This window comes from Rattus norvegicus, chromosome 6, assembly GCF_036323735.1.
Source record: "Rattus norvegicus strain BN/NHsdMcwi chromosome 6, GRCr8, whole genome shotgun sequence".
NCBI lineage: Eukaryota > Metazoa > Chordata > Mammalia > Rodentia > Muridae > Rattus > Rattus norvegicus.
This window is the reverse complement of record NC_086024.1, coordinates 125,898,532-127,043,991: the sequence shown is the minus strand read 5'-3', so window position 1 is coordinate 127,043,991 and position 1,145,460 is coordinate 125,898,532. Positions and strand designations below refer to the sequence as shown.

At 43.0% G+C, this 1,145,460-nt stretch overlaps 9 protein-coding genes, 3 long non-coding RNA genes, 1 other non-coding gene and 9 pseudogenes across 73 annotated transcripts; 9 read left to right on the top strand and 13 right to left on the bottom strand.

Annotated features, from left to right (window-relative positions):
- Positions 1-126,357: 126,357 nt before the first annotated feature.
- Positions 126,358-158,575, bottom strand: Cpsf2 (cleavage and polyadenylation specific factor 2). Of its 5 annotated transcripts, XM_063261763.1 has the most exons (17): positions 158,294-158,575; positions 155,880-155,971; positions 155,530-155,766; positions 148,954-149,135; positions 147,677-147,836; positions 147,493-147,598; positions 146,680-146,809; positions 144,823-144,938; positions 143,524-143,711; positions 142,214-142,504; positions 135,984-136,084; positions 135,127-135,327; positions 133,474-133,626; positions 132,569-132,794; positions 131,140-131,439; positions 130,002-130,136; positions 126,358-129,649 (listed from the first exon to the last, which is right to left on the bottom strand). In XM_063261763.1, exons 3-17 carry the CDS (start codon positions 155,548-155,550, stop codon positions 129,557-129,559), a joined length of 2,403 nt encoding a protein of 800 aa, XP_063117833.1. In that variant the 5' UTR covers positions 155,551-155,766; positions 155,880-155,971; positions 158,294-158,575; the 3' UTR covers positions 126,358-129,556.
- Positions 155,057-163,455, top strand: Ndufb1 (NADH:ubiquinone oxidoreductase subunit B1). 2 transcript variants are annotated; one of them, XM_056985555.2, is made up of 3 exons: positions 155,057-155,196; positions 161,711-161,852; positions 163,349-163,455. In XM_056985555.2, exons 2-3 carry the CDS (start codon positions 161,716-161,718, stop codon positions 163,383-163,385), a joined length of 174 nt encoding a protein of 57 aa, XP_056841535.1. In that variant the 5' UTR covers positions 155,057-155,196; positions 161,711-161,715; the 3' UTR covers positions 163,386-163,455. The 2 variants fall into 2 exon arrangements, with proteins under 2 accessions (XP_056841535.1, NP_001389475.1); NM_001402546.1 differs by having other exon boundaries at positions 155,128-155,196; positions 161,708-161,852.
- Llph-ps1 (LLP homolog, long-term synaptic facilitation factor, pseudogene 1) lies at positions 160,002-160,714 on the bottom strand (annotated as a pseudogene).
- On the bottom strand, positions 162,309-170,961 carry LOC134479251 (uncharacterized). The gene is made up of 2 exons (XR_010052329.1): positions 170,178-170,961; positions 162,309-163,263 (listed from the first exon to the last, which is right to left on the bottom strand). It is a non-coding gene; the product is annotated as an uncharacterized LOC134479251 (long non-coding RNA).
- Positions 170,962-171,072: 111 nt separating this feature from the next.
- Positions 171,073-206,885, top strand: Atxn3 (ataxin 3). 20 transcript variants are annotated; one of them, XM_063262399.1, is made up of 12 exons: positions 171,119-171,137; positions 179,345-179,509; positions 179,728-179,772; positions 180,429-180,509; positions 181,561-181,646; positions 182,009-182,075; positions 184,726-184,813; positions 188,927-189,059; positions 191,977-192,143; positions 193,304-193,400; positions 199,668-199,765; positions 202,675-206,885. In XM_063262399.1, the coding sequence occupies exons 2-12, from the start codon at positions 179,462-179,464 to the stop codon at positions 202,770-202,772; spliced, it is 1,008 nt and encodes a 335-aa protein (XP_063118469.1). In that variant the 5' UTR covers positions 171,119-171,137; positions 179,345-179,461; the 3' UTR covers positions 202,773-206,885. The 20 variants fall into 20 exon arrangements, with proteins under 20 accessions (XP_063118470.1, XP_063118465.1, XP_006240550.1 ...); XM_063262394.1 differs by lacking the exon at positions 171,119-171,137 and adding an exon at positions 171,221-171,339 and having other exon boundaries at positions 179,731-179,772; positions 202,678-206,885; XM_006240486.5 differs by lacking the exon at positions 171,119-171,137 and adding an exon at positions 171,221-171,339 and having other exon boundaries at positions 179,731-179,772.
- On the bottom strand, positions 194,093-196,891 carry Rpl37a-ps6 (ribosomal protein L37A, pseudogene 6; annotated as a pseudogene).
- On the bottom strand, positions 206,617-211,085 carry LOC120103604 (uncharacterized). Its single transcript, XR_010052328.1, has 2 exons — positions 209,554-211,085; positions 206,617-206,816 (listed from the first exon to the last, which is right to left on the bottom strand). It is a non-coding gene; the product is annotated as an uncharacterized LOC120103604 (long non-coding RNA).
- A 287-nt stretch (positions 211,086-211,372) lies between these two features.
- Positions 211,373-283,729, top strand: Trip11 (thyroid hormone receptor interactor 11). Of its 3 annotated transcripts, none has more exons than XM_006240470.5 (21): positions 211,373-211,866; positions 216,618-216,676; positions 220,233-220,343; positions 222,431-222,709; positions 226,246-226,305; positions 227,569-227,734; positions 228,229-228,591; positions 231,582-231,622; positions 232,693-232,779; positions 235,306-235,518; positions 236,083-239,103; positions 242,358-242,498; positions 243,121-243,314; positions 248,201-248,364; positions 249,657-249,760; positions 259,707-259,806; positions 276,335-276,416; positions 277,033-277,147; positions 277,733-277,849; positions 277,978-278,122; positions 280,008-283,729. In XM_006240470.5, the coding sequence occupies exons 1-21, from the start codon at positions 211,728-211,730 to the stop codon at positions 280,226-280,228; spliced, it is 5,922 nt and encodes a 1,973-aa protein (XP_006240532.1). In that variant the 5' UTR covers positions 211,373-211,727; the 3' UTR covers positions 280,229-283,729.
- Positions 283,730-301,144: 17,415 nt separating this feature from the next.
- Fbln5 (fibulin 5) lies at positions 301,145-379,892 on the top strand. Of its 3 annotated transcripts, none has more exons than XM_063261574.1 (11): positions 301,145-301,527; positions 305,889-305,943; positions 307,991-308,042; positions 310,280-310,534; positions 356,206-356,328; positions 360,248-360,364; positions 363,908-364,027; positions 367,338-367,460; positions 368,414-368,531; positions 371,750-371,947; positions 378,928-378,958. In XM_063261574.1, the coding sequence occupies exons 1-11, from the start codon at positions 301,511-301,513 to the stop codon at positions 378,956-378,958; spliced, it is 1,209 nt and encodes a 402-aa protein (XP_063117644.1). In that variant the 5' UTR covers positions 301,145-301,510. The 3 variants fall into 3 exon arrangements, with proteins under 3 accessions (XP_063117644.1, NP_062026.2, XP_006240521.1); NM_019153.4 differs by having other exon boundaries at positions 301,286-301,527; positions 368,414-368,540; positions 371,752-371,947; positions 378,928-379,892; XM_006240459.5 differs by having other exon boundaries at positions 301,526-302,031; positions 368,414-368,540; positions 371,752-371,947; positions 378,928-379,892.
- Positions 379,893-421,828: 41,936 nt separating this feature from the next.
- On the top strand, positions 421,829-517,986 carry Tc2n (tandem C2 domains, nuclear). 20 transcript variants are annotated; one of them, XM_039112745.2, is made up of 15 exons: positions 422,270-422,436; positions 429,301-429,433; positions 429,785-429,904; positions 431,004-431,034; positions 433,648-433,760; positions 435,960-436,190; positions 455,065-455,232; positions 456,565-456,656; positions 472,146-472,221; positions 472,959-473,059; positions 475,326-475,442; positions 487,212-487,403; positions 500,659-500,773; positions 501,636-501,835; positions 517,121-517,986. In XM_039112745.2, the coding sequence occupies exons 5-15, from the start codon at positions 433,694-433,696 to the stop codon at positions 517,229-517,231; spliced, it is 1,470 nt and encodes a 489-aa protein (XP_038968673.1). In that variant the 5' UTR covers positions 422,270-422,436; positions 429,301-429,433; positions 429,785-429,904; positions 431,004-431,034; positions 433,648-433,693; the 3' UTR covers positions 517,232-517,986. The 20 variants fall into 20 exon arrangements, with proteins under 20 accessions (XP_038968672.1, XP_063118401.1, XP_063118392.1 ...); XM_039112747.2 differs by lacking the exon at positions 431,004-431,034 and having other exon boundaries at positions 429,785-429,867; XM_008764836.2 differs by lacking the exon at positions 431,004-431,034.
- Positions 517,178-895,836, top strand: Catsperb (cation channel sperm associated auxiliary subunit beta). 5 transcript variants are annotated; one of them, XM_063262696.1, is made up of 27 exons: positions 517,178-517,318; positions 571,913-571,991; positions 608,323-608,411; positions 619,301-619,441; positions 635,711-635,771; positions 662,298-662,393; positions 678,292-678,441; positions 699,628-699,723; positions 699,852-699,970; positions 714,077-714,109; positions 738,084-738,150; positions 740,415-740,461; positions 741,049-741,198; positions 748,574-748,732; positions 761,197-761,341; positions 813,697-813,851; positions 816,571-816,725; positions 834,437-834,627; positions 857,752-858,087; positions 862,766-862,905; positions 867,708-867,905; positions 887,248-887,358; positions 889,776-889,886; positions 891,353-891,488; positions 894,453-894,553; positions 895,042-895,116; positions 895,378-895,836. In XM_063262696.1, exons 2-27 carry the CDS (start codon positions 571,913-571,915, stop codon positions 895,567-895,569), a joined length of 3,333 nt encoding a protein of 1,110 aa, XP_063118766.1. In that variant the 5' UTR covers positions 517,178-517,318; the 3' UTR covers positions 895,570-895,836. The 5 variants fall into 5 exon arrangements, with proteins under 5 accessions (XP_063118766.1, XP_063118765.1, XP_063118767.1 ...); XM_063262695.1 differs by lacking the exon at positions 517,178-517,318 and adding an exon at positions 565,931-566,089; XM_063262697.1 differs by lacking the exons at positions 517,178-517,318; positions 571,913-571,991; positions 608,323-608,411; ... (2 more) ...; positions 662,298-662,393; positions 678,292-678,441 and adding an exon at positions 697,316-697,449.
- Positions 567,593-577,745, bottom strand: LOC134479250 (uncharacterized). The gene is made up of 3 exons (XR_010052327.1): positions 576,332-577,745; positions 575,708-575,845; positions 567,593-573,418 (listed from the first exon to the last, which is right to left on the bottom strand). It is a non-coding gene; the product is annotated as an uncharacterized LOC134479250 (long non-coding RNA).
- Positions 775,500-776,910, bottom strand: Ngrn-ps2 (neugrin, neurite outgrowth associated, pseudogene 2; annotated as a pseudogene).
- Positions 785,450-789,954, bottom strand: Ngrn-ps1 (neugrin, neurite outgrowth associated, pseudogene 1; annotated as a pseudogene).
- LOC134479505 (neugrin-like) lies at positions 802,897-803,617 on the bottom strand (annotated as a pseudogene).
- LOC120093506 (U6 spliceosomal RNA) lies at positions 821,844-821,950 on the top strand. The gene has a single exon (XR_005486532.1). It is a non-coding gene; the product is annotated as a U6 spliceosomal RNA (small nuclear RNA).
- G6pd-ps1 (glucose-6-phosphate dehydrogenase, pseudogene 1) lies at positions 837,918-842,512 on the bottom strand (annotated as a pseudogene).
- On the bottom strand, positions 913,536-917,377 carry Kif4b (kinesin family member 4B; annotated as a pseudogene).
- Positions 930,146-936,600, bottom strand: LOC134479249 (small ribosomal subunit protein uS2-like; annotated as a pseudogene).
- A 7,792-nt stretch (positions 936,601-944,392) lies between these two features.
- Rps3-ps6 (ribosomal protein S3, pseudogene 6) lies at positions 944,393-945,316 on the bottom strand (annotated as a pseudogene).
- Positions 945,317-945,662: 346 nt separating this feature from the next.
- Ppp4r3a (protein phosphatase 4, regulatory subunit 3A) lies at positions 945,663-1,011,924 on the top strand. 7 transcript variants are annotated; one of them, XM_063261975.1, is made up of 15 exons: positions 945,663-948,657; positions 985,340-985,395; positions 989,247-989,345; positions 992,349-992,966; positions 995,515-995,592; positions 995,697-995,813; positions 997,366-997,482; positions 999,322-999,453; positions 999,554-999,656; positions 1,001,154-1,001,312; positions 1,006,462-1,006,631; positions 1,007,486-1,007,628; positions 1,008,803-1,008,993; positions 1,009,394-1,009,620; positions 1,010,673-1,011,924. In XM_063261975.1, the coding sequence occupies exons 1-15, from the start codon at positions 948,648-948,650 to the stop codon at positions 1,010,781-1,010,783; spliced, it is 2,331 nt and encodes a 776-aa protein (XP_063118045.1). In that variant the 5' UTR covers positions 945,663-948,647; the 3' UTR covers positions 1,010,784-1,011,924. The 7 variants fall into 7 exon arrangements, with proteins under 7 accessions (XP_063118045.1, XP_038968282.1, XP_038968283.1 ...); XM_039112354.2 differs by having other exon boundaries at positions 997,366-997,521; XM_039112355.2 differs by having other exon boundaries at positions 945,663-948,666; positions 997,366-997,521.
- A 12,905-nt stretch (positions 1,011,925-1,024,829) lies between these two features.
- Positions 1,024,830-1,144,655, top strand: Ccdc88c (coiled-coil domain containing 88C). Of its 4 annotated transcripts, XM_343096.9 has the most exons (30): positions 1,024,834-1,025,385; positions 1,025,845-1,025,945; positions 1,031,678-1,031,786; positions 1,071,107-1,071,176; positions 1,083,970-1,084,028; positions 1,084,764-1,084,847; positions 1,086,834-1,086,974; positions 1,087,340-1,087,524; positions 1,088,507-1,088,588; positions 1,088,870-1,089,028; positions 1,100,295-1,100,441; positions 1,101,339-1,101,483; positions 1,104,989-1,105,173; positions 1,107,751-1,107,888; positions 1,109,281-1,110,342; positions 1,113,368-1,113,495; positions 1,114,237-1,114,378; positions 1,115,220-1,115,405; positions 1,116,455-1,116,616; positions 1,117,604-1,117,881; positions 1,119,896-1,120,039; positions 1,122,311-1,122,497; positions 1,123,797-1,123,942; positions 1,125,932-1,126,021; positions 1,127,504-1,127,739; positions 1,133,332-1,133,520; positions 1,135,167-1,135,235; positions 1,138,838-1,138,906; positions 1,140,212-1,140,501; positions 1,142,470-1,144,655. In XM_343096.9, exons 1-30 carry the CDS (start codon positions 1,025,326-1,025,328, stop codon positions 1,143,463-1,143,465), a joined length of 6,039 nt encoding a protein of 2,012 aa, XP_343097.4. In that variant the 5' UTR covers positions 1,024,834-1,025,325; the 3' UTR covers positions 1,143,466-1,144,655. The 4 variants fall into 4 exon arrangements, 3 of the variants coding, with proteins under 3 accessions (XP_343097.4, XP_038969275.1, XP_017449985.1); XR_005506202.2 differs by lacking the exons at positions 1,135,167-1,135,235; positions 1,138,838-1,138,906; positions 1,140,212-1,140,501; positions 1,142,470-1,144,655 and adding an exon at positions 1,131,045-1,131,482 and having other exon boundaries at positions 1,024,830-1,025,385; positions 1,133,332-1,133,471; XM_039113347.2 differs by lacking the exons at positions 1,024,834-1,025,385; positions 1,025,845-1,025,945; positions 1,031,678-1,031,786; positions 1,071,107-1,071,176 and adding an exon at positions 1,077,377-1,077,599.
- The last annotated feature ends 805 nt before the right edge of the window (positions 1,144,656-1,145,460 follow it).

Genomic DNA, 1,145,460 nt, shown 5'->3' with positions numbered 1-1,145,460 from the left:
GAGGGACCTGTGTGGCGGGGGCGCAACACCAGCTACGAAATGCTGGTAATCTGACAGAGGGAGAAACCCCGCAGTTCTGAGGCTCCACCGCCAACAGTTGGGAGCTTTTGATGTTTTGCAATCTTACAGCTTCACAAGGCTTTCTGGTTTGGGTTTGTTTTTCCACCTCCCTTCCTTTTGGCTCTCTAGCGTAAGTCGCTATTAAAATGTGGGCTCATTGAAATTTCCGAAGAGCGACGGAGTTGTCATCCAGGTGCAAATACGTGGAGGGGATCTTTAATCGGGAAGAGTCTCAAATGCAGCCTTCCCTTTCGGTTTCTATCCTGTGCTGATTTAGGGGTTAAGTTCACTTAAAACCATTTTTGGATCAAAGCCAACTTTGTTTAATTAAATAAAATACATACCCACCACGTGTGGGCTCTGTGCCAAGTGCCATCCAGCTAAGAAACAAAACAACAACAGCTACAGCAGCAGCAATAGCAACAACAACAACAACAACGTGTATTAAGACCCAGTGTCTGCTTTCAAGGAACCCTGAATTAAAGGGGAGCCTGACCCTCAGATGCATGCCTGCTAAGTGGGATTTTGAAAGTGTTTTGCAGAGAGCGCCAAGCATTCTCCCGCTGCTAGACTACAGCGAGGTCCACAGCAGCGAGTCATTGCCTGGGAGCTTAGGAGACAGGCAGACCACACAACTCCACCCTTAAACCTCTTGAGCTAAAATGTGCATTTTAAACCAGATTCCCTAGAGACCTTGAGCACAGTCAAGTGTGAGGACTTCCCTTCTGGGGACTGTCCTAAATACCTACTCTAGCTGGCCACTACCTGCAGGATTCCTTTGCACTTCATAGGCAAGGGTATTTTACATTTGTTAGCCAAGCAGAGGGACACAGGTGAGAGGTACCTGCAGGACTGGGGTGGGGATGGGGTGGTGTACCATTGTTTGCAGCATCTTCCTTTATAGACTGTGCAGTTGGTCAGGGGAATGGGTGAGTTTATTAAGTATGGGGGGCGGGGACGACAAAACAGAAGAACAAAGAGCAGGCAGGCAAAGTAGGTAGGTAGATAAGTAAAGTAGCAAAACACCGTCAAATCTGAGATACAAGGTTGGGGAAGTCGAGGCAGGCAACTGCGGTTCCCAGTTGAGTGTTCCCTTCATGGATGTGCTTTGAGATCTTGGTGCCCACTGCAGGCATTTTTATATTATGGGATATACAACAGTTAACATCTGTCAGAAAGGGGTTGCCTCTGAGCTGCTTTGAGGACACAATGGTTTTATTCTTGGGCATTTTGCTGTTGTTCTCCCTGCACCTTGCCCCGCCCCCACCCATCACAGAGTTGGAGAAGAGTATCCCTTCCCCAGATAAGGGATCTCGAGATGGAAACATGGTTGGTTCTGAAGTAGGGAATCAGAGCTGCATCTCCAACTTCTCAGAGAACTCAAACAGCACGGGATAACTTGCCAATGTAATGGACATTTCAAGGCTACTGAGGGCATGGGCTTAAACCCAATCACATGGAGAGCCCTAGAGGGTATGAACCAGAAAGCCCTGGGAGGGCCTTGTGTAGAACAATCCGGGATTCTGTTGGCTCCGTAGTGGTGTCTCTTCAGTTTGGTGCTAGCTACCAAACCCACACACACTTGTGATGGAAAAACTTTACAGACATACGTACAATTACCCCACCCCCACCCCCATTGGTTGCACTAGAGGAGAATGAGTTTATCAACAATGAAGGGGGAAAAAAAACTATTAAACATGCGACTTAGAAAGCTGCTTGGCAAGGGCCCTTGACACCCAGTTTAAGACAGAGGAAAGCATTGACAGATAGTTCACCTATGCCTGGTGTGGAAACAAGTAAATAAACAATTAGGCCCATCAGCCTGTTTCTAAGATTTAAAGCCAAAACTGTGCCTCAGTGAGTTCACACAGGACTAATGAAAACAGAAAGTTTTGAGTCCGGTTTTCAACTCCAGGTCAAGGGAGTCGTTAGCTTTCCACCTGGAAACAGACAGCAGGTAATAGAACACTTCTTTCTCTTTGACATTTTTCAACTGCTTTCAGTTAATAGTTAGATCCTTGGAACAATCTCACATGCAGAAATGGATTCCTTTTATTTGACAGTTTAAAAAGCAATTCGTTTGAAATTGTACCTTCTTTTTTTTTTTTTTTTGGCTTCATTTAAATAGTGCCCATTACCAAATAGCCCCGGCAACAGCACACTAATGACTCAGCCTGCGGAAGAGAGAATTGGATATTATGTACCTTTCAAATTGGAAGCATTCAGGAGCGCTTCCTAAATAAGCCAGGCGGCCGGCACAAATGGAAAGTACTTCCCTGGGTTTATCTTGAGCCCTGGCATCAATGCCACTGGACTCCAAGTGTCTCTTTCTGCAATAGTGCATTTTCTTTTTATTTGACACGGTAGAAGGTGTCCACACAGTCAGACGGTTTTTAGCTATTTGAATAGGGTGGCTCAGTTGGTGGGCGGTGGGGACAGTGCTGTTTTTCCTTTAAAATCATTTTCTAACACATAATAAATCCTATTTCACTAGCATTTTACTCAGGGTTTTAAAGTTTGCTGGAGTGACCTTCTCTATGACTTCTCTAAATTTATTTCTTTTGGGGGGGGTGGGGATATATGCACGTGCATCCATATGTGTGCACTCGAGTACAGAGATTCATATCGGGTGTCTGTTACTTTCCACCTTCCCCCCACTTTTAGACAGAGTTGAGATCTCGCCGAACCTAGAGCTTACCCCTTTGAGCTAGTCTGATTGGCCAATGAGTGTCAGAGGTCCAGTTGCCTACTGTCCCCTGCCACCTCCGGTACTGGGACTGGATGCCAACACACCTGACTTATATGGAGGTCATGTGTGCTGGGGATTTGAACTTGGGCATTCACACTTTTATAGCAAGCACTTTACCCACTGAGCCATCCTCCCACCTTCCTCTGTGACTTCTAATTCTTCCCACCTTGGCCAGGCAATGGTTCTCAAACTCTCTTGTGCTTCAGAATCCCCTGGAAGGTTTGTTAAAACCAACCCTGCTGAGCTCTACCCAAATTTCTGCTTCAATCATCCTGGTAAGGCCTGAGTAATTATTTCTAGCACCTTCCTAAGTAAAACAAATGCTACCTATCCTGGGCCCACACTGAACTGGGGGGCCAGGTTATATTGTGGGAATAAGTTCATGTTATTTGTCTGTCAAGAGCAGTGTGTCAAGAGGTAGGGCCACATGGGTGCCTGGGATCAGCCACAGCAGCAAACATTGTTCCTTGTCATGCCAAGCGGGACAAGGGACCTTCAGACTCCTGTGCTGGCTACAAATATTGTAACCTGGAAGTGACCTGTTGACCAAGGCTCAGCACTTTCTGGTTAGAGTGACTTACTTGGCCTCACCAAGCCCCAAGGACTTCCAGAATTACTGTTGGAGCTGCTGGACTCCAGTGCCATAATAGACCTTCTAGGGTCACCTGTATCTGTGTAGAGCTTCCCCTCCTCCTTGCCTTCTGAGACTCTTCCTGCCTCCCCCTGCCTCCCCGTGCTGGTTGGTCCCACTCTGCTCCAAAGGGCCCTAGTGTACATCTCTATGGTAGCATGTCTGTCACAGCTCAGTCTTCTCCGAGTGAGTGACGGCTTACTATCTTATCAGCAGTTCTCGGTGCCCAGCTCATACAGAACAGGGAAACACATTTTTTGACTACGCTCAGAGGAGATAAAGAATGTCTCCCTGACAGCTACTCTTACCATCACTTCAGCACCAGCCCAGATTCCTACCCATCTCCACAGTCAAGGTCATCAGGGACCTGTGGCTACATCTCAGTGGACTTGGGAACTGCCACATGCCCCTTCTTACAACGGTCACATCCGTAACTTACTTGACAAAGCTGCTTCCCTTAAATAAAGGCGTGTAGTTGTTAAGTACATTGTAAACTTGCCCCGTCCGTCCGGTTCTTGTGATTCAAATGCAGAAACAATCAATGCCCATGTTCACTCTTTGTTCAGAAGACACTGGAGAGGCACCTAATAACTGAACAGTTATACATCTTCCATACTATAACCTACCCATAATCTCTCATCAGAAGGACTGGCAGACCATAGCAATGAGATTCAGCACCAGAGTGCCAAAGAGAACATGCAGCCAGACCAGGAGATGGCTCAGTGGATAAAGTGCTTGCTGTGCAAGGATGAGGACCTGAGTTTGGATCACAAATAAGGTGGTTAGGGCTGGAAAGATGGCTCAGTGGATAAGAGCACTGGCTGCTCTTCCAGAGGACCCAAGTTCAGTTTCTAGTATTCACATCAGACAGCTTGCAACCTCTTATGACTTTTGCTCCAGGGGGTTCAATCCTGTCTTCTGGCCATGCATGCATGTTCTCTCTCTCTCTCTCTCTCTCTCTCTCTCTCTCTCTCTCTCTCTCTGTCACACACACACACACACACACACACACACACACACACACACACACACACACAGATAGAGAGAATATAATGTGTAAAAAAAAATGACAGCAAGGACCAGCACCCAAGCTGTCCTCCGACCTTCACATGCACACCATAGCATTCATGCACATAAGCTCACACACATGTCACACCCGATATGAAAATGATAATGCAATAGTCGTCAAGAGCAGTACAGGTGTGGAAGTCCAGGTTCCTCACTGTCACTCAGGGCCCCAGGTCCCTTCTACCTTGTGGTTCTTCCATCTGCTTGGATGTTTCACCTAATGGGATCACAGCTGTCTCACCACCACACCTGGGACGTGTTAATAGGGCTGTGGAGGAGAGAGGGACAGAGGAACATCCAGCGCCATAAGTCCCAGATTCAGAAGTACCCCATGACATTTCTTACATTCCACCGGTGGGAACTTGGTCACATGACTGTACTTACTTACCAAGTGGAGATTAGAAAATGTCTAGCGGATAAGCTTGGCACAGGGAGGCTTCTGTTACTTTAAGTGGACCACCACCCACCTCCACTAAGATATCGATTTATGATCGAGTGCCCAGACCTGAGCTTCCTTCCCCCATGTACCTGCCCCAGGTCCTCTGCTCACCTGACTCCTGTCACCCAAGGCAGGGAGACGATCTCAGGCCCAGTGGCAAGAGCTATTTGACAAGGGGTTTGGCTCCAAGTTAGAGTCCTGATCGTGCTGTTAGACGTGTCTCTTCCTGCTCAGTACAAGCTGTGACAATGGCACAAAGGCCAGCCTTTCCTTTATGATCAGTGCCCTGTCTGGCCAAAAGCAAGGGAGGCTTGGGGGTTTGATCTTTAGCCAGAACGCTCCGTTACGTTTTCATATTTCTTCATTTCCTTGTTACAGCTCAGGAATCAAAAGCTCTGCCTCTCTGTTTGTCAGGGAGAGCCTTAACACGTGGGTGAGAATGAGGATGGTATAAAGAAGAAAGAAGACACCAGGAGGGGTTGGGGATTTAGCTCAGTGGTAGAGCGCTTGCCTAGCAAGCGCAAGGCCCTGGGTTCGGTCCCCAGCTCCAGAAAAAAAAATTAAAAAAAAAAAAAGAAGACACCAGGAAGGAGGGGCAGAGGGGATGCTGCAGGGACTATCCCAAGGGCAGTGTCTGCATATAGGAATTGCTAACCAAGCTAGAATGCAGGAGAGAAGCTCTCCACTTAGATAAGGCATACATTGGCCAGCCACTCCCCTCCGGAACCAGTACCATGTGCTGAGCCTTTCACGGGCCCCATGATTCTCAGGGACTTGTGTCTGTTCTGAGTTTTAACAAAGAAACAGTTCACTTTCCCTATTTTGAGGCCTTCATGGTGGGCATCCCTGCTCACTCCCACTCTGAGGATGGCAAGCCAGGAAGGCAGGTTGTGACAAAACTCTGCACACTGAAATGTTGCATTTTGGACATGGGCTACTGCCTGGGTAACCCTAGCAGTTCCCTGTGGCATCTGGGCAGAAATGCTATTCCATTGTCCAGAAAGTGGGGGCAGTCAGCCCAAGCGGCCAGCTCGGGCAACCATCTGCAGAGAGCTCGCCAGGTACTGGGCCAGCACTTGCCAGACACACAAGCTTGTGTCCCCATCTAGAGAACTGGGAGTACTTTGGTTGTTACCCAGTTTACATCAGAAACTCGGAGCTGAGCAATAAACAGTTGCAACCAGGTTTGGTCCCTTAGGGAAGGTGTTTGGATTCCATTAGACTTGGTACTTAGCCCGGGGCATTGTTATGGGAACTCCAGCCACCTTCAAACCTCACTGACTTAAAGAGTTTACTTCAAACTGGGAGTATAGCAACTGGTTGTGGAATCACCCTTGTTCCTTTTATCCTGTGACTACGCCATCTTTAACAATACGGCTTCCAGGGAAACTGTAGGCGCCCATCTGTAGAGGCTGCAGTGGGAGAAAGAACGGACAGAAACTCATGGGAAGGTTTTGATGGGTTGGATCTAGACATGGTGACCCTTCTGCTCTCAGGGGTTGGACTTCAACCACCTGGCTACGGGTGCCTGTAGGGATGGGAAACGAAACCTAAGATGAGAGGAGGGTTTTCTGCCATGCACAACCATCTTGCTGGGGCCTCCACAAGATCCATTACAACCACAGGACACACTGATCTGTCCTCGCCCTGGGACAGAACGTCACCGCAGCCCTTGATTGATATCTATCTACTCCTTGAGTCTTCCTGATTCTACAGGCTGAGTCCCATCAAGAACACCCTTGGCAGATGTTGGAGGCCAAGGCTCTGAATACTTAACTTGCCCAAAGTTACGCAACTCTAAGTGACAAAGCTTGGGTCTAAGCTTCTGTCCTTAATCATCTTGCCAACCATGAGCCTCCTCATCCAAACCTTCTTCTTATATAAGGGAAAACTGAGGCCAAGAGGTACAGGACAGGGAGATACACTGTAAGGTCCAGTGTTCGAATGTGTGACGCACACTTGTTCCAGGGAACGAGCAGAGACTGATGCTGCCCGCAGACGTAGACCAGTATTAAAGATCGCACGCGCCTCTTGAAAAAGCTGGGTTCCAACTTTGGTTGGATGCACTCTGCCATCCTTGCATGGAGGCCAAAAAATGAGTTGAAGGCCAGGATCAACCCAGATGCAGCCCATTTAAAAATAAATTAGCAAACAACAACTCTTTGGGGGAATTTTTTTAAAGGCCCAGAGGAGATTTAGCGGTAGCTTGCATAACAGAGTACCCCCAAAGTAATGCTAATACTTTAATGGCTGTTATGCAATGGGATGGGTCTGAATGATTCAGCGTTTTAATTTAATTTAAAGGATTTCTGATGGATGCTCTTGGTTAGCTTTGGGGACCGCTCTTTGCCCCCTCCTTCCCTTTAAACCAGGTTTAAAAGACAAAATCTGGAACAAATTCTTATGTGCTACTAGATGGAACAATTCCAGGTAGGAAAATGCGAATACTTTGAAGATCTCGAAGCGGGGACAGGAAAGAGCTCCGTGGTTCTCGGAGCAGAATAGCTTTCTGTCCTTCCCATCACCAGAGGCTAAAACCATCCTCCTGTAGGTCACGCGTGTGAGTAGTCATGAGGCCATTCAAGCCCAGAGAATGCTAATCCCTCGGGCTGCTGGTAAATATAGTATATAAACTTATTATTACCATTGTGTTTCAAAGGCCAGCACTCAAAAGGCAGCCAGCAGATGGCAGAAAGGTGGACGTCAGAACTTTGCCTTAGAAGTCCGTTCTGACGCATCTCACTGGGTGTGCCTTGGTTCCTAGACATCCTCTCTCAGTCACCTTGGGCTCTCTCTCTCTCTCTCTCTCTCTCTCTCTCTCTCTCTCTCTCTCTCTGTGTGTGCTTGTGTTTGTGTGTGTGTATGTGTGTGTGTATGTGTGTGTGTATATATGTGTGTATGTGTGTGTGTTTGTGTGTGTGCTTGTGTGTGTGCTTGTGTGTATGTGTGTATATATGTGTGTGTGCTTGTGTGTGTGTATATATGTGTGTTTGTGTGTGTTTGTGTGTGTGTTTGTGGTGTGTGTATTTGTGTGTGTGTTTGTGTGTGTATTTGTGTGTGTGTTTGTGGTGTGTGTATTTGTGTGTGTGTATGTGTGTGTGTTTGTGTGTGTGTGTTGTATGTGTGTGTGTGTGTGTGCACGCACTCGTGTGCTGGGTTCTGTAAGGAGGCAGAGGTCCTGCTATCTACTCCTCAGCCTCCTGGCTCCGGAGTTTACACGGAGGCAGCCCGTGGTGAGCAGCCTGTGTCATTGAGCAAGAGAGGACTGTGTGCCCTTGAATGACGATTTGATAAATGGCGCCCTGGTGACCTGTAGGAGACAGACATTTGGATACAGCAGTAATTTTGTCATCACCATGGAACATCGATATTCAGGAGATGAGTTTCATAATGGAGAGCCACATGGTGACTTTTAGAATGTTCATGCCAGGCCTGGGAGAGAAGTTAAGGATGTGAGGACCCTCCTGAGAGAGAGTCACTGCCCCCCCAACCCCCGCCACCCTTGTTTTCCATGGCCTCTTCCTTTTTTGTCACTTAGACCCTCTAATTCCTATCAAGACATCATAGTCTCATCTGGGATGGCCTCATCTCCAAATTCTACAGAACCAAATTTAATTTTCACAGTTTTGGGCCCACTATGTTCTGTCCCCTTGGGGGATGTGGACAGCATGCGAATGGTGCTGAGAAGACTCATGGGAGACACATCTTTGTGCTTTGCTGCATTTGGCCTTTGCAAACCTGTATCACCTGGGGTCCTTTTGCTCCTCCTCCCACCCAGTATCTCTATAGAACTGGTATTTAAAGAATATGAATACAAAGTTGTCACTGAACCCTATAGACAGGGAAACTGAGGCTCAGGGAAGGAGCATGACAGTCTCAGGGTCACAGTGAGGCAGTTGTGAAGTCGGATATCTGAGCTTGATCTGCTATTTCAGAGGCGAGCAGAAGGCACAGCCCTTGTCTGAGAGGCTAAGGGTAGGTCATCACCTACTACCTAGGTTTAATGTTCCCTTCTGTCTTGGATCTTCACAACTTGGAGCCCTGATAGACTTGGAAGTCTCATCTGAGATCAAACATTCTGAGGGCCTGAAGTCTGATGGAGACTTCAGTCAGACCTGCTCAGGACAAGCAACAAAGGCAAGCCTACCTCCTGGGGAGCCTCTTGGAGTTCCTAGTCACTCTAGCTGGTGTCTGTGGGAAGACCTGATGGGCTATCCCTTAGGAGGATAGACAGCAGACAAGCCCCACACCAGGACAGCAATGTTCTGGTGGCAGTGAATAGAGTAAGCCGAGGGTCCCCCAGGACCCTGCAAGGGTGGCAGGTGTTCTATACCAGTAACCCTAAGTGATTGTCACTTGTTTACAATTTTCCAAAGATGATCATCTCCATACCTCCCCATGCTCTAAAGTCTGGCTAGCAGCTAAGTGGGTAAACTCTCCGCCACTTTACAACAGCACCCATCCCCCAACCGGGTGTTGGCATTTTCTCCAATGTACTCTGTGAGCCTTTCTTGAACTTCCTGAGGCCATGAGTGTCCTTTGGCTCATTGCTAAAGACACAGAAATCATGTGATCATCTGCTCAGAAGTCAAGGAATGCTAAGGGTTGCTAAGAGGTTGAAAGAAAATGGTCTGAGCCCCCCCTCCCCCACACATACTTGGGGGAAAAAAGAAGAGAGAACAAACAGTCTTGCCTTGCTTCTGAAGATGTGGAAGTTGTGGACACTACTATGTGTGGGTGAGACTGGGGACAAAAATAGCTCCTTTGATAGAAAAGAAAACAGCCTTGAGCAGGGTCCTAGGCTGATTTGGTGACATCAGGCTGAGTCTCTACTTTCCTCAGCAGAGAAATACAACTCCTGCATCCCTGAGACCCTACGAATGCAGGCCCAGCAAGGGCTCTGCAGTGTGGCAAACTGTCCAACTGGTCAACAGACACAGTGCTGACCTCAGGAAGAACTGCTCAGTACTCAGGCTTTGCGGGAGAACGCCAAGGTCGACCACTGTGACCGCCATGGGCTCAGGATGGGAGCTGCTGGGACACACGTGGAGGGGAAGCACTTGTACTTCTCAGACAAGCCCTAATTCTTGCTCTGTTCCATCACAAGCTGTGTGACACTAGGAGTGACTTACGTCACTTCTGAGATCCTGAGGCTCCTTGTTTCTAATCAATGATAGCAGAGTCCTGTGAACTCTTCCTATACTAAATGAATGCAAGAATGGAGTGAGCTGCAACTGCCTGATATGGACACCCCTCTGAGGGGATACCAGAACCCCACTTCTCAGCAGCCCACCTTCCTCTCTAAACACTGGGCCTCTCAGCTTTGGCTCCAATCCCCTAAATTGGGAAATGTTCAACAGCAGATTGTTTACATTGTGTATTCAGAGTAGGAAGTGGTGTTTGAGGAGTGTTGCTATGGAAACAGTGAAGCGAGGAGGCAGCTAACTACGAAGAGGAATAATCCAATATTAACACGTACAAGCTACGCTCTTGGGCTGTTGTAAATGAAATATCACATTACTGGGCAGGTGGCCCCTGACTGTGTGCCTGGTCTTTTCGTAAAAGAATAGGAGGAAACTACCTCGCATGTCTATCTAGCTCGTTAAACAGGGCAACAGAGGGCTCCTGATTCTGCAGGTGAGGCTTCTTCCAGCTCTAAGAGTTGAACCTCCAGACGCATGGTTCTCGTGTGTTGTTACCAGGGGACTCATTTGAAAAGAACCAGAGATTTCACTGTCATTGCCCACCCCTCCCCAGTCCCAATTTCCAGTAGAAAGAGACTGTGGACAACACGTCATGTCACTTAGAAGGAAATTTGGACGAAGTCAGGGGTCAGTTTTTGCACAGCATTATGGATGGCTTAAATGGGAGTCACAGCATCTGTTGCGTGAGAGTCTAGTGACTAGGAAATTAAGGCTTCTCCACTGTTAATGAATTGGCCACACTGCCAGGTTAGTCGATTGTCCCATTAAAGTCTGCACAGATACACCTGCTGCTGAATTCATTGCAAGTCATGGAAGAGCAGTACCTGGACAGCCATTCCACCGGATATCGCACCGTTGAGAGCCAGTGATGCAGATCCTTCCCCAAAGTGCAGAATTCCCAGCTGAACTTCGCAGGGATGTTGAATGGCAGCCTTCCATAGTCTTCCTAAGTAATTGTATCTGACTTTACATACACCACACACCAGAAACCTTCAATACTCATCTATGAAGTGACCTCGATTGTGTGTGACTGTCACAGCCTTTTGGAATAGTGTGCTGCCTCTCTAGAGAAAGATTGGCGTCCTTTTGTCAGGAGGGTGCCAGAGTACCCCCACGCCCCTCACCAGAGGACTGCAGGTCACCCATGAACTAAGCAGAGGAGCCACACGCCATGCAGGATAAGTAGATGTCCCCGAAGCTCTGTTCTCCTCAGGTAACCCAATATAGCAGATGCTGAGACAGCCCCACCCGCAGTCGTCTGAAGAATTTGGGGTAGGGGCGTTCGGTCCTGTGAATTCTTACTCACAAGGTCAGGGAGGCAGCTTTGGGACCTACCTTTTTCAAAACTGTACAACTGTACCCAGAGCAAGGAAGGCGCAGCCTCCTGTGGAACCTGTGACCTCAGAGGGTCAGTCAGAAGAGGCATGCCTTCCCCAGGCCACATCTTGCTGCTGGGGATGCTTGTGAGACTGGGAACTCAATACCTCCGTGTTTCCATCCATGTGCTGAAGGTGAAATATATGCTTAGAGTGTCATGGGTCTCGTGGCTACAGATATTTGCTTTTTCTCTGGCAGGTTCCTGGGACTATTCATATAGAAGCACCGTGAACCTCTGGGTGCCAGCTCACAGGGACAGCATTTATTGTTACATCTTATAACTAGGTATGCACTACATAGATTTCTTTATGTGTACCAAATGTGTAGCCCTCAGTTAATTTGCTTTTAATTGGTGGAAGAGAATACAGTTTGGAATAAAAAAAAAACCCATGTTCAAATTTCAATTCTACCCTTCCTTGTGCCCACCAGGTCTCTAAGCAAAGGCTCTTACCTAAAAAAAAAAAGATGCTATTAGTGTGTGTGTGTGTATGTGTATGTGTGTGTGTGTGTGTTCATTTTTGCACATATGTGCATACTTGGAGCCCTTAGAGGCCAGAAGAAGGCATAGATGCCCTGGAACTGGAGTTACAGGCGGTGGTGAGCTGCCCTATGTGGGTGCTGGGAACGGAACTCAGGTTCTCTGCAAATGTAGCAAGTGCAAATAGGCAAGCCATCTCTATGGTATCCTCTGCCCTAAGAAATAGAAATAATAACTTTTTACCTCATGGGGATTCTGTACGCAATGAGAAATGAATTTACCTTAAGTTGTTTTTCAGGGAGCCAGGATATAACTGTTTGTGAAAAAGTTGGCAGAGTGGTTGGATAGGAGGAGGAGGAAGACCAGTGTGCCTTGCCCAGGGCCCTGGGCCCAGGAGATATCATGTGGCAACCCCCATTCCTCACGGGTCCTTCTGGCAAAGCTTGATCATGGTATATGCTCAGAAAGACATCAGCCCTCAAAGAATAAGGGTTACCAGCTGAGAATCATCTAGCAGTAAGAGAAATGGCAGTTCTTCTTAAGCCAAGGGCAGATGGCTCCAACGTCTAAGGGGAGTTTCCAGGAATGAATAGAGTCCATCTTCAGAGAGCTAAATCTGGAGTCATGGGCCTGTGGCTTCCCAGGTTCAAGAATGCAGATGGCTGAACTGCTGGCAAGGGAGGCCAGAGCACAGCTCACCTTATCTATGTCAACTGTAGACTCGGGGTAAGGAATCCCTTAGAGGTGCTTCTGTGTGCCAGCCCTGAGGTCCAGTCATGACTTCTCCCACCTCCTGCCTATGAACATGGGTACCCCTTCAACTGGGCAGAGCCTGAGGCTGCAGGTGTCTATGAGTCTGCTGTCCGGCAGTGGGGTCTCACCTAGCCCACTGTGGCTCTTCAAGGAGTAAGGCAGGACACCCAGAAACTTACTTTTCCAACCACTTCCCTGGGGCATAAACACTCTACAGTTGGTTGGGACCTGTGTCTTCTGGAATTTAAACACCGATTTGCTTTTGACTTCTGGTCTCTCTGACTCTTCATTCTGCCTGCTTTCAGCCTCCCAGGGAATCTAGTACAGGAGCTGTGCTGCAACTTCTGCCACAGAAGTACGCAGAAGAACCGAGTCACTTCAGAGGACAGGCTGGAGTCCTGGTCCTTTTCCTTAGGGAAGCTCCTTTGTTTTGGTCTCCCCCCAACAACCTTCAAGCTGGGTGAATAAATGCTGTGTCTGGGGGTGATCCAACCTAATGTGCTTTTATGGCCTAGATACAAACCTAGTCAGTTAACTGACCCAGTAAGCCTGGAGTCCTTCCTCAGCGTGTCAGCAAGAAGCTGGACCCAAGACAGCATTTATTAATGTCCTATCTATGTACTGGTGACTGCCATAGTCTGTTTTCTGTTGCTATAACTGAACACCAAAGACTGGCTGATTTATGAACAATCGCTGTTTATTTGACTCCTGCCTCTGGATGTCAGGAAGTCCAAGTGCCTAGTGTTGGCACCCGTGGAGGGCCTCCTGGTGGCCTGGGGGATATGGTACAATATATCACCTGGTGAGACAACGCAAATGTACCGACTTGGTCTCTCTTCCTTTCCTTCTGAAGCCACTAAAGTCATCAGTGGGTCCCAGTCTCATGACGTCATCTAAACCTATTTATCTCCTCCATTAGTTTAGTTTCTTTACTAAGACAAATGCTTGGGGTGGAGAGGAACTTAGGATGAAGAGGAAGAAAGGGTTTATTTTAGTTTACAGGATTATTTATAGACCATCATTAGGGGAGATCAAGGCAGGAAGTCAAGGAAGAAGCTTGAAGTAGAAACCATTGAAAGAGTGATATTTAGTGGCTCGCTCCCTGTGACTTGCTTAGTTGCCTATTTTATACAGTCTAGGCCCAACTGCCTAGGGATTGTACCACCCACAGTGGGCTGGGCCCTCCTACGTCGATTAGAAAATAAGAAAATGTCTCATAGATATGGCCGCAGAACAATCTGATACAGGCAATTTTTCAGTTGAGCTTTTCTCTTCCCAGGTAACTCCAGATTTGTAGTTGAAAGCTAAGTTGGGCATCTCCCTCCTGCCTCAGCTATAGCCAATAACACATGAATTCGAGATTAAGTTTTAAACACATAGCTGTTTGTTTGTATCTTGTGCTGACCCCTGAGAAGACTTAGACTAAAAAAGAGATAACTTCTGCCCCCAAGATACTCAGGGTCAATTTATTTAGTTGTGTATGTGTGCATGAGGGGGGTCATGTTTATGCCACAGTAGGTACGAGTGGGTATATGGAAGTCAGAGGGTAAACCTGTGAGAGTTGTTCTCTTTCTATATGGGTTCCAGAGATTGAACTGAGGTCGTCAGGCTCAGTGGCAAATGCCTTTATCCACTGAGCCCAAGTGATGGCTAATCTTGAATGTTGACTTGATTGTAATGGGAAGCACCTCATTTATTAAGACGCACCTCTTGTTTGTCTGTTAGAGCATTTCTGGAGATGATTGACACATAGGGCAATGACTACAAGGAAAAAACCCACCCTGACTGTGTGTGGCACCAATGGCTTAGGGCCCAGATGTACTAAATGGGGAAATGAAAAAAGTAGTACAGCTTTTACTCTCTCTCTCTCTCTCTCTCTCTCTCTCTCTCTCTCTCTCCCCCTTCCTTCCTCCCTCCTTCTCCCTTTTTCTCCCTCCCTCCCTTTCTCCCTCCTGTTCATCATGAAATTATGACCATATTCTATTCTGCTATGCCCTCTCCACTATGATACATCAAAATGGCCAAATATACTTTTCTTCTCTTCACATGACTTCCTTGGGTGATTGGGCACAGCAGCGAATAACTGACAAACACAGAGGCCTAGTGTTAGTGAAGTGATGGGGCACAACCATGACTTCAGTTCTGCCACAGATGGGCTTCCAGGCAGTTGCAGACTGAGATTTGGAATAGAGAAAAGCACAAGCCCTGCTAAGAGACCTGGATCAGGAATACAGTAAGAAGGTTCTGTAGTTAACATGGGGACCTTAAAGCAGTCAAAATGTCGAGGACCCTGCCTGAGACTTAGGACTCAGGACTGGTTTCTGCCAAGTCCTGGGCTGAATTCTGTATTTGATATAAGGAGGGTCAATCTTCTGCAATCAGAACACCCTAAAATATGCTAGCCCAAAGATCATCAGGTTGCCAGACAAAAATGCAACACAGCAAGTTACTTGGAGTGTCTGAAAACTAATATCTTGACCTAAGTATGTGTTATCAAATTTCCAGTGGTTCCCAACCTGTAGATCATGACCCCTTTGCAGGGGTCAAAACAATCTTTCACATGGTTTGTCTGAGATTATCAGAAAATGCAGATATTAACATCATGATTGATAACAGTAACAAAAGTTAGAAAGAAGAAACAAAAATAATGTTATGGTTGTGGTCACCACAGCATGAGAAACTGTATTAAAAGGTCACAAGCATTAGGAAGGTTGAGATTCACTGATTTAACTGATTCGGTCATTTTAACTGAACACGCTTTATATTTGTTAAATCTAGCAAGGTTTGCTTTTCTCTCACTTTCAAGTTCTATTGGTCTAGACTGCTAGTCATTCAGGGGCCCACCTTCATCTTCCGGTCTCCTCATCCTCTGGAGAAGGAGCTCTCAAGGTAATGGTTCAGAAGCCAGTGGCAGCAGCAGCATCCTTGGGAGACAAGACAAAGATACAATTCTTGGGCCCCAGATACCCTAAAAGGTGGGTCCAGAGATGGATAAATTAAAAAGCTCTCTATGTGATTCTGATTAGCTTGAGTTTGAGAACTGCTGGCCTTAGGTGTTGTCCTCCTCAGATTGAAGTTGGGCTTCTTTGGTACCCTCTGTTCCAGCAGGTAGAGGAAATCAGGGTTAGGGAAGGGGAAAACCATGGAGGAACCTGTCTAAGCTAACAAGAGGCCCACACTCCATTGACAGCTAGTCACATGGCCATAGCTACCCTAAAGGAGGGCTAGGAAGTGTCATCCTCAGTAAGGCAGTTGTGTATTTAGTCACAGATAATTTTACAAAATGGAAGATTGGTAATGTGTTTGCCTAGTGCACATGAAGCTCTCGGTTTTATCCCCACCACTTTGTAAAACTAGACATGAGAGTACCTTCTTTCAATACCGGCACTCAGAAGGTGGAGGCAGGAGAATCAAAAGTTTAGGGTCATCTTTATCTGTACAGTGAGTTCAAAGCCAGCCAGAAATACATGAGACCCTGTCTCAGGAGAACGAAGGGGAGGAAGAGGAAGTGGAGTAAAGCATCGAAGGATTTATTTCTGGCTCAGTTTCAGAATTCTCGATTCATGATCGGATGGCTGGCACGGCTTTGTGCCTGAGGTGGGGCAGAACATTGTATGGCAGGAGCATACCTCAAAGAAGGCTGCTCACTTCACGGCAGCCAGCAAACAGCTGGAGGAACCACGACAAATTTCCTTCAAGATCTACATCCTACAGCTAGGGCAATCTTCTATGGCTCTGTCATAGTCTGTTCAGCTTTGATTCTTTCTATAGATTGATCTGTCATCAGTAAGGTCAGAGCCAGCATGATCTAATCACTTTGAAAGAGCCCATCAGCTAGCAACCCAACCGTTAGCACATGGCTTCCAGGAGACAGTTTAGATCCAGTCATAACAGGAGAGAACAGATTTGGGTGGACCACTAGCAGCTTCAGTGGGACCTGCCCTCTAGTTACCCTGGCAATAACAGTATGGGGGTTTAAATCAGCTTAGCCAGAAAATAAGGTGCCTAAAGTTGGATGTATATGCATGGATCCAAGGAGGGTAGAGAAAGGGGGTGTATGACTGGATCAGCTGACCAAGGCCTTTGTGCCTTATTATCTATTCTGCTCTTTTTTAGCTTCCCTAGCACTGCCTGGGCCCCATTGTGGAGTTCCCATGGTAACCCCTCCATTCCAGCATTTCTTATTTTCTTGATTCCTGTTCTTAAATCTTACCTTCTCTGTATGCTATTATTCCAAGTAGAAGTTAAGGCAAACAAACTCATGCAGGCCCCGGGGGCATTCATGGAACCACAGATCCCTACACTAACAGTTAATAGAGGCCATTCCGTGCTGATTCTCAGGCCAAAGGTTGCATGTCATGTTGTGTTCTGGTGGTCTCATTCTAAACTGAATGAACGATTTAAAACACCATTAATAGCAACGTTCATCATCGGGGAATTGTTTGAGTTGAGGAATTATTTGGATTGAAGAAGAAGCCATTTTGTAAAAAAGACAGTCATAGAAGAAAGCTTGACCCATTCAATGCAGGCAAAGTAGGAGCAGTGACCATTGGGCACAAGGTCAGAGAGGCCTACTTGTGTTCCTTAGTGCTAATGGCTGGGGTTTAACCCTACTGAAGTGCAGTAAGGTGGTTGTCTGTGGGGACCATGGTTTGGATTTCTAGCAAACAGGAGGTGACTTTCCAAGACATAGAAAAGATGACTCAGAATGGTGACGGTGAAATCAGTCCCCTCCACAGAGTAGTTAGCTCTATAATGTGTTTGCTGGCGGCTCTAAGCAAGCCCTTCAGCATTCAACCTCTCTGGTTTCCTATTTTTGTTGTTGTGGGTTTTCATGATTATTTTTTTGGTGTATAAATGTGAGAATCTTGGATTGTGTGTTTCAATCGAATCAAATGGCAAACCAGACAAAGCCCCCTGTAGCTGTAGGAGCTGGTCACAAGCACAGCTCATCATGATAATAACATGCTCTTACTACACAGTGGCTCTAGTAATTGCTAAGCATGGACTAAAGCTCAATAAGTCACCCATGAAAGAGTGCCAGGGTCAGGAGAATGGCACTCTCCTAAATGGGGCATTTGAGCCATCTTAGGTCTTCCTACCTCTTCTACCCGACACAGGTGACCACAGAAGATATCTTACCTGGAACTCTGCCAGGCAAGGAGGATAGGTGTCCCCTGCTCCTCTGCTCTTGACCATAAACCCACTTGACAGTTTTTATTTTCGAGAGGCCTCTCAGGCTTCTCAGGAGAGCCTCTTTGCCATTACATTCTAGCTTGGTTCAGCTCTGCGGAGACCTCTTTTGCAGTTCCCTCAAGGGTGGGGCGTAGGGAAGCAGGTTTTGGATAATGCCACCCTGCAGAATTGGGCCATTGTCAACCAACAAATGTGGGGCTGACGTCCTTGGACCTATTATCTGAGCTGGGACAACTGCACGGAAAGGACCAATGGCTGGCTATTGTCAGGGCTCAGTTGACCACAAAGCAAAGGGCAGTGAGTAGGGCAGTCACTGAGCTCTCTGCTGATCATTTTGCTGATTGTGTGACCAGTGGGGACAGAGAAAGTTCCACCAACTGGCTCCACACAACTGTTGACACAGAGAGAATTGGCTGTGCTCTGTGACTGCTCTGCTTGATAGCCATGCAAAAAAAAAAAAAAAAAAAAAAAAAGCCATGAGTGGTGAGGGTGCTACTAAAGAAACAGTTACTCATGCACCAGCTTACTGTCTATTCTGTTGGATTCTTAGTCTATCCTGTTTATAGTTAGGAGGCCCATAGAGGACATGGTGACATTTTGGAGATTGTGATGCTTATAACATTTGCTTAGATGATTCTCTCCCACTCAGGATGAAGAAGTATGGTGCTGTGATGTGTGACTACACGTGTGTGACATTTTAGGAGCAGAGCTTCATTAACTCTTACTAGGTTAAACAAGTCACTTTTACAGGTGAGCACTGGCTTGCTCACTGTTAGAGGCTAAGATTTAAACCGCATAGCTTTCTTGCAGGTCCCTTCACTAGACAGCGAAGAAGCTGAGTCTCAGCTTAGAGATGGGCCTAAAACATTCATCGGGCAAGCAAAGCCCTGCTCTCCTGGGCTCAAGCTGTATTGAAGATTCTATTGTCACACACAAGTGTACTGCCTAGATCTTGCTGGTGTCGGGCCCATAACCAATTGTTAATAGGTAGCCAATAAGTGAAGAACAAGAGTTGAAGACTTATATAACTCAGTTGGCAAAGCACGTGTCTTATATGTGTGAAGACCTGAATTTTGATCCCCAGAACCCTTGTAATGAAGCCGGGTTTGTGGTAGCGTTAGCAAGAGATAGCAAGATAGCCAGTAGACAGGTAGATGTTGCCAGCCCACTGGCCAGGTGAACTAGCCTGCTTAATTTATAAAGCTCTAGACCAATTAGAGACCCTTCCTCAAACAAAAAAAGTGGAAGGTACACGGGATTGTCCTCTGGCTTTCACACGGGATTGTCCTCTGGCTTTCACACAGATGTGTACACATATACACACAGTTACCCCCTCAGCACACATACACACATACACACACCACACACACACACACACACACACACACACAAACAAACACACAGACACACACACACAAACACACACAGACACGGATGCACACAGACACAGATGCACACAGACACAGACACACACACACACACACAGACACACACACACACACACAGACACACACACACACACACACACACACACACTCCACAAGGAAAGAACAAATGCCCAAGAGTGACCTTCATCCAAGATTCCTTTTCCCTTTCTCTTTTTTCTTTTTTTCTTTTTTTTTTCCAGAGCTGGGGACTGAACCCAGGGCCTTGCGCTTGCTAGGCAAGCGCTCTACCACTGAGCTAAATCCCCAACCCCCCTTTTCCCTTTCTCAAGGCCATGGAGTATTCTAGCTAACACTGAACCAAGGCAAACATAAAGAAACTTGTGGATGGGTTCATCAGCACCATCCATTCCAGGGAGCAACTTGTGACTTCCTCATGAAGCATGAACTTGGAACAATTTCCAAATGGAAGGCACGCAAATTATTTCCCAAAGGAGAAGACAATTCCATCTTCCCCCTTTCAACATGCAAATCTTCCAAAGGCAGTTAATAAGAAGTTGAAATGGATTTTGAACTGTTTAGAAATGAATATTTTAGTTGAAAAAGAGATCAGATCAAACCAAGGGCTGTGAGGGGAGCAGCATTATCTGTGTCTGAGTCATAAACAGGCCAAGGTAGGGCCCAGCGAGGGCGGCAGGGTATCAGGGCTTGAGACAGAATTTTAAGCTTCTTAATATGAACATTCAATAGTCAAGGTGCTTATGTGGTAGTGTATATTTAACCTCAATGTTTTTCTACCCCACATTTGATCATTCAGTTCCCAAGACACAAAACTTTATATTAAGCCTTAATCATCACTAGAGCTGGGACGATATCTACCCTTTATCCTGTCATGCTTAATTCTCTGCCAACAACTGTGAGATATGACTAGCCATTTCCTCCTGGGCCACTCTTATTCCCATTGGTTAGCCCTCATCAGCATGTTCTCAGGATTCACCTACCCCATGTCATCTTCTCCTCTCTCCGTCTTCTCTCCCTCCCTTGTGGTCCTGCCTTGAATCCCAAGGCCAGAAATCAAAACCTTGCTTACTTCTCTTCTGCCCATCCACAGGATGTGGGCATCTTTATTCAACAAAGCCAGCCTGAATTGACCCGCCAGGAAGTTAAAAGCCATTCATGATCAGATCTCCACCTCCCTAATACAGTTACTGAAGAGGAATCGTGAACCAGCCTTTCAGGGCTATCTTAAAGCTATTCGTTAGTTTGAGATGCATATAGGCTGGAGACACAGGGATGAACCACAGGCAGAGTGGGGATGAAGATGGGGCTGTGAGGCAAGTGCCAATTTTGGGAAAAAATAAATGATAAAGAGAGATGTCAGAGTATCTGTCCCTGTCTTCCTCTCCCTGGCTGGAGCACAATCTTTAGAATTGTCACTTTGTACTGGAATCATGAACTCTCCCAGGTGGTCCCTCTCTCTAGACCCCATCTCATACCCAAGCTCCACTAACCGCATTCACTCTCTTGACCTTTCACACCTAGGGATACAGATGTCTTCTTGCTTCAGTGAGTGCCTAGAAGTCTCAGCCTCTGACTCTTGTTTCATTGTATTCTCACCTCTATTTGCAAGTCTTTGCTTTCCAGCTTTTTGTTGTGTTCAACTTGTCCCTGACAAGCACAGAATTCTGATTAAGAAAATTCTGGGTATCATTCCACACAGGGTATCATCCAGCACGTTTAATTTATAAATAAAGTTTTATTAGAACACAGTCATGACTATTTACTTACAAAGTGCCTGGCTGCTATACCAACAGATAGATAGGTAGATAGATAGAAATAGATATAGATATAGATATAGATATAGATATAGATATAGATATAGATATAGATATAGATATAGATATAGATATAGATATAGATAGATAGAGATAGAGATAGACAGATAGACAGACAGATAGACACATAGACAGACAGACAGACAGACAGACAGACAGACAGCTAGATAATGACAGAGACGGAAAGGCCTATAAAACCTAAAACATTTGCTATCTGGTTCTTTACAGACAAAGTGTGCCCACCTCTGCTGATTATTAACTGTGTGTTAGTAGACTGTTGCTTTTTAAATATATTTTTAAATGTTTTGGAATTATAATCTAATCACATCATTTCTGTCTTCCCTTTCCTCCTTCCAACTCCTCAATGGACCTCATCTTGCTCTCTCTCAAAATCATGGCTCCTTTATATTTCATTGTTTTACACAACACACACACACACACACACAACACACACAACACACACAACACACACAACACACACAACACACACACACCACACACACACACACACCACACACACCACACACACACACACACAACACACAACACACACACACAACACACACACACACCACACACACACACACACCACACCACACACACCACACACACACACGCACACACACACACCACACACACACACACACACCACACAACACACACACACAACACACACACACACACACAACACACACCACACACACCACACACACACACACACACACACACACACACCTTGTTGTACAAATAAAGCCCATTCTGGCTGTATAATGTTAATTGTATGTCACTTGGATTGGACACCCAGTTAGGGGCGCTTCTCTGAGGAACACTGTTACTTCCTCTCTTGGCATCTGTTGGTTGCCTGTAGTTCTTTGTCTAGGATCCCCATGAGGTTCTCCCCTTCCATGTTAGTATCTATTATGCTGTCTTTGTTCAGGCCTTGTTTAGGCAGCCATGTTAATGGGACTTCATCTCTAGTGTCATTTAGGGAATCACTGCTTCTAAGATCTAGTTCTCCTGTCTGTTCTCTATTCTCACTGTTTCCCCATCTGTCTTCTTGGGACCTCAAGACACATCCAGCCCAAACTGCTTTGACCCTGCCCACTCTTCTTTTCCACCCCACCCACAAGTTAAAGCTTGAATCCTAGAGCCCATCTCTCTCCATATCCCACCTCTATCAGGGTATTGGTCACTTGTCACACTGGCTTCTCAGCTTGATTATGTCCATTTCTCAGCAACTCATTGGGGGCAGAAACCAGAAAACTATGTGTCTGTTTTAGAAAGATGTGTCTCTGGGATTATAGAACTGTTACAGCACAGAAGAAATGGACGCCCTGAGCCTACCTGTAGTATAGCAGGTAAGACTGATGGGGTTAGGATCAAAGGTGCTCCTAGAACACCCAACCGAGGTCAGGCCCTCAGGGCTTGTGTACCAGGCAATGGAGGTAGAGAGCAAGAGGGCCCAAGAGTTCTGCATGAGCGAATCATATGGTCAGTTCTGGCTTTAAATAAGCTGTTCTTATAGGTGGGATGGCTGGAGAGAAGGCTTAGCAGTTACAGGCATTTGCTGCTATCCCAGAGGACATGAGTTTGGTTCATAATGGTCATGTTGAGTATGTCACAGTTACTTATAACTCCAACTTCAGGAGATCTAACGCCCTCTTCTGACCTCTGAGGGTACCTGCACACACATGTGCTTATGCACATATACATATATTTAAAATAAAATACATTTAAAAAGCATTCTGCGGAACTGGGGTTATGGCTCAGTTTCTAAAGCTTGCCTTAGAATGAAGAGCTGCACTCAACCCCCAGGACCCACATAAAAGTATTGGGCATGGCGGCTCTGGTTTGTATTGCCAATACTGGAAAGGTAAGACAGAGTATCTTGGCTCCAGCCCATTCTAACCAGCAAATTGCAGGCCAGAGAGATCCTGGCTCCATAGAGGTGGGTGCTTGAGATGATGCTTGAGGCTATCCTCCTATCTCCACCAGCACCCATCTCATATTCAGACATACTCCACCCCGCTACACACTAAACAAATTCCAAGGCCAGATATAGTGAGTGGTACATTCTACAGTCCCAGCACTTAGAAGGTAGAAGCGGGAGGACCAGGATAACCTTGAACTCCTAGTACATCAACTACATATTGAGTTCTTGAGATTCTTTCTAAAAACAAACAGACAAGAATCTGTAAACTCAGAAATTAAAACCATTCTGCAACTATCATGGACGCAAGGTTGAAGAGAAGCAATTACAGAGGCAGATGAGTTGAAAGATACCAGGTATCTCACAGTGAGCCTAGACATCGGGGCACTGACTCAAGAGGTTCAGAGTGGTATGAACTGGCTGGTGATCGGAGGCAGCCCTGGGGTAGCAGAAGAAGGAGGAGCTGGGATGGCTCCCAAGCTTCTGTCTTGAGAATCTGGAAGAACCAGATATATACTGGGCTGAGGGAGACCACATGTAACCTTATATTTCCTTCATCCTTAAACCCAGATACAGTTCTTGTCCCTTGAATAATCTCTGAGTGACATGCCTCTTCTGGTGTTACAAATGTCCTTGGGAAACCCACCATTTAGAACTGCAGGGCCTCAGCTGGCTTCCATCTACCCTGAAAAGGCTGGTCAGACCTGGCAGGCATTTCATACTAAAGGGTACAGGTGTAGAAATGCCTTCCTCATGAAGGACTGTCCTGCAGAATCATCCCCAAGTGTCCCCAAGGCAACATGTGCCCTGGCTTCTTCCATTACCACCTTTACAAAATAGTGTACCAAAATGGAGATGAAAGCCCTAACAGTCCACATTGGGTGTCCAAGCACTCAACTCCTGCAGGGACACTTTCACCATTGCTCCAGGGCATGGTCCTTTCTGCTGACCCAGGTACTCTGGTGTCTAATGTCCTCTCCGAAAGGTCTGGCTATGGTTTCCCTTCCTCCTGCCTCCCACTTCCTCAGCTCTTAGAAATGAGTAGTAACTCGCCAAGACCAGGTTTACATCCTGAGAATAGGCATCACGGCCTTTCTTACCAAAGGCAGGAATGAAACAGAGTGATCCCCCACATTGTTCCCAAGAAATTGCTGTGCAAGGGATGACTGCCTGCTGTCAGGTCTGGCGGGGTTCCCTGCTCGCTACGATGTCTTGTAGTGGACAAGATTATGATAGAAGTGGTGTGATTAGAGAATCTGTAGCAAACCAGAAAGCCAGTCCCAGGAAGACTCCAAGTATAGCATCCCATAGCTCCACCTCTTAAAGATCCCACGACCTCTTAATGTCTCCAACAGGACCAAGGTTTCTATATATGACTCAGTGTATAGCAGATGTGCATGTGCAGACCAGTTTCTGAGGGGAAGAGTTAGGGTTCATAAAGAGTTGGAGCTAAAGAAAATCATAGTATCCCCCAGTCCCATTCAGGTGTCTCGGGGGTCAGAAGCTACACAGAGGCCAGCACTCCCCACTTATATATGTGTGACTTGCTTCCAAGACCAGCACTTCTGACTCATTGTCTCCAGTGGTGAGGCAGGCGGGGAAGGGCATCACCTGGCTCTCTTGTCCTGCTGAAAACCCAGCAGCCTCAGTCTTTTGCATTCTCATAGTTAGCAAGAGGGAAGGGTTTGCGACCTGGAGGCTGGTTATTATATGAAGGAGTGAGTGCTCCTAATCCATGCCTCTCCTCCTGAGGATGGAGTGGTGTGTGTGTGTGTGTGTGTGTGTGTGTGTGTGTGTGTGTATGTGAGAGAGAGAGAGAGAGAGAGAGAGAGAGAGAGAGAGAGAGAGAGAGGTGATGGAGTCAGCTGACAATCCCAGGACCGTGACCCCACAGACCAGCATCAGGATGCAGATCTGAGTTTAGCGCACAGCCATAAGCTTATATTCAGTGTTGAGCCAATCCCAAGCCCCTAAATCCTCCGCCAATTGTATCTTGCCACATCATCACCATGCCCCAATGAAAGCCCTGCCTGATGAGGTTACTCAACAGGAGAAGGTTGTATTGTTACCTGTTAGGACTTCTATGAAGACCAGGAAGGCAGCCATGCTGTGGCCTTGCTTCCATTTTGCTGCCTCACTGGTGTTCCCGGAGCCATCTTAGATCTAATGCCGAGTTCAGCAGATCAGGACTCTTCATGGAGTCTCAGGAGCCCGTGGCACCTCGCTCTCCATCACATTTTTTCCTTCACAAGGTTGACCTACATATCCCTTACAGCCCCCCCCTTCTATCTTTATTTCAAGGCTGAGGACTTCCAAGAGGAGTGACTTAGTGTACAACTGTTGAGCCTTGACATTTTGAGGGACAGGGAATGTCTCATTTATCCCTGACATAGGCCCATTGATAAGTATCTGTTGGGGTTCCCCATCTGAGGGCAGTGGGACAAAGCATATTGTCCACTGCCTGCTCGATGAGCCTCAACCCAATTGGAGAATTCCTCGGGAACTAGCTTAGCCAATAGGATGAAAACCTCTGGGTATATATTTTCTGTTAGACGAAACCTCACCATCCCTGGGGCCAGGTTGACTGACCCGTTAAGTGGACGTGCTAGAGTAAAGTTGACAGAGAACTGGCTCTCTCCCATTGCTAGATCGTTACTGTACATGATCGGCAACCAGGAATCCTAAATAACAGGGAGAAAAATGGACGGATTCCAAACAGCAGCCCACAAGAGTGGCTGGACTTGAGACTTAGTCCTCATGACAGCACACATCAGTAGGAAAAGGGTATATGGTCCTATCTCTGGTCCTTCTGAATACATCCTCTACATCTTGTTTACAAGAATGTTGAGATTCCCTCAGGTCACTGTAGTAGTTGGCTGGGAATGTCCTCTGCAAGGCTGTCCTCGAGGCTCCACCGTTCATCTGGACCATTGACAGTGCAGGGCTTGGTGGATCTGTCAGGACCCCAAATGGGAATGTCTGTTCCTTCTGCGGGTGTTATCTATAGGGCTTCCTCCAATAGGCTAGGGGCAACAGGGTTATTCTTGGCAGCATAGTCTCCCAGTATTTGTATGCTGGGGGAGAGACCCTGTGTCTCAAAATTTTAAACATTTATAGTAAATAATGTTTCTATTAATTTATCCTGGGGTTGAGTCTCTCTTATTCCCCTCTCTATTTTTTGAGAGAGGACTGGGCCCACTCAATGAGAGCTTGGCTGTGAGGGTTATGGAGAATTCCAGCCAAGTGGGAGACAGTTCAGGCAAAGGATGCACTAATGTATGCTGGCCCGTTATCAGTCTTTATGGTATAAGAAACACCTATGACCAGCATAGCCATTCTCATAGTGGCGATCACTACATTGGCATTTTCTTTGAATTTTGCTACAGCAAAAACACTCCTAGACCCACAAACAGACCTTTAAGTGTCCTCATTGTATCAGGAGAGACCCCAGAAGAGAAAGAAAGATGCTCACACTGATGTGACCGAATCTGCCACAATGCTCTTGGCACAGGTGTTAACCCAGCCAAGATATATTTGTTTTTAAGTCACACGTTAGGGATGATAATTGCCCTGCACAAAGTTGGGTAGATTATCTGAAATATTTGATTAGTTCTAATCACCAAATACTACTTAAAAAAATTCACCCACCCAATTAATTATGCTTCCAATTATGGGAGAATCGCAAGATTTTCTGAATGCTACTTAATAAGGCTTTTAGTTTGAAGAATATTGTGTCATTTTGCTCTATTTACCACAAAGACCTGCCTTGGAGGAGATTAAAGTGGGGACTCTTCAAAGGGGATAATTTCTGCTGAAGTGCATAGTGAGCTCTTTATGCCGAGCCTCTGAGAACAGTGGCTTCATTCTACTTGAAACTTTTTCAAAGGGAAGATGAGGTTTGAGACGGGGAGAGATGATGAGAGGAAGGGGAGGGCAGAGGCGGGTGGGATTTGAGAGGGACTGGGGTCATCTTTTTCCCAATTATAAGAATATTGTAGGAGGCTGAGAAGATGGCTCAGTAGGTAAGGCACCACCATGCAAACATTAAGGACCTGAGTTCTGACCCCAACGTGAAAGCTGAACTCGGACATGGCTGAGATGGGGATTCCCAGGGCCTGCTGGCCGGAGAGCCTGGCCGACATGTCAAGAGAACCTGTCTCAAAAAATAGGGTATAGAATGATAGACAAAGATGCCTAATGTCGACTTCTGGCCTCTACACACACACACACACACACACACACACACACACACACACACAGACTCTTCACACTTATACATAAGCATGCACATGCTCACATACATCATACACACACATGTATACACACGCACAAGATACATATAATGTAAAGAATAAAATCAGTGGAGCAGGGTTGGGAGTTGGGTATTGCCAAGAAGGTGACAGTCAGGTTTGGCTTTGGAGACAGCCTCTGGCTGGAGGTCTTCTCTGCTTTGGCTGGTCCGCCTGCCCAGAACCCTGAGTGAGAAGCAGACAGATGGGCATTAAATCTCAGTTGCTGCACCATCTCTCTCTTCTTCCTTCCCCCAGAAGAAAGCAATGCCTTTATAGGTGATTCCCATTGCCTAAGAGCTGGCCCTTATTCTCTCATTTGACACCAAAACAAGACTAAGGAAAAGGCTGGGTAGGAGTTGTCGACCCATTTTACAAGTGAGCAGGCTGAAGTTCATAGAGCTGAAATGTCTCATCCCAGGTCCTCGGAAAGTAGGGGTACAAAGTCCTTGTCCCAGACACAGCATTTCCTTGGGTTCAGGAGTAAATTCATGTTTAGAAACCCAGATCCTACGTTGTGTCTCTATCTCAGTCTCCGTTTGCAGGCTAACCATGCTTTCTGGTTGGGGAGAGTATAGAAGGCTGCAACTTACTGAGGTCGGGAGTCAGCAAAAGGGCACATTGACTGACTCTAGCAGGAGGCCTTCCAAGACAGCGAAGAATTTGTGAGGTATTGGGGCCAGTTGGCAGGCTGAAGATGTGTTTCTCTGAAGAACCAAGGAGGAAAAGTTTCTATGTCTTGCTATATTCGAAAGATCTTAGAGGGGCAGGGAGGTGGTTAGGTGGGGAAGCACTTGCTGCACTGCTCAAGGGCCTGAATCCATAGCCTTAGCATACGTGCAGAAAAGAAAAGAAGAAGGGGTTGGGGATTTAGCTCAGTGGTAGAGCGCTTGCCTAGGAAGCGCAAGGCCCTGGGTTCGGTCCCCAGCTCCGAAAAAAAGAACCAAAAAAAAAAAAAAAAGAAAAGAAAAGAAGAGGAAGAGGAGGAAGAGGAGGAGGAAGGGGAGGAGGAAGGGGAGGAAGGGGAGGAGGAGGAAGAGGAGGAAGAAGAGGAGGAGGAAGAGGGGGGGAAGGGGAGGAGGAAGAGGAGGGGGAAGGGGAGGAAGGGGAGGAGGAGGAAGAGGAGGAAGAGGAGGGGGAAGGGGAGGAGGAAGGGGAGGAGGAGGAGGAGAAGGAGAAGAAGAGGAAGGAGGAGGAGGAGGAGGAGGAGGAGGAGGAGGAGAAGAAGAAGAAGAAGAAGAAGAAGAAGAAGAAGAAGAAGAAGAAGAAGAAGAAGAAGAAGAAGAAGAAGAAGAAGAAGAAAACAGCAAATATGGCTGCATGTGCCTATAAACCCCTGGGCTGGAAGAGGTTGGAAGCAGAGAGAGGAAGATTATTGGAGCTTGCTGGCATTAGTCTAGTCTAGTCTAGTCTAGTCTAGTCTAGTCTGTCCCAGTCATTTTCTGCTGCATTCCTCTCTGAGTCTGGATCTTAAAGTCTTGATGGTCTTATTTTGTATTTCTCTAGACAGAGTTTCTTTGCATAGCCTTGATTGTCCTGGAACTTACTACGTAGACCAGTCTGGCCTCAAACTCACAGAGATCTGCCTGCCTCTGCCTGCCTCTGCCTGCCTCTGCCTGCCTCTGCCTGCCGAGTGGTGGAACTAAAGGCTTGTGCCACCATGCCTGGCTAAAGACTGACAGACGCTCCAAAGTCTCTCATCCTATGAAGACACCTGTCATTGGGTTTGGACTCACCCCGCTTTATCTTAACTTAATGACATCTGCTAAGACCCTCTTTCCAAATAAGATTGCGTTCACCGGTATGGTAACTTCACTCTTAGCGTACCTTTGTAAGGGACAGCATTTGACTTATAACAGTGACTGTCGTTTCCATCTCACCAATTCTTGGGGTTTCATAAATAATCGCCAGAGAAGCTTCCTACCATGCTCACAGCTTAAATGTTCTGACTTTGGAAAAACATAACCTTAAGCAACTTCAAAGAAAAACATTTTTCTGTCTTTGTGCAAGAAAGGAATTACAATGTCCTCAAGCCAATTTTCCCAGCGCTCTGTATTACTTATAAGAAAACGGAAGCCCCTCTATTAGAACCCTTCCAAGTGTGACAACCTACTTACTGCTAAATGGGGTTCATAAAGCTCTCTGAACAACGTGGCTATTGTTGGTGGTGTTTGCCATCCACTCTCCATCCGTGCATGCTGTGCCTGGGAAGTCCGTTCCATGACACTGATCCATTTGAACGCTTATCTTAATTCATACTTTCAAAAGAGGTAGCTTTACCAACCTCGGCCCTGGGAACGGAAAAGGGTTTTTGCCAGAACATTAGGGGATATGGTGCTTTTGTGAGAGGTGATGAGGATTTGTGGCAAACAAATAAAAGAAAGGAAAAGGAAAGATTACAGAAAGGATATCTGTTCCCATTCTGACACAGTGTTAGCTTCTCCTGCTGTCATGGAGTGGTCCTTGTTTTTTTGTTTTTGTTTTTGTTTTTGTTGTTTTTGTTTTGCTTGGTGTCAATCGGAGATGTTTTCCACTCTCGTGTCCTCTCACGCTACCTGTGCATTCGTGCCACGCATGGATATGGAGGTCAAAGGTCAGCTTTGACCCTTGCTGGCCCTTTGAATGAAACTCAGGTCTTCAGATTTGGTGGCAAATGCCGTTTCTGGCTGAGGCATCTTACCAACCCCACCATGCATCCAATTCTTCCCCTGAATCTTTGTACGTATTTCCACATTTAGAGGGAAAAATTAAAGAAAATGTCTAATATGCATGCTCTCCACTCACTGTACTTTTAAAATTATCCCTTTTACTTTTTAAAAATTTAATTACATATATAATATAAATATTTCCTTTTTCTTCCTCCAAAGTCTCCCATATACTCGTTCGTGGTCTCTTTCATATTCATAGCTTTTTTTTTAATCATTGAATTTTTAAATGTATTTGTGTGTGTGTGTGTGTGTGTGTGTGTGTGTGTGTGTGTGCACCCTATGTGATGCTGTGGGTGGAACTTAAGTCCTCTGGAAGAGCAACAAGTGTTCTTAACCATCGAGTCATCTTCCCAGCCTGTGCATTTTGAAATTTGAAAGAAACACCCATTTTCTGGTCCTCCAGACACCTTGGGAAACCCTTGATTCTGCATCGGAGAAAGGAATGCTCTTCTTGGTCCACATACAAGATGGAAGGACCCAGTCCGCACACCGGATCAGCGGGGTTATAGCATGTGGTTCTGCTGCAGCTGCTGGCTGCCTCTTCCAACCAACCCACAGAGCCAAGTCCTCACCAAATTCTGAAAAGATAGGTCATGCAGACCAGTCCTGCTTCCCTTCTCCTTTCAGACATACCCCTTCCTCCTCTCTGTTGAGCATCTCTGGACCTCCTTGGCATCCATGTTCCTCTTCTCACTCCCCGACAGCCTTCGATTTCTGCCTTGAGAGTCTTTTTGAGTCATAAATAGCTTCTGTTACATGTTTCCAGAGACTAAAATGGAACCCAGGATTGAGCCAAGCAGTGCTTTCCTGGCCCTGGCCCTGGCCATGTGATCGGCTCAAGTGTGAGAGACATTTGCAGAAAGACCTTTCCTCACCAAAACCAAAATGAAGAATGTCTACACTGTAGGAACTACTGGCAGCCACTCTATATCCTAGGTGATGCTTGCTTTTGGATAGCCCACACAGGGTGTGTGTGTGTGTGTGTGTGTGTGTGTGTGTGTGTGTGAGAGAGAGAGAGAGAGAGAGAGAGAGAGAGAGAGAGAGAGAGATGGACTTTGAAAACACAGCCAAGTTGCTGTATTGAGCCTCATACAAAACCCATGCTCTATTTAGTTTATGGCACAATAAACTCCCCCTAGTCACTTCCTTCATAAACTGAATACCAATCCCCCCCTCTCTCTCTGTCACTTTCTTGTTCACATTTTCTAATATTTTGAAAGTAATATACTTGAGACATGGTGTTGAGGCGCTCACAGAATGTCCAAGGGTGATAACTTGAACAGTGCCTGTCCGACATGGTCACTATATGTCGCTAACCCTCAAAATGCAGCTTATACGTCAGAGGAACTGGGTGCTTAATTCATGTCTATTTTCATTACTTTTAATTTTAAAAGTTAAATTTATCTATTCGTAGTGCGTGTACACCCATGTGGATGTGTGTGGGTGTGGGTGCACATGCACATGTCAGAGATATGGCGGTCAGAGGACGATTTGCTACAGTTGATTCTTCCCTTCCTTCCTCCATGTGGGTCCCAGGGATTGAATTCAGGTCATCAGGCTTGGTGGCAAGTGCCTCCTACTAATGAGCCATCCTGCTGGGCCCTGATCTTATTTTTAAGAATTGGTATTTGAGGAGCTGGAGAGAAGGCTCAGTGGTTAAAGAACTTGTTTTTCTTGTAGAGGATCCAGATTTGATTCCCTGCACTTACATGTGGGCTCGGAACCATTTGTAACTCCAGTTCTAAGAGATGAATTGTTCTTTTTCTGACCTCTAAAGGCACCAGGCACTCTTGTGCGACACAAACAGAAATGCAGGCAAAACAGTCAAACATTTAAAAATGTATACACGTATTTTTAAAAAAACCCATAGATATAAAACATTTTAAAAGACTTTGTGTGTGTGTGTGCGTGTGTGCGTGTGTGTGCGAAGAATTGGGATTTGAATAGCCACATGGGGCTCAGTACAGCTCTGGAAGGAGCGAAGACATATATTGGGTGAGGGCAGAAATTTGGAAGTCTCAAAAGCACTTGGAGGGTACAGAGAGAGAAGACAGCAAAAGATGGTGTGCTAGCAACATCCATGCAGGAGTGGAAAGGAAGGCGTCGGCAAAGCCTACTAAGAGCAGGACAAGGCGTGTTGAAGCCTCAGGTAGGGAGGGTGCAAAGAAAACCTTACATCTGTATGGATGTGGAGCTGTCAATAATAAATTTGGTGGCCTATGGTTTGGCAGGAAATAGGAGGTTGGACACCTGGCAGAAAGGATTCTGGAATATTGCCAGGCGAGGGAGATTTGCCCAGGGAGTGACAAGACAGATGCATGGTACCTGAGCACAGGTAACCAGCCATATGGCAGGATGCAAATTAGAATAAATGGGATTTTTAAGTTATGATTTAGTCAGAGAAGAGCCTAGATATATGGCCAAGGTATTTGTAGATGCATGATGAGTCTCAGTCTTATTTCTGGGAACTTGGGCCTGGGAGGTAGAACCAGACTTAACTTCCACATGAGGGTGCACAGCAGAGCTACATGCGGTGAAGAGAAAACCAAGGGAAGTACCCATTTACCTTAGCAACAGGAAGGTCACAAAGATGTCTCTTGGCAACCTTACTCAGACCCTATGACATCCAGGGGGCAGCACCAAGCAACTGAAGGCATCTAGCTACGACACTGGTCACCTGTTAGTTGCCAGGATTGACTCAGCCTGACAAAGGGTTGACTGGTTGACTAGGCGGTTGTAATAGTTAATATTGACAGACTAGAATTAATGACTAGAATCACCTACGAGGCAAGCCCTCTGATCACACCTATGACGGATCGCCTGGATTAGGTTCTTCGAGTTGAGAAGATCCACATTGCCTGGATCCCACATGCTGGGTTCCAGGACTGAGTCGAGCTGCTTCCTATGTGTGCAATGTGGCCAGCCTTACCGCTGCCATGACTTCTCACCATGGTGAACTCCATCTTGGAACTGTGAAACTAAATGAGCCCTCTCCCTAGTTTACGTCAGGACATTTTATGACAGTAAATTAATACTTACTAAGCTGATCCCCAAATGAATGGGACTCAAACTATGATTTTTATTTATTAGGCTCTGCGCAATCACTGGGAGATTAACCCTAATCTAAATCTCTAACGCTAGTCTGGCTACTACCCCAACTGGGCTCCCCATATCCTTGCTGTTGGAAATTCTCTGGATTATTTCTGCTCCAGAAATCTGGTGTCCTCAGAAGACATGTCACTCAGGCTCATGCTACTATGACTGATGGAGACCTCCAGTTCTCTCTGTCTTCTTCTTCTTCTTCGTGCTTCTCTCTCTCTCTCTCTCTCTCTCTCTCTCTCTCTCTCTCTCTGTCGGACCCACATGGTTACAGCCTGGTAACTCAAACTCTACCTCTCTCTATTCCCTCCAGTCACCTGTTTTATTTAACTAATAGCTTTAAATTGGGGAGCAAAGTTTACACATCAAAGGTTGGCGTTTGCAAGGATATGCTCGTCTTGGAGCAATCAGATCTTGGGGTATAGAATTTAGCATTTGAATACAAGAAGCACAAACCCCCTACACGGCGGCGGAGGCTGCGATGGCAGCGACAGTGACAGGAGAGGAAACCAACACAGATGACCTTCCCCTTACTCCTTCCCAGTATTTCTGCCAAAGCTGCTGACTGACCTTCTGTCAGGGGTAAAGTAGCCATATTCCTGTTAGAACGGCACAGGAGTTCTCAATGAGACAGCGGACAAGTGGCCACAGCTCATAGTCCCCTGGCTCTTCACCTTGCTCATCTTGATTAGTTTCTAGAGGACACAGGAACATTTCCTCCCCAACTACCTCTTTGGAAAACACTGTAGTATCTCATGCTTGTAATCTTGACTCTAATTTCCACCCTGTTGGCTTAGACTGTCCACCAACGATTCCTTCTAAATCACCCTTTTCTTTTTTTTTCTCCCCCTGATATATATTTATTGGAGGCTTCTATTTTTAGCTTGTCCGAAGAGTGGGTAATGGGAATTCACAGGATTTATTGCTCAAATTACTTCTCTGGCTCGCTCCAACCCCCAGCGAAGCTTCAGACAGTGGCATTGTATTTCTCATTTATTAGATTTTTAAGTGCTCTGTTAGGCAGTTTACACACATCCCCAATGTCTCTGCAACCCACATGCACAACAGCTCTGGGAAATCGGTCACAAGTCAGATGTGTCCCATCTTTGGATTGAAATCGGGGAGAGCCTCAATTCCACACAGAGATTGTTGGAGGCCTTGGGGAAAAGAAAAAGAAAGAAAAGAAAAGGAAGGGGAGATGGGTTGATTGGTAAAGTGGTGCTTGCCTTGTAAATATGAGGAACTGGATTCAGATACCCAGCATCCACATACAAAGCTGGACATGCCAACACCGGAGAGGCAGAGTCCGGAGGACCTCAGTCTAGCTGAGTTGCTGTGCTAGAGGCCCAGCTGCAAAACCTGTGTCAAAAAATAGAGTAAGATCGTGAGCATCTGGGCAAGATGCAAGACATTGACCTTGGGCCTCCATGCCCACACACAAACACATGCACAGACACAAACACTCATGGACATACATGACAAATACATGCACTACATGAATACATACACACAATTTTTTTAAAAAGATCAAAGAGAGACAAACAATGGTAGCTTATTTGTAAGACACACACGTGGCGAATTGCTTAACCCCCATACTAAGGCCCAAAGTGAAAGTCAGAAATACATTTCCAAATATTTGCAAACCATTGTATCTCCCAGAACAGCCGCAGGGCTTGCAGCTCACTCTAGAGCTATTAAGTCATAAGCAGGCTTTCCAGAGATTTCTCCCCAAAGTATGTTCATTTTCTCAGGTTTTACTAGCCAGAATCTCATCAAGACACAAGAACAACTAGTCACAGAATGGTAGAGTCAATTGTATACTTTTCCCTGGTTGAAGACCCTGGCCCCTGAGACCCAGGTTCCTGTGTAGAGTCACAGCCTACCTTGCTCCTGACCTTGAGCAGTAGATAAGCTGAATTTTTTCAAGTTTGTTGCCTAAGCAAATGCATTTTTTTCTGCTCCAAAAGTCTGCCCTATGCAAGCATTAACAAACTCCTATTGGTCCTTCAAGACTTTTTCCTAGTGTACCTGCATCCTCCAAAATGTGTTAAGATCCTCAGCATAACAGTGTTGGGAGTCCACACTTGAATAAGGGAAACAGATTAGTGTTGTCTGCTGTTTGGTTCGTCAACTTGACACAAAAAGTCATCTGGGAAGAGGAAACCTTAGTTACCAGATTGCCTCTATCAAACTGTCTTGGAAGCATCTTCTTGATTAATAAGTGATAGGGGAGGGCTCAGGCCACTGTGGGTAGTGCCACACTTGGGCAGATTGTCCTGGGGTGTATAAGGAAGACTGTGTATGAAGTGAGAAGCAGGCCCGTAGCAGAGGCCATGAAAGGGCACTTCATGGCCTCTGCTTCAGTTTGTGCCTCCAGGTTCCTGCCCTACTTGAGTTCCTGCTTTGGCATTCCTCAGGGAAGGATTGTGAAGACTATGTAAGCCAAATACACCCTTCCCTCTTCAAGTTGGTTTTGGTTAGGCTGTTCTCAGTAATAGAAAAGAATCTGAGGTGTCCTAAGTGGATTCCTGTTTTTTGTTCTCTCTCTGTGTGTCTCTCTGTGTTTCTCTCTCTCTCTCTCTCTCTCTCTCTCTCTCTCTCTCTCTCTCTCTCTCTCTCTCTCTCTCTCTCTGTCTCCTCCCCACTCCCCCATCCCCCACCCCCATCCCACACATACACAGATACACAGTTATGTAACACTTTCTACCATGTAACAATGTTGCAATCTGAAGCCTTTACCAGGTGCAGGCCTTTGATCTTGGACTTCCTACCCTCCAAAACCACAAGACAACGTTCTGTTCTTTACAAATTAACCAGCCTATGACATTCTGTGACAGAGGCACAAAGCAGGTAAGACACTTTACCGCTTCCTCTGGCCTGGAAGACCTCTGAGCACCCACTTCTATTCCACGCAGGAACGCATTGCCTGTTGGTTATGTGTGACTCTTTCCAGATAAATTCTTCTCTGGAAGCGGTCATGTCTCACCACGTAGCTCCTAAGCCCTGCTTCATCATTGCTAGTCCCCACATGTGGCTAAACAGAACTCGGAGACAAATGAATGGATGCTTTCTACAGAATCCAAACCTGGGTTTGCAAGGCCAATAAAAAGCAGAGAACAAACACAAAAGATCTGAGCAAATAAAGTGTGGTTGAAAAGAAGGACTAGACAAGGAGCTGAGACAGGGACCGCAACTAGCTCTGGCACAAAAAAATGTCCCAGGTGACTTGGGGAGTCACTTCCATCTCTAGCTTCTCACTGTACAATCTGGTACAACCCACTGGCCACTAATACACCTTCCAGTTGCTTCCTCTCTATGCCACTGGTGACTGGCTATGTGACATGTAGCCAGACTTTGGCTACCTTATGGGCTCTTCTTTTTTCCACTCTTCTCCACCCCTCTACTTTAACCCTTTCGACCCCTCTAACACTAGACAGGAGAGAAAAAAGGACAGAGGGGAAAGGGGGCAATGTTATCATTAGAGTACGTCCTGATGGCTGGGAGCATAGAGTTCCTTGGGGCAAGTTTGATCTTCACCATCGGTATACCTAATTTCTTCTTGTTTTTGCACAACCACTTAATCGACAGTCCACTAACAACTGCTATATGGGGCTGTGGCATTTATATACCCTCTGAAAAGTTCCCAGAATTCCAAACATCACATAATTGCAGAAACTATCTTCAGCTGGCAAAACTACACCTCAGCTAGAGCGCAAAGCAAAGCATAGCAGCTGTGGACAATCTGAAGCAGCCCCATATCCCACACCTGGGATTGAAACAAAAACATATTCTTATATTATTTCTGTATTTTTAAAGACACCAAAATTCTCATGACAGTGACAGATATTAACAGGCATCAGAGGGGAGAAATTTGGTTCAGCTTGCTTCCAACATTCAGATAGATATTTACGAGGAGTCTGTCTTTGTAAACGCCTCATTTCTGCCTCAAGCTCTCCTACCCACTGTGGTGTTGATATAAAGAAGGTACCTTGAGTGTTATCGCTCCTACACATTCCCAGGTCCGTGTCCTCTACTTACTAAGTCCTTCATTCATCCATTTATCCACTCATTCACTCAGCCCCTCACCCATTCAACCACTCCTCCACCTATCCTTGTAGCCAGACAACAAATATCAGACTGTCCTAATGTTCCCAACATGGCACCAAGCTCTCAGGTGGTATCAGCCAGACACTGTGTGAACACCAGTCCTGATCTTGGGGAGAAATAAATGAAGACAGGAGAGATTCCTGCAGGAATCTTTCCTCAAATGCCTTTGTCAAACATCTTCATTTTGCGTGAGAAAGGTAACAGTAGAGGTTCCTGCCACCCACAGAAGTAATGTGTGGTGACGCAGGAATGGGGAACCTTCAAATCTGTGAACATTTTCTCCACATGCCAGGGTCGGTCGGCCTGCAGCAGGACTGCCCTATACAGTTACAGGAAGCAGGTATCTGTCTTACCTAGGGGACGCTGGATGAGAGGGTGGTCTGCAAATGAAATAGGTCGCCGGGGAAGGTAATGAGTTTTCTGGCACTAGACATGATTGCACAAGGGCTGGATAATCACCATTTGCTGGGGCTGTCACAGAGGGAATTCAAGCATGGGATGGAGGAGTCAGGCAAGGTGATCTTCAAAGTTCCTTTTTCATCCGGAAGTTTCAGATGTCTGAGAGAAGGACTAGACTGTGTGTCCTCTTTAGCACACAGCCAAGTCACCACGTATGCCTCTCCATACCCAAGCTTCTAATGCAGCAGCAGATCCAATGCAGAAAATATGCCAGCCGCTCTGTGGGACAAGTTGCTCTGTGTTTATCTATGAAATCAGCTGAGCTGCAAAAATCTTGGACAGGAGATCCAGGGCTGGGGACATTGCTGTTGGTAAAGTCCTTGTTTTACGAAGGAAAACTGAGGAACTGAGCTGTATCCCAGCTCAGTTTAGCGTTTAGTGTGTGTGTGTGTGTGTGTGTGTGTGTGTGTGTGTGTGTTGTTTTTGTTTGTTTCATCTTTTGTTTTCCCCAAGTAGTGGTACATCTCTTTAATCCCAGCACATGGGAGGCAGGGGCAGATATATGTCTGTGACTTTATGGCTGGCCCAGTCTACATAGTGACTCTCAGGCTAGTAGGGCCTGTATTATAAGACCTTGTCTCAAGAACAAATAAGAAATAAATTTTAAAAACAAAGCCAGGAGTAGTGAGATGACTCAGTGGGTAATGGTGGCTGCGACCAAATCTAGCAACTTGAGTTCAATCCCCAAGACCTACATGGTGGAAGGAAAGAAGTGACTCCCACAAGTTAACCTCTGATCGCCACACACACCCTATGGTACACCCCCCACACCCTCCATGCAAGTAAGTAAACAAACAAACAACTTTTGGAAGTTTTAAAGAAGAGTTTAGGGTCTTTAGCAACATAGAGATTTTGAGGCCCTCCTGGCCTACATTTGACCCTATCTCAAAACAAACAAATTCAGAAGCCATTGTGTGATTGTGTGATTGTATTTCCAGTACTGAGTTACTTAGGAGGTAGATATAGGGAATACCTGGAGCTTGCTGGCTAGCCAGTGGACCCTTCTTAACAAGTTTCGGGCAGTGTGTGTGTGTGTGTGTGTGTGTGTGTGTGTGTGTGTGTGTGAGAGAGAGAGAGAGAGAGAGAGAGAGAGAGAGAGAGAGAGAGAAAGAGAGAGAGAGAGAGAGAGAGAGAGAGAGAGAGAGAGAGAGAGAGACTATGTTTCAAAAATAACCAATTGGATAGCACCTAAGGGACCACATCCATGGTTGTTCTCTGGTAATGTACACATCTGTACACAGGTGCGTGTGGTTTTCAAACCCATTGGCTTTTTCAGACTGACCTGTACCTAATGTACAATGTCAGCCAGAAACTGTCCTGCATTCTGGGTTGTTCAGAGTGAGGTGTTCTCTGAAGCTCTGTAATTCCATAGCTTGGAGCTTACAGGACCAACTCGGTGGCTTATGGAGTTATGAGTCTGCTGACAACCATGCCTGTCACCTCTACTCTCCCTGACAGGTGAGCCACTCTCTCAGAACATAAACCATCTTCTCTCATATTAAAAATTAAAGCTGCCAACAGAACAAAGGAAATAGCTTCACACCCCGCTCCCCTACCTCCACCAGGAATCTCACTCAGCCCTACAAACAAATGCCAGGGACTCTGCCTTGATCACCAGCTGGCAGTGAGGTTTCAGCAAATTCCCATGCTCCTTTTTGTCCTGTACTCAACATCACAGGGGTTCTGGGTACATCCTGGGCCTTGCTTTCATTTCCCCGTAGGAACAGCAGATGAATGCAGCTGCCTGCAGAGTGGCGTTTATTGGAGAGATAAATCTCTTTGGCTAAATATGAACCACACAGAGGCAACAAAGGAGCTGCGTTTTTAATGAAGGAGGCTTACCCAAAGCCTAGCAGCAGAAGGCAGAACTCCAATTAAGAAGAGTTGGGAAACCGGGGTCCAAGAGACCACATATGTGGCCATGTACCAGGAATGGGCCTGGCTGCTGGGACTTGAGGAGTAAATAAAAAGCTCCCCTTGCACTCTGGGGGCTGGTACCAATGGGGCAGGGGAAGGGGAGTGCTGTGTGGGGCCAAAGGAAGAGGCCAGGACAAGATGAGGACAATTGAGATTGACTTGTGTCAGTGCTGAGCAGCAGGACAGCTTGTGGGGAGAGAAGGCTTCCTGAAACCGTGCTGTTGACCTTGTCCTAATGTGAAAAGTCTAGATGGACAAGGGGTGAGTTTGTCGACAGGAGACACAGAGTGTGTGCAGAGAGCTCAGGAGAGGGGAGATGGGGAACAAGGCCAGGGTTCACGTGAGTCTGGTTACCAGAAGGGATGCGAGACAAGTAGCCTAACTCTCAGGTGTAAAGGTCAAAGGTGTCATGGAGTCTTTGGGATTGTGGTCCACAGCCATGGGCTCTCAAACACATAGAACTCTAGAGTCATCTAGGAAGCGTCTATGAAAGTACTGATTGGCCAGACACTGTCTAAACAAACAAACAAACAAACAAGCCAGGTTCTGAAGCTGTAGCTTCAGTAACCTGGATCCTGCAGATGTGGGGTAGGACTGGAACCTCGCACTGTGACCAGCACTGCTTTGAGACACGGAAGCAACTGTCTGGAATTGTTGAGAGATGAAGGCAAGTGTGTCTGGTAGCTCTCCACTGGTGTCCCGTGAGACTGACTTGCAGGAGGAGGGACAGAGAGTGGGCCTCCATGGTGGTGCATACCAATAGCAGGTACCCAACGATGCTCACAGGCTAATGTGGAGGAAGGGCCGTGACATGATGCTAAGGGGACTTTCCTCTGGTGGATCATCCATGGTGTCTTGAACCCAAGTGATGCACCCAAGAAGAAGAACCTGGACAAAGGCGGGAGGGAGGGAAAGGCAGGCTCCACCTCCTTGGAGGCAGTGCCCAGGGAAGGCTGGTCATCCCAAGGGGCCCAGACCTTATTTATATGTTGTGTTGCTAATTGATCCCAAAGCCCCAAGGTGAGGCAGGGACCAGTTCCTGGGCTTGGGGCAAAACGGTAACAACAACAACAAGCTGGCCTGTCCCTGAGTGCAACATCTGTGGACACCTTGTCTCCACCCAGTGACGTTGCTGATGACGATGCAGTCTCCACAGATCTGCCTCAGTCTGGGCCTCTAGGTGTATAGTCTTCTCAGGCTATTACCGATTGCCTGGCACATGTGACTGGGCTCAGAGGACCTGTTCTTCCAGCTACCTGCGCTCACCCTCAGCCCTGCTACACCAGGAAGCAGGAAGACAGATGATCAGGAACCTCCACAGTGACCGGACTATCATCCGAGTCCCTGTTCACAGTCTCAGCAAGTGACAGCCCAACACTGGTTCCAGGAAGGCTCCACTTCAGTCGAGTCACCCAGGTACAGTGACACCACGAAGGTAAAGAGATGTCAGTCACCCAGAGAGCCACTGTTCAGACAAAGCTGGCATAGCACGGAGCCTTAAAGTAGCTTGTAATACTGCCGCAAACCCAATTTTGGAATATGTTCATAACTTCTCCCATGCCTTTAAATGAAGTTTTTAGATGATCTAACCACCTAACTCATTCGTAAAAAGCATACGATGTGTCGATGGTAGAAGACTACAAGGAAATTGTAATCACACGTGTCCCGATTGTACCAGAGGACCAGAGGGCAGACACCCGCAGGCTTGGGTAGAACCGGTATGACAGACAATGCCTGTACAGTCGAGCTACCTTGGCATCAGGCACCACGATTATGGTTGCCATTTGAGACCTGCTCCAGGAGCCTGGGTTATAGAAAACAAGCATTCTCTGAACTGACTCTAAGTCTTGGCAAAGTTTTCAAGCTAGTAACACACAACCTCCTCTGGGTTTGACGAGCTAGGCTTGTCTACAAAGGGCACGCGTTTACAGTCTGCAAAGGAAAATGCAGTCTTTCCATTGGGCATTGGCTCCAGAGTTCCCCATTGATGCCCAAATCCATAGATTTCAACTCCTATGACATAAAAGAGCATGGTGTTTTCACATAACCTGTGAACATCTTCCTGGATCCGTTAAGACATCATGACACCAGGGATGATACTTAATACAAATGAATGTTAGAAAGATATGGTTGCTCTTATACTGTATTGTTTAGGGGATAACGACACAAACAAGAGAGAATATGTGTTCAATACAGACACAGTTTTCCTGCTAATGTTTTCTCTAAGAGGCTGGCGCATCCATGGATACCAGGGGCCCACTGTGCTTTGTGATTATATACAAAATGGATGGAATTCAATGTTAGATTATTAGGGACATGTTCCCCCCACCATACAAGTGTACAAAGACATCTGTGACTGACGAACGTGTTATACAGGACTATCCCTCACCTATCCCTACTTCTCCCTAGCTCCTGTTCACTAAACGTCCAGGGGCCCCCCAATCATCTTATCAACCCAACACACACAACACAGATTTCCAAAATTCACCTTAGGGGGTGCTGTTCCTCAGAGGGCCCTTGCTGGAGAGTTCACACTGTCCCTTTCTATGCATTCACTGATGTGCTGCCCCCATTAGAGGAGAACAGAACGGCTATGCAAAGCCGGGGTTCAGAGAGGGGGTGGCCCACCTCAGGAATTGGCAGGTCAGAGGGGACGGACCTAGGATCCCAGCATCCTGAGACAGGATTGTATTATGAGCCTAACTATATCCTCTTAAGTCACCCTTCTCAGTCCCTCATCCCTCACAGCATAGCTGGATTCAGACATGATTTAAAAAGCTGGGAGATATCTCATTCACGTAAAGCCACACAAGCAGAGTTTGATCCCCCAGAAACCACATTTTAAAAAAGCTAGGCATAGTGGCACACTTTTGTAATCCAAGAGCAAGAGAAACAGAAACAAGCAGGTCTAGGGCTCACTGGCCAGACAATCTAGCTGAATTAGCAAGTTATAGGCCAGTGAGAGACTGTCTAAATGAAACAAGATGGGCAACAATCTGAAGGGATGACACCTGGTGCCGACCTCTGACCTCTCCCCCACACACACATGTGTGCTCACATAGTTGACCCGAGATATACATGAACATACATGCACCAAAAAACAAAACAAACAGACAAACAAAACCCCTGTGTTCAGGGTCCAAGGAGGTCATACGGATGGGACTTCAGCCAGTATGGCTGGTACTGGTTTGATCTCTGACATCCAGCCACTGGGTTTGTGAGAAAATAGACTTGTTTAAGCCCAGGTCTATGATTCTTAGTTTTGTCATCCCTAATGAACTCACGGGGGATTTTTGCAGATCAGCTCGCCCGCCTGTCTGCCCTGTATAAATTGCCTTGTGATGACCAGAAGTCAATCTTGTGGCTTCCCGTTCCCTGCTCTCCACACGCTGCAGAGCTGAAAATACAGACACTGCATGTTTACTCTATAAATCAGGTGAAGTCACTCACACCACGCCAGGTAAACACAAAAAGAGTCTCCCGAAAGCTGAGTCAATAAGGAATCGTGTAGCAACCTCTAATTGTATCTCAAACACTTTCCAGACCTGTGTGGCCCAGATGACAGCAAATCGGACCAATTAATTACCCAAATTACTCGAATTACCCAAACCTCTGTGTGGAGACCTCGTCTACTTGACCAAAGCGGGATTTTAGTCATTGCCTGGGCTCGCAGGCCCACCTGGCTTGCTGACTCATGTCTAGAATCTAGTATTTTTGCCTTCCCATTCTGCTTGTCCTGAAACTGGAGTGGAAAACCAGGTGGCCGGTGGAAGCTAGACTGTGGACATGCTGTCTCCTGCCTACTGCACAGGGATCTGCCCCCCGCCCCATCCTGAGGCAGAACTGAATTCCCTTTCTAAGCCAAATCACCTTCTGTTTTATGCTCCATCACAGGGGCCTCCTGGTATACACAGCCTTGTTCCCATGTGTTTGCTCTCCTTTTGCTTCCACAGAAACAGACCTGCTCACCCAAAGCTCCAGACAGCTTAGGAGCTGGCTCCAGATGGGCTACTGGACTAGCGTCTTTGTTGAGCCTATGGCCAACTCTCCCAGGACTGTTTGAAAATTATGTGCTCTGCGAAGACCATGTGCTTAAAGCTTGGTACCCAGCCTGTGGTGCCACTGGAAGGTTGTGGGACCTCTAGAAGGTGGGGCCTAGGGGTTGGGGATTTAGCTCAGTGGTAGAGCGCTTGCCTAGCAAGCACAAGGCCCTGGGTTCGGTCCTCAGCTCCAAAAAAAAAAAAAAAAAAAAAAGAAGAAGAAGGTGGGCCTAGTGAGAGGGAGTTAGGTCATTGGAACCCAAGCCTCCTCATCTGTCTCTCTTTTCTTCCTGGAGCAACCTCTCCATGTACTGAGCTGCCACAGGCCCAAGAGGATAAGACGGAGTGGCCATGGATCAACACTCCTGAACTCACGAGCCAAATTCTTTCTTTTCTCCTTTGGTTTGGTTTTGATCTTTTTCAATTCACAGTGACAGAAAAATAGCTAACATATTAATCTTGGCAGCAGTTTGGAGAGGCTCAGGATCAGTTCTGGGATCCCTTCTCTGCTTTGTCTGCATACAGTGAGTCTTCTGGTTTTAAATATCATGTAGAAATTAATGTCTCTAAGTTGATCTCTCTCTCTCTCTCTCTCTCTCTCTCTCTCTCTCCCAGATGGCCTGAGTATATCTCGCTCCCTTGGTGTGCTCATCCACACTGCATGCATACTCCTCTCTCACAGATGCTTCTCATCCAAGAATCTGTCAACCCCACTCCTTGGGGGTCACCCTAACAATGTGATTCAGGCAACTGGCTTAGCACTCTATGCTTTAACAAATTCCCTTCTCCTCTGTAAAATGAGGTGCTTTGTAGAGCTATTGGAAGAATGTAGTCTTTTCACCATCTATAAAAACACCTAGACCTAGGCTGAAATGCAGAAAGTGTTACAAGTTGCTTTAACTATCTGTTCTATTAAACCAATCCTTGTCTCTTTGTTTCCTTTCCTGTTTTACTGCAAGGGAAGCTCACAGTACATATACATGGGTGCAGAGGTCAAAGGTCAACAACAGGTGTCTTCCTCAATCAGTCTCTCTTCTCTCTCTCTCTCTCTCTCCCGTCCCCCTCTACTTTCTCTTCCTCTCCCCCTCCTCTCCCCCCCCCCCCCGCCCTTCTCTGAGGCAGGGTTTATTTTCACTGAAACTGGAGCTCACTGATTGGCTAGACTGGTTGGCCAATGAGCCTGAGGGTTGTCCCCATTTCTGCTCCCCAGTGCTGAGGTTACAGGTGCATGGCTTTTTGCATGGATTCTGGGGGTCTGAACTTGGGTCTGTGAGCACAGTCACTAACTGAGCCACTCCACAGCCCTCAGACTTCACTTTGGATCCATCAGCAGATCTCCTTAGCCACATCCACAAAATAGTACCTGACTGCTTTCCCACTGTCTCCTCTGTCACCTCCCAGGTCCAAACCAATGATGTTTGCCTTTGAGTAAAGTTATACTTACACAGCCGCTGCCACAATCTAATTTTAGAGCCTTTCAGTCATGTCTCCTCTAGCCTTCGGGTATATGTAAATCATACCGTATGTGGTATGTGGTGGTATGTGGTCATCTGTGTCTGGCTCCTTCCATTCTGCATAATGTTCTGAGGCGCAATCAGGCAGAGTCTGAGGGCTTCTCGTTCCCTATTAAATTATGTTCCCTCCATTCATCCATTTACTGAGGTCCTACGCCTGAGTGGTTGTATTCAGAGTCAGATGTTTGGAAAAACACTAAGGTCTTAAAGATGGTGGAATACTCTTTAAGGAACGGCCACTTGAAGACACAGACAGAAGGTCGAGGTACATTCTACAGTAGGACAGGTCTCACCAGTACCCAGGCAGGCTGACACCCTCAGCTCAGGCCAGCAGCCCCCTGAGCTAGGATCACCACTAGAGATGTCTTGTTATGGTGGTCTGAGCTGGCTAAGACACCTCTGCTGAGAATTTGAATTTTTCTCCACACTGGAAGCCATGAGAGGGTTTGAGTCTAGAATATCATGTACTAAAGTTAGCTGTCAAATGAATCTGTCTGGCTGCTCTGCTCTGAACTCAGGGAGTCAGGGTGAACAGGAGGAAGCAGGGAGACCCACGAGGAGGCCAATCCTGACATGATTCAGTGTCAAAATACAACCAGCTCGGTCATACATGCCACAGCATGGATAACCTCAGAACATAATGCGGGATGGAAGAAGTCAGACACAGATGACCACATACCACCACATACCACATACGGTATGATCTACGTATACCCGAAGGCTAGAGGAGACATGACTGAAAGGCTCTAAAATTAGATTGTGGCAGCGGCTGTGTAAGTATAACTTTACTCAAAGGCAAACATCATTGGTTTGGACCTGGGAGGTGACAGAGGAGACAGTGGGAAAGCAGTCAGGTACTATTTTGTGGATGTGGCTAAGGAGATCTGCTGATGGATCCAAAGTGAAGTCTGAGGGCTGTGGAGTGGCTCAGTTAGTGACTGTGCTCACAGACCCAAGTTCAGACCCCCAGAATCCATGCAAAAAGCCATGCACCTGTAACCTCAGCACTGGGGAGCAGAAATGGGGGCAACCCTCGGGCTCATTGGTCAACCAGTCTAGCCAATCAGTGAGCTCCAGTTTCAGTGAAAATAAACCCTGCCTCAGAGAAGGGGAGGGAGAGGGAGAGAGGGAGAGAGGGAGAGAGGGAGAGAGGGAGAGAGAGAGAGAGAGAGAGAGAGAGAGAGAGAGAGAGAGAGGGAGAGAGAAGAGGAATGGAGAGGGAGAAGAGGGGAGAGGGAGGGAGAGGGGGAGGGAGAGAGAGAGGTGGAGAGTGGTTGAAGAAGATAGCTGACCTGTGGCCTCCACACTCATGTGGTTGCCCCCATATTCACACCCATGGTAAAATATGCCTCAAATATGTCTGTCATCCTACTGCCTCAGAACTGTTGTCTTTGCTGGCTCCTCTTCCCAGATTCTCACCTGGCTCCCTAGCCACAGGGCCCTTGAGTCAGGGCTCCATCACTCCTGAGATCTACCTGTTTATTCTGCTGAAAGCCATGACCCCCTTAACACTGCTCTGTCGTCCTGCCCACTTCCCCTCCCCCGCTCCCTGCTCGCATGCTGCCTCCTGCCAAAGCGCTCCTTTGCCCATTCTCGAGTTCTGTACTTATTGTGCAAACTCTGAGGGCAAGCTGCCATGTGGCTTGGTCAGGCTCTATCAGCCCTCTCAGGACGCACAGAAGGCCCCTCATACATATTTGTAGGAGGAAACAATGAGGCGCTGCTGAACTCCAGGTCCTACTGTCACCGTGTTCCTCCTGCTGCTCAGGGGACAGCCGAGAATACATACGGTGCGATGTCAATATCCAGTAACAGAGACGAGGTTGAGCTCACGTGTGGCTCAGGAAGAATTTACTTAGGTAAGACTACACATGGGGTCACCCAAATCCTACCCATTCCTTCCACTAGGGATTCCTGTGTTCTGCGCATGTGCGGAATTCCTGTGTTCTGCGCATGTGCGGAATTCCTGTGTTCTGCGCATGTGCGCAACCTGCAAAACTAAGAAACATAGTTCCTACCCATGGGCGCTCACGACCCTGCTGGATGGAGAGAGAGACTCACAACAAAGCAGTTAAGGCTTCAAGACAAAGAGACATAAAGGAGTCACGCCACACGCTGTGCTGGGTTTGCTTCCTCCTATAGAACTGTGTCTTGGAAGACAAACACATCAACAGAGGTAGTGAAGCTTGTTCATATAGTTCGGGATGACATGGAAAGGTAAGAAGGAGAATGCAGACAGGCTAAAGAAGCACAGAAGGGCCACGGACAAAGGCTTTAGGAGTTTGGTCTACAGGACAGTTTTGAGACTTTACTTGAAAAGCTGCTATGAGTTCTTTAAAATCACCCAACGTGAAAGACAGCCAGAAGGCTAAGCTGCTACAGTCAGAACTTCTTCTCCCTTATGTTTTACATGGAGGACTACAGTAGTTTGAATGTGGTTTAAGTGTGTTCCCCCACGCGTTTGTGACTCTCGAAAGGTTGATTTGAGTGTGGTAATGTTAAGAGGTGGTGAGACATTTAAGAGGCAGGGCCTAGCGGGAGGTAAGCCATTTGGGGGCGTGCCGAGGAAGGGATTAACTCTTGGTTGTTGCCTGGCTTCCTGTCCCATCAGATGATCCCTCACCGTCTCTTATAAATGCTTCCATCGGGTACACACAGGAGTCAGGCTGAACCAGCACCATGCCCTTGTGGATTAAGTAGACGTCTTTTTTTTTTTTTTTTTTTTTTTTTTGCAAACTTCCTTAACTCAGATATTTTTGTCTTAGTAACGGAAAATGGACTGGCACAGGACTTTATCACATGATTTCACTTCATGAAAAATTTGAAAAATCAAGTTGCAGGCTAGGGAGACAGCTCCATTGGTTAAATGCTTGCACGGCAAGCATGAGGACCCGATTTGAATCCCTAGAGCCATGTCAACCTCACAACACACACACACACACACACACACACACACACACACACACACACACACACACACATCGAAACAGGCATGGTAGAAGAACACTTACAATCCTAGCATTAAGGAGGCAAGCACAGGTGGAACCCTGTATCCTTCCAGACAGCCAACATAGCCTAGCCGGAAAGTTCCAGACCAGTGAAAGACTTTGAAAAAAACATGTTCGAGGGAAGTTCATCCTCTGTGTTTAAACTGCTGTCTCCAATGTGGCATTTAGCTCCCTGTGATTGTCTGAGAAACCAGAGTTATATGTCAAAGAGACAGAGGTTCAGAGTCAGACAGAGATGGTGGAGATGAGCAGAATGAGACTACAACCTCTGAACCTTGGTGTGGATCCTTTGTCATGGGCTCATGTGTTCCAAGGGCTATAGTCTGCAGGGTATCTTATTCCTTGTTTGTGAACTCTCCTTTTCTAGAACATGAGCTACAAGAGCACACAGACCTTCTGGTCTCCCTTGGCTCTGTGCCAGTCGCTGAAAGGCCCATTACAGTTTTCACCAAGAGTTCAAAAAATACCCTGTAAACGAGTAGGTGACAATAGACAGATATTTAAAGGTCTTAGAAGAGAGGGCAGGACCCACATTTGTTTTTCCAAAGCTCAAAAGAGAGATGTGGTTTGAATGAGAATGGTCCTCACAGAATCATACATCTGAATGCTTGGACTGAGGTTAGTGGAACGGTTTAGGAAGGATTAGGAGATGTGGCCTGGTTGGAGGAGGTGTGCCACTGTGGCATGGGGTGGGATTTGAGGTTCCAAAAGCCATTCCCAATTAGCACTCTTGTATGTGCTCTCTCTCCCTCCCCCCTCTCTCTTCCCTTTCTTGCTTCCTTCCCCCCGCCCCTCCCCCCATGCTTGTTGATCTGATAGAAGCTCTCAGCTACTGCTGCACTACCCTGCCTGCCTCCCTGCTTCCATTGTGGCCATGGACTCACTCTCTGATATGGTAAGGAAGTCCCCAATTGCATGTTTTCTTTTATACATTGCCTTGGCCATTGTGTTTTGTCACAGCAATCAAAAGTAAGTCAAGAGACAGGTAGAAACAATATATGAGCCAATTCTCAAAAGATGGCGCGGGGACCTAGAAAATAGAGCAGCATTATTCCCAACCAGGGAGGAGGAGGTGAAGGTCCACTATGGGGAATAAACTAGGCAAAGTGTGAACTACAGCCCTTCACTCACTCAGTCCACGCTCACTGAACACCTAGGCCATACCTAGAATGGCCTGATAGTTGAAATCTTGTGTTAACTTCTCTAGGATAAGGGATGGAAAGAAAGCTGGCAAAATGTTACTTCTAGGTGGGTCTGGTCAGGGTGTTTCCAGAAACATTAGCATTAGATTCAGCACATAGAATGAAGATCATCCCTCACAGTATGAACAGACATTATGTTCATGCATCACATGGAGAAAAGCAAAGGGGGGAGGGAAGACATTGATCTCCTCCTGCTCCTAAGCATGATTGTCCATGAGTCCTGAATCTTTGCACTCTGGGGGAACATTCCTTTTGAACTCTGGCAACTCACATTTCCTTGGAGGCAGCCAACCCAGTCTTGGAGAAAAGATAAATGCACAACATCAAGGGAGGCAAGTGCAGTGCTTGAAAAAGATTAACACCTGCCATTAAGCCCCACCCCTAATCAGTGCATGTGAAGACATCTTGTCTTAGTTCTACCCTTTCCAAAGCTTAGGCAGACAACTCACCATTGGTAGATCAGGAGACCTGTTTCCAAGGGGAGAGGAGCTTTGAAGCAATGGGGGAAAGATTCCAGCTTTAATAACACGTCAGAAATAATAATCTTGTTAATTAAAGCCAAATCTCAGGGAGAACCCTAGAGAAGTAATACTGACATTCTCATTAATGTCAGGAGGGTTCTCAGTGATTGATGACTCCAATAGGCAGTCAGGAAATCAGAAGTGATTGGTTAGTATGTCTTTTTTAAAAAGTATCAGAAAAAAAGAAAAGAACAGAAACAAACAAAATCCTACCTCTGGGAGTGTATTTGCATCTCAAATGGAAACTGCATGCTTAAATAATTCAGGCCACCATCTGTCCAGGGAAATACAAACTCTTCTGCTGATGCAAAGACCAGGTGTGTTAGAAGGCAGAGAAATTTTGGAGTGTGCTGTACACATCTACATATGTGCAAGTTTCTACATCATCACCCTCTGTAGGGCGGGCAGCTTGGGTAGTAAAAGCTGGGTATACCAGGGGGTGGTCAGCCTTACAACCTCCCTGTATCTAGACTTCACCCAGCTGTGACCCATTGTTGACAATGACATGCTACCAGCTCCAGGAGGACCCGGGATGGAGAGTTCAGATGTCTCCTTTCCATCTGACCAAGTTTCATGGAATTATCTTAAGCCTTCATTCAATTTGTAGCCAGTGAGCTGTCTATACACCCTGACCATGAGGTGCAGTTATAGTGGCTGGTAACCAGCTACATACCTTCTGACTGTGGTTCCAAAGACCACTCTCCTCTACCTCCTGCTCTGTCCCTGATTCCCATGACACCACATCATGACAGCTCCAGTGTTTGTGCCTGTCTCTGTTTTCTCCTCCATCTGCTATTCAAGTCTCTAAACTTTTATCCTTTTCACCCTAACCCTTGGAAATCCAAATGCCATCTCTATGCCAAGTGGACATTCAGTTACTCCAGACACAGCCACATATTGATCATGTGTGATGCATAGCCAAGCCCAGCTCTCTGCAGAAACAACACTACATGGACTCAGTTCTGTCATCCAGCTCTGTCCAGCCACCTAGACAGGAGGGACTACCATATACTCTTGCCCAAGACCCCAAGTTGCATTTCTCACACACAGAACTCTTCTTCTTTTTTCTCTCTCTCTCTCTTCTTTTTTTTTTCTTTTTTCAGAGCTGGGGACCGAACCCAGGGCCTTTCGCTTGCTAGGCAAGGGCTCTACCACTGAGCTAAATCCCCAACCCCCACAGAACTCTTCTTGATTCTGCTGTAGTCCCTAGAATGAATCATTTGGGGGACTGCTGGATGCTCCTCCCAAGTCGCTTCAGCCTTCTGTTTCTCCACTCTCTAACCTCTCTCCTTATAGCACTGTCATCTGTCTAAAATTCAAATCTAGTCTTGCCCATCCTCCTTTGTCTCTTGTGGCCTCCCACTCACTGTCCGTGACATTCAAGCCCTCATTATGGCTCATAACATTTTCAGTCCCTAGTTCCCACCTGACTTCCTGTCCCAACTTCCCACACTCTCCCCAGGCACCCACACTGCAGCCATTATAAAACCATCAGCACCCCAGCATCCCATGCTGGTCGGTACCTTTAAGTCTCTGCACGCTGGATTCCTTTGACCTACCTGTCCTCTGCTTTCCTGATTGGCAGGTTTTTATTGGTCTTGCCAAGGGACCAGCAAAAGATTCCCTTCCCCAGAGAAGCCTTTGACTTTGGTTCTAAGACAGTGTTTCTCACTCAAGCAATTAACTGGTCGATCTCCAGAACACAGATGGATGTGAAGGAACCAGCAATGGATAGGACTTGGCTAAGCAGAGTGGGATCCACAGACAGAGCATATGAGGTCTGGGTCATGTTCTGCATCCCTAAGCTAGCACTCCTCCACAAAGGAGGCAGACTGTACAGCCATGATAGCCACTGCTCTTACTGCAGAGGCACCAACGAGGCAGCCTGATACCAGGACCAATTCTCCAGCAACAACGACCTATTGAGGACACCAAGAAGCTACCCGGTGGCTCTCAAACTCCTAGGGAGCTACTCAGCTGAGTCTCATCCCAGCAGCTCTGATCTAGGGAGGCTGGGTGGAGCTGGGCTGGGTGAGCAGTTGCATTTCTGACCATTTCCTAACCAAGCCCTGTTTGAGAATCTCTTCACTACCTCTTCCTGTTGTCCACCCCTCAGCAGGAATGATCACATCTTCACTAAGATCATCTGGTCTGTGGTAGGTTGTAAATCATGATCCCTGCTAGGTGCTGCTGGCAGCCTATCTCCTTTATGGATAGAGAGAGAGCAGCCTGAGAGCAAGGGATGTGGTCCTGTTCATCTCCGTGTCTACACATCCTTGCTCAGTGTGGGTGCATGCCAGAGCCTGATTGATAAATGTCCTTCTCGAGTGAGTGAATGACAGCCTGCCAGGCATGCGTTTATAACATTCACATCAGGGCGTCATTCACAGCGATGCAACTGCAACGCTCCGAGGCAGGCTGAACTGCAGTTTCAGTGTTGCCTGTAGAAGTCTCCCTCAGAGGGAAGGAAGCGCTAATTGCTTTGAGAAATCCATATCAATGAATCTTCTCACCGAGTGGAGGGAAAGCTGAGTTGGGGAGGGTGAGAATTGGAAGCTAACCTGCTCAGTGTGTGGTACTCAAGGCGGAGGACCCCCTCAGAGAGGTTCCGGGAACCAAGAAGGGAAGGGATGCTAACATGGACCCTAAGAGGCTGGAGGTATATTGAGGAGAAATGGAAGTTAACCCTTGCACAAGTCCAACAGCAGCAAGTGGAACCACAGAGAAAGGACAGCCCATCAGCCAGGGTCATGAGCAGTCTGCCAGGAGCATGGATCCAGTCTCAGATGCCACATGCTCCTGTTCCCACCACAGTTCCTGAAGGTTTGAAGATATTAGAGAGGCAATGGTTTTAACTGAGCTTTAGAGAGTTATATTGGGGTATTGAAGGGGATAACAGGCTGGACAGGCCACAGGGGTTATGTGAGAGATGAACCTAAGGAGGAGTCTGGCTGGGAGGGTTTCAATGATCCCTGTTTTCTGGGGACTGAGGATTGCCCAAGACATGGGATGTCTAGTGTTAATCCTGGCAGACCAGGACAAGCTGATTATTCTACTACATGGAGCGATGGAGACAAAACCCATTTGTAGCATGTGTAAGCCATCCTCTGAGATATCCCCAAACATGTCAGGAGCAAATGCAATGCTCTGAAGGATGACAAGACTGGTTAGCTATTGAAGGAAAAGACAACCCTGGCATCTGGGGAACATAGGAGGTGTTTAAGCAATCTGAAGGTGTTTTTGAAATCCATACTATGGCTAGTGACTCATAGCAGTCCTTGCTACAGGAAAACACCTAGCCAAGGGTGACAGAAGGGTGACAGAACAGGCCTAGACATAGCTAGGGACCCTTAGCACTAAGCTCCACACACAGCCCCACAAGAGATCATCCTCTCTGGGCTCTACTTTCTTTATTTAGGGGCTAGGGAGATGGCTCAATTACAAAGTGCTTGCCTCACACCATGAGGACCTGAGTTTGGATCCCAAGATGAGGCACAGAGGCACACATCTATAACTCCAGTGCTCAGGGAAGAAGGGATCACAGACAGGTGATGTCTGCCACGCACTGTCTCCAGAATTACTGAGTGAGTCTGTCTCAACAACAAAATGGAGAGATTGAGGAAATCACCTGGCATTGATCTCTTGTCTACACATACATCTACACCAACACTTGCATGCACATGTGCACGCTTGACACATATGCCTGCATACTTGGGCATATGTGTACACACTCACAGGTGTATACCATAAAGACACACACACAAAGATACATACACTTGCACACATATGTTGGCACATGTGCATGTATACTTGAGCACATGTGCACACACATGCACACTACACATACAAATACACACATGTACCTGTATTAATATTTGGGGGTGTACACACACACACACGTACATATACCTGCATGCATACATACAGAGCCCCCATATGTGCAGGTACATGTGAGCACTTGTCTACACACACACACACTCACCCCTCATATGTTGACGTTTCAAATCTCTGTAGCTAAGGATGTGATTCTGCACACAGGGACTTCAAATAGGTGAACTACAGTTCAATAATGTCATATAGAGACTTGCTAATCTTCTTATAAACAGAGTAGAATAGGACACAGATGTGCAAAGTGAGGACACAGGAAGACAGCCATATGTAGGTCAAAGAGCTCAACCTCAGACGAAACCAAGTAAAAACTTGATCTTGGGCTTCTGGTCTCCTGAACTATGACAAATACATTCTTGACATTGAAGAAACTCAGCCTATGGTGTTTGTTATAGCAGCACCCACAAATCAATGCAACTTCACAGCCAATAGGCACCAAGTTAAGAACCACAGAATCAGACAACACCATTAGGTCCCTTCAAGTTTCTTGTGCTACCAAAGCACCTGTTCCAGGCAAGAAGAGTTCCCGATGCGTATTCTTTTAGCTATGACCAAATGCCCAATAAGAAGCAACTTAACAGAGGGTTCATTTTTTGGCTCTGAATCTTGAGTGAGAGGCATCCTATCATGACGGGAAGGCATGATGGCGGGAGTGGCTCTTGCTACATCGGCAGGAGCAGCTTGAGGCTTCCTCAAACCTTAGCACCAACCAGAAAGCAGAGAAAATGAGCTCAGGGCTTTTTGTCATGAGGACAACTCATGAGCCTCCATCCTATATCTGTCAGATAGACCTCATGTTCAGAGGCTCCTAAAATCTCCCCAGACAGAGCTACCAGTTGGGAACCAACTGCACAGAGGATGAGTCTAAGAGCCACGTTTCATATTAGAACCACAACAGGTGCTGTGGATACCAACACAGAAGTCAAGTCTTTGGACAACTGCTGCACTGGGGAAGGTGGTAGCAAGGCCCAAACTTTGTTGGTCCCCATTTGGGCTGTGACTGCTGCTGTCCCTGTGAGCTAGTCTCATATCCCTGCACCTCTGCGTGTAGAATCTGGGAGATAACCTAAGGGCAAACAGTCCTGGGGACTTCACAGTTTATCTGCAAACACCCAGGCCTGCAAACCAAACCTACAAGGCTTGAACCCTCAGGTGCAGTGATGGTGTCTGCGAGTGACAGAACAGACTTGAAGAACTGAGTTCACCTATCAGGTCCTAGTGAGGAGCTGTCCGGATGTCTCCACATTATCACGACTTTCGAAGCATTGAGATAGCTGCCCCAGGTGTGCCATCACCCAGCCAGAGAGAGGTGATGTGTGGGCAGTAGGATGGTCTGGGCATCTCAGGGTTCCGGAGAGGAAGAACTGCGGAAGGACAAAGGAAATAACAGAAGAGGAAGTGTAGGCCTGGGTGAGGAGAGGGATGTGAGAGAATAGGAGAGACAGGAAGGAGAAAGAAGAGGAAGAGAACAGGACAGCAGGTTGGTTTCTTATCTCTGACCAAGGCTGTCAGAGGCTCCTTTTTCTGTCCAGGGGCTGCCGATGATCCAGGACAATAGAAATGAAGGCTTTGGCAGAATACCTTCACACCTCAGTATCTCCCAAACCAGTGATTCTTCATGGTAAGAATCCTTCTCCCTACCAGCATGTGACTGGGTGGAGCCATTCCCCTGCAGACCTAAATCCTAATTCTGGACAGTAGACATGCAGGGGAGGCGCTACCTCTCTGCCTGCCCTTTAGGGGTCTTGATAGGAAGTTGCTTCAACACACAGGTAAACTGCCCACCCTCCACTCTCCCCAACTAAAACCCCAAGAATCTACCTTCTCTCTGTCTCTTTGTCTGTCTGTCTGTCTGCCCCCCCCCTCTCTCACACACACACAGATGCACACACACACACACATAGACGCACACACACGCACCTTTGACACCGTTTATTTTCTTGGTGCTGGTTTGTTTTCAGTCCCAGCCATCCTGATAAGATGTTTAATGTGTCCCTAAGGAGCAGGGTGAAGCCGCTGCAATTGCTGAGGTAAATACCTAATTAGGATGCTTCTGAAGGGCGTATTATTTACATGGGAGAATGTAGCTTGGGTGTCTTGCAATTAAGGAGGTTATTATTTTCTCTGGTTCCGGCAGGTCTTGCACTTAAATATGTCATTAGGTGCCGCTTAAAGTATCTGGGGTACCTGTAAGGCACCTTCATTTATTTTTAAGATACTTGCCTATTGCAGCATCCGTTCAGCGGAGCCTCAAGGATAAGGAGAGACGGGTTTCTATTCTAACTACATAGCCAAAAGACGCAGAGCGACACTCTGCAAGCATCCAGCTCGACAAGTAGCAATTAGTGATTCAGAGCCCGAAGGATCCATTGATTCCATCAAGAATGTGGTCTATCCAGGGCACAGTGCTCATCATTTTCAATTTGGTATTCCATTTAACCCTCAGCCCAGCACTCTGAGGGGACAATATTCCTGTTTAGATTATGGATAAGACAAAGGCTCAGGGAAGAAGACACAAAGCTAATGAGAAGCCAGGCCACTGCACCAAGCGTCCAACATAGGAACGGCAGCTTACAGCTGAGAAATCTCCAGGACAGACTCTTCGTCTAGGCGGGAAAGCTAAGTAAGGAAAGTCAAAGTCAATTGGAAATGAAACAAGAACAGTAGAGGAATCCAAGGGGTTTATAGCCCACAACCACATTAAATATTAAACACGCCCCACTGTTAGATGATGACCAGAACCTCCCACTAACTGCCTGCTTACTTCTATTCCTGTGACCCAGTGTGATACAACCAGCTCCCAACTAGAAGTTACAAGGTTTGCCCGAAGGTAAGAAAACTTACCCCGAACTCATGAGGCAGTCACCAGAAACCAGACTAGCTCTGACAGGGCAGATGTAGGATGTCAGGGAATCTGATTAGTGATTAAAATGATTGTGATGTATGCATGTAAGGATGTATGGTTAATGGGAACAAAGGGAATGGATTTTTATTTAGGAAGCCATCAAAAGGAAATTAAATACCCTGAGACAGAAATGAAGTCTGACCCTCAGGACTGAGGATGTCACTCAATGGTGGGAGGTTTTCAATCCCCAGCATGGCAGGGGAGGGGGTGAGGGGAAGAAGAAGGAGGAGGAGAAGGGAGAGGAGGAGGAAGAAGAGGATGAGAAGGAGGAGGAGAAAGGGAGGGAGGAAAGAAGGGGGAAGGAGGGAGGGAAGTAAGGAGAGAGGAAAGGAGAGAGGGAAAGAGGGAAGGAGGAAGGGAGAGAGGAAAGAATGGAGAAAAGGAGAGAGGGAAGGAGGGAGGGAGGGAGGGAGGGAGGAAGGGAGGAAATGCCTTTCAAGGGTCATCGGGTGACTAACAAAGTAGTCAACTCAGGCAGCTTGAAGACAGGTCAATAGAATTATTTCTAACTGAAATGAAAAGAAAGAGAATGAAGAGGGAATGACCAAGACAAAGTAAGACATCAAGATTGGTGGGGCAGGGCCTTCAAGATGGCTCAGTGAATACGCGCTTTCAGTGCAAAGCCTGATGACCTGAGTTTGATCCCTGGAGCCCACATGGTGGAAAAAGAAACAACTCCAGCAAGTTGTTCTCTGACCTCCACATGCGCACTATGGAATAAGTGCATGTATACACACACGCGCGCGCGCACACACACACACACAAATGAATAACTGTAAAAAAAATTTAAGGAACAGTGGGATAGTATTAAAAACAGTAGCAGGCACATAATTAGAGTGCCAGAAAGAGAAAATAGAGCAGAAGTGTTTGCAGAAATAATGGTCACAACTCCAAGACAATTTATTAGGTAGAATAAACCCAAAACAAACAAGGACAATAAAGACACCCACACATCCTGCTAGGCACACATGTTCAAAGTACAGACTAGAAAGGACAAAGGGAAACATCAAAAGAATCCCGAGGCAGCGGGATGTCTTAGCTATGCACAAGAAGGGATAGAAGTCAGCAGTGTCATACAACCAGGCAAGCTGGAAGAAAATGGAGCCAGATTACATCCACCCCAAGCAAACAGAACCCCATTTCCCCCTTACCACTGATTGGACAGTTGATGGTTGATGATACTGGATTCGAACACAGTGCTGCCTGGCCATAAGGCAGGTGTTTCAACTGCACACTTCCCCCACTAGCTGTGGGCATCCTCCAGCCTCAAGAGAGCCCTCTTCACTTCTACCAGATCCCTAGCAGCCTTGGAAAGGGTCATAACCCTGCTGGGACAGCAGGCTCTGGATCACTTGGCAGTCATCACTGGGCTCCCAACTCAAACATGGGGCCCCTCCAAAGTTCTATCCTTGATTTTTTTCTTTTATTGGATATTTTTAATTTACATCTTAAATGTTATTCCCTTTCCTGGTTTCCTGGACATAAGCTCCCTATCCCATCCCCTTCCTTTCTTCTATAACGGTGTTCCCCTCCCAATTCACCCTCCCCCAACATTCCCCTACACTGGGGGGTGGCAGAACCAAGGACTTCTCCTTCCATTGGTGCCCACAAGGCCATCCTCTGCTACATATGCAGCTAGAGGCATGGAACAGTCCATGTGTAGTCTTTGGGAGGTGGTTTAGTCCCTGGGAGCCCTGATTGGTTAGCATTGTTGTTCTTTTTTTATTTTTTTTTATTTTATTTTTTTTTTTTTATTAACTTGAGTATTTCTTATATACATTTCGAGTGTTATTCCCTTTCCCGGTTTCCGGGCAAACATCCCCCTCCCCCCTCCCCTTCCTTATGGGTGTTCCCCTCCCAACCCTCCCACCATTGCCGCCCTCCCCCCATAGACTAGTTCACTGGGGGTTCAGTCTTAGCAGGACCCAGGGCTTCCCCTTCCACTGGTGCTCTTACTAGGATATTCATTGCTACCTATGGGGTCAGAGTCCACGGTCAGTCCATGTATAGTCTTTAGGTAGTGGCTTATTCCCTGGAAGCTCTGGTTGCTTGGCATTGTTGTACTTTTGGGGTCTCGAGCCCCTTCAAGCTCTTCCAGTTCTTTCTCTGATTCCTTCAATAGGGGACCTATTCTCAGTTCAGTGGTTTGCTGCTGGCATTCGCCTCTGTATTTGCTGTATTCTGGCTGTGTCTCTCAGGAGCGATCTACATCCGGCTCCTGTCGGTCTGCACTTCTTTGCTTCATCCATCTAGTCCAATTGGGTGGCTGTATATGTATGGGCCAAATGTGGGGCAGGCTCTGAATGGGTGTTCCTTCAGTCTCTGTTTTAATCTTTGCCTCTCCCTTCCCTGCCAAGGGTATTCTTTTTCCTCATTTAAAGAAGGAGTGAAGCATTCACATTTTGATCATCCGTCTTGAGTTCTTGCATCCGTTTGTTCTAGGGATCTAGGGTAATTCAAGCATTTGGGCTAATAGCCACTTATCAATGAGTGCATACCATGTATGTCTTTCTGTGATTGGGTTAGTTCACTCAGGATGATATTTTCCAGTTCCAACCATTTGCCTACGAATTTCATAAACTCGTTGTTTTTGATAGCTGAGTAGTATTCCATTGTGTAGATGTACCACATTTTCTGTATCCATTCCTCTGTTGAAGGGCATCTGGGTTCTTTCCATTTTCTGGCTATTATAAATAAGGCTGCGATGAACATAGTGGAGCACGTGTCTCTTTTATATGTTGAGGCATCTTTTGGGTATATGCCCAAGAGAGGTATAGCTGGATCCTCAGGCAGTTCAATGTCCAATTTTCTGAGGAACCTCCAGACTGATTTCCAGAATGGTTTTACCAGTCTGCAATCCCACCAACAATGGAGGAGTGTTCCTCTTTCTCCACAACCTCGCCAGCATCTGCTGTCACCTGAGTTTTTGATCTTAGCCAATCGCACTGGTGTGAGGTGAAATCTCAGGGTTGTTTTGATTTGCATTTCCCTTATGACTAAAGATGTTGAACATTTCTTTAGGTGTTTCTCAGCCATTCGGTATTCCTCAGCTGTGAATTCTTTGTTTAGCTCTGAACCCCATTTTTTACTAGGGTTATTTGTTTCCCTGCGATCTAACTTCTTGAGTTCTTTGTATATTTTGGATATAAGGCCTCTATCTGTTGTAGGGTTGGTAAAGATCTTTTCCCAATCTGTTGGTTGCCGTTTTGTCCTAACCACAGTGTCCTTTGCCTTACAGAAGCTTTGCAGTTTTATGAGATCCCATTTGTCAATTCTTGATCTTAGAGCATAAGCCATTGGTGTTTTGTTCAGGAAATTTTTTCCAGTGCCCATGTGTTCCAGATGCTTCCCTAGTTTTTCTTCTATTAGTTTGAGTGTGTCTGGTTTGATGTGGAGGTCCTTGATCCACTTCGACTTAAGCTTTGTACAGGGTGATAAGCATGGATCGATCTGCATTCTTCTACATGTTGCCCTCCAGTTGAACCAGCACCATTTGCTGAAAATGCTATCTTTTTTCCATTGGATGGTTTTGGCTCCTTTGTCAAAAATCAAGTGACCATAGGTGTGTGGGTTCATTTCTGGGTCTTCAATTCTATTCCATTGGTCTATCTGTCTGTCTCTGTACCAATACCATGCAGTTTTTATCACTATTGCTCTGTAATACTGCTTGAGTTCAGGGATAGTGATTCCCCCTGAAGTCCTTTTATTGTTGAGGATAGCTTTAGCTATCCTGGGTTTTTTGTTATTCCAGATGAATTTGCAAATTGTTCTGTCTAACTCTTTGAAGAATTGGATTGGTATTTTGATGGGGATTGCATTGAATCTGTAGATTGCTTTTGGTAAAATGGCCATTTTTACTATATTAATCCTGCCAATCCATGAGCATGGGAGATCTTTCCATCTTCTGAGGTCTTCTTCAATTTCTTTCCTCAGTGTCTTGAAGTTCTTATTGTACAGATCTTTTACTTGCTTGGTTAAAGTCACACCGAGGTACTTTATATTATTTGGGTCTATTATGAAGGGTGTCGTTTCCCTAATTTCTTTCTCGGCTTGTTTCTCTTTTGTATAGAGGAAGGCAACTGATTTATTTGAGTTAATTTTATACCCAGCCACTTTGCTGAAGTTGTTTATCAGCTTTAGTAGTTCTCTGGTGGAACTTTTGGGATCACTTAAATATACTATCATATCATCTGCAAATAGTGATATTTTGACCTCTTCTTTTCCGATCTGTATCCCTTTGATCTCCTTTTGTTGTCTGATTGCTCTGGCTAGAACTTCAAGAACTATATTGAATAAGTAGGGAGAGAGTGGGCAGCCTTGTCTAGTCCCTGATTTTAGTGGGATTGCTTCAAGTTTCTCTCCATTTAGTTTAATGTTAGCAACTGGTTTGCTGTATATGGCTTTTACTATGTTTAGGTATGGGCCTTGAATTCCTATTCTTTCCAGGACTTTTATCATGAAGGGGTGTTGAATTTTGTCAAATGCTTTCTCAGCATCTAATGAAATGATCATGTGGTTCTGTTCTTTCAGTTTGTTTATATAATGGATCACGTTGATGGTTTTCCGTATATTAAACCATCCCTGCATGCCTGGGATGAAGCCTACTTGATCATGGTGGATGATTGTTTTGATGTGCTCTTGAATTCGGTTTGCCAGAATTTTATTGAGTATTTTTGCGTCGATATTCATAAGGGAAATTGGTCTGAAGTTCTCTTTCTTTGTTGTGTCTTTGTGTGGTTTAGGTATAAGAGTAATTGTAGATTCGTAGAAGGAATTCGGTAGGGCTCCATCTGTTTCAATTTTGTGGAATAGTTTGGATAATATTGGTATGAGGTCTTCTATGAAGGTTTGATAGAATTCTGCACTAAACCCATCTGGACCTGGGCTCTTTTTGGTTGGGAGACCTTTAATGACTGCTTCTATTTCCTTAGGAGTTATGGGGTTGTTTAACTGGTTTATCTGTTCCTGATTTAACTTTGATACCTGGTATCTGTCTAGGAAATTGTCCATTTCCTGAAGATTTTCAAATTTTGTTGAATATAGGTTTTTATAGTAAGATCTGATGATTTTTTGAATTTCCTCTGAATCTGTAGTTATGTCTCCCTTTTCATTTCTGATTTTGTTAATTTGGACGCACTCTCTGTGTCCTCTCGTTAGTCTGGCTAAGGGTTTATCTATCTTGTTGATTTTCTCAAAGAACCAACTTTTGGTCCTGTTGATTCTTTCTATGGTCCTTTTTGTTTCTACTTGGTTGATTTCAGCTCTGAGTTTGATTATTTCCTGCCTTCTACTCCTCCTGGGTGTATTTGCTTCTTTTTGTTCTAGAGCTTTTAGGTGTGCTGTCAACCTGCTGACATATGCTCTTTCCTGTTTCTTTCTGCAGGCACTCAGCGCTATGAGTTTTCCTCTTAGCACAGCTTTCATTGTGTCCCATAAGTTTGAGTATGTTGTATCTTCATTTTCATTAAATTCTAAAAAGTTTTTAATTTCTTTCTTTATTTCTTCCTTGACCAGGTTATCATTGAGTAGAGCATTGTTCAATTTCCACGTATATGTGGGCATTCTTCCCTTATTGTTATTGAAGACCAGTTTTAGGCCGTGGTGGTCCGATAGCACGCATGGGATTATTTCTATCTTTCTGTACCTGTTGAGGCCCGTTTTTTGACCGATTATATGGTCAATTTTGGAGAAAGTACCATGAGGAGCTGAGAAGAAGGTATATCCTTTTGCTTTAGGATAGAATGTTCTATAAATATCCGTTAAGTCCATTTGGCTCATGACTTCTCTTAGTCTGTCGACATCACTGTTTAATTTCTGTTTCCATGATCTGTCCATTGATGAGAGTGGGGTGTTGAAATCTCCCACTATTATTGTGTGAGGTGCAATGTGTGTTTTGAGCTTTAGTAAGGTTTCTTTTACGTATGTAGGTGCCCTTGTATTTGGGGCATAGATATTTAGGATTGAGAGTTCATCTTGGTGGATTTTTCCTTTGATGAATATGAAGTGTCCTTCCTTATCTTTTTTGATGACTTTTAGTTGGAAATTGATTTTATTTGATATTAGAATGGCTACTCCAGCTTGCTTCTTCTGACCATTTGCTTGGAAAGTTGTTTTCCAGCCTTTCACTCTGAGGTAGTGTCTGTCTTTGTCTCTGAGGTGTGTTTCCTGTAGGCAGCAGAATGCAGGGTCCTCGTTGCGTATCCAGTTTGTTAATCTATGTCTTTTTATTGGGGAGTTGAGGCCATTGATATTGAGAGATATTAAGGAATAGTGATTATTGTTTCCCTTTATATTCATATTTGGATGTGAGGTTATGTTTGTGTGCTTTCATTCTCTTTGTTTTGTTGCCAAGACGATTAGTTTCTTGCTTCTTCTAGGGTATAGCTTGCCTCCTTATGTTGGGCTTTACCATTTATTATCCTTTGTAGTGCTGGATTTGTAGAAAGATATTGTGTAAATTTGGTTTTGTCATGGAATATCTTGGTTTCTCCATCAATGTTAATTGAGAGTTTTGCTGGATACAGTAACCTGGGCTGGCATTTGTGTTCTCTTAGGGTCTGTATGACATCAGTCCAGGATCTTCTGGCCTTCATAGTTTCTGGCGAGAAGTCTGGTGTGATTCTGATAGGTCTCCCTTTATATGTTACTTGACCTTTTTCCCTTACTGCTTTTAATATTCTTTCTTTATTTTGTGCGTTTGGTGTTTTGACAATTATGTGACGGGAGGTGTTTCTTTTCTGGTCCAATCTATTTGGAGTTCTGTAGGCTTCTTGTATGCCTATGGGTATCTCTTTTTTTAGGTTAGGGAAGTTTTCTTCTATGATTTTGTTGAAGATATTTACTGGTCCTTTGACCTGGGAGTCTTCACTCTCTTCTATACCTATTATCCTTAGGTTTGATCTTCTCATTGAGTCCTGGATTTCCTGTATGTTTTGGACCAGTAGCTTTTTCCGCTTTACATTATCTTTGACAGTTGAGTCAATGATTTCTATGGAATCTTCTGCTCCTGAGATTCTCTCTTCCATCTCTTGTATTCTGTTGGTGAAGCTTGTATCTACAGCTCCTTGTCTCTTCTTTTGGTTTTCTATATCCAGGGTTGTTTCCATGTGTTCTTTCTTGATTGCTTCTATTTCCATTTTTAATTCCTTCATCTGTTTGATTGTGTTTTCCTGGAATTCTTTCAGGGATTTTTGCCATTCCTCTCTGTAGGCTTCTACTTGTTTATTAATGATTTCCTGTGTTTCCCTAAGTGTGTTCATGTCTTTCTTGAAGTCCTCCAGCATCATGATCAAATATGATTTTGAAACTAGATCTTGCTTTTCTGGTGTGTTTGGATATTCCATGTTTGTTTTGGTGGGAGAATTGGGCTCCGAGGATGGCATGCAGTCTTGGTTTCTGTTGCTTGGGTTCCTGCGCTTGCCTCTCGCCATCAGATTATCTCTAGTGTTACTTTGTTCTGCTATTTCTGACAGTGGCTAGACTGACCTATAAGCCTGTGTGTCAGGAGTGCTGTAGACCTGTTTTCCTCTCTTTCAGTCAGTTATGGGGACAGTGTGTTCTGCTTTCGGGCGTGTAGTTTTTCCTCTCTACAGGTCTTCAGCTGTTCCTGTGGGCCTGTGTCTTGAGTTCACCAAGAAAATTTGGTCTTACCTGTGGTCCCGAGGCTCAGGTTCGCTCGTGGGGTGCTGCCCAGGGGCTCTCTGCAGCGGCAGCAACCAGGAAGACCTGTGCCGCCCCTTCCGGGAGCTTCAGTGCACCAGGGTTCCAGATGGTCTTTGGCTTTTTCCTCTGGCGTCCGAGATGTGTGTGCAGGGAGCAGTCTCTTCTGGTTTCCCAGGCTTGTCTGCCTCTCTGAAGGTTTAGCTCTCCCTCCCACGGGATTTGGGTGCAGAGAACTGTTTATCCGGTCTGTTTCTTTCAGGTTCCGGCGGTGTCTCAGGCGCAGAAGTCCTGCCGCTCCTGGGCCCTCCCCCACGGGAGCCCAGAGGCCTTATACAGTTTCCTCTTGGGCCAGGGATGTGGGCAGGGGTGAGCAGTGTTGGTGGTCTCTTCCGCTCTGCAGCCTCAGGAGTGCCCACCTGACCAGGCGGTTGGGTCTCTCTCTCACCGGGTCTGGGAGCAGAGAGCTGCTGCGGGCCGGGATCCGCGGGTGTGGGCAGCATTGTTGTTCTTATGGGGTTGCAAACCCTTCAGCTCTTTCAATCCTTTCTCTCATTCCTCCATCGGGGGTCTCTTCTCAGTTCAATGGTTTGCTGCTAGCATTCACCACTATATTTGTCATGCTCTGGCTGTGTGTCTCAGGAGACATCTATATCCAGTTCCTGTCAGCATGCACTTCCTAGCTTCATCAATCTTATCTAGTTTTGGTGGCTGTATGTACATGGGCCACATGTGGGGCAGGCTCTGAATGGCCATTCCTTTAGTCTCTGCTCCAAACTTTACCTCCATATCCCCTCCTATGAATATTTTTGTTCTCCCCTTTTTTTTCTTTTTTCTTTTTTTCGGAGCTGGGGACTGAACCCAGGGCCTTGCGCTTGCTGGGCAAGCACTCTACCACTGAACTAAATCCCCAACGCCTTTTATTCCCCCTTTTAAGAAGGAGTGAAGCATCCGCACTTTGGTCATCCTTCTTCTTGAGTTTCATGTGGTCTGTGGATTGTATGTTGGGTAATTCGAGCTTTTAGGCAAATATCCACTTATCAGTGAGTGCATACCATGGGTGTTTTTCTGTGATTGGGTTACTTCACCCAGTATGATATTTTCTAGTTCCATCCATTTGCCTATGAATTTCATGAAGTCATTGTTTTTAACCATTGTGTAAATGTTCCACACTTTTTGTATCCATTTCTCTGTTGAAGGGCATCTGGGTTCTTTCTAGCTTCTGGCTATTATAAATAAGGCTGCTATGAACATAGTGGAGCATGTGTCTTTGTTGTTTGTTGGAGCATCTTTTGGGTATATGCCCAAGAGAGATATAGCTGGGTCCTCAGGTACTGCAATGTCTAATTTTCTGAGGAACCTTCAGAGTGGTTGTACCAGTCTGCAATCCCACCAACAATGGAGGATCTATCCTTGATTGTAGAAAGTGTTCATCCTGCCTTCCCCTGAGACTGTGAACACGGATGAATCCAGTGAGGCTTTTGCTTGGCTTGACTGGTCTTCATCATGCCTTCAAAACATCAAACCTGAGCAATTATAATCCTTTCCCAAGCAACGGAAGAAGTGAGTCTTATTTTCTGCGTTTTTCAGTCCTGCCTCCACCAAAGTTACAGGTGATACATGAAGCCATTTGAAGCTTTGCTAGAAGTGCAAGTGCAGTATTTTCAGCCATCTTTACTGATTGATAGATCTCAAGTAAGTATGAACCAATGCTTGTGGGGGAATGAATGGAGACGTGAATGAACCATGCTCGGCGGACAGTGAGCACTGTATCTTGTAGCATGATATTCCTATGTGTGTGCATGTGTTTCTGTCTGTGTGCGAGCATGCACACACATGTATGGGTGAGTGTCCTCCTTGGTCTCTCTTCTCCTTATCTTTTGAGACAGGGACTCACTGAACCTGGAGTTCATCAATTCAGGTAAGTCAGCTGGCCAGCAAGCCCTGGGGATCCTCCTGTCTCCGATCCCCCAGAGCTGGGGTTACAGGTGAGTCATTGTACTGGTTTTTTTATGGAAGTGATGGAGTTCAAACTCCAGCCCTCAAGCTTGCTCAGAGAAATGCTTTACAGACTGTCTCCTCCAGGCCATCACAATCATTTTTACTACAGCTTCCCAGACCTTAGGTCAAGCACTAACGGGCTTAAAGATTAACAGATGACTGAGGTCAAGCTGGGCCTGAAGCACACTTGGGGTGTGGAGCGATGCAGACATGAAAAGTAACAGACCTTTGTAGTGACAGTTATATGCCAAGACTGGCCAGGTTACAGCATACATGGCCCCATTGATCATGGTGATTTATGAGTTCTCTATTGCCTCCCAGGGGCCACTCGAATGTATGTCCTGCAATTCCAGGCTTGGTGTCCTCACCTGCGTGTAGACGCATGGCCTTCCCAAAAGAGAATGTAGCAGGCCACCACACCTTTGGTTAATTCCATGTGGAAACCTGCAACTGGAGACCACATCTTAGGTCAATGGCAAGCTTTAGACGTGGCTCCTGTGCCCCTCAAGATTTCATGCGCTGACAACTTGGTTCCCAGTATAGCAATGTTGAGAGACTGTGGGATCTTTGAAAGGTGAGTCACGGAGAAGGTGACTGAGTTATGATCACCCTCAGAAGGGTTCTGCTGATCTCCTGTAGCAGGTCTGGTAAGGAATCACTACCAGAAGAAGGTACAGTAAACACGAAGGTTTCCATACCTTCCTTACTGCCTTGATGTATGACATTTTCAGTATGCTCTCCTACCATTGTGGTAGCATTGAGCTGGGCAGATGCAAGCACTATGCTCTTCAGCCTTCAGAACTGCAAGCAAAATAAACTGCTTTTCTCTATAAAGCACGTCTCTGATAGTTTGTTACAGCCACACACAGGAGACAGAGCAAGCCTGACATTATAGAATTTTCATTGGCTTTATTCCTAAAGGACAGTGGTCAGGTTGGGACCAAAGCTGCTGCTTCTCAGAAGCTATAGACATAGGGCTGGAGAGATGGCTCAGCAGTTAACCAGACTGGGTACTCTTCTAGATGACCTGGGATCAAGTCCCAGCACCCACATGGTGGCTCACAGCCATCTATAACTCCAGTTTCATGGGCTCTGATGCCATCTTCTGGCCTCCATGGGCACCGGGAATATAAGTGGTGCAGCCAAAATCAATACACACACAATATGGGGCTAGTGATGCCAACTCGTAATACCAAATACTCTAGCTGAGTCAGGAAAACCTGAAGGCCAAGGTCTTCCTGGGCTTACAGGGTGAGTTCAAGGCCAGCCTGGGCAACTAGTGAGAGCTAGGGATATAGACTAATGGCAGAGTGGTTACTTAGCATGTGTGAGGCATTAACTTGTGGTTATTCCCCAGGACAAGAGGAAGGAAGGAAGGAAGGAAGGAAGGAAGGAAGGAAGGAAGAAGAGGGGAAAGGGAAGAAGAAAACAGAATATAAAAAAGAAGGAAAATGGGAGGGAGGGAGCTGGGAGAGGGGGAGGGAGGTGAGTTGGTCTATCCACCTGGAGAGTGGTCAGATATGGCAGAGGGAACACAATAAAGAACCAGAAGATGGAGGCTTTGATATTATAGCCTCCAGCCCGGCTTCGTGATCTTGTGCCCCTCATCCCATCCCATCTATGCAGACAAAGGGACACACTCAAGGAGCTGACTATCAAATCTATAATTCAAGCCTCCCTTCACCTGCCAGTCAAAGGGATGCCATTCACCACCATCTCAGTAGAATCCGTCTCAAGGCAGGATCTCATGCTAAGATCTCAAGGAGACTCGTGGGAAATGCCAGGCTCCCAAGATCCCAGTCTTCACAGGGATAGGCCAGCCAGGTACCCCTCAGGTCCTCCACATATGCCTGTCTTGTAGTCATCTTCCTTACTGATCTAGTTGTATGTTTATCCTACCCGTCACAGGGGACAAAGGTTGATTAGTACCTGTCAGTCATGGCAACTCTGTTCTGATTGGCTGAAACCTGAGCACAGAGAGGAAGTAAGCACAGGAGTGCTGAGAAAGGACTTTCCAACACCACAAATGCCACAGGAAAACCTACCTTCCCCGTGAAGATACTCTGGGTGTCTGGAACTGCTGTAGCCACCCTGTGCCCATGAAGAGCTGGGCCTGCCGTTGTGTAGGCCCGGTAGCCAGTAGGCCTGATTTTCAAGGAAGTCCTTTAGGTCCAGTGTTCTCTTTCTTGCACCAAAATACATTCACTTTCTGCATTTGCCAAAGGCGGGTAAAATGAGATGAAATATTTGAGAACGCCATAGTGTTCATAAGGGCTTCCTTATTGCCTCAACAGCCTGAAAACTAACAGTTTTAAAAGAGCCTAGTGGGGCTGTTGGTCCCACTTGAAGTGTTGGTACATCTAATTCTTTTTTTTTTTTTTTTTTTTTTTTTTTGGTTCTTTTTTTCGGAGCTGGGGACCGAACCCAGGGCCTTGCACTTGCTAGGCAAGCGCTCTACCACTGAGCTAAATCCCCAACCCCAGTAGATCTAATTCTTAAGGGGCCTTTCTATCATGTGTTACACTGTACCTAATCAACAGAACCAAGGAAACCAGTTTTTCTCGATTATGAATTTTATTCATTAAACTTCTTAAATCATTTCAAACATAGTTTTTTAAAAATAGCCAGTGAATTAGATTCTATCCAGGACTCCCCGGGTTCCTCAAACAATCAAACATTGACAACAAAATGTCTCCAAGTGGTCACTAAACACTCTTGGCTCACTCTGGGTCAGCCACATTGCAGCTACGACCCACCATCCTACCATGGATAGAAAACCTTCCCCAGATTGCTAGAACATTCATTTACTATTTAGTCCCACGATCTTTGTTCGAGACAGCTCTCATATCTCCCAGGCTGGCCTTGAACTCCTCATTCTCCTGACTTCCAGAAGGCTAAGATTACAAATCCACACCACCACATCCAGCTCTACACTTTCCTTGAAATCAGCATAAGTTAATTTGCAACATAAACTGTTTCACTGTGGCATTTGCATACGTTCATATCCCGGACCTGGATCACGCACACCCTGCTATCACCCTTCGTTATGGCCCTTCACGCCCCTCCTTCCCTGATTCTCTTCTACAACCCTAGCCCCATTAGTTTACATCTTTTTTTATTTTTCTAGTCTTTACAGGTACGAAGAAATGTCTTCCTGAGCCTGGCTTAGTTTCTTGAACATGATCATGCTCCCCAGTTCCAGCTGTCAAAAACAAACAAACAAACAAACAAACAAACAAACAAACAAAACAAAACGTCTCACAACACCATTCTTCTTTACGGCTCAGTAACACCCTGCTGTGTAGAGATACCACTCATCCGTTAACAGACACCTTCAAGTAATTGGGGAATTTGTCTGTTGTGGATAAAGCAGTCCTCCCTGAAGCAATCCAGCCCTGATTCTTCCATCCAACGGTGGTACGGTTGGATCGTAAGGAAGTTCTATTCTTAGAGTCTTTTTTTTTTCCCCTCAGAGTTTCCGTCCTGATTTGCATAGTGACTGGACTAATTTACATCCTCCTGCAGTGAATAAGGGCACTGCTTGGAATCCTCACCAGGATTTGTTGTTTTCTTGATGATGGCCATTCCGACGGGGGAGATGGAATTTCACTGTAGCTTTTTGATTTGCATGCCTTTGTATCATCTCGGTGTTGTTTCCATATGTAGTATCCCTTTGGCTGGCTAAGGAGGATCTGACTCTTAACAGACCCCAAAACACAGAGAGGACAATCTCAGAAGAGCAGAACATAGGATTAGTATACTGACTCCTGCTGGAACAGCTCAAACACACAGCCCTCTCCAGCCAGCTCCCTCTTCAGAAGGAAAGGCTTCTTGTGATGGCCTGAGGATTGAAAGCATTCTAAGTTTCAAAATGTAGTGTCTTCCCTGGTATGGTGGAATTAGAAGGGCACTTGGCCTGTGAGACTTTGTCCAAACCTACTACAGTGACCAAAACCTACTCAAGGAACAGTCTACAAAAAACTGATATGAGTCCTCAAAACTGTAAGGTCACGGGAGACAAGGACTGAGAAACAGTGACAGAGCAGGGGGCACCAAGGAGACCTGTGGAGTGCATCCCTTCACGAAATTCCACCCCAGAAAAGAGGCTTCTTCCAAAACTTGGATGCTATCATATCCCAATAACAGTGTTTCTAAACCCTCTTAACTCTGAGACCTTATAATACAGTTCATGTTGTGGTGACCCCCCAACCATAACATTATTTTTGTTTCTACTTCATCAATGCAATTTTGCTGCTGTTATGAATCAACATGACCTGTGACCCCTGTGAAAGGGTCATTCATCCCCCATAGGGGTCACGACCCACAGGTTGAGAATCATTGGTCTAGAGTTTAGCTAACTGGAACAAACCAGTGTGGACCTCTCAGTGGTGGCAACAACACCACAGTAGGAACCACAGAAGGAGCCAGAAAGGGATAGTCACAACCTTTCTGTGTTCACTTGACCGTGAATCCAAATTTATTCCAAACTGATTATTTTGAAAAATACTATCCTAGGATGGGGTCTCCCAGAGGCAGATGTGGACAGGAGGGTATGAGTAGAAGTTGGTAAGTGATTCTAGAAATTACCTGATTGAGTAAGGGTGTGAGAAATCCAAAAGGGGAGTGAACAGAGGCTCAGAGAACAAGCAGGTCATCACAGTGTCAACCAGGACTCAGGCCTCCCTGGAAACACAGGAGATGAGGAGGAGCTCAGAGCTACCCTCCAAGAGGCAAAGATACTAAGATTCTTATCTTTCATTCTATGACAGCCATTGATGGAGGGTGTCCAGAACCCAGATGCTTCTACTCTACCCTGTGTGGGCCACACCAGCCTGAATAACTAGACATAGCCCTAACAGAGATATGGGACTTGCAACTTGGCACCGTCCTGCTGTCTGTCAAGCAAGGCTGTGTGGCAAGTGGATGGATCACTGACAGCGCAGCTGATCTCGATGTCTTAACGTAACTGCTTCCGGAATGATGGCATCAAACATCATTCTATCTCGATTATATCTCTGATGATATTATCTAAAACATCCACATTCTTTATTAGAGGTTTTATTAACATTAATATCAGATGGTGTCCCTGGAGGAACAGTGGACCCCTCAAAGGCACACTACACTCTCTTCTCCAGGTGTACCTAATCCTGCTCAAGCCAGAACCACCTGCTGTATCTGCTGAGTCAGCAGCAGGTGAGGGCCATTGTTTTTTTTGTTTTGTTTTTTTTGTTTGTTTTTGGTTCTTTTTTTCCGGAGCTGGGGACCGAACCCAGGGCCTTGCTCTTGATAGGCAAGCGCTCTACCACTGAGCTAAATCCCCAACCCCGAGAGGGCCATTGTTATGCAGTTGGTCTTAGGGGACTTGGGATTTGGGGTTCCTAAAAGCAACTCCTGTTACAGTTCTGGGGCTTGGGGTATAGTAGCTGTGGTCGTTTGAGTAACAAATGCCCCCCCCCCCTCATGTCTTTGAATACTTGGTCCCCGTGTGGGCACTGCTTAGAGAGGTTATGGAACCTTTAGGAAGCAGAGCCCTGCTGGAGGAAGTCCCTGGGGGCGGGGGGGGGGGCAGACTTTGATAGTTTAGATCCTCACCCTACTTCCTGCTGCTCTTCTCTGCTTTCTGTGTGGATGAAAATATCATCAGCCAGCTTCCTGTTCTTGCCCTGCCCTGCCCTGCCCTGCCCTGCCCTGCCCACTCCCACCCTCACCCTCACCCCCCAACCCCCCACCCCCGCCATGAACAGACTCTATCTCTCTGGAACTGTAAGCCAAAATAAACTTTTCCTTCCTTAAGAACGTTGGTCGTTATGCCTTTGGTCATAGTGATTAGCACAGCAGCAGCCTTTGGGGCTTGTCAGCTCCCTGTACCTCTTCCAGCCACTAGACAAGCAGATCTACCCTGGGCTGTTCACTGACAAAACCCTCCCCATCCTCGTTATTTGCCCACTGCCCTTGCTCCTCTCCAGTAGCTCTGCTTCCTGCAGCCTCTGCCCCTGGTTGCTCTCTGAAATACTCCAGCTGCCTTCCTGTGCTGTGTCTGCTGGTGTCGCCACTGCAGTAGACAGAGCAGCTCATCACACAAAAGACCAAAAGACTTGGGAGAAAGTCTTTCATCAGGGCCTAGTGTTGTAACACCGGAGTGGGCCACACAGGAGGAACCTCCTGAGTGACCCACCCCCAAAGTGAATGGGGCTGTCTAGTTATAGAGCAGAGAGAAGTGGTATGGGTGTGCTGTGCAAATGTGGTACTTAAAAAATTGCACCACTCACAGCACAACTTCCAGTTTTGTGAAGCTCTGTTGGAGCCAAGCATTGGTATAACCCCCTCCTCTGGCCGTAACTGCTTTTCCTGAGTTACGAGGGGGGTGTGTTTGCTTCTTCAGACCTGATAGAAGATGTCTTGGCAAGGTCTGGAGTGTTAAGGTTTGGTCTGGTTGTATACACTGGAGCTGCTAGAGGTCAGGCTCTCTGGAACGGCTGGAAGTGAGGTCACTTAGAGTCTCTATCAAGATTTGTCCTGCATGGAGTGAAAGCCTCCCACACTGCTGCAGATATGGAGCAAGGCCTCCTGAAACAGAAGTCACCTCTTCAGCAGCTGTGGTAACCATGTCCCTTGCAGCTGGAGTGCAGAGCTATGGGCTGGTCTATTGAGCAAACTCTCCTGACAGGTCATTCATTCACAGAAATACATCAAAAGGTGTTTGTGAGACTAACAAAGGCTTAGCTGGCATCTCAATGGCATTTGGCTGTGATCAGTAGCGTTTAACGGAGCTCTAGCTCTGTCCCAGTGCCCCAGGGAGAAGTTGGTCTCTGTAATCTCACATAAGGATGACAGCTTGTAGCCATGCAGGGAGGAGACACAGCCAGTGCCATGGCCTCCCTGGAGGCAGAGCTTGGTGGAAGACAGAGACTATCTTCCTGACTCCAACCTACTTTGCAAAGCTCTGACTCAACCAGACTCCTGAGAAGCTCAGCCTGTCCGGGTCTGTCACCTAGTGAAGAATACAGCTGAGGCTCACATGTACATCCCAGGCACCACAAACCGGAACAAACTGCCCATGACAGGCAATACGGCTGACTTACGAACTACATGAGAACATTTTGCTTGCCAGTCCCCTCAAGGCACTCAATTAGCCTTTTCTTAGCATTAGACTAGCTTTCCTCACTTGCATAGGGCTCTGTACTCTCGGCCCTTCACAAGTTCGCTCCAGTTGACTGCATTCATAGAGGGTCAGATTGTCAGGCTTCTCTGTGTGAGCGCTTGGGGTTGCCCCTGGCAGTTTTGAAAGCGTGCTTCCTTCTGACAACGGTAAGTGGTGACCCCAAATCTTCAATCCCCTTTGTCTTTTAACTCAAGATACGATAATCAGCAGAGCCCTGACATCATTGATAGACAGTGTAGAAAATTGATATCTTGATCTGGCATGGAGGCACATGCTTGTAATAACAGTACTCGGGAGGCAGAAGCTGGGGAAGATTTAAGTTTGAAGCAGCATGGGCTTCATAGAAAGATTCTGTCAAAGAAGGGAGGGAGGGAGAGAGGGAGGGAGGGAAGGAGAGAGGGAGGGAGGGAGGGAGAAAAGGAGGGAGGGAGGAAGGAAGCCTGAGACGGGGAAAGGAAGAGAGTTCAGAGTCTGGCTGGAGGGCTGGGGGTGTAGCTCTGGGCACAGGTGAAAGCTCAGTGGTGGAGGCCTTGCAAAGCAGACACAGGCCCTGGATTCAGGCCAGGGGCAGAGTCTGACTGTTAGGGGTTTAATATTGGCAACGTTGGAAACATTTATTTTTGACATACTGAAATTACATTGATAGTTTTACTTCTATATGGTACTTCGCTGAGCCTCTTTTTTCCCTAGTGTGTGTGGTGTGTGCATGTCGTTGTGTCTGTATGCCTGTGCCCAGTTGAGTGTGCACACGTGTGCATGCACACAGGGACCAGAGGCTACTGTCAAGTGTCTTCCTCTGTGCCCTCTACCTTAGTGTTTTTGAACCACAGTCTCTCACTAAATCGAGGGCTCATCAGCCCTGTGAGGCTGACTCCAGTGAACTCCCGCAACCTTCCGATTTCTGTCTCCCCAGCCCTAAGACTACAGGCATGCACCACCTTTTCCAGCTTTCGACATGAGGTCTGTGAGTCTGAACTTCGGTACTCGTGGTGGCTTGGCAAGCACTTTACTGATGGACCAAGCCTTATTTCCAGCCCCTGAACATCACTTTAGAAAAAATAAAAAAGCCTACAGCTCTTGTGGCGAAGACTGGCCCAACAGAACTAAAGTAGCTTGAAGAAGAAACCTAAGCACTGGCTTTAAAGGGGCAGCGTTGGGTACAAGAGAGACTCCTCGGTGGTTAAGAGCACTGGTTGCTCTTCCAGGGGACTTGGGTTCAGTTCCCAGCACTCACATGGCAGCTCACAACTGTCTGTAACTCCAGTTCCAGGGGATCCTAACTCCTCCCTGTCCTCCACGAGCATTGTACAAACGCGTTATGAAGGTAGACAAGCAGGCAAAACACCCATAAAAACCTTTTTATTAAAGGTTTAAAAAAAAAAAAGAACAAAAACCCAAGCCAAGTCTTCCCCCCAGAAGGAAGCCTGAGGAAACCAGTGAATGAACAAACTTTCTACCTGCATGGGGGGCTGTTCAGCTGCTTCATCCCCCCCACCCCAACCCCTGGCCACTACATGTATATGATCACTCTTGCCTCTTTTACATGCAAGAAACCAAATTTACACAGGTTCACACAGCAAAAGTTCTGCTGTGTTCAGACCCACCTAACCCACTTGCAGAACCGGTGCTCAAGGCCACTGCACCACAAGCCACAGGTCCTTAGCATTCTGCTTAAGCTCCACCCCACAGTTACCAGGCAACAGCCAGGTAAGCTCCACCCCACAGTTACCAGGCAACAGCCAGGTAAGCTCCACCCCACAGTTACCAGGCAACAGTCAGGTAAGCTCCACCCCACAGTTACCAGGCAACAGCCAGGTAAGCTCCACCCCTCAGTTACCTTTATAAAGATATCACTAGTCATTCATCTACACATTACCAGGTCACCAAGCCTTTGTCCACATGCTCTACTCTTCCCTCCTGGGTACAGACCACCTACCTTGACCTTCAACTTCCAGCTGGAAGGCTCTGCCTCTGTGTTCTCCTGTACACGACACGTACTAGAGCTGTGTGTGAATGTACAAATGTCTGTCATTAGACTCAGAGACCCACAACAGCAGCTTCTGCATCTCATTCTCCTTCACATTCATGTTGCACTATGTTTGACATAAGGCAGCTGTTCCAGTTGTATATGATGAAGGAAGAAAGAGGAAAGTTGTATGTGATTGTGGAGACTTGAAGAGGAATGGCCCCCATAGCCTCATGTGTTCAAAGGCTTGGCACTATTAGGAGGCGTGGCCTTGTTGGAGGCAATGTATCACTGTTGGGGCATGCTTGGAGGTCTCATATGCTCAAGCTGGTTCACAGTCTCCTTTTAGTGTCTGCAGATGAAGATGTAGAACTCTCGGCTCCTTCTCCAGCACCATGTCTGACTGCACACTGCCATGCTTCCCGCCATGATGATAACGGACTAAACCTCTGAAAGTGAAAGCCAACCCCAACTCAATGTTTGCTTTTTGGCTCAAGGAAAGACTTCCAATATGCAGAACAGCTGAGGGATCCCATTTCCAACTTAGTTAAAGGGGTCTTCTCCCCACCCGTATCTAAATGGATGTGAAGATGGTAAGGCAACTTTCTAAACATCAAGCCTACATTTCTCCGCTAACAAAGCAACTCAATTTGCTCCTGTCTCCGAGGTTTCTGGTATGCCTAAGAAGTCACTGAGGAAACCTGGAGAGGGGTCCAGAACTAAAGACCAAGTCTATTTGGAGGGTCTAAAGGCCTGTGGCAGCCAGTAGTTAACAAAGAAGCCCCAATTCAGCTATTCTCCTCAGAATGAGAAATTCCCTAGCACGCACAGGGCACAAGCAAGGTCTTTGGAAATGGCTAATGTGTGCTTCTTTGGCCCTGACGGTGAATTCCTGTATTCAGCTGTCTGCACTGCCACCTCTCAGGGCACATACTGTGGAAGGAGCAGTGCCCAGGATTCCTGAGACTTAAAACCTGTGGGCATTTGGGCAGTGCCAGGTTGGCATTGTGAGCCCTCTTTAATGAATGCATAATTAGCACTCTGCTGTCCTGCCAAGGGCCACTGCTCAAGTCCTTGAAAACAGCCTGTTCCCTGAAACAGGTTAACCTCCCCTTCCAATGTCAGCTGCCTCCTTTACACCATCGCCTCCACCGCAATGCCTATATGAAGAAAACAAGTCCCCAAAGAAATGATTAGCGTTGGCATAGCAACAATATGTTAATTGCATCTCCCCAGAACATCCCAGCAGGACCTCTTGGCCGAGCTTGGTCCAGTTACAATACACTTGACAATAGAATAAAATTGTGTTCCTAGGACTGACTGTATCTCAGGCTCTGCCCTCCATTTAACCCAAGTTAGTAGGGTTTGGGGGTGTTTACTGCTTCCACACTGAAACAGAAACAAGCTGAGACTTGATCCATAGGATTGCCTTGATGTCAGGACCCTGAATATCAAGACCATTATCCTCTCCTCTGCCCCACCCCAGACTCTCTCTGATGCATCTCGGAAGTCTAATTAGTCAAAGAGAGGGGGCTCCTGAGTTTAATGCAACACCACTCATGACAGCTACCCTGCTTCCGGATACAGATGACGGAGCCCTTCTCAAACGAAAAGAGACAGGCAGCAGCATCAACAGCACTGCGGTTCAGAGAGGGGCTTTCACACTGGTTGTTTTTGTAGCTCAAGGATATACCAGAAGGCTAGTGTTGCCTGACCTCTGCTCTTCCGTGTGCAGTCCAAGGCTGGACCCCTGGGGCAATGGCTAGCAGCACCCCCGGGAAAAGGAGAGAACGAGAGAGACAGAGAGACAGAGAGACAGAGAGACAGAGAGACAGAGTCAGAGAGACAGAGACAGAGAGAGACAGAGACAGAGACAGAGAGAGAGAGACAGAGAGAGAGAAAGAGAAAGATTTTTAGCTGATTTCAGCTGAAACAAAATTGAAGGTTTGAGGTTTTGTTATTGTTTTGGTTTTTTCCGTGTGTGTGTGTGTGTGTGTGTGTGTGTGTGTGTGTGTGTGTGTGTGTGTGTAGAAGAGGTACAGAACCCACAGTTCAGAGCTGGGGACTGCTCACTGGGGCTTCTTCTAGAAGACTATAAAACTCACCTGTTTTGAAGTCAGCAGTTCCAACACACTCTTGACCATTACTTGATAACTTTGTAGTCCTGACCCTTAGCCTCATTCAGCATCACCTTCCTCATCTTTGAAAAGGAAAGGCTTCAGATAATCATGGACCTGGAAATGCTTTGGAAGCGTTCGTGCTCTAGCACGTTTTTCACTATTGTGTTTCATGACTGGACTCGGCTACAGGCGGAAGTAAACGAGCTTCCGGACCGGTGCTGGAGCTCGAGTGATGACCCCGTTGATTGTGCTGTGAAATTGGTCCTTCAGCCCAGTGACTTGAACGCAGGGATGTGTGCCTAACTGTTGCTGATGTGATGTGTGTTTAACAGCTTAAATGGAATTGTTTGTTGAAGTGTGTTCACTTCCAGCTGCCTGTCCTTGGAGGTAGTCAAAATTAAAAGATTACAACGTGTTGTTGGATAAAGTCAGGAACAAAACCAAAATATTTGATCGCTTTTGTTGCTGTCTGAGATCCCTCTGCAAAGTCGCTGAAGTCAGTTTTTCGGAAGTTGGGACAGAGAGCTTTGCTGTGAGCCTGTTCTTTTAAGATAATCCTTTGTATTTACAAATTCGCAATCTCCAAAGTGCTTTTGATGCAGTGGGTCATCCAGATCCGCAGTGACTCATTACAAGGACGATCATTTTTTTTCCCATTTTACAGATGAGCAGATTATTTTAGGAGAATTAAATCAGTTGGAATGGTTCGCACCGCATCACACAGACCCTGACTTGAAACAGACTCTTCTCCCCTCCTCCCACCTCCCGCCCAAAGCCCTGTGAAGAAGGGTAGGGTTGGCCAGATAACGATGACAGCCGTGTCTAGATGTCAGGGTATATTCCAAGTGATACAGAGAGGAGCTTTCAAATTCCTGCTTGCTGAAAAAAAGCCGCCCAGGAAATCATAGGTAGGGTCATGGGATTACTTTCCTTAGAGACTTAACTTTTTGACATGCATGCATGTTTACCTACGTGGGTGACTGGGTTCTACTATATGCTTTTTTGGAGTCAATGAAGGCAAGAGAAGAGGGTTGGATGCTGCTGGAACTGGAGTTACAAATGGTTGTGAGCTGCAGGAAACTGAACCAGGACTCTCTGCAACAGCAGAAAGGTACTCTCAACCACTGAGCCAGCTACACTTCTTAGAAGCTTCTAGAGATGCAGCATCCAGGACCTCCCCACCCCTCCTCCAGATCTGCCTCAGTACAGCCAGTGCATTGGGAAGATCCAGATTCACACTGAGGAGAGTACTGGAGAAGAGTGGGCATCAGCCTTAACGTTTTCGTTCCTAAGCATAAAGTCCAGCTTCACCCCTCCTGACCTTCCGTCTTGGATTCCCATCCCACTCATCTCTGGAGTCTGCAGGACTCACCCAGTGAGTCTCAGGCAGCCCTGGCCTCCTAGTGGGGTCTTGCCTTTGACCCTGTGAAGTCCTGAGATGTGACATTATGCTGACTTTTGAGCAAGCAAAGACAGGAAAGACACAAGGTTACCCAGAATATGGCTGAGAGATATATGATCTAGGCAGGGACGGGAAGGATGGTGGGGAGGTCAGGGACTGCAGCCCAAGACAATGGAACAAAGGAGGAGGGGCAGGAAGGATGAGGCTGATGACTTAGAAACTTCATCTGTGGACATTGGGAGTTGTGCCTTACAGGACACTCCTGGCGTGACAAACTCACTCCTAGTACTGGTTAGGGTTTCACCTAAGTCTCTACAACTCAGCCCTTTGCATCCTGCCTCTGCTCTGGGCACATCGTTAAGATCCAGCCTAGGAGAGAGATGGCTGAGCGGTTAGGAATACTTACTATTCTTTTTTTTTTTTTTTTTTTGGTTCTTTTTTTCGGAGCTGGGGACCGAACCCAGGGCCTTGCGCTTCCTAGGCAAGTGCTCTACCACTGAGCTAAATCCCCAGCCCCAATACTTACTATTCTTGCCGAAGTCCAGGGTTCACACCCCAGCACCCGCATGGTAGAAAACAACTATCCACAGCTACAGTTCCTGGGGACCTGACATCCTCTTGTGGCCTCCATGGGTACCCAGCACTCACGTTGTAATCATGCCTACATGCCGGCAAAGCACTCGTACACATAAAAATGCAATAGTACTAAGAAGTGGCCAAGGGAAAGGCGGATCGCCAAGCTAAGGATTGTGAGAAAAGAACTGGCTATGGTAAGAGCATACGAGCTTTGGGGAAACTCAATACACATATGCCTGGGGCTTTTAAATCATCGCTCTTTGATGAAGGCCATTTGATACCCAGGAAGCCTTGGGAGATAGTTCAGTAGCCCTTGTTAATCTCTGCTTTCAACAGAAGGAAGTCGTGGTCTGCCAGGAGAGGATTACCTGCTACCAGATCATGCCTATAAGATTCCAGAAAGATCTACCATGTTCCCAGCCTAGGTAGGATCCTGCTGATGAATTTGATCATCCTCCTGCCCTGGGAGATCTCTCAGAATCCAAGTGTCAGTTCCAGCAGGATCTACCACAGCAGAATATCACAGTCTGGGTGATAACTTGTCACCAACTTCCTTCTGGAGCCTGGAGGTCCACAGTGAGGGGTCAGCAGGGTGTGACTCTGGTGGTGGCTCTTTCTGGCTAACAGATGGCGCCTTCCTCCTGTGTTCTCCTGTGGCCTATGGTGTACACACATCTGGCGTCTTGCTTCTTTTAATGGACACACCGATCCTATTGGGTTAGAGTCTTCAGCAAGCACAATGGGAGACAATGGGCTACCCAGAATGTAGTGAGATAGACCAGATGGACAAGCCATGTAAGGGACAGAAGAAGTTTACAGAAGGGTCTATAAAATGAAGCCAGTTCACCTGTAGGATATCAATGAGCCTTAATTAGATCATTAAAAACCTTATCTCCACACACTAATTAGTACTTTTCCATTTGGAAGGGACAGGGCCGAACGAATAACCCAAGGTGAGAAATAGGTGTGATCACTGCCCAGGAGAAAGGAAGGCAAGCCTGTGTGTGGTGAACCTCCTAGACCTCGGGGTCTTCCTCTGTACAGACCGAGGTCAAACAACAAAGAGCCCTTTTGAGTTGTTAGGACAACCTAGATTTATATTCCACCGGACTGTCATAGGAGTGACAGTCTCCTGTGTGATATGTGTGTGTGTAGGGTGTGTAGGGAGTGTCTCTCTCTGTCTCTCTCTCTGTGTCTCTCTCTGTGTCTCTGTGTCTCTCTGTGTCTGTCTCTGTCTCTCTCTTTGTGTGTGTATGTGTGTGTGGTATGTGGTGTGTGTGTGTGTGTGTGTGTGTGTGTGTGTGTGTGTGTGTGTGTTGCTGGGGGTCAGATCTAGGACCTTATGTTCACTAGACTGGTGCTCTACTACTGGTTTATATTCCCAGCCCCCTTTTAACCCTTTATTTTGAGACAATGTCTCATTAATCTTCCTGGATGACTTTGAACTCACTCTGTAGCCCAGTCAGGCCTTAGCTTTGTAATGCTATAGTCTCAGCCTCTGGAGAGATGCAGAATACCTCTCTAGAGACATAGATTACAGATAGGTACCACCAAGCTCAAAGTATAGTTCGCACGGGTGTGTGTGTGTGTGTGCACGTGTGTGTGTATGTATGTGTGTGGGGGTGTGTGTGTGTGTTCATGTTTGTATGGTATGTGTGTGTGTGTACTCATGTGTGTGATATGTGTGTGTGTAGGATGTGTATTTGTGTGATGTGTGTGTATATGTATGTGTGTGGGGTGTGTGTAGGGTGTGTATGTGTGTGTGTTCATGTTTGTGTGGTATAGTGTGTGTGTGTGTGTGTGTACTCACGCACGCGCATGTATCCATGCTTACACTTTTTATGTTTCTGGAGATGAAACTAAGACCCTACACAGGTAGGTAAATACTGTCACCGAGTGACTCCCCAAGTCCTGCAGAGCACCTCGCCCTATGAACAGCGTCTCACTATGTAGACCTCACTGCTCTAGAACTAATTAATTTGACACAGCTATCCTTGAATTCACAGAATTCTGCCTCCAGAGTGCTGACATTAAAGGTGTGTACCACCACACCTGACTTTTTTTCCCCATGAGGCCTTTTAATGATCAATTTCTCTCCTATATAAAAGAGGCATTATTCCAACAATAACTGAAAATGGGCAAAGTACTTCAATGGGTGTTTCTTCAAAGGAAATGCTCAGATAGCCAACACGCACATGAAAGGGGAGATGGAAATCAAAACTACAGTGAGATGCCATTTTATACCCACGAAATAGTCATTATTAGAAAACAAAATTACCAGGATGGGAGGAAGTTGCAAGAAACTGGAACTTTTCCACATTGCTGGCGGAAATATAAAGTGTGAAATGATTTAACAGGCCCCAAAATTAAGTACAGAATTTCACATGACTCAGAAATCCCACATACTCAGAAGAATGGACTCAAGCAGATACAGCACACCATGTTTACACAAACACTGCTCACAAAAGACAGAGAGAGGTGCACACAAACCAAGGAAGACAGATTCTGACAGGGGCAATGTGGACGCTGTGGCAGATAATCAAGCCATAGGACCAGTAAGTCAGGGGCATCTACCCTGAATGTCTGATCATGAAAGCTGAGCAGGGTCTGCCCTGGTTAATACTTAGAAGAGAGACTAGTGGACAAATTGGTAGGATTCCACTCAAATGAGAAGTTGAATAGTCATTGCTAAGAGTTGGGGGTATGGGATTGGGGGAGGCATGACATGACGGGGATGCACCGGAGGATTAGGGTTCCGTGGGCACAGTTTCAGTTGACAGGATGAAAATGTTCTGGAGGTGGATCGTGGGGAATGTCATACTCTGTCAATGTCATTGAATTATACTTACACTATACATATGTATTCATATTATATATATGTAGTGTACTCAATGCCACTGAATTATGTACTTAAACATAGATAAAATGGTAAGTTTGTTATATGCATCTTAGCACAACAGGAAAAATATTAGAATGGGGCCCTAGACCAAGTCTTTTTTTTTTTCCATCTTTATTAACTTGAGTATTTCTTATTTACATTTTGATTGTTATTCCCCTTCCCGGTTTCCGGGCCAACATCCCCCTAATCCCTCTCCCTCCCCTTCTCTATGGGTGTTCCCCTCCCCACCCTCCCCCCAACAATCATGATCACTGGGGGTTCAGTCTTGGCAGGACCAAGGGCTTCCCTTTCCACTGGTGCTCTTGCTAGGCTATTCATTGCTACCTATGAGGTTGGAGCCCAGGGTCAGTCCATGTATAGTCTTTGGGTAGTGGCTTAGTCCCTGGAAGCTCTGGTTGCTTGGCATTGTTGTTCATAAGGGGTCTCGAGCCCCTTCAAGCTCTTTCAGTCCTTTCTCTGATTCCTTCAACGGGAGTCCCTCTCAGATCAGTGGTTTGCTGCTGGCATTCGCCTATGTATTTGCTGTATTCTGGCTGTGTCTCTCAGGAGAGATCTACATCCGGTTCCTGTCGGCCTGCACTTCTTTGCTTCATCCATCTTATCTAATTGGGTGGCTGTATATGTATGGGCCACATGTGGGGCAGGCTCTGAATGGGTGTTCCTTCTGCCTCTGTTCTAAACTTTGCCTCCCTATTCCCTGCCAAGGGTATTCTTGTTCCCCTTCTAAAGAAGGAGTGAAGCATTCGCATTTTGATCATCCTTCTTGAGTTTCATGTGTTCTGTGCATCTAGGGTAATTCAAGCATTTGGGCTAATAGCCACTTAGCAATGAGTGCAAACCATGTGTGTTTTTCTGTGATTGGGTTACCGCACTCAGGATGATATTTTCCAGTTCTATCCATTTGCCTATGAATTTCATAAAGTCATTGTTTTTGATAGCTGAGTAATATTCCATTGTGTAGATGTACCACATTTTCTGTATCCATTCCTCTGTTGAAGGGCATTTGGATTCTTTCCAGCTTCTGGCTATTATAAATGAACATAGTGGAGCATGTGTCTTTGTTATATGTTGGGGCATCTTTTGGGTATATGCCCAAGAGAGATATAGCTGGGCCTAGACCAAGTCTAATGTGTCACCCCGCCATGAAATTCAGCCTGTCTTGGTGCCGACAGAGCAAAAGAGATTTCCTCCTTCCTTTAACCAGATGGCAAGAGGATCCCCAGCCTCTGCTCACTGGCACTGACAAGACCCAATTGAGAAACAAATACCTATTAGAATACTGGGTTTGACTGGCCTGTCACCCAGCCTAGGAAAACCTGAAACTCCCCTAGCAGTGCAGGCAGCCTGGGTAAGGCTTTTGTGACCCTTGGAGGAAGATCCTCTTTATGTGTGTCGGGGGAATTATGTGCACACATGTGCAGGCGCCTATGGGGGTCAGATCTTCCTGGAGCTGGAGTCACAGAGGAAGCCAACCGGATGCTGGTGAGGGGAGCCCGGTCCTTTGCAAGAATGGAAGTAATCTTAACTGTTAACATCCCTCCGGCTCCAGGAAACAATTCTCAACAAATTGGTGTCCCTAGACTCTTGGACAGATCTTGTTTGTGTTTCTGAGCTGGGAGAAGCTCCCAGGTTTTTGGTTTGGGAAAGCTGGGCTCACTTGATCAGTGTCTGAAAATCATGGGGAGGGCTCAGACCAAAACTTGGTCAGGAGGAGCTTTGTACATATGTCTGTGTGATATGTGCATGCATGTGCTCGAGCGCATGAATGTGCAGAGGCCTGAGGTCAGCAAAGGTATCCTCTTTGGCTGCTCTCCCTCTTAGTTTTTGGTTTTGCTTTTGTTTTGAGCTTTTTTAGTTTTCGAAATTGTAATATAATTACATCATCCTTCCCTTTTCTTCCTGAAGACTCTCTCCTATACCTCCTCTTGCTCTTTTTCAAATTTATGACCTCATTTCTATTATTATCACATGAATATATGTATGTATATGATATATATATATGTATACGTATTTATAAATTTCAATACTCTCTCACAATTATACTTCCAAAGAATGGGTTGTGTTTCGGCCTCATTATTTCGGGGTTTTCGTAAAGTAGACTGAAATCGTCTTCGAATTTGCATTGTATTGATAATAAATTTGAAATTGTCAACATCTTTAAATACACTCCAATGGATCATGACATGTTCAGGGAGACAGACTCTCACAGAACAGCTGAGGCTGGCCTACTACCTATGACAATTCTCCTGCCTCAGCCTCTGGAGTGCTAGAATTATATATACAACCATAGCCTGCTTAGAAAATACTCTTTACAGGTACCAAGATGTCCGACGAGTTTCAAGGACAAGGGCCTCCTTTTTTTTTTTTTTTTTTTTTTTTTTTTAGATTTATTCATTTATTATATACAAGTACACTGTAGCTGTCTTCAGATACGCCAGAAGAGGGCATCAGATCTCTTTACAGATGGCTGTGAGCCACCATGTGGTTGCTGGGAATTGAACTCAGGACCTCTGGAAGAGCAGTCAGTGCTCTTAACCACTGAGCCATCTCTCCAGCCCAAGGGCCTCCTTTTAAACCTGTTGCATACCCCAAGGCATAACTATTTCAACTCAAATTATTTTCACAAAAACTGTCTTTTTATCTGCTTTTAGAGCAACTCTCTTTGATAAATAAAGTTACATTTTTTTAAAGTCATCAACTAAAAGATTTCATTATTCTTTTGGATATCTTAGAATGCTGGCCTTCTTAACTCTATCCCACTCTGGTAAAATATATGAATTTATACAGCTACCCAACTATTCAACTCTTCTTCCCCCAAGCTAAGACTGTCTAGAGCAGAGTGCGGGCGGTAATATGGATGTGCCCACCTTTGCCTGTGTCGAGTCCCTTCAGGCCCTCGGGGATTCACCTCTGCGCTTTGCCATGTTTAGGCCTTGGTTTCCTTTTCTCTTTTTTCCCAATGCTGGGCATTGAACCCAAGGCCTCGCACCAGGCAGACAAGCACTTTGTCATAGGAGGTAACCCCTTGTCCTGAAAACTTTGATTTCAATCACTGCAAATTTATCAATAACTTTTTAAAACTTCATGAGTGTTCCATGCACCAAGTATTTTTGATGAACTGTTTCCAAGTGATTTTATCAAATTATAGAAAAACACTTCTGGAAGAAAATCAAAAGTCTGGTATGATCGCTAGACTTGGGCTGATTCATAAAGCACAGGTAGCCGGCCTTATGCACAGGTAACCACCATATGCATAGGTTTGATCTACCCAACTGTGAGTCAAAAATATTTCGGAGGAAAACTATGTCTTTACCAAGCATGTACAGATGCTTTTGTTGCTTTTGTTCTTATTTCCTAACTGGTGTTCTTATTTCCTTGGGGCTTCTCTGTGTCATAAAGGATGGAAAATTGCCTTAAGACATACAGTAAGTCTAGGAGTACCTAAACAACAGCCCTTGGGTTATGACAGCATATATGTCTGAATGACATCATGACATGGTATTGTCACCTGCAAAGTTCATGCTTGAGAACTATGTAGTTGATTCTGTGTATCTGTGTCTGTGTCTGTGTCTGTCTGTCTCTCTGTCTCTGTCTCTCTGTCTCTCTGTCTCTCTCTCTCTCTCTCTCTCTCTCTCTCTCTCACACACACACAGGCAAAAAGTATGTATCAAATTTCTTTTCCTTTTTGGTTTTTTGAGACAAAGTCTCACTCTATAGCCTTGGGTAGCCTGGATCTCATTATATAGACCAGGCTGGCTTTGAACTCACAGATTGGACACCCATGCTTAAGTGTTAGACGTCCATCACAAGGCAAAGGAAAGTACCCTGAAGGGCGTGCATGAGTCACATTGCAACGCTCTGCCATTTTATACAAGGTATTTGAGCCTCCACCCCCAAGTTTGGGTTCACAGGGGCCCCTGGATCCTACCCAGTTTTAGATTTCTGCAAAAGCTCGGGCATTTCTAAACCGGATTAATGGCTTTTAGCAAAGCAAGCAAACACCCTCTGTGCCAGAGATTTTGTTGTGGCTGTTAAATATGATTTCAGCTTTATCACAGTTACTCCGGGTATATATGAAAATATTTGTTTCATTTAGCAACTGCAGTTTTAATTTCGGTTGGTTAGATTATCACAGCTGTTCTGAATGAATTCGAAATTCCGAGTTCATCACAACCAATTCCAGGGTCATTGCTGCTTGATAGTTAAATTTAGCAAAACCGTCATTTGCTTTATTATGAAACTACCTTCCACCAAAATGGATATTTGAGACCACAAAGCCAATTTTATCTTGAATGCCAGGCGTTTTAACTAAATCTGTGGTCATGTTTACATTCGTTTTGGGTGTCTCGTTTTTGGCAGGATGAGCCTCCTAAAGCCCGATTTTGAATCCATGAATCGGTCGAGAAAAGGCAAACCTTGTTTAGAGTTAACGGATCCTTCCCTTGACACAGCAGCTGGCATTGCTCTTGACTTGGCCTCACGTCTGTCTGTGAGGCTGTTCTGGCAGTGGGGCCTACCCATCAGCAGTTATCGCTTCTCAGTGCGCATGTACATGTGTGCAGGGAAGCCTGGCATTTAAAAGAAACTCGCAAGAGAGTTTTTATTCGTGGTAAAACCACATCCATACTAGAACATTTCTCATTCGGTCATTTTTAATTTGCTTTTATTACTTGTAATCAACGCGTAATACCTAGGCGGGGACAGGCATATATCTCAGTGGTTCTGTGTTTGCCAACTATGCTCAAGGCCATGAGTCCATCCGCAGTACTCTAAAATGTACTGTGTACTGTGTGCTTTGCAGCGACCTAAGTTCAATAAACTCACATGGCCGATGTACCTCATCGTTCTCTCTAGAGCTTTTTAAAATATGTTCTTTGCTTTTCACTCATTGAATCAGCTGTTAATTATATTTAATTACGTGTGCACATATGCACACGTATATAAAGGTCAGAGGACATCTTGTGGAGTTGGATCTTTCCTTCCACCATGTGGGTCCCAGGAATCGGACTTCCGGTGTTAGGTGTGGTGGTAAGTGCCTTTACCTGCTGGGCCATCTTGCTGGCCATCTTGCTGCAGTGGTTTAAATGTGACGTGTCTCCCTAGGCTCCTGTGTTTGAACACTTGGTCCCCAGCTGGTGGCCCTGTTTGGGAAGGTTGTGGATCCTTTGGAGTGAAACCTCACTAGAGGAAGTGGGTCATTGGCTACAGGCCTTAAGGCTTGATAGCCCTGCCCTACTTCCCACTCATTCTCAGCTTCCTGGGTATGGATGTAATGTGACCAGCCAGTCTCTTGTTCCTGCCACTGTGCCTTCTCCACTGGGATGGGCCGTATCTCTCTGGAACTATAAGACAAAATATATCTTTTCTCCCTTAAGTAGCCTTTGTCAGGGAATTTTATCTTAGCAATAGAAAAGTCATCAAGGTGCTCTCCCTAATGGAAATAGTAATGCTTTCTATTTCGCACCCTTCTGCCAGCTTCTGGTAACCACTGTTGTGCTTTCTTTGTGGATTCCACTACTCTGCGTGGCTCATCCAAGTGGGATCATATTAGAGTTGTCACTTTACAACTAGCTTAGTGTTTCCAGTTCACTATTCTGTGGTGTGTATTAGAATTTCTCCCTTTTTAAGAATGAGTAATACTCCACTGCCTATAAACATTATTTATCCATTCTTGGCACAAGGGCTGCTTCCTCTCTTTTTGTCTTTTGTGAACAATGTTGCTATCCACACAAGTAAACAACGTCTATTTCAGTCTTTGGCTGAACTCTTCCAAGCATTTACCCAAAGACAGAGCGGCTGGGGCAGATGCTCTTTCTTTGGTCTATGCTTAACTTTCTAAGAGGATTCCGGGGAACTGGGACTTCAGCTCTGTACCTCTTGCTAATGGTCTGATCTTTGATGGCAGCCACCCTCTGAAGGATGATGTGTTTGCCCCCTTCAGTTTTGATTGACACTGTCTTACTAATGAATGATGCTGAACATCTTCTCATGTACTTATTGGCCACAAAGCATCCTTCCTTGAAGATGTGTCTATTCAGTTCATTAGTCCCCCAAAGGAGCAGGATTAATTTTAAAGTACAGTCATTTCAGATGAATCAAGAGCCCTGGCTTGCACAGAGCTGCATGAATACCCTTTGTTGTAGCAGCTGCTGCTAAGCCATTCTCTTTGGACATCGTGTTCAAAAGCTAGTAAGCTTGGTCTTTTGGCACAAGTTGATAATCCAACTATCAGATTTATGTCTTCTAATTTTCGTGTGGCCTCTGAGTCCAGCCTCCTTGGATGTTTGCAAACGCCTATATATTGTGTCAAACACAAGGCCATCATCAGCTTTCTTGAGAGGCAGAAAGGTACTTACGTGTCCTTTGGATGCACAAAGGTGGTCTTTCTGAATGATGTAAAAGCACCACTAAGCAGAGCAATGGCTAGGAAGAGAGATGCTCTCAACGGCCGCCAACACTATGACCAGAGACGTTCATGCTTCTCTCTGTCTGCTCAGGGCTTAGCCTTTCTTTCCAACACATTAATGACCCCCTAATCTAGGATTTCCCATGTTTCCTACTTAAAACATTCATTGTCACTGTTAAGATTGCATGAATCATAGCAAAGGCCACTGAGATAAGTGTCCACAGGGTCCAATGCATCAAATCAAATCCTTTTTTTATATACCAGGCAAAACTACCAGCAGTTTGCTTTCCCTGATCATGTGTGTGAGCATTCTGTCTTTGAGCCATCTACACACCGTCCTTGAAAAGGAGGTGCTGGTTAATTTGTACAACAGATAATGAAGGCTACTGGTAACAGTCATCTACATTTAACCACAGATTAAAGTGTTCTCTCAGGCTGGAGAGACATCTCAGCTGCCAAGAGCACGTCTTGCTCTTCTAGAGGACCACAGTTGATTCCTAGCACCAACATGGTAGCTCACAATAGTTTGTAACTCCAGTCCCAGGGGGATCTGACTCCCTCTTCAGGCCTTCATGCATACTAAGTGTGCACACAGTACATGAACATACATGTAAGCCATACACCCATAAACATAGAATTAATTTTTTAAAGAAATTAAAGTGCTTTCATGTTGCTATGGTTTGAATATGTATCTCCAAAGTTTATGGACTAAAAATTTAATCCCTAAAGTTCATATATTAATGGTATTTGGATACAGGATCTTTGGGAAGTAATTAATATCAGCCAAGGTCATGAGGATGGGGGCTCCCATGACGGCATTAGTGACTTTATAGGAAGAGGGACCCAGGCTGACATATTCATTGTGTCACTGTGTGGTTATGTTATAGAAAGAGGGGCCTGTACAGATGCCAAGTAGATGCCGGCACTGTGGTCTTAGACTTCTCAACCTCCAGAAGCACGATTTAAAAACAACTCCTCTTTATAAATTACCTGGTCTCAAGTATTCCATTATAACAACAGAAAATGACTAAGATACATGTTGCGCACAACTCAGTGACACCATGAAAATTAGAAGTGCCCAAGGAACGTCTACTAAACCCATCCAATCTGTCTTAGTAGAGATAATACAATATAATAAGATGAATGTTGATTCATGCTTGTAATGGTGGCATACATCCGAAACTCCGGAGCTAAGGAAGCTGAGGCAGGAAGATGGTTGTGAATTCAATTCTAGCCTAATTCCATATAAATTCAAGTCAATTCTGGGAGACACAGCAAGACCCTATCTCAGGGCCCCTCCTCCTGCTATAGACACAGATAGGCCAAATCAGATGAGCCTTCACTAGAACTATCCTAGGAAAACTACGGCAGATGGTAACTTACTATGACTCTTCCACAGGAACACTTACGTGCCCTTTGCCAGGATAAGCTCTGGTCCCCACATTATATCAATTTCCCCTTTGCTCCTGTACAAAGGAGTTCTCAAAGGCACCTCCCTTGCGTTTGATAATTCCCAGGCAAGAATCAAATACATTTCCCCCTGCTCTCCCCTGCTCTCCCCTGCTCTCCCCTGCTCCATCTCGGGACATAAGCACCAAGCCACTCCTGGGAGAAGATGTACTCAACAACTAACAGCACTGTGGCCAAGAACTCCCATGCTCCTCTCTGCTGGCCAGCTCACTGCTCAGCCTGTATTTCCAACACATTAATATGACTCCTCTGAGCCCACCTCACTGTTGGATGGCAAAGAACTCATCAAAGCTCTACAGAGGAGGAGGTTCTGGGTTGCGACATTCTAGTCCCGCCCTCTACTGAGGAGCTGTGTGAAGCTGGAGAGACACCTCCATGGGTCTGTTTCCTATCAGCATGTGGTATGAATATTTGACTTACTGGCCATAGGCTTACCAGATAAAGTTTGAAATTGAGATTAGCAGCTATTTTTAGTGTGCGTGTGTCCTGAATTTAACTAGGCATCTTGGAATATTTGTTCACTCAATCTGGCTGCTCCACAGATCTCCCAGATAGGAGGATGTCTGGCAGGTTGTAAATGAGGTATTGTCCAATGATGATTACGGGCAGCTAACCTGAGTCCTCCTTGAAAACTCCAGAAAGTGACTGTTTTAACTGAGGGTCAAGGAAGCTGAGTGCATTTATCTACTGGTTCTATCTCACACACTGACAGCCACTCAGCCACCACTCCACGGTTATTCACTCATTGGTACTTCTGGTTGGCCTCCGGCATGGGCAGAGCACATTCCCAGCATAAGGCAAGCGCTCTCTCTCTCTCTCTCTCTCTCTCTCTCTCTCTCTCTCTCTCTCTCTCTTTCCCTCCCTCCCTCCCTCCTCCCCTCCCTCCCCCTCTCTCTCTTTTTGCATGTGTGTATGTGTGTGTATCTCTTTGTCTTTCTCTCTCTCTGCATATGTCTGTCTGTCTGTCTGCCTCTGTGTGTGTGTGTGTGTGTGTGTGTGTGTGTGTGTGTGTATGAAGAGAGAGAGAGAGGGAGAGGGAGAGAGGGAGAGAGGTGGAGGAGACGGGGAGAGGGAGAGGGAGAGGGAGAGGAGCTACATGTGGGAGGGACCCCCAACAAAATCTGCCAGAACTGGGTGTCGGATGTGGGTAAGGACCACAGAGGCTTTCTCACTTGGGCCTGGAATCTTGCAGAGCTGACAAGGACAGCTGGCAGGCCCATGGGGCAAAAGACTGGCCCCAGCTAGAACTACCGTGTCACAAATGTCAACAAATGTCAATCAACACTGCAGGCTGCTGCTTCTGAGGGGGCCATTCAGGAGAGGGGCGAGCAGCAATGCTATGCTGCCTACACTAACTAAGCTGCCTGTCTGAGAAGCCCTGAACAGTTCCTGGACCTCGGTGGCTTCATTTCAACAAAGGGAGGACAAAAGGTCTGCCTCGGAATCTATCAGTTTCCTTGCTAGAAATCTCCTTCAGGTTTTTGCCAGTGGCATTAACTAGGACCAAGACAAAAGACACACAGGATAAATAAATTAGTCACGGCAGAAGGAAGTCAAGCACCAGGCCTGATGAATGGCATGCTCTCACCTGGCTTCTCTCAATTATCTCATGCAATTTCAGGAGAACCACCCGTGGGTACAGAGCCCAGCCTGCAGCTTGGAGCTACTCAGGGCTAGATTTATCTTGAGTGGCTTTTCTGCCACATAGGGTTGGCTTTTCGTGTGTGGGGGTGGGGAGTGGGTGTAGTCATGTATGTAGATGCACATGGAAGACTGTGCATGCACACGTACATGTGTGCATATGGAGGCTACACGATACCTCAGGTGTCGCTATCCCCTCCTCCCCTTTTGGATGCAGGGTCTCTCTCCTGCCTTCCTTCCCTTCCTCCCTCCCTCTGTCTCCTCTCTCCCTCTCAGGGGCTGTGGTTATAAGTGCACACCACTATGCCTGGCTTTCTGTTTTGCTTCTGTTTGTTTGACCTATAGTGTGAGACCTGCCTCAGTTGCATTTGTCCCCTGCTTTACACCCCTTTCCTTCTTGCAACTTCTCTCCTCCAGGGAAGCCATCAGATATCTGCATGTTCTCTCAGTCATCTCCTTCCCCTGCCTCTAGAATAGCCACTTCATAGATGCAGGAGTCTATAATCTACTACTTGTTCACAAATCGTCAGTACTTGGTGTTAGTGGTGTGTTAACCGCTCATTTATCCTTATATACAGTCATTCGATAAATATTAATTGTATGTCTGTGCCATGCCAAGCACTGGTCTCTATTCAGTGTCCTCTGATTTCTCTCTATAGCTTTCTGCTCGCCAAGCCCTCTATATTTTTATTTTAACACGATGCATGACCAGTCATGTGGGCTCTAGGCAGAGCCAGGCCTCCGTGATTTACTGTCTTCTATGACTGGAGTGACAGAGAGTGTGGCCTTTTTGTGTGGCATGATCATAGGCGAGCCCCTTCTGACAGCTCCCCGCTGCCCTTTGAGGCTGAGCTCTTTGAAGCCAGAGCCTCTGGGTTGCTCATTTGTAAGCAATGATAGGTTTACACACTCAGCACTTCTGTGGGAGCCTCTGACAACTGCCGGCTGATTTCTGCCCTGCTGTCTAATCAGTCTGCTTTTGAGTCAGACTTTCTGCTCAGAACCAGACAGCAGCATCCCACCTTCACATAACCTCACACTAACTGCCCGGGCCATGGGGCTGGCACAGCTCACCTTCAAAACTCATGTTACTGGACTGTGCCAAAGCTTGTCTACCATACAGAGACTTCCTCTATCTGGCATAATGATTACAGAATTGACCAGAGTCTCTTGATGCCTTCCCTCAGGGTGTGTGAAATGCAAGACATCAAGGGGTAAGGAACAACAGAGGAAGGAAGGAAGGAAGGAAGGGAGGGAGGAAGGAAGGGAGGAAGGAGCCTGTGTATGGAAAATAACCCTTGTGCAACAGACACATTGCACCTTCTGTTCCACAAAAGCCAAAGGAGTCCTGTCAAGACTGGGACTTTGGCTGCTGAAACCCCAAAGGCAAAGTCACTCCCAAGAGGGCTGCAAACAATGGGTCTAGGACTTGCATGCGGCTGCTCTGCAGAGACGGAAGGTGCTGTGGCCCGAGCATGCGTGACGGTTTCCTGGCCAGCAGAGATGCTTCTTTACCCTGGCCAGGTTCCTGGAGACAGACGCAGCAATAACGCAGACTTCTGAGGGTTTGTCGATGAAGTGCATCCTGTTCTCCGTGGTCACAGTTAAGACAGGAGAGGGAATGTGGATGGAGGAAACTGAGAGGCGAGTGATGTCACAGGAGGAAGAGTATTTCACACCAGGTAGAGGGAAGTAGAGGGAAATATCTGCTACCTGCCCTCCTCCCAACCAGGGCATGTGCGGTAGGCTGCCCGTGCCCCCGGGTGCAGGGAACACCACAAAGAGAAGGATGCAGTGGGGAAGGATCTTGAAGAACAAACCAGGGCCCTGGGAGCCCCATGGCATGCTGCAGACTGGAGAGTACAGTCAGCATCAGACTCAGTGTTAATTTCTACACAGAGACACCGGTTGGTCAAGTGCTTGTCCACAAAAGCATAAGGATTTGAGTTAGATCCCCAGTGCCCAGGTGTTTTGTTTGTTTGTTTGTTTTCAGATACAGGGAGGTGCCTATAATCCCAGCAGCAGCACGAGGGAATAAGCCACAGGAGGCTCCTTAGGCTTCCTGGCAGCTAGTGCAGCTGAGTCAGCAAGCTCTAGAGTCAATGAGAGCCTGTCTCAACAGACAAGGAGTGACTGAGGGAGATGCCCAGCGTAGGTCTCTGGCTTCCACGTGGACATTCACACACATATATGCACACCTGCATGGACACATGCATGTGTCCCCACAAACACACATGAGAATAAAGACAGAGACAAGGACAGAGAGGAAGGAAGGAAGGAAGAAGGGAAGGAAGGAAAGGAAGGAGGGAGGGAAGGAGGGAGGGAGGGATGAAGGAAGGGAGGGAGGGAGGGAAGGAAGGAAGGAAGGAAGGAAGGATCATGCCATTTTCCACACAGAGTCAAGAGAGAACTGTCAAAAATGTAAATTGGGGACTGGAGCACAATGTATGAGAGTCAGTATCAAGGGTTGGGGATTTAGCTCAGTGGTAGGGCGCTTGCCTAGGAAGCGCAAGGCCCTGGGTTCGGTCCCCAGCTCCGGAAAAAAAAAAAAGAGAGTCAGTATCAAAACAATTTTAACATTTAAAAAGTAAATGCTATTATGCTGTGTCTCTACTTAGAATCTTTCAATGACCTGGACACGGTGGTATAGCCTGAAAACCTCCTATTTGGAGGCTAAGGCAGGAGACTTCAGTCCAAGGCAAGGTTACGTAGCACAGCTCCGTCCGACAAAACACAAGGAAACCTTCAGTGACTTCTCAGTCAGAATCCCGTGTAGCCCTTCTGCACAACCTATGCAGCCTGCAGGACTGGGTCCTCCCTCTCAACACATGCTTCCTCCATTCTTCCCAACGCTCGCTGCACTTCCCTCCTGGCTGTTTCCTGCCACAGGGCGTTTGCACTTGCAGCTTTCTCCGCTTCAGAGATGCTTTTTTTGGGGCCTTCACACCTCGATTCAACTCTTTCCCGTGTCATGTCTCATTCCAAGTGTGCCCCGTTGATGATGAAGCCTTTGTTAGCTGTCCTGTCTGAAATGCCCCCTCATCTCACCTCCAGAAACCCCAATTACTTCCCGGCACACCACCCCATTTACCACCTTTATAGGAATCGCCACCAATCGATCAGAACGTACAGTGCAAGAATGGAGACAGCTAGACCAGAGGGCCAGGAACCCGGGAACGGATTCCACTCCCCAACACACGAGAACCGCAGCACGAATAGCCCGGCATGTCTGTCTCCAGCGGATTCCATTGCTGGCACCAGGGAGAGTGTCAAAAGTAGCAAAGGTACTCAGAATCCATCCATGATTTTTGTTTTTTTAAGAGCAGAAGTCTTGCAATGGAGCATAATGGACTTGCATCTCTGTGAGCACGAAGCCAAAAATAGCACAGCCAAGAGATAAAAGAACGGAGAAAGATCTATCAGCTGCAGTACATACGAAAGCAAGGGAGTTGTTTCCAAAGAAATGCCCTCACAGGCTATGGTGGCGTACACCTGCAATCCCAACATTCATAGGGGGAGACTTGAGGATTGAGTTTCAGGCCAGACTTAGGTATACAGTGTGATCTTGTCTCAAACAAGCAAAACAAACAGCAAAATGCTCTCAAACAAAGGGCAAACATGGTCCGGAGCACGCTCATTTTAAAGTCATTGTTCAAGCAGGAGAGATGGTGGGCACATTTCTGCGCATGCTCAGCTCCTGGCTGGTTGGCATCGCAGCACTTGGGGCTGACAACTGCACGAGACCCTAGATGAGGGAGCCTTCAGCTCAGCTCCACTTTGACTCCTCTATGTTCCACACCCAAAATACATGGTGCCTTCAAAATATGGTCTGATTGCCCAGTAAACCACCCAGAACGATGGACTGTGTTGTGTCAGAGGCCTCCAGAGACTCCCTGACCAACAATGCACAAGGAAGTGTTATTGTTTTTTAAAAAACAAAACCCCAAATGAAGACTCAGGAGTCAGACGTTGGAGTGAAAGCTGCTAGCTCAGAGAGGCAAGGAAAGCACCCAGCTGAGCCTCCTACTGCACTGACATCACAGAAGGAAAAGCCCCTTCTCCACACTGTCTTAAAAACCCTTCCAGGGCTGGAGAGATGGCTCAGCGGTTAAGAGCACCCGACTACTCTTCCAGAGGTCCTGAGTTCAATTCCCAGCAACCACATGGTGGCTCACAACCATCTGTAAAGAGATCCGATGCCCTCTTCTGGTGTGTCTGAAGACAGCTACAGTGTACTTCTATATAATAAATGAATTAAAAAAAAATTGGAACATTTGTTTTAAAAAAAAAAAACCTTCCAACTAAAGGTCCCTCCTTTCTACTTCCTGAGCATTTCTCTATCCCTCCCCCTGACTTCCTCTCACTCTCGATAGTTCTGCCCTATGGTTCACTCCTCATCAATGGGTTGCTGGCTCTTTGACCTATGGTTGACTTTATTTAATTTTGTTTAGGATCAACAGAACGCTCTTGCCTTAAAGGTGTGTGCTAGGGCTGAGCCACATCTCAGCCAGAGACAGGTTTTTCTAGTATGATCTTAGAGTTCACAGTGTGATCAGATATCCTGCAACGAGCTGTCCCGTGCCTAACACTGGGGTGTTCATTTAATAACCCAGGGCTTCTCGGTCTGCTCATTCTTCAGTGTAACAGCTTCTTCCTCTCTCATCCCTGTGGTCACAGATGGTTGACACCATTCCAACAGCACACGCATGCAGAGCAACATCTGAAGAAGAGGGTTACTACCTATTCAGCTCTTGATCTTACAGAGGAAAAACTTTACCCTGGGACATACCAAAATGTCCTTCCGCTAAGTGGTCCCCAATCCAGCACAAGCAGCATAAGAATGCATATCCCTCTAGTTCTGTAACAAATGGGGTCTGGAGGGGAAGAAGTAAGGATCTGGCCATGTCAATCTCTCTGTGGGAGGAGAAGAAAGAGTAGAAAATGGTTGGTGGCTGTTATACCAAGAATCCAAAAACGTCTCAGAAGTCTGAAGACATTTCAGCACCACTAAGATTGTGAGCCAAGAAAAGCAAAACCAAGCCCAGAGACAAATTCCTAGGCCTAGGGATCAACTGGGAAATGCCCGTTGCATCAGAACAAAATAGCAGCTGTTAGAAACTCGGGGGAAGGGCTGGAGAGATGGCTCAGCGGTTAAGAGCACCGACCTGCTCTTCCAGAGGTCCTGAGTTCAAATCTCAGCAACCACATGGTGGCTCACAACCATCTGTAATGAGATCTGATGCCCTCTTCTGGTGTGTCTGAAGACAGAGACGGTGTACTTATGTATAATAAATAAATAAAAACTTAAAAAAAAAAGAAACTCAGGGGAAGAAGACCTTGCAACTTACAGTGGCTGAAGAGAAGAGGGGCTGGGTGGTACATAAGAAATCCTTGCTGCTTCTGGTCAGGTTGGAGTTAGCAATCCCAGAAGTTTACAGCGAACCAGGTGATGACCCTAGCTGTCTGCCGGCAGTGGTAGAAAAGTGAAGACTTCAGTCTTACCATCTTCATCTTCATATCTGTCTGTGTACCACTTGCATGTCTGGTGCCCAAGGAGATCAGAAGGTGGCACTGGAGCTCCTGGAACTAGAGTTATGTACAGCTGCACACTGCCATGATGGTTCTGAGAACTGGACCCTGGTCCTCTGGAAGAGTAGCCAGTGGTCTTAACTGCCGAGCCATCTTTCCAGTCCACCTTCTGATCTCTATAATTCAATCAGGGTACCTCTGATTTTATCAGCTGGATACTGATATCTGTTTACCTCCACCCCACTTCTCACTCCTTGCCATATTTTCTGTCCTCCGCATTTCCTTCTCCAAACATCCTCCTGGGTTCGTCGGTTGGGATCTGTCTGGGGACAGCAGCCCATGGGTGCTGTTTTGCTGATGTGTACGTGTGTGCAGGTAGATAGAGGTAAGTAGATGAGGGCCAAGATGCTCTGAGCATTTAGAAGATGTGACAGGGCTGGCGAGAGTTGGGAAATCTGGTTGCTTTTGGAGAGGGAAAAGGAGAGGCCTGAGAAACTTGGTGGAATTGGTAGATGCAGAGTCTGGAGCAGGACAAAGTGAGCAGAGCCTGAGAGACTCCTAGCTGAGGCTTATCTGGGAACACAATGGGGAAAGGTTTGATTTCCAACTTTCAAACTCGTCTCTCCTCATCCTCTCTATGCTCTTCCCGGCCTCTGCACCGATGCTAATGGAAACTCTAGCCCTTGGGGCTGGGGACAGTAGAGAGGCATCCCTCTGGCTATTTCTCTATTTCGGGGTAGCCTGTCTGCCCCGAATCCAAGAAAGGACATTCTTGAGGATATTTATGGACTTGAGGGCCCAAGTAGACTCTCAGGTGGGTAGGCCAACGAGGCCACCTAAAGCATGTGCAGCAGCGTGTCCACAGCTTTTAGCCGGTTCCAGATCTCGTGAGCCATTTATAGCCACCTGCCAAGCTGTACTTAATCTCTTGGCCTTGGCTGGACAGAGATGAACTGGGAGTGTGTCCTTCACATATACTGGTTCGGTGGACTTTGCAATCCCTCTCTGTCTCCAGAATGGGAAATCTTTTCTTTTGTGTATCTACCTGAGGAGATGAAGCAAGCTTCCTATTACAAATGTGCCCGACGGGAACACAGAAAACAACCTAGGTTTTCAGGATTGGGGATTTGATAAAATGACTGCATATGTGGAGCAAAGGGTTCCGGTGCACACACTTTGTCTTGTTAGACCCAAGGGAGGTAAGTCTACGTATCTATGTAGAAAAATGCCCAACCTTTCTCCAGCATGGCCAGGTAACTTCAGCATCCTTACCAGCATTGACTATCATCAGATCCAGAAAAATCGAGCATCCCATTATCCCATTATGGTACTTCGGTGTGTGTGTGGGGGGGGGTGTGTATGTGTGTGGGGGTGTGTGTATGGGTGTGTGTATGTGTATGTGTGTACATGTATGAGTGTGTATGTGTGTATGGGTGTGTGTGTATGGGTGCATATGTATGGGTGTGTGTGTATGAGTGTGTATGTGTGTGTATGTGGGGTGTGTATGGGTGTATGTGTATGGGTGTGTGTGTATGGGCGGGTGAGTGTGTGTGTGTATGAGTGTGCATGTATGGGTGTATATGTGTGTATGGGTGTGTATGGGTGTGTGTATGAGTGTGTATGTGTGTGTGTATGGGTGTATGTGTATGGGTGTGTATGTTGTATGGGTGTGTATGTGTGTATGAGTGTGTATGGGTGTGTGTGTATGGGTGCATATGTATGGGTGTGTGTGTATGTGTGTGGATGTGGGTGTATGGGGGTGTGTGTGTATGTGTGTGTATGTGTGTGTATATGTGTATGGGTGTGTATGGGTGTGTGTGTATGGGTGTGTGTGTATGGGTGTGTGTGTGTATGGGTGTGTGTGTATGGGTGTGTGTGTGTGTATGGGTGTGTGTGTATGGGTGTGTGTGTATGGGCGTGTATGTGTGTGTATGTGTGTGTATGGGTGTGTGTGTATGGGTGTGTGTGTATGTGTGTATGTGTGTATTGAGTCAGGACTTTATTCTGTTCCCTGGCTGTCCTTGAACTTCTGAACTCAAGAAATTTTTCTCCCTCAACCTTCAGCACCCTTTTGTTATAGTTTTCACTTATATTCACTTCATTGTGGACTCAGTGTGTGTTTTGTAACTCTTCACTGAAGCTGCTTTTCTCACCACAGATTCCTTCAAATCTTTTGCTGATTTTGCAAATTTTTTTGCATTCATTTCAACTCCGTTGCTGTCATAAAATATGGGTTCCTTCCCACAATGCTTGGAGAACTTAGAAGAGAGGGAGAAAGATTATAGGAGGGGTGGCAGACACCAGAAAAACACGGCCCACAGACTCAACTAAGCAGGATTCGTGGGAAGCAGCAACTGTGAGGCCTACACGGATTTGCACTGGGTCCTCTGGATATGTGTTATGGCTGTAGTTTGGTGTTCTTATGGGATTCCTAACAGTGGGAGTGGGGGTGTCTCTGGATCTTTCACCTGCTCTTGGGACCCTCTTCCTCCTACTGAGTTCCCTCGCCCAGCCTCGAGATGCAGCTTTGTGCCCAGTCTTAGTGTGACTTGTTTTGCTACAATAGTCGGTTGATATCCCTGAGAGACCTGCTCTTCTCTGAAGGGAAATGGAGGAGAGGTGGGTTTGGAGGGGAGAGGAGGAGGTAGGGAGACTGGGAGGCATGGAGGGAGGGGAATCTATGGTCCGGATGTAGTTTGGTTCCAAGAGATAGGGTCCATCGTGATGAGGAAGATGTGGTAACGGGAGGAGAATGCTCAGAGGTAGGAGTGGGAGCTGGTTGGTCATAGTGCACACACACCAGGAAGCCCAGAGGGAACAGAAAGTGGGACATGGCAGTAAAAGCACTAACCCACCTCCAGCGTCATACTTCCCACCCCCTCAAGGTTTCATGACCTTCCCAAACAGTGCCGCCGGCTGGGGACCACGTGTTCAATGACAAGAACCAACGAGGCCCATTTCTCTTCTAGACTTCTGCAGAAGTTCTCTTTATTATTGCGTGCTACAGTTCTTCATTCAGTCTCGTTCCCAGTCCTTTATTAGCTCTGTTTTGCAAATGGGTTCTTCCTGTCTGTGGCTTGACTTTCTGTTTTCAGGAGTATTTTTCAATGTAGAAACTATAAATTGTGTACGATTTTCATTTTATCTTTTTTTTTAATTTTGTGACTCGCATTTCTGGTGTACCTAGAAATATCTATCTAGCCCTAATAACAGTTTTTCCTGTTTCATAATTTTAGCTTCTTACATTTAATAGTTCAAGATAGTTTTTGCCCGAGGCATGAAGTTCCTTGTGCTTTGCATGGAAATGGCCAACAGTTCCTCTGCCCGTTGCTGAAAGCAGCCTCCCCCTATTGAACTACCTCAGCACCAATATCACAAATCACTTGTGCATTTTTCCAGACTGTTCTCTGTGTGTTGTATTGACCTCTGCGCCCGTCCTATTGATTGCATCTCACCCTGCTGATCACTACAGTTCTAGCTACAATAAGTTTGGAAATCAAGTCATATAAATCTAATAGTTTTGTTTTTATCAATACCATTTGGGCCAATTTAGGCATTTTGTTCTCTTATATAAATATTAAAATCATCTTCCCAATTCTCAGTAGAAACCTGCTAGTATTCTAATTAGAATCGCATTGAATTTGGAGATCGATAGATAGGATAGAGGGAATGGGAGTGGGGGCTGGGGAGGTACTGACATGTCGATAAGTTCCGGTTTCTTGAACCCATGAGCACAGTATCTCATTTAAGACTTCTGGGCTCTCTCTCATCAATTCTTGCCGTTTTCAGCTTCCATGTCTTGCACACTGCTTTTCTCCAAGGACCGTATGGTTTTGGTCCTGTTGCTAATGGCACCTGAATTTCTTTCAGTGTTCCATGCTCCTTGCTAGCATGTCGGAATGCAATGAAATATATACATTTTAGCATGTTGAACTGGTATCCTGCACTCTCCTAAACTCGTGTGCTAGAATTTCTTTGAGCTTTCTATAAACACTACTTCTTATAGCTTTATATAAACACGATGCTAGATGTTTTATTTCTTCTTTATATGATATATTTTATTCCTGCTGCTTCTCTCTTTCTCTCAACTGTTTATACTGACTACATGTTGACCAGGATGGTGAGAGCAGACATCTTTGCCTTTCCCAATTTGGGAGGAAGCATCCAGTCTTTCACATTAAGTATAATGGCAGCAATAGAGTTTTACAGACATTCTTTATTAGGGTGAAGAGGTTCCTTCTAGTCCTAATTTGCTGAGAGTTCTTGTCATAAATAGAAGCCCATTGACCTTTTAATACATTTCTTTTATGCTTAAATCAACCAGAGATGGTTCCTGTTTCAAATAAAAGTTCTGACCGATTTAACAGCATAGTAAATTTTGTGAAGTTTCTCAATTTCATCTGACCCAGGGTCTAAAGAAAATATTAGAGATAGAAAATTTAAGTTCTCTTAATTGTACTACCCAAAAAGAATCGACGTGTGCTTGCTTGAACAGCACATATATTTAAACTGAAATGGTCCAGAGCAGCGGTTCTCAACCTTCCTAATGCTGTGACCTTTAGCATAACTCCTCATATTGTGATGACCCCAACCATAAAATTATTTCATTGCTACTTCATAACTGCAATTTTGCTAGTCTTACGAATTATAATGTAAATATCTGATACGCAGGAGACCTGCTGTGACCCAAAGGGGTCGAGACTGTGTCTGTACACAGGTTGAAAACCACTGGTTTAGAGAGTAGCATGACCCCTGCACAGGGGTGATACACAGGGGAGTAGCCATGGCAATCTACTTCAAGGCTGACCCCTGTGTTATAGAAAAACTCTTGAGTCGGGCTGGAGAGATGGCTCAGCAGTTAAGAGCACTGGCTGCTCTTCCAGAGGTTCTGAGTTCAATTCCCAACAACCACATGGCAGGTCGCAACCATCTGTAATGGGATCCGACGCCCTCTTCTGGTGTGTCTGAAGACAGCTACAGTGAACCCACATACATGAAATAAATAAATAAGTCTTTTTTAAAAAAAGAAAAAGAAAAGAAAAGAAAAAGAAAAACTCCGAGTTGATTTTTTTCTTTCAGCTTACCTTTAATAACCTTGATGATTATATTAAATTATATAAATAATTTACACACCTTGTAAGTAGCCTGGATGAATCTTTAAGACATGAAGACAGCCAAAGGTGCCCTGGATGTCTCTATCCTGAGATTAATCATCATTAACTATTTGGTGGCCATCTTCTGGGTTCTTTTTATATATGATCCCACATACATGATTTCACACGAATGAGCACAAAACATGCAAGCTGCTTTATCACAGGTCTATGTGGCTACTTCCTCTCTCCATCTGCATACATAAAGTTCTACTCCATCTCCCGTGGCTCTTTGGAGTGACAAGGCCCCCAGGTGCCTCTGACATGGGGTCTCTTATGTTATTGCAAGCAAATATTTGCAGCTATGATGGTCTGAATTCTCATCTAAATTGGGTGTCTACGCTGGCCCCTGCTGTGGCCAGCGGTTGGCCGTGACAGCCTACTGGGACTTGGTTTTAGTCACTGACAGTGTCTGTTCACAGCCTCTTCTGCCTTGGAATGCTTGGGGTGGGGGGGAAGAACAGAGTCCAAAAGGGAGCCACATAGACGTGAGTCTTCCAAGAACTCCAGGCAGAACCCTCAACACTTCTTATAGCAGGTTCAGAGGTTCCCAGAGCATCACTTCTGCTGGGCTGTGTTCAAATGAGCCACCAAGGGAAGCAAGCTACGAGAGCAAGCGAGGCATTGAGGCACGTCTCCATGTAAAGTGAGGAGAGACAAACCCACGTCTCCGTGGGAGAGTTCGAGAAGAATGCAAACCCACCTTTAACATATGATGTCAAACAAATCTGTGCTGAGCACCTACAGAATCCCAGATGTCATTGTGAGGGCTGGAGACGCTGAGATTGAACAGAGCTCCTTTGTTTCTGTCCTAAGATCTGAACCTGGGAGTTCAGTACAGGGAACGCTCGCCACTGAGCTACATTCTCAACCCTCTTTCTACGTTTTATTGTGAGACAAGGGCTCACTAAGTTATGTAGGTTGGCCTTGAAGTCACTCTTCTAGTAAAAAACGGCTGAGGTCACAGGCTCAGGCCATCAAGCCTGGCTCAACACTCCTATGCTCATAGAATTCATATTCTATTGTCTGTCTCCAGACAGTAGGCACAGCAGCAAATAATAAAGCTAACAAACATAAGACTAATGTCAATTGCATATTAATTAATAATGTCCCTGTCTCCAGTTCCGGAATCTACTTGGCTTTGAGTATCTCATCCTTTTCTGCCCAGCACGTGAGGTGTTATTCCAGGAGGCATTTGGAGTGTTGGGGGGGAGGGGGATCATGCCATTTCTATCTTTGTCCCTTCTGAAGGGCATAAGGGGTGCATGCACTCAACAGTGACTACATGGTGGGGTACAGTGGGGGTACTTTGGAGCATGAGGACCGTGAGCCTCATAATTATATAAATAATTTATATAATAATTTATATAATTGACCGTGGCTTTACTTCATTGTTCTATCTACCCACTGTGTGACCTCGCTGAATAACCTCATTTCCTTAAGCCTCAGTTTCCCCATCTAGAAACTGGGTAACTGGAGCTAAACTAGAAACTGGTTATTAGGAGGGCAAACATTTGTTAGACTCTTGGATCAGCACTTGGTACATGGGAGGTGCTAGCCTGGGGTCTGTAGCATGAACACAGAGCCTTGGGTGAACGCAGCCAACTGGGGAGGAGGGATTTGGGAGCCAAGTGGGAACCAGAAGCAGCCACTCACCCACACACTGACCCATGCTAGCATGCATATGTATGTGCACATGCAGGAGCCATGCAGAAGACCGCACTGCTGTCCCTGTGCCCAAGTAATCCTTTGGTGGTGGTGATGAGCAGCCTGACCGGTGTGTCACTTCAAGGAAGGACACACTGACATTCCCCTCAGGGGCTGCAGCAAAGCCACTCCACCACAATCACACCCCGGAAAGGCAGAAGGGCTCTGAGAGAGGCAGTTCATTAATAATTCACCACACAGAGGGCTTCATCGCTTCCCCAGCGGAGCTTCATGGTGGAATGCCAGGATTCAGGTCCCTGGAGCTGTGTAACCTGGGACAGTGACAGCCTCGCTGAGTCTCAGCTCCCAGCCCGCCATCCAGTTTGTGCTTGTGAAGTGATGTGGGTCTCTATCTCCCAGAGGTCATTAAGCCACTGGCTTACCTCCTGTGCCTTCTAGCCTTGGAAGTAGGCTAAAGCCGGCCTGGGAGATTATTTGCAGGGAATTAGCGTGGGAGAGAGCAGGATTAGAGTGACCTACCAGTGAGGGCTCAGCAGCTCCACCTGCGAGGAATGGGTGCCACCTTCAGTTGTAGAGGGACGCTGGCTGCTGTCCATGTTTAGGGTGAAGGGTTACTGGCAGGAGAGTGGATGACATTAAAGCAGCCACACTGGAAGGGCCAGACTCAGCAAGGACGAGGGCTCAGAGGATCGTCCCTGGGCTACTTAACTAAAACAATCACTGTTTGCCTAAGGTCTGGTCTCACTGTCCACAGAAATAAGGTCTGAGATTTGCACTCCTCCACAGTGCCAACCGCTCGGATACCTTTCTCCTGAGTGTCAGCAGAAGAGAGCATCTTCAGGGCTTCAGAGGCCGTGCGTGCCCTTTAATGCTCTTCAGGCATTGGAAGCAAGAGCTTGGCGACTCCTTCTCGTCGCAACATCAGTAGAGGAGCGTGCACATGTCCCCACAGTGTGATAAGGGCCCTGGCTGATCAAGGTGTTCTTCATCCTCGAGATGGAGGAAGAGTGAGTAGGAGCAGGCACTAGAGCATGGGAGGCCACAAGGAGCCTTGAGCAGAGCAACTGTTGCCTGCTTTTCTCTGTCTTCATAGGTCACCAATGTTCTATCTCCTAAGATTCAATGTCTGAAGAACTTATTGAAAAATTCAAAGTCAATGCAAGTCCAGAGCCTGTTCTCTCCTTCTCCCCCTCCCCCACCCCTCCCTGTCTCCCTTCTCTCCCCCTCCCCCACCTCTCCCCCTCACTCTCTACTCGCCCCCTCCCCCCTCTCACATATGTATGCATGCTGTCTGCATGTATGTGCCAGTGTGCACATCCCCCATGTAGACAATGTTTATGTGTGCTCTGTCCCTCCACACCTAAAGCAGGATCTCTCACTGATCCTGGAGCTAGGCTGGCAACCAAGTCCCTGGAGTTACAGGTGGATGTCGCCATGTCTGGCTTTTTATGTGGGGCCTGAGGATTTGAACTTAGGTCCTTATGTTTGTACAGCATTTTTTTGCCACATATTTTTTATCATCCAAAAACGATTTTTAAATTTAAACATAATATTTTTATTGATGCTTTGAGAAGTTCACATCATGCACCCCGATCACACTCGTTTCCCGGTCCTTTCATGTCTGCTCCCCATCTTTGTGACCTCCCTCACATCCCCCCAAAAAATTAAAACAAACAAAAACGAGTCCATTTTGTGTTATTTATGTACCCACTGGAGCACCATCAAACTCTCAGAGGGTGGCTCCTTAAATAGAACTAAATGATTCCCTTCCTGAACCACAGTCAGAGGCCATCAGTTGTGGAGAGCTCACTTCAGCATCTTTATTTCCCTTTTTAAGAGTTCTCATCAATGGCTTCCTGTTTAAGCTGCTACTTTTGGGGTGGGGTTGGGGGCCGGAGTAGTGGTAGGGGTTCTCACAGAAGCCTTCCACGTCCCTCTTTCTCAACTCTGCATCGATATCACTGTAGCGTCCTCGCTCTTCATAGTTGGGAGATCACGAACCATGGACTTCCACATGGTTTCTGACGACAGCACAGCACAGTCCTTGAACAGCCCACGCCCCTTCCCCCCACCAAGGCAAGGCCTTCGAACCACTGACATCACCAGCGCCCCCAGCGGCAGTGCGGCCAGGACATCACCATGGACTCAGGTGGCAATGCAGGCCGCTCCCATCGGCTGGCCCTCACTGCTGTTGTGTCCCATCTCATCTCCAGTTCCAGTTCTTTCCACACCGCAGGTACTGCTCCGTTTTCTATCTTTCCCATCTCTCCACCGCGTATTTGCCCATCACAGTGGTGCTCAATGCGCATGCCTCGAAGGCGGGGCAGCCTTACAGCAAGAATTTTTAATCCACTGAGCCTTCAGCCCAGTCCTCTGGTTAGTGCTCCTCTTCATTACAAGAAAAGAAGAAAGAAGAAAGAAGAAAGAAGAAAGAAGAAGGAAGAAGAAAGAAGAAGAAGAAGAAGAAGAAGAAGAAGAAGAAGAAGAAGGAGGAGGAGGAGGAGGAGGAGGAGGAGGAGGAGGAGAAGGAGAAGGAGAAGGAGAAGGAGAAGGAGAAGGAGAAGGAGAAGGAGAAGGAGAAGGAGAAGGAGAAGGAGAAGGAGAAGGAGAAGGAGAAGGAGAAGGAGAAGGAGAAGGAGAAGGAGAAGAAGAAGAAGAAGAAGAAGAAGAAGAAGAAGAAGAAGAAGAAGAAGAAGAAGAAGAAGAAGAAGAAGAAGAAGAAGAACGTAAACCAACTTGGTTTCACGGCTTGAAATATTTCTGTGGGATGATGTCACAGGTGAGGCAGGTACAAGATAGAAAGAGGCCTGTCATTGGACGAGAAGGAAGGATGGGCAGGAGAAAAGTTTGAAGGAAGAGGAGGAAACTAGAATGGAAAGGAGGAAAAACAGGAGGGACAGGGAGAGAAGCCCTGGCAGGACAATATGGCAGGTGACGTTAAGATTCCGCTCTGTGGGGTTGGGGATTTAGCTCAGTGGTAGAGCGCTTGCCTAGCAAGCGCAAGGCCCTGGGTTTGGTCCCCAGCTCCGAAAAAAAGAAGAAGAAGAAAAAAAAAAAGATTCCGCTCTGTGTACCTTCTTCTGGTGTGTCTGAAGACAGCTACAGTGTACTCACTCTACAGTGTACTCACATATGTAAAATAAATAAAAATCTTTTTTAAAAAAAAGATTCCGCTCTGTGTATTTACAGGTTGTTATTAATGTTCTTAAGGGATGGACGGTACTGGGCTTTGTATGTTTAGGTGGGCAATTATATCTTACCATTTGGATCAAAGGTTATTGTGTTGTGTGTTCTTTCATGTGTAGATTTAAGTGTAATGGAGTGTGGGGCGGCTGGTCTGGGCCGCCAGAGTTGGGATGTGTGTTTCTGGCATGGAGACCTATCTTGGGAACTAGATAGGTGGAGAGATTGCTGCCAGGCTCAGAGAGAGGCCTTCGGCAGTGTGATATGGGATGGGGCAGAACGGGTGAGAGGCTTTGCTGACTGAGAATTAAGACATCCAGCAGACATCTTGGGGCACTGCGGTGTAGACCTAGTGGGGATAAAAGACAGCATTTTATTTTTTATATTTTTACAACAACATATTTCCATTTGGACTTATCAAGAATTTGGGATATTTGGGTTATTTCGAAAGGCTTATCTGTCTGTCCTGTGTGGTCCCTTGGTTTTTGGCAGCCCTTGAGGGGAAAGGGGCTGGTATTAGCTCCAGGCTGAAGATGTAAGGAGTGGAGATTTAAATTTTAGGGGGTGAACTCCGCTGCTGGTTCCTATGGGCTCTCTTCAGACAGAACTCTTGTTCTAGAAAAGCCAGTTCAAACTAGCCGAAATGAACAAGCAAGTGTTCGTAGTTAACTTCCCGAGGTGCTCAAGCGACAGCTTGGTGGCTTTCTCTTTACTCCCTACCTTTCAGTTTTCTTCTGTGTTGATTTCTTTCTGAGGCAGACTGTTCCCCCAGGAAGAGGCAAAGACGACCCTCTTCCCAGGGCTAGATTCCACCAAGTCGGTAGCCTAGTGGGAAGTGAGTGTTCCTTCCTGTCTGGTCTATGTCTGGAGATGCAATTCAGTGTGAGTGCTCACCCTGAAAGCCGTGCACAAGGCCCTGGGATTAGCACCCAGCACACACATACAAAACTCTGGTCTTGGGCTGAAGTCCTGTGACCCTGGCTGAATAAGTTCCTGTGAGTCTACCTGGTCACAGGCTCAGCCCTGGAGCTCCTCCAAGCAGGGGAGAGATGAGTTTCTCAGAGAAAGGGGGAAACGGATGCTGGGTGGGCAAAAGCTGTGAGAACCCACTTAGATGTAGGATCTCCTTAGGCAAGCGAAGCGGAGAGGGTTTGTCCTGGATTGTACAGCCAAGTCTGCGTCCACATCTCAGGACCTACTACTGCCACACTGGTAGAAGGGAGCCCACTCTACTCCTTAACTCCACGCCTCTGCTCCCCAGTTCCTCTGCTGTGAGAAATCCCAGTGTGTCCCCCCATCCCTGCTTGGACTCCCAGCGCCCTCTAAAGAACACCTGTTTATTTAGATGATGTCCTCAAGTACAAGCCAACCACTGTGCAAACCCTCTCCTGTCCTTTTAAATTTTTCCGAGAGGCGAAGAGAAACCCCAAGGCCCATCTTCTGTTCCTTTATCTCCTGTTCTTCCATCCCATGCTGCCCTGACTCCACCCCAGCTATCCTGCTGGGAGGCATGTCCTTTCTCCGTTGTGCCTCTTCCCCTCCATTGTCAGCTTGGGCATCGCTCTGACTGCTTTCTGATCTGTTGAGAGACTGCACTGCCCAGGTCTCCCGTCCTCTTGTTTTGTTTTGTTTCATTTTCTTCATTGCAGAGGATGAACCAAGGGCTTGACCCAAGTTAGGCAAGCAAAATAAGTGTTCTAGCACTGTACTATATCCCCAGCCCAGTGTCCACGGCTTAGCATGCAATTATCCAGAGCCAGGTCCCCACACTTCCTCCAGAGCACCCAGGATACTCCCCAGAGTCAATTTCCAATAAATGGTTCTGTCTGGCACAAGTTCCGCTGTGTGAGTTACTTGAAGGTTAACGTTCTACAGGCTAGGAAGCATGGCAGGTGACAGGTACTACTCATTTCTATATTTAACTTTTCTAGTCATAGATTGTTCACAGAAGCTGTGAATTAGGGGGGCATAAACGGAAGCAGTTCCATAAGCATTGTATAGGACAAAGATCAGTTCTGGGCAATTTTGTTAATCAGTGTGTTATCTGGTTGCTTAGTAGAATATATGTTTTGGGGTTTTATTTTTCCCACTCTGTGGTCAGATCTATTACATCATCAGACTATGCTTTTAAGATTTATTTGTTTTGATGTGTATGAACAATTTCCCTGTATAATCTGGTAGCAGCGGAGGCCAGAAGAAGGCTTCGAATGTTCTGGAACTGGAGTTACAGAAGGTTGTGAGTTGCCATCTGGATTCTGGGAATCGAACCCACGAACCTTTGGAAGAGCAGCCAGTGCTCTCAACCGCTGAGCCATCTCTCCAGTCCAAAATATGCTTTGTCAATGACCCCTTCCAACAGTGTCCTTTCCTAGCCTAGCTCTTCACTGTAAACGGCTTCCTCTTCTGCATTTCCACATTCTTTCTGAAGACAGAGAACCATAGACAAAGTCTCGGCTTCATTCTCCTTACATTTTTTTTAAGTCTTCTTTGGATTCCAGCCCCAACTTCGGGCTGAGGAAAAGGGAGTTAGACAAGTCAGAGCATTAAAGATGCATCAGCTCCATTCTCTTTATAGAACTTCTCTTATTCCAAGGAGTAACTCGTTCTCTTAGGTTATTTTGTATGAGAGAGAATTTAAAGGGAAATTAGGGCAGGCAAGATGGCTCAGAGGGTAAAGGCACCAAGTCTGCTGATGTGAGTTTGATTCCCTCAAACCCATTTGGGGGAAGGAGAAAACCGATTTTGAAAAGTTGTCAACTGACGCCCACGTGCACATGTAGTACCAATGTGGGTACACACACACACACACACACATGCACACACACTTTTAAAAGGGAAAACGAATGTTTTCCGAAGCCCTGTATGAGTTTTTAAAAATCTGGAGCTGCTGAGTTTATAATGACTCTGGCTAATTACCCTTTCTAATGATTAGATGTTAAGTTGAAATCATTAGCTTTACCACCATTGAAAAGCACTAATAAAACCTATTTATTATAAAGAAAATGTGGTTTCAATAAGAAATTATCCCCAGGGGATGGCCATTTGTACCACGAAGAGCGTCCCTAGTCCGGGTCTGTAGGAGGCAGATAGTAAATTGATCCCACAAAGGAAAGCTGTTTACCAGCGCTAAAATCCTGTGTTCCATTCTCCCTTAGCTGAAGAAGAGTGAGCTGAATTAACGCAGTGGCGTTTGTTTATACCACTGGGTGCTCTTGGCAATGAGCAGAGGGAGGGCTGAGTGGAAGAGGGAGGGCTGAGTGGAGGATGGCGGCAGTGGGGACCCAGAAAGGCTTCATCTGCCCGGTCTTGCATTCATTACCTACTCCCAGGGAGGTGCATGTCAAACATGGCAGGTCCTCAGCAAGGCCTTGTATGTGACATGGATGGCAGAGTGTAGACAGGGATCTAATTGATTATCTGGTCTAACCCTGACCTCTATCCACAACCCCGTTTTCACCTGATAAGCAAACACACCAGAGAGGTCCAGAGACGACCAAGCCTTCCAAATCTGCAGGCAGTTCTCACTGCATAGACACTCATCTGTCGTCCCTCAGCACGCTGCAATGACAAGACCCTGGCTACCTCTGCCAAAATGAGTGGGTGGGCATCTTCTTCAAGCATCTTCCTGAAACCATATATCTAGTATCTGAGCTGGTCTGGTCTTCTTAAAGGGCAATGGATCTCATATCAGAAATGGAGTGGGCATAGAGGAGATGACATCGTGATGTTCTTAAAGACGGAGGGCCACTTATCCAGGGTAGGGTGGAGGACAACAGTGCAGGTGGGTAGCAAGGCTCTGCGGCAGGTGACGCCTTCCGTTTGCCCTTCTCCTTTCTTTCCCTATCACCTCCTCAACCTCCTCTTCCAGTCCTTTGCATGGAGAGTAGGCCAGGTCATGCCACATCCGTGTTTCCTTAAATTACTTATCCACTGGGACAAAAGCAAAAGGCAGTGAGCGTCAGAAACCACATACTTGGGGGGGGGGTGTCATCTTTAGTATGGGCGGAGGCTAGGCCGTCCCTTGGCCATTTGCTTAGATTGCTTTAAATGACTTGACACTCTTCTCTTCATCTTACTGACATTTAGTTTCTGGGGTTTCTTTGTTTTTGTTTAGAGACAGAGTCTTAACTATTCAATTCCGTCTGTCCTGAAACTTGCTATCTAGACCAGACTGGCCTCAAACTCACCGAGTTCCACTTGCCTCTGCCTCCCAAGTGCTGGGATTAAAGCCATGCAACCACCGTGCCTTGCATTTTACTGATGTTTTATTATAAAATGATATTACATAAACATTTTTTTCATATCAGGGTTAGGACCACCCAGTCATAGAAGGTTTAAATATTACACAGTGTGGCCAGGTGATGTTAAAGGCCTAGCATGGTGCCTGTAGGAGCAAGCAGTCTTAGCCTCCCTCCTCAGCCCTTCCCTGCCTCCCCGGTCAGACAGAGGATTAGGATGCAGGTGTAGGAGAGCGAGTCCAAGGCCCCCTCTCACTAATCACAAGGTACCGCTGCCCTGGCTGAGCTGGCAGGTTTTCTATTGATTTCTGGTTTGCATTTGGCAATAGTCTTTTCCTTACTGTATTTCAGAGGTGGAAATCTTAAAATGTTAGGCCTGTCTAGAGCAGCTGTGGTGAACAGGCATGGTGCTTGCTGCAAATGAAGTTTGTGAGTTAATGAAGATGAGGAACAAGAGGAGCCCTGAATAATAAACGGATTCCTGGGGGTTCAACGCAACAGAGAGAAACTTGGAGGTTCCTTTTTCTGAAGGCAGAAAATGGAGTTTTTGAACTACTTGAATCCCATCGTCTCTATAAAAATATACCTTCCTCTTTCTCTCAGAACCAGCCTGTTTTCCTTCTTTCTTCCCTTGTTTCTCCCTTTCTCCCTCTCTCCTTTCTTCCCTCCTCCTTCCCTCCCTCTTTTCCTTCTTCCCTCCCTCCCTCGTTCCCTCCCTTCTTCCTTCTCTTCCTTCCTCCCTTCCTTCCATTTCCAGTGCTGGGGATGAAACTGTTGGGCCCCCTTACACATGCTAGGCAAATATTCTACTGCTAAGCTACATCCCCAGGGCCTGACTTTTGTTTTAAGATAAGGTTTTTGTTATGCAGTATAGGCTGGCCTTGATCTCTTATGCACTCAGCTCTTACCGCCACATTAGGATGAGTCTTGGCTACTCTTTTTTGATGTTTCGTTTGATATTTTGTTTGTTTGGTTTTTGTTTTCTGAGCTCTGGCTGTCCCAGAACTCTCTCTGTAGACTAGGCTGGCTGTGAACTTAGAGATCCACTTGCCTCTGTGCACCATGCCTGCCACCACTGATGTTTTTGCTTTTAATATATTTGAATTATCCCAAGTCCAATTACTGTGCCCCAAATGCACTCAGGTACAGGGCAATCCACTGGGGCATTGGTGTCTCACCAGTGGACAAAACCCCCAGGAAGAACAACTCTCTCTCTCTCTGTCTCTCTGTCTCTCTCTGTCTCTCTCTGTCTCTCTCTGTCTCTCTCTCTCCCTCTCTCTCTCTCTCTCTCTCTCTCTCTCTCTCTCTCTCTCTCTCCTAGCAGCCATCAACAGCCAATGTCCCCTCAGGTTGGGGTGGGTCCTCCAGAGCCTTTCTCTTATCAATGCTGGGATATTGATTGGCAGGTGACCACCTAAATGTAGCAGCTATGTCATGTCAGGCAGCATTTCACAGCACTCCTGTCTGTCATCCAGCCCTCACACTCTTTCCACCCCTTCAAGTGTTGTCCCTGAGCCTTGGGGGTTGGGGACAGTTGGTATAAATGTTCCATTTAGGGCTGAGTACTCAGAGTCACTTATTAGCAGCATCTTAACCAGTTATGATTCTCGGTCCTAACTGCAGTACACTGCCAAAGGAAGCTTCTCTGACCAAGGTTGAGGGGAGCACTGCTTTGTTGGTGTAGACTGATTTAAGAGGCAGTTCGACAACATGACCATTTAACAAAACAACAATAGCAGGTTCCCTCCTAGTACCAAGGCCTCCCCAGCCATGGTGTATTTACCAAGCTTATAGTGCCAGGTATGAATTCTCTCCTGCGGCATAGACCTCAAACCCAACCAGGAAGTCATTTGTTACTCCCTTCACAGCTGTGCCACTATTTCACCAGTGGGTGGATCTGGCCTGGCAGGTCAGTGTTGGATCCAGCACTAAAGACCACTGATGTCTCTCTCTCCCAACGAGCTGAATAGCATCTATCGCCATGAAAGATATCTCCTATCGACAACAAGGAGAGTTTCCTGGTCGATTCGAGATACATTTCTGTGTCTTGTAACCAGAATGTGTGATGTCTCCATCAATAGGATGAATAGATAGGCCCTGACGATCTACTTATGCTGAAACCAAGAGCAAAGACTCTAACCTGTGTTACTTTGAGTCTCTGATGTCTCTCTGCCAATAACTTGTAAGAAAGTGTCTGATGCGTCACAGAGACTTTCATTTAGTAACCCATCTCTTCTGGGAGAAGCAGTGTATCTCCATGAAGGGTACCTCTATTCAAACTCCCTTTTTAAATTATATTTTTAAAGTAGATAACAAAGGAACGGGTTTCCATAGGCCTTTTTTATTCATCCTTAGTTTCATTTACCCCTCCCACACCCTTGGCCTCCCTCATCCTCCTTTTATTTTTTTTTTTAAGATTTATTTATTTATTATATATAAGTACACGCTGTAGCTGTCTTCAGATACACCAGAAGAGGGCATCGGATCTCTTTACAGATGGCTGTGAGCCACCATGTGGTTGCTGGGAATTGAACTCATAACCTCTGGAAGAGCAGTCGGGTGCTCTTAACCGCTGAGCCATCTCTCCAGCCCCCTCATCCTCCTTTTAAATATTTAATCTACTTCAGGTAAGTGTGCACCTGGGGTGCTCAAAATCTGATTCGTATCCTGATTGTGTTTTTGTTTCTTAGTGATTGGCACCCAGAGAAACTTGAGCCTGGGTCTTCACTTCCTCATTTGTGAGGTAGAATAACCTGTTAGATCTGGTGAGGGAGGCTGAAGGATTAAATCAAAGTGATGTGTGGCAGATGTGGGGGCACACGGTGAATGTTTCAATACAAGCTCTCTAGTGAGTGGATGCAAACACTGGGCCCAGCATATGAAATAGAACCCAGTGAATACTGTCATTATGTCTTAGTTTGTTTGCTGTTTGTCATTGGTTTTTGTAGGATTTCCAACAGAAGTTCATCCTTTCGGAGTACTGGGGCTAACTAACGTTAATATTGGCTTTGTGTCCCAGGAAACAAAAGTCACAGGATGTTTACTCAAGGCTGGTGCCTGGGTGGGTTTGCAATGGCTGTAATGGCTCTCTTCCCCCTACTGCCCCCCCTCCCCGCTATAACATTATTTTGTTTTTATTTAAAGTTTTTTTAAAAATATTTTGTGTTTATTTTTGTGTATGGTGTGATGTGTGTGTAGGCATGTGCATACCATAACATGTGTGTGAATGTCCAAAGGCAGTTTCACAGATTCACGTCTGTCCTTCCACTTTTATATGGCTCTTGGGGATTGAACTCAGGCCATCAGGCTTATGTGGGAAGCGCCTCTATCGACTGAGTCATCTTTGGATTAACACACAGAGTAATGGGTTCCATCATGGCTTCTGTGTACACAGCACTGGGCTTTGTTTCTATTCATTTCCTTCCCCAGTGTCCTCTGCACCTATGGCTTATTCCCTTCCTATCCCCAGATAGTTCCCTCCTCTTTCTTTCAACAACGTCATTACATTAAATGTTTTTATTTTGAGCACGTACATGTATGTGTGTCCTCACATTCAGAGATGTGCATGTGGAGATCACAGGACGAGCTTCAGGAGTCAGGTATCTCCTTCCACCACTTCAGCCCCGGGATTTGAACTCAGGTTGTCAGGCTTGGCAGCAAGCGCTTATATCCTCTGAGCCATCTTACTGACCCATCTTTTGCTTTCTTATTATATATCTTTCATGACCTTTCTCCTCTCTTACCCCTTTAAGATCTCTTCTTGTCTTTAAGATCCCTTTCTAGTCTTCATGACCTCCTCTCCTACACACACACACCACACAGCCCCGGGTTACATGTACACAAGTGTAGATGGCCGTGTGTAAGCAGGGGAGGGTAGGTGAAAGACAAGGCTGGAGCCTGTGATTGGACAGTGGAAAGGAGGGTGGGCTGAGAGCTTTTGAGAGGCGGGAGAGATAGGAGGGAGGAGAAAAGGAAGGAAGATGGAGGAAGAGGAGGACGACCCAGATCAGTGTGGCTTTAAATAGCCACAGGTAGCCATGAATATCATATAAGGCATGGATTATTACAGGACAATTTGTCCAGTCTAAGTGGGCAGCTTATATCAATATCAATTGGCTCTGAGTTCTTTGTGTGGATGTTTTGTGGGTTGAGAATTTACTGATGTAAGCCTGACTGATAAATTACAAGCCTCTAGAGTTTTGATTTTACTGGGCTATGGGGATTTGTGGCAGTTAACCTCGAGATGGGCAGTCGCTGCATGGGGCTAGCCATGGAGACAGCGAGACTGCCGCTGGGGCCGGAGAGTAGCCGGCGCTAGCGTGGGATGGTGCATCCTTTCATGTTATTTTAACACAACACACAAGAATCTTTTGTATGTTTGAATATTTCATGTCGCATAATGCTTTCTGACCCCATCCATTTTCCTGAGAACGTTGTGATCTCATTTCCTTTACACCGTAAGAGTCCATCGTGTACACGACCACATTGTCTCTATCCTTTCGTCTCCCGGTGAGCATCTGAGTTGGGTCTGTTTTCTGGCTATTGTGACTAGTACAACTAACATGGATGTGTAAATGTCTCTATGGTGTGATTGACTTTGAGGTGTGTTCTTGAGAGTAGCAGAGCTGGGTCATATGGTAGGCTTTTGTCTTTTGGTTGTTTGGTTGGTTTTTTCCTCCATATTGACTTCCACAGAGGCTGTGCCCATCTCTACTCGTAGTGGTGAACAAGAGAATCGGAGTTCCTCTTCCCATGTATCATCACCAGCTTTTGTTGTCTTTTGTTTCCTTGAAAATAGCCGTTCTGATGATACAGAATCTCAAGGTCGTTTTAATTAGCGTCTCCCTAATGACTAAATGCAGCCGTTGATCTCAGTTGTCAACTTAGGTTATTTAAAATCACCATAGAAAGCAAAACTTTGGCTATGTCTGTAGTAGTTATCCAGGTTACGTTCACTGAGGTGGGGAAACCCACCTATTCTATGGTCCGGAGTCCCAGATAGCATGAAAAGAAAGTGATTTTGAGCTCAAGCAATTTGGGCTTTGGTTTCCTGACAGCAGATGTAGTGTCAGTAAACCGAGGCGATGGCCGTCATGTCTTCCCTGCTATGACTCAGTGTTCTTGGGCTCTGAAGAGCAGTAAAAGGCTAACTGGTGGCTTTTGACCCATCTGCAGCCTCAGGCTCAGAGCTGTCAAACTCGAGTTTTCTCAGATGATGAGATTTGCTCCTGGCTCTAAGGATGGAGCTAGCTCTCCCTATGTTCTTCTCAGGAGGGTCCAAGTCTCTGCCCACACCCTGACTTAGTTCTCTTGCTCCCCACCACTGCCTTTCTGCTTTCCCTCAGTCCAGAACTGTGGCGGGTCAAGCTGGGGCTCTTTGACCTGTTTCCTGACCGCTGGCCCCCATTTCAATGCAGGAACTCCAGGATTACAGGCGTACACTACTGAGTCCTTTTTATGCAAACCTTGGATCTGTACTGGGTTCTCATGCTAGCACAGCAAGTGCTTTACCCAGTGAACTAACTCCCCAGACCAGTTTTTGTTTTTTTAATGTGGTGCTGAAGGTCAAACCTAGGAACTTCCCATGCCAGGTAAGAGTTTTTTTGTCACTGATCTACAGGCCACTCGTTTTGCTGTTAAATGTTGAAGACTGTTATCTTCTCCAGACTATTACACGTAAAACATAGAAAATGAAGGACATTACTAGGGGTGCAGTACACTGAAGCTTACCCGACCACCAGCCTCTTAGAGGTCTGCTTGCATCTTTGAAGGATGGTGTCTCTCCCAGATGAGTGCCACTGAATCTTTAGTTCCTATTTGCTATGGTTTCCAGATCCTTCACTATGCTAGCTTCTCTCCTCTGGATATACATCAGTGATTAATGTTCTTAAAAAGTTGTACTATCCTAAAGAAATGCTCAACATCCTTAGTCATCAGGGAAGTGCAAATCAAAACAACCCTGAGATTCCACCTCACACCAGTCAGAATGGCTAAGATCAAAAACTCAGGTGACAGCAAATGCTGGCGAGGATGTGGAGAAAGAGGAACACTCCTCCATTGTTGGTGGGACTGCAGACTGGTACAACCATTCTGGAATTCAGTCTGGAGGTTCCTCAGAAAATTGGACATTGCACTACCTGAGGACCTAGCTATACCTCTCCTGGGCATATACCCAAAAGATGCCCCAACAAAAAACAAAGACACATGCTCCACTATGTTCATAGCAGCCTTATTTATAATAGCCAGAAGCTGGAAAGATCCCAGATGCCCTTCAACAGAAGAATGAATACAGAAAATGTGGTACATCTACACAATGGAATATTACTCAGCTATCAAAAACAATGACTTTATGAAATTCATAGGCAAATGGATTGAACTAGAAAATATTATCCTAAGTGAGGTAACCCAATCACAGAAAAACACACATGGTATGCACTCATTGATAAGTGGATATTAGTCCAAAGGATGGGATTACCCAAGATACAATCCATAGACCACATGAAGCTCAAGAAGAAGGATGACCAAAGTGCAAATGCTTCACTCCTTCTTAAAATGGGGAACAAAATATTCTTAGGAGGGGATATGGAGGCAAAGTTTGGAACAGAGACTGAAGGAACGACCATTCAGAGCCTGCCCCACATGTGGCCCATATACATACAGCTACCAAAACTAGATAAGATTGATGAAGCTGAAAAGTGCATGATGACAGGAGTCAGATATAGCTGTCTCCTGAGAGGCACAGCCAGAGCATGTCAAATACAGAGGCAAATGCTAGCAGCAAAGCACTGAACTGAGAATGGGATCCCCACTGGAGGAATTAGAGAAAGGATTGAAAGAGCTGAAGGGGCTTGCAACCTCATAAGAACAACAATTTCAACCAACCAGAGCTCCCAGGGACTAAACAATTACCCAAAGACTATACGTGGGCTGATCCATGGCTTCAGCTGCATATGTAGTAGATGATGCATAGTGGCCTTGTTGGGCACTAGTGGAGGGAGAAGCCCTTGGTCTTGCAAAGGCTGGATCCCCCCCACAGTGTAGGGGAATGTTGGGGGACTGGAAAGAGGTGGATGGGGAGGGAACACCCTTATAGAGGAATGGGAGGGAGATGGGATAGGCTGCTTATGTCCAGGAAACCAGGAAAGGGAATAACATTTGAAATGTAAATAAAATATCCAATAAAAGAAAAAAAAAGTTGTACTATTTGAAATTGTTCGCTAGTATTAGATTTCACCATGCTGCCTGTTTTGATGCATGTTTTTATTTCCAATTTCAGAGAAAAAAATTGAAAACCTTATCCAGTGATTAGGAACAAAACCAATACATAATGATATAGGCATGTGATGAAGTATTCGTTTATACATATAAGATTCCCCTGTAAGGGCATACACACACACACACACACACACACACACACACACACACACGTATATATATACACATATACATATACACATACATATACATACATGCATATACATGTAGTAATATTTTTTTTATTTTTTATTTTTTGGAGCTGGGGACCGAACCCAGGGCCTTGCACTTGCTAGGCAAGCGCTCTACCGCTGAGTTAAATCCCCAACCCAATATTTTATTTGTTAAAAAAGTTAGGTTTTGGCCAAAATGATAAAAAAAATACTATATCTAGTATAGGACATTTCTGCTCACGTTTTCTTGTACCTAAATTTTTCTATAATGAGTCTTTACAACTTATCTGAAGTGAGAGTAAAAGGTTGGGAAAGATGACGTTTACTCAAAGAACTCTCAATGGAGTCTTACCAGTAAAATGAAGCAGGATCAGCCCATCTTTATTGTATAATCTACTAGTAATTAGTGTCTATCGGTCTGTTAGCAATATAGCCCTAAAGAGCATTTCTTTCCCTTCCTTCCTTCCTTCCTTCCTTCCTTCCTTCCTTCCTTCCTTCCTTCCTTCCTTCTTTGCTTGCTCACTTTCCTTTCCTTTCTTCTATCCTTTTCTTTCTTTCTTTTTTGGCAGCCGTGTGAACACTCAACATTTAGTCTCGGGAAATGCTTCTTTTATAAAATCTAGAAGTCTAACCTTTAACTCTACATTATATACTGGTTTAGAAAGACGGGGGGTGCCGTTTCACTTTCGTAGATTTAGACCATCGTCCAAACTTGTCAAGATTCAGGTTTCTCACGCAAGGGCTACTTCTTCCAGTGGCAGGTCATTTTGCCGAGTTTCCTAACTTGTCATCAATCTCTTCAACCAGGATTTATAAAAATGTCAAAGAGAGGTAAGGGGAAGACAGAGCCTGCAAATTCAGACTAGCACAGATCCACCGACGAGCAGTCTTTGGAAATGGCGCCGAGAGGATCTGAGGCCCACTGTTTGACTCCAAACCCGCACTTCTCTCTCGCTTATCCATAAAGATTTTATGAGAAACCGCGGGTTTTTTTTTTCCTTAAAGACCCCATAGAAGCATTCCTGGATAAACATGTTTTAAGACTCTCATGCAGCCCGTGGATTTTCTTGTTTTTGAACAACAGAAGGTTGTTTTCCCTCATTCTGTGGAAAGGACCATAAAAGCAGCAGTAGAGAGAATATTCAATAACTTTAAAACGAATGCATTATCCCATTGATCAAACTAGAAAGCTTGCTACATTAAACGTGTTAGACCTACATTAGGCCACATGGTAGAAATCCCCCTGTTGTTTAGAAGACATTGTGAGCAATACAATTGGAAGTTATTTTAGAGGGTTCTTGTCTAGAAGCTGAATGGATAAACGTTTAAGAGTGCTTTTTTTTTTTTTTTTGTAGGCAAAGTGGCACGTTAAAAGCTCCAACTCACCAGCAATCAGCCGTGTGACTTTGAAAAGCCATTTAGACCCCTCAGAGCAAGTTCTTTTAAATTTGGAAACGGAGCTGACACCTAGCCTTAGAGTCATAATGCAGAACCAGGAGGCAATGCCTGTGGCCATGGCATTTAACCACAAACATACGCTGAGATGCTCCCCCTGCGCAGATTGAGGGCTTCGGAGGGTTCATACTACTGATCCTCACTGACTTGAAGAGTTAGGAAGGTCACTGACCCACACCGCAAAATGATGGCCATGGCATTTGAGGCGCCTTGACCCCTGAGCCTTCACTCTCAAACCTTATGCCTGTGGAGTAGACACTTGTTTTGCCTCCCAGCATGCTCTTCTACCTTTGGATAATAGCTACTCAAATCCTCATGGAGAACTCTCCCTAGCTAGTTTTAGTAAGAGCATCACTTTAGCCATGGAATCGATGCACAGTAGAAGACATCGTGTAGGAAAGGCACAGACTGTAGCTGACCCAGTCTTTTACCGGTACCGTGAAAGACTGTCAGGCCTCCTGCCTTGATCCTGAGAGACAATGGGAAGACTGTGTCAGTAAGGTTCTTTGGTCCTTAATGTGGCTCAAACCCAGAGAGTTCTGATAGCATACCAAAACTATCCACTGGGCTAGACATGGTGGCACACGCCTTTAATCCCAGCATTCTCTGAGTTTGAGGCCAGCCTGATCTACCTATCCAGTTCCAGGCCAACAAGGACTCTGTAAAACTCTGTCCGAAACAAAACAAAACAAAACAAAACAAAACAAAACAAAACAAAACAAAATAAACATTATTACATACTCTTGGGGACATTAAGGTGTCTCAGAGGCTTGAGTTCAGTTCCTGGGCCCACATGGCAGCGAGAAGCAACTCTCCTGTCTGTCCTTTGACCTCCACACACACACATGTGACACACACAAATAAATGTAATTTTAAAAACTATTTTTAGGGCTGGAGAGATGGCTCAGCAGTTAAGAGCACCCGACTGCTCTTCCAGAGGTCATGAGTTCAATTCCCAGCAACCACATGGTGGCTCACAACCATCTGTAAGGAGATCCGATGCCCTCTTCTGGTGTATCTGAAGACAGCTACAGTGTACTTATATATATAATAAATAAAATAAATCTTTAAAAAAAAACTATTTTTAAAGACCAACACATACTGTATTGTGTAAGAACTCGAGGGCAATTGATGACAGACTGTAAGCCTCAGTTTTCTCGTTTGTAAGTGGGGACAGTAAGTTCCCCATTCTGCCCACAGCTGTGAAGACTGAGGCATTACATGTAAAGTACCTAGCACAGGATGTGGCACAAACAAAATACTCAGTGTTTTGTTCTACTCTAGGTTAGGGGCTTGGGTTTCTTGTTTGTCTTTTGCAGAAAAGAAAATTATTCCCAATAAGCAAGTCAGGCCTGTAAAATGGAAATAATTACGTTCATGAAACCCATTTTCCCCACAGGTAAGAACAAGTTCTAGTAACAATTATACAGGTTGCCCGCACTGGTTACATAACTGGACTTACAAAGGCAGCATTTGTCCAGGGGCATATTATTCCTCCCACTCCAAACTGCTAAGACTGAAAAATGACTGTTTAATAAAAGAACACCTCAACACTCAATATAGTGAACTTGGTCCTGTCACTCCTAAAGCTTCAGCGTTAAGGGGGTGGATGATCCAAGTGAACTGACAGTCAAAGTTCTCTGGCAAGGACAGTTATAAAACCACGCTGCACGTTACTTAAGATCTGTAACCACCAATGTTTCCTAGCTTAGAAAGTAGACTGAGTTCAGTACAGTTCATTCTTTTCATCCGTCCCTCCACTCAGAAGGTATAGCAATCATCACTTTGCCTTTGCCTGGGCAGTAAATATAAAGAAAGCTTGCTGACAGAGCAGAGATGTGGGGAAAATGCTTAACAAAACCACCAAGCCAGGGGCGCTGAAGAGATGACCCAGGTTTAATTCCCAGCATCCACATGGGGGGCTCACAACCATCTGTGACTTCATTTCCAGGGGATCTGACGTCCTCTTCTGACCTCTGTAGGCACCAGGCACCCACATGGTGCACAGGTTCACATACTGAAAAAACAGCAACAGAACTCACATGCATAAACGAAATCTTAAAAAGCCAAAAAGAAGAAAAAGAACCCAACAGCCAAAAGTCCAGTGACTACAGTGCCAGAGTAGAAACCAGTGTATTAGTTTACCAGTCCAAGCATTGGGTGAACTGGACTGAGTTTTGACACTACTGTCTGAACTAAAGGGGCCAGTTTGAGGCTGTTCCCTGTGGGCTCATCAGTAGGTGCCATTGGGTGCCAGGAAAGGTTATAAAAACCGATCCTTAAGCAGTAATGTATGCATGGGAGGAAGCTTGTGGCAAAAAATTGGCCCATGTGGAGAACTGTGGAGGGCGATATTTTAATGTTATGGGACTAGGAAGACTAGAATATGCTCTGTGAAGGAGATTAGAGCTCAGAACGTGCAGGTTTTAATAGGTACTGATAAAGAAACTTGTGTGTATGCACGCATATACACGTTTTCACGTTTGTCCACTGAGAGGACACAGCAGCAGTGACAACACAGGTGGCAATGGGCCCAACTCAGCACCTGTCTCAATTCTTCCCTAAGGTAATCAAGACTCTTTGGGGTCAATGGTTGATCTCCTGACTGGGTTAGGGAGCACTCACGATGACATCTTGTGGCACCGGAAATGTAAGGAAGTATCTCAGGGAGCATGGGGGGACATGTCAGGACACTAGAGCTTGCCTGAAAGTACTCAGGAGCCCTGCGGATATAACACAGGAATCAGCGTTGCCTACTGATGGAAATAAATGGGACGATGATGAAACTGCCTGGCAGATGGGATGCCAATCAAATGTAAAGGCAATGGTAGAACTAGGAAATTACAATGTAGCAGTAAGGGACTCAGAATTATAAATGGATGTTAAAGTTTAAGGGAAAAAGTGTCACCGTAGTTCCTGCCCCCAATACCTCTTTAACAGGCACCTGTAGTGTTCAGTTCACTATAGATATTAACCATATGGCTGGGGAGGCAGCCATTAACTTCTTAATATAAAACTTTGAAGACAGCAGCTAGATGGTGGTGGCGCACGCCTTTAATCCCAGCACTCCAGAGGCAGGGCAGGTGGATCTCTTATCAAGGCCAGCATGATCTATCAATCGAGTTTGGGGACCTCCCGGGCTACGTGGGAAAGTCCTGTTTCTAAAAATCAAAATCCAAACAAACAAAAACTTTGAAGACCGCATGCCCAATTGCTAAAAATTAGCATGGCCGGTAATGGAGAAAACTGATCCATGTTGTCTCCTGATTCAATGCAGGGAGCACAGGGTGGCTTTTTTTTGAATCTAATCACTACAAAACATTCCACAAACCCATAGTGATGCTCATTCTATACACTGGCCTGCACTCTTCAAAAATGTCCAACCCTTGAGAGAAACCAAGGAAGGAACAGCTTCGGTTGGGGGAAGACTAGTGGGAAATAGAATTAAGCATGTAGTAACCATGGTCATAGGAGGAGTTATTAAAAGAGCACTTTTTTAAAAAAAATGGCAGCTTCTTCCTTGGGGCTGCCTGTGAAGTGGTTGCCCCCACGGTTGATGGTTCCAGCCTCTGGTGAAGTCCAAGATGGTCAAAAGGAGGACCCAGAAGCTCGTCTAACACAAGTCAGACCAAATACATCAAAGTTAGGCTCAACTGGTGGAAGACCAGGGGTACTGACAACAGGGTGTGAGAAGGTTCAGGAGCCAGATCCTGATGCCCGACGTTGGTTATGGGAAAGGAAAACGGGGCACATGCTGCCCAGTGGCTTTCAGGAAGTGCTTGGTCCAGTGTCAAGGAGCTGGAAGCGCTGTGGACGTAAGCAACCGTGCTGGGATCCCTCAGAAACTCAAGACCAACACAGCCAACAGCAGCAGCACAGGGTTCACCAGCCCCCACGCCAGCCTGTGCAGCTAAGTGAATGGATGGCTCGCGTGCGTGGTTTCTTTGTGCTTAGAAAAGAAAAGAAAAAAAAAAAGGCTGCAAACAGATAAATAGCAACAGCCGAATGGGGCTTGTGGATGAAATGGTAGAATTTTATCCATCTTTATTTTCTGAATAGAAGTGATGTGTTTTAAGGAACATCCTTGTTTTTTTTTAAACAAACACACACACACACACACACACACACACACACACACACACACACACACACACACACAATGAAAAGCCAATGTAGTGACATGTCCCTGTAACTTGGGAGGTGGAGGCAGAAGTAGTTCTGTGGTTAAGAGCCCCTGCTGCTATTGCAGAAGACCTAGGTTCTTTCCCCAGTACGCACTTCAGGCAGCTAACAGCCACTGCCAACTCCAGCCAGTGATCTCCTCATGCTAGAGTCTTATCAGGTGCCCTTCTTGGAGCAGATGAACTGGATACATTGTCCCTAAGCCAAGCAACTAGACTAAGGAACTTAAGTGGCACACTGCATTCTTTTAGAGGCAGTCCTGCTATGGAACCAAGCCTGACTTCTGATGGGTGATACTTCTGCTGTAGCCTCCTGTACACTAGGAAACTCGGGGTGGGCCGCCATGCCGGACTCTGGAAACCAAACTCTTCACAGCTGGGCTTCAGTTCCCAACCCTGCCTTTAACCAGCTTTGTGCCTCTCAAACTAATCTTTGCTATTCCACAGCTTTGCCCATTCAATACTAAACGGTGTTGGACCAGACACATTCTATGTGGTCCTTTTTAGGCACTACATTGTAATATTTGAAGTAACACATTTCAGTAGCCCCCTTTCCTATTAAGAATGGGTCTCTGTACAAAATTTGATGGGCTGATTCCAAAGTTCATGCAGGAATGCAAAGGACCCCATACATAGGAAGTACGAGTTGAAACAAGTCAGGGGATTCAAGCATCCCGATTTCAGAACTTAACTCAAAGTTATCCAGACGTGTAACACTGGCGTGAAGACACAGAGATCAGTGAGAGAGAAGTAGGTGAGCAGACATAACGTCCGGATTTGGTCAGCTGACTTTCAAAATGGCAAAACAATGATAGAGAATTCAACAAATGATGCCAGGACGACTGGACATCTACATGCAGAAAAATGAAATTAGGTGCTTATCACAGAAAAGGAATTAATTCAATGTGGGTTAAAAAAATGATAGAAAGAAACCCGAGAGAGCTAAAATCTATTAGGAAAAAAGCAGTCTATCTTTGCAATTTGGATGAGGCTTTCTAAGAATGGTTGTTAAGGGCAAGATGGCTTAGCAGGTTAAGTGCTTGCCACCAAGCCTGACAACTTTAGTTTGATCCCTGGATCCCACATGGTGAAAGAAGAGAGCCGATCCCTGCAAATTGTCCTCTGACCTCCACATGCACCCTACGGCAATCCTACACCTACCCCTCCCCCCCAAATACATTAAAACACTCAGAAAAAAGAAAATGCTTTCTAAGAATGACACCAAGAACACAAGCGACTGAAGAGAGAGACGGGATGGACCTTGCGATTATAAACTTTGTTTCCCATCAAGTGACCAACAAAGTGAACACAAGCCATGGGAGTATTTACCATGCACATACAGAAATATCTAGAGACCATACCAAGCTTAACAACGAAAAAGATAAAACAGCAAACGGACAAAGGAGTTGAGGAGATGTTGCTCCAAAGACATATAAAACATCCAATAAGCACAAGAGACACGTTATGCTCAGCATCTTTTATTTATTAGGGAAATGTAGTCAGAGCCTCCAGGCAGTGCCTCCTCATTGGCTGAGTGTGGTGAGAACAGAAGACAGAATCAACAACCCGTGCAGCAACAAATGGAATCCTTACACATATGCTGGTCGGAACACGGAAACAGTGTAGCTGCTTCACAATACACAATTCCTTAGGTGGTTAAGCGAAGTTACCACATGGACCAACAATCCTGTTCTTGAGCATACACACAAGAAAATACACAAATGTTTATTTATTCTTTTTCTTTTTAAAAAAGTCTTGTACGAGAATGTTCAAAGCAACATTCTTTATAGCAGCCAAGACCACTGGGAACCACTCAATGTACATTGGCTGAAGAACAGTCGTGACATCCAAAGGAGTGTCAAAGGACTATAAAATGGACACTGAAGTGTACAGCCATGATCCCAGCACACCGGAGGCAGGAGGATTATGAGTCTGAACCAGCTTGAGCTATACAAGGCAAGACCACATCCCAAAGCAGACAAAAATTATGCTAACACATTACTACATTAACGAATCCTGAAAACAACCGTTCATTGAAATGAAAGAGGACACACAAGGCCACGTGTTACATGATTCTTTATGAAATGTCCAGGAGAGACAGAAAGACTGACGATTAACTAGAGAGAAGAGAAAATGGGGGTACAAACAGTTACTGGGTTTCTTTTAGGAATGAGAAAAAACAAATTGGAATTACATAGAAATGGTTGTAGATTTGACCAAAACCAGTGACTTGCATATTTAAAAAGAGTAAATATTTTATGGTATGTAAACTGCACACAGACACACAAAAAAGGTGAACAAACTAATTTCTTCTCTATTGTCTCAGGTCACCTACTGAGTCACAAAAATATAGAAATAAGTGCAAAGACGCCTGACAAGTATAACCACACTGCAACAAGTTCAGTAAAAGCAGGCCCTCGGCCTCCAGACCTGGGTCAAATCCAGGGCCTCACACGTGCCAGTAGGAAGGACTCTTCCACTGAGCTATAGCCCCAACGCCTTTCTCCCTCTTTTGGGCAGGGTCGTATGTGGTCCAGACTGGCCTTAAGCCAAGTTTGAATGAAGTAGGTGAAATTCCAGGTTATGTGTCACTGCGACCAGATACAATTTCTTTTTAAGAAAACTATCTGCAGATATCAGCTCATGTCTCACATGCTGTGTGGTTTTTTTTTATTCTTGCATCTGAGACCCTCTCTGCTCTCGTGACTTATCCCACTGTTGTCTTTGAAAGTCATGTTTTTCTCAAGTAGCTGGGGCAATAATGAAGGCCTCCCTTTCAGGGGGTTTAGGATGATGTCATCTAGACACAGGCAGCAGTGCTGCTCTCCGGTGGCATTGCTGTATGACAGCCATTCTTCAAGGGGTACTTTAACATCTAATTCCTGCTCGTAGGTCGGCAGGAAGGTTAGGCAAGAAATAATTTTAGATATAGGTATTACCACATAATAGGTATATCCAGAGCTTTATAGCATGTAACTGCAGGGTTTCTTCCCCTGGAATAGAAATTGAATTCTAGGCTTCCTCTATATAGCAAGAGGAGCAAGTGGAATGGTTCATGACTGCTAAAAGGAAAATACGTTCTTTTACACTCATCTCTGCAATGCTATTTTGTACATCTGGTTTTCAGGATCCAAAGGCTACAAACTTTGCTTCAGTGCTGCAATCCACAGCTGAAGGTTCTCTCAGCTCATGAAACCGCATAAAAGACTAATTCTAGACCGATAGCGGATCACTGGGCTGAAATATACAGTTCCAAAGTTAAGCAAGAGTGAGGCTTCTCCGGATGCTAAGTGCAGAGAAAGGGGCTTCCATGCTTAAGAAGGCATCAAGGACAGCCTTGCTTAAGCTACCTTCTAAAAAATTAAACCAACAAGATACAATAGGACAACATGGTTCACAGCTCAAGTCAACAGAATTACATATTTTCAGTTTTTACTCTCGAACAGAGTTTGTGCTGTATCAAGAGTGGCAGTTACCCGGGTTCAGTACTGTTTTTGTAGTAACAAGCATAAAATCCAACCGCTGTTTACATAAACTTAGAAAACACGCTGGGAAAGGAAAACATTTACACCCTTTAATTAAATCACACTGTTACCTTATAAAAATGTGAGGCTCCACATTTGCTTTTTAAAAAAAAAAAACAAAACAAAAAACAACAGAGCATTGGATGGTTTCAAATACAGTTACTGGACCAATAGTTAAGATGAGTCTAAATGAAATATATGCAGAACTGGTAACACACCAGGCTTTCCTTTTGCTGGCTGAGACAGGCTCGCACCATGCGGCTCAGGCTGGCCTCTAATTTCCAATCCTCCTATGCCAGCCTCCTGAGTTCCGGGATTAGAAGTGCACGTACCACACTCAGCTTAGAGGCTTTCTTTTAGATAACATTTATTCAAATGATGAGGTCATAAATTCAAATGGAATAACAACAAAATCTTAATAAACAAGGAATGGGAGAAATAAAAATTTGTTTCTAAACTAGCTGTGTACTGCCTCACACCGCACTGAAAGTAGAGGGCGGGGGCTCCGTGTGGAGCGGTTGCATATCAGAGGTCAAGAGGAGCAGCACCGCCACACCCATTCTCAATAAAAATGTTTCACAAAGCTTCTGTTATCTTTCATAGCATATTCTCTCTATACAATTTCTCCCTTCTCATTCCAGAAAACACAAAAAACTGCTTGAACAAATGCATGCACACCAGTTTCTGTAAGGCCATGAACTGGTTTGCTAAGTTGCACTGTTCCTTTTGTTTGTCTGTCTGTTTCTCCTTTTTCTTCTTCTTCAAGTAATGAGCCCTTGGAACAAGGATCTGCAGAGGAAACCAATCCCCTCCAGCCCTGGGCCTGTCTCTTCCTTGGGCCTCTAGCATTCAGAGCTAGGCAAGAGCATTTACAAAATGGGTTCTATTTACATTTTCTTTCTTTCTTTATTCAGTACAGAGAATCAAACCTAGGGCCTTGCACATGCTAGACAAGAGCTCTACCACTGAGCTACACCCCAGGCCCTTGATTCATATTTTTCAAAATCTAACACATGCTCACGTTTTCTGGCACATTCTTTTTGTATGTTACAAAACAAGACAGCAAAAGTTTAGCCTCAGATGAGAATCCTTTCTTCCTGAGAAAGGTCAAGCAGACACATCTTGACATGACGTCCTTTACACAATGGCATACTGTTCATATAAAAGGTCTCGTATCCTATAAAAGTCTTGACAAAGGCAGCCTTCTAGCCCGATGCGTCCAGTTTCTGTCTAGAAAAACAGTTTTAAAAGTTCTTTAGTACATCTCCCGTTCATCAACACGCAGAAACAATAAGCAACATTTACGTGGGCCATTTCATGACTGGTCAGGAAATGGGTTGCCCTGACTCCTGAATGTAGGTAAAAGGTTGTAGTAATGGGTTTTACAGACACGTAAATGTCAGAGGGTTCAAATATAAAAATTCACTATAAAACTATGCACCATTCATTAGAATCACTGCTATAAGCCTTTACAGCCATCATTGAGGATGGTTTTCAGTTTTATGAATTTATAAGACTACAGAATTATGATAAAGCTTCAGAAGCACTCGTTCAACCCAGCCCTTATTAAAAATAAACTTACTCTGCGGACTGCTACTTGATTGTTGCAGACAAGTACGCCCCCTACAAATTCCGCTTGAATCCCTTCCCGCAAAAGAACTTGCTTGAAGTCAGACAGTCTCGGTTCATTCATAAAAACTGACTGGTGTCCGGGAACCTTGAATAAGGTCAAAGGGCAAAGAGGGACTTCAATAGAACGGTAGACACAAAGCTGTACTGGATAAAGTAGAACACTGCACGATGTCTAAGATAGTTTTAGTAATTCCCTCAAGTCCTTTGACAGATCATTTCAAGACTGCAAATAACATTCTGAGTCTATTATTCTGGGTTCACTTTGTCACTCACCATTACAGAGCCCTTCACACCTTCTGATGTTTCACCATTTTATTACTCATGCCTCCTAATAACAGAGACTCAAGGTAATATTATGCTCTTCACTCACCCACTTGCTGGAGGGGTCAACTGAAGTATCAAGAGGCAGAATGGAACTGAACCTCATTTCCCAGGACCCAGTCCCCTGCTTAGTTCAGAGGCTAAGTCCCTAATCCCACTTCCACATTCCCTCCTACCCCAGAGTGAGCGTGATGGGTGCTCCGGGCTGAGAGTCAGAAAAGCGAGTGGTTTGCCTAGTGCTGCTGCTCTGACAGTGTTCTGAAGAGCACTGTCGCTGTAGCACAGGGAAAAGCCTCCTCACGTCTCCCCTGAATTTCAAGAGTCGTGCTAGCTCAGAGGCCAATAGAAGGGGCCATCTCCTTATCCCAACCCCTCGGCAGGCTAAAGGCGTCACTGGACACGTCTGTAGGACTCTTACGGTATTGATGCTGCTCTAGTGTCATTACCCAGAAGCCTTTCTAATTAACCAAGTCCCTCCTGAGAACATGTTACATGTTAAAGGTTTCCTTTAAATTATCATTCTCTAGCTACAGAGATCAAGATACACAGACATATATCCTGGGTATTCCTTTTTAAGAACTCCAAAACTGGCCCCCATACAATGTAGTTTAAATGGCTAAAACCACAACGGGGAGCTAGAAGAACAACCAATGGAGAGACAGTTAGACCGGGGATGTAGCTCAGCGGCAGAGCATGTGGTGAGCACGTGTGAGGCCCCATCAATCCAGCACCACTAAACAGACGCAGAGATGGCACAGGCTTCTCACCTCATGAGGTGGCAAAGGCTCCAGTGTGGGGATGACCTCACTCTCCTCACCCAGCTCTTTCTCATCATCTCCAAACAGACTTTTCATGGCCTTCTGCTGGGCTATGACACTGGAATCTGAAGGAGCATCCACTTGCATTTCAGAGTCTTCTCCATCATCCTTGAGTTCTCCTTCTTCTAAAATAACTCCCGTGTCCACTTTGGAGACTCTCATGTCTAAGACGCCGTCTATCCATGCTAACTCAGCATCTTTCGCTTTACAGAACTGAAGCGAGCTGACAAGTGAGTCCTTTAATCTTACCTGGACACGCGAGGGGAGGGGAAGGGAAAACCACAGGGTACAGGTAACCGATTAAACACAATCACTACCATTAACCAACTCTGGCAATATGATCAACATCTAAAAAACCCTCTCCTCAGATCCTCAATCTTCACAATGACAAAGTGATCTGTAAGGTCTTGAGGATCCTTGGCCACTTTCTAAAACAAGGTTCTAAATATGACTACAGGACAGAATCACATGGAAGGCCCCAGCCCTCGCTGATAATGACACTGGATGACACCTCTATTATTTCTGGTGTAATTACTGAAATAAAGACTAGAGCCCAGATGTGCAGATACAGCTGAAGTACCATAGAGTGCTGGGTTCCTGTGCTTTCTGGAACATACCCTGTGATTGATTTCACACCCCATGTCTCTTCCTCGTGCGCAGAATACTTTTCTGCTTGGCAAGTTCTAACTTCCTCCAGTTAGAGAAGTCACCCCTACCTTCAACTGTCACTACTTCCCACACCAGGTAAGGCTCTCTCTCTTCTAACTAGCCTCGTTTGCTATACCTGTTTCTTGACTTTTTGAGGCACAGTAGTACATGCCTATAATTTTCAGCATCTTGGAGGCTGAGGCAGGAGAAGAGTTTGAGACTAGCCTGGGCTACACAGCCAGACCCTGTCATTCATGAGGGAACATGATTTTGTGAACATTTATCCCCTCGTGTCTGCCTAGAGCATCTTCCCCCACTCTTGGCTGCTGTGTGACCTGATAGCCAACAAGAGCCAGCTCAATTATCACTTCTCCCAGAAAGCCTTTCTCGAACCTCCAAAGTTCCTGCCCACCCCTCCCCACTGCCCACCCCCCCCACTGCCCACCCCCCCACTGCCCACCCCCCCACTGCCCACCCCTCCCCACTGCCCACCCCTCCCCACTGCCCACCCCCCTCCCCCCGCTCCCTTCTTCATGCTCTCCTGGTACCTTTGCACACTGCCACAGGAGTTAAGTGTAAGGAGAATGCAGTCTGTCTGCTTTAAGCACCCTGAACTTGGGAAGTGTTAGGGCAGGGCCGTACCTGGATATCCCACTCGCCATATTCTTAGTGTGGTGGGCTAGTGCAAACAGCAATGTCTGCTTCCCCACAGCTCCACCCACACATTTACCTGGTAGATATGTGTCTCGCTGGTGGCATCGACTGTCTCGTGCAGCTTTGGCATGTACACTTTGATATCTTTCCCACCAAATGCGCGGCAGCACTCAGCCAGATCCTGACTGGCCTCTGGTGGGCCGTGGACAATGATCAGCTGCCGTGGTTTCATCTGATTGATGATCTTTTTAATGGAGTCTCCATCGGAGCGTCCTTCGTAGTCTATGTAAGTAACTCTGGCTCTGTAATTAGACATCATTATTCAAGCTCACTTACTTGGTAAGTTAATTCTAAAACTAGGCCTTTACCATTAGGAAAGAAATGCAAATAACTTATGTAAGGGGAATTGTGGAACACGTGTTATACTGTGCATCCCAACTAGGCTCTGTCCAAGAATACATACAAAAGACGTCACTGGACAAACAAACCACGTGTTCTCCAATGATTCAAATTCCAAAATAATGACTTCTTGGCAGTATTAACTGTATTATGCAAAAAAGGGAAGTTTCTTAACTACTTCTGGCCCTGCTAAACTTTCTAGCCCCAAGTATTAGAATGCGTAAGTCAAGGAGGACAGTTCATCAAATAAGCAGAGACTCAGAAGATTTAGCTTCTCAGCCACACTGTTCTCGCACCTGCTACTGGACTTATTAAAAAAGCTGGAAATCATGTCTCTTCATATAAGTGTACATTTAATGCTCAGCTCCCGCTTCACTAACCCAATTACTGTGGTACCCACCAAGTATCATTAATGAGAACACCACTGTCCTTCAGAGGTCTTCTCACAGAAAGGGGAATTTTAAAGCATGAGCTTACTAGAGGCTCTGCTGAGACTTGACTTCTGAAACAATCTGTGTTACATAGCTCGAGTGCTTGAAACCATCTTATAACCTAATCTCCAAACCCCACGAAGGCACTTACTTTATCTCAATAGACTCTGTTGCAGAAACACACTTGGTGGGAACATCAGACAGGTCCTGATCCATGGGTTCCTCTCCATTTGTCAAGCCGGATTCTAATTTGCTTTTCTCTTCTTCAGTAGCCTGAAGTTCTGGCACTAAGAAATCTTCTGGTCTAAACAGTGAGTCTCTAATTAGACATGTGGAAGGCATGCTAACATTATGTAGCATATGTAATTGAGTAATAGAATTTTAAGACTCATTTTAACTCATTTAACTCAAAGCTAATTAATACACGATATTAGTCATCAGATGTATCATGTTTTTCATAACCACTGAAGAGTGCTATTTAGTTATTAGCTAGGAGCACCTTGCACAACCTAGGCAAGCAGGCTATTCCTGAGCTACATCCCCAGCCCAAGAGAACTCTTTAAGGATGCTGAAGACCAGTGAGAACCCCTGAACAGGCAGGTCACGAAGACCGGGATGGCTGTAATGAGGACTCCTATACCCTGGCCCTGCACTCTTTCTACAATTTATTTATGAGTGTCTGTGTGTCTGTGTGTGTGTGTGTGTGTGTGTGTGTGTGTGTGTGTGTGTGTGGGTGGGTGTATGGGTGTGTGTGTGTAGTTCCCCCTGTAAACATTATTGAAGCACAGCAGTAGAATAACTGCCAAGCACGTATTAGCCATGGGTTTGATCTCTAAGCCTCTCATTTCCCCTGACTCCCCTCTAAAAAAACCAAAACAAAAACTTTCTACAAAATTTCATTAATTTGCATCCCTGTTTCTCAGAAAAAGTCAAATAGTGTCCGGGGCAGTGGGATGGCTCAGTGGGCTAGGAAATTTGTTCCCCAAACTGAAAACCTCAGTTTGATCACCACAACCCTTACTGGACTCAAAGAAGTGACTTCTGCAAGTCCTCCTCTTGCATCCACATGCACACGTTTCCCCAGTCGCTTTAGAGGGCTGTGTACACAGTGAAAGCTTCCTAGGCAAGTCCAAGAGTGGCCTGAGTCGATCACCTGCTGCACAGTGTTGTGGAAGTTCTGTGCAGGTATAAAGTATGCTCATCGTCCTGGCTGCATGAGAAGTGATTAACTGTGGGTCGTCAATATGCAGAGACTTTTGTGTGTATCTACCATAGCCAGAGAGGAAGAGAAAACATGAGAGGGAAGCAGGAAGAACTAAGAGTGTCAGGCACTGTGTTAGGCTGAGGCACTTGACGTTTTCTGGGAAAGCGGAGGGAACCCTGGGAGACTTTTACTTAGGTTAGCAGTGTTTCCAAATTTGTAATTGGAGCATGTGGCTTCATTGTATTTCATGGGTCTACCTTTATCTCCTATTTATCCCCTTGTAGTCAAAACATCATTAGCCATTCCCCAAATAAATACAATCATGAAGAGAAGTTCTTTTTTCTTTCTCTACAGCATGTACCTTTCCTCTTAACCAGGGGAAAGGATGTCTAAATTGTCTTTCTTAAAATCTTTCATGTAACTAGGTAATGGGACTATACTTTCCCCTCACTACTAACGCTCGGGATGCCCCTCAACTTTCTACCCTTGTGCTTCAAATCAGAAGCCTTCTGCGCTTTTCAAGCCAAGGCACTTGGCAGCAAAGCTCATGGTGACCCCAAAGATCAAATTCACAGAGCCAAGACTGTTTTGCTCACATACTTGATGATCTCTCCATACTCGTCCCATTTAATCCTTTCTTCTGGGGCAGGAAACATGGGGTAGGACTTTTTGGCCTGTTTGAAGAAGCTCCCTTTTCGGCTGCCTTCCCCCTTCATCATCAGGTCGTGCTTCGTTTTGTGAGCTGTTGGCTGGTCGACGTCTTCCTCCACGTCACTCTCGTCACTGGAGTCGATGTCTGCCCTACAGGGTTTGGCAACACAACAGGTCATCATGTCCCCGAGACACTTTGACTTAATATTTATAAAACTATGAATGAATTACTCTCTAATGTTAACCCCAACCATAATATGACAGTCAGTATAAGTGGGTCAATATTTTGTAAAACTGCAACATTAATTTGCTTAATAAATTGGTATTATTAGCACTGAAAGGATTTCATCTTTGCAGTTTAAGAGTTTAAGGAAATAGAAGTTATTTCCATTGAGTGTTAAATCCTGCAAATGTATTCTTTCCGTTATGTGCACTCTTTCCGTTATGTGCACTCTTTCCGTATGTGCACTCTTTCCGTATGTGCACTCTTTCCGTTATGTGCACTCTTTCCGTTATGTGCACTCTTTCCGTATGTGCACTCTTTCCGTATGTGCACTCTTTCCGTTATGTGCACTCTTTCCGTATGTGCACTCTTTCCGTATGTGCACTCTTTCCGTATGTGCACTCTTTCCGTATGTGCACTCTTTCCGTATGTGCACTCTTTCCGTATGTGCACTCTTTCCGTATGTGCACTCTTTCCGTATGTGCACTCTTTCCGTATGTGCACTCTTTCCGTATGTGCACTCTTTCCGTATGTGCACTCTTTCCGTATGTGCACAGGCGTAACCTCATGAGGAGCGACTTACTCTTTCGACTGCTCCAGTTTCTTAGCAGCTTCTTTCTTTAGTTTCTCTTTTTCCACATATTCCTCAAGTTCTTTCCCTTCAAGCTTCACGCGTTTCCTCAGCTAATGAAATATAAATGAGAGAAAAGGCAGCGTCAGGAGAGTTGGGCAGCTGGTCTAAGATGTGTCATGAAGTGAATTCTTACCTGAAATTAATGAGGCTTCCAAGACACAAAATTTTTATAATTTATTTTTATAATCTGAAGTAGAACTCCCCAAATCAAGAAAAATAATGCCACATCAAAAAGGACAAATATACAGGGCATTTAAACAGTAAGGAACACGGGTGGCTTTTAGCACAGACAGATGCCTTAGTTTACCACTGGTTGTTGACCCAGGCAACACATAAGTTATCAGGATTTGTTTAATTTGCAAGACTGGAGATGCTAACTGCTACCTGGGGAAAGGGCACCTTACAGTGTTTCCAGTGGATATTATGAGCAAACTGTCAGAAGACAATTTGCTAACGATTAATAATTAAACTATGCTTGACTTTTGACACAGATCTTCCTATTTCTAGAATTCATTCTACTGAAAGAGAGGTTTTTAAACAGTATATAAAAGTAATGTTTAAAATAATAAAAAGAACTGGGCAAATCCATCAATATGCAACAGGTGAATTAGCAGTTTTTATTCTTTTATCATCAGAGTACCTACAACTAGAGAATTCTTGGGACTGGTGAGATGGTTCAGTGTGGAAAGGCACTCGCCATGAAAAAAACCCTGTGACCTAAGTTCCAACCCTGGAACCTACTATGAAGGAGAAAACCAACTCCAGAAAGTTGTCCTTGACGTCCATGAGTGCACCAAGTGTATACACAAGTCACAAATACATAAGGGCTTAAAAACAATCAAAGAAACCAAGGGGCTAGAGACATGGCTCAGGGTTTGAGGACTAACTGCTCTTCCAGATGATCTGGGTCCAATTCTTGGAACACACACAGCAGCTCCCAGCTATCTGTAGATGCAACTCTAGGACATTCCACACCCTCTTCCGGCCTCCATACAAGCAAGTGAAGCACCCACATATATAAAATAATGACAAAATATTTAATGTAAACAGCCTAGATTTTTTTTTTAAATCTTTTTTTTTCTTTTTTCGGAGCTGGGGACCGAACCCAGGGCCTTGCGCTTGCCAAGCGCTCTACCACTGAGCTAAATCCCCAACCCCCAGCCTAGATTTTAATATATGGGCGCGTGCATGTGTTTGTGTGTGTGTGTGTGTGTGTGTGTGCGCGTGCGCGCGTGTGTGTTTATTGGGAGATCATGAAACTAGAAAGGGACTCATGGGAAAGGAGGAAGAGATATGAAGGGAGAAGTAGAGACAGCAATGGGATGAACTTGGTTAGGAACAGAAAGAGGAACTATTTGGGGGAAGGAAGGGCACCGAGTGGGGGCAGGGGAGAGAAGAGAGCAAAGTGCAATGGCTCATGTGTACATGAAAATGCTGTAATGAAACTCACCCCTTTGCAATCTAACCTAAAAACTATTAATAATTTTTAACTGTCAAGTCATAAGGACTCAATGCAACATGTACTCCTGGGTGGTATCATGAACAAAACTGGAACTTAATCTAAAAGGACACCGTGTGCCACCTGCTCAGAGTTGGCAGGGTCAGAGTTTATCCCCTGCTGTCTGTGGCTCCTGCTTTCACATAATACACTCTAGTACTATCCAAGGCAAGGCTGGGATAACTGCAATTTCTTTCAAACGGTGAAATGTGTGTAATGATGTGCCTGTGTAGACACAAGATGTGACACAGCAAATCCAGCTAAAACCTCGACAACTGGGTAGTTGAAGTATTCACACTATTTTTTTCAACTTTTGGTTAAATTTGAAACTATTTCAAAATAAAAATTAAAGAATCCCAAGTCAAGTGACAAAACGCTCATAAATGTGGCATCTCACATTTGGCTGGTGGCTTACTTGAAACATGTTTTAAAATTATAAAATGTTAGCAATTTACATAGATAGATAGCTTACACGAAAACTTTAAGTTATTTAATCCCTTGATTTAACTTGCACCTCTTATTAAAAAAAAATGTTCGTCTTGGCCTCATGGTTGGTTCAAGCCTGTAATCTCAGAACTCAGGAGCCTCGGGAGGGAGAGTTTAGAGCTTCTGGCCAGGAAAAACTATGTAACAAGACCCCACGTCAAATAAATAAATAAAAAATAAAAACCTCCAGTCTGTTAATTGTTCACCTTTTAAAAAAATTACTGGTTTTCTTCTTTCTAAATGACCAAGGCTTACGTTTTCTCGGACACTGTATATTCACTGAAAATCAGACTCCATAGTAAACGCTGTGTGTCAGAGAAGTGGCCTGTTATGTATGAACTCAGTCTTTTGTTATTGTGGTGGCAACCAGCACATTCAACAGGCCACCAGTACATTAGGCACTATTCTGGCCACTCAGAATATGAAAAAAGTTCCCCTTTTCTGGAACTTTATTCAATTTGGTGACAAGAAGACCACAATAAAGAATACATAGTAATGGGCTGGAGAGATGGCTCAGCAGTTAAGAGCACTGACTGCTATTCCAAAGGACCCGAGTTCAAATCCCAGCAACCACATGGTGGCTCACAACCATCTGTCATGGGATCTGATGCCCTCTTCTGGTGTGTCTGAAGACAGCTACAGTGTACTCACATATAATAAATAAATCTTTTAAAAAAAAAAGAATACATAGTAATAAAAACTAATGAAAATAATATAAGGTTGAACCTAACTAGATAGATACAGTTAAGGCCCTTTAAACAGACTGAGAGGACAAGGAGCCACCCAGGGTAAATCATGAGATTCCCCTACAGGCAGAACTGCCAGGGATATGTAGTGTAATGATCAGTGTGTGTGAAATGTGCTTGGGTCAGAAAAGTGGGTGCTTGCTGGGCATGGGGGCACCCACCCTTCCATCCCAGTGCTCAGGAAGAGGAGGCAGACGGATCTCTTGGCGTTCAAGGCCAGCCTGGTATACAAAGACAGCTAGTATATACAGTGAGACCCTGCTCATTAAAACAAACCAATAAAAGAAACCAGACTCTGTGTGACCACAGTGAGTATGGGTGTCCTTCAAGAACATAGGAAATGGCAAAGCACCTCTGCAGCAAAGGAATCAGCCACCAGAGTAGAGTCCAGACGCAGCCTTCACAATAAGAGAAGACATCTGACAAGGGACTGATACGCAGAACACACAGGAACTTGGAAAACTAAAATAGTAACAAGCTATGGGATACGGTCTAGAAATGAGCAAGAGATTTAAACAGAGGTTTCTCAAAAGAAGACAAATGGCCGACAGGTCTGTGAGGAAGTGTTCACTATCAGGGACATGCAAATCAGACCATAAGAAGGGACTGCCTCACCCAGCAAGATCGTCAATTATCAAAAAGAAAAAAAGAGGAAAGTGCTACCGGAAGTCACAGAAGAGCAAGGCAGCAGGAGGGTCAGGACAGGGAAATGGTGATGGTGACAACCTGGGGGCATGCCTCACAGGAATGCTGTGTGTGAGGTCAGTCAGCACAGCTACTGGGCAGTGTCCACACTTCTGGAACAAGTGTGTGGTCTTACATGAGTCCATGGAAGTGCTGCTCTTCCTACGAAGCCTCTGGCAAGCTGGGGCAAGCAAGAGTACACACTGCTCAGGGTGTGATCATGTAGAAGGCAGAACATGGCATTGGGAGAGAAGGTAGGAGGACGTGAGCAGGGACAGAACCAGAGCACACCAAGTAGTCTTTTAAACTACAGCCTCTCACTTTATGTTTCCGCTATTTCTGATACCATGAAGACTCTCTGAAACGTCATTTTCCTTCTTCTTGTTTTCCCAAACCTTTAATGTCCTTTTAATTCCTCAATGGCATATCAACTGTAATTGAGTTTCTAGTAATTAAAATTTTCAAATTCAGCATTTCATCTCTCATGAAACCATTTCGAGTACTTCTCAGCTCTTTTAACTTGGTATTTCTAAGCTATTAAATAACCCAAGACACTATTTTATTTTATTTTGATATGCTTGCTGCTGATCCTTGATCAGCGATGCTGTAGTTACAGTGTTTATCAGACTTTGGTTGCTTTTCTTAAATGACCTATTATATAAGACAATATCACTCAGCTTCTTACAAAGTAAATATTCCTTCAACTATGGCTATGAGGACACAATACAAAATAGCCCCTCAGTTACAGGCCAACCCACACAAAATGATGGCTATGAGCTTCTGAGTCAACAATACTGGTGTGGAAACCTGAGATTTGATGGCTTGGTCATTACGCAAAATCTTTTCGCATCTTGACCATTCTGCTAAGTGCCCTGCAGATGAAGGTAGAGAGGCGGGTTACCATGTGTAGTAATAAGACAGGAATCCCGTCTGACCCTTCTAATTTCTGTTAAATTCTAGATAAGCTCTTGCACGAGCCATGAGGCTAGAGGCTAATTGTAGGATACTGGAGAAGGCATATTTGGCTAGGGGGGCTGGGGATGGCAGTGGGGGACGGTGGCGGTGGGGGTGGGGGACGGTGGCAGCACACCTGCTACCAAATGCCACTGTTGGTGTCCTTCGAGATAAGGTCTCAACACAAAGGGAAATCTGTTTACTGTTCCTGTTTAACTCAAATGGCATAAAGCTGACTGAATGCAGAGACACACTAGGGCAAAGAAGAAAGGGAGGCTTGCTAGCAATGCCTGCAGTGTTTTAACCATGGGGCACTGTGTCTACTTCTATCAGGACAATGCATAGTAAAGGGTAAGCTTAATGAACTGAAAGTCCCAAATGAGACTGACAGCTCCCGACCCTGTAGACAGGGAAGCAGCCAGGGCAGAGTGGACAAAGGATCATTAGGAAATAAGGTGCTCTTAAATTAATGGAGAGATAAGTGAAGGGTGTGAAGTCGCATACCTTTAATCCCAACATTCGGAGGTAGAGGTGGGTGGACCTCGTGAGTTCCAGTCCAGCCAGAGGTAAGTGGCTCTCATAAACAAATAAGTAAGTAAATACATAAACAAAAGAAACAGTGAAGAGCAAGCTTTGACTGCACAGGGCCTGTGTATATTTGCATGAACACACAAACTAAAACTTAGGGTGTGTGTGTGTGTGTGTGTGTGTGTGTGTGTGTGTGTGTGTGCTGCCAAGACCTAATTTTAATCCTTAGGACCCATGTGGTGGAAGCAGAGAAATGACTCTAGAAAGCTGTCCTCTGTCCTGAAGAATCAAGGTCAAAAGTCAGCAATGGGCCTGGGGGTGTGGCAGGATACCAGCCTAGCATGGGTAAGGTTCTCAGTCTTAGCATGGGAAATAAGACTACTAAGTGCCTGAAAGAAAAGGAGTTAGGAAATCATCACGGCTGACAGCATGTCCGATACAGAGCGAGGACACCTGCCCTATGTACCTGAATGTGACCACTGGTGTAACAGGGCAGAACTGTTAAGGGGTGTAAGTAACCAACTGGTTTATCACGGCTGACAGCATGTCCGATACAGAGCGAGGACACCTGCCCTATGTACCTGAATGTGACCACTGGTGTAACGGGGGCAGGACTGTTAAGGGGTGTAAGTAACCAACTGGTTTTGAGGCCTGCTCTACAGGAGGGAATTCGTGCCTGGCAACGTTAAACCAATGTTAACCAATGCCTGGTTAGTCAAAAGTGCCTGACCAGGAAGGTCATTGTCCCTAGTGGGGAACCTATTGTCAGTTCTGCTTAAATGGCCACGTTGCCAGACTGCCTTCCAGACATTTATGTTCACACCCATAGATGAGTGCTGCTCTCAACTTTGGTTGGAAAAGCTTTTTGTGATGCAGAGCAATTAATGAAGACCCTGCCATGGTCAACGGAGACTCTGAGCCCTAGATGGGAGCTCCATACCAACTGCTACACACCTCCGAGTCTCAGCAAACAGCAGAAGAGAGGTCAATAAGCATATAAGAGCTGGAAGACAAGGAGGAACATTGTGGGATGGTGACTTCTGGAAGCTGTGGTTGGTTACCTGCATGAGATAAACAAGGCAAAATTCCAGTCTGGATAGGAGAGGATCCCACCTTTAGCTGAAGGGCTATAGGCAGAGGACAGCTGCTGAGGGAAGGACGACTCATTTTCTTTGGGGAAATGGCGCCAGAGTGCTGCCCATGCCTCAGTGGATGGCCTCACTCACATGTACACTGGCAGCAAATAAATAGTATAAATTCAACATTCAAATGTAAGTGCTTACCTCTATTTCTGTAACTTTCTCAGAAGGATTATCAATTAAGAAACGTGCTAAGGTTCCCGGAGTTGTCCTGTAAGTTAGGATGATTGAGTTTTTAGGGTCCTGACACCACTGAATAAAGAGGTCCCTTGAGAATCCACACTCCAGGTCAGGCTGACTGGCAAGTACAACTTTGGGGCTTGGAACCCGAGCCAAGTCAGAAAGACCGTGGCACAGAGAGAGATGGCGAAACTGAAATGGGTTATTTCTCTTGTCTTCAAAACATCTCATCAATTTATCACTCATCCATTCTACCTAATACAAGGGAGAAAAATGACAATAATTAGAAAATGCCACATCCGTGAGATACTTAACAATAATCAAACTTTAAGTCCTTTCCCCCATAGTTGATTAAATTTGTACAACGTGTACAAGTAGCTAACTAGCTTCTTTCCCTAAGAGCCTCTTCCCCCAGTTTTTAAACCTTAAACTTACAACAACAAAACCAATTTTGCAGTTTCACTATGTCAGCTTACATCTTTTTAAGAGAATGAAGAAGTTACATATGGATATTATAACCCAACAATTGTCACTTGGAGGGAAAGAACTCATTTTAAGAATAATGTGGGGTTGGGGATTTAGCTCAGTGGTACAGCGCTTACCTAGGAAGCGCAAGGCCCTGGGTTCGGTCCCCAGCTCCGAAAAAAAGAATCCAAAAAAAAAAAAAAAAAAAAAAAAAAAAAAGAATAATGAATTCGAGCTTCCAGGGAGTAAGCCACTACCCAAAGACTATACATGGACTGACCCTGGACTCTGACCCCATAGGTAGCAATGAACAGCCTAGTAAGAGCACCAGTGGAAGGGGAAGCCCTGGGTCCTGCTAAGACTGAACCCCCAGTGAACGTGATTGTTGGGGGGAGGGTGGTAATGGGGGGAGGATGGGGAGGGGAACACCCATATAGAAGGGGAGGGGGAGGGGTTAGGCGGATGTTGGCCCGGAAACCGGGAAAGGGAATAACAATCGAAATGTAAATAAATACTCAAGTTAAAACAAACAAAAAAAAAAAGAATAATGAATTCTAGCATTGATATCTTATTTTTACCCCCACGTTTATAGATCAGAAAACTGAGAGTAAGAAAACAAGCAATTTGCTCCATCTGCAAAATGGAGACACAAACAGACTTAACATTCCAAAAACAATGTATGTGAAGAAGACAGAACAGTGAGTCGTAACGTTCTGTTACCGTTATTATTAATTGCAGGAAAACAAAATCTGAGGGGCAATTGAGACACTACCCTCTCCCTTCTTACTCAGTGGTACATGAGAGCAAACCTGTGACTTAGAGAACTCCACCACGTTGTAACTGACGTTGTTCAGGAGAGCCAGCGAATAAACGCCCAACCCCGCGTCTTTAGTTCTCCAAATCTGATCAAGAAGTTGAGCAAGCTCCAGAACTCTGCCTGCTGTGTCCACGGCTATGAGCACATTCCCATCGCCCCGAAGAGTTTCCAGGACGTTTGCTTAAACAAGAACAGAAGAACCCTATAAAGCATGTGCTTTGCAACAAAATCAAGCACGGCACAATTTCAGACTGCATAAGTGATCCCTGGGACACATATAAAGGAATTTGTTCAGACTGACATTACTTTTCACTCAGTTGAATATACTCTCCTAGGAATAAAACACAGACACCTTTTGTATACATGCATGTAGAATAAGACACAGAACATGTTCCTTTCCAAGAAAAAAAAGGATCTTCAGCAATAGATGTGCTTGTTCTTAAAGTCACCTTGAAGGTTTGGGTAAAGGCAAACTCCAGCTGACAAACACACACCTAAGCACATATGCACTAGCTTGGAAGCGTGCACGCACACTCACACAGATACACACACACTCGCACGCATTGAAGAGTCTCTTAAGGCAGTGGATCAGTAAGTAAACAGATGAGTGTCTGTTCATATATTTAAGAGTGGAACACAGCTTTCTTGCTGCAATCACGTGCAGCTTATAAAAAATAACAAGGCACAGCAGAATGAGTCAAAGCAGAAGCAGGAAGTGATGGCTCAGAGGCACCTCTGTAAATGCAAGATAACTCTCAGAATAAAACACCGACACCCAGTCCGCACACCTTGTGCACCCTCACTTCTCTCTGGGGCTCACTGTCCTTCTGACCTGGACAGATGCACTTGGTATATAGACAGAGACCAGGGAATGCCTAGGGGAGCTATCTATGTGCAGAGTGGCAGAGGAAGCCAACTTTTAGAGAGCATCTTGAACTGGTCGCATTAATATGTCTCTAAAATAACACAGGAGTTATGGGGCCAGCAAAATCATTTAATGGGTTAAGGTGCTTGGTACTAACCAAGCCTGATGACCCAAGTTTGTTCCTGAGGCCCAGACAGTGGGAGGAGAGAACTGACTTCCACAAGATGGCCTCTGACCTCTACATGCACTCTTTGTGTTAAGGATATGCCTACACACACACACACACACACACACACACACACACACACACACACATATATATATACATATACATATACACATAGAAAATATATAGAATGCAATTAGAAAAATATTAGTTAGCCAATCTTTTATGACATAACCCAACAGAACAGTAGACATACGTACTCAGGAGCTGCTCGTCTCTCTGTTTCCTTCTAGGCTGCACATAAGTAGCATTAAATGAATCTGTGATAAGCAGAGAGGGTCTGCTTAGCATTTCCAGGGAACATCCATTTAGGTGACTATAACAAAGTTTAAAGACAAAGAACATCTGTCATTTCAAATGAACAGGAATAGCTTCCTTCACCTATTACAAAACTGAAAAACTGCTTTTTATAAGGCCTCCCTCACACAAGGACCACCTCTTCCAGATAGGTGATAGGATATATTGGACATAATCTTTCTAAATATACAAGTTTTTCTCTGTACCCATATATGCATTTAAAACAAAGATAGCTCATGTATATATCTATATATTCATTCTATATTCTAGACTTTTCTGTGACATTAACACTTTTCTAAATCTAACTTTTAGAAATTGTAAAATTTTCTGCCTGAAGCTTGTTTTTAGAGACTTGGGCTATACGCAGTCTAGGTGACAGTGTGATCTTACGTCAGCCTAGCTCAGGCATGTAGCAGGGCGCCCGTCCATCTCACAACTGTAAAAACTTCCTGTTATATCTAGACTATATTGAATTCATCTGATCATTTATTTTTATCTGCAGAATGCACGTTTTCACCACTTTATAGTTGAAAGATGTTTTTGAAATCCCAACCTCCTGTCTCTAGCTCTCAAGTACTAGAATTACAGAGGTGTGCCACCACAGCTGGGATTACAGAGGTGAGTCACCACAGGTGGGATTACAGAGGTGTGCCACCACAGCTGGGATTACAGAGGTGAGTCACCACAGCTGGGATTGCAGAGGTGAGCCACCACAGCTGGGATTACAGAGGTGAGCCACCACAGCTGGGATTAGAGGTGAGCCACCACAGCTGGGATTACAGAGGAGTGCCACCACAGCTGGAATTGCAAAGATGTGCCACCATAGCTGGCTGTATTTTGTTATTTCTTTAGGACATATTCCTTGAAATGTATTCTCTAAAATATACAATTATTATCAAATGGCTTTCTGGAAAGGCTTAACCAAAAAGACTGCCAAAGCTACGATATTTTAAAATAATCCAAGCATATAATTAAGTACATATTATATCCTCTTTGTGACTAATACTGGTCCATCTTGCAACTGGTGTATTTCTGATTTCTTAACTCCTAGTCTTATATGCAAGTAGGTCGTTGGCTAGTTGCTACGACATTTTCTGGCTTTACCACTATAACTTAAATTTGTATATAATCAAATTTATTACATCTTTTATAAGTAACTTGAGCCTTCACCTTTGTGCATCAGTCTCTTCCAAGTCAGACCGGACACAGCAACACAGCTTCTGTTTCTAGCTCATTAATTCTAAACCCTCCTAGAATTTACTGCCACCTTTTAAATTCATTTGACTTTACCCACCATTTACTTCGTTTTCCATCCTTCTCACTCACCCACGATTACAAGTCTAACTTATGCTTCATAATGTAAAGACCTCGACATGTATGTGCTCTAACACAAGATACCACGAGCTTAATGCACACGTAACAAAGGAAGCCTGTAGGAACGTGCATACAGGCACGGACACACACAATTTATATATAGTCTTTTTCTGGATATCCAATGAATAATATAAAGTTATAACTATTATGTGCCATTTTAAATGGAATCTCATTAAATATCATTAATTCAGATGGTAATCACTACCTTTACTGCCCCTAAAAAGTCCTATCAAGAAATAAGTCAAGATCATATAAAATATAATGCACAAAAATTCACTGCTTTGAACAGAATGGATATTGATATATAAAAAGTTAAAGTGCTTATGTCTTATCAGTGAAGGAGACAGTGACGGCATTCCCTCTAGCTGGCGTCTGGATATACCTACATCTCCCTCTTGTGGTTGAAGTCCACGGCATAAACAATCTCTTCTTCTCCGTCTTTGACTATTTTCCATATTGTTCCTCCTATCATATGACCAGCTGGCAGGGGTGTGATCGACAAACCGTGTCCTTTGCCTACATCAACAAGATAATGACAGTTCTGGATTTATTTTCACAAGCCTAGGGCAGTTGTATTTCTAAGTTATGTTAACAGCAACACATCCAAAGGTAGCACAGAGTCCAGCTGTTAAATGCTTACAACCTGCCTCCAGCTACTCCCTCCCTGAATGGGGATAGCTGCTCTCCCTTCATTATGTGTCCCCCAGAGGTAACCTCCATCTGTGCTTGTACACACAAGGCTAGCAGCGGGACCTAGAAGCTCTGAATCAACTTGTCTGCTGAACCTAAGTTCCGAGGAGGAGCCACACACCAGCTTTGCTCTTTCTTACAGTTTAAGCGCTGTTTCCATTTCCCAGGACCCTAAGCTGTTAACATTTTATTAGTATTTAGTTTGAAATATTGTGAAATTCAAACAGAAGTTCCAGGTAGAAAAAAGCTAATTTTTATTTCTGAACTACACTGCCTGTCATTTTTCTATTATGAATTCCTTTCAGTACTTTTCAGAAGGTTAAGTCAATTCCATTAGTCCAAGCTGGACATGATGCAGCTACATATGGGGAAGACTCCTGGCCCAACATGAATGAGGCTCCGGGTTGGCTCTCCTGGGGCTGTAAAAATTAAAATGCTAAAAACACAAAGACAGAAAAAAGAAAAGAACAAAGCCTCCGCTACATCAGTCCATGCGTTTGATACGTTACCTTTCAGGTTCACGATCTGAGAGAATTTTAGCTGCTGTATTTTATCAAAGGCTGCATCCACATCGTCCAATGTAAAGAGGGTAAAATCTTCTGTATTGTGTCGAGACTAAAAGAAAATCAAGCCAAGGATTAAAAATGATCACGAGTGGGACATGAACGCCTCTCTCATAACTGTCTCAATTACCTGATAAAGATCGTACATGAACATCTGGCCCATTTTATAAACAGGAATTGTTGCATAGATGGCACAGTTCAGACCCAGCTTCCCCACAGCGAACGGGAGGGCACCGAGGTGGAGTGGGTCGGGGTGAGACAGGAGCACTGCATCGATCTGGTGAACATGCCTGTGAACACAAGCAGAGGGCAGCTCTGTCAGTTCTTTGAGCAGAAAGGGCAAAACCGCCATCATGATTCACCCACTCTAGAGTGCCAAGGTTGAAGAGCAAACCCAAGGGCTAACACGGTGACCTCCCATGGCTGTAATTACTATTACTACAGTATCAGGTGCACTTTAAAACACCTGAAAAGGAAGATGTAGATACCACATATAAGTTGATTTTAAGTGGGTATCAGGTAGCAACATTTAAATGCTCACATAGTTGTTACTGACTTTGCTTCAGCTTGCTAGCTTGGTGACAAAATGACATGCCAGTTGTAGAAATATCATTAACCAGGGAAGGATACAACCTCAGGGACAACAGGAATAAAGGAGATGCCTTAGAGATTTTTTTTTTCCTTTTTGGCTCCAAGGTCTCCTTTTTCGTTCACTAATAGCAGTAATGGTGCAAATGTAACTGATTTTTTTTCCTTGATGTATTTGTATCAGGTGGGTGCCACTCAAAGAATCAAGTCAGAATATGGAGACACAGAAAGTGAGGTCATATGATGCAAGGGCAGAGCTTTCTCAGGGAAAGCTCTCATCAGTCGTCAGGTTTTGACAAACTCATGCTCTTTCCAAAACTTAAAGAGCATACTTTCTCTGGTTCACTAGCAAAGTAACAAGGTTTTGTAGTATTTCAAAATGCAACTTATCAGCCGATTAAAATTTTGTAAATTACAATGGCCACAATTTAGTTTTTTATCATAAATAAAATTTACTATAAACTAAAGAAATGATAGCAAGTATAAGGATCTGGTTTTTTTTTTTTTTTTGGTTCTTTTTTGTCAGAGCTGGGGACCGAACCCAGGGCCTTGCGCTTCCTAGGCAAGCGCTCTACCACTGAGCTAAATCCCCAACCCCACAGGATCTGTTTTTTGTTTGTTTGTTTTGAGACATGGTTTCTCTGTGTAGCCCAAGATGCCTGGAACTTGCTCTGTAGACCAGGCTGGCCTTGAACTCATAGAGATCTGCCTGCCTCTGCTTCCCTAGTGCTGGGATCAAAGGCTTATACCACCACTGTCTGGCTGAGGAGTTTTTAAAGCTGATTTAATAAAACCTTAGAAGTCTGAACCATAACTTACTTCCTCAGGGAATCAATAATGTCCACAGAGAAGTGTTCATCCCAGCCACAGTCCAACAAAAATCTAAACTCATCAACCTGGAGAAGATAGCAAAGAGCAGACTCCTCTTGGACCCCAGAGAGGGTAGTTAACTTGATGATAGATGTCATCTTTCCGGTCCAGTAACGAGTATCTAAAAGGTGCTGCGAATAAAAATATAATTAAACATAAAAGCACAGTCCATATAACAGGCAGATTATTTCAAAATTTAAGTACACAGAAATTCCAGACTGATTAAAAGCTAGCATGTTAACATCCATTCCATCACAACCATATAATAAAAGGACAAAACCTTGTTTACAGAGTCCTTCAGAAACCCCCCTGGGAAAGTCTGTGAATAGTAGTGGACTTTGGAATCACTGATCCAGATGTCAATCCACTCCTACAAGAATCAGGGCAAGTTAATTAACTTCTCACCTGGGGATTCCAGCCCATACAACATTAGTGGTGATATACATTTACGAAGGGTAGAGGAGTCCATATAATGTGGAGAATATCTAGAGCAGAGACTACACCACCCATATTGCTCAGTACTAAGTGGCAGTGAATAAAGGACTCTCTCTCCAAGGCCAATCTGGTTTTCCTTTAGCTGGACGATAAGTTTGCCTGTGTTCTTCTCTGTATAAGAGGTCCTGTATACACTCTGCCGAGAATCTGAGATCTTTCTTTCTCCCACAGTCCTGAACACACACATGCAAAATGTATACATTCATAGAAACATGGTTTTCAGGAAGCTCAAATGTTAACACTTGTGCTACACTGTAAGCAACTGAAACCTACCTTAATGTTTGCAATTAATTCTGACAGTATCTTATGTCTGCAATTCTCAAGACAAAAAACTGACACAAAGTAGGCATGCAGCATACACCTGGTGTGGGGACACTTACTACACATTTTCCAAAAAGATTAGCATGAACAGTTCTGTAGCAAACTTTTGCTAACAGAAGGTGAGAGGGCTCAGCAGCTAATGCAGGGTCTACATTTAATGATCCAACTCCCTTTGGTTGCTTACTTTTTTGAGATGCGGGGCAAAATTTTCTACTCTGTAACAGTGTTCATAAATATAATTTTGAAGAGAATCTAGGCGATATTCTCCAAAGGCATCTTCTACCTTTCTTTTGAACACAAACTTGGGCTCCTATGCATGTTAGCAAGTATGCTAGCACTGAGCTAAATGTCTCACTAAATCTACTTCAGCTCTCACTTTATGAAATCAAACTCAAAGTGCTTGCAATAACTGAATGAATTCACATTAACTTTTACAGAAAGACCCAGACTTTAACAGATGAAAAGTATCTTTTAGGTCCTCGTGGTAAACCTGTATCTTTACCAGATTCATTACCTACTGATATTCCACCCAAAAATATAAAAAACGCAAATGTATTAAGTTCTTTATAAATCTTTTTAAAAAGTCTCCTGAATGTAATTGTAATTTATGTCTGTAGTGAGAATTTTGGTTTCTTAAAAAAAAAAAAAAAAAAGTTATGTCATGTGAATATGTTTTTGTTTTAATCCTGGGTGTGGGAGAAGAGGCTGCTACCCAGCGGGTGACTACCATTTGCTGAGTACACTAGCAGGGGTGTAATTTTTGCCAGCTGTGCATAGTTTACATTTGGAATTCTGGGGACTCTGGAGAAGATATAAATGGGAGAGCCTCCAGAGGGCCTGTGGTGGCTACTGCTGGTTCCTGTTGTAGTTTGTCAAGTGGTCCTGAGCAAAGACAGAGAAGCTGGAGATAACCTGACCACAAAGATTGGACTTGTGCCAAGGAACCCAATGCCCCAATGAGCAGGAAGTAGTCTTAAGAGGTCTACACTCCCTTTCCCTCTAACCTTTTTTCTCTACTGCCTAGTGTGGAAGGGTGGAAGGGATTAGGGAGTAATAAGGATTGTAAGGGAGGTAGATTTAAGAACCCAATAACGGGGCTGGAGAGATGGCTCAGCGGTTAAGAGCACTGACTGCTCTTCCAGAGGTTCTGAGTTCAATTCCCAGCAACCACGTGGTGGCTCACAACCATCTGTAAAGAGATCCGATGCCCTCTTCTGGTGTGTCTGAAGACAGCTACAGTGTACTTATATATAATAAATGAGTAAATCTAAAAAAAAAAAAAAAAAAAAGAACCCAATAACATGGCTAACAAACACACCAATATACTTCTAGTTCTGATTATGATTTAATTTCTGTCTTTAAGGCATAAGCAACAGAAGTGCATGCTTTTTTAGACAACTTTTCACTGTGAAGTCCTGCTGGTTGACAATATAGCCCAAATGGCCTCAGATTCTTAATCCTCCTGCCTCAGCCTCTAAAATGCTAGGATTCCAGGCATGTATAATTATGCCTGACCGTATATGTTCCATTTAAAAAGAGCACTTGCTTTCTTTTATAGAGGACCTAGGTTCACTTCCCAACCTCTACACAGTGGTTCACAATCATTCATAACCTCAGTTCCAGGGGCTCCAAAGCCCTAGACTCCAAAGGCACCAGGCACACGTGTATGCATGTGTTGCACATGTATACATACAGCCAAGAACTCATACACATAAAATAAATCTAAAAGAGAGCACATAAATTGTAAGGAGTTAAATTTACAAAAGGAATATAAAACATAAATAAGTAATTATGGGCCAAATTGGTTACAACCTGCTTCTATATACTGTTCAGTAAGTACCTTTAAAAAAAATCCTCAACCACTTCTGTTATTAAAGGAACTCAGATTACTTATTAAAGACTTATATGGTCAGGGCAGAGAGAGAGAGATGACATCTAATAGACTGGAATAACATCAGCTAAGATGAAAACTACAAAGCTAGAGGGTATCAGTGAAAAATTCAGCCGGGCGTGCTACCATAGACAGACAGACAGACAGACTGACCAAGTGGGCAAGACAGGCCCGGCAGAAGGCCCCTGGATACCCTGGACCTAGTGCTGTAGGCAATGCAGAAACGTTTACACAGGAAGAAGGCACGACGCAGGCGACTCTGAACTAATGGAAAATAGGCAGGTATGCATGACTGGACACCAACAGACCAAACACAGAGAAAGGGGAATTGCTTATTTACACTCAAATACCTCTCCACGGATCCTAAGACTAAATTTCTTTTGTCTCAACTGTATTTTTTAATTCCTTATCAATTAATTGGTTATTAGCTAAGTAACCAAGGCTGACAGTCTTCCGTGTATTTCTCTGGGACCATCTCCTATGGATTCTGGAGTGCTTCTCCCTCAGAGCATGTATGTACTATCCCTCTTCTGTCCTCACTGCAATACCTGGATGGCAGGCCTCATCGACTTATATTTGGGTTTCTCCATTCATTCCCCACAGCTTCCCTGCCCACCTCTACCTAGACAGAAATACTACTGCCAGAGTAATCTAAAACATCCCTACACACAACTACCCATAGTTCAAGTCTTTGAAGGAAGGGCTGGCAAGGTAGCTCAGTGGTTAACTTAAACCAGAGTTCAATCCCCTGCACCCCCCATTGGTGGAAGGAGAGTACCCACTCCACCAAGCTGTCTCTGACCTTCATTTGTACGCTGTGGCCATGTGTACCCATACCAGCACACATGTGCGCGCACACACACACACACACACACACACACGCACACACACAAACATGCTATGGTGAAATGATAGTTTAAAACAAACAAAAAGAAAACAACCTTAAAAAGTATCTACTGCTGGAGGGGGGAAAATAAAAACAAATAACTGAATGTTTTTACTGGCCAGCGAGGTGAGGAGTAACCAGAAGCTGCCTGACGTCAGCTTGCTATTCTCTCAAGGACTAGCTCAAATTTTGCCTCCTTACTCATCCTTCTCCCATTATTAGTCTAGACTAACGTGAGCCACGGATGTAATCTAAAATTTTTTCTCAGCCACATTTAAAGCAAAAAGAGGCAAGGCCTGATGTTTTAACAGTGTCAAGTCATCATCCCAACAGGCCATCATATAATGAGTCAGTTTACATTGTTTTTGCACTATGTACAGCGTGTACTTTCCAATGCATCCCTGTTCAAGCCAACCTTATTTCAAGTGCTCAGTGCTGCTAGTGGCTACGGTAATAGCAAAGGTCTAGACTCCAAAATCAGTGCTTCGGGCTGGGAAACATTATGTTGTTGCCACTGCTTAAGAGCAAAGTTGGCACCACCCTGTTTTTATGTACACGTCTCAGACTGACTTCAATGGTATCACCAACCATCATCCACCCACTACCAGCAAACTGGTAGTCACTATCGGAATCCTGTGTAGGTAGCATTTACTTCATTTCTCCAGGTCTTTCTTCTCCTTCCTCAATGGAGGTGCTTGTTGCCTAACCTGAATGGTTGAAATTTCATTTAGTTTTCATGACTCAGGTTGGTCCTCCATACCCTTATATGCCAGACCACCCTAAGAAATAAATACCTCATGCCCACTCCCTGCCAAGTGTGCACCAGCTTCCTGATAACTGAATGAAAGCCAAGCTCCAAGATAACTGAATGAAAGCCAAGCTCGCCACCTTCAGTCTTCACCAACCACTAGTTCACTTTTGTTTTGTTTCTTAAATCTCCCCCATAGTACCCAGCCTTCTCATGTTTTTAATCCCTTTTCTGCTCCCAGGCTTAGCAAATTCCTCTTGATCCAGCTCAGGTGCAGTCTTTTCATTGTTCCCAGGTAAAGCTTGATTACTTAGCACAAAGGAGTATTTTCGAACGGATTAATGTACCAAAGCGATCGTCTTCGCATCTCCCAAACCAAGCACAGTGCTCACAGCAATATAAATAAATGTGCGGAAAGCAATGAACTCACCATATCAGAAATTCCCCCAGGAATGTCTACCCAATTTGGACTACCTTTGCTTCATCCCGAATATATATCACATACTTGCTTTCTCAAGAATGATCGTGCACGGGGCTGGGGATTTAGCTCAGTGGTAGAGCGCTTACCTAGGAAGCGCAAGGCCCTGGGTTCGGTCCCCAGCTCCGAAAAAAAGAACCAAAAAAAAAAAAAAAAAAGAATGATCGTGCACGTTGAGGACAACCAATGAGAGATATGCAAAGAGGGATCTGGACTAGTCTTGGGATTTAGAGAGTGGGAGAAGTCTCTCTTTACTCGTACGGGTAAAGAGAGGCTTTGAAACAGGCAAGGGAGTTGTAAAATTAAAGGTTAGAGGGTAGGCACAGAAGATGCTTAAGTTTTCCCTGTCACTGGGGCCGGAGTACGGGGCTTGGAAATGGCCTGACTTCTGGTTTCCTGAAACGTATATAAGCAAGGAAAATAAGAATGGGATCTTGGGAATCAGTGATTGTGGAGGCACTAAGCGCGACGTTAATTCTAGCAAGGCGTGGCATAAACCTCTCAAGGGTCTTTGAAGTTAAGGAGCTAGGAGGGCACCTGGCCTCGTGGTCTCTGAACCCAAGATGGGAAAGGCACAGATGGGGAGGCTTGGGGAGTAAAGCGGCAACAGGGGAAGAGCCCAAGCAGGACTCCGATTAACTTTTAGTTCCAGAGGATGAAAGATCAGAGGAAATGGACAGAAGGAGGGCAAGGGGCAAAGGAGGAACCATAGGAGCGCTCCAAACACCCCGAGGCTTCAGCCTTCTCTTCCCCTTGCGGAACGCTTGTTCCAGGAACCACGGAGACGGACACAACCGAAACCGCGGGAGCGCGTCCGGGCGACACCGGGCCGATGCGGGAACCCAGCTCCTTGAGGGCCTCCTCCCAACCCGAGAAGGCTCCTTTCTTCTCCCATCCTCACCTGCCAGGTCAATCTCCCCCGGTACCGACCGCTGCCCTTCCCAACCCCTAGTGGAACGCAAGTCGGAGAGCGAGTAGACCTAGCGCGCGCTCAGCGGCGGAGAACAGCCGGCAGGAGCCTCTGTGTGGTGGCCGCCATCTTGGGCCTGAGCAGCGCGGCTGAGGCGGGCACGACCCGGGCGACACCATCTGTAGGGGTGGCGAGGAACCGGTTCAGGGAAAGTGACGGCGCCAAGCTCGCAAACCTTGTCAGCTTGGATCCAAGTTTTATCCAGAACCTATCACGATATTTAAAGCTCAAAATGTAGAGGACTCACTCGTGAGAAGGGAGAGAGAGGCGTCGATTGGCCATCGCCACCCCTCTCCTCAGGGCGGGCGCGGCGAGTGGCAGCTCCTTGGGTCACGGCTTCCGCCGTCGCCAGTGGCCTAGCTCCCTGCGGCTGTCCTTGGTCGCGCTTGACACCGGGCTGAAGGTGGGTCTGGGGACCCCAGTGCCACCCTCTGTGGTGGTGCAGGCGGGAGGGTTCTGGGGAACGCTCTCATGGAGGGGAAATCGGGGTCGCCTTCGGGTGACCTCTGCGCGCTGTCAGCTTCACACCTTTCACAGAGAATTCGCTATGCTAGCTTAATCAAAGCGTCTTTGGGGACGATCCGATGGCCTCGCTCTCGAGGGACTAGGAAGGGCTCTCAAGGATCCCATTCTTGAACCCACAGTAGGGAATGCAGCTCCTATCCAGAAGCAGGGAACATTCGCCCAGGCATCCGCCTCCTGGTTCAACTCTCCTAAACGTGAAACCCGCACTTACCCATTTGCCTTTTAAAAACATGGCTTTCTGCGTGGTTTCCAGCGTGTGTATGTCGTGTTCGCAAAGGTTTCATAGCTCCATGCATTCACTTGTTTTCCTTGGCTTAGGTGATACTTTGTAATACTTAATAAGGAACTGTGGGGTCCAGTCGGACACAAGGTATTGCCTCTTAAAAAGTCTACATGTTTCCAGCGTGAATCCAGAGTGACTCTCCAAAATAAGACGGCAGTTTGTTTTCTTGAAAAGGGAGAAGAAACTTGTGTTAGAGAAAAATATTAGGATATATGTGGGGTTTGTTGTTTTTTGTTTGTTTTTAAAAACAAAAGCTGGGTGTGGTAGTGCATGCCTACCAGTGCTCAGGAGGCAGAGGCATCTCTGTGAATTCGAGACTAGCTTGGTGTACATGTCTGTCTGTCTACATACACATACATACAGTTAGGCTCTGCAAAGAAGAAAGAAAAGGAGGAGTTATTAAATGTTAAATGTTTACCTCCGTACATAGGAGAGTAAGTAGAACATAATAGTTTTAAGCCATGTCAGGATACAGATTGCCTGGGTACTCTGCTAATCCTGACTCTTTACCCAGTAACTTAAAGCAAGTTACTTTACTGTAACTAAATTTGGTTTTCTTCATCTGAAAAAAAAAATGCTCCCAGTTTTGAGACGTTGTTACTTAACAAACCTGCAGTGTATGGTGAGGAGTATATGGATTAGTGATGACGCAGAAACACCTCTTCCATGTGGCCCACATCTGTAATTCCAACTACTTGTGAGGATGAGGCAGGGGGATAGTAAGTTTGAAGCCAGCCAGAGCTTCGCAGTAAGACTGTCTCAAGACAAAACAAAACAACAACAACAAAAAAAAAAAACCCAACCTGTTCAGTTCTAAGAAGCTTGCCCCCACCCCAAAAGGATCACTTTAAAATTAAAGAATAAATGACCAAGGCACAATGTGTGGCTCTGTGAGAATGTGTTTTTCAAAGACAGGATAATTCCTTAATGCCCTAAGATAAAACCTACTTTCCCTCTCCCTCTCCCCCTCCGCCTCCCCCTCCCCCTCTTCCCCCTCTCTCCTTCCTTTTCCCTCTTCCACTTCCCCCTCCCTCTCCCCTCTCCTTCTTTCCTGACAAGGTTTCTCTGTGTAGCCCAGGCTGGCATTGAACTCACAGAGATCCTCCTGTTTCTGCCTCCTGAGTGCTGGGATTAGTGCACCACCACTGCCCAGCTTCCCAGTTCTTTTGTTTTGTTTATCCCAATACTAAGCACCAGGCAGTGGTGCACAGGGGAGGCAGAGGCAGGCAGATTCCTGTGATCCTGGACAACCAGGGCCTCAAAGAAACGCTGTCTTAAAAAACAAATCAAAAATACTATAGCTGCTCCAAATTTCTGAGATAACAACAAAATTCTTCTTAAGGCCCCACAAACAAAACACCTGGAGCTAGGGAGATGGCTGGGCTCAGTAGTTCACAGTGCTTGCTGCTTTTCCAGAGGACCCGAGTTTGGACCCCAGCTCTCGGCTCACAACTCCAGCTCCAAAGAGCTCTGATGCCTTTGACCATCTTGGGTACCTGTACTCATGTTTAGGCACACACACATGTACAAAAAGTTTAATAAAAGTAAATTTGAAGCGCTAAAGACTATTAATGTGTGCTCTTCTAAGCAGCAGCCAGGAATATAGTCCTTAAAGCATTAATTGGCCCTATCCTCTTGGTAACATTGTTAGCCTACCCAACACCTGAAGTGAAGCTTTTCCAGGTCCTCACCACCTTCACCTATACTAGATGAAGCTCTATGGATTTAGCCCATGACCAAGATCCTCACTCTGTTTCTCTTACCCATTTTATGGAAACTCGTGCTGCCTCAAAGATGTCCACTTTTGCCCTCGCTGCTCATCTACTTGCAGACAAACATCTATGTAGATGATGTTCACTGCGTTGCTCCCCAAGCTAGTCGAGTATATACTGGAATATGAGAGGCCGCTCTAGGACAAAGATTTGTCATTTCCCCTTACAGATATTCCCTCATGGTGGCAGAGGCCAACCGTGGATTCTGTGAAGAATCTGTTTCTTAGTACTGTTGTCAGTATGCCTCCAGTGTGTGCGAGCCCTATGCGGCAAGAGGCCCATGAGGCTTACCTCTTGTCTTTTAGGTAGAGCCAGGCCAAACCCGTCGTGTAGAATTGGCAGGAGGAATGACTCATAGCCCACAGGTGGCTGTGAGCTGGGAAGCAGCACGTACTTGTTCATGCAGAAATGCTGTATAAACAATGGAGCGAAGGGCTTTAAAAAAACATTTGCATGTTTGTGTGTGCGTTTTCATGCCTGAGCACACTCACTGATGCAGGAGTTAGCAGACAACTTGGTGTCAGCTCTCCTTCCATTGTGTGAGTCCTAGGAATCAAGCTAGGGTCCTTAGACTTGATGGCCGGCACCTTTCCTTGCTGAGTCCATCTTTCTGGCCCTTAAGTTTGCAATAAGGACAGAAAGTGTAGGTGGCCACTGGGTTTGCCAAACTCAAACACAGTCTCATGAACACAGACATTGACTAGTATTTTGCAGTTGAGTGCTATTAAAAGTGACTTCGCAAACTTTGCAACGGTCTTTATCATCTCCGTACTTAACTGGCTCCAGTTTATAAAGGTAATCAGTTCACTTGTTGAGTTCTTGGTTAACATTTCAAGAAATACTTTAAATGCAGATGATGCTGCTTAATAAAGGGTAAGAGAACAACTTTCTTATAGAAAATGAAGATTGGCTTTACTTACATTTAAATCTCCAAGAAGCGTTTGTATTCAAGCCAGTGGGTGAGTTCTGGAGTCTATACGAGTCTATAAGTGGCAAGAGCCCCATAGTCCTAACTCCTCTCTTTCCTGATAGAGTCAGATCAAATCAGTCTCTCAGAGTGCCAGTAGAAATGGCTGTTATTCCAGCTTCACCTTGGAGGTTAAGCAGAGTCTCTAGTTTAAAAAGGACTCCCCAGGTGGTTCTGATGGATAGGTAAGGTAGAGAATTCCAGCTGTAACTAGGCAACAGGCTACAACAAAACTAACAGATGGCTAAGGTGTGAATATATGTTTATCTCATGTGTGCTACATAATACTTTTAGAGATCAGTGATGTTCAAACTGGAATTCCCTATGTGAAAATGTTATGAACTATATAGTAACTGCAACGTTTAACTTAATGGTTACAGTCTAACACTGGCTTTAGGAACTAGATTCTTAAAAATTTGAGAAATAATTAGAAATGTGTTAGTATAGAGACCAATTCAGATAAAGCAAGAATGTAATCTGTGAACACAGATTAAGCACTCTTGCTGGCAGTAATAATGCACTGCTTCTCTAGGGTGGACATGTCCTCTCAACCATTGTACGTGGTATATTCATTCACATGTGGATGTGGTTTTATTTCATCAGTGTATGCAAATCTTCACAGAAAATTGGCAATTCAGTGGTGTTTTTATTGAATCCAGCACACTTTTGCTATTTTTTACTTGATTGCCAGTTCTGTTCTTCATCTGCCTTTTGTAAAGTGTTAAAAACTAAAAAGCACTTAAATAACCAGAACTATCAGCTCAAAAGGAAGGGAAGTGTGCTGGGATACAGGAGGCATTGTTTGGAGAGAACTGAATTTGAACAGCAGCTTGCAATTAATAGCTATTGAGCTAAGTTGTTTTCTAAATGTATTTTATGTGTATGCCTGTTTTGTCTGCATGGATGTATGTATGTGTCAGTATACCACATAAGTGAGAGGTCATGGGATCCTCTGAAACTGAAGTTACGGATGGTTGTGAGTTGTGTGTAGGTACTGGGAACAGACCCTACATCCTTGAAAGAACAAGTGCTTTAACCACTGAGCCATCTCTTCAGCCCCAAGTTAAGCTGTTTTTGTATCCATATAAAGTGAGGAGTTATACATTCTATATAGAAATATGATAACTTAGTATCTAGTACCCATTCTATAAATTCTTTTTTCTTTTATGGTAATTTAATTTTTTTGATCTTGTGGCATTGTTTTCTTTTCAGTTTTTTATCCTACAAAAACAATTTTTTTTTCTCCACACAAAATATAGTTTATTATGAATTATCAAAAATAAGCAATTCAAGTAAGCACCACTTGTAAAGTCCACCGATGTCCTTTGTAGACTTTCAGTTATTAGTGGGTGGGAAGCTTGTGCATGTGAATGAGGGGGTGACAGTGAAGGCCACAAGAGGGCACATCCCTGGGAGCTGGTTTTCAGTCACCCACCCAACAAACAGAAGTTGAGTCCTCCTGAGCCCCTTGATACCCTATTTTTTTAATATGACGATCTCAAGCTTTCTGTCCAAACTCTGTTGATATAAGTACGCTTACTCTGAGGCACTAAGTATAATGGCCATTTTGTAACATCAAATAACTAGACTCATGCTCACAAGATTGAGGTGTCTCACAATACTCCATATCAGGCAGTATCCAATCACAACTTCACGTAACCTTTTATCAAAGACATTTTATTCAAGTTCCCAAAACGAAGGAGTTATTTTGGCTTTGAATTATAGAACTAAGTTCAAACTAAAATATGAAAACAAATAGCTTCTGGATTTTTGTTTGTTTGGTTGTTTTTTTCAAGACAGGGTTTCTCTAGAGTTACTCTGTAGACCAGGCTGGCCCCGAATTCAGAGATCCACCTGCCTCCGCCCCCTGAGCGCGGGGGTTAAAGGGGTGCACCAGCACGTCTGCCTCCCTTTCCAGTCTTTAAGAGTCTACCAGGCCAGGCCCTTGGCGGCCTTTGCTTTGCTTTTCCCCCCGTTTCTTTTCTCTCTTGGCCTTCAGTCTTTTTCTTTGCCTCTGGTTCATCCATACTGGGTACTGGCCATGCTGGTCTAGAAGAGTCTTTTTGTTTCTCTTAATTTCAGTTTCCATTTTCATGTCATCCTTTTCATCATCCACAGCGACATCACACTGCATTTTCTCCTGGTAATGTTTGGGTACCACCACAGTGGCTATTTCTTCAACATCTTTCATTAAAGCATCGCCGTCAACTTTGAGGATACTTTTGAGTCTGTTAAGTTCCCTTGGCGCATTCTTCTTTCTCTTCTCAGCGCGCATCTTCCTTTTCCACTTACTCCGCAAGCTTTTAGCCATGCTTTGCCTGAGATACACGACCGCACACCACGAGTGGGACACCAACCCCAAAAACAATTTTTAATAAATGTATCTTTACTCAAAAATTCCACTACTAGTAAAATATTAAATTTGCATTGCATTATGAGAACAGTTTTTGTAGATAAATTTAAAATCTTCCATTATAATTTCCAGTATCCTTTTTTATTGTTTATTTGTGTGTGTGTGTGTGTGTGTGTGTGTGTGTGTGTGTGTGTAAACACAAGGGTCAGAGTACAACCTGTAGGAGTGGTTCTCTCCCTCAATGATGTATGTGGGTTCTGGAAATTGAACTCAGTCAGGCTTGGCAGTAAGTGCCTTCATCCAAAAAGCCACTACACTGCCCTGAGCACAGTGAATCTTATATTAACCGTTATCATTTAATCTTCAATGAAGTTTTTTTGTTTGTGTTGTTTTTCGACACAGCTTTTCTCTGTGTAGCTCGGCTGTCCTGGAACTCGATCTGTGGACCAGGTTGGCCTCAAACTCAGAGATCTCCTGCCTCTGCCTCCAGAGTGCTGGGATTAAAGGTGTCTGCCACCACTGCCAGGTTTTCAGTTAAGGTTTAATTACTTTCTGATGCCAAGCAAACCTAAAGAGGCTCATACTTTTAACAAGTCTCATAACAGGAAGCTATCTTCCTGTTTCAGATGCAATTCAAAAGATGACTTGTTTTAAGCCAGGTGTGGTTGTTTACGCCTATAATCTGAGTACCAGGAAGGCAGCCAGGAGCTTCTTTTGCAGGTTCAAGGTTCGCCTCATGTACATGATGGGTTCCAGAATATAACTGTAGTAAAATGAAGCCTGTCTCAAAAAAAAAAAAAATCTCCAAACCAAAGTGTACTTATTAACATGTTAATTGTACATATCAGTAGAATTCCTGTTCATATAGCATGCATTGATTGTATCCACTCTTCTTCCACCCTGGTTTCCCTCTGCAGTTTATTGTTCCCAGCCCATAGTAGTCCCCGCCTACCATTTATTTGAGTATTTCGAAGACAGTTGCGTTTTGCATATAATTTTTTTTTTCTGTTTTAGCAGTCAAGATGACCTTACTCCAGCTTGTGCGTGAGCACTGGGTTCATATACTCGTCCCTATGGGATTCGCCTTTGGATATTATCTAGACAGGAAGGATGATGAAAAGCTCACTGCCTTCCGGAATAAGAGTATGCTATTTCAAAGGTTAGTTCATGGCAGCTTTGAGGAGTTCTGTCTCTTTTGTTCCAAACAAAGAAGTGGTTTTTTTTTCCTACTCTAATGGTTGGCAGTCAAGTGATACTTCAGGTTTGTCATTTAGTCGTTGGATGAAACAATGATCGCCAGTGATACTTCAGGTTTGTCATTTAGTCGTTGGATGAAACAGTGATCGCCAGTGATACTTCAGGTTTGTCATTTAGTCGTTGGATGAAACAGTGATGGCCTCTGGAGTGTAAACAATCTGTACTTTAAATCTAGCCATTTCAGATCTTTGAAAGTTTCGCTTTTTTATTAATTTTTTCAGCTAATATACAAAATAACTTTAAAAAACCTATTATTTATGTGTGTCGCGTGTGTGTGGGTGCCCCTGTAGGTCAGAAGATGGGATTGGATCCCCTGGAGCTGTAGTTATAGGTGGTTGTGAGCCTCCCCAGTGCGGATGACCTCGGAGTGCTCATAACCACTGAGCCATTTTCCAGTGCCCTCATTCTGGCACCGTCCTAACAAGCATGCATCTGTCCTTTTCAGTCCCCGTCACGGGCTCCCTTCCTCTCCAAATGGAGTCCCTTCTGTTTCATGTCACATGTTTAAACCTAGACTTTTGCATGTAACAGAAAACATGCAGTGTTTTGTCTTTTTTAAAATTACCCTTTATTGCTGCCCTCTTCCTTGAGGCCTTCCCTGTGCGTATTCCCTTCTGCAAAGTCAGAAGTTTTAAAACTTAAAGAGTATGTTTTAATGTAGAAACAAAATTCAAGCCAGCTGCCCCAAACCTATCATACACACTTTCATATGTGTTACGGTATGCTGACTTGACACGGCTGAAATGAATGGTGCTTTACATATGGCAACTGAGTAGGAACACCCACCAGCTTACCTGAGCCGAAAATGGCTAACAAGACCAGATAGTGTAGCCATCTGCCAATGGGTATAGCTGTCTACCCTCAAGGGGCATAAAGACTGAGTAGCATCCAGTGTCACTTTGCAGGTGTGTAATTCACACGTCCAGCATTTAAGAAAGATGAAAGAAGCTATAAAGGATCTAGGAACCATTAAGTGCAGACAGAAGAACAGAGCTGTCGTGTAAACTAAGAAATTACAGTTCTTTAAACGGGGAAAGACAGGCAGTAAAAGTTTGAGGGTGGAATGAATGAGTGGATATAATGAATCTAATGTAAGTCTTAGTCAATTTGATAGAATATAAACAAATATAAAGTTCTGGCCCTTTAATAATTTTTATTTACCATGGCGACTTAGAGATGGCTTAGGGATTAAAAGCCTTTGCTGCTCTTGAGGAGGACCAAGGTTTGGTTCATAATACCCACATGGTGGCTTTCAATTGACTGTAAGTCCAGTTCCAGGAAATCCAATGCCCTCTTCTGGCTTGCTAGAGCACCTGCAAATATAAGGCACACACATAAAATAAAATTTTAATATCTCTAAAGTTTGTTTACTGTTTTTCCTTATTTCTTTTCATACAGGGAACTGAGGCCCAATGAAGAAGTTACTTGGAAGTAAAAACGGATTAAATCACAGAATGTTCACATTTTAAAAGTTATTGGAGAAATAAAAAAAGTTTATTATTTAATTAGAAGAATTTAAAGTGTGATTCTTTTTATACCTTTTATTTATTTTTAAAGACTTGTTTATTTCATGTATATGAACACACTAGCTGTCTTCAGACACACCAGAAGAGGGCATCAGATCTCATTACAGATGGTTGTGAGCCACCATGTGGTTGCTGGGAATTGAACTCAGGACCTCTTCTTTTTGTTTTTTTGTTTTTTTTTTTCCGGAGCTGGGGACCGAACCCAGGGCCTTGCGCTTGCTAGGCAAGTGCTCTACCACTGAGCTAAATCCCCAAACCCGAACTCAGGACCTCTTAAAGAGCAGTTGGTGCTCTTAACCACTGAGCCATCATCTTTCCAGCTGCCTTATACCTTTTACTGCGCTAACCATTTATATCCTTTTTATGTTCTGTTGAGGTAACCTTCAAGTATTAGGCACAAGTAGCTACTGAGGCCAGGTGTGCTAGTCAAACCTTTAACCTGGGCTCTCAGTAGGCAGAAGCAGAAATATTGCTGTCAATTCAACACCAGCCTGATTTACATAGCAAGTCTAGGCCAGCCAAGGATATCAAGACCCTGCCTCAAAAATCAAAAACGACTAAATTGAGCACATCATTGTATACATAGGTATCCCATTTATTATTAGCATTTAATTTTCTGTTTCTCCTTTTGGAATAGTGTTATTAAGCCATAACTACCATTTCCCCCTCATATTTTCAGTGTGTCCTTTAGAAATCCGTGTGTTATCTCCACCGTGAAGCATTAAGAGAACAGAAACTTCTTAGACTACTGTGTAAAAATGGGCTTCTCAATCTACAGATTCAATGCAATCCCCATCAAAATTCCAATTCAATTCCTCATAGAGTTAGAACAGTTTGCAAATTCATCTGGAATAACAAAAAAGCCTGGGATAGCTAAAATCATCTTCAACAATAAAAGGACTTCCGGGGGATTCACCATCCCTGACCTCAAGCAGTATTACAGAGCAATATTGATAAAAACTGCATGGTATTGGTACAGAGACAGACAGACCAATGGAATAGAATTGAAGACCCAAAAATGAACCAACACACCTATGGTCACTTGATTTTTGACAAAGCCAAAACCATCCAATGGAAAAAAGATAGCATTTTCAACAAGTGGTGCTGGTTCAACTGGAGGTCAGCATGTAGAAGAATGCATATCAATCCATTCTTATCACCCTGTACTAAGCTTAAGTCCATGTGGATCAAGAATCTCCACATCAAACCAGATACACTCAAACTAATAGAAGAAAAAAAGGGAAGAATCTCGAATACATGGGCACTGGAAAAAATTTCCTGAACAGAACACCAATGGCTTATGCTCTAAGATCAAGAATCAAAAAATGGGATCTCATAAAGCTACAAAGCTTCTGTAAGGCAAAGGACACTGTTAGGACAAAACGGCAACCAACAGATTGGGAAAAGATCTTTACCAATCCTACAACTGATAGAGGGTTAATATTCAAAATGTACAAAAAAACTAATGAAGTTAGACTGCAGAAAGACAATCCTATTAAAAAATGGGGTACAGAGTTAAAGAATTCACAGCTGAGGAATATCAAATGGCTGAGAAACACCTAAAGAAATGTTCAACATCCTTAGTCATCAGGGAAATGCAAATCAAAACAACCCTGAGATTCCACCTCACACCAGTCACAATGGCTAAGATCAAAAACTCTGGCGACAGCAGATGCTGGCAAGAATGTGGAAAAAGAGGAACATTCCTCCATTGTTGGTGGGATTGCAGACTGGTACAACTATTCTAGAAATCAGTCTGGAGGTTCCTCAGAAAATTGGACATTGCATTACTGAGGACCCAGCTATACCTCTCCTGGGCATATACCCAAGAGATGCTCCAACATACAACAAAGACACATGTTCCACTATGTTCATAGCAGCCTTATTTATAATAGCCAGAAGCTGGAAAGATCTCAGATGCCCTTCAACGAGGAATGGATACAGAAAATGTGGTACATCTACATAATGGAGTACTACTCAGCTATCAAAAAACAATGACTTTATGAAATTCACAGGCAAATGGAATGAACTAGAAAATACCATCCTGAGTGAGGTAACCCAACCACAGGAAAACACATGGTATGCACTCATTAATAAGTGGACATTAGCCCAAATGCTTGAACTACCCAAGATGCACAGACCACACGAAATTCAAGAAGGATGACCAAAATGAGATGCTTCACTTCTTTTTTAAAAGGGGAACAAAAATACCCATAGGAAGGGATAGGGAGGCAAAGTTTAGAACAGAGACTGAAGGAATGGCCATTCAGAGCCTGTCCCACATGTGGCCCATACATATATAGCCATCAAAACTAGATAAGATGGATGAAGCTAAGAAGTACAGGCTGACAGGAACCAGATATAGATCTCTCCTGAGAGACACAGCCAGAATAATGCCATTCAGAGGTGAATGCCAGCAGCAAACCACTGAACTGAGGATGGGACCCCCGTTGGAGGAATTAGAGAAAGGACTGAAGGAGCTGAAGGAGCTTGCAACCCCATAAGAACAACAATGCCAACCAACCAGAGCTTCCAGGGCCTAAGCCACTACCCAAAGACTATACATGGACTGACCCTGGGCTCCAACTGCATAGGTAGCAATGAAAAGCCTAGTAAGAGCACCAGTGGAAGGGGAAGCCCTTGGTTCTGCCAAGGCAGGACTCCCATTGAATGGGATTGTTGGGGGTCAGTAATGGGTGGATGGGGAGGGGAACATCCATATAGAAGGGGAAGAGGAGGGACTATGGGGCCGATGGACTGGAAACTGGGAAAGGGAATAACATTTGAAATGTAAATAAGAAATACCCAATTCAATAAAAATGGGAAAAAAGTATTTTTTTAAAAAAAGAAAGAAAAGAAAAGAAATGGGCTTCTGAGGGGTGATTAGGTTTAGACCAGACAAATAGACTGCCACATGTTATTGAATTCCTGGTGACCTTAGAAAAGATGTATCTGTATTTGCTGTGTGATACCTTATACCAGGCAGGTATCAGGACTGGCAACAAGGTCAACACTGGATGTGGCCCTGGACCTTGAAATTTCAGAATTGTGAACAAAACCAACCTCTTTATTATTGTCTGGCTTCCAGTACCTGGTAATAGTCTATGGAGACTAAGAAAGTGTTCTTCTAGGGAACTCTGAAGGATGATGCTAGGTTTTTGTTTGGTAAAATCATAGCTAAAAATTAGATTAGGCAATGATTTTCCAAAGACAGAACAGCATTATTTTTTTAAAAGACCAGCAAATTATATTTAATCAAAAGTTAAAACTTACTCTTTTAGGGGTGGAGGTCCATACAGCCCAGACAGTGGTAGGGCTGTTTTGGATAGTCCATCTAACTATTCGTCTAACATAGCCTTTGTGTGTGGATTCCCTCAGCCTGCTTTTTTTGTTTGTTTTGTTTTAGGCTTTGTGTTATCATATTTATCAGTGCTTCATTTGTTTAATGGCTAAACCCTCCTTGTCTGGTGTTGTGTGACCTCCTGGGGAGATGTGAACCAACACTTGTTCATCCTAGACAAGGGCACTAACATCAGACCAAAGAGTTATTCTATCCAAGTCTGTCTTGATGAACCAGTAAGCTTACTGGGGTTACTTAAAGGAGCATGGGTGACTGAAAAGCAGCTCTAACACTAAAAAGCGCATCTCAACACAGGCAACAACTTACAAAAACTGTCATCTACAGGCAGCCCCACTGAAGAGTATCCTATCCTGACCCCCGGGATTTTATTGCTTATAGAACCTTGGGGAAAGGCTTGTTTGTCTTGAAAACTTTGGTGTCTCTGGAGTTTCATGAGCTTCCTTAGCTCTGGAGCCTTGCATACTTCTGTTTCTAGGAGGGAAGTTTCCACTTTTGAGAAAATTACTAAAATGTGCACGGACCACATCATATATCCATATCCATTTACCAGATATTGGACACTGGGTTTTTTCTACTTATTACTCTCTCTCTCTCTCTCTCTCTCTCTCTCTCTCTCTCTCTCTCACACACACACACACATACACACACACACATATATACATATACATATACATATATATATATATATATATATATATATATATATATATATAATCATGCATATAAATGGGTAACAGTGAAAACCTGGTCACAGATAGGACAAAATACTGGCAAGCACAAGAAAACATGGAATATATCAAGAATCCTAATGACCTAAAATGGATGAAATGATACGGCTGTTGTCTTAGTCAGGGTTTCTATTCCTGCACAAACATCACAACCAAGAAGCAAGTTGGAGAGGAAAGGAGTTATTCAGCTCACACTTCCACATTGCTGTTCATCACCAAAGGAAGTCAGGACTGGAACTCAAGCAGGGTAGGAAGCAGGAGCTGATGCAGAGGCAGAGGCATGATGGTATGGCTTGCTTCTCCTGGCTCGCTCAGCTTGCTTTCTTATAAAACCCAGGACTACCAGTCCAGGGATAGCACCACCCACAATGGGCCCTCCCACCCACAACGGGCCCTCCCACCTTTGATCACTAATTCAGAAAATGCCTTACAGCTGGATCTTATGGAGGCATTTTCTCAATAAAAGAAAAGTTGGCGAGATTTATATTTTCGAAAAGACACTGCCAATGCCATGAACTGGACATATTAAGGTGGAATCAATTCATAGTTCTGGGGACGGGACTACACAAGAGTCCATATGGTTTGAACTTAGCAGTGGCAATATAACAAGGGGAGAGGGTGTGGGAGACAGATACACAGTATATAGACTGAAGGGAAGAACAAAGTGTAACAGTTACAGGAAGGGAATCACAAGTGAGTCTCCAGCTTTAGTGCTATCACCTAAATTGTGTCATCTCCAAAGTTTACAGGTTGAAAGGTGTATTAATATTAAGAGGATATGAATGTGTCCTGGTCATAAGAGTAGAGCTTTCCTCTAGAAGAGAACCACATGCTCTTAACCATGGAGTCATCTTTCCAACCCTTTGGTTACCTTTTAAATAAGTGTGTCCTTATAAAGGAGGCTGAAGGGAGCTTGTCCTCTTCACGCTTCTGCCACATGAAGACATGCAAAAGGCACAGTAATAATAATAATAAAAAAGCCTCCCAAGACATTGGTCTGCTCTAGCCTTCACCTTGGACACCCTAGTCTCCATAAATGAGCAGTAAATCTCTGATAGTAATTTACCCAGTGCAGACATTTATAGCAGCCCAGCTTCATTTACTCACTTGAACAATTATATCTTTAAAAAAAAACACTAGAAAACATAGTTTTCATTTTCTTATTAGGAGGCTGTATTTTCCTGGTTAAGCCACAATTCCTTAAGCACATGGGCTATTCCCATGTTGTGTGACACTGTTCCTGGGGAACTGTGAACAAACATCTACTCAGAGAACTGATAACAGGCCAAAGTAAGGATACCATTAAAGTCCAATTTGGTGAACCAATTGAGTCTTATTGAGATTACTTACAGGAACAGAAATGACACCAAAACCCACTCCAGCATGACAACAGCCCACAAAAGCTGGAAACATGGATCACACTACACAACTTGCAGGTAGCTCTTCAGGGTGGAGTGTCCCTTACAGGTAGCTTGGCTGGTCTCTGCTTCTTCTAGGCAACTCTGCTTGTTGGAGAGTGTCTCTCAATAGTCCTACTGTTTATATATGCTTGGGGAAGGAGGAGCCTAGTGAATCTTGTCGGTTTCAGGGACTTCCAGAAGTCTCATACTTGTTTACTTTCTGAGCTTAAGATGCCCTTCTGTAAGACTGACTGTTTTTCCTGTCCTTAGAATATTCTATGATCTCACTAGCTTCGTTACAAGGTGGACTTCATCTCCCTTTAGAATATTCTGTGTGGTAAGGAGTTTCCCTCCAATATGGACAGTTCTATTTCTTGTTTTATCCCCAGAGGAAATTGCATACAAAATATTCAACAATATGGCACCCCTTTGATTAGCTAGCTGGTCTTTACTGGCAGTCTTCAGTTTCTTGCCTCTCACTTCCTTTGTTTTCTTGAACTTGTCTCACAAAAATGATCTCAACATAAAACTGAGCGGTCTCATGAGTCTTTATGCCCCTGGACTTCCTGGCAGCATGTAACACTGGCTGGGCCTTGCAGTTCAGTATGTTCATTAGCATTTGCACCCTTCTTGCCTACTGCTCTATCTTCAGGGCTTAGTTCTTGATCCTCTTTTCAATCTCTTGCTTTTCTCTAAGATTATGTTCAGTCTTGATGATTTTAGTTACCTTGTGTTTTACATTTTTTCTTTATATTTTATGTGTATAAGTGCTTGCCTGCCTGCATGTATGTGTGTCACCGTACCTACTAGGTATGTTGCAGAAGCATCAGATCCCCTGAATCTGGAGATACCAAATTCTGTGAGCCTCTATGTGGGTTCTGAGAATCAAACCCAGGTCCTCTACAAGAGAAGTGGCAAATGCTCTTAACCTCATAGCCAGTTACCTTCTAAATTGCAATGAATCTCACCTCACAGCTCAAAACAGCTTCTGTAAACTCCAGGCCAGACATCTATTACTCACAAAAGTACCTTATGTTGCACAGACATTTAAACTCATTATTCCCCAAATTAAACCCTTGTCTTCCCTTCCCAAGACCCTGCTCATTCTGCACAGTATTTCTGGTTGGAGTATTACTCCTTCTTTAGGTGGTACCTACAGCAGACACCCACAAATCTTTCCTAACAATAACCCCTTTCACCCCAGTTCCTCACCAAAGTCTTCTGAGTCTGCTTCCTGAAACTTCAAATTGGTCTCTCTCCATTCTCAAATCACTACTGGAGTTCTGACCACCATTGTCTCCTCATTTCTCCCAAAATGCCTTTCAAGTATTCTGTTCCCCAGTGATCTTCTAAAATTCTAATTTGACCCCATGTCTCTAGTTTTGAAAATCTGTAACCTCCTGTAGGTTTTTTGTTTGTTTTGTTTTGTTTTTGGTTGGGAGGTGGCGGGCAGGATCGTCCTAGAAACCCTGGTTACAGGCTGCCACAGTCCAACACAACATACTCCTCCTACCTTCAGGTGCAAGGATTAGGAGAATGAGTCTTTGTACCCAGTTTCTTTGCTGACTTTGAAGAACCTAAAATGGTTCCACCACACAAGATCCGCGCCCAAATAACACTTAATCTTTGTCAATCCCTCCCCCACCCCCGGCGCGAGCCACTCAACATTTTACTGGACTTTTCACTTCCCCATCGACGCTTCCTCCTTCAGATATTGTACATTTATCCTGGGACCTGATACTCATTCCGACAGGCAACTGTGTTGGACACTGTGCTATTCTAATTTCTTAGTGCCTACATTTCTTCATTTGTATAATAATATTACAACATACACACACATCAAAAATGCCGCATTAAATCGCACTTAGAAGTGGACTATTATAAGTCAGCCCTAACTAAATACTAGCTATAGTTTTCACACAAATACTAGGTATTGGGAGAATGCCTTTTTTGGAATGAGGTTTTCAGTGGGAGAGGAGGTATTACACGTAGTTGAGCAGAAAGTACCAAAAAAGGTGGAAATGGAGAAAAAAAAAAGAACCTAAAACCTGGCTGCGAGGATTCTCATCTAGAACCCTAGAATCACAACATTGTCTAGCGTAGAGAAGTTCCTCCGCACAGCAGGCGGCGCCGCAGCATCACACACGCGGCGGGAGGACCAGCGCCGCCCAGGTCACGTGTCCCGTGCTCCCCGGCTCGCGTGCCGCGTGACGTGCGCCCGCAGTAGTGATTGGGTGGCGGGAGGCACGTGGGTAGGGCGGGGCGGGCCGGGGCGGAGGGGTGGGGCCGGGGGCGGAGCTGCTGGAGGGGGCTGCTCCGCGCCGGGGCCGTTGGCTCCAGACAAATAAACATGGAGTCCATCTTCCACGAGAAAGTGAGTGTGGGCGTTCGGTGGGGAGCCGTCCGCGGCTCGGCGGCGGGCGTGGGGAGCAGCGTCGCCGCTTCAGGAACTCAGGCGGGGCCCGAGCGCCCCCATCCCGACTTGGCTGGGTGAGGGGTGCTTCCTGCCTTCCCCCCATGGCACCGTTCATGAAGCCTCCCGCATGCGTCTCCGGCACCCTCACCCTAAAAGACCGGGCGGGTAACCTGGGCATTTCGGGGGGCTTCATCCGGAGGATTAGCGCGGGCGTTTCTTGTTCACTTGCCACGCCTTTTCGGGTTTCTTCTATCTTCTCTCCTGTGGTCTAGTCTAGCGAGACGCCTTTCCACACCTGACGGACCCTTCCCAACTCCACCCACTCCCCCTGACCTATCCTCTGGCAGAACCAACTTTCTCTCTCAACTCAGTTCTATGATGGAATGTCCCATGCATTTAGATCTTGGTGATCTATCCCACGTCCTTCTGCAGTTGTGACCGTGGCTCTCCCATTGAAGGGCCTGACACTTGGGAAGTAAAGTAGGAAATCCCGGAGGGAAGTCGTCATAAGAGTTTTTATTACGGGATGTTTGGGCTGCTCTCCCATTTTTCCGGACCAGGAGGCCAGCTTTGTTTTTAGGTATTATGGATAGATTAGAATCTTTCTACTGTGTGATTTGGCTAGTCTCTTCCTCACCTTAATTCCTAAGTGACTACGCTTTACAGTATTGTGACATCTCGAGAAACTGGTCTATGCTCGCATACAATTATCAAGTCATTTGGGTGTTCCTCGGACAACTTTGGCATGATTCCGTGTTTCATAATCATTTTAGGTTTGGAGAGGGTTGCTAGTTGAGACTATTATTACAGTTGGAGCAAAGGCCTTTGTTTTTATCATTTGTAAAGGAGCATTCATTCACAACGTTTAAAGTCCATGCACGACAAAAGAAAGACAAAAATGCTGTAAATCTAAGGAAGTTGTTAAATGAAAGTGTTCTTAAGAAGACCTTTCATAGTGTTTTTGGAACTGGAACAAGTTAGTTTGTGACAAGATTTCTTGTAGCCCAAGCTGGCCCCAAACTCTCCATCCTACTGTCTCTGCCTCCTGAGTGCTGGCTGGGATTATGACCATGTGCCCTGACTCTGAGTGCGCCACCCCCTCCCCCACTCTTTTGTAATTTTCCAAAGGCTTTGGGATAAAGTCCATTTTAAACATGTTATACTCTTTGGGATAAAATCCATTTTAAACATGTTATACTTTATACACTGTTTTGTGAGACTCCTGCCATGTATTCTTAAAAGAAAAATGCATGTGCTTGTGTGGAGGTCAAGGATGACTTGATAAAGTCTGTCCTCTCTTTCCAACTTGGTGTGGATTCCAGGTGTCTGAGGCTTTGGCAGCAAGCTCCTTTACTCTCTGGGTCATCTTTAGGGTGAATGAAGGAAGAAATGGAAAGGACATGACTTCTAGGTATGGTGAAGGAGAAAGTTTATTAAAGAGATGTGGGAGAGCATAGCCTGGGGCAGACACATTTGGGAGACCCCAGAGTTGTCATGACCCTGAACCACATGGGGAGAGGGAAAGGAAATACAGCAGCCAGGAGCCAAAGGTGCAGAAGTATACCAAAGAGGTTGGGTTACCAAAATACATGAATTACATAGGCAAGGACCACTAGGGGAAGGGCAGCTAGGCCATGGTCTGGAGAGTTCAGGGTAGAGAGTAGGTATACCAGCTATACCCTGGTATAAGTAGGGACTAAGGGATGCTGGGAGAACCTGGAGTTCAGGTCCGCTTTGATATGTTAAATAGGTACCTCTGCCACCTACCATCCTGGGATTGAAGCTCAGCATAGGGCTCTTAAACAATACACTAAAAAATATGTATTTTTTTGCTGGCAGGGGTGGTAGGCCTTTAACCTCACACTTGGAAGGTAGAGGCAGGGGAATCTCTAGTGAGTTCAAGGCCAGCCTAGTCTACAGAGAGAGTTTTAGAACAGCCAGCTCTATACAGAGAAACTGTCATGGAAAACAAACAAAAAAATTGTATTGGTGTTTACTGTTGTGTATGTCTGTGCACTGTGTGTCTGTTGCCCACTAAAGCCAGAAGATTCCCTGGAACTGGAGTAACAGGCTTGTGAGTAGCTGTGTGGGTGTTAGGAGTTGAACCGAGGTCATCTGGAAAGCCAGCCTGTACTCTTAACTGCTGAGCCACCTCTCCATCTCCCTCAATACCTTCTTTTTTTTTTTTTTTCTTTTTCTTTTTCTTTTTTCTTTTTTTTTTTGGAGCTGGGGACCGAACCAGGGCCATGCACTTGCTAGGCAAGCACTCTACCACTGAGCTAAATCCCCAACCCCCCTCAATACCTTCTTGACAATATTGATTGTTCCTCATTTGAGCAGATTTCAGTGAAGGTAACTACTGAATCAGTATATCCAAAATGCTAGGCTAACAAAGACTTACTCAGGCCAAGGATATGCCTCACCTGAATAGTGCTTGCTGTGTAAGCATGAAAACCAGAGTTCAGATCCCAGTGTGTGTTTGTATCCCCAGTACTTGAGGCAGGGAACCGAGCCAGGTGGGTTTCTGGTTGCTGACCAGCCAGTCTAGCTGAAATCAGTGAGTTCTAGGCTCAGTGAAAGACTATCTCACAAAATAAGGTGGAGCGCAACTGAGGAAGGCATTTGACTTGGACCTTTGGCACACGTATGTATATCTGTGTGTACACATAGACATGAGAACACATATACAAACACGCATGTGCAGATACATACATCTGCTTACCCAGAAGTCATTCATATCAGCAGGTGTATATACTTCATAAATACTTGAGAAATACCTTTACTTCTGTGTGTGTGTGTGTATGTATGTATGTATGTATGTATGTATGTATGTATGTGTATGGAGATGCACATGTCCATATGCATTTAGAGGCAGGAGGACAACCTTGGTGGTGTTACTTATAAGTAGGCTAACTTATGACCTCCATGTATCTGCCCATTTTCACCTCTCTAGCACTGTAGTTACAAATGGGTACCACTATGCATGACTTTTTAAATGAGGTCTGGGGATTAAACTCAGATCCTAAGGCTAGCATGGCAAGTACCTTTCTGACTGAGGCATCTCCCCAATCCTGGAGAGTACATCTGCCTTTATCATCAACTGAAATATTTGTAGCAAGTGAATGCTTAATGAAGTCGGAACATATTTCAAGAGAATGCTCCTGTAACTGGGTTATTAATCATGGAAGAGGCCATACTGGGAATATTTAGCACAACTGCTATTTTCCAGAGACTTCTTTTCCCTTCCATAATTTGCCTTTAACCAGGAAGTTAACTAGAGAAGACATCAACCACTTCCTCTTGGAATTAATTTTACTTAACCCCTTTGAGTACTATTAAGTTAGAGTAAAAAAGCAGTTATCAGCCAGGCGTGGTAACACATGCCTTTAATTCTAGCACTTAGGAGGCAGAGGCAAGCAGGCTTGCCCTTTGTGATTTTGTAGACAAGCTTGGAAGAGTGGAAGTGTAGTATGTTCATCTTCTGAGCCCAACATGGTAAAATACCGACTCCCAAATCGTAGCATGAATTAAGCATGAGTTTTATCTATCCCCAATAACACATGAACTGGGAACAATGAGATCAGTTTTTTTTAAGATGTAATTATTTTTATGTGTATGAGTGACTTCATGAATCAAAATGCACTGTGCACATACAGTGCCTGAGAAAGCCAGGAGAGGGTACCAGGTCCTTTAGGACTGCAATCATTAGCAGGTCGTTAATGCAGGAACCAAACCCAGGTCGTTTGTAAGAATATCAAGTGTTCTTAACTCCTGAGCCATTTCTCCAGCCTCCAAATCCCAATTTTTTTAAAAGATTTATTTTATGTATGTGAGTACACTGTAGCTGTCTTCAGACACACCAGAAGAGGGCATCAGATCTTATTACAGATGGTTGTGAGCCACCATGTGGTTGCTGGGAATTGCACTCAGGACCTCTGGAAGAGCAGTCAGTGCTCTTAACCGCTGAGCCATCTCTCCAGCCCTAAATCCCAATTTTTAATAGCAAGAATGTTCTTTCAAAAAGTTGATGCCACTATTTCTGTATGTTAAATATGGTGACCAGGAGCTAGAGATGGCTCAGTGATTGTGAGCACTGACTGCTGCTCTTCAGCGGACCCAGGGTCCGAGCACTCACCTGCTGCATCCTGTACCTTCACTGTCTTTGCTTGGTGGTGGTAGTATTGGGGATTGAACCCAGGTCCTTGTACAGAGTAGCTGCACCCTTAGCTCTGGAGTCTATCTACTCTTTTGAGTCTTGTGTGTTTTTTACTTTTTAACAGTATTTGAGAGATTCATCCATATCGTTACAGTTACTTGTACTTAATTTACTTTTATTCTTTTTTTTTTATTTTTTTTTAACTTGAGTATTTCTTATTTACATTTCGAGTGTTATTGCCTTTCCCGATTTACGGGCCAACATCCCCCTAATCCCTCCCCCTCCCCTTCATGGGTGTTCCCCTCCTCATCCTCCCCCCATTGCCGCCCTCCCCCCAACAATCACGTTCAGTCTTAGCAGGACCCAAGGCTTCCCCTTCCACTGGTGCTCTTACTAGGATATTCATTGCTACCTATGAGGTCAGAGTCCAGGGTCAGTCCATGTATAGTCTTTAGGTAGTGGCTTAGTCCCTGGAAGCTCTGGTTGCTTGGCATTGTTGTTCATATGGGGTCTCGAGCCCCTTCAAGCTCTTCCAGTTCTTTCTCTGATTCCTTCAACGGGGGTCCTGTTCTCAGTTCAGTGGTTTGCTGCTGGCATTCGCCTCTGTATTTGTTGTATTCTTATATAGTGTTCTTATGTTAACGTAATTCTGTGTTCTAAACTGCCTTTGGGTGCTTTCCAGTTTGGAAAGTGTTTAAGTAGTGCTTTAGTGAGTGCATTTGCAGTGTATGTGTCTAATCACTGCACACAACTGTTAAGCTTTGGTAGAGACTGAAGAGCGTTGTGGAGTGGTGGCACTAATTTATACTAGCTCCTGTAACAATGGTTTTCTGTCATTCTAAACCTCCCACTGTAGTAACAGTTCTGGAGACTAGTAGTAACTCCATGTGAGTGTTTCTTTTATAAAAAAAAAGTACTTTTTTTCTTAGGTAGGTGTGGTGGTTGTATTAGTCAGGGTTCTCTAGAGTGAGAGAACGTATGGAATGTCTCTCTATATTGAGGGAATTTATTGTGATGACTTACAGTCTGTAGTCCAACTCCCCAACAATGGTCATCTGTGAATGGGAAGTCCAGGAATCTGGAAGTTGCTCAGTCCCACGAGGCTGGTTGTTTCAGCTGGTCTTCTGTAGAAGTAGGTTCCAACAGATGTGCTGGCAAGTAAGTGCAAGTGTGGAAGAAGCGCGAATCTTCCTTCTTCCAACGTCCTTATGTAGGCCTCCAGCAGGCAGTGTGGCCTGGATTAAACCTGTGTACCACTACGCCTGGCTGACCTTGAACTCAGAGATGACTCCTGGGATTAAAGGCGTGAACTACCTTGTCTGGGCCTAAGCTTTTCATGACCACTCTACTATGCCTCAAGATCCCTATGTCAAGATTCAGGTCAGAAACTTGTGTCTTTCAGCCTCAAATCTGTATCCCAGGTGAGCCCTCCAATTCTGGATTGCAGTTCATTCCAGATAGAGTCAAGTTGACAAGCAGGAATAGCCACTACAGCGGTACACACCTTTAGTCCGAGCACTCAGAGTCAGAAACAAACATATTTCTATGAATTTGAGGCCATCTAGGTTTTTTACACAATGAGCTTCAGGCTGGCCAGAGCTCCTAAATCAGACCTCTTCTCAAAAACAACAAAAATGTTTTTTAGTGGCTGGAAGGAGAGCTCGGCAAGTAAAGGCACTTGCTGCCAGTTCTTGTAATCTGGAGTTCGATCCTTGGGACACACACTGTAGATGTGTTGCAGTAACCTCTCCAACCCGAATAAGTCGGTGCAAAGAAAGCACAGCTCGATGAGGATGGCTCAATTGGGCAGATCTACCACTACACTACCCTATTCCCCAGCTCTGAGATCCCTTATAACTCGTGGTTTTTCCATGCCATGTGCTTCAGCTCCATCCTCCTCCTTCTTCTTTTTGACCTCCCCCCTCTCCTCCTCTTCTGCTCTACCTTCCCTTCCCCTGCCCAATCACCAGCTTTCACCTTTATTTTACAAATTAAAGTGATGTAGTCACCTGAGTCCTGAGTACTGGACTAGGGCAGTGGGATTAGCATCAAAATACAGACAATTCCAGGGCAAGCCACAACGGGGAAGGAGAAAAGTGAAGTCTGCAAGTTGTTCTCTGTCATCCTGCATCCCCTCCAATCAATAAGTTTAATGTTTAAAAGTAAACAATAAATTTAATTTATTGTTTGTGAGTGTGGTGTGCACGTGAGTGCAGGCAAACGTGGCCGGGCATGCACTTGGGGCTCGGGACAGGTACTGAGGAGTCAGTTCTTTGTTTCTACAGTAGTATTTGGGGATGGACAGCAGGCACGTTTACCTGCTGAGCCGGCTCCTACCCCACGCTGTGGTCTGGATACGCATTTCCCAGATGACTAATGAAGTCGAGCATCTTTTTGTATCTTTTAGCCATTCGACTATCTTGATTACATTTCCACTAGAATGTAAGTAGAACATCTGTCTGTCCTTACCTCATGGTAGGCAGTATTCAGTGGAAGTTGCTCCTAGCTGTAGATCAACATTAGAAGGAAAAAGAGGCAGAGACAAAGAATTCTGAACATTAGTTGTTCTAGCTCTGTCAGACTTGCTCTCTGAACTCTGCCTTCCTTTTCCACAGCAGACATGTATACTATATCTACTAAAGCAATTAAATTTTGTTCCTATAGGAGTGATTCATCAGGGGGAAATGTGTCTTGCAGATGCTCTATGGAGTTATCATCTGCCATTAACATAGCTCGGACCAGGAGGCATGGTGCCGGGCAGTAGGCCTCATTGGTCCTTTAGAGGGCCAGAGTTAATGGAAGGATGTGTTCTCCTGGTTGCCTTTGTCTTCCAGAAAGGCAGACTTGGGGTCTGTGTCCACAGGACTCATCTATTCATGTGTCTCCCCTTTTTTATAGCTCAGGAAAGCAATACTGTCAGTCCAGGAGTGTTGGTCCAGTGGGCAAGCTGGCTACTGTTAGGCAGTCTGGATATGGAGCTGGGCTGGTGCCAGTTGTATAAAGCCAGCTAGCCAGTGCAAGAAGCCCATGGGCCCATGGGACATTGTGCTCACCCTTCATGAGAAGGATGTTAATGACCTCTTAGGGAGCTAAACTTGTCTGTAGTTCCTCTTTATTAGTTTGTCCACTTGTGGACACGGACTGTCGCTAGCTTGGGACTGTTTTTCTCTTCTCCATATTACAAGGAACCTGCAAAGTTGGCTGATGAGAGCCTCGGCTCTAGAACTGTGGGCCTTAACTTAATGAGACAGAATTGTTCTCACTTACCCCAGTCCTTGAATTTGAAAGGACAGGCCTTTAAGGTCAAGTAGCAACTATCTTGTTAAAAGAATGAATGTTCTAGGGGTTTACATTCCCTTTTTGCAGTAGTAATTTGCAGTGGAAGTCCAAAGATTCTAGTAGGTACTGAAACGTTCAAAGACTAAATGCTTTTATAGGTTAATTTTTCGACTTATATGAGATTGGATAGATGAATTAGACTGTAAATGGTTCTTCATTTTTGTTCCTATAGTTAAATAGTTTAATAACTGGAACACACAGGGCTGGGGATTTAGCTCAGTGGTAGAGCGCTTACCTAGGAAGTGCAAGGCCCTGGGTTCGGTCCCCAGCTCCGAAAAAAAGAACCAAAAAAAAAAAAAAAAAAACTGGAACACACATGGACAAGGGAAACGTATATACTTGTGAAATCAGTCTTGCATAGGGCTTACAAGGTTTGCTTTGACTGCATTAAAAAGTAATTACATTTTTTTAGAATATTGAACAGATCCACTTGATGACATTTGCATTTTTTTCTTTTGGAAACACTAGCAAGAAGGCTCCCTTTGCGCTCAGCATTGCTTGAATAACCTCTTACAAGGAGAGTATTTTAGCCCCGTGGAGCTGTCCTCAATTGCACACCAGCTGGATGAAGAGGAGAGGCTGCGGATGGCGGAAGGAGGGGTCACCAGCGAAGACTACCGCACATTTTTACAGGTACTGATTTCAGGCTCACCAAGTCTCATTTTATTTTGGAAATGCGGGTGCTCTTCAGAGGAGGATGAGCCATTCTCCCCCAGGAGTCTGACTTGTTAATTATAACTCTGCTCTTCACGTGGTAAATGGGACTGTACAGAGTGTTCTTTTAAATGTGCACACTAATTTTAATCCTTTCCCATCCCCCCCTGCCCACAACTGCCATGACAATCGAACAGCAGCCTTCTGGAAATATGGACGACAGCGGCTTTTTCTCTATTCAAGTAAGTAGTCCAGAGCTAAGTGCTGCCTCATTTTCAGCACCGAGTGTGCTTAGGCCCAGTTTGTGGTTTGGTGTGGCACTGTGTGACACGGCTTTTTACGTAACGATGGAGGCTTCAGACTTACCATCTGTGGTGTATCTGACAAATTGCAGTGTCTTGCAGTCTTCCATTTAAGTCATCTTGCAGGGTTGGGTTCCTGTAGTGCAGGGCCTGTTCTGTAATTTGTAGCCTTTTGTAGGGTGTCATGGAGATTAGCCTCATGGCCTTGCACGTGCTGAGCCCACATCCCAACACCTTAGGTTCTATTTTAATTCTTTGTTGGTTTATTATAGTGCTGGGGATGATATTTCAGGTCTTGTCACACACTAGACAAGTATTCTTCTCTGGAAAAAACCTCCAGCCCTGTGGTTTTACGTACATACGTTTGTGCGTGTCCATTTGTAGCCTAGCATGGCCTTGAACTTCCCAAAGACCTGCTTCGGCAGCCCAGGTGTTGGGATTGAGGTCATGGGCAGCCATGCCTAAGTTTATATGTGTACTTGTGAAGTCCATTCTAATGATGTGGGGATTGTCCAAATTCTTTCTGGATCTGTCTTTTGAGATATCTGTTTATACAAGTGTCTTTCCTTATACGTTCCTTCTCTCCACCCTTCTAGAGTCCCTATTCTCTAGCATTTCCACCCAGGACTTCGCTTGTTCACCTTGGGAGGCCCAGTGGGCCTGAGCTGAGAGCAGAGGTCAGAGTTGGCAGAGCCCCTGCGTCTCCTGTGTGTGACATTGCTTATGTTTCTGCTCTCTTGCACTTGCACTTGCTCTGAGTTGTCTGTGTTTCTTTGTTGTCTTCCTGGGAGGACATATAGAACATTGTCACTTTTTCTCTTTGTTTTCAGCTAGCTGTCATCAGGTTTGATTGTCTGTTCATGACTCTGGAAGTTTAAAATATATCAAACCTTTTTAAAGATTTATTTTAAAAATCATTTGTGTACAGTGTGCGCCTTTTGGTGGATACATGCATGAGTGCTTGTGTCTGTGGAGGACAGAAGGTGGCACTAGAGCCCTGGAGTTGAATTCATAGGTGGTTGTGAGCCCTGACAGGGATGCTGGGAACTGAGCTTGGCTTCTGTCAGAACAGTATGCACTCTTGACCACAGTCGTCTCCCCAGTGCCCAAACCTTTCCTTTAAACCCACAGGGAGAATTTACTTTGGTCACTGCTGTTACAGGTAATAAGTGTATGTAGTGGACTAGTTTTACAAACAGCACCCACGGTGTGGAATGTGCTTCCGGATGCTTGAGCAGTGTTACCTACAAATTCTGTGGTTTTCTGACATTTCTCAGAAGCCTAGTATGGAAAGCACTCTTTCAAAATGGATGTGAGGGTCTGGAGAGATGGCTTCCCCTTTAAGAATACTTAATGGTGTTTCAGAAGAGGACCAGTTCAGTTCAGCCAGTACATTAAATGGTTTACAACACCCTTAACTCCAGTATATAGACACCTGATATTGGACCATCTGGACTCCACAGGCACCCATGCCATGGCCTGGACTCACTCAGACACACTTAGATAAAAATAATTAAAAAATCCAACTCTTTAAAACTTGCAATGGAATTAAATTAAGTCACATGTATATATTATTTATGGATTTAGTGGGGAATCACAGGGGCATAGTTTTTAAAATCTATATCCTCAAATTTTCATATGAAGTATGGTTGTTTACACAATGTAGTTGTGCTACTTAAACTTGGACTTGCAGGTTAAGCTCATGAAAAGTTATTTTTCTTTTGACAGGTTATAAGCAATGCCTTGAAAGTTTGGGGTTTAGAACTAATCCTATTCAACAGTCCAGAGTACCAGAGGCTCAGAATCGATCCTATGTAAGATTTTTTTCATACATTTCTTTATTTAAATTTGATTTTTAAAGCTGTAATCTTGGAATGAGGACAAATTCATCATGGATGTCTTTGCTGTGATTTTGCATTTGATGCTCTGGGACTTCATGTACCCTGTCACCTTTTGGTGCCTTTGTTCAGTGTCAGTGGTGGCCCTGACCTGAGTGGTGTGGAGGTTTTTGGGCTTAACATCACTAAGCTCCTGTGGAAAATGCATAGTTATGTGATTTTATTTTTAAAATAAGTAGGTAAGTATAACTGTATCCTAAGTGACAAATTCTATAGTACTTGCTAGTGTATATCTCATACTATCCCAACTTAACAGTATATGTTTGTTTTTTTTCTAGAAATGAAAGATCCTTTATATGCAATTATAAAGAACACTGGTTTACAGTTAGAAAATTAGGAAAACAGGTAATATATCTTCTATTTTCTTCTCCTTTTATCACACTCTGTACTCTATTTGAAACTCAAATTTGAGATTGATGTCTTTGGAATGAAGCGCAGGATTCTGTGCTCTACCCAAGTCTGGACTCAGTCCAACAGATAGAAAACGTGCTAGTTTAAGAGAAAATAATCAGTTTCTCCTCAGATTTTAAAGTGAACACATATATGTTACATCATAATGGAAACTCTGTATTGAAAACAGTGCCACAAGTTTTTGTGTGACGATTTCTGTTTAGCACACTACTGTGACAAAGTCTGAGATCGTGTCAGGAAAAAGCAAAACATTTAGAAGTTGGCATTAGTGGGATGGGCTTCTTCCGGCAATTCCAGTGTCCGTCAGTACGTGCATCTGTGTATGGTCACCACTGAACGTGGTAGTCACATAAAGGCCTTATTACGACGTTAGACCTTGCTAAGGGATATTGAAAACCAGCGTGTACAGTCAGAGGGCGTGAACAGCTAATGCACACACAGCGTGGATGAATCTCGGAGGTGGGAGCTGAGATGGAATGACAGACAGCAGACTGACCAGTGCTTGTACAGGGCTGGAGGAGGCCCAAAGGGACTCGGAGGCGGGACTCTGAGTGTACTCCCTGTCTTGGTCATGTTGATGGGTTAATGAAGGTAGTAGGGATTTTTTTAATGTGACTAATTGTAAAAAAGACAAGTGGTAATATAAGTATATGCAGTTTATTCCCAGTGCTGTGGCCCACACTTGTGACTTAGGAAGACCTTGAGGCTAGCCTGGACCACATAATGAAACCTTCAAAAGAGACAGGGGAAAGGGAAGGCAGTCTATTTCATGTCAGTTGTGCCCCAATAAAGCTGTTTTTTTGTTTTTTTGTTTTTTTTTTTAATAAAAAGAAAAATGTCAAATGTGGTGGTGCACACCTCTAATCCTAGCAGAGACAGGTTTCTGTGAGCTCAGCCAGAGCTGCATAGTGAGACCCTGTGTTTAAATTCGACAATAAATAAATTACATGAGAAGCAGTGCATTGAGCTTGGAGATGCGGCTCAGCAGGTGTGACTTTCCTCCTCTCTCAGAGAATCTGGGTTTGGTTCTCAGCATCCTCGTGGCGACTTACAACTGTCTGTAACTCCAGCTCTATGGGAGTGGTGCCTCTGGGCACCAGGCATACACATGATGTGCATACATACATACACATGAAATTAATTAATTAGAATACAGTGAGTTAAATCAACATATATTAATTATATGTATGTGTATATATATATATTTTTTTTTAAAGTAAGCCATACTGTTGGCTTTTAATTCGGCCACCTGGAAGTAGCCAGTCTTGAGTGATTGTTTGGTGACGTAGATCATTGGCAGGGTGTGTACCTATAATAAGAACAAAAGGGAAAAGCAGTCTTTAAGTTCTTTGTAAGGTGCATAGAGAACTGGTAAAGTGTGTATAATAGCGTAGCTTAATTGAACAGGAATCGATTTGCACAGGCCCCGGGTCACTGTCATTTAACTTCTCTGCCCTCCTCCCTTGTAGCCAAGGGCTTATTTGTGCCTTTAGAAAATTATGACCCAACATTATTTTCCTATATCAGTCAGTCACTGGAGTTTTTAGGTCTAGAAATGTAGAGCCCATAAAAACTTAGTAGAAATAGGAAACATTGTTTTGAGCTTTTAAAAGTTTTAGCTCGGGGTTGGGGATTTAGCTCAGTGGTAGAGCGCTTGCCTAAAAAAAAAAAAAGAAAAGAAGAAAAAAAAAGTTTTATCTCTTTTGGATTTTTTATAATTTGAACTAGTTTATCTGGGGCAGGTACAAAGATGGCAAGAATATGTATGTTGGTCCTTGTTCTGATTCATATTGTTTAAGAACAGAGTTTTAGTTGGATGTGATGGCACACGCCTTTAATCCCAGCAGTTAGGATGCAGGGGCTTGGCTGACCTGTGAGTTCGAGTCCAGCCTCTAGTCCCTGAGGTGTAAAAAAAGAAATGATTGGAAAAAGTACTCGGACTCGTGTCAAAATCCAGCGGGAGCCTTCGTTATACATGGAATTGAGCATGATTTTGGAACCTTTTGAATTTTTCTGTTTTAAGTTAGGGCACCTCTGTGGTTGTGACTTAATGTTGTTAATCACATGCAGCGGTAGATAGAAGTCTTGCTAGAATGAAGTGCTGGTCATTCTCTTCCTAGAGGGTCTGTCTGCCTTTTAGAATTTGGAGTCCTTTAGCTGAATGAAAACGTTTGCTGCAGTCACTTTTTGTCTGTCGTTGTGACACGAGTCTGTGTGTCGGCCTGGTAGTGTGAAGCCACTTATGACAACTGTCAAGAAGGGCGTCTTAAGATACCATCAGCTGCTCTCCTTTTAGAAGTTCAGGTTAATGCCTTAATTTATTGTTAAAAACTTGTTTCTAGAAAAGCATTTAATAGTGGCACATGTTCAGCATTAATTTTTTTAAAGTCACAGTATTCAGCTTGATATATTTTATATATTTATATATATTTATATTTTATTTATTTTATATATTCCCAGTTTGATATATTTCTATTATTTAAAATAGATAGACTTGTTAAATTTTGGTGGGTTATATGTTTAACATGAGAAATTATTTTTGCATATAATGTTCACTAACTTAAATATTGATGTTTTTTCCTAGTGGTTTAACTTGAATTCTTTGTTGACTGGTCCAGAGCTAATATCAGATACATACCTCGCACTGTTCTTGGCTCAGTTACAGCAAGAAGGTAAACAACATCAGAACCGCTATCCTTAAAGTAGCTTAAACAAAAGCTGAGTTATGGTTTGTGGGTGTCACAGTACTGATCTCTGATTCGTGGGTGTCACAGTACTGATCTCTGATTCGTGGGTGTCACAGTACTGATCTCTAGTTGTGGTTTGGGTGACAACAGTTTCTGTGCGTGCTCCCTGAGCCTGGGGCCTCATTTCCATTCGTAAGGGTTATCTTTTGCCTTTACATCTTCCACATCACAGGGCTGACAGGGGGAAGCTCCTCCCATTCCTGTGACTCATCCTCAGCCACTGTTCTTTCTATGGACACCATTGCCTTTGAGTTACCTCCTCTGGATTAGCCACGCCCTGTCTGTGCAGTCATCTGTGAGCTGCCTTTTTTATTGGAGACTTTGGATGTCTGGTTTTCTGTCTCTTTTGCTTAAATTCTTAGTCACTTCCACACCAGTAACTATTCCTCTTTGAAAGATCATTTTCTTCTCTCTCGTCTTGGCATTACCAGTGATTATCACTGCCTTCAAATTCTAGTCAGAGCATTGTAGTCTTTGGCCAGCTCCTTCTACCTTTATGAAGTTTTGCTGCTCTAACCAGGCTCTAAAGTTACCATGAGATCCAGAACTCATCTTATATTCTTCAGGGTGTTTTGTTTTGTTTGTTTTCTTTTTTGAGACATGGTTTTTCTGTGTAAAAGAGCCCTGGCTGTCCTGGAACTTGCTTTGTAGACCACTCTGGCCTCAAACTCAGAGATCTGCCTCTACCTCCCAAGTGCTGGGTTTAAAGGCGGGCACCACTATGCCTGGTAATTATTTTCTTTTTTAAAGAACTTTAAAAATGATATGTTATAAGATGTTTTGCCTGCATGATTCTATGTGCACTACAGGCATACAGTTCTCAAAGAGGCCAGAAGAGGGTTTGGGGACTCCTGGAACTGGATTCACAGACAGTTGAGAGTCACCATGTGGGTGCTAGAACTAGACCCTGGGACCTCTGCAAGAACAGCCAGTGCTCTTAACTCCGAGCCATCTCTCCAGCCCCTGATACTGTCATTCCATTGCTTCTCCAGCTTCTTTCCTTTCTCCTCCCATCACTCCTAAATAACAGGAATCTTGACCACAGGTAAACCAGATCTCGACCCTAGACATTCCTGTACCATAGCAGCTGAGTGTGGCTTAAAAGTTATGTAAAATATGCTGATTATAATTTTGTGCTTACAGGTTTCAAATGACTCCTTGGTAGTTATTTCACAACTTAGCTCTCTGTTACACATTGCTATTCTTTATGGCTTTCTCTTGTATTCTTCTGAGAACATAGACATTATTCTCTTTCTGGTAGCAAATCTCTCACCTTGCTTCTGTAATTTATAGTTTGAGCCTACTAAAATAGATCGGCCTGGCCCTCCCTGTAAGGCCAGCCCTCCGAGTATGCTGTGTCCCTAGTCCACATTCAGTTTTGGTCTAATGCTCTCCTGGGTTAAACATTCCTCCCAGCTCTTTGCCTCCATTGATTAAAAATAAAGAGCTGCTCGTAACTGAAACTTTAGCCGCTTGCCCATTTAGAAATCTCTCCGTAGAGTTATCGCTAGAGCATCGTCTATGGCCTCATTGCACTTGGGTCGCTGTAAACCAGTGATGTCTCCCTTCTCACTGTCAGTGACCTCTCCATCACCAGTGCCAGAATTCACTTCTTAGCTCTCCTTTATTTGACAAGGCAGTTGATTAACACAGTCTAAACAGAACACAACAAACTTCTTATTAAAAAACAAACAAGCAACCCCCCCCCCCCACAACAAAAGAAACTAAAAACAAATATAAAAGGAGAGGAAGTAATGTGCCTTCGTGTACCCTTTTCCCTCGTGGCCTGTTTCTTTATACCTTGTTCACTTCCTGTTCATGCACCCTTTTCTTCTATAAACATTTTTTATGATAAAAGGCTCTCAAAGTGAATCCTACTTATTTCTTTATTAGAAACACACACAGTGGCACTATAATTATCCCTAAAAGCGATGTACTTTGTGGTGCTGGGGATTGAAAGTCCTGGCTGTGCATGTGTGATGCAGGACTCTGCTCTGTGTCCCCACTGTCTAGCCACAGAGCTGTCTGGGGCATCACAGGTACCCAGTGGTTAACACCTTACCTATGACGGTGTCTTTCACACTTCAGGTTGAGTTGAAGTCAGGTTCAGTAATTGTATTGGGTTAGTTGGTGTTGGTTTTTTTCCTCTAAGTCTACTCATAAGTTTCCTTGTCTCTATCTTTTCCCTTTGTTGTATTTCCTAGTGTTTATTCAGGGGGATATTGGGTCATTTGCCTGTTTACCACATCTTGGTTTTTTTCTTGCGCATATTTTCTCTGACCACTGGATGCTCTAGTGAGTGGACCTGAGATGTAGATACCTAACGACACTCAACCTGGTTTGGGAAGGATGTGGCATTTGGTGTAGTTTGTCCTTTGGTGATCTTAACCTCTATTAGGGACCAGTGCTTAGATCTCTTATGTCTTTGAAGATGACACAGGGCCATTACATGTTGGCATCTGCCTGTCTCACCTTCTCTTCCCAGTGTCTAACTTTGGGGTGACCAGGGTTCACTTCAGCTTCTTCCTTATGTGTCCTTTCATTGTTTTAATCACAGTCTACCATCTGTAATTCCCAGACTTTTACCGTTAGCCTAGACAGTCCTTTGTGTGGCAGCCCAGGAAGATTTCAAATCAAAGAGGTCCACAGAAGACGTTTAAAATGTTTATTTTAACATTTACTGTATATGAGTGTTTTATTTATGTGTGTGCCTGGTGCCCACGGAGGCCAGAGAAGGGCATCACCAGATCCCTGAGACCTGGAGTTACAGATGGTGGTGAGCTGCCATGCAAGTGCTAGGAATCAAACGGGAATCCTCTGAACGAGCAGGAGCGCTGTTAGCCTGCGAACCATCCCTCCAGCCGCAGACTTAGCTTCCCTGATTGTCATTTGTTCGGTTGGTTTTGTCTTTATGTGCTTCCTCTCAAAATTTCATTTCAGTAAGAATCATTCTATATGTTATATTGATAAAACAGCCAGAGTGCTATTATAAAAGTGAAATGTATATTATGTCATAACCTTACATTATCCATTAGTGGTTTCCTAGCACACTCAAAATAATTTCCTAAGTCTTAAATAAAATCCAGAATTACTATGTTGTTTGCATAAAGCAGAACATCCTCTCTTTAGGGCATGTTTAATAGGTACCGTAGTGAGCTGGCATGCTGATTCTAGGGTTTAGAAACAGTTTTGTTAGCAGAAAACATAATATGACATCTTAATAAGACATCTGAACTCTGAATAAGCTTCCTTAAAAAATGTTAAACATATTCTTTTTAGTGAACAGCCCTCTCATTCTTTGTTTCATTGAAATTCGGGAAAAAAAATCAATGGTAGAAAACGTAAAAATTAAACTTAACTGTGGTTGAGAAAACTCAACTTAGTAGTATGCATTTATTAAAAATGCTTTGTGCCACTGTATTTTTCCCTAAAACACAGGGCACACTCACTAGGTTTGGGGTACTGGCTTCCCACCTCCTGTTTTCATTTAGAAGGCCTCTGTCTGTTAATGGGGCAGGGAGCAGGGTGCCATTTCCAACATGTATTCCAGTGATTTATTTTATCCCTGTTATCGGTCACGGACATACTAACCAAATGTGTCTTCACACCAGCCGTTTGAGGAAGATCCCTTTACTTACCCCTGTTCAACAAAGGAAACCGACAGAGGTGGGTGAGATAGTTATAGTTGACAGACCCTGTGGCTGGCAAGTGGCAGAGCTAGGCTCAATCACAGGTGTCGATTCTGGATCCTCCTTTACCACTCACCCACACCCTTCAGTGAGGACTGCACAGGCTCTGCTCTCCTCGGTGCCTCGTAGACAGGACTGCCATTCTTTCTTGTACCCCTGAGGCTTAGAGAGAAGAGTGAGGCTCAAGATTCTGTGTGACTTACTGTAGATTACCTTCCTAATACAAGCAAGAGTGGTCACTAAATCAGGCCCTTTCTGTTTTTCCTACTGTGCTCTTTCTCTCAGCTATCATTTCAGACAAGTTTGAGTTCCTTACTCGTTGTTTTAGTCTGTTTTTGCCTCTTTTTAGGTTATTCTATATTTGTTGTTAAGGGTGATCTGCCAGATTGTGAAGCTGACCAACTTTTACAGATGATCAAGGTCCAACAGATGCATCGACCAAAACTTATTGGAGAAGAACTCGCACATCTGAAAGAGCAGAGGTAAAGTGACACGTTAGTGTGGAGTATGTGATACATACAGCATACCCTTAGAAGAATTAAATGTCCATGCTTCCACTGCTGTGTCAGTGTGAGTACATGCAGGTGATCGTGAGCTGTGTGATGTGGGTGCTGGGAACAGAACTCGGCCCTTTGGAGAACAGGAAGTATATGAACCCCTGAACCACCTCCCCAGCCTCTGTGCTTACATTTAATGTGTGATCGCTTTACCATCAGTGATTTGGATAGTTTTTATTTTGTGTATCTCTTTTATAGTGCTAGGGATCAGCCTCTTGTTCATATTAGGCAAATGTTCTGTTCAGTTATGCTCAACCCCCTGCTTTTATTTGTTTATTAGAATATTCACCATTTTATTAATTATATGGACACACTTGAATGGGGGACACTTAAATATTTATTTGACAATTTTATACATCTGTATAAATATTTTTATTATGTCATCCTTCATTACTCTCTTTTATCCCCTGTCTGTTCCTTCTGAATTTGTTTATCTTCCCAGCAGGACCCCCCTTCCTATGTTCATTACTACTACTACTACTACTACTACTACTACTACTACTACTCTACTACTACACTACTGCTACTACTACATTACTGCTGCTGCTACTACTACACTATTACTACTACACTACTACTACATTACTACTACTACTGCTACTACTACATTACTACTACTAAATTACTACTACTGCTGCTGCTGCTGCTACTACTACACTATTACTACTACACTACTACATTACTACTACTACTGCTACTACTGCTACTACTACATTACTGCTGCTGCTACTACTATAGTATTACTACACTACTACATTACTACTACTAAATTACTACTGCTGCTGCTGCTACTACTTCCTCCTCTTTCTCTTCATCATCCTCTTCTTCCTTCTCTTCCTTCTCTTTTTCTTCTTCCCCTTTTCTTCATCCTCTATTTCTTCCTCCTTTTGTTGTTCTTCCTGACTCACTGAGTTCAATTAGGTTTGCTTACATGGACAACTTACCAGTGGTTGTACCACTGAAGAAAAATTTCTCCCTTTTCTTAGCATCCTTATCCATCCTGGGATGTTGATGGATTGATCTTGTGCAGGTTTTGTGCTGGTAACCTTAGCTGCTGTGAATTTATGAGCGCAACAGCCATATTGTGGTCAGAAGATAACGTGTCACAGCATCTTTTCTAATCTCTTGCTCTTATGTCCTTTCTTCCCCCTCTTCTGTGAAGTTCCTCGGGCCTTAGAGGGATGAGAGAGATGTCCCACTTAAGTCTGGGCATTTAACAGTCACTTTTTCTCAAACACTTTGAACAGTTCTGCTATTTGCCAGGGGAGAGGGCAGCTTTTCTGACCAAGCACTAACCTCTTGGTCTACATATATTTAGAAGGGTGGTTGACATGCCCGTTTAGTGAACAGTAGTAATAGTTTTCCTACTGTGGACCTGGGACCAGCACAGCCATGGGCTTGTGACCAGATGTATGGTACCAGGCATGAACTACCTGATGTGGAGTGGCTCTCAAATCCAATTAAAAAAAAAATGGTTGGGGCAGGCCTGGTGGCACACACTTTTAATCCCAGTACTTGGAAGGCAAAAGCAGGTAGATCTCTATGAATTTGAAACCAACCAGGTCTATATACTGAGTTCCAGAATAGCCAGAGCTAGATAATAGAAAGACACGTCTCAAATAAATAAAAAGTAAAGAGAAGAAAAGAAAAGGTGGTTGGTTGTCCCATAATAGTCATGTCACTGTTGTCTAGCAAGAAAATATTACAGCATAGCACACAGGGGCTGGTTAAAGCTGATGATGGTTAAGGCTGTTGATTGCTCTCCTCCAGCAGCCGTTACAGAATCTTGCAGCACTATGAAAGCTTGTCAGCAAGGTGGAAGCTGCCAGCTCAGTTCCAACTTGGTTTCTCTGTTATATAACTAAAGTGTTACATGACCAGAGTCTCCACCAATTAGATCTCACTATTTGGTTCTGGTGGGAAACCAAGAACAATGGCTGCAAAAAAAGCCCTTCTCTGAGTAGCACTAGTCTATAGGTCTGATGTGCTTAGAATGCAGTTGACATGCTCACATCCGTTATGAGAAGCCTCTGTTTATTTTTGAAGTAAGATCTCAAGTAGCTCAGGCTGGCTGGGATTACATATGTTTGCACCCCATGCTGTTTTATTTATGGTGATGGAAACTGAACCCTGGGGTTTGTGTATGCTACACAAATATTCTACCTACTGTGCTTCATCTCCAGAACATGCCTTCTCCAACCAACATGATTTAGTGTCATTATTTGTGGTATTTTGGCTCTAATCCTGTATTTTATGCATATACTCTATCATTGAACAGCTCCTTAGTCCCTCCCCCAGTTCCCTTCTGTTGAAAGACAGGTCTCATTAAGTTCCCCAGTTATCAAACTTGACATCCTTCTGTCTCTGCCTCAAAAGTAGTTGGTACTCAACAAGTATATGCTGCTATGCCTAGGGAGGCTGTGCTTTAGTGACATTTATGGAATTGGCACTTTGAATTCCTAAAATACATTAGGTTTTTATCATAACTCAGTTGTTACTAGACCTTATCTGCTAGAGCATGTTTTTGACTTAAAATCTTTCATTTTTAAGTGCCTTCTAACTTTATCTAAAGTTGAAGAATGTGGGGGCTGCAGAGATGGCCCAGTGGTTAGGAGCACTGGCTACTGTTTTAGAGGGCCTGCGTTTGGTTCTCAGCACCCACCTGCTCACTCACAACCTTGAGTCTCGGGATCCCACACCCTCTCCTGGCCTCCTTAGGCACTGCACACACATTGTATACGACATACATGCAAACAGACTATCCACACACAGTGTTTTGTTTTTTGAGACAGGGTTTCCTAGAAACTAGGCTGTGATTATTATGAGTTCATTTGTTGTTTAGCGCCCTCAAAGCAGATCTGGAGCGAGTCTTAGAGGCGGCTGACGGGCCGGGAATGTTTGATGATGATGAGGACGATTTACAGAGGGCTCTGGCCATGAGTCGCCAGGAAATCGACATGGAGGACGAAGAAGCCGATCTCCGCAGGGCCATTCAGCTCAGTATGCAAGGTTTGGACGCTTTGATGTGTACTTTAGTCATTCTTGGAGGAGTGGGTCATGTCCTTGGCTTTTCTGAAAGTTAGTGGGCTTTGATAGAAAGCTGAAAGCTCTGAGCATTTCTTTTAGATTTTATTGATCTTAAATCATTTTTATAACTTGTATTATACTAAGACTATGTTGTGTTTAACACATCAGTCATTTTAGTTGTGGTATGCTGTTCAGTACAGTACTGAACCAATAAAACAACTAGTTGGATCACTCTTCTAGTGGCCAGATGCGCCTTGCCCAAGCCGGCTGCTTTAACAGATGCGCAAAGCACTTCCTGGCTGTTAGCCTCACAGACTGCACGGTGAAGACTTAAGCCTGCTTCTGGAGCCTCGTTCTTTTCATTGACGAACGTCCATCATCAGTGGAGGGAGTGAAGACAAAGTCCCTTAGGAGTATGGGCAGAGAAAAGTGTCGAGACGCAGAGCAGTTTTCTGAAAGCACGAAGTACTTTATTTTTGTGATTTTGTTTTAATCTAATTCATATGAAGCTGCTTCTACTTCTGATGAGAATTCTCACCATCTGAATTGTTTAAATGTCTCAGTGTACTGAGGATTTGTTAATAGCAGTTGTCATTATCCTAGAGTCCTCTCCTCCAGGCTTACCCCTGCATACTCCTTGTGATGTGAAACCCCATGCTTCCTTAGGAGGGGGCTTGCTGGGTTATTGAAGTAATGTACAGAAAACCTTCTTACCATTTTCACAATTTACATAGAATCTGTGCTTGGTACAATTACTATTCAGAGTCCAGAAACATTCCGTTTGTTAAGAACAGAAGGGCGTGTCATTGTCATCCAGCAAGGCTGTTAGGAATCCAGTGACGCTGAAGGTGGAGATGCAGTTTTGGAAGTTAAGGAGCACAGCAGTGTGGTCTTGCTACTTCTTCTATAAAGTGAGCGGTGAGCTCGTATCTCACATCTGATGCAGCACGGATAGCATCAGCCGTGGTTGCAGTAACACATTGGATTTTAGGTCCTTAATTAGATTTTCTAAGACTTCCATAGGCTTCTTTTAGTTACAGAACAGTACTGGGATGTTTTTAGGAAGGAAACTTTCTAGAAGCTTGCTCTGGTAAGAACAAACATACTGCTGCTTTTACAGGTATGTAAAATGATCTTTCTAGGTAGTTCCAGAGGTATGTGTGAAGATAGTCCGCAGACATCAAGCACAGATCTTTCTTCAGAAGAGCTGCGGAAGAGGAGAGAAGCCTACTTTGAAAAGTAAAGTAGTTGGTACAGATTAAAGTCACATATTTAATACTTGCTTATTTTGTCTGTTTATAAATTACTGCTTCCCGCCTGAACCTATGAATATAAGAATATATTTTTTAAAGTTTTTCAGAGAATAAGGTGTGAAATACGTAAGTGTTTAGAGGAAAACCATTGCCAGATCTTGGATGAGTCTACATGGACTAGAGTGGAGGAAACCTTGTGAATTTTGCTTATGCAAAGGGAAGCGGACTTAGGACAAGAAGAACTGTGCCCATTGATCTTTGGATGCAGCGTTGCTCACTTATGAGTCCCGCTGTTCCTCCATCAGTAGACAGGGAAAACACATCTGAGGAAGGTGGGGCCTGTTCCTAAGTGCAGAGGCACCTGCTCCCTAATCCTGCTCTTGTCACTCTGGAGGCCCAAGCCCGTCACCATCAGTGGTGTAGAAACCATAAGTCTGAGCAGAACCTCCAGAGCTGTATGTTGTACGCTGTCTATTGCTCGGGGAAGAGAAGTACTCGCACTTCTGGAGCGTCCTCCTTTATAGGAGTCATCATTCACTGCACTTTGGCCGTCCTCCTGCCTCAGTTTCCCTTGTGCTAGGACTACAGGTATATGTTGTCATACCTAGCTTTTTATTTTAGACCAAACTCTACCTTAAAAGTTACGTAATCAATAGTAAATAATTGAACCCTCTGACGTCAGGTCAGAAAGGTGAGGCCAGGGATGGACTCTGCCCAGTTATGTACCACACCTTTCAATTCAGTGATGCTTTTATTTTCACATTGCTTTTTTCTGTAAGCTAGCCTGTTTATCGCAGGCCAGGCGAGTCTCAGACGGTAGGGCTTCCGCTGGTCTTTCAGTTCCTTCAGTCTTCTGATGGCAGACTTCACTGTGAGGAAGTAGTATTGTGGGTCCAGGCCCCGCCGGACACTGTTTTTGTGCCGGAACCACAGTGCCAGATGCCAACGGCTCATCTCTTCATCTTGGTCTTGCCACAGAAGGAGCAAGTGTGCTTGGCGTGCTGGCTGATTTCAATTTTCTGCACCATTTTCTGGAGGGAGGCACCATAGCAGGTCCTGTATTTCCCAACCATCCCGATCTTGTTGGTGCATTTAGCCATGTCACCAGAATCGAAGCCCAAACCAGAAGAAGACTATTTTCACATTTCAAAATCTCTAAGAGACTGTGATGCAGCTCAGAGGGGTGAGCTCACACACATGCATGAGCGCCTCGCCCAAGCAGGGCAGCACGGCAGCCGCTCCGAGCTTGAGCAGCTGGGTCTTCTAGTCAGAGGTGGAGGATTATCAAAGTCTGGACCATGTTGCATCTGCTAGTGTCTTGAAGATAGATAATGTTTACCTTTTCCTGTTTTCTGTTTTTTGGTTCTTTTTTTTTTTTTTTTTTCCCCGGAGCTGGGGACCGAACCCAGGGCCTTGCGCTTCCTAGGTAAGCGCTCTACCACTGAGCTAAATCCCCAGCCCCCTGTTTTCTGTTTTTTAAGTCACAACTCAGAAGCACATGAAGGGATGTTCTGGTCGCTGATGTACTCTAATGTGAGGTATCTCTGGTCTTTATCGTGGCTGATTTGTGCATAGCACGCTCATAGTTACTCACTGTTGATAAGCACCAGCACACAGCCCAGGTTACACCTCTGACTCCCCGTCCTTTCCACTCTCTTACAGCGTCGGACTTGTTCCAGGTCACAGCCAGCATGTCGTTACTGTCTTTATATGTGCCTCCAAAATATTTGACGGCATTTGCTTGCTTATGATCTGTGGGGTTGTTTCTGTGCTGTTGTCACAATATAATAATAATAATAATAATAATAATAATAATAATAATAATAATAATAATAATAACAACAACAACAACAACAACAATAACAATAATAATACTTTTAACATAAATATTTGGTTTTAAAAAGAACTTAAAACTATTTTAGTAGGCAAAATGAGTATTCTAGAAAATTTAAGGTTTTTAAAAAGTATGTTCCCACTATCCCTTCCTTCAATAAGTGATGTTAGTGACTGTATATTCCCTTCTGTCATACACAAATTCATATTCCGTCTCTTCTTTCAGCACATGCGTGTGTGTGCGCGCGTGTGTGTGTGCGCGCGCGTGTTCAGTGCACTGTATATGGTACACAGGTGGTCAGAGGACGCTCAGGAGTTGGTCCGCCTGCTCCCACCCTGTGGGTTGTGTCACAGTGGCCAGGTCATCAGTCTTGGCAGCAAGGAAGGAAGGTGTTTACCTGCTGAGCTTTGTCACCAACTTCTTTCTTTTATTTAAACATTTTGTTAACTTTTTTGAAATGAAAATTTGAGACTTGCACTAATGTTTTACTTTTAGTAGCAGTGAGGGTGATTCAGTAACATCCCATGATGAATAGTGTGCTACACCAGTCACAATTTAAAGCCAAAGCTAGTGCTTTTGAGTTGACAGATTGGGGCCAATCTTGTACCTTTACAAAAAGAGTTTGGGTATGAGCATGCCTCTTTTCTAATTGATTGTGTATTTTTCTAAATTGAATATTTTATTTATTTACATTTCAAATGTTATCCCCTTTCCTGGTTTAGTTGTTTGTGTATATAACGATTGTTTCCAGCTTTAGTCTTTTATCTTGTGCGAAATGAGTGTCTCTAGGTAGAGAGTGTTGTACCTAGTCACAGAGCTGAGATGAACTAAGGGTTAACTTTGTGGTGCTTATTTAACATTAACCAGCTCTAAAGTGCTAGTGAGTGAAGTTTAAGAAGGTGTGGAGGGGCTGGAGGATGGCTCATTGGTTAAAAGTGCATACTGCACTTGCCTTTTTCTCCAATCCTTCATTTCCTTAGCTGGAATAGTCCCGTTTCTCTAGGTTCTGTCTTTGGCTCTAAGACTGACTTCCTTCTTCCCTCCAAGCTGGCCCTGCTGTCAGCTTGTTACTCACAGTTCAGCGGCTCTCCCTCATCTCCCACCTGCCTCTTAAAGCCTCTTGCTTACTGGAGGTATGAAATAGGACACATCATAGGATTTCTTTTGTTGTGTAAAAAATATTACTAAAAATTAGCCTATTATTATAATTCATAGTTTATGAGCAAGGGTTGCTAAGTAGTATTTCTTTGATGTGACATTTTTTAAGCAGTGATGTGTAAATAAAGTCCACTCCGGCATTGTTAACTCCTGCTGCTGGGAGCATAGAACTCAGTGATGGGGCCGGAGACTGTTTGTCAGCTGGTACGTGTCTCACAGATGATGTCAGTGTCACTTATGTCCTCTTTAGTGTAGCTTCCAGTGCTGTGCTCTGTCTGTTACAAGAAACAGTGTTTCCCAGCAGAACAGATAACAGACATTTGTAGCCAAGAAGTGTTAGGATGCTTTGATTGGCTAACACTTATGCTATAGCTTAAGTATTAAGTGTGACTTAGTTTATCAGACAGTTCTGTTTAAGAAACAAATAGGTAAGGGTGTTTAAGTGAAACACTAATTAATAGTGAAATTAGGGGCTTAACAGTCTTAGAGCTTGTTCTGAGCCAGGCTTCTGAAATACAGACCAATTTGTGAAAAGGACTGCAACTACTGTCTGGTTAGGATGGTGGGGATCAGATAGACTGGGAGAGGACGATGGTAAGTTCCCAGAACCCCACATGGCTCATAATCACCCAGACTTTAGAGGATTCTACACTCCATTCTCACTCCTGAGGGTGTGAGCGTGTGTATACTTGCACACATGCATACCTGCGCTTGTGTACACTCATACACACATAAAATCTAAAACATTAAATCTTTTATATACACATTTAATTAGTAAAACACTTTTTTCAATTTTATGTGTATGGGTGTTTTTCTTGCATGTATGTATCAGTACCACATGCATGTAGTGCCGGAGGAGCCAGAGAGGATATTAGACCCCCCGGGGCCAGGATTATAGACGATTGTGAGCTGCCCTGGGAATTGAACTCAGGTCTTCTGAAGAGCATCCTGTGCCCTCAACTACTGAACTATCTCTCTAGTCCCTAATTAAATCTTAAAAACAAACAACCAACTAGAAATGATAGATAGCTATGATAATAGTTGTCAAGACTTCCTGTCCCACTGAAACAGCCACAAGGCAGGATTCAGGACTGAATCTCCTTGCCTTTTCGTTTGCCAGGAAACGGCTCTGCCTCATTGACTCAGCCATGCCCTTTGTAGAAGCTCACGTGGGCCTTAATGTAGTCAGAGACCAGGTCTTAGCTCTGCAGCCACCGTCAGACATGGTGGAAGGGCTCTGAGGGACTCGTTCCATAACAGCCTCTTCCAGGCTTCACGGTGGTTGGTGATGGTTGGCAGCTGATTTTCTCATTTGCATAATTTAAGGTTTAACCACTCCATGAATATGTACAATAATTGTTCAGTTAAATGAAAAATTAAAAGTAAATTAAAGGGTATCTCTCTGAAGTTGCACTCACAAATCAAATCCCCAGAGCTCAGTCCTTCCTCCATATCACCCATGTGTAAAGGTGTGCAACACCAAAAAGTCAGTGTTTTGCCTCACAGACCAACAGGGAGAAGATGGAGTTCCTACATCTGAGTTGTCTTTATTGCTCACATTAAAACTCAAGTCTGAGGAGGACAAGCAGAGTGCCCTTGAGAGGTGGAAGCCAGCTGCTCCTGGGGTTCAAGGTCATCCTGGGCTACCAGCCTAGACTAAAGACCCTGCTCAAAATCAAGAACAACGATAGGGAAAAAATGCTAGCTATAACCGAGTTTTAAAGTTTTGGTCCTTTTAAAATCACACAGCTTTTAAATCAGTGACTTTTTACTTTATGTCATTTCTCTGTTTTTTAGCTGTGCGTGTGCGCGTGCGTGCGTGCGTGCGTGTGTGTGTGTGTGTGTGTGTGTGTGTGTGTGTGTGTCGTTTATTACTGAAAAACAGACCTAGTGTGCAGGGCTCCTTGCGCCTCCCAATACTCTACCCAGATTGTCAACACATCAGAGGCATCTGGAAATAACTGCATTTTTAATATAGCTTAGTATTTCAGCACACATTTTCTAAATACAAGGATATATTCCTTCATGTTTGTTTTGTTTTTGTGTTTTTGAGATAGGGATTGCTTTGTTACCAAGGCTGGTATTGCATTCCTGGGCTCAGATGACCTTTTCCCTTAGCCTTTTGGGTGACTACAAGCACAAGTCACCTAAGCAAGCTTCACTACTTCTGTTTTGAAACAGTTATCTTAGCCAGTGATCTATTGCTGTGAAGAGACACCGAGATCTCGGCAACTCATGAAGGAAAGTATTTAATTGAGGCTGGATTAGAGTTTCACAGATTTCATCCATCGTCATGCAGGGAGCATAGCAGGATGCAGGTAGACATGGTACTGGAGAAGTAGCTGAGGGTTCTACTCTGAATCATAGCCAGAGGGGGGGGGAGGGACAGACAGAGAGAGACAGAGACACAGAGACAGACAGACAGAGACTAACTGGGCCTGGCATGGGCATTTGAAGCTTCAAAATCCACCCTAGTGACACTTCCTGGGGGGGTGTTGGTGGGGGAGCATTCATATTCAAACCACTACATTTTACATTAAGTCTTTCAGTCTTAAGACTGTTTCACAGTTTAAAGTGTCTTCTGAGACTCATGAGTCTCTTTACTGCAACCCCTTGTAAGATCAACACACAGATCACACACTTCAACATCCAGTGGTACTGAATGTAGGTGTTTCTATTTCTTGAATTCTTCATGTATGTGATGAAGCTGCTCTGTGACAGGTGCAGTTTCGGGGACTGGGGACACAGGTAAGCAGCATCAGGTTACGGCCCAGACAGTGTTTGTGCTGAGAATTAAAATGAAATGGTGAGAAGGTCAGAGGCTGCTTGGAGTTGGGTGGTCAGGAGAGGGGCCCCCAGGAACAAGCTTGGCGAGGTCTTGAGTGATGGTGAGGGAGCCAGCCAGGGAAAGAGCGCATTAACGTGAGATGGTTTGTCTTATCAAAGGTGTTTTTCAGAGGCTCCTAACAGTGATAAAGATATATAAACCAACATTGATTTGTACAAGGATCACTACTAGTGAACCTTGTACAGAAAGTGCAAATACCTACCTCTTGTCCAAAAATTCAGATATGTAGGTTTTAGAATAAGAGCTTTGACATTTTTATACTTGTAATTATCCAGCCAGTTCTCACCTTCTGAGGTAGTCAGGCCAGTGACCATTCTGATTCATGGAGCAGCTTGTTTCCTACATGACTAGCCACTCTCAGGGCAGGCTTCTTTTGCGTTATTTTATCATATGTTCACTTTTGAATGTTTCAGGCAACAGCATCAGCAACAGGAAGCAGACCGACCTGGATACCTTTCATACCCATGTGAAAGACCCACCACAAGTTCAGGAGGACTCCGGAGCAACCAAGGTGTGCTTTCTGTCTTTCTATTCACCTATTGCTTTACCTGATACCCAAGGCCCTTGTCATTTTACTTTATATGTTTTTTTCTTTTCTGGTTGTTGTTTTGGGGTTGTTTTTTTGGGCCTTTGGTTTTTTGTTTGTTTGTTTTGTTTTGTTTTTGAGACAGGTTGCTCTGTATAGCTTTGGCTGTCCTACAACTCACTCTGTAGACCACACACTGAGTCAGAATAGGTCTGCCTTCCTCTGCCTCCCAGCACTGGGATTAAAGATGTGCACTACCACGGCTTTTTCTTTTTTTCTAATTTATGTATTTTATGTATTAGTACTCTGTCTGCATGTATGCCTACATGCCAGATGAGCGCATCAGACCCTATTATAAATGTTGTTGGGAATTGAATTCAGGACCTCTGGAAGAGCAACCCATGCTTCACCACTGAACCATCTCTCTAGCCCCCTTTTCTTTCTTCTTTAATTGTATTATAAAACTCTTAAATAAATTTGTAATATACCAAGTTCCTCTGAATTATAAAGCACATAGACTAGAGCACTTGGTAGATATTTGGGTATTATTTATTTAATGTAGTTTTGTTTTTGAGACAGTTTTATTATGTAGCAAGGGCTAGCTTAGAACTCACTGTGTAGCCCAGACTAGCTTCAAATTCCTGATCTTCCTGTTTGGACAGTAGTAGTAGGTTGTAGCAGTAGTAGTAACAGGCATGCACCACCATGCCCTGGTTGGTTTTCAAGTCACACACATTACTTTAACTTCATAGCTGACACATTCTTCAGAGATCCTTCAGAGATGAGTAAGAGGTAATGAATATTAGTAAGTGGAAATGAAATACATCTCACCACCTAGTAAAGGAAAACATTATGTTACTGTGGTCTAGATAACAGCTGGAGTCCATGTTCCTCACCCATCCTCCATGCAATACCTCTTAAACTCAGGCCTAGTATTGAAGATGAGTGGAGAAGAAGCCCTGTTTGTCAGAGGACTTCATAGAATCGATGCAGAGCTCTCATTTGGAACGGCCCCAAAACAATAAAAAACTGATCAAGGTTGTGGCTGTGATCTGTGTCTTGCACTAGAGATCATGTTACACAGAATCCTGTAAATCCAGCCAGAGGTGGCTCTAACATACCCTAGCCTCTGTCAGAGGAAGTTCACAAAAACAAAGAAAATTCCCAAGTTGACAATACCCAAGTACCCATGATTCAGTTGAAAACCACTGGTATGTCAGGAACCATGAAAGAAGGGACCATATGGAAATTTTAATTAATCATTGTTTTTTGTTTGGTTGGTTTCTTTCTTGGTGTTTTTTGTTCTGTTTTGTTCTGTTTTGAGGCAGAGTCTCACTCTGTAGCGCAGACTGACTGTGCATTCACTATTGTCCCGCGTCTACCTCTCAAGTGCTGAGGCTCTGGTTATCCACTCCGCCTGGATCTCACATACACATTTTAGAGCAGAGGAAGAACTGAAGTGTAAACCTCAGTGACTGGACTCAGCGTAGAAAACGCGGTGGACTAGATGGCAGACAGGCTTGTGACATCGTTTCCCATCAACACAGAAGACTGACCATACACAGTGAACAGCACTGAGGCTTGTGACAGCTCAACCTCTAACTCCCAGGAGCCTCCCAACGGGGTGAGGAAGTGGTGGAAAGGTCTGGTGATCTTTTCATCAGCTCACCCTGACAGACACTAGAAACCTACAAATGGAAGAAGTGGAATGAACTTCAAATTTGTGTAAACCCAAAGAAATACTTAAGACCTCTGAAAACTGAAGGCACAACCCTAATCAGAGAAATAACTGTCCCAACAGCAGTGTGAAATGGGAAGTGACTTAGGAGTGAATAGTAACTGTCTCCAATGCTGAAGGAAACTTAAACCCAGGATTACATGTGCAGTAATCATACACTCACTAGGATTGAGAAAGAACTTTTAAAAACATCTCCTTGGGGGTTAGGGATTTAGCTCAGCAGAAGAGCGCTTGTCTAGCGAGCGCAAGGCCCTGGGTTCGGTCCCCAGCTCTGAAAAAAAGAAAAAAAAAGTCTCCTTGAAGGCTAAAGGAAGGGGTGGCCATGCAGGCCTGGCAGTCCGATGAGCGTCACCATCAGCCATCCTCAGAGATGAACAACAGCTTGGAATACTTGGTTCTAAACAGTCATCAAATCCTGCCTTCAGGCCTCAGGAAACTTTGAGAGAAAGGTGGTAGAAAGATGGTCAGAGCTGGTGGGGATGGAGGACACCAAGGAGCCAGTGCTTTTCGGCACAACTGATGCCCGTGTGAACTCCCAGAGTTGGTCTCAGTGTGCTCAGCTTTAAGACTTATGAAGTCCCGCCACAGAGAGGGGAAAGAGAGTGAACGCCATCTCCCGTAGCTAACTCAGAAGCTAGCTCCAGTTGCCAAGCCTGGCAGTCATAATCTAAGCACCAGAACCCACATGATGGAGAGGGCACTACCCCTGTCTGTCTGTCTGTCTGTCTGTCTGTCCTCTGTACATGTTACGGCACACAGTGCCCACAAATGTACACACAGTTAGCAAAGTCTTTTGTAAAAAAGGAAACCTAGTATTCAAGTAGAAATATATTTGGTAAGAATTTGCCTTTTTTTTTTTTCTTCTTTTTTTTTAACTCTTCCTTTTAGACAGGTTTCATGTAGCTTGGGCTGGCTCCAAGTGTTATATAGTCAAGGACAACCTTAAGTTCTGATTCTCCTGCCTCCATCTCTTACACGCTAGGCTGACAGGATGTGCCTTCATTCCTGATGCTGTGCCTGCTAAGGATTGAACCCAGAGCCTTGTGCGTGCCAGGCAAGCATCCTCCAACTCAGCTACACCTCTAGTTCAGAAGTCTGTCTTGTGATGAGTGAGGACCTTGCAGAAACTGTCTGAGAACTTTGTTTTCTCTCCCAGCAGGCAATGCTATGAGTGAAGAGGACGTGCTTCGGGCAACTGTGACTGTGTCTTTAGAAACTGCTAAAGACAGTTTGAAAGCAGAAAGAAAAAAATAGTCCCTTTAAAAATCATTTTGCCACCATGCTTTGTAACATTGTTTGTGTGATCACAGTGTAAGGTCCACTTTGGCAGCAGTGTGTTCACCGGAAGGCAGCAGACACTGCATGGTTTGTAAGCAGAAAGGGCAGAAGCGTCCTAGGACTAAAGAACCACGAGATGCTAGCCAAAGAGGCAGTCAGCAATGAAAGAAACAACGTAGTTTTCTAAATGTCCCTCCTTGTTTTTCAAATGTGCAATATCTGACTGAAATTATGGAATTTTCCTTGGCTCTTTTGGACCAACTCGTTAGCTCTTGCCACAGAACTTGATCCTGTAGAGTTCCGTCTTCTCTCTGCATTGGAGCTGGCTTGGCTTGTTTGGGCTTTTCTTCATTTCACACCAACCTTTTGTGAAATATCGTTTGTATGTCTTGCTATGGAAAGATCAGTCTGTCTTTTCGTGTATGTGTCAGGCACATGGATGCTTCCTGGTGTTATTTTCTCTGGTTTTGGTTATTTTCCTGCAAGTCTAACATGGTGATCTGTTGGTTTTAAAGCCTTTTTTAGTGGGATCATTATTTAACTCTGGTGCATTCCTCTACTCTAAAGTCAGCCCTGTTCTTCTAAACGAGCTGAGGTTTTTTGTGAGCACGTGCTTTCTCGATGCCCTGCGAAGGATTTCAGCTGTGTCCTGGCTGACTTATTTCCTTTCTTTTCCAGTTGAGAAAGGAGAGACAGAGGATACAAATATATTTCCTTCTACTTAACGTTCTCCATGAATGTACCACAGGAGAACCCGCCCTTCAGTGCTGGTGGTGGGTTCGTTCCAGTGTTTCTTCTGTGTCAAGAGCTTAGTGTTCTGTATATGATTAAGTCCTGGAAAATAGGTGCCTGCTTCACTTTTTAATTTTTAAAAATAAATTTTTTTTTATTTTAGTAGAAAATAGGCTGCTAGGATGATGGTCTAGGATGTGAAAGTAATTTACTAATGAAAATATATTTAAATATACTGTGGTTGACCCTTGCTACCATGTTAAAATTGTTAAGAATTACAGAAGTCACAATACTTAAAGGATCTGTTTGTAAATACGAAAGTCCTTAGTTTTGATAAACATTAAGTGAGATGCACATCTGGTCTTGCTGGGTCAATGCTTTGGTATGATTTGGGTGGAAATTAACTATGTGTGTTTGTCCTGGGTGTCATAGATCCTGATACTGTTTTCCCCTCCCTACCCTTTTTGAAGCCCCTTTGAATGTTAACTTGTACATAGGTAAAATCAAGAAGAAATTTTAGCCAACAGCTTAGTAAGGTGAAGCATGGTATATTGCTCTACTGATGTGTGTTCTGCACACGTTTTTATCAGGGAAAGTTTTTGATGTAGGATTTATTGCTATCTAACTGAAAATGATACAAATATTTTTATTTATGATTATGAAATAGCTTTCTCTTGGATAGGATGGATTGTTTTGTTTGGCTGTGCTAGGGATTGAACCCAGAGCCTCGTGTGTGCTAGGTAAGCGCTCTACCTCTGAGCTAGATCCCCAGATCCAAAACATGTGTTTCTCTTTTGTTTGTTTTTTTTCTTAGCCATTTTGTGCCAATTACAGTTTCTCTTTTTGAAATTTGCCTCATGAAAAATTAGACAGTCCTATTTTCAAATCTATGAAGTTTTCTTTTAGTAATTGCAAAGGTTCAGAATTATGCAGCTGTAGGCTGTTGGGTTAGGCCTTTGCTTACAGTGGATTTTTACACTGAAGTATGCAGCTACCCCAAGTGTGCTGGTCACATGTCGAGCATTGACCCTTTCCTTTACCCTTTGAAAAACCACATTACACTTTCCGCACACTCAGATTGATGTGCTGCCTGACAGCCATTTCAGTTTTAACTTCAGAGTTTATAAAACGTTCATGTAACACACCCTACGTAAATCATGTATGAAATACAGCATGTTGATCTTTTATTAGAAATGTTTTAAAGAGAAACTGAGTGTACACTGAATATATTTGAGTGCATTTTTTAAGTTTGTTATAAATTGTGGTATTTGTCCAGGCAAATCCAAAATCACCATTGAACTGCCATCCCTTCTATTGACCTAGGCTTACCTAAACATTTAGATTCATTATTAATGAGTAGGCAGCATGAAAAGATGCCAATGCTTATTATAACCACAGTATCCAAAGTGTAAGAGTTGTATGACATTCACGTCCGTACACAGGAGCTGCTGTTTACAGTACTGCAGGATAGATGGGCCAGGGACTCCGCTGTCATGGTCCTGTTATGGACTTAACTGACATTTCCATTCTGTTTTTACCAATTGGAATACTTTAATGTTTAATATTTAAACTACTGATACCATTTTTCTAATGTGTAACTTATACTACCAAATAAAATATGTACAGCCAGAATGCTAGTGTTAGAACCAAGAGTAGGAACCCTCTGGAGACCAGGCATGGTGCTACATGCCTTCAATCCCCGTGCCTGGGAGTCAGAGGCAGGCAGATTGCTTTTTGAGTTCAAAGCCAGTCTAGTCTACAGAGTAAGTTCCAAACTTGCTGCAGCTGCATAGTAGGACTCTGTCTTTAAAACAAAACAAAACACAACACAACACAACACAACAAAAACCTTTGGGACATTTCATTGATTAGATGGTTTGATACAGTCAGTGCAGGTGAACTCCACGGTGAAGTTTTAAATGTTGGCCAAATAATTTACACTTCACAGACTATCTGAGGCGGTGCTTTTTTTTTTTTCCTGAAAACTTGATTTTTCTTGATGAAGCCAAAGTTAATGAGGATGAATTCTCAAAAGGAGTAGTCTGCATTGCTTTATTTAATATCAGGTTGAGTAAAATAAGTTTTATTCATGTCAGAGTCTAAGCCACAGATTTTGAATACCTGAATGTTTGGTACTATTTAAATCATGCCAGTGCCAAGAATTACTAAGTTCTTAGAACTGGCCCCTGTGCCATGCCTGAGTCCAGATTGGGCAGTGCAGAACCCAGATGTGCTATCCGAGAGTCTGAAGCTGGGGAGTCTGATGTTTTAGTCAGGAAGAGGCTTCAGTTAATACCGAAACCTCCAGAGACAGGTTATTGTCAGGCAGTGCCATGTGCTCAGTGGTAGAGCAGCCACCTAGAGGCCCAGGCCTTGTGCTCAGTCCCTAACACTGCAAAAGAAGAACAGGGGCTCACAGTGAATCCACGTTCAGAGAGGCCTTACAGGGAGTATTTTCCAAGGGAGTTGTTTGTTGTAGTTTAGTCCTAACAAGTGTAGAGCTGTAATAGGTGACCTTAAGAAAAACCAGGTGGCATCAGCTAATCAGTACAGAGTTTTTTGGTTTTCATATTTAGAAACTCTCCCTTTATTCCTAATTCGTTTATAATTAAAGACAAGAATTGGTTTTGTATTTTTCAAAGTTTTATGCATAATAAAATGTTTTGTTGTAGTCTTTCAGGAATGAAAAGGATATTGACTTTTTTTTTAAAATTTGAGGTGTGTGTGTGTGTGTGTGTGTGCGCACATGTGTGTGTGTGCAAGCACCTAAAATGGGTCTGTCATTTTAAGAATTAGCACAAAAAATATAGTCCCTGTTATGGAGGTTTAATAATACCAGTACACATTGTAAGTGCAGTCCTAGGTGAGGCACTAGTGAGAAGTGTGTGGAAAATGCAGTTACCTAGGTAGGACTCACTTGTCTCTTAAGTAGTTTAAAGGTAGTATGTTTCCTGGAATTTTTTAATGTTTTTTTTTCTTTTTTTTGAGGAAGATAGACATTTGAAATGTGATTATCTAATTTCTATAACACTGGACTAATAGGAATAACTTTTTAAAAAATGACTGTTCTGTATAGATAAAATATATTGAACTCAAGTGCAAAAGCCATGAGATTAAAGGCATTGTCTTCTGGTCAATATGATGCACTGTAGCGGAGCAGTTCCTCAGGACACAACTCTGCAGCCCTTCCTCCTGTGCCTCAAGTTGATGGCTGCCACTCCACAGGTCTTCCGTCTGTCTGCTCCTTTGAAAGCTGGGCTTCCAAAGCACTGTTGAACACTGAGGGTCCTGTTGATATTAATGAGTTGTATTTTAAATATCAGAGATTATTAAATAAAGAGAATGATTTTCTATTAACCGTTCTGCTTTATCGTTAATTTATAGCCTTGCTGTTCAAAGTCTGGTGGGAGGCACGCATTTTCAGGCCACATTCAGATCCATTGTACCAGGACCTTGGAGCTGGAACTTGGAAGAAGCTTTGTCTGTGGAGTTGTTTTTACTCGGGTGCAGTGATGCCTGACACAGGCCAGGGGAGCCCTCACAGATTCCTGTCAGAGTGCATTGTCACCTGATCCCAGGTCCATAAGCCTTCCACAGTTTTCTCCTCATTGCTTGAGACTGAACTCAGTCTTTCCCAAGAAAGGATTTCGCATTCTTTGAAATCTGGTTTTAAATACTTGTTCACTTGTTCTTAACCTCAAGAGACAAAACACATTAATAACTCGTTTTTTGTTCTTTTAGACATTCTCTATTTAGCCTTAGCTGACCTGGAGCATTTGGGTTCTCTAGCTTTCCACTCTTGGGTGCTAGGCTTGCGGGCATGCACCACTGCTCTTGGTTGGCATTTCTTTTCTCTTGAGACCATTCTTTACCTGTGCTAAGCACCTTAGTTACCCTTTGTCTCTCAGGTCACCACAGAGACATTCATACAGCATTAGGGAACAGTCTATGTGCTCACCGTGGACCATTTGCTGTTTTGATTCTTAGAAACAAGCATGAGTAATACTGATCATTCAGAATACTAATGGTCTCAAGGCCTGTTCTGAGGGATGTGTTTAGTACAGTACGTGGCTTAGTAGCAACGAGCAAGGTCTATGTAGTCTATTAGTGGCCTTTCTTGCCACTATAACAAAATGCCTTTGAGGTAACTTAGTGGTCATTTTGGGTCCAATTTCAGAGGGTACAGGTCATCATGGCAGGGAAAGTCTAGCAGCTATCACATCCTTCATCTTGGTAGATCAGAAGACAACCCTAGACTGGTATGGAGGCTGGGCTCTAACCTTTCAAGTCCTGCTCCTAGTCCTGCAGCCTAGGCCTAACCTCTAGAGGGTTCTGTAACCTCCTCTTCAATCAGCACGGCCAGCTAGGAATCCAGCATTCAAACAACACTTCAGAGAGAACATCTCACTCAGACCACACCAAATTGTGCATTGATGTTCTCATTCATTATGAAGACACTGTATTTAGAACTTGGAAGGGAAGGGAGTAGAAACATAGGAAATACAAAAATACCCATCTATTTTTCATGAGGGAAATGAGTAGTAATGAAATAATTTTATGGTTCAAGTCACCACAACATGAACTGTAGTAAAAGGTTGCAGCATTGGGAAGGTTGAGAACCACTTATGTAGATATTAGTAAATGGTGCAAAGCTTACATTTGCATTTTTCATTCATTCCATTGATATTGTAGCACATTGTGAATTTAAGGATGTGTGTTTACTACTCTAGAAGTGGTAGGGCCTGGAGAATGCAGCCGAACAATGAGGCAGACTAAAATTTCATGCACTAGACAAGTTTATTCAGATCTTCAGACATTATTCTGTGAAGATTAAGAGGAAGCACATGAGCAAAGTGTACAATCTCAAGGGCAAGGTGAATATGATGGGCAAGCCCTGTAGGATGATGTCATTATACAGGTGAAGGCAGGTATAGGATAGAACGAGACCTGTCATTGGACGAGAAGGAAGGATGGGTGGGAGGAAAGTTTTAGAGAGGGGGGAGGAGACGGGAGCAAATTGGGAGATGAGAAGGAAGAGCAGCCAAGAGAACATGGAGACAGATGTTATGATTCCTCTCTGCACATTTATAGGTTGTTATGAAGCGAGATGAAGATACCTAGGGGTATTTCAGTGCCAGACCTAGTGAGGGTTAAAAGACAGCCTTTTTTATAATTTTACAGCAGCAAAGCCCCACACAAGAAAAGGCTTATAGGGGTTGGGGATTTAGTTCAGAGGTAGAGCGCTTGCCTAGCAAACACAAGGCCCTGGGTTCAGTCCCCAGCTCCGAAAAAAAAAGAAAAAAAAAAAAAAAGAAAGAAAGAAAAGGCTTATAAACAACAGCCAGTTGTGTGAATAATCAGAAGTAAATTTACTCTATGCAGTACACCTAGGAGGAACACACAAGCACATTCCAATTCAGTGGTTTTGAGGAAACTCATGTAAATGTCACTCATTTCCTCAGATGAAGAGATGAGAGCTATAGCCAAGCTGTGCAAAAACAGGGCTTGGGCTGAGCCTAGAGTGTTTGTCTGTTCTAATCATCCCTAGGCCTGCAAGCTTCTAGCCTCTGTGTACAATCTAATTTTCCAAGCTGATTGATTCAATCTTCTCTTGGCTTCTGACTGAATTGCTGTGCCTGGCCTCATACTTAACTTTGTTAACATGTTCTAATCTTCTAGTTCCTCATTCTCTGGCTCATTCTGTCTTCACCTGTGTCTAGTCTGTTTCTGTCACTGTCCTGGTAAAACTGCCACACATATCTTTCTGCCTCTGTTGCCCTGTTTCAGTCTCTCTATCTCTGTGTCCTTCTGTCTCTGTCTCTCTCTTGTAGCCTCTCTTTCCTGTGCTGTTCTCATGGGAGTTGGGTGTATCCTATCTCTGACTCATTCTGTCAAATCTTTCTCTGATTCATCACATTGTCCCTTAATTAGACATCACTTTCAAACAAGCCTGTTTCCTTCTACAAACTAGTCTCTCCTTCATTGTTAGGAATTAGAGTATGTCTATATTCTAGCCAGACCATACTGTAATCCAGAGTTTGTCTGTATTCTGCCCGGTTCCTGTAGACTTAGAAGATCTTTGGATGTGATCCCTTGCCAGAGCAGCCATCTTGCTGGACTAAAATTCCTCTTTAAGGTCACAAGATTCTTGTCTTATTTTCTTAGAGTTTTCTCACAAGCATTCAGAATTCTCATAGGATTCTATTCTTGGACCAAGTTCCAGCAGATGTGGAGCTCTAGAGGATTTATACCTTCAGAAAAATGAGATTACAGTTGCTAAACTTTTCAGTCATATATGAATTCATCACTCATCATCCTAGACTGAATAAAAGCCAGAGTCCTGTAAATGGCCCTTGTGACTCAACTTCTTCATATTTTCTGGGTCCTTACTTATAAATCTTCCCTAATCCATTCTGCTCAAGCCATCCGTGCCTTCTTATAAATTCTCAAAACTGCCAGAGACAAGTGTAACAGACTTTATATTCAGTTATATCTTACTGTCTAGACTCTACTCCCCTTCTCCCATATAGCTGAGCATCTCACTTGTTCAAGTCTCTATGCAAGATTATCTTACTGTTGAGGTCTCAACCATTTTCTACATTCCCAGTGTTCCACTTACTATGTCATGCCCATACTATCCTCACCGTTTTACTTTCCCTAACATTCCCTAGTGCCCAGAATTAACAGTAGATATGTTAATCATTTGAAGGTTACATATACTACATTTAAAAAACATTGTTCTGGGGGTTGGGGATTTAGCTCAGCGGTAGAGCGCTTGCCTAGCGAGCGCAACGCCCTGGGTTCGGTCCCCAGCTCCGAAAAAAAAAAGAAAAGAAAAAAAAACAAAAACAACAACAACAAAAAATTGTTCTGGGCAATGTACAAGTATGATGGTACATACTTGTAGTCTAGCACTCAGGAGGTCATCAGTTCGAAGCCAACCTGGGTTATAGGAGATCTTGTCTCAAGGGCTGAAGATGTGATTAACTAAGCCTATATGCCTATCAGGTACAAGTCTCTGGATTTGATCCTCAGCACTAGAAATTCTCCATCAAGTCAAGCTGAAAATGTAGCTTATCAACCCCATCATCAATGTTCTGGCCTGCTTCTCTTGGGTGTGTCTTTTCTCCGCTTTCTTGTCTTGTTTACTACTATCCACGTGTCCAAGTCCTTGTTCTGGGACACGGAAGCTGAAAACCCCTCGGAGACACCCCCTAAACCCAAATAGATATCTGGTGAAAATTATTGAAGTTTTAGGGAGAAATAATTTGGGAGGAAGGTCATCGGATTTCACATACTGGTGGTATTCCCATTGTTCCTTTAAGTACACAGTAACTGAAAACAAACACTAAAACAAGTGTTTCCTGCCTGGATACTTGAATTGCAACTCGCCGTTTCAGCTTGTAGCCTCGTTTCCAACCCTCTGGCAGAGATACTCTCTTATGAGCAGAGGCTGGATAAGAGTAATGCAGATGGGGGTTGGGGATTTAGCTCAGTGGTAGAGCGCTTACCTAGGAAGCGCAAGGCCCTGGGTTCGGTCCCCAGCTCCGAAAAAAAAAAAAAAAAAAAAAGAGTAATGCAGATGGATTGAGGTCGCTTCCCAGTGGGGTGGGACGATCCTATCGAATCCTAGCAATACAATAGCTCTTGCAGACAGGATTAGAAGGCGACTGTCAAGGGTTTGCTTCCCCTTACAAACAAAAGCAGCTGCGCAGGTGGACTGGCCACCGCCGCCTCTTCAGTCTCCACCTAAAGTTCCGCAGGTTACGCGGAAGCCACGGGTCTGGCTGCCCCATTTACTTGGTCCTCCGCGATCCCACTGTCCTTCGCGCCCGGGACGCATTTGGCAGCGGCCCTTCTACGCCATCGTGAAACTTCTCTATGGTCGCCGCCGCTTCCCGGGCGGTGTCATGGCGGCCGGCGTTGAGTTGGCAGGACTGGCCCACGAAACTGAGGAAAGTCAGTAAAGCTGAGAAAGAAGTGGTGCAGCCGCACGGCGGGAAGCCGTGGGGATGAGCAGAGGCCTTGCGGGGGCCGCGGTGTCCATAGCGGTGAACCCTTGGTGAAGCGCCAGGCCGGGCCTCGGTTTTCTGACGCGGCCGTTGGTGGGAGTGCGGTGCCCTGCGAGTCCTCAGCGTCTGGATCCGCACCAGCTTCGGCGTCCAGGGACATTTGGAGCGGACGTGTCCACCCGCAGCGATGTCGTCCTGGCTTGGGGGCCTTGGCTCCGGCTTGGGCCAGTCTCTTGGTCAAGTAGGGGGCAGCCTGGCTTCCCTCACTGGCCAGATTTCAAACTTCACGAAGGATATGCTGATGGAGGGCACGGAGGATGTGCCAGGTAACAGCTGGAGCGCGGGCGGTGGGGCTCGGTTGGGACCCTAAGAAAGTCCACTTGGTTCCGGGTCCGGTCCGTCGGCAGACGCGGACGGGTCCCGAAGGAGTCACTCCACACTTTTTCCTTTGCTCTCCTTCCTTTACCTCTACAGCCGTTTTTCCAGCCTCCAGGACCATGGTGAAGAATTCTGGTCCTCCTCTCCCCATTGAATACGCTGGATAACTCAGTAAAGTGGAACTGCTTTTAGGTCGAATAGGGTCTTATTTGGGCGGTCCTTGCCTATTACTTAATTTGCCCATAGAGTTTTATTTGGGCGGTCCATGCCTATTCTTACTTTGCCTATAGTTTGGGGACTGATCTCATTTTGATCCTGTCCCTTTAGTATGACAACTAAAGTATGGCAATTGTCCCCCGACTCCCGAGTACTTTGTAACAGTAATTACTCACAATTAAATATTTGATGACTCTTGTCCTGGCTTTAGCACGTTGTTAGGCGAATAGGGCTGTTTTTGTATTCAACTGTTTTCTAATTTTGCTCATCTTGAAGACATTGCAGCTGAAGACGTATTGTGTGTGTGTGTGTGTGTGTGTGTGTGTGTGTGTGTGTAAGATTGCACATTTCTCCCACACTTTTTGGCAGAACCAGTCAAATTCTTTATCTTTTGAGTGTTCTTACCTACCTTTACTCACTCTAATACTTAAAAAAAAATTATTATTATTATTGTGGGGTGTGTGTGTGTGTGTGTGTGTGTGTGTGTGTGTGTGTACATGATGTATGTGTGCATGGACATCTGTACCACAGTGAGGTCAGAAGACAACTTTGTGGAGTTCTCTTTCCATCTTTAGGTAGAATTGGGGGATAAAATTGTTTTTACTTTGCTTGAAGGACAAGCACTTTTACCCACTGATTCATCTAGACAGCCCCTTCCCTTATTTTTGAAGTGATCATCTTGTTATCCTAGTGAATACTGACCTAGAATTAGATTGTAATCAGTGGTTAGGTTAATTACTCTCTTGACTTCTTGACATTCCTTTGAGCAGGTTGGGCTTTTTAAAGTTTTAATCAAGGCAGTGGGGAGATCCAGCCGCTAAGAGCACTGGCTGCTCTCCCAGAGAACCCAGGTTCGAGTCTCAGCACCTAGTGGCAGCTCACAACTGTCTAACTTCATTGCGCTTTTAGGGATCTGATGTCACCTTTGGCCTCAGCAGGCACTAGGCACCCAAATAGTGCACAGACAAACATGCAGACAAAATACCCACAGTCATAAAACAATAATATCTACTTTTTAAAGGTTCAATTGAGGTTTGCAGTGCAGCTCAGGATGACCTGGCGCTGACAGTCTTCCTGCCTCTGACTCCCAGTGCTGGCTATGACAGCCTCGTTTCCTTGCTTACTGTTCTGGTTTAATCTATGGGAAAGACTAGCTAGAGATTGAACCCAAGGCCTCATACGTGGTAAGCACACTCCACTGAATGATACTCCCAAGTTCCGTTTTCTCATCGTGGTTTAAGAGCTGTGTGTATTAGCTGGAAACAGAGTAAGATGCTTTAATAGAAAAGTACTTATATTTAGAAGGAAGACTGGATCTCTACCCAAACCCATCCTACTGCTTGGGCTTCTTGACGGGAAGGTTCATGACTTGGGACAACGAGAACAAAAGGCCTTCAAAAGGCCTTTAAAGGGACTTTAAAGGCAGAACATGGCTGATAGCTGTGGGAAAGACTAGATTACACTGTATTACAGATATGAACCAACAGTTGGTATTTCTTCCTTAAACTGGAAAATAGTTACGCCTAACCTGATAGAGAGTTCATTTTGTTCTTCTCACCAGAGAGCTTCCTACACTCTTAAACAGAACCTACCTGTTCTCGTGTTCTCTCTCTCTCTCTCTCCTTTTGAGACAAGGTTTTATCTGTAGCCCGGGCATTTCTCCTGCCTCACCTTCATATAGTATCAGTTTTAGTTTGTCTGCCTGCATCTGCCTTCGCTGTGCTAGGATCGAAGGCACAGATCACCAAGCCGGCTAATAGTCTCAGCTTTAGTGATTTGGGTAGCTGCTAATTTTCCTGAACTTTGTTTTGTGTCTTCCTTGTTGTCTACTTCAAATCGGCCACTGACTCGTGTCCATTCTGTGTCACAATTATCCTTTTTCTTTATAACTGCTACTCCAGCTCAGATCCTCAGTCTCTCCCAGCTTTACCCTCTTTGAATCTGACTCTTCATTCATTTTTCTCTTGTACTGCTAGACTAAAAATAAATTTGCTTAAAAGTTTCTTGACTTACAGAAAAAAAAGGCAAACCTCTTATTTTGGGAGGTCAAAGACCTGTTCCCTCCAGATTCAAACTGTCCACCGTACCAGTTTCCATTCCCACTATTGTACATGTACAAGTGGTTTGTTCCCAAAGCTTCTGTCACACAGAACTCTGCTAGGTTTTCCCACCACTCCAAGCCTCTACATGAAAAGTCTTTACTTCCTCCTTTACCGTCCTTTGCCTGGAAAACACTTCTTCTATTAACCTTGCTTGTGTGTCAGAGACTCCGTGAAAGTGTTCTGACCCCACATGGGGTGTGCTGGTTGCCAGTGTTCTATATTCTAACAGCTTTAGCATTGATGATATTCAGTGATAATTTGACTTTTTCCTTGATATATAGGGAGGGATAGCTTAGTTATTTTTCTGTTGCTAGAACAAAATGCTACGACCAAGGCAACTTATAAAAGAAAGTATTAAATTTGAGGGCCTGTGGGAACATCAGGGCAGAGGTCCTGGCAGCAGGCAGTTGGTGTGCTGCTGGAACAGTAGCGGAGAGCTTATATCTGGTCCACAAGCACCAGCTAGAAGGAAAGAGAGCTAACTGGGAATGCCATGAGCTTTTGAAACCTCCAAGCTTGCCTGGAGTACCACACTTTCTCCAACAAAGCCATACCTGCTAACCCTTCCCAGACAGTTCCACTACCTGCTGACCAGGCATTCAAATACATGAACCTATGGAGGCCGTCTTTTTTGTCTGTGTAGACTTGGCTGGCTTGTTTGTGTTTGTGTGTGTGTGCCACATGAGTGTGCCAGTACTCTCAGAGGTCAGAAGAGGGTATTGGACACCTGGAATTAAAATTCTGTGTGATTGAGAGTTGCCTGGTGTGGGTGCTGGGAACAGAACTCAGGTCCTCTGGAAGAACAGCTGGAGGTCTTAATTTCTGAGCCATCTCCTTAGCCTGGGCCTTTGTTTACTACTCAAGACCACATAGCTCTGTCTCCTGCCCTGTTTTATAATGTTCAGATACAGAAGTGGAAAAATACCAGTCCACAAAGGGAAAAATGCAACTCTGGCTGATAATTTCCAGCAGGATTAGTGGTACGATGTTGGCATTGCTGGACCCTGACTATGTTTACTAACGTATTATTTTTAATTTTATCCACTTACTTATTTAAAACAGTCGTTTATAGTTCAGACTGGCTTCCATCTCAGATCCTCCTACTTCAGTCTCTTAAGTGTTGGGGTTATAGATATGTACCTCCCCTCTACCTCAAATGGCTTTGACTACTCATTCATTCACTCATTCATCCAGTCATTCATTCATTCAGTCATCCAGTCATTCATTCATTCATTCATTCATTCATTCTTTGGTGGTGGGGATTAAATTAGGGCTTTGCACACACCAGGCAGATACTGTACCATCTGAGCTGCGTCTTTCAGTCCTTTGACTACTTTAAAGAAAACAAGTCAGAGGGTTGGGGATTTAGCTCAGCGGTAGAGCGCTTGCCTAGCGAGCGCAAGGCCCTGGGTTCGGTCCCCAGCTCCGAAAAACAGAAAAAAGAAAAAAAAAAAGAAAACAAGTCAGAATGAGTTAATCCTCATTTTTAAAAGATTTCTTTATTATGTATGTGTGCATGAGCATAAGTGAGAGACATAAGTGAGAGGAGGAGAGGAAGAGAGACAAGGAGGGAGGGAGGAAGAGAGAGAGAGAGAGAGAGAGGGAGAGAGTGAGCAGGAGCCCAGGAGAGTGAGCTCTGGTGTGCATGGAGCTTGGAGGACAACTTTAGGGAGTCAGTTCTCTCCTTCCACCTATTTTTTTCTCTGCACTGTATAAGTGAGTCTCTATGAATGTCCCCTGCCCCCAAGTGTTGACATGGGAGTGCTGGGATGATAGACTTTAGGTACCTCATCTGGCTTTTCATGTAGATGTTAGGGCTTGGCAACAAGTACCTTTACTCACAGACATCTTTCTGGCCCCTCATATCCCTATTTTTAATAAATTACATTTGCATTACTTTAAGTATTCTCAGGATATTTTTGGTTTTAATTATAGGTCATTAATTAATTGGTAGTCTTGGGAGTAGAAGGTGAGGGGAAAGTGTAAGCTCCAGCTGAGTAAGTTTCATCTAAAGTTACAATGTAGGCCAAAAGAGAGGGGTGTTAAAAATGTCTTCTGAGGCATAGGCGAGAGGAAGAAAGGGGACCCATTGTATTGTAGTGAGCAGCTTCAGCAATGGGAAGTCTTGGTAAAGATGGAATGACATATCTTCAGGGTAAGCTCTTTCGGCCTAGCATTCTGTTTAAGCTCAGTGAATGGAATGTATTTCCCTTAAGATGCTTCTAGGGTTGGGGATACAGCTCAGCAGAGGAGCACTTGACTAAGAGAGACAAGGCCTAGGATTCAGTCCCCTAGGACCAATACCACCACCACAAGACAACTGCTTATTACTCATATGATGTTAATCGACTATTCAGCATATACTGTTTGTTTTGTAGCAGATTTGCCCAATTCCGGGAGAGAAGAAAATGGAGCTACTCACTCAGTCTTAAGATCAGAGGTAAGGACAGCTAAAGACAGTTTCCTCTTTTGAACCATGAAAGTTATTGAAACTTTCAGTATTTTTAAATGCACCGTCTGACCTTTCGACCCGTCCTCTTCCTCAGGGTTTCATTTTGATCCTGTCTTTTACCCCCGCCTCCCTCACCCTCCAAATGAGGAGTGTGTGTGTGGTTGCCACAGCCGGTTCTTTCATGGTCTCATTTCTACTTCTATCTACTGGAAATAGGGAAACTGCCAGATGTAGAAATAGTCCTGGTGAAAACTTATCATTCATATCACCCAGACATGCATTACGTTGAAGTACATTTATTTGCTTGTGTTTATTATCTGTTTTGTTTGACTTTGCATTTTGAGCTAAGGTTTCCCACGTAGCTCAGCCTGGCCTTGAGCAGGTGATCCTCCTGCTTGAGCCTCCTGAGTTCTGGGATGACAGGTTTGTCTTAGTCACTGTTCTATTGCTGTGAAGAGGCGGCATGACCAAGGTGACTCTTATGACAGAAAGCATTTAGTTGGGGTTTGCTTACAGTTTCAGAGGGTTGGTCCTTTATCATTATGAGGGGAGCATGGCAGCAGGCCTGGCGGGCCTGGTCTGGGGAAATAGCTGTATCCTGATCCACAGGCGGAAAGAGAGACAGGGCCTGGCATGGGTTTTTGAAACCTCAAAGCCGACCCCCAGTGACACACTTCCTCCAAGAAGGCCACACCGCCTAATCTTTTTCAAATAGTGCTATTCCCTGATGACTAAGCTTTCAAATATATAAGCCTATGGGGTATTCTTCTTCAAACTACCACAAGACCTGGACCATTATACCTAGCTAGTGGTACATTTACATGCAATATGAAAAGTGGAATTCTGTTTAATTTAGAGTTTTAAATTTCCTAACATTAGAATAATAATAATATAATATTTGGAGCAAAGAAGTTAAGGATATAGGAATAATAAGCTAATTTTATTGTTTTGTTCCTTGTGAGTCAGTGCAGTCACTAACTCTGGGCATTATATTATACTTAATAGGGAAGAGAAAAGCTTGGAAAAGTTCAGAGGAAAGCCCAAAAGAAATTAAAAGGATTTCAGAGTGGGAACTATTATAAAGGACTATCGGAGCTCAACAATTTAGCCTTGGGATAAGAACAGTAAGAGAACACTTAGTGTTGTAGCGAGTGATGTTCTTAGAGAACTGTGGTAAGCATGACTTTCTCAATTCTGAGCCTATTAAAAAGAAAACACCGAATCTAGATGCTAAGATAGTAGTTGCTTGATAGTAGTTCCTATCAAGCCTTGTTGAACTCTGGTCTAGAATATCAGAGTGAGATTGTGGAATTTGAAGATAGAGAGGGACATTAGCACTAAGCATAGAGATAACATTGTGGGGGCACTTTGAGACCTTAACATAGGCACTTGGTAAGGAACACAAGTGTGGTACTGACACATGCCTTCTTAGTAAGAATGAGCTAGAGAGTCATTGAGGAGGCCCTCATTGGTACAGACCCACCCAGAACAGTTAGAGTGTGTGCATGCTGCTGGAACTTAAGGATGTTTGCTGGTGTGTATTTTGGGGGAAAGTAAGAAAGATTAACCCACTTGATTAATGTCTGCTGTATACTGAATCTGAGAAAGGAAATAGAACTCTTACGTCCTTCTGTGGATCTCAGTCCCTTCAATGGTCTTTATGGTTGTATCATCTATAGCAAATGTCTTAATCAGGGTTCCTATTCCTGCACAAACATCATGACCAAGAAGCAAGTTGGGGAGGAAAGGGTTTATTCAGCTCACACTTCCACATTGCTGTTCACCACCAAAGGAAGTCAGGACAGGAACTCAAGCAGGTCAGGAAGCAGGAGCTGATGCAGAGGCCATGGAGGGATGTTACTTACTGGCTTGCTCAGCTTGCTTTCTTGTAAAACCCAAGACCACCAGTTCAGGGATGGCACCATCCACAATGGGCTGGGTCCTTCCCCCTTGACCACTAGTTGAGAAAACGCCTTAGAGCTGGGTCTCCTGAAGGCATTTCCACAACTGAGTCTCCTTTTTCTGCGATAACTCCAGCTTGTGTTACCTTGTGCTCAAGACTCACTGATGTACAAGAATAAGGTGATGGCAGCAAGCTTTAGTCTAGGTGAAAGGCACTGTGTTTCCAGGGCATTAGATTTGCCTGTGTCTAGTTGACCCAATTCCTTATGGGACTTTCTGTTTTGTCCTTGTTTGTGTGTGTCGGGTGTGTGTGTCGTATGTGTGGAGACCTGAGGCCAACCTCAGTTATCAGTTCTTGTCTTCCATCTTGCTTGAGACGGGGTCTCAGGGTTTGCTGCTTCATATGCCAGGCTACCTGGCACACAGGCTCCCAGGGATTCTCCTGAATCCACCTTGCATCTAAAAGTAGAAATAGTGAGATTATCATGTGCCTGGCTTTATGCATGTTCTGGTGTTCTGAGCTCTGGCTCTCACATTGAGCAGCAAGCATTTTACCCACCGATCCACCTCCCTAGCCCTGGTTTTTAGAGACAGGGTCTTGCTATGAGGCACTGGCTAGCTTATTTTACGAGTCTTAGTTAGGAGTCTAATTGCAAATGATATGAATTCACCTAACTAGCTTACCTTTTCCTCTTTTTGACAAAGAGTTATATTACATTCATTATATATATCTGGTAGACTCTTTTAGTCTTTTTGTGAATAAATTGATAGTGAAGAACTTTTTTTGTTTGTTTTGGTTTTTGAGACGGTCTCTCTCCATAGCCCTAGATGTTCTTGGAGAGTCAGGCTGTAGACTGACTAGGCTGACTTGAACTCAGAGATGTACCTGCCATCTGCTTTGCAGTGCTGGAATTAGAGGTGTGTGGCACTCTGTCTGGCATAAAACTGCTTTAGGAAGGCTTTAGTGGCATTAGTAATCTTTCTATCATCTTAGAAAGCTACTCAGTTATCCTCATACTCCTATTAGAAGTTTTAATATGTTATAAATACAGCAAACCCCAATTTTTATGTGGATAGGTAAATATTTTGCTTACATATATGTAAGAGTCTGATCTCAGAGTCTTGCAAGGTTGGGCTCAAAGGAAATGAAAGAAAGCCACTTAAATCACAGCAGGACCTTTGTGTGTAAACAAAGGTTTTACTGAAAGTTTATGGGGGATTAAATCATCTGTATGAAAGTCGTTAAATTCCTTGTTGTAAACACACATTTTACATGGTTTGATAGGACAAGAACGAAACAAAGGCAACAACAAAAGCCAGCTAGTGTTTACTGTTCTTTATGCGGGGACCGAGTCTGGGACTCTGCGGTCACCTCCACAGCCTTACTTCTGCTTTCCTGTTTCCTGAAATCCAGTAGATACTTTTGGGAACTTTCCCAGCTTCTGAGTTTGTTGAAGAGAAAGTAGGGCTAGAATTAGGATTTTCATTTAAAGGTGTATATTAAAAGTCAGGATTCTGTCTGAGACCTTTGATATTTTACATTATTTTTGTGGAATGTTTTTCATGATGCATGCATGTAATGATTGCTAACATGCTTGACTTGAAATATTTTTATTGAAAATACTTTTCTCTTTGCTTCTAGAATGAAAGACTTAAAAAGCTTTACACTGACCTAGAGGAAAAGCATGAAGCATCAGAACTTCAAATAAAGCAGCAATCTTCAAGTTATCGAAGTCAGTTACAGCAGAAAGAGGCAAGAGCTGATTCTCGTTATTTCATGGTTATTTTTTAGATTGATGAAAATATTAAAGTGTTAAATTTCTTAAGATTGAGGCAGCATTACTATTAATTTTATTTTTATAAGCTAACTTTCAGAAAGATTAAATTCTAGCTTCTAAGAGTCTTAACATTTTAATGATCTGTTGCTTATAAGTTCTGATGTTTATGAAATATAACTTAATGTCTGTTTTCCTAGGTTTTAAAAACATTTATTTAGTTTAAATTAAATTAAATTGTTTTGCAGTGCTGGGAATTGAACCCAGGACCCTTGCACATGCTAGCTATTTTTTAAGTTGGTTTTAAGTCCGTGTGATGATTGCCAAAACATTTTCCTTTGAAAAATGCATTTTGACTATGCATGTTAATATTTTTCGTGTTGGCATATACATGATTTTTCACATAAAGCTATATAGAAGGCTTTACAGTTGAATTTTTTGTGTTTCTGTTTTCTTTTACTTTGATTAAACTGGTTGTTTTGGCATTGTTTTATCTTTTCTTTGAAGTCTTAACAGATAATAAATAGATACTGTGTAATTTAACAATGTCACGCTGAACCCTGTTGTTAAATTTTCTTTATGTTTAATGCTTAAGTAGAGTACAATGGACACTCACATTATGTTGAGCCATTTCTCATTTTCTTATCCAGATCATTTTGGGTATTCTAGCTTGCCGACTAACTATTCCTTTATGCTGTGGACATATTTGGGTTCCTTAAATTTAAATAAGGACTGGGCGGTAGCTCAGTAGCTGCAGGAAAGTGCTGTCTGCTGTGTGGGAGGCCCTGGGTTCAGTTCCCAGCACCATAAAACAAAACTAAAAACAAAAGCTTAGAAGAATTGGCTTCTAGTTCTTTTGGTGATAATGGCAAAGCAGGTAAAAGTATAATACATTTAAGAGAAAAGTAAACACCGAGTTCAGGTTTTCTATCTTAATTGGATAATGATAATTGATTAGTAATTGATAATTATCAAGTTCATGTTCAAGTACTTTACAGTTAAGCTGTATTCCTAGCCCTCTTCTTAAAACTGTTTCTAAGGCAGGATTTCTTGTAGCCTAGTCTAGCTTCAAACTTGCTATGTAGCCGAGGATAACTTTTAATTTCCTAGCCTTCTCCTGCTTCAGTCTTCCAAAGTGCTGGGTTGGGAGCCTGGACTGCTGTGCACTGTGGGTTAAACCCAAGCTCTACCAACTGAGCTGCGTCACCGACTGTTTTTGCATGGAGATGGCATAGCAGTGTGGTTTACGTCTTTGTGTGTGGTGTAGGGTTGGGGTTCTTTTTTATTTTTCTTTTTTTTTCCTTTCTTTCTCTTTTCTTCCTGACTACTGAGGTTAAAGATGTATGCTGCCACATAAAGCTTTAGCTGATACTGCCAGCCTTCAGTTAGAATTCTGCTCAAGAATTCAGAGATTCTATACCCTTTATCACTCTAAATAGGGTCAGATTTTCATTTTCCCCCTCTTAGTCAGCGTTAAAGCCATGACCTCTTTTATTGCATATTTCTTTCTAAGATTCATGGGCTATATTCCTGTGTTATCTTATCTAAAAGATTGGACTCATAAATCAAAGTGTTCTTTCAGTCATTTTGTACAGACCACCGCAAAGTAACCACTGATTCATGGCAATTTACAGCCTAAATGCAGCCCTGATCTAAATTACCTAAGTCATCTATGGCTTTCCTAGAAGGAGAGCTCTGAGAAAGCTTTGAATGTGTAAGTCACAGAGCTTCTGTTTATTTCATGTCTGATGATCATAGAGAGTTCTGAGAACTCACTTTACTGTGAAGATGGCGAACTCAGCCCCACTGAGACGCCCATCGCTTTACTTACCCTGGGAGTGGAGTCCTAGTCGTCATGCTGTTTGGTGCATCATCTCACTTTATGGCGTTATGTTTGTATTTCAAATAATAGTCTCACGGTCCAGGCAGTATGGAAGGTCTGGGTTCACTTAATTGATGAGTACTGTTGTTAGGTCATCATTACGCCTTTCAACATTAGGATCTAGAAAGGGCCAATAAGCATTTTAAAAACACTTCCTCTAAAACGTGGATTATAAATCCACAGGAGGAAATCAACCACCTTAAGGCAAGACAGACTGCGCTGCAGGATGAACTGCTCAGACTGCAGGTAGCTGCTCAGTCAGCCCACTCAGGAGCTGCCACCGCACCAGCCGCCACCGCACCAGCTTCGTTCAGCTATGGGATCAGTCATCCCGTGTCAGCCTTCCATGAAGACGACATGGATTTTGGTGATGTGATCTCATCACAACAAGAAATAAACCGCCTATCAAATGAAGTTTCAAGACTTGAATCTGAACTTGGACATTGGAGACATATTGCTCAGGTTGGTAAAATTTGGATGAATTTGTGAAAACTATGAATTAGTAGGAATGCTGGTACTATTTAGGAAGAGAATCTAGTACTAGAAATAATTCTTTTTTTTTTTTTTTTCGGGGCTGGGGACTAGAAATAATTCTTAATTAGAAAAATAGAGAAGCTGTATTTGTTTTCTAATGCAGCATTCAGTTTTCTGAGTGGTTTTGGTCAAGTCACTTTTTTCTTTCAGCCTTAGTTTTCTCTTCTGTGTGATACATGGGAAGAATTTAGATAGATAGATAGATAGATAGATAGATAGATAGATAGATAAGATTTAGATAGATTGATAGATCGATTGAGCACTTAAAAAAGGTTCTGAACCCAGACTCAAAAGCCCTGGAGCGCTTGGTTGCTGTGACGGAAGCCTGAGCTTCAAGGCACCGTGGTTTGAAATGGGTTAGATTTTCTCTGATGTCTTATAAGCTCTAATGATGTGTAAAGTCAAATTTTGATCATTAGTATTAAAAATATGCTGTTATGCTGGTGCTAAAGAGATGACTCAGTGGTTAAAAACATTAGTTGCTCTTCTTTAGGGGCCCAGGTTCAATTCCCAGCACCCACATGGCAGATCACTACTGTAACTCTAATTCCAGGGGAATCTGATGTCCTCCTCTGACCTCTATGGGCACTACATGCAGAGATATGCAGGCGCCACACCCATACACATAAAATAAAAATAAATACATCCTTTGAAATACACGTTAAATTGTGTGTTATTTCTCATGTACTAGAAATTCAGTATATGATAGTTTGAGCTGTAAACTTCTTCCGAGAAACCTTTTTCCTGTGTACCAAGCTGTTTGGTTGTTGTTGTCATTGTTGTCATTTGTTTGTTTTCCCCCTTACTTTTAAGACAGGCTTCACTTGTAGCCTTGGCTGGCCTGGAATTCACTTTGTAAACTAAAGTGGTCTGGAACTCATAAAGATCCACCTGTCTCTACCTAGTCTAGGAACAAAGTGTGTGCTTCTATGTCTAGCCATGTCAAGGTTTTATGTATTTATGGAAGGTGTCAGTAGACAATAAGTATTTGGATTTAACTTCCTTGATAAGAGGGGAAAATATAGCATATAAATATATTTGATATTTTAAAAAACAAAATATATGTTGTGAATGCCAGCAAATTATGAAAAGGAAAAATCATTTCAATTAAAATTATTTGTTTGCGGGCTGGAGAGATGGCTCAGTGGTTAAGAGCACTCACTGCTCTCCCAGAGGTCCTGAGTTCAATTCCCAGCAACCACATGGTGGCTCACAACTATCTATAATGGGATCTGATGCCCTCTTCTGGTGTGTCTGAAGACAGCCACAGTGTACTCACATACATAAAATGGATAAATAAATCTTTAAAAAAAAATTATTTGTTTGCTTATTCCGTGCTGGACTTCTGTAATACTTAGAACCTTAGCTAAGATTGTCTGTTTGTCCATCTCTTCTTTCTGAAGCCAGTGTTTTTAAACTTCATACATAAATAATAACCCAAAGCACTGATAATGGCATAGATCTCCTGTGTGTGTGGAGACTTCAATTTAATGTCTGTTTTATGGTCTCAGGAACTTTAAAGAGGTACCAGGTGATGAGAACCATAGCTTAATTTTTAAAATTTTATTTGTTCCTTTATGGCTGTGGGGTAAAGAGGGGTTATATGGACAATCCTCCTTCCCCCCTTTACACACATACTTTGAGGGTTGGTATGAGGTCCACTGCAAGCAAGGCAAGTGCTCTGACACCCAGTTTCATCTTGTTGTCCACCCACTGTCTGTGCTGCTCCCCACCCCCAATTTCCTATGTTGTCCAGGCTAGCATGAACTTGCCATCTTCCGTGCCTGGCCCCTTTGCCTAGCTGCAATTGTTGGCGTGAATGACTGTGCCTGCTCAGTCAGTCATCATTTGACTGGAGAGTTGGAATCTTGGCATCATATGTTCTTTCTTTCAGTCTTAGAGCAGCTTTGGTTCAGTAATACGTCATGTAATAAATGTTAATAAAGATAAATGAATGAAGTAGTGTAGAGGGATGATGGGTAAATTTTGATCAAATACAAAATTACGTATGCATGAGAGAAATGGGTTCTGGTCTTGTCTATTAGGAGGACTATGGATCATAGTACTAATGCATATTTCAAAATATCTACAGGAGAGAATTTTGGGTACTGTCAGGACAATAAGCATTTGTGATGATTCTAACTACCCTGCTTTGAACATTACACAGTATGCACATGAATTGGAAATACCACAGTGCACCTCACAAATAGGTGAAATTACTAGGTATCACTTAAAACTTAAAGATAATGAACACTGTACAAATTTAGAACGTTTAATTCTGTGTGTGAGTGTGTGTGTGAGTGTGTGTGTGAGTGTGATTATGTGTGTGAGTGTGTGTGAGTGAGTGTGTATGTGTGTGTGTATGAGTGTGTGTCTGTGTGAGTGTATTTGAGTGTGTGTCAGTGTATGTGTGAGTGTGTGTGAGAGTGTGAGTGTGTGTGTGAGTGTGTGAGTGTAAGTGTGTGTGTGAGTGTGTAGATTTGTGCAAGTACATATGAAGGCCAGAAACTTCAGATCCCCTAGAGCTTTAGTTTATAGATAGTTGGGAGCCGCCTGACATGGATGCTGAAATTGGATGAAAGTCCTAGGTGAACATATTCTTAACCATTAAGCCATCTTTCCAGCCCTGACAATTCACAACTTGGAAAGGAACCTAACAGTTGTTCTGGTCAAACTAACGATTATTCTGTACTAAGTCAGAGATCTTATGGATAAAATTGTTTTGTCTTTATTTTGTTTTGAGACAGGGCCTCATGTCTCCCAGGCTGACCTCAAACTTCCTGTATAGTCAAGGATGTTCTTGAACCTCTGACCATCCCGTTCCTGAGTGCTAACATTACAGGTTTTAGGCTTTGCTAGACTCATAATCAGGAACACCTCAATGCTACACAGTTACCCTACTACTCACAGAACTACATCCTTGGCCCTGTATAAAATCATATGGATTTACTTACTGGTTTCTTTTGAAACAGGGTGTCACTATATAGTTCTCCATGTTCTGGGATTCACTTTGTAGATCAGGCTGGCCTCGAACTCACAGAGATAAACCTGCCCCTGCCTCCCAAGTTCTGGGATTAAAGGCCTGTGCCACTTTGACCAGCGTAAAATCACTTAAAAAGACTTTTAGTGGCATTAGTCTTAGGGAACTTTCTACCATTTTAGAAAGCTACTCATTTATCCTCATATTCATATTTTGGTTAGCTAGTGAAATATTCTGTTTTTCCATTTATTTTTTAGGTTTATTATGTCCTCAATTATGTAAAGAGTTCTTGAGTGGTGCCTTTTATTTATTATGTAGTAATAAACTAAAGACTTTGAAGAATATATGGAGTTCTTAAAAGGATTATGTCGGGGAAATGCTCTTGTTTTACAAATAATAAACTAAATAAAGTTAGTTTGTGCTTTTGTTAAAAAAAAAAGAAAATCAGTGTAATTATTTTTTAATCCTCTCTCTCAAAACTAAGGTACAGGGAGCACAAAGCTCTGATCAGACTGAAATCTGCAAACTACAAAATATTATTAAGGTAAGTCACACTGTTGATTGTTGACATCTCCTGCGTCTGATGTCTGTAGACGATGAGGATGGAGGCCAGATCCGCAGGACTTAGTTAGAGTTGACTGTACAGACAGTGAAACGCAGCTCCTCCGTCTTTCAACTGTTGTATCCTTTGCAATAAAATGCATCCAAGAATATTTGCTTTTAAATGTTTCCTCAGTAACCCTAAGTCTGTGTTTTTCTGTCTCACATATTCCCAGCTTGATGACAATGAAAAGGTTTGAACTTAGAGAATATTGACTAGAATGCTTTTACTGCAAGTAACTATTTTACCTCAGTGATAGAATTTGCCCTTTTTTTGGTCAGATTTCTTTTATAAAAAATTCTTGGTTACATATATTATCATGGCAAGAACTGTTTTGAATTGTAGTCAGGTATAGAACTTTTAGTTCTGGTGCTCTGTTACAAGTGTAGATCAGGACCCGGGATGTTTACCAGCAGAGGCAGAGGCAGAGGCAGAGGCAGAGGCAGAGGCACTGCTCTTGGCAGTTTGTGAGTTCAGAACTTCAGAAGGACAGTTGAGCAAGAGAATAGCAGCAGAAGGAAAGCCTGAATGGACCGAGTCTGTTGGAGCAAGGTGGTTACTCTCAGAGTTTAGATGATGTGACTTAACGATGCATGTAGCACTCGGACAGCAGGGCTCTGCTGGAAATGTGGACTGTATCCAAAGAATAAGAACATGGCTAGCTATGCTCATTGCCAGATGTTCACAGTGACCCCACTGCTTTCAAGATCTGAGGTTAGCCAGAGTGCTGGATGTGACGATATGCACCTGTATTCCAAGTCCTAGGGAGGCTATGGCAGGAGGGTCGTCACAACCTCAGGGCAAGCCTGGGCTATGTATCGAGTTCCTGACCAACCAGAGCTATGTAACCAGAAAGACCTGACTGAAAACAACAGCAAAACAAAGGCGGGTTCTTGCTTCAGTATTGAGGGAATATGTCTTAAAGAAAAGGTGTTCTTGGCCACAGGTATAAGGGATTATTTTACCTATGTTGTTCCATTGTGTTCTTGATGTCTTCCCATTAAAAATAGGACAACTTTTCCAACTCTTAAGGAGGCTGGGCCCATCAGCCTTGTCCTAATTTGGGACTATGGTTGAGTGCTTTTCAGCTTTAAATGTTCAGATAGTCGATTTTAATAATATGGACTTTTAAACAGCGAACTAAAACATTTCTTTTGGATTGCTTATTGATCGTGTACATTCTCAAATTTGTTCCTGTTTTTTAAGGAACTTAAGCAGAACAGAAGTCAGGAAATTGATGACCATCAGCATGAAATGTCAGTACTGCAGAATGCTCATCAACAGAAACTGACAGAGATAAGTCGTCGGCACCGAGAGGAGCTACGTGACTATGAAGAGCGAATAGAAGAGCTGGAAAACCTGTTACAGCAAGGTTGTGAGTTTACTAACACCACAGATTAGATGATATTGTTCAATGACAAACCTCGCACCATTTATAAATCAGAATACTTTTGTAAACTTAGGCCAAGTTTTATGGAATAAGAAATGACTCATTCTGTTCATTGCTAAGTCTGTAGCAATGCCATGGCTTCCCGTGTCTTTAGACCTGGAAAGCCCGGCACTTTGATAAATAACTACAGTTCATGGATTGCTTTGCATTGTTTGCTGATGACACTACAGCAAAAAAAAAAAAAAAAAAAAAAAAAAAGAGAGAGAGAGATATTTTCACTTGGTTTCAAACTCAAATATATAGACTTTAGTGGTTCAAATGAAGTATTTGACTTTTTATTTATTTAAAATTATAGTAATTTAACTTTTTAAGTTGTTCAAGTTCTAAACGCTCTTATCTATATTGCATATAGCAAGCAATTTACTTTTTGGAACTTGGTATTTGATTCCTCTTTTGTTTTCTTTTTAATGTTTTAGGAGGCTCAGGAGTTACGGTAACCGATCACTCTAAAGTGTACGAGATGCAAAACACTATTCAGAGCCTACAGATGGAAAGAGTAGAGTCTTCCAGAAAGATCGAAGACCTTGAGAATAAAATAAAAGAGATACATAAAAGATTGTCTTCTGCAGAACATGACCGGGAAGTCTGCAAAAAAGAACAAGAACGGCTAGAAATGGAAAAGAGACAGATGGCTGAGCAGTGCGAGCGCTTGAAACTGGACTGCAGGGAAGCCCAGCAGAGTGCTCTGAGGCTGACTGATGCTGTGACGGAGGATGAGAGGAGCCTCTCACAGAGCGCCTCAGTCGCAGAGGTCTTGAGACTGCAGCAAGCTTTGACCGGTATAAAATGTTTGGAACTTACATTGGTGTTTCTTGGCACATTGGGTCTTTTTAGAGACAAGCACTTGAATAATTGCATGTTTTATGGAAATTAAGTTTATAGAAATGATTATGTAATTTGAGTAGAATTGTAGGGTTTGGATTCAGCACCAAGTACTTGTCTGCTAGTAAGGGGTAGGATTAACAGGAGGTCTCTTGGCCTCCCTTCCTTATTCCCTTAGGTATTTACATAGAAGTTAGTGATGTGGAAAGCCAGGCAGATTGCTGACAAGAGTTTATGGGTATAGCGATTTATAGGGGTTGGTCTGTTTCTTTAATGTAGACAGAACTGAATACTGTCTGTAGCTAGTCAGAGCCAGGACTCTTCCGTCAGAGAGTGTAGCATTCCATCAGCAAAATGCGGTGTTACACTTTGAAGTGACCTGGAATAGGAGTAAAGACTTGAGTAGTAGGAGCCATAGATAGCCTTCTGTTCTTTAAATACTAGTACAAAAAATGAGTATTAAATGAAATAGACGAAGCACCAGCATTCACTCATAGTAGGAAAATAGTGGGAGGGAGCTCCTCAGCTGGAAAGATGCATTTTATTGTGCATTTGTCCGAGTTAATTAAACTCTGTATGAACTCATTCATTCCTGCTCTGAAAGTGTCCAGTTCTGTGTGCTTGTGTACCCATACCTGTGTCCTACATGCTAGTCTATCATGAGCTCCTGACCCACATGGCCAAATCTATATATAACATGGATTTTCAACCTAAAATTAAATTTAGAGTAAGATTATCTTCTCTCCCTTCCTTGCATTCCTTCCCTAACTTTTGGGAAGAAGAGTTCTGGAAGTCAACCGTGTTGTGTAGTTTTTAGTTCCTTGATTTTGTCCTACGTGAGTGATATTCAGGACTGCATCCCCAAGGACCAGGGCTGCTTAGGTGCTTCAGCACTGCGAGCTGCCCCTGGGGCAAAGGGAAGGCAGTTCAGTGGGGGATCTGCTGGGTTAGAAGTGTGTTTTCTTACCTCACTGAGTTTGGTTAACGTGGAGCCGGTCTCCTAGTCCTTCTTTCCCATTTCTAGAACCAGGGAATTACTTCAGTCAGGAAATCATTGCTTCTTTGCTGAGTTAACTGTTACAGCTCTCTTAATGGAGTAAGTAGAAAAATGGTTAAGAACAAGAGAGTTGGGGCCTGGAGAGGTGACTCAGTTGTTGAGGGGAGGTTGAGGCTTTGTATCTCATCATCCAAATGTCAAGCTGAGCGTCCTGTGCGATCCTATAACCTATAAGGGGGTGGAAACAGGAGGATTGCTGCCTGCTAGCCTGGCCTAGAAACATGAGTCTGGGTGCAGGAAGAGACCCCGCTTCAAAAGACTACTAGATGGGTGGGGAGCGACAGGGGGAGACACAAAACACCCTCTCTTGGCCTGTGAACAAGCGCACAGATACACTCAGACATGCAAATCACTCTCCAAAACCCTAGAAGGTTGGGTTAGGTGATAGGATTTTCTTCCTTGTAGGGATGGAGTAGTCGTAGTCGCATGGGCTCTGTGAATTACTGTCGTCTGCTGACCGTCCTTTTGAGCAGCATCTGTTCCCAAGTGAGTGTTAGAAAAGGATTGGCTGTTTAGTCTCTGGTTTCTGTTATTCTTTAGCCCATGCTTTTTTCTTTCTATTCTGCAGCTAGAATAAGATTTTAGAAATGCAGTTAGTCCCCTACTTGATAGTACTTTATGGCTTTATGGGAACATGAAGATGAAGTCTGAGCTTCGTTAGTTGGACATGACTTGTCTGGTCTTCTAGTCTGTATCCACTTCCTCCGTTCTTCCCATCCCCCAGCTTTGTAACGGTAGTGGTAATGGACTCTGTGGTTCCTTCACCCAGTATTGTCTTAGTTCTTTCTTTCTCCTTGTATTTGCTGCATCGTCTGGACAGTGTGCCTAGTCTTTCTTTGGCCAACTAATAGTACATTGACTCCGTGGAGGTCTTCCCTGCACTGAGAAGAGGAGGGGACCTGCGCTGCCTCTGGCTGGGCCTCTTTGTTGCTTCCCAGTTCTTGACTGGATGCTTGTCCTTCTTGCCCTCATAGAGGCCATGCTTACCGTTTGATGCTGTATGCAATCGTGTTTACTTGTTTCTACCACAATTCTATTCAGAAGTGTAAGCTCATACAGAGCAGGACATGAAGGTTTTTTTTTATCTGTTTGTCTAACACTGGCTTTGTCATAAATGCTAATTTGTCTGGGAATGAGTGGTAGTGAATTGCTTCAGCTTCTCTCATGTTACTCTGTCTCTGGGCTCCTCTTCCAGAACCTTTTTTCTCTATGGATCTAGATGTAGTACATTTACTACTAAATCACTTTATCTAAAGTGATTAGATAATTATACTATTATGGTATACATTTTTACTTACTGCTTTTTTTTTTTTTTTTTAAAGATTTATTTTATTTGTTATATATAAGTACACTGTAGCTGTCTCCAGATACACCAGAAGGGGGCATCAGATCTCTTTACAGATGGTTGTGAGCCACCATGTGGTTGCTGGGAATTGAACTCATGACCTCTGGAAGAGCAGTCGGGTGCTCTTAACCGCTGAGCCATCTCTCCAGCCCTACTTACTGCTTTTTAAGGTTTTCTTTTTTGGTTGTGTTTTTTTTGTTTTAAATAACAACCGTAGGCCTTATTCTATTCAAACTAATGGGTTGTGTTTTGAGACATAATCGATAGTATTTTTATCAGGACAGAAAATGCCTCATCCAGAGCACAGTGACAATTCTTACACTTTCCTAAAGCATTGGATCTTTGCATGGTTTTAAGCTTATAACTTACTCGTTAGGATCATAATAGAAATAGAAAATGGCAGAGTGTTTTTTTATTTCAAACTGTCAACCTGCTTGCTAGTTGTATCTGTAAATATACTTCGTTTGCTGCACCTCCGAGTTTAATGTGGGAAGCAATTATTCAAGTATTCTAAGTAATGTCAGGCTCATTCATTGTTTTTACAGATGCTGAAAATGAAGTAAAGAGACTAAGTAGTTTAAACCAGGTAACTTCCTGTTACGGAGAATGTGCTGGGCATTGTTTACTAAGAGAGTTTTGATTCTTTGTGTTCGTTTATCTTTTGTTTTCTCACAAATTCATGTAAATGTATCCTAGGAACTTTAGTAACTTGTGCTTATTTATTAATAGCAAATTTTTGCATTATAAATTGATATCTTTGCTATGTAATTGGTAAAGGTATATTGTTGCAGAGGGTGTGACAGTGTAGACAGTAACCAGATACTATATCAGATGTTCCATAAAACTTCCTGTGTGTGTGTGTGTGTGTGTGTGCACGTGTGGAGGTTGTGTGTACGTGTATGTATGTACATGTGTAGAGGTCAGGATAATCTGAGGAGTCTCTTCTTCCAGCTTTCCATGGGTTCCTGCTGTCAGACTAGCATTGCCAGCCAGGCTTACACAGCAGATGCCTGCACTTGCGCAGTCGTCACCAGCCTGTACATTAGTTTAAATTACTCTGTAAACACACATTGATTTGCTTTTGGTTTTTTGTTTGTTTTATTTTTTTTTGATTTTTCAAGACAGGATTTTACTATGTAGCTTTGGATATCCTAAGTAGGATAGGCTGTAGACTAGGCTGGCCCCAAACTCTGCCTGCCTGGGGCCTTCTAAGCGCTGGTATTAAAGGAGTGCGCCACTACTGCCTGGCTTTTTTTTTTTTTTTTTTAAAGATTTATTTATTCATTTATTATATATAAGTACACTGTAGCTGTCTTCAGACACACCAGAAGAGGGCATCAGATCCCATTATAGATAGTTGTGAGCCACCATGTGGTTGCTGGGAATTGAACTCAGGACCTCTGGAAGAGCAATCGGGTGCTCTTAACCTCTGAGCCATCTCTCCAGCCCCCCCCCCCTTTTTTTTTTTAATGTAATAAATACTCTATAAAAATGTCTAAAATGATGGACTGATTCTAAAATGTCCAACCGAATTATTTTAGTCTTTAGGTGCTACTAAAGATATACTGAGTAGAATTGCACAATTATGTAGCCAGATTGCTTTCTTGTAAACTTAACATTCTGTTATCTGAAAATACTACTTTAAAATTTTCATAGGATACCAATCTTGCCGAAGACAATCAGAAACTTCAAATGTGTGTCCAAACTTTAGAAAAAGAGAAGTCTCTTTTGAGTCAAGAAAAGGTAGGTGCTGTTAAGATGGGGTAGAATTAAAATGGTGTGTGTCATAGGTCACAGCTAAGGGTCAGTTTCTGTGAAAGTGGGATGTTTAGTGACAGAGTCCTCAGAGCTCATTGATATGTTTGCCGAGCCAGGCTGGAGTAGCTGGGCAAGGTTCAGAGTATGAGAGGCTGGCCCAAGTGTACGTGCAAACAGAAGCCAGTGGGCGTGCCGATATGAGCAGAGGAGAAATGGTTTCCGAAGAGTCTACAGCAGCACCTACATAGGTAGGTGAAGAGCCATCTTGGTAGACAGGAGTAAGAATAGTTTTGCTGTTAGAAATGGAATTGTTTTTATATGTTAGTAGCAAAGGTGGAAGAGAGTGCTATAATACACTGATGGGGAGAAGCACTATGTTTGTATCTATGTGTAATACACTGACAGGGAGAAGCACTATGTTTGTGTCTTGGGAATTAATTCCTTGTCAGTGGCAGATACTTTGATAGAGGGCAGCCAGAAACTAAGTTAAAGTCTAGAATTTGAACTCAGTTTAAATTGTGAATTCTTTAAAGTAATATGTATTTATGGGTGAATGTATTCAGTAATAATACATGCTAAAAACTTATGCCTTTGTGACATGGCCCCTTTTCCAGGGACAGTCTATGTTAAAAATTCCTAGAATACTTTTCATTGAAATATCAATACATGTCTTGCTTTCATGTATATTCTCAGAAAACACCGATGTGACCGTGCTGCATACACCGTTTTTACATTCCTAAACATTGCAGTTTCAGCTTCTTTTCACATCAGGTGTAGGCAGTGCTCTGAGAGGCGTGATGGGCCTTTTAGTTCTAAGTTGTTTGTGTACAGCCTGGACGTGTGAGATCTTTCCTGCTGTTCTGTCTGTCCATGGGATGGCAGCAGTGACTCGCTGTGTGCGTTATTGCTGTGTGCATGCTTCTGCTGGTTTTGTTCTCACCAAGTCCTGCTTCTTATCTAACTGGCTCGAGTACATGTGAGGTTGGAGACCTCTTAGATGCTGAAGGGCCTGCTGACTCTTCTTCCATTTTCAGTTTTCTGAGAACTGTTTCTCCTTTGTGATCTTAGTGTTCATTGTAACGCTTCCCTAAACTGTGCTTGTTAGCCACTTAGTAATGCCAGATACGTGTGCTCCTCTGATCAACCTGAAGCAAATTACTTGTGGTTCTTCCAAATGGACAAATAACTGGAGGAAGATTTTAAAAAATACATTCTTCCTTTTCTTTCTTCCTTTGTTATAATTTACATATTCTCGTTTTGTGTGTGAGTGTTTTATAATTTACGTATTCTCATTTTGTGTGTGAGTGTTTTGCCTGCGTGCAGTTTGTATACCACATGCATGTTTGGTGCCTATTGAGGCCAAAAAGATCAGATGCCTGGAGACTGCAGTTACAGGCTGTAGTGACAGGTGACAGCATTGGGAGCCAAGCTCAAATCCCCTATAAGAGCGAGCGAGGCCTCTTACCTGCTCACCTGTCTGTCCCCATCATCCTCCTTTTTGTTACTGGTTTTTTTTTTTTTTTTTTTTTTGAGATAAGATCTCACTCTGTATCCTAGACTGTCTTGTCCTGTTATTTGCTATGTAGCCTCAGGCTGGTCTCAGATTTATAGCAGTCCCCCTGCCTAGCCCCATCAGTACTGGGGTAACAGCCATGAGCCCCTGCATCTGGCTCAGAATTATTGTTTAGATTGGAAGGAAATGAGAAAGGTAATAGAGATACTCTCATACAATTTTATAGGCCTCTTTTCGTGAAATTATTATGTTCTTTAAAGGAAATTGAGATTATTTCTTACAAAGTAGATCCTAAAAAAGTTCAATTTAAGATGGGTTTATATCGGTACAAAATTTATAGCAGATGTAATTGTCAGAACAAGTGTTGAGTCATATAGAAGTCATTTTTTAGGTTTTCAAGGAAAGCATTAGTATGGGGTGACTATTAATGCATGTGTAGGTGTGTTTAGTAATGCTGGCTTGTGAGAAGGGAACCTGGTCTACTTGCTCAGAAGGTAAAGGAAGCAGAGGGGTACATTGTCAGTTAAGAGAAAGTTTTGTATTTCAGCAGAATCAAATTGTTAGTAAGTTCCTTTAATGAGAAAGGATGCCTTTTATTTTCTAATTAGAGCTAATAGTCCGATTAAGTACTGTTCTTTTTTTTTCATTTTTATTCAGTCTGCCTGGGTATTAGAGAATGGAAATAAAAAGCTGGGAGGTTGGGGACTTTTAATAAAATTGAGTGTGGTCAGCATGGGGTTAAGAGCGATAGCCATCGGGGTGGACTAGGAAAGGCTCTGACTAAGAACGATGGTCCTCTGCAAAGAAGGTGGACACAGCTGTAGAAAGGTTCTGAATGGAGCTGTAATAAAACTGAAGGCCGAAGGCTGTGGCATGTTCCAGTACAAAGGACTTAGGAGAAATGACCCAGCATGTGTGTTTATGTCTGTATGCTCGGTCTCTTGAGGTCTCTTCTTGAATGACGGTATGTGCTGCTTTCCCTGTCCTTGTACTTTAAGGAAGAGCTTCAAACATCACTTTCCAGGCTGAGCCATGAATACGAAGTCATTAAAAGTACAGCTACAAGGGACTCAGATTTGTCTTCTCAAGTACATGACTTAAAACATAACCTGGAGGCGAAGGAGCAAGAGTTGAACCAGAGTATTCATGAGAATGAGATCCTCATGGCTGAATTGGAAGAACTGGACAAGCAGAACCAAGAGGCTACTAAGGTAACAGTGCGTTCCATATGATGCGGCCTGAGGGGCACACTCCACAGTTTGTCGTCTGGGTGCTCAACTATTAGATAGAGACAACATTTTGTGGTTTCATAATTTATTCGTGTATGATCTAATGAGGGACTTACCGCTGTCTTTAAAGTGCTAGTTAGTACAGTGTGTTTGGATTTGCAGAACACCTCATTTGCAGCCATTCAACTCTGAGTTAGGAGGTGTGAACAAGTTAGCATGGCTTTGTGAATGCTATACACAGACAGGCAGCAGCCGTGGGCTACTGTTTGTTGAAGCCTGCTCTTGTGTTTAAAAGTTGGAAACAGAATATGTATGGTGTTTAAAAAAGCTAGAGTCCTTTTTGATTTTAGATTCTTACCCCTAAAATAATATAATTGATTTTTTTGTAAATTATTTGTGAGACATGGTGGGATAGAAAGTTGTTTTTAAGTAGATTAAAGTTATCAGATTATTATTCTATTATATATGAAATTTTATAAAATTTACTTTTAGGCTCTAGCATGAGAAAATGTCACAAAGTTACTGTGTAATTAATTTTTCTTTCAGCATGTGATTTTGATAAAAGAGCAGCTATCAAAACAGCAGAGTGAAGGAGATAGTGTGATCAAGAGACTGAAAGAAGAGCTGGATGATGAAAAGAAGAGAACCCATCAGCTTGAGGATGATAAAATGAACATTATTAAAGAGTTAAACGTACAGAAAGAAAAGCTGACTCACAGTGAACAGGTCCTAAGTGATTTACAGTTAACCAAGCAGAAGCTTGAAGGTAAAGTAGAAGATTTAGTAGATCAGCTAAGTAAATCAGAGAAAAATAATTTCGACATTCAGAAGGAGAACCGTGAACTGAGGGAACATATCAGACAAAATGAAGAGGAGCTGTCCACAGTCAGGAGTGAGTTAACTCAGTCTCAAACCCAGGGCTCCAACAGTAACTTGAAGGATGACTTACTCAGAGAAAAGGAGACTGAAGTTCAAAGCTTAAAGCAAAATCTTTCAGAAATAGAACAGCTCAATGAACATTTAAAGCAAGTTGCTTTTGATCTCAGAATAGAAAATGAAAAGTTGGTTGTAGCATGTGAAGATGTGAGAAATCAGCTGGAAGAATCTGTTGCCGGCAACAACCAGATTTCTCTGGAAAAAGCTGCCATCCTGGAATGGGAAAAGGCACAGCTAGAAGCAGAACCGTGTCGAGCTGAAAAGAGGCTGTTGGAAGAAGGGAGGAAGTACAGGCAGACTGTCCAGGGACCGTCCAGCACACACAGCCCGGATGCCTCTGCCTTACAGTTGGAACAGGAGCGATTAATTCAGCTCAATCAAGAAAAAGACTTTGAAATAGCAGAACTCAAAAAGAGTATCGAGCAAATGGATACTGATCATAAACAAACCAAGGAGACTCTGTCATCTAGTTTAGAAGAGCAGAAACAATTGGCCCAACTTATAAATGAGAAAGAAATTTGTATCGTGAAACTTAAAGAGAAAAGTTCAGAACTGCAGAGGGAATTAGATAGATGTTCTCAGGCCTTAAGGAAAAACGAGACTTTAAGGCAAACCATAGAAGAAAAGGATAGAAGTCTAGGATCCATGAAAGAAGAGAACAATCACCTGCAGGAGGAGCTCGAGCGGCTGCGGGAGCAGCAGAGTCGGGCTGTGCCCGTGCCTGAGCCTAGAACTCTTGACAGCACCACGGAGCTCGAATCTGAGCTGTCTCAGCTACACACAATCAAGGATCATCTGGAAGAAGAAATTAAACATCACCAGAAAATGATTGAAGATCAAAACCAGAATAAGATGCAGCTGCTTCAGTCTCTCCAGGAGCAGAAGAAAGCAATGGATGAGTTTAAGTACCAGCATGAACAGATGAGCATCACACACTCACGGCTCTTTTTGGAGAAAGATGAGGAAATTAAGAACTTGCAGAAAACAATTGAACAAATAAAAGCCCAGCTGCAGGAAGAAAGGCAGGACAGTCAAACAGAGAATTCTGATATTTTCCAAGAAACAAAAGTTCAGAGCCTCAACATAGAAATTGGAAGTGAAAAGCATGATCTATCTAAAGCCGAGACGGAGAGGTTAGTGAAGGGGATAAAAGAGAGGGAGCTGGAGATCAAGCTTCTGAATGAGAAGAATATCTCTTTAACCAAGCAGATTGACCAGCTGTCCAAAGACGAGGTCGGCAAGCTCACTCAGATTATCCAGCAGAAGGACGTGGAGATACAAGCTCTTCATGCCAGGATCTCCTCGGCGTCCTACTCTCAGGATGTTGTGTACCTTCAGCAGCAGGTGCAGGCATATGCTATGGAAAGAGAGAAAGTCATGGTGGTTTTGAGTGAGAAGACGAGGGAAAATAGCAAGCTAAAATCAGAGTATCATAAGATGATCGATATTCTTAGTGCCAAAGAAGCAGCCCTTATTAAGTTGCAAGACGAGAATAAAAAAATGTCCACTAGGTTTGAAAGTAGTGGTCAAGATATGTTTAAAGAAACTATTCAGAATTTATCCCGGATCATCCGAGAAAAGGACATTGAGATAGACGCACTGAGTCAGAAGTGCCAGACCCTGCTGACAGTCCTGCAGACTTCTGGCACGGGTAGCGAGGTTGGAGGGGTTAACAGCAACCAGTTTGAAGAGCTCTTACAGGAGCGGGATAAACTGAAGCAGCAGGTGAAGAAAATGGAGGAGTGGAAACAGCAAGTGATGACCACCGTGCAGAACATGCAGCACGAGTCCGCTCAGCTCCAGGAAGAGCTTCACCAACTTCAGGCACAGGTTTCGGTTGACAGTGATAACAACACTAAGCTGCAGGTGAACTACACAGGCCTGATCCAGAGTTACGAGCAGAATGAAACCAAGCTCAAGAACTTTGGGCAGGAATTGGCACAAGTTCAGCACAGCATAGGGCAGCTTTGTACTACCAAGGACCTGCTTTTAGGAAAACTCGACAGTATGTCACCCCAGCTCTCTCCTGGCTCATCACTCACCACTCAGGCAGCAGAGCCTCTTAAAGCAAGCCAGTGTTCTGGGCCACATGAGTCCTCTCACTTGCTTCAGCAAGAAGTAGATGATCTGAGAAAATCCCTGCAGGAAAAGGATGCCACAATTAGAACACTCCAGGAAAATAACCACAGACTGTCTGACTCCATGGCTGCTTCCTCGGAGGGAGAAAGAAAAGAGCATGAGCAAACCGATTCAGAAGTTAAGCAGCTAAAGGAGAAGCAAGAGGTTTTACAAAACTTACTCAAGGAAAAAGACCTCTTAATCAAAGCCAAAAGTGACCAATTACATTCTTCAAATGAGAATTTTGCTAACAAAGTGAGTGAAAATGAGCTTCTGAGGCAGGCAGTGACAAATTTGAAGGAGAGAATATTGATTTTAGAAATGGACATTTCTAAATTAAAAGGGGAAAATGAAAAAGTAATAGAAGCATCCAAGGGGAAGGAAACAGAATACCAGGCGTTACAAGAGACCAACATGAAGTTTTCCATGATGTTACGAGAAAAGGAGTTTGAATGCCATTCGATGAGAGAGAAGGCACTTGCCTTTGAGCAACTACTGAAAGAAAAAGAACAGGTATGTTTTTATGAAATATGTAGAAATGTGAGGCTAAAGGAGCCTTTGGGATATGCTGTTTTTCATGCTGTTTCTGAGGGGGACTAATTCTGTTCACTTAGTAATATTAATTTTAGGATATTTTGGTTTGCATGCAGTTTCTTCAGACATTTAGAAAAATTTCTTCCAAATTACTAGATATTTTTAAGTCTTTTGGTAGTAGATTAATCCTTCATCGATTCCTAAGTATAAACAGATTCGGTGGCGAATAACATTTTCCCTATAATAGAAGTGAGTTACCAGAGTGTTTCTTAAGGGGATGGTAGGTATCAACCCCAGGACATCGTGCACTAGGAAAACATTCTACCTACAAGCTGTTTCCTTGGCCCATCACAGTGAAATTCTGAAGTCATTTTAATTACATTTCAGGCATATTTCATTAGGTTTTAGAGATGGCCAACATTTTAGAGATTCCTGTAGTAAAGGACCGTGAGCTGTAGTAAAGGACCATGAACTGTGGTAAAGGACCATGAGCTGTGGTAAAGCTGCTTTTACATTGTGACTTCTGTGTGCGTATATTTGTATATGTATGAGAAAAACTAAAGTGTGAGAAACCCCAAATTATCCATGTAATGTGTGATAAACTATTAGAGAAATATGCTGGGTAACCCATTAACTTGACTTTACATAGTATTTATTTGTTTATTGTGTGGCTGTGCTCCTGGCACAGTGAACACGTGGAAGTCAGAGATATCTTTAGAAGGTTGGTTCTCCTCTACCATGTGAGTTCCTCAGACCAAACTCAAGCCATTAGGCTTTGCTGCCTTTCCTCACTGAGCCCTCTGGCTGGCTCTACATGGACTCTAGTGGATCTATCCCCAATGTGAAAGGTGTCTGCAGTGAGAAGTTAGTTCCTTAGAGTGAGCTCTGCTGTGATAGAACTTTCCCTTCCTTCTCAGCAGGTGATATTGGGATGTTTTGGTTGTTTATTCACTCAAAATGGAGGCTCATAGCAGTTAACTATAAAGTGTCAGTTCACTGGCTTCTCTGCTCACCTCAAGCTCCTTTACTAAGCGGACTTTATTAGTTTTTTACAGTGTAGTGAGAACTGAAGATTTATTATAATCTGTAAGTACTGTATATAGCACGTCTTTGGAGTTACTTTTTAGTGTGAGTTCTGTACTTTGGTAGAAAACATTTGGAAAGGAGACACCATGTTCAACCACAGTTTATTTTTTTTTCTTTTGGCTGTGCTGGGGTTGAACTTCAGTCCTCATGCTTACTAGGGAGGCAGTGTGCCACTCACTTAATCCCCAATCCAGCATCTGCTTCTTCAACATGTATGTGCTGCTAGGGTTGACTTGTTTTGTCAGTTACGTTTTTCTGTAAGAGTCCTGAGTTTTCTGATCAAAAGGTCCATGCGCTGTGCAGACATGATGGTCCGTCGCAGCCTAGCACTTGGGAGATGGAGGCAGGAGGGTCAGGCGTCAGCCTCCACTGCCTTATAAGCTAACCTAGGTCTTTCAGATCTCATCTTCAATGGTACTGGCCTGTACCGGTTTATAATTGCCTTATAGGTCTTAAAGCATGAACCTTCCCGCTGGTCTTTGACTGAGAGTGGGTGCATACCTTACGGTTCTAAGAGCATAACTGGGAGGTGGGACAGTGATGTCTCTAGTTCTTCAGGTGCTTTTTTAAGTGCAGTGTTGGCATTTGGTGCCATTTCCTTCTGATGTATTGACATCTATAGATCTAAGTTAATGCAGATTATACTGAAGATCTACATTCTACATTAAATATTCTATTACTTAATATTTAGGTTATACTAAGTACAGTATAATCTAAATAATTTCGGGAGGGATTTTCTTATGTAATTTAAAGTTACCTTTTTAACCTATACAGTTGTGCAGCTTTAGTCAAAAATCAGAAATTGTCTAAAGTCTGAGGCTTTTTGATGGCCGACCTGATGGTGTGACACCTCACTGGTTTATGTATGATTACCTCCTCCTCTCCTGAGTTGTCCCCTGAGCCTTAGGTGCAGATTGTGTTACGGATAAGTTAATTCCGTATGGACACCTCATGCCAGCTTGTCCTCTTTATTTTGACTAGTTGTAAATTCTTACAATCATCTCTACCTGCCCCCAAAATAAGCTTCCTGGATGAGGGGTGAGATTGGTTATTATCTGTGGGTCTACATATGTTTTTAGAATGGATTTAGAAATTAAACCGGTTTAGTCAAGTGGGAATAGTGGATTCTCTTTTAGAGTCGGTGACCCCATGAGCCACAGATACTTGGCTAGGTTTAGACTCCCAGGAGTGAATTCCCTAGTAATCTGTCAGTTACTCCCAATATCCAGGTGACATGCATTTAGTATTATTTATTTGTCCTTCCTCCCCCTCCTCTCTTTTTCTATGTTACCCTCTCAAATTAAAAGTCCCCCCATATATTTCTTCCATTTTCCCCTTTATATTGCCCATGTCCTAATATTTTAAAATGTTTCTTTCATTTTTCTGTCTTTAGTTTTTTGCTTTTCAAGTACTAGGGATTGAACCTAGGGCCTCCCTATACGTGCTAGGCACGGTTTTCATCACTAAGCCAGATTCCCAGACCCCTGGAAAACCTTTTTTGGGGGTGGGGTTCTTGAGATAGAGCCTCATTACATAATTCTGGCTTGCCTAGAATTTACTGTGTAACCTCGAAGGCCTTGAACTAGCCTCTGCTGGGATTAAAGGCATGTACCTCCATACATGGCTCCTTTTAAAACATTTCTAGTGAACATTTCTCTTAGCATAGCTTTGGGTGTATAGACAAGTCGTGGAGACTGTAAAGAGAATTTTAATCTACTTAAGACAGGGCTTCTCTGTGGAGCCCTGGATGTCCTGGCCTGGCTTTGTAGACCAGGCTGACCAGACACTTGCCTCTGCCTTCTGAGTGCTGGGTCTAAAGACAGGAGCCACTCCCACCTGGTGCAGCTCATCTTAGTATCTTGCGTGTGTCAGTGGTCGGTACAGCCTGTGAAGCAGCATTGCAGCAGGAGCTGAAGCTCATTGTTGGGATTCTACAGTTCTCATCACTTGTCCTTGCTGCAGGATGCTGGGTAGTGTAGGGCACCACACCATATGTAGATGTCACATCTCCTTCATTGTCTCTCAGAGTGTCTTTGGATTTTGTTGACTTTGTTACTGCTAAATATATTTTAAAATTATTTAATGAAGAAAATGTCTTTTTGAAAAATCTATTATTCTTTAAAGCTAAAGTTGTTTCTTTCCAAAAGGGCAAGGCTGGGGAGCTAAATCAACTTTTAAATGCAGTTAAATCAATGCAGGAGAAGACAGTTACATTTCAACAGGAAAGAGACCAAGTTATGTTGGCCCTGAAACAGAAGCAAATGGAAACCAGTACCCTGCAGAATGAGGTATACTTTAGTGACTCAGACTGTAGGTTTAGCAACTGTTAACTAAGGCAAATGTTCTCTCTTCCTGTGATGTGCTGCAGTAGGGTTTTAATTTCCCTAGGGCACAGTATAATTTAGTTTTTAAAAGGCAAAACTGTGATATGTGCCTCTCATATAAGGAAATTATTTCACTCATAAAGTATGAAGAAAATGAGATTTACTGAAAAGGTACTCTGCCATAAGAGCCCAATGTTTCTGTGTAATTCCGTTTCCTTTACAAACCCACACAGATGAGACCTTGGAGAAGTAAAGCTTCCATAGGAAACTTTAATGTAATTTGGGGAGAAGTTTTCCCTGCATAAACATAGTTTGCAGTGTGTGGTATTAGTATAATAATGCATTATTATATAATATATAACATAATTAATGTTAATAATAATTATGCTTGTTATAATTAAGTAAAACATGTTTTATATAATTAAAATACATTGATTAAAATAATTATATTTAAATAAATGTTATAATTAACAATTATAGTAATATAGGTACAGCATACTAATACGTTAACATAATATGGAAAAAATGATATTTTGTGGGGATTTGCATTGCATAGAAGGAAAGTAAAGAGAGCTCCTCTCCCTAGGTTCAACGTTTACGAGACAAAGAAGCCCGGTTAAACCAGGAACTACAGAGATTGCGCGACCACCTCTTAGAGTCAGAAGACTCTCATACCCGGGAAGCTCTGGCTGCAGAAGATAGAGAGGCTAAACTGAGGAAGAAGGTCTCGGTGTTGGAGGAAAAGCTAGTTTCATCCTCCAATGCAATGGAAAATGCAAGGTGAGTTTATCCTTTTGGCATGAGCTTTAACTGGTCATTTGTTGAGCTTCATGCTCAGTAAACATTTTTCTTCTATTCGTTCATTTTTCACAAAAGTCGTTGTCTCCATTTTACAGATGAAGAGTCTTAGGGTGAAGCGGTGTAAAAACTTGCTCCAGGCACACAGTGTGGGTCTCATGAGGATCTAGCACTCAAACTTCCTGCCACTTAACCCGTCTTAATAAATACTGTCACTTGTCATTTTAGGGGAATGGTCCTGAAATACAGGCAGGTTTTATTGGCTCTGCCCAGTTCCCCAAAAGGTAATTTAATCATGAGGTTTTACTTTCCAGCAGACAAAGCTGATGGCATGTGAATGCTGTTCATGGAAGTGGGTGGGCAGTGACAGGTCGGAGGCATGGTAGCTGGAGGAGCCACCCTGTGGCTCATTAGAAGCTTACCGTGATTATGTCCCTTCTTAAGTAAAGTTCTCTTTTCCCTCAGTGTAAAGATGTGATATTTATACTTGGTTTTGTTTTTGAGACAGGGTCTCACCGACTCACACTGAGCTTCTCCTGCCTCTGTTTCCCAAGGGCTAGCATTACTGTCATACCTGACTGCACCCTACAAGAATGTTACCTTTTAGAAAAAGCACAGAAGTGAAAAAGACATAGAGCAGAGCTCCATTCACCCAAGGTCATTCTGTGTACTGGTTTATGCCTTTATTTGTATGTATATATTCTGTCTCTTTAAGAGCAAAAATGAGATCATTTTATTACTGCTGTTTTGTGACCTTTTTAGTGCTACATAGTATGTCACTCTGCAGTGAGTCATATGTTTCTGCAACAGTAGTTTATGGCAGCATAGCACAGCATTAATCTGCTTACTCGTTTAATGCTAGACAAGCTGTTTGTAGCTTACACGTGTCATGTGCATGCAGGGCATCGGTTTCCCTGGAGCTGGACTTAGTTGTGAGCTGTCTGGTGTGGCTAGTAGCAGTCACACTCAGGTCCTCTTAATCACTCTGTCTAGCCCTGGAGTGTTTTAACTCTGAGTATAACTAAGAGCGTTGTTGTGAAACCTGAAAATATCCTTTCTGTGTTGACATTAGAATATTTTCTAAGTGTAAATATTGGAAGTGGACCTTGTAGGTCAAGGGCATTTTAAAACATTGGAGATTGTGTTATTAAGTGAACTTTTAGAAAATTGTGTTCACTTATATTTCTAAGTGGAGTTATAATGTATCTCCCCCTGTTTTACTGTGCTCAGTGCTGGGCTGATATGAGGAGATAGTAGATAGATTTGTCTTCAAAGAATGTGTAAGTAGAGATAGCACATACGTGATAGACTATTATGCTTTCGGATTTAGATGGAAAAACATATCTCATATGGAAATGAAAACAAGTGGTCATTTATACATAGGTAGAAATGCCAAGACACCTCAGGCTATCACAGTATGTACTAAAATCCCTTCCTGCAGTTTCCAGGCCCATTATTTCCCCAGCACCTTTGGTCTCTATCCATTTTATTCACCATTGGTATAAACTTTCAAGATAAACATCTTCAAGCAAAGCTGGGGTCTTATCTGACCAGCCTGTGTCACTCAGTCCCCAAATACTATCTTCCTATTTCTTTTTTCCTCCTTGTTTTTTTTTCCTTCATGTTTTGACCAAAGGATGGACCTGACTCTCTTAAGAGATTTTCTGTGACTCTCACCTATTTTTCAAATTCTGTCCCCTTCAGAGTGTTATTTAGTACCCTGGCCCTTCCATCTAAAACCAAACCCTGTTGTGATGTCTTTTTTCTGAACATGTACAGTGCTTTGAGTCTTTGATGGTCTTTATATTACACTTAGTGTATAGACAATTGTCTCATGTCTTAACCTATCCTATTAAAAAAAATAACAAATTCACTTGTGTCTACAAATGATGCTGTTAAACCTCTGTTCTTCCCACAACATATATTAAACATAGATTAAATAGACAGTAGATTTTTGTCATATGAGAAAATCCAATCTGTAAGCCACATTATATCTTCATGAGTATTTAAAACTCATGCATCCTTATAACCATGCTTTGACTTGCTAACTGGTCAAGTCGAATGAATAAAAAATCCAGGGACATTTTGGGGACAGTTTAGGTCTTAGTTTATCTCTTTTCCACAAGAGGGTGCTGTTGGGTAAAATGTCTTCCAAGTGAGAGTTGCTTTTAATTGATTTACTCTTGAGTAAGGGTTTAATGGGATATTAAATATTCATAGAGACCATTGTGGTATTCTAAAAGTAATCGTCATTGGGCAAATACACACCCCAAAGGTAAGATAAAAGCCAGGTCAGGTATGGTAGTGTGTGCCTTTAATCCCAGCACTTCCCAGGCAAGTAGAGTTTGAGGCCAGCCAAAGACTGCATAATGAAACTGCCTCAGAATTAACAAAAACAGATAAATTAATCAATTAGCTTTTAAAAAGATGTCAGTCAGAACAGGTGCTGTGATAGTCAGTGTTTCCAGCCTGATAGAATGTATTATCTTCCAGGTAGGCGACAGGCCTCCGAGCAGGCCTGGGAAATTATGCAGAGAGAGTAATTGAGGTGGGAAGGCCTGTGTCTCCCATGGGCAGCACCTTTCTGTGGTCTGGGGCCCTGGACTGAGTCAAAGGGGGAAAGCAAGCTAAGCATAATTGTTATTGCTGTCTGTTTCTTGACTGTGGACTCTTGCCTCTCTGACTTCTCCGCTATGTTGGACTGTGTCCTCAAACTGTGAGCCAAGTAAGATCTCTTAAGTTGCTTCTTGTCATGTGCTTGGTCACAGTAATGAAGAAAGCAACAGCTGCAGTTACCCGTGAGTAAGTCTCTTGGGACCTCTGGAGAGCTCTGGAGATGTGATAGGCTTCTGTGTGTCCCGTAGACAGAAGAAAGTTTAAAGAAAAAGACTGGCAATCAGAGCAGTTTGTCAGTGGAGGTTATTGGAAAGGTATAGGTTCACCATGGTTGCATATGTGAGGTGCAAAATGGTGTCATTAGACTCCCTTCCTCATTAGGGCTGAAGCTGATAAAGTGATGTGAAAGTCCCTACAGATTTGAATTTATGATAAATTATACTATGGAAGTCTAGAAACTTGAAAGTTGTAATCTACTTATAAAAATTTTTTTTTGCTGTAGTTTCTTATTTAGCCTAATGTTTAATCTGTAAAAGAATCATTGTTTGTTGAGAGTCAGATTCACAGGATGATTGACAGAAACAGGTCAGAGTGACTCTGGCAGGTTTTTGTTTGTGAATTAACCTGATTTGGCAAATGTAGGGAAGGTCAAGCTGAAGAAGTGTGGGTTTCAGCTTCTAAAACTAGGCAAAGCCCTGGAGATGGATGGAGAGGGCTGCATGGTGGGTCAGTGGGGAGATGGATGGGTAGAGGGGTGCATGGTGGGAGGGTGGGGAGATGGATGGGTAGAGGGGTGCATGGTGGGAGGGTGGGGAGATGGATGGGTAGAGGGGTGCATGGTAGAAGGGTGGGGAGATGGATGGGTAGAGGGGTGCATGGTGGGAGGGTGGGGAGATGGATGGGTAGAGGGGTGCATGGTGGGTCGGTGGGGAGATGGATGGGTAGAGGGGTGCATGGTGGGTCGGTGGGGAGATGGATGGGTAGAGGGGTGCATGGTGGGAGGGTGGGGAGATGGATGGGTAGAGGGGTGCATGGTGGGAGGGTGGGGAGATGGATGGGTAGAGGGGTGCATGGTGGGAGGGTGGGGAGATGGATGGGTAGAGGGGTGCATGGTGGGTCAGTGGGGAGATGGATGGGTAGAGGGGTGCATGGTGGGAGGGTGGGGAGATGGATGGGTAGAGGGGTGCATGGTGGGAGGGTGGGGAGATGGATGGGTAGAGGGGTGCATGGTAGGAGGGTGGGGAGATGGATGGGTAGAGGGGTGCATGGTGGGAGGGTGGGGAGATGGATGGGTAGAGGGGTGCATGGTGGGTCGGTGGGGAGATGGATGGGTAGAGGGGTGCATGGTGGGTCGGTGGGGAGATGGATGGGTAGAGGGCTGCATGGTGGGTCAGTGGGGAGATGGATGGGTAGAGGGGTGCATGGTGGGAGGGTGGGGAGATGGATGGGTAGAGGGGTGCATGGTGGGTCGGTGGGGAGATGGATGGGTAGAGGGGTGCATGGTGGGTCGGTGGGGAGATGGATGGGTAGAGGGCTGCATGGTGGGTCGGTGGGGAGATGGATGGGTAGAGGGGTGCATGGTGGGAGGGTGGGGAGATGGATGGGTAGAGGGCTGCATGGTGGGTCAGTGGGGAGATGGATGGGTAGAGGGGTGCATGGTGGGAGGGTGGGGAGATGGATGGGTAGAGGGGTGCATGGTGGGTCGGTGGGGAGATGGATGGGTAGAAGGGTGCATGGTGGGAGGGTGGGGAGATGGATGGGTAGAGGGGTGCATGGTGGGAGGGTGGGGAGATGGATGGGTAGAGGGGTGCATGGTGGGAGGGTGGGGAGATGGATGGGTAGAGGGGTGCATGGTGGGTCGGTGGGGAGATGGATGGGTAGAGGGGTGCATGGTGGGTCGGTGGGGAGATGGATGGGTAGAGGGGTGCATGGTGGGAGGGTGGGGAGATGGATGGGTAAAGGGGTGCATGGTGGGGGTGGTGGTGGTGCTTCTGTAGCTGTGTGAATGGACATGACACCTCCAAGCTATGCACTTGATATCGGGAATATGCAGCAGACGTTGGGTTTTACCCCAGTTTTTAAAGTTTAGAGAACTGTTTTTCTGTCTTGCTACATTTGCACTAAAATACCTTGCAGTCTAACAAGAATTTAATGTATTAAGATGTAGGGAAAGCATTTTGTTGTTGTTGTTATATTTGTAGTTAAATTATTTAAATAAATGAAGCAGTTTGCCTTTATTTGTTTATGTGAAGTCATCAAGCCAGTGTCCAAGTAGAGTCTTTGCAAGAGCAACTGAACATGGTCTCCAAGCAAAGAGATGAGACTGCCCTGCAGCTTTCTGTCTCTCAGGAACAAGTAAAGCAGTATGCTATGTCACTGACCAACCTGCAGATGGTTCTCGAGCACTTCCAGCAAGGTATGCTACTTACATGCTTGACATCTGAGTAAAGAAAAGTTGTGGTTATGGTAACTTTGCCTTACTTGAATATGAAGGTAGGCATAGGAAATCCGTAGTTGGTTACTGACTTATTAAGAGTAAGGGTAAGTCAGCACCACCAAGTTAATTCATGCTCCTTTCATGATTAAAACTATCATACTTTTTTAAAGTTTTAGTATCTCATCACTAATTACAATGGAGTTAAGGAGTTATAGAAGTAAATACGATGGAGAATCAAGTGATAGAGGAGGACGTACAGGCTGGTGAGTTGGGTCAGTGAGTAGGTGCTTGCTGCCAGGAGAGAACCCATTCTTACAAGTTCTCTGAGCTCCACACGTACACTGTGGTCTGAATGCATGCAGACATACACAGGAAGTAAAGTAAGCATTTGTTAAGTGGCCAGGTGTGGTGGCACACAACTTTAATACTCACACTAGGCTAACAGCCAGCAGGTTTCTGTGAGTTCTAAACAAGCCTGGTCTACATAGAGAGTTCCAGGACAGCCAGGGCTACATAGAGAGACCCTGTCTTAAAAATCTCAAAAAACAAAAATGAAGGAAAAAGTTTAAAAGAAGAGCACACAAAGAATAGATGGTGTGCGTACAGAGGATTGTTAGAGTTTTGAAGCCCCCTTTGAGTATTAGTCATCGTGATTACTGTCCTTTGAAATATTAACTTGTTCTTAACTGTTCATTTGTTCTCTGAGGTGGCTACAAGTAGAAAATACTGTTTTAGGGACAGAGTAACAGAGACTAGAATGTTTTTATGCTGAGAGCCAAGTATCTTTGGATTACCTGTTTCTGATCACTGACCCATCAGTTTGTTCATCTACTACATCTAGTCACTGTTAGCTGGGTTAACTGCTGGTTTGATGGGGAGGATAGAGCAGAGGATATTTTTGTGCCTAACGAAACTTTAATTTGTACTTATGTGATCCTTTAGGACTGCACATTTAGTTGAAATCTTTAAATTCCTTGCATCCTGCCAGATGTGGGAGTCCACACCTTTAATCCTAGCACTTAGGAGACAAAGGCAGGTGACTCTGAGTTACACAGATAGAGGCAGGGCTACATAGTGGGACAAAAAAAACAACCCCAAAACAAACAAACAAACAAACAAACAAACAAACACAAAACCAACCCTATTTCTTAAAGTAATTTCTTGGCTGAGTGTGAGAGCAAAGGAGTGTGGAGTGGAGGCTGTAGAGAGTGTTTAGATATTTTTTAATTACTGAAAGTCGTGATGTACTATAACTTTTTCTTTGTCCTTAGAGGAAAAAGCTATGTATTCTGCTGAATTAGAAAAGCAAAACCAGCTCTTAACTGAATGGAAGAAAAAGGCAGAGAGTCTGGAAGGAAAAGTGCTGTCACTGCAGGTAGGAAAACAACTGCCTTTTAGATCTGTGACTTCTAACATAGTCTCATAAACTAGTCCTCCACCATTTAATGTGTGAGCGGTTATATCCAGCCCTCTACTGGCCGGCTAAGAATCTCTCAGTTGGGTTCAACTGGAGGTCAACATGTAGAAGAATGCAGATCGATCCATGCTTATCACCCTCTACAAAGCTTAAGTCCAAGTGGATCAAGGACCTCCACATCAAACCAGATACACTCAAACTAATAGAAGAAAAACTAGGGAAGCATCTGGAACACATGGGCACTGGAAAAAATTTCCTGAACAAAACACCAATGGCTTATGCTCTAAGATCAAGAATCGACAAATGGGATCTCATAAAACTGCAAAGCTTCTGTAAGGCAAAGGACACTGTGGTTAGGACAAAACGGCAACCAACAGATTGGGAAAAGATCTTTACCAATCCTACAACAGATAGAGGCCTTATATCCAAAATATACAAAGAACTCAAGAAGTTAGACCGCAGGGAGACAAATAACCCTATTAAAAAATGGGGTTCAGAGCTAAACAAAGAATTCATAGCTGAGGAATGCCAAATGGCTGAGAAACACCTAAAGAAATGTTCAACATTTTAGTCATAAGGGAAATGCAAATCAAAACAACCCTGAGATTTCACCTCACGCCAGTGAGAATGGCTAAGATCAAAAACTCAGGTGACAGCAGATGCTGGCGAGGATGCAGAGAAAGAGGAACACTCCTCCATTGTTGGTGGGATTGCAGACTGGTACAACCATTCTGGAAATCAGTCTGGAGGTTCCTCAGAAAATTGGACATTAAACTGCCTGAGGATCCAGCTATACGTCCCTTGGGCATATACCCAAAAGATGCCCCAACATATAAAAAAGACACATGCTCCACTATGTTCATAGCAGCCTTATTTATAATAGCCAGAAGCTGGAAAGAACCCAGATGCCCTTCAACAGAGGAATGGATACAGAAAATGTGGTACATCTACACAATGGAATATTACTCAGCTATCAAAAACAATGACTTTATGAAATTCGTAGGCAAATGGTTGGAACTGGAAAATATCATCCTGAGTGAGGTAACCCAATCACAGAGAAACACACATGGTATGCACTCATTGATAAGTGGCTATTAGTCCAAATGCTTGAATTACCCTAGATGCCTAGAACACATGAAACTCAAGGCGGATGATCAAAATGTGAATGCTTCACTCCTTCTTTAAAAGGGGAACAAGAATACCCTTGGCAGGGAAGAGAGAGGCAAAGATTAAAACAGAGACTGAAGGAACACCCATTCAGAGCCTGCCCCACATGTGGCCCATACATATACAGCCACCCAATTAGACAAGATGGATGAAGCAAAGAAGGGCAGGCAGACAGGAACCGCATGTAGATCTCTCCTGAGAGACACAGCAAGAATACAACAAATACAGAGGCGAATGCCAGCAGCAAACCACTGAACTGAGAACAGGACCCCCATTGAAGGAATCAGAGAAAGAACTGGAAGAGCTTGAAGGGGCTCGAGACCCCAGAGCTTCCAGGGACTAAGCCACTACCTAAAGACTATACATGGACTGACCCTGGACTCTGACCTCATAAGTAGCAATGAATATCCTAGTAAGAGCACCAGTGGAAGGGGAAGCCCTGGGTCCTGCTAAGACTGAACGTGATTGTTGGGGGGAGGGCAGCAATAGGGGGAGGATGGGGAGGGGAACACCCATAAGGAAGGGGAGGGGGAGGGATTAGGGGGATGTTGGCCCGTAAACCGGGAAAGGGAATAACACTCGAAATGTAAATAATAAATACTCAAGTTAAAAAAAAAAGAAAAAAGAAAGAAATGGTGACATCATGAACTTTGTAGGCAAATTGATGGAACTAGAAAATATCATCCTGAGTAAGGTAGCCCAGACCCAAATGGACATACATGGTATGTAGTCACTGAAAAGTGGATATTAGCCCAAAAGCTCAGGATATCCATGGTATAACTCACAGACCATATGAAGCTTAACAAGAAGGAAAGCCAAAGTGTGGAGGCTTCAAACCCACTTAGAAGGAGGAAAAATAATCATGGGAGGAATAGGGAGGGAGGAGCCATGGTGGAAGAGGGGAGGGAGAGGAAAAAGTGAGGGGCAGGACCAGGTATTGGAAGAGACAGGAGAGAAATCCAGAGGGCCAGGAGAATGAATAGTAATAAGTAGCAGTGAGGAGTGCGGAACTTGAGGAACTACTAGCAAGTCCTAGACTGCAGGGTTTCAAGAGGCTAATGTGGACCTAATGTGGATGACATTAGCCAAAATTCCTCATAGTGGGGAGATAGATCCTGAAGAGACCACCTCCAGTAAATAGACTCAGCCCCCAGTGGAGGAAGGGGCTACTCACCCTTATAAAATTTTAAACCCAGAATTGTCCCAGTCTAAAGGAATTGCAGGGACAAAAACAGAGCAGAGGCTGAAGGAAAGGCCATCCAGATACCAACCCACCAAGAAATCCATAGACACTAAGCCTGACAGTATTGCTCATGCCAAGAATTGCGTTCAGACAGGAGCCTGGTATAGTTGTCTTCTGAGAGACTCTGCCAGTACCCAACTAAGACAGATGCAGATACATTCAACCACTGGACTGAGCCCGGAGACCCCAATGGAAGAGAAGGGGAAGGACTGAAGGAGCTGAAGGAGATTGCAACGCCATAACAGTATCAATTAAATGAACCCCTCAGAGCTCCCAGGGACTAAACCACCAATCCAGTAGTATACATGGGCTGGTTCATGGCTCCAGCTACATTTGTAGCAGAAGACTTCCTCAACTGGCATTAGTGGGAGGGGAGGCACTTGGTCCTGTGGAGGCTTGATGCCCCAGAGAAGGGGGATTCTATAGGCTGGAGGCAGAAATGGGTGGGTGGGGAGCACCCTCATAGAGGCAAAGGGCAAGGTTATGGGATGGGGATGGGGTTGGGGAGTGGAGACTGGGAAAGGGGATAACATTTTAAATGTAAACAAGTAAAATTATCAGTAAATAAAAAAGAAAAACATTGCAAAAAAAAAAAAAAAAAGAGTCTCTCAGTTGACGTAACATTTAGAGCAGGCCTAGTGAGTGTTAGCTGAAAGTCACTTTAAATGCTTTAGCTCACTTTAGTATCTTAGGGACTCTACAAAAGGAAAACAAATTAATCTACAGAATTAAGTTGAAATCTTCTCTTCTGAACAAAATGTTTTGTATACTGTATTTCACAGTTACTGAGGGTTTTACATATTATGTTACTTGATCTTTTCTTGTGGTTCTCTCTTGTTACTGACTTTAGTAGTTGGAGGGAGTTTGCTTTGCTGGTTGTGTGGTGTTGATTGAGTGGGGTCTCACTTTGTAGCCCAGGCTGAGCTTTTGCTTTCAACAGTCAGTGCTTGCCTTAGCCTTCCAGATGCTGGGATGCAGAAGTGAGTCACTGCTCAGTCTTTGACTTTTATAGCCTCTTGTAATTTTATCTCTCTGTTTTCTATTTTGTATATAATGTCATATATAAAGTATGGGGGAGAGCAACCTCTCTGCCAAGAAATGATGCCAGAGTGGCTTGCTTTGCGTTTTGGAGACACTTTTCTTAGTCATAGGTAGACTCTGGCAATAGCTGGTAAAAGTAATAAAATAACTTTATTTGGAGTTAGTGATAGATACTCTGTTTAGGATTGGTGATAGTCCAAGGAAGGAAACATTTCTACCAAGTTTTAATTTTTTTATTAAATATTAAATGGCTGTAAAAATTTAATGTGTATAATTATTGTATGTAAAATATGTACATGACAGAAGAATAGCAGTAGAGGAAATGCCCACATTTTCTCAACCCAGTGTATTGGAATGCTGTTTTCATGCAGTTCCTGTGGGCATTTCCAGAGTCCTTCCAGTTGTTTCTATGGAAACTGGATTCTACTTTTCCCCATTTTCTGAGACCGAGTTTTATCTTCTGAGTGTGCAGTGTGCTTATTATGTCCTTCCTTCTTTACCTCTCATGGTACACACATTTCTATCAGCTAGGCTTATAGAGTGTGTATGGCAGCTTAAGCTGATAGTTTTCTAAACATGATTATGTTAATTTACTCTGTTAATGTATTAATGGTTCTTGTTCTGTATCCTTGTCAACATGTTACATCATAAGACTTGGAAGTCTTAGCACTCTGCTGACTGGGAAGGTATATTATTTATTTTGTACTGTTTTGACTACAGCCAGCGTAATTTATAAAGAAAATGATTTTGTTGGCATATGGTTCTGAGGGCTGGGAACTCTGATATTGAGTGACTTGTATCTGACAAGGGCCTTCTTGTTACATCATCCCCTTCTAGGACCTGAAAGGCACAGCCAGCAGGGGCCTGAACTTGTCCTTTCTGTAAGGCCCACTCCAGCAGCAGTGGCATTCTTCCCAAAGGCAGCGCTCTATCGAGGCTGTGTTCAGCTCTCAGTTTCCTTTATCAAAGTTTACTGATTATCTAGAAAGATTTATTTTTGTTTTGTTTTGCTTTGCTCTTTGATACAGGGCCTCTCTGTGTAGTCTTTGTTATCCTTGAGCTTGTCGTGTAGACCAGGCTAGCCTTGAACTCATAGAAATCCTCCTGCCTCTGCCTCCCCAGTTCCAGAACTAAGGGAGTGCACCACAATAACCAGCCAAAAGATAAATTTTTATTCAACACTTTTAATTGTGTCCAGTGGTTTCTTAAAGTGAAAGTCCAAATCTTTCACAAAACTAGTTTTATTTTTTAATTTAAAATATAATTTATCATCTTTTAAAAGAGCAAAAAAGCCAGAAAAAACTTAAGAGGAAATTAGTAAAAATAAAAGGTGAACAAGTGAAATAAAATCCAAACAAGTGACAAAGTAACAAAATATAAAGATATTTTCTTCTCTAGTGTCCTTACCAGAGGGCTGGGCTATAGCCCAGGGGTGGGCTGCTTGTACAGTACAGGTGACACCCTGAATTTTGTTTCCAGCGCAGCAAACTCCACAGACCAAAAGTCCCATGTCATACATATAAACACTATGAATCTGTGGTCTTGTTGTTTTAGTGTTTAGATCTTTAAAAAATTATTTAAATTTTCTTTATACCAAATTTAGATTTATAGATTTGGAATAATAATATTGCTATTTGAAGTTTTGTTTCAGACATTTTCAGAATTCAACCCTTAGATAGCAGAATCAGTAAGGAGTGTGTGTGTACATAATTTATATGTATACTATGTGGACACACATGTAATTGATTACAGGGAATGCTACATGATTGTTGGAACTGGTTAAGCTAGTCTGAAGGTTGGGAAGACCACGTCAAAGGCTCAGCTGGAACTCACAGGCACTGGTCATGGCTTTTGTCCTCAGGCCGTTAGGACAGTCATAGTAGGAGGCAGCTCTGTGAGTATGGAAGAAGCTGCTGTCCATCTAAGGGATTTTGTCGTTTTGGGGGACACCCAATCTCTGCTTTTAAGAATTTTCAATAGGTCCAGCCAGCACCTGCCAGATTACTCAGGAACATGAGTTTTCCTTGAGAGCTTGAAGCACACTTGCAGAATGCAGTGAGGGCTGTTCTTGTTGACTAGGGACTGTGACCTATCCAAGATCAAATCAAAAACAAGGTCTAGAATTTACATGGGTGAATTCTCCAGGATAGCCAAGAAGATTAGAACAAAGAAAAGCAGTGAGGAAGGATTATAACAGCCAGTTCTATCTGTTCTGGATCAGCGGGACGGGGGGAGAATGCAGGAGTGGAGTCCAGAAGGTACTTGAGAATGTTTCCTTTCCTTTCCTTTTCTTCTTTTGGTGGTGGTGTTTAGAAAAATCAGGAATGACTATTGCTCCTGGGGTGTAGAGCTCAGGTACTCCTGGTGAGGAGGGCCTGCTTCCTCTTCCAACACAGACTTTTCCCTTCACAGGGTGGTACTAGGCAGCAGATGGCCAGCATGGCCACATCAGGGTGGACTTTGTTCTTGTGGACCATGTGTCTGATGTTGCTGAGGGTGCCCGTGCATTCTTGTTGACATATGGTCCTCACATAAGAAGTGCCTGGGTTTTGCCTACCAGATCAGCATTTCGTGACTACCACAACCCTTTTGCCATTGTCTCTGAGCTCCACTCCCATGGTTGTGGTGAGCCATTGGAGCAGAGGGGTTTGGGGCTTAGGTTATTGGGCCAGGGATATCTACTTACCCTTCTGATCAGTACTCATGAGTACTAAAGCTATATAGCTGGGCACAGATTTAATTGCAGGACTCAGGGTGTGGAGGCAGGCAAATCTGTATAATTCAAGGCCAGGTTGGTGAACATAGGGCACTCCAAGTCAAGCAAGGCTACAGAAGACTCTGCCTCAAAGTCAACACAAAGATGAACGGCGTTGGCAAACTATCCATACAGTAAAATCCATACAGTATAATATCCATACAGTAAAATAAATCCATACAGTAAAATACAGTTAGACCCTATCTTAAACCATGTATAGAGGTGAACTGCAGTTCTCAAAACAGGGCCCCTTACCTGGTAATGGTCTTGACTCCTCTGAGTAGCTTTTGTTTTGTTTTGAGACAGGGTCTTCCTGTACTCATGCTGGCCTCTAGAGTGCTGGTAATACAGGCCTGTGCCTCCACATCTAGATATGACAGTGTGGTTTTTTTTCACTGTTTCATTTATTTACATTCTAAACCCCAACTCCCCTCCCCTTTGCCTCTGAGAGATTACTCCCCCCCCCAACCCCTCCCAAACCCCTTCTCACTCCCCAATTCCTCTTCCCTGGGGCATCAGGTCTCTACAGGATTAGGCGCATCCTTTCCCACTGAGGCCAGACAAGGCATCCTCTGCTATATATGTGCTGGGGCTCATGGACCAGCCCATGGATGCTCTTTGGTTGGTGGCTTAGTCTCTAGGAGCTCTCAGGGGTCTGGGTTAGTTGGCACTGTCGGTCTTCCTATGGGGTCACCATTCCCTTCAGCTCCTTCAACCCTTCCCTAACTCTTCCACAGGGGTCCCAAACCTCTGTCCAATGGTTGGCTGTATCTGCATCTGTCTCGGTCAGCTGCTGGTAGAGTTTCTCAGAGGACATCCATGCTAGGCTCCTGTCTGCAAGCACAACATGACATCAGTAATAGTTGGGCTGGTTACTGGATGGCATTTTCTTCAATCTCTACTCTATTTTTGTACCTGAATTTCTTTTAGTCAGGTATAATTCTGGGTCAAAAATTTTGAAAGTAGGTTGGCGAAGCCCTTCTTCCACTGGGGGCCCTGTCTATCTATTGAAGGTGGTCTTTTCAGGCCCCATCTCCCCACTGTTGGGCATTTTAGCTAAGGTCATCCCCATTGACTCCTGAGAGCCTCTGACGTTCTAGTTCTCTGGGACTTTCTAGAGGTCCCCCCGCCCCTCCAGCCCTACCCCCTGCAGCTGCATATTTTCATTCATTCTCCTAACTTCCCTGGGCTTCTTTCCTGTCTACCCCCATACCTGATCCTGCCTTCCCTTCCCTTCCCCCTCCCTCTCCCACCTACATCACCCCCTCTCTCTGCCTCCTGCGATTATTTTGTTCCCCTTTCTAAGTGAGATTGAAGCATCCTTACGTGGGCCACCTTCTTGTTAAACTTCTTATGGTCTGTGGGTTGTATCCTGGGTGTTCTGTACTTTTTAGCTAATAAACACTGATCAGTGAATACATACGCTGCGTGTCCTTTTGGGTCTGGGTTCCCTCACTCAGGATGATATTTTCTAGTTCCATCTATTTGCCTGCAAAATTCATGATGTCTTTGTTTTTAATAGCTGAATAGTAAGTATTCCACTGTGTAAATAAACCACATTTTCTGTATCCATTCTTCATTTACAGAATATTTGGGTTGTTTCCAGCTGTTATGAACACAGTGTAGCACGTGTATGCCCAGAAGTGGTATAGCTGGCTCTTTAGGTAGAATTGTCTTGGGGCGACGCTAACCAAGCAAGTGAAAGGATCTGTATGACAAGAACTTCAAGTCCCTGAAAAAAGAAATAGAGGAAGACCTCAGAAGATGGACAGATTTCCCATGCTCGTGGATCAGTAGGCTTAGCACAGTGAAAATGGCCATTTTACCAAAAGCAATCTATAGATTCAGTGCAATCCCCATCAAAATTCTAACACAATTTTTCACAGACATGGAGAGAGCAATTCTCAACTTTATGTGGAAAAACAAAAAAACAAAAAACAACAACAACAAAAAAAAAACCAGGATAGCAAAAACAGTTCTCAACAATAAAAGAACTTCTGGGGGAATCACCATTCCTGACCTCAAGCTGAACTACAGAGCAATAGTGATCAAAACTGCATGGTGTTGGTACAGAGACAGATAGGTCAATCAATGGAATAGAATTGAAGACCCAGAAATAAACCCACACACCTATGTACATTTGATCTTGGATAAAGAAGCCAAAACCATACAGTGGAAAAAAGAAAGCATATTCAACAAATGGTGCTGGCCCTATTGGTGGTCTGCTTGTAAAAGAATGGTGATTGATCCATATCTATCACCTTATACAAAGCTCAAGTCCAAGTAGATCAAGGACCTCAACATAAAACCAGATACACTGAATTATAGAAGAGAAGTGGGAAATAGTCTTGAACACATTGGCACAGGGGAAATTTTCCTCAACAGAGTACCAGTGGTTCAGTCTCTAAGATCAGCAATTGACAAATGGGACTTCATGAAACTGAAGGCAAAGGACACTGTCAATAGAACAAAATGGCAACCTACAGATTGGGAAAAAAAGTCTTCACTAACCCTACATCCAAAAGAGGGTTAATATCCAAAATATGTAAAGAACTCAAGAAGTTAGACTCCAAAAAATCAAATAACTCAGTTAAAAATGGGTTACAGAGTTAAACAGAATTCTCAACAGAGGTATCTCAAATGGTCGAGAAGCACTTCAAAAAAAAAAGTTCAACATTCTTAGTCATCAGGGAAATGAAAATCAAAACTACCCTGAGATTCCATCAGAATGGCTAAGATCAAAAACTCCAGTGAGAACATGCTGGTGAGAATGTGGAGAAAGAGGAACACTCCTCCATTGCTGCTGGGATTGCAGACTGGTACAGCTACTCTGGAAATCAGTCTGGCAGTTCCTCCTTCCTCCATGAGAGTGTTTTTGATGGTGTGATGGCCTGGGTAGTTCTTCTGACAGAAGGTTAGGGATTACCAAAAGTATATTTATTGAGAAATACTGGGTTACAAATTTAAATGCGGAGACCAAAATATTTTACAGTAAACTCTTATGTACAGTCTAGAAGTAAGGAAGATTTTTAATCCAGATTAAACTCAAGAAATTATGAGAGTAAAAGAGAACCTTTGTCCTTACAAAAGGATTAAAAGGTGAGTAGTCAGTAGACCAATTCGTGACCTCATTTTCATTGTCCAGAGAACAAAGGGTTTCTATCTACCATACAAGGTACTTGCACAAACTGATGGTGAGACGTGAGGTAGAAATAGCCATATGTGAATACAGTGAGGTCTTCGTTTAAGAATGAGTAGATTCGTGCCAATGTCAGGGTGGTACTTGTTCCTGCGGATCTTGTGCCTGATACAGCTGAGAGTCCCTGTGTATTCTTGTTGATGGTGGTCCTCATATAAGAAGTGGCTGAGGTCTGCTACATTTTAGCTTACAAGAATTAAAAGAACAAAAACATCTGTTACTGTATTTCTTGACTTTATATATCCTTTAAATTTTTACTGTGTTACTGTTACTTTAAGAACATTGTTATGTTATCTTTTAGTAGCTTCTTTATTTAGTTTCTGTAAATGGGCATTGATCCATTGTGAAGGAGTATATGAGGTCAGTAGGTTGCACAGATTTACCCACAGAGGTGCAGCTTCACCACTAGCTGAGCTATTGATTGATTCTGAAGTTCCGCCCAGCCCAGTAGTTTGCAGGACACTTTGCCTACTGTGTTTAATAAACTTTCCTCCTCCAGGAACGTTTGGATGAAGCAAATGCTGCACTGGACTCAGCGTCAAGACTTACAGAACAGTTAGATTTAAAAGAAGAACAAATTGAAGAACTAAAAAAGCAAAGTAGGTCTTTTTTCTTTGTTCTCTAACAGTGCTTCTGTTGACTTGGGTGTGGTCTTCTGCCTTGCCACAGCTGAGTGAGGCAAAGTTACTGTACTCCGTTGCTTCAATTTGAGTCTGAATCTAATGGAACGAGAGCCATTCAGAGAGCCTGGCTGTCCAGTCAGTCCTGGACAGTGAGCTGTGACTGTTGTGTTGCCCGTCTCTCTGTTGACTGAGGGGCTAATTTGACTGATCCAGTTTTCTTTGCTTAATTTTTTTTAAAGATTTATTTTATTTATATGAATACACTGTAGCTGTCTTCAGACACACCAGAAGAGGGCATCAGATCTCATTACAGATGGTTGTGAGCCACCATGTGGTTGCTGAGAATTGAACTCAGGACCTCTGGAAGAGCAGGTCGGTGCTCTTAACCACTGAGCCATCTCTCCAGCCCCAACTGATCCAGTTTTATGGTTTTGTCTTCTTGATGATAGTTCATGCTGTGGCTTATGTCCGATAGACTAGAGAGGGCACAATCTCAAGTGGGGTACTGGGTGACTCTTCTGTGAAGTGAATGGCTGAATGTAATTTCACTAGATTTATGGTTGTGCGTGGTCTTATCACCAAGTCCTCGGTACACTTGGGTTTGGTGCTTGTAGGCATCCCCAATTCTGTCAGTTCTCTAAAGCTGATGCCTGTACTCAGATTAGCAATTGAACTCAATGATAGGGTAGGCCTAACAGCTGACAGTGATGGCATATCATTAAGTTTAATTCTTGTTAGGCATAGCCAGGGACTTGAAGCTTTTCTGGGGCTGTGTTTAATTAGTACTGATTTGAAGTGATGGGGGAGGCGGTAAAGGAACCCAGGAATACCTTGGTTGAGATTCTCTGATGCTGTAGCAGTAAGACTACTGTTAAGAAATTAAGAAATATATACCGTGTGCCACAAAACAGAGATCAGAAAACATAAGCAGAAGGAGCTGGCACAACAGAGATGCTGATAGAACAGAAACAATGCTGCGGACACTCAGATAATCAGCCCACAGGACCACTGCCCACCAGTACAACCTAAGTAGCTGGGCCTCGACCCCAGAGTGAGCGCAACAAAGTAGAGTAAAAGCAAGGGGCGTGGGTCAGTGCCATAGCTTCACTCTGAGACTTTGTTCTGAGTTCGATCTTATAAGAATTGATTAGCATGGAAACTCTGAGTCTCAAGTAGGCCTGGGAAGAGGCAGCGAGGAAGCAAGAGGAGGAGCATCTCTTGTGAACAGGTGCCCTGACAAGGCTGTAATGGCTAGTCTTCTCCTTCCTCATTGCTACTAATGTAGAACATCAGTCCCTTTATAGATCATAGAAACTGAGAGTTCCGTGCAGATCTCGTTACCTGTACCAAAGCTTTGGTCTTTCTGCATCACTGTATTCCTGTGAAGGAATTGGGTGTTTGTAAAGTGCCTGACTTGTCTTGCTCTCTGTGCTTCCTTTGGAGGTATAGTGGTGTCCTTTTTACTGTGCCATCACTTTTGAAATGACTTCTTTAAGAAGAGGAGGTGTGTATTGTGACCATACCCTAGCCAGCTAGAAGACCAGTGCAGCCGCAGTGTTAGTTGGAAGACGTGGAGAACCAGGACCCTGAGCACCTAAAGGATTAGCCAAGGCTTGGGACTGAGCTGTCAGTGGAGCTCTGCACCAAATCACTTGTCTGTGTGTGACATCTTGCTGCCGGGTGCCCTGATGTCAAAGGCCATGTCCCCTTAGGCATTATCTGAGTCACTCACAGTAGACGGCGGTTGCAAAAAGGCGACCTGACTTACTGTAGTGTTTGGTGTTTGCACAAACACCTATTTAAACCTCCAGGAGTAGAAAGTTTTCATTTTTTCTTCATCGTGTCTGGTAGGGCAGGTGGTCTGGGTTTCTATTTGTGTGAAATATACTGAATTCTCATGATTAGTCAGTAGGAACTTCGGGTGCATTCTAGGAGTCAGTATTAGAGCAAGTTGTGCAGCTGCCGTGTGAAAAGGCCCAGGGAGCCAGTGTGGCACAGACAGGAAAGGAACATGGCGACAGTTGGTTCTGTTGTGTCGTTAAGTTATTCCTGCTTTAATAGCTTCTAACAGTGTTTTCTTACATTACCTCAGTGCTTAGTGCCACTTTTATATCTAAACACAAATGTGATTTTATTTTCTCAATGCTGTATCCTTGATTTGATAATATAAGTAAATTCTTGATTGGCTTACTTATTTCAATAAGCATCCCTGTATGTTTTTATAAGTCATTAAGTACTTTACATGTTGATTGATGTTGTAATACTGTACTTTATTTTTAACACAAAAGTTGGCCAGACAGCAAAAATTTTTGCCAGGAGAAACAATTTTGAAAAAGACAAATTGGTTCTTGTTTCAAGAAAATACACAGAGACTTGAACTATAAAGGCAAAGTATTGTTTTATTTCTAAGCCTCTGTAGACTAATGATTAGTTGATACGCTGTTTTAAACATTTAGACAATATTAGGAAATTTACTTTAAGAAGTGTTGTTTTATTCAGAATGGCTGATTATATCATTAATACCTAGATATGATTCAGTCCAGCCAAACATAAGGAAAGAGTGGTTATACATGACCCCGGTATTAAAGTTCCAAAGACTTCTTGGACATGTTGTCCTGTACTTTTTAAAGTCAGTGCACCAGTCTATGAAGAGAGTAGGACAGTGTCTTTATATAGTTCATCAGAATTAAGAATTTCTATAGACTCGTTATTAATGAGAAAGTATCACCAATGTAAACCTAGTACAGCGGAGCCATTAAAAAATGTGCTGTCCTGTATGTAGGTGGGTGCTTTCTTTTCTCAGTTTCCTTCATTGCCCTTAAGATAATTCCTGCGTATTTGACAGTGATTAGATAAATTGGAATGGAAGGTTTCAGACAGTTTTTGATTTGGTAATTAGTACTAAAAAGGACTGAGTTGTGGTCTGTGAGGAAAAGTAGGCTTCATAAGCAGTAGAAACCTAGTTTTAGCCTTAGGAACATCTTTTGTTCTGCCTCTGCACAGTGAAGATGGTTTCTGTCTTCAGCGTTTCTGTGCTAGGGATGGCAGCCGAGGCCTTTTGCATACTAGGAACATTGTCTGTGTCCCAGGCCCTGAACTTGCACCTTAAGGCTTTTGTAACTGAGTTTAAACAATAGTGGCTACTTTGTAAAACGTCTTATATGAATTTAAAATGGAAATTTTTCCTTAGAATATTTTGAAAAAGAAAATCTCTAAGTGTGTATAAAGTCAGCCCCTATAAAACTTACTTTAATACATGAAACATAAAAACATGTTCTAAAGCTACAGAAGCAAAATGAGCTTGAACTAGTTCATATGGAACTACCTTTATGATGCTAAATGGTTGAGTTTTTATTTTAAATAAAGACATTCCATTTTCCAAGACATGATTTATACAAGAAAACATATAATGTCCTGTTGAACATAAGCCAAATACATTCCCAGACGCTTTGTTACCCAAATCTTTTGAGAGAGTTCTTTATAGATGTTTTTGGCAGAAGCAGTCGTTTTAGAGGAAATATATAAGAAGTACCAGATTTTCTAAAAGATTTTCTAAGTTGCCATAAATGGTTAAACGTTATTTGTAATGACATAAACATCTGGGTGTGCTGGACAATGGCAACATTTAAATTGAGGGAAAAGGAATATTGGGTAAATAAGCTATTTCATACTTCTCGTTACATTTTAAATGAGTTTGACATTAATATCTAAACTAAGCAATGTTTTAGAAATTACAATTGAAAACTAATTTTTATAAACAAAGGGGAAACTGAATCACGTACTCATGAGAATATTTTGTGTACTTTAGCTCCTTTTCTTGAGTATTGACTGGATCACTCAGTATATAATTCATTTTATTTGTCCTTTCCAGAGAACACCAGTCATTCCTTCATTGTTCTATCAAGTATTCCTTGTTTATGTGCTGAGTACCAAGCACTAAATAGGCCCCGAGGATAGATAGGTGACAAAGGTCTCCTCCAGAAGTTGTACAGTCAGGCAGGGAGGGGAAGAAGGCAAGGAATTGTTTTAAAAGAACCAGAAGTGGCGGACAGCTACAAGTACACAGCAGAGCAGCTGAGCATTTGAACTCACAGCTGTGACAGCTGCACACGGACTGTGCAAGCTCAAGGCAGACAAAATCCCAACAGCCAGCAGGAGGTGAGTATGAAGCCCCACCCCTGTGAGGCCTTGTTGGCAATCGATGCCCTTGTGAGAAGAGTTGTATTTCTTTAAGAGTGTGCAGTCCCTAGTAAGGTAGCCATGCTCAAATGGAAGACACCCATCCAAACATATATGGACAGGACATCTTGGGCTCGATGGGTTATACATAAAAAGATACAAAATACTTAGTATAAAAATGTTTTTCAATTATAAAAAGTGGGAAAAAGACAAAAGGTTAGGTGAGTAGAGAAGAGGGACCTGGGAAACTGTAGGAGCAGGTAAGTAAGATTAAAGCATGTTGAACAAAATTATCCAAGAACTAATTGTAAAAAATTTAAAAGAAATTGTTTTGAAAGTTTTCTGTAAAGTGGTATTCCATTGTACTTAGTACTAGTGGTATAGGAGGGTAGGAAAGATCAGTGACTTACTGCAGTGGATGCATACAGGCTAAGTAGATTGGTAGCTAGGGAAACATCATTCTAGACGGAGGGATTCACATGAAATGAGGTGGCATACTCTGAAATGTTGAAAGAGTATAGTGCACGCAAGTGTGTGCTGGTGTGGAGGGTGTGCTGGTGTGGAGGGTGTGTTGGTGTGGAGGGTGTGTTGGTGTGGAGGGTGTGTTGGTGTGGAGGGTGTGTTGGTGTGGAGGGTGTGTTGGTGTGGAGGGTGTGTTGGTATGGAGGGTGTGTTGGTGTGGAGGGTGTGTTGGTGTGGAGGGTGTGTTGGTGTGGAGGGTGTGTTGGTGTGGAGGGTGTGTTGGTGTGGAGGGTGTGTTGGTGTGGAGGGTGTGTTGGTGTGGAGGGTGTGTTGGTGTGGTGGGTGTGTTGGTGTGGAGGGTGTGTTGGTGTGGTGGGTGTGTTGGTGTGGAGGGTGTGTTGGTGTGGTGGGTGTGTTGGTGTGGTGGGTGAGCTAGTGCGGTGGGCTGGGAAGGTAGAAGGTAGATTTGCTGCATGTTGAAATAGAGCTCAGTCATAAATCACAAGCAGAGCGTAAGCTGTAAATGACAACACAAAGGAGATGGCAGAGGTGGGGCCACCCTGCTGCCATCGCAGCATGCTGTCCTGAGCACCCTGGAGAGCAGCACAGTTGGATTATCTCCCCTGGGGTCCCCCCAAGTAATCTTGTCATGTTTTAAGTAAGCTAATGGTTCTGTGCTAGGCTGCATTCATGGTTTCTCATGGTTACGGTGGGACAGACCTGGTCAAAACTGGTGAGTTGAGGTGTTTCCACTACTGCTTGCCTAGGCTTGAGAGTCCAGTGCTTCTGCTCTCAAGTCTTGCAAGGGACGGCGACATCTGGATTTTAATTTGATAGATTGTGGCTGTCTTTCAGTTAGTAAAAGTGGTGTGTGGCAGGGCCGGGACCTTCTTGGAGGGACATTGTGTGTGAGGATTTGCAGTAGGAAGGTTTCAGAAGTGAGATCAATGCAGAGACCCTGAAAACCTCTTGCTCTTAGAGATTGACATGGAATTAATATTTACGAAGTGGGAAAAGCATTACAGCTTTCCTGTTCACAGATAAATTACAGCCCTATATTTTGGGATATGTCTTGTCTATGCAAATTGTTATAAAATAAATACTATGTGAGGATGCTTTTCAAACTTTCTGTATGGAACTGTAAGTGATCTGAATTGATAATGAAGGATTGAGGGAGACTAATAGAAAGGGAAAGCGTATTTGATTTGCTGGCATTAAAATATTATTATATAGGTGGGGGGTGGTGAGAAGGCTCAGTTAATAAAGTGCTTATTATTCGAGCATGAGGACATGAGTTTAGTCATTGACCCACAGAAAAACCAGGCATACTGGCTCTCTTGTGATATCAATGCTGGAGAGCTAGACACAAGGACCTCTGAGTCCTGGTGCCCAGCAGGTACACGGGAGTCAGTGAATCTGAGGTTCAGTGGGAGACCATCTGAGAAAATATGGTGTTAAGTAATTGAAGGGGACATCCAACAGTGACCTCTGGCTGTCACACACATGGACATGCATACACACTTGTATGCTATGCATGCATATGAACACTTAAATAATTGTGTTCATGAATTAATCCTGTGTGTGTGATTATATAAAATCTCTTGGGCCGGTCCAGTGACAGAATACTTGACTCTCACTGGGTTCAATCCCAGAGCTGAAAAATCTCAGTATCTCCAGCCCTCACCTTTCCCTCTCATACTCTTCCCACTGTTTCTGGCTTCTTTCAAGTGTGCATAGTGATTCCAACAAACTATGGAAGTAATACAGTAAGTCTCTTTTATTTTCAACACAAATTATGATATTATAGAATTCATATTAATGATATTGTACTATGTTAGTGAATTTTAAGTGTTACTTTAGGGGCTAGGAACCTATCTCAGTGGGTGGAACACTTGCATAACACGCTCACAGGCCCCTGAGTTTAATCCTCAGCACTGAGTAGAACAAGCCAGAGGGATATGTGTGTTACCTCAGCACGTAGGAGATACAGGCAAGAGGGTTGGAAGGTCAAGGTTGTCTTTGCATGCAAAGCAAATTCAGGGTCAGCCTGGGCTACATGAAACCCTGCCTTTAAAAAAAAGGAGAAGAAAAGGAAAGGTAACTTTTTAAATCGGCAATTAATTACGATGAGACAAAACAAAAGACAAAACAAATATTCACTATGTACACCAAACCGTAAAATCCTGCCCTTCATACAGTTGAAGACAAAATGGTTCTTTGTTACTTTAAGTTAAAAATAGATGTGATACTCTTTTTAAAAACATTTAGTGTTAAGAGTGATTTTTGTATAAGTTGAAATTCAGTAATGAAAAGATCGTTTGGAGACAAGGATCCCTGGAGCAAGCTGTATGGTTAGACTAGGCAAATTAGTGAACTCTTAGTTCAGAGTGGGAGCCCCTGATGCAAAGACAGACAGACAGACAGACAGACAGACACAGAGAGAGAGAGAGAGAGAGAGAGAGAGAGAGAGAGAGAGAGAGAGAGAGAGAACATTCTTGCCATCTACTTTTACCTTGGTTATAATTAAATAAAGAAGCTGAATTATAGTAAATTTAACATTGTATCAAGTTTAAATTTATTCTGGGACTAGAGAGTTAGCTCACTGGTTACGAGCATGTACTGCTTTTTAGAGAATCCAAGTTTGGTTCCCAGCACCCATGCCCACACAACCACCCATGATTGTATGATTGTAGCAGAGGGTTCTGGGTGTCCTCTTCTGGCTTCCTGGGCTCTTGTGCTAGAGTACACTGTGATGATACTTAGCTTTATGTTCACTTGACAAAAGGTAGAGCCATCTGGAAAAGGGGAACCTCCATTGAGAACAAAGCCCTTGACTCAGTGACTCAGTTGGCCTGTGGACAAGCCTGAAGTGCGTTTTCTTGATTGATGTGTGAGGGCACAGCTCACAGTGAGTCCCAGGGCTTAGGACACTGGGCTATAGGGAAGCAGCAGAGTAAGCTATAGGAGCAAGCCAGCAAGCAGCATTCCTCCATGGCTCCAGCTTCATTTCCTCCCTTCAGTTTCTGCCCTGACTTCCTCAGTGATGGGCTGCACTGTGGATATAAGCTGAAACAACCCTGTCTTCCCCAAGCTGTTTTTGGTCATGGTGTTTTCTCACAGCAACAGAAACCCTAACTAAGACATACATTTACCCATACACAGCCACACATTTAAAAATCAAATTTTAAAAATTGTAAAGATTGCCAATGCAAATAACATCTCATATCCAATTTATTTATCGATGTTTATACAGACAAATGGGATTTCAGACATTTCTTCTTCTATTTACTCCTTTACATTGGCTCTTAAATGAGAAAAATGCAAAGTAAGGAGGGAAAATTACCAAGTATGGATATGAACCAAAATAATATATATGATTGCTGTTGGATTGGAGCAAAATTTAATTGCTGTTTTAAGAAATCAGATGAAAGCAGGCATGGTGAGGCATGCTTTCAATCTCAGCATTCAGAGTCAGATGGCGGGGAGAGCACTGTGAGTTTGAGACCAGTCTGGTCTACATAGTTCCAGGACAGCCAGGGCTGTATAACGAGATCCTGTCTCCAAGACAAGAACAGGAACAAGAACACAAACAAGAACAGAAGGGAAGGAAGGAGATGAGGGAAGGAAGGAAGGAGATGAGGGAAGGAAGGAGATGAGGGAGGGAAGGAGATGAGGGAGGGAAGGAAGGAGATGAGGGAGGGAAGGAAGGAGATGAGGGAGGGAAGGAAGGAGATGAGGGAGGGAAGGAAGGAGATGAGGGAGGGAAGGAGATGAGGGAGGGAAGGAAGGAGATGAGGGAGGGAAGGAAGGAGATGAGGGAGGGAAGGAAGGAGATGAGGGAGGGAAGGAAGGAGATGAGGGAGGGAAGGAAGGAGATGAGGGAGGGAAGGAGATGAGGGAGGGAAGACCTGGCGGTGGGGGCCTGGGTCAGCTGACCGTGACTAACCCAGCTTATAGCCCTGTAGTCAGGAGATGACACAAATGGAGGACTCTGACCCACCTCGAGACGTTCTCTGTCATCAATCACAGGTAAAATGGAAAGTTACAGGGCATGTGCTGACTCGCTGCACATTCGACTTTGATTCTGAAACCGTGGCATCATCTCTGGGTGTTTGTGGTGGAAGGTTTACGTGTCAGGCACGCAGTCTCAGCTGATTGACTGCTTAGCTGGAAGGTGCCCCCCAGCCCTAGCCTGCGTTGCTAGAGTTATTTGGGTGTGTATGATTATTCACAGGACTGTTATATTGGACTAGAACCCATTTCTGAATGTGAATATTTTGCCTGCCCATATAAATATAGTTCTGATTTCAAATTGTGGTTTGAGTTCAGGTTTTGTAGAGACATATTCAGAATTTCTGAGGGGAGGAGAGTAAGTGTTGCTGGAGAAAAAGATGAGTCCTGAGGGACTTTGCAATGGGTGTGTGACTTCCTTTTCTTCCAGCCTCTCAAAATTAATCCGTTCCTTCCCATGCTTCCCTCTCGGTCCTTTTATTTGCCCTCGTCTACTCTAATGTCACAGTACAGTCACACACATGGGTCTGAAGCAGCCCTGCACTTTCTATAGTGCGTTAGGTCAGGACCAATAGTGAGCTGCAGACTTTGGCTTTCTGACTTATATTATTAAAATACCTTTTATTAGACTCTTTGCCATATGAGTTTACTCTGAAGATGTCTGTCTATCATCAGGCCTCTGTTTGTTTGGTATTCTTTGAGATGAGGCTTTGCTATGTTGCCCAAGCTGGTTTCAGCCTCTCATGCTCAACTGATCCCTCTGCCTTGGCCTCCTCAGCCGCTGGGACCACAGGTGCAAACCACAATGCCCAGCTTATTTTAAAAAATAATTTATTAGTCGTTACTCTGTGTACATAGGATGTGCACTGGGCCGTATGTGCTCACATGTCGTGGTGCACATAGGGGTCAGAAGACAATTTTCCAGTCAGTTCTCTCCCTCCATCTTTCTGTGGATTCCAGAGATAAAACTCAGGCCACCATGCTCACAGAGCTGCACTTTTTGTTTAAATGTAGATTACTCTATGGTTTATGTGGCAGGAACATACCGTCCGATACAAATAAGCCGTGAGCCTTGTGCCGTTCCCTCCCTCCTTCCCTTTTCTCTTTTGAGAAAGCTTAGGTTGGCCCTGGGCTCCTGAGTGCTTAGATTGCAAGCATGCACTAACTACCATGCTTGAGGCAAGTTTTTGTTTTATGCCTACACTGAAATAGTGAATAAATAAAAAAAATTATATACACACATACATGCATATATATTGGAGATGGAGAAATGGTTCAGCAGTTGCTCTTCCAGAGGACCTGAGTTTGATTTCCAGCACCCACATGGCAGCTCACAACTGTCTCTTAGCTCTAGTCCCAGGGTATCTAATGCCATGCATATGGTACACAGACATGCATACAGGTAAAATACCCAAATACATGAAATAAAGGCAAACTCTTAAAAAGATTATTATTTTTATGTGTCTACATGTTTTTATGTGCACCATGTATACATTTCTGTAAGGGCATCAGATCTCCTGAACCTAGAGTTCCACATGGTTGCAAGACGCCATGTGGGCTCTGGGAACCAGACCCAGCTCTTCTGCAGGAACAGAGAATACTGAACCCATGAAATTAACTTTTATACTCTATTTTAAATGACATATATCCCCAAATTATTATCATTTGAAATGTAATCAGGGGAAGTCCCACACCCGCGGATCCCGGCCCGCAGCAGCTCTCTGCTCCCAAACCCCGTGGGAGAGAGACCTCACCGCCTGATCAGGTGGGCACTCCTGAGGCTGCAGAGCGGAGGAGACCACCAACACTGCCCACCCCTGCCCACATCCCTGGCCCAAGAGGCAACTGTATAAGGCCTCTGGGTTCCCATAGGGGAGGGCCCAGGGGCGGCAGGACCCCTGCGCCTGAGACACCGCCGGAACCTGAAGGAAACAGACCGGATAAACAGTTCTCTGCACCCAAATCCCATGGGAGGGAGAGCTAAACCTTCAGAGAGGCGGACACGCCTGGGAAACCAGAAGAGACTGCACTCTGTGCACATCCAGACGCCAGAGGAAAACACCAAACGTCATCTGGAACCCTGGTGCACGGAGGCTCCCGGAAAGAGCGGCACAGATCTTCCCGGTTGCTGACGCCGCGGAGAGGACTTAGGCAGTACCCCACGAGCAAACTTGAGCCTTGGAACCGCAGGTAGGACCAACTTTTCCCCTGCAAGAAACCTGCCTGGAGAACTCAGGACACACAGAGGCAAAATTCCTCTAGGACCGGGCACTTCCTGTGTTTACCGGAAGTCCCACACCCGCGGATCCCGGCCCGCAGCAGCTCTCTGCTCCCAAACCCCGTGGGAGAGAGACCTCACCGCCTGATCAGGTGGGCACTCCTGAGGCTGCAGAGCGGAGGAGACCACCAACACTGCCCACCCCTGCCCACATCCCTGGCCCAAGAGGCAACTATATAAGGCCTCTGGGTTCCCGTAGGGGAGGGCCCAGGAGCGGCAGGATCCCTGCGCCTGAGACACCGCCGGAACCTGAAGGAAACAGACTGGATAAACAGTTCTCTGCACCCAAATCCCATGGGAGGGAGAGCTGAACCTTCAGAGAGGCAGACACGCCTGGGAAACCAGAAGAGACTGCACTCTGTGCACATCCAGACGCCAGAGGAAAACACCAAACGTCATCTGGAACCCTGGTGCACGGAGGCTCCCGGAAAGAGCGGCGCAGATCTTCCTGGTTGCTGCCGCCGAGGAGAGGACTTAGGCAGTACCCCACGAGCAAACTTGAGCCTCGGAACCGCAGGTAGGACCAACTTTTCCCCTGCAAGAAACCTGCCTGGTGAACTCAAGACACAGGCCCACAGGAACAGCTGAAGACCTGTAGAGAGGAAAAACTACACGCCCGAAAGCAGAACACTCTGTCCCCATAACTGGCTGAAAGAAAACAGGAAAACAGGTCTACAGCACTCCTGACACACAGGCTTATAGGACAGTCTAGCCACTGTCAGAAATAGCAGAACAAAGTAACACTAGAGATAATCTGATGGCGAGAGGCAAGCGCAGGAACCCAAGCAACAGAAACCAAGACTACATGGCATCATCGGAGCCCAATTCTCCCACCAAAGCAAACACGGAATATCCAAACACACCAGAAAAGCAAGATCTAGTTTCAAAATCATATTTGATCATGATGCTGGAGGACTTCAAGAAAGACATAAAGAACTCCCTTAGAGAACAAGTAGAAGCCTACAGAGAGGAATCGCAAAAATCCCTGAAAGAATTCCAGGAAAACACAATCAAACAGTTGAAGGAATTAAAAATGGAAATAGAAGCAATCAAGAAAGAACACATGGAAACAACCCTGGACATAGAAAATCAAAAGAAAAGACAAGGAGCTGTAGATACAAGCTTCACCAACAGAATACAAGAGATGGAAGAGAGAATCTCGGGAGCAGAAGATTCCATAGAAATCATTGACTCAACTGTCAAAGATAATGTAAAGCGGAAAAAGCTACTGGTCCAAAACATACAGGAAATCCAGGACTCAATGAGAAGATCAAACCTAAGGATAATAGGTATAGAAGAGAGTGAAGACTCCCAGCTCAAAGGACCAGTAAATATCTTCAACAAAATCATAGAAGAAAACTTCCCTAACCTAAAAAAAGAGATACCCATAGGCATACAAGAAGCCTACAGAACTCCAAATAGATTGGACCAGAAAAGAAACACCTCCCGTCACATAATTGTCAAAACACCAAACGCACAAAATAAAGAAAGAATATTAAAAGCAGTAAGGGAAAAAGGTCAAGTAACATATAAAGGCAGACCTATCAGAATCACACCAGACTTTTCGCCAGAAACTATGAAGGCCAGAAGATCCTGGACTGATGTCATACAGACCCTAAGAGAACACAAATGCCAGCCCAGGTTACTGTATCCTGCAAAACTCTCAATTAACATAGATAGAGAAACCAAGATATTCCATGACAAAACCAAATTTACACAATATCTTTCTACAAATCCAGCACTACAAAGGATAATAAAGGGTAAAGCCCAACATAAGGAGGCAAGCTATACCCTAGAAGAAGCAAGAAACTAATCGTCTTGGCAACAAAACAAAGAGAATGAAAGCATACAAACATAACCTCACATCCAAATATGAATATAACAGGAAGCAATAATCACTATTCCTTAATATCTCTCAACATCAATGGCCTCAACTCCCCAATAAAAAGACATAGATTAACAAAGTGGATACGCAATGAGGACCCTGCATTCTGCTGCCTACAGGAAACACACCTCAGAGACAAAGACAGACACTACCTCAGAGTGAAAGGCTGGAAAACAACTTTCCAAGCAAATGGTCAGAAGAAGCAAGCTGGAGTAGCCATTCTAATATCAAATAAAATCAATTTTCAATTAAAAGTCATCAAAAAAGATAAGGAAGGACACTTCATATTCATCAAAGGAAAAATCCACCAAGATGAACTCTCAATCCTCATCTTCGATTGGTTTATATACAAGTGTGCAATTTCTAGGCTTGAAAGTAAAATGATGCCATCTGGTGCTGGATAGAGGAGCCTTATTTTTTATTATGGCAGCTTGCTATTTTTGTAACATGGTGATTTGGTTGAACACAATAAAGTACAGTAGTAACTGATCTCCCCCTCTTCCTGGATGAGTGAGGAGATGATTAAATGTTGATGTCAGCATCCATGAGCATATTCAGATGAGCTTCTGCTTCTGTTGAAAAGGATGCTGTGTTTGATTGTGGTCCGAAGCTTTGAAGCACTACTTGGCATCTCCTTCCTTGGAGGTCTCACTGTTTAAACATAACAGATTTGATAGCTTGTTGGTAAGGTGAGGTCCAGCTTGTCTCCACTAGGTCATCTTCATTTGAATCCGGTGGTTATACGGTTTTGTTCTAGGGATATTTCATTTTTTTAATAACGGTTTTAGCTGACATTCATGGAGAGAATGAATCCTTAGAAGTGTGCCACTAGTGAAAGGAAATCCTGTCTAGAGTATGTTTCTTTACAAAGCTGTGTCACACCATCCTTTGGGCCCTCTGCTGGAAAAGTAGAATCAAGTCTCAAATAATGCCTTTTAAATTGTATCCTCTAGTATTATAGATGTAGGACAGTACTGTATCATACCTCTGTGGATGTAAAATAGCTTGTACCTGCTTTATGATACGTAGTAGTGACCGTGCTTTATCAGAGCTGTTTTTAATGATGTTGCTCAGAATGTTTTCTTTCCAGATGATGATTGAGAAGCTAATTTAAAAAAAAAATGGTGCCAGGTACCACAAGAGTAACAGAACTGTGCTGTTTTCTCGGGTTTTGTTTTTTTACTTTTTTTTTTTTTTTAATGGAGTGTGCTGGATGTCTCTACAGTTTTGTTCAGATGACTGCAGAACCTGGAAAAGCTGTTGCTGCTGTTGATGCATAACACACTGCTATTATTGGTCTTTTTATATAAATATAAATATATATATACAGATATATAATTTGAATTTTTTGAAACTTTACCTGTGCTGTCAACTTTCGAAAAAAGTATCCCCGTTTACTGTGTTGAGTTGGCACTGTACAGAAATTAACAGCCATATTGGTCTAGAAATGTTGAACTTAAGTTTTTTCCATTTGTACAGGGGTAACACACTGTATTAAATATGTAAGGTCTTATATACGTGGGTTTGATTACAAAAACTAATAAAGTATTCTCTAAATTAAAAAAAATAAAAAAAAAAGAAATGCAATCAGTGTAAAACACATTTTAGAACAAGAAGGTAGCAAGGCTAGAGATGAGGAGGGTTCGTAAGAGGGCTTGCTGTGCAAGCATAAAGGTGTGCGTTTGGATCCCAGCACCCGTGTGGAAGATCCTCACACCATAAGCCCAGCACTGTGGGGTCCCCAGGGAGCCTCTGGTGAGGGACTCTTGTCCCAAGGGACTAAGGCAGAGAGTGAGCTCTCCTCCGGCATCTGTGTGAGCACACAGGCACCTGTGCTTAGAGTGGGGAGTCTGAGCTGTTTCCCAGCCACTGTTCTGTAGGCCTGGAGGAGGGGACGTCTTTACAGTGATCCTGCTTCAGCTTGCTGATTTGGTGTTTTTTCAGTGGCCAAGAGTTCTGTTGCATCTAGAATGCAATACTAAAGACCCAAATAACAACACATACCCACAGTGTAAAGTATTTGAAGAATCCAGGAGAAAATGCCCTTTATTGAGTCAAACTTCAGTAATACTCCTCCTACCCCTGCTCTTTGTATCCAATTTAAAATTCCTTATTTGAAAGACAGGAAAGGGAAAGTTTATAGATTTTCCAAACTCAAACTCTATTTGTATAGCATGGTTATGGCAACGTAAAGCTAGGCTGTAATAGGAATAGCATTTTGTCATTTAGAATTTTGCAATTTACAGAAGCACAGTCCACTGCAAACCTTTAACACGGCTGCTTTCTATTTGCACTTAGTGCTGTAAATCAGCATTCTAGTCACTGTACAGGACAGAATGGAGACAAAGGAGAGCCCCTCCTGTGTCTTAGGAAATATGCAAGGTGAGGGACTTCAGAATGAAGAGTGGATGTGAGTCAGAGTAGCCAGTACTGGTAAATAAGAGCCCTTGTCTGTGGGAGGAAACATGCAGGATTTTGTGGGAGACTAGAGTCAGAAAATACACCAGACATTGACAGTCAGTTAACTCTTCAAAACCATGCTGAAGGAACAGCACGGGAATCATGTAATGCTGGAGCAGATGTTTTCCCGGGAGGAGAATTCGGGTAGGCATCAGGCCAGACACTGGCCTCATACCATGCACAGGGATGAGCTCAGTAAGGGTCATGGTCCTAAGTATTATATTCAAAACCATAAAGGGCCTAGACAGTATAGGAGTGAATCTTCACGGTGCTGGGCAAAGCCAACACAAAGTAAATTAACTTCATCAGAATGCAAAATGCTAATGTCTTAAGAAATGAGGAAGAGAAATGACACAGAGAATGGAAAAGTGCCTGGTAAGGGGACTCCCTAGCCATCCCCATTGGGGAGGCGCTGTGTGCTCCCCACCCTTACACGCAGCCTCCTGAAATCATTAAGAGTGTCTTCCAGCTCAGGCTGTCTGCTCCTAAGTGTGAGGGTCGACTCTTGGACAGAGAGGTTCTTCAGCCAAGAGGTCTGATGCTTTGGCACGATTAGCTTGTGAACAGGGCGTCTCCCAATTTAATTTACACTTTACCTATAAATATTGCCTGGATTCCAACCATTTTACAGGTTTTGTTTATTTTAAAGTACAATTTGGACATTATCTAAACATCCTCCTAAGTCAGCAGCAGCATTGTACCCCGATTAGCATGTGATGCTCTCCATCGTGCGTAGAGATTTCCTCTCTGAAGAGAAGAGCCCTTTGCCCTGATGGCTGAGCTAAGCCACGGGGTTGGTTTCTTAGACACTCTCCTGGCTCACCAACCCCGGAGCGCAGCCAGGAAAACAGCAAGGAAAATCTAAAGCTGGCCTTTCCGCTTCCTCCCAGTAAGAGAGGTGATCTGAAAACACATTGTGCAAGAGAGCAAGCACGGCAGTCAGTCGCTCTTTGCCTGCAAGTTTCAAAGAGGATGGAAACCTGTTGTGGTTTTTGCACTTCTGTCAAGGGATGCATCATCCGCTCAGGGGCAAGCCATGCAGAACACTGCCTCCTTGCCTTTGAGGTGACTTTGTAATAGAGGTCCAAGTTCCCTGGGCCAAAGAAAAGGTGACAGCAGTCGGCCATTCTCCAGTAGACAGGGCATGCGTCCATGTTTCTGAGTAAGTCTTGCCGTGCGTTTATCCACGCTGCCCAGTCAATGCTGTTATCCACTTCCTCTTAACACAGATGAGCTCCACCAAGAGATGCTGGATGATGCGCAGAAGAAATTGATGAGCTTAGTGAACAGCACGGAAGGAAAAGTGGACAAGTAAGCTTTGCTCTTGGCTCCCGCTTGTGTTTTACGGAACTGCTTTTTTAAAGTCTGTTTCCCTACTCATTTCTTTTCTCAAAACCGTATGCAAGAATTAAAAAACATCACTTCCATATGAAATACTTAGAAAATAAAAAGTTTATTGTTAACATTTCCCCCTCTTCACTACCCTTAGGTAACATATCTAACATTAAAATATAGCTCTGAAACCTGGTTATTTATGTAATAATATCTGATATAATATTTTAAAATCTAAAATATTTAAATTTTTAATAAGTTTGGCTGGGGACACATAACATGTCTCCGTTTTGCGTCTCAGTGAGAATCACCTGTGGAGGTGTTGGGAGTTACCACGAGGTACCTCCTTCAGCTGGCTGTGGTCTAAGGACATGGGTGGGTAATAAGCATGCATTTTAGGTTGTCGGAAATATTCCTAATTAGACTTAGTACTGTAGACTAAGCTACTGTAGACTATCTTATTATTCAGTCTCTGTAATTAAGCATCTTACTGTTTAAACATAAGAAAATGTTTGTTTGTTTAGTGTTTAGGTGTGGTTGTGGTAGATAGGCCATGTTAGGTTGACCTCCACTGTTTCTGCCTTGATTTTCCTAGAGTCCTCATGAGAAACCTCTTCATTGGTCATTTCCACACACCTAAGAACCAGCGTCATGAAGTGCTTCGGCTCATGGGGAGCATCCTGGGTGTTAAAAGGGAGGAAATGGAGCAGGTAACGAGGCAGTAAAAGCACTCTAAGTCCCCCTTTCCTCTATGCACCCCCTACCTCTTTCTTTGTAGTTTTCTTATTCTGTGTACTCCCCCCCACCCCCTCCCTCTTTCTCTGTATCTGTTTTCCTTGGGAATGGAATCTAGCTTGTCTCTCACTGTGTTAGGTGAGTGATCCACCGCTGACCTACATCCTGGTTCTCCTTCTAAATGTTTATAATTACATTTATAATATAGGGCATCCTGGAAAATAGTTCCTTTTTACTGTATATATAACTTGGGTTTAATACAGTTTTCTTGACCAAAGAGGTGCTTTTGTTCAGTTTGTGTGGTGTTAGTTAAGTATTTTACAACTTATAAACCAGTTGTGTTATCAGATGATTGAAGGTTTTGAGATATAACCACATCCAGAGCATTTATCAGACTGTGTGGGGTGGCACTTTGTGTTCTGTCACCCATCCGTCTAGGAGACACCTACTAGAACCCGAGTTACAAAGCTTGCTTACTCTTCTGTCCAATCCCAGCAGAGTGGCTCTTACCTTCTTGTCTTAGAATGATAGTATTTTTCTGTTTTAAAATGTCCTTACAGCTGTTCGCTGAAGATCAAGGTGGTGTTACTCGGTGGATGGCTGGATGGCTGGGAGGAGGATCGAAAAGTGTGCCCAATACACCTTTGAGACCAAATCAACAGTCCGTGTTTAATAGTGTAAGACCCAGTTTTATTCCTGCTGAACATGAACCATAAAGTGATTGCACACTACTCATTTGCAGTGTCAGATTTCTCCTGCATCATTTAACACAGCCTCAGTAACATACCAACATATTTTTTCATAGTCTTTTTCAGAACTCTTTGTTAAGTTTCTGGAAACAGAATCTCATCCATCTGTCCCGCCCCCAAAGCTGTCCGTTCATGACCTGAAGCCTTTAGATTCTCCAGGAAGAAGGAAAGTCGACACAGGCACAGCCGAAGGCTTTAGAGGTAAAATGGGGGATGTGCTTTTCCCTCAGTGGTAAAAGTCAGATGCTTAGCTTATGATCTGTTACTAATCTGTTACTCATGATAGTGACATAAACTTTTCAGTGTTTTGAAATTGTAATACTGCTTCCAAAATTCTGATGTCGCTAAATTTGGACTTTATATGTTTTAATAGCTTATAATTTATTTGTTTTAATTAATGTAAACAGCATGAAATGTTTTTATGTAGGAATAATTCCTAAAGTCTTCATGAGAAATATTTCATTGGCTGTTTTCACACACCTCAAATCATATAGATATATTATAGTATATTTATATTTATATAGACGTTGTAGTAACCTGTGATTTTACTTGCAATTTTATTTTAATTATCAGTATAAGTCACTTTGAATTACTCTCCTGGAAATGGTAGCGACCTAGTTACATCTTTGTCCCCTGTTTGCATTTCTCTCTGATGGCACTTTTTTTTTTTTTACTTTGTCTGCCTTTATTTTATGCTGATGAGTCTCAGTGAGGAGCATCTCAGTGTGACAGGCGGAGCTCATGTCTGGGTTAATCTGGCCATGAGCTCTGGAGGTTCGTGGGCGCATCTTAGGTGCCGTGTTCACCCGCGTGTGTTCAGTGATAGAGAATCTCCGTCCAAGCCCTTCAGTTCAGCATCACTCTCTGCATTTTTAAGCATGTGCAGCAAAAATTCAGCACTCTTTTTTGGCCACCACTCTTTGGCCTGGACACACCTACCAACACCACCATTATACCACTGGAATGACATACACGGCTTCTTTAAAGTGACATCCTTCAGATACTTGGTGGCTTTGCAGATATGCATACCCTTGATGCCCTGGGCAGTTTCCCGGGTGTTGTTAAAGTGAACACAAAGGTTTGAACCTCTTGATTTGCATGATTTTGTGGGGTTCTCTGGGTCACGAGAGTATCGAACCATCTTCACAGGTGACCTCTGGCCGCTTACAGATGGTACTTCTTATTAATCAAAGTTACAAGCGTAATTATATAGAAAATGATTTTCATCTTTGGATTTCTTTTTATTCAATAACCAAACTTTGCCACATAAATAATATATATATATAATGTTGGTTTAGTTAACTCACCCAAATATCACCTAAACATCCAGGAATGTGCCAAAGCACCCTCGCATGTGGAAAAGTCAGTCTGGAAGGAAATGGTTGGCGGTTACATGTGTGTGTTTTTGATCCCATTGAGTTGTAATGGTCTTGGTTATTTTATATTGATGATATTGGTATACAGTAACATTTCTTGAGCTGAAATTTAATTATCCACTAGACTATAAACCAATTCTCTTTTCCCTATAATTTACATAATTTAGCATAGACTTTAGAAACATATCATACGCTTCCTAGTTTATACCATACACCATAGTTAAATTTAGATAAAATATTAAAAAACTGCTGTTTTAGAATTTTTAAAACTTTAATTATTTAGACAAGTATTTCTTTTTTTTTTTTTTTAACTTTTTTGGTACAAAGGTGAAGTCATTAAGATATACGGTTTGACTGCTAAATGCAGTGAGAAGTTGTCACTCTAGGGACATAGACTGTGCTCCTTTCTTTTTCCTGTTAGAGCAGGCAACAGCTTCCTGAAAGACATTCTTCATCACAACATCTCCACCCTTCCTGTACCCTCTCTCCCTCCCAAATGCTTGTGTAAAACCGAGCTTGTTAGCACAATTTCAGCTCTCAAAGTAGAGCAGAGGGTCACCCTCAGCTATTAGGGGTTCATGGCCAGCCTAAGCTAGAGACCCTGTGTCAACAACAAACTTCAACGACTGTGTTGATTACTGTGTTCAGAGGGTTCTTTCATTAAACCTCTTTGTGAAGGATAGAAGGTAAATCTCTATCTTATCTTCTAGATACAGCGGAATCCAGGGCAGGAAGAAGAACAGACATGAATCCATTCTTGGCTCCCCGCTCAGCAGCCGTGCCCCTTATTAACCCAGCTGGACATGGGCCTGGTGGGCCTGGGCATCTCCTTCTGAAACCCATCTCAGACGTTCTACCCACGTTTACACCTTTGCCAGTGTCGCCTGACAACAGCGCTGGTGTTGTGCTGAAAGACCTTCTAAAGCAATAGGTAGCTTTCAGGGCTGAGACTATGTAGCACTTTAAAGAAACCATGACACTGTGTGTGTGTGAACTTATCACAAAGTGGCCTTCTGGAGAGTTATGTATTTATAATTGTAATTTCTCTGTTAATAAAAATATTCTTAATGCTTTTAGAAATTGCAGGTGTCAGAAGAGCAAGTATGGAAGATATAATCTGCTTTTTTTTCCCTTTATGATGTTACCTAATTTAAAACTAGAAACATTTGGTTTCCTTTTCAATTTACAAAACTCTAAAGGAGAGGCAAGAACAGTAAACTGTGCCTGCTTTTATCTCCCTGCATTTTCAAGCTCATTTAATATATGAGCATGTGGTTCATCTTTTAAAGATAAGGAATCAACTGTCCCCGACCCCCCATTGATGCCTAATAAAGGCTTCTGTCCATGGAGCAGAAAATGCCCTGCAGTGCGCATGCATCGGTCACCTGTAGAGGACCGTGTGCTCTGCAGAGAGCAGAGGACAAAGCTGGTCCTGGGAGGTTGTCAGCGCCCCGAGGCAGAGCAGGTATTTGGTTCTATGCAATTTCATCGTATGTATAGATTCATCTGACCATCTCAGTCAGGATCCAGCTCTTCATTGGAAGGATCCCTCACTGCCTCCTCTAATCCCTGTCAGCCACCAACTGTCACCCTCTATAATTTTGTTGTTCTGTAAATGCTGTTTAAATGAAATCATATGTTATGTAACCTCTTGAAAATGGGTGTTTTTCACTTAGCATAATTCCCCTGAGATTCATCCAAGTTGTTTCATGGGTCAGTAGTTTGTTTGTTTTTATTGTGGAGTACATGCTGTGAGTAACTAAATGGTATCATTTAGTTTCAGGAGCTGAAATGTCTTTTTAAAGTATCACCTACAACTGCAGGTTTCCAGCTCATGGTTAATCCCACCACTTGAGAGACAGAAGCAAGAAGATTGCTTAGGATTTGGGGCCAGCTTGGTATATACAGTGGATTTCAGGCTAGCCAGAGCAATAACCATAGTGAGCCCCTCCCTCAACACACATGAACACACACACACACACACACACACACACACACACACACACACACACACCAATCAAAAAGCATAAGGTTTTCATGCACAAATGCACACATACATGTTACTTTCGTGGGAGGTTACACTTTATGTATGGCTGCATCCACGTGAACCTTAGACCACTGTTAGCAGTATCCCGAGCCCTGTCCTCCTGCCTCTGTGTGAGCCTCACCTGTGTGGGGTGCAGCACTCTGCTAGCCGTGCTGGTCATTTCAGCACACTAACACCAGGGGTTAGCATTTCTGAACCTTTTCACAAAGCCGCTGCAAAGGAAAAGCAGCCCAAGTCCACAGCCTCACTGAGTCCACGGCTTCACTGTATCAGGGGTTCACATTTGCATCAGTTGTTGCCGTTGTACATTCAAAAGTCATTTCTGGCATATTTTGTAAATTCAGATAAGCCTTTAAAACAGAAAACCCTATCTAGCAAGGGAAGGTGGAAATGAGACTAATTCGGAAGTGTGGACAGTCCTGGCGCCTGCCACGCTAACTTGGGTTGTTTGTAAACTGTACATTTCTAATGTGTCTGAAAGTCTGGAGGTTTTAATGATGTGCTGATGGTTAAAATATCTTTTTCTGAAAAATTAGGTAACGGAGATAGTGCTGCTTTCTGATGTCACCTGTGTCCTAAACTCACTTACTATCCTAACTTCTCTGCCCTGTGTCAGAAAGAGTTGCCAGCAGAGTTAATAGCAATGCTAAGCTGCCCCGGCCACCGTTGCCGATGTTACAGATGCCCCTCAGCTTACAGCGGGCTCACAGCCCACTAACCCACCGTCAGAAAAAGCACCTTGAGTGGAGCATCTGTTTGCTGTGCTCACCGTCAGTCTGCCCCCCCCCCCCCCCCGGGGCCACTCAGCCGAGCACCAGCCACACCAGCCAGGCTCCACTGCTGCCCAGATCGAAGAAAAGAGAAACTCTAAGTCTGAAGCTTGATTTCTGTTCAATGTATATCATTTTGGCAAACTCCAAAATTGAAACAGTGAAGCCATTGTAAGTGAGGGTCTACTGAGACAGGTTTATACTTTCTTAAAACCTTTCTCTCATTAGCCTGGATGGGCGCTGCTTGGAAGGAAATTTTAACCTCTGAATGAAGTAGCCTAAAGACCAGCTTTACAGTAAGAAGAAAATGGAAGGTGTTACTGTTTTCTTTAAAGAAGAGGTACATGGAGGCTATTTAAACAGTGTGTTTTATATTTAAATAACTTTATGACATTTGAAGTTCCTTGACTAAAACCTTCCTTCCCTCACTGGTTCCTGTATCCTAAGTTTGAAGGCTGCTGCAGGGAGGAGTCCACACCAGGCATCCAGGGACACTGTGTGGCATGGCTGTCTGCCCTGTCTGAAAGCGCAGCACCTACTGCCTCTGTGTGTGCATCGATCTGAGTGCGCGTTGATCGGAGCCCGGCAGAGCCCGCCAGCTTCTCTGAAACCACGTTGTGTCCGAGATGAAGCATCTGCTCGAGCAGAAAGCAAGAAGCACACACGTTCAGTGACTCCAGGACACTGCTAGAGGCTCGCTCTCCGGCAGTGCCATGGCGACTGCAGAAGTCTGCTCTTGAGATCTGCAACCACTTTGTGGAATTTGTGGTTGAGTTTGGCATCAGAAGCCACAGGTTTCCTGTAGTGTTGTAACTGCTGTAAGTGGGCTGTTGGTGTCTTTCTGCACTTAGAATTTGTAGTTGAATTTTGCATTGGAAGCCACAGTTCTTCACAACATTCCTAATGGTTTTCAAGTACAGTGAAATACACTATCAAGAATTCACCCTGCCATTGGTGTTGATTGAGTGTAGTCACCGGCATGTGTGCTGTTCAGTTTCACATCCTGATATTCTTGTTTGTTTTTAAAAGGGGGGATGGGGACCAAAGCACATAGTCAGGAAGATGGCATCCAGCTTGCCAGCCAAACACCAACTGTTACCCAGGAAAAGCCTTTAGTCCCTTTAATCATCTCAAGGATTCAGAGGCTGGAAGTGCTCACCCACGTCAGCTGTGGGAGGGAGGAGGGCTGGCACAGGTGAGGATGAGACCATTGGAACTGGGAGTTTTAAAGAAATTTTCATATATCAAAGCATTTAAAGCATCTAGCAACAAAGATATTTCTTCTGTAAATATCAGTTAGGTAATATTTATTTTATCTATCCCTGTGGGAAAATGGTGATCGTTGTAATGTTGGCATTTGTGATGATTTGCAAATCTTTACATTTAACTTATTATGATTTAATCACCTAAAATTGATACATTGTCTTGATTTATAGGAAGGTATCTAAGTGTGAGAAATTCCAACTGTACCATAAGATTGCGTTGTGTTTCATATAGTGCTAAAGCCGATGCGCTCTCGAATTTCTCGGGAGCATTGCAAGGCGAAGAAGCCTCCAAATAAAAATGATGTAAGTCGGCTGTGTCCTCATCCACAATAAAAACATTGGGAAACAGCTGCCGGTGTCTCTTGAGGAGAAGTGACTTGCCTGTATTGTTTGTAGCAGCCTCTGATGATGTGGGTGTTCACTCACTTTACACATCTGCTGCAGGGATGTTGTAAAAATATAAAAAAATAAAAAATGAATGGTTGTCTTTTACCCACTCTAGATCTACACTGCAGTGCCCCAGATATCTGCTGGACATCTTAATTCTCAGTCAACAAAGCGTCTCACCTGCTGTGCCCCATCCTATATCACACTGCCGAAGGCCTCTCTCTGAGCCTGGCAGCAATCTCTCCACCTATCTAGTTCCCAAGGCAGGTTTCCATGCCAGAAACACACATCCCAACTCTGGCAGCCCAGCCCAGCCGCCACACACTTTCTTACACTTAAATCGCTACATGAAAGAAAACAATAACCTTTGACCCAATTGATAAGATATAATTGCCCACCTAAGCATACAAAACCCAGTACCATCTGTCCCTTAAGAACATTAATAACAACCTGTAAATATACAGAGTGGAATCTTAACATCATCTTCCATTTTCTCTCTTCCGTGGCTTTCTCTGTCCTCCTCTGTTCCAGTCTCCTCTTCCTTCAAACTTTTCTCCCGCCCATCCTTCCTTCTCGTCCAATGACAGGCCTCCTCCTATCTTGTACCTGCCTCACCTGTGACATCGTCCCACACAAGGATTCTGCCTTAGATGCTAACTAAGCATGGTCCACTCAAGACTCAGGATTGCGTGTGAAAGGATGATCTGAGGGTTTAGGTTTAGCTGGTGGACTTCTTATTGTCCCCTTCAGAGGGTGCAATGTGCATCACTGGTCACTTAGTCTTTCTCCAAGGTCGTTCAGACACCTTCATTTGCTCTTAGGCGCAGAACCTATTTTTAATTCTTCCTGTTCTAGCATTGGAAGGGGTTAGTTTTACTTTGACCTCTTTTGTGTGACCTTTGACACGATCACTCTGCTACATCACTTTTCTCAACTGAATGGTACCCACCCGATAGCAGCCTTGCACAGTTACAAGAACAAGTGACAGGTTTGTTCATGTGTGTACAAATAGTTGTACAGGGGTGTGTTATGGGAAGTCTGCTAAGAGGGAATAAGAAACCTGAGGCTTGTGCCGAGGGGTGAGACAGACACGTGCAGGTGAAAGAAGTGTGGGAACTATTCTTGGGGTCACACTCAAGGTGCTGAAGGGCCCTGGTTTGGGCTGGCAGACAAACGGAAGGAGCGTATCTTGAAGGAAATAGGCTAGTAAATGAAGTACCAACAGGCGGTGGTTCTAGCCCCGTCCGGTTCTAGTGAAGCAACTGAACCTTCTTCCTGTCCTTAACTCGGGTCATGTGAATGGAGAGTAACTGAGGGTTTTATAGCACACTGTCAAAACGTTGCACACACTATAAATTACTAATCCTTTATAATTGCAGCAATATTTATCTTGGCGATAAGGAATAATTTAAAATGTCACATCATTTAAGGCAAACATTTGAACCTTCAGTTGGTTTTCTGCCTTGGCCCCTAACGGAGCCTTCATGGAGCCATGCTGGGGTTAAGAAGTCAGCAGCTTGCCCTGTAATGATGGCCTGACTGAAGATTTTCAGCTGCCTTTTTACACGTTCTTTTTCAGCTCTAACAACCTTTAACTTTAGTTTACCATTCCTGGCCCTCTCAGTTAAATCTGGGTAATTTGAAGTATTTGGCTGAATTTCATACAAAGTTTTGTTAAATTTGTTTTCTAGATAGCCCAGAAATTCCTTAAAAATCCAAGATACATTTTTGTAGTTGCTGTCACTTTGGAATACAGGCTTGTGTGCATGTTGAAGGTGAGTGAATTCTCTCACAGTAGAGGGTCTCCACCCTTGAGCCACAGTGACCTGGCGTGTGTCCTTAACTCCCCCTACAGATGTGAAGCAAAGCAATCTACATCTGCCTTGAGTTTCCTGTATGGCTTGTTTTAAGTAGTAGGAGCCATGATACGAATTATTTATTTCATGTATATGAGTACACTGTAGTTGTCTTCAGACACACCAGAGGAGGGCATCAGATCCCATTACAGATGGTTGTGAGCCACCATGTGGTTGCTGGGATTTGAACTCAGGACCTCTGGAAGAGCAATCAGTGCTCTTAACTACTGAGCCATCTCTCCAGGCTCATGTGGGAGGTCCTTAACCAAAGCTGTTTTCAGATAGTTCCCTCAAAAAGGGGCCGTCAGGATAAAATTGTCCCATTACAGGTTAGCTTATTTGTGTGTGTGTGTGTGTGTGTGTGTGTGTGTGTGTGTGTGTGTGTACATGTGTGAATGTCAGGAGAGCATGCAGAAGTTGTCTCTTCCCCATCATGTGGATCCAAGGATCAAACCGAAGTTTTGCTGCTTGACAGCAAGTACCTCTCCCCAGAGTCACCACACTGGTTTGTAAAATTATGAATCAGTAAGTTAAATTTTTTTTTGTCTTTAGAACGTACACAGGTTGTTTATGTTCAGCCTTTTAATTTTTAAGAAATAATTAGTATGAGGTTTGTTTTTCTCCTGAAATCATTTCCACACCACATAAACTTACTGCCACAGGAGTCTTAGATACTTAGAGCTGTGTTTTTCTGCCTGAAATGGTGCTTGGCAGTCAGTGGCATCTGTGTTAAGTACCGATGGTGTGAAGAGTTGACACGGTACTGCCACTCAAAGGGTGTGTGTGTGTATGTATGTGTGTGTATGTATGTATGTATGTGTGTATGTATGTATGTATGTATGTATGTGTGTATGTATGTGTGTATGTTTGTGTGTATGTGTATGTATGTGTATGTGTGTGTATGTATGTATGTATGTGTGTATGTTTGTGTGTATGTGTATGTATGTGTGTGTATGTATGTATGTGTGTGCATGTGTGTATGTATGTATGTGTGTATGTTTGTGTGTATGTGTATGTATGTGTATGTGTGTGTGCATGTATGTATGTGTGTGCATGTGTGTATGTATGTATGTGTGTATGTATGTATGTATGTGTTTGTGTATGTATGTATGTTTGTGTGTATGTACATTCACTTAAGTTCTGCAGAGGCCGGAAGAGGGTGTTGGGTGGCCTGGAGCTAGTTCTTGTGAGTCACCCAATCAATGTGAGTGCTGGGAACTGAGCTTAGTCACTGGAAGAGCACTCAGCACTTCTAATCATTTAACAGCTGGGAAACTGGACCTTGCATAGATCCTCGGGTTCTTGCCTCCACAGTGCTCGGGTGACAGGGATGGGTCACCACACCCAGTTCCTTTCCTACTTTGGACATCAGATTTACTTGCTGAGATTTCCCCTGCTGCTAATTTTTGGTGTGTGAAATACCAGCATATGGCTTAGGGACATCTGGATGGCCATTATGAAGAGACCAATCAGTCCTCCCCCAAGAAAGCAAACTAACTTGAGGGCTCTGGGGGTTAACAGTCGGGAAGTTGACAAAGGCAATCAGTAAGTTAAAAACAGTTTCTGAAAGGCTTCTAGTACTTTGTGTAAGAATTATTGGAATCTGGGGCCTTCCTGCTGCAGCATTCACCCCAAACCTCTGAGTGGATCCTGGAAACCAGCGGCTTTGCTACAGAGTTACTCACTCTGCCTACAATGGAGGCAGGAGAAGGGTGGTGGGCCAGCAGGAACCCACTGTGCAGCCCTGCTAAGGAGAGCTATGGCTCATCCCGGATGATGTGACCTTGGGCAGAGGGGAGGACACCAGGTGCCGGGGAGACCAGACACAGCCTGACTGGGAGGGAGATCTGGGCCAACACTGTGTGAACCTGAGTGGGCTGTTCCACTTGCACACACAACCTACTACTACATATGGAAGCCCTGGGGCCTCTGGAGGTTGAGCAAGAACAAATATTGCTGACTACTGATCTCTCCAGGATTGACCTGGGAAGTCAGACTAGAAATTCAAACAGGAATGTAAAACTGATCAGAAGAAGCAGCTATGCTTTGCTTCAGTGAGACAAGCTGTGAGTTAAATAATTTAGTGAAGTCAAAGGAATCAAAAACATGGACCAGAGCCAGTTGCTGTACTCTAACCAAAACTGTCCAGTTCTCAACCACAAATAATGAGAACTGTAAAGAAGAAAGTATAACCCACATTCAGCAAAACGTCAGGAAATTCTGTGGGCCGAAGATGCTCGATTTGTCCCACGAACACTTCAAAATGTGATCGCACGTACAGAAGCTTCAAGAACGTTCCAAGAATGCAGAGAGCAGGGTGAGCCTTTGCTCTCGGGCCTCATCGAATCATAACAGCGCTGTGTTAGAAAAGGCTTAGAATAAGCAAAGCTTTGAACACACACAAAACAGCACATAACAGCAAATCCGGTGCCCAGCACCAGCCCAAGCCCACCAGCTCCCATTTCGTCTCAGACTCCCATTATTTTTAAAGCATTTGTACTGTAGCACATCTTAAAACCCCACCAAATAAGGAGGCAATCTTGTAGTTACTCTGAAACTAGACATCAGTGAGTGCTTTTCCCAGTCCTGACCTCTCCAGGGATGACTTTAAACTGCAAACCCATTGCATCTGGATTCACAGATGCTCACACAGGTTCAGGCCAGAGAAGCATGGGGCTTCCTGTGGGAACATCTGTGGGTGTGACCCCAGCCTGGAGCCTCTGTGCTTGACATCTTTGCTTTGCCATGAACTTTTAAAGCCAAGCAGTATCCATTGCTCACTGGAAGAAGTAGGGCATGTGCACCTCTCACGGCAAACCGGGATGGGGTGGGGGTGGGGATAGGGGACCACCCAGGTCAGGTCTAAGTCAAGAAACGAGGAGACACATAGTCATTTCTGTGACAATGTCGGATGCTGCAGAAAGTGACGAGGTGGTCTTTGACCCTCAGCTTCTAGAGTTCCAGTCATGGTCCCAGATTCTCACCCTTTATCGCCTGGGTTGAACCCAGATGGCTTTTTACTAGAATTTTATAATCTGATCACGTTTCCTAACTGTTGCCCCAAGTCTGCAGTTCTAGGCCCAGAAAACTGGTTCAGGTATGGACATCTTCCTATGACCCTGAAGACGTATCCAGCAAAGCTTGCATCAAGGCTGCTGCCTTGAACTTGACTAACTTGAAAATTAAATGTTTCCCCTAACTTGAAATTAAATTGACTAAATTTAATTTAATTGAAACCAAATTGAAATGTTGGGCCTCCTTTTGTGGTCATGAGGTTTCATACTCAGCAAGTGCAGCTTCAGACCCTCAGGGCAGTCCCAGGTAATACCTGGGCGTCATGTCCACAGATTAACGTGTCAGTCAAACTCAGATGCCCGTGAATATTGCCAATAAGTCTGAACCGTGTCATCAAAAGGAGAGTTTACCCAGGGAGGGGAGAAAAGGCCCTGGCAAGGATCAGTGGTGCTGTCAATGGTGGTGGTGGCATTCATACCCCAGCCTCCAGAACAAGCCAGTAGCCACTGCATGCCGTAACCTCAGCTTGAGGGGGCCAAAGTCAGAAGGATCCAGTGACTTCCAGGTTCAGGGGAATAACCTTGCCTCAAAGAAAAAAATATAGAGAATGATAGAGGACACCCAGCCTCCTCTGCTGGCCTCTGCCAGGGCACAGACTTTCTCCAACACATACACACACACACACACACACACACACACACACACACACACACACACACACTGGCAAGTGTGCCTGCATTTATAAATACCTAAAAGGGGGAGCCCGTGAGGTGGATCAGTGAGCAAAGGTACGTGTGCAAGCTTGGTGCCTAAGTTGAAGTCCAGAACCCAGGTAAAGGTGTCAGGAGAGAACTGACTGCAAGGCACTGCCCGCTGACCTCCACGCGTGTGTGCACAGTGGGGTAAAGGAAAAAGAAAAGACTACACTTTTGTGGCATAAGTGAAACATTAAAGGGTTTTTTCCTTGCCTGTAGCCATGTTGGTGTAGAACTCACTACATAGCCCAGGCTAGCCTCAATCTTACTTACAAACCTCCTACTTCAGCTTCTGATCCCCCACCACGGGCTCACTATATGTTCTGGCTGGAGAGATGGTGTAGCAGATAAAGTTGCTTGCTGCCAAACCTGGTGCCTGGGATTGATTTCCAGACCCACCTAGTGGAAAGAGAGAACTGCCCTCACAAAATGTCCTCTGACTTCCGCATGTGTGCTGTGTGTCATGCTTGTATGAGCGCCCCACCCCACACACATGCACATGATCGCATGCACATACAAACTAAATGTAAACAAAATTTTAATCAAAGATAAATTATTCTTCACAAACTTCAAACTAAAGACAGAACCTCCACAAACCTGTACTCAGGAGTAAACATTTGATTTCATTTTTTTCCCCACCATTTTTTTTTTTTTTTACTATGCTTTCTAAGTGATCCATTGTTCTCCAACACTCAAAGGGCATTCATGTTTTCTGACAGCATCGAAGGTCTTCCGCTTACATGGAGGCAAGTTCAGGTCAGGATCCAAGTACAGCACTGCTGTGTTTCTGTGGCTGCCCTCTGTCTCTGCTTCTAGTTCAGTTCACTGTCCTGTATCCTCCTTGCCCTCCCGAGGTCCCACAGCCATTCCTTCTCTGACTCCCTGTCCAACTGATTCTCACTCCAATCCTAGTTCCTGTGGGTGGTCTGGCTCCTGGGTTCTGTGGCATTGTCTGCAGCGGTCCCTTTAGTCCTCTGGCAGTGACTGCCTGATGTGGCCTATGACTGGTGGCTTAGCATTCCACTTGCCTTTCTAGCTTTTTCAACATTTGTAACCAGCTCCCGGCCTTCAGTGCCCTCAGGGCTGGCTGTTTTCTTCCTGAGCAGTTTAGAAGGTTGTAGGCTCATCCCCACCTCTATTTCTGGTGTCTTCCCACTCTCCCTGGTTTTGTTTTTAGGGTACTGATTTTTTTTTTTGTCATGGGTTTTAGTTTTGTTTGACATAGTCTTACAGATTCAAGGTCTGACTGTGCTACAGAGACAGAGTCTTGCTGCGTAACTCAGGCTTGCTTTTAATTCACTATGTAGCCTAGGCTGGCCCTGCATGCATTATCTTCCTCTCTGGTCTCTGGAGTGCTGGAAGGTGTGTGTATTATACCTGACTCGAGGTTCTATTTTGTTTGTGCTTTTTGTCCTTTAAAAAAAAAAGGAAAAAGAAAGAAAAAAGAAAACAACAACAACAAACACCAAAAAACCAAACCAAACCAAATCAAACTAAACCAAAACTAAACAGGGTCTCATTATGTAGCGTTGGCGCTCTTGGAACTTGCTATGTAGACCAGACTGGTCTTGAGCTCGTAAATCAGCCTCTGTCTCAGCACCAGACTGAAGGTGTGCACCACTGCACCTTGTGGAGTTGGGGAGGAGGGTCCATTTTTTATGGGAGAAATGCCAACACTTTCTGTCTCTGTCTCTCTCTTGCTCTCATATGTGTGTCGGGATGGGGTGGGGGTAGGGTTAGGGCTGAGAAGCTCTCTTGACCTTGATTTTTGAGATAGAGTCTCCCATTGAACCTAGAGCTCATTGATTCAGAGATTGCCGGGAGTGCATCCATTTCCGTCATTACCACCCAGCACAAGGGCTCCAGATGTGGGTCAACTCACCAGGCCTTAATGTAGGTCCTGGAGATCCAAACTCAAGTCCTCTTGCTTGTAAGGCAAGGACTTTATTGATTGAAGTTTCCCTGGCCCAAGAGTAACTTTTTTTTTTTTTTAAAAGAAAAGTCCTTTTGAACCAGGAAGATCTCACTCTGTAGCCCAGGCTGGTATGGAAATCCCCATGTAAGCCTAGGCTAGTCTTGAGCTCCGGGAGCCTCAGCCTCTTGAAGGACGAAATTACACAACTGAGCTGACACATCTGGGTTATTGTGGGTCTTTCAGTTGTTTCCTGCTACTCTGTGTTATTTCTAGCATAGCAAATTGATCGTCAGGGGAGGGCTGAAGCCATGCTGGGGATTAGGAAGGCCACCAGCCACAAATGGCTGTTAAATGAGAAATTAGTGTGAGTGACACCCAAATTTCAGAATGTAATAACCAATTTAAAAACCAATCAGCCAACAAACACGTAGTTGCTGAGAAATGAGGGTGACCTCGGGGTATTAGTCAAAATGGAGACTCCTTGGTTACACTCCTGCAATCACAGGATAAGAACCAGTTTGGTTAGAGTTTGGGGGCATGACGGCAACAGGTGTCTCCTAAGACTGTTGCCCATGAGTAGAGTCACGGTAAACACTTTCACAGTTGTGCTGTAACTGCCAGGACAGAGCCAGGGTGGACGAGAGAGGCTGTGGGGCTGCTTGGAACAGCCAGAGGTGCCTGTAACTAATGGGGAGATGTTGCCCGTTAGAACAGAACTCAGTTTATGGTTACAAACCTGCTGACTGAGACAATGCATGCAAATCTGGGATGGTCTTCAGCACACTGAGAATGAGAAAAGAGTCTGTGCTTTCCACCTCTGGTGTTGAAGGCTCTCCCCACATGCGACATAATAGTTGTTATATATTTTAAATTTTTATTTGGCAAAATAAAAAGCAAAGTAATATTGGTAATATTGTTCATATGAGTAGTCACATGTGTGTGTGTTTGTGTGTATGCACATGGAGGTGAGTATTCATATCTGTGTGTGTGTGATTGTGTGTGTGTGTGTGAGATTGTGTGTATACACATGCAGGTGAGTATTCATATCTCTGTGTGTGTGTGATTGTGTGTATATACATGCAGGTGCATATTCATATGTATGTGTGTGTGGTTGTGTGCACATGCAAGTGAGTACTCATATCTGTATGGGTTTGTATGTATACACATGCAGGTGAGTATTCGTATGTGTATGTGGTTGTATGTACATGAATGTGCACATGTATGCATGTATGTATGGCGGCAGAGTTTAACTCTGGGTGTCTTCTCTATGCTGTTTCCTTTCTGAGGCAGGGTCTCTTACTGAATCTGGAGCCCAGCAGACTGGACGGCTAGCAAGCCCCAACATTTTCCTGTTTCTGACTTGGCAGCTGGGGTTGCAGTGCACAGACTTTTACCTGGAAGCTGAGGATTACACTCAGGTACTCAGGCATGATTTACTCACTAAACCGTCTTAATGCCCCACCCTCAGTTGTTGGTGTTTGTTTGTTTGATACAGGGTCTGTGGCCCTGACTGTCCGGAAACTTGATATGCAGACCAGGCTGGCTTCGAACTCACAGAGTTCCACCTGCCTCTGCCCCTCTGGTGTGCACTACCATGCTTAGCCCAGTTTTCTAGGTTTTCCTTTTTTAAGAAGCTGATCTTACTGGGCTGCTAAATTCAAGAAACTAGGAGCTACTCACACAGTTCTTTTCGTGTGAATTATTGGTCGGTGGTGAAGCCATTTGAACATCACTGCATTTAACAGATAAATGTGCTAGATTTCCAAACCTGAATTCATATTGTTTTAGAAGACAAATAATTGAGAATGAAATAGACATAACGGCAAATGGGAACATGCCCTTAGCTAATCCTGAGCCTGAGTCTAGAGCTCCATGAAGGCTTCTTTATTTGTTTTACAGAACTATATGTAAAAACCACAGGCAGTAAAACAACGCAGACAAAGCCCAGGCATTTCCACGGTTTGCTGAGTGACCAGGAAATTCCAGGCATGCGCAGAACAGCCCAACTCCTGCTTGTGCTTACTGTGCTGGAGCTTCTAGATTGAATAAACAGATTCAGCGTGCACACGTGCGCATATACATTTACACACACACATTCACACAGACACATAAACATACAGAGACACATACACTCACACACATATACACACTTACATATACCCCCCCACATACACTTACATATACCCATACACACACACACACACACACACACACACACACACACACACACACACACACCTGCACACCCCTAAAGCCCACAAGGACTGGTGGGAGAAGGAATCCTGGAGCAGAAGGTAGGAGAGCCTGGTTCTGACTGCCTTGCCTCTGGCTTGGGATAGCTTAGCCCTCTGCAGCATAGTTTCTACATTTCTTTTGGTGCTGATCTCTTGTGTAAAATATCCTCTCTCAAAGTCCTGAGACCTGGACACCAACCAGTGTTTAAAAGAAAAAAAAAGAAAAGGAAAAAAAAAAAAAGGCAGGGACTGGAGCTGTGACTCTGGTTAGGAGCCCTTGCTCTTTTGCAGAGTTTGGGTCCAAGTACCCACATCAGGCTGCTCTGCTCACCAGTGTCTGTGATTCCAGCTCCAGGGGATCTGACACCTTCTTCGGAACTCTGAGGGCACCAGGCACACATGGTACACACAGACACACAGACACAGACACAGACACATACACACACGCACACACACACACATACATGGGGAAGGGAGAGGGAGAGGGGAAGGGGGAGGAGGAGGGGGAGAGGGAGAGGTGGGACTGGGTCTTTGTTGAGGGTTGTGTGTATTGGTGCCTGAGAAGCACTTTATCCTTTAATACTGCTAAATTTTTGCCCCATTTTACAGCAGAAAGCTGAAGTTTGATGAACTGGCTTGGGGTCTCACAGAGAGTAGCTAATGAACAAAATAAAGCAGTTAGTCTGACTTGGAGAGCCCGTTCAGTGCACTCCTATGTGCTCTTAGGAAGCACTGGGATGAATTAATGAATGAAAGAGTGAGTGAGTGGGTGAGTGAGTGAGTGGGTGAGTGGGTGAGTGGGTGGTGAGTGGGTGAGTGGGTGAGTGGGTGAGTGGGTGGGTGAGTGGGTGAGTGAGTGGGTGAGTGGGTGAGTGGGTGAGTGGGTGGGTGAGTGGGTGAGTGAGTGGGTGAGTGAGTGGGTGAGTGGGTGGGTGAGTGGGTGAGTGGGTGGGTGAGTGGGTGAGTGAGTGGGTGAGTGGGTGAGTGGGTGGGTGAGTGGGTGAGTGGGTGGGTGAGTGGGTGAGTGGGTGAGTGAGTGGGTGAGTGGGTGGGTGTGTGGGTGAGTGGGTGAGTGGGTGGTGAGTGGGTGGGTGAGTGGGTGAGTGGGTGAGTGAGTGGGTGAGTGGGTGGGTGAGTGGGTGAGTGGGTGGGTGAGTGGGTGGGTGAGTGGGTGAGTGAGTGGGTGGACAGCTCCATGAAGGAATTTGGGAAGCTTCTCATAGAAGACATTGGAAAAGTCTTAGTAAATGGATAGCCATATCACACTCCTGGTTAGGAGGCCTTCCTGTGCAGCAGCTGACAATTCACCCCAAAAGACTAAAACATTTTTAAAAGATGTAAAGGAATTCTAGCATTCGATAGGATGTTTCGGAAGGAGGAATACATACCCGTCAACAGCTCACGGTCTTCCCCTAAACATTCATGCCCAGGAACAAAGAGAAATCAGACAGCAGCATTCCTTTAAAGATTTATTTTATGTGTATGAGCCTGAACGTGTGTGTGTGTGTGTGCCTGCATGCCTGGTCATGTGGTGGCCAGATGAGAACATTTTATCTCCTGCAGCTGCAGACGGTTGTAAGCTACCTACCGATGCTGGGAACTGAACCTGGGTCTTCTGCAAGAGCAACAAGTAGCCCCTCATTCTGAAGTGACAGTAAATAAAGCTGGCAGACTGACAGATGGGTTGAGCAGGATGCACCCCTTTACCAAGTTCCTGTAGAATGCCTATGAAGGTAAGGGTATTTGATTGACAGCACTGCTTCCAAGTTAAGGAGATGCCATTTCTACGTTGAATACCAGTGTGAGTTCCAGGAGAGCTGGGATCACAGGAAAAGTGAAGCTAAGGGGTGGAGAAATAGCTCAGCGGTTCGGAGGCCTTATTGCTTTTACAGAACTGAGTATGGTTCCCAGTATCCACACTGTGTGGTTCCCAACCGCCTGCACCTCCATCTCCACATGTCCAGCCCTTCTGGCTTCCACAGGCCCTTCCTTTCATGTGCACACACATATATACACACAACTGCTGGCCCAGGTTCGCTTCTGCCCTTGGAGTGTCTTGGCACCTCTTGCACACTGAGCAGACTGGAAAGAAAGGAGCATAGACGGGTTGGTACGTTCCACAGAACCTTGGTTAGAGGAGAGTGTGGTGAGAAACAGCTTTCTCCGAGAGAGTTTTTAGTGAAAATCCCCCTCCCCCTCTCTCTTCATGGTGGTGAACAAGGGTTATATAAGCCTTGGGTAGCGAGTAGAGGTTTTCTGGATGAGTATACATCGTTGGCTAGGGATGAGGTATTGGCGAATGTTGAAAGGAATTCCAGGTGGTGGTTGGACATGTCCTTATATGGAGAGAGGAAGTTCAACCTGTAATTAGGCCACCAGGCTACAAGATGACCTCAAGGGTGGTGGAGGTGGGGGTCACAAGGCTACACGGGCAGACCCAGAGCAAGGAGGAAATAGTCCTACTCCTGCAGGTCTCCAGACAATGTTTTCAGGGTTTGGACATGTGTTAAACTCACCTTTGCTCTGGACTAGCTCCCTCAGTCACACGACTTTCTGTCCCCCACACATAATTAAAAATATATAGATAGAGAAATAAAAATGGGACTATGTGTGCTGTATGAGGCCATCCTGCTAATTTGGCCTAGTGTACTCTCTGGCATGGATGTCTTGAGGCACGGCTAGGAGTATGCACCCCACTCAGAGGCTAAGCCAGCCCTTGGATGAAACCTTTCCCTACATACGGCTTGCTTTTCCAAGAAATACCTTTGGAACAAAGCGCTATTACAGATCTATTTTTATACACTTCTTTCCTTAATTAACTCAGTAATTTGTGTGCATACATGTGGGCAAACCCGTGCCAAGATTGTGTTTGGAAGTCGGAGTACGACTTGGAGAAGTGGTCTACCTCTCCTTCTACCGCACGAGTCTGGGAATCGGATTCTGGTCATCAGGCTTGGCAGCAGGCACTTCTACCCGCTGAGCTATCTCAGACAAATAGCAGAGCTTCTCCCAGAAAGCTGGGTACACCCTGGGTGGGGTGGGGGGGAGCTCCAGATTCCACAGGGCTATGGCTGCAGTTTGTGCTCCGCATCTGTGAGCCCTTATGCTCAGGAGCAGCCTTCCCTCCTTCCCTTCCTCCTTCCCTCCCTCCTCCCCTCCCTCCCTTCCTCCTTCCCTCCCTCCTTCCCTCTCTTTCTCCCTCTGTCTCTCCCTCCTTTCTCCCTCCCTCTCTCCCTCCTCTCCTCCCTCCCTCTCTTCCTCTCTCCCTCCCTTCTTCCTCCTTCCCTCCCTTCTCCCTCCTTCCCTCCCTCCATTCCTCCCTCCCTCCATCCCTCCCTCCCTTCATTCCTCCCTCTATCCCTCTCTCCCTTCCCCCTCCCTCCGCTCCCTCTCTCCCTCTTCTCCCTCCTCTCCTCCCTCTCCCCTCTCCCCTCCCTCCTTCTTTTGGGGTGGAGCCCAGGGCCTTGAGCAGTCAGGACAGCATTTTACCATTGCTCTTCATCCTTACCCAGTGCTTTGTTTCTTCGCCTGCAAAATGAGACGTCACTTCAAGCTGCTGCTGTGGCTCAGAGAAAGGGAGCAAGGACTAAAGAGACAGACAGACATTCAGTAACTCCCTTCGCACACTCTCTGAGAAAGGCATTTCCGTGGAATTCACTTTCAGTGGGGGAGGGGGAGCGATGGTTCAACACTAACAGTAACCTATGTCATCAAATGTAGAACTCCGAGTTTCCCTGAATTTGCCATGCCCCTTGAAAAAAAGAAAGTCACTCATTCATTTGTCTTGTAGCCTCACTAAAGCAAATTGGGCTTGGGTGAAACCAGGAAGGACCCAGTCTGCAGACAGCAGGCAACCTCTTCTGTCTGGGCCACAGCTTACGTTTGGTGAAGTCATTTTATATTTAGGATGGGTATTTGACTCCAATGGTCAGAGGGGGAATGGTGTGGGGGTCCTTACTTTGCAAGTGAAAAAGAAAAACACCTAGTTAAGGAAGTGATCTGAGAGGCCAGCAAGGGTCCCACTAAAGGACCTCATTTCCCTGTCTGTCTGTCTGTCTGTCTGTCTGTCTGTCTGTCTGTCTCCCTCTGATATTTGAAAGGAGAACAAGCTTTCCTTCTGGAGCCCACGATGGCCTGGAACTCGAGGTGTAGCCCAGGCAAGGCTCCAACTCTCTGAGCCTTCTGCTCAGCCTTCTAATTTCTGGGATTTTGGGTGTGAGCCACTACACCCACATCCTCTTTTTATTTTTAAAAATAGACTTTGGTGACCAGGAAATGCTGGAGCTAATGTGTTTTGATGTTATCAGATGTTCGACAGAATCTCTCACAGGCTGTAAACCAGATGGCAGGGTTTCGGAAGTGCAAAGCTTGTGAGGTAGAAGGAGTGGCCTGTGAGGGACTGCAGGGGAGTCTGGGACACAGGGAAGCTGAGGTAAGAAGGTGGCGGTATTCAGGGTCCTGCAATCAGCAGCAGCACTAAAAAGAGAAGGGGCCAGGGACAAAAGCACTCCACTCCACTCCAGATCGCACCCTCCTGAAGCTTCATGGGGAGCTGATCATGGAGAATGAGTCACTTCAAGCAGATACAGGGTTCACGCCTGGGGACCACACTTAGAGCTTTTTTTGATAACAGAATTTGTAAAGAAGGAGTTTGAATAACAGATGAAAATGTAATAAGGACATGTGGAAAACCCCGGATAGTAAAAGAGAGCGGGTGGGGGAGAGCTGTCGGGCAGCTGTGTGGTACACTTGTCCGTAATGGAGCAGCCTTGCTAGGAAGGAAGCAGGTGGCAGAGGCAGGCTGAGGAGAAGACAGACATGGGCGCCTCTGGGTCAGATGCTATACAATGATCAGCTGAAAGAACTCAGGTTGCCGACTGGGGATGTAGCTCAGTGGTAGAACTCTTACCGACCTAGCATGTTCAAGCAATCACTTACACACTGGGGATAAAGTGGAGGCACCAAAGTCAGTACCGAGCCTTATGCACCAAGCTTTTCCTGTTCTTATAAACCCATGACGCTGTTAACCTATAAACTGTGCAGGGGATGGTGGGGGAGGGAGATTAACAACATTAATGGCATGCCTCTCACAAAGCTCCACAACCTACGTCTTAAGGTTTTGATCTCATTGACTTTTTCTTTCCATGATTGTACTTTCACAAAGCTCTAGACATTTATTTCCTTTTACTTTTAAAGTTTTTCTTTTATAGATAAGGATGTTTTGCCTGCACGTATGTCTGTGCATAATTTATATACACAGTGCCCCTGGAGGTCAGAGTAGGGAATCAGGAGAGCCTCTCAGGACACAGCTATATCAGGCTCCTGTCAGCATGCACTTCTTGGCATCAGCAATAGTGTCTGGATTTGGTGGCTGTATGTAAATGGGCTGGATCCCCAGGTGGGACAGGCTCTGAATGGCCATTCCTTCAGTCTCTGATCCAAAGTTTGTTTCTGTATCTCCTTCTATGAATATTTTTGTTCCCCCTTCTAAGAAGGAATGAAGCATCCACATTTTGGCTGTCCTTTTTCAGCTTCATGTGGTATGTGGATTGTATCTTGGGTATTCTGAACTTTTGGGCTAATATCCACTTATCAGTGAGTGCATACCATGGTGTTTTGTGTGTGTGTGTGTGTGTGTGTGTGTGTGTGTGTGTGTGTGAGATTGGGTTATCTCACTCAGGATATTTTCTAGTTCCATCCATTTGCTTATGAATTTCATGAAGTCATTATTTTTGATAGCTGAGTAGTACTCCATTGTGTAAATGTACCACATTTTCTGTATCCATTCCTCTGTTGAGGGACATCTGGGTTCTTTCCAGATTCTGGCTATTATAAATAAGGCTGCTATGAACATGGTGGAGAGGTTCTGCCAGAGCATGACAATTACAGATGCGGACTCTTGCAGCCAACCATTGAACTGAGAATGGGGTCCCCAATGGAGGACTTAGAGAAAGGACTGAAGGAGCTGAAGGGGTTTGCAACCCTATAAGAATGACAATATCAATCAACCTGAGATCCCAGGGACTAAACCACTATCCCAAAGAGTACACATGTACAGAACCACGGCTCTGGCTGCATATGTAGCAGAGGATGGCCTTGTTGGGCACCAATGGGAGGAGAAGCCCTTGGTCCTGCCAAGGCTCAATACCTCAGTGTAAGGGAATATTAGGGTGGGGAGGTGGGAAGGGGTAGGTGGGGGAACACCCTCATAAAAGCAGGGGGAGGGGGCATGGGATAGGGGCTAACATTTGAAATGTAAATTAAAAATATCCAATAAAAAGAAAAAAAAAAGAGGGAATCAGATTCCCTGGAACTGAAGTTACCAGCAGTTTTGAGCCACCTTGTGAGTAAAGTGGTCTATGTGACTATCACAATTCTACTGTCAGAACTATAAACTATATTGGAAAGCCTTCAAAATCAGTGTATTAGGAGCCTCTGGCATTTCGAAACGTATTACAGCACAACATCATGGAGTCCGAGTCTGTGTGCCTTGTCGAAGCACCTTGGTCAGAACTCAGCTCCCGCCAGTCCTGCCTTTGAACCTTACGTAGACAGAGCTGGCCCGTGTGCACACTTAGGTGTCTAGCTATTTTGAATGGTTACTCTCATTCATTTCTCCACCTGAATCTCTTTATTTCGCCCCCTTAGGGCAGTACTGGTGAACCTTAAAGATTCTTATAATCCTACTTATTAGAACAACGGGAGGGATGTACCATCTCCTGAATGAGATGAACCTAAATATAGTTTAGTCTTAGACATTTCATACACCCATAGGAAATAGATCGGGTCAATTGGATTCCGAGCTTCAACAGCATCAACGTCTGGCTGGCTGCTCTTGTCCAGTCTAATGAGATTTTAGAGTAGGAGTCCATTTCCTCAAAACAGTGTCGTTAGAAAAGAGTACATAAAGATGCAGACTTCAGAGGCTTGACGGCATCTCTGAGAGACGTGAGCCAGTGGGGAAGTCACTCAACCCCTTTTATTCTCACCTCCAAGGAAGTGGAGCTAGTTTCTAGTGCACAGAGGCATGGTAAGGGAGGGAAACTCTTCCCCTGTGCTCTCTAAACTGTAGGTCAGGCAGTTGAGGGTCCAAGAGAAGGTTCAGGCAAGGGAGGGCTTGCAGTGTAGTAGCCCCGTCCTGTCTTTTGGAGAGCAGTGTCTTTGGCATTTTTGCACTCGATAGGGGGTTCCAGAGCTAGAAAACAAAGGGGAGGGAGGACTTCCAGAGTCCTTGTGTAACCCACCATTCTTAGGCTTTCTCGCCTTTAACTTTTTACAAACCGCCTTTCTACACACAGCAACTAAAAGCCAAGGAGGACGAGGTGAAGGCAGCCAGAGATCTCAGCCATCGCTTGCTCTCCTTCAATCTCCCTGTTCTTCCCGGATCCTCCCTTACCCCACATCCTTGCTTAGGTATCGCGCTTGTTCCAACCCTGGCTTTAAGCCTCGGGTTCCCAACTGCTCACATCCCTGAAGCCGCTTTGGTGGTGAGTTCAAGTTCCTGCTGCCACAGGGCCTGATGACACGCCCCCTCGCACGCGCCCCGCTCCGCCCCGGGGAGGCCCGGCGCCCCTCAGCCCCGCTCTCCCTCTGCTGGGCTCCCCTCCCAGCACCGAGCACTTGGCCCTGGCAGACGCCCCAAGATTGTTGTGAGGAGTCTAGCCAGTTGGTGAGCGCTGTAATCTGAACCAGCTGTGTCCAGACCGAGGCCCCATTTGCATTGTTTAACATACTTAGAAAATGAAGTGTTCATTTTTAACATTCCTCCTCCAATTGGCTTAATGCTGAATTACTGAAGGGGGTTAAGCGAAACCAGGTGCCGGCGGCGAGGGCTCTGCAGTGGCTCCCAGCACCCGGCACTGTCCCCGGCCCTCCGCGCAGCCCCGTTCGGCCCCTCGGAAACCAAGCTGCCCGGTCCCGCGCAGAGCCTGCCTTCCTCAAATCACCTCTCCTCCCGCGCATCTTGGATATGCCAGGATTAAAAAGGTAGGTTGGAAGGCGCCAGGAACTGTCTCCAGGCTTGAGAAACCTAACTCCAGACCTGATGGGTGGAAAATGGCTATGGCTGAGATTCCGCCTGTGTCAGGGCACTGGAAAAGACTTTTAGCAAGTGATGCAATGACCCTGTTAATTACAAAAAGCTGCGCTCATCTCGAAGTCTTGGTTTGGGAGTGGGGATTTTTCTAACAGCATCAGGAGTCAGCATCTCGAGAGAGGCAGCAGACAGCCTCTTTGGATCATTTCTCTTTCTTTTTGGAAAGGGCAGCAACGCTGTGCGCAGTTATTAAAATATCACACTACATATTTTTTAAATTTGGGAGACTGTTGACTACGGCACCAGCAACTGCTTTGCTGCGACGGCTGTGGGACAAGCAGAAGGAGTCTCCGAACACTCCTGTCTGCGTTTGCTCTATGTGTGCGATTTACAGAGGGAATGGGACCTAGAAGTTTCGAGCCAACGAACAGTGGACACTGCAGACAGAGACGCATGTAAGCAAATGTTTTGCTGTTCTTTGCGGAAATTGCAATTCCAGTCAAGTAATCCTTGAGCCTTGAGGAAGTTTAAAGATGACATCTGTCCTCCCCTTCTCCAGTGCCTCTTGAAAATAGAGCTGCCCTGCACAGACCTACACACTTTCTCTGTGTGTGCTTGCATGTGGGAGGGGTGCATGCATGCTAACACGCATACGAACTGAGCCATATTATGGTAAGACATAGTTAACATTATCATCCCGAATCGCCGACCAGCAATGTCTGTCATTGACAGGCACTTGGAGGCTCTGTCCTCTTCCTCCTCCTCCTCCTCTTCCCCCTCCTCCTCTTCCCCCTCCTCCTCCTCCTCCTCCTCCTCTCCCTCCTCTTCTTCTTTTGGATGGTGAACCCAGATTCAAAAGAAAAGTTTGAGACAGAGTTTCTCCTCTCCAGTATTAATTTTGCTTCATTTTTGGTACGATTTTTTTTCTGCAAAGCCTCTCTATTAGCCTGGAGATTATTTGGCCCCCGCTCTTCCAGGAGGCTGGGCTTGGGGCTGGCCAGCCCTGGGCTGGCTTTCACCAAAAGGAACAGAGAGTGGGGTAGGGGAGAAGCCGGTAGGGTTAGCACGCCTTTTCCAGTCTCTCTTGAGCTGTACTGCATGCAGTCAAGCTGCTCTGTCTCCAACATAAACGAGACAGGATTTTATAACCACCTGAAAGGAAACTTCATGAGAAGAAACAGGAAAACATTGAAATTCATAATCTACAGCCTGGAAAATGAATTTGTTATTGTTCTCTTATTCCTTCCAGATATAAAGTCTGGCTCTCACAAATATCCGAAAAGCCCAGGGATTTGGCTCTGTACTTTATAAGGTCAGAGCTGTCTCCAACGTTGGAGAACCTGGCTCACTCACACAGGCGGTTAAATGAAATGAAAACCTGTCTACCCAGGATTGGATCTGGGACTCCGTGAGGGAAGTGGGTTTGCGTCTTCCAGGACCACATCGGACTCAGTTTTGTCTGGGTGCCTAGGTGCTGCCTTCACTCCGCGTCTTCTACGTACCTACTGCTATTTCTCCGCTCGCTGCGGGTTGGGATGTCAGTGAGCTTGGGGTCTACTGAGCACTCGTTCTGCAAAGGTGGGGGCTGTAGAGCCATGGCGCTGGGTGGGTAAATAGTAAGCCTCCGGTTCACAGCCGTGCTGAGAAACATGCAAGATCACCACCCTCCAGGAAGCTTCCTCTGCTGACTCTTGACATTCTTATCAAAGCAAAACTGTACTCCTGGCCCATGGCACAAAGCAGCGAGCTCAGGTGAATGGCAGCTGGACCACAGCTCTGTGGCTCTCCTGCCCAGTATCTGTGTTGTAAGCTGTAGTTGCAAGATGAACAGTGTGCTAACAGACTTGACCGTCTGCAGAGACTTCACATTGTCTCTATCTTTCCTGCATTAAGTGCCCATGTTGATAGTGTTCCATAGGCTCCCTTGGCTATATGCCCAGGTTCCATGCATGACTCTTTAACCTGCAAAATAGCTCTTGTACCATACTCTGTGTTGTGTGGTGCACACCTGTAACCCCAGCATTTGGGAGGTAAAGGCAGGAGACAATCAGGAGTTCTGAGCCAGATTTGGCTGCATAACCAGTTTGAGGCTAGCCTGGGCTGCATGAGGCCCTGTCTTAAAAAAACAAAACAAAACGAAAAACAAAAAAGAGGCCAGCAGAAGTGTCTTGTAATCCCAATACCCAGGGAGCCGAGGTACAATTGCCCCAAGTTTGAGGATACTGGACCATATTGATGGTTGTAGGTTAGCCTGGGCTACAGAGTGAGAGCTTGTTTCAAAAAAAAAAAAAAAAAAAGGCACAAGCCCCAAGCCACAAAAGAAAACAACTTAAAGAAATCCTTTACCTATTAAACACCCCCTCCCTGCCCCAGAAGCTCACAACCTGGAGCCACCATTTTTCTTTCTGAGTCTGAAAGTTCTGGGGTACCTGATGTAAGTTGAATTCTATGTGTTTGTGACCGTCACTCTTCTCACTATGACGTCCTCATGGATCATCAGTGTTGCTGCTCCTGTTTTTTGTTTTGTTTTGTTTTAATTACATTTATTTATTTACTTGAGGGGAAGCATGTGTTGCTGTGCACGTGTGGTGGTCAGAGGACAACTTTCAAAAGTTGGTTCTCTTTCCATTCCGTGAGTCCTGGTGATCAGGTTGTCGTTTTGAGGTCAAGCTCCCTCGCCTGCGGAACCTTCTTAGCTTCCCTTTTGCACTGCTTCAATTTTATTTATTCATTTAGATAGGATCTCACTATATTGCCCAGGCTGGCTTTGAACTCCTGGCTTTCAGCAACCTTTGCACTTTAATCTTTTGGAGCAGCTAGGACTACAAGCACATAGCAATGTGCCTGGCTTTCCATATTGTATGGTGTCCAACTTTCAAGTTTAAGTCTGAATAACATTGTTGGGGTGTGTGTGTGTGTGTGTGTGTGTGTGTGTGTGTGTGTGTGTGTGTGAGAGAGAGAGAGAGAGAGAGAGAGAGACATAGACAGACACACAGAAAGACAGACACAGAAGAGATACACACACACACACACGCAGAGAGAGAGAGAGAGAGAGAGAGAGAGAGAGAGAGAGAGAGAGAGAGAACACATTTTGTTTTTGTTTAGCTATTCTTGCATGGACATTTCAATTGTATCCACTTTTGGTTATTATACAAAATGCTGCTGTGAGCATGTGTGTACATACGTCTGTCTGGTCTTTGACTCAGTTCTCTGGGGAATACACTCTGGAGTGGGTCTGCTGGATCACAGGTGAGGATGGATGCCACACAGCCGTACCATTGACCTCCCCATCAGTAATGCACAAGAGCTGTGATCTCTCTACATTCTTCCTATACTTGCTGTTTTCCGTCTTGCATTTTCTTTTAGATTAAAAAATTATTTTACATGTATGAGTGTTTGCTTGCTCTGGGTACAAGTAAGAGACTTCAATGTATAAGGTGAAGAATGATTGAGGAAGATTCTGGATGCCAACCTCTGGTCCCCATAGGAATACACAGACATGTACATATGCACTTACACATGTGCAGCAACACATGTCAACACACACAGGTCTGTACATGTTACACAAATAACCATCTTAATGGGTATGAGTGGCATAGACTTTGCTGTTTTAAAGCATACTGGTGACCACAGTTTCCAGACAAAACATTGGCCGCAGCAAAGAACCAAATTACCCACAGGCAAAGATGTTTACTTGCTTGTGGGTGGCCATGTTGGCTGAGCCAGGGTGTCACGGCATTTCCTACTGCTACCCACTGCCTTTCTTACACTGGTTCCTCCGCCTTCCACCCCCTGGGATGGCAGTTCTCACAAGGCACACGCTAGGGTGGACCCTGGGTTCTTGGACCATTCAAGTCCCGGTTTTCACATGTGGATGGAGGGTTCCAAGTTCTGGTTAAGTGACCTCCTGCAAACACAAAGCCTCCCACATTCTAGCTTTCATGGTTTAAAGGCACAGAGGCTCTTGGCTCTGCAGTCATGTCTGAATAATGTTTAACTCAGGCGGTCTCTATGCAGAATGGTAGAAGGTCAGGACAGTTGGTTGATGACCCAACTGTGGGTCTTTGGATTTTTGTTCCAAAGCAGCAAAGCTTTGTTTTCAACCATGTGACCTAACTCACTATCCCATCACATGAAGCAAGTGTTAAGAGGCCGGCTCTTATGGTAGAGCAGAGGGCTCTGCTGAGAGTTCCCTACTCACTTGCAAGTCCATGGTAAAACTACCAACCAAATGCCTGAGTAGCAGGAGGTCCAGGTTTCCTGGACATGAGCATCCCTCGGCATTCACTCTCCATTTGTTCACTGCCCACAGGATACTCACTGTCACCATCCTGGCACTGTGGCTTCCACATCCTGGGAATGCACAGGTAAGGCTTCGAGTTGTCCAGAAGCATGTCACAAAGCTGGGGGAGGGTTCCAGCCTTGCATTTTAGGGTCCCAGGGTTAAAGGAATGGGGGGCACTCTGCACTTCACTTACTACCCTCCATACATATGGATCACAGCTAAGGCACTAAGAGACGGAGGTTGGTCCAGGGTGATAAAGGTTCCAAGTGGCAGGGTTGTCCCTCTGGGAAACTCACTAACTTAAATGTGAGTTCAGTGTGGTGTTTTTGGTCAGGGTGACCCCCTGGGATGCTTGCAAAGGGCCCCACAGCTGGGTTAGTGTGTGTCCCCACTCACACAATGCCTAGTGAAAGAGGTAGGGAGGAGGTGGAGGTTACCCAAACATCCAATGTGCAGTGTATGGGTCTGGGTGATTCAGCTACCTGGAGTATGTGTGGGGGGTATCCCTTCCTCTGGGAGGGGTGTGCAAGGGGCAGTGAAGTTGAGTTCAAGGCAAGGGTCTGAGAGCAGTTGTAGTATCTCAATTTTAAAGCTACAGGGAGGGTTGTGCCAGGTATGTCAGCCCCAAGTAATATGGTAGGGTTCCTCTAGATTGACGGTTGTCAACCTTTGGGTTGGGACCAGTTCTCTACCCCTTTGGGGGTGGTTGAGCAACCCCTTAACAGAGCTCACCTAAGACTATCAGAAGGCACAGATGTTTATATCAAAACAAAACATAACAGTGGCAAAATTACAGATATGAAGTAGCAGTGAAGTAATTTTATGGTTAGGGGTCACCACAACATGAGGAACTCTATAAAGGGTCGCTGCATTAGGAAGCCTGAGAACCACTGGTCTAGATGGATCAGAGAGGCCTGTCCATGTGGCCCTTCTCATGGAGACAAAAATAGCCCCATTTCTGAGTAAGGCTGAGGGCTGCAGGTAAGGAAGGGTAGGCACCTACCTGTCATGCACAAGGCCATACGCTTGATACCTAGCATTGGAAAAAACATGTTGGGGTGAGACAAGGGGTAGAATTATGAAGTACATTCAAAGGCATTAGACACACTCAGGCTGTTGGAGACAAGAAGGACTTGAGAAGAATGTAAAAGAATTTTAGATCTCAGAGGGACCTTGACATTCTGTAATCTTGTCCCAAGGGTTATAAAGACATCTAGTCCTGAAGCAGACAGTGGTAACATAGTTCCTCTTTGTGACTACTTAAAACTAAGTGAACTAAGTAATGGTACCCCACTTTATAGACAGAGAAACTGAGGCGAAGGGAAGGGATGAGGAGAATAAGGACTCTAGTGAGAGTTAGAAACCAGGTAAACAAGTGTCTTGAGCCCACTTTACCCCAGTACTGAGGTAGAGAGCAGGGCTGGAACCTGATCTCCTGGGTTCTGTGCTATAGACTCCTAGTTCTTCTGGGTCTTTTGTCCTGAGACTCTAAGGCTTGGAACCCTCAGAAGTAGCACAGGCCAGACTCACAAATCACCTCATGGCCCAGGGAAGGCTGGCCTTGAGGCTGGAGTGGGGCCTGGTGACAGGTTTGGCCCAATCGCAGACACTGAACTCATTCCTATCTCAGACTCCAGGCACCTGCAAGGGAACTCAAATTGATCCCAGCTCAGGTTTTAAAAAGTTCACAGTGAAGGCTGGAGAGATGGCTCAGCCCACAGCCAAAAAATACAGAAGTTCACAGCACATAGGAAACAGAGGCGGGAAGACAAGTTCAAGGCCAGCCTGGACTACACAATGAGATTTTTGTCTAGATAACAAAACAAAAGTAAACCAGTTTGAACTAAAACAAACAAAGAAAAAAAACTGCATGTAAAATTATAGCTCAGGTTACAAGTAAAAAATCACAACTGTCACCGATTGCCAAAATGTGTCACTGCCTTGCTGACATTGAAATGAAGGAACATTCCCATCCCCTCTACTTAGAAAATGGGCCATGTCCTACCATGCAGCTTTTGGTTCACGAACACAACTGAGAGCCCGGGGGGCACATTTCATAGGGAACAAAGCACTTGTTAGGGGGTCTGACCAAGTGATCGGATCTGTTTCTCCCCTCTCCTTCTCTACAGCAACAGTGCACCAACGGCTTTGACCTGGACCGCCAGACAGGACAGTGTTTAGGTATGTGACTGACAGTCCTCTTTTAGGTGGGGACATTTGGCGACAGCTCAGTCGCTATGGTGTTCCTGCCATAGCTGTTGTTGAGTGTTGTCAAATCTTCATTTGCCTTCCCCACGGAAGAGCCCAGAGGTGGAATGGCTGAGTCGATGACGCCCTTGTTGCTTATGTTGTTTGTGCTAAGAGTTGCCTATGACCAAAGAATCATCTCTCTCCTCAACACGCATTTCTGTTGGCTCTATTTTCCAGCACTGCCTCCACAAGGCTCCATAAGAATAGTAGCTTAAATGTTGTGTTTCAGATCCTATAGCCCTCTGGTCAGAGGCCCAATACCTGTCTACCAGCCTAATATCAAAATATTGGTGAGCTGTGTTTCTCTGGCACTCAAGGAGAGAGAACATTTTTTTTTTCCTCATGGGAGCAGTTGGTGGCATCCACCCTCCAGAAGTTATGGGTTAGGTCCTCCATCCTTGCTGGTTGTCTAGCGAGGCCCTTCCCAGCTTCTAGAAACTGTGTATACCCCTTGGTTGGTAGTCTATGACGTTCACAATTATGGCTCCCTTCTTCCATTGTAACTCCCCTGACCAAGTCTCCTGCGTTTTCTGTTTTTAATCACTCACACAACTACACTGGGTATCCCACAGCATAACCTAGGATGGATGCTCCCATCTCAAAGCCTGCTGATTGGCAACCTGAATGGAATCAGCCCTGTGACCTAAGGGCTCCCCAGGTTCCAGGAACGAGGAAGTACTTTCTCAGTATGCCATCTAGTGGAGAGAAAATTAGACACAGTGAACGTTGGGACAAATTGGTGGGATAAGGTCATGGTCAAGTGGAGGTAACTGCGGTGGGCCCTGAAAAGGCAGAGAAGAGAGGCAAACTTTATGCTCAGACTCAGTCAGGAGTCAGGTCCAGTTTGAATTGGGTATTGAAGGATGAATAGGGTCCTGAGAGATCTCAACTACAGTGGAAGGAACATCATAGACAAAGAACAGGGATATAAAGGTAGTGCACGTACGGCATGCTGAAGACGGAGCATGGAGGGTGGAGAGGATAGGGCTTGGCCACCCCACATTGGGGGAATAGTTAAATTCTTAATTAGACTTAATTTAGGTCAAATCATTTTTCTGCCCTGAGTCACATCAACTGAGAACCGGAAGGGAGATCGTTGACTTAAAAGCATGAATTGAACCTTGAAGGCTTGGGCTCATTTTAGACTTACAGTACAAAGCTCTTTAGTTCAAGGATGCACTACAGGGCAAAGAGGGCCAAGGCTCCCTTTGCAGCCCATTGCTTTCCCTACAGAACAGACCACTGCACTCTAAACCACAGCATTCGCAGTTCCCAAGCTGGGAGTTGGCATGAATCTCTCAGATGACATGATGGGCGAGCTGCCCGAATCCAGGCATCCCTCCCCAGTCTCCAGATCCACACAGAGCAGGCTCCAGAGCTGGATGCAGAGTCCAGCACCCGAAGCCAGGTCTGCTGCCCACTGGAGCCAGAGTTGGGGCCTCCCTTGACTCCACCCAGACAAGGCTGATTTTTCTAGACAGACCACCACTCTCCTTCCAATGTGAGCTGATCTCCAGCAGGGCTAGACGCAGCCTTGTTTTGCTGGCACCGTGTGAGCCAACTTGAAAGCAATTGCTCTGCTTTCTCAGTAAGTAACTAGCTATGAGCCAAGCCTTGTCTCGCTGGGTGTAAAGGTCTCTTTCTTTCTTACCCAGCTATTACTTTGAATACAAATGGTCCTGCTCTCATGTTTTCAGAGTATAGGAAATGCACAGGAGAGAAAGAGAGAGAGAGAGAGAGAGAGAGAGAGAGAGAGAGAGAGAGAGAGAGAGAGAGAGAAAACCTGGCACGTTTTTGCACTCACAGACTGCTATCTATTTAGTTTTACTGTTGCTTTCCTTGTGTAAATCAAGGGCATTTTTTATCTACTATATTCCTATATGTTAAAGAATACATTTGCCCAGGTCTCAAATGTGGTATTCTTTAAAGAAAAACATGAAGTCAACAATAGTCCAGGTTTCTGTGGGTGGGGGTCATTTGTGATAAGAGGGCTTAAAGAGATAATGTTTGGCAAGACAAGTCACTTCGAGTCAAGTTGGCTGATGTTGGGGAACATCAGGTTGCAATGAGTCAGGTGAAATGTTAGAAGGCCATTCCCATCATTCTGCTCTGATTTAATGTGCACATGCCTAGTGTCATGGATTTTGTCCTTTCTGTGGCCTCTGCAGATATTGATGAATGTCGGACCATCCCTGAGGCTTGCCGTGGGGACATGATGTGTGTCAACCAGAATGGCGGGTATCTGTGCATCCCTCGAACCAACCCAGTGTATCGAGGGCCCTACTCCAATCCCTACTCTACATCCTACTCAGGCCCATACCCAGCAGCTGCACCACCAGTGCCAGCTTCCAACTACCCCACGATTTCCAGGCCTCTTGTCTGTCGCTTTGGGTATCAGATGGATGAAGGCAACCAGTGTGTGGGTGAGTAGCCCGGTAACTGTCCTCTCACATAGTAGACTTTCTCAAGAGTTCTGACGAAATCTGAAATGTGTTCCCAAATGGAGCTAACCACCATGAAATATGACAACCAGACAGTGGTTTTCTGTTTACAAGTGATGTAATGTTTTATTCCAGATATATTTCTAGATCCTCTTCTGAATTATCTAGGAAGCCAATTTGCTCTTTCTATCAATTGATCAGGGGCTGGGGATTTAGCTCAGTGGTAGAGCGCTTGCCTAGGAAGTGCAAGGCCCTGGGTTCGGTCCCCAGCTCCGAAAAAAAGAACCAAAAAAAAAAAAAAAGAAAAAGAAAAAAAAAAAGAAAAATTGATCAATCCATCCATCATCTATCCATCTATCTATCAATCAAATATCCATCCATCATTCAGCATCCATCATTTATCCACTCATTCATCCACCATCTATCCATCCATCCATTCATCCATCTAGCATCTACCATCCATCCATCCATCCATTCATCCATCCATCCATTCATCCATCCATCCATCCATCCATTCATCCATCCATCCATTCATCCATCCATCCATCCATCCATCTTCCATCTACCATCCATCCATCCATCCATCCATCCATCCATCCATCCATCCATCCCATGGATCTCATTGATGATCAACCTCATGTTTTCTCAACTAAATAACCAATGCATCTATCTTATCAGACTCAGGCTCTGTCGTCTATGTATTGAACAATTGAGTATTGCTTCAGAAAAGCCCTGAGAGCCAACACAAGATCTGGAAAAGAAAGTGGGTTTCTTATGTGGGAGCCAGTGTTCTTATGACTAAAGGATGGGGACTCTGGCGGTTATGTCACAAGCCCCAAAGGAATTAGCAGCATCCTATGGAACTTCCGATTCTATTGACCAGTGCCGCCTTGGAGAAGAGTTGCCTGGGGTCCTGCCCAGTCCTTTGGTAGTAGTTGGACTAAATTCCTGTAACTGTCTCCAGCTTTGGAGGGTTACATCGAAGAGAGATTGACAGTGAAGCTCAAACTCTTTGACTTTGTGTCCCCTCTGCCAAGTTTTTTCGGTCTTAGATCCCTATCATAGGCATATTTAGAAGGACACATGCATCCTGTTATTCTCATGAGGATTGAGGAAGGTAAAGCACACATGAAAATAGGAAATTTAAAAGAATGTAATAAAAAAAATTTGAATTGAAATTCTAACATTACCTTTTCATGGCCTTAAAAGTGTGAGAGACCATCAGTCTAGTTAATAAGATTTTTGAGGGTTTCAGGGTTCTGAAGTATTGGTCTGTAACCAACAGCTAGAGACTGTGCTGATTATAATATATAAATATATTCATGTGAATGAATGTGCATTTACACTTAAAATATTCAAACAGTATGCAAATATATGTCCTTTAACACTACAGGGAAAACTGAATATACCTGAGTTCATAATGCTGCCTTATTACTGGTCTCAAAGGACCTTGTGTGTACGTTGGGTCACATATACATGTGTGGATTGAGATTTACCTTAACTAAGAACATGACAAGGGAACATGTGGAACCCAGTCGAGCCACATGCTTCTCAGCTCTGCAGGAGAAGACAGCATCGTGCTTCCTTATGACACATAGCAGAACAAAAGGCCATTGTAACCAGAAGGGACGTTATGACTGCTCTTTAGCTGCAACCTCTGATTTTTCTTTGGAAACGTGACTGTAGACCCCGGCAAGTTAGGTCTTTGCAGTTAGGACATGAAACCAGCCAACTGCTCCCATCTGAGAGAGAGAGAGAGAGAGAGAGAGAGAGAGAGAGAGAGAGAGAGAGAGAGGAGATACTGGAGGGCAGATGAGCTGAGTGAAGACAGCACAGGCTTTTGGAAAAGGGTCTCGTCTGGTCCTGGTGTAGACAGTTCTTGGGCTATCTCACTCAGCCCTTCCATCAAACATTTGGGCATTCACTGCCTTAGAGATCCCTGAATGCCCTTCTCCGTCCTACATACCTTCTTTCAGGGACTCAAGCTCTTGGCACTGAAGACATGCTGGGAAGCCTATTCATTTAGTGACCCCTCTGACGTCATACCGCTTGTGGTTCTGAACCTGTTACATAGACATGTGGAGCCCTTAATAATGGCCCTTTTGTAAGCCCAGTACAATCTGGGAACCCCAGCAAGGACTGGCACCAGGCCCACCCATTTCCAAAATGTCTAGTATTATGCATTCATAAGTCTTGAGTTCTTCTGACTTCCCTTCACTCCACCCCACCGTTTCCTGACTTACCAGGGTTGAGGCCTCTATGGGCATTGTGAGAAGTGGTGGCTGGGGGCCAGAGCAGGGGAAGGGCTGGGAAGGGCAGCTCTCTAACTGATGGTCCAGGGAAGTGGGGCAGGGGGCAGAGGCAGAGGAGAGGGAGCAAGTCAGCAGGTGTGTGCCAGGGAAAAGGCCTTCGAAGGAGAGCAGGCATTCCTGGAGCTCAGGAGGCTCTGAGGAGGGAACAGTGATGAGTGTTGAGGATTCCGTGAGAATTTGAGACATTTCTGAAGCTTTGGTGGCTCACGGAGAGAAGCCTGTACTCCTCCCCTTTAAAACAAACCTAATAGCATCACCACCAGCAGCAATGGTAGTGACAGCAAGCACTGGCTCTGTCTGTGTAGTAAGGTCATGGGTCCTCAGCACACTACAGGTAGAACTGGTATTTCTGCTGTGCCTCCAAGGACGTCAAAGCACAGAGAAGTTAAGGCACCTGGCTGTGGTCACACTGTGTGTTGGGTTGAGTCCCAGTTTGAAGCATTCAGGCTCTGACTGAGGAACCTGGTGTTTGGGCTGTGAAAGTTTACTATATGCGAAGGTTATAGAAAGTGCAGAAGTCACTGTTAACAGCAAAGCCCTTGCTCATTTTAAAAGAAAGTTTTTGTTCTGTAAAAGTCAGAACTGGACAAGAATTGAGAGAACACAGTGAATGTTTTCTGCTTGCCATCCAAGGTTAGAGGTTATGGTCTCTTCTTTAGTTTTAGATGCCAAATCAGTTTAGATGTTATAGGATCAGCTGAAAAAAGTAAAATTCTTTATAAGAAGACCACAGAACACACTCAAATGTCTTCTTTAAAATGTATACTATGCTGGGTGGTGGTCATGCATGCCTTTAATCCCAGTACTCGGGAGGTAGAGAAAGGAGGATCTCTGAGTTCAAGGCCAGCCTGGTCTACAGAGTGAGTTCCAGGACAGCCAGGGCTACACAGAAAACACAGTTAGCCCCCAAAACAAAGCAAAACGAAACCAACCAACCAAACAAAAACAAAAGCAAAACAAAAACAAACAACCCCCCCAGTGCCTGTCCCAGAAAACCAAGTTAAAATACATTATCAAACTTATAAATGTCAGCAAAAATTCATTTTTACCATGAAATATCGAGATGTTGTTTAGATTGATTGTCTTACAAATGCCTTTTTCACAGAACTGGGGAGACAGATTAGTGCTCAAAATGCTTGCCTCACAGGCATGAGGACCTGAGTTCAGATCCCGAGTCTCCATCAAACTGCCCTGTAACCTCCACAGAGGCACTGTGGCATAAGCATGAACATGGAATAAAATATAATGAAAAGGAAGACTTACTTGATGTAGAACTCTATGTGCACACTCACATACATGTGGAGCGTATGTGTACCTCCCCATACAGCATGCATTCACACATGTGCATTTCCTCCACACCCACAAGTGCCTTTCCCCCATGCTTCCACAGAGTTAGGTCTGTGTAGCTTCCTTAATTGCCTCAGTTGCTGGCTCCATCCCTTCTCCTTGCCACTTCCTGGTGGACACAAAGATGTTTGTCTAGAGTGGCCACTCATAGCCCATTCCTTCTTCCCAACTGGTATTCTGGGAGCTGGAAAGAGGTCTAGAGACTTGGACCAGTTCTGTTGTAATGCTCTGGGCAAACATCTTCATAGGTGGTGTCTTTAGTCTTCTGCTCTTTCCATTCATTCCCTGGTTTCCTTTCATAAAGTATGAGAGTCATCTTGAACAAGCTAATGGTTGTTTCCTCGTCTTGAAGCTCAAACTCCTGGCATTTCAGACCTACTTTGTTTCTTTCTTTCTTTTTTTTAAAAAAGAATTATTTATTTATTATATGTAAGTACACTGTAGCTTTCTTCAGACACACCAGAAGAGGGCATCAGATCTCATTACAGATGGTTGCAAGCCACTGTGTGGTTGCTGGGATTTGAACTCAGGACCTCTGGAAGTATAGTCAGTGCTCTTAACTACTGAGCCATCTCTCCAGCCCTCAGACCTACTTTCAAAGAAGCATCTTCATCATATTAAAGTTAGCTTGTGTCCTCTTCCCATAGACTGACAGTACCCCAGTGCCCCCAGTGCCCCCAGTGCCCCCAGTATCCCTATTACCCCCAGTATCTCTTACCTTCCTTCTTGCCTTCTCTGTTTTGGGTTCCACTTCAGTGGTGACTAAACTCTGTTTGGAACAGTATGGCCTTGGGTTTGAGTCCCTGAGTCCCTGGCTAAAAGTCTAGATAACTTGGGACATTTTTGTGGACAGAGGCATAGTGACCCAAGAATTACAGTCCCCAAGCCAAGAATGTTTTGAATTGAGAAGAACGACAGCTTGGCTCGAGAATGACCCGTTCCACAAGGCTGTTGGGACTCAGAGCTGGGTACAATGTGTCACCCAGCTTTTCCACCCCTGGAATATATGGTAACCAGACTTTTTAGATGGGGGCTGAGGGCAGTCAGGCAGAGCTGACTGGCAAGGATGAAAGGCTGTTGGAGTTGAGGTCACAGACCTGGACCCAGACATAGTGCAGATCAAACAGCACACAGAGTTCTGAGCCAGCTAAGAGCCATCTGGGAAAAACAGGGGTTGGCCATGTTGAATTCGAAGCAAGGGGTGGGGGTTTGTGTGCAATGTTGGGTTTCCTAGGTTCAAACTGCCATCCTGGAACCTTCTTTTCATGACACATTGCCTCTGTGACCCAATCCTGGAATGTGGCTGCCACCAGTCTCCGCGTATTTATTCCTCATGGGCTTGACATGCCATCTCTCCGGGTGACATTCTGCATAAGCCTGGCTTTGCTAACCAACTTGGCTCAGGAGCAGGTTAGGGACCCCACCAGTTACAGAAATCCGTGCTCTGTTCTGCAGCTGAGAACGCTGTTTCTCCAGAGCCGTTCTACCCCAGGGATCTTCTGCCCACTCCTGAGACCACGAGCGATGTCTTCTATTCCCTACTTGGTCTGGGCTTTTGTGGTGAGTGATCAGGGCACCCAAGCAGGCAGAGAGCAACAAAGAACAGAGCTTTCTGGAAGATGCATTGAGTTGGCCTAAGACGCTCTTGAGTTATTTTTCCTGACTGCTAGCCAGTATTTAGTCAACTAATTTACTTCACAGAGTGCCTCATTTATGCCAGGCTCTCTGGTTTAGGCACAAAGGAGAAGTAGCCAGGGGTCTGTGGTCAAGGCAGGGAGATCAGATACTCTGCAAGCAGCTGAAAGACAAGGGAGCCTGAGAGTTGTTAATGTGGTACAGGCTCAGGGCCAGGAAGACTGGGAATGGAAGGGCTGAAGCTCTGAAGTCAGGCAGACCCTGCATTTCTCCCCGGTTGACTATTTCCTGCAGCGGACGCCTGGGGTTCTATACTTTCATCCACAACATATAAAATAGGTGTGACCGTGCCTGCCTGCATGCAAATACCTGACCTAGAGTCTGCATGGGATGTCCCACACAACGTTAATTGGAAACGATTCATGGAGGAGGCCGCTAGGGTCTTGAAGCAACAGCCAAGTGCAAAGACTCACGCAGTCTGAAATGCATCGAAGGCCCAATTCTTAGAAACCTTAAAAAGATGACCCAAAGCTGAACTTGACCACGCCCACGACGTAGGCCTTCAAAGCCTCGAGGAGCCCTTAAAATCTGCTTCGACGTCCCAGAAGAGCTTGGTTTGTTTAAGTTGTGAGACAAAGCCGTGGAAGCCAGCCCAGTGTGGCATTTGTGCCCAGCCCCAAGACCCGGCCAAGAGCACGTTGAAACCTCAGCCGCAGCGCGGCAGATCTGTGGTTAGCACACATGAGGGAGGTATCGGAGGCCTTCAACTCTAGTGCTCATTCTGTATTTTCTCTCCAGCTCTCCAGCTAGGGCTGTAATGTGACGCCCGGGCCTCAGGCTCAGAGAGTGTGCAGAGTAGAGGGTTCTTTAGTAGCTGAGGGGTTTGGGACCAACTAGGCTCGGGAAGGAAATAACGTCCCACAGAAGCAGGGGCTTTGCAGTTGGCTTTTGTCGTTAGCCTTTGAGCTGCTCCGGCAAGCCTGTCCACTGGCAATTTATTTTTTTTTTTGTTTTTTTGATTTTTGAATCAGATTTTTCTGTGTAGCTCTGGCTGTCCTGGAGCTCACTCTGTGGACCAGGCTGGCCTTGAACTCAGAGATCCTCCCGAGTGCTGGAATTAAACGCGTGCACCACCACCACCACCACCTGGCCCATTTTTCTAACTATAAGTATGGCTAATACTACAAACCTTCGAGGATTATTTTGAGAATTACATAGTATACTGCATGCAGATCATCTGATCTGGCTGGCTCACGGCAGCAGCTTCCATAATAGTTACTACCATGATTTCAAACCTTACCCTTTCTGTTGCTGTCTCCTACTCCTGTTTCCACAGCCCTCCACTCCTAGTGGTTCCTGTTACTGCTTGTTCTTTCTCCTGGAAAGTAGCCGGAGCAGCTCATGCTTTTGGAGGCCTAGGACTGGCTTATTCCCATGTTTCGTTCAGCAGTTGGAGTTAGCATGGACTTCCACAGAGAACTCAGCAGAGACGGGACTCTGGGAAGTTACCTGGTAGGAAATGCAGACATAGCTCCAGAGGTCAGGGGACACGAGCTACGGTGCTCCCAGGCCGCTAACCTAGGATCACACCTGAAGCCACAAAACCCTTGTCTCCCCACCCGCTCACTTAAGGAGAGGCGGAAACATTTTAAAAATTATAATCACCAAGTTGCCTGGGTCCATTAAAATGTATTATTTTACTTAAAAACAGCTCCCCCCAATTATATTAAAGCCTAACCTGAGGCAGCAGGCTGTGCTGGTAAAGGGGCAGCTAAGACAGGGGTAAGAGCTGCACCTCAGCCCTTGATTTACTCTTTATTGGCTGAGGGCGTTAAGAAAGTCAGATACCCTCTCTGATCTAAGTGTTGTCAGCTGTGAAAAGGTTTAGTGTGGTATTAGGGCTCTGTCTTAGTTACGGTCTTATTGCTGTGAACAGACACCATGACCAATGTAAGTCTTATAAAGGACAACATTTCATTAGGGCTGGCTTGCAGGTTCTAAGATTCAGTCCATTATCATCAAGGAAGCCAGGAACAGGCTCACATCCTCAGGCAGCTAGGAGGAGCGTCTCCAAGCCCACACCACAGTGATACACTTCCTCCAAAAGGCCACACCTTCTAATAGTGCCACTCCCTGGGCCAAGCATATGCAAACCATCACAGGTTCTCACCCTGAGGTCAGTACATTTAAATCAAGGTCTCTAGTTTTTATTCCCTGATCCATGGCTAATATATAATTGAGAGCTAGCATTGCTGTCTGGTATGTTGGTAACTTGCCACAGGCCTCTTAGGGCCTCTGATTGTGTAAAGCCAGGTGTTTAGATCACAGCACAGCTGGGACAGTTACTTCAAACCGACTTGGAAATCTTATTCATGATTGTCACTGCTCTGGAATTTAGAGAAGGACATTAGATCTATTGGTCAACCTTGCTATTCCATGCACTAAGGGACATGTGTATATACACAGCTGGGAGAGATGGCTTGGTCAGCAAAGTGTCTGCTAGGCATGGGGATTCTAGTTCAATCCCAGCACCCACCAGACCCCCATGTGAAGCCGAATGTGGCAGCCTGGGCTTCTATCACCAATATGGGTGAGGTGGAGACAAGCTGTCTGGTGTCTACTGACTAGCCAGTCTCGCTGAATTAGTGAGTGTCAGGCTCAGTGGCTCAAAAGTAATGTGGAGAGGAACTGAGGAAAACATCAGAGATTGACCTCCAGCTTCCAGACGCCTGCTCGCACACATACACACACGCACACCAACTGAATCAATATTAAAAAGGATATATGGAACTCTTCCACACACTTGTCTTTTAGAACGCTTTGGTCACTTTCACAATATAGAGTTTTCCTTGGTACTCCTATGGCTTTTGTTTTATGCAGTTTAGAAACATTGTTTTGGGGGTTGGGGATTTAGCTCAGCGGTAGAGCGCTTGCCTAGCGAGCACAAGGCCCTGGGTTCGGTCCCCAGCTCCGGGAAAAAAAAAAAAAAAAAAAAAAAAAGAAAAAGAAACATTGTTTTGAGAAGGGGGGGAGGGTGCATCCATGCAAGACAGTTTTGTGACACACATAGCTCACTGGGACAGATGATTTGTTGGGTCCTCTGCAGCTCCAGAATGTTCTGCCTTCCCAGTGTGTGTGTGTGTGTGTGTGTGTGTGTGTGTGTGTGTGTATGTGTGTGTGTGTGTGGTGTGTGGTGTGAGTGTGTGTGTGTGTGGTATGTGTATGTGTGGTGTGTGTATGTGTGGTGTGGTGTATGTAGTGTGTGTGTGTGTATGGTATGTGTGTGTATGTGTGTGTATGTGTGTGGTGTGTGTGTGTGTCTGTTTGTGGTGTGGTATGTGTGTGTGTGTGTGTGTGTGTGTGTGTGTGTGTAAAGATAGTAACTGCAAGAAGACAAGAAGAGGGATGGAGTACGGGCAGTACAGTAGAGCAGGCCCACTTGGCTCTGTTGTAATGGTTCTGACTAAAATGGCAATGTCCCAAGTCTCCAGATCAACCCTGCTGGATGACCATGGAGTCACCTGCCAGGGCTGGGGAAAGCACTAAGCGTGTAGTTTTGAAATTGGTCGAGGGTCATGGCAGAGGTGGTAGCTTCACTATGCTGTCCTGGCTAGTCTCAAGCTTCAGGGGCCAAGTAAGTTTTCCACCTCAGCCTTGGAGGTGGCCAGGGCTCCAGTGCTTCCCCACCTGTGAAAGTGGAAGATGGCGATTGTACCTCCGTATTCATCGTCAAGGCTAGACACAGATGTCTTTTCAAACAACCTCTCCCTAAAGGTAGATTGAATATACCCTTGGTGGACTATAGAACCGAATAGCCTGGGGTGGCTCAGAATGTAACTTAACCGTTTCTGTGCACACCTGTGAGGCTCTCCTCTGCTATCGGTGGTGTCTTCAGGGCATCGCTGACTCTCACCTGCACTGCAGCCATGATGCAAGAAACAACCTGGGAGCTGTTTGTGCCACAGAACGAATGAAGTAAGAAGCGAAAACACCATATGATTGCAGGTCACCTGTTTCGCGTGTGAGGTCAGAAGAACTTAGGAGTCATATCAGTGTCCCAACAGCAGATTAGTGGAGGTAACCTCTGTGAGCCCCAAGCTATAATTCCTACCTCTAGGAAAAGAAAGGAGGGTCTTCGTTTCTTGAAGGGCCTGGATCAAGTGACTTATGCCAATAGAGAGTGGGAGACAGTGTGATGGTACAGAGAGAGCCCGGATTTAGATTCACCCACACTTTACACCCTTCATTTCACAGTGACCTAGCTCAGGATTTAAACACCTGCAGATAATACCATGTCTGCAGGATGGGATACCAAGTGTTTACTTGTGGGCTGGAAGTTTCGAGAGAAGATGCTGTGTGGCTGATAGTTTTGTTTGCACCCTCCGAGAGTCGTACTGTTTCTGTTGCCTGCTTTAAACAACCTTTCTTCTTTGTGGCTTAGTTGTGGATGTCCAGTCACGAATGCTTGGTGGCTTCTTAGCACAGGCTGGAAGATTTGAGAAGAGAGCAGCAAACAGAGAGAGAAGGGAGGTGGGGTTCCCCCTTCAGTTTAGGATTACACACATACAGCTGCATATTGCTTAGAATGGGGGTGCGTTCTGAGAAGTACACTGTTGGTGGTCTGGTCACTGTGGAAATGTCGAAGCATCTACTTGCTCCAGCATCATCAGGTGATATACTCACACCAGACGTCATATAGACACCTCCTGTCGTCGATTCACTAAGCAAGCATGCTGACTCTTCTCTCCATCTGTCTCACCAAAGTGGCTCTTGAACCTTCTCTGGGACCCTCATGGTTAAGCCTCCGGTGCCAGAGCAACTTGGATACCCCGTTCCCCTTCTTCTCTCTTGGACGGCTAGTTTATCTGGACACATAGGTTCCACAGTGTTCTAGCCTGACAGGCTGTTGTGGGGATTGAGGGCTGAAAGCCCTCTGTACCAGCTTCCCTGGACCTCAAGCTGAAAGCTGAAAGTCAAGGGCTCCCTACCACCTGGTTATGTGTCTTGTTTGTATCTTTTATATTGAGGGCACGATGTAGGGCTCCGGAAGTGGGTTGGATTCTTGGTGGCGGCATTCCTGGGATGCAGACATTGCACTATGTAGCCACAGCCTATGGTAGAGTGAGCTCTCAATCAGTTATAATCATAGGAATGAATGGCATGAATGAATGGATGCATGGAAGGAAAGTGTTGGTATTGACAGCTTAACAAAGCGATGTTTCCCTTCTCTCACTTGATCTCTCATTCCTCACACAAATTCCAGCTCTTTGATTTCCCACGCTGTGTTGGGTGCCAAGGCAGGCCATGGTAACCATGATGGTCGCTGGGTATACCCCGCACTCAGATCGGGGTTGGCCTATGACTGCACTGTGAGTAGTGAATAGAACTGGATATACAGGGAAAATGAGAAGCTGATGGGATGTAGCCGGCGAAGGCCTTTGGGTTAGATGATTTGTGGAGTTCTACCTCTACTGGCCTTTTCTTAAAGGCTCTCTTGAAGGGGGAAGGACATTCACAGGATTCTTTTCTTCCAGAGCACTCCAGACGGCAGACAAGAAGTCAAGGACTGAACTTCCATTTCCCTCCAGCTTGTTGGTTTGGGCCCAGAGGGGAGATGGGGACAGTCTGAGCTGGTCCTGCCCTAGGCAGCCAGCATCTGGGGCAGGCTCAGGAGACATCTGACGTGGTAGTGTTGGGGAGGCAGTGTTGCCTGGGGGCTTTTCAGGGCTGTCTGACTTTCCTTCAAATTAGAACATTTGCAGAAATGCAGCCAGACTTGATTCATGAGTTCTGCATATTTCACAGGTCTTTACACATCCCCCAGGAATCAGTGAGGTCAGACAGAACAAACTTCACATCCGGAATCAGTATGAAGTTGGCATCTTCCATAGTTCCCGTGGGAGGAGGGAGGATAATAATCTTGAGGGAGGTTATATGAAACAATGCAAAGACGCAAAAAATTCCAGCCTCTGCTTCATTCCTATGGGGGACAAAGAAAAGATATATGTTTTCCGTATCGGAGCCTGGTGAAGAGTAGCCATGTCTTCTGGGGCCAGTGTTACTAGGATGAAGAATGATGGGACAGGGCTGCTAGGGTGACTGATGAACTCAATGAGCGCTCGGGACTGATCATAGCATCTTGTACTTGTCCTTTGGCGCACTCCGTAGCAGTGATAAATCCACATGCCTGGTTATTTAACGTCTCACGGCCTAGCAGGAACTTTCTGTCTTGCTCACCACTGTATTTTTAGTGCCTGATGAGAATTTGCTGAATGAGCAGATGAGCCACACATGGTGAGAAAGAGAGAGAGAGAGAGAGAGAGAGAGAGAGAGAGAGAGAGGCTGATAACATCACAGGTGGTGTTGCTCACGTAGGCCCAACTTATTACTTGCTGATGAATCCATTCATTCCTTGATTTCTTTGCAGGAGTCAGGTAAGTTGGTGGGAACTGCAAAATCTGACACATAAGCATCACAACACAATGGGCCTACATCAGAGGTACAGGGCATTGGGCTAGCCTTGGCTAGGGTAGTCACAGCTTTCCAGGACATCTGCATCTATTTAATCAGATAGCCATGGATCCCTTCTCTGCATCGGACTCTGCCAAGTTCGAGGGATGGACAATATACACCCTTACCCCTATCCCAGCTGAGGGTGCTGAGTCAGGGGAGAAACAGGCACATAAATAGTCAGAATCTCTCCAGGGGTAGCCTGTGAGATCAGTTGGGGTGCTAAAAGGGTGCTCTGTGTGAATTCCATACTGAGAAGGGATCTGCTGGCCTTTAGGGGATCATTGGGGGTTTGAGCAGGAGTTTCTTGTTAGGGAAGGGTGGGGAAAGATGAAGGCTAGGTACAGCAGGAACAAAGGGGTGGAACGGAGAAGTTCATGGTACGTTCAGGACTGCTAGTGTCAGCGGTCAGCCTTGGCTGTGATCACGCTGGTCACCCGCCTGTGCACACACCTACCCGATGTGCTTCATAGGCACAGGCTGAGAACAGGGAGGCTTAGAATTAGAGATGAGGCTTTGAAACTGTCTGGGACTAGACTGTCTGCCATTGAGAGCCTTGCAACTGACTTGGGCTATATTCTGTGAACAGAGAGTTAAAAGTTACTTTTACATTGGTGTCTTAGTTAGGATTTCGACTGTTGTGAAGACACCATAACCATGGCAACTTGTATGAAGGACATCTAATTGGGGCTGGCTTACAGTTTCAGAGGTTTAGTCCATTATTGTCATGGCAGGAGACGTGGCAGTATATAGGCATTGGACAGGAAGCTGAGAGTGCTACATTTTGATTTGAAGGCAGCAGAAGGAGGCTGCCATATTGGGTGTAGCTCAAAGCCCGCCTCCACAGTGACACACTTCCTCCAACAAGGCCACACCCACTTCAACAAGGTCACAGCTTCTAATAGTGCAGCTCTCTATGGGCCATGCAGTCTATGGGGACCATTCCTATTCAAATGACCACAATTGGTTTCAAGGTTTCTAGAAGTTTAGTCAATGGGCGTCTGGATCTAGTCATAGCACTGCAGTAGCAAGAAATGGGGTGCTCAGTCCCTTTTTCTTAGTACTATATCTTCTCATTCATGTGAGAGAGGAACTAGATAGTGGTTAAAGGGGCCCTTTAACTCCCTCAAGGCCAAGGCTGGCTTTTATTGCCATTCCCCAAGATCCTATGAACTCTGATGTATGCCAGGTGCCATGTGCTGTGATGACAGATGAAGGGTGACTTAGAGTCTTAGTCCTAGTGAGTAGTGACTGGCCACTTCATATGTGCCTCTGTGTTCTCAGGCCCCTTATCAGAACGCTCCTTTAAGATGTAGCAGAGCTGTGTCAAGTCCCTCTGGAAAGAGGTATCTGTGGGTGGCCATACAACCAATCCTGGGGATGACAAGCACACAAGACTGTGAGGAGGATCTGCAGGCAGCCATGTAGAACACAGGCTCTTGGGAAGTCAGGACCCTCTGAGATCGACCAGGATTTTAAAAATACAAGAGGTCCACAGTGGCAGAAGTTTCTAAGAAATGACCCATCTAAGACTTCTGGAACACCTTTTCTTTGTCTCAATAGCTTAATCTTCCTCTCTCTCTCTCTCTCTCTCTCTCTCTCTCTCTCTCCCTTCCTTCCTTTCTTTGTTTCTTTCTTTCTTTGTCTCTCTCTTTTTTGTTTCTTTCTTTGTTTCTTTGTCTCTCTCTTTTTTGTTTCTTTATTTGTTTCTTTCTTTAAGATAGGGGCTCACTGGGTTGGGGATTTAGCTCAGTGGTAGAGCGCTTGCCTAGTAAGTGCAAGGCCCTGGGTTCGGTCCCCAGCTCCGAAAAAAAAAAAGAAAAAAAAAAAGATAGGGGCTCACTTATCTAGACTGGCTTTGACTTTTCTATATAGTCTATATAGTCACCCTGAATGTGTGATTCTCCGCCTCTACCTCCTAAATGGTGGGATTACCAGTTACATGGTCCTGGGTAATTGGTACATTCAAGGTGAACATTTTCATCATCAGAGCCACATCCATAGCCCAGAATATCTCAATTGTATTCAGCTCCTTAATGCAGACAAAATACCAACCAGGCCCTCAGAACATCTAGTCAAGTGCAGATGCCCAAATCTTTCATGTCCTTGTGTGGTGCTGTGATTAAACCTTCAATGACTCAATTTCTTTCCAGCAAGGAGGAATGTGTGACTTCTCGCCCTCTGGACAAAGGGCTGGAGTTCCAGGATAGCTATATGGGAACAGGAAGTTTCACTATGGATGAGGAGTTTCCTTTGAGTCAAGAAGATTAGCACCAAGAGGTCTTGACTTTGGGCGTGTCAGCGCCATGTTCTAAGAGAAAACTGGAGCAACGCAGCCCAGATATCACCACAGTAAGCCTCTTGGGGAACTTTTCTAGATAAAAGAATTAGCATTTTATGATTTGCTAGCAGAGGACACTTCTCATACTTCCTGAAGTAGTACTTTCGGAGCTCTTAGTGTCTGAAGGCCCTAGTCTTTGATTTCTGAAGGACAAAGTTGATGCTTCCAAGACTACAATTAGGGTTTTAACCACAAAACCTTGTCTTCGCTGACAAAAGGGAATTGAAAGCTCAGGTGGCCAGGGGAATTGTCAAGGACAGGCTTGGTCAACCTAGCCCTCTTTCCTTCTCCCCCGAGTTACTTCAAGGGGCCATGGGAAATGGGATGTAGTGAGTTCAGGGAGCCCAACTCCTGTACAAAGCACAGTATGGCTGTGCAAGGACTGAGTATCCTAGGAGAGCCAATTCTGCTGGAGGCAGTCTCCATGGAGAAATAGCACCTGCAATGTGATGTTATGTACCAAAAATTCACTTAAAGTCTTTGGATTCTTCATTATTAAGGCAAGTGCATTGTTGAGGAAAGAGACGAGATCTAGAAATCAAGTAAGTGGCTGTGGGCAGAGGATGCTCTGAAGTGAGTGTAGAGTCTGACCGAGAAGTAGAGAGAGCCAGTGAGCATTGCAGACCCTCAGGTCTGATCTTGTCCCATGTTAACTTTCATATGCTAAGGAGTTTGGTCAGGATGTGGCAAGCTAAGGCACAAACCAACCATTCTTTTTAGAAGTAGGCTCTTAGCTCCAGTTCCTCTCCTGAGAATCTAGATTTGCAAAACTCTCTCCCCAAACCCACTATATGGACACATCAGGCTTGACACCCTCTGTAAGCCATAGGGCTCCATTTTGCTCCCATATAAGTTCAGTGAGTAGTTGTAAACTGAGTATGTTTGACTATTTATCATGTTATCCCACCCAAGATACAAAAGCAAGAAGTGAACAAACATCATGAAGAACAAAAAGCACAGGGGCAGGAAAGCTGGGCGCCTCTGCAGATAGACAGGTCACAAATGAGTTAATAGAAAACCAAGGCATCGAGGCCATGGGAGACAGCGTGGACTTGGCCTTGGCTGTCTTGAGCAGAGAAAGCTTGCCAGGGTCACATTCCAGGGCAGCCTTCTGACCATAAAGCACAGGATATGGGATTCCAAATCAAACTACGCAGCCACACACAGACTAATAGAGTCTCATCAACAAGGCTGTTGAGAGCAAATGATGAGGGAGAGGGAGGGAGTTCATCCTCCCTAAAGCCTGGGGGAAGCTTCCATGGCCAGAAGTGTTGGAGCCTGTGTGTGTCTGTGTCTCTGTGTCTCTGTGTTTTGTGTGTGTGTGTGTGTGTGTGTGTGTGTGTGTGTGTGTGTGTGTATGCATATAGCTTGTGGAAGGTTTGTTTGCAACTGTGTCCTTAACAGTGCTACAGACTAGGCAGTCTTCATGAGCAGAGTATATCACATCATGGCTCTGAAGGCTGAGTTGAAGGTGGTTGTAAGGTCAAGTTTTTCAGAGGGCCACAGGGTGTGGTTCTGCTGTCTGTCTCACTTTTTGACCTGTAACCAGCTGTCGTTCCCCTATGTCTGCTCTTTCCCTTCTCTCTGCACACGTCTCTGTCCAGTTTTAGAAGGGCACCAATCATCATGGGTTAGGGCTTTATTTTACTTCAGTTGTGCCTTCAGAGATTCCCATCTCCAAATGCAGACATTTTATGGAGATACTGGAAGTCAGGATTTAAACATATAAATTTGAGGAGGCAGTAAACATGGAACATGACATTTTTTCTCTGGCAGGGACCCTTTTGAGGCTAGAGACCATGGAGAAGCCATTTTCTTTTTTTAAAATCATCTTTGTTATCCCTTCCAGGAGACCTTCTTGTATCTTTACTGTCCCTGTTTTGAGCCCATTAGAACCTCTTCTTTTTTTTTTCATTTTTTTATCTTTATTAACTTGAGTATTTCTTATTTACATTTTGATTATTATTCCCCTTCCCAGTTTCCAGGCCAACATCCCCCTAACTCCACCCCATCCCCTTCTATATGGGCTTCCCCTCCCCATCCTTCCCCCATTACCACCCACCCCCAACAATCACGTTCACTGGGGGTTCAGTCTTGACAGGACCAAGGGCTTCCCCTTCCACTGGTGCTCTTACTAGGCTATTCATTGCTACCTATGAGGTTGGAGCCCAGGGTCAGTCCATGTATAGTCTTTGGGTAGTGGCTTAGTCCCTGGAAGCTCTGGTTGCTTGGCATTGTTGTTCATATGAGGTCTCGACCCCCTTCAAGCTCTTCCAGTCCTTTCTCTGATTCCTTCAACGGGGGTCCCGATCTCAGTTCAGTGGATTGCTGCTGGCAATAGACCCAACAAAGAAAGAGAACCTCTTCTTTTGTGCCCCCAAAATACTTCATTTGAACCTTTACTGAAATATTTCTCACCATTTCTTCTAGAGCAAAGTTACACTCATGCTTCCTGTGCTAAAGCCTCTATCTTGGTTGTCTTTGCTTGTCTTGAATCCCTCTCCTTCTGTCTAGCATAGGAGGGGGTCAATTATGTTTGTTGGCCTATGGATGGGCCCATGGTCTAAGAATGTTCAGTAATAAATACTGAATAAACAGGAAGATAAGGCTATTAGCAAAAGCCACAGCAGCAAACCTTTGCTTCAACTCTTTGCCCTCAGTGACAAAGCCTCGCTACTGAATTTATAAAGTAGAGAGGCTCTTTCCATTCTTCCCTCATGGCTTGACCACAGCGGGTCAACAAAAGAATCTGAAAACTGGGTGCTTAGCATTCTCGAAACCCCAGACTTCTGGCTCTTTGGGCCAGTTTTGAAGAAAGTCTTCAATCATTTCTTAAATAATGGCATTCTTTTGGCCCGACTCTGTGAAGACTTCTCTTCCCACCCCCAACCCAGTGACCTTCTGGCCCCCTGTTTCTTGGCTGAATGTCTGGGTCTTCTGGAGAGAGCAAAAGCAGTTTCAGCAGCACTCGGAGTCCTTCCCACAGAGGCAGAGTCACGCTCCCCAGAAAGCCTGAGTCTGCACAAACAGCCAGACTTCAGCAGGCCCCCTTCGAAAAACAGTTTAAGACTTAAAAACATTTTGTTTCAGTATGGAGCTTGGAAAAGAAAGAGTATGGTGCTGTCTGAGGCAGGTTCGCCCATCTCACTAAGAGAGCACTCAGGAGAGCCATCCTCACCCCAGCCTTCCCTCAGACCCAAGCTGCAGTGGCACAAAGCAATCTGGTGCCCACACTGTCCTCTGTGGTTCCTGGGATGCTTGGCAGGGAACTCAGATGCCTGAGTCCTTGGGGCATCCGTGCCTGCTGTGTTCAGTTAGCACTTTAGTAATGTTCCCTGAGGGCCCCGACTGACAAAAGATAAGAGGAGAGCGTTACACTGGTATGTTCTTCAGAGATTTCTGCTAACTCAGCAGGTTTCTCGGAGTTACCTTTAAACGTTTCCCTAGATAGCGTTGACACTTTAGTTTTTTGCTTGTTCGTTCTTCATCTTTTGAGACAGGGTCTCTCTAAGTCACCCAGGCTGGCCTTGAACTCACAGGGATCTGCTTGCCTCTGCCTCCTGAGTGCTGGGATCAAAGGCGTGCGCCGCTGTACCCAACTGCTTTGGCTTATGTGAAAGACATCAGCACAAGAACTCAGTGGTTCATTGAAACAGTACTGAAGTTGAATTAAACTCTGATTAAAACTTTAGAACACACTATTTGGGGAACTCAAAGAGGCGAGCTTCAGTGAGGACATAAAGACTAAACAAGTCCTCCGAGAGGATTACTGCTGGGCTGGTCTTTAAGGACAAGAAGAGAGAATGAGTTTCAGTAGTCTGACCTCAGAGGAACCCTGCAAGAGAAGACTCTGCTGTATGCTGCCAATTGCAAACCTAACTCATCTTGGCTTAATAAACAAAGGAACACAAAGCTACAGAACGACAAAAGGATACTTTGTGTAAAATGTGCCACATGTAGTGTGTGCTTTGATTCTGAAAAAAGTCTAGGGACATTGGTTCCAGACATGGCCTGGACCTAAGAGGCTCAGCCTTTTCTTGTCTTGGATTCTCAAAACAGGTTGCGCCTGAAAACCTCTAGTCTTATGTGCTAACCCAGAGAGGTTGCCCCGGATCCCAAATGGATCACAAGAGGACCATTGGCAGGCTCTGCTAGCCAGCTTGGGTCTCTTGACATCCTGGAGCCCAGGTTATGATCAGCCACCTGTGGGACTGAGACTAAGCAAGTTCTTGTCTAAGGCCACCCGGACCATGTGGATGGCTAAGGCTGCGCAAAGTTTCTTCAGAGTAAATTGGGGTGCTATTACCATGTGGGGGAAGTTTGGATGCTGATAGGCAGGAGCTGGGCCTGGGATCCAGGTTTCAATAGATAAGAAGGGGTATGTTCACTGTCTGGATCAGTCATATGCCCTGACCCTCTGTGACATTGACACATGGTCAAAGTAAAGAGGGAAGGGTACTGGGGCCATTTGTGCTACTCATCCATCCTGAGGCAGGAAGAGAGGTACCTGAAGGGTCCCTTAAAGGCAAACTCCTCTCAGTCCGTTGGAAATAATCAGAAAGGAAGACAAACCCCATAACTTTCCTTTATATAAATATCAGGCTGTTAGCATGCATGGAGCCAGCATGCAGGGCCCAGTGCCCTGCTTGATCTGGCCAGGGAGGCCAGAGATTGATGTCATATGTCTTCCTCCATCACTCTCCATCTTATTTACCAAGGTGGGGTCTCAAGTGAACCCGGAACGTGCTAATTTGACTCTAACTAGCCAGTTTGCCCTGTAGGCTCCCTGTGTCTGCCTCCTAAGTGCTGGTGTTACAGGTGGCCTCTGGGGATCTAAACCTCCAGTCCTCATGCTTGCTTAACAAGTACCTCCCCCACTGATCTATTTCTCCAGCCCCTGATCTCATTCTCATGTGCTGATAACCTCTGGCCATATTTTCTCATTCCAGCCAGTCACATACAGAGCCTTGTGTCTTGGGAAATCTTGAGAACCGCTTTGGTGTTTTGTTTCTATATCTTAGAATGGGGATAAAGTTTACCTTGTAGGTTTTTCTGGGCCGACTAGAGGAGATGGCGAGGGTGAATCTCACAGCACTGGGTAGTGTCCATTAAGTGTGATACTTGGTTTTCTGTAGCTGGACATCCCCTACGGAAAATTCTATTAGGGTAATTTCTACCCCAGGCAAAAGGAAAAAAAAAACTCTTTTGGTCTCTTACAAAGTGGAGTATCTGAAGGCTTTTCATCTGGAGTCTTGGTGTTTGTGTCTGTGCATACGTGCATGCACATACGTGTGTGCATGGGTGTCAGTGACCCTCGAAAGAATAAATTCTTAAGCAGTTGAATAATGCTTTGCTGGAAATAGCCCAGAATCAGGCTAGATACTCAGTAGAGGTAACCAGGTATGCTCTGCCAACCGCAGAGGGTAGTTAGCAAGGCAGCGGAGTTCCTTGTTTTTATAAAATCTACAGAATGCAATGCCTGCAGGGCATTTGAACCAATTGCCCCTATACAATGCTTATCAGAATTTGTGAAGACTGATGTTTGCTTGTCAGTCTCCCAGGAAACTGAGCTGGACTGTGGGAAAAGCTTACAATACGCGATACATAGATTATATGTAACTTACACATAAGCTGGAAGCCTGTACTATAGACACAAGAAGCTAGCACCCAGGGCTACCATGTGCTTTCCACCACTGCACCCTTCTCCCTCCCCCAAGGTCTTCCAAGATCCTCCTCTATGTTGTTAGCTGTGACTATCATTTTACAGGAGTGTATACTTCTCCACTGAGAGATTAGACTGCACCACAGTTCATCTACGTTCCTGTGTCAAAAGTTCTTTGAGTCCCTTCTGGATCTTAGCTATTAAAAAAGAATGATGCTGTGGGCATTTTTTGAGAGGGAAAGAGGGAGCAGCATACTGCCATGCTATAGGACATAGTACTGTCAACTTTGCATAATAATATTACTATTTTCCAAAACACCTATTCCAGATCACAGCCTAAGCAGCAGTATGCAGGGTATAGTTTGATCTGAAAACTCACCACCAGTTGATATAGGCAAACGTCTTCATTTCTGCCAATCTGGTGGTTTCTTTATAGATGGTACCTAAAAACAAACAAACAAACAAACAAACAAACAAACAAACAAGCAAAACCCCGCTGGTGTCTTTGTTGCAAATGTATAGAAATACAGCTTATTTCTAAGTGTTGGTCTTATATTGAGATGGTTGGTGAAATTCTGTCATTGTGTCATCCTTGGTAGAATTTTTGGCTGTACTGACAATCACACTATCCAAGAGTAATGGATGCTTTTTTTCTCTTATTTTATGATCTTTATAGTGTTTCGTAAATTTATTTCTCATGTTTTCTGCACTGGTTGAGTCTTTTTAGCATTATACAGGGTAGGTGGTGACAGCAGGCATTGTCTGTCTCTGGGCAGTAAATGTGTCACAGCTAACACTTCATTATGAAGAATAATGTTTTCTGAGTTGTCTTTCTCTTGTTTAAGAAATTCACGATGAGGGCCAGGATGGTGGCTCATGGGGTACAGTACTTACCCTGCAATTAGGACTGGGGTTTGGATCCCTATCACTCCTATAAATGCAGGCATGGTACCTACCTGTATTCAGGAGGCAGGGGCTCTCAGGGGGCAGAGGCAAGGGATGCCTAGAGCAGGGTTGCCTGGTTAGACCATCTGAATCAGGAATCACTGGGTTTAAGTGAGAGAATGCCTCAATATATAAGGGGGCGAGTGTTTGAGGAAGACCCCTGACCTCAAACTCTGGCCTTCCTGTGTACACATACACACATATGCGTATATAACACACATATATACACATGCAAAAATCATGTATCTCAGTGATAGACTGCTCGTGCATGTGTACATGCACACCATATACACATATACCATATACACATATGGTTTGCATGTGGTGTACACATATACATGCATACCATATACACATACATATGCATATATGAATAACACACATATACACATGCAAAACTCATATGTATCTCAGTAATAGAGTGCTAGAAAATGGAAGACTCTGGGTTCTATCCCCAGCATTGCAAAAAAAGAATGAGTGGGTGTTGAATCAAATGCTTTTAATGCAAATATTGGGATAACTATACACTTTGAAAACGTGCTTATATGATTACTTCCATTGGTAGGCTTGTGTGCCTGTATATGTGTGTTGTGTGTATGTGTGTTGTGCTGTGTGTATGTTGTGTGTATGCATGTGCATGTTAATGTTCTTATTCCCACAGGTTGAACTGTCGTCTCCATGGTCACTCTTCACCTTATTTCTTGACATAGTCTTTTCTGGAACTTTCCAGTTCATCTAGACTGGCAGGGTAGTAAGCTCTAGGGATCTGCCGTGCCCGGCTGTGCCTCTAATACAGACTCTCATGTTCACATACCAGGTAGTTTTCCGAGTGAGGTATGTCTCCAGCCCCTGGTAGGTTTTCTTGTGATCCTCTTTGCCTATTCATTTCTATGCTGTGGTCATGACATAGCATAATTTGTTTAAAATATCTGTCTGATTTGTTTGGCTAGCACTTTGGGATTTTGGACAGCGATATCTACAAATTATTGTTGCCTCTCACATTCCTGTCTTGAATTATGCTGGCTGATTCTGGTATCATATCATCTTGATAGAGTGAGATGTTTTTTCTTTCTGACTCTCTGGAAAGCTCAACGGATCTATTCATGGACTGTTTCATGGAAACTTCATTAGAATTTGCCTGTGAGATCACTGAGGTCTGGTATTTTTGTATGTGTGTGAATGGGAAGGTTTTCAGCTGCCAATATAAATTCTTTACAATTATGGGGTAATTTGACTATTTGGATGTTCTAGTCTCTCTTTCTTTTTCCAGCCATGGCCTTACTATATAATGTAGGCTTGGCTCAAACTCACTCTGTAGTCCATGCTGTTCACAAACTGGCAACACTCCTCGCCTCCACCTTCTGGGTGCTGGGATCCCAGACAGGAATCACTGCATCTGGCTCTTAATTCCTCCCTCAGGAGCTTTGCAAAGTTATGTTTTTCTAAAGATGACTTCATTTATGTTTTCAGATTCATTTGAATGAACTTTTCCCTACATTCTCTGAATGATCTTTTTTTCCCCTGATGCAGACATAGTTTCTTTTCTATTTTCATTTCTAATATTTTTTGTCCTTAGTTTTCTAAAACATATTTAGTTTCATTATTTTAAATTATATGTATGAACACGTAAGAACCAGAGCCTCCCGAAGCCAGTGTCATTAGGTGACCTGGAGCTGGTGGTCGTGAGCAGTCTGATGGTGCTGGGAACTAAATTTGGGTGCTCTACCAGAGTAGCCCATGCTCTTAACCACAGAGCCACCTCTCCAGCCCTCTAACCTGTTCTTTAAATGACAAATGTTGCCAAGTCATAGAGCAATTTAACCATTTTAAAGAACCAATCTCTCTGGCTTTGGTAAACCCATTTCTTTTCTAGTTTTCCCTTCTTTTTTGTTTTTCATGCTATATTTAAAAAAATGTTATTTTAAAGTGTGTGTGTGTGTGTGTGTGTGTGTGTGTGTGTGTCTGTGTGTCTGTGTGTGTCTGTGTATAGGTAGGACATGTCCAGCATGTGTGTGTCTGTGTATAGGTAGGTATGGACATGTCCAGTAAGTGTGTGTGTCTGTGTATAAATAGGTGTGTGCCTGCCCACAGAAGAGAGCTTTGGATCCCCTGGACCTGGAGTCCTAGGCATCTGTAAGCTGTCTGCTGTTGCTGGGAACTGAGCTTAGGTTCTCTGCAAAGGTAGCAAATGTTCGAGACCGCTGAGTCATCTGTCCCATCCTCTGCTGTGATCTTTACTGTCCTCTTTTTAAGAGATGGTTTCTTTTTTCCCTTTTATAATTTCTCAGGCTTGGGACATAATTCGTTAATTTTAAATGTTAAAAATGTTCTTTATCAGCACTTGAGAAACACACACACACACACACACACACACACACACACACCACACCACACACACACCACACACACACCACACACACACACACCACACACACACACACACACACCACACCACACACACACACACACACCACACACACACACACACCACACACACCACACACACACACACCACACACACACACACACACACACACACATTCTACCAGCTTGAATATATAGTATATGTTGTTTAACAATGGGAATACATCCTGAGAAATGTGTTTTCAGGGAATTTTGCCTTCATGTAGAGATACAAACACAAGGCAGAGAGAGCTAACTGGCAATCGTGTGGGTTTTTAAAACTTAAAATCGGCAGTGGCATATGTTCCTCAAAAAGACCGAGTCTTCTAGTCCTTCCCAAATAGTTCCACCAACCAGGGACCCAAGTATTCAGACTTATGAGTCTGGGGGGGGGGGGGCTGCTCTCATCCAAGCCAACACAGATGGCCTCCTTTACAACAGGACTACAGGTCCAGCCTGTTCCAAAGCTGCAGACCAATACAGCATGTTCCAGTACTGAATGCTGTAGGCAACTGAAACACACGTGTATTTACTTATACCCTATAGGTGAGAGGGTGTGAGAGGCTCTAAGTGTTTGTGTATCTCAACCTAGAAAGGTACTGAAAAAACACAGGGGACAGGGTGGGCGGAACCTGAAGAACTCCGGTTCTCACCAGCTCCTGCAGAATCTGCAGTGTTACGCTGTTGAGTCGATGCCTTCACTGCGGAGACAGAGTACACACTCGCCATTGTCTAAGGCACTGGTTCTCAACCTCTGGGTTGAGACCCCTGGTATTTCTCCAGAAACATTTACATCATGGTTCACAACAATAGCGAAATTGCAGTTATGAAGCAACAACAAAAACATCCTTATGTTTGGGCGCCACCACAACATGGGGAAGTGTGTTAAAGGGTTGTAGCATTATGAAGGTTGAGAGCCACTGTTCTAAGGAAAAGCTGCGTTTAATTTGAAATATATGAATAAAGAGTTTTTAAAAATGCAAGGTGTTATTGATTTATTTATTTATTTATAGCTCCATTTCAATCTTTCGGCACAGAATAATGTGTGTAGTCTGTTGTCAACTGAAATGTCATTTTGTCTTAGGGCATACAGCATTTTCAGGCTGTTAAGATCAAAGCATACTCCGGTTTTCACTGTGATTACACCTTGGTCTGTGATGTATGTAGTGGTGAGTTTTTCAAATTACAGCTACTAGGATTTGTACTTTTCATACTGATTTCCATTTGGTTGCCTTCTCCTCAGGAAGCATGGTCTGCCTGACACGGGTTCTGTGAGGCTCATCTGGACTGCTAGTTATTTTCATGTGTGTAGTGCCCAGCCCAGTGCCGAGAACATATAATTTGCTTAGTGAATGTTTGCAGAGATGGTGAATGAGGAGGTCTGTTAACCATCTGTCACAGGGGATGTCTCTTCCTGAAGTCAGACCATCCGTTTCTGCCAGCTAGATTGAATTTTAGAGTAGCCACACATTCAGAACCACGATGGCCTGAAGAACACTATGCACTATATTAACATAAAATTAACATATACTAGCATAGTGTAAGGACTTGGCTTACAGATGATCCTACCGAATTACTATTGTCCCCAATTCTCTTTATACATGGAAAAACCAGGGTTTTAGGGGCTGACAAAAAGAACCCTCAGAATTTGTTTTACATTATGTGTCTAAAAGGTGAGGGCAGGAGGATTCGAACCAGGTCTAGCCCCAGCTTCTCTGTGGCCATATATTAATATATCAATATGATATATGTTAATGCTATATATATGTTATATATAACACACACATTATATGTTATAAAACTGTTGTAGAAACACTGAATATATTCATATATAATATATAGAAACATGGCAATGTTTATAACATATATTTATTGAATATTTATAATGTATATACATATATATGTTGTAAAAACTGTGTCATACCCAAAAAAGAAAGAGAACTTTAGACCAATTTCCCTTATGAATATCAATGCAAAAATACTCAATAAAATTCTTGCAAACCGAATTCAAGAGCACATCAAAACAATCATCCATCATGATCAAGTAGGCTTCATCCTAGGTATGCAGGGATGGTTTAATATACGGAAAACCATCAACGTAATCCATGAAACAAACTGAAAGATAAAAACCACATGATCATTTCATTAGATGCTGAGAAAGCATTTGACAAAATTCAACACCCCTTCATGATAAAAGAACAGGAATTCAAGGCCCATACGTAAACATGGTACAAGCCATATACAGCAAACCAGTCGCTAATATTAAACTAAATGGAGAGAAACTTGAAGCAATCCCACTAAAATCAGGGACTAGACAAGGCTGCCCACTCTCTTCCTACTTATTCAATATAGTTCTTGAAGTCCTAGCCAGAGCAATCAAACAACAAAAGGAGATCAAAGGGATATAGATTGGAAAGGAAGAAGTCAAAATATCACTATTTGCAGATGATATGATAGTATATTTAGGTGATCTCAAAAGATCCACCAGAGAACTACTAAAGCTGATAAACAACTTCAGCAAAGTGGCTGGGTATAAAATTAACTCAAATAAATCTGTAGCCTTCCTCTACACAAAAGAGAAACAAGCTCAGAAAGAAATTAGGGAAACGACACCCTTCATAATAGTCCCAAATAATATAAAATACCTCGGTGTGACTTTAACCAAGCAAGTGAAAGATCTGTGTGGTAAGAACTTCAAGCCTCTGAAGAAAGAAATTGAAGAAGATCTCAGAAGATAGAAAGATCTCCCATGCTCATGGATTGGCAGGATTAATATAGTAAAAATGGCCATTTTACCAAAAGTGATCTACAGATTCAATGCAATCCCCATCAAAATACCAATTCAATTCTTCAGAGAGTTAGACAGAACAATTTGTAAATTCACCTGGAATAATAAAAAACCCAGGATAGTTAAACTATCCTCGACAATAATAAGACTTCCGTGGGAATCACTATCTCTGAACTCAAGCAGTATTACAGAGCAATAGTGATAAAAACTGCATGATATTGGTACAGAGACAGGCAGATAGACCAGTGGAATAGAATTGAAGACCCAGAAATGAACCCACACACCTATGGTCACTTGATTTTTGACAAAGGAGCCAAAACCATCCAATGGAAAACAGATAGCCTTTTCAGCAAATGGTGCTGGTTCAACTAGAGGTCAACATGTAGAAGAATGCAGATCGATCCATGCTTATCACCCTGTACAAAGCTTAGGTCCAAGTGGATCAAGGACCTCCACATCAAACCAGATACACACAAACTAATAGAAGAAAAAGTGGGGAAGAATCTTGAACACATGGGCACTGGAGAAAATTTCCTGAACAAAACACCAATGGCTTATGCTCTAAGATCAAGAATCGACACATGGGATATCATAAAACTGCAAAGCTTCTGTAAGGCAAAGGATACTGTGGTTAGGACCAAACAGCAACCAACAGATTAGGAAAAGATCTTTACCAATCCTACAACTGATAGAGAGCTTATATCCAAAATATTCAAAGAACTCAAGAAGTTAGACCGCAGGGAGACAAATAACCCTATTAAAAAATGGAGTTCAGAGCTAAACAAAGAATTCTCAGCTGAGTAATGCCGAATGGCTGAGAAACACCTAAAGAAATGTTCAACATCTTTAATCATAAGGGAAATGCAAATCAAAACAACCCTGAGATTTCACCTCACACCAGTGAGAATGATTAAGATCAAAAACTCAGGCGACAGCAGATGCTGGCGAGGATGTGGAGAAAGAGGAACACTCCTCCATTGTTGGTGGGATTGCAGACTGGTACAACCATTCTGGAAATCAGTCTGGAGGTTCCTCAGAAAATTGGACATTGAACTACCTGAGGATCCAGCTATACCTCTCTTGGGTATATACCCAAAAGATGCTCCAACATACAACAAAGACACATGCTCCACTATGTTCATAGCAGCCTTATTTATAATAGCCAGAAGCTGGAAAGAACCCAGATTCCCTTCAACAGAGGAATGGACACAGAAAATGTGGTACATCTACACAATGGAATACTACTCAGCTATCAAAAAAAGACTGTATGAAATTCATAGGCAAATGGATGGAACTGGAAAATATTATCCTGTGTGAGGTAACCCAATCACAGAAAAACACACATGGTATGCACTCATTGATAAGTGGCTATTAGCCCAAATGCTCGAATTACCCTAGATGCACACAGAACACATGAAACTCAAGAAGGATGACCAAAATGTACATTCTTCACTCCTTTAAAAGGGGGACAAGAATATCCTTGGGAGGGAATAGGGAGGCAAAGTTTAGAACAGAGGCTGAACAAACGCCCATTCAGAGCCTGCCCTACTTGTGGCCCATACACATACAGCCACCAAACTAGATAAGATGGATGAAGCAAAGAAGTGCAGGCTGACAGGAACCGGATGTAGATCTCTCCTGAGGGACACAGCCAGAATACAGCAAATACAGAGGCGAATGCCAGCAGCAAACCACTGAACTGAGAACGGAATCCCTGTTGACGGAATCAGAGAAAGAACTGAAAGAGCTGAAGGGGCTTGAGACCCCATATGAACAACAATGCCAACCAACCAGAGTTTTCAGGGTCTAAGCCACTACCCAAAGACTATACATGGACTGACCCTGGGCTCCAACCTCATAGGTAGCCATGAATAGCCTAGTAGGAGCATCAGTGGAAGGGGAAGCCCTTGGTCCTGCCAAGACTGAATCCACAGTGAAGGGGATTGTTGAGGGGAGGGTGTTAATGGTAGGATGGGGAGGGGAACACCAATAGAGAAAGGGAGGGGGAGAGTTTGGGGGGATGTTTGCCTGGAAACCGGGAAAGGTAATAACAATTGAAACGTAAATAAGAAATACCCAATTTAATAAAGATGGAGAAAAAAACTGTGTCATGGAAACATAGCCATGTTTCTATATTGCAATGAACTTCCTATATTGTAACGTACTCACGTGTTTTAACTCTCTCTATTGTACTAATTAATTATGATGTTTGTAGAAACACTGTGATGGAGGCATGCTTGCCGCCAAAAAGCAGAGGACAGCACGCTCTGCCTAAAGTTCTTTCTTAAGTGGCATCAGGAGAGTCTCCCTCTTCAGGCTACCCCTTACCGTAACTTTTTCCTACCTGGCTACAGTGCCCTGTGTGCACACCGGCTTTGTATGCTATGGCGAGCCACCGACATCTTGGCATTGCTTCCCCTTGTGTCCTCCAGGGGGCGTCCTCTGCCTTCCTCAGCTCAGGTAGGCACCTGAGTTCTCAGAGGATCTGGTTTATCAGCTTCTCTAGACACAGGAGTCTGGAGACCTGTTCTTTTGGAGGAGGTGGTGTTGTAGAGAAAGGTGACCCTGAAGGTCATTGTGGAGCCAGCTTGGGATTTGAGCCTGGTTTTCAAACCTTTCTTCCTCTCTTTTCATCTAGAAGATAGATCCTCCTGTTTCTTCTCTTCTGCTAGTGAAATAGTGAAACAGTCCCTAACTGGGAAGACCAGTTCCCGACTGGAACTGTGGTCAGGACTCGACTTACAGCTGATCCTACCGAGTTACTATTGTCATTAATTCTCCTTATACATGGAAAAGAAATCAGAGTTTTAGGGGCTGACAAAAAGAACCCTTAGAATTTGTTTTACATTATGTGTCTAAAATGTGAGGGCAGGAGGATTCGAACCAGGTCTGGCCCCAGCTTCCCTGTGCCCCTTTGAACCCAAACTTTAGAGGCTGGATTCACCCCCACCCTCCATTATAATTCAGAGCTCTTTGTAGCTTCCTTCCTTCTATGTCTCTCTGCTTTTGTGGTTTTCATCTCCAACCCCCCTTCCCCCTCTGCTTCTTGGGTCCCGTTCAGTAACACTAAGTTGCAGAAGACATGTGTGCTGTTTGAGCACAGAGCTGAGGTCCTCAGGGTTCGGCATGGCTGCTGTGGACTTCCTCCTGGGATTTAGCTGTAGAGCCCTGGTCACTTGTTTATCTCTCTGATTAGGAACAGTTTGTAAAATTTGGAATAAAGCCGGATGAAGAAATAGGCCTTGATTCTCAGCCATCAACTTCTGCATTGGGGTAAAACACACACGATATAAAATGTGCTGCCTCGGCCATCTTCAGAGGTACTGCTTCGCCATGCTGACCTGAATCAGACTTCAGGTCTTAGAACTCCATCTTGTAACTTGAAAACTCTGCACCCATTGAGCAACCACCTCTACCTAGAGACCATCATCTACTCCCTGGCTCTGTTTGACTCCATGGGTATGTCACAGAAAGGGGTCAGGTAGTTAGTATCTGTCCTTTGAACTGCCTATTTCGCTTAACAGAATGTCACCAAGATTCCCCCAGGTTGTCACATATAACTGCAGAGCGCAGTCCTCCCAGCATCCCTAAGACAAGGAGATCGAGTCTGTTTATGTCCCATGAGGGTTTATTGTCCTGAAGATGGGTAAGTGTGGGAAACAGAGTTCAAATCCTTGCTCCACTGGTCATTCACTCCGCTGGCTGGGGCAAGCATCTTGACTCACTGTTACACCAAACTAGCAGTGCAAACCTCAGAGAGCAGTTGAGAAATAAGGTGGGATATTGTTAGTGCATTTTGTACGTGCGTTCTTGTGTTCGTGCTGCGCACACGTGTGTGTGTGTGTGTGTGTGTGTGTGTGTGTGTGTTTAAAGGTTGGAAGATAACCTCGGGTAGCATTTTAAGCATCATGTTCCTGTCCTTTGAGACAGCTCCTCTCATTGGCTTGGAGATGATCAATTAAGCTAGACTGGCTGACCAGCAAGCCCCAGGGATCCTTCAATACATCTCTTCAGCTCTGAGATTCAAGCCTGTGCTACAGTGCCTGTTTTTGTGTAAGTTCTGGAGATTGGAACTGAAGTCCTGTGTGTGTGAGGCAAGCACGCTACCAATCGAGCCATACGCTGGTCCCATATACACAGTTATGAGCTATGTTGGTTTTCTGTACTTGGTGCAAGCTCTTAGAGAGCAGGTGATGCGGTTCCTATCAGGGATAAGGAAGCCGAGATACAGAAGGCCAGCAATGTGTGCAGGTTTGTCCTGGTAACCAAGTGAGGGACTGAGAGTCTGATCAAGGCCCTCTCACCTCAGGGCTGGGAAGGACACACCTGCAGATTTCCTTACTAAGGGACGCTGAGGGCAGCCCATGAGGGAATGTTTGTTGCTGCTGCTGGGCTGATTAATTCCTTGGGGCGGATTCGCACACCTGCATATTCTCACACGAGTAGCAGGGCTCACGAGGGTTTAGCTCTGGATGGAAAAATAGAACAGGCTTCTCCCTTTCTTCCTAAGGGCTGCTGCTGATCTGGGCTTTCAGGGCAGGGAGGGCCATTATTTTCTTTCCTTGACACTTCTCAAAATAAACTTTCTCTGGGATGTTAGACCTTCTGAGGAAGACAGAGGAAGCTACATCAGGCATTGTTGTGAAAGTCTGTGCTCCGCCTGATTAATATGTTGATGTGCTGATCCCCAGTCAACAGCAAGTGAGGTTTTGCGAGGTGATGATGTTTGGATGAAGTCATGAGGGTGGTACCCTCTGCTGGGACTTAGAGCCTTTAAGTCTTTATCCGCCCCCTCCCCACTGAAAAGTGGTGGTGTAATTAATTAAGACAGAGTGCTGGGAATGGGGAGCTCTGTGTGTGTGTGTGTGTGTGTGTGTGTGTGTGTGTGTGTGTGTGTGTGTGTGTGTAGTTCACAGACTGTGACACTGAGAAAATGCAGACAGGAGTATACTGGGCATGGTAGTTCATGACGTTAATCCCAGCACTTTGGAGGCATAAAGTGGGTGGATCTCTGTGAGCTCCAGGCCAGCCAGGGCTACAGAGCGAGACCCTGTCTCAAAATGAAATGTAAAACAAATGAGGTGCTTCTTGCCTTCAGTAAGGGGGGAGGGAGTATGAGAAAGGGGAGAAGGGGATAACATTTGAAATGTAAATATGTAAAATATCCAAGAAAAATAAAATAAGAAAAAAAAAAAAACAGAATGAGGTGGAGGAGTTGGCTCAGAGAGAACAAGAAAAAAATGCATCTGGGGAGCCAGGAACATTTCAGGATATAAGATCCTTACATTTATGAGCTGTGATTTTACAGATTTGGTGGAAAATAATGCCATGTCTTATAGGGAAATCTTGACCTTTCTCCTGCTTAGGATCTCTGCACGTTGGCCATCAGCTTGGGGGAGTGTTTCTAAGAACTTAGTTAAGATGTGGGGAATTGAGTTTACTCATGGAAAACCCAACACTACCAGTGAGCTGATAGGAGGGCGGGCCCTTCAAGCCATGTGCTCTGAAGATGCCCCGGTAGCACAGTAAGCACCCCCCACTACAGGGTTGAATTTCAGCGGTGGGCGTGCTCTGGAGCAGCAGTGCATGTGCGTCAGACTGTATTAGGAGTGTTATTTATTTGTTTTCAAAGCTTTATTTTATTTTATTTTATTTTTTTTTTATTAACTTGAGTATTTCTTATATACATTTCGAGTGTTATTCCCTTTCCCGGTTTCTGGGCAAACATCCCCCTCCCCCCTCCCCTTCCTTATGGGTGTTCCCCTCCCAACCCTCCCCCCATTGCCGCCCTCCCCCCATAGACTAGTTCACTGTGGGTTCAGTCTTAGCAGGACCCAGGGCTTCCCCTTCCACTGGTGCTCTTACTAGGATATTCATTGCTACCTATGGGGTCAGAGTCCAGGGTCAGTCCATGTATAGTCTTTAGGTAGTGGCTTAGTCCCTGGAAGCTCTGGTTGCTTGGCATTGTTGTACTTTTGGGGTCTCGAGCCCCTTCAAGCTCTTCCAGTTCTTTCTCTGATTCCTTCAATAGGGGACCTATTCTCAGTTCAGTGGTTTGCTGCTGGCATTCGCCTCTATATTTGCTGTATTCTGGCTGTGTCTCTCAGGAGCGATCTACATCCGGCTCCTGTCGGTCTGCACTTCTTTGCTTCATCCATCTTGTCTAATTGGGTGGCTGTATATGTATGGGCCACATGTGGGGCAGGCTCTGAATGGGTGTTCCTTCAGTCTCTGTTTTAATCTTTGCCTCTCCCTTCCCTGCCAAGGGTATTCTTTTTCCTCATTTAAAGAAGGAGTGAAGCATTCACATTTTGATCATGCGTCTTGAGTTTCGTTTGTTCTAGGGATCTAGGGTAATTCAAGCATTTGGGCTAATAGCCACTTATCAATGAGTGCATACCATGTATGTCTTTCTGTGATTGGGTTAGCTCACTCAGGATGATATTTTCCAGTTCCAACCATTTGCCTACGAATTTCATAAACTCGTTGTTTTTGATAGCTGAGTAATATTCCATTGTGTAGATGTACCACATTTTCTGTATCCATTCCTCTGTTGAAGGGCATCTGGGTTCTTTCCAGCTTCTGGCTATTATAAATAAGGCTGCGATGAACATAGTGGAGCACGTGTCTCTTTTATATGTTGAGGCATCTTTTGGGTATATGCCCAAGAGAGGTATAGCTGGATCATCAGGCAGTTCAATGTCCAATTTTCTGAGGAACCTCCAGACTGATTTCCAGAATGGTTTTACCAGTCTGCAATCCCACCAACAATGGAGGAGTGTTCCTCTTTCTCCACATCCTCGCCAGCATCTGCTGTCACCTGAGTTTTTGACCTTAGCCAATCGCACTGGTGTGAGGTGAAATCTCAGGGTTGTTTTGATTTGCATTTCCCTTATGACTAAAGATGTTGAACATTTCTTTAGGTGTTTCTCAGCCATTCAGCATTCCTCAGCTGTGAATTCTTTGTTTAGCTCTGAACCCCATTTTTTAATAGGGTTATTTGTTTCCCTGCGGTCTAACTTCTTGAGTTCTTTGTATATTTTGGAAATAAGGCCTCTATCTGTTGTAGGATTGGTAAAGATCTTTTCCCAATCTGTTGGTTGCCGTTTTGTCCTAACCACAGTGTCCTTTGCCTTACAGAAGCTTTGCAGTTTTATGAGATCCCATTTGTCGATTCTTGATCTTAGAGCATAAGCCATTGGTGTTTTGTTCAGGAAATTTTTTCCAGTGCCCATGTGTTCCAGATGCTTCCCTAGTTTTTCTTCTATTAGTTTGAGTGTGTCTGGTTTGATGTGGAGGTCCTTGATCCACTTGGACTTAAGCTTTGTACAGGGTGATAAGGATGGATCGATCTGCATTCTTCTACATGTTGCCCTCCAGTTGAACCAGCACCATTTGCTGAAAATACTATCTTTTTTCCATTGGATGGTTTTGGCTCCTTTGTCAAAAATCAAGTGACCATAGGTGTGTGGGTTCATTTCTGGGTCTTCAATTCTATTCCATTGGTCTATCTGTCTGTCTCTGTACCAATACCATGCAGTTTTTATCACTATTGCTCTGTAATACTGCTTGAGTTCAGGGATAGTGATTCCCCCTGAAGTCCTTTTATTGTTGAGGATAGCTTTAGCTATCCTGGGTTTTTTGTTATTCCAGATGAATTTGCAAATTGTTCTGTCTAACTCTTTGAAGAATTGGATTGGTATTTTGATGGGGATTGCATTGAATCTGTAGATTGCTTTTGGTAAAATGGCCATTTTTACCATATTAATCCTGCCAATCCATGAGCATGGGAGATCTTTCCATCTTCTGAGGTCTTCTTCAATTTCTTTCCTCAGTGTCTTGAAGTTCTTATTGTACAGATCTTTTACTTGCTTGGTTAAAGTCACACCGAGGTACTTTATATTATTTGGGTCTATTATGAAGGGTGTCGTTTCCCTAATTTCTTTCTCGGCTTGTTTCTCTTTTGTATAGAGGAAGGCAACTGATTTATTTGAGTTAATTTTATACCCAGCCACTTTGCTGAAGTTGTTTATCAGCTTTAGTAGTTCTCTGGTGGAACTTTTGGGATCACTTAAATATACTATCATGTCATCTGCAAATAGTGATATTTTGACCTCTTCTTTTCCGATCTGTATCCCTTTGATCTCCTTTTGTTGTCTGATTGCTCTGGCTAGAACTTCAAGAACTATATTGAATAAGTAGGGAGAGAGTGGGCAGCCTTGTCTAGTCCCTGATTTTAGTGGGATTGCTTCAAGTTTCTCTCCATTTAGTTTAATGTTAGCAACTGGTTTGCTGTATATGGCTTTTACTATGTTTAGGTATGGGCCTTGAATTCCTATTCTTTCCAGGACTTTTATCATGAAGGGGTGTTGAATTTTGTCAAATGCTTTCTCAGCATCTAATGAAATGATCATGTGTTTCTGTTCTTTCAGTTTGTTTATATAATGGATCACGTTGATGGTTTTCCGTATATTAAACCATCCCTGCATGTCTGGGATGAAGCCTACTTGATCATGGTGGATGATTGTTTTGATGTGCTCTTGAATTCGGTTTGCCAGAATTTTATTGAGTATTTTTGCGTCGATATTCATAAGGGAAATTGGTCTGAAGTTCTCTTTCTTTGTTGTGTCTTTGTGTGGTTTAGGTATAAGAGTAATTGTGGCTTCGTAGAAGGAATTCGGTAGGGCTCCATCTGTTTCAATTTTGTGGAATAGTTTGGATAATATTGGTATGAGGTCTTCTATGAAGGTTTGATAGAATTCTGCACTAAACCCGTCTGGACCTGGGCTCTTTTTGGTTGGGAGACCTTTAATGACTGCTTCTATTTCCTTAGGAGTTATGGGGTTGTTTAACTGGTTTATCTGTTCCTGATTTAACTTTGGTACCTGGTATCTGTCTAGGAAATTGTCCATTTCCTGAAGATTTTCAAATTTTGTTGAATATAGGTTTTTATAGTAAGATCTGATGATTTTTTGAATTTCCTCCGAATCTGTAGTTATGTCTCCCTTTTCATTTCTGATTTTGTTAATTTGGACACACTCTCTGTGTCCTCTCGTTAGTCTGGCTAAGGGTTTATCTATCTTGTTGATTTTCTCAAAGAACCAACTTTTGGTTCTGTTGATTCTTTCTATGGTCCTTTTTGTTTCTACTTGGTTGATTTCAGCTCTGAGTTTGATTATTTCCTGCCTTCTACTCCTCCTGGGTGTATTTGCTTCTTTTTGTTCTAGAGCTTTTAGGTGTGCTGTCAAGCTGCTGACATATGCTCTTTCCTGTTTCTTTCTGCAGGCACTCAGCGCTATGAGTTTTCCTCTTAGCACAGCTTTCATTGTGTCCCATAAGTTTGAGTATGTTGTATCTTCATTTTCATTAAATTCTAAAAAGTTTTTAATTTCTTTCTTTAATTCTTCCTTGACCAGGTTATCATTGAGTAGAGCATTGTTCAATTTCCACGTATATGTGGGCATTCTTCCCTTATTGTTATTAAAGACCAGTTTTAGGCCGTGGTGGTCCGATAGCACGCATGGGATTATTTCTATCTTTCTGTACCTGTTGAGGCCCGTTTTTTGACCAATTATATGGTCAATTTTGGAGAAAGTACCATGAGGAGCTGAGAAGAAGGTATATCCTTTTGCTTTAGGATAGAATGTTCTATAAATATCCGTTAAGTCCATTTGGCTCATGACTTCTCTTAGTCTGTCTACATCACTGTTTAATTTCTGTTTCCATGATCTGTCCATTGATGAGAGTGGGGTGTTGAAATCTCCCACTATTATTGTGTGAGGTGCAATGTGTGTTTTGAGCTTTAGTAAGGTTTCTTTTACATATGTAGGTGCCCTTGTATTTGGGGCATAGATATTTAGGATTGAGAGTTCATCTTGGTTGATTTTTCCTTTGATGAATATGAAGTGTCCTTCCTTATCTTTTTTGATGACTTCTAGTTGGAAATTGATTTTATTTGATATTAGAATGGCTACTCCAGCTTGCTTCTTCTGACCATTTGCTTGGAAAGTTGTTTTCCAGCCTTTCACTCTGAGGTAGTGTCTGTCTTTGTCTCTGAGGTGTGTTTCCTGTAGGCAGCAGAATGCAGGGTCCTCGTTGCGTATCCAGTTTGTTAATCTATGTCTTTTTATTGGGGAGTTGAGGCCATTGATATTGAGAGATATTAAGGAATAGTGATTATTGCTTCCCGTTATATTCATATTTGATGTGAGGTTATGTTTGTGTGCTTTCATTCTCTTTGTTTTGTTGCCAAGACGATTAGTTTCTTGCTTCTTCTAGGGTATAGCTTGCCTCCTTATGGCTTTACCATTTATTATCCTTTGTAGTGCTGGATTTGTAGAAAGATATTGTGTAAATTTGGTTTTGTCATGGAATATCTTGGTTTCTCCATCAATGTTAATTGAGAGTTTTGCTGGATACAGTAACCTGGGCTGGCATTTGTGTTCTCTTAGGGTCTGTATAACATCAGTCCAGGATCTTCTGGCCTTCATAGTTTCTGGCGAGAAGTCTGGTGTGATTCTGATAGGTCTCCCTTTATATGTTACTTGACCTTTTTCCCTTACTGCTTTTAATATTCTTTCTTTATTTTGTGCGTTTGGTGTTTTGACAATTATGTGACGGGAGGTGTTTCTTTTCTGGTCCAATCTATTTGGAGTTCTGTAGGCTTCCTGTATGTCTATGGGTATCTCTTTTTTTAGGTTAGGGAAGTTTTCTTCTATGATTTTGTTGAAGATATTTACTGGTCCTTTGAGCTGGGAGTCTTCACTCTCTTCTATACCTATTATCCTTAGGTTTGATCTTCTCATTGAGTCCTGGATTTCCTGTATGTTTTGGACCAGTAGCTTTTTCTGCTTTACATTATCTTTGACAGTTGAGTCAATGATTTCTATGGAATCTTCTGCTCCTGAGATTCTCTCTTCCATCTCTTGTATTCTGTTGGTGAAGCTTGTATCTACAGCTCCTTGTCTCTTCTTTTGGTTTTCTATATCCAGGGTTGTTTCCATGTGTTCTTTCTTGATTGCTTCTATTTCCATTTTTAATTCCTTCAACTGTTTGATTGTGTTTTCCTGGAATTCTTTCAGGGATTTTTGCGATTCCTCTCTGTAGGCTTTTACTTGTTTATTAATGTTTTCCTGTGCTTCCCTAAGTGTGTTCAGGTCTTTCCTGAAGTCCTCCAGCATCATGATCAAATATGATTTTGAAACTAGATCTTGCTTTTCTGGTGTGTTTGGATATTCCATGTTTGTTTTGGTGGGAGAATTGGGCTCCGATGATGGCATGTAGTCTTGGTTTCTGTTGCTTGGGTTCCTGCGCTTGCCTCTCGCCATCAGATTATCTCTAGTGTTACTTTGTTCTGCTATTTCTGACAGTGGCTAGACTGTCCTATAAGCCTGTGTGTCAGGAGTGCTGTAGACCTGTTTTCCTCTCTTTCAGTCAGTTATGGGGACAGAGTGTTCTGCTTTCGGGCGTGTAGTTTTTCCTCTCTACAGGTCTTCAGCTGTTCCTGTGGGCCTGTGTCTTGAGTTCACCAGGCAGCTTTCTTGCAGCAGAAAATTTGGTCTTACCTGTGGTCCCGAGGCTCAGGTTTGCTCGTGGGGTGCTGTCCAGGGGCTCTCTGCAGCGGCAGCAACCAGGAAGACCTGTGCCGCCCCTTCCGGGAGCTTCAGTGCACCAGGGTTCCAGATGGTCTTTGGCTTTTTCCTCTGGCGTCCGAGATGTGTGTGCAGGGAGCAGTCTCTTCTGGTTTCCCAGGCCTGTCTGCCTCTCTGAAGGTTTAGCTCTCCCTCCCACGGGATTTGGGTGCAGAGAACTGTTTATCCGGTCTGTTTCCTTCAGGGTCCGGCGGTGTCTGTGGCAGGGGTCCTGCCGCTCCTGGGCCCTCCCCCACGGGAGCCCAGAGGCCTTATACAGTTTCCTCTTGGGCCAGGGATGTGGGCAGGGGTGAGCAGTGTTGGTGGTCTCTTCCGCTCTGCAGCCTCAGGAGTGCCCACCTGACCAGGCGGTTGGGTCTCTCTCTCACCGGGTCTGCTTTATTTTATTTTAAATTATGTCTTTATGTGTGCATCTGTGTGGGCATGTACACGGGTGAGAGCGTGTGAGTGTTCCTGCCTATGATAGCCAGAAGAGGACATCAGAGCCCACAGAGCTGGAGTTCCAGGTGATCGTGGGTTACCAGACATGAGTACTGGAACCTATACTTCCATACCTTGAAGGAGAAGTAGGCACTTTTAACCTCTGACCCAGTACCCCCTATGGGCTTTAATAATACTCTAAACTCTCCGTGCACACATGGGGAGGGGTGGTGACAAGAGCTCCTTGGATATAAGAATCCTCAGATACTCATATCTCTTACTACAAACTTGTGTAGTATTTGTGCACAATCCATCCAAAACTCATCCAAAACTCAAGCCTCTCTAGACTGCTTGTGACACCCAATACAACATGACTGCTACCAAGTAGTGACTCTATTGTGTTGTTTGGGTGGGGACCAGTGATGAGACAAGAACCTGCTTGATGCGCCACCCGACCACTTGGAAAGAGATAGAGCTAGAAGGATTGAGCTGTTGAGGCCCAGCCATGGTGACATAGTAAGGCCCTATTAAAGTTGGTGCTGGGGAATAAAGTTGGTACACTTCCAGTTCCCACATGTTCTAAATCTGCAGCTGGGTGAGTCTGTGACTGCAGATCCCATGGATGCTGGGACCGAGTTGCTGTTGTAGCCAGCAGGCTTTCTCTTAAAGAATTGACGTTTAGATGCTCAACACTGACCCCAACCCCCAGTTTATCTTGCGTGCTCCCTGAAATCCTAAACATATTGTATGGACCCAGAACTCAGCATCAGTCCAAGGAGCGCCCCACCTTCTTATGTGACGTGTAGTTAGTCTCCGAGCCACACGCATCGGTGTCACCAAGGAGCTGTCCGCTGTACAGCATCTTAGAATCCCATTTTAACAAGATCCTCACTGATTCGTATATACGTGAAAGTTGTAAAGCATCTGTCTCCCACAGATTCCTCGCTTCAATCATTCCAAAACAATACAGCTCGATGAGCCTCAACCCCAGACAAGCTCATGGAGTCAGGGATTCGTGTGGACAGCGAGGTTTGAAGAATGCTGCCTGGTATACATCCAAACCTCCTTTCTGTTGATGGACAAATGACAAGAATTTAATAAGTGGAGATCTAATTCCAGTGCTATGCCATTCGCTTTACGATCATAATAACGGCCTAAGTCTTAAGCCCCTAAGAACCATGTCCAGTGGTTGCCAATCAGCAGTCCTCTTAGAGAACATCTTGACTCATGATGCTCGAGAAAGGCCCTGTGTTGTCTCTTCCCCATGACAGTGGCCATCTGTACTCTGGCACAAGTCGAATGGGCTTGGCCCAATTCACTCCCCATGTTGAAAGCAAGCTCAGCCAGTTGCTGTTTAGCATGCATTCTGTGGATGAAAGTAATCACTCCCCCAACCAATATGATCCTCATTACTGACATACTTAGTCTCTGTAAAAGATGAGAGCTAAGGCCATCTGAGAACACTCCTCCAACCTCCCTTTATGGATAGATGAATAGTATCCAGAGAGAGTCTGGGTCTCAGAGTCCAGCTGGTGTCATCCAAGATGGAAGGATTCTTTTGTTGTTGTTTGGGAAATGGACCACACATTTGCTGCCTAATTAGTGGTATAATGCTTACTGTTAGGAACTGAGCAAAGGGCTGTAAACATGGAGGGTTTTTTTGACTCCTAATGATCATGCAAGGCCATCAGGCACACGGGGTGCAGATGTGCTAGGAATTTAGCGAGATCGAGTTCTCAAACGCTGAGGTCTTTAATTAAGCAGGTGTTTGGGAAGTAGGTCCTGTGTGGCTTCCAGGCTTGGCTGGGTTGGGCTGCCTGAAAAAATGGCAGGGACCCAGCCCAGCAGCCGGGCTGGAATAGCCTTTCCGCAGAGGTGCAGGAATGCGACGTGTTATTATTCTTCCTGTTCTTATCAAACCCCATTAGCTCGGGCAAGGAAGGAACCAAAAATGGGCTGGAAAAACATGTTGTTTCATCGGCTAAAAATCTACTACCACAGAAATGATTTCTGCCGTGTCCAAAAATGAAGACTGAAGCCCTTGGAAAGGTGTGGACGTGAAGTACTCTTGGATAGCTTTTGCCCAGCAAGAATGTTCTCCTTTGGCTGATGGCTTTTCTCACACCAGAGCAGGCACGTTCAACAGAGGTTCCCTAAGTCAGCTTCACTTGTTCACAGAGTTAGAGCATGGGGGCAGAGAGGGAAAATTCAGGCAGGGCAGGGTTGAGGAATGGCTGTGGAATTCTGTAAGACACGTCTCTTCACGTTTCAGTTGTCTGTCATCCTAGAAGGACTGGTAGACGCCAGAGTGCAGAGGTGGGAGGTGAGATGGTGCTGAAAGGCAGTGCCATTTTTCTCCTTTGTAATCTCCTACTGGGTAGTGTGTGGAGGATCTGAGGGAGAGAGGCCCTGGCCATGTCCACACAGCCCAGTGGGCCTCCATGCTAAGGTCTTGAGTGTCTCTGTTAAATTCTAGACCATGGCCCACAGGAGGTGAAGCCAGACTTCTCCATCTTCCATGGTTGGTAGGGATAACTTGTAACTGGCAAATAAATTGGAACATCTGAGTACCGGTTCTGTGGTGATGGGGTGAGTATCCTTGGTGGTTCAATCTCCCAGTAGCCTGTGAGGCAGCCGTCTCAGCTATTAATACCAGCGGGTTCCAGGGGAGGGTGTTGGGTACATCTGTACTTCCTAGTTCTCAGTACGGGAACCTGGGTCCACATTCATTAATGCCAGTTCCTCAAGTTCTTATTCTTTTGCACAACAGCCATTTCTGAAGAGCTCTCAGTCCACTGGGGGTTCTCTTTTCCCTCTTAAACCTTGAGTATGGCTCAGAAAATGTTCTCCCTGTGGTGTGGGAGAACCTTGAGCATTCTGTTTTAACTTTTAAAATTGTGTGTGTAGTATGTATGCATGCATGCATGTGTGCATGTATGTATGTATGTGTGCATGTATGTATGCGTGCATATATGTGTGTATGCATGCAGGTATGTGTGTATGTATACATGCATGTATGTATGTTTGCGTCCTCTTACTTCTACATGTTAAGGTGCATATGTGGAGGTCAGAAGATATCTTAAGTGAGTCCATGCTCCCCTTGTACCACATGAGTCCTGGGAATTGAATCAAACCCTGGCCATCAGGCTCAGAGACGGGTGCTTTTATCTATTGAGTTGCCACACCAGTTCTGTCACTTATGCTTTTAGATTTTAACTCAGTGTTGTGTCTTCCCTCCCCCCCCCAACAATGTTTTGCTATGTAGTCCTATTTGGCCAGATACTCAGTGTGTAGCCCAAGCTGGCCTTGAATTTTTGGTAATCCTTCTGTTTCAGCCTCCCAGGGACTGGGATTACAGACATATGCTGCCACATTCGGCTTATATAACTTTAATATTTTTATTTTTTTGTTTACACATATGTGTCTGTGTAAGTACATCTCACATGTATGTGGATGCCCACAGAGGCCAGAAGAGGGGGTCAGATTCCTTAGAGTTAGAGTTAGAGGTGTCGTGAGCCACCTGATGTAGATTCTGGGACCCAAACTCGGATCCTCTAGAAAGAGAACAAGTACTCTGATCCACCTAGCCAGCTTCCCAGCTCACATTTTCAAAGAACAATCTTCAGTTACAGTTATTGACATAAAAACAGAGTAACTACGCCTCTGTTAGCTTTCAGGAGCAAATGCCACAAGGCAGAACCTCTCTGTGTGAGTAGACACGTATAGCAACTGCATGCTATTCACACTGCAATGTGTCTATGATGAAACATCGTGTATTGTGGTTAGATATGGAAACGATTAGCTAATTAACTGAGAATCAACACTAAGGTTGCTCTTGAAACCATTTCATATGGGACAAAAAGGTGTTGTGTGTGGTTCTTTCTGAGAAGGGACATCAACTGAGCTCAAGCCTGCAGCAGGATACCCACAATGTCTTCAGAGAACTTAAAGACTGGGGTGCCAGTCAGACATGGCTTCCAATACTCACTTTTGCTCCAGGGTCTATGGCCTGTGGTAGCTCGTGGAAGGCAGCCCCCTCTCATGCTGTCTCTTGAGACAGAGTGGAAGAACGTTTTGCTGTCCCCGCAATGGTTGGCAGTTGTACAGTGATGAGAGAAGCCAGTACCTCCATTTGGTGCCTCTGTGAGACCTTGACCAGATTTAGAGGGCCTGCCTGCCTTCATACTGCTCTGGCCTACTTGCCCTTGTCAGTTCATTGTCTGACTAAAAAGATGAAACTTGTTGAGTAGCATAAAATGCTGGATGAGCTACCTCATGCTGAGCACTGTCCTGGGTCCAGGCGTTCACATACCCACATACACATATACTAACACATACACACATACACTCACACACAGACATACTCACACTCACACATACACATGCTTGCACACACACTCACAAACACATATACTCACACATACACTCACACAATACTTACACACACACATACACACACCCACATACACATATACTCACACATACACACATACACTCACACACAGACATACTCACACTCACACATACACTCACACATACACATGCTTGCACACACACTCACAAACACATATACTCACTCATACATACACACACAGACATATTCACATACACATACACTCACACATATATACAACACATTCACATACACACACACTCACACACACATATATACATACACACATACATACTCACGCACACATATACTCACACATTCACATATACACTCACACACAGACATAATCACACACATACACACACACTCACACATACACATTCATACTCACACATACACTCCCACACATGCACACTTACCCACACTCACACTCACCCACACTATACAGCATAAAGAATGAATACATGCATGAAAAAGTGATTGTACCCTCTCAGCATTCTTTTCTCTGAGGACAGCATTCCTAACTATCACACAGGAAGGGAAACAGACATGATTGCACACAGGATAACCACACCTACCCAGGTTGCCATAACTTGTGCTTTTCCACTGATGCAGAAAATGACACCCTGCCAAAGAATGTCCTTGGAGCCATTATATGTATTTTTTCCTTCTGTTATTTAAGTCAGATGTATTTAATGTAAGCAGTTCAGCTCTGAGCTGGAATCTGCAAAGCCTCATTCACCCCCTTGTGGAAATACAGACCGGACATTTTCAGTCTGGGTTCCTCCGGCAGGTGTGTGTGTAGGCTGACAGTGCTTCGCAGGGTGGTGGCCACTTTAAAATTCTACATTCCAAAAATCCTGTCAGTTAGTTGGCTGAGGAAGCCTGGCTGGGATTTAACAGTGCTCTTGTTACACACACACACACACACACACACACACACACACACACACACACAGGCACACACACACAGATCACTATTAATCTACTGAGTTCTCAAAACAGACTTTATATAGACAAGTCCATTTCAAATATATAGTAAAAGTTAATTAAATTAAGTGAAAATTAAATAAAACATTTTAAATTAATTGTGTGTGTTTATGTGCATGGATGCATGTATGTATGTGTTTTTGTGTATGCATGTGCATGTATGGGTGTGTGTGCATGTGTGTGCGTGTGCATGCATGTGTCTGTATATGTGCCTATGCACTTCTGTGTGTGTGCGTGTGCATGTGTGTGTATGTGTGTATGTCTGTGTGTGTGTCTCTGTGTGTGTGTGTCTGTGTGTGTATGTGTGATATGTGTATATGTGTGTCTGTGTGTGTGGTATGTATATGTGTGTATGTGTGTGTGGTGTGTGTGTGTGGTATGTATATGTTTGTATGGTATGTATATGTGGTATGTGTGTGTGTGTGTGATATGTGTATATGTGCGTCTGTGTGTCTGTGTATGTGGTATGTATATGTGTGTATGTGTGTGTGTATGTGGTATGTATATGTGTGTGTGGTATGTATACGTGTGTATGGTATGTATATGTGTGTATGTGTGTGTGTGTGGTGTGTGTGTGTGGTATGTATATGTTTGTATGGTATGTATATGTGGTGTGTGTGTGTGTGTGTGTGCGTGTGTGTGTGTGTGTGTGCTTAGTTTCTGCAGGTCTATTCTATAGGCATGTTGTTTATGTTACATGTCACACAAAGTCCGAGGCTTGGGGAGTTGTCACCATGGCTTTCCAACAGCTCCTCACCTCCTTTTGGTCATATTCACTTACCATTTTTTCTCAAGTCAGGGACTAGAACAGAGACTCCCAAGGTTGTTCCCAGGGTATAATCACCATCCATCACTCCCTGCTGGGAAAATGTAAATAGGTTCTGGCGGATGGTGGCATTATTTATTGTCATAAACTTGGAAGTGGATTGGGACAGGAGTGGCCACTGGCCAAGCATTATTCTCTGGCTCTCCAGGGAGGCTGGGCTGTGTGGGCAAACTGGGGTAGAAGGGGGAGGCAAAGGGGCAGGGGCAGGGGCAGGGGCAGGAGTTCACAGCAGAGAACTGAGCAGGACCTTGAATGTTGTCACCTTGTCAGGGTGGAATGAAGGTGCTACTACCTAGGGCCAAGACCCTTGTGATATTCATGCTTTCAACAGGGATGATTGGCTCCCCGTGGGACCAGACACCTTGTCACCTTGGAGTCTGGCAGGGATTCATCAGTTCCCTTCTTGTCGGCTTGTTGTGGATGGTGGGTTGTCATTTAACCTGAGGATACCGCTGCTTTTCTGGTTGGCTATTATGTTCAGTTGTGCTGGCTTCCTGGGCACACAGCATGACGAAACTTGTGCTATCTATGCAAAGGCTCGTCTCAAGATGCTCACACTCTGGGGTCTTGGAGCCTCCTAGCTCCACTACACACATTCGAACATGTTATCTGTGATTGAATTCAGGACCTCAGGCATGTTAGGCAGATACTCTATGTCCTCAGCACAAAGACACCATTCGAGTGGATGGGGAGAAAGTCTGCAGTTTGCAGCATCACCAGGCAGATATTGCAGAGTGGGTTGTGGAGAAGGCGGTGATAGCTCACTTCCTTTGGACAGCTCCTCCCACATCTGCTCGGTCCTGGCTGTGTCCTCTGTTATCTCCACGCAGAGAAGACTTGAGTCACGCAGCAGGTGGCATGGGCTGAGCTTGTGGCTTAGTGTTTACCACTTCCTCAGCTCTGTTTGTCCAGCTGTAAAGTGGGCTCAGAAAGCCCTGTGAGGATAAATGTGGGGTCTGTCAAACCTCACAGTGAATGGCAGCTTTCAATGGTACTTCTGACTTGCTGCTGGTCCATTTGGCAGAGGTGGAGAGAAGGTGTCAATGAGCAAACCCAGCTGCTGTCACAAAAGAGGGGATGACAGGAAGGGTAGGCAGGAGAGAGACTGGGATCAAACGAAGGAGTCATTGTTGATGTACTGTATGTTCAGGGAAGGCAGACAAAGGTGGAGACGGATAAAGGCTGACGAACAGTGCAAACAGCTGTGTTTCCTCCCCTTTGTGTAATTCTCCTAGCAAAAGCCACTGATTAGAGGCCAGTGTGTCTCAAAGTGCCCATCAGGGAAGCACTCTGATCTCGGTGTAACCCAGTGATGTTATCAGCAGCCTCTCAGCTGAGACAGAGGCACAGCTTGCACTTCTGGTGGCTCCAGGGCACCTAGATGTGAGTGGCATTCTCTGGAATAATTTTTTTGTGTGTGTGTGTTATAGATGTGGACGAGTGTGCGACAGATTCACACCAGTGCAACCCTACCCAGATCTGTATCAACACGGAAGGAGGGTACACCTGCTCCTGCACTGATGGGTACTGGCTTCTGGAAGGGCAGTGCCTAGGTAAGAACTCTGTAAGCCTCCGAGAGAGAAATCCTGGGGAGCTGATGATTGTCATGGATACAATGTGGGAACTGTAGGGAGGTCCAGGTAAGTTTTTCTTTGGGCGTGTATAGAAAGCTGTGAGATGACCTTACCCGTGTCACCAGACATTAAAGTAAGTTTTCACCATCACTAGTATTTCATATTTTTTTGAAACTACATTTTAAGGGATTTGGCATAAATTTGATGAAATCTTCCTCCCTTCAGGAAGCTTATAGCTAAGTCAGGAAGTGGTAGTAGTAAGGGTTATTTTACCCTGGTTAGAAATAGTCCTAAGCCCCCAAAGTGGGATCCAACTCAAGGGGAGGCCCTATGAGCTAACCCCATTACTGAAGCTATGGGGTGCTCACAGAAGGGACCTACCATGACTGCCCTCCAAAAGACCTAACAAGCAGCTGAAAGAGTCAGATGCAGATATGTGCACCCAACCAATGAACAGAAGCTGCTGACTCCTTTGTTGAATTAGGAAAAAGCTGGAGGAAGCTGAGGAGGAGGGCAACCCTGTAGGAGGATCAGCAGTCTCAATTAACCTGGACCCCTGAGATCTCTTAGGCACTGGATCACCAACCAGGCAGCATACACCACCTGAGATGAGGCCTCCAACACGTATACAGCAGAGGACTCCCGGGTTTGGGTTCAGTCAGAGAAGATGCACCTAACCCTCAAGAGACTGGAAGCTCCAGGAAGTTTAGAGGTCTGGGGGGAATAAAATCTGGAGTGTAAAAATAAATTTAAAAAAATTAAAAAAGAAATATTTCTAAACCCAGGGAATACGTTTGCTTAGTTACAGAAATGTTTTAAATCTCAAAGTTAGGTCAGGAGTGCCAGTCCCATCCTTTCCAGCAGTGCTACCTGCTGTCCTCTGCCCACCCACAGCTGTGTTCTCTCCAAAGGTGTCAATTATTACTAATTGACAGTTTTATCCCTTGCAGTTGTCATTGGCTAGGGATATTTTTTCTTATCCTCTGGATTTGCATTTGGCCAAGTTGCCTTAAAGTTAGATTCAACTGTATAGAATATATACATACTCGGAGACAAACAAAGGAAAATAAAACCCCCAGACCACACACCTTTCTTCCAGGTCTCTGGATGGAGGCTGAGTTGGGTTTACTTTGTCACCCATCTGAGGAGTCCTTGAGGTGTGATAAGCTGCCTGGTCTTGACCTGCATCTCCTTTCCAGGCAGGCCCAGAAGAGCTGATACACTTGGGCCCCCGGGAATACGGTAGTCCCTATGCATTTGAACCAACCTCTGCTCTAACGGAAAATGTGAGGCTACTGGCTTGAATGTCAGTGGACCAGGGAGAGGGAGTTATTTGCACAGGAACTTCTTATGTAGAGCTCCAGAGCTGGAAAGGATGTTTGATATTATGTCATCTAACTTTTATAGAGTTGGAGACGGACTCAAAGGGGAGAAACATTTTGGATAAACTTAAAACAAGTTGGGTCTAATATTGATGTCTCTGGCTTTCCCAGCCAGATTTTTTTTTTTGTTTGTTTTCTTACCACAAAGGGCACTAAGATGTGGGGCAGGGTACGTGGGCTCATCATAGACACACAGAGGGCAGATCTCGCCATTTCAGAGATGCCAGAAGATGTTGCCCCTTTGCTTGTGAAGTTTGTTCCTGCCCACAGAGCACTATGGAGGAATATAACTCGCCTACATGGCGTGGTCTGTTGCGGTAAATAATAAAAAAGTGAATCTTCAACCCACGATGTGCCGGCTCCGGCGGGCCACATCTGTGGAGTATTTTCATCTCAATCGTCAAAGTGTCTCAACTAGACTTGCTAAGCTTCCAATTTCCATCCCAAGCTGTCACCAGCTCTTCTCCGGGCACTGCATTCATCTGGCCACCAAGGCTAGCTCCATATTGCTGCCGGCTAGTCTCTGGCCCCAGCAGCAACCTCCCTCTTGCAACTCTCTGCTGTGAACTCTGTTCACAGTCCCAGCATCTGTCCCCTCCATGGTTATAGTCACGACTCCCAGTAACCCATTAAAATTAAAACTCAATAAGCTTGTAATTCATCAATCAGGTTTATATCTTAAATTCTCACTCCACAATATGTCCACATAACAAACTCAGAGCCAATCGATAATGATATAAACTGCCCACCTAGATAAGACGAATTGTGCTACAAAAATCCAGCCTCATGAAATATTCGTACTTATCTGTGGCCCTGTAAGGCCACACAGGCCTGGGTCGTCCTTCTCCTCCTCCATCTGGGTGCTTCTTTCTCTTCTTCCGCTCCTCTCTTCAAAACTCTGTGCCCGCCTTACTTTTTCACTGCCCAATCACAGGCCTTGCCTTATCTTGCGCCCGCCTTCGCCTGCATAAAGACAACAGTCCACAATGGCCTATTAGTATTCACAGCTGACAGAGAGCGTTCTTAATTTTGAGGATCCCCTGCCTTCCCTTGGCCACGCTCTTCCTTCTTTTTAACTTGTTGGTTCCACGACCACCCACTATCCCTTCTGTGCACAGTTGGAGACCCTTACCTTTTCCAGAAAATGAAGGGATAGGGCTTCATTCCTAAATACCCTCAAGGAGAGGGTACCTTCTCTGTCTCTGATGCCTCTCCAGGCACTGGTGATGTTCCCAGCTGTGTCTTGGGAGGAGGTCAGAATTAGCAACTAATACAAGTCAAAATGTTTCCCAAGTAGAAGCTGCCCACCCCAGAGGGATGTAGTTGGGCCATGTTAGAAGCAAATGGGACAGAGATAAAACAGAATCACAAGGTAGGGCACAGAATCTGATGAAGGCTAAAAAATAGATAGATAGATAGATAGATAGATAGATAGATAGATAGATAGATGATAGATAGATAGATAGATAGATAGATAGGCAGGCAATGGGTTGAGCCAGGCTGGTGGTGGAGGAATTCTTTCTAGAAGTAGGTAGTGGAACTTGAGCACAGAGGTCAAGGCATGAAGAGAGCTATCTGTATCTTTCTAAGAGCTGAGGTTCCAGGGAGGGGACATTAGGATTCTGCAGCACAGTAGGGGTGATGTAAGGCTCAGTGACTGCTTCAGTCAGATCAACTGTTCCCAGCTGAGCCTGTGTAAGTAGGGACGCTGTCCTCTCAGGGAATGGAGAATGGTGGTTTCACAGGACGCACCCTGCTTGTCCAGCCCATCACTTTTTCTTAGCCCGGGGTGTTCTAAAGTGCCTTTCCAATGACATCAGCTCCTCATAGGCTGGTGCATGTTACAGGGAGGTCACATGGCACAGCTTTGCTGGAAGTGTACGTTCTACAACCTTCTTGTTGCTTTCCATGGCTCAGACGTTTATATCACGTCCACTCCGGAGCCAAGCGGAGCACAAACATCCTAGCATCGCCACGTTCATAGACCTCACTGTAGGACTGCCCAGCTCATCCTGATGGCCCCGTATCCTGTCCCTGCCATCTGGACACAGTCATTGCTAATGGAGCTGCCAGACAGTTCATTAGAATGCTCCTGCGGACTCTTTGTGCGAGCTAAGCTAACCTGTTCATGTCCAGGGTACCGGAAGGATCGTAGAGAGTCATAGTACTGAATCTTGTTACTGCATAAGTCTTAGTCAAGCTTGAGTTGGGTACGTTCTGAGAGAAGCCCTCTTCGCAATATCCTAATCAAAGCAGGAAAAAATTTGCCACAAATTTCAGGATAGGTTGAGGAGTTCGTGGATCAGAGATTGTTTGGGGATGTAGAGGATTACAAGGAAGCTGAGTACTGTGATCCAAAGGATCCGTCCTTCCTGAAACTTAGTAGGTCTGTCTTAGCAGCTGTCTCCTTTCACAGCCATTTCTGGTCCCATCCTAGACGCAGAGGACAATGATTCTAGGCTGATGCCGGCCTCAGGGAAGAGCCCTGTCTTACTGTGCCTGCATTCTGTTTCCAGATATTGATGAATGTCGCTATGGTTACTGCCAGCAGCTCTGTGCGAATGTTCCTGGATCCTATTCCTGTACGTGTAACCCTGGCTTCACCCTCAACGATGATGGAAGGTCTTGCCAAGGTATGTGGCCATGAACCATAACTTGGACACAGTATGAAACACTAGATTCAGTCTCCTTCGGAGCCTGACAGTTGATGTTTGCAAAACACGTGCCATTAAGTGTGCCTTCATTCCTAGTCACTGCCTGCTAATCTCCCATTGCGTATAGAAACCTGACAGTGGAGCCGGTGGAGATGAAACAGCTCAAAACGTGCTCTGAGGATTGCAGAGGGTGAAGCCACAGTCATCTATCAGAACAGCATTGTATGGGGTTGTGATCCGCCTGTGATTCCATGTCTGCTAGCAGGAATGGCTTTCAAGGCTCCTGACCCCTGATGAAGCACAGAACAAACACTACACGCCATGCAAATGCAGGGCATTTCCAGATCTCTCTCAGGTCTATCTCAGGAGTACCTATTGCCCAGCAGAGTCAAGGCGGGATACCTTTTCTGACCCCTCAGAAGGCTCCACAAAGTAGATTAAAATAAAGTTATTTTCTGGTTTTCACTCGATCATTTCCAACACTGATCAACAAGAAGTGCAATCTATTTGTCCACCATGGTTCCTACTGGAAAGCCTTTTCTCCGGAAGTCAATGAAGGTCCTAAGACCCAGAGAACTAATGTAAGCCATGATCTGGTCTGAGTTCTGCCTCTGGCTTGATCCTCCAGTCCCCAGCACTGGTCTGGATGGAGACCCAGGATGAGGCCTTTGTTGGAGTCCGCCACCGGGTTTCACAGGCCCATTTCCTTGTCACACTATTTGAGTGAGTTCTGGCATGCAGGGCCCTGGTCAGCTATTTAGAAGCTATTATGTCTTCATTAGTTTAATCATATCTAAATCACTGGATAAACAGGAAGGCATCGGTCTTCCAGGGTTTGATCCTGGATTTTTTATGGGGCTCCTCTAAAGCTGGTCCCGCTAATTGTTCCAAGAAGCCCCTGCCTGGACTCCTTTTGCAAGGAGTGATAATTTTTTTTTCTGGGAGCAGAGCTGGGCCAGGAGTTTGAGGAAATAAATAAAACAGGGCCCTCCTTCCCACTGGAGCAGGGAGCAGGCGTCTGGCTCCCTTGCTGTTACGATAAGCTGCTTAGGGCTGGTGACAATTTCTTGGGGCCAAGGCTGGGGTTGGAGGTGCCAGCCTAGGTTTTCCCTAGGAGGCTGGCACAGCATACTCAGGAAGCACTTAGGCTTGGACATGGGCACTTGGCCACACCTGGGCACTTGGCCACCAGGATATTGCATCAGCAGGGCCCACAGGTCACGCAGGCTGCTTTGGAGCCTGTTAAACTTTTGCAATCATCGTACCTCATGTCTCTTCAGAGCACTTATGTCCTGTTAACCTCACTGACCCTATCAATAGTCTTATAGACAGAAGAGTATTTGTGGCCATGATCCACAGATAAAGAAACTGACTCTCACAAAGGTAAAGCCACTTGGTCAAAGTCAGGTGGCTTGATTGTGGCAGAGTTGAGAGGAAGGCCAAGGGCTCAGTGAATCGGTTGGGGCACCTGGCCCTCAGGATTCAGGCTGCTGGCCAGTAAGCCCCATTGATCCTCTGATCTCCACCTCTCCAGCATTGGGTGGAGCCGTGCCAGCTGGCCTTGGTGCTCATGCAGCCATGCCTGGCGTTTTATGTGGGTTCTGGGGATCTGAACTCAGATTCTCATGCTAACACAAGTACTTCTCAGACTGAACTGTTGTTGCCTCAGCCCCTGCCTTTGGGATTTTGAAGCAACCACTGGAAAATCTGGCAGAGAGAGGCAGTTAGGGTGCACGGCGTTTAACTCTTTCTGTTCTATCAAAAGTAGTTTTGAGCTATGGAAGCAGTATTGAGTTCATTCATTACCAATTGGCAAGTGTCTGGCCAGAAACCGAGGATGCTGGCCCCAAAGTATAGCAACATTGGCCTATTTAAAATGGTATGTGGTTTAGTACACTAGGGACATGCTCCTGCCCAGTCCCACCCCTGTCTAGATGGAGAAATGCCCAGTCTCCCATGAGTACTGTGTGTGTGGGCACCAGGGCAGCCTGGTATCTCACCAGACCTTTCCTACATGGCTGTTCACTTGTTTGTTTTTCCTCTTATGGCTCCAGAGTTGGCAGGAAGCAGGCACTTTGTGGGCATGGGATTAGCCTTCCCCTATATGAGGCCCCTCAAAAGCTGCTTACCACAAAGGCCTTTACTTCTGAGAACATTCAGGGCTCTTTTCAGAGCCTTAAGAGGCTTAACTGGACTTGTGAGGTGGAGAAAAAGTCTCTTAATCAGAACAGCCACGATAAGCATGTGACGTGACGTGTGGGAGGGGGTGCTTGCCAAGGATCAGTTGATGCCAGCGTCAGAAAGATCTCCTTCCCTCTGTTCCCCACCTCAATGAGCTATACAGCATGAGACCTGTGGATTATGGATAGGTTCCTAACCCATGCTGTAGTTCTAGCCAGGCCCTCATTGGCATGTGAATTGGGGCATGTCTCTAAATGTTCAGAAGCATCAAAACACCTCTGCCAATGTTTAACTGATACACAGTACAGCACACTGCTGTAGGCGCACTATCCCATTAGTATTGACGTGAAACCATCACCACGCTGAGGAGGAGGCCTCTGCCTTTACTCTTTGTACTCTTTGTTAATCCTTTCCTTTACCTATGTAACATGGAGAATGGGGCAGGGGCAATGGTCTGGAAACAGGATCGTTACAAGAATAACCAGTGAAGCTATTGATTCATAATAAGCATATTCTCAGAATTGCTCTGATTATTTATCTGACACAAGTCAGCGAGGGGGAGGGAGGAGCAAATCAGAGACGGGCAAGAGTGGGTTCTGCCTGGGAATTCTGTGGGTGAGTCTGGGAGGACGGAGTTCCTGATAGGTACAAGTGCACACACACACACACACACACACACACACACACACACACACACACACACACAGATGCTGTGTGTGGCACGTTCATCTCCCATCTGGCTTGCCACCCTAGAAAGGGCATGCACATGGAGGCTCTCACTCTTCAGGGTACATGTTGGGGATGGTCCTAGTTGCTTTCCCTGTGGTTATGAGAAAGTATCCTGATGGAGCAACTTGAAGGAGAAGGGACTTATGATTCAGTGCTACAGTCCACCATCATGAAAAGGCCAAAGCAGGAGGAGGCAGCGGGTCACATGGTGCCCACAGTTAAGGAGCAGAGAGTGGTGAAACCTAGTTCTTGCTCACTTTCTCCAAGTATTCAGTCCAGGATCCAGGTTCGGAGGATGGTGCTGTCCACTTCAGTGAACTTACTCCACATAATCCCTCTCAGGCATGGCCAGAGGCTACATTCCTTATAGGTGTGCTCGAAGGCTCATCTGGATCCTATAAATTGACAGTTAATATAGACTCACAGAGCATGAGTCATGGTCAGATAGGTCCTGGGTGGGGGATCCTTGGTACCTGGGAATCTGGGCTCTTGGTGATAGATTTTGCTGCCAGTTCATGTTTCTGCCTCATTTGTGTGTGTGGCTGTTTGTTTGCTTGCTTGTTTTGTTCTTTGGTCACACTAATAGTGATGCCGCGCCTTGGTTTTGTACAGATGTGAACGAGTGTGAAACTGAGAACCCCTGTGTTCAGACCTGCGTCAACACCTATGGTTCTTTCATCTGCCGCTGTGACCCAGGATATGAACTGGAGGAAGATGGCATTCACTGCAGTGGTAATGGCCTGGGCAGTGTTGCTGTCCACCTGTTCAGAGATCCGGGGCTGGGGCAAGGGATCATCCCAGGTGTTTCCTCTGGTTTCCTGGTTGTGTGTCTAGCTGGGGACATTTTCTACCGTCATGGGATCATAACCACGCAGAACAAAGATGAGTCACTTCCTGATTTGTGGAGTTCAGTCTCACCTTCCTGGTCATCTGACTTTAAGGAAAGGCCAGTGTCTGGATCTGGGATGGAGTTGGTGAGAGGAAGAACTCGCCCAGTTTTGCAAGTTGATCTGAGAGTTATCTGTTCTTTCTCAGCACTGGATCAAAACTGAAAATGGTATAGATGATATTTATGGAGGACTCTGATTTAGGGATAATAGTTTTTGCCAGGAGGTTAGAAGGACACTGAGTAAATAAATCATACCCATACATGCATATACTTCGGGAATGTCATCAGGTAATCCTGGCCCAGCACGAGGCCTGGCGTGCAGGGAGCATGCAGTAAACAGGTCTGGAGTCAGTGAGGAAAAGCCTCACTGTTGAGGGAATAAATCTGAGGGATTCGTTTCCAGAACATAGCTGTGGTGGTTTGACTGAGAGTTTAAATAAATTCCATCCACACGCAGGTGCTACTATTCTCTTCCCTGGCTAGGTTCTCCAGTCTGTTGTAATTATCTTATTAGCGTCTTTTGATTTTCCTCCCAGAAAGTTAAATTCCTAGTCAGAAAACTATCATGAAAGTTAGAACTTTTTGAAACTAAGAAACACATTTTATTTATATTTATTTAGTCTGTGGCATCCCATACAACACAGATCCATGGGCTCTGTGAGTCTGTCTGTCTGTCTGTTCTTTATACATTTTTTGTTAAAGTAAAATCATCCCACCAGGTTTTCTGTCCTCTGCAATTGTAAATTAGCTCAGTCCACGTTAATGATGTGTTTTTTTTTCCAAAATAAAAGTAGGCACACTCTAGGTGTGAAAATTATCCAGCAGAATGCAGAGAGTCTTGGGTTTTAACGTAACAGGAACCTACGGAGGCTGTCAATGAGACTTGTTTACCAGCTTCCCTTGAGACTGGGATGTTCTAGGGACAGAGTTCTCAGAAACAAATGGTCATCTCTCTCCAGGACCAGGTCATCCCCAGAGTCACAGCAAGCAGTTACAGAGCTTCAGCCTGATTAAATGCCAGCCCCGCATTCAGAAATAAAATACCCAAAGGCATGAAAGGTCCCTTTCTTCCTCTATTTCAATTCCTTTCATGGCACTCCTCAGGGAGTCTGGGCCAAAGTCCTGAGCGATGTGGAGAACTCTGCACTGTGAGATGGGATAAGTACTTTCCCCAGAATTACCTGAAATTCCATAGACATTTACTGACCACTGTCAGGGCCTTGAGGTAGGGACCCTGGAGCCAGATGCAGTTGGGTTCAAACTCTGCTTCTGTTAGTCACTACTTCCCATGGTCAAGGAGCTTCTCAAGCCTCAGTTTCCCCCTTGTTAAATAACTATCTTGATGGAGTAGTCATAAAAACTAGACAAATTGGCATTCCTCAATGCCATGGTCCTAATGAATTTTCTCTAAGTATTAGGGACTTTGGACTTCACGAGGAGCCCAAATCCTTTCTAGTTTGGCAGGATTTCTCTTTTGATCCTAAATGATATATATTCTCCATGGTCACCAGATACTACCTTCTACCAGCTTTATTGGGACCCCTGGCTCCGGCAGGCCTTGTAGACAGCTAGAAGTAGCCTAGGGACTGTGTTTTGTGTACTTTCCTTAGATACTGGGACACTATTATTCTTAGTTGGCTCTCAGAGCTGGGGTAGCCCCTTGTTGCTGCATCAGAGCCTCCTAAACCTTTTCCCTGTGTCCTTCTGGGATTTGCTAAGCCATGCTGATCCTAGAAATGAGATAGGGCTTCACATGGAGGAATAGAAATGGCCTAACATGTACTCCTTGCCAGACACCTGGCTTCTATTTCGGCTTTTCAGTGGAGGGTGGAGCCACAGCCCTTTGTGGGGGAAAAGAGAAACTCTGGGATTTCTGGAATTGCAGATGTTAAAGCCAAACCAGAATGTAGTGAGTTGGGGACCCTCCTTCACCCAGTAGGAGGTGGGGTGGGCTTTTTCCTCCTATCCCACACTGGAGCTAACTTTGCTGGGGTATTTCTCTCACATAGGTACTCCCAGATCTGATGATTTTAGATTCCAAGCCGCTGTTATTCAGGGGGTGTTACCCACCATGTGCATCAGAGTAGCTCTGAGATGCCATATTCAGATCTATGATTTCCTATTTAATCATTTGGTCTATGAACTTGGTCTAGTTGCCGAAGACCCATGAGTCTCATTACATTTTTTTTAATTCAAATAGTCATAACACCTTCTTCTCAGGGTTGAGATGAGGATTAAATATGATGAGACATGTTGAACATTTAATGTGGTGATCGACAGCCAGCAGGCCTTGGGACTTGATAGACATCACTACTAACATCTAGTAAAGGAGTTAATGGAACCTGCACACAATTGATGACATGTCATGATGGGCTAGAGCTGGAGTGACCCAGATTTCTCTGCAAAGCTGGTTGAGGATTAAATAATACTGGGGTATTCTAACTCCAGTTGGTGGATTACATCCTAAGTCTACTGACTCCTCACCCATGGCCAGGGGACAGCTCAGAAAGATGGGGAGAGGTTCCCTTCTTAGATAAAGAAAGCATTAGTCATGCGATATGTGGGTTTGTCAAAGACAAAGAGGCAGTCTCCATGCCAACACTCTCTTGGAGTGATCTGAGCCATCAGTGGTCTGCGAGTTACAGAGTAGTCCGAGGACAGGTCACGTGGGGAGACCAGGGCAAGCAAGTTTTCGGGAAACAACAAATGCAAGAAAAACGTGTTTTCTTTGGCATGCCTGTCAAATGAGGCACAAATGGGGCCTGCATTGCCAAATTCTGTGTGTGATCAAGAGTTGACTTTTCTGGAATGCCTGCTCCTATGTCAGCTGCCAAGGTCTATGCAGAGTAATGGTAGCATTGTTGGGACAGTGCTGCCCCCTGCCCTCCTCTGCAGGATGGTTCTAGGCTGAGTAGAGACTGCTGTATCTCTTGTTCTAAGGAACATCTGAGGCAGTCAGGCCACCAGAGAGGTGTTGTGCCTGCTCTGCTCCTTGCTACAAATGTCAGTGGGTGTCCTCACAGGGAGGAAGCCCAGCATCAATAGGTGTGATCAAGAAGTAGATCGGCAACCTCATAGCGTTGAAGTCATCGTCTCTTAGGAAAGAGAGGTAGTCTGGGAAAATAATCAACAGCTATACCTTGTCGCTCTCAGATATGGATGAGTGCAGCTTCTCCGAGTTCCTCTGTCAACATGAGTGTGTGAACCAGCCGGGCTCATACTTCTGCTCATGCCCTCCAGGCTACGTCTTGTTGGAAGATAACCGAAGCTGCCAGGGTAAGACTGCCCAGAGGGGCTGGATGAGGCTGATTCAGATGGGCATCTGGATGTCCCCTTCTGTGCAATCTTGTTGCTTCAGGAAGATGGCAGGGTTGGGTGAGGTTGGGCTGACAACTTTGGGCAGGACTTTCTGAAGTCCTGAAGGTATCTTTCTCTTCTCTCTGAGTAACGTGTCCTCTGGCCAGGAAAGGGGCTGTTTACATGTCTATAATGAACTCTGTAAAGGTAGATGGCACTTTCTGAGGGATGGTCTCTATCTTACCAGGCAGACAGACCTATGCAACCCCAAGAATGATTGCTTTGGACCTAACTAAGGCCTCTTGTAGCTGGGTCCCCACTGAGTGATCGGCGTCAGCTTTCTCGTGTTGCCTTGAAAGCAGCTTGTCTAGCTGGGTCTCTCTGACTTCCTAGAGATTGAATACCGCGTCCCTCACAGAGTCCAGACCCTGAATACAAAACAGCTAAGTCTTCTCCAGATTGACAGTCCTGCACTGTAGCTACTGGGCCCTTGCAAAATGACTGCCCCAGTATTAATCTCATTCCCAATAGCAAACAAGAATTATCCATGGTGATGGACATCAGAGATGTCACTTGAATTACTATAAGTGGGGACCTTTTGGCTTACCTCATCTATTAGCCACATGAAAAATAATATAGACAGTTATGGTTACTTTTTATGCTAAATTTTGTTTAAAGTCATGTTTATAGTTTTAATATGTACTCAATGTAAAAGTCACTGATTCGATGCTATAAATCCTTTTCACTAAGTTATACAGGTCTCGTGTCTATTTCCTGTTGCAAGCACCTCTCGATGTTCACTACCCATGTCTTGGGTGCCCAGTAACTGTGGAACCAATGGCTGCCATGTTGGATGACAAGACGCAGGTGGTTCTCTCTCTCATTCCACCCCCAACAGCTAACACCATGCTTCTTCTCTACCCTCATTTCAGATATCAATGAATGTGAGCACCGGAACCACACATGCACTCCCCTGCAGACTTGCTACAATCTGCAAGGGGGCTTCAAATGTATCGACCCCATCGTCTGCGAGGAGCCTTATCTGCTGATTGGGGATAAGTAAGTCAAGGCTAATCGTTGGGGAGTGGAAGGAGCTGGCTCAGGAGGCTGTCAGTACCTTATAAAGGAAGTTTCCTGAGCCAAGGAATCAGGAGATCTGCCCTAGTCAAGTTTCTGAAGTCCTGAAGGCACACATGACTAGTAATCACATTGAGGAGACAGCTTCAAGATGGTGGCACTGGAATGGGTTTTGGAGCCCTGGGGTTCTCTGTGTTTCTCTTCTTTCCTCTTATCCCCACTCCATCTCCATCTCATGTTGGCCCATCTCTGCTCCTCACCCTGCATGTAAAGCATACATGCACAGCATACATGCAGCACATACATGTACACCTGCCCTCCTCTCCACAGTCAGTTATAAGCCTCCTCCCACAGCAACTGCAAACCCTCACGGTGGAGATGAAGGACTGGATTTGCCACAGCCATCCCATTCTTCTCTCAAAGAAGATCCAGGGCTTACCAGTGAAATTCCTGCTGTGATTAAAAAGAATGGACCAAAGAAGAGGACAAAGTCAGGATAGGGGCTCCTTCAGAGATGTCACATGTCGCTATAACCTGTACTTCTAAGAAATTCTTTAGGTCAGGGGCCTTCCAGTGTCTGATTCCAAACCCCCAAGTAGCCCAATAGTGCATTAAGCCACTCTCTATGTTTGGGTCTCTCTGATTTTATCTGTTCGAGAACTGAAGTTGCTCAACTGGCAGGCTTGATCAGACCCTACCAGTGAAACCTCTGCCCTGAAAAAGCTTAGTAACTTCCTCCTTCTATGCCTCGGGGCGTGTATGGCTCCTTGCCTGCTCAGGAGTCCTGTGCAGGAGGATTGCCAGCTGGGACAGGACTTGTTCTCACCTTGACCAATACCCGGTGGACCCAGCCTCCCAGCATTTGTGCATGTACTTCCTGCCAGATGGAAGGCATTTCTTCCATGTCCTCCAGGCTAGACCCACCCCATCTTTCAAATCTCTGCTCAGTGCCCCTCCCCCAGCTGTTCACCACCCTCCTCGGGCTGGGGGCCATCACTCCCGTTTCCAATTTTCTTTTAGGAAACAATTATTTTCTCTCTGACACGTGACATTTTAATGTGATCATTTTGGCACCCGGGATATTTTCGACTTGGCGGCTGGGTTGTGGTCTTAACAAAATGATACTTTGATGCTTCTTTGTAGCCTTTTGCTTGTTAACTGTTCCTGGCACTCTGTTTGGTGGTAGGTGTTGTGGCTTTGCTCTTGGACAGCTTAACGGTGTGTGGGAGAAGGCACAGTAAAGTAACTGCCAGCATTATGGGGGAAGGTTTTTACTGTGTGAGAGAGAAAATATCCAGTAACAACTACAAAGTCCAGAGCAGAAAGGAAAAAGAAACAGATTGGACATGATCAGGGCAAGGGAAGCCAGAGAGTGGGAGAAAGCAGGAGATAGCAAGAGCTAGAGGGAGAGAGCAGGAGAAACTGTGAGAGAGGGTGACCAGAGGGTGGACAGAAACTGCAGGGAGGGGCTCCTTTTGGGGACAGAGAACCTGTTCCACAAGTTCCAGAGGAATGTTGGCTTTTATCTAACCATCAGAAATCGTGCTATTGTCCAGCTTGAGCTCACTTCTGGCAATGCGGACTTCCTGAGACCCATTAAAAGTCTAGGAGAGGAGAAAGACAGCAAGCGGATTGGCTTATGAATGAGTACATAATGGCAGGCTCACTGAGGAGTTTATAGACAAGGAAAGAGGAAGCTGAAACTGTTCTGGGAATCTAAAGGCCCCACTGAGAGAGTGACCTTTGGATAGGGCGGGGAGTTGAGGTGAGGTTAACTAACAGGAGACTGGAGGAGCCCAGAGAACAGCATATATAAAGGGAATTAAAGCCAGGGTGGCCTTTAAGCCTACAGGGACCATACGAAATCTAGCTCCTTCCCCATAGGAAAGGTGAAGAGCAGTGGGCTGAGGAAGTTGGGGGCAGAGTGGACAAATCCAGAAGGCGCATAGAGGCTAAAACTTGAGTTCAGTTTTCATTCAGGCTTCACTGAGTGCCCACGGAAGAGTGTACAGGAGACGTGTAACCTGACTTAGTTTGACAAAGGGCAAACCGTTCGGAGGCCATCACAGAGGCCAAGATGAGAGACGAGTGACAGAGTGGCCAGCACTGAGGGGGTCAACACTGTTGTTTTTAGGTCATTGTCCCTTAGCTTCCAGTCTACCTGCAAAAACTGTCAGTTCCACTTCCTATCTAAATTCTAAGTCCAGGCGCCTCTTTGTATTCACCTCCTGCTGTGAATTCTGCCCCACCGGGGTGGTTTCAGGAATGGAGGAACGATGGATGGATAAGCCAGCAGGCGATTCTATTAGGCATTCCTTGGCAACAGATGCCTATGGCTTTCTGTTAGGTTGTTATTCCTAGGGTTAGAAACGATCCTCTTTGTGTTATGAATATCTGCTTTTAAATATTTGTATTCCTCCCATTAGAAGGTAAACTGCTTGAGGGCGTGGTGTTACTTAATGTTGAATTTCTGAAATGTCCAGTGAGTTCTGGGCTCTGGTGTATTGGTTCAGTTATAGTCCATGCATGCTGAGCTGAGCGCAATAGATTGTGGAGGGTCCTTGAGAACCATCGGCCTAATATAATTTTTCATTTAAAAAATGAATATGGGGATTTACCTTCATATTATCTACCATATTCATGCCTGGTACCTGAAGAGGCCAGCAGAGACATCAGATCACCCTGGCAATGGAGTTACGGACAGTTGTGAGCTGCCAAGTCTGGGAACGAAGTGGAGATAGACTGTGAGCTGCTATGAGGATGTTGGGAGTCAAACCTGGTCCTCTAGCAGAACAACCAGTGCTTTTAACTGCTGAGCCATCTCTCCAGCCTCCACTTTTACATATTTTTAACGCATGTCTTTGACTGGGAAGTGAGGGCTATAGGACCTCACTTGTCTGAATTCATGACACATGGGAAGCATACCGGAGAATATTCCAGTGTTTTGATGACCAGAGATCCAGTTATATCCTTTAGTATCCAGAATATTCGATGCCAGGGAAAGCTGCTGTCTAGGAAGCAGATCTCATCCCCGTTGTAGAGAGCCTTCAGATCAGAACTGGGAGCAGAGATGCTCTCCAGTTACACCACTGCATGATAAGAACAACTTGGCTTTGTTTTCGAGTGAGGGAGAAGGCACAGTCAATGCCTGGAAAGGATTTATCGAGCACTCACATGGTCTCTCTCCTGTCAGCCGCTGTATGTGCCCTGCTGAGAATACTGGCTGCAGGGACCAGCCATTCACCATCTTGTTTCGGGACATGGATGTGGTATCAGGACGCTCTGTTCCTGCTGACATCTTCCAGATGCAAGCAACGACCCGATACCCTGGCGCCTATTACATTTTCCAGATCAAATCTGGGAACGAGGGTCGAGAGTTCTACATGCGGGTAAGAGGACGTGTGAACCATGGCTGCCGTCAGTAACCATGGCCACCATCTTTAACAATGGCTGTCATCTTTAACAAAGGCCACTGTCTTGTCTTTGTGTGTGTGTGTGTGTGTGTGTGTGTGTGTGTGTGTGCTCACTCACGTCAAGGCCAAAGGTCAATGTTGATTGTTTTTGTTTTATTGCTCTCCCTTCTTCTTCTGTACTTGCTACCTGGTGATTTCTATCTTTAATAACAGCCTTGTGTGGTCTATTCTACAGTCACATTTCATGGAAGCAGGTAAGCATATAGATCACGTGGGAAACGTGGAAGGAAGAGACGAGGTTAGGAGCCTAGTCCGCAGAGACTCTCGTCTACCACTCTCCGCACGGTTTTCCTTCGTGTGTCCCAGGAGCCTCCTCTGTGAAAGAAGTTAGGCCGTGACACAGTTTTAGTTTCAAAACGATGGAAGAGGCTCCACTCCTTCGCTTACACATTCATTTACATTTTGACAAGTATATTATACACTTACTGTGCATGTTTAAAGGCTGAAATACAGCATTAAAAAATGCCAGCAAAAAAGAAAGGAAAGCAGAGCTCTCAGGTGTGGACTCTACTGACTGCCTATGTAGTAGGTACTGGCACTCTTAAAGTTGAATGGATCACCATGAAATCATGATGTCTTCCCTGGTACTTGTCGCATCTCAAGTGTTGTTTAGTACCTGCAGCTATGGTCTGAAACAGCTCAGACACAGAACACTGTAGAACATTCTAGCACATGTCCTAAAGTGCGTTTACGTTGCACAGCAAGTTATGTGCCTTCAATGCTATGCCATGCGTACACTTTTCATGCCACGCCGTGGGTATACCTTTAGTACCACACCGCGGTCATATCTTCAGTACGGTGACATGTATGTGGCTGGACTTCTCATCTCTTTGGTCCCTGGAGTGACTTACCTACCCGGGTCTATAACCATTCTTGTCATATTTTAGTATGAATGTAAACACTTGTCCGGGGGAAAGGTTCCAGAGCTTCATCTCTATAGATGACCTGTTTTAGATGGTGAAGCCAGGATAATACACACATGAGCTCTCTGTGCTGGGAATTGGAGACAGGGATTCCTGGGAGTTATTGGACAGCCAGCTTAGTTGAATTGGTGAGTTTTTAGCTCAGTGAGAGACCCTGTCTCAAAGAAGAAGTGGAGTCGGGCATGGTGGCAACCATTGAATCCCAACGTTTACAGAAAAAGAGGCAGATGGATCTCTGGGAGTTTAGGCTAGCCTGGTTTACATAGCAATGTCTAGGCCATCTATGGCTATAGTGAGACCTTGTCTCAGGGGAAAAAGGGTAGAGAGTGATTATGAATTGACCTCTTGTTTTACATGCATGTACACACATATGCATAACACCTATGTGTACACGAGCACACACACTCAAACACATGTACACATACATGACAGGATAGTCCTTTCTGTGGCTCTCGTAGCAAATGATCCCAAACCTGGTAACTTAAGACAACAGAAATAATTTTCTTTATGCTTTTGGAACTTAAAATGCCTGAAATCATTTCTGCATCTACACCAACACATTGCAGGGCCGTATGTCCCATGTCCAGAGGAGAAGCATTTCCTGGATCTTCTAGTTTCAGATGATCACTACATGTCCTGTGTGTCAGTCAGGATTTCTATTGCTGTGATGAAACATCAGGACCAAAGCAGGCTGTTAGGAAAGGGTTGGTTTGGCTTAAGGTCATAGTCCATCACCGAAGGAAGTCAGACAGGGCAGAAGCCTAAAGGCAGGAGTGGATGATGCGGAGGCCACATAGAGATGTTGCTTATGCCTTACTCCTCAGGGCTTTCTCATCCTGATTTCTTGTAGAATCCAGGACCACCAGCCCAGGCATCACCCATAATGAGCTTGGCCCTCCCCCCTGTAAATCACCAATGAGGAAAATGCCCTACAAGTTTGCCTGCATTCTGTTTTACAGAAGCGTTTTCTCAGACGAAGCTCGATCCTCTCCAGTGATTCTTGCTTGTGTCAGGTTGACATAAAACTATCCAGTACACCCTGACTGCGGCCTCGTCACTCCAACTCACTTACATTACTATTCCTGCTTCCTCCTTTGCATATGGCCAAGTGCCCTCTGGCATCCTCTTACAGAGAGCCTTGTGGTTTGACTTAGGAACACCCATGTCCTTGGGTTCAGACTCTTAAAATCATTTTCAAAATTCTTTTATTTTCTTACTATATTTGCATCATGCTTGGATTGAGACCTCACTATTTGGCCCACTAAATCCAGGAGCCTGGATAGGATCCTCTAGAGTCACCATTAGGAGTTATACTTAGAAGAATAGGCCTATGGCTATTTTATACATTTAATCTGAGACCCATTTGAGGACCTACAGCAGGGCTGTATCTTTGAACTTCATGCCCTTCCCTGACCCCTTGACAGAATCTTTCAATACTTGCCTCTGGAGCTGTCAATCCTAGGGACTAGTGTGTTCTCACCAACATTATCCACTACCAGCGATAACCTAACAGAATCAGGTCATGTGTGACTACCTGACTCGTGGAGCTGGCTTAGAGCTGGCTCAGACCGAAACAGGAGGATCAAAGGCTTGGGGAAAAGTTGGGGAAGGTAGTGGAGAACTTTCTGCGAGACGAAAGAGATGAATGGATAGTGCATGTGTGTCATGGAGTGCGTGCTTGCGTGTGTGTGTGCGTGCGTGTGTGTGTGTGTGTGTGTGTGTGTGTATGTGTGTGTGTATGTGTCTATCCTTCCTTGAGCTCATATGCACTGGGTGTATGTTCAAGAAACTCACTGCTGCCAAGTCATGGGGTTACTATCCTCTCAAGGTAAGCCCAGTCCCCCAGTGTCCTTCATCTGGAAACAGAGGAGTTCCTGTTATGAAGTAAAGCGATGGCCCTCCCCATTTAGGGATTTAAGATTTCATCATTAATTATTCTTGCATCAGTTGCCCTCCAGCCCCAAGCAGAGCAGGAGCTCTACTGAGGCAACAGGTCACTCCTCTGAACACCATCCACCTAAACTCCCCTGAGCCCCACAGTCACTCTGGTGACCAGCCTAAGAGGTGCCCAGGGATGGTAGAAAAAGGAGACTGTCCTTTAGATGGGATGGTCAGGAGTAAGACCCCATTCTTTGGACCCTCCTTTGGGCCCAGACTGCCATAACAGCTAAGAAACACTGGATAGTGAGCTCAAAGCTGCATGAGGCATATATCTTCCTATGGCCAAGAAGGACCTGTAAGCTTTTAAATTTTATTCAGAAGAGAAGCAACAAAGGGACATAGGCCTGCCATAAAATGACCAAAGGGACGTAAGAATAGGGGAGGTAGCCAAGGTCTCTAACACTGTCCCTGAGACTGGAGTGAGCCTTGGGGAAGTCACCGGGGTTTGAGAGAAGCACACTGAGACTGGTGGGATCAACGGGCTGGGCTTCTGAGCATGACGTCATCCAGAGCTCAGAACCCTGCTCAGGACTACTCCCTTTTGTGTACTGTGACTGGGCTAAGTCCTGTTCCTTGGTCTTCTCCAGTTTTTCCCGACCTTGTTATCTAACTCTCTCAGTCTCAGTTTCCTGATCTCTAGAGAAGATCCCAATGCTATTTGCTTTAGGATTAGCTGAGGTCATTCACTTATCATGGCATCTGGAACACGGAATGACTTTGTCAAATGTGCAGGGCTGGAGGGACTGAAACTGTCAAGCACTTTGCCCATTTCTCCCTTGCTGCCTCGAACTGTACACACCCAGGTGATATCTCAGATTGCTTCTGTAAGACTCCAGGAATGTTCCTTGATAACCATCCCACTGTCTCATTCTCATTCCTCAACATCCTTGCCGACTGACATGGAAACCACATCCCCTGTCTCCTTCACTGTCAAGTTTCTGATTGCCCTGATGAGGTGGTGCTTACGGCCCTTTTCTTCCCCTCTCTGCAAGGGCAGCATTGCTTTTTGGATTCTCTAGGATTAGAGACAAGGTGCACAGATAGGACACAGGATGAGACTGACAACCAGGGTCCATATCTTGTCACTGTAGCCAGGAGTCATGCCCTTTCTGAGGCAGACACTCAAATTCTTGCTACACCATGTTGGACCACAATGATGATGATGATGATGACGATGACTATGATGATTTTGCCTATGAGTGTCCCACTGACCATTTCCCTGTATGGGCATTTAGGGTCTCTGGCTGGCTACTTGCCATGCCAAACCTCTCTTTCAGGCATTATAGTCCACATAGACTTTCAGTGATGAAGTTGGCGGTTGCCCTAGCAACCTGACTGGCAGCTATTACTCAGGACCCAGAATGTGGAGTACTTTTGACTTACTCTTCTAGTGTCAAGGTCTAAGAAGAGCATCCTGTAGCAATAGAAAGCATTTAATAAGTAGATACTGCTGTTGCCACTGCCACTGCTAAGTTGTAAGAAAGCCACTACCTCTGAGAGCTTGGAAAAGTTGGGAATGCTACCCGAGGAACTGGAGTGTCACGTGGCCATTCAGGCTCTCCCATACTGATGCTCATTGATTTTTTAAAAGAAGCACTTGGGAGTAGTGTTCCGTTAGCAGACAAGCAATACACACCTCCAATTATACATGCACACACCCATCCGCATTCAAACATGCGCATCCGTGCTCACAGGTACATGCACGCACACATGAACATATGTTACACATACATACCCAAGGATGTGTGCACATGCACAGGCATAGCCTGTGGAGCCCCGTGAGCAGTCTGTCAAGAGCTGAGCCTTGGACAGAAGCTTGTATTGGCATTTACTAGGGGACTTTGTGGTGCAGTTAGAACTAGAAGAAAGAGGAGTATCATTTAGACTGTGCCACATTATGTCTAGTCCATCGTGACAGGGATCAGGTGGGCTGTCCTTTGGGTTGGCTCTGCTCTTTTCTTGGTCACCCACTTGCACTCTTCTTGCACCTTCACTTATAGCAGAGTTGAGCCAGGTACTGAATTCAGACACAATGATGGTATGGCTTCTGCCCCAGCACACACTCTGAGGTGGACGTGCAGAACAAACTAACAAAGCCAATACATGCCAGGTAATGGCAGGAAATGGAGAGCCAGAGGACCTGTTGATTGAAAAGTCTTTTAGAGTCAGGTACTCTAGTATCGCACTTGTGTATAACCTTATGGGGTATGAAGGTCGTAGCTTGTAACTTATTCACAGTGTAGGGCTAAATAAGAAATGGGCAAAAGTTATAGCCAAATGCCTGGCCTCATATGATAACTTTTGGGGTGTATAAGATCTTGGGGAATCAAACCCAGGATTTCATATGTACTAGGCAAATGTTCCCTCTGTGAGATACGTTCTCTCCATTGTTTAGAAGTAGTGGTCGCCAAAGCTACCAAATGACCAGGTTTCTTAGGGCAGATATTTTAGTGATGCCTTAAAAGCTGAATTTGGTGGGGAAGGTGGCTGCCCTCTGTCCTAGCAGGCACTTGAGTACTTCCAGATGCTACGGGCAAGCCTTTTCCAGGGTGCGAAGGCTCTGGCCATGCCAGTCTGCACTCAATGACTTCCGAGGCTACGCGGGTCTAGCACTATGTCATACACTCAAGACACTGTTTAAAAGAGTAGCCTGGAAGCTTCTCCCTGCTCCACTTCTCGCTCAGACAAATTGTCCTCCTCACAGCCACCTTCAGGTCAAGGTCTTTTACACCCTTGGCCTTCGTTGAAGAAAACAGTGAGAACTGACAAAATGATTGAACGTGTGAGTGTTGTGGCCATTTCCCTGCATAGTTGTCCCTGCTGAAGTCCTGGCCCTGGGCTCTGGGGTTTTGAAAGGTCTGAGAAGGAAGTCTGCACAAGGTACCTGCACAAGGAGGTACCAATTACATGGATGCTGACAGGAATACCGGAAAGCCAGTGGCAGGAGGGAATTGCATATAACTCCGATAACTGCCGATAGCCTGATGGACAAGGCAGGCCTAGTGCTTGGCCCGCACCTGTCTGACAGCCCCACCCTGTCATGCCAGTGAGCGATCCTGGAGGAAGTTCCAAGCTTTATGGGGAGCCCTCCCTTTATGGAGACAAAGTAAATGCTTGGTGTGCCTTTATCCAGGCCAAGTTCCTTGATTTCATAGAGTTTGTTCCTTTCATTTTCTGGGTACTGCAGCTTCTGGGAAGTGATTACCCAGCCTGTCCAAGTCTTCACTCATGCTATTTCCTCTGCAGACACCCATATCTGTCTGCTGCATTGGTCCCGGGTACCTCTATTCCGGGCATCACAGGAGAGAAGACTTAAAGCCCATCGTCTCTTCTAATAATTGTTGATTAATGGAAAGGGGGTGGAGGTTTACAACCAGCTAGAATGAAATGGAACTCCCCGGCTCTACCTGGATGACCCCATTCAATTATTTAACCAACTAGGCCTTGGTTTGTTTGTTTCTAGAGTGGAATAATGAGATTTAACTTTAAGATAATCCTTACATAAGGGCATCCCACCCCAGCCCAGAAATTGGTGCTTTAAGGTCAGCATTTTTAAATTATTTATGTGTCCACCAGCATCGAGGGGCCTGTCAAACTACAGATCCTAGCTCAATAGGTCTTCCATGGAGCCTAATGGTCCATGTTTCTAAATAATGGTACCACACTGTATTCTAGAGATACAGAGATGGACCAAGGCTGCAGCACACACAACTATATATAGTAATATATTCCTTCTTTCAATATACAGTGAATAATTCTCTCATGTGCAAAGTTAAAGCCCCCATGGCAGGGTCTGACTTAGACTGGGGAATCAAATCAGAAGGCTTGCCTCAGGACACGATCTTTCAGGTGAGACCTACCAGGTAAAGGGTGGACAAATCTGAGCAAAAGCTGAGCACCACTGAGGTATCCCAGTGACCCAGCTTCAGGGAAGCAGGCTAAGGTAGCATCCTCACCTAGGCAGCTGCCACCAGCCATTCCTTCCGCTAACACTGTATCATTTCTGACTGGTGCCCCTGGTTCTGTCCACAGCAAACAGGGCCTATCAGTGCCACCCTGGTGATGACACGCCCCATCAAAGGGCCTCGGGACATCCAGCTGGACTTGGAGATGATCACCGTCAACACTGTCATCAACTTCAGAGGCAGCTCCGTGATCCGACTGCGGATATACGTGTCCCAGTATCCGTTCTGAGCCTCGGGTTAAGGCCTCTGACACTGCCTTTTACCAGCGCCGAGGGACAGGAGGAGAGAAGAAACCAGCAAGAATGAGAGCGAGACAGACATTGCACCTTTCCTGCTGAACATCTCCCTGGGGCATCAGCCTAGCATCCTGACCCCTACCTGTACTATCGCAGACTGTCACTCTGAAGGACACCATGCCCCCAGTTCCTATGATGCAGTTATCCAAAAGTATTCTCCTTGACCCCTGATGTGAGGTTGCAAGTGACTCTCCAAGGCCTTCCATTTATTTCTATTTTTTTTTTAAAAAAAGGAAAATAGATTAGGTTTGCTGGGGTAGGAGTCTGTGTTCAAAGACTGAGCAGCTTGTTCTTGCCTCTGCCCCTCCTTCCTCTATCTCTTGCTGCATTGCTGCTTTGCAAAAGTCCTCATGAGCTCATGGGAAATGCTGGGTATAGCTATTTTGCTTCTTGCATGTGCTGAGAAGGCTATGGGAACACGTCACAGCAGGATCGAAGGTTTTTAAAGAGTCTATTTTAAAATCACGTCTGGTATTTTCAGCATAAGAGAAGTTTTAGTTGTTCTTACAATTTGTATGAGTGTTTAACCTTTTCTCGTTCATTTTGAGTTTTTAAAGTGATAGAATTCCTTCCAGAAGGCCTCAGATACATGTTATGTTCAGTCTTTCTAACCTCAGCCTTCCCTGCGTCTTAGCCCAGTTTTTATGAAGACCCCTTTAATCATGCTTTCTTAAGAGTTTTTACCCAACTGGGTTGGAAGACAGAGGTATCCGGACTGATTAAATATTTGAAGAAATTTTGTGTTTGGTTAATTTTGACACCCAGGATAATTTAGTGCTTGGGGTTGTTTTTAATCTGTGTGGTGGCCTGGTCTCTGAGGGGCTGAAACCTCCTTCATAACTGAATCAAGATGGCAAAAGATGGGGGCCTGAGAAATGAGGGTGGTGGAAAGTGAGGACCAGAATCCACCCCAAGATTTCTCATAGTTGCTCTCTTATGTGGTCTGTTGGGGGTTCTCTCCAAGGGCAGAGGGCAGAGGATACAGGCCAGAAATGTAGTCAAATCCCTGTAAACCAGTGAGTGGCCCTTGACCCTCTGTAGAAGGAAGCCTGATTAAGCAGGACCCATCCCCAGAAACTGGATGCTATTGGTCCTAGGCAGGGCCTGAGCATCAAGATTTGTTAAAGAGGAAGAGGGCCAAGTGCTGGCTACCTTGCCTTCAGCACCTGTACAGTTTCTTCCAGAACTTTTTAGTCTTGTCATCCCTTCCCTGATCTGGAGCTCTGGGTTTCTTCTCAGGCAGAGGTAAAGAGCACAAGGCACAGAGAAGACCAGATTATATGGCTGCCCACATGGCCATTCCTAGGAATGGATAGGAGACAACAGGTGGAGAAAATGTTCTTGAGATCCAAAGACACAACTGTAGGACCAAGCTATGGAGGCTCCTATCCTACCTCTTGGTGATAAATGCCTCCAAGACATCCAAATCTGTACCTTGGACCCCCAGGTTAGGAGGCAATAGATTAGTTTTGTGTGTGTGTTTTGATTGTAGGCATAGACTCTCTCTCTCTCTCTCTCTCTCTCTCTCTCTCTGTGTGTGTGTGTGTGTGTGTGTGTGTGTATTTTGTTTTGTTTTGTTTTGTTTTGAGACAGAATCTTACTATGTAGCCCTAATTGGCTTCAAATTCATTATGTAGACTAGGTTGGTCTTGAATTTAAAGATCTGATTGCCTCTACCTCCTAGTGCTGGAATTAAAAACATGTACTATCCGGAAACCCATGGGTTATCAGATTCTCCAGCAGAGGCAAAAAGCATAACCACCTACATCTGAGCAGCCTCAGCCTGCCTTTTTTCTTTTTTCTTTTCTTTTATTGGATATTTTCTTTATTTACATTTCAAATGTTATCCCCTTTCCTGGTTTCCCTTCCAGAAACCCACTCCCATTTCTCCAACCCCTGCTTTCATGAGAGTGCTCCCCCAACCATCCACCCACCCACCACTTCCTCCCACCTCCTTGCCCTGGCATTCCCCTATACTGGGGCATCAAGCCTTCACAGGGCCAAGGGCCTTTCCTCTCATTGATGCCCAACAAGGCCCACCTTCTACATATGCAGCTGGAGTCATGGGTCCCTCAGTGTGTACTCTTTGGTTGGTGGTTTAGTCCCTGGGAGCTCTGGGGTGTCTGGATGGTTGATATTGTTGTTCTTCCTATGGGGTTTCAAACCTCCTAAGTTACTTGTCTATTAGCCCAAAAGCTTGGAATACCAAAGATACAATTTACAGACCACATGAAAGTCAAGAAGAAAAAAGACAAAAGTGTGGATGCTTCAGTACTTCTGAGAAGGGGGAACAGAATACTCACAGGAGGAAATACAGAGACAAAGTATGGAGCAGAGACTGAAGGAAAGGCCATCCAGAGACTGCCACACATGGGGATCCATCCCACATGCAGTCACCAAACCCAGTCACTATTGGGGATGCCAAGAGGTGCATGCTGACAGGAGCCTGATATAGCTGTCTCTTGAGAGGCCCTGCCAGAGCCTGACAAATACAGCCCACAGAGTGTGTCTCAGTCCACAACACAGCTCTGCCTCACTTTTCCCCCCCTAACTAAAACAAGTCCATTCTAAACTGTGTCCAACAGTGAGCCTTCTGGCAGGCTCAGGTAACATTAATAGCACCTGCTCAAGTGACATAGCGGCTACAGTTTGCAAGCTTGGAGAAAAGGACAAATTCCTTTAGCTAGACTCTTTCTAGAGCTCAAAGGCTAGAAGGCACCCTCCAATCCAGGCACTGTGATTGTGAGGAGGCTTAGGAGTCCAGGACAGGGCAGAGAAGAGAAGTTGAGTGCTAACAAGCTCTGACAGAACCATTGACCCAGGTTCAGCACAGCATGGGCTCAACTCACCCTGTGACACAGAGGCTGAGAAGCTTTGCCTTGTGGTTTCTGAACCTATTGGTTCCCAAGGTGTTATCTTAGGAACTAGGTAGACCCAAGTCCCTAGCCTTATATTTTAGTTGTCATTGTCCAAATTTGCCTTCCTGCTTCTGAGAAAAAAAAAGGCACCAAAAGGCTTGATAAAAGCAGGCCAGAAAGATCTTGGCCATTGGATTGTTCTTTCAAAACATTGCCGATGAGTTCAGTTTAAATGAATAAGAGGCATGTGGGACCAATTTATCTTAACATACACTGGGGCCTAAAAGTTCAAGAGAAGAATGGCCCGTGGTGGAATGTGTACCGGAGGGCCAAACTCAAAACATCCAGAAGAGTTCTAGAAGCTCCCAGAACCCAAAAGGCTGCTTGTTTCACCCACTTGTTGGAAATAGTTGGATGTTATTCTGTTTTCTCCCATGGCTGGGGGTGGAGGTTGGCCTGCTGGCAGAATTACAGCATTGTACTCTAATGTGGGGCCTAGTAGATTGGCTGTTTCAGGCTTCTTGATATAACAGGACTCCCCAGGGTTGTCTCTTGTCAGTACTGCTGCATGCTGGAGCTGAAGTTGAGTCTTTCAAGTCAACCCTGGTTCCATCAGATCCCAAAGAATAAAGGAATCGATGAAAAGAAGGTGCCGGAAAAAGATCCAAGACACCAGCCAAAATCCTGTGTTACCGACCACCCAATCATCTTTGTTCCCCACAGACGAATGCTTCCATTTAGTTGCTTCTAAGTCTAACGTTCTCAGAGGCCCCACGATGTACTTTGGGGATGGCAGCCAGCATTTCCATTAAAGGGCAGTTTTAGAGTTTCCCAGAAGTGTGCCAACCACAACACTTTCTAATTGGCACAAATCCTCCTACCTGTTGCCTTGCAGGCTCTGGTAACACTCGAAAGTTTTTTCCTTAGGTAACAGTCTTGGCCCCAGGAGTATTATTTGCCCAGATGGTGAAAAGCTTAAGGATTTCTGATTACTTCATTTTCAACGGTTTAAATGTATTTTTGTGGTCCTGGGGTTAACTGTACTGTGCACTAATTGCTCATCCTGAGCCAAAACGGTCACTCGGGAAGCGACTGACTGCGTGACACAGAAGTGACTACCCCCTTCTACACGTCTTTCCAGATGAAATCCAAGTGGTAAAAGGTCCTCACTTAAGAGAGCACCACACTTTACTTTATTGTTTACAAATAATTTCCTATATTCATAAGAGAGTAATGCATGATCACACCCCTCCCATTCCTCCTGTCCTTATTCTTCCAATTCATCCTCTTCCAAGCTTAATGTCTCTTTAAAATTTTTTAATTTTGGTAACCCACAAAATCAAGTCCGTCTTGCCCATCTGTGCTCTCCACTGGTGCTTGGGAAATCTACCGGTAGCCACACCCTAAGAAGGAATGATTCTCTCTCACCTCCTCCAGCAGCTACCAGCTACCAATAGCACCTCAGGAAGGATGGGAGCTGTATTCTTGACCTTGCTGGGCTTTTGATTGGTTTGAGCCTGTGCAGGTCTCGTGTAGATAACATCAGCTGCTGTGAGCTCATGGGTGTGGTAGCCATGTTCTGACCAGAAGACAACATTTCACAGCACTCTTCCTCACCCTCAGGCTTTTCCCACCTCCTCTTCCACAAGAGAAAGATCTTTGGTTGAGTTCATTGCTGGCTTCAGAACTATGGTGCGAGGTCCTCTGGGGACACACTTATCTGACTATGAATCACCAGACAAAATTGGAACATGACCTCTTTTAGTTAGAATTTAATGATCACTACACCATATCTATTTTATACAACCAAAACTCTCATGAGCACACATGGACTTGTGTTTGACATTTATAACAAAATGCCCTCTGTTTGCAGTTATTAAATACATTTAATAGAAGAACAAAATACATGTCAGGCAAAAAATTTCCTTTTGGGATGGCTCAGTGAGTAAAGGTTCATACCTCCAAGTCTAACGGCTTGAGTTCCGTCTTTGCAATCTATATGGCGGAAGGAGAAAACTATCTTTGAGAGCTATCGTCTAACCTCTGCAGGTATATTCTCACCCATACACATACAAGTAGGTTTTCCAGGTGCCACACATGCGCATGCATACAAAAAGTAATTTGTTTTTAATTTGGCCTGTTATGCATTTTTGATATTTCTTTCCCCTCTAAAGTGAAAATTTAGCCAAATTCGTCATTGGCTCTAAACTTGTTCACATTCACCACCACACCAGCAAATACAGACATTGTTCTTTTCATAGAAGTTTTTTTATGCCAACATTTTTTAGTCCCTTTATTTAGCAGATGGTTGGAGTCCCTAAGGATAACTAAAAGATGCTTACAAAGCAACAAAGAAACAAAACAAAACCCAGAAAACACACACACACACAAACCCCAAACGAACAAATAAACAAACACAACCAGAGACTTCAGAACATAAGGATACACAAGAGTCATCAAGCGGATTTCTTGAGACGATTATCTCCACTCGAATCTCTGACTTGCTAAGGGGTCTTTATCGTGACTTTTAGCTGGCATCTAGCGAGAAATAAACTATGACATGAGAGGATAAGTGTCAACCCATGAGTGAGCATTGCTGGTGTCTTACAGCAGGGCCAGCACCTCAGCAGGGCCAGCACCAGAAGCATCCTTCCCTCCAAGGAATTTGGAATGTTCTTGATCAGAAACGTGAGAATGAAAGCAGCAGCACACTGCACATAGATGCAAATATGAACACTACGGTGGCATCCACTGATGGAGATTCCATACATTATTAACATTGACCAGGGGCCACAGAGCCATCAGACAGGTTGATTCCACTGAAAAGTCATTTTGGTTTTGGGAAGAAATGTTTTGGTTTGAACCTAGACCTTTTCTAGTTCTTACATTTCACATTTCTCTCCAAAGAAAACTTTGGACTTTTTTCCCTTTATTGTTACTCTAGGTGTGCATAACGTACATGTGTGGGCACATAGACCATGTCATGTGCTCAGAGGTCAGAGGACAGCTTTGTGGAGTTGGTGGTCTTCTTACGCATTTCTGTGGATTCAGGGAATCAAACTCAGGTGTCTAAGCACAGCGAGAACATTTGTTTACCCACTGCACCGCCTTATGCCCCGCCGGAGAAACTTAAAGATTTGTGCATATCGGAGAGTTGCTACACTTTATCATGGGTGCTTGGAGTTTTCTGAAATTACGCATACGAACCTTTCAGAACATAGCCTTTAAAGGAAGGCATCTGGACTCCTGTTGCATGCACAACTGCTTTGCATCCCTGTTCTTAAAACGTTTACCAAAATGGGCATGATTGAAGCCAAGCTGCGATTCCAGGTCTTTTCAGCAAATCTGCAGTCTCATTTTGTTCTAATTCCAGCCCCTAGGCTGACATTTCCACATAGTACTTGCTAACCTTCCTAAGAAGCAAGTCTATGGATCATAATAGGACTGCATTTTTCTTGGGCAAAGGCATTACTGAAATCATGGACTTCTTCCAGAAGTACTACAGGCAGCCAAGGGATCTCCCCATTCAGAAATCTGGCTTATTTGGAGGAGCAAGGCCCTTGGTTTTCTTTCTGCTCCTCCACCCCTCCTTTGCACAGTTCTGAGGATTGAACCTAGGGCTTCAAGCATGGTAGGCAAGTGCTCAACCATGAAGTACAACTCCAGCTCCTGATGAAATTTTAAAATGTTATTATTTTAGGGCATTTATATCATCAAAGCCAAGATATATATATATATATATATATATATATATATATATATATATATATATTGCAAGTAGTGGGTGAATAGCTCCTAGGTAGACAAGAATCTGGGAGTAATAAAAAGCATGAAAGAGGAGCAGGTTGCCCAATTTGAAGCATTTACAGGGCTGGGGCAAATGACTAGAGGGAGAAGTTGCTTTGTCCAGCGAACACTGAGACACTGAAACCCTACTTTTGCTCTCACACTTACTACCTCACCCCTGCTTCTGCTCTTCACATTCACTACCTCACCCCACTCCTGCTGTTCACACGCACTACCCTCCTGCACCCCTGCTTTTCAGTCTCACTACTTCTCCCCTACCCCCTGCTCTCACTCTCACTACTTCACCCCTACCCCTGCTCTCACTCTCACTACCTCACCCCTACCCCTGCTCTTCACTCTCACTACCTCACCACTACCCCTGCTCTTCACTCTCACTACCTCACCCCTACCCCTGCTCTTCACTCTCACTACCTCACCCCTACCCCTGCTCTTCACTCTTACTATCTTATCCAACCCTTGCTATTCACTCTCACTACCTATACATAGAATAAATAAATCTTTAAAAAAAAAAACAAACACATGGGACCAGTTCTCAGATCAACACTTTTGAGCAAGGTAACTGCTCCCAAAAGGAAGTCTCCTTCTCTGGTTGTGTGAACCTCAGTGTTTCTTGTGAACATGTGGCCATTCTTTATGAGAGACACCCATTCTTGGAGCTCTTTCCAATCTCATCTCTCCATCCCTTAACAGATTGGTTTTCTTCTAGTGGCTGTGCAGGAACCAGTCTTCCCCACTCCTTCCCAGAATGCATTGCTTAATCTTCTCAGCATTCCCTTTGTCTCCACTCCATCAAAATGTTGAGCAACTTTACTTGATACCGGAGGACTTGGGTTCTCTAACTCCAGCTCCAGGGACTCCGACAGTTTCTTCTGGTTTCTTTAGGCTCGTGAATGCACATGCTGCACATGCATACACTTAGAGAAATGCACATGCATGTGTGCCTGCACAGGCACACACACAGAGTGATACAAACATAAATCATAAAAATATTTAATAAAGTGACAGAGTACATCTAACAAAGCAGCAATCTTCCTCCCTCCCTCCCTCCCCCTCCCTCCCTCTCTCTCTTTTTCTTTCTTTCTTTCTTTTTTTCTTTCTTTCTTTCTTTCTCTCTCTCTTGTTATTGAGGTAAAATTTACACAGAGTAGAATGCACAAAACTTGACAAACAGTTGGACAGACATGCATTACATCATTCAGCATGAGCCCCAGGTAGAGGTGTTAAAGACTCACCAGTGTGCACTGGAGGGCAGCTTGCCTGGAGGTCGAGAAGGGAACTAGATGCAGATGAGAGGCTGAGGCACATGATGCTTGCAAATCTGGGCCCTCTCATGGCAGCCAGAGTATTTCCTTCCATTTTGGGCTAGTTTGGGTCTTTTGCTGTTTGTTTAGAACATGCATTGGTTGGAGAGTGTGTGGGAAGGGGGAGGGATGTAGAATGAGATGGTCTGAGTTCCCTAGGACCATTCTTTGATCTGCAGAGCCACATACACTTACTAAAGTAGAATTTCCTCATTTCCTCACAGTTGGGCAGGCAGGGGTTTCCAGAGTGAGTGATGAGGCTCCTAACTCTAGGGATTTCAGTTGCTGCACCCCCAACGTGGAGAACAAGTTCTGAAATGGGTAAAAGTGATTAGCAGTCAAATATGAAAACTGAAAATTGCGCTGACCATGCTACCTCCTAGCTTCCTGAAACATTGCTTGCTTGTAATTGAGGAAAATACATGTTCTTCAGCCATGTTTCCTGTATTCATTTAAGTACATGGAGAATTCTCTTGGCTAGAGGAGTTGCAGCAGGGTGGGAAGGAGATTTCCTAATTGGAATTTTTCAGGGAGGTTTAGATTTTAACTCTTTTTATTATAGGCTAGAGAGATGAATTAGCAGTCAAGGGCTTATACTGCTCTTGCAGAAGACCTGAGCTGGCTTCCCACACTCCATTGGGTGGTGTATAAGCACCTACAGCTCCAGTTCCAGGGACTCCAACAGCTTCTTCTGGCCTCCACTGGCACCTGCACTAATATGCACATGCGCGCGCGCGCACACACACACACACACACACACACACACACACCATGCACACACACATAATAAAAATTTTAAAGATTTATTTTTAATGTGTGTGTGTGTATGTGTGTGTGTGTATGTGTGTGTGTGTGTGTGTGTGTGTGTGTGTGTGTGTGTGTGTGCATTTTAATGATATACATGTAAATCTTGAAGGACAATTTTCCAAAGCTCTTCTACTATATTGATTCTGGGGCCTGAACTCAGGTCAGTAAGCTTGGAGGTAAGTGTCTTTACATGCGGATCCAATGTGTGTCCCCTACCCTCTCCTTTTAAAAATAGATTTTTCTAGTTCTTCCCTGTCTGCGACCTAAAGCAAGCGCCTTGACCTGTCTGAGCCTCAAATCATTCTTCCATGCTTTCAGGGAATGGTGAACCTGAGCCCTGTATTCACCTGATTTCTTAGCAAATATTCAGCTTCTACATTATTCCTGTTACTTGCCTGTTTAAAAATACTGTCTGTGGGTGTCAGAGAGATGGCCCAGTGTTAAGAGGGCATTCTCTGTAAGCATGAGCACTTGATTCCAATCCTTGACATTCATGTAAAAAAAAAAACAGGCATGACCATGTATGTACCTATAACCCCAATATTGGGTAGCAGAGATAGGATGCTATCTAGAGTTCATGAGCTGAAATGGTGAGTTTCCAGTTCAGTGAGATATCCTGTTTTTAGGTAGTTTGTTTGATTATGATAGAAGAGGGCATTCAGTGACTTACCTAGGCCTCTGCTTGCATACCCCTATGCCTGCACACCAATATACTCACATGCATGTACCATATATACAAAGGAAAGGGAAAATCTTGTTTTAACACTTCTTTTCTACAGCCATCTCTCTCTCTTCCTCTCTCTCTCTCTCTCTCTTTCTCTCTCTCCCTCTCTCCAGTATCACTTCTTAGCTTAGATTAGCCTATTGCTTCAGCCTCTCAAGTGCAGGGATTCTGTACATGAGCCACCACACCCAGCAATCACTTTTATTTCAAAAGCACACATGTCCCTTTTGTTTGTTCATTTCATAGGCTGTGCCACATGTCTGATCACCACTCCTAGGCTTTAGAAGAGATGTGTTGTTGTTAAGTTGATTAGCGCAGTGATAAGGCTGTGCAGGTGAGATGGGGACAATGCCAGGATCTGGGTTTACTAGACCCGGGTCTCAACTTTACCCATTAGCAGTCTGTCAGTTGGACTTACCCAGTGGTCCAATGCAAAGAAGCAGTGGAAAGAAGGGAGGTTTTATTTTAGCAAGGAAAGGGAGTCATGGCCAGTTATACTGCATCTGTAGTCTGGAAACAGAATTGAAGGCTTGTGTTCAGCTGGTTTTCTCCTTTTTATTCATTCTGTACCTCATTTGGAGGGAGGAGGGAGGCTCATAAGACCCAGGAAGGTTAGAAAATGACATGGGTCACAAGGCTCCCCCTTCAAGGCTATATAAGTAGTAAAAAATTGTTGAGAAAAGGATACTTCCCAGTAGAACTGATTACAAGTTGGGCAGGGAGTTGCAGGGGTATTACTTCCGTAAACTGTCACCTACACTGAGGTGGGGATTTTGAAGTCATCCATGTCCATTTAAGTAACTTCAAGGCACAAATTAGTTCCCCGAGCTAGTTTCTGACCTCTTTCATCAATATCTCTTTGGGGTGAACAGATTTTTTTTTTCATGTCTCCCAAGCAGAAGTCACAGAACATGGTGACACGTGGACAACGGACCTCTTGCTATTGCTTTTGGTCTAGTGTCTATCCCCAGCTCACAGCATGTCTCCAGTCTAAAATCATTTGTTAGATTTTATTTCAAGGGATCTAAGAGTCGTGTGCTCACTTGGTAGGATGGGGCCAGGAGAGGTATAGCACACTGATTTAGGTCATATTCAGTGATTTTACATGAGGATTTGGTAAGGTAAGTAGCATCTCAAGGGACAGACGAACCACATTCAAGTCAAGCATTCAGAACCAGAGGGTTCCAGAAGGCTTTGGTGGTAAGTAGCAGCTGTGTCTTCAGCCACAGGTTAGTGATACATAGAGAACCTCAAGGGACTCTGGGCTCTGATGTTTGTTAGGACTGTGGTGTGAAGTGTTGTATATGCTAGGGCCAGGGAGTGGCGCTATTAGGAAGTGTGACTTTGTTGGAGTGGGTGTGTCACTACAGGCATGGGTTTTAAGACCCTCATCCCAGCTGCCTGGAAGCCAGTCTTCCACTAGCAGCCTTCAGATGACGATGTAGAACTCTCAGCTCTGCCTGCACCATGCCGGCCTGGATGCTCCAATTCTTCTGACTTGATGACAATGGACTGAATCTCTGAACCTGTAAGCCAGCCCCAAATATATGTTGTCCTTTATAAGACTTGCTACGGTCATGGTGTCTTGACAGCAGTAAAACCCTGACTAAGACATATAGCCACAGCCTAAGTACGAGCAGCTCTGGGGGCAGGTGGAGCAATTGTTGGTTACACTAAATGCACAACTCTTCGCCACCCTACCCAGTGACTTCTTGGCTCTTCTTTCTTTCTCAGACTTTTATTGAACTCCTGAACCTGGTCCATGCGAGGTGCTTAATCATGCCCCCAAGGACTGGTTTGTTATTTTTTTTCCTTGATCTCCGTTTAAAAACTCATCAGCTTACCTCCTACCTTTCATCCTTTCCTCTCCTTCACCTCTCTGTTTGCCCTCCTTTCTGTCTCTGTTACTCATAACTCAGAAGTCAGCCGAGGACACCTGACTCCTACAAGCTCTAGAGAGTGTTGCTGCCATTTCCTTGTCACATGCCCCTTGGAAATGGAGATCTTTCACAGTTCCAAAGCCCCTTTGGAGATACAGGGCAGACATCATTTCCAGAGCCTCTTTGGACTCCAAATTCTCAACGTTTCTTGAATTCCTTTGTTCCTTGAGCCCATCACCTGTTAGAGACTACTGCCAGGGGACCCTGATGTGACATGATACTTCTTGCTTGATTTCTACAAAGACAACATTAATAGTGTCCTCCATAGCTCATGTCTACTTGGAACATGGGGATGTAAACCTAATGGAAATGGTGTGTTTGCATACTTGCTTAGTCAAATGAAGATACTTTTCTAATGGGACTGGATGGACCTTTAACCCAGTCCTGAAGTCCTTACAAGAAGAGAAGACAGCCAGAGGTATTTAGAGAGAAAAGGAGCAGCGTAAAGGCTGGGCAGAGCTGCAGTGGGCAGCTGTATGCCAAGAACATTGGGGGGTTCTGGGAGTCGTTAAAGTTAGGAAGAGGCAAGCAGGGATTTTCAAGCCTTCAGGAGGATTGTTATCCTACAGACAAATTGACTGGGGGATTTGTAGTCCTGAGATTACAATTTTTGTTGTTTTAAGCTGCCCAGTTTGTGACTCTGCCATGACAACCTCAAAAAACAAACACACACCATGCTCATCTGGGTGTGTGGCCAACTTCCTTGAGGAGTTGGGAGTGCAGGGTAGGATGAAGGCAATGACATTTAGCTTTCCACTCCTATTTTCTACTGGCTTCCACTTCCACCACCCATCCTTCCTCTCCCCCATCCAATGTGCCTCTTCATTTCTCTTTCCTCCGAGGGCTCCGGGCTTCAAATTCATCTGACTCTACCCTGCAGGACTCAAGCTCCCAACCTATTATTTAGGTCAAAGCCTCCCAGGATGCTAGGCTGCACCAAGGTCCTCTGTGAAGAATAGCAGCCCCTTTTCAGCTCCTTCTTCGAAGTCAGACAAGGGCTTTAAAAGCTGTTCATATCATCTCTCTCCTTGTGGCAGATAGAACCATTCTCTACTTCCTGTTTTTCATCTGCGCAGAGGCAATGTTATACAAGGCTCAAGTAACACAGAGTGGAAATCAAGAGAAGAGTCTGTCAGTCAACGCTGACTGAACTGTTTTCTGTTCTAGATACTGCCCTGGGCTCTTTAGGAAGTTACCGAAGCCATAGCTCTCAACCTGTGGGTCTTGACCCTTCACAGGGATCACATGTCAGCTATTCTGCATATCAGATATTTGCATTATGATTCATAACAGTAGCAAACTTACAATTATCAAGTAGCAACAAAATGTTTGTATGGTCAGAGGTCAGCACATGAGAGCTGTGTTTAAGCTTTGCAGCATAGAAGCTGTACTAACGGAATTTGAGAAGTTGCCCTGCCTGAGATGAACACTCTAGAAGATCACCCTCAGCTTTCTCTTCCAGTTAGCTTGTTTCCCCCCACCCCATTGTTGAAGGAGAGTCTTTTTTGTTTTACTTCCTCCTTTGTCTCCTCTGTATTTGCTCTCATCTGTGTCTACATGCAGAGAGATTTATATTGGAATCTGACCATATTTGTCACTCTGTGTTCTCAATCACTGTTATTTCTAAAATCTGTGGGGAAGTATTTCTCTTTCCAATTAAAAAAATAAGACTTAAGGAAAATGAAGTTCAGTGGTAAATTAAGTTGGCCAACATCATCTGCATTCGCACAGCAGAGCTGGCCTTAACCCTGGGATGTTCCCTTCCTGCAAAATCCATGGTTTTTTTTTCAAAAGAGAGCTGCTGGCTTTAGCCTGGAATAGCCGTGTCATTTGGGCCAGCCTGAACCAGGAACTTTGAGTATACAAGCTTGACTCTGCTTTGAAATCATACCATATTTAAATAGATCTTTATTTAAGTCAAGGTTATTAATCAGTTTGGAGAACTCTGTATCTTGACTCTGGCTTCAGAAAAATAGCCTTAGTAGGGTTACACGAATATTTTGTAACTCTGTCTTTATTTTTTGTAATTCAATAAAAGTTTGCACAAACAATGCATCCCACAGGAGAAACTTATGCCAGATCCCAGATGTCTACCACATTTGCTTAAGATATTAGAGTCCATGGTGCTTATTAAACCAAAATATGTAAGCCCATAGAAATGATTTTTAATAAGCAGGAGTCAGGCTGAATTCTGGGCAACCACAGCACTTCAACCAATGTTCTCATAGCAGATTTGCGTGTGAGTGTGTGTGTGTGTGTGTGTGTGTGTGTGTGTGTGTGTGTGTGTAATTTTTAAAACAGCTAAAGCAGAGAGTACATTAGGAGAAGGTATAGATGTCTAGTTTTGATACAGTCCCTCCTCAATTCAATTAGTATATACAGGAGTATTAAAAAAAAGTTCATGCTCTAGTCCAGTGTCTAATGTTGGGTTCAGAATGCTTGTGATACTAGTAACTATCTCCTGGGAGCTGACTGCGATCACTACACTGTTTTGTCCACAGTACATCATTTATTCCTCATACCTGTCATCTTCACCACTTCCACTGCCTTTCTGAACATCTTCCTCTGTCTCCTGGGAGAAGGTCGGTTAGGTACATGGTCTGTCTGCTTCTGTTTTAGCCCTTGGCCCCTTGCCATCTATTATCATCCAATAGTGGGAATCTTCTGCAGAATTGTCAAATCACTTATGTGATGCTTTTACTGCGATCTCTCCAATGACTTCTCAGTCTAATCAAATGAAGGCGAATATTTTAAAAAACAGCCCATGCTGTGTCCTTTGCCACAAACTTCAGCTATGCTCCCTCAGCGCCGCTGTTTATCTTTCTTCCTGTCTTTCTTTTATAACAGACCTTGGTACTTCTCAAACATGCCAGGCAAGTTTCTTTGGCATGGTTCACTGGTCAGGCGAAGGCTGAAAGGCACCTGCTATCTCTCTACAGGTAAAAAAGGAGGAGCCCTTTTGTTTCAACCAGCAACAGCAAACCCCCTAAAGCACATGATATTCTATTTCCCCCCTAGTAATCTTGGTTGTAGCAAACTCAGTGGAAACAGATTTCCCTTGTAAATTTAGAACGGGAGTGCCCACGGTTTGGAGGTTGCTCGTTTCTATCTATTGTGTGATCTTTGCGGTCATCTATTGGCTGTGGTCAACTCAATGTACCATTGCGTGGGCAAAGATTACCTGAAAACCAATACTGTCCTGCGTGGTTGGAAAAGGACTCATTTATGGAAGTATGTTTCCGATAATTTAGAAAAGTTAATACACACACACACACACACACACACACACACACACACACACACAGACTCACTATGTAGGTCTTATTAGCCTGGAGGTCCTCCTGTCTCTACCACACAAGTGCTGGAATCAAAAGTGTGCACCACCATGCCCAGCTTAGGAAATAGTTTTAAAATCATCAAATCTTTAAAAGAATTTGTTAGTTTAACAGACATTAGAAATAAAGTGTAGAGTAGGGGAGAGATTTCCATCAGTAAAGCATTTGCCACATAGACATGAGGCTCTGAGTTTAAGCTGGGCATGCACGCACACACACACACACACACACACACACACACACACACACACGTGAGCCAGGCACAATGGTACAATGGTGTACATTTGTAATTCCAGCCCTGGGAAAGATGTGACAGGTATCTGAAAGCTCACTGACCAGACAGCCAAATCTTATTAGTGAGTTCCAGGCTGGAAAGAGATCCTATCTCATAAATCAAAGTGGATAGCACCTGATGAGTGACGTTCAAGGTCATCTGTGGCCTCCACTCGTGAACACACATACGTGAGAGAGCACATGTGACCACATAGTCTTGCAGCCAGAATATACTATGTGTAAAGTCAGGATTATCATGGAGGATATCAATAGTTATCCCTGTCATGTTGCAATACTAAGTAGAAATGGGCACGTTTACTGCTACACTGCAGACTACCGTGCTTCTTGGGTCCTTTGCGTAAATTTACATGGGCATTTAGAAATTAAAAAGGGAACCACAGCTGTGCATTTTGTATCTCTGGAGTTTTCTAGAATACTTAACACGGTGGTGCTTTAAAAGGAGAGGTAAAGGGGACTAGAGAGGCATAAGGTCATCAGTTAAGAGCACTGGGAGACCTGGGTTTGATTGCTAGCATGCATGATGTGGCTCACAACAATCTGTAATTCCTGTTCCAGGGTTCTAATGCCCTCTTTTAGCCTCTATAGGTACCAGGCAAGCATGTGATTCACAGTTATACGTGCAGGCCAAACACCTGTACACATAAAACACACTTTTTTTTACAAAGGGGAGGTGAAACCCTCTTTCTCCCTAACTCGGATTCTTTCACAAGAGCATCTCCAATTGGCCACTTGAAGAGCTTGGAACCAGAGACACTTTGACACAGTGTTCGGACCAAACAGGAAGAAGACAAACAGAAAGATAAAGAGGCATGGAACACAAATTATTTTCTCTAATAGCTTGTGTTTAGAAAGTTCTGTTTGTGACACTGACAATGTTATTCAATCTAAGACAGACAAGACTTGCCGTTAAAAGCCTTTACAAACATATTCATCTATCATAAAACGGTCTACACAATAGAAATCATATTTAAATAGTGTTTCTTTTTCTTATGTTCATTAAATGTTTGTTCAATATCTGCTCCATTGTGCCATGCCTGATGGTAGTAAACACTAGAAATACAAGGATGGATTCAGCTTTGTCTGTCTCTCCCATTTTCTTATTTTCATCATAATTACCTAAAGTAGATCCTAGGGCAGGGCTGACTCATTCCTACACTCCAGAGGCAAGAAACTGAGGTCTGGGGAGTCTCTTACACTGTCAAATACAAAAATTACTCAAGCGAGAGCTTAACCTCAGGATCTTTCTGCTTCTAAGTCCCACCTCTCTCCAGTGTTCTATGCCATAAATAAATATGAAGGGGCAGGCATTTTAAGCAGATAAAAATAATGCAAATTACAATAGAATAAAAACATCAAAATTGTAATTTTGAAGAATCTTTTAGGGCTACAGTATTCAAAACTCAGGCCAACCTTTCACACTGAGGCATCAGAAACAGTACTAATTAAGCAAAAGGAGAAATTTAGGATTTATAACTGATTTGGCTTCTATGCTAACACCATGCAGCTAGCTGGCACAATGACTGAGTGTAGTCATGAAACTGGATACCTTTGGAGCCTTTTAGACTGTTTTATTACTACCTTTGCCAGAGTATCACCCTCACTCATCCTAAGGATCAATTAATGTCTACCTAGGAAACAAGGAACCTAATGTGCTTTCTATCACTCAGAAAAATGATCTAGGGATTTTTGCCTAGTAATAGTTTGAAAGAAAATAAAAACTAGAAAAAGATCTGGAGTGACCCATCTTGAGTGGGAAACAGTCTCATGAACTTAGCACTTCTGACTAGGTGAGTGAAAATACAAAATCCACATAGATCTAGTGGGAAGGGAGAGAAATGTCTCAATAGCAGAGTAATCACCCAGATCTCTTTTTAAAGTTTTAAAAATTATCTTATTTTTTGTGCATGGGTGTTTTTGTCGAAAGGCATATCATGTGCCCAGTGCCTGGAGGGACCAGATGAGGGCATCAGATCCTTTGGAACTGAGGTTCCAGATGGTTGTGAGACGCTTTGCGGGTACTGAGAATTGACCCCAGGTCTGCAGTCAATGTTCTTAAGCATAAACCGTCTTTTTAATCCCCCCAAATAGAGACTCATATTCTGAGCATCGCAAACATGACTTAAAAACAGTGATTTGTCACAAGAAATAGCCAGCTCAGCTTTTAGAAGTTAACTATTTACTAAGCCCTATTAATGCAATTTACTTCTTTTTCCAAATGTAAATTTTATCAGTGTGTGTGGTGTGTGGTGTGTGGTGTGTGGTGTGCGTAGGTGAGAACACACAGTGTATACAGAGAGGTTAGAGGACAACACTCAGGGTTGTTTCTCTCCTTCCAGACTGGGTGTGGCTTGGGCAGTAGATGCCCATGGTCATTTGACTTGGGCTTTCTATTATTTTTAACTGAAATTAACATGGTTATTGCCATCCCAGCCACAGCCATCAGAGTGTCCCAGATAAGAGGCTCTCAATTAACAATCATTCATCACAGTTACCATGATTTAACACTAACATTTCAGAATTATTTACTTTTTCTTTTCCTGTAAATTAGAGCGGAATTAAGCCTACTTAATACACTATATTGCTATTTAATTCTAATAAGAATGAAAAGAAAATAAAACTGATGTATCGAGACAGGTACATAGCAGCAATCTACCCACTTAAACTGTAGATGACCTAGTGTGTCTATAGAATTCCATAATCATCATGCCTATCAGTTTTTGAAACATTTTAGTTATCCAAGGAAGAAGTTCTTTAAATATTCCATTTTATCTCTCTATCCTTCCTCCTTACCCTAAGTCTTAGGCAATCACTGATCTCTACATTTTTGCCTGTTCTGGACATCTCCCCTCTCCTGTATATCCCAGCCTCTGGTAAACTGATTGCATTCTATCCCCAAACATCAGACTTTAAAGATTCCATATATGATTGAGATCATGAAATATTTGTCTTTTTCTGCATCTGGCATAATGTGCTTAATATAATTTTGATGTTCCAAAGTAGATTTTTTAAAATATACAGCAGAATAGCATTCTATTGTGGATAGACATTGCACTTTCTTTAATTCATTCACCCATTGAAGAATACCTAGGTTGATTTCATGTTGTGGCAATTGTAGTTAGTGCTAGAACAAACATGGGAGCACAGATGTTTCTTCCACATTCTAATTTTCATGTGGCCAGCCATGAGAGTTCTAGATCATATGATAGTAGAGGGAGGGGCTGATACTAAAGTCTATTTCCCTAATTAGTTTTCGATTCGGTCAATAAGGAAGGTGGGAGTCAATTGCTGGGTGAAGGGTAAACGTAGTACTTCCGGCTCCTAGGAGGAAGAAGACACACAAGGAAAGAGAAAAGGTTCTTTTTGGTCAGGCTTTGGAGCTAATAGATGCAGCAAACGTGTAAGGTCTGGGGGTAGCTAGAACTGGAGGCCTTCACCACCCATGGAGACTGGCTGTTATAGCTAGTTGCTAAGGTTAGGGCAGGAGAGTCTGTGCTCAGCAATTGTGCTCTCGGACAAGTTCTAAAGTAATAAAGCTGTCTAAGTGTTTTTCATTCGTGGAGCAATGGGATTGCTTTAAGTTTCTCTTCATTTAATTTGACGTTGGCTATTGGCTTTTGTGTTTACCTATGTGCCTTGAATCCTGATCTTTCCCTTTGATATGAAGATGCTACCAAGTGCTAGAATTATAGGTGTATACCACAGCTCTGCTAGGGAAAAAGATCTTGAGCCTTCAGTCACATACATGCATTTGGTTCAAACGTTAACGAGAAAACTAAAAAAGAAGTTAGATTTTCTTAAAGGCTTTTTCAGCATTTAATGAGATGATCATCTGCTTTTTTCTCTCAATTTGATCCTATGGTGGATTACATTGACGGATTTTTGTATATTAAACCACCCTTGCATCCCTGGGATGAAGGCTATTGGATTATGGTGGCTAATGTTTTGATGTGTGCTTGGATTCGGTTTGGGTATTTTATTCAGTAATTTTGCATCAGTGTTCATAAGGGAGATTAGTTTGAAATTCTTTCTTTGTTGAGTCTCTGTGTGGTTTAGGTATCAGGGTGACTAGCCTCAGAGAATGAGTTTTTCAATGTCCCTTCTGTTTCTATTTTTGTGGGATAATTTGAGGAGTATTGGTATTAGCTCTTCTTTGAAAATCTGGTAGAATTCTGTGCTAAAACCATTTGGCTCTGGACTTTTTTGGTTGGGAGATGCTTAATGACTGCTTCTATTTCTTTAGGAGTTTTAGGACTATTTAAATAGTTTGCCTGATCTTGATTTAACTTTGGTAAGTGGTATCTGTCTAGAAAGCATTTATATTTTTCAATTTGGTGGGGTATAGGCTTTTGAAGTAAGAACTAATGAATCTGGGCTCCAACTTCATATGTAGCAGTGAATAGCCTTGTTGGGGCACCAGTGGAAGGGGAAGTCCTTGGTCCTGCCAAGGTTGGACCCCCAGTGTAGGGGATTGTTGGGGGGGGCGGTAATGGGGGATGGGTGGGGAGGGGAAAATCATATAGAAGGGGAGGAGGAGAGGTTAGGAGGTTGATGGACAGGAAACTGGGAGAAGGAATAACATTTGAAATGAAAACAAGAAATACCCAATTTAATAAAAATGGAAGAAAAAAATAACTAACGATTCTTTGAATTTCCTCAGTGTTGTTTTGTCTCCCTTTTCATTTCTGATTTTGTTAATTTGGATATTGTCTCTCTGTCTTTCAGTTAGTTTGGCTAAGGATTTGCTTGTCTTGTTTAATTTTTCAAAGAACCCGTTCTTGTTTCGGTTGATTCTTTGTATTGTTCTCTTTGTTTCTAATTGATTGTGAAACTGAAAATCTTCTGTAAAGCAAAGGACACTGTCAATAGGACAAAAGGACAGCCTACAGATTGGGAAAAGATCTTTACCAACTCTACATCTGATTGAGGACTAATATCTAAAGTATTATATTAAAAAACTCAAGAAGTAGACACAAACCAAATAACCCAAATAAAAAATGGGGTACAGGGCTTAATAGAGAATTCTCAACAGAGGAATCTCAAGTGAATGAGAAGCACTTGAAGAAATGATCGATGTCTTTAGTCATCAGGCAATGAAAATCAAAATGTCTCTTAGACCTATCACAATGGTTAAGATCAAAAATTCAAGTGATAGCACATGCTGATGAGGATGTGGAGCAAGGGTTTCACTCCTCCATTGCTGGAAATCAATATGGTGGTATCTCAGAAAATTGGGAATGGTTGTACCTGAAGACCCAACTATACTGTTCCTGGGCATATACTCAAAAGGTGCTCTACGATACCACAAGGACACATGCTCCATTATGTTCATAGCAACTTTATTTGTAATAGCCAGAAACTAGAAACAACTCAAATGCTTCTCAACCTCAGACTGGATAAAGAAAATATGATTCATTTATACAATGGTATACTACCCAGCTATTAAAAACAAAGACATTATGAAATTTGCAGGCGAATGAACAGAACTAGAAAAAATCAACCTGATCAAGGTAATCCAGACCCCAAAAGAACATGCATGGTATGTACTTATTTATAAGTGGCTATTAACTATAAAGTGCAGGATCCCCATGCTACACCCCACAGACCCAAAGAAGTTAAACAATAATTAAGACCCAAGGGAGGATGCTTGAATCTCACTTAGAAGAGGCAATAAAATAGTCATAGGAGGCAGATGGAGGGGGTGGGAGAGGGGATAGGAGGGGAATGAGCAGGTGTAGTGAGAGACTGGAGAGAGGACCAGAGGGACAGGAGAATGAATGGAGTCGGTGGCTGGTGAGGGTGGGAGGGAACATCTCTAGGCTATGACAGATATCCTCATCCTGGGATGAGGAAGGCTCTGAGGCATCTATGGGGGTTCGTTTAGTTGAAATTCCCAGCAGGAATATGGAACCTGAAGTGGCCTCTTTCTGTAGCCAGGCAGGATCCCCAAGTTGGGGGATAAGGATACCAACCCACACACAAAACTTTCAAACCAAAATTTGACCTGTCTATAAGAAACACATGGACAAAGGTGGAGCAGAGAATGAGGGAATGCCCAACAAATAACCGGCCCAACTTGAGATCCATCCCATGGCAAGCATCAATCGTGACACTATTAATGCTGCTCTGTTATGCTTGCAGACAGGAGCCTAGCATAACTGTCCTCTGAGAGGCTTCATTCACCAGCTGACTGAAATAGACACAGAAACGCACAGCCAAAGATGGGACAGAGTTTGGGGAGTCTTATGGAAGAGTTGGGGGGAAGGATTGAGTGCCCCAGACGGGATAGGAACTCCACATGAAGACCAACAGAGTCAACTAACTTGGATCCCTGAGGGCTCCCAGAGACTGAACCACCAACCAAAGAGTATACCCAGGCTAGACCTAGACTTTACTTCCACATATGTAGCAGATGTGCAGTTTGATCTTTGTGTGGGTCTCCCAGCTGGAGCAGGGTGCTGTCCTTAAGGCTGCCTATATGTTCCCCTAGCTGGGCCCCCTCGTCTGGCGTCAGTGGGAGAGGATGTGCCTAATACTGCAGAGACTTAATATATCAGTGGGGGAATATGTAGGGGGGGCCTCCACCTGATCAGAGGGGGAGAGAGGGGATGGTGGGGGGACTGTTTGAAGTGGGGACTGGGAGAAATGGGGGCAACAATTGGGATGAAAGGTAAAGTAATTAATTAATGGTGGGGGAGAGGGGGAGGAGTGACTTTATGGAGCTGCTATCCAGTTGTGCTACAAATGCATTTCGTTGTTTATTTCTTTTGGTAAATGCAATCTGCATCAAATAGGAGACAGATTGTAGACTTCCCACACTTCCTCAAAAAGTACACCAATCCTTTCATAAGCTGGAAGAAGGGAAGCTAGCAAAAAACAAAACAAAAAAAAAACAAAACTGGGAATGTTAAAGGAAGAAAGAATGTCTGGAAAATCAGGCTTATAAAGTCCTTTGATGACTTTACCCACGCTTTTAATTCATTCAGAACCAGTGTGTACTTTAAATGAAACGAACAAACTAAATACACAAGTGCCTGAAAAACATGTCTATGGATTTTTGTTTCATGTGTCGACCACATTGATTCATGAATTTTCCTCATGGTCTTGGAGTAGACTTAAAATAAAAGGAAGAAAGTCTTGGCATTCTCAAGTGCCTAAGAATTTTGCTTGGCAGTCCTAAGTGCTGAAAGCAAAAGAATACAAATAATGGGTTTCAATAGATACTAATGAAAAAATTAAATGTTTTTATTAATTCTGTGAGAATTTCATTCAATATATTTTGATCATGTTTACTTCTCCCAACTCCTCCCAAACCAACCACAGCTTCCTTCCTACCCATCAACCTCATACTGCTCCCTCTTTCCCTCCCCCCTTTTCCCCCTCCCTCCTTCTGTTCAACCTCCCCTCTTTACTTCCTCCCTTCATCTCTCCCTCTATTTATTCCTCCTTCTCTCCCCTTCTCTCTTTCTCTCAAAACTCATTGAGTTCAATTTGTGTTGCCTATATACTTCTGGGTGTGGGGCCTTCCCTGGATTGTGGTCAACCTACCAGGAGCCACACCCTTAAAGAAAACTGACTCTCCCTCTCCCAGCAGCTGTTGAATGCTAACAGTTCCTCAGCTAGGGGTGGGACAAAGTCCCCTCTCCCCCAAGCTAGAATTTCATCTGAGCTTTTAGCCACTGTGAGTTCATGTGTAACTGCTCTGTTGCGTCTGGAAAACACTGTTTCCTAACAATCTTTCTGCGCACTCTTCCGTGAAGACCCCTGAGTTTTATGAGAAGGGTGTTATGCAGACTTTCTGTCTGGAGTTGAGTACTAGTGAAGACTTCTCTGCACTTTGACTTCTTATGGGTGTCTGTGTTAATTGCTATGTACAGCAAGAAGAAATGTCTCTGATGTGATTGAAAGATACATTAACCCACAAATACAGCAATAAGTCAATAGGAGTCTTTTTAATAGTATTCGATTCTGCTGGTTTAACAGAGTAGTGTAGTAGATCCTTTCCTTGGACCCATGACCTAATTAGTCACAGGGTTTTAAACCCCAATAACGGCGTCAATGGGCCTTAAATGCAATTAGAGAGTGATTTGTTACCCATATAACATTTGTGCCACTATTATACAAGTGGGGATATCTTACCAGGATAGTCTTTATTGTAGCTAATAGGGGTCATAGCTATATAAGATTGAGGATTACTTTTCTCTTCTAGTAGTGTGCATAGGCACCTTCCAGCACTATGAAAGCTATTCAGTAGAGATGACACTTCCAAGTTAGCACCACTTGATTCCTCTGTGTTTTATGACTCTAGATAATGATTTTAAAGGCACTTTGCAATTACTAATATTCTGAAGTTGCTTTCTGAAAAGTTTTCAAATCTTTCAACTACTGTGATAATTTTATCTCCAAACCCAAATAACTGAAACCATTGAATAGAATTTTCCTGAGAGTGAGAAGTTAAATTTCTTAAATTGTTATTGGCTTAACAGATATTCCCTAGTGACTTTCACTGATCTGGATTCTGGCACGTTTCTTACCCCATACCAGAAAATAACATTTGAAGGATATGTTAAAGAATTACTTAGGTGTAAGATTAGTGTCTAGGCATTCTGTTATGAAAGAACAGTCCTCTATTATTTCTTATGTGTCTTTTGGTTGGCTGGACATGAGCTGATCTAGGCTGGGTTTTTCACTTTCTAATAACTGACCTGGGCAAATCTTCTAGCATTGGTAGAAGGAACATTAGAGTCAGAAAACACAAAGTTACTTAAGGCTCAAGCTCAGAACTTTTATTTCAACTTAATTCTCTTGAGAAAAATAAATTACATAGCTGAACCCAAGTCCCCAGGGTAGGGAAATGTTCCCCACTCTTACAGTGGAAGGAATTTGAAAGTCATTGCAAAGAGCATGGATATAGTGGAGGAGGAAGTCCTGGGCTAATTCTATGATCTACTTCTGAAGAGAAGGCTTAAGTTTAGGAGTGTATTTCCAGAGAGCAGGTCTATACAACTTGTCTGCAACTATTCTTGGTGAGTCCCTTCTTTGGAATTGGTGATGGGTATCAGGACTTGATGCTATTAAGTGATCATTTCCCCCCAGCTTTCTGAGCTTGGGTTCTAAGCCCCTTTCCATGTATGGTGGTTTGAATATGCTTGGCCCAGGGAGTAGCACTATTTGGTGGTGTAGCCTTGTTGGAGTAAGTATGACTTACTGGAAGAAGTGTGTCTTCTGTCTACTGTCAGTGTGGGGCTTTAAGACTCTCGTCCTAGTTGCCTGGAAGCCAGTTTTCTCCTAGTGGCCTTCAGATGAAGATGTAGAAATCTCATCTTTTGCTGGACTATTCCTGCCTGGATGCTGCCATGCTCTCATAGACAGAATCTCTGAAACTATAAGCCAGCCCCAATGAAATATTGTCCTTATAAGAACGGCCATAGTCCTGGTGTTTCTTCATAGCAGCAAAACCCAAACTAGGACAGAGGTTGGTACCAGGGTATTGCTGTGATAGGCCTTACCATTTTTTTTATTAATCATTTTATTTGTTTATATTTCAAATGATATCCCCCTTCCCAGTTACCCCTCCTCAACTCCCCCTCCCCTCTCCCCCCTCTCTTTTGCCTCTAAGAGGGTGCACTCACCAGTTTCTGCCTCCTAACTGGACCACCCAGAGTTCCCTAGGACTTAAACCACCAACTAATGAGTATACATGGATGGAGCCATGGCTTCAGATACACATGTGGCAGAGAATGGCTGACCACGTTTTTATTTGGAGGAATGTGGATTTTGGGACTTCGGATTTGGAAAGTGGTGGAATGCTTTAAGTGGGATTTAATGGACCATCCTAGTAAGAATATGGAAAACTTTTTTTTCCCTGAAAGTGATTTGAACTGTGCAGACCCAGCTCCAAAAGTTTCAGTGGAGAAGAATTTCAGAATGTGGCCTAGAGGCTGTTTTGGTGAAGAATATGGCTACTTTTGCCCTTGTCTGGAGAGTTTTCCTGAGGCTAAGCTAAAGAGGTTTATATCAATTGCATCGACAAAGGAAGTCTTAAAAAAGCCCAGCAGAGACGTTGTTTCTGGTTTAGTCTCATGAAGAATATTTTAATGAAGAGCAAGTTGAGAAAGGAGAAATATAAAATATACGGTTCAAGTAATAAAGGATCACCAACAATTGACATGGAGCTGAATCTCATGTTCAAGGAGATAAACATGTCCAAGGAGATTAAGGGAGTGGTGACCTTGGTGCAAGATCACACCCAAGGAAGTTTAGGTCCAAACATGGTGGTACAAACCTTTAATCCCAAGAGACAGAGGCAAGCAGATCTCTGAGTTCGAGGCCAGTGTGGCATAGAGCAACTTTCAACTAGAGAAAAGCTAAGGCCAGGCATGATGGTACATGACTTTGATCCCAGCATTCAGGAGATGGAACCATGCAGATCTCTGAGTTCAAGGTCAATCTACAGAGCAAGTTCCAGGACAGCCAAGCTTAGGCAGTGAAGGAGTAGAAAACAGAAAGCTGGTGATAATGTAATAGATCAAGGGGGTGGGGGACAAGTTACAGCCCCAGAAAGCATCAGAAATCGGCAGCTTCAGGCTTTATAGTCAAAAATAGAAGGGACTACTGGGACAATTGATGCTGGTTAACTGGAGCTAAGAAATTAGCAGTGATTAAGAAGAGACCAGCATCACTGAAGTGAAATCTTCTGGGAGGTGTTTTCTGAGCACACAAAGTTCTGTTCCAGAGATAGCCAAGGTTGTACCTTGTGCTGCAGGTGTACTTGGTTATGTGTAAGAGTCACTTGGGTGGTACTTGTTTTGAAGGCATGAAGGGGTCATGAAGAGCAGCTGAGACTTGACACTGTGAGAGGCCATGGAAGGTCATTGGTGAAGACGCAGCCTCAGAGCTAGAGATGTGACCCAAGCCCTTGGAAGGAGCCCAGAACATCATGTGTGGATCCCAGTGTTGGAGCAAGAAGCTGTAAAGTTGAAGTTGCCTTGGAGACTCCAAGATGTTCAAGATGCCAGAGCCATGGGATATCTGCTGAGGAAAGATGCTCACAGGGAGTAGAACCACCCCAGGAGAAAAAGTTTGTTACAGTCAACAAAGATAAAAAAAAGAATTGGAGATCTGAAGATTGCTTTGACATTAGACATGGAGTTACAGAGTTTGGAGTTTGCCTAGCTGGTTTCCTGTCTTGCTTTAGAGATTACAGTTAAGTGACTGGATGAATGTCAGAAGCGACTTTGACCTTAGACTTTTAACATTGTAGAGACTGATATAGACTATGGGGACTTTTGAAGTCGGACTAAATGTATTTTGCATTATGTCCTTTAGTCCTTCTTAGAAGGGAACAAAAATATTCATAGGAGGAGATATGCAAACAAAGATTGGAGCAGAGACCGAAGGAAAGGCTATTCAGTCCCTGACCACCTGGGGATCCAGCCCATATATATATATATCCACCAAACCCAGTCACTATGAGGGATGCCAAGTGGTGCGTGCTGACAGGAGCCTGATATAACTGTCTCCTGAGAAGCTCTGCTAGAGCATGACAAATACAGAGGCAGACTCTCACAGCCAGTGATTGAACTGGGTCCCCATTGGAGGAGTTAGAGAAAGGATTGAAGGAGCTGAAGGGGCTTGGAACCTCATAAGATCAACAATACCAACCAGCCAGAGCTCCCAGGGACTAAACCAGCATCCAAAGAGTACATATGGCAGACCCATGGCTCCAGCTGCATATGTAGCAGAGGATGGCCTTGTGGGGCACCAATGGAAGGAGAAGCCCTTGGTCCTGCCAAGGTTGGACCCATCAGTGCAGTGGACTGTCAGGGTGGGGTGGTGGGAAGGAGTGGGTAGATAGGTGGGGGAACACCCTCAAAGAGAAGGGGGAGAGGGATAGGTTAGGGGGTTTATAGATGGGAAACCAAGAAAGGGAATAACATTTGAAATGTAAATAAAAAGTAAAATCAAAAAAGGATAACTAAAAGCAAGTAAGTCTGAACTTCACTCTCCTTCCCACTCCTTGACCACCTTGCAACATTACTGAGCATTCTGATACTGACAGTGCAATTAATGAGATGAGAGGGGGCTAAATCCTAGACTGACTTCATGGAACTAAGCTCTTCCTATCACTGACGAAACTTTAACTTGGCTACTATATGGATGAAGACTAAAGCTAGCTATGTTGACTCACAGTGCAGATTTTTTCTAGTGGCTACCGTTACTTTGATTAGTTTTGACATGGATGATGATATGTAGACTACACAGAAAATCAGAAGACTTCTCTCCTGCTCTAGACAATATAGAGGAATCAGGAAATATGGCGGGGTACTAAAGAAAGTACTAATGTCTGTCCCAAGCACATAAAGAAAAAGCCTTTCTGGACATGCAAGTCTTTCTGTTGTTTCTCAGAGGCTCACTTGATCATAACACTGACATCTTAATCTGAGAGCAAGCAGTGTCACCATCCCGCCATCGCTCTCAGTCTTCCTCAGACATTCTTATGCACGCTGAAAGATTTCTCTGGTTGGGCTTTGGGGGTGCAAAGTCAAGTATATGCTGGGAAATAAAAAACAAGATAGGAGTTAGGAAGCTTTGAAGTATCTTAAATATCTTATAAATGCTTTGCATATTAACTGGCAGGACATGTGATTGCATGAGTAAGGGACTGCCTATGGCAACTGAGTTTCTTATTTTCTTCCCTTTTTGGGGGGTGGTTTAAGATTTACTTTTCAAATGTTATCCCCTTTCCTGGTTTCCCCTCCAGAAACCCACTATCTCTCCCTGCTTCTATGAGGGTGTTCTTCTACCCACAACTCCCTCCCACCTCCCTGCCTTGACATTCCCCTACACTGGAGCATCTAGCCTTGACAGGAGTAAAGGCCTTTCCTCCTACTGATACCAAACACGGCCGTCCTCTGCTACATATGCAGTTGGAGCCATAGGTCCATCACTGTGTACACTTGAGTTGGTGGATTAGTCCCTGGGAGCTCTGGAGGGTCTGGTTGATAATATTGTTCTTCTTATGGTGTTACAAACCCCTTCAGCTCATTCAGTCCTTTCTCTAACTCCTCCATTGGGTACCCTGTTCTCAGTTCAATGGTTGGCTGTGAGCATCTGCCTCTGTATTTGTCATGCTCTGGCAGAGCCTCTCAGGAGACAGCTATATCAGGCTCCTGTCAGCATGCAGTTCTTGGCCTCTGCAACAGTGTCTGGGTTTGGTGGCTGTATATGGGGAAATCCCCAGGTGGGGCAGTCTCTGAAGGGCCTTTCCTTCAGTCCCTGCTCCACCTTTATCTTCATATTTCCTCCTGTGAATATTTTTCTTCTCCTTTCTGAGAAGGAATGAAGCATCTACACTTGGGTCTTCCTTCTTGAACTTCATGTGGTCTGTGGATTGTATCTTGGGTAATTGAGCGTTTGGGCTAATATTCACTTACAAGTGAGTGCATACCACGTGTATTCTCTTGTGACTTGGTTACCTCACTCAGGATGATATTTTCAAGTTCCATCCATTTGCCTAAGAATTTCATGAAGTCATTGTTTTTAGTAACTGACTAGTACTCCATTGTGTAAATGTACCACATTTTCTGTATCCATTTCTCTGTTGGAAGACATCTGGGTTCTTTCCAGCTTCTGGCTATTATAAATAAGAATGCTATGAACATAATGGAACATGTATTCTTGTTATATGTTGGAGCATCTTTTGGATATATGTCCAGGAGTGGTATAGCTAGATCCTCAGGTAGTACTATGTTGAATTTTCTGAGGAACCGCCAGACTGAATTCCAGAGAGGTTGTACCAGCTTGCAAACTCACCAACAATGGAGGAGTGTTCCTCTTTCTCTGCACCCTCACCAGTATCTGTTGTCACCTGAGTTTTTGATCTTAGCCACTCTAACTGGTGTGAGGTGGAGTCGCAGGGTTGTTTTGATTTGCATTTCTTTGATGACTAAGAATGTTGTGCATTTCTTTAGGTACTTCTCAGCCATTCGATATTCCTCAGCTGAGAATTCTTTGTTTACCTCTGTACTCCATTTCTTAATAGGGTTATTTGATTCTCTGGAGTCTAACTTTCTGAGTTCTTTCTATATATTGGATATTAGCCCTCTATCAGATATAGGATTGGTAAAGATCTTTTCCCAATCTGTTGGTTGCCATTTTGTCCTATTGACACTGTCCTTTGCCTTACAGAAGCTTTGCAGTTTTATGAGGTCCCATGTGTTGATTCTTCATCTTAGAGCATAAGCCATTGGTGTTTTGTTCAGGAAATTTTCTCCAGTGCCCATGTGATTGAGGCTCTTCCCCACTTTATCTTCTATTAATTTGAGTGTATCTGGTTTGATGTGGAGGTACTTGATTCGCTTGGACTTGAGCTTTGTACATGGTGATAAGAATGGATAGATTTGCATTCTTCTGCATGCTGACCTCCAGTTGAACCAGAACCATTTGTTGAAAATGCTGTCTTTTATAGATTGGATAGTTTTAGCTCCTTTGTCAAATGCCCATAGCTGTATGGGTTCATTTTCTGGGTCTTCAATTCCATTGATTTACCTGCCTGTCTCTGTACCAATACCATGCGTTTTTTTTCTTTTCTTTTAATCACTATTGCTCTGTAATGCAGCTTGAGGGGAGGGATGGTGATTCCCCAAGAAGTTCCTTTATTATTGAGGATAATTTTTGCTATCCTGTTTTGTTTTGTTTTGTTTTTGTTATTCCAAATGAGTTTGAAAATTGCTCTTTCTAACTCCATGAAGAGTTGAGTTGGAATTTTGATGGGGATTGCATTGAATCTGTAAATTGCTTTTGGCAAAATGGCCATTTTTACAATATTAATCCTGCCAATCCATGAGCATGGGAGATCTTTCCATCTTCTGAGGTCTTTAATTTCTTTTTCCTGAGACTTGAAGTTCTTGTCCTGTACAGTTAAGTCACACCAAGGTACTTTATATTATTTGTGACTATTGTGAAGGGTGTCATTTCCCTAATTTCTTTCTCAGCCTGTTTATCCTTTGAGTAGAGGAAGGCTCCTGATTTGTTTGAATTAATTTTGTACCCAGCCACTTTGCTGAAGTTGTTTATCAGGCTTAGGAGTTCTCTGGTGGAATTTTTGATGTCACCTAAGTATGCTATCATATCATCTGCAAATAGTGATATTTTGACTTCTTCCTTTCCAGTTTGTATCCCTTTGGTCTCTTTTTGTTGTCTGATTGCTCTGTCTAGGACTTCAAGAACTATGTTGAAGAAGTAGAAAGAGAGTGGGCAGCCTTATGTAGTCCCCGATTTTAGTGGAATTGCTTCAAATTTCTCTTCTTTTAGTTTGATGTTGTCTACTGGTTTGTTACATTGCTTTTACTATGTTTAGGTATGGGCCTCAAATTCCTGATCTTTCCAAGACTTTTATCATGAAGGGGTGTTGAATTTTTTCCAAATGCCTTCTCATCATCTAATGAGATGATCATGTGTTTTTTTTTCTTTGAGCTTGTTTATATAGTGGATCATGTTGATGGATTTCTGTATATTGAACCATTCCTGCCTGCATCCTTGTGATGAAGTCTCCTGGATCATGATGAATGATTGTTTTGTTGTGTTCTTGGATTCAGTTTGTGAGAACTTTATTGAGTGTTTTTGCATCGATATTCATGAGGGAAATTGGTCTGCAATTCTCTTTGTTGTGTCTTTGTGTGTTTTAGGTATAAGCTTAATTATGGTTTCATAAAATGAATTGAGTAGTGTTCCTTCTGTTTCTATTTTGTGGAATAGTTTGGACAGTATTGGTATTAGGTCTTCTACGAAGGTTTGATAGAATTCTGCACTAAACCCATCTGGTCCTGGACTTTTTTTTTTTTTTTTTTGTTGGGAGACTTTTAATGACTGCTTCTTTTTCTTTAGGAGCTATGGAACTATTTAGATGGTTTATCTGACCCTGATTTAACTTTTGTAATTGGTATCTTTCTAGAAAATTGTCCATTTCCTCCTGATTTTCCAGTTTTGTTGAGTACAGGCCTTTGTAATAGGGTCTGATGATTTTTTAATTTCCTCAGATTCTGTTATTATGTCTCCCTTTTCATTTATGATTTTGTTAATTTGGATACTCTCTCTGTGTGTCCTCTGGTTTGTCTGGCTAAGGATTTATCTATGGTGTTGATTTTCTCCTGGTTTTGTTGGTTCTTTGTATAGTTCTTTTTGTTTCTAGTTGGCTGACTTCAGCCCTGAGTTTGATTATTTCCTGCTGTCTACTCCCCTTCGGTTTGTTTCCCTTTTTTGTTGTTGTTCTAGTGTTTTTAGGTGTGCTATCAAGCTGCTAGCATATGCACTCTCAAGTTTCTTTTTGGAGGCACTCAGAGCTATGAGTTTTCTTCTTAGAACTGTTTTCATTGTATGCATTAAGTTTGGGTATGTTGTGCCTTTGTTGTCATTATATTCTAAAGAGTCTTTAATTTCTTTTTTTATTCCTCCTTGACCAGGTTTTCATTGAGCAGAGCATTCTTCCGCTTCTATGTGTATGTGGGCTTTCTGTCTTTTTTTGTTGTTATTGAAGACCAGTCTTAGTCAGTGGTGATCTGATAGGATGCATGGGATTATTTCTATCTTCCTGTATCTGTTGAGGCCTGTTCTGGGACTGATTATATTGTCAATTTTGGAGAAGGTACTGTGAGGTGCTGAGAAGAAGGTATATCCTTTTGTTTTAGGATGAAATGTTCTATAGTTATTTGTTAAGTCCATTTGGTTTATAACTTCTGTTAGTTTCTCTGTTTAGTTTCTGTTTCCATGATATGTCCATTGATGATAGTTGGGTATTAAAGTTTCCCACTATTATTGTGTGAGGTACAATGAATGATTTGAGCTTTAGTAAGGTTTCTTTTATGAATGTAGGTGCCCTTGCATTTGGAGCATAGTTATATAGGATTGAGAGTTCATCTTGGTGGATTTTTTTCCTTGATGAATATGAAATGTCCTTCCTTATCTTTTTTGATAACTTTTGGTGGAAAGTCGATTTTATTGGATATTAGAATAGCTACTTCAGCTTATTTTTTGGGACCATTCACTTGGGAAATTCTTTTCCAGCTTTTTACTCTGAGGTAGTGTTTGTCTTTGTTTCTGAGGTGTGTTTCCTGTATGCAGCAAAATGTTAGTTTCTAATTATTTATCCAGTCTGTTAGTCTATGTCTTTTTATTGGGGAAGTCGGTCCATTGATGTTGAGAGATATTAGATTTCAATGATTGCTGTTTCCTGTTATTTTTGTTGTTAGAGGTGGAATTATGTTCGTGTGACTATTGTTTTTGGGGTTAGTTGAAATTAGATTACTTTCGTTCTTTTTCCACAAACAAAACTTACTTTGGCTCACATCCCATTGAGCTAGCCACATGGTGTTTCCTAGGTACAAGTAGAATGGGCAGAATTGTTTCATCGTGTGCTCAGGAAATGACCATGACATTTGGTAAGCAACGGTAATGCTATTGAAACATCCAGGAGACACCTGTTATCCTGTAAGCAGTTGAAAATGTTCACTGAACAAGTAAATTAATGGGTGGATAGAGGATGAATGGGAGGGAAACAATTCTGGGGGAAGCAGTTATTTGTCTATCACACCTATTATAATCATGAGACAAAGTGTATTTCTGAAGTTATTTCACAAGGGCCATCCACGGTCTCCTGAAGATATGCTTTAGTTATTCAACAAATATTTCAGTACCTTCTATGTGTCAGGTACTATGGCATGTTACACAGAAGGTAAAGTAAGGTTGTAGTTCATTATTTCAGTGAACTCAGAATGAGTTTAGTGGGAAAAGAGTGAAGAAGTCAATGATCACTAATACTTTGTGAGTGCCATGATAGGAAAATGGATGAATGGATGTGGGAATGTTGGAAAAGGACATGTGATTCAGTCAGATATGGGAATTACAGGGTTTTATTGGCTAGATTAGTGATACCTGAGTGTCATGATCATGAGTTCACTAAAGGAATACCCATAAGAGAGAAGCAAAGGGAAATGTATACGAAAATTTGACAATTTAGGGAATTCTAGCAGGTCAAATGTATGGCAGTAGATGTTAAAGAAAGGATGAGGCTGCAGGAATAGATCTGGACTGAGTCATGAAACACCTATCAACTGCACTAGATGAAAAAGGAGTGGCTAGAGATCAGGAATAGGGATGATGTGAATTGCCTCTATTGAATGAAATAATCTATACCTAATAGAATCTAAACAAAAGGTGTGCCACCTACATCTATCCAAATCTATCCCTCTGGAAGTCTGCCTCAAATAATAAATGATTGTATAATAGTTATAATAACCCTTTTATGGGAAGAGGTTAAACAGAAGAGACTACACAAAAGTTTAATAACTTCCATCTCCACACAATCTGGCTTTTGAGAGCAGTAAAGGAAAGAGTCAGTCCCTTTTGAAATAAAACAAGGGAGGTGATTTAGGATTTTGCAAGAATTCCATTTATTCACAGGATAGATGCTTCCAAGAATGTGTTTTCAGATGAACTACAGGAAAAAAAAGAAAGAAACACTTCTGGGAGCCATTTCTCCATTTTTGAAGATTTTAAAATTGCTCAGTCAGGACTCTAAGCATTCAACCTAGTTCATTTACTATCTGTTGAGCATTCATGCAAGAGCTCAGTATGTGTAAATGATCTGTTTGTATTCTGAATACCAAGTACTTCAGGAATATAAAAGATAGGTAATGATATGCTTGTGACAACTGTCATGTGGATCTAGAAGTTTTTAACCAAGGCTGTACTATTTTTAAGGAATAAAGTACACACACACACACACACACACACACACACACACACACACACACACTAAGTCCAAAGTTCAGATTGACTCTCAATACTTTGGTTTTCACTGTAAAATGAAAATACTTTTGGCTACATCACAAATACCAGGATTATTCAAGGTGACTCTCAAAAGCTTTGTTAACGTCACAGAACTGCACATTGGTGGTAAATTATTGAAGGCGAATATTCTAGTACTCTCTAGCACTGTTTATAAAAGTAGAACGAGGCAGCCATCACCAAGGATGGGAATAGATAGTTCTCAAAAACTGTTCTATGATTAAATTTGGAAATGTGAGATTAGCAAAATAGAACATGCCTTTTAGGTTGGTAAGATGTGAATCTCAAGGGAAGCAACAATACTGTCTCTTTTCTTAAATTACACTGCTCATGATACATCCCAACCTCTCTAGGACCAGCATTTCTAGGACTCATTTTGAAAAGGATAAGTATAATCTTTACATTTTAGTAATATGCAAGCCTCAAAAAACATTCTGTAAATTTATGGGACAATTGTCCCAGAATTGAGATACTAACCATGGAGGTATAAGAGGAAAGGGTCAGCCAAAAATTTGACAAAGTTAATAGACATTCCTCTATAAAATTGGCACTTATGAACACTTGAGTTTTGACAAAGAAGCCAAAAGCATACAACGGAAAAGAGAAAGCATCGTCAATAAATGGTAATGGTCTAACTGGATATCTGCATGTAGAAGAATGCACAAAACTCAAGTCCAAGTGGATCAAGAATCTCAACCTAAAATTAGATACACTAAGTCTAAAAGAAGAGAAGGTGGGAAAGAGCCTCGAATGCGTTGGAACAGGAGACAACTTCCTGAACAGAACACCAATGGTTCAGTTCCTAAGTTCAACAATTGATAACTGGGACTTCATGAAACTGAAAAGCTTCTTTAAGGTAAAGAACATTGTCAACAGGATAAAACAGCAGCTTACAGATTGGGATAAGATCTTCACTAACTCTACTTCTGATAGAGAACTAATATCCAAAAAGAACTCAAGAAGTTAAACTCCAACAAATCTAACAACCCAATTAAAAATGGGGTACAGACCAGAGGAGCCTCAGATGGCCAAGAGGCACTTAATGAAATGCTCAGCCTGTGAGAGAGAGACCCAACCGCCTGGTCAGGTGGGCACTCCTGAGGCTGCAGAGCGGAAGACACCACCAACACTGCTCACCCCTGCCCACATCCCTGGCCCAAGAGGAAACTGTATAAGGCCTCTGGGCTCCCGTGGGGGAGGGTCCAGGAGCGGCAGGACCCCTGCCTGAGACACCGCCGGAACCTGAAGGAAACAGACCGGATAAACAGTTCTCTGCACCCAAATCCCGTGGGAGGGAGAGCTAAACCTTCAGAGAGGCAGACAAGCCTGGGAAACCAGAAGAGACTGCTCTCTGTACATACATCTCGGACGCCAGAGGAAAACACCAAAGGCCATCTGGAACCCTGGTGCACTGAAGCTCCCGGAAGGGGCGGCACAGGTCTTCCTGGTTGCTGCCGCTGCAGAGAGCCCGTGAGCAGCACCCCATGAGCGAACTTGAGCCTCAGGACCACAGGTAAGACCAACTTTTCTGCTGCAAGAAAGCTGCCTGGTGAACTCAAGACACAGGCCCACAGGAACAGCTGAAGACCTGTAGAGAGGAAAAACTACACGCCCGAAAGCAGAACACTCTGTCCCCATAACTGACTGAAAGAGAGGAAAACAGGTCTACAGCACTCCTGACACACAGGCTTATAGGACAGTCTAGCCACTGTCAGAAATAGCAGAACAAAGTAACACTAGAGATAATCTGATGGCGAGAGGCAAGCGCAGGAACCCAAGCAACAGAAACCAAGACTACTTGGCATCATCGGAGCCCAATTCTCCCACCAAAACAAACATGGAATATCCAAACACACCAGAAAAGCAAGATCTAGTTTCAAAATCATATTTGATCATGATGCTGGAGGACTTCAAGAAAGACGTGAAGAACTCCCTTAGAGAAACACAGGAAAACATTAATAAACAAGTAGAAGCCTACAGAGAGGAATCGCAAAAATCCCTGAAAGAATTCCAGGAAAACACAATCAAACAGTTGAAGGAATTAAAAATGGAAATAGAAGCAATCAAGAAAGAACACATGGAAACAACCCTGGATATAGAAAACCAAAAGAAGAGACAAGGAGCTGTAGATACAAGCTTCACCAACAGAATACAAGAGATGGAAGAGAGAATCTCAGGAGCAGAAGATTCCATAGAAATCATCGACTCAACTGTCAAAGATAATGTAAAGCAGAAAAAGCTACTGGTCCAAAATATACAGGAAATCCAGGACTCAATGAGAAGATCAAACCTAAGGATAGTAGGTATAGAAGAGAGTGAAGACTCCCAGCTCAAAGGACCAGTAAATATCTTCAACAAAATCATAGAAGAAAACTTCCCTAACCTAAAAAAAGAGATACCCATAGGCATACAAGAAGCCTACAGAACTCCAAATAGATTGGACCAGAAAAGAAACACCTCCCGTCACATAATAGTCAAAACACCAAACACACAAAATAAAGACTATCAAAAGCAGTAAGGGAAAAAGGTCAAGTAACATATAAAGGCAGACCTATCAGAATCACACCAGACTTTTTGCCAGAAACTATGAAGGCCAGAAGATCCTGCACTGATGTCATACAGACCCTAAGAGAACACAAATGCCAGCCCAGGTTACTGTATCCTGCAAAACTCTCAATTAACATAGATGGAGAAACCAAGATATTCCATGACAAAACCAAATTTACACAATATCTTTCTACAAATCCAGCACTACAAAGGATAATAAATGGTAAAGCCCAACATAAGGAGGCAAGCTATACCCTAGAAGAAGCAAGAAACTAATCGTCTTGGCAACAAAACAAAGAGAATGAAAGCACACAAACATAACCTCACATCCAAATATGAATATAAAGGGAAGCAATAATCACTATTCCTTAATATCTCTCAATATCAATGGCCTCAACTCCCCAATAAAAAGACATAGATTAACAAACTGGATACGCAACGAGGGCCCTGCATTCTGCTGCCTACAGGAAACACACCTCAGAGACAAAGACAGACACTACCTCAGAGTGAAAGGCTGGAAAACAACTTTCCAAGCAAATGGTCAGTAGAAGCAAGCTGGAGTAGCCATTCTAATATCAAATAAAATCAATTTCCAACTAACAGTCATCAAAAAAGATAAGGAAGGACACTTCATATTCATCAAAGGAAAAATCCACCAAGATGAACTCTCAATCCTAAATATCTATGCCCCAAATACAAGGGCACCTACATACATAAAAGAAAGCTTACTAAAGCTCAAAACACACATTGCACCTCACACAATAATAGTGGGAGATTTCAACACACCACTCTCATCAATGGACAGATCATGGAAACAGAAATTAAACAGAGACGTAGACAGACTAAGAGAAGTCATGAGTCAAATGGACTTAACGGACATTTATAGAACATTCTATCCTAAAGCAAAAGGATATACCTTCTTCTCAGCTCCTCATGGTACTTTCTCCAAAATTGACCATATAATTGGTCAAAAAACGGGCCTCAACAGGTACAGAAAGATAGAAATAATCCCATGCATGCTATCGGACCACCACGGCCTAAAACCGGTCTTCAATAACAATAAGGGAAGAATGCCCACATATACTTGGAAATTGAACAATGCTCTACTCAATGATAACCTGGTCAAGGAAGAAATAAAGAAAGAAATTAAAAACTTTTTAGAATTTAATGAAAATGAAGGTACAACATACCCAAACTTATGGGACACAATGAAAGCTGTGCTAAGAGGAAAACTCATAGCGCTGAGTGCCTGCAGAAAGAAACAGGAAAGTGCATATGTCAGCAGCTTCACAGCACACCTAAAAGCTCTAGAACAAAAAGAAGCACATACACCCAGGAGGAGTAGAAGGCAGGAAATAATCAAACTCAGAGCTGAAATCAACTAAGTAGAAACAAAAAGGACCATAGAAAGAATCAACAGAACCAAAAGTTGGTTCTTTGAGAAAATCAACAAGATAGATAAACCCTTAGCCAGACTAATGAGAGGACACAGAGAGTGCGTCCAAATTAACAAAATCAGAAATGAAAAGGGAGACATAACTACAGATTCAGAGGAAATTCAAAAAATCATCAGATCTTACTATAAAAACCTGTATTCAACAAAATTTGAAAATCTTCAGGAAATGGACAATTTCCTAGACAGATGCCAGGTATCGAAGTTAAATCAGGAACAGATAAACCAGTTAAACAACCCCATAACTCCTAAGGAAATAGAAGCAGTCATTAAAGGTCTCCCAACCAAAAAGAGCCCAGGTCCAGACGGGTTTAGTGCAGAATTCTATCAAACCTTCATAGAAGACCTCATACCAATATTATCCAAACTATTCCACAAAATTGAAACAGATGGAGCACTACCGAATTCCTTCTACGAAGCCACAATTACTCTTATACCTAAACCACACAAAGATCCAACAAAGAAAGAGAACTTCAGACCAATTTCCCTTATGAATATCGACGCAAAAATACTCAATAAAATTCTGGCAAACCGAATTCAAGAGCACATCAAAACAATCATCCAGCATGATCAAGTAGGCTTCATCCCAGGCATGCAGGGATGGTTTAATATACGGAAAACCATCAACGTGATCCATTATATAAACAAACTGAAAGAACAAAACCACATGATCATTTCATTAGATGCTGAGAAAGCATTTGACAAAATTCAACACCCCTTCATGATAAAAGGCCTGGAAAGAATAGGAATTCAAGGCCCATACCTGAACATAGTAAAAGCCATATACAGCAAACCAGTTGCTAACATTAAACTAAATGGAGAGAAACTTGAAGCAATCCCACTAAAATCAGGGACTAGACAAGGCTGCCCACTCTCTCCCTACTTATTCATTATAGTTCTTGAAGTTCTAGCCAGAGCAATCAGACAACAAAAGGAGATCAAGGGGATACAGATCGGAAAAGAAGAGGTCAAAAATATCACTATTTGCAGATGACATGATAGTATATTTAAGTGATCCCAAAAGTTCCACCAGAGAACTACTAAAGCTGATAAACAACTTCAGCAAAGTGGCTGGGTATAAAATTAACTCAAATAAATCAGTTGCCTTCCTCTATACAAAAGAGAAAGAAGCCGAGAAAGAAATTAGGGAAACGACACCCTTCATAATAGACCCAAATAATATAAAGTACCTCGGTGTGACTTTAACCAAGCAAGTAAAAGATCTGTACAATAAGAACTTCAAGACACTGAGGAAAGAAATTGAAGAAGACCTCAGAAGATGGAAAGATCTCCCATGCTCATGGATTGGCAGGATTAATATAGTAAAAATGGCCATTTTACCAAAAGCAATCTACAGATTCAATGCAATCCCCATCAAAATACCAATCCAATTCTTCAAAGAGTTAGACAGAACAATTTGCAAATTCATCTGGAATAACAAAAAACCCAGGATAGCTAAAGCTATCCTCAACAATAAAAGGACTTCAGGGGGGAATCACTATCCCTGAACTCAAACAGTATTACGGAGCAATAGTGATAAAAACTGCATGGTATTGGTACAGAGACAGACAGATAGACCAATGGAATAGAATTGAAGACCCAGAAATGAACCCACACACCTATGGTCACTTGATTTTTGACAAAGGAGCCAAAACCATCCAATGGAAAAAAGATAGCATTTTCAGCAAATGGTGCTGGTTCAACTGGAGGGCAACATGTAGAAGAATGCAGATCGATCCATGCTTATCACCCTGTACAAAGCTTAAGTCCAAGTGGATCAAGGACCTCCACATCAAACCAGACACACTCAAACTAATAGAAGAAAAACTAGGGAAGCATCTGGAACACATGGGCACTGGAAAAAATTTCCTGAACAAAACACCAATGGCTTATGCTCTAAGATCAAGAATCGACAAATGGGATCTCATAAAACTGCAAAGCTTCTGTAAGGCAAAGGACACTGTGGTTAGGACAAAACGGCAACCAACAGATTGAGAAAAGATCTTTACCAATCCTACAACAGATAGAGGCCTTATATCCAAAATATACAAAGAACTCAAGAAGTTAGACCGCAGGGAGACAAATAACCCTATTAAAAAATGGGGTTCAGAGCTAAACAAAGAATTCACAGCTGAGGAATGCCGAATGGCTGAGAAACACCTAAAGAAATGTTCAACATCTTTAGTCATAAGGGAAATGCAAATCAAAACAACCCTGAGATTTCACCTCACACCAGTGAGAATGGCTAAGATCAAAAACTCAGGTGACAGCAGATGCTGGCGAGGATGTGGAGAAAGAGGAACACTCCTCCATTGTTGGTGGGATTGCAGACTGGTAAAACCATTCTGGAAATCAGTCTGGAGGTTCCTCAGAAAATTGGACATTGAACTGCCTGAGGATCCAGCTATACCTCTCTTGGGCATATACCCAAAAGATGCTTCAACATATAAAAGAGACACGTGCTCCACTATGTTCATCGCAGCCTTATTTATAATAGCCAGAAAATGGAAAGAACCCAGATGCCCTTCAACAGAGGAATGGATACAGAAAATGTAGTACATCTACACAATGGAATATTACTCCGCTATCAAAACAACGAGTTTATGAAATTCGTAGGCAAATGGTTGGAACTGGAAAATATCATCCTGAGTGAGCTAACCCAATCACAGAAAGACATACATGGTATGCACTCATTGATAAGTGGCTATTAGCCCAAATGCTTGAATTACCCTAGATCCCTAGAACAAACGAAACTCAAGACGGATGATCAAAATGTGAATGCTTCACTCCTTCTTTAAATGAGGAAAAAGAATACCCTTGGCAGGGAAGGGAGAGGCAAAGATTAAAACAGAGACTGAAGGAACACCCATTCAGAGCCTGCCCCACATGTGGCCCATACATATACAGCCACCCAATTAGACAAGATGGATGAAGCAAAGAAGTGCAGACCGACAGGAGCCGGATGTAGATCGCTCCTGAGAGACACAGCCAGAATACAGCAAATACAGAGGCGAATGCCAGCAGCAAACCACTGAACCGAGAATAGGTCCCCCGTTGAAGGAATCAGAGAAAGAACTGGAAGAGCTTGAAGGGGCTCGAGACCCCAAAAGTACAACAATGTCAAGCAACCAGAGCTTCCAGGGATTAAGCCACTACCTAAAGACTATACATGGACTGACCCTGGACTCTGACCCCATAGGTAGCAATGAATATCCTAGTAAGAGCACCAGTGGAAGGGGAAGCTCTGGGTCCTGCTAAGACTGAACCCCCAGTGAACTAGACTATGGGGGGAGGGCGGCAATGGGGGGTGGGTTGGGAGGGGAACACCCATAAGGAAGGGGAGGGGGGAGGCGGATGTTTGCCCGAAACCGGGAAAGGGAATAACACTTGAAATGTATATAAGAAATACTCAAGTTAATAAAAAAAAAAAAGAAATGCTCTGCAGCCTTAGTTCAGGGAAGTGCAAATCAAAACAAGGCTGAGATTCCACCTCACACACATTAGAATAGCCAAGATCAAAAAAACTCAAGCAACAGCACATGCTGGTGAAGATGTGGTGGAAGATGGACACTCCTCCATTGCTGGTGGGATTAAAAACTTGCACAACCACTCTAGAAATCAATCTGACAGTTTCTCAGAAAACTGGGAATAGTTCTATATCAAGACACCAGCTATACTGCTCCTGGGTATATACCCAAAAGATGCTCTACCATACCACAAAGACATGAACGAGCTCCACTGTGTTCACAGCAGCTTCATCTGTAATAGCCAGAAACTGGAAATAACCCAGATGTTCCTCAACTGAAGAGTGGGTACAGAAAATGTACCCACATTTTACACAATGGAATTCTACTCAGCCATTAAAAACGACGTCATGAATTTTACAGGCAAATGAAGGGAACTAGAAAATTATCATGACTGAGGTAACCCAGACCCATATGGACAGGCATGACAGGAGCCTAGCATAAGTGTCCTCTGAGAGGCTTCATCCAGCAGTGGACTGAAAGAGATGCAGATACCCACAGCCAAACATTGGATTTAGGTGGGGGACATTTATGGAAGAGTTGGGGGAAGGATTGAAGGCCCTGAAGGGGAAGGGAACCCCACAGGAAGACTAACAACATTAACTAACCTGGACCCCTGAAGCTCTCTGAGACTGAGCCACCAACCAAAGAACACGCAGGGACAAATATGTAGCAGACAGGCAGCTCAGTCTCCATGGCTACCTTGTCTGGCCTCAGTATGAGAAGATGCTCCTAATCTGGCCTTCATGTGTATGTCTGCCCACAGAGGCCAGAAGAGGGTGCTGCCTTCCCTAGAACTGGGGTTACAGATAGTTGTGATCTGACCCCTGGGTGCTGGGAATCAAATCAAGGACGTCTTTAAGAGAATCACTGAAACATCTTTTCAGTTTATAATTAAACGTTTTATAAAGCATGTAAAGTCACAAATTCACAACTTCTTTGTTTTGAAAAAAGGGTACACCTCCAGCAAAAAGACTGAGTTTTGGGGGGGCCAAATTCAGAGTTCATCAGGCCAGTAGCTTTTCCTCTTTACTTTTCCTTTTGTTTCACTCAGCACACATCAGCCTCTGCCTGGTTGGGTTTGGTTCTTTCAGGAGTGAGCAGGCAAAGACCTCCAGAGAAGTGCAGCGGAGAAGCCTGGACAGCAGGAGCGCTATTGTTTTAGGTGCGGGTGCTGAAATTCCCACCCTGAGGGGCGGGGCAGACGCGAGGAGGGGCGGGGCTATCCTGGGAGGCGGGAATTCTGAGGTGGTGGGTGAGCAAGTGAGTGTGTGTGGTGTGGTGTGGTGTGGTGTGGTGTGGTGTGGTGTGGTGTGTGTGTGTGTGTGTGTGAGTGTGTGTGGTGTGTGGTGTGTGTGTGTGAGTGTGTGTGGTGTGTGGTGTGTGTGTGTTGAGTGTGTGTGGTGTGTGGTGTGTGGTGTGTGTGTGTGTGTGAGTGTGTGTGGTGTGTGTTGTGTGTGTGTTGAGTGTGTGTGTGTGTGTGTGTGTGTGTGAGTGAGTGAGTGTGTGTGTGTGTGTGTGTGTGTGTGTGTGTGTGTGTGTTTTCTCCGGGGACAGGAGGGGGAGTAGTAACTTAAGCGCATAGGGGCCAGGCTTCCGGGGTGAGGGGCGTGGAGCGGTCTTATTTGTCCGGAGAGGCCTGGGGCTGAAAGGGGCGTGAGGGGCGGGGATAAGGGGCGTGGCCGTATGTGGTGTTGGGAGGAACTGAGCGCTGCTAAAGCAGAGCCTCTGGCTTCAGTTACCCGTCGCTGGCTGAAACGGTGGAGCGCCTCCTAGGCGGTGGGTGCAGCGAGGGTGCCCGCGCCTCAGGGGCCGTGAGTGAGGAGCGCGAGACCTCGGCGACGCAGGTGTGCCTCTCCCTCCGGGCGGGCTTCTGGGGGTTGTGAGGGGCGTGTGAGAGCGGCCTTGTGCCCCGGAGTTCTGGCTGTGGAGCCGCGGAGCCGCTCTGAGCCTCTTTAGTTAGCTTCTGTCAAGGGTCGCGTGGGCCTAGGTGCCGCAGCTGTTCCCGAGACTCCTCCTGACGCCTGCTGTGCGGAGGCCGGACCCCCACGGGCCTGGGCGCCGGGCCTCTGTGAGACTCGGGGCCGCGGCCGGGCGCCGACCCAAGCTTGCCCCTGCCCGCTGGGGTTCGGGAGCCCCAGGTGCGCTCCGGCCTGACGAGGCGAACGAGGCGAGCAGCCCGCAAGACTTTACCTGAGAAGCTTCTGAGACCCCGCGAAGCTGCGAAAGGGTGTCAAGTGCCAATTCCCATTTCTTTTTGCACTTCGCAATAGGATTTTCACCTCTTCTGCGCTCTCTCTCTCTCTCTCTCTCTCTCTCTCTCTCTCTCTCTCTCTCTCTCTCTCTCTCTCGTCTCTCTCGTCTCTCTCGTCTCTCTCGTCTCTCTCGTCTCTCTCGTCTCTCTGTCTCTTCTATGATTTTCCTTCAATACACAATAGTTAAATTGTGGGATAGATGCCAAGCCAAACATTTAGAATATTTTAAAGGGAGCATATAGTTTTTGTTTTTGTAATTAAAATATTTTGATTCTCACGCAGGTAGGCAGTCTGTAGAGTTGTATTTTCCCTTTTACCTTAACAGAATCTACAACCCCCATTTTTCCTATCTGCTTAATACTCAAACTTGATTAAAACCATTTCTAGAAGGAAGTTAATACTATTTGGGTCTGAGATTCGAGGAAATTTGTGTTTTTATTTTTTTTCCGTTTCCTTTGTGATTTTTTTTTCTGTACGGATTGTTAATGATCGTTTTTGCCCTTATAACTAGGAGAGAGTACTTTTTTATCCTTCACAAAAAATTTAACTAGGTCTTGAACTTTGGTTCATTTGAATTATAAGTATTCATGAATAGAACTCATTGATGAAGAAATTAACTCAGGTTGAGAGAAAATGAATTAAGATTCCATTAGAACATCTGGCAATGTTGTCTAGTTGGCAGTAAGATTTATTGGTATTAGGTTTTTCTGAAGCCAGATTCAGAAATCATGTAAGGATATAGAAGATCATTTAAGTACAGAATCAGAAGAGAGGAAGACCATGGGAATTATGAATATTTAAGTGATAGGTACAGACAACCAAGGAGACTAAAGAAGCTTTGAGGAAAAAAATGAGAAATTCTAGAAGACAGTGGAACTTAAGGAGTCAGGAGAGGAGAGTTTTTTTTTTCCCCATCTTTATTAACTTAAGTATTTCTTATTTACATTTCGATTGTCATTCCCTTTCCCGGTTTCTGGGCCAACGTCCCCCTAACCCCTCTATATGGGTGTTCCCCTCCCCATCCTCCTCCCATTGCCACCCTCCCCCCAACAATCAGGTTCACTGGGGGTTCAGTCTTGGCAGGACCAAGGGCTTCCCCTTCCACTGGTGCTCTTACTAGGCTATTCATTGCTACCTATGAGGTCAGAGTCCAGAGTCCAGGGTCAGTCCTGTATAGTCTTTAGGTAGTGGCTTAGTCCCTGAAAGCTCTGGTTGCTTGGCATTGTTGTTCATATGGGGTCTCGAGTCCCTTCAAGGAGAGGAGAGTTTTAATGAAGTGTTCAAGTGACACAAGTCAAATGGATCAGGAAATAAAGTGCCTATTGCCTTTAGTGGAGAGGGTCTTTATCTTCAGCATACATAATTTAAGTAAAATAGTAAGGGCAGGAGCCAAACTTCAATTAATTTGAGTTGTAGAAAGAGGATAAAGAAATAAAAAAGTGTAGAATCTATATTTTGAGAAAAAATTAGGAACAGTGACAACAATGGTTATTAGAAGGGAGCTTAATGTGAAATTGGAAAGACTATAAAGACCATAGAATAGCTTTTTGTTAAAATTCATTTTCCTCTCTTAAAGTTTGAAAACTGAGAACAAGTAACTGATCACAATGAATATCACTATTTATAAATTTTGAATAATGCTACTTTAGTACTGCATTTTGTATATTGGGTTCAGTAGTTGCTATTGGTTTTTAAGCTACAAATATGAACTGTATCAGACTGTGTTTCACTTGAAGTCCTATACTATGATACTCTAAACTTGCTTTTGAGTCATTTGACTTCTTCAGGTATGTCCTAATATTCTCCTCAACATCTTATGTGGAAATTAGGTGTTTTTACTAAGTCTCAATTGCTGCATACATTAATTAGAGCCTTAGGTTTAATATGCATTTTCAGGAGATGCATACAATTTCTGTGTAAAGTGTTCCACTTTGATCTCTGTTAGAAGTTTTGTTGTTGTTGTTTGTTACTCTATAGTTCAGACAAGTACTTTAATGAATATATTACTTAGTATGGGAAGGGTGGTTCAAAGGGAAAGTCTAATTACCAAGTATGGGATATGAAACTCTGATACTTTTGCTCGTGGCAGTTTAATTTGCTGTAATCATTTTGAAAACCTATATTTGGTAGTATTTAATAAGCTGAAACAACATACATAAACTGTATGCAAACCATTACCCAACAACATTCTAGAAAATGTAAACTAACATGACAAAACCCACATTAAATTGTTACAATGAAAGACTGTAAGTAGGATAGATTAAAAGAGCGCATTGGGTAACTTTTGAGAATGTTAGATATATTAATTTACTGGATTGTGATGATGCTTCCCCCAAATATTCATATATGGCTTATTTAACTGTAAAATTTAAAATGTACAGTTTATTTGGTGACAGTTTTGTACATTGATAAAGTAAGAAAGTAAATAAAAAGAGGACGAAATGCTATCATTTGAGTATAGTTGTTTCCTTTAAATAACTGTAGGTATGTCAGGGTGATAAAATTGTGAATAATTTTAATTTTCTTCATATTTTATACTCTACTGTTAATATATAATTGAGAAATTATTTCATAATGTTATTTTAAAATGACATTAAACACATCTATAGATTTAAAGAATACAAATACTCATATGCTTAAGAAATAAGACATATTTAAAGCTGTTCTTTATATCTATTTTTTCCTTTTGATTTTCTTTATAATTTTATTACATGGCTATATACTTTTCAAAATTGTATTGTTTAGTCTATTTTGAAGTATAATATAAATTATACTGTGTGATTTCCGTGACTTAATTTTTATACAGAGTGTCATTGTGTAGCTCAGATTGGTCTCAAATGTGCCATTCTCCTGTCTCAGCCTCCCAAGTGAAGGGATTATCACGTTATCACATCCTGCTCTATGATTTCAACACTATATTTGTGATAGTCTTCCATGTTCACATGTTATAGATCATTTGCTTTTTATTGTTGTGTATCATTCTATTTGTATGATTTTTCCACTGTTTACCCATAATCCTGCTGATAGATATTCAGGTACCTTTCCATCCTTTTTTTTTTAAACTTTTTGCCATTAAAAGCTGTTTTTGTGATACTCTTCCAGTCTATGATTCTTTATAGCCATGTACATGAATTTCCTTGACTTTTATTTTATTTTACATACTATTTCATTTTATGTTTTCCAGTTATCTCTTTAAGCTTTTCTCTTTTTTATTGAATATTTTATGCATTTACATTTCAAATGTTATCCCCTTTCCAGGTTCCCCTCTGCTCTGACTCCCCCTCCCCCTGCTTCTATGAGGATGCTTCCACTCCCACCCACCGACTCCAACTCAACACCCTAGCATTCCCCTACATTGGGGAAATGAGCCTTCACAGGACCAAGCACTTTTCCTACTATTGATGCTGGACAATGCCATCCTCTCCTACATATGTGGCTGGAGCCATAGGTCTCTCCATGTTGGTGGTTTAGTCCCTGGGAGCTCGGGGTGGGGGGTCTGGTTGGTTGATATTGTTGTTCTTCCTACAGGGTTGCAAACTTCTTTAGCTCCTTCAGTCCTTTCTCTTAACTCCTCCATTGGGGTCCCCTTGATCAGTCCAATGGTTGGCTGCAACCATCCTCATCTGTATCAGTAAGGCTCTAGCAGAGCCTCTCAGGAGACATCCATATCACGCCCCTGTCAGCAAGTACTTCTTGGCATCAGCAGTAGTGACTGGGTTTGGTGTCTGTATATGGGATGGATCCCCAGGTGGGGTAGTCTCTGATTGGCCTTTCCTTCAGTCTCTGCTCCACTCTTTGTCTCTGTATTTCCTTTAGACAGGAAAAATTCTGGGTTAAAAATTTGAGAGGGGTGGGTGGCCCCATTTCCCAACTGGGAGCCTTGCCTAACCTCTGGATATGGTCTCTACAAGTTCATCCTCCCCTTTATTGAGCATTTCAGCTAATCTCATCCCTGTTGGGTCCTGGGAGCCTCTTACTTTCCTGGCTTCTGGGACTTGCTGGTGGTTACCCCCATTCCCCATTCCCCATTGCTACACACTTCTGTTTTTTTCTTGTCTGTTAAAATCTAAGAGTAGAACTGTGTGTCCTTGTTTTAGCTAGATAATACTGAGTTATTTTATGTGGTGATTGTACCAGTTATACCATTATAAGTAAATGTTCTCACTGTTCTTAGTACCATAAGAAATTTGAGCATTTGTTATTGCCTGAAATTTTCCTTTTGATGATCTAGTGTACAAAAGATAAGTATCCCTTTAGGAGGTTTAATTTATATTTCTTCAATTATTAATAATGTTGAACCATATATAGGTCTGTGGGGTGTCTTTTCTTTTTTATATTTTTCTAGAAGTTCTTTATCTAATTTTGAACTTGATCATTTGTAGTTATGCATGCAGTTTTTTCAGTAAATAGCCTGTCTCTTTAGTTTGTAGTAGCTTTTGAAGAACATACTACTATGTTTAAATATACTTGTCTATGTAAACTGGTTTTTTTTTTGGTTTCTACTTTTAGTGTATTTAATCTTTTCCTTCCTTCATCTTACAAAAATGTAGTTTTCTGTTTTCTCCTGAAAGCTTTAAAATGTTATCTTTCAAGGTCTGCATCTCAATTTCTAGAATACCTAAACCTACAATAAAAATAGCCTATTAAAAACTGATATTAGGGCCAAGGAGATGGTTTGGAGAGTGAAAATACTTGTTCTGTCTTACGACTTGAGTTTTGATCCTTGGAATACAAGGGGCAGGAGTAGAAAGCTGATGAATTTATAATCCGAGCACTTCTTTGGTGAGATGAAACGAAAAGTCTGCCAGCAGCTCATGGGCCAGCTAGTCTGGATTGAGTACAGTGCCTGAGACACGAGAGATCCTTCCTCAAAACAAGATGGAAGGAGAGAACCAACTCTCCAAAAGTTGTTCTTTGACTTCTACAAGCACAGAGTGACACTTGTGCCCTCATGTAGAAATAAATAAGTTAATTTTGAAAAATGCTATCATACTTAGGAAATATGCAGTCATAGCAGGAAGCCAGATAGGCTATATAGCTACTTCAAGGTAAGCCTAAACTACCAAGTAGCAAAACCTGCCTCAAAAAACCAGAGCTAGGAGTATTGCTGAGTGGTAGAGTGCCTGCTAAGTATGTGCAAAGCCGTAGGTTTCACCTTTAGTACCATAAAAAGGGGAAAAATTCCCTTCATGTTTATAGCCTTAACCTATGTGTAATTATTTTCTTGTGTGTATGTTAAATGGGGGTGTGTGTCCAATTTTGTGTCTCTTTCCCCATATGGGTAATTCATTTATTGAATGCTCTAATTTTTATCCTACTGATCCCTGTCATGTGTCAAATTTCTGTGTGTTTCTTAATGTGTTTCAAAGTTATTGTTTCTTTGAACTGTTTATGTATCCTTATTTTATAGGCTTGCTTTAGTTGTAGAAAGAGACTTGACACTATTCCATGTTTCTTGTAAAACTAGAATTCTCAAATTATTTTATTTTCCCTTTTAGAAGTAAAGTTTTACTTTTTATAATGTATTGCTTTATTTTTGAAAAAGTCCTATAATCACCTTAGCTGAAAGACAAACAAAAAACAAACCATTCCCCCAAAAGGAGGGTGTACACTATATTGGGTGTAAATCTTGTCCTATTTCACCAAAGCTAATTTTAAGTTAAAAAGTAATTATGGACTTTATTTTGGAAATATAGTAAGTTGCAATTTGGAGTAAATTTTACATAGAAAACAACTAAGGATGCTATATCCTAACATGTCAGACAACTAAAAGAATGCTGAAAATATGAAAGTAAGGAAGTTAAGTTCTATTTGCTTTGAAGGGTATTTGCTTAACTAGGAGAACTTGATGGCTGTGGAATACTTGGGGTATTTGTAGTGCTGAAGTCACTTGGAATACATCCAGAGCATCTTAAGCTAATTCTAAGATCTCAAGGGCTGATTTGTTGAAAAAGAAGTAAAAAATTACCTTCTTCAAAGAAACAACACTGTAAGCAAAATTGCCATGATGCCTAACTAAAATAGTAAGGTGAGAAAAGCCTGTCTTTGGTCAAGTTGTGACCATCAAATAAGCCAAATAAGGGTGGGTGGAATGAGGGATGTGGAAAGGTGGTTATATTTGATAAATTAAAAAAATCTCTTTTTAGTTAAATTCACCCTGTTAAATTATACCATTCAGGAAACCACACGACTGCTTGTGGTTCCCCTGAAATAGTGGTTCTCAACCTTACTAAGGCCATGACCCTTTCATCCAATTCCTCATGTTGTGGTGATTCCCAACCATAAAATTATTTTGTTGCTACTCTATAACTGTAATTTTGCTATTGTTACGAATCACAATGTAAGTATCTGAAACACAGTCCCAAAGGAGTCATGACCCACAGGTTGAGAACTGCTTCCCTAAAGGGAATATTGTATCCATTTGTATTATAGTAATTCCCTACTCTCTTCCTCCAGCTTCTAGCAACCACTTATTTATCTTGTGTCTCTGGATTTGCCTACGAACAGAATCATGTAATCTGATCTCCATGTTTTACTTCTTTTACCTAACATACTGTGTCCAAGGTTTCTCCACGATAGAACATGAGAGGTACTTCATTTTTCTTTTTAGTTGAATAATACTCACTGTATAGGCAAATATATGTCATATTTTATCTGTTTCTATATCTTTACTCTTTTATGTTTTTCTCTTTGCATGAAAATATGGTTTTCATTCTTATAGGTATTATTAAACCAGAAATAGGATTTCTGGGACATATGGTAACTTTTAGTAAAGTTTTTGAGGCAGACCATGATGTTTTTTAACAAAGCATTTACACCATTTTACATTCTTAGCAGCAATGTGCGATGCTTTCAGTTTTTTTTTCATAGATTTTGTGTGCTTTCATTACGCTTTGGAAAGTGATATTTCATCGTAATTTTGTTTGTATTTTCCTTATAGTCATTGAAGTTGATCCCTTTTTCATGTTTATTGGCCACCTCTTAACTTGGAGAAATACCAAAATCTTTGCCCATTTGGATATGGTTTGTTCAATTCAAAATATGAATGTAAAATAGTCAAGTAAGCTATTACAAATACGTATTGCTAAAAATGTTAGTTTTTATAAATGTTCTCATTTTTATAAATGTTCTGAATGAAAATGTCATCATTTTTTTCTATTACAGCTAGTTCAGATTGCAAAGGTAATTGATAAGATCAGGCAAGCATGAGTAGTTAAGAAAAAGTTGAGTTAAGAGCAGTAAGTATGACTCGCCCTGCTATATATTTTAATCTTTTAAAACTAAAATTACATGGTATCAATACAGGAATACATTGGCCAATGGAAGAGAATAGAAAACATAGAAACACACCAAATTATACATGGCAATTAGCATTTTAATGAAGGGAGCAGTCTAATGGTAGTGGGAAAAATAAAAAAAATTAAAATATGTATTTAATTTATTTATTAATTTACAAGGGTGTGTGTGTGTCTGTGTGTAAGCTTCAAGTATGGAGGTAAAAATATGAACTGCCTCACAAACTTTCATATCATTTCTACATAAGGGCCATCCTGATCTCCGTGTCACTCTAGTTTTAACACATGTGCTGCTGAAGTAAGCACATGGAATTTTGAATATGCGGTGTTTGTGGTACTGGGATAATCAACTTGGCAAAGATATGTTTGGACACATTTTTCATACCATATGCCAGGGTGTGCATACAAAAAATTAACATACCAATTAAAATAACATGAAAAAAGGGTAAATTATTTATGACCTAGACATGGAGAAACTATTATGATTTAATCTAGCTGTAAAAATGAAAATCATAGATATAAGTACATATGTAGGTATATAGTTAATATGTTTATATATCCAAAGTGCTTCAGAATCTGACACTTCAGTGTTAATATAATGCTATAAGTAGAAATTTTCATACCATAGAACTTTGTTTCCTGTCCAAAATTACTTTTGGATATATAAGGTGTATATGAAAAAAATTATACTTAGATCTGGTTTCTTTCCTATGCATCTCATTATTTTTGTGTAAATATTGCAAGATCCAAAATCTGAGACACTTCTGATCTCAAGCATTTTAGACAATAGTTACTTAATTTGCATATATGTATGTAGTATTTTTGTATATAGAGATATATATGCATATTTGGTGTTTGTTGCAGAGGATCAAATCTTGGACTTTGCACATTCTAGGTAAGTACTCTGCCACTGAGCTATATTACAAGCTTATATAAATCCCTTTTTCATAAAAGAGAACATAGTAATCAAATCAAGAAGCAAATGATAGGTTAAAAGAACATTTCTCACTTATATAATAGACATGAACTAATCTCTGTAACACATAAAAAAATCTTCTAAAACTAGACAAATGGTGGCTTATGAACACGGATGATTCATGTGAATAGCTATAATTTTGGCGTATGTGTTAAATGATGCCCAACATCATATTTTAAAGATTTATTTTCATTTTATATGTATTGGTGTTTTGCCTGCATCTATGTATGTATATTATGTGAGTGTAGTGGCAGCAAAGGTCAGAAGAAGGTGTCAGAATTACAGACTTATTATCTGTTATGTGGATTGAATGACAGTCCTCTGAATGAACCAATTTTTTTCCTCTTTTCATAATACTTTTATTGATTATTTGGAAATTTCACAACATGAACCTAGATCACACCATTTCTCAGTCCTCCCAGGCCCACCCTCCAAAAAGAAAAAGGAGGAAGAGGAAGAGGAGGGAGGAGGGAGAATGGAGAAGGGAGAGAGGAGGAAGAGGAGGGAAAGGGGGAGGGAGAATAGAGACAGGAGAGGAGGAAGAAGATGAAGAGGAGGAGGAAGAGGAGGAGGAAGAAGAGGAGGAGGAGAAAGAAGAAGAAAAAGAAGTTGTTTAATTTGTGTGGCTCATATTCTCAATGGAGCATGGTCAAACACCTGGTGGCCAGCCCCTTAAAGAAGAGTCTTCCCCCACCTGTATCCTACCAGAAGCCAACAGTTATAGAGAGCTACATGTTAGCATCTTTACTACAAATTTTAAGGGTTATCTTCTATGGCTTTCTTTAGGTTGTTACTTTTTTGGGGAGTGGGAGTGGTATGGGGCTAGGGGTTGTCATATAGGAATTCTGTGTCTCTTTTTCTCAAAGGTGAGTCTGCAATTGTCAATACCATGGCAAAAGTAGCTTCCTTACTTTTTACCTTCAGTGGAACATGGATTATGGACTTCCACTTGATCTCTGACAACAGCATGTGCCTAGGGCCTCATCATGGTCTCCTGTGGCAGTACAGACCATGGACATCAATATGGCCCTCTGCTACAGTACTGGCCATGGACACCAACATAGACCTCAGCAGTAGCACAGGCCAAAGACATTAACATGCCTTAGATGCAGCCATTGTTTTTAACCACCGAGCCATCTCTCCAGACCTTCCCAACATAATTTTTAATAAGAGTGATGCGAATTAAAACATCAAAGGGAAATAACTTCTTTCACACCAACAGAACAGCATTTGAATAACATTTTGTTGGCAACAAATGTTATTTTATATACTTCTGTTGAAATATAAAATGATAGCAATTCAGAGGAATTTTAGCACTAAACGCATAATTACACATGTACTTTTTGATTCAGTAGTCCTACATCGTACAGATATATACTGAGAAATATATGAGTAATACATATATGAGTAGTACATAGAACTAGTGGCAATATTTCTAATAGCAAAAGGTACAACGATTTAATTTTATCTTGAATTCAACAAAGCAACTCTTAAAAAATAGAAACTAGATATAAAATATATTAAATTTTCATGTCTTGATGTTAAATTTTTATATGTGATAATGCTATTATGACTTCTTTTAAAAAGAGTACCTTTTAAATGAGTACCTTTTAAAAATGTTTCAGATGTTTTAATATTTTAGCTAGTGAGAGCCTCTCAAAAGTTAACTCCCAAACCCTCTATCACATCTTTTAGTGATTACTACTTAAGCATTTTTGATTAAATTACATTTGAAACTTATTTCAAAGTAAGCCAAAATATAGGAGGTAGAGATAAAATAAGATTTACCATGAGTTGAAAATTGTTTCACTCAGGTGATTTTGTTATTGTATGTTCTCTTGTGTGTGTGTTTAAATTTCCCACAATAATGTTTAGAATTTAGATATATGTAAATAAAGAGAGTTCCTTGAGAACAAGCACATTGGAATTAGGGTAGGAAATTGGTCAAAAAATTCTTATGCACTATGTCCCTGATAAGTATAATACATAATCCATTTGCAGTATACTTATTTGTGTGCTTGCTCTCTTTCTTAACCTGTATACATGTGAGTCTGGTTGTGTGTGTGTGTGCGTGTGTGTGTGTGTGTGTGTGTGTGATACAGTGTTTAAGATATATTTTTTTGTTAGTTTAATTCTTAGAATTAAGATAATTTACAAATTTATACTGATTATTTTGTATAATTGATGTAGAAGAAATGAAATTTTTCTGTCACACTTTTTATGACAGCCATATTTTCTTTCAAATTTTGCCTGGATACCTAGATGTATCAGATGTAAAAGAATATTTGAATGGGAATTTTTCTTTTTCAAATTGTAACATTGAAATTGTTCATTTAATACTTTTGAGTATGTTGTTCTGATATATTGTAATTCTGATAAAATATTATATAAAATAATATAGAAGAGTAAAATTATATCTTTTAAATATTTTTCTCCAGAGCCCTTATAAATTAGAAAGACATAGTATGATTTATTTAGATATAGCAAGTAGTATTAACCATGATGATTTTGTGCTTTTTCTTTTAAAAATAGGTTGATATCAAAATTGGAAATTTTCTAGTTATTAGAAATCGAAAGTATGGCAGCAGAATTTATAAAGAGTTGTTGTAGAGGATGTTTCTATGGTGAAACGGAAAAGCACAAGTGTGAGTATTATTTTGATTTTAGTAAACACTTAGTGCCTCCTTTGCACTATATATGTATAAATTACATATATTATCCTATATATGTATAAATTAGGAGTGCCAAAAGGAAAAGCAAACTAGATTATTATTTCAGAAACTCCTAGGGACCCTGAAGTGTAGTGGAGAGATTGATTAAATCAAACCATGAGTCAACCCTGGATATCACTGTAAAGAAGATAATATTTGCCATGGGAGCCTGAATTAGCAAGCTGGTGGGAAGAAGGAAGTATGACAATCTAAGAGTGGGACATAGGCTGGTGAAGGAATTATAGTCAAGGTAAGGAGAGATATGCTTGGGGAACAGTAAATTCTGAGAAATGTTTTGATGCAAATAAAGACACTACTTTATGTACAATACATTAAAAATACCTTGTGAACAAATGATCATTGTGCTAGCTAATTTTATGTTAACTTGACCCAAGTTAGATTTATTTGGGAAGAGGAAACCTTAATTGAGAAATTGACCCCACAAGATTTGCCTGTAGACAATCCTTTCATGCATTTTCTTGACTGCCTATTGATGTTTATGTGTAGAGGACTCACTGTGTGTAGTCCTGGTGGTCCTGGGCTCTGTAAGAAATCAGGCTCAGGAAGCGAATAAGCAGCACTCTCCATGGCTTCTGTTTTAGCTCCTCCCTCAAGTTTCTGTCCTGAGTTCCCTTGATGGTGGACTGCAAGCCATAAGCTGATATAAACCCTTTCCTCCTTAAGTTGATTTGGTCATGTGCTTTATCACAACAGTCACTGAAGAAGAAACTCACCACTTTACCAAGTCTTGCATTCATGGGAGAGTCCTAGTCTAGCAATTTCCTTTTGTATTGTATAGTTACTTATCGCTACAGGTTTAAGATTAGAACTTTATTTTTCTCTGAAACTTTTATTTCTTGTGGATAGAACTTCTTAGTATATATTTGGATATGAAGTTTTATTAGTCCATTTTATGATGCCAATAATATAGCCCCTCTCTTATTATTGAATAGGAGGTTTATTTTGACAGTTCTGAAGGTCTGTTGTTGTTGGCAGTATCCTGAGGCAGTGCAGAGTATCATTTGATAGAAAAATAGGAATGAATGCATGTAACCTGGTTTCTCTCTGTCTCCTATAAAGTCACCACCATTCAACCATGGATTCTCTACCCTCTCAAAGGATACTAATCCCAAAACACATGATTTGGTTTAAGTTTCCACAGAGAATTTTACATTCCTTACAGTGGGGATTGTGGGTTAATACTCTTATAGTAGGGATTAAATATCAACACATAGGGATACACTTAAACCTTTATCCAGTCCATAACAGAACCTTCCTTTTTTTTTACATTAAAACATTACACAAATTCCTGTAGTGTAGTAGTTGTACGTCTATTCATTCTGCAGATAATACTATTCCCAATCCTAAAGACCAGCTGTCCTTTCCACCTTACCGTAGGTTGCGCAGCTCTGTGTACTATTTCAGAGAAAGATAAAACAGTCTGTGGGAGCCCAGGCACAGGCAGTTGCTGATAGGATAAATATTTGGTCAGTATTCATTTTATTTGGTGATTTGGTAGAGAGTTTTATAGACTTGAAGATTTTTGGCTTTTCAGGATTATGTATTTGAGACTCAGGTTTACCCATAAAATTGACAAAAATTGCTTTGTTTATAGCATTTTAAAATTACTGGATTTTTTCAATTGAAGACACTACTTATTTAACTGTGAAATAAATTTGCTTTTCATCAACAAGCTTTTATGGAAATGACTCTTAACTCCCCATTCCTAATAGGATAATATGTTTTGACAATAACATTAATTGATCAAATCTTGGTTGGCCAAGATTAATGTAGATTCCAGAAGAGATTGTTAGAAAACTCAAAGAGTAGCTTGAATCAGGATGTTTTTCTAAAATTATTTTTAAAAGGCCAAGGTGGCACATACTATTTTTCCTAGCATTCAAGAAGCAGAAGCAAACAGCAGATTTTATCAGATCCGTGAATTCTAGGCAAGTGTGGTCTACAAAGCAAGTTCCAGGCCAGCTAATGCTACATAGTAAGATCTTGTCTTAAAAATAAAACAAAATAATAAAGTGATTTAAAAAGTTCCAGCCATTCTGGGTTTAGATTATTACATATAATCTATATGCATAATTATGACTTCTTTTTGATTTTCTCTTCTTTTAAATGCAGTTTCTGTGGAAAAAGAGTTTAAAGCATCAGCCTCAAATAGCCAAAACACCATCGGTATAACTCAATTGACTTCTGTTTTAGCAAAGCCCCAAGTTGGCTGTAATGAGGATTACTTGCTTTCCAAATTACCATGTGATGGTAAAGAAGTACAATTTGTGGTGCCCAGGTTTAAATTATCTTATATTCAGCCTAGGACACAAGGAACTCCTTCACATCTGGATGAACTGGAAGGTAAACAATAAAACATCAGGATTTAAAAGTCAACATGGACCTGTGAAGGCTCAATGCCCCCATGTAGGGGAAAGCCAGGGTGGGGAGATGGGAAGGAGTGGGTGGGTTGGTGGGGGAACACTCTCATAGAGGTAGCGGGAGGGAGAAAGGGACAGGGGAACTCCAGAGGGCAAATCAGGAAAGGGGATAACATTTGAAATGTAAGTAAAGAAAATAATCCAATAAAAAGAAAAATAAAAGAAAAAAGTCAACATGGACCATTTACATGCTATTAATATTATGTTTTTTCTTTTTTGTATCTTTCACACAGAATTCATACAAATGTTTATAGTTTGAGTTTTATAAGTTCTTTTCCGTACAACAGCTTAATGAATAGTATTTTTGAAATATCCCATTGTAGAAACTGTAATACTATAACATGGCACATTTATATATAGTTTGGCTTAAAATGATTTGTTTTTATTTGTATATGTGGATATGTTTATGTCCGTGTATGCCACATACATTTTGATGCCTGGGGAGGCCAGAAGAAGCTACTGGGATCTCCTGGAGCCAGAATTACAAGTGGTTGTGAGCCGCCAGTGTGAATGCTGGGAACTGAATTTGAGTCCCCTCAAAGAGCAACAAGTGCTTTTACCTATTGAGCCATATCTCTAGTTCATTGGTCATCTTCACTCTGCTGTTAGGTTTATCTTCTGAATGTTTTACTCTAAACATTACATATTAGAATTTGTGTTTGGTTCTTTTTTGTAGGTTTACTTTCTCACTTGCAATTTACCATTATTTTATTGTAAAATAATTTTCTTTTATGGATTCTAGCTAGTTATAGTGATGCACATTTGCTAATTTCAGTATCTAGGTCATACATCTAGATTTAGGTTCTGGCAGTTATACTTTTCCCCCTGAAATTGGATTACATATTTTAGTTACTTTGTATGTAGATGAATTTGGGGTGATTGTCTGGATATTTATTGTGGAGACTGGATTTGGTCACATTTGACAAGTCTTACTTCCCTTTTCTATCCCTTCCTGTTTCCTTCCAGACTTATAACTTGGTTGAACATGCATTACAAATTGCTGCCTTGTATGGCAGTTCTTGATTTTTGGTTCCGGGATTAGCTGGATATTTGATCAAATTTGAGAATTTTTCCTTTCTAGGACAACCTTTTTCACCACAACATCTTTGATTGCTGGCAACACTGCTCTCTAGTTTATCTGCCAGTTTGCTATTTGAATTTTGTATACTCTGTGTAATGTTGGTTTTGGCTTACACTGAAACTAAAAGTCATCTGAAAACACTAAGAAATATAAAGCAATATATGATAGATCTTTTGTTCTTTCATATACTTACTAGAAAACAAATTGAATTTTGAATTACATAGGTAAAAGAAATGCTTAACTCTTAAATTATAGGCTCATTGAGGATGTTGGAAACTATCTAGTGTAATCTAAGATATATTCAAGAGAGTCCTCTTGGAACCCAATCATAGAAGTCAAATATATGAATATTTGTATATATATATATATATATATATATATATATATATATATATATGAGTAATGGAATATGATGGAGGAAGCAATTCTGAGATAACAGATCACTATCAATAATAACTAAAATTGTTAAGTATTAGAAATTTGTTTTATTCCATTGTTTACTAGCTAATACGGCTGATTACAGCTGTCCCTTATTAGTCCTTTACTGTATTGACAACAGACTTTATCATTTTTTTAAATCAATGTCTACCTATCTATCTACTAAAGATGATAGATACTTGGCTTAAATTTTTTGTTTTTTTTATTTATTTTTACACTCCAGATTTTATTTCCCTCCTGGTTCACCCCCCACTAGAGTTCTACATCCCATACCTCCTCCCTGAATCCCCCTCTGCAAGGATGTTCCTACCCCACCCATCCCACCAGACCTCTAAACTTCCTGGAGCTTCCAGTCTCTTGAGGGTTAGGTGCATCTTCTCTGACTAAACCCAGACCCAGAAGTCCTCTGCTGTATGTGTGTTGGAGGCCTCATCTCAGCTGCTGTATACTGCCTGGTTGGTGATCCAGTGTCTGAGAGATCTCAGGGGTCCAGGTTAATTGAGACTGCTGGTCCTCCTACAGGTTTGCATCCTCCTTAGCTTCCTTCAGCTTTCCCCTAGTTCAACCAGAGGGGTCAGCAGCTTCTGCTCATTCATTGGGTGCACATCTGCATCTGACTCTTTCAGCTGCTTGTTGGGTCTTTTGGAAAGCAGTCATGGTAGGTCCATTTTGTGAACACCCCATAGCTTCAGTAATGGTGTCAGGTCTTGGGGCCTCCCCTTGAGCTGGAACCCACTTTTGGCCTGTCACGGAACCTTCTTTTCCTCAGGCTCTTCTCCATTTCCATCCCTGCAGTTCTTTCAGACAGGAAGAATTATGGGTCAGAGGTTTGGCTGTGGGATAGCAACCCCATCTTTCACTTGATGCCCTGTCTTTCTGCTGGAGGTGGATCCAATAAGTTTCCTCTCCCTACTGTAGGTCCTTTCATCTAGGGTCCTCCGCCCCGAGTCCTGAGAGTCTCTTCCCAGGTCTCTGGTACATTCTAGAAGGTCCTCCCAACCTCCTTCCTCCCAAGGTTGCCTGTTTCCATTCTTTCTGCTGGCCCTCAGGGCTCCAGTCCTTTCCCCTCCTCCAATACCAGATCATGTTCCCCTCTCCCTTCCCACCCATCTGTATTCCTTCCCCTTTCCCTCCCTCCTTTCCCCCTTGTGGTTGCTTTCTTCTCCCTCCCAAATGGAATGAAGGCGTCCTCACTTGGGTCCTTCAGCTTGTTGACCTTTTTGAGTTCTGTGGACTGTATCTTGGGTATTTTGTACTCTTCCTCCCCTAATATCCATTTATTAGTGAGAACATACTGTGCCTATCTGTCCTTTTGGGTCTGAGTTACCTCAATCAGGATGACATTTTCTAGTTCTATCCACTTGCCTGCAAAATTCAGGAGGCTATCCTTGTTCTTAATAGCCGAGTAATATTCCTTTGTGTAAAGGAACCACGTTTTTTGTATTCATTCTTCTGTCATGGGACATCTGGGTTGTTTCTAGCTTCTGGCTATCACAAATAAGGTGTCTATGAACATAGTGGGACATGTGCCCCTGTGACATGGTACGGCATCTTTAGGCTATATTCCCAAGAGTGGTATTTCTGGATCTTTAGGTAGGTCTATTTCCAATTTTCTAAGGAATCTCCAAATTGATTTCCAGAGTTTTATACCAGTTTGCAATCCCACCAGCAAGGAAAAGTGTCCTCTTTCTCCACATCTCCGCCAACATGTGACATCACCTGAGGCTTTGATCTCAGCCATTCTGACTGGTGTAAGGTGGGGTCCCAGAGTCATTTTGAATTGCATTTCTCTGATCACTAAGGACTTGGACCATTTCTTTAGGTGCTTCTCAGCCATTGAGAGTCCTCTGCTGTGAATTCCTGGTTTAGTTCTATACCCCATTCTTTGATTGGGTTGTTTGGGTGTTTGGTGGTCAGCTTCTTGAGTTCTTTATATATTTTGGATATTAGCCCTCTATCAGATGTGGGGTTAGTGAAGATTATTTTCCCCAATCTGTAGGATGCCGATTTGTCTTATTGACTTCATCCTTTGCCTTACAGAAGCTTTCCAGTTTCATGAGGTCCCATTTATCAGTTCTTGATCTTAGAGTGTGAGCCATTGGAGTTCTGTTTAGAAAATTTCTAGCTGTGCCAATGAATTCAAGACTCTTTCCCACTTTCTCTTCTATTAGATTCAGTCTATCTTGTGTTTTCTTTTGTTTATTTGTTTTTTTTGTATATTTTGGATATTTTAATTTACATTTCAACTGTTATTTCCTTTCCCAGTTTCCTGGCCATATACCCTCTATCACATTTCCCTCCCCTTCTTCTTCTTTTTCTTTCTCCCCTTCTTTTATAAGGGTGTTTCTCCTCAACATCCACCCCCTCTTCCCACCCCCCACCCCCACATCCCAACATTCCCCTGCACTGGGGGCTCCAGCCTTGGCTGGACCAAGGGCTTCTCCTCCCATTGGTGCCCAACAAGGCCATCCTTTGCTACATATGCAGCTGGAACCATAGGTCTCTCCATGTGTAGTCTTTGGGTAGTGGTTTAGTCCCTGGGAGCTCTGTTTGGTTGGTATTGTTGTTCTTATGGGGCTGCAAGCCCCTTCAATCCTTTCTCAAATACCTCCAGTCGGGACCCTGTTCTCAGTTCAGTGGTTTGCTGCTAGCATTCACCTCTGTATTTGACATACTCTGGCTGAGCCTCTCAGCAGACAGCTATATCAGGCTCATATAAGCATGCACTTCTTGACTTCAATATTGTCTACGTTTGGTGGCTGTTTGTATATGGGCTGAATTCCCAGGTGGGGCAGGCTCTGAATGGCCATTCATTTAGTCTCTGCTTCAGACTTTGTCTCCATATCCCTTCCTATGAATATTTTTGTTCCCCCTTTTAAGAAGGACTGAAGCATCCATACTTTGATCGTCCTTCTTGAGCTTCATGTGGTCTGTGGAGTGTATCTTGGGTAATTTGAGCTTTTGGGCTAATACCACTTATCAAGGAGTGCATACCATGTATAGTTTTCATTGTGATTGTATTATCTCACTCACGAGGATTATTTTCTAGTTCTATCCATTTGTCTATGAATTTTTGTAAAGTCATTGTTTTTGATAGCGGAGTAGTACTCCATTGTGTAGATGTACCACATTTTCTGTATCCATTCCTCTGTTGAAGGACAACTGGGTTCTTTCCAGCTTCAGGCTATAATAAATAAGGCTGCTATGAACATAGTGGAGCATGTGTCCTTGTTGTATATTAGAGCATCATTGCCCAGGAGAGGTATAGCTAGGTCCTCAGGTAGTGCAATGTCCAATTTTCTAGGACCCCCAGACTGATTTCCAGAGTGGTTGTACCAGTTTGCAATCCCACCAACAATGGAGGAGTGTTCCTCTTTCTCCACATCCTCTCCAGCATCTGTTGTCACCTGAGCTTTTGATCTTAGCCATTGTGACTGCTGTGAGGTAGAATCTTAGGATTGTTTTGATTTGCATTTCCCTGATGACTAATGATGTTGCTAATTTCTTTAGGTACTTTTTTTTTTTGTTCTTTTTTTTCGGAGCTGGGGACCGAACCCAGGGCCTTGCGCTTCCTAGGTAAGCGCTCTACCACTGAGCTAAATCCCCAGCCCCTCTTTAGGTACTTTTTAGCCATTCAATATTCCCCTGCTGAGAATTCTTTGTTTAGTTCTGTACCCCATTTTTAAAAAGGGTTATTTGGCTCTCTGGAGTCTAAATTCTTGAGTTCTTTGTATATTTTTTATATTAGCCCTCTATCAGATGTAGTATTGTCTAAGATCTTTTCCCAATCTGTTGGTTGCCATTTTGTCCTAATGACAGTGTCCTTTGACTTACAGAAGTTTTGCAATTTTATGAGGTCCTATTTGTTGACTCTTCATCGTAGAGCATAAGCCTTTGGTGTTTTGTTCAGGAAAATTTCTCCAGTGCCCATGTGTTCGAGGCTCTTCTCCAATTTTTCTTCTATTAGTTTGAGTGTATCTGGTTTTATGTGGAGGTCCTTGATCCACTTGGACTTAAGTTTGAACAGGGTAATAACAATGAATCAGTTTGCATTCTTCTACATGCTGGCCTCCAGTTGAACTATCACCATTTATTGAAAATGCTATCTTTTTTCCACTGGATGGTTTTAGCTCCTTTGTCAAAGACCAAGTGACCATAGGTGTGTGGGTTTATTTCTGGGTCTTCAATTCTATTCTATTGATCTATCTGCCTGTCTCTGTACCAATACCATAGAGTATATATCACTATTGCTCTATAATACAGCTGGAGGTTAGGGATGTTGATTTCCCCAGAATTTCTTTTATTGTTGAGGATAGTTTTATTGTTGAGGATAGTTTTGGCTCTCCTGGGTTTTTTCTTACTCCAAATGAATTGTATTATTAAATGAGTTGCATAGGCACAATGCCTATCTCAGAGTAACAATATTAATTCCAAATGTTGTGTCAATATACAAAAATTTATACAATGGAAACCTTAAACCCATGTCAATATATAAATTATGTACCAATGTAAGAAAATATAACTTTAGTACTACATCAAAATTTAGAGATTTCTACCAATGTAAGATTATGGCCATAAAATGTTTTAAGAATAAATTTAGTATTCTGTCCCCATATATCTAATTTCTTATAGTATTATTCTATCCTCCCTTTATTTATTTATTTTTTTATTTATTTTTTTGGTATTTATTTAATCTTTTTTATTTTATTAACTTGAGTATTTCTTATTTACATTTCGAGTGTTATTCCCCTTCCCGGTTTATGGGCCAACATCCCCCTGAACCCCTACCCCTCCCCTTCTTTATCTGTGTTCCCCTCCCCATCCTCCCCCCATTGCTGCCCTCCCCCCAACAGTCACATTCACTGGGGGTTCAGTCTTAGCAGGACCCAGGGCTTCCCCTTACACTGGTGATCTTACTAGGATATTCAATGCTACCTATGAGGTCAGAGTCCAGGGTCAGTCCATGTACAGTCTTTAGGTAGTGGCTTAGTCCCTGGAAGCTCTGGTTGCTTGGCATTGTTGTTCATATGGGGTCTCGAGCCCCTTCAAGCTTTCCAGTTCTTTCTCTGATTCCTTCAACGGGGGTCCTGTTCTCAGTTCAGTGGTTTGCTGCTGACATTCGCCTCTGTATTTGTTGTATTCTGGCTGTGTCTCTCAGGAGAGATCTACATCCAGCTCCTGTCTGCCTGCACTTCTTTGCTTCATCCATCTTGTCTAATTGGGTGGCTGTATATGTATGGGCCACATGTGGGGCAGGCTCTGAATGGGTGTTCCTTCTGTCTCTGTTTTAATCTTTGCCTCTCTATTCCCTGCCAAGGGTATTCTTGTTCCCCTTTTAAAGAAGGAGTGAAGCATTTGCAGTTTGATCATCCGTCTTGAGTTTCATGTGTTCTAGGCCTCTAGGGTAATTCAAGTATTTGGGCTAATAGCCACTTATCAATGAGTGCATACCATGTATGTTTTTCTGTGATTGGGTTACCTCTCTCAGGATGATATTTTCCAGTTCCAACCATTTGCCTACGAATTTCATAAAGTCATTGTTTTTGATAGCTGAGTAATATTCCATTGTGTAGATGTACCACATTTTCTGTATCCATTCCTCTGTTGAAGGGCATCTGGGTTCTTTCCAGCTTCTGGTTATTATAAATAAGGCTGCTATGAACATAGTGGAGCACGTGTCTTTTTTATATGTTGGGACATCTTTTGGGTATATGCCCAAGAGAGGTATAGCTGGATCCTCAGGCAGTTCAATGTCTAATTTTGAGGAACCTCCAGACTGATTTCCAGAATGGTTGTACCAGTCTGCAATCCCACCAACAATGGAGGAGTGTTCCTCTTTCTCCACATCCTCGCCAGCATTTGCTGTCACCTGAGTTTTTGATCTTAGCCATTCTCATTAGTGTGAGGTGAAATCTCAGGGTTGTTTTGATTTGCATTTCCCTTATGACTAAAGATGTTGAACATTCCTTTAGGTGTTTCTCAGCCATTCGGCATTCCTCAGCTGTGAATTCTTTGTTTAGCTCTGAACCCCATTTTTTAAAATAGGGTTATTTGTCTCCCTGTGGTCTAACTTCTTGAGTTCTTGGTATATTTTGGATATAAGGCCTCTATCAGTTGCAGGATTGGTAAAGATCTTTTCCCAATCTGTTGGTTGCCGTTTTGTCCTAACCACAGTGTCCTTTGCCTTACAGAAGCTTTGTAGTTTTACGAGATCCCATTTGTCAATTCTTGATCTTAGAGCATAAGCCATTGGTGTTTTGTTCAGGAAATTTTCTCCAGTGCCCATTTGTTCGAGCTCCTTCCCTACTTTTTCTTCTATTAATTTGAGTGTATCTGGTTTGATGTGTAGGTCCTTGATCCACTTAGACTTAATCTTTGTACAGGGTGATAAGCATGGATCAATCTGCATTCTTCTACATGTTGACCTCCAGTTGAACCAGCACCATTTGCTGAAAATGCTATCTTTTTTCCATTTGATGGTTTGGCTCCTTTGTCGTAAATCAAGTGACCATAAGTGTGTGGGTTCATTTCTGGGTCTTCAATTCTATTCCATTGGTCTATTTGTCTGTCTCTGTACCAATATCATGCAGTTTTTATCACTATTGCTCTGTAATACTGCTTGAGTTCAGGGATAGTGATTCTCCCAGAAGTCCTTTTTATTGTTGAGGATAGTTTTATCTATCCTGGGTTTTTTGTTATTCCAGATGAATTTGCAAATTGTTCTGTCTAACTCTTTGAAGAATTGGATTGGTATTTTGATGGGGATTGCATTGAATCTGTAGATGGCTTTTGGTAAATGGCCATTTTTACTATATTAATCCTGCCAATCCATGATTACGGGAGGGAGGATTTCCCTCTTCTGAGGTCTTCTTCAATTTCTTCCTTCAGAGTCTTAAAGTTCTTATTGTACAGATCTTTTACTTGCTTGGTTAAAGTCACACCGAGGTACTTTATATTATTTGGGTCTATTATGAAGGTTGTCATTTCCCTAATTTCTTTCTCGGCTGGTTTCTCTTTTGTGTAGAGGAAGGCTACTGATTTATTTGAGTTAATTTTATACCCAGCCACTTTGCTGAAGTTGTTTATCAGCTTTAGTAGTTCTCTGGTGGAACTTTTGGGATCACTTAAATATACTATCATATCATCTGCAAATAGTGATATTTTGACTTCTTCTTTTCCGATCTATATCCCCTTGACCTCCTTTTGTTGTCTGATTGCTCTGGCTAGGACTTCAAGAACTATATTGAATAAGTAGGGAGAGAGTGGGCAGCCTTGTCTGTTCCCTGATTTTAGTGGGATTGCTTCAAGTTTCTCTCCATTTAGTTTACTGTTAGCAACTAGTTTGCTGTATATGGCTTTTACTATGTTTAGGTATGGGCTTTGAATTCCTATTCTTTCCAGGACTTTTATCATGAAAGGGTGTTGAATTTTGTCATATGCTTTCTCAGCATCTAATGAAATGATCATGTGGTTTTGTTCTTTCAGTTTGTTTATATAATGGATCACGTTGATGGTTTTCAGTATATTAAACCATCCCTGCATGCCTGGGATGAAGCCTATTTGATCATGGTGGATGATTGTTTTGATGTGCTCTTGGATTCGGTTTGCCAGAATTTTATTGAGTATTTTTGTGTCGATATTCATAAGGGAAATTGGTCTGAAGTTCTCTTTCTGTGTTGGATCTTTGTGTGGTTTAGGTATAAGAGTAATTGTGGCTTCCTAGAAGGAATTCGGTAGCGCTCCATCTGTTTCAATTTTGTGGCATAGTTTGGGTAATATTGGTATGAGGTCTTCTATGAAGGTCTGATAGAATTCTGCACTAAACCCATCTGGACCTGGGCTCTTTTTGGTTTTGAGACCTTTAATGACTGCTTCTATTTCCTTAGGAGTTATGGGGTTGTTTAACTGGTTTATTTGTTCCTGATTTAACTTTGGTACCTGGTAGCTGTCTAGGAAATTGTCCATTTCCTGCAGCTTTTCAAGTTTTGTTGAATATAGGCTTTTATAGTAAGATCTGATGATTTTTTGAATTTCCTCTGAATCTGTAGTTATGTCTCCCTTTTCATTTCTGATTTTGTTAATTTGGACACACTCTCTGTGTCCTCTCATTAGTCTGGCTAAGGGTTTATCTATCTTGTTGATTTTCTCAAAGAACCAACTTTTGGTTCTGTTGATTCTTTCTATGGTCCTTTTTGTTTCTACTTGGTTGATTTCAGCTCTGAGTTTGATTATTTCCTGCCTTCTACTCCTCCTGGGTGTATTTGCTTCTTTTTGTTCTAGAGCTTTTAGGTGTGCCTTCAAGCTGGTGACATATGCTCTTTCCTGTTTCTTTCTGCAGGCACTCAGAGCTATGAGTTTTCCTCTTAGCACAGCTTTCATTGTGTCCCATAAGTTTGGGTATGTTGTACCTTCATTTTCATTAAATTCTAAAAAGTCTTTAATTTCATTCTTTATTTCTTCCTTACCAGGTTATCATTGAGTAGAGCATTGTTCAACTTCCACGTATATGTGGGCGTTCTTCCCTTATTGTTATTGAAGACCAGCTTTAGGCCGTGGTGGTCTGATAGCACGCATGGGATTATTTCTATCTTTCTGTACCTGTTGAGGCCCGTTTTTTGACCAATTATATTTTGGAGAAAGTACCATGAGGAGCTGAGAAGAAGGTATATCCTTTTGCTTTAGGAAATGATGTTCTATAAATATCTGTTAAGTCCATTTGGTTCATGACTTCTCTTAGACTGTCTATGTCTCTGTTTAATTTCTGTTTCCATGATCTGTCCATTGATGAGAGTGGGGTGTTGAAATCTCCTACTATTATTGTGTGAGGTACAATGCCTGTTTTGAGATTTAGTAAGGTTTCTTTTACGTAGGTAGGTGCCCTTGTATTTGGGGCATAGATATTTAGGATTGAGAGTTCATCTTGGTGGATTTTTTCTTTGATGAATATGAAGTATCATTCCTTATCTTTTTTGATGACTTTTAGTTGAAAATTGATTTTATTTGATATTAGAATGGCTACTCCAGCTTGCTTCTTCTGACCATTTGCTTGGAAAGTGGTTTTCCAGCCTTTCACTCTGAGGTAGTGTCTGTCTTTGTCTCTGAGGTGTGTTTCCTGTAGGCAGCAGAATGCAGGGTCCTCGTTGCGTATCCAGTTTGTTAATCTATGTCTTTTTATTGGGGAGTTGAGGCCATTGATGTTGAGAGATATTAAGAAATAGTGATTATTGCTTCCTGTTATATTCATATTTGGATATGAGGTTATGTTTGTGTGCTTTTCTTCTCTTTGTTTTTTTGCCAAGACGATTAGTTTCTTCCTTTTTGCCTCCTTATGTTGGGCTTTACCATTTATTATCCTTTGTAGTGCTGGATTTATAGAAAGATATTGTGTAAATTTGGTTTTGTCATGGAATATCTTGGTTTCTCCATCTATGTTAATTGAGAGTTTTGCAGGATACAGTAACCTGGGCTGGCATTTGTGTTCTCCTATGGTCTGTATGACATCTGTCCAGGATCTTCTGGCTTTCATAGTGTCTGGGGAAATGTCTGGTGTGATTCTGATATGTCTGCCTTTATATGTTACTTGACCTTTTTCCCTTACTGCTTTTAGTATTCTTTCTTTATTTTGTGCATTTGGTGTCTTGATTATTATGTGATATGAGGAGTTTCTTTTCTGGTCCAATCTATTTGGAGTTCTGTAGGCTTCTTGTATGCTTATGGGTATCTCTTTCTTTAGGTTAGGGAAGTTTTCTTCTATGATTTTGTTGAAAATATTTACTGGTCCTTTGAGCTGGGAGTCTTCACTCTCTTCTATACATATTATCCTTAGGTTTGATCTTCTCATTTAATCCTGGATTTCCTCTATGTTTTGGACCAGTAGCTTCTTCTGCTTTACATTATCTTTGACAGTTGAGTCAATGATTTCTCTGGAATTTTCTGCTCCTGAGATTCTCTCTTCTATCTCTTGTATTCTGTTGGTTAAACTTGTATCTACGGCTCCTTGTCTTTCTTTTGGTTTTCTATATCCAGGGTTGTTTCCATGTGTTCTTTCTTGATTGTTTCTATTTCCATTTTTAATTCCTTCAACTGTTTGATTGTGTTTTCCTGGAATTCTTTCAGGGATTTTTGTGATTTCTCTCTGTAGGCTTCTGCTTTTTTATTTATGTTTTTCTGTGTTTCCCTAAAGGAGTTCTTCACGTCTTTCTTGAAGTCCTCCAGCATCATGATCAAATATGATTTTGAAACTATCTTGCTTTTCTGGTGTGTTTGGATATTCCGTGTTTGCTTTGGTGGGAGAATTGGGCTCCGATGATGCCATGTAGTCTTGGTTTCTGTTGCTTGGATTCCTGCGTTTGCCTCTCGCCATCAGATTATCTCTAGTGTTACTTTGTTCTTCTATTTCTGACAGTGGCTAGACTGTCCTATAAGCCTGTGTGTCAGGGGTGCTGTAGACCTGTTTTCCTGTTTTCTTTCAGCCAGTTATGGGGACAGAGTGTTCTGCTTTCGGGCGTGTAGTTTTTCCTCTCTACAGGTCTTCAGCTGTTCATGTGGGCCTGTTTCCTGAGTTCACTTGGCAGGTCGCTTGGAGTAGGAAGGTTTGTTTTACCTGTGGTCCCGAGGCTCAAGTTTGCTCATGGGGTGTTGCTTATGAGCTCTCCGCGGGGGCAGCAACCAGGAAGATGTGCGCTGCCCTTTCCGGAGCTTCCGTGCACCAGGGTTCCAGATGGCATTTGGTGTTTTTCTCTGGAATCAGTAATGTGGGCAGAGTGCAGTCTCTTCTGGTTTCCCAGGTGTGTCTGCCTCTCTGAAGGTTTAGCTCTCCCTCTCACGGGATTTGGGTGCAGAGAACTGTTTATCTGGTCCGTCCCTTCAGGTTCCGGCAGTGTCTCAGATGCAGGGGACCTGTTGCTGCTGTGCCCTTATCCAAGGGAACACAGAGGCCGTCCCCTTTTTTTATTTTAACCCTCTTTCCTTTACCTAAGAAAGGATAGAGAAGAGGAAAATAAAGACAGAAATCTCGAAGTCTAAGCTCTCTATTTAGTTTCCTCCCTGTCAAAATTATGACCATTTCCAAATTATCCCTTAAAAATACAACTTATCTATAATTTGTAAAATAACCATAATGAGACCCTCAAACCCAAGGGATAGGGATGAGGGCTCAGGATGGCTTCTTCCTCCTGGATATATTGGATGGGGAGGGGTGGGAAAATTGGAACAATCAGTTAGATTTAAGAAAGCTAGCTTTAGTATCTCTTATCCAGTATCTGTATTCTTAGAAGGTTCAGGGCTTAAGTGAAGTTCTGATTGGATCCATCTGAAAGATTGGATGAATGAAGTTCATAGAGAATTAGCAGCTGTTCTTGAAGCTGTTCTGGAAACAAGTCTCTGGAAACAGCATCAGGTGAGGCAGAATCAGGCAGTGGAACAACTGTTATTTTCAGCATCCCTGAGGATGAATCTTGTCAGGGTTTCATCTTGCTGTTTCATTCTGCAATATGAATCATACAACCAAATTTGCAGTGCTATGAAAATTTTTGTATGGCTTGTGCAAGGTACACATATCAGTTAATGATGAATTTTTGCTTCTTGTTTGAGCAGGTGAAAGAAAATAATTTTTTAACAAGTTAATTTGATCAATAGCCAACTGTAATAAATATAATTTCATACCATGTGAAGGCTGGCATGATGAATTTTTTTCTCTTTTTCTTGGATTTTTAAATTTACATTTCAAATGTTATCCCCTTTCCTGGTTTCTCATCCGTATCTTCCCATTCCCTATCATGTCTTTCTCTTTCCCATTCCCCTTCTTCTATGAGGGTGTTCCCCCTCGCACCCCTTGTCACCTCCCCACCTCCGCACCCTGACATCCCCTTTAAGGATACCATAACCAACAGTTATTGTCTAATTTTAGCTGAAGTGTTGGCTAGAGACACTTTCATGTCTATGCCAGTTTCAGGTCTGTTCCCACGTGGAGGGATCGGCATAACATGTTACCTGTTCTGTTTGGTCTTCTTGAATTTTTCTTTTCTGTCTGTAACCAAGATTTTCAGGGAGTCTTTCCCTATCATTTTTGATCCATATCATTTTGGAAGGGGTCTAAAGCATTTTCTTCTTTCCTATTATCACACATACAGAGCCTCTCTTCAAAAATAGCATGTCCTCGGTCTAGCAACCCGAAATCATTAAAAGCAGAGATAGATTCAATTTAGCAGCCTCCTTTTTCTTTAGGCCTGCTCTATTTTGACTTCTTTCATACAGGATTTGTAATACCATAACAATCAAATTTATAACCATTTGCATTTTTATAACTAAGACAATTCTAAACAATTAAACATTCTAAACAATTAAAGCAATCTAAACAATCATTACTATTATCCATTAAGGATAATAGCTTTTGAATTAGGAATAGGGATTCCATTTGGTGCAGACCTGTGGAGGCCTTGTTTATGCCACCAGTCTGTACATACATGCATTAGTCATGCTCTGTTTAGAAGGTCTTGTTTTCTTGGTATCCTCAATCACCCCTGGCTATTATACTCTTTCTGCTTCTTTTGCAGAGTTTTCCAAACTCTCAGGGGAAATATTTGATAGAGACATACGATTTAGGGTGAGTGTTCCAAAATCTCTCACTCTGCACATTATCTAACTATGGATTTCTATATTTGTCCCCATCTGCTACAGGAAGAAGATTTTCTGACAATTGCTGAGCAATGGACTGATCTGTGAGCATAGCAGAATGTCATTAGGAGTCATTGTATTGCTACATTCCTTTAACAGAACAGTAATATTTAGTTTTCACTGAGGTTCCTGGCATATTGACCACACAAACAGTGTTAGTTATGAGCTCCATCTAATGGAGTAGCCCTTAAATCAAACCAGATATTGGTTGATTATTCCCACAGGCTTTTTTTTCTTTATTAACTTGAGTATTTCTTATTTACATTTCGATTGTTATTCCCTTTCCCGGTTTCTAGGCCAACATCCCCATAACCTCTCCCCATCCCCTTCTCTATGGGTGTTCCCCTCCCCATCCTCCCACCATTACCGCCCTCCCCCCAACAATCACGTTCACTGGAGGTTCAGTCTTAGCAGGACCAAGGGCTTCCCCTTCCACTGGTGCTCTTATTAGGCTATTCATTGCTACCTATGCAGTTGGAGCCCAGGGTCAGTCCATGTATAGTCTTTGGGTAGTGGCTTAGTCCCTGGAAGCTCTGGTTGCTTGGCATTGTTGTTCATATCGGGTCTCGAGCCCCTTCGAGCTCTTCCAGTCCTTTCTCTGATTCCTTCAACTGGGGTCCCATTCTCAGTTCAGTGGTTTGCTGCTGGCCCTCGCCTCTGTATTTGCTGTATTCTGGCTATGTCTCTCAGGAGAGAACTACATCCAGCTCCTGTCGGCCTGCACTTCTTTGCTTCATCCATCTTGTCTAATTGGGTGGCTGTCTATGTATGGGCCACATGTGGGGCAGGCTCTGAATTGGTGTTCCTTCTGCCTCCATTTTAATCTTTGCCTCCCTATTCCCTGCCAAGGGTATTCTTGTCCCCCTTTTAAAGAAGGAGTGAAGCATTCGCAGTTTGATCATCCGTCTTGAGTTTCATGTGTTCTGTGCATCTAGGGTAATTCAAGCATTTGGGCTAATGGCCACTTATCAGTGAGTGCATACCATGTGTGTTTATCTGTGATTGGGTTACCTCACTCAGGATGATATTTTCCAGTTCCCTCCATTTGCCTATGAATTTCATAAAGTCATTGTTTTTGATAGCTGAGTAGTATTCCATTGTGTAGATGTACCACATTTTCTGTATCCATTCCTCTGTTGAAGGGCATCTGGGTTCTTTCCAGCTTCTGGCTATTATAAATAAGGCTGCTATGAACGTAGTGGAGCATGTGTCTTTGTTATATGTTGGGGTATATGCCCAAGAGAGGTATAGTTGGGTCCTCAGGTAGTTCAATGTCCAATTTTCTGAGGAACCTCCAGACTGATTTCCAGAATGGTTGTACCAGTCTGGAATCCCACCAACAATGGAGGAGTGTTCCTCTTTCTCCACATCCTTGCCAGCATTTGCTGTCACCTGAGTTTTTTTTTTTTTTTTATTAACTTGAGTATTTCTTATATACATTTCGAGTGTTATTCCCTTTCCCGGTTTCCGGGCAAACATCCCCCTCCCCCCTCCCCTTCCTTATGGGTGTTCCCCTCCCAACCCTCCCCCCATTGCCGCCCTCCCCCCATAGACTAGTTCACTGGGGGATCAGTCTTAGCAGGACCCAGGGCTTCCCCTTCCACTGGTGCTCTTACTAGGATATTCATTGCTACCTATGGGGTCAGAGTCCAGGGTCAGTCCATGTATAGTCTTTAGGTAGTGGCTTAGTCCCTGGAAGCTCTGGTTGCTTGGCATTGTTGTACTTTTGGGGTCTCGAGCCCCTTCAAGCTCTTCCAGTTCTTTCTCTGATTCCTTCAATAGGGGACCTATTCTCAGTTCAGTGGTTTGCTGCTGGCATTCGCCTCTGTATTTGCTGTATTCTGGCTGTGTCTCTCAGGAGCGATCTATATCCGGCTCCTGTCAGTCTGCACTTCTTTGCTTCATCCATCTTGTCTAATTGGGTGGCTGTATATGTATGGGCCACATGTGGGGCAGGCTCTGAATGGGTGTTCCTTCAGTCTCTGTTTTAATCTTTGCCTCTCCCTTCCCTGCCAAGGGTATTCTTTTTCCTCATTTAAAGAAGGAGTGAAGCATTCACATTTTGATCATCCGTCTTGAGTTTCGTTTGTTCTAGGGATCTAGGGTAATTCAAGCATTTGGGCTAATAGCCACTTATCAATGAGTGCATACCATGTATGTCTTTCTGTGATTGGGTTAGCTCACTCAGGATGATATTTTCCAGTTCCAACCATTTGCCTACGAATTTCATAAACTCGTTGTTTTTGATAGCTGAGTAATATTCCATTGTGTAGATGTACCACATTTTCTGTATCCATTCCTCTGTTGAAGGGCATCTGGGTTCTTTCCAGCGTCTGGCTATTATAAATAAGGCTGCGATGAACATAGTGGAGCACGTATCTCTTTTATATGTTGAGGCATCTTTTGGGTATATGCCCAAGAGAGGTATAGCTGGATCCTCAGGCAGTTCAATGTCCAATTTTCTGAGGAACCTCCAGACTGATTTCCAGAATGGTTTTACCAGTCTGCAATCCCACCAACAATGGAGGAGTGTTCCTCTTTCTCCACATCCTTGCCAGCATTTGCTGTCACCTGAGTTTTTGATCTTAGCCATTCTCACTGGTGTGAGGTGAAATCTCAGGGTTGTTTTGATTTGCATTTCCCTTATGACTGAAGATGTTGAACATTCCTTTAGGTGTTTCTCAGCCATTCGGCATTCCTCAGCTGTGAATTCTTTGTTTAGCTCTGAACCCCATCTTTTAAAAGGGTTATTTGTCTCCCTGTGGTCTAACTTATTGAGTTCATTGTATATTTTGGATATAAGGCCTCTATCTGTTGTAGGATTGGTAAAGATCTTTTCCCAATCTGTTGGTTTCCGTTTTGTCCTAACCACAGTGTCCTTTGCCTTACAGAAGCTTTGTAGTTTTACGAGATCCCATTTGTCAATTCTTGATCTTAGAGCATAAGCCATTGGTGTTTTGTTCAGGAAATTTTCTCCAGTGCCCATTTGTTCGAGCTCCTTCCCTACTTTTTCTTCTATTAATTTGAGTGTATCTGGTTTGATGTGTAGGTCCTTGATCCACTTAGACTTAATCTTTGTACAGGGTGATAAGCATGGATCAATCTGCATTCTTCTACATGTTGACCTCCAGTTGAACCAGCACCATTTGCTGAAAATGCTATCTTTTTTTCCATTGGATGGTTTTGGCTCCTTTGTCGTAAATCAAGTGACCATAAGTGTGTCGGTTCATTTCTGGGTCTTCAATTCTATTCCATTGGTCTATTTGTCTGTCTCTGTACCAATACCATGCAGTTTTTATCACTATTGCTCTGTAATACTGCTTGAGTTCAGGGATAGTGATTCTCCCAGAAGTCCTTTTCATTGTTGAGGATAGTTTTATCTATCCTGGGTTTTTTGTTATTCCAGATAAATTTGCAAATTGTTCTGTCTAACCCCAGAAGGGCCTGCACCACCTTTTCCCAGGCCCCTGTGCACTGGGGTCCCAGATGGCATTAGGTGTTTTCCTCTGGCATCAGAAATGTGGCAGAGTATAATCTCTTCTGGCTTCCCAGGTGTGTCTGTCCCTCTGAAGGTTTAGCTCTCCCTCTCCCGGGATTTGGGTGGAGGGAGCTGTTGACCCAGTCCCTTCAGATTTGGGCAGTTTCTGGACTGCAGGTACCTGCCGCTTGAGTGCCCCTATCTTCCTGTTCCCAGAGGCCCTATACAGTTTCCTCTTGGGCCAGGGATGTGGGCATGGGTGGGTAGTATTGGTTTTCTCTCCCATTCTGCAGTCTCAGAAGTGCCCACCTGTCTGGGCAGTGAGATCTCTCTCCCAAGGGCTTTGGGAGGTGGGAGCTGTGGGCCAGTATCATTGAGTTTCGGGTTCCAGCTAAAAACTGGAAGTGTCTGGTCCCAGAGGAATTTTGCCTCCGTGTGTCTTGAGTCCACCAGGCAGGTCAGTTGCAGCAGAAAAGTTGGTCTTACCTCTGGTCCCGGGGCTAAAGTTGCTTCTGGGGGACTGCTTTTGAGCTCTACATGAGGGCGGCAACCAGAAGGGCCTGCCTGGGGAGCTGTTGACCCAGTCCCTTCAGATTTGGGCAGTTTCTGGACTGCAGGGGACCTGCCCCTTGAGTGCCCCTATCTTCCTGTTTCCAGAGGCCCTATACAGTTTCCTCTTGGGCCAGGGATGTGGGCAGGGGTGGGCAGTATTGGTGGTCTCTCCCGCTCTGCAATCTCAGGAGTGCCCACCTGTCTGGGCTGTGAGCTCTCTCTCCCATGGGGTTTGTGAGCAGGGAGCTGTGGGCTGGGATCAGCAAGGTTTGGAAATCTTGTCTTCTTAAAAGAGTATCTAAAACTAATTTAATTTAAAAGATATACATATAAGAAGAAATATAATAGGAAATTCAGGCCATGAATTACAGAATTGTCTATAGGGCAAAGAAAATTATTAACCATTTGCCAGGCTGTCTTAAGAGCAGGATACTTGGCTCATTCTTTTCATACATCATGAAGTTAGAATTCTATTTGGTTAAGGCATGTACTTTAATATCATTTATGACAAAGTATTTTTAACCTTTCCCTTCAGTATATCAACTGTTGGCTTATCGAAACACTTGCTTTCAGGATCTGCCAGAGCATCTTTTGGAGATCAAAAGACAGAACTTTGTAGTTCATTCTACCATGGATCCATCTATGATGTGTATAATCCATGCTATATGTATCAACACTTTTCACCTGATTTAAGTAGGCGCTTTCTTCCTCATTGTGAAACGAAAACGTTATATGGATCTGGTAAGAAAACATTTTTGTACATTTCCTCTGAGTTTATTTTTTTAAACTTATTTAGACATTGAATCTAAGACCATAGTAGAAATAGTTATTATGAGAACAATTTTAAAATAAGAGCAAAACAGTCTTCACAAATATGAGATATGTGTTATGACTTATTTCTGTTGCTATAATTAGTTATAAATGTTGTCCTTTTAAGAGTTGCCTTGGTTATGGTATCTGTTCACAGCAGTGAAACCATAACTAAAACCACCACCAACTGAAGGGTATACCTGGAGGGACCTTTAGCTCCAGCTGCATATGTAGCAGAGGATTGACTTACCTGGCATCAATGGGAGGGAAGACTCTTAGTTCTGTGGAGACTTGATGCCCCAGTGTAGGGGGATGCTAGAGTCGTGAGACGGAGTGGGTGGGTGGGTGGGGGATCACCCTCCTAGAGGCAAAGGGAAGGAGGGTGGGAGAGGAGGTTTGCGGTGGGGAATCCGGGAAAGGGGGCAACATTTGAAATGTAAATAAATAAAATAACCAAAAGAAAAGAAAAAAGATGGACAGATAATGCATTATGTCTGCTGATAGTTCCAAATTCCATTTCTTTTTTCCTTCTTAAAAGTTTTTATTACAGATTATTTTACATACATTTTTGTTATATACTTAATATATTTTACAGCAGATATTTATGATATTATCAGGTAAATGAATTTTAGAACTCATAATTGAAAGTACACACAAAGAGAATAGAAAATAGCTAGAAGTTTTAGTTTATATTTGACTATACCAATTATATGAACTATCTATCATATGTATCTTGGATTCATAAAATTCTCAGGTTTTCAGGTTTTACAAGTCTATATGCATGCATGTATCAGTGTCTCTGAAAATAAAAAAAATATTTTATTAGGGGCATGCTCTAGGACTGTGCTAGAATGTACACTTAGTGTGTAGGGTTCCTATTTTAAAAAGATTTTGCAGTTTGGGAGGAGAACTAGAAATAAAAGAACACATGAGATTCAGTATTGAAATGTTATAATGTTATATATGCTCATATAATAGTTGTTGAATTGAATTACATTTATCAAAGAGTACTTACATTCTATTAACTTATTTTTTATGGATTAGGGATTGGGGAATATAAAGAAAAACATGATTAATATTTAATATGGATATGAAAATTTATTGTTTGATTGCTATAGACTTCTGCCTTAAAGATTAAAATAATTGAATTTTTAGATTTTATCTTAATTTCTTTTAATGTAAATTTGTATATAATATAAATGACAAATTCCCACTGTTTCATTTTTATTACTAAAAAAACCTTTTTTTCTTGTCCTTTTGTAGTTTGTGATTTAAGGACCAGTAAACTTCCTGGTTCTCCTGGGCTAAGCAAATCTATGCTAGATCTTACAACTTCATCTCAGCGATTCATCCAGGTATAACAATTATATAACATCAAAAATAATTATATAACTTCATTATATGTGAGCTGTTTCCAATAAAATTAGAACTGTGTAAATTGCTTTAGGAATCACATGTAATACACATGATTATGTGTATTATAATATCTGAAGAGTAAATACTTGTCATTTCCTATATTCATTAGCTTAGGAAATTTTCAGTGATTAATAAAAGACACTATACTTCTTTCATTTTGCATAATTTTGTATGTCTTAACTGGTGTGCACTAAAGTATCTGGAGGCAGTTGGGATTTGAAATTATATAGTTATAAGTACTTATTTAACTTTGCTTTTTGAACATAGTTATTAAGAATTAGTATTTCTTTTTTTTTTTTTTTTTTTTTTTGGTTCTTTTTTTCGGAGCTGGGGACCGAACCCCGGGCCTTGCGCTTCCTAGGTAAGCGCTCTACCACTGAGCTAAATCCCCAGCCCCAAGAATTAGTATTTCTATTGAGGTGTAAGACTCTAAGTTTTATTTATTTATTTATATTAGATATATTTCTTTACTTGCATTTCAAATATATTCGCTTTCCTGGTTTCCTGTTCATAAGCCCTCATCCCTTCCCCCTCCCCCATACGGGTATTCCCCCCATCCATTCCTCTTACTGTCCCTTCTCCCCCATATTCGCCTGGACTGGGGGCCTAACCTTGGCAGGACCAAGGGCTTTGCCTTCCACTGGTGCCCCCAACAAGGTTATTCTCTGCTACATATGCAGTTGGAGCCCGGGTCAGTCCACATGTAGTCTTTTGGTAGTGGTTTAGTCCATGGAAGCTCTGGTTGGTTGGCGTTGTTGTTTTTATGGGGTTGCAAGCTCCTTCAACTCTTTTAAAACTTCCTCTAATTCCCCCAGGGGGTCCTGTTCTAAGTTCAGTGGTTTGCTGTTAGCATTAACCACTGTATTGGATGTGCTCTGGATGTGTCTGTCAGAAGAGATCAATATCCGATCCCTTTCACAGCATGTGTTTTTTAGCTTCATCAATCCTATCTAGTTTTGGTGGCTGTATATATATGGGCCACATGTGGGCAATGCTCTGAATAGCCATTCCTTGAGTCGCTGCTCTAAAATTTGCTTGAATATCCCCTCCTATGGATATTTCCCCCTTTTTAAGAAGGAGTGGGGGCATTTGCATTTTGGTCATCCTTCTTCTTGAGCTTTTTGTGGCCTGTGGATTGCATCTTGGGTAATTTGAGCTTTTTGGCTAATATCCACTTATCAATGAGTGCAAACCAAGTGTGTTTTTCTGTGATTGAGTAACCTCACTCAGGATGATATTTTCTAGTTCATTCCATTTGCCTATGAATTTCATGAAATCATTGTTTTTGATAGCTGAGTAGTATTCCATTGTGTAGATGTACCACATTTTCTGTATCCATTCTGTTGAAGGGCATCTGAGTTCCTTCCAGCTTCTGGCTATTATAAATAAGGCTGCTATGAACATAGTGGAGTCTTTGTTATATGTTGGGGCATCGTTTGGGTATATGCCCAAGAGAGGTATAGCTGGGTCCTCAGGTAGTTCAATGTCCAATTTTCTGAGGAACCTCCAGACTGATTTCCAGAATGGTAGAACCAGTCTGCAATTCCACCAACAATGGAGGAGTGTTCCTCTTTCTCCACATCCTCGCCAGCATCTTTTGTCACCTGAGTTTTTGATCTTAGCCATTCTCACTGGTGTGAGGTGGAATCTCAAGGTTGTTTTGATTTGCATTTCCCTTATGACTAAAGATGTTGAACATTTCTTTAGGTGTTTCTCAGCCATTCAGCATTCCTCAGCTGTGAATTCTTTTTTTAAAAAAATAGATTTATTCATTTATTATATATAAGTACACTGTAGCTGTCTTCAGATACACCAGAAGAGGGCATCGGATCTCTTTACAGATGGTTGTGAGCCACCATGTGGTTGCTGGGAATTGAACTCAGGACCTCTGAAAGAGTAGTCGGGTGCTCTTAACTGCTGAGCCATCTCTCCAGCCCAGCTGTGAATTCTTTGTTTAGCTCTGAACCCCATTTTTAAATAGGATTATTTGTCTCCCTGCAGTCTGACTTACTGAGTTCTTTGTATATTTTGGATATAAGCCCTCTATCAGTTGCAGGATTGATAAACAGATTTCCCCAATCTGTTGGTTGCTGTTTTGTCCTAACAACAGTGTCTTTTGCCTTACAGAAGCTTTGCAGTTTTATGAGATCCCATTTGTCGATTCTTTTTTTTTAACTTTGTAATTATATTTATGTACAGAAAACGTAAGTGTACATTTAACCCAGCTTAGTGGCGAGTTCTTTAGCCTTTGCCTTTTCCAGCTTGGCAATGCGAGCCACAGACTTAGGACCCAGGATGTTGCCTCCCCAGTGGCAGTGGATCTCGTCATATCTGTCGTTATAATTGGTCCTAATAGCTTCTGCCAGCTTAGCCAGAGCACCCTTGTCTTCCAAGTTCACCTGTGTGAAGGCAACAGTGGTGCATGTCTTCCTGTGGACCAGGCGCCCCAGCCTGGCCTTCCCCTTGATGATGCAGTAGGGCACTCCCATCTTTTTTTTTTTCGACATTTTTTTAAAAATTTATTTAATACTTAATAATAATTCTTTGGTTTCCGGGCAAACATCCCCCTCCCCCCTCCCCTTCCTTATATGTGTTCCCCTCCCGACCCTCCCCCCATTGCCACCCTCCCCCCAACAGTTTAGTTCACTGGGGGTTCAGTCTTAGCAGGACCCAGGGCTTCCCCTTACACTGGTGCTCTTACTAGGATATTCATTGCTACCTATGAGGTCAGAGTCCAGGGTCAGTCCATGTATAGTCTTTAGGTAGTGGCTTAGTCCCTGGAAGCTCTGGTTGCTTGGCATTGTTGTACATATGGGGTCTCGAGCCCCTTCAAGCTCTTCCAGTTCTTTCTCTGATTCCTTCAATGGGGGTCCTATTCTCAGTTTTCTCAGTTCAGTGGTTTGCTGCTGGCATTCGCCTCTGTATTTGCTGTATTCTGGCTGTGTCTCTCAGGAGCGATCTACATCTGGCTCCTGTCTGTCTGCACTTCTTTGCTTCATCCATCTTGTCTAATTGGGTGGCTGTATATGTATGGGCCACATGTGGGGCAGGCTCTGAATGGGTGTTCCTTCTGTGTCTGTTTTAATCTTTGCCTCTCTCTTCCCTGCCAAGGGTATTCTTGTTCCCCTTTTAGAGGAGGAGTGAAGCATTCACATTTTGATCATCCGTCTTGAGTTTCGTTTGTTCTAGGCATCTAGGGTAATTCAAGCATTTGGGCTAATAGCCACTTATTAGTGAGTGCATACCATGTATGTCTTTCTGTGATTGGGTTAGCTCACTCAGGATGATATTTTCCAGTTCCAACCATTTGCCTACGAATTTCATAAAGCCGTTGTTTTTGATAGCTGAGTAATATTCCATTGTGTAGATGTACCACATTTTCTGTATCCATTCTTCTGTTGAAGGGCATCTGGGTTCTGGCTATTATAAATAAGGCTGCGATGAACATAGTGGAGCACGTGTCTTTTTTATATGTTGGGGCATCTTTTGGGTATAGGGCACCCCCATCTTTCAACACAGGGCAGGCAGGAAAACCACCAGCTCAATGGTGTCTATATCATGGGCAATCACCACCAGCTGAGCCTCCTTGTTCTCCACCAAAGGGGTGACTGTATTGACCTCTGCTTGGAGGACAGGTGGTCTCTTAGTTGGGACGTCCCCTTTGCCAGCAGCTTTCTTCTCAGCGCGGGCCAGCAGCCTCTGCTGCTTCTCCTGCTTTGTCTCTGGCCTGTACTTGTGGGCAAGCTTAAGCAGCTGAGTCGCTGTTTGCCTGTCCAGGGCCTGGGTGAACTCGTTGATGGCAGGAGGTACTTTGAGCCACTTATAGAGGATGGCTCTTTGCCGCTGCAGCCTGATGTAGCAGGGCCATTTGATGAAGCGTGTGAGATCTCTTTTGGCTGGATGTCCTGCCCAATGCCGAAGTTCTTAGGCCTTTTCTCAAACAAAGGATTGACCACCTTTTTGGCCTCTTGTTTCTTGATTACGGCGGGGGCCGGGGCCACCTTCTTCCCCTTGGCCTTCTTTCCTTTGGGCATCTTGCTCGGCTGGAGGAGAGAGCCCATTTGTCGATTCTTGATCTTAGAGCATAAGCCATTGGTGTTTTATTCAGGAAATTTTCTCCACTGCCCATGTGTTCGAGATTCTTACCCACTTTTTCTTCTATTAGTTTGAGTGTATCTGGTTTGATGTGGAGGTCCTTGATCCACTTGGACTTAAGCTTTGTACAGGGTGATAAGTTTGGATCAATCTGCATTTTTCTACATACTGACCTCCAGTTGAACCAGCACCATTTGTTGAAAATGCTATCTTTTTTCCATTGGATGGTTTTGGCTCCTTTGTCAAAACTCAAGTGACCATAGGTGTGTGGGTTCATTTCTGGGTCTTCAATTCTATTCCACCGATCTGAAGTTCTCCTTCTTTGTTGGGTCTTTTTGTCGTTTTTCTAGAAGAGTAATTTTGGCTTCATAGAAGGATTAGGTAGTGGTCCGTCTGGTTCAATTTTGTGGAATAATTTGGACAGTATTGGTATGAGGTCTTCTATGAAGGTCTGATAGAATTCTGCACTGAACCCATCTGGATCTGAGGTCTTTTTGGTTGGGAGACTTTTAATGACTGCTTCTATTTCTTTAGGAGTTAGGGGTTGTTTAGATGGTTTATCTGTTCCTGATTTAACTTTGGTACCTGGTATCTGTCTAGGAAATTGTCAATTTCCTGCAGATTTTCCAGTTTTGTTGAATATAGGCTTTTGTAGGAGGATCTGATGATTTTTTAAAATTTCTTCAGATTCTGTTTCTTAATTTGGATATACACTCTGTGTCCTCTGGTTAGTCTGGCTAAGGGTTTATCTATCTTGTTCATTTCCTCAAAGAACCAGCTCCTGGTTTTGTTGATTCTTTGTGTAGTCTTTTTCATTTCTACTTGGTTGATTTCAGCCCTGTGTTTGATTATTTCCTGCCTTCTACTCCTCTTGGGTATATTTGCTTCTTTTTGTTCTAGATATTTTAGGTGTGCTGTCAAGCTGCTGACATATGCTCTCTCCTGTTTCTTTTTGCAGGCACTCAGCGCTATGAGTTTTCATCTTAGTACTGCTTTCATTGTGTCCCATAAGTTTGAGAATGTATCTTCATTTTTATTCAATTGTAAGAAGTCTTTAGTTTCTTTCTTTATTTCTTTCTTGACCAGGTTATCATTGAGTAGAGCATTGCTCAACTTCCATGTATAATTGGGCTTTCTGCCATTATTGTTGTTATTGAAGATCAGTCTTAGTGCGTGGTGATCTGATAGGATGCATGGGATTATTTCTATCTTCCTGTATCTGTTGAGACCTGTTTTGTGACTGATTATATGATCTGTTTTGGAGAATATTCCATAAGGTGCTGAGAAGAAGGTATATCCTTTTGATTTAGGATGGAATGTTCTATAAATATCTGTTAAATCCATTTGGTTCATAACTTCAGTTAGTTTCTCTATATCTTTGTTTAACCTCTGTTTCAATGATCTGTCCATTGATGAGAGTGGTATGTTGAAATCTCCTACTATTATTGTGTGAGGTGCAATGTGTGCTTTGAGCTTTAGTAAGGTTTCTGTTATGTATACAGGTGCCCTTGCATTTGGAGCAGAGATATATATATTTTTTTTATTAACTTGAGTATTTCTTATATACATTTCGAGTGTTATTCCCTTTCCCGGTTTCCGGGCAAACATCCCCCTCCCCCCTCCCCTTCCTTATGGGTGTTCCCCTCCCAACCCTCCCCCCATTGCCGCCCTCCCCCCATAGACTAGTTCACTGGGGGTTCAGTCTTAGCAGGACCCAGGGCTTCCCCTTCCACTGGTGCTCTTACTAGGATATTCATTGCTACCTATGGGGTCAGAGTCCAGGGTCAGTCCATGTATAGTCTTTAGGTAGTGGCTTAGTCCCTGGAAGCTCTGGTTGCTTGGCATTGTTGTACTTTTGGGGTCTCGAGCCCCTTCAAGCTCTTCCAGTTCTTTCTCTGATTCCTTCAATAGGGGACCTATTCTCAGTTCAGTGGTTTGCTGCTGGCATTCGCCTCTATATTTGCTGTATTCTGGCTGTGTCTCTCAGGAGCGATCTACATCCGGCTCCTGTCGGTCTGCACTTCTTTGCTTCATCCATCTTGTCTAATTGGGTGGCTGTATATGTATGGGCCACATGTGGGGCAGGCTCTGAATGGGTGTTCCTTCAGTCTCTGTTTTAATCTTTGCCTCTCCCTTCCCTGCCAAGGGTATTCTTTTTCCTCATTTAAAGAAGGAGTGAAGCATTCACATTTTGATCATCCGTCTTGAGTTTCGTTTGTTCTAGGGATCTAGGGTAATTCAAGCATTTGGGCTAATAGCCACTTATCAATGAGTGCATACCATGTATGTCTTTCTGTGATTGGGTTAGCTCACTCAGGATGATATTTTCCAGTTCCAACCATTTGCCTACGAATTTCATAAACTCGTTGTTTTTGATAGCTGAGTAATATTCCATTGTGTAGATGTACCACATTTTCTGTATCCATTCCTCTGTTGAAGGGCATCTGGGTTCTTTCCAGTTTCTGGCTATTATAAATAAGGCTGCGATGAACATAGTGGAGTACGTGTCTCTTTTATATGTTGAGGCATCTTTTGGGTATATGCCCAAGAGAGGTATAGCTGGATCCTCAGGCAGTTCAATGTCCAATTTTCTGAGGAACCTCCAGACTGATTTCCAGAATGGTTTTACCAGTCTGCAATCCCACCAACAATGGAGGAGTGTTCCTCTTTCTCCACATCCTCGCCAGCATCTGCTGTCACCTGAGTTTTTGATCTTAGCCAATCGCACTGGTGTGAGGTGAAATCTCAGGGTTGTTTTGATTTGCATTTCCCTTATGACTAAAGATGTTGAACATTTCTTTAGGTGTTTCTCAGCCATTCGGCATTCCTCAGCTGTGAATTCTTTGTTTAGCTCTGAACCCCATTTTTTAATAGGGTTATTTGTTTCCCTGCGGTCTAACTTCTTGAGTTCTTTGTATATTTTGGAAATAAGGCCTCTATCTGTTGTAGGATTGGTAAAGATCTTTTCTCAATCTGTTGGTTGCCGTTTTGTCCTAACCACAGTGTCCTTTGCCTTACAGAAGCTTTGCAGTTTTATGAGATCCCATTTGTCGATTCTTGATCTTAGAGCATAAGCCATTGGTGTTTTGTTCAGGAAATTTTTTCCAGTGCCCATGTGTTCCAGATCCTTCCCTAGTTTTTCTTCTATTAGTTTGAGTGTGTCTGGTTTGATGTGGAGGTCCTTGATCCACTTGGACTTAAGCTTTGTACAGGGTGATAAGGATGGATCGATCTGCATTCTTCTACATGTTGCCCTCCAGTTGAACCAGCACCATTTGCTGAAAATGCTATCTTTTTTCCATTGGATGGTTTTGGCTCCTTTGTCAAAAATCAAGTGACCATAGGTGTGTGGGTTCATTTCTGGGTCTTCAATTCTATTCCATTGGTCTATCTGTCTGTCTCTGTACCAATACCATGCAGTTTTTATCACTATTGCTCTGTAATACTGCTTGAGTTCAGGGATAGTGATTCCCCCTGAAGTCCTTTTATTGTTGAGGATAGCTTTAGCTATCCTGGGTTTTTTGTTATTCCAGATGAATTTGCAAATTGTTCTGTCTAACTCTTTGAAGAATTGGATTGGTATTTTGATGGGGATTGCATTGAATCTGTAGATTGCTTTTGGTAAAATGGCCATTTTTACCATATTAATCCTGCCAATCCATGAGCATGGGAGATCTTTCCATCTTCTGAGGTCTTCTTCAATTTCTTTCCTCAGTGTCTTGAAGTTCTTATTGTACAGATCTTTTACTTGCTTGGTTAAAGTCACACCGAGGTACTTTATATTATTTGGGTCTATTATGAAGGGTGTCGTTTCCCTAATTTCTTTCTCGGCTTCTTTCTCTTTTGTATAGAGGAAGGCAACTGATTTATTTGAGTTAATTTTATACCCAGCCACTTTGCTGAAGTTGTTTATCAGCTTTAGTAGTTCTCTGGTGGAACTTTTGGGATCACTTAAATATACTATCATGTCATCTGCAAATAGTGATATTTTGACCTCTTCTTTTCCGATCTGTATCCCTTTGATCTCCTTTTGTTGTCTGATTGCTCTGGCTAGAACTTCAAGAACTATATTGAATAAGTAGGGAGAGAGTGGGCAGCCTTGTCTAGTCCCTGATTTTAGTGGGATTGCTTCAAGTTTCTCTCCATTTAGTTTAATGTTAGCAACTGGTTTGCTGTATATGGCTTTTACTATGTTTAGGTATGGGCCTTGAATTCCTATTCTTTCCAGGACTTTTATCATGAAGGGGTGTTGAATTTTGTCAAATGCTTTCTCAGCATCTAATGAAATGATCATGTGGTTCTGTTCTTTCAGTTTGTTTATATAATGGATCACGTTGATGGTTTTCCGTATATTAAACCATCCCTGCATGCCTGGGATGAAGCCTACTTGATCATGGTGGATGATTGTTTTGATGTGCTCTTGAATTCGGTTTGCCAGAATTTTATTGAGTATTTTTGCGTCGATATTCATAAGGGAAATTGGTCTGAAGTTCTCTTTCTTTGTTGTGTCTTTGTGTGGTTTAGGTATAAGAGTAATTGTGGCTTCGTAGAAGGAATTCGGTAGGGCTCCATCTGTTTCAATTTTGTGGAATTGTTTGGATAATATTGGTATGAGGTCTTCTATGAAGGTTTGATAGAATTCTGCACTAAACCCGTCTGGACCTGGGCTCTTTTTGGTTGGGAGACCTTTAATGACTGCTTCTATTTCCTTAGGAGTTATGGGGTTGTTTAACTGGTTTATCTGTTCCTGATTTAACTTCGATACCTGGTATCTGTCTAGGAAATTGTCCATTTCCTGAAGATTTTCAAATTTTGTTGAATATAGGTTTTTATAGTAAGATCTGATGATTTTTTGAATTTCCTCCGAATCTGTAGTTATGTCTCCCTTTTCATTTCTGATTTTGTTAATTTGGACACACACTCTGTGTCCTCTCGTTAGTCTGGCTAAGGGTTTATCTATCTTGTTGATTTTCTCAAAGAACCAACTTTTGGTTCTGTTGATTCTTTCTATGGTCCTTTTTGTTTCTACTTGGTTGATTTCAGCTCTGAGTTTGATTATTTCCTGCCTTCTACTCCTCCTGGGTGTATTTGCTTCTTTTTGTTCTAGAGCTTTTAGGTGTGCCTTCAAGCTGCTGACATATGCTCTTTCCTGTTTCTTTCTGCAGGCACTCAGCGCTATGAGTTTTCCTCTTAGCACAGCTTTCATTGTGTCCCATAAGTTTGAGTATGTTGTATCTTCATTTTCATTAAATTCTAAAAAGTTTTTAATTTCTTTCTTTATTTCTTCCTTGACCAGGTTATCATTGAGTAGAGCATTGTTCAATTTCCACGTATATGTGGGCATTCTTCCCTTATTGTTATTGAAGACCAGTTTTAGGCCGTGGTGGTCCGATAGCACGCATGGGATTATTTCTATCTTTCTGTACCTGTTGAGGCCTGTTTTTTGACCAATTATATGGTCAATTTTGGAGAAAGTACCATGAGGAGCTTAGAAGAAGGTATATCCTTTTGCTTTAGGATAGAATGTTCTATAAATATCCGTTAAGTCCATTTGGCTTATGACTTCTCTTAGTCTGTCTACATCACCGTTTAATTTCTGTTTCCATGATCTGTCCATTGATGAGAGTGGGGTGTTGAAATCTCCCACTATTATTGTGTGAGGTGCAATGTGTGTTTTGAGCTTTAGTAAGGTTTCTTTTACGTATGTAGGTGCCCTTGTATTTGGGGCATAGATATTTAGGATTGAGAGTTCATCTTGGTTGATTTTTCCTTTGATGAATATGAAGTGTCCTTCCTTATCTTTTTTGATGACTTTTAGTTGGAAATTGATTTTATTTGATATTAGAATGGCTACTCCAGCTTGCTTCTTCTGACCATTTGCTTGGAAAGTTGTTTTCCAGCCTTTCACTCTGAGGTAGTGTCTGTCTTTGTCTCTGATGTGTGTTTCCTGTAGGCAGCAGAATGCAGGGTCCTCGTTGCGTATCCAGTTTGTTAATCTATGTCTTTTTATTGGGGAGTTGAGGCCATTGATATTGAGAGATATTAAGTAATAGTGATTATTGCTTCCCGTTATATTCATATTTGATGTGAGGTTATGTTTGTGTGCTTTCATTCTCTTTGTTTTGTTGCCAAGACGATTAGTTTCTTGCTTCTTCTAGGGTATAGCTTGCCTCCTTATGTTGGGCTTTACCATTTATTATCCTTTGTAGTGCTGGATTTGTAGAAAGATATTGTGTAAATTTGGTTTTGTCATGGAATATCTTGGTTTCTCCATCAATGTTAATTGAGAGTTTTGCTGGATACAGTAATCTGGGCTGGCATTTGTGTTCTCTTAGGGTCTGTATAACATCAGTCCAGGATCTTCTGGCCTTCATAGTTTCTGGCGAGAAGTCTGGTGTGATTCTGATAGGTCTCCCTTTATATGTTACTTGACCTTTTTCCCTTACTGCTTTTAATATTCTTTCTTTATTTTGTGCGTTTGGTGTTTTGACAATTATGTGACGGGAGGTGTTTCTTTTCTGGTCCAATCTATTTGGAGTTCTGTAGGCTTCCTGTATGTCTATGGGTATCTCTTTTTTTAGGTTAGGGAAGTTTTCTTCTATGATTTTGTTGAAGATATTTACTGGTCCTTTGAGCTGGGAGTCTTCACTCTCTTCTATACCTATTATCCTTAGGTTTGATCTTCTCATTGAATCCTGGATTTCCTGTATGTTTTGGACCAGTAGCCTTTTCCGCTTTACATTATCTTTGACAGTTGAGTCAATGATTTCTATGGAATCTTCTGCTCCTGAGATTCTCTCTTCCATCTCTTGTATTCTGTTGGTGAAGCTTGTATCTACAGCTCCTTGTCTCTTCTTTTGGTTTTCTATATCCAGGGTTGTTTCCATGTGTTCTTTCTTGATTGCTTCTATTTCCATTTTTAATTCCTTCAACTGTTTGATTGTGTTTTCCTGGAATTCTTTCAGGGATTTTTGCGATTCCTCTCTGTAGGCTTTTACTTGTTTATTAATGTTTTCCTGTGCTTCCCTAAGTGTGTTCAGGTCTTTCCTGAAGTCCTCCAGCATCATGATTAAATATGATTTTGAAACTAGATCTTGCTTTTCTGGTGTGTTTGGATATTCCATGTTTGTTTTGGTGGGAGAATTGGGCTCCGATGATGGCATGTAGTCTTGGTTTCTGTTGCTTGGGTTCCTGCGCTTGCCTCTCGCCATCAGATTATCTCTAGTGTTACTTTGTTCTGCTATTTCTGACAGTGGCTAGACTGTCCTATAAGCCTGTGTGTCAGGAGTGCTGTAGACCTGTTTTCCTCTCTTTCAGTCAGTTATGGGGACAGAGTGTTCTGCTTTCGGGCGTGTAGTTTTTCCTCTCTACAGGTCTTCAGCTGTTCCTGTGGGCCTGTGTCTTGAGTTCACCAGGCAGCTTTCTTGCAGCAGAAAATTTGGTCTTACCTGTGGTCCCGAGGCTCAGGTTTGCTCGTGGGGTGCTGTCCAGGGGCTCTCTGCAGCGGCAGCAACCAGGAAGACCTGTGCCGCCCCTTCCGGGAGCTTCAGTGCACCAGGGTTCCAGATGGTCTTTGGCTTTTTCCTCTGGCGTCCGAGATGTGTGTGCAGGGAGCAGTCTCTTCTGGTTTCCCAGGCTTGTCTGCCTCTCTGAAGGTTTAGCTCTCCCTCCCACGGGATTTGGGTGCAGAGAACTGTTTATCCGGTCTGTTTCTTTCAGGTTCCTGCGGTGTCTCTGGCAGGGGTCCTGCTGCTCCTGGGCCCTCCCCCACGGGAGCCCAGAGGCCTTATACAGTTTCCTCTTGGGCCAGGGATGTGGGCAGGGGTGAGCAGTGTTGGTGGTCTCTTCCGCTCTGCAGCCTCAGGAGTGCCCACCTGACCAGGCGGTTGGGTCTCTCTCTCCTGGAGCAGAGATATTTAGTATTGAGAGTTCATCTTGGTGGATTTTTCCTTTGATGAAAATGAATTGTCCTTCCTTATCTTTTTTTAATGACTTTTGGTTCAAAGTCAATTTTATTTGATATTAGAATGGCAACTCCAGCTTGTTTCTTCGGGTTATTTGCTTGGAAAATTTTTTTCCAGCCATTTACTCTGAGGTAGTGTCTGTCTTTGTCTCTGAGGTGTGTTTCCTATAGGCAGCAAAATGCTAGCTCCTCTTTACATATCCAGACTGTTAGTCTATGTCTTTTTATTGGTGAATTCAGTCCGTTGATGTTGGTAGAGATTAAGGAAATTGATTGTTGCTTCCTGGTATTTTTGTTGTTAGAGGTGGAATTATGTTTGTTTGTCTCTCTTTTGTTTTCATTGCAAGGAAATTATATTCTTGCTCTCTGTATGGTATAGTTTCTCTCCTTGTGTTGGAGTTTTCCATCTATTATTATCCTCTGTAGGACTGGATTTGTAGAAAGATATTGTGTAAATTTGGTTTTGTCTTGGAATATCTTGGTTTCTTCATCTATCTTAATTGAGAGTTTTGCTGAATACAGTAACGTGTGCTGTCATTTGTGTTCTTTTAGGGTCTGTATGACATCAGTCCAGGATCTTCTGGCTTTTATAGTCTCTGGTGAAAGGCCTGGTGTAATTCTTATAGGTCTACCTTTATATGTCACTTGACCTTTTCCTCTCACTGCTTTTAATATTCTTTGTTTTGTGCATTTGGTGTTTTAACTATTATGTGATGGGGGAATTTCTCTTCTGGTCCAATCTGTTTGGAGTTCTGTAATCTTCTTGTATGCTTATGGGCATTTCTTTCTTTAGGTTAGGGAAGTTTTCTTCTATAATTTTGTTGAATATATTTACTGACCCTTTAAGTTGGGAATCTTCCCTTCATTCTATACCTATTATCCTTAGGTTTGATCTTCTCATTGTGTCTTGGATTTCCTGTATGTTTTGGGCTAGGAGCTTTTTGCATTTTATATTATCTTTGACAGTTGTGTCGATGTTTTCTATGGAATCATTTGCCCCTGAGATTCTTTCTTCTGTCTCTTGTATTTCTGTTGGGGAAGCTTATATCTACTACTCCTTGTCTCTGCCTTAGGCTTTCTATATCCAGGGTTGTCTCCCTTTGTGCTTTTTTATTGTTTCTATTTCCATTTTCAATTCATTCACCGTTTGATTGTTTTCCTGCAATTCTTTCAGGGATTTTTGTGTTTCCTCTTTAAGGGCTTCTACTTGTTTACTGTGTGTTCCTGCATTTCTTTAAGGGAGTTCTCTATGTCTTTCTTAAATTCTTCCATCATTATTAAAAAAATTGATTTTAAATCTAAATCTTGCTTCTCTGGTGTTTTTAGATATTCAGTATTTTCTTTGGTGATAGAACTGGGTTCTGAAGATGCCAAGTAGTCTTGGTTTCTGTTGCATAGGTTCCTGTGCTTGCCTCTAGCTATTGGGTTGTCTCTGGTGTTTGCTTTTCTTGCTGTTTTTGAGAGTGACTTGATCCTGCTTTAGGCCTCTGTGTCAGCACTCCTGTAGAACCGTTTTCCTGTTTTCTTTCAGCCTTTTCTGAGAACAGGTGCTTTGTTTTCAGGTGTGTTGGTGCTCCTGGAAACTGTCTTCCAGGTCTAGACATGGGCAGGAATCAAAGGTCCTGTCCCTGATTGCTCCTAAGTCCTTGCACTCAGGGAGCACAGTTGACACTAGGCGATTCCCTCTTGGGTCTGGAATGAGGGCAGAGGGTAGTCTCCTCTGACTTCTCAGGAGTATCTATACTTCTGAGGGTCCAGCTCTCTCACCAATGGGACTCAGGTGCAGGGAGCTGTTTGGCCGGATCAGTTTGGTCCTGGGCGCAGACTAGAAAGAACCATGGGTACCAGCGGCTGTCTGTTCCTATATCCCTGTGTCTAGAGGCACTGTGCAGTTTCCCCTTGGACCAGGGATGTGGGCAGAGGTGTGCAGAGGTGGCAGTCTGTCCTGCGGTCTCTGGATGTCTGTACTCCTGGGTTTTCGGATCTATTTCCCATGGGATTTGGGACTTTAAGTTTTATTAAAACCAATATAGCATCCTTTGATAGATTAAATGTTTTGTTTTTAGTTTAGCTAAGTTGTATTTGACATTAGGAAATAGATCAGAAATGATTCCTTGCATTTGTAATCCCAGCATTTAGAAAGCTGAAGCAGGAGCATCAGTTAAGAATATGAGGTCAGCCTGGGCCACATAGTAATAAAACTATGTATGAACAGCATCAAAAAGGTAAATAGCACTAGAGAAAAGAAAAGTTTAAAGACAAGTCATCTCTCCTCCTGTAAAACAGAGTAAGAATACACTGAACATCTTTTTATATATACTTATAGATTTCTTTTTAAGTTAGTGTTGAAGGCATGTTTTATAAAATGTGCAGTCATTACCAATTAGCCCTAATAACTCTATCATTTAATTTTTAAATACTTAATTCTCATAGCAGGGCTACCTCAGACCCACCAGCAATATAAATAAGGACACAGAGGCTGATTAATATTTTAAAGCCTAAGCCTTTTGCTGAGCAGTCTACAGAGTACTCTATTCAGACTAATCTTGGCACTATATCCCACCACATAGACAGGTGTACTTCTCTGCCCAGCTCTTGTCCATCTGTCTCCCTCCATGTCAGCTGGTACCTCCACCTCTGATTTCTTCTCCCAGAGTCTCTCTGCCCAGAAGATCCACTTTCCACTTCCTGTCCAGCTATTGGCCATCAGATCTTTATTGAAGCCAATCAGATACAATTCTAGAATGCCTTAGGTAGGTAAGGAAGAATGAATATTTACAAAATGGAGCCCTGTGATGGGCCATTAGCTCTCTGCTAGTACAGAATTAACAATTGAATATACAGAGACACACCTTCACACAGTGTACCCCAACTAATGCTTCATATTAATTAGCATGCTTTTTTACACTCATCTGAATTGTTTTATGTTTTTGTTAAATAGGAACGGTCAAGGCTTCATTCATCCTTAGAATTTTTGTTTCAGTACTTCTCTGATGGTCTCTGAATTTTTATTTGTATGGTTTGCACAAAGCAGATGCTCCTGGTCTAGAGAGATTATGCTATGACAATACTATTTTACACTTTAATAGGTTACTGAACATTTCCAGTAATGTATGTAATACAGAAATTAAGACCAAACCCAAAATACTAAAGGTTTTCTAATGTTACCTACTAAGGTATTTCTCAATACACGCTACAAGTTTGTTTCTCTCCTACAAGCATGGGAAATTCAGACCAATAACACTGACAAAGTGACTAACCTGGAGTTTGATGTCATGGTGTTTATTGGGGCATAAGTCTGGAAGTTTTGAAAGTTTGATATTCAGTTTCTGACTTAAGTATATTGTTACTATTGTTATTGTTATTGCAGAGACATGACTCATTTTCCAGTGTGCCTAGTAGTTCTTCTTCAAGAAAAAATTCTCAGGGCAGTAACAGAAGCCTGGGTAAGGAATGCAGTATCCTATTTATGCTGCTCAGCAGGTTATTTCTACTTAGTAATAGCTTGCCAGTGTTATAATTGGATAAAGAAAAAAGTGTGCAATATATTTTGTGTGCTGCTTATTTTACCAATGTTGACAGTATTATCACAACTTGAGATCAAATTGCCGCTGGCTTAGTGTTCATGCAGAAATAAATATATTTTTCTCCATCTTTATTAACTTGGGTATTTCTTAATTGCATAATAAATATATTTTTCAAAGTATACTGTTATATATCTTTTATTTATGATTTAAAGTACATGGATTAAGGAACTTTCAGAAGTACATAGACCTGATAAGTTCTCTTTGCAGAGTTTTAACTTAATTCCTCACATTGCAATTCTGTTACATTCCTAAACTATATGCATTCTTAGAGTATTTTATTTCTAATACTTTACTAAAAAACACAAAAGTATGATCTTTATCTTACTACATTGGAAACTTAAAAAAGAATCAAAATTTGCCCGGAATGGTGGCACATTTCTTTAATTTCAGTACTCGGGAGTGAGAGGCAGGCAGATCTCTGTGAGTTCAAGGCCAGCCTTGTCTATAGAGTGAGTTCTAGGACAGCCAGGGACATAGTAAGATCTTATCTCAAAAATCCAAAACATTTATTTGTGCTTTTAAAATTGGTTTAAATCAAAGGTTATTTAGATAAAAAGGTTGCCTTGAGTTTTTATTCCATGTTCTTTATAATTCAGATACAATTACCCTGTCAGGAGATGAACGAGACTTGGGGAGATTGAATGTGAAATTGTTTTATAATTCTTCAGCAGAGCAGATTTGGATCACAATTTTGCAGGTAAATTAGCATAGTTAATGCTGATTTTTATTATAAAATTGAATGTTTATATTTTTATATAGTTGAATATAAAAATTATTCATTTATTTTATATTCATTCCTTTATATTCATTCAATTAAGTTATATCTTATAACCTACAAGTATCTAGTGTGGCTTCCTTCTGAAAAAGGGTCAGTAGCTATATTCAAAATTCAGGATTCTATTATATTTTGTAGAAAAGAGTGTTTAATAAAGTGTTTAACACTGAAACTGCTAGAAGAAAACAGGAAAAGCACTTCAAGATACAGGCATAGGTAGAAAAAAAGTTATAATTAGACTCTAAAGTATAGGAAATTAACAAGGCTTTCTAACCTAGAGATTAACAAATTTCATGAAATTTTTTTCTTTTCTTTTTTTCGGAGCTGGGGACCGAACCTAGGGCCTTGTGCTCGCTAGGCAAGCGCTCTACTGCTGAGCTAAATCCCCAACCCCAAATTTCATGAAATTTAACAATTTCTGAACAGCAAGGAAACTATCAGCAGAGTTAATGGACAGCCTACAAAATGGGAGAAAATCTTTGCTAGTTATACTTTAGACAAGGAGTTAATATCTAGAATAGATAAAGAACTGAAAACATGAAACAAAAATTCCCCATACTGCCAAGCAAATGAACTAAGAACTGAACAGATAACCCTTGAAAGGAAAAATACAAAAGGACAATATATTCTAAGATAATACTGTAGAGGGACTGGATTTGTAGAAGCAGAGAGATGCAGTTCTACCTCTGTTGCCCTGGTTGGAGTGGCCAATGAGTTGGTAGTGGGTTTCTTCTGATACTACATCCTTTATAATGGAGAGTAGATATGTGTTTCTATGTATATATCTTGATCAAAACTACATGTACTGGGCAAATAATATATATATATATACATACACAATTCATTCAATATTTAATATATATGTGTTTGTATGTAGATATATATGTATATATATATGTATATATATATATTGACCTAAGTATTAAAATTAAAGACTTTAATAACAAAAAGAATGTTTAGTATCCTTAGCCATCAGGCAAATGCAAATTAAAACTTCTTTGAGATCCTATCTTATCCAAGTCAGAATGGTTATCATCAAAAGAAAAATGACAGCAAATACTGATGAGGACGTTAGGTAAATGAACCCTTTGTGGGGAAGTAAACTGGTGTAACCACTATGGAAATCATTGTGGAAATGTCTAAATAACAAAAGAAAACCAAAACTAAACAATGAACAAACCACAACCAAACCTTGAAACAGACTCTCCCAAACCCACCCCCACCCCCCCAAAAAGAAAATTACTGTAGGACACCATTCCTTAGCATAGACCCAAAGGTCTATAAACCTTAGGACACCATTCCTCAGCATATACCCTAAGGTCTATAAACCTTAGGACACCATTCCTCAGCATATACCCTAAGGTCTATAAACCTTACTGCAGATTCACTTGTACATTCATGTTTATTGTTTTACTAGCTATAATGGAAGAAAATTAAATCAGTCTAGATGGCCATAACATATGAATTGATAATGAAAATATGGTACATATACACAATGGAATTATATTTAGCTATATAAATTAAATTGTAAATGTTTCAGGAAAATGGATAGATCTGGAAATTAACAAGTGAGATAAGTAAGACTCATAAGAGTATTACATGTTATCTTTCATATGTTGACCCTGCTTTTAATTTTAAATTTGTACTTATATGTACATAAGTCAGGAAATTAGAAAGAGAAAGATAAAGTAGATGGATTTTATGTATTCATTTTTCATTATTTGTTATGAAAAGAGTTTTTAAGGAAGGGGGTTAGGGAAGATAATGTAATAGTTGTTACTTGAAAGCTAGAAGGGGACAATTGGGAAAAAATGAGAGACATGACCAGGAGAGGAATAGAGGAAGAGTGATCAACTAAGACAAAGTATATATGAAAATGTCATGAAGGAAAATGTCAAAATGTTAATATGGATGGAGTGTAAAATTTTAGCATTCTAAAATTTATTAAAAAATAAACTAAAAATAACTCAGTAGGGCATGGTGGCTCATACCTCTAATCACAGCACTCTGGAGGCCAAAGCAGGTAGATCTCTAAGGCTAGCCTGGTCTACATTGTGAGTTCCAAAACAACTAGGACTCTGTAAAGAGACCTTGCCTCAGAAAACTTATTAATTCAATAAATATATTATATATTTGTATTGTCAGAGTCTTTTGTAAAAACTTAACTTATGTTTTCATTTTTCTAAAGTGCAGAGATATAAGTTGGCCCTCTAGTTATGGAGATACTCCTACAATTTCTATAAAAGGAATTTTAACATTATCCAAACCAATACATTTCAAATCTTCAGCCAAAGAAGGTTCCAATGTAAGTAGGTCTTTGTGTTTAAATTTTTCACACTTCTCTTATTTGTTACATTTTTAAATTTATTTTTTATTTTTCTTTTATTGGATATTTTTTTAATTTACATTTCAAATGTTATTCGCTTCCCAATTTCCAGGACATAAGCCCCTGATCCCATCCCTCTCCCCTTCTTCTATAAAGATGTTCCCCTCCCCATCCACCCTCTTCCTCCATATCCGACATTCCCCTACACTGGGGGGTCCAACGTTGGCAGGACCAAGGGCTTCTCCTTCCACTGGTGCCCAACAAGGCCATTCTCTGCTACATATGCAGCTGGAGCCATGGGTCTGTCCATGTGCAGTCTTTGGGTAGTGGTTTAGTCCCTGGGAGCACTGGTTGGTTGGCATTGTTGTTCTTCTGGGGTGTATTTCCCTCCTTGTGTTAGAGTTTTCCATCTATTATCCTTTGTAGGGCTGGATTTGTAGAAAGATATTGTGTAAAGTTGGTTTTGTCATGGAATATCTTGGCTTCTCCATCTGTGTTAATTGAGAGTTTTGCTGGATGCAGTAACTTGTGCTGGCATTTGTGTTCTTTTAGGGTCTGTATGACATCTGTCCAGGATCTTCTGTCTATCATGGTCTCTGGTGAGAAGTCTGGTGTAATTCTTTTTTTTTTTTGTCTTTCCTGTTTTTATTTACGTTTGAATTATTATTCCTTTTCCCGGTTTCCAGACCAACATCCCCTAGCCCTTCCCCTCCCCTTCTATATGGGTGTTCCCCTCCCCATCCTTCCCCCAATACCACCCTCCCCCAACAGTCCTGTTCACTGGGGGTTCAGTCTTGGGCAGGACCAAGGGCTTCCCCTTCCACTGGTGCTCTTACTAGGCCATTCATTGCTACCTATGCAGTTGGAGCCCAGGGTCAGTCTATGTATAGTCTTTGGGTAGTGGCTTAGTCCCTGGAAGCTCTGGTTGCTTGGCATTGTTGTTCATATGGGGTCTCAAGCACCTTCAAGCTCTTTCACTCCTTTCTCTAAATCTTTCAACGGGGGTCCCATTCTCAGTTCAGTGGTTTGCTGCTGGCATTCGCCTATGTATTTGCTGTATTCTGGCTGTGTCTCTCAGGAGCGATCTACATCCGGCTCCTGTCTGCCTGCACTTCTTTGCTTCATCCATCTTGTCTAATTGGATGGCTGTCTATGTATGGGCCACATGTGGGGCAGGCTCTGAATGGGTGTTCCTTCTGCCTCTGTTCTGAACTTTGCCTCCCTATTCCCTCCAAAGGGTATTCTTGTTCCTCTTTTAAAGAAGGAGTGAAGTGTTCACATTTTAGTCATCCGTCTTGAGTTTCATGTGTTCTGTGCATCTAGGGCAATTCAAGCATTTGGGCTAATATCCACTTATCAATGAGTGCACACCATGTGTGTTTTTCTGTGATTGGGTTACCTCACTCAGGATGATATTTTCCAGTTCCAACCATTTGCCTAGGAATTTCATAAAGTCATTGTTTTTGATAGCTGAGTAGTATTCCATTGTGTAGATGTACCACATTTTTCTGTATCCATTCCTCTGTTGAAGGGCATCTGGGTTCTTTCCAGCTTCTGGCAATTATAAATAAGGCTGCTATGAACATAGTGGAGCATGTGTCTTTGTTATATCTTGGGGCATCTTTTGGATATATGCCCAAGAGTGGTATAGCTGGGTCCTCAGGTAGTTCAATGTCCAATTTTCTGAGGAACCTCCAGACTGATTTTCAGAATGGTTGTACCAGTCTGCAATCCCACCAACAATGGAGGAGTGTTCCTCTTTCTCCACATCCTCGTCAGCATCTGCTGTCACTGGGGATTTTGATCTTAGCCATTGTGACTGGTGTGAGGTGGAATCTCAGGGTTGTTTTGATTTTCATTTCCCTTATGACTAAAGATGTTGAACATTTCTTTAGGTGCTTCTGAGCCATTCAGCATTCCACATCTGTGAATTCTTTGTTTCGCTCTGAACCTCATTTTTTAATAGGGTTATTTGTCTCCCTGTGGACTAACTTTGTGAGTTCTTTATATATTTTGGATATAAGCCCTCTATCAGTTGTAGGATTGGTAAAGATCTTTCCCCAATCTGTTGGTTGCTGTTTTGTCTTAACAACAGTGTCTTTGCCTTATAGAAGCTTTGCAGTTTTATGGGATCCCATTTGTCGATTCTTGATCTTAGAGCATAAGCCATTGGTGTTTTGTTCAGGAAAATTTCTCCAGTGCCCATGTGTTCGAGATGCTTCCCCACTTTTTGTTCTATTAGTTTGTGTGTATCTGGTTTGATGTGGAGGTCCTTGATCCACTTGGACTTAAGCTTTGTACAGGGTGATAAGAATGGATCGATCTACATTCTTCTACATGTTGAACTCCAGTTGAACCAGCACCATTTGCTGAAAATGCTATCTTATTTCCATTGGATGGTTTTGGCTCCTTTGTCAAAAATCAAGTGACCATAGGTGTGTGGGTTCATTTCTGGGTCTTCAGTTCTATTCCACTGGTCTACCTGTCAGTCTCTGTACCAATACCTTGCAGTTTTTATAACTATTGCTCTGTAATACTGCTTGAGTTCAGGGATAGTGATTCCCCATGAAGTCCTTTTTTTGTTGAGGATAGTTTTAGCTATCCTGGGTTTTTTGTTATTCCAGATGAATTTGTAAATTGTTCTTTCTAACTCTTTGAAGAATTGGATTGGTATTTTGATGGGGATTGCATTGAATCTGTAGATTGCTTTTGGTAAAATGGCCATTTTTACTATATTAATCCCGCCAATCCATGAGCATGGGAGATCTTTCCATCTTCTGAGATCTTCTTCAATTTCTTTCTTCAGAGGCTTGAAGTTCTTATCATACAGATCTTTCACTTACTTGGGTAAAGTCACACCAAGGTATTTTATATTATTTGGGACTATTATGAAGGGTGTCGTTTCCCTAATTTCTTTCTCGGCTTGTTTCTCTTTTGGGTAGACGAAGGCTACTGATTTATTTGAGTTAATTTTATACCCTGCCACTTTGCTGAAGTTGTTTATCAGCTTTAGTAGTTCTCTGGTGGAACTTTTGGAATCACTTAAATATACAATCATATTGTTTGCAAATAGTGATATTTTGAGTTCTTCCTTTCTGATCTGTATCCCTTTGATCTTCTTTTGTTGTCTGATTGCTCTGGCTAGGACTTCGAGAACTATACTGAATAAGTAGGGAAAGAGTGGGCAGCCTTGTTTAGTCCCTGATTTTCGTGGGATTGCTTCATGTTTCTCTCCATCTATTTTAATATTAGCTACATGGCTTTTACTGTGTTTAGGTATGGGCCTTGAATTCCTGTTCTTTTCAGGACTTTTACCATGAAGGGGTGTTGAATTTTGTCAAATGCTTTCTCAGCATCTAATAAAATGATCATGTGGTTTTTATCTTTCATTTTGTTTATATAATGGATTGTGTTGATGGTTTTCCATATATTAAACGATCCCTGCATCCCTGGATTGAAGCCTACTTGATCATGATTGATGATTGTTTTGATGTGCTCTTGGATTCAGTTTGCAAGAATTTTATTGAGCATCTTTGCGTTGATATTCATAAGGGAAATTGGTCTGAAGTTCTCTTTCTTTGTTGGGTCTTTGTGTGGTTTAGGTATAAGAGTAATTGTGGCTTCGTAGAAGGTATTCGGTAGTGCTCCATCTGTTTCAATTTTGTGGAATAGTTTGGATAGTATTGGTATGAGGTCTTCTCTGAAGGTCTGATAGAATTCTGCACTAAACCCGTCTGGACCTGGGCTCTTTTTGGTTGGGAGAGCTTCAATGACTGCTTTTATTTCTTTAGGAGTTATGGGGTTTTTAAATGGTTTATCTGTTCCTGATTTAACTTTGGTACCTGGTATCTGTCTAGGAAATTGTCCATTTCCTGCAGATTTTCAAGTTCTGTTGAATATAGACTTTTGTAGTAGGATCTGATGATATTTTGAATTTCCTCTGATTCTGTTGTTATGTCTCCCTTTTCATTTCTGATTTTGTCAACTTAGACACACTCTCTGTGTCCTCTGGTTAGTCTGGTTAAGAGTTTATCTATCTTGTTGATTTACTCAAAGAACCAGCTTTTGGTTCTGTTGATTCTTTGTAGTCCTTTTTGTTTCTACTCGATTGATTTCATCTCTGTGTTTGATTATTTCCTGCCTTCTAGTCCTCCTGGGTGTATTTTCTTCATTTTCTTCTAGAGGTTTTAGGTGTGCTGTCAAGCTTCATATATATGCTCTCTCCTGTTTCTTCCTGCAGGCACTTAGAGTTATGAGTTTTCCCCTTATCCCAGCTTTCATTGTGTCCCATAATTTGGGTATGTTGTACCTTCATTTTCATTAAATTCTAAAAAATCTTTAATTTCTTTACTTTTTCCTTGACCAGGTGATCATTGAGTAGAGCATTGTTCAACTTCCATGTATATGTGGGCGTTCTTTCCTCATTGTCATTGAAGATCAGATTTAGCCCGTGGTGGTCTGATAGGACACATGGGATTATTTCTATCGTTCTGTATCTGTTGAGGCCTGTTTTATGACCGATTATATGGTCAATTTTGGATAAAGTACCATGCAGTGGTGAGAAGAAGGTATATCCTTTTGTTTTAGGATAGAATGTTCTATAAATATCTGTTAAATCCATTCGGTTCATGACTTCTCTTAGTCTGTCTGTATCTCCCTTTAATTTCTTTTTTCATGATCTGTCCATTGATGAGAGTGGGGTGTTGAAATCTCCTACTATTATTGTGTGAGGTACAATGTGTGCTTTGAGCTTTAGTAAGGTTTCTTTTATGTAGGTGCCCTTGTATTTGGGGCAAATATATTTAGGATTGAGAGTTCATCTTGGTGGATTTTTCCTTTGATGAATATGAAGTGTCCTTCCTTATCTTTTTTGATGACTTTTAGTTGAAAATCGATTTTATTCGATATTAGAATGGCTACTCCAGCTGGCTTCTGCAGACCATTTGCTTGGAAAGTTGTTTTCCAGCCTTTTACTTTGAGGGAGTATCTGTCTTTTTCTCTGAGGTGTGTTTCCTGTAGGCAGCAAAATGTTCCTCATTGCGTATCCAGTTTGTTAATCTGTGTCTTTTTATTGGCAAATCGAGTCCATTGATGTTGAGAGATATTAAGGAATAGTGATTGTTAATTCCTGTTATCTTTGTATGTGCAGGCGAGATTATGTGCTTTTCCTCTCTTTGTTTTGTTGCCAAGGTGATTAGTTTCTTGCTTTTTCTAGGGTGTAGCTTGCCTCCTTATGTTGGGCTTTACCATTTATAATCCTTTGTCGGGCTGTATTTGTAGAAATATATCGTGTAAATTTGGTTTTGTCATGGAATATCTTGGTTTCTCCATCTATGTTAATTGAGAATTTTGCTGGATACAGTAACCTGGGCTGGCATTTGTGTTCTCCTAGGGTCTGTATGACATCTGTCCAGGATCTTCTGGCTTTCATAGTCTCTGGTGAGAAGTCTGGTGTAATTCTGGTAGGTCTGCCTTTATGTTACTTGACGTTTTTCCCTTACCACTTTCAATATTTTTTCTTTGTTTTGTGCATTTGTTGTTTTGACTATTGTGTGACGGGATGAGTTTCTTTTCTGGTCCCATCTATTTGGAGTTCTGTAGGCTTCTGGTATGTTTATGGGCATCTCTTTCTTTAGGTTAGAGAAGTTTTCGTCTATGATTTTGTTGAAGATATTTACTGGTCCTTTGAGTTGGGAGTCCTCACTCTCTTCTATACTTATTATCCTTAGGTTTGATCTTCTCATTGAGTCATGGATTTCCTGTATGTTTTGGACCAGTAACCTTTTCCATTTTACATTATCTTTGACAGTTTTGTCGATGGTTTTTATGGAATCTTCTGCTCCTGAGATTCTCTCTTCTATCTCTTGTATTCCATTGGTGATGCTTGTGTCTATGATTCCTGATCTCTTCCTAGGTTTTCTGTCTCCAAGGTTGTCTCTCTTTGTGCTTTCTGTCTTTTTTCTATTTCCATTTTTAGTTCCTGGATGGTTTTGTCCATTTCCTTCATCTGTTTGTGTTTCCCTGTAATTCTTAAGTTAATCTTTAAGGAATTTTTGTGTTTCCTCTTTATGGACTTCTATTTGTTTATTCATGTTGTCCTGCATTTCTTTAACGTAGTTATTTATATCCTTCTTAAAGTCCTTGATCATCATTGTAAAATGTGATTTTAAATGCTTATCTTGCTTTTCCAGTGTGTTTTGACATCCAGTATTTGCTTTGGTGCGAGAACTGTCAAGTAGTCTTGGTTTCTGTTTCTTAGGTTCCTGTGCTTGCCTCTTGCCATTAGGTTGTCTCTGGTGTTAGCTTATCTTACTGTCTCTGAAAGTGGCTTGACCTTTGTGTAGGCCTGTGTGTAAGAACTCCTGTAGACCTGTTTTCTTTCAATGAGTTCTGGGAACAGAGAGCTCTGCTCTCAGGTATATAGGCACTCCTGGTGACTGGCTTTCAACTCTTGGCGCAGGCAGAAACTGGAAGGGTCCTGCCCCTGACTGATCCTAGGTCCCTGTGCCCGGGGGGCACAGATGGCACTAGGTGATTTCCTCTTGGGTAGGGAATGTGGGGAGAAAGTATTTGTCTCCACTTGATTCTCAGGAGTGTCCACACTTCTAAGGTTCCAGTTTGCTCCCCTGGAATTTGGGTGCAGGGATCTATGTTCATGTCAGTTCCGTGCACAGGAAGAAACCAGAAGTTTCTTGCCACTCACTGCTCTTATATTCCTGTATCCAGAGGCACTATGCAGTTTCCTCTTGGGCCAGGAATGTGAATAGAAATGGGCAGAAGTGAGGGGCCTGTCCTGAGTTCTCAGGATTGTCTACACTTCTGGGAGTTCTCTCTCCTCCATGGGATTTGGGTGCAGGGAGCTGTAGGATTGTTTCAGTTTCTATTTGTTACTTTTTAAAAACTTTATTTTTTTCATTTACTCACTTAATTTTATTTATGTATTTATGTATTTATTTATGTATTTATTTATTTATTTTTAAATTCCAGATTTCATTCCCCTCCAGGTCCATCCTCCACCCCTAGGGTTCCACATCCCATACCTTGACCCTGCCCTCTAGCATTCCACCCTAACCCCACCCCCATACTATCTCCACAAGGATGTCTCCACCTCACCCATCCCAGCAGACCTCTAAACTTCCTGGGGCTTACAGTCTCTTGAGGATTAGGTGCATCTTGTCTGACTGAACCCAGACCCAGAGTCCTCTGCTGTATATGGAGGCCTTATCTCAGCTGGTGTATGCTGCCTGGTTGGTGATCCAGTGTCTGAGAGATCTCAGGGGTCCAGGTTAATTGAGACTGCTGGTCCTCCTACAGGGTTGTCCTCTTCCTTAGCTTCCTCCAGCTTTTCCCTAATTCAACCAGAGGGGTCAGCAGCTTCTGTTCATTGGTTGGGTACACATGTCTGCATCTGACTGTTTCAGCTGCTTGTTGGGTCTTTTGGAAAGCAGTCATGGTAGGTCCATTTTGTGAACACCCCATACCTTCAGTAATGGTGTCAGGTCTTAGGGCCTCCCCTTGAGCTGGAACCCACTTTTGGCCTGTCACTGAACCTTCTTTTCCTCAGGCTCTTCTCCATTTCCATCCCTGCAGTTCTTTCAGACAGGAAGATTTGTGGGCCAGAGCTTTGGCTGTGGGATAGCAACCCCATCCCTCACTTGATGCCCTGTCTTTATGCTGGAGGTGGATTCAATAAGTTTCCTCTCCCTACTGTAGGGCCTTTCATTTAGGGTTCCCCCTCTTGAGTCCTGATAGTCTTTTTACTTCCCAGGTTTCTGGTACATTCTAGAAGGTCCTCCCAACCTCCTTCCTCCCAAGGTTGCCTGTTTCCATTCTTTCTGCTGGCCCTCAGGGCTCCAGTCCTCCCCCAACCCCCACCAATACCAGATCATGTTCTTCTCTCCCTTCACACCCATTAGCTTTCCCTTCCTTGTCTCTCCCTCCCTCCCCCCTTGTGGTTGCTTTCTTCTCCTTCCTAAATGGAACAGTGGAGCCCTTCACCTTGTTGATCTTTTTGAGGTCTGTGGACTGTATCTTGGCTATTCTGTACTTTTTTTTGGCCTAATATCCACTTATTAATGAGAACATACCATGCATGTCCTTTTGGGTCAGAGTTACTTCACTCAGGATGACATTTTCTAGTTTCATCCATTTGCCTACAAAACTCAGAAAGATGTCCTTGTAATTAATAGCTGAGTAGTTTTCCATTGTGTAAATAAACCACATCTTCTGTTATGGGACATCTGGTTTTTTCCAGCTTCTGGCTATTACAAATAAGTATGGACATAGTGGAACATGTGCCTCTGTGGCATGGTGCAACATCTTTGGGGTATATTCCCAAGAGTGGTATTTCTAGATCTTTAGGTAGGTCTATTTCTAATTTTCTGAGGAATCTCCAAATTGATTTCCAGAGTGGTTGTACCAGTTTGCAATCCCACCAGCAATGGAGGAGTGTTCCTCTTTCTCTACATCCTCGCCAGCATGTGTTGTCACATGAGGTTTTGATCTCAGTCATTCTAACTGGTATAATATGGAATCTCAGGGTTGTTTGGATTTGCATTTCTCTGATCACTAAGGACTTTGAACATTTCTTTAGGTGTTTCCCAGCCATTGGAAATTTCTCTATTGTGAATTCTCAGTTTAATTCTGTACCCCATTTTTCAATTGGGTTGTTTGGTTTTGTTGGTGGTAAGCTTCTGGAGATATATATGTATATTTGATATTTCTTCCCTGACAAAGTGATTATTGACTAAAATTTGTTTAGTTTCCATTAATATGTGGGTTCTCTGTTGTTTCTGTGTTTCATGAATTCTAGCCTTAATCCATGGTGTTATTATAGAATGCAAGGGGTTCTTTCAATTTTCTTATATCTTTTGAGGCTTGCTTTGTGCTCAATTGTTTGGTTAATTTTGGAGAAGGATCCATGAGGTTCCGAACTATCTTTTAAGTCCATTTGATTAATAACACTGGTTAGTTTAATTGTTTCTCTGTTTAGTTCCTGTTTATATGACGTTTCCTTTGGTGAGAATGGAGATTTTAAGTCCTCTACTATTATTGTATAGGGTTCAGGGTGTGATTTGAGCTTTAGTAAAGTTTCTTTTATGAATGTGGATGTCTTTGAATTTGGGACATACATTTTCAGAATTGAGATTTCATCTTAGTGGATTTCTTCTTTGATTATTCTGGAGTGTTCTTCCCCATCTCGTTTGATAACTTTTGGTTGAAAGTCTATTTTATGAGATATTAGAATGGCTATTCCTGATTGTTTCTTAGGTCTGTTTTCTTGGAACATCTTGTTCCAGCCCTTTACTCTGAGGTAGCATCTTTATCCTTTGCTGACATATGATTTTATGCAGAAGAATAGTGGATCCTATTCATATACCTAGTCTGTTAGCCTGTGTCTTTTTATTGGTGAATTAAATCTACTCATGTTGAGAACTATTTATGACCAGTAATTGTTAGTTACTCTTATTTTGTTGTTGGAAGTGTGTGTGTGTGTGTGTGTGTGTGTGTGTGTATGATTTTCTTCTTTTAGTTTTGATGTAAGATGATGAAGATATTTAATTTCTTGTATTTTCTTGGGTGTAATTGCCCTCCTTATATTAGAGCTTTCCTTCTAGTGTCTCCTGTAGGGCTGGATTAGTTGAAAGATATTGTTTAAATTTGGTCTTATCATGGAATATATTTGTTTCTTCATCTATGGTGGTTGAGTTTTTCTGGTTATAATAGTCTGGGCTGCTATCTGTGGTCTCTTAGAAAGTGTAAGACGTATGCCTAGGCCCTTCTGGATTTAGAGTCTGTTGAGAAGTCAGGAGTAATACTCTTAGGTCTGACTTTATATGTTACTTGTCCCTTTTCCCTTACAACCTTTTATATTCTTTTTTTATATACATTTAGTATTTTGATTATCATGTGGTGGGAGAATTTTCTTTTCTGGTCCAATCTATGTTGTGTTCTGTAGGCTTCTTGTACCTTTAATAGCCATCTCTTTCTTTAGGTTAGAGAAGTTTTCTTCTATGATTTTGTTGAATATATTTTGTGGCCCTTTGAACTGGGAGTCTTCATCCCCTTCTATTCCTATCATTCTTAGGTTTGATCTTTTCATAGTGTCCTAAATTTCTTGCATGTTTAGAGTTAGAAATTTTCTATGTTTGGTATTTTCTTTGACCAATATATCAGTATCTTTTATGGTATCTTATATGCCTGAGATTCTCTCTTCATCTCTTGCATTCTTAGGTGATGTTTGCATCTGTAGTTTCTGTTCTCTTTCCTAGGTCTTCCATCTCCATGGTTTCCTCTACTTATGTTTTCTTTCTTGCTTCTACTTCTGTTTTTAGGTCTTGAACTGTTTTATTCATTTCCTTTTCTTGTTTGATTGTATTTTCCTGTGTTTTTTGAGGAGTTTATTTATATTCTCTTTAAAGAATTCTATCATCTTCATGAGGTGGGATTTAATGTCATAATCTTGTTCTTCAGTTGGGTTAGGATATCCAGGACTTGATGTAGTAGGAGAGCTGGGTTCTGATGGTGCCATATTGTATTGACTTCTGTTGATTATGTTCTTGTACTTGCCTTTCATCTGGTTGTCTCTGGTTTTGGCTGGCCTGTGTGTCCTGGGTTGAAGCAGGCTTCCTGGTAGGCTGGTAGAACTGTGGGGTAGGGTAATCTGTGCTTTGACTAGATACCTTGACTTTTAAAAAAGCTCCACCAATGGTGTAAAGGAACTATATAGCAAAGAACAATTTAGTATTCAGTCTCTTTTAAAGAGAGAATTAAATTCTCTTTATGTGAACAGCTTACTATTTTGTATGCTTAGTATACTTATATATGAAATTTTTGAAACATTCTCATCAAATTGTGAAAAATTGTGATGAATAGCAAGAAAGGTATATTAGAAAACCAAGATAAGAAAATAGTCTAATTATCAAAAAGGCAAAACTGAATTCTGGGAAGGTTATTATTAATATTGATCTTAATTCTTAAATAATATAAATATAACTTGTGAAGCTAAGTAATACAGAAAAACAAGAACACTGTTTTCATTTTTTAAAATATTTTATCTTTAATAATTTTTTTTACAGTACAGTCATTATCCTCTATCAATTCTGCCCTTTGATAATTCCTCATCCCACTCTTCCTCTCCCACCCACTCCTGTCTTCAAGACAATATTCCAGCACACCCCCAACCACATCCCACCCTGCCAGGCCTCCCCATTCCCTGAAGACTCAAGTCTTTAGAAAGTTAGGTACATCACTGACTGAGTCCAGACCTGGCAGTCCTCTGCTGTATGTGTGTTGGGGGCCTTGAATCAGCTAGTGCTTGCTGTCTGGTTAGTGGCTCAGTATCTGAGAGATCTTGGAGGGTCAAGGTTAGTTGAGGTTGCTGGTCTTCCTATGGGGTTGCCCTCCTCCTCAACTTCTTCCAGCTTTTCCCTAATTAAATCACAGGGGTCCCCGACTTCAATCCATTGGTTGGGTGTAAGTATCTGCTTCTGTCTCAGTCATCTGCTTGCTGGGCCTCTCAGAGGCAGCCATGCTAAACTCCTTTCTGTAATTACATCATAGCACCAGTAATAATGGAGTCTCCCCTTGAGATGGGTCCCAATTTGGGCCTGTCACTGGACCTCCTTTCCACAAGTCTACAATACTTGTGAAATATACTTTACATACTTTTCGTAGATATACAAATTTCTTCTATAATTTCATGTCCTTTTAAAAGTATTTATATTTAATATTTTCTTATTTTATTAGGCTATTGACTTTATGGAAACGTTTGTATTTGCTATCAAACTACAAAATCTACAAGCTGTGAGACTTGCATTTAAGATTCAAACTCAAACTCCCAAGAAGAAAACCATTGGAGAATGTTCTCTTTCACTCAGAACTCTTAGTACCCAGGAAATGGATTACTCATTGGAAATAATACCACCTTCAAAATTTTCTGTAAGTGATAATAGTATGTAATAATGGACATAGTTCATACCTTTAAAATGGTTTATTTAATAACGTTCATTTGTTGGGAGATAATTTGAATATATGTTGCAATATGTGGGAAAAACTATGAAAGCTCTCAAGAAGCAATATTATTTAAAAAATAATATTTTAGAAATAACTATAAAACATTAACATAATCATTTTCCTTTATTTTCTTCCAAATAACATCATGACATCCTTTCCTAGAACATTTTTATTAATGTCTACTGTAGTAGTAGCAATCCTGAAAATAATGCCAATGAAGTGTAAATATCTTTAAAGAATTTCTAAAAGATTTTAGTAGCTGAGGACTGGGGGAAAATAAGAATGAATCGTAAAATCCAAATGCAATCTGAGATTACTATAAAGCAGAATTAATAAAAATGGTTTTAATTTTAGGTTAGCTATATGTCTGTTCACAAATTGGTTAAAATGCAATTTGGGTCCTTCCCGTGCCTCCAGTACTAGGGATGGACTCTAGGACCTTATATGTTGAACACATTTTCTGCTACCAAGCTATACCCCACCCCCATCATAGAATGAAAGTTTGTTTTCATCTCAATACATTTTTATTTTTATGTCCAATTTTTTTTGTATTATTTGAGGGAGGAGGATGTATGCTATAGCATGTGTGAGACATCAGAGAACAACTTGTGAGAGTTGATTCTCTTCATTATTTAGGTGTTGGGGATCAAACTCTGGTTGTCAGGCTTAGCAACAATCACCATCAGATTGAGCCATCTCTTTGGACCAAATCCAGGGCCTTGCACTTGCTAGGCAAGCACTCTACCACTGAGCTAAATCCCCAACCCCAGCATGGGTGTTTTTAAAGTTAACTTTTTAAATTGTTATTGCTATCAGCAAAAATTGCTTGCTCACCTTTTGAGACCTGATATTTTCTTCTCACAGCCAGTCAAACACTGTCATTAAAGTATTTAGGAATTCTTCCAAGAGTTTCTCTCTTGGGATAACATTTTTAGAAATCAGTCTTAAACTTTATAAGCTTATCCTAAATATGATTTTAAATTTATATAGGACTTATATTTTATTTCTTTAAAAATATTTAGGATGACTTGAAGTACTAATTAAAAGAACCCCAGCTATACATTCTTATCATTTGGGAACTTTTAAAACATTTCCACACCTAAACTAATAAGATTAAATTTTCTTAAGGGTCAGAATTTCCCAGTAAGTGAGTCTAGTGTGTTGTCTGGCTTGAGAACCACCAAAGTGGAAGGGAGAAATAGAGATTAAAATGAAAAACAAAACAAGACAAAAAATTGTTAAAGTGGTCAGAAGAACTAAAATTTCTTTTTAATTGTTTTTTGATATTTTCAATCTCAGTCCCTGGTGTATGTGTTTATAACACTTGTTACATCATTTTAAAACTTAATTTTAATTACTTTTTTGTTGTTAAATCACAGTAATTATGATGGGAATTTGTCACTGGCATTAATTCTAATAGCTTAGGAGATAGTAATATGTAGTCATATTTTATAGAATATATCAAATGGATGTTTCATATATTAAATGCTAAAGATAGGTTATATCAGAAGATAATTCAGTGAAAGAAATTGAGAAAATTTTTTGAAGAATTTGAGGGCATGGTTATAAATATATTCTTGGTTTCTAGAAATGAATTTTATCATAAAAACTCAAATAAAACACTATGCACTGAAATTAAGCAGACCATATATATGAGTTTTATTTAGAACAGTCCTATGAAATTCTGGAACTTCTCACTGGGTTTCATACTTTCACTGTTGAATATGTTTTTATGCACTTACCAACCACCCAAACCAAAAGAATTCAAATCACAGAACTAGAAAAAGTTAGCTTTATATTGCCTTTATTAAGTCATGTCCATTACCTGCAGTCAGTCTTCATCACCTAATACATATCCTTTCTTGTTCTTCTTTCTACATGTTATATACTGTATTCCCATATGTATGTTTGTTCACAATATGTTATTGGCTAGGTTCTACATATGAGAAAGAACATCCAGTTAGTTTTCTTCCTAAGATTATTTGTTGATCATGCTTAATCTTATACATTATAAGCCTATGCATTTTCCTGAAAATTTTGGGATTACATTATTTTCTTTAGCACTAAATAACATTTTATTTTCTACATATATGAAATTTTCACACATTTTATGTTAGTAGACAACTAGGTTGATTCCAACTCTTTGCTTTAGTGAATTAAGCAGCAATAAATGAGGATGCAGATTTCTCTAGTAATATTTACAGTTCTCTGGTTATTTGGCTAGAAGTGATATATCTAGGTCATATGGTATTTTATTTTTATTGTTTTTGAGAATTCTCCGATGGCTATATTAGTTTGCATGCCTACTAACAGTGAGTAAACTTTTCTCTTTCAGCACATCTTCAACATTGTCATCAGATTTGTTTATAATAGCCATCTAATTGTAATATCTCAAAGTAGTTTTAATTTGCATTTCTTGATGGCCTGGGTTATTGAACAATTTAAAATAGTTATTGACCATTTGTATTATCGGCATTGAAGTTGTTGTCTCCTCCTCCTCCTCCTCCTCTTCTTCCTCTTCCTCCTCTTCTTCCTCTTCCTCCTCTTCTTCCTCCTCCTCCTCCTCTTCTTCCTCTTTCTCTTCTTCTTCCTCTTCCTCTTCTTCTTCCTACTCGTCTTTTCCCTCCTATTCTTTCCCCTCCTTCTCCTTGTCTCGTCACTTAATTTGCTTGTTTCTTGTTTGGCATGTTTATTTCCTTAATATTTAATTTCTGCATTATTGATAAATGCTAGATGTTAGCACCTTGTCAGAATTGCAGTTGGTAAAGATTTTCTCCCATTCTGTGTGATGTTTGCGCTGCTGATTGTTTCCTTTGCTGTGATGAAACTTTAAATTTCTTATAGTATCTTGTAGTTGATATTTGTAGTTAGTTCTTATGCTATTGGTGTTTTATTAAAAATGTGTTTGATAGGGCTAGAGAGATGTCTAAGTTAGAGTTAGCATCTGAACGGTAGCTCACAATTACCCATATGCTCACTAGGTACATATACCTGCATGCATGCATGCAAACCACTTATAATATAAAAATAAAATAAATCAATCTAAAACTTTTTATATTTTAAAATTTTATTTTTCTTGGATATTTTATGTATTTACATTTCAAATGTTATTCCCTTTCCCCCCTCTCATATTCCTCCTCCTCCCCTTGTTTCTATGAAGATGCTCCCACTCCCACCCACGCATTTCAAACTCAACACCCTGGCATTCCCCTATGTTGGGGAAATGAGCCTTCACAGAACTAAGGACTTTCCCTTCTATTGATGCTGGACAATGCCATCTGCCACTTATGTGACTGGAGTCATGGGTCCCTCCATGTGTACTTATTGTTTGGTAGTTTAGTCCATGGGAGCTCTGGTGGGGTCTGGTTGTCTGATATTGTACTTCCTATAGTGTTGTAAACCCCTTCAACTCCTTTGGTCCTTTCTCTAACTCCTCCATTGGGGTCCCTTTGTTCAGTCCATTGATTAGCTGCAAGCATCCTCATTAGTATCAGTAGGGCTCTGGCAGAGCCTCTCAGGAGACATCCATATTTGTCTCCTATCAACAAGCACTTCTTGACGTCATCAATACTGACTGGGTTTGGTGGCTGCATATGGGATGGGTCCCAGGTGGGGCAGTCTCTGGATTACCTTTTCTTCAGTTCCTGCTCCACTCTTTATCTTTGTATTTCCTCCTGTGAGTATTTTGTTCTCCCTTTTAAGAAGGAATGAAGCATCTACATTTTGATCTTCCTTCTTTTATTTTTTAATTTATTTTTACACTCAAGATTTTATTCCCCTTCCAGTCAACCCCCTGAGGGTTCCACATCCCAAACTTCCTCACATCCCCCTCCTGCACTACTCCCAACTCATCTCCACAGGGATGTTCCCACGTCCCCTGGGGCCCTTCGGTCTCTTGAGGGTTAGGTGCATCTTCTCTGACTGAACCCAGACCCAGAGTCCTCTGCTGTATGTGTTTTGGAGACCTCATCTCAGCTGGTGTATGCTGCCTGGTTGGTGATCTAATGTCAGAGAGATCTCAGGGGTCCAGGTTAATTGAGACTGCTGGTCCTCCTACAGGGTGGCCTCCTCCTTAGTTTCCTTATTTCAACCAGAGGGGTCAGCAGCTTCTGTTCATTGGTTGGGTGCACATATCTGTATCTGACTCTTTCAGCTGCTTGTTGGATCTTTTGGAATGCAGTCATGGTAGGTCCATTTTGTGAACACCCCATAGCTTCAGTATTGGGGTCATGTCTTGGGGCCTCCCCTTGAACTGGAAACCACTTTGGGTCTGTCACTGAACCTTCTTTTCCTCAGGCTCTTCTCCATTTCCATCCCTGCAGTTCTTTCAAACAGGAAGATTTGTGGGTCAGAGCTTTGGCTGTGGGATAGCAACCCCATCCTTCACTTGTTGCCCTGTCTTTCTGCTGGAGGTGGATTCAATAAGTTTCCTCTCCCTACTGTAGGGCCTTTCATTTAGGGTTCCCCCCTTGAGTCCTGAGAGTCTTTTTACTTTACATTCTAGAGAGTCCTCCCAACCTCCTTCCTCCCAAGGTTGCCTGTTTCCATTCTTTCTGCTGGCCCTCAGGGCTCCAGGGCTTCAGTCCTCCCCCTCCTCCCCACCAATACCTGATCATGTTCCCCTCTCCCCACCAATTCCCTTTTCCTCCCTCCTTTCTCCCTTGTGGCTGCTTTCTTCTCCCTCTGAAGTGGAACTGAGGTGTCCTCACTTGGGTCCTTCAGCTTGTTGACCTTTTTGAGTTCTGTGGACTGTATTTTGGCTATTCTGTACTTCTTTATTTTTATTTTTGCATAATATACACTTATTCCTTCTTATTGAGCTTCATATGATCTGTGTTTTTTTCTTAGGAATCCCAGGCTTTTGGGCTAATGTCCACTTATCAATGAGTGCACACCATGTGTGTTCTTTTGTGATTTGGTTACCTCACTCAGGATATTTTCTAGTTCCATCCATTTGCCTAAGATTTTCATGTAGTCATTGTTTTTGATAGCTGAGTAGTACTCCATTGTGTAGATGGACCACACTTTTTGTATCCATTCCTCTGTTGAAGGGCATCTGGGTTCTTTTTAGCTTCTGGCTATTATAAATAAGGCTGCTAAAACTTCTGAAAAGTAAGTTTTTACCAAGTCCCACAATTTCCAGGCTATCTGCTGTGTTTTCTTCTAGAAATTTTAGTGTTTCTGATTTAAAATTAAGATTTGTGATCCATTTTTAACTGATTTTTTAAATAAGGTGAAAGGTAAGAATTTTATTTCATTCTTCTGCAGGTAAACATCCAGTTTTGCCAGTGCCATTTGTTGACTAAGTTATCTATCTTTTTTTTTATATAGATTGTATCATGTAGTCCATGCTGTCCTGGAACTCTCTGTGGACAAGGCTGTTCTCAGACTCAGGCATCTGCACTCCTCTGCCTCCTGACTGCTGGAATGAAAGGCTTGAGACAGCGTATTCAGTGATGGCTCTTTTCCTTCTAATGATTGCTTTTGCTTCTGCTTTCAAAAACTGACTGAACATAGCCTTGTTGCTTTATTTCTGAGTGCTTTATTTTATTGTTCTACCTGTTTGTTTTTATGCCAGTGTCAGGATGTCTTTATTACTATAGTGCTATAGTATAGTACAATGTTTGGTATTGTTATGCTTCCAGCAGTGTTCTTACACCTTAGGATTACTTTGGCTATTGTGGTCTTTTGTGGTTCCCTATGAATTTTTATATTTTTTCTAAATATGTATACTATGACATCAGAATTTTGATAGGTTTCTGCATCAAATGTATAAATTAATTTTGGTAGACTAGTCTTTGTTACAGTATTAACTTTGCCAATATAGGAGTGTAGAATGTCTTTCTATCATTTAATACCTTCTGTGATACCCTTTTTTGATAGCTTGAATTTTTTTGTTGTAGAGGTCTTTTACTTCTTTGGTTAGATACATTTCTTTCTTTTTAAAAAATTTTTATTAGATATATTTCTTTACTTACATTTCAAATGTTATTCCCCTTCCCGGTTTCCTGTCCATAAGCCCCCATGCCCTCCCCTCCCCATCCCCCCTATGGGTATTCCTCCCATATCTCTCCCTTACTGCCCCCATATTCCCCTGCACTGGGGGGCCCAACCTTGGCAGGACCAAGGGCTTCCCCTTCCACTGGTGCCCCAACAAGGCTATCTTCTGCTACATATGCAGTTGGAGCCCTGGGTCAGTCCATGTATAGTCTTTCAGTAGTGGTTTAGTCCCTGAAAGCTCTGCTTGGTTGGCATAGTTGTTGTTATGGGGTTGCAAGCTCCTTCAACTCCTTCAATACTTCCTCTAATTGCCCCCAAGGGGGTCCTATTCTCAGTTCAGTGGTTTGCTGCTCGCATTGACCTCTGTATTGGATGTGCTTTGGATGTGTCTCTCAGGAGAGATCTATATCCAGTCCCTTTCCACATGCATTTTTTAGCTTCATCAATCTTATCTAGTTTTGGTGGCTGTATATATACATATATGGGCCACATGTGGGGCAGGCTCTGAATGGTCATTCCTTCAGTCTCTGCTCTAAACTTTGCCTCCATATTGCCTCCTAAGGATACTTTTGTTCTCCCCTTAAAGAAGGAGTGGGAGCATCTGCATTTTGGTCATCCTTCTTCTTGAGCTTCCTGTGGTCTGTGGATTGCATCTTGGGTAATTCGAGCTTTTGGGCTAATGTCCACTTATCAATGAGTGCATACCATGTATGTTTTTCTGTGATTGGGTTACCTCACTCAGGATGATATTTTCTAGTTCATTCCATTTGCCTGTGAATTTCACAAAGTCATTGTTTTTGATAGCTGAGTAGTACTCCATTGTGTAGATGTACCACATTTTGTTTGCATCCATTCCTCTGTTGAAGGGCATCTGGGTTCTTTCCAGCTTCTGACTCTTATAAATAAGGCTGCTATGAACATAGTGCAGCATGTGTCTTTGTTGTATGTTGGAGCATCTTTTGGGTATATGCCCAAGAGTGGTATAGCTGGGTCCTCAGGGAGTGGAATGTCCAATTTTCTGAGGAATCTCCAGACTGATTTCCAGAGTGGTTATACAAGTTTGCAGTCCCACCAAAAGGAGGAGTGTTCCTCTTTCTCCACATCCTCGCCAGCATCTACTGTCACCTGAGTTTTTTTATCTTAGCCATTGTGACTGGAGTGAGGTGGAATCTCAGGGTTGTTTTGATTTGCATTTCCCTGATGACTAAGGATGTTGGACATTTCTTTTTTTTTCTTTTACTTCTTCTTCTTTTTTTTATTAACTTGAGTATTTCTTATTTACATTTCGAATGTTATTCCCTTTCCCAGTTTCCGGGCCAACATCCCCCTAACCCCTCCCTCTCCCCTTCTTTATGGGTGTTCCCCTCCCCATCCTCCCCCCATTGCCGCCTTCCCTCCAACAATCACGTTCACTGGGGGTTCAGTCTTAGCAGGTGGACATTTCTTTATGAGCTTCTCGGCCATTCGATATTCCTCACCTGAGAATTTTTTGTTTAGGTCTGTACCCCATTTTTAATAGGGTTATTTGGCTCTCCGGAGTCTAACTTTTTGAGTTCTTTGTTTATTTTGGATATTAGTTCTGTATGGGATGTAGGATTGGTAAATATCTTTTCCCAATCTGTTGGTTGCCATTTTGTCCTAATGACAGTGTCCTTTGCTTTGCAGTTTTATGAGGTCCCATTTGTTAATTGTTGATCTTAGAGCATAAGCTATTGATGTTTTGTTCAGGAAAATTTCCCTCTGCCCATGTGTTTGAGACTCTTCCCCACCTTTTTTTCTATTAGCCATCATTTTATTTTAAATTTATTTATTTTACATGCCAATTTTCAGGCCCTCCCCCTCTCTTTTCAGTTCCCACTCACAAAGAACTACCCCAATTCTTCTTCCCCTTCTCCTTTGAGGGTTAGGAGCCCTGCTGTAGGTATTATTCCCCATTAGTACCCCACACCCTCTCCTGCACATCAATTTACTGCAGGACTTGGCACATATTTTCTCCCTGAGGTCAGACAAGGCAGCTCATTTAGGGAAATGGCATCTATAGGCAGGAAGGCAACAGATTCAGGGACAGCTCCTGCTCCTGTTTTTGGGACCTGGCATGAAGACCAACTGCTCATTTGCTATATGTTTGCAAGGGGTCTAGGCTCAGCCCTGCTCACTCTTTGATTGTTGATTCAGTCTCTGGGAACCCCCAAGGGTCCAGGTTAGTTGACACTGTTGGTCTTCCTATAGAGTCCTTGTTCTCTTTGGGTCCCTCAATTCTTTCTGCAACTCTTCCACAAGAATTTATAAGCTCCAGTGTTTATGTGTGGGTCTTTGCATCTCTTTCCATTGGCCACTGTGTGGAGCCTCTCAGGGGGCAGTTCCTATCTGCAAGCATAACAGAGTTATCATTAGTAGTGTCAGGGATTGGCTCTTGCCCATATGGTGGGTCTTAAGTTGGGACAGTTATTGGTTGGCCAGTCCCTCCTTCTCTGCTCTATCTTTTCCCTGCACATCTTGTAAGTAGGACACATTTTGAGTAGAAGGTTTTGTGAGTGGGTTACAGTCCTTTGCCCTGCACTGGGAGTGCTGCCTGGTTATAGGAAATGGCCAATTAAGGATCCACATTCCCCACTACTAGGAGTGTTAGCTAGGGTCAACTCCATAGCCCCTCTGAGGCCTCCCACATTCCAGGTCTTGGGCACATCCTAGAGGTTGCCCTCCACACACAAACTATCCTTACACCTGATCTCCCTCTCTCTCCCTCTCCCACCAGCTTTCCTCCCTCTATCTACTTTTGATATCTAATTTTCCCCCTCTGAGAAAGATTCAATCACTCTCCTTTGGGCCCTCCTTGTTATTTGCTTTTTTGGGTCTGTTGATAATTATATGGTTATCCTGGACTTAGAACACACCATGTCCTTTGGGGTTTGGGTTAACTCACTTACGATGATACTTTCTAGTTCCACCCATTTACCTGCCAAATTTATGATGTCCTTGTTTTTAATAACTGAATAGTATTCCATTTTGTAAATGAAACACGTTTTCTTTATCCATTTTTCAGCTGAGGGACATCTAGTTTTTTTCCAGTTTCTGGTTATTACGTAAAGTTGCTGTGAACTTTGTTGAACATGTGTTCTTGAGGGATGATAGCATCTTTTGGGTATATGCCCAAGAGTGGTATAGCTGAGCCTTGAGGTAGAACTATTCCCAGTTTTCTGACAAACCACCAAATTGATTTTCAAAGTGGTTATACAAGTTTGCACTCTTACTAGCAATGCAGAAGCGTTCCCCTTGTTCCACATCTTGGCAGCATGTGCTACCTCTTGAGTTTTTGATCTTAGCTGTTCTGATGGGTGGGTATAAGAGGGAACCTCAGAGTTGTTTTGATTTGCATTTACCTGATGACTAAGGACTACGAGCATTTCTTTAAGTGCTTCCACTTGACCTTGAGTTTTGGGTAGATTGGTAAATATGGATTTATTCTCATTCTTTTGTCTGCAGACATCCAGTTGGACAAGAACCATTTGTTGAAGTTACTCTCCCTTTTCACTTGCATAGTTTTGGCTTCTTTCTCAAAATCAAGTGCCCATAGGTGTGTGTGTGTGTGTGTGTGTGTGTGTGTGTGTGTGTGTGTGTGTGTTTATTTCTCAGTCTTTGATTAGATTCTTTTGATTATCCCGTCTGTTTTTATACCAATACTATGCAGTTTTTATTACTATTGCTCTGTAGTACAGCTTGAAGTCAAGGATAGTGATACTTCTAGAATTTCTTTTATTGTTCCATATTAAGTTGAGAAATGTTCTTTCAAGGTCTGTAAAGAATTGTGATGGAATTTTGATGGGGATGCTCCCCAATCAGTAGATTGCTTTTGATAAGATGGTGATTTTCACTGTTAATCCTACCAAGCATGGAAGATGAGTGTGAAGGATCCTTCATCATCTTCTTTTGCTTCCTTTTGGTTGAAAGTTTATTTTATTAAATATTAGAATGATAATTCCAGCTTGTTTCTTATGTCTGTTTCTTGAAACACCTTTTTCTAGCCCTTTATTCTATGAAAATATCTATTTTAGTTGCTGAGATGTGTTTCTTGTATACAGAAGAATGATGAATTCTATTTACATATCCATTCTGTTACCCTGTGTCTTTTTATTGAGGAATTGTGTCTGTTGATACTGACAGACATTATGATCAGTGATTGTTACTGCCTGTTATTTTCATATTGGTTTTGTGTGTGTGTGTGTGTGTGTGTGTGTGTTTCTCTTTTGTTGGTTTTAATGGTGTGAAATTATTTATGTTTTGTGTTTTCTTGAGTGTAGTTAGCCTTATTGGATTGGTGGTTTTCTTGTAGTATCTTCTGTACTACTGTATTTGTGAATATTTTGTGAATATTTGTGAATTTTGGTTTTGTCATGGAATATCTTGGTTTCTCCATCTTTGGTGATTGAAAATTTTGCCAGGTATAGTAGTCTGGGTTGACATCTCTTTGCATCTCCAATCCATCTTCCCAGGCCCTTCTAGCTTTTAGAATCTCAGTTGAGAAATCAGGTGTAATCAAGATAGGTATTTCTTTTTTGTGTCCCTTTGCCTTTCCCTCTTGTAGCTTTTTTTTTTTTTTATTAACTTGAGTATTTCTTATATACATTTCGAGTGTTATTCCCTTTCCCGGTTTCCGGGCAAACATCCCCCTCCCCCCTCCCCTTCCTTATGGGTGTTCCCCTCCCAACCCTCCCCCCATTGCCGCCCTCCCCCCATAGTCTAGTTCACTGGGGGTTCAGTCTTAGCAGGACCCAGGGCTTCCCCTTCCACTGGTGCTCTTACTAGGATATTCATTGCTACCTATGGGGTCAGAGTCCAGGGTCAGTCCATGTATAGTCTTTAGGTAGTGGCTTAGTCCCTGGAAGCTCTGGTTGCTTGGCATTGTTGTACTTTTGGGGTCTCGAGCCCCTTCAAGCTCTTCCAGTTCTTCCTCTGATTCCTTCAATAGGGGACCTATTCTCAGTTCAGTGGTTTGCTGCTGGCATTCGCCTCTGTATTTGCTGTATTCTGGCTGTGTCTCTCAGGAGCAATCTACATCCGGCTCCTGTCGGTCTGCACTTCTTTGCTTCATCCATCTTGTCTAATTGGGTGGCTGTATATGTATGGGCCAAATGTGGGGCAGACTCTGAATGGGTGTTCCTTCAGTCTCTGTTTTAATCTTTGCCTCTCCCTTCCCTGCCAAGGGTATTCTTTTTCCTCATTTAAAGAAGGAGTGAAGCATTCACATTTTGATCATCCGTCTTGAGTTTCGTTTGTTCTAGGGATCTAGGGTAATTCAAGCATTTGGGCTAATAGCCACTTATCAATGAGTGCATACCATGTATGTCTTTCTGTGATTGGGTTAGCTCACTCAGGATGATATTTTCCAGTTCCAACCATTTGCCTACGAATTTCATAAACTCGTTGTTTTTGATAGCTGAGTAATATTCCATTGTGTAGATGTACCACATTTTCTGTATCCATTCCTCTGTTGAAGGGCATCTGGGTTCTTTCCATTTTCTGGCTATTATAAATAAGGCTGCGATGAACATAGTGGAGCACGTATCTCTTTTATATGTTGAGGCATCTTTTGGGTATATGCCCAAGAGAGGTATAGCTGGATCCTCAGGCAGTTCAATGTCCAATTTTCTGAGGAACCTCCAGACTGATTTCCAGAATGGTTTTACCAGTCTGCAATCCCACCAACAATGGAGGAGTGTTCCTCTTTCTCCACATCCTCGCCAGCATCTGCTGTCACCTGAGTTTTTGATCTTAGCCAATCGCACTGGTGTTCCCTCTTGTAGCTTTTAATATTCTCTCTTTGTTCAGTACATTTAGTGTTTTGGTTTTTATGTGGTGGGAGGATTTTCTTTTCTGGTCTAGTCTGGTGTTCTGTAAGCTTCTTGTACGGTTATAGGCATCTCCTTCCTTAGGTTAGGGAAGTTTTCTTCTATGTTTTTGGTGAAGATGTTTTCTGGGTCTTTCCATAGTATCCCAAATTTCCTTGATGTTTTGTGTCATGAACTTTTCTTTGACTAGTGTATTGATTTCTTCTATTGTATCCTCTATGCCTGAGATTCTCTCTTCCATCTCTTGTATTTTGTTGGTGATACTTTTATCTATGGTTTCTGTTCTTTCCTAGGTTTTCCATCTTCAAGATTGCCTCAGTTTGTGCTTTCTTTATTGCTTCTATTTCCATTTTCAGGTCTTGGACAGTTTTATTCATATCCTTCACTGGTTTGAGGGTATCTTCCTTGATTTCTTTAAATTTGTTTGCTTCTTTTTTTAGTGCCTCTAACTATTTGAATGCATTTCCCTATATTTCTTTAAGGGTTTTATTCACTTACTCTTTAAAGACCTTTCTCATCTTTGTAAGATTGAATTTAAGATCCTCTCCTTGTGCTTCAGTTTCCTTACGATATCTAGCATTAGCTGAAGGAGGATAGTTGTACTCTGGTTGTGCCATTGCCCTGGGTCTTGTTGATTGTGTTCTAATGCTATCCTTAGGCATCTGGTTTCCCTTGGTGTTGGCTGGATGATCCTGATGGCAGTAGGACTTCTCAGGAAAGCAGGAGGAACTGTGGGCCAGACTTTGGAAATTAGGGTACCTAACTCTGCTGGCTGTGCCTCAGGCAGACCCTATTGACAAGGGATTGGTGGGGCAATGTTCCAAGCTGGTAGTTTCTTGGGGCCCTTGCAGTTCCACAAGGGGTTAAGCAGTATGCTCTTGAGGTCCTATGAGGTCCTCAGAACCAAAGGATGGGTCCAGAGATAGACAAGTGAGATCACAGATCCCCTGCAACTCACCTCTGCTGGCTGTGTCCAGAGTGGACCAGACTGGAAAGGATTAGTGGAACAGAGTTCCAAGCTGGTTAGTCTCCCTCTAAGGCCTCCAAAGGGAAGGAGAACACTTTTGAGGTCCAACAAGGCTACTGAGGGACTTATCTTTTAGTATCAGTAAGTTTGAAGTTCAGTATGTAGATATGCCATGTATTTTCAGATTCTGCGCAAGTGAATATATTTTTGAAATTTATGGTATTATCTTCAAAATCTCTCATAACTTCTGGGTTTGGGTGTCAGTAGAAAATAATAATTTAAACATTTTTAAGTTAGCTTTTTATGTCAGAACTTTTGAAATATCTCTAAATTCTATGAACTGCCAAATGATTTTTTTTATGCATAGGTTTGCCAAGCAGAACTTGAACTGGGGACTTGTTTTCAAGCAGTAAATAGCAGGATTCAGCTGCAAATCCTCGAGGCACAATACCTTCCAAGTTCATCAACACCTCTGGCTTTGAGTAAGTGTATCAGTGCTTTAAAGAACATACAATGTGAAGAGGTTCCAGGAGGGTAAGATCTAAAAGATAAGTGTATTAAGGTTTGTCTTTCTCTGGATGTTCAGCTAGGGACTCTGATACATTAGTGAGCAATGCTTGATTCACCAGTCCACCCTTAGAGCTAAATGTTTAAGAACAACCCTATATGTATAGGTAAGAGTAGGAGGGAATCATCCTCCTGCATTAAAAGTATTTTCACCAAGGAACATTAAAAACATATAAAACTAAGCATTCAATTTAAGAAGTTAGAAAAATAAGAAGTATTAGGAAAGCTGAAGTTGATAAATATACAAAAGACAGTAAAACCAAAAATTTTTTTAAAGCTCTAAAGGCTGAACATTCCAATATTAAGAGCCACAAGAGTTGGTTGTGGGGAATCTTTACTGTTTTTTGTATTTTTCCTAAGTTCATAATTGTTACGTTTGGTTATAGTTCATACAAACCATTTTATCATTGTCAAAGTGCTAGATCTCAAATTTACTCAAGAATATTTACTTCTTTTATTCTAGTATACATAAATTTGCCTATAAAATTGTGGAATTACTATCTCTGGATGTCTAGAGAGTTGAAACTTTTCTTGTAATAATTCTCAATGTGTTTTCTTTTGCTGATACTTGTTTATTCTGTTTGATGTCATTTAGATCAGAGGAATATTAAGTTCATTTGAGGCCACAGTAGTTATTTGTGGTTCTATAGTCATATAACAAACCAGAAGACATTTAAAGTTGATTATTTATATTATTATAATAATCAGTATATAGATAAAAATCTTTAGGTAGTAGTTCACATAAAATTTTATAAACTACAGTTTCTTGTTTCCTAGGTTTTTTTGTGAAGGTAGGGATGTTTAGCTCAGGAGAGCTGATTTATAAGAAGAAGACACGCTTACTGAAGGCCTCCAGTGGAAGAGTAAAATGGGGAGAAACTATGATTTTTCCACTCATACAGACTGAAAAAGAAATTGTTTTCCTTATTAAACTTTACAGTCGGAGCTCTGTAAGAAGAAAACATTTTGTAGGCCAGGTTAGTAGTTGTTACTTTGAGTTTCTTCCTGATACATCTCTGTATGTTATTATGAAGTTTATTAACAAAGGAAAGAAGATAAACTTAAGAATGAATATAGGAAGATTATTCAACATTCTAAATTAAAATTCAGTATTGCTTCAGAATCAATTTTCGTCAGATGTTTTGTTTTAATATAAATAGATAACATTTCTCAGTAGTCAAGCTTTTTTTTTTTTTTATTAACTTGAGTATTTCTTATATACATTTCGAGTGTTATTCCCTTTCCCAGTTTCCGAGCAAACATCCCCCTAATCCCTCCCCTTCCCCTTCTTTATGGGTGTTCCCCTCCACATCCTCCCCCCATTGCCGCTCTCCCCCAACAATCTAGTTCACTGGGGGTTCAGTCTTAGCAGGACCCAGGGCTTCCCCTTCCAATGGTGCTCTTACTAGGATATTCATTGCTACCTATGAGGTCAGAGTCCAGGGTCAGTCCATGTATAGTCTTTAGGTAGTGGCTTAGTCCCTGGAAGCTCTGGTTGGTTGGCACTGTTGTACATATGGGGTCTCGAGCCCCTTCAAGCTCTTCCAGTCCTTTCTCTGATTCCTTCAACGGGGGTCCCATTCTCAGTTCAGTGGTTTGCTGCTGGCATTCGCCTATGTATTTGCTATATTCTGGCTGTGTCTCTCAGGAGAGATCTACATCCGGTTCCTATCGGCCTGCACTTCTTTGCTTCATCCATCTTGTCTAATTGGGTGGCTGTACATGTATGGGCCACATGTGGGGCAGGCTCTGAATGGGTGTTCCTTCTGTGTCTGTTTTAATCTTTGCCTCTCTCTTCCCTGCCAAGGGTATTCTTGTTCCCCTTTTAAAGAAGGAGTGAAGCATTCACATTTTGATCATCTGGCTTGAGTTTCATTGGTTCCAGGCATCTAGGGTAATTCAAGCATTTGGGCTAATAGCCACTTATCGATGAGTGCATACCATGTATGTTTTTCTGTGATAGGGTTACCTCACTCAGGATGATATTTTCCAGTTCCAACCATTTGCCTACGAATTTCATAAAGTCATTGTTTTTGATAGCTGAGTAATATTCCATTGTGTAGATGTACCACATTTTCTGTATCCATTCCTCTGTTGAAGGGAATCTGGGTTCTTTCCAGATTCTGACTATTATAAATAAGGCTGCGATGAACATAGTGGAGCACATGTGTTTTTTATATGTTGGGGCATCTTTTGGGTATATGCCCAAGAGAGGTATAGCTGGATCCTCAGGCAGTTCAATGTCCAATTTTCTGAGGAACCTCCAGACTGATTTCCAGAATGGTTGTACCAGTATGCAATCCCACCAACAATGGAGGAGTGTTCCTCTTTCTCCACATCCTCGCCAGCATCTGCTGTCACCTGAGTTTTTGATCTTAGCCATTCTCACTGGTGTGAGGTGAAATCTCAGGGTTGTTTTGATTTGCATTTCCCTTATGACTAAAGATGTTGAACATTTCTTTAGGTGTTTCTCAGCCATTCGGCATTCCTCAGCTGTGAATTCTTTGTTTAGCTCTGAACACCATTTTTTAATAGGGTTATTTGTCTCCCTGCGATCTAACTTCTTGAGTTCTTTGTATATTTTGGATATAAGGCGTCTATCAGTTGTAGGATTGGTAAAGATCTTTTCCCAATCTGTTGGTTGCCGTTTTGTCCTAACCACAGTGTCCTTTGCCTTACAGAAGCTTTGCAGTTTTATGAGATCCCATTCGTGGATTCTTGATCTTAGAGCATAAGCCATTGGTGTTTTGTTCAGCAAATTTTTTCCAGTGCCCATGTGTTCCAGATGCTTCCCTAGTTTTTCTTCTATTAGTTTGAGTGTATCTGGTTTGATGTGGAGGTCCTTGATCTACTTGGACTTAAGCTTTGTACAGGGTGATAAGCATGGATCGATCTGCATTCTTCTACATGTTGACCTCCAGTTGAACCAGCACCATTTGCTGAAAATGCTATCTTTTTTCCATTTGATGGTTTTGGCTCCTTTGTCAAAAATCAAGTGACCATAGGTGTGTGGGTTCATTTCTGGGTCTTCAATTCTATTCCATTGGTCTATTTGTCTGTCTCTGTACCAATACCATGCAGTTTTTATCACTATTGCTGTGTAATACTGCTTGAGTTCAGGGATAGTGATTCCCCCTCAAGTCGTTTTATTGTTGAGGATAGTTTTAGCTTTCCTGGGTTTTTTGTTATTCCAGATGAATTTGCCAATTGTTCTGTCTAACTCTTTGAAGAATTGGATTGGTATTTTGATGGGGATTGCATTGAATCTGTAGATTGCTGTTGGTAAGATGGCCATTTTTACTATATTAATCCTGCCAATCCATGAGCATGGGAGATCTTTCCCTCTTCTGAGGTCTTTTTCAATTTCTTTCTTCAGAGTCTTGAAGTTCTTATTGTACAAATCTTTTACTTGCTTGGTTAAAGTCACACCGAGGTACTTTATATTATTTGGGTCTATTATGAAGGGTGTCGTTTCCCTAATTTCTTTCTCGCCTTGTTTTTCTTTTGTGTAGAGAAAGGCTACTGATTTATTTGAGTTAATTTTATACCCTGCCACTTTGCTGAAGTTGTTTATCAGCTTTAGTAGTTCTCTGGTGGAACTTTTGGGATCACTTAAATATACTATCATATCATCTGCAAATAGTGATATTTTGACTTCTTCTTTTTCGATCTGTATCCCCTTGCCTCCTTTTGTTGTCTGATTGCTCTGGCTAGGACTTCAAGAACTATATTGAATAAGTAGGGAGAGAGTGGGCAGCCTTGTCTAGTCCCTGATTTTAGTGGGATTGCTTCAAGTTTCTCTCCATTTAGTTTAATGTTAGCAACTGGTTTGCTGTATATGGCTTTTACTATGTTTAGGTATGGGCCTTGAATTCCTATTCTTTCCAGGACTTTTATCATGAAGGGGTATTGAATTTTGTCAAATGCTTTCTCAGTATCTAATGAAATGATCATGTGGTTTTGTTCTTTCAGTTTGTTTATATAATGGATCACGTTGATGGTTTTCCGTATATTAAACCACCCCTGCATGCCTGGGATGAAGCCTACTTGGTCATGGTGGATGATTGTTTTGATGCGCTCTTGGATTCGGTTTGCCAGAATTTTATTGAGTATTTTTGTGTCGATATTCATAAGGGAAATTGGTCTGAAGTTCTCTTTCTTTGTTGGATCTTTGTGTGGTTTAGGTATAAGAGTAATTGTGGCTTCATAGAAGGAATTCGGTAGTGCTCCATCTGTTTCAATTTTGTGGAATTGTTTGGATAATATTGGTATGAGGTCTTCTATGAAGGTTTGATAGAATTCTGCACTAAACCCGTCTGGACCTGGGCTCTTTTTGGTTGGGAGACCTTTAATGACTGCTTCTATTTCCTTAGGACTTATGGGGTTGTTTAACTGGTTTATCTGTTCCTGATTTAACTTTGGTACCTGGAATCTGTCTAGGAAATTGTCCATTCCCTGCACATTTTCCAGTTTTGTTGAATATAGGCTTTTATAGTAAGATCTGATGATTTTTTGAATTTCCTCAGAATCTATAGTTATGTCTCCCTTTTCATTTCTGATTTTGTTAATTTGGACACACTCTTTGTGTCCTCTCGTTAGTCTGGCTAAGGGTTTATCTATCTTGTTGATTTTCTCAAAGAACCAACTTTGTTCTGTTGATTCTTTGTATAGTCCTTTTTGTTTCTACTTGGTTGATTTCAGCTCTGAGTTTGATTATTTCCTGCCTTCTACTCCTCCTGGGTGTATTTGCTTCTTTTTGTTCTAGAGCTTTTAGGTGTGCTGTCAAGCTGCTGACATATACTCTTTCCTGTTTCTTTCTGCAGGCACTCAGCACTATGAGTTTTCCTCTTAGCACAGCTTTCATTGTGTCCCATAAGTTTGGGTATGTTGTACCTTCATTTTCATTAAATTCTAAAATGTCTTTAATTTCTTTCTTTCTTTCTTTTTTGACCAGGTTATCATTGAGTAGATAATTGTTCAATTTCCACGTATATGTGGACATTCTTCCCTTATTGTTATTGAAGACCAGTTTTAGGCCATGGTGGTCCGATAGCATGCATGAGATTATATCTATCTTTATGTACCTGTTGAGGCCCGTTTTTTGACCAATTATATGGTCAATTTTGGAGAAAGTACCATGAGGAGCTGAGAAGAAGGTATATCCTTTTGCTTTAGGATAGAATGTTCTATAAATATCTGTTAAGTCCATTTGGCTCATGACTTCTCTTAGTCTGTCTCCGTCTCTGTTTAATTTCTGTTTCCATGATCTGTCCATTGGTGAGAGTGGGGTGTTGAAGTCTCCTACTACTATTGTGTGAAGTGCAATGTGTGTTTTGAGCTTTAGTAAGGTTTCTTTTATGTATGTAGGTGCCCTTGTATTTGGGGCATAGATATTTAGGATTGAGAGTTCATCTTGGTGGATTTTTCCTTTGATGAATATGAAGTGTCCTTCCTTATCTTTTTTGATGAATTTTAGTTGAAAATTGATTTTATTTGATATTAGAATGGCTACTCCAGCTTGCTTCTTCTGACCATTTGCTTGGAAAGTTGTTTTCCAGCCTTTCACTCTGAGGTAGTGTCTGTCTTTGTCTTTGAGGTGTGTTTCCTGTAGGCAGCAGAATGCAGGGTCCTCGTTGCGTATCCAGTTTGTTAATCTATGTCTTTTTATTGGGGAGTTGAGGCCATTGATGTTGAGAGATATTAAGGAATAGTGATTATTGCTTCCTGTTATATTCATATTTGGATATGAGGTTATGTTTGTGTGCTTTTCTTCTCTTTGTTTTGTTGCCAAGACGATTAGTTTCTTGCTTTTTCTAGGTTGTAGCTTGCCTCCTTATGTTGGGCTTTACCATTTATTATCCTTTGTAGTGCTGGATTTATAGAAAGATATTGTGTAAATTTGGTTTTGTCGTGGAATATCTTGGTTTCTCCATCTATGTTAATTGAGAGTTTTGCAGGATACAGTAACCTGGGCTGGCATTTGTGTTCTCTTAGGGTCTGTATGACATCTGTCCAGGATCTTCTGGCCTTCATAGTTTCTGGCGAAAAGTCTGGTGTGATTCTGATAGGTCCGCCTTTATATGTTACTTGACCTTTTTCCCTTACTGCTTTTAATATTCTTTCCTTATTTTGTGCGTTTGGTGTTTTGACTATTATGTGACAGGAGTTGTTTCTTTTCTGGTCCAATCTATTTGGAGTTCTGTAGGCTTCTTGTATGCCTATGGGTATCTCTTTTTTTTAGGTTAGGGAAGTTTTCTTCTATGATTTTGTTGAAGATATTTACTGGTCTCAGGTAAGTTAATTCCAAGGTTACAGCATTTGTTAGTGTTATAGCCAAGACAAAGATTCAGGTTTTTTCAGTTATGTGTCCACCTTATCTCCATGTTATAAACTTATTGTGATGCCTTGTATTTGCACAAGTTTCTCCAGACCATTCACATGTATTATCTATAATTATAGAAGTTATAGATATGATGAAATTATCATGGATCAAGAATGAACATTTTATTAGGTTTCAATTAAGATTAGAGTTTTATTTAGTGAAAAAGGTGCTCAAATGTAATTTCTTCTTTTTTTTTCTCCATCTTTATCAACTTGGATATTTCTTGTTTACATTTCGATTGTTATTCCCTTTCCCGGTTTCTGGGCCAACATCCCCATAACCCTTCCCTGTCCTCGTCTATATGGGTGTTCCCCTCCCTATCCTCCCCCCATTACCTCACTCCCCCCAACAATCACGTTCACTGGGGGTTCAGTCTTAGCAGGACCAAGGGCTTCCCCTTCCACTGGTGCTCTTACTAGGCTATTCATTGCTACCTATGAGGTTGGAGCCCAGGGTCAGCCCATGTATAGTCTTTGGGTAGTGGCTTAGTCCCTGGAAGCTCTGATTGCTTGGCATCATTGTTCATATGGGGTCTCAAGCCCCTTCAAGCTCTTCCAGTCCTTTCTCTCATTCCTTCAAGGGGGTCCCGTTCTCATTTCAGTGGTTTGCTGCTGGCCTTCACCTATGTATTTGCTGTATTCTGGCTGTGTCTCTAAGGAGAGATCTACATCCAGTTTCTGTCGGCCTGAACTTCTTTGCTTCATCCATCTTATCTAGTTTTGTGGCTGTATATGTATGGGTCACATGTGGGGCAGGCTCTGAATGGGTGTTCCTTCTGCCTCTGTTCTAAACTTTCCCTCCCTATTTCTTGTTCCCTCCCAAGGGTATTCTTGTTCCCCTTTTAAAGGAGTGAAGCGTTGACATTTTGGTCATCCTTTTTGAGTTTCATGTGTTCTGTGCATCTAGGGTACTTCGAGCATTTGGGCTAATATCCACTTATCAATGAGTGCATACCATGTGTGTTTTTCTGTGATTGGGTTACCTCACTCAGGATGATATTTTCCAGTTCCATCCATTTGCCTATGAATTTCATAAAGTCATTATTTTTGATAGCTGAGTAATATTCCATTGTGTAGATGTACCACATTTTCTGTATCCATTCCTCTGTTGAAGGGAATCTGGGTTCTTTCCAGCTTCTGGCTATTATAAATAAGGCTGCTATGAACATAGTGGAGTCTTTGTTATATGTTGGGGCATCTTTTGGGTATATGCCCAAGAGAGGTATAGCTGGGTCTTCAGGTCCAATTTTCTGAGGAACCTCCAGACTGATTTCCAGAATGGTTGTACCAGTCTGCAATCCCACCAACAATGGAGGAGTGTTCCTCTTTCTCCGCATCCTCGCCAGCATCTGCTGTCACCTGAGTTTTTGATCTTAGCCATTCTCACTGGTGTGAGGTGAAATCTCAGGGTTGTTTTGATTTGCATTTCCCTTATGACTAAAGATGTTGAACATTTCTTTAGGTGTTTCTCAGCCATTCGGCATTCCTCAGCTGTGAATTCTTTGTTTAGCTCTGAACCCCATTTTTTAATAGGGTTATTTGTCTCCCTGTGGTCTAACTCCTTGAGTTCTTTGTATATTTTGGATATAAGCCCTCTATCAGTTGTAGGATTGGTAAAGATCTTTTCCCAATCTGTTGGTTGTTGTTTTGTCCTAACCACAGTGTCCTTTGCCTTAAAGAAGCTTTGCAGTTTTATGAGATCCCATTTGTGGATTCTTGATCTTAAAGCATAAGCCATTGGTGTTTTGTTCAGGAAATTTTCTCCAGTGCCCATGTGTTTGAGATTCTTCCCTACTTTTTCTTCTGGTAATTTGAGTGTATCTGGTTTGATGTGAAGGTCCTTGATCCACTTGGACTTAAGCTTTGTACAGGGTGATAAGCATGGATCGATCTGCATTCTTCTACATGCTGACCTCCAGTTGAACCAGCTCCATTTGCTGAAAATGCTATCTTTTTTCCATTGGATGGTTTTGGCTCCTTTGTCAAAAATCAAGTGACCATAGGTGTGTGGGTTCATTTCTGGGTCTTCAATTCTATTCCACTGGTCTACCTGTCAGTCTCTGTACCAATACCATGTAGTTTTTATAACTATTGCTCTGTAATACTGCTTGAGTTCAGGGATAGTGATTCCCCCGGAAGTCTTTTTATTGTTGAGGATAGTTTTATCTATCCTCGGTTTTTTGTTATTCCAGATGAATTTGTAAATTGTTCTGTCTAACTCTATGAAGAATTGGGTTGGAATTTTGATGGGGATTGTACTGAATCTGTAGATGGCTTTTGGTAAAATGGCCATTTTTACTATATTAATCCTGTCAATCCATGAGCATGGGAGATCTTTCCATTTTCTGAGATCTTCAATTTCCTTTTTCAGAGGCTTGAAGTTATTGTCATACAGATATTTCACTTGCTTGGTTAGAGTCACACCAAGGTATTTTTATGTTATTTGGGAATATTGTGAATGGTGTCATTTTCCTAATTTCTTTTTCAGCCTGTTTATCCTTTGAGTAAAGGAAGGCTACTGATTTTTTGAGTTAATTTTATATCCAGCTTCTTTGCTGAAGTTGTTTATCAGGCTTAGTAATTCTCTGGTGGAACTTTTGGAGTTACTTAAATATACCATCATATCATCTGCAAATGTTGTCTGATTGCTCTGACTAGAACTTCAAGAACTATATTGAATAAGTAGGGAGGGAGTGTGCAGCCTTGTCTAGTCCCTCATTTTAGTGGGATTGCTTCAAGTTTCTCTCCATTTCTTTTAATGTTAGTTACTGGTTTACTATATATGGCTTTTACTATGTTTATGTATGGGCTTTGAATCTTTCCAGGATTTTATCATGAAGGGGTGTTGAATTTTGTCAAATGCTTTCTCAGCATCTAATCAGATGATCATGTATGGGTTTTTTTTTTTGAGTTTGTTTATATTGTAGATTGTGTTGATGGATTTCTGTGTATTGAACCATCCCTGCATCCCTGGGATAAAGCCTACTTGATCATGATGTATGATCCTTTGGATGTGTTGTTGGATTCAGTTTGCGAGAATTTTATCGAGTATTTTTTTTTTTTTTTATTAACTTGAGTATTTCTTATATACATTTCGAGTGTTATTCCCTTTCCCGGTTTCCGGGCAAACATCCCCCTCCCCCCTCCCCTTCCTTATGGGTGTTCCCCTCCCAACCCTCCCACCATTGCCGCCCTCCCCCCATAGACTAGTTCACTGGGGGTTCAGTCTTAGCAGGACCCAGGGCTTCCCCTTCCACTGGTGCTCTTACTAGGATATTCATTGCTACCTATGGGGTCAGAGTCCAGGGTCAGTCCATGTATAGTCTTTAGGTAGTGGCTTAGTCCCTGGAAGCTCTGGTTGCTTGGCATTGTTGTACTTTTGGGGTCTCGAGCCCCTTCAAGCTCTTCCAGTTCTTTCTCTGATTCCTTCAATAGGGGACCTATTCTCAGTTCAGTGGTTTGCTGCTGGCATTTGCCTCTGTATTTGCTGTATTCTGGCTGTGTCTCTCAGGAGCGATCTACATCCGGCTCCTGTCGGTCTGCACTTCTTTGCTTCATCCATCTAGTCCAATTGGGTGGCTGTATATGTATGGGCCAAATGTGGGACAGGCTCTGAATGGGTGTTCCTTCAGTCTCTGTTTTAATCTTTGCCTCTCCCTTCCCTGCCAAGGGTATTCTTTTTCCTCATTTAAAGCAGGAGTGAAGCATTCACATTTTGATCATCCGTCTTGAGTTTCGTTTGTTCTAGGGATCTAGGGTAATTCAAGCATTTGGGCTAATAGCCACTTATCAATGAGTGCATACCATGTATGTCTTTCTGTGATTGGGTTAGTTCACTCAGGATGATATTTTCCAGTTCCAACCATTTGCCTACGAATTTCATAAACTCGTTGTTTTTGATAGCTGAGTAGTATTCCATTGTGTAGATGTACCACATTTTCTGTATCCATTCCTCTGTTGAAGGGCATCTGGGTTCTTTCCATTTTCTGGCTATTATAAATAAGGCTGCGATGAACATAGTGGAGCACGTGTCTCTTTTATATGTTGAGGCATCTTTTGGGTATATGCCCAAGAGAGGTATAGCTGGATCCTCAGGCAGTTCAATGTCCAATTTTCTGAGGAACCTCCAGACTGATTTCCAGAATGGTTTTACCAGTCTGCAATCCCACCAACAATGGAGGAGTGTTCCTCTTTCTCCACAACCTCGCCAGCATCTGCTGTCACCTGAGTTTTTGACCTTAGCCAATCGCACTGGTGTGAGGTGAAATCTCAGGGTTGTTTTGATTTGCATTTCCCTTATGACTAGAGATGTTGAACATTTCTTTAGGTGTTTCTCAGCCATTCGGCATTCCTCAGCTGTGAATTCTTTGTTTAGCTCTGAACCCCATTTTTTAATAGGGTTATTTGTTTCCCTGCGGTCTAACTTCTTGAGTTCTTTGTATATTTTGGATATAAGGCCTCTATCTGTTGTAGGGTTGGTAAAGATCTTTTCCCAATCTGTTGGTTGCCGTTTTGTCCTAACCACAGTGTCCTTTGCCTTACAGAAGCTTTGCAGTTTTATGAGATCCCATTTGTCAATTCTTGATCTTAGAGCATAAGCCATTGGTGTTTTGTTCAGGAAATTTTTTCCAGTGCCCATGTGTTCCAGATGCTTCCCTAGTTTTTCTTCTATTAGTTTGAGTGTGTCTGGTTTGATGTGGAGGTCCTTGATCCACTTCGACTTAAGCTTTGTACAGGGTGATAAGCATGGATCGATCTGCATTCTTCTACATGTTGCCCTCCAGTTGAACCAGCACCATTTGCTGAAAATGCTATCTTTTTTCCATTGGATGGTTTTGGCTCCTTTGTCAAAAATCAAGTGACCATAGGTGTGTGGGTTCATTTCTGGGTCTTCAATTCTATTCCATTGGTCTATCTGTCTGTCTCTGTACCAATACCATGCAGTTTTTATCACTATTGCTCTGTAATACTGCTTGAGTTCAGGGATAGTGATTCCCCCTGAAGTCCTTTTATTGTTGAGGATAGCTTTAGCTATCCTGGGTTTTTTGTTATTCCAGATGAATTTGCAAATTGTTCTGTCTAACTCTTTGAAGAATTGGATTGGTATTTTGATGGGGATTGCATTGAATCTGTAGATTGCTTTTGGTAAAATGGCCATTTTTACTATATTAATCCTGCCAATCCATGAGCATGGGAGATCTTTCCATCTTCTGAGGTCTTCTTCAATTTCTTTCTTCAGTGTCTTGAAGTTCTTATTGTACAGATCTTTTACTTGCTTGGTTAAAGTCACACCGAGGTACTTTATATTATTTGGGTCTATTATGAAGGGTGTCGTTTCCCTAATTTCTTTCTCGGCTTGTTTCTCTTTTGTATAGAGGAAGGCAACTGATTTATTTGAGTTAATTTTATACCCAGCCACTTTGCTGAAGTTGTTTATCAGCTTTAGTAGTTCTCTGGTGGAACTTTTGGGATCACTTAAAGATACTATCATATCATCTGCAAATAGTGATATTTTGACCTCTTCTTTTCCGATCTGTATCCCTTTGATCTCCTTTTGTTGTCTGATTGCTCTGGCTAGAACTTCAAGAACTATATTGAATAAGTAGGGAGAGAGTGGGCAGCCTTGTCTAGTCCCTGATTTTAGTGGGATTGCTTCAAGTTTCTCTCCATTTAGTTTAATGTTAGCAACTGGTTTGCTGTATATGGCTTTTACTATGTTTAGGTATGGGCCTTGAATTCCTATTCTTTCCAGGACTTTTATCATGAAGGGGTGTTGAATTTTGTCAAATGCTTTCTCAGCATCTAATGAAATGATCATGTGGTTCTGTTCTTTCAGTTTGTTTATATGATGGATCACGTTGATGGTTTTCCGTATATTAAACCATCCCTGCATGCCTGGGATGAAGCCTACTTGATCATGGTGGATGATTGTTTTGATGTGCTCTTGAATTCGGTTTGCCAGAATTTTATTGAGTATTTTTGCGTCGATATTCATAAGGGAAATTGGTCTGAAGTTCTCTTTCTTTGTTGTGTCTTTGTGTGGTTTAGGTATAAGAGTAATTGTAGATTCTTAGAAGGAATTCGGTAGGGCTCCATCTGTTTCAATTTTGTGGAATAGTTTGGATAATATTGGTATGAGGTCTTCTATGAAGGTTTGATAGAATTCTGCACTAAACCCATCTGGACCTGGGCTCTTTTTGGTTGGGAGACCTTTAATGACTGCTTCTATTTCCTTAGGAGTTATGGGGTTGTTTAACTGGTTTATCTGTTCCTGATTTAACTTTGATACCTGGTATCTGTCTAGGAAATAGTCCATTTCCTGAAGATTTTCAAATTTTGTTGAATATAGGTTTTTATAGTAAGATCTGATGATTTTTTGAATTTCCTCTGAATCTGTAGTTATGTCTCCCTTTTCATTTCTGATTTTGTTAATTTGGACGCACTCTCTGTGTCCTCTCGTTAGTCTGGCTAAGGGTTTATCTATCTTGTTGATTTTCTCAAAGAACCAACTTTTGGTCCTGTTGATTCTTTCTATGGTCCTTTTTGTTTCTACTTGGTTGATTTCAGCTCTGAGTTTGATTATTTCCTGCCTTCTACTCCTCCTGGGTGTATTTGCTTCTTTTTGTTCTAGAGCTTTTAGGTGTGCTGTCAAGCTGCTGACATATGCTCTTTCCTGTTTCTTTCTGCAGGCACTCAGCGCTATGAGTTTTCCTCTTAGCACAGCTTTCATTGTGTCCCATAAGTTTGAGTATGTTGTATCTTCATTTTCATTAAATTCTAAAAAGTTTTTAATTTCTTTCTTTATTTCTTCCTTGACCAGGTTATCATTGAGTAGAGCATTGTTCAATTTCCACGTATATGTGGGCATTCTTCCCTTATTGTTATTGAAGACCAGTTTTAGGCCGTGGTGGTCCGATAGCACGCATGGGATTATTTCTATCTTTCTGTACCTGTTGAGGCCCGTTTTTTGACCAATTATATGGTCAATTTTGGAGAAAGAACCATGAGGAGCTGAGAAGAAGGTATATCCTTTTGCTTTAGGATAGAATGTTCTATAAATATCCGTTAAGTCCATTTGGCTCATGACTTCTCTTAGTCTGTCGACATCACTGTTTAATTTCTGTTTCCATGATCTGTCCATTGATGAGAGTGGGGTGTTGAAATCTCCCACTATTATTGTGTGAGGTGCAATGTGTGTTTTGAGCTTTAGTAAGGTTTCTTTTACGTATGTAGGTGCCCTTGTATTTGGGGCATAGATATTTAGGATTGAGAGTTCATCTTGGTGGATTTTTCCTTTGATGAATATGAAGTGTCCTTCCTTATCTTTTTTGATGACTTTTAGTTGGAAATTGATTTTATTTGATATTAGAATGGCTACTCCAGCTTGCTTCTTCTGACCATTTGCTTGGAAAGTTGTTTTCCAGCCTTTCACTCTGAGGTAGTGTCTGTCTTTGTCTCTGAGGTGTGTTTCCTGTAGGCAGCAGAATGCAGGGTCCTCGTTGCGTATCCAGTTTGTTAATCTATGTCTTTTTATTGGGGAGTTGAGGCCATTGATATTGAGAGATATTAAGGAATAGTGATTATTGTTTCCCTTTATATTCATATTTGGATGTGAGGTTATGTTTGTGTGCTTTCATTCTCTTTGTTTTGTTGCCAAGACGATTAGTTTCTTGCTTCTTCTAGGGTATAGCTTGCCTCCTTATGTTGGGCTTTACCATTTATTATCCTTTGTAGTGCTGGATTTGTAGAAAGATATTGTGTAAATTTGGTTTTGTCATGGAATATCTTGGTTTCTCCATCAATGTTAATTGAGAGTTTTGCTGGATACAGTAACCTGGGCTGGCATTTGTGTTCTCTTAGGGTCTGTATGACATCAGTCCAGGATCTTCTGGCCTTCATAGTTTCTGGCGAGAAGTCTGGTGTGATTCTGATAGGTCTCCCTTTATATGTTACTTGACCTTTTTCCCTTACTGCTTTTAATATTCTTTCTTTATTTTGTGCGTTTGGTGTTTTGACAATTATGTGACGGGAGGTGTTTCTTTTCTGGTCCAATCTATTTGGAGTTCTGTAGGCTTCTTGTATGCCTATGGGTATCTCTTTTTTTAGGTTAGGGAAGTTTTCTTCTATGATTTTGTTGAAGATATTTACTGGTCCTTTGAGCTGGGAGTCTTCACTCTCTTCTATACCTATTATCCTTAGGTTTGATCTTCTCATTGAGTCCTGGATTTCCTGTATGTTTTGGACCAGTAGCTTTTTCCGCTTTACATTATCTTTGACAGTTGAGTCAATGATTTCTATGGAATCTTCTGCTCCTGAGATTCTCTCTTCCATCTCTTGTATTCTGTTGGTGAAGCTTGTATCTACAGCTCCTTGTCTCTTCTTTTGGTTTTCTATATCCAGGGTTGTTTCCATGTGTTCTTTCTTGATTGCTTCTATTTCCATTTTTAATTCCTTCATCTGTTTGATTGTGTTTTCCTGGAATTCTTTCAGGGATTTTTGCCATTCCTCTCTGTAGGCCTCTACTTGTTTATTAATGATTTCCTGTGTTTCCCTAAGTGTGTTCATGTCTTTCTTGAAGTCCTCCAGCATCATGATCAAATATGATTTTGAAACTAGATCTTGCTTTTCTGGTGTGTTTGGATATTCCATGTTTGTTTTGGCGGGAGAATTGGGCTCCGATGATGGCATGCAGTCTTGGTTTCTGTTGCTTGGGTTCCTGCGCTTGCCTCTCGCCATCAGATTATCTCTAGTGTTACTTTGTTCTGCTATTTCTGACAGTGGCTAGACTGACCTATAAGCCTGTGTGTCAGGAGTGCTGTAGACCTGTTTTCCTCTCTTTCAGTCAGTTATGGGGACAGTGTGTTCTGCTTTCCGGCGTGTAGTTTTTCCTCTCTACAGGTCTTCAGCTGTTCTTGTGGGCCTGTGTCTTGAGTTCACCAGGCAGCTTTCTTGCAGCAGAAAATTTGGTCTTACCTGTGGTCCCGAGGCTCAGGTTCGCTCGTGGGGTGCTGCCCAGGGGCTCTCTGCAGCGGCAGCAACCAGGGAGACCTGTGCCGCCCCTTCCGGGAGCTTCAGTGCACCAGGGTTCCAGATGGTCTTTGGCTTTTTCCTCTGGTGTCCGAGATGTGTGTGCAGGGAGCAGTCTCTTCTGGTTTCCCAGGCTTGTCTGCCTCTCTGAAGGTTTAGCTCTCCCTCCCACGGGATTTGGGTGCAGAGAACTGTTTATCCGGTCTGTTTCTTTCAGGTTCCGGCGGTGTCTCAGGCGCAGAAGTCCTGCCACTCCTGGGCCCTCCCCCACGGGAGCCCAGAGGCCTTATACAGTTTCCTCTTGGGCCAGGGATGTGGGCAGGGGTGAGCAGTGTTGGTGGTCTCTTCCGCTCTGCAGCCTCAGGAGTGCCCACCTGACCAGGCGGTTGGGTCTCTCTCTCACCGGGTCCTATCGAGTATTTTCGTGTCAATATTCATAAGGGAAATTTATCTGAAGTTCTTTTTTTTTCCTTGGGTCTTTGTGTGGTTTATGTATAAGCATGATTGTGGCTTCATAGAAGGAATTGGGTAATGCTCCTTCTGTTTAAATTTTGTGGAGTAATTTGGACAGTATTGGTATGATAGAATTCTTCACTAAGCTTATCTAGTCCTGGGCTCTTTTTGGTTCAGAGAGTTTCTTAGCTTGAATTGAGCCACATAATCCAGAATGATTCAATACCTTAAATATTTTAACATTTAAAGGTCAAATCATCAAGCACCTGTTGAAAAAGTAGATTGATATTTATTTAAAGTTATGTTATCGAAACTTGTCCATATGTCTCAACAGTAAGAATACTTATTTATACTCGTTAAGTAATATTTGTCAAATTGAATGGTTGTGTGTTTCTTTACAGCTCTGGATAAGTGAAGACAGTAATAACGTTGAAGCAGTGAACCAATGGAAAGAGACAGTTACAAATCCAGAAAAGGTTGTTATCAAGTGGCACAAGTTAAATCCATCTTGAAAACTTCGGACATTAATTTAGTGAAGAGACAGCTTGATGATCTTTTAGAAGAAACAAATTTCTAAAACTTGCAATGAGTTTTACCAGGTATACAAAGTGAATGAAATGTTTTAAAATGGTGCCAAAATATGATAAAATAAAAGGGTAATAGTAGTAGGTCAATGTAATGGATTATAAAATCTATAAAAATATGAATCATAGATAGATATTTCTATATTTGTTTTGCTTTTGTTTTTAAGATACTCAAATCACATCAGTCTAGACATCAGTCTTTTTAAAAGTACTATTAGATATTTACAAGACTTTACTACTTTTCCAGTGCTAGACATGATTAATTAGATTTGGTTACACTGTTTATATCTTTATATGTATTCTTCTCACATCAAAAATGAATAGAAACATCCCATTAATTTTTTCCTATATTTGAGGAAAATTGATAGCCTTACTTCTTTTTATCTGTAAACTATTGCATGGTCATTTTATAAGCTGCTTATTTCCTGGAGAATTAGAGAATTATCTAGATTTTTTAAAGAGTAAACAAAGCTTGGAGCTAGCAGGATTGCCTGGTGCGTAAAGGAGCTTGTCAGCACACTGACAATTTGAGTTCCATCCCTGTAATGCAACATGATGGAAGGAAAGAACCAATTTGTCCATATTGTTCACTGTCATTAACATGTATGCCATCACACACACAAAATAAATAAATAAATAACTTAAAAGAGATTAAATAAAGGTAAACTGAAGATCAAAATATACACATTTTGCTTTCGTTCTCATTTTTTTTTTTTATTAACTTGAGTATTTCTTATATACATTTCGAGTGTTATTCCCTTTCCCGGTTTCCGGGCAAACATCCCCCTCCCCCCTCCCCTTCCTTATGGGTGTTCCCCTCCCAACCCTCCCACCATTGCCGCCCTCCCCCCATAGACTAGTTCACTGGGGGTTCAGTCTTAGCAGGACCCAGGGCTTCCCCTTCCACTGGTGCTCTTACTAGTATATTAATTGCTACCTATGGGGTCAGAGTCCAGGGTCAGTCCATGTATAGTCTTTAGGTAGTGGCTTAGTCCCTGGAAGCTCTGGTTGCTTGGCATTGTTGTACTTTTGGGGTCTCGAGCCCCTTCAAGCTCTTCCAGTTCTTTCTCTGATTCCTTCAATAGGGGACCTATTCTCAGTTCAGTGGTTTGCTGCTGGCATTCGCCTCTGTATTTGCTGTATTCTGGCTGTGTCTCTCAGGAGCAATCTACATCCGGCTCCTGTCGGTCTGCACTTCTTTGCTTCATCTAGTCCAATTGGGTGGCTGTATATGTATGGGCCAAATGTGGGACAGGCTCTGAATGGGTGTTCCTTCAGTCTCTGTTTTAATCTTTGCCTCTCCCTTCCCTGCCAAGGGTATTCTTTTTCCTCATTTAAAGAAGGAGTGAAGCATTCACATTTTGATCATCCGTCTTGAGTTTCGTTTGTTCTAGCGATCTAGGGTAATTCAAGCATTTGGGCTAATAGCCACTTATCAATGAGTGCATACCATGTATGTCTTTCTGTGATTGGGTTAGTTCACTCAGGATGATCAACTATCGTCCTCATTTTTAACCTTTTTTTTTTTTTTTTAGAATTAAGACAAAATATCTTACATTTGGGACAACTTAATTTAGCAAAATTAAATTAGCTTAAATAGCAAATTTAGTATTTTATAATCATTAGTTCTTTGTTTCAATTTTTGATGTAAATTATTTGTTCCATAATCCACAGTGATAAAGTATTTTACCATTTTAAATAATCATATCAGGTAACAATATATAGAATGCAAATATATTTCTACTGTAGGTTTAATTCTGGTACATATTAGAATTTAACATAGGCAGAGTATTTCTGCTTGGATGGGCATAAAAGTGTGGCTGAAACAAAACAATTTTAGGAAGAAGCAAGCAACAGTTTCTAATCTTATAGTTTATTTTTGCCAGTAAGTAAACAATGGATCTATGTTCCTGATCAGCCTGCCTGCCCTCTCCCTCCCTCCTTCCCCCCTCCCTCCCTCCCTCTCTCCCTCCCTCCCTCCCTCTCTCTCTCTCTCCCACACATTTTAGGCCAGAGAAATAACATGTTATAATGTAGGAATAACCTTTTAAATTCTAGTTCTTTATAGTCTAGTTATCACATTAGAATCTACATTGAACCATTATGTAGCTATTGCCTAGATTTTAGGGTACTAATGGTATTGACCAGAATTCTTTTCCACTGTGAATTTTGAAATAATATCTTTAGACTTGTGAAAAATGGAGTATTGGTCAGTACTCACATGTTCTTTTAGGAGAAACCATCCTTTTCGATAGTGATAATGTTTTGATCATTGAGCCTTCCACTTTCTTTCAGTTAAGTTTAACAAATTGCACTTTTTAAAGTAGGCCCAGAATTTTCCTACATGTACTCTTTCATTCTCAGTATAGGCACAGCCTCCTGGATTATCAACATCTTATACCCAAATAAGACATTTGTCAGTACTGATTAACCTGTACCAACACATCACAGGCTTTATTTTTAAAAAACTAGAATTTTATTTTTCACTGTTTTTATTGTTTTGCTACTTTTAATTCCTAAATTTAATACATGTCATTTGTTTAATTCTGTTGTAATGATCTATTAATTTTAAGCATAGGTATAATATGAAATTTGCAGAAAAGATATGCTTTCTTGATTTCCCAGACTTCTAGAGATCTTAGATAAGTCTATACAAAGAAAATTTCTTTTTAAAGAACTTTTAGGTAGGAAAGTATTAATAGATGAAGATTTTTTAATGTTTTAATCACTTAAGCATTTTTCAGCTGAACTTATACTTAATATAAACATGTATATTCATTGTGTCCTTGAAATTTTTATGTGAAAACCTAAATGCAAACACTACTGTGTTAATAGGCATTCTTGGAGAGAAAAGCAATTAGGACCCAATAACAACAACTGAAGCACTATGCAAAAATCATTTTCTTTTGTATTGTGTAGGATTTACTTGACTCTTACTTACTTGTAAAAGGAAAAAGGAACCAAAATGATACTGGGAAGCCAGCTGGAGATAATTAAAATTCACAACAGGAAGGATATTATTCATTTATAAGCTATATCACTTAGTATATATTAAACACACATAGACACATATGTACACACACACACATACACATATACATATCACAAAAAGTTACACACCATGTCAAAATATCACTGTTTGGCACTGATTTAATTTTACACAATGCTATTATTTTAACAATATTTCTTCTTTCTCCCTTTCTTTCATTTCATCTCTTTCTTTTTTAATGAGTTGGCATACTGTTTACTTCCCAGGTTTTGCAAACATCCTTAATATCTTGGTATAATAAACATTTCAATTCAAATAGCAACTGCAAATTGGTATGCAGAAGAATGGAATGAATCTGTTTGCTCAGTTGCATACAACAATATGCTATGTGGATTAGTTCAGAGACACCTAACATGTTTCTTTATCTCTCTCTCATCTATCCATGGAGTCACCTAGCTTACAGCTTCATTAGAAAGCTCAGCATTGTCTTAAGAGATGTCAGATAACAAAGTGATTTTAAAAGAACTCAGTTGTCTGTCTCATCTCCCATTTTTATGTGACCTCTACTACCCAATTAGTCTACTTTCATGTGACTTTTAGTCACATGCCCTTCTGACAATTTTGCCTTTTGTGAACTCTTTTTTTTTTTCCTTTTTTTCTTTATTAACTTGAGTATTTCTTATTTACCTTTCAAATGTTGTTCCCTTTCCCGGTTTCCGGGCCAACATCCCCCTAATCCCTCCCCCTCCCCTTCTTTATGGGTGTTCCCCTCCCCATCCTCCCCCCATTACCGCCCTCCCCCCAACAACCACGTTCGCTGGGGGTTCAGTCTTAGCAGGACCAAGGGTGATCTTACTAGGCTATTCATTGCTACCTATGAGGTTGGAGCCCAGGGTCAGTCCATGTATAGTCTTTGGGTAGTGGCTTAGACCCTGGAAGCTCTGGTTGCTTGGCATCATTGTTCATATGGGGTCTCGAGCCCCTTCAAGCTCTTCCAGTCCTTTCTCTGATTCCTTCAATGGGGGTCCCGTTCTCAGTTCAGTGGTTTGCTGCTGGCATTCGACTATGTATTTGCTGTATTCTGGCTGTGTCTCTCAGGAGAGATCTACATCCGGTTTCTGTCGGCCTGCGCTTCCTTGCTTCATCCATCTTGTCTAATTGGGTGGCTGTATATGTATGGGCCACATGTGGGACAGGCTCTGAATGGGTTTTCCTTTTGTGAACTCTTAATTTAGCTAGTTTCCAGCATCTGAACTTTGATCATGCTGCCTCTTTCACATAGACTTTCCTTCTCTAACTATTGTATTTTTTGTTCTTCATTCAGAGGAACTTTCATAGCTTACATATGGAAATAACCCCTCATGAAAAAACAATGTATGTTTTTACTGTGTTTTGTTGTTTTCTACCTTATTTAAGGGGGAACTTACCCCATCTACTAAAATTCCTTATGGGTTATTTATGCCTCAGAACGCCAAGATTTTTTCCTCTGAACATTTTAGCTGTTGATTGAATATTAAAAGTGCCTTTCTGCAGCTTTTCTTATCCACTGATATAATTTTTAGATATTTTGTGAGTTGAAAGAACTTTTAACCATAACCATTATAATGATGATGGCTGTTAAGTACATACAAATGAGTAAAATCTGAACATTTAATTAGATGTTGCATGTATTTTTCATAAGGTAACAAGAAAATCTTTCAGTAAAAACTATTTGTAACTGTATAATTATTTGTCACTTAGGATTCTCGATTCCTTCTAAAAAGCACCTTGAGTTATTTCAGACTAGGAATGCCAGGAAGAAGACAGTGAAAACTGTCTAATTCTGACATGAGAGAACAAGAGATACTCTATGTAGCATAGTGTTTGCTTCAATTTTGGCATCTAAACTTTGAACATGCTGCCTCTTCCACATAGACTTTCTTTCTCTATGGAAATAATCCCTTATACCTCCAAATCTAACCAGACTTCTGGTCTGGAAGATGTTAGAGATTGTGCTATGTTTATGTGCATAATTCTATAACCCCAAGAAAAGTGAATAGAGAACAGATACCTTGGATACATTTGGGAAAAATGTTCACCTCCTTTGATTCTAAAGAAGCCAAAGGGTTAAATGGTCATGTCTAGTATACTTTTGAATTTACAACACATGGGTTTTTATTAAGGACTCCAAGATAAATATGAACAGAGTAGCAGCATGCCAAAAGAGAATATAGGGTATTGCCACTCGGTATGACATTATGCCCAGGTCCATTTTATTTCTCTGTTTCATGAATATGTGCATTCCTTTTATTGTGATTGTAAAATTAAGTGTACTCAACCCCCCAAAAGAATTATTATAGTTCTTCAAAACTCGATTTTTATTTTGTTACAGACAAAGGTGAGTGTTATCCATGTTTTAGTGATTTCCTAGTATTTCTTTTCTTGGTCATAATTTTTAATGTTGTCATCTACTTAAAAATCTGATTTTTAAAACAAATGGTAACAACTAATATTTCCATTAAATCAATATGGACAAAGTTTCTTTATGCTTCCTTAGATGGCAAAGAGGTAACTACTCCAAATAAGGTATTTTAAAAAATGTGTTGATAATTATTCAGTAATGCTTTTTAATATTATCATGTCATGGGATTTTAAGGTCACCATTCTTTAGTTTTTGAGGATGGAAGATAGTTTTTTCAAAAAGTTTGCTTCTTATGATATAATGATTTATTTCAGCAGAAGTAAGTTTAATTGATTGTGGTATTAAGTTGGCCTTCAGTTTAATTTCTGGGTCTTTTAACTTCTTTTATTACATAATGTATGCTGTTTTAATCATGAAATGACTAAAATTGTAAATGAGTCACATTATATATTGATATACAATAAAACATCATTGTTTATACTGACATTTTATATTTTACGTATTTTATTTACGAAATAAACCAGAATAAGCATGGTTATAATTTAAAAACATTGGATGTATAGATAAAATGCTTTGGGCATCCAATTAAAGAAGAATTAAATGAAGAGGAAGGCAGTAGGAAAGGTTTGGTTGATCCCACATGTATACATCCAAGAAATCTGGTAGCCCTAACTCATCATTACTGGCTGCCCATCTGGAAATCTTGGTTTCTTCTGTCAGCTGACTCAATGACAAGCCTTTATACTTCCACTTGTTTCACTCTTTAATGGGCCTCTCTTTTTATTACTTAGTAGGTCTTATATCCTGCTTGCAAAGGAAATATGTTTGGATTCTCTCAACTACCTTTCTATCATACCTACAAGTTTAGTTTTGCTTTTATCTATTCTTTCCACTTCATGTTGGCTAGCTAGACCTTGTAAATTCTGAATCCATTCCTTTTAGCCTTTTCTAGGTTTACATTCTATTTATTAGGCCCTGTTTTCCCTATTTGTTGTGCCTCTTCATCTAGATTCCTTGAACTATATAGACATAATTTCATAGTGTAAATTTCAATATTGACAAATAAACCTGTAAAAATTACATTGGAAAGAATGTCCAGTTTTGTATGTTAAAATTCCAATCCCTATAAAATGGATGGTATGGGAAGTTGGTGTTTGGGACATGCTTAGGTCTTTAGAATGGAGCCCTCATGACTGAGATAAGGGTTCTTTTAAAAGACATTCAGGAATGATTGATCCTTTGCCCTTTCTGCCAAGGAAGATTATGTACGAATATGACTGAGGCAGCATGCCTTCATCAGAAACCAATTTAGCAGCACCTTGGTATCAGGCTTCTTATACTCTTAAACTGTTTGTAAGCTACATGATATTTTTAGAACATAGTCCTCTAATCAAAGCAGCCATAATCTTCCTTCTTTTGAGAGAGCATTTTGTTTGGACCTGTTGACTGTTGACATTCCCTGAGGGGAGAAAGGTGTCTGAGGGGTCATTGGACCCTCATCTGAGATTCCAGGTCCTCCTGTCAGTCATTTGTGTTCAATTCTGAACTAATTGCATGGAGTATGCTGAAGAAGGTTAATTGCAGACTCCATCCTTGTGGTTATGGAGAAGCTATCATTTGCACTGGATGAAGACTTACTGGTGCAGCAGCCTTGTAGCCACCCCATCTTTACAGATACTGCTAAGTTGAGACATAACATTGGATGAAGGGCAAATACTGATGTTGTCTGGTCTTGTAACTCTCTCTTATTTTTCTATGGGCCATAATCTGATGGCCTCTGGAAAGTTAACTGTAGTTATTCTGTGTCTAAAAGCCACAGTTTCCTGATAATTAGTTCCTGCTGTTAGCAGCACGGGACTAGGTAAAGAAGTTTTAATTGCTAGGGCTCTTTTCTTTATGGCTTTCTTGTTGGCCAGGTGAGATGTGTGTAGCTTGTTAACTCTTTGTGAACTAGAGAAAAAAGAAAAGAAGAGAAGGAAAGAAGGAAAAGGGAAAATTGGCACATGTAGAAAAACACTCATCCACTCTGGATAAAGCAGATAAACAGCCTTTATTTTCTTTTCTCAATATATATACTGTCTCTAAAAATTACCTCATATAGCTATCAGATAGAACCATTATAGCAAGATAATTGATTACATGAATTTTCAATACTATTAAATTTCAATAAGTTCACAGTAAGCTTAAGGCAATAATTCATGTCATAAATCACTAAGACAAAAGGAATAGCAGCAAAAATGTTTACATGTCTTTCAGGTAAGACTAGTATCTTACCAAACATTCATTATTTGTTACTAGACCCATAAGTACATTATAAGTTAAAGCAATACTTTTTAAGATTTATTTATTTTAATATATGTGAGTAATTTGTTTCAAGCCTGTTTTCTTTTAGTGTGGTTAGCCAGTGGCACATGAAGGTTTATAGACTTCTTATTTGCAGCATTTATACTATAGAGGACTTGAAATTACTTGTATAATTTTAGGAATTCTATAAATCATTATTAGTAATTATGAAATCATCAATTTATCTATACAGCATTACTAGATGGGAGTACATCTTCATGTTGGTCTGCAGGAAATCTGCCCAATAGAGTGGGCTAATGCCCAGGTATCATTAGGCTATGTAATAGTGACAGGAAAGGCATATCAGCAGCAAGAAGGAATCTTGAGATGAAATCTCTTGGGACCTTGCCTCACAGAGCTCACCCATCCCAGGGCATGCAAAATAGTGGGCCATCTCCAGAAAAATTCATTTGCATGTGTTTAATCTTTCCTACATGGCTTCTGACAGCCACCCACACACTATACTAAGCATGCTCTGTAAGTGAGCCCAATAAATCTATTCGTTCTCTCTGGTTGAATTTTGGAGAACTTTGGTGAACTTTGATTTGCTGTTGGGAACTTATAAGGAGGGTACTTATGTATTCCTATGGATAGAATTTTGCCAACACCATTTATTTTGTTATATCATTCACTAAACTAGGAGTAAAATTACATAAAATAGGAAATAATGCAGTGTGCTTCTTAAAGTATGTTCTCCCAGGTTCCCAAAGTTTCCCAAGTCATGCTGTATGACTGAATTTATAAGTAGGAAGAATGTTTGCTCACATCAGAGTTCCTTTTCTATTATCTCAAGAGTTTCTATTCTTTCATATTTTCACAAGGCTGCTGCCACCCTGTCAAAGACCCAGCTTTACTTTATATGCTAATCACAAGTCATAAGGTTTCAGGTTAACCATAATAAATGTCTTATTTGGTTATGTGTTACAACTTGCTATAACCCTTCCTCATAATTTTTCCTAGGCTAGTTCATAGAACCTAGGGGAATATTTTATTTAAATAGCAGTGTATTATAAAGGACAAAATTTACAAGCAGCCACAGGAAAAGATGCATAGAGTAAGATACAGGGAATGATTATGGCACTTGAAACTTCATATACACTGTACAGGCTAACCTAATGTCAAGTTGACACAAATTAGAGTGATCTGAGAGGAAGGACTCCCAATTGAGAAGATATCTCCATAAGATTGGGCTATAGGCAAGTCTGTAGGGCATTTTCTTTATTATATATGAGTACACTGTAGCTGTCTCCAGACACACGAAGACGGCATCAGATCTCATTACAGATGGTTGTGAGCCACCATGTGGTTGCTGGGATTTGAACTCAGGACCTCAGGAAGAGCAGTCAGTGCTCTTAACCTCTGAGCCATCTCTCCAGCCCCTGTAGGGCATTTTCTTAATTAGTGATTGGTAGGGGAAGGACTGGCCCATGGAGGGTTGGGCCATCCCTAGGCTGGTGGTCCTGGGTTATACAGGAAAGCAGCTGAGCAAGCCAAAGAGAGCAAGCCAGTAAGCAGTGTCTCTCTATGACTCCTACATCAGTTACTGCTTCCATGTTTCTGCCCTGTTTGAGTTCCTGACTTCCTTCAGTGATAGAGTATGAATGTGCAAGCAGAAGCTAAATAAACCTTTTCCTCCACAAATTCCCTTTAGTAATGGTGTTTTATAATAGCAACAGTAAATAAAAATAAGAGAGAAATTAGTACCAGGAGTGGGCTTTGAACCCACACAGACATATGCCCTTTTCCCTTAACTTGCTCTAGCAATACTAACCCAAACTAAGACATATACCTTCTGGATACACCCACCTACTTGCCACTTTACTGTGTTCACCAATTGAGAAGATCTCTGAAACTGGTCAGTTTATTACACCGGCATTCATCAATTACAAGTATTGGTTATAGCTGAAGGAACTCAATCTCTAAGAGTTTGAAGGAACCCTTTTCTTCATCAGGAGTTGCTAGGTGAACTGAAAGTTTCAGTGCTCCAAATGTATTTTTCATGGAATCTGGTCCCACCTTTATATTTAGATTTCCAAAAGTCATCTCATTAAATTCAGGGCAATTTGAGAGGAGGTTGCTGTGACTAACAAGATGATACTTTCACCTTAATTTCTTTGAAACTGTATCAGGAGCCAGGTTTTTTAAAAAAAAGTACAACAGGATTAGCCCATGAACTTAAGGTCTTTGAAGTTATGTTTCACTAACTAGGGAAAATCAAATACGTATTTATTATATCAGTGTCACACATTGGAACCCTTTCCTCTCTCATCTTTAGTATTTACTCTAGTTGGAAATATACACCCTTAATAGGTCTTGATTCTATTTATTCTTCATCTCAAGTGTCTTTTCCTTACTCAATGGCAATACTATCTTTCACTTGTGTATTGTAGTCTACCCATAATTGAACTTCTGCCTGCCTTTTGTGCATCTCCAGTAAATTCTTCCAAGAGCCAGAACAATTCATTTTGAATACAAATCTAATTGTCATATCTTAGTTTTCATTATCCTTGGTATGAACTCCAAAATGCTTAGCAGTTTACCAAGGCCTTTTTTTCTTGTAGGATAAGTTTATTTCTATTCTCTAGCATGCAATATAAAGGGGCTTGTGCATTATACTAGCAAATAATTGATTAGCAGAAGGAAAAGTAAAGACATACAGATTTTAGTAATATTTACATAGGTGTTGATAGAAAACAGAATGTGAGCTTATAAACCTTTTTAATGAAGAGCTAGAGACTGAGCTTCAAGGTAGATAAATTGTGAAGATGTGACTAATATATGTTAATTATCATGGAAGATAAGTGTTATTTCAGTTAGATCTGTTTTCATAAAATCTTGGTGTTAACTATCCACTTCAAGTAATAGAAATGTCTTTTTTTTCCCCATGAGAGGATGAGACAGGGAGAGGGATGAGAGAGAGAGAGAGAGAGAGAGAGAGAGAGAGAGAGAGAGAGAGAGAGAGAGAGTAGAAGAGGAGAGGAGAGGAGTAGAGGCTGGCCATGAACATGTGGAGGGAAGTGGGGAGGAGAATGGGGAGAGAAGGTACAAAGGGGGAAGAGGGGAAGAGCAAAAACGCAAGAGTAAGAGCAACATTTCTTCAACTGGTAGTAGTGAGAGCAACATTATAGAGGATAATTTATGTCCTTTTCTCCTGTGTTGGATATTTTCTGTTGCTATGATGAAACACTATGACCAAAATAACCTATAGAAGGATGAGTTTATTTAATCTTAGAGTTCTAGATGGGTAAGACTGCTGCCATCTCAGTGGGGATATGTGGATGGTGTCTGTAGAAACAATCTAAGAACTCATATCATGAATTAAATAGGAAGCAGTGCATGGCTTTTAAACCTCAGACTACCAATGGCATACTTCCTTCAACATGGGAACACCTCATAAGTTTACCAAAATAGCACTACCGTCTGGGATCAAATATTCAAATATCTGGGCCTATGGGAGACCGACTGCCACACAAACCATAAGAACTCTTCCTATATCTACTAATTCTCAACTACCTTCAGCTCAAACAATCCTTATGCCAAATTGTCAGGCTCCATATCTAATCTTATGTCTAAAGGCCTGTCATACTGTAAGGAATGATTGCATTAGAATTATGAGAGGGCTCTTGTTTGTTTTTAATGATCAATCATGAAACATGGACTGAATCACAGAAAAGTTTATGAAAATGAAACTTACATTTAAAAACCCTGAGATAAGGAGGTATGCCACACCAGGAACATTATAGAAGGAAACAGACTCTACTAAGGATAACTGGAAGAGAAGTGGTAGGCAAGTGTGTTTTATTGGGGAACAAAGACTGCACAACTAAAAGGTATAGTAGGATTTCATCGGTACATTTACATATAAATGGACAATAGAAGGCAAATAGAGGGTTTATGGCAGAGACCTACCACGGGTAGCATTTCATTGCCTATGTAGAGACTATACACTGGGACTATAGGGGCTTGAGGCAGCAAGACAATAGAAGAATTGAAACATTTACAATACCTCTGCATGATCTAGCTCTGCTTAACTTTCTCACCACATAGTACAGATTGTTATGTTTAGGAGTGCTGATTTCTTCTATGTAGAAGCTTTCCCATTTGACTCTCCCTTTACTTGATTCATTGGTGTTACATATTGTTTAGGTTCCCACTTAAATCTGTCCTGCAAAAAAAGATTCCTTTTTCAAATAATTTAAGTAATATTTAGTTCTGTCTTAATGCTTTTATCTGCTTATAGGTTTTATTATACTTGTTTGAGTGAGGAACAGTCCCCAGTAGATTTATGTATTTGAACACATGCTCTTCATTTGATGGTGCTGTTTGAGGGTTGGTTAAAGTTTAGGAGGTGCAAACTTTTGCAACACTTTATTTAATATCTCTCCTATATTTCCATGAAAAATAAGAATTCTTTGTTTACTTTCTTTTATTTTTTTAATTTTTTATTGGATATATTTCTTTACTTACATTTCAAATGTTATTCCCTTTTCTGATTTCCTGTCCATAAGCCCCCATTCCCTCCCCCTCCCCCATATGGGTATTCTCTCTATACATCCCCCTTATTGCCACCCCATATTCCCTGGCACTAGGGGTCCAACCTTGGCAGGACCAAGGGCATCCCCTTCCACTGGTTTCCCAACAAGGCTATTCTCTGCTACATATGCAGTTGGAGCCCTGGGTCAGTCCATATGTAGTCTTTCAGTCGTGGTTTAGTCCCTGGAAGCACTGGTTGGTTGGTATTGTTGGTTTTATGGGGTTGCAAGCTCCTTCACCTCTTTCAGTACTTCCTCTAATTCCCCCCAAGGGGGTCCTATTCTCAGTTTAGTGGTTTGCTGCTAGCATTGACCTCTGTATTGGACATGATCTGGATGTGTCTCTCAGGAATGATCTATATCTGGTCCCTTTCAGCAGGCATTTTTTAGCTTCATCAATCTTATATAGTTTCAGTGGCTGTATATATATATGGGCCACACATGGGTCACGCTCTGAATGGCCATTCCTTGAGTCACTGCTCTAAACTTTGCTTCCACTATCCCCTCCTATGGATATTTTCCCCCTTTTAAGAAGGAGTGGGAGCATCTGCATTTTGATCATCCTTCTTCTTGAGCTTCCTGTGGTCTGTAGATTGCATCCTGGGTAATTCCAGCTTTTTGACTAATAACCACTTATCAATGAGTGCATGCCAAGTGTGTTTTTCTGTGATTGAGTAACCTCACTCAGGATGAGTTCATTCCATTTGCCTATGAATTTCACGAAGTCATTGTTTTTGATAGCTAAGTAGTACTCCATTGTGTAGATGTTCCACAATTTTTGAATCCATTCCTCTGTTGAAGGGCATCTGGGTTCTTTCCAGCTTCTAGCTGTTATAAATAAGGCTGCTATGAACATAATGGAGCACGTGTCTTTGTTGTATATTGGGGCATCTTTTGGGTATATGCCCAAGAGAGGTATAGCTGGGTCCTCAGGGAGTGGAATGTCCAATTTTCTGTAGAACCTCCAGACTGATTTCCAGAGGGGTTGCACTAGTTTGCAGTCCCACCAACAATGGAGGAGTGTCCCCCTTTCTCCACAGCCTTGCCAGCATCTGCTGTCACCTGAGTTTTTTTATCTTAGCCATTCTGGCTGGTGTGAGGTAAAATCTCAGGGTTGTTTTGATTTGCATTTCCCTGATGACTAAGGATGTTGAACATTTCTTTAGGTGCTTTTTGGCCATTTGATAATCCTCAGCTGAGAATGTTTTGTTTAGCTGTGTACCCCATTTTTAATAGGGTTATTTGGCTCTCTGGAGTCTAACTTCTTGAGTTCTTTATATATTTTGAATATTAGCCCTCTATCAGATGTAGGATTGGTAAAGATCCTTTCCCGGACACCGCCGGAACCTGAAGGAACAGACCAGATAAACAGTTCTCTGCACCCAAATCCCGTGGGAGGGAGAGCTAAACCTTCAGAGAGGCAGACACGCCTGGGAAACCAGGCACACATCTCTGATGCCAGAGGAAAACACCAAACGCCATCTGGAACCCTGGTGCACTGAGGCTACCAGAAAGAGCGGCGCAGATCTTCCTGGTTGCTGCCGCCACAGAGAGCACATAGGCAGCACCCCACGAGCAAACTTGAGCCTCGGGACCACAGGTAAGACCAACTTTTCTGCTGCAAGTGACCTGCCTGGTGAACACCAGACACAGGCCCACAGGAACAGCTGAAGACCTGTAGATAGGAAAAACTACATGCCCGAAAGCAGAACACTCTGTCCCCATAACTGGCTGAAAGAAAACAGGAAAACAGGTCTACAGCACTCCTGACACACAGGCTTATAGGACAGTCTAGCCACTGTCAGAAATAGCAGAACAAAGTAACACTAGAGATAATCTGATGGCGAGAGGCAAGCGCAGGAACCCAAGCAACAGAAACCAAGACTACCTGGCATCATCGGAGCCCAATTCTCCCACCAAAGCAAACATGGAATATCCAAACACACTAGAAAAGCAAGATCTAGTTTCAAAATCATATTTGATCATGATGCTGGAGGACTTCAAGAAAGACGTGAAGAACTCCCTTACAGAACAAGTAGAAGCCTACAGAGAGGAATCACAAAAATCCCTGAAAGAATTCCAGGAAATCATAAATAAACAAGTAGAAGCCCATAGAGAGGAGTCACAAAATCCCTGAAAGAATTACAGGAAATCATAAATAAACAAGTAGAAGCCCATAGAGAAGAGTCACAAAAATCCCTGAAAGAATTCCAGGAAAACACAATCAAACAGTTGAAGGAATTAAAAATGGAAATAGAAGCAATCAAGAAAGAACACATGGAAACAACCCTGGATATAGAAAATCAAAAGAAGAGACAAGGAGCTGTAGATACGAGCTTCACCAACAGAATACGAGAGATGGAAGAGAGAATCTCAGGAGCAGAAGATTCCATAGAAATCATTGACTCACTGTCAAAGATAATGTAAAGCTGAAAAAAACAACTGGTCCAAAACATACAGGAAATCCAGGACTCAATGAGAAGATCAAACCTAAGGATAATAGGTATAGAAGAGAGTGAAGACTCCCAGCTCAAAGGACCAGTAAATATCTTCAACAAAATCATAGAAGAAAACTTCCCTAACCTAAAAAAAAGATACCCATAGGCATACAAGAAGCCTACAGAACTCCAAATAGATTGGACCAGAAAAGAAACACCTCCCGTCACATAATAAATAGTCAAAACACTAAACGCACAAAATAAAGAAAGAATATTAAAAGCAGTAAGGGAAAAAGGTCAAGTAACATATAAAGGCAGACCTATCAAATCACACCAGACTTTTTGCCAGAAACTATGAAAGCCAGAAGATCCCGGACAGATATCATACAGACCCTAAGAGAACACAAATGCCAGCCCAGGTTACTGTATCCTGCAAAACTCTCAATTAACATAGATGGAGAAACCAAGATATTCCACAACAAAACCAAATTTACACAATATCTTTCTACAAATCCAGCACTACAAAGGATAATAAATGGTAAAGCCCAACATAAGGAGGCAAGCTATACCCTAGAAGAAGCAAGAAACTAATCATCTTGGCCACAAAACAAAGCGAAGAAAAGCACACAAACATAATCTCACATCCAAATATGAATATAACAGGAAGCAATAATCACTATTCCTTAATATCTCTCAACATCAATGGCCTCAACTCCCCAATAAAAAGACATAGATTAACAAACTGGATACGCAACGAGGACCCTGCATTCTGCTGCCTACAGGAAACACACCTCAGAGACAAAGACAGACACTACCTCAGAGTGAAAGGCTGGAAAACCACTTTCCAAGCAAATGGTCAGAAGAAGCAAGCTGGAGTAGCCATTCTAATATCAAATAAAATCAATTTTCAACTAAAATTCATCAAAAAAGATAAGGAAGGATACTTCATATTCATCAAAGGAAAAATCCACCAAGATGAACTCTCAATCCTAAATGTCTATGCCCCAAATAAAAGGGCACCTACATACGTAAAAGAAACCTCACTAAAGCTCAAAGCACACATTGCACTTCACACAATAATAGTAGGAGATTTCAACACCCCACTCTAATCAATGGACAGATCATGGAAACAGAAATTAAACAGAGACGTAGACACTAAGAGAAGTCATGAGCCAAGTGGACTTAACAGATATTTATAGAACATTCTATCCTAAAGCAAAAGGTTATACCTTCTTCTCAGCTCCTCATGGTACTTTCTCCAAAACTGACCATATAATTGGTCAAAAAACGGGCCTCAACAGGTACAGAAAGATAGAAATAATCCCATGCGTGCTATCGGACCACCACGGCCTAAAACTGGTCTTCAATAACAATAAGGGAAGAAAGCCCAAATATACGTGGAAATTGAACAATTATCTACTCAATGATAACCTGGTCAAGGAAGAAAGAAAGAAAGAAATTAAAGACGTTTTAGAATTTAATGAAAATGAAGGTACAACATACCCAAACTTATGGGACACAATGAAAGCTGTGCTAAGAGGAAAACTCATAGCGCTGAGTGCCTGCAGGAAGAAACAGGAAAGAGTATATGTCAGCAGCTTGACAGCACACCTAAAAGCTCTAGAACAAAAAGAAGCAAATACACCCAGGAGGAGTAGAAGGCAGGAAATAATCAAACTCAGAGCTGAAATCAACCAAGTAGAAACAAAAAGGACTATACAATGAATCAACAGAACAAAGTTAAACCCTTAGCCAGACTAACGAGAGGACACAGAGAGTGTGTCCAAATTAACAAAATCAAAAATGAAAAGGGAGACATAACTACAGATTCAGAGGAAATTCAAAAAATCATCAGATCTTACTATAAAAGCCTATATTGAACAAACCTTGAAAATCTGCAGGAAATGGACAATTTCCTAGACAGATACCAGGTACCAAAGTTAAATCAGGAACAGATAAACCAGTTAAACAACCCCATAAGTCCTAAGGAAATAGAAGCAGTCATTAAAGGTCTCCCAACCAAAATGAGCCCAGGTCCAGACGGGTTTAGTGCAGAATTCTATCAGACCTTCATAGAAGACCTCGTACCAATATTATCCAAACTATTCCACAAAATTGAAACAGATGGAGCACTACCGAATTCCTTCTATGAAGCCACAATTACTCTTATACCTAAACCACACAAAGATCCAACAAAGAAAGAGAACTTCAGACCAATTTCCCGTATGAATATCGACACAAAAATACTCAATAAAATTCTGGCAAACCGAATCCAAGAGCGCATCAAAACAATCATCCACCATGATCAAGTAGGCTTCATCCCAGGCATGCAGGGATGGTTTAATATATGGAAAACCATCAACGTACTCCATTATATAAACAAACTGAAAGAACAAAACCACATGATCATTTCATTAGATGCTGAGAAAGCATTTGACAAAATTCAACACCCCTTCATGATAAAAGTCCGGGAAAGAATAGGAATTCAAGGCCCATACCTAAACATACTAAAAGCCATATACAGCAAACCAGTTGCTAACATTAAACTAAATGGAGAGAAACTTGAAGCAATCCCACTAAAATCAGGGACTAGACAAGGCTGCCCACTCTCTCCCTACTTATTCAATATAGTTCTTGAAGTCCTGGCCAGAGCAATCAGACAACAAAAGGAGGTCAAGGGGATACAGATCGGAAAAGAAGAAGTCAAAATATCACTATTTGCAGATGATATGATAGTATATTTAAGTGATCCAAAAGTTCCACCAGAGAACTAGTAAAGCTGATAAACAACTTCACCAAAATGGCTGGGTATAAAATTAACTCAAATAAATCAGTAGCCTTCCTCAACACAAAAGAGAAACAAGCCGAGAAAGAAATTAGGGAAATGACACCCCTCATAATAGACCCAAATAACATAAAGTAGCTCGGTGTGACTTTAACCAAGCAAGTAAAAGATCTGTACAATAAGAACTTCAAGCCTCTGAAGAAAGAAATTGAAGAAGACCTCAGAAGATGGAAAGATCTCCCATGCTCATGGATTGGCAGGATTAATATAGTAAAAATGGCCATTTTACCAAAAGCGATCTACAGATTCAATGCAATCCCCATCAAAATACCAATCCAATTCTTCAAAGAGTTAGACAGAACAATTTGCAAATTCATCTGGAATAACAAAAAACCCAGGATAGCTAAAACTATCCTCAACAATAAAAGGACTTCAGGGGGAATCACTATCCCTGAACTCAAACAGTATTACAGAGCAATAGTGATAAAAACTGCATGGTATTGGTACAGAGACAGACAGATAGACCAATGGAACAGAATTGAAGACCCAGAAGTGAACCCACACACCTATGGGCACTTGATTTTTGACAAAGGAACCAAAACCATCAAATGGAAAAAAGATAGCATTTTCAGCAAATGGTGCTGGTTCAACTGGAGGTCAACATGTAGAAGAATGCAGATCGATCCATGCTTATCACCCTGTACAAAGCTTAAGTCCAAGTGGATCAAGGACCTCCACATCAAACCAGATACACTCAAACTAATAGAAGAAAAACTAGGGAAGCATCTGGAACACATGGGCACTGGAAAAAATTTGCTGAACAAAACACCAATGGCTTATGCTCTAAGATCAAGAATCCACAAATGGGGTCTCATAAAACTGCAAAGCTTCTGTAAGGCAAAGGACACTGTGGTTAGGACAAAACGGCAACCAACAGATTGGGAAAAGATCTTTACCAATCCTACAACAGATAGAGGCCTTTTATCCAAAATATACAAGGAACTCAAGAAATTAGACCGCAGGGAGACAAATAACCCTATTAAAAAATGGGGTTCAGAGCTAAACAGAGAATTCACAGCTAAGGAATGCCAAATGGCTGAGAAACACCTAAAGAAATGTTCAACATCTTTAGTCATAAGGGAAATGCAAATCAAAACAACCCTGAGATTTCACCTCACACCAGTGAGAATGGCTAAGATCAAAAACTCAGGTGACAGCAGATGCTGACGAGGATGCGGAGAAAGAGGAACACTCCTCCATTGTTGGTGGGATTGCAGACTGGTACAACCATTCTGGAAATCAGTCTGGAGGTTCCTCAGAAAATTGGACATTGAACTGCCTGAGGATCCAGCTATACCTCTCTTGGGCATATACCCAAAAGATGCCCCAACATATAAAAAAGACACGTGCTCCACTATGTTCATCGCAGCCTTATTTATAATAGCCAGGAGCTGGAAAGAACCCAAATGCCCTTCAACAGAGGAATGGATACAGAAAATGTGGTACATCTACACAATGGAATATTACTCAGCTATCAAAAACAATGACTTTATGAATTCATAGGCAAATGGTCGGAACTGGAAAATACCATCCTGAGTAAGGTAACCCAATCACAGAAAAACACACATGGTATGCACTCATTGATAAGTGGCTATTAGCCCAACTGCTTGAATTACCCTAGATGCCTAGAACAAATGAAACTCAAGACGGATGATCAAAATGTGAATGCTTCACTCCTTCTTTAAAAGGGGAACAATAATACCCTTGGCAGGGAATAGGGAGGCAAAGATTAAAACAGACACAGAAGGAACACCCATTCAGAGCCTGCCCCACATGTGGCCCATGCATATACATCCATCCAATTAGACAAGATGGATGAAGCAAAGAAGTGCAGGCTGACAGGAGCCGGATGTAGTTCTCTCCTGAGAGACACAGCCAGAATACAGCGAACACAGAGGCGTATGCCAGCAGCAAACCACTGAATTGAGAATAGGACCCCCGTTGAAGGAATCAGAGAAAGAACTGGAAGAGCTTGAAGGGGCTCGAGACCCCATATGTACAACAATGTCAAGCAACCAGAGCTTCCAGGGACTAAGCCACTACCTAAAGACTATACATGGACTGACCCTGGACTCTGACCTCATAGGTAGCAATGAATATCCTAGTAAGAGCACCAGTGGAAGGGGAAGCCCTGGGTCCTGCTAAGACTGAACCCCCAGTGAACTAGATTGTTGGGGGGAGGGTGGCAAGGGGGGGAGGGTGGGGAGGGGAACACCCATAAAGAAGGGGAGGGGGGAGGGGGATGTTTGCCCAGAAACCGGGAAAGGGAATAACACTCGAAATGTATATAAGAAATACTCAAGTTAATTAAAAAAAAAAAAAGGAAAAAAATCCTTTCCCAGCCATTTTCTCAGCCATTTGGCATTCCTTAGCTGTGAATTCTCTGTTTAGCTCTGAACCCCATTTTTAATAGGGTTATTTGTTTCCCTGCGGTCTAATTTCTTGAGTTCCTTGTATATTTTGGATAAAAGGCCTCTATCTGTTGTAGGATTGGTAAAGATCTTTTCCCAATCTGTTGGTTGCCGTTTTGTCCTAACCACAGTGTCTTTTGCCTTACAGAAGCTTTGCAGTTTTATGAGGTCCCATTTGTCGATTCTTGATTTTAGAGCATAAGCCACTGGTGTTTTGTTCAGGAAATTTTCCCCAGTGCCCATGTGTTCGAGATTCTTGCCATTTTTTTTCTTCTATTAGTTCCAGTGTATCTGGTTTGATGTGGAGGTCCTTGATCCACTTGAACTTAAGCTTTGTACATAGTGATAAGAATGGATCAATTTGCATTCTTCTACATGCTGACCTCCAGTTGAACCAGCACCATTTATTGAAAATGCTATCTTTCTTCCATTGGTTGGTTTTAGCTCCTTTTCAAAGTTCAAGTGACCATAGGTGTGTGAGTTCAATTCTGTTCCACTGATTTATCTGCCTGTCTCTGTACCAATACCATGCAGTTTTTATGACTATTGCTCTGTAATACTGCTTGAAGTCAGGAATGGTGATTCCCCCCCCCCAGAAGTTGTTTTATTGTTGAATATAGTTTTTGCTATCCTCGGTTTTTGTTATTCGAAATGAATTTGCAAATTGCTCTTTCTATCTCTATAAAGAATTGAGTAGGAATTTTGATGGGGATTGCATTGAATCTGTAGATTGCTTATGACAAAATGGCCATCTTTACTATATTAATCCTGCCAATCCATGAGCATGGGAGATCTTTCCATCTTCTGAGATCTTAATCAATTTCTTTCTTCAGAGACTTGAAGTTCTTTTCATACAGATCTTTAACTTGCTTGGTTAAAGTCACACTACGATATTTTATGTTATTTGGGACTATTGTGAAGGATGTCATTTCATTAATTTCTTTCTCAGCCTGTTCATCCTTGGAGTAGAGGTAGACTACTGATTTGTTTGAGTTAATTTGAAACCCCGACAGTTTGCTGAAGTTGTTTATCAGGTTAAGTAGTGCTCTGGTAGAACTTTTGGGGTCACTTAAGTGCACTATCATATCATCTGCAAATAGTGATATTTTGATTTCTTCCCTTCCAATTCGTATCCCTTTGACCTCCTTTCACTGTCTGATTGCTCTGGCTAGGACTTTGAGTACTATTTTGGATAAGTAAGGAGAGAGTGGTCAGCCTTGTCTAGTCCCTGATTTCAGTAGGATTGCTTCAAGTTTCTCTCCATTTAGTTTGATGTTAGCAACTGGTTTGCTGTTTATTGCTTTTACTATGTTCAGATATGGGCCTTGACTTCCTGATCTTTCCAGGACTTTTATCATGAAGTGGTGTTGAATTGTATCAAATGCTTCCTCAGCATCTAATGAAATGACCATGTGGTTCTTATTTTTGTTTATATAGTGGATTACATTGATGGATTTTTATATATTAAACGATCCCTGCATGCCTGGGTTGAAGCCTACTTGATCATGATGGATGATTGTTTTGATGTGTTCTTAAATTCAGTTTACAAGAAGTTTATTGAGTATTTTTGTGTCAATATTCATAAGGGAAATTGGTCTGAAGTTTTCTTTCTTTGTTGGGTCTTTGTGTGGTTTCGGTATAAGAGTAATTGTGTCTTCATAAAAGGAATTCGGTAGTGCTCCATCTGTTTCTATTTTGTGGAATAGTTTGGACAGTATTGGTATGAGGTCTTCTATGAAGGTCTGATAGAATTCTGCACTGAACCCATCTGGACCTGGGCTCCTTTTGGTTGGGAAACTTTTTTTCTTGGTGGGGGGGAAGACTTTTAATAACTGCTATTTCTTTAGGAGTTATGGGATTGTTTAGATGGTTTATTTGTTCCTAATTTAACCTTGGTACCTGGTGTCTGTCTAGAAAATTGTCCATTTCCTCAGATTTTCCAGTTTTGTTGAAAATAGGCTTTTGTAGTAGGATCTGATGATTTTTTAAATTTCTTCAGATTCTGTTGTTATGTCTCCCTTTTCATCTGATATTGTTAATTTAGATACACTGTCTGTGACCTCTGATTAGTCTGGCTAAGGGTTTATCTATCGTCTTGATTTTCTCAAAGTACCACCTCCTGGTTTTTTTTGATTCTTTGTAATGTCCTTTTCGTTTCTACTTGTTTGATTTCAGCTCTGAGTTTGATTATGTCCTGCCTTCTACTCCTCTCAGGTTTATTGAAACCTAGCACAGTACCTGGCCATAAGAGGTAAAGAGTCAATATCTATTTACTCATTCAACTTATATTGTTTGGGATTTTGGGGCTATAACAGTGAATGTACAGAAAAATATATTGAGTCAGATTTTATAAGTCAAAGCCAGTATGTTGAGAGTGATAATACTAAATTATATATCATTGTTACATTTATTTTTAAAATTAATGAATATTTTTCTTCTCTTTGATTGGATATTTCCTTTATTTATATTTCAAATTGTATCCCCTTTCCCAATTCCCCCTCCATAAACACCCTATGACATACCCCCCCACGCTTCTAGGAAGGTGCTGCCCCACCCAACCACCCACTCCTTCCTGCCTCCTACCCTGAAATCCCCCTACTCTGGGGCATTAAGCCTTCACAGCACCACAGGCCTCTTCGCCATTGATGCCCAACAAGGCCATCCTCTGCTACAGGGGATGTAGCTGCAGCCAAGGGGACCTCTAGGTGAATTCTTTGGCTGGTGGTTTAGTGTCTGCAAGCTCTGGGGTGTCTGGTTGGTTGATATTGTTGTTTTTCCTATGGGGTTGCAAACCCCTTAAGGTCACTTAGTCCTTTCTCTAACTCCTTCACTGAGGACCCCTTCTCAGTCCAATGGTAGGATATGAGCCTCCATTTATGTATTTGTTATGCTCTGGCAGAGCCTCTCAAAGGCAACTCTTTCAGGCTCCTTCAGCATGCTTTTCTTGATATTCCTAATAGTGTCCGGGTTTCGTGACTGTATATGGGATGGATTCCCAGGTGGGGCAGTCTCTGAATGGCTTTTCCTTCAGTCTCTGCTTGACACTTTGTTTCTGTATTTCCTACTGTGAGTATTAGTCCCCTTTATAAGCAGGACTTAAGCATCCACACTTTGATCTTTTTTCTTCTAGAGTTTCATGTTATCTGTGAAGTTTTTCTTGGTTTTCCAAGATTTGGAATAATATCCACTTATCATTGAGTGCATTCCATGTTTGTTCTTTTGTGTTTTGATTACTCACTCAGGATAATATTTTCTAGTTCTATCCATTTGCTTAAGAATTTCATGATATAGAAAACCTAGGAAAAAGATCAGGAGTCATAGATGCAAGATTTACCAAGAAAATACAAAAGATAGAAGAGAGAATTACAGGGGCAGATGATACCATAGAAAACATTGACATGATAGTCAAAGAAAATGCAAAATGAAAAAAGCTCCTAACCTAAATCGTCCAGAAAATCCAGGACACAATGAGAAGATCAACCCTAAGGATAATAGGTATAGAAGAGAGGGACGATTCCCAACTTAAATGTTCCATAAATATCTTCAACAAAATTATAGAAGAAAACTTCGCTAACCTAAAGCAAGAGATGCCCATGAACTTAAAAGAAACCTACATAACTCCAAATAGCCTGGACCAGGAAAGAAACTCCCTTTGTCCCATAATAATCAAAATACCAAATGCACAAAACAAAGAAAGAATATTACAAGCGGTAAGGGAAAATGGTCAAGTAACATAAAGGCAGACCTATCAGAATTACACCAGACTTCTCACTAAAGTTTAGGAAAGCTATAAGAACTTGGGAAGATGTCATACAGACCATAAGAGAACACAAATGCCAGCCCAGACTACAATACTCAGCAAAGCTCTCAATTGCCATAGATGGAGAAACCAAGATATTTCATAACAAACCAAATTTACACAATATCTTTCTACAAATCCAGCCCTACAAAGGAGAATAGATAGAAAACTCCAACACAAGGAGGGAAACTAAACCCTAGAAAAAACAAGAAAGTAATCTCCTTGCAACAAAACCAAAAGAAGAGAGCCACACAAACAATTCCACCTCTAACAACAAAAATAAAAGGAAACAACAATCACAATTTCTTAACATCTCTTAACATCAATGGACTCAATTCCCCAATAAAAAGACATAGACTAACAGACTGGATATATAAAGAGGAACCAGCATTTTTCTGCATATAGGAAACAACACCTCAGTGACAAAGAGAAACACTACCTTAGAGTAAAAGCCTGGAAAACATTTTCAAAGTGAATGGTTCTAAGATACAAGTTGGAGTATCCATTCTAATATTGAATAAAATTAACTTATAACCAAAAGTTATCAAAAAATAAGGAAGGACACTTTATACTCATCAAAGGAAAAACTACTAAGATGAACTCTCAATTCTGAACATCTGTGCTTCAAATGCAAATGCACCCACATTCATTAAAGAACCTTTGCTAGAGGTAAAGTTAATGCTCATGGATTAGCAGGATTAATATAGTAAGAATGGCCATCTTGCCAAAACCCATATATAGATTTAATGCAATCCCTATCAAAATTCCACATCAATTCTTTGCAGAGTTAGAAAGAGCAATTTGCAAATTCTTTTGGAATAACTAAAAACCAAGGATAACCAAAACTATCTTCAACAATAAATGAAGTTCTGAGGGAATCACCATCCCTTACCTACTGCTGTATTACACAGAGAAATAGGAATAAAAACTGTATTGTATTGGTACAGAGACAGGTATCAATAGAATAGACTTGAAGACCCAGAAATGAACCCACACACCCATGGTCACTTGATCTTTCAAAAAGGAGCTAAAACCATGCTGGGGGAAAATGTCAGCATTTTCAACAAATGGTTCAACTGAAGGTCAGCATTTAGAAGATGCAAATTGATCCATTCTTATCTCTGTGTACAAAGATGGAGTACAAGTGGATCAAGGATCTCCATATAAAACCAGATGTACTCAAATTATTAGAAGAAAAAGTGGGGAAGTACTCCAAACACACAGGCACTGGGGAAATTTTCCTGAATAAAACACCAATGACAAGCTGAAAGCCATATGCCAGGAATACCTACACACATGAGAGCAGAGATAAGGCCAACTTTTTGCTCCAAGTGACCTGCCTGGTGGACTCAGGACACACAAAGACAAAAGTCCTCTGGGACTGGGCACTTCCGGTTTCTGGATGTGGCTGGAACTTTTGTGATCCCAGACCACAGCTCCCTGCTCCCAAATCCCATGGGAGAGAGAGAGCTGAACAGAAGTGCAGGCAGTCCTGAGACTGCAGGGCAGGACAGACCGCCACTTCTGCCCACCTTTGCCCACATCCCTAACCCATGAGGAAACTGCATAGTGCCTCTGGACACAGGAATATAGAAGCAGTCAGCCGCAGGTCCAGATCTGTGCCCAGATCTGAATTGAACTGGTCAAACAGCTCCCTGCACCCAAATCCCATAGGGGTTGGGGGGAAAGCTAGACCCTCAGAAGTGTGGACACTCCTGTGAAACCAGAGGACACTACTCTCTCCTCACATTCCTGATTCAATAGGAAAAGGCCTAGTACCATCTGTGTCCCCAGCACACAGAGACCTAGGAGCAGTAGGGGCAGGAAACTTCTGGTTGCTGCCCTCGCCAACAACTGAAAGCCAGCCAATAGGAGTGATTAAATGCCTGAGAGCAGAACACTGTTCCCATAACTGGCTGAGAGAAAAGAGGAAAACAGGTCTCCAGGAGTGCTGACACACAGGCCCACAAGAGGGTCAAGCCTCCTTCAGAAACAGCAAGACAAGCTAACAGCAGAGACAACCTGATGGCAAGAGGCAAGTGCAAGAACTCAAGGAACAGAAACCAAGACTACTTGGCAATATCAGAGCCCAGTTCTCTGATCTAAGCAAACACTGGATATCCAAACACACCAGAAAAGCAAGATATATATTTAAAAACACATTTTATCATGATGATTGAGGACTTTAAGAAGGTCATAAATAATACCCTTAAGGAAATACAGGACAACACAAGTAAACAAGAAGAAACTTTTAAAGAGGAAACACAAAAATCCCTTAAAGAATTACAGGAAAACACATGCAAACAGGAGAAGGAAAGGAACAAAACCACCCAGGAGTTAAAAGTGGAAATGGCTGGATCTGAAGGGACCTGATCAAAAGCTCCCTGCACCCAAATCCTGTGGGAGGGAAAGCTAAACCTTCAGAGGGGCAGACACGCCTGGGAAGCCAGAAGAGAGTACACTATGCCCACATTTCTGACTCCAGAGGAAAACACCTAATGCCATCTGGGACCCTGGTGCACAGGAGCCCCAGGAAAAGGCAGCGCAGGCCCTCCTGGTTGCCGCCATAACGGAGAGCTCAAAAGCAGCCCCCCAGGAGGAACTTCAGCCACGGGACGACAGGTAAGACAAACTTTTCTGCTCCAAGCAACCTGCCTGGTGGACTCAGGAAACAGGCCCACAGGGACAGCTGAGGACCAGTAGACAGGAAAGACTACACTCCCAAAAGCAGAACACTCAGTTCCCATGACTGACTGAAAGAAAACAGGAAAACAGGTCTACAACACTCCTGACACACAGGCCTATAGGACAGTCGTGCCACTGTCAGAAATAGCAGAACAAGGTAACACCAGAGACAACCTGATAGCAAGAGGCAAGAGCAGGAAACCAAGCAACAGAAACCAAGACTACATGGCATCATCAGAGCCCAGTTCTCACACCAAAGCAAACACTGAATATCCAAACACACCAGAAAAGCAAGATCTTGATTTTAAATCACATTTAATCATGATGATGGAGGACTTCAAGAAAGACATAAAGAACTCCCTTAGAGAAATGGAGGAAAACATAAATAAACAAGTAGAAGCCTATAGAGAGGAGTCACAACAGTCCTTGAAAGAATTCCAGGAAAACACAATCAAACAGGTAAAGGAATTAAAAATGGAAATAGAAGCAATGAAGAAAGCACAAAGGGAGACAACCTTGGATATAGAAAACCAAAGGAAGAGACAAGGGACATAGATACAAGCATCACCAACAGTATACAAGAGATAGAAGAGAGAATCTTAGGAGCAGAAGATTCCATAGAAATCATCGACACAACTGTCAAAGATAATGTAAAATGGAAAAAACTACTGGTCCAAAACATACAGGAAATCCAGGACTCAATGAGAAGATCAAACCTAAGGATAATAGGTATAGAAGAGAGTGAAGACTCCCAGCTCAAAGGACCAGTAAATATCTTCAACAAAATCATAGAAGAAAACTTCCCTAACCTAAAGAAAAGGATGCCAATAAACATACAAGAAGCCTACAGAACTACAAATAGATTGGACCAGAAAAGAAACTCCTCCTGTTACATAATAGTCAAAATACCAAATGCACAAAACAAAGAAAGAATTTTGACAGCAGTGAAGGAAAAAGGTCAAGTAACATATAAAGGGAGACCTATCAGAATTACACCAGACTTCTCACCAGAGACTATGAAAGCCAGAAGATCCTGAACAGATGTCATACAGACCCTAAGAGAATAGAAATGCCAGCCAAGGTTACTGTATCCTGTAAAACTCTCAATTAACATAGATGGAGAAACCAAGATATTCCATGACAAAACCAAATTTACACAATATCTTTCTACAAATCCAGTGCTACAAAGGATAATAAATGGTAAAGCCCAACATAAGGAGACAAGCTACACCCCAGAAAAAGCAAGAAACTAATCATCTTGGCAACAAAACAAAGAGAAGAAAAACACACAAACATAATCTCACATCCAAATACAAAGATAACAGGAAGCAACAATCACTATTCCTTAATATCTCTCAACATCTATGGACTCAACTCCCCACTAAAAGACATAGATTAACAAAATGGATATGCAATGAGGACCCTGCATTCTTCTGCCTACAGGAAACACACTTCAGAGAAAAAGACAGACACTACCTCAGAGTTAAAGGCTGAAAAACAACTTTCCAAGAAAATGGTCTGAAGAAGCAAGCTGGGGTAGCCATTCTAATATAGAATAAAATCGAGTTTCAACCAAAAGTCATCAAAAAAGATAAGGAAGGACACTTCATATTCACCAAAGGAAAAATCCACCAAGATGAACACTCAATCCTAAATATCTATGCTCCAAATACAAGGACACATATATACATAAAAGAAACCTTATGAAAGCTCAAAGCACACATTGCACCTCACACAATAATAGTAGGAGATTTCAACACCCCACTCTCATCAATGGACGGACCATGGAAACAGAAATTAAACAGAGACATAGACAGACTAAGAGAAGTCATGAATCAAATGGACTTATCAGATATTTATAGAACATTCTATCCTAAAACAAAAGGATATAACTTCTTCTAACCACCTCATGGTACTTTCTCCAAAATTGCCCATATTATCCATAATAAAACAGGCCTCGCCAGATACAGAAAGAAAGAAATAATTCCATGCGTCCTATCAGACCACCACGGGCTAAAGCTGGTCTTCAACAACAATAAGGGAAGAACGCCCACATATACATGGAAGTTGAACAATGCTCTACTCAATGAAAATCTGGTCAAGGAAGAAATAGAGAAAGAAATTAAAGACTACTTAGAATTTAATGAAAATGAAGGTACAACATACCCAAACTTATGGGACACAATGAAAGCTGTGCAAAGAGGAAAACTCATAGCTCTGAGTGCCTGCAGGAAGAAACAGGAGAGAGCATATATCAGCAGCTTGACAGCACACCTAAAAGCTCGAGAACAAAAAGAAGCAAATAGACCCAGGAGGAGTAGAAGGCAGGAAATAATCAAACTCAGAGCTGAAATCAACCAAGTAGAAACAAAAAGGACTATACAAAGAATCACAGAACTAAAAGTTGGTTCTTTGAGAAAATCAAGAAGATAGATATACCCTTAGCCAGACTAACAAGAGGACACAGAGAGTATGTCTAAATTAACAAAATCAGAAATGAAAAGGGAGACATAACTACAGAACCAGAGGAAATTCAAAAAATCAGCAGATCCTACTACAAAAGCCTATATTCAACAAACCTTGAAAATGTGCAGGAAATGATCAATTTCTTAGACAGATACCAGGTACCGAAGTTAAATCAGGAACAGATAAACCATTTAAACAACCTCATAACTCCTAAAGAAATAGAAGCAGTTATTAAAGGTCTCCCAACCAAAAAGAAACCAGGTCCGCCTGGGTTCAGTGCAGAATTCTATCAGACCTTCATAGAAGACCTCATACCAATATTTTCCAAACTACTCCACAAAATTGAAACAGATGGAGCACGACCGAATTCCTTCAATAAAGCCACAATTACTCTTATACCTAAACCACACAAAGACACAACAAAGAAAGAGAACTTCAGACCAATTTCCCTTATGAATATCGACGCAAAAATAATCAATAAAATTCCCGCAAACCGAATCCAAGAGCACATAAAAAGAATAATCCACCATGATCAAGTAGGCTTCATCCCAGGCATGCAGGGATTGTTTAATATGTGGAAAAACATCAACATAATCCATTATATAAACAAACTGAAAGAACAAATCCCCATAATCATTTCATTAGATGCTGACAAAGCTGAGAAAATTCAACACCCCTTCATGATAAAAGTCCTGGAAAGAATAGGAATCCAAGGCCCATACCTAAACATACTAAAAGCCATATACAGCAAACTAGTAGCTAACATTAAACTAAATGGAGAGAAACTTGAAGCAATCCCACTAAAATCAGGGACTAGACAAGGCTGCCCACTCTCTCCCTACTTATTCAATATAGTTCTTGAAGTCCTAGCCAGAGCAATCAGACAACAAACAGATCAAGGGGATACAGATTGAAAAAAAAGAAGTAAAAATATCACTATGTGCAAATGATATGATAGTATGTTTAAGTGATCCCAAAAGTTCCACCAGAGAACTACTAAACCTGAAAACACCTTCAGCAAAGTGACTGGGTATAAAATTAACTCGAATAAATCAGTAGCTGTCCTCTACACAAAAGAGAAAAAAGCAGAGAAAGAACTTAGGGAAACGACACCCTTCATAATAGTCCCAAATAATATAAAAAACCTCGGTGTGACTTTAACCAAGCAAGGAAAAGATCTGTGTGATAAGAACTTCAAGCCTCTGGAGAAAGAAATTGAAAAAGAGCTCAGAAGGTGTAAAGATCTCCCATGCTCATGGATTGACAGAATTAATATAGTAAAAATGGCCATTTTACCAAAAGCCATCTACAGATTCAATGCAATCCCCATAAAATACCAATCCAATTCTTCAAAGAGTTAGACAGAACTATTTGCAAATTCATCTGGAATAATAAAAAACCCAGGATATTTAAAACTATCCTCAACCATAAAAGGACTTTCAGGGGAATCACTATCCCTGAACTCAAGCAGTATTACAGAGCAATAGTGATAAAAACTGCATGGTATTGGTACAGAGACAGACAGATAGACCAGTGGAATAGAATTGAAGACCCAGAAATGAACCCACACACCTATGGTCACTTGATTTTTGACAAGTAGCCAAAACCATCCAATGGAAGAAAGATAGCATTTTCAGCAAATGGTGCTGGTTCAACTGGAGGTCAGCATGTAGACGAATGCATATAGATCCATGTTAATCAACCTGTACAAAGATTAAGTGCAAGTGGATCAAGGTCCTCCACATCAAACCAGATACACTAAAACTAATGGAAGAAAAAGTGTGAAAGCGTCTCGAACACATGGGCACTGGAGAAAATTTGCTGAACAAAACACCAATGGCTTATGCTCTAAGATCAAGAATCAACAAATGGGATCTCATAAAACTGCAAAGCTTCTGTAAGGCAAAGGACACTGTGGTTAGGATAAAACGGCAACCAACAGATTGGGAAAAGATCTTTACCAATCCTACAACAGATAAAGGGCTTATATCCAAAATATACAAAGAACTCAAGAAGTTAGACCACAGCGAGTCAAATAACCTATTAAAAATGGGGTTCAGAGCTAAACAAAGAGTTCACAGCTGAGGAATGCCAAAGGGCTGAGAAACACCTAAAGAAATGTTCAACATCTTTAGTCATAAGGGAAATGCAAATCAAAACAACCCTGAGATTTCACCTCACACCAGTAAGAATGGCTAAGATCAAAAACTCAGGTGATAGCAAATGCCAGCGAGGATGTGGAGAAAGAGGAACACTCCTCCATTGTTGGTGGGATTGTAGACTCGTACAACCATTCTGGAAATCAGTCTGGAGGTTCCTCAGAAAATTGGACATTGAACTGCCTGAGGACCCAGATATACCTCTCTTGGGCATATACGCAAAAGATGCCCCAACATATAACAAAGAAACATGCTCCACTATGTTCATAGCAGCCTTATTTATAATAGCCAGAAGCTGGAAGGAACTCAGATGCCCTTCAACAGAATGGATACAGAAAATGTGGTACATCTACACAATGGAATATTACTCAGCTATCAAAAACAATGACTTTATGAAATTCATAGGCAAATGGATGGAACTGGAAAATATCATCCTGAGGGAGGTAACCCAATCACAGAAATACACACTTGGTATACACTCATTGATAAGTGGATATTAGCCCAAATGTTCCAATTACCCTAGATGCACAGAACACATGAAACTCTAGAAGGATGACCAAAATGCGAATGCTTCACTCCTTCTTTAAAAGGGGGACATAATAGCCTTGGCAGTGAATAGGGAGGCAAAGTATAAAACAGAGGCAGAAGGAACGCCCATTCAGAGCCTGCCCCACATGTGGCCCATATGTATACAGCTACCCAATTAGATAAGATGGATGAAGCAAAGAAGTGCAGGCTGACAGGAACTGGATGTAGATCTCTCCTGAGAGACACAGCCAGAATACAGCAAATACATAGACGAAAGCCGGCAGCAAACCACTGAACTGAGAACTGGACCCCTGTTGAAGAAATCAGAGAAAGGACTGGAAGAGCTTGAAGGGGCTCGAGACCCCATATGAACAACAATGCCAACCAACCAGAGATTCCTGGGACTAAGCCACTACCCAAAGATTGTCCGTGGACTGACCCTGGGCTCTAACCTCATAGGTAGCAATGAATAGCCTAGTAAGCGCACCAGTGGAAGGGGAAGCCCTTGGTCCTGCCAAGACTGAACCCCCAGTGAACATGATTGTTGGGCGGAGGGCGGTAATGGTGGGAGAATGGGGAGGGGAACATCCATAGAGAAAGGGAGGGGGATGTTGGCCTGGAAACCTGAAAGGATCGAAATGTAAATAAAAAGTACTCAAATTAATAAAGATGAAGAAAAAGTGGAAATAGAAACAATAAAGAAAGCACAAAGGGAGACAACCCTGGAGATAGAAAACCTAGGGAGAGATCAGGAGTCATAGATGTGAGCATCACCAACAGAATACAAAAGATAGAAGGGAGCATCTCAGAAGCAGAAGATACCATAGAAAACATCAACATAACTGTCAAAGATAATGTAAAACAGAAAAAGCTCCTAGCCCCAAACATATAGGAAATCCAGGAAAAACGAGAACATCAAACCTAAGGATAATAGGTATAGAAGAGAGTGAAGAATTCTAACTTAAAGGACCAGTAAATATCTTCAACAAATTTATAGAAGAAATCTTCCCTAAGCTAAAGAAAGACATGCCCATAAACATACAAGAAGCGTACAGAACTCCAAATAGATTGGACCAGAAAAGAAATTCCTCCCATCACATCATATTTAAAACACCAAATGCACAAAACAAAGAAAGAATATTGACAGCAGTAAGGGAAGAAGGTTAAGTAACATATAAAGGCAGATCTGTCAGAATTATACCAGGCTTCTCACCAGAGAGTATGAAAGCCCGAAGATGCTGGACAGATGTCATACAGACCCTAAGAGAACAAAAGTGCCCACCCAGGCCACTATATCCAGCAAAACTCTCAATTAATATTGAGGGAGAAACCAAGATATTCCATGACAAAACCAAATTTACACAATATCTTTCTACAAATCCAGCCCTACAAAGGATAATAGATGGAAAATCCCAATACACAGAGGGAAACAACACCCTAGAAAAAGCACCAGAGTAATCTCCTTGCAACAAAACCAAAAGAAGAGAAGCACACAAACATAATCCCACTTCTAAATATGAAAATAACAGGAAGCAACAATCACTATTCCTTAATATCTCTCAAAATCCATGGAATCAATTCCCCAATAAAAAGACACAGATTAACAGATTGGATACGTAAAGAGGACCCAGCATTTTGCTACATACAGGAAACACACCTCAGAGACAAAGATAGACACTACTTTAGAGTGAAAGGCTGGAAAACAACTTTCCAATCAAATGGTCCGAAGAAGCAAGCTGGAGTAGCCATTCTAATATAGAATAAAATCGACTTTTGACCAAAAGTCATCAAAGAGATAAGGAAGGACACGTCATATTCATCAAAGGAAAAATCCACCAAGATGAACTCACAATCCTAAATATCTATGCTCCAAATACAAGGGCACCTACATTAATAAAAGAAGCATTACTAAAGCTCAAAGCACATATTGCACCTCACACAATAATAGTAGGAGATTTCAACACTCCACTTTCATCAATGGACAGATCATGGAAACTGAAATTAAACAGAGACATAGAAAGACTAACAGAGGTTATGAACCAAATGGACTTAACATTTATTTATAGAACAATATCCATCCTGATATTTCCATCCTGAAACAAAAGGATATACTTTTTTCTCACCACCTCATGATACCTTCTCCAAAATCGACCATATAATCAGTTACAAAACAAGCCTTAACAGATACAGGAAGGTAGAATAATTCCATGCATGCTTTCAAATCACCATAGACAAAGGTTTGTCTTCAATAAAAATAAGAAAAGAATATACATGGAAATTGAACAATGCTCGACTCAATGATAACTTGGTCAAGGGGGAGGGCGGCAATGGGGGGAGGATGGGGAGGGGAACACCCATTAAGAAGGGGAGGGGGAGGGATAGGAGGATGTTTGCCCAGAAACCTGGAAAGGGAATAACACTCAAAATGTAAATAAGAAATACTCAAGTTAATAATAAAAAATTTTTTAAAAAAGGCCCTGAAAAAAAAAGAAATTAAAGACTTCTTAGAATTTAATGAAAATCAAGGTACAACATTCTCGAACTTATGGGGACACAATGATGGGCGAAGAGGAAAACTCATAGCTCTGAGTGCCTGCAGAAAGAAATAGGAGAGAGCATATATCAGCAGCTCGACAGCACACCTAAAAGCTCTACAACAAGAAGAAGCAAATATACCCAGAAGGAGTAGAAGGCAGGAAAAAAATCAAACTCAGAGCTGAAATCAACCAAGTAGAAACAAAAAGAACCATACAAAGATTCAACAGAACCAAAAGCTTGTTCTTTGAGAAAATCAACAAGCTAGATAAACCCTTAGCCAGATTAACCAGAGGGCACAGAGAGTGTGTCCAAATAAACAAAATCAGAAATGAAAAAGCAGACATAACAGAATCTGAGGAAATTCCAAAAGTCATCAGATCCTACTACAAAAGCCTACATTCAACAAAACTTGAAAATCTGGCGGAAATGGACATTTTCCTAGACACATACCAGGTACCAAAGTTAAATCAGGAACAGATAAACCATTTAGACAATCTTATAACTCCTAAAGAAATAGAAGCAGTCATTAAAAGTCTCCCAACCGAAATGAGCCCAGGACCAGATGGGTTTATTGCAGAATTATATCAGACCTCCATAGAACACCTCTTACCAATACTGTCCAAAATATTCCACAAAATAAAAATGGATGGAATACTACCAAGTTCCTTCTATGAAGCCACAATTACCCTTATATCTTAACCACACAAAGATGCAACAAAGAAAGAGGATTTCAAACCAGTTTCCATTATGAATATTGTCGGAAAAATAATCAATGAAATTCTTGCAAACTGAATTCAAGAACACATTAAAACCACCATCCATCATTATCAAGTAGACTTCATCCCAGGTACGCAGGGATGGTTCAATATTCGGAAAATGTAGTCCACTATATAAACAAACTCAAAGATAAAAGCCACATGATCATTTCATTAGATACTGAAAAAGCATTTGACAAAATTCAACACCCTTCCTGGTAAAAGTCCTGGAAAGATCAGGAATTCAAGGCCCATACCTAAACATAATAAGAGCCATAAACAGCAAACCAGTAGCTAACATCAAACTAAATGGAGAGAAACTTGAAGCAATCCCACTAAAATCAGGGACCAGACAAGGCTGCCCACTCTCTCCCTACTTATTCAATATAGTTCTTGAAGTTCTAGCCAGAGCAATCAGACAACAAAAGGAGGTGAAGGGGATAGTAATTGGAAAGGAAGCAGTCAAAATATCACTATTTGCAAATGGTTTGATAGTATACTTAAGTGACCCCAAAAGTTACACCAGAGAACTACTAAAGCTGATGAACAACTTCAGCAAAGTGGCTGGGTATAAAATTAACTCAGTGAAATCAGTAGCCTTCCTCTACTCAAAGGACAAATTAGGGAAATGACACCCTTCATAATAGTCCTAAATAATATAAAATACCTCAGTGTGACTCTAACCAGCAAGTGAAAGATCTGTATGATAAGAACTTCAAGTCTCTGAAGAATTAAATTGAAAAGATCTCAGGAGATGGAATGATCTCCCATGCTCATGGATTAATAGTATTAATATAGTAAAAATAGCCATTTTGTCAAAAGCAATCTACAGATTCAATGCAATCCCCATCAAAATTCCAATTCAATTCTTCATAGAGTTAGAAAGAACAATTTGCAAATTCATTTGGAATAACAAAAAAACCAGGATATCAAAAACTATCCTCAACAATAAAAGAACTTCTGGGGGAATCACCGTCCCTGACCTCAAGCAGTATTACAGAGCAATAGTGATAAAAATCTATATGGTATTAGCACAGAGACACGCATGTAGATCAATAGAATAGAATTGAAGACCCAGAAATGAACCCACACACCTATGGGCACTTCATCTTTCACAAAGGAGCCACAACCATCCAATGGAAAAAAGACAGCATTTTCAACACATGGTGCTCGCTCAACTTGAGGTGAGCATGTAGAAGAATGCAAACTGATCCATTCTTATTACTGTGTTCAAAGCTTAAGTCCAAATGGATCCAGGACCTCCACATAAACACAGATACACTCAAATTAATAGAAGAAAAAGTGGGGAAGAATTTCAAACACATGGGCACTGGGGAAAATTTCCTGAATAAAACACTAATGGCTTATGCTCTAAGATCAAGAATCAACAAATGGGACCTCATAAAGTTCCAAGCTTCTGTAAGGAAAACGATACTGTCATTAGGACAAAAGGCAACCAACAGATTGGGAAAAGATCTTTACGCATCTGTCAGAGAGCTAATATCCAAAATATACAACAAACTCGAGAAGGTAGATTCCAGAGAGCCAAATAACCCTATTAAAATATGGGGTACAGAGCTAAACAAAGATCTCTCAGCTGAGCAATATCAAATGGCTGAGAAGTACCTAAACAAATGTTCAACATCCATAGTCATCAGAGAAATGCAAATCAAAATAATCCTGAGAATCCACCTCACACCAGTCAGAATGGCTAAGTCAGGTGACAATAGATGCTGGCGAGGATGTGGAGTAAGAGGAATGCTCCTCCATTTTTGGTGGGATTGCAACCTGGTACAACCACTCTGGAAATCAGTCTGGCAGTTCCTCAGAAAATTAGTTATAGTACTACCTGAGGACCCAGCTATACCACTCCTGGGCATATACCCAAAAGATGCTCCAACATATAACAAGGACACATGCTCCACTATGTTCATAGCAGCCTTTTTTTAATAGCCAGTAGCTGGAAAGAACCCAGATGCTCTTTAACAGAGGAATGGAGACATAAAATGTACATCCACACAATGGAGTACTACTCAGCTATCAAAAACAATGACTTCATTAAATTCATAGAAAATGGATGGAATTATAAAGTATCACCCTGACTTAGGTAATGCAAACACACACACACACACACACACACACACACACACAAACACACACACACAAACCTCCCATGGTATACACTCTCTGATAAGTGAATATTAGCTCAAAAGCTTGAATTACTGAATATAAAATCTACAGATCACAGGAAGTTGGAGAAGGATGATCAAAGTGCAGATGTTTCAGTCCTTAAAAGGGGGAATAAAAATATTCATAGGAGGCAACATGGAGACAAAGTTTGGAGCAAAGACTGAAGGAATGACCATTCAGAACCTGCCCTACCTCGGGATTCAAGCCATATATATACAGCTACCAAACCTAGACCACAGTGATGAAGCCAAGAAATGAAGGCAGAGAGGAGTCTGATCTTACTGTCTCCTGAGAGGCTCAGCCAGAGCATGACAAATACAGAGGCAAATGCTTCCAGCAAACCATTGACCTGAGGACAGAGTCCCCATTGGGGAAGTTAGGGAAAGGATTGAAGGAACTGAAGAGGTTTGCAGCCCCATAAGAACAACAATACCAACCAACCAGAGTTACCAGAGAATAAACCACTACCCAAAAAAGTACACATGTACAGACCCATGGCTCCAGCTGCATATGCAGCAGAGCATGGCCTTGTTGGGCACCAATGGGAAGAGAAGCCCTTGGTCCTGCCAAGTCTGGATCCCCCTTCCTAGTGTAGGGGAATGTCAGAGCATGGAGGCAGAAAAGAGAAGGTGGTTGGGGAAGGGGAACTTTCTGTTCGAAGAAGGGGGAGAGGTAGATGGGATAGGGGGCTTAATGACAGGAAACTCGGAAAGGGTATAACATTTGAAATGCAAATAAAACATATAAAATTTAAAAATACACCATTTTCAACAAATGGTGCTGGTTCAACTGGAAGTCAGCATGTAGAAGAATGCAAATCCATCCATTTTTATTGCCCAATACAAGGTCAAGTCTAAGTGTATCTTGGACATCCACATAAAGCCATATGTACTGAAACTAATAGAAGAAAAAGTGGGGAAGAGCCTCAAACACATGGGCTCAGAGCAAATTTTCCTTAACAGAACACCAATGGCTTATGCTCTAAGATCAAGAATCAACAAATGGGACCTCATAAAATTGCAAAGCTTCTATGAGGCAAAGTACACTGTCAATAGGACCAAATGGCAACCAACTGAATGGGAAAAGATCTTTACCAATTATATATCTGATAGAGGGCTAATATCCAGTATATATAAAGATCTCAAGAAGTTAAATGCCAGAGAACCAAATAATTCTATTGAAAATGGGGTACAGAGCTAAACAAAGAATTCAGAGCTGGGGCATATCGAATGGCTAAGAAGCACCTAAAGAAATGTTCAGTATCCTTAGTCATCAGGGGAATGAAAATCAGAACAGCCCTGGGATTCTAACTCACACTAGTCATCATAGCTAAGATACAAATCTTGGGTGACAGCAGCTGTTGGCAATGATGTAGAGAAAGGAACACTCCTCTGTTGTTGGTGTAATTGCAAACTGGTACAACCACTCTGGAAATCTGTTTGGAGGTTCCTCAGAAAACTGGACATTGCACTACCTGAGGACCCATCTACACCTCTCATAATTGCTTCTCCAACTAGTTAGGTACAACAGGAAAAGTTGAAAACCTGATTAGAAAGAGGGGAATGATTTGCTAACAGATTTAAAGACTTGAACAGTACATACACAGCACATTTTTCAATGTAGCACTCAATGATGAATTATGTTGAATATAGTATCCTGTATTTATATTTATAAAATATTGTATTATAATAATGATAGGATTTTAATCAGACTGAAAGATTCCTGTAGGCTACTTATACCATCATTGTGATAATATTATAACAGTATGTATTACTCATGTTAGTGATGATGTTGGTGTAATCAAACCTGCCAGGCTACCAGTCATAAAATCCAGCACCTATACTTATAGATAAAATGTAGTACTAAATGGTCCAACAGATGATTACGGACCTTGTTTATGTAATTACTACATTATAATTTTTAATTTTTTATTATCTATTTCTTTACTTACATTTCAAACGTTATTTCCCTTCCCGGTTTCCTGTCCATAAGCCCCCATTCCCTCCCCCTCCCCCATATGGATGTATTCCCCCTATACATCCCCCTTATTGTCCTCCCCCATATTCCCCTGCACTGGGGGTTCAACCTTGGCAAGACCAAGGGCATTCCCTTTCACTGGTGCCCCATAAAGGCTATTCTCTGCTACATATGCAGTTGGAGCCCTGGGTCAGTCCATATGTAGTCTTTCAGTAGTGGTTTAGACCCTGGAAGCTCTGGTTGGTTGGCATTGTTTTTTTATAGGGTTGCAAGCTCCTTCACCTCTTTCAATACTTCCTCTAATTCCCCCCAAGGGGGTCCTATTCTCAGTTCGGTGGTTTACTGCTAGCATTGACCTCTGTATTGGACATGATCTGGATTTGTCTCTTGGGAGATTATATATATATATATATATATATATATATATATATATATATATATATATATATATATATATATATATGGGCCACATGTGTGACAGGCTCTGAATGGCCATTTCTTGAGTCGCTGCTCTAAACTTTGTTTCCATCTCCCTTCCTATGAATAATTCCCCCTTTAAAGAAGGAGTGGGAACATCTGCATTTTGGTCATCCTTCCTATTGAATTTCCTGTAATCTGTAGATTGCATCTTGGGTAATTTGAGCTTTTAGCTAATATCCACTTACCAATGAGTACATACCAAGTGTCTTTTTCTGTGATTGAGTAACCTCACTAGGATGATATTTTCTAGTTCATTCCATTTGCCTATCAATTTCATGAAGTCATTGTTTTTGATAGCTGAGTAGTACCCCATTGTGTAGATGTTCCACATTTTTTAATCCATTCCACTGTGGAAGGGCATCTGGGTTCTTTTCAGGTTCTGGGTATTATAACTGAGGCTGCGATGAACATAATGGAGCATGTTTCTTTGTTGTATGTTGGATTCTCTTTTGGGTATATGACCAGGAGAGGTTTAGCTGGGTCCTCAGGGAGTGGAATGTCCAATTTTCTGAGGAACCTCCAGACTTATTTCCAGAGTGGTTGTACAAGTTTGTAATCCCACCAACAATAGAGGAGTGTTCCTCTTTCTCCACATCCTCGCCAGCATCTGCTGTCACCTGAGTTTTTTATCTTAGCCATTCTGACTGGTGTGAGGTGGAATCTCAGGGTTGTTTTGATTTGCATTTCCCTGATAACTAAAGATGTTGAACATTTCTTTAGGTGCTTTTTGGCCATTTGATAATCCTCAGCTGAGAATGTTTTGTTTAGCTCTGTACCCCATTTTTAATAGGGTTATTTGGCTCTCTGGAGTCTAACTTCTTGAGTTCTTTGTATATTTTGAATATTAGCCCTCTATCAGATGTAGGATTGGTAAAAATCCTTTCCCAATTTGTTGGTTGCCATTTTGTCCTAATGACAGTGTCTTTTGCTCTATAGAAGCTTTGCAGTTTTATAAGGTTCCATCTGTCGATTCTTGATTTTAGAGCATAAGCCACTGGTGTTTTGTTCAGGAAATTTTCCCCAGTGCCCATGTGTTTGAGACTCTTGCCAATTTTTTTCTTCTATTAGTTCCAGTGTATCTGGTTTGATGTGGAGGTCCTTGATCCACTTGGACTTAAACTTTGTATATGGTGATAAGAATGGATCGATTTGCATTCTTCTACATGCTGACCTCCAGTTGAACCAGCACCATTCGTTGAAAATGCTATCTTTCTTCCATTGGATGGTTTTATCTCCTTTGTCAAAAATCAAGTGCCCATAGGAGTGTGGGTTCATTTCTGGGTCTTCAATTCTGTTCCACTGATCTATCTGCCTGTCTCTGTACTGATACCATACAGTTTTTATGACTATTGCTCTGTAATACTGCTTGAAGTCAGGAATGGTGATCCCCCAGAAGTTCTTTTATTGTTGAGTATAGTTTTTGCTATCCTCGGTTTTTTGTTATTCCAAATGAATTTGCAAATTGCTCTTTCTATAAATAGTTGAGTAGGAATTTTGATGGGGATTGCATAGAATCTGTAGATTGCTTTTGGCACAATGGCCATTTTTACTATATTATTCCTGCCAATCCATGGGCATGGGAGATTTTTCCATCTTCTGAGATCTTCCTCAATTTCCTTCTTCAGAGATTTGAAGTTCTTGTCGTACAGATCTTTTACTTGCTTGGTTAAAGTCACACCAAGGTATTTTATATTATTTCAGACTATTCCTTAATTTCTTTTTCAGCCTGTTTATCCTTGGAGTAGAAGAAGAGTACTGATTTGTTTGAGTTAATTTGAAACCCCAACACTTTGTTGAAATTGTTTATCAGGTTAAGTAGTTCCCTGGTGGAACTTTTGGGGTCACTTAAATACACTACCATATCATCTGCAAATAGTGATATTTTGATTTCTTCCCTTCCAATATGTTTCCCTTTGACCTCCTTTTGATCTCTGATTGCTCTGGCTAGGACTTCAAGAACTATATTGAATAAGTAGGGAGAGAGTGGTCAGCCTTGTCTAGTCCCTGATTTTAGTGGGATTGCTTCAAGTTTCTCTCCATTTAGTTTGATGTTAGCTACTGGTTTGCTGTTTATGGCTCTTATTATGGTTAGATATGGGCTCTCACTCAAGTCTCGGGATGATGCAACCCCCAAGAACTCACACAAGACTGTCCTTGTTGTAATCACATGAGGTTTATCCATAGGAACCAGTGCACTGGGGTCGAGACTCATATCCCATGCAGGGGCAGTGGAGTTCAACCCCGAGAGGCTGGGAGAAAGGGTATTTAAAGGGAGAAACCACAACCCGAGGGGGGCAGGGATGGCATCATTGGAAAAGTGTGAAGAGTGTGTGAAGAGTACCAGTGAAAAATCACAGGAGAAACTCAGTTTCTCAAGATTGTTTAACTTTATGGTCTGCTAGCTCCTGGGAGAAGCTACTTCCTGCTTCTCAAGATTGTTCGCTAAGATTCTAATCTAGCTTCATGATCAGCTAGTTCTTGGGAGAAAGCTGTCAAACTGGCCGATGTAATTATCCATTCTATTGTCCTAGGAGAAGCTTCCAGGAACATACAATCTCAGGGCCTAACCAGTTTCTTTCTTCTGCTCTAAACTTTGTGTCTAGGAGGGCAACTTTAAAACATTTACCTTTCATTCCCCACTTCTGCTAGTGGCTAGTTCTAATCATAGAACTAAATTTCTGCATCTTTATAATATTGATTTTTTTTTGTCCTCCTAAAGTATGATACTGTTGGCATAGCATAAAAATCTGAACAGCACTCACTCTTTCTCTAATGAAGGTAACTAGTTTATTTAACACACATGGGCCTATAATCAGAAACAGAAGCAAAACTAAGAAGGGTCCCATAAGGGAAAATATCAGAGTAGTTATCCAAGGATGTCTACTAAACCAGTTCTCGAACCATCCCTGATTTGTTTCTCTGTCTCTCTGTCTTTTGTCTAACCTTTATTAAAATTTATTTATGGAGTCTTTAATTACTCCTGAATGGTCTATATAGAAGTAACATTCTTTCTTTTAGTGTAGTATATAGACCTCCTTCTTTAAGGAATATCAGGTCTAATCTTCTCTTATTCTGAAGGACTACCTCTGAGAGGGAGGTTAGGGATTCCTAAAAAGTCTTTTTTACTCTTTTTATATCTAAGTCAATGGCAGTTCTGAATTTTCCAGAAGCCTTGTGTTGCAGGGCAACAGCATATGTCCTTGTAGCTGCCCTTGTAGCACCTAGACTCAGCCTCAAGGTAGCCCTAAGTAATTTTTAACTCCTTTTTGTGTCTTATTAAGTCTTTACCATCAGGATTTTAATCTGGACACTAGCTGAACCTACACACAAAGGTCATGACTGTCTTTTAGAACTTCTAAACTTATATAAGTTGTGATTCCTGAGGTACAGTCCCAAGAAGTGTTAGGAGTACTAACATATGTAATGTTACATCATTTGTAATAGAAATCAAGCCTATCCCCACACCTATCCTGATGGAACCCAGGGCAAACATGAAATTCTTGTTTCTAAAGCACACTCCTCAAATGAGCATTATAGCAACCTCCCAGGCACATCTCTGATGTATCCACTTATCTGATGTGCAAGTCTAGGGAGCTTTTTGAAGATCTGAGTGTTCCTCTAGGTCCCAGCTCTCAGGCCCCAACAGCTAGTACACGGCTGGTGAGGGCTGAGACTTGACGACTGCCAGGGTGGTCAGCAGCACCAGTTACGGTCCTTTCCAGTGAGGCTAGAGAGTCTGGGCTCGGTGTCATTGTATGTAGCCGAGTCTCTGACCTGGAACTGATGAGATGTCTCAGGGGCCCCTGGGGTATAGGCTGCTGCCAGCTGTGACCAGACTTCTTTTTGTATCACCTGTGGGTCTTTTAGCCTGGCATATAAATCATTATTACTATGACATGTTAGTTTAATAATATTATTTAATACAATCAGAGGAGCTGAGGCCTCATATAAGATCTCAAAGTGGGTAAGGCTGAATCTGGAAGGGATATTTCTTGCTCTGAAGAGAGCAAGAGGGAAGGAGTGCCACCCAGTCTGCGCCAGTCTCCATGGTCAATTTGGTCAGGGTCACTTTTAGAGTTTTATTTATTTACTCTACCTGTCCTGAACTTTGAGGTCTGTAGATACAATGTAATTTTTAATAGACCTCTAAATACTTGGCCACACCCTGGCTTACCTTGGCAATGAAAGTAGGACCATTGTCTGACCTGATTACCTTGGGCACTCCAGACCGGGGGAAGATTTCTTCCAGTATCTTCTTGATGACTACCGAGGCCGTCTCTTGCTTAATGAGGAAAGCTTTTATCTATTCCTGGAAAGGTATCTACAAGCACTAGGAGATATTTGTAACCATATTTTTCTGGTTTTATCTCAGTGAAGTTCACTTCGACTTTTCACTAAATTCTCTAGGTCTCTTTGCCCTGTTTGTTTGTTAAGCATTCACTTACTGATATACTGACATATATTTTTTTACTGTCTCTCTGGCTGAAATCTTAAAGTCTATTATATATACCTTAACTACTTGGACAAGCTTTTTATCTCTTAAATGAGTCCATTTGTATATTTGTCAAAGTGAGTCTTTTGTTTGTTCTCTGGGGAATATAGTTTTCCCTCAAGTGTGCCATTGTCTTTTTTCTTTTAAGCAATTTGGGCCTTTTCTTCTGTTGTACATTCTAAGTGAGGCCATCCCTTAGTCCAATCCTAGTTCCCAGTGGCTGTCTCTTGCAGGCCTGTAACCAGGATAAGCTCCTGCATAGCCATTTTTCAAGCCACTTAATCTGTTTTGTTATTGTCCCATGCCACTGAATCTCTTTCCTCCTGATGTCCTGGGCAATGAATAATATTCACAGTTGTTGGCTTCATCATGGCATCCAAGAGATGGCAAAGGCATCTGTGGCGCTGATGTGCTGGGGTGTAGAGGTTCAGCCATCCCAGATGACATTGTGTTGTCCACCATGGCAGCACTCACTTATCTCTGACTTTCATGAAGAGAACTGTTCCTGTCTGAAGACAAGGTAGCCTTGGCTTTCAGCAGGGGTCGATCGGTCAGTCGCAGAGGTCTTCCCTCCACCCATGGGCTTCTACCAGTGCTTGACACTCGTGCTGTGGTGGCTCCAGGTCAGGATTGGGCAGCAAGGTGACCAGATTGCCCCCAACAGGTCAAGAATCTAGTCCATGTCAGCTGACCAGTGGTCCCATCCTCTGGGACATTTCATTCAAAGGCAAAACATCAGCCACTCTACCACAGTTTTAAGTCCTGGATTGGGTGATAATTGTTAGTGCCTGGCTGGCAGAAGCAATGTGTTCCAGGCAGAATGGTACTAAGCCACACATCTCCCACCATCAAGTAGTGGTGTACTGAGACAGGTCTTAAGTTCCACATACCCAGTCTGCAGATATGTATATACATGGCCTCACCCAGCCATTTCAGCCCACGCAAGCCATTTTGGAGAGCAAATTTCTTATGAGCAAGGGATAGGGGCAGTCAGGGATGACCACGAACTAGTGTGTTACCCGGCCCACGCCAAGGTCCACTGTTCTTCGGGTTGTCCATGAGTATTGTTTGTTGCCGGTAGCCCCCTGTACCCAAGGTCTTTAATGGACACTGGCCCACTGGGGCATAGGAGCACAGAACGTTGGGTTCCTGTATCCACAAAACACTGATTGGGCTTCCCTTCTATCCTGGGGCAGTCCTTGACCCAGTGTCCTTTATTTTACAATAGGCATTCTGATCTTTAGTCAGGAATTCTCTTCTGTTGCCAGGTACTGTCTTCCTAGTCTCTCTAACTACTGTGGCCAGTATAAGTTTTTTGCCTGCCTTTTATCTCTCGTTAGCTCTCTAGCTTTTTTTTTTAATCTCTTTTTTACAGCTACTGGATGCTGTCCACTTATGTGCACAGATTTTCTCTGCAACTTACACTAACTCTCTCAGCGACTTAGTTTAACCCTTCAAGTTTCTGCAACTTTTTCTTTATATATATTTTCTTACTTTAGTCAAATTGGTGGGGCTTTTTTTAGCCCCTCAGAGACCCACCATTGGAGCCTGGTATAAGACTTGTAGCATTCCCTACCTTCAGGCATATTGAAGTCAACAGGCAGAAGTGAGGGCCTTCCATCCGTGTCTGGAATATTTTTTCTGGCCTCTAGTAGGATTCTGTATTTCCTGTAACAGCTACTAACAAGCATCTCAAGTGGGATGGTGAGAAAACAAGAAGAGAATCCAGAAAATAGAGGTCCGCCGAAAAGGACAAAAGCATTCAGTCACACAGAAAGACAATCAAAAGATTAACAGACAAAAAAATAGAAGTGCGCACAAAAACAAAAAACAAGAGGCCGCTGCGAGATCACCACAAAACTGAACTGATTCAGATGGGAGCTTCCGTGAGCTCACCAAAAGCAGATGAAGGGGAGCGGATTCTACTTCACTCCTCCTTCTCAACCAGAATCTCAACTAACAAGTTGTGTGTTCTAGCCCTAACTTCAGTAACACAAAACAAGACCTAAGACACACAGACAAAGACCACTCTGGAAATACAGACAGCCAGGAGGGCGGGTCTCTTCTCCAATCCAGGCGAATCACCGAATCCTAACCAGCACCCAGATGGGAATCTCCCAGGCATCCCTAGGGTCTCTCTTCACCTCCTGGGACGTCTCCCAGGGCAGCACAATCAGTGAGCCCCTGGCACGTCTACCGCTCACACTCACGTCTCTCCTGAGACATGAGCCTCCCTCTCAGCCTGAGATGGGAGCGACTACAAAACCAGAACTCCAGAACTCACAAGCAAATTCAGACCCAGAGTTAAGCTGGCACAAAACACAAAGACAGACGCTATCTCACCTCCAAGTGGGTCTTCAGAGACGAGGGTGGTCACCCATCCCGGACGAGCCCCCAAATGAAAGACCCCTGGAGTGGGGAGACCCTCACTCAAGTCTCGGGATGATGCAACCCCCAAGAACTCACACAAGACCGTCCTTGTTGTAATCACATGAGGTTTATCCATAGGAACCAGTGCACTGGGGTCGAGACTCATATCCCACGCAGGGGCAGTGGAGTTCAACCCCGAGAGGCTGGGAGAAAGGGTATTTAAAGGGAGAAACCACAACCCGAGGGGGGCAGGGATGGCATCATTGGAAAAGTGTGAAGAGTACCAGTGAAAAATCACAAGGAGAAACTCCATTTCTCAAGATTGTTTAACTTTATGGTCTGCTAGCTCCTGGGAGAAGCTACTTCCTGCTTCTCAAGATTGTTCGCTAAGATTCTAATCTAGCTTCATGATCAGCTAGTTCTTGGGAGAAAGCTGTCGAACTGGCCGATGTAATTACCCATTCTATGGTCCTAAGAGACACTTCCTGGAACATACAATCTCAGGGCCTAACCAGTTTCTTTCTTCTGCTCTAAACTTTGTGTCTAGGGGGCCAACTTTAAAACTTTTACCTTTCACCAGCAGCTGTCTGTTCCTATATCCTTCTTTCCAGAGGCACTGTGCAGTTTCCACTTGGACCAGGAATGTGGGGGGAGGTGTGCAGAGGTGGCAGTCGGTCCTGCGGCCTCGGAATGTCTGCACTCCTGAGTGGTCTGTTCTCTTCCCCACCTACATTATAATTTTTTTACTTTTCTATTAGTATGTACTCCTACTTAGAAATGAAAGTTTATTGTGTAAACAGTGGGCTGCAATATGCCCCTGCAGTATAAATCAGTTTGTGTAGAACTTGTATCTTTATTATAACAAGAGGCCACATAGAACAGTTAATTGTCTTATACAATGCACATTTGTGCATGTACTGTACGATGTTTACTCAAGAAGAAGTCCCCTAAGGACACATTTCCAGGATGCATACCTGACCTTAAGTGATACATGACTACACATCAACCAGCAACAAAATATGGATTTTGTGGGATCCTGTTTCCTACAACCACAGGAAATTTTATGAATACTAAAACTGAGAAAACATAAGCAGTCACTGAGTAAGATTCAGGAATATACAGGAATCATTATTATTTGTAGGCATGAAATAGTATAATTTTGTTTCATTTTTATAAAAAGACATATTCTCTTAGAACTAAGTGATGAGGTTGAGTGGTTGGGGAAATAGTTCATTCAACAGAGTGGTTGTTAGACATGACAAAGGACCTGAGTTCTAGTCTCCAGCACCATTATAATAGGTCACTGGGGAGGCATCAACAGGCACAGTCCTGGGTCCTATTTGCCACCCAGTATCCTCATTCTATGATCTCCAGGTTCAGTGAGAGACTCTGTTTGGAAAACACTTACCACCCTCTAGTACAAGAGACAACCTACAACATAAAGGATTCTCCAGTTATCTTGGACTGAGTTATTGCTGGTAGGGATACATTGTTGTGTTTTGCATTTACTTTCTGGTTGAGGATTAACTTCTTTCATTCAAGGTCATCAGGGGAGAAGAAAAGAGTATTTTGTACACAGGATTTTTCCAGGAACACATTAAACTGAGAGCAGTTTACTTTTGTGATACCTACATGAACAGGTTTTATGTTGTCACATGATGACTCTTTTGAAGTAAAGCATGATTATAAAATGGGATTAACTAGCACCATTGACCCATTACTTGTCAGCTTTATGTCCATTTATGACTACTTGGTACTGAGGAACTCATTTGGATTCATTCTGGGGACCCTTAATGAGTCTATGCACTTAACAAAGAGCATCCACACTACAATGAATATGGGAGAAAATTGAAAATTCTGCACATGCACAGCTCTTCCCAGTCTTTGTACCTTGTGTACTTGTTTTTCTTTCAATAGGTTTATTTGCCAGTCATTTATTTTAAGGCCAATTTTTCTTTCAAGACAGATATGAATCTCTCTCTGACAGTTACCTTATGCTTCAACATAGAGAGACAGAATGACCCTTTAGCTGTAACGTTTTTCTTTAAGTATTCAATAAGCATCTGAACACTCTAAAGTAGATATTATATTAAGAATTATAGATTTGGAAAACTACTACTTCTTATAACTTTCCACTGAGTATTTGTGATACTCTTGATAGAAGCAGTCAGTTGGAAATTTCAACTGCCTCTCCTTTAGATTGTTCTTAGCAGGCTTCTGTACTTAGTAGCAGCTGATTGGCTCTTACCAAAGTTAGGTGGACCACTAAGGCAGTTAACTGAAAATTCAGCTCTTGATACTTAGGTCTTCAATCTGTAGAGAAGAAACAAGGCTAAGATATAAACAATCAACAATACAAAACCAAAAGCAGGAGACATAAAATTAAAGGTAATTATAGAGAAGGACATTAAAATAATCAAACTGCTCTAATGTTAATTTGATGAAATCACTTTTCTGTGCCAGTGGAATAGCTGCAAGTAATTCTGATGAGGAGAAGTTAGACTTCTTCTCTTGCTGAACCCACAATGTTCTTAAACAGAAAAGAAAAATCATCCTAAATATCTTGTTTGTCTTAGACCCTTGAGTAAATTTGTTTTTCAATACTGGAAATTTAGTTTTTGGTACTAGACCTTCAGTCTACAAAGGAGATTCTACACAGAAGAAACATGGGTAAAATATAAAAAGAAAAAGTAATCAGATGGCAATTAAAAGTAATTGTAGTAATGACTACTAAAATAAGCTCCCCATTACAATATTAATTTAAAGTAATCACTTTTCTATGACAATGGAATAGTTACAAATGAGCCAGAAGGAGAGAAGGTAGGGTCCTTCTTTTGTAGGAACTTTTGTAAAAAGTTCTCAGTGTTTGGTATCAGAGGAGGGAAATTCCAAATCTGTGACTTCTCTAGATAGTTATAAAAGCCGCAATAACTAAAGGCATGGGTAACTATGGAGTTGTTCAGCTATTGTCAATTTAACTGTAAAATAAGTTAGAAGGAGAAGTAAAAGACATTGCCATGTACCATTATGTAACTTTCAGTTTGAATCTGACTAGTGAAACGATGGTGATAAGAAGTAACATCTGAATGTAAGAAATTGAAATTTATATAACTGAACAAAGAAGTTGTAGAACTAAGAAAGTATTTTTATGTAAGGAAGCTATCAGGTACAGTAATTACAGTGTAAGTACATGTAATATTAATCTTACTGAATAAAAAGTTAACTTAGAAAAGCAGCCTACTGAAAAATACTTCAATTGTTCAAGGTTAACTCAAGCTAAAATTTAGACAGTCTCTCTAGATACGAGGTGGCTGTTGAAAAGAGGATGTTTCAAGTTAGAAATAATTGCTATTTTGAAAGACAAAGGAGACAAGGATATGTGTCACCAAGTATATTTGTTATTGATAGGTCAAATATAGTCATATTTCTTATATCCTTGAATTTTTTACTTTCTGACATCTTCCAGTATTGATTACGTGATTCCAGCTCATCTGTCCCTAGGTAGTAATGAACGTGAAAGGATTTTCTTAGTTACTTTTCTTTTTTCTTCTTTTATTTTATGAATAATTTTATTTTGTCAGATTTAATTGTCCATCTGAAAAAAGTGGGAAACTAAAAACCAGTGATCCTTGCTTAATAATATTTACAAGTAGGATAACTTACAGAAATATCACTGTGATGGTTGACAGCTCCTTTTCTTTGTGAAATTACTAAATCTAATCAATAAAATTCTTTTTTCTTTATTTTTATTGGATTTTTAATTTACATTTCAAATGTTATTCCCTTTCCCTGTTTCCCCGACATAAGCCCCCTATCCCATCCTCCTCTCCTTCTACTATAAGGGTGTTCCCCTACCCATCCACCCCTCTTCCCATCCCGCCTGCCCCCCGACATGCCCCTACACTGAGGGTCCAACCTTGGCAACACCAAGGGCTTCTCCTTCCATTGGTGCCCAATAAGGCCATCCTCTGCTACATGTGCAGATGAAGCCATGGGTCAGTCCATGGATAGTCTTTGGTTAGTGGTTTAGTCCCTGGAAGCTCTGGTTGATTGGCATTGTTGTTTTAATGGGGTTGCAAGCCCCTTCAGCTCTTTCAATTCTTTCTCTAATTCCTCTAACGGGGGCCCATTCTCAGTTCAGTGGTTTGCTGCTAGCATTGATATGCTCTGGCTGTGTCTCTCAGGAGACATCTATATCTGGTTCCTGTCTGCATGTACTTCTTAGCTTCATCAATCTTACCTAGTTTTGGTGGCTGTATATGTACGGGCCACATGTGGGGCAGGCTCTGAATGGGCATTCCTTCATTCTCTGCTCCAAACTTTGCCTCCCTATCCTCTCCTATGAGTATTTTTGTTCCCCCTTTTAAGAAGAAGTGAAGCATCCGCACTTTGATCATCCTTCTTCTTGAGCTTCCTGTGGTCTGTAGATTGTATCTAGGGTAATTCAAGCTTTTGGACTAATATGCATTTATCAGTGTGTGTATTTTTGTGATTGTTAGTTTTCTATTACTGTGATAAAATGACATTACCAAAGCAACTTATAGAAGCAAGAGTGTGTTTGGGCCTGTGATTCCAGAGGGTTAGAGTCTATGGTAGCAAAGCAAAGACATGGAAAAAGAGAAAGAAGCTGAGGGCTCACATCTCGCACCAGAGGCATAAAACAGAGAGACTGAATTCTCAAAGCCCACCTTGAATGACATACTTACTCCAACAAGGTGACATCTCCTAAAGCTCCTAACAGTGCCGCCATCAATTGAGAACCAAGTGTTCAAATGACTGAGACTATGAGGGCAGATAATTCAAACAACCAGGAACCCTAAGGTGCATTCTGTCATTAAACTCAAAGAATAAGTAAAAGTGCTGAATCCTGTAAAACTGAGTGTGCAGTTAGCAAGAGTCCTAGGGAACCTGAGCCCACTTCAGATGTGTCTGTCTTATAATTCCCTCAGATTTCTTCCCTACATGAATGTTTAAAGTCTTTCACAGTAAGGTCTTAGTTCTTCTGTCAAAGATAAGCCATAACCTAATCCAATAAAATTAAATTAGCAATTTTATGCCTACCTAATAAAAGGGATTAGAGCAATATTGAAGATATTATAGTATATTAGAGCAATACCATAGGTCAAACAAACTGCAGACCTAGGGCATAATGCATTTTCATTGAAGTAAGGAGGAACACCAATGATTCTAATGGTGTTCTATCATTTAATTTAAATGTTTATGTAACCAATACATGATTTTTGACAACAGCACTGTTTCTAAATTAAGCAAGGATTATCTCAACTTAATGTTTAACTTATTCTCACACAGAAACATAATTGAGCCCAGCACCACACTAGTATACTTTAACATAATAGCTCTTTTCTCTTGCCTTCTGACATCTTCTTTATAAGGGTGACTGACAACATGGACTTATTTTAAAATAGCAAAAACATATTTTCATACAATACATTCTGATCACAGCTTCTCACTGCCAACTCCTCCTAAATCCTCTTGTCCCCACACAACTTCATACCTTTTATCCATTCTCCCTTTAGAAAACAAACAGAAAAGTAGAAGAAAATAATAAGAAAGAGAAAGCACAAGAAACACACAAAGAGAGACACACACATATACAAAACCATAAATACAAACTTGGAAAACCATAACACCCAAGCCAAAGACCAGTAGAACAAAAATAATACAAAACAAAAACAAAGCAATACAAGATACAAAATTAGCATTTTGTTTTATGTTGGCCATGTACTGCTAGACATGAAACCTACCTTGAAGTATGGTTAATATACCCAGTGAGACTCCATTGAAAGTAATTTTTCCTATTCAAGATGATGTCATTGGGAGATAACTCCTTGGTTAGGGATGGGAACCCATGCCCATTCCCCTCCTCAATGCTGAGACCCCAGCTGCCACAGTGTCTACATACTCAGGTTCATATGTAGATCAGTCCTGGTGTGTTTTGCAGATACGGTTTCCTTGGAGTCACCTATCGCCTGGCTCTTAAAATCTTTTCACCTCCTCTTTTACATAGCTCCCTGAGCCTTGAGTGGGGGTGGTTTGATGAAAATACCTCCTTTAGGACTGGATACTACAAAGTCTCTCACACGGAGCACATTGTCCAGTTTTGTGCCCTGCATTAGTTCCCAACCATTGCAATAAGAAGTTTCTCTGGTGATGGCTGAGTTTAGGCATCCTTCTATAGGTATAGCAGAAATTTGATAGGAATCAAAGTTATTTGTTTTTTTCCTAGTTGCATAACCTATTCAGCCTCAGGTTCTTGGCAACCTGAGCAGTGTTAGGGTTCCATCTCATGGAGTAGGATTTAAACCCAATCACTTTCTAATTGGATTTAACCAGAAGGTTTATAGCAAGGTTGATTGTTGCCTTTATCTTCCAATGGTGTGCAAAATTACCTTTCAGTACTACGAACTCTGGTTTGTAGAGATGAAGGCCCTAGTTAGGCATCAAATCAACTTTTTCTTGTTCAATGAGATAGGTAACTTCTGTCTTCAACAATAGGGCTTTACCATTAGTTTGTGGAGAACAAATAATACATGGACTTTTAAAAGTTTTCAAAGGTTGTATTGTGGTACATGGCTTTGAAATCCTGGCACTTGGCGGCTGAGGCAGGCCTGTCTTCATGGTTTGAAGAACAGACTTGTGTCTATAGTTAGTTGCAGCCTAGCATAGTGAGACCTTTCTCTAAAAATAACCGAGTAAACAGAAGAGTAGACCTCCCTCAATATACAAAAATGATATTCAAAATTCCAATGGATATATGAGGACTTGGTCGTTAAATATTCTTAAATAAACAAATCAAATTTTGAAGGAGGGAAATTCCTAATTAGTTGAGCAGTTATCAGGAGCTCTCCAGAATCTGAGATTTCTGTCTATTTAAAGTTGACAAGTCAGTCTAGTGCCTGTTTTCTTGGATGCTGGCAAGAAAAACATTAGATTCCTAGGTCAGAGACAAAAGAAATTCCTAACAGAGAAAAGCATAGGCAGAGTATCAGCATGAAGCGCTTTTCAATTCCTCCACTTCCAACGTCCAACAGCATTTTCTAAGGTTCTAAGACAAAGCACCACACACTTGGCAGATTTAGCCAAAGAATTTTTTCCACAAGTTTGGAGGCTGGAAGCCTGAGGTCAAAAGGCTTTCATTAGGCTTTCCATGGTTGATTTCTTCTAGGCCATGAGAGAATGATCTGTTCTAGTCTCCCATGAATTTTTAGATGATTATCTTGACTCTGTCTTTGCTTCAACTTTCCTTTTAAGGACACTAGACATTTTCAGTGAGAGACCTGCCAATGACCTTATTCTCCAACTATGATCACATCCTAGGGAATCAGGACTTGAATATGCAAATTTCATTATAAATGATAATGAGATGCATCCCAGGAGAAGAACACTAATATTAGAAGAGTCACCATAGAAACTGGCCTGGTGTTGCAACTCCCTTTACATCTGTTTGCTTGAAAGAGGAACCTGCAGAAACGCCATGGATAAAGAGCATCAGACACTTGCATTCTGGCTATAGATATAACATGCAAGGATACTTGGAACTATGTAGACTATCTCTCAAAATATTGTTAGAATAGTAAAAGATGTGTTTGAAATTTCATCAGGAGTAGTACATAATAATGGTATGTTTCAGACTATAATTCTTTATTTTCCTCTTAGGAATCCATATTCATATTCCTTCCTCATATATATAAATATATATGTGTGTGTGTGTGTGTGTGTGTGTGTGTGTGTGTGTGTGTGTATTCAGCTCTACCATCCCTAGAGTATTTATTGATAAAGGTTCTGGGTCATATCATTGATCCATCCATGGTCATAAATCTCACTTCTCACACAGATATCTATGTTGAGGAAAACCCTGAGCCCTGTGCCTCTGTCTCTCACATTAACTATAGTTTTAAGTGTTTTAAATCCTGAATAGGAGATTTAGAACTTAGCAAAGTGCTGTATGTCTGCTTCAGGGTTGTGTTCATTGGCCAATTGTGATTTGGGTGCTGGGCTCAAATTGAGGGCTGTATGCTTACCAGGCATGCACTCGAGCTCTAGCCTATCATTGGGTTTTGTCACAAATAGAAAATAATTATCACTTGAAAAGATGTTTTCTTACCTCTGTGTATTTGGGTCTATTTTTAAAAATGCAGAATAGTATTTTCAGAATAGCTGAATGGAATTAATTTTCATTTATTTCAACAGATGGAACCACCACTTATATATGTTATGCTTTTGCTTTTGGGTGCATTTGAATTTTCATCAGGAGTAGTACATAATAAGGGTAAGTTTCAGATTATAATTCTTTATTTCCCTCTTAGGAATCCATATTCATATTCCTTCCTCATTTAGTTATAATGTTTTTCATTTAGCATTTATTCTGGGAGATTTTCTAACCATTCTCATGCATTACCTATTTATTCTGGTGCAGGTGTGTACTAAAATTATTGTGAACCCATTGGTACTAAGTTGTGTATGCAGACCTTTGTTACAGTACAAAGTCATAGAATGTTACACATTAAAAGAAGAATTTATCGTTTGAATAGATGTAAAGTTCTTGTGTGACTAAGTGAGGTATTTGGGCTAGTCAAATAAAAGTAGAATTTCATGAGAGAAATATGGAAATGGAAGTAGGTTGCAAAACTTTTCTAAAACAAAATTTTAAAAAGGAAATAGGAATATCTGCATATATTAGAGCATTGTTTTAAATGTTACAATAAATTTTTCATGCTTTTTATTGGATTTTTTATTTACATTTCAAATGTTATCCCCCTTTGCCTGTATCCTGTCCATAAACCTTCATCCCATAACTCCTCCCCCTTCTTGTATAAGAGTGTTCCCCCACCTGTCCTCCCACCCCTTTCTGCCTCCCTGCCCTGACATTTCCCTACACTGGTGAGGACTGGGGTCCAGCCTTGGCAGGACCAAGGGCTTCTCCTCCCATTGGTGCCACAAAGGCCATCCTCTGCAACATATGCAGAGCCATGGGTCTGCCATGTGTACTCTTTGGATGGTGGTTTAGTCCCTGGGAGCTCTGGTGAGTTGGTATTGTTGTACTTATGGGATTACTAACCCCTTCAGCTCCTTCAATCCTTTTTCTAACTCCTCCATTGGGGACCCCATTCTCAGTTCAATGGTTGGCTGTGAGAATCCACCTCTATATTTGTCATGCTCTGGCAGAGCCTCTCAGGAGACAGCTATATCAGGGTCCTGTCAGCATGCACCTCTTGGCATTCCCAATAGTGCCTGGGTTTGGTGGCTGTGGGGTATATGGGCTGGATTCCCAGATGGAGCAGGCTCTGAATGGCGATTCCTTCAGTCTCTGCTCCAAACTTTGTCACTGTATCTCCTCCTATGAATAATTTTGTTCCCCCTTCTAAGAAAAACTGAAGGACAAAATGCAAAATATATTTAGTCCAACTTCAAAAGTTCCCATAGTCTATATCAGTCTCCACAATGTTAAAAGTCCAAGTTCAAAGTCACTTCTGACATTCATCCAGTCACTTAACTGTAATCCTCAAAGCAAGAAAGGAAACCTGCTGATTTTAGTGGGATTGTTTAAAGTTTCTCTCATTTAGTTTGATATTGGCTACCGGTTTGCTGTATATTGCTTTTACTATGATTATGTATGATTCTTGTATCTTCAAAGAATGACTTGGGTAGTGTTTCTTCTGTTTCTATGTTGCAGTTTCCTCTCCAACCCGAATCGGCCTGTACAAAGAAAATGCAACTCAATTAATATGAAAACAATCTAGCCTCTAGATTGGGCAGATCCACCCTATACTGTCCTATTCCTAGCTCCCAAATCCCTCATCCCTTGCACCTTTTATTTGCCAGGTCTCCAGCTTCTCCTTCTCTTACAACGACTCTCTCCTCACTCCTTTCCTTTCTCCTCCCATGACTCCTCCCCTCTCGCTCCCGACTCCTCCCTCTGCCCAAATCTCTCACTCTTCCCTTTATTTTACAAATTCAGAGAGAACTCCAAGGCAAACCACAACATTTCCCCCTTTTTGTCCAGTTAAAAAACCTTTTCCCTATACATATGTGAACTAAGTATTATTATTACCGTTCTGCAATTTATAAAACCAACAATACATTCATTACCCAGTCCATCAATTTTGTTCATTAACCATGTCATCTATACTAAAAACTATACCTGACTATATCCTGGTTCTAGATCCTATGCCACCTGAAAACCACCCTAACACATTTATCATCTTTCTCAATACTAAACTGCTTGGGTTGTCTATGAGACTACCAGTCTCCAACCACATCAGAAATCCAAGAATGATTAATATTACCCGAAAATATGGGAAGCACAAAACATGGCTTCCAAGCTTAGCCAATTTATAGAGACTGCTGATCACCTGGACAGTCCCCCTATTCCTTAATAGGTCGGAGCATCAGTCTTCAGCCTTCTGGCCCAGGATCATCTGACAGACCTTTGTAATGCAGATTTTGAAGGGCTGATCACCCTGCCTTGGCAGAGATTATCAGTCGACTATTCTGCATAATTTGTCCTTTTCTGGACAGTGTTTTGTCTGTAGATGAATTGAAGCAATTTTGCTCAGTGGCTGTGTCACCACGATTTGAGCAACTCCATTGATGCTCAATTTCTTCTTTGAGTCTAAGGTGTCCTGTCAGGGGCAGACAGGTCTCTAGTCAAATGATCTAGACAAAGAAATGTCCATAAACGGGTTATTCTGTGGACTTCTGACGCCCTTGAAGATTTCCTATCTACATAGGCATTTCTGAACTGTTAAGCATAGAATACCGTTGGCCCTCTCTAATCGAAGTATTTCTAAAACTCATCTAAACTGACTCAGAACCATGACTTTGCTATCTGGCCTTTAGCTGGTACTGGTTAATCAACTAAAAATAATGTATAATAGCAGTTATAGGACTGGGTCTAAGACTTGTATTCTTAGATGCATAGTGGAGGCACAATGCTTATGTTAAAGTAGCAATATTAATCTCAATTATAAATCAATTAGAAAGTATACCAATGAAAACCTCGCATTTATGTAAAATGCATTCTGTACCAATGAAAAGATTGCAGCTTCAACTTTGTATCAATTACAAACATTTCTATCAATGTAAGATATAGCTGTAAAATTTTGTTTAAGAGTAAGTTTGCTAATCTATCCCTGTTTGTCTATTTCTCTAACTTCTATGTATTACTATATCACCCCTCCCCCCCTTTTTAAAACTAAGGATAGAAAAGAGGAAAGGAAAGGTAGCAATCCCTGAGTTTAAATTCTCTAGTTCCCCCTGCCCAAAGCTACATTTGTATTGTATCCCTTAAAAGAAAACATATCCACAGCTCTTAGAATAACCAGAACCATCCACCCCAACATAAGGAACTGGGACGACGATCTTCCTTGTCTGCTTCCAGCTGAATTGGGGTGAAGAATTCCCTTCTGGGGCCCAAGGGGAATTAGGAAAAGTTGGCTTTGTCAAAGTAGAGCTAGCCGGGATTTGCCTGCCAGTCACTCTGTGCTGAGAAAGTTCATTGCTTAGCTGACATCTTGACTATGACAGTCTGAAGGGCTGGATAAGTAAGCTGGCCATTCTGTAAACGTTCTGAAAGCAAGCCTTTAAATGAAGCAGCTTCAGTGTAATTGAGGGGAATCAAACACGAATGTCCCGGAATCTCAGCATCCCAGACTGTGGATCATTTCAGGGCTGTCTTTCTCTTCTTTCATCCTGCAGCACACAAGACTTACAAGCATCAGATAGTTCTGTAAGCGCATCCACATGGAGTAAGCAGGGTGCACAGCTTAGTTAATAAAGATCAGCAAAGGAAGGTGACTGCCTTTCTTCAGGTTAGTTTGATCATATAATCAAACCGTAACATAATTTTGTAATACATGCCATTTTACAGGATGCATGTAATAAGTTATGAGAAATTCGTACTCAAAATGTTACTGGCTATTTATAGACATTTTAGTCTCAGCCAGTTCATACATGGAGACCTAAACATCCTCACATATACATTACCTATTTGTTGATTGTCTTAGTCTCCCTTTTCTTCTGTGTTGCCAAGGACTTCAGGAGGTCTCCCCTTGTCATGTCTGATCTATCAGCTTGGAAGGAACCCACAGCTTTTCTTCTCCTGTAGAAACATAGGCATAACCCCTTCCCCAGCGTAACACATTTCCCATTTTCCATTCTGACGTCAGAATATCCTTAATATAAGCAGGCTGGTTTAGTTCAGTAGTCTTTTCCACAATCCAATGTCTGTGCTGTTTTGTTCATCAGCATTTAAAAAATTTAAGGTTAATAAAGCACTATGTAGCCTATCTCTGGGAGTTTTTGTTGCCCCTTTTTGCCTGTTAAGCATCTCCTTTAGACTTCGATTAGATCTCTCCACAATCGCTTGTCCTGTAGGATTGTGTGGTATACCTGTAACATGTTTTATATTATAATATTCAAAGAAGTGTTTAAACTTGTTAGAGATATATGCTGGACCATTGTCCGTTTTAATTTGTATGGGTATTCCCATTATAGCCATAACTGCTAACAAATGTGTAATTACAGAATCAGCCTTTTCTGACGCTAAGGCAGTTGCCCATTGAAATCCTGAATATGTATCTATAGTATGGTGTATGTATTTCAGCTTACCAAACTCTGTAAAATGGAGAACATCTATTTGCCAAATTTCATTTCTTTGGGTGCCCTTAGGGTTAGTTCCTGTAGGCAATGGAGTTTGATTATATAACGAGCAAGTAGGACATTGCCTCACAATCTCCTTGGCTTGTTGCCAAGTGATAGAGAATTCTTTCTTTAAGCCTTTGCTGTTAACATGGTGTTTTTTATGGAATTCTGAAGCCTCTAGTACACTTCCTATCAGTAGCTGGTCAATTTCATTATTACCTTGCGCCAGAGGGCCTGGCTACCTGTATGGGATCTTATGTGTGTTATATATAGTGGGTAACTCCTATTTCTGATCTTTTGTTGTAGCTGAATAAATAGTGATGTCAATTCAGAATAATCCTGAATAAGTTCAGCAGTCTCTATGTGTAAAACAACCCTTTCTGCATATTGAGAGTCAGTTACTATATTAAGAGGCTCTTGAAAATTTGACAACACCATGAGTATTGCATACAATTCAGATTTTTGAACTGATTTATAGGGACTCTCAGTCACCTTGCTTACATTTTCTGATTTATATCCTGCCTTTCCTGACTTACTGGCATCAGTGTAAAATGTAGGGGCTCCAGATATTGGAGTTCCCTTTATTATACGAGGGAGGATCCAGTTAGTTCGTTTTATGAACTGAAGTCGCTTGCTTTTAGGGTATCTGTTGTTAATCTCTCCTAAGAAGTTACTGCAGGCTCTTTGCCAATGTTCATTTTGTACCCACAAAGAGGCAATTTCTGCATTAGTAAAAGGTACCACAATTTCAGCCGGATCCATTCCAACTAATTGTCGAAGTCTCAATTTTCCTTTAAGTATCAATTCAGAGACCTTCTCAATGTAGGTTTTCAGTTTCTTACTCTGTTTATGTGCTAAAAATATCCATTCTAAGATATAATCTTCCCTCTGCATGAGAATTCCTGAGGGGAATGAGTAGAGGGTAAGATGACTAATATTCAGGCCATCTTTGGATCAATACGATCTAGCTGTGTGTCCTGCAATTTCCTTTCTACCAAAGCTAGCTCTTCCTCAGCCTCAGCTGATAGTTTCCTTGGGCTATTTAAATCTTTATCGCCTTGTAACATTTGAAATAAATTGCTCAACTCTTGAGTGGTCAAGCCAATCACAGGCCTCAATCAGTTAATATCTCCGAGTAGTTTCTGAAAATCATTAAGTGTCCTTAATTGATTTCTTTTGATTTGCACCTTTTGTGGCCTAATCCTTTGTAGGCTTATTTTATACCCTAGATAATTAATAGAATCCCCTCTTTGTATTTTCTCAGGGGCGATTTGTAATCCCCAGCACGGTAAGTTTATTTCACTTCATCAAACATTCATTTTTTTTAGGTGATTTTTTTTATTAACTTCAGTATTTCTTATTTACATTTCGAATGTTATTCCCTTTCCCGGTTTCCAGGCAAACATCCCACTAATCCCTACCCCTCGCCTTCTTTATGGGTGTTCCCCTCCCCATCCTCCCCCCATTGTCGCCCTCCCCCCAGCAATCAGGTTCAGACTGGGGGTTCAGTCTTAGCAGGACCAAGGGCTTCCCCTTCCACTGGTGATCTTACAAGGATATTCAATACTACCTATGAGGTCAGAGTCCAGGGTCAGTCCATGTATAGTCTTTAGGTAGTGGCTTAGTCCCTGGAAGCTCTAGTTGCTTGGCATTGTTGTTCATAAGGGGTCTCGAGCCCCTTCAAGCTCTTCCAGTTCTTTCTCTGATTCCTTCAACGGAGGTCCTATTCTCAGTTCAGTGGTTTGCTGCTGGCATTCGCCTCTGTATTTGCTGTATTCTGGCTCTGTCTCTCAGGAGAGATCTACATCCAGCTCCTGTCGGCCTGCACTTCTTTGCTTCATCCATCTTGTCTAATTGGGTGGCTGTATATGTATGGGCCACATGTGGGGCAGGCTCTGAATGGGTGTTCCTTCTGTCTCTGTTTTAATCTTTGCTTCTCTATTCCCTGCCAAGGGTATTCTTGTTCTCCCTTTTAAAGAAGGAGTGAAGCATTCACATTTTGATCATCCGTCTTGAGTTTCATGTGTTCTATGCATCTAGGGTAATTCAAACATTTGGGCTAATAGCCACTTATCAATGAGTGCATACCATGTGTGTTTTTCTGTGATTGGGTTACCTCACTCAGGATGATATTTTCCAGTTCCGACCATTTGCCTATGAATTTCATAAAGTCGTTGTTTTTGATAGCTGAGTAATATTCCATTGTGTAAATTTACCACATTTTCTGTATCCATTCCTCTGTTGAAGGGCATCTGGGTTCTTTCCAGCTTCTAGCTATTATAAATAAGGCTGCTATGAACATAGTGGAGCACGTGTCTTTTTTATATGTTGGGGCATCTTCTGGGTATATGCCCAAGAGAGGTACAGCTGGATCCTCAGGCAGTTCAATGTCCAATTTTATGAGGAACCTCCAGACTAATTTCCAGAATGCTTTTACCAGTCTGCAATCCCAACAACAATGGAGGCGTGTTCATCTTTTTCCACATCCTCGCCAGCATTTGTTGTCACCTGAATTTTTTTTATTTATTTATTTATTTTTTTTTTTATTATCTTGAGTATTTCTTATATACATTTCAAGTGTTATTCCCTTTCCCGGTTTCCGGACAGACATCACCCTCCCCCCTCCCCTTCCTTGTGGGTGTTCCCCTCCCAAACCTCCCCCCATTGCCACCCTCCCCACATAGTCTAGTTCACTGGGGGTTCAGTCTTAGCAGGACCCAGGGCTTCCCCTTCCACTGTCACCTGAATTTTTGATCTTAGCCATTCTCACTGGTGTAAGGTGAAATCTCAGGGTTGTTTTGATTTGCATTTCCCTTATGACTAAAGATGTTGAACATTTCTTTAGGTGTTTCTCAGCCATTCAGCATTCCTCAGCTGTGAATTCTTTGTTTAGTTCTGAACCCCATTTTTTAATAGGGTTATTTGACTCCCTGCGGTCTAACTTCTTGAGTTCTTTGTATATTTTGGAGGATTGGTAAAGATCTTTTCCCAATCTGTTGGTTGCCGTTTTGTCCTAACCACAGTGTCCTTTGCCTTACAGAAGTTTTGCGGGTTTCTGAGCTCCCATTTGTCGATTCTTGATCTTAGAGCATAAGCCATTGGTGTTTTGTTCAGGAAATTTTTTCCAGGGCCCATGTGTTCCAGATGCTTCCCTAGTTTTTCTTCTATTAGTTTGAGTGTATCTGGTTTGATGTGGAGGTCATTGATCCAGTTGGACTTAAGCTTTGTACAGGGTGATAAGCATGGATCGATCTGCATTCTTCTACATGTTGACCTCCAGTTGAACCAGCACCATTCTGAAAATGCTATCTTTTTTCCATTTGATGGTTTTGGCTCCTTTGTCAAAAATCAAATGCCCATAGGTGTTTGGCTTCATTTCTGGGTCTTCAATTCTGTTTCATGGTCTATCTGTCTGTCTCTGTACCAATACCATGCAGTTTTTATCACTGTTGCTCTGTAATACTGCTTGAGTTCAGGGACAATGATTCCCCCTGAAGTCCTTTTATTGTTGAGAATAGTTTTAACTATCCTGGGTTTTTTGTTATTCCAGATGAATTTGCAAATTGTTCTGTCTAACTCTCTGAAGAATTGGATAGGTATTTTGATGGGGATTGCATTGAATCTGTAGATCGCTTTTGGTAAAATGACCATTTTTACTATGTTAATCCTGCCAATCCATGAGCATGGGAGATCTTTCCATCTTCTGAGGTCTTCTTCAATTTCTTTCTTCAGAGTCTTGAAGGTCTTATTGTACAGATCTTTTACTTGCTTGGTTAAAGTCACACCAAGGTACTTTATATTGTTTGGGTCTATTATGAAGAGTGTCATTTCCCTAGTTTCTTTCTTGGCTTGTTTCTCTTTTGTGTAGAGGAAGGCAACTGATTTATTTGAGTTAATTTTATACCCAGCCACTTGGCTAAAGTTGTTTATCAGCTTTAGTACTTCTCTGGTGGAACTTTTGGGATCACTTAAATATACTATCATATCATTTGCAAATAGTGATATTTTGACTTCTTCTTTACCAATCTGTATCCCCTTGATTTCCTTTTGTTGTCTGATTGCTCTGGCTAGAACTTCAAGAACTATATTGAATAAGTAGGAAGAGAGTGGTCAGCCTTGTTTAGTCCCTGATTTAGTGGGATTGCTTCAAGGTTCTCTCCATTTAGTTTAATGTTAGCAACTGGTTTGCTATATATGGCTTTTACTATGTTTAGGTATGGGCCTTGAATTCCTATTCTTTCCAGGACTTTTATCATGAAAGGGTATTGAATTTTGTCAAATGCTTTCTCAGCATCTAATGAAATGATCATGTGGTTTTGTTCTTTCAGTTTGCTTATATAATGGATCACATTGATGGTTTTCTGTATATTAAACCATCCCTGCATGCCTGGGATGAAGCCTACTTGATCATGGTGGATGATTGTTTTGATGTGCTCCTGGATTCGGTTTGCCAGAATTTTATTGAGTATTTTTGCATCGATATTCATAAGGGAAATTGGTCTGAAGTTCTCTTTCTTTGTTGGGTCTTTGTGTGGTTTAGGTATAAGAGTAATTGTGGCTTCATAGAAGGAGTTCAGTAGTGCTCCATATGTTTCAATTTTGTGGAATAGTTTGGATAGTATTGGTATGAGGTCTTCTATGAAGGTCTGAGAGAATTCTGCACTAAACCCATCAGGACCTGGGCACTTTTTGGTTGGGAGACCTTTAATGACTGCTTCTATTTCCTTAGGAGTTATGGAGTTGTTTAATTGGTTTATCTGTTCCTGATTTAACTTCGGTACCTGGTATCTGTCTAGGAAGTTGTCCATTTCCTGCAGTATTTCAAGTTTTGTTGAATATAGGCTTTTGTAGTAAGATCTGATGATTTTTTGAATTTCCTCTGAATCTGTAGTTATGTCTCCCTTTTCATTTCTGATTTTGTTAATTTGGAAACACTCTCTGTGTCCTCTCATTAGTCTGGCTAAGGGTTTATCTATCTTGTTGATTTTCTCAAAGAACCAACTTTTGGTCCTGTTGATTCTTTCTATGGTCCTTTTTGTTTTTACCTGGCTGATTTCAGCTCTGAGTTTGATTATTTCCTGCCTTCTATTCCTCCTGGGTCTATTTGCTTCTTTTTTTTTTCAAGAGCTTTTAGGTGTGCTGTCCAGCTGCTAACATATGCTCTCTCCTGTTTCTTTCTGCAGGCACCCAGAGCTATGAGTTTTCCTCTTAGCACAGCTTTCATTGTGTCCCATAAGTTTGGGTATGTTGTACCTTCATTTTCATTAAATTCTAAGAAGTCTTTAATTTCTTTCTTTATTTCTTCCTTGACCAGGTTATCATTGAGTAGAGCATTATTCAACTTCTACGTATATGTGGACGTTCTTCCCTTATTGTATTTGAAGACCAGCTTTAGGCCATGGTGGTCTGATAGCACGCATGGGATTATTTCTATCTTTCTGTACCTGTTGAGGTCCGTTTGTTGACCGATTATATGGTCAATTTTGGAGAAAGTACCATGAGGAGCTGAGAAGAAGGTATATCCTTTTGCTTTAGGATAGAATGTTCTATAAATATCTGTTAAGTCCATTTGGTTCATGACTTCTCTTAGTCTGTCTACGTCTCTGTTTAATTTCTGTTTCCATGATCTGTCCATTGATGAGAGTGGGGTGTTGAAATCTCCTACTATTATTGTGTGAGGTTCAATGTGTGCTTTGAGCTTTAGTGAGGTTTCTTTTACGTATGTAGGTGCCCTTTTATTTGGGGCATAGATATTTAGGATTGAGAGTTCATCTTGGATTTTTCCTTTGATGAATATCAAGTGTCCTTCCTTATCGTTTTTGATGACTTTTAGTTGAAAATTGATTTTATTTGATATTAGAATGGCTACTCCAGCTTGCTTCTTCAGACCATTTGCTTGGAAAGTTGTTTTCCAGCCTTTCACTCTGAGGTAGTGTCTGTCTTTGTCTCTGAGGTGTGTTTCCTGTAGGCAGCAGAATGCAGGGTCCTCATTGCGTATCCAGTTCGTTTATCTATGTCTTTTTATTGGGGAGTTGAGGCCATTGATGTTGAGAGATATTAAGGAATAGTGATTATTGTTTCCTGTTATATTCATATTTGCATGTGAGGTTATGTTTGTGTGCTTTTCTTCTCTTTGTTTTGTTGTCAAGATGATTAGTTTCTTGCTTTTTCTAGGGTATAGCTTGCCTCCTTATGTTGGGCTTTACCATTTATTATCCTTTGTAGTGCTGGATTTGTAGAAAGATATTGTGTAAATTTGGTTTTGTTGTGGAATATCTTGGTTTCTCCATCTATGTTTATTCAGAGTTTTGCAGGATACAGTAACCTGGGCTGGCATTTTTGTTCTCTTAGGGTCTGTATGACATCTGTCCAGGATCTTCTGGCTTTCATAGTCTCTGGTGAAAAGTCTGGTGTGGTCCTGATAGGTCTGCCTTTATATGTTACTTGACCTTTTTCCCTTAATGTTTTTTAATATTCTTTCTGTATTTTGTGCATTTGGTGTTTTGACTATTATGTGTCGCGCGGTGTTTCTCCTCTGGTCCAATCTATTTGGAGTTCTGTAGGCTTCTTGTATGCCTATGGGTATCTCTTTTTTTATGTTAGGGAAGTTTTCTTCTATGATTTTGTTGATATTTACTGGTCCTTTGAGCTGGGAGTTTTCACTCTCTTCTATCCCTATTATCCTTAGATTTGATCTTCTCTTTGAGTCCTGAATTTCCTGTATGTTTTGGACCAGTAGCTTTTTCCGCTTTACATTTGAGTCTGTTGAGTCGATGATTTCTATGGAATCTTCTGATCCTGAGATCCTCTCTTCTATCTCTTGTATTCTTTTGGTGATGCTTGTATCTACAGCTCCTTGTCTCTTCCTTTGGTTTTCTATATCCAGGGTTGTTTCCATGTGTTCTTTCTTGATTGCTTCTATTTCCATTTTTAATTCCTTCAGTTGTTTGATTGTGTTTTCCTGGAATTCTTTCAGGGATTTTTGTGATTCCTCTCTATAGGTTTCTACTTGTTTATTTATGTTTTCCTTGAATTCTTTCAGGGATTTTTGTGATCCCTCTCTGAAGGCTTCTACTTGTTTATTTATGTTTTCCTGTGTTTCTCTAAGGGAGTTCTTCATGTCTTTCTTGAAGTCCTCCAGCATCATGGTCAAATATGCTTTTGAAACTAGATCTTGCTTTTCTGGTGTGTTTGGATATTCTGTGTTTGCTTTGGTGAGATAATTGGGCTCCGATGATGCCATGTAGTCTTGGTTTCTGTTGCTTGGGTTCCTGCGTTTGCCTCTCACCATCAGATTATCTCTAGTGTTACTTTGTTCTGCTATTTCGGACAGTGGCTAGACTGTCCTATAAGCCTGTGTGTCAGGAGTGCTGTAGACCTGTTTTCCTGTTTTCTTTCAGCCAGTTATGGGGACAGAGTGTTCTGCTTTCAGGCCTGTAGTTTTTCCTATCTACAGGTCTTCAGCTGTTCCTGTGGGCCTGTGTCTTGAGTTCACCAGGTCGCTTGGAGCTGGAAGGTTTGTCTTACCTGTGGTCCCAAGGCTCAAGTTTGCTCGTGGGGTGTTGCTTATGAGCTCTCTGTCGGGGCAGCCACCAGGAAGATCTGCACCGCCCTTTCCGGGAGCTTTCGTGCACCAGGGTTCCAGATGGCATTTGGTGTTTTCCTCTGGAGTCAGAGATGTGGGCCTAGTGTAGACTCTTCTGGTTTCCCAGGCGTGTCTGCCTCTCTGAAGGTTTAGCTCTCCCTCCCTCGGGATTTGGGTGCAGAGAACTGTTTATCCGGTCGGTCCCTTCAGGTTCCATCGGTGTCTCAGACGCAGCGGATTTCCTGTTCCTGTGCCCTTACCCAAGGGAATCCAGAGGCCGTATACAGTTTCCTTTTGGGATAGGGATGTGGGCAGGGGTGGGCACTGTTGGTGGTCTCTTCTGCTCTGCAGTCTCAGGAGTGCCCACCTGTCTTGGCAGTGAGCTCTCTCTCCCACGGGGTTTGGGAACAGGGAGCTGGAGGCAGGGATCTCGAGATTGGGACTCCCACTAGAAACCGGAAGTGTCGGGTCCTAGAGGAATTTTGCCTCGGTGTGTCCCAAGGCCACCAGTCAGGTCACTTGCAGCAGGAAAGTTGGTCTTACCTGTGGTCCCAAGGCTCAAGTTTGCTCGTGGGCTGTTGCTTATGAGCTCTCCGCGGTGGCAGCAACCAGGAAGATCTTCATCAGACATTCTTTCCAGGATATTTATATCTGAATCAGACAATAAAATGTCATCCATGTAATGATAAATAATAGATTGGGGAAATTGCAAATCATCTCCAAAGACTGCTGTACAAAATATTGACACAAGGTAGGGCTATTTAACATTCCTTGTGTCAGGACTTTCCATTGATATCTTTTTATGGGGCGACCTCTATTGAGGGTAGGCACTGAAAAGGCAAACCTTTCCTTATCGCCTTCATGTAGAGGAATAGTGAAAAAACAATCTTTTAAGTCAATCACTATAATAGGCCACTCCTTAGGCAACAAAGAAGGCAGTGGGATCTCAGGCTGCAGGGAACCCATCGGCTGAATAATCTTATTAATTGCTCTGAGATCTGTCAACACCCTCCATTTGCCAGACCTTTTTTTAATGACAAATACTGGAGAATTCCAAGGGCTGGTGGACCCCTCTATATGCTGAGCCTCCAGCTGCTCCTGGACTAGCTGTTCTAATGCCTGTAGTTTTTCTTTTGTCATAGACCACTGATCAACCCAGATGGGTTGGTCAGTCAGCCACCTTAGTGGCAAGGCTGTTGTTGTCTTAACAGCAGTGGCTCCTTGGGGTAGCACTAAATTGTCAGCCTCTGCTGTATCTTGCTTATGGACAGCTTGGACTTGATAACATTCCTTGATAACATTCCCTGACTGATTTAAAGTTTTTATTAGGAGCCTGATGAATTTCAGGGCCAGACCTTGAAACTGAGGGGATATTAATTTGAGTTTTCCACTGCTGTAGTAGATCTCTTCCCCATAAGTTAATGGCTATATCAGCCACGTATGGCCTTAATTTTCCTACCTGACCTTCTTGCCCTATACATTTAAGCCACCTGGTGCTTTGTTTTATTTGGGATAAAGTGCCAACACCTTGAAACTGCATATCCACTCCTTGAAGTGGCCAACTAGTGGGCCAAGATTTTGGAGAGATGATGGTAACATCTGCTCCAGTGTCAACCATTCCTTCAATTTCAATATTGTTTACCAGTATTTTTAGTTTTGGCCTTTGGTCCTCTATAGATATTTGCCAAAATATTCGTTTTTCACTCCCTTTGAGGCTTTTGGAATTGTCCATAGGACTTCCCTCAGCCTCCTCTGGTCCCAGAACATCTATTTTTGAAGTCGTGTCATTTAATTGTTCTGAGGAAGAGAACTCTCCCTGCCTGGCATTGGGGCCTGCGAGAGGCCCCCCTGGGAGTTTATTGGCAGGATGTGGCCCCATCTGTCTGTTATTGCTCTACATTCCTTAGTCAAATGTCCACCTCTGCCACATCTTTGACACATTCCAGGAGGCATAGTCCCCCTTTTGGTATTACTTTGGTTTTTCTTGCAGTAATATCTGACATGACCCTGCTCACCACAATTAAAACATTTGAAATCTTGGGTCATCTCTAGCTCTCCAGTGGCAGCTTCTCCTATCACAGTCGTATCAGGAGAACAAGATCCAACATCAGCTGTATATCTAATCCACTCATCTATTGGTGTAGACCTTGCCTTCAGCGGTCTGATTACTTCCCTGCATTCGGTATTTGCATTTTCTTTTTTTTTTTTTTGGTAGGGAAAATCATATTTTATTTTACTGTACCTGTTTTTCTCTTTGATAATCATGAATATTTTCTGCAACTTTCTCTATAACAAGCACTATGCTAGGTATTGAGTGTAAAACAGTGAACAAAAGAGGTAAGACTCTTGCCTCTACAATTCTAATAGTCAGGGGGAAAGAGACTACATGATTAAGTCATTATACAAATGTGAAAAATATAACTGAGTGAGCAGTGCAAAAGTACCATGCATGATTCAATAACCCTTTAAGGATAGTTACAAATACTCAGCAAAAGAGAGATAAACAGAAACTAGGGCATCTACAAAGCTGTATAAAGTAGCATGGGGGAGGAGGATGTTATCATAGATTATAAGATGGATAACAATCTTTTTTTTTTATTACCTTGAGTATTTCTTATATACATTTCGAGTGTTATTCCCTTTCCCGGTTTCCGGGAAAACATGCCCCTCCCTGCTCCCCTTCTTTAGGGTGTTCCCCTCCCCATCCTCCCCTCCTTGCCGCCCTCCCCCAACAATCTAGTTCACTGGGGGCTCAATCTTAGCAGGACCCAAGGCTTCCCCTTCCACTGGTGCTCTTACTAGGCTATTCATTTCTACCTATGAGGTCAGAGTCCAGGGTCAGTCCATGTATAGTCTTTAGGTAGTGGCTTAGTCCCTGGAAGCTCTGGTTGCTTGACATTGTTGTACATATGGGGTCTCGAGCCCTTCAAGCTCTTCCAGTTCTTTCTCTGATTCCTTCAACGGGGGTCCTATTCTCAATTCAGTGGTTTGCTGCAGGCATTCGCCTCTGTGTTTGCTGTATTCAGGCTGTGTCTCTAGGGAGAGATCTACATCCGGCTCTTGTCGGCCTGCACTTCTTTGCTTCCTCCATCTTGTCTAATTGGATGGCTGTATATGCATGGGCCACATGTGGGGCAGGCTCTGAATGGGTGTTCCTTCTGTGTCTGTTTTAATCTTTGCCTCTCTATTCCCTGCCAAGGGTATTCTTGTTCCCCTTTTAAAGAAGGAGTGAAGCATTCACATTTTGATCATCTGTCTTGAGTTTCATTTGTTCTAGGCATCTAGGGTAATTCAAGCATTTGGGCTAATAGCCACTTATCAATGAGTACATACCATGTGTGCTTTTCTGTGATTGGGTTACCTCACTCAGGATGATATTTTCCAGTTCCGACCATTTGCCTATGAATTTCATAAAGTCATTGCTTTTGATAGCTGAGTAATATTCCATTGTGTAGATGTACCACATTTTCTGTATCCATTCCTCTGTTGAAGGGCATCTGGGTTCTTTCCAGCTTCTGGCTATTATAAATAAGGCTGCTATGAACATAGTGGAGCACGTGTCTTTTTTATATGTTGGGCATCTTTTGGGTATATGCCCAAGAGAGGTATAGCTGGATCCTCAGGCAATTCAATGTCCAATTTTCTGAGGAACGTCCAGACTGATTTCCAGAATGGTTGTACCAGTCTGCAATCCTACCAACAATGGAGGAGTGTTCCTCTTTCTCTGCATCCTCGCCAGCATCTGCTGTCACCTGAGTTTTTGATCTTAGCCATTCTCACTGGTGTGAGGTGAAATCTCAGGCTTGTTTTGATTTGCACTTCCCTTATGACTAAAGATGTTGAACATTTCTTTAGGTGTTTCTCAGCCATTCAGCATTCCTCAGCTGTGAATTCTTTGTTTAGCTCTGAACCCCATTTTTAATAGGGTTATTTGACTCCCTGCAGTCTAACTTCTTGAGTTCTTTGTATATTTTGGATATAAGGCCTCTATCTGTTGTAGGATTGGTAAAGATCTTTTCCCAATCTGTTGGTTGCCGTTTTGTCCTAACCACAGTGTCCTTTGCCTTACAGAAGCTTTGCAGTTTTATGAGATCCCATTTGTCGAATCTTGATCTTAGAGCATGAGACATTGGTGTTTTGTTCAGGAAAATTTTCCAGAGCCCATGTGTTCCAGATGCTTCCCTAGTTTTTCTTTTATTAGTTTGAGTGTATCTGTTTTGATGTGGAGGTCCTTGATCCACTTGGACTTAAGCTTTGTACAGGGTGATAAGCATGGTTCGATCTGCATTCTTCTACATGCTGACCTTCAGTTGAACCAGCACCATTTGCTAAAAATGGTATCTTTTTTCCATTTGATGGTTTTGGCTCCTTTGTCAAAAATCAAGTGACCATAGGTGTGTGGGTTCATTTCTGGGTCTTCAATTCTATTCCATTGGTCTATCTGTCTGTCTCTGTACCAATACCATGCAGTTTTTATCACTATTGCTCTGTAATACTGTTTGAGTTCAGGGATAGTGATTCCCCCTGAAGTCCTTTCATTGTTGAGGATAGTTTTAGCTATCCTGGGTTTTTTGTTATTCCAGATGAATTTGCAAATTGTTCTGTCTAACTCTTTGAAGAATTGGATTGGTATTTTGATGGGGATTGCATTGAATCTGTAGATCGCTTTTGGTAAAATGGCCATTTTTACTATATTAATCCTGCCAATCCATGAGCATGGGAGATCTTTCCATCTTCTGAGGTCTTCTTCAATTTCTTTCTTCAGAGTCTTGAAGTTCTTATTGTACAAATCTTTTACTTGCTTGGTTAAAGTCACACCGAGCTACTTTATATTATTTTGGTCTATTATGAAGGGTGTCGTTTCCCTATTTCTTTCTCGGCTTCTTTCTCTTTTGTGTAGAGGAAGGCTACTGATTTATTTGAGTTAATTTTATACCCAGCCACTTTGCTGAAGTTGTTTATCAGCTTTAGTAGTTCTCTCGTGGAACTTTTGGGATCACTTAAATATACTATCATATCATCTGCAAATAGTGATGTTTTGACTTCTTCTTTTTCGATCTGTATCCCCTTGACCTTCTTTTGTTGTCTGATTGCTCTGGCTAGGACTTCAAGAACTATATTGAATAAGTAGGGAGAGAGTGGGCAGCCTTGTCTAGTCCCTGATTTTAGTGGGATTGCTTCAAGTTTCTCTCCATTTAGTTTACTGTTAGCAACTGGTTTGTTGTATATGGCTTTTACTATGTTTAGGTATGGGCCTTGAATTCCTATTCTTTCCAGGACTTTTATCATGAAGGGGTGTTGAATTTTGTCAAATGCTTTCTCAGCATCTAATGAAATGATCATGTGGTTTTGTTCTTTCACTTTGTTTATATAATAGATCACGTTGATGGTTTTCCGTATATTAAACCATCCCTGCATGCCTGGGATGAAGCCTACTTGATCATGGTGGATGATTGTTTTGATATGCTCTTGGATTCGGTTTGCCAGAATTTTATTGAGTATTTTTGCGTTGATATTCATAAGGGAAATTGGTCTGAATTCTCTTTCTTTGTTGGGTCTTTGTGTGGTTTAGGTATAAGAGTAATTGTGGCTTCATAAAAGGAATTCGGTAGGGCTCCATCTGTTTCAATTTTGTGGAGTAGTTTGGATAATATTGGTATGAGGTCTTCTATGAAGGTCTGATAGAATTCTGCACTAAACCCGTCTGGACCTGGGCTCTTTTTGGTTGGGAGACTTTTATTGACTGCTTCTATTTCCTTAGGAATTATGGGGTTGTTTAATTGGTTTATCTGTTCCTGATTTAACTTCAGTACCTGGCATCTGTCTAGGAATTTGTCAATTTCCTGCAGATTTTCAAGTTTTGTTGAATATAGGCTTTTATAGTAAGATCTGATGATTTTTTGAAAATCCTCTGAATCTGTAGTTATGTCTCCCTTTTCATTTCTGATTTTGTTAATTTGGATACACTCTCTGTGTCCTCTCGTTAGTCTGGCTAAGGGTTTATCTATCTTGTTGATTTTCTCAAAGAACCATCTTTTGGTTCTGTTGATTCTTTCTATGGTCCTTTTTGTTTGTACTTGGTTGATTTCAGCTCTGAGTTTGATTATTTCCTGCCTTCTACTCCTCCTGGGTATATTTGTTTCTTTTTCTACTTGAGATTTTAGGTGTGCTGTCAAGCTGCTGACATATGCTCTTTCCTGTTTCTTTCTGCAGGCACTCAGCGCTATGAGTTTTCCTTTTAGCACAGCTTTCATTGTGTCCCATAAGTTTGGGTATGTTGTACCTTCATTTTCATTAAATTCTAAGAAGTCTTTAATTTCTTTCTTTATTTCTTCCTTGACTAGGTTATCATTGAGTAGAGCATTGTTCAATTTCCACGTATATGTGGGCATTCTTCCCTTATTGATATTGAAGACCAGTTTTAGGCCGTGGTGGTCCGATAGCACCATGGGATTATTTCTATCTTTCTGTACCTGTTGAGGCCCGTTTTTTGACCAATTATATGGTCAATTTTGGAGAAAGAACCAGGAGGAGCTGAGAAGAAGGTATATCCTTTTGCTTTAGGATAGAATGTTCTGTAAATATCTGTTAAGTCCATTTGGCTCATGACTTCTCTTAGTCTTTCTACGTCTCTGTTTAATTTGTTTCCATGATCTGTCCATTGATGAGAGTGGGGTGTTGCAGTCTCCTACTATTATTGTGTGAGGTGCAATTTATGTTTTGAGCTTTAGTAAGGTTTCTTTGCGTATGTAGGTGCCCTTGTATTTGGGGCGTAGATATTTAGGATTGAGAGTTCATCTTGGTGGATTTTTCCTTTGATGAATACAAAGTGTCCTTATCTTTTTTGATGAATTTTAGTTTAGATGAATTTTAGGCATTTTAGAGTGGCTACTTCAGCTTTCATCTTCTGACCATTTGCTTGGAAAGTTGTTTTCCAGCCTTTCACTCTGAGGTGGTGTCTGTCTTTGTCTCTGAGGCGTGTTTCCTGTAGACAGCAGAATGCAGGGTCCTCGTTGCGTATCCAGGTTGTTAATCTATGTCTTTTTATTGGGGAGTTGAGGCCATTGATGTTGACAGATATTAGGGAATAGTGATGATTGCTTTCTGTTATATTCATATTTGGATGTGAGGTTATGTTTGTGTGCTTTTCTTCTCTTTGTTTTGTTGCCAAGACAATTAGTTTCTTGCATCTTCTAGGGTATAGGTTGCCTCCTTATATTGGGCTTTACCATTTATTATCCTTTGTAGCGCTCGATTTGTAGAAGGATATTGTGTAAATTTGGTTTTGTCATGGAATATCTTGTTTTCTCCATCTATGTTAATTGAGAGTTTTGCAGGATACAGTAATCTGGGCTGGCATTTGTGTTCTCTTAGGGTCTGTATGACATCTGTCCAGGATCTTCTGGCTTTCATTGTCTCTGGCGAAAAGTCTGGTGTGATTCTGATAGGTCTGCCTTTATATGTTACTTGACCTTTTTCCCTTACTGCTTTTAATGTTCTTTCTCTATTTTGTGCGTTTGGTGTTTTGACTATTATGTGACAGGAGGAGTTTCTTTATATATATATATATATATATATATATATATATATATATATATATATATATATATATATATATTTATTTATTTATTTTTATTAACTTGAGTATTTCTTATATACATTTCCAGTGTTATTCCCTTTCCCGGTTTCCGGGCAAACATCCCCCTCCCCCCTCCCCTTCCTTATGGGTGTTCCCCTCCCAACCCTCCCCCCATTGCCGCCCTCCCCCCATAGACTAGTTCACTGGGGGTTCAGTCTTAGCAGGACCCAGGGCTTCCCCTTCCACTGGTGCTCTTACTAGGATATTCATTGCTACCTATGGGGTCAGAGTCCAGGGTCAGTCCATGTATAGTCTTTAGGTAGTGGCTTAGTCCCTGGAAGCTTTGGTTGCTTGGCATTGTTGTACTTTTGGGGTCTAGAGCCCCTTCAAGCTCTTCCAGTTCTTTCTCTGATTCCTTCAATAGGGGACCTATTCTCAGTTCAGTGGTTTGCTGCTGGCATTCGCCTCTGTATTTGCTGTATTCTGGCTGTGTCTCTCAGGAGCGTTCTACATCCGGCCTCTGTCGGTCTGCACTTCTTTGCTTCATCCATCTTGTCTAATTGGGTGGCTGTATATGTATGGGCCACATGAGGGGCAGGCTCTGAATGGGTGTTCCTTCAGTCTCTGTTTTAATCTTTGCCTCTCCCTTCCCTGCCAAGGGTATTCTTTTTCCTCATTTAAAGAAGGAGTGAAGCATTCACATTTTGATCATCCGTCTTGAGTTTCGTTTGTTCTAGGGATCTAGGGTAATTCAAGCATTTCGGCTAATAGCCACTTATCAATGAGTGCATACCATGTATGTCTTTCTGTGATTGGGTTAGCTCACTCAGGATGATATTTTGCAGTTCCAACCATTTGCCTACGAATTTCATAAAGTCGTTGTTTTTGATAGCTGAGTAATATTCCATTGTGTAGATGTACCACATTTTCTGTATCCATTCCTCTGTTGAAGGGCATCTGGGTTCTTTCCATTTTCTGGCTATTATAAGTAAGGCTGCGATGAACATAGGGGAGCACGTGTCTCTTTTATATGTTGAGGCATCTTTTGGGTATATGCCCAAGAGAGGTATAGCTGGATCCTCAGGCAGTTCAATGTCCAATTTTCTGAGGAACCTCCAGACTGATTTCCAGAATGGTTTTACCAGTCTGCAATCCCACCAACAATGGAGGAGTGTTCCTCTTTCTCCACATCCTCGCCAGCATCTGCTGTCACCTGAGTTTTTGATCTTAGCCAATCACACTGGTGTGAGGTGAAATCTCAGGGTTGTTTTGATTTGCATTTCCCTTATGACTAAAGATGTTGAACATTTCTTCAGGTGTTTCTCAGCCATTTGGCATTCCTCAGCTGTGAATTCTTTGTTTAGCTCTGAACCCCATTTTTTAATAGGGTTATTTGTTTCCCTGCGGTCTAACTTCTTGAGTTCTTTGTATATTTTGGATATAAGGCCTCTATCTGTTGTAGGATTGGTAAAGATCTTTTCCCAATCTGTTGGTTGCCGTTTTGTCCTAACCACAGTGTCCTTTGCCTTACAGAGGCATTGCAGTTTTATGAAATCCCATTTGTCGATTCTTGATCTTAGAGCATAAGCCATTGGTGTTTTGTTCAGGAAATTTTTTCCAGTGCCCATGTGTTCCAGATGCTTCCCTAGTTTTTCTTCTATTAGTTTGAGTGTGTCTGGTTTGATGTGGAGGTCCTTGATCCACTTGGACTTAAGGTTTGTACAGGGTGATAAGCATGGATCTATCTGCATTCTTCTACATGTTGCCCTCCAGTTGAACCAGCACCATTTGCTGAAAATGCTATCTTATTTCCATTGGATGGTTTTGGCTCCTTTGTCAAAAATCAAGTGCCCATAGGTGTGTGGATTCATTTCTGGGTCTTCAATTCTATTCCATTGGTCTATCTGTCTGTCTCTGTACCAATACCATGCAGTTTTTATCACTATTGCTCTGTAATACTGCTTGAGTTCAGGGATAGTGATTCCCCCTGAAGTCCTTTTATTGTTGAGGATAGCTTTAGCTATCCTGGGTTTTTTGTTATTCCAGATGAATTTGCAAATTGTTCTGTCTAACTCTTTGAAGAATTGGATTGGTATTTTGATGGGGATTGCATTGAATCTGTAGATCAGTTTTGGTAAAATGGCCATTTTTACTATATTAATCCTGCCAATCCATGAGCATGGGCCATCTTTCCATCTTCTGAGGTCTTCTTCAATTTCTTTCCTCAGTGTCTTGAAGTTCTTATTGTACAGATCTTTTACTTGCTTGGTTAAAGTCACACCGAGGTACTTTATATTATTTTGGTCTATTAGGAAGGGTGTCGTTTCCCTAATTTCTTTGTTGGCTTGTTTCTCTTTTGTATAGAGGAAGGCAACTGATTTATTTGAGTTAATTTTATACCCAGCCACTTTGCTGAAGTTGTTTATCAGCTTTAGTAGTTCTCTGGTGGAACTTTTGGGATCACTTAAATATACTATCATGTCATCTGCAAATAGTGATATTTTGACCTCTTCTTTTACGATCTGTATCCCTTTGATCTCCTTTTGTTGTCTGATTGCTCTGGCTAGAACTTCAAGAACTATATTGAATAAGTAGGGAGAGAGTGGGCAGCCTTGTCTAGTCCCTGATTTTAGTGGGATTGCTTCAAGTTTCTCTCCATTTAGTTTAATGTTAGCAACTGGTTTGCTGTATATGGCTTTTACTATGTTTAGGTATGGGCCTTGAATTCCTATTCTTTCCAGGACTTTTATCATGAAGGGGTGTTGAATTTTGTCAAATGCTTTCTCAGCATCTAATGAAATGATCATGTGGTTTTTATCTTTCAGTTTGATGATATAATGGTTCACGTTGATGGTTTTCCGTATATTAAACCATCCCTGCATGCCTGGGATGAAGCCTACTTGATCATGGTGGATGATTGTTTTGATGTGCTCTTGAATTCGGTTTGCCAGAATTTTATTGAGTATTTTTGCGTCGATATTCATAAGGGAAATTGGTCTGAAGTTCTCTTTCTTTGTTGTGTCTTTGTGTGGTTTAGGTATAAGAGTAATTGTGGCTTCGTAGAAGGAATTCGGTAGGGCTCCATCTGTTTCAATTTTGTGGAATAGTTTGGATAATATTGGTATGAGGTCTTCTATGAAGGTTTGATAGAATTCTGCACTAAACCCGTCTGGACCTGGGCTCTTTTTGGTTGGGAGACCATTAATGACTGCTTCTATTTCCTTAGGAGTTATGGGGTTGTTTAACTGGTTTATCTGTTCCTGATTTAACTTCGATACCTGGTATCTGTCTAGGAAATTGTCCATTTCCTGAAGATTTTCAAATTTTGTTGAATATAGGTTTTTATAGTAAGATCTGATGATTTTTTGAATTTCCTCTGAATCTGTAGTTATGTCTCCCTTTTCATTTCTGATTTTGTTAATTTGGACGCACTCTATGTGTCCTCTCGTTAGTCTGGCTAAGGGTTTATCTATCTTGTTGATTTTCTCAAAGAACCAACTTTTCGTTCTGTTGATTCTTTCTATGGTCCTTTTTGTTTCTACTTGGTTGATTTCAGCTCTGAGTTTGAGTATTTCCTGCCTTCTACTCCTCCTGGGTGTATTTGCTTCTTTTTGTTCGAGAGCTTTTAGGTGTGCTGTCAAGCTGCTGACATATGCTCTTTCCTGTTTCTTTCTGCAGGCACTCAGCGCTATGAGTTTTCCTCTTAGCACAGCTTTCATTGTGTCCCATAAGTTTGAGTATGTTGTATCTTCATTTTCATTAAATTCTAAAAAGTTTTTAATTTCTTTCTTTATTTCTTCCTTGACCAGGTTATCATTGAGTAGAGCATTGTTCAATTTCCACGTATATGTCGGCATTCTTCCCTTATTGTTATTGAAAACCAGTTTTAGGCCGTGGTGGTCCGATAGTACGCATGGGATTATTTCTATCTTTCTGTACCTGTTGAGGCCCGTTTTTTGACCAATTATATGGTCAATTTTGGAGAAAGTACCATGAGGAGCTGAGAAGAAGGTATATCCTTTTGCTTTAGGATAGAATGTTCTATAAATATCCGTTAAGTCCATTTGGCTCATGACTTCTCTTAGTCTGTCGACATCACTGTTTAATGTCTGTTTCCATGATCTGTCCATTGATGAGAGTGGGGTTTTGAAATCTCCCACTATTATTGTGTGAGGTCCAATGTGTGTTTTGACCTTTAGTAAGGTTTCTTTTACGTATGTAGGTGCCCTTGTATTTGGGGCATAGATATTTAGGATTGAGAGTTCATCTTGGTGGATTTTTCCTTTGATGAATATGAAGTGTCCTTCCTTATCTTTTTTGATGACTTTTAGTTGAAAATTGATTTTATTTGATATTAGAATGGCTACTCCAGCTTGCTTCTTCTGACCATTTGCTTGGAAAGTTGTTTTCCAGCCTTTCACTCTGAGGTAGTGTCTGTCTTTGTCTCTGAGGTGTGTTTCCTGTAGGCAGCAGAATGCAGGGTCCTCGTTGCGTATCCAGTTTGTTAATCTATGTCTTTTTATTGGGGAGTTGAGGCCATTGATATTGAGAGATATTAAGGAATAGTGATTATTGTTTCCCTTTATATTCATATTTGGATGTGAGGTTATGTTTGTGTGCTTTCATTCTCTTTGTTTTGTTGCCAAGACGATTAGTTTCTTGCTTCTTCTAGGGTATAGCTTGCCTCCTTATGTTGGGCTTTACCATTCATTATCCTTTGTAGTGCTGGATTTGTAGAAAGATATTGTGTAAATTTGGTTTTGTCATGGAATATCTTGGTTTCTCCATCAATGTTAATTGAGAGTTTTGCTGGATACAGTAACCTGGGCTGGCACTTGTGTTCTCTTAGGGTCTGTATGACATCAGTCCAGGATCTTCTGGCCTTCATAATTTCTGGCGAGAAGTCTGGTGTGATTCTGATAGGTCTCCCTTTATATGTTACTTGACCTTTTTCCCTTACTGCTTTTAATATTCTTTCTTTATTTTGTGCGTTTGGTGTTTTGACAATTATGTGACGGGAGGTGTTTCTTTTCTGGTCCAATCTATTTGGAGTTCTGTAGGCTTCTTGTATGTCTATGGGTATCTTTTTTTTAGGTTAGGGAAGTTTTCTTCTATGATTTTGTTGAAGATATTTACTGGTCCTTTGAGCTGGGAGTCTTCACTCTCTTCTATACCTATTATCCTTAGGTTTGATCTTCTCATTGAGTCCTGGATTTCCTGTATGTTTTGGACCAGTAGCTTTTTCCCGCTTTACATTATCTTTGACAGTTGAGTCAATGATTTCTATGGAATCTTCTGCTCCTGAGATTCTCTCTTCCATCTCTTGTATTCTGTTGGTGAAGATTGTATCTACAGCTCCTTGTCTCTTCTTTTGGTTTTCTATATCCAGGGTTGTTTCCATGTGTTCTTTCTTGATTGCTTCTATTTCCATTTTTAATTCCTTCAACTGTTTGATTGTGTTTTCCTGGAATTCTTTCAGGGATTTTTGCGATTCCTCTCTGTAGGCTTCTACTTGTTTATTAATGTTTTCCTGTTTCCCTAAGTGTGTTCGTGTCTTTCTTGAAGTCCTCCAGCATCATGATCAAATATGATTTTGAAAATAGATCTTGCTTTTCTGTTGTGTTTGGATATTCCATATTTGTTTTGGTGGGAGAATTGGGCTCCTATGATGGCATGTAGTCTTGGTTTCTGTTGCTTGGGTTCCTGCGCTTGACTCTCGCCATCAGATTATCTCTAGTGTTACTTTGTTCTGCTATTTCTGACAGTGGCTAGACTGTCCTATAAGCCTGTGTGTCAGGACTGCTGTAGACCTGTTTTCCTCTCTTTCAGTCAGTTATGGGGACAGAGTGTTCTGCTTTCGGGCGTGTAGTTTTTCCTCTCTATAGGTCTTCAGCTGTTCCTGTGGGCCTGTGTCTTGAGTTCACCAGGCAGCCTTCTTGCAGCAGAAAATTTGGTCTTACCTGTGGTCCTGAGGCTCAAGTTCGCTCGTGGGGTGCTTCCCAGGGGCTCTCTGCAGCGGCAGCAACCAGGAAGCCCTGTGCCGCCCCTTCCGGGAGCTTCATTGCACCAGGGTTCCAGATGGTCTTTGGCTTTTTCCTCTGGCGTCCGAGATGTGTGTGCAGGGAGCAGTCTCTTCTGGTTTCCCAGGCTTGTCTGCCTCTCTGAAGGTTTAGCTCTCCCTCCCTCGGGATTTGGGTGCAGAGAACTGTTTATCCGGTCTGTTTCTTTCAGGTTCCGGCGGTGTCTCAGGCAGGTGTCCTGCCGCTCCTGGGCCCTCCCCCACGGGAGCCCAGAGGCCTTATACAGTTTCCTCTTGGGCCAGGGATGTGGGCAGGGGTGAGCAGTGTTGGTGGTCTCTTCCGCTCTGCAGCCTCAGGAGTGCCCACCTGACCAGGCGGTTGGGTCTCTCTCTCACCGGGTCTGGGAGCAGAGAGCTGCTGCGGGCCGGGATCCGCGGGTGTGGGACTTCCGGTAAACACAGAACGTGCCCGGTCCTAGAGAAATTCTGCTTCCATGTGTCCCAAGCTCACCAGGCAGCTTTCTTGCAGCAGAAAATTTGGTCTTACCTGTGGTCCCGAGACTCAGGTTCGCTCGTGGGGTGCTGCCCAGGGGCTCTCTGCAGGAAGACCTGTGCTGCCCCTTCCGGGAGCTTCAGTGCATCAGGGTTCCAGATGGTCTTTGGCTTTTTCCTCTGGCGTCCGAGATGTGTGTGCAGGGAGCAGTCTCTTCTGGTTTCCCAGGCTTGTCTGCCTCTCTGAAGGTTTAGCTCTCCCTCCCACGGGATTTGGGTGCAGAGAACTGTTTATCCGGTCTGTTTCTTTCAGGTTCCGGCGGTGTCTCAGGCAGGTGTCCTGCCGCTCCTGGGCCCTCCCCCACGGGAGCCCAGAGGCCTTATACAGTTTCCTCTTGGGCCAGGGATGTGGGCAGGGGTGAGCAGTGTTGGTGGTCTCTTCCGCTCTGCAGCCTCAGGAGTGCCCACCTGACCAGGCGGTTGGGTCTCTCTCTCACCTGGTCTGGGAGCAGAGAGCTGCTGCGGGCCGGGATCCAGGAGTTTCTTTTCTGGTCCAATCTATTTGGAGTTCTGTAGGCTTCTTATATGTCTATGGGTATCTTTTTTTTAGGTTAGGGAAGTTTTCTTCTATGATTTTGTTGAAGATATTTACTGGTCCTTTGAGCTGGGAGTCTTCACTCTCTTCTATACCTATTATCCTTAGGTTTGATCTTCTCATTGAGTCCTGGATTTCCTGTATGTTTTGGACCAGTAGCTTTTTCCGCTTTACATTATCTTTGACAGTTGAGTCAATGATTTCTATGGAATCTTCTGCTCCCGAGATTCTCTCTTCCATCTCTTGTATTCTGTTGGTGAAGCTCGTATCTACAGCTGCTTGTCTCTTCTTTTGGTTTTCTATATCCAGGGTTGTTTCCATGTGTTCTTTCTTGATTGCTTCTATTTCCATTTTTAATTCCTTCAACTGTTTGTTTGTGTTTTCCTGGAATTCTTTCAGGGATTTTTGTGACTCCTCTCTATGGACTTCTACTTGTTTATTTATGATTTCCTGGAATTCTTTCAGGGATTTTTGCGATTCCTCTCTGTAGGCTTCTACTTGTTCTCTAAGGGAGTTCTTCACGTCTTTGTTGAAGTCCTCCAGCATCATGATCAAATATGATTTTGAAACTAGATCTTGGTTTTCTGGTGTGTTTGGATATTCTGTGTTTGCTTTGGTGGGAGAATTGGGCTCCGATGATGCCATGTAGTCTTGGTTTCTGTTGCTTGGATTCCTCGCTTGCCTCTCGCCATCAGATTATCTCTAGTGTTACTTTGTTCTGCTATTTCTGACAGTGGCTAGACTGTCCTATAAGCCTGTGTGTCAGGAGTGCTGTAGATCTGTTTTCCTGTTTTCTTTCAGTCAGTTATGGGGACAGAGTGTTCTGCTTTCGGGCGTGTAGTTTTTCCTCTCTGCAGGTCTTCAGCTGTTCCTGTGGGCCTGTGTCTGGTGTTCATCAGGCAGGTCCCTTGCAGCAGAAAATTTGGGCTTACCTGTGGTCCCGAGGCTCAAGTTTCGCGTGGGGTGCTGCCTATGAGCTCTCCGCTGCGGCAGCAACCAGGAAGATCTGCACTGCCCTTTCTGGGGGCCTTCGTGCACCAGGGTTCCAGATGGCATTTGGTGTTTTCCTCTGGCGTCAGAGATGTGTGCAGAGTGCAGTCTCTTCTGGTTTCCCAGGCCTGTCTGCCTCTCTGTAGGTTTAGCTCTCCCTCCCACGGGATTTGGGTGCAAAGAACTCTTTATCAGGTCTGTCCCTTCAGGTTCAGGCGGTGTCTCAGGCGCTGGTGTCCTGCCACTCCTGGGCCCTCCCCCACGGGAACCCAGAGGCCGCATACAGTTTCCTCTTGGGCCAGGGATGAGGGCAGGGGTGGGCAGTGTTGGTGGCCTCTTCCGCTCTGCAGCCTCAGGAGCGCCCACCTGACCAGGCGGTGACGTCTCTCTCCCACGGGGTCTGGGAGCAGAGAGCTGCTGCGGGCCGGGATCCGTGGGTTTGGGACTCCCGGTAAACACCAGAAGTGCCCGGTCCTAGAGGAATTTTGTCTCTATGTGTCCTGAGTTCACCAGGCAGGTCTCTTGCAGCAGAAAAGTTGGTCTTACCTGTGGTCCAGAGTCTCAAGTTTGCTCGTGGGGTGCTGTCTACGAGCTCTCTGCAGCGGCAGCAACCAGGAAGATCTGCCAGTATTTGCATTTTCAAAGGCTAAAGAATCAATTATCGACTTTCTTGCCCCTGAATCTGAGACACTCCTTTCCACAGCTGAGGTAAGCCTTGTAAAAAGTCAGGGAAGGTTTCTTTAGGACCTTGTATGACTTGAGTGAATGTTTCAAGTCTTTTCCCTGATTCTGCGACTTTGTCCCAGGCCTTTAAGGCTCACAATCGACACCATGCCAGAGTTTCTTCATCATATACAGCCTGCACCTCTACTTCAGCAAAACAGCCTTCACCAAGCAGTTGACCTGTGGAAATCTCTCTGCCCCTAGCTCTATTTTGTCGTGCTATCTCCCTCACTTCTCTCCACCACGAAATCCATTGTAAATTTTCAGCAGGCTCTAGAATTGCTCTTACCATATCTTTCCAGTCTTGGGGGATTACTCTATTTTTAATAGCCCAAGAAATCAAGATTTGTTTTACAAATGGTGAATGCATTCCAAAATTAGTTACACTTTCCTTAAATTTCCTCAATTCTAACACATCCATGGGTTGCCATTCAAATTCTTCATAACCCTGTGGATGATCATTGTCTGGAGGCCTTTGTTGTACACTAACTAGATAGACTAAAGTTTGTTTCCTAATAACCTTAGGTTGACTTTCCCTAATTTTATCTTCTGGCTCTACCTGAGTTTTTTCTTTACTTGTAATTTTAAATTCCTCTCTTAAAGTCTGTACCCATGCTTCATACCTCTCCTTCTGTCTTTCCCCCTGTTCCTTGAGTTCCTGAATTCTCTGTTCAAGGCTTTGCTTCCACACTTTGAATTTTTCTTTATATTATACTTCTAATAATCTGTTATCCATTATCTTTTGATTGATTAATTTTAAAAAGTTATTCTCCAAGTCTTGCTTCCAAACCTCATTACTTTCTCTCTGCTGTTCAGTATGACCTGTGAGCTGTTGTATGTTCTGTTCTAACATCCTTTCTAGTTCCTGTCTACCACCTTCATTTTCATCTTTCTGTCTCTTATTCTGATCTATAATTTCCTGTGTCTTCAATTCTAGTGTTTCTTCTAGGCTACATTGCCAAGGCTTAATTTTCTCTTTCTGTTGTTCATGTTGTTCCATAATTACCTGTATCTTCTGTTCTAAGCCCTGCTTCCATAATCTTAGCTTCTCTTTATGTTGTAATTCTGATATTGCAGCCTCTGCCTTAGTTTGATTTGCTAGTTTTAGTAAGTTATCCTCTAGACTTTGCTTCCAGATTCTATCTGTATCTCCCTGCTGTTCAATTTGATCTATGAGTTGTTGAATTCTTTTTTCTAGCGTCTCTTCTAGCTCCTGTTGCCAAGACTTAAGCTTATCTCTCTGTTGTTCAGAGTCATCTATAAATTTCAGAAATTTCTGTTCTAGCATTACTTGTAATTTCTTTTCTAAGGCTAGACATTTGCTATTTAGGGCCCTGTCTTTTGAGAAGATATAGTAAATCAGAAGAATGAATATTGTAATACCGGTAAATGATAAAGTGTCTATTTCCTCAAAATTCACAACCATCAGACCATTCAAAATATCATTCTATAAGGCCCAAAAGATATTCATTGTGTTTCTCATCTTTAAGTATCAAAAGGTTATATATCTCTCTTACATCAAAGTAGTACCTGATCTGAAGCCCTTTGTACCTTTTTCTCCTCTTTGGGTTGTCTCTGGCTTTGCTTGGTCGTGTGGTGATCTCAGGAATCCTGTTCAATGTGCCGGCCAGAAAACTCCCTCACAGGCAGTTGTGCTCTAGGTTCTCCTATCCCTTTCCTCGATTCTAGATGATGCCCTCGGCTATAGCTCTCTGTCTGGGGTTTGGGGCAGGGAGCCTCTCTGCAGTTCTCCGTAGACCCCTCAGACCCAGTCAACTCCCAATCCACCAGTACTCCTGCCTAGATCTCTATCAGAGCCCTATTCTGGGGATGAGAGGGAAGTAAACTTTTATCTCAGGTTAGTTGAGTTCTAATGGATACGTTGGGTGCCATTTTGTTGCAGTTTCCTCTCCAACCCGAATCGGCCCGTACAAAGAAAACGCAACTCAATTAATATGAAAACAATCTAGCGTCTACATTGGGCAGATCCACCCTATACTGTCCTATTCCTAGCTCCCAAATCCCTCATCCCTTGCACCTTTTATTTGCCAGGTCTCCAGCTTCTCCTTCTCCCACGATGACTCTCTCCTCGCTCCTTTCCTTTCTCCTTTCCTTTCTCCTCCCCTCTCGCTCCCGACTCCTCCCTCTGCCCAAATCTTGCGCTCTTACCTTTATTTTACAAATTCAGAGAGAACTCCAAGGCAAACCACAACATTTCTATTTTGTGGAATAGTTTGGACAGTGTTACTATTAGGTCTTCTATGAAGGTCTGTTCAAATTCTGCACTAATGCCATCTGGTCCTGGGCTTTTTTTGGTTGACAGACTTTTAATAACTGCTTCTATTTCTTTAGGAGTTGTGGAATTGTTTAGGAGGTTTGTCTGATCCTGATTTAACTTTGGTACCTGGTATCTGTCTAGAAAATTGTCCATTTTATCCACATATTCCAGTTTTGTTGACTATAGACTTTTGTAGTAGGATCTGATGATTGTTTTGAATTTCCTCAGTTTCTGTTGTTAATGTCTCCCTTTTCATTTCTGATTTTGTTGATTTGGAAACTCTGTGCCCTCTGGTTAGTCTGGCTAAGGGTTTTTCTTGTTGATTTTTGCAAAGAACCAGCTCCTGGTTTTTTGATTCTTTGTATAGTCCTTTTTGTTTCTACTTTGTTGACTTCAGCCCATATGTTGAATATTTCCTGCCATCTGTTCCCTTTGGGTATATTAACTTCTATTTGTTCTAGAGCTTTTAGGTGTGCTGTCCAGCTGCTATTGTACACTTTCTCCAGGTTCTTTTTGGAGACACTTGGAGCTATGAGTTTTCCTCTTAGCATTGCTTTCTTTTTGTCCTATAAGTTTGGGTATGTTGTGCCTTCATTTTCATTAAAATTCTACAAAGTCTTCAATTTCTTTCTTTATTTCTTCACTGACCAAGTTATTATTTAATAGAGTATTATGCAATGCTCATGTATATGTGGATTTTCTGTCATTATTGTTGTTATTGAAGACCAGCCTTAGTCTGTGGTGATCTGATAGGATGCAAGGGATTACTTCAATCTTCTTGTATCTGTTGAGGTCTGTTTTGTGGCCAATTATATGGTCAATTTTGGAGAAGGTACCATGAGGTGCTGAGAAGAATGTATATTCTTTTGTTTTAGGATAAAATGTTGTATAGATACCTGTTAAATCCATTTGGTTCATAACTTCTGTTAGTTTCTCTATGTGTCTGTTTAGTTTCTTTTTCCATGTTCTATCCATTGATAAGAGTGGGGTGGTGAAGTCTCCCATTATTATTGTGTGAGTTGCAATGTGTGCTTTGAGCTTTAGTAAGGTTTCTTTTATGAATGCATGTTCCATTGGATTGGTAACATAGATATTTAGGATTGAGAGTTCATCTTGGTGGATTTTTCCTTTGATGAATATGAAGTGTCCTTATTTTTTGATAACTTTTGGTTGATTTTATTTGATATTACAATAGCTAATCTAGCTTGTTTCTTGGGACCATTTGCTTGGAAAATTGTTTTCCAGCCTTTTACTCTGAGGTGTAGTGTCTGTCTTTGTCTCTGAGGTGTGTTACCTATATGCAGCAAAATGCTGTGTCCTCCTTATGCATCCAGTCTGATAGTCTATGTCTTTTTATTGGGGAATTGAGTCCATTGATGTTAAGAGATACTAAAAAAAGTCAGTGTTGCTTCATATTATTTTTGTTGTTAGAGGTAGAATTATGTTTGTGTGACTATCGTGTGTGTGTGTGTGTGTGTGTGTGTGTGTGTTTAGAAGGAAGATTGTTTTCTTGCTTTTTCTAGGGTGTAGTTTCTCTCATGTGTAGGAGTTTTCAATCTATTATCTTTTGTAGGGCTGGATTTGTGGAAAGACATTGTGTAAATTTGTTTTTGTCATGGAATTTGGCTTCTCCATCTATGTTAATTGAGAGTTTTGCTGAATATAGTAGCCTGGACTGCTCTCTTGTGTTCTCTTAGGGTCTGTGTGACAACTGTCCAGGATCTTCTGGCTTTCATAGGTTCTGGTATAATTCTGATAGATCTGCCTTTATATTTTACTTGACCTTTTGCCCTTACAGTTTTTAATATTCTTTCCTTGTTTTTTGTATTTGGTGTTTTGACTATTATGTGATGGGAGGAGTTTTTTCTGGTCCACTTTGTTTGAAGTTCTTTAAGCTTCATGTATGTTCATGGGCACCTCTTTCTTTATGTTAGGGAAGTTTTCGTCTAAAATTTTGTTGAAGATATTTACTGGCCCTTTAATTTGGGAATATTCATTCTCTTTTATTCTTATTATCCTTGGGTTTGGTTTTTTATTGTGTCTTGGGTTTCTTGGATGTTTTGGATTAGGAACATTTTGTATTTTGCATTATCTTTGACTATTGTGTCAATGCTTTCTATGGTATCTTCTGCCCCTGAGATTCTCTCTTCTATCATGCTTGCATCTGTGACTCCTGACCTCTTTCCCAAGTTTTCTATCTCCAGGGTTGTCTCCCTTTGTGATTTCTTTATTGTTGCTCTCTCCATTTTTAAATCCTGGGTGGTTTTGTTCAATTCCTTTACCTGTTTAATTGTATTTTCCTGTAATTCTTTAAGGGATTTTTGTGTTCCTCTTTAAGTGCTTTTCCTTCTTTACCTGTATTGTCCTGTATTTCTTTAAGTGAGTTCACCATGTCCTTCTTAATGTCCTCTATAATCATCATGGGACCTGATTTTAAATCCAAATGTTGCTTTTTTGGTGTGCTGGGATATGGAGGACTTGCTGTGGTGGAAGAACTGGCTGATGATGCCAAGTAGCCTTGGTTTCTGTCTCTTCGGTTGTTGTGCTTGTTTCTCACCATCTGGTTATCTCTGGAGTTAGTTGGGCTTGCTGTCTCTGAGTGGAACTTGTCCCTCCTGTTTGTCTGTGAGCCTGTGATCTTAGGAGTGAGAGCACTTCTGGGAGACAACCTCTCTTTGGCCAGGATTTGGGTACAAAGGGCCTTAGTTCTTTGCACAGATGGAGACTGAAAGGATCCTGTTATAGACTGCTTGTGGTTTCTGTGTCCTGTGTGTTCCTGGCATGCCCCTCATGGGACAGTCAGTGGAGCAAAAATGGAGTCTTGCCAGTGGGCTTTGGAGTGAGAGTTCTCCTGAGAGACCAGCTCTCTCTGGGCAGGTTTTGGGTCTAGAGGGTGTTGGGCAGTCTTAGGTCTGAACACAGATGGAGACTGAAAGAATCCTTCCCCATGATCCAAGGGTCCTGTGCCCTGTGGGCTGTTGACAGGTCCCTCTTTGAACAGTTATTGGAGCAAAAGTGGGGTCTCACCTGTGAGCTTAGCAGTGAGAGCACTCCTGGGAGACCATCTCTCTCCTGGTAGGATTTGGGTAAGAAGGGCTCTGAGACAGCCTTTGCTCTGGGCACAAATGGAGACAGGAAGAATCCTGTTGTGGCTGATGTTCTTAATCTAACAAAGAATAGACCAAGAAGGGAAAAAACAAAGGATTTCATTTGATATCAATATTTTATGTAGCATTGAGATCTTTGGCAAAAGCATTAAGTTCCTAAAGAAGTGATTAAATCAATAGGCTATTGTACTATACCAACAAAATGTTACAAATTGAGATGATGTGAGAAGAGAAGGGGGGTTATGGATGATTAACAGAGGATGAGTCTATTAGAAGTTATATAGGAGGGAAATTATGGAAGATAAACACTGTTTTACTAGGTTTGAGTAGACTCAATGACATTTCTTTTTTGGTGATAGGAAAAGTAGTTTCTTTAAGCTTGAAAAAAAATCCCCGTGCCAAAGTGGCTTATGTTCAGTGTAGCATGTTCTGATCTCTTCCAACGGCACTGTGTGAACTGAAATGTTGGTGAGAGAAGGGAGTTTTGTTGCCTCTAGTTACATGTTCATTGTTATACCTGCTTAACTGTGAGCAGAACAATGAGTGCATTTAATAACTGACACTGAGACTCCAAGTTTGTCCGAGTGTCACCTTATTCTATTTGCAACAGATGATCCTTCAGAAATTACACTTTTGTGATTTCTAAAAATGTTTAAGATGTCACCTCTCTCTTTCCATCTTTCTTAGAGGCACTTATGTATTATTACCATTCTAGTGTTAAAAATCTAGTAACTCTATGCTCAGAGAGTTCCTAGAAAGATTATTCATGCAAAGGCACAGACATAGAATTTGCTTCTGTCTCTGGCCACAACATATTTTTGACTTATTATTTGCACTCCAGCATAAAAAGAGCCTGCTAGTGTGACACACAATGCTTAAAATGATACTACATTCTAAACTATCAGTTAATTTCATTGAGAAAAGCAGGAAATAACTTTTATTTGAAGAAGATCAAAGTAAATTAAAAATCTGTGCTAAGTACAGAAGTTAAGAGCATCTGGGAACATTTTGCATGGGCTTGGATTTAAGTTTACTTCAAAAGAGTGATAGAGAACCAGTTTGTTGAAAGATTGTCTGGTAGAGTAGATGGAGGTCTTCCAGACCTTTCTCCAGTCTGACAAACTGTCAGATATATTGTCAGGTATATGACTTATGAGCCCAGTGACTTGAATCTTGGTTGCTTCTTCCTAAAGAGGGCACAGTGGTACAGATGGCACAAAGTATTCTGGGAATGACATAACAAGGCTTACAAACCCCATGGGAGGCTCAACGTAGGTTTTTCAAAACAGCTAGGGTTGGTTTTTTAGTTTTTTGGGGGAGGATTGGCTTTGATTTGTTTTTTGGTTTTTGTTTTCCTTCCCTTGTTTCTACTTTTATTCATTATGCATCATAAGTGAGGTCTTTGCCCACTTTTAGCAGACAGAGAAGCAATTTGGACTTTAGAGTTAAATTATTGCTTAAAATAAGCTTGGGAACACTTTGAAGGTCAGACAATGAACATAAGTGTGCGAAGTGAAAGTGCTTTGAAAACTGCTTACCACAGCTCTCTGACACACTTTAAGCTGTATGTATCATGCTTACACTGCTATTGTTACATAGATTTAAGAACATCAAAACAATTTGTGTTACACAAGAAAATAGCAGTATAAAGTAAATTTACTCTTAGTTCTTATTAAAATCTCATCTAATCCTAATATCTCCTCTAAATCTCATTGAAATTATGACCTGCCAAAGGAAGTCACAAAAGCACCAAATCTTTTCCACATTTCAGCTTTTAATGCTCATAATAAGAGCAAGGACCAGAAGAGTCATGACCTGGTTTTTGTCACCCTCCACAAATTTGAAATCATGGTCCAGCATACCCCTTACTATATTTTAATGCTTTAACCTCTCAGAGACACATGCCTCACATGACCTTAAGAAATATTTTTTTTCCTACTGTCAGAACTACTGTTCACTTGTCAGTTTGCGTAAGGGCTGATACTGCCTTTCTATTCAAGCCATGGGTGATTTTTTAAAAGATTTATTTATTTTATGTTTATGAGTACACTGTAGCTGTCTTCAGACACACCAGAAGAGAGCATCAGATCTCATTACAGATGGATGTGAGCCACATGTGGTTGCTGGGAATTGAACTCAGGACCTCTGGAAGAGCAGTCAGTGCTCTTATCCACTGAGCCATCTCTCCATGAAAGATTTTAAGACAAGCAAATAAACAAAGTAACATCAAGTTTAATTCTTTAGCCCAATTAATTGTTTCTGATTACTGATATCATAGCTTTAAGAAGAATAAAGTGCAAAATTTGAGTTTTCTCTAAAGTCAGTGAATTCAAAATTACAATTCGGCTTTTTTTTTAATTTGGAAAATGGGAAAGTAACTTAGACATGACCTCCTATAGCCAAGGATGGCTTCTGACTATTGATCCTCCTGCCTCCACCTCTTAAGAGTGTGAAGTATAGATGAACAGCCAGCCTATACCCAGCTTTAAATTTACAGTTCTTTAAAAATGTTTTGTCAGTTTGAAAATGTGGTGCCTTTAACATAAGACTGTTTACCTTAGCCTCTTTCTCCTTTTTTTTATTTGTTTAGGTAAGGAGCGAACTTTCTTTTCTTGTTCTGGTGATGGGATCTACACAGGCCTGCATGCAATCAAGTTGTTCCTTACCACTGACAATTTGGTAAAGTCCACCAACTATGTGTATTATTATAGCTCTTTGCGATCCTTTTAAGCCCATGTAGAAAAGCTATGACAATGTACTCTCTCAAGTACCTTCCACTGTCCACATAGGAAGGTGAAGTTCTATGGAATTGTTTCCATAGTTAGATAGGGAAATATATATTCACTTAGCATTGAGCACCCTGGGTAGCTATGCTTTGTACTGCTGTAAGCAAATGATGTCTACTTTTCTTTTCTAAACCAGCTGTAACACTCTTCAACTGATGTGAATCCAATATGTTCTTTTGAAGATTGACAGAAGTAGCCTGTCAGAGAAACATACCTCATATAACCTTAAGAAATAAATTTTTCCTTGTATAACAAGGGCCATAGAGCAGTTGCAATTTTGTAGAAGGGGTGATAGGACCATTCCATTTAACTGATAGGAGATTTTTAAACAATCAAAGAAGCAAAATTAAATAAAATAGAATATTAAGGTAGTCATTGGGCAAAGGGTAACCCAATGATAGAATGTTTGTCTACTATATTCAAAGTCTTGGGTGCAACACACAAACACACACACACACACACACACACACACACACACACACACATGTAATAATTTTTTTAAGTAAAATTTTTTCAACACCCGTGTTTCCATTCCCCTTTGACTATATTTATTCTCTTGGCCTGTGTTTTCCTCCATCCAACTACAGATTTACCCACAATTCTAACCAACAAATTTGTCTTCCTGCCATTCCTGGCCTCCTTTGTTTTCACAATATATTCTTTTCAATTAAGATTTACTCATTTTATTTTCTGTGAATGAGTGTTTTCACTCCAGGTATGTATGTATATCATGACTAGTGCTAGAGAGGACAGAAGTTGTTGGATTCCGCAGAACTAGAATTACAGGTATGAGCATGCATGCGCTGAGAATGGAACCCAGGTTCTCTGCATGAGCAGCAATCCCTCCTAAGTGCTAATCCATCTCTGTGGTCCCATGCAAAGTATTATTTTCCCCATTAATTTATTTTTCACTTTACATTCCTATTGTATCCCCCCTTCCTCCCAGGCCCCAATTCACATAGTCTGGCCTTCCATTCCCCCTTTCCTTTTCAGAAGGGGAAGGAACCCCCTCAGGTACCAACACACCCTAGCATATAATGTCACTGCAGGTCTAGTGCATCCTCTCCCACTGAAGCCACATAAGTCAGCCCGGTTAAGGGCACAGGATTCAGAGGCAAACAGCAGAATCAGTGAGAGCCCTTGCTCTGATTGTTGGGGAACCTACATGAAAACCGAACTGGATATCTGCTAGATATGTGATGGGGTCCAGTCCATGTATCCTCTTTGGCTGGTGGCCCAGTCTCTGGGTGCCCACAAAGTTCCAGGTTAGTTGATTCTCTTGGTCTTCTTATGGAGTCCCTATCTGCCCTGAGTCCCTCAATCCTTTCCCCAAGTCTTCCACAAATCCCTCTGAACTCAATCTAATGTTTGGCTGTGGGTCTCTGCATCTGTTTTCATCAGCTGCTGAGTGGAACTTCTCAGAAGACAGTTTTGCTAGGTTCCTGACTCCAACTGTTATTAAAAGTGTCATGGACCTTCTGCTTTACACTGGCTCCCAGTTTCAGACACTGGGCTCTGGCTCTCCACCCACTCAAACCACACCTGAGGCAGCCTGATCCCCGGGATCGCTGACACACCCAGGATCTCAGGATCACAGGATCATAGAGACAGCTGGACTCCCAGGAGTTCCAATACAACCAGAATCACAGGCTCACAGGCTCACAGCAAGTCCAGTTAGCACCAGAGAAATCCAGATGGTGAGACGCTAGCCCAAAAATGTAAGCAACAGAAACCAATGCTACTTGGCAATATCAGAACCTAGTTCCCCCACCACAGGAAACCCTGAATGATGCAACACACCAGAAAAGCAAGATTCAGATCTAAAATTCCATCTCATTAAGATATAGAACATAATTCCCTTAAAGAAATATAGGAGTACACATGTAAACAAGTAGAAGCCCTTAAAGAAGAAACACATAAATCTAGAAATGTAGGAAAAACAATCATGTAGATGAAGGAATTGAACAAAATCATCCAAGATTGAAAAATTGAAATATAAACATTAAAGAAAACACAAAGGGAGACAACCCTGGAAATGTAAAACCTAGAAAAGAGAGCAGGAGTCATAGATGCAAGCATCACCAAGACAATACAAGAGAAACAAGAGAGACTCACATGAAGAAGATACCAAAGACGACATTGACACAACAGTGAAAGAAGATACAAAAAAACATAAATTCCCTAACTCAAAATATTCAAGAAATTCAGGACACAGTGAAAAGACCAAGCCTAAGAATAATAGGTAGAAAAGAGAGCGAAGATTACCAACTTTAAGGTCAGGTAAACATCTTCAATAAAATTGTAGAAGAAAACTTCCCAAACCTAAAGAGAGAGATGAGCCTACAGAAGATCAATCAGATGAGACCAGAAAAGAAATTTCTCCCATCACATAGTAGTCACAACACCAAATGCAGAGATCAAAGAAAGAATGTTAAAAGTGGTAAGGCAAAAAGTCAATTAACATATAAAGCCAGACCCAACAGAATTACATTAGACTTCTCAACAGAGACTCTAAAGTCAGAAGATCCTGGGCAGATGTCATACAGACCCTAAGGGAAAAATAATGCCAGCCCAGCTACTATACTCAGCAAAACACTCTATTACTGTAGATGGAGAAACCAAGATATTCCATGATAAAACCAAATTTAAACTATCATTCCACCAATCCAGACCTGTAGAGGTTGATAGAAGGAAAACTCCAATACAGTGAAGGAAACTACACCCAAGAAAATCAAGAAATTAATCCCACAAAAAAATCCAAAAGAAGACAACCACATTAGCATAATCCTACCTCTAACAAAAATAGCAGGAAGCAACAATCATTGCACCTTAGTATCTCTCAACATCACTGAACTTGATTCCTCAATAAAAAGACATATGCTAACAGATTGAATATGAAAACAGGACCCAGCATTTTGCTGCATACAGGAAACATATCTCAGTGACAATGACAGATACTATCTCAAAGTAAGTGGCTGGGAACTTTTCCAAGCAAATGGTCCCATGAAACAAGCTTGAGTAGCTATTCTAATAGCCAATAAAATAGACTATCAACCAAACGTTTTCAAAAAAAGCAGGGGAAGTACATTACATATCATCAATGGAAAAACCCACCAAGATGAACTCTCAATTCTGAACATCTATGCCCCAAATGCAAGGGTATCCACATTTGTAAAGGAGACATTACTAAAGCTCGAAGCACACATTGAACCTCACACAATAATGGTGGGAGGCTTCAACATCCCACTTTCATCAATGGACAGATAATGGAAACAGAAACTAAACAGATACATAGTGAAACTAACAGAAGTTATGAACCAAATGGATTTAACAGATATCTACAGAACACTTCACCCTAAAACAAAAGATTATACCTTCTTCTCAAAGCCTCATAGTATCTTTTCCAAAATTGACCATATAATCAGACACAAGACAAGTCTCAATAGATACAATAACATTAAATTAATACTATGTATTCTATTGGGCCAGTATGGACTAAGGCTGGCCTTCAATAACAACAAAAACAACAGAAACTCCATGTATACATGGAAGCTAGTAGTATCAAGGGAATGGTTCTTCACCAAAATGGGGTTGGTCCCAAGTTGAGCCAATCATTGGTTGACTATTCCTTTCTTCTCTGCTCCATCTTTTTCTCTGCACACTTGTAGGCAGGGAAATATTGGGACAAAGGTTTTGTGATTGTTTGGTATCCTTATCCCTTCAGTGGGAGTCCTACGTGGCCACAGGATATCTGTTGTTTTGTTTTGTTTTGTTTTGTTTATTTGCACTTTCTGGCTATTAGGAATAAAGCTGGTATGAGCATAGTTGAATAAATATACTTGTGGTATGGTAGAGCGTCTTTCAGGTATATGCCCAGGTGTAGGGTAGCTGAATGTTGAGGTAGAACTATTGACCATTTTCTGAGAAATCACAAAATGGATTTCCAGAATGGTCATACAAGTTTGCATCCCCACCAACAATACTCCCCTGGTTCCAAATTCTCATTAGCATGTGCTGTCACTTGAGTTTTTTTTTCTTAGCCATTTTTTGGGTATAAGATGGAAACTCAAATTGATTTTGATTTGTAGGTCTCTGATGACTAAAGACATTGAACATTTCGTTATGTTTTCCTAGGCCATTAGAGATTTGTCTGTTGAAATCATTCTGTTAGAGCTTTTCCCCATTTTTTAGATTGGACTAGTTAGATTTTTGGTGTCTAATATCTTGAATCTGTTTTTATTATGAATATTAGTCCCTGTTGTATGTAGGATTGGTGAAGATCTGTTCACATACTGTAGGCTGGCATTGACAAAATATTCTTAAAGTGGGATAAGCAACAGATAAATCTCAGTGTCTATGCTTTTCTGTAAAATTCATGTTTCATGATATAATATTTCTGCATCCCTTGAATACAAGAGCACATCAAAACAATCATTCACCATGATCAAGTAGGCTTCATCCCAGGCATGCAGGGATGGTTTAATATACGGAAAACCATCAACGTTATCCATTATATAAACAAACTGAAAGATAAAAACCACATGATCATTTCATTAGATGCTGAGAAAGCATTTGACAAAATTCAACACCCCTTCATGATAAAAGTCCTGGAAAGAATAGGAATTCAAGGCCCATACTTAACATAGTAAAAGCCATATACAGCAAACCAGTCGCTCACATTAAACTAAATGGAGAGAAACTTGAAGCAATCCCACTAAAATCAGGGACTAGACAAGGCTGCCCACTCTCTCCCTACTTATTCAATATAGTTCTTGAAGTTCTATCCAGAGCAATCAGACAACAAAAGGAGATCAAAGGGATACAGATTGAAAAAGAAGAAGTCATATATCACTATTTGCAGATGATATAATAGTATATTTAAGTGATCCCAAAAGTTCCACCAGAGAACTACTAAAGCTGATAAACAACTTCAGCAAAGTGGCTGGGTATAAAATTAACTCAAATAAATCAGTAGCTTTCCTCTACACAAAAGAGAAACAAGTGGAGAAAGAAATTAGGGAAATGACACCCTTCATAATAGTCCCAAATAATATGAGGTACCTCGGTGTGACTTTAACCAAGCAAGTAAAAGATTGGCGCGATAAGAACTTCAAGCCTCTAAAGAAAGAAATTGAAGATGACCTCAGAAGATGGAAAGATCTCCCATGCTCATGGATTGGTAGGATTAATATAGTAAAAATGGCCATTTTACCAAAAGCCATCTACAGATTCAATGCAATCCCCATCAAAATACCAATCCAATTCTTCAAAGAGTTAGACAGAACAATTTGCAAATTCATCTGGAATAACAAAAAACCCAGGATAGCTAAAACTATCCTCAACAATAAAAGGACGTCAGGGAGAATCACTATCCCTGAACTCAAGCAGTATCACAGAGCAATAGTGATAAAAACTGCATGGTATTGGTACAGAGACAGACAGATAGACCAGTGGAATAGAATTGAAGACCCAGAAATGAACGCACACACATATGGTCACTTGATTTTTGACAAAGGAGCCAAAGCCATCAAATGGAAAAAAGATAGCATTTTCAGCAAATGGAGCTGGTTCAACTGGAGGTAAGCATGTAGAAGAATGCAGATTGATCCATGCTTATCACCCTGTCCAAGTGGATCAAGGACCTCCACATCAAACCAGGTACACTCAAACTACCAGAAGAAAAAGTAGGGAAGTATCTCGAACACATGGGCACTGGAGAAAATTTCCTGAACAAAACACCAATGGCTTATGTTCTAAGATCAAGAACTGACAAATGGCATCTCATAAAACTACAAAGCTTCTGTAAGGCAAAGGACACTGTGGTTAGGACAAAACGGCAACCAACAGCTTGAGAAAAGATCTTTACCAATCCTACAGCTGATAGAGGGCTTATATCCAAAATATACAAGGAACTCAAGAAGTTAGAACACAGGGAGACAAATAAAAAAAATAATAAAATGTAAAAAAAAAAAAATAAATAAAAAATAAAAAAAATGGGGTTCAGAGCTAAACAAAGAATTCACAGCTGAGGAATGCCGAATGAGAAACACCTAAAGAAATGTTCAACATCTTTAGTCATAAAGGAAATGCAAATCAAAACAACCCTGAGATTTCACCTCACACCAGTGAGAATGACTAAGATCAAAAACTCAGATGACAGCAGATGCTGGCGAGGATGTGGAGAAAGAGGAACACTCCTCCATTGTTGGTGGGATTGCAGACTGGTACAACCATTCTGGAAATCTGGAGGTTCCTCAGAAAATTGGACATTGAACTACCTGAGGACCCAGCTATACCTCTCTTGGGCATATACACAAAAGATGCCCCAACATATAACAAAGACATGTGCTCCACTATGTTCATAGCAGCCTTATTTATGATAGCCAGAAGCTGGAAAGAACCCAGATGCCCTTCAACAGAGGAATGGATACAGAAAATGTGGTACATCTACACAATGGAATATTACTCAGCTATCAAAAACAATGACTTTATGAAATTCATAGGCAAATGGAGGGAACTGGAAAATATCATCCTGAGTGAAGTGACACAATCACAGAAAAACACACGTGGTATGCACTCATTGATAAGTGGATATTAGCCCAAATGCTTGAATTACCCTAGATGCACAGAATACATGAAACTCAAGAAGGATGACCAAAATGCAAGTGCTCCACTCCTTCTTTAAAAGGGGAACAAGAATACCCTTGGGAGGGAATAGGGAGGCAAAGTTTAGAACAGAGGCAGAAGGAACACCTATTCAGAGCCTGCCCCACATGTGGCCCATACATATACAGCCACCAAACTAGGTAAGATGCATGAAGCAAAGAAGTTCAGGCTGACAGGAACTGGATGTAGATCTCTCCTGAGAGACACAGCCAGAATACAGCAAATACAGAGGCGAATGCCAGCAGCAAACCACTGAACTGAGAATGGGACCCCTCTTAAAGGAATCAGAGAAAGGACTATAGGAACTTGAAGGGGCTTGATACCTCATATGAACAACAATGCCAAGCAATCAGAGCTTCCAGGGACCAAGCCACTACCCAAAGACTATACATGGACTGACCCTGGGCTCCAACCCCATAGGTAGCAATGAATAGTCTAGTAAGAGCACCAGTGGAAGGGGAAGCCCTTAAGTCCTGCCAAGACTGGACCCCCAGTGAACGTGATTTTTGGGGGGAGGGTGGTAATGAAGGGAGGATGGGGAGGGGAACACCTGTATAGAAGGGGAGGGAAGAGGCTAGGGAGATGTTGGCCTGGAAACCTGGAAGGGGAATAACAATCGAAATGTAAATAAGAAATACTCAAGTTAATAAAGATGAAAAACAAACAAACAAACAAAAAAAAAACCAAAAAACCATTACAGCAGGTCCCCTGCATCTGAGACACCGCCGGACCTGAAGGGACCAACCAGATAAACAGTTCTCTGCACCCAAACCCCGTGGGAGGGAGAGCTAAACCTTCAGAGAGGCAGACACACCTGCAAAACGAGAAGAGACTACACTCTGCCCACATTACTGATTCCAGAGGAAAACACCAAAGGCCATCTGGAACCCTGGTGCACAGAAGCTCCCGGAAAGGGCGGAGCAGGTCCTCCTGGTTGCTGCCCCCTCGGAGAGCTCATAAGCAACACCCCACAAGCAAACTTGAGCCTCGGGACCACAGGTAAGACCAACCTTCATGCTCCAAGCGACCTGCCTGGTAAACACAGGACACAGGCCCACAGGAACAGCTGAAGACCTGTAGATAGGAAAAACTACACGCCTGAAAGCAGAACACTCTATTCCCATAACTGACTGAAAGAAAACAGGAAAACAGGTCTACAGCACTCCTGACACACAGGTGTATAGGACAGTCTAGCCACTGTCAGAAATAGCAGAACAAGGTAACACTAGAGATAATCTGATGGCGAGAGGCAAACACAGGAACCCAAGCAACAGAAACCAAGACTATATGGCATCATAGGAGCCCAATTCTCCCACCAAAGCAAACACGGAATATCCAAACACACCAGAAAAGCAAGATCTAGATTCAAAATCATATGTGATCATGGTGCTGGAGGACTTCAAGAAAGACATGAAGAACTCCCTTAGAGAAACGAAGGAAAACATAAATAAAAAAGCAGAAGCCTACAGAGAGGAATCACAAAAATCCCGGAAAGAATTCCAGGAAAACACAATCAAACAGTTGAAGGAATTAAAAATGGAAATAGAAACAATCAAGAAAGAACACATGGAAACAACCCTGGATATAGAAAACCAAAGGAAGAGACAAGGAACCATAGATACAAGCATCACCAACAGAATACAAGAGATAGAAGAGAGAATCTCAGGAGCAGAAGATTCCATAGAAATCATCGACTCAACTGTCAAAGATAATGTAAAGTGGAAAAAGCTACTGGTCCAAAACATACAGGAAATCCAGGACTCAATGAGAAGATCAAACCTAAGGATAATAGGTATAGAAGAGAGTGAAGACTCCCAGCTCAAAGGACCAGTAAATATCTTCAACAAAATCATAGAAGAAAACTTCCCTAACCTAAAGAAAGAGATACCCATAAGCATACAAGAAGCCTACAGAACTCCAAATAGATTGGACCAGAAAAGAAACTCCTCCCGTAACATAATACTCAAAACACCAAATGCACAAAATAGAGAAAGATATTAAAACCAGTAAGGGAAAAATCTCAAGTAACATATAAAGGCAGACCTATCAGAATCACACCAGACTTTTCGCCAGAGACTATGAAAGCCAGAAGATCCTGGACAGATGTCATACAGACCCTAATAGAACACAAATGCCAGCCCAGGTTACTGTATCCTGCAAAACTCTCAATTAACATAGATGGAGAAACCAAGATATTCCATGACAAAATCAAATTTACACAATATCTTTCTACAAATCCAGCACTACAAAGGATAATAAATGGTAAAGCCCAACATAAGGAGGCAAGCTATATCCTAGAAGAAGCAAGAAACTAATCATCTTAGCAACAAAACAAAGAAAAGAAAAGCACACAAACATAACCTCACATCCAAATATGAATATAACAGGAAGCAATAATCTCTATTCCTTAATATCTCTCAACATCAATGGTCTCAACTCCCCAATAAAAAGACATAGATTAACGAACTGGATACGCAATGAGGACCCTGCATTCTGCTGCCTACAGGAAACAAACCTCAGAGACAAAGACAGACACTACCTCAGAGTGAAAGGCTGGAAAACAATTTTCCAAGCAAATGGTCTGAAGAAGAAAGCTGGAGTAGCCATTCTAATATTGAATAAAATCAATTTTCAACTAAAAGTCATCAAAAAAGATAAGGAAGGACACTTGATATTCATCAAAGGAAAAATCCATCAAGATGAACTCTCAATCCTAAATATCTATGCTCCAAATACAAGGGCACCTACATACGTAAAAGAAACCTTGCTAAAGCTCAAAACACACATTGCACCTCACACAATAATAGTGGGAGATTTCAACACCCCACTCTCATCAATGGACAGATCATGGAAACAGAAATTAAACAGAGACGTAGACAGACTAAGAGAAGTCATGAACCAAATGGACTTAACGGATATTTATAGAACATTCTATCCTAAAGCAAAAGCTTCTCAGCTCCTCATGGTACTTTCTCCAAAATTGACCATACAATTGGTCAAAAAACGGGCCTCCAAATGCTTGAATTACCATAGATCCATAGAACACATGAAAGTCAAGACGGATGATCAAAATGTGAATGCTTCACTCCTTCTTTAAAAGGGGAACAAGAATGCCCTGGGCAGGGAATAGAGAGGCAAAGATTAAAACAGACACAGAAGGAACACCCATTCAGAGCCTGCCCCACATGTGGCCCATACATATACAGCCACTCAATTAGACAAGATGGATGAAGCAAAGAAGTGCAGGCCGACAGGAGCCAGATGTAGATCGCTCCTGAGAGACACAGCCAGAATACAGCAAATACAGAGGCAAATGCCAGCAACAAACCACTGAACTGAGAATAGGACCCCCGTTGAAGGAATCAGAGAAAGAACTGGAAGAGCTTGAAGGGGCTCGAGACCCCTTATGAACAACAATGCCAAGCAACCAGAGCTTCCAGGGACTAAGCCACTACCTAAAGACTATACATGGACTGACCCTGGGCTCTGACCTCATAGGTAGCAATGAATATCCTAGTAAGAGCACCAGTGGAAGGGGAAACCCTTGGTCCTGCTAAGACTGAACCCCCAGTGAACGTGATTGTTGGGGGGAGGGCGACAATGGGGGGAGGATGGGGAGGGGAACACCCAGAAGGAAGAGGAGGGGGAGGGGTTAGGGGGATGTTTGCCCGGAAACCGGGAAAGGGAATAACACTTGAAATGTAAATAAGTAATACTCAAGTTAATAAAAAATTTTTTTTTAAAAACAACAACAAAAAAATCAAGAAACTGGGACATGGACAATAATTTACTTTCCTTTTTACTTTCTTCGAAAACAGCTCATTTTTTCTACATGTATGACTAGATCGTTTTCTTTCTGAGTTTGAAAAATATAAGCTTACCATTTTTATGACTAAGAATGCTTTCATAAGGATGAGGAGAAAATCCTTGGGACAATTAATAAGTCACTGAGTTCTGAGGACATACTTATTAACAGATTTCCCCCATTGAGGTGGTACTCATTAATGGTAGCAGTCTTTAACAGCAATTTACTTTTCACAAATTTCCCCTCAGTAGTGTATTAAGCTTCTTAATATCTCGGTCTCATTGTTTGTTATGTTTCTTTCTTTACTAAAGAAAGTCTACTGTTTCTTCAAAAATGAAAACCAAAGTCCTTCACAGAAAATTTTGGGTCTTTTTACATCAGGAGGCCTTGCTCCCAACATGATAATTATGAACAGTACATACTATGGAACCTACCATTTTAAATTATCTCCGGTAATTATATTTTATTTTATTCTATGATATGTTATTGAGAAGAAGCACACTCTTTCTTGCTGAATGCCTTTTTACAAGTTAAAAATCAGTAATGTTGTATCTCAACAAATATTTTAAATCCAATAATACATTGTGATATGATATGCTATTGATTTTTCTAATAACTAGAACATAATTATAATGATGATAGTTTTCTGAGAAACCTCCAAATTGATTTTCAAAGTGACTGTACAAGTTTGACTCTTACCAGTGAATGGAGGAGTTTCCCCCTTGCTCCACATCCTCATCAGCATCTACTATCTCGTGAGTTTTTGATCTTAGCCATTCCGATAGGTATAAGAAGGAACCTCATAGTTGTTTTGATTTGCATTTACCTGATCATTAAGGTCTTTGAACATTTCTTTTAGAACTTCATGGCCATTCAATCAGAGAGCAGGCAGCAAGTGGACAGAGCCCCAGGGTGCTTTAGTTATGTTTTTAGTGTAGTCCAGGACCTTATATTGAGGAGGATTTTTTTGTTTGATTTTTGTACTGATTTTAGCATCTCTGTTGAAAACTATACTAGTGCTTTGATCTGCATGTCTAACCCTTATGTTAATACCATGTGATCTTAATATCGTGGCATTGTGTTAAATTTTGAAGAAACCTCAATTCATTTTTTCTCAATTGACTGGTTTTGCCTAGTCTGAGTCCCTTTGCTTTCCTTAGTTTTAGGATAACACTGCCAGTGACTACAAAATAGCCTGCTTGGACTGTGTTCAATCTGAAAATAAAGTTGGTTGACAATGTCATTTTTATAACATAGACTTTCCAACTGATAAACCATGAGACATCATTCTGTTTATTTAGATCTCCTTTGATATCTGCCAACAATGCCGTGCAGGCATCAAGAGTGTCCATTTATATTTACGCTGTTAAATCTATTCCTCACATTTTATTTCTGTGTACATTTTTTACAACTTTGCTTAACATTTTGTGATGTGACTTCTAACATTTTTTTTTTTTGGTCTTTTTTTTCGGAGCTGGGGACCGAACCCAGGGCCTTGTGCTTCCTAGGCAAGCGCTCTACCACTGAGCTAAATCCCCAGCCCCCGACTTCTAACATTTTTAATTAGTCACCTAAGTTTTGAAAGGTAGTTTTGGGGCTGGGGATTTAGCTCAGTGGTAGAGCGCTTGCCTAGGAAGCGCAAGGCCCTGGGTTCGGTTCCCAGCTCCGCAAAAAAAAAAAAAAAAAAAAAAAAAAAAAAAAAAAAAGAAAGGTAGTTTTATCAGGTGTACCATTTCTCACTGACTTAATTTCCTTTCAGCACTTGCAACACCCCATTCTAAGAAGTTGGCTTTAGATTTTAACCATTCTCTCCGTATGTAATGTCACTCTTCTCTGAACATGTTTAAATTGTTCTCATTCTACCTTCCTGCCTGGATATCTGAGCACCATATTTTGTGTCCGCCAAATGTGGAAAGCCTTGAATAATTATTTCTGCATTGTTTGTTGCTCTTGGTTTGATTTCTTCTTAGGACTCTAAGTATACAAATTTTGGAAGGCAAGATGTTTTCACACAAGTTTCTGCAATGATTAGATTTCTTTAGACATTTTCATTTTTTTAAGTTTAACTGATACATAAAGATATAAATATTGTACAATATTTTTAATATCAGATGGTATTTCTTTTTCATTTTTATTGGATAGATTATGTATTTACATTTCAAATTTTATCCTGTTTCCCAATTTCACCCTCTTCCATCCCTCCTTCCCCTACTTCTTTGGGAATGCCCCTTTCCACCATCCCACTCCCAGCTCAACACCCTGGCATTCTCCTACACTTGGAAAAATAGTCTTCACAGGACCAAGGGCTTCTCCTTTTATTGGTGCCAGACAATGCCACCCTCTGCTACATATGCAGCTGGATCCATGATTCCCCTCAGGTGTATTCTTTGTTTGGTAGTTTGGTCCCTGAGATCTCTGGGGGGTCTGGTTGGTTGATATTGTTCTTCTTCCTTTGAGGTTGCAAACCCCTTCACCTCCTTCAGTCTTTTCTCTAACTCCTCCATTGGGTCCTCATACTCAGTCTGATGGTTAGCTGCAGTCATCTTAATCTGATTCAGTAAGGTACTGCCATAGCCTCTCAGAAAGCATCCATATCAGGCTCCTGTCAGCAAGCACTTTTGACATCACCAATAGAGACTGGGTTTGGTGACTGCATATGTGATGGATCCCCAGGTGGAACAGGCTCTGGATGGCCTTTCCTTCAGCCTTTGCTGTACTCTTTGTCCCTGTATTTCCTCTTGTGAGTATTCTGTTCTCCCTTCTAAGGAGAGGGGACATCTTTCTTCATGAGCTTCATATGGTCTGTGAATTGTATCTTGGATATTCCAAGCTTTGGGGCTAATATCCACTTATCAGTGAGTCTTTAATTTCTTTCTTTATTTATTCCTTGACCAGGTTATCATTGAGTAGAGCATTGTTCAATTTCCAAGTATATGTGGGCATTCTTCCTTGATTGTTATTGAAGACCAGTTTTAGGCCGTGGTGGTCCGATAGCACGCATGGGATTATTTCTATCTTTCTGTACCTGTTGAGGCCCGTTTTTTGACCAATTATATGGTCAATTTTGGAGAAAGTACCATGAGGAGCTGAGAAGAAGGTATATACTTTTGCTTTAGGATAGAATGTTCTATAAATATCCGTTAAGTCCATTTGGCTCATGACTTCTCTTAGTCTGTCGACATCACTGTTTAATTTCTGTTTCCATGATCTGTCCATTGATGAGAGTGGTGTGTTGAAATCTCCCACTATTATTGTGTGAGGTGCAATGTGTGTTTTGAGCTTTAGTAAGGTTTCTTTTACGTATGTAGGTGCCCTTGTATTTGGAGCATAGATATTTAGGATTGAGAGTTCATCTTGGTGGATTTTTCCTTTGATGAATATGAAGTGTCCTTCCTTATCTTTTTTGATGACTTTTAGTTGAAAATTGATTTTATTCGATATTAGAATGGCTACTCCAGCTTGCTTCTTCTGACCATTTGCTTGGAAAATTGTTTTCCAGCCTTTCACTCTGAGGTAATGTCTGTGTTTGTCTCTGAGGTGTGTTTCCTGTAGGCAGCAGAATGCAGGGTCCTCGTTGCGTATCCAGTTTGTTAATCTATGTCTTTTTATTGGGGAGTTGAGGCCATTGATGTTGAGAGATATTAAGGAATAGTGATTATTGCTTCCCGTTATATTCATATTTGGATGTGAGGTTATGTTTGTGTGCTTTCATTCTCTTTGTTTTGTTGCCAAGACGATTAGTTTCTTGCTTCTTCTAGGGTATAGCTTGCCTCCTTATGTTGGGCTTTACCATTCATTATCCTTTGTAGTGCTGGATTTGTAGAAAGATATTGTGTAAATTTGGTTTTGTCATGGAATATCTTGGTTTCTCCATCTATGTTAATTGAGAGTTTTGCAGGATATAGTAACCTGGGCTGGCATTTGTGTTCTCTTAGGGTCTGTATGACATCAGTCCAGGATCTTCTGGCCTTCATAGTTTCTGGCGAGAAGTCTGGTGTGATTCTGATAGGTCTGCCTTTATATGTTACTTGACCTTTTTCCCTTACTGCTTTTAATATTCTTTCTTTATTTTGTGCGTTTGGTGTTTTGACTATTATGTGACGGGAGGTGTTTCTTTTCTGGTCCAATCTATTTGGAGTTCTGTAGGCTTCTTGTATGCCTATGGGTATCTCTTTTTTTAGGTTAGGGAAGTTTTCTTCTATGATTTTGTTGAAGATATTTACTGGTCCTTTGAGCTGGGAGTCTTCACTCTCTTCTATACCTATTATCCTTATGTTTGATCTTCTCATTGAGTCCTGGATTTCCTGTATGTTTTGGACCAGTAGTTTTTTCCGCTTTACATTATCTTTGACAGTTGAGTCAATGATTTCTATGGAATCTTCTGCTCCTGAGATTCTCTCTTCCATCTCTTGTATTCTGTTGGTGAAGCTTGTATCTACAGCTCCTTGTCTCTTCTTTTGGTTTTCTATATCCAGGGTTGTTTCCATGTGTTCTTTCTTGATTGCTTCTATTTCCATTTTTAATTCCTTCAACTGTTTGATTGTGTTTTCCTGGAATTCTTTCAGGGATTTTTGCGATTCTTTCAGGGATTTTTGCGATTCCTCTCTGTAGGCTTCTACTTGTTTATTAATGTTTTCCTGTGTTTCCCCAAGGGAGTTCTTCATGTCTTTCTTGAAGTCCTCCAGCATCATGATCAAATATGATTTTGAAACTAGATCTTGCTTTTCTGGTGTGTTTGGATATTCCATGTTTGTTTTGGTGGGAGAATTGTGCTCCGATGGTGCCATGTAGTCTTCGTTTCTGTTGCTTGGGTTCCTGTGCTTGCCTCTCGCCATCAGATTATCTCTAGTGTTACTTTGTTCTGCTATTTCTGACAGTGGCTAGACTGTCCTATAAGCCTGTGTGTCAGGATTGCTGTAGACCTGTTTTCCTGTTTTCTTTCAGCCAGTTATGGGGACAGAGTGTTCTGCTTTCGGGCGTGTAGTTTTTCCTCTCTACAGGTCTTCAGCTGTTCCTGTGGGCCTGTGTCTTGAGTTCACCAGGCAGCTTTCTTGCAGCAGAAAAGTTGGTCTTACCTGTGGTCCCGAGACTCAAGTTCGCTCGTGGGGTGCTGCCCACGGGCTCTCTGCAGCGGCAGCAACCAGGAAGACCTGTGCCGCCCCTTCCGGGAGCTTCAGTGCACCAGGGTTCCAGATGGCCTTTGGTGTTTTCCTCTGGCGTCCGAGATGTGTGTGCAGAGAGCAGTCTCTTCTGGTTTCCCAGGCTTGTCTGCCTCTCTGAAGGTTTAGCTCTCCCTCCCACGGGATTTGGGTGCAGAGAACTGTTTATCCGGTCTGTTTCCTTCAGGTTCCGGTGGTGTCTCAGGCAGGGGTCCAAGCCAGGTCAGTCCATCAACAGGGTCTCGAGGGAGGCAGTGAGTCCCATGTGTTCTTTCTTGATTGCTTCTATTTCCATTTTTTATTCCTTCAACTGTTTGATTGTGTTTTCCTGGAATTCTTTCCGGGATTTTTGTGATTCCTCTCTGTAGGCTTCTGCTTTTTTATTTATGTTTTCCTTCATTTCCCTAAGGGAGTTCTTCATGTCTTTCTTGAAGTCCTCCAGCATCATGATCAAATATGATTTTAAAACTAGATCTTGCTTTTCTGGTGTGTTTGGATATTCCATGTTTGTTTTGGTGGGAGAATTGGGCTCCGATGGTGCGATGTAGTCTTGGTTTCTGTTGCTTGGGTTCCTGCGCTTGCCTCTCGCCATCAGATTATCTCTAGTGTTACTTTGTTCTGCTATTTCTGACAGTGGCTAGACTGTCCTATACACCTGTGTGTCAGGAGTGCTGTAGACCTGTTTTCATGTTTTCTTTCAGCCAGTTATGGGGACAGAGTGTTCTGCTTTCGGGCGTGTAGTTTTTCCTATCTGCAGGTCTTCAGCTGTTCCTGTGGGCCTGTGTCTTGAGTTCACCAGGCAGGTCACTTGCAGCAGAAAAATTGGTCTTACCTGTGGTCCCGAGGCTCAAGTTTGCTCACGGGGTGCTGCCCACGAGCTCTCTGCGGCGGCAGCAACCAGGAAGATATGCGCCGCCCTTTCCGGAAGCTTCTGTGCACTAGGGTTCCAGATGGCGTTTGGTGTTTTCCTGTGGCGTCTGGATGTGTGCAGAGTGCAGTCTCTTCTGGTTTCCCAGGCGTGTCTGCCTCTCTGTAGGTTTAGCTCTCTCTCCCACGGGATTTGGGTGCAGAGAACTGTTTATCCGGTCTGTTTCCTTCAGGTTCCGGCGGTGTCTCAGGCGCAGGGGTCCTGCCGCTCCTGGGCCCTCCCCTAGGGGAACCCAGAGGCCTTATACAGTTTCCTCTTGGGCCAGGGATGTGGGCAGGGGTGGGCAGTGTTGGTGGTCTTCTCTGCTCTGCAGCCTCAGGAGTGCCCACCTGACCAGGCGGTGAGGTCTCTCTCCCACGGGGTTTGGGAGCAGAGCAGGATGATATTTTCTATATCCATCCATTTGCATAGGAATTTGATGTAGTCATTGTTTTTAATAGCTGAGTACTTCATTGTGTAAATGTACCACATTTTCTGTATTCATTCCTTTGTTGAAGGACATCTGGGTTCTTTCCAGCTTCTGACTGTTATAAATAAACCTCCTATAAACATAGTGAAGCATGTGTACTTGTTACATGTTGGAACATCTTTTGGGTATGTGCTGAGGAATGGTATAACTGGGTCCTCAGATAGTGCAGTGTCCAGTTTTCTCAGGAACCTCCAAACTGATTTCCAGAGTGGTTGTACCAGCTTGCAATCCCACCAGCAATGGAGAAGTGTTCCTCTTTCTCGACATCCTTGCCAGCATCTGCTGTCACCTGAGTTTGATCTTAGCTATTCCCTGATGAGTAAGGATGTTGAACATTTCTTTAGGTGATTCTCAGTCATTCAATATTCCTCAGTTGAGAATTCTTTGTTTTGCTCCATACCCCATTTTAAATATAATTATTTGGTTCTCTAGAGTCTAACTTCCTGAGTTCTTTGTATATATTGGATATTAGCCCTAGATGAAATGTAGGATTGATAAAGATCTTTTTCCAATCTTGTAATTGACACTGTCCTATGCATTACAGAAGCTTTGCAATATTGTGAGGTCCCATTTGTTGATTCTTGGTCTTAGAGCATAAGCCATTAGTGTTCTCTTCAGGAAATGTTCCCCTGTACCTATGTGTTCCAGGCTCTTCCCCACTTTCTCTTCTGTTAGATTCAGTGTATCTAGTTTCATGTGGAGGTCCTAGATCCATCTGAACTTGGGCTTTGTACAAAAAAAAAAAAAAAGAAAATAAAAATGGATTGATTTGCATTCTTCTACATGCTGACCACCAGTTAAACCAGCACCATTTGTTGAAAAAGCTGTCTTTATCCATTGGATGGATTTAGCTCCTTTGTCAAAGATCAAGTGACCATATATGTGTGGTTTCATTTCTGGGTCTTCAATTCTATTCCATTGATCTACCTTCCTCTCTCTGTACCAATATCATGCAGTTTTTATCACTATTGCTCTGTAAATCATCTTGAGGTCAGGGATGGTGATTCCCCAGAAGTTTCATTTTTGAGAATAGTTTTCACTATCCTGGATTTTTTGTTATTCCAAATGAATTTGCAAATTGCTCTTTCTAACTCTATGAAGAATTGAGTTGGAATGTTGACAGGGATTACATGAGATCTGTAGATTGCTTTCAGCAAGGTGGTCATTTTTATTATATTAATCCTGTCAATCCATGAGCATCAGAGATCTTTCCATTTTCTGAGATCTTCAGTTTCTTTCTTCAGAGATTTCAAGTTCTTCTCATACAGATTTTTCACTTGCTTGGTTAGAATCACACCAAGGTATTTTTTTATTATTTGTGACTATTGTGAAGGGTGTTGTTTCCTAATTTCTTTCTCAGCCTGTTTATTTTTTGAGTACAGGAAGGCTACTGATTTGTTTGAGCTAATTTTATCTCCAGTCACTTTATTAAAGTTGTTTGTCATGTTTCAGAGTTCTCTGGTGGAATTTTTGGCATCACTTAAGTATACTATTATATCATATGCAAATAGTGATATTTTGACTTCTTCCTTTCCAATTTATATGCCTTTGACTTCTTTTTACTGTCTAATTGCTCTGGTTAGATTTCAAGTACTATATTGATTAGGAAGAGACAGAGTAGGCAGCCTTGTCTAGTCTCTAATTGTAGTGATATTGCTTCAAGTTTCTTTCCATTTAGTTTGCTGTTGGCTACTGGTTTGCTGTATGTTGCTTTTACTATGTTTAGGTATGGTCCTTGAATTCCTGATCTTTCCAAGACTCTTATCATGAAGGAGTGTTGGATTTTATCAAATGCTCTCTCAGCATCTAATGAGAAAATTGCATGGTTTTGTTCTTTCTGTTTGTTTAATTAGTGAATTACATTGATGGATTTTTGTATATTGAACTGTTACTGCATCCCTGGGATGAAATCTCCTTAATCATGGTGAATGACTGTTTTGATGTGTTCTTGGATTCAGTTTGTGAGAATTTTGTTGAGTATTTTTGCATAGATATTCATGAGGGAAATTGGTCTGAAGTTCTCTTTTTCGTAGGGTCTTTTTGTGATTTAAGTATAAGCATAATTGTGGCTTCAAAGAACAAATTGGGTAGTGTTCCTTCTATTTCTTTTTTTTTTTATTAACTTGAGTATTTCTTATATACATTTCGAGTGTTATTCCCTTTCCCGGCTTCCGGGCAAACATCCCCCTCCCCCCTCCCCTTCCTTATGGGTGTTCCACTCCCAACCCTCCCCCCATTGCCACCCTCCCCCCATAGACTAGTTCACTGGGGGTTCAGTCTTAGCAGGACCCAGGGCTTCCCCTTCCACTGGTGCTCTTACTAGGATATTCATTGCTACCTATGGGGTCAGAGTCCAGGGTCAGTCCATGTATAGTCTTTAGGTAGTGGCTTAGTCCCTGGAAGCTCTGGTTGCTTGACATTGTTGTACATATGGGGTCTCGAGCCCCTTCAAGCTCTTCCAGTTCTTTCTCTGATTCCTTCAATGGAGGTCCTATTCTCAGTTCAGTGGTTTGCTGCTGGCATTCGCCTCTGTATTTGCTGTATTCTGGCTGTGTCTCTCAGGAGCGATCTACATCCGGCTCCTATCGGTCTGCACTTCTTTGCTTCATCCATCTTGTCTAATTGGGTGGCTGTATATGTATGGGCCACATGTGGGGCAGGCTCTGAATGGATGTTCCTTCAGTCTCTGTTTTAATCTTTGCCTCTCCCTTCCCTGCCAAGGGTATTCTTGTTCCCCTTTTAGAGAAGGAGTGAAGCATTCACATTTTGATCATCCGTCTTGAGTTTCATTTGTTCTAGGCATCTAGGGTAATTCAAGCATTTGGGCTAATAGCCACTTATCAGTGAGTGCATACCATGTATGTCTTTCTATGATTGGGTTAGCTCACTCAGGATGATATTTTCCAGTTCCAAACATTTCCCTACGAATTTCATAAAGCCGTTGATTTTGATAGTTGAGTAATATTCCATTGTGTAGATGTACCACATTTTCTGTATCCATTCCGCTGTTGAAGGGCATCTGGGTTCTTTCCAGCTTCTGGCTATTATAAATAAGGCTGCGATGAACATAGTGGAGCACGTGTCTTTTTTATATGTTGGGGCATCTTTTGGGTATATGCCCAAGAGAGGTATAGCTGGATCCTCAGGCAGTTCAATGTCCATTTTTCTGAGGAACGTCCAGACTGATTTCCAGAATGGTTGTACCAGTTTGCAATCCCACCAACAATGGAGGAGTGTTCCTCTTTCTCCGCATCCTCGCCAGCATCTGCTGTCACCTGAGTTTTTGATCTTAGCCATTCTCACTGGTGTGAGGTGAAATCTCAGGCTTGTTTTGATTTGCACTTCCCTTATGACTAAAGATGTTGAACATTTCTTTAGGTGTTTCTCAGCCATTTGGCATTCCTCAGCTGTGAATTCTCTGTTTAGCTCTGAACCCCATTTTTAAATAGGGTTATTTGTCTCCCTGCGGTCTAACTTCTTGAGTTCTTTGTATATTTTGGATAAAAGGCCTCTATCTGTTGTAGGATTGGTAAAGATCTTTTCCCAATCTGTTGGTTGCCGTTTTGTCCTAACCACAGTGTCCTTTGCCTTACAGAAGCTTTGCAGTTTCATGAGACCCCATTTGTGGATTCTTGATCTTAGAGCATAAGCCATTGGTGTTTTGTTCAGGAAATTTTTTCCAGTGCCCATGTGTTCCAGATGCTTCCCTAATTTTTCTTCTATTAGTTTGAGTGTATCTGGTTTGATGTGGAGGTCCTTGATCCACTTGGACTTAAGCTTTGTACAGGGTGATAAGCATAGATCGATCTGCATTCTTCTACATGTTGACCTCCAGTTGAACCAGCACCATTTGCTGAAAATGCTATCTTTTTTCCATTTGATGGTTTTGGCTCCTTTGTCAAAAATCAAGTGCCCATAGGTGTGTGGGTTCATTTCTGGGTCTTCAATTCTGTTCCATTGGTCTATCTGTCTGTCTCTGTACCAATACCATGCAGTTTTTATCACTATTGCTCTGTAATACTGCTTGAGTTCAGGGATAGTGATTCCCCCTGAAGTCCTTTTATTGTTGAGGATAGCTTTAGCTATCCTGGGTTTTTTGTTATTCCAGATGAATTTGCAAATTGTTCTGTCTAACTCTTTGAAGAATTGGATTGGTATTTTGATGGGGATTGCATTGAATCTGTAGATCAGTTTTGGTAAAATGGCCATTTTTACTATATTAATCCTGCCAATCCATGAGCATGGGAGATCTTTCCATTTTCTGAGGTCTTCTTCAATTTCTTTCTTCAGTGTCTTGAAGTTCTTATTGTACAGATCTTTTACTTGCTTGGTTAAAATCACACCGAGGTACTTTATTTGGGTCTATTATGAAGGGTGTCGTTTCCCTAATTTCTTTCTCGGCTTGTTTCTCTTTTGTATAGAGGAAGGCAACTGATTTATTTGAGTTAATTTTATACCCAGCCACTTTGCTGAAGTTGTTTATCAGCTTTAGTAGTTCTCTGGTGGAACTTTTGGGATCACTTAAATATACTATCATGTCATCTGCAAATAGTGATATTTTGACCTCTTCTTTTCCGATCTGTATCCCCTTGACCTTCTTTTGTTGTCTGATTGCTCTAGCTAGAACTTCAAGAACTATATTGAATAAGTAGGGAGAGAGTGGGCAGCCTTGTCTAGTCCCTGATTTTAGTGGGATTGCTTCAAGTTTCTCTCCATTTAGTTTAATGTTAGCAACTGGTTTGCTGTATATGGCTTTTACTATGTTTAGGTATGGGCCTTGAATTCCTATTCTTTCCATGACTTTTATCATGAAGGGGTGTTGAACTTTGTCAAATGCTTTCTCAGCATCTAATGAAATGATCATGTGGTTTTGTTCTTTCAGTTTGTTTATATAATGGATCACATTGATGGTTTTCCGTATATTAAACCATCCCTGCATGCCTGGGATGAAGCCTACTTGATCATGGTGGATGATTGTTTTGATGTGCTCCTGGATTCGGTTTGCCAGAATTTTATTGAGTATTTTTGCGTCGATATTCATAAGGGAAATTGGTGTGAAGTTCTCTTTCTTTGTTGTGTCTTTGTGTGGTTTAGGTATAAGAGTAATTGTGGCTTCGTAGAAGGAATTCGGTAGTGCTCCATCTGTTTCAATTTTGTGGAATAGTTTGGATAATATTGGTATGAGGTCTTCTATGAAGGTTTGATAGAATTCTGCACTAAACCCGTCTGGACCTGGGCTCTTTTTGGTTGGGAGACCTTTAATGACTGCTTCTATTTCCTTAGGAGTTATGGGGTTGTTTAACTGGTTTATCTGTTCCTGATTTAACTTCGATACCTGGTATCTGTCTAGGAAATTGTCCATTTCCTGAAGATTTTCAAGTTTTGTTGAATATAGGTTTTTATAGTAAGATCTGATGATTTTTTGAATTTCCTCTGAATCTGTTGTTATGTCTCCCTTTTCATTTCTGATTTTGTTAATTTGGACGCACTCTCTGTGTCCTCTCGTTAGTCTGGCTAAGGGTTTATCTATCTTGTTGATTTTCTCAAAGAACCAACTTTTGGTTCTGTTGATTCTTTCTATGGTCCTTTTTGTTTCTACTTGGTTGATTTCAGCTCTGCGTTTGATTATTTCCTGCCTTCTACTCCTCCTGGGTATATTTGCTTCTTTTTGTTCTAGAGCTTTTAGGTGTGCTGTCAAGCTGCTGACATATGCTCTTTCCTGTTTCTTTCTGCAGGCACTCAGCGCTATGAGTTTTCCTCTTAGCACAGCTTTCATTGTGTCCCATAAGTTTGGGTATGTTGTATCTTCATTTTCATTAAATTCTAAAAAGCTTTTAATTTCTTTCTTTATTTCTTCCTTGACCAGGTTATCATTGAGTAGAGCATTGTTCAATTTCCACGTATATGTGGGCATTGTTCCCTTATTGTTATTGAAGACCAGTTTTAGGCCGTGGTGGTCCGATAGCACGCATGGGATTATTTCTATCTTTCTGTACCTGTTGAGGCCCGTTTTTTGACCAATTATATGGTCAATTTTGGAGAAAGTACCATGAGGAGCTGAGAAGAAGGTATATCCTTTTGCTTTAGGATAGAATGTTCTATAAATATCCGTTAAGTCCATTTGGCTCATGACTTCTCTTAGTCTGTCGACATCACTGTTTAATTTCTGTTTCCATGATCTGTCCATTGATGAGAGTGGTGTGTTGAAATCTCCCACTATTATTGTGTGAGGTGCAATGTGTGTTTTGAGCTTTAGTAAGGTTTCTTTTACATATGTAGGTGCCCTTGTATTTGGGGCATAGATATTTAGGATTGAGAGTTCATCTTGGTGGATTTTTCCTTTGATGAATATGAAGTGTCCTTCCTTATCTTTTTTGATGACTTTTAGTTGGAAATTGATTTTATTTGGTATTAGAATGGCTACTCCAGCTTGCTTCTTCTGACCATTTGCTTGGAAAGTTGTTTTCCAGCCTTTCACTCTGAGGTAGTGTCTGTCTTTGTCTCTGAGGTGTGTTTCCTGTAGGCAGCAGAATGCAGGGTCCTCGTTGCATATCCAGTTTGTTAATCTATGTCTTTTTATTGGGGAGTTGAGGCCATTGATATGGAGAGATATTAAGGAATAGTGATTATTGTTTCCCTTTATATTCATATTTGGATGTGAGGTTATGTTTGTGTGCTTTCATTCTCTTTGTTTTGTTGCAAAGACGATTAGTTTCTTGCTTCTTCTAGGGTATAGCTTGCCTCCTTATGTTGGGCTTTACCATTTATTATCCTTTGTAGTGCTGGATTTGTAGAAAGATATTGTGTAAATTTGGTTTTGTCATGGAATATCTTGGTTTCTCCATCAATGTTAATTGAGAGTTTTGCTGGATACAGTAACGTGGGCTGGCATTTGTGTTCTCTTAGGGTCTGTATGACACCAGTCCAGGATCTTCTGGCCTTCATAGTTTCTGGCGAGAAGTCTGGTATGATTCTGATAGGTCTCCCTTTATATGTTACTTGACCTTTTTCCCTTACTGCTTTTAATATTCTTTCTTTATTTTGTGCGTTTGGTGTTTTGACAATTATGTGACAGGAGGTGTTTCTTTTCTGGTCCAATCTATTTGGAGTTCTGTAGGCTTCTTGTATGCCTATGGGTATCTCTTTTTTTAGGTTAGGGAAGTTTTCTTCTATGGTTTTGTTGAAGATATTTACTGGTCCTTTGAGCTGGGAGTCTTCACTCTCTTCTATACCTATTATCCTTAGGTTTGATCTTCTCATTGAGTCCTGGATTTCCTGTATGTTTTGGACCAGTAGCTTTTTCTGCTTTACATTATCTTTGACAGTTGAGTCAATGATTTCTATGGAATCTTCTGCTCCTGAGATTCTCTCTTCCATCTCTTGTATTCTGTTGGTGAAGCTTGTATCTACAGCTCCTTGTCTCTTCTTTTGGTTTTCTATATCCAGGGTTGTTTCCATGTGTTCTTTCTTGATTGCTTCTATTTCCATTTTTAATTCCTTCAACTGTTTGATTGTGTTTTCCTGGAATTCTTTCAGGGATTTTTGTGTCTCCTCTCTATGGGCTTCTACTTGTTTATTTATGTTTTCCTGGAATTCTTTCAGGGATTTTTGCGATTCTTTCAGGCATTTTTGCGATTCCTCTCTGTAGGCTTCTACTTGTTCTCTAAGGGAGTTCTTCATGTCTTTCTTGAAGTCCTCCAGCATCATGATCAAATATGATTTTGAAAATAGATCTTGCTTTTCTGGTGTGTTTGGGTATTCCATGTTTGTTTTGATGGGAGAATTGGGCTCCGATGGTGCCATGTAGTCTTGGTTTCTGTTGCTTGGGTTCCTGCGCTTGCCTCTCGCCATCAGATTATCTCTAGTGTTACTTTGTTCTGCTATTTCTGACCGTGGCTAGACTGTCCTATAAGCCTGTGTGTCAGGAGTGCTGTAGACCTGTTTTCCTCTCTTTCAGTCAGTTATGGGGACAGAGTGTTCTGCTTTCGGGCGTGTAGTTTTTCCTCTCTACAGGTCTTCAGCTGTTCCTGTGGGCCTGTGTCTTGAGTTCACCAGGCAGCTTTCTTGCAGCAGAAAATTTGGTCTTACCTGTGGTCCTGAGGCTCAAGTTCGCTCGTGGGGTGCTGCCCACGGGCTCTCTGCAGCGGCAGCAACCAGGAAGACCTGTGCCGCCCCTTCCGGGGGCTTCAGTGCACCAGGGTTCCAGATGGTCTTTGGCTTTTTCCTCTGGCGTTTGAGATGTGTGTGCAGGGAGCAGTCTCTTCTGGTTTCCCAGGCTTGTCTGTCTCTCTGAAGGTTTAGCTCTCCCTCCCACGGGATTTCGGTGTAGAGAACTGTTTATCCGGTCTGTTTCCTTCATGTTCCGGCGGTGTCTCAGGCAGGGGTCCTGCCGCTCCTGGGCCCTCCCCCACGGGAGCCCAGAGGCCTTATACAGTTTCCTCTTGGGCCAGGGATGTGGGCAGGGGTGAGCAGAGTTGGTGGTCTCTTTCGCTCTGCAGCCTCAGGAGTGCCCACCTGACCAGGCGGTTGGGTCTCTCTCTCACCTGGTCTGGGAGCAGAGAGCTGCTGCGGGCCGGGATCCGCGGGTGTGTTCCTTCTATTTCTATTTTGTGCAATAATTTGAAGAATATTGGTATTAGGTCTTCTTTGAAGATCTGATAGAATTCTGCACTAAACCCATTTTGTCCTGGGCTTTTTTTTTTTTTTGGTTGTGAGACTTTAATAACTGCTTCTATTTCTTTAGGAATTATAGGACTGTTTAGATGATTTATCTGATCCTGATTTAACTTTGGTACCTGGCATCTGTCTAGGAAATTGTCTATTTCCTCCAGATTTTCCAGTTTTATTGAGTATAGGCTTTTGTAGTAGGATCTGATAATTTTTTTTAATTTCCTCAGTTTCTGTTGTTAAATGGTATTCCAATAAATGTCCATATCTTGTAAAGATTGCATTAGGTTAAATATACTCTCAAATATGTACCACTTTTGTTCTTGGATTTGCTTTGTAATATTCTCTTTTTATCTGAGGCAGCATGTCATGTCCTATGGTAAAAATGCTAAAGTTCCCTTTTACCTTTTAAAAATCTGTAGTACATTGTTACTGTCTTCAGGCATGCTCCTGCTTTCTTCTCTTGTATTATTAGATTGCTTGCATATCTCTAAATTCAGTTTTCCTTATCGATCTTATTCAGTCTTCTATGGATCCTATTTAGAATGTATTTACTTCAGTTACTACCCACACATCCTCATTGTTTGCATGTGGTTTTGTCTATGTACCTTTTCTACTGTTTGGAATTACCTATGCCTTCACTCATTAAGGCAGTTTTCATCTGTACTGCACAGATTTGTAAAAACAACATTTAATCAATTTCCTGTTTGCTGAAATTTGAGTCAACTGATTGTCTGCATTTTCCTCATAATATCAGTTCCATTTGCCTGTTTATTTTTCTATCACATTTCTTCTTGTTGTTGTTGACCACTGGGTACTAAAGCTAAAATGGGTTGACTTTGGATTCTGATTTGTTCTTCTAAGAAATGCTATTTTTACTGTTAGTCTAAAAGGCAGATGATTTCCTTGGTAAAAAAACAAAAATCCTGCAAACTCTCTGACCTGTAGTTCTGATGTTTATGATCTCTGTGGTTTGATTTTGGCTTCCATTGATTTTCTTTTTAAAGCTGTTCTGGGGGTGTTCTCTGGACTTGTGTAGCAGGAGGATTTAGACATGTTTTCTGTTGTATATCTTAGAACTTCCCATTCTTATTGTACTCTTTTCCCTGGAATTTCTTTCTTAAATTTCTAAATGTTCTGCCATCACCATTCCTTTACTCTTGACTTATCAAGTCAGTAATGATTCAACTTTGTGCTTCTTGGGTTGCTCCATGTGGCTATATAATTTTATGTCTTATTAACATTGCTATCAACCTCCTATTACAATCAATGATGAAAAGTATCTGGAGTATGTGTCATTTCACTCATCTGTGAGTGAGTGTGGGAAAAAATCCCTAAGAATGAAATTTGCTAGTGAAAGCCCTTTCTCTATAGTATACATATATGTATGTATTTGGATATCGTTGACTAATTTTAATTTTAAAATGTTGGGCAGAATATGCCAAAAGAAGTTTTGTTATTAACATTGCAAAATAATCTGATTTCTTCTATCTTCAAGTTCACCGATCGGTTACAGTGGATAATTGATATTCCTAGAGAAAAGATCACAGTAAACACAGGTAAGAGCAATTAAGTAATTCTTATACTCATGGGCCTGCATTGCCAAGTTTAGCAGCATTAACTTCATAAAATAAATCAGGTCTTGTCTCAGGCATTGAGTGACAGACTCTTTATGGGAAAATATAACATGTATGTCTACTCCATCCAGGAAGGACGCCAGCAAAAGACCAAGAACAGCTATTGCACCATGTCCATTTTGGTGAACTGAGTTTTTCTGAGGTTTACTAAGCATGTTGTGAGGGGTTACTCATGAGAAGCACAGATAACACAAATGCAGCCACATCACCCAAAAGCCTACCCTCACATGAGTTGTGAATCCCCAAAACCTGCAGCATGTGTCCAGACCCACAGTCAGAAAAATCTCTCTTCTGGGATGTCTGGTCAGACTTTATCTTGGCAAATGTTTACTCCCTTACACAGCTGGGTGGACATACCCAACAAACTTCCTTTCTTCTCTGGATTTGTACCTTTTGGTTAATCCACTGAAGCTGATGAGCCAAGGCAAGCTCTGTGGAGGAAATTTTTTTGTTTCTGTTTTGTTTGTTTGTTTTAGAATAAGATATGTATTGGTCAATATTATGAACTAATAATTTAGTCAAAACAATCAAATAGTTTTTAATTTTTAAAAAATGTATTAATTCAGTTTATATCCCAATATTAACACCCTCTCATCCCATTACCCCTTTATGCAAGTCTTCCCCCTAAATCCACCTTCCTCATTTCTGCAAAGTGCCCCAATGGGTGTCACACACCCACACTCACCTTTCAGACCCTGCCAAGTTGCAGAGGAACTAGGCACATCCTTCCCAATTAGGCCAGTCAAGGTTATCCTTTTAGGGGGAATAGATCCACAGGCAGGCGGGCAGGCAGGCAATGGGTTAATGAAATTCCCCTGCTCCAGTTGTTGGGGGACTTGCATGCAGACCAAGCTGCTCATCTGCTACATATAAACAGGGAGTCTAGGTTCAGACTGTGTTCACTCTTTGGTTGTTGATTCAGTCTTTGGGAGCCCCCAAGGGTTCAGGTTAGTTAACTCTGCTGGTCTTCCCATGGACCTGTCCTCTTCAGGTCCCTCGATCCTTCTCCCAACTCTTCCCCAAGACTCCTCGAGTTTCATCTAATGTTTAGATGTGAGTCTTTGCATCTCTTTCTGTTGGGTGCTGGGTGGAGCTTCTAAGAGGACAGTTAATGCTAGGCTCCTCTCTGCAAGCATAACATAGTAACACTAATTATGTCAGGGACTGGTTCTTAGCTGTGGAATGGGCCTCAATTAAGGGCAGTCTTTGGTTGGCCATTCCCACAGTCTCTGCTCTATTTTTGTCCCTATATACTTTGTAGGCACTATACGTTTAGGTCAAACATTTTGTGCATAGGTTGCTGTACTTATCACTTGATGGAGAGTCCATCTTGGCTACAGAAAGTAGTCTCTTCAGGATCTACATCCTCCCACTACTAGGAGCCTCAGCTAGCGTCACTCCCATAGAATCTCATAGGCTTCCCCCATTCACAGATCCCTGGCTTATCCTAAAGATTGTCACACACACACACACACACACACACACACACACACACACACACACACACCACTGCTAATAGAGGGTTTGTTTTTATTTGGAGGAATTTGGAGAAGTGCCATATAACGTCATGTAAATGTCCAATATAGTTGTGTGGACATACTAATAATTATTTGTGGTTCATCTGAAATTCAAACGTAAATGAGCATTTTATCTGTCAACCATACAAGTTGACTGTGCTAACCTATGCAATATGTGTAACTGTGCTGCATAATTTGACACAAGCTAAAGTAATCTGAGGAGAGGGAGTCTCAATTGAGAAAACACTTCCATGAGATGGGCTGAAGGCAAGCCTGTAAGACATTTTGTCATTAGTAATTGATTGGACAGGCCCTGCTCATTGTGGATTGGACCACACCTGGACTGGTTGGTGGTCCTGGATTCTGAAAAAAAACTTGGCCAAGCAAGCCAGAAGCATGCAGTAAGCAAGCAGTAAACACTGTTCCATGCCATCTACAGGAACTCCTGCCTACAGGTTCCTTTTCTCTTTGTGTCCTTTTCTTTTTTCTGTCCTGATGTTCATAGACAATGAGCAGTGAATGATATGAAAGAGCAAACTAAATAAAACTCTCCTCCCCAACTTGCTTTTTGGTCACAGTGTCTTATTGTAGCAACAGAAATACTAACCTAAGACAATAATATCATCCTTTATTTGAAGCAAATACAATTTCTAGAAATTGTACACTTGGGGAATGTGTGCACTGATACACTTTCCTTAAATAGAATTAATCTAAAAATGTTATAGGGTGTAATGTGTGATGCTTTAATTTGTTTTGGAGTCTTCTGGCAAGTGGTGTGTGGAACATCACATACTACTATTAATACTCAGAGGGGAAAAGGAAGACGATCAAATCCCAGGAGTTGGGTATATTAAGCTAGTGAGCCAAATTAATTCATTTTCAGTCATGAAATATACTCATATTTCATGAAAAATGCTTGGAAACTTGTTATTTATCAAAGAAATTGCAATTGGGTATGTTGATTCTTTGCAATTTTTTTTGTTTGTTTGTTTCTGATTGATGCCAGCCTTGGTTTTAATTATTTTCTGCCTCCTGTCCTCTTCAGTATGTTTGCATTTTTTTCAAGAGCTTTCAAATATACTTTGAAATTGTTGGTGTGAGAACTTTCTAATTTTTTTATAGAGGCACTTAGTGCTATATGAACTTGCTTCATAGCACAGCATTGATTGTGTCCCATAAATTAGGTATGCTGTGCCTTATTTTCATTGAATTCTAGAAAGTCTTTAATTTTTTTCTTTCCTGATCCAGACATCATTGAGTACAGAATTCTTCAGTTTCCATTAGTGGGTATTCTTTCTGTTGTTTCTATTTTTGTTTTGTGTCCAAATATGTGGTCAGTTTTGGGGAAGGTCCTGTGATTGCTAAAAAGAAGATATAGGCACTCAAGCTGCAGGAGCCCTGTGGTCCAGACTGTGCCAGGATCTGAAGGAACCTGGTCAAACAGCTCCCTGCACTCAAATCCCGTGGAAGGGAGAGCTAGACCTTCAGAGGGGCAGACACACCTGGGAAACCAGAGGAGACTACTCTCTGTGCACATTTCTGACTGTAGAGGAAAACACCTAGCCCCATCTGGGCCCCCTGTGCACAGGGACCCCGGAAAAGGAGGGGCAGGCCCTTCTGGTTACTACCCTCACAGAGAGCTGGAACCTAGCCCTGAGGAGTGAACTCAGGCCCGAGACGAGAGGTAAGGCAAACTTTTCTCCTCTAAGTGACCTGCCTGGTGGAGTTAGGACACATGGGCACAGGAACAGCTGAAAGCCAGTGGACAGGAATGAGTACACACCTGAAAGCAGAACATTCTGTTCCCATAACTGGCTGAAAGAAAACAAGAAAACAGGTCTACAACATTCCTGACACACAGGCCTGTAGGACAGTCAAGCCACTGTCAGAAATAACAGAACAAGGTACAACCAGAGGCAACCTGATGGTGAGAGGCAAGCGCATGACCCAAGCAACAGAAACCAAGACTACGTGGCATCATCAGAGCCCAATTCTCCCATGAAAGCAAACACTGAATATCCAAACAACCAGAAAAACAAGATCTTGATTTTAAATCACATTTGATCATGATTATGGAGGACCAAAAGAAAGACATAAAGAAGTCCCTTAGAGAAATACAGGAAAACACAATTAACATGTAGAAGACTATCGAGAGGAAACACAAAAATCCCTGAAAGAATTCCAGGAAAACACAAACAAACAGTTGAAGGAATTAAAAATGGAAATAGAAGCAATAAAGAAAGCACAAAGGGAGACCACCCTGGATATAGAAAACCAAAGGAAGAGACAAGGAACAGTAGATACAAGCATCACCAACAGAATACAACAGATAGAAGAGAGAATCTCAGGAGCAGAAGATTCCATAGAAATCATCAACACAACGGTCAACTGTAATGTAAAACAGGAAAAGCTACTGGTCCAAAACATACAGGAAATCCAGGACTCAATGAGAAGATCAAACCTAAGGATAATAGGTATAGAAGAGAGTGAAGACTCCCAGCTCAAAGGACCAGTAAATAACTTCAACAAAATCATAGAAGAAAACTTCCCTAACCTAAAGAAAGAGATACCCATAAGCATACAAGAAGCCTACAGAACTCCAAATAGATTGGACGAGAAAAGAAATTCCTCCTATCACATAATAATCAAGACACCAAATGCACAAAATAAAGAAAGAATACTAAAAGCAGTAAGGGAAAAAGGTCAAGTAACATATAAAGGCAGACCTATCAGAATCACACCAGACTTTTTGCCAGAGACTAAGAGAAGAAAAGCACACAAACATAATTTCACTTCCAAACACGAATATAACAGTGAGCAACAATCACTATTCCTTAATATCTCTCAACATCAATGGACTTAATTCCCCAATAAAAAGACATAGATTACCAAACTGGATATGCAATGTGGACCCTGCATTCTGCTGCCTACAGTAAACAAACCTCAGAGACAAAGACAGACACTACCTTACAGTGAAAGGCTGGAAAACAACTTTGCAAGCAGATGGCCAGAAGGAAGACGGAGTAGCCATTCTAATATCAAATAAAATCAATTTTCAACCAGAAGTCATCAAAAAAGATAAGGAAGGACACTTCATATTCATCAAAGGAAAAAAATCCACCAAGATGAACTCTCAATCCTAAATATCTATGCTCCAAATACAAGGGCACATGCATACATAAAAGAAACATTACTAAAGCTCAAAGCACACATTGCCCCTCACATAATAATAGGAAGAGATTTCAACACCCCACTCATATCAGTGATCATGGAAACAGATATGAAACAGAGACATAGACAAAGAGAAGTCATGAACGAAATGGACTTAACAGATATTTATAGAACATTCTATCCTAAAACAAAAGGATATAGCTTCTTCTCACCACCTCATGGTACTTTCTCCAAAACTGAACATATAATTGGTCATAAAACAGGCCTAAATAGATCCACAAAGGTAGAAATAATCACATGCGTCCTATCAGACAACTACAGGCTAAAGTTGGTCTTCAATAAGAATAAGGGAAGAACACCCACATACACGTGGAAGTTGAACAATGTTCTACTCAATGATAACCTGGTCAAGGAAGAAATAAAGAAATTAAAGACTTCTTAGGATTTAATGAAAATGAAGGTACAACATACCCAAACTTATGGGACACAATGAAAGCTGTGCTAAGAGGAAAACTCATAGCTCTGAGGGCCTACAAAAAGAAATAGGAGAGAGCATATGTCACCAGCTTGACAGGACACCTAAAAGCCTTAGAAAAAAAAGAAGCAAATACACCCAGGAGGAGTAGAAGGCAGGAAATAATCAAACTCAGAGCTGAAATCAACAAAGTAGAAACAAAAAGGACCATAGAAAGAATCAACAGAATCATAAGTTGGTTCTTTCAGAAAATCAACAAGATAGATAAACCCTTAGCCAGACTAACGAGAAGACACAGATAGTGTGTCCAAATTAACAAAAATCAGAAATGAAAAGGGAGACATAACTACAGAGTCAGAGGAAATTCAAAAAATCATCAGATCCTACTACAAAAGCCTATATTCAACAAAACTTGAAGATCTACAGGAAATGGACAATTTCATAGACAAATACCAGGTACAGAAGTTGAATCAGGAACAGATAAACCATTTAAACAACCCCGTAACTCCTAATGAAATAGAAGCAGTCATTAAAGGTCTCCCAACCAAAAAGAGCAGGTCTGGATGGGTTTAGTGCAGAATTCTATCAGACCTTCATAGAAGACCTCATACCAATACTATTCATACTATTCCACAAAATTGAAACAGACTGAGTGCTACCGAATTCCTTCTATGAAGCCACAATGACTCTTATACCTGAACAACACAACGACCCAACAAAGAAGGAGAACTTCAGACCAGTTTCCCTTATGAATATCGACGCAAAAATACTCAATTTCTGGCAAACCGAATCCAAGAGCACATCAAAACAATCATCCACCATGATCAAGTAGGCTTCATCCCAGGCATGCAGGGATGGTTTAATATACGGAAAACCATCAATGTAATTCATTATATAAACAAACTGAAAGAACAAAACCACATGATCATTTCATTAGATGCTGAGAAAACATTTGACAAAATTCAACACCCCTTCATGATAAAAGTCATGGAAAGAATAGGAATTCAAGGCCCATACCTAAACATAGTAAAAGCCATATACAGCAAACCAGTTGCTAACATTAAACTAAATGGAGAGAAACTTGAAGCAATCCCACTAAGATCAGGGACTAGACAAGGCTGCCCTCTCTGTCCCTACTTATTCAATACAGTTCTTGAAGTTCTAGCTAGAGCAATCAGACAACAAAAGGAGATCAAATGGATACAGATTGGAAAAGAAGAAGTCAAAATAACACTATTTGCAGATGATATGATAGTTTATTTAAGTTATCCCAAAAGTTCCACCAGAGAACTACTAAAGCTGATAAACAACTTCAGCAAAGTGGCTGGGTATAAAATTAACTCAAATAAATCAGTAGCCTTCCTCTACACAAAAGAGAAACAAGCCAAGAAAGAAATTAGGGAAACGACACCCTACATAATAGTCCCAAATAATATAAAGTACCTCGGTGTGACTCTAACCAAACAAGTAAAAGATCTGTACAATAAGACCTTCAAGCCTCTGAAGAAAGAAAGTGAAGAAGACCTCAGAAGATGGAAAGATCTCCCATGCTCATGGATTGGCAGGATTAATATAGTAAAAATGGCCATTTTACCAAAAGCGATCTACAGATTCAATGCAATCCCCACCAAAATACCAATCCAATTCTTCAAAGAGTTAGAACAATTTGCAAATTGATCTGGAATAACAAAAAAACCAGGATAGCTAAAACTATACTCAACAATAAAAGGACTTCTGTGGGAATCACTATTCCTGAACTCAAGCAGTATTACAGAGCAATAGTGATAAAAACTGCATGGTATTGGTACAGAGACAGACACATGGACCAATGAAACAGAATTGAAGACCCAGAAATGAACCCACACACCTATGGGCACTTGATTTTTGACAAAGTAGCCAAAACATCCAATGGAAGAAAGATAGCCTTTTCAGCAAATGGTGCTGGTTCAACTGGAGGTCAAAATGTACAAGAATGCAGATCGATCCATTCTTATCACCGTGTACAAAGCTTAAGTCCAAGTGGATCAAGGACCTCCTCATCAAACCAGATACACTCAAACTACCAGAAGAAAAAGTGGGGAAGCATCTCGAACACATGGGCACTGGAAATATTTCCTGAACAAAACGCCAATGTCTCATGCTCTAAGATCAAGAATCAACAAATGGGATCTCATAAAACTACAAAGCTTCTGTAAGGCAAAGGACATTGTGGTTAGGACAAAATGGCAACCAACAGATTGGGAAAAGATCTTTACCAATCCTACAACAGATAGAGGGCTTATATCCAAAATATACAAGGAATTCAAGAAGTTAGACTGCAGGGAGACAAATAACCCTATTAAAAAATGGGGTTCAGAGCTAATCAAAGAATTCACAGCTGAGGAATGCCGAATGGCTGAGAAACACCTAAAGAAATGTTCAACATCTTTAGTCATAAGGGAAATGCAAATCAAAACAACACTGAGATTTCACCTCACACCAGTGAGAATGACTAAGATCAAAAACCCCAGTGACAGCAGATGCTGGTGAGGATGTGGAGAAAGGAACACTCCCCATTGTAGGTGGGATTGCAGACTGGTAAAACCATTCTGGAAATCAGTGTGGAGGTTCCTCAGAAAATTGGACATTGAACTACCTGAGGACCCAGATATACCTCTCTTGGGCATATACCAAAAATATGCCCCAACATATAACAAAGACACATGCTCCACTATGTTCAAAGCAGCCTTAGTTATAATATCCAGAAGCTGGAAAGAACCCAGATGCCCTTCAACAGAGGAATGGATACAGAAAATATGGTACATCTACACAATGGAATATTACTCAGCTATCAAAAACAATGACTTCATGAAATTCATAGACAAATGAAGGGAACTGGAAAATATCATCCTGAGTGAGGTAACCCAATCACAGAAAAACACACATGGTATGCACTCATTGATAAGTGGCTATTAGCCCAAGTACTTGAGTTGCCCTAGATGCACAGAACACATGAAATCAAGAAGCATGACAAAAATGTGAATGCTTCACTCCTTCTTTAAAGGGAGAACAATACCCTTGGCAGGGAATAGGGAGGCAAAGATTAAAACAGACACAGAAGGAACACCCATTAGGAGCCTGCCCCACATGTGGCCCATACATATACAACCACCCAATTAGACAAGATGGATGAAGCAAAGAAGTGCAGGCCAACAGGAACTGGATGTAGATGTCTCCTGAGAGACACAGCCAGAATACAGCAAATACATAGGCGAATGCCAGCAGCAAACCACTGAATTGAGAATAGGACCCCTGTTGAAAGAATCAGAGAAAGGACTGGAAGAGCTTGAAGGGGCTTGAGACCCCATATGAACAACAATGCCATCCAACCAGAGCTTCCAGGGACCAAGCCACTACCCAAAGACTATACATGGACTAACCCTGGGCTCCAACCTCATAGGTAGCAATGAATAGCCTAGTGAGAGCACCAGTGGAAAGTAAGCCCTTGGTCCTTCTAAGACTGAACCCCCAGTGAATGTGATTGTTGGGGGGAGGGCAGTAATGGGGGGAGGATGGGGAGGGGAACACTCATATAGAAGGGGAGTGGGAGGGGTTGGGGGATGTTGGCCCGGAAACTGGGAAAGGGAATAACAATCGAAATGTAAATAAGAAATACTCAAGTTAATAAAAAAAATCGAAATATAAATAAGAAATACTCAAGTTAATAAAGAAAAAAAGGAAATACCCTATTTAATAAAGATGGAAAAAATTTTTAAAAAAAGAAATACCCAATTTAATAATGATGGAAATAAATAAATACATAAATAAAAAAGAAGAAGATACAGTCTTTTGTCTGGGGGTGCAATGTGTATATATATGTTAAATATTTGATTCAAATCTCTCAGTTTCAGTGTGTCTCTGTTTAGTTTCTGTTTCAATGACCTGTCCATTGGTGACAGTAGGGCATTCAGGTCTCCCGCTATTATTGTGAGGGGTTCAATGTGCATCCTGAACTTTGGTAAAGTTTCCTTTACGAATGGGGGTACCCTTGAATTTGGGACATAGATGTTCAGAATTGGGACTTTATCTTGCTGATATTGACGCATTGTTCTTTGATACGTATAAAGTATCCTTCCTCATCTCTTTTGATGATTTTGGTAGAAAGTCTATTTTACTGGATACTAGAATGACTACAGTACTTTATTTCATGGGATTGTTTGCTTGGAAAAGTTTTTTCCAACCGCTTCTCTGAGGTAGTGGCTATCTTTGTTGTTGAGGTGTGTTTTTTGCATGAAGCAGATAATGGATCCTGTTTATGTATCCAGTCTGTTCTTTTTGTTGATGGATGTGGTAGTATGTGTGTGTGATTCGCTTCTTTTGTCTTTGTTATGAGATAATTAATTTTTTGTGCTTTCTTGGGTGTAGTTACCCCCCACCTTGTGTTGGAGTTTTACTTCTAGTATCTTCTTTAGGACTGGATTCATAGAAAGATATTGTTTAAATTTTTTCATGGAATATCTTGGTTTCTCTTTCTATGTTGAGTAATTGAGAGTTTTGCTGGGCATAGTTGCTTGGGCTGGCATCTACAGTCTCTCAGAGTCTGCAAGACATCTGTCCAGAATCTTTTGGTTTTTAGAGTCTCTGTTGAGAAGTCAGGTGTAATTCTGATCAGTCTGCCTCTATATGTTACTTGGCCTGCTTTCCCTTACAGCTTTCAATATTCTTTCTTTGTTTTGTGTACTTAGTGTTTTGAATATTATGTGGTGAGAGGATTTTTACTGGTCCAATTTACTTTATGTTTTGTAGGCTTCTTGTACACTAATGGTCACCTCTTTTTTTTTCTTTTACTGGATTTTTTTATTTAGATTTCAAATATTATTCCCTTTCAGTTTCAGGGACATAAGTCCCCATCCTATCCCCCACCCCTTCTTCTATAAGGGTGTTCCCCTAACCAACCACACCCCTTGGAACTCCTCATATTCCCCTACACTGGGGGGAGGGGTATCCAGCTTTGGGAGGAGCAAGGGCTTCTCTTTTCATTTGTGACCAAGAAGGCCATCCTCTGCTACATATACAGCTGGAGCCATGGGTCATTCCATGGATAGTCTGGGAATATTGGTTTAGTCCCTGGGAGCTCTGGTTGGTTAGCATTGTTGTTCTTATGGCATTGAAAGCCCCTTCAGCTCTTTAATCCTGCATCTAATTCCTCCAATGGGGATCCCATTCTCAGTTCAATAGTTTGCTGCTAGCATTTGCCTATGAATTTGACATACTCTGGCTGTGCCTCTCAGGAGACATCTATATCTGGCTCCTCTTAGCATGTGCTACTTAGCTTCTTCAAACTTATCTACTTTTGGTGGAGATAGATAGATAGATAGATAGATAGATAGATAGATAGATAGACAGACAGATAGATAGATAGAGATAGAGATGTAGATATAGATATAGATATTTTATACCCATGTGGGGCAGGCACTGCATGGCAGTCCCTTCAGTCTCTGATCTGCACTTTGCATCCAAGTCACCTTCTATGAATATTTTGGTCCCCCTTTTTAGAAGGAGTGAAGCATCTGCACTGTGGTTGTCATCCTTCTTGAACTTCATTTGGTCTGTGGATTGTACCTTGGGTAATTCAAACTTTTGGCCTAATATCCACTTATCCATAAGTGAATGCTATATGTGTTTTTCTGTGATTGGGTTACCTCACTCAGGATGATATTTTCTAGTTCATTCCATTTGCCTATGAGCTTCATGAAGTCATTGTTTTGATAGATGAGTAGTATTCCATTGTGTAGATGTACCACATTTTCTTTTTTTTTTATTAACTTGAGTATTTCTTATATGCATTTCGAGTGTTATTCCTTTTCCCGGTTTCCGGGCAAACATCACCCTCCCCCCTCCCCTTCTTTAAGGGTGTTCCCCTCCCCATCCTCCCCCCTTGCCACCCTCCCCCCAACAATCTAGTTCACTGGGGATTCAGTCTTAGCAGGACCCAGGGCTTCCCCTTCCACTGGTGCTCTTAATAGGCTATTCATTGCTACCTATGAGGTCAGAGTCCAGGGTCAGTCCATTTATAGTCTTTAGGTAGTGGCTTAGTCCCTGGAAGCTCTGGTTGCTTGACATTGTTGTACATATGGGGTCTCGAGCCCCTTCAAGCTCTTCCAGTTCTTTCTCTGATTCCTTCAATGGAGGTCCTATTCTCAGTTCAGTGGTTTGCTGCTGGCATACGCCTATGTGTTTGCTGTATTCTGGCTGTGTCTCTCGGGAGAGATCTACATCCGGCTCCTGTTGGCCTGCACTTCTTTGCTTCATCCATCTTGTCTAATTGGCTGGCTGTATATGCATGGGCCACATGTGGGGCAGGCTCTGAATGGGTGTTCCTTCAGTGTCTGTTTTAATCTTTGCCTCTCCCTTCCCTGCCAAGGGTATTCTTTTTCCTCATTTAAAGAAGGAGTGAAGCATTCACATTTTGATCATCCGTCTTGAGTTTCCTTTGTTCTAGGGATCTAGGGTAATTCAAGCATTTGGGCTAATAGCCACTTATCAATGAGTGCATACCATGTATGTCTTTCTGTGATTGGGTTAGCTCACTCAGGATGATATTTTCCGGTTCCAACCATTTGCCTACGAATTTCATAAACTCGTTGTTTTTGATAGCTGAGTAATATTCCATTGTGTAGATGTACCACATTTTCTGTATCCATTCCTCTGTTGAAGGGCATCTGGGTTCTTTCCAGCTTCTGGCTATTATAAATAAGGCTGCGATGAACATAGTGGAGCACGTGTCTCTTTTATATGTTGAGGCATCTTTTGGGTATATGCCCAAGAGAGGTATAGCTGGATCCTCAGGCAGTTCAATGTCCAATTTTCTGAGGAACCTCCAGACTGATTTCCAGAATGGTTTTACCAGTCTGCAATCCCACCAACAATGGAGGAGTGTTCCTCTTTCTCCACATCCTCGCCAGCATCTGCTGTCACCTGAGTTTTTGATCTTAGCCATTCTCACTGGTGTGAGGTGAAATCTCAGGGTTGGTTTGATTTGCATTTCCCTTATGACTAAAGATGTTGAACATTTCTTTAGGTTTTTCTTGGCATTCGGCATTCCTCAGCTGTGAATTCTTTGTTTAGCTCTGAACCCCATTTTCTGTATCCATTCCTCTTTTTAAGGACATTTGGGATGTTTCCAGCTTCTGGCTATTATAAATAAGGCTGTCATGAACATAGTGGAACATGTGACTTTGTTTCATGTTGGAAAATCTTTTGGGTATATGCCCAGGAGAGGTATAACTGGGTCCTCAGGTAGTGGAATATCCAGTTTTCTGAAGAACCTCCAAACTGATTTCCAGGGTGGTTATACCAGATAACCATCCCACCAACAATGGAGGAGTATTCCTCTTTCTCCAAATTCTAGGCAGGATCTGTTATCACCTGACTTTTTTACTTAGCCATTCTGACTGCTGTGAGGTGAAGTCTCAGAGTTGTTTTGATTTACATTTCTCTGATGACTAACGATGTTGAGCATTTCTTTAGGTACTTCTTACCCATTTGATATTCCTCAGCTGAGAATTCTTTGTTTAGCTCTGTACCCCATATTTTAATAGGGTTATTTGGCTCTCTGGAGTCTCTTTGAGTTCTCTGTCAGATGTAGGATTGGTAAAGATCTTTTCCCAATCTGTTCATTGCTGTTTGGTCCTAATGACAGTGTTCTTAGCCTTACAGAAGCTTTGCAGTTTCATGAGGAACTATTTGTCAATGCTTGATCTTAGAGTATAAGTCATTGGTGTTTTGTTCAGGAAATTTTCCCCAGTGCCCATGTGTTTGAGACTCTTCCCCACTTTTTCTTCTATTAGTTTGAGTGTATCTGGTATGATGTGAAGGTCCTGGATCCACTTGAATTTAAGCTTTGTACAAGATGATAAGGATCGATTTGCATTGTTCTACATGCTGAACTCCAGTTAAACCAGCACCATTTGTTGAAAGTGCTATCTTTTTTCCATTGGAAGGTTTTAGCTCCTTTATAGAAGATCAAGTAACCATAAGTGTGTGGGTTTATTTGTGGGTCTTCAATTCTGTTCCACTGATCTATTTGCCTGTCTCTGCACCAATACTATACAGTTTTTATGACTATTGCTCTGTAAAACTGCTTGATGTCAAGGATGGTGATTCCTCCAGAAGTTCTTTTATTATTCAGTATAGTTTTCACTATACTGGATTTTTGTTATTCGAAATGAATTTGCAAATTGCTCTTTCTGTCTCTATAGAGAATTGAGTAGGAATTTTGAGGGAGATTGTAATGAATCTGTAGATTACTTTTGGCAAAATGCCTTTTTGCTATATTAACACTTCCAATCCATGAGCATGGGAGATCTTTCCAGCTTCTGAGATCTCCATTTCTTTCTTCAGAGACTTGATGTTCTTGTCATACAGATATTTCACTTGCTTCATTAAAGTCACGCCAAGATAGTTCCTATTATTTGGAAATATTGTGAAGGGCGTCATTTCCCTAATTTCTTACTTAGCATGTTTATCCTATGAGGAGAGGAAGGCTACTGGTTTGTGTGAGTTAATTATATACCCTGACACTTTGCTGAAGTGGTTTATCAGGTTAAGTAGTTCTCTGGTGGAACCTTTGGGGGTCACTTAAGTATACTATCATATCATCTGCAAATAGTGATATTTTAACTTCTTCCCTTCCAATTTATATCCCTTTGACCTCGTTTAGTTGTCTGCTTGCTCTAGTTAGGACTTTAAGTACTATAATGAATAAGGAGGGAGGGAGTGGGCAGCCTTGTCTAGTCCCTGATTTTAGTATTATTGGTTCAAGTTTCTCTCCATTTAGGTTGATGTTAGCTACTGGCTTGCTCTACATTGCTTTTACTGTATTTAGATATGGGCCTTAAATTACTGATCTTGCCAGGACTTTTATCACGAAGGGGTGTTGAATTTTGTCAAATGCTTTCTCAGCATCTAATGAAATGATCATGAGGTTCTTATCTTTGATTTTGTTTATATAGTGTATTACATTGATGGATTTCTGTACATTAAACCATCCCTGCATGCCTGGGATGAAGCCTACTTGATCATGATGGAAGATCATTTCAAGTGTTCTTACATTCGGTTTGCAAGAAATTTGTGAAGCATTTTTACATCAGTATTCATAAGGGAAATTGGTCTGAAGTTCTCTTTCTTTGTTGGTTCTTTGTGTGGTTTCGGTATAAGAGTAATTGTGGCTTCATGGAAGGAATGTGGTAGTGCTCTGTCTGTTTCCAATTTGTGGAATAGTTTGGACAGTATTAGTATGAGGTCTTCTATGAAGGTCTGATAGAATTCTGCCCTAAACCCATCTGGTCCTGGGCTCTTTATGGTTGGGAGACTTTTAATAACTGCTTATATTTCTTTAGTAGTTATGGGGCTGTTTAGATGGTTTATTTGTTCCTGATTTAACTTATTTATCTGTCTAGAAAATTGTCCATTTCCTCCAGATTTTCCAGTTTTGTTGAATATAGGCTTTTGTAGGAGGATCTGATGATTTTTTTAATTTCCTCAGATTCTGTTGTTATGTCTCCCTTTTCATTTCTGATTTTGTTAATTTGGATACACTACCTTTGAACTCTGGTTAGGCTGGCTAAGGGTTTATCTGTCTTGTACATTTTCTCAAAGAACCAGCTCCTGCTTTTGTTGATTTTGCATATTCCTTTTCATTTCTACTTAGTTGATTTCAGCCCTGAGTTTGATTATTTCCTGCCTTCTACTATTCTTGGGTTTTTTTTTTGTTCTAGAGCTTTTTAAGTGTGCTGTCAAGGTGCTGACATATGCTCTCCTGTTTGTTTTTGCAGGCACTGAGAGCTATGAGTTTTCCTCTTAGCACCACCTTCATAGTGTCCCATAAGTTTGGGTATGTTGTATCTTCATTTTCATTAAATTCTAAGAAGTCTTGAGTTTCTTTCTTTATTTCTTCCTTGACCAAGTTCTCATTGAGTAGAGCCACATGTGGGGCTGTTTCCCTTTCACGAATATGTGGACGTTCTTTACTTACTGTTGTTATTGAAGATCAGACTTAGTTTGTGATGATCTGATAGGATGCATGGGATTATTTCTATCTTCCTGTTTGAGGCCTGTTTTGTGATGGATCATTTATTAAATTTTGGAAAAGGTACCATGAGGTACTGAGAAGAAGATGTATCCTTTTGTTTTAGGATGGAATGTTCTATAAATTGTTAAATCCAATTGGTTCATAACTTCTGTTAGTTTCTCTACATCTCTGTTTAATTTCTGTTTCCATGATTTGTCTATTGATGAGAGTGGGGTGTTGAGGTCTCCTACTATTATTGTGTGAGGTGCAATGTGTGCTTTGAGCTTTAATAAAGTTTCTTTTATGTATGTAGGTGCCCTTGCATTTGGAGCACAGATGTTTCGTATTGAGAGTTCATCTTGGTGGATTTTTCCTTTGATGAATATGAAGTGTCCTTTCTTATCTTTTTTATGACTTTTGGTTAAAAGTCAATTTTATTCGATATTAGAATGGCTACTCCAGCTTTTTTCCTTGGGCCATTTGTTGGAAAGTTGTTTTCCAGCCATTTACCCTGAGGTAGTGTCTGTCTTTGTCTCTGAAGTGTGTTTCCTGTAGGCAGCAAAAAGCTGGGTCCTCTTTATGTATCCAGTCTGTTAGTCTATGTCTTTTTATTGTGGAATTGAGTTCATTGACGTTGAGAGATATTGAGGAATAGTGATGGTTGCTTCCTGTTCGTTTCACTATTACAGGTAGAATTATGTTTGTGTGTCTCTCTTTTGTTTTCATTGCAAGGAGATTATATTCTTACTTTCTGTATGGTGTAGTTTCTCTTCTTGTGTTGCAGTTTTCCATCTATTTCTTTTATAGGGCTGGACTTGCAGAAAGATATTGTATAAATTTGGTTTTGTCCTGGAATATCTTAGTTTCTCCCTCTATGTTAATTGAAAGTTTTGCTGGATATAGTAGCCTGTGCTGGCATTTGTGTTCTTTTAGGGTCTGTATAATATCTGTCCAGGATCTGGATTTCATAGTCTCTGCTGTGAAGTCTCCTGTAATTCTTATAGGTCTGCTGTTATATGTTACTTGACCTTTTTTCCTTACTGCTTTTAATATTTTTTCTTTGTTTTGTGCACTTGACGTTTTAACTATTATGTGAAGGGGGAAACATTTCTTCTGGTCCAATCTATTTGGAGTTCTGTAAGCATCTCTTATTTATCTCATATTTATGGGCATCTCTTTCTTTAGGTTAAGGAAGTTTTCGTCTATAATTTTATTGAATATATTTACTGGCCCTTTAAGTTTGAAGTCTTCACTCTCTTCTGTATCTATTATCCTTAGGTTTGATCTTTTCATTTTGTCCTGGATTTCCTGGATATTTTGGGCTAGGAGCTTTTTGCATTTTACATTATCTTTGATAGTTGTGTCGATTTATTTTTATGTTATCTTCTGCCACTGAGATTCTCTCTTCTATCTCCTGTATTCTGTTGGTGATGCTTGTATCAATGACTCCTGATCTCTTCCTTAGGTTTTCTATCTCCAGGGTTGTTCTCCTTTATGCTTTATTTATTGTTTATATTTACATCTTTAAATCCTGAATGGTTTTGTTCATTTCCTTCACCTGTTTGGTTGTATTTTCCTGCAATTCTTTCAGGCATTTTTGTGTTTTTACTTTAAGGGTTTCTACTTGTTTACTTGATTTGCTCTGCATTTCTCTAAGGGAGTTATTTATGTCCTTGTTAAAGTCCTCCATTGTTATCATAAAATGTGATTTGAAATCTAAATCTTGCTTTTCCGGTGTTTGTATATCCAGTATTTTCTTTGATGGGAGAACTGGATTCTGATGATGCCATGTGGTCTTGGTTTCTGTTGCTTAGGTTCCTGTGCTTGCCTCTAGCCATTGGGTTGTCTCTGGTGTTTGCTTGTCTTGCTGTTTCTGGGAGTGACTTGACCCTCCCGGAGGCCTCCATGTCAGCACTCCTATAGAGCTGTTTTCCTGTTTTCTTTCACTCCTTTCTGAGAACAGGTGCTCTTATCTCAGGTGTGTAGGTTCTCCTGGTGACTGTCTTTCAACTCTAGGTATGTGTAGGAATCAAAAGGGTCCTGCCCCTGATTGCTCTACATCCTTGCACCCAGGGTACTCAGTTGGCACTAGGCAATTCCTTCTTGGGTCTTGAATGTGGGCAGAGGGAAGCCTCCTCTGATTTCTCAGGACCATCTGCCCTTCTGAGGGGCAAGCTCTCTCCCCCATGGGATTTGGGTACAGGGAACTGTTTGGCCGGTACCATTCAGACCTGGACCTGATTAGAACCAGAAATACCTGCAGCTGACGCTTCCTATGTTCTTTTGTCCAGAGACACTGTGCAGTTTCCCCTTGGACCAGGGATGTGGCCAGAGGTGTGCAGAAGTGGCAGTCTATCCTACGGTCTCAGGATGTTTGCATTTTTTCATATTCAGCTCTCTTTCCCACAGAATTTGGGTGCATCGAATTCCTCCTGTATTCCTTTTTTTTCTTTTTCCATCTTTATTAACTTAAGCATATATTTACATTTCGATTGTTATTCCCCTTCCAGGTTTCCAGGCAAACATCCCTCTAACCCGTCCCCTCCCCTTCTATATGGGAATCCCCATCCCCATCCTCCCCACATTACCACCCTCCCACCAAAACTCCTTTTCACTGGGGGTCCAGTCTTGGCATGACCAAGATCTTCCCCTTCCACTGGTGCTCTTAATAGGCTATTCATTGCTACCTCTGAGGTTGGAGCCCAGGGTCAGTCCATGTATAGTCTTTGGGTAGTGGCTTAGTCACTGGAAGCTCTGGTTGGTGGGCATTGTTGTTCATATGAGGTATCAAGCCCCTTCAAGCTCTTCCAGTCCTTTCTCTGATTCCTTCAACGGTTCCTTTCAATCTATCTTGTTGATTTTCTCAAAGAACCAACTTTTGGTCCTGTTGATTCTTTCTATGGTCCTTTTTGTTTCTACTTTGTTGATTTCAGCTCTGAGTTTGATTATTTCCTCGCTTCTACTCCTTCTGGGTGTGTTTGCTTCTTTTTGTTCTAGAGCTTTTAGGTGTCCTGTCAAGCTGGTGACATATGCTCTCTCCTGTTTCTTTCTGCAGGCACTCAGAGCTATGAGTTTTCCTCTTAGCACAGCTTTCATTGTGTCCCATAAGTTTGGGTATGTTGTACCTTCATTTTCATTAAATTCTAAGAAGTCTTTAATTTCTTTCCTTATTTCTTCCTTGACCAGGTTATTGTTGAGTAGACCATTGTTCAACTTCCATGTGTTTGTGGGCATTCTTCCCTTATTGTTATTGAAGACCAGCTTTAGCCCGTGGTGGTCTGATAGGACACATGCAATTAGTTCTATCTTTCTGTATCTGTTGCAGACTGTTTTATGACCAATTATATGGTCAATTTTGGAGAAAGTACCATGAGGTGGTGAGAAGAAGGTATATCCTTTGTTTTAGGATAGAATGTTCTATAAATATTCGTTAAGTTGGAAGTACTTCTTCAGGGCCTCCTGCACAAACAGCAGCGGCTGGTCATGAGCCATTTTCTGGGTAGAAAAACAAAACAAAACACAACAAAAGAGAGTCAGGGTACCAAAAAGGGAGAGCCTACATCAAGGGTGAGACATTTTTGACCTCATGAGAAGACCAGATTTGGTTTTCAAATAGTCCCAAGGCAATATTGAAAGGTAGGGAGAGACACCCGCGGATCCCGGCCCGCAGCAGCTCTCTGCTCCCAAACCCCGTGGGAGAGAGACCTCACGGCCTGATCAGGTGGGCACTCCTGAGGCTGCAGAGTGGAGGAGACCACCAACACTGCCCACCCCTGCCCACATCCCTGGCCCAAGAGGCAACTGTATAAGGCCTCTGGGTTCCCGTAGGGGAGGGCCCGGGAGCGGCAGGACCCCTGCGCCTGAGAAACCGCCAGAACCTGAAGGAAACAGACCGGATAAACAGTTCTCTGCACCCAAATCCCGTGGGAGGGAGAGCTAAACCTTCAGAGAGGCAGACACGCCTGGGAAACCAGAAGAGACTGCACTCTGTGCACATCCAGACGCCAGAGGAAAACACCAAACGCCATCTGGAACCCTGGTGCACGGAGGCTCCCGGAAAGAGCGGCGCAGATCTTCCCAGTTGCTGCCACAGCGGAGAGGACTTAGGCAGTACCCCACGAGCAAACTTGAGCCTTGGAACCGCAGGTAGGACCAACTTTTCCCCTGCAAGAAACCTGCCTGGTGAACTCAAGACACAGGCCCTCAGGAACAGCTGAAGACCTGTAGAGAGGAAAAACTACATGCCCGAAAGCAGAACACTCTGTCCCCATAACTGGCTGAAAGAAAACAGGAAAACAGGTCTACAGCACTCCTGCCACACAGGCTTATAGGACAGTCTAGCCACGGTCAGAAATAGCAGAACAAAGTAACACTAGAGATAATCTGATGGCGAGAGGCAAGCGCAGGAACCCAAGCAACAGAAACCAAGACTACGTGGCATCATCGGAGCCCAATTCTCCCACCAAAGCAAACACAGAATATCCAAACACACCAGAAAAGCAAGATCTAGTTTCAAAATCATATTTGATCATGATGCTGGAGGACTTCAAGAAAGACATAAAGAACTCCCTTAGAGAACAAGTAGAAGCCTACAGAGAGGAATCGCAAAAATCCCTGAAAGAATTCCAGGAAAACACAATCAAACAGTTGAAGGAATTAAAAATGGAAATAGAAGCAATCAAGAAAGAACACATGGAAACAACCCTGGACATAGAAAATCAAAAGAAAAGACAAGGAGCTGTAGATACAAGCATCACCAACAGAATACAAGAGATGGAAGAGAGAATCTCGGGAGCAGAAGATTCCATAGAAATCATTGACTCAACTGTCAAAGATAATGTAAAGCAGAAAAAGCTACTGGTCCAAAACATACAGGAAATCCAGGACTCAATGAGAAGATCAAACCTAAGGATAATAGGTATAGAAAAGAGTGAAGACTCCCAGCTCAAAGGACCAGTAAATATCTTCAACAAAATCATAGAAGAAAACTTCCCTAACCTAAAAAAAGCGATACCCATAGGCATACAAGAAGCCTACAGAACTCCAAATAGATTGGACCAGAAAAGAAACACCTCCCGTCACATAATTGTCAAAACACCAAACGCACAAAATAAAGAAAGAATATTAAAAGCAGTAAGGGAAAAAGGTCAAGTAACATATAAAGGCAGACCTATCAGAATCACACCAGACTTTTCGCCAGAAACCATGAAGGCCAGAAGATCCTGGACAGATGTCATACAGACCCTAAGAGAACACAAATGCCAGCCCAGGTTACTGTATCCTGCAAAACTCTCAATTAACATAGATGGAGAAACCAAGATATTCCATGACAAAACCAAATTTACACAATATCTTTCTACAAATCCAGCACTACAAAGGATAATAAATGGTAAAGCCCAACATAAGGAGGCAAGCTATACCCTAGAAAAAGCAAGAAAGTAATCATCTTGGCAAAAAAAAACAAAGAGAAGAAAAGCACACAAACATAATCTCATATCCAAATATGAATACAACATGAAGCAATAATTACTATTCCTTAATATCTCTCAACATCAATGGCCTCAACTCCCCAATAAAAATACATAGATTAACAAACTGGATACGCAATGAGGACCCTGCATTCTGCTGCCTACAGGAAACATACCTCAGAGACAAAGACAGACACTACCTCAGAGTGAAAGGCTGGAAAACAACTTTCCAAGCAAATGGTCAGAAGAAGCAAGCTGGAGTAGCCATTCTAATATCAAATAAAATCAATTTTCAATTAAAAGTCATCAAAAAAGATAAGGAAGGACACTTCATATTCATCAAAGGAAAAATCCACCAAGATGAACTCTCAATCCTCATCTTCGGTTGGTTTATATACAAGTGTGCAATTTCTAGGCTTGAAAGCAAAATGATGCTATCTGGTCCTGGATAGAGGAGCCTTATTTTTTATTATGGCAGCTTGCTATTTTTGTAACATGGTGATTTGGTTGAACACAATAAAGTACAGTAGTAACTGATCTCCCCTTCTTCCTGGATGAGTGAGGAGATGATTAAATGTTGATGTCAGCATCCTTGAGCATATTCAGATGAGCTTCTGCTTCTGTTGAAAAGGATGCTGTGTTTGATTGTGGTCCGAAGCTTTGAAGCACTACTTGGCATCTCCTTCCTTGGAGGTCTCACTGTTTAAACATAACAGATTTGATAGCTTGTTGGTAAGGTGAGGTCCAGCTTGTCTCCACTAGGTCATCTTCATGTGAATCCGGTGGTTATACGGTTTTGTTCTAGGGATATTTCACTTTTTTAATAACGGTTTTAGCTGACATTCATGGAGAGAATGAATCCTTAGAACTGTGCCACTAGTGAAAGGAAATCCTGTCTAGAGTATGTTTCTTTACAAAGCTGTGTCACACCATCCTTTGGGCCCTCTGCTGGAAAAGTAGAATCAAGTCTCAAATAATGCCTTTTAAATTGTATCCTCTAGTATTATAGATGTAGGACAGTACTGTATCATACCTCTGTGGATGTAAAATAGCTTGTACCTGCTTTATGATACATAGTAGTGACCGTGCTTTATCAGAGCTGTTTTTAATGATGTTGCTCAGAATGTTTTCTTTCCAGATGATGATTGAGAAGCTAATTTAAAAAAAAATGGTGCCAGGTACCACAAGAGTAACAGAACTGTGCTGTTTTCTCGGGTTTTGTTTTTTTACTTTTTTTTTTTATGGAGTGTGCTGGATGTCTCTACAGTTTTGTTCAGATGACTGCAGAACCTGGAAAAGTTGTTGCTGCTGTTGATGCATAACACACTGCTATTATTGGTCTTTTTATATAAATATAAATATATATATATACAGATAAAAAAATATTCGTTAAGTTAATTTGTTTCATGACTTCTCTTAGTCTGTCTATGTCTCTGTTTAATTTCTGTTTGCATGATCTGTCCATTGATTAGAGTGGGGTGTTGAAATCTCCTACTATTATTGTATGAGGTGCAATGTGCGGTTTCAGCTTTAGTAAGGTTTCTTTTATGCATGTAGCTCCCCTTGTATTTGGAGCATAGATATTTAGGATTGAGAGTTCATCTTGGTGAATTTTTCCTTTGATGAACATGAAGTGTCCTTCCTTATCTCTTTTGATGACTTTTAGTTGAAAATTGATTTTATTTGATATTAGAATGGCTACTCCAGCTTGCTTCTTCTGACCATTTCCTTGGAAAGTTGTTTTCCAGCCTTTCACTTTGAGGTGCTGTCTGTCTTTGTCTCTGAGTGTGTTTCCTGTAGGCAGCAGAATGTGGGGTCCTCATTGCGTATCCATTTTGTAAATCTATGTCTTTTTATTGGGGAGTTGAGAGCATTGATATTGAGAAATATTAAGGAATAGTAATTATTGCTTCCTGTTATATTCCTATTTGGATGTGAGATTATGTTTGTGTGCTTTTCTTCTCTTTGTTTTTTTGCCAAGACGATTAGTTTCTTCCTTTTTGCCTCCTTATGTTGGACTTTACCATTTATCATCCTTTGTAGTGCTGGATTTGTAGAAAGGTATTGTGTAAATTTAGTTTTGTCATGGAATATCTTGGTTTCTCCATCTATGTTAATTGAGAGTTTTGTAGGATACAGTAATGTGGGCTGGCATTTGTGTTCTCTTAGGGTCTGTATGACATCTGTCCAGGATCTTCTGGCTTTCATAGTCTCTGGTGAGAAGTCTGGTGTGATTCTGATAGGTCTCCCTTTATATGTTACTTGACCTTTTTCCCTTACTGCTTTTCATATTCTTTCTTTGTTTTGTGCATTTGGTATTTTGACTATTATGTGACAGGAGGAGTTTCTTTTTTGGTCCAATCTATTTGGAGTTCTGTGGGCTTCTTTTATGTTTATGGGCATCTCTTTCTTTAGGTTAGGGAAGTTTTCTTCTATGATTTTGTTGAAGATATTTACTTGTCCTTTGAACTGGGAGTCTTCACTCTCTTCTATACCTATTATCCTTAGGTTTTATCTTCTCATTGAGTCCTGGATTTCCTGTATATTTTGGACCAGTAGCTTTTTCCGTTTTGCATTATCTTTGACAGTTGTGTCGATGATTTCTATGGAATCTTCTGCTCCTGAGATTCTCTCTTCTATCTCTTGTATTCTGTTGGTAATGCTTGTATCTACTGCTCCTTGTCTCTTCCTTTGGTTTTCTCTATCCAGGGTTGTTTCCCTTTGTGCTTTCTTTATTGCTTCTATTTCCACTTTCAATTCCTTCACCTGTTTGATTGTGTTTTCCTGGAATTCTTTCAGGGATTTTTGTGATTCCTCTCTATAGGCTTCTACTTGTTTATTTATGTTTTCCTCGGTTTCTCTAAGGGAGTTCTTCATTTCTTTCTTGAAGTCCTCCAGCATCATGATCAAATGTGAATTTAAATCTAGATCTTGCTTTTCTGGCATGTTTGGATATTCAGTGTTTGCTTTGGTGTGAGAATTGGGCTCTGATGATGCCTTATAGTCTTGGTTTCTGTTGCTTGGGTTCCTGCACTTGCCTCTCACCATCAGGTTGTCTCTGGTGTTACCTTGTTGTGCTATTTCTGACAGTGGCTAGACTGTCCACACTGTCTGTGTGTCAGGAGTGCTATAGACCTGTTTTCCTGTTTTTCTTTTAGCCAATTATGGGAACAGAGTGTTCTGCTTTTGGGCGTGTAGTCTTTCCTGTCTACTGATCTTCACCTGTTCCTGTGGGCAGGTGTCCTGAGTCCACCAGTCAGGTTGCTTGGAGCAGAAAAGTTGGTCTTACCTGTGGTCCTGCGTCTGAAGTTGCTTCTGGGAGTCTGCTTTTGAGCTCTCCTTGAGGGCGGCAACCAGGATGGCCTATGCCGCCTTTTCCCTGAGCCCCCGTGCACCGGGGTCCCAGATGGCGTTCAGTGTTTTCCTATGGAGTCAGAAATGTGGGCAGAGTGTACTCTCTTCTGGCTTCCCAGGCATGTCTGTCCCTCTGAAGGTTTAGCTCTCCTTCCCACGGGATTTGTGTGCAGAGAACTGTTGACTGGATCCCTTCAGGCCAGGGCAGTGTCTGAACCGCAGGGGACCTTCTGCTTGAGTGCTCCTATCTTCCGGTTCCCAGAGGCCCTATAAGTTTCCTCTTAGGCCAGGGATGTGGGCAGGGGTGGGCAGTATTGGTGGTCTTTCCCACTCTGCAGTCACAGGAGTGCCCAACTGTCCGGGTGAGCTCTCTCTTCCCCCTCCTGAATTTCTTTAAAGGAGTTATGTATATCCTTCTTAAAGTCCTCTATCATCCTCATGAGATGTGATTTTAAATCCAAATCTTCTTTTTCCAGTCTGTTTAGGTATCCAAAACTTGCTGTTGTCGAATAACTGGGTTCTGATGATGCCAAGTATCCTTGGTTTCTGTTGCTTAGGTACTTGTGATTGCCTCTTGCCATCTTAGTATCTCTGGTGTTAGGTGGTTTTGCTGTCTCTGAGACTGGTCCGTCCTGTGAGCCCATGAACCTGATGTGTCGTCACTCCTGAGGGTCAAGTTTTCTTTGGGTGGTATTGGCATGCAGAAGACTGTAACATAGGGTCAGCTCCCAGGCTCAGATGGAACCTGGGAAACTGGTTTTTGTTTGTTTGTTAGTTTGTTTGTTATTCACTTTACATCCCACTCACTACCCCCCTCCCATCATCTTCTACAAACTTTTCCCTATTCCCTCCCCTTCCCCTCTGAGAAGGTAAGGGCCCCCTGGGTATCCCTCTCACCTTTACACTTCAAGTCTCTGTGAGGCTATGCTCATGCTCTCTCACTGAGGCCATATGAGTCTGCACATAGGTCCATTATGTGCATACGGGCTCATAGGGTGTTTGAAGCCCTGCAACTGGAGTTACATATGGCTGTGTTGGCCTTGTGGTTGCTGAGAACTGATCCAGGTTCCTCTAACAGAGCAGCTAGTGCTCTTTATCTAAGCCATCTCTTCAGCTCCCACCGTTCTAATATTTGCTTGAGGATATTTTACCTTAAGATTCACCAGGAATGATGGCTTCCAGTTTTCTCATTATCATCTGTTCTTATTGGTTTGGTATCAGGATAATACTGGCTTGTAGAATGAGTTTAGAACTAACCCTTCTGCTTTGTTTTTGGGGATAAGCTTGGTGAGAAATGCCACTGTTTTGTCAACCTCAGCATTGCCAACCTCACAGATCCTAGACTTTCCTCTGATAGGTATTCTAAAATAATATTATGCCCCTTTTGTTGTGGTTAAAAAAAAAAGCAGTGTGACCAATTGCCATGTGTACTGCTCTGCAATTCTCTCCCAGTCTCTCTCTGACCCAGGCAGTCACTGTCTCACTAGTTCTGGTTCCATCGGGCATTAGGAACTAGTGCTAATTTATCTCAGCCACTCCATGCTGGCCTCTAAGGTACTCTGTGACCAGGGTGATCTAAGAGCCATTCCAGTGTGGCACCTTGCCACACTACTTTCTAGTATTAGTTCTGGCACCAATGGGGCCAAATGGAACTAACCATACTTTATCTCAAATTAATTTCTCTCGAGGCTCTCTACTAACCTCGAAAGCTCTGGTTCCAGCTACCTAGTAAAATCAGTGCTCTAGAGGTCCAACAATGGGCTGCCCTATCATGGCTCCCTGCCATGGACTCTGCTCACACTTCCAACAACCCAGTGGAATCATGACTCAATAAACTGTAATTTATCAATCAGATTTATATGTTGAATTCTTAATTCATAATACATCCTCAAAATGAACTCCCAGCCAATTGATAAGGATATAAGCCACCCACCTAGATAAGATAAATTTGCCTACAGAAATGCATCCCAACTACCTTGGCAATTAAACACTACCTGAATCTGGGTCATCCTTCTCTGTCTCCATTTGATTCTCCTTCCCCTCCTCTCCCACCTTACAAAAGCTTTGTCCCACTTTATTTTTTTTCTGTCCAATCAAGGCCTTGACCTAACTTGTGCCAGACCTCACCTGCATATAGACATCAACCTATACCTGTCACAAAGGGATTATGATTTTCATTTTCCTTGCCATAGTTATAAGAGAGAAATTATGATCTAAACTTAATAGCATTGAATACATTGTTATGGTAGTAAAATAATTTCATAATTGTTTATTATTTTACCAGTAAAAATGGTTGCAGAAAAATGTGTGAAATTTGGCACATTCATATAATCAAAATGATTGTAAAAGAGTAATTTTCACATAGCTTTCAGTTTCATCAACATGAAAAACTTATTTATCTTTTATTTTTAGATATCGCAGCTGTAGAACAATGGATTATAAAGTTCACAATGCATGAAGGATTAAACATTTATGATACAGAAGGGACCTTATTGGACCTTGTCCGAGGTAAATATCAATATATAAAGTAGAATCCCATTCACATACTCTTTGAACAAACTGATGATCAACACATAGTGCCAGTCCCAGAGGCCAGGACCATTGTTTTTATATATAATATATTATGTATATCTGAATATATATTCAAATTATAAATATATTTGAATCTCTGGGATGAATTTCAATTGAATAATCTTTTACTGTGTTAGTGACATCTCTTTTTTAGTACTTTAAAAGATGTATTTATTTTTATTTTATGTGTGTGATTGCATTGTGTACTTATATGTGTGTTAACCATGTAAAGAGCTCAAAGAGGTGAAACGAAGGTGTTTGTTCTGGATGCCAGCCCTGGCAGGTCTTCTTTCTTCTTGGTTCCTCTAGAGGCAGCAAAGAGAGATGAGTTTCTGAGGAGGTAGGACATTGTTTTACAAGATATGAGGGTAAGACTTTGTCTTACGAGATATTTAGGGTTGCTGTATAATGATAAAAAGTTTACTTACCGAAGTCTAAGTTGCTTTGCTGCTGTAGCTGACCTGTCTTTTTGTGTTTCTCTGTGTTTTTCTCTGTTCCTCTGAAGCCAGAAACTACAGTCTCTGGCATATAGCACCTCATTCTCAAACATCAAGAGATTAAGTAAAGTAGCCTTTTGTTCTAACTCTACAGGAACTGCACAACTTTAACTTTCAGCCTGCTAACTGAAGTTGCAGGAAGAAAAGGGGACACTTTGAAAAGCAATTTTAGCATTAATTTCTAAGTTATAAAAAGTTTCCTATAAAAGCTCTTCAAGAAAAAGGGGGAAAGTGGAATGCTCCTTCCTCTCTTTGTCTTCAGCACTTATACATCCTTCAGAATATATGTTCACATGGTTATAAAGTTCCTCACAAGTTTACACATAAATTCAATCATAAATCAAATAGCTTTACAAGAGAGAATGTGTACATGCATATCCATGAGGAGTAATTGTCTGGTTAAACATTCATCACCTGTTATTCTGATAGAAGCCTGCTTACTAACAGAAGTTATTAACTGGTGACATTTGGAGATTGACAGAATTCTACAGTCTTGACTATCAGAAAGGACTTAATAACAGTGTTACTAAAAGAGCTTAATAATTATTATAAATTTGGAATTCTATAGTGTTATCTTTAATGATAAAGAAATCATCTACTTGACTATACGGCATCACTGTTACACAATACATACTCATGATTCTCCAGAGATCTGCCTGAAATGGTAGGCTAATACTAGTGATGGTGGTATATGATTAATAATAACAGAAAATGCATGATAAAAGCGTGAATCTTTCTGAAAATGAATTTCTTCTGGGACTTGCCTATAGGAGTAAATCTGTAATGGATTATTAATCCAAGGCAGTCTCACATCAGGAAGATCATCAGGTAGTTTTGAGCTTGTTAGCTCCTGACATGTTTGAACACCTGGAACTGGAGTTACAAATAGCTGTGAGACTCCATATAGGAGCTGAGAACTGCACCTAAATTGTGTGTATGTGTGTGTATGTGTGTGTGTGTGTGTATTTTATGTTTATGATATAGCTCTGTATGTGATATATATATGAATATATGTATATATACTTTTAATGAAGTCTTTATAGTGAATTAAAAAGTTTTATATATACAAAGAACTCAAGATGTTAGACTCTAGAGAGCCAAATAACCCTATTAAAAATTGGGGTACAACACCACACACAACCAGTCCTGCAAATGGCACAGAAATGGCATCAAGAAACCCCATCACAAAGATACAAATCTCTTAAGGGGGTCCACCCCAAGTTTATGAGGAACATGCACTTTGCCAAGAAGCACAACAAGAAAGGCCTGAAGAAGATGCAGGCCAACAATGCCAAGGCAGTAAGTGCTCGAGCAGAGGCCATCAAGGCACTCGTGAAGCCTCAGGCCATCAAGCCCAAGATGCCAAAGGGCTCCAGCCTCAAACTCAACCATCTGGCTTTCATCGCTCACCCCAAGCTTGGGAAGAAGACTCGAAGCTACATGGCCAAGGGTCATAGGCTCTGCCAACCAAAGCCCAAGGTTCAAACCAATGCAGAGGCCAAAGCTCCAGCTAAGGCCCAGGCTTCAGCTCCAGCCCAGGCCCCCAATGGTGCCCAGGCCCCTATGAGGGCCCCATAGAAAAAGCTCCCACCAGTGTGAAGACAGACTGCTATAACACATGTACCTAAAAACTATTAGCAGATGACCTATGCAGTTTTTACAAATAAACTTGAGACAAGAAAAAATGGGGTACAAACCAAGCAAGTGAAAGATATATATGGCAAGAATTTTAAGCCTCTGAAGAAAGACATTGAGGAAGATCTCAGAAGATGGAAAGATCTTCCATGCTCATGGATTGGCAGGATTAATATAGTAAAGATGGCACTTTGCCAAAGGCAATCTACAGATTCAATGCAATCCCCATCTAAATTCCTACTCAATTCTTTTTTTTTTTATTAACTTGAGTATTTCTTATATACATTTCGAGTGTTATTCCCTTTCCCAGTATCCGGGCAAACATCCCCCTCCCCCCTCCCCTTCCTTATGGGTGTTCCCCTCCCAACCCTCCCCCCATTGCCGCCCTCCCCCCACCAGTCTAGTTCACTGGGGGTTCAGTCTTAGCAGGACCCAGGGCTTCTCCTTCCACTGGTGCTCTTACTAGGATATTCATTGCTACCTATGAGGTCAGAGTCCAGGGTAAGTCCATGTATAGTCTTTAGGTAGTGGCTTAGTCCCTGGAAGCTCTGGTTGCTTAGCATTGTTGTACATATGGGGTCTCGAGCCCCTTCAAGATCTTCCAGTTCTTTCTCTGATTCCCTCAACGGGGGTCCTATTCTCAGTTCAGTGGTTTGCTGCTGGCATTTGCCTCTGTATTTGCTGTATTCTGGCTGTGTCTCTCAGGAGCGATCTACATCCGGCTCCTGTCAGTCTGCACTTCTTTGCTTCATCCATCTTGTCTAATTGGCTGGCTGTATATGTATGGGCCACATGTGGGGCAGGCTCTGAATGGGTGTTCCTTCAGTCTCTGTTTTAATCTTTGCCTCTCTCTTCCCTGCCAAGGGTATTCTTGTTGCCCTTTTAAAGAAGGAGTGAAGCATTCACATTTTGATCATCCGTCTTGAGTTTCATTTGTTCTAGGTATCTAGGGTAATTCAAGCATTTGGGCTAATAGCCACTTATCAATGAGTGCATACCATGTATGTCTTTCTGTGATTGGGTTAGCTCACTCAGGATGATATTTTGCAGTTCCAACCATTTGCCTACGAATTTCATAAAGTCGTTGTTTTTGATAGCTGAGTACTATTCCATTGTGTAGATGTACCACATTTTCTGTATCCATTCCTCTGTTGAAGGGCATCTGGGTTCTTTCCAGCTTCTGGCTATTATAAATAAGGCTGCAATGAACATAGTGGAGCACGTGTCTTTTTTATATGTTGGGGCATCTTTTGGGTATATGCCCAAGAGAGGTATAGCTGGATCCTCAGGCAGTTCAATGTCCAATTTTCTGAGGAACGTCCAGACTGATTTCCAGAATGGTTGTACCAGTTTGCAATCCCACCAGCAATGGAGGAGTGTTCCTCTTTCTCCACATCCTCGCCAGCATCTGTTGTCCCCTGAGTTTTTGATCATAGCCATTCTCACTGGTGTGAGGTGAAATCTCAGGGTTGGTTTGATTTGCATTTCCCTTATGACTAAAGATGTTGAACATTTCTTTAGGTGTTTCTCAGCCATTTGACATTCCTCAGCTGTGAATTCTTTGTTTAGCTCTGAACCCCATTTTTTTTGTTGTTGTTGTTTTTTTTTCCTTTTTTTTTTTTTTATTAACTTGAGTATTTCTTATATACATTTCAAGTGTTATTCCCTTTCCCGGTTTCCGGACAAACATCACCCTCCCCCCTCCCCTTCCTTATGGGTGTTCCCCTCCCAAACCTCCCCCCATTGCCACCCTCCACGCATAGTCTAGTTCACTGGGGGTTCAGTCTTAGCAGGACCCAGGGCTTCCCCTTCCACTGGTGCTCTTACTAGGATATTCATTGCTACCTATGGGGACAGAGTCCAGGGTCAGTCCATGTATAGTCTTTAGGTAGTGGCTTAGTCCCTGGAAGCTCTGGTTGCTTGACATTGTTGTACTTTTGGGGTCTCGAGCACCTTCAAGCTCTTCCAGTTCTTTCTCTGATTCCTTCAACGGGGGACCTATTCTCAGTTCAGTGGTTTGCTGCTGGCATTCGCCTCTGTATTTGCTGTATTCTGGCTGTGTCTCTCAGGAGCGATCTACATCCGGCTCCTGTCGGTCTGCACTTCTTTGCTTCATCCATCTTGTCTAATTGGGTGGCTGTATATGTATGGGCCACCTGTGGGGCAGGCTCTGAATGGGTGTTCCTTCAGTCTCTGTTTTAATCTTTGCCTCTCCCTTCCCTGCCAAGGGTATTCTTTTTCCTCATTTAAAGAAGGAGTGAAGCATTCACATTTTGATCATCCGTCTTGAGTTTCCTTTGTTCTAGGGATCTAGGGTAATTCAAGCATTTGGGCTAATAGCCACTTATCAATGAGTGCATACCATGTATGTCTTTCTGTGAGTGGGTTAGCTCACTCAGGATGATATTTTCCAGTTCCAACCATTTGCCTACGAATTTCATAAACTCGTTGTTTTTGATAGCTGAGTAATATTCCATTGTGTAGATATACCACATTTTCTGTATCCATTCCTCTGTTGAAGGGCATCTGGGTTCTATCCAGTTTCTGGCTATTATAAATAAGGCTGCGATGAACATAGTGGAGCACGTGTCTCTTTTATATGTTGAGGCATCTTTTGGGTATATGCCCAAGAGAGGTATGGCTGGATCCTCAGGCAGTTCAATGTCCAATTTTCTGAGGAACCTCCAGACTGATTTCCAGAATGGTTTTACCAGTCTGCAATCCCACCAACAATGGAGGAGTGTTCCTCTTTCTCCACATCCTCGCCAGCATCTGCTGTCACCTGAGTTTTTGATCTTAGCCATTCTCACTGGTGTGAGGTGAAATCTCAGGGTTGTTTTGATTTGCATTTCCCTTATGACTAAAGATGTTGAACATTTCTTTAGGTGTTTCTCAGCCATTCGGCATTCCTCAGCTGTGAATTCTTTGTTTAGCTCTGAACCCCATTTTTTAATAGGGTTATTTGTTTCCCTGCGATCTAACTTCTTGAGTTCTTTGTATATTTTAGATATAAGGCCTCTATCTGTTATAGGATTGGTAAAGATCTTTTCCCAATCTGTTGGTTGCCGTTTTGTCCTAACCACAGTGTCCTTTGCCTTACAGAAGCTTTGCAGTTTTATGAGATCCCATTTGTCGATTCTTGATCTTAGAGCATAAGCCATTGGTGTTTTGTTCAGGAAATTTTTTCCAGTGCCCATGTGTTCCAGATGCTTCCCTAGTTTTTCTTCTATTAGTTTGAGTGTGTCTGGTTTGATGTGGAGGTCCTTGATCCACTTGGACTTAAGCTTTGTACAGGGTGATAAGCATGGATCGATCTGCATTCTTCTACTTGTTGCCCTCCAGTTGAACCAGCACCATTTGTTGAAAATGCTATCGTTTTTCCATTTGATGGTTTTGGCTCCTTTGTCAAAAATCAAGTGCCCATAGGTGTGTGGGTTCATTTCTGGGTCTTCAGTTCTATTCCATTGGTCTATCTGTCTGTCTCTGTACCAATACCATGCAGTTTTTATCACTATTGCTCTGTAATACTGCTTGAGTTCAGGGATAGTGATTCCCCCTGAAGTCCTTTTCTTGTTGAGGATAGCTTTAGCTATCCTGGGTTTTTTGTTATTCCAGATGAATTTGCAAATTGTTCTGTCTAACTCTTTGAAGAATTGGATTGGTATTTTGATGGGGATTGCATTGAATCTGTAGATTGCTTTTGGTAAAATGGCCATTTTTACTATATTAATCCTGCCAATCCATGAGCATGGGAGATCTTTCCATCTTCTGAGGTCTTCTTCAATTTCCTTCTTCAGTGTCTTGAAGTTCTTATTGTACAGATCTTTTACTTGCTTTGTTAAAGTCACACCGAGGTACTTTATATTATTTGGGACTATTATGAAGCGTGTCGTTTCCCTAATTTCTTTCTCGGCTTGTTTCTCTTTTGTATAGAGAAAGGCAACTGATTTATTTGAGTTAATTTTATACCCAGCCACTTTGCTGAAGTTGTCTATCAGCTTTAGTAGTTCTCTGGTGGAACGTTTGGGATCACTTAAATATAATATCATATCATCTGCAAATAGTGATATTTTGACTTCTTTTCCGATCTGTATCCCCTTGACCTCCTTTTGTTCTCTGATTGCTCTGGCTAGAACTTCAAGAACTATATTGAATAAGTAGGGAGAGAGTGGGCAGCCTTGTCTAGTCCCTGATTTTAGTGGGATTGCTTCAAGTTTCTCTCCATTTAGTTTAATGTTAGCAACTGGTTTGCTGTATATGGCTTTTACTATGTTTAGGTATGGGCCTTGAATTCCTATTCTTTCCAGGACTTTTATCATGAAGGGGTGTTGAATTTTGTCAAATGCTTTCTCAGCATCTAATGAAATGATCATGTGGTTTTGTTCTTTCAGTTTGTTTATATAATGGATCACGTTGATGGTTTTCCGTATATTAAACGATCCCTGCATGCCTGGGATGAAGCCTACTTGGTCATGGTGGATGATTGTTTTGATGTGCTCTTGGATTCGGTTTGCCAGAATTTTGTTGAGTATTTTTGCGTCGATATTCATAAGGGAAATTGGTCTGAAGTTCTCTTTCTTTGTTGTGTCTTTGTGTGGTTTAGGTATAAGAGTAATTGTGGCTTCGTAGAAGGTATTCGGTAGTGATCCATCTGTTTCAATTTTGTGGAATAGTTTGGATAATATTGGTATGAGGTCTTCTATGAAGGTTTGATAGAATCCTGCACTAAACCCGTCTGGACCTGGGCTCTTTTTGGTTGGGAGACCTTTAATGACTGCTTCTATTTCCTTAGGAGTTATGGGGTTGTTTAACTGGTTTATCTGTTCCTGATTTAACTTCGGTACCTGGTATCTGTCTTGGAAATTGTCCATTTCCTGAAGATTTTCAAGTTTTGTTGAATATAGGTTTTTATAGTAAGATCTGATGATTTTTTGAATTTCCTCTGAATCTGTTGTTATGTCTCCCTTTTCATTTCTGATTTTGTTAATTTGGACACACTCTCTGTGTCCTCTCGTTAGTCTGGCTAAGGGTTTGTCTATCTTGTTGATTTTCTCAAAGAACCAACTTTTGGTTCTGTTGATTCTTTTTATGGTCCTTTTTGTTTCTACTTGGTTGATTTCAGCTCTGAGTTTGATTATTTCCTGCCTTCTACTCCTCCTGGGTATATTTGCTTCTTTTTGTTCTAGAGCTTTTAGGTGTGCTGTCAAGCTGCTGACATATGCTCTTTCCTGTTTCTTTCTGCAGGCACTCAGCGCTATGAGTTTTCCTCTTAGCACAGCTTTCATTGTGTCCCATAAGTTTGGGTATGTTGTACCTTCATTTTCATTAAATTCTAAAAAGTTTTTAATTTCTTTCTTTATTTCTTCCTTGACCAGGTTATCACTGATTAGAGCATTGTTCAATTTCCAAGTATATGTGGGCATTCTTCCTTGATTGTTATTGAAGACCAGTTTTAGGCCGTGGTGGTCCGATAGCACGCATGGGATTGTTTCTATCTTTCTGTACCTGTTGAGGCCCGTTTTTGGACCAATTATATGGTCAATTTTGGAGAAAGTACCATGAGGAGCTGAGAAGGTATATCCTTTTGCTTTAGGATAGAATGTTCTATAAATATCCGTTAGGTCCATTTGGCTCATGACTTCTCTTAGTCTGTCTACATCTCTGTTTAATTTCTGTTTCCATGATCTGTCCATTGATGAGAGTGGGGTGTTGAAATCTCCCACTATTATTGTGTGAGGTGCAATGTGTGTTTTGAGCTTTAGTAAGGTTTCTTTTACATATGTAGGTGCCCTTGCATTTGGGGCATAGATATTTAGGATTGAGAGTTCATCTTGGTGGATTTTTCCTTTGATGAATATGAAGTGTCCTTCCTTATCTTTTTTGATGACTTTTAGTTGAAAATTGATTTTATTTGATATTAGAATGGCTACTCCAGCTTGCTTCTTCTGACCATTTGCTTGGAAAATTGTTTTCCAGCCTTTCATTCTGAGGTAATGTCTGTCTTTGTCTCTGAGGTGTGTTTCCTGTAGGCAGCAGAATGCAGGGTCCTCGTTGCGTATCCAGTTTGTTAATCTATGTCTTTTTATTGGGGAGTTGAGGCCATTGATGTTGAGAGATATTAAGGAATAGTGATTATTGCTTCCCGTTATATTCATATTTGGATGTGAGGTTATGTTTGTGTGCTTTCATTCTCTTTGTTTTGTTGCCAAGACGATTAGTTTCTTGCTTCTTCTAGGGTATAGCTTGCCTCCTTATGTTGGGCTTTACCATTTATTATCCTTTGTAGTGCTGGATTTGTAGAAAGATATTGTGTAAATTTGGTTTTGTCATGGAATATCTTGGTTTCTCCATCTATGTTAATTGAGAGTTTTGCTGGATACAGTAACCTGGGCTGGCATTTGTGTTCTCTTAGGGTCTGTTTGACATCAGTCCAGGATCTTCTGGCCTTCATAGTTTCTGGCAAGAAGTCTGGTGTGATTCTGATAGGTCTGCCTTTATATGTTTCTTGACCTTTTTCCCTTACGGCTTTTAATATTCTTTCTTTATTTTGTGCGTTTGGTGTTTTGACTATTATGTGACGGGAAGTGTTGCTTTTCTGGTCCAATCTATTTGGAGTTCTGTAGGCTTCTTGTATGCCTATGGGTATCTCTTTTTTTAGGTTAGGGAAGTTTTCTTCTATGATTTTGTTGAAGATATTTACTGGTCCTTTGAGCTGGGAGTCTTCACTCTCTTCTATACCTATTATCCTTAGGTTTGATCTTCTCATTGAGTCCTGGATTTCCTGTATGTTTTGGACCAGTAGATTTTCCGCTTTACATTATCTTTGACAGTTGAGTCAATGATTTCTATGGAATCTTCTGCTCCCGAGATTCTCTCTTCCATCTCTTGTATTCTGTTGGTGATGCTTGTATCTACAGCTCCTTGTCTTTTCTTTTGATTTTCTATGTCCAGGGTTGTTTCCATGTGTTCTTTCTTGATTGCTTCTATTTCCATTTTTAATTCCTTCAACTGTTTGATTGTGTTTTCCTGGAATTCTTTCAGGAATTTTTGTGTCTCCTCTCTATGGGCTTCTACTTGTTTATTTATGTTTTCCTGGAATTCTTTCAGGGATTTTTGTGTCTCCTCTCTATGGGCTTCTACTTGTTTATTTATGTTTTCCTGGAATTCTTTCAGGGATTTTTGCGATTCTTTCAGGCATTTTTGCGATTCCTCTCTGTAGGCTTCTACTTGTTCTCTAAGGGAGTTCTTCATGTCTTTCTTGAAGTCCTCCAGCATCATGATCAAATATGATTTTGAAACTAGATCTTGCTTTTCTGGTGTGTTTGGATATTCTGTGTTTGCTTTGGTGGGAGAATTGGGCTCCGATGATGCCATGTAGTCTTGGTTTCTGTTGCTTGGGTTCCTGCGCTTGCCTCTCGCCATCAGATTATCTCTAGTGTTACTTTGTTCTGCTATTTCTGACCGTGGCTAGACTGTCCTATAAGCCTGTGTGTCAGGAGTGCTGTAGACCTGTTTTCCTCTCTTTCAGTCAGTTATGGGGACAGAGTGTTCTGCTTTCGGGCGTGTAGTTTTTCCTCTCTGCAGGTCTTCAGCTGTTCCTGTGGGCCTGTGTCTTGAGTTCACCAGGCGGGGTGCTGCCCAAGGGCTCTCTGTGGCAGCAGCAACCAGGAAGACCTGTGCCGCCCCTTCCAGGAGCTTCAGTACACCAGGGTTCCAGATGGCCTTTGGTGTTTTCCTCTGGCGTCCGAGATGTATGTACAGAGAGCAGTCTCTTCTGGTTTCCCACCTTGTCTGCCTCTCTGAAGGTTCAGCTCTCCCTCCCACGGGATTTGGGTGCAGAGAACTGTTTATCCGGTCTGTTTCCCTCAGGTTCCGGCGGTGTCTCAGGCAGGGGTCCTGCCGCTCCTGGGCCCTCCCCCTCGGGAGCCCAGAGGCCTTATACAGTTTCCTCTTGGGCCAGGGATGTGGGCAGGGGTGGGCAGTGTTGGTGGTCTCTTTCGCTCTGCAGCCTCGGGAGTGCCCACCTTACCAGGTGGTAAGGTCTCTTTCCCACGGGGTCTGGGAGCAGAGAGCTGCTGCGGGCCGGGATCCGCGGGCGTGGGACCTCCGGCAAACACAGGACGTGCCCGGTCCTAGATGAACTCTGCCTCTGTGTGTCCCAATCTCACCAGGCAGCTCTCTTGCAGCAGACAAGTTGGTCTTAACTGTGGTCCCGAGGCTCAAGTTTGCTCGCAGGGTGCTGCCCAAGGGCTCTCTGCGGCGGCAGCAACCAGCCCTACTCAATTCTTTATAGAGACAGAAAGAGCAATTTGCAAATTCATTTCAAATAACAAAAACCCAGATAGTGAAAACTTTACCAACATAAAAGAACTTCTGGGGGAATCACCATACCTGACCTCAAGCAATATTACAGAGCAATAGTCATAAAAGCTATATGGTATTTGTACAGAGATAGGCAGGTACATTAGTGGAACAGAATTGAAGACCCAGAAATAAACCCACACACCTATGTTAACTTGATCTTGGACAAAGTAGCTAAAACCATCCAATGGAAGAAAGATAGCATTTTCAACAAATGATGCTTGTTCAACTGGAGATCAGCATGTAGAAGAATGCAAATCGATGCATTCTTATCACCATGTACAACGCTTAAGTCTAAGTGGATCAAGGACCTCCACATCAAACCAGATACACTCAAACTAATAGAAGAAAAAGTGGGGAAGAGGCTCGAACACATGGGAACTGGGGAAAATTTCCTGAACAAACATCAATGGCTCATGCTCTAAGATCAAGAATCAACAAATGGGACCTCATAAAACTGCAAAGCTTCTGTAAGGCAAAAGACACTGTCATTAGGACAAAATGGCAACCAACAGATTGGGAAAAGACCTTGCCCAATCCTACATCTGGCAGAGGGCTAATATACAAAATGTACAAAGAACTCAAGAAGTTAGACTCCAGAGAGCCAAATAACACTATTAAAAAATGGGATACAAAACTAAACAAACATTCTCAGCTGAGGATTATTGAATGACCAAAACCACCTAAAGAAATGCTCAACATCCTTAGTCATAGGGAAATGCAAATCAAAACAACACTGAGATTCCAAGTCACGCCAGTCACAATGGCTAAGATAAAAAAATCTCAGGTGACAGCAGATGCTGGTGAGGCTGTAGAGAAAGAGGAACACTCCTCCATTGTTTGTTGTATTTCAAACTTGTACAACCACTCTGGAAATCTGTCTGGAGGTTCCTCAGAAAATTGGACATGCCACTATCTGAGAACCCAGCTATACCACTCCTGGGCATATACCCAAAAGATGCTCCAACATACAACAAAGACACATGATCCACTATGGTTATAGCAGCCTTATTTATAATAGCCAGAAGCTGGAAAGAATCCAGATGCCCTTCAACTGAGGAATGGATACAGAAAATGTGGTGTATCTACACAATGGAATACTACTCAGCTATCAAAAACAATGACTTCATGAAATTCATAGGCAAATGGATTGAACTAAAAAATATCATCCTGAGTGAGATAAACTAATCGCAGAAAAACACACATGGTATGCTCTATCTTTTCTGCTGCAAGTGACCTGCCTGGTGAACTCAAGACACAGGCCCACAGGAACAGCTGAAGACCTGTAGAGAGGAAAAACTACACGCCCGAAAGCAGAACAGGATTGTTGGGGGTAGGGTGGCAATGGGAGGAGGATGGGGAGGGGAACACCCATATAATGGAGGAGGGGGAGATGAGTTAGGGGAATGTTTGCCTGTAAACCAGGAAAGGTAATAACAATTGAAATGTAAATAAGAAATACCCAATTTAATAATGTTGGAGAAAAAAATTTAAAAAAAGAAGTGTTCAACATCCTTAGTCATCAGGGAAATGCAAATCAAAACAATCCTGATTTTCTACCACACACCAGTAAGAATGGCTAAGATCAAAAACTTGGTGACAACAGATGCTGATGAGGATGTGGAGAAAGAAGAACACTCCTCCATTGTTGGTGGGATTGCAAGGTGGTGCAACCACTCTGCAAATCATTCTGGAGATTCCTCAGAAAACTGGAAACAGTAGTATCTGAGGATCCAGCTATACAACTCCTGGGCATATACCCAAAAGTTGCTCCAACATATAATGATACATACTCCACTGTGTTCATAGCCACCTCATTTATAATAACCAGAAGCTTAAGTGGTTGCTTCATGATTCAGGAAGAAATAGCAGTCAATGACCTTGCAGGTGTAATCTCAGAGATGAGAACAAAGGAGAGGTCTGTATTAGAATGGGCTGTGATGTAGTGGTATATTTTGATTAAGCATGTTACTCGGGTGAACCATTCAAGGGTTTTTATTCTGGACTTTAAAGCTGTGATACCTAGAATTCAGGAGGAGGAAGTAGCCAATATGGGAAGAGGTCTTGGTGGCTACTTCAGGCATGCAATCTAATGGTTTTTAACAACGCAAAGGAAATGGGAAAGAAAGGGAAGGCCTGCCAGCACCAACCTTGCATGCTTGATGGGGCCAGAGCCCCTTCACTCCTTGCTGAAGCACAGAAAATCATGGCATGGTTAGTGTGTCCTGAGTTTATAAATGGTGGCAGGGATTGTGAGGCAGATGTGGGATTTTGTGAGCTATAACAAAATTGTATGAATTGAGTGCATTGATCACTTTCTAAACATAAGTACATTCTGATTCATGTTTAGAAAAGTTCCCAGTTGTGGGTGCTTTTCAGCCAGGGACCTGACTCCTGGGGAAGGATGATAGGTATTGAAGAAGGCCATGACTGGTGGCTGTTGCATCATTACAACTGAGAGGTGTCTGTAGTCCTCAGGCTGTAGAGCATGGAGTACAGCAGTTGAGCAGTAACTGCCCAAAGAATACATTTTATAAGTAGAGCAGATGGGATACCTGATGATCAGTAGTGAAGGAAATGGGAAGACCAAGGATGAATCATCTACTGCTATGGAGCAATCAAGTAGAACAGTGTTCGTTGCTGAAAGTTTGAGATATCAAGCAACAAAAGGAAGGGAGGAACAAGGAAAAGGTGAGGGCATGGTTCTAAGTCTTTTTTTTTACTACGGAACACAAAGAAATGCATAAAAAACCCTCTTACTGCTTCATATCTAATAGACACTACAATAAGCCCCAAGTCATGCATTCAATTGTCTCCTACACATAAACTGCTTTTTAATCACAGGTCAACAGTGATCTTCACATCGGTCTGTTATTTTAGCATCTTCAAATGTTAATCACTCTCTAGCTTTCCTGTTTTTCTTTCCATTTTCCAGAAACAGAGTTGTTTTTATAATCAGAACAACTGAAGGGCCTCAGGAGTGGAAACTGTGCACATGGGAGATGAAGGGTTACAGTGTTAGAATAGGAATGGCCCCACAGACTCCTGTGTTTGGATGCTTGGCTCTTAGGGAATGGCAATGTTGGAATAGTCATGGACTTGTTAGAGGAAGTCTGAGGTCTTATATATGCTCAAGCTCCATCCCGTGACAAGCACACTCCCTGTTGCTTTCAGTGAAGACATAGAACTCTTGGCTCCAATGCCATGTGTGCCTGGACAACACCATTCTTACCCCGTGATGATAATTGACCAAACCTCTGAAAGGATAAGCCAGCCCCAATTAGCCATTTTCCTTTATAAGTATTGCCATGGTCACAGTGTCTCTTCACAGAAATAAGACCCTAACTAAGATGGACAAAAAGGACACCTTCAGGAATGGTCTTTACCATAAGTAAGTAAGTTTCCCTGCAGCTCAAAGGTTGAAAACACCAACAAATGTCAGTGTGCTGCTCTTGCCCTCTGTCAGTCAGATCAACTTTCCACATCAGTTACCAGCGCACCTACAGCTTAGGTCACTAACACTCCAGTCCTCGTAAGACGACTTAAAATACAACATCTGACCCCAAGCAGATTCAATGTAAGGAAGGAGGAAAGAAATTAAACTTTCTTATTTTCTTAGGTCTGATGTGAATGGCTTGCAAACACTCTACATACCAGAAGTCAGTTCTTTCCTCAAGCTCCTCAGAAGTCTTGTGCAACTTCCTGGTGTTAAATTCTTGTAGCTGGCATTGCTCTTTCCCTGTCTTGCTGTAGCTAGACTGCATAATACCACCATCCCCCCCCCCCCACCCGTCAAACACCACCACCTCCCAAAGACAAAAATACAACTGCTTGTCTTCCTTTACACAATCGGAGGAAGAGCAGAGCTTCCTAAGGTGTTTGAATCTGCAGTTGAGTATGACCATTTGAAGAGATAGAACCATATTGTAGAATATAAACAACTCGTAACTGATTACTTGTCTCTGTTGTTAGAAGTGCTTTGATTGTTTTTAAATGACACAGCAGTATTCTTTCAAGTTGCCCTGAACCCACTTGTGTACTTTTCTATTTCTCTTGTTTCTAATCTTTTTCAAAAGAGGAAGAAATTTTAATCTTCTAGAGTTTTCAAATATAATAGTTTATTAAAAGTGTTTTCAGTGTTCCTTTTCATGAGAAGGAAAAAATACCTTTTATGTATGTTAAACTTGGCTTAACTTCAACTTTTTTCAAATCCATGTAGGATTTCTAAGTTTTAAAACTGTAACAGTTATCTGTCAAAGAGGATCCTTACCTACTCCAGCCTGCTGAGTAAGAATACATTATAATTCATGAGTTTCAGTGACACTCAGCTGCAAAACATCTCCAGTGAGAGCCCCACTCCTTCTAGTATTGCGTGGAATGCTTCTCAGAGAGGAAAGAACAGATGTGGTGAAAAGCAGAAACTTCTGCATTAGAGCTTGGCAGAAAACAAAACAGAGGAATTAAAAACAAAACAAAACAAAAAACAAAACAAAACAAACAAAAATAAAACAACCACCAGCTCCTGGAAAAACCTGATTTGCCATAGGAAAGCCCCTGACCACGTGAGCTGATATGCATCCTTTGATTGGCTGACGAGTCACACATTGGCTTGCTGTTTTCTGTTAATCCACTCCCAATGTCTACCTATTTCCTAGAGACTTTAGCTACTTGTTCACTGATGACTACATCAGCTTATACTCTAGGTTTATTCTCCTTTTTAATTTATCAACTGCTGATTTGATAGGATTGCAAAAAGAAGCAAACAGGAGTGCTTGATTTTGAAGCAAACACTGGTCCCTAAATTATAAATATTCCTGTTCTGTGTTTTAGCTGTTGTCATTCCAAGCAGAGACCACATGACCATGTATTTGCCTTATATTGATAAAGCAATGTTTCCCATTCTAAATTTCTTCAGCAGTGTGACTTTGTCACAGAATTCTTTCTTCTTGCATGATGAAAATTTATGAATTTTTTAATGGATTAATTGAAAAGTCATATGTTCATGGATGTTTTGCCTGTATACATATCTTTGCATCAGTTGTGGTGACTAGTGCCCTGGGAGTGTAGAAGAGAGCATTGGATCTCCTGGAATTGGAGCTTCAAACAATATTGGGCTGCTCTGTGTGCTGGAAATCAATTGCTGGAAGTCACCTAAAAGAGCAGCCAGTGTTCCTAACTGCTGAACCATCTCTCCAGCCTCCAGCCTCTGCTATGTTGCCTATACCCTTTGAACAATCAAATATTCCCTTACATAGTTTTCCTAAAGTCTTTTATAAAAAGTAATGGTGTTCTAGTTTCAAGAATACTACTTTGACTTCCATACCTAAATTTGTCTTCCACAGAGCCTATTCTTCAGTGGAATCTTGGGACTGAATTTATACAGAATAGTATCACACACTTATATGCCTTTGTGGACGGTATCAAAGTGACAAGGAGCCCCTGTGCCAATGATGTGGCTTTAATAGGCCTTATTATGAAACCATTGTTGAATGGTAAGTTTACAGTCTGATTGAATGTTAGAAGTAACCAGTGGTTTGTAATTGTTAAGGGTGGTTTTAAATGAAAGTGCACATGGAATGCATAGAGAGAGTAAAATGTATTGTTTTTCACGCCACCTCTACTGCCTATCAGTGTGATATGCTAGGAGAAATATTCCTCTGTTGTGGCCTTTGCCATGTGAATGGTGACTCATATCTGGGTATAATAGCATATGCTTATAATCCCAGCTACTTGGCAGTCTGAGGCAAAGTGACTCAGTTTAAGGTTAACTTTAGCACCTTCTTTTAGACCCTGCTTCAAAAATCAACCAAGCAAGCCCATCAGTCAATCAATAGGTAGCTGTCCTGACTGACTAGTCCTCTGTTCTCTAAGTTTGTTGCATATTCCCAGAGATGACCAAACCCACTGTCAGTGAGTCAACAGGGTCTTGAGGAAGGGAGTGAAGATGAAAGAAGAAAGGTAATTAGACAACACCACATTACAACTCCAGCAAGCACTGAAGCAAGCTTATTGTTTCCCAAGTGGCTTTCATACAATTCTAAGTACGTGCAAAGGAAAGGATCAGTTCTTGGTCAAGAAACAAACAAGGCATACTGTACCCAGGAAATTATTAAGATGATCAAGATATAAGGAACACATTACTCAGCTGTATTTTTCCTTGTGCCTACTTCCTTGACTTAGCCCAATGTCAAATATTCTTGCCAATTTCCTTGAAGCAACACCAAGAGCTCCCCGTGCAGAGACTTTTTTTTTGTTGCCTTTACTCTATCGTCTTTTCTGCCATGTATAAGTCAGTATTGTTCTTATGGAAACATTTATTTATGCATTTATTATCTATGTATTTAAAAGGTATTTTCAACCTATTGTTAAGTATCTAGTGACACATGCAGAAAAATAGCTCTTTTTCTCTAAACTCATTTACAATACTTGTGGCAGCAAATGTATGGATTTTCCAACACTGCAATTTTTCTGTTTACTGAAGAGACCAAGTGGGCATCTTGAGATTTAATTTATTTTCAGCAATAAAAGGTAGAGTCACCACCAACACAAGTTAAAAAAAAAAAAACACTGTCTCCTATTTCAGATTCCAGTAACAAGTCCTAGGCTGTGACCTGTACTTCTAACCTGGCTGCTATTAATCAAAAGATCCCATGAGCACCTTCTTAATTAAGTACATTTTATAGACAATTCACAGAAATCAGGGAAATTTCTCCTTCTGTGTCTGGATGCAGTCAAAATTAGGCATCTTTAACAGTACCAGAGTTCTGTCAAGAATGTTACAAAAGATGCAGATAACAGCAAACAAAGAGGTACCAAGAGTAAGCGCTAGGCAGTTCCCAAGCGCAGGAAGTTCTGTCCCATGATCTCTCAGGACATGATTATGTATGTCAACCTGGAATTCCTCAACCTGGAATCTACAGATTGTAGGCTTCAATACATAGGAATGATCAATCATTAATTCATCCTCTAGTCTCTCCTTCCTTAGGTCTAGGTATGAAGGTGCAAGTCTCAACTTCAAAGTAGGGTTTTGTCTAGGCTGTGTTGAGATGAAGCTGAATGTCTCTTTCTCAACTGCCAGTTTTCAGAAACTTATTAAAGTAGACAATGAATGCAAATTTCATACTTCCTATGAGAAGTGCATGGTGCAAAAGTTACTGCTAATATTCAGGTGAAGTGTGAAAGAGAGAACATTGTCAAGTTTTTCTACTTAAGAAAGGTATCTTGACCAACTGCAGACTGTGGCTGCTATTGAGTAAGGATCATTTATGCTATGAGCCAAGGAGATCTGAAGACGGAATGAATAAGTTTCTTTAGGGATGCAATGATGATGCTAATACAAGCGATATCAGATTGGGGGTATGGAGGAGGCAGAGAAAGAGGTGAGAATGGGGGAAGAAATGGAGAGAGAGAGAGAGAGAGAGAGAGAGAGAGAGAGAGAGAGAGAGAGATTGCTTTATTAGAGTGATACTCTTATTTGTCAGTTGTGGTCCAAGAGAACTAGTAAAGGATATTTGCTTTTTAGTATCTCTAATGAAGATGGTTTCCTTCAATATACTCTCTAAAGTCTTTATGTAAAAAGAAGGTGGGGGAAAAGGACTGAACACCCAGAAATGCAGACCATCCTGAGACCACAGGTCAGACTGCCACTTCTGTCCACCTCTGCCATCATCCTTGGTCCAAGAGGAAACTGCATAGTGCATCTGGACACAGGGACACAGGAGCAGTCAGTTGCCTGTACCTGCAGTACTGGTCTGCGCTCAGAATGGAATTGAACTGAACTGGTCAAACAGCTCCCTGCATCCAAATCCCATGGGGGAAAGAGCTGGACCCACAGAAGTGCAGACACTCCTGAGATGTCGGAGGAGAATACCCTATGCCCACATTCCCCACCCAAAAGAAAATCACCTAGTGTCAACTGAGACCCCTGGGTGCAAGGACCTAAGAGCAGTCAGGGACAGGATCCATCTGACTCCTGCCTGCACCAAGAGCTGAAAGACAGTCATCTAGAGCACCTACACACCTGAGAGCAGAACACCTGTTCCCAGAAAAGGCTAGAAAACAGGAAAACAGTTGTACAGGAGTACAGGAGGGTCAAGACACTGTAAGACATAGCAAGTCAAGTAAACACCAGAGACAACCCTATGGGGAGAGACAAGCACAGGAAAATAAGCAACAGAAACCAGGACTACTTGGCCAAGTTCTCATCAAAGCCAAGTTCTCCCACTAAATAAAATATTAGATATTCAACCATACCAGAAAAGTGAGATTTAGATTTAAAATCACATTTTATGATAATGATGGAGGACTTTAAGAAGGACATAAGTAACTCCTTAAAAGAAACGCAGGACAACACAGGTTAACAAGCAGATGCCCTTAAAGAGGAAACACAAAAATCCCTGAAAGAATTACAGGAAAACAAACCAAACAGGTGAAGGAATTGAACAAAATGATTCAGGATTTAAATATGAAAATAGAAACAATACAGAAAGCACAAAGTGAGGAAACCCTGGAGGTAGAAAACCTAAGGAAGAGATCGGGAGTCATAGATACAAGCATCACCAGCAGACTACAAGAGATAGAAGAGAGAATCTCAGTGGCAAAGATACCATAGAAATCATTGACACAACCAAGATAATGTAAAATGCAAAAAGCTCCTAGCCCAAAACATCCAGGAAATCCAGGACACAATGAGAAGATCAAACCTAAGAATAATAGGTATAGAAGAGAGTGAAGACTCCCAAATTAAAGGCCCAGTAAATATCTTCAACAAAATTATAGAAGAAAACTTTCATAACCTAAAGAAAGAGATTCCCATAAACATACAAGAAGCCTACAGAACTCCAAATAGATTGGACCAGAAGAGAAATTACTCCCATCACATAATAGTCAAAATACCAAATTCACAAAACAAAGAAAGAATAGTAAAATCGGTAAGGGAAAAAGGTCAAGTGACATATAAAGGCAGACCTATCAGAATTACACCAGACTTCTCACCAGAGACTGTGAAATCCAGAAGATCCTGAACAGATGTCATACAGACCCTAAGAAAATACAAATGCCAGCCCAGGCTAGTATATCAAGCAAAATTCTCAATTAAGATAGATGGAGAAGTCAAGTTATTCCATGGCAAAACCAACTCAGGTGACAGCAGATGCTGGTGAGGATGTGGAGAAAGGGGAACATTCCTCCACTGTTGGTCAGACTGCGAACTGGGTACAAAAACTCTGGAAATCAGTCTGGAAGTTCCTCAGAAAATTAGACATTCTACTACCTGAGGACCCAGCTATACCACTCCTTGGCATATACCCAAAAGATGCTCCAACACACAACAAAGACACATGCTCCACTATGTTCATAGCAGCCTTATTTATAATAGCCAGAAGCGGGAAAGAACCCAGATGCCCTTCAACAGAATAGGTTCAAAAAATGTGGTACATCTACACAGTGGAGTACTACTCACCTATCAAAACAATGACTTCATGAAATTCATAGGATGGAACTAGAAAATATCATCCTGAGTGAAGTCACAGAAAAATATCCATGGTATGCATACATCGATAAGTGGATATTAGCCCAAAAGCTCGAATTACCCAAAATACAATCCACAGACCACTGGAAGCTGAAGGATGAAGAAGGATGACTAAAATGCTGATGGTCCCACTCCTTCTTAAAAGGGAGAATGAAAGTATCCATAGCAGAAGAATTGGTAGCAAAATTTAGAGCAGAGAATGAGAGAATGGCTATTCAGAATCTGCCCCACATGTGGTCCATATATATACAGCCACCAAAACTAGATAAGATTGATGAAGCTAAAAATTGCATGCTGAAAGGGACGGGATATAGATCTCTACTGAGAGACACAAACAGAGCATGTCAAATACAGAGGTGAACACTAGCAGCAAACCACTGAACTGTGAATGGGACCCCCTTTTGGGGGAATTAGAGGAAGGGTTGAAAGAGCTGAAGGGGCTTGCAACCCCATAAGAATAACAATGCCAAACAACCAGAGCTTCCAGGGACTAAGCCACTACCCAAAGACTATACATGGACTAACCCTGGGCTCCAACTGCATAGGTAGCAATGAATAGCCTAGTAAGGGCACCAGTGGAAGGGGAAGCCCTTGGTCCTGCCAAGACTGAACCCCCAGTGAACAGGATTGTTGGGGGGAGGGCGGTAAGAGGAGGAGGATGGGGAGGGGAACACCCATATAGAAGGGGAGGCGGAGGGGTTATGGGGAAGTTGGCCTGGAAACCAGGAAAGGGAATAACAATTGAAATGTAAATAAGAAATACCCAATGTAATAAAGATGGAGGGAAAAAAAAGGAATAACAATGCCAACCAACCAGAGTTTCCAGGGACTAAACCACTACCCAAAGACTATACATGGACTGACCCATGGCTCCAACTGCATATGTAGCAGAGAATAGCCTTGTTGGGGCACCAGTGGTAGGGGAATCACTCAGTCCTGCCAAGGTTGGACCACCAATGCAGGGGAATGTTGGGGTGTCGTTAAGGGGGTGTGGATTGGGGGGGAACAGCCTTATGGGGGAGGGGGAGGGGATAGTAGGCTTATGGACAGGAAACCAAGAAAGGAAATGACATTTGAAATGTAAATGAAGAAATATATCCAATAAAAAAGCTAATAAATAAATACAGAAATACATAAATAAATGAAAGGATTTTTAAATAAAAAAAAAGAAGGTAGGCTAGAACAAACATTCATTCGTTTTTTACTACATGTATCCTGCAACAATGACACTATGTAATTGTCATGAATAAAGAGCACACCAAGAAAAATAAGGAAAAGGCTATAGAAAAAAGGAAACTATGGGGTAAAAGAATGAAGAAAAACTAAAGAGAATACAAGCAGTTACATTGCAAGTAATGTAGGTAGTTTCAGTGAAAGCTTTTGCTTTTCTTTGTTGTTGTTTTGGGACACAATATTAGTGGGTAGCTGGCTGGAGCGGCTGGCCTGGAGATCACTATGCAGACCAGGCTGACTTCAAACTCAAAAACATCCATGTGCCTCTGCCTGTCATGTACTGGGATTAAAGATTCATGCCACCAGTCCAAGCAATAATTTCTCCTTTGTGTCTGAGTAGTCAAAATTAAGCATCTTTAACAGTGACGAATAAATGATCAAACCTTGAGGTAAGATTGAGAACAAACCATACACACACACACACACACACACACACACACACACACACACACAATTTCCTAGAGTACCTGTAATATAGTAATAGCTTTAATCAATGTATTTAGAGTAACAATAGAAAAAGTCTTCTTCCAAATTAGTAGAATTACCATGTCTTAGAGTAGAGTCTGTTGCATACCTCTAATGTAAATGTCTTCGGTTGAATTAGTTTAGTCATGATCATGTTGTCATGCCTCCCTCTGCTCTCCCTATTTGAGAAGCTATGTCAACCCAGATAAAAACTCAGCCCATTGCCTTCTTTGTTCCATTGATGCCTCTTTCTCTTTATCCATGTACCCAAACCAACACTCCATGCACCGCAGTAGAGCAGCCATGCTCAGCCTTATATGTTCTATCATGATAGAACCCATGCAATAGTCACAGGAGGCAACAAGGTGGTTCATAAAATGTTATGGAATAACCTGGACCTACTTCATCTTCCCAATGTCTTGGGAAGTGAGAGTGTGATGCAAAGTGAAGAGAGGAAAGATCAGTTTCTTTGATGGCTATTCTTGGTTGTCACATTGACTATATATGCAATTAATTAAAACCCAAATAGATGGGTATTCCCACGGGGAATTTTTCTTTCACTGGAAATAGCATGACCCAATTATTTTCTAGATCATTTGAGTAGGGAAGAACCACCTTTAATCTAGGCCACACCCTTTGGTGGATGCCTTAATAAAGGACATGTAAAAATGAAGCATTTGCTCTTTGCCTGCTTGTTCTTGCTGTCACTGGCAAGTTCATTCCCTCACTGGCATTATACCCTACCTGTGGGTCCAAGTTATGCCCAGCTGCTGGAGTGTGGGACAGACCACTGGGAGGCCAAATGGGAGGAGTGCTTGTGACTGCCTTTAACCAGGAACACTGCTGTCAGGGGCTAGACATTCCACAAGCACCCAGCAGCACTCGGGGGTGGAGGGAAAGCCACTTTAAGATGTGAGAGGCTGAAACTTGGGTTCCCTGACTTTCAGAAATCCAGTCACTGCCTGGGGTATTGCACAGAGGTGTTAGGAACAAAGATTCAGGAACCAGTTCATGGGCCCCAATGAAGTTGGGACCAGGTGTTCCTGGGCATCCAGGTGCTGCTGAGTTGAGCAGAGTTGGAAACAAGAGTTGCAGGCCCACAGGCCGAGGACTAAGACGAACCTGGGGCCAGGGAAATGAACTCCAGCTTAGCTTTCTCGTGATTGTCCTTAGCTTAGCAGTGGTTGTAGGAAGTGCAGAGAGGCATTCTATGGGAGACATAGTCTACAGCTGTGTAGGCAAAGGCCTTCTTCATGCTCTCCACAGCGGTTTTGATAGAAGAGACTGTTTATCCCTACTGTTTAATCTACTGTTCATCGTGGAAAATGGATGCATATCAACTTCTCAGAGTGGAACTGAGATTTTTTTTTTGCAACAAGGAATGTCTGGGAAAGGAAGCTTATTGGCTAAACACTCAGGGCCTCTAGATACCTAATTAGTATGGAGAACTCTGTCCTGGGGTTACATGACCACAAGTCACATTTCCTTATGTATGAAGTATGACAGGTGTTCCAGGCCAGGAATCTGACCTACCATCTCGGATGAGTGCCCACTCAAACTACCAAGTTTCCTAGTAGGTCCACAGTCTCACACCTACCTCTTTTTTTTAATTTATTTAATACTTAATAATAATTCTTTGGTTTCTAGGCAAACATCCCCCTCTCCCCTCCCCTTCCTTATGGGTGTTCCACTCCCAACCCTCCCCCCATTGCTGCGCTCCCCCCAACAGTCTAGTTCACTGGGGCTTCAGTCTTAGCAGGACCCAGGGCTTCCCCTTCCACTGGTGCTCTTACTAGGATATTCATTGCTACCTATGAGGTCAGAGTCCAGGGTCAGTCCATGTATAGACTTTAGGTAGTGGCTTAGTCCCTGGAAGCTCTGGTTGCTTGGCATTGTTGTACATATGGGGTCTCGAGCCCCTTCAAGCTCTTCGAGTTCTTTCTGTGATTCCTTCAACGGAGGTCCTATTCTCAGTTCAGTGGTTTGCTGCTGTCATCCGCCTATGTATTTGCTGTATTCTGGCTGTGTCTCTCAGGAGCGATCTACATCCGGCTCCTGTCGGTCTGCACTTCTTTGCTTCATCCATCTTGTCTAATTGGGTGGCTGTATATGTATGGGCCACATGTGGGGCAGGCTCTGAATGGGTGTTCCTTCAGTCTCTGTTTTAATCTTTGCCTCTCTCTTCCCTGCCAAGGGTATTCTTGTTCCCCTTTTAGAGAAGGAGTGAAGCATTCACATTTTGATCATCCGTCTTGAGTTTCATTTGTTCTAGGCATCTAGGGTAATTCAAGCATTTGAGCTAATAGCCACTTATCAGTGAGTGCATACCATGTATGTCTTTCTGTGATTGGGTTAGCTCACTCAGGATGATATTTTCCAGTTCCAAACATTTCCCTACGAATTTCATAAAGCCGTTGATTTTGATAGTTGAGTAATATTCCATTGTGTAGATGTACCACATTTTCTGTATCCATTCCTCTGTTGAAGGGCATCTGGGTTCTTTCCAGCTTCTGGCTATTATAAATAAGGCTGCGATGAACATAGTGGAGCACGTGTCTTTTTTATATGTTGGGGCATCTTTTGGGTATATGCCCAAGAGAGGTATAGCTGGATCCTCAGGCAGTTCAATGTCCAATTTTCTGAGGAACGTCCAGACTGATTTCCAGAATGGTTATACCAGTCTGCAATCCCACCAACAATGGAGGAGTGTTCCTCTTTCTCTGCATCCTCGCCAGCATCTGCTGTCACCTGAGTTTTTGATCTTAGCCATTCTCACTGGTGTGAGGTGAAATCTCAGGGTTGTTTTGATTTGCACTTCCCTTATGACTAAAGATGTTGAACATTTCTTTAGGTGTTTCTCAGCCATTTGGCATTCCTCAGCTGTGAATTCTCTGTTTAGCTCTGAACCCCATTTTTAATAGGGTTATTTGTCTCCCTGCGGTCTAACTTCTTGAGTTCTTTGTATATTTTGGATAAAAGGCCTCTATCTGTTGTAGGATTGGTAAAGATCTTTTCCCAATCTGTTGGTTGCCGTTTTGTCCTAACCACAGTGTCCTTTGCCTTACAGAAGCTTTGCAGTTTTATGAGACGCCATTTGTGGATTCTTGATCTTAGAGCATAAGCCATTGGTGTTTTGTTCAGGAAATTTTTTCCAGTGCCCATGTGTTCCAGATGCTTCCCTAGTTTTTCTTCTATTAGTTTGAGTGTATCTGGTTTGATGTGGAGGTCCTTGATCCACTTGGACTTAAGCTTTGTACAGGGTGATAAGCATAGATCGATCTGCATTCTTCTACATGTTGACCTCCAGTTGAACCAGCACCATTTGCTGAAAATGCTATCTTTTTTCCATTTGATGGTTTTGGCTCCTTTGTCAAAAATCAAGTGCCCATAGGTGTGTGGGTTCATTTCTGGGTCTTCAATTCTGTTCCATTGGTCTATCTGTCTGTTTCTGTACCAATACCATGCAGTTTTTATCACTATTGCTCTGTAATACTGCTTGAGTTCAGGGATAGTGATTCCCCCTGAAGTCCTTTTATTGTTGAGGATAGCTTTAGCTATCCTGGGTTTTTTGTTATTCCAGATGAATTTGCAAATTGTTCTGTCTAACTCTTTGAAGAATTGGATTGGTATTTTGATGGGGATTGCATTGAATCTGTAGATCAGTTTTGGTAAAATGGCCATTTTTACTATATTAATCCTGCCAATCCATGAGCATGGGAGATCTTTCCATTTTCTGAGGTCTTCTTCAATTTCTTTCTTCAGTGTCTTGAAGTTCTTATTGTACAGATCTTTTACTTGCTTGGTTAAAATCACACCGAGGTACTTTATTTAGGTCTATTATGAAGGGTGTCGTTTCCCTAATTTCTTTCTCGGCTTGTTTCTCTTTTGTATAGAGGAAGGCTACTGATTTATTTGAGTTAATTTTATACCCAGCCACTTTGCTGAAGTTGTTTATCAGCTTTAGTAATTCTCTGGTGGAACTTTTGGGATCACTTAAATAAACTATCATATCATCTGCAAATAGTGATATTTTGACTTCTTCTTTTCCGATCTGTATCCCCTTGACCTCCTTTTGTTGTCTGATTGCTCTGGCTAGAACTTCAAGAACTATATTGAATAAGTAGGGAGAGAGTGGGCAGCCTTGTCTAGTCCCGGATTTTAGTGGAATTGCTTCAAGTTTTTCTCCATTTAGTTTAATGTTAGCAACTGGTTTGCTGTATATGGCTTTTACTATGTTTAGGTATGGGCCTTGAATTCCTATTCTTTCCAGGACTCCTATCATGAAGGGGTGTTGAATTTTGTTAAATGCTTTCGCAGCATCTAATGAAATGATCATGTGGTTTTGTTCTTTCAGTTTGTTTATATAATGGATCACGTTGATGGTTTTCCGTATATTAAACCATCCCTGCATGCCTGGGATGAAGTCTACTTGATCATGGTGGATGATTATTTTGATGTGCTCTTGGATTCGGTTTGCCAGAATTTTATTGAGTATTTTTGCATCGATATTCATAAGGGAAATTGGTGTGAAGTTCTCTTTCTTTGTTGGGTCTTTGTGTGGTTTAGGTATAAGAGTAATTGTGGCTTCATAGAAGGAATTCGGGAGTGATCCATCTGTTTCAATTTTGTGGAATAGTTTGGATAATATTGGTATGAGGTCTTCTATGAAGGTTTGATAGAATTCTGCACTAAACCCATCTGGACCTGGGCTCTTTTTGGTTGGGAGACCTTTAATGACTGCTTCTATCTCCTTAGGAGTTATGGGGTTGTTTAACTGGTTTATCTGTTCCTGATTTAACTTCGGTACCTGATATTTGTCTAGGAAATTGTCCATTTCCTGTAGATTTTCAAGTTTTGTTGAATATAGGCTTTTATAGTAAGATCTGATGATTTTTTGAATTTCCTCTGAATCTGTAGTTATGTTTCCCTTTTCATTTCTGATTTTGTTAATTTGGACACACTCTCTGGGTCCTCTCGTTAGTCTGGCTAAGGGTTTATCTATCTTGTTGATTTTCTCAAAGAACCAACTTTTGGTTCTGTTGATTCTTTCTATGGTCCTTTTTGTTTCTACTTGGTTGATTTCAGCTCTGAGTTTGATTATTTCCTGCCTTCTACTCCTCCTGGGTGTATTTGCTTCTTTTTGCTCTAGAGCTTTTAGGTGTGCTGTCAAGCTGCTGACATATGCTCTTTCCTGTTTCTTTCTGCAGGCACTCAGCGCTATGAGTTTTCCTCTTAGCACAGCTTTCATTGTGTCCCATAAGTTTGGGTATGTTGTACCTTCATTTTCATTAAATTCTAAAAAGTCTTTAATTTCTTTCTTTATTTCTTCCTTGACTAGGTTATCATTGAGTAGAGCATTGTTCAATTTCCACGTATATGTGGGCATTCTTCCCTTATTGTTATTGAAGACCAGTTTTAGGCTGTGGTGGTCTGATAGCACGCATGGGATTATTTCTATCTTTCTGTACCTGCTGAGGCCCGTTTTTTGACCAACTATATGGTCAATTTTGGAGAAAGTACTATGAGGAGCTGAGAAGAAGGTATATCCTTTTGCTTTAGGATAGAATGTTCTATAAATATCCGTTAAGTCCATTTGGCTCATGACTTCTCTTAGTCTGTCTACGTCTCTGTTTAATTTCTGTTTCCATGATCTGTCCATTGATGAGAGTGGGCTGTTGAAATCTCCCACTATTATTGTGTGAGGTGCAATGTGTGTTTTGAGCTTTAGTAAGGTTTCTTTTACGTATGTAGGTGCCCTTGTATTTGGGTCATAGATATTTAGGATTGAGAGTTCATCTTGGTGGATTTTTCCTTTGATGAATATGAAGTGTCCTTCCTTATCTTTTTAGATGACTTTTAATTGAAAATTGATTTTATTTGATATTAGAATGGCTACTCCAGCTTGCTTCTTCTGACCATTTGCTTGGAAAATTGTTTTCCAGCCTTTCACTCTGAGGTAATGTCTGTCTTTGTCTCTGAGGTGTGTTTCCTGTAGGCAGCAGAATGCAGGGTCCTCGTTGTGTATCCAGTTTGTTAATCTATGTCTTTTTATTGGGGAGTTGAGGCCATTGATGTTGAGAGATATTAAGGAATAGTGATTATTGCTTCCCGTTATATTCATATTTGGATGTGAGGTTATGTTTGTGTGCTTTCATTCTCTTTGTTTTGTTGCCAAGACGATTAGTTTCTTGCTTCTTCTAGGGTATAGCTAGCCTCCTTATGTTGGGCTTTACCATTTATTATCCTTTGTAGTGCTGGATTTGTAGAAAGATATTGTGTAAATTTGGTTTTGTCATGGAATATCTTGGTTTCTCCATCTATGTTAATTGAGAGTTTTGCAGGATATAGTAACCTGGGCTGGCATTTGTGTTCTCTTAGGGTCTGTATGACATCAGTCCAGGATCTTCTGGCCTTCATAGTTTCTGGCGAGAAGTCTGGTGTGATTCTGATAGGTCTGCCTTTATATGTTACTTGACCTTTTTCCCTTACTGCTTTTAATATTCTTTCTTTATTTTGTGCGTTTGGTGTTTTGACAATTATGTGACGGGAGGTGTTTCTTTTCTGGTCCAATCTATTTGGAGTTCTGTAGGCTTCTTGTATGCCTATGGGTATCTCTTTTTTTAGGTTAGGGAAGTTTTCTTCTATGATTTTGTTGAAGATATTTACTGGTCCTTTGAGCTGGGAGTCTTCACTCTCTTCTATACCTATTATCCTTAGGTTTGATCTTCTCATTGAGTCCTGGATTTCCTGTATGTTTTGGACCAGTAGCTTTTTCCGCTTTACATTATCTTTGACAGTTGAGTCAATGATTTCTATGGAATCTTCTGCTCCTGAGATTCTCTCTTCCATCTCTTGTATTCTGTTGGTGAAGCTTGTATCTACAGCTCCTAGTCTCTTCTTTTGGTTTTCTATATCCAGGGTTGTTTCCATGTGTTCTTTCTTGATTGCTTCTATTTCCATTTTTAATTCCTTCAACTGTTTGATTGTGTTTTCCTGGAATTCTTTCAGGGATTTTTGCGATTCTTTCAGGGATTTTTGCGATTCCTCTCTGTAGGCTTCTACTTGTTTATTAATGTTTTCCTGTGTTTCCCCAAGGGAGTTCTTCATGTCTTTCTTGAAGTCCTCCAGCATCATGATCAAATATGATTTTGAAACTAGATCTTGCTTTTCTGGTGTGTTTGGATATTCCATGTTTATTTTGGTGGGAGAATTGGGCTCCGATGATGCCATGTAGTCTTGGTTTCTGTTGCTTGGGTTCCTGCGCTTGCCTCTCGCCATCAGATTATCTCTAGTGTTACTTTGTTCTGCTATTTCTGACAGTGGCTAGACTGTCCTATAAGCCTGTGTGTCAGGAGTGCTGTAGACCTGTTTTCATGTTTTCTTTCAGCCAGTTATGGGGACAGAGTGTTCTGCTTTCGGGCGTGTAGTTTTTCCTATCTACAGGTCTTCAGCTGTTCCTGTGGGCCTGTGTCTTGAGTTCACCAGGCAGTTTTCTTGCAGCAGAAAAGTTGGTCTTACCAATGTCAGAGTAGCTAGATCACAACCTGCAAACCCCTCTTATAAATCCCATGTAATTAATATATATTGGATATATATATTCATATATTGTAATATATACACACATATATGGAAATAAATATATCTTTATAAGTTTTATTCCTCTAGAGAACTTTGTCTAATGCAGACTGTGCATTAGTATTGTATAAGCCAGAAGAGGTTTTAGAGCAATGGAAATATAGGGATGAAAAGTGAAAAAAATAAGGATGAAAAATTTTAATGATCTGGAATGGACTTTTGAATTTACTGACAGCTATAGTTAATGAATATTGTTATAGATACTAAGAGAGTACTGAAAGCTCATGGTGTGAAGTATTTTACAGAATTATCAAGACTAGTGCATTTGATTATACCACTTTGCTGATTATAAGAGGCAAGGGGTTTAGCACCTGTGAGAGTTTTAACAATTTGCAAAAAGAAGAAGAAGGAGGAGAAGAGAAGGAGAAGAGGAGAATGAGAAGGGAAGAAGAAGAAGAAGAAGAAGAAGAAGAAGAAGAAGAAGAAGAAGAAGAAGAAGAAGAAGAAGAAGAAGAATGTTGGTTAGTTGGTTGGTTGTTCCAAAAACCTCTGGATAAACTGACAAAGGAAAGGAAAGAGCCTCCTGATAAGATCAAGCAATTTCTAGCATCTCAGAATATAGAGAATAATGGCAATGCACTCAATATAATGTTGACCAGCTCCAGGTGTGCATAAACAGTTAAAAGATGTCTAAGTTTGCCCAAGAAGAGAGTCTTCTCTCCAGGAACCATGGATCCCAAGTTACAGAAAATCAAACCAAAGCCCTCACTATAAGATTGACAGAATTAGAACAAAAATACAACTCTACAAACTCTACATCCCTGTTTCATAACTTAGAAGGGATCTGAACTCTTTATTTCTTCTACAACTGATCCCATTGGGACACTATATTGATGACATTATGCTGATTGGACCAAGTGAACAGCAGATAGTAACCCCTTTGGACTTGTTGATAACACATATGCACAGCCTTAGTAGGTGTTGGCAATTAAATTAAGGGCAATATTGGTAAAGAAAGGAGTCCTATATCTTGGGATTAAGATGTGTGAGAGTACCCTAATAAGGCTGAGAACATTGAACCCTCAGATTCTTGAGGATTTATCGCACCTAAGCAAGAAGTCTCTCCACCTTCAGCAAAAGATATATTCCTGCTTCAAACTCTGAAAAATTGTCCTATCCACCTATGAGTGAGAAAATGTTTTCTTTATTTTCTGTTAAGCCAGCAATAACTTTCCCTGAAGGATATGTCAGGTAAGATAATAGTAATGTCCCCCAGAGTCCACATGAGTTACCTCTTGACCTATAAACAGAGTTCTGGTTAAGCACGCACCTAGAAAGGAGATAGAAAATGTAGTTCAGTTCATGAGGATGTGTCCTATACTACCCAGAGAACTAATCCACTCAAGGAGAAGTCTGGGGATATGTATGGGAATGAATTTTAAGTGTGTGAGATAATGGTGAATGAAACTGAACCAGATTGAGGTTATTGATGTTTGTGCACTGAGTAGAAATTCTAGGTTTAAATGTGGAAATTCACAAATATAAAAGTTTCAAAAAGGCATCAAAAGTTTGTTTGAATGGTTGGCTGATGCATTTATCAAAAGATGGCCTACAGAAAAGGGGCTGGAGATGGCTGGAACTCCTTGTCTTAGTACTGAGGAGGGGATTTTAAGGCTCAAGGAATGTGCAGTGTTAGAGCGGTTATCATTTGCCCTGCTCCTCCACAATGGGAAAGCCCAGAAGACATGATCTTCACTAACCCTGTAACACTGAAAATACTAAGAGGGACATCAGCACATGTGAAGAGCTTTGTTGCTACGCACTTTCTTTCTTTTTAAAATTTATTTTATTTTATTTCATTTTTACTTATTCATTTTACATCACTCTCACTGACCCCCTCCCAGTCACCACCTTCCACAATCCTTCCCCCATACCCCTATTCTCTTCTCCTTTGACTGGGTGATGTGTATCCCCCATCCTGGCACATCAAGTCTCTATGAGGCTAGGGGGCATCCTCTCCCACTGAGGCCAGACAAGAAAGCCCAGTTAGAAGAGCATATCCCAGTTACAGTTGTTGCCCATTTCCTTGGGTCAGACCTTTGGGATGGAGATGCTGCAGCTTAGTTGGTTGAATTCAATGCAAATGGATTAGTTGGACCTTAAAGTAGCAGGTGGCAGGTAGCAGCACTGAATCACCAAAGACAAGGTGATTATACTTATTGTAGTAGACAGCAGAGACAAAGAAATATTCATAATAGCCTGACCCATGTGCACAGCACAGGTAGAGTGATTTTTATGATGATATGACTGGTTATATGGACATTTAGTACTGGCTATCAATATTCCAGGCGTGGAATACATAACGATTCTACTGCATTTTTGTTTGGTCTGTATGACTGAAAACATTCTCAATTTTTTTAAAAAAAGACTACATTGAATAGTGGCAAAAAGAAACTGCAGACTCTAACCAAGTTCCAGACTTGAGCCGATTTATAAATCCAGAACCCACTGAGTGAAGGGAAGGCCAGGTCTTCATGAGTAAGGACTTTGCTAAAATACCTAAGAGTCTTACTGTTGGCTTTTTTCCCCCTTTGTTCTGCAAAGGAACATATGACCATTTATAAGGGTAGCTGTATACTGTAGAAAAGAAAAAAATATGTATCAGATTTCCCAGGATCTATTGGATAATGGTTCAGAATTGACACTGATTCCTGGTGAGCCTATGGATAACTGGGACACTTCTGCTAAAGGGGTTAGTGGAGGCCAGATGCTTATTGGAGTTTTGACTGAAGGAGGTCCCTGAAACCTTGTATAGTTATTCCTCTTTTCAGAATGAATAATTGGTACAGATATACTGAGAAGTTTGCAGAATATCCACATTGATTCCCTGACTTGTAGAGTAAGGACTGTTATGGTTGGAAATGTCAGATGGAATCTATTGGAATAGCATGTACCTGGGCAAATACTGAATTGAAGACAATTATGACAGCCCAGGAGAAATTGCATAAGTTAGTGCCAGTATCAAGCACTAGAAAGAGGCAGGGGTGGTGGCTTGCACCACATCTCCCCTTTACTCTCCTAACTGGCCAGTGCAGAAGACATACGTTCCTTAGATAATGACGGGTGACTATAAAACTTATCAGTAGTGATTCTGATTGCAGCTGCTATACCAGATATACTGGTACATGGTATGCATTTATTGACCTATTAAATATCTTTTCTTCTTAAGTACTTGTAATTAAGAATATCAGAAGCAAATTTCATTCAGTTGTAAAGGCTAAATGTATACATTCACGGGTCTACCTCAATGTATTAACTTTCCATCCCTATTTCATAACTTAGAAGGGATCTTGATCCTCTCTCTCCCACAAAATATCACCTTGGGCAACTATATTGATGATATTATGCTGAGTGGACCAAGTGTACAGCAGGTAACAACTACTTTGGACTTGTTGGTAATGGATATGTACACCAGAGAATGGAAAATAAATCCAACCAAAATTAAAGGGCCTTCTACTTGCCACAGTGAAGGTTTTAGAAGTGCAGTACTGTGGGGCATGCAGAGATATTTCTTCTAAGGTGAAGGATTAGTTATTGTACCTGCCCCCCTCTCACCGCCAAGAAGGAAGCACAACACTAATGAGCTTATTTAGATTCTAGAGACAGCACATTCCTCAATTGAATATGTTACCCTGGCCCATATACCACGTAACTCAAAGAGCTGCTAGGTTTGCTTAAAGCTAGAACCAGAGAAGAATCCTTGACAGGGCTATACTGTACAGAAGGCTAATCTACCACATGGACCATATGATACCACAGACCCAATGACACTTGAGGTGTCAGTTTGCAGATAGGGATGCCATCTGGAGCCTTTGGAGGGCATATAAAGGAGAATCAGAGAAGACACCTTTGGGATTTTGGAGCAAGACTCTACCATCATCTGCAGACAGGTATTGTCTCTTTGAGAGACACCTCTTTGACCTGCTGTGGTCTTACTAGAAGCTGAACATTGAACAATGGACCACCAAGTTACCATGCAAACTGAGCCTCCCATTATGAGCTGGGTGACCAATCAAGTCATAAAGTGGGATGTACAGGAATCTATCACTAAATGGAAATAGAATATAAGATCAGGCCTGTGGAGGTTTTGAAGGCACAAGCAGGTTTCATGAATTTTCCCAAATGCCTAGAGTTTCTACTCCTGTTAAAATGCTGCTTATTCCCAAGTATGTAACTGTAGCCTCAGGGAGTGTGCTCCATATCAGTTGACTAAGGAAGACAAGAGTAGGACCTGGTTTACTGATGGTTCTACACATTATGCAGGCAAAATGCATAAGTTGACAGCTGCAGCATTACAGCCTGTTTTCTGGGAGCCTCAAGGCACCACCAAAGGGAAATCATCGCAGTGGGACAAACATCAGGCAATATACATGATCATATGTTTTGTTTGGAAGGAAAAATGGTTAGATGTGTGATTGTTTATTGGTTCATAGGCTGTAGCCAATGGAATGGCTGGATATCAGGGATTAGAAAAACAATTAGAAAAATTTGTGAGGAAGACATATTGAGAAGAAGTATGTGGATAAATCTCTCCAAAATGGGGAAGGGTATGAGGACACTTGTATCCCATGTAAACGCCCAACAAAAGGTGACTTCAATTGAGAAGGAGTTCAGTAATCAAGTAGATAGGATGACCCATTCTGTGAAGCTTCTTTTCCTGCTATCTTCGTCATTACCCAACGGTCCCATGAGCAAAGTGGCCATGTTGACAGAGATGGAGGGTATACATGAACTTGACAACATAGACTGCCACTCACAAAGCTGACCTGGACACAGCTACTGCTGAGTACCAGATTGGCCAACAGTAAAAACCAACACTGAGCCCCCAACCCCAGATATGGCACCATTTCCCAGGATGAACAGCCAGCAAACTGGTGGCAGGTTGACTACATTGGACAACTACCTCAAGAGAAGGAAGAATGCTTTGTACTTCCTAGAGTAGATACATATTGTATCTGTGGATTTGCCTTTTATGTACCTGATGTTTTTGCCAAAACTACCATCTATGCCTCTCTAGAATGCCTTAACAATCATCATGATATTCCACATGGTATTGCCTGCAACCAAAGAACTTACTTCATAGCCAGAAAGTACAGCAGTAGGCATATGATCATACATCTTAGTATGCTTACTAGTCTTAGTATGTTCCACAGCATCCTGAAGCAGCTGGCCTGGTAAAATAATGGGATGGCATTTTGAACGCACACTTATAGCACAGATTAGTTGGTAGTAGTAGCCTGGAGGGCTGGGTCAAGAATTTCTAGAAAGTAGTATATACTTTGGATAGGATAAGATATATGGTACTACACCTCTATACTCAGGATCTACCGGTATGGTAAAGAGTGGCAAAGGGAATAGTCCCATTCACTATCACCCATTACTGACCCACTAGAAAGAGATTTGCTTCTTATTCCCACAACCTTAAGTTCTGCTGACCTAAAAATTTTGGTTCTAGAGGTGGGAGTGCACCTGCCAGGAGACACAACATGTATTCCATTGAACTGGAAGCTCAGACTATCACGTGGCCACTTTGGTTTCTGAGGCTCTCAACCCTAAGCTTAATAAAGGAAAAACAGTGTTAGGATGGTGACTGATTCAGATTAAAAAGGAGAAATTGAACTGCTTCTCCACAATAAAGGTAAAAAAGACTGTGTCCAGCATACCAAAGATCCTTTAGGGTATCTCTTGGTGTTACCATTCCTGTGTCCAAGGAGAAATTTCAACAACATAATTTAGGCAGGCTGACATGGGGCACAGACTCATGAGGAAGGAAGGAATGTGTCAACTCTCCAGGCAAAGAGCCTAGAACTGCTGAGGTCTTACTGAAGGTGATAGAAATACAGAAAGTAAATGAAGATAGTTATAAATACCAGTTGAAGAAAAACAAATTATAATTGATGTTTCCCTGATATTTTAAGAATGTGTTTTTGCAGGTATTTCTGTTTCTCAATTTTTTATCATGAAATATAACACCTGTTAGAAATATTGTGGTTATTATAAATTTTTTGAAATACTAAAAGAATGTTACTCAAGGGCCATTGCCCCCTATTCTAAGATTCAGAATGTGTTTGCATTAGTACGAGGCATTGTTATAGCATGATAGGCCTAATTGTGACCTATTTAAGTAAATGATGTGTTGTGTTTGTAAGTGGATGCCATTAGGTCTCTACTTGCCCTGCCCTACCTGGAAAAGTTGGCTGACAACTGGAACCAAGGCCAGGTGGACTGGGGCAGGGAGGCAGGGAACCTGAGGAGAGGAGTCGGGAGACAGAATGGCCAGGAGTGATGGAGACCTCAGGCAATGGTGATAACTAAGATAAACAGACTTCTCTGAAGGCAGGCTGCATTGAGAAGTTCATTTTAATTTGGGACAGGGCGGGGGACACAGGTCATTGAAGCCTTTCTGGGGTTGGGAGGGTTTGGATGAGTGTGCTCACTGTCAGGGCTAGGTAGTGTGCACTTTGAATAGGGTCAAATATATGGTGCTATGTGTCCTGTACCCAGGACCCAAAAGTCTGGGAATCCAGGAGTGATAAAGGGAATAGTCCCACTCACTATCACTTCTAGTGAGTGATCCACTAGAAAAATTCTTGTTTCTTATTTCCACAACTTTAAGTTCTACTGACCCTGACAATACGAGGAGAAGTTGAGTTTAACTAGACTGAACTTGACCATGACAATATAACGAGAGGTTAAATTTAACTTGACTGTGACTACACAACCTCTTTGCATGGGGACAAAGGTCATTGGGCAATGCAGGATTATGTACTCCAGGACACAAAGGCCTGAGGCAAGGGAAACAGTGGTCCAAATTCCTACTGATCTCAAGACAAGATTTCTGGGGTTGGATATGTCTTAACCCCACTCCTACTTCAGATAGCTTCTCCTAGTTCCACAGTAACTCAGCCCCCAAAGGGCCAAAGGTATATCAGGAGAGCACTACTATGACATGGCAATTCGTTGCATTTGGAAATTAACCATGACATAAAGAGATATGATTGTTTGTCAAGTTGACAAGAGGGGAACTCATGATGACAATTCTTGACTGTCAGCCTCACTACATCTAGAATCTACTAAAACCTAAGAAGGCTGGGTACACCTGTGAGGGATTTTTTTCCTAATTAAATCATATGAAATGAATAGGCTCACCTTTAATCAGAGATACACCCACTGGTGGCATCTTATCTAGAGGGCATGGAAGAAGGAAGCTTCTGTTTTTTTCTTGCTTGGCCTTACTATTGCTAGAAAGTCATTCCTTCATTGGCATTACATCCTACTTCTTCAGGATTCTGCCATATGCTCAAGATCAGCTGGGACACCCAGCCTGCTGAACTGAACAATTACTGCATTCCTGGACTTTCCATTGGTAGACAGCCATTGTTGGAGCATCTGGAGTACAGCCTGTATGACATTCCAATTAGTCATTAATCTTCCTCATATAAAAGTGTGTTTATAGAATACACACAAACACACACACACACGCACACGTGTGTGTGTGTGTGTGTGTGTGTTCATTTGAAATTTTGGATTTGTGATAACTTTTTGTATATTCAAAGTAGATAGGTGGAGAGAGGAGAGAGAGAGAGAGAGAGAGAGAGGAGAGAGGAGAGAAAGGAGAGAGAGGAGAGAGAGGAAGAGAGAGAGAGAGAGAGAGAGAGAGAGAGAGAGAGAGAGAGAGAGAGAGAGTTATTCTGTCAGGTCTACTCAACCTAGTTGAATATACAGCATGGAGGACCCGGGATTGAAGGTGTAGCATGTTTATGTTTACAGAATTCTCTAAAGTTGCCTAGCTCTAATTACTTCTTTTTCATGGTAGGTGTTTTCATAGGCAGAACCGCTTCTGGATTTTGGACTTATGAGGAATGCAAATGGTATGACATGACAAAGCTCATCTATGAAGGACTTAAGTATGGTAATTTTTCTGGCTGTCTTCATATTCATCATTTCATTTATATCAAACTTCATTTTGTATTTCTGAAATATATTTTCTAAAGAGCTTACTGTGTCTAATCTATGGTGTTATTTGATTTCCTCCTTCAGAACACCAAATACTTACAGTGATAGATTTGGTTTTAACAAATCATTTTTTGGTCATCCTCACCTCTTTGGGTCTTTATGTAAGTGGTGATCTTCGTTATCCAACCACTTCACAGATAAAGGTATGAAAAGTGCTTTGTATTTCCTTGGTAACTCTCAATATTCTTGGTGATATACAAAGAAATATTTTTCAATTGAGCAGTGAATAGTTGTTAGGAGCCATCTAGGATAGGCTAAGGCTAGCAGAAAGCCTTTCCGCAGGTAGCCACTGTTTTTTGCATGGCCAGTGATGGATGAGTTCTATAAGGCAAGGTCCCAAAGAGATCTCAGGACTGCTTCTTGCAGCTGATATGTTTTCTTCATTTTATGAAATTAATTTAATAATTCCTCAGCATTAGCCCATCCTATTGATAAAATTTCATGCAAATTAACATAAGATGGACTTTCATGAATTAATGCTGTTTAGATGAATTAATGATTCTGTAAAATTCCACATTTAATTAAAATAATTTTAGGAGTCAAGGTTTAAGGGAAGGCTTTAGTTGCTTTGCTAGAAGAATGTAATAAAGTTAGAATCAAGAATAGAGTGTGCCCACTCCTCATAAAAGTAAATAAAGACTGCATAATAAGAAATACAATGAACTTTCATAATCACATTGCAAAGAGAAACAGGCTGGGAAAAAAATTGGGTTCAAGGAAAAACAATTATTTTCTTGTTTATTGGATATTTTAAATTTACATTTAATTTACATTTCCCTTTCCCAGGTTCCCAGCCGTAAACCCCCTATCCCAAACCCCATCCCCCTTTTCTACCAGGGTGTTCCCCCTCCCCAACCACCCACCCTTTCCAGCCTCCAAGCCCTGACTTTCCCCTACACTGGTGGAGCCAGTCTTGGCAGGACCAAGGGCTTCTTCCCTTCCCCTTGGTGGCCAACAAGGCCATCCTCTGCTACATATGCAGCTGAAGCCATGGGTCTGTCCATGGGTATAGTCTTTGGACAGTGGTTTAGTCCCTGGGAGATGTGGTTGGTTGGTATTGTTGTTCTTATGGGGTTGCAGGACCCTTCAGCTCCTTCAATCCTTTCTCTAACTCCTCTAGTGGGGATCCCATTCTCAGTTCAAAGGTTGACTGTGAATATTCGCCTTTGTATTTGTCATGTTCTGGCAGAGCATCTCGAGAAACAGCTATATAGGGCTCCTGTCAGCATGACTTCTTGTCATCAGTAATATTGTCTGGGTTTGGTGGCTGTATGTATATGGGCTGGATTCCCAGGTGGAGCAGTCTCTGAATGTCCATTTCTTCACTCTCTGCTTCAAACTTTGTCTCCATATCTCCTGCTATGAATATTTTGCTACCCCTTCTAAGAAAAATTAAAGCATCTGCACTTTGGATGTACTTCTTAAGCTTTCTGTGGTCTGTGGATTGTATCTTGGGTAATTTGAGCTTTGGGGCTAATATCCACTTATCAGTGAGTGCATATCATGTGCGCCTTTTTCTGTAATTGGGTTCTCTCACTCAGGATGATATTTTCTAGCTCCATCCATTTGCCTATGAATTTCATGAAGTCATTGTTTTGGCTAGCTGAGTAGTACTCCATTGTGTAGATGTACCATATTTTCTGTATCTGTTGCTCTGTTGAAGGGCATCTGGGTTCTTTCCAGCTTCTGGCTATTATAAATAAGGCTGCTATGAACATAGTGCAGCATGTGTCTTTGTTCTATGTTGAAGCATCATTTGGGTATATGCCCTGGAGTTGTATAGCTGGATCCTCAGGTAGTGCAATGTCCAATTTTTTGAGGAACCTCCAGACGGATTTCCAGAGTGTTTGTTTGTACCAGTTTGCAGTCCCACCAACAATGGAGGAGTGTTCCTCTTTCTCCACATCCTCGCTAGGATCTGTTATCACCTGAGTTTTTGATCTAGCCATTCTGACTGGTGTGAGGTGGAATCTCAGGGATATTTTTATTTGCATTTCCCTGATGACTAAGGATGTTGAACATTTCTTTAGGTAATTTTGAGCCATTCAATATTCCTTAGCTGAGTTTTGTTTATTTAGCCCTGTATCCCATTTTTGAATAGGGTTATTTGTGTCACTGGAGTCTAAATTCTTGCATTCTTTGTATATATTAGATAATAGCCCTCTATCAAATGTTGAATTGGTACAGAATTGATTTTATTGTGTTTGGGTATGTTGTGTCTTCATTTTCATTAAATTCTAAAAAGCCTTAAATTTCTTTCTTTGTTTCTTCCTTGACAAAGTTATCATTGAGTTGAGTGTTGTCCAATTTCCACGTATGTGTGGGCTTTCTGCTGATGTTGTTATTAAAGACCAGCCTTAGTCTATGGTAGTCTGACACAATGCATGGGATTATGTCAATCTTCTTATATCTGTTGAGGCCTGTTTTGTGACTGATTATATGGTCAGTTTTGGAGAAGGTACCATGAGGTGGTGAGAAGAAGTTATATTCTTTTGTTTTAGGACGAAATGTTCTATAAATGTCTGTTAAATCCATTTGAATCACAGTTACTGTTTGTTTCTCTCTGTCTCCTTTTAGTTTCCATTATCTGTCCATTGATGAAAGTGGGGTGTTGAGTTCTCCCACTATTGTTTTGTGACGTACAATGTGTGTTTTGAGCTTTAGTAAGGTTTCTTTTAGGAATGTAGGTGCCCTCCCTTGCATTTGGAGCATAGATATTCAGGACTGAGAGTACATTTTGGTCGATTTTTCCTTTGATGAATATGAAGTGTCCTTCCTTATCTTTTTTGATAACTTTTGGTTGAAAGTCAATTTTATTTGATACTAGAATGGCTACTCCAGCTTGTTTCTTGGGATCATTTGCTTGGAAAATTGTTTTCCAGCCTTTTACTCTAAGGTAGTATCTGTCTTTGTCACTGAGGTGTATTTCCTGTAGGCAGCAAAATGCTGGGTCCTGTTTATGTATCCAGTTTGTTAGTCTATATGTTTTTATTGGGGAATTGAATCCATTGAAGTTAAGACATATTAAGGAATAATAATTTTTGTTTCCTGTAATTTTTGTTATGTTTTTGTGTCTGTCTTCTTTTTGGTTTGTCACAAGAAGATTACTTTCTTGCTTTTTCTAGGGTGAAGTTTCCCTCCTTGTGTTAAAGTTTTCTATTTATTATCCTTTGTAGGGCTGGATTTGTAGAAAGAAATTGCATAAATTTGGTTTTGTCATGAAATATTTTGTTTCTCCTTCTATGGTAATTGAGAATTTTGCTGGATATAGTAGGCCGAGCTGCATTTGTATTCTCTTAGGGTCTGTATGACATCTGCCTAGAATCTTCTGTCTTTCATAGTCTCTGGTGATAAGTCTCGTGTAATCCTACTAGGTATGCCTTTATATGTCACTTGATCTTTTTCCCTTACTGCTTTTAATATTCTTTGTTTTGTGCATTTGGTGTTTTGACTATTATGAGACAGGAGGAATTTCTTTTCTGGTCCAAACCATTTGGAGTTCTGTAAGCTTCTTGTATGTTTATGGACATCTCTTTCTTTAGATTAGGGACATTTTCTTCTATAATTTTGTTGAAGATATTTACTGGCCCTTTAAGTTTTCACTCTCTTCTATACCTACTATGCTTAGGTTTGATCTTCTCATTGCGTCCTGGAGTTCCTGGATGTGTTGGGTTAGGAGTTTTTGTATTTTACATTATCTTTCATGATTATATCAATGTTTTCTATGGTATCTTCTGCCCCTGATATTCTCTGTTCTATCTCTTGTATTATTTTTTTTTTTTTGGCAATGCTTGCCCCTATGACTCCTGATCTCTTTCCTAGGTTTTCTATCTCCACGGTTGTCTCCCTCTATGATTTCTTTATTGTTTCTATTTCCATTTTAAGATCCTAAATGGTTTTGTTCAATTCCTTCTCCTGTTTGGTTGCACTTTCCTATAAATTTCAAGGTACTTTTCTGTTTCCTTTTTAAGGGCTTCTACTTGTTTAATTGTGTTTTCCTGTATTTCTTTAAGGGTTTTATTTATGTCCTTCTTAAAGTCCTCTCTCATCATCATGAGAATTTTAAATACAAATCTTAATTTTCCAGTGTGTTTGGATATCCAGTATTTTCTTTGGGGGGAGAACTGGGCTCTGATAATGTCAATAGTCTTGGTTTCTATTACTTAGGTTCCTGTGCTTGCCTCTTGCCATCAGGTTGTCTCTGGAGTTAGCTGGTCTTGCTGTCTCTGACAGTGCTTTTACTCTCCTGTATGCTTGTGTGTCAGTACTCCTGTAGATTTGTTTTCTCCCAGTCATACCTGGATACAGAGAGCTGTGCAACCTGGTAAGCTCCAGGTGCAGGCAAAATCCGGAAGTGTCATGTTACCTAGACTGCTCTGGGTTTGTGTGTCCTGAGGGCTCCAGGTAGGTCACTCAGAGCACAAGAGTTGGTCTTACCTTTGCTCTCAGGTGTTTCAGCACTCGTGTAGACTGGCTTTCAACTCTGGTCACAGGCAGAGACAGGATGGATCCTCTGCCTGTCTGCTCGCAAAGAGCTCTCGGCATGTTTCCCTTGGGCCAAGAATGTGAGCAGAGGTACTGAGCTCCAAGGATTCTCTGCACTTCTGAAAGTTCAGCTCCCGCACACACAGCATTTGGGTGCAGAGAGGTGTGGGACCTGGCTAGCTATGGGGCAGGCAGAAACCGGAAGTGTCCTGCCCCTGACTGTTCCTAGGCGCCTGTGTCCAGAGGGCACTAGTCAGCTCCTTTTGGGCCAGGAATGTGAGCAGAAATGGTGGTCTCCCTGGGAGCTCATGGGATGGTTCACTCTTCTGAGCATCCAACTCCCTTTCCCATGGGATTAAGGTACAGAGAGCTGTGGGGCTGAGTCAGTTTCTGGCACAGCAGAAACTAGAAGGGAAAACATTTATTTTCAAGGACAAAACCACAGGTATGCACTACCTGTGGCAAGAGGTAGGCAAGGCTGGGTCAAAGTTTTTCCTTTAAATGTACAATGGTCATATTAGAATGAATTACTGCCCCGAGCTTACTATTAATATCCTCTACAACTCCCATTTTAGGTAACATTGAACTCTGAGGTAGCTTTCTAAAGAACTTTTTGTCTAAGAAGGTATAAAAATTTGTCTAGAGAAAAAGTAAATATTTTGTTTGGATGGTTTGGCTTGAGGAGCTTTGCCCAATTGTTGTTTATCTGTATGTATATATGTCTGTATGTATATTTCTGTTTGTCTATATGTATGTATGTAGGTATAAGAGTACATTTATAAGCATCCATCAGTACTTGTGTAGTTAAATGAGGCAGATGGTTGGGCATGCCTAGAATGTGAGTATATGAATGTGTATGGGTCTGTGCATATTTGCCTGTATAAAACTTTTTAATTCTTTTCCTTTCCTTCTTCTGTTGTTCACAAAGAATTAACCAGCATAGCCAGAGACACCTCTGGATGCTAGACAGAAAAAGAAGCAATAGCAATAAATCCTTTACCTAAGATCCAGCTGTTAGCAACAAGCATCAATAGATCTAGAGTCCTGAAGCTTCTGGCTTCAGAATAACTTAAAGTCAAGATAGGCATAAGTTATTATAGAAAGCAACCCTATGCTCTTCTACCTCATTTGCATTAGAAAGGACCCAGCCTTGTGCAAAACTGCCAGCAATTATATATATATATATATATATATATATATATATATATATATATATATATATATACCAACAATTGTAAAATTTAAAAAACACGAATATGATTCAGCGACCTTTCCCTTTGCTTCATATGTGTATGAGTTGAAATTGGCACTAGCTTTAGTGCTTACCATCCATAGTAAATTTTTTTTTTAACAAAGAGAGCTTTTTATTAACTTGAGTGTTTCTTATTTACATTTCCCTTTCCCCGGTTTCCAGGCAAACATCGCCCTAATCCCTCCCCCTCCCCTTCTTTATGAGTGTTCCCCTCCCCACCCTCCACCCATTACTGCCCTCCCCCCAACACTCACGTTAACTGAAGGTTCAGTCTTAGCAGGACCAAGGGCTTCCCCTTCCACTGGTGATCTTACTAGAATATTCATTGCTACCTATGAGGTCAGAGTCCAGGGTCAGTCCATGTATAGTCTTTAGGTAGTGTCTTAGTCCCTGGAAGCTCTGGTTGATTGGCATTGTTGTTCATAAGGGGTATCGAGCTCCTTCAAGCTCTTCGAGTTCTTTCTCTGATTCCTTCAACAGGGGTCCCGTTCTCAGTTCAGTGGTTTGCTGCTGGCATTCGCCCCTGTATTTGCTGTATTCTGGCTGTGTCTCTCAGGAGCGATATACATCCGGCTCCTGTCGGCCTGCACTTTTTTGCTGCATTCATCTTGTCTAATTGGATGGCTGTACATGTATGGGCCACATGTGGGGCAGGCTCTGAATGGTGTTCCTTCAGTCTCTGTTTTAATCTTTGCCTCTCTATTCCCTGCCAAGGGTATTCTTGTTCCCCTTTTAAAGAAGGAGTGAAGCATTCACATTTTGATCATCTGTCTTGAGTTTCATTTGTTCTAGGCATCTAGGGAAATTCAAGCATTTGGGCTAATAGCCACTTATCAGTGAGTGCATACCATGTATGTCTTTCTGTGTTTGGGTTAGCACACTCAGGATGATATTTTCCAGTTCCAACCATTTGCCTACGAATTTCATAAAGTCGTTGTATTTGATAGCTGAGTAATATTCCATTGTGTAGATGTACCACATTTTCTGTATCCATTCCTCTGTTAAAGGGCATCTGGGTTCTTTCCAGCTTCTGGCTATTATAAATAAGGCTGCGATGAACATAGTGGAGCACGTGTCTCTTTAATCTGTTGAGGCATCTTTTGGGTATATGCCCAAGAGAGGTATAGCTGGATCCTCAGGCAGTTCAATGTCCAATTTTCTGAGGAACCTCCAGACTGATTTCCAGAATGGTTGTACCAGTTTGCAATCCCACCAACAATGGAGGAGTGTTCCTCTTTCTCCACATCCTCGCCAGCATCTGTTGTCCCCTGAGTTTTTGATCTTAGCCATTCTCACTGGTGTGAGGTGAAATCTCAGGGTTGTTTTGATTTGCATTTCCCTTATGACTAAAGATGTTGAACATTTCTTTAGGTGTTTCTCCGCAATTCGGCATTCCTCAGCTGTGAATTCTTTGTTTAGCTCTGAGCCCCATTTTTTAATAGGGTTATTTGTTTCCCTGCGGTCTAGCTTCTTGAGTTCTTTGTATATTTTGGATATAAGGCCTCTATCTGTTGTAGGATTGGTAAAGATCTTTTCCCAATCTGTTGGTTGCCGATTTGTCCTAACCACAGTGTCCTTTGCCTTACAGAAGATTTGCAGTTTTATGAGATCCCATTTGTCAATTCTTTTTTTTTTTTTTTGGTTTTGCTTTTTCTTTTTTTTCTTTTTTTTTTTTTATTAACTTGAGTATTTCTTATATACATTTTGAGTGTTATTCCCTTTCCCGGTTTCCGGGCAAACATCCCCCTCCCCCCTCCCCTTCCTTATGGGTGTTCCCCTCCCAACCCTCCCCCCATTGCCGCCCTCCCCCCATAGACTAGTACACTGGGGGTTCAGTCTTAGCAGGACCCAGGGCTTCCCCTTCCACTGGTGCTCTTACTAGGATATTCATTGCTACCTATGGGGTCAGAGTCCAGGGTCAGTCCATGTATAGTCTTTAGGTAGTGGCTTAGTCCCTGGAAGCTCTGGTTGCTTGGCATTGTTGTACTTTTGGGGTCTCAAGCCCCTTCAAGCTCTTCCAGTTCTTTCTCTGATTTCTTCAATAGGGGACCTATTCTCAGTTCAGTGGTTTGCTGCTGGCATTCGCCTCTGTATTTGCTGTATTCTGGCTGTGTCTCTCAGGAGCGATCTACATCCGGCTCCTGTCGGTCTGCACTTCTTTGCTTCATCCATCTTGTCTAATTGGGTGGCTGTATATGTATGGGCCACCTGTGGGGCAGGCTCTGAATGGGTGTTCCTTAAGTCTCTGATTTAATCTTTGCCTCTCACTTCCCTGCCAAGGGTATTCTTTTTCCTCATTTAAAGAAGGAATGAAGCATTCACATTTTGATCATCCGTCTTGAGTTTCGTTTGTTCTAGGGATCTAGGGTAATTCAAGCATTTGGGCTAATAGCCACTTATCAATGAGTGCATACATTGTATGTCTTTCTGTGATTGGGTTAGCTCACTCAGGATGATATTTTCCAGTTCCAACCATTTGCCTACGAATTTCATAAAGTCGTTGTTTTTGATAGCTGAGTAATATTCCATTGTGTAGATGTACCACATTTTCTGTATCCATTCCTCTGTTGAAGGGCATCTGGGTTCTTTCCAGTTTCTGGCTATTATAAAAAAGGCTGGGATGAACATAGTGGAGCACGTGTCTCTTTTATATGTTGAGGCATCTTTTGGGTATATGCCCAAGAGAGGTATAGCTGGATCCTCAGGCAGTTCAATGTCCAATTTTCTGAGGAACCTCCAGACTGATTTCCAGAATGGTTTTATCAGTCTGCAATCCCACCAACAATGGAGGAGTGTTCCTCTTTCTCCACATCCTCGCCAGCATCTGCTGTCACCTGAGTTTTTGATCTTAGCCAATCGCACTGGTGTGAGGTGAAATCTCAGGGTTGTTTTGATTTGCATTTCCCTTATGACTAAAGATGTTGAACATTTCTTTAGGTGTTTCTCAGCCATTCGGCATTCCTCAGCTGTGAATTCTTTGTTTAGCTCTGAACCCCATTTTTTAATAGGGTTATTTGTTTCCCTGTGGTCTAACTTCTTGAGTTCTTTGTATATTTTGGATATAAGGCCTCTATCTGTTGTAGGATTGGTAAAGATCTTTTCCCAATCTGTTGGTTGCCGATTTGTCCTAACCACAGTGTCCTTTGCCTTACAGAAGCTTTGCAGTTTTATGAGATCCCATTTGTCAATTCTTGATCTTAGAGCATAAGCCATTGGTGTTTTGTTCAGGAAATTTTTTCCAGTGCCCATGTGTTCCAGATGCTTCCCTAGTTTTTCTTCTCTTAGTTTGAGTGTGTCTGCTTTGATGTGGAGGTCCTTGATCCACTTGGACTTAAGCTTTGCACAGGGTGATAAGCATGGATCGATCTGCATTCTTCTACATATTGACCTCCAGTTGAACCAGCACCATTTGCTGAAAATGCTATCTTTTTTCCATTGGATGGTTTTGGCTCCTTTGTCAAAAATCAAGTGACCATAGGTGTGTGGGTTCATTTCTGGGTCTTCAATTCTATTCCATTGGTCTATCTGTCTGTCTCTGTACCAATACCATGCAGTTTTTATCACTATTGCTCTGTAATACTGCTTGAGTTCAGGGATAGTGATTCCCCCTGAAGTCCTTTTATTGTTGAGGATAGCTTTAGCTATCCTGGGTTTTTTTGTTATTCCAGATGAATTTGCAAATTGTTCTGTCTAACTCTTTGAAGAATTGGATTGGTATTTTGATGGGGATTCCATTGAATCTGTAGATCGCTTTTGGTAAAATGGCCATTTTTACTATATTAATCCTGCCAATCCATGAGCATGGGAGATCTTTCCATCTTCTGAGGTCTTCTTCAATTTCCTTCTTCAGTGTCTTGAAGTTCTTATTGTACAGATCTTTTACTTGCTTTGTTAAAGTAACTCTGAGGTACTTTATATTATTTGGGTCTATTATGAAGGGTGTCGTTTCCCTAATTTCTTTCTCGGCTTGTTTCTCTTTTGTATAGAGGAAGGCAACTGATTTATTTGAGTTAATTTTACCCAGCCACTTTGCTGAAGTTGTTTATCAGCTTTAGTAGTTCTCTGGTGGAACTTTTGGGATCACTTAAATATACTATCATATCATCTGCAAATAGTGATATTTTGACTTCTTCTTTTCCGATCTGTATCCCCTTGACATCCTTTTGTTGTCTGATTGCTCTGGCTAGAACTTCAAGAACTATATTGAATAAGTAGGGAGAGAGTGGGCAGCCTTGTCTAGTCCCTGATTTTAGTGGGATTGCTTCAAGTTTCTCTCCATTTAGTTTAATGTTAGCAACTGGTTTGCTGTATATGGCTTTTACCATGTTCAGGTATGGGCCTTGAATTCCTATTCTTTCCAGGACTTTTATCATGAAGGGGTGTTGAATTTTGTCAAATGCTTTCTCAGCATCTAATGAAATGATCATGTGGTTTTGTTCTTTCAGTTTGTTTATATAATGGATCACGTTGATGGTTTTCCTATATTAAACCATCCCTGCATGCCTGGGATGAAGCCTACTTGGTCATGGTGGATGATTGTTTTGATGTGCTCTTGGATTCGGTTTGCCAGAATTTTGTTGAGTATTTTTGCGTCGATATTCATAAGGGAAATTGGTCTGAAGTTCTCTTTCTTTGTTGTGTCTTTGTGTGGTTTAGGTATAAGAGTAATTGTGGCTTCGTAGAAGGTATTCGGTAGCGATCCATCTGTTTCAATTTTGTGGAATAGTTTGGATAATATTGGTATGAGGTCTTCTATGAAGGTTTGATAGAATTCTGCACTAAACCCGTCTGGACCTGGGCTCTTTTTGGTTGGGAGACCTTTAATGACTGCTTCTATTTCCTTAGGAGTTATGGGGTTGTTTAACTGGTTTATCTGTTCTTGATTTAACTTTGGTACCTGGTATCTGTCTAGGAAATTGTCCATTTCCTGCACATTTTCAAGTTTTGTTGAATATAGGCTTTTATAGTAAGATCTGATGATTTTTTGAATTTCCTCTGAATCTGTTGTTATGTCTCCCTTTTCATTTCTGATTTTGTTAATTTGGACACACTCTCTGGGTCCTCTCGTTAGTCTGGCTAAGGGTTTATCTATCTTGTTGATTTTCTCAAAGAACCAACTTTTGGTTCTGTTGATTCTTTCTATGGTCCTTTTTGTCTCTACTTGGTTGATTTCAGCTCTGAGTTTGATTATTTCCTGCCTTCTACTCCTCCTGGGTGTATTTGCTTCTTTTTGTTCTAGAGCTTTTAGGTGTGCTGTCAAGTTGCTGACATATGCTCTTTCCTGTTTCTTTCTGCAGGCTCTCAGCGCTATGAGTATTCCTCTTAGCACAGCTTTCATTGTGTTCCATAAGTTTGGGTATGTTGTACCTTCATTTTCATTAAATTCTAAAAAGTTTTTAATTTCTTTCTTTCTTTCTTCCTTGACCAGGTTATCATTGAGTAGAGCATTGTTCAATTTCCAAGTATATGTGGACATTCTTCCTTGATTGTTATTGAAGACCAGTTTTAGGCCGTGGTGGTCCGATAGCACGCATGGGATTATTTCTATCTTTCTGTACCTGTTGAGGCCCGTTTTTTGACCAATTATATGGTCAATTTTGGAGAAAGTACCATGAGGAGCTGAGAAGAAGGTATATCCTTTTGCTTTAGGATAGAATGTTCTATAAATATCCGTTAGGTCCATTTGGCTCATGACTTCTCTTAGTCTGTCTACATCTCTGTTTAATTTCTGTTTCCATGATCTATCCATTGATGAGAGTGGGGTGTTGAAATCTCCCACTATTATTGTGTGAGGTCCAATGTGTGTTTTGAGCTTTAGTAAGGTTTCTTTTACATATGTAGGTGCCCTTGTATTTGGGGCATAGATATTTAGGATTGAGAGTTCATCTTGGTGGATTTTTCCTTTGATGAATATGAAGTGTCCTTCCTTATCTTTTTTGATGACTTTTAGTTGGAAATTGATTTTATTTGATATTAGAATGGCTACTCCAGCTTGCTTCTTATGACCATTTGCTTGGAAAGTTATTTTCCAGCCTTTCACTCTGAGGTAGTGTCTGTCTTTGTCTCTGATGTGTGTTTCCTGTAGGCAGCAGAATGCAGGGTCCTCGTTGCGTATCCAGTTTGTTAATCTATTTCTTTTTATTGGGGAGTTGAGGCCATTGATGTTGAGAGATATTAAGGAATAGTGATTATTGCTTCCCGTTATATTCATATTTGGATGTTAGGTTATGTTTGTGTGCTTTCATTCTCTTTGTTTTGTTGCCAAGACGATTAGTTTCTTGCTTCTTCTAGGGTATAGCTTGCCTCCTTATGTTGGGCTTTACCATTTATTATCCTTTGTAGTGCTGGATTTGTAGAAAGATATTGTGTAAATTTGGTTTTGTCATGGAATATCTTGGTTTCTCCATCTATGTTAATTGAGAGTTTTGCAGGATACAGTAACCTGGGCTGGCATTTGTGTTCTCTTAGGGTCTGTATGACATCAGTGCAGGATCTTCTGGCCTTCATAGTTTCTGGCGAGAAGTCTGGTGTGATTCTGATAGGTCTGCCTTTATATGTTACTTGACCTTTTTCCCTTACTGATTTTAATATTCTTTCTTTATTTTGTGCATTTGGTGTTTTGACTATTATGTGACGGGAGGTGTTTCTTTTCTGGTCCAATCTATTTGGAGTTCTGTAGGCATCTTGTATGCCTATGGGTATCTCTTTTTTTAGGTTAGGGAAGTTTTCTTCTATGATTTTGTTGAAGATATTTACTGGTCCTTTGAGCTGGGAGTCTTCACTCTCTTCTATACCTATTATCCTTAGGTTTGATCTTCTCATTGAGTCCTGGATTTCTTGTATGTTTTGGACCAGTAGCTTTTTCCGCTTTACATTATCTTTGACAGTTGAGTCAATGATTTCTATGGAATCTTCTGCTCCTGAGATTCTCTCTTCCATCTCTTGAATTCTGTTGGTGAGGCTTGTATACAGCTCCTTGTCTCTTCTTTTGGTTTTCTATATCCAGGGTTGTTTCCATGTGTTCTTTCTTGATTGCTTCTATTTCCATCTTTAATTCCTTCAACTGTTTGATTGTGTTTTCCTGGAATTCTTTCAGGGATTTTTGTGATTCCTCTCTGTAGGCTTCTACTTGTTTATTAATGTTTTCCTGTGTTTCCCTAAGGGAGTTCATATCTTTCTTGAAGTCCTCCAGCATCATGATCAAATATGATTTTGAAACTAGATCTTGCTTTTCTGGTGTGTTTGGATATTCCATGTTTGTTTTGGTGGGAGAATTGGGCTCCGATGATGCCATGTAGTCTTGGTTTCTGTTGCTTGGGTTCCTGCGCTTGCCTCTCGCCATCAGATTATCTCTAGTGTTACTTTGTTCTGCTATTTCTGACAGTGGCTAGACTGTCCTATAAGCCTGTGTGTAGACCTGTTTTCCTCTCTTTCAGTCAGTTATGGGGACAGAGTGTTCTGCTTTCGGGCGTGTAGTTTTTCCTCTCTACAGGTCTTCAGCTGTTCCTGTGGGCCTGTGTCTTGCGTTCACCAGGCAGGTCACTTGCAGCAGACAAGTTGGTCTTACGTGTGGTCCCGAAGCTCAAGTTTGCTCGCGGGGTGCTGCCCACTGGCTCTCTGCGGCGGCAGCAACCAGGAAGACCTGTGCCGCCCCTTCCGGGAGCTTCAGTGCACCAGGGTTCCAGATGGCCTTTGGTGTTTTCCTCTGGCGTCCGAGATGTATGTACAGAGAGCAGTCTCTTCTGGTTTCCCAGGCTTGTCTGCCTCTCTGAAGGTTCAGCTCTCCCTCCCACGGGATTTGGGTGCAGAGAACTCCCATAGTAAATTTTAAACATATGCAATGGGAAAGATATCATTTACCTATATATACTTATATAATTATTTATTGATCATAGGGTCCCAAAATTCTATGAGGTGATTTATAGAACTAAATGTTATATTAAAGTTAACAGATATTATGTGTTGTCCGAGTAATGATACACGCCTATGATGATGCGTGTGCTAACCATCCTGATGATAATTACACACCTATGAGTATATTGAAATATCATGCTGTCCCCTACATACATAAAATTACAAACTGGAAAAATAAAGAAGACCTTAAAATCCTACATAGAACTATATTCAGTGCTGTTGGGAATTTCTGTGATAGGGCAAGTTATCACACCAAGAAGCAAGTAGAGGTAAAGCTGGGACTGTTCATCCAGACCTAGCTACAGAGAATAGAAGGTTTCCTTGGGCAGAAAGGCATATAAGAAAAGAAAAGCTAACATAATGCTGGGATGAAGAGAAGAAAAGTGTACATTTAGATGGCACTGTATGCATACAATCAAGTTCCATTAAAAGATTAAAGTGAAGCTACATTAATGTTTGCCCACATATTTGCTGGAAAACAGAAGAAAACAAGGGATTTTTTTTTGAGGTCCAATTAAAATAGAGAGATTATGATGACTTCTGAGAAGGAATTACATTTTTAACGTTCTTCTCCTCTTCCTCCTCCTTTTTCCTACAGCTTTCAAGAATAGAGTTCTGTGGCTTTGAAAGGGTAAGACTTTTGATTTGAAAGGGTAAGACTTTTGATTTCCTAATATTGGTTTAGAAGATACCTATCCACTTGGTAACTTGGAAAGCAGTGATTCACAACCTAGTTTTTCTTGCTATCATAAAATTATTTTCAGTTTAAACTAAAAACTTTTCTCTATAGCTATCAGGCCCTTCTCAATATAGTAGCCACAATTTCCTGCTGGTCAGTTCTCTCTGGGCTTGCTGAAATTGCCTGGAGATTTCTCACATTGCTATATGAGAAGATGTATCTCAATGGTAGACTTTGCCTTGCATATTCAGGCTTTGGGTTCAATTCCCAGCAACACAAATATATCCAATGTACACAAACATTTACATGTTGTTCTAGTGAAACCATAGAGAATGGAAATTATTTCCCCAAACTCAGGGTACTCTGTTTAAACAATAGAATGCAAATCAAACTAATGAGAACATGACTCATGGCATGGTAGAGCAGTAGTGGATAGTCAGGTTGAGGATCCTGCAGAGAAAAAGCTTACGCTCAGGACTCTAAGAACCACCAATCCTGTGACTCTGGGTCAGAACTTCCTTACCTTGAGGTCAGCCTCACAGAAGTAAAATCATTTCTAATGCTAATCACTGAACTGTTCCAGTTTGGATACAGAGAGGAAAATGCAGGAATAATCTAAACAGAAAGAAGAGGCATACCATAGTTCAAGGCCCAGTAAAGGTTCTATATTAAAATTGCCCAGATTAATAATAATAATTATGATATCCTACAAACCTGAAGGCTTTTATGAAAACTCAAAAGTTTTACTTTAACTGGATAATTTCAATAATGATATAGCACAATTCAAATAAGTAATGGAGCATTCACTCTTTAAAAGTCTGTTTCTTTGCCTAGCAGTTTTATCAAGGTAAAATTCGCATGGTATGAACTTTATGTTTTTAATATGTTCGACCCTACGGTATTTTATGTATTTGCAGAGTTGTGTAATCACCACTAGAATCAATTTAAGGACATTTAAAAGTTTTCATGAATAAGTTATTGTGGGACTAATATTGTGCATTGATAATGTAAAGATTATCCTTGAATTATGCAAATGCTGATTTCTCTGCCCCTATGTCTGGTTGTAATTGGGACATCATATTGTAATGCTTATTCTAAGTATATCCTGCATCAGTGTTGTGTAAGCATTTGTCTTAATTGGGGTTTTATTGAGGTGACGAGACACCATAACCAAGGCAGTTCTTATAAGGACATTTAATTGGGGCTGGCTTACAATTTCAGAGGTTCAGTCCATGATCATCATGGCAGGAAAAATGGCAGCATCAAGGCAGACATGTGCTAGAGAAGGAGCTGAGAGTTCTATCTTGATCCAAAGGCAGCCAGGAGAACTCTCAAGCAGGAAGGAGTAGGGTCTCAAAGCCATGCCCACAATAACACACTTTCACCAACAATGTCATACCTACTCCAACAAGACCATACCTCCTAATACTGCTACTCCCTTATCATGTTCAAACCACCACAACATCCACCCCCCATTTATTCCCTGATTTGTCAAAAGCTGATCATCCAAAGACTGAACAGGGTAGAGAACATGATTAGACTTCCAACCAGCCAGGGTAGTGGTTTAGAGAGAGGAAGTGAGAGTTCAGCCATGAGAAGAGGGTCCAGGAGACATCATAAGAAAACAGCTGGAGCACAGAAAGCTACAATTTGCAAGTATCTTGGGGTTCAAGATGGGAGGTAGGCAGATTCATTTAGAGGATTAAAATAAATACTGGTGAGTTTTGCCATAAAGCTGTTAAATAATTAAAATAGTCCTGCCTCAATTATTTGAGAGTTAGCTAGGTTACATAAAAATGCAATGTTATAGAATATAATTAATCTCAGTCAGGGGTTTCTGCCACACCTTTGATCATTCAGGTCCGGATAAAGACATACAACTTTTATTATTATAATAAGCCTTAATCAGTACTAAATCTGGGTGGATATCTATCTGTGCTATTTTCCCTTTGATAATGCCATTTTATAAATTGCCATGTTCCATTTGGGCAACTCTTAACTCCAATTGGATAACCCTCATGGCCATATTTTTTGACACACCTACCCCATGATGGCTTCCTCCTCTGTCCACCTTCTTCTGTCTCTCCCTCATGGTTCTTCTCAGACACCAAGTCTAGGAACTCCAAACACTGCCTATCTCAATTCTGCTCAGTTACAAGCTGTAAACATATCATGGATATCTTGGTGTGGGCGACAAGATCATCTACTATAACTTGAATCTACAAGCACATTATTTTATCCATGGGGCAACAAGGCCTTGGGGTCAGTATGTAGCATTCACAATACTTAGCAAAAGACCGAGACACAAACAATTTTCCTATTTGGTCCAATAAAATGCTCATTTTCTCTTAGATATAAATTGAATCAGTTATAGCAATTATGAGAACTATAAGGTATAGTATTTATAATAGTTTGTGAATTTATATTTGACCACTTAGATATTCTATCATCTATCCTATCTTGGTGAGTTTAGAGTTCCATATCTAAATCATTTTCTATTCTAATACATATTATTAAGCTAAAAAAATGTTTTCTTTTTTCTCCTTTTTTTTCTTAGATATTTTTTATTTACTTTTCAAATATTATCCCCTTTTCCCCACCAAACCACACTCCCCTTCCCACCTCCCCATCCTGACATTCCCCTACACTAGCGAGGGTCCAGCCTTGGAAGGACCAAGGGCTTCTCCTCCCTTTGGTGCCCAACAAGGCCATCCTCTGCTACATATGCAGCTGGAGCCATGGGTCTGTTCATGTGTACTCTTTAGATGATAGTTTAGCCCTGGGTTGGTTGGTATTGTTGTTCTTATGGGGTAGCAAAACCTTTCAGCTCCTTCAATCCTTTCTCTAAATCTTCCAACATGGAACCCATTCTCAGTTCAATTTGGCTGCGAACATTCCCCTCTGTATTTGTCGTGTTCTGGCAGAGAATCTCAGGAGACAGTTGTATCAAGCTCCTGTCAGCATGCACTTCTTGGCATCAGCAAAATTGTCTGGGTTTGATGGCTATAGGTATATGGGCTGGATGCCCAGGTGGGACGGGCCCTGAATGGCCATTCCTTCAGTCTCTGCTCCAAACTTTGTCTCCATATCTCCTCCTATGAATATTTTTTGTTACCGCTTCTAAGAAGGACTAAAGCATCTGCACTTTAGACGTCCTTCTTGAGCTTCCTGTGGTCTGTGGATTGCATACCATGTGTGGTGTTTTGTGATTGGGTTATCTTACTCAGGATGATATTTTCTAGTTCCATCCATTTGCCTATGAGTTTCATAAAGTGATTGTTTTTAATAGCTGAGTAGTACCCCATTGTGTTGATGTACCATATTGACTGTATCCATTTCTCTATTGAAGGATATATGGGTCCATTCCAGATTCTGGCTATTATAAACAAGGCTGCTATGAACACAGTGGAGTATGTGTCCTTGTTATATGTTGGAGCATCTTTTGGGTATATGCTCAGGATTGGTATAACTGGGTCCACAGGTGATACTATGACCAATTTTCTGAGGAACCAGCTGACTGATTTCCAGAGTGATAGTACCAGCTTGCAATCCCACCAACAATGGAGGAGTGCTCTTCTTTCTCCACACCCTCACCAGGATCTGTTGTCACCTGAGTTTTGAATTTAGCCATTCTGAGTGGTATAAGGTAGAATCTCAGGGATGTTTTGATTTGCATTTGTCCGATGACTAAAGATGATGAACATTTCTTTAGGTACTTCTCAACCATTCAGTATTCCTCAGCTGAGAATTGTTTATTTAGCTCTGTACCCCATTTTTAATAGGGTTATTTGGCTCACAGGAGTCTAACTTCTTGAGTTCTTTGTATATTTTGGATATTAGCCCTCTATCAGATATAGGATTGGTAAAGATCTTTGCCGAATCTGTTGGTTGCTGTTTTGTCCTAATAACTGTCCTTTGCCTTACAGAAGCTTTGCAATTGTATGAGGTCCCATTTGTTGGTTCTTGATCTTAAAGCATAAGACATTGGTGTTCTGTTCAGGAAATTTCTCCCAATGCCAGTGTGTTCAAGGTTCTTCCCCACTTCTTCTTCTGTTAGTTTGAGTATATCTGGTGTTATGGGGAGGTCGTTGATCCACTTGTACTTGAGCTTTGTACAGGGCAATAAGAATGGATCAATTTGCATTCTTCTACATGCTAACCTCCAGTTGAACCATGCTATCTTTTTTCCCACTGGATAGTTTTAGCTCCTTTGTCAAAGATCAAATAACCATAGGTCTGTGAGTTCATTTCTGGGTCTTCAATATATATTTTATTGATCCACCTGCCTGTCTCTGTACCTATACTATACGGTTTCTATCATGATTGCTCTGTCATACAGCTTGAGGTCAGGGATGGTGATTCTCCCAGAAGTTCTTTTATGGTTGAGGATAGTTTTTGCTGTCCTGGGTTTTTTTGTTATTCCAAAAGAATCTGCAAATTGCTCTTTCTAACTCTATGAAGAACTCAGTAGAAATTTTGATGGGGATTGTTGCATTGAATCTGTAGCTTGCTTTTGGCAAAATGGTCACTTTTACTATATTAATCCCGCCAATCCATGAGCATGGGAGATCTTTCCATCTTCTGCGATCTTCTTCAGTTTTTCACTTCTGAGACTTGAAGTTCTTGTAATACAAATATTTCACTTGCTTGGCTAGTCACACCAAGATATTTTATACTATTTGTGACTATTGTGAAAGATGTCATTTCCCTAATTTGTTTCTCAGCCTGTTTATCCTCTGAGTAGAGGAAGGGTACTGATTTGTTTGAGTCAATTTTATACCCAGTCACTGCTAAAGTTGTTGATCAGGCTTAGGAGTTCTCTGGTATAACTTTTGGGATCACTTAAGTATACTATCATATCACTGGCAAATAGTTATATTTTGTCTTCTTCCTTTCCAATTTGTATCCCTGTGACCTCGTTTTGTTGTCTGATTGCTCTGTCTAGGACTTCCCATACTATATTGAATAAGTAGGGAGAGAATGGCCAGCCTTGTCTAGTACCTGATTTTAGTGGCATTGCTTCAACTTTCTCTCCATTTATTTTTTGTTGTTGTTGCCTATTGGATTGTTGTATGTTTCTTTTACTATGTTTAGGTATGGGCCCAGAATTCCTGATTTTTCCAAGACTTTTATCATGAAGGGGTGTTGAATTTTGTCAAATGCTTTCTCAGCATCTCATGAGATGACCATGTGGTTTTTCTTCCTGGAGTTTCTTTGCGTAGTGGGTTACATTGATAGATTTCCCTAAACTGAACCGTCCTTGCATCCCTGGGATGAAGCCTACTTTGTCATGATGTGTTCTTGGATTTGGTTTGTGAGAATTTTATTGAGTATTTTTGCATTGATATTCATAAGGGAAATTGGTCTGAAGTTCTTTTTCGTTCTTGGGTCTTTGTTCTTATACTTAGAACATGTTTTTAAATTGAAAACAATTCGAGTGTGTAGTAAAACTATGACTATCTACTCTTCAAAGCCATCAGAGTCTTGAGAAGGAATAAATGTCACTTGTGTATGCACAAATGCAGCTTTCAAAAGTTATATAATTCACAGAGACAGCAGATTTCCTGGACTGTATGCAACATTCTTTATAATGTTGGGACTTCTTTATTTAGCATTCTGGTCCAGAACATCTGACAGACCTTACATGAAACAGGAATTCTGAAGCAATAGCTTACCCTATCTTGGTACAGCTTTGCAGTTGACTATCCTGTGTCTATTTGTCTCTTTTGGGCAGCCATCTGTAGATGAAGTTAGGACATTTCTTGCCCAATGGCTAGCTGGCCACAATTGAAGCAACTCCACATGATGGTTAATGATGCTCATCATCTTTAAAGTGAAATGAGTATATTGTCAAGAGCAGACCTATTTCCTAGTTAAAAATTTTTTAATAATGAAATAATTTTACTTGCCAAATTCTGTGGATCTTTGATGTTTTTGAAGACCATCTATTTAGAGTGTACCTGAGCAAGCAAAAATAGTCCATCTGTAGCTACTCATTATCTGTTACTCTAGTATGTACAATTTAGATTAATATCTCAAATAACAATGAGCTTGACTCTCTCACTATTGCTCTGTAATAGTGATTCCCCCAGAAGTTCTTTTATTGTTCTTTTATTGAGGATAGTTTTCACTATCCTGGGCTTTTTGTTATTCCAAATGAATATGCACATTGCTCTTTCTAACTCTATGAAAAATTGAGTTGTAATTTTAATGGGGATTGCATTGAATCTGTAGATTGCTTTTGGAAAAATGGCCATTTTTATTATATTCACCCTGCCAATCCATGAGCATGGGGGTCTTTCCATTTCTGTGATCTTCGTTGATGTTTTTCTTCAGAGATATAAGTTCATTGCATACATTTCTTCCACTTGCTTGGTTAGAGTCACACTGAGGTATTTTGTATTATTTGTGACTATTGTGAAGGGTGTTCTTTCACTAATTTCTTTTTTTCCCATCTTTATTAACATGGGTATTTCTTATTTACACTTCGATTGTTATTCCCTTTCGCAGTTTCCAGGCCAACATCACCTGAACCCCTCCACCTCCCCTTCTATATGGGTGTTCCCATCCCCATTCTCCCCCCAACCACCCTACCCACAACAATCACATTCATTAGGGGTTCAGTCTTGGCAGGAGCAAGGGCTTCCCCTTACACTGGTGCTCTTACTAGACTATTAATTGCTACCTATGGGGTTGAGCCCAGGGTCAGTCCAAGCATAGTCTTTGGGTAGTGGCTTGGTCCCTGGAAGCTCTGGTTGGTTAGCATTGTTCATATGAGGTATCAAGCCCCTTCAAGCTCTTTCAGTCCTTTCTCTGATTCCTTCAACTGGGGTACCGTTCTCAATTCAGTGGTTTGCTGCTGGCATTTGCCTATGTATTTGCTGTATTCTGGGTGTGTCTCTCAGGAGAGATCTACATCCAGTTCCTGTCAGCCTGCACTTCTTTGCTTCATGCATCTTATCTAGTTTGGTGGTTGTATATGTATGGGCCACATGGGGGGCAGGCTCTGAATGGGCGTTCCTTCTGCATCTGTTCTAAACTTTGCCTCCCTATTGCCTGCCAAGGGTATTCTTGTTCCCCTTTTAAAGAAGTGAAGCATTCGCAATTTGGTAATCCTTCTTGAGTTTCATGTGTTCTGTGCATCTAGGGTAATTCAAGCATTTGGGCTAATAGCCACTTATCAATGAGTGCATACCATGTGTTTTTCTGTGATTGGGTTACCTCACTCAGGATGATATTTTCCAGTTCCCTCCATTTGCCTATGAATTTCATAAAGTCATTGTTTTTGATAGTTGAGTAATATTTCATTGTGTAGATGTACCACATTTTCTGTATCCATTCCTCTGTTGAAGGGCATCTGGGTTCTTTCCAGCTTCTGGCTACTATAAATAAGGCTGCTAGTGGAGCATGTGTATTTTTTATATGTTGGGGCATCTTTTGGGTATATGCCCAAGAGAGGTATAGCTGGGTCTTCAGGTAGTTCAATGTCCAATTTTCTGAGGAACCTCCAGACTGATTTCCAGAATGGTTGTACCAGTCTGCAATCCCACCAACAATGGAGGAGTGTTCCTCTTTCTCCACATCCCCACCAGCATCTGCTGTCACTGGGGTTTTACTCTTAGCCATTCTCTCACTGGTGTGAGGTGAAATCTCAGGGTTGTTTTGATTTGCATTTCCCTTATGACTAAAGATGTTGAACATTTCTTTAGGTGGTTATAAGCCATTCAATATTCCTCGGATGTGAATTCTTTGTTTAGCTCTGAACCCCATTTTAATAGGGTTATTTGTCTCCCTGCAGTATAACTTCATGTGTTCTTTGTATATTTATATAAGCCCTCTATCAGTTTTAGGATTGGAAAAGATCTTTTCCCAATCTCTTGGTTGCTGTTTTGTCCTAACAAGAGTGTCCTCTGCCTTACAGGAACTTTGTAGTTTTATGAGATCCCATTTGTTGATTCTTGATCTTAGAGCATAAGCCATTGGTGTTTTGTTCAGGAAATTTTCTCCACTGCCCATGTGTTCAAGATTCTTCCCCACTTTTTCTTCTATTAGTTTGAGTGTATCTGGTTTGATATGGAGGTCCTTGATCCACTTGGACTTAAGCTTTGTACACGGTGATAAGGATGGGTCCATCTGCATTCTTTTACCTGCTGACCTCCAGTTGAACCAACACCATTTGCTGAAAATTCACTTATTTCCATTGGATGGTTTTGGCTCCTTTGTTAAAAATCAAGTGACCATTGGTGTGTGGGTTCATTTCTGGGTCTTCAATTCTATTCTACTGGTCTATCTGTCTGTCTCTGTATCAATACCATGCAGTTTTTATCACTATTGCTCTGTAATACTGCTTTAGTTCAGGGATAGTGATTCCCCTGAAGTCCTTTTCTTGTTGAGGATACTTTTAGCTATCTTGGGTTTTTTGTTATTCCAGATGAATTTGCAAATTGTTCTGTCTAACTCTCTGAATAATTGGATTGGTATTTTGATGGGGATTGCATTGAATCTGTAGATTGCTTTTGGTAAAATGGCCATTTTTACTATATTAATCCTGCCAAAAATGAGGATGGGAGATCTTTCCATCTTCTGAGATCTTCAATTTTTTCTTCAGAGGCTTGAAGTTCTTATCATACAGATCTTTCACTTGCTGGGTTAAAGTCACACCGAGGTATTTTATATTATTTGGGACTATTATGAAGGGTGTCCTTTCCCTAATTTCTTTCTGAGCTTGTTTCTCTTTTGTGTAGAGGAAGGCTACTGATTTATTTGAGTTAATTTGACACCCAGCCAATTTGCTGAAGGTGTTTATCAAGTTTAGTAATTTTCTGGTGCAACTTTTGGGATCACTTACATATAGTATCATATCATTTGATATTACCATATCAAGGTGATATTTTGACTTCTTCCTTTCCATTCTTAAGTAGGGAGAGAGTGGGCAGTCTTATCTAGTCCCTGATTTTAGTGGGACTGCTTCAAGTTTCTCTCCATTTAGTTTAATGTTAGCTACTAGTTTGCTGTATATGGCTTTTACTATGTTTAGGTTTGGGCCTTGAATTCCTATTCTTTCAAGGACTTTTATCATGAAGGGGTGTTGAATTTTGTCATGCTTTCTCAGCATCTAATGAAATGATGCTTTCGTTCTTTCAGTTTGTTTATATAATGGATTACGTTGATGGTTTTCCATATATTAATCCATCCCTGCATCCCTGGAATGAAGTCTACTTGATCATGATCGATGATTGATTTGATGTGCTCTTGGATTCGGTTTACAAGAATTTTATTGAGTATTCTCGCATCGATATTCATAAGGGAAATTGGTCTGAAGTTCTCTTTCTTTGTTGGGTCTTTGTGTGGTTTAGGTATAAAAGTAATTGTGGCTTCATAGAAGGAATTTGGTAGCGCTCCATCTGTTTCAATTTGTGGAATAGTTTGGATAGTATTGATATGAGGTCCTCTATGAAGGTCTGATAGAATTCTGCATTGAACCCCTCTGGACCTGGGCTCCTTTTGGTTGGGAGTCATTTAATGACTGTTTCTATTTCTTTTTTTTTTTTCTTTTTTCTTTTTTTCGGAGCTGAGGACCGAACCCAGGGCCTTGCGGTTGCTAGGCAAGCGCTCTACCACTGAGCTAAATCCCCAACCCCCTGTTTCTATTTCTTTAGGAGTTATGGGGTTGTTTAAATGGTTTGTCTGTCCCTGGTTTATTTTGGTATGTGGTATCTGTCTAGGAAATAGCCCATTTCCTGCAGATTTTCAAGTTTTTTTGAATGTAGGCTTTTGTAGTAGGATCTGATGATTTTTTTAATTTCCTCTGATTCTATAGTTATGTCTCCCTTTTCATTTCTGATTTTGTTAATTTGGACACACTCTATGTGTCCTCTCATTAGTCTGGCTAAGGGTTTATCTATCTAGTTTATTTTCTCAATGAACCAGCTTTTGGATCTGTTTATTCTTTGTATAATCCTTTTTGTTTCTACTTGGTTGATTTCAGCTCTGAGTTTGATTATTTCCTGCCTTCTACTCCTCCTGGGTGTATTTGCTCCTTTTTGTTCTAGAGCTTTTAGGTGTGCTGTCAAGCTGCTGATATATGCTCTCTCCTGTTTCTTTCTGCAGGCACTCAGACCTATGAGTTTTCCTCTTAGCACAGCTTTCATTGTGTTCCATAAGTTTGTGTATGATGTACCTTCATTTTCATTAAATTCTAAGAAGTCTTTAATTTCTTTATTTCTTCCTTGACCAGGTTATCATTGAGTAGAGCATTGTTCAACTTCCATGTATATGTGGGCATTCTTTCCTTACTGTTATTGAAGACCGACTTTAGCCCGTAGTGATCTGATTGGACACATGGTATTATTTCTATCTTTCTGTATCTGTTGAGGACTGTTTTATGACCGAATATATGGTCAATTTTGGAGAAAGGACAATGAGGTGGTGAGAAGAAGGTATATCCTTTTGTTTCAGGATAGAATGTTATATAAATATCTGTTAAGTCCATTTGGATCATGACTTCTCTTAGTCTCCCTATGTCACTCTTTTCTGTTTCCATGATCTGTCTATTGATGACAGTGGAATGTTGAAGTCTCCTACTATTATTGTGTGAGGTGCAATGTGTGTTTTGAGCTTTAGTAAGGTTTCTTTTATGTATGTAGGTGTCCTTGTATTTGGGGCATAGATATTTAGGATTGAGAGTTCATCTTGGTGGATTTTTCCTTTGGTGGATATGAAGTATCCTTCCTTATCTTTTTTGATGACTTTTAGTTGAAAATGAATTTTATTAGATATTAGAATGGCTACTCCAGCTTGCTTCTTCAGACCACTTGCTTGGAAAGTTGTTTTCCAGCCTTTCACTCTGAGGTAGTGTCTGTCTTTGTCTCTGAGGTGTGTTTCCTGTAAGCAGCAGAATGCCGTGTCCTCATTGCGTATCCAGTTTGTTAATCTGTTTATTTTTATTGGGGAATTGAGTCCATTGATGTTGAGAGATATTAAGGAATAGTGATTGTTGCTTCCTTTTATATTTGTGTTTGGATGTGAGATTATGTTTGTGTGCTTTTCTTCTCTTTGTTTTGTTGCAAGATGATTAGTTTCTTGCTTTTTCTAGGGTGTAGCTTGCCTCCTTATGTTGGGCTTTACCATTTATTATCCTTTGTAGCACTGAATTTGTAGAAAGATATTGTGTAAATTTGGTTTTGTCATGGGATATCTTGGTTTCTCCATCTATCTTAATTAAGAGTTTTGCTGAATGCAGTTATCTGGGCTGGCATTTGTGTTCTCTTAGGGTCTGTATGACATCTGTCCAGGATCTTCTGGCTTTCATAGTCTCTGGTGAGAAGTTGGTGTGATTCTGAAAAGTCTGCCTTAATATGTTTCTTGACCTTTTTCCCTTACTGATTTTAATATTCTTTCTTTGTTTTGTGCATTTGGTGTTTTGACTATTATGTGATGGGAGGAGTTTCTTTTCTGGTCCAATCTATTTGGAGTTCTGTAGGCTTCTTGTATGTTTATGGGCATCTCTTTCTTTAGGTTAGGGAAGTTTTCTTCTATGAATTTATTGAATATATTTACTTGTCCTTTGAGCTGGGAGTCTTCACTCTCTTCTATACCTATTATCCTTAGGTTTGATTTTCTCATTGTGTCCCGGATTTCCTGTACGTTTTGGACCAGTAGCTTTTTCCATTTTACATCATCTTTAACAGTTGTGTACATAATCTCTATGGAGTCTTCTGCTCCTGAGATTCTCTCTTCTATCTCTTGTATTTGGTTGGTAATGCTTGTATCTACCGGTCCTTGTCTCTTCCTTTGGTTTTCTATATCCAGGGTTGTCTCTCTTTGTGCTTTGTTTATTGCTTCTATTTCCATTTTCCATTCCTTTACCACTTTGATTGTGTTTTCCTGGAATTCTTTCAGGGATTTTTCTGATGTCTCTCTATAGGCTTCTACTTGTTTATTTATGTTTTCCTGCGTTTCTCTAAGGGAGTTCCTTATGTCTTTCTTGAAGTCCTCCAGCATCATGATCAAATGTGAATTTAAATCTAGATCTTGCTTTTCTGGTGTGTTCAGACATTCAGTGTTTGCTTTGGTGGGAGAATTGGGCTCCGATGATGCCATGTAGTCTTGGTTTCTGTTGCTTGGGTTCCTGCACTTGCCTCTCACCATCAGGTTGTCTCTGGTGTTACATTGTTCTGCTATTTCTGACAGTGGCTAGACCGTCCTATAGGCCTGTGTGTCAGGAGTGCTGTACACCTGTTTTCCTGTTTTCTTTCAGCCAGTTATGAGAACAGAGTTTTCTGCTTTCAGGTGTGTAGTCCTTTTTGTCTACTGGTCTTCAGTTGTTCCTGTGGGTGTGTGTCCTGAGTCCACCAGGCAGGTCACTTGGAGCAGAAAAGTTGGTCTTACCTCTGCTCCCAGTCCTGAACTCGCTCCTTGGGGGCTGCATCTCAGCTGTTCATGAGGGTGGCAACTGGGAGGGCCTGCCCCATCTTTTCTCGGGCCCCTGTGTCCAGATGGCATTAGGTGTTTTCCTCTAGAGTCAGAAATGTGGGCAGAGTGTAGTCTTTTCTGGCTTCCCAGGCGTGTCAGCCCTTTGAAGGTTTAGCTCTCCCTCCCCCGGGATTTGGATGCAGAGAGCTGTTGACCAGGTCCCTTCAGTCCGAGCAGTGTCTGGACCATAGATGGCCTGCCAGTTGAGTGCCCCTATCTTCCTGTTCCCAGAGGCCCGATACAGTTTCCTCTTGGGCCAGGGATGTGGGCAAGGGTAGGCAGTATTGGCGGTCTCTCCAGCCCAGCAGTCACAGGAGTGCCCACCTGTCTGGGCAGTGAGCTTTCTCTCCCACAGGGTTTGGGAGCAGGGAGCAGTGGGCCAGGATCAGCGAGGTTCAGGCTCCAGCTCCACTAATTTCTTTCTCAGCCTCTTTATCCTTTGAGTAGAGGAAAGCTACTGATTTGTTTGTGTTAATTTTATACCCAGCCACTCTGCTGAAATTTTTGATCAGGCTTAGGAGTTCTCTGGTGGAAATTTTATTGTCACTTAAATATACAATCACATCGTCTGTAATATTTTGACTTCTTCCTTTCCAAATTATATCCCTTTTACATTTTTTGTTGTCTGATTGCTCTGTCTAGGACTTTGAGTACTATATTGAATAAGTAGGGAAAGAGTGGGTACCCTTGTGTTTCACTCTATTTAGTTTGATGTTGGCTATTGGTTTCTTGTTTGTTGCTTTTATTATGTTTAGGTATGGGCCTCAAATTCTTTTTTTTTTTTCATTTTTTTTTCTGGGCCTCGAATTCTTCCAAGACTTTTATCATGAAGTGGTGTTCAATTTTGTCAAATTCTTTCTCAGCATCTCATGAGATGACCATGTGGTTTTTCTTCTTTGAGTTTCTTCACATAGTGGATGACATTGATGTATTTTCCTATATTGAACCAACCCTGCATATGAACAACAATGACCAGCAACCAGAGCTTCCAGGGACTAAACCACTGCCCAAAGACTATACATGGACTGACCCTGGGCTCCAACCTCATAGGTAGCAATGAAGAACCTAGAAAGGGCACCAGTGGAAGGGGAAGCCCTTGGTCCTGCCAAGACTGAACCCCCAGTGAATGTGATTGTTGGGGGGAGGGTGGTAATGGGGGAGGATGGGGAGGGGAAGCCTATGTATAAGGGAAAGGGGATGGGTTAGGGGGATGTTGGCCAGGAAACCAGCAAGGGGAATAACAATTGAAATGTAAATAAGAAATACTCAAGTTAATAAAGATTAAAAAAAGAAAAAAAGAAAAAGAAAACGGGTGGAAGAGAGAAAACCTTAAAGAACAGTATCTTGGGAATTTTTACTGAGAGATAGCCAGATTAGTTTAGTGGATTGAAAAAAATCAGTACTACTCAATTGTTGTGCCATAAATGTGTTAAATAAATAAAATCGCCCTGTCTTTATTATTTGGGAGCCAGCAGAGTTAACAGAAAACTTCAACATTTATAAAATCGCCAATAACAAGTTATGCTAATTTTCTCAGAGGCCTAACATTAACAATAAAGAAGAGGATTTCCTGGACAATTTCTTAGACAGATACCGGGTACTGTAGTTAAATCAGAAACAGAAAAACCATTTAAATAACCCCATAACTCCCAACGAAATAGAAGCAGTCATTAAAGGTCTCCCAACCAAAAAGAGCCCAGGTCCAGATGGGTTTAGTGCAGAATTCTATCAGACCTTCATAGAAGACCTCATACCAATACTATCCAAACTATTCCACAAAATTGAAACAGATGGAGCGCTACCGAATTCCTTCCATGAAACCACAATTACTCTTATACCTAAACCACACAAAGACCCAACAAAGAAAGAGAACTTTAGACCAATTTCCCTTATGAATATCGACACAAAAATGCTCAATAAAATTCTGGCAAACCGAGTCCAAGAGCACATCAAAACAATCATCCACCATGATCAAGTAGGCTTCATCCCAGGCATGCAGGGATGCTTTAATATACAGAAAACCATCAACATAATCCATTATATAAACAAACTGAAAGAACAAAACCACATGATCATCTCATTAGATGCTGAGAAAGCATTTGACAAAATTCAACACCCCTTCATGATAAAAGTCCTCGAATTCAAGGCCCATACCTAAACATAGTAAAAGCCATATATAGCAAACCAGTTGCTAACATTAAACTAAATGGAGAGAAACTTGAACAATCCCACTAAAATCAGGGACTAGACAAGGCTGCCCACTCTCTCCCTACTTATTCAATATAGTTCTTGAAGTTCTAGCCAGAGCAATCAGACAACAAAAGGAGGTCAAGGGGATACAGATCGGAAAAGAAGAAGTCAAAATATCACTATTTGCAGATGATATGATAGTATATTTAAGTGATCCCAAAAGTTCGACCAGTGAACTACTAAAGCTGATAAACAACTTCAGCAAAGTGGCTGGGTATAAAATTAACTCAAATAAATCAGTTGCCTTCCTCTACACAAAAGAGAAACAAGCTCAGAAAGAAATTAGGGAAACGACCCCTTCATAATAGTCCCAAATAATATAAAGTACCTCGGCGTGACTTTAACCAAGCAAGTAAAAGATCTGTACAATAAGAAATTCAAGCCTCTGAAGAAAGAAATTGAAGAAGACCTCAGAAGATGGAAAGATCTCCCATGCTCATGGATTGGCAGGATTAATATAGTAAAAATGGCCATTTTACCAAAAGCGATCTACAGATTCAATGCAATCCCCATCAAAATACCAATCCAATTATTCAGAGAGTTAGACAGAAAAATTTGCAAATTCATCTGGAATAACAAAAAACCCAGGATAGCTAAAACTATCCTCAACAATGAAAGGACTTCAGGGGAATCACTATCCCTGAACTCAAGCAGTATTACAGAGCAATAGTGATAAAAACTGCATGGTATTGGTACAGAGACAGACAGATAGACCAGTGGACTAGAATTGAAGACCCAGAAATGAACCCACAACCCTATGGTCACTTGATTTTTGACAAAGGAGCCAAAAACATCCAATGGAAAAAAGATAGCATTTTCAGCAAATGGTGTTGGTTCAACTGGAGGTCAGCAGGTAAAAGAATGCAGATGGACCCATCCTTATCACCGTGTACAAAGCTTAAGTCCAAGTGGATCAAGGACATCCATATCAAACCAGATACACTCAAACTAATAGAAGAAAAAGTGGGGAAGAATCTTGAACACATGGGCAGTGGAGAAAATTTCCTGAACAAAACACCAATGGCTTATGCTCTAAGATCAAGAATCGACAAATGGGATCTCATAAAACTACAAAGTTCCTGTAAGGCAGAGGACACTCTTGTTAGGACAAAACAGCAACCAAGAGATTGGGAAAAGATCTTTTCCAATCCTAAAACTGATAGAGGGCTTATATAAATATACAAAGAACACATGAAGTTATACTGCAGGGAGACAAATAACCCTATTAAAATGGGGTTCAGAGCTAAACAAAGAATTCACATCCAAGGAATACTGAATGGCTTATAACCACCTAAAGAAATGTTCAACATCTTTAGTCATAAGGGAAATGCAAATCAAAACAACCCTGAGATTGCACCTCACACCAGTGAGAGAATGGCTAAGAGTAAAACCCCAGTGACAGCAGATGCTGGGGGGGATGTGGAGAAAGAGGAACACTCCTCCATTGTTGGTGGGATTGCAGACTGGTACAACCATTCTGGAAATCAGTCTGGAGGTTCCTCAGAAAATTGGACATTGAACTACCTGAAGACCCAGCTATACCTCTCTTGGGCATATACCCAAAAGATGCCCCAACATATAAAAAAGACACGTGCTCCACTGGCAGCCTTATTTATAATAGCCAGAAGCTGGAAAGAACCCAGATACCCTTCAACAGAGGAATGGATACAGAAAATGTGGTACATCTACACAATGAAATATTACTCAACTATCAAAAACAATGACTTTATGAAATGCATAGGCAAATGGAGGGAACTGGAAAATATCATCCTGAGTGAGGTAACCCAATCACAGAAAAACACATGGTATGCACTCATTGATAAGTGGCTATTAGCCCAAATGTTCGAATTACCCTAGATGCACAGAACACATGAAACTCAAGACAGATGATCAAAATGTGAATGCTTCACTCCTTCTTTAAAAGGGGAACATGAATACCCTTGGCAGGGAATAGGGAGGCAAAGATTAAAACAGAGGCAGAGTTGCTGCCGCCGCAGAGAGCCCGTGGACAGCACCCCGCGAGCAAACTTAAGCCTCGGGACCACAGGTAAGACCAACTTGTCTGCTGCAAGAAAGCTGCCTAGTGAAATCGGGACACACAGAGGCAGAATTCCTCTAGGACCGGGCACGTCCTGTGCTTACTGGAAATCCCACACCCGCGGATCCCGGCCCGCAGCAGCTCTCCACTCCCAGACCCCGTGGGAAAGAGACCTCACCGCCTGGTCAGGTGGGCACTCCTGAGGCTGCAGAGCGGAAGAGACCACCAACACTGCCCACCCCTGCCCACATCCCTGGCCCAAGAGGAAACTGTATAAGGCCTCTGGGTTCCCGTGGGGGAGGGCCCAGGAGCGGCAGGACCCCTGCCTGAGACACCGCCGGAACCTGAAGGAAACAGACCGGATAAACAGTTCTCTGCACCGAAATCCCGTGGGAGGGAGAGATAAACCTTCAGAGAGGCAGACAAGCCTGGGAAAACAGAAGAGACTGCTCTCTGCACACACATCTCGGACGCCAGAGGAAAACACCAAAGGCCATCTGGAACCCTGGTGCAATGAAGCTCCCGGAAGGGGTGGCGCATATCTTCCTGGTTGCTGCCGCTGCAGAGAGCCCGTGGGCAGCACCCCACGAGCGAACTTGAGCCTCGGGACCACAGGTAAGACCAACTTTTCTGCTGCAAGTGACCTGCCTGGTGAACTCAAGACACAGGCCCACAGGAACAACTGAAGACCTGTAGAGAGGAAAAACTACACGCCCGAAAGCAGAACACTCTGTCCCCATAACTGACTGAAAGAGAGGAAAACAGGTCTACAGCACTCCTGACACACAGGCTTATAGGACAGTCTAGCCACTGTCAGAAATAGCAGAACAAAGTAACACTAGAGATAATCTGATGGCGAGAGGCAAGTGCAGGAACCCAAGCAACAGAAACCAAGACTACATGGCATCATCGGAGCCCAATTCTCCCACCAAAACAAACATGGAATATCCAAACACACCAGAAAAGCAAGATCTAGTTTCAAAATCATATTTGATCATGATGCTGGAGGACTTCAAGAAAGACGTGAAGAACTCCCTTAGGGAAACACAGGAAAACATTAATAAACAAGTAGAAGCCTACAGAGGAATCGCAAAAATCCCTGAAAGAATCGCAAAAATTCCTGAAAGAATTCCAGGAAAACACAATCAAACAGATGAAGGAATTAAAAATGGAAATAGAAGCAATCAAGAAAGAACAAATGGAAACAACCCTGGATATAGAAAACCAAAAGAAGAGACAAGGAGCTGTAGATACAAGCTTCACCAACAGAATACAAGAGATGGAAGAGAGAATCTCAGGAGCAGAAGATTCCATAGAAATCATTGACTCAACTGTCAAAGATAATGTAAAGCAGAAAAAGCTACTGGTCCAAAACATACAGGAAATCCAGGACCCAATGAGAAGATCAAACCTAAGGATAATAGGTATAGAAGAGAGTGAAGACTCCCAGCTCAAAGGACCAGTAAATATCTTCAACAAAATCATAGAAGAAAACTTCCCTAACCTAAAAAAAGAGATACCCATAGGCATACAAGAAGCCTACAGAACTCCAAATAGATTGGACCAGAAAAGAAACACCTCCCGTCACATAATAGTCAAAACACCAAACGCACAAAATAAAGAAAGAATATTAAAAGCAGTAAGGGAAAAAGGTCAAGTAACATATAAAGGCAGACCTATCAGAATCACACCAGACTTCTCGCCAGAAACTATGAAGGACAGAAGATCCTGGACTGATGTTATACAGACCCTAAGAGAACACAAATGCCAGCCCAGGTTACTGTATCCTGCAAAACTCTCAATTAACATAGATGGAGAAACCAAGATATTCCTTGACAAAACCAAATTTACACAATATCTTTCTACAAATCCAGCACTACAAAGGATAATAAATGGTAAAGCCCAACATAAGGAGGCAAGCTATACCCTAGAAGAAGCAAGAAACTAATCGTCTTGGCAACAAAACGAAGAGAATGAAAGCACAAAAACATAACCTCACATACAAATATGAATATAACGGGAAGCAATAATCACTATTCCTTAATATCTCTCAACATCAATGGCCTCAACTCCCCAATAAAAAGACATAGATTAACAAACTGGATACGCAATGAGGACACGGCATTCTGCTGCCTACAGGAAACACACCTCAGAGACAAAGACAGACATTACCTCAGAGTGAAAGGCTGGAAAACAATTTTCCAAGCAAATGGTCAGAAGAAGCAAGCTGGAGTAGCCATTCTAATATCAAATAAAATCAATTTTCAATTAAAAGTCATCAAAAAAGGTAAAAAAGGACACTTCATATTCATCAAAGGAAAAATCCACCAAGATGAACTCTCAATCCTAAATATCTATGCCCCAAATACAAGGGCACCTACATACGTAAAAGAAACCTTACTAAAGCTCAAAACACACATTGCACCTCACACAATAATAGTGGGAGATTTCAACAGCCCACTCTCATAAAGGGGCAGATCATGGAAACAGAAATTAAACAGAGATGTAGACAGACTTAGAGAAGTCATGAGCCAAATGGACTTAACAGATATTTATAGAACATTCTATCCTAAAGCAAAAGGATATACCTTCTTTCAGCTCCTCATGGTACTTTCTCCAAAATTGACCATATAATTGGTCAAAAAACGGGCCTCAACAGGTACAGAAAGATAGAAATAATCCCATGCGTGCTATCGGACCACCATGGCCTAAAACTGGTCTTCAATAACAATCAAGGAAGAATGCCCACATATACTTGGAAATTGAACAATGCTCTACTCAATGATAACCTGGTCAAGGAAGAAATAAAGAAAGAAATTAAAAACTTTTTAGAATTTAATGAAAATGAAGGTACAACATACTCAAACTTATGGGACACAATGAAAGCTGTGCTAAGAGGAAAACTCATAGCGCTGAGTGCCTGCAGAAAGAAACAGGAAAGAGCATATGTCAGCAGCTTGACAGCACACCTAAAAGCTCTAGAACAAAAAGAAGCAAATACACCCAGGAGGAGTAGAAGGCAGGAAATAATCAAACTCAGAGCTGAAATCAACCAAGTAGAAACAAAAAGGACCATAGAAAGAATCAACAGGACCAAAAGTTGGTTCTTTGAGAAAATCAACAAGATAGATAAACCCTTAGCCAGACTAACGAGAGGACACAGAGAGTGCGTCCAAATTAACAAAATCAGAAATGAAAAGGAAGACATAACTACAGATTCAGAGGAAATTCAAAAAATCATCAGATCTTACTATAAAAACCTATATTCAACAAAATTTGAAAATCTTCAGGAAATGGACTATTTCCTAGACAGATACCAGGTATCAAAGTTAAATCAGGAACAGATAAACCAGTTAAACAACCCCATAACTCCTAAGGAAATAGAAGCAGTCATTAAAGGTCTCCCAACCAAAAAGAGCCCAGGTCCAGACGGGTTTAGTGCAGAATTCTATCAGACATTCATAGAAGACCTCATACCAATATTATCCAAACTATTCCACAAAATTGAAACAGATGGATCACTACCGAATACCTTCTACAAAGCCACAATTACTCTTATACCTAAACCACACAAAGACACAACAAAGAAAGAGAACTTCAGACCAATTTCCCTTATGAATATCGGCGCAAAAATACTCAACAAAATTCTGGCAAACCGAATCCAAGAGCACATCAAAACAATCATCCACCATGACCAAGTAGGCTTCATCCCAGGCATGCAGGGATGGTTTAATATACGGAAAACCATCAACATGATCCATTATATAAACAAACTGAAAGAACAAAACCACATGATCATTTCATTAGACGCTGAGAAAGCATTTGACAAAATTCAACACCCCTTCATAATAAAAGTCCTGCAAAGAATAGGAATTCAAGGCCCATACCTGAACATAGTAAAAGCCATATACAGCAAACCAGTTGCTAACATTAAACTAAATGGAGACAAACTTGAAGCAATCCCACTAAAATCAGGGACTAGACAAGGCTGCCCACTCTCTCCCTACTTATTCAATATAGTTCTTGAAGTTCTAGCCAGAGCAATCAGACAACAAAAGGAGGTCAAGGGGATACAGATCCGAAAAGAAGAAGTCAAAATATCACTATTTGCAGATGATATGATAGTATATTTAAGTGATCCCAAAAGTTCCACCAGAGAACTACTAAAACTGATAAACAACTTCAGCAAAGTGGCTGGGTATAAAATTAACTCAAATAAATCAGTTGCCTTCCTCTATACAAAAGAGAAACAAGCCAAGAAAGAAATTAGGGAAACGACACCCTTCATAATAGACCCAAATAATATAAAGTACCTCGGTGTGACTTTAACAAAGCAAGTAAAAGATCTGTACAATAAGAACTTCAAGACACTGAAGAAGGAAATTGAAGAAGACCTGAGAAGATGGAAAGATCTCCCATGCTCATGGATTGGCAGGATTAATATAGTAAAAATGGCCATTTTACCAAAAGCAATCTACAGATTCAATGCAATCCTCATCAAAATACCAATCCAATTCTTCAAAGAGTTAGACAGAACAATTTGCAAATTCATCTGGAATAACAAAAAACCCAGGATAGCTAAAGCTATCCTCAACAATAAAAGGACTTCAGGGGGAATCACTATCCCTGAACTCAAGCAGTATTACAGAGCAATAGTGATAAAAACTGCATGGTATTGCTACAGAGACAGACAGATAGACCAATGGAATAGAATTGAAGACCCAGAAATGAACCCACACACCTATGGTCACTTGATTTTTGACAATGGAGCCAAAACCATCAAATGGAAAAAAGATAGCATTTTCAGCAAATGGTGCTGGTTCAACTGGAGGGCAACATGTAGAAGAATGAAGATCGATCCATGCTTATCACCCTGTACAAAGCTTAAGTCCAAGTGGATCAAGGACCTCCACATCAAACCAGACACACTCAAACTAATAGAAGAAAAACTAGGGAAGCATCTGGAACACATGGGCACTGGAAAAAATTTCCTAAACAAAACACCAATGGCTTACGCTCTAAGATCAAGAATCGACAAATGGGATCTCATAAAACTGCAAAGCTTCTGTAAGGCAAAGGACACTGTGGTTAGGACAAAACGGCAACCAACAGATTGGGAAAAGATCTTTACCAATCCTACAACAGATAGAGGCCTTATATCCAAAATATACAAAGAACTCAAGAAGTTAGATCGCAGGGAAACAAATAACCCTATTAAAAAATGGGGTTCAGAGCTAAACAAAGAATTCACAGCTGAGGAATGTGGAATGGCTGAGAAACACCTAAAGAAATGTTCAACATCTTTAGTCATAAGGGAAATGCAAATCAAAACAACCCTGAGATTTCACCTCACACCAGTGAGAATGGCTAAGATCAAAAACTCAGGGGACAACAGATGCTGGCGAGGATGTGGAGAAAGAGGAACACTCCTCCATTGTTGGTGGGATTGCAGACTGGTACAACCATTCTGGAAATCAGTCTGGAGGATCCTCAGAAAATTGGACATTGAACTGCCTGAGGATCCAGCTATACCTCTCTTGGGCATATACCCAAAAGTTGCCCCAACATATAAAAAAGACACGTGCTCCACTATGTTCATTGCAGTCTTATTTATAATAGCCAGAAGCTGGAAAGAACCCAGATGCCCTTCAACAGAGGAATGGATACAGAAAATGTGGTACATCTACACAATGGAATATTACTCAGCTATCAAAAACAACGAGTTTATGAAATTCGTAGGCAAATGGTTGGAACTGGAAAACATCATCCTGAGTGAGCTAACCCAATCACAGAAAGACATACATGGTATGCACTCATTGATAAGTGGCTATTAGCCCAAATGCTTGAATTACCCTAGATGCCTAGAACAAATGAAACTCAAGACGGATGATCAAAATGTGAATGCTTCACTCCTTCTTTAAAAGGGGAACAAGAATACCCTTGGCAGGGAAGAGAGAGGCAAAGATTAAAACAGAGACTGAAGGAACACCCCACATGTGGCCCATACATATACAGCCACCCAATTAGACAAGATGGATGAAGCAAAGAAGTGCAGGCCAACAGGACTGGATGTAGATCTCTCCTGAGAGACACAGCCAGAATACAGCAAATACAGAGGCGAATGCCTGCAGCAAACCACTGAACTGAAGTAATCAGAGAAAGGAGTGGAAGAGCTTGAAGGTGCTTGAGACCCCATATGAACAATAATGCCAAGCAACCAGAGCTTCCTGGGACTAAGCCACTACTCAAAGACTATACATGGACTGACCCTGGGCTCTAACCTCATAAGTAGCAATGAATAGCCTAGTATGAGCACCAGTGGAAGGGGAAGCCCTTGGTCCTGCTAAGACTCAACCCCCAGTAAACGTGATTGTTGGGGGGAGGGCGGTAATGGGGGGAGGATGGGGAGGGGAACACCCATAAAGAAGGGGGGTTGTTAGGGGGATGTTGGCCTGGAAACCGGGAAAGGGAATAACATTCAAAATGTAAATAAGAAATACTCAAGTTAATAGAAGAAGAAGAAGAAGAAGAAGAAGAAGAAGAAGAAGAAGAAGAAGAAGAAGAAGAAGAAGAAGAAGAAGAAGAAGAAGAAGAAGAAGAAGAGAAGAAGGAGGAGGAGGAGGAGAAGGAGGAGAAGGAGGAGGAGAAGGAGGAGGAGAAGGAGAAGGAGGAGGAGAAGGAGGAGAAGGAGGAGAAGGAGGAGAAGGAGAAGAAGAAGAAGAAGAAGAAGAAGAAGAAGAAGAAGAAGAAGAAGAAGAAGAAGAAGAAGAAGAAGAAGAAGAAGAAGAAGAAGAAGAAGAAAAGAAGAAGAAGAAAAGAAGAAGAAGAAAAGAAGAAGAAAGAAGAAGAGGAAGAAGAGGATTTCCTTGTCTAACCTCAACTTTCTAACTCTCCTGAAGACCTAAGCAGCTTTTGGGTGCTTTAGAAAAGCACTTCATATCCACGAAACCATCATTCCTATCTCTTTCTTTCTCAGTGACCCCTGACTATGAATTTTAGTTGACTTTAGTCTTTGCCCTCTTATATGCACACAGATATTCTCTTTCTAAATTGACCTCATATCCACAAATGATAAACTTTGGAATTTTAAAGTAAGTTTCTTTCTGTTTAACATCTAGCTATGTATATGACCCACTTGACCTTTTCATTTATATATTTGTATAGGTTGATTATATCAAAGGAAACCTGTGGTATAATGAAAAATGTTTTGCAAACAGAGAACATTTTGAAGGTAAATTTTAATACAAGTTAACAGACTTTTATCACTATAAATTACCTATATAGATCAAATAAAATGCACTGCATGCAATATTGAACAAAATGTGAAGATTGTTATGTATAAATTAATGACCTAGAAATGAGAACACCAGGCTTTACTAGTGGTGTATACCTGTCGATCCTTAACACACAGGAGGCAGAAACAGGGACACTGAAGACATGAGGCTACCATGGGCCACATGCTAACAATGAACGTGGCACTGCTGCCCAAATGCAAGAGAGCTGTGTCCAAAAATACATTAATAGACCCTAACTGCTATTTTATCTTTTCTTTATTGGATATTTTTTATTAACATTTCAAATGTTATCCCTTTTCCCAATTGCCCATCCATAAACCCCTATCCCATCCCCGCTCACCCTTCTGTTATGAGGGTGTTCCCCCACCCAACCATCCACCCCTTCCTGCCTCCCTGCACTGACATTCCCCTATATAGCCATGGCAGGACCAAGGGCTTCTCTTCCCTTTGGTACCCAACATGGGCATCCTCTGCTACATATGCATCTGGACCTGTCCATGTGTACTGAGTGGTGGTTTGGTTCCTGGAAGCTCTAGTTGGTTGGTATAGTTGGTCTTGTGCTGTTGCAAGCCCCTTCAGCTCCTTCAATCCTTTCTCTAACTACTCCAATGGGGACCCCATTCTCACTTCAATGTTGACTGCGAGCATTTGCCTGTGTATTTGTCATGCTCTGGCAGAAACTCTCAGGAAACAACTATATCAGGTCCTGTCAGCATGCACTTCTTGACATCAGCAATATTGTCTGGGTTTGGTATGTATATGGGCTGGATCCCCAGATGGGGCAGTCTCTGAATGGCCATTACTTCAGTCTCTGCTTCAAACATATATGTCTCCATATCTCCTCCTATAAATATTTTTCTTCCCCTTAAAGGAGGACTGAAGCATCCACACATTGGTCATCCTTCTTGAGCTTCATGTGGTCTGTAGATTGTTTATCGGGTAATTTGAGCTTTTGGACTAATATCAACTTATCAGTGAGAGAACAACATGTGTGTATTTTTATGATTGAGTTACCTCACTCAGGGTAATATTTTCTAGTTCCATCCATTTGCCTATGAAATTCATCAGGTCATTGTTTGTAATAGCTGAGTCATCTGTACATGTAGCACATTTCTATATGCATGACTCTGTTGAAGGACATCTGGGTTTTTTCTAACTTCCCGCTTTGATAAATAAGGCTGCTATGAACACAGTGGGGCATGTGTCCTTGGTATCTGTTGGAGCATCCTTTGGGTATATAGCTGGGTCCTCAGGTAGTACTATGTCCAGTTTTCTGAGGAACCTCCAGAACGATTCCCAGAGTGGTTGTACCAGTTTGCAATCCTACCAACAATGGAGGAGTGTTCCTCTTTACATCCTCGCCAGCATTTGCTGTCACCTGAGTTTTTGATCTTAGCCATTCTGACTGATGTGAGGTGGAATCTCAGGGTTGTTTTGATTTGCATTTCCCTGATAACTAAGGATGTTGAACATTTCTTTAGGTACTCTCTAGCCATTCGATAATCCTCAGCTGAGAATGTTTTGTTTTGCTCTGTACCCCATTTTTAATAGGGTTATTTGGCTCTCTGGAGTCGAACTTCTTCAGTTCTTTGTATATATTGGATATTAGCCCTCTATCAGATATAGGATTGGTAAAGATCTTTTTTGCAATCCTTGGAGGCTGGCTTTCTCACAGCAGGACCTGGGTACAGACAGCAATGTCACAGGGTCAGCTCCAGGTGCAGGCAGAAACCTAAATTGTCCTGACCCCCATCTGCTTCTGGGTTCTTGTGTCCTGAGGGCTCCAGGTAGGTCCCTCAGAGCAGAGGTGGTCTGGTCGTCTTACCTCTGCTCTCAGGTATGTCAGAGCTCCTGGAGTCTGGCTTTCAGTTCTGGGAGCAGACAAGGCTGGAAGGATACTGGCCCTGACTGCTCCTAGGTTCCTTGTCCAGAGGGCTCTAGGTGGGTTCCTCCTAGCCAGGAATGTGAGAAGAAGTGGTGGTCTTCCCTGAGCTCTCAGGATTGTCTGTACTTCTGAGAGTCCAGCTCTCTCCCCTATGGAATTTGGGCACAGAGCTCTGTGGGAGCTGTCCAGCTCCAGGTGCGTGCAGAAACCAGATGCTGCCACTTTATCTTATGTAGCCAGTTTTATGAACATTAATTTTTCCCAAGTAAAATGTTTAGATGTTGTTGATAATTTCTGCTCATTTGTACTTTACAGTGGATTATGTTACTATCACTTTCAAGAGGAACAGAACTCTCAGTGAGGTATGATATAGAAAACTTTCGAAGGTAGGAAATTTTGTTAAGCATGATTTCAACAACTTTTCTTAATTTGCAATTTGGTACTTGAACACACAGAAATACTTAACTAGTCCCAGTTGTGTTTCCTTGTATACTTAATAGCAGATAACTACTTTTGTTAAAGCTAAATGTATCTAGTGTCTCTAGACAAATACTCCATACCAGAGAAGTTTCTTCCCAGTGCTTTCTAAAAATAAAATCCACCCAGAAGAAAGGAATAGATATTAAAGAATATAAACTATGATTTCTTAGCCAGGTGTAGAATTTCACACATGTAATTCTAGCAGTCAGTAGCTAGAGGCTCACAGACCTATGCTACATCTATCTAGAACAGCCTAGGTTACACAGGAAGAACTATTCTGTGTATGTGCCTATGCATGTGCATGCACATCTGCATGCACATACATGCACGTATGTATAAGAAAAAGGGCTTACAGTTTTATTTGTGCCTTGTCAGAAGAACACAAGCATTCATTAGTTTATTGTCCTATAGTAAGTAGTTGGAATGTATGTTTCAGAAACAATTTTCTCTCTTCCTTTCTATTTTGCAGTCCAGTTCTTGTTTTTTTAGTAAAGAGCCATTTCTTCATTGGTTACCTTGCTTATATGAAAATTATCAAAATGAAAGAGATGTTCCACATGTGATAACATTTCTTATTGACCAAGAAACTGAAAGTGGAGTTTACCTCATGCATATTCAAGTAAGTCTTATAGCTCAGAGGGATTTTGTCTGTTACCAAGCACTACAAATTAATCCTAGAGCAGACATCATTTCCATTTTGTCATGATCTCTGGCATAGAAATTGATAAAATCATTTGTGGAATAGTTTGCTCCTGAACATTTCTTTTATTAGTCATTCAATTGTATAAAAATGAAAGTCACAATTCTAATTGTTTTCTGATTGTTTCTTACTCATTCTTCAGGGAAATAGAAGCTTAATATTTTCCATATAAACCTAAAGTTCTTGAAATGGTTAGTTTAGATGGACAAATAATGGGAACCCATTGCCACAAATGTACATTTTTTTCTTGCACAAGCCCTTAATTAGAATTATTCTCAGAACCACTGGAAAAATGAAGGGTTCTCTGAGTAGCCGTTCAGCACTAAGCCCTAAGTGATATATAGATATAGATATAGATATAGATATAGATATAGATATAGATATAGATATATAGATATATAGATATATAGATATATAGATATATATATCCCCTCTAAAGCCCATGTAACATTAAAATAAGCTGCCTTTTCAGCTCAAATATTTTAAGGCAGAGTCTCACATTGTAACAGTACATATCTTCAAGCTCACAGAATGTGCCAACCTCTGGCCATGAGTACTAGAATGAGAGGCTTGTGCCACCATGCCTGCCTATGCTAAAGTGAACATATTTTAGATTAAACTGATATTTCCTGAAAAAAGAAAACACTTTTTAGATAGATAAATAGGTTTCAGGAGAACAACATGACAGGAGACAGTGATAGCATAGGCTTGTGTGTGTATCACTCTCAGACCCATAAGACTTCCCTGGAAAATGATTTAGGGGAGATATTATTGCTATCTTTTTCTGAGAATAGCTCTGCTATGAAATGAAATGCCTGGTGCTGTACTTTAGTACACTTTGCTGCTTTTAGTTTAGAACAGATTCCTTAGTTTCCTATGCTACATCTCAAAATCTATAAGACTGATACCTGGGGTACTGGAGTAGAGTTATTAGTGATTTCTAATTTTTTATTTTCGTTTTTTCCTTCTTTATAAAATTGGGTATTTCTTATTTACATTTAATTTATTCCTTTCCCAGTTTCCAAACCAACATCCCCCTAACCCCTTCCCATCCCATTCTATAAGTGTATTCCCCTCCCAATCCTCCCCACATTACCACGATCCCCCTAAGAATCGCGTTCACTGGAGGTCCAAACGTGGCAGGAACAAGGGCTTCCCCTTGCACTGGTGCTCTTACTAGGCTATTCATTGCTACCTATGCAGTTGGAGCCCAGGGTCAATCCATGTATAGTCTTTGGGTAGTGGCTTAGTCCCTGGAAGCTCTGGTTGGTTGGCATTATTGTTCATATTGGGTCTCAAGCCCCTTCAGCTCTTTCAGTCCTTTCTCTGATTCCTTCAACTGGGGTACTATTCTCAATTCAGTGGTTTGCTGCTGGAATTCGCCTATATATTTGCCATATTCTAGCTGTGTCTCTCAGGAGAGATCTACATCTGGTTCCTGTCAGCCTGCACTTCTTTGCTTCATCCATCTTATCTAGTTTGGTGTCTGTATGTGTATGGGCCACATGTGGGGCAGGCTCTGAATGGGTGTTCCTTCTGCCTCTGTTCTAAACTTTGCCTCCCTATACCCTCCTAAGGGTATTCTTGTTATCCTTTTAAAGAAGGAGTGAAGCATCCGCATTTTCTTCATCCTTCTTGAGTTTCATGTGTTCTGTGCATCTAGGGTAATTCTACAATTTGGGCTAATATCCACTTATCAGTGAGTACATACCATGTGTGTCTTTCTGTGATTGGGTTACCTCACTCAGGGTGTTGTTTTCCAGTTCCCTCCATTTGCCTACGAATTTCATAAAGTTATTGTTTTTGATAGCTGAGTAATATTTCATTGTGTAGACGTACTACATTTTCTAAATCCATTCCTCGGTGGAAGGGCATCTGGGTCTTTCCAGCTTCTGGCTATTATAAATAAGGCTGCTATGAACATAGTGGTGCAAGAATCTTTGTTATATGTTGGAGCATCATTTGGGTATATGCCCAAGAGAGGTATATCTGGGTCCTCAGGTAGTTCAATGTCCAATTTTCTGAGGAACCTCCAGACTGATTTCCAGAATGGTTGTACCAGTCTACAATCCCATCAACAATGGAGGAGTGTTCCTCTTTCTCCACATCCTCACCAGCACCTGCTGTCACTGGGGTTTTACTCTTAGCCATTCTCACTGGTGTGTGGTGAAATCTCAGGGTTGTTTTGATTCGCATTTCCCTTATGGCTAAAGATGTTGAACATTTCTTTAGGTGGTTATAAGCCATTCAATATTCCTCAGATGTGAATTCTTTGTTTAGCTCTGAACCCCATTTTTAATAGGGTTATTTGTCTCCCTGCAGTATAACTTCATGTGTTCTTTGTATATTTTGGATATAAGCCCTCTATCAGTTTTAGGATTGGAAAAGATCTTTTCCCAATCTCTTCATTGCTGTTTTGTCCTAACAAGAGTGTCCTTTGACGTAACAAAAGCTTTGCAGTTTTATGAGGTCCCATTTGTCGATTCTTGATCTTAGAGCATAAGCCATTGGTGTTTTGTTCAGGAAATTTTCTCCAGTGCCCATGTATTCGAGATTCTTCCACACATTTTCTTCTGTTAGTTTGAGTTTATCTGGTTTGATGTGGAAGTCCTTGGTCCCCTTGGACTTAAGCTTTGTACAGCGTGATGAGAATGTATCGATCTGCATTCTTCTACATGCTGACCTCCAGTTGAACCAGCACCATTCACTGAAAATGGTTTTTTACATTGGATGGTTTTGGCTCCTTTGTCGAAAATCAAGTGACCATAGGTGTGTGGGTTCATTTCTGGGTCTTCAATTCTATTTCACTGGTCTATCTGTCTGTCTCTGTACCAATACCATACAGTTTTTAATCACTATTGTTCTGTATACTGCTTGAGTTCAGGGGTAGTGATCACCCCAGAAGTCCTTATATTGTTGAGGATAGTTTTAGCTATCCTGGGATTTTGTTATTCCAGATGAATTTGCAAATTGTTCTGTCTAACTGTATGAAAAATTGGATTGGAATTTTCATGAGGATTGCATTGAATCTGTAGATTGCTTTTGGTAAAATGGCCATTTTTACTATATTAATCCTGCCAATCCATGAGCATGGGACATCTTTCAATCTTCTGAGATCTTCTTCAATTTCTTTCTTCAGAGTCTTAAAGTTCTAATCATACAGATCTTTCACTTGCTTGGTTAAAGTCACACTGTAGTATTTGATATTATTTGGGACTATTATGAAGGGTGTCATTGTCCTAATTTCTTTCTCAGCTTGTTTTCTTTTGTGTAGAGAAGGGGAATGATTTGATATAATTTTATATATTCAGCCACTTTGCTGAAGGTGTTTATCAGGTTTAGTAGTTCTCTGGTGGAACTTTTGGGATCACTCAAATATGCTACCATATCATCTTCAAATAGTGATATTTTGACATCTTCCTTTCCAATCTTTATTAATTTGATCTCCTTTTGTTGTCTGATTGCTCTGGCTAGGACTTCGAGAACTATATTGAGTAAGTAGGGAGAGAGTGGGCAGCCTTGTCTAATCCCTGATTTTAGTGGGATTGCTTCAAGTTTCTCTCAATTTAGTTTAATTTTAGCTACTGGTTTGCTGTATATGGCTTTTTATGTTTAGATATGGGCCTTGAATTCCTATTCTTTCCAGGATTTTTATCATGAAGGGGTGATGAATTTTGTCCAATGCTTTCTCAGCATCTTAATGAAATGATCATGTTGTTCTTTTCTTTGAGTTTGATTATATAGTGGATTACATTGATGGATTTTTTATATTAAATCATCCCAGCATCCCTGGGATGAAGCATACTTGATCATGATGGATAATTGTTTTGATGTGTTCTTGAATTCGGTTTGCAAGGATTTTTTTGAGTATTTTTGCATCGATACTCATAAGAGAAATTGGCCTAAAGTTCTCTTTCCTTTTGGGCCTTTGTGTGGTTTAGGTATAAGAGTAATTGTGGCTTCATAGAAGGAATTTGGTAGCACTCCATCTGTTTCAATTTTGTGGAATACTTTGGATAGTATTGGTATGAGGTCTTCTATGAAGGTCTGATAGAATTCTGCACTGAACCCATCTGGACCTGGGCTCTTTTTAGTTGGGAAACGTTTAATGAGTGCTTCTATTTTGTTAGGAGTTATGGGGTTGTTTAAATGATTTATCTGTTCCTGATTTAAGTTCCTGGTATCTGTCTAGGAAATTGTCCATTTCCTGCAGATTTTCAAGTTTTGTTGAATATAGGCTTTTGTAATGCGATCTGATGATTTTTTTAATTTCCTCTGATTCTGTTGTTATGTCTCCCATTTCATTTCTGATTTTGTTAATTTGGACACACTCTCTGTGTCCTCTTGTTAGTCTGGCTAAGGGTTAATATATCTTGTTGATTTTCTCAAAGAACCAGTTTTTGGTTCTGTTGATTCTTTGTATAGTCCTTTTTGTTTGTACTTGGTTGATTTCAGCTCTGAGTTTGAATAATTCCTGCCTTCTACTCCTCTTGGGAGTATTTGTTTCTTTTTGTTCTAGAGCTTTTAAGTGTGCTGTCAAGCTGCTAATATATGCTCCCCCCCCCTCTTGTTTCTTCTGCGGGCACTCAGAGCTATGAGTTTTCCTCTTAGCACAGCTTTCATTGTGTCCCATAAGTTTGGGTATGTTGTACCTTCATTTTCATTAAATTATAAGGAGGCTTTAATTTCTTTCTTTATTTCTTCCTTGACCAGGTTATCACTGAGTAGAGCATTGGTCACTTCCATGTATATGTAGGCATTCTTTCCTTAATGTTATTTGAGACCAGCTTTCGCCCGTGTTGGTGTGATAGGATGCATGGGATTATGTCTATCTTTCTTTATCAGTTGAGGCCTGTTTTATGACCAATTATATGGTCAATTTTGGAGAAAAGTACCGTGAGGTGGTGAGAAGGTTTATCCTTTTGTTTTAAGATAGATTGTTCTATAAATATCTGTTAAATCCATTTAGTTCATGACTTCTCTTAGTCTGTCTATGTCTCTGTTTAATTTCTGTTTCCATGATATGTCCATTGATGAGAGTGGGGTATTGAAATCTCCTACCATTATTGGGTGAGGTGCAATGTGTGCTTTGAGCTTTAGTAAGGTTTCTTTTATGTATGTATGTGCCCTTGTATTTGGAGCATAGATATTTAGGATTGAGAGTTCATCTTAGTGGATTTTTCCTTTGATGTATATGAAGTGTCCTTCCTTATCTATTTTGATGACTTCTGGTTGAAAATCGATTTTATTCGATATTAGAATGGCTACTTCAGCTTGCGTCTTCAGACCATTTGCTTGGAAAGTTGTTTTCCAGTCTTTTACTCTGAGGTAACGTCTGTCTTTATCTCTGAGGTGTGTTTCCTGTAGGCAGCAAAAGGTTGGGTCTTCATTGCAATTCAGTTTGTTAATCAATGTCTTTTTATTGGGGAATTTAGTCCATTGATGTTGAGAGATATTAAAGAATAGTGATTCTGCTTACTGTAATATTCATGTTTGGATGTGAGATTATGTTTGTGTGCTTGTCTTCTCTTTGTTTTGTTGAAAACAATTGATTTCTTGCTTTTTCTAGGGTATAGCTTGCCTCCTTGTGTTGGGCTTTACCATTTATTATCCTTTGTAGGGCTGGATTTGTAGAAACTTATTGTGTAAATTTGGTTTTGTCATGGAATACCTTGTTTTCTCCATCTCTGTTAATTGAGAGTTTTGCAGGATACAGTAACCTGGGCTGGCATTTGTGTTCTCTTAGGGCCTGTATAACATCTGTTCAGGATATTCTGGCTTTCATAGTCTCTGATGAGAAGTCTGGTGTAATTCTGATAGGTCTGCCTTTATATGTTACTTGACCTTTTTCCCTACTGCCTTTAATATTCTTTCTTTGTTTTGTGCATTTGGTGTTTTGACTATTATGTTACAGTAGGAGTTTCTCTTCTGGTCCAATCTATTTGGAGTTCTGTAGGCTTCTTGTATGGTTATGGGCATCTCTTTCTTTATGTTAGGGAAGTTTTCTTCTATAATTTTGTTGAAGATATTTACTGGTCCTTTGAGTTGGGATTCTTCACTCTCTTCTATACCTATTGTACTTTGGTTTGACCTTCTCACTATGTCCTGGATTTCCTGTATGTTTTGGGCAAGTAGCTTTTTCCATTGTACATTATCTTTGACAGTTGCGTCGATGATTTCTGTGTAATCTTCTGCCCCTGAGATTCTCTCTTCTATCTCTTCTTATCTGTTGGTGATGCTTGTATCTACGGCTCCTTGTCTCTCTTTTGGTTTTTCTATATCCAGGGTTGTCTCCCTTTTTGCTTTCTTTATTGCTTCTATTTCCATTTTTAATTCCTTCACCTGTTTGATTGTGTTTTTCTGGAATTCTTTCAGGGATTTTTGTGTTTTCTCTCTATTGGCTTCTACTTGTTTACTGTGTTTTCCTGCATTTCTCTAAAGGAGTTCTTTATGTCTTTCTTAAAGTCCTCCATCATCATGATCAAATGTGAATTTAAATCTAGATCATTCTTTTCTGGTGTGTTTGGATATTCAATGTTTGCTTTGGTGGGAGAATTGGGCTCCGATGATGCCATGCAGTCTTGGTTTCTGTTGCTTGAGTTCCTGCATTTGCCTCTTGCCATCAGGTTGTCTCTGGTGGTACCTTGTTCTGCTATTTCTAGCAGTGGCTTGACCGTCCTATAGGCCTGTGTGTTAGGAGTGCTGTAGACCTGTTTTCCTCATTTCTTTCAGCCAGTTATGGTAACAGTGTTCTGCTTTCAGGCATGTAGTCTTTCCTGTCTGCTAGCTTTCAGCTGTTCCTGTGGGCGTGTGTCCTGAGTCCACCAGGCAGGTCACTTGGAGCAGAAAAGTTGATCTTACCTCTAGTCTTTGGCCTGAAGTCTGTTCTCAGATCTGGGTGTCAGCTCTCCGTGAGGGCAGCAACCAGAAGGGCCTGCCCCTCCTTCTCTGGGATATCAGTGCACAGTGGGCCCAGATGGTGCTAGGAGTTTTCCTCTAAAGTCAGAAATGTGGGCAAAGAGTAGTCTCCTCTGGTTTCCCAGGTTTGTCTGCCCCTCTGAAAGTCTAGCTCTCCCTCCACGGGATCTGGGTGCAGGGAGCTGTTTGACTGGCTCCCTTCAGATCCAGGTGCAATCTGGACTGCCGATATCTAATTTTTAAAAAAAAAATCTTTGCTGTAATGATGGGTATGCCCTTGTCTTAATTAAAACTGAAACAATGGAAAAGTCTAGAAATTATAATGTGGACAAAAAAATGAAACGACAAATCTTAAGATTTCCTTTGCTTTATCCAGAGTTCCAGAGAGACCTATGTCACTGTATCTATGCTCAAGGATGGGAGTCCAAGTGCTCATCCAAAATTTCCTAGTTTCAAATTTCCTTCCACATTCACACATCCAGTTGGAATGGTGTTCCATCCCCGAAGCCACTTTCTGTATGTTTATGGTGATAAGGTAAGCAGATATAAAATTTCTTTTCATTTGGAATAAGAGTAGCAGCCCAACGTTGGTAGACTGAGTGATTATATTTATGAAGAACTGGAGTACTCTGATGATCTAGGGGGCGGAAGTAGAAGGGGAGATAATGAATGCTTAGCAGTTGTTCATTGTGTGTTAGTTTTACTAGTCTAGAGTCAGATATAACCTTTCAATTTGTTCACTGTCTAATAAAAATGAGACATGGGACCCAAATTTCATGGGGAAGAGAGCTGAATACCCAGGAGTACAGACATCCTGAGACCACAGGACATACTGCAACCTCTGCACACCTCTGCCCACATCCCCGGTCCAAGGAGAAACTGCACAGTGCCTCTGGATACAGGAGTATAGGAACAGACAGTCACTTGTACTGGTGGTTCCGGTCTGTGCCCAGGAATTTACTGAAGTGGCCAAAAAGCTCCCTCTACCCAAATCCCATGGAGGAGAGAGAGAGGTAGACCTTCAGAAGTGTAGACACTCATGAGAAGTCAGAGAAGATAATGGAAAACACAGTCAAAACCCAAGAGGGAATCACCTAGTGCCAACTGTGCCCCTGGGTGCAAGGACCTATGAGCAATCAGGGGCAGGATCCTTTGATTCCTGCCTGCACCTAGAGCTGAAAGACAGTCTCCAGGAATACCGACATACTTGAAATCAGAGCACCTGTTGTCAGGAAAGGCTGTAAGAAAACAGGAAAACAGTTCTACAGTAGTGCTGACACAGAGGTCTACAGCAGGGTCAAGTCACTCTCAGAAACAGCAAGACAAACAAACACCAGAGACAATCCAATGGCTAGAGGAAAGCACAGGAGCCTAAGCAACAGAAACCAAGACTACATGGCATCATCAGAACCCAGTTATCCACCAAAGAACCTACTGGATATCCAAAGACAGCAGAAAAGCAAGATTTAAATTTAAAATCACGTTTTTTATAATGATGGAGGACTTTAAGAAAGACATAAAGAACTCCCTTAAAGAAATGCGGGAAAACACAAGTAAACAAGTAGAAACCCTTAGAGAGGAAATACAAAAATCCCTGAAAGAATTACAGGAAAACACAACCAAACAGTTGAAGAAATTGAAAATGGAAATAGAAACAATAAAGGAAGCACAAAGGGAGACAACACTGGATATACAAAACCTAAAAAAGAGAAAAGTAGCTGTAGATACAAGCATCACCAACAGAAAATAAGAGATAAAAGAGAGAATCTCAGGGGCAGAAGATACCACAGAAAATATCAAAACAACTGTCAAAGATAATGTAAAACACAAAAAACTCCTACCCCAAAACATACAGGAAATCCAGGACACAATGAGAAGATCAAACCTAAGGAAAATAGAGATGAAAGAAGGTGAAGACTCCCAACCCAAAGGACCAGTAAATATCTTCCAAAAAAAATTCCTTAACCTAAAAAGGGATCCCATAAACATACAAGAAGCCTACAGAACTCCAAATAGATTGGACCAGAAGAGAAATTCCTCCCATCACATAATTGTTAAAATACAAAATGCACAAAACAAAGAAAGAATATTAAAAGCATTAAGGGAAAAATGTCCAAAATCATATAAAGGCAGACCTATAAGAATTACACCAGACTTTTCACCAGAGACTATGATAGACAGAAGATCCTGGACAGATGTCATACAGGCCCTAATAGAACACAAATGCCAGGCCAAGTTACTGTATCCAGCAAAACTCACAATTAACATAGATGGAGAAACCAAGATATTCCATGACAAAACCAAATTTAGACAATAAGTTTCTACAAATCCAGCCCTACAAAGGTTGGTAGAAGGAAAACTCCAATACAAGGAGAGAAGTTACACCACACAGAAAGCAAGAATATAATTTCCTTGTATTGAAACCAAAACAGAGACAAACAAACATACTAAAAACTCTAATAACAAAAATAACAGGAAGCGACAATCACTATTCCTTAATATCTCTCAACATAATGGACTCAATTCCTCAATAAAAAAATATAGACTAACAGACTGGATATGTAAAGAGGACCCAGCATTTTGCCACATTCAGGAAACACACCTCAGAGACAAAGACAGACACTACCTCAGAGTAAATGGCTGGAAAACAACATTCCAAGCAAATGGCCTGAAGAAACAAGCTGGAGTTGCCATTCTAATATAAAATAATATTGACTTTCAACCAAAAGTCATTTAAAAAGGTAAGGAAGGATGCTTCACCTTCATGAAAGGAAAAACTCACCAACATGAACTCTAAAACCTAAATATCTGTGCTTCAAATGCAAGGGCACCTACATTCATAAAAGAAACATTGCGAAAGCTCAAAGCACACATTACACCTCACACGATAATAGTAGATTTCAACACCCCACTCTCATCAATGGACATATCATGGAAACAGAAATTAAACAGAGACATAGAGAAACAGAAGTTATGAACAAAATGGACTTAACAAATACTTATAGAACATTCCATCCTAAATCGAAAGACTATACCTTGTTCTCAGCACCTAATGGAACCTTCTTCAAAATTAACCATATAATCTGGCACAAAACAAGCCTCAACAGATACAGGAAGATAGGAATAATCCCATGCATCCTATCAGATCACCACGCACTAAGACTGGTCGTCAAGCCCGGAAACGGCGGCGCAGATCTTCCTGGTTGCTGCCGCCACAGAGAGCACTTGGGCAGCACCCCGCGAGCAAACTTGAGCCTCGGGACCACAGGTAAGACCAACTTTTCTGCTGCAAGAGACCTGCCTAGTGAACTCGGGACACACAGAGGCAGAATTCCTCTAGGACCGGGCACTTCCTGTGTTTACCTGGAGTCCCATACCCGCGGATCCCGGCCCGCAGCAGCTCTCTGCTCCCAGACCCCGTGGGAGAGAGACGTCACCGCCTGGTCAGGTGGGCACTCCTGAGGCTGCAGAGCGGAGGAGACAACCAACACTGCCCACCCCTGCCCACATACCTGGCCCAAGAGGAAACTGTATAAGGCCTCTGGGTTCCCGTGGGGGAGGGCCCAGGAGCGGCAGGACCCCTGCGCCTGAGACACCGCCGGAACCTGAGGGAACAGACCAGATAAACAGTTCTCTGCACCCAAATCCCGTGGGAGGGAGAGATAAACCTTTAGAGAGGCAGACAAGCCTGGGAAACCAGAAGAGACTGCACTCTGCACACATTACTGATTCCAGAGGAAAACACCAAACGCCATCTGGAACCCTGGTGCACTGAAGCTCCCGGAAACGGCGGCGCGGATCTTCCTGGTTGCTGCCACCACAGAGAGCTCGTGGGCAGCACCCCGCGACCGAACTTGAGCCTCGGGACCACAGGTAAGACCAAATTTTCTGCTGCAAGTGACCTGCCTGGTGAACTCAAGACACAGGCCCACAGGAACAGCTGAAGACCTGTAGAGAGGAAAAACTACACGCCCGAAAGCAGAACACTCTGTCCCCATAACAGGCTGAAAGAAAACAGGAAAACAGGTCTACAGCACTCCTGACACACAGGCTTATAGGACAGTCTAGCCACTGTCAGAAATAGCAGAAAAAAGTAACACTAGAGATAATCTGATGGCTAGAGGCAAGCGCAGGAACCCAAGCAACAGAAACCAAGACTACATGGCACCATCGGAGCCCAATTCTCCCATCAAAACAAACATGGAATATCCAAACACACAAGAAAAGCAAGATCTAGTTTCAAAATCATATTTGATCATGATGCTGGAGGACTTCAAGAAAGACGTGAAGAACTCCCTTAGAGAAACACAGGAAAACATTAATAAACAAGTAGAAGCCTACAGAGAGGAATCGCAAAAATCCCTGAAAGAATTCCAGGAAAACACAATCAAACAGTTGAAGGAATTAAAAATGGAAATAGAAGCAATCAAGAAAGAACACATGGAAACAACCCTGGATATAGAAAACCAAAAGAAGAGACAAGGAGCTGTAGATACAAGCTTCACCAACAGAATACAAGAGATGGAAGAGAGAAACTCAGGAGCAGAAGATTCCATAGAAATCATTGACTCAACTGTCAAAGATAATGTAAAGCGGAAAAAGCTACTGGTCCAAAACATACAGGAAATCCAGGACTCAATGAGAAGATCAAACCTAAGGATAATAGGTATAGAAGAGAGTGAAGACTCCCAGCTCAAAGGACCAGTAAATATCTTCAACAAAATCATAGAAGAAAACTTCCCTAACCTAAAAAAAGAGATACCCATAGGCATACAAGAAGCCTACAGAACTCCAAATAGATTGGACCAGAAAAGAAACACCTCCCGTCACATAATAGTCAAAACACCAAACACACAAAATAAAGAATATCAAAAGCAGTAAGGAAAAAAGGTAAAGTAACATATAAAGGCAGACCTATCAGAATCACACCAGACTTTTCGCCAGAAACTATGAAGGCCAGAAGATCCTGCACTGATGTCATACAGACCCTAAGAGAACACAAATGCCAGCCCAGGTTACTGTATCCTGCAAAACTCTCAATTAACATAGATGGAGAAACCAAGATATTCCATGACAAAACCAAATTTACACAATATCTTTCTACAAATCCAGCACTACAAAGGATAATAAATGGTAAAGCCCAACATAAGGAGGCAAGCTATACCCTAGAAGAAATAAGAAACTAATCGTCCTGGCAACAAAACAAAGAGAAGAAAAGCACACAAACATAACCTCACATCCAAATATGAATATAACAGGAAACAATAATCACTATTCCTTAATATCTCTCAACATCAATGGCCTCAACTCCCCAATAAAAAGACATAGATTAACAAACTGGATGCGCAGTGAGGACCCTGGATTCTGCTGCCTACAGGAAACACACCTCAGAGACAAAGACAGACACTACCTCAGAGTGAAAGGCTGGAAAACAACTTTCCAAGCAAATGGTCGGAAGAAGAAAGCTGGAGTAGCCATTCTAATATCAAATAAAATCAATTTTCAACTAAAAGTCATCAAAAAAGATAAGGAAGGACACTTCATATTCATCAAAGGAAAAATCCACCAAAATGAACTCTCAATCCTAAATATCTATGGCCCAAATACAAGGGCACCTACATACATAAAAGAAACCTTACTAAAGCTCAAAACACACATTGCACCTCACACGATAATAGTAGGAGATTTCAACACCCCACTCTCATCAACGGACAGATCATGGAAACAGAAATTAAACAGAGACGTAGACAGACTAAGAGAAGTCATGAGCCAAATGGACTTAACAGATATTTATAGAACATTCTATCCTAAAGCAAAAGGATATACCTTCTTCTCAGCTCCTCATGGTACTTTCTCCAAAATTGACCATATAATTGGTCAAAAAACGGGCCTCAACAGGTACAGAAAGATAGAAATAATTCCATGCGTGCTATCGGCCACCACAGCCTAAAACTGGTGTTCAATAACAATAAGGGAAGAATGCCCACATATACGTGGAATTTGAACAATGCTCTACTCAATGATAACCTGGTCAAGGAATAAATAAAGAAAGAAATTAAAAACTTTTTAGAATTTAATGAAAATGAAGGTACAACATACCCAAACTTATGGGACACAATGAAAGCTGTGCTAAGAGGAAAACTCATAGCGCTGAGTGCCTGCAGAAAGAAACAGGAAAGAGCATATGTCAGCAGCTTGACAGCACACCTAAAAGCTCTAGAACAAAAAGAAGCAAATACACCCAGGAGGAGTAGAAGGCAGGAAATAATCAAACTCAGAGCTGAAATCAACCAAGTAGAAACAAAAAGGACCATAGAAAGAATCAACAGAACCATAAGTTGGTTCTTTGAGAAAGTCAACAAGATAGATAAACCCTTAGCGAGACTAACAAGAGGACACAGAGAGTGTGTCCAAATTAACAAAATCAGAAATGAAAAGGGAGACATAACTACAGATTCAGAGGAAATTCAAAAAATCATCAGATCTTACTATAAAAGCTTATATTCAACAAAACTTGAAAATCTGCAGGAAATGGACAATTTCCTAGACAGATACCAGGTACCGAAGTTAAATCAGGAACAAATAAACCATCTAAACAATCACATAAATTCTAAAGTAATAGAAGAAGTTATTAAAAGTCTCCAACCAAAAAGAGCCCAATTCCAGATGGGTTCAGTGCAGAATTCTATCAGACATTCATAGAAGACCTCATACCAATACTACCCAAACTATTCCACAAAATTGAAACAGATGGAGTGCTACCGAATTCCTTCAATGGAACCACAATTATTCTTATACCTAAATCACACAAAGACCCAACAAAGAAAGAGAACTTCAGACCAATTTCCCTTATGAATATCGATGCAAAAATACTCAATAAAATCGAATCCAAGAGCACATCAAAACAATCATCCACCATGATCAAGTAGGCTTCATCCCAGGCATGCAGGGATGGTTTAATATACGGAAAACCATCAACGTGATCCATTATATAAACAAACTGAAAGAACAGAACCACATGATCATTTAATTAGATGCTGAGAAAGCGTTTGACAAAATTCAACACCCCTTCATAATAAAAGTCCTGGAAAAAATAGGAATTCAAGGCCCATACCTAAACATAGTAAAAGCCATATACAGCAAACCAGTAGCTAACATTAAACTAAATGGAGGAAACTTGAAGCAATCCCACTAAGATCAGGGATAGGACAAGGATGCCCACTCTCTCCCTAATTATTCAGTATAGTTCTTGAAATTCTAGCCAGAACAATCAGACAACAAAAGGAGATCAAGGGGATAGAGATGGGAAAAAAAGAAGTCAAAATATCACTATTTGCAGACGATATGATAGTATATTTAAGCGATCCCAAAAGGTCCAGCAGAGAACTACTAAACCTGATAAACACCTTCAGCAAAGTGGCTCGGTATAAATTAATCCAAATAAATCAGTAGCCTTCCTCTACACAAGAGAGAAACAAGCCGAGAAAGAAATTAGGGAAACGACACACTTCATAATAGTCCCAAATAATATAAAATACCTCGGTTTGACTCTAACCAAGCAAGTGAAAGATCTGTATGATAAGAACTTCAAGCCTCTGAAGAAAAAATTGGAGAAGACCTCAGGAGATGGAAAGATCTCCCATGCTCATGGATTGGCAGGTTTAACATAATAAAAATGTCCATTTTACCAAAAGCGATCTACAGATTCAATGCAATCCCCATCAAAATACCAATCCAATTCTTCAGAGAGTTAGACAGAATAATTTGCAAATTCATCTGGAATAACAAAAAACCCAGGATAGCTAAAACTATCCTCAACAATAAAAGAACTCCTGGGGGAATCACTATCCCTGAACTGAAGCAGTATTACAGAGCAGTACTGGTAAAAAAAAAAAAAAACTGCATGGTAATGGTACAGAGACAGACAGATAGACCAGTGGACTAGAACTGAAGGCCCAGAAATGAACCCACACAACTATGGTCACTTGATTTTTGACAAAGGAGCCAAAACCATTCAATAGAAAAAAGATAGCATTTTCAGCAAATGGTGCTGGTTCAACTGGAGGTCAGCATGTAGAAGAATGCAGATTGATCCATGCTTATCACCCTGTACAAAGCTTAAGTCCAAGTGGATCAAGGACCTCCACATCCAACCAGATACACTCAAACTAGTAGAAGAAAAAGTGGGGAAGCATCTCGAACACATGGGCACTGGAGAAAATTTCCTGAACAAAACACCAATGTCTTATGCTCTAAGATCAAGAATGGACAAGTGGGATCATAAAACTGCAAAGCTTCTGTAAGGCAAAGGACCCTTTTGTTATGACAAAATGGCATCCAACAGAATGGGAAAAGATCTTCACCAATCTTACAACTGATAGAGGGCTTATATCCAAAATATACAAAGAACTCAAGAAGTTAGACTGCAGGGAGACAAATAACCCTATCAAAAAATGGGGTTCAGAGCTAAACAATGAATTCACAGCTGAGGAATGCTGAATGACTGAGAAATACCTAAAGAAATGTTCAACATCTTTAGTCATAAGGGAAATGCAAATCAAAACAACCCTGAAATTTCACCTCACACCAGTGAGAATGGCTAAGATCAAAAACTCAAGTGACAGCAGATGCTGGCGAGGATGTGGAGAAAGAGGAACACTCCTCCATTGTTGGTGGGATTGCAGACTGGTACAACCATTCTGGAAATCAGTCTGGAGGTTCCTCAGAAAATTGGACATTGAACTACCTGAAGACCCAGCTATACCTCTCTTGGGCATATACCCAAAAGGTGCCCCAACATATAACAAAGACACATGCTCCGCCATGTTCATAGCATCCTTATTTATAATAGCCAGAAGCTGGAAAGAACCCAGATGCCCTTCAACAGAGGAATGGATACAGAATATGTGGTACATCTACACAATGGAATATTACTCAGCTATCAAAAACAATGACTTTATGAAATTCATACTCAAATTGATGGAACTGGAAAATATCATCCTGAGTGAGGTAACCCAATTACAGAAAAACACACATGGTATGCACTGATTGATAAGTGGCTATTAGCCCAAATGCTTGAATTGCCCTAGATGCACAGAACACATGAAACTCGAGGGATGACCAAAATGTGAATGCTTCACTCCTTCTTTAAAAGGGGAACATGAATACCCTTGGCATGGAATAGGGAGGCAAAGTTTAGAACAGAGGAAGGAAGAACACCCATTCAGAGCCTGCCCCACATGTGGCCCATACATATACAGCCACCCAATTAGATAAGACGGATGAAGCAAAGAAGTGCGGGCCAACAGGAACCTGATGTAGATCTCTCCTGAGAGACACAGCCAGAATACAGCAAATACATAGTCGAATGCCAGCAGCAAACCACTGAACTGAGAACGGGACCCCCATTGAAGGAATCAGAGAAAGGACTGGAAGACCTTGAAGGGGCTAAAGACCCCATATGTACAACAATACCAACCAACCAGAGCTTCCAGGGACTAGGCCACTACGCAAAGACTATACATGGACTGACCCTGGGCTCCAACTTCATTGGTAGCAATAGCCTAGTGAGAGCACCAGTGGAAGGGGAAGCCCTTGGTCCTGCCAAGACTGAACCCCCAGTGAACGCGATTGTTGTGGGGAGGGTGGTAATGAGGGGAGGATGGGGACGGGAACACCAATATAGAAGGGGAGGGGAGGGGCTAGGGGGGTGTTCCCTGGAAACCAGGAAGGGCAATAACAATCGAAATGTAAATAAGAAATACTCAAGTTAATAAAGATAAAAAAATACTCAAATTAATAAAGATTAAAAATAACTTCTGGAGGAATCACCATCTGTGACTTCAAGCAGTATTACAGAGCAATATTCATAAAAGCTGTATGATATTGGTACAGAGACAGGCAGATAGATCAATGTAAAAGAATTGAAGACCCAGAAATGAACCCACACACATATGGTCACTTGATCTTTGACGAAGGGGCTAAAACCATCCAATGGAAAAAAGATAGCAATTTCAACAAATGGTGCTGGTTCAACTAGTGGTCAGCATGTAGAAGAATGCAAATCGATCCACTCTTATCCCCATGTACAAAGCATAAGTCCAAGTGGATCAAAAACCTCCACATCAAACCAGATACACTCAAACTAATAGAAGAAAAAGTGGAGAAGAATCTCGAACACATTGGCACTGGGGAAAATTTCCTGAACAAAACATGCTCATGCTCTAAGATCAAGTATTGACAAATGGGATCTCATAAAACTACAAAGCTTCTGTAAGGCAAAAACACTGTCATTAGGACAAAATGGCAACCAACAGATTGGGAAAGGATCTTTACCAATCCTACATCTGATAGAGGGCTAATATTTAAAATATACAAAGAACTCAAGAAGTTAGACTCCAGAGAGCCAAATAACCCTATTAAAAATGGGGTACAGGGCTAAACAAAACATTCTCAGCTGAGGATTATTGAATAGCCAGAAAGCACCTAAAGAAATGTTCAACATCCTTTGTCATCAGGGAAATGCAAATCGAAACAACCCTGAGATTTTACCTCACACCAGCCAGAATGGCTAAGATAAAAAAAAAAAATCTCAGGTGACAGCAGATGCTGGCGAGGATGTGGAGAAAGAGGAACACTCCTCCATTGTTGGCGGAATTGCAAACTGTACAACCATTCTGGAAATCGGTCTGGAGGTTCCTCAGAAAATTAGACATTGAACTATCTGAGGACCCAGCTATACCTCTCTTGGGCATATACCCAAAAGATGCCCCAACATATAATAAAGGAACATGCTCCACTATGTTCATAGCAGCCTGATTTATAATAGCCAGAAGCTGGAAAGAACCCAGATCAGCAGAGGAATAATATCCATGCTCATAATTTGTTGGCTTATATGATCTACTGTAGGCAGAATTGGGCATATACACATCTGACACCTGATATTATGGTTTCTTGAAACTCCCTTTTGTTTTTATACTAATAGTTTACAACCTCTAATTCTCCTCTAGCCATTATTTTTTAATCCAATCTTCCTGCTGTTTCTAGATCACTCCACACACTATGTGGGTAAGCATCGTCCAGTACGTGGCATGCTTCCCTCTCACTATACATTCCATGCCATTTTCTCTGCATTACACAAACTGTAGTGAAATTCTAAGATTGCATCTAACAGTTTCCTGTCAACTTTTGCCAATGTGACTTCTTCATTACTTTCTGTTCCGCAATTCTTGGTATTATAGGTTGAAAAGTGATTTTGGAAGAGCTAATTATACTCAGATTTGATAGCTCAAAAGCCTACAAATCAGGAATACTCCCAGAAAACCCTATTCATGAGTGTATTTTGTTTTTCTTTGAGACTTACACTCTGGTCCAGGCTGTCCTAGACCTCACTATGTACCCCAATCTAGTCTTGAACCTGCCTGTGGCTGTTGTGTGTAGTTTTATGGTACTGCCTTCACTCTGAGAACAGCTGTGTTACCAGCCCCCACCCAGCTTCCCTTTTATTCTGCCTTTATCTCTAGGAGGTGACCACATTACTAGCCCCCAGCTGGCTTCCCTTTTATCCTCAGACAATAGAACACACAGTTTGTTCCTTTACAACTTTCCTTCTTGGCACAATTACTGAGCGCTGATATCTCTCACCTAGAAACTCGAGCCCTTACCAATTTATTATCTTCATCTCTCCACCTGTCCTAAACTTCAGCAACTAGTCCCACCTAGCCTCTGTCAAACATCCCTAGCTACCTGCCCATTGTGGCCACAGGCCCCAGCTCCCCCTGAAACCTCACATGGTGGCTGTGTTTTTTTCCCTCTAAAGCATGACAGAAACTCCTCTCTCCTTCCTTGGGTCTGCCTATCCTCCTGGGTTCCAGAAGTCCTGCCTATACCTTCCACCCAGCAATTAGCCCCCAGCCTTCTTTACAGACAAATCAAGAACCAATTGGGGAATAGGACCTTAGTATCAGCACTGCCCCCTTCAGGCCTCAACCTCCTAAGTGCTAATATTATAAAACTGTACTACTAGTCTCAGCTTGGAAAGACAACATACAATAGAGACCCCACAATGTTTAAAGAATACATTGGAGAGAATTAAAAATAACAATGATGAAAAAGTCATACAAAGTACTTTCAAAAGGAAAACCTAATAATGAAAGAAATGAAACAAAAAGGCACATCATTTAAATGAAAGTAGAAACAAATAAACATGTGAAGAGATGCTATAATCCCCAAGTTCCAGGAAAATACAAATCAGAAATGCAGTATGTGCAGCTGGGAAGATGGCTGACCTGGTAAAATCACTTGCTCTGAAAACATGAGGACCTGAGTTCAGATTCCCAAAACCAATGTAAAAGACTGAGTATCACTGTGCAAATCTATAAACTCCAACATTAAGAAGCAGAGTCAGGCAGATCCTGACAGCCAGTAGACCAAAAATAAATAAACAAACAAACAAACAAACAAATAAATAAATAAATAAATAAATAAGTTCTTGTTCAATAAAAGACTCTCTATCTAAATAAGGTAGAGAGCACAACAGGAATTCACCCAACATCCTGCAGTCTCCCTAACATACACCCATACATGTGCATGAAAGACACATGCACTCATATTCACTCATGCATACGTTCACCCACACAAACAGAGAGAGAAAGGAAGGGAGGGAGGGAGGGAGGGAGGGAGGGAGGGAGGGAGGGAGGAAGGGAGGGAGGGAAGGAGGAAGGGAAGGAGGGACAGAGAGAGAGAGAGAGAGAGAGAGAGAGAGAGAGAGTTATAAGATACCACTCTCAATCACTTATTTGAACTAATTACCTTTGACAATACAAACACTGGGGAGGTAATTCAAATGGGTGAGAGGGAAAGTAGTTGATGGTCTCATGATGGGCATAGAGATATGAGGAAAATAGTATTGTATATATTTTCTTTTATAGAAAACTCAGACTAATAGGTAATTTTGAGAGTTAGAGGCAGTTCTTAGTGAGGTGTTATCTCTTCCTTTAGGTATGGATTTCAATGGATGGTGGCAATACTTTTGAAATTCTGTGTAACTTAGTCCTAAACTATGTCCAGGAGACTGCTCATAGCTTTTATACCTCAGACATAGCTTTTATTCTAAATGATGGAAAGATTTTAATGACAAAAGCAGGTGAGAAATTTTGAATTTGGTGTTGTTTGTTCATTTTACATGTGGGCCAGAAAGGTAAGCTGTTCGAAAAACATGTATTAATTGACTTGACAATAAGGCCTCAGTGTATTGGATTTGTTGCATCTGCAAGAAAAATCATATGAACAGCCATAAAAGAGAGGAACCCTGCATTAGTATGCTATGTTCCTAGTATTGTTTCCCTCTCCCAAATTAAATAATAATAGATACCACCATGGAAATACAATTGTGTCCCACATGTTATATCATTCAATAGTCACAACCACAATGACAGAGATTTTGTCCTTTAAGTTGGTGTTGCTGTCTCTGGCTGATGCCTGTCTCTCCTATGGGCCTGTAAGCCTATGATCTTAGGAGTGAGAGCACTCCTGGGAGACCAGCTGTCTCCAGGCATGTTTTGGATCTAGAGGGCTGTGGGACAGCCTTAGCTCTCAGTGCAGATGCAGACTGGAAGGGTCCTGTCCCAGGCTGTTCTGTGATTCCTGTAAGCTCCTGGTGGGTCCTTGGAACCATCAGTGGACTAAAGCAGTGTCACAACTGTGGGCTTAGGAGTGAGAGCGCGTCTAAGAGAACAGCTTCCTCCAGGCAGGTTTTGGGTCTGGAGGGATGTGGAGCAGTCTTAGGTCTGGAAACGAGGGTCCTGTCCCATGCTCCAAGGTTCCTGTGCTATGTGTGCTCCTGGCAGGTCCTTCTTTGTATAGGTATTGGAGCAAAAGTAGGGTCTCACCTGTGGACTTAGGAGTGAGAGCGCTCCTGGGAAATCAGCTACCTCCAGGCAGGTTTTGGGTGCAGAGGACTGTGGGACAACCTTAGCTCTGAGCACAGATGGAAACCAGGAGGCAATGTTCAACACTTCTTTATGTTTCTCAGACATTTCTGTTTCATCTTTTGAGAATTCTATTTAATTCTGTACACCATTTTAAATTGGGTTGTTTTGTTCTGTTGTTCTTGTTTGTGCATATGTGTGTTTTTGTATGAAGTTGAAGATTGCTTTTTTTCATTGTCTATGAAGAATTTATATTGGAATTTTAATAGGGATTCCAGTGAATATGTAGATTGCTTTTAGTAAGATAGCAATTTTCACAGTATTAATCCAAGATCTTAGAAGATCTTTCCATCTGCTAATGTCTTTCTTAATCCCCTTCTTCGATGTTAAAATTTTATTCAATTTTTTCACTTGCTTGGATAGAGTTGTCCCAAGATACTTTCTTTTTTCTTTTATTTCTTTTTTTTTATTAACTTGAGTATTTCTTATTTACATTTCAAGTGTTAATCCCTTTCCCGATTTCCGGGCAAACATCCCCCTAATCCCTCCCCCTTCCCTTCGTTATGGGTGTTCCCCTCCCCATCCTCCCCCCATTGCCGCCCTCCCCCCAACAATCACGTTCACTGGGGGTTCAGTCTTAGCAGGACCCAGGGCTTCCCCTTCCACTGGTGCTCTTACTAGGCTACTCATTGCTACCTATGAGGTCAGAGTCCAGGGTCAGTCCATGTATAGTCTTTAGGTAGTGGCTTAGTCCCTGGAAGCTCTGGTTGGTTGGCATTGTTGTACATATGGGGTCTCAAGCCCCTTCAAGCTCTTCCAGTTCTTTCTCTGATTCCTTCAACCCCCGTTCTCAGTTCAGTGGTTTGCTGCTGGCATTCGACTATGTATTTGCTGTATTCTGGCTGTGTCTCTCAGGAGAGATCTACATCAGGTTCCTGTTGGCCCGCACTTCTTTGCTTCATCCGTCTTATCTAATTGGGTGGCTGTATATGTATGGGCCACATGTGGGGCAGGCTCTGAATGGGTGTTCCTTCTGTGTCTGTTTTAATCTTTGCCTCTCTATTCCCTGCCAAGGGTATTCTTGTTCCCCTTTTAAAGAAGGAGTGAAGCATTCACATTTTGATCATCCTTCTTCAGTTTCATGTGTTCTGTGCACCTAGGGTACTTCGAGCATTTAGACTAATAGCCACTTAACAATGAGTGCATATAATGTGTGTTTTTCTGTGATTGGGTTACCTCACTCAGGATGACATTTTCCAGTTCCATCCACTTGCCTATGAATTTCGTAAAGTCATTGTTTTTGATAGCTGAGTAATATTCCATTGTGTATGTGTACCACATTATCTGTATCCATTCCTCTGTTGAAGGACATCTGGGTTCTTTCCAGCTTCTGGCTATTAAATAAGGCTGCTATGAACATAGTGGAGATGTGTTTTGTTATATGTTGGGGCATCTTTTCGGTATATGCCCAAGAGAGGTATAGCTGGGTCTTCAGGAAGTTCAATGTCCAATTTTCTAAGGAACCTCCAGACTGATTTCCAGAATGGTTGTACCAGTCTGCAATCCCACCAACAATGGAGGAGTGTTTCTCTTTCTCCACATCCTCACCAGCATCTGCTGTCACTGGGGATTTTGATCTTAGCCAATGTGACTGGTGTGAGGTGGAATCTCAGGGTTGTTTTGATTTTCATTTCCCTTATGACTAAAGATGTTGAACATTTCTTTAGGTGTTTCTCAGCCATTCAGCATTCCTCAACAGTGAATTCTTTGTTTAGCTCTGAACACCATTTTTTGATAGAGTTATTTGTCTCCCTGCAGTCTAACTTCTTGAGTTCTTTGTATATTTTGGATATAAGCCCTCTATCAGTTGTAGGATTGGTGAAGATCTTTTCCCAATCTGTTGGTTGCCATTTTGTCCTAACAAAAGGGTCCTTTGCCTTACAGAAGCTTTGTAGTTTTATGAGATCCCATTTGTTGATTCTTGATCTTAGAGCATAAGACATTGGTGTTTTATTCAGGAAATTTTCTCCAGTGCCCATGTGTTCCAGATGCTTCCCCACTTTTTCTTCTACTAGTTTAAGTGTATCTGGTTGGATGTGGAGGTCCTTGATCCACTTGGACTTAAGCTTTGTACAGGGTGATAAGCATGGATCAATCTGCATTCTTCTACATGCTGACCTCCAGTTGAACCAGCACCATTTGCTGAAAATGCTATCTTTTTTCTATTGAATGGTTTTGGCTCCTTTGTCAAAAATCAAGTGACCATAGTTGTGTGGGTTCATTTCTGGGCCTTCAGTTCTAGTCCACTGGTCTATCTGTCTGTCTCTGTACCATTACCATGCAGTTTTGTTTTGTTTTTTTACCACTATTACTCTGTAATACTGCTTGAGTTCAGGGATAGTGATTCCCCCAGGAGTCCTTTTATTGTTGAGGACAGTTTTAGCTATCCTGGGTTTTTTGTTATTCCAGATGAATTTGCAAATTGTTCTGTCTAACTCTATAAAGATTTGGGTTGGAAATTGGATGGGGATTGCATTGAACCAGTAGATCGCTTTTGGTAAAATGGCCATTTTTACTATATTAATCCTGCCAATCCATGAGCACGGGAGATCTTTCCATCTTCTGAGATCTTCAATATTTTTTTTCAGAGGCTTGAAGTTCTTATCATACAGATCTTTTACTTGCTTGGTTAAAGTCACACCGAAGTATTTTATATTATTTGGGACTATTTCCCTAATTTCTTTCTCGGCTTGTTTCTCTTTTGTGTAGAGGAAAGCTATGGATTTATTTGAGTTAATTTTATACCAAGCCACTTTGCCAAAGGTGTTTATCAGGTTCAGTAGTTTTATGCTGGAACTTTGGGGATCACTTAAGTATACAATCATATCGTCTGCAAATAGTGATATTTTGACTTCTTCCTTTCCAATCTGTATCCCTTTGATCTCTTTTTCTTGTCTAATTGCTCTGTCTAGGACTTCAAGAACTATATTGAATAAGTAGAGAGAGAGTGAGCAGCCTTGTCTAGTCCCTGATTTTAGTGGGATTGCTTCAAGTTTCTCTCCATATAGTTTAATTTTAGCTACTGGTTTGCTGTATATGGCTTTCACTATATGGTATGGGGCTTGAATTGCTGATCTTTCTAGGACTTTTATCATGAAGGGGTGTTGAATTTTGTCAAATGCTTTCTCAGCATTTAATGAAATTATCATGTGGTTTTTATCTTTCACTTTGCTTATATACTGGACTACGTTGATGGTTTTCCATAGATTAAACCATCCCTGCATCCGTAAAAGGAAGCCTACTTGATCATGATGGATGATTGTTTTGATGTGCTCTTGGATTCAGTTTGCCAGATTTTTATTGAGGATCTTTGCATAGATATTCATAAGGGAAATTGGTCTGAAGTTCTCTTTCTTTGTTGGGTCTTTGTGTGGTTTAGGTATAAAAGTAATTGTGGCTTCATAGAAGGAATTCGGTAGTGCTCCATCTGTTTGCATTTCGTGGAATAGTTTGGATAGTATTGGTATGAGGTCTTCTATGAAGGTCTCATAGAATTCTGCACTGAACCCATCGGGACCTGGGCTCTTTTTGGTTGGGAGGCTTTTTTTTTTTTTTTTTTTTATTAACTTGAGTATTTCTTATATACATTTCGAGTGTTATTCCCTTTCCCGGTTTCCGGGCAAACATCCCCCTCCCCCCTCCCCTTCCTTATGGGTGTTCCCCTCCCAACCCTCCCACCATTGCCGCCCTCCCCCCATAGACTAGTTCACTGGGGGTTCACTCTTAGCAGGACCCAGGGCTTCCCCTTCCACTGGTGCTCTTACTAGGATATTCATTGCTACCTATGGGGTCAGAGTCCAGGGTCAGTCCATGTATAGTCTTTAGGTAGTGGCTTAGTCCCTGGAAGCTCTGGTTGCTTGGCATTGTTGTACTTTTGGGGTCTCGAGCCCCTTCAAGCTCTTCCAGTTCTTTCTCTGATTCCTTCAATAGGGGACCTATTCTCGGTTCAGTGGTTTGCTGCTGGCATTCGCCTCTGTATTTGCTGTATTCTGGCTGTGTCTCTCAGGAGCGATCTACATCCGGCTCCTGTCGGTCTGCACTTCTTTGCTTCATCCATCTAGTCCAATTGGGTGGCTGTATATGTATGGGCCAAATGTGGGACAGGCTCTGAATGGGTGTTCCTTCAGTCTCTGTTTTAATCTTTGCCTCTCCCTTCCCTGCCAAGGGTATTCTTTTTCCTCATTTAAAGAAGGAGTGAAGCATTCACATTTTGATCATCCGTCTTGAGTTTCGTTTGTTCTAGGGATCTAGGGTAATTCAAGCATTTGGGCTAATAGCCACTTATCAATGAGTGCATACCATGTATGTCTTTCTGTGATTGGGTTAGTTCACTCAGGATGATATTTTCCAGTTCCAACCATTTGCCTACGAATTTCATAAACTCGTTGTTTTTGATAGCTGAGTAGTATTCCATTGTGTAGATGTACCACATTTTCTGTATCCATTCCTCTGTTGAAGGGCATCTGGGTTCTTTCCATTTTCTGGCTATTATAAATAAGGCTGCGATGAACATAGTGGAGCACGTGTCTCTTTTATATGTTGAGGCATCTTTTGGGTATATGCCCAAGAGAGGTATAGCTGGATCCTCAGGCAGTTCAATGTCCAATTTTCTGAGGAACCTCCAGACTGATTTCCAGAATGGTTTTACCAGTCTGCAATCCCACCAACAATGGAGGAGTGTTCCTCTTTCTCCACAACCTCGCCAGCATCTGCTGTCACCTGAGTTTTTGATCTTAGCCAATTGCACTGGTGTGAGGTGAAATCTCAGGGTTGTTTTGATTTGCATTTCCCTTATGACTAAAGATGTTGAACCTTTCTTTAGGTGTTTCTCAGCCATTCGGTATTCCTCAGCTGTGAATTCTTTGTTTAGCTCTGAACCCCATTTTTTAATAGGGTTATTTGTTTCCCTGCGATCTAACTTCTTGAGTTCTTTGTATATTTTGGATATAAGGCCTCTATCTGTTGTCGGGTTGGTAAAGATCTTTTCCCAATCTGTTGGTTGCCGTTTTGTCCTAACCACAGTGTCCTTTGCCTTACAGAAGCTTTGCAGTTTTATGAGATCCCATTTGTCAATTCTTGATCTTAGAGCATAAGCCATTGGTGTTTTGTTCAGGAAATTTTTTCCAGTGCCCATGTGTTCCAGATGCTTCCCTAGTTTTTCTTCTATTAGTTTGAGTGTGTCTGGTTTGATGTGGAGGTCCTTGATCCACTTCGACTTAAGCTTTGTACAGGGTGATAAGCATGGATCGATCTGCATTCTTCTACATGTTGCCCTCCAGTTGAACCAGCACCATTTGCTGAAAATGCTATCTTTTTTCCATTGGATGGTTTTGGCTCCTTTGTCAAAAATCAAGTGACCATAGGTATGTGGGTTCATTTCTGGGTCTTCAATTCTATTCCATTGGTCTATCTGTCTGTCTCTGTACCAATACCATGCAGTTTTTATCACTATTGCTCTGTAATACTGCTTGAGTTCAGGGATAGTGATTCCCCCTGAAGTCCTTTTATTGTTGAGGATAGCTTTAGCTATCCTGGGTTTTTTGTTATTCCAGATGAATTTGCAAATTGTTCTGTCTAACTCTTTGAAGAATTGGATTGGTATTTTGATGGGGATTGCATTGAATCTGTAGATTGCTTTTGGTAAAATGGCCATTTTTACTATATTAATCCTGCCAATCCATGAGCATGGGAGATCTTTCCATCTTCTGAGGTCTTCTACAATTTCTTTCTTCAGTGACTTGAAGTTCTTATTGTACAGATCTTTTACTTGCTTGGTTAAAGTCACACCGAGGTACTTTATATTATTTGGGTCTATTATGAAGGGTGTCGTTTCCCTAATTTCTTTCTCGGCTTGTTTCTCTTTTGTATAGAGGAAGGCAACTGATTTATTTGAGTTAATTTTATACCCAGCCACTTTGCTGAAGTTGTTTATCAGCTTTAGTAGTTCTCTGGTGGAACTTTTGGGATCACTTAAATATACTATCATATCATCTGCAAATAGTGATATTTTGACCTCTTCTTTTCCGATCTGTATCCCTTTGATCTCCTTTTGTTGTCTGATTGCTCTGGCTAGAACTTCAAGAACTATATTGAATAAGTAGGGAGAGAGTGGGCAGCCTTGTCTAGTCCCTGATTTTAGTGGGATTGCTTCAAGTTTCTCTCCATTTAGTTTAATGTTAGCAACTGGTTTGCTGTATATGGCTTTTACTATGTTTAGGTATGGGCCTTGAATTCCTATTCTTTCCAGGACTTTTATCATGAAGGGGTGTTGAATTTTGTCTAATGCTTTCTCAGCATCTAATGAAATGATCATGTGGTTCTGTTCTTTCAGTTTGTTTATATAATGGATCACGTTGATGGTTTTCCGTATATTAAACCATCCCTGCATGCCTGGGATGAAGCCTACTTGATCATGGTGGATGATTGTTTTGATGTGCTCTTGAATTCGGTTTGCCAGAATTTTATTGAGTATTTTTGCGTCGATATTCATAAGGGAAATTGGTCTGAAGTTCTCTTTCTTTGTTGTGTCTTTGTGTGGTTTAGGTATAAGAGTAATTGTAGATTCGTAGAAGGAATTCGGTAGGGCTCCATCTGTTTCAATTTTGTGGAATAGTTTGGATAATATTGGTATGAGGTCTTCTATGAAGGTTTGATAGAATTCTGCACTAAACCCATCTGGACCTGGGCTCTTTTTGGTTGGGAGACCTTTAATGACTGCTTCTATTTCCTTAGGAGTTATGGGGTTGTTTAACTGGTTTATCTGTTCCTGATTTAACTTTGATACCTGGTATCTGTCTAGGAAATAGTCCATTTCCTGAAGATTTTCAAATTTTGTTGAATATAGGTTTTTATAGTAAGATCTGATGATTTTTTGAATTTCCTCTGAATCTGTAGTTATGTCTTCCTTTTCATTTCTGATTTTGTTAATTTGGACGCACTCTCTGTGTCCTCTCGTTAGTCTGGCTAAGGGTTTATCTATCTTGTTGATTTTCTCAAAGAACCAACTTTTGGTCCTGTTGATTCTTTCTATGGTCCTTTTTGTTTCTACTTGGTTGATTTCAGCTCTGAGTTTGATTATTTCCTGCCTTCTACTCCTCCTGGGTGTATTTGCTTCTTTTTGTTCTAGAGCTTTTAGGTGTGCTGTCAAGCTGCTGACATATGCTCTTTCCTGTTTCTTTCTGCAGGCACTCAGCGCTATGAGTTTTCCTCTTAGCACAGCTTTCATTGTGTCCCATAAGTTTGAGTATGTTGTATCTTCATTTTCATTAAATTCTAAGAAGTTTTTAATTTCTTTCTTTATTTCTTCCTTGACCAGGTTATCATTGAGTAGAGCATTGTTCAATTTCCACGTATATGTGGGCATTCTTCCCTTATTGTTATTGAAGACCAGTTTTAGGCCGTGGTGGTCCGATAGCACGCATGGGATTATTTCTATCTTTCTGTACCTGTTGAGGCCCGTTTTTTGACCAATTATATGGTCAATTTTGGAGAAAGTACCATGAGGAGCTGAGAAGAAGGTATATCCTTTTGCTTTAGGATAGAATGTTCTATAAATATCCGTTAAGTCCATTTGGCTCATGACTTCTCTTAGTCTGTCGACATCACTGTTTAATTTCTGTTTCCATGATCTGTCCATTGATGAGAGTGGGGTGTTGAAATCTCCCACTATTATTGTGTGAGGTGCAATGTGTGTTTTGAGCTTTAGTAAGGTTTCTTTTACGTATGTAGGTGCCCTTGTATTTGGGGCATAGATATTTAGGATTGAGAGTTCATCTTGGTGGATTTTTCCTTTGATGAATATGAAGTGTCCTTCCTTATCTTTTTTGATGACTTTTAGTTGGAAATTGATTTTATTTGATATTAGAATGGCTACTCCAGCTTGCTTCTTCTGACCATTTGCTTGGAAAGTTGTTTTCCAGCCTTTCACTCTGAGGTAGTGTCTGTCTTTGTCTCTGAGGTGTGTTTCCTGTAGGCAGCAGAATGCAGGGTCCTCGTTGCGTATCCAGTTTGTTAATCTATGTCTTTTTATTGGGGAGTTGAGGCCATTGATATTGAGAGATATTAAGGAATAGTGATTATTGTTTCCCTTTATATTCATATTTGGATGTGAGGTTATGTTTGTGTGCTTTCATTCTCTTTGTTTTGTTGCCAAGACGATTAGTTTCTTGCTTCTTCTAGGGTATAGCTTGCCTCCTTATGGTGGGCTTTACCATTTATTATCCTTTGTAGTGCTGGATTTGTAGAAAGATATTGTGTAAATTTGGTTTTGTCATGGAATATCTTGGTTTGTCCATCAATGTTAATTGAGAGTTTTGCTGGATACAGTAACCTGGGCTGGCATTTGTGTTCTCTTAGGGTCTGTATGACATCAGTCCAGGATCTTCTGGCCTTCATAGTTTCTGGCGAGAAGTCTGGTGTGATTCTGATAGGTCTCCCTTTATATGTTACTTGACCTTTTTCCCTTACTGCTTTTAATATTCTTTCTTTATTTTGTGCGTTTGGTGTTTTGACAATTATGTGACGGGAGGTGTTTCTTTTCTGGTCCAATCTATTTGGAGTTCTGTAGGCTTCTTGTATGCCTATGGGTATCTCTTTTTTTAGGTTAGGGAAGTTTTCTTCTATGATTTTGTTGAAGATATTTACTGGTCCTTTGAGCTGGGAGTCTTCACTCTCTTCTATACCTATTATCCTTAGGTTTGATCTTCTCATTGAGTCCTGGATTTCCTGTATGTTTTGGACCAGTAGCTTTTTCCGCTTTACATTATCTTTGACAGTTGAGTCAATGATTTCTATGGAATCTTCCGCTCCTGAGATTCTCTCTTCCATCTCTTGTATTCTGTTGGTGAAGCTTGTATCTACAGCTCCTTGTCTCTTCTTTTGGTTTTCTATATCCAGGGTTGTTTCCATGTGTTCTTTCTTGATTGCTTCTATTTCCATTTTTAATTCCTTCATCTGTTTGATTGTGTTTTCCTGGAATTCTTTCAGGGATTTTTGCCATTCCTCTCTGTAGGCCTCTACTTGTTTATTAATGATTTCCTGTGTTTCCCTAAGTGTGTTCATGTCTTTCTTGAAGTCCTCCAGCATCATGATCAAATATGATTTTGAAACTAGATCTTGCTTTTCTGGTGTGTTTGGATATTCCATGTTTGTTTTGATTGGAGAATTGGGCTCCGATGATGGCATGCAGTCTTGGTTTCTGTTGCTTGGGTTCCTGCGCTTGCCTCTCGCCATCAGATTATCTCTAGTGTTACTTTGTTCTGCTATTTCTGACAGTGGCTAGACTGACCTATAAGCCTGTGTGTCAGGAGTGCTGTAGACCTGTTTTCCTCTCTTTCAGTCAGTTATGGGGACAGTGTGTTCTGCTTTCCGGCGTGTAGTTTTTCCTCTCTACAGGTCTTCAGCTGTTCTTGTGGGCCTGTGTCTTGAGTTCACCAGGCAGCTTTCTTGCAGCAGAAATTTTGGTCTTACCTGTGGTCCCGAGGCTCAGGTTCGCTCGTGGGGTGCTGCCCAGGGGCTCTCTGCAGCGGCAGCAACCAGGAAGACCTGTGCCGCCCCTTCCGGGAGCTTCAGTGCACCAGGGTTCCAGATGGTCTTTGGCTTTTTCCTCTGGCGTCCGAGATGTGTGTGCAGGGAGCAGTCTCTTCTGGTTTCCCAGGCTTGTCTGCCTCTCTGAAGGTTTAGCTCTCCCTCCCACGGGATTTGGGTGCAGAGAACTGTTTATCCGGTCTGTTTCTTTCAGGTTCCGGCGGCGGTGTCTCAGGCGCAGAAGTCCTGCCGCTCCTGGGCCCTCCCCCACGGGAGCCCAGCGGCCTTATACAGTTTCCTCTTGGGCCAGGGATGTGGGCAGGGGTGAGCAGTGTTGGTGGTCTCTTCCGCTCTGCAGCCTCAGGAGTGCCCACCTGACCAGGCGGTTGGGTCTCTCTCTCACCGGGTCTGGGAGCAGAGAGCTGCTGCGGGCCGGGATCCGCGGGTGTGGGACTTCCGGTAAACACAGACCGTGCCTCCTAGAGAAATTCTGCTTCCGTGTCCCAAGCTCACCAGGCAGCTTTCTTGCAGCAGAAAGTTTGGTCTTACCTGTGGTCCCGAGGCTCAGGTTCGCTCGTGGGGTGCTGCCCAGGGGCTCTCTGCAGCGGCAGCAACCAGGGAGACCTGTGCCGCCCCTTCCGGGAGCTTCAGTGCACCAGGGTTCCAGATGGTCTTTGGCTTTTTCCTCTGGCGTCCGAGATGTGTGTGCAGGGAGCAGTCTCTTCTGGTTTCCCAGGCTTGTCTGCCTCTCTGAAGGTTTAGCTCTCCCTCCCACGGGATTTGGGTGCAGAGAACTGTTTATCCGGTCTGTTTCTTTCAGGTTCCGGCGGCGGTGTCGGTTGGGAGGCTTTTAATGACTGCTTCTATTACTTTAGGAGTTATGGGGTTGTTTAAATGGTTTATCTGTTCCTGATTTAACTTGGGTGCCTGGTATCTGTCTAGGAAATTGTGCATTTCATGCAGATTTTCAAGTTTTGTTGAATATAGGCTTTTGTAGTAGGATCTGATGATTTTTTTAATTTCCTCTGGTTCTGTTTTTCTGTCTCCCTTTTCATTTCTGATTTTGTTAATTTGGACACACTCTTTGTGTCCTCTGGTAAGTCTGGCTAAGGGTTTATCAATCTTGTTGATTTTCTCAAAGAACCAGCTTTTGGTTCTGTTCATTCTTTGTATACTCCTTTTTGTTTCTACTTGGTTGATTTCAGCTCTGAGTTTGATTATTTCCTACCTTCTACTCCTCCTGGGTGTGTTGGCTTCTTTTTGTTCTACAGCTTTTAGGTGTGCTGTCAAGCTGCTGATATATGCTCTCTCCTGTTTCTTTCTGCAGGCACTCAGAGCTATGAGTTTTCCTCTTAGCACAGCTTTCATTGTGTCCCATAAGTTTGGGTATATTGTACCTTCATTTTCACTAAATTCTAAGAAGTCTCTAATTTCTTTCTTTATTTCTTCCTTGACCAGGTTATCATTGAGTAGAGCATTGTTCAACTTCCATGTATATGTGGGCGTTCTTTTCTTACTGGTATTGAAGACCAGCTTTAGCCCGTGTTGCTCTGATAGGATGCATGGGATTATTTCAATCTTTCTGTATCTGTTGAGGCCTGTTTTATGACCGATTATATGTTCAATTTTGGAGAAAGTACCGTGAGGTGGTGAGAAGAAGGTATATCCTTTTGTTTTAGGATAGAATGTTCTATAAATATCTGTTAAGTCCATTTGGTTCATGACTTCTCTTAGTCTGTCTATGTCTCTGTTTAATTTCTGTTTCCATGATCTGTCCACTGATGAGAGTGGGGTGTTGAAATCTCATACTATTATTGTGTGAGGTGCAAGGTGTACTTTAAGCTCTAGTAAGGTTTCTTTTATGTATGTATGTGCCCTTGTATTTGGAGCATAGATATTTATGCTTGAGAGTTCATCTTGGTGGATTTTTCCTTTGACGAATATGAAGTGTCCTTCCTTATCTTTTTTGATTACTTTTGGTTGAAAATAGATTTTATTCGATATTAGAATGGCTACTTCAGCTTGTGTCTTCAGACCATTTTCTTGGAAAGTTGTTTTCCAGCCTTTTACTCTGAGGTAGTGTCTGTCTTTGTCTCTGAGGTGGATTTCCTGTAGGCAGCAAAATGTTGGGTCCGCGTTGCATATCCAGTTTATTAATCTGTGTCTTTTTATTGGGGAATTGAGTCCATTGATGTTGAGAGATGTTAAGTAATAATGATTGTTGTTTTCTATTATATTCGTGTTTGGATGTGAGATTATGTTTGTGCTTGTCTTTGTTTTGTTGCACGATTAGTTTTTTGCTTTGCCTATGGTGTAGCTTGCCTCCTTATGTTGGGCTTTACCATTTATTATCCTTTGTAGGGCTGCATTTGTAGAAAGATACTGTGTAAATTTGGTTTTATCATGGAATATCTTGGTTTCTCCATCTATGCTAATTGAGAGCTTTGCTGGATACAATAACCTGGGCTGGCATTTGTGTTCTCTTAGGGTCTATATGACATCTGTCCAGCATCTTCTGGCTTTCATAGTCTCCAGTGAGAAGTCTGCTGTAATTCTGATAGGTCTGGCTTTTTATGTTACTTGACCTTTTTCCCTTACTGCTTTTAATATTCTTTCTTTGTTTTGTGCGTTTGGTGTTTTGACTATTATGTGGCAGGAGGAATTTCTTTTCTGGTCCAATCTATTTGGAGTTCTGTAGGCTTCTTGTATGTTTATGGGCATCTCTTTCTTTAGGTTAGGGAAGTTTTCTTCTAAGATTTTTTGAAGATATTTACTGGTCCTTTGAGTTGGGATTCTTCACTCTCTTCTATACCTATTATCCTTAGGTTTGATCTTCTCATTGTGTCCTGGATTTCCTGTATGTGTTGGGCCAGTATCTTTTTCCGTTTTACATTATCTTTGACAGTTGTGTAGATGACTTCTATGGAATCTTCTGCTCCTGAGATTCTCTCTTCTATCTCTTCATTCTCTTGGTGATCTAAGGCTCCTTGTCTCTTCCTTTGGTTTTCTATGTCCAGGATTGTCTCCCTTTGGGCTTTCTTTGTTGCTTCTATTTCCATTTTTAATTCCTTCACTTGTTTGATTGTGTTTTCCTCTAATTCTTTCAGGGATTTTTTGTATTTCCTGTCTATAGTCTTCTGCTTGTTTATTTGTGTTTTCCTGCATTTCTCTAAGGGAGTTCTTTATGTCTTTCTTGAAGTCCTTCATCATCATGATCAAATGTGATTTTAAATCTAGAGCTTGCTTTTCTGGTGTGTTTGGATATTCAGTGTTTGCTTTGGTGGGAGAATTGGGCTCCGATGATGCTATGTAGTCCTGGTTTCTGTTGCTTGGGTTCCTGCACTTGCCTCTCGTCATCAGGTTGTCTCTGGTGTTAACTTGTTCTGCTATTTCTGACAGTGGCTAGACCGTCCTATAGGCCTGTGTGTCAGGAGTGCTGGAGACCTGTTTTCCTGTTCTCTTTCAGCCAGTTATGGGAACAGAGTGTTTTGCTTTCAGGCGTATAGTTGTTCCTGTCTACTGGTCTTCAGGTGTTTCTGTGGGCATGTGTACTGAGTCCACCAGGCAGGTCACTTGGAGCAGAAAAGTTGGTCTTGTCTCTGGTCTCGGGTCTGGAATCGCTTCTCAGATCCGGGTTTCAGCTCTCCGTGAAGGCAGCAACCAGAAGGGCCTGCCCCAACTTCGCTCACAGACCCTGTGCACTCGGGCCCAGATGGCACTAGGCGTTTTCCTCTAGCATCAGAAATGTGGGCAGAGAGTAGCCTCCTCTGGCTTCCCAGGTGTGTCTGCCCCCTGAAGGTTTAGCTCTCCCTCCCATGGGATTTGGGTGCAGGGAGCTATTTGACTGGGTCCCTACAGATCCAGGTGGTGTCTGGACCACAGCTATGAGTGCCCCTATCTTCCTGTTCCCAGAGGCCCAAAAGGTTTCCTATTGGGCCAGGGATGTGGGCAGGGGTGGCAGTACTAGCGGTCTCTCTAGCCCTGCAGTCTCAGGAGTGCCCATCTTGTCTGAGTGGTGAGCTCTCTCTCCCATGGGGTTTGGGAGCAGGGAGCTGTAGGCTGGGATCAGCAAGGTTCGGGCCCCAAATAGAAACTGGAAGTGCCTGGTCCCAGAGGAATTTTGCCTTTGTGAGTCCTGAGTACACCAGGCAGGTCACTTGGAGCAGAAAAGTTGATCTTACCTCTGGTCTCAGGCCTTGAGTCGCTTCTCAGATCCAGGTTTCAGCTCTCCATGAGGGCAGCAACCAGAAGGGTCTGCCCTGCCTTCACTCTGGACCCTGTGCACATGGGGCCCAGGTGGCGCTAGGCATTTTCCTCTACAGTCAGAAATGTGGGCAGAGAATAGTCTTCTCTGCCTTCCCAGGTGTGTCTGCCCCTCTGAAGGTTTAGCTCTCCCTCTCACAGGATTTGGGTGCAGGGAGCTGTTTGACTGGGTCCATACAGATCCAGGCGGTGTCTGGACCACAGCTATGAGTGCCCCTATCTTCCTGTCCTTTTATTCCTTTCTTCTCGTTTCTTCTGTGCCTCTGTTCTGGGAGTGTTTGACTTTACCACTTTCAGAGCTCTGCTGTGAGTCTGACTTTTAGAATACACTTCATTCCCCGGCATCAGCAGAGGGCCAGATACAGGATGGCCTGCACTGAGCAGCTTTAAGGTATCTTCAGAAACAGGAAGCTGCCAAACCACTGAGGTAATCCCGGCTTTTTTCAAGACCTTTTGGTCCAGCTTCAGTTTCTGCTCTAAAATGGGTACAAACTTACTTCTTAAAACCCTTCAGATAACATTGCTGACATCAAAGCCTTCTGCCAACCTGGGAACTGACCAGGACTCTGAAAATTCCTTATGTAAATACCACATCTGCTCCATGACTTCCTACCTCAGTGTTCTAGGTGGGGCATCTGGAGCCTCCATTTGCCTTTGAATTTTCTGGAATCGCATTGCTTTTTTCTGTTGTTTCAAAGCGCTGGGGGAAACAACCAATGGCAAAAGCCATGCGTGGAAGCAATATGAGTGTTTCAACAAAGTTTTGGACTAAATTTTGGAGATCCCAGCCCTCTTGTCTGACCACTAAGGCAGCTCAGCCATGTCTGCCAGGTTAAAGTGCTCTGTGTACACCACCCCAGAAATCTAACACCTACACCACCTGAGCATTTAAGCACGCTGAACTCTCTAACTGGTGATGAAAGACGTCACTAGTCATGCTACTTTTCTAAAAGTTTTAAGAACTGTAGAAACTTCTCATTGTAACATTTAGGTCATACACACACACACACACACACACACACAGAGAGAGAGAGAGAGAGAGAGAGAGAGAGAGAGAGAGAGAGAGATGGGGGATGTTCTTATTTCAAGTTTGACTACTTTGACTTCTTTCTTTCCTATTTTTAATTCCTAGAATGTGTGTTTTATTAACATTCATTTTACAAACCAACAGCAGTTCCCTTTTCTCCTCTCCCCTAGTCCCTTCCCCACAACCTCCCTTCTTCCCCCTTCTACCCATCCATTCCTCCTCTGTTTATGTTCAAAAAAGGACAGGACCCCAGTGGATATCACAAGCATAGCATAGCAAGTTACACTAAGACTAGGTACCTCCTCTCTTATTGAACAAGCAAGGCAACTCAAAGGAAGGAAAGGGTCTCAAAGGCAGTGAACAGAGGCAGAGCCAGCTCCTGTGCCCACTATTAGGAGTCCCAGGAGAACAAAAACTGCATGGAGCCCATGCAGACTCCCTGGATGGCAGTTCAGTATCTGTGAGCCCCATTGGGCCTTGGATATTTGTTTCTCTGAGTTTTCCTATGGTGTCTTTGACCCCTCTGGATCTTCCAATTCTTCCTCCCCTCTTTTTTTTTGCAGGATTCCCCAAGCTCCACCTAGGGTGGGGCTCTGGGTATCTGCATCTATTTCAATCATTTGCTGGGTGAAGCCTCTCCTATGACAATTGGGCTAATATATGAGTAAAGCAGAATAGAATTAGGAGTCATTTCATTTATTTCTTTTTCATTCTTGTTTGATTCTATTATGGGACTCTGGGCAATCTAGCCTCTGCTTCTGGGCCCTCCAGCCAATGTGAGGCATGGATTCCTTCTCATAGCATGGGTCTCATGCTGAACCAGTCATTTGTTGTCCTGCAATCTCTATGCCATCTTTGCACCAGCACTTCTTGTAGGCAGAACAAATTGAAGGGGGAAGGTTTTGTGCCTGTGTTGGTTTCCTAACACCTCCAATGGAAGTCTTGCTTGGTCCCAGAAGATGGTCAGTTCAGACTCCACATCCCCCTTCTCTTCAAGTCTTAGCTTCGTTACCCTCATCAGTTCCTGAGGAATTTCTATAGTCCTGGGTTTCTAGCTAATGTGAGAAATGCCTGCCCCCTCCAAGTTGTCTCTCCTAGTACTCTCTCCTTCATCCTTCTCTGACCTGATACCTCCTGTTCCCGTCCCTGTCCCTTCCCTTATCCAGACCCTCTCCATATACCAGCAATGTCTATTCTGTTTCTCCTTCTCAAGAGATTCATATGCCCTGTCCACCTTGAGCCCTCCTTGCTACATAGCATCTTTGGGAGTGTAGATTGTAACATGGTAATCCTTATTTTAGAGCTAATATCCATACCATGTGAGTACATATCATGTTTGTCTTTCTGGTTCTAAGGTACCTCACTCAGGATGATATTTCCTAGTACACCCAGGCCCCTGCAAATTTCATGATGTTATTGTTTTTAATAGCTGAGTAATACTCTATTATATAAATGTCACACATTTTCTTTTTCCATTCTTCAGTTTGGGGACATGTAGATTGTTTCCAGTTTCTGGCTATTACAAATAAAGCTGCTATGAACATGGTTGAGCAAGTCTCCTAGTGGCACGCTGGAACATCTTTTGAGTATATACCCAGGAGTGGTATAGCTGGGTCTTGAGGTAAATCAATTCCCAGTTTTCTGATAACATACCATATTCCTTTCCAAACTGGTTGTACAAGTTTGCACTAATACAAGCAGTGGGGTAGTGTTTCCCTTTCTTCATATCCTTGCACACATGAGCTGTCTCAAGTGCCTATCAGACATTAGAGATTCCTCTGTTGAGAATACCGTTTAGCTCTGTACCCAATTTTTAATTGAGTTGTTTGGTTTGTTACTGTCTAGTTTCTTGAGTTCTTTGTGTATTTTGGATATCAGCCCTCTGTAAGATATGGGTTTGGTGAAGATCTTTTTGCTCATTTTGTAGGCTGACATTTTATCCATTTTATGATGCCAGTTCTAACTATCCCTAGTCCTAGGCCTAGAAGCTTCTAGCCTTTGCACATCCTCTAATCTTCCAAGCTTACTCTTTCAATCTGGCTTCTCTAAGCTTCTGACTGAATTGCTGTGCAAATCTTCTAGATCTGTATCGTACTTAGGCTTGCTCTGTCCTCACCTGTATCTAGCTCTTTTTCCTCTATGGACTCTCTCTCTCTCTGCAAAACTGTTTATGTAGAACTTCTATACATGTACCACTGTCACTATTCTCTCTCTCTCTCTCTCTCTCTCTCTCTCTCTCTCTCTCTCTCTCTCTCTCTCTCTCTTTCTCCCACCTCTACCTCTACCTTTACCTCTAACTCTCCCTTTCCCCTCCTGCTCCCCTCCCTCCTCTCTCTCTCTCTCTCTCTCTCTCTCTCTCTCTCTCTGCTCTTTTTTTTCTATTTCTTTTTTTTTTTATTAACTTGAGTATTTCTTATATACATTTCGAGTGTTATTCCCTTTCCCGGTTTCCGGGCAAACATCCCCCTCCCCCCTCCCCTTCCTTATGGGTGTTCCCCTCCCAACCCTCCCACCATTGGCGCCCTCCCCCCATAGACTAGTTCACTGGGGGTTCAGTCTTAGCAGGACCCAGGGCTTCCCCTTCCACTGGTGCTCTTACTAGGATATTCATTGCTACCTATGGGGTCAGAGTCCAGGGTCAGTCCATGTATAGTCTTTAGGTAGTGGCTTAGTCCCTGGAAGCTCTGGTTGCTTGGCATTGTTGTACTTTTGGGGTCTCGAGCCCCTTCAAGCTCTTCCAGTTCTTTCTCTGATTCCTTCAATAGGGGACCTATTCTCAGTTCAGTGGTTTGCTGCTGGCATTCGCCTCTGTATTTGCTGTATTCTGGCTGTGTCTCTCAGGAGCGATCTACATCCGGCTCCTGTCGGTCTGCACTTCTTTGCTTCATCCATCTAGTCCAATTGGGTGGCTGTATATGTATGGGCCAAAGGTGGGGCAGGCTCTGAATGGGTGTTCCTTCAGTCTCTGTTTTAATCTTTGCCTCTCCCTTCCCTGCCAAGGGTATTCTTTTTCCTCATTTAAAGAAGGAGTGAAGCATTCACATTTTGATCATCCGTCTTGAGTTTCGTTTGTTCTAGGGATCTAGGGTAATTCAAGCATTTGGGCTAATAGCCACTTATCAATGAGTGCATACCATGTATGTCTTTCTGTGATTGGGTTAGTTCACTCAGGATGATATTTTCCAGTTCCAAACATTTGCCTACGAATTTCATAAACTCGTTGTTTTTGATAGCTGAGTAGTATTCCATTGTGTAGATGTACCACATTTTCTGTATCCATTCCTCTGTTGAAGGGCATCTGGGTTCTTTCCATTTTCTGGCTATTATAAATAAGGCTGCGATGAACATAGTGGAGCACGTGTCTCTTTTATATGTTGAGGCATCTTTTGGGTATATGCCCAAGAGAGGTATAGCTGGATCCTCAGGCAGTTCAATGTCCAATTTTCTGAGGAACCTCCAGACTGATTTCCAGAATGGTTTTACCAGTCTGCAATCCCACCAACAATGGAGGAGTGTTCCTCTTTCTCCACAACCTCGCCAGCATCTGCTGTCACCTGAGTTTTTGATCTTAGCCAATTGCACTGGTGTGAGGTGAAATCTCAGGGTTGTTTTGATTTGCATTTCCCTTATGACTAAAGATGTTGAACATTTCTTTAGGTGTTTCTCAGCCATTCGGTATTCCTCAGCTGTGAATTCTTTGTTTAGCTCTGAACCCCATTTTTTAATAGGGTTATTTGTTTCCCTGCGGTCTAACTTCTTGAGTTCTTTGTATATTTTGGATATAAGGCCTCTATCTGTTGTCGGGTTGGTAAAGATCTTTTCCCAATCTGTTGGTTGCCGTTTTGTCCTAACCACAGTGTCCTTTGCCTTACAGAAGCTTTGCAGTTTTATGAGATCCCATTTGTCAATTCTTGATCTTAGAGCATAAGCCATTGGTGTTTTGTTCAGGAAATTTTTTCCAGTGCCCATGTGTTCCAGATGCTTCCCTAGTTTTTCTTCTATTAGTTTGAGTGTGTCTGGTTTGATGTGGAGGTCCTTGATCCACTTCGACTTAAGCTTTGTACAGGGTGATAAGCATGGATCGATCTGCATTCTTCTACATGTTGCCCTCCAGTTGAACCAGCACCATTTGCTGAAAATGCTATCTTTTTTCCATTGGATGGTTTTGGCTCCTTTGTCAAAAATCAAGTGACCATAGGTATGTGGGTTCATTTCTGGGTCTTCAATTCTATTCCATTGGTCTATCTGTCTGTCTCTGTACCAATACCATGCAGTTTTTATCACTATTGCTCTGTAATACTGCTTGAGTTCAGGGATAGTGATTCCCCCTGAAGTCCTTTTATTGTTGAGGATAGCTTTAGCTATCCTGGGTTTTTTGTTATTCCAGATGAATTTGCAAATTGTTCTGTCTAACTCTTTGAAGAATTGGATTGGTATTTTGATGGGGATTGCATTGAATCTGTAGATTGCTTTTGGTAAAATGGCCATTTTTACTATATTAATCCTGCCAATCCATGAGCATGGGAGATCTTTCCATCTTCTGAGGTCTTCTACAATTTCTTTCTTCAGTGACTTGAAGTTCTTATTGTACAGATCTTTTACTTGCTTGGTTAAAGTCACACCGAGGTACTTTATATTATTTGGGTCTATTATGAAGGGTGTCGTTTCCCTAATTTCTTTCTCGGCTTGTTTCTCTTTTGTATAGAGGAAGGCAACTGATTTATTTGAGTTAATTTTATACCCAGCCACTTTGCTGAAGTTGTTTATCAGCTTTAGTAGTTCTCTGGTGGAACTTTTGGGATCACTTAAATATACTATCATATCATCTGCAAATAGTGATATTTTGACCTCTTCTTTTCCGATCTGTATCCCTTTGATCTCCTTTTGTTGTCTGATTGCTCTGGCTAGAACTTCAAGAACTATATTGAATAAGTAGGGAGAGAGTGGGCAGCCTTGTCTAGTCCCTGATTTTAGTGGGATTGCTTCAAGTTTCTCTCCATTTAGTTTAATGTTAGCAACTGGTTTGCTGTATATGGCTTTTACTATGTTTAGGTATGGGCCTTGAATTCCTATTCTTTCCAGGACTTTTATCATGAAGGGGTGTTGAATTTTGTCAAATGCTTTCTCAGCATCTAATGAAATGATCATGTGGTTCTGTTCTTTCAGTTTGTTTATATAATGGATCACGTTGATGGTTTTCCGTATATTAAACCATCCCTGCATGCCTGGGATGAAGCCTACTTGATCATGGTGGATGATTGTTTTGATGTGCTCTTGAATTCGGTTTGCCAGAATTTTATTGAGTATTTTTGCGTCGATATTCATAAGGGAAATTGGTCTGAAGTTCTCTTTCTTTGTTGTGTCTTTGTGTGGTTTAGGTATAAGAGTAATTGTAGATTCGTAGAAGGAATTCGGTAGGGCTCCATCTGTTTCAATTTTGTGGAATAGTTTGGATAATATTGGTATGAGGTCTTCTATGAAGGTTTGATAGAATTCTGCACTAAACCCATCTGGACCTGGGCTCTTTTTGGTTGGGAGACCTTTAATGACTGCTTCTATTTCCTTAGGAGTTATGGGGTTGTTTAACTGGTTTATCTGTTCCTGATTTAACTTTGATACCTGGTATCTGTTTAGGAAATAGTCCATTTCCTGAAGATTTTCAAATTTTGTTGAATATAGGTTTTTATAGTAAGATCTGATGATTTTTTGAATTTCCTCTGAATCTGTAGTTATGTCTTCCTTTTCATTTCTGATTTTGTTAATTTGGACGCACTCTCTGTGTCCTCTCGTTAGTCTGGCTAAGGGTTTATCTATCTTGTTGATTTTCTCAAAGAACCAACTTTTGGTCCTGTTGATTCTTTCTATGGTCCTTTTTGTTTCTACTTGGTTGATTTCAGCTCTGAGTTTGATTATTTCCTGCCTTCTACTCCTCCTGGGTGTATTTGCTTCTTTTTGTTCTAGAGCTTTTAGGTGTGCTGTCAAGCTGCTGACATATGCTCTTTCCTGTTTCTTTCTGCAGGCACTCAGCGCTATGAGTTTTCCTCTTAGCACAGCTTTCATTGTGTCCCATAAGTTTGAGTATGTTGTATCTTCATTTTCATTAAATTCTAAGAAGTTTTTAATTTCTTTCTTTATTTCTTCCTTGACCAGGTTATCATTGAGTAGAGCATTGTTCAATTTCCACGTATATGTGGGCATTCTTCCCTTATTGTTATTGAAGACCAGTTTTAGGCCGTGGTGGTCCGATAGCACGCATGGGATTATTTCTATCTTTCTGTACCTGTTGAGGCCCGTTTTTTGACCAATTATATGGTCAATTTTGGAGAAAGTACCATGAGGAGCTGAGAAGAAGGTATATCCTTTTGCTTTAGGATAGAATGTTCTATAAATATCCGTTAAGTCCATTTGGCTCATGACTTCTCTTAGTCTGTCGACATCACTGTTTAATTTCTGTTTCCATGATCTGTCCATTGATGAGAGTGGGGTGTTGAAATCTCCCACTATTATTGTGTGAGGTGCAATGTGTGTTTTGAGCTTTAGTAAGGTTTCTTTTACGTATGTAGGTGCCCTTGTATTTGGGGCATAGATATTTAGGATTGAGAGTTCATCTTGGTGGATTTTTCCTTTGATGAATATGAAGTGTCCTTCCTTATCTTTTTTGATGACTTTTAGTTGGAAATTGATTTTATTTGATATTAGAATGGCTACTCCAGCTTGCTTCTTCTGACCATTTGCTTGGAAAGTTGTTTTCCAGCCTTTCACTCTGAGGTAGTGTCTGTCTTTGTCTCTGAGGTGTGTTTCCTGTAGGCAGCAGAATGCAGGGTCCTCGTTGCGTATCCAGTTTGTTAATCTATGTCTTTTTATTGGGGAGTTGAGGCCATTGATATTGAGAGATATTAAGGAATAGTGATTATTGTTTCCCTTTATATTCATATTTGGATGTGAGGTTATGTTTGTGTGCTTTCATTCTCTTTGTTTTGTTGCCAAGACGATTAGTTTCTTGCTTCTTCTAGGGTATAGCTTGCCTCCTTATGGTGGGCTTTACCATTTATTATCCTTTGTAGTGCTGGATTTGTAGAAAGATATTGTGTAAATTTGGTTTTGTCATGGAATATCTTGGTTTGTCCATCAATGTTAATTGAGAGTTTTGCTGGATACAGTAACCTGGGCTGGCATTTGTGTTCTCTTAGGGTCTGTATGACATCAGTCCAGGATCTTCTGGCCTTCATAGTTTCTGGCGAGAAGTCTGGTGTGATTCTGATAGGTCTCCCTTTATATGTTACTTGACCTTTTTCCCTTACTGCTTTTAATATTCTTTCTTTATTTTGTGCGTTTGGTGTTTTGACAATTATGTGACGGGAGGTGTTTCTTTTCTGGTCCAATCTATTTGGAGTTCTGTAGGCTTCTTGTATGCCTATGGGTATCTCTTTTTTTAGGTTAGGGAAGTTTTCTTCTATGATTTTGTTGAAGATATTTACTGGTCCTTTGAGCTGGGAGTCTTCACTCTCTTCTATACCTATTATCCTTAGGTTTGATCTTCTCATTGAGTCCTGGATTTCCTGTATGTTTTGGACCAGTAGCTTTTTCCGCTTTACATTATCTTTGACAGTTGAGTCAATGATTTCTATGGAATCTTCCGCTCCTGAGATTCTCTCTTCCATCTCTTGTATTCTGTTGGTGAAGCTTGTATCTACAGCTCCTTGTCTCTTCTTTTGGTTTTCTATATCCAGGGTTGTTTCCATGTGTTCTTTCTTGATTGCTTCTATTTCCATTTTTAATTCCTTCATCTGTTTGATTGTGTTTTCCTGGAATTCTTTCAGGGATTTTTGCCATTCCTCTCTGTAGGCCTCTACTTGTTTATTAATGATTTCCTGTGTTTCCCTAAGTGTGTTCATGTCTTTCTTGAAGTCCTCCAGCATCATGATCAAATATGATTTTGAAACTAGATCTTGCTTTTCTGGTGTGTTTGGATATTCCATGTTTGTTTTGATTGGAGAATTGGGCTCCGATGATGGCATGCAGTCTTGGTTTCTGTTGCTTGGGTTCCTGCGCTTGCCTCTCGCCATCAGATTATCTCTAGTGTTACTTTGTTCTGCTATTTCTGACAGTGGCTAGACTGACCTATAAGCCTGTGTGTCAGGAGTGCTGTAGACCTGTTTTCCTCTCTTTCAGTCAGTTATGGGGACAGTGTGTTCTGCTTTCCGGCGTGTAGTTTTTCCTCTCTACAGGTCTTCAGCTGTTCTTGTGGGCCTGTGTCTTGAGTTCACCAGGCAGCTTTCTTGCAGCAGAAATTTTGGTCTTACCTGTGGTCCCGAGGCTCAGGTTCGCTCGTGGGGTGCTGCCCAGGGGCTCTCTGCAGCGTCAGCAACCAGGAAGACCTGTGCCGCCCCTTCCGGGAGCTTCAGTGCACCAGGGTTCCAGATGGTCTTTGGCTTTTTCCTCTGGCGTCCGAGATGTGTGTGCAGGGAGCAGTCTCTTCTGGTTTCCCAGGCTTGTCTGCCTCTCTGAAGGTTTAGCTCTCCCTCCCACGGGATTTGGGTGCAGAGAACTGTTTATCCGGTCTGTTTCTTTCAGGTTCCGGCGGCGGTGTCGGTTGGGAGGCTTTTAATGACTGCTTCTATTACTTTAGGAGTTATGGGGTTGTTTAAATGGTTTATCTGTTCCTGATTTAACTTGGGTGCCTGGTATCTGTCTAGGAAATTGTGCATTTCATGCAGATTTTCAAGTTTTGTTGAATATAGGCTTTTGTAGTAGGATCTGATGATTTTTTTAATTTCCTCTGGTTCTGTTTTTCTGTCTCCCTTTTCATTTCTGATTTTGTTAATTTGGACACACTCTTTGTGTCCTCTGGTAAGTCTGGCTAAGGGTTTATCAATCTTGTTGATTTTCTCAAAGAACCAGCTTTTGGTTCTGTTCATTCTTTGTATACTCCTTTTTGTTTCTACTTGGTTGATTTCAGCTCTGAGTTTGATTATTTCCTACCTTCTACTCCTCCTGGGTGTGTTGGCTTCTTTTTGTTCTACAGCTTTTAGGTGTGCTGTCAAGCTGCTGATATATGCTCTCTCCTGTTTCTTTCTGCAGGCACTCAGAGCTATGAGTTTTCCTCTTAGCACAGCTTTCATTGTGTCCCATAAGTTTGGGTATATTGTACCTTCATTTTCACTAAATTCTAAGAAGTCTCTAATTTCTTTCTTTATTTCTTCCTTGACCAGGTTATCATTGAGTAGAGCATTGTTCAACTTCCATGTATATGTGGGCGTTCTTTTCTTACTGGTATTGAAGACCAGCTTTAGCCCGTGTTGCTCTGATAGGATGCATGGGATTATTTCAATCTTTCTGTATCTGTTGAGGCCTGTTTTATGACCGATTATATGTTCAATTTTGGAGAAAGTACCGTGAGGTGGTGAGAAGAAGGTATATCCTTTTGTTTTAGGATAGAATGTTCTATAAATATCTGTTAAGTCCATTTGGTTCATGACTTCTCTTAGTCTGTCTATGTCTCTGTTTAATTTCTGTTTCCATGATCTGTCCACTGATGAGAGTGGGGTGTTGAAATCTCATACTATTATTGTGTGAGGTGCAAGGTGTACTTTAAGCTCTAGTAAGGTTTCTTTTATGTATGTATGTGCCCTTGTATTTGGAGCATAGATATTTATGCTTGAGAGTTCATCTTGGTGGATTTTTCCTTTGACGAATATGAAGTGTCCTTCCTTATCTTTTTTGATTACTTTTGGTTGAAAATAGATTTTATTCGATATTAGAATGGCTACTTCAGCTTGTGTCTTCAGACCATTTTCTTGGAAAGTTGTTTTCCAGCCTTTTACTCTGAGGTAGTGTCTGTCTTTGTCTCTGAGGTGGATTTCCTGTAGGCAGCAAAATGTTGGGTCCGCGTTGCATATCCAGTTTATTAATCTGTGTCTTTTTATTGGGGAATTGAGTCCATTGATGTTGAGAGATGTTAAGTAATAATGATTGTTGTTTTCTATTATATTCGTGTTTGGATGTGAGATTATGTTTGTGCTTGTCTTTGTTTTGTTGCACGATTAGTTTTTTGCTTTGCCTATGGTGTAGCTTGCCTCCTTATGTTGGGCTTTACCATTTATTATCCTTTGTAGGGCTGCATTTGTAGAAAGATACTGTGTAAATTTGGTTTTATCATGGAATATCTTGGTTTCTCCATCTATGCTAATTGAGAGCTTTGCTGGATACAATAACCTGGGCTGGCATTTGTGTTCTCTTAGGGTCTATATGACATCTGTCCAGCATCTTCTGGCTTTCATAGTCTCCAGTGAGAAGTCTGCTGTAATTCTGATAGGTCTGGCTTTTTATGTTACTTGACCTTTTTCCCTTACTGCTTTTAATATTCTTTCTTTGTTTTGTGCGTTTGGTGTTTTGACTATTATGTGGCAGGAGGAATTTCTTTTCTGGTCCAATCTATTTGGAGTTCTGTAGGCTTCTTGTATGTTTATGGGCATCTCTTTCTTTAGGTTAGGGAAGTTTTCTTCTAAGATTTTTTGAAGATATTTACTGGTCCTTTGAGTTGGGATTCTTCACTCTCTTCTATACCTATTATCCTTAGGTTTGATCTTCTCATTGTGTCCTGGATTTCCTGTATGTGTTGGGCCAGTATCTTTTTCCGTTTTACATTATCTTTGACAGTTGTGTAGATGACTTCTATGGAATCTTCTGCTCCTGAGATTCTCTCTTCTATCTCTTCATTCTCTTGGTGATCTAAGGCTCCTTGTCTCTTCCTTTGGTTTTCTATGTCCAGGATTGTCTCCCTTTGGGCTTTCTTTGTTGCTTCTATTTCCATTTTTAATTCCTTCACTTGTTTGATTGTGTTTTCCTCTAATTCTTTCAGGGATTTTTTGTATTTCCTGTCTATAGTCTTCTGCTTGTTTATTTGTGTTTTCCTGCATTTCTCTAAGGGAGTTCTTTATGTCTTTCTTGAAGTCCTTCATCATCATGATCAAATGTGATTTTAAATCTAGAGCTTGCTTTTCTGGTGTGTTTGGATATTCAGTGTTTGCTTTGGTGGGAGAATTGGGCTCCGATGATGCTATGTAGTCCTGGTTTCTGTTGCTTGGGTTCCTGCACTTGCCTCTCGTCATCAGGTTGTCTCTGGTGTTAACTTGTTCTGCTATTTCTGACAGTGGCTAGACCGTCCTATAGGCCTGTGTGTCAGGAGTGCTGGAGACCTGTTTTCCTGTTCTCTTTCAGCCAGTTATGGGAACAGAGTGTTTTGCTTTCAGGCGTATAGTTGTTCCTGTCTACTGGTCTTCAGGTGTTTCTGTGGGCATGTGTACTGAGTCCACCAGGCAGGTCACTTGGAGCAGAAAAGTTGGTCTTGTCTCTGGTCTCGGGTCTGGAATCGCTTCTCAGATCCGGGTTTCAGCTCTCCGTGAAGGCAGCAACCAGAAGGGCCTGCCCCAACTTCGCTCACAGACCCTGTGCACTCGGGCCCAGATGGCACTAGGCGTTTTCCTCTAGCATCAGAAATGTGGGCAGAGAGTAGCCTCCTCTGGCTTCCCAGGTGTGTCTGCCCCCTGAAGGTTTAGCTCTCCCTCCCATGGGATTTGGGTGCAGGGAGCTATTTGACTGGGTCCCTACAGATCCAGGTGGTGTCTGGACCACAGCTATGAGTGCCCCTATCTTCCTGTTCCCAGAGGCCCAAAAGGTTTCCTATTGGGCCAGGGATGTGGGCAGGGGTGGCAGTACTAGCGGTCTCTCTAGCCCTGCAGTCTCAGGAGTGCCCATCTTGTCTGAGTGGTGAGCTCTCTCTCCCATGGGGTTTGGGAGCAGGGAGCTGTAGGCTGGGATCAGCAAGGTTCGGGCCCCAAATAGAAACTGGAAGTGCCTGGTCCCAGAGGAATTTTGCCTTTGTGAGTCCTGAGTACACCAGGCAGGTCACTTGGAGCAGAAAAGTTGATCTTACCTCTGGTCTCAGGCCTTGAGTCGCTTCTCAGATCCAGGTTTCAGCTCTCCATGAGGGCAGCAACCAGAAGGGTCTGCCCTGCCTTCACTCTGGACCCTGTGCACATGGGGCCCAGGTGGCGCTAGGCATTTTCCTCTACAGTCAGAAATGTGGGCAGAGAATAGTCTTCTCTGCCTTCCCAGGTGTGTCTGCCCCTCTGAAGGTTTAGCTCTCCCTCTCACAGGATTTGGGTGCAGGGAGCTGTTTGACTGGGTCCATACAGATCCAGGCGGTGTCTGGACCACAGCTATGAGTGCCCCTATCTTCCTGTCCTTTTATTCCTTTCTTCTCGTTTCTTCTGTGCCTCTGTTCTGGGAGTGTTTGACTTTACCACTTTCAGAGCTCTGCTGTGAGTCTGACTTTTAGAATACACTTCATTCCCCGGCATCAGCAGAGGGCCAGATACAGGATGGCCTGCACTGAGCAGCTTTAAGGTATCTTCAGAAACAGGAAGCTGCCAAACCACTGAGGTAATCCCGGCTTTTTTCAAGACCTTTTGGTCCAGCTTCAGTTTCTGCTCTAAAATGGGTACAAACTTACTTCTTAAAACCCTTCAGATAACATTGCTGACATCAAAGCCTTCTGCCAACCTGGGAACTGACCAGGACTCTGAAAATTCCTTATGTAAATACCACATCTGCTCCATGACTTCCTACCTCAGTGTTCTAGGTGGGGCATCTGGAGCCTCCATTTGCCTTTGAATTTTCTGGAATCGCATTGCTTTTTTCTGTTGTTTCAAAGCGCTGGGGGAAACAACCAATGGCAAAAGCCATGCGTGGAAGCAATATGAGTGTTTCAACAAAGTTTTGGACTAAATTTTGGAGATCCCAGCCCTCTTGTCTGACCACTAAGGCAGCTCAGCCATGTCTGCCAGGTTAAAGTGCTCTGTGTACACCACCCCAGAAATCTAACACCTACACCACCTGAGCATTTAAGCACGCTGAACTCTCTAACTGGTGATGAAAGACGTCACTAGTCATGCTACTTTTCTAAAAGTTTTAAGAACTGTAGAAACTTCTCATTGTAACATTTAGGTCATACACACACACACACACACACACACACAGAGAGAGAGAGAGAGAGAGAGAGAGAGAGAGAGAGAGAGAGAGAGATGGGGGATGTTCTTATTTCAAGTTTGACTACTTTGACTTCTTTCTTTCCTATTTTTAATTCCTAGAATGTGTGTTTTATTAACATTCATTTTACAAACCAACAGCAGTTCCCTTTTCTCCTCTCCCCTAGTCCCTTCCCCACAACCTCCCTTCTTCCCCCTTCTACCCATCCATTCCTCCTCTGTTTATGTTCAAAAAAGGACAGGACCCCAGTGGATATCACAAGCATAGCATAGCAAGTTACACTAAGACTAGGTACCTCCTCTCTTATTGAACAAGCAAGGCAACTCAAAGGAAGGAAAGGGTCTCAAAGGCAGTGAACAGAGGCAGAGCCAGCTCCTGTGCCCACTATTAGGAGTCCCAGGAGAACAAAAACTGCATGGAGCCCATGCAGACTCCCTGGATGGCAGTTCAGTATCTGTGAGCCCCATTGGGCCTTGGATATTTGTTTCTCTGAGTTTTCCTATGGTGTCTTTGACCCCTCTGGATCTTCCAATTCTTCCTCCCCTCTTTTTTTTTGCAGGATTCCCCAAGCTCCACCTAGGGTGGGGCTCTGGGTATCTGCATCTATTTCAATCATTTGCTGGGTGAAGCCTCTCCTATGACAATTGGGCTAATATATGAGTAAAGCAGAATAGAATTAGGAGTCATTTCATTTATTTCTTTTTCATTCTTGTTTGATTCTATTATGGGACTCTGGGCAATCTAGCCTCTGCTTCTGGGCCCTCCAGCCAATGTGAGGCATGGATTCCTTCTCATAGCATGGGTCTCATGCTGAACCAGTCATTTGTTGTCCTGCAATCTCTATGCCATCTTTGCACCAGCACTTCTTGTAGGCAGAACAAATTGAAGGGGGAAGGTTTTGTGCCTGTGTTGGTTTCCTAACACCTCCAATGGAAGTCTTGCTTGGTCCCAGAAGATGGTCAGTTCAGACTCCACATCCCCCTTCTCTTCAAGTCTTAGCTTCGTTACCCTCATCAGTTCCTGAGGAATTTCTATAGTCCTGGGTTTCTAGCTAATGTGAGAAATGCCTGCCCCCTCCAAGTTGTCTCTCCTAGTACTCTCTCCTTCATCCTTCTCTGACCTGATACCTCCTGTTCCCGTCCCTGTCCCTTCCCTTATCCAGACCCTCTCCATATACCAGCAATGTCTATTCTGTTTCTCCTTCTCAAGAGATTCATATGCCCTGTCCACCTTGAGCCCTCCTTGCTACATAGCATCTTTGGGAGTGTAGATTGTAACATGGTAATCCTTATTTTAGAGCTAATATCCATACCATGTGAGTACATATCATGTTTGTCTTTCTGGTTCTAAGGTACCTCACTCAGGATGATATTTCCTAGTACACCCAGGCCCCTGCAAATTTCATGATGTTATTGTTTTTAATAGCTGAGTAATACTCTATTATATAAATGTCACACATTTTCTTTTTCCATTCTTCAGTTTGGGGACATGTAGATTGTTTCCAGTTTCTGGCTATTACAAATAAAGCTGCTATGAACATGGTTGAGCAAGTCTCCTAGTGGCACGCTGGAACATCTTTTGAGTATATACCCAGGAGTGGTATAGCTGGGTCTTGAGGTAAATCAATTCCCAGTTTTCTGATAACATACCATATTCCTTTCCAAACTGGTTGTACAAGTTTGCACTAATACAAGCAGTGGGGTAGTGTTTCCCTTTCTTCATATCCTTGCACACATGAGCTGTCTCAAGTGCCTATCAGACATTAGAGATTCCTCTGTTGAGAATACCGTTTAGCTCTGTACCCAATTTTTAATTGAGTTGTTTGGTTTGTTACTGTCTAGTTTCTTGAGTTCTTTGTGTATTTTGGATATCAGCCCTCTGTAAGATATGGGTTTGGTGAAGATCTTTTTGCTCATTTTGTAGGCTGACATTTTATCCATTTTATGATGCCAGTTCTAACTATCCCTAGTCCTAGGCCTAGAAGCTTCTAGCCTTTGCACATCCTCTAATCTTCCAAGCTTACTCTTTCAATCTGGCTTCTCTAAGCTTCTGACTGAATTGCTGTGCAAATCTTCTAGATCTGTATCGTACTTAGGCTTGCTCTGTCCTCACCTGTATCTAGCTCTTTTTCCTCTATGGACTCTCTCTCTCTCTGCAAAACTGTTTATGTAGAACTTCTATACATGTACCACTGTCACTATTCTCTCTCTCTCTCTCTCTCTCTCTCTCTCTCTCTCTCTCTCTCTCTCTCTCTCTCTCTCTCTCTCTTCTCCCACCTCTACCTCTACCTTTACCTCTAACTCTCCCTTTCCCCTCCTGCTCCCCTCCCTCCTCTCTCTCTCTCTCTCTCTCTCTCTCTCTCTCTCTCTCTCTGCTCTTTTTTTTCTATTTCTTTTTTTTTTTATTAACTTGAGTATTTCTTATATACATTTCGAGTGTTATTCCCTTTCCCGGTTTCCGGGCAAACATCCCCCTCCCCCCTCCCCTTCCTTATGGGTGTTCCCCTCCCAACCCTCCCACCATTGGCGCCCTCCCCCCATAGACTAGTTCACTGGGGGTTCAGTCTTAGCAGGACCCAGGGCTTCCCCTTCCACTGGTGCTCTTACTAGGATATTCATTGCTACCTATGGGGTCAGAGTCCAGGGTCAGTCCATGTATAGTCTTTAGGTAGTGGCTTAGTCCCTGGAAGCTCTGGTTGCTTGGCATTGTTGTACTTTTGGGGTCTCGAGCCCCTTCAAGCTCTTCCAGTTCTTTCTCTGATTCCTTCAATAGGGGACCTATTCTCAGTTCAGTGGTTTGCTGCTGGCATTCGCCTCTGTATTTGCTGTATTCTGGCTGTGTCTCTCAGGAGCGATCTACATCCGGCTCCTGTCGGTCTGCACTTCTTTGCTTCATCCATCTAGTCCAATTGGGTGGCTGTATATGTATGGGCCAAAGGTGGGGCAGGCTCTGAATGGGTGTTCCTTCAGTCTCTGTTTTAATCTTTGCCTCTCCCTTCCCTGCCAAGGGTATTCTTTTTCCTCATTTAAAGAAGGAGTGAAGCATTCACATTTTGATCATCCGTCTTGAGTTTCGTTTGTTCTAGGGATCTAGGGTAATTCAAGCATTTGGGCTAATAGCCACTTATCAATGAGTGCATACCATGTATGTCTTTCTGTGATTGGGTTAGTTCACTCAGGATGATATTTTCCAGTTCCAAACATTTGCCTACGAATTTCATAAACTCGTTGTTTTTGATAGCTGAGTAGTATTCCATTGTGTAGATGTACCACATTTTCTGTATCCATTCCTCTGTTGAAGGGCATCTGGGTTCTTTCCATTTTCTGGCTATTATAAATAAGGCTGCGATGAACATAGTGGAGCACGTGTCTCTTTTATATGTTGAGGCATCTTTTGGGTATATGCCCAAGAGAGGTATAGCTGGATCCTCAGGCAGTTCAATGTCCAATTTTCTGAGGAACCTCCAGACTGATTTCCAGAATGGTTTTACCAGTCTGCAATCCCACCAACAATGGAGGAGTGTTCCTCTTTCTCCACAACCTCGCCAGCATCTGCTGTCACCTGAGTTTTTGATCTTAGCCAATTGCACTGGTGTGAGGTGAAATCTCAGGGTTGTTTTGATTTGCATTTCCCTTATGACTAAAGATGTTGAACATTTCTTTAGGTGTTTCTCAGCCATTCGGTATTCCTCAGCTGTGAATTCTTTGTTTAGCTCTGAACCCCATTTTTTAATAGGGTTATTTGTTTCCCTGCGGTCTAACTTCTTGAGTTCTTTGTATATTTTGGATATAAGGCCTCTATCTGTTGTCGGGTTGGTAAAGATCTTTTCCCAATCTGTTGGTTGCCGTTTTGTCCTAACCACAGTGTCCTTTGCCTTACAGAAGCTTTGCAGTTTTATGAGATCCCATTTGTCAATTCTTGATCTTAGAGCATAAGCCATTGGTGTTTTGTTCAGGAAATTTTTTCCAGTGCCCATGTGTTCCAGATGCTTCCCTAGTTTTTCTTCTATTAGTTTGAGTGTGTCTGGTTTGATGTGGAGGTCCTTGATCCACTTCGACTTAAGCTTTGTACAGGGTGATAAGCATGGATCGATCTGCATTCTTCTACATGTTGCCCTCCAGTTGAACCAGCACCATTTGCTGAAAATGCTATCTTTTTTCCATTGGATGGTTTTGGCTCCTTTGTCAAAAATCAAGTGACCATAGGTATGTGGGTTCATTTCTGGGTCTTCAATTCTATTCCATTGGTCTATCTGTCTGTCTCTGTACCAATACCATGCAGTTTTTATCACTATTGCTCTGTAATACTGCTTGAGTTCAGGGATAGTGATTCCCCCTGAAGTCCTTTTATTGTTGAGGATAGCTTTAGCTATCCTGGGTTTTTTGTTATTCCAGATGAATTTGCAAATTGTTCTGTCTAACTCTTTGAAGAATTGGATTGGTATTTTGATGGGGATTGCATTGAATCTGTAGATTGCTTTTGGTAAAATGGCCATTTTTACTATATTAATCCTGCCAATCCATGAGCATGGGAGATCTTTCCATCTTCTGAGGTCTTCTACAATTTCTTTCTTCAGTGACTTGAAGTTCTTATTGTACAGATCTTTTACTTGCTTGGTTAAAGTCACACCGAGGTACTTTATATTATTTGGGTCTATTATGAAGGGTGTCGTTTCCCTAATTTCTTTCTCGGCTTGTTTCTCTTTTGTATAGAGGAAGGCAACTGATTTATTTGAGTTAATTTTATACCCAGCCACTTTGCTGAAGTTGTTTATCAGCTTTAGTAGTTCTCTGGTGGAACTTTTGGGATCACTTAAATATACTATCATATCATCTGCAAATAGTGATATTTTGACCTCTTCTTTTCCGATCTGTATCCCTTTGATCTCCTTTTGTTGTCTGATTGCTCTGGCTAGAACTTCAAGAACTATATTGAATAAGTAGGGAGAGAGTGGGCAGCCTTGTCTAGTCCCTGATTTTAGTGGGATTGCTTCAAGTTTCTCTCCATTTAGTTTAATGTTAGCAACTGGTTTGCTGTATATGGCTTTTACTATGTTTAGGTATGGGCCTTGAATTCCTATTCTTTCCAGGACTTTTATCATGAAGGGGTGTTGAATTTTGTCAAATGCTTTCTCAGCATCTAATGAAATGATCATGTGGTTCTGTTCTTTCAGTTTGTTTATATAATGGATCACGTTGATGGTTTTCCGTATATTAAACCATCCCTGCATGCCTGGGATGAAGCCTACTTGATCATGGTGGATGATTGTTTTGATGTGCTCTTGAATTCGGTTTGCCAGAATTTTATTGAGTATTTTTGCGTCGATATTCATAAGGGAAATTGGTCTGAAGTTCTCTTTCTTTGTTGTGTCTTTGTGTGGTTTAGGTATAAGAGTAATTGTAGATTCGTAGAAGGAATTCGGTAGGGCTCCATCTGTTTCAATTTTGTGGAATAGTTTGGATAATATTGGTATGAGGTCTTCTATGAAGGTTTGATAGAATTCTGCACTAAACCCATCTGGACCTGGGCTCTTTTTGGTTGGGAGACCTTTAATGACTGCTTCTATTTCCTTAGGAGTTATGGGGTTGTTTAACTGGTTTATCTGTTCCTGATTTAACTTTGATACCTGGTATCTGTTTAGGAAATAGTCCATTTCCTGAAGATTTTCAAATTTTGTTGAATATAGGTTTTTATAGTAAGATCTGATGATTTTTTGAATTTCCTCTGAATCTGTAGTTATGTCTTCCTTTTCATTTCTGATTTTGTTAATTTGGACGCACTCTCTGTGTCCTCTCGTTAGTCTGGCTAAGGGTTTATCTATCTTGTTGATTTTCTCAAAGAACCAACTTTTGGTCCTGTTGATTCTTTCTATGGTCCTTTTTGTTTCTACTTGGTTGATTTCAGCTCTGAGTTTGATTATTTCCTGCCTTCTACTCCTCCTGGGTGTATTTGCTTCTTTTTGTTCTAGAGCTTTTAGGTGTGCTGTCAAGCTGCTGACATATGCTCTTTCCTGTTTCTTTCTGCAGGCACTCAGCGCTATGAGTTTTCCTCTTAGCACAGCTTTCATTGTGTCCCATAAGTTTGAGTATGTTGTATCTTCATTTTCATTAAATTCTAAGAAGTTTTTAATTTCTTTCTTTATTTCTTCCTTGACCAGGTTATCATTGAGTAGAGCATTGTTCAATTTCCACGTATATGTGGGCATTCTTCCCTTATTGTTATTGAAGACCAGTTTTAGGCCGTGGTGGTCCGATAGCACGCATGGGATTATTTCTATCTTTCTGTACCTGTTGAGGCCCGTTTTTTGACCAATTATATGGTCAATTTTGGAGAAAGTACCATGAGGAGCTGAGAAGAAGGTATATCCTTTTGCTTTAGGATAGAATGTTCTATAAATATCCGTTAAGTCCATTTGGCTCATGACTTCTCTTAGTCTGTCGACATCACTGTTTAATTTCTGTTTCCATGATCTGTCCATTGATGAGAGTGGGGTGTTGAAATCTCCCACTATTATTGTGTGAGGTGCAATGTGTGTTTTGAGCTTTAGTAAGGTTTCTTTTACGTATGTAGGTGCCCTTGTATTTGGGGCATAGATATTTAGGATTGAGAGTTCATCTTGGTGGATTTTTCCTTTGATGAATATGAAGTGTCCTTCCTTATCTTTTTTGATGACTTTTAGTTGGAAATTGATTTTATTTGATATTAGAATGGCTACTCCAGCTTGCTTCTTCTGACCATTTGCTTGGAAAGTTGTTTTCCAGCCTTTCACTCTGAGGTAGTGTCTGTCTTTGTCTCTGAGGTGTGTTTCCTGTAGGCAGCAGAATGCAGGGTCCTCGTTGCGTATCCAGTTTGTTAATCTATGTCTTTTTATTGGGGAGTTGAGGCCATTGATATTGAGAGATATTAAGGAATAGTGATTATTGTTTCCCTTTATATTCATATTTGGATGTGAGGTTATGTTTGTGTGCTTTCATTCTCTTTGTTTTGTTGCCAAGACGATTAGTTTCTTGCTTCTTCTAGGGTATAGCTTGCCTCCTTATGGTGGGCTTTACCATTTATTATCCTTTGTAGTGCTGGATTTGTAGAAAGATATTGTGTAAATTTGGTTTTGTCATGGAATATCTTGGTTTGTCCATCAATGTTAATTGAGAGTTTTGCTGGATACAGTAACCTGGGCTGGCATTTGTGTTCTCTTAGGGTCTGTATGACATCAGTCCAGGATCTTCTGGCCTTCATAGTTTCTGGCGAGAAGTCTGGTGTGATTCTGATAGGTCTCCCTTTATATGTTACTTGACCTTTTTCCCTTACTGCTTTTAATATTCTTTCTTTATTTTGTGCGTTTGGTGTTTTGACAATTATGTGACGGGAGGTGTTTCTTTTCTGGTCCAATCTATTTGGAGTTCTGTAGGCTTCTTGTATGCCTATGGGTATCTCTTTTTTTAGGTTAGGGAAGTTTTCTTCTATGATTTTGTTGAAGATATTTACTGGTCCTTTGAGCTGGGAGTCTTCACTCTCTTCTATACCTATTATCCTTAGGTTTGATCTTCTCATTGAGTCCTGGATTTCCTGTATGTTTTGGACCAGTAGCTTTTTCCGCTTTACATTATCTTTGACAGTTGAGTCAATGATTTCTATGGAATCTTCCGCTCCTGAGATTCTCTCTTCCATCTCTTGTATTCTGTTGGTGAAGCTTGTATCTACAGCTCCTTGTCTCTTCTTTTGGTTTTCTATATCCAGGGTTGTTTCCATGTGTTCTTTCTTGATTGCTTCTATTTCCATTTTTAATTCCTTCATCTGTTTGATTGTGTTTTCCTGGAATTCTTTCAGGGATTTTTGCCATTCCTCTCTGTAGGCCTCTACTTGTTTATTAATGATTTCCTGTGTTTCCCTAAGTGTGTTCATGTCTTTCTTGAAGTCCTCCAGCATCATGATCAAATATGATTTTGAAACTAGATCTTGCTTTTCTGGTGTGTTTGGATATTCCATGTTTGTTTTGATTGGAGAATTGGGCTCCGATGATGGCATGCAGTCTTGGTTTCTGTTGCTTGGGTTCCTGCGCTTGCCTCTCGCCATCAGATTATCTCTAGTGTTACTTTGTTCTGCTATTTCTGACAGTGGCTAGACTGACCTATAAGCCTGTGTGTCAGGAGTGCTGTAGACCTGTTTTCCTCTCTTTCAGTCAGTTATGGGGACAGTGTGTTCTGCTTTCCGGCGTGTAGTTTTTCCTCTCTACAGGTCTTCAGCTGTTCTTGTGGGCCTGTGTCTTGAGTTCACCAGGCAGCTTTCTTGCAGCAGAAATTTTGGTCTTACCTGTGGTCCCGAGGCTCAGGTTCGCTCGTGGGGTGCTGCCCAGGGGCTCTCTGCAGCGGCAGCAACCAGGAAGACCTGTGCCGCCCCTTCCGGGAGCTTCAGTGCACCAGGGTTCCAGATGGTCTTTGGCTTTTTCCTCTGGCGTCCGAGATGTGTGTGCAGGGAGCAGTCTCTTCTGGTTTCCCAGGCTTGTCTGCCTCTCTGAAGGTTTAGCTCTCCCTCCCACGGGATTTGGGTGCAGAGAACTGTTTATCCGGTCTGTTTCTTTCAGGTTCCGGCGGCGGTGTCTCAGGCGCAGAAGTCCTGCCGCTCCTGGGCCCTCCCCCACGGGAGCCCAGCGGCCTTATACAGTTTCCTCTTGGGCCAGGGATGTGGGCAGGGGTGAGCAGTGTTGGTGGTCTCTTCCGCTCTGCAGCCTCAGGAGTGCCCACCTGACCAGGCGGTTGGGTCTCTCTCTCACCGGGTCTGGGAGCAGAGAGCTGCTGCGGGCCGGGATCCGCGGGTGTGGGACTTCCGGTAAACACAGACCGTGCCTCCTAGAGAAATTCTGCTTCCGTGTCCCAAGCTCACCAGGCAGCTTTCTTGCAGCAGAAAGTTTGGTCTTACCTGTGGTCCCGAGGCTCAGGTTCGCTCGTGGGGTGCTGCCCAGGGGCTCTCTGCAGCGGCAGCAACCAGGGAGACCTGTGCCGCCCCTTCCGGGAGCTTCAGTGCACCAGGGTTCCAGATGGTCTTTGGCTTTTTCCTCTGGCGTCCGAGATGTGTGTGCAGGGAGCAGTCTCTTCTGGTTTCCCAGGCTTGTCTGCCTCTCTGAAGGTTTAGCTCTCCCTCCCACGGGATTTGGGTGCAGAGAACTGTTTATCCGGTCTGTTTCTTTCAGGTTCCGGCGGCGGTGTCGGTTGGGAGGCTTTTAATGACTGCTTCTATTACTTTAGGAGTTATGGGGTTGTTTAAATGGTTTATCTGTTCCTGATTTAACTTGGGTGCCTGGTATCTGTCTAGGAAATTGTGCATTTCATGCAGATTTTCAAGTTTTGTTGAATATAGGCTTTTGTAGTAGGATCTGATGATTTTTTTAATTTCCTCTGGTTCTGTTTTTCTGTCTCCCTTTTCATTTCTGATTTTGTTAATTTGGACACACTCTTTGTGTCCTCTGGTAAGTCTGGCTAAGGGTTTATCAATCTTGTTGATTTTCTCAAAGAACCAGCTTTTGGTTCTGTTCATTCTTTGTATACTCCTTTTTGTTTCTACTTGGTTGATTTCAGCTCTGAGTTTGATTATTTCCTACCTTCTACTCCTCCTGGGTGTGTTGGCTTCTTTTTGTTCTACAGCTTTTAGGTGTGCTGTCAAGCTGCTGATATATGCTCTCTCCTGTTTCTTTCTGCAGGCACTCAGAGCTATGAGTTTTCCTCTTAGCACAGCTTTCATTGTGTCCCATAAGTTTGGGTATATTGTACCTTCATTTTCACTAAATTCTAAGAAGTCTCTAATTTCTTTCTTTATTTCTTCCTTGACCAGGTTATCATTGAGTAGAGCATTGTTCAACTTCCATGTATATGTGGGCGTTCTTTTCTTACTGGTATTGAAGACCAGCTTTAGCCCGTGTTGCTCTGATAGGATGCATGGGATTATTTCAATCTTTCTGTATCTGTTGAGGCCTGTTTTATGACCGATTATATGTTCAATTTTGGAGAAAGTACCGTGAGGTGGTGAGAAGAAGGTATATCCTTTTGTTTTAGGATAGAATGTTCTATAAATATCTGTTAAGTCCATTTGGTTCATGACTTCTCTTAGTCTGTCTATGTCTCTGTTTAATTTCTGTTTCCATGATCTGTCCACTGATGAGAGTGGGGTGTTGAAATCTCATACTATTATTGTGTGAGGTGCAAGGTGTACTTTAAGCTCTAGTAAGGTTTCTTTTATGTATGTATGTGCCCTTGTATTTGGAGCATAGATATTTATGCTTGAGAGTTCATCTTGGTGGATTTTTCCTTTGACGAATATGAAGTGTCCTTCCTTATCTTTTTTGATTACTTTTGGTTGAAAATAGATTTTATTCGATATTAGAATGGCTACTTCAGCTTGCGTCTTCAGACCATTTTCTTGGAAAGTTGTTTTCCAGCCTTTTACTCTGAGGTAGTGTCTGTCTTTGTCTCTGAGGTGGATTTCCTGTAGGCAGCAAAATGTTGGGTCCGCGTTGCATATCCAGTTTATTAATCTGTGTCTTTTTATTGGGGAATTGAGTCCATTGATGTTGAGAGATGTTAAGTAATAATGATTGTTGTTTTCTATTATATTCGTGTTTGGATGTGAGATTATGTTTGTGCTTGTCTTTGTTTTGTTGCACGATTAGTTTTTTGCTTTGCCTATGGTGTAGCTTGCCTCCTTATGTTGGGCTTTACCATTTATTATCCTTTGTAGGGCTGCATTTGTAGAAAGATACTGTGTAAATTTGGTTTTATCATGGAATATCTTGGTTTCTCCATCTATGCTAATTGAGAGCTTTGCTGGATACAATAACCTGGGCTGGCATTTGTGTTCTCTTAGGGTCTATATGACATCTGTCCAGCATCTTCTGGCTTTCATAGTCTCCAGTGAGAAGTCTGCTGTAATTCTGATAGGTCTGGCTTTTTATGTTACTTGACCTTTTTCCCTTACTGCTTTTAATATTCTTTCTTTGTTTTGTGCGTTTGGTGTTTTGACTATTATGTGGCAGGAGGAATTTCTTTTCTGGTCCAATCTATTTGGAGTTCTGTAGGCTTCTTGTATGTTTATGGGCATCTCTTTCTTTAGGTTAGGGAAGTTTTCTTCTAAGATTTTTTGAAGATATTTACTGGTCCTTTGAGTTGGGATTCTTCACTCTCTTCTATACCTATTATCCTTAGGTTTGATCTTCTCATTGTGTCCTGGATTTCCTGTATGTGTTGGGCCAGTATCTTTTTCCGTTTTACATTATCTTTGACAGTTGTGTAGATGACTTCTATGGAATCTTCTGCTCCTGAGATTCTCTCTTCTATCTCTTCATTCTCTTGGTGATCTAAGGCTCCTTGTCTCTTCCTTTGGTTTTCTATGTCCAGGATTGTCTCCCTTTGGGCTTTCTTTGTTGCTTCTATTTCCATTTTTAATTCCTTCACTTGTTTGATTGTGTTTTCCTCTAATTCTTTCAGGGATTTTTTGTATTTCCTGTCTATAGTCTTCTGCTTGTTTATTTGTGTTTTCCTGCATTTCTCTAAGGGAGTTCTTTATGTCTTTCTTGAAGTCCTTCATCATCATGATCAAATGTGATTTTAAATCTAGAGCTTGCTTTTCTGGTGTGTTTGGATATTCAGTGTTTGCTTTGGTGGGAGAATTGGGCTCCGATGATGCTATGTAGTCCTGGTTTCTGTTGCTTGGGTTCCTGCACTTGCCTCTCGTCATCAGGTTGTCTCTGGTGTTAACTTGTTCTGCTATTTCTGACAGTGGCTAGACCGTCCTATAGGCCTGTGTGTCAGGAGTGCTGGAGACCTGTTTTCCTGTTCTCTTTCAGCCAGTTATGGGAACAGAGTGTTTTGCTTTCAGGCGTATAGTTGTTCCTGTCTACTGGTCTTCAGGTGTTTCTGTGGGCATGTGTACTGAGTCCACCAGGCAGGTCACTTGGAGCAGAAAAGTTGGTCTTGTCTCTGGTCTCGGGTCTGGAATCGCTTCTCAGATCCGGGTTTCAGCTCTCCGTGAAGGCAGCAACCAGAAGGGCCTGCCCCAACTTCGCTCACAGACCCTGTGCACTCGGGCCCAGATGGCACTAGGCGTTTTCCTCTAGCATCAGAAATGTGGGCAGAGAGTAGCCTCCTCTGGCTTCCCAGGTGTGTCTGCCCCCTGAAGGTTTAGCTCTCCCTCCCATGGGATTTGGGTGCAGGGAGCTATTTGACTGGGTCCCTACAGATCCAGGTGGTGTCTGGACCACAGCTATGAGTGCCCCTATCTTCCTGTTCCCAGAGGCCCAAAAGGTTTCCTATTGGGCCAGGGATGTGGGCAGGGGTGGCAGTACTAGCGGTCTCTCTAGCCCTGCAGTCTCAGGAGTGCCCATCTTGTCTGAGTGGTGAGCTCTCTCTCCCATGGGGTTTGGGAGCAGGGAGCTGTAGGCTGGGATCAGCAAGGTTCGGGCCCCAAATAGAAACTGGAAGTGCCTGGTCCCAGAGGAATTTTGCCTTTGTGAGTCCTGAGTACACCAGGCAGGTCACTTGGAGCAGAAAAGTTGATCTTACCTCTGGTCTCAGGCCTTGAGTCGCTTCTCAGATCCAGGTTTCAGCTCTCCATGAGGGCAGCAACCAGAAGGGTCTGCCCTGCCTTCACTCTGGACCCTGTGCACATGGGGCCCAGGTGGCGCTAGGCATTTTCCTCTACAGTCAGAAATGTGGGCAGAGAATAGTCTTCTCTGCCTTCCCAGGTGTGTCTGCCCCTCTGAAGGTTTAGCTCTCCCTCTCACAGGATTTGGGTGCAGGGAGCTGTTTGACTGGGTCCATACAGATCCAGGCGGTGTCTGGACCACAGCTATGAGTGCCCCTATCTTCCTGTCCTTTTATTCCTTTCTTCTCGTTTCTTCTGTGCCTCTGTTCTGGGAGTGTTTGACTTTACCACTTTCAGAGCTCTGCTGTGAGTCTGACTTTTAGAATACACTTCATTCCCCGGCATCAGCAGAGGGCCAGATACAGGATGGCCTGCACTGAGCAGCTTTAAGGTATCTTCAGAAACAGGAAGCTGCCAAACCACTGAGGTAATCCCGGCTTTTTTCAAGACCTTTTGGTCCAGCTTCAGTTTCTGCTCTAAAATGGGTACAAACTTACTTCTTAAAACCCTTCAGATAACATTGCTGACATCAAAGCCTTCTGCCAACCTGGGAACTGACCAGGACTCTGAAAATTCCTTATGTAAATACCACATCTGCTCCATGACTTCCTACCTCAGTGTTCTAGGTGGGGCATCTGGAGCCTCCATTTGCCTTTGAATTTTCTGGAATCGCATTGCTTTTTTCTGTTGTTTCAAAGCGCTGGGGGAAACAACCAATGGCAAAAGCCATGCGTGGAAGCAATATGAGTGTTTCAACAAAGTTTTGGACTAAATTTTGGAGATCCCAGCCCTCTTGTCTGACCACTAAGGCAGCTCAGCCATGTCTGCCAGGTTAAAGTGCTCTGTGTACACCACCCCAGAAATCTAACACCTACACCACCTGAGCATTTAAGCACGCTGAACTCTCTAACTGGTGATGAAAGACGTCACTAGTCATGCTACTTTTCTAAAAGTTTTAAGAACTGTAGAAACTTCTCATTGTAACATTTAGGTCATACACACACACACACACACACACACACACAGAGAGAGAGAGAGAGAGAGAGAGAGAGAGAGAGAGAGAGAGATGGGGGATGTTCTTATTTCAAGTTTGACTACTTTGACTTCTTTCTTTCCTATTTTTAATTCCTAGAATGTGTGTTTTATTAACATTCATTTTACAAACCAACAGCAGTTCCCTTTTCTCCTCTCCCCTAGTCCCTTCCCCACAACCTCCCTTCTTCCCCCTTCTACCCATCCATTCCTCCTCTGTTTATGTTCAAAAAAGGACAGGACCCCAGTGGATATCACAAGCATAGCATAGCAAGTTACACTAAGACTAGGTACCTCCTCTCTTATTGAACAAGCAAGGCAACTCAAAGGAAGGAAAGGGTCTCAAAGGCAGTGAACAGAGGCAGAGCCAGCTCCTGTGCCCACTATTAGGAGTCCCAGGAGAACAAAAACTGCATGGAGCCCATGCAGACTCCCTGGATGGCAGTTCAGTATCTGTGAGCCCCATTGGGCCTTGGATATTTGTTTCTCTGAGTTTTCCTATGGTGTCTTTGACCCCTCTGGATCTTCCAATTCTTCCTCCCCTCTTTTTTTTTGCAGGATTCCCCAAGCTCCACCTAGGGTGGGGCTCTGGGTATCTGCATCTATTTCAATCATTTGCTGGGTGAAGCCTCTCCTATGACAATTGGGCTAATATATGAGTAAAGCAGAATAGAATTAGGAGTCATTTCATTTATTTCTTTTTCATTCTTGTTTGATTCTATTATGGGACTCTGGGCAATCTAGCCTCTGCTTCTGGGCCCTCCAGCCAATGTGAGGCATGGATTCCTTCTCATAGCATGGGTCTCATGCTGAACCAGTCATTTGTTGTCCTGCAATCTCTATGCCATCTTTGCACCAGCACTTCTTGTAGGCAGAACAAATTGAAGGGGGAAGGTTTTGTGCCTGTGTTGGTTTCCTAACACCTCCAATGGAAGTCTTGCTTGGTCCCAGAAGATGGTCAGTTCAGACTCCACATCCCCCTTCTCTTCAAGTCTTAGCTTCGTTACCCTCATCAGTTCCTGAGGAATTTCTATAGTCCTGGGTTTCTAGCTAATGTGAGAAATGCCTGCCCCCTCCAAGTTGTCTCTCCTAGTACTCTCTCCTTCATCCTTCTCTGACCTGATACCTCCTGTTCCCGTCCCTGTCCCTTCCCTTATCCAGACCCTCTCCATATACCAGCAATGTCTATTCTGTTTCTCCTTCTCAAGAGATTCATATGCCCTGTCCACCTTGAGCCCTCCTTGCTACATAGCATCTTTGGGAGTGTAGATTGTAACATGGTAATCCTTATTTTAGAGCTAATATCCATACCATGTGAGTACATATCATGTTTGTCTTTCTGGTTCTAAGGTACCTCACTCAGGATGATATTTCCTAGTACACCCAGGCCCCTGCAAATTTCATGATGTTATTGTTTTTAATAGCTGAGTAATACTCTATTATATAAATGTCACACATTTTCTTTTTCCATTCTTCAGTTTGGGGACATGTAGATTGTTTCCAGTTTCTGGCTATTACAAATAAAGCTGCTATGAACATGGTTGAGCAAGTCTCCTAGTGGCACGCTGGAACATCTTTTGAGTATATACCCAGGAGTGGTATAGCTGGGTCTTGAGGTAAATCAATTCCCAGTTTTCTGATAACATACCATATTCCTTTCCAAACTGGTTGTACAAGTTTGCACTAATACAAGCAGTGGGGTAGTGTTTCCCTTTCTTCATATCCTTGCACACATGAGCTGTCTCAAGTGCCTATCAGACATTAGAGATTCCTCTGTTGAGAATACCGTTTAGCTCTGTACCCAATTTTTAATTGAGTTGTTTGGTTTGTTACTGTCTAGTTTCTTGAGTTCTTTGTGTATTTTGGATATCAGCCCTCTGTAAGATATGGGTTTGGTGAAGATCTTTTTGCTCATTTTGTAGGCTGACATTTTATCCATTTTATGATGCCAGTTCTAACTATCCCTAGTCCTAGGCCTAGAAGCTTCTAGCCTTTGCACATCCTCTAATCTTCCAAGCTTACTCTTTCAATCTGGCTTCTCTAAGCTTCTGACTGAATTGCTGTGCAAATCTTCTAGATCTGTATCGTACTTAGGCTTGCTCTGTCCTCACCTGTATCTAGCTCTTTTTCCTCTATGGACTCTCTCTCTCTCTGCAAAACTGTTTATGTAGAACTTCTATACATGTACCACTGTCACTATTCTCTCTCTCTCTCTCTCTCTCTCTCTCTCTCTCTCTCTCTCTCTCTCTCTCTCTTTCTCCCACCTCTACCTCTACCTTTACCTCTAACTCTCCCCTCCTGCTCCCCTCCCTCCTCTCTCTCTCTCTCTCTCTCTCTCTCTCTCTCTCTCTCTCTGCTCTTTTTTTTCTATTTCTTTTTTTTTTTTATTAACTTGAGTATTTCTTATATACATTTCGAGTGTTATTCCCTTTCCCGGTTTCCGGGCAAACATCCCCCTCCCCCCTCCCCTTCCTTATGGGTGTTCCCCTCCCAACCCTCCCACCATTGGCGCCCTCCCCCCATAGACTAGTTCACTGGGGGTTCAGTCTTAGCAGGACCCAGGGCTTCCCCTTCCACTGGTGCTCTTACTAGGATATTCATTGCTACCTATGGGGTCAGAGTCCAGGGTCAGTCCATGTATAGTCTTTAGGTAGTGGCTTAGTCCCTGGAAGCTCTGGTTGCTTGGCATTGTTGTACTTTTGGGGTCTCGAGCCCCTTCAAGCTCTTCCAGTTCTTTCTCTGATTCCTTCAATAGGGGACCTATTCTCAGTTCAGTGGTTTGCTGCTGGCATTCGCCTCTGTATTTGCTGTATTCTGGCTGTGTCTCTCAGGAGCGATCTACATCCGGCTCCTGTCGGTCTGCACTTCTTTGCTTCATCCATCTAGTCCAATTGGGTGGCTGTATATGTATGGGCCAAAGGTGGGGCAGGCTCTGAATGGGTGTTCCTTCAGTCTCTGTTTTAATCTTTGCCTCTCCCTTCCCTGCCAAGGGTATTCTTTTTCCTCATTTAAAGAAGGAGTGAAGCATTCACATTTTGATCATCCGTCTTGAGTTTCGTTTGTTCTAGGGATCTAGGGTAATTCAAGCATTTGGGCTAATAGCCACTTATCAATGAGTGCATACCATGTATGTCTTTCTGTGATTGGGTTAGTTCACTCAGGATGATATTTTCCAGTTCCAAACATTTGCCTACGAATTTCATAAACTCGTTGTTTTTGATAGCTGAGTAGTATTCCATTGTGTAGATGTACCACATTTTCTGTATCCATTCCTCTGTTGAAGGGCATCTGGGTTCTTTCCATTTTCTGGCTATTATAAATAAGGCTGCGATGAACATAGTGGAGCACGTGTCTCTTTTATATGTTGAGGCATCTTTTGGGTATATGCCCAAGAGAGGTATAGCTGGATCCTCAGGCAGTTCAATGTCCAATTTTCTGAGGAACCTCCAGACTGATTTCCAGAATGGTTTTACCAGTCTGCAATCCCACCAACAATGGAGGAGTGTTCCTCTTTCTCCACAACCTCGCCAGCATCTGCTGTCACCTGAGTTTTTGATCTTAGCCAATTGCACTGGTGTGAGGTGAAATCTCAGGGTTGTTTTGATTTGCATTTCCCTTATGACTAAAGATGTTGAACATTTCTTTAGGTGTTTCTCAGCCATTCGGTATTCCTCAGCTGTGAATTCTTTGTTTAGCTCTGAACCCCATTTTTTAATAGGGTTATTTGTTTCCCTGCGGTCTAACTTCTTGAGTTCTTTGTATATTTTGGATATAAGGCCTCTATCTGTTGTAGGGTTGGTAAAGATCTTTTCCCAATCTGTTGGTTGCCGTTTTGTCCTAACCACAGTGTCCTTTGCCTTACAGAAGCTTTGCAGTTTTATGAGATCCCATTTGTCAATTCTTGATCTTAGAGCATAAGCCATTGGTGTTTTGTTCAGGAAATTTTTTCCAGTGCCCATGTGTTCCAGATGCTTCCCTAGTTTTTCTTCTATTAGTTTGAGTGTGTCTGGTTTGATGTGGAGGTCCTTGATCCACTTCGACTTAAGCTTTGTACAGGGTGATAAGCATGGATCGATCTGCATTCTTCTACATGTTGCCCTCCAGTTGAACCAGCACCATTTGCTGAAAATGCTATCTTTTTTCCATTGGATGGTTTTGGCTCCTTTGTCAAAAATCAAGTGACCATAGGTGTGTGGGTTCATTTCTGGGTCTTCAATTCTATTCCATTGGTCTATCTGTCTGTCTCTGTACCAATACCATGCAGTTTTTATCACTATTGCTCTGTAATACTGCTTGAGTTCAGGGATAGTGATTCCCCCTGAAGTCCTTTTATTGTTGAGGATAGCTTTAGCTATCCTGGGTTTTTTGTTATTCCAGATGAATTTGCAAATTGTTCTGTCTAACTCTTTGAAGAATTGGATTGGTATTTTGATGGGGATTGCATTGAATCTGTAGATTGCTTTTGGTAAAATGGCCATTTTTACTATATTAATCCTGCCAATCCATGAGCATGGGAGATCTTTCCATCTTCTGAGGTCTTCTTCAATTTCTTTCTTCAGTGTCTTGAAGTTCTTATTGTACAGATCTTTTACTTGCTTGGTTAAAGTCACACCGAGGTACTTTATATTATTTGGGTCTATTATGAAGGGTGTCGTTTCCCTAATTTCTTTCTCGGCTTGTTTCTCTTTTGTATAGAGGAAGGCAACTGATTTATTTGAGTTAATTTTATACCCAGCCACTTTGCTGAAGTTGTTTATCAGCTTTAGTAGTTCTCTGGTGGAACTTTTGGGATCACTTAAATATACTATCATATCATCTGCAAATAGTGATATTTTGACCTCTTCTTTTCCGATCTGTATCCCTTTGATCTCCTTTTGTTGTCTGATTGCTCTGGCTAGAACTTCAAGAACTATATTGAATAAGTAGGGAGAGAGTGGGCAGCCTTGTCTAGTCCCTGATTTTAGTGGGATTGCTTCAAGTTTCTCTCCATTTAGTTTAATGTTAGCAACTGGTTTGCTGTATATGGCTTTTACTATGTTTAGGTATGGGCCTTGAATTCCTATTCTTTCCAGGACTTTTATCATGAAGGGGTGTTGAATTTTGTCAAATGCTTTCTCAGCATCTAATGAAATGATCATGTGGTTCTGTTCTTTCAGTTTGTTTATATAATGGATCACGTTGATGGTTTTCCGTATATTAAACCATCCCTGCATGCCTGGGATGAAGCCTACTTGATCATGGTGGATGATTGTTTTGATGTGCTCTTGAATTCGGTTTGCCAGAATTTTATTGAGTATTTTTGCGTCGATATTCATAAGGGAAATTGGTCTGAAGTTCTCTTTCTTTGTTGTGTCTTTGTGTGGTTTAGGTATAAGAGTAATTGTAGATTCGTAGAAGGAATTCGGTAGGGCTCCATCTGTTTCAATTTTGTGGAATAGTTTGGATAATATTGGTATGAGGTCTTCTATGAAGGTTTGATAGAATTCTGCACTAAACCCATCTGGACCTGGGCTCTTTTTGGTTGGGAGACCTTTAATGACTGCTTCTATTTCCTTAGGAGTTATGGGGTTGTTTAACTGGTTTATCTGTTCCTGATTTAACTTTGATACCTGGTATCTGTCTAGGAAATAGTCCATTTCCTGAAGATTTTCAAATTTTGTTGAATATAGGTTTTTATAGTAAGATCTGATGATTTTTTGAATTTCCTCTGAATCTGTAGTTATGTCTCCCTTTTCATTTCTGATTTTGTTAATTTGGACGCACTCTCTGTGTCCTCTCGTTAGTCTGGCTAAGGGTTTATCTATCTTGTTGATTTTCTCAAAGAACCAACTTTTGGTCCTGTTGATTCTTTCTATGGTCCTTTTTGTTTCTACTTGGTTGATTTCAGCTCTGAGTTTGATTATTTCCTGCCTTCTACTCCTCCTGGGTGTATTTGCTTCTTTTTGTTCTAGAGCTTTTAGGTGTGCTGTCAAGCTGCTGACATATGCTCTTTCCTGTTTCTTTCTGCAGGCACTCAGCGCTATGAGTTTTCCTCTTAGCACAGCTTTCATTGTGTCCCATAAGTTTGAGTATGTTGTATCTTCATTTTCATTAAATTCTAAGAAGTTTTTAATTTCTTTCTTTATTTCTTCCTTGACCAGGTTATCATTGAGTAGAGCATTGTTCAATTTCCACGTATATGTGGGCATTCTTCCCTTATTGTTATTGAAGACCAGTTTTAGGCCGTGGTGGTCCGATAGCACGCATGGGATTATTTCTATCTTTCTGTACCTGTTGAGGCCCGTTTTTTGACCAATTATATGGTCAATTTTGGAGAAAGTACCATGAGGAGCTGAGAAGAAGGTATATCCTTTTGCTTTAGGATAGAATGTTCTATAAATATCCGTTAAGTCCATTTGGCTCATGACTTCTCTTAGTCTGTCGACATCACTGTTTAATTTCTGTTTCCATGATCTGTCCATTGATGAGAGTGGGGTGTTGAAATCTCCCACTATTATTGTGTGAGGTGCAATGTGTGTTTTGAGCTTTAGTAAGGTTTCTTTTACGTATGTAGGTGCCCTTGTATTTGGGGCATAGATATTTAGGATTGAGAGTTCATCTTGGTGGATTTTTCCTTTGATGAATATGAAGTGTCCTTCCTTATCTTTTTTGATGACTTTTAGTTGGAAATTGATTTTATTTGATATTAGAATGGCTACTCCAGCTTGCTTCTTCTGACCATTTGCTTGGAAAGTTGTTTTCCAGCCTTTCACTCTGAGGTAGTGTCTGTCTTTGTCTCTGAGGTGTGTTTCCTGTAGGCAGCAGAATGCAGGGTCCTCGTTGCGTATCCAGTTTGTTAATCTATGTCTTTTTATTGGGGAGTTGAGGCCATTGATATTGAGAGATATTAAGGAATAGTGATTATTGTTTCCCTTTATATTCATATTTGGATGTGAGGTTATGTTTGTGTGCTTTCATTCTCTTTGTTTTGTTGCCAAGACGATTAGTTTCTTGCTTCTTCTAGGGTATAGCTTGCCTCCTTATGGTGGGCTTTACCATTTATTATCCTTTGTAGTGCTGGATTTGTAGAAAGATATTGTGTAAATTTGGTTTTGTCATGGAATATCTTGGTTTGTCCATCAATGTTAATTGAGAGTTTTGCTGGATACAGTAACCTGGGCTGGCATTTGTGTTCTCTTAGGGTCTGTATGACATCAGTCCAGGATCTTCTGGCCTTCATAGTTTCTGGCGAGAAGTCTGGTGTGATTCTGATAGGTCTCCCTTTATATGTTACTTGACCTTTTTCCCTTACTGCTTTTAATATTCTTTCTTTATTTTGTGCGTTTGGTGTTTTGACAATTATGTGACGGGAGGTGTTTCTTTTCTGGTCCAATCTATTTGGAGTTCTGTAGGCTTCTTGTATGCCTATGGGTATCTCTTTTTTTAGGTTAGGGAAGTTTTCTTCTATGATTTTGTTGAAGATATTTACTGGTCCTTTGAGCTGGGAGTCTTCACTCTCTTCTATACCTATTATCCTTAGGTTTGATCTTCTCATTGAGTCCTGGATTTCCTGTATGTTTTGGACCAGTAGCTTTTTCCGCTTTACATTATCTTTGACAGTTGAGTCAATGATTTCTATGGAATCTTCCGCTCCTGAGATTCTCTCTTCCATCTCTTGTATTCTGTTGGTGAAGCTTGTATCTACAGCTCCTTGTCTCTTCTATATCCAGGGTTGTTTCCATGTGTTCTTTCTTGATTGCTTCTATTTCCATTTTTAATTCCTTCATCTGTTTGATTGTGTTTTCCTGGAATTCTTTCAGGGATTTTTGCCATTCCTCTCTGTAGGCTTCTACTTGTTTATTAATGATTTCCTGTGTTTCCCTAAGTATGTTCATGTCTTTCTTGAAGTCCTCCAGCATCATGATCAAATATGATTTTGAAACTAGATCTTGCTTTTCTGGTGTGTTTGGATATTCCATGTTTGTTTTGGTGGGAGAATTGGGCTCCGAGGATGGCATGCAGTCTTGGTTTCTGTTGCTTGGGTTCCTGCGCTTGCCTCTCGCCATCAGATTATCTCTAGTGTTACTTTGTTCTGCTATTTCTGACAGTGGCTAGACTGACCTATAAGCCTGTGTGTCAGGAGTGCTGTAGACCTGTTTTCCTCTCTTTCAGTCAGTTATGGGGACAGTGTGTTCTGCTTTCGGGCGTGTAGTTTTTCCTCTCTACAGGTCTTCAGCTGTTCCTGTGGGCCTGTGTCTTGAGTTCACCAGGCAGCTTTCTTGCAGCAGAAAATTTGGTCTTACCTGTGGTCCCGAGGCTCAGGTTCGCTCGTGGGGTGCTGCCCAGGGGCTCTCTGCAGCGGCAGCAACCAGGAAGACCTGTGCCGCCCCTTCCGGGAGCTTCAGTGCACCAGGGTTCCAGATGGTCTTTGGCTTTTTCCTCTGGCGTCCGAGATGTGTGTGCAGGGAGCAGTCTCTTCTGGTTTCCCAGGCTTGTCTGCCTCTCTGAAGGTTTAGCTCTCCCTCCCACGGGATTTGGGTGCAGAGAACTGTTTATCCGGTCTGTTTCTTTCAGGTTCCGGCGGTGTCTCAGGCGCAGAAGTCCTGCCGCTCCTGGGCCCTCCCCCACGGGAACCCAGAGGCCTTATACAGTTTCCTCTTGGGCCAGGGATGTGGGCAGGGGTGAGCAGTGTTGGTGGTCTCTTCTGCTCTGCAGCCTCAGGAGTGCCCACCTGACCAGGCGGTTGGGTCTCTCTCTCACCGGGTCTGGGAGCAGAGAGCTGCTGCGGGCCGGGATCCGCGGGTGTGGGACTTCCGGTAAACACAGACCGTGCCTCCTAGAGAAATTCTGCTTCCGTGTCCCAAGCTCACCAGGCAGCTTTCTTGCAGCAGAAAATTTGGTCTTACCTGTGGTCCCGAGGCTCAGGTTCGCTCGTGGGGTGCTGCCCATGGGCTCTCTGCAGCGGCAGCAACCAGGAAGACCTCTCTCTCTCTGCTCTTAAAGTAGCATCTCTTCCTGTGCTATTCAGGAAAATGGGGAGAACTGGAAAATGTTATACTATATATATTTGCCTATGCTCCAAAAGATAATTCCACATGTTCTGAATCTGACCTTTCAAAGTCAGATTTGTGCTTTATTTGTAATCTCTGATAGATCAGGAATCTAGAATGGGAGTGGGAATTAAAAGGTGTCAAGATAGTAGAAGACATGATATGAAAAGGGAAGTGGAGGAATACTAGAGGTTAAAGGTGTAGTGGGAATGTGAATTTGAAAGACAAGGGAACAGTACTTTGTAAGTTAATTTTAAATACATTTTTAAAATATATTAAAAGGAAATTGTGTGCACATACCCTCTATTCCAAGAAACATTGGTTATTAAACAAAAATCGTACTGCTGAACATGGGACAACTCCTTGTGAGTCACAAGGAGTCTTGGTCAGCAAGAAGTCCAAAGTTCCCATAACAATACAGGGTGTTACCATTGCTCTCAGTCCACATAACTAGATAGTGAGACCTTATTTCTGAGAACATAAAACTCTGGTTATAGGACACAGAAATCAAGCTGGACGTGACTCACAGATCTCCTAGGATTTTTGCCTGAAATAGTATACAACCCACTGTGTTTGGTATCAACATCCTAGTGGTAGCTACTAATTATTCTTGCCAGCGTAAGGTTTTCACGTGGTTTCTACCTAGGCAGAAATCTAATTGGATAGTTTCAAGAGGAAACACCACTAGGGTAACAAAAAACCTGCCTTCAACATCCTTTGGTTTGACTACCCCTTTGATCTTTAACCCCTTCTTTGGTGAACATGATCTATAATTAAGTGGAACTGCAAAAGAATTTCCAAGGATATAACACTAAGCAGTGTGTATTTTACTACTGTAGAGGTCTCAGAGCCCTACTCCCACCCCTTTTTTAAACAACATTTCATAGGTATAATAAGAAATGTCTTCTAGTTGTTGTATATCAGTAACAACCGGGTTCTATTTATTTCCTAACAGGATTAAACAGATACAATGAATTGGGAATGCTTAATGATACAATTTTCACATTGTACTATGACCATTTGGGATACATACACAAACTGACTCCACGTTCCTTTGATTATGGTACAAACCTTTTAGGGCATGGAAATTCTGTCAGTATTTTTGGAAAGGTAAGTAATGTGTTGAAACTGTTTGCCTTCTTTGGAGAACAGATAGCACATTCTATGTTCATGTTAATGAGAGGGTGTTTTCTTTTGTTTGTTTAGTTGGTTGGGGGTTTTGTTGTTGGTTTGGGTTTTTCGTTTGCTTGTTTTGTTTTGTTGTTTTTTGAGAGGGTGTTTTCTTTAATATATCCCTTTTAAGGTTTTTAAATTATTTGTGTGTGCATAGAAGTACAGGTGTTTGTGGCGGTTAGGCATGCTAAGTCTACCTTGAAGCTGAGGTTGCAAGCAGTTGCAAGCCACTTGGCAGGGTACCTGAGAAACAAGCTCATATCCATTGCAAAGATCAAGTGTGTGCTCCTAACAGCTGAGCCATAACTTTAGATCCATCAGGACAAACACTCTTTGCTAGAGGAACATTTTATACAAAACATTGAACACCTCCGAAATCTTCTTTAAGCTCATGAGGGCCCTCCAGTTATCCTCATACAAGATTTCCCAGCAGAACGGTAAAACATCTAAAACAGATCTGTTAAAAGCAACTTTGGTCCTGGCAGAGTTCCAAAGTTGACCTTGACACCTTTCAATTAAATTAGTCCTGGTCACTAGTTTATTCCTTGTTTAATGCCAACATAGAGCAGAGATTTTCAGTCCTTCACAGATACATAGATACATGTTTTTAATGACTATATATTATACATACATATACTGGCACGTAGACATAAAGATGAATACTCATCAACAAAGCAGCCAAGGTGAAAATGTGTTTCATTTGTCTAAAAGAATGTTTTGAAAAGGGTGGATCGCTTTCTATATTAGTCCAGGCCTAGAGAGGTAATTATGTGCCTAAGAGTATTTGCCACTCTCCTAAAGGACCAGATATGGTACTAACCCACAGAATGACTCAAAACCATCCATAACTATAGCTCCCAAATATCCAATATGTATTTATGACCTCTGAAGTCAGTAGATACATATATGTTGCACATATATGCACACTGTCCTTGATTGGTCCTGTTAATTTGACACAACCTAGATACATCTGGGAAGAGAAAAATCACTTGAGGAATTGCCTACATCAGACTGGCTTGGAACCAGGTCTTTGGGGTATTTTCTTGATTAATGATTAATGTGGGCACTCACAGCTAGAAGCATTCTTATATGGCCTTTGTTCCATTTCATGCCTCTAAGTTCTCAACAATAGTTATTGCCTTAATTTCCCCTCCAGATGGAATAGATATAATCTGACATAAACTATGTCCTTCCCCAAGTTGCTTATGGTCAGCACTAGAAATTAAACTAGCACACATATTAGTTAAATGATCCATCCATGTACCATGCCATGGCTATACATTGAGATGAAAGGGTTTTTTGCATGCTGTGTCTGAAATGCAAACACAAAATAAACAGGAATTCCATAAGAGGGAGATGCCACCACTTATCTGGAGCCTGGGCTCTGGATTCTGCTAATGTACAAAGTAGATGATGTGAGCAATCTGTCAGACATAACAAACAAAAGCAACCATCAGGATTTCATTAACATGACTGCTTTTCAGAAAGTGGCTTAGTTCCCTTCATTGAAATTTGAAATTTTTAGATGGAGAAACTATAGGGATTTCTCTACTCAGGACAAGTCTGAAGAACTCTGACTCAACATATCATTTTTTTCCACACAAATGATACATGCCTCCTCTCTGAAAGAAGTAATTTCTAACCCTATTATGTGTCAGGCACTGCTGTGAATTCTTCATCTTATATCAACTATTTGTCCTCATTCCCTTATGCATGGCACACAGAGAGTATAGGATCACCCAAATTATGTGAAATTGATGTATTAGAACCAAACAGTTTTACTGAGGCTATTGATTCCTTTTAGACACCCTACTTCCCTATCTCTTTTATTACTGGTGAGTATCCAAAATTCAAACACTGGGAGGAAAACGTGACAGAAATGTCCATTGGAGTCAATATTTGATGCATATGTTCCCTAACAGACTTTCAGTCCCAAGTCAAACAGGTTGTGCACTGTTTACAATCCACACATACACTTGACATCCTAAACAGCAAGATCAACTCCAACAACGTTTTTGAAGCTAGTATTCATTTTTATTTTCACCCACTGAAAGTACCCCAAACTGTTCAGTTCAGCATAGAAGAATTAGATGTCAGAAATCTAGGTATACAGTACCTTAAGACACAGTCTGGATGTTCTGTAAGTTCAATGAATGGGATATGCTGGTGAAGACCAAAGCTAGAAGCATCGAGGCACAGAACAGGAGACTCAGGGAGCAGTGTTCAAAGGGAAGACACTTTATTGGACCTTCTATGGTAAAACTCCAAATTGGAACCAAATTAGAACTCCAATTAGAACTAGTCATGACAAGATCTTCTGTGTTCAGAATGGTGTCACTACAGATAACACAACTCAAAACTTTGCACCTCCAAACTGCTCACATACACCACTACACCCTCCTACAAAGGTACAGAAACTTCAAACTGGGGTATATTTATCAAACTTCCTTTTTTTCTACACTACATAAAACTGAATTGTCTCATTCACACATTTGTATATTCAAAGATATCCAAAGAGCATATGGGTATATTACTCTATTAATAAGTAGAGCAGCGTCCTTTTGATTTGAGTGAGAAGCAAGCATGCTATTTGAATTACATTGTAGTTGAAGCATTAGACATTCATCATACAATATTTCCTTTTCTCCAATTTCAGGCGCCTGATATGGGATTTGAAACGGCAATAGTTCCACAATATATCTCTGCCAAAGAAATGGTTTTTTTTGCATATGTACCTCTGAAAACGTCTAAAGACCTTGCACAGACAATGAATTTTAAAAATATTCACACGGGAAAAACGATAGAGTATAGGTAAGTAATGGTTGTTGTTAATTAAAAATGTAGTAAAGTTAACAACCAAGAATAAGTATCACAACTCTACTGGTCTCTACCCTACACACTGCTGTATGAAGGAATAAAGCCTCAGTCTTGGAAGGAACAGATAGTATCCAAAGTATGTCTACCTGATGGCTGTAATGAAAGAGATAAGCTGATATATTTATTTTCTCGTAATTGATACAAAAGAAAAAGTTCTGACATTTCTTTTGTATAGTACCTTGCATTCCCAAAATTCTTTTTAATAATTCTGCTGCATTTTCTACATAGTCCTTCATTTTCCTGGTAGAATTAGATCTAATTCTAAATAAAAAATCAGGACACCTGCAAATAACTTCCACGTTTCTTAACGTTTCTTAGCACATTATACCTGCTTCCTATTACATTTTGTAAGCCTAATGATAAACACCTTAAATAAAAGATATCTGCCTTGTTGCTCCTGGTTTTTTTTAAAAATATATTAAACATGTCACCATAACATGAACTTCTTTAATAGTTTTAACCCATTAAAATATAAAATATCTTTCTTTTCCAATGATTTGGTGATATTGTGGCTGGAGAGATGCTGCAAAAATATGAATGTCTGGGGTCATATCTCCAGCACACATGTGAATAGAGAGGCATGCAATGGAATGCCTGAGATCTTGACTCTGGGAGGCAGAGAGGCAAGAGAATCCTAAAGACTTAGTGTCTGTCTAATCTGTGTAGTCCATTGGTAATCTTCAGTTTCACTGAGATAGCCTGTCTCAAAAAACAAAAATAGCCCACATTTCTGACTCCAGAGGAAAACACCTAACGCCATCTGGGACCCCAGTGCACAGGGGCCCTAGAAAAAGCCAGTGCAGGCCCTCGTGGTTGCCGCCCTCACAGAGAGCTCAAAAGCAGCCCCCCACGAACAACTTGAGCCACGGGACCACAGGTAAGACCAACTTTTCTGCTTGAACCGACCTGCATGGTGGACTCAGGACACAGGCCCACAGAAACAGCTGAAGACCAGTAGACAGGAAAGACTACAGGCCTGAAAGCAGAACACTCTGTTCCCATAACTGGCTGAAAGAAAACAGGAAAAAAGGTCTACAGTACTCCTGACACACAGGCCTATAGGACAGTCTAGCCAATGTCAAAAATAGCAGAACAAAGTAACACCAGAGACAACCTGATGGCAAGAGGCAAGTGCAGGAACCCAAGCAACAGAAATCAAGACTACATGACATCATCAGAGCCCAATTCTCCCACCAAAGCAAACACAGAATATCCAAACACACCAGAAAAGCAAGATCTAGATTTAAATTCACATTTTATCACGATGCTGGAGGACATCAAGAAAGACACGAAGCTCCCAAACCGCTTGGGAGAGAGAGCTCGCCGCCCAGACAGGTGGGCACTCCTGAGACTGCAGAGTGGGAGAGACCACCAATACTGCTCACCCCTGCCCACATCCCTGGCCCAAGAGGAAACTGAATATGGCCTCTAGGAACCAGAAAATAGGCAGACCCCCTGTAGTCCAGACACTACCTGGACATGAAGGGAATCAGTCAAGAGTTCTCTGCACCCAAATTCCGTGGGAGGGAGAGCTAAACCTTTAGAGGGGCAGACACACCTGGAAAGCCAGAAGAGACTACACTCTGCCCACATTTCTCACTCCAGAGGAAAACACCTAACGCCATCTGGGACCCTGGTGCACAGGGGCTCTGGCAAAAGGCGGCACAGACCCTGCTGGTTACTGCCCTCACCGAGAGCTAAAAAGCAGCCCCCAACGAGCAACTTGAGCCTTAAGAACACAGGGAAAAACAACTTTTCTGCTCCAAGTGACCTGCCTGGTGGACTCAGGACACAGGTCCACAGAAACAGCTGAAGACCAGTAGACATGAAAGACTACATGCCTGAAAACAGAACACTCTATTCCCATAACTGGCTGAAAGAAAACAGGAAAACAGGTGTACAGCACTCCTGACACACAGGCCTATAGGACAGTCTAACCACTGTCAGAAATAGAACAAGGTAACACCAGAGACAACCTGATGGCAAGAGGCAAGCACAGGAACCCAAGCAACAGAAACCAAGACTACATGGCATCATCGGAGCCCAATTCTCCCATCAAAGCAAACACCGAATGTCCAAACACACCAGAAAAGCAGGATCTAGATTTAAATTCACATTTGATCATGATGCTGGAGGACTTCAAGAAACACATGAAGAACTCCCTTAGAGAAATGCAGGAAAACATAAATAAACAAGTAGAAGCCTATAGAGAGGAATCACAAAAATCCCTGAAAGAATTCCAGGAAAACATAATCAAACAGGTGAAGGAGTTAAAAATGGAAATAGAAGCAATAAAGGAAGGACACAGGGAAACAAGCCTGGATATAGAAAACCAAAGGAAGAGACAAGGAACTGCAGATACAAGCATCACCAACAGAATACAAGAGAGAGAAGAGAGAATCTCAGGAGCAGAAGATTCCACAGAAATCATCAACACAACTGTCAAAGATAATGTAAAACGGAAAAAGCTACTGGTCCAAAACATCCAGAAAATCCAGGACTCAATGAGAAGATCAAACCTAAGGATAATAGGTATAGAAGAGAGTGAAGACTCCCAGCTCAAAGGACCAGTAAATATCTTCAACAAAATCATAGAAGAAAACTTCCCTAACCTAAAGAAAGAGATGCCCATAGCCATACAAGAAGCCTACAGAACTCCAAATAGATTGGACCAGAAAAGAAACTCCTCCTGTCACATAATAGTCAAAACACCAAATGCACAAAACAAAGAATATTAAAAGCAGTAAGGGAAAAAGGTCAAGTAACATATAAAGGCAGACCTATCAGAATCACACCAGACTTCTCACCAGAGACTATGAAAGCAAAAAGATCCTGGACAGATGTCATACAGACCCTAAGAGAACACAAATGCCAGCCCAGGTTACTGTATCCTGCAAAACTCTCAATTAACATAGATGGAGAAACCAAGATATTCCATGACAAAACCAAATTTACACAATATCTTTCTACAAATCCAGCGCTACAAAAGATAATAAATGGTAAAGTCCAACATAAGGAGGCAAGCTACACCCTAGAAAAAGCAAGAAATTAATCATCTTGGCAACAAAACAAAGAGTAGAAAAGCACACAAACATAATCTCACATCCAAATATGAATATAACAGGAAACAATAATCACTATTCCTTAATATCTCTCAACATCAATGGTCTCAACTCTCCAATAAAAAGGCATAGATTAACAAACTGGATATGCAATGAGGACCCCGCATTCTGCTGCCTACAGGAAACACACCTCAGAGACAAAGACAGACACTACCTCAGAGTGGAAGGCTGGAAAACAACTTTCCAAGCAAATGGTCAGAAGAAGCAAGCTGGAGTAGCCATTCTAATATCAAATAAAATAAAATTTCAACTAAAATTCATCAAAAAAGATAAGGAAGGACACTTCATATTCATCAAAGGAAAAATCCACCAAGATGAACTCTCAATCCTAAATATCTATGCCCCAAATACAAGGGCACTTACATACGTAAAAGAAACCTTACTAAAGCTCAAAACACACATTGCACCTCACACAATAATAGTAGGAGACTTCAACACCCCACTCTCATCAATGGACAGATCATGGAAACAGAAATTAAACAGAGACGTAGACAGACTAAGAGAAGTCATGAGCCAAATGGACTTAACAGATATTTATAGAACATTCTACCCTAAAGCAAAAGGATATACCTTCTTCTCAGCTCCTCATGGTACTTTCTCCAAAATTGACCATATAATCGGTCAAAAAACGGGCCTCAACAGGTACAGAAAGATAGAAATAATCCCATGCGTGCTATCAGACCACTACTGGCTAAAGCTAATCTTCAATAACAATAAGGGAAGAACGCCCACATATACATGGAAGTTGAACAATGCTCTACTCAATGATAACCTGGTCAAGGAAGAAATAAAGAAATTAAAGACTTCCTAGAATTTAGTGAAAATGAAGGTACAACATACCCAAACTTATGGGACACAATGAAAGCTGTGCTAAGAGGAAAACTCATAGCTCTGAGTGCCTGCAGAAAGAAACAGGAGAGAGCATACATCAGCAGCTTCACCACACACCTAAAAGCTCTAGAACAAAAAGAAGCAAATACACCCAGGAGGAGTAGAAGGCAGGAAATAATCAAACTCAGAGCTGAAATCAACCAAGTAGAAACAAAAAGGACCATAGAAAGAATCAACAGAACCATAAGTTGGTTCTTTGAGAAAGTCAACAAGATAGATAAACCCTTAGCCAGACTAACCAGAGGACACAGAGAGTGTGTCCAAATTAACAAAATCAGAAATGAAAAGGGAGACATAACTACAGAAGCAGAGGAAATTCAGAAAATCATCAGATCCTACTACAAAAGCCTATATTCAACAAAACTTGAAAATCTACAGGAAATGGACAATTTCCTAGACAGATACCAGGTACCGAAGTTAAATCAGGAACAGATAAACCATTTAAACAACCCTATAACTCCTAAGGAAATAGAAGCAGTCATTAAATGTCTCCCAACCAAAAAGAGCCGAGGTCCAGATGGGTTCAGTGCAGAATTCTATCAGACCTTTATAGAAGACCTCATACCAATACTATCCAAACTATTCCGCAAAATTGAAACAGATGGAGCGTTACCGAATTCCTTCTATGAAGCCACAATTACTCTTATACCTAAACCAAAGACCCAACAAAGAAAGAGAACTTCAGACCATTTTCCCTTATGAATATCGATGCAAAAATACTCAATAAAATTCTAGCAAACGGAATCCAAGAGCACATCAAAACAATCATCCACCATGATCAAGTAGGCTTCATCCCAGGCATGCAGGGATGGTTTAATATATGGAAAACCATCAATGTGATCCATTATATAAACAAACTGAAAGAACAAAACCACGTGATCATTTCATTAGATACTGAGAAAGCATTTGACAGGGAATAGGGAGGCAAAGTTTAGAACAGAGGCAGAAGGAACACCCATTCAGAGCCTGCCCCACATGTGGCCCATACAAGACAGCAACCAAACTAGATAAGATGGATGAAGCAAAGAAGTGCAGGCCGGTGCTCGCTTCGGCAGCACATATACTAAAATTGGAACGATACAGAGAAGATTAGCATGGCCCCTGCGCAAGGATGACACGCAAATTCGTGAAGCGTTCCATATTTTTACAAAACCAAATTTACACAATATCTTTCTACAAATCCAGCACTACAAAGGATAATAAATGGTAAAGCCCAACATAAGGAGGCAAGCTATACCCTAGAAGAAGCAAGAAACTAATCGTCTTGGCAACAAAACAAAGAGAATGAAAGCACACAAACATAACCTCACATCCAAATATGAATATAAAGGGAAACAATAATCACTATTCCTTAATATCTCTCAATATCAATGGCCTCAACTCCCCAATAAAAAGACATAGATTAACAAACTGGATACGCAACGAGGACCCTGCATTCTGCTGCCTACAGGAAACACACCTCAGAGACAAAGACAGACACTACCTCAGAGTGAAAGGCTGGAAAACAACTTTCCAAGCAAATGGTCAGAAGAAGCAAGCTGGAGTAGCCATTCTAATATCAAATAAAATCAATTTCCAACTAAAAGTCATCAAAAAAGATAAGGAAGGACACTTCATATTCATCAAAGGAAAAATCCACCAAGATGAACTCTCAATCCTAAATATCTATGCCCCAAATACAAGGGCACCTACATACGTAAAAGAAACCTTACTAAAGCTCAAAACACACATTGCACCTCACACAATAATAGTGGGAGATTTCAACACCCCACTCTCATCAATGGACAGATCATGGAAACAGAAATTAAACAGTGATGTCGACAGACTAAGAGAAGTCATGAGCCAAATGGACTTAACGGATATTTATAGAACATTCTATCCTAAAGCAAAAGGATATACCTTCTTCTCAGCTCCTCATGGTACTTTCTCCAAAATTGACCATATAATTGGTCAAAAAACGGGCCTCAACAGGTACAGAAAGATAGAAATAATCCCATGCGTGCTATCGGACCACCACGGCCTAAAACTGGTCTTCAATAACAATAAGGGAAGAATGCCCACATATACGTGGAAATTGAACAATGCTCTACTCAATGATAACCTGGTCAAGGAAGAAATAAAGAAAGAAATTAAAAACTTTTTAGAATTTAATGAAAATGAAGATACAACATACTCAAACTTATGGGACACAATGAAAGCTGTGCTAAGAGGAAAACTCATAGCGCTGAGTGCCTGCAGAAAGAAACAGGAAAGAGCATATGTCAGCAGCTTGACAGCACACCTAAAAGCTCTAGAACAAAAAGAAGCAAATACACCCAGGAGGAGTAGAAGGCAGGAAATAATCAAACTCAGAGCTGAAATCAACCAAGTAGAAACAAAAAGGACCATAGAAAGAATCAACAGGACCAAAAGTTGGTTCTTTGAGAAAATCAACAAGATAGATAAACCCTTAGCCAGACTAACGAGAGGACACAGAGAGTGCGTCCAAATTAACAAAATCAGAAATGAAAAGGGAGACATAACTACAGATTCAGAGGAAATTCAAAAAATCATCAGATCTTACTATAAAAGCTTATATTCAACAAAACTTGAAAATCTTCAGGAAATGGACAATTTCCTAGACAGATACCAGGTATCAAAGTTAAATCAGGAACAAATAAACCAGTTAAACAACCCCATAACTCCTAAGGAAATAGAAGCAGTCATTAAAGGTCTCCCAACCAAAAAGAGCCCAGGTCCAGATGGGTTTAGTGCAGAATTCTATCAAACCTTCATAGAAGACCTCATACCAATATTATCCAAACTATTCCACAAAATTGAAACAGATGGAGCCCTACCGAATTCCTTCTACGAATCTACAATTACTCTTATACCTAAACCACACAAAGACACAACAAAGAAAGAGAACTTCAGACCAATTTCCCTTATGAATATCGACGCAAAAATACTCAATAAAATTCTGGCAAACCGAATTCAAGAGCACATCAAAACAATCATCCACCATGATCAAGTAGGCTTCATCCCAGGCATGCAGGGATGGTTTAATATACGGAAAACCATCAACGTGATCCATTATATAAACAAACTGAAAGAACAGAACCACATGATCATTTCATTAGATGCTGAGAAAGCATTTGACAAAATTCAACACCCCTTCATGATAAAAGTCCTGGAAAGAATAGGAATTCAAGGCCCATACCTAAACATAGTAAAAGCCATATACAGCAAACCAGTTGCTAACATTAAACTAAATGGAGAGAAACTTGAAGCAATCCCACTAAAATCAGGGACTAGACAAGGCTGCCCACTCTCTCCCTACTTATTCAATATAGTTCTTGAAGTTCTAGCCAGAGCAATCAGACAACAAAAGGAGATCAAAGGGATACAGATCGGAAAAGAAGAGGTCAAAATATCACTATTTGCAGATGATATGATAGTATATTTAAGTGATCCCAAAAGTTCCACCAGAGAACTACTAAAGCTGATAAACAACTTCAGCAAAGTGGCTGGGTATAAAATTAACTCAAATAAATCAGTTGCCTTCCTCTATACAAAAGAGAAACAAGCCGAGAAAGAAATTAGGGAAACGACACCCTTCATAATAGACCCAAATAATATAAAGTACCTCGGTGTGACTTTAACCAAGCAAGTAAAAGATCTGTACAATAAGAACTACAAGACACTGAAGAAAGAAATTGAAGAAGACCTCAGAAGATGGAAAGATCTCCCATGCTCATGGATTGGCAGGATTAATATAGTAAAAATGGCCATTTTACCAAAAGCAATCTACAGATTCAATGCAATCCCCATCAAAATACCAATCCAATTCTTCAAAGAGTTAGACAGAACAATTTGCAAATTCATCTGGAATAACAAAAAACCCAGGATAGCTAAAGCTATCCTCAACAATAAAAGGACTTCAGGGGGAATCACTATCCCTGAACTCAAGCAGTATTACAGAGCAATAGTGATAAAAACTGCATGGTATTGGTACAGAGACAGACAGATAGACCAATGGAATAGAATTGAAGACCCAGAAATGAACCCACACACCTATGGTCACTTGATTTTTGACAAAGGAGCCAAAACCATCCAATGGAAAAAAGATAGCATTTTCAGCAAATGGTGCTGGTTCAACTGGAGGGCAACATGTAGAAGAATGCAGATCGATCCATGCTTATCACCCTGTACAAAGCTTAAGTCGAAGTGGATCAAGGACCTCCACATCAAACCAGACACACTCAAACTAATAGAAGAAAAACTAGGGAAGCATCTGGAACACATGGGCACTGGAAAAAATTTCCTGAACAAAACACCAATGGCTTATGCTCTAAGATCAAGAATTGACAAATGGGATCTCATAAAACTGCAAAGCTTCTGTAAGGCAAAGGACACTGTGGTTAGGACAAAACGGCAACCAACAGATTGGGAAAAGATCTTTACCAACCCTACAACAGATAGAGGCCTTATATCCAAAATATACAAAGAACTCAAGAAGTTAGACCGCAGGGAAACAAATAACCCTATTAAAAAATGGGGTTCAGAGCTAAACAAAGAATTCACAGCTGAGGAATGCCGAATGGCTGAGAAACACCTAAAGAAATGTTCAACATCTTTAGTCATAAGGGAAATGCAAATCAAAACAACCCTGAGATTTCACCTCACACCAGTGAGAATGGCTAAGATCAAAAACTCAGGTGACAGCAGATGCTGGCGAGGATGTGGAGAAAGAGGAACACTCCTCCATTGTTGGTGGGATTGCAGACTGGTAAAACCATTCTGGAAATCAGTCTGGAGGTTCCTCAGAAAATTGGACATTGAACTGCCTGAGGATCCAGCTATACCTCTCTTGGGCATATACCCAAAAGATGCCTCAACATATAAAAGAGACACGTGCTCCACTATGTTCATCGCAGCCTTATTTATAATAGCCAGAAAATGGAAAGAACCCAGATGCCCTTCAACAGAGGAATGGATACAGAAAATGTGGTACATCTACACAATGGAATACTACTCAGCTATCAAAAACAACGAGTTTATGAAATTCGTAGGCAAATGGTTGGAACTGGAAAATATCATCCTGAGTGAACTAACCCAATCACAGAAAGACATACATGGTATGCACTCATTGATAAGTGGCTATTAGCCCAAATGCTTGAATTACCCTAGATCCCTAGAACAAACGAAACTCAAGACGGATGATCAAAATGTGAATGCTTCACTCCTTCTTTAAATGAGGAAAAAGAATACCCTTGGCAGGGAAGGGAGAGGCAAAGATTAAAACAGAGACTGAAGGAACACCCATTCAGAGCCTGTCCCACATTTGGCCCATACATATACAGCCACCCAATTGGACTAGATGGATGAAGCAAAGAAGTGCAGACCGACAGGAGCCGGATGTAGATCGCTCCTGAGAGACACAGCCAGAATACAGCAAATACAGAGGCGAATGCCAGCAGCAAACCACTGAACTGAGAATAGGTCCCCTATTGAAGGAATCAGAGAAAGAACTGGAAGAGCTTGAAGGGGCTCGAGACCCCAAAAGTACAACAATGCCAAGCAACCAGAGCTTCCAGGGACTAAGCCACTACCTAAAGACTATACATGGACTGACCCTGGACTCTGACCCCATAGGTAGCAATGAATATCCTAGTAAGAGCACCAGTGGAAGGGGAAGCCCTGGGTCCTGCTAAGACTGAACCCCCAGTGAACTAGTCTATGGGGGGAGGGCGGCAATGGTGGGAGGGTTGGGAGGGGAACACCCATAAGGAAGGGGAGGGGGGAGGGGGATGTTTGCCCCGAAACCGGGAAAGGGAATAACACTCGAAATGTATATAAGAAATACTCAAGTTAATAAAAAAAAAAAAAAAAAAAAAAAAAAAAGAAGTGCAGGCCGACAGGAACCGGATGTAGATCTCTCCTGACAGACATACCCAGAATACAGCAAATACATAGGCGAATGCCAGCAGCAAACCACTGAACTGAGAACGGGACCCCAGTTGAAGGAATCAGAGAAAGGACTGGAAGAGCTTGAAGGAGCTCAAGACCCCATATGAACAACAGTGCCAACCAACCAGAGCTTCCAGGGACTAAGCCACTACCTAAAGACTATACATGGACTGACCCTGGACTCTGACCCCATAGGTAGCAATGAATAGCCTAGTAAGGGCACCAGTGGAAGGGGAAGCCCTTGTTCCTGCCAAGACTGAACCCCCAGTGAACATGATGGCTGCGGGAGGGTGGTAATGGGGGCAGGATGGGGAGGGGAAGGCCAAATAGAAGGGAAGCGGGAGGGGATAGGCAGATGTTGGCCTGGAAACCGGAAAGGGGAATAACAATCGAAATGTAAATAAGAAATACTCAAGTCAATAACGGTAAAAAAATAAAAAAGAATAATTTGAAAAAAAAATTCACACCCAAAGGTCTGTCTTTAAAATTCTCTTAACCTTTGTGCTTAAAATGTATATTAAAATATTTTTTATAAACCCCCCAAAAAATAGAAAAAAAAGTAGATGTAGCAGAAGCCATGTTAGTAATTAAGAGCTCACAATGGCTCTGGCAGAGTGGCCCAATATATACAGTCAATTGTTGTGAACATATTTGTGGGGAGTAAAATTTTTACCCCTAGCCTTTTAGGAAAATTTTGTATCTGAATCTGAGAATCAAATTGATGCAGAGTCACTAAGACTGAACCCCCAGTGAATGTGATTGTTGGGGGGAGGGCGGTAATGGGGGAGGGTGGGGAGGGGAACACCCATAAAGAAGGGGAGGGGAAGGGGTTAGGGGGATGTTGGCCCAGAAACCGGGAAAGGGAATAACAATCGAAATGTAAATAAGAAACACTCAAGTTAATAAAGGAAAAAAATTGATAGAATCAAATCACAGAATTTTACTTAGCATAAGATCTATGTGGAACGAAAAACCTTATAAGAAAATGAAGAATGGATGTAGCAGCTCACGTTGAATACTTTTCTTTTTCTAGAAAGTTATTTCTATTCCCTTCAGATTATGCAATGACCAGCAATTTTTTAAAATCAAATCATAGGGACAGAGAGGGCCCTCAAAAGTCTCATGATCTCCCATCACTTTCATGATGGAGTGCAAATAGGCTTACTTTTGTAAGAGTCTTTTGTGAATAATGACAACTACTGTAACTTCAAAGTGGCAATGCCAATTTTATGTGCAGAACGCAGAGTCCTACAACTTTACTCCTTCCTTTAGTTCTTACATTCTTTCCAGCCTTCCCTTTCCGAATGCTCCCTGAGCCTTGGAGAGTTGATATAGCTTGGACGTTTGTTTCCCATTTGAGGGAAAGCACTGGTCCATTATGCCGTGCCAATAGTCATTTATTACCAGCACTGTAGACAGTTAAAACTTTCACATCTTAAAAAAGAAAAATTTTGTAGGAGCTTTTTAAAAAAGTTTGTTGGATATATCGATTTACATTTTAAATGTTATCCCCTTTCCCAGTTTCCCCTCCTCAAACCCCCATCCGATCTCCCACCCCCTTTCCTCACATTTAACTAGTTCTGTTTTTTTGGTTTTTGTTTTTAATACAACTCAAATCCACAGAGAATGGTGCTGCCTACAATGGGCTGAGCCTTCATACATCAATTAACAAGAAAGGCAGTCACCTACAACATGCCAACAGACTTTCCTCTCAGATGAGTATAGACTGTGCCAGTTTAGTCATCAAATCCAGCTAGCACAGGAGGCTGGAAAGAAGTGGTTAAGAGGATTTGTTGCTCTTCCAGAGGAAACAAATTTGGTTCCCAACACCCTCTTTTTGCCTCACAACAATTTGAATCTCCAATTACAAGGGATTGAATGCTTGCTTCTGACCTATACCAGTACTAAGCAAACATGCAGTGCACATATCCAGTCTGTTAGTCTATGCCTTTGTATTGGGGAATTGAGTCCATTGATGTGAAGAGATATCAAGGAATAGTGATTGTTGTTTCCTGTTATTTTTCTTGTTAGAGATGGAATTATGTTAGTGTGGCTCTCCTCTTTTGGGTTCGTTGCAAGGAGATTACTTTCTGGCTGTTTCTAGGGTTCAGTTTCTGTCCATGTGTTGGAGTTTTCCATCTATTATCCTTTGTAGGGCTGGATTTTGAAAAGATGTTGTGTAAATTTGTTTTTGTCATGTAATATCTTAGTTTCACCATCTATGTTAATTGAGAATTGGACTGGCATTTGTGTTCTTTTAGGGTCTTTATGACCTCTGCCCAGGATCTTCTGGTTTTCATAGTCTCTGGTAAGAAGTCTGGTGCAATTCTGATAGGTCTGCCTTTATATGTTACTTGACCTTTTTCCCTTACTGCTTTTAATATTCTTTCTTTGTTTTGTGCATTTGGTGTTTTGACTATTATATGACAGGAAGAATTTCTTTTTTGGTCCGATCTATTTGGAGTTCTGTAGGCTTCTTGTATGTTTGTGGGCATCTCTTTCTTTAGGTTATGGAAGTTTTCTTCTATAATTTTGTTGAAGATATTCACTGGCCCTTTAAGTTAGGAGTCACTCTCTTTTATACCTATTATCCTTAGGTTTGATCTTCTCATTGTGAACTGGATTTCCTGGATGTTTTGGATTAGGAGCTTTTTGCATTCTACATTTTCTTTGATGGTTGTATCAGTGTTTTCTATGGCATCTTCTGGCCCTGAGATTCTCCCCTCTATCTCTTGTATTTTTGTTGGTGATGCTTGTGTCTATGACTCCTGATCTCTAGGTTTTCTATCTCCAGGATTGTCTCCATTTGTGATTTCTTTATTGTTTCTATGTCCATTTTTATATCCTGGATGGTTTTGTTTGTTTGTGTTTTCCTGTAATTCTTTAAGCGATTTTTGTATTTCCTCTTTAAGATCTCCTTGTTTACCTGTGTTGTCCTGTATTTCTTTAAGGGAGTTATTTATGTCTTCCTTAAAGTCCTCTATCATCATCGTGAGATGTGATTTTTAATTTCAAATCTTGCTTTTCCAGGGTTTTTGGATAAGCAGTGTTTGCTTCGGTGGAAAAACTGGGCTCTGCTGATGCCAAGTAATCTTGGTTTCTGTTACTTAGATTCCTGCACTTGCCTCTTGCCATCAAGTTGTCTCTGGTGTTAGGTGGTCTTGCTGTCTCTGATAGTGGCTTGACCCTCCTGTAAGCCACTCTGTCAGCACTCTTGGAGACTGACTTTCTCCCAGCAGTATCTGGATACAGAGAGCTATGTCACAGGGTCATTTCTGGGCACAAGCAGAAACAGAAAGGATCCTCTCCCGGACTGCTCCTCAGTTCCTGTGTTCAGAGGGCTCCTGGCGGGTTTTTCTTGGGCCAGGAATTTGAGCAGATGTGGTGGACTTCCCTGTACTCTCAGTATTGTCCAAACTTGTGAGAGTCCCACTCTCCCCAGGGGATCTGGGTACAGAGAGCTATGGGACCAGGTAAGCTTTGGGTGAGGACAGAAACTGGAAGGATCCTGTCTCTGACTGGTCCTGGGTTCTTGTGTCCTGAGGGCTCCAGGCAGGTGCCTTGGAGCAGAAATGGTAGTCTTGCCTCTGCTCTCAGGTGTGTGAAATGGTGGGATTTTTTAATAATTTAATTAGAACTTTACAACAAAATTGTGGAGAAAAGCAGAAAGTTCTCATGCACTTCTCCACTGCTCTTTAGTTCTCCATACTCTCCACAGACAGCCCCAGAGTTGTATGCTTGCTTAAACTGATAACCTATACAGACATAACTTCACCCACAGATCAGAACTGTGCCAGAATTCACGTTTTTGCAATAGGAAATTGCTCTGTAGCCTAGAGCTGGCCTCAAATCCTCAATCCTCCTGCCTCAGCCTCCTGAATGCTAAAGTAACATGCAGGTAGGTACCCAAATACCTCCATGTGCAACCTAGGTGAACTCTTGGTGCCCTTTCTGTGAGTTGGAACAAATGGATAGTGGCATTATAATGCATATACAATAGTCTTGTTGTATGAAAATACCCCTGTGTCTCATCTGGTAATCCTTGTCTTCCCAGTTCCTGGCAACTTTTTGATGTTGCTATCTCCTTAGATTTGCCTGTTCTAGAATGCAATGTAGTTGGAGTTATACATCCTTTTGAAATTTGCTTTTTCCACTTGGGAGTATGCCTTAAGATTCCTATTACTCTGTTTAAATAAGACAGAACAAGTACTGAGTCATTAGATATGCTAACATAGAAGGGGGAAATTTCATGGGGCCTTACCACTAGATAAAGAACTACAGGCAACCAAGGTATGATGAGAGCTAGAAAATTAGTCTTCCTCAGGCATGAGCCCTTTCATTGGGTATTCAGTACCAAGTTGTCAGCCCTGAAATCATGTTCCTACACATACAAGTACAGTAAATGTATTAAGCCATTACAAGCTAATATGTTATATATTAGAGGAAAAGAGGGTAATGAGTTTGAAAGGGACCAAGATGAGGGAGGAGTAGACATGGGAAGAGTTGGAGCGAGGAACTGAAAGTAGGAAGTGATTTAATTATATCAGTTTCAGAAAATATTAAAAAGATTGTTTTATCTTCTAATGTCTTGAGAATTACCTAGTGAAGAAAAGTATTCCACTGTATGTTTAGACTACATTTTATGTAACTATTCACCAATATTTTTAAATTATTTTTTATTTTATGTATTGGTGTTTCATTCTGTACCCATACAGGCTAGAAGAGAGCTATTGGATCCCCACAAGTGGAGTTACATATGTTTGTGAGCTGCCATGTGGGGGACCAAACCAGGCCCTGTAGTAGAGCACTCAATGCTGTTAATACTGAGTGTCCCCCTAGCCCCAACCTAGTCATCAATAAAAGACGTTCCCGCTGCTCCCAGTGAACACAGTGCTTTTAGGACCTACATGCAGGTTTGCAGTTCATTTAGGTAAATTCCTAGAAATGTTGGGTAAAAGAATTTTTGAGATTAAATAAATTGCCTATCTTGCCATTCCTTTCTACATTCCTACAGCAGTAAGTTAGAATTCTTTTGTATCTGGTCAGCATTTGGCATTGTTAATGTTAGGGTTTTGTTATTTTGTCACTTTTTGTTATTTCTCATTTCCAATTCCCAGATGATGAATGACATTTGCTTTTACTGTGCTTACTTGCCATGGAATTGCCTCTGTGTGTGTGTGTGTGTGTGTGTGTGTGTGTGTGTGTGTGTGTGTGTACCTCTCTCTTCTCTCTCTCTTCTCTCTCTCTCTCTCTCTCTCTCTCTCTCTGTGTGTGTGTGTGTGTATGTATGTGTGTATGTGTGTGTGTATGTGTGTGCACACAAACACACATGTGTGGGTACATGTACACATCTGCCTGAACCCATATCCCCAGTCCTGACATTACAAAATCTCTCTGCCTTACTTCACTCTCTTTGCTCAACCCTTCTTCTTTCTCTCCATCCCCTCCTTTTTTAAATTTTTTATTAGATATATTTCTTTACTTACATTCCAAATGTTATTCCCTTTCCCGTTTTCCTGTCCATAAGCCCCCATTCACTCCCTCATACGGGTATTCTCTCTATACATCCCCCTTATTGCCCCCCCCATATTCCCCTGCACTGGGGGTCCAACCTTGGCAGGATCAAGGGCTTCCCCTTCCCCTGGTGCCATCCCCTCCTTTTATGGTCATCATTATAGTAGCACTCTCCCAGATGCCTCTGGCTATTTTCTTCATCATATCAAAAATAAACCTTCTGCCCCACCAGACCTAGGAGCAGTCATTTCCTCTTTTCTTTTGTTTTCTTTCTTACTTTTTAAATTTTTTCATTCAAATCTGAAGTGGTGAAATTTTTTCTAGGAAACTTCTTAATTTTTATTCGGATTAATAGTGAATGCACATCTATTTCCATCGGGTGTCATCTCTCCTGAGTAGTGACGTTTAAAACATTGCTAGAATAGAAACAAGGCTCCAAGGTAGAGCATTTGCCTAACATTCATGAAGTTCTAGGTTTGAGTCCCAGCCCTAAACAATGATAGATGATAGATAGATAGATAGATAGATAGATAGATAGATAGATAGATAGATAGATAGATAGATAAGATACACAGACAGATGATAAATGCATAGATGTACAGATAACTTTTGTTCACTTGCAGTGTGAAAAATTATGTTGTATATGTCATTTTGCCAACAGTTAAAACTTTTGAACAACGGTTGGACAGATAGTCATTTGTTAGCTGCTCTATTACTATTATCAATCCTAACATTGGTACAATTTATTTTTAAATCACACATTAATATGCCTGCTCTTTTTTTTTTCCAGAGCTGAGGACTGAACCCAGGGCCTTGGGCTTTCTAGGCAAGCGCTCTACCACTGAGCTAAATTCCCAACCCCATGCCTGCTCTTTTTTTTTTTTTTTTATTAACTTGAGTATTTCTTATATACATTTCGAGTGTTATTCCCTTTCCCGGTTTCCGGGCAAACATCCCCCTCCCCCCTCCCCTTCCTTATGGGTGTTCCCCTCCCAACCCTCCCCCCATTGCCGCCCTCCCCCCCACAGTCTAGTTCACTGGGGGTTCAGTCTTAGCAGGACCCAGGGCTTCCCCTTCCACTGGTGCTCTTACTAGGATATTCATTGCTACCTATGAGGTCAGAGTCCAGGGTCATGTATAGTCTTTAGGTATTGGCTTAGTCCCTGGAAGCTCTGGTTGCTTGGCATTGTTGTACATATGGGGTCTCGAGCCCCTTCAAGCTCTTCCAGTTCTTTCTCTGATTCCTTCAACGGGGGTCCTATTCTCAGTTCAGTGGTTTGCTGCTGGCATTCGCCTCTGTATTTGCTGTATTCTGGCTGTGTCTCTCAGGAGCGATCTACATCCGGCTCCTGTCAGTCTGCACTTCTTTGCTTCATCCATCTTGTCTAATTGGGTGGCTGTATATGTATGGGCCACATGTGGGGCAGGCTCTGAATGGGTGTTCCTTCAGTCTCTGTTTTAATCTTTGCCTCTCCCTTCCCTGCCAAGGGTATTCTTTTTCCTCATTTAAAGAAGGAGTGAAGCATTCACATTTTGATCATCCGTCTTGAGTTTCGTTTGTTCTAGGGATCTAGGGTAATTCAAGCATTTGGGCTAATAGCCACTTATCAATGAGTGCATACCATGTGTGTCTTTCTGTGATTGGGTTAGCTCACTCAGGATGATATTTTCCGGTTCCAACCATTTGCCTACGAATTTCATAAACTCGTTGTTTTTGATAGCTGAGTAATATTCCATTGTGTAGATGTACCACATTTTCTGTATCCATTCCTCTGTTGAAGGGCATCTGGGTTCTTTCCATTTTCTGGCTATTATAAATAAGGCTGCGATGAACATAGTGGAGCATGTGTCTCTTTTATATGTTGGGGCATCTTTTGGGTATATGCCCAAGAGAGGTATGGCTGGATCCTCAGGCAGTTCGATGTCCAATTTTCTGAGGAACCTCCAGACTGATTTCCAGAATGGTTTTACCAGTCTGCAATCCCACCAACAATGGAGGAGTGTTCCTCTTTCTCCACATCCTCGCCAGCATCTGCTGTCACCTGAGTTTTTGATCTTAGCCATTCTCACTGGTGTGAGGTGAAATCTCAGGGTTGTTTTGATTTCCATGCCTGCTCTTTTAAGTCACTCAGATATTCATTCTTTCTATGTTTGTTGATTTATTTTTAGTAAATCTGGAATTGCTTATATCAGAAATGTATTTTCACATGACGATCCGAAGGGATTTTACACATCTGTTCACACAGAATTAATAGAACCTTTTGGGATGGAGGACTCAAAGGAGAGCCCTTGCTTACATCATCCTCTTGAAATTAAATATTCCGGAAACATATTCTTCACACTGACTCTTACGTCACAAAGTAAGTATAAAAATATAATCTATCTCTTTTGGCTTCAAAAATTAAAAGTTACATTTTGAGAAAATTATGTGTTCCTTTTTAATGCAATAGTTTTAATGTAAGTATGTATGTGAATGTATGTGTATATGCATGTGTATGTATAAATGTATGTATATGTATGTGTGTGGTATGTGTGTATAGGTATGTCTGTGTACATATGTTTATGTGTATATTTGTGGGTGTCTGTGTTTGTGTATGTGTGTGTTTCTGTGTGATGCTATTTATGGATGTATGTGTGCATATGTATGTATGTGTATGTGTGTGCCTGTGTGTATGAATGACTGGGTATATGTATGTGTATGTGTGTTTGTATATGTATGCATGTGTGTATGTGTGTATATTTATATGTGTGTACACGTGTGAAAGTGTGTGTGTGTGTGTGTGTGTGTGTGTGTGTGTGTGTGTGTGTGTAAGCTTGCTGGAAGATTGAAGCTTAATCCTTGTATGTATTAGACAAATAGTCTACCATTTCCCTACTATCCTTATAACCAAATTCTGGACCAACTGGCAATCAACCAAAGATCACAGATACTTAAGATACAGGATCAGTTGTGCATAATGTAACAAAATATCTCTATAAGTTCTTTAATATATTTTCAATAGGTAGGGTTTATTATTTATTACAGTAAGACTTATTTTGTTTTGAACATTGCTCAGAAGTAAGAGAAAATTGGATTTTTGTGTCAATCAAAAATACATTTTGAATGAAATATTTTAAAAATTTTTATTAAAAAATGGTCAAGAACGATGATGTAATACCTTTAATCCTAGCACATAGGAGGCAAAGGCTAAGGCAGGCAGACCTTTCTGAGTTTGTATTAGAGTTGCAATCTAGTATAGATATCCAGTTCCAAGCTAGCCGAATACATATGGTGAGACTTATCAGGAGCCAACAAGCTAATAACTAGCAGGTGATCTTCCTGAGATGACTTTGCCTTAGATTAAAATCTATGGTGAGACTTTAGTAGGCAAGGCCCATAAGAAAAGTATTGTCTCATAGTGATGCTATATAAATAGATGACTTCTTAATTCTTAATTGATTCTATAAGAATTCCAAAAATTATATCACTATATATTAAGCTCTTTAATAGTGGGACTGCTATTACATCCTTTCTGATAGTCAAAACTGCAATGAGAACTCTGCCAGTCTCCCATGTGTCACCAGTTAACCGCATTTTAGATAGTAAGCAGACATTCTACAACTCAGAGCACATTCCAAGATGCTGTAAGATCATTAACCAAAAATCATAAAAAGAGAACTAATGATTTATTATAGGTGCTAGGACAGAAGATAAAATACTGACTGGTTTTACCTATATAAAGCTTTATTAATAACTTAGTTATGGCTTTTAACTCTCCTTGAACCTCTGGAGCTATAACAGGTGATGAACATTTAGCCAGGTTATTACTCCTAATGGATATTCATGTAAACATTCTCTGTTGTAAAGTTCTTATTTGATTTATGATTTGAATTTATGTGTAGACTTGTGATGAATATTTTACCATGTAATGATGTATTCTGAAAGATGTATAAATGCTGAGGACAAAGGCACATGAATTTCCCTTGTCACACTTAGGATCATCATGATCATTCTGCTTTTCCCTTTTTCTTAGAGAGTTTTCATAGGAAATGTTTTGCAACCTATGAATGAATGCTAAATTTACTTTTCAACATGTCCCTTTTTTCCTGTGACTTCAACTAACAAGCTGAAAGTTAGAGTTGTGCAATTCCTGTGGAGATAGAACAAAGGCCACATTACTTAATCCCCTGCTGTTAGGCTACAGGTGTTAATCACCTAAGCCAGCAGCTTTTAACTCTCAGAATTAGCAAGACAGTTTTTAGGACTTTGTAGAAGTTATTGTCAGCATTCAGTATAGAGAGTTAGAACATCTGGAAACCCTCAGTCTTTAAAGCCACACCAAAGTCCTACTCTCTGTTTCCTTTCAACCTGCTCCAGGCAGGGAAGCTACTGATGTAGCAAGAAAGGCAGGGCTGTCTCTATGTAAACACTAGGGGCCTGGCAGTTGCAAAAGCATCTCCTGCAGGAGGATCTAAGTGAGGGCTGCCTGAGAGGACAAGGATTGCAGGTGCAAATAGTGCTAGCCAATCAGGAACTGCTGTTTAGAATAGATACTTTCTTGGAACCAATGGTGTGTGGGTGGAAAGTATTAAAGGAGCTTGCAGCAGGGCTCAGATGAGCTAGCTGCAGCATTTCTCACCTGTGTGGGTCATTGACTCTGCACTAACTCGCCCCCAAACCCCAATAGTGGGTAGGGTTGGTCTGAGAGCTATTCAGGCTACAGGCAGCATCCTGGTAACTTGTGTCAATTTTTTTAAAGTTATGGCAATTTTGCCCTATATAATAAAAATAAATTTGAAACTGGGTAGTGGTAGCATGTGTCTTTACTTACAGCATTTGCAAGCCACAGAGGGAGGCAGACCTCTATGAGTTTGATGTGAGCCTGGTCTACAGAATGAGTTCCAGGATAGCAAGGACTACACAGAGAAACCCTGTCTTGAAAAACAACAACAAAACAATACAAACAAAAAGTATTTGAATTTCTGTTTAAAGGATATTTCTATTTCTAAGTGTTGTCTGATAGATATACAATAGAAGTCAATAGGCTTTGGGGCTACATGGGTGGCTCAATGATTTAAAAAAAACAAAGTATTTACTGCTTTTGTGGAAGACCCAAGTTTAATTCTCAGCCCCAATTCCAGGTACTCAGAACAGTGTGGAACTCCAACTCTAGGGGATAAAATGCCTCTGCTCACTGAGGGCACATACACTCACATACACAAACACACACAACTACACATAATTAATTCTATTAACTTACTGTAGGATTTAGCTTTTACTCTGAATAACTGAGAAGGCATTAGAGGATTTTGCTAAAAAATGACCTTTTGTGACTCTGCTTGAACAAGATCGCCTAGTATTCTATGAGTGGGTGGGTAATATAGACAGACCATAGAGGAAACCAGAGAAACCAGCTGAAGGCGAGTCAATAGGTGGGGAATCATGTTAAATTTTAGGTTCCTATTACTTATGCAATTGCCAAACCTGCACCAGCCACGCATGTTCTGGGATCAGTCTCCAGTACACAAAGAGGGAGTTAAAAGAAAGAAAGAATGAACAGAGTAAAGCTGAATGCCACCAGGTGGTTCAACCCTGAGTCCTGCCACTTGGGACTCTGAGACAGGAGAGCTATGAATTTAGGGTGAGCCTTAGCTACCCTTCAAGAACCTGTTTTGTCTTTTCTTTCTTTTTTTTTTAACTTTTTTGATGATTTAATGGCAGGGTTGGGGTAGGAAAATTCTAGCTGCTGCTCTTACCTTCCTTTGGTAATGAGGCTGCCCATGGGTTGGATGGGGTTGACTATGGACTATGGAATTGTTTAGGAGATATCTATGGCCCCCAAAATATCGCTAGGCAGCATGAGGGTTCTTCCAGCTGGTGAGGAGGAATGTCAAGTAGCACTAAGGCTAGTGTGGCTATGGGCAGGTCCTCTCAAATGGGTGTCCTTCATCACTTTAAGTTTTGAGGAATTTGCCCACAGTCTCAGGGAACTGTGGTTTGGTCATTGTCCTTCCAAGGCCCAAGGCTCCTCCCAATTGTTCCTAACTCCTATCTTAAGGAGTCCAGGGACAGACTGATAGGCGTTCTTTCTGCAGGAGTTGGAGGGGAGGAGGTGATTCAGGTCTTGTGGAAAGATGGGTGGCTCAGATAGGGACAGTGGTGGTCTTGAAAGCATTGCAATGTGTTTTGAATGCCTGGTATTTGAGGAATGTAGCTGGGCTTAGTGGTGGTGGCAGTGGCCGCAGCATAGGACAGAATGGTGGCCTAAGCCCAGAGACTAGAATGTGTAGCTAAGGCCTATGGTCCCAAAGTCTTTCCAATATGAGGTCAATAGTCCTAATATAGGGTTAGATGGTGAGAAGGGCAGATGCAGAAAGGGTGGCCAGAAGAGGCAGAATGCAGATGGTATAAGTTTCCAGGGCTCAGAGCTTGTGAGGGTTCACCCACCCTCATACTGGAAGCCCACTCTCTTCATCAGCTCATCTGCCTCTGTGGGACCGAGGCTGCCATAGACATAGGGAATGGGCTGGGGCTTCTCTCGACCAATCTTGTGCAGCAATGTTGTGAAGATATGCCAGGCTTCCGAGTTCATCATTATGGACAAAGTCTGTTGCCATAGGTTAGGTCCAGCTCAGACTCCTCAGGGTTGAAGAACAGGCCAGGCTTCTTGGTCATCATCTTGGTGTATACCGCCTCATTGCACACAGATGACCAGCTTGTTACACTTGCACTGCTGGTGGAAGATGTGACCTGCCACATCGCAGAACTGAAGTTTCACTTCAACTTTGCACTCATTCAGAGCTTTGCCACAGTGCAGGATGAAGGGTACTCCATCCCACTGTTCATTCTCCACATAGAGGACAGCTGCTGCTAAGGTAGCAGTGGTAGACCCATGGGGTACTGTGGGGTTATCTAAGTACCCATTGGTACCTTCTCCTTCTCCACTGGGGTTCCCCACATACTGGCCAAGGACCACGTTGTCAATTTCCACCTCTGAGATACATTTTAACACTTTGACCTTCTCATCATGGACATCATTTGAATCTGTAGAGGCAGGCTTTTCCATGGCCACTAGACACAACATCTGCAGGAGGTGGTTCTGTATAACATCCCCTATGATCCTAAATTCATCAAAATAGCCCCGACAACCCTCAGTACCAAAGGGCTCTTTAAATGTAAGGATCACAAGCATGGACAAGCAATGTTGTCTCGATTCCAGATGGGTCCAAAGGTCCTGTTGGCAAATCTCAGCACCATGAGGTTCTGGACCAGGTAGTGGTCGATGCGGTAGATCTGGTCCTCACGAAACAGAGAGGAGATGTGGTTCAACAGTTGATTGGAGCTCTTCAGGTCTCTCCCGAAGGGCTTCTCCACTATGATGCGGTTCCAGCCTGTCTGACTCATACAGATCTCTTGAATGTTCTTGGTGACTGCTTCATAGACAGTGGGGGGCAAGGCCAGGTAGAATAGATGGTTGGCCTGCATCCCCTGGTGCAGGGCATTCATGTAGCTATTGAGGTGCTTGTAGAAGGCTGGATCATCATACTGGCCAGCTACATAGGTGTTACAGGCAAAGAACTCCTCCCGCTTGGGTCTTTCTTCTGGAGTGACTTTAAAGAAGGGCTCACTCTGCTTGCGGATGTCATCCACTGTGAGTCATGAGCAGGCATAGCCTACAATGAAGGTGTCTTTGGGTAAAAGGCCATCCCGGAACAGCCACCAGATGGTAGGATAAATCTTCTTCTTGGCCAGGTCACCCGATGCACCCATGATGATAAATATGTGTATCAGCCTTGTGGAAGGCATCACCATGGTACAACTCTTCCCTTAGGATCCCACACACCTGGGTCCAGCTCAAAGCCATCTGCTCTGCCATGATATTTTCTGAATTTAGTTGCTGCTGCCAAACACGTTCACAGACCTGGAGTGCATAGCCCGTTTCTTGTCTTTTCATTTTTATTGGAAAAAATGTAATACATATTTTGTTCCTCTCCCCAAATTCTTTCCAGATCCTTCCCACCAATCTATTATCCCAAATCTCTCTCTCTCTCTCTCTCTCTCTCTCTCTTTCTCTCTCTCTCTCTCTCTCTCTCTCTCAGTATGTATCTTTCTGTCTCTCTCTCCCTCCCTCTCTCCCACTTTTCTTCCTCTTTCTTTCTTTCTCTTTCTTTATATCTTTCTTTCTTTATATCTTTCTTTCTTTCTTTCTCTCTTTCTTTCTTCATTTTACATCCCAATAGGAACAGCCCTCTCCTCCCAGCCAGCCCCCAGAGAATCTCCACTCCTCCTCTAAGAAGGACTCACACCCTCCTGGATAAATCCTCAACACTTCTCCCTTCTCCAGCACATCAAGTCACTGCAAGACTAAGTGCATGCTCTCCCACCAAAGCCAGAAAAGGCAGCCCAGTTAGGGGAACAGGATCCACTGGCAGTTGACAGATGCATGGCCTTCCCATGCTTCAGCTGTTGGTGAACCCATATAAAGACCAAGCTGCAACCTGCTACATATGTGCAATGAGGGGTTTTAGGTCCAACCCGTGCTCACACTTTGATTGGTGGTTTAGACTCTAGGAACCCCTATAAGGGTCCAGGTTAGTTGACACTAGTGATCTTCAAGTAGAGTCCCTGTCTTCTCTGGGTCCCCCAATCCTTCCCCTAACTCTTCCATAAGACTCCCTTAGTTTCATCTAGTGTTTGGCTGTGGTTCTTTGCATCTGTTTTCATTAGCTGCTGGGTAGAGCCTCTCAGAGGACAGTTATGCTAGGCACCTGTCTGCAAACATAACAGAGTATCATTAATAGTGTCAGGGATTAGTGTTTGCCCATGGGATGGGCCTCAGTTTTGGGCTAGTCATTGGGCCACTCCCTCCATCTCTGCTCCATCTTTGTCCCTGCACATTTTGAAGGCAAGACATATATCTTGGGTCAAAGTTTGTGTGGATGGATTGCTATCCTTAGTCCTGCACTAGGAGTCCTACCTGGCTATAGGAAGTGTCCACTTCAGGAAGCATATCCCCAAGTGCTAGAGGTCTCAATAGAGTCACCCTCATAGACAGCCTGGGATCTCCTGCCACCCCTTTCCTAGGGCTTTGGTACATCCTGGAGATGCCACCTGCCTGGCTACAACCTCTGATTTCCATTCTCTGTTCCTTGCTCTCCCTACGCCTAATCCGCCAACCCCGCTCTTCTACCCATCACCTCTACCACTCAGTTCCTTCCCTCCATATACCTCCCATATCTATTTTCCCCTTCTGAGAAAGAATCAACTATCCTCTTTCCTTGTTCTTTGGCTTCTTTGTCTCTGGTCTGTGGAGTGGTTATGTTGTAGTTTCTCGCTTACATCCACTTAGAAGTGAGTACCTGCCATGCATGTCCTTTTGAGTCCAGGTTAGCTCATTCACTATAATATTTTCTAATAAGATTCATTTGCCTGGAAATCTCATAGTATCCTTGTTTTTAATAGCTGAGTGGTATTCCTTTGTGTAAATGAATGACATTTTCTGTATCCACTCTTCAGTTGAGGGATAACTGGGCTGTTTCTAGTTTCTGAATATTATGAATAAAGCTACTATTATCACAGATGAGCAAGTGTCCTTGTGAGATGGTAGAGAATCTTTGAGCATATACTCAGCCAGTAGTAGTATAGTTGGTGTCTTGATGTAGAACTATAAATTTCTGAGAAACCACCAAATTGATTTCCAGAGTGATTGTACTGTTCCTTGCAGCAGCAATAATGTGTTCCTCTTTCTCCACATCCACACCAGCATGTGCTAACACTTGAGCTTTTGATATTAGCCACTCTGATAGGTATAAGACAGAATCTCTGGGTTTTTTGATTTTCATTTCCCTGATGACTAAACATGTTGAACATTGCCTTAAGTGCTTCTTAGACATTCAAAAATTCTCTGTTAAGCATTCTGTGTTTCATTTTTAAGGCTGGTTTGTTGGTATCTAACTTCTTGAATTCTTCATATATTTTGGATATTAGACCTCTCTGAGATAAGATCTATTCCAAATCTGTAGGCTGCCATTTTGTCCTATGACAGTGTCCTTTGACTTACAGAATCTTTTCAGTTTCATGATGTCCATTTCTCAATTGTTGATCTTAGAGCATGAGTAATTCTGTTCACTTTACAAAGCTGTCTCCTGTACCAATGCTTTCAAGGCTCTTTCACACTCTCTGTTCTATTAGATTTTATATATACACTTTAATGTTTATGTTTTTTTCTGGGTTTTTTATCTTTTTTTTATTAACTTGAGTATTTCTTATATACATTTCGAGTGTTATTCCCCTTCCCGGTTTCCGGACCAACATCTATCCCCCTAGGCCCCCCCTCCCCTTCTATATGGGCTTCCCCTCCCCATCCTCCCCCCATTACCACCCAACCACCATCAATCATGTACACTAGGTGTGCAGCCTTGGCATGACCAAGGGCTTCCCCTTCCACTGGTGCTCTTACTAGGCTATTCATTGCTACCTATGAGGTCAGAGTCCAGGATCAGTCCATGTATAGACTTTGGGTAGTGGCTTAGTCCCTGGAAACTCTGGTTGGTGGGCATTGTTCATATGGGGTCTCGAGCTCCTTCAAGCTCTTACAGTCCTTTCTCTGATTCCTTCAACGGGGGTCCCGTTCTCAGTTCAGTGGTTTGCTGCTGGCATTCGCCTAGAATTTGCTGTATTCTGGCTGCGTCTCTCAGGAGAGATCTACATCCGGTTCCTGTCAGCCTGCACTTATTTGCTTCATCCATACTATCTAATTGGGTGGCTGTATATGTTTCTCTTTTGTGTAGATGAAGGCTACTGATTTATTTGAGTTAATTTTATACCCAGCCACTTTGCTGAAGTTGCTTATCAGCTTTAGTAGTTCTCTGGTGGAACTTTTGGGATCGCTTAAATATACTATCATACCATCTGCAAATAGTGATATTTTGACTTCTTCCTTTCCAATCTGTATCCCCTTGATCTCCTTTTGTTGTCTGATTGCTCTGGCTAGAACTTCAAGAACTATATTGAATAAGTAGGGAGAGAGTGAGCAGCCTTGTCTAGTCCCTGATCTTAGTGGGATTGCTTCAAGTTTCTCTCCATTTAGTTTAATGTTAGCAACTGGTTTGCTGTATATGGCTTTTACTATGTTTAGGTATGGGCCTTGAATTCCTATTCTTTCCAGGACTTTTATCATGAAGGGGTGTTGAATTTTGTCAAATGCTTTCTCGGCATCTAATGAAATGATCATGTGGTTTTGTTCTTTCAGTTGGTTTATATAATGGATTACATTGATGGTTTTCCATATATTAAACCATCCCTGCATGCCTGGGATGAAGTCTACTTGATCATGGTGGATGATTGTTTTGATGTGCTCTTGGATTCGGTTTGCCAGAATTTTTTTGAGTATTTTTGCATCGATATTCATAAGGGAAACTGGTCTGAAGTTCTCTTGTTGGGTCTTTGTGTGGTTTAGGTATAAGAGTAATTGTGGCTTCATAGGAGGAATTCAGTAGCGCTCCATCTGTTTCAATTTTGTGGAATAGTTTGGATAGTATTGGTATGAGGCCTTCTAGAAGGTCTGATAGAATTCTGCACTGAACCCGTCTGGATCTGGGCTCTTTTTGGTTGGGAGACTTTTAATGACTGCTTCTATTTCGTTAGGAGTTACAGGGTTGTGTAAATGGTGATTTAACTTCGGTACTTGGTATCTGTCTAGGAAATTGTCCATTTCCTGCAGATTTTCAAGTTTTGTTGAATATAGGCTTTTGTAATACGATCTGATGACTTTTGAATTTCCTCTGATTCTGTAGTTGTTTCCCTTTTCATTTCTGATTTTGTTAATTTGGACAAACTCTCTGTGTCCTCTCGTTAGTCTGGCTAAGGGTTTATCTATCTTGTTGACTTTCTCAAAGAACCAACTTGGTTCTGTTGATTCTTTCTATGGTCCTTTTTGTTTCTACTTGGTTGATTTCAGCTCTGAGTTTGATTATTTCCTGCCTTCTACTCCTCCTGGGTGTATTTGCTTCTTTTTGTTCTAGAGCTTTTAGGTGTGCTGTCAGGCTGCTGATATATGCTCTCTCCTGTTTCTTTCTGCAGGCACTCAGCGCTATGAGTTTTCCTCTTAGCACAGCTTTCACTGTGTCCCATAAGTTTGGGTATGTTATACCTTCATTTTCATTAAATTCTAAGAAGTCTTTAATTTCCTTCTTTATTTCTTCCTTGACCAGGTTATCATTGAGTAGAGCATTATTCAACTTCCATGTATATGTGGGCGTTCTTCCCTTATTGTTATTGAAGACCAGCTTTAGCCCGTGGTGGTCTGATAGAATGCATGGGATTATTTCTATCTTTCTATATCTGTTGAGGCCTGTTTTATGACCTATTATATTGTCAATTTTGGAGAAAGTATCATGAGGTGGTGAGAAAAAGGTATATCCTTTTGTTTTAGGATAGAATGTTCTATAAATATCTGTTAAATCCATTTGGTTCATGACTTCTCTTAGTCTGTCTATCTCTGTTTAATCTCTGTTTCCATGATCTGTCCATTGATGAGAGTGGGGTGTTGAAATCTCCTACTATTATTGGGTGAGGTGCAATGTGTGTTTTGAGCTTTAGTAAGGTTTCTTTTATGTATGTAGGTGCCCTTCTATTTGGAGTATAGATATTTAGGATTGAGAGTTCATCTTGGTGTATTTTTTTCTTTGATGTATATGAAGTGTCCTTCCTTAGCTTTTTTGATGACTTTTAGTTAAAAATTGATTTTATTCGATATTAGAATAGCTACTCCAGCTTGCTTCTTCAGACCATTTGCTTGGAAAGTTGTTTTCCAGCCTTTCACTCTGAAGTAGTGTCTGTCTTTGTCTCTGAGGTGTGTTTCCTGTAGGCAGCAGAATGCAGGGTCTTCATTGCATATCCATTTTGTTAATCTATGTCTTTTTATTGGGGAGTTGAGGCCATTGATGTTGAGAGATATTAAGGAATAGTGATTATTGCTTCCTGTTATATTCATATTTGGATGTGAGATTATGTTTGTGTGCTTTTCTACTCTTTGTTTTGTTGCCAAGATGATTAGTTTCTTGCTTTTTCTAGGGTGTAGCTTGCCTCCTTATGTTGGACTTTACCATTTATTATCCTTTGTAGGGCTGGATTTGTAGAAAGATATTGTGTAAATTTGGTTTTGTCATGGAATATCTTGGTTTCTCCATCTATGTTAATTGAGAGTTTTGCAGGATACAGTAACCTGGGCTGGCATTTGTGTTCTCTTAGGGTCTGTATGACATCTGTCCAGGATCTTCTTGCTTTCATAGTCTCTGGTGAGAAGTCTGGTGTGATTCTGATAGGTCTGCCTTTATATGTTACTTGACATTTTTCCCTTACTGCTTTTAATATTCTTTCTTTGTTTTGTGCATTTGGTGTTTTGACTATTATGTGAGGGGGGATTTTCTTTTCTGGTCCAATCTATTTGGAGTTCTGTAGGCTTCTTGTATGCCTATGGGTATCTCTTTCTTTAGGTTAGGGAAGTTTTCTTCTATGATTTTGTTGAAGATATTTACTGGTCCTTTGAGCTGGGAGTCTTCACTCTCTTCTATACGTATTATTCTTAGGTTTGATCTTCTCATTGAGTCCTGGATTTCCTGTATGTTTTGGACCAGTAGCTTTTTCCATTTTGCATTATCTTTGACAGTTGGGTCGATGATTTCTATGGAATCTTCTGCTCCTGAGATTCTCTCTTCTATCTCTTGTATTCTGTTAGTGATGCTTGTATCTGTGGCTCCTTGTCTCTTCCTTTGGTTTTCTATATCCAGGGTTGATTTCCTTTGTGCTTTCTTTATTGCTTCTATTTCCATTTTTAATTCCTTCACCTGTTTGATTGTCTTTTCCTGGAATTCTTTCAAGGATTTTTGTGATTCCTCTCTATAGTCTTCTACTTGTTTATTTATGTTTTCCTGCATTTCTCTAAGGGAGTTCTTCATATCTTTCTTGAAGTCCTCCAGCATCATGATCAAATGTGACTTCAAATCTAGATCTTGCTTTTTCTGGTGTGTTTGGATATTCAGTGTTTGCTTTGGTGGGAGAATTGGGCTCCGATGATGCCATGTAGTCTTGGTTTCTGTTGCTTGGGTTCCTGTGCTTACCTCTTGCCATCAGGTTGTCTCTGGTGTTACCTTGTTCTGCTATTTCTGACAGTGGCTAGACCTTCCTATAGGCCTGTGTATCAGGCCTGCTGTAGACCTGTTTTCCTGTTTTCTTTCAGCCAGTTATGGGAACAGAGTGTTCTGCTTTCAGGCGTGTAGTCTTTCCTGTCTACTGGTCTGCAGCTGTTCCTATGGGAGTGTGTCCTGAGTCCACCAGGCAGGTCACTTGGAACAGAAAAGTTGGTCTTACCTCCAGTCCGGCGGTTGAAGTTGCTTGTGGGGGGATGCTTTTGAGCTCTCTGTGAGGGCGGCAACCAGGAGGACCTGTGCCGCCTTTTCCCGGATCCCCCGTGCACCGGGGTCCAAGATGGTGGTAGGTGTTTTCCTCTGGAGTCAGAAATGTGGACAGAGTGTAGTCTCTTCTGGCCTCCCAGTCGTGTCTGCCCCTCTGAAGTTTTAGCTCTCCCTCCCACGGGATTTGGGTGCAGAGAACTGTTGATCGGTCCCTTCAGGTCTGGGTGGTGTCTCTATGTTTATGTTTTTGATCCAGTTGCACTTGAGTTTTGGGCTGGGTAATAAATATGGATCTATTTGTATTCTTGTACATGTAGATAGCTAGTTAGACCAGCACCACTTGTTAAAGAAGCTTTTTTTTTTCCATTACAGGGCTTTGGATTCTTTGTGAAAAAGCAAAGTTCCATAGGTGTGTGGGTTTATATCTAGGTCCTTGATTTGATTCCATTGTTCAACATGTCTTTCTGTACCAATCCCATTGAGGTTTTGTTACTATTGCTCTGTAGTACAACTTCAAGTCAGAGATAGACATACCTCCAGAAGTTCTTTAATTGTTCAGGGTTATTTTAGCTAAAATAACCTGCATTGTTTTGTTTTTCCATATGAAGTTGAGAATGCTCTTCCAACATCTGTACAAAATGTGTTGGAATTTTGATGGCAATTGCATTGAATATACAGATAGCGTTTGGTAAGATGTCCATTTTTACAATTTTAACACATTCACGACAGTGGGAAATCATTACATCTTCTGATATCTTCAATTTCTTTCTTTGGGGACTTGAAATTCTTAGATACTGTTTTTCTGCTTTTTAGTTAGTTTGGCTAAGAGTTTGTCCATCTTGTTTAATTTTCTCAAAATTTAAATCATGGTTTTTATTTATTCTTTGTATTGTTTTTTTCTGTTTCTAATTAACTGGTTTCAGCCATGAGATTATTTCCTGAAATCTTCTACTCTAGGATATGTTTGCCTCTCTCTCTTTTCAGAGCTTTCTGGCATACTTTTGAATTGTTAGTATGACAAGTCTCCAATTTCTGGAAGGCACTTAGTACTATGAGCTTTCCTCTTACCATTGCTGTTATTGTATCCCATGCATTTTTGGTATGTTGTTTCTTCATTCTTATTGAATTCTAGGAAGTCTTTAAGTTCTATATTTCTTCCCTAACCCTGTGCCCTGTGACCATTTGGCAGAATGTTACTCTGTTTCCATGAGTATGTATGCTTTCTGTTGTTTCTGTTGTTGTTGAAATCCAGCTTTAATCCATGGTGATTGACAGGATACAAGGATTTATTGCAGTTTTCTTATATCTGTTGAGACTTGCTTTGTATCTGTGTACATGGTCAATTTTGGATAAGGTTTCATGAGGTGGTGAGAAAAGTGTATAATCTTTTGGGTTTTCATGAACTGTTCTGCAGTTAGATCCATTTGATTCATTACCTCTGTTAGTTTCATGATTTCTCTCTTCAGTTTCTGTTTTGGCAACCTGTTAATTGGTGAGAGTTGGATGTTGAAGTTTCCCACTATCAATGTGTGGGGTTCAGTGTGCGAATTAACTTTAAATATGTTCCTTTGTGAGTGTGGTGCTCTTCAATTGGGGCATAGATGTTCAGAAGTGAGGCTCATCTTGGTAGACTGTTCCTTTGATGAGTATGAAGTATGCGTCCTCATCTTTTTGATTTGGTTTAAAGTCTATTTAATTAGATATTAGAATGGCTATTCAACTTGTTTTTTCTGTCTGTTTTTTCTTCTCCAGCTTTATTAACTTGGGTATTTCTTATTTACATTTCAATTGTTATTCCCTTTCCCGGTTTCCAGGCCAACATCCCCATAATCCGTCCCCCTCCCCTTCTATATGGGTGTTCCCCTCCCCATCCTCCCCTCATTACTGCCCTCCCCCAAAAAATCACGTTCACTGGGGGTTCAGTTTTGGCAGGACCAAGGACTTCCCTTTCCACTGGTGCTCTTACTAGGCTATTCACTGCTATGTATGCAGTTGGAGTCCAGGGTCAGTCCATGTATAGTCTTTGGGTAGTGGCTTAGTCCCTGGAAGCTCTGGTTGGTTAGCATTGTTGTTCATATGCGGTCTCGAGCCCCTTCATCTCTTTCAGTCCTTTCTCTGAATCCTTCAACAGGGGTCCCGTTCTCAATTCAGTGGTTTGTTGCTGGCAATCACCTATGTATTTGCTGTATTCTGGCTGTGTCTCTCAGGACAGATCTACATCCAGTCCCTGTCAGCCTGCACTTCTTTCCTTCATCCATCTTACCTAGTTTGGTGGCTGTCTATGTATGAGCCACATGTGGGGCAGGCTCTGAATGGGTGTTCCTTCTGCCTCTGTTCCACACTTTGCCTCACTGTTCCCTCCCAAGGGTATTCTTGTTCCCCTTTTAAAGAAGGAGTGAAGCATTTGCATTTTGGCCATCCTTCTTGAGTTTCATGTGTTCTGTGCATCTAGGGTAATTCGAACATTTGGGCTAATAGCCACTTATCAATGAGTGCATACCATGTGTTTTTCTGTGATTGGGTTACCTCACTCGGGATGAAATTTTCCAGTTCCAACCATTTGCCTATGAATTTCATAAAGGCATTGTTTTTTATAGCTGAGTAATGTTCCATTCTGTAGATGTTCCACATTTTCTGTATCCATTCCTCTGTTGAAGGGAATCTGGGTTCTTTCCAGCTTCTGGCTATTATAAATAAGGCTGCTAAGAACATAGTGCAGAATGTGTCTTTGTTATATGTTGAGGCATCTTTTGGGTATATGCCAAGAGAGGTATAGCTGGGTCTTCAGGTAGTTCAATGTCCAATTTTCTGAGGAACGTCCAGACTGATTTCCAGAATGGTTGTACCAGTCTGCAATTCCACCAACAATGGAGGAGTATTCTTCTTTCTCCACATCCTTGACAGCATCTGCTATCACCTGAGTTTTTGATCTTAGCCATTCTCACTGGTGTGAGGTGGAATCTCAGGGTTGTTTTGATTTGCATTTCCCTTATGACTAAAGATGTTGAACATTTTTTTAGGTGTTCCTCAGCCATTCAGCATTCCTCAGCTGTGAATTCTTTATTTAGCTCTGTACCCCATTTTTAATAGGGTTATTTGTCCCCTTGCAGTCTAACATCATGAGTTCTTTAGAAATTTTGTGTATAAGCCCTCTACCATTTGTAGGATTGGAAAAGATCTTTTCCATATGTGTTGGTTGCTGTTTTGTCCTAACAACAGTGCCCTTTGCCTTACAGAAGCTTTGTAGTTTTATGAGATCCCATTTGTCGATTCTTGATCTTAAAGCATAAGCCATTGGCGTTTTTTTTTATCTTTATTAACTTGAGTATTTCTTATTTACATTTCAATTATTATTCCCCTTCCCGGTTTCCAGGCCAACATCCCCCTAACTCCTCCCCCTCCCTTTCTATATGGGCTTCCCCTCCCATCCTCCCCCCATTACCACCCTCCCACCAACAATCACGTTCACTGGGGGTTCAGTCTTGGCAGGACCAAGGGCGTCCCCTTCCACTGGTGCTCTTACTAGGCTATTCATTGCTACCTATGAGGTTGGAGCCCAGGGTCAGTCGGTTGGCATTGTTGTTCATATTGGGTCCCGAGCCCCTTTAAGCTTTTCCAGACCTTTCTCTGATTCCTTCAACGGGGGTCCCGATCTCAGTTCAGTTGATTGCTGCTGGCATTCGCCTATGTATTTGCTGTATTCTGGCTGTGTCTCTCAGGACAGATCTACATCCGGTTCCTTCAGCCTGCACTTCTTTGCTTCATCCATACTATCTAATTGGGTAGCTGTATATGTATAAGCCACATGTGGGGCAGGCTCTGAATTGGTGTTCCTCCTGCTTCTGTTCTAAACTTTGCCTCCCTATTCCCTGCCAAGGGTATTCTTGTTCCCCTTTTAAAGAAGGAGTGAAGCATTCGCATTTTGGTCATCCTTCTTGAGTTTCATGTGTTCTGTGCATCTAGAGTAAGTAATAGTCACTTATCAATGATTGCATACCATGTGTGTTTTTCTGTGACTGAGTTACCTCACTCAGGATGATATTTTCCAGTTCCCTCCATTTGCCTATGAATTTCACAAAGTCATTGTTTTTGATAGCTGAATAATATTCCATTGTGTAGATGAACCACATTTTCTGTATCCATTCCTCTGTTGAAGGGAATCTCGGTTCTTTCCAGCTTCTGGCTATTATAAATAAGGCTGCTATGAACATAGTGGAGCATGTGTCTTTGTTATATGTTGGGGCATCGTTTGGGTATATGCCCAAGAGAGGTATAGCTGGGTCCTCAGGCAGTTCAATGTCCAATTTTCTGAGGATCCTCCAGACTGATTTCCAGAATGGTTGTACCAGTCTACAATCCCACCAGCAATGGAGGAGTGTACCTCTTTCTCCACATCCTTGCCAGCATTTGCTGTCACCTGAGTTTTTGATCTTAGCCATTCTCACTGGTGTGAGGTAAAATCTCGGTTGTTTTGATTTGCATTTCCCTTATCACTAAAGATGTTGAACATTTCTTTAGGTGTTTCTCAGCCATTCAGCATTCCTCAGCTGTGAATTCTTTGTTTAGCTCTGAACCCCATTTTTTTTAGCTTTTTAAAAAAATTTTTATTAGATATATTTCTTTACTTACATTTCAAATGTTATTCTCCTTCCCAGTTTTCTGTCCATAAGCCCCCATCCCCTCCCCTCCTCCTCTCCCATAGGGTATTTCCCCTATACATCCCCCTTATTGCCCCCCCAAATTCCCCTGCACTGGGGGTCCAAGCTTGACAGAGCCAAGGGCTTCCCCTTCCTCTGGTGCTCCAACAAAGCTATTCTCTGCTACATATGCAGTTGGAGCCCTGGAACCCCATCTTTTAATAGGGTTATTTGTCTCCCTGTGGTCTAACTTCTTGAGTTCTTTGTATATTTTGGATATAAGCCCTCTATCTATGTAGGATTGGTAAAGATCTTTTCCCAATCTGTTGGTTGCCGTTTTGTCCTAACCACAGTGTCCTTTGCCTTACAGAAGATTTGCAGTTTTATGAGATCCCATTTGTCGATTCTTGATCTTAGAACATAAGCCATTGGTGTTTTGTTCAGGAAATTTTCTCCAGTGCCCATGTGTTCGAGATGCTTCCCCACTTTTTCTTCTATTAGTTTGAGTGTATCTGGTTGGATGTGGAGGTCCTTCATCCACTGGACTTAAGCTTTGTAGAGGGTGATAAGCATGGATCAATCTGCTTGAACCAGCACCATTTGCTGAAAAGGCTATCTTTCTTCCATTGAATGGTTTTGGCTACTTTGTCAAAAATCAAGTGACCATAGGTGTGTGGGTTCATTTCTGGGTCTTCAATTCTATTCCACTGGTCTATCTGCCCATCTCTGAACCAATACCATGCAGTTTTTATCACTATTGCTCTGTAATACTGCTTGAGTTCAGGGATAGTGATTCCCCCAGAAGTCCTTTTATTGTCGAGGATAGTTTTAGCTATCCTGGGTTTTTTATTATTCCAGATGAATTTGCAAATTGTTCTGTCTAACTCTTTGAGGAATTGGGTTGGAATTTTGATGGGGATTGCACTGAATCTGTAGATCACTTTTGGTAAATTGGCCAATTTTACTATATTAATCCTGCCAATCCATGAGCCCGGGAGATCATTCCATCTTCTGAGATCTTCAATTTCTTTCTTCAGAGGCTTTAAGTTCTTATCATACAGATCTTTCACTAGCTTGGTTAAAGTCACAGCGAGGTACTTTATATTATTTGGCTCTATAATGAAGGGTGTCATTTCCCTAATTTCTTTCTCGGCTTGTTTCTCTTTTGTGTAGAGGAAGTTTACTGATTTATTTGAGTTAATTTTATACCCATCCACTTTGCCTCTTGTCACATAATACCAAATGCTCTCAAACACCAAACCCAAAAAACAAAGAAAGAATACTAAAAGCAGTAAGGGAAATAAGTCACGTAACATATAAAGGCAGACTTATCAGAATTACACCAGACTTCTCACCAGAGACTATGAAAGCCAGATGATCCTGGACAGATGTCTTACAGACCCTAAGAGAACACAAATGCCAGCCAGTGTACTGTTTCCAGCAAAACTCTCAATTAACATAGATGGAGAAACCAAGATATTCCATGACAAAACCAAATTTACACAATATCTTTCTACACAACCAGCCCTACAAAGGATAATAAATGGTGAAGACCAACACAAGGAGGCAAGCTATACCCTAGAAAAAGCAAGACCAATTTCCCTTATGAATATCGATGCAAAAATACTCAATAAAATTCTGGCAAACCAAATCCAAGAGCACATCAAAACAATCATCCACCATGATCAAGTAGGCTTCATCCCAGGCATGCAGGGATGGTTTAATATACAGAAAACCATCAACATCATCCACTATATTAACAAACTGAAAGATAAAAACCACAGGATCATTTCATTAGATGATGAGAAATCATTTGACTTGGATCTAATTTTTGTACAAGATGATAATGCAAGTCTAATTTCATTCTTCTGTATGTGGGAATCCAGTTTTCCCTGAGCCATTTATTTAGGTTTCTTTTATACAGTGTATATATGTGTGGATATTAGAGAAAAACTGCTTTCAGATGACAAGTTTTATCTTTCTGAGTTTTTGAAGAATTAGTTGTATTTTTTTTAAAGTCTGGCAGAATTCTACTGTACTCACTTCTCAACCCAGAATTTCTATAGTCAAAAAGGTTTTATTACTATTTATATTTCCTCCTTTGTTGTGGGTCTATTTGAGTTGTTATTCTCTTTGTGGTTTAATTTTGGTAGTTTGCATGGATTCGGATTCATCATTTCTTTTTCATTTTCTAATTAATGGAATGCAATTGTTTGGTTTTTTTTAAATATTTCTTTTGTATATGTTCCAGTGTTTCCTTATTCACTCATATTTGTATTAGATTGTCTCTTTCTTTTGGTTAGATAGACCAAGGGTCTTTAGATTTTGTCTTCTTATTTATTTATTTATTTATTTATTTATTTATTTATTTATCTATCTATTTATTTTAACATCCCACTCTTCCTGGTTCCTCCCCCTCACAGAATCACTCACAAGAATCAATGCCCCCTATCCTTCTCCACAGAGATGTGGGGGAAAGCCCCTCATTTGATATCCGCCTACCCTAGCATATCAAGTCTCTTCAGGATTAGACACATTCTCTCACACTGAGGCAGCCCTGTTGGGAACAGGATTCCAAAATCATACTACAACTTTAGGGACAGCCCCATCTCCAGTTGTTGGGGAACCCAAAGGCAGACTGACCTGCACATCTGTTACATATCAGTCTAGCCCATGTATGCTCTTTGGCTGGCAGCTCACTTTCTGAGAGCTCCCAAGGGTGCAGTTCAGTTGACTCTGTTGGTCTTCCTGTGGTCTATCCCCTTCTGGGCCTTCAATCCTTCCCCAACGCTTCCATGAGTCCCTGACATCAGTCCAATGTTTGGCCGTGGGCCTCTGCATCTGTTTCAGTTAGCTACTGGGTGGAGCCTCTCAGAAGACTGTCATACTAGGCTTGTGCCTACAATCATAACAGAATATCATTAATAGTCTCAGAGATTGGTGCTTGCCCATGAGGTAGGTCTAAAATTGGGCTCTGTCTTCCATCTTTGTCCCAGCACTTTTTTAGACAGGACAAGTTTTGGGTCAGATGTTTTGTGGGTAGGTTGGCATATTTATACCTCCACTGGGAGTCCTCCTAGCTGCAGGAGGTAGTCTCTCCAGGTTCCATGATCCCACTGTCAGGCATCCCAGCTAAGGTCACCCAAATTGACTCCTAAGTGCCTCTCCTCTCCCACATCTCTCTGGTTTTCTACCTTCCATCACCCCAACCCCTAACAACTACACATTTCCATTCCTACTCATTCTCCTGGCCCTCTGGGCTTCTCTCCTGTCTCTGTCCATACCTGATCCTGCCCCCCTTTTCCCTCACCCTTCCCACACTCACCCAGTTTCCTCCATCCCTTTGCTTTCCATGATTATCTTGTTCCCAATTCTAAGGTGGGATTGAAGCATCCTCACTTGTGCCTTACCAAACTGAGAATAGGACCCCCTTGGGGGAAATAAGAGAAAGTATTGAAAGAGTTGAAGGAGCTTGCAACCCCATAAAAACAACAATGCCAACCAACCAGAGCTTCCAGGGACTAAACCACTACCTAAAGACTATACATGGACTGACCCAAAGCTCCAACTGCATGTGTAGCAGAGAATAGCCTTGTTGGGGAACCAGGGGAAGGGGAAGTCCTTGGTCCTGCCAAGGTTGGACCCCCAGTACAGAGGGATATGGGGGGGGGAATAAGGGGAATGTATAGGGGAAACACCCATATGGGGGAGGGGCAGGGGAGGGATGGGGGCTTATGGACAGGAAACTGGGAAGGGGAATAACCTTTGAAATGTAAGTAAAGAAATATATCTAATAAAATTTTTTAAAAGTGGGGTCAGAGCTAAACAAAGAATTCTCACTGAGGAATCTTGAATGGCTAAGAACCATCTAAAGAAATATTCAACATAGTCATTAGAGAGATACAAATGAAACCTACTCTGAGATTCTACCTCACACCAGTCAGAATGTCCAGGATAGTTTGTATTCTTACTTGTGCTTTGTATTTCATTTTTATCTCCATTTATATCTTAGTAGGATACCTGGCTATTTTTTTAATGTCTTTGATTTGAAGGATTGCTTGCTTACAGTATTACAATTACTAAACAGTGCTTAGTACTCTTTTGTGCTTGGATATGAATGTTTTAGTCAGTTTATGTCATGGAAAACGTTTCTTTCTACTTCAACTACAGTGGGTGGCTTTGCTGCATGTAGAGGTTTAGTTGGGAAGTCATAGCCTTTGAGACATTTGAATGTGCCGCTCCAGAATCTTCTGGCTCTGGGATTCCAGTGAAGAATGAACAGTTATTCCTTTGATGGGTTTTCCTCGATCTGAGCCTTGCATCTTTTCTCTTGCTTCATCAATCTTTCATTGTTCTGTGTATCGGTGTTTTAACCATGACATGCTATCAGATATTTCTTTTCTGATCTTGATTAGTTGGGGTTCTGTGTACTTCATATATCTGTGGCTGTATCTTTTCTGTGCCTATGTTTAGAAAATTTGGTCTTTTGTCCAAATGAGTTCCACATTTACTGAATATTCCCATCCTGTGCTTTTAAATTTTTATATTGTTTCTTATTTCATCTAAGTCCTCCACTTATTTTAGGCCTGAGAGTCTATCTTTGGCTTGAGTCATTACTTGAAATGCTTTCCCTGAGATTTCTAATTGAGATGTTGGGTTTTTCAATTCCATCTTCATTTTAACTTGGTTCTCTTCAATATTTCTATCTTATTCTGGAATTAGGATTTCAAATTATGAATTATCTCTATCATGTCATTAAACTGTGCATTTGTATTGTCTTGAACATCACTCATACATATTCTCTTTTTGGAATTTAAGAAAGTTTGTGTTCGTGTCTTCTTTAGTTTCCTTGATTTGTTTGATAAGGTTTATGACCATTCTTACAAATTTCGTGTCATGGAGCTTGTCTAGGTAGTTTTCATTAGGAAATACTCCCATCACACTAGTAGATTTGATAGGAGACATACTGTCTTGGCTCTTCATGTTGTTTTGATTTGCAATTTGACTGAGAGATTAGTGACAGCAGTTATTGAGTTTGTGTCTAGATTTTCTGTTCAATTTTCTTATGATTTGCTCTTTCCCCAAATCACAGTCTGAATGGCTGCAGCTATTCAGTAAGTCCTGAAAATGGTAATATCAAGTCTATAAGTTTATTTTCAATATTATATTAACCATTCCCTTATTTTGCCTGTCCATGTAACATTTACAACTAAATTTTGAATATTGATGAAATGAAATCTTGGATTTCAAATTGAACTTTCTCCCTCTCTACTCCTCTCTCTGTCTGTCTCTGTCTCTGTCTCTGTCTCTGTCTCTCTCTCTCTCTCTCTCTCTCTCTCTCTCTCTCATATGTCTCTTACTATAAAGTAGGGTGAGTTTTTAATTTGATGTTTAGGGCTGGAAGGTAGCTAGCTCAGTGGTTAAAAGCATTCGATGAAGACTATACATGGACTGACCCTGGGCTCCAACCTCATAGGTAGCAATGAGTAGCCTAGTAAGAGCACCAGTGGAAGGGGAAGCCCTGGGTCCTGCCAAGACTGAACCCCCAGTGAATGTGATTGTTGGGGGGAGGGCGGTAATGGGGGGAGGATGGGGAGGGGAACACCCATATAGAAGGGAAGGGGAGGGGCTAGGGGGATGTTGGCCCGGAAACCGGGAAGGGGAATAACAATTGAAATGTAAAAAAGAAATAACCAAGTTAATAAAGATTTAAAAAAAAAATTTGATGCTCTTATAGAGGATTCAGGTTCAATTTCCAGCACTCACATGGTAGTTCACAGCCATTTCTACCTCTATCCCTGGAGACTGAGGCATTCTTTTCTTTCTCTGCCAACACCATTATGTTTGTGGTATACTTACACACGTGCAACGAGAACAAAAATAAACCTAATGAATCTAATATTTATCTTTTAAATGTGAAGTGTATTTATTACTCACAAAGAACAAGAGGAAGAATAGCAAAGATGGGGCAAAGATGGGTAAAGCAGGATGGGGGAAAGAGAGAAGGTAGATTCTTCTGGGAGTTTTTCCTGCTGAGATTTTGTCTTGCTTCATGTATTTTAGTTAATAGGTATGCATGTTTTGCTTTCATACATGTATGTGAACTGTCCATACCAGCAGAAGTCAGAGGATTTTGAGAACCAGCCCTGGGTCCTCTGAAAGAGCAGCAAATGCTCTTAACCACTAACCCATCTCTCCATCCTTTCTGCTCAGAATTTTATACAATGACTGTAAAGTAAACATTATAGAATAGCTTTGTGTATGACATATTCTTGATGAACTTTCTATAAAATACTGTAATTTAATTGTAACTGAAGTTTGGAAAATATGTTCTGAGGCTATGACTATAATATCCAGATGAAACACTTGTTTTGATCAGGATATTGTTTGATATTTGCCTAAGGAATATTAACTGTTTTCTTCTCTATCATATCTTCTCATTTTTATCTCCAGATATCCAGGAGGGCTTTCTTTCTACAGATGTAGAGAAGACTGTGTTGATACCTGGCCATAGCAGCTTCATGATCACAGAAGTTGAGAATATGCAGACTGCTAAAGCCTTGGCAACTATGCCTCAAACAGTAAAATCAACACTGAACTTTCCATTAGGTTCTTGGTTCTTGTACAACTTTGGCTCAATTAGAGGACGGAATTGGACCATAGGTACAAAGCCATGTAATTATTGGATTCAACAAGATAGTCTTGATTTTATGTCCCTTAATCTTGTGAAGTATATTGATGTGGGAAACACACTAAATTTTCAATTTAAGATTATTCCAACTGCAAAAGGTAAGCTTGAAAAAAAAGTGTTTCTTAAGTATAAAACATACTCTTTGATACTCAATTTCGCTTCCCTGATTGCTAGGATTCTACTACTAACAGAGATATGTTCTAATAATGGTTATATTCTAAGCTTTTTATTAAATGTTTTGTAGAAATGTTGAATGTTTTTCATCACCCTAAAATCTAGATAATACTCATTTTTAAAATAAGTCAGGCAAATAGTAGCATATGCCTTTAGTCTAGCATTCAGGAGGCAGATGATGATGAATCTTTGTAAGTTCTAGGCCAGCCTGGTTTACAGAGTGAGTTCCATGACAGCCAGGGCTGTTACATAGTAAAGCCCTGTCTAACAAAACCAAAGGGGAAAAATGCAGAAATGAAGGTAAATTCATAGTAAACACTTTAGTCATATTTTAGCATAATTTTTTGTTGTCATTCTAAAAGAAAGCTTTAATTTCTTTTTTACAATATTATTTATCTTAGGTAATTTTAAAGAATGTGTTTATTTTTATTTTGTATCTATGAGTGTTTTGCCTGCATGTATCTGCACCATGTGTCTGCCCACAGTGCCCATAGTGGTTTTTAAATCCCCTGGAACTCAATGGCACGTGTAAGCTATCATATGAGGGTTGGAAATCAAACAAGTTCCTCTACAAAAATGCCAAGTTCCCTTAACCACTGAGCAATCAATCTCTCCAGCCCCTATTTCAGGTACTAATTCAAGCCAAAAACTTTTACACCAAATATTATATATTTTATATATTTTATATTTCCCCATAACTATTTTAAAATGTGTGAAGCTAGGCCTCAGCAAGTTAGGACAATTTCTACCAAGACGGCCACCTGAGACCATGATCAACAGAGTAGAGAATGGAGGAGAGAATTTAGAACCAAATCCCACAAGTGGTCCTTTTGACCTTCCCAAGAGCACCATCTAATGTGTATGCACACCCACACTCATCTGCAGACACAGTCTCTCTCCTCTCTCTCTCTCTCTCTCTCTCTCTCTCTCTCTCTCTCTCTCTCTCTTTCAAAACGAAACACATGTGAGGAGTGAGGGTTAATGAGATGGCTCAGTAGGTATAAGTACTTGCCATGCAACTCAGATGACCCAAGCTTGGCCTCTGGATCCCACAGTTGAAAGAGAGAATTAACTCCCAAAAGTGACTCTATCACCTGCACATGCCCACCATGGCATCCATACATGCACATTTGAACACACACACACATACACTCAACAAGAATGAATTAGTAAATAATTATAAGAACTTTTAAGAATTTTAAGTATGTGAAACCAAAACGTCCAAGTCTAAAGTTTTTCTGAAGTAATGGGATGTATTAAGCCATTAGAGATACTAGCTAAAAAGGACAGGGTCCTGGGGCAACTACAGGCAGCATGGCAAGGGAGTTATTGAACAGAGGAAGGCATAGAGTGTGTATATTAAAAGTCCTAGATTAGGGGTTGGGGATTTAGCTCAGTGGTAGAGCGCTTGCCTAGCAAGTGCAAGGCCCTGGGTTCGGTTCCCAGCTCCGAAAAAAAGAAAAAAAAAAAGATAAAAGTCCTAGATTATAGATGAGACCAGTGGGAGAACTCACAGCAGGGCTATGTTGAGCTAGATGAATGATCAACAAGAAGTACTCGTTGTTTGAGGTTGCCAAACCTATTAATTGTCCTATTAAACAGGACAGTAGTGCAGCTGCTAGTGACCAATAAGATTTAAGTAAGGTTTCAATGTATATATACTTACACGCATATGCATGCATGAATTTTCAGTGTCACCAATGGTCAGCAGACAAGTCTTGGTGGATAGGAATCAGGTTTAGTGTGTATCCTGTAGAAGGAAGGGCTACTTCCTTAAAGCTCTGTCATCCCAAGCTCAGAGCTTGTGGGGGTTCCTGATGTCAACTTGACAAATAAAAATCACCTGGGGAAAAGGCCTCTGAGCATGCTTCTGAGGGATTTGTGTATGCATTCATATTGTTCTCTGCTTCTTGGCTGTGGATGAAATGCCCATCTGCTTCAACCCGACTTCCCCACCAGAATAGACATTGCCTTGAACTGTGAGCTAAAATAAACTTTTCTTTCTATACATTGCTCTTGTCAGGGTATTTGTCACAGGAGCAATGAGAGAACTAAGACAAGTCAAAAGAGTATCTGTGGGCAGAGAAGTCAGTAGGGTTGCAGGCTGGACATGATAAGGAATTGCCTATGCCTTCTCTAGAACACAATAGTGGATTTTGACATCATACTAGTTTACTAAAGAAGTCTAAATATGCCAAAGTTAAAGAAATGTGTACTGGAGAAAAGCAGAAGAGAGGGATGAAGGCAGTGTGGAACACTGGGAAGAGAAACAGAGAAAGAGGTATGAGTCTGTCTTTAGAGCACTGACATGTTTTAGGTTTCAATAGAGGATGAGTTGGAGCAGGAGAAATAATCAAGCAATTTCTGTCTAGGTGTGCTCTAGTTGCTCTTTCAGTGCTGGGACTACATGTTGGTTCAGAGCTCTCATGTTCCCAAAGCCAGAAGAGACAAACCAGGTCCTATGAGATGATTGCTCCTGTCTGTGTGCACAGTTCTTATTATCCCCTCTTCAGGTTTAGGGCAATGATTGAGAATGGAGTTCTGACCAGCATGTGGAGAGAGTGAGAGAAAATGCATCAGTTCCTCTTTCTTTCCACCTTCATTTTTGAAAAGGCCTGAGATAGGTTAGGTACTGTGGGGTTTCAGGCCTCCTACTCCATAATAGAGATCTCTGGAGACTCTGTGAGAGATTTGTGAAGTCAGATGCCAACCCAGACAAAGTGACAGGTGCCTCGCTGAGCCTGAAACATCCATTCTATAGCCCTAAATGAAGGCCTCTCTCCCTCTTCCCATTGATTGGATTTTGCAGAAGGTGCAGTCCTTCCCATCTGACTTCCCAAATTCCTCACCCTTTGTGCACCCCTCCTCTCATCAGTCCTGGAAATTATTCCCACGTCGCGTTTTGCAAATCTTCAGTCTTGGACATCAGTTACTTTGAACATTGCCCTGGGATATAATTGTGTCAGCATCAGCTTTGGTCGTGTCCCAGAGCCTGACCTCTCTTAATACATGCACTTAGTCACATAGTAAGCTGTCTGGATTGTTTTGATTTTATTAACCTTTGTTTTGTGTTTGTGAGGCTCTATGATTACACACATAGACCACGGTGCATGTGTGGGGAACAGAGAACAACCTTTGAGAGTAAGGTGTCTCCATCTAAACTATGGGTCCCCAGAACGGGACTCAGGTCATCTGTATTGTAAAGAGCAAATGCCTTTATCCTAGACCTTTATTTTTCACAAGCCTTAGCTTTGGAAAAGGGGTCACCAAAAGGCAGACAAGCAGGAGTCAATCTTTGGGATGAGAGACCCAGCATCTGATGTTTCTATGAAGCCCTAAGATATCTGTGTATGGAAAATGGAGCATCATTTTTATTCCCTATAGGATTGATAACTTGTTCATGGACATTCTTTGAACAATTAATATGTGCATGCAAAGTTAAGCAGGTGTCTGGCCCAAAGTAAAGGACAGATCTGAAATGTAGGTGGGAGTGCCAGGCTTTTGTCTTTCTAGTTTCCTGGTGGACCTTAGTGGAAGTTGATGCTTTTTAACAAAAGACGTCTCTAGGTGCCTGTTGTGGAATGTCAAGATAGATATCCAAATTCTCATCCCATTTGAGTCACTCTTCAGACATCTGCAAGTTCAAGTAAATGCTTTTAGCAAAGCTTTTAAGGATCTACAGCTAAGGAGCACGCACACTGTTACTGCTCACACTTTGGTAGAAGTCGATCTACAGAAATCCAAATGTAAAGATATTATATGAAATCCAAACTTCACAGTGTTTAATCTCCATGGGTAACACTTACTATTAAGAGAAAAGGGGCCCAGAATTTCTTTGTCTTTTGTGCTCTGCCTCGGAATTGCCTCTGTGTGGGTACAAGTCTAATAAACAATGCTAGGAGATGCCAGAGTGAAGAAAGGCTTTCTTCTTCCAGCAAGTAAGAATCCAGTCGAAGTAATTTCCTAAGCAATGTCTCTGCAGAAAACGGAAGCAGAAAAAGTCCTTACTGAAAAAAATTATACATACTTCACCTAAGACTGTTGTAAGAAGGGAACATTTTTGAGCAAGTTCAGTTCAAGTTCAAGGTTGTGCATTGTTCATAACTGGGCATGACAACTAGAAATATCACAGGACAGAACACAGTATTACATCAAAGTCTCCCCTAGATAACCTAAAAAGTGTGAGTCAGAGAGGCTGGTATGTTTTTCTGCTTCCTTAAATGTCTTTGGAGGAGGTCATCACAAATATCGCTACAGATCTTTGAAGGAGCACTCATGTGCTCTTGCAGAGAACTGAGTTCAGTTCCCAGAACACACAAAACTTTGCAAGGATACTAGTAGTCATTTAACAGGCATCAGCTTCCTCTGCTCCATAGTTGTAGGTAATTTTACTGGAAACATAACCAGTAGTTCCCAAGAGACCTTGCTATCCATCTGAGAACCTGGGTGAGAAGGGAGGAATGGGAGAGAAAAAATATTCTCTGAGGAAAATGTTTCTGAAGGTAAATTTTTCTAAGGATTATTAAAATTGCCAATCATTATTAACTTGTTTGTATAGTTTTTGTTATGTAATAATGTTAACTGTTGACACTGATTCCATAGGTATGTCAACATATCCTATCCCTCCAGTCTCTGTGATGATTGGAAACCCATCGTTGTTGGATGTTAAGGCACAAGGTTTCTTTGACCTCTTTTTTAATTATTATCTAAACATTCACGTATCTGGCAAATTTTTTCTAAAAGTAAGAATTTTTTGTCATTATTATTACAAAACAGTTTATTAGATAAGAAAATGTTGGCTTAGAGCTGTGAAATACAAACTTAATCCTTCTACCCAGAATAAGTAAGCACATTTAACATGTGTGGTATTTTATATGGCAGGGTGGATAAAAGTTAGAAATATGTGATCTGGTCAGAAATGGTACATACCTTTCATTCCAACACTCTGGGGGCAGGAGCATACAGATATATCAGAGTCTAAGGCTAGCCTGGTCTACATACTTAGATCCAGGCCACCAAGGACTACATAGTAAGAGAATCTTAAATGAAGAAAAAATACTTTTATGTTTTACATTTTTAAACCTCTTTTCTAAGTTAATGTTTTGTGTTCTCTAAATTGTTAATCATGAGGTCTCTCTATTTCCCCTCTTTTTTCTTTCCCCCATCCTCTACCCCTTATTATTTCATATTTTACCTTAATAGTTTGAACTTCAAACCTCACTCTACATTATTTTTGGTCATTTTACTCTATATGATTATTGATAGTATAGTACTTGGCCTTAATTAATATATTTTATTATATTTATGATTTAGTTTGATGATTCCACTAATATATCAGTTTGTTTCTTCTTTCCTCTGTAATGCTAAGATTGTAATGGTGAGCTTTCACTATCAACTTGATATATTCTACAATCACCTGGGAAATGAGTCTCAATGAACTTCATATAGAGATCCTGCCTAAGAAAAATTCTTTTTATTAGGCTAACAGAGGGGACAATACACACCCTCGATAGAGCAGGAGCATTTCATGGGCTGGACAATGGACTGAATAAAAAATGTAGGGGCTGGGGATTTAGCTCAGTGGTAGAGCGCTTACCTAGGAAGCGCAAGGCCCTGGGTTCGGTCCCCAGCTCCGAAAAAAAAGAACCAAAAAAAAAAAAATGTATGACCTGAGCACTAAGCTGGGGAGGTTCATTCATTGTTCTCTTCTCTTTTTAAAGAGATTATATTTTTTATGCTTTTGCCTTCATGTATATACATATATGTATGCCTGATGCTCTAAAAGGCCAAAAGAGGATGTTGGATACCCTGTACCTAGGATTACAGATAGTTGGGTGCTGCCATGTGGGTTCTGGGAACAGAATCAAGGTCCTGTACAAGAGCAATGGGCTCTCTTAACCATGGAGCCACTCTGTAGTCCTTGCTGTCTACTCTTGCCTGTGCAGGGCATGTAACTATCTATATTCAGGTTCCTGACACATTGATCTCCCTATGATGATAAGCCAGAACTGTTAGCTGAAAGCCAAGTAACCACTTTCCCTTTTAAGATGCTTGTATCAAGGGGTTTGTTTGTTTGTTTCACCTCAAGAAGAACAAAAACTAAAGCAGAGGGTTAAAGCTCTCTACCAAAAAGAATCCCAGATAAAATCAGACAACATATCCATCCCAGTAGATACACAATCACATCTCAAAAACACAATGTGAAAAGACACAGCATACCTCTAAAAGATCCCAACTCTTGAGTCACCAGATTTAAAGATATCAAAATAGTTAAAGACCCAGGACAGAGATTCCAAAGGAAATGTTTAAAACTGACCAGAAATCTGAAGGAGGACTCAAGTAAGCATATGAATAAAAAAAATGTCAGTTCTGGTGCTCAAAAAGATAGTTGGTATCATGGACAAGAAATTTAATCAAGAAAAGGAGATTTTGCAAATAAAAAACTACTAGAAATACTGGAGATGAAAATTTTAAATGCATCAAATAAAAACATAGTGGAAAGGATTGCCAGTAGTGTTGACCTAGCAGAAGAAAGAACATGTGAGAATGAAGATCATGTCTTGGAAATAATACATTCACACAGCAATTAAAGGCAAAAGTAACCAGTCACACATGCCTTAATTTTCAAGGACTCTGTGACTTGAAAGTTTGATCATGAAACCAAGTTCAAGAATCCATAGGATAGGAAAAGAAACTGAGGTGCAATCAAATTGCATAGGAAATTTGTTCAAAGAAATTATAGAAGAAAATTTCTTCCAAATAGAGGATGATATGAACATCCAAATTTTTTATTGGTTATTTTATTTACCTTTCAAATGTTATCCCCTTTCCTGGTTTTCTCTCAGCAAACCTCCTATCCCATTCCCCTCCCCTGCTTCTATGAGGGTGGTCCCCTACCCACCCACTTACCCCCCACCTCATTGCCCTGTTATTCCCCTACACAGATGCATCGAACCTTCACAGAACCAAGGGCCTCCCCTCCCACTAATGCCAGATAAGGTCATCCTCTGACTCATATGTGGCTGGAGCCACTGGTCGCTCCATGTGTAGCTTTGGTTGATGATTTTGTCCCTGGGAACTCTGGTGGTGTCCGGTTTGTTGATATTGTGGTTCTTCCTATGGGGTTGCAACCCCATAAACTCCTTCAGTGCTTTCTCTAATTCTTCCATTGGGATACCTAGGCAGAGTCCACTGTTTGGCTGTGAGTATCCACATATGTATTGGTATGGATCTGACAAAGCCTCTGAGGAGACAGCTATATCAAGCTCCTGTCAGCAAGCACTTCTTGCTATCAACAATGGTGTCTGGGTTTGGTGTCTGCATATGGGATGGATTCTCAGGTGGTGCAGTTTCTGGATGTCCTTTCCTTCAGTCTCTGCTCCATACTTTGTCCCCATATTTCCTTTAGACAGGAGCAATTCTAGGTTAAATTTTTGGAGATGAGTAGGTGGCACCATTTCTCATCCAGGGGCCTTGCCTAATCTCTGGAAATTGTCTCTACAGTTTTTCTCTCCAATTTATTGGGTGTTTCAGCTAATGTCATCCCCGCTGGGTCCTGGGAGCTTCTTGTTTTCCTGGCATCTGTGACTTACCAGTGGCTACCCCAGTTCCCATCCCCCATTGCAACACACCTCTGATCAGTTTCCTGACCCTCGAAATATCACCCTGTCTTCTCCCATACATGAACCTGCTCCCTTTTCCCCTCCCCTTCTCTTTCCCTTCCCCTCCTATCTTTTTCCCAAGTCCTTCCCGCCCTCTACCTCCTGTGACTATTTTGTTCCCCCTTCTTTTTTTATTGAATATTTTTATATTTACATTTCAAATGTTATTCCCTTTCCCGGTTTTCTGGACATAAGCCCCATCCCATCCCCCTCCCTTCTTCTATAAGTGTGTTGCCCTCCCCATTCACCCCTCCTTCCAGCCTCCCCCTGACATTCCCTTACACTGGTGGTCCCACCTTAGCTGGACCAAGGGCTTCTCCTCCTATTGGTGTCCAACAAGGCTATCCTCTGCTACATATGCAGTGGGAGACGTGGGTCAGTCCATGTCTTTGGGTAGTTATTTAGTCCCTGGAAGCTCTGGTTGGTTGGTATTGTTGTTTTTATGGGGTTGCAAGCCCCTTCAGCTCTTTCAATCCTTTCTCTAATTCCTACAACAGGAGTCCCCATTCTCAGTTCAGTGGTTTGCTGCTATCATTTGCCTCTGTATTTGACATGCTCTGGCTGTGTCTCTCAAGAGACATCTATATCTGGTTCCTGTCAACATGCCCTTCTTAGCTTCATCAATCTTATCTAGTCTTGGTAGCTGTATACATATATATATATATGGGGCACATGTGGGACAGGCTTTGTTCTCCCTTCTAAGAAAGATTGGCACATCTCAACAAAACCAGGAGCTGGTTCTTTGAGAAAATTAACAAGATAGATAAACCCTTAGCCAGACTAACCAGAGGGCACAGAGACAGAATTCAAATTTACAAAATCAGAAATGAAAAGGGAGACATAACAACACAATCTGAGGAAATTTAAAAAGTCATCATATCTTACTACAAAAGCCTATACTCAACAAAACTGGATAATCTGGATGAAATGGACAATTTTCTAGATAGATACCAGGTACCAAAGTTAAATCAGGATCAAATAAACCATCTAAACAGTCCCATAACCTCTAAAGAATAGGTGCAGTTATTAAAAGTTCCCCAACCAGAAAGAGCCCAGGACCCAATGATTTTAGTGCAGAATTCTATCAGACTTTCAAAGAAGACCTAATACCACTACTTCCCAAACTATTCCACTAAATAGAAACAGAAGGAACACTACACAATTCCTTCTATGAACCAAAGTTATGTTTATACCTAAACCACATAAAGACCCAACAAAGAAAGAAACTTCAGACCAATTTCCCTCACAAACATCCAAATTCAATAGAGATAGGACTTGAAAATAAGTATCTAAGTCACGACATATATGACATACTAATATGAGAAAACTAGCAATATCTAATACTTCAAGACAAACACTATGTATGCTCACTTGGGGAAGTGTTTGTTAGGCATGTATGAAGCCCAGGGTTATAACCCAGTACCATATACACCAGGCATGTTAATGCACACTTATAGTCCCATCACTTGAAAGGTCAAGGAAAAGAGAAAAAACAATTCATGCAAGTTGTCCTCTGAGCTGCACACAACACTCTCTCTCTCTCTCTCTCTCTCTCTCTCTCTCACACACACACACACACACACACACACACACACACACACTCCACACACACACACACAAAAACACACCACACGAGTGTAAGAAAAAACTAACAAACACAAAATGAGACAACTTGTGACATGAATTTTGTATACCTGACTTGATGTTTTATATCTCTCTAACTTGTCATTTAGTTGTTTTCTTGTTCTAGCATGTTATATGCTTAATAAAGTCATGCATTTATAACCAAAAATACAACTACCATAGATCATTCTCTGGATCTTTAAAAACAGTATAGTTTGGATGTTTCTGGGGTACTAAATTTCATTTTTGGATCTTTACAGGGTTCCACTACACTAGCACTGATTTTTTGGGAGGGATCAGTTTCATGCTTGGTTATATCACTGCTCCCAACCATAAAGAGCAGCTGCAGTTACCTCAGGACTATGCAGCACCGTCCTGGCAGGAACATACCACCTGAAGACTGGATTAGTGGAGTTCACAAGGACAGCCATGGTTTCAATATGATCAAAACTCTGCCGGTAAGAAATCTAGCTATAGCACCTTTTTTTTTTCCTTTTCTTTTTTTTTCGGAGCTGGGGACCGAACCCAGGGCCTTGCGCTTGCTAAGCAAGTGCTCTACCGCTGAGCTAAATCCCCAACCCTAGCTATAGCACATTAAAAAGAACAAGCGATGTATGTGTTATGGGTGCTACTATGGCCATTCTATGTTAGGATTTCTGGTCTGAGAGACTCTAGCGTTCCATCACATTTCAAACTCCGGATCACCTGGAGAAGATGATGGTAATGATTCATTTCTATTCTGTTTTCTTGTTTTTTATATTTTTTTCTTTTCTTTGATTTGGATATTCTCTTTATTTACATTTCAACTATTATCCCCTTTCCCACTTTTCCCTGGGGAAAACCCCTATCCCATCCCCCTTCTCTCTGCTTCTATGAGGGTGTTCCCCACACACCCACTCCCTCCCATCTCCCCACCATGGCACTCCCCTACACTAGGGCATCGCTCCTTCATAGGACCAAAGACTCTCCTCTCATTGGTGGCCAACAAGGCTGTCCTCTGCTACATATGCACCTGGAGCCATGGGTCGCTCCATATGTACTCTTTGGTTGATGGTTTCCTCCCTGAGAGCTCTGGGGTGTTTGATTTGTTGATATTGTTGTTTTTCCTATGAGGTTGCAAAACCCATCAGCTCCTTCAGTCTTTTTAACTCCTTTGTTGGGATCCCCAGGCAAAATCTGATGATTGGCTACAAGCATCCACCTCTGTATTTGTCAAGTTCTGGCAGAGCCTCTCAGGAGACAACTATATCAGGCTCCTGTCAGGCTCCTTCTTGGCACGATAGTGTCTGGGTTTGGTGACTGTATATGGGGTAAATCCCCAGGTGGGGCGCACTCTGGGTGGCCTTTCCTTGAGTTTCTGCCCCACATTTTGTCTCCGTATTTCCTCCTGTGAGTAGTCTGTTACCCTTCTAAAAATGACTGAAGTATCCACATTTTGTTATTCCTATCTCTTGAACTTCATGTGGTCTATGGATTGTATCTTGGGTATTCTGAGCTTTTGGGATACTATCCACTTATCAGTGAGTGCATGTCATGTGTGTCTTTTGTGATTGAGTTACCTCACTGAGGATGATTTTTTTCCAGTTGCATCCATTTGTCTAAGAATTTCATGAAGTCATTGTTTTTAATAACTGAGTAATATTCCATTGTGTAGATGTACCACATTTTTCTGTATTCATTCCTCTGTTGAAGGACATCTGGATTCTTTCCAGCTTCTGGCTATTATAAATAAGACTTCTGAACATAGTGGAGTATGTGTCCTTGTTATCTATTGGAGCATCTTTTGGGTATAAGTCCAGGAATGGCATAGCTTGGTCCTCAGGTACTTCTATGTCCAATTTTCTGAGGAACCTACGGACTGATATCCAGAGTGGTTGTATCAGCTTGCAAACCCACCAACAATGGAGGAGTGTTCCTCTTTCTCCACATCCTCACCAACATCTATTGTCACCTGAGTTTCTGATTTTAGCCACTCTGACTAGTGTGAGGTGGAATCTCAGGGTTGTTTTGATTTGCATTTCTCTGATGACTAAGGATATTGAGCATTTCTTTAGGTACTTCTCAGCCATTCAGTATTCCTCAGCTGAGAATTCTTTGTTTACCTCTGTACCCCATTTTAATAGAATTATTTGATTCTCTGGAGTCTAACTGCTTGAGTTCTTTCCATATATTGGATATTAGCCCTCTATCAGATGTAAGATTGGTAAAGAGCTCTTCCCAATCTGTTGGTTGCCATCTTGTCCTATTGACAGTTTCCTTTGCCTCCAGAAGCTTTGCAATTTTATGAGGTTCTATTTGTTGTTTCTTGATCTTAGAGCATAAGCCATTGGTGTTCTGTTCAGAAAATTTTCTCCAGTGCCCATGTATTTGACACTCTTCCTCACTTTTTCTTTTATTAGTTTGCATGTATCTGGTTTTAGGTGGAAGTTCTTGATACACTTGGACTTGAGTTTTGTACAGGGCAATAAGAGTGGATCGATTTGCATTCTTCTACATGCTGACCTCCAGTTGAACCAGCACCATTTGTTGAAAATGCTCTTTTTTCCACTGGATGGTTTTAGTTCTTTTCTCAAAGATCAAGTGACCATAGGTGTGTGGGTTCATTTCTGGAGCTTCAATTCTATTCCATTGATCTACGTGCCTGGCTCTGTACCAATACCATGCAGTTTTTATCACGATTGCTCTGTAACACACTTTAAGGTCAGAGATGGTCATTCCCCCAGAATTTTTCTTATTGTTGAGAATTGTTTTCGCTATCCTCGGTTTTTTGTTATTCCAAATGCATTGGAGAATTGCTCTATCTAACTCTATGAAGACTTAGTTTGGAATTTTCATTGGGATTACTTCAAGTTTGTAGATTGCTTTTGGCAATTACTATATTAATTCTGTCAATCCATGAGCATGGGAGGTCTCTCCATCTTCTGAGATCTTCGATTTCTTTCTTCAGAGGCTTGAAGTTCTTGTCATACAGATCTTTCACTTGCTTGGTTAGAGTCACACCAAAGTATTTTTTACCATTTGTGACAATCGTGAAGCATATCTTTTCCCTACTTTGAGTTAATTTTATATTGCCACTGTGCTGAAGTTGTTTATCAAGTTTAGTAGTTCTCTGATGGAATTTTTGGGGTCACTTAAGTATACTATCATATCATCTGCACATAGTGATATTTTGACTTCTTCCTCTCCAATTTGTATCCCTTTGACCTCCTTTTGTTGTCCAATCGCTCGGGCTAGGTTTTCGAGTATTATATTGAATAGGTTTGGAGAGAGTAGGCAGCTTTATCTAGTCCCTGATTTTAGTGGCATTGCTTCAGGTTTCACTCCATTTAGTTTGATGATGGCTACTGGTTTGCTATATATTGCTTTTGCTATGTTTAGTTATGGGCCTTAAATTCCAAATCTTTCCAAGACTTTTACCCTCAATGGGTGTAGAGTTTTGTCAAATGTTTTCTCAGCACCTAATGAGATAATCTTGTGGGGTTTTTTCTTTGAGTTTTTTGATATAGTGGATTACACCGATGGGTTTTTGTATATTGAAACATCCATGCATCCCCAGGATGAAGCCTACTTGATCATGGTGAATGATTATGTTGATGTGCTCTTGGATTCTGTTTGCAAGAAATTTATTGAGTATTTTTGCATTGATATTCATAAGGGAAGTTGGTCTGAAGTTCTCTTTCTTTGTTGGGTCTTTGTGTGGTTTAGATATAAGCATAACTGTGGCTTTATAGAAGGAATTCAGTCATGCTCTGTTTGTTTCTATTTTGTCAAATAGTTTGGACAGTATTGGTACTAGATCTTCTTTGAAGATCTGATAGAGTTCTCCACTAAACCTTCTGGTCCTGGACTTTTTTTTTTTTGGTTGGGAAAATTTTAATAACTGCTCCTATTCCTTTAGGGGTTTATGGGAATGTTTAGATGGTTTATCTGATCCTGATTTAACTTTGGTACCTTGTATCTGACTAGAAAATGTCCGTTTCATCCAGATATTCCAGTTTTGTTGAGTATAGGCTTTTGTGTTAGGATCTAATGACTTTTTAATTTCCTCAGTTTCTGTTATGTCTCCCTTTTCATTTCTGATTTTGTTAATTCGGATATGTCTCTGTGCCCTCTGGTTAGTCTAGCTAGGGGTTTATCTATCTCGCTAATTTTCTCAACGAACCAGCTCCTGGTCTTGTTGATTCTTTGTATAGTCCTTTTTGTTTCTGCTTTGTTGATTTCAGCCCTGAGTTTGATTATTTCCTGCCATCTACTACTCTTGGGAGTATTTGCTTCTTTTTGTTCTAGAGCTTTCAGGTGAGGTGTGTTGTCAAGCTGCTAGTGTGTGTTCTCTCCAGTTTTTTTGGAGGCACTCAGAGCCATGAGTGCCTCCTCTTAGCTCTGCTTTCATTGTGTCCCCTAAGTTTTGGTATGCTGTGCCTTCATTTTCATTATTTTTTTTTCAAAGATGAGGACCGAACCCAGGGCCTTGGGCTTGCTAGGCAAGCGCTCTACCACTAAGCTAAATCCCCAACCCCTTCATTAAATTTTTAAAAGTCTTTAATTTCTGTCTTTTTTCTTCTTAAAAGTGATCATTGAGTAGAGCATTGTTCAGCTTCCATGTGTATGTGGGCTTTCTGTTGTTTTTAGGTGATTCATTTCTAAACTTGAAAACTTTCTGAAATAATTGTTTTTCTCACTAACTTTTCTCATCACAAGTAAAAATTATTAATAGGATGATGGTCTGATCATGGGTGTCTGTAATACATGCAGCTATTTTGGCTTACAATGACTAGTCTCATGCGAATGTATCTGACTGTTACTATTTCTCTTTGAGTTTAGGTCTTTTGTTTTCTTTGTTTTTCCTCAGGAAAAGTCTCAAAATGTTAAACTTGAAGTTTCAATTTTCCTGTGAACAATCCCATTTCAGTATAATAATTTTGCTTTTGTTTTCAGAGTATCTGTGAGTCTTTTAATTTTGTGTTTGTGTATATGGGGTGGCCAGTACAGACATGTGGAAGTGTGTGTGCAGGTGTGTGTTTGCAGGTGTGCTTACCAATGCAGGTTTATGTATAGGCCAGTAGTTAACAACACAATGTTTTCCTCAACTCTTTCTCTGCCTTATTACTGAGGGAAGGTGTCACATTGAGCCTAGATGTCACCATCTTCCCTAGATTAGCCAACAACTCCCAGGATCAGTCTCTTCTGCCCTCAGCATTGGGCTGATGGGTTAGTGATACCACAGTTGGTTTGCACTTGGGTATTAAGATCCAAATGCAGTCAGTTACTCACACTTGAGTGGCACACACTACCCATTGAGTCATCTGCCAGCCATTTATTTAGTTGTGAATTTTCATAAGTGGGGAGCCTGGTGACTATTTTAAAACTAAAAATTAGCTGATGTGGCATTTAGGTCTGTGACAGAGAACAAATAATCAAAATTTGAAACTATTCTAACTGCATCACTGAGACTCTTCACTAAAAATGCTTAGACACACCCTGCATTAACTTTATGAAAGCTATTTTATTTACTAAAAATCCACTTTCAGGATTATTGGATCATGTTACTTTTGATGTGTTTGGTGTGGTGGGTGCCATGTGTATGAATGTGTTTGTAGCGGGCACAGGAGGCCTTCTTTTGATTCTGCTGCTCTGAGATTATCCATTCCCCATGTCTTCATAGGTGTAGTTAACATACTCAGGAGGTAGTTTTCCTTCTAGCACTTTCTATAGGGTCCAATTTGTAGATACATAGTGATGAACTTTAACTTTATCAAAGGAATATCTTATTTTATCCATCTATGGTGGTCAGACCTTTTGATGGATCACTTCTCTGGGCTGGCATCTGTGGTCTCTAAAATGCACATCTATCCAGGCACTTCAGGCTTTTAGAGTCTTCATTTGAGATATCAAGTATATCTCTGAATGTTCTGCCCCTATATCCTAATGTACTTGGTCATTTTCCCATGCTACTTTTAACAGTATTTCATTGTTCTATGTGTTTAGTGTTTGATTATTACATGATAAGGGTACTTTATTTTCTGGTCCAATGTATTTGGTGTTCCTTATGCATTTTGTACCTTTATAGGCATCTATTTTTTTCAGTTAGTTTGTTGAAAATATTTTCTGGATATTTGAGCTAGGCTCCTTCTTTTTACATCTATTATGCTTATGTTTAGTTTTTTCATAGTGTCCCACATTTTCTGGATGTTTTCTGTCAGAATTTTTTAGATTTAACATTATTTTAATTGACATCAATTTATTTTATCATATCTTCAATACCTAAGATTCTCTTTTCCATTTCTTATATTCCTTTGAAGAAGCTTGCCTCTGTAGTTCCTCTTCAAATCTAAATATTCATTTCCATAAACCCTTGGCTTGGGTTTTCTTTACAGATCTTGTTTCCAATTTCAAGTCTTCAGTGGTTTTGGTTTTTTTTTTTTTTTTAATTAACTTGAGTATTTCTTTTTTTTTTTTTTTTGGTTCTTTTTTTCGGAGCTGGGGACCAAACCCAGGGCCTTGCGCTTCCTAGGTAAGCGCTCTACCACTGAGCTAAATCCCCAGTCCCAACTTGAGTATTTCTTATATACATGTTATTCCCTTTCTCGGTTTCCAGGCAAACATCCCCCTCCCCCTTCCCCTTCTTTATGGGTGTTCCCCTCTCCACCCTCCCCCCAACAATCATGTTCACTGGGGGTTCAGTCTTAGCAGGACCCAGGGCTTCCCCTTCCACTGGTGCTCTTACTAGGATATTCATTGCTACCTATGGGGTCAGAGTCCAGGGTCAGTCCATGTATAGTCTTTGAGTAGTGGCTTAGTCCCTGGAAGCTCTGGTTGCTTGGCATTGTTGTACTTTTGGGGTCTCGAGCCCCTTCAAGCTCTTCCAGTTCTTTCTCTGATTCCTTCAACGGGGGTCCTATTCTCAGTTCAGTGGTTTGCTGCTGGCATTCGCCTCTGTATTTGCTGTATTCTGGCTGTGTCTCTCAGGAGCGATCTACATCCGGCTCCTGTCAGTCTGCACTTCTTTGCTTCATCCATCTTGTCTAATTGGATGGCTGTATATGTATGGGCCACATGTGGGGCAGGCTCTGAATGGGTGTTCCTTCTGTGTCTGTTTTAATCTTTGCCTCTCTCTTCCCTGCCAAGGGTATTCTTGTTCCCCTTTTAAAGAAGGAGTGAAGCATTCACATTTTGATCATCCGTCTTGAGTTTCATTTGTTCTAGGCATCTAGGGTAATTCAAGCATTTGGGCTAATAGCCACTTATCAATGAGTGCATACCATGTGTGTTTTTCTGTGATTGGGTTACCTCACTCAGGATGATATTTTCCAGTTCCAACCATTTGCCTACGAATTTCATAAACTCGTTTTTGATAGCTGAGTAATATTCCATTGTGTAGATGTACCACATTTTCTGTATCCATTCCTCTGTTGAAGGGTATCTGGGTTCTTTCCAGCTTCTGGCTATTATAAATAAGGCTGCGATGAATATAGTGGAGCACGTGTCTTTTTTATATGTTGGGGCATCTTTTGGGTATATGCCCAAGAGAGGTATAGCTGGATCCTCAGGCAGTTTAATTATATCCTTACATTGTGTTTTTACAGATTTTTTTCTCATCTTTATTAAATTGGGTATTTCTTATTTACATTTCAAATGTTATTCGCTTTCCTGGTTTCCAGGCCAACATCCCCCTAATCCCTCCGCCTCCCCTTCTGTTGTGGTTTGCCCTGAAGTTTTCTGTATTTTGATGCTAATTCTACGGCCCCAAGGACAGCTGCTTAGTCTCATACTCAGAACTCAGGTGAATTCACCTGAATTTGTAAAGTACAGGTGAGGGGCTGGTACAGGATAGAAGAAGGCCTATCATTGGAGGAGAAGGAAGGATGGGCAGGAGAGAAGTTTGAAGGAAGAGGAGGAGACTAGGACAGAAAGGAAAGAGAAAGGGAGAGGAGACAGGAAGAGGAGAGGGTGAGAAGCCATGGCAGGTAATGTTAAGATTCTGCTCTGTGTATTTACAGGTTGTTATCAATGTTCCTAAGGGATGGATGGTACCAGGCTTTCTATGTTTACGTGGTCAATTATATCTTACCAATTGGGTCAAAGATTATTGGGGTTGTGTGTTCTTTTATGTGAGGGTTTGAGTGTAAGAAAGTGTGCGGCTGGGATGTGTTTCCGCCAAAATAATTAGCAGATATCTTGGGACACCCCGGTGCGGACTTAGCGGGTAAAAGACAACTATAATTATTTTATTTATATATTTTTACAACAACACCCTTCTATATGGGTGTTCCCCATCCTATCCCCATTACTGCCCTCCCGCAGAGAATCCCATTCACTAGGGGTCCAGCCTTGGCAAGACTAAGGGCTTCCTCTTCCACTGGTGCCCTTACTAGGCTATTCATTGCTACTTATGCAGTTGGAGCTGAGGGTCGGTCCATGACAGTCTTTGGGTAGTGACTTTGTCCTTGGAAGATCTGGTTGGTTGGCATTGTTGTTCATATGGGGTCTCAAGCCCCTTCACCTCTTTCGGTCCTTTCTCTGATTCCTTCAACGGGGGCCCCATTTTAAGTTCAGTGGTTTGCTGCAGGCATTCGACAATGTTTTTGCCATATTTTGACTATGTCTGTCAGGAGAGATCTACATCGGTTCCTGTCAGTCTGCACTTCTTTCCTTCATCCATCTTATCTAGATTAGTGGCTGTATATGTATGGGCTACATGTGGGGTATTCCTTCTGCCTCTGTTTTAAACATTGCCTCCCTATTCCCTGCCAACGGTATTCTTGTTCCCCTTTTAAAGAAGGAGTGAAGCATTCGCATTTTGACCGTCTGTCTTGAGTTTCATGAGTTCTGTGCATCTAGGGTAATTCAAGCATTTGGGCTAATAGCCACTTATCAATGAGTGCATACCATGTGTGTTTTTCTGTGATTGGGTTACCTCACTCAGGATATCTCCCAGTTCCCTCCATTTGCCTATGAATTTCATAAAGTCATTGTTTTTGATAGCTGAGTAATATTCCATTCTGTAGATGTACCACATTTTCTGTATGCATTCCTCTGTTGAAGGGCTTCTGGGTTCTTTCCAGATTCTGGATATTATAAATAAGGCTGCTATGAACATAGTGGAGTATGTGTCTTTGTTATATGTTGGAGCATCTTTTGGGTATATGCCCAAGAGAGGTATAGCTGGGTCCTCAGGTAGTACAATGTCCAATTTTCTGAGGAACCTCCAGACTGATTTTCAGAATGGTTGTACCAGTCTGCAATCCCACCAACAATGGAGGAGTGTTCCTCTTTCTCCACATCTTCACCAGCATTTGCTGTCACCTGAGTTTTTGATCTTAGCCATTCTCACTGGTGTGAGGTAAAATCTCAGGGTTGTTTTGATTTGCATTTCCCGTATGACTAAAGATGTTGAACATTTCTTTAGGTGTTTCTCAGCCATTCGGCATTCCTCAGCTGTGAATTCTTTGTCTACTTCTGAACTCCCATTTCTTAATAGGGTTATTTGTCTCCCTGCAGTCTAACTTCTTAAGTTCTTTGTATATTTTGGATATAAGCCCTCTATCTGTTGTAGGATTGGTAAAGATCTTTTCCCAATCTGTTGGTTGCCGTTTTGTCCTAAACACAGTGTCCTTTGCCTTACAGAAGCTTTGCAGTTTTATGAGATCCCATTTGTCGATTCTTGATCTTAGAACATAAGCCATTGGTGTTTTGTTCAGGAAATTTTCTCCAGTGCCCATGTGTTCAAGATGCTTCCCCAATTTTTCTTCTATTAGTTTGAGTGTATCTGGTTGGATGTGGAGGTCCTTGATGTACTTGGACTTAAGCTTTGTACAGGGTGATAAGCATGGATCGATCTGCATTCTTCTACATGTTGCCCTCCAGTTGAACCAGCACAATTTGCTGAAAATGCTGTCTTTTTTCCATTTGGATGGTTTTGGCACCTTTGTCAAAAATCAAGTGACCATAGGTGTGTGGGTTCATTTCTGGGTCTTCAATTCTATTCCATTGGTCTATCTGTCTGCCTATGTACCAATACCATGCAGTTTTTATCACTATTGCTCTGTAATACTGCTTGAGTTCAGGGATAGTGATTCCCCCATAAGTCCTTTTATTTTCGAGGATAGTTTTAGCTATCCTGGGTTTTTTGTTATTCCAGATGATTTTGCAAATTTTTCTGTCTAACTCTCTGAAGAATTGGATTGGTATTTTGATGGGGATGGCATTGAATCTGTAGACCGCTTTGGGTAAAATGGCCATTTTTATTATATTAATCCTGCCAATCCATGAGCATGGAAGATCTTTCCATCTTCTGAGGTCTTCTCCACTTTCTTTCTTCAGAGTCTTGAAGTTCTTATTATACAGATCTTTCACTTGCTTGGTTAAAGTCACACCGAGGTACTTTATATTATTTGGGACTATTATGAAGGGTGTCGTTTCCCTAATTTCTTTCTCGGCTTGTTTCTCTTTTGTGTAGAGGAAGGCTACTGATTTATTTGAGTTAATTTTATACCCAGCCACTTTGCTGAAGTTATTTATCAGGTTTAGTAGTTCTCTGGTGGAACTTTTGGGATCGTGTAAATATACTCTCATATCATCTGCAAATAGTGATATTTTGACTTCTTCTTTTCCAATGTATCCCCTTGATGTCCTTTTGTTGTCTGATTGCTCTGGCTAGAACTTCAAGAACTATATTGAATAAGTAGGGAGAGAGTGGGCAGCCTTGTCTAGTCCCTGATTTTAGTGGGATTACCTCAAGTTTCTTTCCATTTAGTTTAATGTTAGCAAATGGTTTGCTGTATATGGCTTTTACTATGTTTAGGTATGGGCCTTGAATTCCTATTCTTTCCAGGACTCCTATCATGAAGGGGTGTTGAATTTTGTCAAATGCTTTCTCAGCATCTAATGAAATGATCATGTGGTTTTGTTCTTTCAGTTTGTTTATATAATGGATCACATTGATGGTTTTCCGTATATTAAATCATCCCTGCATGCCTGGGATGAAGCCTACTTGATCATGGTGGATGATTGTTTTGATGTGCTCTTGGATTCGGTTTGCCAGTATTTTATTGAGTATCTTTGCGTCGATATTCATAAGGGAAATTGGTCTGAAGTTCTCTTTCTTTGTTGGGTCTCTGTGTGGTTTAGGTATAAGAGTAATTGTGGCTTCATAGAAGGAATTCGGTAGTGCTCCATCTGTTTCAATTTTGTGGAATAGTTTGGATAGTATTGGTATGATGTCTTCTATGAAGGTCTCATAGAATTCTGCACTGAACCCTTCGGGACCTGGGCTTTTTTTTGGTTGGGAGACCTTTAATGACTGCTTCTATTTCCTTAGGAGTTATAGGGTTGTTTAAATGGTGTATCTGTTCCTGATTTAACTTCGGTACCTGGTATCTGTCTAGGAAATTGTCCATTTCTTGTAGATTTTCAAGTTTTGTTGAATATAGGCTTTTGTAGTAAGATCTGATGATTTTTTTGAATTTCCTCTGATTCTGTAGTTATGTCTCCCTTTTCATTTCTGATTTTGTTAATTTGGACACACTCTCTGTGTCCTCTGGTTAGTCTGGCTAAGGGTTTATCAATCTTGTTGATTTTCTCAAAGAACCAACTTTTGGTTCTGTTGATTTTTGTATAATCCTTTTTGTTTCTACTTGGTTGATTTCAGCACTGAGTTTGATTATTTCCTGCCTTCTACTCCGCCTAGGTGTATTTGCTTCTTCTTGTTCTAGAGCTTTTAAGTTTGCTGTCAAGCTGCTGATATATTCTCTCTCCTGTTTCTTTCTGCAGGCACTCAGAGCTATGAGTTTTCCTCTTAGCACAGCTTTCATTGTGTCCCATAAGTTTGGGTATGTTGTACCTTCATTTTCAGTAAATTCTAAGAAGTCTTTAATTTCTTTCTTTACCTTCCTTGGCCAGGTTATCTTTGAGTAAAACATTGTTCAACTTCTATGTATAAATGGGCGTTCTTCCCTTATTCTTATTGAAGACCAGCTTTAGCCAGTGGTGTTCTGATAGTACACATGGGATTATTTCTATCTTTCTGTATCTGTTCAGGCCTGTTTTATGATCTATTATATATTCAGTTTTGGAGAAAGTACCATGAGGTGGTGAGAAGAAGGTTTATCCATTTGTTTTAGGATAGAATGTTCTATAAATATCTGTTAAGTCCATTTGGTTCATGACTTCTTTTAGTCTGTCTATATCTCTGTTTAATTTCTGTTTCCATGATATGTCCATTGATGAGAGTGGGGTGTTGAAATCTCCTACTATTATTGGGTGAGGTGCAATGTGTGCTTTGAGCTTTAGTAAGGTTTCTTTTATGTATGTAGGTGCCCTTGTATTTGGTGCATAGCTATTTAGGATTGTTCATCTTGGTTGATTTTTCCTTTGATGTATATGAAGTGTCCTTCCTTATCTTTTTTGATGACTTTTAGTTGAAAATCTTTTTTATTCAATATTAGAATGGCTACACCAGCTTGCTTCTTCAGACCATTTGCTTGGAAATTGTTTGCTAGCCTTTCACTCTGAGGTACTGTCTGTCTTTGTCTCTGAGGTGTGTTTTCTGTAGGCAGCAGAATGCAGGGTCTTCATTGCATATCCATTTTGTTAAACTATGTCTTTTTATTGGGTAGTTGAGACCATTGATGTTGAGAGGTATTAAGGAATAGTGATTATTGCTTCCTGTTATATTCATATTTGGATAGGAGATTATGTTTGTATGCTTTTCTTCTCTTTGTTTTGTTGCCAAGATGATTAGTTTCTTGCTTTTTCTAGGGTGTAGCTTGCCTCCTTATGTTGGGCTTTACCATTTATTATCCTTTGTAGGGCTGGATTTGTAGAAAGATATTGTGTAAATTTGGTTTTGTCATGGAATATCTTGGTTTCTCCATCTATGTTAATTGAGAGTTTTGCTGGATACAGTAACCTGGACTGGCATTTGTGTTCTCTTAGGGTTTGTATAACATCTGTCCAGGATCTTCTGGCTTTCATAGTCTCCGGTAAGAAGTCTGGTGTGATTTTGATAGGTCTGCCTTTATATGTTACTTAACCTTTTTCCGTTACTGCTTTTAATATTCTTTGTTTTGTGCATTTGGTGTTTTGACTATTATGTGATGGGAGGAGTTCCTTTTCTGGTCCAATCTATTTGGAGTTCTGTAGGCTTCTTGTATGGTTATGGACATCTCTTTCTTTAGGTTAGTGAAGTTTTCTTCTATGATTTTGTTGAAGATATTTACTGGTCCTTTGAGCTGGGAGTCTTCACTCTCTTCTATACCTATTATCCTTAGGTTTGATCTTCTCATTGAGTCCTGGATTTCCTGTATGTCTTGGACCCGTAGATTTTTCCGTTTTACATTATCTTTGACAGTTGTGTCGATGATTTCTGTGGAATCTTCTGCTCCTGAGATTCTCTCTTCTTTCTCTTGTATTCTGTTGGTGATGCTTATATCTATGGCTCCTTGTCTCTTCCTTTGGTTTTCAATATCAAGGGTTGTCTCCCTCTGTGCTTTCTTTATTGCTTCTATTTCCATTTTTAATTCCTTCACCTGTTTGTGTTTTCCTGTAATGCTTGCAGGGATTTTTGTGATTTCTCTCTGTAGGCTTCTACTTGTTTATTTATGTTTTCCTGCATTTCTCTAAGGTTGTTCTTTATGTCTTCCTTAAAGTCCTCTATCATCATGATCAAATGTGATTTTAACTCTAGATCTTGCTTTTCTGGTGTGTTTGGATATTCAGTGTTTGTTTGATGGGAGAATTGGGCTCTGATGATGCCATGTAGTCTTGGTTTCTGTTGCTTGGGTTCCTGCACTTACCTCTCGCCATCAGGTTATCTCTGGTGTTACCTTTTTCTGCTATTTCTGACAGTGGCTAGACCGTCCTATAGGCCTGTGTGTCAGGAGTGCTGAAGACCTGTTTTCCTGTTTTCTTTCAGCCAGTTATGGGAACAGAGTGTTCTGCTTTCAGGCATGTAGTCCTTCCTGTCTACTGGTCTTCAGCTGTTCCTGTGGGCTTGTGTCCTGAAGCCACCAGGCAGGTCGCTGGGAGCAGAAAAGTTGGTCGTACCTGTGGTCCCGAGGCTGAAGTTGCTCCTGGGACCTGCTTTTGAGCTCTCCGTGAGGGCAGCAACCAGGAGGGCCTGCGCCGCCTTTTCCCAGGGCCCCCGTGCACCGGGTCCCAGACAGCGTTGGGTGTTTTCCTCTGGAGTCAGAAATGTGGGCAGAGTGTAGTCTCCTCTGGCTTCCCAGGCATGTCTGCCCCTGTGAAGGTTTAGCTCTCCCTCCCACATGATTTGGGTGTAGGGAGCTGTGGATCAGGTCCCTTTAGGTCTAGGCGGTATCTTCTTTGTGCTTTCTTTATTGCTTCTATTTCCATTTTCAATTCCTTTACCTGTTTGATTGTGTTTTTCTGTAATTCTTTCAGGGATTTTTGTGTTTCTTCTCTAAGGGCTTCTACTTGTTTACTTGTGTTTTCCTACATTTCTCTAAAGGAGTTCTTCATGTCTTTCTTGACGTCCTTCAGCATCATGATCAAATGTGAATTTAAATCTACATCTTACTTTTCTGGTGTGTTTGGATATTCAGTGTTTGCTTTGGTGGGAGAATTGGGCTCCGATGATGCCATGTAGTCTTAGTTTCTGTTGCTTGGGTTCCTGTGCTTGCCGCTCACCATCAGATTGTCTCTGGTGTTACCTTGTTCTGCTATTTCTGACAGGTGCTTGACCGTCCTATAGAACTGTGTGTCAGGAGTGCTGAAGACCTGTTTTCCTGTTCTCTTTCAGCCAGTTATGGGAACATAATGTTCTGCTTTCAGGTGTGTAATTGTTCCTGTCCACTGGCTTTCAGTGTCCCTGTGTGTGGGAATCAGAAGGACCTGCTCCTACTTCTCCTGGGTCCCTGTGCGCAGGGGGCCAAGATGGTGCTAGGCCTTTTCCTCTAGAGTCAGAAATGTGGGCAGAGAGTAGTTTCCTCTGGTTTCCCATGTGTGTCTGCCCCTCTGAAGGTCTAACTCCCTCCCACGGGATTTGGGTGCAGGGAGCTGTTTGACCAAGTATGTTCAGATCTGGGTGCGGTCTCGACCACAGGGCTCCTGCAGCTTGACTGCCCCTATCTTCCTGTGCCCAGAGACCCTATACAGTTTCTTCTTGAGCCAGGGATGTGGGCAAAGGTGGGCAGTACTGGCGGTCTCTCCTACCTTGCAGTCTCAGGAGTGCCCATACATCTGGGTGATCAGCTCTCTCTCCCACGGGGTTTGGGAGTAGGGAGCTGTGGGCTGGGATCATCGAGGTTTGGGCAACAGCTAGAAACCGGAAGTGTCGAGTACCAGAGGTATTTTGCCTTTGTCCTGAGTCCACCAGGCAGGTCACTTGGAGCAGAAAAGTTGGTCTTACCTCTGGTCTTCGGCCTGAAGTCACTCCTCGGGGCTGGGTTTCATCTCTCCATGAGTGCAGCAACCAGAAGGCCCCTGCCCCTCCTTCTCCTGGGTCCCTGTGCACTGGAGACCTTTCTGGATTTTTTAAAGGATATATTTATTTCCTCTTTAAGGACCACTATTATATTTATAAAGACTGTTTTAAGATCTATTTTCTTGTGTTTCTGCTATGTTGGAATATTCAGGACTTTCTGTAGTAGGATGACTGAATTCTAGTGGATACATATTGCCCTAGCTGATGTTAATTGTGTTTTTTTATGCTGCTGTCTCAGAATCCGAGTTTGTGGTGATTAAAAGTCTAGGTGCTGATTTCTGAATTTGTCATTTTGAAGTATCCTCTTTTTTCTTTGGTTTCTGTTTCCTCTGTTTCCTTGGCCTGCTAAGGTTATTCATGCTGGTTTTGGAGGCTGTGATACTGAAATAAATTGTCCGAAGGAAGGTTGGAGAAGAAAGACATTGTGATCCATTTCGGATGAGTGTCAAACAAGAAAGGGAAATCACAGCAGGTTTTCTGCTACAGAGATGGGGATAAGACTTAGAAGATTGGATATCAGGAGCAATAGGAGATATGTAGGTCTGCTTTAAGCCTACTTGTTGCCCAGGGAGGATCAGCACTTGGGTTCCCAGGGGTTGCCTGCTGAAGTTGGGGTCTAGGACAAATCAATGTGTGCGTGGATAAAGGTTACAAGGGGGACCCACATGAGACAGGAGCAGGAAGGATTCCAAATTTGTTCTGGTACAAAACTGGATAAGAGACTGAGGGATTGTGTTGGGAGAACATAATGAAAGGCCTATGGGCAACATATCGGTTTTGCTGCTGCTGTTGTTTTTGTTGTTGTTGTTGTTATTGTTTTTGTTGTTGTTGTTGTTGTCGTCGTCGTCGTCGTTTTGGGCAGAGGGGCGCTGCAGTTTGGTAGGAAGTGGTTGATGGAGTTTGGGGCTGGAAAACAGCGAGGAATGCAGGAAGGAGGTTAGGAAGGGATGATTTGTGGGATCCACAGCAGATTTGGGCAGCAGCAGGGGAAGGAAGGCTGTTACTAATGTTTTGTTGCAATACTTGGGATAAGACTGGGAGATTGGGTCTAAAAGATCCTTAATTTTATTTTCATCAGAGATTTACAAATAGTGTTAAAATTATTATTAGTGATGCTCATTGATTTACAAATGATTTGTTTACTAAATATCAATTTATAAGATGAAATTTTAAAATACATTATTTATTTTTCTATAAGCACAATGTCACAAATGTGTTTCTTTTACCACCACATAAAGGAGATTTATTCTGTAAACAGTCAAAATTGTATTGTTCATAGCTGAAAAAGAGTAGAAAAGTCAGTGTGAATACTTCAGGTCCTCAGACATATGAGTACTGAGTAATCTAAAGACATCATACTCACCCACACCTGCGGATCCCGGCCTGCAGCAGCTCTCTGCTCCCAAACCCCGTGGGAGAGAATACATAATGAGGAACTGCTGTTTTACAAATTGGCAGTGTTCTGCTTTTCTACCTTGTACTAATTGGTCACAATTTGTCTACATCCTTACCAATGCTCAATAAAATCTCCTAGTGTATACAAAATTCTATCTCATCAAAGTTGTGATTTCCATCTCCTGAATGTTTCCGATTGGTTCTTCTTCTTATTGACAACTTGGATATCTTCTTTTAAAAAATGGCTGACCTGAAGGGACCGATCAACAGTTCTCTGCACCCAAATCCCATGGGAGGGAGAGCTAAAACTTCAGAGGGGCAGACAGGCCTGGGAAGCCAGAAGAGAGTACACTCTGCCCACATTTCTGACTCCAGAGGAAAACGCTTAACACCATCTGGGACCCCTGTGCATGGTGGCTCCAGGAAAAGGCAGCACAGGCCCTCCTGGTTCCCGCCCTCAGGGAGAGCTCAAAAGCAGCCCCCACACCAACAACTTGAGCCACAGGAACACAGGGAAGACCAACTTTTCTGCTCCAAGCGACCTGCTACGGATCCACAACATACAGGAAATCCAGGACTCAATGAGAAGATCAAACCTAAGGATAATAGGTATAGAAGAGGGTGAAGACTCCCAGCTCAAAGGACCAGTAAATATCTTCAACAAAATCATAGAAGAAAACTTCACTAACCTAAAGAAAGAGATGCCCATAAACATACAAAAGCCTACAGAACTCCAAATAGATTGGACCAGAAAAGAAACACCTCCCGCCACATAATTGTCAAAACACCAAATGCACAAAATAAAGAATATTAAAAGCAGTAAGGGAAAAAGGTCAAGTAACATATAAAGGCAGACCTATCAGAATCACACCAGACTTCTTACCGGAGACTATGAAAGCCAGAAGATCCTGGACAGATGTCATACAGACCCTAAGAGAACACAAGTGCCAGCCCAGGTTACTGTATCCTGCAAAACTCTCAATTAACATAGATAGAGAAACCAAGATATTCCATGACAAAACCAAATTTACACAATATCTTTCTACAAATCCAGCACTACAAAGGATAATAAATGGTAAAGCCCAACATAAGGAGGCAAGCTATACCCTAGAAGAAGCAAGAAACTAATCATCTTGGCAACAAAACAAAGAAAAGAAAAGCACACAAACAAAACCTCACATCCAAATATGAGTATAACAGGAAGCAATAATCACTATTCCTTAATATCTCTCAACATCAATGGCCTCAACTCCCCAATAAAAAGACATAGATTAACAAACTGGATACGCAACGAGGACCCTGCATTCTGCTGCCTACAGGAAACACACCTCAGAGACAAAGACAGACACTACCTCAGAGTGAAAGGCTGGAAAACAACTCTCCAAGCAAATGGTCAGAAGAAGCAAGCTGGAGTAGCCATTCTAATATCAAATAAAATCAATTTTCAACTAAAAGTCATCAAAAAAGATAAGGAAGGACACTTCATATTCATCAAAGGAAAAATCCACCAAGATGAACTCTCAATCCTAAATATCTATGCCCCAAATACAAGGGCACCTACATACGTAAAAGAAACCTTACTAAAGCTCAAAACACACATTGCACCTCACACAATAATAGTGGGAGATTATTTCACCTCACACCAGTGAGAATGGCTAAGATCAAAAACTCAGGGGACAACAGATGCTGGCGAGGATGTGGAGAAAGAGGTATACTCCTCCATTGTTGGTGGGATTGCAAACTGGTACAACCATTCTGGAAATCAGTCTGGAGGTTCCTCAGAAAATTGGACATTGAACTGCCTGAGGATCCAGCTATACCTCTCTTGGGCATATACCCAAAAGATGCCCCAACATATAAAAAAGACACGTGCTCCACTATGTTCATCCCAGCCTTATTTATAATAGCCAGAAGCTGGAAAGAACCCAGATGCCCTTCAACAGAGGAATGGATACAGAAAATATGGTACATCTACACAATGGAATATTACTCAGCTATCAAAAACAACGACTTTATGAAATTCGTAGGCAAATAGTTGGAACTGGAAAACATCATCTGAGTGAGCTAACCCAATCACAGAAAGACATACATGGTATGCACTCATTGATAAGTGGCTATTAGCCCAAATGCTTGAATTACCCTAGATCCCTAGAACAAATGAAACTCAAGACGGATGATCACAATGTGAATGCTTCACTCCTTCTTTAAAAGGGGAACAAGAATACGCTTGGCAGGGAAGAGAGAGGCAAAGATTAAAACAGAGACTGAAGGAACACCCATTCAGAGCCTGCCCCACATGTGGCCCATACATATACAGCCACCCAATTAGACAAGATGGATGAAGCAAAGAAGTGCAGACCGACAGGAGCCAGATGTAGATCTCTCCTGAGAGACACAGCCAGAATACAGCAAATACAGAGGCGAATGCCAGCAGCAAACCACTGAACTGAGAATAGGACCCCCGTTGAAGGAATCAGAGAAAGAACTGGAAGAGCTTGAAGGGGCTCGAGACCCCATATGTACAACAATGCCAAGCAACCAGAGCTTCCAGGGACTAAGCCACTACCTAAAGACTATACATGGACTGACCCTGGACTCTGACCCCATAGGTAGCAATGAATATCCTAGTAAGAGCACCAGTGGAAGGGGAAGCCCTGGGTCCTGCTAAGACTGAACCCCCAGTAAACTAGACTGTGGGGGGGAGGGCAGCAATGGGGGGAGGGTTGGGAGGGGAAACACCCATAAGGAAGGGGAGGGGGGAGGGGGATGTTTGCCCGGAAACCGGGAAAGGGAATAACATTCGAAATGTATATAAGAAATACTCAAGTTAATAAAAAAAAAAGAAAAGAAAAAAAAACAAATTTAGTATACTGAAAAAAAAAACAGTTGTCTGGAAAATCAAAACATGTATGCCATGGTGAATAATAACACATAGCCCTTTTCCTTTGCTTAATCTCTTGCAGATAAACTACAGACCTCCATCTAAGATGGGAATTTCTATTCCACTCACAGATAATTTTTACCATGCAGACCCTAGCAAGCCCATACCGAGAAACCGATTTCACAAGTCAAAGGTAAATAATTTGTCTATAAATGAACTACACACTCATGCACACACATGCTCACACAGGCACACAGGCACAATGATTGCCTCTATTCAAAATCCTAGTCGTGGTTTGGTTTTGTTAGATGTGCTGAAGTTCAAGACACTAAGCCAAACAGAAATACATATTAGGTTCTGGGATAGGAGACTTCTTCTCTTACCTTGCCTTTTCATCATGTTTCAACATGACATCTCCCATACTCATTCTATCCTAGCCATGTTGGCCTCTTTTCTGTTTCTCTGATATTTTTCCACATCAGGTCTTTGCAGCTGCAACAACAACCCTTCATCTTCTGTCATATGTCATACCCCACTGTGACCTTTGTCAGGGCTTTGCTTTTTAATGCCCAGCTCAGAATGAGGCCTTCCCTGACTAGTCCCTGTAGAATGATAGTCCCACCTCTACCATCCCTGACTGACTATTGCTTCCTATATTCTCCATACCATGTGTTACTGTTCTAACATTTTACTCTCTAGTTTTATTTTTGTGTCTTTCTGACATCATAAGAAAATAAGTTCTTAAAACACAACTGATTTCTTCTGGTTTGCTTTGTTTTTCCTGATACTAAAGGTCAAGCCAAGGTCTAGGACATGCCAGTCAAGGGTTTTTGTTTTGACCTATTCCTACCATATCACATAGAGCCCAGCCAGCATCTGACAAAGGAATGTTCAGGAATCTTTGAACTAGTATATCATGATGGCACATACCTATGTAATCTCATCAGTTCAGAAGACCAAGGCAGGAGCATCAGGAGTTTGAGGACAGCTTGTGTAACATAGTAAGTTTGAGGCCTCTTTCAGTGACTCAGACAGACACTGCCTCAAAAGACAGAGACAGAGACAGAGCGAGACAGAAACAGAGTTGTACACACTAATAATACATACTATATTATTGTTCTTTTTTTTTTAATTTTATATTTTTTTTTCGAGTGTTATTCCCTTTCCCGGTATCCGGGCAAACATCCCCCTCCCCCCTCCCCTTCCTTATGGGTGTTCCCCTCCCAACCCTACCCCCATTGCCGCCCTCCTCCCACCAGTCTAGTTCACTGGGGGTTCAGTCTTAGCAGGACCCAGGGCTTCCCCTTCCACTGGTGCTCTTACTAGGATATTCATTGCTACCTATGAGGTCAGAGTCCAGGGTCAGTCCATGTATAGTCTTTGGGTAGTGGCTTAGTCCCTGGAAGCTCTGGTTTATATGCTTGTTCTTATAGACAGAAAATATTCCTAGATTACCACACTAATTGCTGAATTATTCTGGGATTTAAGGGCAAGAAGTTCTGCTCCAAACAGTGAGGCACTAAGACACTGAGTTCTCCAACTACATTTTCTTTCAAAGATAAAGCCTGTCTTCTTACTATGCCCAGTCCCTATATTGACATAAGATGTTTTTGCTTGGATATCCTTACTTTCCTGGGATTCCCCGTTTCTTTACACCCTGGACTGCCTGCCTCCAGACCATACTCACCCTCATGGGTTGGGTATGGGGTGGCACTGAATCAATGGCTCAGACTCCAGGATCAGGTGAGAACTCCATAGCAAGCTGATGAGAATGCCACCAAAAGCTCATTTAATAATTCCCTGGGAGTGCCCTTTGTATCCTACACCCAATTCCCATTGGGCCCAAGCAAGCATGTCTTCCAAGTGGCAATTTCAAATTGGCTGTCATTGTCTGTGTCACAAATCTTTAGACCCTCAGGCAGTTTTCAAATTGGTCCTCATGTAGAAGTTGCCTCCTCAACTGAGTGCCCCAATCCTCCTGCACTCCTCACCATGATTTCCCAGAATGTTAAATAGGAAATATGCCCAATTCATACCAATTAATTAAGAGAAAGATTTGATCATTTGTTTTGTTTTGTTTTGTTGAACAAGGTCTTATTGTATAGTCCAGATTAGCAGAAACTTATGTAGTCCAGGCTGACTTGGAACTACTGAACATCTTGACTCAAAATGCTGAGTTTCCTGACATGAATCACCACATCTCCTCTCTAAGAGGCGTTTGAATTCAAGATTTGTGGCATATGACCGTCATACAGTTCAGCACTTCTGGTGTTATCATATAGGGATCATAATTCTCTAAGGTTACACCCCTACACATGGAAAACGGTATCTCTATGTGCTTGCACACTAGTCAGAGAAACTCATTGTAAAAGGAAAAGTCACAACAAGGAAGTGAAATATCATTACATTACAACATTCATAATCTCATCTCCTGGGCAAGCACTCTATGCAGATCTGTATCCACGATGCCTCTTATTTTATCATTAATGAATTTTCTTCTTTTAACTTCTTGAAACTTTATTATTCAGAGAACAAATATTTCCTAAACACTTATTTTGGGGAAACTACAAATTATAAAAACAAGTCAACCTATGTTGCTTCTGTCTACAGGAAACTGGCAAATACAAACAGTGTGCTAATGTTACCAGTCGGGAAATGTGCAACTGCTCACAACATCAAAAGACTTCACATGCTGTTGCTTTCTCAGATTGCAAAGAAAAGGCAAGGCAATTTGTAATTAGCTTATGGTGGAATGGTTTCCTAGTCCCATGAATGCAAGTGTGCCTTTAGTTAGACATGAAAACTCAAACATGGGGCTGGAGGGATGGCTGAATGGAGAAGAGCACTTGCTGCTTTTACTGAAGACTCAGCTTCAATTTTCAGAATCCACACCCAGTTCCCAACCTTCTACAACTCCAGTTCTAGAGATCTGATGTCTCTTGTGGCTTCTACTGGCAGTGTAGACAATCAGCTTAGAGACGATCATGCAGGCAAAATTCCATATACGTAAAACCATATCTTTAACAAAACACAATAAAATCTCACATCTGGAAATAACATCTATTATGACTTAAAACTAAATATAACACAGCTAAAAGGATTTGACTTTTGTACATGGGAGAAATAATTATCAAAAGTTATCTCTGATGTAAAACAAAAATATCTGCTCTAGCCTCTCCATATCATGCAACACATATACAGATACACATGTATCAACACACACATACACACATACACACACATACACATAACATACACACATACACACACATACACATACACACACATTAACAATTGCAATGAACAATAGTAATAGCAATAGTAATAATAATAAATTAATTTAACTTACTCTAATTCTTAAGAATATCATGTGATTTAGCTGTGCCACTTCTGGATATATATGCTAAAGACTTAGGCAATACACCACAGAGTTAAATGCTCATACTTGTTTATTACTGCAGTACTCACAAACACTAAGAAATGAAACTATCTTAAATGTCCATGGATAAACTATTTGTCCAGGAGTATTTTTCAGCAATAAACGAAACAAAACAAAACAAAGCAAAGCATGAAAAGATGACATTCGCAGGAAAAGTACTGTTTGATAGTACTGCAGGTCATTGTGTTAAGGGAAATAAACCAGGCTTAGAGGAAGAGTACTATGTTTTTCCTCATATGAAGACTCTACACTTAAGTTTAGTTGGGGAAGTAGAAAGTAGAAAAGCAACTACACAAGAGGAGGAAAGACCTTAAATTGTGGTAGATAGATAAGAGAATTTATGTGTTGTAAGCAAAAGGGAGTTCTGTTTGGGGAGAAGAGCATTTCAGAGAAGGTACAAAACAAAAACCCAATGTACCATGACAACTATGTAAAGTAATTCCATGATACACACACACACACACACACACACACATACGTGTGTGTGTGTATAAATAAATGTGTGTAAAAAACCCCATAATGACTGACATAGATCACTTTGTATACTAACTTCAATATTTTTAAAAATCATGGATCTCATTATTATGAATGCTGATACATACCATTTCCATGTCTGAAAGGCAGAGATTCTAAGAAGCATTCCATTTAGAATAGCCAAGGTTCTGCAAACATTTCATTCATTTCCTGGCCATAAATGATACTATTGAATTTTCCATTTTTATATGTATTCATGAAATTTGTATTTTAGGTTCATCGTTTCAAGTTTCCAGTCACACAATACCCAGTTGCTTTGGAAATTTTCAATGAAAGAGATAAAATCTCCGCAGAACCTCCATATTTGGTTACCATGACTGAAGTGAATATGAGGGAAAACTGGCAACTAAGTATGACTTTCTGTCCCTTCTGCTCATCTTACAAGTCATTCTTTTTTCAGTGGTTTTCAAAACCGAGTAGATTGCAAAGTCTGTTCACATGAGAAATAGGCAGCTTTTGGAAAAGGAGTTGAGTCACTGGTGTGTTCACATTCACCTTGGCCATGTCCTTTTTATGTTCTCATCACATTTGGTAACCTGAATTCAACTAAATAAGGCCATTTTCTTATTTGAACTCAGGACTGGAGATATTGCTCAGTATTAGGAGTATATGACTCTTGTAGAGGATTCAAGTCAAGCAACTCACATGCCTGTAACTCCAGCTGCAGGGTGTTCTATGCCTATACCCACATACAAACATAATTAAAAATAAATATTTAGCAAATAATTTGCAGCAAAAGAGTGAATCTGAAAGTTATGTTGTAGATTAGTAGCAATGATGAGTTTGTGCTGTGAACCAGTTGTGTGTGTCTTTCTTTATTAATCACTATCACAGCAGTTACTGAAATATTCTAAGTATTTTCAGGTAATCTGTAGGATATGTTTCTAATTATGTAAGTAAAGTTTGAGGAAGTTTTTTTTTTAGTTGAATGCGGTAACAAGGGGTTGGGGATTTAGCTCAGTGGTAGAGTGCTTGCCTAGCAAGCACAAGGCCCTGGGTTTGGTCCTCAGCTCCGGAAAAAAAAAAAGTTCCAATTTTTAAGGGCTGGAGAGATGGCTCAGCTGTTAAGAGCACCGACTGCTCTTCCAGAGGTCCTGAGTTCCCAGCAACCACATGGTGGCTCACAACCATCTGTAAAGAGATCCGATGCCCTCTTCTGGTGTATCTGAAGACAGCTACAGTGTACTTATATATAATAAATGAATAAATCTTTAAAAAAAAAAAGAATGTGGTAACACACAGTTGTAATCCCAGCACTTGGTTGGTAAAGGAAGGAGGATCAGCAGTTCAGGTCAGCTTCAATTCTATAATGTGATAAGACCAGCCTGGGCTACATGACACATTGTTCCAAAAAGAAGGAAGAAAAAAAAAAGAAAGAAAGAAAATGGGGATTTTATGGTAAAAAAAAAAAAAAGCTAAAAAAGAAATAGGCACATTTTACAACACAAAAGGAAATTTATTTAAATTCAGTTTTACCCCAAAGATAAAATTTTTAGTTGCATATTTATGTGTGAATATTTTCAGGTAATTAACAGAGAGATAGATAGATTGATAGATAGATAGATAGATAGATAGATAGATAGATAGATACATACATACATACATACATACATACATACATACATACACATGCATGCATATATATGTACATACATATGTAAAAGCACACAGAAAAAGGGGGAAGGGAGGGAAAGGGAGAGGGAGAAGGAGAGAGAAGATAACATCTGGGACAGGAAGTCAGGGTAGAATGCTTGCCTACAATGCTCAAAGCCCTAGGCTCAGTTCCAGTGTTGCCCCACAAAAGAGACAGGAAGATGGCAAAAAGGTCTGGTGAAGTGGGTAGATAAGCTGAATCGAGATTTAATTAGTTAGCACTGTATCACTATTTTTACAGTCAATTAGTTCAGTGAGCCTTATTGTGCCAAATTTAGTGTTTTCTTGAAGTGAAAACTCCAGTAAAGACAATAAAGTCCCATTTCCTGTAATCAATATTTCCAGATTCTGTTGTTCCCTGGTGTCTCTTATCAGACTTGGAGAATTGACTTTTAAATATGTAAGCATTTTTTTCTTTTTCCAGAGCTGAGGACCAAACCCAGGGCCTTGTGCTAACTGGGCAAGCACTCTACCACTGAGCTAAATCTCCAACCCCTTATATGTGAGCATTTTAAAAGCAGAGTGTTAAGCTAGTGAGTTAGTATTAACTAACTCACTATTAGTATTCCCAAGAGAAATCAGCTAATGAGACAGTCAGATCCTAAATTATTTTCTTTTGCTTCTATCCCCATTACATTACTGTAGTTTACAACACCTACACCAGCTTACTTAGAAAAACATGAAGAATTAGGTGGGGAGAGCTATTTACTTCTCCTGGAGAACCCTTTAGTAGTCCTATTATGCAACCCTTTAGTAGTCCTATTGTGCAACCCTTTAGTAGTCCTACTGTGCAACCCTTTAGTAGTCCTATTGTGCAAGTTTACTGCCATCTTAGGCAAATCATTTGCTTACCACTATGAAAAATGGAAAGTATGTTCATGTCAGGAATGGTGTCTTATAAGTCAGAAACTAGAAAAAAGAACTCGGTCTGAAGGAAAGAGAGCAGAAGAAGCCCCCTGCTTCTTGAGGAGCACATTGGAGCAATGTGAGCAGTTAAGCTAATTCTACCTGAAGAGAACTGAGTATGTAGTTTGCTAGCAGAGTACTTGCCTACTATGAACAAGGCGCTGGTGTTCCCCAAAACCAGACTCTCGTTCCTTTTGATGAATATGGATGTTTTATCTGTATGTCTGGGTATCATTTGCACACCTGGTATCCTCAGAAGCCAGAAGAGGCCAAGATTCAGATCCCTAGAGCTGGAGTTGCAGATGGTTGTGACTTGCTACATGGATATTGGAAATCAAGCCCAGGTCCTCTACAAGAACAGCGAGTGCTCTTAACCACTCAGTCATCTCTCCAGCCTTAAGTACCAGACACAACTTGAAAATAAAAGTAGACAATTATCCTTTGAGCCCAAATCTGCACTTGGGTCTGTCTTATTTTCTGCAACTCTTAGAGATGCTCACACCCACATTCTGGGTATATTTTACTGTCTTCTGAGGGCCCCTTTTCTTCTCTTAGCTGTTGTGCTTTCACCTATATTAAAATACCTTAGGAAACACAACTCTAAAGATACTTCACAACTCACACAAAACTAAGACCATGAATTCTGTAGTCATGTCACACAATAAACTATTTTGTTGTATCTCACTGCATGTAACAACTTTTAGGCTAAAATATGAAAATGTAAGTGTGCTTAAAATGTATTTCGTGTATTTCAGAACACAATGTGCCAGAAAATGTTAAGAAAATGAAGAATTACTTAGAACCACTACTTAAGACCCCAGTGTATAATCCTTTGGGTCTCAACCTAAGCATAAAGGTAAACTGACAGCATTATCATTTTTCCCATGTAGAGTTCAAAGTAAAGAACTTAGGCTAAAGTAAGATTGAAAGGTTACAAGCTGATGAATGGTGCAAATAGCACCTTTAAATTATGCAGAAAATTTTATATTTTTAAAATTTCCCTTGGTTTCTTATTTTCTAAATGAATCAGAATACTGAGTGGAACATTAATTTACTCTATTGCAAAAGATAAGCCAGTTGTCTCCACTAGCTAGGGATCCCAGGGATACATAAAGCCCAAGTTAGTGCAAAAACAAACAAACAAACAAACAAACCCAGGAGAAATGCAAAGATACATTAAAACCACAGAAATTTAGTGGAGACTCATGAGTGTTCATGAAAGCCAAGTAATTTTATGTTTTAGTTTCATTCTCATAGATGTGTTCTCATAGAAGTAGCTCTCCTGAGTACTTTTGTTGAAATGAACACACACCTTGAGGATAACCATCTGTGTTTGTTCCACAGGGCTCTGAGCTGTTTCACTTCAGAGTGTCTGTGGTTCCTGGAGTCAGCTTTTGTGACTTACATGAAGAATTTCAGGTATGGTAAATGAGTACTGCACAAAATGAGATGAGTACAGAAATGGTACAACTCTTGTCAATCTAACTTATGGATAAAAATACCAGGAGCAGCCTTTGTGTGCTGGATGAGGCTTGAACAGAGTATGGCAGAGATAAGCGTGTGGATGGCAGGGGAGGCTGAGTGACCGTAGAATTCTGGGTGGAATTTTGCTGTGTGGTTAGTTGTGGGCATCAAACAATGTTCAGTGTTTTATATAACCTCTTTGGTTTTTACTTTTAGATTTATGTCGATGAAGTACCACTGCCTTTTCCAGGACATGCACTAATAGCTGTTTCAACATCTGTAGTGCTAGGGGGACTAATTTTTATGGCATTTGTATTCCAACTGCGTAACATCCACCCATTGAGAGCATTGAAGAGATCTATTATGGGAAATCCTGTACAAACCTCAACTACAACTGTCAACTCATAATTGAAAGTCTGTATAATTAACAAATGATAATCAATTATCTTTGAATCCTAGTTCCATTAAACATGTTCATATAATATATATTTATAAAATGTGCATTTGGGACAATGTTATAGAATTATTATACTATTATAATTCTAGTTCCTGATGGTCAGCAGTTCCATATTGCATTTTCTGCTTTTTAAAATACATAAAAGATTATTTGAGCACTTACATGGAATGGGTTTTCTTTTTTTTAGATTGTTTTCCAAAATAAATAGTGATAACCAATTCTGTGTGGAATGGGTTTTCTGAAATATATAGTTCTTATGCTCTAGAGACCATTTTGTAGGGCCAGGTTCTAGATGGAATTGTGATACAGTAAGGGCATCATTACACATTGGGAGTCAGGCATAGAGAGGGTCATCAGTGGAAGAAGAAATAGGGCAATATTGTATGTCCTCAAAGCCTTTCCCCAAGCTCCTTCTAATGTTTGGTTGTGGGTCTCTACATCTGTGTCTGAAATAACACCTTGTAACCTGTCAGACCACCAAGAATTAAAGCTGGGATTCAACAATAGGAAGCCTACAAACTCATGAAGACAGAACAACTTTATGCGATTATCTCTGGGTCAAGAAAGAAAGAAAGGAATTAAAGACTTTCTAGAATTCAATGAAAATAAAGGCACAATATACCAGAGCATATAGGACACAATGAAAGCATTGCTAAGAGGAAAGTCCATAGCACTAAGTGCCTTCATAAAGAACTTGTAGATGTCTCAGAGTAATGATTTAAAACTAAACAGGAAAACCCTAAAAAAAAAGAAGCAAGCACAACCTAAGATGGGTAGTTGGCAGAAAATAAGCAAACTCAGAGTTAAAATGAATTAGTTATAAACAAAGGGAACAGTACAAAGATTCAAGAAAACAAAAAGCTAGTTCTTTGAGAAAATCAAAAAGACAGAAAACCTCTTGGCCAAACTAAATAAAGACAAAGAGACATTATTCAACAAAAACAGAAATGAAAATGAAAACAAAAAAAAAGAGTATTAAAAAAGCACATTAGGACTTATTTCAAAAGCCTGTACTCCACAGAATTGGGAAAATAAATAAATAAAATGGATAATTATCTAGATAGATAGCACTTACCAAAATTAAATCATGCTCAGGTAAACTAAGTATTCTGATAATACCCAGGAAAATAAAAGCAGTCATTAAAAGTCTGCCACCCAAAATAAGCACAGAGTCAGATGACTTTACCACAAAATTTTACCAGACTTTCAAAGAAGAGTTAATATCAATAATCCTCAAATTATTTCATAAAATATAAACGAAGGAATGTTGCCAAACTCAATCCATGAGGTCATAGTCACCCTGATACCTAAACCACACAAGATTCCACAGAGAATTTCAGACCAATTTCCCTTATGAACATTGATACAAAAATACTCAATAAAATACTCTCAAACACATCAAAGACACCAACATGTTCAAGTAAACTTCATCCCAGGGATGCAGGAGTGCTTCAATATATGAAAACCCATCAACACAATCCACCATATAAACAAACTGAAAGAAAAAATCACAAGATCTTCTCATCGGATGTTGAAAAAAAAACTTTGACAAATTCTATACTAATTCATTGAAAAAGTCTTGGAAAGATCAGGAATACAAGCCCCATTCCTAAATACAATAAAGGCAATATACAACAAGCTGAGAGCCAAAATTAAATTAAATGACAAAACTTAAAGCAATTCCACTAAAATCAGGGACAAGACTAGGATGACCACTTTCTATCTCACCAATATAGTACTTGAAGTCCTAGCTAGAAGAATAAAAGGATGCATATTTATAATAGCCAGAAGCTGGAAAGAACCCAGATGCCCTTCAACAGAGGAATGGATACAGAAAATATGGTACATCTACACAATGGAATATTACTCAGCTATCAAAAACAACGGCTTTATGAAATTCGTAGGCAAATGGTTGGAACTGGAAAATATCATCCTGAGTGAGCTAACCCAAACACAGAAAGACATACATGGTATGCACTCACTGATAAGTGGCTATTAGCCCAAATGCTTGAATTACCCCAGATGCCTAGAACAAATGAAACTCGAGACGGATGATCAAAATGTGAATGCTTCACTCCTTCTCTAAAAGGGGAACAAGAATACTCTTGGCAGGGAAGAGAGAGGCAAAGATTAAAACAGAGACTGAAGGAACTCCCATTCAGAGCCTGCCCCACATGTGGCCCATACATATACAGCCACCCAATTAGACAAGATGGATGAAGCAAAGAAGTGCAGACCGACAGGAGCCAGATGTAGATCTCTCCTGAGAGACACAGCCAGAATACAGCAAATACAGAGGCGAATGCCAGCAGCAAACCACTGAACTGAGAATAGGTCCCCTATTGAAGGAATCAGAGAAAGAACTGGAAGAGCTTGAAGGGGCTCGAGACCCCAAAAGTACAACAATGCCAAGCAACCAGAGCTTCCAGGGACTAAGCCACTACCTAAAGACTATGCATGGACTGATCCTGGACTCTGACCTCATAGGTAGCAATGAATATCCTAGTAAGAGCACCAGTGGAAGGGGAAGCCCTGGGTCCTGCCAAGACTGAACCCCCAGTGAACTAGACTGTTGGGGGGAGGGCGGCAATGGGGGGATGGTTGGGAGGGGAACACCCATAAGGAAGGGGAGGGGGGAGGGGGATGTTTACCCGGAAACCAAAGAATTATTATTACGTATTAAATAAATTAAAAAAAAAGAAAAAAAAAGAATTAGAAATCCACATGATTATAGAACATTCAAATGAAAAAAAAAACAAAAAAAAGAAAAAAAGGCAAAAAGTCTAAATATATCAATTTACAAAGTAATCCCAACATTTCTACCAGAGAACCCCTACAGATGATAAACACCTTCAGCAAAGTATCTGGATATGAAATTAACCCAAAGAACTCAGTAGCCATGCTTTGCATAAATGATATATGGTCTAAGAAAGAAGTTAGGGAGACAACACCCTTCACAATAGCCACAAATAATATAAAATATCTTGCTGTAACTCTAAGCAAGTGAAAGACCTGTATGACAAGAACGTCAAGTCTCTAAAGAAAGATATCAGAAGATAGAAAGACCTCCCATGTTCATGGATCCATAAAATTAACATAGTGAAAACGGCTATCTTACCAACAGCAATCTACAGATTCACTGTCATTCCCATCAAACTTCCAACACAATTCTTCACAGACCTTGAACAATTTTCAACATCATATACAAAACTGGACAACCCAGGATAGCTAAACCAATACTGAACACTAAAAGAACTTCTGCAGGGATAACCATCCCTGACTTTGAGCTATACTACAGAGTGCTAGTAATAAAAACTGCATGGTATCAGTAACAGTGTCAGGGTTTGGTACCCGCCCATGGGATGAATCTCAGTGTTGTGCTGGCAGACAGAAGCCTATCATGGTTATCCTCTGAGAGACTCTACCATCAATTGACTAAGACAGATGCAGATAGTTGCAGCCAACCATTGTACTGAGGTCAGGGACCCCTTTGGAAGGGTTAGGGGAAGAATTAAAGGAGCTGAAAGCAGTGGAAACCCTATAGGGATTATATCAAGAGTATCAACTACCCTGGACTGCTGGGAGTTCTCAGTGACTAAGACACCAACCAAAAAGCATACATGAGCTGGCCCATGGCCCCTGGCACATATGTTGCAGAGGACTGTCTTGTCAGGCCTCAGTTGAGATGATGTGTCTAATCCTATAGAGACATGATGCCCCAGAGAGGGAACATTCAAGGTGTGTGTGTGTGTGTGTGTGTGTGTGTGTGTGTGTGTGTGTGTTGGGGGTGTGTGGATGAGGTATGGAGTGGAGGGGGAACACCCACTCAAAGGCAAAGGAGAGAGGGCACAGGTTGAAGAACTCTTGGAGGGAACATCAGGAAGTAAAACAACATTTGGAATGTAAATGAATAAAAAATTAAATTAAAAAACTGCATGGTATTGGCATTAATATGAAAACAGACAGGACCAACAGAATTGAATCAAAGTCTAGACAATTGATGTTGAGAATGAAGTCAAAACCGTACAATGGAAAAGGGAGAACATCTTCAACAAACAGTGCTGGTTTAACTGAGTGTCTGCACGTAGAAGAATGCAAATAGATCCACATTTCTCACCCTGTAGAAAACTCAAGTCTAAGTGGATCAAAGACCTCAATTTAAAATAGGATGCACTTCCCAGACCCGGTGAGAGAGAGACCCAACCGCCTGGTCAGGTGGGCACTCCTGAGGCTGCAGAGCGGAAGAGACCACCAACACTGCTCACCCCTGCCCACATCCCTGGCCCAAGAGGAAACTGTATAAGGCCTCTGGGCTCCCGTGGGGGAGGGCCCAGGAGCGGCAGGACCCCTGCCAGAGACACCGCTGGACCCTGAAGGAAACAGACCGGATAAACAGTTCTCTACACCCAAATCCCGTGGGAGGGAGAGCTGAACCTTCAGAGAGGCAGACAAGCCTGGGAAACCAGAAGAGACTGCTCCCTGCACACACATCTCGGACGCCAGAGGAAAAAGCCAAAGACCATCTGGAACCCTGGTGCACTGAAGCTCCCGGAAGGGGCGGCACAGGTCTTCCTGGTTGCTGCCGCTGCAGAGAGCCCCTGGGCAGCACCCCACGAGCGAACTTGAGCCTCGGGACCACAGGTAAGACCAAATTTTCTGCTGCAAGAAAGCTGCCTGGTGAGCTTGGGACACACGGAAGCAGAATTTCTCTAGAACCGGGCATGTTCTGTGTTTACCGGAAGTCCCACACCCGCGGATCCCGGCCCGCAGCAGCTCTCTGCTCCCAGACCCGGTGAGAGAGAGACCCAACCGCCTGGTCAGGTGGGCACTCCTGAGGCTGCAGAGCGGAAGAGACCACCAACACTGCTCACCCCTGCCCACATCCCTGGCCCAAGAGGAAACTGTATAAGGCCTCTGGGCTCCCGTGGGGGAGGGCCCAGGAGCGGCAGGACCCCTGCCAGAGACACCGCCGGACCCTGAAGGAAACAGACCGGATAAACAGTTCTCTGCACCCAAATCCCGTGGGAGGGAGAGCTAAACCTTCAGAGAGGCAGACAAGCCTGGGAAACCAGAAGAGACTGCTCCCTGCACACACATCTCGGACGCCAGAGGAAAAAGCCAAAGACCATCTAGAACCCTGGTGCACTGAAGCTCCCGGAAGGGGCGGCACAGGTCTTCCTGGTTGCTGCCGCTGCAGAGAGCCCCTGGACAGCACCCCACGAGCAAACCTGAGCCTCGGGACCACAGGTAAGACCAAATTTTCTGCTGCAAGAAAGCTGCCTGGTGAACTCAAGACACAGGCCCACAGGAACAGCTGAAGACCTGTAGAGAGGAAAAACTACACGCCCGAAAGCAGAACACTCTGTCCCCATAACTGACTGAAAGAGAGGAAAACAGGTCTACAGCACTCCTGACACACAGGCTTATAGGACAGTCTAGCCACTGTCAGAAATAGCAGAACAAAGTAACACTAGAGATAATCTGATGGCGAGAGGCAAGCGCAGGAACCCAAGCAACAGAAACCAAGACTACATGCCATCATCGGAGCCCAATTCTCCCACCAAAACAAACATGGAATATCCAAACACACCAGAAAAGCAAGATCTACTTTCAAAATCATATTTGATCATGATGCTGGAGGACTTCAGGAAAGACCTGAACACACTTAGGGAAGCACAGGAAAACATTAATAAACAAGTAAAAGCCTACAGAGAGGAATCGCAAAAATCCCTGAAAGAATTCCAGGAAAACACAATCAAACAGTTGAAGGAATTAAAAATGGAAATAGAAGCAATCAAGAAAGAACACATGGAAACAAGCCTGGATATAGAAAACCAAAAGAAGAGACAAGGAGCTGTAGATACAAGCTTCACCAACAGAATACAAGAGATGGAAGAGAGAATCTCAGGAGCAGAAGATTCCATAGAAATCATTGACTCAACTGTCAAAGATAATGTAAAGCAGAAAAAGCTACTGGTCCAAAACATACAGGAAATCCAGGACTCAATGAGAGGATCAAACCTAAGGATAATAGGTATAGAAGAGAGTGAAGACTCCCAGCTCAAAGGACCAGTAAATATCTTCAACAAAATCATAGAAGAAAACTTCCCTAACCTAAAAAAAGAGATACCCATAGACATACAGGAAGCCTACAGAACTCCAAATAGATTGGACCAGAAAAGAAACACCTCCCGTCACATAATTGTCAAAACACCAAACGCACAAAATAAAGAAAGAATATTAAAAGCAGTAAGGGAAAAAGGTCAAGTAACATATAAAGGGAGACCTATCAGAATCACACCAGACTTCTCGCCAGAAACTATGAAGGCCAGAAGATCCTGGACTGATGTTGTACAGACCCTAAGAGAACACAAATGCCAGCCCAGATTACTGTATCCAGCAAAACTCTCAATTAACATTGATGGAGAAACCAAGATATTCCATGACAAAACCAAATTTACACAATATCTTTCTACAAATCCAGCACTACAAAGGATAATAAATGGTAAAGCCCAACATAAGGAGGCAAGCTATACCCTAGAAGAAGCAAGAAACTAATCGTCTTGGCAACAAAACAAAGAGAATGAAAGCACACAAACATAACCTCACATCAAATATGAATATAACGGGAAGCAATAATCACTATTCCTTAATATCTCTCAATATCAATGGCCTCAACTCCCCAATAAAAAGACATAGATTAACAAACTGGATACGCAACAAGGACCCTGCATTCTGCTGCCTACAGGAAACACACCTCAGGGACAAAGACAGACACTACCTCAGAGTGAAAGGCTGGAAAACAACTTTCCAAGCAAATGGTCAGAAGAAGCAAGCTGGAGTAGCCATTCTAATATCAAATAAAATCAATTTCCAACTAAAAGTCATCAAAAAAGATAAGGAAGGACACTTCATATTCATCAAAGGAAAAATCAACCAAGATGAACTCTCAATCCTAAATATCTATGCCCCAAATACAAGGGCACCTACATACGTAAAAGAAACCTTACTAAAGCTCAAAACACACATTGCACCTCACACAATAATAGTGGGAGATTTCAACACCCCACTCTCATCAATGGACAGATCATGGAAACAGAAATTAAACAGTGATGTAGACAGACTAAGAGAAGTCATGAGCCAAATGGACTTAACGGATATTTATAGAACATTCTATCCTAAAGCAAAAGGATATACCTTCTTCTCAGCTCCTCATGGTACTTTCTCCAAAATTGACCATATAATTGGTCAAAAAACGGGCCTCAACAGGTACAGAAAGATAGAAATAATCCCATGTGTGCTATCGGACCACCACGGCCTAAAACTGGTCTTCAATAACAATAAGGGAAGAATGCCCACATATACGTGGAAATTGAACAATGCTCTACTCAATGATAACCTGGTCAAGGAAGAAATAAAGAAAGAAATTAAAAACTTTTTAGAATTTAATGAAAATGAAGATACAACATACTCAAACTTATGGGACACAATGAAAGCTGTGCTAAGAGGAAAACTCATAGCGCTGAGTGCCTGCAGAAAGAAACAGGAAAGAGCATATGTCAGCAGCCTGACAGCACACCTAAAAGCTCTAGAACAAAAAGAAGCAAATACACCCAGGAGGAGTAGAAGGCAGGAAATAATCAAACTCAGAGCTGAAATCAACCAAGTAGAAACAAAAAGGACCATAGAAAGAATCAACAGAACCAAAAGTTGGTTCTTTGAGAAAATCAACAAGATAGATAAACCCTTAGCCAGACTAATGAGAGGACACAGAGAGTGTGTCCAAATTAACAAAATCAGAAATGAAAAGGGAGACATAACTACAGATTCAGAGGAAATTCAAAAAATCATCAGATCTTACTATAAAAACCTATATTCAACAAAATTTGAAAATCTTCAGGAAATGGACAATTTCCTAGACAGATACCAGGTACCGAAGTTAAATCAGGAACAGATAAACCAGTTAAACAACCCCATAACTCCTAAGGAAATAGAAGCAGTCATTAAAGGTCTCCCAACCAAAAAGAGCCCAGGTCCAGATGGGTTTAGTGCAGAATTCTATCAAACCTTCATAGAAGACCTCATACCAATATTATCCAAACTATTCCACAAAATTGAAACAGATGGAGCCCTACCGAATTCCTTCTACGAAGCCACAATTACTCTTATACCTAAACCACACAAAGACACAACAAAGAAAGAGAACTTCAGACCAATTTCCCTTATGAATATCGACGCAAAAATACTCAATAAAATTCTGGCAAACCGAATTCAAGAGCACATCAAAACAATCATCCACCATGATCAAGTAGGCTTCATCCCAGGCATGCAGGGATGGTTTAATATACGGAAAACCATCAACGTGATCCATTATATAAACAAACTGAAAGAACAGAACCACATGATCATTTCATTAGATGCTGAGAAAGCATTTGACAAAATTCAACACCCCTTCATGATAAAAGTCCTGGAAAGAATAGGAATTCAAGGCCCATACCTAAACATAGTAAAAGCCATATACAACAAACCAGTTGCTAACAGTAAACTAAATGGAGAGAAACTTGAAGCAATCCCACTAAAATCAGGGACTAGACAAGGCTGCCCACTCTCTCCCTACTTATTCAATATAGTTCTTGAAGTTCTAGCCAGAGCAATCAGACAACAAAAGGAGATCAAAGGGATACAGATCGGAAAAGAAGAGGTCAAAATATCACTATTTGCAGATGACATGATAGTATATTTAAGTGATCCCAAAAGTTCCACCAGAGAACTACTAAAGCTGATAAACAACTTCAGCAAAGTGGCTGGGTATAAAATTAACTCAAATAAATCAGTTGCCTTCCTCTATACAAAAGAGAAACAAGCCGAGAAAGAAATTAGGGAAACGACACCCTTCATAATAGACCCAAATAATATAAAGTACCTCGGTGTGACTTTAACCAAGCAAGTAAAAGATCTGTACAATAAGAACTTCAAGACACTGAGGAAAGAAATTGAAGAAGACCTCAGAAGATGGAAAGATCTCCCATGCTCATGGATTGGCAGGATTAATATGGTAAAAATGGCCATTTTACCAAAAGCAATCTACAGATTCAATGCAATCCCCATCAAAATACCAATCCAATTCTTCAAAGAGTTAGACAGAACAATTTGCAAATTCATCTGGAATAACAAAAAACCCAGGATAGCTAAAGCTATCCTCAACAATAAAAGGACTTCAGGGGGAATCACTATCCCTGAACTCAAGCAGTATTACAGAGCAATAGTGATAAAAACTGCATGGTATTGGTACAGAGACAGACAGATAGACCAATGGAATAGAATTGAAGACCCAGAAATGAACCCACACACCTATGGTCACTTGATTTTTGACAAAGGAGCCAAAACCATCCAATGGAAAAAAGATAGCATTTTCAGCAAATGGTGCTGGTTCAACTGGAGGGCAACATGTAGAAGAATGCAGATCGATCCATCCTTATCACCCTGTACAAAGCTTAAGTCCAAGTGGATCAAGGACCTCCACATCAAACCAGACACACTCAAACTAATAGAAGAAAAACTAGGGAAGCATCTGGAACACATGGGCACTGGAAAAAATTTCCTGAACAAAACACCAATGGCTTATGCTCTAAGATCAAGAATCGACAAATGGGATCTCATAAAACTGCAAAGCTTCTGTAAGGCAAAGGACACTGTGGTTAGGACAAAACGGCAACCAACAGATTGGGAAAAGATCTTTACCAATCCTACAACAGATAGAGGCCTTATTTCCAAAATATACAAAGAACTCAAGAAGTTAGACCGCAGGGAAACAAATAACCCTATTAAAAAATGGGGTTCAGAGCTAAACAAAGAATTCACAGCTGAGGAATGCCGAATGGCGGAGAAACACCTAAGGGAAATGCAAATCAAAACAACCCTGAGATTTCACCTCACACCAGTGCGATTGGCTAAGATCAAAAACTCAGGTGACAGCAGATGCTGGCGAGGTTGTGGAGAAAGAGGAACACTCCTCCATTGTTGGTGGGATTGCAGACTGGTAAAACCATTCTGGAAATCAGTCTGGAGGTTCCTCAGAAAATTGGACATTGAACTGCCTGAGGATCCAGCTATACCTCTCTTGGGCATATACCCAAAAGATGCCTCAACATATAAAAGAGACACGTGCTCCACTATGTTCATCGCAGCCTTATTTATAATAGCCAGAAAATGGAAAGAACCCAGATGCCCTTCAACAGAGGAATGGATACAGAAAATGTGGTACATCTACACAATGGAATACTACTCAGCTATCAAAAACAACGAGTTTATGAAATTCGTAGGCAAATGGTTGGAACTGGAAAATATCATCCTGAGTGAACTAACCCAATCACAGAAAGACATACATGGTATGCACTCATTGATAAGTGGCTATTAGCCCAAATGCTTGAATTACCCTAGATCCCTAGAACAAACGAAACTCAAGACGGATGATCAAAATGTGAATGCTTCACTCCTTCTTTAAATGAGGAAAAAGAATACCCTTGGCAGGGAAGGGAGAGGCAAAGATTAAAACAGAGACTGAAGGAACACCCATTCAGAGCCTGTCCCACATTTGGCCCATACATATACAGCCACCCAATTGGACTAGATGGATGAAGCAAAGAAGTGCAGACCGACAGGAGCCGGATGTAGATCGCTCCTGAGAGACACAGCCAGAATACAGCAAATACAGAGGCGAATGCCAGCAGCAAACCACTGAACTGAGAATAGGTCCCCTATTGAAGGAATCAGAGAAAGAACTGGAAGAGCTTGAAGGGGCTCGAGACCCCAAAAGTACAACAATGCCAAGCAACCAGAGCTTCCAGGGACTAAGCCACTACCTAAAGACTAGGACTGACCCTGGACTCTGACCCCATAGGTAGCAATGAATATCCTAGTAAGAGCACCAGTGGAAGGGGAAGCCCTGGGTCCTGCTAAGACTGAACCCCCAGTGAACTAGTCTATGGGGGGAGGGCGGCAATGGTGGGAGGGTTGGGAGGGGAACACCCATAAGGAAGGGGAGGGGGGAGGGGGATGTTTGCCCGGAAACCGGGAAAGGGAATAACACTCGAAATGTATATAAGAAATACTCAAGTTAATTAAAAAAAAAAAAAAAAAAAAAAAAAAGAAATGTTCAACATCTTTAGTCATAAGGGAAATGCAAATCAAAACAACCCTGAGATTTCACCTCACACCAGTGCGATTGGCTAAGATCAAAAACTCAGGTGACAGCAGATGCTGGCGAGGATGTGGAGAAAGAGGAACACTCCTCCATTGTTGGTGGGATTGCAGACTGGTAAAACCATTCTGGAAATCAGTCTGGAGGATCCTCAGAAAATTGGACATTGAACTGCCTGAGGATCCAGCTATACCTCTCTTGGGCATATACCCAAAAGATGCCTCAACATATAAAAGAGACACGTGCTCCACTATGTTCATCGCAGCCTCATTTATAATAGCCAGAAAATGGAAAGAACCCAGATGCCCTTCAACAGAGGAATGGATACAGAAAATGTGGTACATCTACACAATGGAATATTACTCAGCTATCAAAAACAACGAGTTTATGAAATTCGTAGGCAAATGGTTGGAACTGGAAAATATCATCCTGAGTGAGCTAACCCAATCACAGAAAGACATACATGGTATGCACTCATTGATAAGTGGCTATTAGCCCAAATGCTTGAATTACCCTAGATCCCTAGAACAAACGAAACTCAAGACGGATGATCAAAATGTGAATGCTTCACTCCTTCTTTAAATGAGGAAAAAGAATACCCTTGGCAGGGAAGGGAGAGGCAAAGATTAAAACAGAGACTGAAGGAACACCCATTCAGAGCCTGCCCCACATGTGGCCCATACATATACTGCCACCCAATTAGACAAGATGGATGAAGCAAAGAAGTGCAGACCGACAGGAGCCGGATGTAGATCGCTCCTGAGAGACACAGCCAGAATACAGCAAATATAGAGGCGAATACCAGCAGCAAACCACTGAACTGAGAATAGGTCCCCTATTGAAGGAATCAGAGAAAGAACTGGAAGAGCTTGAAGGGGCTCGAGACCCCAAAAGTACAACAATGCCAAGCAACCAGAGCTTCCAGGGACTAAGCCACTACCTAAAGACTATACATGGACTGACCCTGGACTCTGACCCCATAGGTAGCAATGAATATCCTAGTAAGAGCACCAGTGGAAGGGGAAGCCCTGGGTCCTGCTAAGACTGAACCCCCAGTGAACTAATCTATGGGGGGAGGGCGGCAATGGGGGGAGGGTTGGGAGGGGAACACCCATAAGGAAGGGGAGGGGGGAGGGGGATGTTTGTCCGGAAACCGGGAAAGGGAATAACACTCGAAATGTATATAAGAAATACTCAAGTTAATAAAAAAAAATCAAAAAACAAAAAACAAAAAAAAAAAATAGGATGCACTAAAGCCTTGAACTCATTGGTACAGGAGAAAACTTTGTGAACAGAACACCAATGGCTCAGACATTAAGATCAGCAATAAATAAATAGAACCTGGTGAAACTGAAAAGTTTCTATAAGGCAAAGAAACCTGTCAATAGGACAAAACAGCCTACAAATTGGTAAAAGATCTTCACCATTCCCACATCTGACATTCTATATTGCTAACCTCTTTGAGTTCCTCAATCCTCCAATCTGTTCCACAAGTCTCCCCATACTCCTTCTAATGTTTGCTTGTGGGTCTCGGCATCTGTGTCTCTTGGGTGCTGGGTGGAGCTTCTCAGAGGATAGTCATGCTTAGATCCTGTCTGCAAGCATAACAAAAAATCTTTAGTAGTGCGAGAGATTGGTTCTTGCTCCTGAAATGGGTCTCGGTTTGGGCAGTCATTGGCTGTTCCCTCTGTCTCTGCTCCATCTTTTCCCTGCACATCTTGTAGTCTGGGCACATTTTGGAACAATGGATTTGTGGGTGAGTTCCTTTCCACATCCCTCCACTGGAGTTTTGCCTGAATACAGGAGGTGACTACTTCCTGTTCTGTATCCCCCCACTGCTGGGAGCCCCGGCATAGAGTCCCTGGAGCCTCACAGTCCCAGGTCTCTGGCATATCCTATATGTTAACTGCACAAATGTATCTTCATCTTCCTACTTTGACATCCTGAACACCTGTCCAACAACTTTTCTTCCTTCTACAGGTCTTTTTGTAGTCAATTCTATGTGAAAAGATTTCTTCTTTTGTTATGAGCTCTAGAACAAAAAGAATAAAATACACCCAAACTCAGGGCTGAAATCAACCAAGTAAAACAAAAAGGACTATACAATCAACAAATCCAAGAACTGGTTCTTTGACAAAAATCAACAAGATAGATAAACCATTAGCCAGACTAACCAGAGGGCACAGAGAGAGTATCCAAATTAACGAAATGAGAACTGAAAAGGGAGACATAACAAAAGAGCAAGAGGAAATTCAAAAAATCATCAGATCCTACTACAAAAACCTATATTCAACAAAACTTGAGAACTTGGAGGAAATGAACAATTTCCTAAACAGATACCAGGTACTTGTAGTGTGTGGGCAGGTATCAGGCCTGCTGATCTGGCCCCTGTGGAAAGTAGACCAGAAGGAATATAGCTCTACAAATTTTTTACCTTCAATTAATATAGTATGATATAAGTGAGTTAAAAGTCCATATTTCTAAGTAATTAGAACATATCAGTGAAAAAATGATGTCAATGACAATGACGATGATGACGACGACGATGATTATGAAACAAATTAGACTAGCACAGTGGTATATGCCTATATTTCCAACATTCAAGAGATAGAGATATGAGAATTCCTGTGAGTTCAAGGCCAGCCTGGAATTCAGAGAAAAACATTATCTCTTCGCCCATCTAAAAAATAAATCATTGAGAAGAAACATTTTAATCAATTAACTTTCTATTGCTTTCTATGGATCTGACATTTCCCTTTACCTTCGATTCCTTCCAGAAATTTGCAGGGACAGTCTGCTTGCAGAGGACAGACATTGATCATTTGATGCTTACAAAAATTTTACCTTAATTTCTAACAAATCTATTAAAATAAAATCCCACAGAATTCAATTCACCCACTGAAAGTATAGAGTTCATTGATCTTTAGTATATTCAGAGCTGTACAAGCTCACTAGTACATAACTCCAGAACATTCCATCATCTTGAAAAGCAACATAAAGTCATCAACCATCATTCCCCATTCTTCTTGTACACTTTCAGCCCTGAACAGCCACTGTTCTGCTCCGGCCCCCTCTCCCTTTCTATAGATTTTCTAATTCTGTATAGTCTGTGTAAATAAAATACAATACACAGTTTTAGTAGCTGCCTCTTTGTTTTCATGATGTGCTCAAGCTCCATACAGAGCAAGCAAAATGCCGATGCTTTGCTCATTACATAGGTAATCATCTGCTGCACACAGAGCACATTTTCTTCATCAGTAGATGGACATTGGACTTTTTCTCTGTGCCTCTTATAACTAATACTGCTGTGAACATTTGTCCTCTTTATGGAAATAAGTTTTCATTTCACTGGGGTACCTAGCCAGGCATGGAATCATTGGAATACATAATGAGGAACTGCTGTTTTACAAATTGGCAGTGTTCTGCTTTTCTACCTTGTACTAATTGGTCACAATTTGTCTACATCCTTACCAATGCTCAATAAAATCTCCTAGTGTATACAAAATTCTATCTCATCAAGGTTGTGATTTCCATCTCCTGAATGTTTCCGATTGGTTCTTGTTCTTATTGACAACTTGGATATCTTCTTTAAAAAAAAAATGGCTGACCTGAAGGGACCGATCAACAGTTCTCTGCACCCAAATCCCATGGGAGGGAAAGCTAAAACTTCAGAGGGGCAGACAGGCCTGGGAAGCCAGAAGAGAGTACACTCTGCCCACATTTCTGACTCCAGAGGAAAACGCTTAACACCATCTGGGACCCCTGTGCACGGTGGCTCCAGGAAAAGGCAGCACAGGCCCTCCTGGTTCCTGCCCTCAGGGAGAGCTCAAAAGCAGCCCCCACACCAACAACTTGAGCCACAGGAACACAGGTAAGACCAACTTTTCTGCTCCAAGCGACCTGCCTGGTGAACTCAAGACACAGGCCCACAGGAACAGCTGAAGACCTGTAGATAGGAAAAACTACACGCCCGAAAGCAGAACACTCTGTTCCCATAACTGGCTGAAAGAAAACAGGAAAACAGGTCTACAGCACCCCTGACACACAGGCTTAAAGGACAGTCTAGCCACTGTCAGAAATAGAAGAACAAAGTAACACTAGAGATAATCTGATGGCGAGAGGCAAACGCAGGAATCCAAGCAACAGAAACCAAGACTACATGGCATCATCGGAGCCCAATTCTCCCACCAAAGCAAACACAGAAGATCCAAACACACCAGAAAAGCAACATCTAGATTTAAAATCACATTTGATCATGATGCTGGAGGACTTCAAGAAAGACATGAAGTACTCCCTTAGAGAAATGCAGGAAAACAAACAAGTAGAAGCCTATAGAGAGGAATCACAAAAATCCCTGAAAGAATTCCAGGAAAGCACAATTAAACAGGTGAAGGAGTTAAAAATGGAAATAGAAGCAATAAAGAAAGCACAAAGGGAAACAACCCTGGACATAGAAAACCAAAGGAAGAGACAAGGAGCCGTAGATACAAGCATCACCAACAGAATACAAGAGATAGAAGAGAGAATCTCAGGAGCAGAAGATTCCACAGAAATCATCGACACAACTGTCAAAGATAATGTAAAACGGAAAAAGCTACGGATCCAAAACATACAGGAAATCCAGGACTCAATGAGAAGATCAAACCTAAGGATAGAAGAGGGTGAAGACTCCCAGCTCAAAGGACCAGTAAATATCTTCAACAAAATCATAGAAGAAAACTTCACTAACCTAAAGAAAGAGATGCCCATAAACATACAAAAGCCTACAGAACTCCAAATAGATTGGACCAGAAAAGAAACTCCTCCCATCACATAATAGTCAAAACACCAAATGCACAAAGCAAAGAAAGAATATTAAAAGCAGTAACAGAAAAAGGTCAAGTAACCTTAAAAGGCAGACCTATCAAAATCACACCAGACTTCTCACCAGAGACTATGAAACCAGAAGATCCTGGACAGATGTCATACAGACCCTAAGAGAACACAAATGCCAGCCCAGGTTGCTGTATCCTGCAAAACTCTCAACATAGATGGAGAAACCAAGATATTCCATGACAAAACCAAATTTACACAATATCTTTCTACAAATCCAGCACTACAAAGGATAATAAATGGTAAAGCCCAACATAAGGAGGCAAGCTACACCCTAGAAAAAGCAAAAAACTAATCGTCTTCGCAACAAAAACAAAGAGAAGAAAAGAACCCCCAGTGAACTAGATTGTTGGGGGGAGGGCGGCAATGGGGGGAGGATGGGGAGGGGAACACCATAAAGAAGGGGAGGGGGAGGGATTAGGGAGATGATTGCCCGGAAACTGGGAAAGGGAATAACACTCGAAATGTAAATAAGAAATACTCAAGTTAATAAAAAAGAAAAAGAAAAAAAAATTCTGCCAAACCGAATCCAAGAGCACATCAAAACAATCATCCACCATGATCAAGCAGGCTTCATCTCCACATGTGGCCCATACATATACAGCCACCAAACTAGATAAGATGGATGAAGCAAAGAAGTGCAGGCTGACAGGAACCAGATGTAGATCTCTCCTGACAGACACAACCAGAATACAGCAAATACAGAGGCGAATGCCAGCAGCAAACCACTGAACTGAGAACGGGACCCCCGTTGAAGGAATCAGAGAAAGAACTGGAAGAGCTTGAAGGGCCTCGAGACCCTATATGAACAACAATGCCAACCAACCAGAGCTTCCAGGGACTAAGCCACTACCTAAAGACTATACATGGACTGACCCTGGACTCTGACCCCATAGGTAGCAATGAATAGCCTAGTAAGAGCACCAGTGGAAGGGGAAGCCCTGGGTCCTGCCAAGACTGAGCCCCCAGTGAACGTGGTTGTTGGGGGGAGGGTAGTAATGGGTGGAGGATGGGGAGGGGAAGCTCATATAGAAGGGGAGGGGGAGGGCTAGGGGGATGTTGGCCCAGAAACCGGTAAGGGGAATAACAACCTAAATGTAAATAAGAAATACTCAAGTTGATAAAGATGAAAAAAAGAAAAAGAAAATGGCTGCTCTCATTCCTTCCACGCTGTTAATTGGGTTTCCTTAGCTTTCGTTGATAAATTATGAATGTTATTTATATAATGTAGGTACAGGTCGCTTATAAGGTATATGGTTTGCAAATATTTCCTTGTGCTCTATAGTTTCTGTTTTCACATCCTCCAATATACCTAAGGGTTTTTTTTTCTTTTAAGGATTTTTAGAAGATTTGCTACTTGTCCTCTTTCTCTCACATGCAAAAACTCATTGCCTGATCTTTGTCTTAAAGGTTCCAGACGTCTATAGTTTTCACTTTTTCCTCTTTGAACAACTTTGTCATCCATTTTTGATTACTACAATAAAATAAGAATCAATAAACATTTTTGGAATAACTAAGGTCAATTTATTCAGCATTTTAAAATGAAAACAATTGGGGGGGCTGTCCTGTTAAAATCCAGAAAGAATCAGGATAAGAATTGTCCCAGCCTGATTCTTGAGGTAGGGTGAAGGATTGAGAGCCCAGGCTCCCATCTGGACCAGGCTTAGCTTAAGCTGACAGGCCTTAGGCTCATGTCCATGAGCAGCTAGCATTGACTAACCACAAAGGAAGAGCTGCAATGACCTGACTGATAATGGTTTCCTGAAGTGTCCATGGGCCTTTCATAGATGGTTTCCATTCTGAAGAAGAGAATGATGGTTCCAGTTGGGGGTCTGAAGACAGACAAAAGGTGCTCTTTCTTTCAGTAACACCTCTGTCCCTTTCACAGTATTAAAAAAAAAGAAAGGAAGATCCAGGGAAGTCAGTAGAAACCACTCCCTGCTGCAACTTGGAAGTGTCTGCCAGGGCAGATGAGGATAGAAATGACCACATCTCAGCAGGCCTCTTCTTTGGAAGGAGAGCAGCCAGAGAAGAAGAGGCTATTGCAGGCCAGAATTCGTTTCTTTTTCTTCCCTGTGGCCTGATTTTCTTGAGATTCTGTTGCTCTGTGTTTTATGTCTGGGAGGTCTAAGGAAACTGCAAGATCAGTCGTCCTCCACAGAGCCTGATCCATATCACACATCTCTTTAAGGAGCTTAGTATTAGGAGTGGCACAGACAGGGTTGAAGAAACTCAGTCCCGGGGTCACCTCTGTGGGATCATCCAGTTTGAAGGAGACTTCAGAATCCTGGTTCCACTCAACAGTACCCAAGCTCTCTTGTTCTTGCTGGCGGTTCCGGCACTTTGTGGGGTCACAGCCACAAGCCACACAGCAGTCCACCCCTTGTTTTCTACACCCACAGTGTTTGTTCCTACACCATCCCTTGCAGGAACACCCTTGAAAAGTCTTCCTGGATACTTTAGCCAGTTTCCTTGGTTTCCACTCCTTGTCATGGCCATCACCATCTTCAGATTCACTCATGGAATACTCTGGATAAGAATTTAAATCATCAATGTCCATGCTTTGGTCCAGGAACTTGCCTCTGACACGGGATGCTTTGGGCGGAGGTGGGATGTAGTTAAAGGAAGAATCTGGAGATTGAAGATCATCCCTCGGAAGATGAGATTTCTGGTCTTTGGTTCCTTGAAAGAGGCTCAGCTTCTGCCTGATGGCTTCGTTCTCTTGGAGAAGCTGCTGGTTTTGCTCACATAATTCTTGCATTTTCCTAAACTGGTCCTCCTGACATTGCAGTGTGCTCAACAGCTGCTGTTCCTTTCCACTAACTGACACCTCCAACCGCTGCTCTGCCATTTGGCTTTGCTGCAGCTGACTGAGGAGGTAGAGCTCCTTCTCTTGGTGCTTTTGCTCCGCCTTGGACAGCTCAGCTTTCCACTCTGCCTCTACCTGGACAAGATGACTTTGCTCCTCGAGCAGCATCTTCTGCGTTTTAGAATGGCTGGCCTGGCTCTGTTTCAGGTTGCTTTCGAGCTCACTGACCTGAAGTTTGGAGGAGACCACCTCCCCAACTAAATATTTTAGAGCACATTTGGCTTCGAGAACTGTGGCAATGCTTTCCCAGTGTCGCTTTGGCCTGTCTTCGCTCTCTGCATCCAGGAGCTTTTGCTGTAGGTCAGCAATCTGAGCATTTCTGAGTTCCATTTCAGCCTCTAGGCTCCTAATCTGCTTTGTAATAGAATCCTCGGGCTCTGAACTATGACCACATACTTCGTCACTGGCGAATGTCCACTTCTGGAGCTTAAGAGGTGGGTTTTCCCCAGGTTCCTTGTTTTCTTTAAGTTGAGCCATATCCAGGGCTAGTATCTTTCGCTCTTCCAGAAGGTCATTCAAGTGGTGTTTGACATCTTCAGTGCTGACCATAACTTCAATCTCATTGCTAAGCCAGTTCTTTACTCGTGCCTCTGTGCCCTCTAGCCCACGGTTCTGAGTCTCTTTCCGTTTATCCGCCGCGTCCCGTTGCTTTTGGAGGGCATCCTTGAGTCTCTTGTTTGCAGCTGCTGCCTCTTCGGTTTTCCGCCTCAGCACATTGGACTGTTTCTGGAAGTCTCTTTCAAGTTTAAGCAGCTCATACCTCCTCTTACGGTCTTGTTCTCTTAACTGGATTACTTCCTTGTCTTTCTGTTGTTTCCACTGTCTAGACTTCTCCGCATCTTCCTTCATCTGACGCATTAACTGGACTCGCTGGGTTTTCATCATCTGTATCTCCAGAGTCAGTTTGGAGACCGTATTCTCAGTGGACTCTTTCAGTTTCAGAAGCTTGGACTGCTCAGATAGCTTCTTCTTCAAATCAGCTATTTGAGCCTCCAGCTCTTGGAGACATTTGCGGCGGTGCTCACCCAACTTGGCTTGGTTGGCATCCTTTTTGGCCAACTGAAGATCCAAAAGCAATTGTTCCTTTTCCTTCTGCAGACTGGCGACTTCCGATTCTAGACTTCTGATGTTCACCTCATACTGGCAGTGAATGGGCTGTAGTTGGCCACCATTGAAAGTTATCTTCCTAGCTAGGGCCTCTTTCACTGCAAGGGCTTTATTCAACTCAGTGAGCTCCTTAGACATCTGAGCTTGACGTAGAGCATGCTGTGTGGTGAGAGCATCAGAAGACCTCCTACTCTTTGGACTGATTGCCACTTGAGTTTCTAGTTCCATTGCCGACTCGGTGGCCACAACATTTTCATCTGATAGATGGATAACCGCTTGTTGCAGACTGCGAATTATCTCTATTTTCTCTATTAATTCCTGGTCTTCCAAAGTCTCCGTTAGCTTTTGGAGATCCACTTTACAGGCTACATGATCACTGAGCTCTTGAAGCTTGGTGTTCAGTTGTTCATTTGCTTGCTCTGTCAAAATGATCCTTTCCAACATCTGAGCTGTCTGACCAGCTGCCTCACTCAGAGCATGACTTAACTTTTCATTCTCCTCCCCCAGGGACTGATTCTTCTCCATCAGAGACTGGAGACTCTCTGACGGTTCTGCTATTATAGACCCAGGCAGGCTACCTCCATGGGCCTGTAGCAGTAAGACTCGTAGCTGCTGTACCTGATGCTTAAGATGAGTGAGTTCGGCTGTCTGGGGATCCGTATTAATAACAGGTTCGTTCTTGATTTTTCTAGCTCTGTCAGCGTAGCGTAGGGTATTCAATGTTTCCTCTAGACTGGAGTCAGCAGGACTCACACAGGCAATCATAAGAGTGTGGCTGTTGCCTCCCAGAGAATCTTGAAGCAAGCGAGTTAGCTTGGAATCTCTGTAGGGCACGAAGCTGCCTTTTTTGCCATCTCCAAGAGCACTGATCACATTTCCCAAGCACAGAAGTCCTCGGTTGATATTAATACCTTCTCTCAGTCGGTCCCCTTCAGCCTTGGTTTTCTTCTGCCTTTCTGATCCGGCAAGGTCTACCAGACACAACTTAGAGTGAAAGCTGCTGCTCTTGTCCGTTTTCTTCCTTTGCCTTATGAAAACTGTGAAGATGGCGTGAGATCGGGAAGACTGGGAATTCATAGCTGTGGCAGCTACAGTCCTGGCGTTGTTTCCCTGCTCCAAACAGGAAACCATGTCAGAAGCAACTGAAACTGTCTTCTCAGTGAGCCCCACGGTCTTTATTCCTGCCTTGGGATCTTCCCGGATATGTATTTGAGAAGCTTTTTCACAAGATGAGCACAGAAGATCCAAAATTTCTTCGTTGTAAATCTCCAAGTAAGACACTCTCAGTGTAAACTCAGAGTCTCTCTTTTCTTCCATTTCTTTGAAAAGTAGTTGTATTACCCTAGGAATGACCCCGATGGTTGGTTCATCCTCTTGATTTGCACGATATGCACCTCCCATGGAGTAGGTCTTTCCAGAGCCAGTTTGTCCATAAGCCAGGACAGTGGCATTGTAACCTTTAAATATCCCTTTAATGAGTGGTGCTACTGCTGTGTTGAAGACCTCTTCCTGTTCAGTGGAGGGGTCAAACACAAAATCGTAGGTAAATGATTTATCAGTACCAATCACCACCTGAGGCTTCCCAGGCACAAAGGAAAGACACACCTGACAGCCCTCGCCAATCTCTTTCGGAACCAGAGGGCGGCAACGCAATGCCACTCTGACAGGAATTTCTTTCACCTCTTCCTTCATGATACTAGTCCAGCATCTGCTCAAAGCAATCGCTCAGCCCTCAGTCATCCCTGTCTACTCGACCCCTCCCAACTCGAGTTTTAACCGCTGTTTCCCAGCCTCCTCAGAAGCAACAGCCAATCAGAGAGCAAGCAGCCTGTGGGCGGAGCCTCGGAGTGCTATAATTATTGTTTTGAACACTCCAGCAACTTATATTAAGGGGATACTGGTTTTAGTTTTTGTTGTTGTTATTTATTTGTTTGTTTGTTTGTTTTCCTGATGGAATGATTTTAGCATCTCTGTGGAAAACTATACTAGTGCTTTGATCTGCATGTCTAACCCTTATGTTAATACCATGTGATCTTAATATCGTGGCATTGTGTTAAATTTTAAAGAAGCCTCAATTCATTTTTGCCCTCAATTGACTGGTTTTTGCCTAGTCTGAGTCTCTTTGGTTTCCTTAGTTTTAGGGTAACCCTACCAGTGGCTACAAAATAGCCTGCTTGGACTGTGTTCAATCTGCAAATAAAGTTGGTTCACTTCCATTTTTATAACGTAGACTTTCCAACTGATAAGCCATGAGACGTCGTTCTGTTTACTTAGATCTCCTTTGATTTCTGCCAACAATGCCGTGCAGTCATCAAGGATATATTTTTATTTACTCTGTTAAATTGATTCCCAACATTTTATTTCTGTGCGTTTTACAACTTTGCTAAACATTTTGTGACGTGACTTCGAACAAATTTTTATTAGTCGCCTAAGTTTTGAAAGGTAGTTTTATCAGATGTACCATTTCTCACTGACTTAATTTCCTTTCAGCACTTGCAACACCCCATTCTAAAGTCCCCTTTTACCTTTTAAAAATCTGTAGTGCGCTGTTACTGTCTTCAGGCATGCTCCTGTTTTCTTCTCTTGTATTGTTGGTCCCTTGTATATCTCAAGTCAGTTTTCCTTATTATCTTATTGAGTCTCCTGCGGGTGCTCTTTAGTGTGTATTTACTTCCGTTACCATCCTCACAGCCTCATTGTTTGCACGTGGTTTTGTCTGTGTACCTTTTCTACTGTCTGGAATTACCTGTGCACTCACTCATTAGGGCAGCTTCCTTGTCTTGCACAGATTTGTATAACGACATTTAATCCACTGCCTGTTCGCTGAAATTTGAGTCAACTGATTGTCTGCATTTCCCCCATAGTATCAGTTCCATTTGTCTGTTTGTTTTCCTATGGTGTTTCTTCTTCTTGTTGTTGAACACTGAAGCTATCATGTGTTGACTCTGGATTCTGGTTTGTTCTTTTAAGAAATGCTATTTTTACTGCTAGTCTAAAAGGCAGATGATTTCCTTGGTAAAAAAAAAATCCTGCAAACTCTCTGACCTGTAGTTCTGATGGTTATGATCTCTGCAGTTTGATTTTGGTTCCCATTGCTTTCCTTTTACAGTTGTTCTGGGAGTGTACTGTGTAGCAGAGGGTTTAGACATGGTTTTTGTTGTAAATATGTTTTCTGTGTTAGGGCTCCCTGTTCTCTCTCTCTCTCTCTCTCTCTCTCTCTCTCTCTCTCTCTCTCTCTCTCTCCTCTCTCAGATTTATTCATTATGTTTGCAGCATTCCCCCTGTGTATATGCCTGCAGGCCAGAAGAGGGCACCAGATCTCATTACAGATGATTATGAGCCACCATGCAGTTCCTGGGAATTGAACTCAGGACCTCTGGAAGAGGAGACAGTGCTCTTAACTGCTGAGCCATCTCTCCAGCCCTCTTACTGCTCTCTTGTTCCTGGGATTTCCTTCTTAAATTTCCAAATGTTCCACCAGCCCCATACCTTGACCCTGAGCTATCAGGTCAGTAATGATTCAGCTTTGTGCTTCCTGGGCTGTTTCAACCTATGGATATAAGATTACATATCTTATTAACACTGCCATCAGTCTTCTACTATAAACATAGATGCAAAATATCCTTGAATGTCATTTAAGTCATATGTGAGTGTAACATGGGGAAAATCCCTAATAATAAAATTTGCTGGGGAAAGCCCTTTCTCTATAGGTATACATATGTGTATATATTTGGATACTGTTGACTAATTTTATTTTTAAAAGATTGGGCAAAATATGCCAAAATAAGTGTTGGTATTAACATTGCAAATTAACGTAATCTGATTTTTTTTCTACGTTCAAGTTCAGCAATTGGCTTGACTGATTAACTGATACTCCTAGAGAAAACATCACTGTAGACACAGGTAAGAGTGATCAAGGAATTCTTATACTCATGGGTCTGCATTGCCAAATTTAGCAGCATTGACTTCATAAAACAAGTCAGGTCTTGTCTTGAGTATTGTGTGACAGACTTTTCATGGGGAGACAGAATACACCGGTCTACTTCATCCAGAAAGAGAGCCAGAAAGGGGCCCAGCAACAAAGTAACTATTGCGCCATGTCCATTTTGATGAACTGAGTTTTCTAAACAATTTGTGAGAGGTTACTTATGAGAAGCACAGACAATTCAAAGGCAGCTGCATCCCCAGAAAGCCCATCCTAACATAGGTTGTGAGTCCCCAAACTACAGCACTGTAGTTCACTACAAAATATCTCTCTCTCTCTCTCTCTCTCTCTCTCTCTCTCTCTCTCTCTCTCTCTCTTCTGGGATGGCTGGTCAGTCTCTACCCCAGCAAATGTTTGCTCCCTTACACAGCTGGCTTCTCTCTCTCTCTCTCTCTCTCTCTCTCTCTCTCTCTCTCTCTCTCTCTCTCTCCTGGGATGGCTGGTCAGTCTCTACCCCAGCAAATATGTTTGCTCCCTTACACAGCTGGCTTCTCTCTCTCTCTCTCTCTCTCTCTCCTGGGATGGCTGGTCAGTCTCTACCCCAGCAAATATGTTTGCTCCCTTACACAGCTGGCTTCTCTCTCTCTCTCTCTCTCTCTCTCTCTCTCTCTCTCTCTCTCTCTCTCTCTTCTGGGATGGCTGGTCAGTCTCTACCCCAGCAAATGTTTGCTCCCTTACACAGCTGGCTGGAGGCACTCAGAAATATTCCACATTTCTGCTTTGGGTTTCTGTTCTCTTCTTAACCTGTAACTGCTGAAACAAGGCAAGCCCTCTGGCAGAAACCTTTTTATTTGTGCCATACAATGGCTGTGAGTATCCACTAACCGTAGCTTAGCTGTAAGGACGCATTATTTATTTGTTTGTCTGAAACTCAAATGTAACCGGGCATTTTATCTGGTAACCTCACAAGCTCGCTGTGCTAACATGTGCAATATTTGTAACTGTGCTGGACAATTTAACACAAGCTGAAGTTATCTGAGAAAAAGGGATCTCAATTGAGAAAATACCTCCATGAGACGGGCTGTAGGCAAGCCTGTAAGACATTTTCTTTATTAGTGATTGATTGAGCAGGATCTTCTCGTTGTGGATAAGACCACACCCGGGCTGTCTGGTGGTCCTGGTTTTGCAAGAAAGTTGGCTGAGCAAGCCATAGGGAGCAAGCCAGTAGGTGCCCCTCCATAGCCTCTGCATCATCTCCTGCCTCCTGGTTCCTGCCCTGTTCTTGTTCCTGTCCTGACTTCCATAGGTAATGAACAGTAGCATGGGAGAGTAGGCCAAATAAACCCTTTCCTTTCCAACTTGCTCTTTGGCCACAGTGTTTTATCGCTGCACTAGAAATTTTAAGAAAATATACCACCCTTTATTGTAGTATTGGGGAAAATGGACATTGTTACCTTATACTGAAATGAAAATAATCTGAAACAGTTACCAGCTGAAATATGCGATGTATCATTTTGTTGTGTGATCTAATCATAAGCGGCAATGCAAAAGTAGAACATACTGCTATAAGAACCCAGAGGGGAAGAAGAGAAATATCAAACTCCAGGAATTGGAAATATTGAACTAGTGAACCAAATTAATACCTCTTTAATTGTGGAATATACCCCCATAGCTGAGCATGCTGGGAATCTGGCTGTTTGTATATGATTTGTGCAAGAGGTAAACACTGACTCGATTTTACCTACAGAAAAGGAGGATGTTGGATTTTTTATTTCATATACATAACTTTTACATTATTCCCTTGTCTCCCCTCTAATCCTTTGGATGTAGACCCCACTTCTCAAATCTATGGCCTTCTTTTGTTGAATTTTCACTGAATATCTCTGCGTCTTGTCAGCCATAATTACTTACATCGCTTTATCTAGAGATGGGGGCCCATGAGAGTTCCCCTTCAACATGTGACATGTAGACTTGTGTTGTTAGTTTTCAGATCCTCTTTTGCAACCATATAGTTGAGGATTCATGGGTGCAGCTTCCTTGTTACTTATAATCTGCAAGCAAATATCCTACTTCTCGCTGACTTTAAGAATCTTTCTATCATCAGCCCATGAGCCTTAGGTGCAGGGATTATATTTTAAATGTATCTGTAGTGACTGGGTACTGCATAGTCTGTTATTCTCTGAGTACTGGCCAGTTGTGGCTTTTTATAATAGTTGTTGCTACACAAAGAAGCATCTTTGATAAACAGCTAAAAGCTATGCTTATTTTTGGGTATAATGATAAGGATTACTGTTAGAGATTATAGTGGTTGGAAGTAGTAGTAGCATTAGTAGTAGTAGTAGTAGTAGTAGTAGTAGCATTAGTAGTAGTAGCATTAGTAGTAGTAGTAGTAGCATTAGTAGTAGTAGTAGTAGCATTAGTAGTAGCATTAGTAGTAGTAGTAGCATTAGTAGTAGTAGCATTAGTAGTAGTAATAGCAGTAGTAGTAGTAGTAGTAGTAGTAGTAATAGGTCCTCCTCTAGATTCTATGGCTTCATGAGCCAAGGTTAATTGGCTAGGTGTTCAGTATCAAGCATTATTTTCCTCCCATTGTTTTGACCTTTAGTCCAACTATTCAACTGTTTGTTATCTGTAGTTAAAGCAATCTGTAGCCTTGTGTTTTTCCACCTATCCACTTTGTTCTCATAAATAATGGCTCTAAGGCTTAATATTTAATGAATAAATGCCTAGGGCCAAAGATTTGCTTGTTCCTCAACTAGCTCATAACTTAATTGTCCTCTTATTCTATTCTAGGTCATGCCATGTGGCTAGTTACCTGGTCCTTAATGTGACCATCTTCTTCAGTGTCTGGGACAAATCTCTCAAACCTATCTCCCAGAATCATCCTCTCTCTCTCTCTCTCTCTCTCTCTCTCTCTCTCTCTCTCTCTCTCTCTCTGTGTGTGTGTGTGTGTGTGTGTGTGTGTGTGTGTGTGAGAGAGAGAGAGAGAGAGAGAGAGAGAGAGAGAAATGTTCCTCCTTCTCTTTTAATGCTGCCTCAGCTCATTAGCCACAGTCTTTTTTATTGACACACGAATGCATAAACATTGCATAAAGGATTCCCTCTAGAGTTACTATCAAGATATAAGAGCCACCAGAGGGATATCTTGCTGTGCTGGTCCTTGGCATCACAACTGGGTAGGATTATTAATTTTCTCTCTTCCAAGTGGCATAGCTCCTTCCAGTACTATGAAAGCTAGGACTCAGGGAGAAACCTTCGGATTAGATCCAGTTTGATTTGTCTAAGTCCCATTTCCAAAGTAGGTGGTGTCTTCAGAAATAGGGACTTATCTTCAAATTCTGAGAGAAAACCAAAAGCATCTGTAATAGCCTAATTGTTTGGGGAGTTCCTTGGACTCCCCTAGACAACAAGACTCAAGAAGAATTTCTCATGCTTGGCTTAACATTGTTGTTACTAGTCTATTCATTATGGGGGAAGCTTTATTACCCAAGTAAATTGCACACACACACTTCTGTGTACTGTATGTAATTTTAGGTAAATATATACTAATTTGATTCCTATGACCTCTTAAAACTTTTTTTTGTTACCTTCACTCCCTTTCCTCCCTGTGAACCTGTATTGCCCTTCCTTCACCCAGTAAAACAGTCCTCATTTCCCACTTTACATTCATTTTATTGTGTTCACTTTCTCTTTTGAGACAGTCTCACTATTTAACCCTGGCTGGCCTGAAACTCACACAGGTGTGCCTTCATCTGCCTCTCAAAGGCTGGAACTGAAGAACAGCACCACCACAAATGGTCAAGATAGTTATGTAGAAACCAGCAACTAAAATGCAGCCACCATACAGAAATGGCGTATTAAATAAGACATGCAAACCCACCTGGAACCCAGGAGATACTTTGACTTTGTCATTCTTATCTCTATTTTCTGTAACTTAGTTTTCTTTCTTTGGAGCCTGGCTTCCTAAAGCTAACTCAGTAGTTTTGAATCTGTATGAATTGTTCTAGAGATCAGCCCAATTCCAGATTCCCAGGACAGCACCATCAGTCCGCTCATTGTTGGTCCAACAGTCACTTGTGTGCCAGTAAAATATGCAGGCAAAGGATCCTGGGAGAGTAGGATTGGGATGTGTATAGAACAACTTTTCCAGCTAGGGGTAATGGTGTGCATTACTAAGTGAAGTGGGGAGGGGGGAGTGAAGATAGGGCAAAAGGGACAGATAAGGAAATGTCAGAACGACCTGCACAGCAGAAGGTCACCCTGCCATGAGGGTGACATGGCTTGTATTACCACCTTTACCCTTTATTCGTCCCTCTGAAAAGATGACTCTGTGGGAAAAGTGCTTTCCACACAGGCAGGAGGAACTGAGTTCAGATCCCCAGGAGTCATATAAAGCTCAGCACTTGAAACCCCAGTGTCACCATGGAGAGATGGGCAGATCCCAGTGTCACCATGGAGAGATGGGCAAATCCCAGTGTCACCATGGAGAGATGGGCAGATCCCGGTGTCACCATGGAGAGATGGGCAGATCCCAGTGTCACCATGGAGAGATGGGCAGATCCCGGTGTCACCATGGAGAGATGGGTGGCAGGAACAGGAGAGTCCCCAGATACTTCTGTCCTACAAAATATACTTTTAAAAATCCTTCTTCAGGGGCTGGGGATTTAGCTCAGTGGTAGAGCGCTTACCTAGGAAGCGCAAGGCCCTGGGTTCGGTCCCCAGCTCCGAAAAAAAGAACCAAAAAAAAAAAATCCTTCTTCAGGGCTGGAGAGATGGCTTGGCGGTTAAGAGCACTGACTGCTCTTCCAGAGGTCCTGAGTTCAGTTCCCAGCAACCACATGGTGGCTCACAACCATCTGTAATGGGATCTGATGCCCTCTTCTGGTGTGTCTGAAGACAGCTACAGTGTACTTATATGTAATTAATAAATAAATCTTTTTTTAAAAAAATCCTTCTTCAAATAAGGTAAAAATTAAGGATTGATACCCAAGATTGTCCTCACTGCCATACTATGTAACATATGTATGCTTGAGTTAATGGAATTAATTCCATTAACTAATCGAATTAACTAATGGAATTAATGATTTTTGTAAAAAGCTTATCTTAAAATTTAGATTCCTTAAATTGTACTTTCATTAGTATAAAGTGAAATATTATATTATTATAGGCACAATTTTGATAATTAATTCTTTTCTTGTGTATCCATAGCTTAGGCCATTCTGACAGGGGTAAACTGAAATCTGAAAGTAGATTTGGTTTGCACCTCCCTTATGTCTAGGCACATAGAACATTTTAAAATATTTCTCTACTATTTGTGTTTCATCTTTTGAGAAATCACTGTTTTTCTGTTGATATTCTAGACCATTTACACTTAATGTAAGTGTTTATTTGGTTCCACTAAAACCTATCATCTGACAAATGGAAGAAAGTTTTACTTACCTGCTACTTATCTTCAGGTTTACTAATTTCCTCTTTTACTTCATTTTATATTAATTACTTTCATGATTCAATTTTACTTCTACTATTAGGACATCTACCCTTATACAATATATCTTAGGAACTTTATCCTCGGGGGAACATTAGTCCCTAATATTTTATTTTAGCTTGAAGCTGAGCCTCACTATGTTGCTCTAACTGGCTTAGAATTTGCTAGGTACACCAGACTGGCTCCAAAGATAAGATCTTCCTGCTTGCCCTTCCAGCGTTTGGGATTGAAGGCATGTGCTTCACACACCCAGCAGTATTTTATTTTTAAAACAGCCTCTGAACAATTTCACAATCCTCCTTAGTTTGGTTTTAGATCATTTCACCACAAAAGGAAGAAACCATGACCATTTGCGGTCAATCCCAATTCTCCTCTCCTGACCACCTATCAACTCTTCCAAGCACCTAACCCCAACAATTTCTTCTTTATTTCTGTCTGTCTGTTTTCCTACTCAGGCCCTTCTTACCCTCCTCTCTAAATATAATTATGTGTCCATGAATAATGTCATCTCATTACTCTCTAGTACCTAACTACCCAAAACTCTAAGAAGCACCATTCTATTCTGTCCTACAAAACAGACTTTTTTTATATTCTACATGTGAATGAGATGATGCCAGTATTTGTCATTCTATGCCTGGGGCACTTCACCGAATCCAATGTTCTCAAGATCCATCCATGTTGTCTCAAATAACAAGATTCCACAATATTTATTCATATTAGGCTGAACCACTTACTAGGCTGTCTGAAAATTAATTAATCAAGTCAATCTATCAATAAATAGCTATATTGATTGACCTGTCTTTTTTTTTTTTTGGTTCAGTCTTTCAAGAATGTGCGTGTTGTGTGTAGTCTACCTTCTTTTTCTGCAGTATATAAGTCAGTATTGTATCTCAGAGACACTACCTTATTGTATTTACTATGAATGTATTTTTCAATGTATCTGATGGTATATGCAGTAAAACCAGCTCTTTTTCTCTAGACTCTCATTTACAACACTTGTGGCATCAAATGTATGGATTTGCCACCATGAGCAATTGTTCTGTTTACTGAAGATGCCAAGTAGGCATTCTGTGATTTAATCTCACTTTGGCAATAGGAACACAAAGTCAGAATCAACTCTTACGCATTAGAAAGGCTCTGTCTCCTATTTCAGAATCCATTCACAAGTCCCAGGTTGTAACCTGTGTTTCTAACCTGGCTGCTATACATCAAAGAATCTCATAAGCCCCTTATTAAATTCAATAATTTGTTAGACTTCTCACAGAATCCAGGGAGACTCTCATGCTCATTTTTTCAAAGGTTCAGTCCATTGTCATCATGGCAGGAAGCATAGCAATGTGCAGGAAGACATGGTGCTGGAAGAGCCAAGAGTTCTACATTTTGATCAGAAGGTAGCCAGGAGGGCTTGGGGATTTAGCTCAGTGGTAGGGTGCTTGCCTAGCAAGTGCAAGGCCCTGGGTTCGGTCCCCAGCTCTGAAAAAAAGAAAAAAAAAAAGAAGGTAGCCAGGAGGAGTCTCTCTCTCCCATACTGGGTGGAGCTTGAGCAATAAGAGCCCTCAAAGCCTGCCTACGCAGTGAAACATTACATCCAAAAAGGCCACACCCATTCTAACAAGAACACACCTACTACTAATCATGTCATTCCCTAGTGGCCAAGCAGCCAAACAAATTAGTCTATGGGGACCAAACCTATTCAAACCACTACACTTCTCTACCTACGTATGATCAACCATTAACTCAACCCCTAGCCTCTCCCTTTCTGAGGAAAATGTATGAAGCTGCAAGTTTCAGCTTCAAAGTAGGATTTTGCCTTGGCTGTGTTAAGATGAAGCTGAATGTCTTCTTCCCAGCCACCAGTTTTCAGAAACTTATCAAAGTAGACAATAGATGCAAATTCCATACTTCCTATGAGAAGTGCACGATGCAAAAGTTGCTATTGATGTTCAGGGCAAAGAGTGAAAGAATATAGTCAGAATGACAAGGTTTTCTATCTAAGAAGGGTGTCTTGACCCAGTGTAGAGTGTGCCTGCTCTTGAGTAAGGGTCACTCATGTTCTAAGCCAAGGAGATCTAAGGAGAGCATATGCAAGTCTGTTCAGGGATGCTTTGTGAAGGCCAATCTGATTGTTATCCCGTTGTGGGAAGAGGGTGAAAGAAGAAAGAGAGGAGGGAGGAGAGAGAGAGAGAGAGAGAGAGAGAGAGAGAGAGAGAGAGAGAGAGAGAGAGAGAGGAGAGAGAGACATTGATTACTGGACTGAGAGACACTATTCTACTTTGTCAGTTGGGGCCCAAGAGAACTAGTAGAGTATGTATGCTTCTCAATCTCTCTAAAGAAGATGGTTCTCCGCAATATATTGTCTAAAGTCTTTAAATAAAGAAGGTAAGTAGATCAAAAGCTCCCAATGGTCATCCTCTTTTTACTCCATGTATCCTGCAATAAAGACACTATGTAATTGCTATGAACAAACAACACACCAAGAAAAATAAGGAAGAGGTTGTAGAATAAAGGAAATTATGGGGTAAAAGAATGAAGAAAAGCCAAAGAAAAATACCCATAACAGATTTTTTTTAAGTAGCTAATTTCAACGAATTTTTTGCTTCCTTTGTTGTTGTTTTGGTTTTTTGTTTGTGTGTATGTATGTTTTTATGGATATTTTTATTTACATTTCATATGTTATTCCCTTTCCTGGTTTCCTGTCCATAAGCCCCCTATCCCACCCCCTCCCCTTCTTCTATAAGGGTGTTCCCCCTCCCCAACCACCCCCCTTTCCTGCCTCCACACCCTGACATTCCCCTACACTGGGGGGTCCAGCCTTGGCAGGACCAAGGGCTTCTCCTTTCTTTGGTGCCCAACAAGGCCATCCTCTGCTACATATGCAGCTGGAGCCATGGGTCTGTCCCATGGCTCATTGGGTAATAAGCCATTACTCTTTGGGTAATGGTTTAGTCCCTGGAAGCTCTGGTTTGTTGGTATTGTTGTTCTTATGGGGTTGCAAGCCCCTTCAGCTCCTTCAATCCTTTCTCTAAGGTCCTCCAACAGAAACCCCATTCTCAGTTCAATGGTTTGCTAGCATTTGTCTCTATATTTGTCATGCTCTGGCTGAGCCTCTCACGAGACAACTATATCAGGCTACTGTCAGCATGCACTTCTTAACTTCATCAATCTTATCTAGTTTTGGTGGCTATGTATATATGGGCTGTATATCCATGTGGGGCAGGCTCTGAATGGCCATTCCTTCAGTCTCTGCTCCAAACTTTGCCTCCATATCCACTCCTATGAATATTTTTGCTCCCCCTTTTAAGAAGGAGTGAAGCATCCATACTTTGGTCATCCTTCTTGAGTTTCATGTGTTCTGTGTGTTATATCTTGGGTGATTCAAGCTTTTGGGCTAATATTCACTTATCAGTGAGTACATACCATGCGTGTTTTTCTGTAACTGGGTTACCTCACTCAGGATGACATTTTCTAGTTCAATCCATTTGCCTATGAATTTCATTAAGTCATTGTTTTTGATAGCTGAGTAGTACTCCATTGTGTAGATGTACCACATTTTCTGTATCCATTCCTCTGTTGGAAGGTATCTGGGTCTTTCCAGATTCTGGCTATTATAAACAAGGTTGCTATGAACCTAGTAGAGCATGTGTCTTTGTTGTATGTTGGAGCATCTTTTGGGTATATGCCAAAGAGAGGTATAGCTGGGTCCTCAGGTCATTCAATGTCCAATTTTCTGAGGAACCTCCTGACTGATTTCCAGAGTGGTTGTACCAGTTTGCAATCCCACCAACAATGGAGGAGTGTTCCTCTTTCTCCACAGCCTTGCCAGCATCTGCTGTCACCTGACTTTTTGATCTTAGCCATTCTCACTGTTGTGAGGTGAAATCTCAGGGTTGTTTTGATTTGCATTTCCCTTATGACTAAAGATGTTGAACATTTCTTTAGGTGTTTCTCAGCCATTCGGCATTCCTCAGCTGTGAATTCTTTGTCTACTTCTGAACTCCATTTTTTAATAAGGTTATTTGTCTCCCTGCGGTCTAACTTCTTGAGTTCTTTGTATATATTGGATATTAGTCCTCTATCGGATGTAGGATTGGTAAAGATCTTTTCCCAATCTGTTGATTCCTATCTTGTCCTAACCACAGTGTCCTTTGCCTTACAGAAGCTTTGCAATTTTGTGAGGTCTCTTCTGTTGTTTTGAGACAGGATATTAGTAGGTAGCTGACTGGAATGGTTGGCCTCACGCTCATTATGTAGACCAGGCTGGCTTCAAACTCATAGAGATCCACCTGTCTCTGCCTCTTATGCCCCGGGATTAAATATACATGCCACCAACCCAATCAATAGTTTCTCCTGTATCTGGATGCAGTCAAAATTAAGTCTTTAACAGTAACAAATAAATGATCAAACCTTGAGATAAGATTGAGAACAAAATACACACACACACACACACACACACACACACCACACACACACACACAAAATGTTCCCTAGAGTACCTTGTAATACAGTAATAGATTTAATCAATTTATTTAGAGTAGTAATAGAAAAAGTCTTCTTCTGAGTTAGTATGATTTCCTTGTCTTTCCGTGTCTTGCCTCAGCACGTGCATCCCATCAGCCTGAGTCCACAGAAAGAGCAAGAAACAGCAGTACACCAGTTTTTTTGGTGCCTTTCTCTCTATGGAGTCCCAACAAATGCAGTGCAACTAAGCAATGTAAAGTAGACCAATACATGAGTGTCCTTAGCAAAGACTCCTTCATCACATCCTTTCTCGTGCTTGCCTAAGCAGAACATCCTCTCTCCTCTGTCTGCTTCTGCAAAACGCTCCTTCATGGGCTACCTTAGCCTTTTACACCGGTGTCCACTTCTTGGCGTTTGGAGGGTATAAATAGGACTCGACAGAATAATGGGGACAGAGTTTGGCTTGCTGGTACAGCTCGCTGTACAACACTTGTGGGTCTCACTTCTTCGCTGACCTTCAGTTCACTGAAAGAGGCACAGCTGAGAAGTTTTCTGGTGTCCCTTTGGGTCCCTCCTGCTTACTTGTGCCAAGGCTGAGGCCTGGCTGTCTCTGCTGGGGAGTGCCACTGCTGCTGATCCTGTTTGCTATCCCAGCTCTACTGACTGCTGGTGTATTTGTAAAGTGTTTGTGAGCGGATCGAGCTGCTGCTGCTAACCTGTGACCTGAACTGCTGACTTCCAGAGAGCACAGATGAGAATTGTTCCAAAGAACCTTTCTAAGCACATCCACTTCGCCCATATCCTTTCCTTTCCACTACCTCTGGTGGGTGGTGGGCTATAAGGGAGTAACTTAAGAACTACCATCGGGGTTGGGGATTTAGCTCAGTGGTAGAGCGCTTGCCTAGGAAGCGCAAGGCCCTGGGTTCGGTCCCCAGCTCCGAAAAAAAGAACCAAAAAAAAAAAAAAAAAAAAAAAAAAAAACTACCATGAAGGGCCGGAGAGATGGCACAGTTTCCAAGCTGTGTCCAACCTGTGAGCTATTACCCTAGCTTCAGCTTTTCTGGTTTTTTTTTTTTTTTTTTTTTTTTTTAGAGCAAGACAGGGGAATTACTTGATCTTTCTGTGTATCCCCGGATCTCCTAGTATTCTCTATGTACCCAACAAAAGTCCTCTTGCCTTAGCCTCCTAAAAGCTGAGATTACAGGGGTGTACTTCCACACTCTATTCTTTCTCCTTTCTTACAACAGTTCTTGGAAATACAGACTTTCTTTTAAGGGTATCCAATTTGCGTGCTTATGTTGTTGCTTGTCTCTTGGTGTTATATATGAAAAAGAAGAGCAAGTGCCTACTTAACCTGAGATCACTTCAGAAACAATCATTTCAGAACCTCTGTGTCATTCCTCAGTGCTGTGCAGCTGAAATGGCCCTGGCCCTCCCTTGTTCAAGAAAAAAAAGAGAGGGATGACAAAATCTGATTGTATTTTCAGTGCTTTACCACAGTGCTTATGTATTCTCTATCCTCCTACCAAAACATTCTTCACTGTTTGTTGGGACCTAGGCCAAAAACTCCATGTGGTTTAGTCGTATGCACCATGTGCTCAGAAAGAAGATGTGCTGTAGAACGTTAGACTCTGGTAGGACGCATCCTCTGATTGTGAAACAACCAAAATAATGTGTTGTGAGAAGCATCTAGGGGCACCATACGGAACATTTCCAGTATCCAGAAACTCCATATGCCGTGCTTCTTCTGTATCTGTCAGATTAGACACTATTTCAACTTCTAATACTGTTGATTAACTTTGTAAAGTGAAATTATGTGGAATCTATTGTTTTGTGTCTGGCCTTTGTCAGTTGACATGATGAAACATTCATATTTGTCAAAGGATCTGTGTTCATTCTATGACTATAGTTTTCACAGTGTGTTTTTATCCATTTGTGTACTTGAATTGCTTGTATTTAATGCTTCTAGTAAACAAAAGAGTGATGAAGATTTCCATATCAGTCTTTTGCTGGACGTAAGCTTTCTTTTCTTCTATACATCTAGGAATAGAACACTGAACCACAAAGTCAACGTTTATCTAGATTTGTGGAAGGACATCGTAAGTGCAACTAGTGTTATTACAAAATAAATGTATCTATTTATAGTGTCACCAGCAATATGAACGTTTCCCTTGCTCACTACTTCACAACACTTAATGTCATTACTCTTTTTGTTGTTGTTATAGTTTGTTTGTTTGTTTGTTTGTTTGTTTGAGACAGGGTCTCATTATGTAGCTCTGGCTCTCCTGGAACTCACTATGTACACCAGGGTGGCCTCAGACTCACGAAGATCTGCCTGCCTCTGCCTCCCAAGTGCTGCTGTTAAAGTGCTATGCCTGGGCTAGAAGCATTAATCTTCTTTTCGTGCATGCATGTTCATCTGGTGATGGGGTAGTGGTAAATGTAGGGGCCAGAGAACAACCTCAGGAATGCCATCTACCTCCCTTGAAACCGGGTCTTTTGTTGGTCAAGAGCTAACCAATTAGGATAAGCTAGCTGGCTAGCAAGCTTTAAGAATTCTCTCTGGGGGGAGGGTGGGGAGGGGAACACCCATAAAGAAGGGGAGGGGGAGGGATTAGGGGGATGTTTGCCTGGAAACCGGGAAAGGGAATAACACTCGAAATGTAAATAAGAAACACTCAAGTTAATAAAAAAAAAAAAGAATTCTCTCTAGCACTAAGATTATTACAGGGCTGCACCAACATGCACAGCATTTTTTCCGTGGGTACTGGAAATCAAACTCAAGTCCTCGTGCTAGAAAGGCAGGCACTCTACTGACAGAACTATTTTCCTAGCTAAGGTAGTTTGAATGAGAATGCCTCCCAGAGACTCTGTAGTGGGACTTTGGGGGAAGGATTAGGAGGTGTGACCTCATTGAAAGAAGTGCATCACTGGGACTGGGTTTTGAGGTTTCAAAAGCATATGCCATTCCTAGCTAGCTCTCTCTGCCTCCTACCTTCAGATCTAGATAAACACCTTAGCTACTGGTCCAGCACCATGCCTGCCTGCCTGCCTGCTGGCATGCTCCTTGAATGATGTTCATGGACTCTAACCCTCTGCAACCGTGAGCCCCAAATTAAATGTTCTCCTTTGGAACTTGTCTTGGTCATGGTGTCTTATCATGACAATAGAACAGTAACTAAGATACTAGCCCTTCCTTAGTCTTTTTTATGTAAGCTATTGTGATGAGTATATAATGGTGTTTGTGGTGCTTTGAATATGCTTGGTTGAGGGACTGGCACTATTTGGAAGTATGACCTGTTGGAATAGGTGTAACCTTGTTGGAGGAAGTGTGTCACTGTGGGTATGGGTTTCAAGACTCTCCTCCTAGCTGCCTGGAAGTCAGTCTTCTTCTCTTGCCTTTGGAAGTAGTTGTAGAACTCTCAGCTCTTCCAGCACCATATCTACTTGGCTGTTGCCATGCACCTCTAAACCTGTAAGGCAGTCCCAATTAAATGTTGTCCTTTATAAGAATTGTGTGGGTCATGATATCTTTCCACAGCAGTAAAACCCTATCTAAGGGCTACCTTTTGGGCTAATATCTACTTATCAGTGAGTACATACCATGTGTGTTCTTTGTGATTGGGTTACCTCACTCAGGATGATATTTTCTAGTTTCATCCATTTGCCTAAGAATTTCATAAAGTCATTGTTTTTGATAGCTGAGTAATATTCCATTCTGTAGATGTACCACATTTTCTGTATCCATTCCTCTGTTGAAGGGCATCTGGGTTCTTTCCAGCTTCTGGCTATTATAAATAAGGCTGCTATGAACATAGTGGAGCACGTGTCTTTTTTATATGTTGGGGCATCTTTTGGGTATATGCCCAAGAGAGGTATAGCTGGGTCCTCAGGTTGTTCAATATCCAATTTTCTGAGGAACCGCCTGACTGATTTCCAGAATGGTTGTACCAGTCTGCAACCCCACCAACAATGGAGGAGTGTTCCTCTTTCTCCACATCCTCGCCAGCACCTGCTGTCACCTGAGTTTTTGATCTTAGCCATTCTCTCTGGTGTGAGGTGAAATCTCAGGGTTGTTTTGATTTGCATTTCCCTTATGACTAAAGATGTTGAACATTTCTTTAGGTGTTTCTCAGCCATTTGGCATTCCTCAGCTGTGAATTCTTTGTTTAGCTCTGAAACCCATTTTTTAATAGGGTTATTTGTCTCCCTGCAGTCTAACTTTGTGAGTTCTTTGTATATTTTGGATATAAGGCCTCTATCTGTTTAGGATTGGTAAAGATCTTTTCCCAATCTGTTGGTTGCTGTTTTGTCCTAACCACAGTGTCCTTTGCCTTACAGAAGCTTTGCAGTTTTATGAGATCCCATTTGTCGATTCTTGATCTTAGAGCATAAGCCTTTGGTGTTTTGTTCAGGAAATTGTCTCCAGTGCCCATGTGTTCGAGATGCTTCCCCACTTTTTTTCTATTAGTTTGAGTGTATCTGGTTTGATGTGGAGGTCCTTGATCCACTTCTTCTTTTTTTTTTTTCTTTTCTTTTTTTCGGAGCTGGGGACTGAACCCAGGGCCTTGAGCTTGCTAGGCAAGCGCTCTACCACTGAGCTAAATCCCCAACCCCCTTGATCCACTTCTTTTCTTTTTCTTTTCTTTTTTTTCCCCCAGTTTTCAGGAACTTTATTTTCCTTCTACCTTTTTCCCCTTCGCTCAGGTGTCTGCAGAGCAGCTCAGGACCACTCAGTGGTGCTCCAACCAGCCTATGCTGTGGGAGCTGCTGAGCAGTCCTCAGTGGCTGACTGCCCACTCCAGTCTTCTGTGGGGAACTGCTGGACGGGCATCTGCACACCCTCAGACCAGTCGGCCACCCCAGACTGAGCAGCAATGAACTCAGGCGTTGGTGCGGTCCATTCACCCTGGAATTCCCCCTTGGTCACAGCCTTCTCAGCGGCAGCCTGCTCCTCCTTCTCAATCTCCTCTGGGTTTCTGTAGAAGTAAAGATCAGGCATAACCTCCCATGGGTGCTCACGGGAGATAGCTCCTCGCATGCGGAGTATTTCCTGGGCCAGCATCCACCACATGAGACCCACTGAGTGAGCTCCCTTGTTGTTGCATGGAATGGCAATGTCCACATAGCGCTGGGGAGAATCTGTGTTACACAGAGCAATGGTAGGCAGGTTGACGTAAAAGGCCTCTGGAAGGGGCTGGTGGTCAGCCCGGGGATCGGTCACCACTGGAAGCCGTGGCTCCCTGGAGGCTGCTTGGAACTGGTTAGTGAAGGTCCCAGGTATGAAGTGGCCAGCAACTGGAGTGGCTCCTGTGGCAGCAGTGAACTTCAGTACAGCTCGGGGCCAGCGTTTCCGGAAGAAATGATGCTAACGTCAGCAGGGTTCTCAGTGGCAACAATAGCGCAAGCTGAGAGCAACAGCTTCTCCCAGGTCCTCTTCAGATTCATGATGTAGATACCGTCACTTTTCCTTTTGCAGATGTACTGCTCCGTCTGAAAGTCAAGGTCGGTGCCACCTAAGTGGGTTCCTGCAGCAGGGAACTTGAGAACACCCTCCTTCTGCAGGACGTCAAGGGCCCCAGACATTGTGTAAGTTTCCCTTTTAAGTTTCAATGGAAACCAAGAACAATGCCATATGGACCCATCCCCAGGTAGCATGGAAAGTTGTCATTATTTTCCAACAATAAAGTATAACTATTATTTATACAGAATTGACATTGCATTAGGTAATTTATATCAAGTTGCAATGTATAATATATGAGGATGTCTATACATCACATGCAAATGGTCAATTATTTTAAAGGCACATGTATTTATTCGTTTATTATTATATGTGTTTGGGTGTTTTGTTTGCGCATATGTCTGTGCATTATGTGCTTTGTGTGCCTGCAAAAGCCAGAAAAGGGATCGAATCTCCTGGAACTGTATTTACAGACTGTTGTTAACCACCATGTAATTGACAGGCAACCTGAGTCTTCTGGAAGAGCAGTCAGTGCTCTTAACCAGAGCCATCTCTCTGTCCCTCATGCTAAACTATTATATGGTAAGAGACTTGAACATCCTCAAAGTTTGGTGTCCTAGAGGGCCCTGGGAGTGCTACTGACAGTGAGACAATGTCTATGGTATGACTGCCACCTGGTGGACAATAATCATAAGACACATCAATGATAACATTTCTTAATTTCTGAATATCTAAAATATGAAACAAGTACATAATTACTAATGCTAAATAGCCTTATATCAGCAAAGTTTTTTATTAAAAACCTCACTGGACAATGAGAAAAATATATAATTTCTTAGAAGACAATACTACACATAGAAACATGAGTAAATATTTCCCAGAACATCATGATCAAATTATCAAAAATCTTGACTATTAATGATGGGGGAAAAGGGGCCTGGAGAAACAGCTCAGTTGATAAGTATTCCCGGATAACCCAAGTTCAGTCCCCAGCACCACATCAGGCATGACTCTCTGTAACACCCACACCAGGTAAACCAACACCTTTGGTGCACTTACCCACATGCAGACACACACATCTTCACATAATTACAGATATTAAAATGAAACTACATGTAATGTGTTTTCTGTCCCTTCAGAGGCCAGAAAAGGGATTGAATCTCCTAAAACTGAATTTACAGACTGTTGTTAACCACCATGTAATTGACAGGCAACTTGAGTCTTCTGGAAGAGCAGTCAGTGCTCTTAACCATAGAGCCATCTTTCTATCCCTATTGCATGGTAAGGGACCTGAACATCCTCAGATTTTGGTGTCTGTAGAGGGCCCTGTAAGTGCCCTCTTTAATGCCCAAAAGCCAAAGTTTTGCCATACCTGAAGGTGATCCAAAGTAGGACTTTCTCAAATTAGCATGAATGAAGACTCAGAATTTGATACATTTTATTTATTTGATCTATTTATTTGATCTACTTTACTATCATTAATAGTTATATATATATATATCAGTCAAATATTTTCAAGTAAATTATAATTCACTTAAAATTAGAACATAAAAGAGTATACAGAAGAGAGCCACCAAGCTTGTCTGACATTCATGAAGCCTGGGTTCAATCCCCAGCACGACAACAGAAAAGAAAAACTGAGTAAGCAGGAAAAGAGGGTAGGAGGACCAACCAGAATACTTAGACATATAAAACAGAACAGCTGCAGGTAGACCAGTCTATAGTTATCACCAAAGGTGTTCCATGGCACTTGTTGGGGGCCTCTTACACTCTCCACACTACTCCACTCTCTAAGGACACTGTGATCCTTTTGCTCATGGAACTTACATATTTGTCAGGAAGCATCAATAGTTAACAGCACCAAAAAAGACATTGTATGGTAAGAGAGAGGACTCAGTTGGTAAAATGTCTGCCTTCTAAACATGAAAACTTGAGTCCTAAGAACTCATGGAACAATTCCAGATGAACTGACACATACCTATAATTCAAATGCTAGGAAGCCATGCCAGGAGGGTCCCAGCATTTGTGGACCAATCAGTCCAGCCTAATCTTTGCCCTCCAAACTGAGAGGAAGCCTGTGTATCCTCTGCCCTGTATACACACATGTAAACGCACATAAATGCTTGGGTGGCTTCAAGATGTGTGTGTGCATGTGTGTGTCACTATGTAGCCCTGGCTGGTCTAGAACTAACTATGAGAGCAGCCTAACCTCAAACAAATAGATAAATGCATCTATCTCCCTAGTGCTGGGATTAAAGCCATGCACCACCTTGTCCAGCTAAAGTTACTGTTTTAGTTAGATTTCTATTGCTGTAAAGAGACCATGACCAAAGCAACTTATAGAAGAAAGTATTTGTTAGGGGCTTGCTTACAGTTTTAATGATTAGAGTCCATGACCATCAAGGCAGGGAACATGTCAGAAAGCAGGCGGGCATGGGTCTGGAGCAGTAACTTTTAGCTTACAGCCTCATCTACAAACTCTATGCAGAGATAGAAAGCTAGCAGAAATGACATGGTCCATTTGAGATGTCAAAGCCTACCCCTAAAAACACATCTTCTTCAACAAGGCCATACGTCCTAATCCCTCCCAAACACTTCCACCAACTGGGGACCAAGTATTCAAATATTTGAGCCTATGGGATCCATTCTTGTTGAAACTATCACAGTGGGATGGGGCCTCCAACACATGTGCAGTGGTGGACTCCCGGGTCTGGGTTAGGTCGGGGAGGATGGACCTGGTCCTCAGGAGGATGGAGGCCCTGGAGAGTTTGGAGGTCTGGTGGGGTGGATGGGGTGAGAACATCCTTGTGAAGACTGGGGGAAGGGGGTTATTGGATGTGGAGCCCTCAGGGCGAAGACAGGGAGGGCAATGGAGTCTGAAGTGTAAAAATAAATAAATAAATAAATAAATAAATAAATAAATAAATAAATAAATAAATAGCTCTTCCTGGTGGCTGCTGCCGCGGAGAGCTCACAAGCAACACCCCACGAGCAAACTTGAGCCTCGAGACCATAGGTAAGACCAACTTTTCTGCTGCAAGTGACCTGCCTGGTGAACTCAAGACACAGGCCCACAGGAACAGCTGAAGACCAGTAGATAGGAAAAACTACACGCCCAAAAGCAGAACACTCTGTCCCCATAACTGGCTGAAAGAAAACAGGAAAACAGGTCTCCAGCACTCCTGAAACACAGGCTTATAGGGCAGTCTAGCCACTGTCAGAAATAGCAGAAAAAAGTAACACTAGAGATAATCTGATGGCGAGAGGCAAGCGCAGGAACCCAAGCAACAGAAACCAAGATTACATGGCATCATTGGAGCCCAATTCTCCCATCAAAGCAAACACGGAATATCCAAACATACCAGAAAAGCAAGATCTAGTTTCAAAATCATATTTGATCATGATGCTGGAGGACTTCAAGAAAGACGTGAAGAACTCCCTTAGAGAACAAGTAGAAGCCTACAGAGAGGAATCGCAAAAATCCCTAAAAGAATTCCAGGAAAACATAAATAAACAAGTAGAAGCCCATAGAGAGGAGTCACAAAAATCCCTGAAAGAATTCCAGGAAAACACAATCAAACAGTTGAAGGAATTAAAAATGGAAATAGAAGCAATCAAGAAAGAACACATGGAAACAACCCTGGATATAGAAAACCAAAAGAAGAGACAAGGAGCCGTAGATACGAGCTTCACCAACAGAATACAAGAGATGGAAGAGAGAAACTCAGGAGCAGAAGATTGATAGAAATCATCGACTAAACTGTCAAAGATAATGTAAAACGGAAAAAGCTACTGGTCCAAAACATACAGGAAATCCAGGACTCAGTGAGAAGATCAAACCTAAGGATAATAGGTATAGAAGAGAGTGAAGACTCCCCGCTCAAAGGACCAGTAAATATCTTAAACAAAATCATAGAAGAAAACTTCACTAACCTAAAGAAAGAGATACCCATAAGCATACAACAAGCCTACAGAACTCCAAATAGATTGGACCAGGAAAGAACTCCCGTCACATAATAGTCAAAACACCAAACGCACAAAATAAAGAAATATTAAAAGCAGTAAGGGAAAAAGGTCAAGTAACATATAAAGGCAGACCTATCAGAATTACACCAGACTTTTCGCCAGAAACTATGAAAGCCAGAAGATCCTGGACAGATGTCATACAGACCCAAAGAGAACACAAATGCCAGCCCAGGTTACTGTATCCTGCAAAACTCTCAATTAACATAGATGGAGAAACCAAGATATTCCATGACAAAACCAAATTTACACAATATCTTTCTACAAATCCAGCCCTACAAAGGATAATAAATGGTAAAGCCCAACATAAGGAGGCAAGCTATACCCTAGAAGAAGCAAGAAACTAATCGTCTTGGCAACAAAACAAAGAGAAGAAAAGCACACAAACATAACCTCATATCCAAATATGAATATAAACAGGAAGCAATAATCACTATTCCTTAATACCTCTCAACATCAATGGCCTCAACTCCCCAATAAAAAGACATAGATTAACAAACTGGATATGCAACGAGGACCCTGCATTCTGCTGCCTACAGGAAACACACCTCAGAAACAAAGACAGACACTACCTCAGAGTGAAAGGCTGGAAAACAACTTTCCAAGCAAATGGTCGGAAGAAGCAAGCTGGAGTAGCCATTCTAATATCAAATAAAATCAATTTTCAACTAAAAGTCATCAAAAAAGATAAGGAAGGACACTTCATATTCATCAAAGGAAAAGTCCACCAAGATGAACTCTCAATCCTAAATATCTATGCCCCAAATACAAGGGCACCTACATGCGTAAAAGAAACCTTACTAAAGCTCAAAACACACATTGCACCTCACACAATAATAGTAGGAGATTTCAACACCCCACTCTCATCAATGGACAGATCATGGAAACAGAAATTAAACAGAGATGTAGACAGACTAAGAGAAGTCATGAGCCAAATGAATTTAACAGATATTTATAGAACATTCTATCCTAAAGCAAAAGGATGTACCTTCTTCTCAGCTCCTCATGGTACTTTCTCCAAAATTGACCATATAATTGGTCAAAAAACGGGCCTCAACAGGTACAGAAAGATAGAAATAATCCCATGTGTGCTATCAGACCACCACGGCCTAAAGCTGGTCTTCAATAACAATAAGGGAAGAACGCCCACATATATGTGGAAATTGAACAATGCTCTACTCAATGATAACCTGGTCAAGGAAGAAATAAAGAAAGAAATTAAAGACTTTTTAGAATTTAATGAAAATGAAGGTACAACATACCCAAACTTATGGGACAAAATGAAAGCTGTGCTAAGAGGAAAACTCATAGCGCTGAGTGCCTGCAGAAAGAAACAGCAAAGAGCATATGTCACCTGCTTGACAACACACCTAAAAGCTCTAGAACAAAAAGAAGCAAATACACCCAGGAGGAGTAGAAGGCAGGAAATAATCAAACTCAGAGCTGAAATCAACCAAGTAGAAACAAAAAGGACCATAGAAAGAATCAACAGAACCAAAAGTTGGTTCTTTGAGAAAATCAACAAGATAGATAAACCCTTAGCCAGACTAACGAGAGGACACAGAGAGTGTGTCCAAATTAACAAAATCAGAAATGAAAAGGGAGACATAACTACAGAATCAGAGGAAATTCAAAAAATCATCAGATCTTACTACAAAAGCCTATATTCAACAAAACTTGAAAATCTACAGGAAATGGACAATTTCCTAGACAGATACCAGGTACCGAAGTTAAATCAGGAACAGATAAACCAGTTAAACAACCCCATAACTCCTAAGGAAATAGAAGCAGTCATTAAAGGTCTCCCAACCAAAAAGAGCCCAGGTCCAGACGGGTTTAGTGCAGAATTCTATCAGGCCTTCATAGAAGACCTCATACCAATACTATCCAAACTATTCCACAAAATTGAAACATATGGAGCACTACCGAATTCCTTTTATGAAGGCATAATTACTCTTATACCTAAACCACACAAAGACCCAACAAAGAAAGAGAACTTCAGACCAATTTCCCTTATGAATATCGACGCAAAAATACTCAATAAAATTCTGGCAAACCGAATCCAAGAGCACATCAAAACAATCATCCACCATGACCAGGTAGGCTTCATCCCAGGCATGCAGGGATGGTTTAATATACGGAAAACCATCAACGTGATCCATTATATAAACAAACTGAAAGAACAAAACCACATGATCATTTCATTAGACGCTGAGAAAGCATTTGACAAAATTCAACACCCCTTCATGATAAAAGTCCTGGAAAGAATAGGAATTCAAGGCCCATACCTGAACATAGTAAAAGCCATATACAGCAAACCAGTTGCTAACATTAAACTAAATGGAGAGAAACTTGAAGCAATCCCACTAAAATCAGGGACTAGACAAGGCTGCCCACTCTCTCCCTACTTATTCAATATAGTTCTTGAAGTTCTAGCCAGAGCAATCAGACAACAAAAGGAGGTCAAGGGGATACAGATCAGAAAAGAAGAAGTCAAAATATCACTATTTGCAGATGACATGATAGTATATTTAAGTGATCCCAAAAGTTCCACCAGAGAACTACTAAACCTGATAAACAACTTCAGCAAAGTGGCTGGGTATAAAATTAACTCAAATAAATCAGTTGCCTTCCTCTATACAAAAGAAAAACAAGCCGAGAAAGAAATTAGGGAAACGACACCCTTCATAATAGACCCAAATAATATAAAGTACCTCGGTGTGACTTTAACCAAGCAAGTAAAAGATCTGTACAATAAGAACTTCAAGACACTGAAGAAGGAAATTGAAGAAGACCTCAGAAGATGGAAAGATCTCCCATGCTCATGGATTGGCAGGATTAATATAGTAAAAATGGCCATTTTACCAAAAGCGATCTACAGATTCAATGCAATCCCCATCAAAATACCAATCCAATTCTTCAAAGAGTTAGACAGAACAATTTGCAAATTCATCTGGAATAACAAAAAACCCAGGATAGCTAAAGCTATCCTCAACAATAAAAGGACTTCAGGGGGAATCACTATCCCTGAACTCAAGCAGTATTACAGAGCAATAGTGATAAAAACTGCATGGTATTGGTACAGAGACAGACAGATAGACCAATGGAATAGAATTGAAGACCCAGAAATGAACCCACATACCTATGGTCACTTGATTTTTGACAAAGGAGCCAAAACCATCCAATGGAAAAAAGGTAGCATTTTCAGCAAATGGTGCTGGTTCAACTGGAGGTCAACATGTAGAAGAATGCAGATCGATCCATGCTTATCACCCTGTACAAAGCTTAAGTCCAAGTGGATCAAGGACCTCCACATCAAACCAGACACACTCAAACTAATAGAAGAAAAACTAGGGAAGCATCTGGAACACATGGGCACTGGAAAAAATTTCTTGAACAAAACACCAATGGCTTATGCTCTAAGATCAAGAATCGACAAATGGGATCTCATAAAACTGCAAAGCTTCTGTAAGGCAAAGGACACTGTGGTTAGGACAAAACGGCAACCAACAGATTGGGAAAAGATCTTTACCAATCCTACAACAGATAGAGGCCTTATATCCAAAATATACAAAGAACTCAAGAAGTTAGACCGCAGGGAAACAAATAACCCTATTAAAAAATGGGGCTCAGAGCTAAACAAAGAATTCACAGCTGAGGAATGCCGAATGGCTGAGAAACACCTAAAGAAATGTTCAACATCTTTAGTCATAAGGGAAATGCAAATCAAAACAACCCTGAGATTTCACCTCACACCAGTGAGAATGGCTAAGATCAAAAACTCAGGGGACAGCAGATGCTGGCGAGGATGCGGAGAAAGAGGAACACTCCTCCATTGTTGGTGGGGTTGCAAACTGGTACAACCATTCTGGAAATCAGTCTGGAGGTTCCTCAGAAAATTGGACATTGAACTGCCTGAGGATCCAGCTATACCTCTCTTGGGCATATACCCAAAAGATGCCCCAACATATAAAAAAGACACGTGCTCCACTATGTTCATAGCAGCCTTATTTATAATAGCCAGAAGCTGGAAAGAACCCAGATGCCCTTCAACAGAGGAATGGATACAGAAAATGTGGTACATCTACACAATGGAATATTACTCAGCTATCAAAAACAACGGCTTTATGAAATTCGTAGGCAAATGGTTGGAACTGGAAAACATCATCCTGAGTGAGCTAACCCAATCACAGAAAGACATACATGGTATGCACTCATTGATAAGTGGCTATTAGCCCAAATGCTTGAATTACCCTAGATGCCTAGAACAAATGAAACTCAAGACGGATGATCAAAACGTGAATGCTTCACTCCTTCTTTAAAAGGGGAACAAGAATACCCTTGGCAGGGAATAGAGAGGCAAAGATTAAAACAGAGACTGAAGGAACACCCATTCAGAGCCTGCCCCACATGTGGCCCATACATATACAGCCACCCAATTAGACAAGATGGATGAAGCAAAGAAGTGCAGACCGACAGGAGCCGGATGTAGATCGCTCCTGAGAGACACAGCCAGAATACAGCAAATACAGAGGCGAATGCCAGCAGCAAACCACTGAACTGAGAATAGGACCCCCGTTGAAGGAATCAGAGAAAGAACTGGAAGAGCTTGAAGGGGCTCGAGACCCCAAAAGTACAACAATGCCAAGCAACCAGAGCTTCCAGGGACTAAGTCACTACCCAAAGACTATACATGGACTGACCCTGGACTCTGACCTCATAGGTAGCAATGAATATCCTAGTAAGAGCACCAGTGGAAGGGGAAGCCCTGGGTCCTGCTAAGACTGAACCCCCAGTGAACTAGACTATGGGGGGAGGGCGGCAATGGGGTGAGTGTTGGGAGGGGAACACCCATAAGGAAGCGGAGAGGGGAGGGGGATGTTTGCCCGGATACCGGGAAAGGGAATAACATTCGAAATGTATATAAGAAATACTCAAGTTAATAAAAAAAAAATCCTAAAATACGTTACCAATGAGAAAAATTAAGGCTATTTAGTGAGAAAGACAAAACATAAAAATGGAATTAACATGGAAGTCAAAGTGGGAAAAAAGATGGGTGATGTATTACTCAGATTCTCCAGAGAGGGAACATAACTGGAAATATATATGCATAAATGATGAGTTAAAATATGTAGTGGGTTATTAGACTTTCTTTCAGTGATGACTGTCCTCACACTGGAAGGGCCCAGAACCTGGTAGCAGTACGGTTTATGAGTCTAGATGTCTGAGCAGTCCCAATCTGGGACCCTACTGAGAGGCTGGAGGATTCCTTGGGATCCACTGGTCTTTATTTCCCGTCAGAACCCAAAGTAGCTGGGTTCTCGTGTCACTAATAGATGCCAGCAGGACCAACAAAGTAAGGAAGATGAGAGGCCAAGGCAAGCAGGCAAAAAGCAAAAGCTTTTTTCCCTTTCAAGATTGTATTAAACGTCTTTACAAGATAACACCCAGCCTCCAGATGCAGCTGCCAAGACCCTGTTATGCTGTAGGCACTGGCTGAGGCATGGCGGGTGGCTCTGACTTCCCACCCTTCTCTTCTAAGATGGGGGTAGTGGGCAAGATTTCACCTTTAGGTTCCACAATGCTCACACGATCAGGCAGAGGCTTCTTGGGACCACTCTTAACCACTTGGGTCCCAAGGCAGCATGATCTTCACTTTGATGCCCAGCACACCCTGTCTGAGGTGGCGCACAGCGGTGTCAACATAGTAGTTAACAGGGTCTCCGCCGTGAATCATCAGACCATCCACAAACTTCATGGACTTGGCCCTCTGTCCTCGGAGCTTCCCAGACACCACAACCTCGCAGCCCTTGGCCCTGCTTCCCATAACGAACTGAAACACACCTTAGCAGGCCCTTCGAACTGCAAGCCCTCCTAGGAGTTTGTAGCGTAGAGACTCTGCCTGGGCAAAGGCACACAGACCTCTCGTGGCCACTTTTTCTGCCTACAGCTCTACGCTGCCTTCAGGGAAGCCAAACCGCTTCTGGACAACTGCAGTCAGCTCTCTGAGCCGACGACCCTTCTCCCCAAGAACATTCTGTGTTCTGGTGGCTAAAATAATGATTTCTGTTCTGGTCGGCGTAACTCGGACTTCAACTCCAGAGTAGCCATCTTCAGTCAGCTCCCGAGTGAGAAACTCAGTCAGTTCAGCTTTGAAGATGCCATCAGCTACAAACTTCCTCTTCTGTACGTACCGCCATCTTGCTGCCGCGCACTGAAAGGAAAGGTGCAAAAGCTTTTCTCTTGGACTTCCTTTTATCTGGGCTGCCCTGCAAAGGTGCATCCAGATTTGGATGAGTCTTCCCACTTGAATTAATTATGTAAATTAATTATGGAAATAGGTAGTTGATTACAGGTCCAGTCTAACTGAAAACTAAGATTAAATGTATTTTAACTATGTTATTTGCAACTTAAAATGGGTTTATAGGGATATAATTTCAACAGAAGTAAAAAGAAATATTTACTGTGAAGCAAAACTTGATAGAAGTTATTGATGTATCTGGTTTTATGTTGAGGTCTTTGATTCACTTTGACTTGAGTTTTGTGCAGGGTGATAAATATGGATCTATTTGCATTCTTCTACATGCTGACATTCGGTTAGACCAGCACTGTTTGTTGAAGATGCTTTCTTTTTTTTTTTTTTTTTTTTTTTTTCTATTATACGGTTTTGGCTTCTTTGTCAAAAGTCAAGTGACTGTAGGTATGCGGATTGATTTCTGTGTCTTCAGTTAGATTTCATGGGTCAACATGTCTGCTTTTGTACTAATACCATTCAGTTTTTATTACTATTGCTTTGTGATACAGCTTGAAGTCAGTGACAGTGACACCTCCAGACGTTCTTTTATTGTTCAGGTTCATCGTTTTATTTTAGCTATCCTGTGTTTTTTCGTTTTTCCATAGGAAGTTGAGAAATGCTCTTTCAAGGTCTATAAAGAATTGTGTTGGAATTTTGATGGGAATTGCATTGAATCTGTGGATTGCTTTTGGTAAGGTGACCATTTACTGTTCCTACCTATCCATGAGAACGGGAGGTCTTAGCCTTGAGCACATTGGTACAGGAGATTACTTCCTGAACAGAACACCCATGGCCCAGGCACTAAGATCAACAATAAATGGGACCTCATGAAGTGGAAGAGTTTCTGTAAGGTGAAGGACACTGTCAGTAGGACGAAGCAGCAGCTTACAGACTGGGAAAGGATCTTCACCAAACTTTCATCTGACATAGGGGCGATATCAAAAAAAATATATATATATATGTGTGTGTGTGTGTGTGTGTGTGTGTGTGTGTTATAATGCCAAAAAACCCTAAATAATCCAGTTAAAAATGGGGTACAGTGCTAAACAGATAAATCTCAACAAAAGAATCTCTAATGGCTGAGGAAACACTTAAAGAAATGTTCAACATCTTTAGTCACCAGGGAAATGAAAATCAAAAGGACTCTGCTTTATACCCGTCAGAGTGGCTAAGATCAAAAATTCAAGAGACAGCACATGCCGATGAGGATGTGGAGAAAGAATACTCCTCCAATGCTGGCGGGATGGCAACCTTGTACAACTACTCTGAATTCAACCTGGCAGTTCCTCGGAAAATTGGAAATAGTTCTAACTGAAGACCCAGCTCTCCCACTCCTGGGCATATACCCAAAAGATTCCCCACCATACCGCAAGGACATGTGCTCCACTGTTCATAGCAGCTTTCTTCATAATAGCTAGAAATGACCCAGATGTCAACTGAAGAATGAATAAAGAAAATGTGGTTCATTTATACAATGGGCTACTACCCAGCTATTAAAAACAAATGGATGGAACTGGAAAATATCTGAGTGAGGTAACTCAGACCCAAAAGGACAAGCATGGTATGTACTTATAGGGCAGTGGGCAGTGAGAGGAAGCCTGGTCCTCGGTTGAGCTAAAGGCTTGAAGCCCTGGAGACCCTGAAGGGATGGTAGGAGCTTCACCTGCTCCTAGCACCAGGCCCTGTCACATAGTCGCAACACCCCCCCACCATAGACTTGTGATCATCAGTCACATAAGGGCAATGCCCCAAGCACTTCCACATGTAGATGAGACTTCCCTAATGTCTCAGACCAAAACGATAGGAAAAGAAACATGACCTGTGGTCCAGACAGAGATCCCCATGCTAATGAGGTACCTAGAGGCCCAGATGGTGTTGCCAATAAGCTTCCCTTCCCAGACATTCCTCCCTGCAAAGGTATTTAATCTCAGGACCACCTTGAGAAGTGGGGTACGGTTTTCCCACATCTGCTTTCCACCATGACAATAAACGGTTGAGAACCACAGACTCTCTTTTTTCATCAAGATCCAATGTGGAGAGCCATGAGGAAGGCCTTCACCTACAGAGCCACAGTCTAGCCTCATATAGAGAGCCTCTCTACACTCCCAGCCACAACTGCCACCAAGCCTGCCACTGTCAAGCCAAGGACGCCCACCATGGGACTACTTGGAGCTCCACCCTTCCCAGGGCATGGTCTAGACACTGTCCCCAGCCTTCAGGCCCCCAACTCCGTCCTCAACTCTTCCATGACTTCCAGCAGTCTACCAGAGCAACTACATCGTAGATTTTAATCCAAGGTGGACCCATCTCATGAAGAGCACCTGCTAGTTTTTAGCTTTTCCTATGATGGCTCCTGACAAATGAAAGCCTGAATAGTGAACAATTGATAATTATCTTTACTTCCTAGTTCTATTAATCACGTGCATACAATATATTTACATTTTTAAAATATACATTAGGTGCAATGCTATAGATTATTATACTGTTATAGTTTAGCTTTTGGTCAGTAGTTCCATAATTAACACATAGAAAACTATTTTACCACTTACATGGGTTTTGTTTTAGATGGTTTTGGAAAATCTAAACTTATATAATCGATTCCGAATGAAATGGATTTTCTGCATCGTTCTGCTCTTGTGGTCTACAATCTATTGCTAGGGCCAGGTTCAAGATAGAACAGTAGTGCAACAAGGGTGTTATTGCACTGTGAGACTCAGGGGAGGAAAGGTCATCAGTGGATCTGTTTTCAGAGCCCTGTGGGGGTGGGTGGGTCGAAAGAAGAAAGCAAGCCATTGGGTTTAGTGATGGTTTGAATGAGAAGTGCTCCCATCATCGTGGGCAACTGAGTACTTGATCCCTACTGCTGCTCTGTTTAGCAGGCCTAGATGGTATAGTGTTGCTAGAGAAGGCTCATATCATTTTGAGTTCACGCTCTCTGCTTCCTGTTTGTGGCTCAAGACGTGTGCTTTCAGCTTGTTACTCAGACTGTGGACCTGTTGTTTCCGTGCCATTATGGAATACTATGTCTAGAACCATAAGCCAAAGCAACCCTGCCTTCTTTATGCTGCCCTGATTGTGGTGTTCATCACAGCAATAGAAGAGTAACTAATACAGGTTTCTTGAAGAAGTCAGAACCATCCTGTGGTACCCAAGGAGGTGGGGGGGATTATGACATCATCACGGAGCACTGGAGGAGTATAGTGATTGGTCCAGATATTGGTTTCAAACATTCAACATAGAGAACTCCAAAGGCAATGTCTCTATGTGCTTTTGGTGAACCTATTCCCAGGATCCAGAAAGTGATGGCTGTTCCCAGGGATCAGATCTGACACACATGGAGGATTGTAAGTGAGGTCAGAGCTATGGGTACATTTGAGCATCGAGAAATGGCCACCTCCCCCCACCCCCCACCTAGGACTGTAAAGTTTAAGATCAGGGCCATTTTCTTGTTGTATAATCACCTCTTACTAAACAAGATAACATTATCGTGAATGAAAAGCGATCTCAGAGCCTCACGGGCACTCACTAATCAGAAAACCTTAACGCAATCTTGGAGCTGGAATAATGGCTCAGTGACTTAGAGCACTGGTTACTGTCTAAAGGACCCACATTCAGTTCCAAGCACCTAAGTGGCAGCCTATTTCAGTTCCAGATCTAGGGCCTCTCCTGATCTCTGTGCCACCAAGAGGTGTGCATACCTAATAAATGGATCTAAAAAATACATTAATAATAATAATAATAATAATAACATCAATTTAAAGATAGTCTCAAATATTATAAAGAGAAGAAACTCATTCCCAAGAGTGTTCTAAGTTGTCTTTAGTGAGAGTTTTAGTTTCTTGGGGAAAAGATTAGCTGAATTGTTGCCATCTGGAGAAGCATACATACGCTGGGGTAAGGTTTCTGAAAGAGATTGAGAAGTGTATTAACCAACCAGTGTTAAACCAACATTGACAACAAAGCAAAACAAAAAGAACATTCAAACGAGATCCAAATAAAACCCTTATTAACGTCAAAAACCCAGGAGCATAAAGACAGAGAGGATGGAGTCACTGCCAAAGTGAGCCCACTCTAGTCAGGGAAGGAGGTGAACAGACTGGAGGAGGTGTGGGTCCCTGGGCAGAGACCGGTGAGCCTTAGTCTGATCTGTAGTAAGGAATAAGCACAGAGTATTCTGAATAATTTACCCAATTCTTCCTAAAGCTACCACCACTAACTTCAGATATAATAATACATCGTTGCTATGCAGTGGTTTTTTGGGTAAGATTTATTATTATTATTATTATTGTTTTTAATTATGTATGTGTTTATGTATAAAGCATATATAACATATTTATATGGGGGAAGGTATGTGGATGTAGATGCCCACAGAGGCTAGAGGAATTGGATCCTCCAGGAGCTGGTGTTAAAGGGGGTTATGAGTTGAATAGCCTGGCATGTTGCTGGGGGGTTGTTGTGGTAGTAATTAATCTCAGTCAGGTTTCTACCCCATCTTTGATCATTCAGTTCCCAGATAAAAGACACAAAACTTTTATATTTATAATAAGCCTTTAAAGCCCTAGAGTTGGGCAGATATCCACCCTCTATGTTAGTATTCCTATTTCCCTGCCAAGAGCCCCAAGATGACTTGCCTTGTTCTGCCTGGGCCACTCTTACTCTGACTGGGCAGCAACCCTCATGGACAGTTTACCCCATGGTATCTTCTCCTCTCTCTGCCTTCTCCCTCCTCTCTCCTTGTGTCTCTGCCTACCTAAAACCACACCTCTTCTGCCTATCTTTAGGCTGTAGGCATCTTTTTTGATCAGTCAAGAATAACTTGGAGAGCAAAGTTACATAGCATCACTTGGTAGATCACATGAGGATCTCCTTGTCCCTGAGGCCAACTAGGGCCAGTGTTAAGCATTACAATACATAGCAACAGACCAGACCTCAACAGTATTAAATTAAGGAGCAAGGTTTGTACAACAAATGCTGGTAAACTTAGGAATTCACTCATAGGCCTAGACCTTCCAGTACAGAACTCAGCATTACAATACATAGCAACAAACGAAACTTCAACAGGGATTGAACTCAGGTCCTCTGGAAGAGCCATATATTCTCGTACCCACAGAGCTATCTTTCTAGCACCTCTCTGCATTTCTAAAAATAATTGGCTTCCTTTTTTATTTTAAATTTTTAAAACTATTGCTGGTGTGTGTGTGTGTGTGTGTGTGTGTGTGTGCGCGTGCGCGCGTGTGGTGTGTGTGTGTGTGTGTGTGTGTGTGTGTGTGTGTGTGCCATAGCATATATATGGAAGTCCAAGGACAACATTGTGATGTTGCTTTTTTTTCTACCCTTACATAGGATGCAGGGTTCAAACTCAAGTCCTCAGGCAAGCACTTGACGCCCTGAGCCATCTTGCCAATCCTGTGTTTAGAGACAAGGTTCCTTTAAATAACTGAAGCCAGGAGTAGCCCGCCATAATCTCAATCTTTAGTAAGGAGTGGGAGGTAGGAGACTCATGATTTCAAAGCCAGTTATGGATAATTAGTAAGACTGTCTTACAAAATCAGCAAACAAGCAAACAAAAGAAGTGGAGGAGCTGGGGCGATAACTCACTTCATGCTTGCTGTGTAAGCCTGAAGGAAGACCTGAGTTCAGATACCCAGCAACAAAGTAACTGCCAAGGCTGGCAGTCCTTGTGTAGCAAGTGACTTCCCGAGTGAAACATTCGCTCTGAATTGAAACATTCTCTCCTGGTGGGAGGGAATCACATGAGAATCGGGAAGTAAACTACTAGACTAACTAGAATGAGGAAATGTTAATAGAGAAAATGCTCCCATAAGACTGACCTATAGGGCAAATTTCTGGGGGTATTGTCTTGATTGATGATGTGGGAGAGCCTGGGTTTGTGGTCCTGGATTACAAAAGCAAACAGAGCAAGCTCGAAAGAGCAAGCCAGGAGCAGTCAGTATTCCTCCCCAGCTTCTGCTTCAGTTCCTACCTCAGCTTCCCTCAGTGAATAACAGGATATGTAATCCAAATAACCCCTTTTCTTTTGAAGTTGTTTTTGGTGATAGTGTTTTACCATGACAATGGAAACCCTAAGACAAAAATTGGGTCAAGGCCATGGGGTGTTGTTGTGATAGACCTGACCATGTGTTTCGAAAATGTTGTGGTAGCATTTGGACTTTGGGCTGGAAAATCTGTTGAATACTCACTGGACTGTTCAAAGAGTACTTCGAGGATGAGTACTGAGAAAGATGCAGACCATGGAGACCTGGCTTGCGAAGCTTCAGAGAGGAGTTTGAGAGTCCCTCAAACACTACTGGGGGCAGTTTAATATTTTGAGTAAGAATCTGTGTTTCTGGTTAGCTGGAGCTGGAGAAGTGGCTGTGATTAACAAGAGAACCACAAAAGTGAAATTTTTGCTTTACTGGGACAATAAATACTATAAGTGGGGGATGAAGGATTATCTGTGATTAAGAAAAGAACAGTATCTCTAAGGTAAAATCTCCTGGAACATGTTTCCTCAGGGTTAGAACACAGGTGTTGTGGTTCAAAGCAGGCCATGACTGCATCTCATGCCGTCAACTGAACTTGATAATATGTGAGAGTTTCTCAGGTGGTACTGGTTTTGAAGGCATGAAGGAGTCCTGGAGAGCTGCTAAGGTTTGGCACTAATTGGCAGGGTCACGGTCCCTGAAAAGAAACCAGGAGAAGCTATCAATGCATGTATAGCCTAGTTATAGCACAGACCTCTCTCAGTAAGGCAGGATGACCACCAAGTACAAGAGCTATGCTATGTGTAATGTGGATGGCAGAAACAGACAAATGCCAAAGTCCTTTGAAGTTGAGAGAATCCTGAGTGGGTCCCAGGCATCAACATTTTAAACTATTAAATTTTGGTTTTGCCTGGACTCGATTGTGGCTGTGCCCTGGTCTTTCCCTCTTGGGGAAAGAGTTCACAGTTGATAGATTTTGGGTTTTGTCAGGAGCCATCTAGGAGAAGCTAAAAACTAGCAGGTGATCTTCCTGAGATGGTTCCGCCATGGGCTGTAAAACAATGATGAATTCCCTCCTTTAGTCAAAGCCAATGAGATTATATTTGAGGAAATATTCCTGCTACTAATATGCTTTTCTTGTTATTAATAAACATATATAACAATTGCTAGGTATTAGCCCACCCTTTTGAGCAGATCTCTGCAGAACAATGAATACGTACTGTCTTGTAGTGATGTTACATAGTCAGATGATTTCTTAACTTTTTTTTTAAAGATTTATTTTATTTATTATATATATAAGTACACTGTAGCTGTCTTCAGACACACCAGAAGAGGGCATCGGATCTCCTCACAGATGGCTGTGAGCCACCATGTGGCCGCTGGGAATTGAACTCACGACCTCTGGAAGAGCAGTCGGGTGCTCCTAACTGCTGAGCCATCTCTCCAGCCCGATTTCTTAACTTTTAATGATGGTTCTATAAGAATTCCTAAAATTATATTGGTAATTACAAAGCCCTTTTATAATAGGACTGCTATTAAGTCCTCTCTGATATCAAAACTGCAATAGGAACTCTGCCAATCTTCCAGTGTCACGTGTTAATTGCTTTTGAGATACAAAGCAGGCACTTACAACTTAGAGCACATTCCAAGAGGTTGTCAAACAAGTAACCAAAGGTCATAAAATGGGAACTAATGATTTATGGTAGGTGCAAGGTCAGACGACAAAATATTGACTGGGTTTATCACTACAAAACTTCAATGATAACTTAGTTATGGCCTTTAGCTCTCCATGAACCTAGAGCTAGTGACAGATAATGTTGTGATGGTCTGTAGCTGCTTGGCCCAGGGAGTGGCACTATTAGGGGGTGTGACTTGTTGGAGTAGGTGTGTCACTGTAGGCATTGGCTTAAGACCCTCACCCTAGCTGCCTGGAAGTCAGTCTTCAACTAGCAGATGAAGATGTAGAACTCTCAACTCTGCTGCACCATGCCTACCTAGAAGCTGCCATGCTCCCACCTTGATAATAATGGACCGAACCTCTGAACCTGTAAGCCAGCCCCAATTAAATGCTGTCCTTTTAAGACTTGCCTTGGTCATGGTGTCTGTTCACAACAGTAAAACCCTAACTAAGACAAATGTCTAGTCTTAATGGATACATGTAATACATGTATAAATATCTCTGTTGTAAACGTATTCAATTTATGATTTGAATTCATGTTTGAACTTTAGTGAAATTTGTTTTTTATAAAAGGGATGCTTGAAAAAAGCATGTTATCTATATTCCCAGAAAAGGTACAAAAGACTAGGAATGATTACATAGCATTTGGAGCAAAGGAATTATTACATCACAGGTCATTATTACTACATCAGAGCAGGAGGAGAGAGAGAGATAGGAGGACAGCAGAGTAGGATAAGGTAGAAATTAAAAGGAAACTTATGGGCTGGAGAGATGGCTGAGTGGTTAAAGAGCACCAACTGCTCTTCCAGAGGTCCTGAGTTCAAGTCCCAACAACCACATGGTGGCTCACAGCCATTTGCCCTCTTCTGGTGTATCTGAAGATAGCTACAGTGTACTTATATATAATAAATAAATAAATCTTTAAAAAATAAAAGGAAACTTAGAAACTGAGAGAGCAATATGCAGAATGCAGAGAGAAAGGGAGACAAAGAAGAAGCTGCAGAGAGCAGAAATCTCAGGCAGGCTTCTCCTTACCACAGAACTGAACAGGTCTTTTCTTAACAGCAAGGCAGGCTTAGCCTTACTTAAGAGGACAAAGCTTTCTTACAGACTGGGGTTTGATTCATTTAGCAATGAAAAGGTAGAAGCTTTCCCTTTCTCTATGCAATAAAGATTGGAGCTTATTTTCCATCCGGAATGAATGAGCACCTTCTGACTGGCACTAGGTCTTTTGCTCCATATGCATATGTAAGTATGGATGTGTTTGTAATTATAAATTGGGCCCAATTGGCTTGCATAAAGGTGTATGACTGTATGCTTCAATTTGTATACGAATTCGTGTGAGATTATGCATACTTGTTTGTGTCAAAGTTTTTCTTCTCCTGGTTCGATAGGAGTATTGCTCCAAACCTCCCTCCAGCCTAACAAGCCAGAGAGAGGCCTCTGAGTTAGAGGGGGGAAAAAGCCCTAGCAATTAATGCTTTACTTAATACCCAGAGGTGTTAATCACCCAAGTCAGCTGTTTTTAACCCTCAGAATGAGTGAGAAAGTTTTTAGAATTTTTTAGAAGTTATCTGCAAGCATTCAGTGTAGTTAGAGAGCGAGAAGGCCAGAGACCAGCAGTCTTTAAAGCTACACCTGAATCCAACACTGTGCTCCGCTTCAACCCATTCCAGACTGAGCAGGCTCCCAGCAGGATATTTTGGAGAGATTTTGAATGTTTTAGCAAGGATTAGAACTTTTAAAGATACTTTAGATGTTTTATAGAGACTAAACTCCTGAAGTGATTGTTTTGAAAAATCTGTGGGACTTTTAAAAGACAGAACACTTTATATTGTGATTTTTATATTAATATCAGAGGCCTTGGGGTGAGATAATCGGAAAGATTATGGCTTAATAACTGATGTGTGGTAACTTATTTCTCCGAGGCTAGAATGAACCAATTCAAGCCAGATTAAAATATATTAAAGGCAGGTTTATTGAGAAGCTGCTCTCAGGAGAGAGTTCACTGGCCCCAAGGGTGGAGACCAGGGAAGTCACCGTGGGGTGGGGAGGGGAAGGGCAGGCAGAGAGAGGGGAAGAGGATAAGGGGGTGGGGGGCAGAGATACGGTGAAGAGGGGAGGGGGAGAAATTAAAATGTCTGGATTATATAGGGAAGAGTCTCTGGAGGAAAGGCAGTCCAAGCTCTGGGCTGGAAAGTTGGGGGCAGGGTATGTCAGGTAGGGACTGAGGGATTCTGGGAGAACCTGAAGTGTCACATCTGCTTTGGTATGTAAAATATGCACCTCAGTCCCTGGTCCTAGGCTCTAAAACCAATGTGTTTATGTATCGAATGGACAAAGGGTCAATTATCTAGTTGTTTTTGTAAACTTGACATAAACCTAGAAATATCTGGAAAAAAGAAATGTTACTAGAGAAAATGCTCCCATAATGGCCTGTAGGCAGGTCTCTGGGGCATTGCCCTGATTAATGATGTAAGAGGGCCCCACTCACTACAGATGATGTTACCCTCTGACTTCTGGCCCTCTATAAGAAAGCAGACTGAGCAAACCATAAGAATCAAACCAGTGAGCAGGGTTCCTCCAAGGCTGGTTCCGCTAGTTCCTGCGTCCAGGTTTCTCGAGTTCTTGCCCTAACTTTCCTCAATGATAGTTACCTGAAAGTCTAAGCTTAAAGAAGCCTTTTCCTCCCTCAGTGGTTTTGATCCTAGTGTATGTACGGTGTGTTGCATAGAAAACTTAATTGTTAGCAAACTATGAAAGCTTATGTGCTGGTTGCGTTTGTCAGATGCAGTTAGGTGTGTCCCGAAGAGATGCAGTCTGGGTGTGCCTCTAAAGCCTCCGCAGATAGGAATTCTAAAAAATGGAAAGATCCTGCCTATTCCCTGGCAAAGTCGTTTGGGAGAGGTCTGTGTTCTTTGCTCTGTGAGACAGTTGAAGTCAGCTAGGTGACCTTGAGCTACCCCACTGTAAATGGTTCAGCCCCTACTGACTTGGCCTACATGGTTGAGTTCCCCCCACCATGATGGTGACATGACTCGGTCTGCCAAGAGTGTAGGGGAGGATCTAGAGACTTCTTTTACAAGCAATTGGACCTTTAATAGAGTGCTGTCCTCTCCTCCCTCTCCCTCCCTCCTCATCTCTCTCTCTCTCTCTCTCTCTCTCTCTCTCTCTCTCTGTGTGTGTCTGTCTGTCTCTCTCTCTCTCTCTCTCTCTCTCTCTCTCTCTCTCTCTCAGTTTGGAAGATCATTTATGGAAGGAACTCTAGGTAAGAGAGAGGGATCTTCTTTTTGGGTTACAGGAACAACAGAGAAGCAGCTGGTAGGACATAGGTAAAACAGTATTCCGGGAAAGAGAGCTAAGAGCCCTCTCGGGCTTGGAGGAGCTCAGGAGAAAGGTAGACTAGCTAGGTAGACTGACACAGATAGAGATTCCTAAAGAGCAAACATTTTAGATGTAGAATCAAGCTTGTAAATATGTATTTTGTAATAGTTAAGAAAATAAAGATACCTTGCCAAGCTAGCAGATTTTTACCTCAGTCTATGCCTCCCATGCCTTTCTTGGTATAAATATTAGATAATTTAAATGGTTACAGTGGTGTTCTAGTGCAGCAATAAAAACCACAACTAAGGCATTACCAATCCTGGAGAGCTGAAAAGAAAGAGATTCGGAGGGTCCTCCCCACAGTTACAGAAGCAGTAAAACAATTGCTCCAGAGGAGGGAACGGAACACCCGGGAAGAAACTCTGGCCAGCTGAGCTGCCCCGGCCATTCTTTGACCTGTCAAGCTGCCTGCATGTCCTTCTTTTTTTAAGTTTATTTTTATTTTATGTATGTGGATGTTTTGCCTACATGTACACATGTGCATGTAGTACCTGCGGAGGCCAGAAGAGGGCATCAGTTCACTGGAACTAGTCACAGATGGTCTTGAGAAGTCATGTGGGTGCCAGAAACAGTCCTCTGCAAAGACAGCGACTACCCCAATTTCAGGGGACCCAATGCCTTCTTCTGACCTTTGTAGGTCCTGTTGTAGTAAGGCATTTAATAACTCTACTAGTTCTTATTATAACCTGGCCAGCACCCCAATAATCAAGTCTGAGTTCTACTGATTTATTTAGTCAGCTTTAGCACAATTGTTGACCCCTTGTCTTGGGGTTTTACTGCTGTGAGCAGACACCATGACCAAGGCAAGTTCTATAAAGGACAACATTTTCGGGGATGGGGAAAAAAATAAATAAAGGACAACATTTAATTGAGGCTGGCTGACAGGTTCAGAAGTTCAGTCCATTATTAAGGTGGGAGCATGGCAGCATCTAAGCAGGCATGGTACAGGAGCTGAGAGTTCTACATCTTCATCCGAAGGAAGCCAGGAACAGCCTGGGCATCCCCAAGCAGCTAGGAGGAGGGTCTCCAAGCCCATCCCCACAGTGACAGACTTCCTCCAGCACTTCCTCCTTCTAACAGTGCCACTCTATGTGCTGAGCAGACACAAACCATCATACCCCTAAGCTATTTTTCTCTGCTAGACTGGCTATTTCCCAGGTACACTCCCCAACTTACTTGCTCTTTTTGCTTTATCAGTCTTCATCAGGATGCACTTCTCTCCGGTGCTCTGTGCTCCTGTTATCCTGAAGGAGATCTCCTGCTCTGTCTTCTTTCTTCTCTCGTGATTCCCTACCTTCGATCCCTATCTGAGATCCCACCTGGGAACTGAAGCCCTACCTACCTCTACTCTCCCCTGTGACTGTCAGCCACATTTATTTAACCAGTCAAAGAGGACCAGGAAGTGAAGTTTATACAACATAATTTGTTGTATGTGAGAATGTGCTCTAGACTGCAACTAAATCTTGTGGTCCAGTATCATACACATAAAGGTAAATTTACCTTATATTTTTTTACCTTATATTTATCTTATCACACACACATACATATGTACATATATTCTGAGAACTAGATATTTTGGTGGCCATGTTGACTTGAAGGGCAAAGGAAATATCTTTGAAAATGTCACCTATCCAGGAATACCAATGTTGAGTCATATTAATTTTTATTTTTAGGAAACTATCTGGAAGAAAACAAGCAACCTCTTCCTTGTACCACCAACAGTACTTGATATTGTCAACTGATTACATTTTTTTCTTTTAGCCATTGTTAGGTATGTATACCTAATAATTATGGGATTATTTTGCATTTCCCTCATAGCTAAGGATCTGAGGAGCTTTTTATGGCTATCTCTTTGGTAAATTGTCAGCTTGTGTCTTTCACTGATTGGATTATCTGATTTTCACTGTTGAAGGCTTAGTGTTCTTCACATATTCTAGAAAATCCTTTATCAGATTTATGATTTTGCAAACATGATAATAACCCAGTATATATTAGCATGTATGCCTGGCCCATGGAATGGCACTATTAGGAGGTGTGGCCTTGTTGGAAGAGTGTGTCACTGTCACGGTGGGCTTTGAGAGACCTTCTCCTAGTGAACTTCAGAGGAAGATGTAGAACTCTCAGCTCCTCCTGTGCCATGTCTGCCTGGACACTGCCATGCTCCCGTCTTAATGATAATGAACCTCTGAGCCTGTAAGCCAGCCCCAGTGCCATGTTGTCCTTATAGGAGCTGCCTTGCTCATTGTGTCTCTTCACAGAAATGGAAACCCTAAGTCAGACGTTGGTACCAGGGACTGAGGTATTGTAATAGGATTGACCATGCTTTTGTTTAGAGGAATGTAGGTTTTGGAACTTTGGTTTTGGAAAACCATGGAATGCTTTAAGAGGGGTTTGATGGGTCATCCTAGTACAGATACGGAAGACACTGGTGCTGAGAGTGATTTGAACTGTGAGGCCCAGGCTCAAGAGGTTTAGGAGAAGAATGTTAGTATGTGACCTAGAGACCATTTTCGTTATATTTGGTAAAGAATTGCTGCTTTTCATCCTTGCCCAAGAAGAGTCTGCTGAGGCTAAGGTGAAGAGACTCCGATCAATTGCATTGACAAGGAAAGTCTTTAAAGGGCTCAGCAGAGACTGTGTTTTCTGGGTTACTGCATTTTGATCAAGTGTAACAAGCTTCAAGAGGAAAAGCATAAAATGTGTGGTTCAAAGAATAAAGATGTAGAATGGGGGGTTGGGGATTTAGCTCAGTGGTAGAGCGCTTGCCTAGGAAGCACAAGGCCCTGGGTTCGATCCCCAGCTCCGAAAAAAAAAAAAAGAACAAAAAAAAAAAAGATGTAGAATGGAGCTGAATTCTATATTCAAGGAGATGAACAGACTAAGGGACTGGTGACCTCAGGAAAGATCCCACCCAGCTAAGTTTATTGTTCATGCATTCGCAGTTGTACAGGGGAGAGCTATATCACGTTAGGTATTATTAGGCCCAGGCATGGTGGTACACCTTTAACCCCAGCATTCAGGAGACGTAGCCATGCAGATCTCTGAGTTCGAGGTCAATTTGCAGAGCAAGTTCAGGGACAGGCAAGTTTAGGCAGTGTGGAGGAGATGGAAAACACAAACCTGATGAAAATGTAATAAAACAGGGGGCCACGTTCCAGTCCCAGGAAACAGTAGAATTCGGCAGCTTCAGCCTTGTAGCTCTGCCTTTAGAGTCAAGAGTAGAAGGGACTACTGGGACCATTGATGCTGGTTAGATGGAGCTAAGAAATTAGTAGTGATTCAGAAGTGAACAGCATCACATAGGTGAAATCTTCTGGGAAGTGTTTCCTAAGAGCACAAAGAAGCTGTGTTCCAGAAATAGCCAAGATTCTACCTCTTGCTACATCTGGGCTTGGTAATGTGTAAGAATCACCCAGGTTTTAAAGGCATGAAGGGGTTGTAAGGCTCGAAGTGAGTCTTAATTACTGGGAGACACACACACCGCCACCCCCGCCAAGTGAGGCACGAGAGCGGAGTTTGATGCAAACGCAAGAGATTTATTTTCTAGTGCATTGGGGTCGACCTTCAATCAGCCCCTTGTGACGAGTGACTGGAAGGCGACCCCAAATGGCTGTAACAAACAGTTTTTATACTTTCAGAGGTACAGGTTTACAGTTTAAACTTATATGACATGCCTATCTGGGACCAGAGGGTCAGGTGACTATCAGTCAGTACTTTCTGTGGATTTTCAAGAATGTCCTTGATCCTCCCAAGAACTGTGGGTGGAGAATGGAACTTGGCCTAGCCTTGACCTGAGGCAGGAAGCTGGTACTTGGCCTAATCTTGACCTGAGGCAGTGGGTGTAAAGCTGGCGAAAGCCCATAGGGTTCTTATAACCTACCTATTTTCTACCAGGCCAAGCCTTCTACTATGCTTCAGTAAGAACTAGGGTCCTTCAGGGTCACGGAGAGAAGCTGAGACTTGGCACTTCCAGAAACCAGAAGGCCATTGGTGAAGGGGCAGCCTCAGTTGCAGTTGGCAGCCCAAGACTAAAGGGGTCATGGAAAGATGTTGGGGCTTGGCACCATGAAAGGAGCCTATTAGAGACTACTGGTGAAATCTACATGCAGCAGAAGACCCCAGCGTATTGGAGATGACACTACCATGAGATGACCGCCATGAATAGCAGTAGCAGTGGAATGGAGCCAACCAGAGCCTAGAGTGCTATAGAGGACAGAGCTGGAGAAGTGACCCAAGCCCTTTGGAGGAGCCCAGAAGACCACAAATCATGTGTGGATCCCAGACATTGGAACAAGAAACTGTGAAGTTGAAGGAGACCCCCAAGATGTTAGAGATGCTAGAGCCATGAGATATCTGCTGAGGAAAGCTGCTAACAGGGAGTGCAGCCAGCCTAAGTGAAAGACGTTTGTTGCAGTCATCAACACTGAGAGGAGTTGAACATGGAGATGTGGAGTTTGGAATTTGCCCAGCTGGTTTTTGGTCTTGCCCCCATAAACTCGTGTGTTTGAACAAGCCTATGAGGACTGGGAGTAGAATGTGGTGGTTAGAATGTGCTTGCCACAGGGGGTGGCACTATTAGGAGATGTGGCCTTTTAGAAAAAGTGTGTCACTGTTGTGTGAGCTTTGAGAGAACTTCCTCCTAGCTGCCTGGAAGTCAATCTTCTAGCAGCCTTCAGATGAAGATGTAGAACTCCCAGCTCCTCTCACACCATGCCTGCCTGGATGCTGCCTCCATGATAATGACTGAACCTCTGAACCTATAAGCCCTCCCCAGTGCCATGTTGTCCTTATAGGAGCTGCCTTGCTCGTTGTGTCTCTTCACAGCAATGGAAACCCTAAAACAACGAGTAACAGGATTTTTCAGAGGAAACCTTAAATTCTTACAAAGTTCTTAATTCCTCTGGTACTTGTCAGTGTCAAGTTCAAAACTGCTAGAAATAATTTGACACTATTCTTCTAGTTTACCTCGAAAGTCTAAATAGTTCTCACTGGGTCCAATGATTTATGTCATTGTTCTCAGAAGAGGAACAAATGCTGGGCATTCGTATCTCCTGGGTTTACTCTGCAGTGCCTCAAGGAGCAGAAGAGAGGCCATGCTTCCTCTACCTGCAATCTATCGATACCTCACCAAGCAGACCTAGCTGGCCTGGAACTTACATGTAGACTAGGATGGCTTTTAATTGACAGAGAACTTCCTGCTTCAGCCAGGGATGCAGGTCAGAGCCATGCACCTTACCTGGGATGGCTGAGGGCCAGGAGGAAGCCAGTACTTCCTTTTTTCTTTTTAAAAATATTTATTTTTATAAGTATTTTGCATGTATGTGTGTCTGTTACAATGTACAGACCTGGCTCCTGCAGAGGCCAGAGGAGCACACCAGATCCCCTGGGAATGAAAGTGGGGTCCTCTGAAGTAGGACTCAGTGGTCTTTGCCACTAAACCGTTTCTCAGGCTCCACTCCCATGCCCCCACCCCACCCCCCATACCTTCTTCTCAGCTTTACATCTTCCACTCACAGCTCAGAAAACTAAAACTGCTGTTTGGACAGTAGTGCCAAGTGTCCAACAATAACTAAGAATAAGAGGATGAAGTGGTTCATAGAGCTGGCATCCTGAGTCACATCTGTCTCACCATGATTAATGGAGGAAGGTAACTGAGAGGAGGAGGACCATCATGAAAAAGAAACAAATTGATATAAAAGCTTGCCTCTGGCCTTGGATTATAACATCACAAAGCTGTACCTTTTCTTTCTCTGGCTGTCTGGCTCTTCTCTGGGCTCTTCTGGCTTCTCTAGCACTCTCTGCATTCTTCATGACCTCCTAAGACCAGACTGATTCTTGGACCATGACCTCTCTTGTCATGCTAATCTTACAAGTACCCAATCTTAGTTTAATTAGCCTGCATAGAAGCTGGGAAATGACACTGACCTTTAAATAGTGCTCTGAGAAACAGTGTTCCCATTTAGTCAGGGTTAAGAAGGAAGATATTATACTTACTCTTTTTTAAATTAGTATTTTTTTAAAAAGTGCCTCAAAGCCAGAGAGATAACTCAGTGATTAAGAGCACTTGTTGCTCTTGTAAAAGGCTGGAGATCAGTTCACAAAACCAAGATTGAGATGCTCACATTCTCCTATAACTTCAAGGCCAAAGGGTCTGACATCCTATTCTAGTCCCTGAAGGTACGTACATGCACACACACCCACACAGATACCCACACATACCTATGTATATAATATGCATACACATACATACATGCACACACACACATACACACATGATGCTCTCACACACTTAAGAATAAAACAAATCGGGGTTGGGGATTTAGCTCAGTGGTAGAGCGCTTGCCTACCAAGCACAAGGCCCTGGGTTCGGTCCCCAGCTCTGAAAAATAGAAAAGAAAAAAAAAAATAAATAAAACAAATCGGGGTTGGGGATTTGGCTCAGTGGTAGAGCGCTTACCTAGGAAGCGCAAGGTCCCAGCCCTGGGGGGGGGGGGGGGAGAAGAAGAAGAAGAAAACAAATCTCTAATCAAGGTAGTGTCTGACTACATAACCAGGTTAGCCTTAAATTTGCAGTCCTCCTTCCTCAGCCTCCCAAGTGCTAGAATTACAGGTTAGAATTTTGTCCCATGCTCAAACCATATCACAAATCGTTCATGTTCTCCTTTGGTCCAACTTCAATACAAATAATGTAAGTAACATTAAATTCCACTGCCGGGTGTGCTGATGCATGGCCACCCACTCTGTGCGAACCCTGCACTCAGGAAACTGAAGCAGGAAGTTTACAGTGAGTTCAAAGCCAGTTTGAGCTACACAAACTCCTGTCACAGACTGGTCCCCCAAACTGCTCCTTCCCCAAAAAGGCAAAGCCAATTACGTTAAAATTTAAAGATCACCTATATAAAAACAAAACTAAAGCTAGCACAGCTTTTTAGTGCAAACATCTGTATTTGTGTATACAGTCTATCTGTACAGGTACTGTGAAAGTGGACCAGACATCTACACTGTGCTCAAAAATTCCTAGTGTGGTGGTTTGAATATGCTTGGCCTATAGGGAGTGATACTGTTAGGGGGTGTGGCCACCTTGGAGTGTTACTGTGTGAGTGGGCTCTGGAGGTCTCCTCCTATGCTCTGGCTTCACTCTTTTTGGAAGAGAGCTTCCTCCAAACTTCCTGAGGGTGCCAGTCTCTCCTGGTTGCCAGAGGTCCTGAGTTCAAATCTCACATGGTGGCTCACAACTATCTATAATGAGATCTGATGCCCTCTTCTGGTGTGTCTGAAGACAGCTACAGTGTACTTACCTATAATAAAAAGATAAATCTTTAAAAAAAAAAAAAAAGGAAAGAAAGAAAGAAGACTTGCCAGGTGGTGGCAGTGTACACTTTTAATCCCAGCATTCAGGAGGCAGAAGCAGATGCATCTCTGTAAGTTCAAGGCCAGCCTCATCTACGGAGTGAGTTCCAGGACAGCCAGGGCTACATAGAGAAACCCTGTTTGGAAAACAAACAATAACAACAACAAAAAAGAAAATAGACTCAATTATGCAAGTAACAATCTGCTTCCTGCTATGATAAACCATTACTTCCAAATTCTGCACTTAGGTAGGCATTTTACCGTGCTTTGGACTTTATGTGTCAGGGATAGGGAAGGTTTAGCTGGGCAGTCCCTGGCCAGAGGCCTCTCCTGCAGTTACAATGACATGCCAGCCGCACCATGCTGTCGGACTCTAAGGAAGCACACTTGGTGACAGCTGTTGATAGCTGTCATCTGGAGCTCAGCCAGGGCTCCTTACACCTGTGCAGCTACAGGTGGCCGTTCTGGCAGGGCACCTGTTGAATCCTCACTTAGCCACTGGTCTCCCCACAGAATGCATTCTGAAAGAAGTGGGCTGAAGCCACTTGCCCCTTCTGTCCTCGTCTCTGATGTCAACATCGTCAATCCTGCTGCACTCTGTTGGACAGACAAGTGCTGCACCTGCCCAGATTTGGGGAGGGAGGAGCTGCTGCTTTTGTGTTGTTTGGTGGTCCAAGGGGATAGACTTTGGAAAGTTCAAAGCCTGCCTGAGCTACAGAGAACAGCATTATTTAGCTCAGGCTGGTCTCGAATTCACATAGAGTCCTGATGTCCACAAGTTCACAATCCTATTGCCTCTGCCTCTAAAGTGCTGCGAGGCCTGGGCTACTTCAACCATCTTGAGACTCTGTCTTGTTGTTGAGACAGGTTCTTGTATGGTATAGGCTGGCCCCACACTTGCTGTGAAGTCAGGGAGGACGTTGAATTTCAATTCTTTTCTTCCTTCAACCCCCAAGTGCTTGGATTACAGGTATTCTCCACCATTCCTGAGCTAAGCAGTGTCTGGGACTGAATCCAGGGTTTTCTTTGTGCTAAGCAAACAGTCTATCAACTGAGCTACATCCTCAGTCCCAAGACTCTACTAAAAAAAGAAAAAAAAAGATTTATTTTATGTGTGTATGTCTGAGTGTGAATGAATATATATGCACCAGCTGAGTGCAGATGCCCATAGAGGTAGAGGCCAGAAGAGAGTGTTGGATCACCTGTAACTAAAGATACAGATGGCTGAGAGCTGCCCTATGTGGGTGCTGGCGTCTGAACCTGGCTTCTCTGCTGCACTCTCTCTCTCCAACTCCAACCAAGGCTCCATTTTTTTTTTGTTTTTGTTTTTGTTTTGTTTGGGGGTGTTTTGTTTTGTTTTGTTTCTTTGAGGCAGTATCTCAAACTCAGAGATCTGTCTGCCTCTGCCTCTCCAAGGGCTTGGAATAAAGGCATACACCATCAGAACCAGTAGAGACTCCATTTTTAGACCCTTAGAAAAATGTCAAAGAACTTGAAAGTAACTTTTTTTTAACCTTTATTTCTGTGGAAGAGGGAAGGGTGTGTGGCTGTCAGCGAACAATGTAAGGAGATTGGTCCTCTCCTTCCATCATGCGGGTTTCAAGGATCAAGCTCAGGTCATCAGGCTTAGCAGTAAGTGCTGCCTTTCCTCGCTCACTAAGATATCTCAGGGTCTTTTGTGAGGGATCTTAGACTCCTACTAGGTATTTGGAATAGAAAGAAAGCTCAGTAGTTTAATATACATGCTTCTCTTGTAAAGGACCAGGTTTTGTTTTTCATCATCTACATTGGTTCGAAACTGCCTGTAATCACAGTTAACGGGTGATCTAACATCCTCTCCTGGCCTCCAAGAGCGCCAGGCAGACACATAGTGCACACACATATGTGTAGACAAACCCTGATTCACACAAAAATGAATCTCTTTTTCAAAAAGTCATCTTGGATGTTCACTCATGCAGTTGCTAAGAGGAGAGTTTGCATCTACATCCAGTGAAGTTGGGCAGATTCCAGAGGTAGAAAGGGTATAGTGACAGGATACCTGGTGACACTGTGAGCCCTGGAGATTGTGTTATATACTTAAAGGAAAGCTGTTTTTAACTTTGCTGTGGCTCCGTCCTTAGCATAGCAACTTCAATCCCTCTGGATGGAATTGCCTGACAACTGTGACCAGATATTTAGGTACTGAAATGTCCCATTGTTTAACGAACAACATCGTAATAGCCCCAAATAGAAAAAATTAGCAAGAGTATTTGAACTACAAAATCCAAGCCACAACCTGTAGGCCATTAAAGATAGCTTTTTAAAAAAGGTTTATAATGTAGTGGTGGTGCACTACTGAACTCAGGAGGCAGAGGTAGGAAAACAGACTTGAGGATGGCTTGGTCTACAGAGCAAGACCATGTTTTTTTTTGTTTTTGTTGTTGTTATTCTTTGTTTTAAATCAACACATTTATGTCCAGCATCTTTGTCACTTTGGATTATCAAACATGGAAAGGAAAGAAGCCAGGTGTGGTGGCGCAGGCCTGAAAAACTAGTTCTCTGGAAGTAGACACTGGAGGACCAGGAAAAGTCAAGGTCATTCTTGACTACACAGGGCATTTGAACCCATCCTAGGATATGTGAGATCCTGTCTCAAAGCACTGAGGAGAACGGAGTACACAGACACTTGTATGGTCAAACAAGACAGGATATTTTCTCTTTGTCAATAATAAGATAATCCACCACAAAGTTATAGTTCAAAATAAAAGGTCCTCTTGTCATTTGGACACCAAAGATGTTAAGCTGAACTTAACTGGATTGGGAGCTTAGTAAAGTACGAGACAGAAAAGGACATAGAGATCTGATGTGACCTGGACAGGATCCAGACCTCCTGGATAGGAGCAAGGAAGATGCATGAGTTTTTCTGATCAAGGCCTTCTCAGAACTTGAGCAGATGCGAACTTTTTTATTTACTTTTTTTTCAGGGACCAAACTTACTGTGTAACCAGAGATGACCTTGTACTTCCGATCCTCTTGTCTCCACCTCTGAGGTGCTGGAGTTAGAGATTAAGTTTTTCAAGCCTGAAGAGTGAACTGTTTAGAATTTCCCGTTGCCTGAATCAGTTTGAAGTTCAGTCACTAACCTGGGGTATAATAAGCCCTGTCAGAGAAGGGGAGGGGGGCAGAAAGAAAGGAGCAAGGTCCCTCCTTTGAAAGGAGAAGAAATGGAGAGGATTTGACAGTGGGAATATAGCTCAGTAGCACAGCGCTTATCTGGTAGGCACAGGCCCCCAGCATCCTAATTTTTTTTTAAAGATGAAGACAGAGAAAAAGATACTACTACTAGGAAAATAAAGCTAGTGGCCTATTGTGTCAATTTTATTATTCAGTAAATTGGACAATATAGTCCCGTGTTCTTCTGCATGTCTAATACATTAGCAGATAGACTTTAAACTACTCTGATAAAGTTATCTCTTGATAACAATAAATCTGTGAATAGAACAAAATATGGCAAGCCACCAAACTGCAGTCTGCATCTGGAACTTTGTTTTTTTTACCCCGCAAGTGAACTTTTGGTTCTGCAAATAATCTAGGGTTGGCTGTGTGCACTGGGATAGCCAAGATTGCTTCACGGTCCTCTAATTAAAGAGATCTGATGCGCCCTACTTTGCTTTGTCAGATTGATACAGACCAGTGTCATCTGAGAGAAAGCACTCCATTGAGGAATTGCCTAGATCAGACTGCCCTGTGGGTATGTGGTTGGTAGGAGGGGATGTCTGGGGGGTTTGTCTTGATAGTTGATGTAGGAGCACCCAGCCCACAGCAGGTGGCATCATTCCCTGAGTAGGTTGTCCTGGATTTTATAAAAAAAAAATCTAAGCATGAGGTGAGCAAGCCAAGAGCAGCATTCCTCCATGGTTTCTGCTTCAGTCTCCTGCTTTGAGCTCCTTCCCTGATTTCCCTCAGCAATGGACTGCGATCTAGTAGTATAAGCCAAATAAATCATTTCCTCATCATAGTTGTCCCAATACACAGCTGGCTATTTTGAAATTCTGAGAAGTACAAATCCTGGTGTGGCCTGATACAAAGTCTCTTAAAAAAACAAAAAACAGGGGCTGGAGAGATGGCTCAGCAGTTAAGAGCACCCGACTGCTCTTTCAGAGGTCATGAGTTCAATTCCCAGCAACCACATGGTGGCTCACAACCATCTGTAAAGAGACCTGATGCCCTCTTCTGGTGTATCTGAAGACAGCTACAGTGTACTTATATATATAATAAATAAATAAATCTTTAAAAAAAAAAACAAAAAAACAAAAAAAAAAAAAAAACAAAAAACAACACTTTGTAGGGAGAGGGAGACCCGGAGCATAGCAATTTTGAAAAGGTCTGGAAGACACAGATTAGTTTGTAAATGATTTCCTTCATCAGAAAAAGCCAGGAGACAAAATACTGAGACTGGCTAGGTGTGTTGTATTGGGTTCTGTCCTCCAGCAAAAGTTTCAGAGGGATGAAAGCAACAGTCTCTCCTTTGGTGGGTAAAGAATTAAGGCAGAGAAGTAACTATTCACTGTGTCAGCTCTGCCAGCTCATCTCCAAGGCACTTTAAAACGGTGGTTCTCAACATGTGAGTCTCGACCCCTTGTCGGTCAAACATAGGGGACACACAGCAGAAATCCCGCATACTGCAGTTATGAAGCAGCAACAAAATATTTTTGTGGTGGGGGAGGGGTCAGCACAACAAGAGACACTGCAGCATTAGGAAGGTTGAGAACCATTGCTTTAAAATAACCAGCATAGCGGGCCATACTGCTAATCTGTTCTGCTTGAAGCCAGATGCTTGAAATGATTGCATTCCTGTCTTTAGAAACAGCAAGGGCTTTGTTTTTACATAATTCCCGGTTTTGCTTGCGAGTGTTTTCAGGTATGTCTTTGTGAGCATTTGTCTCTAATGTAAGAAAGATCCCAGTTCCTCACATACCTTGCTTCGGCCAGTCAGAGCAACGTAGCGAGATTTTGTCTCAAAAAACAAAACAAAGAAATTCATCTTAATCATACACTACAGCATTTATCTTTGCAAGCCCTTCAAGATGTGTGTTATTTTGTTTAAAAACAAACAAACTAAGCGTTAAAGACCATCAGCTTTGATAACGAACAGAGAAAAAGAAGTAGCCTCTGTACTGTGAGGTGAATGCTCAGAAGGACCCCGGGGAGCAGTGCCACGCAATGAACGTCGCGCCAAGTGTTTAGACTTGCCCTGGCCAGTGCGTGCCTCACCGCATCCCGCCAACCTCGCAGTCCAAGCGGTCCTCTCTCAGAAGCTTCTCTATTTCAGGCCAAGGAAGAAGGAGAAGGCCAGAAGCCAGCGCCCCCGGGCCGACGGCAAAGATCCTCCCTAAAGCATCCCGAGAAGGCCCACAAGGGGAAGGGCGAGCTCAAGGATCGGAGTCTAGAGTGGTTCCCAAAGCCGCCAACAGATTCCACACCTCTTCCCAGCACAGAGCAGAGCTGATGACGAATACAGGATGCGACGGACGCACACGCAGCCCGCGCTTGCACGACAGTACGTGCAGAGCAGCGCGAGGGAGTCCCGGTCCGTCACCGGCGCGACTCGCGTCCCGCCTCCTCCGCTCCCGCCACCCCCGCAGCTCCGCGACCGCCTCGGTGCGAGGCCTCCGCCGGAGCGAGGCTGCTGGCTCCGGTCCTGTCTCTTTAAGTGGTGGGGCTTGCGGGCCGCCCCTGCCGCTGCTGCCTAGGTGGCCCCGCGCGCCGCTTTTGAGGGGCGAGTCAAGATGGCGGCGGCTTTGGCTCTGTGAGGAAGACGGAAGAGGCGGCGGAGTAGAGAAGGCGACTTCTAAGAGGAGCCAAGAGTTCTCCGGTGGCCAGAAGCGTTCAGAGTCTCCCGGGAAGTGCTACCTCGTCGGCTTCGGATGCTCTAAGCGGGAGGAGCGGAGCGGAGGCTCCGGCTGCAGCGGCTGGGCCAGGTACAAGGAAGGAAAACATGGCGGCGGAGGCCTGAGGAGGCGGCGGCGCGGGAAGCGGCTCTGCGGAGGTCATGGCGGAGGCAGGAGCAGGGCTGTGAACCGACCCGCACCTTGTCTGAACGGCGGCCCGGTAGGCTGCGCAGTGCTGAGCGTCCCTGTCGGGGCTGCTGGGCGGCCGCGCTCACTCGGCCTGGACAATAGCGCCGAGGAGAGGGAGACGAGAGAAGGCGGCGGCCCGGGGCTCGGACCCGGGAGCGGGCCATGCGAGCGGCGGCGCAGCTCCGCGGCGGCCAGCGGCGGCACTGAGGTCTCGGAGGCCCCCGTTTACGGCCGCCCGCTTTTCCTGGACACCGTCCCTGGGCCACTCGGGCGGGGCCCCCGGTCGGCACGATGACCGACACCCGACGGCGGGTGAAGGTCTACACGCTCAACGAGGACCGGCAGTGGGACGACCGGGGTACTGGCCATGTGTCCTCCGGCTACGTGGAGAGGCTGAAGGGCATGTCCCTGCTCGTCAGGGCAGAGAGCGACGGTAAGTAGACCTCACTGGTCCCCCCAGAGCAGTGGCGCTCAGCCTGGGACCACGGGTGTGCGGGCGGGAACGCCACGGTACCCAAGTCCGGTGGAGCTCGGTGGAGAGCATTCGAGGTGTTTCCTTAACCCGAGAAACTTGAGGCGTTGGGATTTGGAGCAGAGACGAGCACGTTGCGCTGTGAGGCCTTTTCGGGGCAGAAAGGTCGGAGTCCTGGGATCTTGTGCCGGAGGTGGTTTTTGCACTATCGTGACCTTGAGACACGCATTTAACGAGAACGATCTGCCCTTAGTTCACCATTCTGTAAAGCAGACATAAAACCTTGCTTGGAGCTCATAAAGTTCATAGCTGTTGCACCCATTGGGAAAGTTCTGTTCTGGTGTTTTGGTTTTGTTGTTGTTTTGGTTTTGGTTTTTTGTTTTTGTTTAACATTTTCCACTATATCTTTCAGATCGTAAGGGTCGGCAGTACTGGTCTATAAGTCTGGCAACTCCACTAGACAGAGAAAATGCTGCTTTGGCTTTCAAGAACACGTCTTGAAAGGGAGATTGTTATTGTTCTGTATTTCGAGACAGGGTTTCTGTGTGTAGCTGTCCTGGAGCTCACTCTGTAGCTCAGGCTGGCCTGGAACTCGGACATCTGTCTTCCTTTGCCGCTCCAGTGCTAGGATTAAAGTGTGCTGCCACACCTGGCTAAGAAAGACAGACTTTGTAGGTCGGCATGTTGGTTAAAACTTTTCGAATTGTTTCTTTGTTGCAGAAGTATGATTAACCTTGTTGCACTCGTTTACAGTTTTACAGTTGAGAACTATTTGTAGTTTTATGTCTGAAATATTGCAAATTTATTTCAAAGATTTTTTTTTCTTTTTTGGACGATACTCAGAACTCACTCCACAAAAACCAAGGTTTTCCTGTCTGTAGAAACATTGATTTGAATTGAAAATGAGTAATTTGGAGTATAGTGCCTACACACTATAAAGATACCCAAAATAAGTTACCACTGGTAAGAAGTTACTTTCTAAGGGGAAAGGCAGGCAGTTCTGGTGAATTGGAGCAAGCCTGGGTCTGCATAGAGTTGTAGACCAGACTTGGTCTGAAAAAATTTTTCTGATTACATTAGGTATATTTTTCAGAGCTGGGCTCCTATTTGGCTGCTAATGTACAAGATGGATGTGTATATGACTGTCATACAGCCTCCACCTCTATATCTTGTACCTGTGGAAAACTTAACTTACAATAAAGTAGAAAGGTGGGTTTCAGGGTTAAATTAGCTGTTTATTTTTCGGATGGGATAACTGGGAAAGCAATCCTTACAGGGTCTTGAGCATGCTAGGCGAAAAATAATACACGTAACCTTGCTTACACCAGTGTGCTTTATTTGATTATGCAAAGATCCTTTGGGGGTTTTTTTTGTTTTGTTTTGTTTTTTTTGTTTGTTTTTTGGAAAGAGTCTCCTGTAGTACCAGACTAGACTGTCTTACCAAAGCCTGGGACTATAGATGCACTACTTCATACAGCCTGTTTTGTTTTGTAGCCATTCTCTAGCTATGGCTGGCCTACAACTCAAAGGTATTCTCCTGCCTGAGCCCCTCAAGTGTTGGATCACTGGCAGTGAGCGACCACAGCCAGTCAGTTTTACAAAGGCCTTTTGAAAGGATAAGCAAGTAGACTTAATGTCACGTCATCTTAGAGGATCTTCTAACAAGGCAGAGAGTCTGGTGTTCTATACTCTTATATTGTTATCACTTAGCATATAGCCTCTAAGCCCCTTCCATTTGGAGTTCTAATTTATTAGAACAGGTAAAATGGTTTTTATTTTCATCCAAAAGGGAAAAGAATTAAAACATAATTACTGAGCCACCCCTTTAAATTTGTGTTATGTGAAAAGCTAATTCCAAAGAATGGATTTAAGCTGGTATGTAAGTGGTACCTTACTCCTAATTCCACTACTGAGAAAGCAAGGTAGGAGGATCTCAAGTTCAGGGATTACATAGTAAAACTTTTTCACTAAACAACAAAGAAAAAAAGTGGACTTAGAAAAGTTGTAGAATACTTGTAAAGAAATCTATAGTTTTATTACTAAAGCTTTTTCCTCTCCTTAACAGATAAATTCCAAATAAGATTAGTAATAGATTAAGTTTATTGAGTAACTCCTATGTGCCAGGGCCTCTTTAAGCCCTTCATTTGTATTTACAGACATAATTCTTTAAACCATTCTCGAGTTTAGGTACTATAATCCATGTTTTATAGGTAATGGTGAGTCTGAGTTGCTGAGTGTAGGTTGGTACAAGTTCAGCCTGGGATAGTGAGAAATGTAGCCTACAACTTAGAGCACTTACAGTGCTTACAGTGAATGCAGTCACTGTGCTTTGGTCTCTTTACATGCAGTTGTATTCTTGGCTCAAGGATTATTTCAAAGAAAACAAAACTGAGTTTCACAGATACTTTAATTTTTCGTGATCCTAGGCTAGTCTTGAACTTGGCTATATAGTGAGGCTGAGCTTCAGTTTCTGATCCTGCCTCCATGTTCTCTTGTTGCGATTACTTATGTTGCACCATCATGCTTTATGTGATACGGGAGTCAAACCCTGGGCTTTTATGAGTGCTGGGCAAGCACAAATTTAGCCACACTTTGAGCCCTAAGACAGTTCCATTTATTTGTTTATTTAGCTAGGATCATGCCTGGCTGCTTAAAAGTTGTGGTGTCTCCTACTAGTTTGGATCACCTATTGTCGTGCTGCTGACTATTCTGTTGCATATAGTTGAGAATTCTTTTTTTTTTTTCCATTGTGGACAATGAAGGTTTTTGTTTTTTTTTTTTAATTATCTTTACTTTGGGTGTATGGGTGTGTTATGTATATGTTGTATAAGTGTCTGCCATCATGCTTGGCAACATGGGAGGGATGTGGTTTTCCATAAAATGGGTCATTGTCCAGTAGAAAATTAAATGGCATAACTTTATAATCTTTCTTGTACATGGGATTTTGGGGGGCCTGAAGCAGACGTATCTCAAGATGTAGACTAGCTTAAGCGTCACGAGAGACCTTTTATCAAAAAAAGAAGAAAAGGAAACTTAAAAAGTTATTGTGGGGTTGGGGATTTAGCTCAGTGGTAGAGCGCTTGCCTAGGAAGCGCAAGGCCCTGGGTTCAGTCCCCAGCTCCGAAAAAAAGAACCAAAAAAAAAAAAAAGTTATTGTGGATGGGCTTAATCTCTAGTAATTGTGTCCCCTTCCCCTTGGAAAAGAAAGTCTTTCCGAAACACTGAATATGGTAAGATTCTCCTCCACCCCCCCTCTTTTCTCTATGAATCTGAGTTTTTCAGATTATTATTATTTGAAAATTTAGCAGAGTCTAGAGGTGTACATGTGTAATCAAAGTACTAGAGCTACGTCCACCTGCGTCTGCCTCCTGCGTATTGGGACTCAAGGTGTGCACCACCTTCTGACTTGACAAGATGCTTAATTTCTAACTTTTTGAAGTACAGTGGTTTAAACCAGGTCTGTACATGCTAGACAAGTGCAGTATATTCCCACCCCTGAAATTTTCTGTTGTGTCCATCTGACTTCACAGTGCTGTGTGGATGTGAAGGTCAGAGATCAGATTGGGAAGCAGGTTCTCCTTTCACTATATGAGTCCTAGCAGTAGAACTCAAGTTGTTAGGCTTGGAACTTAGTGCCTTCCCTGCTGAGCCTTCTTATTGCTCACCCTGTAGTGTAGTGCTCAATCTGCATATATACCTGCATACCAGAAAAGGACATCAACCCCCATTGTACATGATGTGAATCACCATGTGGTTAGTGGGAATTGAATTTAGGACCCCTGGAAGAGAGCAGCCAGTGGTCTTAACCATCTCTTTAACCATGGGGTAAGCTTTTATGATATGTTAATTTTGTTTGCCATCCCAGACTGTCTTAGTTATTTTTCAGTTGCTGTGATAAAACTCCCATGACCAAGACAACTTAGACAGGATTTACTTGTCCTTATGGTTCCAGAGTGTTAGTCTATGATGGCAGAGTGATGAAGATATGAGGACAAGTAGCTGCAGTAATTGCTTGAGAGTTCACATGTTGATCCACAAGCAGGAGGCAGAGAGCACACTAGGAATGGTGGATGTGCCTTGAGATTTAAGAGCCTGGTCTCACTGTTAACACCTCCAATAAAGCCACACCTTCTAATCCTTTTCAAACAGTTCCACTAACTGGGGACTCAAGTATTCAAAGGTATGTGAGCTAGTTTTGGGGGTTGAACATATTCTTACTCAAACCATATATAAGGCAGTTTCTGGATTTCAGTATTTGTGGCCACATTAACTATCTAGCTTGGCTGATTCATAGCCTACCTTTTCCTTGTTTTAGAGGAAGGGAATGTGTTGCTAAGCTATTAGCCCATTTCCTGGATTACATTTTTATTCGGTAGGTGTCTGCTGGCAAAATTATGTTAGAGAAAGACACCCCTTCTTTTTAAGATTAGATTTATTTTTATTTAATATGCTGAGTGTTTTTGATGAATATACACTTAAGTGCATGTTTGGTGCCAGAAAAGTTCAGAAGAGGTCGCTGGAAGAGGTTACAGATGGTTGTGACCTACCTTCTGGGTGCTGGGAATTGAACTAAGGTCCTCTGTGGAAAGCAGTAAATGCTCTTAACTGCCAAACCATCTCTCCAGCCTCAAGCATGCCCCCTTTTTTTGTGACAGTAAGTCACTTTTTTTCCTCTCTCAGGTTTTAAGGTAACTCTGTGTTCCAGCAAAGATTTAGTGTTGTGCTTCATTTCTCTGTTAATTTTCTGAAGGATAGTGTCAACTGGTCAGTTTTAGAATTGACAGAAAATTATAGGTTGGAATTTCTGCATACAGGGGATGACCTCCTCACACATGCTAGGTGCATTTTTTTTTTTTCCGGAGCTGGGGACCAAACCCAGGGCCTTGCGCTCGCTAGGCAAGCGCTCTACCGCTGAGCTAAATCCCCAACCCAGGTGCATGTTTTACACGGAACTATACCTTAGCTTTAAAAGATGGTCTTTTATAAAATGATATCAATGTTCTTTACTCTGGGTTGCTTGGACAGTATCAAGAATGGTGTTTGAAGTGGAAATGATGGTGCACCCCTGTAATCCCAGTACTCAGGAAGCTGAGGCAAGAGTTTGAGTTTGAGGCTTCCCTGACATGTATTGAAATCTTTGTCAGTCCCCTCCACCTCACCCACCAAAAGTGTTTTCCCCTTCCTCCCTGATCTCTAAACTCTTAGACTTCAGTGATTGATTCTCCTACGTCAGCCTTTTAAGTATCTGGACTACCTGGCTTCAAAAATGGATTCTTATGTTTAGTTTTGTTTTGTTTTGTTTTTTCCTTTTTTTCGGAGCTGGGGACCGAACCCAGGGCCTTGCGCTTGCTAGGCAAGCGCTCTACCACTGAGCTAAATCCCCAACCCTTATGTTTAGTTTTTAATGTAAGATTATTACCACATTTGTTTATGAGGAGAGGGTAATGAGTGTGTGTGTTGCATGTGTGGTAGAAGGATCTCCTAATATGTGGGTCCCTGCTGAACTTAGGACTTGACAGAAGTGTGGCCACCTCACCAGTCCTACTTTGTTTTGTAAAGTATTTTACACTTCAAGGTAACTGTCATCCGAGTTACGTATGTAAAACACTGAATTCTGTTCACTGAGGCATAAAGAAAGGAGACAGGGACATATTAGAGGTAGCACTGCTTACTGGCTGCTGAGACTTGAATTGTGTGCTTGGGCAGTCTCTCTCTACCTGCCCTACAATTTAAAAAAAAGAGACATTTTGGTTGGGAAGGATTTTCCTTCTGGTTTTGGTTTTTTTGTTGTTACGTTTTGTTTGTTGGTTTGTTTTCATTTTTGTCTGCTCTGATAAGAGAAGCAGAGACTTTGGGCATCCATTATATTTTCATGGCTACTCTGAGTCAGTATTTGTATTTCATCTTGCCTACCATGAGCTTGCATTTGGCATGTATATTTAATTACCCAGAATTCAGAGCTCTGTGTCAGTAGTGTACTTTGAAAAGAAGTATGGTTTAAAATTTGTGTATAACAGCTTTGTAGAAGACTAACAGTGGATGAATCAAAACCTTAATAACTAACTGTGATAACTTAGCAACTTTGAGGGCCATCCAATGATGGAAAATGTTGGTAAGATCTGAGTGTTATAGGAACTGATCTGAATACTGTGTCTTTTAATTTTTGATTTTATTTTTAATTATGGAGTAAGAAGGTTGTATTCACCAAGTGGTGTCCACAGAAGCTAGAAGAGGATGTTGGCTACTCTGGAACTGGAGTTACTAGCACTTGTGAGCCACCTAATATAGGTGTTAGGAACCACATGTGGATCATCTGAGGCAGTGGTTCTCAACCTTCCTAATGCTGCAACTCTAATACACTTTGTCCTGTTGTGGTGGACCCCTCCCCCTCCATCATAAAATTACTTTGTTGCTACTTCATAACTAATTTTGTTACTGTTTTATAACAGTATGCCTGTTATAAATATATACTGTTTTATAACAGTGTATACTGTTTATAATGTATACCTGATGTACAGAATATCTGCATATGACCCCCACAAGGGTCAAGGCCCACAGATTGAGAACCAGTAATCTGAGGGAAGAACAGCAAACAATAGATGTTGGAGAGATGGCTCAATGATTAAGAGCACTAGCTGCTCTTGCCGGGGACCTAGGTAAGGTTTCTAACACCCACATCATGGCTTACAACAGGGGATCCAGTGTTCTCCCCTGGCCTCTGGGCACCAGGTGCACAGACAAACATAGGCAAAACATCCATATTCATAAATTTTTTAAAAAGTTTTAAGGCAGGAGGTACTCTTAACCGCTGAGCTTTTTCTTTAGCCCCTGTGATACACTTTTTAATGTTAAAAAGTGCATGGTTTTTGTGCCACCACATGCAAACTGTCCTTGGAAGCCAGAAGAGTCATTGGAATCCCTTGTACTGGTGCTACAAAGAGTTGATAGACACTGTGTGTGCGGTAGTGATCAACCCGGGTCCTCTAGAAGAGCAGCTAGTGCTCTTAACCCTTGAGCCCCTGCTTCTGTTTGCTTTAAAGCCAGAGTCTGTTTGCTGTGTAGCCCAGGCTGACCTCAATCTAGGCCCTTCCCTCTGTTCTATACGCTGTATTTGTAGACATGGGCCATACCACGTAGCCATTAACTTGGTTTTTGGTGGTGCTTTGTTTGTGCTTGTGAAACTGTGATATGGGTGACTGCAGTGTTCTGAGAAAGTTGTGTTCTGTTGGGGTGGAGTGAAGTTAGGGGGTACGGGGCTATCTGTATTCCTGTTACAACTAGGACTAGACCAAAACACAACATTCATGTACCACTTGAATCTAATTGGGTTAATGATTAAGATAGTCAGAAAAATTACAACTCTAGACTTTTCAGCTTACCCCAACCCTCAGCACAGGGTTTGAAGCCAGTGCCCTGTGCATGTTAGGCAGGAGTTCTACTGAACTACACCATCCCTAGCCAAAGAACTCTCATACTAACCCAGCTTCTTTTGTGAAGGGATATGAGATCCATATTAAAGTATACTTATAAAGCTAAGTATATATGTACTAGATGTTTAGAAGTGATGACAGTTTGTTCACTAAGCAAGCAGTGTCATGAACCTTGTGCTTGTAATGTGCTGGATCACTACTGCTAAAGCTCTACTTCTTGTTGCAAATGGTTGTCAGTTAAAAATCTAAGTTATTAAGTTTTGCTTATGCTTGTAATGTGCTGGATCACTACTGGTAAAGCTCTACTTGTTGCAAATGGTTGTCAGTTAAAAATCTAAGTTATTAAGTTTTAGTTGTATACTAGATATTGGGGTAGCTAATACATATGGGTATTAACTTTTTGGTGAATACCTATAACATTGTTTTTTCCTAACCACAAATTTTAATATTTTGAATCTTTGAATAGTTTTTCAATGAGGGTTTTTCCCTCTACACTTAAGAAATCTAGATGTGGAGGCAGGGACCGTGGTGTTTTGTTTTGTAATTCCAGCTTTTTTGAGGTACCAGGATTTCTGAACTTGGGGCTTGCGCAACATAGACAAGCACTGTACTGTTGAAATACACAACAATAGCCTTCATTTTTGCTTGTCTTCCCCCAGCTCAAGATTTATTTTAGTTATGTGCAAGTTAATTCTAGTGCCATAGGAATCATATCCCCTGGTGCTGGAAATACAGGTTGTTGTGAATCTTGGTCCTCTGTAGAGACAGTGCATATTATTAACTGCTGAGCCATCTCCCCAGCCCATTCTTTTTACTTTCTATTTTGAGATGCATTTCTCTCACTTGCTCACATAAGCCTTGAATCTACACTCTTTCTGCCTCAGCCTCCAAGTAACCTGTTGTTGCTAGCCTGGGTTTGATTTTTTCTTAAACTTTTCTTGAATTCTGTTATCAAGTCTTTATTATAAAAACACAGAACAGAAATGAGACAGATAGCACTGAAGAGATAGCATGAAGCACCATGGTTAAAACCATGAACTCTAGAGCCAAACTATCTTAGCTCTTACGTACATGCACACACATGCTCAGGAAGAGATTGGGCAACCCACAAGAGTCAGTTCTTCCATTGTGTGAGCCCCAAGCATCTAACTCAGATTGCCAGGCTTGGAATTTGCTGAATATTAAGAAAGAAAAAGGGTTGTTTGGGTTTTTTCTTTTTTTAAGATTTATTAATGTATAAGAGTACACTGTAGCTATCTTCAGACACACTGAAAGAAGGCATCGGATTCCATTACAGATGGTTATGAGCCACCATGTGGTTGGTTGCCGGCAATTGAACTCAGGACCTCTGGGAGAGCAGTTAATGCCATCTCTCTACAGCCTGAAAAAAAAGATTTTTTAAAACGTGTGTGCCAATTAGTTGAGTTCTCTGAGACTTTCTGTGGTATGTTTGTGAATAACTAGCAGCCCTCACTCATAGTGCTATACTCACTAAGTGGGTATAGCAACAAATCACAAGAAAATGCTTCATATTTTATTTTATTGGAGGAACCATGTCGGTCATATTAGAATAGTTATGTTATCTGTGTGAGGTTACATTGTGTGTAATAATTAAAAAATCAACCCACGCTATGACTGACTAGGTACTGGCCTGTGGTCTTGGTCTGTACCAGTACCAAGACCGCATGGTACCTAGACCACATAGTACCTAGACCACATATTTCCCCTCCCTCATTGGGAGAGCCAATTGATAGTGGTACAAGCTGACCACCTAGATTGGACAAAATGTCCTATATTATCCTATCCTTTCTATAATATTCATAGTTACCTGTGGCTATTTCAAGCCTCCATCTTCTCCGTCCTCTGTCCCCTGTCCTCTGCCTCTGAAACACAGCCCTGCCTTCCTTTTTCATTGCCCAATCTCTAGTCTTATATTACACCTGCCTCACCTGTACATCAATAGCAATCCACAAGGTTATACAAACCTCTCATAAAAGTAGCACAATAGTCCACTCTATTCATGCAGTGCCCTCTTTGTGGCATTTCTCGAGATTTTGCTTAGAATACCCTTGTTCTTATTTTGAGGATCTCATACAATTCATTTGATTTTACCCATTAATATTTACTGTATGAAGCTAAAGCTGAGACAGATATTTATTCACTTGAAAATTGTTGGATTATCAACAAGATAATGGCTAGATGTGTTTTTTCTTTTGAATTTTTTGAGACAGGGTTTCTTATTATGTAGAGCTGCCTGTTCTAGAATTCACTGTGTAGACTAGGCTGGCCTCTGCCTCCCAAGTACTGGGTTAAAGACATGTGCCACCATGCCTGTGTTTTCTCATAAGTTGGAGTGGGGAAGGACTATCCTGAATGTTTACAAATACAGTTACTATTAAGTTACTTTTGCCAGAAGCCTGTGTCACTTTTGATGAGAGCCTTCACTGGCTCTCCTCATTAATGTTACTCCTGCTGAGGATCATATTTATTGTTACTATTTTATGTTTTGAGTTTTGCCTACATAAGTTTATGTACCACATGTATGTCTGGTGCCTGTGGTAACTGATCTCCTGGAACTGGAGTTACAGATAGTTAGTTGTTAGCTGTCATACAGGTGCTGGAAACTGAATCTCAGTCATCTACAGGAGCAGTGACTATTTTAAACACTGAACCATCTCTCCAGTCTCAGGATCATACTTATTTGCCCTTGTTGGAGTAGTGAATACCTCGCAGCTAGAATTGAGCTCATCCACACCTATACGTTACAATAGAATTACTGTTTGAGGTTGGTAGCTGACATTAGCACTGTATAATTGGAACCAACCCACCCTGTCTGCCTGCCTGCTTGCCTGTCTGTCTGCCTGCCGCCTGCAAGACAGGGTTTCTCTGTGTACCCGAGCTGTCCTGGAACTTGGAGATAGATCCACCTCCCTCTGCCTCACCTGTGCTCAGACTAAAAGTGTACACTAAGATTAAAAGTGTGGGTCACTCTGCCCAGCTAATTGGAGCTTTTTCAGTAGGCTGAACAAGTGTTCTTAATTTGACCCAGTAAGAATCAGTAGATAGCAGAGACAACTGATTAGATAGGCTGGAATAAATTTTAAAAGTTGTAAACATGGGAATAAAATAGTAATTTATTTGTTTTTTAGTTATCTTACTTAGCTCCTACATTGGAGAGCTGTTTCCCAAATATCAACCTATAAACTACTCTGGGAGTATCGGGGATCAGAGCTGGACTTCTTAGATAAGGTCAAGGGATATGGGAAAAAGAGGTTTCAGGAAAGATCCTTCCCCATTTCTCAACTTTCCTAATGCTGTAAGCCTTTAATACAGTTCCTCATGTTATGATGATCACCCAACTATAAAATTATTTGTCAATACTTCATAACCATAGTTTTGCTATTGTTACAGATTACAATGTGAGCATTTTTGGAGATAGACATTTACCAATGGGGGTCTTGGTGTACAGCTTGAGAATCACTGTTCTAAATACTGTTTCACCCAGGCTCTTGGGGGTGGAAGTGAAATGCCTCAACTTTGAATGGTCTTTTTTTTTTCCCCCTTTCTGTTGTCCTGATTCTGTAACATTACTGAGAAAGTTAGAAAGAAAATGCAAAAGGACCTGGTGTCTGAAAACTAATTGCCATAGGGGATTAGAAGGCCAGCAGTGTCTTGTGTGCTTTCATTCATTTTATTTTTAACAGCTACAAAGGAAGGTGGATGGATGGGCTTTTTAATTTTTCTCCCCTTCAGTTCTGGGTATCACAGCTGGGGACTTGCATGTGCTAAGCAAATACTACCACAGAGTGATATCTCCTATCCTTTCTTTCAGTTCATGTTTATTACTGATCTTCATTATAGAAATTAAGTAATAGCTAGGGCTAGTTTTTTCAAACATTCAAGCACCAGTGTTTTTTGAGACAGGTTTTCTTCTTCTGCCTAGGGTTATAGATTAGGCTAAGGTGGCTGACTGCTAGTAAGCAAATCTCAAGGGATTCGTGTCTTCACTCTCCTAATGTTGGGATTACAAAAGTGTACTATTGTGTCAGGTTTTCTACATGGGTGCTAGGAATTCAGTTTTTCATGATTGCATGCAAGTACCTTCCTGAGCCAAGTTCTGAACCCTGGCTTTTAAGTAAAAGATAAGTAGATGGATGTGTGTCTGTATGTTAGGTAGACGTGTACATTTAGGCATTTAGTGAAGAGAAAGGAAGGGTTCAACAAGTCAAAAACCACTTAGGTTATACAATAGAAAAAGTCGAGAAGAAAGAATGTACTAAAAATCAGAAACCTTCTGCAGAACAGCAGATAAGCATAATGCTTAGAAACTTTCTCTTCATAAGCCAAGCATGGTGACACAGCTGAATCCTAGCGTTTGGGAAGGGGAGGATCAAAGAACTCTAGTTTGGATTTTTGAGGATGGCTGGCACTACACATGATTTCAAAGCCAACCAAAGTGCCAGAATTCAAGAAGCACTGTTCTTCAGTTTGCTACTCCAGTGATTCATGTTTTTCTAAAACAGTACCAAAGGCCACACATCTTTTTTGTTTTTAAAGCGGGTGTTGACTTTGTAGCATAGACTGGTCACATTCACAGTGGTTCTTCTGCTTCAAGACATTATCATGTTTGTTAAAGTATATGAATTTGTTTTCCTTTTAACACTTGAACATCCCATTTTTATCAAGGTCCATGAATTTGTGCGTGCCTTTGACATTAGAATGATAAACACTAGCCTGACAGCCTCTTCAATACCCTTAACAATGACACTTGACAGTACAAACACAGATACTAGAGCTTATCTAGGACAGTCTTGGGTCTTTCTTGAGTGACAGTACAGGTCCTGCTGTAACTTAAGTTTACTTTTTAGTGAAGTTTGCTTAGTAGTCACGCCACATGATTTATATAAAATCCCATTCTCCCATGAGAAAGGGACTCATCTTTTACAGGAAGAACAAATTTCAGTAGCTTTGTTTTTCCATTAACATTCATCTGTGATCTCTGAGAATAGACAATGATATTCTGAACATCTTTACACTGTAGGAAATCTAACTTATGTCATAACATTTATCTAAAGTTTGGCAGTTCCTCTCAATATATAACCAATAACCTTTCACTTTTGGGGTGTGTGATTTTTTTTTTAATTATTTATGAATATATGTCTACCATGTGCTTATGACCATGTGCTTGGAGACCAGAAGTTGTCGGACCCCCTAGAGTAGAACCATCTCTGCCTTTAGATGTAATGTGTCTTCTAAAATAAGACGTCTGCAGTACTGAGGATTGAACGTAGAATCTCACATACTAGACAAGCACTGCCAAGTTGTCGGACCCCCTAGAGTAGAACCATCTCTGCCTTTAGATGTAATGTGTCTTCTAAAATAAGACGTCTGCAGTACTGAGGATTGAACGTAGAATCTCACATACTAGACAAGCACTGCCAGGGAGCTGTTTCCCTGACCCTTAAATTAAAACTAACTTATTTTTTAAAAAGAAAACAAAACCAGGTTTGTTTTGTTTGGATTTTTGTTTTTGTTTTCATTCTTGTGATTTTTCTAGCGTTAGATTGTGTTTTGTTTTGTTTTCAGATGGTCTTACTGTGTAGCCCAATGACTTCTAGCTCCCAACATGTAGGTGGATTGCTTTTGAGAATTCAAGTTGTAATCCTTTTTTTTTTTTTTTTTTTTTTTTTTTTTTTTTTTTTTTTTGGTTCTTTTTTTCGGAGCTGGGGATCGAACCCAGGGCCTTGCGCTTCCTAGGCAAGCGCTCTACCACTGAGCTAAATCCCCAACCCTCAAGTTGTAATTCTTAATGGATTTTTGTTGAGCTGGATTTTTTTTTTTTTTAGATTTATTTTTAATATGTGTACGTGGGAGTGGTATGTGCACATGAATTCGGGTGCAGGTAGAAGTCCTAAACATTGTCCTAATTTGCCTGCATTTTTCTTGTAATGGATCACTAGCATAGGTCTTAGTTCAATAAAACAAAAATCCGAAAGTTGTGAATAGAGTTAAATGATTAATTTGATAAAAGTTGGGGGATAGGAAGGTGATTAAAACCTCTTCTCTCCCTAAATTGTAGTAATTCTTGCCCTAACTTCAGTAAGCAAAATGTTCGGAAGGGGCACAAAGGAAAGAACGCTGAAAAAGGAGGATTTGGTAGGTGTGGGTAAACAACAAAATGTTTAGTTATTTAAGTTCTGAGAGGATAAGAGGTTTTAAATGGGGTCCCTTAGCACTGCTCTGAGAAAACTTACCAAGAGCGTTTAGGATAAGGCCAAAGTGAATTTAGAAGTAGTAAGCATTGGCTCTTTGTCAGCTTCAGGAGTGTGTGAAACAGCTGTAAGGTGTGATACGAGAAGGGAGGAAATAGCTGCCAAGAAAAACTTTCTCAATCCAAAACTCCTGTTTAGATATTCTGTCCCCAGATAAACTAGAACTGGATGGTGAGATAATGTGTAGACCCTTACTCTTAAACTGTGCAGAGGGCAGAGGGGCAGACATGGTGTGTGAGCATTATGGTGCATGCTCTTAGCCTGAGCTATTCCGGAGACCAGGTAGGAGAATCATAATTTTGATGTCTGTGTTACATAGTGAAAACACAACAAAATACAGGACGGGTGGGGAAAATAGAAAATCAAAGCTGCTTCTTCATATTTTGAGTTTTACTTATGTCGTTACTTATGCTTGATGTGAATTCTTCCCACTACAAAACCCCATTTCTTGCCTTGACACTGGTCACACTATTTACATTACTAGAATACTATTCAAATATTCTGTACAGCATAGCAGACATTATTAGCTCCCGATTATCTGAGGATTTCAGAGGCTACAAACAAAATAATGGTATAGAATTGTGTGAATAGAATAGAGTAGAGTAGAATAGAATTGTACTGATTGAGATCAGTACATGTTATTTATATACTGTGCTGTGTAAATATAAGTGGTGTAATTTTAGAAATTAACATCTGGTTTCATACTTCTGGTTTGCTGTCTTATGCTCTCTATAAATTGTTAGATTTGTTGAGAAGGGGGTGCCAGAAGAGGGTCTAGACAAGGTTTTTGTGAGTAGCCTTGGTTGTCCTGGAACTCATTCTGTTGACCAGACTGGCTCCCACCTCCACTTCCTGTGTTCTGGGATTAAAGGTAAACACCACCACCCCAGCCAGATTGTCAGGTTATTGTTTCCCAGGCTTCACACTTCATATTATCATATTTGTCTTATGAAACAATAAAACAGAACAAAAACAGAGACAAAGGTAAATGTGGCTAGGGGGTGTAAACATACTTGAGACTTGAACTTAATTGTACTATACCAAAAATCCCAAAAAGGTAAGCAGGTTTCTTAAGCTACAAGTTACTGTATTTAAATTCCTTGATTGCATTTGTTTGTATAATGTGAGACTATCTCTGCCAAGGTGATCCTGTAGAGATAGCTTTCAGGAATAGTGAATTCCATAGTAGTTTTGGGGATCAAAATCAAGTCATCAGGCTCTCACAGAGAATACTTTTTACCTGCTGAGCCATCGTCTGGTCAGCCCCAAATTACATTTCTTTAAAATGTGTTCCTTAACTCTGAAGGTTTATATGCAACTGGCTGAGAAAATAGGCATAAATATACATGGAAATCTAATTTTCTGTTTTGTAATAACAAATTTTTCCTATTTTATAGGTTCTCTTCTTCTAGAGTCCAAAATAAACCCTAACACTGCATACCAGAAACAACAGGTAAAAAAAGAAAAGTTAAGCTGTTGTGTATTGTGTGTTATCTTTTCAATTTGGTAATTAAGTAAGTTTACCATTGGATTTCTTACAGTAAAATCAGAACAGATTATATAACATTTTGCCAGTCTCGTGTTTAAAGAGTGTGTGTGTGTGTGTGTGTGTGTGTGTGTGTGTGTGTGTGTGTGTGTGTGTGTCCGTCCGTCTGTCTGTCTGTCCGTCTGTCTGTCTGGTACCCGTAGAGGTCAGAGAACAATTTGACAAAGCTAATTCTCTCTTCTGGGTGTAAGACTTGGGTTGTCAAGTTTGATGACAGCCATCATTACATGGAGAATCTCTTTGCATACAGTCTAATTTTACCAGTCTGTTAATGGCTAAAAGGTGCTTGTTTGTTTGTTTGTTTGTTTGTTTGTTTGTTTGTTTTATGTGTATGGTTATTTTACCTGCAAATATAACATGCATGACTGATGCCCCCAGGAATTGAGTATCAGTCAGAAGAGGGCATTAACTCCTCTTTGGAATAGTTGTAAGCTGCCAATGTAGGTGTTGGGAACTAAACTCAGATTCTCTGCAAAGGCAGCAAATACTCTGAACCACTGAGCCATTTCTGTGGCCTTAGTTTATTTTGTCTTTTTGTTTCTTTTCTGCTGATAAAAGAACTCTATACCTCCTGCAGGCTGACAAGCTTGTGATCACTTGACTGTATCACCAGCCACTATTTTATTTTTGTGTGTCTCCATGCGTGCATGTGTGCATGCATGTGTTCAGGTGCCTGCAAAGCTAGAAAAGAGTTTTGGATATCTTGGAGTTAACAGGTGTTTGTGAGACACCTGACATAGCTGTGGTCCTCTGTCAGACTTACAACTAAGCACTTATACTCATTTAGCCTCTCTTCCCAGTTTTTAGCCACTTTTCTTTTTTAAAGCTTCCTTAAGCTGAGTTCACATTCCAGACATTCTAGCAATGCATGGTTCTCTAAAATTAAAATAGCAGTTTCTTTGTTTTACCTGAAGGAGAGAATGACCATTGATATAATAATCAACTACTAACAAAGCCATGTGGTTGAAGTTCCTTTCTGTGCTGTCACAGATGATTCTGTAGACAGAATGTTAGAATGTCCTCTAGAACAGTGTTCTATAGATAGGAGTCAGAAACTGATTTAGTGGGACCTTAGAGCGCTGTTAAAAATTTTTGAAAATAACTTGACTGAATCTGTACTCATTCTTATTTCCTTCTAACTTGGTAAGTTCTTCATATAGTACATACACGTATTATCTTGAATTATTTTGCATATATAAATAAAATATACTGAGTGTTTATTGGAATCAAAAAATCTCTTTATTGCCCTGGAGGATGGAAAAAATTATATTAACAACCAATTTATAAACATGGTACTTTGCTTAATTGTTGAGTATTAAAATAGGAGTAGAAGAAAGTTAGTATTGGTAAGGGATAATAACACGTGCCTTGTAAGGTGGAAGATGGAAGGACCAGGACCCTTAGCTATAAGGTTTGAGGTCTCGTCACAGAAAAAAACTGACATAACCTCAGTGGGGTATAGAACAAATGTAAGGTCATAACAATGCTTGTGGTATATACTACTCAGTACTCAGGAGGCTGAGTCAGGCAAGCTTAGACAGGTAAGATCCTATTTTAGATGTAAAACAACATAAATTTTTACAATTTGAGATGTTGGGGAGTGCAGGCAGGAACCACTGACACTCACTAGCCTTGATCCCACTTTTAGACTGGAAACTTGGCAGAAATGTTCCTGAGCAGCATGAGAAGGATATGGGGACATTGATGAGGGCTATGGGCTTAGTGAGACTTGCAAATGCCTACCTCCAGCTGGTTGGAGCAGCTGCATACCCGAAGCAGAGATTACCCAGCTCAAGTACTCACTGAAGGCTTCTAGGGTTAAGAGGAGTTGCATGGATCCCTAGGGAGAACTCAGCCTTTGGGTAGAGGCTGGCCCAGATTATAGGACTTCAACAGGAGCTAGACACTCTAGCTACTGCATCTAGAACATGGGAGAGAGGGGCTGGACTCCGAAGGAAGACCTCCCAGAGGCTAGGTAGAAGGAGCCCACTGCTCAAGCCTTTCTATGTGGAAATGTGTGGAATAAGACTCTTGCCCCAAGGCCCAAGGGCAAGGCAAGTCCAGATCTCCAGCTTAGCTCCAGAAACCGTTCAGTGCTCCTTGGTGATGCTATGATAGAGGATTGCCACCTGATGCATCCTTAAGAACCCACAATTTAGTGCTCCTTTAGGTGACTCTAGCAGCTATAACCACTCAAGCCTCATAGTGAAAGGAGTTTCTTCCCCTGAAAGTTTCTCCTGTTTACACTGCTAATTAGTCATTGCTATAGACTTTGTAGTGGCTACACAGGTTCATTAAACCTTTGCCTCATGACTCCTTTTTGTTTTGATTAGGCTGGTTATTAGCTCCCCCCCCCCTTTTTTTTTAGAATACTAAATACTGAACTAGGTAAAGAGACATGTAGTAGTAATCTTAGCTACTCAGCTACTCAGCCCAGTGCAAAGCTACCTAGAACAATACTATGAGACCCCATTTCAAAATAAAGTTCTGGGCTAGTAAGATGATTCAGCCAGTTAAAGTACTTGTGTCAAGCCTGACAACTTGAGTTCTAGCTCCTGCATCTACATGGTAGATGGAGAGGACAGAAGCTTACTAGTTGTTCTCTGGCTTTCATAGTGCTCACTCCCTCCATACAATGCACTAATAAGTATACATCTTTATGCATGTGATGATTTGCATCCATGTATATATGTGTGTGTGTGCGTGTGCGTGTGCTATGTGTGCTTGTTGCCTGAAGAGGTCAGAAGGGGGCATTGGATTCCGTGGAACTGGAGTAACAGACAGTTGTGGGCTTCCATACAGGTTCTGGGAACCAAACTCCACTCCTCTGCAAGAGCAGCAGATGCTCTTGAACACTGTGCCATCGCTCTTAAACTTTATCACAGATAAAGTCAAGTCCTATTAGAATGTCGGGAAAGAGTGGTGGAAGCTAGGAATGTGCTATTTCTTGACACATGGTGCATTTATGAAGGTACTAAAAATAAGACTAGAGGAGTGGGTCACATGTTACGAGTGTAACCAGGCTTGTTTTGAGAGCAGGTCTCACATTGTAGTACAGCATGGCTTAGAATTCATTCCACAGCCCGTTCTAGCTTCACACTCAAGGCCGCCATCCTGCCTCAGCCCCCTGAGTGTTGGGTTAAAGGCATGGCTCATTCATTCCTGACCTAACCAGTAATCTCAGAGGCTAAAGAAGCCATAGGTAAAGAATAGGTATTGACAGCCGGGGGAAGGGATGGATTGATTGTTGGACATTTTAATGAGACTATACTATACATTGGGGCTCAGCAGTTAAGAGCACAGGCTGCACTTCCAAAGGCCCTGGATTTGATTCCTACTCGTAACCATCTGTAACTCCAGCTCCAGGGGATCCAGTACCCTCTTTTGGACTCCAAAGGTGTTGCACAGGCATGCACAAACAAATGTAATGCATGAAGTGGTCTTGCTGCAATGGTTTGGGGGGTGTTTGTTTTTTTTAGTATGTGAGTATCATGTATACATTGTATTTTCAGTGTTTTTCATATATTGGCCAAACTTTTATTTCTAAAACATTGTTTCACTTGTATAGATTTGACAGAGTGAATTGTATTTAAATTGTTTTAAAAAAGCATTTAATTATAAGCAGAAGTGTTGGAAATGTAAAAAAAAAAAACAGTGTTCTGAATTTCTGTTGTCTGTTACTTTATTCATTTGCTACATATACCTTGAAGGGTTTGTGAAAACACGTGTAGTAATTCAGACTTCTTTTTTATTCAAAGGACACTCTGATTGTGTGGTCTGAAGCAGAAAATTATGACTTGGCCCTTAGCTTTCAAGAAAAAGCTGGATGTGATGAAATTTGGGAAAAAATATGTCAGGTAATTATGAGCATAGAGAAACAATACAGTTTTTAGTAACTTTCCATTCAACATACAAAATAGTGGGTTTCATGGTAATATTAAATATAAATACATTGTTGTACATTGTTCACATCTCCCTTGATTCCCTATTCCTTCAAGTAGTCCTGCTTTTGTCAAGTGTTAAAGCTAGATTCTGCCTATGAAAGAAAACACAGAGTTTATCTTTCTTCTCTATTACCTAACTGTTGCTTCCCCCTTAAGATCTCCTTCAGGATACACTTATCCAAAGCATAGCAGCCCCTGTGCTGAGGATAAACTGGGGCAGAGGGGAGTTTCCCAGATGAGAGATTGGGGAGTGAGAGGCAATCCCTTCAGCAGATCCTGAAGGCAGGAACAGCACAGTCTGCAGACACCAGACATGGTTGGAAGGCAGAGGGGAGCCAAGGGTGACTCAAGTTTTGGCCTGAGCAAGAAGAAGTTGTCAGGAGAGCTGGGGGCTGGGCTTGGTGGCACATGCTCTGGAAGTAGAGGCAGGTAGATCTCTGAGCTCAAGGCCAGCCAGGGTTATAAAAAGAAGCCCTGTCTTTAAAAAAACAAAAATCCTTACCAAATAAACAGCCTATTCTATATTCTCTTTTGGAGGATAAAGACAGAGTGTAGGAATTAGGACTACAGCCGTAGTGAAAACTTGTGTAATCAACAACATAGAATCAATTTGAGATTATTCCTGGTAGAAATTAAATGTGTGTGTGGCATTCTTCCAATAGTGCAGCCCAACTGGTTTAAAGCCAAGGTCATATCACTTTCTAGTGTATTTCAAGTCATCAGTCATCAACCCTTGCAAAATCTGTCAATATCAGTGTGTGCTCCTGCATGTGTGTGTGTCTTATCCTTGTATTCCCCACCACCACTACCACGGTCATGCTTTGAAGTCTTGGCTAACCTGCAAGTCAATATGCAGACCTCAGATTCACAGATATGCTTGCCTTCTAAGTGGTAGGACTAAAGGCTTATACTGTGTCTTGCCAAGCAATTTCATATAGGACCTAAATTTTACATCCCTTTACCACTTTTGCTTGACCTACTGGGTTGATCTAATAGTGTTCTAAATACTCAGCAAGATTTATCTCATTTCACGATCCTCTTAAGCTTAAATTTTTTTTAACTGTAAAGACTTCTAAGTCCCCTTTTCTTTTTAAATTAGCATATATTAAGGATTCACTATGACACTTTCAGCCATGTACACAATTGTTACTCAGTACCCTCCTTTACCCTCTTTTGTCCCACTCCTACTAATACTTTTTTCAATGAACCTGTTCTACTTCAGTGATGTCTGTGTGTCCTTTCAGTTTATCTGTCCAACTATCACAGTGAATTTCACTAAGGTTGTTTGATAGAAGAGCTTGGGTATCCTACACCACTGATAGAAATGCCTCTTTTCACATCCCTCATTGACCATTGCTGTGTATGAATGCCCAGGGTGGGTGGGAGTGACAAGGACCCACAATCCCCCTCCCCTTCCATGACAGAATGTCAGTGGGCCCAGTATTGCAAGTAATCTTAGCTGCTCTGAGTTCAACAATGCCGTGGCATTCCCAGAAGACAGTGGTCTGCAGTACTACATTCCCACCCCCTCTGGCTTTCATATTCTTTTCTATTCCTTCTCCAGTGATGTTTTCTGAATCACCCTTGGAGAGATGTCCAACTTGTGGGTGGACATTAACAGTCATTGCCACTACCACAAGAAGCTGCTTCTCTCAACAGAGCTGACAGCAACATTAATATCCAGCCAATAATAGTTTTTAGAAAGAAATTTAAAAAAAAAACACGTCATGTCCATTTACCAAGACAAATTACTAGTTGTACTTGGGCCTGTGATCTCCCTAGCTGTGGCTTTTGACCAGATTTATTATAGCAGATGTGAATTCGGTTCCCTGGATTGGGCATCAGATCTAATCTAAGTGCAGTTGGTTACCTCCAGAACAGACTTGCTGCTGTTGAGCTCAACTTGCCTGGTAACTTAAGTGTTGAAATGAGTTGGATAGAAAGTGAGACTGCTGAGTGTTCCGCAGTAGCACACAACCCGGTTTCTGCCTGTTCTCTGTGTCTTGCAGCCACCACATGTGTCTTCAACAGTACGGTTTTAACTGCTTGTTTTTAAGTCTCTTTTGTATTTAGAACTTATACAGTGACATAAAGTTGGGATTTATAACAGCCTTCTGGAGAATTATGAAGGCTACAAATTTATTTATATATATATGGAAAAGAGAAAACATTTTCCTTGCTTGCTTATTTAACTTTAGCAGATAGTTCTGTGGACAGTTATTGACATACAGATCTCACTTACTGTATGTGTGGCTTTGTTACTATGGGTGGACTGTGCCCTGACCAGCTTTCCTTATCATAGGGCTATTTCCTAGCATTTATAACAGACCATTGATAAACTTTGGTCTAAAGCTAGTTTGTCTCTGTCTTTGGGATCAATTGACATTTGGGGTTTTTCCTTTTTGTTTATAATTATACATATTTATTATGACCATATCATTATTTGATATTCATTTGAATTTTACTTAAATACTGAATTTATCCAATGTATGACACACTTCTGGGAATGTTTCTCTGGACTTTACCTAGTTAGAAAAGACATGGATAGAAAACTGTATGCTTTGATATTATTTGATACTATATTTGTGTAGGTCGTGAGGTGACTATGATGACAGTCTCAGTTTAGGCTGGCTTAGATACTTGCTCCTGACACTTGTGCTTCAGGAGGCTGTTTATTTAATCCTTGTACTTTCAGTTAGTTTTCAGAAACAGGAAAACGTCACTGGAGAGTTGCAGTGTAGTAGACAGTTGTATTAAGTTTGATAAAAGATTCTTAAATCTTGAAATTTGTCATTGCAGTGGGGGGTTTGTCTTGTGCTTTTTTTGTTGTTTGTTTTTTTAAATGTGTCCTTCATCTAAGGCTGTTGTCTAGATTTACTGTTTGACTTTGGTTAGCTAACACAGTCTTTTTTATAGGTTCAAGGAAAGGACCCTTCAGTGGACATCACTCAGGACCTGGTAGATGAGTCTGAGGAGGAGCGATTCGATGACATGTCCTCGCCAGGTCTAGAGCTGCCATCGTGTGAGCTGAGCCGGCTTGAGGAGGTTGCAGAGCTTGTGGCTTCGTCCTTACCTTCCCCCCTCCGGCGGGAGAAACTTGCACTCGCACTGGAGAACGAGGGTTATATTAAAAAGCTTTTAGAGCTTTTCCATGTGTGTGAGGATCTGGAAAACATTGAAGGACTGCACCACTTATATGAGATTATCAAAGGGATCTTCCTCTTGAATCGAACTGCTCTTTTTGAAGTTATGTTCTCTGAGGAATGTATAATGGACGTCATTGGATGCTTGGAATATGACCCAACTTTATCACAACCACGAAAACACAGGGAATTTTTAACAAAAACAGCTAAGTTTAAAGAAGTAATTCCCATATCAGATCCTGAGCTGAAACAAAAAATTCATCAAACATACAGAGTTCAGTATATACAAGACATGGTTCTCCCTACCCCTTCAGTCTTTGAAGAAAACATGTTATCAACACTTCACTCCTTTATCTTTTTCAACAAGGTAGAAATTGTTGGTATGTTACAGGTAAGTTGGGTCATTCTCCATTTTCTGTCCCCTGTCTGTTCCTCCCCTACTTATAAAAAGGTACCTACCTGTTTTAATTGATAACATTTAAAATGCTAATTGCTTTAAGCAAAAAAATTAATTTCTTAAATCATTACAATGAAACAGTCTTGTGATGGTAAATATTTTGACTACTAATTTGCATTGATAAATAATGATATTTTGGAGACCTTATGGTTGTTGTCTTCTGGATAGGGATAGCAAGAGTGACAGACAGCACTTGGTTAGCACGCACTGGAAGTCTATACTTAGCCTCAGACATCATCAGTTACAAAGGGAACAATTTATGGGGATAACACTAATAAAATAACTGATGGAGCTAGAGGTGTAAGAACATATACTGTTCTTCTAGAGAATTGGAGTTTGGTCCTATTACCCATATTAGGTACCTATAATCACATGTGCGTGCACGGGACCTCCCAAAAGTATGCTTTGTATAGCTCAGGGTGTTGGCAGTTTGGATTCTACCTAGTTGTTATTGATAGCTGCTATGTGATTTGAGCAGCTGTTTAACCTCCTGCATTTCCCATCTGAGGATATTGGTACCATAGGATACTATAAAGTGTCTGAAGATCAAGTGAAACCATAAAGTAAATTGTTGAATGTTTTTATAAAACTTAGGAGCTTTAAAAAAGGATCTCTATTAATGATTGATTTGAATGTGAACTATGTTACATAGTATTTGACAAAATGAATAATAGAATTTTTCTATTTCATGTGGGGGTGGTGTAGTATTTGTACACACAGAGGCCAGAGGGTGTCCTCTGTTAATTTGCTGACTTGTTTCTCTCTGGACTATGTGACATTTGTCCATTTCCAACTCCACTCATTGGGGGCTGATGGTGTATATAAGATTATTCCCAGCTTGTTGTCTAGGTGCTGGGTTCTCAACTTAAGTTCTCATGGTTGCACATCAAGCTCTCAAACACCGAGCTTTCTCTCCAACCCCTGAAGCATAGTTTTTTCTACCAGTCTTTTCCATGTACACATAAAAAGGTACACACTTTACCTTTGACTAGTTCTTCTGTAATACATTATTCTGATGCTAAGCTGGGATATATGCTGAAATTGGATATTATTAGTTTCGTTAAAAAAAGAAAACTCGGTCAGAATCATATGTGTTTATGCCTATTTATACTTTTTTAGAAGTGACCAGCTTTATAATCGAGTATCAGAGAAAATGTTTGCTGAACAGCTACCATAGTGAATATATTCCTTATCACATACGACCAACAAGATGGCTCAATGCTAGGAGAAAACCAACTTCCAAAAGTTATTCTCTGCCCTCCATATGTGCTCTTGGCATACCACTCCCCTCACTCCTAATATATAGATAAATGTAATTTCTTTAAAAAAAAAAAAAAAGACTAACGTACTAGGCTTCATTCACTTACACTTTAGCTGGAATAGTATTGAATGTACTCAGAAATAAGGAAATAGATGTAAATTCTCAAAATCTAGATGAGAAAATGTCATGAGGAAAATTCAGTTGGTACCAGAGATGATTTGTATGGTCTGTTAATTTTTTCAGAAAAATATCCTGTGATAGACTCTTTTGAGGCCTTTTCAAAATTAATATGTTAAATTATTAGTGTGTTAATATTTTCAAAATAATTTAATGTGATAAAGACTATGTAATAAAAAAGACTAATGGTTATCTTCAAATAACAGATTGTTTTAAGAGCTCTAGTTTTAACATTTTAAAAACTTAATCATTTTCTGAGTCTTTGAAACTTGAAGAAAGTTTCATTTTCATCCTTACCAGAAGAAGATTGTAAAATCTTAATTTCATGTAAACTTGGAAAAATGAGCTTGGCAAACACTGGTTGCATTTTGTGTGTGTGTGTGTGTGTGTGTGTGTGTGTCTGTTTAAGACAGGATTTTGTGTGTGTGTGTGTGTGTGTGTGTGTGTGTGTGTGTGTGTGTGTGTGTGTGTCTGTTTAAGACAGGATCTCTTTCCAGCCTCTCCCCCTACCCCCTTTCCCAGTGCCGTGATTTTTAAAGTATTTGCCACCAGCTAGGCCAAGTTACAATGGATGAGTAATACAGCTATTCTCATTCATTTGCCTACTGCCTGACTATTCTCCTACAGTACTAATGAGAAACCACTGGCCTGTAGGATATGAAACAGTTTCTTGTTGGGTTAGGAAAAGTCTGGTCAAAGTACAAAGGAAATCTCTCTGATAGAAATCTCCAATTTATCATTGTTTAGTTTGAGACGGTCTCACTATGTAGCCTCGACTGGCCAGGAGCTCATTCATTATGTAGACCAGGTAGGTGGGCCTGAAACTCAGATACCCACCTGCTTCTGCCTTCCTAGCACAAAGAATAAAGGCATGCACCCCCATGTTTGGCAGTATGTATACATAAATATATACTATATATACATATATATCTTTTAATTTTTTTCCTGTTTTTTTTTAAATTGTCATCTTTGTTTTATATCATGCTGAAATTGTATTTTATACAGTCTTACCAGGAAGACTTAAATCTGTCATTTATTTCATAGGAAGATGAAAAATTTCTGACAGATTTGTTTGCACAACTAACAGATGAAGCAACAGATGAGGAAAAAAGACAAGAATTGGTAAGAAATCAAATACTAGGGGGCAAAGAAGTAAAACAACGTCACTCAATCCTTTTCTAATTTTAGATTAACCTTTTAATACTTGTCCTTTTTCCTGATTTCAGGTTAACTTTTTAAAAGAATTTTGTGCATTTTCTCAAACGCTACAACCCCAAAATAGAGATGCTTTTTTCAAGACTTTGTCAAATATGGGCATATTACCAGCTTTAGAAGTCATCCTTGTAAGTTTGCTTCTCTTCATTCTGAACCACCCATGGGAGCCCGTATCAAAAGCTGAATGTGATGTCATACAATTTTACTGTTGGAAATTGTATCACTCCTTCCTTTCCTCCTTCCCATGCTCTCTCTTAAATTAATGGCCTCTTTTCTTTAATAATTACATATACACCTACATACATATATACAACCAACTGTTTTTATATAAGCAAATCATTTGAGTGTGGCTAATACTTAATGCTAGCTATGTATTACATAAAGTTAACAGAAGCAGTACAGTCCCAGTATTAGAGTAGACTGCTTAGATAAAATAATTTTCTGTTGGGTGTGGTGGTGTACACCTCTAATCTCAGGTAAAGGCTGTCGAATTTCTGTGAGATTGAGGTTGGCCTGTTACACAGTGAATTCCAGGGCACTGAGAGCCATGTACTGAGACTTTGTCATACACACACACACACACACACACACACACACACACAAACAAATTTATTACCTCTTTAATAATTAGCTTTGTAGCCTATCAAATGAAATGTTAAAACAAAACCACAAGGCTGAACATAACTCATGCTCATGCCTCCAGGCCTTTTTTCCTTTTTTTTTTTTTTTTTATAAATGCTTAATGCTTATATATTAAGGAGGCTGGGGAGATGGATCAATATATCTTAAGTATATAGGTATGCCTGTGATCCCAGAACTCATGATTAAATGGTAGTGGACTGAGGCAGGGATTGTCTAGTTCCTCACTAGGACAGTTCGTCTTGAGTATGCAGCATAGCAGTAGACACCAGAGAGCCTTGCCTCCTAAGGTTTACCCTTTACCTTAGTATGTATGTTGCCTGTCTCCCACTCCAAATAAGGTTTGTGTGTGTGTATTTAAGTATGGTCACACATGACTATGTGGAAGTCATAGCACTACTTGGGTATCAATCTTTCCCTTCCATCCTGTTGGAGAGTCTCTTGCTGTGTGCCACATACTGTCTAGATTAGGAACTTTGAGAGATTCTTCTGCCTTCACCTCCATAGGAACACTGAGCTTACAGTTTGGGCACTATCATCCCTGGCCGTACTTGGGTTCTTGGGATTTGAACTTGGGGTTTTATTTTGTTTTGCTTGGGGGTGAGTGAGTGTTGTAGTTTTGTTTTATTTTGCTTTCTTGACAAGTGCTCTATCAAGCAATCTCCTTAGCCCTTAGATAAATGTTTACAGTTTTGACCATTGACCATTTCATACAGTGTGCTGCGATCATGTTCGCCCATCCCACTCTTGCTGAATCTCCCCCCTCATGTTGTTCGTTCGTTCGTGTGTGTGTGTCTGTCTGTCTGTCTCTGTGTCCGTCTGTCCCACTGGTTTTAAGTAGGGCAGCTCATACAAGTAAGCATGTATAAGGAGTTGTTTGCTGGAACATGAAGCAGCTTATAAGTAGCTACACCAACAGGAAAAGTTGCTCCCCAGCAACCATGTAGACGTGTCTCTTATGTTGTAGTACTTTGTGGTAATCTCATTGATAAAGTTCTGTGTTTTTAAGATTAAAAGAGACTGGTACTTTTTCCTTTGCAGGGCATGGATGATACACAGGTGCGAAGTGCTGCTACTGATATATTCTCATACTTGGTTGAATATAACCCATCCATGGTACGAGAGTTTGTCATGCAGGAGGCACAACAGAATGATGATGTAAGTAAGAAGTTAACAGAGCAAAAAATAACCAGCAAGGTAAATATTATTTACACTAATAGTATTTATGCATAGGAGGCTTTAGCTGGGGTTATGTATTTTTTAAGATCTAAACTAATGTGCTTTTTGGGAAGGGGTAGCCATAACGTCAGATGGCTCACTCTTTCCCTCAGTTTCCTCTGCCTTAGTTTATAAATTTATTGTATTTGAAGTCAGCTTTTTTAATTGTGAAGTTGACTTGACTGTAATGATTTATTTAGACCCTTAAATCAATTGACCATTCTGAATGTGGACGATGAATAACATTCATTGGAAAGAACTACCAGAGGTGGATTCTCAGAATTCATCAAGAGGAAAGAGATAAAATATGGCCCCTGAAAACTATTAGGGAGGAATAAGAAGCAGCTATTGCCTGTATGCTGTGGCTGCATTTAATCAGAAATTAGAGTCAGTGAATTGGCTTTAAAAGTAGCTTAGACTGGTAGTGTACATTGAGTGTGTAGTACATGATATGTGAAGAAGCCTGAATGTGTATGTTCTTCCACTCTGTTTTTTAAACCAATGCCTCTGGTTTTTGGTTTTTGGTGTTTGTTTGTTTTTTCTCTTTCTAAATTTTTGGAAGCTACTTTTTACTCATTAAGCTATCTTGAATTCCTTGAGAATGGGAAAATGATGTCTCTTTTAGGGGAATGGACTCTGCAAAATGTCAGCTTGCAGTGTTTCTTACAAAATGAAACAGCTTCTATTTTTAAAAATCTACTGTGCCAGATTGAAGTTGAATGCCTAGTAATGTCTATATTTATGTTTGTTTTCAAAATTATAGTGTAGAGTATATGCAGAGCTGTATCATGAATTACTGAATCTTTATATTTCTCTTCTATGAAATAGTCCTATCTTAAGAACCAGAATATCTTGAGTAATTAAAACTAAAGGCTATTCTTGTAGGCCCTGTAGCCACTGGGTGAGCAGACATGCCTGTGTGTCTTCACACTTCACAAACATGCATAAGGCCTCTGGATTTCATTTTCCAATCATTTCCATATACTGTCTGTATTTTCTTTGTCCTTGTCTGTTTTACCCTAGCATATATAGGCAAATGGACAGAGTTTACTCGCTTTACCTCCCTCAGTTTTTCTTTGTCCTTTGGGCCAAGAACACCATCCCTAAAAGGTCCTTAGGAAAAACAGAAGTTGGTTTTCTTTGACATTTGGAATCCACATAATATACTATTGTTCTGTACACTCTAGTCTCCTTTTATTCAATTTGTTATTTCCATAAAGGAAAACTATAAAAGTAAATGCAGTGAAACCAAAGCAGGCTTATAAATTCTAGCTAAGTAGTCTTAACATACATACATGAAGCCATACATGTGAAGCTCATGAGCTTTCTACAAAAGGTCGATGAAGTTAGTACAGAAGCAAGACATTTTAACACCCACCCTGACCTTTGTGGTTTGTTTTGTTTTGGTCCCCCCTCCCTTCTTTAATGAGATGAGTTTAAAGGTAATAGAAAAAGCCAGAGGTGGTGGCACACTCCTTTAATCCCAGCACAGGGGAGGCAGAGGCAGGCAGATCTTTATGAGTTGTGCCTTTTAGTTCTAGGCCAGCCAAAGCTGCATAGTAAGATCCTGTCTCAGAGAGTGGAGGAGGAGGACTTTTAAACTTCTTTTGGTACTATTTATTGTCTTTGAACCACCATCAGGCAAAAGAGACACTTCCATTTATCCTGTTAAATGATCAGTCATTCTTTTTTACTTGAGGTTAACAAGACAGCTAGAGGTAGCGGTAATGCCACAATATCTGTCTTAGTAATCTGTATTATGTGTATTTTTGTCACCAGGATATTTTGCTCATCAACCTCATTATAGAACATATGATTTGTGATACAGATCCAGAGCTTGGAGGAGCAGTCCAACTTATGGGCCTGCTTCGAACTTTAGTTGACCCAGAGAACATGCTAGCCACTGCCAATGTGAGTCATAGCCATTTCTCCTTTTTCATAGTAGTATCTGTTTTATTGCTAGTAGGAACCAATACAGTTAAAGTTCATCAAAGTATTTTTGATTCCATAGAAAACAGAAAAGACTGAATTTCTGGGTTTCTTCTACAAGCACTGTATGCATGTTCTCACTGCTCCCTTACTAGCAAATACAACAGAAGATAAGCCTAGTAAAGGTAAGATAATACAGCTTCATAGTTTTCTTGAATTGTGAAACTTAAAGCTGATGTTGAGTAACTAGATTTAAGACATTGGGTCTAGAGAAATAACTCAAGGGTTAAGAGCACTGGTCCTCTTCCAGAGGACCCTGGTTTGATTCTAAGCACCTAACACAGCAACTAACAACAGTCTTTACTCCAGAAAGACTTTACCGGCTCATGTAACACTCTCTTCTGGCTTTCTGTGGGCACTGCGCACACACACATGGGCTCAGAAATATATTTAGGGAAAACACTAATGCATATAAAATAAAAAATAGAGCTGGAGAAATGGTTCAGAGGTTGAGATCTGATGCCCTCTTCTGGCCTGCAGGTGTATGTGCATGCAGAACATTGCATACATAATAAATAAATCTTTTAAAATAATAAGTCTCTAAAGGGAAAGACAGAGACAGGGACACCAGGATACATCCTAAGAAGGAGGTAACAATCTTTAAAGTTTTATAATTAGATTGAGTGAGATTTAGTCATGTGTTTTCAAGAGACTTTTAAGGTGAATTTTGTTTAAAAGCACCATAATCGCAGCTAACAGAAAAGTACAAAAGAAAGTAATTTGTTTTCCTGGTCAGTCAGTCAGGTGGCTGATTGATTGAGAGATATTGTTAAGGGATCCATGTTGGTCTCAGGTCTTCTTGTTTCAGCCTCTCCAGTGTTGGGACAAGTGTGTGCCACAGTAAATAGCAAACTCTTTTCTTTTGTCTTTTGTCTTTTTTTTTTTTCGGAGCTGGGGACCGAACCCAGGGCCTTATGCTTGCTAAGCAAGCGCTCTACCACTAAGCTAAATCCCCAACAGCATGGCAAACTCTTATAGCAAACTCTGGTAGTTTATTCCTTGGGATGGGGTGGGGATAGTTTTAATGTCATTGGGAAATAGCTGTTGAGGCTCTTATCTAGGAACCCATACATTATTTTCCCTTAATTTTACAATTCAGTATATTTAATTTAAGACATTCAATTTATAGTATTATTATTCATGTATTAATAAAAACTGTAATAGTGTTGATGTATGATTATGAAAAGAAAACTTACCTTTTTTCTCTGTCTCTGAAGTGCTAGAATTTAACATGCCCAGCACATTAAATAAACTCTTGTGTAACCCTAGAAATCAAATCTTTGAAATACCATCTTATTTCTGTGGGTGTTTATTCATATTGGATAAAATTTGAGGCCCGTTTCCAAATTAACATGTTTAAGACAACAGAACTTGTAGAAGGTACTGTGCTATAATCAATGGTTGTAGAAAAAACTTTTAGAGACTTGCTGACTCTAACGAATAAAGATTAATAAGTATCCTTTTGTTAGAAGCTCATTGTGAATATGAAGAAAACAGAATGCAACGAAATCAGGGGGAGCAGAGAGACATAATTACACCAAAGATAATGGGTGTTTGCTGTGATTTCTTATACTGTTTTTTGTCTGTTCAACATACATATGATCATGTTTTGCTTATTTTAGATGATTTTCAGACTGCGCAGTTACTAGCACTTGTATTGGAATTGCTAACATTTTGTGTGGAGCACCATACCTACCACATAAAGAACTATATTATCAATAAGGACATTCTTCGCAGAGTGCTAGTTCTTATGGCCTCCAAGCATGCTTTCTTGGCGTTATGTAAGTGCTTCTTAAAGAATTCTTTATCTTCCTCTATTATTCTGTTTATAGCTTTAAAGCTCATTGCTAAGAACATGACTGACTGAAGGGTCATCAGACAAGTTCATTAGTGCAAGTTCATGCTCTGATGACATAGTTTGGCAGGAGATAAGGAAGAACTTCATTCATACAGAGTTGAGTGGCAAGAAGGTATCTGCCAGGTCAAGTCATATTTCCACTAATGGTCTTCCACTAAATCCTTCTTTGCTGATTTGGTCTATTATTTTTGAGCCAAGTGGTAAGTAACTACAGTTTAACCAAAACTACCAGTGGTCTGTTCTTTTGTATAACCTACAAACTGAAAAAATGGTTTAATATTTTCTTTAAAAGCAGTTTAATAAAAGAAAAAATATTACAGAGATTATACGTGGCCCACAGAACCTAAAATGTGTACATGTGGGCCTTTATGGAGAAGGTTTGTGAACTATTTCATAGCTACATAGCTTTTGTTTTTGGTTTGCTGGGGTGGGGTATTTGTTTTGTTATTGTTTTAACTTTTTTTTTTTTAAGATTTATTCATTTATTATATATAAATACACTGTAGCTGTCTTCAGACACACCAGAAGAGGGCATCAGATCTCTTTACAGATGGTTGTGAGCCACCATGTGGTTGCTGGGAATTGAACTCAGGACCTCTGGAAGAGTAGTCGGGTGCTCTTAACCACAGAGCCATCTCTCCAGCCCTTGTTTTAACTTTTTATCGATAGTGTTTCTGCAGCCCAGGCTGGCATTAGGCTCACAGCAATCCTCATGCCTTGACTGCCAGAGTGCTGGAGTTCTAGGTGCAAGCTACCATTCCAGCTTTACACGCAGTGATTTTTATTTGTGTGAAGTACTATCAATTAAGTCTAATACCGAAAACATTTACATGCACTTGACCACTGCACTGTACCCTTAGCCCAAGAACAACAGTACATTTTTAACAAGATTGTTGTTTGTTTTTAAGATCATTCTTACCCTTTCTTTTAAAGCTGATATTTACAATGTTGAGACCTTAGTTTATTATAGTAAATCATGCTTGTGAATTAGAAGTAGGTTAACTCATAGCGCTTTGGCTGTGCTGTAGCCAGACTTCTTGAGTAATAAGTTTGCATATCTAATAGTTATTGGTAAGTTGACTGACCAAGTTTAGGGATCCTCTGGAGGCTGGGATACTGCCAAGTAACTTTTACCAGTTGGCTTTTAAAGGTAAGTTGGTTTTTGGGTTTTTTTGTTTGTTTTTAAGGCTTCATGTTTTCGCTTAACGAGTTTCTTTGACACACATGTGATGAACATACATGTACTTGGAATGTGTCTTTTTGTAAGTTGAAAAGATAGAGAATATTGGATTCATTTATTTTCCACTGACTATTCAGAACACTAAATATTAGTCATAGCATTTATATTACTACAAGACTTAGGATTTTCTGAAGACTACAAACAGTAAATCATCTTCTACCAGTGAGCTCAGCACAGACAAAGAAGGGCTTGGGGGTTAAAAAGATGACTCTGTGGTTAAGTTGGTCTTCCAGAAGATCTGAATTTGATTGCCAGCACCCACATGACAATTCATAACTGGCTGACACCCGCTTCTGGCACCAGGCACATGGTACCTAGACATACATGTGGGCAGAACAACAGACATGTGAAACATTTCCCCATATACTTACCATAGGAGAGATGATGGTGCCAAGGTCAAGTTCTTTTAAGTCACCATAAAGAATTTTGTCTAGGAAAGGAATTTGGGAAGGGAGAAACTGAATGAATAGGCTAAATTTAGATAGTTTTATTTCAACAAATAATCAGGTACGGTGCCACCTATAATTCTGGTACTTCAAAGGGTAGGCAGGCAGGCCTGTCTGAGTTCAAGACAGGGCTACATAGACCTGTCTCCAAAGAGGGGGCAGGAGATGAAGGGAAACTAAACACCAGCTACTATTATATTTCATTGAATCTGAGATTGAATCTTTATATACTTATCATCTCAAACTAAGGTAAGCCTTACAGTTGGTAGCATAACATTTATAATTAGTTTTGTTTGCATAATTTATTAGGAAAGATTGTGAAAACTAAAATCCAATTTAATAAGAATGGAACTTGGAGAATCATGGTAATGACTTGTTCTAGAGTGGTGTGTTTTGCTGTACATGGGAAACCTGAGTGCCAGCAGAAGAGTGTCAGGACATGGAAGCTAAAATAAAAGGCCTTTTCTTTAGTTCAGGCACTCCTATGTCTTCTTTTCTTGCAATATTGTAAAAAGAATTATAATCTAATAAGAACTATGTAGAGAATTATTCTACAAGATGAAAATCCTATTGGAAACTGCAGTTTTATCTTAGATATATTTTATTCATATTTTATAACTGACAAGTTACCTAAATTCTTCGTAGTTGGCCTCTTTTCCCAGACTTAAGAGTGAGAGGATCTCAGACAATAGCAGTCATCAATAAGTCCTTTATAAAGATTGTATACATTTGGTAAAACAAGACTTAAGACTTATGGTACATTGAAATCTAGTTAGGTATACTATTTCAGAGAGAATTTTATAAATTAGATATACATCATACATGTAGCATCTATTTACTGTGCTTTTTTAAGGTTTTGGGTACTTTTATGTTGACCTAGGTAGTTTTGTTAGAAAGTAGATTGGTGGATAAAAGTAGCTTGCTGCTGAGTTTGGTCCCTTGAACCTACATGGTGGTAGAGGACCAACTGCTAAACGCTATTTCTGACCTCCACATGTGAGCCATGGCACACACATTTCTCTTCTCAAGCATACTAAATGGAGAATAGAAACAGAACTCTGTAAAAAGAATAAAGCTTTATTACAAAGCCAGAGCAGCGCTCAATGGTAGAGTGCTTTACCTGGCATACTAGAGCCCTGACCTCAGCCCTCAGCATCGCTGGGATGGGATGGAGGAAGAAGCTGGGCTTTTGTGCAAAGCTTCCATTATTAGTTCCATGTGTGGCAATGAGTCTCAGACTTACTCCATGAAATCTTGTATCAATGTACTACAAACAAGTGATCAAAATGGAACACAGGAGATTCCTCCTCTGTTCTAATGAAGATTGCAGATGTTGTGAGCGGAAATGGTACGCTTTACATTTAAAATGCTATGGTTATGCCAATTGGGCATGGCTAGGAAGTTTCTCAAATCTCCTTGAATGGCTGGAATTTATAGAATTGACTGGTAACATTTGGAAAACAACTTGTTACTCAGTAGCAAAAAATAATAGTATTTGGTTATTTTTGATGTGGAGCTGTTGGGTGAGTTTAAACAATTATTGATGTAAATCAGGACAAATGGAAATAAGAGAGAGAAACAACATTTCCCTCTTCCCACCCCCCATCCCACCCCCAAAAAATCACCTAGAACTACTTTCTACTATATCAGCACTTCTGGGTTAGGTGTGCTTTTAAGGAGTTGTTAAGGGTCTCGTCTGCTTGTCCTGGCCTCACTGAATTCTGAAAAGGTAGGAAATTCTTTTCACATGCCTGGAACTACATATATAGCATCGGGGTTAATGTGATGTTTTGATAGGACACAAGTCTCCACAAAGCCTGCAGAGTTAGATTACTAAATCTTAGAATGATAATAATAAGCTCTAGCTTACTAAATGTTTAGAATTTAGCCTGAGCTTTTGATTTTTATCAAAACAAGTGGAGCTGTCCCACTAAGTTCTTTTGCCAGCTAACCAAAATCAAGAGATATCACTGTTTTAGAAATAAACCCTGTCAGGTCTTCATTCACCACACAGAACAATGCCTCTTGCTGCTTAAAAGGTCTTCACCTTACTTAATGTTTTTAAATTTTTTTTCAGTAGTTTGAAAATAAAATGCAGTTATTACTCTAAACTATTTTGAAACTCCCTGCCCAGAGTGTTTCTTTATGAAGACACACTCTTAAATAAGTTGGATTGTTAGGGCAGTTTCTAACCAACTGTACCTAATTGGGCATTCACTTGTGGACCTCTTTGTGCCAACTAAAGAGAAATTGAGCTGCTTTACTCCTCTGCCTTCCCACCCAGAAACCGTGTCAGCATGGTTGCCTGGCTACCTGCTCATGAAGGACTTGATTAATAACAAATTGGCAATTTAACGAGCCACTTCCATGATCTCCAAAGAAACCAAAATACAAACACAAAATTTAATCTTGCCAACCGAAGACGATGTGACTACATGAAGTGAGTATGCTTTTTTGAACTGTTTACAGTAATTGGGGCATTAACTTACTGATAATTCCACGTAGGTTAAAGAGGGCTTTGCTGAAGTCTAGCTGTCTAAGTATATTTGGATCTTGATGAATGGTGACTTAAGTAACACCCCATATTTCAAGATGCAAATATATATTTGCTGATCTGTAAGTTAAAGCCTAATTATTAAAAGGAAAACTAGGGGAAAGTTAAAAAGCATACTCGCTGTAATGAGAGTAGAGGACCGAATTTTAAAACGATCTAAATTTATATCTAAACCATGGGAAGGCAATTTTGGGGGCATGCAGATTTTTGTGGTTTCTTGTCCTTTTTTTTTTTTTTTTTTTAAACCACATCTACAAATAAACCATTAACTCTATAAAATAGTAAGAGTGTCCAAAAACTTGAAGATAAAGTTATAGTAAAGTGGATTGCCCTAATAAAACAGTGCTCTTTTTGGTTGCTTTAAAATGTATTTAAAGAAGTGTGATGAAAGGATTATCACCCTAAGTATTATGATAATCTGTCCTTACCTCAGCAATAAAATACATTTTGGTTGATAGTGATTGATGTTCCCAGAACTTTTCTGGCTTTCTAAGACTTGTGTTCTATGATAACATACACTACCTTTTTTTCCAAGGCAGGCAGGGTCTCCTCACATTCTCGCCCTGGCTGTCCTAGAACTCACTATGTAGCCCCCTCTGACCTTCAACTCTTAGCAAACCTCTTTCTCAGACTCCTAGAGTTTGATTACAAGCATAAACTTTACATCCTACTGACACGTCACTGTTGCGAATGCCTTTTCTTACAGTCCTCTCAAGATCCTTATGTTCAGGTTCATATGCTGTACACAAGTGAGCCTGGCTGTCTGTTAAATAGATTCTGTTTGTTGACTCTGAGACGTAGAAGTTTCAACAGCGATACTTCTGTGTTTCAGGTGCCCTCCGTTTTAAGAGAAAAATCATTGGATTAAAAGATGAATTTTATAACCGCTACATAATGAAAAGTTTTTTATTTGAACCTGTAGTCAAAGCATTTCTCAACAACGGATCTCGTTACAATCTGATGAACTCCGCCATAATAGAAATGTTTGAATTTATCAGAGTGGTAGGTTCTGTCTTCTTACCTAGGGTTTTGGTTTTAATATGTCTGAGAAACTTGCGTATTACTGGCATTTCAAGAGATTTTCTTTAAGAATCATGCTACAAAACCTAAAAGTAATTAAATTTAGACTAATAAGAAACCCCAAAACTATCTGGCATACTTTATAGAGCCTAGAGGTGGTGGCTTGCATCCATAATCCTAGTACTCCTAAGACCCTATCTCAGACAAAAGGAAGAATTGTGACACGATATACAGAACTTGAGAGCTGGGCAGTGGTGGCACACACTTTTAATTCCAGGACTCAGGAGGCAGAGGAAGTCAGATCTCTGAGTTTACAGAGTGACTTCCAGGATAGCCAAGGCTCCACAGAGAAACCCTGTGTGGGGGGGAGGGGGACATGCAGAGCCTGCCATTTCATCATTCTAAAGTGCATTCTCTGAGGGCAGTGTTCTGTGTTACTGTGTGGCTGCCACAGACGTCCATCTCCAGAACTTTGTGTTTAGAGATGAGGGAGGGCCTCACTCTGCAGTTCAGGTTGGCTTCATCTCTGACAGCTCTGACAGTACTGGTATTGCGAGTGTGTACCACTGTGTCCATTCTTGGGGAACCAGAATCACTAAGACTTGGATATCTGCTCTGGAAATACCTGTGGACAGTTCCCAGGAACACCAAAAGCTGCAGGCTATGGAAGATGCCAGTGTATTATATATACTCTCTATTTTCATTGTCTCACTACTTTTAAAATTGTACACTAACTACAATTAAACTTTGGGTGAGTCTTAGGAATTACCACAGTAATGCCTAATCTTGTTAATGTTTTCATATCTGATTTATTCCACTATAATTCTTTTCTGTAGGAAGATATAAAATCATTAACTGCCCATGTAATTGAGAATTATTGGAAAGCACTAGAAGATGTAGATTATGTGCAGACTTTTAAAGGATTAAAATTGAGGTTTGAACAGCAAAGAGAAAGGCAAGACAACCCAAAACTCGACAGGTAAGTTACTACGTATGTGTGTGTTCATTGTTCAGCAGTAGATTGTGGTTCTGGCTTTCATGTTTTTTGTCAGTATTTGAGTTGCCGGGCAGAGAGAAGGTGGGAAGGCATGCAGAGAAACTGTGGGAAATGGAGTTGTCATTGCCTTTTTTTTTTTTTTTTTTCTTCAACATTTTTTATTTTTTGTGTCTGTGTTCACATACAAGTACACTGTGTTGGTGCTGTAGCCTCAGGACTGAGAGCAGGAACGGGTTGTCTCCTTCTGCCGTGTGGTTCTGGGCTCAAGCTCAGGTTTGTCATACTTGGCAGGACGAGCCTTTACTCTTATTTTTTTTTTTTTTTCTGGGGCTGGGGACCGAACCCAGGACCTTGCGCTTCCTAGGTAAACGCTCTACCACTGAGCCAAATCCCCAACCCCGCGCCTTTACTCTTTACACCGTGAGCCAAATCCCCAACCCTGCGCCTTTACTCTTTACACCGTCTTGCTGATGCCCATGCTGGTTTTGTTTCTGAAAGTATAGATAAATTATAGTAAGATCTTCAGACACCAACATAAACTGATAATAGTAGTAAGGCTCCATATTTAATATTATCTTACGTATAGATTATTTAAAATACCACATACCTTCTTAAATAACTAGATTCATATTTGCAGTTTGGGTTGGTTTTCCCAAGGGAGATGGGGAGGGAGGGAAGAGAGAGGAGAGAGATCTGCAAGTATGTCTTATGTCTGTGCACCAGGGGCATGCCTGACAACCACAGAGAACAGAAGAGTGTGCTGGATTCCCTGGAACTAGAGATACAAATAATTGTGAACTGCTGTTGGGTGCTAGGAGTTGAATCCAGGTCCTAACTACTGTGCCATCTCTAGCCTCTGTAGTATGGTTCAAAAATCTGTACATTCTGAGGTTGGGGATTTGGCACAAGGCCCTGGGTTCGGTCCCCAGCTCGGGGGGGGGGGGGGGGGGAATCCGTACATTGATCTAGAACAGTTACCATTTTGGAAATAGGGAGTTTGATTCTAGTAGTTTATATTACATTTGATAGGGTCCGTCTTTTAATTATGTATTTGTTTGAGTGTGGTTTGGCATTTGCTTATAGTGGTGCCAGTGATCAGGCCCAGGATATTGTTTAAGCAGTACCTCAGCCCTTACAGTCTTCCATTTTCTCATAGCATGCGGTCCATCTTGAGGAATCATCGATACCGACGAGATGCCAGGACACTAGAAGATGAAGAAGAGATGTGGTTCAACACAGATGAAGATGACATGGAAGACGGAGAAGCTGTGGTGTCTCCATCTGACAAAACCAAGAATGATGACGATATTATGGATCCAATAAGTAAATTTATGGAAAGGAAGAAATGTATGTTGAAACAAAGGGCAAGGGAAACTGAGGCTCTCAGCCCTGGTCCTTCATTTCTTGAGAAAATGATTAGTGGCTACTGTGAATATATGATAAGTCAAAGGCTCACAGGGTGCGGCTGAATTGCTGACTGTGTCGAGGTGTCGGCTGAGTTTCCTAATGTAAGGAAGATGGTGTGGAGGTTATGGATACTAAGTGTAATACTGAAGATCATACTTCTGCATTGTGATACTTGCTAGATAATGTGTTGTTACTTGGATAGGCTTTGTTCATAGGTTGGGCTTCATGCAGGGTTGTCCTCAGCAAAGAAAGAAGCTGGTACCAGTGTCTTGGTGTCACTTCATTTGGAGGAATTAAGGAAAAGAAGTGAGTGACAGGTATTCTACATTCTCGTTTTTAGTGAAAGAGAGTGAAGAAAAGGAGGTGCTTCTGAAAACTAATCTTTCTGGACGACAGAGCCCGAGTTTCAAACTTTCCTTGTCCAGTGGGACAAAGACTAACCTCACCAGCCAGTCATCCGCCACAAGCCTGCCTGGTTCTCCAGGATCACCTGGGTCCCCAGGCTCTCCTGGCTCTCCTGGATCCGTCCCTAAGAGTACATCTCAGCCGGCAGCTATTACCACAAAGGTACACACATACTTGGGAGTCCGCACATGCTGCCTTTCCTACCATGCTTTACGCTTGCTCAGCAGTCTTTATGCCTGGATTCTCTCTTTGGTTTTCTTTTCTGGAATTAGCTAAATGTTGTGAACTGGAAGGTGAGACCTCATCACAACCACTCCCTAAACTTATGTGTCCAGTGCAAATCAATAGTCTGCCTTTGGTATTTTTTTAATTCATAAACTACAGGTTCTTCTTTACCTTTCCCAGTTAGAACCCAGGTGAAAATTTGGGAGGGGGAGCAGTTGTTTCTGTTTATATGTGTGAACACATCAAAGCACGTGTGGAGGAGGTCAGTTCTCCTTCTGTCGTGTGTGTCTCTAAGATCAAGCTTAGGTCATTAGGCTTGATAGAAAGTACTGTGCTATCTTGCTTGCCCCACAGTCTGATTTCATCTGACACAGGTAGGAGATCCCTCAGAAGTAAGGCTGAGTCTAACATTGTTGAGGTAAAGGCATAGGCAGAGTGATAGGAATTTTCATAGTCATTCAAGTTGTACTGTCTTTTGAGAAGCAGGGCTGAAAGGGAAATCCAAAAGAAATAATGATAGAGAAACAGTAGAATCTCTTTCCTATCTGCCCACCCTGCATTTTGATACCATTTTATCTTTTATGTTGAAATACATTTGGGCCAGGCATCGTACTGCAAGTCAATAATCCTAGCTACTCAAGAGACTTAGAAGATTGCTAGTTTAAGGCCTGCCTGGGCAACTTAAGATCCTGGCTCAAAAGGTATACAAGAGGGCTACGCATGTGACAGTTGTAGATAAAGCCCTTGGCCTGAGCATACATGAAGCCTTGGGTTCAACCCCAATACCATGTAAAAAGGAATTTTATACACTTAGTCATAAGCCATTTTAAGTAGCTTAAAAGGACCTTACAGAAATATGGGAAATTTAGAAATGTATATAAGAGTGATTTTCAGCCTGCTGGCATTGGGCCTATATTTTTTCTCAGTTTAACATCAGGTATTTTCAAATGTAGTGGGTTTGTTCTTAAATAATTCTTATTTCTCAACAGGGAGGACTTGTGGGTCTGGTAGATTATCCTGATGATGATGAAGATGATGATGAGGATGAAGACAAGGAAGACACACTACCAGTGTCAAAGAAAGCAAAATTTGAGTCCTAATAATAGCAACTGCCTGTGATCAGTACCTGTTGACAAAACTGGTTCTTCACCCCTCCCCCTACAAAGTCCACACCAGAGTGCAGTGGTCTCTTGTGAAGGACTGACAGATCAGCCACACTGGACTTCTGCTCATCAAGTGCCAATTCAAAGGAGCAGGAGGAGGGGGATGCCGTGCAGTTAGGGGAAGACATACGCCCGTGAGCTCTCCAGCTTGGACCACACATTGCCCTTTTCTCAGGGAAGGAAATGGAAATAAAAAGCCAACAGGGCAGGGGTTTTGTCAGTGGAACTCTGGATTGACTGGTCAGTTGCTACAATCAAAACCTGCTTTCTTGGACCACGTTTGAGACTTAGAAGAATGGGTCTTTCTGCCATAGTTCCTCACTAGTAAAGAATGCCAGCAGTTTCTTGGTATAAAGAGACCTGCCTTTAAAATCGTACATTCTGAACATTTTAGTCAAGCTACAACAGGTTTGGAAAACCTTTGTGGGGGAGGGGCAAAATAAAGTATCCTCTTTTTTTAATCTGTTCCCTTTGCCCTTCAAACTGCAGATTTTTTTTCAAGGTGGGGATTTGTCCCTACTTGATTAAAGATTGAGTGGAATTCTAGATGTGGTCATTTGTGTCATAATTTTTCTTTTTGTTTCAGTTTGTTTCTGTTTTGTTTTTTCTCTCTCCCTGAGTGTATGATTAGTTGTTGAATATATATATTTGGGACCATTAAAACTTTTTTGATGTAATATAGCCTAACGTGCTGGCACCTGCTTTACATGTGTAATTTGTGTTCTACATCACAGTTCTTAATTTGTTTAGAGTTTTATGAAAGATGGTATAGTTTTTATTGACAAAAGCAAAGTAATCTTACAACTATGTGCATACAAAAGCAATACTATTTTGTGACTAAATATTTTATATTAAAATTTGCATCAGCAGCTGTCTTGAGATTTCAGGGAAATAGAGTGGAATTTAAAACTTCAACAGTTTTGTTAAACCTAGAAACATGAAATTAGTATTCCAAAGAGATTCGGAAATTTCATATCTTGGAGAAATGACGGTACATTAAATCAAAATTGAGGATGGATGATTTAAAAGTAATACTTGACTTTTGAATAATAAAAAGAAAAGTGAAGAGTAAGAGAAATTGTATTAATTGTATGTTTCTTTTCTTTCTTTTTTAAACATATGCCCTTTGGAATACGTGTTGTAAGTGGTGGTACCTAAATAAACACCCAAGGACCATTAGGTGGCACCTTATAAAACACTGTTTTTGGGTCTGGTGATGTATGTAACTTAATAGTAGAATGGGGTGGGACAGTTTCCATTTTTTCAGCTCCATTATCTCCCCCCAATGTATTCTTAAATAGGGTCTTCATTGTTAGACGTACTAAAGTGTTTTCAACGCTTTCAAATGAGTGTCTGAGTTCCATAATCCTTATTTTTAAAGGTGAAAAGCAGAACTTACTTTTAGTTACAAATGAATAAAATTTTATGCCCGGGAGAGGACATTATCCCAGCCAAGCACTTTGTGCTTCTATCCTAGCTGCTGCTTATCCTCAGTAAAAACGGGAAGTTTAGAATATACTACAGGTGTATTAAAGGTGCATGCCTTTAATCCCAGCACTTGGGAAGCTGAAGCGGGTTGATCTGGATCTTTGAGTTTGGGCAACACAATCTTAGAAAAAAGACTTCAGAGCATAATAAAAGTATAAAAGATTAATTCATTTCACTATAGAACTTTTTTGGAAAAAAAAAAACTTTACATGGACTGGCGATAGCACAGTGGTTAAGAGCACTAGATGCTCTTCCAGAGGACCAGGGTACTTAGCACCCATCTAGCTACTCAATCCATCTGTAACTACAGTTTCCGGGTGATCTGATGCCTGCTGAAGGCACTGTGCTTGCATGATGTGCACAGACATTACATGCAGGGAAACACCCACCAACGTAAATAAATAAAGATTGCTATTTTAGCCAATCGGTGGAGCACACCTTTAATCCCAGCACTTTGGAGGCAAGAGTGAGATCTCTGTAGACCAAGTTGATCACCTATAAGAACAACAAGTGTTTAAGCACCGATCCTTTTTCCAACCCTCTTTTCTTTTGAGACAAGCACTAGGTAACTTAGAACTCACTATCTAGACCAGACTGGCCTTCCTGAATGCTGGGGTCATTGTTCAGTGACAGCTTGGAGGTAGACCTCCTCCTGAGTCAGATTTGGGCTGTTAATAATTGAAATTAACGACTATCTTAGGGAGTTTTTTGTTGTTGTTTGGTCTCACTATGTAAACCAGTCACAGAGGTCTACCTGCCTCTGCCTCAAGAATATATGCTACCATACCAGAGTCAACTTAACCTTGTATATATAGAGGAAAGAAATAAGATCTAAGTCAACACCATCTTCACTGTTACCTAGAATATTTTGTGTCAACTAATGATGGTATCTTAAACATTCTTTTTTCTAAGAAAGCATTTCTAGCTGAACTCAGGATCTTCCTGGCTTTGCAGAATGATTCTTGGGACACTTGCTTTGATATCAAGACACTTGGGCAGAAGACGGACTCATGGCTTATCTTCATAAATCAATTACTTTAAAGAATTCTGTATTGGTGTTTTGCCGTGCTTGTCAGATTACTGCTTTCTTAGCTCTTTGTGCTTATGGTTATTTAAGCAAACTTGATGAAGGTTTGCCACAAAATAGGTAAAAAGGAACTTCTAGTGGAGATCTACCATTAGCCAGAAATTACCAGACATTCATCCCTGAAATTGGCACTTAACCAAGAGACTACAGTATTGTTTCCACTCTGGGTATTCAGCCCTGGACTCTAGAATCCTACACACATGCAGTAAGTCCATACTCCTAAGTTTGGTACCTGGTGTGAGTATGGTATAAATTGTTTTCACCTTAATGATACCAGTGAGTTGTTTGTAGTATTTGAGGTGAAAAAAGTTAAAACTTATCCCCTGAAGTGATGGAAGCTTTATAATTACTCCAGAAATCCTCTCTCCCACAAGTTCCAATGGGTTGAATCTGATTGCTATTTCTAGCCCAGTTGCACTCTGATCAGGTATGCAATTTTATTAGAACATCCCTCTGGTCTTTCAGCATGTTACCCAGACACCCTGTTAACCTTAGTGAGAAGCAATATCTTGTTTGAACCAACACCTCACCACAGAACCTACCACCACATCACTCTGGAAATGCTGAGTACAGAAAAGACCCATCTGTATGCAGTCTGCTAACTGCTGGCTCGTGTAGTGTACAGTTTCTCAACCATGAATGTCCCTTTTTAGTGGTTAGAAATAGAGGACTATGAACCTTTTTCATTTATTTTTTTTTAATCTGGATCTTCAGGGTAGTTTTATGAAACTAGAACTCTTACTGGTATTACTAATGTGGTTTGAATAAGTTTTTAATAATTCCTGTGGAGTATAGTGGTATAATTTAATCCCAGAGGCAGAGGCAGGCTGATCTCTGAGTTTGAGGCCAGCCTGATCTAAAAAGCACTCTAGGGCTACACACACTGTCAGGAGTGGGGAAGAGGTAATAATTACTAAAATCTAAATCTTTCCTGGCCCTACTCTGTCTCTTTAGATAGTGCGGGACGAGCACAGTTGAGGTTTTTAATCTGCTATGTAAATTCATACTGCATAGGGTAGCCTCCTTATCCTGGCTTTATCTCCCAGTTGTGCCACCCAACAGACCAGCAAAGATAGAACTCAGCCTGGGCCTGGACCTTGGGATCCTGCTTCACCCCGTATTATTTCCCTCCAGTGTGTCTCTCTGGGGCCAGCTTCCTATTTTAACCTTGTTTTAATCAGGTTGGCTTCAAGTAATTCAGTCTCACCTCCCAAATAGGTAGAAGTCCAGATGTGTCACTGCACCAGGTTTCTGGATTGTTTGGAGACAAGCACCTTGACAATTTGGGCTAGCATTCTATTCATGACCTTCTTCTGATGTCATGTGTATGTTATCACTGCCACTACCCATACATACAAACTCCTACTGATACAGGAAGAAAAATAGGTAAATCTTATATTTTACAAATTCATACAGAAATTGGTAGTATGCTCTTATAGCTTAAGCACTACTCCAGAGGAAGGTGTGGACACAGTGGTATGCTCTCAGCCTCCACGATAGTTCTGATGAGGTAGCTCCTGAGAGGTACAGACCTTACGTGTGAGAAGCCAGGACAACTGGGTGTTTGGATATTCTTCCAGTTGCTATTCAAGTACTTGAGGGGTCCATCTTTGGAAGAAGAAGGCAAGGTACGAGAGCCACAAACAAAAGAAGTCAAATGAGTATCAGGAAGCCCCAGTGTTTAAGTTCTACCTGTCCACTGATTGCTCAGCTGACTGTAAACTGACTAAGGTTATAGACAGAATGTAGAGTCAGGAGATAAAGCTTAGTGGTACCAGTCTGGCCTGCAATGTGGGAAACCCTGAATTTGGTTCCCAGCAAGTGTAATGGCAAGAGCATGTAAGTTTCTTGATCCTTATCTGTACTGAAAACTACAAAGTAACTGAGTGCTAAAGAAAAGAGTTTGTGTGAAATAACTATCCTAATGCCGTGTTACCTGAATGGATGATCACTAGTTAATATCCCAGCACTTGCTTCGGGGTTATTGGGAAGTCAAATCCAGGGCAAATGCTCTCCTACCAAGCCAGATCAGCTCTGTGTGTGTGTGTGTGTGAGAGAGAGAGACAGAGACAGAGACAGAGAACATGGATTTCAATCACTCAGCTACATTTCCAACCCTAAATATGTTGATATAGTCAAAGTGTGGAGGGAGATGACCATATCTGAAGTTTTTTGCCCTTAGTCATCCACAGTTTATGCAGCAAGAATGGTATATTGGTTAAAATTAAATACCTACAATTGACAGGACCTTGTAGAGACTACTGTGCACTGTGTAAAGTATTATCTGTCAATAGAAGTTGTTGGTCTATTGGCTTAGGCAGGAAATAGAAGGTGGGAGTTGTGGCAGGGAGAGAGGGATTCTGAGATAGTCAGGTAAGGGAAAGATCTGCCCCCAAGTGCTGATGGAGGTAGACATACGAACCTGAGGAGAAGTAAATAACTGCATGGCACGACTTACCTAGTTTAAGCGGTTAACAGTCACGAGGTAGCAGAAATGTACCAAAGCTATTGGCCTAGGTATGTATTCATAGATACAAAATCTCAGAGTCATTATTTTGGGGAACAAAGAGGTGGGGTGGAAACCCCTTGTGGTAGGCATATAATCCAAACGACTAAAAGTCCAAGCTCAGAGCCTGAGAAAAAGCCCTGAATGCGAGTCAGAGAACAAGCACTTCTCAGATTTGGACAGAATTTCCTTGCTAGGCAGAGAAAGGGGGATATGAGATGAGATCTCCCAGATAGATATTAATGCTTTATTGACTTCAAATTTTTTAATGTCAATGAGACAGATAACACAGCTGCTAAGAGACACTGAATTGTGGGGAAAATCCTACTGAACTAAGTCAGCCTATTAAGGATGTCCCAACTTCAGAATGGGAGGAGAGAAATGTGTAACTTTGGGGGAGAGATGTTTGCCTTTGTTCCAGCAGGAAAAGAAAAAGAAAAGCAGTGGATTCCTTCCAAATTTGACAAGGGGACATACCCTGAGCATCTTGGCTGCAAACAGAAAGAAATCAAGAAGACCAATAGAACAGGGAACTTATATCCCTGATCCCTCTACATGGGAACAGCTCTGAGTCTGGCTGAGACATGAAAATATCACCAGTCAAGACCAGCTGTACAAAGCCAACAAATTTTGTTGGCTACAGAATTCTCAAGACTTATCATGATATCCTTTTAAATGGCATAAATAGAAATTTATATTACAGTTTGGTTCTACAACCAAACTAACATAAAGAAAAACAGCTAGATGCTTTACCTGCTTGAACTCAGAGCAAAGAAGCATTATTAACTGAACTGTGCATACTGCACATTCCATATTTACTTTAATGCAGAAATATAGAATACCATTGAAGACTATATAAACATATATAAGAGCAAAAGGACCAGACACCAAAGACAAGTAGCCCAGGTAATCCTACCTGATTGTTTCAATGCTGTTTCCTCAGAAATTTGAATCCAGGGCAATTTCAATATGGCTGGCTAGATCATTGAGCATCACAGATCGTTCCAGTCAGGACTTGAGAGATGAGCTGAAATTTCATAGCATGCATGCAGAGACTGGATAGTAAATGCTACAGCTAGCTTTCTTAAGACTGACTAATATACTAATTTTATTAGCTCCCCCCCCCCAAAGAGGAAAACCAACAGGAGGCAATTTTAAGAGAGCAATACCCCCTTTCCCAAGAGGTGGGGTGGATGGTTTTGGTTGTTGAGTGGATGAGGGGTTCTTGCCATCATTTAAGGGGGGTTGTTACAAGTTGTGATGATCTTGGACAGGGAGGAGCAAAATGAGGGAGGTTGGATTCAGGGACTTCCTTTTTCTTTCCTCTATCCTCCTTTCTATCTAGGATTAGGAGGAGATGGGGTGAAAAGAAAAAGGGGGTATAGTAATAATTGGATAAAAGGCTATAGATTATTGAATCTACTTTTAGACCAAGGAGCATCAACGACCCAAATATCTTTACATTTGGTATGGACTTTGTATATCGGTACAGATTAGGATTATGTTTTGCTACAACATACTATGTATATATGTTTCACTTAAGGTATTGTAGCTATGTATTGTAAAGATCTAGTCCTTGAAAGCTACTATTGCCAACTGTTTAGGATAATCAAGAAATGTGGGCTAACAGTCAAACAATCAAAATTATGGACATAGCCATTTAGAAATTACAGAAATATGTTTCCAAGGTTAAGCAGAGAGTTAAACAGCTAGAAGCAAAATTTGCCTATGTACTATATATATATATATATATATATATATATATATATATATTATATAATCATATATACTATAGCTAGATAGGTGGTCTTCAAAAACCTCAGAGATGTACAGAAAATGGCATTTAAGGATGCTTCATTAGCAAATGGCTTTTTTGACAATGAGACAGGTCTGCTCCTGGCAGCACCTCCATTCTATTTCAAAGATGATGAAGAGCACCAGGAGCCTCCTTATGGAGTTGGCTTCAAATGTGCCAAGCTGCCACTGGGTAGAAACTGCCCTCGCTTCCACTGCAGACTGAATGCTGTCCAAGCTGGACAAACAAGATGCAGGAGAGTACACTGCCAAGCTTTGTCAAGACAGGGTAAGGTTTCCTTCGTATCTCCTGCTTCACAAAGTGTGTCAGATATACTGGGTAGAGTATACAGGTAGAGTACTTTCTCCAAGGTTGCCAAGTGCAAATGGACTGGACATTGTGAACATAATTTTGCCTGATAGTTTTCATAACTGTTCTCATTGTATATAGTTTATTTTTCTAAGAAAGAAAGCCTTGTATTAGACTAAAAACGGGAAATGTGTAGAGAATCTCTTGTGCACTGAATAAAAGTATCACCTGCCAATGAAAGCTGTTGGCCTATGAGCTTAGGCAGGAAATAGGAGGTGGGAGTTCTGGCAGGGGGATAGAGTCAAGAGTGGGAAAGATGCACCTAAAATGCTGATGAAGACAGATACATGAACCTGAGGAGAGGTAACTGCGTGGCATGACTTACAACACTAGTTTAAACCTGATAAATGAGTCATGAGCTAGGAGAAACAGGCCAAAGAGAGAATATATATATATGTATATATATATATATATAGTCTCAGAGTCATTATTTTGACAAACCAAGAGGCAGATTGGAAAACCCTGAGGTAGGGGTTGGGGATTTAGCTCAGTGGTAGAGCGCTTGCCTAGCAAGCGCAAGGGCCTGGGTTCAGTCCCTAGCTCCGAAAAAAAGGAAAAAAAAAAAAAAACTATGGAAAACCCTGAGGTAAAAGAACTTCACAACTTTCATTAAATGAAGCAAAGTGGCCAAACCAACAACTTCAAGAATAATCAATCATATATTGGAAAGAAGAGCTTCATCTATTCAAGAGTCTCAGATAACGACAATGGCAGTCCACTTCCACCTTCCTCACAGCCACCTGGTCCTGAACCAACCCTGAGGTAGGTACAAAGACAGATTACTAAAATCGAATACATTTATTCAGGCCAGAGGGATGGCTCAACGGCTAGGAGCACTCACCTGCTGCTCTTCCAGAGGGCCAGGGTTCAATTCCCAGCATTCACATAGTAGCTTATGATCATTTGTAACTCCAGTTCCAAGGGATCACAACCCTCTTCTGACCTCCACAAGCACTGCATACACATGTGGTACACAGACATACATGCTGGCAAAATTCCCATACACATAAAATAATTTTTTTCCAAAGGATTTATTTAATTTGTGTATATGAGTACACTGTAGCTGTCTTCAGACGCACCAGAAGAGGGCATCAGATCTCATTACAGATGGTTGTGAGCCACCATGTGGTTGCTGGGAATTGAACTCGGGACCTGTGGAAGAGCAGTTGGGGCTCTTAACTGCTAAGCCATCTCTCCAGCCCCAATTTTTAAATGTTTTAAAGATTTATTTATGTATATGAGGGTTCTGTCTGCATGAGTGCCCGCCTACAGGCTAAAAGTGAGCATCAGATCCCATTACAGATGCTTGTGAGCCCCCATGTGGTTGCTGGGAATTGAGCTCAGGACCTCTGGAAGAGCAGTCAGTGCTCTTAACCACCGAGCCATCTCTCCAGCCCGGAATAGGGTTTTTTAAATGTGTCTATGAGAGCATCTGTGCACATGGAGGCCATGGAGGCCATAAGAGAATATCAGATCTGGAGCTGGAATACAGGCAGTCACGAACAACCAGACGTGAGTGCTGAGGACCAAACTCTGGGCCCCTGCAAGAGCAGCCAGCGCCCTTTGCCTCAGGGCCATCTCTCTAGCCAGGAACAGACCTTCTAAAACAAATCAGGAAGGCTGCGGGGCTGGGGATTTAGCTCAGTGGTAGAGCGCTTACCTAGGAAGCGCAAGGCCCTGGGTTCGGTCCCCAGCTCCGAAAAAAAAAAAAAAAAAAAAAGAACCAAAAAAAAAAAAAATCTTACTAATCAGGAAGGCTGCTATCTTAGGGTTTCTATTTCTGCACAAAACATCACGACCAAGAAGCAAGTCGGGGAGGAAAGGGTTTATTCAGCTTACACTTCCACATTGCTGTTTATCACCAAAGGAAGTCAGGACTGGAACTCAAGAGCTCAGGAAGCAGGAGCTGATGCGGAGGCCATGGAGGGATGTTACTTACTGGCTTGCTTCCCCTGGCTTGCTCAGCTTGCTTTCTTGTAGAACCCAAGACCACCCGCCCAGGGATGGTACCACTAACAGTGGCTGGATCCTCCCACCTTGACCACTAATTGAGAAAATACCTTACAGCTGGGTCTCATGAAGGCATTTCTTCAAGGGAGGCTCCTTTCTCTGTGATAACTCAGCTTGTGTCAGGTGTCAACCAGCCAGTACAGCTGCCTACTAGGACATCTCGGGAGCTCATAGATCTTCAATTTGAATGTTTATGTCCAAGATAAAATAATTCTATCTGGATAAGAGATATGTTAATGTGGACAAGCAACTCCCAGCAGCATCCAAAGAAAGCCAGAATGATCTGAAGAGAGGCAGATTGTGTTCACAGAAACTTTTTTAAAAAGACTTGTTTTAAAGCCAAGCCTAGTGGTGCACACCTTTGGTCCCAGCACTGGGAGGCAGAGGCAGGTGGAGATCTGTGCAGGAGTACCAGGCTACACAGGAGACTGACAACAACAATAAAAACCACAAATTAAATAAATAAATAAATAAATAAATAAATAAATAAATAAATAAATAGGCCAGGCAGTCATTGTGGATGCCCTTAATCCTATCCCGATACTTCAGAGGCAGAGGCAGGCCGGATCTCTAAGTTGAAAGCCAACCTGGTCTACAGAGTGAGTTCCAGGACACCAGGACTACACAGAAAAACCCTGTATCAGAGAAATAAACAGATGAAAAACAAAAATTATTAATCGTATGTGCTGTGATTGTTTTGCCCCACATGTTTGTGCGCCACCTGCCTGTCTGTTACCCTTGGAAGACAGAAGAGGGCGACAGATCCCCTGAACCTGGACTTGCAGATGGTTGTGAGTGCTACCGTGTGTGTTGGGAATCAAACTCAGGTCCTCTGTGAGGGCACACAGTGCTCTTAACCAGCGAGCCAGCTCTCCAGCCCTAGTGTATGCCAAAATCTGGAGCAACCTGCCTGTGGAAAGACAATGGACCAGTGTGAGATCAGTGTGATGCTATACTATATCCCTCAAGGATTTAGAAATTACAAAAAAGAAAAATGGGAGGGACTGGCACATTTAATAAAAGTGCCAAGTTTATATCCATATCCAAAAATATAAACACTGTTGAAAGAATCTGAAAAAGGTTTAAATACATGCATACTGGACGAGAATGTTGTTCGAATGGTTGTGCATCTGCAATGAATATCCAAATTCAGCAGAAGACACTGAAGAGTCCCCGCTGACCTTTATAGATGTAGAAAATTTTCTAACACTTATGTAGGCAAAGAAAGAACTCCAGGGCACAGTACATGCCCACTGCCCACAAAGGCCCTGGGCTCTGTCTCCAGCACCACAATAAAGTAAGATGAAATTAGTATGAATTACAGGGGGCTCAGAATAATGCAAGTAATCTTTGAGAAGGAAATACAGGTATAGCAATCGAGCTATATATATAGTTCAGTGTAAGAGCAGACATCTAAAGCACACCAGGTCCTCTAGGTTCAGTGAATGTTGTTAAAGACAAGCCAAGAAAGGATTATTGCAAAACACTAGTGACCAAGACCATGTGGTACTGACATACAGGGGTCAAACAGAATTGAGGCTTCAGAAATAAAGCCTTGTGGCCACAGGACATTTTTCTCGTTGCTAGGCCAAAACACCTCACCAATTTTTTAAGAAAGGAAGGGTGTGTTTGGAGGGCTAGAGAAATGGCTCCGTGGCTAAGAGCATTTACTGTTCTCACAGAAGGCTGCGTTTGCTTCCCAGCACCCACATGTCTGCTCATGACCATCTAGGGGCAGACACACAGATATACATACATGAAGGCAAAAAATTAATGTACTATTAAAGCAACTCTGAGAAGAATTTTTAAAGCATTTGAATAGAGGTACTTTGAATAGGCAAATAAAACTGTTCCCCAAAGCCTATGAGTTGTTGGTTAGGGGAGGCCCCTGAGACCCTCAGTTGGGCAGCTGAGGCCTGCTGCACACAGACCTAGTCAAAAGCCCATGTCTGGGGGAGATCACAAGCTCTAGAGAGAAAGCTACTATCCTGCCCTTGTTTTGCTAAATGGGCATGGTGTGCCCATGCAACTGCCTTCCGAAGAAGTGCCTATACGCACAGGCTACTGGTCCTGTCGGGTTTGGTCAAAGGAGCATCTTTTTACAGTAGGCATTGGGAATGCAGCGACTCATGACCGGTCAAAGTGTCAGGAACCAGGGGCAGCTGAGTGCTCTGCCCTCTCTGTGTCTGCATATCTCCCCGTATTGCTGTACTGCAATACCTGTATCGCTCCCTTCAAGGCTTAGAGAATGCTGCAGAAGAAAGGGTAGAAACAAAACAAAACAAAACAAAACAGGAGAATGGAGTGAAGTGCGGTGAAACTGTCTTCTGAGCGTGCTGCAGCCATAACACTCTTGACCTCACAGCTGCTGTTGCTACCCGCCCAAGATCAGGTCCATCAACACCCAGTCCTGGAGGTGGGAGGGGACTTGTGAAGCCCCACCTCTCTCTGAAGGCTTATACAGTTAATGGTTGCGAATGTAAATATCTTACTCAGGCTCTTGCAATCACAATGGAAGTCACTGGGAAAGGGGCGTGGGAAGATAGAAGGAGAGGGAGACAGACAGACAGACAGACAGACAGACAGACAGACAGACAAGAGAGGTGATTAGCAGGAGTGGCAGGGAGGGCGGAGAGTAGAGATGGTAATGGTAGTGAATGTATTCAATCTATATGGATGACAATGTCCATGAAACGTATGCATAATTCCTATATGCTAATAAGCCATAAAAATCACCCCACCTTCTACCTGGACACACAATTTAAGCTCCCACCAGGTGACACAGAAAGTCATTAGTTATCATGATTGAGTCAATATTTCCTGAGAGGGTGGAGAAACTCCTTTATCAGAATAAAAATTGAAAGCCTGTTTCCTACTGGGCATGGTAGCCCATGCTTTTAATCCCAACACTTGGGAGGTAAAGCAGGCAGATCTCTGAGTTCTAGTCTAGCCTGGGCTACACAGTGAGACTGTCCGAAAAAGAAAGTCTTCCATCTAAGAACTATAAAAGCAGCACATACATTTATATCCAGAATTGAACAGAGGCATTTTAAGACAGAAGAGGCTGGTGGAGGACACCGTTTGGCAGTTCATTAGTTCTCCTGAAAGTCAGCCCCACCAAGACAGAGCCCAGGGTGAACAATTCTTATTAGAGCAGCAGCAGCAGCAACAACAGCAGCAGCAGAATGGGGGCCAAGATGAGGCTATGTATCCCTGCAAAATTTTTACATGCCTCACTTTGAACTTCCAACTTACCTAGAAATCCTTGAGCAGGGAAAACAATCCCCAAATTTGCTTTCCCAGACTTGCAAACCCTGTTGTTTGAAACCTTTCTAACCATAGCTGGGACACCCCTGGAGTTCACTGCACAGCTGCCAACAAGAAGAGGGGACTGGGGTAAATCCTTCCTATTCCAATGAAGAACAGACCAAGGAATGGTGGTGGCCAGTCCACCAGGGATCACAGGCAACCTCAGATATGTAATAACATTCCTGTGTCACCTGATAGGACCTTAAAATGGGTGTGAAACCAGAAGGTGGGATGGCTTTGATAAAACATTAATCATATGTAATGTTTTATTGACATTGCTATGAAAAGTTTCCAGGGAGGCTATGTAGGAACTGCCAACATCCCCAGGGGAGAAATTATTCCCACACTACAATGAAATGTCTCACCACAGTCACAGAGCGGTTGTTCGATGCATTTGATCGTTAGACGCATTTGATTCGATGCAGTTCGATTGAAACAACATGCTAATTAAATAATGAGAAGGATTTGTCTTTTAAAAAATTAGGTTGGTATAAAAAATCATAATAAACCCACAAGACTGTCCTTACTCTTCCACACAGGGTAGTCTATGCCACTCACCCACCTCATGCAGTCATCAACCTCATTATGTAGCCCAGGCTAACCTGTAACTCCTGGTTCAGCCCCACCAAATTCTCTGGTTACAGGAACCAGGACTGACTGCCATAGTTTGAGGCAGGATGTCATTGAGCCCAAGCTAGCTCTGAAGTCGTTATGTAGCCAAGGATAACTTGAAGATCTTCTTGCCTCCATCTCCCCAGTCCTGGGGTTACAAAGCTGTACCATCATCCCCACCCTACTTTTAGGGGTACGATTTATTTTATTTTTTTCTGAGTTTGAGTGTTCTGCCTTTATCAACGTCTGTGCACCATGTGTATGTCCGATGCCCTCAGAGACCTTGGAACTCAACTTAAAGATGATTGTGAACCATTCCGTGGGTGCCCAGGTCCTCTGGAATAGCAGCAAGTGCTCTTCATTGCAGAAGCCCCAACCCCTTTGTTACCCCGACGTCCACACTTCTTGGAACCTTGATAGTATACTAGGGGGCTACAGTCTATTAGGCAGAACTGTAACACCACATGTCATCAGCAGATGTCGCAGCCCTAATATGTGACAAAGTCACGCCGCAAAATTACTAGCCAAACGGCAGCCATTGAGTACCTGGTGTGTTCCCACAGAGCGTGTGCCAGGGGTTTCGGGTTAACATTGCCACATCACAGTGAGGTTTAAATCTGTCAGTCATATAGCGTACATGCAAGAACAGCCCAGCTCGGGGAGCGAAGTTATTACTAGGAAGTGGTGAGAAAGTGGGGCTGCAGGCCTCCAAACACACAGCCCCGCCAGCAGGGGGCACGGCGTCCATCGCGCTGGGGGCCCAGCCTCAAAGCTGCTGCTGCGCACTGCGGCCGGGACGGGCTCTCCACCACGGTGTGCTATGGTGGATGGAGGCTAGAGCCATAGCAGGGGCTCACACGCGTGGGGCGGCCACAGCGCCAGCATCCTGAAGGAACTTCTGGAAGGGAGAAGCCGGGAAGTCGGCAGAGCGGATGCAACAGCGCGCACCCCTGCAGCCTGAGGATAACACTGAGCCTCTTCCTCCCCGGCCCAGGTCTGCGCGCGCAGGCTGCACCTGCCCGCGCACCCGGGCCGCCACGTGCTGTGGCCCCGCCCCGCTCCAGTCCTCGCTCCCCCACGCGTTCCCCGCCCCGTGCGGCTCCGCTCCGCTAGGCTGCGCAGGGCACCGGGCGACCGAGAAGGGACCGCGTCGCCTCTCCCTCCCCCTACTCGCCCCCACCCTCTCGCTCTCCCCCGGCGGGCGGGGCCGCAGCCGCGCACCGTGGGCTCGCGCCCCGCCTTTGTCTCCCGCGCTCGCTGCCGGCTGCCAGAGCCGCTTTGTGCGGCGCGGCCGCGGCTCAGCATGGACGTGACGGTGTCGCAGCTCGTTGAGCTGTTTCTGCAGAGTCCGCTGGTGACCTGGGTGAGCGCTCGGAGCGGCACCGGGGACCGGGAGGCTCCGTGTCGGGTGGGCGTCCCGCGGCTCCCCACTCGGGAGCGCGCACCTGTTCCCAGCGGCCGTGGGGGCGGGGAAGGGGGGTTACCCCTCCTGAGACCCGCGGTAGGGGCGCCGAGTGGGAACGCGGACCGGCGGGCTGAGCTGAGCGTGCTGCTTTCCAGTGCTTCTGAGACGCGAGGAATTTGTTGAAAAGTCCCTTTTATTTATTTCTGTATTTTCCTCGCGCTCTGGGACGCTGGGGAAAAGTAGCCCAGGAGAAGTTTTCCTCCTGTCCCGCGTCTGTTGCCTGGCGCGGGAAAGGACAGCGGCTCGGGAAGGATAGGCTTGCTGCCTGCGAAGAAGTACCGGGGTGGTGGGTGACCTCCCTGGCCTGCCTTGTCCCTCCCTCGGCGGCAGACCGACATGCTTTTTGCTTCCCCGCAGGTGAAAACTTTTGGCCCGTTTGGAAGTGGCCACCAGGACAACTTGACTCTGTACATGGATTTAGTGGACGGCATCTTTTTGAACCAAATCATGTTGCAAATGTAAGTTGCCTCTACAGAGAAGATGCTTTAGGAAACCTAAGATTGTAGTGTGGATGCCGGAAGGCCAGGGAGGGATTCTGTTCAGGTGGGCGGTTGGACTCCCCCTAGCACCTTAAGGAAATTTACAGTTTTCTCATTTGCAAACTCAAGGACTTGATGGTAGTCTGAGCACTGACATCAAAAGTCCCTTTTCTTTTTGGAGGGACACAGAACTGTAAAGAGGGTCTGGTTACAGGAAATGTCCTCTGGGTCTGGTGCATCGCGGTGTGAATGCAAAGAAAGTTTCAGTGTGGCTTGGGAACTGAGCTTCTGAATCTCCTTTCCTTCCCAATTGTTGGACCAGATGCAGTCGTTAAGCCTCCTTGTGTGATTTTGGATTTAGAAGGCACACAGGCAGCCATACTGTGTTTGGACCACTCGCTTGGGTTTAAACAGAGTCCCGGCGATATTACTTGCTAGCTGCGTTTCTGACCACATCCGTAGGGGAGTTCTGCAGAGCCTGTGTCTGTCTGACATCTTACCACCACTTAGGTGTTGGCTCCTACTCCTACATTCTGTGTTTAACTTAGAAGCTTCAATGACAGTATGAGTCACAGGCACTTGGAACAAAATAAAACTGGATCAGCCTTTACATGTTCCCACTCAGCGGGAACCATGGAGGTGTTACACTCAGTAATCCATTAGCTAATGAAATACAGCTCGGATTTGTGGCTGCCCGTGGGGGCGGGTAGGTGGGTAGGGGGTGGTTTCCCAATTAGACGACTCCATTTGTTTTCATAGGACATTTGATTCAAGTGGTAGAAACCTCTCTCTCTCTTTTTGTAATTCTTCCAATCTCACTGGGCTTCAGCATTTGACCAGATTCTAAAGAGACGTTTGCTGTTGGCTTTGGCTGTGCTTCTCAAAGGACCGAAGAGAGCAAGACTCTCTGAGGCTGCCTCCAAGCAGGTTTGGGCTCTGGCTACTTTCCTGCCACCCGGTTCAGCCGGGCCCCGAGAATGACTGGGTACTGTTAGTGTAAGGACCATACACAACCTACCCCTGTAAAGCTTGAGGCTGTTTAATTAAAAGACACAGCAGAGTCCTCCAGTCTCCACTTAGCTACACACAGGCACAGGAGAGAACAAAAGCCCAGGGACCGATTCTCTTTCTTCCCTGACCTTTGAAATTCCTGAAGCCTTTACCACTTGCCTGTAAATCGGGGAAGCTCGTTGGACTTTTCTGAAAAAAAAAAAAAAAAAAAAAAGCCAGCTCATCACTTATTTGCATTTGGCCCTGGCTAAATTCTGTCGAAGGGCTGGCCACTCCCCTCCCTGACAGCTTCCAGAGTTATTTTTCCCTCCTGTGATAGGAGTGTGGTGTGATACGAGTGCGGTCACTCTGGAAGAAGGACCTCATAGGTGTGCAGCAGTCCTGGGACAGCCGCAGGGACAGTGAATGTCTTTCATGGACCAGGAAACAGAGGCAGGAGTGGGCACAGGACCTGCCAATTATAATTTTCTGCTTCTAGGGAATCATAACTTGGCGCCAGGTAACAGGCGTTTTTTTTTTTTTTTTTCCCCCTCCGGAAGTGGGCGGGGCTTGACTGCCAAACGGGCTGTGGTGTGACTCCCTGGAATGTATTTTCCCCCCACTCAGGGCTGTGACTTAAGCTACACGCATTTTACTCCTTGTAAAGTAACCTTGATAAAATACAGATAGGGCTCCTGTAGTGTTCTGGTGTTTACCCAGAGTGTCCAGGTTTCTATACCTGCCACCTCCGGCGGTGCGTAACTAAAAGGACCTTGGATGATATGTGTTGTTGCACATCTCTGTTCCTAACACTTGAAAGGTGGCGGATCAAGAGATAAAGGCCAGTCTCAGCTACATAGCAGGTTCAAGGCCAGTCTGGGTGACGTGAGACCTTATCTCAAAACACAAAAAAACAAAACCAAAAAAGACCCCTGACTGAGTGTTGAGCATCCTAAGGGGTCGGAGTAGGCTTGAACCTGAGGTCATCCTCCCACAAGCAGTGTGACTCTGGGACTCTTGGTAGATGCCTCAGTTTCCTCATCTTAAAAGTGGGAAGTAAAGCTCTACCCTAAAGAAATGGTCGTGGAGATCAAGTGAGACGATTTGCTAGCTTAGACTGGATAGGAATGGCTGTTGGGGTCTGTCACATACACAGAGTGCTGGGTTTCTTCAGTCTGCTTTTGAAAAGGAAGTGTGTGAGTGTGTGTGTGTGCACACGCCTGTGGAGTTCTGAGGGCAGCTTGCAGGAGTTGAACTCAGACTTGTGCCTTACTCTGAGCCATCTCACCAGTCCCTCTGCAGTCTACTTCCTTCCCTCTGTTCCTGATGAAATAGAGGCTGAGTCTAAGGTCTAGGCTAACACTTGACTTCAGCTGGGCCTCCAGAAAGGTCTTCCTTTCTGCCCAGTGGAGCAGTGTTAACCTGAGGATAAGGTGAGTGATGGTGGGTACCCAGAGACTGCTGCTGGGCTATTTTTGATCAGTTCTCTCCAGGTGGGAGGCGGTGGCCTTTGGATATGGCAGAGCGGTGTGGCTGACTGGGTTGGGGTAGGGCTGAGATAAGAGGCTGTTACCTAATACTTCAGAGCCTTCTGAAGGCTGGCTGTGGTCACATGACTGCACCTGGCCATTGTCTGTGGCAACCCGAGAAGGCTGGGTAGTAGTCCCTTGGCCCTGGCCTCACTGACATCAGGCTCACCTGGAAGCAGGAAACCCCTCATGGGCTCAGCTTTCAAGGGAGGCCCAGGGCTAGGATTCCCAAATGAGAGTCTACAGAGTAGTCTGGATCACCGACTGCAGTAGTCTGGATCACTGACTGTTTTCCTCTTGTCTGTGAGGACTGCAGGGAAACTGGAAGCATTGCTAGCTTCAGACCAGGATAGATTCTACCACTCACTGTTTGTGCTACACTGGGCAGATTGCTGTACTCCCGAAGCCTCGGTTTCCTGATCTGTGATAAGGGGCTAGAATTTTGTAGACGAGGGATGGGGAGGGCGAAGCAAGGTGGTGCTTATTAATGTCTGACTGCCATTAGTGTAGTCTGAGTATGGCAGGGCTGGGTCACATGTGTATCTGTACTCGTGAGAGGAGCCTCAGGACTAGGGGCTCTGTCTGCTGACTTGGGCCCTTGTTAGGAAAGTGGCAAGTTCCCCTCAGCCTGTGGCTTATTCAGACTCCTGTGAGCCCTGGGCCTCTGACCCTCATTTCTAGCAGCTGGTGTGGGGCATTGAGTCGGTCGACATGAGATTTGCCTGCCTTAAGCAATGCTAAGGCCTTTGGTTTATTTCCTAATAAGCGTTCTTTATTTACCCTGCGAGACTTATTAACTGAGGGAATACTAATGATCGTGATAATTAGTGTAATTAGTCATATAACCAAGCTAATGTCAGGGTTCTTTTCTAGTGTCCCTTCAATTAGCTGTTTCTTTCCGTGCCTGTGGAGAACAAAAACAGATATGGCTCGCACATCCCAGGCCCTGGGTATGGGCAGACCCTTTGCCAATGGGTGGCTGTCAGTGGTGTACACTGATGTTATGGGTGCCTGATACCCCTGAATAGCCCCTCCGGTGCAGATGAAATCTAGAGGCAGCAGGTGTGGCACCATTAGTAAGATGGTTGCCTAGTATTCTCAGAGCCCTGGGTTCAATCCCTGGCATTGCACGTAGCAGGTGTGGTGGTACACTCTTGGAATCCTGGTCAGAAGTAGAGGCAGGAAGAGCAGAAGAAGCTCAAGGTCATCTTCGTTTATTTAGTAAGTTTGAGGGCAGCCTGGGCTACGTAAAACTTCCGTCTCGGAGAAAAGAAACCCAGGGTTTAAATAACGACGACGAAGCAGTTGGGCATCCTAACACCTGCGATCCCAGTCATTTATTTTAAAGGTTGATGTATGAGGAGCATTTTAGTTGAAGGCTAGCTGGACCACATAATGAGATTCAGAAGTAGAAAGAAGAAAGAAAGAAAGAGAGGAAAAGGAAAGGTTAGAGATGTAGCCTGGGTGTGAGTGCTTGTGAAGCATCTGTGCAGCCTAGGTTCACCCCTCGCTTCCCCCAAAACAAGAGTGGCAAATTAGGAAGGCCTGCAGCTGTGTAGATCCATGTGTCAAGCTTTGGGCCTGTGGTGCTGCTCTGCTCACAGCTGGTCCCTCAGTGTAACCCCTTACTTGGTCATACTAGGAAGGCCTCTAGTGACTAACCGCCTTTGCAGTTGAAACACAGAATGCTGCCTCTTTGCTAAGTTAATTTCGGGTGTGTTCTTGGCCTTCATTTCCTTGGTGACCAAACAGGTAAATATGGCGTCGCCAGACGCCATCATGCAGTGGGGACAGTGTTGTCACCGGATGTGGCTGTTTGAGGGACTGTGAGATGACTGTGAAGTCAGGGGCTGTGGGAAGGTTCAAACGCTTGGGACGCTGTGGAGCCTCTATAGTATATGTCAAATATTTACTCAAAGGTCGACTGTTAAACAGCTTGTGTCACAAAAGAGCCTTGTGCTTCCAGTGACATTTGAAACGATTCAAGGTGTGGGTCTTTTCCTTCTCTCTCTCCGTCTTCTGTAAATGTGGCCCTGAGGGAGCCAAAGAGCCCTGAGATTTATTTCTGTGGCTCCCATCAGCCCCGAGGAGGCTCTGTGCTTTTATCATCACAGGTCTTTTGATCGATGAAACCGGGAAGAGGGGCTTTGAGTTCCCTGCTTTTATCCTTGGTGGTGCCTTGGGAGTGGGAGGCCTTTGCTATGAAAAGCAGAGCTCCCCTCTCCACTTTGCTCTTCTTGGCAGCCGTTTCCCACACAGGATTCGAGGGAACTGGCCTGCATGCAGATGAGCTAGCTGTACTTGCCTTGAGCTGACTTCTGGTTCCTTTACCCGATTTCACCCGAGGTTGGAAAATGATGCTTGGGGCTTTCCCACACTCGGGTTTTCTTGTGGGGTGTGACGATACACCAGTCATACCCTAGACACATCAGCTTGTCAAGACACTACTGCATCCCCAGAGCAGCAGCAGGACCAGCCTAATTCCAGATGGCAGGGAGACCTGTACTGGAACATGATTCTGAAGGTCACAGATACATACACGTTCTGTATTTTTCTTTCTTTTCCTTCTTAAAGAAGATCTACCTACTTATTTTATGTATGTGGGTGTTTTGTCTACATGTATGCTTGCACCCCAGAAAAAGGGTATCCCATGGGATGACAGTTACAGGCGGTTCTGACAGCTTTGAGGGTGCTGGGGGGTGGAACCCAGGACCCTCGGAAGAGTAGTACCTGGTGCTCTTAAACTGACGAGCCGTAGAGCGCTTGCCTAGGAAGCGCAAGGCCCTGGGTTCAGTCCCCAGCTCCGAAAAAAAGAACCAAAAAAAAAAAACAACTGACGAGCCATCTCTCCAGCTCCTCCTTTTCTTGGTGTCTCACATATTTTTCTTTGCTTGTCTTTTTAGTGGTAGGTTACAGTTTGGGACAGGTTATTGGTTTTTATGTATCCGTATGTCAGTTTTCACAGTGTTGACACTTGGATGTCCCACTTGGCGCTTTCAACAGAGGAAACAGGGACAGTATTGGAACGAGCCGTGTTCTTCGGCCTTTAGGCGTGGACTTGAATCACAGAGTCACAGCCTCATGGTCACCAAGGGAAGACCGAGCTCACGACACTGAACACCGGTCCTCTGCTGGGGAAGGGGGTACAGTGAATGCCCTGGGGTGTGACTCTTACTCTGTTTCTTACTCTAGAGACCCCAGGCCAAGCAACCAGCGTATCAACAAGCACGTCAACAATGACGTCAACCTGCGCATTCAAAACCTGAGTATCCTGGTGAGGAACATCAAGACCTACTACCAGGTAGACTGTGCTTTGCTGACCCGGGGAGGGGTTCCATAAGTCTGTGATGGGCCTCTCGAGTGGGTTTCCACAGGTATGCACAGAAGTCTCTCTCAAGTGGGTGTACAGAGGCCCCTCGAGTGAGTTTCCACGTGTTTGCAGTGGGGCCCTTTGAACCGGCTGCCACAAGAAGCCAAAGTAAGTGGTAGCTATCTGCTGGCCCGTGGCGTGCCCTGCTGTGGGTGGCCGTTCAGAGAGGGAGGGGCTTGCATTGTCCCTTGGTTCATTCTGAATGCCAACGGGGCTGGAAGCCCCTGGTTCACAGCCTGTTCTCTGTGTGTTACTTGGGGACTCTCTGGAAGAGGTACATGTTCCATGCCTCTGGCTCAGTGGCTCTTGTGCAAAAGCCACTCAAGAGCAGAGGGAGAGAAGGAGCCACAAAAATGCTATAGGGGTCAAGAATGGGAGCCATTGTGTTTCTAGGCCAGCAGGAATCTGGGTTTATGGAGTGAAGGATCCACTTTGCCCTGCTCCATGTGTTTGACCAGATGTGCGGGTGGGTCAGCATTGTTGACACTCTGAGAGAGTTGGTGAGCTCTGCATGGACAACAGTGGTGGGAAATGGGCTGCAGCGGGGGACCTCAGACCCCTGGCTTTTGAGACTCTGCCTAGCAGTGAAACTGCCTTTTGCCATGTATCAGCATTCCAGGTGAAACCACAGTCACGCTGAGTGTCGTGGGCCAGGGTTTCACCAGACCTGTGGCCCAGACTCAGCACTTTCAGCCTCCTGATCGTAACTGAGTCCTGGTGCTGGAAGTCAGGGGCCTTTGCAGATGTAGTGAGGTCTCTGCTGACCTGAGGCTCCCCTCTGCCTCAGATGCTGCTTTGAGTCAGCTGAGAAATACTGGCTGTGACTTGAGCCTGCACTGGGCCCAGGCCCTGTCTAGGGCTGTGGGTGTTACAGGATCCTTGCCTTCTCTGCAGTCTGGATTTGAAATGGGTTGGGAGAGGGAAGGCTATTCTGTCATGATTGTGTCTGTCCTCCCATCGGCGGAGGTAAGCAGTAGAAGTGTTCACACGCTGTAAGAGTGTGGCTGTGGCACATGCACAGAAACACCCGTACACATGCACCTCCACGCATGAGAACACACATCCACATACAAGCATACCACATACCCATCATGTGCAAAACAGAAAGAATGGGGTTGGAGATTAGCTCATTTGGTAAAATATTTGGTGTGCAAGCATGGAGACCTGAGTTTGATCCCCACATTCCGTGTTTAAAAAATCCAGACATGGCGGTGGGCAGCATAATTGGTGAGCCTTAGATCCCAGAGGGAGACCCTGTCTCAACTAAATCTGTTGGGGAACAACACTTGAGGTTGACCTTTGGCCCCCAAATGTACACACACATGAATATTCAGAGCATGGCTGTGGCTCCGTGAGGTCTGAGTACAGCTTCCAGAGACTCCAACAAGTCTCATCTCTTTAGTTGCAGGGGTCTAAGGAAGGGGCCAGGGCCTTAGGGAGATGTCCAGGGGAAGGAGATGCCTGAGGGCCCCAGGAGAGGGTTCATTCTCTGAGCTAAGGGGAGCTACACGTGGGGCTGGGTGCGCTGTGAGCTGGGGCATTTCAGCTGGTGCCTCTTTTTGTCAGCTGGTCAGAGGTAGCGGCGTGCTCTGTGAACTTCGAGTCTGTAGTGAGAAGCCTGGGGGGGGGGGGGCTGCGCTGGCTAACAGCAGACTCCTGTCTGCAGGCACCATTGTAACAGGCTGGAGCTCTGCCCTGTACCAGAAGAAGCATGTGCTAAGCATTCAAGGGACAAGGCCCCTACCAGTCTATGGAGCCAAGTGGTGGAAGTGCATGCCTTTAATCCCAGCACTTGGGAGGCGGAGATAGTCAGTCTCTGAGTTTGAGGTCAGCCTGGTCTACAGAGTGAGCCCCAGGACAGCCAGGGTGCTACACAGAGAAACCCTGTCTCAAGGAGAAAAACTGAAAACCCAAAAACAGAACAAAACATAAAGAGTGGAGCAGCATAGTTACTGGGAAGGTGGTCTAGGTCTCAAAGCTGACGTGAGTCACCTTTTACTGCAGCTCTAGGTCCTTGAAAACAGTGTGCTTTGGGTCTCCGAAGGCCCAGTGGGTCCCCTGCTGCCAGTGAAGGACCAAGTCTGGGCTGGAGGAAAGGCCTCAGCAGCCACTGGAGACAGTGTGCCAACGAGAGGTGTTTCCAAATGGGAAACTGTCTCACAAAGGAGGAACTGGGTGACCCAGAAGGGGTGGGGAAGAGGACCTCGTGTTCTTGTCATTTTCCACTCTTAGCTCTTTGAGCGTGGGGATGGCACTGGTCACTGTTGAGCTCCAGGTAAGCCCTTGCTGGGAGCGACAGTGTCACTGCCCCCTCATCTTGCCAGTTTGGAAAGAACTGGTACAGTGTGCGTATTAGCGTCTGACACGTTACCTGGGCAGTGTTCTTGTCTCTTCTTTCTGACGTATGGGGAACAGAAGTTCAGAAGTTCAGTTAGAAGAATGCTTGCCCAGCTTGACAAACAAGCGCCATGAAGGCAGGTGACAGCGCTCAGCTCCTTTCCAGAGACGATTGCCCACCTCATTTAGTGTTTCCTGCCCGTTGTTGGGTGAATGGGTTTTGTTTTGTGCTGTTATGGGCATACCATATGTATAACTGTACATCCTGCCCGTTTCCCTTCTAGTGGAGCACGATAGCCTATTTTCAAGGGTATTCAATAGGCATTTTCCCAAGGAACCACTGCCCAGCTTCCCTGTTGGAAACTAGCCCAGAGAATGGGATGAAATGACCCACATGCCATTCCCAGCCAGGCACAGTGATGTACGCTTGTGATCTCAGTGCTAGAGAGGAGGCAACCCTGGGGTGGAGAGCTTGGGGCCAGCTTGGGCTGTACGGCAAGTTTGAGGACAGTGTAGGCCGCACAGTGAGACTGTCTTACAAAACCAGCTCTTTCACCTCCCTTTGTCTGAGGTGGCCAGAAGGGACAGGGGTCACCCCAGTGGTGAGGGAAAGGATGCTTTTTTTTGAAAGTACCTTTAAAAAGTGTTATCTACGGGAATGGGTGTTTTGCCTGTCTTTGTGACTAGGCGTCGCCTGCACTCCTGGTGCCGCCGAGGCCGGGAAGTGAAGGTACGGAGTATTTCGAGCTGCTGTTTGGGTGCTGAGAATCAAACTGGGGTCCTCTGCAAGAGCAAGTGCTCCTAATGGCTGTGCTACCTCTGCAGCCCCCAAGCTCCATGTTCTTGAAGGGCTGCCCTTGACCGTGCTAGGCAGTCGTACTGACTGGGCTACATCTCCAGTCGTGCTCTGTGTGATCTTTAACCTCTATAAGCAGTAGATGGGAAGCCTGCCAGCCCGTTGACACCTACGTTAGATAAGCATGTGGCAGGTTTGGCAAATGATAAGTGCCTTGAGACAGTGAACAGTTTGAAGCATGAAATACCTTTTCATGTGTGCCACTGTACCTGTGGGTCAGAGGACAACTTGCGAGAGCCAGTTCTCTCCTCTCTGACCAGGTGGGAACTTGGCAGCCAGCCCTATTACCCACAAGGCCATCTTGCTGGCTAGTATGAAACACCTTGTCAAAAGTAAGACTAGAGTCAGACAGGGAAGCATACATCTGTAATCCGAGTGCTTGAGATGGAGTCAGGGAGAGCAAGCCTCGGACCATCCTTGATTACATAGACAGTTTAGGGGCAGCCTGGGCTATTTGAGACTTGGTCTTAAAAATTTGCAAAAAAAAGGGAAGGCAATAGATGATCCACATAGCTGATGGCTGGCAACATGGTGCAGATCTCCTCAGCCCTGTGTTGTGTGCCTCAGAGTGCAAAGCAGTGTTTCCTTAGCTGGTCGAGGGGTAGAGAAATTCAGGCACACACAGGGCTTGCCTCATGAATAACACATATCGTTGGCTTTGCAGAGAAATTACCTTCCCCACTGCCGACTTGAAAGCCTAGAGTGTGCTTGTCCTCCTGATTGGCTGATTTGCATCTACAGTTGAGGAGTTTAAAGATAATGTTTTTGACCCCACAAATGTTTCCTTACTCCAGGTTAGGAAATGTGAAAGGAATTTAGTTCATCCATCATCTCCCCGTCCTGGAGACCCCCATTTTGGTCCTCAAGATCGTGCCCTCTGTGTGGCCCGAACTCCCCATGCCTCTAGGCAACCTATTTGTTCTTTTTGTCATTTAAGGTGGACTGAGTGTTTTCCCTGGCGTTTAAACATTCATGTGTTTGAATATCTGCGAGTGTGTGTGTGTGTGTGTGTGTGTGTGTGTGTGTGTGTGTGATGTTTTATCTGGCTGTGCTGGTTTTGAATTATGAGCCACAGCACCCTGAACGTACATGGTACATAGATGTTTAGCAAATAACGGTTTTTCATTTCCTCGGGGTAAGTTCCTGGCAGGGAGTTGTTGGGTCAGAGGGTGTGAATACTTTGTGGAGGGGGTGTTTGCTCCTTGGTGTTACAACTACCCTATTTATAGACCTGTCCATTTTTTTTTCCTGGTGAATTACTGTTTTGTGCCCTTTGCTGCTGCCCTGTTTGAAAGACACAGGGTTCTGTGCTGCCGGTGGGCCCTGGAGATGGCTGTGTCCTCACCCCAAGCCCAAAGCTGGGGGCGGTGTTCATTTGCATCCTCACTTTGCAAAAGCTGGTGTCTCCCGAATGCTAGGCAGACGCTGTGTCTCAGCTACACCCTGTGCCTGAGATGGTCCCTGCCAGTCCGTCAGGGCCGACTCCCAATGAGGGCAGTTGGGGATGGTGGAGGAGGGGAGAGATCAGAGGGTCCGAGGCAGCAGGACTGGCTCTGTTCCTTGTGGTCAGTGGAGCCTTTGTCTGTTCGTGGGATTCGGTGTGAATGCTGGCAGCTCGCTTAAAGCTCAAGAGCATCTGGGGAAAGGAGCGGTGGACGGACAGCGTGCGTGTGGGCCCCTCCTTTCCTCTTCCTGCCCCCTGTCCCCCCCCATGGGTTTATGCAGAGTGATGAAATGCAAGACAGGAAACCCTGGTGGCCCAGAGGTGGGTGTGGCTGGGTGCAGGATGGGGGTGGAGGGGTGGGGCCTACCCATTCTTCGCCTCTTTGCTGTGTGTTTCTGAAGGCTGTTGTCTGTACCTGAGGTACTTCGGGAGGGAGCGCAGGTCAGACTGTCATTGCAGCTTGTCACAAGACATGGTAGTGTGTCCGAATACAGGTCCAGGGAAGATGAAGACCCTGACTGATGGCACTCTCTAGGGAATGGTGTTTAGCTTGCACCTGTGTCTTGCTAGTGACGGGGTGCCCATGGAGGCACCTGAGAGGTGGAGCTGAAGCAGGCAGGAGACTGGATTTGGGACAGGGTGAGCTTGGCGCGTCTGCTAGTGAACATGAACTCCATCCTTCTGGATTTTGGATCTTAGGTATTTTTTGTTTTACTAGAGCCAGGGACCTTGTCGTAGGCAAGCACTCTACATCTGAGTTGTACACGCACACACACGCACATACACACACTCAGAACTTTTGAACATGAAAGGCTGTAGCCCCCCCCCCCTTTATTTTATAAAGGAAAATAACTGAGATGAAACTCTGGTACCTGTGTGAAGAATGAATGCTGGGTTGGCCCTGAGAGGGAGCAGGGTTGGGAGCTGGTAATAAAACAAGGTGATTTTGGGGACTTGGTAGTAGTAGACACACCAGCCTGAGGAGAAGTGAGGGTCTCTGATTGGTGGTCACCCTGGAGTCTATAGTGTGTGATGAGGAGCTGGTGTGGAGAGCAGGCCAGCGTGGGTTTGGGACATGTCTGGCAGGCGGTCTGGGGTCCACAGAGCAGTCCTGCTGGGATTCACGGGATGCTGTGGGTGATTCCACAGTCACACGTCAGAGCTCTATAGGTAAGATATCCATCCGTCCAAGTGGCAATGAGCCCAGGACCAGAGTGTGGGAGGAGTAAGCAGGGCTCCTCATGTGAAGCCAGGGAACCCCAAGGTACAGCAGAAGCCAAAGGAGAGGAGTGGTCAGCAGAGAGCAGAATCACTAGGGACTGAGCCAGCCCACACTCAGCCTTGTGGACTCCCTCAGCTGTGGGCTTGCTTCATGACCCAGCTCCACTGAGATTGCAGACTGAGGAAAGGGATGGTCTGTAGAGGGTCTGTCCCCTCTCAGCCTGGTGGGCACGGGGAACCAACTGCTGGAGGCTGCGGCACTCAGGGCTACTGGAACCCCTTTTCTACATTCCCAGGTATGGTGTTTTCTCTCCCCAGCCTGCTGGCCCCTCTGTTGTGGGCTGGCCTGGAGGTCATAGAGTCCCAGCCCTGTTGACTTGCCACATTCCCAAACCTCTGGGGAGGCAGGTTGTGGGGTCACCTGCTTCCTTTCCCTCTCCCCTCACCTCCTCCTTTTCTCCCCACCTGTGTTATCACCTCAGAGGGTGTGAAGGCCTATTGAATAGACAGGAATGTGGGGATGTTGCCCAAGGCGGGAATCAAGGCTGAGACAGCAGGGGGAAGCTTAGTCTTGGGACCAAAGCTTGGCTGCCCTGTTTGTCATTAAAGTCACATCCTCAAGAGGAAGAAGTTACTGGACCCATTTTACAGATTAAGAAACTGAGAGGTAGGAAGGAGGAAATCTCAGCCCCAGGAAGCGTGTTTCTCCTTGGTCGTTGACTGCCTAGAGAAATTAAACTTCTGGAGTCTATGGGGACATGATTTGCTCTGAGTGGATCAGCATGGGCGCAGCTGGATGTTAAGCTCGGGGCTGACTGGGTCATGGTTTCCCAGAGTGTACTGAAAGGGCTGCTCCTGTTTTCACGTCCGCCTGGAGCCCCAGAAGTAGGGACTGGTTTGCTTGAGACACTTCTGAAACCAGCATTTCCAGGGTTGGGCAGAGGGAGCAGCTGGCTTGTTCCCTCACCCACAGAGCAGCAGGATGTCAAGGTGCAGGGCTAATTGCTGCTGGTGGGAGGGGTGAAAGGTGGGTCTGAGGTAATTAGCAGAGTTGGGATTCTGCCAGGGGCATTGGAGTCTTCTGTCTTAGAATGAGCTTGCTTGAATGAGCATAAGCACATGTGTGTGTGTTAATATGAGTGAGTATACATGTGTCTGCATGCAGATGAGTATTGTCTGCAGGTGTAAATATGTGTGTGTGCATACACTTGAGTCCGGAATGTTCCTGTGGGCTTCTCCTCTTGGTCTTGAGTCCAGATCTTGAATCACCAGGGTTTTTTCCAAATATCCCTAGACCTGTGTGCTGGCCTTGCTCCCACTGGTCCTCTGCTCCCAGCTGTAGAGAATGCCACCAGCCCTGTGGCGGGGGTCTGTTCTGTCCACCCCAGTGCTTAGGGGCTCAGGACTCACTCTCTCAGCCCAAAGACCTGCACCTGGCCTTCCTGCACCTGACCTTCCTGTGCAGAATCTCTGAAGTACTTTCACCATTTCAAGGTGTGTTTTTCCACCGTGGCTCGGTCTTACGAGGAATTGTGTTTTCGAGTCCCTCGTTTGTGTTGGGTGCACAGACGAGGGTGGGAAGACCGCAAGAGGTCTTAATTCATGCTGTCTACAGAATTGCAGCTAATGCCTTACCCTTTGGCTGCGCCAAGGGCTGCTGAGTCTCTGGTCTGCGGTTCATCGTTCAGCACGCAGAGGTGCTGGGCGCTCTGGAGAGAGAATCAGTTCCCTGCTGGAATGAATGAAAGTTTTAGCCATTTGTTCAGTCCTGGTTGCCTGCCTAGGAAAGGTAGGAACCAGGTTCTCTTGCGACCAAATAGCAGAAATGGAGTTCTTAAAATTTTAAAGTGAGAAGGGAGGGTGGGAGGGTCTCCTATTTCTTTGAGGTGGCTTTCAGTGCCAAGGTCAGCCAGTTTGATGTTGTAGCAGGTTTTATCAGATGAAGTCTAACAAAAACTTGCCCAGGCAAGCTTTCTTTGCTCCCTAGAAGCTGGCTCCCTGGTGCACAGCCAGGCTAATAACAGTTTTTGCTATTCAACTCTTCCCTTTCCCTGGAAAGACAGGGCTTTTTTTTTTTCCCCCTCCTGTGATTTTTGCCAAGGCATTCAGAACCCTGGCCTTTCCCAGATAATTTCAGTCTGATGTTTCTAGTAAGAGGAGCCAGATTTACAGGGGGGATGCGCAGACCATAGCCCACCCCAGATTCTGAGTTGTTGGTTATAGTTTGGGCCGTAGGCACTTTTAGGAGGTAATTAGATACTGCGATAGTGTGTACGCTGTGGAGGTCTAGTGGCTTGAGATCAAGTTTTCAGCGGACAACAGATTGATGGACGTCACTCTGGGTGTTGAGGTACTCTGAAAGCAGACAGACCCCTGTTGCCCTCATGAGCTGCTAGTCTTGGTCTGGAAGCGTTTCATCATCAGGTCTCTGACTGGAGAGCCCTGGGTGGTAGCCTTTCTAGATACTAGGCTGTGAAAGGGAAACCTGCGGTTCAAAGACTAGGGGGAGGGCAGCCATGATGAGGCATTCCATCTCGGGATCGGCTTGGGCCCTTTAACTGGTATTTGGACCTAGGGACCCATATGACCCCATTCCTAGCAACGGTAACTCCATCTGTCTAATGACACTGTTGCCTTATGTGCTATCGGGAGGCATAAGGGGATGACCAGAGTATGTGGGGTCTGTAACCGGAACAGCATAGCTCCCACCTCAGGCTGGCTTTGCCAGGGGAGAGCTTGTATTCTGTGAGGGGACAGGGCACATGCAGGTGGAGAATGTAGGAGTCAGGTGACATAAATCCATACAGAAGGGTAAACAGTTGTTGCAGACCTGCAGAAGCCAAGGGTGAGCTGCTCGGTTCCTCTCCCTGAGTTCCCTCCTATCTGGAAGGAGGGGTGATTGGCAGTGCCTGCTGAGGAGGGTGGCAGGCAGGAGGGTTCAAAGGGCTCAGTGCTGGGGATGTGCTGTACCTTGGATCTGATGGGTGGGTGGCTGGGCTGCCCAGTGGTTTGGTAGAGGTATGGTAGACAGGCAGCACTTAATCTCTTAGTGGAGTGGATCAAAGGACTTTCCAAGGGCGGTCTGCTCTGACTCATGTGAATGCATATGAAATGCATGCATGCATGCATGCATGTGTGTGCATGCATGTCTCTCCCTTTCCTCTCTCATCTTTCGGTTTTATGCTTTCTGGGTACATCTAGAGTGCCAAGTGGTTTCCACACTTTCTTACTGAAGGGATCTGCCCAGTTTCGCCTGGCACCAGCAACAGAGCTCTTAAGTCCTTTTATGCTAGTCTGCCACCACACTCACGGGGGAAGCAGGACGGCCTTCTGTGCGCGCTAATGACACGAGCAAAATAAGTTGCTGCCCGATGAAGTGAATGATTTCGTTCATGGAACTGGTGGGGTGGCTTGCTCCAGGCCCGCATAGGGATCCTGGCTCTAGGCCACAACAACCCTACAAAGCCCTTGACCTGTTACCCTTTCTAGACTGTTGACCTCTGGGTGGGCTGGGGCCTGGTGCAGGGCCTGCTTCGACCCTGACTGCACAGAGGTAACTGTGTGAGGCACAGTGCTGAGGGCCCCGGAGTCTGAAGTCCCCCACTGTTTTCTCTTTGCATGTGCTGTTCGCTTTGTGGAAGGAAGTGCCACATGTCATCTGTACTAAGAGTCTCAAGCTCAGGGGGATAAAAACTAAGTTGATCGTTTTCAACATGGCGTAGCCAACTTGGCTCCCCTGAGCCTTCTAAGGCTTAAGCTTAATGAATGACCTTGAACTTAAAAAAATAAATGCCTCTCCTTCAAACCTGCTATTGCTTCAAGTCAGTAGCTGCAGGCAGTGAAGTGGAGAGTGTGGCCCAGAACTGAGAGGCTGCCTGGCCCTTCCTCTAAGTTGTCGTGTAGCCCCTCGCCTTGGGAGGAAAGAAATTGGTGACATGAATTTTATGGATGGATCTTGAAGAGTTGCATTTTTCACATGGAAACTGTCTGAGTCATGGACATGGGTGTCCAGGCTTGAGGTATCAGGACTGGCGGTTTCTGGTGATTCTGGCCTGCTCTCCTGACCTCATGGGACAGAAAGTCCACATTTTCCTAGGAGTCTGGCTTGCTGCTGAGGTGTGGGTCACCCAGAGGTGTTAGCGCTGCTCCCACCCACCGGAGACTTTCTCCCTTCCTCTCCTGCCCTACCTTTGTTTCTTGGGAAGCCACGTGACTGGCTTTTTGATCCTTCTAAACCTGCTGGGTTTTAACTGGGGAAGGAACATTTGTTCAGGCTGCCTCTGGCTTGGACAGCACCTTGAGGGGCCCTGAGGAAGTGCCTTCCTCATCTGTCCAGAAGTTTAACAGCAGGGCAACTGGATTTGCTTGCCCTCCTCTCCTGGCTCCTCTTATGCCTCAGCTCCCTGGGTTTGGCCGGTTCAGAGGCAGAGGGTTACTTAACTGGATTCTGCTGTCCTGCTGGTGTCCTGGAGCAGGGCTGTTTTTCATGACCAACTGCTGTCCATGTTGTCTCTCCTGCCCACGGTTGCTTTCCTTGGCTTCCTCTGGAAGGCCGCACAGGCTCCTGAGACAGCTCGAGGTTTTTGTTATCACCATCATCTCATGTCCTACATCATCTCATGTCCTGCTCCCACGGCTGTCTCTGTGTCCCAAGGGCAGGAACTCTGGTGCCAGCTACTGCCCTCGTACTTGTCAGGGCTCTACCTGACTCTGGTGACTGATGCTTTCCTAAAAGTAGCCCAGCTGCTCCAGCAGCTTCCTGTCCTAGCCCAGGAGCCCAGAGCCAGGTGAGAGGTAGGGTCAGACCGAGACGGTTCTACATTCGTCTGTATGGAAACTCAGAGCCTCGTTATGGGCTAAGGTGATTTCTCAGGTCAGAGCCTCGTGACAGGCCTTTTGATCTCCTCCTTCTAAACTTGCTGGTTTTTAACTGAAAGTAATTAGAAATGTGACCAGTGAAGCTTCCCTGTCTCTCTTTGTTGTGACCGATTGAGGTGTCTGACCTTCTCCATCCTCCGATGGGAGGTTCAGGTCATGACCTCTGTCCTCCACATTCACAGTTCACAGCCTTCCTCACTTCCAGGGTTAGTGGTTGGAATTTGTGGGACTGTGGGAGAAAGAGACAATCTGATGCCAAGGTTTATAGGTCTTCTAAGTCCCTGGGTCTCCTTGAACCTCTCCTGGGTCCAGTGTCTGCAAGGCAGCACAGAGCTGAACCACCAGGCACGAGGTTGTTGGGAACAGCATCACCTGCGGGAGCTTTTATCTGGTGGCCTGAGGAGGGGGCTGGCACCTTAGGCCAGGAGTTCAGAGAGTGAAGCTATGATACGGCTTGAAATCCAAGTGCGTGCTCAGGGTTGAAGAGTTCAGAGGGCGTTGAGGGGTAATGGAGCTCTTAAGTTCCTGAGTGGAGCTAGAGCTTCAAAAAAAAAAAAAAAAAAAAGAAAAAAGAGAAGAGAAAGGAATATAGTTTTCCAGGAAATTCATCCCTCGTCCTGTAGAAGGCTGCCTGGTTTGGGAGTTATTAGTTCTTAAGCGCAGAGCCCAGGGAGTTAACTGTTTAGTTCTGCAAGATGAAGAGAGTTGTGATGAGAGCGAGGGCTGGATGGAAGAACGGCAGCTCGTGGAGTGAATGCCACTGAGCCGCGTACCCGTAACAGCCAAGTGCTGTTTGATGTTAAGTATATTTTCCTGCAAGTCAGAAACAAAGAGCAAAGAACCGGCACCTCCTTTTTTTTCTTAGGGAGGGGCAGGCAGCAAGACAGGTATTCTGTGAGGGTGTAAAACCAGAGCTCAGTGTTCTGTGCTTCAGGGTCTCGTGACACACGGCCATCTCGAGAGAGAACAGGCAGAGTGGCTTCTGAAGCTTGTGGAGTGTTCTGAATCTTGACATCTGTGTTAGGTGCTTGGTGTTGACAACGGAGAGTTTTGGGTGCTGTGGTGGGGCATCTCTGTCTTTCTTGTTCTTTGTTGTTATGACCTGAAGGTTTTGTTTTATTTGAAGCAGGGTCTCTAACGTGTAGCTGACGCGCACACCTCACTGTTGTGGACCAGTATGCCCTAGAAGTCCCAGAGACATGCCTGCCTCGCCTCCTACAATATGCATGCTTGTCTTAAAGATGAGGAAATGGCGTTTAGAGGAACCCAGGATCCTGTAGGTTGTGAGGTCTTAGGATATAAAACAGTAAGTGGCCGGAGAAAATTCTCCTTTCTTTCTGGGGCCTTGAACTCTGTTCCCCTGTTCTCAAGGAAGTGACTTGTAGCAGTCCACTCTCTGGCCTCGCAGTCCTCACGTAAAGTGAGACCTGTGGTTGGCTTCCGAATGGCATGTCAGGAGGGTGTGGCAGCCTGGCCCTGGCTTTGTCTTTTGTCCGGCAGTGCTGGTTTGGAATAGCCAGTTGGCAAATCCTGCGCCACCCCTGTGCCAGTACATTCTATAGTGCTAACATCAGGGCCACAGACAACTGTTTGTAGCCCACAGAATCTTCTTCTCCTCCCAGATCTGAAGGCTAGCAAGTCTGGAGTCCAAGGGCAGCACCTCATTCTGTGCCATAGGCGGCAGAAGGAGGAGGGAGGGATGGGAAGGGATCGCTTCTAGATAATGAGGGAGACCTGTGATAAAGCCTTTATCAGTTCTTGAGAGCAGGGCCTGGGGCCAGATCACCTCTCAAACACTGTTGCCTTGGGGATCAAGTTTCCACACACTGAACTTCAGGGGACCATCTTCAAACCAGCAGCAGCAGCAGCAGCAGCAGCAGCAGCAGCAGCAGCAGCAGCAGCAGCAGCAGCAGCAGCAGCAGCAGCAGCTTTTCTGCCTGAGGCTCAGTTTAAGAAGTGTGAAAGCCCCGGAGGCCATCTTGAGTTGTCCTCATCTGGCACTGTAAGCTGTAGGTGTTGCACCAGGAGCCCTGTCCACAACTGATGCCTCAGTGGAACTTGTGACAGTGTGCCGGATATATTTTGAAGGCATGAGTGGGCCTGCAATAAAAAAAATATATATATATATATGTGGTGGTAATCATAAGGGCCCTGGCCTTAAGAGAGGATAAATAACCGTAGTTGGTTGAATTAGTTAATTTTTGTTGCTGTGCTAAAACACCATGGCCAGGCCAACTTAAGGAAGGAAGGGTTCACATTGGCTCAGTTCCAGAGGGTTAAGGGCCCATCGTGGTGGGGCAGGTGTGGCAGCAGGAGCAGGAAGCAGAGAGAGAAATCCTCTCTTTAACCACATTCAGGAAGTAGAGGGAACAAACTGAAGTAGGTCAAAGCTGTAAACTCTTCCAAACCCCTGGGAAGTATTTCCTCCTGCCTCCTAAGGGAGCTGTAACCTCCCTAAACAGTGCCATCAGCCCCGGACGGGTGTGTGTGTGTGTGTGTGTGTGTGTGTGTGTGTGTGTTCAATACTCGAGCCTGTGAGGCACATTTCTCATTGAAACCACTGAAGGACTGCTTAGGCCGCTCCGCCAACCTCTCCCTCCCTCCTTTCCTTCCTTCCTTTTTTTCTTGGTCAGCTTGGGGCTTTTTCTGCATTAAGACAATCTTAAGTCCTAGCAGTTGAGATGTGGCTGATGGGTTGTAATAGAAGACTTTTTGTTAAAATCCTATTTATTACTATTTATTATTATTATTATTATTATTATTATTATTATTATTACTATTTAGTGTGTGCGTGCACATGCATGCATGCTCTCATACATGTGTGTGCGTGCACAGTGTGTGTATGAGTGAGTGATTGTGTCATGCATGCCTGCAGAGATCGGAGGACAACTTTGTGGAATCTGTTCTCTTCACCTTACCATTACATCGAGTTCCAGCTGTAAACTGAAGTTGCCACACAAGGACCTTTACCCACTGAGCCGTCTTGCTGACTCAGTCGAGGCCTTTTTAGAGATTCATGTTCCGCACCAAACCCGAATTAACCTGGCAGACACTCAAATATCCCTCCCCACTTGAGGCCTTGGATTCTTGGACTTGCTTCTAGACCAGAAAGGAGTGGCATTCCCTGGAGGAGGGTGGGGCTTGGGGGCCTAAAGGAAGGTGGAGCAGAGGTCAGGAGCTAGGTCTGTACCCTTTTGTCTTGAGAGAATGGAAGGAGGGTGGGTTGTGTCACGTTTTCCCTCAAGCCCAGTTCTCTTGACCATTATTAGCTGCTGAGCCTGGGGCTTCCGTTCCACCTTCCTTAACTGGACCGAGTTTGATCCCAGTGCAGGTGTGTGACCTGGGAACCTTGGCTTTGTCTGGCCCCACCTAGTACTGCTGTGGAGTCTGGACCAGGATCATGTCTGGGGGTTAAGAGGAATCAGGGACTTGTGTGCTTTGTTTCTGGCCTTCTACTTTTTATCACTTAGTCATAACAAAAGGAGAGAAGACGCATACCTGCCACTCGTCCTCCTGCTGCCTTGGCACACTAAAGTGGTTCTCAGTTCGTTGTCTTGCGGAGGCTGTGGCCCGTCACTGGGAAGGAAATCTCTGGCTTCCCTGCGACAGCTGAGGTCTATTAATATCCGGGGAACTCCTTTTGATGGATCCCCGAGGGAGGGGCAACAGCTTGCTCCCCAAGTGTGCTTCTGAGTCACGGCCCACGGTTGGAACAGATCTGTCTTTATTTGGTGGAAACGGCATGTGTTCGAGTGTTTCGATCCTTTTTTTAGTCGTTTTCAGTGTTACGCACAGGCTGACACAGGCTGACGGCCTGCCGCGCGGGCACTTCTTGTTTGTTCACGGTTTGGGCTCCTACCGGGAGCTGTTGAGTTAAGCAGCAGGCATAGTTATTCTCTGCTCTGATCTATGCTATGCTTCTCATCCACATTACACAGGAGTGTGGCTGAGCCACCATCCAGAGCTCTGCAGCCAAGCATAATCATGGCTTAAGACATTTCCCAAGAAAAAGGAACTGGGTGCTTGTCCAGGCCTCAGAGTACCTGAGCTCAGAGGTCAGGGTCAGTGTTGAGGGCATTAGAGGGTAGATTACAGCCACCCAGGGCTGCAGGTCCCAGCTCAGCCCTCTTAACTTACATAGGCGAGGGTTGTCTGAGACCACCTAATAATTGATAGTTCAGCCAGGGTTAGGGATGTAGCTCAGTGGTACAATGCTTACCTCGTGTATTTGAAGGCCCGTGTTGGACTCCCGGCAGCACACATGCATGCAAAGTGGAAAGGCAGAGCTTATCTCAACGTAACAGGGGTGACAGAAGTCTGGCTGTACATCATACATGGGCTAGAACTCACTTGAATACCGCATTTCTCACCCACTTCCTGACTGAAAACACCCGGGATATTTCTGAGGGGTTAACAAACGTTCCTTAGTGTTTCTAAGACCATAGTAGTTGTTTATCAGTGGATTGTTAGAGCTTGAAAGGGGGTAATAGGTGTGTGGCTCAGTGTGTTCCTGTCATAGAATGAGCGATGGGTTCAGTCTCTAGCACCATCCAGTCAGACAGGACAGATGGCCATTAGCATACACCTATAATCCCAGAATTCAGGAGGCGAGGCTGGAGGACCAGGAGTTCAAGGTCATCCTTGAACTACTTACAACCCTATCTCAAAAAACAACAAAAGATGAAAACAGAAGCTTGTGAAAGAGGCTTCAGGGACCCAGTGGGACAGTGCTCACTTCAGCTTCTCTGAAGGATCCTTGAGAACCCCATTCCTCAGCAAGAATTAGCTGACCTGCTGATTTAGGATACCAGCATTGCTTGAGGCTTATATCCGAACAGTTCTCATTAGAGGATTTCGGTAAGCAGTGAGGGCCTAGAACCTCGGTCCTCCTAAGCGGCTCCTGTTTGGCACACGGGATAACACAGCAATGAGCCACACGTGGTTTTGCTCCACCTCTTAGAGATCTGAAGACGGCAGCGGCTGAGTCTAGACTTCATATCTCAACTCCAGTGCCTCAGGTTACTTCCCTCCTTGCCTTGTTTCCTTTCCAGGCATCGGCCTGAGGCCGTATAAATCCCTGTGGAAAGTCCCTAGGGCGGCTGCCACTTAGCGCTGGTTTCCGTGGACATTTTAGCGTGAGGAAGGCTGATGTGGCTTTGTTGCAGGGAGCCTCTACCAAGGCAGACGATGTGCATCTGACTAGAATGTGGGGGGCTCTAGGAAGAACTTGGGGAGTGGTAGCCCCCAGTGCTTTCCTGGGTTCTGTTATCACTGATTATATAGTTCAGGGTAGGGGTTGGGGATTTAACTCAGCAGTAAAGCCCTTGCCTAGGGAGCACAAGGCCTTGGGTTCGGTCCCCAGCTCCGGGAAAAAAAAAAGATTCTTATAGTTCAGGGTAGGTTCTGCTGAAGCCACCTGGCCTGAACTAGTCCCTGCGGGAAGGTGCTACAGCACCAGGCGTCCTCTGGGCCAGTTGGCAGGACTTGCACGAGCTGCACCCTGCCTCTAGATACCACATCCAGGAGCAAGTGGAGGCGTTGTGCACCTTCAAACCTGCTTAAAGCTGGGTGACAGGTTCCTGGGAGGTTGTCTTAGGTGAGCACACTCCTGGCTTGGATGACATCTGGTATAACCATGCTCAGTTAGTTCTAAGCCTCAACCACGGATGGGATTCCAGAGTGTCAGGGTCTAATTGGGCCTTTTCTGTGTTAGGCATTTTCAAAGCATAACCCCCTGCTTTGTCCCGGATACTCCCTTCGGCCCCCATCACTACTCGTCCCTGCTGGTTGAATCCTCCAGTCACCCCTCTGTTGAGTACTTGCCACCTGAGGTGACAGTAACGTAGCCCGGCCAGGAAGGCCACGCCAGCAGCTGCGGAGTTGATGCAGCTTTGCAGGTGTTCAAAACCTTGCCATTCACACATTTATCCAGCATCAGGCCATTCTACCTCTCTGTGCCTTGGCTTCCTTCTTTACAAAGTGAGACAGTAGATTGGGCTAAGGATACGTAGGTCAGTCCATTCAAACCCTTAGAATGCTGTCACTTAGTCCTCCACATGGCAGTCACCTCTGCTTCTGTTGATCCGAGGATGCTCAGAGGTGGTGCAGACACCGAGTTCTGGCTGCCATGGTTGGACTTCAGATCTTGAGATAGGTGTAGGCAGGTTTTATAGCTGCTGACAGCAGAGCCCTGGGGATGTCCCAGGCGTGGAAAGGAAGTATGCTGGCCCATAGAGAAAGGGTGAGGCTTCCCTCCCACTTGAACACTTGCATTGTGGGAAAGTCTGAAATGTGCTAGTAACAAAACAGCACACACGTGCACTGTGGTGCTTTGAGTGCTAAGTGTCGCACATAAACATTTGAATACACGGTCCCTGTTTGATGGCGATGTTTGGGTAGGTTTAGGAGTCATGACCTTCCTGGAGGAAGTATGTCCCTGGGGTTAGGCCATTTCGTTCTTTCTGTTCCATGTTTGTGACACCACCCCCCCCACCCCCCCCACCCCCCCCCCCGCTGCAGCCACCATGATTATTACTGCTTGCTGCCATGCTTCCTCCTCTCCATGATAGATTCTTACCACTCTGAAAGTTGCATTGGACGTGGTGTCTTAGCACAGCAACAGGGAACACACACACACACACACACACACACACACACACACACACACACACACACACACACACACACACAAAGGTAGAGGCAGAGAAAAGGAGATTGGCCCCTAGAATGAAGACTTTTTGGTCAGCCGTTAGAGCCTGGCCACAGAACAGGATGGTGGTTGAGCTGTATGTACCTCAAAGTTTTATGTATCTGTATTAGGGTGTGCACATGCATGCCTGTGGTCGTATATGCTGCCTTATTGGTTCTAGCAGGGATTAGGTTTTTAATTGTAGCTTTGTCATATGAGAAACACAGAGAGTAAGCCCAGTCATCAGCGAGCCCATTAAAAATCATGAAGCAGATGGCTTGGGTATTGTCCTCATTTCACCGATGAGGAGAGGCCCTGGAGTGTGAAGAGGCTTGCCCTGGGCCATACCCAGAGAGAGGGCGCAGGGGGGGGGGGGGGGGGAGAGAGAGAGAGAGAGAGAGAGAGAGAGAGAGTGTGTGTGTGTGTGTGTGTGTGTGTGTGTGTGTGTGTGTGTGTGTGTGTGTGTGTGTTTTAAGTCCGAGTCTCACTGGAAAGAAACCCTGGCTGGCTTAGAAAACTCACAGAGAGCTAGCTGCCTCTGCCTCCTTAGTGCTGGGAGTAAGACCTGCACCATCTTGTGTGGCCTGAGTCTCTGTGTTGATTTCAGAACCCAAGTCTTTCTGGTCTCTGCCCATTGTTTTTCTCTGCACCATTTAGCTTCTGAAATAAAATTCCTGTGGTGACTTCAGTTAGGGGTGCTGTAGGGAATAGTTCCTGCTCCAGACGAAATGCTATCAACGCAGTTGGGGCAGAGTGTGGAGATGCTTGAAATCCAGGCACTTGGGGTGGAGGAAGATGGAGAATTCCAAGCCATCCCTGCTTATGTAGTAAGACCTACGAGGGTATAGCAGCCTCAGACAGAAAGGGAAAGGGGTCTTGCTGTACAGCCTGGGCTGGCCTGGGATTCTCAGTCTTCTGGATGGCTCTGTCACACTCTCGGAACTGTCAGTAACATGTGTCATAATCCTGATGCAGTGCAGTGAGGTGGAGCCCTAGGAGTTTATGTTGAAGTCACTCATGGGTCAGGACAACTGTGAATCTGGTAGGACATGAAAAGGCTCACTGTGGCTCTGCATCTGGTTGCTAGCATTCAATGGTGATCTCTTTGGGGAAGCTGCTGGCCTGTGAACTATACGTCCCACCTGCATTTCTCATGGCTTGGATTCTGCAGCCCTGAGGACCCAGACTTCAAAGCAAAACCAGCCTGGGGTGCTATGCTCAGTGAGGAGTGTTAATGCTGGTTCTTCGTGGGTGCATTAAGAGGCCGTGGCAGGGGTGGGGTCATGGGGGTGGGAAGTGTGTGTTTGGGAATATTGCATTGAATAATAAGAAAGGATGAAGTCTTTCCTCTTTCGAAGATAGAAATTGTATTATGCTTTGATACTGAGGACCTAAGAGCCACCCCTTACTATGGGCTTGAGGGACAGATTGAGGACATTGTTGCCTAAGGAAGGAAGCAAGTGAGGCCTTCAAGACCAGAGTTCAGCATTTGACTCATTAGTCACACTGTGACATGGCCAGATGCAATGCCTTCATTCTGCCCTCCCAGGACTTGGTGTACTGTGGTACCAGTGCATAGTGAGGTGCTGGGAAAGGCTGTCCCCTCCCTCATGCTGGGTGCAGAATTGGCCTTTGTTAAGGAAACGGGAAGGCTGCCTTTTTGCCAGCTTTGTTAGCAGTCACCCCACTTCCGTCGACGTTTACACACAGATGCTTTTATTTGTCTTGCTGTGAGAAAAGCTGCGTCTTTTTGAAGCTGTCGTAGTACTGTGTTGTGCGCTCTCCACTGGGGAGTCAGGTTCTCTGTCCCAGCATGCAGCGGACAATAAAATAGTTTATGACCTGCGGGAGCTCCGTCTTTTCCCAGCACCTTGTTTCATCAAGAAGGAAGCTGTTCCCAGGGGTGTCTAGTTTCCCATCCGCCATTCACCAGGTCCTATACCGTTCTTGAGCTGGGAGAACTGGTTTTGTCCAGTGACAACTGGGTACAGCCTCCTCAGACAGGAAGATGAGCAGCTAGCAAGTTGTGTCGGACAGAGGAGGCGGCCAACCGCTGGGCCCCTAGCTGTCTTCTCCCCGACAGTGTCTCCTGGGTCCTCTGCACTCCTGCATTCAAGCAGAATGAGAGGGGAGCCCTCCCCTTCCTGGACAACAAGGTAGAAGCTGAGATCAAAGGCTGCATTCAGTAGAAACCAAGCCAGTCACGCTTGACAGATCAGATGGTGGCCCCCTGAGTTCCTAGCTGGACCTCTGACCGAAATAGCGCCAGCCAGAGAGGCAGTTTGCCCTGGAGGGTGGGGGGCAGGCACCATAGCTGGGGCTGGAGGGATGGCTCACTTGTGAGGAGCAGTTCCCTAACCCCAAGTCTGTAGGCAGAGAGGCAGAGGCCTGGACCTGGAAGGTACTGAGAAGGGGCCAACCTGGTCTGTTTAGTGAACTCCGTTGGTGAATTCCAATACTGCTCAGAATGTGACTCAGAATAGACTATTTCACAGCAAGCACAAGACCCAGGTTCAGTCCTCCGTGATTCAGAAATACTTGCTGAAGCCAGGCATAGTGACTCAGGCTTATTATCCCAGTGCTCAGAAGTGAGGAGCAGGAGTTCAAGACCCCATCTCAAACAAAAACAGATTGGGGAGATTGTTCAGCAAGTAAGAGCTTGCTGCGACAGCGTAAGGATCTGCACTTAAATCCTCAGCAGCCACGTGAGCACGTGAACCGTCTGATAGGAACACACATACCTGTAATTTGAGTGCTGTGGGGGGAAGACAGAAGGATTGTTGGAGCTTGCTGTCTGCTAGCCCTGTCTCACTGGAATACGATGGGGGTGATGGAGCAGAAAGCCTGACCTTTGCATGCACATAGGGGATCCTCTGACTTTACTTGCACATAGGGGCTAGTGTGTGCACGCACACATGCACGTACAACATACCTGCCCATTCCAGCCCCCACATACACACATGAATAAAAGGGCTAATTAAGGATGTGCTCAGGGGTAGAACACTTACTTGCCTGGGCTCTGCGAAGCTTTGGATTCAATTTCCAGTATCACAGACAAAAATAAGATAGAATCAAAAGTTAAAAGGTCTAGAGGAGGTGCCTTGGTGGTAGAGTGCTTGCCTGACCAGTGCGACACCCCGGGTTCGATCCCCAGTGGGGAGCATGTGAACTGTGGTCCTACCCTCACGTTGTCCATGAGAGGCAGATGAGTCCTTTTCCTCACTGCTGGATGGTTCGATGAGACTCACCACGGCCTGGCTCAGCCTAGGGCACTAAGATGTGCACGTGTGGCTCATGCTATGAGGGGCTCAGAACTTGGGGGAACACACTGAGACAACAGCTTCTGAGGGCCTCCGTCTGAAGAGCTCTTCAGCCATTTCTTTTTTTCTTTTTCTTTTTTTTTTCCGGAGCTGGGGACCGAACTCGGGGCCTTGTGCTTGCTAGGCAAGCACTCTACCACTGAGCTAAATCCCCAACCCTCTTCAGCCATTTCTAACTGAGGAGGCCGACTTGGAGTACAGAGCATTCAGGGCAGGGTTTGTTGCATGCCCACCTTTGCATGCTCTCCTACAATGCTGTACTGTGGCCCCACAATGGTGAGAGTCCCCTAGAGACCGTGTAGGCCTGGGAGTGGCAAACAGGTTATAAGAGAGAGACAGAGACAGACAGAGAACAAGAACAAGTTGATTGGGGTTGGGGATTTAGCTCAGTGGTAGAGCGCTTGCCTAGGAAGCGCAAGGCCCTGGGTTCGGTCCCCAGCTCCGAAAAAAAGAACCCCCCCCCCAAAAAAAAAAGAACAAGTTGATTAGCTATTTCTGTGTTCTGAGGGGTGTGTGTGTTTGTGTGTACAGGTTGAATAGCTTTGTCAGGGTTCTGTGGTGTGTGTGTGTGTGTGTGTGTGTGTGTGTGTGTGTGTGTGTGTACAGGTTAATTAGCTTTGTCTTGGTTCTGAGTTTGTGTGTGTGTGTGTGTGTGTGTGTGTGTGTGTGTGTGTACAGGTTAATTAGCTTTGTCTTGGTTCTGAGTTTGTGTGTGTGTGTGTATGTACAGGTTGATTAGTTTTGCCTGGGTTCTGAGATCCATATGTAGGTTGATTAGCTTTGTCTAGGTTCTAAGTCTTACAGCATCATAGGGGATAATATTCAGTCTGTTGGCTGTGGAGGCAGGACAGTCCTGGTATCCCTCCGTGCATGAAGGGTAGTATCATTTTACAGTGACAACAATTCAAGCCCAGGGAAACTTTGTCTCCATGCCCAACTTCGGGCTTAGAGTTAGAACCCAGTGTTGCAGACTCTCAATCCAGTGCTCTTTCTTTAGGGTGATCAAAGGGCCATCCTAGCTAGAGGGAGCACAGTGCTCAATGACTGGGACAAGGTATCGGCGGGCTGCTGAGAAAGTATACTGTAGAAGGAGAGGGGAGAGGGCAGAGAGAAGCCTGACTGGTGTGGAAGAGATCTCTACCTCTTCTTTGGTGCCAGGGCAGAAAGGGTGAAACTGCTGCCTGGACCCCTGGTTGCTGCGTCTTAAAGCTCTTTTCCTCAGCAGCCGGGAGAATGTGGTGTCAGGAGCCCCACCCACTCATCCACCTCTGGATTGGCTTCAAATGCATGCAGAAGTCTTTATTTATGAAGCACTTGGGGGAAAGGTATTTGAAGTGTATGAGTGTGGTCTAAGAAAACTGCTCATCATCTTCGTGGCTGCCTTGTGATAGAGGGGTGGAAGGATATTACAGTGTGCTTTGAAACTCTTGCCACAGAAAGAGGACTATCCTGACCCGGAAGATTTTTGTGTGCTTTCCTGGTTGGGTTCAATGTTGTGTCTCCAGTACTCTGTGTTCTCGTTGAGACATCTGTTACATACCATACGTGACATGGATCTGGTGGGTCTTAGTCTCTGAGACTGGAACCCCACAGGGGAAGCCACCGCACCCTTCTCTTCCACTCATCCAGGAGCTTCTTGGAGCCATGAGAAGTGTGTGACGTGTCCCATACACACACGGCACCCGGGAGACTCAGCTAAGAATGGATCGAGGCACACGTGGCTCCAACTCGTAGCCCATTCTTCTTGCAGGAAGAGGAGCTGGTTTCACGGGTGGAGGAGTTGCCTAATCTTTCTCACCAGCAGCAATGCTACGGCATCCTCTTTGCATGAGATTGGTGGGCCATATACTCAGCCTCGTGATTGGCATTCTCCTGGGCTAGTGGCTGGCAGTCACAGTCATGGAAGGAAGAGAGCAGAGCTGCTGGGGTGTGCAGATCACTGCCTGCCGAGACTGTAGCTCACTGCCACAAACACTGTAACCAGGCTGGCCAGCTCTCTCTACAAAGACAACATTGGAAGTTGTCCTCTGGCCTCTCTTTCTGTCTTATTTTATTTGTGTATCTGTGTGTGTGTGTGTGTGTGTGTGTGTGTGTGTGTGTGTGTGTGTGTGTGCGTGCGCGCGCGCGCACACACGCGAATGGTGGTGCCTGTAAAAGCCAGAAGGGGTTTTGGATCCCTTGAAGCTTTGGTAGGGGACCTGACCTCAGGTCTCTGCAAAGAGCAGCCCATGGTCTTAACCACTGAGCATCTCTCCCTCCTATAAATGTAATTTAAAGAGAAAAGAAAAGAAAAGCTTGCAGAATGTGTGCGGGTTCTGTTGTGGCCTCGCTGTCACGATGGCCTTTCTAAAGACGCTGCTTCACAGCACGCTGGCTCTGTGTTGTTGCCCCTCCTCCTCCTCGAGCTTTATATAATTAACGATTTACTGAGAAGCTGTGGCATACCAAGTGCTCCCTCAAATGACTGAGGCCTCATCATCGCTAGGTTTGCAAAGGTTACTCATAGTGCCATGTATAGATAGTAAAGTGAGTTTGTTTTTATTGGGCAAACAGTAGCAGGAAGTAAATGAGATGGTGGGAGATCCTGATTCTCCCAGGATCTCCCTGCAGGCAAGGTCCCAGGAGAAGGGTCCTTGTAGGGTCCCTATGTCAGAGCAACGGCAGCTTCCCCACAGTGGGTGTGGCCAGCCCCACCAGCTCAGCCCCACTTGAGACCCTGTCAGCGATTACAGCCCAATGGTGTCTGTACTCAGTCCCAGTCTCCTGCCTTGACTTAAATGCTTTCCCATCATGTTCCCAGGTTTGACTCCTCTCACAGTTAGCCAAACCTCCTGAGGACAGAGAGTTAATGTTTTCCAGCAGACCCACCACTAGGAAGGCGGGGATGCATAAAGAACTCCAATTGGGGGCCTTGGCCTGCTGAGGTAGACCGTGGCTGCCAGCTGTTCAGAGTAACACACTGACAGCTGTCAAGAGGAGCAGGTGCCAGGCCGCCCTGAGGGGAAGCAAGGTCTTCCTGGTATCCATTCTTTATGGACCCATGGGGGACTGAGTGAGAGGAAGCATATGAATCAGGGGACTTAATGACGGACCGAGAAACACGGGACGTATAAAACCAGCTAGACCTCGCAGTGACATACCCAAGGCTCATTCTCAAGTCACCCTGTATGGCCACGGCCTGATCTTGCTCAGACTGGTCTTAGTATCTTATCTGTGTTTCAACACTTGACCCTGTGTAGGTGTTATCCTTGATGTACTCCTGGTCTTCCCTTGTCTGAGCTGCTGCCTTGGGCAAGAGATAACTGGGTGGTTTTTTTACTTGGGAGGTGTAGGTGTCAGAGCACAGGGTTTCAGAGTCAGCTTAGCTCCCGGTCAGGACCCAGCTCTGCACACATTGGTCTGTAATGCTGGTTTAGGGTGGGTTTGCTTGCGTCTGTGAAGGGGACATTGCAAAACGAGGAAGGGTCACCGTAGGCTCCGGTGACTCAGCATTCGCATTTTCTGCTCTGAGCATGAATTGTCACAGTCGCTTTGGAAAATTTATCTGGCATTGTCTGGAGTTCCGCACATCCTGCAGCCCACCTGGCTTCCTTCCTAGGCGCATACCAGAGAAAAGCTAGCACACAGCCGGCCGTTAGGAGACACGGACCGGAATGACCTACTGTATTCACAATAACAAAACCTGGGGACAGCCCAGATGCCTATCAGTGGTTACAGGGAGATACGGCTGCACAATGGAATATTACCCAGCTGTCTAAACAAATTAAGTGCAGTGGCATGTGGCGCTGAAGATGAATTCTAGCAATACATAAATATTAGGTAAGAATAGCATGCTCCCGACACCACACGCACACGCAGCGCTGCTGTTCCTTTGTTGTAAGGTGAACGGAGACAAAAATTGAGGTGTTTGGCTAGGAATATGTACAGACACAGTAGCAGGGTTTACAGAAGCAAGTGGAAAATTTCAGTTCTGAAATCTGGGAGTGGGGTGTCTGGTTAATTGTCAGTTCTGGGGGGGGGGTCCTGGCCTTTGTTTTCGGTTGAAGCTTTGCAGGTGGTCATTGAACTGTGGAACGTGGAGGGAGTGAAAGTGGGCTGTGTGCTTCCTGGAGATGAGAACCAGGAGCCCAGGATTAAGCTCAGTAGGTCATAAACCCCGTCCTGTGCATGTGGGACCAAGAGTTCCGCAGCTGGAGCTGGTTTTAGCCTAGGCTTCTGTGGCCTCGTGTTTGCTGAGGGTGGGGGGGTGGAGTCTGTGTTGTCATAGTTACCCACCCCCCTGCCCCCCACCTCCCCCTGCTGTCTAGTCACCACCTGTCCATCCAGTTCAGGTCTCCCTTCTCCTGGATGCCTGCTGGCTACTGTGACCTCAGCCAGCTTGTGGTATTTTCTCTTCCTTAACTACTTGTTTCCTATCTATGACACACAATTAGCGTATGGCCTCCCTGGGTAATCGTTTCCACATGTGGGTCTCTTGTGAGAGTGTAATCCCCACCGGGCAGAGGTCAAGTTTTATCTCCTCTTCTGTGGTGGATAGCTAGCTCCCTAGTTCTGGGCCCGCTTGCCCCTTTCTCCCATACAGCTGAATTCCAAGTCCCCTTGTGGCTGCATGGCCAGGCAGGCCCTTTGGCTGTGTGTAGTATATGTAGCACAGCCACGGAGCTTCTGGGAAACCTTTTTGAGGGGAGCTGACCGCCCGCCCGCCCGCCCGCCCGCCTGCCTGCCCGCCTGCCTGCCTGCCTTCTCCTTTCTTTTCTTTCTGCAGAGCAGGGAACTGACCCTAGCTCCAGCCTCCACCCAAAGGGCACTGAGATCAAGAGCGCCCAGGGTCACTACCTGCCGGGGCTCACCTGGCTTCTCATAAACTAGAGTCTCTTGAGTTGTTTCTTTTCAAAGCTTTGTTACCACAGTGGAGCACAGTTCTCTGTGATGTGTCCCACAGCCTGCCAATTGTTCTTAGCATTGCTGGTACAGGATGAGGATACCATGAGCTCAATGACTTAAGTCTGTGGCATCTCCCATAGACTTCTAGACTCTGGGATTCTTTGCATTCATTTTGCTGAGAGACTTGGATGCCCAGTGACTCCTTTGGCCCTGTCTGCTCACCCTCGAATGACCTGGACATCCCTGGACCTTAAACTCCATCTGCCCATTAGTTGTCTGAGTTAACAAGGCGCTTGTGTCAATCAGATAGTTTGCCACATAGGGTCTGTGTGTTCAGGCCCTCATTTGCATGCAGTCCACGGTGGGGGTGGAGGGGTGGTCCACACAGGACGGACTGAAGCCCAGCATCTTTGCACAGGAATGGGTGTTAATGATGGTCCAACCTTTTCGAGGGTGGCTGTTCTACCCTGATCCTGCCAGCCATCAGCCATCATTCCTGTCTTCTCCCTAGAGGAAAACTGGGGCTGGAAAGGTGACACTTACTGTCAGTTTCTCAGTTCGTTTTGGTGGTTTTGGGGCGCGCGTGTGTGTGACAGAATCTCACACTGTAGCCCCTTATTGCCCCTCTTCTTGGGGGAGGCCAGTGTCTCAGTGGACACAGGATGATAGCACCCTTGGAAAAGGAATGGGGGGGTGGCACGACTGTGCAGGTGTACATTGTCACCTAGGGCAGTCCTAACAGGAGGCCCAGCAGCAGCCTCAACCTCTGACTGACTGGGCAGCGGCCACAATTCTGGAATGTTAACCTCAGGGCATGTCCAGCCTCAGCAGTCTGACTGTTTGTGAGAACACCCTTCCCCATCTCAACAAGCCTGGGGCTATCGTGAGTGGCCAGCTGGAGACTGAGCCAACCCGGCTGACCCAGTGGTGGCATCTGGAAGGACGCAGCCCTGTAGGTGGAATGGACCGCCCTTTTGCTATTTTGTGTTCCGCCTCGCCCGTTCTTGTAGGCGGCAGCTTAGGATGACCGGTACCGGCCTTGCAACACACTCTCTTTACAAGCAGGTTTCTTTATTTTTGTACCCAGCAGGCATTGTTCCTTGATGATCTCACAGTGGGGAGGGCTGATCAGTGCCTGGAGGGCAGGAAAACTGTCTGTTTCATTCTCTTTCACACCCTGGTGCCCTGCTGTGAACAGGGGGAGGCTCAGCTACACTTGAATGAGCGAAGGCCCTAAGGAATCTAGAAGTGAAGCCTCAGAAAATGGAGACCGAGGTGGGGAGGCAGGTGGCTTACAGAAGTCCTGAGAGAAACGGTTAGGCTTGGGAGGGTCTGGGACCACGGGCTGCGACTGCCTCAGAGAAGCCTGGCATGTTTGTCTGTCTGCCTTTCCATGGATCTCCAGATCTGGGTCCCCAGTCGTCATGACCGCAACGTTGGAGGGTCACAGTCCACTTGGGACTTACTAGCCGTGCAACAGGCCTCGTAGCTTGCATACTTCATCCGTTCCTCATACTTCCTGTAGAAAGTGCAGCTGGCCTGAGCTGGCCATCCACTCCCATGCCTCACAGAAGCTCATGCGGTGGGCTCTCAGTTACTGGGTCTTCTCATGTCGTCTTTGGGCTACAGCCGGAAGAGAGAGTCCACTTGCTGCTATAGCAGGGGTGGGGTAGACTGCATGCTCCTTCCCAGTAGGTTTGGCTGCACTGAAGCAAAGGTGGTGTACTTAATGACTAGGCCCTTGGCAGGCTGGGTGTAGCACCATGTGGCGATTTTCTGAGCTCTTTTAAGATGCTCTTTGACCCTGGCTGTCTGCCTCATACTCAGAAGGAAGGGGAAAGGCCCTTGGTCCTCAGGTAGCAGCTGGCTCAGTGTGCCTGGCTGAGGGACAGTTTTTAATCCCAGTCAGTAAGAGCCGCTGTCACGCGAAGGGTGAACATGCTTCCTGGGGAGTTGCGGTACCTGGATTAGATCGCTTGGCGGTTGGTTCTCCTGAGTGCTGGGCGACCGTTGCCAGCACAGGAGCCAGGAAGGAGGCTGCAAAAGTGAGGCTGGTTGAGCCACCGAGCCCAGGGCACAGCCTTGTGAGCGGTAAGGATAGCTCTTGCCCGAGTCCCCTTAGCATTCAGTACTACATACCCCTATAGTCACCTGTCACATTTGATTACATGGAGGGGGTGGCACCATACCTGATTTCTGGCTCAGACATTATTTGGTCAACCATGGCACATTCTGCTTTTGAGTACAGATCTGGCCTTAGAATCCCCTCTTTTTGAGATTTAAAATTGTTTGTTCTATGTGTATGGGGGTTTTTACCTGCATGCTTATCTGAACCATGAGCATGCCTTGTACCCAGGGAGACCAGAAGAGGATGTTGGATTCCGTGGAAGGGGAGCTACCGACGGTTGTGAGCTGCCCTATGGGAACCAAACCCAGGACTTCCGCAAGAACAGCCAGTACTCTTAACTGCTGAGCCATCACCAGCCACCTCAGCCTAAAAGCCAGATGAAGAATGCCTTGGAAATCCTGGCTCACCTGAGGAGTCTCTGCTTGATCTTTGTTTTGCCTGTCGTTCTCCTTCCACATCTCCTCCTGCTTCACACCCCACGATCCACCTCTGTCCTGTGGGGTCCTTATTTCATCTGAGGCCCCGATACCCATGACTCAGATGTACTTCTCAGCCCCTCCTTTACCACAACATCCTCCCAGGCCCTGAGCTGTCAGAGGGATCTGTGGGTCCCCCTTTTGTGTCCCCCCTCCCTTTTTGAGACATTGTCTAACTATATGGTACTGATCAGTGCAGGACTCTGTAGACCGGGCTGATGTCAGACTCAACAGAGAGATGCTTGCCTCTGCTTGCTGAGTGCTGGGATCCAAGGAGTGGGTCTTGCGTTAGCAGATGGCTAGTGACCTAACTCTGGTTCCAGCTGCCTAATTTAGGACTAAATGAGATAATGCAGTGTCTGGCTGGTTACTGGCTCCTCAGGTAAAGTGTCCTTTTCACTGGAGATAGGCAGTGTGCGTTGAGGTCCTGTGGCCCCTCAAAGGACTAGACCAACCTCCCTTGTGGCCATCTCCTATCAGCCAGTTCTTGGTAGGTGTCTCCCAGGGATAACAGCCCTAAAGCTGATAACATCTGTTGAGATTTCACTTCCTGCCAATATATTACTCATGAAACTGGTTTCTTCACCTCCCCCATCTCTGGTGTCAGCTCTATCCTGAGCTGTCCTCCCCAGTTTCCTGTTAGAGGCTGTGTTCTTGGTGATGGAGCTTTCTTGCCATTTAGGTAGTGTCTTCTCTTGCTACAGACTCCTGTCTCTGTGGAAAGTGGCCGATTTGCAGAGACTACCACAGGGCAGGGAACAGTGAGGACACTGTTAGAGGGTGGACACACATTTCTCTGCAGCCTTCGTCATCCATTCTCCCAGGCACAGACTGAGTCTGGCAGCTGTCACACATCCGCTGCTGTATACCCTCCCGCCACTAAGCCCAGACTAGGTCCCTCCATTCTCAACTGGTGTCTCCACCAGCCCTGGAGAGTCAAAACCACCCCTGTGTCCATGCTGTCTGTGTGTGTGTGTGTGTATCCATGCGTCAGTGCTGTGAGTGTATCTCCCTGTGTCAGTGTACTCTGTGTGCGTGTGTCTGCGTGTGTGTGTGTGTGTGTGTGTGTGTGTGTGTGTGTGTGTCTCCGTTGGTGTATGCTCCTCATCATTTGGAGAAAGGATAGAGATAGCTGTGAGAGGATTTCTGTTTCTGAAGCTTCAAGAATGGAGTCGATAACCTCTCTCTCTCTCTCTGCAAAAGTAGCTGTGGTCTGTCTCCCTCTGTCTCCAGGGCTCCACTTTCTGGTCTATGACCTTGGACCTTCGTTACAGGCAGACTTTTCTAAATCAGTGCAGGGGCGGGGGGCCATCCCTGGCTCCTAAGTATGTTGGGAATGACACCTAGCAAAACCCAAGGGTTCCAGAGTGGCCTTGGGTCCAGCCAGCATGGGCTGGGGGCCTGATTGCCTGCTGAGTATGGAGCTTCGTCGCCTGTGGGTTAGGAGGAACACTTGATTGAGCTGTGGGTGTTCTGAAGTTGGCAGAGGCTCTCACAAACTGTAGATGGGGAACTCCTCGGTGAGTCACACCCTGAACAGTGGTTCACACTGGCGTTCTGGAGGGGAAACCTATCGCTTTAGTCTTGGGTTTGGAGGGCAGGGGCTGGGTGCACCTCTGCATCGAGTTTGGTCTCTGTTTGGTCTCTGTTACGAGCTCTCCTGCCACAGACCCAGGCAGCCTCTATTACCTCCGTAAGTGGTTGGTTCTTGGTTCCTTGTTATGTCACTTCAAGACCACCTCCTTCTTAGAGCCTCTGACTTAACCCCTTCTGTTACTATAAGGAGACATCCAAGGCGGTGTGATTTATGAAGAGGTTTATTTAGCTCACAGTTTGTGGGACTGAAAGCCGGAGACCAGGCCGCTACTTCGGATGCCTAGAGGCAGGGGATGCCACAAAGGCAGCAGTGGGTGCAGAAGAGATCACATAACAGGCAGAAAGCAAGTGAGATTTAGGGGTCCCTTGAGCACGACCTAATTGCCTCCCATTCATTTAGACCTGTCTCTTAAAGTTCCCATCATCTTCTAGCATTGCCACATTGAGGACTAAACTCTCTTTCATGAACCTTTAAGGGTTGCACACCACATCCAAACCGCAGCGGGATCCGTCCTCCCAGCAGCATCCTCTCTCCAGCGGCCAGCTGCCTTTGTTAGGGTGCTAGGCTTGCTGGAGGAACTGCCTCTTTCCGGCCGTGGGCTCAGAGAGCAGGTCCACCCACACATGCTCAGGCTGTTCTCTCTACTCCCCGCAGGTTTTATGATTTTTTTTTCTTTTCTTTTTTTCGGAGCTGGTGACCGAACCCAGGGCCTTGTGCTTGCTAGGCAAGCGCTCTACCACTGAGCTAAATCCCCAACCCAGGTTTTATGATTTTTGTTTTTTGGTCCACAAATCTCCGAACAGGTACACCGTGTTAATTCCCAGAAGGCACCCAGAAAACAGAGATTAAGTAAAACCACATACAATGCATTTCTCTGCCTTCTAGATGCTTGTGATGGGATGGGGGTGTTGCTAACCCCAAAGTATTGGTGGCCCCAGGGTGCTCACATAGCAAGCTCTAAGCTTGTCTTGTATGTGGAATGCTAGCTAGGCTTGTATGCCACCTCGACTCCAGTCTGCTTTTAAGCTCTCTCCGGCCCTGTGTGACATGGGCTTGCCACCTTAGCTGGGGGCTCCTGGTCACTTGTTGCTGCTCTTGCTCTGGACCCCAGGAATGAAGAAACCATGGGTAATGCACCAGGTGTGGAGGGATGCAGTAGCTGGGGTGGTGCCACTTGCTGGGATGTAGAAAAGGCTCTGCTTTGGTCACTGAGTGGTTAGTGGAGTGCTCAGGGTAAAAAGTGTCTGCCGGGAAGTTGGCCTAGAACCTCCCACATGACTAGAGGTCTAGAGAAGTGCCTTGTTCTTAACACAGTACTGCAGTGCTGGGCCACCAATTTGCTGCACCCAGGATGGCATGTGTCGTGCTTGTCTTAGCCCACCCTGCAGGTTGCATTGTCCCCGATGAGGGGGTGGGAGAGCAGGCTCACCATAACAATCTGGTATCCAAGGAGCCTTCTCTTCTTTGCTTTCTCACCAGGGAAAGTCTTGGCCTTTCCTGGAAGCCCAGAGTTCTGCCACCTGGTCGACAACAGTCTGATCCCTTCTGCTTATAAGATTGGGCTGTCTTACTCCTATCTGCCATTCTCCATCAGTGTCCTGTAAGCTAACGATGGGAATGTTGGTTGGTAGAGGATGGGACAGCCCTGAAGTGTAAGACTCAGCTCTCTCATCTCAGCTGCACAAGTCCTTCCTTCCTTTCCCAGGACCCTTGTCGTGGTGCGAAGTGGGCCCTCGTTGCACAGTCTTGAGTGAAGGCTCTGTGGTGTGACACAGAGAGCCCCGAGGGCAGGGTCCAGTGAGAACTGGTTCTAGACCCAAATTTTATTCTACTCTGGGCTTGTTTCCTGGCTCTATAGGAAAATCCACCAGACTGCTCTGATTTGAAGTATGGATTCTTGGAGTTGGGGAGCAGCTCAGCGGTTAAGAACGGGCAGTGCTCTTGCAGAATGGGCCAAGTCCAGGCCTCAACCACCCACATTGAGTGTCTAAAACAACTACATGTGACTCCAGCTCCAGGGGATTCAACAGGCCCAGCTCCCACACACCTGGCTATACATGGGCACACACATACATATGATTAAAATAAGACTTATTTTTTTAAAGATTTATTTATTTATTATTTTATGTATGTGAGTATACTGTCTTCAGACACACCAGAAGATGGCATCAGATCTCATTACAGATGGTTGTGAGCCACCATGTGGTTCCTGGGAATTGAACTCAGGACCTCTGGAAGAGCAGTCAGTGCTCTTAACCACTGTGCCATCTCTCCAGCCCAAAATAAGACTTATAAAGATAGTAAATCCCTCATATTTCCTGATGTTGGTTGGACTCTGTGCATGGTGAGGCCTGCCACGCCTACACTTGTGGTTGTCGATGACACCGTTAGAGAAGTTGGTCCCCAAACCTCCCCCTCTGGCTCCCCGTGACCAGGCATGTGTTCACCTCATGCGGGGGTTCCCTAAGCACTCTGACCCTGCCCTGCTTCCTGGGCATTAGACAGACAGCTGCCAGGAGCATCACACAGCCTTAAGGGGGAGGGGCAGGCATTTCTTGGGATCACTTGAAGTGTCCTCTGGGTCCTCCCCTCGTGAGTTCCTTGAGCTCCTCCTGATGGGTGTGCAGCTGCTGGCTTGTCCAAGCAGGCAGCACTGGGATTCCAGTGTGGGATGGTGTCACGTCCCCATTGTCTGCCCCCAATCCACCCCCCCATCCCCTGCTTTCATTACGAAGGAAGTGCACCCCCTTAGAAGCGGGAGTCCTGTTCTGCTACATGACTAAAACGGGTGCTTGGTTTGCCTTTTCCCCATGGTGCTGGCTTTTCTCGAGGCCCCTCCCCGACAGTTCTCTTTGGTCAGCTCAGAGGTATTTGCCTGCCTGCCTGCCTGCCTGTCTGTCTGTCCGTCCCACCATCCAGGGGGAACAGGCTGGTGCTTGGTTCTGCCCTCAGACGGGCCTTAAAATTACCTTCTCTTAGAACACAGCTTGGCTTCATTAGGGAACCCCGTGCTGCCATGCTTGTTCAGATGGGCTGGTTTCAGGCCCTGGGGACCCTGGATTAATTGAAACGAGGCGGAACAGATGGATTGAGTCTATCAGCAGCTCTCCGTGGCAGCCTCTTCACACTAAAGCACTTCATTACCCGCTGATTGGACCAGGGCTCCTGCCCCAGTCAGCAGGGGCTGTGTTAGGGCTGGAGGCCCCTGTGCAGATGGAAATACAAGCTCCTAGTCCCCCGGGTCATGCCTTGAGCAGGTGTCGTGGATAAGTCAACTGTTTTACGTTTCGTCACTGGGGTTAAATTGGAAAATCGTGGTCGTGGCGGTAATCGTCTGCAAAGGCTCTCTGTGGCTCACGAGTTTGGGGTCAAATCCCTATTGCCCTCTCAGGAGTGGCCATGTGGGAGGCGTGCTGGCCTGGGCTGGAGTGGCAGTCTAGAAGTATCACATCCGAGTGAAGGCATGAGCAGGTGTCCGCCGCAGGAGGTGCTCTGCTTTGGGCCATAGGGACATTGTGCAGTGCCGGACAAGCTCGCTCAGTCCTGCCCCCCCTCACGCCGGTTCCTCTTGTGAAGTCTCTGACTGAGCAGCAGGTCCCACAGACTGTGTGCTGCCGACTCCTGTTCTTGCTACTGCATAGGAATGATGGGAGGAACATGGGACAGGAACCTCTCTGTGTCCGGGTACTTTAGTAAGAACTGTGAAGTGATAGGGCGTGGGAGCCATGCCGGAAGGCAGCTTTTGTTTTGCCCGGTGTTGTTGAAATGCATTCTGGGAACCCTCTCGGCCAAATCCAGGTGAGAGATTTTGAGGTATGGCTTGTGTAAAATGCAAACCAGTGGCGCAAATGTCAGGCCACCAGGGCTCAGATGACCGGTGTTATGCTTCTCCCAACTCAGGGTCTCCATGGGGCTCTGTTCACGCCACACTGGGCAGAGCGGCGCCCTGCAGTTCTAGAGAAGTTTCACAATGGGGCCCTAATGTAGACCAGTGAGACCATTCCTGAGGGCCACCACCACTGTAGTTTGGGAATGGAGGAGTCATCCTTGTTTTGCTCTGAAGGTGATCACATTTGGGACTCTACAGTTTATAAAGGCCCAGCCTGTTCAAGCCAGTATCCCAGGTTCCCTTCGCAATGCATCTCTTTACACTTACATTCAGAACCTCATTTAGACATTCTCAAAGTTGTATGGAAAACTATACAACTTTATAAGCTATTTCTTTTTCCCCTTCCGCTTTGAAATCGCTCTTTGGCTAACAGCTACAAGCTGTGAACCTTCAGGAAATGGTGAGAGATCGTGCCTCGTTTGAAGGCACAGAATAGCTCGGTAGAGGAAAGCAGTCGGGCTTTCAGGGTCTGCTTCCTCATCAGTATGGGAGAGAGAAGACACCTGCAGAAAGGAGGCTCTGTAAGACGCCTGCATGCAGGCCTTCAGGAATATTGTCTGACTAAATCTTCCCAATTGTCACTGTTAGGGGCCTTTTGATGCCTGAGTGAGGAGCTGATTGACAAGTAAAATGTACCGTGTGTAAGTGTCATGGTGGATGAAGAATTAGAAATTGAGACGGAGAGACAGAGGGAAGCAGGCATGTGGCCGTGGGCGTCCTGTCTCGGCTGAGGTTTGGGGCTGAGGGCTCTGCCAGGTGATGCAGGGTTGTGCGGAAAGGCATCTCCATGGAAAGGGCAGATTGTGCATCCTGGTACATGCTCATGTAACCTGGGACAGCTAGACTTTTCTCAGCCTAGTCCTTTACCTGTCACACTCCCAGGCATCCTTCCAGTCTGGGCTATGAGCCCCCTGCCACTGGGAAACCCTTGACAGCACTTGTGCTATGGCTGCCTGCCTGCCTGCTGTTCTCAGCCCCAGCAAGGTCTGCAGTGTGTGCTCTGTGTATCTGAACCCAGAGGGGACCTGAAGGGCGTTCAAGAAGTTCACACAAAGCTGGTGTCACTCATGTCCCTGCCTTCTAGTCTTGACGCTGACTGAGAGCGTGGGCAGGTCAACGGGAACATTCTTTGTGGTTTTGTTTTGCCTCTGCGGAAAGCTCCTGTGTTTGCCGCATGGGCCATCCCCATCTCCTTGGCAACCGAGAGCATCACTTTCCTCCCGCTGCCTGTGCAGAGTGTTTCATTTTGGGGGAGCTTCCTTCTCACTCAATTCAGAATTAACAGCTGTTATGCCGACTGTTAGGGAGAGTGAGTCCTGAACCCACGCCCTTCACTTCAGTAGCTCTTAGTTTTCTTTCCAGACAAATCGCCAACCTATGCTATTGAGCTTCAGTGTGCTGGAGAAATGGCTCAGCCATTAAGAGCACGGAGGAGACCCCATGTTCTTTGTGAATACTCCTTCATAGTGCCTCATAGCCATCTCTAACTTCAGCTCTAGGGGACCTGACACCCTCTTTTGGACACCACAGGTACCGGGGTGCATGGGACACACACACACACACACACACACACACACACTCATACAACATGCAGGCACAACACCCATACACACTGAAAAATTCAAGTTTCACTCAGGGTGACAGAGGGCTGTTCTTGCCATTTTTTTATGAAATTTGTTTGGCTGATTTTGGTGACAGGGCCTCACTATGTAGTCTCGGTTGGCCTGGGGCTCGCTCTGTAGATTTACAGGTTACCCTGAGAACTGTGAAGAGAGCAATGGTTCATGTACCTACCTCCTGTTGAGAAGAGTGCCTGGAAGTTCAGGAAAACCTGTCCTGGTCTCTGTGGACATTCTGTATTTCGGTCTCTCTTAAGGTCTCCCCTCCCCCACCCATTAAACATAAATCTAACAGTGTCCGTTCATTCGATGTCCATTCAGCTTGCTCTGTGGTTCTGACCTTGAAACTCTTTGAGGCAAGATCTTACTTGTGTAGCCTAGGTTGGCCTTAGACTAAGGACAGTCTTCTTGCCTCAGCTTCCTAAGTATTGGGATGCTGGACCTAAGATCCGTGCCTGGTATGTAGTATAGTAACTGCTGAAAACCACAGACTTTCTTGTTCCTGCTGCTAGCCAGGGTCAGAATCCAGGGAGGGTGTCGTACATAGTGCAGACACAGATGCTGTCCTGAAGCCGTCAAAGCCGGGATGACAGGTGCCCCTTGAGATTGTTTTTGTTGTTTCCCTTGGTCTTAAGCATTTGATGAGAGCCTATGTTTTGGATTTGAGGCCCAGATTTGGGATGGCAGAAAGAATACCTTTTTATTTTTACAATATGAAGCACTTTCCGTCTGGTTCCTCCCAGTGGCTCAGGCTGCCTCTGCAGGATGCAAGCCATATCCACCACTGACCCAGATTTGGGGGATTGTGTGAAGCAGTTGACGGCCAGTAGGTCATACCAGAATTGGATTTAGTCCACTTTCATTTATGAAAAGGGAATTTTGGGGTTTCCACAGCATATTACGTGAGGCAGTAACAACAGATCTCAAGTGTGGCGGGGTGGCCAGGGGAGGGTGGAAAATCTCACCCACCACACTGGGTAGCGAAGGGGTTCTCTCTGGAAGGACAATTTGTCAAGCCTAAGGCAGTGTCTAGGCTTGTCCCTCATCCCCATATCAGGCTGCAGCTGTGGTATTTTGGGGTGGTTTGGTCTGGGGGGGACTGTGGAGAACACAGCACTGGGCTGCCCTCCAGTATCAGCCAGCCTGGGTGGGACCAGGTGTCCGAAGCAGACTGTGGCAGCCACTTGACAGTGCCTTTCTGTTCTGAGTGCCAGGCAGGGAGCCTCTCGTCAGCACCCTGCTCACGTCCCCACTAGGCTGAGTGCCTGGCCTGGAGGGAGGCTCCATTGCCGTGCAAGCCTCGGCACATTTGCTGGACTTTTGTTGGGGGAGGTCAGAGGTGCAGGGGAACCCAGGGGCCACCAAGCGCCTTGTCACCTCTGTGTGTATCTTGCAGCCATCCATGGCTGTCAGAGACATGGCTGCTACACCAGGGGATATAAGTTACTATTGTAGTTCATTTGACTCAAAGGAGCAGGTATTCGCTTTAAGTGCATTTGGAGCAACGAGGGAACTGAAATTGACTTGTTCGGTCGTAATTTTTACGTGGGTGTACAATTCAGGTTTTTTCCAAATTGCGTATCAATTGCGGAGTGATCTGAGTACACTCTAGATTTCAAAGATGCTTGGAAAAGAATGCACGATAACTTGATGATAATTTTTTGTCTTGAGGGTTTTTTTTTTAATGATTATATTTAGACCCTGGGTTAAATGTATTTATGGAAAGACTTTCACTTTTATTTACCTTTTTAGTTACATGTTGCCGGCAGTTCTGAAGTTTGAGCCTGCTCTTGCAGGAAAGAGATGGAGGTCCTTTAGGGGATCTGGTTAATGGCCCTTGAGCATGCTCCCCATGGACTTGGTTTTTAGGAGACACCTGGTGTTTTAAGAGGAACCGCTTTTTTTAAAAGCCTGTTTATAAGATACTGTTTTTTCATTATTGGTTCTTTGAGACAGCGTCTTGCTGGTGTAGCCCAGGCTGATCTGAAACGCATGGCAGTCCCCATACCTCACCCTTGTGAGCGCTGACATGGACGTGCCCTACCATGCCGTAAAGCAAGCGTTTTCATTGCATAAATAACGCTTTTCTTTACGGAAATTAGGAAGTAGTGATTAGCCGAGGCGACGCCCCAGTTTTGAAAGACCGTTTTCCTGGCAGCACTTTGCAGTGATATTTTAAGTGTGAAGCTCCTCAGAGACTTTACAGGTTACCCTGAGAACGGTGAAGAGAGCATCGCTTCCTATACCTACCTCGGTTGGAGGAGAGTGCTTGAGAGGTCAGAGGTGGCAGGAAAGCCACCAGCACTCGGAGGGGATGCAGATGGTGTCTAGGATGGTCTTGTTCTCCCAGGGTAGCCTCATGCTGGGACCCACCCAGGCAGGGTGCTACCTAACAGGATGGGCATGCTGGCTTGAGAATTTCCAGATGCCCTGTTTGCACATGTGTGGGAGACCTTTGTGTGTTGCCACCTGAGAGTCTCGTTTGAGATGACAGCGTGGTTGGCAAGGTGACATGTGAGCCCAGGTACTAGACAGTCCCCACTGTCAGGTGTCTCACCTCATGGATCGGAGATGGTTTTGAGGGGCTCAGCCGTGAGACTAGCCCACTGGGTAGTCTTATCTCTCAGATGCCAGTGGGAAACCTGCTGGGCACAGCCAAAGTCTCCTCCCCACGGTGCAGCAGAGAAATCCCACTCCAGCCGCATCTCAGAGGAAACCTTTTCAGAGGAGGCACGACGAGGCTTCACCACTGTGCCGCCCACTCCTTCCCTTGTCTTCCATGGGAAAACTGGGATTTTCTGTGTGTGTGTTTCTGCGTGAATGAGTGTGTCCATTTGTCCATTCGCCCATCCATTTGTCCATCCGTCCATGCACATGGAGCCAGAGGTGATGCTGGGTGTCTTTGACTACTCTCCACCATTTTTTTTAAGTCAGAGTCCGTTGCTGACTGGTCAGTGATCTCTGGAGATCACTTGTTGTTGCCCCTGCCCCTGTGGCCACTGACACACACACACACACACACACACACACACACACACACACATACACACACACACACACACACATACACACACACACGGTGCCGTCCTCTCTGCCACACCTCACCTCTTCACATGGGTGTTGGGGACCCAGACCACACACACACACACACACACACACACACACACACACACACACACACGGTGCCGTCCTCTCTGCCACACCTCACCTCTTCACATGGGTGTTGGGGACCCAGACCCAGGCTCACATGCTTGTACAATAGGCACTTTACCCGCCGAGACACCTCCCCAGCTGATTGTGAAAAGCAGTTTTAAGGTGGGAGGAAGACAAGCCCTGCCCAGCCAAGGGGCCAGAACAGAACTGAAAGTTCCACAGATACTAACTAGGCTGTGACTGAAGACTCCTATGAGGGTCAGGAGGCAGCTGTTCCCCCAGGCCACCTGACTGAGCCAGACATTTTCTTCTCCTAGCAAGTCACTCTTTGTGAAAAAAAAAAATACATAAAATCTCCTCTTTCAAAACATGCCCAAAAGCCTCATCTTAAGCTCAGATCCTCAGTCCTCAGCGTGCTAATGCTCCATGGTATCTCCATTCTTTATTCCCTGTTTTGTTTTAACCACACCAGCAAAATGAACAAAAAAGCGTTCAGAGTAGCTTTTAAACAAGTTTAATCCTGCCGTGCCATTTATCTCCTCTACACGCTTCTACGTGTGCAGCCATCATTCTTATCTGACGGACGAGCGGGGCAGTATGATTACACTCCGTGTTGAATGGCTCATTCTATCACTCAGAACGTTGCCATGTAGTGGCTGCACGCTTCTCCAGTGACGGTGACTTTATTAGCTGTTGTTTACCCGGTGGTTCTTTACTCTTGTCTCCTGTTCTTAACAGTGTCTTTCTCTTTGTCTCTGTAGGAAGTTCTCCAGCAGCTGATCGTAATGAACTTGCCCAATGTTTTGATGATTGGCAAAGACCCACTGTCTGGTGAGTGCGAGGGCCCCACCCCCGCCTGCTGTAGCGCCTGGGCAGTGCCATCAGTTTGGACAGCTGTTAGCCACAGCTCTGGCTACCGGCTTGGGGGCCAGGGCCAGGGCCGGCGCAGGGAAACACGTGGTGGTTTTGGATTTTGAGAATGGTTTGTCGTCCTGAGGCTATAAGCCAAGCATGCATTGCCCTCTCTGTCCTCAAATGTGCGTGTGGAGACAGAGAGGGCCTGTGCTTTGTCCCTTCAGAGAGGGCGGGTCTGACTTCGGGCTCTGCAGACACTACTTCTTCAGTAAACATGGTATGAGACTCCATTGTGATGCGTGTGCCTAGACTGGGAAGTAAGCACGTTTTGAGGAGCCAGCGTCTCTCCTCGGGGATCCTGTAATGGTTATGTGTGTTCTGTGAGTGGTCCCTTATGAGGTCTCACGTCCCTCACGGGACTTAGAGCACCTGGCCGGCAAGAGTTGTTAGACACTACATAAGTCTGTAAAGTGGCAGATCCTCCTGCCACTTTCTGGGTGTCGGGTAATTCCCAGGTGACCCAGGCGGTGTGTGGGCCACCCTTACACACCCTTACACACCCTTACACTGCGCACACAGTAAGCACTCCACTTCTAGGGGGAGCTCCTTGTCTCGGCTCCACGTAGTTCATGCTTCTGTTGGAACCTCCGAGTGGGTGAGGTGCTAAGACAAACAAGGGAACCCCACCTGTAGGGTGGGCTGGGACCGAGGGTCCTGAGACTTAGCAGTTTGTTTGTTTTTTTTTAAAGATTTATTCATTTATTATATATAAGTACACTGTAGCTGTCTTCAGACACACCAGAAGAGGGCATCGGATCCCATTACAGATGGTTGTGAGCCACCCAGTGGTTGCTGGGAATTGAACTCAGGACCTCTGGAAGAGCAGTCAGTGGACTTAGCAGTTTTCATAGAAGGAGCCTAACTCTGTGAGCTGCTCCTTGGCCTTGACAGCCTGGGGTTTCCTGATTGGGACTGTACCTAAGTAGTCTTAGAACTGGAGGGGAAAGTACACCCAGTGAGCAGCCTAGGGTGTGACTTTTAAAAGGGCCTTTCGCTCCACGGCGTGACCTTGGGAGTGTCAGCAGTAGCTTCCTGGTGCAGTAGAAGTAGGCAGGACAGTCTTTCTGGGCTCTAGTGCTAACGTGTCCACCTTTCTTTGTGGGCATCCTTGTCACTGTCTTGTGAGCATCTGTCACCAGCATAACGTGGTAGCCCTTCTGTGTCCATCAGGTTGCTTGGTGGTCCCTGCCTTTGAGGACCCTCCCCATTCCATCTCATTGCATCAGCAACACGAAGGAGCCTTTGGTCCCCCAAACTCCAGCTCTGGCTTCATCTAGCCACCTCTGAACCTTAGGGAAGGTTGGGACCTTAGAGACTTGTATGGTGACCCTGGGGAAGTGGGTTCCCTCTCTGAGAACTGTGTTGTCTTTCAGGTTCATTCGGGGCTGGTGTTAGCCAGGAGACAGGTGATGGCTTGTAAGGTAGCTGGTGCCAGCAAGGGCTGCCGTTCTGTCTGCTTTGAGGGCGGAGGAGGGACTGAAGAACAGAATGCTTGCTCCTGTGCCAGCCTTTGAACACATTTTAAAGTGTGGAAATGACGGTGTGCTTCTGGGTGTGCCAGGGTCATTCCCATTTATAGGTGTGGAATTTAGTTATGCACACACCCTTGTCACTAGGCTGATAAGCAGAGCAGCTGATTGGCTGCCTGCTCTCTGGGGCCTGAGTCTGCCTGTGTCACACACCCTGTCCCAGCGGTTGTCAGCATTCAAGCTTTTCACAGAGTTGGTTAGATCATGGTGCTGAGAAAAATGTCAGTGGCAAACGGATCGACACGTTCTCCCTGCCCTGCTTAGCCACTCCCCCCATCTTTTTGTTGCCCCCCAAATCTGGATGCCCTTTTTTCCCTCTCTCCTGTCCCTCCAGGCCCCTCAGTCCTACCAGAGACAGATTGTCCACGTCAGGGGAAACAGTCCTATATGGCACCCAACCAAAATACCCTCCGGCAGTAGATTCTTCTTACACCTATTTACTGATTTGCTTGTGTGTTGGTAGAGTCGCAGGCACGCGTGCCAATAACATGCATGTGGATACCAGAGGACAACTTTTGGGAGTTGATTTTCTCCTTCCACCGTCCAGATTCCAGGGATCAGGCTTGGGTCACCGCGCTTGGTGACATGCGTCTTACCTGAGTCATCTTGTTAGCCTAACCCACCTTTATGGGCATACTGTCGGACCCCTTCCATTTTGAGTGTGAGTGAGTATCAGATGTTAAAGCAAGGAACGACACCCACAGCTCGGCTGTCTAGGCAGGGCTGACTGACATGCTACACAGTGGCCTCAGCAGGCTGCCTTTGAGGGTGTCGGTGGGCTCCCCATGATGCACGGATGGGCAGGCTTGACAGGGGCTCTTGAGGGGTTCTGAGAGTCAGGGAGGATGGCGGGAGACATCCGCCAACAAGAAAATGCAAACACGGATCCCAGAGGCAGAGAGACGTATTTATGGAATCGAATTTTCAGTTTTAAATTTTAAAAATAGATGGGTGAAGCATTCTGTGGTTCCTTTTAAACAAAGAACAGAGTTAGCATTTGAAAGGAACTGTGGCTGCCCCGAGTTGCCGGCCCAGAGCAGAGAGAGTTCCTTTTTACACTCCATTCTGTCTCCTGCGTCTAATGAGGGACACACCTGGGCCCTTTTTGGCAGATGCTCACACCACACTGCTAATCATAGCATTCTGATGTTTGACATTAGGTCTGTGCTGTTGGCACATGTACCACAATGGAACAAGGTCTGATCCCAAAACAGCACTAACATTCCCTGGACACACCCTCCTGGCGCCACCGACTGCTCTTTTCTTGCTTGCCACACTCCTCTCAGGCACCCACGGGGCAGCCTGTCCTCACTTCTTGAACCTCCTCAGTGTAGCCCTCCTGGCCTTCTTGTCCCATTTATCCTGTCCTGTTTTCCCTTCTCTCCTAGCTCCTTAGAGCAAACAGTCTACCTTATACCTTCAGAGCGTGGCATGGAGTATTGTGTTCAGTGAACACAGCCACAGCCTGTGTGCGGGAGGCCTGTTCCCATGCCTCCATATGCTTCCTACAGCTGTTTGACCGTGGACTTGTATACATAAAAAAGGTCATCCGGGTGAGGTTTAATCCCTGCTCGGTGACAGCTGTGTCTTCCTTAGGCCAGAGGTGGCCCACAGAGAGAGCCACACCGTCCTACCAGCTGTATATCCGTCAAGCCCATTTGTTTGGTTTACTGCTGAGACTGCTCTGCTGGGGCCTCGGGAAGACCAAGGGCTCGCATCAGCTCTGTCTGTAAAGTGAGGTAGAGCGGTGTGGACGCACTTGTGGTTTTTCCCAGCAGCCAGGCCTGTCACTGTGCCACACACAAAGACTACGTTTTTCTGACAAGAAGCCAGACTGTTAGCAAATTAATTTCTGTGGTACATCATAGAACATTCTGGAAGAGAGCTTGGCTTTTCCTTCCAAGGCCTGTGTCCAAGCGCAGTAGTTATTTACAGACTCTTAAGTTGCTGACCTCATCTGCATCAGCTGAAATGGAAGGGAGGGAGCCGTAGAGGTATAGAGGCGTGGAGGTCAGTAAACACGTTTAAATCCTTACGTTATTTATACACATATTAGGGTTTGGGTATTTGACCATAGGTCCTGAGCAGGACTGCCCACCACCATTGCTCTGCTCATTCCAAATTCCACTTCAGATTGCTGGGGTCTGTAGCAGTGCTGCACCCCACGTGTGTTCTCTGCAGGAACCTGTGTATGGACCAGCTGTCAGTGGGGCTCCATTGGTCCCGAGTGTTCCTTGTATGGCACTTGAACATAGGTCTCCAGGAGCGGGTGCAGCGCCTGGAGGCCTCAGAGTAGTCAGTGCACAGCCGTCCTCCTTGGCCACATGCAGGACCCTAGCATGTCTGCTGTTCTGGTTGAGGGAGTCACAGGCCTGGTTTCTGACCCCTCCCAAGGAGACCCAAATACCTTTGCATCTTTTCTCTTTTTCTTTTTTCTTTTTCTTTCTTTTTTTTTTTTAGCGTCTTTTTTTTTTCATCCTAGCAGGCTGCCCCCTGGCTGCAGCCTTGCAGAAGGAGCTCAACCCAAACCTGTTTCCCGGCATTTGCTGTTCACATGGTCACTGTATGGATCCAGTGAGCCTGGAGCCACAGAGAAGTCTCCAGTGATAGAGGAGAATCCATAATGGTGGGCATCCCAGCTCTTCTCTGTGCAGAGGGGATCATTACTCTTATCTAGCAAGTGGAGAGTGGTGGGATTTAGGTAGGGATTTGATGAGCTCTTAGCAGGGAGGACAACTCGTGCTTGCTTTCTGTGGTAGAACTAGTACTCAAGGTGATCACCTCGTACAGGGGAATGGTCTCATTTAGACCATGCGGTTGGGACGGGATGCTGCCACCCATAACTCAGTTGCTTTGGGATCTCGAAGCATATGCTGGAAAAACTGCCCACATTAGGGCCACAGAGTAGAGGAATAAATGACCGGGGTCATGGTATGCCTCAGTGAACAAAATTTAGACCTTCCATTAGGTCCCTCCTGTTAATTATTCTATTTTGGGGCCAGCCTTCCTTCTCCTCCCCTTCCTCCTCCCCCTCCTCCTCTCCCTCTCCTCATCTTCTTCTTCCTCTCCCTCCTATTCCTCCTTTTTAAAGATTTATTTATTTTATGTCTATGAGTACACTGTAGCTGTCTTCAGACACCAGAAGAGGGCATCAGATCCCATTACAGATGGTTGTGAGCCACCATGTGGTTGCTGGGAATTGAACTCAGGACCTCTGGAAGAGCAGCCAGTGATCTTAACCACTGAGCCATCTCTCCAGCCTGGGACCAGCCCTTCAACACGTGGGCCTTTGGGGACATTCTCCATCCAGACTGTAGAGGTGAAGAGGGGTGTCAGAGATGGGAAGAGCTTGTGGTTGGAGATGTGTAGGATCCAGCCTTACTGGGAGGAGTGCTCCAAGGCAGCCATGCCTCCTAACCCCCTAAGGGAGCAGCTCTGAGGTTCTGGATCCGTGAAGCCTCCCTTACACAGCCCAGACCAAAGACCCCTGCACAGCTAACTGGGGTGCCAAGGTGGATGTGCTCCTACAGGCTACCTCCTGCAACCCTGCAGGGGCCCACCCAGGCTCTGCCTGTCGCCATCGATTGTCGATACCTAGGTTGCTCTCCTCAGAACTGAAAGGGCCTTTCCTCCCTGGCTACATTCTGTGGTCCAACAGTGGGATGGATGGGGTGGATAGGGTGGGGAGGCTGCTGAGAGTCTCCATGAGGCTGCTGAGCTGTTCTTGTGCCCTTTCTCCAGCCTGCTATGTCTTTATCTCATTTATCCAGGCCAGTGTTGTTCTAATCCTGTTTTTTATTTACTACATTTACTCTGTGTGTGTGTGTGTGTGTGTGTGTGTGTGTGTGTGTGTGTGTGTGTGTGTACACATGTGTACGTGTGTATCACAGTATACGTAAGATCCAATAATGGCTCTTAGGAGCCGGTTCTCTTTCCCATTACGTGGGGAGATCAACCTGAAGTCATTAGGTTTGTTGACAGTCACTGTTACCAACAAGCATCTCGCTGACTCTGAATTGGAAAAACCTTTAACTCTTTGAATGAGGAGAGAGAAAATGTAAGGCTGATGTTTAATATTGGTTGACTTGATTCGATTGGGACCCAGGTGTGTTTCCGAGGACATTTTCAGATCGAGTCTAGGACAGAACAAAACGAGGAAAAGGAAGAAGCCAGCAAGTGCTACCGTTTCTCTCCTTCGGCTTCCTGACTGCAGATGCAGCGAGAGCAGCCGCCTCACTCACTCTGTTACCACACCTTTCCTACCATGACAGGGTGTATTCCTTCAAACCACGAGCCTGCATGCACCTTTTATCAAGTTGATCTCACCGGGTACTTCGTCACAGCACTGAGAAAAATAGCTAATGCCGTCCGTGTGTGAAATCCCCACTCTTACCAGAATTTTGATCATTCTGGTATCTCCTGTTTGATCCTTGAGAACAGCACCTCAGAAAAGCACCTTGATGTTCTGAGGGACATGTTGATAGCTTGCTCCTGGCTTCCCTGCTGCTTGCTAGTTCAGAAATGTGTCCCTTTTGCCAGGCTGCAGTGCCGGCTTGGCGAAATCTATGCCATGCCTCCTAGGAACAGATGGAGCTTGGTTCTCGGCATGCTCTGGGCCAGTGCAGTAGTCTAAGGCCGGCCCTCTGGCCAGCAGGGCCTGCTTGGAAACGAGGCTTTGTTTAGTAAACTTCCTGGAGTTCAGAGAGAGCCTCAGCCACCGGCACCATGGACGCTAGCAGTTCTGCTCTCTGTGGCTGTAGCCGGCCGAGTCGGAGGAAGAGAATGAAGGAGGAGATGCTGTTTGTCAAAGGTCTTTGTCTTTCCCACTGATGTCTGGGCTTGGAGTTCTCCATCTGGTGCTGGGAGGTCCCTTGACTCTGATGTGTTCCTGTCGCTTAGCCCTCATCTCTCCTGGGCAAACTGTGTTCCTCTCTCTTACTTGCTTGGTGAATTTCCTGTCAAGTTTGCAGCCTGCGCTGGTAGAGACAGGCTAGGGTGGTAAGGGTGTCCTGAGGGCTTGTAGTTTCAGATTGGGGACAGCTGTCTTCTGTCCTTTGTGGTGGTGCCAGGTCACTCAGAGGCATAGGACAGACTTGATATGGAAGCCGGACAGGTGCACTTGGGGTAATCCTGTACCATTTCATACAGATGTGTGGTAGTGTGCCTACCGAAGTGTATAGTTGATAATGTTTGATGATGGACTAAATAAAATAGGAGATTGAGTGGTCATTTCTGTGCCTGGTGGGTGTTGTGTGTGATCACATCCTTAGGGTGAAGGAGCTGACAGATACCCCAGCCCAGAATGTAAAACTGCTTCCTACCTCTCGAGTGGGGCACGGGTGGCGGAGGGTGTCCCGTGCTCCCACGCACGAACAGTTTTGTGCATGATTCTGTGGTAGTGCCAAGGAAGGCTATTCTATCTAGATAGTATAGATAATAAGAGGTCGCTGCCTTTGGGTTAGACAGAGCTTCCAGGAAGGCCCCAGAGCTAGGCCTCTTGGGTGAGCCTCTGGATGTACATGGAGGACTATTGATACCATGTTCAAACTGCCTTTTTCACAAAGGGGACAGCCCTGTAATCATGCTTATGAAATGGCCAGTTTTTCAATATAAAGCCAGGGAAAGCCGTGTTAGTGGGCCACCCTAACATGCAAATGCAGAGGAGAGCGGAAGGTAGAATTACTGAGAAAGACATCAATCTGTGGAAAGGAAAATTGCTGCTATCTTAGCAATCTCCTACAACAGTTAGCAACCATGGAGGAGCACATGCTGGGGCACCAGAGATGGAGAAGGTGGAAGGAGCTGTGGGCTCAGGAGCAGATCTTTGCTCTCTGACTCAGCCGCCGCCGCCGCCTCCTCCTCCTCCTCCTCCTCCTCCTCCTCCTCCTCCTCCTCCTCCTCCTCCTCCTCTTCCTCCTCCTCCTCCTCTTCCTCTTTCTCTTCCTCCTCCTCTCCCTCCTCCTCCTCCATAAGATGGAGATGGTGCTGTTCTTTCAGGACTGTTTGGGGGTTAAACACAAATGGTAGCCGTAGCACTTGATTCTGAAGAACAGTGGTAGTGCCCATCGGTATGGAGGCAGCATATCTCTGCAGGCTCAAGCCAGTTCTTCTTTTTTTTTTTTTTTTTTTTTTTAGATTTTATTTATTCATTTTATATATATGATGAGTACACTGTCACTGTCTTCAGACACACCAGAAGAGGGCATCAGACCCCATTACAGATGGTTGTGAGCCACCCTGTGGTTGGTGGGATTTGAACTCAGGACCTCTGGAAGAGCAGTCAGTGCTCTTAACCACTGAGCCATCTCTCCAGCCCCTCAGGCCAGTTCCTAAGTGTGTACTGTGTGAGTGTAAAGCTGACACACCACCCCTCACCCCTCCACCCACTCCTGCAAGCTTGGGATTTACAGGTCCTCAGCCTGCTGAGTTAGAAAGACAGGGTTGAGCTGCCCTGCTGTTGGCCCTGTCTCCACATCCTCACTGCTTCCTTCCTGCCTTCCTCTAGGCTGAGTGGACAGCTAGGGCAGGAAGGGCTCCTTCCCTGAGGAAAGGACGCTTGCTTGCCTTCCCTGCTCCTCAGACATCCATTCCAGGTGTTGGGGTTCATTCAGGTTCTGAATCTCAGCACGAGAGGTCAGCTCTAAGCACGCCAATGGATGCAGCTCGAGGGAACCATGGAGGAAGGCTGGAAGACACCCAAGGAATATGAGCATTGCCCAAGACCAGTTCTGTATGGCGTACTGGAGTCCATCGGTACCTGTCTGTAGACTCATGCTCAGGACTCTGAGGTGTTATACCATGCTGTCTGCGTGGGCTTCAGGAGCAGTCCAGAGTCTTTCTCCTCTGACCTAGCCCAGCTCTACACTCTAACTGCCCACTATTTTCCATCTCCTCTCAGACACATTTTCCTGCACTGGGGTTAGGTGCTGTGTGAAAATCTTGCAGTTTTGGGTGTTGGTTGACCAGCTTATCTGCTGCTTCCCGTGCTGACTGCAGAGAACTCTGTCAGGCTGCATGCAGGCTGTAGGCTGGTAGGGTTTTCTTAGACTCCACTGCTGACTCAGACTGCCCCGGGGTTCCACGAGATAAAGGGGGTGTTTTGACTTCACTCCCTGGGGTTGCTTGTGAGTCATCTGACCTAGAAAATGACATCGTTTCGTCCCCATCTCTCTGGAAACCAGCTCCAGCAAGCGCAACCACAAAGTGTTTACAGTTTGAGAAACATCATGCTTTCTTACCCCTATTCCTCTGAACGTACTGTTTCCAGTGCCTGGAAGCCTTGCTAGACACTGCAGACTAGGTCCCTTTTGTAGGTCACCAGTGTGTATGTATACGTGTGTGTATGTATATGTATAAGGTGTATGTCTGTGTACCACACACACGTGTGCAGTGCACATGTAGGCCGGAAGAGTGTCAGATCCCTGGAATTACAGTAGTTAGCTGGGAACCAAACCTGGGTCCTATGGGAGATCAGCCAGTGCTTATAACCACTGAGCCATCTCTGCAGCCCGTCAGCTCGTCTAAGTATCTGGTGTGCTCATTTGTGTCCGCATCTATCTGCATTTAGAGCACTTGTGCACCTTTATACTTGTAGTGTCCAGTAGGTGCTTGGCAGGGAGTCGGCTGTCCTCTGGTCTGACTGAGTTACCTAGCCCAGCATGCCTGCTGCAGGGTCCCAAGAGAGTCCTGTGGTGTCCCTGAAACTAGTCAAAGCAATAGCCTGGGGGACTTAGGAAGAAAGCTTCTTTCTTTACTCATGAAATCTTGGAAGAAATTGGCGTCTGATTTTCACAAGAAACAGGGTGGTGTGGACCGGGGCTTTCCCTCTGGCTCCCCTGAGGAGCCTGCCGGGTGAACATGTGGTCTGCCATCGAGCAGGCCACGAATGTGGTGCAGCGGGGTAGGATCCCCTTGTCTCTAGGGAGTTTATTTCCATTGTTTCTTTTATGAAGTTTTTTTTTTTTTTCTGAGTTTGATTCTCTATTTTTAGCCTTTGTTCCTCGTTATAAGAAAAAAATTTCAGGGTTGGGGATTTAGCTCAGTGGTAGAGCGCTTGCCTAGGAAGCGCAAGGCCCTGGGTTCGGTCCCCAGCTCCGAAAAAAAGAACCAAAAAAAAAAAAAAAAAAAAGAAAAAGAAAAAAATTTCATCTTTCAAACCGTGTTCTACAGAGATAACATTTGACATCTGATCTCAAAGTTTTATGTTACGCTTTTATTTATTGCCTCTGCGTGTGCATGCAAGTGACGAATGGGTCCCCATAGTGTGGAGGTATGAGGTAAGGAATCAGTCCTTCAAACTGCGTGGGTCCCGGGGTGGGGATCAAAATTAGGTCAGCAAACTTGGTGTCTGGTGCTATTACCTGCCCAGCCATCTTGCCGACCATGTTCAGCCTTATTTTGAAGCAGATCTGTCTATCCCAAGCTGGCCTTGAACTGGCGATCTTCCTGCCTCAGTCTCCCCAGTGCTGGTATTATAGCTGTGTGCCACCACATCTAGCTCTTCTTTAGCTCTCCCTTACTTACTTGTGATGACTTTTGGGGTGTGTGATGGTTCCGGGTGGTGGTTGTTTTGATTATTTTTATGCGCGTGGATGTATTGCCTGCATATATGCCTGTGCATCTCCTACCTGGTTAGTGTCTGTAGACGCCAGAAGGCGGCATTGGGTCCCCTGGAACCGAAGCTGCAGACAGTTGCCATATGGGGCTGGGAATCAAACCTGGGTCCTATGTAGGTGCAGTGGTGCTCTTGGCTGCCGAGCCATCTCTCCAGTTCCTTCCATGTGGCTTTAAGCCCTCCCTTCTGCGCAGGTTCTAAACCCCTTGCCGTCCAAGTACTCGCTTGCCTTCTTGTTGCAGGCTAACATCAGGCCCGCCCAGTGCCCAGCGCTCACTGACACTTTGATTTGTTTTCAATTGACAGACAATTACAAACTGAATGCACTCTGATGTGTTGATGCATTTAGAGTGTGTATCGATCAACCTTAAGTTACCCATTGCTCCAACACCGATCCCTGGTGAGAACACCCAAGCCCTGCGTGCAAGCTCTTTGGCACGTCTGGCACAGCACTGTGAGCTCTAACTGCTCGTCATGTGATCAGAGGAAGTACTTGCTCCCCCTCTCTGATGGGGACTGTCCCCTCAAGCCCACCTCTCATTTTTGCAGTCTCCTGTTCTGATGGATTACTGAAATTGTTATTCTGAAGGATGTTATAATTAGATTTGTTGGCCCCTGACTGAGGAGTAACAGTTTTCTTCATGAGCTCAGACCTTGTAAGCATCCTCTTCCCTAGTCTCAGATCCAGAGATAAGGGCAGGTAAGCACAGAAGCGGGGGCTGTGTGTAGCTCACTGTAGGGCTGAGAGCCAGTACTTTTGTGTCCACCCAAGGATCGGTGAGGGCCACCTGCCTGCCAGCGATCTGGGGCATTCAAGAGGGGAAAGAGGTGGATGCTGACTGGCAATGCCCCAGAGAGTTCCATTGGCTTGGCTGACCTGAGGCTGTTAGCGCCTAATGTGGGAATTTCCTTTTCTTCTGATTAGAACCATCCTGGAAGGCTTGATTTTCTTGGCGATAAAGAGGGGATGTGGTCATGCGTAGAGCAGAGCCTCTGGCCAAGTAGAAGGCTGTAGTATATGAATCCACACCACAGGGCCTCATCTGGTGTGTCACTGAGGACAAGGAGATAGCCTCAGGCCCCACAATGAGCCTGGGAGGTGCTGTGGGTCTAGAGGAGTGGACTCCCAGCTGGCTCCCTGCTCTGGAGCTTGACGGCCACACTAGACCAAGGAGTCAGTTGAGCAGAGTCTCGGCCAGGAATTGGCAGTCTCTCACGGGTTACTGCCCACAGGTCTTTGTATCTCAGTCCTTGGGTGTGGTTTGGGGTTTTCATTTGTGCAGCGTATTATTTACTTTTCTCTTTGTTATAAAATACCAGACAGAAACAACTTAAGGGAGAATGAATGTATTTGGCTCCTGAGCTAAGAGGGTCCATCATGGTGGGGAACGATGTGGAGTTCGTGGTGGGAGTGTAGGGCTCCTATTTCTGTCAGGTCGGAGTGGGGGATGCTGGCACTCAACTAGGCTCCTTCCCTTCCTCCTTTTTCTTCAGTGCAAGACCCCAGCCCACAGCAGGGCACCATCCATATAAGCGTTGGTCTTCCCTCCGCATTTAAGCCTCTTCTGGAATTGTCCTCAAAGACACCTACAGAGGTGTCCTAAGAGCTCCCAAGCACAGTCAAGTCAGACAACTTTGAATGAAGTGCGGTTTGAGACCCATCCTGGTGGGAAAGTTAAGACAGTGACCAGATACATTGATCAAGGGTTGGAACGTGGAAACTTTTGGAGAATTCACAGCAGAATGGGAAAACCTGTCTTCGGGGCAGTTTGGCCACATGACAGGTGTTAGTAGTATTTGCCCCCATACAGAGCATAAGGCTGTTCATAGAGAATCGGCCACTAAGACGCTCTTCGAAGCATCATGTATTAAAATATCGGAAGCCTACGCCTAGAAAGCAGTTGGCTAATGTTTGAGCCTTTGTGCAGAGTGATTTGGTTGCCACCAAAACATAATGCATATCCAGCTGCAGATTGTAATCCCACAGGATCAGGCTAGCCGGGGTTACAGTGCAAGGCTTTGTCTCAGAAAACAAAAGGTGCCCGATGTGTTTCTTGTGACTTGTATTAGAACACTCCAGTCAGTCACTGAACCTCAAGAGCAGGAGAACGAGGGGACGCGGGATGCGCAAGTGATGAAGCTGAACCATGTGTGGCTCTCATACAGTCTTGCCTCACTTAGCTCTCCTGTGACAACAGGCAGAGCCGTAGACGGTTGTCTCCTGCTGGACTTTGCTTACAGCACATGCTGAAAGCGTTTGCTGACGGGGAGGCCTGTCAGTTATCACAGAGATTTATGAGGTATCTGGGCGGTAAAGGGCTCAAAGGGTTCTGTCTGAGGTAAAAAAGAAAAAAAAAAAAAGGTTCTCCCAAGGTAAAAAAATAAATTAATGAATTTCTACACAGTGTGTGCGTGTGTAAGTGGCTCCTGGCTTTTTGTTGTTGTTGGGGGCAGGTTGTTTTGTTTTCGTCTTTATCTGATTTTTTTTCCCCTCCTTAAAATACACATCTCTCCTAATTCTCCTAAGCAGTTGCATTTAATTAAATCTGTTGCTGTTTTGACACAGGGAAGAGCATGGAGGAGATTAAGAAGGTGCTGCTGCTGGTGCTGGGCTGTGCTGTTCAGGTACGGCTGTGCAGTGGTTAGAGGGGGTTCTGGGTGTCCAGTCGCACCATCCTTATAGGGGTTATTAGTAGGAGGCGGTGTGACAGCTGTTAGTAGTTCAGGCACCTTGAGGTACAGACCAGGATACGATACCGTGTGCGCTTAGGTCAGATCTCAGGCACCTGTTTTTGTAAATAAGTTTTATTGAGCCGTTGTCCTCTTCCCTTTTTGCACTTGTCACGGTGCGCTTTCCAGACAGTGGCAGGGTTGATGAACTGTGACAGTTCTCAGAACTGCCCTCAGAGGGCAGAAAATGTAAAACCGTCATCATATAGATTACATACCTGTAATCCTAACACTTGGGAGTTAAGGTATTATGAGTTTTAGGATAACCTAGACTACAAAGACCTTGTCTCAAAAAAACCAAGGCTGGTGCCAGGCTCAGTAACAGAACGCTTGGCTGGTATGTATAAAACTCTGGGTTCTATCCCTAGTGCCACCAAACAGAAACGATTGCCCACTGGAGTGCCTGCCCTTGCCCTGAGTCACGTGCGCTCCCTTTGCTTGTGAAGAAATGCTTGTGTGGGATCAGACATGGGCTTCTGAAGCCAAGTCTCCTTTAGGTGGCCAGAAGAGCTTTGCGCCAAGTCTTGGTCTGAGGACAGTACAAGGATCCCAGGCTGCTGTGGGTGTGGCCACTACCCGGGTTTCCCGAACCTGAATAAATGCTTCCCTTCATTCATATACCCCTCACAGTGTGAGAGAAAAGAGGAATTCATTGAGAGAATCAAACAGCTGGACATCGAGACCCAGGCTGGCATTGTGGCTCATATCCAGGAGGTAGGTATGGGGTCTGGCAGGGGTGGCCATGGGTGCTAGATCTGAGGACCACATCACCGTGAATGATTTTGTTAACTTTAGGTTTCAGTACACCACAGAGGCATTGATTCTGTTTGGAAAGGTAGCCACCAGCAAACTAAAATAAAATAGAAGTTTGAAAACACACACACACACACACACACACACACACACACACACACACACTTCAATCAAGCCCTCTTCTGCCTGCTTCTTCTCGCCTTATATGGACTCAGACTATTTTTAAGAGCTGTCAAAAGGTTTAGGCTCAGAGTTTGATTTATAAGCCCTGAAAATGTATTCTGGCGAATGTCATCCGCCCTGAACGGTTGATCTTTATGGAGAGTGTATGCTGCTGTCGGTGACATACAAGGAAACAAGCTGCCGCCGAGAGAGATGTCAAAACCAGCACATCCTTAGAGCGCTCCTCAGGAGGCCTCTACACTGTCACACAGCATAGGGAGGGACAAACTAGGCCTTCCTGCCCCTCTGCCTAAGGTTGACTGAGATGGCATCAGCTAAAACGGGGACTTCTTTGTGGGGCAGATGTCCACGCAGGATAAACCTTTCTCTCAGTGCTGGGTGCCTCATCAGGGCTCAGAACTCACTGTAATTAGACCAAGTAGATAAATGCAGGAGTAGGAACATGTAAGAATTGCTGTGCCATTAGAAGAGGCACCATGTACAGGGTTCTGGTGCTGGTGACGTGGCTGTGGCCAGGGCACCTCGAGGTAGAGAGTTTCAGGCCACGATTCGAAGTAGGATATAGATGTCCCTCACTGAATTTAGAGGCCCAACAAAGCTGACGTAAGAAAGAGAAAGGTGGTATTGAGTAAATATTTTCGACCGTTACTGTGTGCTTCTTAAAGCGTAAGAAGGCGCAGTCTGCCTTTTAATTTCCTCGTGGGCGTTGCGTTTTATAAATATGTATGTCTGGGGTCATTGAGATTTGTCAGCTCTTTGCCACTCACTGTTTCCCCTGTGCAGACAGCAGGATATTAAAAAAGATAAAGAGGAATATACAACCCAAGTGGCCTGTGCGATTATCAAGCTCAGCAGCTGGCATGGGCTTCACTGGGTATCTCGTAAAAGCCCACGTGCCCAGGATCTGTGCAGATCCACTTGTGAGAATCAGGGAAGGCAGAGAAGGAGCCTATAATTCAAAGCTCAGCAGGTGACTGTGTACCACTGGCTTGGGGACCCTGAAGCTAGCCACAGTGGCCTTTAGACTCAGGGTCTCCCCAGCCCTGGCATAGATCAGGATAGGACCTGAGGAGAGCTTAGCTTCAGAATACCATAGAATAATATTTATCCTAATCCATACATCTGAGTGCTTTCCCAGATGAAGCCCCAGAGAGAGGCTTCTCTCTTTTCCTGGTGTCCCCTTTGAGACTTGTGTGTTAGTCTGTCTTTCTTCCAGCCATGAGAAGATAGCAGCTCAGCAGATCTTGGCTCTCGGCTCTCGGCTCTCTGCTCAGAACAGCAGTAAAGCCAAGGTGCCCTCTGTAGTCTGTGGGAATGAGACTCAGGCCCCTAAATCACCTTAGACTGTAAATAACTCCCCGCCACTGGGAAAGCCAAGATTGCTATGGGCGCTTGATATTTTGTTCTGTTTGCATTAGATTTTATTTTAAGGAATAAGGTAAGGCCTGTTCCTCATCCTCCCACAGAGAGGCCTACCTTCTCTAGGTTGTAAGTTAATGCACAGCTTAAGTGAACGGGAATGTCTCATCCTGGGACAAGAGCCTGTATTTGTGGCTTCTAAACTGATTTAAGGTGCCCTTCTGCTTGCCATGGGAAATTTATCAATGAGGGCTTAGTGATGTCTGACAAGTAGGTTGTTGTCTTGGTGTGGGGATGAGGTGTAAAGTGGGCTCTGCCTGGGTCACATACCACATGGCCCTGTGCGTTCAGAAATAATCAAGGCCGAACACAGCGGCCTCTGCAATGCGGGCCATATTCCTACAGGTGACCCACAACCAGGAGAATGTGTTTGACCTGCAGTGGCTGGACTTACCTGATGTGGCCCCAGAGGAGCTGGAGGCCCTCTCGAGAAACATGGTGTTCCACCTCCGCAGACTCATCGATGAGCGTGACGAGTGTACTGAGGTTCGCCTGTGAGGCAGCTGTAGTCGGCAGGATGGGTCCCTGAGGTGGCCACTCCTCCAGCTCTTCTCTCTTGGGTCTGAATGCTCCTGGCCTGCTGGTCTGGATCTTCGGGGTGGGACACTGGTGTTTCACCTGAGTATAGGCCCTGCAGGAATGGTCTTTGAGGAGGACAGACTGACAGGGTGCCTAACATGCATGGGGGCTGCTTCCACTCACACCTCTTGTCCCTTCTGAAAATCTGTAAAACATCCTCTCCCTCCTGGTTCTCGGTCTCTTGTCTCAGCGGTTCTTCACCTAGTCAGGGCCTAGACCGGGCGTCAGTCCAGGGAGCACTGGTGAATCTGTCTCCTGCCTGTCTTATGCAGCTGATCGTGGACCTGACACAAGAGAGAGACTACCTCCAGGCACAGCACCCTCCCAGCCCTGGCAAGTTCTCTAGTCCGGACTCCACACCAAGCCCCACCAGCAGCCTGTCCAGTGAGGACAAGCAGCACCTGGCTGTGGAGCTGGCTGACACCAAGGCCAGGCTGCGGCGCGTCCGGCAGGAGCTGTGAGTCTTGATGCGTTTCCTTCTTTGTGGTGTGGACCAGACATGGACTTCTCATGTAGTTTGCCTGCATGTGTGGCAGTGTGGGTTAGCTCTGCTGACATGTAGCTGGCACGGCTGCTCTGAGCTCCTTGTGGCTGAAGGCTCGCCTCCGGCCCTCTGCAGGCCTGGAGGACGGTCTATCAGAACAGGCTGCTGTGCCGTGCAGGCTCAGTATAGGGCTGGGTGAGCAGAGTGCTTTCTTGTCTCACATGGTTCTTGTGTTTTTGAAGTTGTGAATGTTACTTGTCCATCTGGGGAGTTGCTCAACCCTGATTCTCCACGTCTGGTCTCACAGGGCCATCTGTGAACTCACAGAGCTGTGGCTACACTCTTCTTTGTCTGTCTTGTGCTTTAGGGACAGCAGGTAGTGTTTAGGCCCAGTTTAAGACCTGGGGTTGGGGATTTAGCTCAGTGGTAGAGCGCTTGCCTAGCAAGCGCAAGGCCCTGGGTTCGGTCCCCAGGTCCGGGAAAAAAAAAGAAAAAAAAAAAAAAAAGAAAGAAACCTAAGACCTTTGAGCTGGGGAGATGGCTTAGTGGGTACACTACTTGCCTAGTTTGGAACCCTAATGCCCATGAAATAGCACATCTGTAACCCTGCACTGGGAGATCGAGACAAGGATTCCCTGGGTTTGCTGGCTAAACAGCAAGTTCTTGCTTCAGTGACAAAACCTGCCTCAAGAAAAGTAATACAGAGGGCATAAAGAAGAGCATGGACTACCCTACCACATGTCTAGGTTCTACACGCACTTGCACAAATGAGCATGTGTCCACATATACCCCGTCACCACATGCACAAGCACACGGAAGTGTCCAGAACAATTTCGCAGGCTCCCAGAAGCCTGTGTGCCCTCCTTTCTCCTCTGTGGTCCTAGAAGTAGCAGCCTGTTCTCAGAGCCTGCCAAAAAGCATCCTCCCCCTCACTGTCTCCTAATCACCCGTGCAGGGAGGAGAAGACAGAGCAGCTTGCAGACACCAGACACGAGGTGGATCAGCTGGTCCTGGAGCTTCAGAAGGCCAAGCAAGACGTGAGCACAAGGCCTGGCCCTGCGTGCCCCGGGGCTGTCTGGGGTTGCCCAGTAACTGGCCTAGGGGATCGGGAATTTAATATGAAACTTGTCCAGGAAAGCTGTCCAGAGTTGTTGTCTTGAGAGCATCCTCAGGGTGCCAGCCGTGTTTCTTAGTGTGGGAAACCCCACGGGGTCACTCCTTGGCCACCAGGAGACATCGCCCTCTAGGTGTTTGATCCTTGCTTCCTCCTCACATGGGTGCCTTAATCTGGGTTTCCACCTTTCCTCCACTTTTACAGAATATTCAGCTTGCAGCTGATGCCCGGTCAGCCCGGGCCTATCGGGATGAGCTGGACTCGCTGAGGGAAAAGGCGAACCGTGTGGAGAGGCTGGAGATGGAGCTGGTACGCTGCAAGGAGAAGCTGCACGATGTCGACTTCTACAAGGCTCGCATGGAGGTAATTGGCCTCTTCCCAAGATGGAGTGCAGTGGCCGGACAGGCTTCCATACACTGTGGCGGGACACAGCCTCCGAAGCATGTGTCCTTGGAGGCTCTGAGGAGAGACCCGTACGTACTACAGCTGCTTCCTTTTTATAGCCCTCCTGCCTAGGCCCTTCTGGTCTCCCTCTAGCCCTTCTCGTATCTCCAGATGTTGGCTGGGCAAGGGGGAGTAAAGTTGGCTGATAAAGGGTGGTGATAATTCTTAGAGCATTTCTTCCTCCCGGTTCATGCCTATCCTAAGGTTTCTACTGCAGTGATAAGCACCTTAGCCAAAAGAAACTTTGGGAGGAAAGGGTTGATTTCATACTGCAGCTTGTAGTTCATCGTTGATGGAGCCTGGGACAGGAAGCTAGGTGGGGGAGCTGATGGAGAGGCTGAGGAAGAGGGCTCCTTCCTGGCTTGCTCACCTCCGGCATTGCACCACCTACCGTGGGCCGGGCCCTCCCATATCCATCTCTAAGAAAACACACTCTAGCCTTGCCTTCAGGACAGCCATTTGGAGGCATGTTCTCAATCGAGTGTCTCTTTCCAGTGACTCTAGCTTGTATCAAGTTGACATAAGACTAGTAAGGACAAAATAATGACGACTTCTGTCTGTAGTTTGGTTTATTGTTTGTTTTGTTTTGTTTTTTTAATTTGTTTTGCTTGTTCCTTAAGGCTTGCAATTTCTAGACCTCTTTGGTAGGCCTCAGTCTCTGCGTCTGTAAACTAAAAATAATGTTGAAGTCTTAAAGATAAGCAATGTGGAGTGCTGGTGCTTGGGAAGGTCCTCTAGCCACTCACAGACAGTGGAGGTCTGCCAGCTTACTACTGTGACTTTACTCGTCGTGTTTGCAACCGTGGGCACACACCGTGTGTGTGTGTGTGTGTGTGTGTGTGTGTGTGTGTGTGTGTGTGTGTGTGTGTGTGTGTGTGTGTGTGTTCAGGGCAGGATAACTTTCCAGTGTTGGTTCTCTTCTACCCTGTCGAGGCACAGTCTTGGTTGTTTCTGTGGTTAGGCTGCTGCATTCTCCAGGCTGCTTCCCGCTTCCCTGTAGGGTGCTGGGACAACAGCCCTATGCCGTCACATCAGGTTTTCACAGTTTTCTTAGAAATTAACCTTATTTTTAATGGTATGTGTGTAGGTGAGGAACCACACCCATATATGTGCAGCGGTGTGTGTGTGTTGGCAGAGACTGTGTGCATGTGTGTGCAGGTGCCCACAGAGGCAAAGCTGAGGTTAAAGGTGGTTGTGACCCACTCAGTACATAGGAACTAAGCTTGGGTCCCCTGCAAAAGCAGTAAGAGTGTTAACCACTGAACCGCCTCTCCACCCCCTTGTGTCCAGTTTTTGATGCGGATTCTAGTGATACAACTTGAGTTGTCAACCTTATATAGCCAATGCTTTTATGTACCAGACTGTCTCTCCCCCCTCCCCCCTCCCCCTCCCCCTCCCTCTCCCTCTCCCTCTCCGAGATTGGGTTTTGCTTTTCTGCCCACACTGGCCTTGAATCACTGGGCTCCAGTGTCTTTCCTCAGCCTTCTTAGTGCTTGGGCTATAGGACCGTGCCACCAAGCCCAGCTCAAGACTTTACATTAAATTCTGTGCAGATTATGGGTCAAGCCGGGTGAACAAATCAAGGATGAACCCAGGGGAGATCCCTGATGCCCTGACCATGGTCTGTGATGTCCTTGCATCTGTAGACCCTCCCCCACTTTGCTGGCTGAAAGTTTGTGAATATTGCCCCCTCCCCTCCATCTTGGGCTATGGAAGTGACACTTAAGTGACTGCTCAGAACATGTGAACTGCCTGAGACTGGAGTTTAGCACTTGTTAAGGGCACCTATTTGCTATAAGAAATGCCAGTGTTTCTTCTTCGTTGCCTGGTAGCTTCTGAGGTGACTGGGCACAGGTCTAGGCACCCTCTGTCATCCCCCTACTGTGGGATTTGGCTCTCCTGCTGGTGTACTCACCCTCCTGTTGTAGCCATGGCTTGTGAGGTGAGCTCTAGGGGCTATGGCCAATCAGTGTTCCTCAGACCGCTCATCGAGTGTCCCCTGAGGAATGTGAGTGGCTTCATGACTCACTTTGCTCCCTGATAAGAAGACACCTTGGATTCTGGGCAAGGAGCTGGTGCGAGAGCCCAGGCTTCCCTTTGTCTTGGGAATGACTCTACGACTGATTTAGGATGTGTAAGTTCTGGCCTAAAGGTCTGGCCAGTTAGGCTTTGGTGACACAGTTGGAGCTGTAGACATGGTCTTGACAGTTTCAAAAACTGCTGTCTGAGCAGACCTCGAGAGGTACCCAGACAGGGTCGGGAATACAATGTGATGGCCAGGACTCACTCCAACACTCTGTTCCCCAGAGGTGGGTGGATCCCCAGATCCAGACTTCAAGTTCATTCCAGCATTGTCCCAACCTCCTCTCTCCGTGCAGATGAGCTACTGTGTTAGGAGCTGCTGCTGTGGCTGCTAGTGCGGTGGTGGTGGTGGTGGTGGTGGTGGTGGTGGTGGTGGTGGTGGTGGTGGTGGTGGTGATGGTGGTGATGGTGGTGATGGTGGTGATGGTGGTGGTGGTGGTGGTGGTGATGGTGATGCTGCCACTGAGGATGTAGGAGTCATTTCTCTGAACAGGAAGTATCTAAGCTTTGAAAAATGTTTGCAGTAGGCCTCCTATGTCAGCATCTGACTCCGTTCAGTACAGCGACGCATTTTATAGTTTCATAGTGGGTTATCGTGAAGTAAATAGTTCTTCCGGTCTCACCTTCGTTCTGTTACTAGTTAGAGAGGAAGCGTCTGTCTACATGAGACCTTTCAGAGCAGGGGATGGTGCATGCATGGTTTGCAGACACTGGGTTCAGAGCCACCTGGTGAATTGGGCCTGAGAGGAGATGCATGCTCTTCTCAAGAACGTGGCCGCAGGACTCGGGCCATGGTGGAGCACACGGTACCTGGATGCTCCTCCTTGTATTGAAGAATTCCTGTCAGCCGTGTGAGCTGCCCTTGGAGAATGTGTAGAGCGCTTATGACACCTTTGCCCTCTCCGCACCTGAACACTTTGGTGTGGGGTTGACTTTGCTGCTGTGGTGATGTTGACTGAGCGGTGTGGAGACCTCCATGGGAATGGCAGGAACGTCGTCCGTCCCCTCTTGGAGCTCCCCGTCTGCTGAGAAGCGAGTGATCAAGCCTGCAGTTAGGATGTGATGTCCAAGTGCTCGGCAGATACCCGATAAGAGGGCCCCTCAGAGCATGGGGAAGGACCGGGAATGCTCTCTTGGGGAGGCCACCGTGAAGAAGAGGAGTGTGGTGGCAGGGAGCAGCTACAGTCTGGGAGGACCGTGCAGAGGAGGGATCAAATTCAGGGAAGCTGGAGAAAGCAGTAAACGGGACAGTCAGTGCCTGACTGAGGGTGAGGTCAGGGTTACACCATCCTGGTGTGGGCATGGTGGGCAGCGCAAGTGAGTTCAGAGGGCTTTGGCGCCCAGGCAGCCAGTGTATACAGAGTGTACCATCCTCGTTCAGGGTCTGGTGAGTGGGATGGTGGTGTATGTCTCACAGGCTCCTTGAGGCTGGCACTCAAGCCTGTCTCCCTACTTCCCTGGACCCAGCCAGAGAGGCCTTTCTAGGAAGGAGCTTGGTTTATTTACGTTGCTGATGGATATATGTTCTCAGCTGGAATAGTCCTGGCCCACACCGGGGACTGGGGAATCACTCTCTTGGTGGCACTGCATTGTGGATCTGGTGACTCTCCACTGTCCCCGGCCACCATAAACCTGTGCATGAAAGCGTTCACTCGAGTGAAGTAAGTTTCAAATGCAGCTCGGAGACGTGGGTAGCTTGCTTTGCCTGAAGATCCTGGTGTCGTCTGGGCCAACAGAAGTTAGGATGCCGGCCCCCCTCAGAGGGCTGGGCCTACAAGCAGCTCTTAGTCTGGTCATAGTTGATTTTTGATGGGCTTAAATTAATTTTTAATTAATTATATTTAACTTAATGTAAAAATTAGAATTTTTTTTTAAAAGTGTTGTGATGATACATTTTTCCAAGGTACTCCCCGTGAGTTTCTTAAGAATCGTTTTTTTTTATTAGCCAAATGAGTTCCACCCGAGTGTTACTCACACCCCGCCCAGTCTTCCCGACAAGTCCCTGTTCTGTGTTCACGCCACTTTGCTTTATTTTGGGACCACTGGGTTTAACCAGAGCTGCCCGCATGACCGTGGGATTGGCCACTGCAGCTGGTTGGCTCACCACGGTTCATGCTGCGAAGGCACGGACTCTCCTCCCTGGCATCCATCAGTGAGTAATAGTTCTCCAGGGAGAAGTAAGAGTTGTTTCTCAGCAGTTAAACCAGTGCCATGGAGCATGTGTAGATTGTGGCTGACCCGTGGGAGTCCTAACGTTACAGAGGACACAAGTGTAAGGTGTGGGCATCTGGAAGTAAACATGAAGTTAGGGCAGCGAGCAGATGCTTAGTGAGACACGTGAGGACGTAAATATACTGAAATGTCCATGATAGGATCTGGGAGATGTGTATGGAGGTGTAGGCCGTGTTAATTTTGGCTTTTCAGTACATTTTATATTTTTTATAATGAAATATTAGTGATAGGAGGGACAGGGTAAGCTGAGTGGGTGTGGGGGCACGTTCCCATGTGGAGGCACAAACCCACAATCCCACTTGGGGGGTAGAGGCAGGAGGATCAGGAGTCGATCCTGGCTGTACAGTAAGTCTGAGGCCAGCCTGAGTTATATGAGACCTTGTCTCAAAAAATTTTAAAAAAGCATCACACAGACAGCTGAGTCTGAGATGGTTCGTTGAGTAAGAACAGTGGTTGTACAGGCATGAGGACCTGAGTTTGGATCCCCAGTGCCTGCATAATGTGATCTCTGGCCTGTAAGCCCAGTGACAGGGGAGGAGTGGAGACATGAGTAATGATGGGGTTTGTTGGCCAAAAACATCATGCCCTCCTGGTTCAGTGGGAGACTGTAATCTCAGGAGAATACAGAGGCGGACTGAAGAGGACACTCAGCATCCTCTGGATCTGACTTACTTGCCTATGACTGACTGACACTCTCTCCCTCTCCCTCTTTCCCTCCTTCCCTCCCTCCCTCTCTCCCTCTCCCTTTCCCCTTCCCTCCCTCTCTTCCTCTCCCTCCCCCCCTTTCTCTCTCTCTCTCTCTCTCTCTCTCTCTCTCTCTCTCTCTCTCTCTCTCACACACACACACACACAGAGAGAGAGAATATATATATATATATATATATATATATATATCCCCCGATCCCTGAGTCCCTAGGGAGCAGCCTCAGAAGTCTGTATTTCTGTAAGTGGAACTTCTGTATTCCCTTGCTTGTGTACCTGTGCCAGTTTCAAAAATCCTGGGCTGGAACCTTCTGTCTCAGCTCCCTGAGATGTCAGAATTACAGGGTACCGTTGATCAGGGTTAGGGCTAGAGATTCATTCATGAGGAGAAAAACCAATTCCACCATTTTGAGCCAAATTTGAAGCAAGTTTTATTAAATACTGACCAGAGATGGGCTTTGGTCAGGACCATTCCCTGGGATTCCCAATTAAGTGACCTCAAGACACATTTTTGCAGGCACTTATAAAAACAAACCAGTCGGCCACCATACTTTCCCATGAAGCTTTGTTAATTTTTTTTTTTTTCAAGAAAGAACTATAACTCCCAGCATTCTAGAAAGTTACCTGTTCCTTGGGTGGGTGGGGCTTCCAGGCTAATTTCAGGTATTACGCTTACCCACAAAACTTTCCAGCTGAGGCTCTTGGATGCAGGATGCTCAGTGACACAGGTGAGAATCACAGAACTCAGTACCTGTCTGTGGTCAGAGGCTCTGTCTGTGTGGGCTTCCAGCCCTGGTGGGGGTTCTATGTCACACGGTAACAGACACAAGATCCTTGGGAGCCGCAGCATGAAGTCGAAGAAACCATTGCCACGTAGAGTTTTGTGCTGTGGGGAGACTGCATGCTGCTGGGAGAAGCTTACGGTTCTTTCTCCCTGGGACTAGAGTGAGCCTGGTTACAACGCTCACCTAAGCAGTATCAGATGCACATAAGAGGTCCAGTCTGGCTATAGCTCTGAGTCAGCCAGCCACGTCCATGACGCTTCTGAGTAACCTTGCTGGGTCTGGGGTGGCTCAGACATTCTGTCTGACTTGAAACGCACCAGTTGGGATCCCCAGAGGAAAAGCATGGCGGTACCAGGCGGAAGGAGAAGGTGGAGGAGGAGCTTAGGTACAAGGGCAACTTTCCCTAGTCAGATGTGGACCACAGACTTCCAGTTTGTAAGCGCCAGCAGCTTTTCCTTGGCTCCTGCTCCAGTTCACAGAAGGGTTGAGACCAAATAGCAGGGAGCAGGATAACCACCCAGAGGCAGGAGGAGTCCAGGAGTGGGTACACAGTTGGCCCATGTGACTTCCCTTTGAAAATTCCGATTGCCTTATAATCTCTGCCTAAGGCCAGAGGCAGATGCCCGGGTGCTGGGTGCATCCCGGGCATCACGGCAGTGGTCTCCCCTGGGCTGTGAAGAAGTGCTAGCTTCAAACCAATCGGAGGGGCTGAGACACAGCAGTAAACGTTCTGCCAAGTGTGGGGCAAGTCTTGTCCTGTTAGGAAAGGAGGGGCATGCCCTGCCCTGGCCTCCCAGGCACAGAGGCCTGCATCCAGCTTATCCTAGCCAGCCTTTCTCTGTAGGGAACCCCTGAGTGGAGATAAAAGCCCAGGAAACAGGTCCCGCAGGGAAGAGGCAGCCAGAGAGATGGGTGGGTCACTGGCAAGGCCCCCGGTCTTAAGAGCTGGGTTAATGATCGGTTCCAGCATGTTCATACCCAACACCCCCCCCCTTCCCAGGTCACATCCCTACAATGACAGCATCGGGGCCCAGGGTCGGGAAGGGATAGTGGGTCAGCTCTGCCGTGACTCCAGGCCGACGCAGTGCCCTGTACCGTGAGGTTCCTGGCTCTTCGTGTGCTTGTCACCTCCGGCAGGCCATGCTCACAACTAACCTGAGTGCCTTGAGCACTGAGTCCCTTTCTCGCTCTCAGAGCCGCATCCCATTGGAGTCTTTGTTAATGTGTCCAGAATCATTGCCTGCCTTCCATACCAGCCTGTGTTCTCCAGAGTCCGGTTGTTTTCCTTGCACTTGGTGCTTAAACCCCAGGAGCAGTTCACCTCCTTTGTCTCCTCACCCCACCCCTGACCCATATGGGTCAGGCTCACGGGCTCACCATCCTTTAAGCTCAAGTCCCCACCTCCCAGCATGTTGCCTGTGCATCACTCTCCATCTAGATCCCGCTGGCTTACTCTGGTTACTCCAGTGTCTAAGCAGAAGCCCTCCCTGAATATAAGCTATGGTGCTCCATTCTCCAGTGGTCCACACAATGCCTCTCCATCGCTGGGATGACTCGATGCTCTTCCCTTGGCTGGCCCTCAGTGCTACAGCCCTTCACACAGCCCCACCCCACACCCTGTGCCCCAGGCCTCTGCATTTTTGCACAAACGCTTCCCAGGCTGCCAGCCTCTCCTTGTTCATTCAGGGGTGGTCAGCTTAGGGCCGGAGCAGGGCTGAGTCTGAGCTTAGCGGGCCATGTCCCCCAATCGTATACTTCACAGTTCTTTTTATAAGCCTTCTCTTTCGGGGTAGTGTGTCAAATATGGTGTCACTGTGATCGATATTTCTGTCTGTTTCCTGACCAGGCTATGAGCCTGGGAAGACAGTCTGTGTCGTGCTGTTAGCGAGGCCCCTGTGCCAGTGACATTCTCTACTGGGAAGCCAGTAATCTGTAGTCTCTAGATTAAATCCAGCCCTCCATTGGCTTTTAAGGGTGAAGTTTTATTGCAACACGATACCCCCCTACCTCCTACAGAGAGCATTGCTCTCTGGTCCTTTACAGAGCAGGTGCACAGTGTGAAGCCTATAGGTGAGCAGTTGTGACTGTAGAGCCCAAAACTGTGTTTAGCTCTAGGCCCACCATAGCATTTAAAGCCTACAGTGGCCCTGTGAGGTGTAGCAACCTCCTTTCTCCAAACAAGAAAAGGCATCACAGTTGCTAAGCGAGTGCCGTGGAATCGGAATGTGTCTGGCAGTCACCAGAGCCCTGACAGGCTGCCAGAGAATGGGGGGGAGTCCTGACAAAAAGGGGATAGAAGGGTGATGCCGGAGAACTAGAGGTATTTGTGGAGGGACCCCAGCCTCCCACGGCTCATGGTCCACTAAGCATCGTGTCCCAGGTGAGGAATGTTAAATTCCAGGGAACTTGCTGAGGAGAACCCAGAGGCTGGGTGAGCTCTGCCTTGGGCTTCATCCCTGTTGCTTCTGGGCTCTGTGGTGAGATCTGTCGAGTTGAACAGGACAGAGGGGCTCTTTGGTTTCTGGTCTGGCCCTGCATTTCTTCAGGTCAAGTCATGTTGTAGGCAGGCAGGCCGGTCTTCAGGGTAGAGCGCATCCTGCCCTTTATTCTCCACGGCAATAGAGCTTATGAGTGAGGGATGGGTGGGGTGAGGGACTGCCCTCTGGAGACAGGGCAGAGAGGGGCAAGAGGTCTGTTGCTATGGACCCAGTTCTCGCTTCCCCAGCACCCCTGGGTTTTCTGTTGCAGTGGACGCTAGGGGCCATTGTGTGTTGTGAGTCTAAACTCACTGGGAAGGAGACTGTTTCTTTGACTCCACATCCCCTCCGGTGTTTGCTATTTGTAGAGGGTCAAGAGGGACTCCTGGAAACCAGTTATGTTGTTGTTGTTGCTGCTGCTTGCTTTTGTTTTCCGGTGTTAGGGGCAGAACTCGGGCCTCCATGTAAGTCGGTCACTGCTCACAAACACCACTAAGCCCTTGCCAAACAATTATTGTCTGTTGACAAGGGAGCTGTTTCTCAGGTGAGTGCTGGATTGAACTTTGTCCCTCGCCTGAACAGCTGCTGAGTTCAGGCATCGTGAGCTGAGAATCGTACACACGTTAGTAACCCGCGTTTTCAGTTCGGCGGTGCTATCCAGCCTGACAGTCCATGTAGCTAGAGCCTGTGGCAGAAGTGAAGCTGACCCACCAGCTCCCCACACCTCTCTCTTCCGCAAGTCACAGTGGCAGATCAGAAGAGGACTCTCAGGTCTAACCTTTGGCTGTAAAAACACCCCAGCTGTTGACTGGGCAGGGTTGGCCTTGATAACAGCCTCCTGTTTAGAGCAGATATAGATAAGCCAGCCTCAGAGCTGCCCATAGCAATGGAGTCAGCCCTCTCAACCCTGCAGGCCACTAGTGGAATCATTGGTCTGCAGTAACTTGAGCATAGCGTCCTTCAGGGCCGCTCTGTCTTGTGAAGTGGTAGATGTACAAGGCGGGGTGGATCGTGTCCGTTATCGAATACTGTGGACGTGGAGACCACCGGAACACAGTACAGCGGAGCTTAGAGATGACTCTGTGGGTGCCGTCTCTGCCTGTCAGAATATCTGAGTCCTTCAAGGGCCAGCACGTATGTACAGAAGAATCCCAAGAGTTGGGACAGGACAGCCACCATTACCTCAGAGCAGGGACAGGGAAGGGTAGAAACCCAGGAACACCTGACTTGACCTAGTGAACAGGACAGAGTAGACAACCAAGTCCGCAGAGGGAGTCATTCAGGATGCTCTTGTAGATGGAGGAGGACCCGTGTGCATAAGGCATAGAAGCCGTCCTGGTTGCTTACTGAAGAAGAGTAGCGAGACGCTCGGAGTGCTGGCAGGAAGGCCTTATTAGGCGCAGGGTAGATGACGACCACAGAGAAAGAACTGGACCCTTTTTGCTGATTTGGGACCCCCCATTCTTCTGTCTCAATGTCATTAGAGGCAGTCTGTCCCATGGAGAAAAGACAGGAGTTCAAACCCTGCATCCTGAGAGAGAACTTCAGCCCTAGCCCTCAGCCGGTCTGTGACTTTGGGCACATTCCTTACTGTTCTCAAGTAGGTCCTTCATTTGTAGGGGGACCCTGACCCTGACCTGCCTCCCTTCAGGGGGTGCTGTGAGGAGCAAATAAGGCAGGACCAGCCATAGTGGTGTGGTCTTTGTTGAAGATAGTTGCTAGATGCACATGGGAGACCCTAGAATCAGTGAGCTGCTTCCCCAAGGCCAGCTCTGATGTGAAGCCCGTTTCTGTGAGTGCTTCCCTCTACCAGGAAGCTTGGATTCAGGCCCAAGTGGGAGAATGAACACATGGTGGATAAGAGGAAACTCCAGCCTTGGTCCTTGCTGCAGTCTGTGAGTGGGGCGAGTCTTAGGAATCTTTCCCACCAAGGAAGGTGGCAGTTCCCAGTATGTACACTTTATAAGCTGTGAAGGCACGTGAGAGAAAGTGCAAGTTTGTCCGTCCATCCTGGACCAGACAGACACACTCTGAGGATACCAAGCATTGCTGGGAAGGAAGGACCCGTGGGACATGAGAAGCTCAGACAAGGTCTGACAGGCATGGCACCCGGGCTGGCCTCTTTCTGTGATGTCAGCAGAAGCCACAGTGTCTGCCTGCACCTGACTAGGATTTGTATCTGCCTGCCCTGCTGTGCTGGGACTTGGCTGTTGTCAAGACTTCCTTATCTGGCATAAGTCCTGAATGGAGAGCATCTGATTTAGTCCTGAGCTCCTTCCCCTCTGTGGACTCTCGGCTACCCCATTTCCCTTTATTAAAGGAAACTCAGTCCACTTTCCCATTGGGGTCCAAGTGTAGGATCATCTGGCTTGTGGAAGATCTCAAGGAAGAGTTGCCTTTTCAAGGCCGTCAGTTGTTTACTATGCTCAGGAGCAAACCCAGGACCTTGTGCATGAGAGGCGATCACCCTACCACTGATCCACATCCCAGGACCATTCAGTGATTCTTGAATTTTTCTTTTCTTCCTTTTTTTTTTTTTTTAAAGATTTATTTTACGTGTGTGGGTACACAGTTGCTCTCTTCAGACGCAACAGAAGATCCAATTATAGATGTTGTGAGCCACCATGTAGTTGCTGGGGATTGAACTCAGGACCTCTGGAAGTGCAGTCAGTGCTCTTAACCGCTGAGCCATCTCTCCAGTCCACTCTTGAATTTTTCTTTGAGAGTCCGCTTGCCTGGCCTCCGGGGCACAGGTGAAGGTGACAAGAACTGGATGCAGGCCTTCCTGCTGGGGGTTCCTGGCCTGGCTGCTTGGCTCCAGGGTCCTGAAAGTACTGTGTTTAGAAGTCCTGTGGTCATGACCCTGGCCTTTTATCTGATGGCTCTCTTGTGGCTTTCGCTCTTCAGGAACTGAGAGAAGATAACATCATCTTAATCGAGACGAAGGCCATGTTGGAGGAACAACTGACTGCCTCCCGGGCTCGCAGCGATAAAGTCCACGAGCTGGAGAAAGAGAACCTACAGCTGAAATCTAAACTCCATGACTTGGAACTGGTATTAATGGACCGGGTGCGATGGGTGGAGGTGGGGGAGGGGGAGGGAATAGGGATGGGGTGGGGCTAGCGGTGCAGGATGTGCAAGTGGAGAAGGACAGGCTCTCCTGATGTGTCAGCCTCTGAGTTTGCTGCCTGCCAGCCGCTTGTTGACTAAAAGAAGAGCTTGCTAAACTCAGTGGCTTGAGTGGGCACTTAACTGTCCTTGACACATCTGGGACCTGACTTCTGCTTTTGCAAAAGTAACCACTCTTCTGCAAGGGTGAACACAGGTATGTCCTTTTCAGAGGTCCTAAGTGGCTCTTGGATGGGTTAAGTACTGGCGTGTCATAGCATTTGAGGCTGCAGAGAGCTACTTAGAGCCAACAAGTGCACATCACCGGAGTGCCTATCTCAAACCCCTGTTCCTTGTGTCCCTATGTTCAGAGAGTGTTCACTGAGACTTAGGTACCTTCTTGACCTAGGTAGAAATGTCAAGAGACTTATTTTGTAGCAGTCCCTGCTGCACTGGGGCCCTGAGTGGGGTGTTTCGGTATAGCTCTCAGCTAGGTGTGAAGCATGCTGTCCTCCTGCACTAGATGGAGGTAGATGCTTCGAGTCTGAGGCCAGCCAGACCTGTCCTCACACTTTTCCTCTCTCTCTTCCTTCCTTCCTTCCTTCCTTCCTTCCTTCCTTCCTTCCTTCCTTTCTTTCTTTTTTAAGATTTATTTATTCTTTTTAATGTCATAAGTACACGGTTGCTGTCTTCAGACCAGAAGAGGGCATCAGACCCCATTACAGATGGTTGTGAGCCACCGTGCGGGTGCTGGGAATTGAACTCAGGACCTCTGGAAGAGCAGTCAGTGCTCTTAACCGCTGAGCCATCTCTCCAGCCCTACTTTTCCTCTTCCTGCCCTAGGATCGGGACACTGACAAGAAACGGATTGAGGAGCTGCTGGAAGAAAACATGGTTCTGGAGATCGCACAGAAGCAGAGCATGAACGAGTCGGCCCACCTGGGCTGGGAGCTGGAACAGCTGTCCAAGAACGCGGACTTGTCCGACGGTAGGCCGTGCCCCGTGCCTGGGATCTGGCCCCATCTCAGCCGCTGCCACTTACCCAGGAGCGGAGCCCTGGGCTCTTGAGTCTTCCTAGCAACCCACCCGCTCTCCACGAGCAAATGTGATTTCCTCAAGTGCTGTTCGGAGCTGTTTCATTACAGTTCTCCCCAGGGGAAATGTGAGTGGCCTGGCAGCCCGGACGCCCGGGAGTAAGCTACAAATGAAGTGTTGGGATTTCTGGGTCTCCCACAGGCACACTCAGGAGCTTCCGGATCACGGCTCTCTTTGCCAATGACAGAAAGCCCTGACACGGAGAGGTGTCCCCAGTGGTCACTAATCCTTATTATAAATGTACCCTGGGCATTATCTGCACCGTTCATTTGCATAATTGGGCAGGATGGATGCGGTTTATCCAGTCTCCCTGGTGGGGATGCTAAGAGGCTGCTGCTCCCCAGTCCCAGGCTCTATAGATCTTGGGGGGTGGTGGTGGGGGGATGGGGAAGTCCTCCTTCCTGGCAGGCAAATACTGCTGCCCTCTGCTGGTACCCTGAGATAAGGTGTCCATTATGGGAAGGGTGGGGGACCCCAGTCAGCACTGCGGCAGGAAGCTCCATCGCCCAGCAAACAATAAGCCAATTCCTGTGTTTGAAAATAGCTCTGTTCACCTTTTCCATGCACCCGATTGCGAGTTAGTATTGACTTAGCACTTTATGGGGCCGGCATGGGCGTTTGGATTATTTTAGGTTTGAAAGGTAACTGATGAAAATTCCCTGAGAATACTACCAAGGTCACTTCCTCCAGGGCTCTCACCAGCCCTGAACTTAAAGGCGTTGAGCTAACTTGTATCTGTGGACACTGGGCTGTGTCTGCTTCGGTGCCCGTGTGCCAAGCTGAGTGAGGTGCCTGGTAGCCAGCCACACAGGGCGAGAGACAAGGCATTGTCTCTCCTGTGAGGTTTCAAGTCTACAAGGAGGAACGTCTGCCCCCTGGTGGACTGGAGAAGCAGTTCAAGCCCTCAGGGCCAGCCTCCAAGGCCGGAGACTGCTTGGTATAGTTTATGAACCCTTTAAGGTCAGATATGGACATGTTTTATTTATCCTATTATTATTATTATTATTATCATCATCATCATCATCATCATCATCATCATCATCATCATCATCATCATCATCAGCCTTACCTGGCTCATGTATGCTGCTGTGAGTCCCGGTTACTGGGTGGTTTGATGAACCAGTCTTTGTGCTCAGTGTGGAGCTTGCCTTAGTTAGTGATAGGCCACTTGCTATCGGTGCCGGTGCTGAGCTGTAGGAATGTGAACGTTATTCTGTCTAGGTTGAGGTCCCAGGTCATTCCCCCTTGCACATTAACTTAGCTGATGGTGTTGTCCTGTTTAAGGCCTTGTTTAGGCAGCCATGATGAGACTTCATGGTGTAGCTTCTGTGGCATTTCTAGGAATTCCACTCCTCTGGCTCCTACAGCCTTCTCACCCCGTCTTCTGCTGTGAACAAAGCTGCAGGACTTGTGTTGTAAATGTGTCCATTGGGGCTGGATACCACCTGGTCCTTTGTTCTCTGCATTTTGATTGGTTGAGGTTTTCCTTAATGATCTCTGTTACAAGGAGGTGGGTTTGTTGTTGTCATCGTTGTTGTTTAATGATGATGAAGAGTCCTCTACAGGATAACTATTTAGAGTATAGTTAGGCGTTATGCTGGTTTAGTAAAGTGTGGTTGTAGGTCCTCCTTCGAGATCCACAATGGCTAGGTTCCTTTCTAAGGGAGAGGAGGCCTCTCCAGCATCTGTGAACCGGTGTTGATGCTAGAGTTGGACATGCTACGTTGTTGCCACGGTCCCCTCCCACTAATGTCTTTAGGATAGGATGGTCTGGCCTGTTGGGTCTGTACTGTTGCTCTGATAGATGGTAACACTACAGAGGACACATTCTTCAGTCTTTATAGTTGCCCAAGGATCCTAACACGTGCGTCACACGTAGCATTTGAACACTGATGGATGCCTCTGTTGTGGCCCTCAGTGCCCTGTCAGAGCCCCTGGGTGATGAGTTAGTCAGGAGTGGGAAGACGGGCGAGCGTCAGCAGTGCGGTGTTGTAATGAACAGCAACCAGGGGTTTCTACCCCCACCATGAATCATTCAGTTTCCAGATAAAAAGCACAAAACCTTTATTATGTTTATGAGTACACTACAGCTGTCTTCAAACACACCAGAAGAGGGCAGAGGATCCCATTACAGATGGTTGTGAGCCACCATATGGTTGCTGGGATTTGAACTCAGGACCTCTGGAAGAGCAGTCAGTGCTCTTATCCTCTGAGCCACCTCTCCAGCCCACAGAACCTTTATTTTATAACAAGCCTTAACAGCACCAGAGCTGGGCAGGTATCAGCCCTCTATGCTAATCTGTCTACTTCCCACCAGTGACCCTGAAATAGGACTTGCCACGTTCTATCTGGGTGCTCATACTTGGACCAGACCGGATCTCTTGACTCCTTAACCGCTGGTCTTCACTCTCCTCTCTCTCCTCCTCCTCGTGGTCTTTGCCTCAGACTCCAAGCCTGGCAGCCGAAGCCCCAGCTACCTCTCTTCTGCCCGCTGTAGGCTGTGGGCATCTTTATTAACCCAATAGTTAATTAAGGAGCAAGGTTACATAGCAGCACTTGGTGTATGTGAGGATTTCCTTGTCCCTGAGATCTGGGGGTCGGAGGTTAGGACTTAGCCTGACAATACTTAGCCACACAGTAAACCTCAGCAGTACAGTGTGGTCGGGCTCGGATGCGTGGATAGACACGGAACTGAGGAACAGCCTTGACTGTTTCCTTACGGTGTTTCAGACCTACTGTGTGTTCTTCCTAAGAGACTCCATAACTTCCTTGAAGCCTTGCATCTGCTTGTAGGGGAAAAGACCAAGAAGTCTAGTTCTTGTCTCTCACGAAAGTGCTGGGTTGTTTAAAAGCAGAGTAGATGTCTTTTAAAGCATTCAGCTTTTTTCCAGACTCACCGAAAAGTCTAAAGCAGCTTGCATGCACTGTCTGACTTTCCTCCGTAATTGTGAAATTGGAAGAAATTTCTGATGTCAAGGTTTTAGCCCAGGCTGTCCAACAATGGGCATATATACACAGGCACAGATTCCCTTCACCCTCAATCAGCCGGTCACTTAGCCCCCTCTGCTGAGCAGTGTAGATGCCCTCTGCCCCTATAGTGGACACAGAAAATGTCCATGGCCCTTGAGTCAGTCAGGTAAGCAGTGAGGGGACTCAGGTCCCAGGATTGGCTCCCACACAGTAATCCTGCTTTTCCTTAAAATCTAGATAGGGTGGGCCCCACGTCTGCCAGCAGGGGACTGACTTCACTGTTGGATGTTGACATGAGATGCTTGGCATTCCTATTGGGATGAGAATGAGGGACAAGAAGGGAAGCCTAACTCTTGGGGTTCAGCTTATGTCAGGAAGTGGAAGCAGGGTTTCCAAAATGCTTAACCCTAACAGACTCGACCCTTCAGCCTCCAGGAAATCCTTCGTGTTTGAGCTGAATGAGTGCGCCTCCAGCCGCATCCTGAAGCTGGAGAAGGAGAACCAGAGCCTCCAGAGCACCATCCAGGGTCTGCGGGATGCGTCGCTGGCGCTCGAGGAGAGCAGCCTCAAGTGTGGGGAGCTGGAGAAGGAGAACCAGCAGCTTAGCAAGAAGGTAACCTTCCAGGGCCCTTAACACATCTTCTAGACTCTGAGGAGATTTCCTCACTCAGGGCTCTCCTATGGGACCCGTGTCTCAACATCTGTATTCTCCTGACATGCTCCTCAGTGTCATATAAGGCTCCTGTGGCAGTGGGGGGAGGGGGACAAGCTAAGAGGAAACCAGGCCTCAAGGACCCCACCTCTGCTGCTTTCTCTCCTCTGCGTGGGACTTGGCATACATTTCCTGCTGTGGAAAAGATCTCAGGGAACCATCTAGCTACATTTACCCCCTCATCACTAAGAACTGAGTGCCATGTGACATTTTCACTGTCCAGGGACTTGTTTTTGCCTTTAGAGGACACTAGGAGACCTCCTATCTCATGCCTTGTCTTTTGGAGCAAAGCAAAAATGGGAGCAGTGACCACATGATTTGGTCTCCTAGATTTCTGTGGTCTTAAGGCAGGGAATGTCTTTATAAAGGGACACCCAGTCTTGTATACTATGAAAAAGAAGAAGACCCTCCCACTCCATGGGTTCTCAGGCAGGAAAGCCCTGGGGTATCATCTTGCTGGGCTAGGGACAGTGTGGGTCACCTCTGCCCTGTAGCCTATTGTCTATATACAGATCTGTGCAATGGGTACTGCCACCAGCATGACTGCCCACATCTCAGTCAGAGTGTGGGTGTATTTGTGTGTGAGAGAAACAGAGGGGTGGGGGAGAGGATATCTTTAGTAAGCAACAGAGTATGGAACAGAGAACCAAGAAAGGACAAAAATGAAGGCAGTCCATCCAGAGGGGTCAAGCGGGATACAGGAACATCCCATGTTTAGATTTCAGCAGCAGTGTCAGACACAAAGTCTGGCATAGCTCTCTAGGAGTGGGGTCAAGCATATTTGGTGGAGAGGGTGTAAGCCAGGAGGCTGTCAGGGAAGAGCTGGGGACCTTACCCCACAAGCCTGAGAACATGCGTAGGAAAGTCCCAAGTCCTAGTCCTCCGTAAAGGCATTGGGCTAGTCACTGACCTGTGGGTCAGGGCCCTTCCATAACTGACCCCACTTCCTACTAGCAACTGCTTCTGTTTCTGGCCACACAGCATGGGCTTTACTGAAGCAACTCTGCCTCCCTTCTGAGGTCTTAAGTAAGGGATGGCACAGAGGTGGCTAAGACAAGGTGGTCTTGATTTCGGAAAAGATCCATATGTGATACATTATAGCACCTTCTGGAAAGCCATAACCCGGCATGACTGGTTGAGATGCACCTGGCTAGGGTCCAATGGTAGAACCCTAGCAACCGTGATACATGCACACACCCCCCCCCCCCACTGACCTCCTCTTTCCCATTAGCAGACCCCAGCTTCCCCGGTGGAGTGTCACGGTGCCCCCATGCAGTAGGAAGGAGAAAGATTGCAGCGTCAGTGTAGACAGGGATGCTTAGAGCTGTGGGAATGTGAACCTTCGTCCATGCAACACCCCAGTGTGGACAGCCGAGTGAGAGCCACAGTTCAGTCCTTGTGCTGTCAGGGTCACTGGGCACCTCCGGTCCTCCCTTAAAGGTTCAGATTGAACAGTGTCCGAGCTTCAGATACTTCTTAGTATTGTTTATCCAGAAGCCCGAGACACACACAAAACACAGACCCGGAGAGTCAAAAACTGGGCGTGGGCCCAGCAGTGTGCGGGGAGGCTCAGCTGCCTGCAGTAGGTGTTAAGGTTGAGCATGATGCATGTCTCTGGCCCTGGTCAGCTACTAGGAACTCCCACATAGTAGAGAGGACAGGTTTTTGACTCTGCCCCTCTGAGGCCAACACAAGCTTCTCATGCCGAACAAGCTTGGTGATAACAAGAAACGGCAGCCCAGGTTTGCAGCCTGGGCATCTCCAGGGAACAGGATTGCCAGCCCCGCCCAGTCAGGACCTGAGTCCTAATGGGCAGGTAGATTCTCAGGAGATACGGAGAACTACGTAGGTAGAACTTCATGCTCTAAGAAGCCTGGGCACTGGTGGGTTTCCCCCATCAGAGCCTGGTGTTGGAGGGTGGTGATGACAGGGAACTTGTCCAGGCAGGACAATACATTCTGGCTTAGGGCAGCAGCAGTGGGTTGTAGGGGGAAATAGAGTGGGCAGAAGGGGCAAGGGTTGACGACAGGTTTACCTGGAGGGTGACGGAAGCTAAGCAGCTGGATCCTGTCACCAAGCGTAAGGAAGAGAAGGGGAGCCATACAGTCTTTGTTGGGAATGTGGGGCTAGGTGCTTTGGTATGTGGTCTGACCCTGAGAAGTGACTGAGGTCAAGGGGATAAAAAAAAACAAGACATAGAGTAGATTGGACATCCGGCATCATGGGTAGCCTAGGATAGACTGTGGACTGCTGCCCAGTGTCTTCGCTTATCCCAGGCAGAAAGTGCAGGTCATGTCAAGCCAGTGACTGAGAGGAGGTATAAAGACTTTATTGCAAAGCGACACTGGTACGTTTTTTTTCCTCAAGGGCCCATATTATTAATACCCCGGGCAGAGAAGGGTGGATCTGTCTGTCTGTCTGTCTGAACACAGCTCACTTGAGTAGACTGTCACACAGGCTGGATCTTTATATCTGCAGATTGAAAAGTTACAAACGCAGCTGGAGAGAGAAAAGCAGAGTAACCAAGACCTGGAGACACTGAGTGAGGAGCTGATTCGAGAGAAGGAACAGCTGCAGAGTGGCATGGAGGCCCTGAAGGCGGACAGGGCCAGGCAGGTAGGCACAGCCACCATTGCCTCACTCGCTCCTGCTGGACGAGGAGCTGAGGAGAATGGCCATGTCATTGGGCAGTGTCCTCAGACAGTTCCGATGGTTTTGACTCTGGGAAGGAAATACCAGAGTTCCTGGCCCAACTGGTCTAGTTCCGTTCTGTTGCTTATGACAAACACCGTGGCTGAATGCAGTGTAGAGGAAGAAAGGTTGCACCTTACAGGTAACAGCCTGTCATTGAGGGGTGTCAGGGAAGCAGGAACTTGACGGCAGGCCTACTTGGTGCCTCACACATCTTTACTTCCAGGAAACTCACTCACAGCCAAGGATGCACAGCAGGGATAGGTGGAGGAGGACGCTTGTTCTCTGGCTCTCTCGGGCTCATGCTTGCTTAGTTTTTCCTATATAGCTCAGGACTATCTGCCTAGGGAATGATGCTGCCCACAGTGGACTGGGCCCTCTTATCTCGATAAATAATACAATCCCCCAGAGGCCATTCTGAGGACTCTCTCAATTGGGACACTTCTCTGCTGGCTTGAGGCTGTGTCGGGTTGACAGTTAAAGCTAACTAGGACATGGGTGGAGTCTGCTAAACATCCTGCAGCACACGGGCCTTCTAAAAGCTGTTAGTGACAAGGGCGAGACCTTGTCACACCTGCAGGGTTCTGGTCGCTTCCACCATAGGAAGTATCAGGATGTTGATACTCAGGGGAGCCATCAGGACTGGGACTTTCAAAGGCCGCTGAACATCTCCAAACTCTGCACAGAAATAAGTGGAGAGTAAAGAGCAAGGCTGGGTTCTCCGGCATTGAGGTTTTTAGCTTCTGTTGTAGGTGAGTAAGAAGTGGGGGGGGGGGGGGAATCAGACAGCACCATGTGTGATGAGCACAGGTGGGGGCCCTGTCCATGCAGCTCACCTCGAAAGGCAAGTGCCAGGCAGCAGGCTCAGGAATCTTTATGAGTAGACAAGGTAAGGACTGGTGGGTAAGTGCAGGGCCTCTTTAGAGCTGCTGTGCAAGGTTGCGGGGGGGGGGGGGGGCACTGACCATGAGGTTGAGAAGACACAGGAAGGGAGCAAGGCATAGAGAGCAGCAACCTGTTGTGCCCTTCAGGAAGATGCAGGAGACAGTATTCTGTACCACAACAGAAGGTCATGGCGGTGGGCAGGGTGTCCACTGGGTCCTGCTGACCGCTACAGAGCGGGCCAAGGGAATCACTCATGTTTTTAAGAAAGAGATGTATCCTTTAGGTTTAAGATCATGCTTACCACATTGAGTGTGTTTTGATGAGCCATGGATGGGTCTGGGTGACTTCCACTTAGAAGCCCCTGTATGAACCTAGATGGCTAGTGGAGGTTCCTGCAACAGTCTGGGTCATGCCTAATGTGTTTGCTCATAGATAAAAGATCTGGAGCAGGAGAAGGGCCACCTCCACCAAGCTGTGTGGTCACTGCGGGAGAGACCGCAAGTCAACAGCATGAAGGATGTGGAGAAGGAAAACAGAACCCTTCACCAGGCTGTGACCGAGGCAGGCAGCAAGCTCAGCCAGCTGGAGTCGGAGAAGAAGCAGCTGCACCGAGACTTGGAGGAGGCCAAGGAGAAGGGAGAGCGCGCAGAGGTGCTGGAGAAGGAGCTGCACCGGCTGGAGAAAGAGAACGAGCAGCTGACCAAGAAGGTGACCTCCCTGAAGACGGTCACTGAAAAGGTCGAGGCCCTGGAGCATGAGAGCCAGGGTCTGGAGCTGGAAAACCGGACGCTGAGAAAGTCCTTGGACACCCTGCAGAACGTGTCTGTGCAGCTCGAGGGCCTGGAGAGGGACAACAAGCAGCTGGATCAGGAGAACCGGGAGCTGCGCAAGATGGTGGAGGCCATGCGCTTCACCAGCGCCAAGATGGCGCAGATGGAGACGGAGAACCAGCAGCTGGAGAGGGAGAAGGAGGAGCTGCGCAGGAATGTGGAGATGCTGAAGACCTTAAGCAAGAAGTCGGAGCGCCTGGAGCACAGCTACCAGAGCGTGAGTGCTGAGAACCTGCAGCTGCAGCACAGCCTGGAGAGCAGCAACCACAAGTCTCAGGCCCTGCAGAGGGAGCTGAGCGAGCTGGAGGCTGAGCGCCAGGCCCTGAAGCGAGACCTAGAAACTCTGCAGCTCGCCAACAAACAGCTCGAGGGGGCTGAGAAAGACAGGAAGGCCCTGGAGCAGGAGGTGGCCCAGCTGGAGAAGGACAAGAAACTGCTGGAGAAAGAGACCAGACGCCTATGGCAGCAGGTGGAGCTCAAGGACGCTGTCCTGGATGACAGTGCGGCCAAGCTGTCGGCGGCCGAGAAGGAAAGCCGCGCGCTGGACAAGGAGCTGGCCCGCTGCCGGGATGCGGCCAGCAAGCTGAAGGAGCTGGAGAAGGACAACAGGGACCTCACCAAGCAGGTCACCGTGCACACGAGGACGCTCACCACCCTGAGAGAGGTGAGCCTCATGCGTGGGCAATGACAAAATGAGCCTGTTTTCAGGGCGGGAGGTTCTAGGTCCCACTCACTGCTCACTGACAACCCCGTGGTAATCATTTCCTCCTGCTCTGTGTCCCACGTTGGTGTTCCTCCACACACAAAGGCTTGTGACCCCCCCCTTCCCCCCGCCATGGATTCACTGTAGACTGAACACCGTAAGTAGAAGATGCACTTAACACATTTGATCTCCTGCCCATAGGAAGCTTAGTCACATAGCTCTCCATGCCTGTGATCCCCCTCTGCCCCCGGGGACTGATCAGCTCTAGCCTTTGCCCAACACTTAGAGCCAGCATTGAGCTATGTATATTACTAGGCTGTGGTAAAACCAGAATTCCCAAAAATTACCTGTCAAGTAAAAAGAATCCTAAGACAGCCATGCACCAGAGGACTGCCCCATTCCAGACTACAAATGGTCAAGCTATTGTATGTGTGGGGTTTGTTTGTTTGTTTGTTTGGGTTTTTTTTTGTTTTGGTTTGTTTTGGTTTGTTTTCATTTAGTTACATTTTCAAGTTTTCCCATGTGAAGTAGGTTTCGGGTTTTGGGTCATGGTTTTCTTTTCTTATATTTATTTATTTACTTTGTGTGTGCGTGCGTGGGCACATGCGTGTTACAGCTTGCATGTGGAGACTGGAAGGCAGCCTGAGAGAGTCCTTGCTGTCATTCCACCATTTGGGTTCCGGGGATCAAATCAGGTGGCCAGGCTTGTCAGCAAGTGCCCTTAGCTGTGGACAGAGTCACTGTCCCCACAGTGAACAGCTGTTGAAGCCGTGCTTTCTGTATGACTGCAAGATACACTAAAGCCTGTAGATTTACTCTGGTAATCATAGGCCCCTTTAGATTGTTCCCAGTGTTCCCCACCATTTTGCTTAGGGTTCGGGGTCTTTTTCTTCCTCTTTGGTGTTGAGGATTAAGCACGTGGTCTTGAGCATGCTCACTGAGCAGTGTCCCCAGCTGTCCCTGATTCATTGGTCCAGGACATCCTTGCCCCTCACATCAGATGCTTTCGAAAGGATATATTCCTGGAACCGGAGCAATGGAACCAAAGCACATGACCGTTTTCGCCTGTAGTATATTGTGCTTCCTGCGGGGTGCCTGTTCTACGTCCCTTGGTGTCTTCCTGTGGATTGTCAGGGCGTTCGTTTATGGTGTAGGTCTAGAAGACAGAGTTAGCATCTGGGTGGTTCAGCCTGCAGGTTTCATCTCAGAGTGTGTCCCAGGACTCTTCCGCTCACTCGTCCAGGTACCTGGCTCCCTCTAGCTTGTGATTAAACCACCCCTTAGTGGTGCGTCCTTCTGGCTCCTCAGCATGTGTCAGGCAGACAAGGAAGAGATCAAGGGAGAGAGACGATGCTCTGTGGAGCTCAGCCTGAGGCGACTGCAGGCTGCTCTGTGCCTAGTGAGAGGAGGGAAGTGATTTCAAAGTGAGCCCAGAGCCAGGCAGTGTTTTTTTTTTTTTTTTTTTAAAAAAAAGACAACTGTTGGTGTAGTTGAGCCAGGGAAGGACCCAAGCCCTGCATGCCACTCACAGTTCTTCTCTGTGCGGGCAGTATGGGCTGTGTGTACAACTACCCGGGGACCTCCAGGGCTTGTCACATAGATGCACGTTTCACTCACCACAGTCCTGCAGCAGTCCGCCCTTTGTCTGTCTCGGCGCTTATCAATCCAGGATACTGTCCTGCTTTTGCTGTCCTGCCCTTGTTTTTGTTTTTGAAACCAGAATCTTGCTCAGGCTAGTCTGGGATTCCTTGTATAGACCAGGCTAGCCTTGAACTCTTGATCCTCCTGTCTCAGCCTCCTGAATGCCCACCCCGAAAGGGCTTTGTCCTAGAACTCCTCCATCTCAGCGCTAGGTATGGGTGGTTGGCAGGTTAGAAGGCGCGCGCGCGCGCGCACACACACACACACACACACACTAAACAGAATTAAAACCCACATGCCAGCTCTCCTCTGCTTCATCCAGACTCATCCAGATCCGTGATCTTCTAACCCATAACCCCTTGCCAGAGTTGCTCACCTGGCACAGCTGCTAACCTGGCAGGAAAATTCTATGGTGGGCGTTCTAGCCTGCATATGGTTTTGTAGGAGGGATAAGCCGTACCCCAGGCTGGAGATAATAGCTCCCCTCAGTGAGCTGTGTGGGAATGGAAGCAAAAGGGATTGTGGAGATGAACCTTGAGCTCGTTGCCCACATTCCGAAGGGAAAGCCTAGGTTTAAAATAAACCCTTCAGCATGGAAACGGGTGGCTTGGCGGGCCGTGTGCTTGCCTAGCATTCATGGAGCCCTCCCTAAGTTGGAATCCCAGTGCAAAACCAGGCATGGAGGTGCACACCTGTAATACTAGTACTTAGAGGTAGAGGCAGGAAGATAAGGAGTTCAGGTTCATCCTCAGCTAGACAGCAAGTCCAAGGCCACCCTGAGTTACCTGAGACCCTATCTCAAAAAACAGTAATGACAGCAACAACAGCATCTCCTTTCTTTATATCAATTACTTGCTAAATGTGTAATTTTTAAAAGTCAGTCACATTAGTGGAGATAATGCTCATGGCTAAAGGTCATCGTAACAGTATTTCTGACCCATTTTGGAGAACATTCTGGTTCCCTTCTCTACATGTTGCCACCTGGTCTGTTATTTACAGCACTAGGAGGGCTGGGAAAGGCTTCATCCCTTTCTTTTGGTGGAGCATTGTGGAGTTGACCACACCATCAAACTAGCCTGCTTGCCCGAAACATCTGAAACCCACAGGTGTGGCAGGTTAGAAGGCTGACACACACACACACACACACACACACACACACACACACACTCAAGAGGTGGATCAAAGCTGTGGCACCATCGCAAGGCAGGTTAGAAGGCTGACACACACACACACACACACACACACACACACACACACTCAAGAGGTGGATCAAAGCTGTGGCACCATCGCAAGGCCGTAGCCTCTTTGCCAGACTCCTGTCCACATGGTGGTTTCTGTCTTGCAGGACCTGGTGCTGGAGAAACTGAAGAGCCAGCAGCTGACCAGCGAGCTGGACAAACTGAGCCAGGAGCTGGAGAAGGTCGGCCTCAGCAAGGAGCTGCTGCTGCAGGAGGATAACAGTCATGGTGACACGTAAGGATGGTGCCCTGCGTTAACACTCTGCTCTCTGATGAATCTGAGCTTCTGGGTCCCTGTGTGACTCGACTCCTTGTGTCTGTCCTTTAAAGTTCAGGTCTTGGACCTAGGAGTCTTGGGAAATAGGAAAGGAGATTGTTTTGTGTGATAAAAAGGCTGCCGTGCTGGCCAATAACCCCAGGGCCTCCTGTGTGCCTGACAGGCTCTAGACTGACCTGCACTCAGCCACAAGAAGAGCCACTTCTCTTTTTAATTTGATGATTGCCATATTTCCTAGCCAGGCCTTCTTCGAACAGTGTGGCTTTTCAGAGAAATCTAGTCCGGCAGCCTTTTCTGGATTTGTAACCAGCAAGACTCACATGCCTGCTTTGACATGTGGAAAGGCTGCGGCCTGCCACACAGCTAGCATTGTGACCCTGGACCGATTGCTGGGGTTTCCTAAGATGGATGGAGTCTCCCTGTCTATGAAGTGTTTGTCATAGAACACTTCTTTAAGGAGTGGCTGTAAAAATGTAGTCACAGTCTTTTGCGTGATGGTGTTGTAGATGTGTCAGCTGAGAAACAGCCCCTTCCCCCACCCCTGCCAAGGGATCTGGGCAATGGGTTTGGCTTCCAGGGTCCCTGGAACACCTTCTGCCAGTGGTGCATAAAACCAGCTTAGTGGGAAGGGTGTGTGTTGACCACAGGGTGATGGAATTAGAGGTAAACTGTTCTATTATCGTATCTTTATATTTTCAGAAAAGGCAAGATTTGGGAAAGCAAAAACGAATCCTCATTGAAAACAACACTAGCTATGAAAGAAGAAAAGATTGTGTTTTTGGAGGCACAAGTGGAAGAGAAAGAGAGCTTGAATCACCAACTCCAGATCGAGCTGCAGATGGTGAGAGCCAGGCTCTGTCATACCTTCCCCAGAGCAACCATGGGCAGTGCTGTAGGATCCTGAGGGTGCCAACCTCAGGGTACAGGGGCTGGGCACACAGGAGCCAGATACATAGTGGGGAGGAAGGTGTAGCTCAGGGCAATCCCACACTTCCAGGGGAAGTTAGGAACATGAAACAGCCCAGAGAACCAGGTGTAGACCTGGAGGCTCCTAAGCCCCTTGGATGGGACAGGGCCTTATATGAATATGTGTGTTAGCTCTTGGGCAATACAAGTACATGTCCCCGTACATGTGCACACTCTATATACATATAGACATGCTGTCCTCACGTTTTTCACACATGTCAATAAGATGTTACACACACACACACACACACACACACACACACACTCAAACACACACTTCTGTGTACATGCAATCTCCATCTATGGGTGGACTGACTCCACATGTATGGTTTCCTTTTTTGAACACATGGCACATGCCCAGGTTACAGAGTTGATTTGGGATCTGAAGGCAGGCAGAGGCAAACCTGGCAAGGCCTCTGTGCGATGTATAACTGACTGCCTGGTTTGCCTCTTGTATGGCTTAGACTGGAGGAGGCTCAGGCAGCCAGTAAGAGCTGCCGGACATGTAGCTAAGGTGGGGCCTGAGACAGGCGTGAGTTCAAATCCCTGCCTTTCCTGTCTTTTTTGGGGAAACACATAGCAAACAGAGCATCTGGCCCGTCCCTCCTCGGGATGAGGGGGTGGGTGTCTGAGACTTTGTGAAGCGTCCCTACCCACTATTGGGACTCCTGCATGTCTTCTACCTGCCTGAGTCTGCTTTTCAACATGGCCTGCAGGTAAAGAAAGAATGTGAGCAGCTCAGGAAGACCCAGGAGGATGGAACCCAGGCGCAGAACGTGCAGAAGCACGCTCCAGACAAGGTCACCAGTCACCAAGAGAAGGAGGCCTGGGGACCCAGCCACAAAGAGGCCACCATGGAGCTACTCCGTGTGAAGGACCGGGCCATCGAGCTGGAGCGCAGTGTGAGTGGGCTGCCCGTGAAATGACCACACTGTTAGCAGTTGCCCCCAAATAGCATGTTGTCTCTAAAGAATATGTGCCGGCAGAAGCCATGGTGGACAGATCTAGTAGGACATTTTTGACCTGTCCTGGACGGGCCCTTAGGTGGCTTTCACCATACTCCCTTCAGAGTTCCTAATACAAGGGACGCAGCCAGTCTCCTGGACGGAACCCCTACTTGCTGTGACAAGCCTAGAGTGCGTCCACCAGCCCTCATCCCCATAGTGTTGAGTTTTCCAGCGCAGCATCCAGCACTTACTCCCAAGCCGTGTCTAAATAAAGCTTTATTGACATGCAGCCACAGCTTTTATATTTACATATGCTCTGGCTGCTCTCCCACTGCAGGGGCAGCTTTCGTCTTTGGGATAGAAGTGATATGGCCACCAAACCTGAAAGTACTTAATACCCTTGGCCCTTATCAGACAAAATCTCTCCAGTGCATTCTTGTCCCTCTAATTCTGTTTGATTCACAACAGTGACTTCACAAAGCCCATCCTGATGATTCTCAGTGGACAAACAAGCTGTGACAGCATTAGAGGCTTTCTCAAAGTCGTGCTAATCAGGGCTAGCACCAGCCTGTAGCCCGAGCCTTGCCTCCTAGCCTGATCAGTGGCATGATTGATCCAGCCTTTGCTAGTTTCCCACACTTCAGCACCCACTGCTGTTCTACTTACTGGACAGTTAGTGATGACGGCTTGAGCTCTGTAGTCATGGGGGAGTGACAGCTCACAGAGAAGTACTTTTGGGGTATTCCACACCGACCGACAGAAACAAATGGAATCTTGAAAGCAGCCTGTATGCCAATACGCCCCAGACCCCAGGCAGTAGTCCCTATAAAGTATTGTCTCTTTGTAAATAATATTCACTGTCTGTGAAGAGGGAAACCATTATCTTCCTGAACCTGAAGACACGCCCAGCTGCATGTACCCTCAAAGGTTCAGTAAAACCTCAGGCCCCATGCCCAGAGAGAGCTGGCCACGCTGTGTGTAACTGACGCATGCTTCTCCCCTAGAACGCAGCTCTTCAGGCGGAGAGGCAGTTGCTGAAGGAGCAGCTGCAGCACCTGGAGACTCAGAACGTGTCCTTCAGCAGCCAGATCCTGACGCTACAGAAGCAGAGCGCCTTCCTACAAGAGCACACCACCACGCTGCAGACGCAGACTGCAAAGCTGCAGGTAGCAGGACCCTGGCGGCTCCTCGGTGGGAGCTGCAGAGCCAAGCATGGGGGACCTGGAGACGGGTGGTTGTTAAGAGGCTGAATGTATACCCTAGACAGTAGGGAATCTTTGGATATAGTAGGGAGGGGCGTGAGACATTCCCTACAGTGGGGCTTTTCAGTTTGTATGTGTGCGCGTGTGTCTGTGTGTGTGCGCAGAGGGGAAATGGGACTATGACCTGGCTTCCCATCTGCTGGAAGCAGCCAGCAAGGCCCGCACCTCAGCCCACGTACCACGTGGTCTGTAGGTGTGGGAAAGTAAAAAAAAATTACTCATTAATTTCTGGGAAAAGTTGGAAAGTTGCATATGGGACAGAGACAATAAACAGGAAACTTAACTTGGCGAAGGAGTTGGGTTTGTTTTGTTGAAATGAGAAAATAGGATGTTGGTTTGTTACTTTGTTTTGTCTTGGGAAATGTCTTTGTCTGGTTTTAATAGCAGGGCAGTTCTGGCCCCTGTTTGGTTTTTAATGTTTTGGTATCGTGGTAGAATACGTTAAAAGCCCAGGTGCTTAGATGTAGCCCATTAATAAAAGTGCACAGCGTGTACAAGACACAGTCCAGACCCTCACGGCACAAAAGTAAATACGTAAAAATCAGTTGGTTGACAGTATTGTCTGATACTCGGTCCTTAAAGATTTTCTGTCGACTCCTAGAAAATAGGCTTTAAAAATAATCCGTAATGACATGTAAGGGGCTCTTGTAGAAGGACATGATTTCTGGAGTTGGCTCAGGGTGGCGGCTTTTTCATGGCCAGTTTTTTCCATGTTGGCCCCACTTCTTCAAGTTCTGGTAGCCCTCACTGCCCATGGCTGGCCTGCCTTGAGGTCCCTCTGAGGCTGTCGTAGCACTGCTCATGGCTGGCCTGCCTTGAGGTCCCTCTGAGGCCGTGTGCTGCTGGTCATCCTTGGCCTGACCACTCACAGGGCACTGTTCTCCCTAACAGGTGGAGAATTCCACACTGAGCTCCCAGAATGCAGCGCTCAGTGCACAGTACACCATGCTACAGAGCCAGCACGCCGCCAAGGAGGCGGAACACGAGAGTCTGCAGCAGCAGCAGGAGGAGCTGGCGGCTGTCTATGAAGCCTTGCTTCGGGACCACGACCGCCTGGGTGCCCTGTACGAGCGCCAGTCCTCAGAGTACGAGGCCCTCATCTGCCAGCACAGCTGTCTGAAGACGTTGCACAGGAACCTGGAGCTGGAACACAAGGAGCTTGGAGAGAGGTGGGGCGTGTAGGGCAGGGGAGGCAGAGGCTGGGGACAGGGAGGTCGGGTACATACATGGGAGACCGTGAGAGGCCTGGTGTGGGGATGTGGCCTGTGGTGGAGGCAGCTGGTGTGCTGAGCCCTTAGGCTGCACAGAGCTCTCGGTACTTTCCTGAGGCCCGCATGTTCCCCGTCTCTCCCCCACACTTCCTCTTGGCTGGCTGCTTTGCATTGTTGCTGCACCTGAGCTGTCTCCAGGGAAGGAAATAGAACCTTTAGCAATTTCTACTTCCTTTTTGTTTGTCCAGCTGGGGATTGTGGCAGGGAACACTGGGGCCAAAGAGCACCGTGGCTCACTCCGGGTCTGGGTGGCCCAGTGTGGACACTTGGAGACCTGTTTGGTTCTCGTAAGAATTCTTTTCTCCTTCCTCCCTTTTTCTTCTCTTCTGGCCTACACCCCTGGGAAAATTCTGACTACCATTGTGCAGGGATGTGTTCATTCACACTTCGCTCCTCCAAGTGTGAGGCTAGAGTGCTTGCTTGAAGGGAAAATAAAAGAGTCCTCCCATTATGTGAAGTATTGAATGTGCACAACCAAACACAAAGGAACTAACTCCACACCTCTGATCTCAGCACGGTAGATCTCAGGAAAGTAGAGACAGGGAGGGAGGTGCTGAGTCCCCAGCTGCCCTCCCTCAGGTGCCCACCATACCTTCAACCTTTCTTTAATCCACACTGGCTGCTCCCCCCCCCCTTTTTTTTCTTTTTAAGGTAAATTTTGCATGTGTTGAAAAATACCAAGTGTTAACGTCTCACCATAGAGTACCAGGTCTCAGGATGTGTGTCACTAATTGACCTACTGTTTTGACTGAGCTCCTGCCCATGCACCGAGGGTTCCAGATCCCTGAGTGCACTTACTAAGGGTCCAAAGTCCTGTCTTGACTCAGTGACCTCGGCTGCTTGGACAGAGCTGGAGGCTCCTTCAGGCTGTGCATTGGGCTGTGAGTGCCTGTCACACAGCGTTGGCAAAAGTCTGGGTTCTTTTTATCTGATACCTAACTGGACCCCTGCCATAAATGTCCTGTGACTTGTCAAAGGCTCAGTGGTAAGCCAGACCCCCAGAGCCTGTGGGCCACGTGCTCAATGCGTGTGCTCTGCTGGTCAGCTTGAGGCCTTTATTTTTGTCAACCTTGGATGATTCCCCCACAGTCCCTAACTGTGGAAGCCCAAGAATCCCTTCATCCCTAGCGCCCACCATAGTGGGGTCACCTCTTCACCTTGGCCGTTAAGTAAGTTTCCTAATCTGATCACTTGGGGCTCCAGTGAGATGATCCAGATACAGCTGATGTGGAGGGTAGAATTAGAGAAGAGGCTCGAGAACCCAACAGCAGGACACCAACAGTGCTTCATACTCAGAAGAGAAAGAGGGTTGGGGGAAGCAGTTTCCTGAGCCGGATGATTGGTGAACCTGGGTCATCTTCTTGGTGACAGTGGGCGCTTGTCCCTGTTCCACCTTGTGCTCTGCTGCCCCCCAGTGACAGCTGTGTAACCTGCAAGGGTTGAATGAGAAAGAAAATTCATTATGGCTGGGAGGTCTGGCCAACCCATTCCCAGTGCCAGGAACAGATATTTGGGCCCCCATACAGATTGAGGAGGATGTGAGGAGGGATTAGCTGTTTCACAACATGGAGTTTAGCTGTTTATTCTGTGGTTTCCTTTAGAACTACATTGTAACATGAATCTCTAAAATAAAAGCTATAGTGTACAACCCTCATGTTCTCGGTGACCTACAGAAGGGGCCAGGCCATGACAGGGACACCAAGGGGCCAGAGAATGGAAGATGAATCTGGGGGTGGGGGGTACTGGCCCCCCACTATGGCAACATTTATTTTGTCTCTCGATCCAGCCTCTCACCTGTCCACAGAGAACAGGTTTCAGAGGAACCCCACCCCTTTCCAAACCAGTAATTTCAATCTCCTGGGGCGTGAGTTGCTTTGTTGTAGAGGAAGCCTGACCGTGTTCCCTCCGCTAGGCACGGAGACTTACAGAAGCGTAAGGCAGAACTGGAGGAGCTGGAAAAAGCCCTGAGCACTGAGCGGGAGGTTCTGCAGCAGGAACAGAGGACCAGTGCCATCGCCACGAGCGAGAACCAGAGGCTGCGAGGAGAGCTGGACAGGTGAGCACCTGGGCACGCCTGCCTAGCCCTGGGAGAAGTGGAGGTGACATCAGTGGTCTGTCCAGACCCAGCCCTCTCTGAAAACCGAAGTGGAGGCTTGTGAACTCCTGGTCATGTGTTCTTATGAACGGCATGATGTTGGCTTAGTTAGGAGCTGAGGGGGCTAGTGGGGGCTGGGTACTCAGCCAATCAGGACAAGGAAGGGACGGGCCATGTACCTGGGTAGGCATAGTCACCTTCAGATGTGAGCCCAGCCCTCGGAAGCCACTGTGGCCCTCCTTAGTCATCAGATCCAGCCACTCACTAGCACTGAGTTGTAACCAGAAACTCGTTCCTGTGTATGGATCTTCTGTGGGCGTTCAGAGTTCACAGAACATTTCAGTCATCAGGTTCATCTCTCCCGGTAGGAACAGAAGTCTTTCCCAGGTCTGTGCTGGTGCCGTCTTTAGTGTTTGGTGTTGGCATCCTTATCTTGCTGTGTAGAACAGCCCGAGGCACAGTGCTCAAGTGCAGTCAGTGTCCCTGGCGCACAGTAGCAGCCCTGTGCCTGGGAGAGAGAAAAGTAACCTGTGTTAGATAAGCTTCCCCTGCCTGGAGTCACCACGCTGGAGGCTGTGCTACATGAAGCACCTCTGAGCAGGCGCTCACGCGAAGCTGCCTCTAAACCAGTTGTAAGCCATCGCAAGGAGCCCTTTCCTCCCTACGAGCAAGGTTCAGTGTTCACTAACTCCATGTTTGCTACAGTTTAATAGAACTGGACTGCCGGCCACCACCCCTTCTTGTTTTAGAGGTGAGGAAACCTGGTAGGTAGCTCAGAGATCAGGTAATGCTCGAGGTTAAACCTTTAGTTAACAGCAGTGAGGGCTGAGTCCAGGATCTTCTCTTGTTTCAAGTCTGACTGGGGGAAACACTGCTTCCTTCCACATCCTGGTATTACTATATCCCGGGCTTTATAAACCCAGGTGCCTGTGGCGAGGGGGCATGGCAGGCATCTGGGGAAGCACTGTCCCAGCGGGCCCTGGCTGTGATGCAGAGCCCTTGGACAGTCACAAGGGTCCTGTAGTGAACTGAATTCGGCCTCCTTAGGGGTCAGGTCACTCCTATTTTTATTCTGTGAGGCCGGGTACCTCAGTACAGCCGCGAAGCATTTGGATTCTTGGATGTTGACAGTGAACTTGTTTTTTTGTGGGTGTTTGTTTTCAAGATGTACTGCTGTGTTTTAATTGTGCGTATCTGTGTGTAGGTGCACGCACGAGTGCAAATACTTGTGTCCAGGGGTGGCAGATCTTCCTGTATCTGGAGTTTATAGTTTTGAGAGGAATCTGGTCCTCTGCAGGAGCACCCAGTGCTCTTGACTACTGAGCCTCTCTCCAGTCTGAGGGTCAAGTGTTTGAAAGGCTATCTGACTTTGAGAGTTGGGATGGCAATGAGTGTAGTAGGCTTACGTAGTCCCTTTCCTGCACGTACCATTTTATAATCCCAGGAGCTAGAAAGCCCCGCCGAGTTGGACCCAGCACTACTTTTTATTTTATTTTTTTACAGTGAGTAACTTTCCATATGTTTTCTTACAAAAGTATAATATAATTAAATATGATTTCACTAGCTCCGATTAGTTAGGTAGGTTTCCAGTGCCAGGCATAGCCTCCCTCTCGTTGAGTCGGTCTTAAGTCCAATTAGAGAGTTGTTGGTTACCGCCGAGCTGCGTGTACCGCTGTTGCCCTTGTGGGGTTGTCAGGCTGTGCTGGTGGTTGATGTGGTTCGTGGGCATCATGGCCGAGGGGGACTGTTGGTTCTCTCTCTCTCTCTCTCTCTCTCTCTCTCTCTCTCCTTTGGAAGCCTGTGGGCAGAGCATTTCAGAGGGAAAAAAATATTCTCTATTTTTCTCTTAGTAGCACAGCTTCTTTGTTTTCTTTCACTTATGCCAGAATGCCTAAACTGTAATATAAAAGGCCCTGTGCCTTTTGTAATGGGCCACGGTGTCTTCTTCATTTCAGTGGACATCTACATGAGCAAAATGGCCCGGGTCTGAGTGTAGCTGCCTAGCGTGGATCCCAGGGCTGGGTGATCCAATGGTTGGTGACAGAGCTGGGTCAGAAATGGCTGTTGTGGGGAGCAAAGTCTCTCAGATAGATCCCTCTGTGCATAGAGTTTGAGGAGAGCACATGGGTTCCTCCTCCTCATCTCTGAGAGACTCCTGGGACACACATAGTCCATGATGTCCTTTTGTGTCCAGTGTCTTAGCCCCTTTGCCTGTGGCTCCCCAACCCGTAGGATCAGTTTCCTGCACCACCAGCTGAAGGGGGAATATGAGGAGCTGCACGCCCACACCAAGGAGTTGAAAACCTCGCTGAACAACTCTCGGCTGGAGCTGAACCGCTGGCAGGCACGCTTTGACGAGCTGAAAGAGCAGCACCAGAACATGGACATCTCTCTGACCAAGCTGGACAACCACTGTGAGGTGAGACAGGCACAGCTTTGGGTAGGTCTGTGAAGGGCTAGCACTCCTCCTTTTCTGAGACTTGAGATGTCCTTAAAGCCAAGGTTAGACCAGAGTCTTTGCTCCCTCTTACAGTAGACAGCTATGCGAGCAAAATGGCCCGGGTTTGATGTAGCTGCCTAGCTTGGATCCCGGGGCTGGGTGATCCAGTGGTTGGTAACAGAGCTGGGTCAGAAATGGCCGTTGTGGGAAGCAGAGCCCTCCTCTAGATAGAATTTGAGATAGGTTCCACCGAACAGAGCATTTGAGGAGAGCAAGTGGGTCCCTCCTGGCTTCTGAGAGACCTTTGGGAGACACAGGCAGATAGGATAGGAAAGCCTCTGGGCCTTCCTACTACACCACAGTACTGGTTTCCCTAAACAAAATCTGTGAGCTTCAGCCCTCAGGCCAATCCCTCCCTACCGCCTGCGCTGACTCAGCCCATGAACTAAGCACGGCTCACGAAGTTTTTAATGGTTGGAGCTAAAAAAATCAAATGAACGATATTTTGTGGGGAGTGAAAATTACGTGACATTTTCATCACTATATGTGAATGACGTTTTGTTGGTTCACAGCCACTCTTTGGTTATCCTGCATAATAGCTTTTGTGCTACAAGGGCACAAGGCACTAGATGACAAGGTCTTTATGGCCTCTGGCTTTGGGCATAAAATGCTTTCTTTCACAGCAGAGCATTTAGTTGAAATATGGAAGCTGAATGTGGAGTTAAGTACTTGTAGTAGGTGCCTTTGAAACAGTTCTTTTTTTCAATGAGATTAATGTATTTTTCCTTTACGGGGCTGGGAATGGCACTTCCACCACTGAGCCATCTTCCCTGGTCCTAGTGAAATTAGTTGTAACCACGCTTTATTTAACCAGTAGATCAAAACTATCATTTCACATATACTTTTTTTTTTCTTTTTTTTCGGAGCTGGGGACCGAACCCAGGGCCTTGCGCTTGCTAGACAAGCGCTCTACCACTGAGCTAAATCCCCAAACCTTCACATATACTCTTATGTTCCCCCTTTTCACACCAAGTTTTCAGCATCTGCTGTACGTCTTGTTTCACACAACCCTAGTGCCTGATCTGTGCTCTCAACAGCCAGGAGCTGCCGGGTGGGGAACAGGGTCGGGTGGTGTGCTTATCGGGATGGCAGCCTTGCCGGCTTGCCGATCCTTCCCAGGTCTTCGCTGGTGCAGACAGCGCCAAGGTGGACACCCTGTTGGCAGTGTAACATCACAGGGTCACATGGCGTCTGAACCACCTTCTGTCTGTGTTTCAGCTGCTCTCCCGTCTCAAGGGGAACTTAGAGGAGGAGAATCAGCACCTGCTGAGCCAGATCCAGCTGCTGAGCCAGCAGAACCAGATGCTTCTAGAACAGAACATAGAGAGCAAGGAGCAGTACCACGAGGAACAGAAGCAGTACATGTAAGTGGGCTGTGGGCCGTGGCAGGGGGTGCATCCATAAGGGGCCCTGGACCACCGTCCCTAGCCCCTCACAGTATGCAAGTAAGCTTGTTCTATGCCCTGCTTAACCTCCCCCAACCTTGTGCATGCCCTAGGAGCCTGGAACTAGGGTGATAGGTATGTCCCCTCCTACTAGGATTAGAGAGCTATAAAAGGGAGAGTGGAGCGAGTCAGTTTATGCTTTGGAAATGAGAGGAGGCCATGTTGGATAGGGAGGGCAGGTGGTCTAGGTGAATGTAGGAGAAAGGGATTCCCAGAAGAGATGTGTGTCCAGTCCCTTGTCAAAGGTAATGAACAAGAGAAAGAAGTCTGTTGCTGGAAACCCACGGTTGAATTATCCAGGGTGTGTTATGCTGTATGGTGCCTGTCCCTCCCCATGACAGGCAAGCTCTTTGCTCCTGGCTTGAGTGTACTTAAGACAAGAAGAGCCTTGTCTGAAGGCACAGTGGTACATGGCGTCAGTCCCAGCACTCAGGAGGCAGAGGCAAATGGCCTCCTATAAGTTTGAGGCCAGCCTGGTATACAGATCAAGTTCCAAGCCAGCCAGAGCTACATAGAGAGACCCTCTCTCAAAACAGTAAAAAAGGCAGAGATTATAGAGGGGTGTGGTCACTGGCCCCTGGTGCTATCCCAGCTCTCTCTGGTGTAGCATTGCCGCCTCCTCTTTGCCCTGCTGCCCCTGCTCACTGCCTCCCTGGAGATGGTTTCTATGCAAGCCCACACTGTAATTTGGAATCTAAATGGCAATTGCTTGAAGTGGACCCTCTGTAACCCATGTGGTAGACTCTTCAGAAGAGGCTTGGATGCTTCCAAGGAGCTTAGGAGTCTGGTCCTAGGGAGATGAGTGGTGATGGTTTTTGCGTTATAGAGTGGCTTTGTCAGGCCAGTGGCTTGGCGCACCTCTCAGCTTCCAAGCAGTGTGTGCCCCGCTGGTGCCTTTTCCCAGAGTGCAGCTGTCACAGTGGGCTCATGGGAAAGCCTTCAGTATGCTCCACCAGGGAAGTGATCTGAGCAGTCACTGAGTAGGGCTTCACTGTATCATGAGGAAGCTGAGGGGTCTGAGCCTGCTGACCATACAGGGCCCCCCAGAGGCCCAGCAGGCATAGCAGGCCAGGATGCTGGGGCTGTCAGTCACTTGCTGTGATGTTGGAAGTGTGAGCCGGTTTCCACCATTTAGGAACAGAGATTTACTTCAGCCCCTGAGCTTCTTGGTTTTCAAACTGTCACCATACCCAGCTGCTTTCTTCCTACATGGCTGCCTAAGGCATGCTCAGGCTTGCCACTGGCCCCACTCTTTGGCCTTTAGCCTGCTGCCTTCTTTTACTTGTCCCCTGGAAGCAGTTCACCTCACAAGCTGTTACCAGGCCCCGGGGTGCCTTGGCTACAGAGGTCAACCTCAGTGGCCAAGCGCCAACGTGCCTGGCTGCATAAGACAGTGTCTGCATGGCTGGAGGTGTCTGTGGCCTGCGCAGTTGGGCTAACTGGGAAATCATGGGGATTTGCAAGCACCGAGTTCTCAGGTGGTAATAGGTTTACTCTCTTGAGCCCAGGTGTTCGAGAGCATCTGTAGCTGGGGGTTTGTTCGTTTGTCTTTTGTTTTGCTTTGTTTTGAAATTTTGAGATAAGATCTCACTTTATAGCTTTGGCTAGACAGGAACTCACTGTGTAGACCAGGCTGACCTCGAACTCAAAGAGAACCACCCCTCTGCCCCTGCCCCTGCCCCTGCCCCTACCTCCTCCTGAGACGTGGGATTAAAGGAGTGTGCCACCGTGGCCAGATTCATAACTGGTATGCCTGACCATAAATTCCCAAGTCAGTGACCAGGGTGGGGATGAGCACCCTCCGGCCTGAATGCAGACACTGATTTCTGATCTGGTTGGGACTGGTAAGTACACTCACTCGTTTATTGAAAACTGCATTGGTCACCTTTCTGCCATGTCTGTTCACAGAGACAAGTTAAACGCCTTACGGAGACACAAGGAAAAACTGGAAGAAAAAATCATGGATCAGTACAAGTTCTATGACCCTGCTCCAAAGAAGTGAGTGGATCTAAGATCAGTGACCCTAGCCAGCTTAGCTGCGAGACAGGACAGCCTGGGAGCCATAGGACAGGTCTAGCCTTCTGCCCACCATTTACAGATGCCTTAGCACAGTGGTTCTCAACCTTCCAAATGCTGCAACCATTTAATACAGTTCTATGGTTCTTCATGGTGTGGTGACCCCAACCATAAAACTACTTCATTGCTACTTTGTATCTGTAATTTTGCTATTATGAATTATAACAAGGGGTTGGGGATTTAGCTCAGTGGTAGAGCGCTTGCCTAGCAAGCTCAAGGCCCTGGGTTCGGTCCCCAGCTCCGAAGGAAAAAAAAACAAAAACACAAAAATCTGAGATCCAGGATAGCTGATAGGTAATCCAAGAGGGGTCCCAACCCACAGATTGAGAACTGCTGCCCGTATAGCAAAAGAGTCAGAGCTTCTCTGAACCCCACCCTGCTTACCCCAGCATGCCCGTGGGGCGTGTCAAACACCGGCTAACCCTGATGAGACATGGAGGTGACTCAACCTATGAGCTCTGATAAGAGGTGAAGGTTGTGTGTCAGAGCCATTAAGGCTGAGTGGTGGGGTTGCCTCAGAGTTTAACATGATGAAGACGGCCAAGCACTGTCCTGTGAGGGAAAGCGGTTGGTTGTGAGAACAGCTGGCTGGGCCCCACAGTTATCAGTCATGGGGTGCACATTGGCCTTAGTCCTCCTGTAGACACAGACCCTCTGGGATGGCTTCACAAGTTGTGTCTACCCCCGTGAGCAGTGGCCCCAGGCTGTGGGCCAGCCTAGTAGCTGCAGCAGCTCACCGTGGTCTCTTACCCTGGCCTGAGCCTTGAGCTGTCCTTATGAACTGTTTCAGTCTAGCTGTGGAGTTGAATTCATCACCAGTTCTTCAAGGCAGTTCATGAGACTCCCAGTCTCTCTGTGATGGGGGGGAAACTAAGGCTACCATGAGGAGTGGGAGTGGCAGGTACCTAAGAATGCCTTCAGTTTCTAGGGAGCTGCATTTCATCAGTTCCCTTTAACCCAGACACCTTCTGTGCCCCCTGGGGCGGCTTGCTCAATGCCACGGGCACAGTCAGTAAGCGCCAGCCTTGTCATTTGTTAACTTGAGCAGGTACTGTGCCTAAAAATGACTTTTCGCAGGAAAAATAAATGAATAGCTAGTCAGTCCAGCCCCACTCTTGCACGTGCAGGTGAATAAGGGTAGAAGTGCTCTTCTGGGACACCAGCATGGGTTTCTGCATGTGCCCTCCTGCTTCTGCACCTCAATTCCAGGTCTCAGGCATACAAATAAGATCTCGATGGTGTTCATGAATAACCGTCCTCCTTTATTGAGGGTGCTGGGATGGAACTTGGGGCCTTGTGGATTCTAGGCAAGAGCCTTACCACCGAGCTATACTTCTACCCCAGTGCCACGGCTTGCCTCTCCGAGCATGGGTTGTAACTTCTAAAAAAAACTTTTCTGATTAGGAAGAACCACTGGATCGGAGCCAAAGCCCTAGTCAAACTTATCAAGCCAAAGAAAGAAGGCTCCAGAGAACGGTTAAAATCCTCGGATAGCCCCCCCTGGCAGCTAGAGTCCTCAGACCCCGCCTCACCACCTGCCTCCCAGACCCTCAGACCACAGACGGAGAACTCTGACAACCCCCCATCGGGCTCAAACTGCACAGAAGAGAGAGACACCCACAACGGGCCTGTGGGGAAAGGTAGGTGCAGCCGCCAGGCGGGGCAGGGTAAGGACAGAGGCTCTGGAAGTTCCGTTCACTGATGGGGTGTGCCATGCTTCTGTGGCACTACATGTATCCGTGTAAGTGTGCCCTCCTACCTGGGCATGTCACCAAGGCCATCTCTGCTATGGCCCTGTTGCCCAGAATGCTTTGTTACTTCAGAATGGGAAACACCATTCGTTATGTGTGCTGGTTGGTTACCTGAATGTCTGAAGTTGATGCTTGATTGGGCTCCCTCCCTCGAGAGGCACAGCAGCTGATGTGTTTGGGGCTCCCTCGGGCGTGTCAGAGGTTAGGATTCCCTCCTTTATTTTTATTTATTTATTTTTTTTACAGTGACCCTACGTTCATTTACCACATTTTTCGCACTCCCACTTTTGAGAAGTCCTGAGTGACTGTCACTTTCCATCATTTCAAAGACACCTTGGCTTATCCTCCACACAGATCTGTCCTTGAGTCCTATAGCCTCGGGACACTGGGAGGGGTGTTTGGAGCTGGCCAAGGGCTCTGAAGTTAGAGCTGAGCACTGTGGTTTATGAGTGTTTCAGGCAGATGGCTGATACTGCCGCTGGTAAATGGCACATGGCGGCCTTTCACCTCCAAGTGGTTACATCATATTCCTGCGCAGTAAAAACCTCATCCGAGGGCTGGAGAGGTGGCTCAGGCAGTGGTTTAGAGAACTGACTGCTCTTCCAGAGGTCCTGAGTTCAAATCCCAGCCACCACATGGTGGCTGACAACCATCTGTAATGAGATCTGATGCCCTCTTGTGGTGTGTCTGAAGACAGCTACAGTGTGCTTATATATAATAAATAGATCTTAAAAAAAAAAAAAACCTCATCTAAAAGATACATTGTTGGGGCTGGAGAGATGGTTTGGCAGTTAGGAGCCCCAGCTGCTCTTGCAGAAGATAGGGTTTTGATCCCCAGCACCCACGTGGCAGCTCACAGCCATCTGTAACTCCAGCTTCAAGAATTCCATGTCCCTTTTTGTCATCCACAGGCCCTGCATGCACATGGTGGACTTAGATACATATAGGCAAGCAGTCATATACATAAAATAAAAAAAAACATTTTTGGTTTTTTTCAAGACTGGTTTCCCTATGTGGCCCTGGCTGTCCTGGAACTCTGTAGACCAGGATGGCCTGGGACCAGAGATCACCTGCCCCTGCCTCCTGAGTGTGGGATTAAAGGTGTGCACTGCTTGTTTGTTTGTTTTTAAATAAGACATTGTTGTACACACATGCAAAATGAAGAGCTCAGTGAGGTAGGTCAGATACGGACGCTTTCACCATCACTGCCTGCCAAATCTGTAATGACCGAACATTTCTAATGCGGGGTTCAAATGTAAGATCTGTTGTGGTATCAAAAATGACGGTCATAGAACCTGAACTACAAGTTACCTTAAACCCTGAAAAGTTCAAGTCTACTGGTTTACTGGGAGGTGGGTTATTTATGTCAGACCTTTACCCGAGCAGCTTAAACATTGCTCAAAGACGCCAGAACTTTCCGAGTGTATGTCAGGGAGTCCAGTGCTCTTGGGGTGACGGAACGTTGAGTAACAGGTGCCCTCTGTGGGTGAGGTCACATTCATCGCTACAGCTGTCATCCTCAGCTGTGAGGAGGATGCACACGCCTGTCAGTTGCACCTCTGTTGTGGGGACGGACGGGAGTAGGTGAAAGGGGTGTCAGCGCTCTCTGAAGCAACAGTGAACATTTGAGCTCCGTCTTAATCTGAACTCACTGTGTAACCCAGGCATACCATGAACTAGTGGCAATCCCCCTGCCTCAGCTTCCTGAGTCCCAGGACTGCAGGTGAGAGTGGCCACACCCAGCCCTTAACTGGCTCTAAACATTAGCTTACATTTCTTACAACCAGAGAGGGCCTGTTACTTCTGGTTTCCACACTGGTGGATTTTTAATGTTTCCCGCTTCAGGCTGTATCGGTCTTAAAGTTGACTGAATTAACCATGCTCAGCTTAATTGAGTTAAGAAAACTTTCAGAAGCCCCGGTAGGATGGCATACTCCTTTAGTCCCAGCACTCTGGCAGCAGAGGCAGGCAGATCTCTGAGTTTGAGGCCAGCCTAGTCTACAGAGGGAGTTCCAGAACGGCTGGAGCTACACAGAGAAGCCCCGTTTTGAGGAACAGAGGCGGGGTGACAACAAGAAAGAAGACGTAAGAGGAGTGTCTACCTGGTGCAGACTGCCACTGCAGGCTGAGTACCCTTTGAAATGCTTTTTGTCCCACTAATCTGTAACAACCTATGAACTGCCCATCACAGCTGTCTGTTTTATGTTATTTATTTAGTTTTTAGAAGGTAGTCTTGTGAAGGTAACCCAGGTACTGTTTCTTTTAACACTAAGGAGCTAAAACTGATACAGTAATAGAGACCCAAGCCTTCGGGGAAAGCAATTTGGGTCTCTGCACATTCCAAATAGCCCAGCTGTGGAGTTTCGTTCAATGCCTCCCTCAGCCGTGGGCCCTGATCTAGAACCCTTATTCTGTAATGCGAGGTTTGACCACTAGGTGGTGCCATAGCAAAAGAAATAAAGATTCTGGTCTCCTCTTTAATCCTAAACCAGGAATCTGTTGGATTGCTTAATAAGTACCGCTAACGGATATGTTCGGGAGCTTAGATCAGTCATCTGCTTTGTGGCTTCTCCACTTTAAAGGCCAAGGAGTGGAGGGTGGGAGGACGGGGGATCTTTAGGGAGGTAATTTTTCCAGGTCTTAGGAGGTTGGGGTTTGAAAAAGACATTTTAGTGTTTTTTGAATACTTCTTGCCAAAGGAGGTAATTTTAGAATTATAGACTGTCGAGGTGTTTCAGGTAGACTGTATTCTGACAGCGGGCCAACCTGTCATTAGGTGTGTCCAGTGTCCTGGAGAGGGAACAGTGGCTGTATGGGAGCTGAGCAGTCAGGGGAGCCTGTCATTAAAATGGCTGAGTAAGAGTAGCTGGTCTCAGCGCTAATGAGCATCCTTATTCAGTAATGTAACACACCGAATCGAAAACTCCCCCAGACCAGAGGCCCCCGCGCCGTGCAGCTCCCCTCGTGGGCTTCGTGAGTAATGGTTGGCATCAGGGTGCCGCTAAATTAAATTGAGTCAGAGTATAAATGGTTCCTGCCTGCATCTCGGGCATTGGTTGGGGACAGATTCTGCGACCCTAGGTACATTTTGCTGACTGAGACTCGTTTGTAACGATCGTTCATTTCATTTGTGTTTTTTTTTTCTTCCTCTTCTCTCTCTTTTTTTTCTTCCCATCACAATGATAAAAATTTAGCATCCCAGCGCAAAAAGAGCCCCTTTTTGAGAAGCAAAAGCAAGGACAAAGAGAAGTCTCCATTGGTCCACCCAGCTCTCTCTAAACGTCTGCGGTTCTGGTCTTCCTCTGACATCCCGTCCTCCCCTAACGAGTCTGTCTCTCTCTCAGACATTGGGGATTTCTGATCCCTCCCTTTACCATGTGTCTACATCATGTGTCCCTCCTTCATTTCTGAAATTCAAACAACCAGCCAAAGGAAGTTAGTCCCTGAAGGTCACGAGGTCCCCAGTGGACCCCAGTTCCTCCCCCCAGTTCCAAAGTAGCCATCATGGATTCAGATTGCAAAGTAGAAGATGACTTATGCTCCCGGGACCACTGCTTCAGCTCAGCACAGTTTTAGGGGACCCCAGGATGTACATGCACTCACTTGTCCTTGGGCCGGGAGATTCATGCTAAGTAAGTGAAGAGGCCTCGTGCTCCTCCCCCTCCCGCATCTGCAAGCTTCTGTCGTGCCCTTGTGCAAAGTGGAAGTGGCCAGTTGTTGCTATGCTTCCTAAAATAACCACCGGCGGCGGCGGCGGGCGAGCCGTCTTTCTAAAGATTTACTTCTGAGTAGCTAAACCTTGTCCCCTCTTGTCAGAACACAGAGTTACCGGCTTCTGCTCCCAAGCCCACAGCTCTGTGTTTTGAAGGATTGACTGCTCCATTAGAGCATTTTGAGTAATTGAACTGACTTTGCCCAGCCAGACTGAAAGTTTTATGACTGCTTCGACGCTCTGGCATCCTGGATGGGGAAATCAAAGCCACAGTGGACAGAAAGCATATCAGGACGTGAGTCACACCCAGAGCAGGGGAAGATGGTGACCGGAGAGGTCACCTCCCACTATCATGGTCCCATCTTGAGCCATTCTTACACCCCCAGCTCTGATTTGGGCCATGGCCCCCTGTCTCCTATGTGCAACTTTTTACGTACACTCCCTTAAAGTGGCAGACTGCTGCTCACTCTATCTTGAAAGGTTATCGCCAGGGCTGTGTTCACATGGAAAGCAAGTGTCGCCATAGAAATCAGGTGGCCCTAACAAACCTGTTCCCATGATAGTGTTAAAGTTAGTCGTCAATGGTCAATGTCGTTGACTTCGGCTTGTGACCCTGTCTGTAAGAATTCCAGGCTATCAAAGCTCCTGGTCCTAGAGTCTGTCTTCCTCGAATGCTGCCAGAACCATGCTTTGCTTGTCTGTCTGGTACCCCTGCTGTTTGCTCCCGTCCCCTCCCCTGGACCTTCATGACCACCTAACACACAGAAGGCCTGTCACTCCTCAGTCTGCCAGGCTCGCATCTTGCTTCTCATAAGGTTGTCCTCCACAATCCAAACCCCGCCTTCAGTTCAGATCCAAAGATCTGGGCCCTCAAAGCCAACAGAGAGGAGCCGTGAGGCTAAAGGGCTGAGGAGTCCGTTTATGCAGCAGCGACCTCCACTGTATCCTGGCCTTTGCATGTAAGGCCATAGCATTGCACAGCTGTTAGAAATGCTCCCATATTTTCGTTTTGCTTTTGCTTTTGTTTATTTGGAGTTGTTTTGTTCTGAGGTACTGAGGATCAGACTATGTGTCTTAACACATGCGACTCGAGCACTCTCCCACCTCAGCCCTCCCTGCTCCTGCGTATCTTGTATGTGGAGATCCCAGACTCAATCCTATTTGATTTTCTGTTTATTTGGGTTGGGGGATATTTTTCAAAAAATATTATTTAGTTTCAACAGATATATATGTTTATAGCAGAAAGTTAACACTGCTTAAAAGCTTAAGATGAGAGGCGAAGACCCCCTTGAAGAGATTAAGGTTGCTGGTTTTGTTTTTGTTTTGTTTTGTTTTTTTCTGAGAAGAAACTATTGTGAGCTTGGCAGTGAACTTTTTCGACATCCCAAGAAACCCAGTTGTCAGGGTCCTCAGCACCTCAGTGGCGGGTGTGGAGAAGACACCTGCAGATACTTGTTTGAGCTGTTGAGACAGGAACTTGTACACCGGAGTTGTATACAGGCCGCAGAAAGTGTGCCCTACAGCTGACTTTTGAACCACCATCTTGAGTTCTCTTTCTTCCTGCCAGTTCTCCTAATGCTACCCACGTGGCCCACACTGGAGCCTGCGCTAGCCCTGAGGTGGCCTCCTTCCAGCTGCAGCTGGAAGCCCACCCCCCAGCTTGTGTCTCTGTGGTCTGTGTGCACTGCCGCACCTGCTTTGGGCCTCAGTGTGCTTGCCCAGCCATGGCACAGGCTTACAAACTCATTTCTCGATGTCTTCTGCCCCAGGCCCCGGGGATCTAAAACCAAAACGAGGGTCCCCACGTGGAGGCACTGTTGACCGCACGGACACCTCCACTGACCCAGCTGTGAAGTCCTGGCCCTCAGAGCCTGGCTCCCGGAGTTTTTCGACCTCAGCCACCACGGCAGCCCTTTCTAGCTCCACTCCTATCCTTAAACACCTAGGCCGCACCAAAGGTGAGTATGACCCCTCTGAAGGGTGAGCTGAGGGCCTGGGGCCTGCCTAAAGACCAGATGTGAACAGAGGGAGAAGCCGATGAAGACTTCTGAGTCATACTATGGTGCAAGCCTTGTCTCCGATTACCAGCCAAGTGATTTGGCTAAATAATTCAGCCATCGGCAGGCCTAAGAACCAGGAGAGAAGCCTCAGAATCCACCACCAGCAGCCTTCGGGCATTGGCAGTACCAGGGCTGGGCTGATACCAGGCAATTCTCTGGAGTCAGGAGGTATTTTCTCTTAAAAAAAAAATGAATGAGAGGGTCTCTAACCTAGAAGCCAATTGACAGGACGGAGGGCATACATTCTATCCTGGAAAAACATCAGGGAAGGATCTGCAGGCATGCCGTGTCCTAGCGCTTCAGTGTTCACACCTCAAAGGCAGCACTAGTAGTCTCTGAGTCCCATTAGGTGAAGGAATTCCAAGCCAGCTGATTTGGTCAGCTGTTGCCATAGAAAAAGCCCATAGGACCTCAAGGATTCCATCGGCGACCAAGAAGGGCCTGCAGCCCCAGACAGAGGAAAATAAGTAAATAAATAATTTAAAGCCATGCAGAAGTCACTGGCGTAAAGCGAGGTGCCCGGAAGGATTGCTGAGGGAATGTTGAAGTGCCCAACAGTGACAGGAAAAGTTACTGTGTTCATGAAACAAGTGGTGGTTAAGAGGGACACAAACTAGTGACAAGGGGACGAATGCTGGGCTGTCATAGCTGAAGAGAGATGCAAAAAGAAAAGACAGAGAGAGAGAGAGAGAGAGAGAGAGAGAGAGAAGAACCCAAACCAGCTGAACGTGACTGCCTCTGTGGGCCTACACGCTCAGCCCTGGAAGGCTCAGGCATGCACAGCCTTGATGCCATAAATAAGAGTACAAGCTTGGTCCCCAGCTCCGAAAAAAAAGAACCAAAAAAAAAAAAAAAAAAAAAAAAAAAAGAGTACAAGCAACTCACACGGTCCCCAGACTCCGGGACCCTCACAGTCTGCACACTGGCTGCCAGTGGTAGGTAACCGGTTTAGATATGGAGGCCTTGTCTTTTCAGAGGGGACCCCCACGTTCAGTGCTCAGATAGAAACTGGCCATTTTGGAGAGGCCCCTTCACGGTTGGCTGGACGGTTCCCTGACTAATGTCTCGTTGGGAACTGAGGGTACAAAGCTTGCTCACCTTCTCAACCTTGGGTGGTGGGGTCCCAGTTTGTCCCCTTTCTCTCCTGTCATCCGATAAATTAATTGTTCCACATCCTCTGCCTTCAGCTTGCTTGGCCTTTCGAAGGGTTCCTGGGGCACTAGAACATCAGCTCCCTCCCCTGGACCTGAGGCCTGAGGCCAGAGCTCACTCTTGTGCATCTTGTAGCCCTTCGCTCATAGACACGATGTGTGACAAAGTTAAATGGAATCAGTCTAGTGTGTTAGCCTGTCTCCTCTTTCCAGCCAGACAGATGGGACAGACAGACTGTTCACACCCTGTCCCTCACCCCAAGAGCTGCGCCTTGCTGTGATTCTGGGCTGAACAAAGGCACATATGTTGGTCACACAGCCAGGGACAAGGGTTTTCCCTGTGGGTTTTAGGCCTTCTAGAATCTCAGCACATCAACTTTATTCTCCTCTTAGGTTGTAACTCAGATGACAACCTCTGCGAGCCATCCCCCGAGCCCGAGGGCCCCTACCACAGGCAGCAGGGTGAGTGGCCGGCGTGGTATTCGTTGGTTTTTGTCAGTAGCACTTAGAGTTAAGCTAAGCAGCATGGAAGTCATGGAGGTTTAGCACACAGCGGAGAGGGTGGAAGTGGTGGACTCTGGTTTGAGAGGGTGGAGCCTCTCTGAGCCTCCTTCTCTGCCACCCAGGAGTCTCCTCACAGCTCTTACTGCAGCCTCTACAGGTAGGGACACACTGCCTCCCGCAAGCCCCAGGTTCTGGACACTTGACGTGTCTACAACACCCTCCGGGTATACCAGGAAGGCCTGGTGAGCAACACAGGGAACCTGTTTTAGGAAGGCCTGTGCTTTGTTCTTGCCTAGGTCCCATGTGTCCATGGTAACACCAAGTTGTGTGAAATCTTAAAGGATGCTAAAAACACCCCCCACCCCCTCCTGGTTGTGGGTATTTTAAGCTTCTGCAGAAGAGAAAACAGGTAATATCCTCCCAGGCTTCTCAAAACTAGAGGTTGCTGTGGGTTCCCACGTGTCCTTTTCAGCTTCTCCTTTCTCCCTTGCCTGTGCCCTCCTTCCCTGAGTCCAACCTTCACACATGCAAGACAAGCGCTGTGGCCAGTAAGCTTTGAGCCCTGTTCTCAGGTTTTCCGTTTATTTTTATTTTATGCGTTTGCATGCTTTCCCTGTATATATGACTGCACACCACTTGTATGCCTGGTGCTCAGGGATGCTAGGAGAGGGCATTGGATCCCCTGGAACTGGAGCCATAGATGGTTGTGAGCCACCATGTGGATGCTGGAAATGGAACCTGGGTTCCCTGGAAAAGCCTCTTACCTGATGGGCTCTCTTTCCAGACGCCAGGTCTGTTTTTAAAAAATAATAATTCTAGGGTGCTGAAAAAGTGTCATCGTGTGTAAGGGCACTTGCCAGGTGTTGATCCCATAACTCAGGTGGTTGGAGGAGAGAACCAACTGCTGCTTTTGCCCTCTGACCTCCATATGCATGCTGGCACATGTGTACACACACACACACACAGAGAGAGAGAGAGAGAGCGAGAGAGAGTGAGAGAGCGCAATTAAGTGTTTAAAAAGAACGAATGTTTTAAGAAATAGAAAGTAATGGGATAGTGGGTGGCTTAGTGAGTAAAGGCACTTGGCACCAGCTTGATGGGCAGAATTCAATCCCAGAACCCACTGGTAAAAGAGGAGAATCAATGTCTGCATATTACTCCCTGACCTTTTTTTTTTTTTCTTTTTAAATTGGATTTTTTTAAATTTACATTTCAAATGTTATATCCCCTTTCCCGGTTCCCCATTCGTAAACTCCCCCTCCCCCTCCCCCTGCTTCTATGAGGGTGTTCACCCACCCATCCACCACCCCTTCACGCATCCCCACCCTGACATTCCCCTACACTGGGGCATCAAACCTTGGCAGGACCAACAACCTCCTCTCCCACTGATGCCCAACAAGGCCATCCTCTGCTACATATGCAGCTGGAGCCATGGGTCAGTCCATGTATAGTCTTTGGGTAGTGGTTAGTCCCTGGGAGATCTGGTTGGTTGGTATTGTTGTTCTTATGAGGTTGCAAGCCCCTTCAGCTCCTTCAGTCCTTTCTCTAACCCCTCCAATGGGGACCCCATTCTCTGTTCAATGGCTGGCTGCAAGCATTCGCCTCTGTATTTGTCACCCCCTGACTTTTGTACGTTTGAGTATATGAGTGCAACGAGCGCATACACACACAAAATGAGCAAATGTTTAAAAAAACAAGCCTAGAGGGGTAGGAAGAAATTCCTTAAAAGGGAAACCTTGGCATGTTTACATGGGCTCAGTTTATGTCTGATGCTTCAGTGGTTGAGGATACCAGCATCATCTCCTACCCACTGTTTCGAGGGTATGATGGTGTTGACACTAGTTATTAATGATTCTGTGAGTAAAGACAGACTCTTTAAAGAGGCCTCTTGGCCCAAGATCCCTTCTGTCTTTACTCAGAGTTGGGGGACCCTGTAGTTGGGGGGAGGGGGCTTCCAAGTGCACGAGATCACTGAATCACCAATTTCAATAGCCAGTAGCCATGTGTATGACCCACAGAGTTCTTCAGAAACCTGATATTTCCAGCTTCTCTGGTTGGGCATATGGAACAAAAAGAATTGTTTAATGAACACAGGCAAGCAGGCATGGCGAGTCAGGCCTGTAATCCCAACTTTCAGGGGTCTCTGACAAGGGGGTTGTGAGTTCAAGGCTACCCTAAGCTACCTAGTAAGGCACTAACTCAAAATGGAAAATATATGACAAACACGGGTTCTTGGGCGGTTCATGTTGTTGTAGCTTTCCTTCCGTGCCCATTACAGAACAGCCTGCACTTGTTTCCGGCTGTTCCTCCACCGAGGATCTTAGTCCAGTGCTTTTCCCAAGCACCAAGTCTTTTTCAGCTCATCCTCAAGTGCTGTTTGCCAGCAGGTGTCTTCCAGGTGCCTGCTTTGTACAGAGCTTACCATGACTGAAACAGTTAGTCCACGTAGACACCTGAGCTGACACTCCTTGGGGACAGCACGTCAGGGTCCTTCTGGCGTTTCTGAGTGGTTTCCTAGCACTGCTCCACACCTGCAGGGAGCTACAGAGCTACAGAGATGTTGGGACACTGCCCCTGTTTTTCAGGGTTCGGCATCCAGCAGCAGAGGCATTTTCTCAACCTGACACTAGTACAGGCTGCTGCAGGCAGACCAGGAGAGGTCAGCAGACCCTGGTAGGCATGGTCCACCCGCGGCAAATAGTAATCCCATCCTTCTGGCTCTGAAGCAGGGGAATGACTTGCAGACTGAGCATCCACAGTCACAAGGGCTGGGTTTCTCTACCCCTGTTATAGGAACTTTGAGTTTTTGGATTAGAGCAGATAGATGTTTAAGGTAAGTGACTGAAAGGAGGAACCAAAGAAAAGACGTGTACTTTGGACACTCTGCTCCTGACATCCTGTGGTTACCTGCAGGAGGGTGCTCAAGCGTGAATACACGCTGCTGCATTCACATACCTGTGTGCACCTGCTGCATTCACATACCTGTGTGCACCTGCTGCATTCACATACCTGTGTGCACCTGCTGCATTCACATACCTGTGTGCACCTGCTGCATTCCCATACCTGTGTGCACCTGCTGCATTCCCATACCTGTGTGCACCTGCTGCATTCCCATACCTGTGTGCATATGCTGCCTTGAACAGCACTGTTCCCTGTTTTGGAAAGGACTGTTCGCATGCGTTCCAGAAAGTTTGGGGCAGTAAGACAAGTAGTCTCTAAGCTCCAACCCTGGGTTTGCCCGGAGGAGCCCTCATGTACGTTTGTGCTGGAATTCCATGGTGTGATCTGCTTTCTTTCATTTTAAACGAGAGGCCTTGCCTGATGACGGAATCAGACCATCACTGCCAGGGTGGCGAGTCTGCTAAGTGCTGTGTCTAGCGCTCAGTTGCTGAAGACAGTTACCTCAGAAGAGTATATAAGGCATCCTGCAGAGCTTCCTGGGGATGCTGGCCTGAGCTAGTGCAGAATCACTTTGATTGTGTTTTCTTCCTCAGGTTGGATGTTAATCTGGGATCGACCCATTGTCCCTTTGTATTAAATATAGTCGTTTCCCCCCTCAGTGTCTCGGCCAAACAGCTTGGAGAGCAGCAGGAGCACATCCAGCAACAGCTCGCCTTTGAGCCTCAAGGGTAAGGCTGAAACCATTCTTATAGCTCTGAGTCTCCGTAACACGGCCTGGGAAGCACTCTGGTGCAGTCTGGGCCATACACCAAAGTTTCCAGCACAGACCAAGGAGTTTTGAGCAAATTAGGGCTCAGATCCTTCTTTTCCCTGCCTGCCCTGAGGACGTGGGTGAGTCACAGATCCTCTGGGTTCAAGCTTCGTGGAATAGGGACAGGGAGCCATGTTGGGTTGTCCCCCCCCCCCCACACACACACACACTTGAAACCATGTACAAATGTGATTCTTTTTTGAAGAGGATAGCCAAGATCAGAGTGTCACCATGCTGGGATTCTAATGCAGGACCCGTGCACGTTAACCAAGCACTCTGCCAACTGAAGTATGTCCCCAGACCAGATCTGATTAACAGAAATGGTAAAATTAAAGGATTTTATTTCATGGTTTGTTTTCTACTGTCACGTGACCTTATTGCTTGAGACTAAATCAAGACGTTTTTTTCTTACCTCCTGTGTGATTAACCCCTGCACGTGGTGGGTGCTAAGTGAACTTGTATTCTGGGAGTGACTGAGAGCTAACGAGCATGTCGGGGTTGGTGGTTTAGTGTTCACTGTTTGCTTCAGTAGCACTGTATGGCCACTGGGACGGTGCAGAAGGGCTAGGCGGGGCTCCTGTGCACACCGTTGGAGGCACAAGGCGCTCTGTGTCTCCACTGCCCCGATGTAACCCTTACACCTCAGTACACACATGCTCTCCTGTCTTTTGTGGCACAAAACTGTTGTTAGTCCCACGTGGTGCAGTTTTTTTTTTTTTATTTTTTAAAGAGCAGATAAATAGACTAGGAATGTAGCTCACTGGACAAAGTGTTGGCTTGGCACGAAGGAAGCCCTGAATTCAGTCTGCAGCTTTGCATAAACTAAGTGCGCGCCCGTAACCCCAGCACGCAGGAGGATCAGGGCTCCGAGGTCACCAGCAAGTTTTAAGCCATCCTGGGCACCGTGAGACTAGAGGTTTTTGTTTTTGTTTTTTTTTTTTAAACTAACTCGCTAAATAATAAAATGTGGAGAAATGCTGCCTGCTGTCTAGGAGATGGGGGAAAAACTTTTAAAATACATTTTTAGAGAAAGTTTCCTACTTTTCCTTTTTACCAGTTTGTTAAGAACCAGTGTAAACTGTTAGCAGCTGCAGAAGGCATCCCAGCTGGACAGAGGGGATGCCCAGGGCATGGTCGTCTCCCATGGGGTTGTTTCAGGTTAGCTGTGGGGAGCGAGCGGGAGAGAGCTGAGACTGATGTGTGCCCCTGTGTTTCCCCCCAGGTTCCTCCGACCATCTGCACAGCCGGTGTGAGAGCTTCAGCAGTGCAGACCTGATCCCCAGCAGGGACCCTACCACACTGTCCCGGGATGGCAGCACCCCAGGACGTGGTCTTCTCGGCCGCCATGAGTACCCTCCACCCCGGAATGGGCCTGTCCCCCAGGAGAATATCCAGAAGAAGGGTGCAGCTTCAGCCCACACTGGGGTGCGACCCCACTCAGCCTCTCCCAGCAGTGAGATGGTCACCTTGGAGGAATTTTTAGAGGAGAGTAACCGTGGCTCTCCTACCCATGTGAGTGCTATAGCCTATCAGGAGACAGTGGTGCAGGGAGGGACAGCAGGACTGGTTTGGCTGCAGCAGGGTATTGAGTGCCACCAGCCAAAGGGTCACTGTGAGCTGGTCCTTAGGCCCCAAGCAGCAGGGGCTGCTTTCCCCTTAGAAACCAAGCCAGTGTAGCCTATGGCCATCACCCACTGACAGGGTTGGGTCTCACATTGGGTTTGAGGCAGAGCTCTAAATACTGCTTAGTCTGTCTCATCTCCAACAGCCACTGACAAATGAGGAAGAGTCTTCAAAGGACCACAGAATAAATATTCTAGATCCCAGGGCCTTGTTAACAACTAACTGTCTTGCTCTGGAGAATTCAGATGTCAGCCATGTCCGGCATAACTGCTTTCATGAAGTGCCATTTTAATCCTGCATGACTCTTACGTGCCGTGAAGTAACACAGAGGCGTGCATGTGTGCATGTGTGTGTTGTGCTGGGGGTTGAACCCAGGGCATTATGTGGTAATGATCGTCTTACAGTCCCAGCCCTGAGAAAGTGGAGACGCACAGACCCCTGAGGCTCACTAGCCAGTTTGCCTATATTGATTGGTGAACCCCCAGGCCAGGAGAATACCGCATATAAAAAGCAGGACATTGCTGATATTTAAACCATTGTAGAACCCTACCCAGTAGGGTTCACATCCAAGCCTTGATGCTGAGAGAAGAGGACATAGATTGGGTTCCAGGGGTAGCCAGGAAGGTGGATCTTCAGAAGTGGCAGTGGAGAAGAAGCACTTGGGGGTTCCAAACATGAAGTACGTATGCTTGCTTTAGGATGTTTCGGCCTGCATAGGCGGCCAAGTACCCTGATTTAAATGGTAGAGTTATAAGTTGGTTCAACAGAAGACAAGAGGGGCCAGGGAGAAAGAAGGTCGGTAGGTAAACATGCTTGCCGTGCAAGCCAGACAAGCGAGTTCAATTCCCAGAGTCCACACAGGAAGCCTCGTGGATGGTAGAGTACATTCATAATCCCACTTCTGCTGAGGCGGGAGATAGATTTGCACAGAAGCTTACAGACAGCAAACCTGGGCCAAGCAGTGCCTCGGCAGAAGTGAGGGGCCCTGCCACAGGGATGAGAACCAACTCCCAAGAACCTGCTTACAGGCGGGAATGAGTGAGTGGGTGATGAATGAATGAATGAATGAATGAATGAATGAATGAATGAATGAATGCAGAAGCAGCATCAGAACATGGTAGCTGCTGTGGAGAAGGGCCCAGGCCAGAAAGCCCTGGCCTTACCCCAGACCTGCCGTCTCAGGCTCTTCGTCCTGCTTGACCTCATTTTTTTTGTCTGTTGTAAGTAGTTTTTCCACAGCTGAGCCAAGCCCTGCCAGGCTACTTTGGGAATTGGGTGATGTTTTTTGTTTGCTTGTTTGTTTGCTTTTCAGATCCAGCCTAGAGCAGGCCCTGGTGGCCCAGGTGGTAACTGTCACCTGTGGACACTGATAGTCACGGCTCTTCCTAGATGCCCATAGCGTAACATGTCAGGAAGCACCATAACCTTCTGGGTTTGTTAGCAGCTACAGATGACTCCCAAGCCACTGGTGCATCCTTCAGTCTGGCACCTCTGAGGTCACAGTAGGCCAGGCTCTGTCTAGCAGGAACCTCCCTCTGCCAGGCTGTGGGGTGCTAGCCAATGGCTGTAGACCCTATCAGCATACAGACCTTTGCCTCTGATAGTTCTGTTTCCAGGGTAGTGGCCAAGGACACCTTCTGGACAGAAGAAGCAGAGTCCTAGGGAAGCGATTCATTGAGCCTTGGGATGAGCTCTCCATGTCTGGGTCATCTGTCTTTCTGGCTTCCACATTCTCCCATCCTGCCTCTCTTCCTTTCTCAGGAGGAATGTGTGGGTGACTAAGTTCCAGTATGTGTATTGTTTCTTTCCTGTCCTTGTGAGTGTCCAGTTTTCTACCTGTTTCTCTCCTCTTCCCAGGATACGCCCAGCTGCCGTGATGACCTGCTTAGTGACTACTTCCGAAAGGCCCATGATCCCCCAGCCATGGGAGGCCAGCCAGGACCACCAACTAGGAAAGAAGGAGCCAAGATGCCCACCAGCTTCGTGGCTCCCACCGTCAAGATGCCAGTCAGCACCTCTGAGGGGCAGCAGCTGAAGCCAGGGCATTATGTAAAGCCCAACCTGAGACCATCTGAAGCCGAGGCTCTGGCTGGGATCCCTTCAAGACAGGTCCAGCCTCCCCAGAGCCTGTCTCTGGGTAGACCCAGGCAAGCCACAATGTCCCAAACTTGTCACGTGCCTGTCAGCCGAAGTGCGTCTCTGAGCAGAGCTTTCAGCCTGGCTTCAGCTGACCTCCTCAGGGCCAGTGGGCCAGAAGCCTGCAGGCCAGAGTCTCCTCAGAAGCCAGGGTGTCCTGAGGCTGTAGGAACCAGAGAGACAAGCGGCCACAGCCTGCAAGGCTCCCATATCCTACCCCGGGAGAGGACTCCAATCGTAGGAAAAGCTGACAGTTCCTCTCCAGGCCCAGGCACCCGAGGACGGCCACTGGACACAAGGCGCTTCTCCCTGGCTCCCCCGAAGGAAGAGAGGCTGGCCCCCCTACAGCAGTCTGCCACAGCCCCAGCCCTTGCTACTGGATGTGGCAGTGGTAGCAACCCCCAGATCCAGCACTTTTCTCCCACTGTGGCTCCTGCGGTCAGGACAAAACCCAAAGGGCCACAGCACTCAGGGGAGGTGGCCACTGTAGCTCCTGTGCGTCCAGGGCTTGGCACCTCAGAGGGAGATGGGGGCCCAGGGCATGGTTACAGCGAGGGGCTCCTCACCAAAAGCCCTGGTAGGTCTTCTGACTTGGCTCCCCATGTCAAAAGGGGCCCTGATGACTTCAGTCAAGGGAGCAGCTCAAAGAGCACACCAGCATCCCCAGAGCCGGGTGGGGACCCACAGACAGTGTGGTATGAATACGGTTGTGTGTGACTCACGTGGCGGATCTGCAGCTTGCAAACGCTAGGCTGCTGGTTATGCCTTCTGATTACAACGGCCTTTTCCCCTGCTGGCCTGTGGTGTTGGGGGAGGGGGTATAGAATGAGGAGTGGGGTTCCCGCACACTCATCCGATTGGCTGATGGAAACACCGTGCCAAGCCCTAAGAGGATTGCCCTCCAGGGTCTGTAACTTCTATAGCTGCAGCTCCCAGCAGCTGGTATCTTACGGACAAATCAGTTTAGCATGGGGACCGCTTAGGAGTCAGTGGCACAACGAATTTACCCAGAAACAGACACTACTTGAGTAGGAATACTCCTCTGCAACCTGTCGACCTCCACTAAAGAGCGAGTGCACGTGTGAATACACACACATGTACTAGGCTCACAAAGCTAAGCCCTGGTGGGTCTGGAAACCACTCCTGCCTAAAAGCCATTGGTCCTAGGAAAATCTTACTCTGGGAAAGGATTTGCAGAGTAGGGGGAAAGCCTGCAGCAGGGCTGGCTGTTAAACCCAGGACCGCCTGCCATCCCATTCCTGAGGTCCAAGCACTTCCCTTTACAGCAGACCAAGCTTTAGGATCAGCCACAGGGTGCTTGGTAGCTGGCTCATGGGCCCTGCCTAGTAGACGTTAAGGCTGCCTAGGAACCAGCCTTTTGGGACTTCCTAGACTACTTTACTACAAACACTGGATCTGCCAGGCCTTGACTGTGAGGCAGTGAGCCCTGAGTGTCCCAGGCTGGCAGGAGTAGTTACTACACAGAAGGAAGGCCAAAGCCACATTCACCTGGTAATGTGGCGGCTGCACCCAGCCTTCCTTGGCTCAGACGGAACTTTTTTTTTTTCTGAATAACTTTTTGGGGGTAGAAACCAAATTTCTTTAATATATATATACACATATGGATAACTATGTATACACACTTTGGGGGCCTATTTATGTTCCATTGTAAGTCATTCTTTGTCTGTCTGGTCTGCTTCCTGATGTGTTTTGTTTCCTATTGTAATGGTGCTTTTCCTGGGATGGACTAAACGGTTTATTTTCTGTTCTGATTAATGTGCTGAGAAAGAAACGGGAGACCTTGAATGTTGACAGGATCCATGGTGAGGGTGTTTGGGTTATGTGTTAAATAGCCATTCGTTCTGGAAGACCAGGACGGGGCCATAATAAAGTGGAAAGGACTGTGACTGGGCCCTGGTTTTGTTCAGAGAACGCTGCCTGCATGCAGAGGGCTACGGGCTTTAGGCTCCCACACCTCAGGCTCCTCCGGCTGTGGAAGTCCGTTGTTGGCTAGGTCATTAGGTGTATGAAGCTGCACAGCCTTTAAGAGGAATGTAAAGGACAGAGCTGTCCTTGAAGTGATGGCAGCCCATGGTCCACATCACATTGATTCTGCATCAGGTGAGTTCCCGTTGGGCAGGGGGCTCTGTTCCTGTCAGGACAGGGTCCCAAAGCTGACAACACTACCAAGGGCTACGCCTTGGAATTGGACCTTAGGACATCATGCTTAAATCAGTGAAGTAGATGAAATGGGAAAAGGTATATAAGTCTCCCCAGGTGACCAAACCTTGTCCAGTTCTCAGGTCCGCCTGATAATCTCAGTTCCCTCTTCCCTCACCAGACTTCCTGTGTACAGCACTCTTGCCTCCTGGCCCTGCCCTTCCTTCCTGAGTCTCTGCAATCTGTTGGATCTGGCTGCTTGGTGGGAACTGCTATCCGTGGAGTAGTCACTTGGCAGGCTTCACTCCGTGTGGCCTTTGTAGGATTTAACACCTGGCCAGGCATGCCTCGTTGTTGGCAGCTTCTGTCTCACGACTCTGTCCCTTCTGGGACAGCCCTCCCACATTCATGCTTGCAGGGCTCAACCATCCCCAGAGAGCCTGTGGGCCGCCCTGAGCTCCCTCAGCCACTTTGCTTCCCTCCACACACGCAATACAATAGACCTCTTAGGAACTTCAGACACGAAGCCCACCCTCCTGGAACACAACCTCT

Excerpts from the sequence above, each read along its gene's own strand:
- Tc2n (XM_063262322.1), top strand. The coding sequence starts at position 433,694 with ATGGCAGCAGAATTTATAAAGAGTTGTTGTAGAGGATGTTTCTATGGT. Across the intron at positions 472,222-472,958 it reads GGGCAGTAACAGAAGCCTGG|ATACAATTACCCTGTCAGGA; the intron begins GTAAGGAATGCA and ends TTTATAATTCAG. Across the intron at positions 500,774-501,635 it reads ATCAACACCTCTGGCTTTGA|GTTTTTTTGTGAAGGTAGGG; the intron begins GTAAGTGTATCA and ends CTTGTTTCCTAG.
- Ccdc88c (XM_343096.9), top strand. The coding sequence starts at position 1,025,326 with ATGGACGTGACGGTGTCGCAGCTCGTTGAGCTGTTTCTGCAGAGTCCG. Across the intron at positions 1,071,177-1,083,969 it reads TGGCAAAGACCCACTGTCTG|GGAAGAGCATGGAGGAGATT; the intron begins GTGAGTGCGAGG and ends GTTTTGACACAG. Across the intron at positions 1,116,617-1,117,603 it reads CGCAGACTGCAAAGCTGCAG|GTGGAGAATTCCACACTGAG; the intron begins GTAGCAGGACCC and ends TCTCCCTAACAG.
- Ppp4r3a (NM_001271174.2), top strand. The coding sequence starts at position 970,060 with ATGACCGACACCCGACGGCGGGTGAAGGTCTACACGCTCAACGAGGAC. Across the intron at positions 989,346-992,348 it reads TTTGGGAAAAAATATGTCAG|GTTCAAGGAAAGGACCCTTC; the intron begins GTAATTATGAGC and ends TCTTTTTTATAG. Across the intron at positions 995,593-995,696 it reads AGGAAAAAAGACAAGAATTG|GTTAACTTTTTAAAAGAATT; the intron begins GTAAGAAATCAA and ends TCCTGATTTCAG.
- Atxn3 (XM_006240485.5), top strand. The coding sequence starts at position 171,316 with ATGGAGTCCATCTTCCACGAGAAA. Across the intron at positions 179,510-179,727 it reads ACTACCGCACATTTTTACAG|CAGCCTTCTGGAAATATGGA; the intron begins GTACTGATTTCA and ends ACAATCGAACAG. Across the intron at positions 193,401-199,667 it reads AGAGAAGCCTACTTTGAAAA|GCAACAGCATCAGCAACAGG; the intron begins GTAAAGTAGTTG and ends TGAATGTTTCAG.
- Ndufb1 (XM_056985555.2), top strand. The coding sequence starts at position 161,716 with ATGACCTTACTCCAGCTTGTGCGTGAGCACTGGGTTCATATACTCGTC. Across the intron at positions 161,853-163,348 it reads AAGAGTATGCTATTTCAAAG|GGAACTGAGGCCCAATGAAG; the intron begins GTTAGTTCATGG and ends CTTTTCATACAG.
- Cpsf2 (XM_063261764.1), bottom strand. The coding sequence starts at position 155,550 with ATGTTTTTAAAAGGCAAATGG. Across the intron at positions 149,136-155,529 it reads TGTTTTTAAAAGGCAAATGG|CACCTTTTAGATACTCGTTA; the intron begins GTAAGTGCGGGT and ends TTTTATTCGCAG. Across the intron at positions 131,440-132,568 it reads GCGAGACACATATCTACCAG|GTAAGATTAAAGGACTCACT; the intron begins GTAAATGTGTGG and ends TCGCGTGTCCAG.
- Trip11 (XM_006240470.5), top strand. The coding sequence starts at position 211,728 with ATGTCGTCCTGGCTTGGGGGCCTTGGCTCCGGCTTGGGCCAGTCTCTT. Across the intron at positions 232,780-235,305 it reads CTCTTTTGAGTCAAGAAAAG|GAAGAGCTTCAAACATCACT; the intron begins GTAGGTGCTGTT and ends TTGTACTTTAAG. Across the intron at positions 242,499-243,120 it reads CCAGTACCCTGCAGAATGAG|GTTCAACGTTTACGAGACAA; the intron begins GTATACTTTAGT and ends TCCTCTCCCTAG.
- Fbln5 (XM_006240459.5), top strand. The coding sequence starts at position 301,976 with ATGGGACCTAGAAGTTTCGAGCCAACGAACAGTGGACACTGCAGACAG. Across the intron at positions 305,944-307,990 it reads CACATCCTGGGAATGCACAG|CAACAGTGCACCAACGGCTT; the intron begins GTAAGGCTTCGA and ends CCTTCTCTACAG. Across the intron at positions 368,541-371,751 it reads TATCTGCTGATTGGGGATAA|CCGCTGTATGTGCCCTGCTG; the intron begins GTAAGTCAAGGC and ends CTCTCCTGTCAG.
- Catsperb (XM_063262696.1), top strand. The coding sequence starts at position 571,913 with ATGGAACCACCACTTATATATGTTATGCTTTTGCTTTTGGGTGCATTT. Across the intron at positions 678,442-699,627 it reads TATGAAACCATTGTTGAATG|GTGTTTTCATAGGCAGAACC; the intron begins GTAAGTTTACAG and ends TTTTCATGGTAG. Across the intron at positions 862,906-867,707 it reads CTGGCAAATTTTTTCTAAAA|GGTTCCACTACACTAGCACT; the intron begins GTAAGAATTTTT and ends GGATCTTTACAG.